A 1,084,036-nucleotide genomic window follows, 5' to 3' on the forward strand; every position below is an offset into this window, starting at 1 on the left:
TTTAATCACCTACAAGTATGTCTACATGTTTTTCTTTATTTTCATTTATAATTAAATTTGTTTATAAATCTGGGGGTTTTTGTGGTGGGTTTACTTGCAGAAGTGTTTTTTATGTGACATCTCTTAACAGTTCTACCTCACGTTAGAGCAAGAGGCATTTTACATTTTAAAAGAGAGCCTAATTTGTTGTTTGTGCAAGGGCTTGCAAATACTTTAGAAGAGCTGGACACAATCAACTACTTGCACAGATGTTTTAAGCTGTGATTGGTGGCAGTGGCTGTTGAGGGAAGCACGGATCAGAAATGTAGGTTATTTGGAAACAAAGAAGATATGTTCATTTGCATAACTGGAGAGAGTGAGCTGTGGAAAAACAAGGCTGAGGACTAAATTTTCAACAGTACTGTGTCAAAGCTCAGCCCTAATTAAATACATTATCTTGGACATACCACTTGAGTATTAGTATATTTCCTTTACTGCCACTCTTTATTACATCAATACCAGTCCACTTCAGTTTTCCAATCAAATTAAATGATAATAATATTTAATAACCTCCAGATATTAAGTGGATTAAACACACTTCCTGAGCTCTTCTGAACCACAGCATGCTGTGCAAATGAAGAATAGTTTTGCAACGAGAGGTAACATGGCAAAGAAACATACTTTATGCTATCATAGTTTTATACATTATGATCACCACTTTCTCAATCCTCCATTTTTTAGTAGTAGAGATGATATTTTACTGAGCATTAACCACAGCTAATTTACACATTTAAATCTGGGCACATTAAACATAATACTAAAAAAGTGTTACATGTATACCTAATGTAAAAATATGAAGTCTGCTCTAAGATTCAGCTACAACGCTCAGCGTCTCTAGGCAATCCTCAAACTAAGCAGCCAGATACAGATGTTTATGACTGCTGTCAGCATCTGCCATATCATTACATAGTAACAGCTCAATAACAGCCACTTTACCAGGAGAATAAGATTTCCTTTCATCTTAATTTAGTTACTTTCTTGGACATTCTCATAGGATAATGACCATCCTTCAGTCATATTGTCTAGAAGTGGATATTGTGGCTGTATACTGTTGCAAGACCTGATGATTTTAGCATTAATCTCATAGTACTTTGTTGCTTGTTTTAAGGCACCAGCTCTTGAAATTATATGGAAAGAGCAAATCTCAGCTTTTTCTTCAGTCTCTGGAAACAAAACCAACAGGAATAAACAGCACAGTAGTTTGTTGTGTTTTTTCCCCTAGCCCTCTTCCCCACTGAAAACCTTAAAATGAAATGCTTAATGCTTCCAAAAGCAGAAGAAACATAGCACTTCCTACTTTTAAAATGTCATGCTTTTTAAAACCTGCAGTAAGGAAGATAAGGAGAGAGGTTGAGTCACACGTCTTCAATAATTGGGGTTAGCAGCATCACATAGGATTTAATCTTTTATTCATTGAAATTCATTACAATTATTCTATCAATTTTAATAGTGCAAGACTATGGTCAGAGAAAGACACACTTTCCTTTTCACCTGCCATGGTAGAGACAGCCCAAGTAGAACAACTCCTTTGATTTTGCTAAAACCATGAGTCTAACTTGGTTTTGGCATCAACCAAAGGAATTTCTCACTACCATTGCTTTCTCTCCCATGTATATTTTATCATTTTTACCAAATGGCTTGCTTTTTTTCCCTGGTTGAGGGTTTACTTCCAGTGCCATATTTTTTTAACCTCTCTGGTCCTTTATATTTACTCTGGCTTTACTTTTGGCAAGATCTTTCAGTGCAACATCATCAGCAAATTTATTTAATATGATCTTTATTCTGTTTTCCAAACCACTAAGATGTTAATTAAAAGCAGCTCTTACACTGATCCTTCCTTTGGCTTGGACAGTTAGATATTTTGCCATTCTTCATTATCCTGTTTTCTAATCTCTGTGGCCCCATTTACATAAAAGGTTGAATTATGTTTCCAAATAATAGTTCATGAGATTTTACTAAGTACTTGAGCTAAGACAATGTATGTTTAGCTACTGTATACCATTCTTTATTTAATTTTGAAATTCTCCTAAAGAGCATAAAAATGCATAGGCAACATTTATTTTTATTTACCCAGTATTGTATATCCCACAAGGGGCTAGGAATAATTTGGGGGTTGTATTTCTCCTTTTTTCCTCCATCATAACTTAAAACTAAAAAAAGTATTAACAATCCTCATTTCACATTAGGATGAGTATTTTATCCTGTTTTATGGCTGAGGAGAGATTCAGTGAATTGCCTGAGGATATATGCCAAGACTCTGATGCAAAAGATAGCAGGACTCAGAGGCCCATTGTAATACAGTAGTACTGTTAGGGCCAAATTCACTATTTGTGTCCTTGGGTTTTTGCATGTTTTTCATTGTTTAATTATTTAACTTGGAGATGAGATAAATTGCCAGATTTTGTCTTCTCTGCCAATCAATCAATCTAGCTTTTATTTATTTTTATATTGATACTATATATGTTTTCATGTTATTCTCTTGCTTTGCCCTGAGAAATAACTATTCATCCACATTAGGTTTTTTATGTATTTGAGAACACCCACGATTATTCTAAAATGGGATTTCAAAAGTTTTGGATGAGATACACAAGCCTGTAATTGAAAACATCAACCAACCATTGATGGTTTAGGAGAAAATTTTTGTCCTGAACAGACTGATTTTCTATGGTTTTGATCTTTTTTTGTACATTAGTAAGACTTTTTGCAGCTAAAATTGGTTAGTCCATTGAAGGTACATTAATTTCACTGACAATGCATTCATTACCTCTGAAGCCAGGTAATGCGTACCAAAACACAGCAAATGCAGAAGGAAGTAATGCCAGGTTTTCTACTCACCATTTTATTGCAAAGTTCTGAGTGTCCAACTATCTTATGAGAAACAAGAAAAAGTCTTTTTGAGATGCATACGCCTATAAAACCAGTATCTTGTGCCTGATACATCAAGTTCAGTCAATATTGCCAGGAATCAATAGGCTATAACTATCACCCATAGGAGTTCCTTTTCAAGAGCAGCCCCTAATGGGTGCTGTGGGATTGAAGTAGCAGTTATATTGGTGTAAACTGCTTGCTGTGGAAGAAGTTGGAAGACGAGCAGGAAGAAACAGGTGCCTGTCTCACAGGGAGTATGGCCCAAGCACAGGGAGAAGAATGAGAGTTAAAGCTTAGGAAAACTGTTTTGCAGAAAACACACAACAGGAGAAACACCTAAATCTTAACTTGCAGACTTTTCCTTACCTTAGGACAGATTCCAACCAGGGACTTGAAGAAAAAGCAGAATGGAGGAAGAATTCAGAAGTGTCCAATACTTTCCTTACAGAATTTACATGGAATAGCTCTGCTTTTCACAGCTGTTTGCTTTCATCTTCCTTTCTGATGGACTGTGATGTGAAGCAACTACATCTTCCTGACAGTGTTTCCGTTTGGGCTTGCTTTTTTTCCCCTCATGCAGTTGTTCCCATGGCAGAAGCTGTGCAAAGAGGTTGATAACATGCAGTCATTAAAATCCTGTGTCTGTCAGTGACCTGTTTGCACTAGTATTACATCAGATTTTTGCATTAATGGCAGCAGTGGGGGACAGGGTATTGCTTTCACTACAATTTCTGCTGTTAGCACCACAGCTGGAATATTATGGGCAAAACTGCGTATCTTTCTTATAAGAGAAAAGAGTGTTTTGCAGAAAACAAGCTTCACTAACATTAGTAGGGATTTTGTCTACCTATTGTTCTAATGCATTTTATTGAATTATTTGGAATTTTTACAACTTGTGAAGATGTGGAATGTATCTCTTTAACTCACTTTAAAACTCTCCAGTGGAGCACATTACATTATATGCTTTAGAAGTTAGCCAGAGCAGGAATTTTTATGTGGCTAAGTTTGCCACAGTATGTACTCAGCGTACTTGGATACTAGGAAAACCCAAGCGATGTGGTTTCTTAATAGTAATGAGATTATTTAAAGGGAAAAGAGTAAAGCAGGAAAAGATGACAAGGCTCTCTCAGAAGAAGGAGAAATGAGCCAGTAACTCTGCTCTGAATGTCTTACCACAGTGGTCTTAAATACATTTTTGTATTCCAGTATGGTAACGGGCAAGCAGTACAGATTACCTCCCTGCTCCCAGAAGGAGATGAGCAAGGAGCTCACCTTTCCAGTTCCCATGAACATTGTCTGATTTTGTCTTGCCATCGATGAACCAGAGACAAACCCAGTTAATAGAACTAACTTCAAGAGGTCGCATACAAGTAGTTGTGAGTTAGAAATAAACTTAACATCAGTCAGGGGCTGTTCTGAACTGGTGCATGAAAGAAACATCATCCTCTCTTTGTTGTAGATTTAAAGGCAGATTTTGTTCATAAGTAATTGTTTGTACTCAACAAGCTACATGACATTAAATGGGCTGAGAATTATTAATAAAAAAGTACCCAAAATGAAGTTAAGAATACATTAAAAGACCAAGCAAAATACAATATATTTCAAAGTGACTGCTTGAATCCTTTATTCCTTTATATGTCATATATTTTGTTTGCTGGTGACCTGGAAGTTATGCATTTGCCTTTTAAGAGTAAAGGCATCATGAACAAGAAGCTTAGACTAAGAAAAATATCAGATATATTTTTCATATGAGGCAAAAAACCTGACTTTCAAGCATTGTATTCTAAATCAAAAAAATACATGTTAGAGAAGTCAGAACTTAAAGTGGGCAAGTATTTTGCACATCAGCTTTAGTGATTGGCCTTGGCTATCTCCAGATATCCCTGTAGCATCTTCATTTCAGTCAAGAGGTCCGCCTATCAGTAAGCCCTTCAAGAGCCAATTAGGAAAAATATCCTGACAACAAGTACTCTGGAATACGCTCACAAGTAAAGAAAAAGTTCTTTGTTCACTTATGGTAACATCTGCAGTCATGTAGATAGCTCTTATAGTACACACTTTCAGCATTGGCTTTCTGCTACACACCATTATTTTGCTAAAATTTTCCTTGAAAACTGACCACAGTGCCTGCAGCAAGAATGAGAGCCTCTGAGCAGAGAGCCTTGGCTTTACGCTGAGGACTCCTATCCCTGTACTATATCTTTATTTTCTAAGGTAACAACCCTTTGTTCTTTCCGATCCCACTTGCCAACTTGAACATAACTACCTATATCTCCATGGTGTGGCAGTAAAATGGAGCATTTCCAAATGTGAACTTTTTTACTAGTGGACTGCTGTAGAAGCTAATAGTCATTTAATTTTCAGTAAATTCAGTGTGGTATCTTGGTTTATTTCAAGTTTTGATGTACACCTGAACCTGGATTTAAATAAGCCTACCATTTAAACTGCTTGTCAGCTCTTGTTTTCTGTATATGTGTGTGGGTTTATGTAAAAGATACTATATAGGAAAAAAGATCTTGCATAGTCATAGAAAGTGACTATCTCAAGATATAGGCCTCTTTAGGAAATCATTTTATGTGGAATAATTAGGATAGATTAGTAAGAAATGCTTTCATCTTAGTTTTTTGCCTATGTTGCATTTTAAAATAATTAAGAATCCAGATTGTTTCTGTTTTTCACCTTCGTTTACTGGCACCCAGCAAAGAGGCCTACACTTTGATTTTAATCATGGCCAGACAGTATAAGACCTTGGTCTTAAAGGCAAGCGGAGCAACAAGCAGAAACCCTGCTGTGTAATTTCAAAGCAATGTACTTCATGCTGCTAACCCTACAGTATGATTTCTGTTCTGCCAATGGCTCCAATAGCAGACAACTTCCAATTTGCACCTCTTGCATAAATCCACATTATGCCAATAGGTTTAGAAGAAAACCACAAGCTGCCCAGTTCAGCAGTCAGAGGTCTGTTAACAGATCTTTAACTATGATCTATTGTGTAGGAAAGTCTGAAATTATGGATGCAGAGTTTCACTTTATAGAGCTCTCACTTGTGCTATGCAGGTTTTCTTGAGATAATTATAAGTGTTTATTTTGGCTTTTAACAAGTTTAATCACATTATTTAGCATGTTCTGATTTTGTCACTGAGGCAACCATTACTCTTGCACACAAGTTTTGCTTAATTGGCAGCGGGAGGAGAAAATGGAGTTTAAAGCAACTAATTGCACTAGACCTCACAGATGCCAAGATGTAGCTCTTTTAATTAAAACTTTTTACAAGATAGTTTACAAATGTAAAAGCACTATCTCTTGTAAGTACCTAATACAGCATCCTGCTTTTGGTTTTGCTCCCATTTTAAGTGGCTAAATATTCTGCAAGTTCAACTAAAGGACGACTGCAAAAAGTATTTCAAAGCACAGAAGACAGAGATTGGGAATATAAAAGTACAGAGTTCAGTAAGGCACTTCACTTACTTATCTGAATTCCAATTTATAAATAACCTTGGCTGCCTGTAGAGGGTAATTCAGTCTGTTAATTTCAGGCCACCTTTTAAGTATCATGCTGTGCCAAATTGCATTTGATGGTTTTATAATGGCATGACTACAATATACTAAAATGAGATCTATAAAGGTATCCCCTAGTGGGAATTTCAGCCCCAGTCTCCACTGGTAAAAATGACATTCATATCTAGCATTTCTTGCCACTACATCTCAGGTATGTGTTACTGTCCCATGTTACACAAAAAAATACTTTTTGCATCACAACTTAAAGTGCTTACAGCTTGTGATTCTAATTAATCCTTGTAATATCATCTTTTTTTTTTTTTTTAAATCACAGAATATACTTCTTGACACACTTCATCCCACTTTAAATCTCTGAAGTATGGTACTACAACTCTCTATCAAAAGTGATTGAACAAGTAGCACTTGATGGATGATAATAGTTTCCCCAAAGGGAGTGTTATTTCTTGATCTTTGGCATGAAAGAGCATAGGTGTATCACAGAAAGGTAAATGCTGGCATCAGGATATTGTCTCACAAAAGACTTTTTTGGTCACAGTGGCATTTTGCAGTGAGCAAGACATCTTCGCCCCTCCTCCAGTGACCCAACGAAGCTGAATGCCTTTTGGAAGGTTAAGCTCTGTACGCAGAGGTCATGGGACCGGGCTGAAGCTGGAAGATCTGTTTATTTTCTACGTGTGCTGAACTATGTTGTTCTCTGGGTGTGAGCATAACTTTCTAACCTTCACAAATGATCCCAAGGAAAAGACCTTGCTGATTAAGACTGAGTTTGTCACTGGGCCATTCCAAAAATTCACATCTTTCCAGATGATGCATAGCAGCCAAAGAGAATACTTATTTAAAAACTGAATTGTACTTTATACTCCAGCAACCAGAAGCAATGCCTTTACTGGAGTAATGGTGCAATTACTCAGATACTTTTTCAAACATATCTTGGGGAAAAAACCACCACGAATATATGCCTCTAACATCCAATGAACAAGCAGTCCTGTAATTACCTTCTTTTAGCCTGCTGTAATGCCCTGAATTACACCATGCAAGACAAAACACTGAGAACGTTTTAATAAACGTCCTGGTTCATGTCACGACTCCTACGTATTGAAACAGTCACACTATACCAAACTGCTTGAAAGCAGATAGATTCATGGAGCACTGCTTTTCTAAAAATTGTAGCTATACAAATTTGAGTATTTCTGAGTCCATGTAGGTTAAAATAATCTGCAATTTTTAAGTAGCAGATAATGTAAGTGAATATCTTCACTTACAGGAGGTGAAGGGTGAAGTATCCATAACAGATAACTCTTACTTTCTTCTTTAGACAATTTTGACAACCTTGGTGGTATCCTATTTTTATCTCCTTACAACTCCAAACCTCATCACTATATCCAGTGTACGGTTTAAAAAGCTTTTTCTAAAAGTAATCTTAAAGTCTTCCACTAAACTAAGTGGTTCTAGATAAATAATGAATATTTGCACTAGGTTAGTGAACAACGTTAGTGTGCAGCTTACTAGTATCACTAAGAAACTCAAAAATTATCCTATGACATATTCATTAATTCCAGCAGTGATTTTGTTTGGGATTTTTTTACTTACTTCCCTAGGGAGAAATCTTCACTTACATGTGACACTAGAATGAACATGCTATGACTGAGACTAGATTGAGTAACTTCTGGTTTAGGTCAGAAAATGTCTTCAGGAAGAGCGTACATCTTCTTCCACAAGTCTGACAGTGCAATATGTCTATCCTTTCTAGTAGTCATAATATTTACAATGTATTATTAATAATGAATTTCATAATAATCCTGTGGCTGACCAGACAGTGACCTTCAATAACTCACTGAATGCATATTTTGATAGTTGCTGGAAAATGAGACATTGTGACATAATCGCCAGCTACATAATATTTTTCAGATTTCTTAATGTTGGACTTTGGATGGTACTGTATGTATTTCGTTATGGATCTTGTCAGGCTCTTGATTTGTTCATGGAAGTAGAAAGTCTAATTTTTGAGTACTAATTAAAATATGCCATTAAGATATGCCATTAAATATGCCATTAAAATGTCAAATTTAATAAAGCGAAGACTTTCAGAACTAAATTTAAAGCTAATTATTAACATAATCTTTCATGACAAGAGATTGCACTGGTATGAAACTTAATTTAATTAATAAATTTGTATTAAGCAGCCTCAGAAAAATCACAGGCTTTATTCTGATTTTCCTTTTCTAAGGCAGTTAAAACCATTTTGGAAAAAGTGAAAGGGATCCAATGTAAAACATCAAATCATTTTTGCACTTATATTTCACCCGAATTGCCTACTATTTTTGCACGTTTTACAAAACAAATGGCAGTATTAATGTGTTTTCTGGTAAGTATCAATGTCAAGTTAACACCTGATACAGTCCTTCTATTAGAAATTGGAAAAAGACACATAAATTATCCTGACATTTTTGGTAGTAGACTTTTTCCCAAAAGGACTTGAAAGACCATAGCCATTCTAATGATGATGCCAATTTTTAGATAAGATGTCAGACCAGTGTTCAAAGTTTATTTCCAGTTATTTGGGACTTCCTGGACATTTGACACCTTTGTAAGAGGAAAGGCATTCATTGTACTGACCCTGCTAAGTCTGGTTATCTGGAAATTTCATTTGAAAATCTCAGTTTCTTTTTCTTGTTGTGAGTTCTTGTCTTTAACAATAAATTGTTTCCAAGTGTGACTGAAGCAATTATTTTGTATAGCTTACATGTAATTGGAATTGGTTCATGTAATTAAGATAGTGTTCTTTGGAACAGAACTGGAACCTAAAATAAAAAAGTTCATTTAATTTCTCTATTGATATATTCGAATGTGCAAGATCTGTCATTGTATTTGGACTCCTCTTCATTCACCAATTTTGGTCCAAAGTAGTAAGTTTTAAAATTCCATCATCATCAACCTGTAGAAGTAAACAAAGCTTTATAGATTTTGAAAAAGCATTCATATCTATGACTCTTACATGGCATTCAGCTATGGAGTTCACATAGTCTGCCACCAAAAAATTGGTATTATATCCTAACGTACCTGGGATTGCTGAGTCAAAGCAATGCCCATAGATGTGAATCATATGTGTTAAACATTGAGAAAAAAGTGAAACGTGTCATGCCAGAAGCAGGCCATGTGCCAGAATACTCACCCAACTATCTATCTTTTTTCACAGTAACAACAGTCTGGGTTTTTTAAGACCTACACAGACAGGTTTAGCAGCATAAAAGCACACTACCTGAATGAGGAGAAATATCGTGTCTTATGAAGCCTTTGGGAAGACATTTGAATACCATGAGCATGAGAGTGTTTTTTCTGGTCTACCTATCTGTTTCACAGAGAAGGAACAGAAAAACCTATGCTGCCATTTCTACAAGTCCTGTGAGGTACTATAGGCTTTGGGTAAGTGAAATTTAATGCCGAACTGACTCTAAAAAAGAAATAGGGATTTTTTCCAGCAAACCAAACTATTTTACTTCAAATGAAATCCACCCAAAAAGGTATATTTAATTTTGATTTTGCAAGTAGGAATGTTTCTAATGGCACTCTAGATTTCCTTTGGAAAAACTTCCATTTTGCAGAAGTCCTTTTTTCCATCCAATTATTCTGACAACAATTTCCGAAACAGCTTTTAGCATAAAAGGGGATTACATATGTTACAGATATTTCTCAGTGCCTTCTTAAGGCTACAGCTTCTTCAAATCTCATTCTTTACATTTTGTTATTTTGTTTGTTTGTTTTATTATTTCTTACTTCTGGCCTTAGCAAATAACCATTCAAAAAATTCTCACATATGGAAAAATATTTTAAAAATTGATAATATATCATATGATAAATTAATATCTATGGTATTATAATGAAAAAATATATTAAACGCATGTGAAAGAGAACAATGTTCAAAGAGCAAACCTGATCTTGAGCTACTCGACACTGATGGCAAAGAAAGAAGGGTCTGGCAGTGGCTGAATGGCAGTGGCGGGGGTACGCAATGCAACTGGAACAACTAGGCAACCAGAGGGAAAAGTGGCCACCGTGTAATCTAACTGCAAATACTCCCAGCTATTACAAGACTAAGCCTTGGGTCAGGCAGCAGTGCTGGAAGCTTAAAGAAAACTGCAGACAGCACAATTTCTTGACCTATGCCAATCTAGAGCCAGTGCAACAATGAAGAGAAATAGTGCGAAACAACCAAATAAACCTACAGAAAAAGAAGCAGGTAAGAAAGCCATATATACAATAGTATGCTTTTTAACTTATTAAATTATTTAGACTGAATAACTGCCTTTATTTGACTGCAAATATTTACCCATTTGATTTTGTATTTATAACACTGATAGAAAACCACTGTGTAAACATCAGGAAAAGCTTCACTTTACAATTTTTGACACATCTATTATAAAAAGAAATAAGAAAATAATGTATTTCACTAGAAGTTATCAAAACCTATTCCCTCTTGCCAACTCCTCCTATTTCTGATTGCTCTGTTTTATAAATGCAATATGCAAACTTAAAATTTTAAGCTTCGAAAATTAAAAAGTCCTGAATTTTGTATCTCTGATACATGATGTAAGAATTGTAAAGATTTGGTGCAGAAAATAGCTAGAGCCTTCATATTGCATAAAGCATAGTTGATCTCCACTATTATCACCAATTGGAATGGAGTCAATGTTTGCTTAATTAAATTAAATGTTATAGACAGAAGTGTTCAAGAGCCTGTGGTTGTATGAGTTGATTCTGTTCACATTATTTGGAAGAGCTCTGCACTGAAGTTGGATTTGCAGTATAAATGTATTAACTTATTCCAAATTATGAGTGAAAGCAATAACATTGCTATCAGTAGCAAAAAAAACAGGAAAAAAAAAAAAAAAAAAAGAAGAAAGATTAAAAGTAATCTCTAGACTACAGCTATAAACTGAACATGGCAATCTTTGGGGTGGCTGTTTAATTATCATCCATGTATAACTTTTTTAGCGATTTGTTTTTCCACAAAAGCACAGAGTATGTGAAACCTGCCAAAAGGGCACCCTGACCCCTTTAAGTTCTGCTGTAAACCTAATAAGGATCTTGTCCTGGACAGCTGATGATTGCATAGTGTAATTATAGAAACAGGAATAATTGCAATATACATAGGCAGCAGGGAATCTGTTACTCAACAATAAGGGCCTGAGCACAATGATCCTGCTGACTTCTGGTCTTAATTGACTTCAAAGAAGGTTAAAACTGAACAGCAGCTTTTAGGATAAACCTTTCAACAAGCACATATTTGGACAGGTGAGATGATCCAATACAATTGACAACCAAGTAATTTTGCCTCCCTGTATCCCTTTCTGCTCTGGCTTTTCAACTCAACCTCTACCCCAAGTAAGAATTGTGTTATGATTTTAACAGGCACACAAAACACAAAAAGCCTTAATGTTATGATTGGAACTAAATGCTGTATGAACAAATATGTATGAACAAGTTAAATACCCATGATCTTGAAAGAGCTTTGTCCACTCTTTGGGGGCTGTGTACCAAGTAATTTAAATAGTCAGCCACATCTGTTCTGTGTTGGAAAAACTGGGCCAAAAAAGAAAGTACTAGTTTCTGTCCAAGGTTTCGAACTGGAAAAGAAGTGGTTATGCCTTGTGTTAGAACTTTATTTGATTATACTTAAGTGTGCAGAAGTGTGTAAGACAGCAAAGCACACAACATGAGAGTTGTTTTCATTAACACTAGTGTGTCCTGATGGGAGCAGGTGTGGAGGGCGACAAAGAGTTAGTGCTGAGGACATGACATGCACAGTACATGTCACTCTGGCTCATGTGGCCTGATCTTAGGGCCAAATCCCTGCTAGCTGCTGGTCAGCCCTGGGCATTCCTAAGGCACATTTTCCAGTTTCCAGTTTCAGAATCTAGTTTTGTGCACTCACGGACCACTACGTGGTGTGAAGTGAAGCTCTGTTGAGTGGCAATAAATTTGCTTCAAAAGTGCACTCCTGGTCCAAATTAGGTGACAGGCACTTTTGAATAACATGCCAAAGTTGTTCAATCCTGTTAAAAGTTAGGGAAACATAACTATCCAAGTTTTTTGAGTGGTCTTGCAAGTGTTAGCTTTGTCAATTATATGGATTTACCAATGAATAACTTCTCTGTATAAGAATAGTAAATGTGCCTCGATAGCATTTTAAATTATTTTTTACTATGTGTGTTCAATATTCAGTTTTCCATGCAGTTCTGTGTTTCCATAGAGATACACTGTGTTTGGAAGAAAAGCCTGCCAGAAGTTAATCTGATTAATAATATTAAAATGATTAAAACTGAGAAAAACTTAAGTGTGTTTTGCTGGTGAAAGCGACACTTTATCTCACCTGGGTGTGGAATAGGAGAGACTGTGGCATGTGTTCAGGGGAGTCTGAGATACAAACCTGAAAGACTGAGGAAAGTCTAAAGATTAATACAGCTTACGTTACCATAAGCCTTGTCAGTAAAGCTGGGCCTCAAGAGCAGCCATGTAGTCTTGGAGTCAGAGCGAATTGGGAAGGTCACTGAGAAACACTTAAGGAACCTCAGCCTGGAAGGAACCATCTCTCATTTCACGAGATTCTGCTCCCTGCTAGCATGTAGTAATGTGTTGTTCTATAGTAAGAAAGAAGAGAGGCAGAAAGATGGAGCGAAAGATTAAATGTAATGAAGACCTGGCGCACAACTGACGGACTGCTTCTTCAGGATTTTGCTCTGAGCGTGATGCTGAACATGGGAGCAAGACCACCCCATCTGAATAGGAATGAGGGCACGGAAATAGAAAGAAATATACAGCAGACAGGCAAAAAACTTAGGCAGATCAAGTGCTGGAAAATTCATTTATCAGGAAGGGGAATGTCAAAGAAATAAAATTATTTTTATGAAAGAATATAATTACAATAACAATTTGTGAGTATGAGTCATGAATAAATTGTTGCTTTCTGCTAAGCGGTTTGTAGCAGAAAAGGATTGCTATCCAATTAGGATTAGTAGGGGCAAAACCTAAACAGTTTTAAGATCAAGCCTGATTAATTCATGCAAAAAAGCATACAGTATGATTACCTGTGATAGCAGAGGCTGATTTTAAATCACAGAAAATTCAGGCCAGTATTTCCATATTCCTAAATCTAATGAACTATTAAAGCTGTCTTAACTTCCTTTAGAAGTGGCAGATCAGAACTTGTCTAAACCAAAACCAAAAGTCTAAATAAGTGAATTTAGTCCTGTGGTTATGCTGTGTCTCTATTTAAAAACTTAGTTACTTATTCATTTTTAAATTCAAATAATCTAATTGACTTTTATGTATGCAGCATAAGTCTTTTTCACATTCCAATAACCCAGAAAACTGGAAATGTTTTCATTTCCTTCTCCTTATGTATGTACACTAATCCCCATTACGTTTTAAATTGGGAAAAAAAAAAGTTGGCAACAAAAACACTGAATACAATACACAGATATTATTGACTTTGAATAATTTTGTTGTTTTGTATAAGCTATTTTTTCCTCGCTGGGAACAGAAAATATCCCACAGGAAAAAACAGTATTTCAACATGATTTTCCCTCAGAAAAGGAACAAAAAGTTGAAATATCACAATTTTTTCTTGGAATGAAATGTTCCAAAATAATTCAATTTGGAAATGTCTATGTTTAGTTTTGACTTAGTAAATCAAAGTGGTTTATTTTCTTGAACTGAACCCAGACACTGTGTTTCAAGCCAGTTCAACATTAATTTGCTTTGGCCTATTGTGCCTCATGGAATTTGAGTAGTACCCCCTGGTTCTCATGCTTTCATATGGGCTAGGCTTCTTGGCAAACTCTCTCCCACTGCACTGCAGCATGTGACTGTTATGATGGCTTGGTCAGAGGCGAGCTCGTGATGCATAATGGGATGTAAACTTTTGCAAAGAGAAACTGCATTTTTTCCTTAAAAAGCGTTTGACACAATTCCCAACCCACTTTCTTCGAAAGCAATATTGCTAGAAAGGCTAGAAAAGGAGGCATTTGTTTGCAGGTATACTGTTGAAAATGTGCATGTGAAAAGCCGTGGAAAGAGTTAAGAAACAGGACTGCTTTCATGTCTGTCATAACTCCTTTTAGATGGAGAGGAAATTGGCCCCTACATATCTTGACAACATAGTAGAGAGGACTGCAATCTACAGAAGTCAAGGGGAAAAAATGTGATAATACAGCAGATGGGGAATGTGTTCCTATGGTGACTAGATACACTATATTTTCTGCGAAGATATACAAATGAAAAGCAACATGGACTGCAGTAAGGGAAGACCAAACACTAATTCTTCCTAGGTTAATTTAGTCAGTCTGCTGCTAATAGTGACAGCCAATACTAAAACCTATGCACATATTGCTTGTTTAATACATGGTATATTATGATTATGAGAAAAAATAAACTAGATAAAAGAAAGGATAAAAATCAAGGTATTTTAATTGTTTTATTATCTTGCTTTCAGCTCCCCCTCCAAGAAAATCAGCAGTAAAGATCACAACTGTAGTGCACTTGGTTACCTGTGCAAGCAGATGGGAATAGCTGGACTTAAAGACACAGAAGGGAGAGAGGGCATGCTGTGAAGAGATTTTTCATTGTATTACAGGATGATACATTATCAAATGGATTATGAGGTTGCAGAGGCAAGGTTCAAGAGGTTAGGAAATGCAAGCATTAAGGTTGCCTGTGGCCTTGTTTCTGTCCTTTGAGATATAATTGAATTCTACCAATTTTCTCCCTTTTATGCAAAAACATCTCTGCAAACAAAAAGTTATAGTTGTGTCAAAAGGTTTCTGAAGAAAATTTTTTAAATCTTGCCAAATGATATCTTTCACAGAGCATCTATTCTGACATTAACAACATCTAAAAAGTATTTGCATGAAAGCATGCTGATTTTTCAAAAGGTCTTCAGCTACAAGGTGTTGTCTCTGCTTCTCAGCCTTTATTTCAGAAGAGAGAGGTTCCTTCTTCTGTCCTGGACAGGATGTCTGTTTCTGGCTTTGTCATCCACATACAACACTAGTTGCACTGAAACTGGTCAGCTAATATTCAAGGCTCTCTGAAGAACTGAACTGCCTTTTCATGTATATCATGTGACTAGTCTTGGCATTGTCTTAATGGCATTAGTAATGTTTTGATATATGATATGTGGCAATATACTTCCTATATAGTAGAAATAATAATGATGATATAATAAAGTGGGGAAAGATCTGTTTGGCAAGTGAAGCTAACTAAAACAATCTTACAAGCACTAAGAAGCCTCTGCAGAGTTATAGTGGAAACATGAATAAAATTAAAAGACACACTCAGTGATATTTTCCTGGATGAGTCACTGAGAATTTGTGTGAATAGTAAGGGACTGGGATTATTGGGGGATATCCAGCTATTCATTTTGCCATGAGTCTGAGACAGCTCACTCAATGTAAATGAAAGGCATGTTTGACTCTTTGATGGCCTGTTACTGGCTTGATTTGTGAAAAGAGCTATAAATTATGTTGAAGAATGCCAAATGTATAGTTTTGTGATGTTAATGGTACATGAGGGAAAGAAGGGGAATGCAAATCATTTAATTGCAAAAAAAACCAACCTTTTTGTCTGGTTTTCCATGAGGCCAATACAGATGTAGTACACTTAAATTTTTCTGCTCAGAAATGCAAATGATTTTATCTGGCTGCCAAAGAAGGTTCCAATTATCAAGTCAGATTGAAAAAAAAAGAAAAAAAGTCATATTTCCTATTGCACAACCTGTTATCCTTGCATTTCTCCAAACCTGCCTCAGCTGCACTTGCTGGGTAGTAGTAAAGGAGCTTGCCTGTAATTACAAAGGTGTTAATTTCAGCATTGCGTGTACTTTTTCTTTTTACTAGATTGGCATGAACATTTCACACTCTAGTGTGTGCTGTAATTGGAACAAACTGCAACACCTACTACTAAAAACTGAGCTCTTTGTAGCCATTGCTTGTCCCTTCCATTTAAAATTCCCTAGCCACACTTCTGCCTCCCAAGCTGCCTTTGAAGGCAGATTTATGTGTTTTAAGTACAATTCAAGCATATTGCAGGCACAGCAGGAGATTGTAAACAATCAGAAACTGAATTGGGGGAGTCCTCAACATCTCAGTGTGGTAGGACCTGAAAAACACCTGCAGCTTAACTGTTTACACGTATGTTACAGATGATTCAGCATTGCTAGTAAACATTATTAAGGAACATCAGACAAAACAGAGCAGTGTAACCAGCTTATACGGATGCTCTCTATGGACACGAATCATTTTGTTGAAGACAGGATTTGACTGGCTTCCATAAGATTCATCTACTTTTTTATCATCATCTTTATTTTATTCAGCTGATTTCACAAAAGGATAACTCAAGGCAATATGGGGGAAAAAAACTCTGCTTTGATCTAAAATTGAGTGATTACATATGTATCTGGAAGGACTTGCACTTTGTAATTCTGTATTAAACACCTGTTAGAAAAATACTGGCGATATATATGATATAAGGCTCATTTGCCTTGGTCCATCAGGTTCAGAATTATATACAACATGTAGCCAGAGATAGGAAAAAAATTATCTTTTTCTCAGCTCTTTCTGTGCAAAAGGCCTATTTTGTCCTTTTCTGTATGTCTAGAACCACGCGCCTACTGGAAGAGGAATCAATGGTGCAAATTCTGGATGTGTCCTCAGTGTCAGGTGTTGACTAGATTAAGTGTTGTCTTTGAATAGCAATAGCCTCAGCAGCAAGCAGACATTACCCCTTTCAAAACTTGTCTCAAGAAATAACCTGTCTAAAGACAAGGACCACTGTCAGCGGGCAGCTCCCACGTCAATAATATGCCCTAACAGGGATGTATTTGCTCTTGGTATTCTTTCTAACTCAGTGGCTCTCTAGCACAGCTTCTGCACCAGGGCTATGCAATATTTTTACACTGCAGGCATGGCTTTGCCTTTCTCCTGAGAGAAGGAAGTCTGGACAACTTGGGCTGGGTAAAGGAGCTGAAATCAAGCCTCCCACTTCCTGGGAAAGTGCTTTAGTCACTAGCTAGGGGTCACTAATCATGCAAACAGTGAAGGTTTGCTCTTTTTTAAAATTATTTTATTTAGTGAAAGTGGTTCTGGTGCTCTGCTTTGTGCTTAATTTGTTGCTGCTTGACAAAGTGTTTTGGGATTCCTCTGCCAATGTGTAAGACACCAGACCCCTCAAGGGACTTCCAGATGGCCTAAACTGTTTTAGAGATAGAGTCAATTTGACTAAGGTTATGATACATGTAGACATGAATAATAGCAAAACGTAGCATGTGTAATGATTAAGGTTGTTTGGTTTGGATGTAGAAACCTAATCTCTGCCTAAATTGTATGCTAGACCCAAATGCTTTTCATGACTCGTAAAGCCAGTGTTTGGAAAATGACTATGAGCACTATTATATATAGGGAAACACTGTTAAAGAAAGGCTGCTTTTCACTGAAGTAGCAGAGGGTCCTTCATTCTGGACTTCAGACAGCTGATAAAGTCAAGGATAAAGTTTCTACCAGGAAAGTTTCACTCAGGGCAATGTTTCTAAACTCTCTGGCTTTCTTCAGTTGTCCCTCAGTCTGATCGATAGGTCCTTCAGACTTAATCTAGCCTGATTTTGTAGAATGCCACCCTGATTTTGTCTTTACTCTTCCAAACACATGAGCAGCTGCAGTCTTCCTATCTAAAAGCTTTGAACTGAGAAACAGAATCACTATAACATGAATGCTGTTACAGCGGGCTAAGTCTGAAGAGATGAGCCCTTAAAACTCATACAGCCCAATGAGGTATAAAGTGTTAAACTCAGCCTTATTTTTTTCAATTTTTTGCCTTAAGAATCATACACAAAATGAGACAGGTGATATCTCTGTTGGAGACTTCTAAAAGTTAAACTGTGAAATATGATATTCAAGTTTTCAAACAGGATTTTGCAGAACTGAACTTGTTCTGGTTATCCTTCCAAATATCTAGCTGCATCCTCTGAAATCCTTCTGGAAAGACTGCAGAGAAGATCAAGAAATATTTCCTATACCTGAAATCCTTCTAAAGTATTGTACTGTTCCACAGGGCATGTTTATCTGGAGCTGTGAACCTCAAGAAGGATATTGTAAGTGGTTGAGAATTTATAGTTTCCACAGAAGAGGAAAAACATAATTTTTCAGTCTATCTGTATCTGAGAACTGAAACATGCAGAAGACATGCGACAGCATGGTCATTAGTTTAAAAAAAGAAGGTAAGTAAATTAAACTAAATTAAATTTAATGGAAAACATAATTAAAATAAAACAAAAAATTCTAACAGGAAATAATTGTCTTGCCCTGCAAGTAAGGCTTAAAAATATTTTTGTATTTTGAAGGTGTTAGCAAAAATTTGTGAATTTTCATCAAAAACCTACCCTGTTTTAACACTGCACTCACACAGAAATCATTTACAATGTTGACATTTTCTCTTTTACCAACTCTAATTATAAAAAGTTAATGCTTGCTTAACCATTATTTTTCTTCATAGGTTGAAGGCTTGTGTGTATTAATGGCAGTAAGATTTCTGTCTCTCTCCAAGTGGTGGTGTTTTAGAAGCAGATTTGACACCAGTATTTACATACATCACTAAATGGCAAAGGTTGTGTGCCTTGCAAATGGAAGAAGTTGCTTTACGGTTATTCATAAATGACCTATATCACTGATTCACATGACAAATATGGTAATAAGCAATAATTGACAGCATTTTAGTGTTGATATATTGTTCCTGTTTAACTTTGGTTTAATTTTTCCTCATGATTAAAATTAGATTATGTCAAGTTCACATTCACATGTAAGATAAAAAGAACCAACAAGAAAAGGTTTTTGTTTTTCCTCCTTAAACCCCCTTAAACCTCATAGGTTAAGTCATGGAAACCTATAAAGCTCCTTTAGTGAAAACATATATACATTGCATGTTGCTGGATTTGTTGAGGTCATTTGATATGATCTATGGTCTGCAACGTGTGACTAGATCTCATACGCAGCTTTGAAACAGTAGGCTAAAATGAACATTTTAAACATTTTAAATGAACACTTTAAAAACGAATTAGGCACCAGTAGCATGTATCTATAGCACTGTTTACCATTCCAGTTGATGTAAAGAATGGATATTTGAGAAAAACTTAATGTTAAATATTCTGTTCAGTAAGTTGACCATTTATTCCACCTTTATTTTTTTACCATTGTGTGGAATTTTGTCATAAAAACACAGGCAAACTTGAGTTTGCAATATATGTGAGCTAATTAAAGGTAAATAATAGACAAAATCATGAGGAATATTTAGTTACATGGAATTGAAAAATAGGGTGAATGTGAATGCTGTTTGGTATTAAATTACCCTCATCGTTTAAAAAACACCTGGATGGGTTCAAGAAGTAAAGTAAGGCTAAGCAAAATATGAATTAATGAATAACACATTTCCGTGATAGAATGTTTTTGACTACTATATAGACCTATAAATAAAACATGCTATGTGCATAGTTGGCACCAACCAATTGACTAATGTTAATGTAAGTAGACACAGATTTCTCGAGTCTTTTTATATAAAATGTGGCTAGTTTCTGTTTTCTATGCTATGTTAATGAATGCCAGGGAGACTATCGGCTGTATTTTAACTTTTTGTTTACTTCGTCAGACTCATGCTGAGAGAGCAGTAAGTGCCATTCCCATAGCATAGGGCTTACCACATGTACTTAAAAGGTCCATACTTACATAATTAATAACATTTTAAAAACGATTTGCTTTCCCACATTGAACACAATAGGCTTTTGTTATATTTAACAGCTTACGCACGAAAGAAATCCACTAGCTGCTAAAATACTATAATCACATAGCATTGGCTACAATAAATCACTAAGTTTTAATATGTCTGGACTGCAACAGGCTCTTGATTATCTAAGATGGTGGAGGATAATTTCCTGCTGAAAGAAAGGAGTAGGGAATTTAGCAGCTATTTTTGTGGGGAAGTAAATATATTGGAAAGCTCAGCTGAGAGGTTACAGAGAAGAAAACTAGTTACTGGTGGTGGAGGAACCAGAATTATCCCAAATGTCTCAGTATCAGCAGCAAATTAAAACTCGACCTAAAAACCAATAGCAGAACAATGATGAAAAGAAAGAAGACTGGGTTAGGATGTACAATACATCATATGTGACAATAATAAATACATGATTTTTAGGCAAAGGTAGCTGAGTTTCTTTTTATTTTGGGCAGCAGTTAATTCAGCAGTTTAGGAGTGGATCTGGGATAGACAATCTGAAGGGTCTTCTAGGCTTCTCAGTGTTTAATAGCAGAAGATGAGGACAAACATAGACTGAATTCTTCCCATACTGGGGAGAAAAAAGGATAATCCATACCTCTCTTTTCAAAAAGGTAGAGAAGCAGAAGGAAAGCGTAGGGCTGTTTCAAGTGTAATAGAAGTGATATAGAGGACAGGACTAGTAGCATGGTGAAACCAGTAGCTGGCAGTGCCATATTCTGCACCTGACTGCCCTTGCTTAGAATAGCAATAAGCACAAAGGGTATTCCTAGCAAAGTAGCAGCTGCCCGCATAGCCACGCTGGGGAAAAGACTGTACTGGAACAAGTCGGCTTAAAAGACCGGTATGCTAGCAAGAAACCTAAGTAGAATGGTACCATTAATCATAGGAAAGAGCTCCATGAACCCCCAGAAAAAAAGCAAAGAGTAGGTGACAGCATGGAAATAATTTCTATTTCCATTTCAGTCAAAACAAGTTTGTCCTTTTACACAAAGTATGGGACCTCTATTAGAGTATACTGCTTTTAATACTGTCCTGGAGCTTGTGCTTTAGAAGTGACACAAGAGGAAAGGCATAACTTTCTGCAACAGCTGCAAATCCAAGTGATGCTGGAACCTATTTTCACCTTGTCTGCAAGAGCTGATACTAGCAAAGCTATGAACCTGTAGGTGCAGATAACAAAAATTTTCTTACCCAAAGTGTTAAAGTTCTAAGATATTTTAATTAGATTAGAAGTCTGTGTGTTTAGATGAACTATTGAGCTGCCAGCTTTAGAGTGGCTACAGGATTAATTGCTCATATTTGGAAAAATACAGGAGACTATCACTGATTACTCAAGTATGTTCTTGTAAAATCTTTTTTTGTCATAACCTGTAACAATGAGTCATATAATGAATCCTAGGCCTTCTAATGAAAAGGAATAATATAACTTTCAGACTGACATACAAACTGCATCCATGAGTGAAATCTTAGGCATGTTCAATTAAGTGTATGAAAAGCCGGTCATATGACACTGAGACTAGCTGATTTACCATGTTTGCATAACGTCCAGAAAAAATAAACGGCAGGAATCACAGACTGATAAGTAGGATTGACAGCATGTAGTTTCTCCTTGGAAATAAAAAATGTTGCAAACTTTCCTCAAAACTTCTATTAATACCTTTACATGACCTTCCACATTAGATAAGAAGAAGGGAGAATTTGAGCTTAACTTCTGCAAAAGACCAATAAGGCAGAAGGCAGGAGAGACTAAATGGATTGCCACAGAAGTGCACAATACATCAAACTATATTTTTAAAGGTATTTGGGACCACGTCCAAAAAAGCTCTGGTGTCCCTGGCCTCTAAAGTGGAATTCTGAACCCAGAGTGATATGCAAAATGTAGGCAGAAGAAAAAATCTCTTCTAAGGACAAGGGTGAGTCCTATCCCTCATACTGCTGTACATAAATGGTTACATCTATGTGGAACTTTCACTGTACAAAAGACATTCTTGCAAAGAGAGACTTGACAAATAAAGCAGGTCCCAGTCTTTTCTTTTAAAGCTCTGACATGCTTTATATAATCACTAGTCAATGTGAAATGTGAGGAATAAGCATTAGAAGTGATCCTTTTCATTGCAGGTAACAGATCCAGTGGACACTTCCTCATATCTGCACTATTAATTCATCTCAGGACCTGGTAATTTTACGTTATTTCGTCCACAGTCATGTAAATCACCATTAATTCCAATAGTGGAGGATGGTCCTGCCCACTTTACCTTGAGTCTCATAGTGAGAAAACTCAACATTGAAAAAGTGTGTTCAGATCTTCTCAGCCTCATAAACTTGGATTTCCCTTATTCTGATAACCTTTTGTATTCAAGGTAGCTATCTACCTCATCACTTTTCTGCAATTGCAACCATCTTTTGTGAGAAGCCATTTCATCAGTTTGTGGCTGTCATGCATCCCAAGACATTTGCTCAACCGACCTCCTCAGGAGTCTTAAATCTCTGGGTGCTTCTTCATCTTGCCAGATTGGCACAGCTCAAGGCACACTGTATTCACTGCCCAAAGACTGGTTACAGCCAGACAGGGTGGCTGTGGGTGATCTGGCACTGGCAGGGTAAAGCAGCCCTTGTGCTGGCACTGCTGGGCATTGCTGGGACACTGACAAGACTGAAAATGTGCCACTAAAACCAAGAAATACTGTGGCAAATTGAATATGAGCCCCTATACCATCTTGACAGAAAAGTTGTTTTCTTGTCAAAGAGGCAAGCAATCTATTGGATGTTTTTGGAATCTTGTATAAGCAAATGTGGTCAGAATTTGTTTTTGGCTGTTTTTTCTGCTCTATATAAGTGAGAGGTAAGACTGAACTGCAAAGCAATATTCTTTGAAAGGTTCCCATGAATTTACTACAAAAGCACACTCCAAAGGGTTATAAGAACTTTGGGATCCATTGCAGAACTGTTCACAGTGACCCTTTCCATTATTTTATGGAACATATGGACCTGGCTGTCAATTTTAATAGGGAAGACAACTTTGTTTAACACAGAAATGTATCTTTAATAGCCAAACCTGTAGCTATGAGCATTCTGTAAAAATCTCAGGCAGAGACATTTGTGGAAATGCATTTGAATTGATTCAAAATCCTGGAAAGTACTGAATGTCAAGCAAATTTTTAAATTTATAAACTATCCGTGTATCTGTGAATCATAAGATTTTTCTGATACCATGGGACATCGGAGTAATACCACAACACAAATGGATTTGGCCAGTACCTATAAAGAAAGGGGGGGTTCCCTTTGTTTTACTGATTAAAGAATGGTATTAGAAGGCAGGACTTAGAGAATTCTATTCTTGGCTCTGATGCTCATTTATTGTGCCACTTCATAAGCCACAACCATTTTAGAAAGTTTCAGTTTTCTCTGAATATGTACGGTGTAGTACCATAGTAACACTCCAAAAAGCCTATGCTCAAATGAGAAGATTCAGGCTCTGCAACCAAGCTGGTGACTATTCATTCTTTCTCCATCCAGTATTCTGCAGTCACCAGGGGAAATATTGCTCTTGGAGTCACAAGAAGCTTCGGTAGCTGCAGGTCCCAAGTGGCTCATGGAGTTTATTTTCTTTTTTAATTTAGTGTGGGCTGGCAGCCATGGAGGCTACTTTCACCTGGGTCAGGCCCTTAATGATGCAGGGAGTAATACTGGACTGATTAGAAGGCATTGCCCAGAATTCACACCCAGTTTATTGGTGGTGGTGAAGCCCTCACAGAGCAGTAAACACAAAGTCTAGTCTGCTGTTTAGGTTCCCTACCAGCTGTATCAAATAGGCCATCAAATTAGTTTCATTTCTCCCCATCATTTTACAGTGATTACTTCCTGGAAGGCATTATCTTCAATAGGACCTACACCAACTATTTCAGATGAGTTTTCATATTTGTTACTTACTGCTCACAAATCCATTTGCATTTAACAGTGAGCCAGCAGTATGATTTATTAAGAGTCCAATAATATAGGATCAGTATTTTAGTTTACTTTGTTTGTTGTATGTTTGGTTTCTTTATTACACTTGGGTAATGCTGCAATAAAGAAAGCATCCTGGTGCTTTTTCTATTTGTTTTATTAAACCTCTTTGCTGCAGGGTATTTGGCAGTTGTCATGTAGGTTCCCTTTTAATATACCAGCTGTACTTCATGCTTATTCATTTCCTCTATCCTTAAATGTTCCTCAATAAACTAAATTACTTATTAGAAGTAACATATAATGTAAAATTTGCATGCTCCCTTCAGAGCATCAGAAGTTGCTATACCTTTGTTTTCTTTCTGATGACAAAATAACAACTTTTATAAACACTGTAAATGTGTTTTTTCATAATATCAAAATGTACATTGTTGTATGTGCAAACACTGCAGCTACATTTCCTTGTTTGGAGCAGGTAGACTAAATATTTTGCAGCCCTTAACTGGACTGTTCTTTCCCTATTTTCAGCATTATTTATATGCAATAAGAATCAGATATAGCTGCTATGTGGATAAACACATATGAAATAATTTTCAATAGACATGGATAAAGTAATTTTTCCCTCAAATTTATTTTCTAGCTGGTGGTAGCAAATTCTGAATGCAACAAATATCATTTACAATAAAACTCCGTTTATTCTGAAACGAAGTGCAAAATTCCTCTGATGTAAATTAATCTGGCCTTTATATTCCTAGGGAGTGTGATGCACTTCAGATGGTATCTCGCACCAATGCTATTATGATATGGATAAGATACTTATGAAAATAAGGGAATAATTCTCAGTAAAATATTACTTCATTAACATTTGGGGCTTGTTCTATGAAAAGGCTGATCTGACAGCCTGCCCTCTGCCCAGGCTGAGCTTTAGGCCGCACATACACTGCTGGTGGTCACCTGAGCACAGGCCTCCCCTGTTGAAGGGCCCTCAGGCCTCACCTCGCAGGCCTGTGGGGCACCTTTGACCGTCCCCAAATACAGGGCACTATATAAAGACTCTATTCATTGAACATTACTGAACATTATTATTAAACATGTGCTCTTATATAACAACTCTATCCTACAAGTCCTTGAAACACCCCTAAAGACATGTTGTTTGGCAGACCCACCAAACACAACCCACAGACATTTACAAGTGGCGCAGCCTATCTCAAGCTATTTTTTGCCATTACCTTCTAGTGACAGCATGGGACTTTCCAAATTCTTTGCCTAGGATGGCCCACCACCATCCTGAAGTCACCCAGAGCACTGGACAAGGCAGACTTCAAAACTTGTTCTCAGTTGTCAACCCCGTGGATCAGAACTCTGTGAGTCTGAAGCTCTTCAAGCAAACCCAGACTGCGTGTCTTTCAAAGTCAGCAGCTTCATACATCATCCAGAGTGGGAAGGTCAAAAAAGATCTATTTTATATACCTATGTCTAGGCTAAATGCTGCTGAGTGAAATGTGGTTAAGCGTCTTTCTCTCCAGTCATCCTTTTCTTCTCCAGGATCACACATTGCACTTTGGAGACGCAACCTGGCCTAGCTGGGTCTAATGGGTTTCTTCCTCTGCCCTTCCCTCAGGAAATTACATCTCTTACAATGTAGTAGGGGAAGGTAACTATGGCAGGTGGCTAAAATTTGAAATAAGTTCTGTTAGACTCGTCTGCATTACTAGATGGCATATTTAATTATGCCAAAGTAGGAGTGTTATTGCCTTAGTATATCAATGTATTGGAAAATAACATTCAAATGTGTAAATTAATAGAAGCTGTGTTGCCTGCTTTCTTCCACAACAATAAGTCTTTTTAAAAAGGCAGAATGGAAGGAGCCATGTCCCTGTCCCACAGCAAAACCAAATATGTCTTGACCATGTCTGAAGAAAGTCTGTTAAAGTGGTTCTTTGGTAAATCTCCCTTATTCCACATTGAATCCTTTACTTTTGGTTCTATAAGGTAGAAAGGAATATTTTTTTTCTTTATCTCAGCAAAATTTTGTGTATTGGAGTACTCATTCTCTGTCTTCTTTTGCCTCCAGTTTATGTTTTCTGGAACATTCTCTGACCTTCTCATCATTCCTGTTTGTCCTGCTGTCATGGTTTAACCCCAGCCAGTGGCTAAGCTCCACGCAGCCTCTCACTCACTCCCCAGTGGGATGGGGGATAGAATCGGGAGAATAGAAATGAAAAAACTCATGAGTTGAGATAAAGACAGTTTAATGGGTAAAGCAAAAGCTGTACACACAAGCAAAGCAAAACAAGGAAATCATTCACCACTTCCTATGGACAGGCAGGTGTTCAGCCATCTCCAGGAAAGCAGGGTTCTCTCACACATAGTAGTTACTTGGGAAGACAAACGCCATAATGATGAATGTCTCCCCCTTCCTTCTTCTTCCCCCAGATTTATATGCTGACCATGGTGTTCTATGATATTCAACATTCCTTTGGCTAGTTCAGGTCAGCTGTCCTGGCTGTGTCCCCGCCCAACTTCTTGTCCCCTCAGCCTTCTCACTGGTAGGGCCTGAGAAACTGAAAAGTCCTTGACTTAGCATAAATATTACTTAGCAACAACTGAAAACATAATTAAGGTATTAACATTATTCTCACACCAAATCCAAAACACAGAACTGCACCAGCTACTAAGAAAATTAACTCTATCCCAGCTGAAACCAGGACACCTGCTGGTACCTTTCAATTGTTCCAAATGTTTTTGTGGCCACCATATCCCAGTCCAAACTGTTAAGCAACATATACAGAGTCCTCCAGATGATGATTTGTCTTCACAGCTCTTCTTTGTATATAATTTAGTTGGACAACAACTTTTTTAGTGTCTCCACATCTTTTTGTTCATGTTTTTATTCACCATACAGTCCACTGATCCACAATGCACAACAGCTTACCATGTTTTTTCCGTTCCTGCAGTTGCATGATTGATTTATTCTACCTCCAGTGTAGTTCTTTACATTTTACTTTGTGAATTATATCCTAGTTACACCAGGCAACCTCTCCAGTTTGTTGAGATCACCTGGAATAGAAATCTAGACTCTCCAAGTTGTCTGATGGTCTGTACTGACTAAGACAGGTACTCACTCCAAAGACTCTCAGCAGTGGTAGCCCTGGACCCCAGATAGATTCCTGCAGGCACCTGGGTGATAGATACCTCCAGTTTGACACTGACCCCAGTCTGATGATCATCCCTACAGGATCGTTAACCCATTGTTCACCCACCTGACAACAGTTTCACTTCCTCTGTGTTTCACTGCTTTACTACTGAGAACACCGCTTGAGATCATGTCAAAAACTTGACTATAGTCAATCTATGTCATATCTATTGCTCCTTCTATTCACAATGCTATTAGCAGAAAGAATCTGACAATTATTGCTTGACATTTATTTTTGAAAAATCCTTATGGGTTGTTTCTTATGATCACGTAGTTTTATTTTTGCTTACGGACATTATTTATATGTTGTACATATAGCAAGCATGTGTGGACATAGGACCAGCTGCTGCAGTGAGCTTCAGTACCCATGAAGGATTGAGATGGACACACAGTCCTAGAACCGTAGTCCACCAGTGTGATCAAACCACAATTTTTCTTCTTCACACCATAGCAGTCAGCTGTGCAGATGCTCCCTGTGCATGCCTGCTCCCTCCTCTTTTTGCCTTCCTAGTTAGTAGGGCTAACCTATTCAGGAATTACCAAAAATCTGTTTCAGAGAACACTCATGTAAGATGGCTGAAACTGTTATAGTCTCCATCCTTCTTAGAGGAGTTATTCATATTTCTGGGGGTTATTTCCCTTGCTTTTTAAGTGCCACCTTTTTCTTTTCTTTTTTTTTCTTTTCTTTCTTTTCTTTTCTTTTCTTTTCTCTTTTCTTTTTTCTTTTCTTTTCTTTTCTTTTTTCCTTTCTTTTTTCTTTTATTTTTTCTTTTATTTTTTCTTTTATTTTCTCTTCTCTTCCCTTCTCTTCTCTTCTCTTCTCTTCTCTTCTCTTCTCTTCTCTTCTCTTCTCTTCTCTTCTCTTTTCTCTTTTCTCTTTTCTTTTTTCACCCAATTTTTTTTGCTTTGTGAAAGACCAAAATCAAAGAAAGCAGTTTCTACATATGACCTGAAAATAACAAGTCCTCGAGTTGTTCTTCCTTCCTGGAAAAAGGAACTTTGTTGTCTTGGGCAGTCTACCAGGAAAGACCAAGCTCCAGTCTATTGAAAACATCACCAAGGACAGAGAAAGCTCAATTGCTGAGAAACTGAGAGGAAGAGCATCAAAAGGGAGTCTGCAGCTTTGTGAGGTAAGGTGGCCTCTTCAGCATCTTGGATCCATTTCCTCACGACTCTTAAATAGAATGAAGAAGACTTTAAATATTCAGTTGTGTGTCAACAAAGAAAACTGAAAATGAGGATGATGTGTACTACAATCTGTTTTGGTGAGTGGGAGACAGAGGAAAGAGGGAAGCACAGGATTAGGCTGCTATTGGGCCAGTGATTGTTTATTGTATTTCCTTGATTGGGGTCTTCTTTTAGAGGAAATTATAATGTATTTGTTATAAGTATTTATGATAAAGAGGTTTCAGAACAATAATGAATATCCTTGTGTACTCATGTTATAACAATCTAATATATTTTTTGTTTAACTACTTCAATTGCTTCAAGCCAGAAAAATGGAATGATGATCAATGAATTACTTTGCCAATCATTTAATAAACATTCTCAATCTAACCTTAAATGAATAAATGACTAGTGAAATGACTGGAGCAAATGTCATCAATCAATCTCATATACCCAATATGTAAGCTGTTTCCATGGAGTAAAACATATGGTTGTAGTTTAAAAAGAAAATCCTTTGGAAAACTTCATACGACATTGCTTAAATTGAAGCTAATCTTTGACATAATCCAATATGAAGAGAGTGAGAGAGATTTGTTTCCTTCCGATGTGATTACAGAGTCTAGCTTTGAAAGAGACTTTTCCAAATATTTTATAAGCCACAGTAAAGTACTTTGGTGGGAAAAAAATAAGGGGGCGGGGGGTGGACTGAATAACTTATAACAATTGCTAAGATTAACAGAGTTAGTGTGATCAAAAAATTATTGCCTGGGAAGAAAGAGCTCATCTTATCCTCTCTCTGCAGTGACATCAGTTATCACTAAAAATCTAGATCATCAGTTAATGTAGGGAGTGATACAAAATTCTCCAGACAGAGCTACCTGTAGTTTGGGCTGCAGCATCAGCAGGAAGGATGGTGTCAAGGTTTTCCGTGTCCTCACTGCTAGGACAGGATTAGAAGGAGGTGAGACTGTGCAAGATACTTTGCCCTCTCTCTAAAAGTGCTTGTCACCAAAGTAGGCTGAGTGAAGTATAGCATACTGCGCGTGACACTTATTGGAGAAGGCAAGAAAACCAAGTGGAAGAGCACAATTACAAGACCCACATTGGCTTTTAAGACAAAACTGTGATTGTCTTTTTCCAAGCAGATCATTACATGCTGCTTTCATGCAAAATTTTTTCATGTTAAGTAAAAGCATCAGTGTGAGCCTTTCTTCAGTTGCTGGGCAACAAAAATTTTTCACAAGCATCTGAAATTCACTTCTACTCTCAAACTTCATTGCTCACATTGTTTTAAATGTGGGTATTTATTTTGTCTTTGTTTAGAAGTGGAAGGAGATCAAAATTAGAACTGAAATATATAAAAATGGATATGAAAACTGCAGTTGTGTGATGTATGATGTGCTCTGAAAATGACCAATATTTATATGCACTCTACTGAGAGTTATGCATCAAAGTTGATGCAGAAATTTCCTTTGCTATCAAAGGGAATGCCTTTTAGGATACAATCTCATAAACCGATCCATACTTCCTTTTTAGACTGTTATTCTTATTTTTATCATAATATTTCTTGGGTATTTTCCCATCTATATATATCCTATACTGATAATCTAAAGAGCAGATTGATTTAAGTAGTTTAAATAAAAAACTCAGTTATAAGAACAGAGTGTAATAATGAATACATAACTTAAGCACTTTTCTGAAAAGATTAAAGTAAAACTATTTTCATTAAAAATTCCTATGGGGTGCTCCTGCTCCAAGTCCTCATCTTACTGTTGACAATGCGTAGTGTATTAAACAGCAAAAGGAAAGTTGTCACCAGTTTAGTTCTGCACAATTTAGTGCTGTAGTGAAATGAACAGCTAAGCTGATATGACTAAAAGCAAAGGTCCCTTCATCATACCAGATCAGTGAAATCTATCAACAAATAGGGTTGTTTTAAAATCTTAAAAATTGTTACAGACCAAAAGTCAGTGAATATCCCACTAAAAGTGATTTCATTCCTAAGTCACTTGAAAATAAGATAGGCGTATACCTATATCACTTGGTCTTCATCTATAAAAATCAATCAACATCAATTTTAAATAATACCTGATTAATTTTTAATCTGGCTGTAGCTGTCTGGAAAAGTGTTCCATTCTCCCTGACTCCAAATAGTAAGAAAAAAATAATAGTTTTATTTTAAATAGATCAAGTTCATCATTAGTGCAAACAGATAATAAAACCTCTTAAATATAGCTGGGTTTTAATGTGTCAATTTGAGAAACACACAAACCAAAAAAAATATGAAAGGGAAAATTTTCTGGTACTTCCAAACTCATACAACTGTGAAAAGCAACATAATTCATGTGTTAATTTACAGGTTTCATTCCTGTCTCACATTATGCCAGAGACCCAAATTCTCAGGTACTTGGAGTCTCAGATTCTAGCTTTTCACACAGAAATAGAATACAAAGCTTTCTCACAAACAAGAATAACACGCAAGTCAGATTGTTTTAATAGGGTACAAATACTTGTGAATGTCCTAAATGCTTGAACTTCTTCAGTGAACTTTGTAAAGCTCTGGAAATTCTGATTAACGTCTAATCAGAGACATTTTAAAGGGAAAACCGAAACCCACAGGCTACATTCAGAACCTTCTGGTGTTCCCCAGGTTGGGAATGCCATCGTAATTGTTGCTTGCCTAAGTGAAGAACCTTCTCAGGAGTGTTTGGGAACAGGGCTGTCTGCCACAGCTAATAACTCACTCAGTATCTACCCCTCCAGAATTGTAATGCTCCGGCCCCAACCGAGCGCCTGCTCTGTATGACAAAACGGCTGATGAATGGTAAGAGCAAGCAGAAATGGTAATGAGTCTGGGGATTCAGGGGGACACTACCCACCTTATGTGTTGGAAGAATTTATGAAGATAACATGACATACTAATATATTTTTACAGCCCAAACAAGATATTTTATGCCAGCTGTGGGATCCACACGTAGTTTATCAATATAACTTGCAAGACCTTTCCCCTTTTTTCCCTGTGCTTGTATATAGTGTTATTATCAAAGTAGGTAAAAGCAAGTTGCTAAATAGAAAACTTGTGAACATGAACAGAAACTCATTTTGCTTCTTTTTTTGATCTTTTTAGACCCATTTTGAATAGTAATAAAGAAGCTACAATGCCTTTCATGCATAGATCTCTCCCTTGCAATTACACACTTCTCTTTAACCCTAATTTCTTTCCTGGTGCATTGGTGGAAGCAAAATATTCTATACAGTGATGTCATTCTATGTTTCACAGACTCTTCAGCAAATTCTAAAACATAGCGATTAACGTCATCAAATTTGATTTTTGCTATAAAACTTGTGCATCTGCCTAGTTGGAAATGTTATTTGCGAAACTGAAATGCTAACATGAGGTACTTGTCAGTACTCTGTAACTGCAAGTGTTATAAAATACCAGCCAACTACCCAAGGGCTATGTGAAAATTAACATTTGATTTACTTAATGTCAATCAATGACCTTATTTTCAAGCAGCTGACTTCCTGCTTTAATGGTTAAACAGAAATAATAATTTAAAAGAAATAATATTTTTAAAATGCAGAGAAACTATTTGACCAGTAGACAATGAAGCACATAATAAGCAGCCTGACATTTCTATAGACTACTTTGTCTAATTCACAAAACACAGAAGTTATCACTGTGTGACAGGAAGGAATTCCAGATTTCAGAATAATCATATTCTGACAACAGTAACACAAAAAAACTACACCATACTTAAAACATTAGTTTATTCCAAAACCTCATGCATGTCAACTTTAAAGCCTTCCTAACTCCTTCTCCCCCAACCTCTGATCATACCACACCTCTAAAACTGACTCAAGGAAGTGGGGTACACTGTTTGTGTTACTATTCCTTCTTGGTGTGTTTTGCAGGCTTGAGCTGTGGGGGAGGTCTGCATGTTCAACTATTACACGATCAAATAAAAAGAAACGTGCAGAGCATTAAAAAAACCCTTTCAAATCAAATTAATATACTAGATTTATTAAAATATTTCTTCCCCTTTTCTTTTGCTTTCCCTTTTCTTCTGTTCTCTTTTCTTTTCTTGTAGAAAAGGGGCGTTAATGGAAATTTAAAAAAACGAAAAAAATTGCTATGTTGCTTTTCAGGTGGGTGACAGTAAACACACAGGCTAGCTTTGTTTAAGTTAGATAGAAAGGATCCAAGGTTTTAAACCAAGGAAATGAGTAATTCAACATGACCAGGAAAATGGATACTTTGATACATACCTAATTTTGGTTTATGGTGCTTTATAAAGCATAATCAAATTCCACAACAGTAAATGTGGATTAAGTCAATGGTGAAAACAGATTGTTAATGAAAATATAATAGGTTTATGTTCATTTCCCAGGAGATTACTCCTTCACTGTACAACAGCTTATAAATTTATAGTGATCTAAAGTGAAATTACATTTCTTGGAATTTTCAAAGCCAACAATGGTATTCAGCCCCAGATTTAAAGGAAACCATTATTCTTGGTCTGTCATGTGCATCAAGGTTTAGAAGGCAGTACACTGTTACATCACTGAACCTCTGCCAAATATCCCAAAAGGAAAGCAGAAGAGCCATACATCTGGCCTGCAACTTTGCCAGCTACACTGTCATGTCTGCGGCATGGGCAGATATGGTAAAAGGTGCACACTCAATACCTTCGCTTACGTTGCAGAGGTGAGAATGTGATGGCAGAATTACGCTGAGGCCCCTACAAATTTCTTCTGAGAAGAATTTCAGTCGTAACTGACCATGACCATGACCCCAATCCCACATCAAGGCTTCACCAGTGCTCAGGAGTGAGGCTACACATTTCTTAGTGTAGGATTGGAGTCCAAATACAAATTGAAACTTGCTCTGTCTTCCTATGTATCCCGTATGTTTGGACCATATTGTCAGCATCTGTTTAGATGAATCTAGCGAGTCAGGAATTTTCCAATGAAACCGTGTTTTACTAGAAAGACAACAGTTTATCAAAACTGAAATTTTGTGGCTCTGTGCCAGATTTTGTCAAAAGCTTCAGGTCCTTGATAGCTTTCAGTGAGGGAAAGAACCTGCAGCCCTGAATATCTAGTCCAAGTCACCACCCCATCCAATATGTATTCATATATAAAGACATATCTGCCATAAACTGGGCACTCATACTTCTTTCATTCTGTGGACAAGTCCTCTTTTCAGTCTGGAAATTTCATTTAATTGAAGAAGAGTTTGGCTGTTTGTTTGTGCTTTCTGGACACCTGGTACTCCCCCCTACCCCCCCAGAAAAAAAAAAAAAAAAAGCTCATCTGGGCTATTGAACATCTGGAAATTGTGATCAACTGACTGCTATATGTGAGCAGATCATCTGCATGGTGCATGAACCCATGTTTCCACCAGGGCTTTCCCACAGAAATTTGCAGTGTCCAATTCCCCAGGGCAATGTCTAGTAGCCATACCCAAATGAGCTGGCTTTGGTGCCTCTGTACGTCACCAACTCTTCCCAGAGCAGAGCAACCCCAGTTGGATGGATTGGAAAAGCTGACATATGTGCTCCTGGATGCAGAGCATGTATCTGAGACTAACTTACACGTCCCCCATCTGTGTGAATGCTTTCAACCTGCAAGGTCTGAGGTGCACTTTCCAGGCAAGCTTATGGGAGCTGTCAGCTGTGAGCACTGCTACATCTGTGTATTAGCCCTCACATATTCATAGCTCATCAAACCTGTTAAATCCACCTTGGTCTGCTTTCAGCAACAAATACTTCCAAACTTCATGAATTTCCCTGACATGGCAAACATTTCAAGGATAAAAAGACTCAGTTGAAATTGGTTGATAATCATATGAAGAACCAGCAAATACCTCACTATGATGAACAAGTTTTAGCAGCGCTGCCAAGAATGTCAAGGTTGATTGATATTATTTATTAAATAACAGAGCACAATGAAAAATGCTGTGTTCTAACAGAAAATGCAGAAGACAAGGGCGGGGGGGGGGGGTGATATGGATTCACAGACATTACAAGTAACAATGAAGTACAGTGGAGTGTTTCTCAGAGTGCCTCTTAGAGACAACACAGGAGATCCCCTAGAAACACCTAGAGTACAACACAAAATATTTTCAAGAATTTTATAGTGGAAGATGTAAACTAGTCGTGTGGTTGTGTTAAAAACAGCAGGACTTTGACTCCAGTCAAATCCAGCTGGGTTTTGCCTTTAACCTTGAGGTGAAGGAGAACTGTGGAAGTCTGTATTATCACTGTCAGAGAGCACTCCATTGGCACTGATGGTTTTGTCATGTTTCTTTCATGCTACATTGTCAAAATAATTTTTTGAGCATTTGAGACACCAATGTTTCTCTGTAAGAGCTGCATTGTGTGAAACTGTTTATCTCACTGACACTTGGTTGTTGTAGTCTGATAACACATTTTTTTGTAGTACTGTGCTTTACTGAAGGGCAGAGGCTTCTGCAGGGTAGTGTTGTCACTAAGAGTATCATAAAGCCAGGACTTTTTCAAAGGAAATAGTTATGTACATATTGTCAATTTTCCCCAAAATTAGTAATTGTCCATCCTAAGATTTCCAACACTATTAAGGTATCCCAGTTATACTTCTAGGCCTAGTTTCAAAGGTCAAGATGATAAAAAAGAATTACTATCAATATTGGATACAAATTCTATTTTCAAATTTGAGTGGCAGAAATAAAGCAGTTTTTCTGCAAAGTAACATTTGAAACAATTATGCTTCAGCTGATGCTTTTGAAAAAGAAATACTGAAAATTACTGATTTTAGTCATTGTTATCTCTCCTATCTCCTGAGTCAGCAGATTCATTTAGCTCCAGTAGTTCTTCCTGACATTTCCTGATTTGTCTTCCTACTGTAACATGCCAATAATCTTTCAGGTAATTATAACTTTCTGTCCTATGGGAATCTGGTCAAATTTACAAAAGGCTGCTGCAGTCACATGGAACTGGGGTTCCTTTTTATATCTGTCATAAGCTTAATCGCCATATTATTTACTGTAATATTATGATTGTGTGCCAGTATAATATTAATATTATACCTTCTTATGGCAATAAATGACAAATGTAATTTGTTTATAGCCACAATAAAGTAAAATATAAAACACATACACAAGAAAATGCAAAGGAACACTTAAAGCAAGGTGAAGCACCAGAAGATAGCAGTCACTAGAATTCAACTGCCCTGTACAAATCTTTATTTTGCCTTTTTTTGGCTTGTGCACTATTAAATAATCTTTCACTATGTAGGAAAAATAAAGTTTTTCTTTACAGTATCAGCTCCTAGTCCTGACCCCTCTACCTTTGCAGTCTATTACATCCAGATCAGTTCTCCTTTTCTTTCTTTTTTCTTTATACTGTCTCAGTATAAACAGAAGGAAAACTAGTGAGGTACTCTCTGTTTCCAGTCTCCATACTTGACATCACGTTGTCCCAAAACAGTCAGAATTTGCAGTTCCTGGGAAACCTGTCAGCCTGCCAGCTCTGGCCTGGAGCACACTCAGCCCCAACAAAATACTCAGCAAATCAGCTGCTAAACTCTAAAGGAGGGGGGTCCCAGCAGGTTGTGTTTCCTTGATGCTGTGTTTCCTTGATGCTGTTTCTGGGGTGGAAGGTGTTAAATGTGTTTAACTTGGCCAAGTTTAGGTATATCGATGAAGATCCGGTAAAAGGCACTTCCTGAACAACAGGTGGAGTGTTTTTCTTTTCCAAATTTTAAGGCTGTGTGGGCTGGGTACTGGAGAGATTCTTAATAACTTTTTGTCTTTTTTTTTTTTCTGATAGAGCGATTTCTCAAAAGATAAATATTCAACCAGAGGTAAAAAAAAAAACAGCAACAAAGAAGAACTCTGCACAGTTAGTTTGGTAAATTCATATTGAAGACAGCATATTCTGTGATTCTACATTGAAAGTGGCATGAAAATGGAGCTACAGACAGCACAGCCTGTTCTGTTGACAATATCCACAGAGTTCGCTAGTTTTGCTGCCTACTGAACTATAATTTTTGGAGAGTTTTTGTCGTTTAGTCTATCATGAAGAAAGTTTTAAGTTCCCTTTGGGATGATGTATATATATGATCCCAGCTGATGTATTTTCAGTCTTGAGGAATGCATAGCTTTCTCTGGTAGCTAAAAATACCCTTATGAAACCAATTGCTTAAGTTGTGATGGGATCATAAAACCCCCAAAAGCAAATAAAATTTACCTTGAAACAGGAGACACTCACATTAACACTTCCTAGTTACACTGATACAGTAGGGTGCCTCTGAATAAAAGAGCAAACTTTTGATTCTAAAAATTTAAAGACAGGCTGATCAAGTTGGGATTGTTCAGCTTGGAGAGGAGAAGGCTCTGGGAACACCTTATAGCCGCCTGCCAGTAACTAAAGAGGGCCTACAAAAAAAACTGGAGAGGGACTTTTTACAAGGACATGTAGTGACAGGACAAGGGGGAATGGTTTTAAACTAAATGAAGGGAGATTTAGATTAGAGATTAGGAAGAAATCCCTTATTGTGATCATGGTGAGACACTGGCACAGGTTGCCCAGAGCAGCTGTGGATGCCCCATCCCTGGCAGTGCTCAAGGCCAGGCTGGATGGGGCTTTGAGCAGCCTGGTCTAGTGGAAGGTGTCCCTGCCCATGGTGGGGGCATTGGAACTAGATGATCTGTATGGTCCCTTCCAAACCAACCCATTCTATGATTCTGTGATTCTATGAAATGTTCCACAAGCTGCATGTTAAGAGCTAACCTACTTGTGGAAGTGCCTACAAGATACCACAGCGAGACCTGCGGATACAGGAACATTGCTCAGCACAGGTGGAGAAGGCTGCAAACACGATAATAAATCACTCTTTCAGAGTGGCAAGGTCCAGTTGCCTCACTGGAATCCTTCCAGCAGGATCTGGACTTGAATGCCTACCACAGAGTGAAGGCCCAGGTCCTTCCTGGCCTCCTCCTCAAGGCCCTTGCTCTCTGCACACACCTGTGCAGCACCCTTGCAGCAGTCCCACTGGCAGGTCAGGGCTCTTCCTCATTCCTCTCCTGCAGAGGCACTGACACCAGCATCACCCTCAGGGTGAGGGACCTGCTCCCAGCTGCCACCCACTCTGAAGAGAAATAGAAATCAACTGAACTGCCTCCAGATAGCTCCCATTAAGGTTAACCAGGTTCTCCGGCTCATCTTAATTCTTTCTTAATAAGTATGGAGTTCATACATCTCATCAAATTTCCCAAAGGTGGGGAACATTTCAGGCCAAAAACACACCCCTTGCAGCCGAAAATTTTGTGTTCTGTTTTTGGATAATGCCAATGTACATCTCGACCCATTGTTTTGTACCACTGGCATTACAGTCAGACTCTGCTGCTGCACAGGTCAGAGGAATGTCATTGCACCACTAGCAGTGCTACAAACTGAGCAAGCACGAGCAGGCAAAGGCTTTGCCTGTCCCTACTTGGCCATCACAGGAAGACACAAGCTGCAGATGTACAAAACAAGATGGTGCTGTTTGTGTGGGTTCAGACTGCCAGTATGTGGCAGCACATGACATTCTCTTCATGATGCTCACCAGAAGATGAGCATAATTGAAAGGAGTTGCTGGAAACCCTGCTGAAAGTCCTATATGCAGTCTGAGCTCATCTGCTCTCTGACCAGTCTTGCTACATCTAACTAGGCAGAGGTTCAGGCTAGAAGCAAGAGCCTTCCAGTGGGTGCAGGCTTACACAGCAGCCAGAGAAGAAAAAAATATTCTGGCACTTGTAACAAGCGCTGATCCCTTGTTCATGACTCACAACAACTCCATCAAGCTATTTCAGTGCTTAGGGGCATTTTGCCAGTACTCAGACCATCTCTTAGTGGTTTTCCTTAATTTTCACTTGTTAAAATCCCGAAAACAGGTAAAGATTTCCAAAAGATAAAAATAGACATCAATCCTTTAGCATTAAATGCATGCATTAAAAGTGACAGGCTCCATGCAAATCCTCAGGGAATGAGGCATGCCGAGTTTCATCTGGCACTCAACCACGTTCGTCTATTTAGAAAAGTGGTCTCAGGGATTCCAAACCATGGTCTCAGGCACGGGTTTTGACACAAATCCATTTGTACCAAATAAATCATGAATTCATTCCTTCAAATACCAAAGTCAATTTTGAAATCTTATGTTTATAGCAGATCATCAATATTCATCAGTACTATCACCTGAAAAAAAAAAAAAAGAAAAAAAAAAGAGGAACTTTTAACAATATTACGAGTGAGTGCAGTGGGAAAAGAGCACAAGATATTTTTTTTTAAGCTACAAATCTGAAGTGGAAGTGAATGTTAAATGTATGCCTCATACTAAAACTTTATGAAAAATGAAATGTACAAAAAGCTGGATCCTTGCCATGACACCCATTATGGTGAAGTCTGAGACTCTGACCCTTCATGTTATACTTATTGTGTTTTTGACACATTTAGTCAATTAAAATGGGTGAAGTGTAATTTGTTTTTCTTAAGTTTAATACAGCATGTCAATAGAAGCTAACCAAAATTTATAGTAGGAACACTAAAACTGCCACTTGCACTTAAACAAATGAACACAATTTATCATGGTTGAAATAAAAAGAACATCATGTGCATTTGACTTTATACTTCACATGAGCATGTTGCCAAATATAGGAAAGCATGTTACAGCTGACACTTCCAATGGAAAAGACATTTTACTTCACATTAAATATTGGTATGAAAAATTTGGACCCTGTCCAATCCTAAGAAGTGTTAACGTTGGCACTTCCACTGTATACTTTTACTGTAAATTGTTGTAACATTTATTTGACATGGAATACCCAAAGGATTGATGAGTAAAGAAAGGAAGACTTTTTATTGTGCCATGTTCCCTTTTTCAGTCATATGTACTAAGCCTTTACATCTTCAGAGTTTAAACAAGTCGCCACCTGTACTCAATCGGTGAAAGTTATTTTTCATGCAACTGGAGTTTGCCTCTTTTATAAACCTATAAAAGCACACATTTTCCATTTTATTGGTCAGCAAAGCAATGGCTGATTTAACCATAAAACTTACAAATGTTGTTTCTTTATGGAGATCTATATTTTTTTAACCCTTTATAATTCCTTGGAATATAAGCCTCCTTCATTTCATTTGTTGTCAGAGACTGAAAACACAAAACAAACTGCAGTATTTTTTCTTTTCATTAAAAAAGTTTACCTAACACTACTACCACTTATATTATTACCAATGGACTACTAAAGATTTAGGAGGAACAAAGTAGTGCTGCATAAAAATTTATCCGCTTCAATTAAGTACCTGCACAAGAATTCTGGGTTCGTATTATGTGAACTATAACTACATTTATCTGCAGTAATGAAGCACTGTAAAATGTTGGAAAAGTGCTGAGGGGCACTTCATATGATTTACTGAACTGATCTCTAGGTTAAGAAAGCATGCCTAAGACAACAGAATTATTCTTTTTTATCCATATTTTTCAAATTAAGAAAACCCATAGCATTTTGAATTATAAAATTAAATTTTAGAGCCACAAACATGAAAATGATTGGGGTATTTTAACAATCTTTTTAAACACCTGATCCGGGACCTTGAATTTTGATCTATTTAAATACAACACTTTGAGCTTTCTGTATTTGATTAAAATTAAAAGAGTAATGTATACACATAAATACTGGGAAAACAGATATTTTTTTTCAAAGTAGACAAGCAACACAGCTGTCCTATACCAGGTAGAAAACTCAGCAATCACATGACATAACGAGTGAGGAGAACATAGCCAGCAGAGGACATGAGCCCATGTGTAGGGGTACATCTGCTGACACCCAGAACATCATATAGTGGCACCTTCAGAACATCTCTGGAGGGAGGTATAGGTTTATTATTTAAATTTTCAAAGTACTGAAGGGAATATCACTCCAGTAAATAGGAAAAAAATATTCTTACCTTTGTGTGTGCTTCTGTCCTGCAACTGACAATACAAAAACCAAAACTGTTTCTGAATCCATGTCCTAAGAGAGGGATTTTGAACAGAGGATCCATGTATCACTAACCTACCAAGCACATCTCCACCTCCTCTATCTCTAAATTGCAAATATGCGCTTCAGAAAAGACAAAGGAGAAAAGAAACACAGGAGGGCAGAAAGGATTGGAGTAGAAATCAGTAATGGTTTTGGTAGATTTCACAGTGCTTGAATGAAGACCAACAACAATGTCAAGAAAGGAGAGTCAGCAACAGCAAATTCCCCTCAGTCTTCTCTCAGCCATGTATGAGCAAGCTGTGATGCTTCAACAGCATTCTACATGTTCTAGAGACCTCAGCAACTGCTATCTTGACTGATGCAAAGTAGGTTGAAAGTTACTAGAAACATAGTCCTACCACACTCTGGTATAAAAAGAAATAAACAAAGTCATGTTCAGATCCAGACGAAAACTCCAAGTAATTGTACAGGTCTTTAAAAAATCATCATAGTCTCATAGAGCCATTCTTGCATAACAACCTGATCACACTGCTTAGCAATAGGGAGGGCAAAGAGATTATTCATATCTCCTATCTTATATTCAAAAAACACTCAGAAAACCACCACTGGACATAGGCAGTCATGTTTTGAAACAGGTTTCCCAAGAGGTTGTGCAGGTTCCATCCTTGAATGTTTTCAAGCTCCAGCTGGATAAACCCAGAGTAACCTGGTCTGATCTCATGGATGACCCTGCTTTCAACGAAAGATTACACTAGATAACCCATGCTGTAGCCTCCAAAGGCTTAACCTAGGATCATATGATTAAATTCCTTAATTCAACTGAGATGAGATAACTTCAAAAACATATTTATAAGCCAAAACAAGAAAGCAAACAGCCAGCCATTTGACTGGTAAAGATTAATAAATTTAAAAAAAGTCTTGTCTATGCTGTTCCCAATGCACTGGAATGGCAGCTACTGCTAGAAAGCAGGTAAAGATACAGGTGGATATTTGCATGGAAGTTGTCCTATTTGCAGCTGATGTAGGGGAAAGAACAACTGCAAGTATTACAGGGGCTGCCTGGCTTTTTTCTGGGAAAAAGGGTATCTTTTTCTTTTGTGTGGATGTGATGTCAAACCTGGACAGAAGAAGGTTGTGTTTGTGTTACTCCAGTTTCTAGCTGGAGTTAATGAGTGTATGGGAGGAACACTCCATTTTAAAGAAGTAGCACTACCTTTCCTCCCATGTCGTGCTATCATCTTTAATGGCAACAATAATTCACTTAAGCCAGGAAGACATTTTTTCTGTTTTATTTATAGATCATTAGGAAGGTCTGTCTGCTGCATTAATGCCTGCTAGAATGGCATGCCGCTTCCCACTTTTTGGCTTTATGTCAAAACTATCTCTGATAGCTAGTTACTCACTCCACGTTGTCTGTTTTAAACAATCCATTTCTTATTGGATGAACCACACTATCACATGTCAGTTACTTGACTTCTATAATATCCTCTATAGGTGTCAGGTCTCTGGAGCACTATACGTCCTCAACTCCCACTGAAAACAAAGGTAAATAGCACCTTACAGATCAGATGTTGTGACTTTCTGAAGAGCTGCTTAAGCTTTTCAGTTAAAGCTCCACAGCTGTGCAAAATGTGGGCATTATTTTTAGCCATACATTGCATCTCTTCATTTGTGATAATTTACTACTATGCAAAATATGTTGCTATGATATGGCTCAAGAGATAACAGCAAGGGCAAATCAGTGCAAGTATGTAAAGAACCAGGGCCAAATGCTTATGGGATATGATCTAGCTTTGCTACATTGACTCAGAGACTTGAGATTTGGATTTTTTTTTTTTTTTCTTTTTTTTTGCAATATAAATGATATTACAAAAAATCATGTAATCTGCCTTATGGTATTTAGTGAATCAATTTAGCTTAATCAAATTCAGATTGTTTTTAAAGTTTTATTGTATGCTTGCTGAGGATTCTCCACCCAGAACAGTTGCATTTGAGATAAATACAGAGGAAAGGTAGAAAGAAAGAGAAATAAGTAGAATATAAAAAAGTAACTAGACAATTAGCTAAAAATTATTGTATGTACCAAGTGAAATTAAGTAATCTGTTTGCAAGTCCATACAAATGGCACAGATAGGGTAGCTGCATGTATAGGGTTGGAAGACACTAGGTAAATCTGTCTGTTTGGAGACTATAATATTTTACTGATTTTGTTAAGTAATATAATGCACCTAAAGCGTTGCACAGAAACAGAAAATCTCTATAAATTAAATCTAACAGATATACATATCTCCTCTTATTGGTCATCTGAGATATACATGAGCTAGTTTGTGCAAAAAGTTGTCTTCACTGTAGATTAAGACTCAAAGGACCAGTCTGCCCTAGATTTCCCTTAACACAGCCTTGCATCATGGGTCTTTCAAAAAAAATTTTTTTTAAACCAGATTTATAAATATGTCTGACCAAGAAGCTTAGAGTATGCATGGCTTACCTGAGCAGCTGACCTGGTCGCACGCTCCAGCTGTGAGTGTGCTAGACACTGTGCAATTATAAAACAAAACACCTGATTACTACTTTAATCACTAGTGTGCATCAAGAAGATCAGTGCATACTACATTTAGAACAGCACTACTGCATAAGAGACTGTGTCACTTATTTGATACTTGAGACAGTAATTTTGGGTAGCCTATGTGAAAAATCCTGGGTTATTTTTCCAAAGGCAGAGAAATTTTGTCCCTTTGCAAATCAAAATTTTCTTTTTGCTTTTCCCACATCTGCATCACGAAAGGTAATACTTTGCTGATTACTTGCTGCAGCCTCCTCAGGCAATGACTAATACAATGGTAATGTGTGCATTAATTTGTAGATCTTTGAAATTTTAGATCTGACATGAATGAAAAATGCTCAAAAGTACTCCAAAGCTATCCTTCAGAATCAAAAAACACAAGGACTCAGGGATCTCCCATGCTGTGCGCTCGATATTCCTGAATCTTGTTGTTGTTGTTGTTGTTGTTCTTACAGTTGTCTTATGGACCACTTTATTCCTAACATTAGGAGGGCAAGATAAAGCTCTGATGAAAATGTGAAGCTTACATTGAATCAAATTAAGTAAGCTCTGCCTGTTAGGCTGCAAGCTCTCAGAAAATGGTTTGAGGCTTCTCTTTTCAAGCTAGAGGATAGACTGTTACCTCCCACTTTGGACAGGAATGTCTTGGCTCCATTTTGATGTTATATCTATTAGGTGCAGAGTGATGAGTCTATCTTACTGCTGATTCACACAGTCTGTTCCAGCGGCAACATGTGACTGTGATTCCTCTGTGGCCCAGAGGATATTTTCCATCAGTGGTAACAGATGTTACTAATTCAGAAGGCCAAAAGAAAGAATAAAATTATATGTACATAATACATATAAACATTGCAGTCGTATTCTTTTGACCATAGGATCAAGAAATGCAGGAGTTCAAACAATGAGTGCTGCTGCTGTTGATATTGTTGGAAGACATCAATGATCAGGAAAGAGTCCTACTGAATAAGGACATGCAGTAAGTTAAATTGCTGATGGTAAATAGAAAATAAATTTGGTGTGATCCTGCTTTTCTGAAGGTCATAATAGAAATAGATGTAAATCATCTGAAAAAGTATATGAGGGGATGTGTTATGGTGAAATGGTGTTCATTAGATCACTCTTAGTTCTCAGTATACATGGCGAGGGGGTGTGGAAATGGAAGCTTGTTCCTGGAAGCTGTGCTTTAAATGCAGTTCTAATAATTTGAGACGAGTCATTTAATTGCAGCTAATGCCTGGCCAAGTTTAGGACTGAAATGAGGACAAGTTGGCTGACATTCAGTCCAAGTGAAATGGTACATTGAAGAACTTATCTAACAGAAAGGGATGGTACAAATCTCATCCCATCTCAATCCTCTGTCATGTCTGACTGATCATACACCATCTACATACCATTTTTGGCTAGACATTTATTATTGAAAATTATCTGTCTACAGTATTCTTTATAATTTGTATGATCTATTGGTCTGCAAACGCTAAAAGAAAAAAAAACTGTTCCTTCAGATGTACTTTCTACCTTCTCCATAATGAATCACTGCTATGCACCCTTTTACAGCTGAACTGTGTTGGTTTTGTGCTTGGTATAAATTATTTGCTTAAAAAAGCCTTTTTTTTTCTTTTTTGATTGTTTCTTTTTCATGCAGCAATGAACTCCATATAAAAATAAACTTACTTTTTGTGGATTAATCAAAGTAAAATAGCGATCCATTTAGGCAAAGGGAACCAATCACCTCCAGTTCATTACATGAACAGGGCCTTTGTAAATTGTGCAGGACAAGGATCATGTCTTATTCACCGGATAAACTTTGTCATTATATACACCTATGTTATTTCAAGAAATATGGGTTAAATGAGAAAAAAAACTGGCCATTTGGAACCCAGCCTGAAACTCACTAAAGTCAATGGAAATATTTCCATTAGCTTTAGTATAAGCTGGATAAGATTCAAGAGGTCCTGTGAACAAAAACATCCATGATAATATAATCAAGACTGCATCATAATGTAATCACTCAAGGGGGCCAAATTAAGATCACACAGGTGACCTAAACTGTTGTATTTCCTCATGCTTTTGAGCACTTGATTTTGCAACCTTAACATTCTTAACATAACTATTTTGTCTGTGGTACTGGCAGCATCACATTACACTATAATACAAATCAGCAGATGTCTAGCTTTTAAATTTTATCTTTTCTTTCTTTTTTTTTTTTAACAGGCACCAGCCTTTCCTGCAAGTCACTGTACCTGCAGAGTTACTTTTTGAGCAATAAAAGCATTATAGACACATGAAGCAAAGCTTTTCAAAGTCAGATATAATTACACTTTCTATGAGGTACTTCTTGGAATATTTATTTCCATTAATATTGGAATCTAAGTTTGTTGTTTATTGACAAAATGAAAGCAATGTCAAATATAGAACTGCACAGGGGAATACATTGGAATTCTGGAAATGTTCACTCTTAATTCAACATTTTTGCCATACATGTATTAGGAACAATCCCAAGTGCAAAAACTAATGTCTCTGATGTAAAACTGTCTTCCAAAAGTTTGAAAGTCTGTCATCTTTCTCCATATACTCACTTCATTAAATAGTTTACAGCTTGCAAGGGGATCACAATGTTGGAGTAACAAAATGACTGTCTTGACAGATTCAGACAATAAAACAACCAGATTGTTATATGAATGTTTTCTCAGAGACTGTTGCTGCAACACATAATAAATACAAATATTGAAACACCTGCATGATAAACATAATACTTTTAACAGATGTTAATCCCCCCTGAATGTGACCAGTGGATTTAGATCACATAAATGCAACTTGCCCCCTTCAGGTCTCCCTGGAAAATTACCAATCACATGATTGCTTTCTGACCAACTGCCACGATCTAAGTGCATGGTTTTGATTTTCTCCTTGCTCTCCTGCTCTGAGCATTTTAAAAATAATCCATAAATATAGATATATTTATGTCTGACACTGAAGCTCATCTACAAGTTAGGTTACTTGCCTGCTGTCAGTATGAATCAATTATATCATTTTCGGCAACAAGCGTTCCAGGTACAAAACCAAACATTTTCTCAAAATTCTGGCATTCCTTGGCCATGGCAAGTAGACCAGAACGTTTCTCTCCACTCAGTGGCACTTCGTTGTTCTGTCTTAATACCTTCTGGTCATAGGCAGCTTCTGTTGACTTCAGCCAATTTAATGGAGGTTCAGCATCTTTGAAAACTAGCTATTAACCCTACCAAAACACTACCGAGGCTTTGATATACCTAGATGAGAAGCACACACTTAAAACCCATTGGCTTAAACTTAAGCACTTGCTTATGCACTCTGTTGGAAAAGAGCCTGAATTTATATCTGTCTTTTCATCTCCAGAATGTATTTGAATGTATTTCGGTGTAACTTAAGTTTATACAAATAGTTCTGCACCTGTAGGGCCATATCAGTGTTACCAAAGCTGACAGTATACATTTCCACTGTAGTGGGTCGCATTACTCAACGTTAAGCTATCCGGTCAGTAGGGTCTGACCTACCGATGTGTGTAACTGACAATAAGCAATACTGAAAGCAGAAAATAATAGACAAATTATTATTCATAGAAACAGAATGGCAAAGGAAAACCTGTAGACTTGATCTCATGCCTTCAGTCAATAGTCACATTAATTCAGAGAAAGTCACACAAAAAAAGGCAGAACAGAGGACAAAGCAACAGAAGAATACCAATTCATCATGGAAAGGCAAAAATTTGCTTTCAAAATTGACAGGTAAACAAAGGAAATTTAATAATGCAATTAGTATAAAAATTATATATGGTATAAAAATATAAAAATAGCTTGTTCTATCTCCATGCAACACCTAGGAACATCTAAGTTGACAAAAATGTGGGATGAATGTAGTATTGCAAAGCACAGAAAGGTTCAACTGGTGAAAAATTTCCCCAGAGCAATTTGTGGATGCAGATCAGAAGAAACAGATGCAACTGACTAGCAAGTAATAGAAGTGTTTGACAATTGGCTCCAGTGAATCTCTGGAGTTTCTTTTGGTGGTGAAGGAAGACAAATTTATCTCTTAGATGCATGTTGGAGAAGAATAGCCATCATTATCAAAAATAAATATTCCATTTATTCAGCTTCACTTGTACTTTTGATGAAATATTTACCGGGAAAAAATGTGGCTGATCATAATAATCAAGAAAAAACATCAAGAAGATGTATTACTTGGGTATGACCAGTTACAGGAAGATAGCTGTTGAGTGCTCATAGACAAAGATGGACCAAGGAAAGTTTCCAAAATGTTACTATTCAGACATGAATTAATGGATGTACTTGCTTAAAGGCAGAGAAGATATTTTCTCATTACATCTAGTTAATTTTGCAATTAATTGCCAAAAGACAAGGACACAGCACATAAAAAAAACTTTTCTATTGACTATGAAGTGAAAAAATCAGCTGATTCTTGCACTTTTTAGGATTATTAGCTCATTAGAATTAAAGCAGGAAAGGATGGTATTGAATAAAAATTGTCCCAGCTGAGACAATGTGATCAAAAGTCTACAGTTTGGACGGATACATAATGCATTAGAGGAGAACACGGATTTTCTAAGATAACAGTTATGGTCATGGTATTCAGCAACTGTAATTACCTGTGCAGCAGTGTTCACTGCATTTTTAAAGGCTATTGAAGAATTAGAATGAGTTCATTAACAACTCTAAGTATTACTGTTTACAGGAAAACTCTCATATGAAGAGGAACTGGCCAGATTCTTTATGTCATTAAAAGATCATAGAAAGATGCTGATAAAAATATCAGTAACTAAAAAGACTTTTTGGCCTTGTCTCACATGAGATAATATCAAGAGAAGGTTCAATAAAATGAAAGGTGGGAAATGCAAAACTAGGTAAGGGATTACTTTTTTATACACCCCATACTTAGACTGAGGAGTGATTCTAAGTGATAGAAAGACTCAAAAATCATGTGGTCTCTTCTAAGGTTAACTAGAGTTTCAAGAATTGCTGTGTATAAAGTTCAGTGTTTTTTCAAAGAAATTTTGCACCTCTTTCTTTCTCCTTTTTTTTTTTAGCTTAATCTTAATTTTTAAAACTCAGACACTAGGCTCAAAGCAGGAAGAAGAAACATGCTTTGATGCAGCTTGTTCCAACCACCTTAAAGAGTTGATCAGTAGTTATTTTCTCTGGCTTCAAAACTAATTTTTGGCCTGCCATGACTGCAGACATTTTCATGCTTCTTCTGTGTGCTGTCAAGAGACGGTGTCTTGGCCCCTGACTGGCTTCCTGCTCTTATCAAAATACAGAGAATGGAGGACAAATCTGGTGTCTGCATGTAGATACATCTTAATTTTGCAGTACTGTCTCTTCTATTCATTATAATGCCATACATTTTACCTTTGAAACTCTGAGTACGTTCCAATTTGTAGCTACATGAAAAGTTTTCTGTAAGTTAATAAAAAGGTCACTTGTAGTGATAAAATATTTGCTCACCACACTACCCAGATATAAAGTATTTGCTCTCCTTTCTCCCTCTGTTAGGTTCCCATTAGACATTATGAGCCCATGTTTCAGCCTAATCTGAGATTGTGCCAGAAGTGCACCGTGCCTTGTGAGGCAGCAAGGCTTTAGCAACAGAGTCAGGAGAGATGGAGGAGCCTCGTCAGTGCCATGCTGCAGTTTGGCCTTGCAGGAAGGGGCAAGGATGGCCACAGTAGGGATAGGGATAGCTTTGAGGGCTTTCAAAACCATCTCCCACATGTGGGACATCCCCAGTCCCCACAGAGCTGCTCAGAGGAAGCTGAATGCAGATCATCCGAGTATTTCACTGCCCTAAAAAATGCTGCAAAATTGTCCTGGGTTTGCATTTTGAAAATAATGTCACCTTTCTTTACAGACAGACTTGCTGTAGTTTCTGTTGCTGCAAATGGTGCCATCGGTGGACTGGGAGTCTCTACTCAGTGCTGCAGGTGTCCCCCGGGTGCCTGGGCGCACATAGGCTCAGCTGAGCCAGCCTGCTTCCTCCTCTCCGCCTCATCACAGCTGAAATATTTACCTGAGGAGACCCCAAGTGACTAGCGTAAGTCAAACCAAAAAGGATCAAAACTCCCACTGCCCTCAGCGGAGGACTATACGTGGCTCGGGCTTTTTTTAACTCATTCATGCAGGCTCACGCCTAACTGGCCCTTGTGGCTGCTGCTTGCCCAAGCCACTGAGGTTGCTCTGAGCTTCACTAACCACTTGCATTTTAAAACTAAAGCCTTGAAGCCTTCCTTGTGCAGTTCCTCACAACTGGCAGGATTTCCCTGTAAGAGTCTCCAGCTACATCCTCAGTCTTCACAAGAGCAATTGAAAACTTCACACTTCTCCGGACACAGGTGCACTGACACCAGCACGGGTCACGCTAGCCAGCACTGCTTGCCTGAGCTCTCCTGGCTGCACACGTCTGCATTTATCTGTTTTCTCTCATCTCATGCACAAGTGTTCAGGCTTTCAGATGACGGGTTTGTTCTGTGTTTGCAGAGAGGAAGTGTGCCAGGGGACACCGCTGTGCGACAATATTCCTAGACTACATAATTAGAGTAAACTGAGAGTGTGATTAACAACAAGCAAATAGCCTTAACATGTTAAAAACAACCTTAATGATTTTCATTCTTAAACCCTGTTTTCACATTATATTTATGCACTGAAGTTTCAGCTGAACTTATGTTATTCAGGCTTTTCTGAAAAGTCTACACTTTAATGGGTTCAAATGACTAAGCTGAAAATGAAATTTCAGTAATTAAAGTGCATGTAAGGGGAGGTGTTTCATTTAGGTTTTTGTTTGTTTGCTTTCATCTAAAGGCCTCCAGTGTTTTCGTATCTATTCTATAAACAGGATAATATAAAATCATCTAGTTACAGAAGAAATGAAAAGTTGAATGATTCGTTATATTTATATGGCTCTAAAACATGTTGCAGAATTGTATTTATTACTCAGAAAAAAAACCAAAACAATAAAACATCTTATTGAGTAGTTGATTATATGGTATTACAAAAATCTGCCTTCCAGTGGAATCCTTTGGCCTGCATATGTACAACACTATAAATCTTGCTAAATATTTGTTTCAGAAATTGTCCAGAAGGATGAACAGATTGATTTTCCAGACCTAAATCATTTCAACACCAAATAGTACTCTGGAGAAAACTGTGTTTCTCTTCTTGTTGTTTGCAGACACATTAAGATCACACACTGAGCTGCAGCAGTTCAACTTTCTGGACCTTTTGCGGGTTTGATAGTGACAAGATGGAAAAGACACAGCTTCGAGAGACTACCTAAATAAAAGTAGTTGATGAAGGGATAAAAAGCCTGCAGCAAAATCAAGGAACTAATGACTCCATTTAATTAATTCTGAACTTAGTAACAGACTGGATTTCTAGCCTGTGAACTTGCATGAATTTGAAAACCTGAAGGACAAAAACAAAGGGAATCTAGGATTTTTTCATAAAATAAAATACCTTGTGAAGGTTTTGGCCTTTTACAAAATGAAACATTTTCCTACATTTTTACAAAATGTCAGCAAAACCTGTATTTTTCTATTAAACTTGTCAAAATGTCAAGTCAGCATTTTGGAAAGGAAAATATTTCAGCTATAAAAATTTCGACTTGTAACTTGTTTATAATCTAATACCTCTGTTTAACGGTATTCTGATTAATTTCCCCAAAGCATTTGCTACTCTGTTCTGAGTTCACTCTTTCAATTTATATTCCATAGCTGTGATTTTATAAATGCTATAATATGTATTTCTTCAACTGAAAAGAATATTTTTTCCAAATGCACTGAAAGGATATCCCATGTGCTATACCTTCTTATTAAAGACAATACATACTTAAGACTTAGGCACATCATACTGTGCCTTTAATTCACTGGTGAAAGCCTGATGCCATACTTTTCCCGTTTGTACTGCAGACTCCTGCCTGAAGTAGCATGCTTGCCAAAGACGATATTCACAGATCTTTAACAGCAGAAAGAAAAAAAACCTACATTACATCAGAGCTCATTAAAAACTGAAAAGTAAGGAGTGGTTTTTCTCACTTCTGTCATTCATAACACGCATCAAATACAATCATGTATGTGTGCTCTCATCAGTAACACTTTACAACTGCAGCTTTACCAGACTTCTAAGGCCCAGAAGTACTGATTCAGTTTAGGCTGGTTTTGTGTAAGTTGATCAATTTTAACAAATCAATTCCTAAAATGTGGACGCCTGATTCTGCTCCATCTCTGGCAAAGAACGGACTGTACAACTGTTATGAGACCAGACTTAGACCCATTACTATGTCTGCTACATTAAATTCTCCTGAAAAGCTAAATGAAAGTTAGGGGTCAATATACATTTTGTAGAGATTTACATCTCTTCAATGCAGGCATCCAGCTAAAACACTATGTAAAGGACACTGATGTCTGTCTATATATGTTAATGTTTAGTATAAAGAAAGTTTCATGTGAAACATCTTTTTCTTCATGGAGGAAAAAGAAACCTATCCCTTCAGATGGCAAGTCACTTCTTTGTGTTCAAAATGTTTTGGGGTTGTTTGGGGTTTTTTTCTGACAGGCTCAAATTAAGAGAATAACAGTAATAAATGCCTCAAGAGAAGTCTCCTTGAAAGGGCAGTATAGAATTGTGGAATCTATGGAAAGGGGAAAAGAGAAATTTCCCAAAAACAGATACAATCTCTATTATTTACACTCTAAGCCTCTTTGAATCACAAATAAACAAATAAGCCTTTTGCATTTAGTCCTTACTTCTGAAAAAGAACAGTATCATTTAGAAAAACCCTAACAGCCATGTGGAAAGGTAGATTTTATGCATCTTTAAAAAAAAAAAAGTTCAACACCTATTTGTCAAAACTCTCATTTCCTATTAAGTAAATGCAATTGAATTGTTGGCGTTACAGTGGTTTAGTGGGTTTCTCCTCTTCTAAATGAACAACCTGCTGGATCCAGCAAATTCATTAAAAATGTGCTTTTACAGGGTAGAGAGCTTTAGGAGCTGCACAAACCCATCAGACTTTATGAGTTTTCAGACCAGTTTCATTCACAGGGTGCGAGTGAATATCTCCCAGTTCCCAGAGAGCCTCCCTTCACAAATAAAAAGAACGGAGATAAGTTGAGAGACATGCAAGGTAAGCACAAAATATAATTAAAACATACTTGCATTCTCAGTCTATTGCAGCTGCTAATATTACTGATTAGCGGTTCTCCCATCTAGGAGTCCTCCCAGAGATCTACTCACTGGAGGTCTGAGCCTAAAATCACTCCAGTTTTCAAGGATGCTAATGAGCAAATATTCAGATATAATTCCACATAGGCTAAAGACCAGTAAACCTACAGTATGAAGTGACAAAACATGTGTCTACTTTAAACCTATGAAGTTAATGGGATCATTTACATATATGTTAAGTACATGCTATATACACTTGCTGGATCAACACTGGCGTTCTTTTTACATGCAGGAGGTTCAAAAACAAAGACAAGCAAAGCAGGCTGGTAAGCACAGGTTTCCTCCATTTGATATCTCCAAGATACAGTTCATGGCCAGAAAGTGAAAATAAAAACCAGGTAAATTCTGTGTTACTGCACTAATATCAGACAGCTGACCATAATTTTCCACTTACATCTCAGTTTGCATAAGTGTTAAATATCAGTCCTGCTGGTGTTTTATGAACTTTACTCATAGCAATTACAGATGGTACTAAAACCAAGTCCATTGTTTGGCTGTTCTTTACGTTCCTTTTCTTGTACACATGTGGGTTATACATCTGTAGGAAAAGCGTGCCAAGGTAAAAAGCTCTTGGCCAAAAAAACTTAGAAAACAGGTGTCTGACTATTCAAATAAAGATGGGCTGAACGTGTAGTACAAGATGCTCCCAAATGCTCATCTTCCCCTCCCCCATTTCAATCCAACATTTCTGTATTATATGTGTCCATTGTCCTACATCGAGTCTCTCCGTGTGGCAGCTCTCCAGCCAGTGCACAGAAAGCTGTTGGTGAATCATTGCCCAAAATGCCCATGCTCCATGATGATGGTCTTGACACCTGTTAACTCCTTCCACACGCTTCCCCCATCACCCCAAACTGAAGTGTCCTAGGCCCTTTTCTCTCTGTGGAGACCTCTAGAAGACCTCTAGAAGATTGTTTCCTCCATATGCTCAGGATGAGGCTTCTGCCTCCTCCACAGGAATGCAACTAAGCCTGGGAGAAGCAGGCTCACTCTGAAGGAGTTTGTGCCGGTTCACTCTGCCTCCCCTGCTGCCATGTATCTGCCGTGTCCCAACACACTTTGGTATCCAGGGCTGTCACTTGCCCTTTTCATGCAATAACCCTCTGTTCACATGGTGATTGCTTTCCCCTGGTCCATTCCCAGCCACAAGACTGGGGTGGCTCTCTGATGGCTCTGGCATTCCCACTTTCCTGGGATGGGAGATGGGTGCAACTCAGGCATGCACTGACAGATCTCTGTGTGGATTCAAGAAATTTCATTCCAAGACTTTTTCATGCTGTAAATATGTTTAAGATTTCAGGAATACTTCAGTGGTTATTAAAATCAAAACCTTACAGAAAAGAGAATGCAGATAGTCGCCGGTCAAGTTAAATAAACACCAAACACACAGAGAGGTCCACCCAGGCATTTCTGGGTACATGGATATATGCCTTCATACACCTACCAAGGAATGTTTTGCATTCCCAGTTCTGAAAAACAAGCCCAGCTATTTGTTTGCACGTATATGGTCATGGCTTTCCTCACAGCATAAACATTTGCATTTGCAAGATGGGCCTTGGACAGTAAAATTTTTTACAGTTGTCTTCTCTGTCTTAAGCTATTTAAGTTTTAGAAGTTCATGACTCTAGTGTCTTAATTTTTAACTACTGTATGAATAATTTTACCACTGTAGCAAGTGTTTCCAATATTTTTTCAAACACAAAACCACTAAGCAATCTTTGTATTTACTATGTTTTGCTTTAATACATAAATCAAAAGACAATAACAAGCCCAATGTCAAAGAAATTTTTGACACTTCATACATTAAATAAAAGCAGCCGATAAACAGTTTAGATGAAATTATGGCTTGAAATGTAGTTCCCAAGAGGACTGTGGTTCATAAATTGTTTTTATACTGCCTCTGTCATTGTTGATTTGAGATATGCACAAGACACCCACAGTCATTACCAGTGCCACCATTATTTAACCTGCCTTTGCTCTGACTGATATTTAGACACACGGAGACTACCAACCATCTATTTCTGTGAAAAATGCGTTGTTTGGTTGTCATCACATGTGTAGCATGTTGCCTTCTATTTGAAAGCTTGACACATAATAAAAAAATCAGAAGAAAATCAGCCTTTAAGTTTTGGCCGTGCCTGAATCCCAGAAGCTTCTGGAACTACTTTGAGTATTCAAGGAGAGGGCATTTTCTGATCGGTACAAAAGACACTCAGTATTTGATTGGTAATGGATCTAATCTCATTGACTTGCAAAGGTGAACCATTTCAAGCTCATCAGTTCTTCATTGCATCACAGCTTTCAAAACTCTTTGAAAAGCATACTTTCTTTTTTCTTTTACACTTAAATCTTTTTCTATAGCTAAGCGTGACCACGCAAATCACTGCTTCAAAGATTCTGGTCAGTTTATTGCCAGAATATTTATATTTACTTGGAAATGAATATGTCAGTGTTCATCTTAAATAAAGGAAATGGGAACGGTTTGTGTAAAACTAACTATTATACGCTACAGCAATGTTCAGAGCAAGAACTTCATTCCTTGTTCTGTTCTGGTGGAAGGAAGTGTTTTTCAAAATACCTGAGATTATGTAATATTTCAGCATTCACATTAAGGTCTTGGTCCCTCAAAATTATACTCTCCATGCAAACACTTTCCTCTCATAGGAACAGAACAGTCCTTTAAGCTGTGTTTCTCTGTTATTTCACCACTGAATATTTCAAATTAAGAGTTAAGAAAGAGCTAAGAGTTAACTCAAGCGTTCACTGTGGAAATGTTCTAATAACAAAGAATTTTAAATAAAACATCCGTGGATGAATCTAGCAAAATGATAAATTTATTAAGTGTACCACTTGGGTTTTTTATAGGTCAAGGTACCTTCTCTCTACAAGCAAAGGTGGTAAGCTTCTCAAAGTGCCCTGAATCATTATACTAACTATGTGACAGCACATTTGCTGAAAGCCATACAAATGGAGCATTGTGCCTGAATGGCAACTGTATGCTTTCAGCACAAAACTAGTAGATTTTAAGAGAGACTTTATGCCTTCACTAGGAGCAACTAGTCTTTAAAGAGTATACATCCTTAGCACAAATCCTAATGATGAAGTACGTGTAATCAGAGCTCTTAAAAAGAGCGTACATGAAAGAGAGTCTACATGGACCAGCAGATTTCCTATTTGCTGTGCTCTCAGTTCACTCTGCTAACACCTTAACACGGAGATTTCACAGCAATACACATTCATTTGAAGAAACAAGTGGGTCTATCCAAAATAAACCATAAATATATTCCCACTCCTTTACTCATTTCATTTGTTGCCATTGTTTTGTAGGGAATGGTATCTAGCTGATAGCACCATTTTTTTTTCCTCCTGACAATTTTTACTAGTAGGTGCCACTGACACTGTGGAAAAAACGTAGAAGCTAGCTGGCAGCTAACAAGCTAGACTTGAAAGTGAGCTTTGGGCAACTGTGTGCGTACAGTGCTGTGGGGCCAAACTGAGAAGTACAAACACCTATTGCTCTCATACAAGTCGTTAATTTTTCAGCAAGGAGATTCACACCAATAAATCGGGTACATAAGCATAACACATGCAATTACCTTAGAAAAAATTAACCAGAAATGGAAAACACCTAACCTGTACTATTCATCAGAGGAGGTTGACATCAACTTTTATGATTATTATTATTATTATTATTTCCTTATTTATTTTAAGTATAATGGAAAGGCTGCTGTTTTACTTCCAATGCCATTAAAGCATATAATTCATTCCCCTGGAATCACAAGCTTTTCCTCCTTTTTTTTCTTTTTTCTTTTTTTTTTTTTATGAGGCAGTGGGTGTAAAACTAATCACTAATCATCCAGTGAAGGGTTTATCCTTTTATGGTATGAGGAGTTGATCTCACCTTTGGGCTATGTCCAAACAAAAATCTACAGAGAAGAAATGTATTCCTGGAGGGCCACTAAACTTGCACTAGGGATTAACATTGATAGGACGTTGATCTAGTTTCTGCCCTTTCTACTGTCCTCATTAAAGTGACTTAACAACCTTTCCTTCATCAGATCCCACTCCTTTTTACTGAAATCCCTGCTGCCTTCAACACGTGGGACCAGACTCTTCTTCTTAAACCTTTGAGCTTCTTAGAACTTCCTTCGCTCTTCTCCCTCGTAGACAAGTAACTCTTCTCCTTGCTTCCTCCTCTTTTCCTTCTTGCTGCAAAAAAGAGAAAGCCGCAGAGAGATTCAGAGTATATCCAGATCGATGTCGTCTTTGGTGCTCAGGACAAGAATCAGGAGGATTTTAGCTGCCTCATGTCTAAGCCAGAGATTCAGAAATCCTACTCTTGAGCACAGCCTAACTCTGGAGGCTCCTAAATTCAGCCAGCACTAACCCCACTGCGGACCACAGAGTTTCTCCTCAGCCGTGGATTCCCTCCTTGAATGCACCCTAACTGAAGCTAGTGGTTGCTGTTTGCCCTCTGCCTGGCCTTCTGGGCAGAGCAATCAGTGAGAGCTACTCAAAGAACCAGGCATCAGCCTTTCCCCCCTCAAGAAGCCATCAGTATGTGTGCAGGAGGGAAGGCACATCTGAGTGAGACCGATAGCTCTGAGCAACTCTGCTCCTTCCCTTTCCAGTGTTCCCGTCCTGCCCCGGACTTTCAGGATTAGTAAAGCTGCTGGGACTGTGCTGTTCTCCCCTGACCCCTGCATGCTTGCAGTAGTGACAAGTTCAATCTCCAGCCTGGCAAAGACATCGAGATATCCCAGAGAGAGCAGGGATCAGTCCGCAGGCACCCAAAGAGGATGAAGTTGGCCAGGCTGCTAGGTGGCTGTTGAAGGAGCAATAGGAGCTGATCATGGGCAGGACTGGCACATGGGAACAAGATTAATGTGGATGCCAGGGCACACCCCTGCCTCGCTTCTGGAGATTAAATGTCCACAAAAGTAGACATGTTTAACCTCTACATTCTTTCCTCTGCTTTTTCATTTTTCTTGATTATTCCATTACATTCCTAGTTATTTGTTGTCCCCCGTGTTCCTTCTCCTACATGGCTTTCTCAGACAAATGCTAGCCCAAAACTCAGGTCCAATCCCTCCATCTTTCCTTGTGACTACCTAAAGCTTTCTCCAAACCTCCTGACCTCATCTCCCTTCACTCTATACAGTAATTCACACTGAAAATTGTCATGGTTACCCTGTCTGGTAATCAGCTCTTCTAAGCTGGCCAGGGTTTACCACATGGTGTTTTGCAGGTTGGGTTTCTAACATCAGGCAAAGCACGCAGAGCATAACCTTGCACCGGAGTGGAGATGGACTCCTGCACGTGACAGCATCCTGCCATAGCTTAGAACAGTTTCTTGACAACATAAAAAAAGGCTGCTGACAGCCCACCCCAGCTCTTGACTTAAAAGGCTAAGATTCAGTTGTTAAGATTTTTTCTCTGCACACTTAAGGATTAATTATTGCCAATGGGCTAAACCAATATTAGCCACAGAAGAGGTATTCTAAATTGTTTTCTTTTGATGTCAGTTAATGATTTAATTTTTTCAAGGACCTGTGAGAAATGGACTGCTTATTCCGGAACAGGTATATAAAGTGACTTGCCTATACATGGAACACACAGCAAGAAACGACTTTTCATGTAGTCCAAGTACAAACATTCCTAGCCTACATTTGGTGCCTCTCTTGTTTGTTCTTCCTGTGTGAGACCTAGTGTGGCATTACCTACTTTTATTTTTAAGATTATTTTTTTTTAAGAAAAGCAACTGAGGAATGTAGACACATTCACAACTAAAACAACCTCTTTTTATTCTTGACTGCTTTAACCCTGTCCTCTGAGAACAGTCCCTTGAGCCAAGGTTTATAGTCAATCACCAAAAAAAAGTGGGGGGTCCATTACCTTCCCATTTTAATTGTAGGGAAGGGGCCTTTAACTTTCCATGAGGCTTTAGTAAGAATTTCTTCTGGGCAGAATTTCCTTGAACCTGGTAATCAAGACCACAGGATACGTGTTAATTGTCTTTGACATGCAGAATTATCTGCATTTACCCAAGCTAATAACATCACCCCAGACATACTGTTTTTTAAACACATGGTTTAAAATCATCTAAAAATTCAATTACTATTCAAATAATGCAAAGATTGACAAACACTACAAAAGCTGAAAGAAATTAAGAGAAATATGCAACTTCGTCCTTAATTCACCCTATTTGAGTTCTATTCCCTGCAAGACAAATGTGGCTTGGGAAATCACTCCTGTTTATAGTTCCTGTTCTACTAAAGCAGAATTGCATTGAGTAAACATCAAGTTGCAGTCTTAATTTTAAATGGGTTTGCTTTTCTGGGCTAAAGTCAATAGTCTTAATGATATGTACAACATTTTCATTTCCCTGAACACATTTTTTTCTCAGTGTCTAGCTGTATAAAATGTTAGAAAAGAAAAAAATGAAAATAAATGCCTTGTGGAAAAGTAAGGGTAGAAATGACTGGGTATAGTGGTTCCAAATCAAAGCACCAGCAAGCATTTTTAGAGCTTCAACAATTTTTTAAGTGTTTGTATAGCTTCTCCTTTGAAAGAATATCATAGCTGGTAAATGTTAACTAGATATGAGTAAGTAATAGGTTAAATAATTTGAGACAATTCCATTTCATTTTCTTTTTATAATTTATGTACAAAACAAGATAAAATTGATTTAAAAAATACTCATTGCTCAAAATTACTTGATTAATATTTTCTTAAAATTCATAATTTATTTTCTTCACCCCTTACTTAGCAGGTTTTCCACATGTAGCATTTAAAAGACAAAGCTGGAAGGTAGTGTGGTCAGGAACCAATCATATTTTCGTGACCAAACTATTTAATTTAATAAGAATAACATCTTTTTGGTTTTTAATTTATTCTATCTATTTGCCTTTGCTCCATCTCCTCATTCCCACCCAAATCTTAAGTCTTGCCTATTGTGATGTCCAGGCATGAATGCTCCATATTTTATACTGCAATAAAGGCCTCACTTAGTAGCACTACTATGTTTTATTTGTTAAGTAGTAATAATGTGTCCTGGTAAGGTGATTAAGATTTTCCGAATTAATTTATCTTGACATAATTTTCACATTCAGATCTAAAATGCTGTGAATATTCAGTAATTCTCACTTTAAAAAGCTGTCTTTCAGCAAATATTCTTTTTGGTTAGAATACCCACTGGGAAATGATAGCTCAGTGTAGAGATTTGTAATGGCTCTGTGTATCTCTATAGCCACAGCTTCCATCCAGAGTCAATTGAAGGAGAATTAACAGGCTTGATTTTCATTCATGCAAACACCAAATCATGGAAAAAAACATTGCAATAATAGTTAAACCTTGCAAATAATTATGGTGCTGCATTGCCCTACCCAGTGTCTTTTCCCCAGCTCTAAATCAACTGGACAGAGGACAGTACACATTGCGGGTATCCTTCTTTCTGCAGTAATTCTGTGCCTGCCACACTGAGTTGTATCATTTTACTGTGAACAGCAGCAGCTGAAAGCCTAATGAACAGATATCAAATGCATATTGAAGATGACAGTATGAAGATGACAGAACAATGTAAAGTTGAAGATAACAGGACAGTGAATTCAAGGAAAAACAAAAGGTTTAGAAGTGAAGTAATATTTCTGAGATTATTTTTTTTTATCAACAAGTATTGTTTATTACCAAAACTAGGTTGATTTTAAGGTAAGAATGTGAGTGGGTTTAGGCACAAAACTGGAGTGTAAATAGGAAAGGATGTAAATGACTCTTAAACTATGCCTGGCTCTACTGGGGTCCTGCCCTTGGTATAATCAACCTCGCCAGGAGCTGGCTGGGCTGGAGACCCCTAAGCCCTGGTGGGGATGGGTGCCCTATGCTGCCCTGTAAGCTTTCCAGCTGTAGCTGAGCCCCGTGCTCTGATCCTTCCTCATGTTGAATTCATATCAAAAGCAGACAGACTGCTCTGACATGCCTGCCAGGGTCGTTGGTAGAGCTGTCTGGGAAAGGTGGTGGCAGCGCCAGGGCAAGGGGAGTAAAAGTGGACTAACACACTTTGCCCTTGGTCTCCTTCTCCCATTTTTTTTCTTCCTCTCTCATGATGGAGCTGCCTGACCTGACCGCTCCTTGCTCCACTGCCTTCAGATGTCTCTAAACCTTCCTTTGAAGCTGTGAAAATCATGGCATGAATCACAGCAGCAATAAGGCACAAGTGCAGGCAGACAGAACAAGAAGTCAGGCTGCCTGCCAGTCCTGTGCAACAAAAGGCTCTCCCAGGTCAAAGAGGTGGGTATGCTTTTCAGCAAGGTAAAACTAATGGCTGAAAACTTCAATTAAAAGCAGAGATAGCCCTCTGGATCCCAGTGCTTAGGGTAGTAATCATCTCTCACAGTAACGGCACCTCTGCCTCCAAGACTTTAGGCTTTGGTGCCCAAACTGACCCCAGCAGAAGACGACACAGTCTCCATCCCTTGCCAGAAGCCCAGGCATTATTGTTTTTCTTTGGCCAACTTCCCATACAATCATAATCATGGGAGTTTAGCCTTCCTTAAATATGGTAGATGCAAAGAGGTTATCTAAAAAACTGTCCCAGATCCATCTGTGTCTTGCACCTTTTATTATTTAAGCACACAGCCTTGAAAGTTATGGGTAGGGGCACTCTACCTGTTTGTTTTCATATATAGTAGTGCATGACTTTGCACTGTGGTGACTGTAGTTCTAAACTGAGGACTGAATAACCTGAAGACAGTGGAAGCATTTTAGAAGCACAGTGAGTGACACCAGGGGAACAAGCATTTGCAGAAAAGATTTCTACATGTAAAGTTGTGAGAACACACTTCAAACTGTACCAAACTGTACCTTCCATTATCAATTAGTTCTCTTCTCTTGTATCAGCAAAGTTCAAGGATAAAGCAACTGGAACAAAAACAAGTAATGTTTACATTTTACCAATGTTTTATATTCAATTAAGCATCTTTGCTACTATTTACATAGTTGAATGGCACTACATTTACACCATGCAATTTTGTGTATTTCTATGTAAATATTTCTTTAAAGCCAGATGTAAGTTCAAATTAGTTGTGAAAGAAGCACTAAAATAAAATAAACTTCCATTTGGGGGTGATCACCAATTACTCTAAAACTGAAGAGCAAGCTTGTTAAAATACAAAGTGAAAAGCAAACAATATTAAACCAAGCTGAATAAACGAGGAAAAATAACACTCAAATCCCTTTAAAAGATTTACCTTATTGCAATAGATTCTAAGGATTACAGGTAAATTAGAATTCAGTGGGAATTTTAATTTGAGCAGCATGAAGGGACACCATAGTTTAAAATAAAAGCTTGTTGCACATATATACAAAGCCTGAAATTCCTTTAGGGCAACTGAAAGCAGAATTTACCCCTTCTTCCTTTAATTCTAGTTAAATCGTAAATAGTAATTTCGTTCTTCCATCCTGTTTCCTCCTTGAAATCCACTGCCAAAGCACACACTCCCTCAGAACACTGCCAAATTCTACATTATTGAAAAGTAAACTTTAAGAGAAAAAATGGAAAAGCACAATCTCAAAACAACTAGCTCATAACCTTCCTTCACTCTTGTTTGTCTGACATCATGCTTCTCTCTCAGATGCAATCTTGTACCTAATTTAGACCGAAAAATCCTCAGTGGTAACCACAGTTTTATTCCCTCTACATTTTTTCCATTCCACAGATGATGTTATGTAAAATAATTAGCCAGATCTTTAAAAACTGTACGTTTCCAAGTTCGCACAAGTCTTGGGGAACTGCAGGTGTTGAGGAACAAAATCTGAATAGAAAAAAATCTTCTTTGGTTTGAGCTTTTTAGAGAGTATGTTTTCAAACCACTTCACCTAGAAGATTCCATTAATCACATGGTAGCTGGATGTTAATTTCCACGTGTTCCTGACTTTCAGATTTCCAGTGGTTGGATAATGCTGTCCACAGAATAGTTATCAATGGTTTGTTTTGCAAGCAGAAAGGTGGATCGAGGGGAGTTCTAAAGAGATCTGCCCAGGGACAAATTCTTGTCAATGCCTTCATGAAGGATCCAAATTATGAACTACAGAATATATGCAAATTTCATACCTAAATTTTATACATAAAAAACATCATCAAGCTAGCAAGAATTCCATGTAGGTGGAAGGGCAAGATTGGAATTCAAATTATCTGATAAGATGGAGAAGTGGCTGGGGGAAAAATAGAAAGTTATTACACTTTCTGGAGTAATCAACTGCTTAATAAGATGGAGACATCCTAGCTTGGAATATTTTTTTAGGGAAAGTTTTACTGATTATTGTGGAACACAGGCTGGACATAAACCGTCGATGTCAAATTACCATTAAAAAAAGGGCAAACAGCTAGTAGGCGCTACTAACAGACATACATGCTCTGAGATAAGTGAGGTAAACTTTCAGTTTCACTCAAGGCAGGAGCGATCTAGTTGTCCTGCTGTGCCCAGTCTTAGGCACACAATTTCAAGGAAGGTAAAACTGAATTAAAGAGCCAGCAAAATATGTTAGACATTTAAGAAGTGTAATGTTAAAAAAAAAAAAAACAAAACTGAACCTGTTGGCTGGTGTAGAGAAAAGAATGCGAAAAAGAAACATGCTAATCACAGAGAAAAGAATGCGAAAAAGGAACATGTTAATCACATATGTAGAAGTCAGCTATAAAGAAGAAAAGAATAAACCACTCTCCTTGTTGATGGTGACTAGAAGACGCAACAAGCTTCAGTAGTAGTGACAGAAGACTCAGCGAAGATCCAGAAACAGATTTTGTCAGTAAGAAAGAAATACCGAAATATATCACCTGGAGAAGAAACGAATCTTCTCTGGAAATCTGTGAAAACACAAACCTCTGCCACCTATGCTGTTCTTGACAGACCATCAAATCTTGCAGCAAAAGGTGAAATATATGCCTCTTCAGGCACCATCCAGCCTTCCATTTTCTCTGGCTTCTTTCAGTCTTTACAGTGTAAGCTGAGATATCTTGACAAATTAACATTAATATTGACAGCCTTGGAGTCTAATTTTTCTTTCTGAAAACACTTTTGCTTTGTTTATTTGAAAATCCAAGAGAAGGGACATTTTGACATGTCAACAGCCTAGTCAGGATATTCACACTGAAGAAAAACAAGTTAGTGGTTATTTTTAAATTATGCCACCAGCCACCCAACACACTTCTTCAGCTACCTTTCAGTCCCTTTATTAGTACGAATTTTGACCAGGCCCTCTGCACAGGGTCAGCCCCTGCTCAGATGAATGTTCTCCAGCAAAGGAAGTCACTTGATTTCATTTTATTATTAAGGTGCTCTCTCCCGAAGGTGAGGGGTTAATGACACACACCAAATTATACAGAAATTTCTTTAAGGAAGAGATTCATCTTAGACCTACAGCTACAGAAAAGAACGACAATGATTGATCCTCTCACCACTCAGCAGCGTCGGCAAAGCTACAAACTTATATTGTTTTTACTCCTCTGGGAGTTATTTATTGAGCAAAGGGAGGGTGGATAGCACTTCCTTTGAAGTCAAACATCTTGCTTGGATAAGGAGATATGTTGCATGAAACAAAAGTAATAAAAGGACAAAATGCTTTATTAAATCTTCTTTATCACAATATTGTGTTCCAATAGCATGATCTAATTAAAGACGTATATGAACCTCTTTTCATCTGAGAAGTAGTTCAGAGGCCTTCATTTATTCTGAAATAAACTCACTGCTGAAAAGTTTCCAAGATTTCCAGTGATGTATTCATTGCATTTTTCTCTAATAGGTGTTGATGCTTTAACTACCTCTTCAAGATTTGTTGTGGAGGGGAAAAAAAGAAGATAGCACTTAGAGGAAGAGACAAGTTATTTCTATATTATCAAAGCAGCAAGAAATACACCGCTCAGTCATTTAATACAACAAAACTTCATAAGTTATATAGACATAGTAATAGATAGCTCTTAGAGTATGTTTCATTGCTTACAAGTAGTTCACTTCAGCTCTTTCCTTCATATGCAAGAGGTGTAATTTCAGATGTTCTTGCACCAAAGGTCTTTAGGAAAATTGGGTTCCTATGCATTTCCCTTAAGACCAGCATGACTTCCAAATAAATTGAGTGGAGGGTGTTCCTAATTATCCTTGGGATAGTGCTAGAGGAAAATATTTTGTGGGCTACAACCTTTACCTTTCTCCCAAACCACTACACTAATTTTCCCCCAAAACTTGCAGTTGGCTTAGTTCTGCAATAATATTTATGTTGAAAAGATCTTGTTTATTTACAAAACCTATTTCAACAGTTTGTTTCCATTTCCTGGTAAATGTGGTTCTGCCATTTTTGGTATAAAACAAACAGATAAATCTGTACCTCATATTCAGTAAAAGTTAATTATATAAACACTATATATTTGTTTGTTTTGGTGTACTATGTTTCAAGTCTCTAATAGTAAGAATTGAATGTCAAATAAATCCAGCCATTGCTACCTACATCGCAGTAACTTTTATGCAATGGAACTGTAAAGCTCACATGAGAATCCCAAGTATGTATTCTGTAGTGACAGATTTTAAAAGTTTTTCTAAGATGTTTTGTGTTCTCGGAATTTCATTGAACTAGACCTTTAATTGAAATTGGAAACAAACATTTAATTGAAGGGCTATTTCTGGGTTTTCTTCATTTCTTTTGCTCCTGAATTATTCTCTTTCATAGTATGCACATAGTTCCTTCCTCTTAATCTGTAATTGCTTTTGATTTGGTTTCTGCATTCAACACTCGTCCCTATTTATGTGCATGAAGACTCTTCACTGAGAACATAACGAGTACAGGTTTTGTTTACTTATGCTCACAAGTATACTCCCAATTCCCCTTGTAGCTCCTACCAGCTGTCATCAGCCCTGCCTTGAGTCCTTTACTCTTCCTTTAATCATGTAATCATGTATGAAGTGACTGTAGTCAAAAAAACTTGCCATACACAAGTACTTTTATTCTTATTGATATTAAATATCCAAGATCTCTGTTCCTCCCGCTAAGCCCTCTCAGTGGATTCCTTATGACTATATTGTACTCCTTCTTACAGTCAAACAGAGCTCAGATTTGACAAACTTAGGACCTCATCCAAGACCATCTGTTTTATTAGGTCTTTTATCCACCCCTATTAAGCCATTATTTTAAAATAGAAAATAGGAATGCATTATTAACTTCTGCAGTCTGGGGAAAGACAAAACCATTTTCTGCTTGAAGTGGTACAATATACCATCTGCTAAGGCAATTGGAGCTATTACAAATAGCTTTTAAGTAATGCAAATTAAATCTTGCCTACAGAATGTGTAAAGCAAAATAACTTTGAAGAAAAACAGATGAAATGGATTGTTGAAGTCAGAGGGGATACATTTTTTGGGATGGGGAGTTGCATCCTTGTGTTTCAAAATGAGGTTTTGTACTTGTAATAGAAATTTATGCTACATGTTAAACTTTTGGGGGAAATGAACTGCAAGTAATATCTACATTAGACTAAGAAAGAAGGTCATTCTACAAAAGAATAAAAGAAGTATGAACAGAATGGGACATCTACTGAACATTTTATATAGTTCTAATAACTGTGGAAAAAAATAAAACACACAGTAATATTTAGACTAAAGCTGAAATGAACTGGCAGATTTAACTAATTATAGAGCAGAAAGTTACAGCAGTAGCAATCCCACCCAGCTAACAACTAAGCAGATGACATTCCAGTAAATCACAGTAAGAACTGGGAGATTACTTTTGCAAAAAGTGAGTTCATTGCCATCTCTGACAAACTGGAAGCTTCAGTATCTTTCTTTTAGACACAGAATCATATCTTGTACCCATATTTAAGTTAAACTTCTATTTTTCATTTCTTTTCCTGTGCCCATTACCCTATGTATGTTCTTGATATAAACATATACTCTGGTTCTTAATGAATCTCTCAGTGGATCCTGAAGCATATACAAAGGTCCCTCTCCAAACTTCCACAAAAGGCCCCTTCCGGGTATTACATGTATAAATTCATTCCTGGTCATCAAGAGGGATCCTGCATTCAAACACTGGAGGAGGACATGTTACTTTGTACAGCAGTCCTTTCTGTGCCACTTCCTACCGAGCTGACATGCCTTCATCCAGCTGGTCAGATGAACTGTCCAGATTTCAACAGAATTGCCTATTTGTTTCTGCAAACATTTTTCTGTCTTAAACAATTATTAACATAGATGAAGAATTCTTAAGTGGTACTGATATCCGTCAAAATGACAGGTTCAAAGACATTGAAGAACCTCAGTACATTTGACCTGTAATAGGAAAACAGTGGTTCCAGGAAAAATCGTCCCATCTCTTGCCAGTAGGACTGTTTGTCACAGATTTATTATGGCCCGTACCAAATTTACATTGCATTTCACAGATACAGGAAGAAAGGCAGTTAATGTTCCAAGACTGTTCCAACTGGAGAGAAGTGGAGAAGTATCCTTTGTTGGGGAAGAAGAAAAGAAACTGACCCAGGCCCAAGGACTGTGTAATGAAAGATACAAAAGTGGCAACAGATTGAGCAATGGATTAGCAAATCCCAAACTAAGATTAATGGTGGAAAACAGACTAAGAGGTTCCTTTGAGGACATTAAGGACCTCAGCAACATCTATGGTAAACAAGAATAATTCATACAGTGAGTAAAGCTCAGGAAAAGAAAATAACAAATGTTGATCTAGTTGATTTATGCTGGCATTGGATCTTCATCATTAGGTGCACAAGAGGTGAAGGAGAGAGGAGAGCAGTCAAGCTCATAACTGGCCTAGAAGAAGTAAGCATATGCATTTACATATGTCCTTGTGTACTCAGCTCTCAACACACACCTGGAATACTATCCATATATTATGGATATTATGGAACACACGGGAGATCTGTATAGACACAAAATCATCACATTTCTAAAAGCTGGAGAAGGCTTTTTCCTCAGGCTTCACGAAAAAGGCAGTGCAGGTTCTCCAAGACCTTAAAGTATTTTGAAGGAAAGTCTTCCCCTCTACAATCTAAGTAGCATTCGTATCTCATTCAACGAAGGGATGGTAGGTCAGCTTGCCCAGGAATAGACTAATCCTGTATAGATCTAGATGCCTTTTTCTTCCTCCCTGGATGCTGTTGTTTTTCCAGCAGAAAGGTGCTGGTTGTTCTGGCACTACCAAGCTTTCAGATTGCTTTCTGCCTTGCTTTGCATGCTCCCCTCTTGAGGAACCAGTAGCCAGGGCAGCAGAAAAGCAAGGCAGGTCCGCAGCTTTCATCAAAGCAAAGGGAAACCAGCCTTGAATTTCCATGGGACCCTCTTTAAAAGGCTTGGTGCATGTTACCTTCTGGTTATCAGTGGCTGTTGGAGCAGGTTCACAACGCCTAAAAAATTGAGGTGAAAGGCTATGACGCTTTGTATTCTTTTGCTTTGGGCAAACAGAATCCTACTTCTACAAATCTAATCTAGAACATCTTTTACAGAAAAATATAAAAGTAAAGAAGTCTTATTACAAATGATGTTTCTTCCCACATTAAAATCAGCCTTCATATTAACAAATTAGGTTTTGCTTCACTGAAATTTTCCTTTTTAAACTGTTGTTTCCCACATCATTTATTGTGTTCTTTGATCTTGGGCTGTAACTTTAAATCTATGTGATCTTCCTTGGGCTGTTTAGATAAACACAGCCTAATAACTTCGCAGTTTTATCTTTAGTAACACAGATAACTATCACACATTCAGTTTGCTGTTCAGTTGTGAACAACCACAAGGCACTACTTTTAAAACTTCATAAAAGCCCTGCAAATAGCTGAAAGCACTTAAAGGAAAAAACTAGTGGCTGTCACTATGATTGTAAAAAAGGCCTATAAACTAATGTGAGGCATCTTTTATGTTTTATTATTTCAAAAACAGATATCAAAGAAAATAGCATTAATTCATAAGGTTTCGGCTATTAAATAATTCTGCATTTCTTGTGCATTCAAATCTCAGATTTTATTAGTCAGACTTTCAGTGACAAGTTAGGTCCCTCCAGTATTTATATATATTCCTTCTAAAAACATTTTGACTTGTAAATCTCTTTATAGACAGGAACAGAAATCTGAGCAGAAGAACTAATATACAGCAAGGTAATTTTAAAATAATGAAGTATTAAGTAGACTTGAAAGCTTTACTTTATAGAAACCAAGTCAGAGAGGTTATGAGTGAACTACTGAGTGAAGATGAAGCACCAGTAGACTTACTACTACAGACTTCTAAAGAGACAGGATTTCACACAGAGAGGAAATGTTGGTGGCTTTACTACCTAAGGTTTTCTGACATTAACGCACTTCATGAATGCCTAAGAATTCAAAAAGAAAGATGAATCAAAGTTTAGGTGCTAAATTATAGGTTGGAATATTTTGCTCAATGTGGTTTCCACACGTTCAATGCCTTACACTAACAATTTATATTGAATAAGCTCTTCCATATATTTTAAAAACACTCCATGGCACACAGAAAAAACATTTATTATTTTATCAATTAGAATCTTTTGTTCTGAACTTTTTCAAAATAGCTGCTGTGAATGAATGGATTCAGTTAGTTCCAATTAAACACTATTAAGCTCATATTTTCCCTCATCATTAACCATTCTTCCTATTGCAAGTGACCAAAAATACAGTGTGAATAGTTAAGAGATCATCTCTTCCAGTAATTCTTTCTTTTAATAGGGCCAAATATACTAATTCTGATATAGATTATCTCAGGTGACACCTTAGTTTGGGGAATATATCTACTGTGTAAAATTAGAATATGCTTCTAGGGTGTGAGCGATGCCTACACTAACTAGACGTAGGTGTCTTCTCTGACAGCACTAGTGAAGACTCAGTGGTCTCTTTTATAATATCTGATCCTCCACAAAGTAACAACCAGCCAACCGAGCTGGGAATCACTCACTGCTTCCTTTCACAGTGAAGGAAATATTCTGCTGCAATAAATTATCTTGCTACTAGCAGCACGGCAGTATAAAATGTAAACATATACACAACACTTCCAACACTTTGTGAGTTGCTCATTTTCTTATGTTGTAAGCTGTACATGAGCTGGTATGATGGAAATGGACACCTTTGTTTGCCTCAGTTCCAATCTTCATCCGACAAACAAAGATAATGGTGTTCCCTGGTACCCTCTAAGTAGTTACACTACAGGTTCTGAGTGAGAGTAAACTGGTCAGACCAGCAGCTGAGTAATTGGTAAATGCACAAAGCAGGTGGAAGACACCGGAAAAAATATCTCAAATTAGCTTAGCCTGGTCAATGTATTCAAGCTCAACCAGTAAAGCTTACCCGTGATCATTAAGAAATGAATGGGAGAAAGCATCATACAGACAGTCAGCACTACTGATAAACGTCAGCAAGTCCAGCAGAAGGCCACCAAGACTATTTCTTAAATAGAAACATGGGATGTTCTGGATATTGTGGAAAAAAAGATCATATGAAGACAGTTAAGCACCGGGACATGTGCAAAGAGGCTGTGCAGTCTCTGCTCTCGAGAGTTTTCAGGACCCAACTGGACAAAGCCCTGAGCATCCTGTTCTGGCCCCAAACTTCACTCAGCTTTGAGACAGAGACTGGGCTAGAGACCTCCCAAAGTTTCCTCAGCCTTGACTATTCAGTGATTGCAGATGACTCCAGGTAGTAGCAGTCAGTGGCATCTCAGATTCACAGTGATTATGAAGAAATTTCAAGTTGGTTCAGACAATTTTGGAATTAAGAATATGGGCCATTCACTTCTGTGGAAAGCTCTGAGACAGATCAGCTGTTTCACAGATTTTCCATCTCATGCCAGCAGCTCACTTGTATGCGCAGGAAGAGACTATAAAGCTCTGAAAAAAATTGGCCTCACAAGTATCTGTCTTTTTGTCTGTCTGTTGGCTTACTATGACTCATTGCTCTACAATTTGTTTACCTTTCACACCATGGCAGGACACTGAAGTTCCCATTTTTAAACTATAAACTGTAGGCTGGCTTTGTAGGAGTGTTGTTTGATTTTGGAGTGGAGAATAAGCAAGGGATAAGAGAAGACCCTTTAGCAATTTGTTTTTTAGTGTTGCTATCAATAAATATTTGGCTGTAAAAGGGCGTACCTTGTGATGAAAAAATCTCGGAGAAGGTAAAATTATTTGGATCTGTCAGTCTGTAGTGAAGTGGCTGTTTCTCAGTTCTTTTAGCCTCAGCTTTATGTTTGACATTGTTTCATGCCATTTCCATGTACAAGACTGTATCAAAACTATTGGTATTTTTTGCATATCAATGAGGGAAAAAATAAGCAAATCAAAATATTTATTTAGTTAATCAAATGTGGATTTTAAATTTGCTCAGCCTTCACCGAGATCAAGGAATGCTGCTTGACCATCTTTCGAAGAAGCTCACTTGAAAAAAAAAAATATAGCAATGGAAATGTAACATAATAAACACATATACGGACCCATCATTTTCCACTCACACACATGCGCATGCACACACACACTATCCATCATTTTATCATAATCTTGATTATTTCCCTGTGTCTTACTTAAGCCATGTTTGTGGTGATAAAAGGTGAAATCATTGTATGAGATACAGATAAGACCCTCAGTTATGGTTTGCACAACACAAAAACAGAGTTTTCAAAAAGCCCTTATTAAGTCAGAAATCTAGTCTAACCTGGGAGTGCATGGATCTTGGGTGCCTGGCACACTTAGGATCTTCTGATAACTTCACTCTACCTGTGATTAGACGTGCAGACGTGCAGAAAGACTTGTCTTTTAATTTTTCTTTTGCACCTAAATCTGTACCTAGGGATTTTTACATACACATACACACACCTACATGTAGATATTAATTAAAGTATATATTTGAATAGACTCATTTGCTTCATGCACATTGAAATACCACTGTGGTTACTTGACAGCTTTCAGCAAAGCCACATATATCTGGTGTCCACGTACCAATTAATATACTTATCATTCCTTCCAGTGTTACTGATTGTTCCTTGGGCTTAACCTTAGACAGTGACTTAGCTAAATGCTATATTGAATTTCACCATCTCTATTTGAACTACCTTTCTGGTAGTTCACTGAAGGGTTTATAGTTATCACGAGTGACCAAAGTACTTGGATGTGTGTACTTAGGTCAGTGTATAGGCCTATACATGTGGGATGGGCGTGAAATCTTTTAAAATAAAACAGCTGCAGAAGAAATGGTCAAGCCATTGAAGGCAATATGATAGCTGCTATTAAATCCCACTTTGAGAAGCTTCCTTTAGCTTTGATGATTTTTTTCATCTCAAAAGTTGCTATCAATTTTTTACTGACCTCAGCTCAACCTCACAAAAACAACCTAACTTCTAGTCTGCTCACATTTTCTTGTGTGAGGACAAAAAAAAAAAACAAAATAAAAATAGTGAATTGCATTGAAACTGAAAGTGATCAAAAGTCAGGACAGTTTTGGTTTTAAAAATTCCATTAATTTTGTTCTGCTCTTGCAAAGACAATATCCTGAGGTGGCTCACATCAGGATCTCTTTTTGTCTGAAGTTCAGGGAGGTATGACTAAGTAGTTTGAGACTTCGACTTTAATTGTAACCAAATGCCCTCTTACAAGGGTTCGAGGATTACCGTAAAGGTGTTCTCAGCTTTTCAGGGGTTGTTGCTGTTCTTGGAATAAAAATAATTTACACAGTGCCTGCTCAATATAAAGTCTGAATGACCCATTATCTTTATTTATGTTAATAGCATCTTTATTAGGCATCCTTGTTATCATGAACTCATATATTTCATTCCTATTCAGATGGGAAATGAAGGCATAGATGGACTAGTGCCACAGAGCAACATGAGCTCTGCATCGCCTGGAGTTGCGATGCCTACCTGATAGTAGAACCTGGTGGCATGAGTCAGGCACTGAGTATCTTTTCCTCAGTGCTTATGAGGCACTTTGCAATGAGGTCAGCAGAATCGCTGTGCCGAGCAGCAAATTCCTTGTGGCCTCATGCTGAACACATCTTAAAATATTGTTCCTCCTCAAGACTTAAGTGTTTGGCCAGTTGTAAGCTCCCATATTTCAGCCTGGGAAATCTGTGCAGCGTATGTGCACTCCACTCCACACTTCAGGAAGCAACACGTCCTGCTGCACATGCAACATTTCATTGCTCTGCATATTTACAGTAAATCTGACTTATAGAGCCTTTACTGTGCATGTTCCCAGTGACTGGGCAGCACATGGGCAGTAGGTCATTTAGACAATCCCCAGAAGTGTAAGCCTTACTGTGCAGGCATGCGGTGACTTTGTCACATGTGCACAACAAACATGATGCTCTCTAAAATTGTTGGTCTGACTATGAGGGTTCATGCAGGCTTGTGGTTACCGCCAGGCTGTGTACAACCTGCTCGTGGAGAAGCCTGGACAGAGCATCTGACCTGCCACAGCTCCCAAGCAGCTTGAAATCCTAACAAATGTATACATTTCTCAACAGCTGCCCAAACAATGCTTCTGGGCTGAAAAAGAGAATGTGTTCAGGAAATCCAGCTGTTTGGTAGCCTGAAGCCTACAAAGTGTAAGTTTATAGAGGTGTCCCTGAAGCTCATGGTCTTCTCTTGAGCGCTGGCACCTGCATCTCTTTCCTCACTCTCTGGGATAAGTGACCCTCTGCCTCCAACTGCATGGTCCAAACTGCACCTCAGGTAGTGAAGGAGCTTGTTTCTTTGCTAGCCTGGGTGACATTTCTGAAAAATACGTAATTTTATAAAGTCAGTGGAGGTATTGGCAACTGTTACATTCAAAGCAATATTTACAGCACTTGTTCAGGGCTCTGAATAATGATTCCCAGGCTGATAAATACTGGCTTGAGGATTTAGGCACCTGCATTTTGGCTTGCCCAAAATGACACGCCTTGCCCAAAAGGACAGAGAATCTCTGGAGTGGAACTGAGGTCTCCCAAGCTACTAATTTTGTTGTCCCATCATGGATGCAACAGGTGATGTGTGATTTTCTAGCCAAGCCTATCAAAACAGGCAGAATGACAGGGACATTCTCAGGAACACTCTGTTTTCCAGCCTGCTCTTTTCTTTACAGATGCACACAGCCCTCAGCACCATGTGCAGTAGCATACAGCATAGAGGGATGGGATAGCCAGTGACTTAGTGTCTTTTTCACCCTGTCTCCCATGCGCATTAAACTGTTTGATAGGAGTTTTTTTAATGCTATTTTTGTATCTAAATGTACATGTAGTAGGGGGTTATATCTGAAGGAGAAAACAGGAAGAAAATTTCATATGTTGGAGCTGGTGGATCCACCTTTCTGATGACTCTTAGTAACTGTGGGATGTCACCCCACCCTCCTTAACAAACCCCAGGAAAACTCTGTCTCCTCCATGAACTAACTTTCTCTTGGTGACAGAAATTAGCATCCCAGGTGAAGAATTGGACTTGCCAGGCAGACTGCCTGTTCTGAAGTTACAGCTGGTGTTTTTATCTGCAGTGTCCAGAGGCCGTTGAGCATCTGGATGAGACCTTGTGCCATTCCACAGAAAGCCAGCAAAGACTGTGCAGGACAGTAGAAGGTACTACTCCTTGGTGGGGAGACCTGCTACAGTCCTCTGCTGCCAGTCTGAAGCTCCTTACACACTCACATTTCCCTGCTCAGCTGTGCGGTATTGTTCTACTTCATACGGAAGATAGCAAAGATATGTGTAATAGAAGTGCACTGTCCACCAAGATGAGGCAGCCACAAGAAATGTTAGATGCTGTTATACACTGTTACAGTGATATGAAAGTGTCAAGGAAAAGACAGGACAATTGTTAGCACATCTTCATGTTTTATTTTATTTCATTTAATTTCATTTTACTTTTATTTTTTATTAATCTTTATATCAATTCTTGAACAAAATCTCCAAGAAATGTGTAGTCTCTGATTTTATCACAACACTGTGAATTTTGTGTTACATGCAAGTTCTTGGCAAATTTTCTTGTGTAACTCTATATAATATACCTTTTTTCAAAATCTCCAGCAGAGATCAGAAGAAGCGAGCTAATGTGGGGTCATGTTCTGTTCTCAAATACACTCTGGCTCCCTCTGACTTTGGTGGGATTTAAGAATGTGACATGAGAGCAAAACAAAATGCTTAAGAGCAAGCTTACTGATTAGCCATATTAGTTTACGAGACACTGGCAAGCCTCCAGTGAGTGTCATTCCAATTTTTATGACAAATTTTTCACTGAAGGTCTTCAGCATGAAGCCATCTTATATGAGCATTTTATTTTAATGCCTCTCTGAGCCAGCAGCAGCAGCAGCTGTGGTGCTGGTCTATCTAAGGACTGGGGAGCTGCACCATTGGGACTGTAAAGGTAGATTACATAAGGGGTAGCAGTGGTGACTGTGATTTCATCACTGATTCTATCCATGATGAACTGAACTGATGTTCAGTTTCAGAATATGATCAAAAACCCAAAGCCAGACTGTGCACATGGGGTTCTCAAGTTGGGAACGATCTTTGGTGTCCCACAGAGGGTCGTAGGTGACCTTATTAAAGCAGCCATAGGACTGATTTAGCTTATGGCACGGGCCAGCCAGACTTTGTACAGGGAGTGCTTCAAAGTATCTGCCACTCAGCTAGAACACCAGTAATCATGTGGAGTACATGGAATAGGGTCTCAGTGCCCTGTGGCATGCACAGACACAAGCAGGCTTGCCCTGTACACTCATACCGGGCACCTCCCATAACAGCTGTTTGAGCCTTACCTTTCAGCTCTTCAGTCACTTCCCCTCCTTCTTCCAGCTTTTATACTATGTCCTCCTCTCATGTTCCAGATCTTATCTTTTTTTTTTCCCTATAGTACTTTTACATGTACTTTCTTCAGTCTGTTCTTCTTTCTTTGCTCTTGTGTCTCTCTCTTCTAATTTCCCATTCTTTTTTTTTTACTGTTTCTTTCTCTGACTCTCTCTTCAAAGTCTGCAATCTCACTCTCACTCAGCAATATTTTTTTCTGCTCTTTTTAGGTTATTTTTTCATTACAGGTTTGGTTTTCACCAAAATCCTTAATTTCTCTTTTCTACATCTTCAGCTCACATTCCTTTAAATTCTAAATCATCACACTCTGGCTAGTTCCAAATGTAACCTTCTTCTCTACTGTCATGGTATCTGTCCATCTGATGCTGTCTCACTCACAACCTGCTCTGCTTCTCCATCCCCTCAGTTCTTAAAGTAAAGGAAATAGCATACCATGATAAATGTCCATGCAAAACTTCAAAGTTGCTACCCAGTTCTCTGCAGTTTTCTTCTTAACCCACTCCATCAGGAAAAATTTATCTGTTGCCTACATCTTCTCACCAGCTGGTAGGCAAGAGCTCTTATTACTCAAGAAGGCTAAGACAAAGGCAATTTTGATTCTTGGAATTCATTAGGAGTCCTATCCATTCTCTATCTACCATGGAAGGCTTTTGCTTATCCCCGGTATTCCCCATTAGAAATTTATTCATCCTGAAATAATAATTCTGTTGCAGCATCAAATCTAGTTATGGAACAGGGAAATATCAATATTGTTCTGACCAGATTATATAAACCTGGGAAAACACAACTTTGGAAAACAAATCTGCTTGCAAGAAATGATCAATGAACATATTCCAAGTCTGCAGCTTTTCAACTGTATATATTTCTACTGAGAAGCAGATAACTCCTGTTTTGGAATCCATCCCTCAAAGAAGTCATATAAAGTATTGATTCTTACACTTTAGTATATCTGCCAGTAACAATGTGGTATGAATCCATGGAAATGTTGCAAGAACCCAAGTAGCTGACCCCATCCTAATAGTTTCTTGATCGCAATCCTTACTTTTTAAAAAAAAAAATCAGCAGATCAGGTATAGCTGACTGTCTTTCACAAAACCCTTTAAGAACAAGTTTCACCATGCCTTGCAAGTGAAAATTATCTACCTATATCACTCTTACCCACAAAACCTTTCCCCTTCTATGCTACTTCTCTTCTGAAATCAAGGCATCACCCTGAACTGCCATACACTTCCTCTAAAACTAGCAATAAGGACACAAATTACTCATCTTTCCTAGACTTCTTGCAATCTGACCAGAAATTCTTAGATGTTAAAGGAAGCCCTTGCTCTTTGCACAACTACCAGTTGATCCTTTTTCTGTGAGAGAGCACCCCAGCAGAAGGTAATCTCTGTAATTCTCTCAGATCAAAGTCTGATGAAGAATTAAAATCCACAGTTCTTTTTGCAAAGAAATATGCCAATTTTTTGCACCCAGACTGCTTGTTATACACACAAGGAGAAGCTTTGACCAGCTAGAAAATACACCTGCTTACAGAGGGATGTCAATTTGATGCTTATTTATGCTACCTAAAAATGTGAGGATCAGCAATGTAAGCATGCATGAATAATGTTTTTCTTCCTCTACTATATAGAAGGTCAAAGTGTAAGCTATATAGGAGGTTAAAGTGTAACTGGATAACGATTCCATGGTGACCATAAGGATGACCTAAGACATGTTTTGGATCTACAGATGGATGTCGTGAATAACTGCAGAAGCTGCTTCCAGTATGAGGATTAAGTAAATGCTAGGCTATCAAGGAGGTGGTTGCCTATTTGCAAAGCAAAAATTGGTCTTGAGTTACAAATAACAGTTCTCCACTTTAAAGTATCTATCTTCTCTTTCTTTTCCATGCAAAGGCAGACAGATTGTGCATAGAGAATAACAAGACTGTGAAATTTGGAGAGAATGGGGAGAGGCTAGTCTTAGCTTGGGATCCATACCTGGGTCTCCTGCTCTTTGCCAGCCAGATTTCTCAGGACAGGTCCTTCAGCAGAAAGGAAGACTGGATTCATTGTCACAGGCTTGCTTTCCTGCTGAAGAAGCCTGTACACATGCTGTTACAGTGAATCCACCAAACAGACTTGAGATAAGTTGGTAGGGACTTGAACTAGCAACACAGGAATGAAAGGCTTCATTCTCTATTCATGGTCTCATAAGCTATTAACTCCCACATGAATTGCTCCATTAGATTCCCACTATAAGGTCTTCAGCTTCCTTTTGGTCTTTTTTCCTCACTTTATCCTGTTGTTTGTGCAGGATACCATTTTAGACATTTTAGTATTTAAAATACATTAGTATTTTAAGCTGAAGGGTCTTTTCCATTGGAAATTTAAATAGATTGGACTGCTTGAAAATATCCCACAGCATGCATGTGTTGCATGCTACAAGGGAATGCAGTTTCTGTCTGACTCCAAGCTATTAATAATCATTTGTATGGAGACTAAGTAACAGAAAAAATATTTAGGAAGAGATTTCTTAGTTCTTATAAGATTGATTCTTTGGTAGATGACTTTCTTAGTTTATGAAGTAATTTAGAAAGTGCTGTATTGTAAATTACAAAGTACAGTACATAGCACTTGGGCTAAGGGCAGTTTTGTTATTACGACTGCCTGAGATCTGATAAACTATTATATCTGTCTTTATAAACACTTTATTAAATATCACACTATCACAAACCCAAGAATCTTGTATAAAAGCAACTTGAGAAATTCAACATCCACTTTTTGTCACAAAAAAAGAAATATTCTCTTGATTAGTTTCTATGAAGCATAATATCTGTAAAATAAACAAGATAATCCTTGTGTAAACAGCACAGGGTACGTGGAGCACAGAAATGGATAGATGCACAAAGAACATTCCCGGCTTTAAAACCTGAAAGCAAGTTTACACTTCATTTAATCTTGTTTAATAATAGTTTTAATTGCAGTATTTTTAAGGCACTGAAAAAAAAAAAAAACTTTTCTAATTTCTGCGCCCCACCCTACATCCTCCTAGGTAGCATCCCCTGAACTGTAACAAACCTTTGTGTTCCTGTGTCACTTCAGACCTATCTCTAGATCTCAACAGTGAAGTTCTGCCTGGCAACTATCATTCTGTTCTTTATATACCAAGGAAAAAAAATGTGATTTGCCTGTCCTTAGAGTCAGCGTCTAACCCACAGTCCACCGGCAACACTCTACGCCATGCAAGAAGAGCAACTAGTGTTTCATAGCCATAATCATAAGAAATACAGATTTGTCTCATAATCAGCTGTTTCCTTTCTATAAGCATTTCCTTCAAGTCAGATGTAATTAATGGATTTTACTTTCTTTTTCTCATTATTTTAATCCCCAGTTCTGAAGGCACAAATAGTTTACATTTCTATAGTGACTGACAGTTGATGCACTCCATGCGAACGTTATTTAGTGAAACTCCATGTGGCCAGCTGGAATAAAGACACCTGTCTCCACAAAGACCATGATCCATGAGAATCCCAAGGAAGCTGAATCAGACATTTTTCAAGAGCTGGATAGCTCTCAAATATTACTAATCCTGCCAGATCCTAATGTCTCTTTTGAACTAGAACACTGGTTAACATGGTTAAGATGTAAATACTGAAAGGAAATTACTAAATCGTGTTTTCCCCACATTCCTATGTATATGTATATGTGTATGTGCGTATCTGTGTTTATCAACTTATATAGGATACAAACAATATTAAAATTTGAGTCCTGGTTCTATCTTATTTAAAACTTCATAGCATTTACCCTACAAATAGCAGATTTCTTGTTGGCAGCAGCTGTGGGAAGGTGCCATGGTAATCAGTATTGAAAATGGCCTGGAGGTCTTCCAGACCACTGCAAGAGAACCTGTCTCCAAACTCCTTTACCTACAATCCAAAGGACCAATTCTTCCCAATATAGAATAATATCTGAACATACTGTACTCTTTTCTAAAAGATAGATAGCCATCAAAGTATTTTTTTTTACTTAGTTTACCCTAATGCCACATTTTGTCTAAGTTTCCATTTATACATCATTTCTGAAACCCCCAGATTTACCCAGTGGCAGGTTTATGAGGAGTTGGAGTAGGAAAAGGACTCTAACTTCCATTATTTATTTCTGGGTGGTAGCACTGTACACACTCCTATGTCACATAATGCTTTCTTAGTCCTGTACTACCTCCATGTAGTTTAGGGTAATGTCCTCCCATGGATTATCTTCCATTTTTCTTTATTCCCATTTTAATTAATTTTAATTTCCCCGATAATTCCCATTTGCAACAGGGGTTTTTTCTATTTAGAGTCAGCCTAATGGGCAGAAGCAACGAAATGGCCCTTGGACATACCGCAGTATTCGGTGCAACTCCACCTGTGATATTGATTGCACTGATGTCACTAGCACAGCAATCGATGTGTTGTGCGGTAGCCGATACACATAATTACTCGTTCTTAAACAGGCATACACAGCTTGGCTTCAATATAAGAGAAGCTAACACAAGTACCGAAGTTCTTCCCAACGATTTTTAAGCGGCACACAAAAGGGAGGAGGTTTCTCCCCCCTGACTTTGCCGAGGAGTTTATAGCCCACGGTGCCTTTAATGGGGATTAGATGGTAGTATCTGAAAGGCAGGCAGCTGGGGCTCCATTCACCGCTCTCCCCACTTGCAGAGCTGTGTCGGTGAGCTGATAACAGACATTTAAAAGCCTATCAGAGACACAAACTCATCCCTTTGGGAGCTGTCTTGGCGAGGTGAGCGTGAGCCCTTGGCCAGTGTGCAGGGCCTGATGGTCAGAGAGCAGCACAATAGGAATCCCATTACCTACAGAGGTATTAGAAAAGTGTTCCCAGCTGAAAGCCTTTATCCAATTCCAATTGTTCATTGAATAACAGCAACATTAAGGGTAGCATTGTCCCATTTGCTACTGTGTCAAACAATGCAATGACTGTTTAGAATCACATTTTGTTTCCCGGGTAGCTGAATTTACTGTGGGAGTAGAGAGGCATTTACATCCAGAAAATCTGCATTCCTTATAGCAGATGTTTCTAATTTTAATAACATCAGCCTATAGAAATGAATATCTGAAATATTCTGATTGCTGTGTGCATGTTGCTGTTTAGGAGTAACACTCCATCTTGGTGTGTTTACAGAAAAATTCAGGAGCCACCAGGAGAAATAAGCTGCTACTAACTGCGCTACCAAAGGTAATGCCGCGGTGTTTTTTTCTTTGAAAACAGCTTAAAAATGCCCTCCTGTGCAGAAGAATGTCATTTTCTGTGCTGTAGATATGCCGCATTATAGACCCATAGACCCGTACTTGGAAAATTGCACATGTAAAACGGTTTGCGGTGTGTGCCTTTACTTTTCCACACATGCAGCCCAGATGTGTGCATACACATATCATACAAAACAGGCATGTACTGCTTTTACAAGCTAGGACATATCTTTATGAATAGTACACGAATGGAGTCAGGGGAAGCCCTTCATGGGCTCCAGGGTATGCAGGGCAGAGCCCCTGACCTCTAGGTAAGCAAAGATGTATGTATGTACAGTACTCACATTTCCCACTACTTTGCCTGTTGCAGACTGCAGTCTAGTGTAGAGGTCCTTAATGTGGCTGTAAAACAGTGCTTGCAATGCTTTAGTGCAGTAGCATACAGCTCACCCAGTCCAGGAGACTTTGCTTAGTGACAAACAGAGTAAAATCAGACTGCACTGCGCTCCGCCTTCCTACGCAAGGCTGGTAATGGTATATGAGCTAGTCCAAGTACATACAAGTTGTTTCCATTAACAGTAGGCACGTGCCTAACTTGAATTCATACAAATAGGTGCCACTCTGATGAGCAGTTGGCTTAAGTACCACAGCTCATACTCATGAGGTCTGTGTCTGGAGGTTTTGTGATCTTTTTCCCATGGGTAGGTTTTGTAGGTGGTGTTTCACACATGGTTAGGGTTGACATATCTGAACTGGTCATTCTACAACCTTTCTTAATAAAATCAGGGCCCTGCATTCAACTGCCTGTTCTGTTCAAAAAAAAAGCAATTGAAAAAAGGCAGTGTGACTTTCATTTAGCAATATGGATGAGAAAATTTTTAACGGAAAGGTCTTGATTTTGAAAGAATATGTTTGACTGCCTATGCTACCTCTGCTTTCTGCTTTCATAGCTGCTAGACTTCCCAGGGACCAGGCGCTTAAAGAGCCATGCTGCACGCATGTGTGTGTGCTGAGGTAGGAAAAGCACTGCACTGTGAGATGATATGCGAAGCAGTCATTTCAAGCGCTGCAATTCCAAGTGACTGTAGCCCAGCAGCAAACCACCAGACCTACCAGCTACTCCCGGCTCACTAGGTAACCTAGACCCGGATTTGGGTGCTCAGGATAAGCAATATCAGGACCTGAAAATAAGAAAGGACCAAAACAAGGCACGGAGATAGGTAACAAAACATGCCTAGCACCTTAGACTCAGATATGTTTGCATTAAATAAAACAGTTTGAGGACGTATATGAATGCTGGTTTACAGTGGAATATGACTCTGAAAAAATATATTTTCCATAAGACAGATTTTTAAAAGTATCAAGATGCAGAAAGCTGTGTACTTTGGTTTCCAGAAGTATCCAGGCTTTAAATCCTCAAAGAGATTTATATGCTGAACCTGCACTTATTTCAAGGAACCTTAGACCCTTTGCCACTTCAAAATCATCCCTCTGAATCATCCTATCTTTATTTTAGCACTCAAATCTAAAAAACTGTCCCTGCAAAACTACAGCTGTAATTTAGCTCCACGCATGGATAGATGCTCTGAAACATTAATAGTCTTGGAGTAACTGGCAAGAAAATAACCCAATGTGCTCATTATGAGGTGGATGGTGGAGCTTTACTTCTGACTGAAAGTTCTGTATATCGGTAAACTATGACAGGGAAGTGGCCGTGGCACCATAAATAATAGAAGTGTGTCACTGCAGTGGTCAGATGTGAACTCCTGTGCCAGCACTGCTCCCATGGAAGTCACAGGGAGTTCCATTGCTGAATTGGGGGGGACAGAGCTGGGTCTCCCCGACTCGGGGGGGGGGGGGGGGGGGGGGGGTTGGGTGGAGAAGGAAGCTGAAAGGGGGGGGTACTGGGTATTCTTTTCTATGTAGGTGTCTTTAGTTGTACCTGCAAAATAGTTGAGTCGTAAAACCGTTGAATCCTTGTGTTTTGCTGCTAGAGAGAATCCATAAAAAGAGATTTATTGTCATATTTCCCTTTTGTGTTGTACCGTTCCCCTCCACCATAAAATATTCTCGTCGGTTTATAGCAAAGCAAATATAGCAGCTTAGTTCATAAACGCCAGAGTTTCCCTCTGTTACACCCCTGCTTTGGAACATAATTGAATTAACTCCTGTTGTTGTTGATACTAGCGGGCGGATCGCTGCCCCGAGCAGCAGTAGCGGGGCTTATCGGGACGCGGCGTGTGCAGGGGGGTCATTCCGCAGGGACCGCGACGGACCCGCACCCGCCCGGCAGCCTGTCGGAACCCGTCCAAGCAGTTTTAACTTTTATTCTTCCTGCCGAAGATTTAAAGCGGCTTTGTACAACAGTCAAACAAGAATAAGCAGCTGTGGAAAATATAACAAATCATAGGAGCGGTTTAACAGAGAGGGGGGAGCGAAGCCCGCAAAGCCAACGGGCGGCCGGGCGCGCCCTGCGCGGGGCCGGGCGGGACGCCCGCCTGATCCCGGGGACCCGGGGGGGACCCGGGGGGGGCTGGAGGAAATCTGTCGTGCTGGGAAGCTCGTGGCCTCAGAGCAGCGTTGCGAAAACCTGGGGCAGCGTTTGGGCGGGGAGAGTCTGCTTGTACTTCGGTTTTTTCTCTTGGCCCGAAGATTCCTTCGCCCGGTGGCTCCGCCGTGCCCCCGGACCGGCCCCGGGAGAGGTGTCCGCGGGGCCGTGCGGGCGGGGGCGGGGGCAGCAGGGCGAGCTGGCCCGGGGGGCAGGTAGCCGCCAGCCAGGCCGTAATTACAAAGCAAACAAGGGTGAAATACTGGATCGGCCTCGCCCGTGACAAGATCTGCGCTTTTTGCCGCCAATTTGTTTGTGGAGCTCTATTTAAAGGCGCTTGATTGAGGAAACGTTGAAAATAGCAGTTAGGGTTTCCCTAATGAGACCTCTAGAGGAAAGCAGCGGCATTCAGGGGGCTCCGGGAGGAGGAGGGGAAGCGCTTAACCCTTTCCAAGCCGCCCCCAGCCCGGCGGGGTGCCTCCCGGGTGCGGGGCCGCCCTCCCCCGGGAGGCGCGGTGGGCAGCGGGGGCCACCTCCTCCCCCTCGGCCTTCGGCATTTCGACCCCCGGCCGGCGGCAGGGGTGGCGGCGGGCCCCGTCGGGGGCAGTGCCGGAGCAGGGCTGAGCATCCCCGGCCTCTCCCGGCGGGGGCGGCCGATGCCCCCGGGCGTGCGCTCCGACGGGATCGCGGCGTCGGGGCCCTGCCGCCCACCGCCCCTTGATTTACCGGATCGGATCGTTGGGTGGCTACGGGCTAATGCTTCAGCCCAGCGGCTCAAGGGGGGGCTGGAAAAAAAGAAAAAAGGGAGCGGGGGGAGCTCAGAAATGCTGGAAAGACCGGGAATGTAGAGAACAAGTAACAAGATGTGTCACATCAGCACGCCCTGCGCTGGGGCCTTCTGACACCCTCTGCCATGTATCCACCGCTCCGTCCCCCGTGCTGTGTCAGCCTGGCCCGGCACTCATTCTCTCAACCCCCCACGTGCTTACGTGCTCAATTAGCGCCTGTCTGAATCCCGTATTAAATACAAATGAGATCTTTGGTAAAACACATGTTGATAATATTTTGAAAGGTGCTAATGCCTGTAAGGGAGAATAGATCGCAGTCCTCTTCCAGGTTTCTTCCTCGGAGCGCTAATACTTGTACGCTAATGAAATTACACCACCACCACCACCACCTCTCGATTTTATAAATCAACTCGAGTTCCGAAAAACGGGGCTCGCTTTCGCCACGAGCTGCCCGCAGCCCGCGGGGCTCCGGGCTCCCCCCCGGCACGGCTGCTGGCCCCGCTCGCCGACCACCGCTCCCGCCTCCGCGCCCGCCTCGCCGCCAGCCTCCCCCTTGAACCGTATGTGCCTGCCTATAAATATACATATACCTGGACGGAGATCAAAATAACCTTTTAGGGAATACCTAATAAAAAGGGAGCATTGTCTCTTCCTAGCGGGAAGAAAACATGAAAAGCAGAAAAACAAAGTGCTGACTTAGTAAAATATGTTCCGCACAGTGGTGTAAAATATGGTTTTGGTGTTTTCTTTTTTGTTGGTTTTTGGTTTGTTTTTTTGGTTGTGTGTGTTTGGGGGTTTTTTTGTCGCATTTACACCCAACGTTTTGGCCACGGCTCCGTCTCCCAGCAGGTCTGAGGAGATGTGTGACACTCAGGTCTCCGTTTTCCGGCTTTTCAGTTGCTTTCCTGAAAAGAAGAGAAAAGACGATTTTTTAATTATTATTTTAGTTTAGTTTTTGCCGGCTAAAGCGAAGCAAATAAACAGAAGGCAGAAGGCTTTACTAGAAATGTGCGGCCGGACTGTAATTTGTTCTTACAGATGATACAACCGATCCGTGGAAACGCGAAATGTTTATGTTATGCCATTTCTGTTTGTAATTATTTTTATTTTAATTTTATGTCATTTTTAACAGAAGCCAGACCGTTTCCCCCTCCGTGTTTTGTACACAATGCTCTCTTTCTCGATAAGATGTTCTTTCCTATCTTTTCGGGTTTTCTTTTAAAAATGTTTATAGTTCCCCACGAGCATTTCTCCAATATTTCTCTCTTGTATTTTAAGGACTTGTCCCTGTCTTGCTTTATTTGTTTGTGTGAAATTTAGTTTGAAAGGAGATCAGAGAGAGCAGGAGGGGTTTGTAATAAGAGAATGACCAAGTGACCTAAAGGCTGATTATATGTCATTAACTGGAGACTTGGTGTATCCAAATTACCAAAAAGACCTCACTCAGCCAGATCAATTACACCGAGATACGCATATAGGAATTGCGGTACAGGGCTGATGCTTCCAACAAGTGTGCAGCCGACATTTGCAGGAGTTGGCTGCTGGGTTTTAAGAGGAGCCCATGGGCTTCAGCCGGTCCCGGGCAAGCAGGAGCGGGGTGCCGTGCAGCAGGTAGACGGCGCGGGGGGCACCGGCAGGACGACACCCACATTTCGGAGCGTGCAGTTAGGGTGAAATTGCAGTTAATCGTCACTGCTCCGGTGGGATGGTGGGATTTTTATTTTTTTTTTTTGGAGCCATGCGAGGTTACCTTTGATCTATGAATGCTGCTTAAACCCCAGCCTTGTTAAATGGAGACTTTCCATGAAGAATGGCAATAGAACTGTTGATTTTTCTTACCCTAAACCCAAAACGATGCCAGCCTAACCTCTGCTTCCTCCAACGCCTGAACTTCAGATGCTGGAGGACAAAGTATTCATTAAAGAAGACGATTATATTCGTGAGTTATTTCATTAGCGCCGAGCTCAAGAGCGGCTTAAGATGCTCTTCCCCTGGAATGCAAACAACATTATGTGAAAAAAATGTTTGCTCATCTGTATACATGCATGAGCGTGTTTACACATGTCTATGTATAGGGATACATATATGACAAACCCAATAAAAAGAGACACATCGCGCGTTCACTGCAGAATTTTATAAGGTCTTTATTATTGTTCTTCTGACAAAGAAGGGGTCTTGGATGGACTTCGTTGTGGGTTTGTTGGGGTTTCTTTCTTTCTGTGACTCCTGTCTAGGGTCTAAACACAACTCTGGATCCTCGATCACAAATATAAGCAATCCTCGAATAATTGCTTACACATGCAGTGTTAAAACGCGTAGGGTCCCGTGCTTACCGACGTACAAAATGGTCAGTGTCTTGGGGTTTTCTCGTCCCTGCTTTTATATATATATATATATACACACACAACGGCTGCGAGATTATCATGCCTGAAATATGTAGGTGTTCATTACCGACAATAGTAACGTAAACCAGGGTTCCTCCACCTCCAATGGCAGCAATTAATGCGGGCCTGCTGGGCCCGATTCTGCCCTCTGCCCTGGACGCTGGAATCCAGGTTCTGCGAGCGCAAGGGAGGGTGTAAGTAGGCCTATTAGGCACAAGTCCTTTTCATTAACCCGCACTGACAGGTTGACCTGCAAATGATATTTCTCCGGTGTCGCTTTACAAAAATCCATTTTCTGGCGGGTTTATGTTCTTTCACGAACTCCTAAGCGACGGCCCAGTGATAGGACGCGGCGCATCCCTGGGACACAGGCTGCTCGGCGTCCCCAGGTCCATCCAAGAACGATACCCCTTTCCGATACGTTTGGTGCTGGGTCAATGACATCATGCACTCTATAAATTCAAACGCTTCTCGACTTCTCACGCCGTGCACCGGGTGGCTGAGCGCTGTGGTGGGCGGCCGGGCAGGAGGAGGAAGGAGAGGCACCCCGCAGTCGCTGCCCCCGGCCGCGCACCCCCGGGAGCTCAGGGGCTGCCGGCGAGGAAAGCCGTCGGGGTGACCGCCCCGCCGGGGCTGCGCTTCACACGCACACGGGGTGCCCTTCAGGTGCTTTTGCCAGTGTGGTTGTTTCTTTGCTTTAATGAAAACCCCGGAGGGAAGGGGGGACCCGGCGCTGCTGCACGGAGCGGGCCGTGGCGCTGAGCTCAGTACCGGGCACCGCAGAGCCCGGATCTGCCGCTCCCTCCGCTGCCCCCAAAATCGCTCCGGGAGTATCGGACGCTCTTCGGGGGAAAAAAAAAAAAAAAAAAAAAAAAAAAAAAAAAAAAAAAAAAGTGCAGCGAAGGGGCAAACGAATGAGCGAGTCTCATGCCCCTGGCCTGCTCATTAAAAGGCCCGGTCGGGTGTGCCTGCAGCTCTCCCAGCCAGCCAGCCCGAGAGTCCCCAGCAGATGTGGCTTTCCGACCACCCAGCGTCGGCACCTCTTCCCCGCTTCCATACGGTTTCGACCGATTCGGAAAAATTAGCTTAATTTGCAATTTAGCTTAATTCACACAAGCCCTGGCTGGGGAGGGGGGCGGGAGCACAGCTCTATTGTTTTGTTATCCCCAATCCCACCCTACCCTTGGCCCGGAGGAGAGAAGTGGCCTGGCGATAAGCGGCCCGGCGGCGGCTGAGCGGCGGGGCAGGGCAGCGGGTGGCCCCGGTGGCGCGGCCGGAGCTGGCTCCGCGTGGCGGGCTCCTGCCCGCCGCCCCCCGGCGCCGCCCCGCTCCGGGGACTCCTGCCGCCCGCTCCCCGGGCGCCGCGGGGCACCCGCCGGGACAAGGGCAGCCCCCTCCTCCCTCTCAGCGCCGCGGAGGGCTGTCGTGCTGGAGAGGCGACAACTGCGGGGCGAAAGCAACGATACGGCCCCACGCATCCGACAAAATAAATTAAAATTTAAAAAAATAATAATAAAAAAAAAAAAAGAAAAGAAAAAGGCTGGGAGAGAGGAAAAGGGAAAACCTCGGTACAATCGCCACCAAAATTTCCTAAGTACAGCGAGCTAGAAAAATCCTGTCTGGCAGCAGAGCCCAGATGAATCGTCGCCTAACATGCAACCATTTTGGCAAGGAAATAACTGACATAAGGCTAGAGCTTTTTTCTTTTTTTCTTTTTCTTAAGCAAATTGTTTGTGCGGGGGGGGGGGGGGGGGGATCTAATCAAATCAATAAATTGAAGATCGGCAAAACGCTGGCGCTTTTTAGCCCAGTCTTGGGAAAGGTAGTTTGGGCTGCAGAGGTTTCCAAAGCGTTGATCAAACAGAAAAGGCTATAACCCCTGATCGGGCGGTCTGAGCAGTTAAAAGCTGAGGGAGGACACAAGAGCTGCATTTGTTCTAAAACTCGCTTTATAAAACGCACATACAACTGCTGGGGGATAGAATGAAAAAAAAAAACCAAACATATATATTTTATATAAAAGATCCTGCCGGGTGCTTTATCTAGAGACCCTCTTTCTCCAAAGCTAATTAAGCAATAATGATGCTAGCTTTAGAGACTGGTGTTCTGATCGATATCTCCTGTATCTTTTATTACTTTTTCTATGCCTCATGTTTTCCGTTTCCTTCATCATTGGAGATGTTATCGGAGTGACCATAGCGGCTTGCCACAGAGGCTGTCACAGTTGCAGTCCAGCCTGCAGTATATTGGAAAGCTCCTACACAAATAAGGAGAGCGCAAAGAAACACAACCCAGTTTGCAAGCCAATATACCTTCCCGGCCCTGACAATGCCCTCTTCTTCTTCGCATCAAGAAAAACATCGCAGCAGAATAAAACTGGAGAACCGCTGCAGAAACTGGGTGGATTTGCAGCCTGCGCCCTGCAGACATCGCACTCCGAGCGGCAGGGGCGCGCTGCCTGGCCACCCCAGGGCTCTGCCTGCAGCGTATGCCCATGGCCTCCCTTAAATTTAAAAATCCTCACCGGAGAAGCGTTATTTCCTTAGGGAAATACAATATATACATGTGTGCGTGTGCATCTATATGTACAGATATCCACCAGTCATCTGAGTTATACGCTTGTATGTGTACATCTAGGATGAGTGTGTATATACATCAGTTCTACATCTGGACTAGTTTTTCACTTCGGTACTCAGTTTACACCCAGACGCACAGGCATATGTGTATATACTTATATCAGCGTACGTCTGCGTTTCTCTTCCCCGTGCACGTCCCCTCGCCGGGTGCAGCTCTGCACTCCCGCCCTGCCGGAACGCGGGGCCGGCGCCCAGCCTCGCCTGCGGCACCTCCCCGCCGGAGCCCGCCAGCTCCCCGGTACCACGTCGGGCTGCTCCTCGGCGGGCGGCCTCACCCGCGGGCTGCCACCTCCCCGCAGAGCTTTCCCCGCTGAGAGCCCGCAGACCCACCCGCAAAGCCCCCCCTCCCCCCTGGCCCCAGCAAGCCCCCACGCCCGGTGGCACCTCCGAGGGCGAGCCCGTCGACAGCCCTTCTCCGCACCGGGACCGCTCGGGCTCAGGTCGTCTCCTCTCCCCAGGCGTTGAGTTGGTTCCCCACAGAGAAGCTTTTTCTCCTTCTCCCATCCCCCCCCCCCCTCCACCCCCCGCCCCAGAGCTTCCCCCCAAGGCATCCCCACCGCATTTGCAGCGGGGCCGGAGAGCGCGCTGAGCTGCTCCAGAAACTGGACTTGCAGTTCTTGCTGCCTCCTTTCACAGACTCCTCCATCTCTATCTTTCTCTTTCTTTAATTTATGACCTCTCAGCTCCTGTTGACACAGTTTTCCACACTGCCTATATTGTAGGATTGCATTGTAATATACGCCGAATCAGCCTAGCCGTCAGCCAACACACAGAAGGGTGGGTATTTGATATTTCGCAGCTATTTAGTAACGCTTGGTTCCGTTTGAAGATGACAACAATTTGCCTCGCCTCCAAGTTATCCATGAATTACAGCCTGAGATCCATTTTCCTTTTGTAGTGTTTTCAAGCTTACCAAAGCAAAACACCTCAATAGCTACGGGAGATTTCCTCCTGGCCTGGCCGTTAAACAAGCATTTAACTATTCCCTTTCGATAACTAAACCTGCTTTCCGCAGATGCTGGTCTTTTTTATTGCAGAAGCAGGAATGCGGCGAAATATTTATACATTTGTTAGTAAAAGCTAGAAAATTAGCTCTGAACATGCTGTAAAAAATATTCGGTTACTTACCCGATCAGGCCAATTAAACAAGCATGAAACTGATTTCAGGAGCATAAGTCATTCGGGTGCACCCTGGTCGAGATGCGTAGGCGCCGGCAGCAAGCTGAAAAAGAATCAGTTAAAGCCGGGTTTACCGTTAGTGTCTCAGAGCAATTCTTTCTGGAAGAAAATACCGTCCCCGGCCAACCCCCTGAGCTCTCCGCTCCCTCGGTAAGCCAGAAGCCGCGAAGCCGGAGCCAGCCTTCGCTAACTTGGGTCGCCAGCCGGGTGACAGACGAGGAGGCAGAGGGACTTCGGCTCCCTCCTCACGGGAACCACTGATCTCTTTGTGTATATGAACCAGCAATAAACGTATAAGCCGGCGCGTTGCTGGGGCAATGCCCGTCAAGGCCGGGCCATCGAAAAAGTGCCTCTGAAGATGGTTTTGTGTGTTCCTCTACCGGACCGGCACAAAGCACTCGGTAAAGGCGACCTGGGAGCCTATCAAGCTCTCACACAGATTTTTTTTGCCAAGAAGTTCCTCGGATCCATACTATACCTGGTTTGAGATTATCCGATTTTTTTTATTTTGTCGGTTTTTTGCTTGTTGTTGTTTTGGTTTGGGTTTGGGGGGGCGGATTGGGTTTTGGAATATTTTTTTTTTTTGATGCAGATTTTACAGTAAGGCATCTGCTAAACACTTGCATTAACCTCTGCCTCCATGATAATTTTCCCCCCCTTGTTTTAATTACATTATGGATGCGGAGGGGCAGCCAATCCTAAAAGAGGAGCTCGGCAATTAGCAGAGCGAACATCAAAAAGTTTTATTGCGGAGGGCGGCGGGCCCCGCCCCCGCCGCCAGCCATTGGCGGCCGCCGCTTCTGACGACATATATTAACCCGAGCGGCCCTAAACATGTAGCTGTACATGGAGATCGTGCCGGGGAGCCCTGCCAGTGCCCCGCGCCGCGCCGAGCCCCGCCGCCGCCGCCCGCCGCCGCGCCCGGCCGAGCGGCGCGGATGCCCCAGAGGAGCGCCGGGGCGCTGACCCCCGCGGCGCGGCGGGCAGGGATGCCCGCGCCCGCCCGGCGCTGACGGCCCGGCCGCCGCCGCGCAGGGCAGAGGGGAGCGCCGCCCGCCCGCCCGCCCCGAGCCGGGGGCGCATGGAGGGGGGCCGCGTGTAAGTACCACCCGGCCGGGCCGCGGCGAACTTGGCGAGAACGGAGGGAAGCAAGAGGCGAGGAAGATCCCGGGCTGGGAAGCCAAGCCATTTTGTTTTGGTCGACTTCTCTCCATAGCTTTTTTTTTTTTTTTCCTGTGCGCGCTTCCTCGAAGACCCGGCCCCGGGCGAGGAGGAGGAGGAGGAGGTGGAGGCACAACGCATGAGCGGCGGCGGCGGCGCCTGGGGAGGGGGGATCGCTTGGGCACCCGCGGGGACTCTTCAGCAGCGCCCTATGGAGAGGCAGCGGGCGGCGGGGCAGTGCTGAGGGGTGAGCGGCGGGGAGCATCTCCCGCCGGTGCGGCGGGGGGTGGGGGGCGGGTGGGGAGGGGAAATCTTTGTTTTGGGGCCCGGGGGGGCGGGGTGGGGTGCGCTAGGGAGCGGGGATGAGTCTAGTGGGCGGCTTCCCCCACCACCCGGTGGTGCACCATGAGGGCTACCCTTTCGCCGCCGCTGCCGCCGCCGCCGCCGCCGCCGCCACCCGCTGCGGCCACGAGGAGAACCCCTACTTCCACGGCTGGCTCATCAGCAGCCACCCGGAGATGTCCCCCCCCGACTACAGTATGGCTCTGTCCTACAGCCCCGAGTACGCCAACGGGGCGCCGGGCATGGACCACTCCCATTACGGGGGGGTGCCTCCCGGGAACGGCCCGCCCGGGCTCGGGGGGCCCCGGCCGGTGAAGCGCAGGGGCACGGCGAACCGCAAGGAGCGGCGCAGGACTCAGAGCATCAACAGCGCCTTCGCGGAGCTGCGGGAGTGCATCCCCAACGTGCCCGCCGACACCAAGCTCTCCAAGATCAAAACCCTCCGCCTGGCCACCAGCTACATCGCCTACCTCATGGACCTGCTGGCGAAGGACGACCAGAACGGGGAGGCGGAGGCCTTCAAGGCAGAGATCAAGAAGACAGACGTGAAGGAGGAGAAGAGGAAGAAAGAGCTGGTCAGTGCTGCGGGACGGGACGGGACGGCACGGGGCGGGAGGGCCGCAGAGGGAAGGCTGCTCAGCCGCCCGCCGGCGTCCCATCACCACACTCGGCCGTGTCGGGTCGCCGGGTGATGTCCTTGGGGGACACCTCCGTCCCACCCACCCCTGGGCCACACGTGGGGGCCGAAAGCGGGACAGGGCACAGCCCCGGGCGGCCGCCGGCTCTCGTAGGGCGCCCGGATCCGGCCCGGCGGCTGCGATCGGCCGCGGGGGAACAGCGGTCACGTTAGGGCCCGCCGGGGGGTCCGTTCCCGGGCTAAGGCTTGTCCCGGATCCCAAACCGCGATCCCGCCGGAGGCAAGCCTGCGCTCTCCTTAGCAGAAGGCTGCAGGCGCGATTACCTGCTGAGCCCAGTCCGGGTTTAAACCCTCGGCAAGCAGCAGGCTGCCGGCGCGGCGCTTTCCTGCCCCCTGCACTCTGCACTTGAACCTTGCGGACTTCCAGCGGGAGAAGCGGCTCCGGCGGGGCAGCGCAAGCCCGGTTCCATGTAGGCCCCACGGCGCGCTCGGGCGACGTTCCCGCAGAGCTCGGTGGCCGCAGGCCTGATGGCTCGCCCCGGGCGGTGCCGGTGCCCGTGTACCCCCCGAGGCCGGGAGGGGATGGCTTAGCGCGGACCTTACCGTAGTGCCCAGCTCCCCGCAGACGGCTGGCGCCGCGCCCCCCGCTCCCCGGGCCTCCGCGCCCCAGGCTCCGGGCTCCGGCCGCGGCGGGGCCGGCGCGGAGCGGGGCTGGGCCTCCGCCGGCAGCCGCGCACAACGCGGGGCCGCTCCCACGGGTGGTGGGACGCCGCGGCGGCCGCCCCGCTTTGACCCCTGCAGCCCGCAGGCCTCGGCGACGGCCCGGGTCTCCTCGTAGTTTTCCCTTTCGGGGCAGGGCAGAGGCGACCTAGGAAGGGAGGAATACCTCTAACCTTTTTTTCTCCTCCCCCCCTTTCTGTTTCTCTCTCTCTCCCCCCTCGCATCCTGTCTCCCCAGAATGAAATCTTGAAAAGCACAGTTAGCAGCAACGATAAGAAAACCAAAGGGAGGACTGGCTGGCCGCAGCATGTCTGGGCTTTGGAGCTCAAGCAGTGAGCACGGCAGGACTGGAGGAGCCGTCCTCTTAGTCTCGGTAGTGAGCTCTCTCTCCTCTGAGGACTCTTTGTATTTGGAATCGTCCAGTTTATTTATGTGCAATTTCTCCCCCAACCCCCCCCAAATGTGGATATTTGAAGGAGAGGGAAAAAGCATTCCATATATGAAGAGGAAACTCCAGCTTGGTAAGGGGTAATGTCTCTAATAGTTTTCGTGAATGTTATTTGCTCTGTATAAAACACACGAGGAAAACAGAACCATAGAAAAGGATTTAAAAAAATAATAATAATCCCTCCCTGGCATTAGTGTGTATGTGAAGTGTATCTTTAATACTTGGCCTTTTGGATATAAATATTCATGGGATTATAAAGTTATATTTCAACAGAAGCAGTTGCACCAATGTTTCGGTTGACTCGGTATTTAGTGTTGTAATTTTGTTGTGGTCGTTCAGTATTTGAAGATGTTTTCAACAGTTATTGGTTATGTGCACTTCCGTCCGTAAGGGAAAAAGTGGAATCTAATTAATATTGAAGGTGTAAACGTTGTAAGTACTCAATAAACCACTGTGTGTGTTTTTTACAAAACAAAAAAAAAAAAAGAAAAAAAGAAAATCCAAATCTTTTTATGTTTTATACCTCAAAATGTTTTGAATAACAGCGTTGTTTATGGCTTTTTTTCATAATATTTAAAATATTCGGAAGTAAACTAAATTATAAAGATGGCTCCTAAGTTTATTTTTAAACAAGTGACTGAGTGAAAGGAGGGGTCGAGGGAAGGATCTCGCCAGCCCCGTGAGTGTTGAACAGAAACCGGCAGTTCAGCTGAATAGGAATTCCTTGTGGTGGTGTTCTCCATGCAGGAGACCTACTGCTAACGGGAAGCGGACAAGGGTGCAAACCCTGGCGGATCAGGACTCGCAGAGATGCGCGGTTTTCTTGCCGCCGGAGCGCGGGCGGCGGCGGTGCCAGGCGCCGGCGGGAGCCGAGCCCGGAGCGGGGCCGGGCGGCGGGGGCGGCCCCGTGGGGGCGGCGGCCCCGGAGGGATGCCGGGGGCAGGCGAGGGAGCCGGAGGGCTCTGCTCGGAGTGATTGTGTAGCAGGTAATTTTACGTCAAGGAAGAAAGAGCAAACAAGGCAAAGGATTTGCGGGGGCTCGGGGTGGGGGGGTGGGGGGAATACATAAGATTTACAATGAGCTACGGTGAACTTAATATTAACTTCGTGGTTCCCAAAACTCTCCCGGGTTGCATGCTTCCAGTCTGCCACAGCAAGCATTATTTTTAAAAAACTTTTTTTTTTTTTTCTGACTGCAAACTGCAGCAGTCTGCGCTCCCCTCTTTTTAGTACGTTCATCTGCTTCCCCAGATTGATCTCTCCTCCCTTAGACCCGCGCAGTTACCTCTCGCCCCGTCCGCTGACGCTACCACCAGGTCCCGCTGCCAGGCCGGTGGCTTTTCTGCTCGCCCATTTCGGGACGAGCTGCACCATTCAGCGCTGGGAAATGCCTGGCATCCCTCTGTACCGTAGACAGCAAGGAGAAAAATTAAGGCATTTTACGTAAGGAAATTTCTCTAGGTATATCGGGCGATTCCCGCTTAAGCGCAAGGTTTTCCACCTTCTCCATGATAAAATTCGGGTTCGTTTTTTAAACCCTTCCTTAAATCACCTCAACTTAAACCAAGCTGGCTCTCTCTCCAGGTCCAGGGCTGCATACCTGCCGGCTTTCCCCTGCCGCCGCGCCTCAGGAAGTGGCTCCCGACGAGACCCGGCACTGAGCGTAGGTAGATGTGCAATTGCCCATAAAAAGATAAGGGAGCCCCTGCGCCGTTTCGCTGCCCCTGCTGACAGTGGGGAGGTTGCGGGGTTACAACAACCAGACAAAAGTGATGTGCCCTCCCTCCCGTCGGGTCAGGCAGCCCGGCTCTGCGCTCCGGCGTGGGTCTGTGTTTACAGACACTTGCCTTTGTTTATAACACTTGGAGAGAAGAATCTCCCGCCTTGTTTGCTTTTCCTTGCCTGTTAGTTGCCCAGCTGATAAACTGGAGCATCTCCTCTCCTGCCCGCTAGCCCCACTCCTCCCTTTTTTTTTTTAATTACTGCACGAAGAAAAAAAAAAAAAAAAAAAAAGGGGGGGGGGAGCGGGGGGCAAGGGATGGCTGCGAGGGCTGCAGAACGGTACGTCCCGGGCAGCTTCACTGTAGATACTACATCTTCCCTTGACCGAGTCGCTGGGCTGCAGCTCGCCCGGGGGATGCGCGGCAGGGCCCGGGGGCAGCAGTCGGCCCTGCTGCCTGGAGAATCGCCTCTCCGGTATTTCTCCATCAATAATTATCCATTTTTGAAATTTCTCAGAACCGGGAGCTCCTCTGGATCCGCTCAGGACGATGTCTTTTAATTGCTCACTAATGAGGATGTTGCCATTTTCTCAGGAGCAGTCATTCCCGCAGCTAAATCACGAGAGCCCTAGACAGGCCGGAGCCGACAAAAATGTAGGTTTTGACGTTAAAAGCTAAATGGGGAAGCAGAAGGTAAATTGATGGTAGATGGGGATATTAGTGCCCTGGCCCTAGCTCTCCGCCAGCGGAACCCAGGCCTGATAACGGCGGAGCGCTGCGCCCGCACTCGGGGGCATCGCCGCCCCGGTGGCCTGGCCAGTAACTCCTCGGGACCAAAGCATTTTTTGGGAGCTTTTTTTCAGAGGTGAAAGGCACATAGGAGGAGGGATGGCAGCCTTTCCCCCCCCCCCCCCACCTCACCCCCCCACCCCCCCCGCATCATTTCTCTGCGCTGTGAGGGTGCGGGGAAAGAAAGGGAGGAGGGCAGGGGGCCGGAGGAGCGCAGCCGGGTGGGTGAAGCCCTGTCCCCGCAGGCGGGCTCACGGCCCCAGTTTACTCGTATTTTAGCCGGTCGCCTCGTTTCATGGCTGGGGGAATAAGGCTTTCTGCTCTGCAGTAAATATTATTATTATTATTATTATTATTATTATTATTATTATTATTATTATTTTCCCTCCCTTTGAAGAGAAATGGTAATGAAACCCGCCCGGTGGTGTCCCTGCCCTCCCAGGGGAAGCGCCCTCTCGGCTCACCGGGGTGCGGGCCGGGCTGCACGCCCGAAACGCCGCGGCCGCCCCCCGTCGGGAATCGAGGACCTCCCGGGCGGCGGCGTGTTCCCGGCGCCCCGAGGGCGCCCGATGCAGACAGATAGCACCGGGGGCTTTTGAGGAGCTCGTCGGGGTTTTGGCGTGCGGGGAGGCAGGGAGGTGCCAGGCCGGACCCTGGCGGTGCTGGTTTGGGGGGGCTCTCTGCAACGTGCGGGCCCCCCAGCCCTGCCCCTGCGTTCGCCGTTCTTTTACGTGCCCTCGTTGCTATCGGACGTGCATAGCATTCCTGCATGAAAGGCAGATAAACTGTAGTGGGACTTTTCGTCTTCGTTTTGCTTTTTGTTGTGGGTTTTATTTCACCCCCTCGTTCCCAGGAGTTCTTCTCTGCGTCAAAATATTATTGCAAATTAGTGCTAATTTGCTATCGTTGTCAAAGAGGTGTAACGGGGCCTCTCCGGCCAAGCCGCAGACACCCCTCGAACAAGCGCTGAGACATCCGCGGGCAACTGTGAGGATATAAACACGGCCAGGGGATGCCATGGAGACAACGTGAGCTTGAAAGGTGGGCGGGAAGGTGGGGGCGGGTTGGGGGGGTGGGGGAGAGAAGGTTAATAATAAAACTTCTAAGCAAAATATCCTCCTTTTGCGCTTGGAAACCTAACCTTAATCCTCCTTTTTCACACGTGCTCGCCCAGCGACTCGCAAATACACCCAGAAGAAACCTCCAAGTAGCGATGGGAAGGAAACGCATTCCGCACGCCTGCAGACATAATCCCCTCTGCTGTAACGAGGGGCTTATCAATGTTTTATATATTTTTAATTTGGGATTTATGAAATATGTGCCTTTGCAAACGAGCTCCGAGCTTTTCTACTTCTAATTGGCCAATTACTGTTCGGCTGTTTCAGCTCGTCCCGTACAATGGAGATTAAAGCAGAGTTGTTATCTGAATTATATATTCACATAAATTTTAGCAAAGCCGGGTGATGCGCGGGGCCAGCGCCTCTCTGGGGATCCCTGTGCCTCCTTCTCCCCCTTCCAAACTAGCGTGGTGTGTGTCTCCCTCTTCCCCATCTCCTCTCCCCCTCCCCCGCCATTTTCCTCTAGAAATGTCGCTGCTTTGATGACCCGATTGTAGAGCATTGATTACAAATTTATTCTCAGACACTATATAAGTCTTTATATCTGCTATTAGAGACATCTGGGAATGATTAGAGCCCTCCCTCCCCCGGCTCTGCTCCCTCTATCTTGCAGCGAGGAGCTAGAGACATGTTGACGTCAGATCAGACGGCTAGGAGCCATCCTGCTCTCCACTTGGGTGTAATCACGGCGGCGCTTTCCAAGCTCCAGCCCCGGCCGCGGCCGCCAGCTGGGATGCGGGTGCAGCGGGACGCGGCGCTCCCGCCCCGGGGCTCTTCGGCACAGCTCGGGTTTGAGCCCCCGCCGGAGGCTCCGGCTCCTCTGGAGTTTGCCGCCGAGGTGGTTTGTTTATTTGTCTGTTTGGGACTTTGAGAAAGCTAAAGCGGTGCATTCCGCGGGCAGTGCCCCCCCGCCTCCCAGTCCCCGGCCCAGAACTTGCTTTATCTCAGCCCGGTTTCTCCCGGCGCAGTCGCTCCCAGCGCTGCTTTCCAAAATAAACACCGAGCCAGGCACATTTCCACCTTATGTCTTGGCAGGGAGAAATTAGCCAAGCAAAGTGCAACGCTTACGTGCGGGCAGTCGCCGGCGCGCTGACACCCCGCTATCCAAAGTGGTAGTCAGGTTTACAACCAGCCGGGAGAGCTGCAGGCTGCTGTAAAACAAGACGATTCTCTACCCAAACGGCAGTGCTGCTGGCGAGGAGATGGCTTTGCACCTGCTATTAAATCCTAATGAATCGCCGCTAATTGAGAGCTGGGGCTTGCTGACGGTAGCGCTGAACAGCCGGCACCGCAGCCCTGGCTCAGAGGGACCCGACACCACGTTTGCCATGCCACGTTTACTTTCACCGAGTTTTTACTTGATGATTTTGTACGTTTTGTACCACTTTTTCTCCTTCTCTCCCGGCCCAGAAGATAAAAAATAATAATTGAATAAATACCACTTGGGCCTCCACCGGCTGTTTGCAAAGTCTTGGACGGCTGACGCTCGTCCAGCTGTACGTTACAATCGGTGCTGCTACCAGGAAAGAGGGGGACCCTGTGGATGAGAAAGCAGTTGATCTTGTCCCCAGAGGAAAGAGATAATGTTAGACTATTTGTCTGCAGGATTAAATTCTCGGGGTAAAATACGATAGACAGAGAAAAAGAAAGAAAGAAAGAAAAAAGACCCCTGCGTGACCCTAAAAATAAATTGAAAAATACGCTTCTATTTCTTTATTCCAGCAGAATAAAATAAAATAAACCCTCTAAGATACCGCAACGCTCCACTGTGTTTATCTGTAATCTCAAAAGGGAAAGGAACATTTCCTTTCTGAATCAGTGCAAACGTTATGCTGTGAGGTCGGTTTCCCACCACAGCCACCAACCCCAGGGCTCGGGCAGGGGTGGGGGGGAAGAAAAAAAAAAGTGAAGAAAGAAAGTAAAAGTAAAAGTAAAAAAAAAAAAAAAAAAAAAGCCCCGTGAAACAAACCCGAACCGAAAACCCCCAGCAAATCCCATCGGTGGGCTTTACGGGAGAGCTCTGACTGGTGACGGCTCCTTGTGGTGCTGAGGCTGCGGCCCCGGCCCCGCTGCCCGGGGAGCCCCTGGCCCTGCGGCTGCAGCCGCGTGGCGCGGGGGGTGGGGGGGCGGTGCCGCGGGCCGTTGCGGGGGGGTGCCGGGCGGGGGGCTAGGTACGGCCGGAGCCCGGAGCGGGGGTCTGGGAACGGCAGCGATGTATTCGCGAAACAATGGGGGTCAGCGAGCCGCGTCTCGAAGCCGTTTATTTGCTAACCGTGAAGGCTGTTCAAAGCAGGGCCGAGCCCCTGCGTTGCCCAAAGTACTCGGGAGAAAAATGTAAAATTATATTTTAATGTGTAGCAGTACAGTCGTTTTCCCGGCCACGTATATTGAACAAACATGTGGGGATAATAGAGAGAACGATTCTCCTATAGGGGTCTCTATTTGCATGCCATATGTGGCTATAGGCTGAAACAGCTGCGTATAATGAACTTTCAAAAAAGCTAAATACGCATGCAAACCCATAGCAGTTTTCTAAAACTGGCCTAAAAGACAATGAAATGTCCTGCCAGAAAATACAGGAGGCGGAAGAGATTAAAAATAATAATAATGATAATATTAGCTCTCCCCACACCCCCAGCCAAGCCTCAAGCCTCCGCAGGTTTGCTGGGAGCCCTGCCCGAAGGAGGACCCCGGCAGCTGGAGCGGGGGACGGGGGAGCGGGGACGCCCGGGGGTCGGGCAGCGACCCGGGGGGGGATGGGGACACGGGGGACCGGGGCGGGCTGGCAGGGGCGAGCCGAGGTGCACGGCCCGGCCTTGACTGCCTCTCTCCCAAATCTGGTTTTCATAGAGAGGCGCAGTAATTACCTAAAGCCATAACTGTCTCCGAAATTATTCATTAAAGTCATTCTCGGGAGTCTCGCGGCGCTAGCGCTCACATTTATGGCCTCTGCGCCATCCGAGCCTGACATCGCCTCTCGCCCTGCTTCCTCGGCGGCCGCGTGCTTAACGTGGCGGAGGGAAGGGGGGGGGACAGCTCCCTCTCGCCTTGCCCTCGGTGTGTGTGTTTGCGGGGGTTCGGGTTGCTTTCCCCCTTTTGGCGAAGGAGCGCGGTGAGGCCGGCAGACACCTTGGGAGCGAGGAGGGTATTTTGGGGAGTTGCAGTGTTGTGCGGAAGATCATGTCTGTGCCCTGTGGTGCTGTCAGCGGTGACAGATCCCAGATGCAGCCGCTACTGTACGGCAGATTGAGTTTCTCAGCAGAAAACTCTCTCCCTCCCTCCCAAACGTCTTCAAAAAACATCTCCAGATACTGCGGGTCACTTCGGCTCAAACAGGGAGAGAAAGGGGGGAGAAAAAAAAGGCTTTCCCTCTCCCCCTCCCTTTCACTTCCTCCCGCCGGATCTCTCTGGGGTGCGGCTGGGGAGGGGGGGGGGATGACCGGGCCCTTCCCCACCCGGGGATCCAGGTCTCCCCTCGCGCCCCTAGCCCGCCGCGAGCACACCGCCGAGCACGGGGAGCCTCGTCCAGGTAAGCGGGGAGCGCGGCCGGCGGCCGGGGTGGTCCCCGGAGCTCGTCACCCCTCCCGCGGTCGCGTCTCGCTGTCTGGGGGGGGGGGTGCGGGGGTTGGGCGGCGAAGGGGTCCCCCCCAGCCCCAGACCGGGGGCGGGAGGCAGCAACCGAGAGCCGGGTCCGCCCAAAGGTCGGGGCTCGGGGTACCAGGGGTGGTAACAGGGTAACCGGGGTGGATTCGGGGGCGGCTTTAAGCGGAGAGCGGGGACGAGAGGGAGAGCGGGCGGAGGCGGGGAAGGGCGGCCGGGCGCGGGGTGCACACCCGGTCAGGTCGGGGCAGCGGGGAGCTGCGGACCCGGGGGAGCAGCTCCCATCACCAGCACCGGCAGCCGCCGCCCCGGGAAGCGGCGGAGCTCGGGAGCTCCCCCCACCGCCCCCTCCCCGGGCTTTTCTTTACCGCTGCGCGTAAATGGCAAGAGGCACGGGGCTTAAGATCGCCGGGGAATTCATCCCGCTCTTGGAGACATACAACGTGTATCAACACTCCCGTCCTTCCCCCGCATCCCCCGGAAAACATTCGCGCCCCCCGAGCGCCGAAATCAGCCGCCGAGGGGCTCGGATGTCTCCTCCTGGAGCCCTTCGCCCCCCTCCGCGCGAGTGAGTGATGCTCAAGGGCCGGTGGCGGGCCGGGGCTTGCGGTGCCCCCTCCTCCCCACTTCCGAGGAGCAATGCACATGCAGCAGCTGGCACCAGCGAGGCCTCCCGCCGGCGGGTGAGCCCCCAAAACACCCCGCACGGCCGCGGGGGAGGTCTGCTGCTCCCCACGGGCCATTCGGTGTGACAGCCCTGGGGTCGGGGTGCCGCCCCTGGGAGCGCCTGGACCTCACCCCTCATCACTTTCCCCTGGATGCCAACAACCTGATTTTGCTCATGCTTCTTGGAAATGGCTCCTACTAACCCCGCTCTCGGTCTTTCCTTCCCCAGATGAATTGAAAGGCTTTAATTCAACCGCTCGCCCAGCCCCCTCCCCTCTCTCCTTCTCTCTCTCTCTTTTAAAAAAGCTCTTGCCTTTAGCAGAAGTATAATTGTGACCCTGCCTGATCCACAGAGCCTCCTGTTGGGAGCAGTTAGCTGTGGTTGCATTAGGCCAAAGGACCTCCCAAGTGGCGGTGGCCTGGGTGTCATAGGAAGGGACTCTGCACATTGTCCATTCTTTCTCATCAAAGTCCCAGGCACCGTGGAGCCAACAGTTTGGTGGAGCAGGAAAATAGTAAACAAGCCTCCCCCACTCCCTTCCCAATCCAGCAGCCCCACGGTTTTCCTGGGACGCAAGAAGGGGAACAAACTTTCATAACTTGGGCTCTACGGTGTGATTTACATTTCCGGCTGCTCTGTCGGAGTGGCAGTAATTTACAGCCTGATAAAAAACACTTCTACAACACCAGAGCATGTTCAAGTGGTATCTTACTATGCAAAAAGATTTTAAAAGAGGACGCACGCAGGAAAAAAAAGTTCGTCTCTTTGCCTTTTCCTCACCATGGTTTTCTGGAGAGACAAATGGGTTGAGATTGTAGTGTAGGCAAAAGAAAAAAAGTAGGCTCAGGCTGAAGAAAACGAGAATGAAATCAATCCTGGGCTTTTGTTTATACGATGTATATTACATGTCCTATTTCTTCAAGGTTTTCACTTAATGGATACTTCTATTTCTTTCGTGCTTTCGGGCCAAATCCTGCTTGTCTTGCCCTAGGGAATGCTTTCATTTGGGCATGGATCTATTGTGTTTAAACAATTTCTTTTCTTCAATAACTCATTTCTTCTCCGGAATCTACAATCGAGTAGGTCTGGTAGCGTTTATGAAAGGGGAAGCATATTTTATTCAGTTCTAATTTCTCTAATCTGATAGAGAAAGCTTTTCCAAATACCGGGGTAATAGCGTTATCCCTTCTTGAGGAGCATCCAGTTTGTTTCAGCCAGGCTTCTCCACCGAAGCAGGGCAGGACGGGTCTGGAAACTAATGTACAACATCCCTATCCTGGTAGAGACGGTAAAGTTTAGTAAATTACAAATATGTGAATTTGGCAAACAGTTAAGAATTAAAATGATCAAACGATTAAAAAAAAAAAAAAAGGAAAGAAAGCAAAAGCAATGAATAAATCACATGCAGCAGTTGCCACTTTCATGACTTTGGTAATTGTTTACACCTGAATCATAGTTTACTCCAGCCACGGTTTCAAGAGTAAACCTTTAAAGAATTTAATTATTTCCAGTTTTCGGCAATAGGGATGGAAAAAAAATAAAAAGAAAAAGAAAGAGTAAGTTAGTGGGCAAATGCTGTCTCCCGAGCTCTCATAAAAGGCTTACGATGTATTTCCATCCCGGAGATACCAGCAGCCCCTCCGCGTCCCCCTCCTCCCCGACACACGGGCGCGCATCGTCATCTGTGCACGCATTTACGGCCTAATGAGGGTGCTGAGAGGGCTCGCATGGGGCCATCCTGCTGCGCGTATAAATACACATACACACACATACATATCTATATATCTATATATCTATGCGCCTGTGTGGGTGTTCAGTCGAGGCACGATATTGAAGCATGTGTGAGTGGACTCCCTGGCTCCTTCCGTCAGCTCTGTAATAGCTCTGTTATTTTTACTAAACGATCAGGATGGCTCTACGTGACCCCTCGTCATTTAAAACCATTTTCTATCATTGCACGTGTGCCGCAGGGGGGGGAAAGAATCGACAAGTCATTGAGAATAACCGGGAAAGCCTGTGATGTATAGCACGTTTTATCTTTATTTAGGCACCGTGTGGCTCGCAGGACGGCCTGGGCTTCCCTGCGCGGTAGGGGCGCGGAGCGCACCCCCCTCCGGGAGCGGCGCACACGGTCGGGCAACTCCTGCGGCGGGCGGGGGCAGGGCGCGCGCAGCCACGGGGAAACCTCTCCTTCCCTGCTGCCATTTTCTGTGTGTGAATTCGACGCTTTCTGGGGAGAAAAAAAAAAAAAAAAAAAAAAAAGCAAAAAAGCAAAAAAGCGGTTCGCCGCTGCCGCAGCTCCGCGGCCGCGCTGGGCGGAGGCAGCACGCCGGGGTCTGGGACCCCCCGTCCCCGCCGCAGCCCGCCGTGCCGTGGGCACTGCAGTGAGCTGCAAGCTGCGAGTACTTTCGGTATTTCATTGCTCCCTCTCCTTAAATCCGCCCCCGGCCCCCGCGTCGGGGCTACCTTGGCACCCTTCCCGCAGCCGCGCAGCATCCTCGTATGCGCTGTATCCCGGGGCCGGGCTGGGATTTAAAGGGCTCTGAAACAGGCGGTTTGCCTTCAGGAAACCGGCTCGGGCTTGACTGCGGTGGGGGTCCCAGGGAGGGGCGGAAGGGAGGAGAGACAAGCCGTGGTTTGGTTTGGAGCGCAGCCTTCCGCAGCGGGGGGCATGCACCCTCCCTGCGCGCCGCGGCTGGGCAGGGGGTACCGGGTTGCGCCCCGGCGGGAGCTCCGCGGGCACTCCGTGCATCCCCCGCCGGCGGGCGGCGGTGGCCGAGAACCGGGGTCCGCCCGCCTCGGACCCCCTTTCCTTTGCCCAGCCGCTGCCTGGCGCGGCGGGCGTCTGCTCTTCGACGAAAAGGAACAAATATCCTCAGACACATTTTTAAAAATTTCTGGAGCTTCCCTGAATAGCCAGCAGCCTAAAATCACTAGACCTGCGAGGGCTTCATGCGCACCCCCGCTCCGTGACCCAGAGTAACACGCCGCTGGTGCGTCAGGCGCTGGCTATGGGAATATTTGGATATAGGCATGTATGTGGGGGCATGGATAAAAGAGCTTTGCATCGCCTTGGGTTAAGGGCTCAGTCCTCAGGCTTTTTTTGGTGGCTGGCTCCCACTTCGTAAAACATCTGTTAGAAATGATGTTCCCTGCCGGACAACGAGCTCGGAGGTTATTTTATTTCCCACTCCCGCTCACCTTAGCTGAGGGAAGGGAATATCACGCTGGATGCAGGGAGGGGAGGAGGCACATAAGCTAACTGCAACTCATTTTCTAGAAGTAAGTCACCTCAAGCATGTGCTTAGTCATATTTTTTTATTTTTGATGGCCGGTCGTCGTAGTAAGTTTCAATACTGTTGTATTTATTACGTCATTTGCAATTCTGTTTCTTGCGCGTCTTTCTTATTTTTGAGGGGGCAAGAAAGAAAAAAAGGTATTGTTGATCTGTCCAGTCCTAAGAAGACATACACTAACCTAAGATTAAAAGAATACGGCTTATTAAAGACGGGCAGCGACAGTTCCTACAGCAGCATCTCGCTAAAAGCGGAAAAAAAGAGAAAGAGATTGAAACATGATACGGTTATATAATAGATTCTGACTGAGTCTAAGCTGCATAAGCATAGAAGGTGTTCAAAACGTAAACATTTCTCTGTTATTTCTTTTGCACACATATGGTTTAAAATAGACAAAGTGGTCATCTTATTTGATTGTACATATATAGGGACATACATGAATACACACACATATAAAGCTTTCCTCCGAAGAGAGCTCTGACACCTGTTGTAAGCTTCAAAACAGGAGATCACACTGTAAATGCTTTCTGCATTTTTCTAAACGATAAACACTCTTCTCAGACAAAATAGCTACAGGAGAACTTTACTAAGTGAACGTCCTACGAAAATATCCTCGAGGATGAATTAATCTTCCGTTGGGACGAAATACGTGTCGGATTCTCCCGGTATTTCCCAAGCCAGACACCTCCGAGGAGATACCTGGCAATCTTTTCGCTATTTAATTAAATTCTGTAGAGACTTGTTTACTGAATTTGCTTGGGTTTATTTTTACTTGGTGAGTAGCGGGACGAAAAGCAGGATAAAACTAAAAGGGCTTGCACGGAAAGTCGGGAAAAAATATAATTTTCTCCATCGCCGAAGCAAAGGCTATTTGGGGGCTCTTTCCCCGGGTTATCTGCATCCAGCCCACGAAGCTCCTGCCTGCTGCTCAGCGGGGCTGCCCGGCCGCCGGCAGCGCACCGGTGTGCCCGGTGCCTGCGGAGCCCCCGCACATCTCCCGAGCTCGGGGCCGGCGCCCCCCGCCCCCCCTCCCCCGGCGCGTAATGGCGGGGGGGGACGGACACGGACGGACGGACACGGGTTCGGGGGGGTGGGGTCGGGGTGGTGGTGGGATTGGGGGAAGCCGCCGTAATTGTTTTCCCTGCAGATGTTGTCCTGGTATTTAAAAGACTAAATCCCAACTTCCAGGCACACAGCTGGGGTATGTTGTGTCCTATCAGTTCATAACAAGGAGGCATTCTGGAAAGACTCGTAAGGATATTTATTTTAAAATGTGTGCTGAAAAGATATATGCCTGGGGGAGGTGGGACAGGGTTGGGCGTCTCAAGTTGTGTTTCTAAGCCAAAATGGCACAATTCGAGTTGTGAACAAATGGTTTCCAGAGAATAGTTATTTTCCCTTTCTTTTCCCTGCAAAAAGATTGTTTGAAGTTCCCGGAGTTTAAAATGTTAAGTAATATTAATACCAAAAAGAATACTTCGGGGTTTCTTGTTTTAATTTTGAAGGGCTGGCATGTGTGGTTTTTCCTTCCCTTCCTTCCTTTCTTTCTTGCTTTCTCGCTTCCCACCCCCCCACCCCCCTTCTTTCTTGCGTTTGGAAACTCCTTTCAAACGAACTGTGTTTGGGATATTGTTGTTGCGCGTAAAAGAAATAAATAACCCACTAAATAAAGCAGGCTCCTGTTATGACAAGTTCCAAGCCAGAGCAACATTTTACTAGTTAAAAAAGCCCTTGAGGGAAAAGAAAAAAAAAAAAAAAAAGCAAAAGGGTTTAATAGCAGAAACGCTGTCAGTTGCAGAGGTGTGGGGCAGCAGCGCAGGGCACACCTCTCCCAGCCCCACCGCGGCGGAGCTGCCAGTGCCCCGGGCGCCGCGGGGGACAGGGCGGGCGCCTCTCCCGGGAAGGGGGGCTTGCGGGATCAGCCCGCAGAATTTATCACTGGCAAAGCCTCTGCAGAGCCGGCAGCACCGGGGATGGGCAGCTCGGCGGGGCGCTGCCGTTCCCTCCCCGCCGCTTTTCCTTCTTTCATCGCCGCGAGCGTGTTAAAACTATTGCGAAAATAGCGAGGGATCGCGTCAGCGTTCTGTGAGGGCTGGGACCTCCTCGGCCACCTTCAACCGGGAGTTATCCCGGCGCCGGGGGATGCGCCCGCAGCTCCTGCCCGCTCGCCCCGTCGGGGCTGCCTTGGTGGGCAGCGGCGGGGGCCTCGACCGGTCTCTGCCGGGAGCCCTCGTTACCGCGGGCCGGCATCTCTAACAGTGCGGCCGGCCCGCAAACAACGCCATCCCGCTGTCTCTGGGCGGATTTTTCTCCAGAAATCGAGAAGGGGGGGGGGGGGAACAACGTTGGTAGGGGTCATTGTGGAGAGTCAAGGTTTGAAAACGGTTTTCTCCTCAGCAAATCCTGGGAGGGGTTTAACTCCGCCCGGGCGGGGGCGGGAGGGATCCTCAGCCGGGAGCGGAGCAGCGCTGCTTCCCCGGGGAGGCCCCGGGGGGCCCGGCCGCCGCTCCGGGGAACCGCGCTGGCAGCGGTGTCGACCCCCCCGCCCCCGGCGGCGGGAGCCCGCGCTCCCTAATCGCTTGCATGTGCCTGCGCCCCGAGCGGCCCCGCTCCGAGCCGCGGCAATACCGTGACAATTCGCGTGTCGTAAATTACACAGACCTCACCCCGGCAGGGTAACGCCGGCGAGGTGTCCGGTGTGTCTGCAGCTCTGGAAGGCACGGGAGGAACCCGGGCTTGCTGCTGCCCTGATTGCCCTTTCCCCTGCCTCCCCCTCCGCCACCTCCTCCACGGAGGGTCATATCGCAACGACTCACCGACACGTTTCTGTGGAAAGGAACATTTTTGTCTCGCCACCTCCCCCCCCCCCCTTTTTTTTTTTTTTCTTTTAAAGCTGTTAACTCCCGTTTATGATAGAAAATGTTACTCAGTGCGTTTTGTTTCGTTCTGGTTGCCATTGGTTGGCCTGGGTTTAATCAGGGGGGAAAAATGCTCGCCACAACTGTAGCTATTGTCTGGCTAGAAAGACCGGGACCGGAGGAGCAAAGAGTAAAGGACGGGAGACCGTGGGTGACAGTGACGGTGGGACCCGCCATCGCTTTCCAGGAACCCTGGTCCTGCTCTCAGCGCCTCCCAAAACAGAGCTCCCTCTCTCCCCAAGCTGCCTGCAGCGGTGGTCAGGGGAGCCGGGGGCATGTTATCTCAGGAACATAATGCTAATAAATGTGCTCATATGTTGGACATTCCCCTTGCCTGTTTTATAGGGTTTCGCTGGTGGTGCTTAATGGGCTGGGTCACCGGGACTGATGCTAGAGAGGTTATTAGGATTAAGTAACCTAATGAATCGTATGGCCATTAGCGGGGCTTTGAAAGAAGGTAGTTTTCCCTGTAACCTGGTCTTCTGCCTCTTAACACGGGAAATTATTTTTAACTGTCCCTCAATCACAGGTCGGAGGGGGGGCTTTTTTTCCCCCCTTTCTTATTTGTTTAAAACCTCTCTCTGATGCTCAGAAATGGATTTCTTCACAGGAGAAGCCTGTCTTTTTATCTCGGGGTTCCTCGGAACCGCTGGCCGAGCCGGACACCGCGGCCGCTCCCGCCCTGCCCGGCTGATGGCAGCGCAGCCGCCGCCGGTGCCTTTCCTCGCCGCCGGCCACGGGGGCACCGCTCGGGGCGCGGCTCCGTGACGAGGAGGATTTCTATTAATTTTTCCCAGAAGAGGATTTTTCTCTTTGTGCCTTTTGCCCAAGCCAGGTAAGCGATGCGATGCTCGGTTCCCCTCCCCAGCAGCTCGTCCCGCACTGCTCCCTCCCGGGGAGCCCTTGGAGTCTCATTCCCGGAGGGCCTCGCTGGTAGGGGGCCCTGGCTTCCCCGCTCCGCCCCGCGGTACCGACACCGGGCCTCGCCGCGACCCGGCCCGGGGGCGGCTCAGGGCGGACGGGGCGGACGGGCAGGGGCGGACCGGCGGCACCGGAGCCTGCGGCTTTGCCTCTCTCCCCGGGGCAGCCGTGCTGGGGGGGCGCAGGCTGGCAGGAGGCAGCCCTGGCACCATCCACCGTCTTCTCTGGCGGGGAGAAACCAAACCTACCTTTTTTTAATTTTCCTTTATTTATAGCCCCAAAGTTTAAGATTACGCCACGGAATATTTTTTTTATTTGTTAAAACCTCGTTGTTTGGTGTGGTTTCTTGTCGTGTCCGTGTCCCCCCCACCCCCCCACCCCCGGTATACGGGAGCGTTTGAACGTGGACACAGGTTACAGCCCGTAATGCCCTCTCGGGGAAGCCGTGCCAGCGGCGCGAGTCTCTGCTGTAACCAGAACAAGTGTTAATGGCTGATTAAATTCGATCAGATTTGAAATATTTGTCCCGTGTTCATTTTTCGGACCGTTCACATTTGGGAAAAAAAACCCCACAAAACCCCAAACCAACCCCAAACCGGGGGTACTGGGGGAAAGAAAACTCCAAGAGGGTGTTGGGGGAGAAGAGACCGCAGGCTTTTGGCCGAGCGTCTCAGCGAGCTGCGGCGGCGGGGCTGGGGGGCGATCCCCGGGAAGGACGCAGGGGTGTGGAGCCGCAGCGGCTGGAGGCAGAGCAAGGGCCAGCCTCCCCTCCCGGAGCAAAAGAAGCCGGGACCCCTTCAGCAGAGTTGTCACCGAGTGACATCTCCCGCGCCGGACTACGTGGCGCTGGCAGAGCGGGCCGGTGGCAAACGCGATGCCGTGTTCTCCAGCTGTAAAAGCTCACGGTCACACAGCGAGAGGCCCCGCACCTGCCGTGCTGCGGGGCCGCGGCTGCCGGGAAGGGGCTGCTCCTCTGGGGGCCGGCGGCGGGAGCAGCGCAAGGTGTCCTCCTGCAGAGGGGAGGAAAGCTCCAGCCCGCCTGACTTGGAAAGAATCCACTTTCCCACAGCTTTTTCAATCCCCAATACTTTTCACACCCTGTTAGGAGTTAATACCGCCGAAACCGCTAAACGCTTCCATGCCTAAAGGTACGCCCCGCCGGGGGCTGCGCCTGTCGGCCCGCAGCCCCGGGGGCAGGCCGGGCCGCGGGGGCGGGGAGCGCCGCCAGCCCCGCGAAAGGGCTCGTTTCCCTGGTGGAAATTCCTAGGATGCCTCGTGCTTAGGCTGACACATCGGGCCTGCCTTCTCTGCAAGGGCTTCGGAGCGCAGGGGAGGGGAAGGAATCCCGGGATACCTTTTGGGAGAGAGTTGGGGGATGTTGCACCTCCGGGCGGCAAGGAAGGCTCCCGGGGGAGGGGGGATCACAAGCGGGCTTGATCTTGCCTGTCGCCGGCGGATTGATTTTTTTCCCTCTTTTTTACGGGGATGGGGAATGTTTTCCGCGTCTGTGGTAGCGCCTTGCACCCTTCAGCCGCCACCCGCCGCGGCCGCCGGCGGCCGGTACCGCTCCGCCCCGGCCCCGCCCCGGCCGCCGGTGTCCCTGCGGCGTGTCGGGGCCAGCAGCCGCTCCGCTCTGGCATAGCGAAAATGCGGGAAGGCCGGGAGCTGACCTCACCTTCGATGTGTCCCCAGCCTCGGCACGGCAAGGCCAAGGGCAGGGAGAGGAGTGCCCACAGGGACGGCGTGGCAACCGATCCCACGCCGCAGGAACAGGCCGGTCGGGGGAGCGTTTCCCGTCCTCTTTTCCCATCAAAGTAATCGCTGGGAAACTCCGGGTGACATTTCTTGCCACTCCTTCCCAAATCTCCAAACACCGTTCCCAGCAAAACTGACCGACTGTGGTCTCCCTGGCTTGCAGCAAGATCACTCGTCTCTGAGAAGCACAAAATCCATCTAGAAGGCCTGATCCTGCCATGTCTGACGGCCAGGTCAGCTGTGCCCAGCCTTTCACAGGCAGCGGGGCTTGTAGGTTGGCATTCAGAGCCTGAAGGGTTTTGTTTGTGGGTTTGGTCCCAAAAACCAAGGGACTTGTCCCCAGCACAAAGCAAGTGCAGCTCTGGAGCCCAGCTCTGCCGTGCTCCCCCCCAGACACAGGGATGCAGCTCTCCTTGCACCCCGCAGCTCACCAGCAGCCTTTCTTTTGCAGCAGCTCCGGGGAAGGCTGAAACACCAAGTCGGTGGTCACTGACTGTGCAGGCTATACCTTGAGGTGCAACAACCCTGGCCCCTTGGTGACTGCTCATAGCGTTGTAAAGGTTGCAGCAACCCTCAGCTCTATGCTTGTTCTCTGTTCAAAACCCTTTAAAACCTCGTGGAGGGAAAGGGAAATCCATCAGTAATACACACTTGGTGGGACACTCTATTGCCCTCCTTTGGCTTTTCCCATTGCTGTCGGGAAATGTGGTGCAGGCCAGCTGTGGTGTGTGCTGCACGGGGAGGAACCGTAGGTGCGGTGACCAGACAGTTCCCAAGCAAAAGGCTGCAGACACCTCTGAGAGAGGCTGGTTCTCAAGTGGGGGATGCGGAGATTTCCCTGGCTGCCCTGTTCCTGCCCCCTGCCTGAGGCATACACATTCCCCTTGGGCAGGCCCAGGTTGGCTGCAGCCTCTCCCTGCCCTGTTCCTGGCCTGGCCTCACCCAGGTTACATCCCACGGGCTGTGGTCTCCAAGGTGACGCGGGGATCTCTGTGTGTGACTGGGGAGGGGGACGGTTGGTTTGTGTCTGGGCATGAACGAAGTGACTTACCAACTTCTATAGCTTCCCATTGAATTTGCAAGCCCTCATGTTACTTTTCCCCAGCAGGAGCATCAGATAGAAAAGGGGGTCCTCTCCCCTCCCCACCCACCCAGTGGATGAAACACCCACAGCAGAGCCAACGACCTTGTGCAAACCCCCTCTGCAGCCCGAGGGTTCTGATCCCACAGCGGCTCAGCCCACCTCTCCTCATTTTCCCTGCCTGCACCGGGTGGTGGGCACCTTTTCCAGCAGCAGGACCACTGCAGGGATGCCCCTACCACCCGCTGGTCCCCAGCCCCTGGTTCTTCCCCGTGCCTACCCAGGCCCCTGAAGCTGGTGGGGAGCCAGATAGGCCACACTAGGGCCTCTCATCCAGCCTGGAGGAGGGGACGCATGTACAGAGAGGGCCACCTTCTCCCTCACCCTCCCCAGGCCTCAGCAGGAGCCTAAGCCCCAGCCAAAGTGAGGGACCTTGTGGTGGGGGTGCTACATAAACCAGACAGATACCCTCGCTGCTCAGGTGTAACTATAGAGGGTCTCTTCTCCCACCTTGCTGCAGGCCAGAGACCTGAGGGTAGGTATGAACTGTACCCTGCCCAACACCAAGTGTGTTCTAGCTCGATGATAGCATTTATTCAAATAGCATATAGACTTTCAAGTCGAGAGCTAGAAGGATCTTCAGGAAAAGGATGCTCTCTCTCATCAGATGCCAGACAAGGGTGAGGGGATGAGGACCTGAGCATCAGAAGGTACCACAGCAGTAGACACCACAGCTGGGTGTAAGGGCCAGACCCACGGAGAGCTGTCACTCCTTACTGCCTGCAGCCCAAGCTCTCCGCCTTATGCAGGGCAGGTGGTGGGCAGCACCAGTAAGATGTTGGGACCTGCACACCTCAGTTCTGCAGTTCCCTCCACTGCTGGGCCGCCCCCTCACAGTGCTTCCCTTCCCTTCCCTTCCCTTCCCTTCCCTTCCCTTCCCTTCCCTTCCCTTCCCTTCCCTTCCCTTCCCTTCCCTTCCCTTCCCTTCCCTTCCCTGCCCTGCCCTGCCCTGCCCTGCCCTGCCCTGCCCTGCCCTTCTCCTTCCACTTCTCCTTGCCCTTGCCTTTGCCCTTGCCCTCCCCTTCCCTTCCCTTCCCTTCCCTTCCCTTCCCTTCCCTTCCCTTCCCTTCCCTTCCCTTCCCTTCCCTTCCCTTCCCTTCCCTTCCCTTCCCTTCCCTTCCCTTCCCTTCCCTTCCCTTCCCTTCCCTGCCCTGCCCTGCCCTGCCCTGCCCTGCCCTGCCCTGCCCTGCCCTGCCCTGCCCTTCTCCTTCCACTTCTCCTTGCCCTTGCCTTTGCCCTTGCCCTCCCCTCCCCTCGAGCTCTGCAAAACCAGCAGAGAGAGGAAAACGTCAAAACGGCGCCGTGCCCAGCCGGGATTGCCGGTGGTGCGGGGGTGTTGGTGTGGGGGTTTTGTCTCGGTTTGGTTTGGTTTCGGGGTGTCGGTGTGCTGCCGCCCGTAGCGCCGCGCTGCGGCCGGCGTGGGAGAAGCGCTGCCCGAGGGGATGCTCCGGTTTAAAGCCCACTATCCCGCCCCCGCCCCAGGATCTGAGAGGCGGTGGGACCAGCAACCCCCCCTCCCCAACGCCCCCGCCCCAGGTGCTTCCGTGGGGCTTAGCGCCGTGGGAGGGGGCATTGCGCCGGGCTGGGGACCCCCCGTCCGGTCCACGCGCGGCGGGGCATGTGGGTGCGTGTGTGTGAGCATGTCCGCCTAAGCATCGGCACATATCCGCGTACATGCACATGTACGGCTAACATACGTTACATTTATGCAGTCGAATAGATACTATATTATTTCAGTTACCTTATTAAATAACAGTTAGTTCCATAGTTTCCCTTCATTTGTTTCATGCGCTTGGAAATCTGCAAGAAATGCGAACTGGGGAATATTTAAATATACATTTTACATACTAAATATATAAACTCATATACAAATACATTATACAATATATATGTAAACAAAATCAAGGTGCTTGCGGAAGTGCACATGTGAATTTTACTGAAATGCTCCGGTTTGATGATATGGTAGGATGGGACATGTGATGTGATAACAATGCCGGCGTCCCTTTGGATGTGAAGCTCGCGGCGGGGTCTGCCGGGTTCTCCCACTCCCAGGGCTGGCAGCTGTGTCCCCCCCGCCCCCTCCACCCCTGTGGGCTCCTGCCCGATCGCGATGAGGCCCGTGGGAAAGGGCCGTGATGTCCCCACCGTTGCCGCCCCGGGCTGAGGCTCGGTGGGGCGGTGGGACCTGAGCGCCTCAAATGATAGAGTGGTGTCGGCTCCTGCGGGCAGAGATCAGTCTTATTTGTCAGAGGAGGCAAGGGGCGCCTGGAGTAAGTAGCAGATCTTTCACCCACCCGCCCTCTGCCCCGCCCCGCCCTCCCCCCCCCCCAAAAAAAAAAAGGTGGTAGAAGGAGCTCGCTGCTGGCAGTAAGCGAACGGGATGAAGTCTCTCCCCAGTGCGCTGCGTGGAGGTGAGGCTGATTTTCCTTCGTGCTTCTTCCTGCAAGGCTTTCCTGAGGGCTTCAAAACTACCGTTTGCAAAATTCGCGTGGCACCGAGCACAGCTTTAAAACACCTCTTCGGGAGAGAACAGGCATTTTCCCGACTTCTTGTCTTTTTTTTTTTTTTTTTTTTTTTTCTCCTATAACCGCAGGCTGCGGGGCACAAAAGACACGGATAAATGCATGAATCCATCCATCCATTCATGCATCCATCCATCCATTCAGCCCTCCTTTAATAATCTCCTCTAAAGTTGCCATGTGACATTTCAGAACAGTGATTTCAAACATGAATCTGTCACTTTGCTAAAAAAAAAAGAAAAGAAAAGAAAAAAAGAAACCACCTCGCCTGCCCCCACTACCAATAATAACAACCGTAAGGGAAAGGGAAAGGGAAAGGGAAAGGGGAAGGGGAAGGGGAAGGGAGAAGGGAGAAGAGAAGAGAAGAGAAGAGAAGAGAAGAGAAGAGAAGAGAAGAGAAGAGAAGAGAAGAGAAGAGAAGAGAAGAGAAGAAAAAATAAAATAAAATATAAAAGAAATAAGAAAAGGAAAGAGAAATAAAATATGAATATAAAAGAAAAAAGAAATAAGAAAATAAAAGAAAAGAGAAGAAAAAAGAAAAAAAGAGAAGAGAGAAGAGAAGAAAAGAAAAAAAGAAAAGAAAAGGAAATAAAAGGAAAAAAAAGGAAAGAAAAGGAAAAAAAAGAGAAATCCTCCCCCGTTTTGACTATTAGTATTTTCCCATGGGTTTCTTGGGCGAAGAGCCGAGAGCGGGCACGGAGCAAGGCAGAGGGAGCTGCCGGGTCCCCGGAGGCGGGGAGCCGCAGGAGGCTGGGGCAGCTCTTGCTGCCCGCGGGGACGGCGGTGGCAGGTGGGGGCCAGGCTGCTCCCCGCAGGGCACGGCTGCCGGGCCCCGGGCTGCGCCCAGCCGTCCCGCGGGAGCTTCAGCCCGCGCTTCACCCGGAGGGGGAAGCACCCCGCTTGCAGCGAGGGACACAGAGAGCTCTTTCTTGGTTATTAGCGGGGGGAAAGAAGAAAAATAAGAAAAAATAAAAAAAAAGAAAGAAAAAAGAAAGAAAAAAGTGAGAAAAGGGGTAAGAAAAAAAGGGAAAGAGGAAAAAAGGGGGAAAAAAAGATAAAACCAGCTTTGTGCGCTTGGGGCTGCAGGAGCAGCGCTGGCGGCAGGGCTAGGGCCTCACTCCAGGAGAGACGGTGCCAGCCGTCCCAGCGACTTGGTGCACGGGGCTGGCACCGTCCGTCCCGGCGTGAGGATCCGGCCTCGCTCCTTCCCACGAACCAATCCCGACATCAAAGGGCACGCAACAGGCAATGTGGAGCGCACATGGGAGGCTTGCAAAGCCTTTTCTGTCAAAACGTGTTTCCTGGCGTTTTTCTGCCCTACCAGACCTAGCCCCCCGGCACCCCCACAGGACTGCGGAGAAGCAGCAGGGACCTATGGACTGCTAGAGATAGGCTGTGCATACGTCCAGCTTCTTGCAGTGAGCCTGGGGAGCTGCTCGTTTCCTTTTTCCCTCCATGGGATGCAGTGACTCGCAGCAAATTAATAGCCATTGTCATCCAGGGGTGTTTTTAATTATCTTTTTGGGCCTCTGCAGATTTAACTCATCTTCTGCCACTTTGCTGTTTAAACTGGGCATCAATCCAACATCCACTTTCAAACTCAGTATCTCACCTGCTTCGTGTCTAGTCCACCAGCCAACTCCTAGTTCAGCCGAACACACCAACTGTCTCCAAGTCCAAGGACTTGATGGATATCCCTTTACCGCTGCTTAGTGACTGCGTGTGGCCCACCCCATGATCTGCCAGGGTCTGGAGGCACAGCGGGATCCGAGATGGGTTGTAATGGGAAATGGAGCAGGATTTTAAGGCTCTGGACTGGTGGGGAGTGGAGAGGAGATGGGAAATAAAATTAAGACCATTTGGTTCTGCATGAGTATTCAAGAAAACAGATTTATAAACGTTTTAGGTAATAAATTAGAGGAAGTTCTGATTTAAGAGTGGAACAGGAATTTGTAGCACATTTTAATGATGAATTGTTTCTACATTTTTTGAAAGTTTTTCATTCATTCACACCATATTATTTTGAGAGGCTGCAAAAAAGAGCAATGGCTTTGTGTGCATCAACTAATATACTGCAGTATACTACAATAAATGCTACATATTTATATGTGTACTCATTTATTATTGCTGTTACAAATCTAGAGAAAAACTTAACCATTTTGCAGTGATTCCAAGACACAGCATTTAGCAAGAGTCACTGCAATACTTTGTATGGTCTGCACCTAGGAAGCTCCTGTTACTTAACTGGGACACAAGTCCAGCTCACAAACATGCCAGCATTTGGGATTAGGCAGGAACCGGGTGTTTAAATGCAGACTACCTTTTTCATATCATCCTGCCTTTACCAAGTAACTCCCTGGGCATTAGGGAAGTCTCTGAGATGTGTGAAGTCCTGCTCCACACATGCAGTGAAGCCTTTTGGTTTTGACAGGGCTAAGTGTGTATCTCGCACCTAATCCCATCCGGATTCTCAGACAAAGCATTCCTCCCTGGAGGAGCTGGCTCTGGCAGTGCACGTGAAACACACTCACACGGGCAGGGTCTGCACAAAACGTGGTGGCACTGGAGCATGGTGGCAGAAGGCCAGCAGTGAGAACAGAGCCATCAGCCCCATTTTGTGGAGTAGGTTATTTGTCACGCAGGACTTGAGGGAGCTAGCGATGTCCATCTTCATCTCACTGCTTTAAGGAATTCACAGCCACATCTCCCATCACTGTGGTGTGTGGCTTATGTAATATCAGGCAGCTGAAGGACAGGGAGAAGAAACAGTCCCCTTTCCTTTGAAGCTGCTGCATGGCACAATTAATGCTTTGGTCCCTCTTCCCTTCTCCTTTCTCCTGTGCCAACACCAGAACGGCTTCTACTCAGACATCAGTACACTGCTACAGAGGGTGGGAAATGGAAGTTTAACTTCCCTGAGGAACTGAATGAGGTCCCTAGAGCCTCATTTTTATAAAGAAGGATATTTTTCGGTTTGCGATTGAAAAGATTTATTTTCCACCACCACAATGCAGGAAGCCATTGAGCTGGGCAGTCAGGTCCCTGACAGATCTAGACAGTTCTGAGCCACTTGCAGGTAAATGATGGGAGATTTTGTTAACTTGGGAAAAAGGGTGGGAGAATTTTTAAGCTGCTGATACGTCAGTCTATCCTGAAGCAGTCAGTGAAGAAGCTTTGGAAACCGTCCAAGCTGGACTGCGTGTAGTGGCGATGGGCTTTTGGATACCAGGTAAGGGCAGTGAGTAGCTGTGCCTGTGTGGCTGGAAGCCAGGAAACACACGTCCTCACAGGCACCAGCACTGGATGCCACTTATATGGGGCATTGCTGGCAGGAGCTCACTGCAACTGGAGTCCCCAGGGAGTCCACACACACCAGACTCCTGTCCTTCTTGAGGACAAATCCCGCAGGCTGTGTGCACCCACCCTCTCCACCACCCACTGATGCTGCCAGCCCCTCACTGTGGCTCCTCGCCCTCCCTAGGTTTCTTGTCCAGAGCTCACATTGCCCTTAGCATCCAGAAAATTAAGTCCTTGAAGCTGGGACCTGACCTCACATACAGCCTTTGTGGAACCAGGCCAAACTCAGTACAGGTGAGGAGGCCTTTGAACGTGCATCTGAATTGCTTAAAGTAAAAGAACTCAAAGGCCCACACCCACGCACCTATGAGTTGCTGAGGCTGCTTGAATAAGGAATAGAGCATAGGGTCCAAGAAGCATACCTTTTGAGAGATCTGAACCAAGTGCTCCTTCTGCATACGTCAGTACAGCCTGTCAAAGAAATTTATTCCAATAAACATTTTAAGAGCCCAGGGATGGTGCTGAAATGGAAAACGTAGCTCCTTACGCTGGCAGTCAAACCAACATTTCCTAGTATTCACACAGCTGATCAATAGGGGAGGTTTCGGGGAGGTGCAGTTTCTGGTACAGAAAGGAAGTGTGGCAGTATGGTTCATGTGCCCAAGGCCTTAATCTCCCCCTACCCCACCCCCATAAAATTAACCACATAATTTGTAATCATTCATAACAGTTGGAATTGTCTTGACTTTTAAAAGACTTTTCTCATTAGACAACCCTTTATTCCTTGTAAAGCATATTATTGATCTTAATATGCAGAAAATGCCATAGCTAGCAACTTAGAATGTTTGTGCCATTTTTTCTAAACAATGAGAATTGATGAGGTTTGGCAGGACATTAAAATATTTAACATTATAGCTTTGAGAAGGCTTTTATGTGTCTGTACTAATAGGAAAATCTTTTAACAGGAAAAATGTTTTTCTCTGCTCCACTAAAATCTCCAGTGAGGGCTGATTCCATTTGCATTAAACCCCATGGGAGGTTTGTTACTGACTTCAAAGTCAATTCCAAGAGGAATTCCAGTTTGGAAAATCATCACTAGGAAAAAATATCTCAGCCTTGCAGTCACATGACTAGCGCCATTTAAATTAGCCTTTCATTACATGCCCTGACACTTCAGAAAGCATCTGGGGCCAGGACATCTCTGACTTTGCCCAGAGAAATTGTATGTTACCAACCTGAGTGTGATGAAGATGCCAACTCCTACACCACTATGTCATCTGAAGCATGTGAGATGGACCAGGTGCTGCCAGAGGAGCCACAGGCCTATACTGCATCCCTCTAAGAGTCTACTTTTCAGACACTTCGAAAAAAAATTTAACTGCCCAGATCTCTGTTCTTGCTATCCACATCTGACTGTAGGGCTGAGCTCTGATACCTTGGCTGACTCTCTGTCTTTACAGCACTATGTGTAGGGTGCAGAGGTCAGGGGAAGTAGTACAGAAGGCAGCAGGGTGTTCAAAACCCATACCCTTGCTACGTAGAGTGTGACAAGACCTAAACAGGTAACTGTGACAGGGAACGCCTGTCTGGTTCAGTTCCTTGACTCAGGAAGGGGTATTTGCCAGCCGGCTGATTTGCCACACCCTGGTCCATTGTGAGCTGCTCAAGGGCTGCGGCAGAGCCCTGGCAAAATGGGGCCATAGTCACTTTAGGGCTGTGAGAGCATCTCCAGGCACTTCTCCACCCCACGAGCCTGAGTGCTGCCTTGGGCTGGTGCACGCCAGCACTGAGCCCTGCAATGTGTGTGTCCTCTGACTATGCATCTTTGCATTCAAGATGAAGGAGGAAAATTATTTAAGCAAACGAGGCAGCCTAAAAGAAGGTTGTCATGAAAGTTCATGCCTGTCTTTGTCTTTCAGTGTTGAGCTCATGTGAGGGTACGCGGATCCTCCAGACACTTGGAGCACAAAGGTCCTTCTGGACTGCATTTCTCTTAAAATCTGTAAGGGCAGAGCTGCTCAGTGGCTTGTTGAGGCCTCTTGGACCTTTTCTAACACTAAACAAAGGTTGGTACACTTCATTTTAACTGTGAAGCTCATTCCCAAGTTTTCCTGAGGTGGGCAATTTCGTTAGTGATTGTGAAGGTCAGATCTGCTTTATCATTTGCAGTCTTCCCTTTACTCCCAGCACAACACCTCTTATAAATGCTAGCAGGAAAAGAACAAAATGTACAATTTGTCTCCTGTAATCATATGTATTCCTGTACACAACAAGCTTAAATGTTGGGATCTTTTAATAGCTTTTTCCATATTGGACTCTTTGTTTGGATGTGGTTTTCCTGATGTATCCTAGTAACATGTTTAGTTAATTTATATTGTGTGTATGTGTAGACAGATATACACACATCCATATGTATGCACGCACATAGTGCTCATTAAGTAAGTGTTAAACCTCCCACAGCAGAGTTGGGTTTGGAGGGCAAATAGGCTGAAAACGAGAAGTCTGTTCCATGTGCAGAGGGGTACTGCCGAGGCTGCTCCAAGGAGGCACATGCAGCCCCCCACGGGGATCTGGAGCCCCCGCGCCTCTGGTGCGAAGGTTGCTCTGACATGTGCACCCCAGGCAGGACTGAAATCCTTATGTGTCACCAGCAGCAAAGCGCCATGCTCAAATGCCCTCCGGAGGGGGTGGGCTTGTCGCCTCCCCCACCCCTCACTGGCACGTGCGGAGGCTGGAGCGCTTGGCCAGTCCCTCGGTCGCGAGGCGTTGCCTGCATGTACGTTGGCAGTGTGAGGACTTGATCCTTAAACTGTTCAAGTATCTCATCTGTTGCAAGACAAACTCCAACCCCAGAAACTTCTAGTGGATGATGAAGAAAGGAGTAATTCCACATATTGCATGGTAAAGCACAAATATGACCTACTCGTCTGGTGACAGATGACCCTCTCTTGAAAGACCCAATCCTGGCCATGTTTGTCTTTATTAAAATGAGGAAGAGCTGGCTCCAGGGCTACAACATGTACTCCTGGAAAAGCCACACACTCCTTATCCTCTTTTTCTTTCTTTTTTTTTTTTTTTTTTTTTTTTTTTTTACCTAGGCCCACAAGCACAAGTGGATTGAACGAGTCCTGCACTGCTGTATTTACTCTGTAGCAAAACTTCCTTTGAGGAGCATTCTGCAGGCCTAAGGACTGAGGAGCCAGGACTGGGAGCTAGGGAAAGGACATGAACTATTTCCTTCATAGCTGGTTTAGAAAAAGCCGGCTGCTTTCTACGGTCACGCCAAAACTAAGAGGAGATGGTCTGAGGTTAAGAAACACGCGGGATAATTTTCATACCAAATGTGAAAAATGCAAAATTGCTTTAACATATAGTAACTTGCCATAAAAATGATATGTGTTCCCTTCCAGCTTTAAAAGGAGACTTTATAAACTGTACTGTCTTTGATTTGTAGGGCAACTTCATATTTATTTTTTTAATTCACAAGTTTGTGAGAAAACATAATGAAACCCTTGATGTTTTTATGATCTTGATTAGTGCTTCATTGTATAAGTATTTGGTTATTGAAACACACACTAAATATTGCACTGTAAAATCTGCTGCAACTTATTCAATATCTTTTGGAATTAATAGAAAAAAATTGCAGGACTGCAAAAATGGTATTAATTTTAATTTTATTTCATTTAATAAAAAACTCACTTGACTGCACAGTCTTTTTCTTTATTTTCTCACTTATTGTGTGTATATTTGAAGAAAAATGTCTGTTGCATATCATCTATCTAACACGAAAAACTGATGCTGTTATTAATAAGTTACTGAGAAAAATAAACCAGTTTGCACTTCAATTTCTATCACTCCTGGTGAGTGATTCTTTTGGAATAAACATAGCTCTAACACATGTAAACAACACAGGAAATTAATAACAAAATTTTTTGGATTTATTTCAGATGCTGCATACTTTATGTAAATATATGTGGCTTTCAATTTCAATGATTTTCCAGTAAGTAATAAACTTTGCTCATTAACCTCCTCTTAAACTAAACATTTATTGCTTTATAAGTGTTATTTCAACTAAATCAAGTGGATGTTCTTGGTAAACTAATGCAACAGATCTGTTCAACCAGAGAAACAGGGTGGCTTCTTTTGAGTTGGGAAAACTCTGAGTTTCTACTTAAACTTCAGGGCAATGAGATGCAGTATACTATGTTGATTTTTAATGTGAAAAATGTTGATAATATCTTTTTAAAATTAATATACCTTTCCCTCATAAGCTCAGTGGTAAAACATGGGAAAAATCCCAGTAGTTGGATAAAGTTACATATATCTGCTCTACGAACCTTGGGTTAGTAGTTTTTCACAGAACTGGCTTGGTGGTTTTTTTTCACTACCAGCCATGATTAGTTAATGTTTTCCTGGAGCAATGAGTGGGGTATCTTTTCTGGAAACAGAGTTCTTTTAAGTGTATAGTTTTAAGAATATAAGGACAAATATATTTCACATTTTCTATACCAACAGGAAAAAATACATATTAAGAAACATTCTGCTATCATGATTGTCATGATATATGTTTAACTTCTAAAATGTTGTTGGCATCGGCCTCTGTGGAGACTTTGGACCCTTGGAAAGCCTGCTCTCAGGGGTATGGGTGTGCGGCTCATGACGTGGAAAAAGCCCTGCCACTACATAAAGGGTGGTGTGGGCCTTAACAGCACCTTTGTTGCCCTTCTTTACATGAGACACCAGGAGCAAACCTCTGGGGGGTCAACCAGGGGGACTGTGGGAACCAGCCTGTTCTCAACACAGATGTCTCATGTTCAGGCTGGATTCAGAGAAGCTTGCTGTGCCTCTGCTGCGTGCCCTTGTCTCACATGCGTGTTACGCTGATGTTGGCTCCTTTTCCGTGCAAAAGCCAGGAGATGGGTGGTGGCATGGCATGGGCATCTCTGCCTTCCGAGGGTTGCTAGCCTACACAGGGGCCGCAGGCTCCAAGGCTCATAGGAGAGATTTTGTTGCTCTGACCACGTCAGATATCAGCATGCAGCTTAGTATTTAACATGAGTGCTAGGCTTCTGGATTTTATCTCTTAATGAGGCACAGGCTATCCTTGGGGGATGGTGAATCATGACATTTCTTGAGCACAAGCTCACAACCAGCAGCATTTATTTTAGGGACTGTGTTGGGCAGGAGTCTGCATGAGGCAACATTAGCTCTGATTACAGGAGTCAAACACTAAAATCTATTAATTCAGATATAACGGTTTTCGGTTTCTTTTTGTTTTATTTTGTTTGGTTCAATTGGATTTGCTTCAGACATGACTCATTGCTACTTCCTGCAACTCCACGATGGTTTCTGCAGGACCCTCGGCTGTGGAGCATGGCTTGCACCCACTTCAAACACAATACAAATTCTCATGTATAGTTTTCATACTGAGGCTTCATCTAAATTAAACGTGGCAGGCCAGAGGGTATGCAGTACACATCCTTGGTTCCCTTAGTAGACTGAAAAGAGAACTACAAAGAAAAAAAAAAAAGGAAAAAAAGAAAGAGAAAGAAAAAAAAGTCTGGATATATAAAGGAAGAAGTCAAATTCCAAAAGCTCACAGGAAGCCAAATTCTCCAGGCACAAGAAAAGTGACATTATCCAAACCAAACCTTAACACAGCATGGAAATGTGATGAAGAGTAGGCCTGGTATTTTCAGTGAGGCTATAGACATATATGTAAATACAATCAAATTGGGAACACATTCTCAGGATTAAAGAGATCTGCGTAGCACTAGAAGAAAGAAGCAGCAGATGTAACTGCTAACAACAAAAGAAGGGATTTCTGGCCAAAGTTCAAGATTTTCTTGCACCCAAGCCCATTGTTGCAAATGAATCTGGACACAGTAAATAATTTACAGTGACTTGTAGATCCAAATTCTTTTTGTTGTTGTTCATGAACTAGCTACCATTTACCAACATGCTGACTTTTATAAATGAGTTCCTTCAGAGCCGTTCAGCGAACACATAATGCAGATGTAATTCCATCTAGGCAGTGTCAAGGCTCTATTAAACCGAGTCACTACAATGGTTGTGAGATGGGCAATGACCGAAAAGCATTGTTGAGTGAAGATGACCAAAAAGTTCTGAGCCCTGATCAGCACATTTCCAGCAGCTGAGAGGCACGAACTCCCATGAAGCTGATCTTCAAGCTTCAAAGAGGTCCCAGGCACCATGGTTCACATAAGCCTCTCTTGATTAAAGAGGGGAGGTACCAGATGTGGAAGATGCCTCGGTGGAGCAGTGGCCTGGGAAACAAGACCTGACAGGATAGTTCAACACCAATTTTAATTTCTTGGTGTCTGTAGCCAGAGCTCTCTTCTTAGCAGCAGGTATGAAACAAGCCATTAAAATTGGGATGCAGAATTAGAAAATCTTTCCAGGTCAAGGCAGGCATTAAAACAATGATAAATAAGTCATCTCAGCTTCCACACATAGTTGAGAGAATCCTGAACATAGGAGAAGAGTGCTCAGCCAAAATTAATCTGGAAATAAGACCCACCGTGACCAAGTCTCTTACTTTTACTGGTCATCTGAGAAATATTAACAGTATTTTCAGCATCATTAACTTAATGTTCCTGTCTGTATGTTGTGAAGACCAGAAGCCTGATGGGTTAAGGAAACACATAGAAATGTTGTATTCAGTGTCCACACAAACCTGTTCACAGGTTTCCACAGCAAATGTTGCAGTCTGACAGCTTAAAACTAGTCAAAACCAGGAACGTCAATGCAGATCACAGTTCTCTGTCTTGCTGCCTGCAAGGGCATCTGTGTTTCATGTTATTCAGTGATCCTGAAGGACAAAAAGGGCTACCATATTGTCTCAGTGGGAGATGGAGAAACAAGTCCATCTGTCCATCATGATTTTTAAGGGACTGGCAGCAGCAGACCTTCTAGATCTGGGAGAAAAGGAGCTACGGGGTGGTAAGAAAGTGGAATTTCTCTGGTTCCCAAGATGGTTTTCCATGCTAACGCCATACCCAAGCAAGTCCCTGTGCAGGGCCTGCCCTGTGCTGGGCTGTCACTCTGACAGCCTGGCCATGCAGTGCTGCCCCAGTCCTAGGAGACCACCACCACAGAGACCTGGGTCCTGCGGCCGCTGTCCCACAGACCGAGGTAACCACCCTGTTCTCCCTCGCTCACTGCAAACCACTGTGTCAGCTCAGACTGAGCCTAGACCACAACCCCAAGCTCTCATCTCCTTTGCACTGGGGATGGCAGTTGATTAAACAATGAAAATGTAAGATTATTTGTTCAATTTTTTCCTCAGAATGAAAGTCCCACTTTGGCACACAATACTTGGATTTTTGTAAGATCCTGTTCTGCCAGATAAAAAAGGGGCAGATAAAGGAATCAATTTTATATATAGATTTACACTGCCCTTTTAAAGTCTTAAAGTCTACATTCAAGTGTTGCTAATAATGATCCAGCATGCTAAACAATTTTTAATATCTTATTACAAAAGCTTTTCAGCTTGCTTTTAACAAAAGGAAAAGCTGGTTTAATATATGAAGGCTGAAAAATTGCCAACTATAAAAGAACATCACCTTTTTTTTTTTTTAATTATTTGAAATGCTTCTGAATTCCCAACATAGTTACTGGCATCCAAGGTTATGATCTAAGAGAAAAGATATGTTCATTTAATTAAAGTAGCCTTTTACGTTTTTAAAAAAAGTTACTTTTGAAATGTTCATATTGCTGTTTATGAGCTTTGGGAGGACAAGAAACTCTGGGGACTGCTAATGACATACAGATAGCCATATGTTCCTCTCACCTCTGCTTTTTTTCCTGGGACTGATTCTTCACTACTGGTGCCATGTATAAAGTAATAATAATCTATGTCTTTTCTATGGACCTTTCCAATCTTTGATTGCAAAGCACTTTATGTTGTGAATGGGAAACGGAGACAACAGAAGATGAGCTGATTTGTCCCACAGGATCACACTGCAGATTAGTGGCAAAGCTCATCCCCCAGCAGTACCCTTGCAAGTGGCCCATGCTAGGTGTAAAATGCTATCATCCGAAATTGCTGACTCCTCTGCAGCCCATTGTTACTGCAGATGCAAAGAATGGAGACATACGTCCATTGATTTCAGTGATTTACACCTCATTGAGAAAGTCAGCCCTAGAGCATCACCAGCATGATTAAAAAAGAGAAATAAGAGAACATAGTCTAACTGATACTTAATAAGAGATCGGTTTGGCAGTTTCATCTCGGCTTCAGAGCAAGGCTCTGGTCACTCTTTGGGAACCGTATGTTGCAGCCACAGCATGCCAGCCGGCCACCCAGCCCCATCAGCACCCAGTGCTGTTATACAGAGTTCATTTTCTACCTACTACATTGTCAAAGTAAATGGAAAGCTGAATAAACAAGCCAAAGCTACACAACAACATGAATAAATTAATACAAAGGGATCTCTGGCTCTTACCACTCAAATGGTGAAACAGTTTGATTTTCTTCTCTTCTTCAAAACTCAAACCATGCTGACCTCCCTCAGAGCCACAGATGTACTTACGAGGTCTAGCTCCGTGCCTAATTACCAGAACACTGCCTAGGATGTAGCCTATTTTTAAATAACTTCCCTTCCATCTTTGAAATCAAAGAGAGAGTATGTGATGTAAAGAACAGCCTAGGTCCAGATAAAGATTTAAAACTGTAAGGGAGGAAGTAAAGGAAGAGAAGGATGGTCTAGTGGCCAAGATAAGGCTCATAAATTCCTTAGGTTTAAGGCTGGAGGAGTCGTCAGAGTGTCAACCCGGCGTGTACCATGGGCCACTAAATGTCACCCAGTAAGGCCTACAGTGAACTCAGACTGACTGCAGTGTAATTGGTATCGGCCTCTGCTTTGTGCCGCCATAGCCCCAGTGACAGACTAACCAAACCCTCACGGCAATGAAAGAAAACTTTCAGAGATGGGGGTGGAAATACAGTGAAAGTAAACAAAGCTTTCATTGGAACCGTCTGGGATGAGAAGCATGCCAGCGTCAAAAGCTGGAGGATCAAAGATTGTGTCTGTAGTGTCTGGTTCTCTAGAGGCTTAGGCCAGCATTGCTGGTGACCCACAAGGTGGTGTGACCGCTGGAGCAATTGTATCTCCCCTACAAATGCAGGGAGATGGGCTCACCTTGCCCATGGGAGCAGCATGGATGCAAATGATGTAGACCTGTTGTGCAGGGGGACCGAAGTGGGGGCTGTGGGCAGCACACGCACAACTGCAGGCACTGAGCTGCCCATCCTCCTCCTGCTTGAATCGCACTGCCACCCGGGAGGTGTTGCCTCTCCAAAAGGGCTGGATGTGCAGCAGAAGAACTTGTGTTCATCCCCAAATGGTGCACCCCAAATGTCACATCTTCAAAAGGCAGGAGTTCCCTTTGTGTTTCCATGCCCTGGTAACATACAGCGCTAGGGAGAAGCAGAAAAAAACAAGGCAGAAGCTTCCCTAAACTCATAATTCCTCTCCTTGACTGGTCCCGTTGCAACAGTTTGCAGGAAAGAAGCATGGAACGTATCAGATGGAGACGAAACGGCAAGAGGAGACTGTAAAATAAGACACCTCTTGACTGTGAGCAGGTTTGCTTTCTCTCAACAGGCTCTCCTATTCTAAATACAGCACCTGGTGCAAGCCTGGCGTGCAGATGGCCCTGCCGTGGTGCGCACAGCGCGCAGCCCTCTGGATCTGGCAGGCAGCTGTTTCAGTTTCTTTTTGCCAGGCTGCCAGCTCAGGATTGTTTTTACTTTTCTTTCCCTTTTTCTGCTCCCTCTGTACTCAGCCTTAACCTCCATGATGTAAATTGGAAGAGCAGATGTATAATCTGGGAAATTTTCCACATCCATCTTTTAAAGAGGAAGGTGGATAAGCTAACTCAGCTTTTTAAGGCCCCAGTTCGGAAAAAGCACTTTAAGCACATGCTTAAGTCCTGTTGATTTAGGAAAGGCAAAAAAGGCTGGTGATTTCATAGGTCTTAAACACATGCTTATGTGTCCTTCCTGAAGAGCAATATGTACCTGAACAGTGGCCCGATTATGCCAGTGCAGAAGGCACAAAAATGAATGTTCGCTGCAAAATACACAAGCTGAGTAATGCCCTGGTTTAGCTCCTTACAGTGATCACAGTTTCATTGATTTTTAAGGTCAAAGAAATATGCTGACTCCAGAGCCTCGTTAGGATTGGGGCACTCAAAACCAAAAGCAAATATTTAAATCCTGGTCACCCCTGACTCCTCCAGGCTCTTCCTTTGTCAATAAAACTCTGCAGCCTTTATCCCTCAACACAAACATTGACAGCATTACCTGAACAGGCGGATTTGGATTTTAGGAAGGAGAAAATGAAAACAGTTAAGGGTTCTCACTAAAGATGTTTGCCACCAGATGTCAAGATGAACTGTTTTCCCCGGCAGCTGCAATACTGCAGGGAAATGCGGTACAGCACAGGCAATTTCGCTGGTCAGTCAACCATAACTGGAAAAGAGCAGCTAACCAGCGTGACCTGCTTCCCGGGAGGACCAAGCGAGATACGTGTGACACGACGCTTGTACACCTCACTCATGGATTTTTTGCCTTTGTTTTCTTTCCCTCCCAGCACCTGCATATACAGCCTTGTCCTCTCTTTGTCCTTAACCCCCCCAGCAAGCCCTGTTGTTATTGCTCCTCTGCCGAGATGGAGAACATGGGACAGGGTGACCCCTTTGGGTCTCATTGCTCCAGAGGGCACCCCAAGGAGTGAGGCTGGCCTTTCTGTCTCCAGCTGTCTGTGGTCATGGCTTCTCATCTTGTCATCAATGACTAAAGGCACTTTGTAGGCTTCCCTGTCTGGAAATGCCTTCCAGTGCCCCAATGTGAATGAAACGTGGGTAAACTGCCCCAACCCAAGGAGCTGCCATCGTTGTTCCCACAGCCCCGCCACTGGCTGTCCCTCTGGTCCCCATATCTGTTGCCACCTGAGCTCCGAGACCCGGGATCCCCGTGGCACAGCATGAACCTGGCATCTGCACCAGCTGCTTTTAATGAAACAGGCAGAAGTCTAATCTGGGTATCTTTTACATTGACACGGTCTTCCAAAATGCCTGACAAGCAAAGCAAACAAGTGAGACAGAGCCAGCTCCTGGGGCTAATGAGCAATCATCACGGCCATCTTCAGGGTCCTCTTCCCAGGGCAGAGGACTTCCAGCCTTTATGACTGTCACGCCACAGGTCAAGTGCAGAGATAGAAATACAAAGTTTTGGCTTTTGTCAGAAGGCTGCTGGCTCATGATTTCTGACAAGAGGTTGCTGTGAAGGTCTCTGTCTGACTTTGGATTTGCTTTATACTGTCTTTCAGGAAGATCTGAGATGAGTGGATGGCTGGAGGGCCCAGGCTTACCTCCACACTCCTTGTGCACTGAAGTTAGTTATCAACAGGCACAAGTCAGACTAAGGAAGAAATAAGGAACTGTGCTGGAGAAATTAATGACACGGTTTTACCTTGTCTTTTCCCTTAATTGTGGCTTGTGGCAGATTAACAGAGATCAGCTTTCATTGCAGCTGCCTATACTGTACTTGACCTATGCAGAAAGAAAGAATTTGGTCCCCAAGCCTGGAAGTCAGACAACCTCGCCTAGCTCTGATTTCTCTTAAATAATTTTAATTAAACAAGGAAACAAAAAAGTTAACTGACAGTTATGAATAATGACATGGAAATGGGCTATGAATACAATAAGAACTAATTAAACAGTGAGGGTAAGACCATGTTGATTTATTTCCCCCCCTTTTTTTTTTGTGTCAGACTTTTAAATGAAATACATGTGCATTAGGCCTAAGGAGGGATTTAAATCTGCTGCACACACTTTCCTTCAGAGCAGCAGAACGCATGACAGATGTTAGTCACATCACTTAATGCATCCTGCACTAGGCTTCAGGCACCAGTGAACAGTGCAGGGTAGGAACCTGTATGGGACGGCATAGGAGATGATGCTGAAGAAGTACGCTTTACTTTCTATTCTGGGTGTGCTCACACAAGTGTACACTGAACCTGTGGCACAGCAAGTACCGTAAAGCCACATCATTCCCAAATGCTAAGATGCTTCAGTCTGTTCTAATAAAAGTATCTGTATTTCCCTAGCATGTTACTACTGAAGATGTGCAAATAACAATAAAAATATATTGCATCACAACAAAAATGAAATCACTGGCAGGGGACCATCCCACAGACCACCTGCAGATTATATATCATTTCTTTTCACAAAAACTGGAGCAGAGGGGAAAGGGAATTATGTTATTCCACAGAAACTGACGGCAGCAAGCTGTAAATGATACAGGCAATATTCGTTCCTCACTCCCAAAGAGACGAGCAAGGGCCAGATACAGAAAATTAGAAGGCTTTACTGAAGACTTTCCCGCATTAATTTTTCCACAGGCTCCTTACCGCTGGTTTCAAGGCAAAGGACAGCAGGAGCACTGGAGAAGGTGACCTATCATACAGTAGCTGACCAAGTAGCCTCTGTCGCCCGTTGCCCGGCACTGTGAATCCTGTCCTTTCATTAGCACTCCTAGACCCCCACCCAGATGGACACGGGTGGCTGAGCATCCCCAAAATATTATTGAGAACTGGCTGCCTGCCTCTGAGCTTGAGACCGACTCCAGTCTTCCCAGGTTCTGCAAAACATCCCTCCAATTCCCTCGCCTCGCGTTCGCTGCTTGTCTGCACTGTCTTCGAGTTTATCATCTCTAGCAGAAAACGTCACTGAACTGGAAGGTCTGTTAACACCCAAACAAACCATATTTTTCCAATTGTCTTATGGAGCGGATTGTGTGATGTGGTTGCTGTGGAGACTGTCATAGGCGCGGCAGTATATCTGAGGAAGGATCACTTCATACATTCCTGGCTTCTTACACATTTCCCTCAACGAGTGCCAGGGAGAGAGGAGGCAGAGATAAGTGGATCTTCGACCTGAGCCACCATGGCAAGAGCAGGGGGCTACACCTGATGCCTGGGAAGCCCTTTTGAGCCTGCGCTCCAGTCTCCTTCCCCTACTCTTTGCTTAGAGGGACTCACGTCCATGTACAAACCTTTGAAAGCCCCTTGATAAACTGTGTTCAGAAAGCTGCAAACCAATTTGGCCCATCTACGCAAAAAATGTGTTTTTCCTTGAAATGGAAGGGCTGTATTTTCCCTAGGCTCACTTGTGCACAGAAAGTCTCACTTATGAATCTACTACACGCAGCGAAAATGTGCCCTTTTTGTGAATAAAGCCCCAACTGTCTACTAACAGTGCTAACACACTGACATCATTCTGCAAACATTTTCACGTAATACAGTCTCTGACAAGCTTTGTTTCCACTTGGGTCAAATTACTTGGAAAAATCACACTTTTCCCATTAAAGAATAATTTTCTTATTAAGCAGTTTCCAAGGTACTCCACCCCACCAACTTCCAGTCGGAGCTGGCTCACTTTGTTTGACCAGGTCCGATGGCCAGAACACGGGTGGTCCTCAGTGCCAGGGCAGGTGGGAGCCAGGCAGATGCGCTCAGCACAAATATTAACCAAGACTACAATTGCTTAGGTACTTTCAGCTCTGACCACAGCCTCCAGCCAACAGAGGTTAGAAAGATCTGCGCCTCGATGAACAAGTAATCTGTGGTGATTTACAAAGCAACACTTTGTACTCCCTACATTTATTCAGAGATTTAAATTCAGGTGAGCCCTGCACAGGGGTTATTTGAATAAGTAAAAGCATCCTAAGCTGCTGAGTAAGGTCCAGATTTGCTGATACACTCTGGATACTCAGTATTTTCTAGCAGCCCAAACCGAGCTCACAGAGGCCAATTTGTGACACAAATAAAACGAGAGGAACAATTTTGCTTACAGAAAAGGGTGTCACAAACTTGAGTGGGCTAGCAGTGAAGATTTAAAAGTGCTTTGAAGGTGAAGATTGAAGTAATTGCTAGCTGTTGTCATGATAATTATCCTTGGGCATATTTTCAGAAAGGGTGAAATCTTTCTTTTGTGGCTGGACTATGGGTTGGACTGCACATTAGGCTGCAAAATGGAGCTACCAGAACAAATATTTCTGCATACACCTACTTGACCGTAGTTGGAAATTCTTAGCTGGAAATCAAGACTCAATTTTCATTTTCACCAAGTCTGTGCAAATTTCAGGAGGGAAACTAAAACAAAAACAACACCCCCAAAAAACCCCTATGATAACAAATCAGCCCTTGTAGATTATCTTCTCCATAGGAAAAAACCTGGTTTCAAGAATTTTGCCTTGATTATTTTCAGTGTGGGTATTGACCTTAGTGTCACTTCCTCTATGAAATTTGTACTCTGACACCTTTGTACTTGATTCACTTCCTGAATTACTGAAAGATGCTGAAGTGTTTTGTAAGTGAAAAGGCAGAGTTCAAGCACCATCCATATGCAAACCTGTGGCTTCCAAAAAAGCTATAAATGTTGACTCTTCAGTCTCACTAAGATGCATTTTGCTCCTAGAAATAATTTGCTTCTATTAGCTATTATAATCTGAAAGATTGTTCTTTTGTTTAAACTCCAAAAAATCATACACAATGTTTTCATAGTGTATGTTTTGCCAACTTAAAAAAATTAATTTTAATTATTTTTATAGAAAGCAGGCAATTTTGTTATCCTTGTTCTGCAGATGGGGAAAATACACCACCGAGTGAGGTGGTCATGCACTGGACTTGATGGCAAGGCAGGGAGAGCACCTATGGCTTCAGAGGTTCGGTACAGTGCTCCAACATAAACTGAGCAAAGCTATTATGCCCAGTATTTTTTAAAAGCTTTTTGGCAATGTGAAAAGAGATGAGTATCCCTCACTAAGTCATTTCTTTAGACCATGTGTCCTACAAAATGTAGAAGAAATGTCAGCTCAATATGGATTTCTTCAAACAAGAAGAATAGCGCTGCAGTAACACTGTATGCGATTCAAATGATTTTTTTTTTGCTTTGCCTGCATTCCTTCCTGCACATTATTCGTGTTTGCATCCTTACTAGCGTATTGATCATCTAAATATCCTCCTGGGGAATAGGTATATACTTTCTCTTTTTCTTTTCATAATACCAGTATTTAGAAGTGTGAACGTTCATGTGCTTCTCTGTATAATAAATTATTATTCTAAGGTAGTTTCATTAACTAGTATAATAAAACTTGCTTCATTTCACTAAAAATTGCCTATAAGGATGGTTGCAATGGTTCCTGCATAAACACATAACATATAGACATTTTGTGTCCTGCTTGGCTTAAGGAAATCCAGAAGTTACACAGAAGGGATGAACAACATAGATACTGCATATAAGCACAGGCAGAAGAACCAGAACCATTTCTAATGAAAAAAATCAGGATTTTGTTCTAAATTATTTGAGTTACATAGGGGCAGGCAGGTGGGAAGAGGAGGAGAAAGGGAGGTGGGAGGGAAGAAAGGAGGAAGGTGTGAATGGAGAAAAAAAGAGGGAAGGAGGAAGGAAGGAAAAGGGAGGGAGGAAGGGAAAGAGGGAATAGTTAAAGGGTAGCCCATAAGTCTGATCCAAGGACTGGCTTTCTAGGCACTGCAGCAGAGATCTAAAGAGGCCTGAGGAATGTGAATTTGCTGTGGTGTTAAATGGCTTCCAGAACTGACCCTTGTCCAGCAGCTCCAAGCATGGGCAGAGCAGGTGTGCAGCTCCCTGCACACGTCTACAGAAACGGGCCCTAAGAAGTCTGTGTTCGAAATGAAAAGGCTAGGGAAAAGTACCTTTGGGCTGTCTAGCTGTCTTGCTGTTGGTGATCGTTCAGTCTTGCATTTTCAGTCTCTATCCAGCCTTGCACTGTGCAATCCCATTGCTTTATAGACAATTGCAGATATTCACATGGAGCTTTGGTAGCACAGACTGGAAAAAGTCTTCAGCTAAAGCAGTCCTGTTCAGTCTGAGCAACCATTTCAGGCTTGAATTCTCTCAAGACTCCATGCCCCTCAGAGTTATGATAAGTATTTATGTTCAGCACAGCAGGCCAGGAAAAAAAAATATGTATAGACACAGGGTTATCAATTAAGAGTCCTTGTAAACCTTTTTGGAGGCAAATCGATGTGATCCATTTTGTATGGCCACTTTTTGGGTGAAATTAATCACTCCTTAAAAGCACTTTATTTCTTTCCAATTGCTCTAAAGGGACTCTAAAAGGGTAAGTGGGATTTAGAAATTTATGTTACAGATGTCTATAGCTGAATCACAGCCTTAACATAGGTACCAAAGGTTGTACTGATAATATCCTTTCTTGACTAAGCTGAGGAGATATTAGTGTCTTGAAGGTCTTGGCTCCTTAAGCTTAGCCTAGGCGTGCTTATCAGCCACTGACAGCGGTGAGTTTGGCTCAGAAACTACCAGGAGTGTTTGCAGCAGCTTGCTTTTTCCTAACGTGGCTGTCAGAACACTTGGTCTGGAACTGGGTGATGCACTGCCTGGCCCGCCTGCAGCCTGAGAGGGCTGACCATCTTACATGGACCCCATACCTAAAACACCAGGCTAACGGGACATTCCTGCCCAACTCTCAGCTGAAACTTGGCTGTTCTGCAGTTAGGGACACCAAACTCCTTCCCCAACTTGACAGGGATATGCTGACATCAACAGTTTGGTGGTAACCAAGGGCAAATGGAGGAGTCCTTCTTCCTCAGTCAGGTGCCTATCTAACATAAAATGAATGCATATACACTGTCACAGGTGGAAGGGATGGGTTCTCAACCTTCCTCAACACACAACTGAACTGCAAAATTAAGCTCAGATTTGTTTTTTCTCCCCCCTCCCCCCTGATGTTTTTGACATGCCTGGCTGCCCCACCTGGCTTTGGTTGAGCTCCTTGCCCACCAGCAGGGTGGGCATTTAGGGACACGTCCACACTGGCTAGGATAAGTCCCTCCTTGCTGCCCACCCGAGCCCCACTGCAAGCCGAGCCCCATGGTGGGCTGAGCACCGGTGTCTAAAGCAGGAGTCCTAGCCTGGGCTGGTACCTAAGCAAAAAGGAAACAAACCAAATGATCCTCGTGGTGTGCATTTTTTTGTGCTGCCGAGGCGGTGCAGCTCCAGCAGCCACAACCTGCCCTCCGGCTGGCCTGGGTTGGCAGCAACCCTGTGGGGCCACGCTTGCCAGTCCCAGTGCAAGTACCCCATCCACCCACAGAGGTGTTTGGTTAGCTCAGTACCCTGGCAACTTTCGCTTTCCAAAGCCATCACCATCTTCCAGTGGTGGCAAGTACAGCACCCCTTCTGCTCTCACCCGACACACATATATGGGTGATCTTGTGTATCACACCCTTTCGTATCTGCTATCCTGTGTTGTAGGTATCAAAAACCTGCTTTTGGTCCTGAGCAAAATCTGCTGGCAATGCTCATGGGCAGGCTAGTGCACTCATGCCATGGGCATTTTCTCATGTACATCGCTGCAGGGCATGCCAGAGGTCCTTTGGGGTTCATCAGGCTCAGGTGGTCCACTTCCAGTGGTGATACAACCCAAATTCACTCAGTTCAGTCAGTCCCAGATTGTGACATGATCAGGAATCTGAGCCTTGCCTGAGTTTGTCCTCAGTGGGCACCAGATCCTCCTTGGCAGTAAAGGCACCTCCTCAGCTCTCTGCTACAACCCTTCCACTGTTTTGAAAGGAAACAGAAATCCTTTCTCAATAAAGCGCCCCAAAGAGGTGTACAATGTGATGTGGTCCCATGTGAGCAGGGTAGGAAATACTGACATCTGAGCATTGCTCAAGAATTATTTAGCCTAATTTTCCTCCTAACATGTAATGTGAAGTTTTCCAGTTGTTATTACTTACAAATAAGTATCATGACTAATATGACAAATAACTCCAGACTTGAATACCTCTGCTGGAATCTTTATTTGAAGACTGCGTCATTCTGGACTAGCTGATGTGCAAAGCAAAGGAGAAACAACCTCTTTGGCAACAGACAGAAAGGAGCTCATAGTTCTAATTAAGGAATTAAATAGATTTCTTCTATACCTGTGTCATGGTTTAACCCCAGCCGCCAATTAAGCACCACACAGCCACTTGCTCAACCCCTGCTCAGAAGGACAGGGAATTGAACTGGAAAAGTGAGAAAACTTGTGGGCTGAGATAAAGACAGTTTAATAGGTAAACAAAAGCCGCGTGCACAAGCAAAGCAAAACAAGGAATCCATTCACCACTTCCCATGGGCAGGCAGGTGCTCAGCCATCCCCAGGAAAGCAGGACTCCATCACATGTAACGGTTACTTGGGAAGACAAACACCATCACCCCAAACATCACCCCCTTCCTTCTTTTTTCTCCAGCTTTATACACTGAGCATGATGCCGTACGGTATGGGATGTCTCTTGGGCCAGCTGTCCCAGCTGTGTCCCCCCCCAGCTCCTTGTGCCCCCCAGCCTGCTCGCTGCTGGGTGGGTGACAGGCAGGAGAGGCCTCGGCTCTGTGCCAGCGCTGCTCAGCAATAATTAAAGCATCCCTGTATTATCAACTCTGTTTCCAGCACAAATCCAAAGCATAACCCCATGCTCGCTGCTATGAAGAAAATTAACTCTACCCCAGCCAAAACCAGCACAACCTGTGGTCTCAAATTCAGTTATATATATGGATAAAATTGTATCCTCACAGAGATCAGTAGAAATTCCAGTTGCCAATGTCAAAGGGCTAAGAATTTATCCAAGGTGAAAATTACATTTTCTGAGGGAATTCTAAATTACCAGTGGTGCACAGCAAGCCTGAGATTTCTCTTTGAACAGAAAATTTCCTGAAGAGAATTCTCTTAATTTTTATTTAACTATGTATATCAGTAATAAATATGATACTAGCAGTCTGGTCCCATGATACTGAATAAATTACTACCCACTGAATCATAAATCAAGTGTTTGCATAATTTGGCTATTTGCAAATCAAACCTCAGTCCAGAAACTGCTTTTTCCCAATGCAGTCATTGGAGTTAAGCGAATACTTGGAAAACACACAAGATTTCATCTATTTATCAGTTTCTTTTAAAACAGCTGTTCATATCTGTAGTAAAAAGGAAGACGCAAAATGTTCTTGGGATGTATTCAAAATATGAAAATTATCATAGTAACAGTGGGAACAACATAGAACCTCATGGAGGGGATCCAACTTCCTCTTCATTGCTCTCAGGACATGGATGCCAATGAAACAGAGCATCCCAGGAGGATGTTTGATAGCACCTTTTCCTGTCTGTGGGGTGGCTGCACATGGAGTAGCCAGAACATCTGATGGTTTGTGCCCAGCTCTGTCCTTACGTCCAAGAACAGTCCTGCAAGTTGGTCTTCCTTTCTGGAAGGACACTAGTAACTTGTGCTGCTTCCCTCAAAGCCTGCTCTAATGGAGGGATTTGCTGCTAGGAAGAAGTCCATGCTCAGGGACTTGCACTCCTACTATTCTTATTCCCAAGGAAGGCTGGGCCAGCACTTACTCCAAAGTCAGTGCCAACCTGAGCTTATGCAAGTGTAGCTATCAGGGGACAGGGGTAACTCTAGAGAGTTTCCATTTTTCCTTACACACAGCACAGGTGTTTCTGCCTGCTCAGATAAACGGTTACGGGCCAAAGTTTGCCTGAAGTTACTGTAGGACAACTCCTGCATCATGCAGCAGGCAGCTCATCCCATGTCTTGGAGAAATCCGGCTTGAAGGTCTGAGCCTGATGGTGCTCCAGCTGAACGCCATGTTCTGGGTCTGTCACCCACTGCACTGCGCTGCACACCATGCCATGCCACGCCACGCCACACCACTCCAACCAGAGGCAAGTGGGCATGCAACCCTAACCACAACGTGGAAGCATGCAGCATTTCCACCTGTGTAAATGGCAGTGTAAGGATCAAACCAGAGTCAGCTCACTTGGAAGCCGTGCCTCCGACCTCATTCCAAACAGACATGTAGAACCATAATATTGTACTTAGAAATACATTTGAGTTTCCGTAGTCATTTTTAGATGCAATAAACTAATGAGAGGCATGAAAGTTGGAATCAGCCACCATTCACATTTCCAAGATAAACATCTTAGAATATATTATGATCAAAATAAAGTAGACAAAGTTACTAGTAAGGCTTCCAAGAGTAGGTGGCTTGAAGTTCTATTATGTTTTTCATTTTGTTTTTGTGCCAGCCCGTGGAGCAAAATATTCCAAGAGATAACGTAAAGGTACATACTCAAAGGAAGAATAAACCCATTATTCATCTATTGCAAGGCATTTGGCCACAATGAAGTAAGAGGGATGGGGAATGGAAAGTCATTGACGTGTCTGGAAGATGGAAATTATTTTGTGGAATGTAGCACAAATTTTAGCGCTATCTATAAAAAAAAAAAAAAAAGAGAGAAAAGATTGCAGGGTTGTGGGAGAAGAAAACCAGCTACCCAGAAGACAGAGGAAGCCCCACAGTCACACCAACGTCATCCTGGGTAAACCCATCTGGGTTAATCACTGTGCAACTGTGCAGTTGGGCAGGAGACACAAGATACTTCTCACACCTGCAAAACTCTTTCCTTCTCCTCTGTAACAACCTTATCACCCACAGTAAAAATTCAATACCTGCAACTATAAGATACTAGAGGAAGAGAATATTCTTAATTTTTAATTCTGTTCACCAGCAGGTAATCATCGCATACAACTCCCAGGGCAGCCTAGGAAGTGACCTGCATCTCGTGCTAACATCAGTGATCCCTGCCAATCTAACTCAGGATAAAAAAGCACTGCAAATCTATGGCTCAAAGCAAAACAAATGAGCAGGTTACAGGAGTCCTATTGAGAAGCATTCAGTATCACAAGGCTCTTGGGAAAAGACCAACCACCAATGTTTGAATAATACTGCCACTTTTTGTAATTCTTACATCTCAGTTATTTTTTTGTTATTTTAAGAATAAAGAATTAATCTGCTTAAGCAGGAATTTAAATCCAGGATTGTTGGATTATTGACCTCAATTTTTATAAGCTTTCACAGAAATAAAGGGAAAGGAATGTCTGAGTTCTTGGGGTCTAAAAGGGCAAAAACATAGAAAAGGGGAAGTTTAAATTTTGTTGAATATCTTAATTTATATATATATGCATATGTAAATTTAATAAATTACATATGATTTTTCTATAGCTAAATCAACATATTTTATTGCAATATTTAAGAAAGAAGTTATGTTGTATTCATTTAACTTCTTTTTTACATACATTTTTTTGATTGTTGTTAAAAGGCCATATTCAATAGTTATGCCAGTCCTGCATGCATGTCTCCCTGCAGAACACACTCCACTTTTCTGGCTCACACATATGGTACTCAAGGCACAATAAACAAACAAACAAATGAGCTAACAACATTAGCCCAAATCTGATTTTGCTGTCCCTGGTTTAGATACCGCTAATGCACAACAACAGCTCCAGCAGAATGATATTATGGCTGAAGTTCTGTAGGTGAGCACGTACTCTCAGTCTTCTTTGGGGAAGCATCTCTCAGTCCCTGCAGAGGTGTTAGCTGGCTCTTACTGCCTGCTGGGAACAGCTGGCTGGTCGATGGAGTCCTTCCACCCGCACATCCTGCAGGGAGTACCTGAGGAAAAGCAAAAGGAGGGTTCAAGAGGGAAGTTCTGACCTTTACACTGAAATGAGTACCTGCACACTTTTCTGGTGATAACAAGTCTCAAGCTTTGGCAAGCTATAACAAAGTCCCCCCTGGCTGAAGGCCTGTGTTTTCAAAATGAAGAGCTTCCAGTGCAGGTATGTCGCCTCCCATGGTGATTACTGCACCACTGATCCCAGCACAGCAGCTCTTCAAAGACTTTCTTTCCCAAAAACGTAGTTTGGCAGTTTACACCTATGCCCTGACAGGGATCAAACATGCGTCTAAACCCATGGAGCATCAAGTGTTAAAAAGAGCTTTAATTTTAAAAATAGTTATTGATTGACTTTAACGCAATACCGATAAACTAAATTATGATGTTAAGGCAACATTAGACTACTATCCAACTCATTAGGTGGTAACTCATCACCTGCGTCTCAGGACCATGCGGTAGCAGCTGTGTGATGAAGCTCCAATCCATCAAGGTTTCCATGGCTTTGGGGCTGCAGTGCTGGAGCCTGGAGCTGGCATCATAGGAATCAGCTGATGCTTTCCTGCTGGAGCCTTACTGCCTGAATCATCCTACCATTCTGGGAAGCAGGTCTAAGAGGATTGTTTCACAGGCATAGGAACAGGAAAGTAGGAGTGCAGTAGGAGAAGGGACAGCAGGACTTTCAGAGGTTGCTCTTCCAGAGCTGGGCAAGTGCATGCAAGTGTCCAAACCTGGCGCTTAAGGGTTAGAGTAACCCCTCTGCCCTCCAGCACCCTGGGTGGATTGGCATTTGTTTGCCCAGCGTGCCTACCAAATGGATGCCTGAATTAGTTAACAGAAGAATTGCAACAGTAATACTGATGTTAAAAGGATCAGTAGAAGTTAATTTCCAAGACTGGTTTTTGAGGTAGATCAGTTTCTGACTTCCAATGCATTGCGATACACATCCCAATACCTAGCCAAATTATTGCTGATTTACACTAGTGTAAAAGGGCAGATTTTGGTCTGCATATAGCCTGATGAGCAGTAATCACAACCTTCTGCTCCCAAACCACAAGCCTCTTACCACTCAACTAAAGGAAAATTTTCATTTATTTTGATTAATGTAGGTACTTTCTCAGGACTAATTTAGACTATGCAAAGCCGAGAAACTTCTAACCTGACCTTTTGAACACACCTGGGGGAGGACTTTTGGAGGGGAGTCATTTAGTTTGCCTCTAGTTACTACAATTCCATAAAAATTTTGTGTCCTCTCACATGCAAAATTTAGGTATCTGTCCTAGAAAAATATATCCCACAGCATTTCAAGTTTTCTGCTTGAATAGCAGTGGCAGGTGCTTTTTTTTTAGATGATACTTAGTTTATATCTGCCATGCATTTGAATTTTGGCAAGCAGAGAATTATGTTTCAAACATGAACCACAAGTTTCTCTCCAGTGATCGGCAGTCTTCAGTAAACCTTAATCTGAATTTCAAGCTCATTAAAAAAACCTGAACCTAGATGGGGTTTTGCCTGGTTTTATGTTTCCATCATAAAAACATTGCACACCTTTATTCAAAACTACTTGGTGAACCAGCCATTAGAGGGCAAGGTTTTTTCTATTGGTCAAGCAAGTAAAGTTCTACTCAGCAGTGATTACAACTGCACTGTTTTCTTTCCTTCTCAAAAATACTTGATTTTAAGTCTACCAACATTTATATAGCTTTTTTCTAGTCCTAACATCTCAGGATATGGCCTTTTCTAAGCTGATACTTGGCCTACAGGTTTTATCCATCACTTTCCAGATCACACCCCCAGCTGACAGGCAGGATTCAAGTGCCTGCCTCCATGGACCTGTGTTGGGCATCTCTGGGGAGGCATGGCAGAGCCTCTGTGGTAATAACTACATTTTCCAAAGTCTCCTGAGGTCAGGATCTTGCTATTTGCCCCTGGGACCCTCAGATTCTTCCTAATGAAAAATTGTAGAGATCTGCTCTGGCATGAATTAGAACATTAACACCCTCCTGAGCTACTAATATTTGATTTTTCTCACTTCTGCAGAAGAATTAACATTTTTGTTGTGCTGGTTTGCCTTCAAAGATTTTTTTTCTTTGAAAGGCCAAAGAGGGAGATTTTTCAAAATATTTTAGGATGTTAAGACATACATTTCCCTTAATTAGTCCAAGTCATTCAGATCGGAGAAAGGTGTTGAAATCAAAGCCAAGTATTTGACAAGGTTTGGAATCACAGTCAAAAGCGTGCCCCTCTTCAGTACCAGCAAGACAGTCTTTCTCATTCACAGTTAGAAGCAAGTTAGAGCAGCAAAATCTGGCTTCGTGTTTCAAACACACCAGAAGGTATTCAAGCTGTTCAAACGGAAGAAATGGAGCCATCTATGAAGAGTAAGGCTGCACCCTGTGTCTTATGTGGGCCTTTATAAGGTCCTCCATAAGGGAGATGAAAAAAAAATAGATGTTTTAAGCCTTCTTATCCCTGGTAACGTACATTAGCACTGCAATGAAAGTAGAATACATCTTTGGCAAAGGGAATAACACTGACATTTGTCTTTAAAGACTGAAGGAGAGAGATCACTAGCTCTTCTCCAAATAATTTATTTTAAGAATGGTTACTCAAGACCAAGCTCTCTTGCAGGATTGACTTTTGCAGCACTTTCTAGGCTGTGGTATAGCTATACCTCATCCATACCACAGGCCAGTCCACACTGTGGGCTGTGCTATGGCTCCTGGGCTGGAGGGAGAGGCAACAATACGAGGATATGGAGGTGAATGGGGGAGCAGGACTGTACATGTCCCCATTTCACTCCATGCACTAAGGTCCATGCCATGCTGCTTGGGTGTGCAGTCAGGCCCCTTGCCCTTGTGTGTTTACCCTCTGCTGTCTGAAGCAGTCCTAAAACATCCCAGACAAGTGCTCCACCCTCAAAGCAGATTCAGCGTGGTAGATTGCTCTCCTCATACTTATTCCTCTCCTAGTGCAGCCAAGTGCCTTCCAGACACCTGTTAGTTGTGACCTGGTGTTTGGACACAAAACCGCGGTGGCTGACTCCTGTCTGTACGATACAGCTACACACAGCGTGCAATAGTGTCAGACAGATGCCTCCTGAGGTTCTGTAGGACCTACCAAACCCACTTCTATTTCTTCCTCCTCTTTTTATCACATATACTATAAAACACAGTTAAAAGACTAAAATAACAAATTCAATCTACTTGCTTTTTTATTCCTAGAATATAAAAAAATTACTTCTAAATAAGGCCATTATTTGGTTAAGAGCAAGTTATCTGTGTGTCGTTACTGCAGATGCTGTAAACCTGGCATCCCAGAAACAGAAACCCTAGTCCTGTTCAGGTTTAAAGGCAGTTCCTCGGACTTGTTTGTTGACTGGTTCCTGAGTCTGCGGTACATGACATTTACTGATGAAGAGACAGACGCCACCCATGGAGTTATCTGCACTGTTGGCCTAGTAGTAAGTTTACTTAAAAAATACTATGTTCTATATCAGTTATAAAGATTTCTTCAGCTAATGGAAGAAATGGGGCTATAGCTGAAGCCTCGGTAAACTGATCATTGCTCTGCTCACTGTGCTGGGCCTGTACAGCAGTGAAGTGGTGCGCAGAGGACACTTAACAACAATTCCCTTTATACTTCAACATTAAAATTAAATCATTGAGGATAATGTCAACGTAAAAATGTATTCATTACCAAAAAACAAGAGCATTGAATAAAATGTCCTGTGTTATGATTATCCAACTAAAAAGTACATGCTTTAAAACAGAAAAGCAATCTGCCAAGGCGATCGTTATATGTTCTCTTACTCACATTGATACTTATTTCCCTCCCTTTTGACTTAAGGAAAAACCTCTTCTATTCTCCAAAGCGCAATGTATGCTTCAAAAAAACCCCAAAACTGTTACTGCAATGGCCAAGTAGAAGTTAGAGAAACAGCATAGATCAGGTTTGTGATTTGTACCACAGTAGTGGAAATGGTGAATGGGACCAAGAAGTCCCATATAAAAATAGAGGTTAAATTGGACAGCCTGAGTGATCTCTCCAGCATATTGCCCACCACCTCCTAAATGTGCAACCTACTTGCCACAGTGCATGCAACATGTATCCTGTGTCAGCATCTGAGCCTTCTTATTTTTCCACATTTAGGTCTGGGGTTGTGTAGGACAGGAAGACAATGCTGTCCAACAAGTTCTTTGCTCAGATTGCTGATAAATACTTTCTGCTTTAACTCTCTGAGTAGTAGCATACTAGCCTAGTTTCTTTAAAGCAGAATGTAGAGGCATGAAGCTGGGTTAATTAGCATTGATAATATACAACTGTGGGCTGGCTTCAGGGGCGGTGGGTTGGCCAATGTAGATAAGGTGCAGCTGTGGCTGGTTCCATTAAGTGGTTGAGAGCCACTAAAGAGAGAGCAGGGAGGAGGAAGCAAGGGGAGAGTGCATGCATGCCCTGGATGAGAGGAGGAGAGTGCAGCAGAGGGACTAGCATGAAGAGTATGCTGGTATGAGGTGGTAAAAAACTTTGTTGCAGCTTGATAGTTTGGAGAGTGCTGCAACAATTGGTGCCCCATATGAGGCCCTTCAGATGATGAGACTGAGTGTAATGAGTGGTGATGGCTGTGTCGGGGGTTGTTTGGAACAGTAATGGCAGTGACCTAGCGTAACGGAGACAGGTGGGGATAGCCTGTGATATCCAGATCACATGGAGATAGGTGGCAAGAGCCTGGGGATCCGGATCGGACACCGGTAAAGGTGAGCTGTTGGGATCAAAGAGAAGGAAGCCTGACTGCCGTGGAGTTAAGAGACTGAGGGTAATGGGTGATAGTGGTAGAGTACACGGCCAGACATGGCAGCAGCCTGCAGCGGCAGTGGGTCTGGCCAGACAGCAGTGATGGCTGTGCTGGGGGGAGGTTGGGAGCTGTGTGGTGCTGCAGGTGGCTCTCGCCATTGCTGCTGCTGCTGCTCGGCCTGGTGGTATTCTTGCCAGTGTTTATGTGCTTGTTGAAGGTGTCTCCAGTCGAAGAAGAAATGGGTGACCACAAAGATGTTAAGTTTTTCAGGAGACAGAATGGTGTGTTGGCACTGTATTCTAGATCTGCTGCTGCTGCAAGCTCACTCAGGTTACTGTCCAGTGTGACCCAAGAGGCAAAAGGACAAGCCACTATAAGTCCATCACAACCCCCCTCTGAAGAAAACAAAATCCCAGATGCGAAGAAAGAACCTGCAGAAGATGAAAAGCCCAAGATAAAAGTGAAGAAGGAATTCGGGGACAAGTTGTCCAAACTGTATGAAAAGTTTACTTGTAAAAAGTTTGTGATGGTTGGTAAAAATGAGGTATGAAGTATTAAAAAGAAAAAAAAAGGGGGGGGGGATTTGTAGAGGAATTATAGAGGACTGTATGAAAAATTTATTTCTAAAAAGGTTGTAATGATTGTTAAAAACATAAGGTATGAAATGTTAAAAAAGGGGGAATTTTAGAGGAATGAAGCTGGGTTAATTAGCATTGATAATATACAACTGTGGGCTGGCTTCAGGGGCGGCGGGTTGGCCAGTGTAGATAAGGTGCAGCTGTGGCTGGTTCTGTTAAGTGGTTGAGAGCCAATGAAGAGAGAGCAGCTGAGGAAGAAGCAAGAGGAGAGAGGACACGCACCCTGGATGAGATGAGAAGGCAGCAAGGGGGCCTGTATGAAGAGTATGCTGGTATGAGGTGGTAAAAGACCTTGTAGCAGCTTGATAGTTTGGAGAGTGCCTCAACAGCGGAAGACTCAAGGTGCTCCAGTTTTTGCACCTTGGTGGTCTGAGCTCCCTTGCGCTGCCATCTTGGATGAGGCAGCTGAATGGCTCCACAGCTGCCTCCCAGTTGTAGCACCAAGTTTCTCAGAAGGCAAGGAGTAAAAAGGGAAATCCCACTGATGTTTCACTTTCATCAGCTATTGCCAGCACTGATCCTGGATAGGAAGTAAAGCCATGCTTCACAGCCCTTCATAACAAGGTAAGAGAAATTTCATGACCTCCTGATAGCAACACATTCTCCATGGTGTACCTGCCCAGAACACATGGAAGAGTTGTGGCAGTGATGGATGGAAGAACTGACTCAGCATGAATAAATGATGCTACCTACCTTTGAAGGTCCCTATGGCTGCTAAAGCTTCCAGTGTGCTAAAGTTTCAGCATTTTCTAGAGGATTAAAGTAAACTGACTCTCAGTTTAATTTTTTTTTCTCTCTTTCAATCTCTTTGATTCACTTCAGCTCTCTCTTTACCAAAGAAAAATGTTTGAAACTTATGGGTCTGATATTGGTGTTTGGCTCAGGTTTGTTTGGCCATTGCTCTTGATTTCCATGTCAGACTGCTGAAATCTGGTTTGAGGGGAAGGAAAGAAAAGAGGAGTCTAAGCACAGCAGAAAGCCTGACCGGCATAAATTTTGCTTTCCAGCGTGTCTGTGCTTGCAATCAGCAGCCTAAAAAGTTCTGCTATGATCATCAAGACATGATGCCTATCAATCAGTCTTTAAACACTGCCAGTTACGTCCTCTTGTTGAGGATGTAACTGAATCTACAATTCCCTGAAGGCTGTTTTTAGTCCATTTTGCAGCCAAAGGAGAAATAAGGGAAGTTCTTTTGCTTTCCAATACATTAAGTGGTGTGGATCAAAGGGATTAGTATCATGGCCTAAAAAGTTATTTTTTAGAGCTATAATAGAATCTATACTGCTTTTTTTTCCCTAGAATTGTTTAAGACATAAATATAATCACATAGTATTGATTGTAGAATATATTTGCAGATGTCACCCTTCAGTATAAAAAGACTAGATTTCTAAGTGCTTTATTTTCTGGTGCTGTAGGATTTTATATGTTCAATAGGGTGTATGCGAAATGCATTATATTATTCTGAGTTTAGATTTTTTCCAGACAACAGGCGTTACTTTTATGATGTCCTGAATGGAATGACAGAATAAATTGCCCTGATTTATACTGCATTACAATCAGTGATACTGCTGTCACGACTGCTGCTCTTTCTCATTACACAACATCATATACTCCCTTGCCTAGCAATGAAAGAAGTTGTAGCATTTTCAAATACCAGCAACGCAGGTCGATTCCCATCATGTATCTTGTTTGCTCGCTCTGGGAACTTTTCCATTTTAGACCTTGGTCTACAGCTCCTCTTTACGGATGGTTTCCATTCCGTTGCCTTATCTGGGGTATACATGGTATCCCATTCTTCATTTTAGATGTACTGTTTGGAGACAAGCACCAAAACAATAAATCATGGAGCTGGGTTATTTTTAGGCCACATTTCCGAATCAACATTGAGACTATTTCTGAAGAACCTGCACAAGGAACTTATTGTGTGCATACACAAATAAATGACACAATTCAATGGTTTAATACTATCTGCCAAGTTAAACTACTGCAGAGCAGCTGTGTACATTTAAAATGATCCCTGGCACTTCTGAAGAGCTCATAAATCATCAGCAACATACTTTCTTCCAATTAAGAGAGTTAAAGGAAAAAAATCAGAAATTAATGTGTCTAGGACATAAATGACATCTCTATACGCTAGTGAATCTGAAAAAAAAGCAATACTCTTTATGTTATTAGGACTATAATAATTTTTAAATGTCCATTTTTGTGTTTTAGTTGTCAAAAGTGCTGTTATAAGGAGGCTTGCTTGAAGCCAGTGATGTTACCCCAAATCTACCAAAGAAATGACAGTCATCAACCAAACCACAGAAGTACCTCACCAATGCCTCAAACTATGGCTCCCTCCACTAAGAGTAACATGAGATGTACAACCCATATGGGCAGTCACAAATCATCTTTTAGAACTCATTCTGAATGCAATCGCTAAAATACTGATGATTGCTCTAAAGCACCACATCGCATAGTTCCACTATCTGGACTTCCCTGCCAATTTGCTGGCATTAGGAGTAACCACCACACTATTGCTCAATGACTGTGTGCCCTCGGCTCTTGAGCTCTGCTCTAGCAAATGCTGTAGAAATACAAAGGAGGTAACAGGCACCACTGAGTCTTTACCACCTATGGCAGTCTCTTCTGTTTGTTCATCTCCCTTGCAACTTCTTGCCTTCTCGCCATGTTTCAGTTTCCTGTATCATTTAACTGTAGAGTTAGTTGCTATCTTGCTGCAGCTAGATCTTCATGCCAACCATATTTGACATTGTTTGTCCCTGTGACTACATGCATAAAAATGTATATTTTCCTCTAGTTTAGTTCTTACTAAGGGAAGTAGGAAGAACAAGTGCATTAATAAAAATATTTAAAAATGAAAAAAAAAGCTCACCAAGATACCAGTTTTGTGCATGAGCCAACACCCAACTGCCCAAGTCATCTCCCTTTGCTCTCAAGCAGATTTCTCAAGTATATGCCAGAAAGCTCCATCCAATGCAAAGTTGCTTCCTCCCTTTCTTCATTGGTGATGCAACCAGCTTCCCACTGCGCTAGCACTGCAGGACACACTGCTCTTGCACACATGGAATCTGAGAAACGTGTAGGTTGGAAGGGACCTCAGGTAGTCACCTAGAGCATCCTCCTACTCAAAGAAAGCAATTAGAGCAGGTAGTCAACACCTTGTCTGGTCAGGTTTTCAATATCTCTGAAGATGGGGATTGCACAGCCTGTCTGGAAATCTGCTCCAGTGTCGACTCCTCATGCTGAGTTGGGACTTCCAGTTTCCCAGTTTGTGCCTGTTGCCTCTCATCCTTCTGCTGTGCATACCTGAGAAGACGACCCCATCTTCTCTACACCTTCACATTAGGAAGTGACTCCCAGCAGTGGGCAGCACAGAAATGAATTTAATTATTATAATTTATTTACTCAAAACCTACTATTTCCATTTGGATACTTCCTAAGATCTATAACTGGTCCTCTCCACACTCCGGAGAAGGGATATCTCCTTTCACTCTGTGCTCTGGCAGAATGGAGGATTAATGTATGCCTAATTGCCAGAGTGTCTGGAGCATGCTTGAATCTGCTTCTTGTTAACTAGACTGTCATTGCACATTTGAAGCACAGAAGCTATGTTAAAGCGTGTCCTCTTGTTTTAAGCTTATAGTAATCCAGGCCATTTTTGTGGTAAACCAAGTGTGGAATGGATAAGATTTGGAGGACTGGGAGACAAGTCTGGGTCAATGCTGCTGTATATTGACATAATGAGTTCATAACATCATTTAGCTGTAACTCTTAAATTAGTGCATAAAAGTTTCAGCATGGTATGATGTTAATTTAATTAGAAATAAAAGGCTGGCTTTCATACAGATTTGTAAAATGTTTTGCAAAAATGCTGTATCACTTGGTTCTTGCACAACGTTATTCCCCATGTCAGCCGTCTCTAGTGACAACAATCTGTTTGACAATTCAAACGAAGACACTTCGGGCCTGGAGAATTCCAGGAAATGAACAAGGAGACATTTCCAGCTAACAGTGTAAACCTTCTGGAAAGCTGACAAGCATTGGGGAGTGCTATAATGAACTTTGCAGGTTCTTCACGGCTCACACACATTCGACAACAAAGATGAGGAATTCCTGTCCTTCAGGTGACATCTGATTTATATATACAGTGCGGTGGCCAACAGGGGTTATGTGGACACACTTCAGGGGGTGAGTCAAGTGAATCCCACCAGCCAGCTGGAAACTGGGCTGACATGCCTGGGGGCTGAGACCTGTCCGCAGCGGCAGCTTCCCTGCGGAGGATGTTGCACATCAAAGGAAACGGTTCTCCATGACTAAGGCTCTCCCTCGCTGATGTAGTCTCTGAGAGCCTCTGCAGGAGCAGTCAGAGGATCTGCCTCTTCCGTGGCTATGGGGAAAGACCAGTCATCGTCTGACCTGATAACTGATATGAAAATGACTGCCATCATCTTTGCTTGGTTCTCCCCCCTCACCCTGCAGCTAGTCAGTGGAAGTGAGCCGTTTTCCAGGGGGATCATCCTGTGACTAACACCCCAAACTGGATAGTGATGAGAAAGCTAAGGTGGTTTGTAAATTCCCAGTGACAGAAACGTAGAGTATCACAAGCGCATTAATGTTGGAGAGGGCTAGGCTAATAAATGGGCTGAGACACCTCAGTCCCCACCGTTAGATCCCCTTCTCAGCGGCCGCTTGCCCACAGAGCAGGTATAATACATTAGCACCTCCCCTTGCGCCTCTGCAGCTTACTTAGGACAGCGCTGAACTCCTTTGCTTTGCCAAAGATAAGCAGGTTTTTACAAAGCTGATCCCAACCTCTGCCGAGTTCTAGGCAGAATATCACTGAAGAAAAGATACCAGGTCAGGAAAAAGCAGGCAGAGCAGAGTTCAGGTGACACATTGCTGCTTGAGTCCAAAACTGTGATTCTGCAACCTTTACTCTGCTGAGCCCTGCAGCATCAAGTTTATCTGGCTCTTTACTTTTTTTAATTTCTATTTTAACAATTCCCTGGCAGCCACATCTGCTGAGATTGCAGAAGATCTCAGCTCACCTGTTAACCAGACAGAGAAACTAGCGTCCCTACCCTGAGTGCCCAGACAAGGTACTGCAGGAGGTCCCCCCAAACACACCTCGCCCCATTGCCAGGCTCTGGTTCCTCACAAGCAGCAGTGAAAACAGCCATGACAGTGCTCTTCAGTGCTTTCACAGCTACCCACCAGGAGAGTGCTCTTTGGTGCTTTGGGTGGAAAACAGGCTCTTTACCCTTCACGTTGGAGATGTCCCTTAAGCCACCTGTGGATACCATGCAAAGAGGAGCCTCCCTTGCAGCCTTGCGGAGGGGACCAGATTTAAGATACTTGGTGCCCTGTATGTGCTGCAGAGCAGAGTAGCTCCGTGCAATTTTGGTCACAGGGGCTTCCCTCCTGGGTCAGCCTGGCTTTCCCTGTGTATAGCCTGGGAAGACAGATAACCTGGCATCTGTTCCAGAAAGCAGGCACCTAAAAGCCCACCAGCTAGGTTCTCTTTTGGCCCTCATGCTTAGGAATCAAATTCCCCCTTGCGAACAAAGAAAACCCAGTTTAATGTGATGAAATGTTTTATACTTTCCAGAAACTAAATGAGTAGGAAATTGAAGATTTTCCATTCTGGAAAGTTAAGGAATTGTTATTAGTTAATGCAAATAATGCTGCAGAGTTTCTGAGGAAGTCTGTGTTTATTTTAGGGAAGATAGTAGGGCTGATCTGTTTTCTAGATTTTCATGCCCTTGATGAGGTAATATTTTGCAAATGTTGTTTACAGTTTCTGTCTTACAAAGCTGTATCATGTATATATGTGTGTGTACATATATATATATCTCCTTAACTAGAAATTTTATAAGGAATCCAAATCACATGTGAAAAGTTAAAAATACTTTTGCAGAATATACATCTTTCTTTGCCTGTAAATATCTGACAGCGATAAGAGATTTATGTGATTCTTTTTATGATTATTTACTGCCACAACCAGAAGGTTTAAAAGACAAACTTTCAGTTAAAGTGCAAAATATGTAGACTCCCACCTAAAGAGTATTATGATAAACATGAAATGCTTTCAAACAATCATAATTTGCCCACTTTAAAAAAAGAATCACTTCATTGCTGTAGAGTACATGGCTAGATGGAAAGAAAATTCCACCGAGTATTTTATCAGCTGGCTGCCATTCTCTGTATGTGAGCCAATAAAAATGGAGAATTTTATTGAGAAGCAATAATTTCCTCTATATCAACTCTTGCAAGCACTATTACATCAAATCCCAAGTGTGCTCACAGAAACCAAACACCCTTTTAAATGTTTTCCCAAGATATGATGTAGCCATTCCATCTATCATTTGGACCCCACTGTTTTTAACCAAACATGCTGATATTGAGTCGTCAGAGGTTTGAGTTGCAGATAGCACAGTCATGTAAAGGGACTATAGGCTTGATAAGGCTTTATATATATATATATATATATAAAATATTTTTTTTTTTTTTAGCTGGGGGTCAAAATAGTAGGCTATGTTGGATGTGATGTAACACAGCTCTAAAAGGTAATGGCAGGAAGACCACAATTTTATTGAACAGCTCTGGTTACACTGGGAAGGGATGTGAAAAGCCTTTTCAACACAGGAAGTTATAGTCACTCCCTTGACCAGAGGCAACACTTTAAACCAAATTAAACAGAAGTCAGGTGACTGGAAGAGCACCTGCATATTCCCAAGACCGTTCAGCTATTGGTCTCTGGGACCTGACCATCTGAACCAAAATGTAAGTCAAATAATTCTTTATGACCTTAGAAAGCATTAGAACTGTCCCCCAACCATTTATGCCTTTAAGGCAAAGCTTTGCTGATATGCTGAATTTAAATAATCTCCCATTTTGTAGCTGGCTGAGATGGGTAACAGGCCATCTCTTTGACTTCAGTCAGCCCGGCTACAATAAATAAATCCAGGCTTTGTTTACATCTTTTTAGTTCACACAAAACAGCACTGACTGTGTAGCCACTCAAAGCCCTGAGGAACCTTTAACAATATTTAAAAGCAATCATTCCTTTGCCAGCAGCTTCAGTCTATATCATTACCTTTTTCTCAGCTGGTCAGTCAGAACCAAAGGTAAGCCAAGAGATAAAAATTAGGGATAACACCTTAACAATGCCCCAAAACATTTTAGAACCGTGGGCAATGGGTGCAGATGGAAGGAAGTCCTTCACCTTGGGTGGCTGGCAGTATGTCAGCTCCTGGGGGCCCTGAAATGAATGCATATCCTGATGTGGAGGCAGCATTTAGACTTGAAAATAAAGAGGTGGTAGCCAGGTGGGAAGAATGCCACGTTTTCTGCATCTGCTGCTTCTAGCTCTGAAACCCTAGCTGAGGAGTCCAGTGGAGGGCAGAACCTGTGCTGACTGAAGTTGAGCAAACCCATGGAAACCATGAAATCACCGAAGTCAGTGCCACACAAATGTTGTCTCACCTGAAAAGCCTCATTCAACTCTTGTTATTGCTCTAACTGCAGACCACAAAACTGCCCATCAGAAAACAACTCCAAATCCTGACATGGTTACTGAACTACACACCAGTGCTCAACGGCCGAGGTGGTGGAGAGGCTCACTACATCCTAATAGGGACACAGCTAGAAAATGCTGCTTCCAGGCCCAAGCACTTGAGTAGCCTTCCTAACCCCCAGTTGGCATTCTTTCTTGAAAGCCCACAGAGGCAAGGACACTAACTTTTTGTAATATTTGTGGCCAAATATCCACCTCCATCAGAACCCCCCCTGAAGAACAGGAAAATATGCAGCAGGAAAATATGTCCTTCTCTGCCTTCTGATCCAAACCTTTTAATCCAGTTCAGTTGCACGCCAATAAGTGAACACTGATCATACCACGAGAAAGAAAACAGCTGTTGACATCAATAGCAACAGTCCTGCTGTATCATCTCATTTAATGATCCTCTATTTTTGTACTTACATCTACTTCCTTGAAGCTGAGTGCTATCCACCAGTGATCTGTCTTCCTTTCTTCCTCTTGCAGACTCAATATACATCATAACATGCATTAGTCAAAGCAAAACTTTGTCCCATTTGTCTGCAGCTGGCATTCCTGCATAACATTAAATGAAATAAATCATACAGGGGTCTCAAAATTATGATCCTGGCAGTGAATGCTAAGTCTTCTCAAGGGTACCTAGCCTAAAACTGAGGGCAGAGGAACGGCGTCCTACCACCGAACCTCTGGTCTGCCTTTACAGTGAAGGTCCTCGGTCCTCCCCAAAGGTGATTTCAAGAATGGTGGTTCTGGTTTAGCTTGGTTGACTTTGAGCCTCTATTTCATGGTGACATACGTTGTCACTGGGGGCCACAGCACTGTCTCTACACTGATCATTGTAGGGAACTGCTGCGACATGAGGTGAGCTGCCAGCCCCTTCTGCCAGAGAGGGATGAAGAGGAGGGGATGCTCCAAACGCTGGGTTTAGGTGTTGCTGTCTCTTCCCTTTACAGAGCTGAGCCAGATTTAGAAATACAGTGTTCTGGGGAAAAAAAAAAAAAAAAGTATTAAAAGTTTTTCTGTAGAAAAATGTTGAAATGAAATATTATGACTTTTCAGATTTTTCCTGCATGTTCTTGACTGAAAATGTTGTTGGGAATTTAACCTAAAGTCCCAGATCGTTTCTGTCAATCCAGATCTGCATTTCAGGCAATTGAGATAGATACCTAACATATGTCAGTGCAAGACTGCTGACCATTTTTCCCACTAGAACACTGGGAGCTCTCACATGTCACCGAGAGCTTAGAGTATAACAAATTTCTTTTTTGTTTTAAGCAATTTCCTTTAGTGCTCAGTGAATTACCCTGTCACACATTCAGCAACTTGTTTTCATACTGCTACAAGCAATTCTGCTGGATGAAATTAATGTAGTAAAGTGTATTCTCAGTCTTTATTAAGCTCTCTTGGCTGAGGAAAGATCAATACTGAATAGGAAGATGGGGGAGGGCATGCAAGCAGAAAGGTTTCTCTTCTCTCTAGTATCTGAAAAAACCAAATTAAAATATCTAACTTCATGAATGACAGACCAACTCAGTTGGCTTGGCTGGATTCTGCTGAGTACCAGTTGCAGTCACAAAAATCTCTGATGCTTTGAAGTCAACAGAGCTATGCACAGGCAGTACCATAAAAAGAAGAAAACAACCAGAAATAAATGTAAAGGCCACGTATACCATTTAATTGACATTACTTTGGAGATGCCTATGTGAGCAAAGTAATTAAAACCCAGGCAGTAGGGAGAACAGGAAGAAGACTGAGAAGCAGTAATTAATTAAAAATATTATGATGTTTCTCTCTGCAAATTCTATAATTTTTACAACACAGCAGAAAGTAGAAGTAACATCTTGCACCTTCAGGATGCTGATCTCTGCAGGATATAGACACCTACCCAATACGGTATGTATAATAGATGAATAAAAGAAACAATTGTTTCGGCTTCAGCACGATGGTGAACTTTGATGGCATCCTAGTAAAACACATAACATTTATTGCCATGATAAACTGCTCTTGAGGGAGTGATTTCCCTGCCCTCCCAGCTGGAGCTGTCGTACTGCAATGACAGAGTGGGTAAGGAAGGGACGGAACAATAGCGAAGTCAAGGAGCTGGAGCCTGACCTTAACAGAGTGGGTGGTATTTGCTGCAGTCCAGAAAAGCAAATAACTCATTCAAAGGTGATAGATTTTACTGTGGAGTGGAAATAACAAAGCTGAGAAATAAAGTGGAGCAAACATGGTATGAAAGCATATTAAAGTAACTGAAGGAGGGGATTTACTTGTTAATAGATTCAGCTATTAAGGAAAGAAAGAGAGAGAGAGGGAAAAAAAGCAAAAGAGGGGCGAGAGAGGGATGGAAAAAGAAAAAAGACAGCAGAAAGAAGAAAAAAGACAGAAGAAAGAAAAAAGAAGAAAAAAAAAGAAAAAGGAAAAGCACAACCTCGCAAATACAAGGTGTTCTTGATTAAATGCATCACTCAGTGACATGTCCAAAACACACCAACCCACTTCATGGAACACCTCGCCTGACGGCAAGGGTGTAATTGAGTAGTTGGTACTGGAAAATTTGTTTCTGTTTTCTCTTTTTGAAACCAGGGACTGCAGGGACCTACAGGCAGGAGAAACACCCTTCTTGGTCACTATCACAGTCAAGAACATGCAGGAAAAAAAATATCCCAGCTTTCCAAAGCAGAGGGAACTTATTTAAAACTCTGTGTGTGCATGTGTCTGTGTAGAGCAACTACCTGTACATTTTAGCCATTCCTGCCTGTTGCCATCTTTTCCATAAAGCCTGAGAATGAGAAAGGCCAGAGACCTACTCACTGGGCTCAAAGACTGGGAGCTGCTTTGGTACCAGTGACTTTAATACAGTTGCCTTTGCTGTGTGCAGACAAAACGTGACATCGGTCACAATATGCATGTTGGGAACCTGAAAAGAGTTTTCCAAAGCTGAAATAAATCAGTGGCATGACTGACTAAAAAGTGGTATTGTTCAGGATATTTTATTTGCTCAGCAAAACACCACAGATTGATAGGAAAAAAGTATCGTGGCTGAAAGGAGACACAGAAGCTGCAATAAGCTATAGATATGCACATAGAATGAAAGAAAAGGGAAAAAAAAGCATCAACGTATTCAAGTTACAAGTTTATGTGTCTCATAGCTGATTTAAAAAGGAAGGTAAAGAAACTGATGAAGTGTCCATTGTCTCTTCTGCAGGGGCTTTTTTCCAAAATGTGTGTAATAAAAGACTCTCTCTCTCAGCCTGAGGTACTTTTATGGCTCCTGTTCATATTGCATTAAAGTGCTTCAAAACAGTAAGGTATTTAATTTTACAGTGTACTTTTGTGAAGCAGATGTCTCTTTTGCTTCCATGTTACAGATGGGAAACTGGTACAGAAATATTCCCCATCAGTGTCAGATGAGGTATGTACAGCAATAGAGCAAGATGAATCCAGAACTTTCTGGGCAAGAGTGTGAACTGCTGGTCACCCTTTCTCCGAGAATGATGGTCACTGCCTCTGAATTCTCAGGATAAAAAGAACACCAGTTTTATTTTTATTTTTATTACTACTACTATATAAAGCTGTTGCTGGGGAGTACAAACATCCCGAAGACCTTAAAGACTAACAGATAAGAAAGAGCTGATGAATAAGACATTGATAAGGCAAGGTAACTTACATAACAAGATATGTTCAGTTCCCAGAGGATAAGGACTGGGAAGTAGCTGCCGTCTCCTGCAAAGATTGTGTAGGCTGCAGTTTCTGCGTGCCTGGTGGCATGGGTCAAACCTAAAGTAGGACTTGGCATTACAAGTAGCAGCTCTCTCCCTGCAAGTCCCTCTCCATGCCCTTCTCTTCCTCCCCAGGCTCCAAGGCATGGTGGAGACCTCAGCTGCCAGGATGCCCCAGGGGGGGCTGCAGCATGCCCCTCCTGCCAACTCTGCCGCTGTCTGTGTTTCCAGAGCCACTCTCCCCCTCCCCTCCAGCAGGCTTGGCCCAAATGTCCTGTCTTCATAGGAGGGGGGGTTACTGCTCTTTGGGATCAGGGGGCAGAGCGTCTGGGGACGCCCAGTGGAGGCCAAGGCAAGCCCACCTGAGAGGTGCTGCTCCCTGGGGTTTTGTCCATGGCAAAAGTGCTTCTCACACCCCCATCTCCATCTCCTTTTTCCCTTGCCTGCCAGCTTTGAGACCTACGCTTCCCCAAGTATCATCCTTTCTTTTTAATGCACTTACCCCGCAGGTCAGCAGCAGGCTCCTCGTCCTCCACTCAAAAACATAGCATGGTATAAACAACTTCTTATGGAGAAGGAAAAAGAGGAGACGTGATTGCAGAAGCACAAAGATGTGGATTAGATGTTCAGCTCTTTGCATATCTAAGAGGAGCATGATTTCCAGCTGCATGAGGCAGCACCTTCTTTGCAGCTCCAGATTACCTTACTGCAACTCACACCACAGAGGCTGTGTGAGCAGGCTGCTCACTTGTGCAAAATACAAACTGAGCTCCTGGAAAATCTCTTCCCCTTTGGTTCCAACCCCAAATGCTGTGCTGCACTACACAACACAGCTCTGTAAACCCCTTACTCAAATCAGCACTTTTTCTATCCAACCCACTAATTCTATTCTTTTTTTCTTAGTCTATTTTAAATATGTATCTGTGTGTGTGTATATATATATATTTACCAGGGTAGTTCTCATTAATGAATTCTTTATGTCTTGCAACTCTTGTAGACCTGATAATTTGCAAGAAAAATAACAATTAAAGAGTCCCATGCAATACTTTAAAACTGATTTGCAAAACTGTTAGTGTGCTAATTGTTCAAACTGAGCTTTTCTAATTTTTTCATCTGTGGTGGGACCAAATTTACTCACAGCTTGAGCTATGCCACATAGCTGTGGCTGCTTAGGTAAGTCACACAATACTGCAAGAAAGCACTTCCCTTCGGAAGAGAGACATATATCTCCCCAGAGAGTGAATTTCAAACCTCTGGGCTGCTGGATTGTCTGGATGCTTGCTGAAAGCAGATATTAAAGAGTCTGCATTTGGGAATGGCACGGCCGGTTGCAGCATTTCCTTCACCCCTCCCCTCCTCCCCACCTGCTCAGCTTGCTCCAGGTATCGCTCAGGCTTGGGCACACTGGCTGTATTGCGAATCTTGTCCTCTCTGACCTGGGTTGGTGGAGATGCTCTGAGCTGCTGGTCCCTCTGCAAGACCCCTTGGAGCAGAGGGTCCTGTTGGGGGGGAGGGGTTCCCAAAGACAACCAGCCACCCCTCTTTCCCAGGCAGCAACTGACCTGTCTTGCAGAGGAAGGTTAGGTATGGCAGGGTGGTTTCCTGTTCCCAGTGAAGGTACCAGGGAGGGAAACATGGGAGCTATATGCATTTTTCTGTCAGAACCACTACTCTGCAGCCAGTTTACTTCTAATGTTATTTGCATGCACATGTTCAATGCGTCCTTGCAAATGCCACAGTGAGACTGTGATAGAAGGTATGTATAAACCAAAATACGCAGAATAAGTAATTCTTCATAATTCAATATGACATCCTTCCTTTAATTTAAACCTAATCAGGGAATAAGAAACTAAAAACAGCTGTAAGCATTCACATTACATCTCTCCGGGGAAATGTACATAAAGTTAGGATTTGTTTTCACCCAATGGAAATTTTGCGATTTCACACAACCACTCTTTTTGTTTAAGCTGCTTCTTTATTACATTTTCCATAACAGAATTTACAATCTCCACAAAATAAAAAGCAATTCCACTCCATTTTCCTTGCCCTACCTTCTCCCGCTCAAAACATGAAAAGATTAAACACATAAGTGTTTCTAGTAATCTGGCTATCTTGGCCATAAATTCAACTGGCAGGAAAGATTTTTTTTTTTTTTTGATCGGTAAGATATGCCTGGAAACCGTGCATGGCCCGGCACAATATGCATGTTTCCTTTTTTTACCACTCATACGGTAAATAAGCTTTTAGCAAACCACATCCAAAGGCCTTTTAAAGTTCTTTTCTCCTGCATCTATCAATCCTGGCCAACAGCGCAGAACTAAAATGTACAGTGAGCTCAGAAGCGAATGCTTCCAGCGATCAAAATGTTCCACCGAGCATTCCAGTACGGAGAAGGCGGCGGAGAGCATGAGGGAATGCGAGCCCTTGCAGCACAAAAGGACACGGCCCCTGGACCACAGCCGTACAATACCTCGGCTATTCAAGGGAGCAGGGAGGGACTCCACAGCAGTGCGAGAAAAGCAGAAGCCTATATCCTCTGCATCCAGCAGGAAGCGAATAATCCAATTACAGCCTTCGTTCCCACTAAAAGTTGGTTGCTAATGCAAGTTTTGAGAAAAACACTCTGCTGCTGAAGCTTGCTCAAATAAAACACACAGTATTCTCGAACAGCAATGCCTTATGAGTCCATAGCTAATGCTAGCAATGGCCTCTTAATCTGTACTTAATAATCTTCTGGCAGGGTGAATGGCTGACCCAAGGCAAAGTTTAATGATCAAAGTGGCAATTAGAGCTATTGGTAACAATTCATTTTTCTGCAAATGCTCTTTCCACAGTGGGAAGTACAACTATTAAATTTCCAGGCATTTTTCACTAAATTTTAAAAAACGTGACGTTATCAACAATAAGTACTGCATGAGGCCATATCTGATGTGGCAAGGTCTTGCAGAAAAAGGCAATAGATGCAGTTGTGATATTTGGCTATGGTTTTCTTCTTCACGTACAGAAGGAACTTAAGGAAAAAAACACTGTAAATTTTCCCCTCACAGCAAAAGACTTTAAGCTTGCCCTGGTAGAGGTACAAAATCCTCATGCTACAAACTCGCATTGCCTCTTGAGAACCTGTTATCTTCCAGTGGTACTGCCCAGGTTTACCAGGGAACAGGCACAGGCATGCTAGCCTAATCCTCCAAAGCAGCTGAGTACCTGCTTAATTTGAAACAAGTGATTTCAGTGGGACTACTCACAGCACATAAACGGGGCACGCGTGTCATTCTCTGTGGCATGGGAACCCAGGTGTGCGGCTTCCAACACCTTCAGTGTTATCGACATTGTCCTCCCACAAGGCAGGAGGAATTTTGCAGCCACTGACCATCAGGGGTGCATCAAACAAGGCTGGATGCTCCTCTCCATGTCTCCCGAGGTGCTGGCCATTCAGGGTTGCCGCCAGATTACACCAACCCTTTCTGCTTCTGACATGCTCAGGGGAGAGGGTGAGGGATGAAGATGTCCCTCGTGCCTGGTGGGGCTCACAGCAGCACCACTAGCACCCCTTGTCCTTCTCCGGGATTATGATGAAATCCTCCTGTAAGTCACTGGAGCAGCATCATGTACCTCTTATTATACACCTGTAAAGATAATGCTGGAATTGAAGTGTCAACGTGTATTTTTTATGGGGACAAAAACGTGCTTGTTGGTTGGCATACAAGAAAGCTGGGAGAGGGAGCAGGGAAGAGGCAGCTGAATGAAAGCCAGAGAAAGAAGCCAGCTAAGAAAGACTTGGGTTTGCCCTGTTTCTAACAATCTGCTCAGCCAATATTGTAGGTTTTAAATTATGTGCACCATAAAACTGGTGAATTTTTCTTCTGCATTTTTTTAATGTCCTTTTGTCTTTTTTTTTCCAGCAATTACAATTTTAATTCCAAAGTAAAAGGAAAGGGAAAAGGAGGAATATGAAAAATAGGCACTCTAAAATATATTTTGCTAGCCCATTAATGTATGCCTCAGGTATATTGAGGAGCAAATTTGAACTCGAGGCAAGAATTCACAGCCTGCTGAAATGCATTTTGTCATGTCTTAGAGATACAGTCTGTAAGAATTATACTTCCAGTTAGAAAAGACAAAAGTGTTTAGCAAATGCAGAGAGTATAAATGCATTTCATGTATGGTAGTGCATAAGCTGAAAAATACTTCTGGCCTATATCATAAAATTAAACTAGGATTAAATTAATTTGGAACCTATCTAGTTTCCAGGCTTGTTTTTAAGAAAAATACACAAACATATACACCTATATATACATTTTCTAAGACAACCCTAAGCCTGTGTACAATACACTAACATTTATAAGACTTTTTAAATCATTCTTGAGAAATGGAGATAGTTTTTCTTCAAAACCTAAAAATCATGTACCTCGTGTAGTTCAAATCAGGACAAGACAAATCAAACATGGTTCATTACATTTATATATATACAGGTACATGCAATTCTTAAAACTACATGTATCTATTATCCTGTTTTTCCCACTTGTGTGGGCGATTGTTTTGTCTGTTTGTGTTTGTTTTATCTTTTTGCCTTTTGTTTTTTTTTTTTTTTTTTTTTTAAAGCCTGGAAACTGCCACAGAAAAGTCTGGCAGCTATAACCTCCAGTTAACTACTAGCAAATGCTAACATGCTGTAAAGTGGAACATTTATACAAGATCCATCTGGCGCATACAAGTAGGAATCCAAGATTTAAAGCCATTACACTGTGCATGTGCATTTACACCTTCACCAAAGTTGGCAAAAGGAGTAGATTTTACCCCATGACTCCAGTAGTAAAAGAAGGGGTGTGAAATGTGTGCTGACCTACACTCCTCCATCCAATTGTAGTTATTATATACTGCTCTTTGGCATGTTACATCCCAGGCTTCATGCCAGGAGTAAATTAGTCCAGTCCTGAACTTGCCTATCAGAAATTAAATAGTACAAGAGTGAAACATGCCTATAAAGTATTAGAGTAGCTGAGCATTTTCTTTTGATCAGTGTTACGGCTTTAAAAGGGCAGTCCGCCGGGTCTGGTAAAAGCAGCAATACTCCCATCAAAAGGACGTCTCACTTGACTCTTTTTGCCATAACTGAACAGTAAGGAGGGAAAAGTAGCTTTGAGCTTTTTTGTTATTTTTCATGAAGCTGAGGCTTGCTCAACCATGTGCCTAACATTTTAGTATTTTTCTGCTCGGTACATTCCTGTCACCTCAGGAAGAGTAGACTCGCGTTTGTCTGCAATATTTTGCTTTATTTTTATACAGGAAGCACATAGGAAAATATGTAGAAATGAAGACAAGGTATGCACGAATTAATGACAAACGTAGCCATCATCATGATAAAAAAGGGGGGGGGGGGGGGGAAAGGTTGCAGGAAAACGGTACATTTAGACTATCAGTGAAACTCAGATTTTTGTTGGGAAGCAAACCCCAGTGCTTAAGGCATTCATTAATGCCCTCTGCCGTCTGTCTCGACGAATTTCAGTGAACATCACCGCCTCTCGCCAGGCGAAGCATCAGCTCAGAACGCCCTTTCGGGTAGCTGAGGTCTCTCGTTCTGTGCGCATCCCCCCAGCCGCAAGACGCAGCAGAGCTGTAGCTGCGGCTTACCCCGTCACGGGATGATTTCTGCCTGTACCCCAAAAATACGAGCCCGTTCCTCTGCAGGCATGGTTCCTTCCTCAGGCTGGTCATTGAAACACCAGGTGGCACCAAATAACAAGTTTCAATAGTGTGTGGCTTTTATTTTTTTTTTTTTTTAAGCTGGGGAAAAAAGTCTCAGAAACTTCTACTGACACCCCCCCCCCCCCCAACACAAAACCAAAACCAAACGAAAATCAACAAAACAAATTCAAACATCCAAACCCAACAAACCTCAGGATGAATCTGGAGTGAGTTCACCAAGAGCAATGCCTCTGTCTAGATGGGGATGGGGAAGAGATGGCCGAGGCAGCCAGGCAGCCCAGGCTCTACCTGCCTGCGCACATGCTCACCCCGGGACCTGACAGCAGTAGCCTCCTCAGTAGCTCACAACAAACATATATCCCTCCTAATTAACTGCTACAAAGTCATCAGTTTTTTGAGTGGGGCTCTCCTTGCTGCCAACATTGGCTAATGCTGCTCAATCTGACAGTAACACCCCAAAGAGAGCAAGGGCAGTGCTTTGAGGGAGGAGAAATCATGCTTTTAGAGCACATGAGCATGGATGGGACATGCTGGACAACCAACAGGCACTATTTCTAGGCCTGCACTTTGGTCAGCCTGAGAGCTCGCTCTCTTTGCAACAGCCTAACTGCCACGTTTTGCATGCTCAGTGCTGAAGTGGGTCAGTGCATCACTCCGCTGGTACAGGGTAGTGCAGGTGGTGCTTCCCCCCTGCAGAATAGTGCTCCGATGACCAACTGCACCAGAGGGTGAACTGGCTGGTTTGCTTTTGTCAGTGTTTCCATACTCAATTATAATTTTAGAGGCATTATACCCGTACTTGGTATGAAGGTATGTGCTGTTTCACAGAATCATTAAATTATTGAAAGGGACTTTTGAAAGTCACAGGCTGCAGTCCTCCTGCTCAAAAGCAGGGCTACTTCGAACTAGACCAGGTAGTTCAGTGTCTTTTCCTATGAAGTTTTAGCAGCCTCTAAGGTGGAAATCCTGGAGTATCTCTGGCCAGTGTGTTCCAGTTCTCAGCCACCCCCACATGCAGGCAGTTTCCCCTGTTGCAATACGCCATGCACTTGTTAACACACGCTGCTGGGAAGAGCCCTATCTCCTCCATGCTCCTCCCCACCTCTGGGGGTCCCCCAAAGCCTTCTCCTCCTGAGGCTGAGCAAACCCAGCCTCCCCTCACACTTCACCTGCCCCTGCACCCCCCCCACCCACCCCCCCCCCGCCTGCACGCCACTGGCCTCTCCCCAGTTTGCTGCCTCCCACCTTGGACTGCAGAGCCCAAATGCAGGTGTAGTACCCCAGATGCAGCCTTGTAAGAATTAGGAAGGGAATCACCTCTTGCTCCCGTAGCTCAGTAGATGTCAGGACTTCACCAGCACCAGGGTACAGTGCTGGCTCGTGCCCAGTGTGATCTGCCAGCACCCACTGCTGCTTAACTGCCCAGTGCCTAGTGGAGCTATTGGTCCACCCTCCCCCCGCCGATGCTGGTGCGTGGCGTTACTCCAGCCCTGACACAGGGCCATGCGTTTGTCTTTACTGAACTTCTTGAGTGTGGTGCTGTCCTGTTCCTCCAGCCTCTGGAGGTCCCAATGAACAGCCGCTCAGGCCTCCTGCGGATCAGCTGGGCCCTCAGAAAATGTTTCTTGTTTAACAAAATCAGAAATAATTGGATTAGGAAGAACATTACACACCTAGGGCAAATGTAGAACATCACTACCTGTTAGGTAGCCATAAATCTCTGTATTGATCACAGTGAAGTTACTTCATATTTTTACTGATATTACCAATAAAGTTATTCTAGTTGGACTTGTGTGTGTGTGCGTGCGTGGGCACAAGAAAAGCACCCCTCAAGACCACCGTGTAGGTGGTTCAGAAGCAGCAGTACTGCTGTAGATGAATTTCCAAACTGAGGGAAAGGGAATCCTGATCACACAAAGTTAATACAGTTATTTGAATAATTGTCTTTTACATGCCACAGGTGTTCAATCCGATGCCAATTATTTAATTTTGTCTCCTTTGTGGGACGCAAAGGGGAGCCATTTATATACTCACATCTTGCCAAGAGACAGAGGTTGCTCTTAAACTCACAAGCAAGAAATTAACCCTGAAGCTTCCTCAGGTTTTGGCTATAAAAGAAATTCAAGCCATTATTAGAGATTGTCCACCAGATGGAGTGTGGATATGCCAGCCAGAGGGTCACCCCCCCTCGGGTGGGAGATGTGACCCCGGCACCAGCTCTCACATGCTGCTCATCTCTGGAGCCTCAGGGCAGAGCACCAGGGAGGCACCGATGTTCTGTGTAGTCACCCAGCTGGAGGCAGAATAAAGCATGCCATCTTATCTACAAAAATATGGATGTTCATACTATACATACGCCCTATGACCATAACACTAGCAAACTAACCCTATGGACAGGTTCACAATCCTCACAATGTAATTTCTCCAGGCAACGGCAGGTTTGGGGGTGTGATTAGCGCAGTCAGTGCAAGCCAAAAATGCAGCACAAAGTTACAGACATGCCCAACCTGTCTGATCAGGTAAAAAAGTTGTGTACAAGTCAGGCTTTGACCAATAAAAATAATTTTTAAGGAGAACTCATTTTGAAAAAAAAGTCAAACAGCCTGTTTAATAAATGTCAATAAGGAAAGCCAGTTCTGCACTTTACTATTTACCACTGCGTTTTGCAGCTGAAGCTGTCCAAAGTTAATTATATAAATTATATATATTATATATATATTATATATAAATATATATATAATATAATATATATATAAAAATATATATTTTATATATATATAAAAATCACTGCTTTCTGATAGAGCACAAAGTATATTTTCTATGCAATGCTTCCTGTGATGCCCCCTCTTTCCTTTCCAATTTACACTGCTGGGGTACAATTGAAATCGGAGGCACAGACTGTGCCTGCCAGAGTCTCTGTAAGCTAGATATCTTCAGACCTTCAGCTAGGCCATGAATCTTTTAAAATGTTTTCTATCATAATAATCAATCAGGCAGGAGTCTTGAATTTTGTGTTCTTAAATGGCAGAACTGGCATCCTTCCCAAATTCAATAGCATTAGGGGTGTTTTCTCTCTCTCTCCACTGCTGAAGAGATTGTACTGCTGAAACTTCCTTCCTTTAAGTAGGGGTTCAGGAAGGATGGAAGCAGCGATGCAATTATGCAAACTTCAGACTTAATATCTGTATGTCAGGATTACTCTTTAGGGTGATGATGATGATGTGTATAAGAAATTGAGTACCAGCTTCAGAAAATGATAACTTACATTTTCTCCTGTGGCAGTTGCGTTATTCTCTGCTGGCCATTAAATTCTAAAGTAAGTAATGATTTAGGTTATATTTTTATTTTTAGGATTTAAAAAAATGCGTTATTAGCCAGATCTCCCACTTACCTGCTTTGAAACTGCTTGTCTCACCAACAAACAAATTCTGCTCTTCCTCCATCCACACATGGTTCCATAAAGATGAATTAAAATAAGCAAATAGTACTTCCATGAGTAAATGGTTGCAAGATTGGACACCAGTCGCACAATATGGAGAACTGGGGATCAGGTCCCTCTGATAAAAGGTCAAGGGCATATTCCTGTGAAGCATTTCTCATTCAAGCAAGTCATACAAAGAACTTTTCCTAGAGAGCCTCTCATATGAGCAACACGACAAGACCAGGTTTTTGTGCATTATGTGAACTTGGATACTTTCAAAGTTATAACTCCCGAGACACTGATACAGCATTTGCCTGCTAAATTAAAAATGATTTTTTGTAACAAATTATTTTGCATTCTACAGAATTTTATTATAACGTCTCATTTTTCTTTATAACCACCCCCCTTACTTTTCAAGAGATTGCTACTTAATAATGTATGCATTAAACTAGCAGACTTAAAAAAAAAATTAAAAATCAGTGATTTTGTGCCACTGTTAGATCATTAGAACGTAAGCTGCAAATGTAAGCAGTAATGAGCCAAAGTTACAAAAGGGCTTAATTACTATAATCTAAAATTATCATCCAAAATTCTCTTTAGGTGAAGCCTGGCACTCCTCCCAGCACTCACCCTAGGGGCCAGTCCAGTATACACCCTCCAGACACCCAGGCAAGATGCAGGCAGTGGCAAGGGAATGCTGCGTTGCATGCAATGGCTCACCCACACCGGCCACAAAGACCAGCCTGGGTGGAATCAGTCATGCTTCAGCTTGGCCTCCTGCAACTGAGATGTCTGATCTGCAGTCGTCAGCTCATCTTACTTGTAACAGAGACAAGTTATTTGCTCCTCTTTCCCTTCCATAAACAGAAAAGTAATTGCACAAAACACAACAGCTGCTAATTATCCTCCACAAAGTATACCCTACTGCTTAGATCACTCTCTTTAAGTTGCAAAGGAATTGCCTCTCTTATCTTGGTAAAGTTGGCTAACCACTGAACCACTGTATGGTTCCCTTCCCAGCTCAAGGAAAGAGAAGGCCAGACTCTCGATTTCTTTTCAAGTAAGAAAGTGTAGGCTTCTGTCCCCCCAAAATACTGGGCTACGAAGGCTCTTAACCCCCCTGATATTTTTAATTTCACATGATAGATACACCCACAGACTTCACATCTTCCTGAACTGTATGGTCTTTCTCTGCTCTCCTCTTTTTCCACCTCTTAACCTTCTGCAGAAACACCTTCTCCATCCATCTGGCAAAAGCATTACCTTTTACAGACTAATCTTTCTACACATATTTTTTTTTTTGTTAAAAATCTCATTTTTAGGGAAAGCCATCAAGGAAAGAAGTTCCACACAGTTCCTACCTCCCCTTCCCATCCATATCTTGATACTTGGTAGACCAAGGGCAAGTGTTCCAGGGAGCTGGTAGGGGTTCCAGAGACACATTGTCCCCCTCCTCTATTAGTCATCCTGAGCAGAACCAAGCCTTGGAGTTTAAATTTAAGACATCCCAGCTGCTGAGCAGCCAGTGCCAAAACAACCTATGACTGACATGCACCCTCTTCAAAGCGTAAACTGGGAGAATAAAAGCCTAAAGCGAATATGCGATACCTACCAAAGTGATTTTTTTAGAAAAATCGTTACCTACCTAGTGATTAAGTGTGACCAGTCAGGGATAAGTCGCGGCCACTGGAAGACTGATTTATTCCACTTCAGAGCCCACCTTTGGTATACTGCTATGGCGTGCTGTCAACAGCATTCGTACTTTTACAATTTATATGCTTTGGGGGTGATGTTCTCTGAACTTTATTTGTGATAGGACAATGATAGAAATGGAACAGCAAAAAAAAAAAAAAGAAAAAGCAGCAAATCAGCTACGCTTAGGTTTATTTTTCACATGAAATTAGGCTCATCATGAAGTAATAGGAGAGCAGAAATTAATCCTTATCCAAAAGGAGAACTTACCAAATGATTAATTACATAAGGTGTACCATAGAGAAGGCAAGCAAAGAAAAGGGCATTACAGTAAACACTGCAGGAATATTCAAACCACAAGAGTCTTCACGCTTTTCAGGAAATCCAGCTTTACAGTATACAATTAACAATGAATTACTTTCCTATTGGATAACTAAAAGCCCTGAAGAACTGGCAGAATGAGGACTAGGATTAAAGTAAGCCTCCCTATGTTTATTCAGTTGGTGAGAAAGCAAACCCAAGATATTTAATGCAGTTTTCAAGCACGAACTCCTCATGATGAATTTGTAAATGGTGAATATTTACCACCTAGAAGTCAATCTGCTGCTTTGGACGTCGGTTATTTTCAAGAACAGATTTGTCAAACTGTACAAACTCTTTCAGTGACTGTGCTGAGACAGCTTATATTTCAGGGTATTAAAATGGTCTCTGAATTGTGTATGCTAATGCGTTGGTACTGACAAGAGCAATCTGGTAAAATTGACTCAGAATTAATGAAGTTCAACAGTGAGGAACAGCATTGCAAGAGGGGTTAAATGTAATTAGAACTGAAGCAATCATTATTACTTGAGTTGTGAATCCCAGGGAGACAGTTCTGTTACAGGACAGCAAACCAGAGAAAGATATGTAGGAAACAGGGAACTGGTTAACCTTTTGAACCAGTTAACCAGCTCTCTCCTTAAAGAGCATGCCTCAAGAAATGTGAAGAATGCTCACGCTTGGGTTGTCACCCTACCAGACAGAAAGGTTTGCCTCCAATTGTTTCTGAACTATTAACCATAAACCCAACACCCCCCTCAAAATATTAATCATTTAGTGGGAACTATGCTGTAAATGCATATCATACAAGCAATTAAACTTTTATGTTGTGATATATATAAACAAAAGCCCAGATGGAATAGTTTCTACAGTTTACTCCCGTAGAGCTATCTTGCAAATATGGTGATGATATTTTTAAAGGAGAAAGATATGTCCTGATTAATTTGGTGGTGACAGGCATAAGGCAATATATATAAAATAATAATTTTATATAAACATTTATGTAAATATACATAGTATTCCCGGGTCAAACTATTTTTGTATTTTCCATGTGTTGGATATATCTTAAGCTTAATGAGCACCGAGATTGCTGAAGACAGCAGTAAATTGCTTCATAGTTTTTCCTTTATGCAAAATTGTCCTTTTTCTTGGGCTATTTACTGTCAAAACATGTTCAACACTACTAGGTCCAAGTTGAAGAGTTGCATAATGTTTATCTAACACTCAACTGTCAGGTCTTGCTAATACAATCAAAGGTCTGCACAAAGATTGTAAAGTAATAATTCAGTTCCAGATACCCTGAATGTGAAGCTTTTAAGTCTCCGTTGAAGCAGGGACAGTCTGGAAAGCATTTTTGACGATTCTTTAGATTAAGTTCTCAGTCTCAGACCCAAGGAAGATTGTATAAGAAATTGAGGACCTATACATACACATTTATATCAGATACCACATAAAAGTTACCTTGTAAAGATGTATATTCTTATCAAACCTTCAAAATCAGAGATCTACTGTAAGACTTGACATATCCAATTTAAATGCAAAGTTAAAAGCTCTGGGAACTGTTCACACTGTTCTTGATGACAAGAAACATGCAACAATGAAGTAGTCACCTAAGTACCCTTGAAGGGGTTACCAAAACTGTTCCTCACAGAACCCAAGTCTTTATTGACTTAAGGGTCACCAAAAAGGCATATAAAGACATCAGTATATGACTTGGTTTTTCAATTTAATTAAGGTCTACGAATACTGAGGAAATCAAATAGCATCAGAAAAGTAATGTGCTTGACTGTAGTGACCTGGGTGAACATGAAAGGTATTTGTTGTGAGCTGCATACTTCAGCAAGAGAATAATCATCCCTGCTCAGCTCCTGCCTGGCAGTAAATATTGATAAGCTGAATTTCACGTTTCCACAAATAGCATTCCTTTGTGGTTTTTTTCTGGGTTATGATGATAGTAAACTACAACAGTAAATGGTCTTCTTTTGGAGTTAAAGCTTATTAAAGATGAGCTGCACTGACATACACTACAAATAAGACCATATTATTTGTCTCTGGTGAGTGTCAAGTCCAATATCCTTCAAAAAAGGTTTCAGCTGTGATTTGTAGTTTTGCTACCTAAAAGTCTAGGCAGCAGACTTTCTCAGTGTCAGTTATGACCGGAGCCTGGAGCTTGTAGGCATAAGACACTGATGTTTTGACTTGTTGGTTTGAGTCCAGAATAAAAGGCTCAATTTAAAAGTAAGTCAGTAAAGCCCTTCCTTATTCGTTATGGTAGAGAAGCCCAGAGAGTATTTAGCTGGGGCCTCCAGCATACTTAAGACAGCCCTTCCAGCAGCAAAACATGCTGTCCCACTTTGCACGGGGAAGAGCCCAGATGAGACTGTGGAGATGTTCCTCTCTTCATCTCCATCCTTTTAATACAGCTAAGAGCCAAGGATCTTTTTTTAGATATATTTCAGAGGGATGCAGAGCACTGTATCTGCCAACAGCAGTAGTGTTTGGGTGAAACACCTAAATGCCTTGTGTGTGGCTTCATTTGGGGTTGATACATAGCTGTTGCTAACAAGTCTCCAAAGTCTTCACCTCACAAGATATGAAATAACGTAAGCACACAGCTATGAACACCATCACCTCCATTAACACTTGTGGATTTACTAGCCATTTTGTATGATCCCTAAGGCGGGTAACATTTGCCACCAGTAGTTGTAGGAATCAAAGACCTGGTACTGACAGCAGCAATTCTGCTCAGCAGCTACAACCCTTTACAGATACAAAACCTTTGTAAGTTAATTTGAAGTTATCAAAGGACTGTGTAGGAGATGCTGAAGGTATCAGTTCCTTTGATGAGAGAGTCCGGATGGGCGACTTTGCAAAAACAGGACGAGTACTTCAGAACTGTAACCATTACTCTGTGTTAGTTAATAGAAAAACAAATCCTTCTCCTCTCAATAAAATTACCTCATTGTTATCTATCAACAAATGAAGAGGTTCTGGTGACACTCAAAGGCAGAAATCCTTTAAGCTTTTATATGCCTAAAACTACTTCTGGCAGGTAAAGCAGGAAAAACACCAGCATCAGATGAACTGTGATTAAGCGGATAAGGGGGATTCAGCTTCTATTGCAGTACTTTGGTTTCCAGAAAGTTTTTGGCAAAAATCCCTCACCAGAGGCTCTTAAGGAAACTGAATTGTCTATTCATACCTGACAGTTCAGAAACAAATAGTAGCATGCACAGTCGCCTGCCGTGACGCAGGGAGGTTGCTGTTCTCACAGGACATCTGGGCTGTGACCTGACAAAGGGTGACAGGGACCAGTAAAAAGTCTGCAAACAAAAGATTTACTTTGTCAAACCACCGTTACATGAGCTTATTCGAGACGGTGCACTCAGTACAGGTGATCACAGTTCTGAGCCTATGCTGGGCTGCCAATTGACTTCCATTTGCACATGGGGCTGAAGTCACAGAGCAGTTGAGGCTGGAAGGCACCTTGGGATCATCTAGTCCAGCTCCCCAGCTCAAGCAGGGTCAGCTGTAGCAAGTTGCCCAGGACTGTTTTTACCTGGGGTTTTAATACCTCTAAGGAGATCTCCACAGCCTCTGTGGGCACTGTGACCTTCATCACAGGTAAAAAAAGTTATTTGGGTTTTGAAATGGAATCTTCTGTGTTCCAGCTGGTGCCCATTGCCTCTTGCTCTGTCACTGGGCACCACTGAGGAGAGTCTGGCTCCATCTTCATTACCCAGTCCCCACTGGGTGTTTTTAAATAGATAGATAAGATCCCCGGTGGGTCTTCCCTTCTCCATGCTGGAGAGTCCCAGCTGTCCCATCCTCTTTGTACAATAGATGTTCCAGTCCATAAATCACCTTTGTGGCCCTTCAGTGGCCTCCAGTTTGTTCACAGCTCTTTTATTCTAGGTCACCTGGATCTGGGTCCAGCGCTCCAGGTGTGTCTCAGCAGTGAAGAGCAGAGGGGAATGCTCACCTCCCTCAGCTTGCTGGCAACACTTCTCCTAGTGCAGACCAGGACACTGTTGGCCTTCTTTGCTGCAAAGGTCCGCTGCTGGCTCACGTCCAACTTGGTGCTTACCAGGACCCTATGTCCTACTCTCCAAAGCTGCATTCCAACCAGTTAGTCCCCAGCCTATTGTAGTGCATGTGGCCGTTCTTCCCCAGGTGCAGGACTTTGCATTTGCTTTTGTTGAACATCATGGTGTTCCTGCCAGCCTATTTCTCCAGGCTTTTTGAGTGGCAGCCTAGCCACTAGGGGCATGGTCTCCTTCCTCCACTCCTGCTTCTTCTGCAAGCTTCCTGAGGTTGCCACTGCTTCCTCACTCAGTTAGGGGTTGCCCTCTCCTTCCCCTGTTGTTTCTGGTTTAAAGCTCTCCTCATCAGGCTGGCCAGCCTGTTGGCAAAGATGCTTTTGCCCCATGCAGTCACACTTGATACTTTCCAGGTCTCTGCTGGCTGTATTGTTGGTGACCACATGGATGAGCAGCAGGGGTGAAAGTCTGAGGGCTGGACAAGCCTTACAGTCTCTCTGCAGCACCCCAGGGCTGAATGCCCAGCAAGCAGCCTTGTGCAGGGTCAGAGCTACCCTGTAACAGGCAAAAGGCAGTGGTGTGATCAAGGACTTCAAAAGTCAGTGCAGTATCTGTGATGTTTTTAGTGGTGGTGATTAAGAAAACCTAAATCAGACCTTACAATTAATGTAAGTTTTTTTTGTTTTGTATTATTTTTTTTTCCTTTAACTACAGAGAAATAAGCACAGGTGATAGAGACAAAGGTATCTCTGCTCTCTATCACACTCCTGGCACCAACCAACTTCGGCAGCTGCAGAATGCTCCACATCCTCAAGGCCACGTGCCTTTAGGTATAAATAGCTAATTCCTAGCAAAGCAGTAAAAAAATGCCATACAAAACCCCATAACATCCTGAATCAACAAACAAATCAGACCAGACATGGATTTCTAAGTATCAGACAACCAGTATCTGCGATGGCTGGTAACTGGGAACAGTTTCCCATTTTTGAGTGTTTTTTCTGTAATACATTCAGATTCATTTGCCAGCCTGAGACACCAGACTTTATATGTACATGCTTACAACATTAACTCATTTGGCCTGTCTGGACTTTATAGTTCATAGCATCAACAGGTTCTGAATATCTGTATCCTCTCTGCCTTCACAGAAAAGCAGCAAGAGCCTGAGCATGCCAATAGACCGCTGATCTGAGGAAATACACTAAAAGATGCCTTTGATTAGCCCAGTGTTTCGTGTTGCAAATTTTAACCAAGCACAGATTGCAGCCTGCAGAAAAAGTTGAGAAAACTAACAGCTAAACCAGGAAGCCAAAAATCAGAGAGAGAAGGGAAACAGAGGGGCTCTGGGACTCCACAGAGAACAGCCACTGGAAGTAAATCAGCACCCAGCAATAAAGGCATGAGCAAGAACTACCGTACCCCCAGTTTCTTCAGAACAATGAACAGTGCTCCAGAAAACTCAGATGAATCCCCCAGGGTAAAGCATGTACAAGGTAAAAAGCAAATTATCAGATGCAGGAACCGCAGAGGCAATTGTAGAGTGTTTAACAGCACAGACATTTTTCTAAAAACAATCAACAACAGAACAAAGGGCACACAATTAAAATTACACAAGGTAAAAGCATAAAAAAACATTTTCAGATACTTTTTCTGAGTGACATTATAGATGTTGAGTGATGGAAGGCATGGCATGAGGAATGCAATGCGAGTTATATTTGTTTTACACGTGAATATTTGCAAAATGAGCATGTAAGATTTTTATCTCTGCTTAAAAATCCATTGTGCTGAAGATTGACTCCAAGGCACCCTACCCACTGTGACCCTGTAACAAATAATGACAGCAGTTAATGCCTTAGCTGTGCTGGCACTGTCATTACCACTGGCATTAAGTCTCCCAGGTCTTTATGCATCCGTACAATACTTACATTCCTTTATAATCTTCAAGTACAAGTTTTAGACTGCATCATCTGCCAAAATCAGGTTCTGAGGTTCCTTATAGATCTCTTCATACAAACTCTGTATTAATGAGCTGGCTGACTCATAGGTTAAGTGGTATCTTTTAAGAAGATTTAATGTGAGTGGAGAAGCATCGGTATTTCTCACTGTCACCCTGCGAAGAGCTGAGCGTTGATATCAAGGATACAATAAGATGCAAAGTGATTTTTGTTTACAGAAAAAAACTAAACCTGTGTGGCTCATGTTCAAAATGCAAAGCACATTTAGAATACTGAACATTTCAAAAAATAAAATTAAAAAGTAAGATTATTTTCCCAGGGCACATTACACAGATTTAGTCTAGAGTAGTGCTGTATGTCAGAGGCAGCCACGCTTTTGTGGCTGAATTTCATTGCTGCTTTTTCTTTCCTCCTTCTCACCCTATCAGGGGCTGTTCTCCTTTGAAAACTACTTCTCTCCTATGGATTGCTGCTGCTACCTTTTCACCACCCCCTCCTGCCTCCATCTGCCACTGCCTCCTCATGGGCCATCACTTCTTGCTGGCCCCAACAGCTCCAGACTGGGAAACAAAATGAAAACAAACAAAGCCAAAGCAGCTCTACTTTGCATCTTACCTCTAATATTGCCATACCTCTTCAGACAGGAGCAGATATGTATACATCTAAAACAGGGTATTTAAATATAAGGAGTTGAACATGACTCGGGATTACTGCACCGATGAAGGAGGGTGAAAGAGCAGGATTTTCTTACGGTTCTCCTGCAGCTCCCAGATGCCATGGTGGGGAACAAAAAGCCTCTGCGATTTTCAATACCCCTCTGTCATGGCTGGCACCCTGCCAGCCTGCACCAGACACCGGCTGCTGAGCCCGCTGGGGACATGGTGCCAGAGCAAAAAGGCAGGAGGAAACTGAAAATAAAGAAAGGGTCACCAGGGCTGGAGACAGAGTCAGTACAGAAACAGATATTCGGGGCAACGGGTTAGGGGAACAGTGGAGAAAGGGAAAAGGAGGTAAGATCTGAAGTACTGCTTTGCAGTTTGCTTTCTCCCTTTGCAGGCTGCCCTGCCCTTCAATGCATTTTCCTATAAACTGCCTCGCTTTGCACACCTCGAAGAGTTGTTCCTTCTCTTGCCTCCTCTTAGGTTGCATTTCCCTGCTGAAATTCCCTAAAACTTTTGTTTCCTCTAAATCCCAATCTGCTTCCCAGTCTCTACTCTGCATCATGAAGGAGAAAGTTTCCTCCTGTTCCTGAATGCTTTCAGTGACTGAAAACATCATATGTGGGGCTATGGAAGGAGAGGGGCAGGGGGGGAAAAAAATCCCTAAAATCATCACACCAGCAAAACACCAGCTTTGTTAGAACTGTCCTTTCTCAAAATGCAGCGGGACGTTTCCTGAAGAAAACTATCACTCACACACTTTGTAAACATAACTATCAGTCCACGTTCCAGCACGGCTCTCTGAACGTGTTCTGGAAACGCAGATACTCCCTGGAAAACACAAGAGAACTTCCCTTGGGCAGCAAGGGAATGCTACTAATACACTTATTACATTATATCTTCTGATAAAAACTTCAAATTACTCATACCAAAATTTATTTGCAGTTAACTAAAAAGACATCCAAAGTCACAGCACCAGCACAATATGCTCTCATTCCCTCCTCTGAGTTTTATTCCTGCTTACAGCTTCCCCTTGGAGATGGGCACCAGGCTCACAGCCTGGCACCGCAGCACAGCGCTGCCCTGGAACGCTGCATGCTCCCAGAGGCATTAGGATAATCTCATCTAAGGCATGGACTGCTGTGGCCAGGATCTGCACCAGAAAAGAATTTCTGCAGAAAAGCAGAGGCAGTGCCAGGCATTTTGTCACCCTGAAAAGGCAAGGATATCCTGTTCTGCCCGTGCTGTCTGCAGCTATCTCCTCCCTCCCCTTTTAAACTGCCATGCCCATAACAGCAGTAGCAAAGGATGTCCTGCCTGATGTTTCTAACCTGAACTAGAGGCAGAGGTACAACCATCCACCCTGCTTTCAGCTGTCCTGGCTGCCCATCCCCAGCAGAGAGAGGGAACACCCTGTTGGATGGGACCATCACGAGTAGGTAGGCTCAGTTTCAAGAGGTTTGCTTCAAAGCATCTGTGCCCTTTGCCTACTTTCCTTGCTGAGGCAGCAGCAGATGGGACATGCACTTACTATAGAGGCCCTAGCTCGCTTCTGGCATATGATAAATCAAACTGAATAAGCACCATAACATCAAATTGTGAATAGAGTCAGCTGAGCAGAGGCACCTTTTCACACTCCTAACAAACCTCTGTCCTGCAAGCAGCCCAACAGGCAGAAAACCCCCTGAACTCTCACAAAGCAAGATCAGAGTCAAAACTAGGCAGACTGGAAAATGTAAGAATTACGGCTTCAACAGCTAAGGGGCAATCATCCATCTCTATTCACCCACATCAGAAAATAGATCCAGGATGGCCGTAATAGGACAAGGGCCAAACTGCAACAGAAATATGAGGACACATGCTTCACCCTCAAGACTATTTTCTCATTAATACATAATACTTTGATTCCATTTAAGAACCTTGTTGTGTGTTTTTATGGTACCAGATCATTTGATTAGCTATAGTAGTCTAAAGTAACTTCCTCTGAAATACCGTTCAATCAACCTCTTGATTAAATGTCTGGTCAGCAAGGAACTCAGTGCATTGAGTATGCTGTACTAGCAGCCCGGTTAGAGTAATTACAGGGTTTTTTTATTTCAGTTGCAAAAACCGGAAAGAATCCCAAAGCCAGGAATTAAAGTATTGCATGAGGTTGTTGGCTAGGTCTGCTTTTCTCCACCCAACACAACACAAGGCATCTGTCCAGCAACCACGCTGTTCTGCCTGTGCAACCCTGGGGGCCCACTCCTTCCCACTGCCCCCAGCCTGCTTGTACTCCATTGTTACTCCATGAGGTGTTTCCTCTTCCCCCACTCTGGATATGTGGCTTTGCTCTCAGAGGAGACACCTTCTCACTGGATCCTGAATGAACTAATCGTTTCCTACTGGAAAGGATACGTTCTGTGTTTTTTTCCAGGTTGGCACTGACTGAAAGAGGTAGCTCTTGAAGCCCATCCTCTGGCCCCTCGCTGGAGAAGAGAGCCCGTCAGTGGCAGGCAGAAGTTAGGACAAACAAAGGGCTGTTTGTACAGCATCTCCCATCAGCCTTCCTTCCCTCCCTCCCTCTTTTCATTCCCGGCAGCTCTAGCTCTCTCTGGGTACATCTGAAAAAGATACAGCTACCAAGAAAGTGGAAGTGAAGCAGAAGAGAAAGGTATGTCTCGCTCCTGAAATTATCCTTGTACACTTGTTCTGCTTGATGCTAGTTACAGAAGAGAATTGGAAATATATATGGGAACATGCGGAAGATGATTTGGGAAAACACATAAATTGTAGGTAAGAGACAGTATTCAAGCCAGATGCATGGATAAGTTCAAGCTAAAGATAATTCTTTTACTATCTTGCTCTTCAAAGTTAGATGCTACATATTAATATCTGAAGTCATTAAACATACTGTATCACTTTCAAGTGCTCAGTATAATTGCAAAATTGGTGACTATGGAGAGAGGTGTGTTCACAACAAATTGCTGTCTTTAAGAAAACTAAATGGGTTTCAATGAGAACTCAATTTCTGGGAAGAATCAGGGTATTTATGGTAATTACAAAGCGGTAATTCATTGAATTCATCCTCAGTGGAATAGCTGCTGTCCTTACAATGCACCAACTGTTCAAGCAAAATAGATTTGAAGGATTTTTTTTAAATGGAAAAACCCTCTTCATAATATTATCAGTTATGCAGCTCTTGTGTAATGATTTCTTAGGAATGCACTAATAAACCTATTACACAGTAACACACCTAAATATTAAATGTATAGCTTAACATTTTACAGGAGTTTCCGAAATGGAAACCTGACAAACAAATAAATAATAAAAGATATTTTATTTTTAATAGATGTTTTTGGTTCTTGAGCTCAATGCATGTTAAGAAACAAATAGATCTTAAATTTGTTTCACTGTAAGAGCAGCATGTTAACCCAGCACATGGACAGATTGGAAAAGACAGTACACCAAAAGCGTATCAATTAACGTGTTTCTTATTTTCAACACCAGGCAATGGGAAATGCAGCCTGCTTAACTCTGAAGGGTATATCTAACAGCTGACAGACCAAACTGTAAATATTTATCTTTTCCCAACCATGCAGTACCTCTAGAGGTGCTGAAATACATGTTATTGTGCCATTTCTCAGTTTTCCGTGTTTCTATCCCCTAAAACCTGAGCTCCTACTAATACCATGTGACCTTTAAAGAACATCATGTCTCATGAAATATTACCCTCTTGTTCTCAGCCAAGGAGACTGAAACTTGGGGTTTCCTCTTTGGTCTTTTCTGACTACCTCCACATCTAGCAGATCCAAAGCTATGTGGTGCCAAATTGCCTGGCAGGGTGATTCACATACTCCCAGCTGAACGAGCAGGGATAGCACTGATTCCTAACTCACCATGCGTATTCCCAAACTAACCATTTTCCTTTACACAAAACTCCAAATTATTTCAAAGCACTTGTATTCTCGGCAGCACTTGGTCTCAAACTTTACTTACACCATGTCAAAGCAACCAAAGTAATTAACCGACAAGAATTTATGCAAATGGAAGGAGCTCATTTTCAATATTTTTAGGTGGCTTTACTCCTGCTAGAACATGAAATGACATATCTCAACAGAGCAACCTCGTCAGGCTTAGCACAATTGGTGTTGCTACCTTTTCAGAAGGTTTTATAAAATAAAGAGATATAAGAGGGCATTTGCTGGCAACAAGACTTTGAGTCACCTTAGTGACTGGATTTGTTCATCATGTTTCCCTGATCTGTTTTATGAGAAAAGACTGTTTCTGTGGTATGCAAAAGCAGATAAAGTCTTTGAAATAAGCAGATGAGGCATTTTGAAATATGCACGTGCTAGCTCTGTTCTTTACCTAGGCAATCAGTGACATTCCATCATCTGTGCAACCATATGCAGGAAAAGAAGTTGCAGAAAGAGATGCTGCATCTGAAAGGTCTGCCAAGTTTACCCACATCGATCCTGTGCAGGGAGCTGATGAAACGCTTGAGGCCCTTGGCAATCTTTCATCTGCAAATAGGGCTCTTTCTCTCACAGGAAAGAAACAACCTTCTGAAGAAAGGCCTTTTGGTAAAAAGTTTCCTTTTGGTTATGATCTGCAAAAAAACAGAGAAAATATGTAAGCAGAAATAAAATTATAACAAAATAAACATTTATTTCTTCATAATAACAATGCTGAGCATTGGTAAGGTGCATAACTGACCTGTTAGTGAAGCTGTCCATCCGCAGCTCACTGGCATATTGACTTTGCTAAAAATTATTTTGGCAGTCACCCATATAAACCCTCTTGATGCACTACAGCAATATCCTGTTATATTCCAAGGCAGGTACTGAGTTACCTTCAATTGTAGGTCATGATTTTTGAGTCCAACAATCTGACAGTCTATAGAAAATCTGCCCATTTTCAGGACAGAATGAGTTCCTACAAATTTTGAGCAGACAGGCAGCTGGCAACAGGCTCAAGGAGCATTCCAGCTTAACTCCAGGTAGGGAAAGATCTCCCATCTTATTAGGAATATAAAAAACATACTGAAGAGCAAGATATTAGGAATGCCTCATCCTCAGGGGAAGAACTCACAAAATAATGCAATCACAAGAAACAAAGGCACCCCCACCCAGTTCCTCTTTCACAGAAATTTTCTTCCATTAAATACTTGAATAATTAAGCTCAATTATTTGAACAGAAGAATGTTAAATTGTACTTCTCAACATTGGCATTTATCAAGGTATAGTAGAAACAAACTTGCTCTCTTTAAGCATTAGACTTCTCTGAGCAGAACCCTCATAACTGCAGTGTTTATACCCCTACAAAATAAAACCATTATTATAATAATACAGATTCTTTACTCAAGTCTAAAAACCAACATTATGCAAAGTCAGAACAATGTTTACTTTATTTGAGAAGTAGTTTTGAGGTCTAAAACTAATAAAGACAGTATGTTATTCAATACTGCACTCTAAGGTAATTAAAAAATAGATCCCCACAGCTCCATTACTAGTAGTTTATAGGAGTCTCCTACTCAAAAGTTCACATACAAGTTCATGGAAACTAAAAGGAATCATTCAATGAATTTTGCTTCTACAACAGAAATGAAAATGTGCACAAGAGCTTATTTTCACTTCAATCATGTTCTTTAATATATTGGCCACTTTTTAATATTTTATTTGGCTACTGGTGTTCAAAAAACAAGTTTGCACAAAACCTTATAGAAAAATATAATTGGGGAGCATCAAGGTATAGCATTTTACCCCAAATATGAATCCAAATTCCCAGTTTTCTTACAGTCTCTGGCATGTCATTCATTAACTGAAGACATGGAACATCAGCAGGATAGCTATGGTGGTGATATAATTACCCAGGACAAATTATTACAAAATACAGTAAATCTATACATTTAATAGCTTACTGCTTGTTTTTCAAGGGTGATCTCAAGAGTTCTATGAAGTAACCCAAGTGGGACTCTATTAATTGACCTCTATAGCTGGCATGCCTTTTTTTTCTATTATCTATATAATAGCTCTGCCACCTTAACTTGGCCTTTGATAGCCTTTGATCAGACACTGCCCCATGCCTAGTTATTTTTGCGTTCGTCAGTCTCTGGAGCACTCTGTTCTGCAGCCTCACCAGACGGACTAGGGCCAGCCCATAACGTCGTGGTGTCAGTCAACTGACTCCAAAGTGCCAACAGGATGAAGGGTGGCAAAGTTTTCCCTGAGGCTAACACAAGTACAGCGAGGAACACCTGGGGAGAGCTTGCTGGGCAGAGCTGGCCATTGCTTTAGGTTAGTTTGCAGAGCAGAATTCCGATTTAAATTCAGTAAGATATCAGACCCCTTTCACGAGGCAAGGTAAAACCCCACTCTCTTTCCTAATATTGATAAAGTCTAGGCTGAAGCATTGTTCCAAATGCCAATTTAAAGGTGAATGCACGTTCAAGGGTCTTACCCAAACATGTGCCATGGTCAGTCTCTGCAAAGCAGCACAGAATAGCACAGCCAGCACTAAACAAGCTCACGCAGACAATGGAAATCCTAGTCGCTAACACAGCTTTGCAAGGGATAATTTATCCCGTCTTTTAATAAGCCAATTAAACCATAATGACCTCCTGTGCAAAGACTCAATTAAGCAGCTTTCAGTACCAAAAAAAGATTTTAAAAAAGAAAAAAATAGAAAGAGGAAATTCTCAGTAATGCTGTATCATTGCGGAACCTGCAGCCCAGGACAGCGGCACTTGGCAGCGCTGCAGAGAGCTTCAGACCTCCTTTGCTGTTAAAATGCTTCAGTTTCGTGAGTGGTCTGTGACAGAGGATTCAATCAGCAGAAAGTTTTTCCGCAACTTTGATGGGGAAAGAGACTATTCATTTTATGTGAGTGACTCTTGTTTTGACAAGCAAAATGGCCAGGAAGGTAGAGAAACACACCTGGACATTTTCCCCTGGTTTGGTAGCAATTGATACATTTGCTTACACCACTGAGAGAACGCGGCCAGCTCAAAGCAATTTTCTCAAGGTGAGAGGCCAAAGAAACAGCAAAATTGCCAGCAACAGAAGCCTCAATTCCCAATGAAAGGACTCCCAAGGTTGTACAGAAAGTAATGAATATCAATTCTGCTGCAATATTATTTACCTCCTAGGAGAAAACACTCTCCAGCACTCAGGCTCCTCCAAAAGTTCACAGGAAAGAAAAGAAAAATGCAAGCCAGAAAGCGAATTGGGGAAAGAGATCTGTTCGGCAGCTATACCTGTGTCACGTACCTCATTTCTCTTTAGCACCCTGCTGCTGGAAGCTTCGCAAAAATGAAGATGGTCTTGGTGCTGCTTCTGCTGAGCACCCTCCTGGGTACCCTGGCGGTGCCTTCCCAGCGTCCCTCTTGTTACAAGAGGGCCCTGAAAGACCACAGCTGTCACAACATCCCTGAAGGCATGGAGAATCTTCGACAAATTGATGATGGTCTGCAAGATCACTTTTGGGAAGGGAAGGGCTGTGAGGTGATTTGCTACTGCAACTTGAATGAATTGCTCTGCTGCCCAAAGTAAGATCACACTCATTTCACAAACTTGTACAGTTCTGTATGATCACCCATTATAGTTCCATCATTCCCATTACAGTTCCATCATTTTACAGTTCCCACTGCTGGAATCTGCTACCACTACAAAGAAATTCATCACTTCAGATGGTTTGAAATGATATCGAGAGATAGCCAATTATCTGATACACTGCCAGTTTTCAGGTTTCATTTTTCAGGGGCTCACCTAGGACTTGCCTAGCATATTTTGTAAACCTGCATGTCCTGTTATAGGGGACTAGCATTTAAATCACCCAACTATCTAAAACAAGAACGAGAACTACATAAAACCCTCATTCACAACACTTAGCAATGAAGATATTTTCAGGACTATAAACAAAACTGTTTGATTTCTGTTCCATAGTGAAGAACAGTATTGCTGTTCTAAGCCATATGCACATACATCAGATTCCATAGAGGCAGCTGTTTAAAGTAGGAAGGTGAACTGGGGGAACAGGGGTTAACAAATGCCCACAAGGGAACAAAAAAATTTAGCTGAAGAACATCAGCTCCTCTGGTTCACTGGAACTGCTGACAAAGCTGAGCAGTGAAGTTCTCACTGAACACGTGTTTCTGTTGTTGTTTTACAAAAAGAATGTACATCCCAACAAAACTGAATTAGTAAACACCATCAGCCCACGCTGGTTTGAAGTAATAAAATGTATTAAGAGGTATTATGTCATTCAGCTTTCCAGCAACATCTTTTTCCAGGAAATTCAGATTAAAAATATCAACACTTCAAAACTTACTAATACTTCAGGGACACTATGTGATGCATTATGTAGGCAAACAAAAATGGCTTTTTACATATGCATCTTTTATCACCCAAGTTTCTCAAGTCCTCTAAAATCCAGTAAAAGGCAACTTTGCATCACTTCCATAGGACACTAGATTTGAACCAAGTGGGAACGACTTCTAAATCTAGAAACTTCACTTTCAAACTGAAAGCAGGGTTTAAGTAAATTTTTCATCTTTCACTTTCCCTAAAACCAGATACGGTGTCCTCACCTTGAAGCACATTTTGGGTTTCCAGCTTCAAACTCTGAGCTTGGAGCAGCCAAATAAAGCCTCTTTGATAAAAATACATAAGGAGGTCCTCCTTCAACCGTCCTAAGGCACAGAAGACCTACTTTGCAGGTCTGCTCTCAGGACAAATTGCACTAAACAGTGTGTGTGCACATGCCAAAGTTCTTTATTTTTGTAATAATTAGTATTTATTAAGTTTACTTTCTCAAAGCTAAAATACCAGGGTGGAGTCCTGGCACACTGGTGAGTCAATGGAAGTTTTGCCATCACTTCCAATCCAGGCCAGCTGAGGCAGAAAAGCAGGATCTTCACCCAGAGCTGCAGCTGCATTTACATTGCTGGAAGGGTATCCCACAAACACAGTAATCCTACATATATCCATCTCTCTGTGAACTAAAAAAAAATAATTCACAACTGAAAATGCATGTTATGTTGAAACTCTGATGAACCAATGATCTAATTATTTAAATATCTGATAATATCTTTCAGGGATATTTTCTTTGGACCAAAGATATCTTTTGTGATCCCCTGCAACAGTCAGTGATGGACACCAAGTCTGCCAGTGAAGACAACAGACATCGTTCTACAATCACATAGTATATGCTTTCCAAGAGGAAAAACCAACCCACCACCACCAACAAAAACTTCCTTTCTAATCACAGGACCACACCTCTTTTCACACTGTAAAAAGTTTCCTTTCTATATCTTTTTGGAATCTCGAAATATGTAAGAAATTCTACTTTCAAATTTAGTAGCTGACTATTTCCATCATGGTGTAGACTACTGTACAAGCTCTTAATGCATCCTAATATGCATCCCCCAGCAAAAAGCCTAACTGTCACTCAGCACAACATTCTCAGCTAGTCTGGATGAAGAAACTCCAAGCCTAAGCCTTCACGTCGTAGCAACCTAGAGCAGTGCTGCTTCCTATCACTTTACTGCCATCATACAGCTAATGTTTTAAGCTGAAGCTGCTTGTCCCTGGCACTTCTGCAGACAGAAGTGCCAGGGACAAGCACTCATGTTCTATTGAGGTATCTTAAAAAACATGCACATAAAAAAGACAGACTTTCACTATTTGCATTTGAAAATTCCACTGGGAAAAAAAAAAATAGGTAAAACTCACATTAATAATACTAAGGCACACTGTGGTCTTAATTATGTCTGACTGGTGACCTGCATTAACTATGCAATCTGTAAAACCTGAAATTGCTTAATCTTAACCTTGAACATTTAAAATACTACAACAGTTACAATAGGATTTTTTTTTCATTCATTCAAAAAGACATCTAAAGAAGATGGGACTGATGCAAGGTCTGTTAAGGCAACATAAAAATCCACACTTAAGCAGCTTTTTTTTAATCAAGCCTTGTTTGAAATACAGTACCCCATAATTAAATTAAAATGCTGGCTTTTTATTTTTAGGCTAGCCCTGTAAGGAAATAGCTAGGAAACTGAGGACAAAGAGGTATCTCAAAACATTAGAAGTAATTGCCTTTATGTTTAAGGGGTATCTTAATCCAGACTGTAGATACATGGTCACCTCAACACCTGCCAATACCAAACACTGTGCAAGAGAAAAACAGCCAAAAATTTATGTCGTTAAGTTTAACAAAAGCCCTTGAACTTAAGGCTTATTGTCTTACATATAAAAACACCTCTGTAGCTGTCAAGTCAGTCACATGGAAAGTGTGTAGTACTGATGTAACTATTGAGCCTTTTCCACTCAGAAAGTATCCTGTTCATCTAATAATCTAACACCGCTATACCACGAAAACTGCTACCACCGGTTTACCAGTTTTATTTCACATTCAGTATGAAGTATCACAGTGACTGTTTTTCTTCCTCTGTTAGTAAACAAGCATTGGTTACTTATTATACATAGCTAATAATAAATGTTTCAAGTAAATCTGCATGTACTTTTTTTGCCAAGTAATTTTTTAGGCTACTGACTGTTAACACCAGGCTTTTTAAGCTTGGTTTATATAGTAATTATTCCTGAGTCATTTGGGCTTTCTACCAAATCATCAATTAAGGGTAAAAAAACACCCCATAAATCTGGCAACCCACAGTCAAAAGTATCCAAAGACAGTGTTCTGCTAAGGAAACATATGGTATCTGCTCTTGTGCAAAGCCCTCTGTAAGCTGCTAGCAATAATAAGGGCACGTAACTTCTGTTGCTTGTACCATCTAGTTTCTACATGAATCATGTTGCATATGCCTGGCATTCACACTCTCCAAAGCAGCAGTAGCAAAAAAATTAAGGCAGATGCAAATCCAGGTAGTAAAGTTGGAAAATGCTTTTCAGTTACTTTCCTTCCACAGCTCCTGGAAAATCCATAATCCACTGGAGCAAAAATTTCGCCACTTTCCACACGCAGAAGGACAGTGTCACATAGGCTACTACTTTAATAATAGTTTCCCATAAAAACTTGCTTTTGTTTCTCTGCCAGGCCTAGGTGAGAACATTGGCCACGCACTAAGAGAAAGAGCCTTTATCCTTCGGATGTCCCATCCCTGACCAGGTTCCCTGGCTGTTCATGCAAGTACTTTGAAAACAACAAGCTGAATTTGTGCAAAGGGTATTTAGCAAACCACTTCACAGTCACTGTAGTGAAATGGGCACTAAAACACCTCTTTGGAGGATTACCAATTTTAGCTGCCACTAGCTAGATATCACTAACTGCCTTGAACTTAGGCCAACACCGCATAAGTTTATTGTGGAAATACATGACAATGCAAGTGAAAAATCAGGCCACCGAGAGCTACTGGGAATGCAGCCAGTTTGAGGTTAGGGTTTATCATCACTCAGTTCTATCAAGTGTCACAGGTCAAAAAAACCAAAGAAGAGCAACCTGGTTGCAGTGATGCCCAAAGTAGTAGTTTTTGAAAAACTCACAAGATTAACATTGAGCAGATTAGACCATAGAAATACTGCTTTCTTATTTTTCCCCAAATGAAGAAAAAGCTTTTAAACACCTGATAAGGTTAATAGTTCCATCAAATGCTAAACAAACAAGTTAAAGCAGAGGAGAACACAGCTTCAAGATGAAAACAGTCTTCCCCCTGCCTTTTCTTCAACCTATGTGCACAGCTTAAAGCAGAAAGAAATCATATTCCATACACCACGTTTAGATCGGCACAAGAGTTACATGACAAAACAGTAAGTCATTAATAATATAGTCTTCAACATCAGACTTCGATACTCAATTAAAAGCAGAAGTATTGCTGGGTATTGTTCTCATATGTTACCATAACTTCTGGTGGTTTTTTTTTTTGGTTGGTTGGTTTCTTTAAACAAGCCTGAGCTAATGCATGCAATGAAACAGTATGTCTATTAGAAGATACCACAATTGACCCAGCACAGGTTCTATCTTTCTCCAATTAAGATCTTAGCAGCAGTCTGTCTAGATGAATGGAAAAGTCAGCAGCTACAGGATTTCTTACTGAGTGGAAGGATTTCTCAGCACAGTAAGCTGCAGCAGTCTTTTCATCTGTACTTACAGCTTTGAAATTTGAGAGCTGCATTTTTTTTCCATTTTAATATAGCAGCAGGAAGGCCTCAGTGCTCGGAAGCATACATCCCAGCAATGACAAGATGAATAAACAAATCTGAAAAGCCCCCATCAATTCTTGTTTCCAAAGGGGAGAAAAAGAAAGTGTTATTCAGCCATTTCTGCCCAGTTAACAACTGGAACTGTCATTTAAAGCCTTTTACCTTAGGAAAAAGAACCTAGTGCCAAGTCTGCTACAGCTTTTTTTTTTTAAAAGGCATTGCATCATGAGAACTTGAAGTACATTCATAAATAAATCCTTGGCACACTTAAATTGAAAAATATTTTAATATTACATAATTAGTCAAAGCTTAACTATTAGGTACAAGTAACTCACTAAATAAGTTACAGACACACCCAACTTGAGCAACAATATCAGTGATATTTATTTAAAATACTTTTGCTGAGGCAATTTGTTTCATAAGAGATTGTTTTCAAACAAATCAGCAAGGTTATGAAAAATAAGAGACAAACTCTCCGGGGAGAAAAAGTTACAAAGAAAGCTTTTGCATATCCACAAAACCTCAGTCTTTTGATTTGCAGCCTGAGTCTCAGTCCCAACCTTTTCCGTCTAGTGAACCCCACTATCCATCTTTAGATCTGGTTTGTTCTTATCATTCTTCACCGAGTAGATGAAATATGTCAAGGTATCCTTTTCATTCACTGGAATTGTCCTAAAATGGCAGCCAATTATCTAAAAAGGAAGAATGCAAGGAAATTAAATAACCACTTTTATATGCAGAAGAACTGAAGATACAGATTTAAATCAACTTCATTAAAGTTTAAAAGATTGATAGAGCAGCTTACAAAAGAAAAAGCTACTTCTCTTCAAAAGTCTTTAATAGTCATAAAAAAGATAAACAGGAACCATTTTAATATTGAGACCTATGAATTAAATATAGCAGATTGTACCTTAATTTCCAAACTTAAAAACTCAGAAAATTTTCAGAAAACAAAAACAACCTCAAAAAAAAAAAGAAAAAGTTCTCAAAACAAACAATTTTGAGTATTGTTACAGCTGTGTAGTTAAAGCTCAACTATAAAGGAAGTAATGACTATAGAATACAAACAGAGCAACAGCAGGTAAATGAGAGGCTACTGCTCAGCACTCGGGAGGGTGGTGTGTGTCTGTATCAAGTCACATACAGAAACACCTAAGAATCTTCAAGAATTATAATTGAACATTCAGCTCTTCAAGTCAGAGCTATTAATGAAAACTGACCATGCTGTAACTACTAAAATATGAAAATCTCTAAACAGTCCTTAAATCACTTTTGTCATTCTAGAAGTCTTCCCCTTCATCAAAATGAACTCCAGCTTTAAAAGCAAACACACAAAATATTATACCTGCCTGCGTCTATTCTCTGGCTTTTTGCAGGATTTTTTTGTAGATTAAAGTTGGCAAGTGAGAAACCTGGGACTGGTTATTTAATTACCACAGGATACAAGTATACAAATGTTTAGCCTCATCAGCAAGTTAGGAAGGTTTCTAAAACCAACTCCCAAAAAAATTCAGAGAGAAACAGTTTGACAAGAGTCCTTTGAAGGGGACTTGTAACAGCTAGAGGAGTGTCTATTTTATGTTAGGACAGGTTACAAGGAATCATGTACTGTAAACTAAAGAAGATCTGCAGCTATGGCTCACAAATACCTGCAGGTCAAACCAAGCCAATGACCAAAGCAGCTTTGCCCACGCACACCATGCAGCGTAAGAACAAGTAGTGCAAATACCTCATGAGAGGTACCTAAAGCAGACCCTTAGAAACACCATTTTTGGAGGACAAAAAGTCCTTGTGCTTTTTCAAATCACAGTCCTGCTAATTCAAGCGCTTATCTGTACCTCAACTCACATATTAAAAAACCAGAAGACTGCAGCGGCCGCGGCACTGTTCTCAGCCTTGAGATCTCCCACACATTTAAGAACCTTGCCGTTAATCCGCACAGATTAAGGGAGAGGACAACAGAATGTCTGCACAGAAGTACAATTGAGTGTATCACTGCACAAAAGTGAAAAATCAGTGGCTATACCTCCCTGTTTAGAGAAGATCATGAGTTCTTCCATGTAGTTACATCAGCAAGCTCTAACTGGATCTTGCAGCGCAGGACAAATCCTTTAAAATTACACTCACACGCAGTCAAGATGCTTACATACAGCTGTACTCACACAGAGCTTCAGCTCCTTTAGAAATATTTCATAAAGTTCTATCTTTCTGACGGCAGATCCCAGTGGTTTTGGTTATTTATTGGTAACTAATTATCAATAGAAGCCTGTTTTTCAGCTTTCTATACTTTATATATATAGTAACACATATGTTTGCTTCAAACAGCCAGTTACTGCAAAGTCTGAACCTTGCCAGAAGTTTGCTGCCACCTCTCAGCTTCCAGTTCTTTTCAGCAGGACGCTTGGGGTGAAGGTGCGACTGATACACAGACCATAAATCTGTGATTCTATGGTATTCAGCGACACCCAGTTCATCTTACTGTTCCAACACTGTTTTTGAGCGGCACACACTCCTTTCGGAAGTTTCTTCCTCTGGAAAGAGCTTTTACTTTTGATTTACTTGGCTCAGGAGCTGCAGCCAATGAAGGAAGCTAGATAAGTAGTTCCCTTTTGTTCTTCTAAAATCCAGATTACATATGCTCTTTATCCAAGGATCCCACGGTATAGAAAACCACATGCCATAACAAGTCACATTTTCTATTATGGAACAAACACTCATACGTACTTCAACGAGCTGTGCTTTGTTGAGTCCTGGTCTGGTCTGTAGCTTGAAGTGTCTTTTGTACCTTCGAAGTGTGTTTACTTGTAACTGATATAAATCAACCTAGAAGAAAAGGGGGGGGGGGGGGGGGGGAGGAGAAGGAAAAATAATCTAATGTAACTGAACAGGATTCAGTCATTAACAGTTTGCCTCTCAAAAACATTTTGGAATCTTAGATACATAAGTGTAAACAGTCAGCTCAGCAGATCTCATTTTGACAAAAACCAAGCTCTACCCTGCACCTTTTAGCCGAAAGGAAAACAGCCCAGTTCAGTTTAAGAGCATTTTATTGTTCCCAAGCGTGGCTCTGCCTCCCTTCAGCTGTGGACAATATTTGGAACTCATTATTGTACTTCACTCAGTTCTGTTTTTTTTTTGTTTGTTCCCCAGTTCAAGCATGATAACACAAAGCCCAGTAACAACTTTTGAGACATCTATGAAGATGACATTTCAAAGGAGGCCCCTGCTCTGCAATTTCAGCCATCAAATTTTACACAAGTCACATGCAAGATATAGCACATCTGCACCATGAGACAGCACATACTAGAATCAGGGAAGTCTACAGCACAAAGTTTTCTTGGCTTGAGGTGAGAGAAGAAAACAGCTGCTCTTGCTCTCCAAACACATCCCTGCTACATAAGCACAATGCAGGAGTTATGTGCACGGGCACGGTTGTCCAAAACTATTTTTCAGCACGAGCTGACAGCTGAAAGAATTGCACAAGGTCCTCTTAGGGATACAAATACACAACCTTAACCCAGTACTCTGTCGGTTTTGAATCCCAAGAACTCTCATCAACAGCCACTTCTCCCAGCAACAGCTTACCCTCCCACCCTCCCTGACAATGTAAGAGAGCTTAATCAGATGATTGAGTGGGAAAGCAAGCTGAGAAAGCAGGCCGAATGAGAAATTCTGCTACATCAGTTGCAGTTACAGTAGCATTCTCCAAACTCACTGCATTAAAAATTGGTTAAGGCATTCATTTTTGCTTTAAACTCATTTAGCAGCCTTATTACAGAATACAAACAACAGCAGTGCTACTGCATGCTTGGTAACCTGGCCAGACTTGATGTCATGCTGCCTTGCATGATAAAGGATGAGTATCCTTTGGTATTTTGAAGTTTACACAGCACAAATTCCACTTCCCAAGTCACAGTGGGGAACCCATACCCCAGAGCATCACACAGAGTAGTAGCAGCAGCAGCTTTCCACCAATTCCCAGAAGCTACCAGCACTGCAGAAGCCTCTTCCCCTCCTGCAGGAATCACTTCTAACAGGTAACGATGGCCATGACTGAAACTGAAATGGAAAGGCCTTACAAGTCTTCAGAAAAATGATAATTTTCCTTAATAAACTGGATAGCAATTGAAAATAAAGATCAAGGGCCAACTAGCATCTAAGGCATACAGTAATTACGTGGGATGAACGTACTGACCTTGTCCAAATTGCCAGTTGAAAATCCTCAAAAATACTTCCCAGGCAGTTTTATTTCCTGCAGTAGGACCATTAAAAAAAAAAAAAACAACTAAAACCAAAGCAGCTTGCTTTCTTGTTCTGGAGATATCCATCATTTGTGACATGTTTTATAATTCTTGCATGAGAAAACAAGACAGGCTTGCAGGAGAGCTGTGATTACCACTGTGCCAGAGCTACCTGAAGCCACATAGAGCATTAGCTTTAGACAAAACTTAAAGCAGCAATCCCAGATATTTAAGAGACAAATAACACAGCCCAGCATCAAACTACTCCCAATCCCCTAAAATCCTCTTAGCCAGAGCCTTCAGACTGCAGCCACATGCCTTTAGGCATGGATTCTTGTACAAAGTTTCATCACTTATGCTGCTGATATCTACAAATGCAGACCATAAGGATGCCATTAAATTAACACTTAGAGCAATTTCTGGAGAATGCTTTAAAAATAAAATCCCTTTTAGAAGGAACCAGGTAGGCATGACAGCCTCTGTTCAAAATTAACACACAGAAGAGCACCTGCTAAGCCAGTCTGCAGCAGAAGTAATCCAGAGCACATACAGGAAAAGCAAGCCTTAACTGCAGTCTTTCCCACTGTACTACAAAAAAGGTTGAAAGCTGTAGTTCACTTTTTTTAATGGGTGAGGTTTCACTTGTCTGCAGTGGAGCTAACAGGTTGCAAAACCACCATCTTTCCCACTCCTTTCTAGCACAGCTCCCTGAATGCCTCTTCCCCCCCAACAACGAGGTAAAAAGAAAGAGCTACCGGCATTCAACTTTGTGTTTAACGCGACTAAGGGAAAAGCCATCTGCAACACATTTACCACAGAAGGAAAGGATCAGAGGGATGAGGCACTGAAGCATTTATATCCCAAGCCCTGTGTGCAATTCCCTTCAAGTTGTCAACTCCTGCAGAAGACAGAGGTTGCTGGTATGTGGCAGAGCACCACTTTGGAGAGGAAGCACTAAGATGGAGAAAGCTGAGAACAGCAGTTTTCTTGAGAGAACCAGCAGACACTTAAAAATAATCGAAGGACTTTTGTTCATTGCACTCTGCACAATTAATACAGAAAAAACACCATAAAATTCAGTTAGATTTTGTTATACTAAGACTGAGTTAATTAAGAGTCTTCTCTTTTCCACACACCCCAAATAAGAAGAGCTGTAAGAGTGGGAAAACAGTACCTGTGTGGACTAGGTAGTCAGTAAGAACAAGGTTAACACAACAATTAGAAAAGACACTGCTATTTAGCTACCTCTGGAGTGTCGATGTCTTGCACCGGTGAGTCACCATCATCATCGCTGCCTTTCCTCTTCCTTCTATTTCTCACACTCTGAATTAAGTTTTTGTGGAAGTCACAAATATACAGATGTCTTGCCTAGAAGAGTAATACGGCGTCTTTCAATCAAATCCACCTATCTCCCAGACTTACAATATAAACGCACGTACAGAGACAACCCCTCAGCAACCAGAGTCACATTAAAGTTTTTATACCGGATTCTTCAAAATGAATAACGTGCTGTGCTACAGCTCACCGCCACCGGCTTGGCCCAGAGGACGCCGAAGTGCTGCTGCCATCGACTGATGCAGCAGTAACAGGCTGCAGAGCCACACGAGTACAACCCTCCCTCCAGCCACGACGCATTGCAACTCGGGCACCGGGAAGGAAAACGAAAAACAAGCTTTCACTTGTTCTTTAGAGGGCAAAAGGCCCGCTCTCCTTTCCCATCAATATCCTTCCCTCCGTGTTTTCACTTCCACTACCTCGGCGAGGTCAAGCAACGCACTGGTTTTTTTGTCTGTGTTTTAAAAAGTTTACCTTTGCAGGGGTCTGCACGCTTTGGGGTATCTCCCAGGCGCGCACCGGCCCCGAATTTCAGAGCCGGGTGCTTTCCTGGCAATGCCCGCACGGAGCCGCGTTTGGGGGCCGGGGGCTGCGGGGGTCCCCCGGGGGGCACGGAGCAGCCAGGCCGGCCGCCGCGCATTTTAAGCTGCTTTGCCCCCCGCACCGGGAGCTCCCCGCTCCCAGGGACCGGGCGAAGGCAGGCACCACTCCGCACCGCCCGGGCGCTTCACGCCGCAGAACGGCGGCTGCAGCTCCGCCGGGGGGGCCGTGCCGTGCCCTCCCCCCCGCCCAGCCGGCCCGAGCCGCGCTGCGCGGCGCCTGATGGCTGCCGAGCGGAAGATAGAGTGGCAAGGGGAGACGTGCAACATCGCAACACGAGGCGGAGCAGCCGAGCGCTGCCCTCGCCAGGAACAGGCACAAACTAGCGCGCCGGGAGCCATGCAGGCTCCGCGCCGGGGAGGGGGAGCGGCGCCTCCCGGCCACGCTTCGTCCCGCTCCGGCTGCACCGGGCGGCGGGGGACACACACATGCAGTCGATGCCCCCGGTTCTTGCGGGGTGGGAGAGGACCCCTGAAACAAGCGGAGGGACAGGGGGAGGGGAGTTCCCCCTCCCTTTCCCGCAGAGGGAGCGCACTTTGAGGCCGTGCTCCAGCACCACCAGCCAAACTCCACCGTGCTACGGGAAAAAGGGGAGGGGGGAGGGAAGCGGGAAACACCACTTCCCCACCGCCAAAAAAACCCAACCCACAACCCCTAAACTTTTAATAAAAGCCCCCAAAACAAGTAACCCACGGCAGCAACCGGCCCGCGCGGAGCGGGGCTGGGGGCCGGAGCCGGACCCGCCGGCGGCTTTTGTCTGCCTGCCCCGCCGGCAGCGGGGGCCTGGGGGGGCATGCGGCAGTCCCAGGTGTGCCCTCCCCTCCCCGGACTTACGCTCTTGTCCAGTTCGATCTTCACCTTCTTCTGCGAGATGCTCTTCTGGATCCGCTTGCTGAAGCTGGCGTTGCCGGCGGCGCGGCCGCACCGCTCCCCCTCCTCCCGCAGGCAGCACAGCTGCCCGGCCCCGGGGCCGCCCGCAACCCCGGCGCCCACCGAGCCCGCGGCGGCAGCGGCCGGAGCCAGCCCCGGCGGCGGCGGCGGCACCTCTACGGCAGAGCCCGCATTACCCGCCGCCGCGGCGGCGGTGGCGGCGGCGGCGGGGTCCGCCCCGCGCTGGGTCACCTCTTCGGGGGCGAAGCCGTTCATAGCCGGCGCCACCTCCGCGGCCGGTGGGAAGCCCGGAGGAAGGCGGCGGGATCCCGCCCCGCGCCAAACTTCCCCGGCGAAACGCCGCGGCCCGGCGGGGCGCCCCCCCTCTCCCTGCCTCCCCTCAGCGGCGGCACCGGGGCGCGAACCCGCCCTTCAAGGGCGGCCAGCCCGCACGTCGCGGGAACGACTCTCCCCGCCGGCTGTCCGCTAGCCTCAGCCCCGCGGCTACCGGAGCGGCGGCGGCGCCCCGCGGGTCGCCCCACTTCCTCTTCCCCCCCCTGTCATGTGGAGACTCTTCAGCTGTTTCCTATGTAACAACAGCAACCTGCCCGCCGCCCCGCCCCGCCTGCCCGCGCATGCCAGCTGGCCCGCCGCGGTGCATCTCGGGAGTTGTAGTTCTCCCGCTGCGCCTGCCGCGGCCGGTGCGGCGGGAGAACTACAACTCCCGAGATGCACCGCGGAGGCGGGAGCGCGGGCGGGGGGCTCGGCGCGCCTCTCTGCGCTGCTGAGGCGATGCCGTCCCGCCGTGGCGGCGGCTGCTCCTTTCCGCGGCGGGCTTCGCTCCGCTCCCCTTTCCCCCGCCGCCAGGAGGCCGGGCCCGCCGTGCGGGAGTGGCGGCAGCGGCTCAGCTTACTTTTAAAAGGCGCCGTTCTCTCTCTCTCACACACACACACACGCACCCCCCCCCCTCGCCTCCTGCTTCCCCCCCGCCCCCGGTCGCTCCTCCCCGGCGGCGCGGCCGTTGGGATTTGAAAGGCGGCCGTGCGGCGGCGGCCAGGCCTGGCTGTGGTGGGGCGGTAGGCGGGAAAGCGAGGGGCAGAGCGGGGGAGGCCGGTGCTGCCTCTCAGCGTGCCTAAAGGGGTTCGGGCGCCCCCGCTTCTTCTCCCTGCTCGGCTTCGGCGTGGGTCTGCCCCCGTGGCTTCTGCGGCTCTAATGTTTTAATCTGCGTCGTGCTTCTCGGGATGCTTGTTTAGGGTTTTTCACGGCTTTACCACCCCCCCATTTTTCTCTTTTCTATCTTCCGTCTCGGTCTTTCCTCCCGCTGCCGGCCGTGGCTGCAGAGCCGCCCCCGCCGGTGTCGGTGCCGGGCGCTGCGGCCCCGCTGGCAGGAGGCAGCTCCCCGGGACCCGCAGCGCAGCCACCGACTGCGCCTCTCTGGACCCCCGGCCTTTGTTAAAGCCGCTTACAAAACGCCTGTAATCCGGGGTCCGCCTTGCGTTCCTGCAGTGAAGATCTCTGAAGACAAAGAAGGCTTGCAGCGCGAGTTCCCAGTTTTGTCATTTAAAAGAACTTTTTGTTTAATAAAGGTGACTTTAACGACAATAAAAGACTGAGAATGCAGAATTGTTTTCACTGGTGTTGAACCAAGACCTTGCTGCGCGCATGACTAACTAAAATAGATTCCGTGAAAGTGCTTGATAAAAGCTTAAGTGTTTTTACTTTTGAGAGTTTGGAAAACTACAGAAGAGATGCGTTGGCACCAAACCACCTAACGATTCAGCTGTTGACAGCAGAGCAGCAGAAGCAGCGAGTTTTGACCTACTATCTTTCTTCAAGCTCATTCAAAGCACACACAGTGAAGGGTGAGGTTTTGCTTGCCTTTTGAACTGCTGCAAATATTACTTTAAATCTCGGAAACAGCATCCGAGCTGACCGTATTCAAAGCGCAATGATTTAATCACTGAAATATTTGACCGTATTGCTTGCTGCAAAGTGCGCTTCCAGCTTGCAGAAGGAGGAGAGGGAGTAGCGAGGAGGCCGGTGAATGATTCGAGGAGACACAGATCCTGCGTAAGCTGAAGTTCTGCGTGAGCCGGGAACACGATTATAGTGCAGTTTCGGTTTGCGCTGCAGATGGCTGCTTGATCTGGTTGCATAACCTGGCATTAGAGAGCAAGGGTAGGTCCCACTTCAGGCTTCCCACAGTTGCAATTGAATGAAGGATACAGTAACTGAAGCAAAACTGAGCGAAACGTCAGAGACAGCAGTTACCTAGAAGGCACGTTTCGGTGATTAGAGGAGGAACTGGGTAAGACTTTGAAAAAATACCAAACCCTGTTTTGTTACTGGCAGAGCTGAAGACTATGTGGAGTGCTTGGGTTTAATTCCAGGCTCTGCTGCTGTGCAATCTAAGGCAACAACTGTTTAACTCACGTTTTGAGTTCCTTGCGATTTCACGCTTTCAAAAAATACAATGATGTTAAAATTAAAAAAAACCCAACAACCACCACCAATAACAATAACAGCAGACCTTAAAGAAAAACATAGGAAGCATGAGCTGGGAAAAGTGGGACAAGGGTGAGTTCCAGGAATTCTTCAGTGGAAATCTGGGTCATGAATAGCAATTTCTCAGCTCTTAGGCTATGTACTTTGAGGTGCCTTTTATTTCTTTAGATGCATTTGACCTTACTCTGAGCGTAAAATATGTCAATCGGGATCTGTCTGCTGTGATTTGGTATAACGGAACGATCACTTGTGCATTTTAAACGTTTCTGATCCTCTTTGTACAGTTTGTGAGCAATTAAAAGACTGATTATGTTACCCGGTGATGCTTGCCAATGTGTTAATTTATAAGCTGAATTTCAAGTAGAGTAGTATCATAGTTTCATGATTAGATCACGATAAGAGAGTAGTGGAGCTGAGAAAGATGGTTCTGCTTCTGCTGTAAGCTGCTCGTTTTGACACCTGTGCCCCATCCTTTGTGCCTGTAAAAGCGTTTCTGTGGCTGCACTGCAAACTGGATAGGGTTACAACTAGACCAGCAACAAGAAAATCAGTTAAGTTTAACCCCGATCTGCTTTACTGCTCGGTTGCATGATGTCCCAGCACACACAAGGTCCAGTGGAAGGGCAGGACCGTGCAACTGGTGCAGGGGGATGACTATGCCGTTTGCTATGAAAGCCTGCTTACAGTAACAAAGAAATCATGTCACTTTCAATCTTGCATCATATGTGGGATCAAAAAATACAGAGAGCTGCAGCTAGATGGGCTTATCAGGCAGTAGGAAGCTTACTACAGGATGGATTTGCAAACTTTTGTGTAGTTCGGGGCCTGTGAAATAAAAAAAAATATCATTCATAGGGTATGTAATCTGAAATTATGATTTTACAACATAAGCTTTAGTAGTGGTTAGTAGAAATATTCAGGTATAACTAAAGCATATATAGGGAGAGATTTAACATAAACATAAAAACCTGCAGTATTGCACCAATATACTGATTAGGGTAAAACTTCAAAAATCAAACCAGCTCAAAGGAAACAGCAGCTCCAAACCAGCAACTCCTCTGTACATGAGATTTCACTAGCACTTATGGGCCACGTGCAAAGCAGAGCGGAATTGTACGGAAGGCAGCAGTAATCTACATCCCTTGTGGGTGTCAAAAACATAGCACAGATGACTTTTAAGTGGCATGCAGAAAGAGCAGGAGCTATGGCATCTTGAAAAGTGTGCCTGAATTCACAGCTGCCAGGCTCTGAAGTCAGTGGGACTCAGTGGCTCCTCCTGGCACCAAGGTGGTCTAGGCACAGGTGGAAGCTGAGCAGCTTGTGTCTCTCCGAGATGCCATATGTCCCAGCTCCTGTTAGCTTTTGACTGATGTGTTTTGTAATTTGAGAGAGAAGAATAATAGTCGGACGTATTGCTTTGGATATATTGGAAGCTCACTGCAAACGTATTATTAGTAATTAAATCTTGGAAAGGAAATGTGGCTTGTAACTGTGTATACATCTTCACATGATAAGGTTCAACTGGGGATGACTATTCTCTTCCCCAACAGGTACCATTCAGCTGAAGTCTAAGTGTGCAGCACCTGAAATTATCCTGTTAGCAAATGGAATAATAAGCAAAACTATTGGTATACATTTTCCACAGCAAATATACATTTTCTTTGTTTCGGATTGCAAGTATTTCAATGAAAAACAGCTTCCTTTAAAACACTGAAAATTCTGCAAACTCCACTACACACCCTGGCACTTTTGATAAAAAAGCAACCTACTCAATGGGCAGTCACGGGCTGTGATAAAGAACAGTGAGCAAATCTCTCCTTCCTTATCAGAAACAAGTCCTATTATTTTTATTTTTCTCTCTTTTTTCTGGTTTTTGAATCTCTGATTTTCCCTTCCCACTCTGGCACCAACTCGCTGTGCTACTGCCTGTTGCGCTGCCTCCAATTTATTGTCCAAATCTGTTAAAGCATAGACCCCTAAAGCACAGGAGTATTGGGACTCACCTACAGACTGTATTTTTGTTTGTTTGTCTGGTTTACTTCTTTATGTTTTACACTAGGATAATTAAAATGTAGTTTCAGGTAGTTAATTGTCTAACAAAACAATCTGTATTAGCACACATAGAACTTATTGTATATGACTCAAGTAATACAGTAAGAGAAAAAAATCATACCTTTAACCAAAATAGTGATATTGGTGCGAAACTGGCATTTCTAGGTCTTCGAGTAACCCACTTGAAGCCAATGTTCCTTTTTTAAGCGTTCTGCCTTGTTCAATAGAATCTAAGGGCATATGAAAGAATTTACATAACACAGGCTTTTATTACAAGATTCAAAGCAGTAAACAGGGTCCAAAACTAAACATTATTTTAAGAATAATCTAGGTGTTACGGGATTAAAACTGATAAGCCTGCGTACTGTAAAAGCTTTAAAGATTTGTTATACATGCCCCTTAATGGTTTGTGCCAATTCACTTTCGCAATAAGCCATTAGTTACAGGAGGCATCAAAGAAACTTCTGTTAGAAGGCTTTGTTCTTACGTGCAGAAATACAGAAACGTTGGTGCAGAAACTTTGGATGTTCTTTGTCAAATGTACGTGGCAAATTGTTTGCTGGGGGACTTAAATGATGCAGTATGAGTTAAGTGCGATACTTCAAACACAACAACTGCACAGAAAGCAGAGAAGCCAACCTCCAGCTTTGCACTGAGGTACCCCCAGGGTTTCAACACCCCTCCTCCTCACAAGCTCCCTTTCGGCCAAGTTAAAGGTGTACATCCATCTGCTTGTTTCAGAGTCACTGATCACTTGTCCGTCCAGGTAACTTTGATCAACATTTTGTTTCACATTATGTGAGATCTCGCAGTCAGAAAGGAACCCAACAAAATCATTGTTAGTGCTTTCCTGAAATGTAATGCAACTATCTGGAATGCATAGTGGAAAAGTATCACCCCCAGAGGTTTTGTGTAATAATGCAACAAAAATTTAGCTATGAGTAATAGGCTGATGTAGTATATTGCTTAAGAGTTATTTTTTAATCCCTTGAAAAGAAATAAAGGGCTTGCTCAGCTGTTTTTGGGGCTTTTTTTGCCTGTAAGAGAAACTGCCGTGTCTTTTCAGCAAATTTTATTGGTCTCTAATGCAATCTTGATACCACAAAAAGCCCTGTATACTCTTTCCTACAGTCTTACATTTTGTGAGCCACTGTTTTCTACTTACAGAAATTCAGATTCAACGCTGTCTTTAATTACTTGCTTTTTGCCTTGAATAATGCATCTTACACCATCTTCGCAGTTTTGTCAGAGGGTCCTAGAAACTACAGTGCCCCTTTACACCATTATGTCATCTTCTGATACAGACTCATTTTACAGAAAGGAAAATGGGAAACTTCTGTAGCCCTCAAGCCTCTTCCGGTGCCCTTGTCTTTGCAGTATAGTCATAAGCATCTGTAGGTCTGACTTAGCTCTTGTTGAAGTTAACAGCAGGTTTTAAGTGCCCCTTGGGAGCGGGTGAACACTTCTTCCACCAGAGTCCAGAATGCATGCTTTAGAAGGTCTTTAGAAGGTATTTGCAATTTGTCAGTAAAACCAAAATAGAGTCCGATGCTAGCACAGATATTTTTATAAAAATAAAACGAGTAAAATTGCATGTGGGCTTGGAGTTTAAATGTTTTCCTGACTTCCTGCAGAGCTCGTTCTCCGTAAAAGATACAGGCTTATACTCCCACAAACTCAAGTGAAACAATAGTTTTGAACTGTAGTTGTTTTTTGCTATTGTTACTTGACAATAAACCCTTAGCTGAGAAATATTATGGGAAATGGATCAGATAAAATGTTCTGCAATTTTTTTTTTCACAAAAATGGCCACTAGGCAGAATGTACCAGATTTCCTATGTTTGGCTAGTACCTACTGCTATCATTCATTTAACATACAGCAGCTGATCAAAAGCATTGCTTCTCCATTAGATATTGCCGTTCATCTCTAATGCTCCTCAAACTTCAACTCCCGTACTTGAAAGATAACGTTAAGAGCCTCAGCTTACATCCTGATAAAGCTTCTAGCTTTTACAGTCGCAAAGGTAAGTTTGAAACCTGGTCAAGGACATATCCTAAAGCACAAAACACAAAAAGAGAACCCCACGCTCCAGTTTCAGTGTTTAAACAGATATGGTTTTATAAGTTTTTTTTAATCCAAGTGTTTGGTTGTTAATATTTATAAACACCACAGCTGAGACCTGATTCTGCTATTACAGCTATCCACAGACAGACCCTTACCTCTCTCCAGAAGTGACTGCTTGAGCTGGATTTTACATGATCTTGTAAATTATGTCAAAATCAGGAAAATAATACAGATCTCTTACCTCTTCAGCAACTTTAAATTCTTTGTTCTGTTATTATCTGTTTTTCTAGTTATATCATGAAAGTCCGTTCCAAAACAAATCATATCTTTGTATACAAAGTAATTTTTAACGACTGGAAAAGGAGAATGGGGATTTTATGCTTTTAAGATTTGTACATATAACAATAATATAACAACATAAATGCTAATTATTAGTATAAAATGTAGTGACATAAAAATCACACATGATTGAGCCTACAAACCGGAGTGTATTCATCAAGATGGTTTCTCTCTTAAAGGTTTACACTGAAGCTGGGAGTTCACAGGTTTCAAGGATTCTTTTTTTCAACTTTCAAAACCTGGAAAAGACATGTTTTGGTCTGCAATTTAGTGTCTTGGTAGCTCTGAATAAGCTGGCCTTTCTTTGACACAGAACAACTTCATTTGAGATACCCTTGTTTGTTCTCCAGATGCGTGACTGTACCGCTCCCTGTTTCTTTTTCATTTGTACTAGGCATTGATCCCTGCCAGTACCTAGGAAGAGCTTCTGCTTAACTTCACACATGGTCACACTAAATGAAAATGATGAGGATTAATCATAGGCGCAAGGGTTTACTATCAAACTTCCTAAAGATTTTTTTTTTCCTTCCCACAAGAGTCAGGGCTGTGGAGCAGAAGCATTAGCTTTTGGCTAGTGTTATAAACATACGCGTTTTCCAGTAGCATAAGATCACTGAAACAACCTTCCTTGTTCCTGTAAAACACTTAACAGTATAGAGTAGGGTATACAATGGGATCCTCCAGAGAAACTATACTTTTATATCATCGATTGCTGGAAAATCCCCCAGGATCCATGACTAAAAATGAGACTGATGATTGAATCAACAACTTCAAAATTTCCTGAGCATTTTCTTTCTAGTCTCAGATTACCTGTGTATCCTATGATCATTTCTATGACACATATGACAGTGCTATTTGCCAGAAATAACAGATTATTCTACTAAGACGGTGTCTGATTAGCAACAGCAGAGGATGTACTCCACACAACCAAAACTTGAGACCCATTTAAGTTTAACGAGACTTGTTAATATTCATTCAAGTTTTTCCACTACCTGGATACAAGACCAATGTGTTGACGAGTATCGCAGTGCTTACAAGGAACCAGGCAGATACCAGACAAACCTGCTTCTCTCTTCTGGCTCTGGGAGACAGGACAGCACGATTCCTCCTTCCTCTTGTGGCCCATGGCATGCAGCCTTGTTAACCCACTCATTTATTTCTCTTTCCTAAGAAATTTTAGAGCTGCAATTACATAGGAAACAGCTTCCACTGCCAGGTTCAGCTTGCTTTTAAATTTCTAGCCCTCAAAACTGCAGAATAAAACAGTGTCTTAGATTGGACAAGGTACAAACAAAATGATCTGGTTTGTTCTGTAGAGGTTTCCGCATTTGTAAGTCACCGTGGGTGGACTGGTACTTCATTTTGGCAGCAGTGAGCACCAGCAGCTAGCTTTGCATGGTGGGTGCTTGGGATATTGGGGAACTGGACTGTAACTACAGCCTTTTTGGATCTGCTAGCTGGATGTCACACCTCCCGGGCCAGACGCAGTCCAACCCTTTGTCTTACTGCTTAGAAGGAGAAAAAAAAAAAAAAAAGTCCCCCCCCCCCCAAGCCTAGAATGATGTTCTCCAATTCCCAAACAACATCACATTTTTATTAGTAATGACATTTTATTTCTTAAGAGTGAGTCATGTATACACTTCAGGTGAAGTACCAATGCTTATCAAGGCTGGAAGAGTTTATGGGGTGGGGACAGAAGGATCAAAACTTTTTTTTACCGATTTAAACTGATTTCATAGTGTGGATTACAGCTATCCACATTTCAAACCCCCTTTAAACTGCCTGTGAAACTATCTAATGGATGAGCAAAGGCAAATTACTGCTTTCTTCTCATACCTGCAAAAAGGGACTAACAGTGTAGCAAGATATGAAGGAGGCTTATTAAGATCTCAAGGGGAAAATGTTGCATGAGTGTTACTTTAAATGTAAATAAGAAAGTCAGTGAAAGTGAGGTTTAGGAAAAGTAAAAATATATAAAAAAATTAAAGCTTGTAAACCCAATGCAAGAAAATTTCTTGCCAAATTAAGACTGAAAAAGTTCAGTTAACAATTACTGTGACCATGACTGCCCATGTTCCTAATATTATCTGCATTAGTACCAGGAGAGATTTGTTTTACTTCCTAACATATGACCACTGCAGTTTCAGTCCCTACTGGGCAGCTGCCCTGGGTAGTGTCTAATGTAGGCTGCCTTTGTTTTAGGTGGGTACACAGCACAAACTCAAAACAAGTTCCTGAGCTTTCAGACTAAACCAGCCCCGTGTAACACAGCCACCATTCACCTATGAGCTGCTTAACTGGTTATGCAGGCTTTGCCATAGCCCATATAATAAAACTGTAATGTTTAAAGGGTAAATAGATTTCATTTCTATAAATACTTATTATTTGCATATTACACAACAACAGAAAAATGGGAAAAGTTCTAATGTATTAGCTTAAACGCAGTTCTTTAAGATATTGACCGAAATACCAGTTTTTTTAACTTTTGGGCAGCTGCAGTTATGTATGTTTTTTATCACAGTACAAAGAAAGTAGCTGCTTATAACCAAAACACTACAGTAAAGTGAGTTTTGAATTTAGGTAAGCAGTAGACTAGGTAGTTCTGTTTTTTGCTTCTCATCCTAAAGCTCCTACCATCTACCTAATATGAGATGCTCACATGAAATAGGCTAAAAGACATAGCTGCTCTCTGTAGACTTCTTAACTCACATTAAAAAGTGAGTTTTAAAGCAGTGACCTATTTAAATGCTTTATGTGTCTTGGATTTTAATCTTTTTCTAGAACAACAACAACAAAAAAGCTGATTAAAGCTAAATTTGCTTTTTCTTTCAACATATTCCATTACTGTTAGTGAAGTTGGGTGACATTAAAATTGAGAGCAGCTGTAACTCGCTTTCATTATTCATCTGGTAAACACCGACTTCTGAGGTCCCATAAGCAAGACTTCTTCAGCAGTAATCTGGCAAGAATGATCACTTTCCAAAGCAGAATTTTATTGCCATTAAGGCTACATTAAAACATATCCCATACAGGAATTTGGGTAATAGCAGAGTCTCTGCTACAGGGGAGAGCTTCTTTATCCAACTGACAGTGTCACCATATAACACACATCAGAATGAAAGTTTGGTCAGAGTTAAGGTCATGCAACTGTAGTTTGCAGCTTCCTCAGCTGAATGGTATCTGTTGCAATGGATCTGCCGATGGAAATGTTAATTCAAATAAAAGGTCTTTGTTATGTTTCCTTGCTTTGTCCACACTGACATGAGTATCCAGAAAAGCTGTAGAAGCTGCCCACAGAAGCCAAGAGGTACAGTATGATGTAAAGTATTATCACTCCAATCACACATTTTTGTTTCTGTGACATACTTTTCTTTAAATCCATTTCTCAGCTCTGTAACCATCCGCCTGGTCTTTTCTCTTCTTTCTATCCAGCCTTTCTAGTCACTACATTGCTCATGTCTCTTCACACGCAATTTACTGAAGATTAAGTGAAGTTAACAATAGTGCCCAAAATTGTAATTGTGGAGGAGATTAAAGACTCAAAAGGGCTCGAAGCCAGGGAGCTATAAAACTTAACAGTCATTTCATGAGCTGAATTATTCAAGCAGAAGTAAGCTTCAAGTCCTGGAGTTTATGCTTCTTCCCCACAACTGTCATCCACATGTGGTTAATAAATTAACCACGCGGACCAGCCGAAGTCAATACTGCATAGATCACTGCTTTAGAAGAGCAACAGTGACTGAATCTCTCGAGACAAAATTTGTGGTTTTGTCTGAAAAGAAACAGTGTGGTGTAATGAGAAAACAGCAACAGCTTATTGTGGAACCAGGCGCAGAGAGAAGCACTTTACCATGCATGAGAGTGCTGGGAGGAAGGCACAGCTTTGGGACTGACAGGCTAAGATCGGCATTCTTGCGTGGAGCTTTCAGTATCGGCACTGCTGTGGACAGCTTCCAGTATCATGTTCAAGCGTGGAAAATTTTCAATACTGCCTTCCTTGTTGGAACACAGACAGATGTTAGAGTACAACTGTTTGGTTTCTTACGCTGCCCTATGTTGCATGACATAACACTCTATGTACATATTTAATTGTACCAAAGCTTTCTTTTTCAGTGAAGATAATCTAGAAAAAGAGTATCTTTAAAAGCACAAAGAACCTAGTTTCTTTCTTAAAACAATCGATTAAATCATTTGAAAGGCAGGTCTCATTTTTTCCCATGGAAGTAATTACACTTTCTCACCGTACCTGCTTTTCCACAAGAATTTTCTTCATACTCTTAGAGCAGATACAAAAACATGCAACAGAGGAAGCCTCACTGCAATTATATGCTATAAATTCCAAAGACTGTTCCAAAGTAATTTTTTCCATGAACTTGCTATATTAATGTTAAAAGGAAGAGTAAAAACATGTTCATAGTAAACTTACATAAAGCTTTTGTTGTTGTTGCTCAAGAACTGACAGAGAATGGATTTGGATGATTAAGATGAGGAAAAATCTTCTTTCAACTGTTTAAAATAATTTCTGGTGCCTGTAGCCATCACTATAACTTTTCAGTGACAAACTCCCAAGAGGTCATGACTATTTTAGAAGTGCTGACACCGAGAAAACTCAGTTTCCTGAAACCTAGCGGATTGCTTCGTTGTTCTTTCAACTGCATCGGTGAGGACTCAGAAGTAAAACTGATCTTGATGGAGTTAACCTACATTCCCATATGGCTCGTAAACTACACAGAAGGTTATCTATGAATTTGTTTGAAGGGTGTGATATTGAGAACTGTAGGTAAAACTGGCGGACAAAGAGTGGTTTTACACCAGAGATACTAATGGCTGTGCTATGATTCATTCAGTACAGACTAGTATTGTAAGATTCTACCATCTGCTACAAAACTGCTTTATTAACTAGAAAACATTCTGCAAGAAACTGTCACATACAGGTGGTTTACCACAAAGTGAATGAGTAACCCATCTGGCAGCTTAATTCACCAAACAAAATAGTGCTTTTCAAGTACCATATGAAGTAAAGGCATTTTTAAAGCTACGTAACAAATTAAAACAACTTGCAAAGTGTCTAGGCCTCCGCTTTGTTCAATGCCATAGAACTGAGAACATTAATTTGCTACTGAGTAGTGGTGAAATGGTTTACAGAAATTAAGAGCCAGAACTGGAATGTGGAATATCCCTTGTGTATACATTGATTTTAGAAGGGAAGTGTAAGCTTCGTTTGTAGGTTAGGAATAGCCACAGAAGTTAGTGGATATAAGAGTTCAGATAACTGGCATCTGACAGGTTTTAGCACCTGCAAAGGGCATATCTGTCTCTGCATATCTCCCTCTTCACAAATTTTGACCAACTTTTTCCAGTTTACATTGTGTCTCTTAGGGCTGCAGTTGGGCAAATACATAAAGCTTAAAACGAGGAAGCATTTACCTCCATATTAGTGAACAGTTCTGTGTTAACACATCCTCGTTGGAAGGAAAAAAAAAAAGAGAAAAAAAAAGCTTGAAAGACCAGACCTAGTGTTTCTTATACTTGAGCAAATCCGGAATGGGGGAGACTCTGGATATCTACACTGACCCTTCTCACACCTGCAGCTACTCAGTATCCTCAGATAACTTAGGCGTTCTTGCTGCTGTCTTTTAAAGGTTATTTTTTTTTTTTTTACCATTGAGCTAGGTTAATATGATTAAGACTCTGCCGAAGGCACAGCATCTTTGGTAACTGCTTTTCACCAGTGCTGTAAGCTACGCCTGAAAAAGCAACAGCGTTAGAAACCGCTTCAATTACTAAGAATATTCGCTTAAACTGATGCTAATTAAAGAACTGGATGACAGTAACCAGACAGCCGAAAACCCACATCGTGCAGACTAGTGTCAAATCGCAAGCAGAGACGAAACGACCGTACAGAAGCCTCGGGTTTCTGCCCAGGCCAAAGGCGCCAGGCGCGCTGCAGCGGCTGGGCAGAGCGGCAGGGGCAGCCGCAGCCCCCGCCTCCACCGACCCGCGCCGCCCCCCTGCCCAGGGGGCGACACACGGGGAGCGGCGGCGCTTCCCCTTCGCGGCGTGGGAAGGGGAACCCTCGCAGCCGGCCCCGGCCCTGCTCCGCACCCCGCCGGCCCCAGAGCGGGGAGCGGCGCTCCCCGCCGGCAGCCAGGCCTCCCCCTGCCCGAGGGGCGCCGCGCCCTGGGTCCTCCCCGGCCCCGCGGCAGGCAGCCGGGGGCGGCCGTTACCCCTCGGGAGCGGGCCTCGCTCGGGCGGCGCGGCTAAAGCCCGGTTTGTACAGCTGCCGCCCGCCGGACGCGGGAAGCCACGGCCCGCCGAGCCTGGGAGGGACGGTGGCGCTCGCCGCCGCGGCCCACCCCGGGCAGGAGGAAGGTAGCGCCGGAGGGGGACCGACGCTCTGCCGGCGGCCAGGCCGCGGCCAGGGCAGCCGCCCGCCGCCGTGCCCCGCGAGGCCGCCAGCACAGACCGGTCCCAGATCCCGCGCCCCGCCCGACCCCTTCCGCGGCTCCTCTCGCTGTGCCCGCCCCGCCGGCCGCCCTCGCTCCCTTTGTATTTTTAAACCACGCTACAGCATCCCGCTCTGCCCAATCAAAACGTGCGCAGCCCCCGGCGGCCAATGGCGAGGGCCCCCGCGGTTTTTTAAAACCGTCCCCCTCCCCCAATCACCGCCCAGCTCTCTTAGTTCCACCCCTCCGCTATCTTCACCCCAACCGGTTCCAACGAGTATAAGCGCTAGCGACCCCCTCGCGCTCGACCTAGCCGAGGAGCTGCTCGGCCGCTGACGCCACAGCAGCGGCTGGCCAATCCCCGGCGGCGCCGGCCTCGGGGGGCGGGGCCGCAGGCAGTTTGAACCGGCGCGGCAGCCAATCCGCGGTGGCGGGGGGTGGGTTCCCGGGCGCCGCGGGTCAAGTTGCTGTGGCGGGTAGGGCTGTGGAAAACAAGAGGCTGTAAGTGCGCTGCCGGGGCACCATTCAGCTGCAGCAGCAGCGCAGGGAGCAGCGCCCCGAGCCGCCGCCGCCCCACCCAGCCAGGCAAGGCCCCGCGAAGCCCCTCTCGCCGCCGCCGGCGGTGGCGGGTAGGGCGCCGGGAGGGAGAGCGGGAAGGAGGGGCTGCCGCCGGCAGCGGCCCGGGGCGCGGCGGGGGCGCGGGGTGGCCGCGGCGGGCGGCCGGGCGGCGCGCCCGGGGCCGAGGAGGGGATTCCCGCCGGGCGGGGCGGGGGCGGCTGGCCGCGCGGGGCGGGAGGCGGGCGGCCCCGCCGGGGCGGGCTGGGGCCGCCCGCTCGGGCCGCCGCGGGGGGCGGGTAGTGGCGCCCGGCGGCGGCGCGGGAGGGGCCGCGGGGCGGGCGGGAGAGGGGCCGCGGCGGGGCGGGGTCGGCGGCCGCAGGGGGCGTGCTGGGGCGGGAAGGCGTCGGCGGGCGGGAGGCGGGAGCGGCCTGAGGCGCGGCCCCGCCCGGCCGTGGCTCCGCGCCGCCCGCCCCCCTCACGCTGCCGCCCTCCCCGCAGGGACCCGCCGCCGACCTCGCCATGGGCAAAGGCGACCCCAACAAGCCGCGGGGCAAGATGTCCTCGTACGCCTACTTCGTGCAGACCTGCCGTGAGGAGCACAAAAAGAAGCACCCGGACTCGTCCGTCAACTTCGCCGAGTTCTCGCGGAAGTGCTCGGAGCGGTGGAAGGTGAGTGGGGCCGTGCCGGGCCGAGCCCCCGCCGTGCCGTGCCGAGCCGAGCCGGCCCCCGCCCCGCTGCGGGCAGCTGGGGAAGGATCCTGGTGGCAGCTGCTGCTCGCACGTTAGTGGGTCACCGGGTGCTTTATCTGATCCAGACTCTTCTTTCCCCTCCGCGTGTTCGCAGACAATGTCTAGCAAGGAAAAAGGGAAGTTTGAAGAAATGGCTAAAGGGGACAAAGCTCGTTATGACAGGGAGATGAAAAACTATGTTCCTCCCAAAGGCGAGAAGAAGGGAAAGAAAAAGGACCCCAATGCTCCTAAAAGACCACCGTGAGTATTTCTGTGACCAGAAGGGGGGGGTGCGGGAAGTACTAGGTTTAATAGTCTGACACTTAATCACTGTCTCTCATTTTAGATCTGCTTTCTTCCTTTTCTGTTCTGAACACCGTCCAAAAATCAAGAATGATCACCCTGGCTTGTCTATTGGAGATACAGCAAAGAAATTAGGTGAAATGTGGTCTGAACAGTCAGCCAAAGATAAACAGCCATATGAACAGAAGGCTGCAAAACTAAAGGAGAAATATGAAAAGGTACGGTGAAAGTGATCTAAGGATGGCTAAAGCCGTACAGGCCAGTGATAATATGCGACTTCTGTTTTGCACTGAAACCACATGGTTTGTAATTCTAAATGTTTATGTCAGCCTTCATCAGACTTCAGAATGCAGGGAAAGGTGTGGTGTGGGGGAGGTATCTGGAACCCTTACAGTCAACCTGGATGTGGTTTTTACATGTCTAGATGTTTTACCAGTAAGATACTTCCAGAAAATGGGTCACCTGCTTGGTAGAATACATAGTCAATACTCCAAAGCTCTTACACCTGTCCAGATCGCGTGTTACTTGGTCCAGAGGTGTAAGCACGAAAGTCCCAAGGTTGAAAGCTCACTTTTCTGCACACACTGTATTTGATCCGCACAGTATAGTACTGTTAAATTACTGAAGACAGTACAAATTGGTCTTCAGAGTTCCGTTGGCAGTAACTAAACAGCATTTTTCTTGCAGGATATTGCAGCATATCGTGCCAAGAGCAAGAGTGATGCAGGGAAAAAGGGCCCAGGTAGGCCTGCAGGATCTAAGAAGAAAGCAGAACCAGAAGAGGAGGAGGAGGAGGAGGAGGAGGAGGATGAAGAGGAGGAAGAAGAGGAGGATGAAGAATAAATGAACGTCCTGCTGTAAAGATTTATGCTCAAAATCCAATATTTTGCTAAGAATGTGAACTCAAGTGCAGCTCATTGTTAGCTTCAGTATAAAAATCTGTACAGAATTGTGTATAGGTAATGTGGTTCTTTGTAGGGAGACCTCTATTTTTAATGTAAGTAGTAGCCAAGGGCTGCTACAGTTCAGTTTAACTAAAAAAAAAAAAAAAAAAAAAAAGAAGAAGAAAAAGTTGTGGAATGTTTCTGCATATTTAATGGTTTTGTTGAAATTAAGTGACTGATAGCCAGGTGTTTCTTTATAGCTAAGTAAAACAAAGGCGGTAGCCTAATAGCTGATCTTATATTTTGTAGTATATTGCATTGTATTACTTTTTTTAACAATTTTGTAATAAAATGTTGTACATGATTGCTGTTGTATTGACGTTTCTGAGAGGCTGGGTACTCCCAGAATGCTGAAGCCCTGTGCAGGATAGTGCTTTGCGTTGTTCTTCAGCTATCACTGTTGCTGCAACGTTGGCGAGTCTCTTAACGCATTGTCTCATGGAGTTTATCCAGAAGCTTAAACTTCTTTAACCACAATTCTCTCTCCCATATATATTACCGTTAGTTGCAATTGATGTTTTCCTTATGCTAGCATTTGCTTTTATCGCCTTGTGAGGGAAAAAAAAAGAATAATCTTTTTAAGTACTGAAGTTGCTGATAATTATGCCTGGATTGTTTTCTTTCCCCAAACTGAAGCACAGGTCTTAGAAGTATTAGCTGATAATGAGTGAATCTTGGGAACTTTCTCTCCCAGAGCTCAGGGTTACTGGCCTTTTCTGCTGTCTGTATCAGGACAGGAAAGCTGGCCACAAGACAGATGTGGTTAGAGGTATGTCTTCCCAGATGTTCCCTACTCCTTCCCTCTTCCCCTGGCCCCCATTATTAGTGGCTGCTCATAAAATACACAGCTTGCAGAACAGCATGAAAAATGTTGGAATGTTATCTCTGCACGTGCCAATAGATTCCCGCAGAAAAGTGGGGAGGCATTTGTAGAAAACGTGTGCTCCTGATATATCCCTGTTTGTCGTGGTAACAGTATTGCCAGTTACGCTCTTTCTTGGGTTTTGGGTTTTTTTACTCAACCTTTTGTGTATTTAAAAGTTAAATCTAGCTATCTAAAATATTTGTAAGTGAGAAACTGGAGATCCCACAGCTACACTAACAAGTTTACTTTGTTGAGGTAAAGTACTAGGCAATAGCTTTTACTAGCCTTTAAAAGCCCAGCACTGGAGAACGTTTAATATCTGAAATACTAAGTGCTATAAAGGGCAGGCTTCCAACTTTTAATTATTTTTTGTTTTTTTAAACTGTCTCTTGGTTGTCCATTAACTTCTGAAATAAACTTGTGTACAATCACTGTCTGTGTGTAAGATAAAAAGTGATTTCAGCACTATAACTGTGGGAAATGTCACGGTGGTGGGTTAACAACATAGCACTTTCTGAAACTGAGAGCCTCGATAAAAACACTCCTGTATTCCTGAAAGTATGGAAGTAAGGTACTCTAAAGACAATTCAAACATTTTTTATACTAAAGTAGGTACTAATCTTTGAAGGCCTTAGAAACCCAGAGATTTTTGCTCCCCACGGTGCCCAGAGACACTTAAAAGTAGCATCAGAAGGATCAGCTGCTGTTTCTTGTTGGACCTGCTGGAGATACTCGGTGCAGGCAGGATCAATGGCTCCATTTTGCAAGCTCAGATTTTGGGAAGCCACAGGCGTAAACTGGAAGTGAGAAGCAGTTGTTCTGTGTGCAGTACATGCAGTGCTCAAGAACTTTTTCTCCTCTAGAGAGTCTGCCGTCCTACAGCACCTTTATCCTCAGCTCAAAAATGCAATTCCCGGTCACGGCGTGTAGCCGAGACAATGCTGGTCGCACTCATTTTTCAGCATACTCTGTTCAGATTTCTCTGTAGAAATGCACCATCACCTACTTCCCCTCAGTTCTCAGGCTCCCTGAACAGAGCAGTGATGCTTCAAGAAGTCTTTCTGATTAGATTTAAATAATCTGCAGTGCAGCGGTAGCATCAGAGTAGATTGACTAATTTGATTATTTGATTTTTTTTTTTACTTCAGGCGCTTCAGAAATACAATGGAAAGAAATACAATGCTTCAGGTGTCCTAGACAGGTGCATGGGTTACAGAATTTTAAATATCTGTCAGAATAAGAGCGTATCTTGAGGTAATTCAGAGTAAAGGAGCTCTTCTAATATTTTCCCTCGGTGAGGTAAAATGGCTTTTGGGTTCTATTTCATTTAGCAGTAATTGGCTAATTTAGCTTCAGCACAACTACTGCACAAATCGGTGCAGAACTGCCGAATGTTGCCACTCTGTTGTCCCACGTGCTAATGATGCTCTATGAAAAGCCACCTGTGGGTTACTTCTGTTTACGATCTCATTTGCAACTACATCCCGACTGCTGCAGAGCTCTTTCTTGCCAAATATCCTACTGCACTGCTTGACTAGCCTGACCCACATCAGCACACAGATCACCGTGTGCGCACGCCGTGTCAGCGGGGGCTGCAGCAAGCCATGGCGAAGCTCTGCGTCAGGCTCATCTATCAACCCAGAACGCTGTCAGGTCTAAAGATAATCAGTAATTTAAAAAAAATAACATTCTGTCTTTTCGATAAGAAGGATGTTGAGCATAGATTAAAGACAAATGGAGAAGTGCATGTGGAAATTACTACTTTCAAATTAAGCTTTAAAAAGTATGCTATGTCAGGTCATGGCGTTCAGATAATGCCCATCTGTGAGCACGGCAAGAACTAGCACTGGAAAAGAGTAGTAAGTGATCAAAGTATAACAGGAATGTTCAGAAAAGATAAGGCCACAGAAGAAAAGCTAAATTAGTTTTTCACATCCGTGTTCAATATGGACAATCTTATGAAATGAATCACTGGAAACTTTTCACTGGAGGTGAACTGGGAGGTCTGTCTCAAATCAAAACTAAAAGGGACGCCCAAAATGTTTGCAGGCATCAGGGAGACTGCTCACATTGCATTAGGCATCCAGCACAAAGGCATACCACCCAGTAAAGCAGACCAAAAGACCACCAAAAATAAGACTGAGGTGGGTAAAGAGAAGGTATGAAAGAACAACAAACACAGGACAGCAGTCTTTGAAAAGTTGAAGTCATTTCTAAACCAGTAAAGCAGAAGAAACCTGCACCTTGATATGCCAGACACAGCAACGTGTGGCAGGGAAAAAAAGAGCATCAGCACGTTTGAGAAAACAGACAGATTAATAACAACTTTCAAACACATCTGTCATGGTTTAACCCCAGCCGGCTGCTAAGCCCCACACAGCAGCTCGCTGCCCAATGGGGGAGAGAATTGGAAGGGTAAAAGTAAGAAAACCCGTGGGTTCAGATAGGAACAGTTTAATAATTGAAATAACATAAAATAAAATCATAATAAAAAAATCGTAAAGAAAAGGAAAATAACAAAACCAAATAGAACCCAAGAAAAACAGGTGATTCAAATGAAAAACAACTGCTCACCGCCTGCAGACCACTGCCCAGCCTGCTCCCAAGCAGCAGCCCCCTGGCCAGCTTTCCCTCTAGTTTATACCCTGAGCATGATGCCATATGGTCTGGAATATCCCTTTGGCCAGCTGGGGTCAGTTGTCCCAGCTGTGTCCCAGCTCCTCGAGCATCCCCAGCCTCCTGGCTGGCAGGGCAGCATAAGAAGCTGAGGAGTCCTTGACTTAGTGCAAACGCTGCTCAGCAAGAACTAACACATCAGCGTGTTACCAACATTACTCTCATCCTTCTTTCAAAACACAGCACTGCACTCACCTCTAGGAAAAAAATTAACTCTTATCTCAGCCGAAACCAGGACATCAGAACCAGGAGCCCTGCCAAGCTGTCCTAGGGACAACAGATGCTTAAGATGTAGTAGCAATGCCTAGACAAGATTTCAGGAAAACACCTTTTTTTTTTTTTAAAAAAAAACCAAACTAACCCAAAATAACCTCGTAGAGGAGCTTCAGGAAGTTTTCATTATAGAGCTTCTTAATGGGAGAGGCATGGTGGATCATCTGCCTCAAATCCAAGTGCAAAAGGTTTTGAAACAAATGACAGGACAGATGGTATTCATCCAAGGAGTTCTAAGGAAACTCGAGGATGAAATGGCTGAACTGTGAACCATACTTTATATTTTTTCACTCAAAACTGCCTTAGTGCTAGAGGAATGGAAGGTCACAAGTATGACACCAGTTTTTAGAAAGCATTTAGTGGACATCCAGGGAACTTTGGACCAGTAATGCCCATATTGCAAGTTGGTAGGAGCCATAGTACAACTGAGAGTTGTTGGACAAGTGGCTAAATAGGACTTGCAGTTTCACAAGAGGAAATCCCGCTCTAGAGACCCGTAAATATTCTTCCAAGAAATGAGTGAACATGAGGGCAAAGGAGATCAGGTAGTTCTGGTTTACTTGAGTTCGGGCTGGTCTACTCATAAAAGAACCAAGTTGTCACTGAAGGCCTTGCATGAATAAATAGCTGGTTAACAATACAGGAACAAAACAGGAATTAGTCATCAGTTTCACCAGTGGAGGAAAATCACCATGAAAACCCATAGGTTATTGCTGGAGATGGGGTTAATGACTAGTGATTGTTTAATATATACGTATAGGACTTGGAAAAAAGTGGTGAATGGTGCCTCAAGGAAGATGAGAGCTAACAGCAAAGGACTGCCGGGCCAGCCTGTAGTGACAGGATAATAAAACAAGGTGAAATATGGTGTGAATACAAAGCGTATCATGTTAGTATGTGCTCCCCTAATGCATGTGAAGGAGAAAAAGCAGGCCTAATGTTTATGTCATGGGTCGTGTGGGTGGACAATAAACTACATTACATTAGTCTGGAGATGATGCTGGAGCTGTAATAGATAATTCTGTGAAGATGTAATAGATGTTTGCTAGAAAAGCAAACAGCATGTTAGGCATTATTAGGTAGAGTTAAGAACAAAACAAATACATAGGATTTCCTTACTGTCTTCCTAAAGGAAAAATAAAGTTTCCTTTTTCTTAGATCAGCTTAGAACAAAGCCTGTTTACAAAGTTGTTATTACTTTTCCAAAGCAAAACCTATGGTCTGAAGAAATGTAAAAATGCCTCTTTTGGTTGTTGCTTTTGGGTTTGGTTTGGTTTTTTGGGTGTGTTTTCAAAAGGAAAAACTTGATTAGAACAGCTACAGACCTGGGAACTGACTGCAGTATATACAGGCTTTAGAACTCACATAACGCAAAGAAATTGCAAATGGGTGTGGAGAGAAAATCAGAAAAAATGGAATAGGAGTTTTACCTTTGAATAGCTAATAACCTATCGAACTGTTTCGTAACAGTGTATCGCAGGCGTCTTGTATATAACACTGGTACATAACCTAGTACCTGTTGCTCAGTGATGGATTATTTGCTGTGGTGGTGGCTGTTGCTGATCCTGCTTCACTTGCCTTACCATCCGTAGCATGTATTTTTCTGTTTGTTTTCTCATTTTGGCTTGTATTTCTTTCCACATCTTGAAATATGTAAGTGTTTTGCCAGCAGCCCCTGCCATTTCCAAAATTGCTGGGCCTCTCGTACGCGCTGCATCACAGCCCTGCCTGCTTTTCTGTGATTCCATTTGAACCCCGTGTCAAGAATCCCGTAACAGAGCCCAGATGTCTAGCTCCCTGCTGCATTCTGCAATGCTCGTAGCCCTTGAGGGACACATTAACTCTGCTAACTGGGGGATGTGCACAAGTGCATGAGATTCAGACCTACCCACTAAAAAAGTTGACTGCCTACGCTAATTTCTCTTCATCAGTGCAATTAAGTAATTGTCACAGCCCAGCACCAGTTAGTGAGTGAACCTGTACGTTGCTCCAACTATCCCGATATCCTGAGATCAACTACCCCCCCCCCAGCCTCAGTGCTGGAGAGGCTCTTGATGTTCCAGGACTGAATATGGAGTTGACCACCAGAAAAATCTTTACAGCCGGCAAATCTGGTGCTCCACCTGCAAGTTGTACGGCTATGTATGGCCATGTTTCCTGGCCCAAACACCTGATGGTAACATTTGTACCCATAAATCAGTTCCCCAGCAGAGCTGAAGGGATGTTTGTGTGGACAAGATCATATCCTTCTAAAAGGCCCTTTGAAAAATGTGCTGCTGCCACCCTGAAGCCAGCTGCTGGCTGGCTGGACCCAGCACTGACCTAGCACTAGTTACCCCTTTGGGAATTAAGATCTTTAACAAGCTTTCATAATTCTTCTACCTCTCACTGATTTGCCTCATCAGAGGAGTGAGCTGCAGAGCCAGTGTTCCCCTTCAGAAATCTTGAAACCTTTTGCATAATCAGATGTAACGGATGACCAAAGTCTGCCTAGATTCAAACAGCAGTTGGACAAATTCTGTACTATTAAATAGGAAATGCCATTTCTAGCTCAGAAAGTGCTTGAGCTGTATATTGCCAGAGTAGAGGCAACGCTGGACAAGTACCCCTGCCCCATCTCCACTCCGCCCTGTGCTCCTTGGCCACACTGATCCTGCTGACCATGGAGGGGAGACAGGCTGCTGTGGTAGCTGGACTTGGTGTCTGATCTTGCATGTACTTTTCTAAGTTCTCATGTTAAGCTCAGTTCCTAAGTCAAAGCACGCTTGAACTTTGTCCATCAGAGACAAAGGGTCCTGGTATTTCTGGAGTGTGGACTCCATTCCTTTCATAATCATCACGTGGAAAAAAACGGGATACTGTAACAGGCAAATTAAAAAAAAAAAAAAAAGCAGGAGTGTTTCCTATCTCTAACTGGGAACAGTCCAGTTCAACAGTACTTTATCCCCAGTAGCAACCAGACCCCACTCTGCTATAGGGTTGCAGAATTGTTTTCTGCGGTAACACCCCAGACCATCTTACCTTCGCTCCCGGGTGGCAGCACAGGCAGCTTTCCCTTTCATTGCCGGCTTGATCAGCTCTGCCTTAGAGGTTCCTTGGTATCCTCAGGACAGGTAGGTCTTCAGGGCATTCCTCTGTGCGATTGAAAGAGCAGCATGACTAGAAGCACTTCCAGAGCTTGGAGTGCTTTATCTCACTCAACAGGTCAACAAATCCCCCTTCCTATGAACCCACAAGAACCCTCCAGAAGGCTTCTACTTTCATCCAGTTCTAATTTTGTGCATTGTTTCTGCTGCCTCAAAAGTAAAAAAATAAAAATTGTAATTGTAGCTGCCTGTTGGGCAGCTGTGATGGCCTTGAGGACTCTGTCAAGAGGTGTAGCCATCCGGCGGGCTCAGGATAGCAAGGCACCCGCTTCCAGGCAGGGCTCGGGGTCCCCTGAGCATGCCACGGAGTGACACAGTGCTTCCCCGTGGATGAGATCCCCGGCTGTGCGGAAGCACAGCTTGCAGAGGGTGCGTTTTCAGCCAACAGCCCTCAGAAATGCAGGTACCGGCCTTCGCGGCTCTGGGCCAGCTGTCCCCCGTAAGCGCTAACACTGTACCTTGTGACAAGCTGAACTTGCTTGGAGAACACGCGCCTGCACACAGAAGGTCCAGAGGACTTCATACTCAAAGATCCACCACTGTTTAATGTCAGGGCTTGTTCAAAGATACTAAACTACACTATGTTCCTGGGGAAATCCTTCCCACAAATTTTAAGGGAAAAGGCTGTATTTTAATTCCTGTTTCCATCCAGTGTCTTCGAGTGATTCAAAAGCCTATTACAAGCAGGACTTCTTCATCTGAAGACAGTGCTTTAACAACTGTCTGGGCATGTTGCCTTCTTGACTGACACACATTGCCACCAGCAGCCCTTTCCAGGAAAGTAAAATACCATCTCTCCATTCATTTTCCCTTCCCCTTTCAGGATCCCCGAGGATGCTCAGCCAGAGGGCTGCTGTTGCCACCATATGCATCTCAGGCAGTAGAGTTTGTTCTGTTTTTAATAAAACTTAGTGCTACGCTGCTTCTCCCACCCTCCTGCTCCTTTCTGGTGCGGGAGGCATTACCCTGGCACACGCGTGGCCGAGCTGTCTGAACTCCCAGCCCGCCGGAGGCAGCCCCGTTTCACACGGGAACCCACCCAGCCCCCCGCCCTGCTTCACCTGCACGCCGCTCTGGGGAGGGCACCAGTCTTGTCCCTGTAGCCATCGTATTTCTTCTCAGTGAAGTATGTTAGAAAAAGAAGGGATGTAACACGCAAACATACCTTTTCATCTGGGTGTTTGAACAGCTCTAACTCCTCCTGACAGGCTTTGATCCTTGTCACCTCTGTCGACCTGTTACCTGAAGGAACGTCTGTTTTTCACCAGTCAGTTAAGATCCATCAGGCCATAAGCTATGTCACTACCTTGCTGAAGAGTCTCCATCCCCACTGTTGTTCTGAGCAGCCACAGAGCCATGCAACGTGGTAAAATCCTCAGGGGTTGTGCAGACAGCTTGGTTGTTTTTTTTTTTTTTTTTTTTTTTTTTTTTTTTTTACCAGGTGTCCTTGTTTCAGCTGGGGCAGAGCTAATTTTCTTTTCAGTAGCTGGTGCAGTGCTGTGTTTTGGATTTAGGATGAGAACAGTGCTGACAGCACGCTGATGGTTTTAGTTGTTGCTAAGTAATGCTCATACTAAGTCAAGGACTTTTCAGTTTCTCAGGCCCTGCCAGCCAGAGGGCTGGAGGGGCACAAGAAATTGGGAGGGGACACAGCCAGGACAGGTGACCCAACTAGCCAAAGAGGTATTCCATGCCATGGCACGTCATGCTCAGTATATAAACTGGGGGTTGGGGCGGGGGATGTGTTAGCCAGGAGGTGCTGATGGCTGCTCATGGACTGGCTGGTCATCGGTCAGCGGGTGGTGAGCAGCTGGACTGTGTGTCACCTTTTATTTTTTCCTTTTGGATTTTATTCCTCTCTCCCTCTCTCTCCTTTTCATGACAATTGTTATTATTATATTTTATTTTATTTCAGTTATTAAAGTGTTCTTATCTCAACGCATGACTTTTACCTTTTCCACCGATCCTCCTCCCGGTCCCACTGCAGGGGGGAGGTGAGCGAGCAGCTGCGTGGTACTTAGTTGCCAGCTGCTCTTAAACTGCAACACAAGGACACGTTACGTGGTAATGGAGAATATTCGTTTCTCAGTGTAAAGAACGGACTAGGTATTAATATTTAAAAAATAAAGGTTTTTAACCATTAACTGGGTTATGAAGACGTACAATCGACACAAACACCTCTTCCCACTTTTGCTGTGCTTCGTATCAGTTAACGCAGCTGAGGGCATGACGAGCGAGGCAGCGCGCACCAATGCACACACTTGTGGCAGCAGCCTGTGACAGAAGGTGACCAGAGGGCTCCCCACAGTGAAAGGAGGGCCAAAGCAGCTTCAGTCTTCAGGGGTCACTCACAGTTTATGTACTTCTTTTTTAAAAAATGCAAACGGAGGCAAACTTACCTACATTTTTTGATAGCCTATCATTTTTTCTACCTAGACTCCTATAGTCCTCCTATACAGTGCTAGCCAAGCTACACAACTTACTATTCGAACACTGCAGGGGTTCAGAGGAGGCTTGCAGGGTAAGTAAAGTCAAGAGCCAGAGGACTAAATGCTGGCAACCACTTCTGCAGTTCCCCGAAGGTAAATACTACCCTGGAAGATAACCACTGACACTTCTCAAGGATTACTCTCATAAACGTAAGCAAGGTAAGATAAGTACACAGCAAAGATGTGCTCCTGCCATGCATTTTATAGCAAGAACAACAACCAGAAACAGAAACTGCAAATCTGTTTTTCCCCCCCGGAGTTGTTACTTTTCACCTATCACAACTGACAGATCTAAGCTCACCAGTAGGGAAAAAACAATAAATGCTTTTACAAAAACCCTAGTTTCTGTTCAATGGTATAGACAATTTCTTCTGCATGTTCTGAAATTTCCTCTCCTTATTCCTATGCCTCCATGGCTCTTGCACAATTTGTTCTTTTTTAAGCCAAAGGGAAAATTTGGCTTGATATACAGCAAAATCTACCAAAGCATCTTTTGTGTTTTTACAGGCTTTTTTTTTTTTTTCTTCTTATGAGAAGTCTCACAGATCAGAGGTAAGCATAACATCTTTACACCCCTTGTATAGTGTAATGGATCTTGAGCTTCTTGGTCTAGTTTCAGAGCAGTAAGCTGTTACATTTTGGCTTTAGGGACTGCAATTTGGAGGCAGATGGTATGGAAGAAGCAGACAGTAGTAAAGGAGGTTGACTGACATTAGGGAGAGAGAATGAATTGATTCTAGGATGCCATCAAGGGGTCCAGCATCTCTAGTACTGCCCAAAAGGTACTGCTGGTTCTCCTGGTGCCTGGATCTCTGGTAATGCAGAAAGATATCCCCTCCTGCCTATCAGTCCCTGTTTCCATCCATAAAAGGGTATTCTCTCTACATGAAATACCCCCAGGATTTTGCCAAAGGAGCCTTTTGAAATCTGAATACAGAAAAGAGCACTCACAGACATGGCTGGGAAACAAGAATCCCATCTGTAAAAAAGCGCTTTAGGTTTCAGCACTTAAGTTTGCCCTCAGGCCAGAACTTGTGTCTTCCGTGTCCTGATTTAATGCCATGCTCTTTTTTTCTAAGAAACCTTCTCAGGGGAAAAAAAAAAAAAAGTTTGATTGAAACATGTTTGTTGGTGGAAACACAGACTAAGATAAAATACAGAGTCAAAACACTACCAACTAGACCTTCGGGTCTCTTTAGAAATCATTCTCAAGTTCATTTTCTATGCACATATTACATCTACCTAACTAGATCAGGGCAGGTGATACAAAAATCCAAATGGTGTCCATGTGGCAACTCTCAGTGGGAATTTCATTTTTCATTTCACTTGAAAAAAAACTGAGGCCCTACAGATGCAACAAAAGGTACCTAGATAAAAAGTAAAACAAAACAATTTTAATATTTGTAAGTTTGAAACAGTGAGGTTGTCTAGATTTTGAGATATGGGGTTTCTATAAAGGTAATAATCCATTTTTACTCTGTAAAAGTATAGTAAACCCAAAAATTCAAATATTTTATTTACTTCACCTAAAAAATAAGCAACCCATAAGTAAGATATACATAGGTTTCCCAGATTTATCCCTAATAAATTTTTAAAAGATTTATACAATTTCTACAGAAACGTACAGTGTATCAAAATCTGCATAAATCAAATTTATAAAATATGTAGAAATGCATAGTGATATTATCATCAACTTACAAAGCAAGAATATGGGAATTATTTTTTTCCAAGCCGGCTATAGTAGGAAAAAGTCATTACAGCAACAGCTTCTTACGACCTCATGTTCTGTGAGGTTTCAGTCTCACGTACAGATTCATATTCACATACAGCATCAGCTTTCAATGAATTGCACAAAATACCCATTTACAATGCATACCCGCACAATTTATGTGCCACCATTCTTTCTCTTATGCATAGTTGTATGATGAAATTAATCTACCCAACACACAAAAATGGAGTCAGTTTTCATACACACAAGGAACGAGTACCGGCACACACTCTTATTTTCCTTTTTTCCAGTTCTCCCTCCTTTATTTTCTATTTTTCTTAGCTCCGAAAGGATAGATGAGAAGTTTAAAGAAACTAGGAAAGATCCCAATAGATCAGTGCAGACAGCCCTATAAAGATCAAACTCTGCCACCAAATATGATACATAACCCTTGTTAACATCAATGGAAGCTGCATGCAATGCTATTCTAGATTTTGGGGAAGTATTTAGTCATATTTAATAGTGTGACATGTTATAGGCATAACTCTTTATGAAATCAGTACACTGATGTCAACATTTAACAGTCACAAAATCTGGAATAAGGAAGGGAGGATAAGTCATTTCTCCCCCACCCCTGTTCATTCAGAGTAATTATTTATGCTCCTAAGGGAGTTTGCATTAACTCCTTTCCAGAATGTTTTCAGAAACTACTTCTTCACATTCTAGTCTGTACACTATAGCACCAAGCAGTTGTATTTTGTGTTTGTAATCCCTCAGGAGAAGTTTCCAATGACAAAAATAAGAATAAAATTAGTATGAATAAATGCAGTTTCAGAATTTCCATTTATCTTTTCAAATCTAAATCTGGCATCCAAACTAGTTGACACATGTCCTTGTAGAGAATTGCGCAGCTGTGTTAAGAAGCTGGATGATTTTTCCTAATTAAAAGTTTTAGTCCACCTCTAAATGATTGCCATTTTAAATAACAATATAAATGAAGCATTGGATTCTAAGTTTTACATAATTGTGCAGCTTTATTTCTTTTTTTTTTTTTAATAATTTTTATGTAAGGCATGGTTTAAACAAGCAAGTTAGTGCTTATAAATTCTTAGCTGGAATCGCGAGGGTGCTTACTTCCATCAAAATGTACCACATCACTAGACACTAAGCTGCTCCTTGCACCATACAAAGCGTCCAGTCGAAGTAGAGCAGCCAAACTGGCAATAGAAAATTGTCTTCGGTAACACAATAATTACATGGGGTGGTATGGTTGGTCCCTACCCCTGGTGACAGCTCAGAAAAATCCACTGCATAATTTCCAACAAATGCTCTTCTTGTGAAAGAGAGAAATGAAAGAGGCACTAAATATGTTGAAATTCACCTTCCAAAAAAGCAGCATGACTGTGAGAGAAGGCCACCCTGGCTAATAACCTGTGGCAGTGCTTAGTAAGATGTAAAATTAAATAAAAATATACAACAGGTTGATAATCACCAAGTTCTATGAAAATCTGGTTACTCCAACCTTTTCAAGTGTGTGTAAAAAAACTGCCTTCAGACCCCTGAGTGTAATCCCAAAGAAGACGACAACGCTTTTAGCTATGTTCCTTTGAAACATAGCTAACAGCACATTAATTTACCAACATCTTAAAACAAAAAGATGTAAACATCTACAGAGTTTAAGGTAAAGCAGTTTTGTAAACATTAACTGCGGATGATAATGTTATTGTAATAATCACAGTTCCTCTACGTCCTTCATCCAAGCCAGGAGGCTTGCAGCTGTACAAAGTTAATAATTGCAGCAGTTTTCAGGCTATTTTCAGTCCTTTACAAATTAATGTGTCAGTAGGTAGGTTTTGTCTGTCTACACACTAAGGATGTTGTTCATTTCCCATTTTTGTGTTGCTTTACTGGAGTCACACTCAGAAATAAAAACTTGATGGAGGACTTCGGAGCGATCCAAGCACTTCCCTGACGGAATGTGAGTAAACCTGTGCAGATTCTGGAAAACAAAACCATCAGGAACATGTGTTTGTTTTTTTTCCTTTTAACATTTTCTTCACAACTGCAATATAGGTATTTACAAAACCAGGTTTCAGGGTCCTAGAACAGATCAGTTCTGTACTCAGTTTACTATTTGTTAAACCTAGACCTTCCACAGCCTTCGTATTATTAAATGTTCGATATGAGACGCCTCCCATTTCTCTTAGGCAACAAACTACTAAGAGAATGAGCAAAACTGTGTCTAAAATGCTTCCAGCCTTTTCATCCATCCCGTAACCGAACCAAAAGATTAACCCTTGAGGACAGCTCTATGAGAACTGGCCTCACCGGGCAGATCCTCCTTCAGTTAGCCCTCACATAAAGCAACTGCACAATACCAACATTAACCACACTAGGGGAAAAAAAGCACCAACTTTGTCCTGGTTTGGCTGGTAGAAGGAAAAGAAGAAGGTATGGGGGCAAGCCCGGCCTCCGAAGCAACTGGCTGCCTGATCAACTGCACACCTATTGTACCTAGCACATTCAGGTGGAGACTTGCACGCTTGGTTCCTTCCACACCACTGTGCTGCCACGCTCGAGTCTCACGCATTTGCTAAGCGGCCTGCGGCTCCTGTCCTGCTTGCTGACCCCCTGTGCCAGAGGCAGCTCTGACTTGCTGACCAGTTGCATCTAGCGTGGAGAGCAACAGAGCAGAAGCAAACCCCAACACTGTGCTGGGCTGGGGTGCCTCACCTGCCCCGTGCACCCAGCTCCCCCCTCCATCACCCTGTCGCTCCACACACGTGTGCATGTCCGAGCGAGTGCTCAGCTCCTGCCATGTGGCCGGGCATGGGGGTCCTCCACCTGGAGAGGCAAACAGATGTCTGAACTAAAGCAGCAGGCAGGCCACCACCAGCCCTGTTCTGGATGTTTGCTTACAGGCACTGAAGCCCTGCTACTGCTCAATGCTGAAGCAGCACAGATCTTACGCTCACCAAACCGGCACACATATTAATTCCAGAAACAACCAACCAGCCAACCAGATAAAATCTCCTGGCAGCTTTCATTTACACGAGGCCACAACATTTTTCAGCAGTTCATAAGCATTTCATTCCCTACACCCTCCTCATCAGAAGAAACGGTCATACCCTCTGTACTGCACAGCACAGCATGCCAAATTTCTAGTATTTGGTTAGTTACACACCCCTGGTGGTCCTTTCGCTCCCCCTGCTCCCCCCTTCCTTTTTTTTTACAATTCTGGAAACCAGTCAATGTTTTGTTCTACAGCCTGGACCGTGACTACTGGGCTTCCTTATAACTTGTGGCGATAAGCAAACAACTATGCAACTTGGTACCACTGTGGAGGAAACGGATCTTCTTGCATAAAATAAATGCTTAAAGAAGAGCCAAGTAACATGCTGGGACACACTAGAATGGCTGGAGAATTAACAAGTGCTATATATTATTTCAATATTAAAGCAGAAGTCATCAGGACTTAAATGTCAGGTTTAAAGAATTTTTGTGTCTATACGGCACAAGAAAGCTGGGTGGAAATGGCATTATGGTGCTTGATATTTCCTAGCTCTATGCAAATACCAGAAAAAGTGGAGTGGCTTAAGGGATAACAAACAGATCTCACTGCACTCAACACTGCCTATGTCTTTCAGACAAACACAAGCCAGATAACCAGCTAATGAATTAATAAATACTCAACATGCTAGACCAACTGAAGAAAAATTGACACACAATGGTTTCTTAGACACAGAACCAAGTTATGTGTGGCTATATCCAAAGATAATGTCACCCTCAGACTATTCAGTCTCATTTTTTAACAGAAAAAGAAATAGAACCTGACTTTTTTTGAAGTAACACTTTCAAAACTAGTATTATTAGAGGACTTACAGATGTAGTGACTAAATAGACTGTAGCAGCCCTTGTGTATCAGCCAACATTCCAAGTCTTTATTAAAAATTCACAGATTTTGCAATAGCATTATAATGGCGCCACACCCAGAATTCACAATACAGCATGTTATTAGAGAACAGCTCAAGAACAGGAAAAGAAATACTGAGGGCGGCAAAGACAACACAGACAGGCAGAATAATGCTGTGTTTACCTGTTCCTATATAGGCTTAAAAAGATCTTCTGCCTTTGAACAAAGCAACACTTCAATTCAGACCTCTCAAAATTAGATCTAATATTGACCCTAGCTGCTAAATGCACCCCAGTGTTTAAGTAACCTCACAGCGTACATTAGACAAACAAACTTTCTTGATAGAAAGCAGGCAAGCAGAGAGGGTGATGGCACTAAAAGCTTTGATAAACTCTTGTCACTGGTAGTGGACATAATTTTTGCTTCCTCCGAGACAAGTGCTAACCCCTAACATACCTGTGGCAGCATATGTAGCCTCATGAGATTTTCTGTAACGATTCTGCTACAGAAGACAGTGACTAGTAGCAAAAGCATCTTTCCCTGCAGGAAGTTTTCCCAGCAAGCACGTATTTACGAGAATGTGTAATTAGCAATTTACTCTACTTGGTTCAGTTAACTTTGTTGTAATCTTTATTTTCAGATATACATAAAATATTTTAAAAAAGGTGCAAAAACTATAAGATGCAACTATGATTTATTTTCTGCTATATATGTGTTGCATACCTTGAAGTACTGCCAGTCCTTGTATTCATTCTGATTACAGTGTGTAATCATAATTTTGGATCCATCCGGTCCTTTCGTTAAGCACTGATCATACTGCATGAGTTGATTCGCTTCATTGATTCGGAAAAGCTAACAGAAAAAAAGAAAAGTCATCTTTTTAACAGCTGACTCATTAAAATAATGAGTATTTCAGAAACACTGAAAATACCAATGTAACTGCATCATTCAAAACATTCTCTGGTGTTATTACACCTATCTTTCAGGAGGGTTCTTTATTTTACATGATGTAACACACTTTTACTATCACGACACTCAATTTCACGGATAACTTTCCTGTAGGATTTAGAAGGCTAAGAAACCTACCCAGCGAGAAAAAACCCAATAAAAATAAAGGGATTCCTACTCGGAAGATTTCTGAAAGTGTTTAAAAGCCTTTGTATGATTTGATGGCCAAAAATTCCACTATTTTTCTAAAGGTCTGGCACCAAGTCTTTGGCCCCAGATAGTAATTTCATGTGAAGACACTAAAACTTTGGGATTTTACCCATGGAGGAAATCAAACTAACGCATCCAGGCACAAAAAGATTACCCTAGCTTCTTCTTATGAAATAGCTGTTATTGGGTTTTTTGGGGTAACATATACAGAAGTAGGGAACATTTTCATTAAGTATCAAAATTAGAGAGACATTTCCAGGGGCTACATGATTTTTAAAAGCCTAATCCTGCACGCGATTTCATGAACGCCATGACAACAACTTGCTTGACTCAAATCTGCATCATCACAAATAAGGACCTCACATTCTGAAATGTTTTCCAACAGAAAGAGGAGATGTAAAGACAGAACAGCATATCTGTGTGATACTGTGGATAGGTTTGTGAAGTTACAGGACAAACACAATAGTAGCCTGGATCGCAACCATCTATTAGTAATTACGTTTTGCCAATTAATTTGTAAATGAAGCAGAGACAAATTTGTATGTGATTTCTTGTCTCCTGTGGTGGAAACTGAGTTACTGCACAAAAGTGTTTCATACTTCCATTAGAGTGAAAAAACTGTGAAAAAATTCAGCCAAAGCATGTAAGGGGGTTGTTTCCTGAAGGATTAATTACTAAGTGAAGATAAATGATGGATCCACAGCAATGCTAAGAGCTGCAGTTATTCCAATGCAGTGATATGGTTGCTTTGAAACACAGTTCTTGCTTCCTCACGTACCTGCTTCACTGAAGAAGAGATTATGAATTTGCCTTCAAGTTTGCACCACTTGTGTTTGAAAAGATGTTTTCAGGTTCCCATATTTTAGCAATGTCAGTATACTTATGGAACCCCCCTAACTCCTATCTTTTTAGGTGGCATCTAAGTGACTCTATGCACAGGCTTAACAGAAAACCAGCCTGTAACCATCCACAGCAAGCAATTCTCTTTCAGACTTGTCTCCAAGCTCCTTACCTGATTTCCCCCCATCCTATGGCATGGCCCCAGCTCGACGAAGCCACCATTGGTGTGCCCCATGCTATCAATGCAGTAAGCGGTTTCAAAGCCTCTAATCTGGAAAAGAGGTTTTGCACTCCAAGTTAGTCTCAAGGAAAAAGTAAGTGTGAAGGAGTTCAGAAAATTCCTGCTTATCTTTCAAATCACAAACAGGTATCTGACAGAGACATGTGTCTAACCTGCATATGAAATTCATATACTGGTGTTAATTGTTCTGGGAGATGGAGCTCCAAGCTGCCTATGATAATTTGAGGCTCTTATGTGAGTCAGAACACACTGATAAAGCTAGAATTGCAAACTTCAGTTCCAAATTAATGACACCGAAATGTAGGACTTTCAAGTATTTTAATTTATTCAGTCTCCTATCAAAGCATGCTCAGTCTTCAGGTCTTCATAAATAAAGCAGGAGCTCAGCTAAGCTGCTCTCATCTTGCGGATGAGAGAAACGGGATGCAGAGAAGTCAGGCATGGCAGTTACTAACTGCAGCCAGGCACAGCCCACCGACCCGGCTGCTCAGATGTATCTTCTGCAGCAGCAATTACATGGAAAAAAAAGAGGTAGAATTGGTGAGGGGTAGGCACAGGCATACAGATAAAGATGGAAAGTCCCGTCAGAAAGCATTCCTCTACTGCTGATTATCCCACTCCCTTCTCAGAAGGGCCAACAAACAGCTTTACAATGACTTTATGACACAAATAACATTCTTTCCAGACCTATTTTCTTTGCCAGAGCCACTTTCTTCTTTGTGACGGTAGAAGGAAGTCTGGAGGAGTAAGCTTAGACCTGACTTCCAGAGAGAGTGTTTAGGAGGATGAACCCCACACTTTCATTCCCGATAATTTGGAAATGCCACTAGTGTGGTGTTACAAATGGGGGGGGGGGGGGGGGGGGGGAATTCCTCACATGTAGGATAACTAGCAGCCAGTGAAGAAGAGTTGAAGAAAGCTTCAGAGAAGTCTCTGAACTTCCGACTTTCCGGTTGCTTCACCAGAACCACTTACTTTTATCAGGGATGGTTTCCTGCAGGGTGGCCATTATTATTTTTTCCTCTGCAGATACTTTCACCTCAATAAGTAGTAGTATATAATGCACCTTTCCTAACCCTTCACATGGATTCAAAACGAGGTCTAAGGCTAACATAGTAACTGATGCTTTGTGCTAACTTTTAGGTAAGAAAAAGAGGTGGCATTGTTCACCTGGTCCCTCAGACAGACTATCTGTACCCCCTTCCACCATGCACATGCTCTGTATCACAAATTCCTCAGAAAAATTAGAGATGACAATTTCTTGGCTGTAGTAAACAGCATAGATCTGTACTTCCTAATGCTCTTCTTAAGTTACAAAAACAGGTCCATCATATCCTGGGAAAGAAGGTTATTAAATTTGGTTGGGACACAGAGTCTCCTCTGCTAGCAAGACGACTTCCTGATTTTGCCTCCACAACCTGCAAAAGTGAAATTAATAGAACAGATAGGGCAGAGCTGGAACCAACTGAAAAGGGCAAAAAAATAAGTGAATCTGAAAGCAGGCAGGAGACCTGCAGTAAGAGCTCTTCGTGGTGTGGTCTAAATGCCAGTACGAAACAGGCAGGGTTCAGGAAAGCGTCCTGCACTCACTTGGCAACACACTTTCTCTCTCTGTCTGCCACGTGAAAATGCCAAATTTGTAACCACATTCTTATTTAGCAAAGTCATACTCATGTACACTGATGCTGGAAATGACTGTTAAGGAATCGTATCAAATCATTACATGCAGGTAAGGGATTTACTGAGGCTGTAACTGTGTAAGTACATCTCAGGCTAGCAAATTTAGGCAGAATGTACCCCACCTGGATTTCATGATCTATTCTCTATGCCTTCACTGAAAATGATTTTCACCTATTGATCTTTGCCAATACTGCTACACACACAGGATTTGCATTTTTTCTTTAAAAAAACCCTAAATTCCAATTACGGAAAAAAAAGAGTTTTAGATATACCTGAACACAGGGCTAGAGACAAAATCATCCTTCAAGGACCTGTGGAACTAATTAAAAAAAAAATCACACCTCTTGAAGTAGATATAAAGTCTTTTTCCTAGGGTTTTATCTCTATAGGTCTCTGGCTAGTATCATATACCTTAATAGAGTAGTAATCAGAGTCTGTTCTCAGACTGATGTCAACTAACAATTGCTTCCACTTGAATTCCCAATTTTTTTTTAAAAAAGCTCCTAAAATAAATACAGGTTATGTGCTGTACTTACCTCTCCCCAGTCCACATTTTTAGGTGGTAAGGGATAATATGAAGTTATATCATATGCTATTTCTTCCATAAACCACTTAAAACTTTTGCAGTTATGATCTTCACGGAATTTTTTCAGCTCAGATATATCTCCATAGGGTAGCGCTTTTGTCTCCGGCCGACTGGCGTAAAAGTAATCTTTGTATTCATCCCACCACACTTCTACAACTCTGACATAGTTCTGTGAAGAACAATGAAACTGCTGAGACCTCAAAGCACACACGGCAGGTTGGATGCAACTGCAGGTTAATTTCAGAAATTTAAGGATTTCTCCACTTAAAAAATGACAGTGTGAAAGTATTATATAGCACTAATCAGTCACCTTCAGCAGATTATACAAGACACATGCATATTATTTTCGAATGACAGTTTAGTACTGAAGCCAGCAAAATAAACCGGCTTGCTTAATGAGAGTACAAAGTCTTTTCCTACGTTTAGAGAATGTTTATTTGAAAATAAAAGACTTTTCAGTTACAGTACAATAAAATGCTGCAATCATTTGCTGTGTACCAGTACTGCAGTTCAGAGTTTCTATTCACCTTCTACAGTTTTAACATAAAAATATGCATTAGTCCACTAAAGGTGAAAAAATTAAGTCTTAAACAGGTCAGCTATGACACACCAAGAAGGTTTTATCTTGTTAAATAGTTTACTGCTGCTTGGAGAAGGGGAAAAAACAGTTTGCCTAGTGAACAAGCCTCTCCCTCTCATCTTTCTTCTCAGTCTTTCTGATGGCTCTTATCTCTGTATTACCTGTACATGTTCCAGATGCACATCTCACTTTGTACAATTTTTCTAGCATTAATGACCTGGTGTTAAACAGTCTAAATAGATCTGACTAAAGGCACAAATTACCGTGCGTTTTACTTAATTCACATCCAGTATAAATTGAACAATGCTATAAACCAGCACATTTACCATGGGCATAGGAGGGTACCCAAAGAGAAAGAAAGCTATACCTGCATCCTGCCTTGTACAGAGAAGAAACTTAAGAACACTCAGCAGTGTTTTGTTGTCTACAGTAAGCAGATGAGCAGACTCATGTAAGGTGTTTAGATATGCTGTAAGCATTTTTGATCAGCTTTTCAGAAGAGTGAAATGGTTTTTATAATTTCAGACAAGGCAAACAAACATCCTGCCTGCACTGAGCAACAGAGCTATCATTTGCTATCCTGTCTTCCATTGCTCTGTCTCTACTTTCAGCTATGCCCATTTCCCCCTACCCTGCCTTGTATCAGTCCTAGCACTTGTTTGATCACAATGTTAATCAATTCAAATTACTAACAGAGGCCCTTTTTTGGTGTGTGTGTGGTGTTTGTGTGTGTGCCAGGTTAGTTTGCTGCCATTAAACTAGGGACATTCCCTTTTCAGAAGAACCAACTCCTTGCTTGGCTCAAGTCATACTCTGAAACCCTACCAGCAGTCATTGTCACAGGTAATGTCTAGGAAGATGGCTCTGGGATTGCCATTCACAAAGAACTTGGTCTTTGGGAACAGGATTTACCAATGCCAAAACACTGCACGAGTGAAAGCTTAAACTAGGCAATAGGAAACCTTAACAGGAGGGTTGTCTCTCTGCTGGTAGGCGCAAACTTATGTAAAAACATTTGTCTTGATTCAAATTACCTCTTCAGATATAGACAGCTGGCTCACTCGTTTCTTGAGGTGAGGTCTCTACCTTTAATATCATGGCTTGAGCAACATTTCTGAACCTGCAAGGTGCCTGAGGAATTACCAACTTTTATGATGAAGTGTAGAGCATGCCATTTTCCCAGGTGTCATTCACTGCTTCTTAATTAACAAATAGAGCCACAAAGGTCTGAGAGATGCTCGAATACGGCATTTGCTAACTCAGCCTAGGATCAACCCTATTAAGCCAAAGGGGGATTACAAACCCATCATCGTCACCTCCAGGAGCATGCTGTAGTTACTAGAGTTGTTCGCACACTGCAGCAAAGGTGTGGGGTGCTAAGAGTAAGTATTAGGAAATGTGATTTGTACCTCAAAGATGGGGAGGGGTGGATCAAGAAGATGGGTTCCAGGAATATTAACTCTTAGTAATAGTGGGATTGGCACATAGATTTCCCTCCTGTGGGGATGACCACCTTAGCTTTAGACACTACATAGCTTTAGATACAGTGTTCTCTAAATTATTACTAATAGTTTAAATAGAGTTATCTAAAATAAAAAAACACCGTCAAGGTTGCAGCAAAACAGTACCTTTAATGTAGGAGAAGACCCAACGTACACAGGGGGTGGGTTTCCTTGCCATCCCTGGAGACGATAGATGTGTCCAACACGAGAACAAGGAACAAACAACAGCTTTCCCCCACACTGCCAGATCTACAAGTTAAAGCAAAAGTATTATTAATATATATGCACAGGAATTTAAGAAAAACAGATAATAAATTATGGAAGAAATGCCAACTACTTTTCTTACTATACCAAACATCTGATATATTTTAATATTTTTGCTTCAGATGTAAGCATAAACATAATAGGTCTCTGAAATGAAAGGCTTGCATAGCGTACATCTCCAACTCAGCCATGAAATTACTCAAATTACTTTTTAAAAAAGCTTTAAAAAAAGTTTGCCATCTGTTCTGGTTTCAGCTGGGATAGAGTTCATTTTCTTTTCAGTAGCTGGTGCAGTGCCTTGTTTTGGATCTGGTGCGAGAACAACACCAATAGCACATTGATGGTTTTGGTTGCTGCTGGGTGATGTTTACACTAAGTCAAGGACTTTTCAGTTTCTCAGGCCCTGCCAGCCAAAGGGCTGGGGGGGCACAAGAAATTGGGAGGGGACACAGCCAGGGCAGCTGACCCACATGGGCCAAAGGGATATTCCAAACCATCTGATGTCATGCTGAGAATATATAAACTGGGGAAAGAAGGAGGAAGTGGGAAATGTTTGGTGTTATGGCGTTTGTCTTCCCAAGTAACCATTAACACATGACGGAGCCCTGCTGTCCTGGGGATGGCTGAGCACCTGCCTGCCCATGGGAAGTGGTGAATGGATTCCTTGTTTTGCTTTCCTTGTGCACGCAGCTTTTGCTTTACCTATTAAACTGTCTTTATCTCAACCCACGAGTTTTCTCACTTTTACTCTTCTGATTCTCTCCCCCATCCCACTCTGCAGGGAGGGAGTGGGCAGCTGTGTGGGGTTTGATTGCTGGCTCAGATGAAACCACGACACAGTCTCATTCTATTACTATCTTAAAACAACAGTAATGAATGAATGCACAAAATCTGGAACTGACTAATTTTTATTATGACAGAATTAATAATATTTTGATTTTATTACAGCAATTCACATACCATCACTAAGATGGGTTTTGGTTAGATACTCATCACACCTAAGTTTTTCTTAATAAAGACTAGTAGGAGATAAGGATGCCTTTGGTAATCCATTATTCTAAGTACAAACAGATTTTTCTTTAACTAGATAGCTGAAAATAAAAAAATGGGTAAAACATATCGTCATTCTGAAATTCCCTCCCTTCCACACATCCTTTATTGGGATTTTTATTGGGAAAAGAAAATATTGGGATATTTATTGGGAAAAGAAAACATACGTAAATCTAAATTTAGTTGTTCAGTTTTGACAAGTTTGAAATGTATTATCAAATCCAAATTCAAGCTAACTTTGGGGATGTTCCAAATTTGTCCAAATTCCAGATCAAAAATATGACTTAACAGTATAGGAAAGATGGGCAGAATAGTTTACATCCTTCATTGCATCATCATACTAATCTTCTTAAATTTCATCCCAACACCCACCTCCCCCCCGATAAGCAAGGCTATCTAGGAGTCAGCACACAAGACTGATACATGTTATTGAGTTCTTCTGAAGATTGGAGATTGGTTGTAATCTGTATGAAACCAATCTGGAAGTCTCTACATAATCAGCACTTCAATTACTACTGTATGTAATTCTGATCATGGTTTAGCTTTAAGCAAGATGGAGAATTAGAAGGATAAAGACTCTGTCTGTGTAACATCCTCAGTAACTACACCTTTTGCATATGGATTTACAGCTCAGCAAGTGCACTCAGAGCTTTCCTCAAAATTATCAAGAGTAGTTAGGGGAGCTCTGAATGTACTTTCAGTAAAATTCATCTACAATTTCACAGGTCGCTGCTGAGGATATTAGATGTCTCCACTTTCGTTTGTTAATTGGGACAGATTCCTGCTGCCTGCCACTTGTGTCATTATGAATACCGAAGCTACAAGAAGTTAATGATTATTGTCTTACGTTTCCTGCTAACTGAAGAGCATGCATATGCCTAGGAGTGAAAATAAAATCTGCTGTGATTATGAATTATGCAGTTAGTGTTTCAATTATGAAGACTTCTCTTGTAAAGAAGTTCTTGAAATTTTGAAAAGTATATGAGATCATTTTTCACCCACAAAAATGGTAGGGAGAAGGAAACTTGGGCAGATTACTTTTTGTTGCATCGTTATATACTTTACAGGCATCTATGCGTAAGCTGAATGCTACTTGTTCTCTGTAATCACTTTCATTAGAAAAAACATTTTTCTATACTCACCACGATGGCACTCAGTTCTGCCTCATCAAATTTGCCAGCCTGGTTTCAGGTTAGATATTTAAGGGTGGGTGTGCGTGATCCCAAACCATTAACAAAATCTAGATTACTCAGCATTCAAGAGCCTCAGCACCTGGCCACGTCCCGTAACACTACTACTCTAACGCCCACAAGAAAACATTAAGGATACACATCTCTGACGCAACATCTCCTCACAACAAAACCTTCTGGGCTTCATGAGGCAGAGGTGGTGCAAACCAGAAGTAGGTCTGTCTGAACTCCAAACAGAAGTATTTAGAGAAAAAAAAGATCTACGAAATTGAATTATTTTTCTATTTTTGGTGTTACCTTGTAAGAAATTTCAAAATTTTCACCACCCCAAATTTGAAGCCCTGGATCATAGAGACCCAGTTCAAAGAAGAAATCGCGTTCAATGGCAAACAATCCACCGGCCATTGCAGGGGACCTGGAAGAGGAAGACAGTGTAACTCCTTTTGCCAAAAGGATATGATAACACTCGGAGAAAGCATTAATTAAGGAAGCAATTTACTGTTAACATATAATAAAGATTAGATACATGGCAATAACTGAAAAGCCATAAAGCTTTGTCATCGGCTTCCAGCAATTTTCTGAAATGAAACCTGTATAATTTCTAGTGAAGTCACAGGTTCTTATTATGTTGGTTTTTGCTTTTGTTAGGCTTTTTTGTTTGTCTTTTAATTTAATTATATAAAATTTTGGTCAGAATTATCCATTTAGCCAGCCAGTGTGCTTCTATTAAAATAAAAGGTAAGAATCAGCGTGACAAGACGTTTCTTGAAAGTTGCTCAAGTTTTTGAGATAACAGATGAGGCTGCATAGCTGACTTAGGTTTATGATCTGAGGAGCTGTCACATTGAAACACTGTCCAATAAACAAGTGCCAAGAGTTTTTCCAGCTAAACAATACCTTTCTATCTGCTCCCTCTGGCTCTTTTTCTACCGCTGCCATATGAGACACTTTTCATTATACTCATGAAATTTTTAAGAGGGCCTGGATCGAGTTGTACAAGGTCTCCATTTTGGTTTAGGGTTTTTTTTGTGTGTGTCTGTTTTGTTTTTGTTTTTGTTGTTTTTTAATGGCTTTGTAAATCCCTCCATGTATGCCAAGGTTCAATTAGCAAGTTTTAATGCATTAAAAAGATGTTGTGGTTTAGGTAAGAGCATTTTTTGCAGAATGGCTCTAACAAAAATTCTTTGGTAGCTTGCTCACACTGACATAGAGAGTAGGATATGTTAAGCCATTTCCAGCACACATACCAAGCATTTTTCACCTGAGGATAACTAAATATATAAAAACCATAATGGGTACAAGCTGGAGTCCCTATAAGTTGGCAATAAAAAAAAAAAAAAAAAGGAAAAAATGCATTATTTCTGACTTCAGATGATCTGCAGCACTGAAAGGAGCAAGATCCAAGAGTCCACCTCACTCTGGTGAGCCAAGTAAAACACAACTGAAATATTCCTTCATGACCAAATTATTGAGAGATAGGTCACTTCTAGTACTATTCAGTCTCTTCATTTCAATAGATTTTTAACTTAGTGGTGCTCCTTTTAACAGCAATGATTACATATTTTCCTTCTGCATGTAAATGTCTGGAGGAGCACTGCTTAAGAAAAGATAACCCATAGGGTTAACATATATCCCCCTCCACATAGCAGGGGCAGGGGAACAACAAAAGAGAGTTGCTGGGTCTATCAGCTGAGTTAAATATAATGGTTATCAGTTTAGCTGCTCTCCAAATCGTGTGATCAGATGCAGTTACTCCTAAATGTCCCCTTCTGCTTGTCTACCTACTGTATTTTCCTCCAACACTGCTTTTGCATCGCTGGGGTTCAAAGGGTAGGAAGCCAGCAAGCACAGCAGGGAGAAGCATGTTGCATAGCACAGCCCTGTGGCTTTCCTGCATTTTTGGTTTTCCTCAGCACCACAAAGACCTGGCAAATGTAGTGGCCTCAGATGCTGAAGTTTCAGTCTTGGTCTCCAACGTGCTGTCAAATGTGTTAAAGAATACAGTAAAATCTGCATAAGCTCAGTAGTTTATTTTATAGGATACGAAGAGGTAAGCCTAGTATTACTGAAAGAAGGATTCAGTCCTGGGGCAATGCTCACGTTACAAAAAGTTTGTTTCTGCTTTTTAAGCTGCTGAGGGTTTTTTTGTTTGTTTTCTCTCTAAACTAAGCAATCCTGACTATGGTTTCAGCAAGACTTTTACTTGCCTTGGTATTGCTGCAACAAAACACATACAGCCTGGACATAAACAGATGCAGGGAATGTCTCTTTTTAAAAGAAGCACTGTAATTCTAAAAGTATTATTAAAAGTAAAGTCATCTTTTAAACCACTCTGAGAACATGTGTTCTGTGTTTCTGGGAACAGTTTAAAGGGTTTTAAGACCTGCTTGGATGGTAAACACAGAAAACAACAGCAATGTTTGAAATAGTTTATCCCTCTCTAAGCAAATATTAAAGTTCCAATGTGGACAGCCTTGTCAGAAAATGGTAGTATTTATACTGTATACAAAGCAGATCAAAGCTTCATAACTTCCTCGCATGTGCTGCTATTTTAGCAGAGAACAATCATGGGCGAGGATAGGGAATTACCAACATCAGTTCTTACAATGTTTAAATCATACATACAAGCAATAGAAGACATTAGGTTCTGAAGATGTGAGGATTGCTTTCAAATGTAATAACACGATTAGTTAAGTGTGAAGGGGAAAGTAATAAAAACCAGCAGAACCACAGTCTCCCAGTCTTGAAAAGGCATCCAGAAACCCTAGTTTCTAAACTAGGGTTTCTAGCCAGTTTCTGTTTGCTGGGAAGAAAACATACCCCACTACAAAGCGTAAGAAAAAGGTGGGACTTCTATGAAAGTTACTGGAATTTTCCCAGAAAATAAGGTGGTGGGTTTTTCTTTCTTTCTTTTTTTTTTTTTTTTTTTTTTTAATGTTATGCATTAAAATCCCCAAACATACTGAAACCTTATCTAGCCAAGATTCTTAAAACAGTATGCTTCTTTGTCAGATGTGAACTATTATGAAGCAAGTGGGAGAAGTATGACAAAAGGGACTTTTTTGGTGCACATGCATAATCCATGAGCTGTATGCATGCATCAATCCATGACAGCAGGCTACAGATTTTATGCATTACTGGCTATTATAAATACTCACAGCATGCTTGTTATTTCAAATCAAATGGTTAAACAAGCACTGTTGTTTCCAACGCTACTTTTAAAAAAATATCATAGCTAAACAGAGTTTTCCCTGGAAATAAAGTCATACAGTATTTTATTTTGCCAAACAAAACCCTGTCATTCTAATGTGCACCCCATTAACCACACAAGAGCAGGAATGGAGAGGCAACCCAAGGTAGCAAAGGTATTTTGAGCAAACAGCTGTGGCAAACAGGTCTGATTAAACAAAGCAGCTGGCGTGGTTAGAAATAAGATTTTCAGGCTAGAAGTACATGCAAGTTTTAGTGGATCAATATTGGCTTCAGAAAAAAAAAGAAACAGGTAAGTGATTTAGTGATTACCGATACGGTTCAGTTTTTGTCTTTCTGCTTTCCTTCTCTCGCTTGGTCAAGGGAACCCTCTTCCATAGCATACTCCAATCCCACGCTCCTCTAGCAAACCCATCTTCGTCACCACCCCCTTGCGGCACAATTTTATAAGTGTTGCCATCTATGACATCTATAAGTGGCACAGTGCATGTGGTTCTGCAGGGTGGCGGATGGTGACAGGGAAGATGCAGTTATGTGCAAGGACCCGCATGGCACACGTGCACCGACCGTAGTTCATGGGAAAAGAGGGGGGGAGGGAAAAACGAAAGGGTTTAGACAATTATTCGTTATGATTCACAGTATGTAAACAGTTCTTTTTACCGATAAGGCTCAGTTTTATGTTTTCGTTTGGACTTTTCCTTGTGGCTTAATGGAATTCGTTTCCACAGCAAACTCCAGTCCCAGGCCCCTCTGGCAAAACCATCTTCATCCCCACCTTGTTGTGGCTCAATGGAATAATCATTCCCATCTATGTAATCTATTAGAGGTACAGTACATGTAGTTCTGAAACATTTATAGAAGGGAAAGAAAGAGCAAAATACAATTTCAGAAGAGTAATCTCTCTAATCTGAAATTTACACCATTAAATATTAAGCTCATAGAGCAGCGTACATAAAAAGTCACTTGTAAACATATTAAGAAGTGAAGCCTCATTAGAAGAAAAAAGAGAAAGTCCGTCCTTTATGTTGTTTTAAGAGGTTCTAAAAGCAGAAATGCTTTCAGGTCTGAATTTAGGTCTGAAATGCTAATATATCAACTTGTTTATCAGTACTTTTTCCTTTATATGTACTTCTTGACATTGGTCTTCTAACAAAGCACTGCTGCAGGCAACAGAAGAACTCTTAGAAGGCTAGGGTTCTCACAGTATTACTATTTCCTGTAATTTCTATTCATATCAGATCTCAGCTATCAACATGTACGATAAGCTCTTAGCTTTTACTAGTGTAAACATGGATTTTCACTATTCTGTGCTATCCAACTGCCCTGCAAATCCAACCTCACAAGATAAAAAAACATTACTGGTGCTCTCCTGGCAGCAGTCTTCAGTAGAATTTTTCCTGTTCGGTTTGTAACATGCTCCTTATTGTGATCTATCACATACAATATTCACTAAAGAAAAAGACATTATCTTGTTATTCTCCCCAGATTTTCCAAATGAGTTTCACAGTGACCAAACCTGGAGCATTTCCATCTTTTTAAGTCAAATCCTGTGGAAAGAAACGTAAGCGTGCGCATGGAAGAAAAGCGCATGTTGTGCTCTTCTTTGAGGCAGAGGCAGAAGCAGCAGCACGCTGCATCCAGGGTACCAGGGCCTGGAAGAAGGCTGCTGAGCGCTGCCCTCTGTCATTGTGTGCCTCGGCATCAGAGGTCCTCCTGTAACCTCCACTTCTGTGGGCAGTGCTGAGGAACGCCTCTAAAGCTGCCTGCTCTCACCGGCCTTTCTTAAGTAAAAGAGTAACACACACTTGATGGAAGCACACAAGCATTTCCATCTCTCTAGAATCCTGGCCCAAATAAGAGTCTTGAAGCTGAGTTACAGCCTTTAAAACGCACAAAAACCAGCTCTTCAAGAAAGTTCTGGTAGTATAACAGGTTAACAAATAGTTTTTAGGACTAAGCAGTTATTGTACGGGATTGAGGAGTATAAACAAGCACATGGTTTCCTAAACACACATACTCTCCGACCACACAAGCTAAGCTTGTGGTGGCACCCAGCACAACAGCATTTCAACAGCTGGAAGCAATGAAGGCCCTGGGGACCCCCCCCTCTGTCACCTCTCGCAGATCCCACCACACAGCTCAGGCTTTTCCACCACGGCCTCCTAGGCGTGCGCCTGGGCTTGTGGCAGAGATAGGCTCAAGCTCTGGCCTTGGTTCACTACAGACAACGCTCCAAAGCACTTCAGAGGAAACAAGTAAGACCATAGTGCAAGACCAAAGATGAGAAAATTATAAAACTCTTGCGATCACAGGGTCTTTAAATCCCCCTTAAATCAAAACACTTACTGCTATTTTTGCTCTACCAATAATCACGTTTTTGTTTATTTTGTTTAACCAGGCCCCTTATTCAGGCAGAAGAGAACATTTTTATCAGTTCCTCAGATTACTGCAAAAGACAAGAGCTATCTTATATTTAATTTACACTAAGCAAAATATTCAGTATGCCTATTAAAATACACTAACCGGAGTTTTATTTGCCTGACTTTTCCTTCCTCCTTACATAGCTTTTATGCTGGGAGATACAATCATCATATAGCAAATACTGATATAGTTTGATATAGATATATATATTGATAAGGGTGTAAAACATATTTGAAAAGTGAAGATAGTTACTGTAACTCTTTCTTCCTAAGAGGCCAGACACTGGAAATAACAAAAGAACATTACCTGTCCTTAGATATAGGAGCTATAAGTGGCGCATACCAATTAATTCCCACCTCACAATGGGCATCAAGGTAAACCAAAACCTTCAAATGAAAAAAAATAATTATATTTCTGTATACAAGATAAGAATGATTTAATTAAGCATATTTACATTGAAGTACTTTTATATTATAAGCAAAAAAAAGATTAAATGAGTAAAATTAATCTTTTCTTAAAACAAAGTAAATAATACAATACTACGTGTTAACATGTCTCTTTGAACAGAGAACCACCACCGCCTCTCCCCGTCAAAAAAGAAAAAGACAGACTTGTGTGTGAACTGGCTCCTACCTGTCCAAGTTTAGCCTTCTGGGCTCCAATGCTCCTAGCTTGGATTAAACCTTCTCTCCTCTCGTTTCGAAATACCTTTACAAGGCCATTCCACTGCTTAATATACTCATCCAGCCTTTCTTGTAAGTGTGCTATTGAGTAACAGAGAAAAACAATTATTTTGGCGAGGTTTAATAATAAACAGTTTTGTACTCTTAATATAACCCAAATCCAACTCTACTTAAAAATATCTACAGACATTAAGAGAATCTTTAATTGAACTGCTCATACCACTGCTCACAAACGTAAACCTGAGGAGATCAAGACTTGGAACTCTCTGACTTCATGGCACAGGTTTGTCTCTGGCACATCTGAAGAAAAAGCAGCTGAATTGGTTGGCCACACCACAGGGGACCTGGATGGACGATTCCCAGCCACTTCAGTACATCACATAGTGGCTTTCAGGTCTTTGTCTGTATTTCAACCAGGCAGAGAAGTTTTTACACTTCAGCACATGGTCTTTCCTCATCAGATAATGCCACATACACAGTTGCAGGCACTACTTTTCAGTTAAACATTTCTCTTCACTCACTTGCTGCCTCGCAAAATTTTCTGTCAGTCTATTAAATCTGGAAACCTGAGACAGAAACTCACCACACTCAAATTATTGCCCTCCTTCATCTAGACCTGTTCCCTCTTGGGGTTGGTGTGGTCTTATGCTAATCTTCTAATGAAATAAGAGTAACTGGAGGGCCGGAATTGCAGTGAACGAGCTGTGGCTCATCACAATGATGAGACAAGAAACCTTTAGCCAAAGGGAATTGGTCAGTAAAGGGATGAGTAACCGCATAAGAATCAAGACGGGCTACGCTTAAATGGTTACAGATTTGTATTTGCACATTGTTTTTTGCCAAACTAATCTGGAAACCACATTCCTACCACACAATTTGAAAAAGAATCCTAGTGTTGCATAATATTTTTGCACAGATGATTCTGTTGAGAAAAGTCACAAAGGCAGAAGGGCTGGCAGTCAGGCGCTTGTTGTTTGAGGCTATGCTGATTTAGCTACTGGTGTTCATTTAAAATCTATTTTTGTACTGAGAGGCTCAAAAGAATTGTCTACAGTTTCTGTTTCTCTCAGTTGGGAACCAAAATAAGCCACCTAAGCTACAGCTGAGGCAGTCATGCACTGGCTTGCACCCGCTCCAAGGGGCTGTGAGATGCCATGCCCGTGCTGATCTAACAGCAAGAGGGGATGTGCAGGGTGAAAGGAGAAGGATGTCTCTTTCAGCAGCAACAAGCCATCAGGTTGCTTCCCCAGCAACATTTTCTGCACCCTGAATGAAAATGATGGAAGTCTGGAGCTTGCTGCAACTTACATTTCAGTATGTTTTATATTCTTGCCAACAGTATCAAAATCACTCTAGTTCAAACAAAAGCTACATGTAAATAATGGATGGAAACGGTATTTTTTGGAAGTGAAGTTTCCAAACTTGAAAATTCAGCAATTCTACCAGAGAACAATCTTCTGAAACCACTATCTTTTAATATTCTTACTGTAAGTTTTCTCAACCAAAAGTTTTACATATCCTCTTCTCCTTTCCCATGCACATTTACAATTTCTTTTGTAAATACTTGTGCGTTAGGAAAACTTCAAGGGTACATAAATATCAAACAAGAGAAAAAACAGTTTTATCACATCTGCTGTACAGAATAACATGCCATGTAATAGATGTAGAATACATGATATGATAGCTGTGATATACATTTTTATAGGATAAAATCAACAGAGTTATGAGGTCATGCTGAAGTGGTGCTAAGAGAATCTTTATACCACACATTATTTATTCTGCAAATTCCAAGTACATGTTACAGAAGGGACTGTCAGGAATGTTTTAAAGATTTAAAACCTAAAGCTATTTCCAGCTCTCCTGCCTATGACGCCAAATGTTTTAGTTATCTAATATTCAACTATGTAAGGCTCACAGGGAGCTGTAAAAACCTGTCATATTGATTGTGTAAAGCTTTTCTCCAGTATGAGTCTCAGGACTTCACAGTCCATTATCCAAAACTGTGCCAGGGTTAGCAGCAAGTGCTATTTCCCACAGGAAAATGGAATTTTCTCTCTCCCTCATACTACAAAGCCTGCATGACAGTAGTGTATAAAATCCTGATCCTGATACAGTAAGAAACAGTGTTTGGCCAGCGGTACATTTTGTTCACCTAGAACACATATTTATGGTATCTGTCAACAGCTTTACAGCACTCTGTTTTTTTGCTTAAAGATGTATATTTCACCTTTCAAAATATTATAACCATCAATCTGGTCTCCCGTTGTTTGGGTTCCTCTCTCGTGCCTCAGTGCATGATTAAAGCACGAATCTTGTGTTTTTTAAAAACACATCCTTTCTCCAAAAGATCTTAGGCATTGCAGATTACAAGGCGAGGAGGCGGAAGAAAGCTTTTTTTCCCCTTGACACACGAATGTCAGTTTGAAAACTAGAAAAATGGTGTCAGAAATCCTCCCAGCTGCCTCCGAGTTTCCTGTACTGTAACACTACTAACGTGGGGTGCTCAGCTTTAACACAAGCACTGTTCACAAGCACAAACTGCTTCAGTTTCCCCACTGCAAGCACTGTTAAGTTAATAAAAATAATGTTACCTGTCTGAGCTTGTTACTTCCCCTTTGGTTATCTTATGTGATGCTACATCAGTGGGAAACACAGACAGCAATCAAGAAAAAATAGGTAAATGCAAAAGGTGGAAAAAACCTTTAAATGCTACTAGGAACACTGGTATTTGCCTCACACTCACTCTTTACAGGTGTACGGGTTACAAAAGTGAGCTGCACCAACTGAGATATGGACCTCTATGCTTCAGAAAGAAGGAACACTGGTACCTACACACATAACAAGTAGTCCTTGAAGACCTATCTACACAACTGTATTTGTAGGGAGCTTCAGAAAACCTGGTGTTATGAATTCTCATTGCGCTTCCAGAATAGCTGCACCCTCCACACAGCTAGCACTCACAGCAAAATGAACTGCTTCTACAAGAAATACAAGAAAAAAATGAAAACCCCCTCCTCGCGTACAGCAGTGCGGCCACACTAACACTGCGGTAGAAGATGCTGCAACACTTCTTGGACTCCTAGCATGCATTAATACAGACATCTCCACTGAAAATATCAGAACTAGCATCATTTGATTAGCTTGGTGACATCTTGTTACTATTCCCTTTCTGTTTTGACAAAGGAAATTTGCCTGAGCAGAATTCAGCACGTCTCCACACAGTTCTTCACAGTCAAACCTCGCTGTTTGCAGAAGAGATTAAGGAAGGAAGGGAGAGCGTCATTCAGCAAAAAGACTGCTCCCAACTGACTTTATACAAAGAATTACAATGAAAAGAACATTTTCCAAGCACTGCAACTGTTCTTCCCTGTAAGGCATAACATATATAGGCTTCTATGCAGCTGTAACTCCCTTCCGATGAAAGAGCATTTCTTATAAAGGACAGGCAGGGCTCTTTATGAGCCAGCCTTCAGAAGTGTTTGCAACTGCTATGCTCCATTTTAATTTCATATTGCTGGAGAAGGTGCAGCTAAGAAATACAGACAGCCCTGCTGAGTGTGAGCAAACAGCTACCCAGTCCAGCAACTGTGTCCCTCAACACGGGTCTCAAAGAGCGTTAAGATCCTCTTTGTTGGGTAGAAAGGCAGATATGACGTGGGCAGTCTGAAAGCAGGTGGGGAAGGAGAAAATCCTGTATCTGTGCTGTCAGCACTGCTTTTCTTCTGGCTGAAAAAGCAAAAGCCACCAGCAGCTCTGCCATGATTAAGAGTGTTTGTGTTTTGCAGCTCTCCTAACAACTGGAGATCTCTTCAGGCGGCTTGGCACGCTTCACAGCCTGTATTAGTTCATGCTTCTCTCCGGGGAGAAAGAAGTGGAGCAAGATTCTACTGTCTTGGCCATTTTTCATCTAGAATGCAATTTGAATTATTGAAATTAAGTTAATTATGTTTACCAAGTAATAGCCTAAAGCAGTCTGAAGAATTATTATAGCGAAACCGTATAGTTGCAGCAAGGTGTTCAGAGCCATTCCAGTCCATGCTTGTTTTCCAGTCACTCATACATGAGAAAATTGCATCTTGAGCTTTCTTCACTGAATTTTATGATTCAGGAAAGTTATTTGGGAAAAAGAAGTGTGGGAAATACAGAGACAAGGGTCTGCTGGACGTTAGGTCCAGGTTAGCTGTATCTGCTAATTATTCATATATGAGCAGAATGCATAAGTAAATTCTGTATTTCAAAATAAATTTCTTGAAAAATACTGCCTTTATTTAACAATCGTCATATACTGAAAAACTGTAGAACAAGTTGTTATGCCAGACAAACTCATTCCATGAATTACATACACATAGCACAGAGTCAGCTACAACTCATGTGAAACCCAAGTACTGAGTCCAACTATTTGTAAAATCTGGTAATTTTTCTAGAGACCATCAGTGTCACAGTTATTTTATACACCTAACTCAGACCTTGAATAGCTCTAAAGAAAGGCTGTGATCCCAGCTGAAAAGGAAAAACACAGCACATGTCTGCTGACTGAATTATTAAAATTATATCTCTTAGGACAGAAGATATTTTTGTTTTATAGTGTGTATGTATATCTAAGCAAAATTCTCAACAGCTGTTAGAGGATACAGGAGACTATATAATAGCATTCAGTACCTTTATCAGACTAAGTCAGATATAGTCAAGTTCACAATACAAGTAACTTTTCCTCTTCTGTAAAAACAAACAGAAAATGATACCTACCTACCTACAGGCATGATGTAAAAAGTAACATACAGTAACAATTTTTAATAGTGATTTGTACTGAAAAAAGGCAACCTCAACTATGTGGTGAGTTCAGTTTTTGACTTTATAGTGGGTATACCTGAAGAAAACAACTCCTCCCATGAGGCGGGAACTGGGAGAAGCTCAGATCACTTGATAAAATGGGGAGTTTCAAAACAGAGTCATCTGCTTTCCATGCCACTACCCAATTCAGCTATGATAAAAAAAAAAGGAGGGTAAAAGGAACATACCCTATGCTGCTGACCAGTTGAAACTTGCCTGTGCTTCTACAAGCCATCATTATCACTGTCTAGAAGAGACTGTCATCCTGCACACTTGAAGTTATGTTTTTATTTATGCATCTACTCTTCTCTGTCAACTTCTATTCAAGAACTATGCTGCAATAAAGTGTTGCAGAATGTGCAGCTTTGGTGCACTTTTCCAAAATTTGTTTAAACTTTAAAACCAGACAGATTTCCTGCACATCAATCACCTTGTATCTCTTAGCATACCACTTTCAGTTTTTCTCTGTAGTCAGCCTTGATTTGCATTAACATTGAAGATATCACCATTAAAGGAAAAAAGTCAGTGTATGTTTATATTTATAAGAATCACACATAAATACATACATTCTGACTATAAACTAAGACCAGAATGTATATCACAAACGAAGAGGAAAATCTCTGGACTTCTGAAAATGTTGATATGCAGGACTCAAAGAAAGGCAGAAATTAACACATACTTAAATTCTTAAAAGCCCCTCTCCTCAATAAGAAATAATAAACACCTTAATGTGATGTTAAATTAAAGAATATTGGAAATTAAAAAGACATTGAAAGTGAATCAGACTAGTGCAAAAGCCTAAGACACATTTTCATTATAATAAAATAATAATAAAAAAAGAAATAAAGAAGAAAGGAAACTGGATTCCTATATGGAATAAGGAAAGAAATTATTCCTAACAGGCTTAATTCAAACTCCTTCAATACTCTTAAAACTACTTGTTTTCATAAGAGCTAAGAAAGGTACTAGCTACCCCAGCTTTCTACTATATACTACTCCACAGCTGTGGTAGAGAGCCCACCACAAACCCTGTATTTCAAACAGCCGAATACACATAAAGGATTGCCCGTTTTGTGAAAGCTATTCATTGAAGAGCTTTCCCATCACTGAAAACTGAAAGGACTGGGAAGAAACAACTTACTTTTCTTGCAGAGTCAACTCAATCCATGGCAGGTAATAAATTAAAAGAAAACTTTTTAAAGGGAAAAAAAAAAGTTTCCTTTTTTACAAGTAGTGTGTTAATATTCCAAGTATACCTTTGTTGCTAAAATCATCAATCAGCACAATTTCTGCCAAGTATTTCCTTGGTGTTCTCTTAATGACACTGTGGACTGTCCTCATGAGCGTGGACCATCCTTCATTATGGAAGACAATGACAACGCTGGAGGTGAGCAGGTTATCATCATAATGCCAGTATTTGCATCTGTAAAAAGATAACGATTTTATTAGTTTTCACATCATAATTTACACAATTGCTTAACACCACCTTTATGTAAATTAAATCTTCATTGATGGCTCTCCTTCGGATTAAAGAGAAACAGGATATGAAAGGTAATATAGCTTAAGTGTATCACAGAGATATGAGGCCCTCAGAGGAGCTTGCTTCCAGCCAGCGAGCCTTTTTTCCCTCCTGAAGGAGGTAGGATGCAGCTGGTGAAGAATGACTCCTGCTTCAACAGCTACCTGCTTCCTCCTATGTAGCTGGATGGCATTGCATGGACCCTGCTGAGACACATCCCTACCACAGCGCCACAGCTGCCACCTTGCTGTTTGTGCAGCTGGGAGAGAACACTGGAAGAAAAGCCCCAAACTGCAATTGTTGAGACCACAGAATCATGGAACGGCTTGGTTTGGAAGGGACCTTAAAGATCATCCAGTTCCAACCTCCCTGGGCAGGAACACCATCCACTAGACCAGGTTAATATTTATTAATCACATTTATCAACAATGGATTTAATTTGCAATTGTAACATCTATTTTCCCATCTGCATCCCTAAATGAGACTGTTCACCGTCACCCTAATTACAACCATTCCAGGTATTTCCTTACCTGGAAGTCTCCCTACGTGATCACTAGCCATTTTTCCAACTGTGATAATACAGTTGGAAACCACCAAACCCAGACACATTGCACTTTTGATTTCAATGGGCCAAGACTTCCTTTTTTCATCTTTCATCAAATGGAGTCACTACTAGAGAGAATCTGACTTTTCAAAGACAACCGTCATGCATTAAAAAATTACTCATGACAAACAGAAACTTCTGTATGAGGCTGAACAAGGCTGAGTGCCGGGTCCTGCACCTGGGTCACACCAGCCCCACGCAGCGCTGCAGGCTGGGGCAGAGCGGCTGGGAAGGGCCTGGTGGGAAAGGGCCTGGGGGTGCTGGGTGACGGCCGGCTGGGCAGGAGCCAGCTCTGTGCCCAGGGGGCCGAGGAGGCCAACAGCATCCTGGCCTGTGTCAGAAACAGTGTGGCCAGCAGGACTGGGGGAGTGATCGTCCCCCTGTACTGGGCACTGCTGAGGCCGCACTTCAAATCCTGTGTTCAGCTTTGGGCCCCTCACTGCAAGGAAGACACTGAGGTGCTGGAGCTTGTCCAGAGATGGGCAACGGGGCTGGTGAAGGGTCTGGAGCACAAGTCCTATGAGGAGCAGCTGAGGGAACGGGGGTTGTTCAGCCTGGAGAAAAGGATGCTCAGGGGGGACCTTATTGCTCTCTATAGCCGCCTGACAGAGGCTGTAGGCAGGTGGGGGTCGGTCTCATCTCCCAGGTAACAAGCGACAGGACAAGAAGAAACGGCCTCGAGTTGTGCCAGGGGAAGTTTAGATCAGATATTAGGAAAAATGTTTTCACTGCAAGGGTGGTCAAGCTTGGAACAGGCTGCCCAGGGAGGTGGTGGGATCACCATCCTTAGAAGTGTTCAAAACCGTGTAGATGTGGTGCTCAGAGGCATGGTTTAGTGGTGGACTTGGCAGTGCTATGTTAATGGTTGGACTTGATGATCTTAGAGGTCTTTTCCAACCTAAATGATTCTATGGTTTTAAACTTGCAGACACACAAACTTCCGTAGTTATATTTCTCTATATACAATAAAAAGTTTAAATACGGAAAAGCATTCCTGTGTTTGAAAAGTATTACCTTAATCACCAGTAATCTCAAGTCTGTGAAAATTAAACATGGAAAGAACTCACGCAGCAGATCTACAGGCATTCAAAGAACATTTCTTTGGTGAAATGGGACATATTTCACTTATTGTCAGGGAACAGCATCAATAAATATGTATTTCTCACCCACCAGAAAAAAAAGAAATTGGTAGAAACATACTATTAATTTTGGTCCTGTGGGAAAAGAAAATTAGAGAATCAAACCAGTCTATAACTAAGCCTGATCTAATAAGGCATTTCTTCTCTTAGTCAGGCATGCTGTAAGCAACCTCTGAAATGGCACGATCTCTACTAGTATGGTTTACTAACTAAAATCCTCCAGCTCCAATGTTTCTATGCCTGAAGTAGCTGCAGCTACTCATATTTATGAACTGCCAATATACAAGTGCTAGACTGTTTAAAATGCATAGTTCAGGCCACTGCTGCCTTCCTTCCATAGATACCTCTCGAAAGGCTTCAGCTGATTACAGAATGCAATACTTTCATTTGTAGCACAAGCATTTAAGGCTTAAGCTGTCGACAACTTACTTAGTGATTTGCAGATATAAAATGGATATGCTACTTAGGTGTAAAGTTGGCTGTGTGGAAGATTTTCCATCGTGTGTTTAACAACAGATTAATAACAGAACCATGTTGCTTTACACATATATACAGCTGGATAAATTCTGGTGATAGAATTATGTTAAAATGGATGAAAACGGGGTGTTACAGGTTCAAAATCGGTGTGCCAGCTGAATGCCATTCAATAGCTCCATGTAAAATGTAGTGAAAATGAATAGCACCTTTTGCCTCAAAGGAGAAGGCAGTATCTGATGCAGGTTGCACCATGCCGCTGACCTGTACTTTCAGCAGTTTAGCGCGGAAATTTTTTGCTCTCCAATTAAAAAGACAGACAGCTAAAACATTTCAGACTGCCTTCAACAACAGAAACAAAGCAAAAATCCCCAGATCTTTTGGTTGCTTATTTCTCCCACTTGCTGCAGTATAGCCAAGTCACATTTAAGAACAAAATGGTGAAGAGCGTGAGAATGAAAGACAGCAAGTAACTTAACATAATTCAAAAAAGCCAAATGTATTACAAGAGCCTGAACTGAACAACACATCTGTGAGCAATTTATAAGCATTTTTTGATCTGCATTTAATACATTTTTAAAACATAAAACCAGAGGTCTAGACAGGCTTTTTGCTACATATCCAACTTAATCTCCTCAAATCTGTCAGCACATTTCACCTTTTAAACTTGAAAAATCACGTGTTGCTAAATGTGCCATTTGCAAGCCATAAAAGCACTACATTTATACCTCTAGTAAGATTATACTTCTAGCTTTTTCCAGAGGCTTTATTTCACTTATTGGACAGTCCACAGACTGACTCATCAAGCCCATAAGCTCCAAGAGACTGCAGTAACTCCTATGCACAATCTTGTCTCTCATCTTGCATTGAGAATTAGAGGTTTGAAACATGGTAGTTGTTTTAGATGTGGAATTAATAAATATTTTAATATCTGTGGCAATTTTCCCCAAGAAATGTACTCAAGTATTTGAGAGACAAAAATCAGGAATCTCCACTCTCATTTCCTTCATATCCACAGGGAAGGAACCAGGCAAGAGCCCTTCTTCAGTGGAGCAGCACTGACATCCAGTGGTTGGCAAACTAAATACCAAAAAAACATAAAAGCATTTCCCTTGTGTTTGAAGCTGAATTTTACAGTACTCGTTTCCCTGTAAGTTTTAGGCACCAGAAAAGGTAAATAAAAAGCCTGAATTTCCAGACTCGCACTTCAGTTTTAAAAGATAGGGTCAAGTAGATATGGGCGTCCAGGCAAAATCTGCAAGCTGTTGAAAACCGGCACAGGCAGATTCAAAGCACAAAAGGGGCTGTGACAGAGGATTTAAATATGTTTGAACCTCTAGCTTCATCCCCTGGGTGCTATCCTGCCCACATACGGTAGCATGGTGCCCTTTTGGGTGTAGCCTGCCGGCCAGCTGTGCTAATATACTGTGAACCAAATGAGTAAACAGGCTCACTTCCAATTATTTTGAATACTTACCTGTACAGCTTAGAGGATGGTACACTGCAGAAGATACGCAGGAATGAGAGGGTAGCACCCTTAAGCTAGTCTTGCCTCTAGGTGCTTCACATGACTTTTCCTGGCCCCTGTAAAGCGTTATTGTATGGGGCAAGGAGCAGAGGAGCAGGCGCCCACAGATCTGTGAAGGGCTGGCAACACCCTCCCAGGGCAGTGCTGCAGGAAAAGCAGCTCTTTGCTTCTTTTCCTCAGGGAGCAAATAGGTGAAAGGAATCAACACCTTTAGTCCATGAATAAAAACTCCCTGTCTCCGAATCAGCACTGGTATTATGGAGCAGAACCATGGAGTGATGCATCACTGGAGCGTGAAGAAAGCTTTCCGAAGACACAGTAATGATCTAATGGAGAAACAGGGTGAGTAACATTTCTTCTATTAGTGTGCACACTTGAGATGTGAGTTAGTCCTACGCCCTTCTCCACCCCTGAGAAGGAACAGTACTGTTGGAGACCACGCCACACCAACATCCCTGTCCCTCGATCACAAAGTTGAGCACCAGCCACAGCAGGAGAGGAACCTTTTTACAGGGGACCCCTCTGCAGAAGAAGCTAGACATCTGGGCTGCAGCACTCCTTCGCTTGGGGAAATTCTGCTTTTAGCTTTACAGCTTTGTATTTTATTCATTGGCTTGCTCTTACTGATATCCCATGGCCCCACAAATGTGATCGTCCATACATGCTCCAAGGACTGGATGACCCTACAGTCTCCCCATTAGCAAGCACTGCAGTTGCAGGTGTAGGCTGAAGTCTCCTTAGGCTAAAATAAGTCAAGGCTAGAGGCTGCTTCTCTTGAATGAGTGATTCAGCCATCAAGCAAAAATGCAAGAAGGGAACAAGACAGCACCTCGAAGACAATTTAATGGTAAACCCCAATCAGATAAATACTTAAGAGGGCAAGATGTGGAGCCAGCAGAAGTACTTCTCACGTCATCCTGAATTCCTAACTTCCCCAGCATACCAGCAGCTAAGTAAGCTCCAGAGAAAAGTGAGCGGTATTGGGCCCGTAATGGGACTATCTAACCAGCACCTGTGCTTACCAAAGGCACATTCAGTCCCCTCTCTGCATTTTAAAGCACTGTACTTGTGAGCACAGACCAAAATGTAGCAGCACAGATTCCTTCGAGACAGGCAGCTGCCGTCGCATTCCTGTAACAGCTCCAGCAGTTTCAAGCTGAGAGCTCTGAATCACTACAAAGCTGAAGGTCTCAATTTAGCACTTACCCTGAAATTGTAAATGACATAAAAATAATGGAATCTCTCCTCTCCATTAATAAAACTGTTCACTATTCTAAATTGTATTTTATTTCATGTTTATTTAAATTGGTATGACATTCATAGTGAAATCAATTATCACTACTGATAATTGCTTTATCGCGTATGAATTTTTCTCACTCTTTGAGAAAGTCTAGCACCAGCAGAGCCCAAAAATATCAGGGGCTCTGTTTCCATTTGCAGCTTCCTTTTCCAGTAAGCCCTGTTCTTACCTTAGGAGGAGACAGTGGTTCAGCACACAGCATGCTGTTTACATACTTTGATACTGAGGTCAGGGCTGCTTGTTATTTTAAATCATAAATTTATAATGATTACTGTAGTAAACTGCATCTACCCCCTAGGAAGATGGATGAGTTTCTCTCACAAAACATCTTCAATAGTTTGCTCATCTGTGTGATTGAGACCACCAAAGTCCTAGCTGAGAGCGGTTGCCTGGTGCCTGCAAGCCAGAGGGAACATTGCCTAAGCCCAGGGTAGACAGAGAACTGGGCATTTTGTTGTTAAGGTAAGACTAACTAAATCTAATGTTAATACTGGATTTGCTACCTATGAAGCCTTATAGAGTATTTTCATGCATCATCAACATCAATATAAGATTAAAGTAGTCAACTTACAAAACAGGGGTTCTGGAAGAGAAGTGAAATGACAAACCTAAAAAGACAGTTTGATAAGCAGAGTAATTTTTTTTTATTTGCCTTCAGCAGACAGCAGTAAAATCTCTACTACACACTACCTAACAGCTTAAACCTATGCTGAAACAGCATTTCCTATTTTTACAATACCTAAAAGCTATGTTAGTTTCCATTCCTGTAGTAGCCTATATGACTGATTACATAATTATAATAGTGTATATATAATATAAAAATATATTATATAATTATAATTTTGTTATTAGTGCCCCTGGAAGCACAAGCTACATCTCCTATTATACATATCCTATCATACCTCTGAAAGTGCCACAATCCAAACTCTGGGCAAGGTTTGCACAGAGACCTGGCTCATAGGAAAACTAAAGGAATAAACTTTGCATTTTTCTTTTAATCACAAGATTCTCGCCCACAGTTATCACTTGCCCAATACTGAAAAAGTTGAAGCAATAAACACCACAGGGCAGGAGAGCTGGGGCAGCTAGGTGGCTACACTAAATCCCGTTCCTTGGGGATGGGGAAGCCACCTCAGAGAGAGATGGAGCCAAAGCCCTCTTCTTTCCTGTTTTGGTTTAAAGTGGCGCAGTACCTACCTCCCAGCACACCTCCAGTCCTTCTGCAGCACCACGGCACACTGTGCACTACTGCAGGGAGGAGATGGGGCAAGCGGATCACTCAGCACCAGCATGGGACATCGCTGTGCGTCAGCTGTGTCCTCAGAAAACACTGATAAGAAGCTACAACACGCTGCATGCAGCAGGTCTCGTCATTTCTCTGTTGAGGTGGGCACTAGTTTAGGAAGTGACGGCTTGATCCCTTTGCTTATATACAGCTCAGAGAAGTCTAGGCTGTGCATAATTTTGGATTTATCAAACACCGATAGGTTTTACCTGATAAACAAAAGGCTAGAAAGAAGCTTGGAGCAGTGGGCTTAGTCCCACAGAAATACTTCGTTTCTACCACGCCTTCCTCATCAGATACTAAACCTTGAAGTTCCTGCCCATGCTGAGCTGGACTGAATTACATCATCCAAGTTTATTTAAATGCTTTACCACAGTAAGTTCTGGTTAACAGGAACAAGACAGAGCATAAGAAGTTTATTTAATTTTTTAGTCTCACCTTCAGATTACAACTTATTTGACAGAATTCTTCCTCTATTTGCCCCAAAATTTCTATGATGCAAGACAGCAGCTGGAGGGTTACACAAGCAGCTGCAGGAAACCTCTCAGACTTTTCTCTGCCTGTTCGTCTGAGGTCAAGGTTTAAGGCAGAATTTAAATATACTTGAGACACTGCACTATACATTTTTGCTGGGTAAGATGTCCTGTTCAGAGCTTGATCTTCTTATTTCAGATGTGCACACACACTGAGGTAATTAAATCCAACTACAAGTAACACACCTGGTGCCTCTGTCAACTTCTTTGTACTCTTTGGGTAAACTTTTTCTTTGTTGAGACTTAAAATCTGAAATGCTAGCATCCAACACTAAAGAGACACAGGATCCATCTTCACTACAGTTTTCACTACTGGGACCTGAAATATTAACAGAAAATGCTTGGTTTTGCTTTAAGGCCAATGCCTGGAATTCAAATCTTTCCTGACCACAAGGAGATGCTCTGACAATACATGGCTAATTCCACTTTAAACACATTTTTTTTCCTCCAGGAGTCCTGCCAGCAGTAAGGCAGCTGATAAGCTGCAGTAGAAAGCCAGCCTTCCTGATTCAGTGTGACGACTATAATTCACCTGATTCTCAACCCCAGCTCTCATAGGGGTGCACAAAGATTTATGCGCATACTATAAAATTAGTTTTCTTGGTTACAGTTCCAGTGTACTATGTGACACTTGAATAAAAGATTTTCCCAAGGTGCCATGTGAAATGAAACCAAGTCCCTAATGCTCCATTTCCGATGACACAGATACCAACAGTAATTACTGAAATTCTTCATATAACAGTATCAAATATGTAATTTGCACAGTGCTATAATTAAGGAACTAATCACATTCCTGAAGAAAGCAGGCTCCACTCTAGAGCTTTTCTATTCAATTCTCCTTAGCTACAACAAGACTGACCAGACAACCAACTACTTACTGTAAGAAAATATATTAAAATCACATTATTTGTCCAGAGCAAGAAAACCATCCATTTCTAATGCATAGCCAAAATTCAGCTGCCTTAATTTATACCCTGAGTAACTGTTTACAATTAAAGATTTCTGTATTTTTTTGACTCAAGTCCAGCACCAAAATTTTTCTATAGTTTGATATTTTTAAATAGCACTTGGACCAACCAAAGAGTCCAAGTTGTCACCACCAAACTATGACAGGAAAAATACCTTTACTAAGAGCTCTGCATGTGTGTATTTTTAAGTCAAGTCAGAAGTCTTTATTTTCGGCAAGAAATCCCTCCTCTGCTTGTTCTAAAACTAAAAGTAAATAAATAAATAAAACACCCTTCAAAACAATGTACAATTTTTAATTCCCTTTCTCATTCCCTTTTGATTTGTTTTATAAAATGTTGCAAACTGCAAAAAGAGTTGTCCAAAAATACATTTCTATACACAAGGAGCATTGTACTTAAGCAAGGAAGAGTTACTCTTTCAGGTTTTTCAACAAAAGCTAATTGCCAGTTGTTCTGTTTGAAGTAAAAAGGTGACCCATGATAACAGATCCAATTATTCAAGTACAAATTTGCATGGCCCAGGGGACATGCCTTGTAACAGCAATAACGTCATTAAAAAGGAAAAGTCAAACTGGATAATCTGTGGAAGGAAAAAACACTTAAAAATATTTATTTTGCCATGATCAGACTGATAGATGTGTGTGGGTGATGCAGCTGAAATTCTGGCTCATGCTGGTGATCAGACAGCAGTTATCTAATGACATATTGAAAAAAAAAATCCACTAAGAGATTAATTCGTCTCATGCCATAAACATTCACAGAGAGTCATGATGTTTCCTCTCCGTGTCAAACTACTCAGAATAAAATTCCTGCAACATTTGTCAAAAGAAGCTGTCAAAAAAAAAAACGTAGCTTAAATAATCATAAGACTAAAACCCTCTGGGTCAGTAAGAACAATTTGTAAGCAAGTCGTGTGTGGGTTGGATAACAGCAGCGTATCAAGCCTGACCAAGGCATGTTGAGCACTGATCCTTTCTTGCAGCCAACAGTTAATTACCCTGGCATGAAATCTGATCAACAGTGTGAACATCCCTGGCTTAAGGGCTCTACAGTAATATAAGTTAGTAAATAGGACAGATAAGGAGTTTCACAGAGATCTCTTACAACATACTTCAAGAGAATGCTTCTTGACTTAAATTTCAATCCCAAGTCGACTTAAATTTCAACCCAAAGGCAATCAGCATGACTCGAGCCCAACAAAATATACCAATGGAAATGGCAGAGGCAGACTGGAGTCTTCTACCAAGAAAGCAAACTTCATAAAGGAAAACCTGCATTGCTGCTTAGTGGTTTTGAGATAAAAGACACTACAAAGACTCTGCAACTAATGCATTGTAGATATGTATTTTTTAGAAATACTGAACACAGTTTCTTTGGAACAACTCACATTGCTTTGGTCTTGTATAACCAGATGTTGCTCTTGAAATGAGCCATACACCAGACAGCTTACTGTCACAGCTCAACACGCATAGTCATCAGCCGTTTTGTCCATCAGACAGTTTTCTGTCTCTTTTTGATTTCTTCCAACAGAGGAACCATTACTTAAATGTTTGCTAACATCTGCCACGAGAAGTTCAAGATTTCAGATGTTACTTTGCCAAAAGCGTCCCAGGAATGGCTTCTTTGAGGACAACCTCCCCAAAATGCATGAACAGCCCATCCCCACATGCAGTAAGTCAAACAGGCACAGCAGAAAGCCCAGCTGGCTGCACCAAGAACTCCTGAAGGAGCTCCAATGCAAAAAGGAAGAGTAGGGAAGGTAGATGCACGGACTGGCTACCTAGGAGTACAGAAATACTGCCTGAGCACTTGCAGAGACAAATAAAGGCAAAGCTCCAGTGAAGTTGAGAACCATGAGATGGGAAGGGCAATGAGAAGAGCTTGTAGGCAAAAGGAACACTAAAGAAAACACAGGTTTACTGCTGAATGAGATGCAATTTGGTGTCAAAGGACACTGAAAAAAGTGAGACACCCAACACCTGATTTCCCTCAGTCTTCACTTGCAAGGTTTGCTGTCATACCTCCCCAGTCTGGGTGTGTAGTGGCAAAGTTTGCAGAATGAAGGAATATTCACCATAAAGGAAGGTTGGGTCAGGGACCACATCACTGGACACATCACAGCAAACGCGGTAAACACAACACAAGTCCATGGGACTGGATGGGCCACACCGGAGGGTGCTGAGGGAGCTTGTGATGACATTATGAGGTCATGCACAACCATTTTTACAAGGTCGTGGCACCTGATCGTGGTTCCTGAGGACTGACAAAGACAAATGCCATGCCCACCGACAGAAGGTGGAAGCCATTTCTAAGTGCACAAAGAAGGTGTCTGGGAAGAGCCAACATGGTTTTACCAAGGGCACATCCTTCATCCTGACCCTGAAAAAGCTTCCAACTCCAAATTACTATCTTTTCCTGCATCAAAACAGCTATTAACAACAGCCACTGGGAATAAAAAGCATAAGGCTATGTCCTGCAAGGATCCATTTAGGATAATGACTTAAAAAGCAAAATGCAGTTTGACTTGTCAGAAGGAGGCCAACACACAATGACAACATTTAACACTGGGTTTTATATTAATTTTTTAAAACATACTGAGATTATTATACAACTTACATATCTGCTCAGATAGTCATGCAGCAGAACTAGAGTCTTCCATGAGAACATAAGAAAGAACATTTTTCATTGATGTGATATGACAATTGACCACAGATTTCATGCAGCTGGACTTCTAAGAGTGACAATCATTTCACTTATGTCTCTATTTTAAACCCATTGAACTGGAGGCCTGATTTTGCAGCAGGTCTTTCCAGTCAGGCTTTTACCCACAGCTCCAAATGCCAGAGCCCCTCCGGCCAGCACTGTGCCTGCTTTGCCATGGCTATCTTTAGCTACACCATGGGAAGTAATAGAACAGGTTGAAAGAAGCACAACAGAGGCCTGGCCCAAGGACTGATTCAGCACCTCATACCCTCCTCCGTCATGGGGCTGAGAGGGTATGGACATGGACAATTTATGTCTTTATTTTTTCCAGATGGAAAGAGGGAGAAAATACCTGGATTTACCAAATTTCCAGGCAATGGCAAGAAAAATAAAGAAAAAAAAGCAGCAGTGCTTCAGTGCCTGGATGAGAAAATGGTATAGAGCAGCATGTTCTGAATTCATTAGTACCTGGTGAAATTTCTGGAATTGATTAACTTCATCCAGGGACTGCCTTCTCTAAAATAAACCAGAACCAAATTACTACAGCTTAAATGTGCCAGGGATCTTCTAGCATGAAGACAAGGGGAAGCCATCGATACCACCACACAGCAGTAGTGGCTGCCCAAGCAGGACTCAGACAGCACCTGTGACATGTAGGAGGAACTGAAACACCTGAGAAGACAGAAAACACAGGCAGGAAACTTCCACCGCCTCAGGGGACACAGTAAATACCAACCATACTCCAGAGACTGCTGTTTCAGGCATCAGCAGTTAGTGTTCCCAGGGGACAAAACACCAGAGCACCCACAAGAGAAGCAGCACATTTTGAGTACTCAGCACAGCGTGGAGCTCCGCTGAAGACATACCTGTGTAGGAACCATACTCTAATTGTAGCCACAACGCACTGAAATTCCAGTGCTAGAAGACAGATGGCCTAGTGACGCCTCCTTCTGAAAAGGGGAATTACAAAGTCATGAGTTGGCTTATTGAAAAGATAAACTAAGGGTAAAATGCTTTCAGGTAGAATGGAGCTTTTTCAAAGGCACTGTATGAGAAGCTGAGAATGTTTACCATTAACTATTAAAAAAAACAACCTACAGAGGAACTAGGGAAAGCCAGCATGATTAAAAATCAGATGCTGTTAGCAGTAAGACAGATATTCTTTAAGTGCATAGGGTGGTATCCAAACACAGAAAACAGAAATAAGCACCAATTCAGACAAACTGAATGTAAATAATAAGATAGAGTTAAAAAAGAAGTTTGAGAAATAGCTTACTTAAGTATAAAAGCTGCTTTTGAAATATTTTTTTCAAACACCGCAAGTAGGATGCCTGCCAGAAAGTCTGTTGGGATGACAGATGAGATGATCAAAATGAAAAGAGACCACTTCATAAGCAGAAAAGCTAAATAATTTCCATCAAACTCTTAGCCAGGCACCCAGGGAAGAGAACAAAAGCAAGGCAAGCACATAGCGATACTTCCCACTATATGCTCCCATCTTCAGCTACCTGAAGCTTAGGGACTTTGTAATTCAGACGCATCTGCACGATAGCTTCTAATGGATTCTTCTGCCATGAATTTTAAATAAACCCAGTATTTCCAAAAGAATGCATCAGGAACTGACAAACTATTGTGTTCTGTAGCTGTTGCTGACAGCAGCCTTGTTATCAAACAAATAGACGGAGGAAAACACACCACCAATTTTTATAAAAGGGCCCTGGGTAGCTAAAGAATTGCAGATCACTAAGTCTGACTTCTGTGTTGAAAAGAAGCTAGTAATAAATAACAAAATTAGTAAACCATAAAACCAGCTTTTTGTGCCAGAAAGCCATGCCACAGAAACATATCTTTTGAAGAAATCCAAAGGTATGTGGACACGGGTGAGCCTATTAATACAGTAACTGAAATTCCAAAGCCTTTGATAAGGTTCTTTGCTGGGTATGGCAGGGCAAGATGGAAGATCTCTTCTAATAACAACTGCTAAAATGTAAAAGCTATCTATTCATTCCAATTTTTTAAGCAAGTTTGTGACTGTAGCAGCATAAGTGTTTTGTGCTGGAAGCCAAGCTGTTCACCTGCTCTTCCAGGTCATTACTGAACAATGAAAACTGTTTTTGGTAGTTGCAATTAAAATGACTATAAACAGCTACGGAATAATTCAGGGACACTATGGAGGAAATGAGCTGGCAGAAGAGTTCATTGCAAGTGCAAGTAAAGGTATATGCAGTACGAGACGCCTCTTAGTGTGTATACTCTGTGATAGACCCTACACTTGACATTACCACTCAAAAAAAAAAATCTTAGTCAAACATGGATAGGTCTTTAAGCATTTTAGCTCAGAGTTAATGAAAGGACAAATAGAATGGTAGGAATAAGAAGGAAGGAATATGAAACATTTCTGTATTAGCTTCATGTAGATCTCTCCAATACTCTGTATCACAGGGTGGTACGTGACAGTATCTGGGAGAAGAGCTCGAAACACACACCATGTTCTTCAGCCTGGAAAAAGTTACTGACTCTGGATGTCATTAATGCCAGGAGTATAAAAGCATTTAAAAAACAAGCCTGTGCACTGAAAAAGGTCCATGAAGCATGACAATCCTGTTGCAAGTTTTTGCTCAAGTTTCCCAGCCCACTGGTTGCCAGGAATGAAACTTAGTCTGTTCTTGTATGTTTTCTCCCAAGCATATGCTATTGGCCAGAGCTAGAGACAAGATTGTAAAGAAGAATGATCTCTGGTCAGACTACAGCTGTATTTTTAAAATTCCATTTTATTTTAAAATACTCTGGACAAGTGGTTCATTATTCTGGAAAAACAATTCAGTTCTTGTTGTCCCTAGCAGAAATTCTCTTCAGTTAAGATTTTTTTTTTTTGAGAGGACACACCTTGTTAGGTGACAGCATGTATCTTCAAACCTAGGTCCAGTTTTTATTTCCCCAGCACGGTGTGTTTATCTTGAATTCAAAAGCACCCAGAGACTACTCTATTTTTACTTCAGCTCTACCTCTGTGTAGACTCCTGATCACAAAAGATTAATAAAAAATCCAGGGAGCAATCAAATTAATATCCTTCTTCCCTAAAGCTAACATTAGTTTTATCACAGGTCCGCTAGGAGGCAGGGACAACATGTAAAATTCAGTATGAATGATTGCTCTTAAAAGGCTGCCACCTACCAGGATAATAAAAAACTATCAAAAAATGGTAAAAATAACCAAGTTTTAAGTAAAAGTTTTCTTCCAGCAACTGTATACTGAGGTTCTGGACAGGGCCTGCTAAGCCTGCTCTACTTCTTTGCCACTAGAAATAAAGTGGAAACCAGTTTATGGCTCCCCTGGCCCTCCTGCACAGCGCTGAAAGGCTGCAGTGAGATGATGCCATATTTGACATTTTGCACAGTGACTTTTATGTATCCCCATACATTCTTGATTTTGTTTAACCAAACCTATGACTTGCTGTATGCTGCCAGAAGTGCTTGGCTTCAGCCTCAAAATAGATTGGTTAAAATCTATAAGGCAGGAATATGCAGTACTGGCAAAACGTAAATATTCCGATGTACCCAGCAAACAACTTCGACATGCCCTCCAATATTACTCTTCGCTACAGGGCACAGCAAGAATTAAGGCTTTTTAAGGCAGCCGAGACTGCCCAGAATCACCAACAAAGTTCCTACCGAATCAATAAAGGCAGCTGGCAAGTCATCTTGGCAACATGTCCACCTCCAAAGTCAAATCTAATAGCAGGACTGAATCCCCCTTTGTTGACAATTTCTTCCCTCTTTCCCCTGCAGCAGGGACAAGCTCTAAGGCTACATGGGCTTTTAAGCTGAAAGAGACAGTTCTTGCAGCACTATTTCATTCCAGCTACGACTGTCTGGGAAAGCATTTGGCATACTTCACTGAACAAACCTGACTGCTTACAGTGACGCTTAAAGATTTTGACGCTTAAAGGAAGAGAAGGCTGAGGTGAGGTCTACCCGGATTTAAATGTGTATGAATGAATAACCCGGTCTTTAATTGAATGATCTTCCTCAATTAGCAATGCCAAGATGCTGTTAACCAAAAAAAGATTATCATATTGCTCTTTGGCAGGATAAAACTGAAAGTTGATCAGCCTTATCAACCAAAATGGTTTCTGGACTTTATAAACAGATCAGCAGGAGGAAAATAAACAGCACGTCCAACAGGCAATCTGCTACCTTTTGCTGCATTTCTCACCAGTATCAGGGAATGAGCAGGGAAGTTGAGTATGCCGAAGTATCAGCCAGTCTTACCTTGCTTCCCCCCTTGTCTGCTGCTCCCAGGAGACACACGGAAGCTATAAACCTTTAACCCATTCAGGGCAATTGTAAGCATCCCAAGTATTCAACACATAAAATATTTGATATAAAGTTGTCTGAAAGATGCCTTTTGTTCACATTGTTTTTTATGCAGTTTTGTTTGCTTGCTTAAAAAATTAAATCATAAAACCTAAGTTTGATTTGAGCACCTGGCTTTGACCTCCACAGAAGACTTACCTGCAAATGTGTCTGGAGGAAATGTTTTTAAAATTAATATTTTCTACTCTGATCAGTCACATGGCTGCCCCTCCTATTCCTCAAAGTATGCAAAACATTTAATTCTTGTTTGGGAATTTCTATTTATTACTCTTCTTCAGAACAGACGTAAAGACAAACTGAGATTATGCTAAAAATACTTCAGGAAGCTATAGGTACAGAACCATTTGGCAGATATGTATGCCCTCTGATGCACTCCACCTTGGGAAGAATGGAGGGGGAGAGAGAGTACTTGAGCTCTGCTGCCGAAGTTATGGCTGTCGGCCTGGGCAGAAGCAGCCCAGTCTCACCTGCATGCAGCAGTGCTGCCATTTCTGCTTTGCTGTCCTCACGGAGCAGACAGCAAGGAGGGGAGTGTGCTCCCACCTCCTTCCCCCCCTCCCTCTAGGGAAGGCAGGGCCAAAGTGAGCTCTGCTCACATGAACTCCTGGCATCGGCTCCCCTCTACTCAGTTCATCACGACATCTGACAGGGAAATTGTTTTTCTTTGTGACTGTCCTCAGTCCCATTGCCTCCTACAGAAGAGGCCACCCACAGCGGCTGCAAATGCCTCAGCAGAAGCAGCAGTGGCTAGGAAATAACCTCCTATAACAAAGAAAACTCTGACCTACACAGGTTACCCAGATTGTTTCTTCCCCTTCAGAAAAGTCTCATTACACAGAGGTCCAACTGCTGACCACAGTGAAGAAAGAAAACTGAAGTGAACCCCAGGACAGCCGATGCTTCCTTGCCACCAGCAGCAGACAGGCATGGTCCTCTCCTCCAACGGCCAGCAAGTGGAAATCTTTAGTAAGTCACCCGAGGAATACGGCACGCAGGAAGGGAAATGCTGTTCTCTGTGCACTTCGTTCACTTTCAGTGAGTACACAACTGGGTAGTAAATTCAAGCAGCTGTACATGCACAGGCATGAGTCACTCACAGCTGGCCAGTTCTCTCCTACCTTGCAAAATGGAAAAACACTCACTATGAAAGACCACAGCAAAGCCTCAGTAACCAGCCAGTGACCAACCAAACAGATCAGCTGCCACAGCTGGAAACATACAACCCAGAGGTTGGCACCCAATCCAGGGATTGGCATGCTCCATTGCTAGGGATGATGGGGAAGTGAAAACTGGCACATACCACGTTCCATACCTAAATTCATATACCCTCCCCCTCCAAATGCAAAAAACCCCCAAAGAAACAACAAAAAAAACCACACCAAGAACCACCCCTCCCCACCTCAACAGCAACAAAAAAACCACCCCAAAAAAAACTTGCCAATCAATCAGTTTGCTCAGAGACATGTCCTTAGCTGAGATTTAACAAGGAAAATTATATCAAATGCAGATTAGCCTGAGAGCAAATTTGGCTCCAGCATATACCAAAGATCAGAAGAGACTATGTAAACTTATTAGTAATCATTAAGCAAATGTTAGTAACTTCCCAGAATTTCCCCACACCAAAGTAGACACCCTCCCAGGAAGTAAAAAATGTTTTTTCTAAGATTGCTTCCTTCTTGATGACAAAAGACTACTCTTCTGTCAGCTCCAAACCCTAAACATCACTATGGCAGATCTGTATTTCTCTTAATACAGGTAATTAAGCAGAGTTATGTAAAGGGAACAATATTTCTTTGTTTCTGTTCTCTGTTTAGTTAGTTAGTTTTAATTTTTAAAGCACTGGCACGAAACCAAAACTGAATAACTAGTATAGGAATTTCTAAGAAAGAAAATAATTCTTTCTTAAAGCCATATCTTAAGAAGTTATGGATTAAGAAAAGAAGGTATGACAATGAAGACTGTGGCTGGACCTGGAAATTACAAATGCATGCAATTAGACACTAAAACAGATGACTTCAAAGATAAATCAATATAGATTAAGTATTCATGAAAGTAATAATGGCAACAGCATTAAGAATAATATATGGAAACATAGGGCATAGTATGGTACTCTTGCCTGTCAGGACAAGAAGCTTTAAGTATTTGCCCTAATTAGTATTATTTTAAGCATCTATTAAGATATATGGAAAGAAAATAACTAAATCCCATAAAAAGAGAACTAAAAGAAAACAAAAAGTTTGCTTACTCTTCTTGACGCAAGTCATTAACGCTCCGATCTAGTGAGATCATATCACTTGCAACCATATTAAACCCAAACTCTTTAATGCTGGCTTGAATGGATTCTTTGTAATCTGGTCCTAAAACGTATGGCTTCGCTTCCTCTCCAGGACCACCAACAACTCCATGAGGCTCAGGCTCTTTGGGTTCAAAATTACCAAGGACTCCAGGTCGTAAAACAGGATCTCGGTAAACAAATGTCTGAGGCTTAAATGTGAGATACTGCCTCTGGATGATGTTTTGCTGTTTGTTATCACCACCACCATGATGATTTAGTTCATTTTTGGCCTTATTTTTCCTTCGAATGGATTCCAAGTCCACTTCCACACCTTCAACATGAGGCCAAGGTACCACAGGTTTGAACTTCTCATTTCCTAGTCCATGGTCTCCTTTGTTTGGCATGGGTCTGTTGGCTTCTTGTTCATCCTATATACACAGAGAGAAACAGCAGTAGATCATACAAATTGATGACCCTTTATTTATTTAAATCCAGTATGTTAATGCATATTTAGTTGGTACTAATGCATATTTAGTTGGTACTAAGTATATGTTAAGCAAGAAGGGAGAAGTCTCTGTTAAGGGGCTCAATGCACACTTTTAACAAAAGCAACTGGCTGCTGGAGAGCATCACCAGCCATTGACCACACTTACCTTGATGAGCAGGTCCTGGAAATGGCCTAATGCCCAAAGCGTTCCCAAAGACCAAATACCCACGTAGGACATTTTAACTTGAACATAGTTCAGGCTGCACACCAAACTAACATGCAGGGAGCACTGATGAAGCACTTATGAAGGACAGGGTGGTGCAGAGGCAGCCAACACCGCAACACAGAGCACAGTCTCCTTGGGGCCACTCTTGGACACAGGGTGTTTCTGAGGCTATGTGTACCGGCTGCTGAGACTTCTGTAGGGTCTCAGTGGTTGCTAGATACAGCCTCAACATGTTTCTGCACTGGGAAAGCATGCCGTGACTACGTGTAATCTGGCACGGACATCTGCAGCAGTCTCAAGCCACGTCTAATCCCTACCCTTCACCCCCCCCGAACCCCCCTCCCCCGACTTGCTCCCACCAAGCTTTGCTCCCTCTGCCGCAACAGCAGCACTGTTTACTTAGAGCCATGAGGTAAGCTGAAGGCACTGGGGACAGCAGGCAAAAATGAGATGCAGCCCTGATCCGATCTGTTGCATGGCCACACAGACAGACCCGCCTGGGAAGCTGTGCTGGGGCTGAAGAGAGCTGCCACAGGCACTGGCACCGATACCTCCTGCATCCTTGTTTAAAACAACTTATACCGTTTGACAACACTCCTCCCTGCCCCCCAATCAAAAGGTCTGAAGTTCTCCCTGAGAAGAAAGGCTAGGATTTTGAAAACTGCTTGGTGTTTTCAGCCATGAGTGACATTGGTGGGGTTAGAACAAGGGTGGGTGATTTTGGAACAAACTTTTTGGACAGAAAGGCTCTGAAGAGTCCAAGTGTGAAGTCTCCAGAGTACAACAGCCCCACCCATGAACGCTCCCCAAAACATACAGTCACTGCTTTTTCCAATACTACTCTCCAAGAGGACAACAGGGAAAGATCTCCTGCTAAAATTATCTATTTGTGAACAGGCCAGATGTTAGATCACACCAAAATCTGAAGAGAACAATGCACACATTTTAGCAACACCTCACTACCTAGTCACAAATACAGAATCAAACACAAAATTGAAATCGGAAGGGTGTCACCTATTCAAACCTACAGGAGGCTGGGATAGCTTCACAGTTATACCCGGTTTCTCAGAGGTTGATCTAGTCACACCCTGAAACCCTCCAGTTTTCCTGAACAACTTGTTCCAGTTGTTCAATCCGTCTCACAGTGAAGGTATTTTTCCTCATACCTCAGTAGAAGTTTCTCATGTCATACCTAGTGATGACTGCCTCTTGCCCTTTCAGCGTGCACCCCTCAGAAGACTATTTCCATCTTCTCTGTAATCTCTCTTTTGAGTGTGAAAAGATGCAGTTAGATTCCCTGTTAGACTTTTCTCCAGCCAAAGGAAGCCGAGCTCCTCTACCCTTTCCATGACCGTGTCACGTCCTGCAGCCCTGTAACTTCCCTAGCAGGTCTTTGCTAGGTCCTCCCCATTTGTTAACATCTCTCCTGTACTGGTCAGTGCAGGAGGAGAAACCAGACGCAGGCTTGTTAATGCTGTGTGTCTGGAAAGAAACCGCATCTCTTTGCTTGGTGGCTAAGCTCGCCCTAGTGTAACCCATCATGCAGTTTGCCTTTACTGTGGCAAGGGCGCAACGCTGACCCATGGCAGCGTTTAACTAAACCACACATTACTTACTAATGCATTACAGTATTTTCCTCACATATAATTCTACATAATAAAACTTCAGAAATAAAGAAAAATCCAATATAAAATATGTCTAGGTTAACATGGGAGTCAGACTGGCTCCAATTCAAAATAATAAGAGTTTATTCAAGAAACTTTCTGACCTTTCTGCTTGTTCTTGTTTAAATAGGGAAGATGTACAAAATGCAGAAGCATTACATTATTTTGTTCCTCCATCACCATTTTTTGAGGAACTAGAGTTTGAGCCAGAGTGAGAAAGGGAAGGATAAGGGCATGTGAAAAGTCACATTTTGCAAGGAGGTAGAAGGCTGCCATGGATCTAAATTAAGCCCTGAGAGGACTTTTGAGGAGAGCATCATCTCACACTTACCCTGGAAATCAAAAGGAATGCTTTATCACTCAACTGTCAGAACAGTGCTGAGGACTCAGCTCCTACCAACTCGCATCTAATTCCTGCTCAAAGTGTGGAGGCAGCTATAAAAGCCAACAAAATGGTGGGCATCATCAGGAAGGATGTTTAAAGAGAGCATCATTTTGACTGCATAAAATTTTGAGGCATTCATGTCTTCAGTAAGTGCCATGTCAAAAAGGAGTTGAAGGCGGCACAGAGTAGGGCAACTGGACTGAAAGAGAAGGTAGACAGATGCTTTGAGATAAGAGACCAGCATGGCTGGCCTTTCATTTTAAGGCTCTGCAGCTGGGAGATGTGATGGCTGAGCGGTATACAATTGACGTTGGGAAAATCGTGAAGGTGATGGATAAATTGAATGGAAACCCACTGTTTACCCTAAATACAAGAACTGGAGGCACTTGACAAAATTGATAAATCAACCAAAAAAATATTATTTACACAGTGATCTCCTGGAATATGCTCAACAGGAGGCTGTGGAGAGAATGGTACAAACAGTTGCACAATGCATGAAACAGCGTGACGGATGACATAAAAGGACTGGGCAGGGAGGTACCTTCTGAAAACTCTAATTCAACAGCTGTGGATTGGAAGAGTCCAAAGGGAAGGGAGTGTATAAAACAGCCAGGTTTACATGCTGTCACTCTCAGACACCATCCTGGATCACTAGTCTCAATCAGCCAGGAACTTCTTATGCCCCTGATCTGTATGAAATTAAATACCCTTTCATTCCACTTCCACCGCCTATAAAACAGTTACGAGCTTCCACTTAGTTCTTGCACTGAAACGTAACAGTTTTCAAAGTAATGTCAGAGCTATGACTTACCTTGCATTACATTTAGCCCCAATATAACTGTTATGTACGATTTGCCTTATAATGCATTTATTTGCTGTTCCCTTCCAGATATTAAATATATTCTGTTTTGCAGGCCTTGGAAAATATTGCAAAAAACCAAGAAAATTATACACAAACTCACAGACACACTCATTCACTTCCCTCCAATTTTTATGTACCTAGGACCGATATGATAGAAGGCATTAGTTGTGGATTAACCCCTGCAGGCAGCTCAGCACCACACTGCTGCTCACTCCTCCCTCCCCACCCTGGCCACAAATCTACACCACAGCATCATATGGGATGCTATGAAGAAAATTAAGTCCATCTCAGCACTTTATGTGCATTTTTACAAAAAGAACTAGCGGTGTTTAAGTGTGTGGTGCAGAATACAGCTTCTGGACATCATTAATTTCTCCAGAGATAACAGAGACAAAGGTTTTTTCAAATACTCTCTGTAAAAAAAGCAAAGTCAAACCACAATCAAAGACCTATTTTGGTCATCATATAAGCCACAATGCCTTAGCTGGGTATTTCCAGAGCTGCTTCTCATCTATGAATTATAACCACCCCCCCCTTTTTTTTAAAAATAAATTTAACGACATACCAAAAAAACTGAAGTAATTTTAAATCAGTGTGCCTCCCATTAAAAATTTGACTCAGCTAAAAATGTAGTATCAAATTTCATACCACATTAACAGTCAAACTGGAAGGCGTGCATATGAAATAAAAAAATAAAACCACAACAACCTTTCTAAAGTGGAAAAACAAGATAATCTTAAAATTATTTGAAAAACTTTGGAAGAGATAATTCAATGACAACAAGGTAAAGGGAGAGCTTGGAAGAAGTAAGCATGACATACATCTGCACACTGCACTTCTAGCTTGTCCAAAAATGAGGGGACAGGAGCAAAAAAATCCAACCAATCTGCAAATTCTCTCACATCTGAAGACAAAGAACAAAATCTCACTACATCTTTATAAAGGATAGACAGTAAGACGTTTACATAGAGTAATATAAAAAAGATGTTTTCTCCACAGATTATTTCTATTTTTCTATAGGGCTAGATCTAGGATTTCCTGTCAGCTTTTCTAGCTTGAGTTCAGTGCATGCTGCTTTATTTTTTTAACGTTCTTCTCACTCCTTAGCGTATTATGTATGAGTCACTGCAATGGGTGTATCGGAAACAGTGAGATGATATAAATACAGTCAATTCCTGACATAAAAAAAAAAAAGAAAAAAATGAGGTGGTATTTGGTATCCTTTTTGCAAATTAGGTTGTTCCTTTTTGCAAAAGAGAGGAATGCGATTAAAGGTATAGAGAACATAACCCTATCTCTTTTGAAACATGTTTCTAAATTATATAAAGTGAAAGGAAAAACTGGAAGAGGTCTTCATAGAGCTGCAAAATTGGTCAACCTGTAGGAGGACTGGAGTTGTAGGTGGCAAAACCCCTGCAAATATGAAAGTTGCATGATCTGCTTTTCTTTAGTCAACCAGTTTGAGACTGGCAACTCCCTAAAACTCCCTATGAAATAATGTCTGAAGTACAAATTGATATTAAAAAAGTGGATTTGCTTCATTTCTAAAATGGAAGACCAGCACACTGAAAAACATTTGCTAATTCAAAGCAACGTCCATAAAAGCGACTTGCTCATCTAGACAAAAAAATCAATGGAGTGCAAAAAATGAAAAGGGGAACAATAAAGTAGAATCCAGTAGTATTTTCATTACCCAAGGATGCAAAAGGAAGTTAAAAAAAACCCCTCACACACTCAGAATACACACGTTCATACCCACCTGATTAAAGAGATACTCAGCATTGTAATATTGTGGTATTCCTCATGAAAAAAACCACCTATAAAACCTGATACAATTTAATATTTTAGTAACCTAGGAGTCCAAACCCTACATAGTTCTATTTTCTCCAGTCCAGCTTTTACCTTTCTTAACTCTTGGCTGCATCTACCCCACTGCACTTACCACGAAAGGCAAATACAATGTATGTTCTTCTGCCATAAGGAAGAGTTCAAGGACTTTTAACTAAGGATCAATCAATAGCTCTCAGAGCTCCCCTGATGCAAGTTCCTCTTCTATGCAAAACAGAATAATTCTGAATAGAACCTGTCACAGACACTCCAACAGAGACCACACAGCTATCAGTTTAGCAAGGATTTCAACACATTTATTTTGCTTTGTTTGCCTCAACTTAGTGCAGCCACACTCCTAGTTTATCAGAGAAAAAAGCCACTCAAGAGGAACGATATACAGCCTAGTATTTTCAATTATCGAAGTAAACAGGAGGGGATCATTTTAATTTACTCAGTTACCTTGTTTAAAAAAAATAACCAACAAAGAAAAAGGACTACAAGCTGGATTCACAGATTTCCTTTTTGACTAGACTCATGCAGGGAAGATACTAAAATAATGTCTGTTCTCAGCATGCTTCTAGCATGATTCTGCTCTACTAGCTAATAACCCTCAACATGTAGTCTGTTTTGGCTTACTTTGAATCATTATGTGTGGGTCTTACTTACCAGGTTACAGTTCAGGGCATAGATGGAAAAAACCAAAGTGCCACACTGAATTACTTAGTCCTGAAACTATTTTTGTGCCACATGATAGAAAAAGACTCCACAACACTTTTACGACTAAAAAACTGGAAAACTTCAGTATAAAGATCAAACACAGACAAAAAAGAAAATTAATTCATCCAACAATGCATTTCTGAATAAATATCACCCTGGATACCCACTAACTCCAGAACAAATAAAATAAGCAATGATTCCCACAGCACAGTTGGTTGCCGGTCAAAAGGACTCTGTAAGATTGCACACCTTTCACTTTCACCACCTGTGGTAACCTCCATCCAAGCAATCAGAAGTTGCAGCTGCTGCAGGCCCAGCCACAGAGGGAAAAGCAAGACCAAAAGCACACAGAGATGGAAAAACACAGCTTCTCAAACAAGGATAAACATTCCATCGCTTCAGAAAAGAATTAAAAAGCCCTTGTAAACCTTGCACAAGAAGTCTGTTTTGAGCTCCACATGCAGCACTGTCTTCAAGTCATGTTTTACAAAACCTTTCATCAAACAATTTCATCACAAGGCAACTGCATTGATTCAAATTAAGGCAGAAATTGGAGCAGGAAAATTCTTTTATCATACATGAGCAGTGGCATTCAAGCCACCTGGCTCGAAAGGGGCATTTGCTGTCACAGTGCCTCTCTCTTGCTTTGGCTTTGTCTCTCAGTGTATTTCAGAGGCACTCCAAAGGTGATGGAGTGCATATTTCTGTGCTCTGTAGCTCCTACAGTGACTTTTAAAACTTGGGTAACTTAGAACAGAGCATTTACAGGAACTGTAGAAACACAGAGAGAAACAGAATTTCACACTAAATTGTAGAGAAAATTTGAAGTTTATAAATAAGTTTGTAAAAATAACAGACTGCTAAATCACTGTAATTGCATGCTTTGTGCAACTCAAGTGAAAAAACATCCTGTTGATGGTATATTTGTCACTAGCATTTCCAAGAAAACATATCTTTAAGTTAAGTTCTTATGTTCATAGTTGCCCTCAGTTTTGACAGATACACTGACAACATGAAAGTCCATTATGCAACCAATGCCTTCACTCCATAGCAGATTTTTGCTCCAGTAAATGTTCTAGGGGAAACTAAACATACTTAAACAAGACCTACATCATACCTATTAGGGCTAAAGATGTGTAAGTTGTGTTATGCCAACCTGGGATAAGTTTTGGTAGACAGAACTAACTTGACTACAGTTTTGTACCACACACACATTACTGTGATTTCATCTCCAACAAGCAAGTAATCCTACCTGACAACATCAGTCTACTTTTTGGAATGTTCAACACAAAACTTAGTCAGAAGCCACTTATGAGCCACAAAGAAACCCCCAAACAATTAAAAAGAACTTTGGTGATCAAAACAAGCAAGCATTACACTATATGCTTAATTTATATATATATATGTGTGTGTGTGTGTATATTCTATTCATAAAAAAAATACATAACTGAAGTTTAACCAAGGTGCAAGGGCCACAGGCAGCTTTGGAGGAATGCACGTTCAGTATGGTTTTATATTGCTGTGTAATGTATTCCCACCTACACCTGAAGAATGAAAAAAAAAATTTTTTTAAATAAACCAAAGCAAGGCAACTTCCCCCTTCACTTGTTTCCTAGATTTCACAGCAGCTGTCAAGCTGACAGATAATGCGATGCACTAGTCACTACCCTGCACCATCCTTTATCCAGCTTGCTTTTTCTTGTCCGATTTCTCTCAGTTCCCAAGTAGCTAAGGGAACTGTTCTGTCAGAGATAGATATCTGTAATAAAAGTACTAGTCACCAGCTCTCAAGAAAATCCTTATTCCCACTGATTCCTTATGTCCTCTCTGGTAAGGCAAAACAGGACAAACACTAGTAGTTACACTTCTACAATTACAGAAGTAACTTAGTTTTCAATAGATACCAGCAGACCACAGTCATTCATATCAACTCAGCCCACTGAAAACAAATAATAATGTAGCAGTATCTCTGAGCCCCAAAATTACCTGAGTTAGCTGAGGTAAAACAACTTGGGGGACTAAGATCAACAATTTTCTTCTATTTTAGGGTTGACATTCTGGAGTTTGAATGCATTGCTTATAAAAAAGCAAGTGGCATGTTCAAAATTACAAAGGGCACATAACAGAGGAACTGTTTGCAAAAATGTGAATCTGGCAACAGCTTGACGTTCTGCTATTATGAAGGAGTTTGTCAATTTAGCATTAAAGTTCTGAGTGATTTGCATTAATCTACACGAGTCTATCGCTGATTCAAAAACATTATAAAAACAAATTGTTAATTTTTAGACTCATGACTAGGTAACAATATTCACAAGCATCTGAGGTCATCTCTGCTGGTGTTTGAACTGGTGAGTAGAAGAAAGACACTGAGGAAGGTAAGGCTCAGTTTCTCAACTTTATTTTTGAAATAGTTACTGTTGCTGTAAGAGTTCCTTGGGCAAAGAGACCAACTAGCTCTTCCTGTCCTCTTTGATTTTTGTAAAGATACTGTCTACTTTGTCACAGCAGTAGCATTCATCTAGGACAGTGACTTCAGGCTATTGCTGCAACTGCCATGGTCTGCAGCCAGCATCTCACAAGGTCATCGCATATAAAGTTGTATTAAGCTATCGAAGCCCTCAGGTAATAAATCACATGGGGACCGCTTCCACCCCTTGTCCTTCCCTTTTTTTTTTGGTGGCGTATCTGTAAATATAAGTAACTCCCTCCAATATTCAAATTTTTAACAATGTGAGAATGCTTATTTTCAGTTGAAATAACTTGATTGCCCAGCTATTTACCTAACAGGGGAATGCCATAAATCCCAAATTTTACCTGTTTACCTGCAGAGTACCTTGTTTAAAGATACATATCCATATTTAGGTTAGCCAGCATGATACCCATCTAAGTATCCCATTTAAATGAAATTATTCTGTTGCAATATTAGCTTTCACTTGCAAGGGCAATTTGTCTGAACTAATGATGCTTCTGTCACCCTCTTCGGCCTTGCTATGCACTTATCACTTCAGCTCCTGCGGAGCAACACAATCCTGCTGCAAGTGCTGCTTCTGCTTACTGCTTTACCCCCTGCCCTTGCTCCTACGCTCCCTTTTCTGATGTCCCCACTCTCCCACAACCTACTGCTGTATATGTTCCTCCTCCTGGAGGAGTCTGGATCTTCTATAAATGTAATGGTCACACTCATATGCATCTGGTCCAGACTAAGCAACTTTGCTTAGCAAAGTTCAGTTACCTTCATCAACAGCAGAGACTACCAGGAGACCTGGGCCAGTGTGCTTTGTGCCAGATCCACTCTCTTATCGGGGATGCCACTGGCCACCCAAAACTTGCAAACTTCTCTGTCTCTCTCACCGTCAGTGAGATTTAAGAGTATAAGAAGGACAGTGGGAACATGGTCTATCTTACATGGTGCTTCCTTAGGAGAGGTGCAGTACTTCTCAAATTCCTGCATGACAGGCAATTTCAGAGTTAGATTCTACCTGACTGGAAGCAAGTAAAAATAAAGACACTGAGTGCTTCGGAACAAATTACTGTCAAAACCAGCAGTCTTTTATTGTCCTCATTTTTACCGGTACTCAGTGTGTGTGGAGTATCAAATCAATTCCAACTTGCCTCTGTTGTTGCCTGAGATTCAACCCTTACTCAGTTTTTACATATCCCCTCCATCCATTCCATACTGCTACATTCCATACAAGTCCCACTTGTAGTCCAACAGTAATGCTGTGTGAAAGAAGTCTTGTCAGAGATCCACATCACTCAAAACCCCCACTTAAGAGATGCCCAAGAGCTTTGTGGAGGTAGCCACAAGCAACGCACCTCTTCTTGCAGCTCTGGAGAGGAACACGTAATCTGGGATAGTAATTAAGGAGATCTAAAATAGAAAGGCTCAGATTAATATCTGTTTATTCCAGTATTTATGGTATTAAGTAGAAGCTGCCTAACTTTGTAACTTAAGGCTAGTTTAAAAGCAGGCAAAATAGCCTCTTATTGTTAAGATTGCAGTAATTTTCAAGTAACGCAAATATTCCTACACTGAATCATAAATGAAGCTGCTGTATTACCTCAGGTGATGTTATATTTTAGTGTCTCCCATGCTGCAGAAACAGAAACATGTAGGCACTAATAGCCTGTGCAATTAAAACAGAACACCAAACCACATTTGTAGCTGCTTGCTGCAGAATAATAAAAAACTTGTTAGAGGACCCTGGATAAGACAGAAGTATGATCCAGAGCCTACTAGATCCTCTCCTTACAGACAGCACACCAAAGATGACAGAAAGGCTTTTAAACTTAGAACAGCAAGAATCAATTACAAGCTTATTACAACTGGAATAATCAACATTTTCCGTAGAAGAAAGCCAAAGCGATCAAGCAGGGACAGAACATAAACAGAAGAACATAAAAGCAACTATCTCCACTGCATCTTTTCAGGAGTTTCTGCTGCTTGTTAATTAAGTGGCTTTCTCTGTTGCATCAAAGTGCAATTTCTCTAGTTCCCAGGAAACCAGAAACCACAGGAGACCACACGCTTTCCTTGCCTGCACGGATCCTGGCCTGCTCTTCTTAACGGAATGTAACAACAAATCCAGAAAAGACAAATATTGTACATCATACAGGGTAGTCAGTTTAGGTCAAGTACTTAAGACTGGTCTAATCAATGACCAGCTGACTCCGAGACTCTGCTTCAACTCCAAGAAGCTGCCATCAACTGCTTTCAAATGCCCGTAACTTTCATTCTTTCTCTGCACAACAGACACATTTCTACATACTGCAGCCTGTATTGTCATTAGCATGTATTTAGCATGGTATTTCAACTGTAGAGCATTATCCACAGTAATTCATTCTCAAACAAAGACTGCAGTGACGCAGACCTCCAAGCCAACAAAAAAGCACCTGTTCAGTGTGTTTATCTTCAAATGTACCATATGGGTTGCTATATCATAAATGAGACTCCACACAAATTTAAAAAGAAAGAAAATATAACTGATTTGTATGCTGGTTGACTCACTTCATGTTAAACTCAGCCATTTAAAATATTTTATTGTGATTTAGTTGTTCAGAACACTGTTATGATAACAGCAAAGACCCATGAAGAGGCCAAAGAGCAAGTAAAGCACCAAGCCCTGGGGCACAGTTATCATTCTACTGCAGCATCAGGGAGAAAAAGCTATCCCAGGTAAGCAAAGCCCACCAGACACTGACCCCTATCTTTCTGAAAAAAAGACCAGCATCTTGTCCAGTCTTGTGAGTGGAGACACTAAAGGACCCAACTGCTTTCAGTTTTCCTCTTCTTCCTGAAGCAACTCTCCACCCGAAATCTTAGATATCAAGTTGCATCTACTCACACAAAGAACACTTACTGCCTAGAAAAGTAAAACTTGTTTTCTCTTAAAACCTTCATTAAAATAATTCTTTTTCAACTTAAACTGGAGGCAATCCATGGGGTGCCTTGCTGTGCAAGGGGTTCAGCAAGGTGACTCGTTCCTTAAGCAAATGCACCAGCTGCTATAGGTATTGCAGGAGGAGCAAAGCTTTAGATGAACTGACATATTCTAAATAAAAAGTGCAACAAACTGTCTTCTAGGGACACAGCCAACCCCAGAAAAACATTTAAGCAGATGAAGGCTGTGGGAAGTCTCCAAATGCTCAGAATTCTGGCTGGCTCTAATCAATATTATCATCTCTCATTTCTGTAAACATTTCTTGTTATGTATTTTGTTCAAATGCAACCTTCTGTTCCCCTTTTAATTTCCCTCAAATTTCCAGTTTTGTTTACAGTGCTTTGGTTATGATGGTGCCAGTGCTTACCCTATTTTAGAGGGGTAGAAGGTGGAGGCAAGATTTTTTCTAACTCTTTCTTCTAGACAAAATCTGAATATCAGGAAATCCCTTCTGAAAAATGGATTGCAGAAATGCATGGCAGAAAATGCAGGATTTTTTCCCCTGTCTCCCTCCAGGTGATTAGGAGTACATCTGCACACAGCTATGTGCTTTGGAGCAATGCTACGCATTCAATCAGATTTTGAAAATGGTGCTTAATGGCTCACATAACACATCTAGAAAACAGTAAAATAATCAACAACAACAAAAAAAACACCCCTAAGTCTGCCCTTGAACTTGCACACAAGGGCTTCCGAGTCAAGTATCAGATGCTTTCCCCCATTTTTTCTAAGCTTTTCTTAACAGACATGCCTTTGGACATGTAATACAGAACATTCCACAACCATAAGATAGATTTTTCTAATGTAGCCTGATAAATTGAAATCTGTGATTTTTTAATAGAAGAGACTTTCAAGTGAAGAACAGCAAACCACAGTGAAGATAAAGGCTTTTATTATCACACACTTACAACAAAATTAATCAGAAGCATACTTAGGCTATAATAAATTGCTTCATAATAATTCGAGTAACCACGACCTTGCTGGCCTACGAGCTTTCTCCCCAGGATACATGGAAAAAGTGGAGCATACCATAGTTATACAACTGTTCACAATTTTTCTCTCTAAAGGGATTTTATAAATGACTGACTGGAAAATTATGAGTATTAAGAACAAATTGCACAATTCCTTAAGACTTCATCTCCTTTGGAGCTGACTGCAAGATGTAAAAGGGCCTCCAGATATCAGGTCTTTGTCTATGACTCCTGGACTATTTCTTCCCTTCTTCAGAGAAAAAGATGCATTGATTTTTCATCTGAGTTTTCTATCTTTCTCTGTATTGCCAATTAGAGGCTAGCAGGATAGCAGACACTGGTATTAGATTAGTAAAACGGTATTCACACAGGAGAGCAGGTCCTGCTTTTTAGCTTAAATGACCTCCTTTCCCTTGTAGATCTCTAAGACTATGCAACTTTAACAATTAATAAAAATTAAGAGCAAACTACCCTGAATACCTGAAAATAAATCCAATATTGTATTGATACCTTGCCAATTTACTATATGCTGATGCATGTAGTTTAACTATTTATACACTAGTATTCTACTACTGCCACATGCACATGCTTTCAAGTGCTTGGCAAACAATTCCAATAGTTACTGCAATCAAATGGAAGAAAAACAGAAACAGCCATGAGGATGAATTATTTCACTGCAATATTGCCATAATCCAGAACGCCGTCACTTCGATCACTAAGACCTTCCCTCTGGTACTTTCTCATCTCACTTGCGCACTCTGTGATCTTCAGCTGCATTGCCTTGTCTTTTGTGTCCAGCGTGCTGGTCTCATCCAGTCCTGTTACACCTACACTCAACGCATTGCCACAATCACCAAGAACCTTCTTCCACAGCCCCTAATGGTTTAGCAATAACAAGCTATCTCTTTCCTATCCCCAAAACCTCTTTCATCTTTTTCCCCGCAGAGAAGTTGTGCCCTCCAAGGTGAAAGGCTTAAAACACAGCATCACTGAAAAGGTTTAGTACAAGATTTGTTCTTGTCACTACATTTCAACATTAAATGAAGCTTGTGACCTTTCTAGTTGAGTCATTGCTCCTTTCACATTCTGTCTCACGCCAGGAATATCCTTCATTTTATGCATATGTTTGAATGAGATCTTAAAAATAGAACTCATGTTTATTCATATGGACATTAAAGATTCCTAAGGACTTCTAAGATGTCCTCTGTCCAGCTTCATTTCCTTCCATAAAGGAAGGATTATTCTCCTTTTCCTGTGTAGTAGTGTTACACAGAGGACTATGAGGGGGCAAGGGTTTTCATTCTACGAAGACCAAATTCCTTTTAGGAATGTTCTCTGTTGACTAAGAATGATGAAGCTGTTTCTTTTGGACTTAAACAATCAAAATTTAAAGTAGTCAAATTTTAAGCTGTAGAGATAAGCAGGTAAAAACAAGCATATGCTTTGAATTAAAAAAGTAAGAGACCAAAAATTTACAATTTATAATCCATAACTTTGCTATTGAAAATATCCAACTTCTATTACTGTTCCCTCCAGAGGGAAAAAGCCTCAGAAAGAAACAAAACCTACCATCAATCCTCATGTTCTAAGCAGCTGAGGACAGCTTTTCTGGCCCTCCAGGCATCAGCTATGAACAGTGTGCTCGTTAAAGCCCGCAGAGGAACTTCATCCTTGTTTTTCAATCATCCGAGACAGATGGATATTTAAAAATCATACATTTGTTTTATATAGCCCAGCAAGTAAATGACATTTACAATACAATAAATCCATCGCTGATGGACACACTTGATAAGGGATGCAGGTTTCTGTGCTATATTTTGTCTGCCTCAATTTTTAAAGACACATACGTCAATCTCATTTCATATTTCTTGCTATTAAGAAGCAAATTCCATGATTAGATTTTCATTTATTTTGAAATATTACCATTCTCAAGCTTTACAACAGCCTATTTCTGTCTTCTTTTTTTAAACTGCATTTCACAATTTGATCAACCCTACCATTTTGAAAGCTTTTTCAAAGATACAGCCAGCTGTAACAAAAAGCTGCATTGTATGAAAATGACATATACAGTCTAAAACCTGTTTCTGAAAGTTTCAACTGATCTCCCAGAAGATTTCAGAAATTCAGAGTATTTACGTAAGTACCTTATGTCAATGCCTGACTAGATAAGTGGGGGAGAAATCATTTGTTATGATCAATTGTGTTCTCCATCCCATCTTTCCCTGACCCTTCATTCCTGTATCTTTTCTACGCAGGATATTAAATAAAATCTGTGTGGTATTTGCCAATAATTAGTTATATTTTACTGAATTGTTGAGGTGAGGTAAGTTCTTATGTGTCCTAAATGCTTAAAAAAAATAACAACACAATACATATATCTGAGGTGTAAGAAGGAAAAAAGATCTGAAACAATAATTATTAAGAACCAATTTATTGAACAGATAAATCAATCTTAGTTAAATTGACTATTTCTGTGACAGCTAGTGACATTACTTGTTTTTCTGTGAAGTAAACATGATGAAAATCAAAACCTATTTTCATAGCTTCGCTCTAGAAACCACATCACACGTGAGTACAGCCAGGTTCTTTGCATCTTTTAGATACCCAGCAAGAATACTATAATATAATCCACAAATTTCTTCGAACAGACTCCATTGAACTTGTCTGCTCTCCACTATGGTTACCAGCCTTGCACTTAGCTCCGCACTCTCCACGCAGTATCATTTGAGTATGGAAGTCACCACGCTCATGCTGAGACCACAAGACCTAGTGGAGGGGCAGACACGCTGCACCTGGACTTCAAGAAATGGACTGCCTTGGCATTTACTTTGTTAGTGCAGATGATCCACAGTGCTGCCAGCAACCTAGAAACTGTCTGAGACTAACATTCAAAACATTACTCTCAAAGACGACTTTGGGAACTGACATCCTACCGCTTTCCCTTAATGTGGCACCAAGGATCAGCCTCCATAGCCCTGAACACCTTCCAAAGGACCTGCCTAGACCTTTCCATTTCCAGCTCAGGCACACTCCGGCCAGTATTTCTGACCACATGTCTGGAGAAGGAACATTACCCTTCCGTATGCACTGATACCCTTGCCATTGGACTGTAGCATTCTACTGTTTAAATCATTTGGCATACAACACACACAAAGAAAGATACATGAGGATCCTTCTTGTTTGCAATGAATGGAAGTCAGTGTCTTCAGCACCACGCCTAACTGCAGGACATCCCCACCATCCAAAGTGCATAGCAAAGAGGCATTTCTCTGAAGCACTGTAATCTTGTCAAAACTTGTCCAGTCCTTTTAAACATTTTTGGTATGAAATCATAAGTCTTAGCAATTCAGACTCTCCATGTAAGTAACAAGAATGGAATTTTTGTTAAAAATTGATCTCAAAATGATGGCGAGTCTTTCCTCGGGTTATACTTGCCCCAGTAATGCTGTTCCCAGCTGGAGCTATTTCTACAAGCCCTAAGTATGCATGCTCCTGGTAGGCTTCAAACAGAGCTGCTAATAACTGCATTTACGAAAACTGTGCCCTTAACTTACTGCATCTAACACAGAAAAAAATATTAGCAAACAATGCTTGTGATCTATCCAGTTCATTAAATGGGTGTTTAAATCGGAATGCAGTTTGCTAAGTCAAGACCTTTATGTGCTAGTCTTGCACTTTAACTGCTAACAAAGAAAATTTTGTAAAAGCCTGTCAGGAAACTAGCTTCTAAAGGCCTCTGCGGTCCCCATGAAAGAGAGCCTGTTTTCTCTAACAGGGTAAAAAGCTGGCCAGCAGCTGCAGAAAGAAAAGTCAGTAAGGCAGTTCATACTTATGTCTGGCTGGGGAGGCAGTGCCTCCCAAGGGGAAGAACTGCAAAAGAAGAAAGATGTCAGTATTTCGATCTTCAGTATGAAAGAGAAGCTACACGCATAAGCCATCAAATACCAAAGAAGGGTGAAGTGGCAGATGTACCAGGACAGGACAGTAAACAATATAGTTTTGTTTGCTATACATCCAAACCCACAAGTAATGTATCTAATAAAAATACAAAATAAATAAAATCCACTGTATTTTGCTACCTTTCAATAACCTGCAAAGCTATTACATTGAAAAGGATAAGGAAAAGCAATATAGGAGAGCCTCTTCTGTAAGAGACAATACATTCACACGGTTGTCAATCAAGCCAATCTTACTACTGTCATTAATCAGTCACCTTTCGGGATGAGGTGATTTCTTTTTTAAAAGTTCTCACACACAAGTGACAACAGCACAACATAAGAGGGATATGCTCTGTTTAGAACCCTCATATGTGAGTTACCCAAATCAACATTTTCTCAATACATTATCATACAATGTAGACTTGGACAAATCCTCTTAAGTTCAGACACAGAAAATCAGACTGAGTCACCAACCCACTAGACAGTTCCAGTAAACTGAAACAAACAAAAAAGCAAAACAAACAAAAGAAACCCATAGAAAAAAAAAAAAAACCAACAAGAAACCCACTCTTTATTTTTTTAAATTACAATTAAACAGTTCTACAGTTTTAAGTCTCATGGCAAACCAAAAATATCAGGAACAACAATGAAGAGGTGTCAGTGTGCTCTTTGGTGAAATTGACAGAAATATCCAACTAGATATAAAAAAACCCAACAAACTTGCACCATGAGAATGGCCAAACAGTGGGACAAGTTAGGCAGAGCGGTTGTGCTGTCTCCCTCCCTGGAGGTTTTCAAGGCCCAGCTGAGCAAATCCCCGAGCAGCCTGTCTGACCACACAGCCAACCCTGCTTTGAGCTGTATGTTGGACTAGGGACCTCCTCAGGTCCCTTCCAGCTTGAATAATCCTATGACCTTACGCAAGAAATTTGGATAGCGTTTCTGACATCATTAAAGTTGAAATTTTTGACTTTTCAAATCACTTAAAAAAATGTAAAAGCTTAAGAATAAGCTACTATTCAGCCTTCCATTTTTAATTATTTCAACAGAACGTAAACAGCAGAAACTCCGTGCATCTCTTTAGCAGAGAGCAGCTGAAAGCCACAAGTAACAAAAGTCACTTTAGACATAGTATTTTACCTGGAAACAGCGTATTTCCCTTTTGTTTAGTATGGCATTTCCAGGTCTATAATTCTTGACAGTATGACAACTGTAGATTTGTAAAGGAAGTCAGATTTAGGTAAGATGTGGCAAAAAAAAAAAAAAAAAAAAGCCACTTGCCTACTCTTCCTACCGAGTAAAGGGACTCGAGGTTGAATTTCCTATTTTATTTAAAAAGCAAAGTTTGGAAGACTTCTGAATGTCAATACTATGATGCATTACATTGATGTTTATCTTCTGAAGATTGCAGATATACAGTAAAACCTGAAGGTTTTATTTTTCTTCTCTGCTGCGAGGTGAACTGTGGAATATGAATTTCAAGAAGCACCTAGCTCTTGCAGAAAATTAATAAAACCTGTATTTTTTAGCTGCTGCAGATGAGCTGCCTTTACATTTTTTGTTTTTGCTAATTTATTTTGGATTTAAACTTCTGTCTGATAGGTGCCAGATTTGTCAAGCTGTTGTTCCAGAGCAGGATGGCTACATTTCTACAACCAGTTTACTTTTCCACTAAGCATTTTTGTCTTGCCTGTGTTCAACGCAAGCACCTTTACAACTACATGCTGAGCTGGATCAAGGACTCCCCACAGCCAGCTGCGCAGGCAAGCCAAATGAATTTGGCGTCCATAAGGAGGGTGAACACCAGTGCTGAGCTAGTTCAAAACAGGAGTGTGGAGAAAGAAAAAAAAAAAAAAAAATCTGCTTGAAGTGAGGGGTAGCTGAAAAACGATTGAGGAGAGTGCCCTAGTAGCAAAACGCACAGAACACAGCTGCCTCCCCCGGCTGTTTAAAACCACTGCCTGCACATAGGACATAGGCATCAAGCAGAGAGACAAGGGCTGCACAGCCCTGCTCCTCCCAAGTGACTTCCAGCCCTCCTCAGAGCCCTCCTCGGGACCTCTGCGGGGCACTGGGAATGAAGAGGTACCTGCGGGCTGGCAGGTACTCAAGCAGCTGCCCGACTCAAGAGAGGGTTTTGCTTCTTTTGTACCTTTAAAACTAAACAACACAACCCAACCAAACAAAAAACCCTCACAAAACCACCCCCAAAACTCAGCATGCCTCTCTAGACCTTTCCCCTCCCTCGGAGGAGCCCCTCGCTGTGCAGAGGAAGCAGAGGCATACAGGCAGCACGCACTTCTGTCCCCACTGGCCTTCGGGCCAGACGCTCACGGCACGCTAAGAGCATCAGAAAAAAATGCGCAGGCTTGCCCAGTCCTGTGGTTTTCTGAGTCACCATGCCCAGATCCCATCTCAGAAATAATCCAAATGTTCCTATGCAGGGCAAGCCTGTAGCAGTAAAACACACTATTTCGGGTGGGCTGGGCAATAGCTGCTCTTCCCCTTCCCAAGGCACCCAGGACTGTTCTTAAGGTGTTTCCTGTGGCAAATGTTAATGGTAATGCAGGAACACTGCTATGCTCTGAACAAAAGGATGCTTCTGTTTAACGTTCTTAGCAGTATGAACCTCCCTTTCTTCTTCTAAAGCAAAGCTACAAAAAAGATTATTTTCACTTGTACTACAGAATTATGGAGGCAGCTGCATGTTCTTAAATTGTGGGAGGAGAAGGAAGACGTGCGTAACTGGTGGTTGCCCTGCACTTCTCCCTTTTCAGGAAAGCTCCAAGCCTCAACAGAGTTCTCCTTAATATATATATATAAATGGTGACTTTTCACCGCATGATGAATTGAACACGTATTTCTAGATCTCCAGTACTACCTTTTCCTTAGCAAATGCACCCAGATGTCAGGCAGCACTCCCTTTCACATTAAGTATTTTCTCACTCTTGGATCCAATGCTTTATGCCACTATAGCTAGATAAGAAAGGGTATCAGGAAATGTGCCACTCTAGTGCTGGCCACATTTCTTCAGTCTACAGACAAAATAAATCAAGACAAGTAAAGAAACCAAAACTTTAAAAGCAAAAATGTATGAAGAGAAAGGAACGCTGCAGAGCTTAACATGCACTGGGATAAAACCAGCACTGGTTATAAAACATTACAGTTGCCATAACTGGTCTTTTTAATACAGTTTAAAGTTTCTTTGAGTCCTATAGCCAATACAGTGTAAAACCACTTAAGCAACATCAAGGTCTGACAAAATTAACAAATGTATGTGGGGGACAAAATGGACTTTGTACAGGAAAGTTGTTGGGGTTTGGTGTTAGGCTATTAATAGATCTCCTAAATACACTCTGCTGGAAGGTTTCCATTTGTAAAGCCAAAGTGATATACAGAAAATCAACTACATGCAGTTACTTACATACAGGAATATTTTATGGGTTCAGCTCTAAGACACTGATACTGTATCTGAAATCTCAACTTCCTTATCAGTAAAACTGATCTTAAATATAAATTCCCATGCATTTTAGTAAATATGTAAAAATACATAGCTCCAGACTTAGAAAATCTCAAGTTTGAGAATGAAAAAAGATGATAAAATACAATTATTTCTCATATGTGAAAACATTCTCACTGATGTACATTTTAAGGCATCAGAGTCAAGATTATTCAGTTAAGCTATTAAAATGTATTTTTAAAGCATCAACCTAAAAAGTATAACAAATTCTGCTTGCAACATTATGATGTTGGCAACATTAAGTAGTGCATTATGGTTGTTAGATAAACCAAATTAACAGATATAAATTCTGCTTGTTTCTTAGAAATTAACAGCTGTGAACCATTCCTGAAAATTAGGATTGCTGGGATTAGACAGTAGACTGTATTTTGACAAGATATCAGTACATACTAAATTCTTGCAAATACCGTGCAAGATAAAACCAGCTCAAAAACCTGTTCAAGCTGCCTCTCCTCTGCAGCCACGTTAACAGGCTTTAAGTCAGTAAAAAAATTGGTGCTTAGCATTTAAGGCTGCGAAGACTTCTTTAATTGTAGACATGAATTGTAGAGTTTAAAATGAAACAGGTCTTAGCATTTTATAGCCTGTGACAAACTTGGTAGAAGATAGATTGCCCAAGCTATTACAAAGGATAAAGTCAAGACAAGTAGTCTGATCATTTATTGTTCTTCCTTACTTCCAGATATCTGTAACACTTAATATCTTACTGCAGTGCAAGAAAACTCTTAAGCTATTGAACAGTGGGTTGTGAGAATAAGCCTAATGAACTCCCCAAATTCCCACAAAGAACAAACAAGGAAAAAAAAAAACTGACCGGGAAAAAAAAAAGAAACAAATGTAAGTATTCATACTTCAGCTGAGGGTGAGACATAGAATAAGAACCTGGAAAAACAAAGATCAATGAACCTCATTACAGTAACATGGACTTGGGCTGGCTGCAGTCAATCAATAATCACCATCAATCTTCCTTGTAAGGATCCAATCATACCTTCATCACCCCATGCAAACATAAGGACTGTTTAGAAAAAGTTAGTTTTATTAAAAAAATATACCTTACTGTTTTGAGTAAATATAAAACTATGTTAAGATCTGATCTGAAAATCAGTGTCTTGCACGCCTTACTGTAAGCCCAGCAGCCTCTCTGTTCTCAGCTTAACAGCAAAAACATAACTAGGTACCTCTGATTACCGGCAGTCCCTGTGTGCATTTCGCCACACACAGGCATGCAAGTCAGCTTGGGTTTAGAAATTACGCGCCCCTGGGAAATATCGCCAAAACAAACACCTCCCAAAGAGGCACAAGGCCTCCCTCAACCACAAGATCTATATGTGAATCGGAGAAAGGGGACGTAGGACAGATGAAGCGTGCTCAAGGACAGCAGATTTCAAAGAATTTTAATTATTTTTAAAGTAGGCCACCCCCCAGGACATATCCATTTCATCCAGAAAAATTAATCCAGCCTGCTCCCTGCCATCCTCTTTTCCCAGGGCCCCTCAGGCATACACAAAGATTAAAGGCTACATGAACTATCCTGGCAGTCTGCTCCCTTTTATCACAACAGCTTGACAACTCCCCTGTCATCACCAGGCTTAGTAGAAGATAATAACAGGAGCAAAACTTGTTAACTCCCCCAGAAGTGACTGACTTGACTATTCATAGAAAAGGTAAGTCTGCTTTCTAATATGGGGACCCTGTCTTAGAGAGATTCCCCCACCTCCGTTTCTCTACATGAAATAATGGGAACGGTATGGACGCTTAGGACACCTACTCACTGCCCTGTGTATGAACACATACATTGCCAAAGCTGGACCAGAGTAACTGTTTGCCCCAGTCTGGATTCCAGTGCCATGGACAGCTGCTCCCCTTGAGGATGCTTTTTCTGCTGGCGACCCTGAAGGAGAAGCTCACACCTGGACCTGCCCAAAGAGCTCCACAGCCTCCCTGTCAAGTCAACACTTCTTGTACTATTCACATAAAAATAAGCAAGTGTTCAAGGCCAATATTTTAGATCGGTATTGGAAAACAGAGAGGGATAGAAGACACAAGGACTTAGATGCCGAGATCGCACAAATGTATCCCAGAAACTGATCTGCAGTCTTACTTCACCTATCCAGGGCTGGAATACCTCCACAGAGAGTACTCAAGACCACTTTACAAAGTGAGTCTCATGCCATGTAAGTATCTTATATTGAGTGAAATATTAGCATTTGGAGCTGAGAATCTTCAAAAAGTGACACAAGAGGCAACAGGAGATTCTTCTCCCTCACCAGCAGGAGCTGAGGCACAGGAAACCCACACACCATCCTTCTGGACTTGAGAGCTGCTGGCTAAGAACTCTCTGATCAGAGGCAGGTGGTACACTTAGACATAATCACTAAAAGCTCATATTCCATCAAAAGAAGTAAATAACAAAACCCCTCCACCTCCCACCCTTTTCCACCTCTGCAGATTACAGATACCATTTTTAAGCTAATCACTAGTGAAGGTCTCGGTTCTGTGCAGGAGGAACATACTTCATAGAGGGAAGGGAAATAAGGGTGTAAAACGCAGAAGAGGTGAGAAAAACCCAAGATATTTCATAGTTGCTGTTTAAAGCTTATCAGAGGCTTTGGTGTGTTAGAATCACTGTGGGAGATGGATTACCCAAGCCAGAGCAGGTGAAGCAGTCTAAGGTGCATGATAAATGCATCATTGACACACGCATGGCTTATAAAAGACATATATTATGAGCCTTGAAGAGCTGACTTCAAGGCCTCATTTAAGTGAAAGTGTAGCAAATCTTATTTCAAGACTAGAGCATGTAGAGAACAATTTATTTTCTCTGAAGAACACATTACGTCAATATTGTCTTTCTTGGTCTTCCTTCCTCAATAGGAAGGATAGAAAACTCATGCCATTACCATCCCAGATGCTTTTAAGAGGTAGGTTGGTTACTTTTTTTGGTTTTGGATCAAGATGTTATTACAGATGAGGCATTTTCTACAGCCAATTTAAAAAAATAAATACCTTTTTCTTTGACATATCTAGAATTCTACTAGCTCAAAATAAAGACATTGCTTAAATATCTCAAATCCATAAAGATAGGAATTGAGAAATAAAATGGGGTGCTGCTAGGCTTCAGCCCTACTGAAATGCTATTCCTTTTATAGTCCTACTTAAAAAGGAAATCTTTTACTACAGGTTAAAACCAAAGCAAATTTTAATCCCCAAGTTGTGACAAAAATGTTCAAATATGAATAAAACCACTATATTAAATTTCATTAAAATATTTTTTTTCTAAAGCACACTATTTAACATAATACTTTCTGCCTTATTAAAAAAAATAATCAACTGTATTCAAAGTCAGAACAGTTCCTGCTGAGCCATTTTCATTGCCAATTTTTTAAGACAACAAAATAAGTAAGAAACTTTGTGGGCTGAGCACCATCTGCTTATGCTTTAATTTCATTAACAGTTATATTTTGAGACTTTCAACTGTAAAGAAAGTTTTCCAAATGTAAACAGCATGTAAACCAGTATACTCTTTTTACATTATACCTTCCTGCAGCTCTCTCCTGCTGCTCAGGGGTTTACCACACATCAGTGCCGACTGCTGCTATTTGCAACTGAACACTCCACAAGGAAATCAAAGGAAAGTAAGTTGTAGCTTCAGAAAGCCAGAGCAATACTAAAAAAATGTTACTGGAGCCGGCAATTAGAATGAAGGATTCAAGAGGACATGGTAAGACAGAAACGTAAAAGAAATACAGACCACCACAGAGCAGCAAACAATTAGTTTACTGTAACAGAGAGGGGAGAAAAAAAAAATAAATATCTGTGAGCTGCAAGAAAGCATGCTTATGCATGGAGAAGCACACTTAATTCCTGCTTAAAACAATCCTTTTTTAAGCATCATCTCTTCATTACTAAAAGTAGCCATTTTTTGTTTTAGTCATAATGTATGTATGTAGCCTGGTAAGAGTAGCATTTTTATTCCCAAATGGGAAGTTAATGGGTTTTGAGAAAATAGGAATTCTGTGCTATAAAATGCATCACGAGGAAAGCAGCAACCTATTTCAAAAACAGTTTGCACTAAGAAAAAACTTGTTTTTTCAAATTTCAGACCTACCAGTTCAAATAATATTCCAATGAGTAAGCAAATGTTTCAAAACTGCTCGGTCCTAAGCAGGGAGAACACAATAAGGATGTTTATTTGAAAAACAAAGGTAGAAATCAAGTATTAGCCTTCTCCTCTATATCTTTTATGATTGTTAACAACAAAACACCCCTCTTCCACGAAACCACATACCTTCCCAGCAAGCCCCTTCAAGAAAGAGGCTACAATTAAACTGATAAATCCCAGTCCTGAAATCTGCTATAAAGCACAAACTTAACCTTTGGTTTAAGTTTACAGAAATCTACCAAGTTTAAAATTTTCCCCTCTTCAAATCTGTATTTTGTGAAAGGCCAGAATACCCCCAAATCCATGCCTACAGTATCAGAGATTGCAAAGACGTGAATGCTGCTGGCTGCTTACTGCTCCCCTTTGTTGGGCCATTCTGGCAACACTTTCCTTACTGAACACGTTACCTTGGCACTGCTACTACTTGGGGGGGGGGGGGGGGGGGGGCGGCGCAGGATGGGGCAGGACACACCTCACTCACCAAAACAGTGTCTAAATCTAGAGCACTGTGGGGCAGAGGTAGACTGCTAAAGGCACAATCAAGCGAATAAATTCCCTTTAATTCACAAAAAGATGAAAGCAAACTGATGGAGGAGGCAGCCTTTTAAGCAGCATGTTGCTATTTTTAAACTAATCGTTCGCAGTAGACGTTTGTTTTCCATACTTACAGAACAGATTTAGTAATTAAATGTAACTGTTACCAGACTTGGAATCCTTCTCTCAGATTATATGGCCTACTTTCTGCAAAAAGCATCCCCCCACCCTGCCCCCCCAAGGTAGAAGTCAAACCTATTAATGTAACAGCTTATCCTGCCTTATTTCCACTTGGCTGTCTCCCATAATGCTGATTTAATATCTGAAAAAAATAGGACAAAGGTACTGTCATTTTTCATTAGGGAGCATCAGCTCAATACAAGCAATTTTAACTCTGCTGAGCTCGGGTGAAGGAAGGTACACGCTATTTGGCCATGTGATGAAACCCCCATGTATACACTCCTAGATATGACAGACCTTCTCTCAAAGCTGGCATTCTGATGACCCACTGGGCCTTTTCCAGTACCTAAATTTACTAGCTCCAGAATTTCTACTACTTCAGCTTGGCTATCATATCCTAATTCATCATCTTTAAAATAAAGACTTAACTATCACCTAGATTTTTATTTTAAAAAGGACTTTATTACATGCTATTTTTAATGCCCCATTACTTGGTCACTAAGGAGCACAAGTTACCACTTCTGTTATTTACTTATTCATTTTTTTAAAAACAAATGACAACCTACGTAACCCATTGTGTTGATGATTCCTGACTTCTGTGGTCTTACTCCAGAGTTTCTCTGTCAGGTACTTAAAGACAGGAATAGTTTTACCTGTGTGATCCCCAAATCAGACACAATTACTAAGTTTTTTGTTGCACAATCTTACCTAAGAGTGCACAGCCACCTTTCATCCTATGCTAAGGATCCTGCCAAAGGTGCCCTGGATGCTCCAGATCCTCTTCTCCTACAGTGGGATTCTTGAAAAGCAAATGCTGGCCTTAAGATCTTTGATTTTTTTTTTTTGACTGTTCAGTTCTTTTACATTACTCATGAATGGTAATGGGGGGGTGGGGGTGTGTGCTAGAACACAATAAAAGGAAACTTGTCACACACATAAAATGGTGCAAAACTACCCTAGAGGAGTAGACATTACATAAATAATAGTCTGGAGATAATAATGAGTTATTTCTCCAACTTATTACATGGGATCTTATAGATAAAAGAGTTCAAGAAAGTTTTAATATAATCTATGTATGTATACATGAACTGTAGGAATTATGAAGGCTTTTTTCCCCGCATTTCTTCACTTTATTTGCTTTGTGGTCATTGATTCTGCAACATAACTGGAAACGTTTGTAGAAAGATTTCACTTTTAATATGATAGTGATTGGGGTTTTTACACTCTCCCAAGGGTGACAGATTTTTACAAGCTTTTTCAAAGCCAATTTAGATGAAAGCACAAATTAAAAAAAATTAGCATCTAATATCTCAAAACATTTTGCCTATTACTGTCACCAGCAACACTAAAGATTACTGTAATAGACAGAGGGGAAAAAGAAAGTGATGTTTACTTCCTACAACAGTGATACTTTGGCTATGGCAAGCTCACTGCCTCCCTGCGCACAAATCTCAAACTGAACTTGTTGAACACAAAAAATCTGCCAAGGTGTTCATTTCTGCCAAGTGTCACACCAGAAGTAGTGACTGATTAAGGCTTTGATTGTAGAAGGCGGTGTGCCAATGCCTAGCCCTGCACCTGCAGGGACCTTGTCACACCCAGATGATGAATGATGGTGTTGAGTTTTCAGATAATGCTGGAGTGGCAGACCTGATGTGGTGCTCCTTGTGTTAGGTCTCACCCAATTACAGAAAGGCAAACCAGTAAAAAAACCCAACAGTGATCAATGTATAGATAACTATACACAGCAATTGGAAAGAGAGATACTGTTTTGCAACTAGATCACCCGTGTGCCACAATGCATCACGTTTTTACCAAAGTCGAACCTGAATCCCTTCACTACTGAACACCACTCTCCCTGTGACATCAGATTTATTATTTTACTCTGATTCCTGCCCTTTCCTCCAGTAATGATATAAACTTAAAATTCCTGCATCTCAGTTTCTCTAAGCACATGTGCCGTTACTCCTTAAGGGAAAGTGGAGAATTTCCGCTGGGACTTCCACTGCCAAGAATCTAATTTAAACCACAATAACATTTCAACTTCAGTCTGCAACTTTTCATTAAGTTCCCAGTGACAACCCAGCCAAGACATACAGGATATTAGCGGTCCTTAAAGTGGGAGAGAAGGGGGCGTGTCACCAGAAAGCTCAGAAAATGTCCATTCAGCTTTTCTTGTTTTCCAGCTCCTCCACCTCCACTTCATAAATCCTCTACCTCATAGTGGCTGCACGGGAATCGTACTGTTTAAACTTGGTGGCTGGTGAGGGCCCACAGCCCTAGCTACAGGCCCATCATCCAGGTTCCTGAACCAGAGGGACATGCCAGATCACCACGTGCACCAGGACCCTCGGCAGAGCCCTGCTTCCTGATCCACGGGCAACCGCTCTTCCCTGGCTATGGCACAGCTGCTGTGATGTCTGGCAATAAGGACAGCTAATGTCCTGGCAGGGAGATGAGGGTATACATGTCTAAGGGTGGGAGACTGTGACCTCAAAAGCTCCTGCTAAGTTATAGAGCACTGAGAGCACACCTGGAGTAGGAGACGTGCATGCTTTCAGGGGTGGCAGGAGGAAGGGGACAGCTGCCCAATTACTTACACAAAAAAGCCAGTCTGGAAAGTCTGGGAACTGTTGATAAACAAATACTCCCAAAAGCCCCTTAAGAACATGTCACTTATAGACACAGAAAATTAAATGCCTTCAACACGCAGCAAGGCAAGTTAATGGCAGCCCACTGGTGGCTCAGGTGCAGTGGCTATGGGCTAGCTCAAGTTGGGAAATCCCACAAGTATTGTAATGCTTCAAATCTGAAGCAGCAGATTCCCAGATACGAGGCCAGGCAGCCCATGCCGAGATTTTGGGAAGTTCTCACTGCACACGAGAAAAGGGCAGAACAGGGAATTTTGTGGGTTTTGCAATCTCACCACATTTCTGACTTGTGCAAGGTCAGCCACACGTGGCCAGCAAATCTTTTACTACTTTCCTAGGCTCCAGAAGGGGATTAGTAACACAGCGGACACCTTCTTACTGTTCTTCACAAGGAAAAATGAATAGGGTCATTTCTACCAGCTTCTTGGAGTACTCCAGTGAAGATTAGAGGAAGTATGAAACCACTGATCATACTACTACCACACAGACTATGAGCCTGCAAAATTGTACTTCAAGCTTTGTTTCAGGTAGGCTAAACTGATCTTTCAAAAAAAAACAAACCCAAAACACACAACCCAAACCCACCAATCTCAATTTTACATAACTTTTCAAGCTTCTGAATACTAATTTGGTCACTTTAACACTTTGTAGTTGGTCAGATTTGGAGAGTTAAAGTTGACCTATATTACATTTACTCCGCCAATACACTGTTTTCAGCTTTTCAGTAATGAATCTTTCTTTACCGTTTCAGTCCATTGGTTCTGCCTGCAGTATTACCCACTTCTTGATGACACCAGCTTTTAAGGCTGTACCTCTGTGGCCGATTAGCCACATCTCGCTGGAGACCAACAAGTACTATATCCCCAACAACTGGGATGCCTACAGCAATCTTCTTACAATGAACAGCCTCAATCGTTTCCTGATAGCCCCAAAACCAGGATCCCTTGACCCAGAAGAGCAGAAGGTATCGGAAAACATCCAAAAGAACCCACAACATGCAAATAATAATGGAATCAGTGATTCTACCTGATCTTTTCTCACAGTCATAAACAAGCACATCCCTGCCTAAATCTTTGGTACTCTTGTAATCCTTACTATCAGATAGTAGATGTCCTTACATACACAAAGGGCAGACACGCTTTTAAAGACTCTGAGGACAGACCTTAATATATTTTCATTATTTTAATTTGGTTTACATTGAAAACCAGAAGCTCTTTAGGATAAGGATATTTTATTCTGTTTGGATATTTCCGATAATGCAAAGAAAGAAATACTTAACCTCTTTCTCTGATTACTCCAAGCACTTTTTCCTTAAATGATGTCTTGCAGAAACAAAGTTTCACTGTTGGGTTGCCTGGAGATCGGCTGATATGCTTTCAGTGAACATACACTCCCTGTGGTAGTCAGAATTCTACCAGAAACAAAGGTCTTGTCTCCCAACTGTCTGTGTTTCTGTTACTACCTCTCTGTTCTCTCATTTCCTTCCTAAACAAGCTACTTCTCCACTTTCACTTTTTCTTTGAAAACTCTCCACAGCTTAATCACCTTGCCTTTCCAAAAGATCTCTGAAATCTTTTAAAATGAGTAGAAAAAACATAACACAATATTTGAAGGGAGAATATACTTTTTTTTCATTTTAAGGTCCATAGTTATAACATTACTACAAGATCTTCAGTATCCTTTGCTGCTGTAAGCAGGAAAATATTCAAGGTTATAAACATAAAGAGAACAACAAAGCAGAACTTTTCATCTTTGCTTCTTTAATGTGTCGGTGTTATTAAGAAGCGCCCAGGGTTACAGCGCAGAGAGGGAAAGGTTACTGCCTGAGGTTAGCTATAAAAAGTTTAATTCTATTTTAAGCTGGTACTGTCTGATCAGGAATTTTACATTTGTTGGCTAGAGTTTTCAGCACGAGCAAAAGGAGGAGGGCGTTGTACGGGAAGAAGAATAATTATTCTGTTATCTTTAGCTTAACAAACTTTCCGGCAACTAACAACAGAGCAAACACATACGTTTGTATGACTGAACAAAGCGTGCACACCCAGAGCAGCAGTTATGATTAAACTCCTAGTTCCAACATGCTGAAACTGCACCAACGCAGTCTGTCTCCAGGTGTTGCGGGAAGCAGACCCTGAGGTACAAGCCCACCTCATGGGGTCAGTGTCGCCTCACCTAGCAGGATGCAGGATGCACAGACCCTAACCTCAGGACATACTCCTGGGTTCTGCCAACCCCCCAGAAATACGATGGAGCACTGCTAGGAGTGAGCTCTCTCACTACTGTTTTACTAGCATTCTTCACCTGAGCAGCTTCTGAGGAGGAAAGCAGTCCAAACCAAAACACAGATTTAGTAACAACGATACTGTTTCCCAGAAAATGAAGAAGCACGTGTTACCCTCTCTCATATATATCACAATGACAAGTAAACAGCTGATCTCGCTAATGAACCAGATATTCTGTTTAGATGTCATCTTTGACAGTGTTTACTTAATACCATTATATTTGTTCCCAACAAAGACTGAATTATTTCCTGAGGTGGCTGTCATGAGTATTTCCTCCAGTCAAGGCAGGGGTGATCAAGACAGACTGCTGTTTTATCAAGGGCTAGGCTGTAAGGACTCTTCCCACTCCAATATTGCCATGTGCACCAGCTAGAACAGATTTCCGAATCAGACCTCACGTGCGAATGGAGGTGGATACAAAGGTTCAGCTCAAAAGCCTCCGAGAAAAAGCCTTCAGGCTTGTCAGAGAAGACAGCGTGATTCATTACAGCACCTGAATAGGCTGATACAGCACGCACACTGTAGGACTGCAGTATTTCAGTTGTCACCTCAGAATAGTCATCTGAAGATGGTCACTGCCCTACGCAGCATTGCAACCATAACCATATATATATTTTTTTTTTTTAAAGAAGATTTCACTTTACAGGTCTGTTACCCTTCCCTAAACAGGAAAAGTAATTCAACTGGTTTTGACGTAAAATGTTTACTGCCTGACATTTTCTTGGGAGGCACGCAAATAAAATTCCTGAAGATTTTTCTGTACACAGAAAAGCCTATGCTGTATCCCGAAGAACAGATTACAGAAACTTTACCACTTAATAAACTGTGTATCTCCAAGAGAACCGCTGTGGCCTATTATCTCAGCAGTAACTGCCAAGACACAGAAAACTGTAACAGCTTCAGAAGACAGAGCATCTGCTGAAGGAGTCCAAAGTCATTGCCAGGTTTCAAAAGCACGAAACCTGTCAGCTCGCTTGCCTTCCGCAATTATTCAAAGCGGCCCACTAGCAAGTGAGGCCCAAGATCATTAGCGAACATATCACAACAGATCACTTTTTAAGATAATCACTGCAAAATTTTATGACTTCACCAAGATTAAAATAATCTTGACTAATCTTACTTCAAGCAGATCTCCTTAAGTCCAGCTATGTTTGACAGCTCTAAAACCTGTGGCGAAAATGTAAAAAAGCACCTTGACGCCCTCCCAGACCCTGGCGTTGAGGGCACGGCTTGTTCCCGCCTGACACAAGGCCAGGCCAGGGCTCCCCGCGCGGCTCCCGCAGCCCTGCCGGGGTCCCTGCCCCTCCGCTGAGGCGCTGCCCGCCCCACGGGCCGCCCCGCCATTTCGGGGTGCGGGACGCGCACTGCCAGCGCCACCAGCCCAAGGCCTCCTGGCTCTCCTGCGCTGTTCCCCGGCCCCCAGCCGGCCGCCTGTCCTCGGCGGGGCCTGCCCTGGGGTCGCTGACGGCCGGGGAAGCTGACCCGCGGCGGGGTGCGTGCGGGAGCACCTGCGCCCTGTGTCGAACCCCCGGGGGACACCTCTGCGGGACGCTCCGGCAGTCTGCACCGGCGCCGCTGCTCCAGGGATGGCAAAGCCCCTGGAGGAGGCACCCACGGACCCACGCCTTTCGGGTGCCCGGGGCATCGCCGGCGGGCAGGTCTCGGGGAAGGGCCCCGTCGGGGCACTGCCCGTCCCGCCCCGCCAGCGGCGGCCCCCGGCGGGCTGGGGGGGCTGCGGCGGCCCCGCGCCGGGCGGGGCGGCGCGGACCGTACACCCGCCGGGCCCGGCCGCCGGGGCCCATCGGAGCGCGGCGCCCCCGGGCCTCGGCGCGGCCCGTCCCGCGGCGGCGGCGGGCCAAGACGCGGCGCCGCCCGGGCAGGGACGCCGGATCCGGGGGCCGGTTGGGGCCGGCCCCGCCGCTCCGCTCTCCCCTCTCGGGCCTGCAGGCGCCGCAGGCCGCAGCCCGGGCAGCCGCCCCCCGCCCGCCCACGGCCGCCGCCGGTCACATCCCGGGCAGCGGCTCCACCACCCGCTCCGTCCCGGCCGCCCTGCCGCCCGGCGCGGCCGCACACTCACCCGCGTCCGTCCCGGGGGAGCCGGCTCCTCGGTGCGGGGCGACAGCGAGGACCAGAGCAGCAGCAGCCCCAAGAAGCTGCCCGCCAGCAGCACGGCGCGCAGCAGGAAGCCCAGCTTCAGCCGCATCCTCCCTCCCGCCCGCCCTCTCCCTCCTGCCGCCGCGCACGCAGCGCCCGGCCCCGCGCACCGGCGGGCTTCCGCCCCCCGCCCGGCACGGCACGGCACGGCCCCGCCGCCGCCTCTCCCCCTCCTCCCCCAGCCGCCGCCCGCCTGCGGACGCGTTCCTCCCGCCGCCGCTGCACGTACAAAGTTTCTTTTTTTTTCTTCTTTTTTTCTTCCTCCCCCCTTTACCCCTTGTCCCCCCCGCCCGGTCGGCGCCCCCGCTGCGGGCTGCCGCGCCTGCCTCCCCGCTGCGCGCAGCGGCCGGGCGATGCGGAGCAGGAAGTCGCTGCCGCGGGAGCCGCGGTTCCACGTGGCCGCCCCGCACCGGGGCGGGGGCGCCTCGCACCGGGCGGCAGCTCGGCCCCGGCTGCCGCCGCCCCCGCCCCTCCGGGCGCGTGCTGCCGCTGCACCTGCTGCAGCCCGACCGCGGCCCGCCAGGGAGAGGGGAGAGCGCCCGGCGGGGCTGCGGCGTTTCTCAGCGGGGGTGGTGGTGGGGGGGGGGGGCAGGCAGCTCCGCCGGGGGCACCGACGCGCAGAAATGAAGGTGCACACGCTTAACCTCAGTCACTGCTGCAGGAGCAGGGCAGCCCCGGGCCATTAGTTAGCGTGCGCGGCCTGGGCAGTTAGCACGGAAAAGCCAACAGATTTTTCTTGAGGATAGCAGATTAAGTACGAGATTACAGCGATGTTATCGGCCCTTAGCTAGCGTGTATTTTGTTACTAATTTTCTGCACTAAAAGTTAGGCATCCTGTTTCCTCCTTTGAAGGAGTCTCACACGTGCATGCACACATGCAAACCTGATGATGTGAGCTCTCCACAAAGCAGCGTGATGCAAGAAGAGCACTTCCAATGCAGCACTTCTGCCTTTTCTCTGTGTTCAGTACTATCTGCTTGCTTTGATGTTTTTCAGTTCTATTTCTTGTGTGCGCTGGGAGGATATCAGATCCAAGGATCCTGAACATTAACTTTCAATGATAAGCACCGTAGAAATAAAACAGGATATTGCAACCTGAACAGGATCGCTTTGGAGGAAAAAAATAAACATCCCACACCTAAGTGACCTTTGTAGCTGGACACACCTAGACACAGAAGTCTTTGTTTATTCACACAACTTGTGATATACCACTGTGTGATTTTTTTTCCTCCCCATTCCATAAGATCACGGTACAAGACATAGACAAATGCAATGTTTCAAGCACGGGCAACAGCTCTAACCCTTGCAAGAGCTTGCACAGCCCTGTGACTTCCACAGGTCCCCAGAGGTGTTTTCCCCAAAGCCCCCTCACTGTTGGTGGTTGCAGTAACCACACAAATGTCCCAACATGAAGGTTGCTGTGACTGTTCCCAGGTCAGTAACAGCACAGGGCTGTGAGGTCTTGTTTTTTTTTGTGGGAAAGGCATAGAGTTGAGTTGTCCGGCTCTGAACAGATCCTTGGCTCGCTGAGCCCGGTAGGAAAAAGCAGGTTGGGGCTACAAAGTGAAGCTCTGTAGGTTGTCAAAGAGGTATGAAAATATTCCCCCCAGCTCTTCTTTCACAGCTTTCTGGAGACCTTACCGCAGCAAAAGGTGCTTTTTCCTCCTGTTGTTTTATTCTGCAGTTTTGGGATCCCTTCTTACTATCCTGTGCTGGTGCTCTGAGCACACTCAAGAAGAGTGAAAAGAAAAAAAGTTAAGTTACTGTTAGCACTGCACGGAGGGATGCTGTAAAACTGGTCACAGCCATGTGATGTGATACTGCTCTGCTGCTGCTTGTCAAAGCTGAGAGTGACAGGGACAGAGCCCTCTGTATGCCAGTTGATACTAAGTGTCTTCACATTTGTAAGGCTGCCCGCCAAAGCTTTTTTTTTTTTTTTAATTTAAATGGAGGCTTACATTCTGCAGAAACCCGTGGGTGAACCATGCAGCTGTGATTAACACAGAAAGCCGCACACTGGAAGGTGACCAAGACTTTTGTTGGGTTTTGGTTTTAGATACCACAAATCTCACCATCAATGAATTCCCCCATGAATTGTCTGAGGACTGGTTTCTGTACCGGGCATTTTAAAAACCCGTCTTTTCCCCCAAAAGAGCAGTTGATGCCCACTGGGAGGCAGTACGGGCCAATGGACAGGGTGTTGATGCCAGCCAGCCCCTCTGACTTCTGGAACTGCCACTGACTGGAGGTTGAAGACATCACGTTTCTGTTTTACTATTACACCTGCCTGCCGTGGTCCCTCCACAACAGGGAGCATCACCTACCTTTTTTCTCACACACCGGCCATACAGTCTGATTCAGAAGTATCAGGGTAATACTAACCTCGGAAGTAGTTTTTTTTCAGTTTTATCCTCATTAAGGATGCACTGAATTTCCAAATTTTGCACTCAAAGTTTTTCCTATGTAGTAAAGTGCCTAAAAAGACCTTCAGAACACATTCTTGCTCTTGCTGAATTTGTACCGGCTAAGACAGAAAATTCAAATTAAAGTTGGGTTTGGATTACCTCCAGTAACATTCAAAACCACTTTTCAAAGTCTTTGACTTTGAAGAGGGAGAGAGAGTTAAACATGAATTTTTGCCTCTCTCAGTTGTAAAATACTGTATAAACCATGATGCTTTTACTACCCAGCCAGCACTAAAACAAGACATAATCCTGACTTAGGGAGTTAATCAACCTCTGCTAGACTGGTATTCTGTCATTCAAATGTTTCTAACAGACTGGCAACTGTCATAATGTTTGTGCCTATATGTGGACGTGTCTACTGCTTGCTGCATGGAAATCATATGTTCCCTTCTCCATATGCCTCTAAATAAATATCTGTTGGTGTTTAAGTCATTACAAAGCCTTGCTGCTCTTGAACCAGAGACCTACGGTGACCTGGAGGTGAAGTATCCGATTACCAATCCCCTAAGCCAGGCAGTTGCCTTATTGCTGGGGATTTGGGGGATGGTGTCTGGAGCAGGGTCACTAGCAAATGTCAAAATCTCATGCAGTTGCTTGCACTGGAGAAGCATCAGGATCTGGATATGCTTCTTAATTCTTGTCCTGAATATTTGGCCATAATAAAGCACTCTGTTTGTTCATTAATGCAATGTTTGAAAGGAAATTCCTATAGACTTTTGTACCTGCCAAGATGAAAGTCATATAGTACAAAGTTCTGTAATACAACATGCTGTAGAGGGCTGGCTGTACCCAACCCCACGGCTTCCTCCCACCCAATTTTGCTCATCTGCGGGATATTTTCTGGCAACACACAGGTCTCCTTTGCAAAATCTGCAAGTCAGAGACAAACTTCTCTTTCTACTGAGAGCAGTAGGCACAAAAAATGAGTGGTTTTTTAAATGTAAATAAGTTCTTTGAAATCAGCAATGGTGTACTGGTTTTGGCTGGGATAGAGTTAATTTTTTTCATAATAGCGAGCATGGAGCTATGCTTTGGATTTGTGCTGGAACCAGTGCTGGTAACACAGGGATGTTTCAGTAGCTGCTGAGCAGCACTTGCACAGAGCCGAGGCCTCTTCTGCCTCTCACCCACCCAGCAGCGACCAGGCTGGGGGGCACAAGGAGCTGGGGGGGACACAGCCGGGACAGCTGGCCCCAGCTGACCCAAGGGATGTTCCAGACCATGTGGCATCACGCTCAGCGTATAAAGCTGGGGGAAGGAGAAGGAAGTAGGGGACATTCAAGGTGATGGCGTTTGTCTTCCCAAGTAACTGTTACATGTGATGGAGTCCTGCTTTACTGGAGATGGCTGAGCACTTGCCTGCCCATGGGAAGTGGTGAATGAAATTCCTTGTTTCTGCTTATGCAGTATTCCATATCGCTACTTCGGTTGTAAGGCAAGCTGGCCATTGACACTTACAGAAAACTTGTGCAATGTATTAGCACTATGTCAGATCTATTAGCGCTGCATATTGAGGTCCTGGGGTGTCCAGGTGGAATCCAAGACATTCCTTCCCTAGTTTGCATCTGAGAAGGTAGAAGCTCAATGTGTGGCTGGAGAAGCCTGGCCAGATCTACCTTAACAGATGTTAAAACAGGCTTATACTCCCTTCTGACGGTCCCCAGCATTGAAGGATTTGCAGTGAGATTCTGGAATAATGAGGTGGTTGCTGCTTGGAATAATTCAGAAAGGAAGAGTTTGGCATATATTATGATGGAGATATAGCTGTGCCCTAAATATTTGGAATGTGTATATATTTAACCTCAGGGTTGATAAAAAGGAACGAAAGCACAGGATTTTAAATTATTCTTAAGTTCTGTGATCGTTTGAAAAGCAATCAAAAAAGTGGCTCTCTGTAATATTTAATACATGCTTTTGCAAATTAGACTGTAATGTGCTTCATCTTCATTGTTTTCTGGTCACGATCTCTAGTCTTTAGTACCATTCTTCCTGTAATTCTCATTTATCCTTCTTTTTTTTTAAGCCAGGGGTTTAGCAATGCGTGCCCTACCAAAAATTATCCTTCAGTATTTCAGGATTTGAATGGATGCTTTTGGCAGAGTGCAGTTTGCCTCCTTTGCTTTTCCTGTCACTTTTATGAAGAACATGCTATGAAGTTCCTGTCATTACATTTAGCCCCCATGCTCCTGTCATGCCTACTTAGTCGGCTTGCCTCCTGCAATATCACCTCTAGCTCCTCTCCTTTTTTCCCCACACAACAACAGTAAGTGAGCTTATTATTTTTTACTCGTCTGGATTCTGCCTATGTCCTGAATACTGGAATATTAAAAAAAAAAAAAAAAAAATCTGTATTTTTTTTTCCCAGTTGCCCTTTCTGGTGTTGAGTACCAATCAATGTTTATGAATGATGTTGTATTATTAATACTGCTTTTGACTAAAGAAATTTAAATTCTTCTGGATTTACAAGTCCTCAAAATATCCACACTGTGATGGGTGTTAACAATCCTTGACAGATTTAGAACTCATTGAGATAGTGGATGGGATAGTCTGATATGTGGGTGTTTCATTTAAGTTTGAAGAGAATTGATTCTAAGCATGGTTTTGCCGTTTTAAAAGTAAAAAATATACTTTAAATGACTTTTTTAGGAACTCTTACCTGTATTTTGAGCCAGACATAAATAGTCATATATCTCAGGTCCCAAAAATATCCTTTTCCAAGGTGGTGTATTTCTGAGCACTTTGAACAGAAATTAGCTTGCATCATTTCCTGAATCTAGGGCAGAGAAAACTGAAATAGGTTGCTGCAATTTCTGTTATGCTGAAAAAATGAATAGTGTAAAGGCCCACATATCAGATGCTGGTTTACTTTTCCAAAAAAATGTTAAAATACTGTAAATTGGTGGAGTGAATTGAATGAAATTGTCAGTCTGAACAAGATCCACAGTGCATTTGAAGTACAAAATGGACCATTTTGCAATTATAAATTAATGTTAATATTTCTGTGGATTTTACTCTTTAGTGATAAACTGTTGATAGTCTAACAAATAACTGGTAACTTGGTTATTATCGATTCACTATCATAACTGCTGTATCAGCTATAAATCTTCAATAAGTTTGACAGCTTTTCTTCAGGATATATTCTGTTATGCTGTTCAAAATTAAACAAAATCTAACTACTGGAGATAACAGACATTTGTAAAGCATTGGATAAATTCAATAAAGCCAATGTGTCAAATCTGAACACGATAAAGTCCTATGAAGCTTTACAGAAAAATGAAAAAAAACCACTCTAAAGTTGCTATATAGAAAAAGTGTGGATGTGAAACAGTTACTAGTCCCTAAAACAAGTATCTTTTGTTGTTCCTTAACTTAAGTCATAGGGTAAGTGAGCAAAGTACTATTTCAGAAAGTGTCATCTGTCTCAATTTACCTAAATACAAAAAGGTCAATTAATAATTACTGGAAAACTCCAGTCCAGTAGATAGGTTTATACATTAACAATGAAATAATAGAAGCTGAATAACAGAGATCAGCTGGACTCTGATTTTCGAACTGGGGTCCCTGGATGCCCAGGGAATGGGGAAGGTGTCTGCAACACAAAACAACAGCAAGACTATTGCCATTAGTCATTTAAAGTTTGTGGTACAGACCTCCACCACAAAGCGCTAAGGGGAAGCTGAGACTCTTGGTAGCAATGACTGATAAAAGCATTGCTAGGCAGCTCCGAGCTTTCTTACTTTGCAGATTTTGTAAGCTTAAGTGTGATACTTCCAGTGGCTGGGAACCAACGCCAGGGTGTTGAGCAGCCTCTTTTCTTACCGAGCTGCCATTTGGAGACAAATGCTTAAACAGTAGATTATTTCTGTTATGACTATATATCTATACCTGACACCTAGTTGTATTGATTAGTAATTCAATTAAATTATTCTGTTATAAAAGGCATGTTTTGTGGGAATTGCTTGTGGAATTGCAGGCAATAGCGGCTGTTGGATCATAACACTGCACACATCAAGTCTTTTACTGAGTATAATCACAATGAAACAGATTCAGTACAACATGCAGATGCATAATTTTGTGGAAGTTTCTCCCTTTTCTCAGGTCCAAAGTTACAGACAAATATCCCTACTTGATATGAATTAACTGATTTTCAGCTTGTACAGTTTTAGCTCAGATATCAATATAGACACTTCTTTCAATTACTATTTTTTTTTTTTAGTATGTTTTCCATCATTTTCCCAAACTGGAAGCTAAACACCCCCCGCCCTGCCCCCCGCCTCCCCCCAAGTTAAGATAAAAAATTCCTAGACCTCTCAAAAATACTTTGAAATAAAGGTGAAGAACTGTAATAAAGTCATCATCTTGGCAAGCTGAACTCCACTGCTTTTTAGTCACCTGTGACAAGTAATAGTGACAATGGCAGGATCTCATACATCTTCAAATACTGCGGGTTTCCAGATCTCTCAGTTCACTGCCATTCAACCCCTTTTCTTGAAATATAACTGCAATGACATGAAAACTTGATGGCTGAGTATTCCAATTAAGCCAAAATTTTTCTAAAATTCCCAGATGCATGCAATTAGCAGGAAGCAGATCTCTGGACTGTACTTTTATTTTAATACTGGCTTAAATAGATCTTTGTCCTGAGTAGTTTGATCAACTCAGGGACATCCTTTAGAAGTTGGAGTTTACAGAATAAGTGGAAAACGTTTAGTTTAGATTTTTGTCCTTAAAAACCCCACAATTTATTTTGCTGGCTGCAAAGCATGGTTGAAAAGCATGCTTGTAGAGCAGAAGGCTATTCCAATTAACATTATTTCCAATTAAACTGAAGAAACACTGATTTATTCTTATTCCCATTCATTGACCCTTTGAGTGATGAAAGCTGCTCCTGTAAACCTTAGGCCAAAGTGAGGTTTATTCCATTGCTCATTTACTGTAAACAACTCTGACATATTTGTATATATTTAAAAATTAACACAGCATCTGTGTAGTTAATTGATTTTTTCCCCCTGGAATGGTGCTTTAGAACAAAGTAGAAGAGATAGGAAGACTTCATACTCTGTCAAAGCATGGTGATCCACAGCCAGGCTTCTGTAGACTCTTGGCTCACTGTTTGAAAAACCTGGTTGACTTCCTACCAGTCTACAAGATACAAGAAGCTAAAATATGTTTTCTGTACATTTTAAATTTAAATAAGCAGACTCATAATATGAATAAAAATTAACCTAACAATTTGCCTCTTTCAGGCTTACATCCAAATGCTCTCTTCAAACTCGCCCTGCTAAGCCTTTGGTGTCAGGGCTGATTAACAGAGAGGAGGAGACACAGGCACTATTCCTCCAACATTTAGGTCAGCTCTGATACTCTCTGGCATGTATCTAGGCCACGTCTAATTAATCCCTGAATATTCCATCACTGCTGGATTACCTCTGTCAGCTTCTTCCATGGAAACCTGCAGCAAGGATTTTTACCTTAGGTGAGGAAAATGGGAGTGGTTTTTTTCCCATCATCTAACTATGTAATGTTTATGCAACAATTTATAGAGCCCTTAGGATATAAAGTATTTAGTAGGGGTGAATACCTTCACCTGAAATTAGTGAAACATTGCCACTGATTTAAATAGAGCCAAGATTTCACCCTTGATTCTTTTTAGGATAAAATTTACCAGCTATGGCCTTCTCAACTCTAAATTCAATCCTACTATTCTAAAGAGTCACATTTTTTTTCTTTTTCTAAGCCAGATGTGAATACAAGGTGTGTAATCAAGCCATGATCAGAAAATACAAGGAGATCTGAAAAATAAAACAAGGACTCCACCTAAAAGCCTGTTGCAGATCTGGAGAAGTGAAGGGGCTAAATTGTATCTGTGCACTTTAAACTGCAGCCTACAGCCTTCCATGGTCATTACTAGAATTACATAAACAGTTTGCAAAGACACTCGTCAGCTTGGGGAGGTGCTTAAATCAAGATCAGCTGCCACTGTGGAGCAGTGGATACGCAACTTGTGACCACAAAAAAACAACCCAGCACACTTTCTGAACTAAGGATCCATGCATCCATGTTCTGTGTAGCACAATAGTGATGCACAGAATCCTGGTACTAAAAATAGAGCATTAATTAGCAATGCTAAATTTATATGCAGTTATGCAAGGTGCTGGGTGTCTCAAGCAGTACGATGTTTGCGTCCTGAGGGCAAAGTATTGTGACTTTTTAAATCAGTGCTCTATAAACATGCGTTCATCTACTGTGCACAAAGCCAGATGATTTTTTTTTTATACTTGATGATAAAGTACTAGATGACAAGATAACTTACTACCCATAGAGCAAGAAATACCAGTTATTGGAGATCTGTTAGTATGCACTTAAAACACAGGCCAAGACAGCAGAGACATTTTTGTAGTGGGCGAGGTATGTTTTTTAACTCCACCTTCAGCTTTTCAAATTATGTCCTTGCAGTCTCCTCTAATTAAACATCAAAAGGATTTTCACTGCATTTGGAATGGCACTGTTGTCAAAACTCTCATTTAAATGCTTCTGCTGATACCTTCAAAATTATGTAATATTACAAATGTAAATAAGATGCAGATTTTTCACACACTTGTTTTCCTGGGTGAGCTGATTACTAAAGTAGGAAATGCTATTCATAAATGCTTGATACCAGCACATTAAAAAACCCCATATTGAGAAACTTCCTTTTAAAATTTCATTTGAGAAACAGTCAAGTCAGTATCAACCATGAGTTTTGCTTGAGTTAAGATTTACCTGCCCTTCAAATGTGCAGTTGTGGGTCAGCTGATACCTGCATTAACATGCCTCACATCTAAACACTGTGTTTAAGTCATCTTGTGTTTGAAAACAGATTTTCTTAGATGTGGGATGAGTGCACCTGCAGCAAAAGTGTACATAGATGTACTGTATGCCATAGCCAATGCTGTGAAAGTGCCAAATCCCACTGTCTTGCACTTAATGTTTTAGGATGAACTCACAGACAGGTAATAAAATAATTTCATTGTGACATGTAAAAATTGCACACAGGCTGGTGATGTGATATTAATAATACTCCCAAGTTACTGTGAGCCCTCACAATTCACATTGCTCTTCCACCAGGTTCCCTCCCATGATACTGGACTTGACCATGGGGGAGGGACTCTTTCATCGTGGCCCGTGTTTGTGGCTGTACCTGAGAGTCCTATAAGCACATGCAGCAACTGTACATTAAGGCAGGTAGGCTCTGCCTGGATTTTGGGCATGCAGCTCAATTCAAAGCTGATGGATGAACTAGATTTGTGCAAGTATTTCTAACATTGATGGGCTTCCCATTGACACTCTGTGTTAAGTAAGATACCCAAATAATCTTGATGGTGTGGGGACAGAGTAAAGTTACGGAGAGATTACAGCACATTTGTCCTTTTGCTTTAGGGTTGTTACCCCTTCTTGTGCTTCATCATTCAGTTCAAACACTGTACAGACTGAGGTTTGGTGGTGGTAGCAACATGAAGACACCAAAATGCTCTCTAACCTCGTCATTCCCCATCATGTACAATGCCCACTAAGCTACTAAATTTTCACGTTTTTCTGACCAGCTCCTCAAATTCATCAGCCTCAAGTAGCTAAGCAGGTTGTATACTATTAGTAAAAGTTACAGTCTTTGGTGTTATCTGTGTCTTCATGATATCAGCTTCATAAGACAGAGATAGATGGGCACTAGAGAGTATAATTCGTGTGGATTATACAGGCTGTAAACTTGGAGTGTTATTGCCCTGTACACAGCAGAAAACCCACAAAGTTGTTATGCAAAAAGTGTATGAGTCAGGTTAACTTAAAAATCCCCTACATTCAAGAATCTGGATTTTAGACTGTGTTAGGCATAATTTTCCTTGTAATACCTACAGAAGTTAATTAAACAACTCATTATTGCTTTGCAATCCAGACAGAGATGCACTATTAATTTAGGCAGGAGTGATCAATAACACGCACTCCCTGAAAGAGTAAGTGCATACAGTACATGTAAAATGCATACAATTATCTTAAAAAGGGCTTTTAAATTTTTATGAGTGGCTGCACAACTTGAATTGTTGTTGAAAAAATAGAATAGTTTATTGTATGCCTCCCAGAAACTGCTTCATCTGATAATGGTGTCCTCTCTGATGATTCAAAGCTTTCACCAAATCCTTCCTTTCTTGCTACTACCCTTTTGTTAGTCTGTCATTCTTTCCAAAAAAAAAAAAAAAAAAAAAAGAGAGAGAGAAGAGAGAAAGAAAAAGATTGTTTTATACAGTATAAATTCCTGATCAGGCTCCAACCTTGATACAAGGATTTCCAGTTTCCTGGTTAATTATCTGGGTGCAGTTAAATGATTCTCTCTGTTCACTTATCCACAATAATCTCCATTATGAAGCCAAGTGTTTCACCCTGTCCCACAGTGCATGGAGAGGACCAACAATAACAGCATCTACACTTACTACATAGATGAAGAAAACCCCAGACCTTTTTAAAGCTTCTGGTGTGGCAGCCTTCTCCTTGCTACTTGCAGGCATGGGAGAAGCTTCTTACAGTGATCAAACATGCCTCCAGCACCTTAGGGTAATACCATTCAGATGAATCCTGAGACCTGGTATAGAAGGCAAAGAATAGGCAGATGCATTCAGTAAATGGCTCTAACCATTCAAGAACTTCTGACAGGCAAAGCCCCGAACAAACACCCGCATGCTGCCCAAGTTTCTGACTTTGGGGTTCCTCACCTCCGCCCAGCAGCACATGCTTGTGTTATAACAGTCCTTGCATTAGATGTGCAGACACCTGGACTCCGAAGAAGTGGCCGAAATCAAGCAGACAAATTTTGACACAGTTATCTGAAACACCAAGTATAAGCTTAGGGGTTCTGGGGGTGATCATCCTGATAACTTTTGTACCAAGGTAAAAAAGATGGTGCTTTTTTTGTGTCTTCTGACATAATAAAGATCTGGTGTCCATTGCTGGTTGTCCCAGATCTGAAGCACTGTCCTGTCCGACTTCTTAAATAAAGTCACATAATTAAAGAACAGCATTGTGTAAATCAATCTGTCCAGAAATGCTTAGCAGATGCATCTGGTTTTCTTCATGCTCCTGTGATGTTGTGTTTCAAATTCAATACATTATGTATCCTGCTGACAGTGTTTATTTTTATGACCATGGAACTCCCAGTGCTTGTCTATTCTTCCTCAGCGCTGACAGTGCTCTGAACATGGCACTGGCTCATTGAAACAATGAAAATGAAGTAAGAGTCATCTTAGAAATGAGCCTGCTTAACATCAGGATGGAGAGTCCCTTACTTTCTGGGATTTTGATAAATTTTGAAGTTTCAGAATGCGAAATGCAGAAAGATCCTAGGAGTTCTGCAGGCTCAGCAAGGGAATACAAAACTTGAGTACTGTCATCCTGACCTGGTTCAGCTCTTTATTTATCTTTCTCTGCTGTCTTTTTTGCTTCCACACACTGCCTGTTGTGTATCTTTGTCCTGTGTTTGCTCAGTGCCTAGCACAGACTAGTGCAGTCTGTTACTACAGCACCAACAGAATGGTGCATGTACTTACAGTCTTTTAATCCTGGAAGAAGTTGAGACCTCAAGCATGCACAAACACAACCTACATGCCCAGGGGTTTCAATACATTTACTAGAGAGATAAAAAACTTGCAGGAATTTACAGAGGTGTATCTGTACTAATTGGAGACAGTGTCATTTGCATGCCAGAGTTTTCCTCATCCCCTCCAACTGTCCTGCTTCCCTCCACCCCACCCCCCACCCCCCATTTTACCAGTCATATTCTCCTGTTCCTTTGAGGACACATTTGAAAATGAGTTTCAAACTCACACTCCATCTCTAAAGCAGTAATAAATCCTGTTACAATTTTTGTTTTCAATAAACCAGCTTGCATAGCAAGTCACAGATTCCATTTCTGTTAAGTTGCTTAATTCCCGAAGACACCTGAGGCTGAAATACCTGCAGCTGTTCAGTACCATTGACTGCATATTTAATCTCTGAAAATATAAGTACTTTTTGTGCATCAAGTAGTATATACACTACTTTGTCTGGTTATATTATGATAGCCTTTCTTCAGTATTTTTACCCAATCATTGTTAAGGTCCACAGGCAAGATGCTGAGTATGTAAAAACTGTGCAGCTCCAAATACATCAAAGAAACTGTATTCATTTGTCCTAAGATTTGGCTTCCTACTTCCAGTTTTACCAGACTTTTCTTCAACTAATCTTGCAAATGCCTTAACCACATCCACTTCCTACTGTACCCCTCTCAATCCCTTTCAATTACCTCCTTCTTAACATATATACCCTCCATAATTCTTTCTTTCTAAATCCTTTTAAATCCTATTTTTTTCTTCTTCATTTTTTTCTTTAAATTAGATAATTGTTAGAAGCATTTGTAACTGTTTGAAATTGCACTTCTGAATGCATCGTGGTATGTTGACTCTAAGGGCTAAAGTTTCTAAGCAGCTTTCAGAATAATGAGATTTGTGTGCATGACGCCCTTGCGCTGCTTTAAAGATTTGCTCTTTAGAGTTAAAAGATTTTCAAAAAAATCAGTTTCTTTGTGCTGCTGGCTTGTAAACACTGTGCTCAGAGCATGCATCCTTTAAAGTGCAGTTACCCTTTTCTCTTCCAAGTTACTCATTGTGCTTGAGGAGCTTGTGAACATCTACCCTTAACATGCAACTATAACCTAAGAGTGTGTCAAACTTAGCAGCAGCTGATACGCTCTGCAGTTTTTGTCCCATTTGCTTCCAGTCTGCACCTAGCATTTGTATGCATAAAATATTTGCACTATGCATTCCTTTAACAGGCAACTCATTGTCTTTGCCTGTCTAACATTTCCACCGATCATCAGCAGCAACTTGTAGATACCTTATGTAAAGTTTCAGTCCAATCCAAAACGGTAGACACATGCCACATTTTTCAGGTTAGCAATGCCTAAAACATTAATCTGAAATGGCTGGGTTTTGCAGGCTGGCTTGGTTGCTGCAATTATTCTTGACATTTCATAATCTGTTATACTTTGTATTATTATTTCACATCAAGTTTAATGACAAGTAAGCCTACCTAGGATCTAATGATTTCTGCAGTAAGGCTGACCTGGCAATTTTGGTTGGGTTTGCTGTGCCTAAGCTTGGATGCCGTCATTCACTTGGGCACTGATGCTGTGACACAGGTATGTGTGTGCCATGTGGCAGGCTAGCAGTGCCAAACAAACAGGTTGGCTTCAATGATTGCACTGCTTGGTCCCGGAGTATTTGCATTGTCTGAGGTAAGCCTGGCACTCCTCCATCCACACCTGCTGCTGGGTATGCTCTCCATGGGTGCTGCAGGACAGCCATCAATCTGAAACCCAAGGTTAGCACTCCCTGATGTGAACGAGGGCACAGTCATGGATTGTTGCTTTTTTGCCTCCTTCACATGCCTCCCCCAACACAACTAAACCGCCTCTAATCTTGCTTTTCTTCAGAGCTAATCAAAGCATGTGCTGAGGTACTTTGCATCCCCCAAAACCATATTATTCTACTGCTTCCTCCATATACCACATTTTGAGTTCCAAATTTTTGCCTTATTTGGCAGCTTTTTGGTTAACTGACTGATTCCATTAATGATGAGCTCCGTGAAACATAATTACAAGTAATTGCAGAATAAGAATGCTAAGGGAGGGAGAGGAGGGAAGGAAGATAAAAAAAAAGCAAAGCTATTTAGTACATGTCTAGGTTTTCACACAGGGCTTCACTTGCCCTCTCCTTCCTCAGGGATTATGGGATAGTGACTTTATGATGACCCTCATATCATGAAGTAACACATGCCTACGTCCTTGTTTGATAACCAAGGTACTTAGGCTTGTGCTGGCTCTGTTCTTCATGCTGCCTGAAGCTGTGTAAATGCATTGGCTTTTCCATAATTAAGAAGGTGATACCCACTGACTGGATTTAACTGTTCTCTGAAGAAAAAACAATAAACTGTTAGCTGTAGACTTCTTACAGACCCTAGAAAATGTTAGGGTTACAGGGATAACATGCACTACAGATAGGCATGAAAAGCTAAACAAGTAGAAAAATAAAGCATAATGAAGAGTTTTTTATATATATATATATAAATAAAGAATAATGAAGACTGTTGAGTATTTCCACATGTTAAGGTGTTTAGAAGGCTTCATTCTTGTCTATGCTCTATTTCTTCCTGGTGAAGACTATGCTTTTGTAATTATTTTTTAAAACCTTAACTTCTTAGTAATACAACTTTAACATCAGGCGTGGTCTGTAGGTATTTTAAATTGATTTTGTTTTGAAGAAAAGGTTTCCTGCAGTCAAAATCACCTACTTGCTTAGCATGCACTGGGAGTAGAGGAGGCTGCAGCACCAAGGATATGGCTGAGTCCTCAGTACACGCTCCCATTCAGCACCTTGTAGTTTATCCTCTTTAAATACAGATGGATGGGGATGGAGGGGTGGAGGGTGTCTTTTTTTGCTTCATTTTGCTGCCCAGTGATGTTACTTGGAATAGCTTCTTCAGGAGAGGTGAAGAAAAGGAGACCAGAGTCAGGCTTTTGTTCCTTGGCTAGTGCAGCGTTTCAGGTCAGTAAGCCAGGCTGCATTTGCTGCTGTGCATTCATCCTCTTCCCTGTATTAACCCCAGCAGCCTTAATACACCTTTGGGGGGGGAAAAATGCTTTTTTTTCTCAAAACAGTTATCATCAGATACAGTTTATAGAAGTTTAAGGAAGTGTTACACAAGTGCTTTAAGCATGCAAGAGTGAACTCCTACAATCGTATACAGCCTTAAGCATGACGGAGTGCATGAAGTATTTTAATTCTTTAAAAAGCTTTGCAATCAGAGGGTGATCCTGCCTGGATCCAGTAAATGGATGCAACAGTTCCAACAAATTCAGCCTGTCATAAGCGGTAGGACTAAGGTGTCTCTGATGATGCCAGATCTGGTACTGTAACCAGCATTCCCAAAAGGAGCGTGCTGCATTTTACACCTGCTCTGCCAAGCACTGGAGCATGAGAGTGCAGAAAAGTCAAAGGAAAGGTATCTTTCTCATTTTTGATGCCAGCTCTTGCAATTCTAGGGCTTTTTCCATAAGGCCTCAGCCTCTGCAGTTTTATGAATAACTTCTAGCCATGACTACTTAAGAAACATACAATCTTCCCATCCTTGCTCCCCGAGACCTATCATCCTTCACTCCCCCCCCAAAGCTGCTGAGAGCTCAAAAAGCTCTAAAGTCAATACAAATACATTAAAAATATATTCTGTGAAGTAAACTGGTGAATCTTGGATGCTTGCCATTGGCAAACCATTCTGTCTTTCCAGCTTCAGACTTCTGTGCCTTCCTCTTTCTTTCAGGATAAAGTTTCCTGGGGTTTCTAAAGGTCTCTGGTGGCCTTTTCTGGACTTGGATGGCTTTGTCAGCAGGGAGCACTCCTGTTGCTATGCAGTGGGAGCCAGGGCCCCTGCTCCAGTCAAAAGATTTGGGGACTTTCTTTTGAGGCATTGCTGCCACAAGACGGACAGCAATTAGGGGAAGCGTTCAAGTATTGCAAGGAGATGTATATATATTATATGCTGCCTGGGTTATCTGACATGGCATTCTTTGCTCCAGATAGGTAGCTATGTGATTTATGGAGCAAATTACTTTTTTTGTGAATTTGGTAACAAAAGGTCCGTTTTGGAAGCTCTTCTCTACTTAATTACTTTCACTGTGGCCTAAGAGCCTGTGCTTCAGCATGGTGGGTGGTGGTGTACCCTGCAAGGGGATTTACGGCAGCTCCATGAGCTCCATCTTGTTGGAGATAAGGCAAGTGCCAATAGGTATTGTCTTTGTAAACCGTATTTCATTAAGAACTAGTGGACTCCTTGCCCCCACCACCTGAGCAGCTGCGGTTCACAGTCAGATTCACAAACCGTCTGGTACTACGGAGCCCAAGTGCCTTTGCTGGGGTTTAGCTTTGCTGATGGGACCATCTCCGTGCAAACAAGCTCATATTTGGCTCTTGCAAACAGCTGTTGCCATTGCAATCAATAAAACTTGGAGGTCTGCAATACAGTTTTGGGACCAGATGTGCTCTAATGATGGCAGAACAAAACTCCCTCGTGCCGGTTCACTCTGCTCACATGACACAGCCAGACCAAGAGCCTGCAAGAGTCTGCCCAAGGGCTATGCGTTGGCTGGGCTCATACTATCCTTTCTTACTCCCTGCCACTTCCTCCCCTCACTTGTCATTACCTCTACATGAACTCTGGGAAAATAGATGCTATGGGAAGGTTTTTTCCTCAGGCTGATCCATAAGATCATTGTTTAGATTTTGCTGGTTTTTTTATTTCTTCTTCTTTTTGAGAGAGAGAGAGAAAGAGAAGGACTAAGATGCATTCTTAGTGAAAATGTTCCTGTGTGGTGAATGGTCTAAGACCATTAAACCAATAAAGGTTAGGTTTTCTGCCTTGCCTAAAAGGAGAACATTTTTGAGCTTATGTTAACCTTCTCCAGAAAAGCAACTAAAGAATATGATCTATTAAAAAAAAAATAATAATCTAAAAAGCTCCACAAGAAGCTAAACACAACTTACATGCTACATGCTATAAAGACTCAGATCTAAATTGCCACTGCTTTTGGAAGAATATAAATTCAAAGATACTAGCCAGTCAAAATCGAATCCTTTTACTTCAAGAAAATTACTTAGCAACAAATGAAAACCTTAGCCAAAAACAAAGCTGAAAGCTTTATAGTTAGACACATACCGAGCAAAAAAAAAAAAAAAAAAAAAAAAAAGGTCTGAAACTGCTGTTAAATTGTCTGTTAATTCTGCTCTTTTGCGTAAATATTTTGTGATAAACACATCCTGTTGTGTATTTTGTGACACACACAACACTGCTGTCTTTTCATCCAAAATGCAAACTATTTTCTTTATTACCAACATAACAGTTATGCTTTTTTTTAAAAAATAAGCTGCAATATTTGCATATGCCAACCACTGCTCAGACACCAAGTAAAGTATATTGTGGCAGCCAAATAGAAAAATGTTTAGTACACCTTGCTTCAAACACAGGCTTTCAAAGGGAAATATTTCCCTCTAGGTTTACTTTGATGGGAGCTCTCAGGGGAACTGAAAATGTTATGGATCTTGTTCAAGGCTAAACTTTCCTTAACTTCATCACATAGGCCTTGACAAGTCTGTCCTGAGTATCATCACAGCTCCAGCCTTTTAAGAATGAGCTAGCTGAAGAGTATCTCAGGAATAGGTCAGATGAAAGAATGATGCAAGAAAAAGATTTGCAAGCAACAAAAGTTCAGCACCAACTCCTCTTCCAAAAGTAGCTAGCACAAAGGACATGAAATACCTGGATTTTGCTTTTGATTTACTGGAAGCTGGAATGTGGTAGCTCCTAAACCAACATGTGCTTTTGTAGTACTTTGTGTTTCTTAATGCAAAAGCTATGCCAGAAAGAGGAGAGAAGCAGGATGTTGTACTCAAAGCTTTTAACAAAGTACTAAACTCTCTCCTAATTACACACAAAAACAGTTATGAGAAATGTTTGCTAGCCTGCCACAGACCATTGCGTTTTGCTATATATTCTGCCAGATAGTACATGTAAAGCTACCTTTTTTCCATCCTGTAGGCAACATGGCATGGCCTAGGCAAGCTATGAGCCTGAGACTGCTGGTATTGGCTGTACTGCAAAAAAAGTGTCTCCTCCTTACCCTAGGAAAAATGGCAACAAGCACAGCAGTGACACAAATAGCCCTGGGCATGCTGACAGCCAGGTAGGATGTGAAGCAATGCCATTTGGCCTTTGTTTGGCAAGGTACATGTTGCACCATCACCCTTGCCAAGTGGCCAGCAAGCAGATGTGGCAAGCTATAGTATCTTGAGCTAGAGCCCTGAAAAGCAGATTAGAGCTCCTAAAAGATCAAGGGCAAAGATCTTAATTTTGTAGCATGCTTCCTAGAAGAAATTAACTGAAACCAGCAAACGCAGCTTGTTATGAATTTTTATAGTCCTATGTCCATGGTTATTCAAGACCTGTGTGCCAGTTGACTAGCACCCCTTGTTGGTACTGCTCTCACAAGCTCTCCGTAACAAAAACATTCTCAGTGGACCACATTGCAACTTTCCCTCCCCACCCCAGCTGCTATTTCAGAAACAATTAAATAGGCAGTTCTTGCTCTCAGGTCTAAGCAACAGCTGCAAAAGAGTTCATGAGCTCCCTTATGGTACTGACACTTGACTTGCCAACGTCAAATAGTCCGGTCACTGACCTGATTTTGGGCTGGTGTGGTCTCCTGTTGCATGTCCCAGTGCTTGGAGAGTCAAAGTCATATCTTCTTAGAGTGCTGCAAATGCAGGTTGCTTGGCATGAAAATGGTGAAGCCACAGCTGGTCACTAATCAGAAGGTACAAACAGAACCCCCTAACGCAAAACAGCTCAAAAAACCCCCATGGTAGTGAATCTGTAAAGGTTTTATATATCCTTTGGCATGGTGTGTTGCTGTGTGGGATTGGCAAGGAGCTAGGAGATATGGGATTGCTCAGCTGGCAGTAGTCGTTGTCCATTACACACACACACACACACACACACCCCCAGCTGCAACCTCCTGTGCTGGTGGAGCCAGCATGGACCCTCCTGGATCATCTGAAGTGTGTGGGGTAGCCTAAGGAGGCAATTCGGGGGCCGAGGGGGATGCCCACTAATGACTGGCTTCCTTCTCTCAGTTTGGGTTCTGGGAATCACCAAGGAGATGAGGATAACCAAGTAATCCAGATACAGTGCCCATTTTCTTGTCTAGTTCAGTGAGTAGCTACAGAGCCAACCACTTCAGCAAAGAGCTGCGCGTTATGAGCTTGCAGGTACTACTGCTGGGGTTAGCCCTCTGGCTGCGCTTTCTCAGATCTTCCCACCCGTCTGTCTGTCTGCTTATTGGGAGCTACTTTCCTTCTACTTGTTATTTTCTTCCCCTGCCAGAATGAAAGTTTACCCTGGCATTTCTTTAAAGTAGAAGCTTATTAGCTCTAAATCAGGAGACACATTTAACTAGGACAGTGGTGAATGTCACTTAAGAATCACTTAGGCAGAGGAAAAAAAATATTATTCCGCCCCCCCATCTCAAAAGTAAAAAAATAATCTAATTAGAGTAATCCAAATACAAAAGCCCCACCAGGTACCCTTTTCTGTATCTAGTCCCCAAGGCCTCCAGTTGACAGAGTTGCTACAATCTCCCTTCAAAGCCAGGGAGAGACCCTGCTGCTGACCAGGAGGGCACAAACGTGTCTCCTTCCCTCCTGGCTGGGGTGGTTTGCTGACTGGAGCTCATAGCATTACCAGCTGTGTAGACAGGCAACACATCTCTGACTGGTGCAGGGAATTATCAGTCAAAGAAGCAGGGATGTGAGTACCCCCGCTGAGCTAACAGGCAGCTGATGTGAGGGCTGTGCCACAAACTTCTCATGATGAAATCTGGGCCACGGGCAGCTGCACTCTGCCAGTGCCTCTGAAATGGCTGCTACTAATACAGAGCTGTATCTGAAGGCTGAGATCTTGTAGCTGCTGCCAACCTCCTGTGTCGGAGCAGTCTCCCTCCTGCACAAGGAGCTGCCCAGCCAGGAGGATCGCAAAGGGCTCTCACCTTTCCCCAACCACACACACCACAGAGGAGCAGGGAGAGGAAACAGGGGCCAGGTATGGGCACCTCCCCGCTTCTAGATGGGAAGGGCTATGTGTGGCAACATCTCAGCCTTGAGGTAAAAGAAAAGTTAAAACAGAAACCTGCTCAGCCTCCTTGTCGCTCTTCCCATGCTGAGTTCTGAGTTGATAAATATGCATCGGTAACTGCTGAGTAACCCCTATCCATCACTTGTCCCTGTGACCAGGGACAAGCCACTCATTTCAGAACCAGATGCAGCCCTATCTCCTCTCTTTTCTCACAGCTTCAAGCCTGATTACTCTCCTATTAGGTCCTTACTTGCAAAAGCTCTTTAAAACTTTTTCCTTGAAGGTTTGCACCTGATGTTATCAAACATAATTAGATAATTGATACACAATTCACATAAGGCTCTCTGGTTTCTTTATATGTGGTGCTTTCCCCAGGCTGTGAACCTTAAATGATGCAAATAGGAGAACCCTCTGTTGTTTTACTGTGTTTAACTTTAGGCTATGTTAAAACTAGAGCCTAATTGTTTTTGATGTAGCTAAAGGACTTTATTGGTTTTTTTAATAATACTTTTTTTGTTGTTCCCTTGCCAAGGGTAATGTCTTTAATATTAATGACTCTAGCCTTGTTAGGGACTTGACAAGTTCTTGTTATTTTTAAAATCACCCTCACTTGTATTTTGTCTTGTTATAATTACCATTTCAGTTTATCATCATTCTGGAAAGATATGTACCAAGGTTTATTCAGATGAACTGCCTGTAAGGAATTAATTCCCAACAGTTATTTTCTACCTAAACTTTCCACCTTAGGAGTTCTTCCTTTTTTTTTTTTTTTTTGCAGTTTGGGAATATCATCAGCTTGCATTTGACCCCATCACTCTTTTAAGCTCTCCAGACAAGGAACAGTCGCTTATTGTCAATGCATGCTTATAGTTTTCTTAGTTTTACTACTTTTGATGTCCAGAGGTCTTCAGAAGCAATTAATTTTAACTGTTCCCTCAGAAAGCTGCCTGAATAAATAAAAATTAGATTGCGTGCAGTTAAATCCTACCACAACTCTGCCATATGCAGTAGATGTTGGGGTGAATTTAACCAACTAATTCAGGTTAGAAAGTTTTAGGATAGAGGCAGATCACTGAAGAACTGGAGTGTATGAGTACCCATAAAATCAAGTTATAGGGCTTAAAGCAGAGAGATGCAAATAAACAAAAAGGAAAATAATTCCTTTTAAGATCAATAAAATAATAGGTAATAAAAAGCTTTCCCTTCCCTGGTCTTTGAAGAAGATTGATTGACTCTTACTGTTCCTCTATATGACTCCTAAACTTCTGCAGTGTGGGTACCCACTTTTCAGTAGGCTAATCCTGCTTAGGAAGACAATGTGTTTTATATCTTATCAGTTGTAGGTGGAAGAAGCACCGGTGGTGTGGTGCTGGGAATTTCTAGGTGGGGGTTTGGGGTTTTTTTGGTGTGGAAGGGGGACAAATACATCTGTACTTATGAGACTTTTTACTAAAAGCAAGTTCTCGCTGACATTTTCAACGCTTCCTTACTTGTCGCTTCAGGACTATTAGGTTGTCCTCACTTCTGTATTTGCCTCTTATTTAAGTGGTCATTCAACATATGATTTACCATATTACTAGAACTAACAGTGGTTTTTGTTGGAGAAGACTATTTTGTTTTCTCTTTCTGTTGAATATTACACAGCCAGCGTGGCTGGGGGTTGTGGGAATGGCAAGCAGCCATACAGCCCTGGGCAGCCCTGCAGCTGGTTGGGCTTGCCCAGACCTTCATCTACACAACAGAGCAGGTTATTTTAGCAGCAGTAGATGTACAACACATTGAAAGATTAATGCTGTAGGTTCTGAGAGGTATTTATTTGTTCAGATCATGGTATTTTTTTTTAACTGTACTTCAGCAATCTTTGTATTCTGTAACGTAATACATCCAAATATAAAATAGGACAGGTGTACAATTTTTATTCCATGGTTCAGCTTCTTAATTACAGTCTAGTAATTTACAGGCATGTGCTCTCTGTAAATCCTTTAAGCATGTCTTGAAAACATTATTTTAATGCGTTAGTAAGTTGGTCAAGCTTCTACAGCCGCTTAATAGCATCTAAGCCAACTATCTCAGACTAGTCAGCACAGAAGTGTATGTTTTCATTTTACTTAATATAATGTATATATTACTAATCGTAGTCTATTGTATAATACTTCAAATGCGCACACATCTGAAAATATTTTCCCCATTTTTTCAGAGAGCTATATTTTCTAAATTACAATAACCAAAGAATTTGATCTTGATTCCCAGAAAATTTGACAACTTAGTCTTACTTGCTGATTGATCTCTACTAGCCGCCTATCAGCACAGCTCATCACTGGCTGCCTTGCCTACTAGCACGTTGGATAGGGATTACACAAAGTTGTCACCAGCTCTTCTTGGCTCTTTAAAAACAGTTTATAATAGTTGAATTGCCAGGGAACATTTTGTCCTGAACATTGTTCAACAGCTAGTGAAGGCTGTAACTCCAGACTCTCAGAAAAGTGAGAGAAATGGATACTTTGCAGGATACCTGCAGGAAAGTGTGTTTATTCACAGAGATGCCTGGAAAACACTCTGACCATCAGAAAGGCTAGCTGATAAATAGAAGCATCTCAGAGGTTCAGAAGGGACCACAAATTTCTTTTTTGCCACCTAACGCTCGGTAAACCATTTGTGTGTTTATGTGGACTGGACTGCCGTGAAGCGTTAAGAGATGTGCAATGAACCACATCATCTGGAGAGCTAGGCAATACTGAGCTACTTTGGCCAACAGTTTGAGGTGGAAAACCTCAGGTAGGCCAAAGTCAGAAGGAATGTGCCCCTTGCAGGGACAGCAATTGTGGAGAATGACCCCCAACCACAAAGAACAGGTTTGTACAGCCGTGGTGCATATTTGTATGGAAAACTGGCAGCAGAGCCCTGACAAAGCATCATTATCCTTCCAGGTGTAGATTACCATGTTTCAATGCAGAGCAGTAGCTGCAATTTGGAGACTGATATGACAAGAATAAAGGAAAACAAACTTTAAGGTGGCTTATTTTTCTTCTATATGAAATTCCTCTTCCATAGCTGACAATCCTTTTAATGGTGCAAATGTACAGCCTTCACACTGGTACCCTGATATCCTGGGAACTTGTTTAGTGAAGGGACATGTGTTCTGGTTACAAATAAATTACTCGGGAGGTGTATAAAAACAAATAGGAAACAAATGAAACCATTCTCTGCTAATAGGAAAAGAAGGAAATGTCTTACTACCATCTCTGCAAATGCAGCTTTGATAATGAGAATTATGGTGACTACTTTTACAGATATTAATTAACTTTGCTGACATATTGTGGAATAAACTGGTGTCCTGTGGAGCTGAAAGCAAAAGCTGCTGCACGTTGGACAATCTCTCACTTTTGGGGTTTTGTAAAAAAAGCTCCTCTGACTCTCTGCAGCTTGACTAGAGGTTAACCTGTATCATATATTCATCACAGATCACACATCCATTTGAGATATGAAATAATTCCTTCAGTTAGCCTTGTTATAACCCCTTGGTTGCTTATCTAAACCACATTTTAATATAATTCTAACTCAGTTTCTTGTATCTAAGTTAGCTCAATAAGGATAATCACAAGTTAAAACCTGCTGCCAAAGTTAAGTTCAGCTGCTTCTAAACATCTGTAAGAAGTATATCCACTGAATAAGATGCTTCTATTCTTACATCTTCTTCTCTGAGTACTGCTGAATTTTGATGATGGGTGAGAAAGTAGATCACCAATGCAATTTTCTCCCTCAGAGATGTTTGCCTGCCTGTGCTATGAGCTGTAACTCTTCCATAGACAAAACTTGTAGTGAGACTGACCCATAAGGACAGAACTTCTCCCTTCTCCTCAAGTGCCTTTCTTCTCCCCACCCCTTTGCTAGCACAAGCTGCAGCAAGTGAAGTACCCTGAGGCAGAAGGGCTTATGGCTCTGCTAAATCAAGATCAAAGCAACTAGTCACTCTTATCTTGAGGAAGGGATCTGCACCAGCAGAAACACCTCTTAGCAAAAACCAAAAAGGAGGGAAGAAAGAGGACCAGCATTCTGGCAGAATCCTGCAGATGGGGAGCCAGCAGAAGGGAAGGAACAGCAATTAGGAAAAAGAAAATAATTGAAATAGATAAAAAGGTGAATGCTGCAAGGAGTCACGAAGGCAGACCCACACTTTCTGTTCTTAAGAGCTGTATGCGATGTCTGAAGAGAAACATGCGTTGTCTTGATCCACATAGGGAGTAAGTAGGCACAGCTACTTTGTACTGACCTGGGTTGCTGTTTCCTGGAAAATTTAGCTAAATGCTTTTCCTCTTTCAAAAAAGCCTGAAATGCAGAGAAAAGTTAATCTGAGGCAAAACAGTGACCGCAATGCTCTGCTTCTATGCACCACCCACAAAGTATCCTCAGGAACGCACATACGTACCTTTGGTGGAAAGCTCAGCACTGGCTTGGTGTTTGGCAAAGCTTTGGTCTAGTTGCACTCATGTATTTCATGACCAATACGCTTCAGATTATACAATTCTCCTTATCCTAAATGTAAATCCTTTGCTGGAGGACTGATTGCCTCTCAGTTCCTGAGTATTTGTGATGGAAAGAAATGTGCAAACCCTGGTATGAAGAGGTATCCAAAATTATCAGTGGCTGACCTTTATAGGTCATATTGCTTTCATATCAAGAATTAAAAGCAATTCCTGCTTCTTCCCTTTTACCACCTATTTCCTCCTTCCTTTCTCAATTAAACTGCCAACTCCTAATCTCACCATTTGACCTTTCACCTCCCTGAAAGCTCATGACTCCCAATCTTCCTAATCTAGGATCATTACCATCAATCATTCCTTTAGGCAAGTGAAACCTTTTTTCATAGAGGGATGCCAGAGGCTTACAGATCTTTCAGACTGATAATACTGTTTCAGTTCTGGTGCCAGTTGGGGTTTTTGACTAAACTGTGCCTAGTGGTGTTTGGTGCCAATTAGTTGCTCCAGGCTGATCAACAGAAATTTGCTTGGGCTGTGATTCCTTCCAGTTTGAGTAAATTACTGGGTGAGGTGAAGGATTAACTTAATTAAATCAACTAATACTTTAACAAAGCATTAGGGATACTACCAAGGTTAATGAGGGCTAGGGTTAATGAGGAGCAAGTTCTCCTTTCCTTTGTCTTAATGTCTTTTACATAGTACCACTTACCAGAGTTGCCTTATTGCAGCTCCCCTCCTATCCCTTACATTGTTTGTGATATCCATTTTAATGCCCTATTAATCTGATTCTCTAAAATGGATCATGGTAACTTTTTCTACATCTTCTGCTGACTACGAGTTTTCCTGCTGGCCTGCTTTGTAAAGTTCCTTCTCATTCCTATGTTCTGTGAAGCTGGGCATCTACCACAGCAGCCACATGAAAGAAACAAACTACTCTTTGTGGATAATTAACCTGCTTGACGGTGCTGTGGACCTGACACCTTTAGATAACTGCAAACTCTTGTTTTAACCCATGTCCTCGTTGTTACCCGTTGCCTGCATTGTTTTCGTAAGAGCCACTGAAGCACCTACTGCATTACCAGGTCCTGTAAAAAAGACAAAAATACTAAGAAAATGGGAAACTTAAAATCAGCTAAGACTCTTAAGGCATACCAGACTGCAGTGTTTGAATGCAATTTTTTCAGGAACTGTTCCTAGAAAGTGATCTTTTTTTCTCTGGCACCATGCTGTCCATCTGCTGTGCCAAATGATAGCACATAATTTTCGGAAGTCCTGCCCCAGGAGTAGTACTGCTGATATTAATGATACACTGAAAGAATAGAAAGCCACTGAACAGAGGAAAGAAAGAAAGAGAACTTTCTGAATGCTGCTGAAGCTTTGGAAATGTGGTGTATATTTCTGATCTTCTCTAGCTAGAATTTCTCATTGTTTGTTTTTGCACAGGTTTGTTAGACTGGTTGTAGAGGGTCGTGTCCCGTCCCCCCCGTCCCCCCCCCCCCCCGCCCCATTTATATTTTCTTAAATCCAGTGCATTCAGAATTATCAGAATTATAACAAGGAAATATGAGATTACAAGACACCTCAGGACAGATTTATGTATTACACGTGGTTAAAAAAATACCCTGTCAGCAACTAACAGATTCACTAAAATTTGATTATTTTTAAGAGTAAAAATCTTAAATAGAAAGCACTATACACTAAAGATTTACTAAACTGTATTACTTATTAATCTAAAATTTTCCAGTCAACAGATACTATGTCAGAACAAGACATTTAGCAAAATCGCTTGTTACATCAGACATAATAACCGCATATTTTTCCTTGTGGTTTTCTGTTACCTTTTGGCTTATAGTTGCTAATTTTTTAAAGGTCTTTCAAAACTTCCTCTCAGACAGGGCAAGATCCTCAAAATGTTATACAGAAATCTTGCACTCTTGTGCTCTAAGAGGATATATGGAGCAGACTTGAAAGGGGGTGAGAAAAATGAATTAATGGACTTTATAATACTAATCCTGGCTATAAAAGAGCTACTTCTCATCACCTTTATGTTCTCAAAGGTTTTGTAATGGCTTCCCTAACAACCTTGATGGATTAAAACCCCCAAATAAATACATTATCATATTATTTTTTTAATTTACATCTTGTGTTCTCTTGAAAAACACTGGGCTAATGGCATTTAAACAGAAAATGGATATACCTGGTGGCAGCCACACTGAGAGCCTCCCAATACTGCCTTCCTAAAATGCTCCATCCCCAGCCTCTTCGGGTAGGTTAAAAGGGTCCCACTCACTCAGTCCTTTGCAGAAGTGATCAGTAAAAATGCAAATGAATTCTGATTTTTTTTTTTAAACAAAGGTGATACCCACTCATATAGGTGCAAGCCATCAAATCAACTTGGTTAAGCTATTTATATGCTCTTCTTCTATGATCTTCTGTGGCATCCAATTTCACTGAGGTCCTGGAGACATTGATGCTTGGTAAATTGCCAGTAATCAAAGGTTGTTATGTGCTTGTCAGCTTCCTTTCAAGCTTAGTCTATCTTTATCATGAGGAAGACTTGGCAGTCTTTGGCCTGTTTAGGAGGCTGGTTGATAGAAACCCTTGGGAGGCAGTCCTGAAGGGCAAAGGAGTCCAGGAAGGCTGGACATTCTTCAGGAAGGACATCTTAAAGGTGCAGGCTGTCCCCGTGTGCTGAAAGACAAATTGGCGAGGAAGACCAGCCTGATTGAACAGAGCTTTGGCTGGAACTTGTGAGAAAAAAAGGAGAGTTCATGACCTTTGGAAGAAGGGGCAGGCAACTCAGGAGGACTAAAAGGGTGTCATGGGGTTATGTAGGAGAAAACTAGAAGGGCCAAAACCCAGCTAGAACTTCATCTGGCTACTGCCATAAAAGACAATTAAAAATGTTTCTACAAATACATTAGCAATAAAAAGAGGCTAAAGAAAATCACCATCCTTTATTGGTGGCAGGGGGAAACACAGTGACAAAGGATGAGGAAAAGGCTGAGGGGAGCAGAATGAAGCTCCCATAATCCAAGAGGAAGTGGTCAGTGACCTGCTACACCACTTAGACACACACAAGTCTATGGGGCCGGATGGGATCCACCCAAAGATACTGAAGGAGCTGGCAGAGGTGCTCACCAAGCCACTCTCCATCATTAATCAGCAGTCCTGGCTAACCAGGGAGGTCCCAGAAGACTAGAGGATAGCCAGCGTGATGCCCATCTACAAGAAGGGCTGGAAGAAGGATCCAGGGAACTACAGGCCTGTCAGCCTGACCTTGGTGCCAGGGAAGGTCATGGAGCAGATCATCCTGAGCACCATCACATGGAACATGCAGGACAGCCGGGGCATCAGGCCCAGCCAGCAGGGCTTTATGAAAGGCAGGTCCTGATTGACTAACTTGATCTCCTTCTAAGACAAGGTGACCTGCTTAGAGGATGAGAGAAAAGCTGTGGATGTTGTCTGTTTTGACACCATTTCCCACAGCATTCTCCTGCAGGAGCTGGCTGGTCACGGCTGGGGCAGGTGCACTCTGTGCTGGGTTAAAAGCTGGCTGGGCAGCCGGGCCCAAGGAGCGGTGGGGAGTGGAGCTACACCCAGCTGGCAGCTGGTCACACGGGGCGTTCCCCAGGGCTCGGTGTTGGGGCCAGTCCTGTTCAGTGTCTTTATGGAGGATCTGGACAAGGGGATCAAGTGCACCCTCAGCAAGTTTGCAGGTGACGCCAAGCTGGGCAGGAGTGTTGATCTGCCTGAGGGCAGGAAGGCTCTACTGAAGGATCTGGACAGGCTGGACCGATGGGCTGAGGCCAACTGTACGAGGCTGAACAAGGCTGAGTGCCGGGTCCTGCACCTGGGTCACACCAGCCCCACGCAGCGCTGCAGGCTGGGGCAGAGCGGCTGGGAAGGGCCTGGTGGGAAAGGGCCTGGGGGTGCTGGGTGACGGCCGGCTGGGCAGGAGCCAGCTCTGTGCCCAGGGCACCGAGGAGGCCAACAGCATCCTGGCCTGTGTCAGAAACAGCGTGGCCAGCAGGGCTGGGGGAGTGATCGTCCCCCTGTACTGGGCACTGCTGAGGCCGCACTTCGAATCTTGTGCTCAGTTTTGGGCCCCTCACTAAAAGAAAGACACTGAGGGGCTGGAGTGTGTCCAGAGACAGGCAACGGGGCTGGTGATGGGTCTGGAGCACAATCCTTATATCAGGAAATGAAGTTGTTAGTTTGGAGAAAAGGATGCTCAGGGGGGACCTTATTGCTCTCTACAGCTGCCTGAAAGGGGGTTCTAGCAAGGTGGGTGACAGTCTCTTCTCCCAGATAACAAGCAATAGGATAAGAGGAAGTGGCTTCAGGTTATGCCAGAGGAGGTTTCAACTGGATATTAGGAAAAATGTTTTCACTGCAAGGGTGGTCAAGCATTGGAACATGGTGCCCCGGGAAGTGGTTGAGTAACCGTCCCTGGAGGTATTTAAAAGGTGTGCGGATGTGGCACTTAGGGACATGGCTTAGTGGTGGACTTGGCAGTGCTAAGTTAACAGTTGAACTTGATGATCTTAGAGGTCTTTTCCAACCTAAACAATTCTATGATTCTATGATTCAGCAGCTACAGACCATTTATTTGTAAACTGATAACACCCAGGAAGTATGTATTATAACATTAAAATATCCATACTGTTGCAGAAACATTTTTCTAAAGCAATCTCATTTTTATGAAATAAGACTGTGCCCACTGAAAAGTGAAGTCTTGTTGTGTCTCAGCAACACATCTGCTCTCTGACCATGAAATGCTTTGTTTCCCAGCTCCTCCTCCCTCCTTTAAGCCCTCTCTCCCCCCAGGCTTCTGTTTAGTTTAGATTCTGGAGTCTATGCAGGGAAACACATGTGACTTTAGAGTTTTAGTTGCACTTATTCCATCCTTTCCTTTTGCTCTTTCCTGTAGTAGTAGCTTGCTTGCCACAATAATAATAATAATAATAAAAAAGTTATAGTTATCAGATGATAACTATAAATGGAAAAAGTTTACGGTAGGTGCTGATGAACTTTAAAGATAAAAAGATCTTTTCAGGCATGTTGATTAAAGCCCTCTCAGCCATAAAATAATTATTTGAAAAAACTGAAACAAGTAATCAGCTGGGGCAAATTAGTACAGCTCCACTGAAATGATGAGCCCGTATCAGTTAATGCTACCTGTGCACTAGATTCAAAATATGTTCAGAACAATCCAGTATTTAAGACAATTATGTGAAGAAACTTCATAGCCTTTTGAAGAAATGCATATTAAAGCTAAATGCTCCTGATGAAATATGAAAGGAAGATATATATGTCCAATATGTTCATCCTATCAAATTGTTCAGATGTTGGTTGGGTGGAAAATATATGGATGTAGGAAAACTTAAAGAAATTTTGAATGTTTGTAATGAAATACTGTTATCAATGGAATGCTTTGGAGAACACCCAAGACAGAATTCAACTGAGAGGCAGGGATGATAATGTCTTATTAAGAAAACTTTCTGTTGAAGGAGTCCTGTCCTTAGCAAGTCATAATCATTTTGTGAATTCATCATCCCAAATGTTACAGGAACAGAGCTCTGAAGCACTCTGTCCCTAGGGCCACCTTCTATCCATAGCAGGAAGATTAGAGTTATCTGCGGTGAAGCTGCATGCTAGTTTTTTTTGTCTCAGTTTTTGAAAAAGAATAATTTGCTTAAGCTGAAAACAGTGAGATAACTGTCTTCGCTATTAGTCTAATGTGTCTATCATTTTATTCTCTGCCGTTCTGATTATACTAAATATTTGAAAGATCAGCCCATGAAATGAGAAGAAACCTTTCTCCTCCATCTACCTCTTTCCACTGGTCACATATACATATGTATATATGTACACACATATATGTGTGTGCATGTGTGTGTGTTTCTATGGCACACTGTGGCAAGTTCGTACCAAACCTTCCTCAAGATATGGACCTTCAATTAACCTTTATATTTCCAGAATGATCACCAGTTCACTGTTGACCCACAACAAACTCCAATATATTTTGCTTGTATTTTGCCTATAAAACCTGAAAACATGTACATCATGTTTTTTTCCCCCACAACATCTGAATATTATTATGTGGACTGTTTTCTGACAAGGACTGCTAGAGCTTACAATCAGTGTCCAGCTATGAGTAAGAGGAGGGTTTCCTTCAGCAGTGCAAGGTGCTGTGCAGTATTACTCAACAAGCTTTGTAAAAGGCAAAGAAGTTCTTTTTCCCAACAGCAGCCTAGTTCCTATCAGGTATTTCAAAATCAGACCACTGAGATGCAGTCAGACACTGAACGATATAACCCTACCAATCTGTGCATAACATAAACTGCTTAGCTGGTTTAGCAATTCTCCTTTGCCTCTATTTTGGGCATACAGTGTTGCTTCCAGGACTTTGACAGTTTGGGGCCAGTTACAATCAGCAGCTTGAAGGCAGCATTTACATTTTAGGCAGCCATTTTCTTCTTTTTCCAAACCCTCTTTTCTCATGTTCCGGCTGCAAATAAATGATGCTGCGAGCACTGCACCTGGGAAGGCTGACAGTCTGCAGTGGCTAGTCTGCTCTGTGTACTGATAGGCTCATACAGTAGTAGCCTTACTGCTTTCGTTCCTGAGTGCACCATATCTTCAAATTAAATTTAAACAACACCTAAACAAGCCCACTTATTTTAAAATCATAAAATGAGAAGTCTAACTCTATAGACGTATTTCTTTCAGATTATTTGAAAGATCTCTTCACTAATTTGCAGTAATTGCTCGATGTATGGATGCATTTCACAGTTTTCCAAGTGCATGCATCCTGAACGCTGCAGGATCTCATTCCCCTCCTAAAAAGTTCCTATGACCTACAATTCTGGGTCTTGATCTACAACTACAAGGTGCTGCCATAAAATAGCACATAGCTATTGGTACTAGAACCATCCTCTGGATGTAATCAATTCTCTTTGTGCATAAACACGGCTTAAGGAGCAAAAAACAAAACACAGCCATCCCACTCCCTCAAAACAGGGTAGGCTGCACATCAGTATTTTGGTTAGTCATCCACCTCTCCAGCAATCAGAATAAACAACTTAATTACACATGATATTTTTGGAACCTGGAAGCACTGTTACAGCATGGAGGATGTGATCTACCTGTATTTAAGGTGCTTTTATCTGTTAAATTCATCTTTCAAGTAAAAGCAGGCCACGTACTGGATAAGTTTGTACTTGCTCCTACCTTGAAAAATCACAAACCTATCAATTATGTTCCACACATCAGTATGAACTGATTTCCGCAGAGAAGAATCATAGCCCTTCCACCTACACCCCCCCCCAAGTTTAAGAGCCCTCTCATGCCAACAGCTTGATGGCTCTGAGGGACACCACTGGCTATAACGATCATCAGTGTGACAGAAGTCTGTCTTACCCTGAATTGTGCCTATGCCTAAAGTAGCGAAATATTGTAACATTTAACTTGTTTGCACTTGTTTGCTCCATCGTGAGACCTACAATACCCTTCACTTGCTAACTCTGGAAAGTTCATGTGATTTCCAGCACAGATTTCAAAATGTCTGAAACACCCAACTAGTTTCACGTCAGTTTTCCTCTCCACTTCTATCTGTCAAGAGCACTGCAAGATCTCTGCAAGATTCTTTTAAGCTGCACTACAGGGACTCAACACACTTTTAGGTGATGGCAGTGTACCAATGTTAATTTGACTAACCTAGTTCAGCATGCAGTATGCGATTATTTCCTACTCTCCTGATTTTTTTTTTCTCCCCTCAGCCTATTTTGAATTTAATTTATACTTTGCTAAGGATTCTACCTTTAGAAAAGATAGCTACTCCACAAGCCCTCCATTATGCTGCAGCTGCTACTGTTATATTTGTCACCAAAGAAAAAAAAATCTCACCTTCTGTGACAATGGGTTTTGAATCACAACTGCTAAACATATAATGTATAGAAATTTGATTGCTTTGCTTTTTTTCCTGAAGGGGGAAAATGAGAGGGTAAAACCTTACAGTTTATTTCATGCTTCACTACAGTGTAATTCTAGACCCTAAGATTTCTACCATTCCTATTTGGGTAATGAATGGAATGTAAAAGGGAGGTCTTTCAAATTAATTGCAGCAGTTCTGAGGGTTAAACCTGCTTAACTCAACCTTTTATTAAGAGAATGTCAACAGAGCATATATCTTGTCTAGGGAGTGCTGGGACATCATTATTCTTCTACCAGCATGTTTAGTTCTAAAACCTGGGATTTCTTTAGGTTTCTGTAGCTGTCATGCACACCATATACCCACCCCAAATTACAGCATCTGTTCTGAGCTACTCACTACAGCAGGATTTGACCTGAGAAACTCTAGAGTTTTGTTTTACTTTATTAACTTGGAGTACTTTTAAACAGTTTTTAAACAAAGTTTTTCCCTCGACCAGCAAGGGAATTTTCAGCCTGAAGTTCTCAGCAGCATCCGGTGAGGCTCTTGGCCAAGTTCTCCAGATACTGTACATCCATCAGGACAGCCTGCTGGCTCTTGCTGCGGCATTTTCTTAATCCTCAGAACAGATTTCCTGGATCTAGGAAATTTAATTCCTGACTCCTTCGACCCAGATGCTGGCGAAAATGTAGACTGCAGTCTGTACGTAATTAGGCGTGTTCATTTTTTCTTATTTTTCTTTCTAGGAACTGGCCTTGCTGTTAAATTTTTCTAAAACAGTCTTATTAATATGTTCAAAAATCCACTGTTGAGTTTCAGATAAAGGATCACATCTGTTCATGAAAATCTTCTTCTCGGCTGGGTTGCAATCTATGCAGCTGCTGCTTACTGGATGGAACAAAGTTTTGTCCTACAGGAATGAAAAAAAAAAAAAAAAGAATTACGTAGCAAATGCCAAGTCATTGGAACTGTTCTCATTTTACAGAACATGGATTAACACAGCCCTATGTGAAATGATCTTGTGGTCTCTGTGCTAACCTTGCGTAATAACCACAGCTATTATTAGGAAGCTGTAGAGAAAGGAGTGTTTTTTACCCTTGAGTTATTATTCTTCATGAAACTGGGGATTCAAGAAAGAATGAGGAGACATCTTCTGGTCTTTAACTAACAACCACATAATAAAATTAAAAAATAGAATGTCTTTTAATAATGTTTGCATATCCTATGCTTGCCTGGAGCTCCTTTAAAACTCCTCTGAACCCGAAAAGTGTTTTTTTTTTATTTTTTGGATTTGTATTTGACAGTTTCTATTGCGCTTCTAGGCAGGAGAATCTGTAACAATCTGTCTGGAAAATGGATACTCTTCAACTCGATGAAGCTAAGAATGAATTATTAGCTGAAGTGGTGTGATGGACAGACGGACATGGGACCGATGATCTCAGTTCTCTCCCCATGAAATGCAAACTTCACCTACAGCCTTAATAAGACCAGCCACTGAAATATGCTCTGTCTCCTAATAAGAAGGAAATCCTAACACTGTTTTAGCTCCCTATGGAGATTTTGGGAGGATAAGCATGTATTATGTTGCATTAAAAAGGATATGATGATTATATTTATTAATTTTACTTCACAAAACTAGTGTGAATTGTAACCTGACCTTGAATCTTTGGTAAAGCAGAAACTACCCAGATGAGCAACTGGTATATGTGGGTTAGGTAGTTTCAATGTACTTAATTCACCTTGGCAAGTGTTTGAGAGAGAGACAGATGTTGGAGTGATTAGACGGTTTGAAAGTCTCCAGGGATTATACACTCATTGTATCTGTTGAAATAAATATCAGCTTACTCTTGGTAAACCATATCCAGGCTTTTCCTCTCTGTGCCAAAATGCTCTGCCAGTATTTTAACAGTAATCCAGGATGTGCCTGCTTTCCCCGTTTATGAGAAGGAAAAAAAATCAAAAAGCTATTTGTCAAATTGCAATTGATTAAAAACTCACAGAAGTGCTCTGGGTGCTGAGCAACAATCATACAGAAACTTCTCTTTAACTAAAAATACCCCACATTAAAAAAAGAATTATGAAGACAAAAATAAATGTGACATAATAAACCAGTAAGAAATAATAGCTATTTAAAAACACTTTTGAAAAAGCAAGTTGGTTTTAGTTTAGGTTTTGGTGTTTTGTTTTTTTTTTTTGGAATTTAGGAAAGATGAAATCGATTGGTTCTGGGGGTTGTGAAACACTGGAAAAGTACAATGCCCTTTTCTATATTAACATATGCAACAAAGCACTGTACGGAGTGGCCCAGGCACCCATTTGCACCTTGCCAGCTCCTCCTGTCCTTCTGTGAGAGACTGATGGAGTGGCACTGCCCAAAATCAGGACACAGTGACTGCCACGGCCACCCCACCTGCTGTGAGGCCTTGGAGGAAGGTGGCATCCAGTTTTCCTTGTGTTATAGCTGGGCATGAGGGTCAGCCAAGCTATTAGGAAGCCAGAGCTGGAATACTAGAAGCTTTAATAGGATAGCTGGTACAAGAAGAAAGGAAACTGCTTCGGTACAAAAAGCATGCTATGAAAACCACTCTAGCATTTCCAAAGAGATCTGGCAGTCTGTCTTCTCACAGAAATATCCAGGGGATACAATTTTTGAGTGAAGCATGGATGGTGCTTTCTTTTAGAAAGTCTGGTTATTAAGAGAGAAGAGCATCTATTAAGAAAAGGGACACAGTTATTACTCTGAAAAAACTTCTGGCTGACTTAGCTATATATAAGGGCCTATTAATTTGTCATCTCAAGCTTACGCTGACCTAAGGTCAAAGCCTGCTGCTCTTACAGATTTCAATGGAAACAGGCTCAGGACTTTAAGGGGTAACAGTTCTGTGTGTCCCAGAGAATTTTCCAAGAGAAATATATAAATTCCTCTTCACACCAATATTAAAAACGCACAAGAGCTCTTGTGGAGACACTTCTAACATCTGAAAACAGCAGAGTGGTGTTTTTTTTTTCTTCTGCATGAAGGCAAGTCTGAAGATTATTTGCAGAAGGAGAAAGTTCTCTGTAAGATAATGGGCCTCGACAGTTCAGGGGGTTGGTAATGAGACACAGAGCTTTTCATTTCTTCTAGGTCACTGATATAACTATGGCCAAGGTCAATAGTAACTGGAAGTCATTATCAGCTGGTGGCTGCAGTAGTTTATCTGAAATTAGTTGGTAGCCCCAGTGCAGTTTCAGCAGGACAGATGTCCATATGATAAAACCCACTATCACAGTGACATGTCTTCGGTTGTCTGAGGAAATAATCTATGCACCTACTGTGTAAAGAGTGAACTTATTCTTTCAGTTTGTCCCTGAAGCTGTCAAAGGAGTATGAGCAAACCACGCTGTTCTGGGCACAGTTTTTGACATTGTCAGCCTCGCGTCTATCATAATCACTAGGCTGAGGGCAGAATTATCATATAATGAAATTGATTTTGCAAATTGTTTCCTTTTAAAGACCTACTAAATCACCCCTTTCTTGGTTACTTGAGCTCTACAAATAGCACTAATAGGACTACGGCACAGAAACTGAATCATACTTTATCAGAACCAATGCATTATGTGTCAACACAGAATGATGCTACGTTGAAAACCAGAGGCGTGCTCCTTCACTGGGAGGAATGGAAATTTGTAGGCACTGTTGAACTCTGGCTCTCACATACTTAGGAATCTCAAATAAAGTAAAGGAAATGGCTTTATTTTAGGAAGCCACTATAATCCCAAATCTCTAATAATTTCAGGTTACTTACATTTATCTAATTTCTCACATTGCTCCCACCATTGATGGGAGCCCCATTATAGTGTCAATATTTTTTTTCTTGGTATTAAACTCACTTTCTTCTATTTCCAACCCACAGCAGTGTTTATGGTACTACTTGCATTTGTTCTACTCCATTGCTTCTTACAGGGTTTCCTTAAAGGAAAACTTTCTACTTGGCTGTAGACCAATATTTTGGATTGATCCTAAAAAATTGATTACTTAATATCACAGACTTACTAGACTTTCAAATAGCTGCTCAGATGTAGTTTAAACAGTATGAGAATAAGAATAGGTTTTTGGCACATGTTTATTGGTGGTAGTTTTGGTTTCATTCATCTGAAAATAATCTGGTTTGCTCACTCTGAGACTGCACTGCAATGAGAAATGAAGTGCAGATAATGGGGATAAGCTGGAATTTTTTCCAGAAGAACACTCCTTACCCAAAGTAAAATATTAGTGAATTCTATTACCACTAAAATATTTAAGTTGTTTTTATTTGCCAGTGTCCAAATACAGGTTGTTAAGAGCTTCTATGCTGTAAGAATATGGCATTTTTAAAAGAGTGCCTGGCTTCAAGCTGTATTTGCAGCACTTTGTAATCACTTCATAGCCCTAAGTTCTTCTTACCAGTGGCTCAAGGATGCAAATGATCATGATAAGAGACTCATCCTTAAAAGAAGAAAACCTTCTTATCTTCTAGTTTTACAGGAACAGTATGACAACATGGTAAGAAATGCTTCATATTAAGCATCTTACAAGATGCTTTTCCTAAAACATGGGAAGAATTATTGGCAGGATGGATATATGCCCATTAGGAAGCTACAGTGTCTGTAAGTGGTGCAGAGAACAAAACAGCTGCTGACCTGCTCTCTGTTTTTTAAAAGGAGGCACTTCTTACTTAACCAGACTGCTACTCTTATTTATTTAGGGTGCAATTTTAGTAGCATACCATCCTATAGGTAAAGGGTTCTAGTACAGATTCAGTAAACCAATACAATGTTCTTTTCTTGTACTTTTCTTTTTTTTGTGGGTAAACACTACAAAACCTATTGCCAGGATGCTTTCAAAAGTAGATAAGGATTATATCGTTAGGATTTTGGAGGTGTATGTGTACTACCAAAAATCTCTAATGTAAGTCTCCCCTGTATCTGAGAAAATAGGCTATGTGAAACAATAAAAACCTACTTTGTAGCCAAACTAAAACTAAGCCTAAAGAAAACAATGTATGCATAATTCTATTATTCCAATGCAGTTTCTTAATTCAGAGGTTTATGCAAACTAATCAGCTTGCTGTCAGGATGGTCTTACAGTTAACATTGTCAGTACTTCCATCATAGTGAAATTTTCTGGTGTTTCTTACTGAGATGGAAATGCCTGTCTTGCATTGAGAATTTTTATATGAGCCCTGTCAGCCTTCTGGAAATTAAAAATGAACCTGTGCAGAGAATTTAATAGAACTCACACTGTGTATTTTTTTCAAATGTCAATTTTTTTGGTTATCTGCTGTATTCTGTCTTCATCAAAGATGATGAGCCTTATAGAGGGAAGCTCCAGACCTGCATTTTGTCTTATGAACTGGCTAAGCACCAGTGAAGTGCTAAAGGTATGAATGCTTCTTTCATGCAGCTTGGGTAGGCAAAAAGATAAATCAGAAGGATTTTGAAGCAAGAAGGTATTATTATGACATTATAAAGCCAGATATACAGCAATGCAGCCATGACAATTTATATCCTCTAAACATCTCACCCATACATTCTAACTTTATTGCCAGTAATGCCTCAGTTTCAGAGGGATTACACTTCTGGAAAATCTTGTGGTGGATCTCCAATTTAATGTTATAAATAGGGCAAAAAGGCACAGGCTAATAAGCAGACTCTCAGAAAAAGGGTTGGGTCAAAACTATTTTTAACGGTTCTGAATTAGTTCTCTACTATATATAATTTCAAACTAGAAAGCAGTATTGAGGTTTAACTGGCAAAGACCAGTTCCTGGCACTTTGGCCTCAGCTTAAGCAAGGTGGTGGGCAGGGCACAGTAGTCAAAGAAAAGTGTAGGATGCACGAGAGGAATCCTCAACGCTTCAGAGAAATGTATGCCCTTATCCTGCATAGAATACAGAGTTTATCAGTGAAATCTTTAATCATGGAAACTTGCTGATTAACCATTTAAAAAACCTAACAACAACTTGGTAGCATTACCAGGACTTTTTGCTCTAAATGAAGCTCTGACAGTTTCTAGCTTGACCTCCTGTTTCCAGTGATTTATAAAAACGGGCTGAAACTTAGCAGATCAAAGTAGTGTCTAAGCTGCTTATCTTTAGTTTATGAACTCCTGCCTTCTTTGGGCTTACAGCAGTGCTTTTAATGTTGATTGGTTTTGGTTTTTTATAAGGGATATTTTTCTGCCACTTGTGATCTTTAAAAAGTAGTAAAATAATATTTCACTCATGAGCTGCACTATTTGCTGCTGTCACATTGGATGAAAATATTTCCAACAGTGCCTCTGTTAAAATGACAGAAACATCTTGAAGCACCAGAATGGTAAAACACCTTTCAGGGAACAGATCCAACACAGACACCCTCTGAGCTGGATCAGATCCATTTTCATGTAAATTTGACCTAAATAACTGAACGATCAAAAGGAACATATTCTAGAGAGATTAAATTAAATTGGAATAAGATGGGGTGGATTTTAAAACAAAACTTCTCTGATTGGAAAACACAAGCCTGCGTTAAACGAAATGTAGGCTCAAGACAGTCTGAACCTCTGAGATGCCCCCCAGTGAGTCCAACCTTCCTATAGCTCCAGTGCTGGTTTCCCTTCATCCCGTGACAGTCATACAGTGTGACAGGGCTACTGTGCGAAATGGCATCGAAGCAGAACTTCCTGGTGTGAAGTGGCTCCCCGGGGCGAATGTCTTCCCTCCAACCAAAGGTGAAGAGCTAGAAAAACAATCAGGCAATATAATGATGTATTACTAGTGAAAAACATTTAAAACTACACATAAAGCTTGACGCATGTTTCCCATATATCCCAACTGCTGGTTAAACGAGATCCTGCCTGTGTACGACTCAGTGATGCCAACTGCCTTAATTAAAAGGGCATCAGCAGTGTTGCAGAATATATGCCAGGAAGGCATAATCCATACAGCAGGGAAGAAAAAAAATTCTGGCAACTACTGTGGAGAGGAGAGGGGATATACTCTGTTACAGCCTTTAGTTACCCCAGTTTAAGCAGCACTTGCATGCACTAGGACTACAGCTACCTAGGACTCGGAAAGCCTCTGCCAGTGATGCTCCTCTAGCTCTCCCATTTGGGTCTGAAGAAGCTACCTAGAGAGATCTTCCCATTATAGCATCTTTCCCATGTTTAATGAACAGTTTCCTTCTGTTTATATGGGACACTGTTAGCATATCCTTTCTCAACTGTCTTTTTTTCCCTAAACAGCACACATTAAATGATCTTCGTCTTTCTGCTAGTGAAACCTGTGAGCTACAGGCAGCTTGTTAAAGTCCTTTTTCTCACTGCCTGAGAGGAACCATGGAGGAATACTTCTCAGTTAGACAACAGCTGCCTGAAATGATGCTGTGACATTGCAGTCTTTCAATCATCAGATGAAGGTGACAGGTCTGACAGCACCAAATTTAAAGATGCAGAGTGCATTTTCCTTTCCCATGGACCAATCCTTGCAGAAAACAGGTTGCAGGTTGTAAATTATTACCTAGAAGCTCCGCTGAGAGCTGTGAGGGTTTTTTTTAATCTTTTTTTTTTTTTTGTGTGTGTGTGGTGTCAGTGCTATTCTTTTGTTTTCTGCATGATTTTCTACAGTGTAAACCAAAAAATAAGATGCAGAAAGTGAAGCTCTCTTCAAACGAGCAAACTTTGCTAGTAGAAACTGTTCAGCTGTGATGGTTCATGTGGAACTGCACGCAGGCTTGTTAGCCAGAGAAGTGACTCAGTCCATGGCGTGCTCAGACTGCCTCCAGCACTGCAGCTACCTCAACTCAGGGTCATTTTTGTCCTTATCTAGCACCCTGCTCCCTGCAGTGTGTACATTCCCTGATAGAACCAGTATCCACGAATGAAGCTAAACAACATGAGTCTCCTCTGGCGACATTCAAAACCCACCTGGACACAACTCTGTGCAACCTGCTCTAGGTGAACCTGCTTTAGCAGGGGGCTGGATTAGATGATCTCCAGAGGTATCCTCCAACTCTGACCATTCTGTGATTCTGTCATGTGGGTCTGATCCTGCATACTTCTGTTGTGGTTCCCAGGTTTTAACTCTTTCATTGTGATAGCTATCTTCTTTCCATAGTCCTCCTAAAGATGCATCTTTTAAAAACACTGCATCTTCAATACTGTACCACCCTCCAAATGCCACATTTGAGAGGTGTTACTGTTTCCCTTGACCTCCAAACACAAAATATAAGCATATATTTGAATATTTGCCTTTTTTCTTATGTGTCTTACTGTAAGCCCTTGTTCTTTCTGTTAGCTGCTGTCACTCCCTATTTACTTCTGTATTATGGTTTTCTAGACAGCATTTTCTTAATCTGCCCCTGTGTCTGCTTATTTCTTCTTTCTCCCAGAGTGCATTGTACATTTATCTGCAGTAAAATGCAGTGGACAGCTTTAACTTAATTTTCAAAGCAATTTCTGCTTTCCAAAAGGTTAAGTCTTTCTCCACTTTTCTTCATGTTTCTTGGAAGCAGCATCATGGACTCCCTAAACTTATTATTTCACAAGCGAAGACAGAAGTAAGATTTGGTACAGAAAAAAGCTACGCTGCTGTTTCCTTAGCAAAAGAGAAGCCCGAGATAATTTTCCTTTAAGGAAAGCCCAGCAAAAGCAATTTTCTTTCTCCTACCCTTTACCTTTCTATAGCCAAGTAATAAACCTAGAGTTCAAAGTGGTGAATAACAAATACCTAGAGGAATGGTGTGGAATAGTGGCTCTGCGTTGTTATCACTCTCATCACTACTACAAGAAAGAGATCCTCTTGCAGGACCTTCCTCATCTTTCCCAGTGGGTCACTCTCCAAATTTCTCATTCTGTGCATGACTGGTGAGCTGAAGGGCCGATATCTGCTGTTCTCTGGATGTTGGCTTGAGGACTACTACCCCACTGAATGCATCGGTACACCAGAAAGAGCTCAAGCCAGCCTTCAAATCAAATCATACTGATCCAGCTACCCCTCTACCCTTTCCAGTCCTGTGTGGTTTCTGAAGACTGCCAGGGTTGTGTCCTGTTAGAAAGTCATGACGTGGTAACAGGGGTTTTTAATTCCCTTCCACTGAAAACCAGGATCTGTGTAATACTAGATCTCAATGTTCAGCTTAGCACAGATTCTTTTGCCTCCCTCTTAGCCTCCTGTTTCATAAAACAGTTTTATTTTTAAATCAACAAGTATGTCTTCTCCCTAGTGATACTATTATAAAATCAACCTTGTGAGAAGCAGGAACTCAGTTTTAGGACTAAGAGAGAGAAGAGAAAAAAAATTGTTCAGAAAAAAGGTTATGCTTCTCCATACACCCAATTAATATTAAAATTGTGAAATTACAGACAAACTTTTAAGGCCTACAGTCCTTTCAAACTCATAGTTTTAAGCTACCCCCCATTACTGTAAATTCTCTCTAGTTAACACTAAATCTGGCCAATATAAAAATTATCTCTCCACTGCATAATGTGCAACAATGCTACACGTTATTAGCTGAAGCCCTGAGTACGTAGTTCTTTGCTTTACCACCACCTGTCACTTTGGATTTCGCTGTTCCTTTGACCTAAGCTGTTAGGAGCTACCTCTATCGGATTTTACAAGAAATGGATGAACCCTTTTGTACCACCCTTTATTCATTCCTGTCTGCTTGTTGATTTGAAACAAGGCTGCACCTAAATTTCCAGATCCACCATTAACAAACAGCAGGCTGGTTCCTCACCTGCAACCCGCGGGGCTACTGTTCACCGCTCCCGGCTGGACCGGAGTAACCCTCCATCCTGGTTCAGTGGATGCTCCTCCTCTGCCTTCTCTCATACCACAGAGCTCATAAAACACAGCCCCATTCTCTGCATCCCCAACCAAGCAACCCTTAGCCCTCACGCTTTAGTTTTTCATGCAGCCTAGCGCTGTCACACAGTAACTGTGGAAAATACAGCTTTCCAGCTTCATTTATAATTGGCACAGGGCCTGAAGAATGATTGCCTGATACAGCCATTGGCTTGGGAGCGTCTATAGGACAAAGGCCCTTTTGATGCCGTTAATGCTTTCCAGCCTGACAACGTAGCTCAATTACTCACTGCCTGGCTGGGGTCCGTCAGCTGGCATTTTGCTTTGACTACAGCGTTAGACTTGAGTGGACAAAGTGTGCCCCGTACAAAGATGAAACACCACATTTCAGAACTGGGCTCTGACTTGAATTATACCTCCGAGCAGAAAAGAAAGAGCCGGGCAGGTTGCATCGCCACTTGTTGGGCTGTGTTAGAGGTGGTGCCTGTCCATCTGCTCCCTGGCCAGGCTGGGGGACTTGAGAAGAGAGAGTGATGCCTGTCATTTTCCTTTGCTGCTGGTTATCAGTCCACCAAAGCCCCAGTTTTCCCTGAAGCCAGAAGTTAGCTCTGGGAAGACAGAGGTGGAAGAATGCCACGCCATGCCATCCTCCTGCCCCTTCCCCTCTGTTTTTTAATTCTGGAGAAGTTTCCAGAAACCGCAGCAACACTCACCCTCACTTCCCACCCTTCTCCAGTTCACCAGAAAGGCTGCAAGTGACCCATGAACCTTTCGTCTGCTGTTTGCCTGCCCGGGCTTTTACAGTGCTGGGGTAGAAGGTCTCCTTCTCCTGAGGGCTGCTGAAGGGCTGGACCCCCCAGCACAGCTGCTGAGACTGTCAGCTTTTAATTCCTGCCCTGGTAATATAACATGAATCAAGTCGCGAAAAGGATGGTACCTCTGCCTAGCAGCAGCACAAGCACTGGTCCCATCAAGCTACTATACTTTGCCACTGAACTCTCTGCAAACTTATACCAGAAGTTACAAACCCACTCAGTGTCAACTCACGCTATTTGAAATACGATAATAAAATGCTTGATATTTTCATTAATACTGCTAATTTCTACTGGCATATGCAGGAATCATGCAGGCAACAAACTCAAGAAGACATAAGCAATAAAGAGGAGCTCTCTGAGGGTTGGTCAGGTGTTTGGCAGTTGTTCCCAAACACTCTTTAACAAAGTTAACCTTCACATCTTATTGTGGTGCAAGTGGAAGACCACATACCTTCTCCTCAGGAGACGTTTTGTTAAGACTGTGGTCTTACATGCACTGCAGGTAACGTTCCTGACTGAGCAGCCTCTGGGATTGGGTATGGAACTAGTCAAGAATTTTCCATCAAAATATACCAATCTAAAACACTTTTGGGAGAATTTTTTCTTCTATCAGCTGTCACTAACATAGAGACAGATTCTGCTTGCCGAGTTGGAACTTGCTATTTTGCCTTGCAGGTTCCTGGTGGGCTACAGGACACAGAGATGTTGGCTATGGCTGGAGCAGCGGAACATCAGGTGCTAACGCAGTGTGCATGGTCCCTCCACTGTGAGCTGAGGGAAACTGCAGGAAAAAGGGGGAAAAGGATGCTATCTTGTTTCTGAAAAAAATCCCCCAAGCCCTGCATCACCAAAATGTTTTGACCTTTTAAAATTAATTTTCTTCAGAATTTCTTTTCTAGAGGAAGACCGGAAGTTCTCCTCTGGATGAAATATTTTGCACATACTGTAGTTTCCTATGGGATAGAAATTCTGAGTTTCAGTCAGGTCTACTACTACACTTGTTCGCCTCATTGTTTTGTATGTAAGATTCTGTAATTTTCTCCTTTCTTTCTGAAGTGGTACCTTTAAAATCTGCACCTTGCACAGACTCACCCTTGAAATCTATCAGCCAGATGAATGTGCCTCATACCAGAAACATGAATACTTGAATAAAATCAGTTTCTCTTTGTTTCTAAACTAATCCAAACCCCAACAGGATATTACCATTACTAAAACTATGCAAATAAAAAGTTGCCCAGCAATACGGTAATGGATATTATACTGGGTCCTTATCTAGTAAGTAAGACACAAAATCATCTTTCTTCTCAAACTTCTATTTTCCAGTTTTAGAAAATAAGGTTCCTTCCTACAAGAAAGTGAAATTACATTTATTTGCTTGTGATAATAAACATCATTATATTTATATAGAATTATTTTATTTATTGACCTAATTTTATTTATTATTACCCTATTTTATATATTTATTACCCTAATTACCTTCTAAAGATTCTTAAACATTTCTCACCTGTTTTCCAGGATTTTTATTGCCAGGTGGATAAACTATTAGAAACTGTCTTCCTGTCAGGGGCAATAACAGCCTTTGAATGCGGGGCTACCTCCTGGCGAAGGGGGGGAAGCCCAAAACACCCCCCCCCACCAATCCCCGGCAACAAATGAGCCACAACCGCAGAAACGGGGTGGCTTTGGTGGCAGGTGGGCTGCTGGTGGCATTGTGGCGCGGTGGTGTTTTACCCACACACCGGCACCGTGATGATCCAGTCTACACCATACAACTATTTTCAATTAATCGCTTGAATTACTGGATGTCTTTCATGAACAAAAGAGGATTATATTTATCTAGCCTCAGCATCCTATCACCGTGCTGTATCTTTGGTAGCTATGTGAAGAAGTCTTTCAGCAGTGTTCTTTTCCCCGTGTTGGCACTTACCTAAATTGGGATCATACTTCAGCTTCTCTGTTTCGTGCACTTGCACCTCTCCCCCTGCATTTCTCAGTATCCTTGGAGAATGATTTCTTGACCTCAGCACTTCAAATACCCATCAGAACTCCTCCCTCCTGAACTTCTAAGCTTTTACAAAGTGCCATGTGTGACTGCCAGGTCAATTTTTCTCCTCAGCACTGAGAATTTTTTCTAATCTGGGACCTTCCCCTGTGAAAGGCATGCTCACTGAAATTGCTAATCAACGGTTAGGCTGTACTTTTCATTTGGATTCTCTTCACTCACGTTGGCCAGACCCATAGCCTATGGGTCATGATCCTTTTCCTATGACACTCACAATGAGTACAGAGCTCTTTTCCTCCATGCTCCTGACAGCTAATATTTTTCTACCTAATCAACCTAGATAAAAGCTTTTTTTTGACTCTATCATTCCCTGTCTTTCTGAAACCCTGCCTTTCTAGCTTTTACCTATTTATCTCGCTTATGCCTCATATTCATTTAAAATGTTACCACTTATTGAGATAAAAGCATAAAAGCAGACAGCCACTAGAGCTTTACAGGCCCAGGCACCGTATTTAAAATATTTTCAAGTAACTGAATCAAAATCAACATGTTTTCACGAAAATGCTCTTTGGGCATTGCAATCCCTTTTGGAAATGAAGACTAATGTACAGCCCAGGTGGCAATTGGAATTGCTGAGGTTGTTTTAAAGAGTTCTTTGCAAAAGTTACCAAGGTCAGCAATAATCCAAAAATTGTTTTTACACCCTGCTTTACTTTAGGAAAAGGAGAAGCCCTTGGAGAAATGTTTAGAAACTGGAAAAGAGAAGGAACAATTTTACCCCGCTTTTCTCTTTCCACTGTTAAAATACCTGTTCATGTGACCATGTCCGTTCTGAGCCATCCTTCACACAGATGTCCAGCCTCAGCTCAGTCCCTGTGGCTCCATGTTTACTGTCCACACAGAGGTTGGCTGCCACATTTCGAATCTGCAAAACCAAGCAGCAACATTTCACATTAAACCAGGGTGCGGAATAAAGCTCCCAACATTAGGGGTTAGGAATTTAGCTCTGAAAGGCTTGGGACTGACCACGAGTTACATAAAACTGGTGGGAATCACTTTTTACAGGGTAGACAGCCACGTCCTGGAACGAAGTAGTCTTTTGGGGAGCTGCTTTAGATGCAGCAAAGTTTGAAATGTTCTGCTTAACAAATGAAAGGTAGGTCTGTACGAAATAGTTTCATGCAAAGACACAAAGAAAAAAAAAGTCTAAGAAGTTCAAAGCTTGGTCTGACTGCTTCTTTCCTTCTATCAGAGCAAGAGAGATCAACTGTATTAAGAGGAAACGATTTCTGTGTGAGTCTCTCACATGCCTTGGAGCGGTATTTCTTAAAAACTCAGTACGCCCTGTTCCGATCCTTTTTCGTACTTTGACACAATGACACCATTGAAGATTAGGTCACACGCTAGTGCCCAAAGTGCATAAAATTAAAAAGTACTTAACAAATCTGTACTGAAACTATGCTTACCCACGGAGGCTCCTTGTGCTGTCTGCATGCCTTCTGCAAACACTCAGTGTGACTTATTCTTAAAAGAAAAGTCTCGTTTTTGAGACTGAGGCAACTGAGTAATAATTAATCTGTGACTATCAGTCATACCATTTATATACCACTGTTGTCACATATATTTTTGAAAGACTGAGCTGAAAAGGAGTAGGTTGCCCACTGCCACCAAAAAGAGTGAAATCACAACTTTATTTTGCAAATACATGCATATTTCTCCTTGAGTACCTTAGTTGGGCTATTTAAAATCCCTATAGACACCTCCATAATAAAGAGGATTTCTTTAAAAAAATTACCCTGTCAATGAGATACACAGAAACTGATTAATTAAAGTGCACATACACACATGGAAACATGCACAAATTCTGTATGTGTAACATATAGAAAGCAGGTGAATATTTTGACATTCTGGCCACTACTTTGATTCTTATTTTAAAAAAAGAAAAGCTAGATGTCAAATGGAGATGCAGTTGAGTTGACATTTGTATCTTTCCATGGAAAATATTTTAGAAGTCATTGTTGTTGCCATATTATATTAGAAAAACATAAATGTTGCTGCTGCATACCTCATACACATCCAAAAGATGGAAGATTTCTCAGCATAGCACAAAACAACGCAGGGAGGGGCAATCCTCATGCTTGCAAGACACATGGGAGACCTACTCTACTCTTTTTCTGATTCTGAGGGACCAGAATCAAATCTATTCTAAGAAATATCTAAGAAAGATTTAGACAGATGGGAAAGCAATAGGAAGTGGAGAAAATGTTAAAAGCATCACCTTCAAGAAAGATTTTAGGAGCTGCATTTGTTTAGCCTAGAAAAGCAAAGACTGGTCAAATGATGGGGGAGCATCACTCTGAGCCATTGGTTCCAAGAACTTTTGAGCTTTCACCAGAGCTCAGAGAATTATTCTTGTAAAGCTTGGACAAGCCCAGTTCCTTTTTTTTTCTTTTTTTTTTTTCGTTTTCTCAAGACAATAAAAATTATTATAGATGAGGTAAACCACTAGCATTTCATACACACAAACAGATGCAGAAACCCAGCACTGAGCAGCCCCACAGTACAAAGGGACACATTAACTGATGAAAAGGATGAAAGGTAATTAGTTCTCAAAAACCCTGCCTTCATTTTCATGTCACCCAGCAAGAGAGACAGGAAAGAATAATGAAGGGAATAGAATTTAATTTTATATTTGTAAAGCTTCATGTGAAATACCTACCTCAAGGACAATTTTTTTGAGAGTGTTCAATCATTTCTCAGTGCACTTAAATTTCCATTGTAGAAACAAAAATTTCTGGCCTAATACAAAATTAAATGATATATAAGAATAGAACTAATGTTCTAGAGCATGTGAGCTAATTACAACGGAGCTGCTAACAATTGCCATTAATAATTGGGGTATATTTATGTGATTCAGAATTCTAAAATGACAGTGAATACAGTCCATGCCCAATGAATGCTTATTGGATTAAACAGCTTTCATAATTTTGTCTCAATGGCATCACTCCATCCCATTCCCAGTCATTTGGACTATGCGGTAGGTATGTTCAATGCATTTCTGGAACAGGTTTGAGCTGAAGCTACATTTAGTTCCTTCAGTCCTGGAATCTGTCTTCCCTGTTCTTTATTTCCTCTCCTCTTCCCTCTGCTCCTGAAAGGTTTCCTTGAGTTAGATTTTCCTCTGCCTTGTTGCAGCTTACATGTTAGCTTATCCTTTTTTTTTTTTTTTGTTGTTGTTGTTGTTTTATCCTTCCTTTCAACTGCAGAGGGGTTGAGGTTTGTTTTTCATTTTCTTTTTGTAATACAGGCATTTCAGTTAAGCTTGTGCTTTTGTTCTTTGGCGTTTCTGTGTGGCCTTGGCAGCTGCTAGAAATTGAACTGAGCCATCGTGTTGCTGCCAGAGCCATGGGGAATATTCTGTTGCGCACCAGCACCACACAGCCTGCAAATCCCCTAAGATGCTTTCATGGACAAAGGAAGGAAAGCAGAAGCACAGCAAGGAGAGGCTTTTTTCTCATTTATACATTAATATGCATTTGAACTGCCTTGTCTCCAGTCACACAGCACAACGGATTTCAAATTTTTGAGGTTATGAGTTGTAACTAGCAAAGAAATAGCTAGTGATCCTAATACACTCACATTTCCAACATTCATATTGTGCAACTATAGAGATGCGGGATGAAGAAGAGACAGATTTTATCACCCATGCAGGTAGGGAATGAGTTGCCTCATACAAAGCTTATGTGCTCAACATTAAATACTATCATTTGTACATGCAGATAAGCATACGTGAAAAGCATGCTTTTGAGGACTCTAACAAAGATGGTTAGTGGTGATCTTAAAGGCTGTTTCAGAATTAAACATTCTGAAACAAGCATACTATATTTAAGTCATGATGTGTGTTTAGCTCTTGAAATGTCATCCTAACACATGTTGGGACATAGATACCAAGACGATGGGTCCTGTAGTCCTTATAGAGAGCAGCTGAGGCATAAAGTCACAGAGAATACAAACTCTAAGGGGTCTGTTTTCTCCCTCTTCTATGCTGCAGGGGCCCAAGCAAGGATGTGCTTCCCAGTGCTGCAGTAATGCTCAGGAAACAAAACCATGTCATCTGAGTAGGATTTCTGCTGGTGTAGCATCTGACTTCTGTGGTTGAAATGAGGTAGCAAGCCATAAGGGGAAATCACGGAGTAAGCTTAGATACAGTAATCCTTGGGTTTTACAAAAAGCAGTGAATTTACATTAAAACTACAGCTTGCTTTCTCTAAGTTAGCCAGCCTGTGTTAAAAGTCCTTTTCTCCATAGTAGACCAGGCCTTGAGAAAGAAGTAGCTTGTCTCACTGGCACTGCGATGGGAAAAGAGGAACGTGACGTAAAATAGGAGCTGGAACATGGGAGGACAGAAAGCTTGAATGCCTAGACCTTAGGTTTGAAGACGACACTACTACCTCTTGACATTTGAAGCTGCTGATTTAATAGACAGGTTATTCAAATGGGGGGTGGGGGGGTAAGAGAGGCATTTTTGGACACCTATCAAGACAGGAAAAACAATATTATAAAAATCAGGGGTTCCCAAACAGTGTTTACATATTGCAGAAGATATGGTCTCCCAGATAACTTGACATCTGGTTGAACTGCTGTTGGAGTTTTGCAGAAAGCTAGCAGTTATATGACCTAATAAGCTCCCTGTGTGAGAGGCAGATTGAGATGGTCTAGCACCACACTCTCAAAAACATAGTATTTGTTATTAGTACACGAGCACGGAATGGGAACTGGAAAGCAATGGATGTGTTGATTACTATGACAATCTTCTTGTCAGAAAAGCAACAGTCTTCTGAGGAAAAGCAAGGGTCACAGGTTATTGATACAATTTGCTAGCATCAATTTTGAGATCTTTGAACATTTGGCGGGAGCTGTTTAATGGACACACTAGCATGCTCCGTGTTAAATGAGAAAACACCAAGACAACCTCCTCCCACACCCTTATACTTTAAAGCAAAGTGAATTTCCCCCTTTCCTTTGAAAAGAATGTATTTCACGCTGAAAAAGAAATTACAGGGGGAAATTAAAGCTTCCCAGGGTCCAGTGGTTATACCGACCAACATTCTTTGACAATTCTAAGACTCTACAACTTTGTTCACAGGCAAATGAGTTCCTGCAAGATTTGCTGTTGAGGTAGTGGGTGATGTCCTGGCTCTTGCAGCCTTGCTCTGTCTGCATCAGAGTCAGGCTGTCACCCAGGGACACTTCAGACATCCTGGGGGCAGAGAGGGGTGAGCCAGAGCAGGAGAGGGACTCACAAGGGGTCCTGGGAGCTACTCTGTATGCTTATCATGGCATGAAACTGTCCGCACCACAAGCAAAAAGTGGGAAAGCTTAGTAATCTAAAGACAGCTTTATGTTCAGTATGGTCATCTGTCAGAAAGATGAATGTGGAAGATGGTGCTGGCACTATTCCTTAGGGTGCCCCAATATAGCAACAAGAGAGGCACCTTGGTGCTATCAGTTTATATAATACTTTCCATACATCTGATTTAATGCCTCAAGCAAGAACACAGCTGTAGCTCTTAGAAGACATTAGCAATGTTCATTTATGTTGCTTTTTTCATTTGAGCAGCACTTAAAGCCACTTTTAGTGCACCGCTCACATTTTCAGATAACCCTAAGGCCATCAACGTCTACCGATCAAATATGGAAAAATGGGCCACATTTCCTGTCAACTAATACATAGTAATTTTGAAGGTATGCATCCTTTGTGTGAGTCATAAAAAGGAAAAGTTGAAGTTAAAAGAAGTCGAGCACTGCCAAAGACCTCACTGAAGAAACGGGGGACTCTGTTACTCGGCGCGACACTGATCCCGATGAAAGAATTTGAACAGCCCAGCTGTGCAGCACTGTGTCTGTGCAGGGTGGGGAATAGCTGGCTGTATAGCTTTTGTACAACAGACATGTGACACTGGGTGGGCTGAGATTGACTCATTAAGGGTATGAGGATGTCATTTTAAAAAAAGGAAGTAATCAAAAGAGAATTTAGTGAGTCCTTAGGCTTTAATCCTTTTTCAAATGTGCTACTTGACTTAACTTCCTGGGTGACATTGTCATGTCAGTGCTGTAAAACAGTTCTGTGAAATCCATGAGTTCAGGACTGCGAAAGGAGTATTTTCAGGTCCCACAGCTTAGCACTGCTGTGGTGACTGAGAGACTGGCTGTGTATTAAATCGCTGAATGACAAGTTCATGTAACAGCAAATGAAACCAAGCTTAAATATTTCCCTTCTGACTGAGGGAAACATATGATTTTTTTCCATATCACCTTGACTCTAGGACTTATGAAGTCTAAAGTAAATGACAATGGCTAACATTATACGATTGATTTACTGTAAAATGTGTTTTCAAAGATACTGTTGGAAGCTGTGATATCCGCACAATATACTCATGCTGGATCACAGCTTTTAGATTCATGAGTACTTCCTAAGAAATCATTTGGTGTCCAAATCTCACCTAATGCAGCTATTGTTTTAACTTCCTTCAACAGGATTTCAAATGCACATTACAAATAAATTATTCTGTCTTAAAAAGGTAATGGGATGGGTATTACTGTTTTTCAACTGGTAACATACTTTCCAGTATAAATTTGGACGGATAAGAACAAAACCAAATTGAAAGCCTTCCTTTTCTCCCTGGTGGGAGAGAAAAGAGTACAGTTACCTCACCCAGACACAGAACTGATAGTCTCACTAACCTTAATCTGTCTGGATTTGCTGTTGTTGCTTTACAGCACATATTTGAGATGTTACAAGGTAGAACAGAATAGCAAGGCAACATACACCCTGCCAGCTGCAAAGGACAAAAGGCACAAACATTCAGAAGAGATAAGGCCGTGACAAGTGTAGTGAAGAAGACTGGGTTTTGTTTTTCAAATTTCCTTCTTTTCCATCTTGACCAGATTTTGTCAAGAAATGCAAGAGTCAGATTTTAAATAAATGTGTTTGCAAAAAACAAGGAGCTGTACAGAAGCTGTTCATGAGATGTCTGTTTTCACACCACACACTTTCACTAGCTACAGCAAAAAATTGCCTGAGTACCTCATTGTTTATTCTTTCCCAGACTGGCATAGGCAAGCAGATGTAAAGTCTTTCCAAGTGGAAGCAAAGAGGGTACTAACTGATAGTCAGTCTTGGCACAGACTTTCGGTGTGTATAATCAGCAAGGTTTCTAGAGCTGCTTGATTCTTACAAAGCAATAACACACAGTCTGTTTTCCTCTTTTAGCTTCTAATTATGACAGCCATTGACCTTCAAGTTTGTTCAAGTTCCTTGCAAGTGCCAAAAAAGTAATTAAGACTTCACAGGAACGTGACAGTCTCAGGAAAAAAATAGAGTAGGAGGCCTGAGACTTCTCTTGTTATTTTAGAGAAAGTACATTTTGGAGGAAAAAGAAAGCCCCTGGTCTTCCTTCCTAAGAACTCAGTAAATGCTTTTAAGGTAGAGATTTGGTACCACTGCTATGATCTTAGATTTACTTTCAAAAAGTCTTGCTTTTTTCTTTTTTTATTAATATACTCACAAAGAGTATATTAATATCTCTGTGAAAAGAATGAATGCCTGAATCACAAACCCTTCCACTTAGACCCTCTGACTGAGTTAAGGATGGTTCAGCTGGCCAGAGAAATTACACATCTCATGATCCCAGTTCTCCAAGGACGCACATGTATACATGTGGAAGACAGTAAAGGAAGATCACAGTGTCAGTCACAGCACCCTGGTCCAGCCTGACTTCTACTGATAAACTCCTTCCCTCTTGGTATACATTAATCCCATCAAGTGTGAGCAGCAGCATCAAAGATGGAAGAAACTTTAACAACAAAGTAATTAATTATTGCCAAGAAGTAGCAAACAGGAAGACACATATAAATTGAAGTTCCTTTGTACAACTGTAACTGGAAGCTTACAAAGAAGAATTAAGGACTGCTACTACCATAGAAAGTTATGTTAAAATTTTTGCATTGAGGTAATTTGCTTTTTAAAAAAGAAATTCTGGAGAATAATAGATGCATCTGTGTTTAGAAATCCCCTACGTGGTCCAGCCTTGATCACACCACTATGCAGAGGTGTGAGGGGTCTTTCCAAATATTTCGATTGAAGTTTCAACTTCATCCTTTCGTTTCAAATCTAAAAGATAATTGTCTGAGAGCCTCAAGAACATCTCCAGAAAAATCAGGGAAGGCCAGAACTCACAGTGCAGATATTCCTATGATTTTTTTTAAAAGGAGCACAATACACAAAAAGAGCAAAGCCTTCTTTATATATGAACTGAGAAGAAAAAGCCCTCTGCATGCCACCTTTCCATGGAGTGAATCTGCTGTCGTTCTGAGGGGTAAAAGGCTACTGCAATTTTCCAGTGCAGCTACAGAAGGAATTTCCTGTCCCTGAACTCTTTGTGTTTTCATTTCTTCCACACAAAACAAACTGTCAAAGGAAGATGTGTCACGGCTCTGCTCTTCAGAGAGATCTGGATACAGAACATCTTTGATCAAGGGTGGAGAGCTACAGCAGGGTGTTTGCTCACTCCCTGCTCTGGAATGGCACTTGGATATTAACTTCTCTTTGGTGGTCTCTCCCTCCCCTCACTCCTCAATCAAGAAACTGCATTTATCTGCTACTGGTACTTGGTCATGATAGCACCTACCCACCACAAGCTGAGCAAAACCAGTCTTTTAGAAAGAAAAGCACCAGGCTTTGCTTGTCACACTTGCACATGTGAGCGAAACAGAGGAAACCTAACTCCACCTACATACAACTGTCCTTGTAAGAACAGGAGGAGGCATATAAGTGGATATGCAAACCAAAGTGCTGACTGCAGACCTCCTTTTTACTAAGGTGATTCTCAGCATCTGAAATCATCTTGTGACATGCAATAATAAGAGCTACATAGTCTTTTCCACATTCTTGTCTTCATTGTGCATGCATCTTATGGCCTGTACATACAAAAGTGTAATGAATTATAAAAGTGACAGCGACAGTTCTAATACGTGATCGTTTCTCATTTTAATGGTTAGTCCAGGGATTGTTCTAATAGCTGTGAACTTCCTTAATAGCACTAAGTATCATAGCAGCTAAATCTAATTTCCTAATTTTAATTTCCTACAATGTAAAATGTTAGGCTCATTTAAATATTTATGTAATTTGTGTATTCCTCACCTCCCCCCAGGCAGCAGGTGGAGGCTCCACAGGAGGGTAATATTTAGGGACATCCCAAGCCACTGCAGCCATGAACCACTTGAAATCTTTACATTTAAGGTGCTTGCGAAGTTCCTTCTGGGCAGAGATATCACCAGTTGAGAGATGTCTGTACTCAGGCCGTCGCTGGTAAATGTATTCTGCAAACTCATCCATCCACGTCTCTGCCACGCGCTTCAGGTTCTGTGCAGCAGAAAAAAGTAATCATTAATTTTGTCATGCTTTGAGTGAACGGTGTTTCTAACAAGGAAAATTAAACAAAAAAAAAATAAAATTCAGTAGTCCACACAACTTCGAAGCTTAGCTGGTCTAATTTCTCAGTCTTAAAACACTGGTAAATGTATGCTATCTTCATTATAGTGCTGAGCAAACGCTATACAGTGTTAAGTACTCTGATTTCCTGCTGACTTTGTAAAATAGTCTTCTGCCTGTTGAACATCTTATTTTCCTCCATACTCTTTATGCATCTTCACATGGACTTTTGATTAATGATGGATGTTGAACAGAAATCTTCTTTCAGCTGCTCGTACTGGTACCTATGTTTTTTTCCTGTTAGTTCAGAACCTACTAACATGCACAAATTGTTCAAATTATTCCTTCTGATGTATTTCACTTTGCATTTGAAAGGCATCTGATTTTTCAGGTGTCATCATACTGCTTAATCACTTAGCAATCCTTACCTAAATTTTAGGGTCATGTCTCACATGCACATGTATAGGAGCAAACAGTCATGACCTTGCTCTGCCCCATCTCACAGCTGGTTTTGCTCTACCTTTGGACTGGGAGCTTTGGTGTATTGGTGTGCAAGTAGGTCTGTGCAAAAGCATAGCACATAACCCTGAAGTGGAGGTGACCTGAAGCAAGGCAGCTCACAGGACAGGTACTGCAATTTGTGCATTTCTGCACTCATCCTGTAGACTTACCTAAGACTGTTACTGTTCAATGAAACCCAGTTCTGGCTTACGTCTCACAAAGTTTGTTTTTGTTGGCATTTTACAGGAAACAGAATTACCTATTTTGCTACAAAAGAATCTATTCAAATTACAATTCACTAAATTAGCTGACTCAAGTTATAAAATAAATAAATAAATAAATAAAAAGTAAGGAAAATTCCTGAATAGAGACTGAAGAATATGTTTTATTGTTATTTAAAGTCATGGAGTCTAAATAGGCTGGATGAAAATTTTTCTGTATTTTTGTTTTCAAAATTCCTCCTGCAACTCAATCCACGCAAATTTATATGCAGACGTTGCAGTGGAGTACAGGCTTAGTCTATTCTGCATTTTCACAGATGCCCAATAACCTTTTATCCCACCAACAAAGCAACATCTCACTGGATGACATTGAGATGCTAGGGTGTTCTTGTTGCTTTGTTTGTAAAAACAAGATAATCAAGTTTTGTAATATTCTTTTTATAGAACGCTAACTGCAAAATGCTGAGATTTACTCTGTAATAAGCTGGAGGACAATATACATCTGATTATCATCAACATAAGGTAATGTTTCTTCTCAGAACATTCTCTGCATCTAAGTAAGCCTGATTCATACTCCGATTTGCTTTCAAGATTCATTTGAAAGTTCCTTTCTTGAATTTTATTAATCCATGCAAACTAAACGTCTCTGAACTAATAAAGCTTATCTGAATACAAAGACAGCAAGATACAGAACAAACAAAGTACTTTTAGCTGACACTGCAAGATAAGTTTCTATGTGTTTTCTCTCTGTGAAGCAAATACGTTAAAACCTGCAGGGATAAAGCAAGTTAAATTAAAGCAGTATAAGAATTCTCAACACTTATACCTCTATTCAAAAATGGCTCATGCCCCACATAAGGTTGACTTTTGTTGTAATTTCATGAAAACCTAAATAACTTTACCAGAAATTAGAATTCAAGAATACAGGAACTGAGTTTGACAGAGAAAACCAGAACAAATTAAAGAACAACATCGAAATGACAATTCCACCTTTCTGGCAGAAATCCTGTAACAGAATTCTCCCGACAAGAAAAAATACTGTGATGAGACTTTGTAGATGAGGCCAAAATACGATTAAGTACATTAAACTAAGAAGCCAAAATAATGAAAATAGGTGTGATCTTTCCAGCATATCTTCCATTGAAATGCTGTACACCTCATTTACTACAATGCAAATAGAGTTTAAGGCTGTTCTAGAAAATAGTATACTATTTTTGCAATCACTTTATCGGATAGTGCTATTCTCATATTTAAAAACCATACTGTAAAAACCCCCATACAGTAAAAGTGCGGTAAAAAAATTGTCTTAGGAAAGAAAAATTCAAAGCAACTCCAGCAGCAACTTACCCTATCAATATTAAGAGTAGGCTCTGATGGAATTTTTGCTTTAGTATTTGGCTGCACTAAAAGAACTGCATTCTGCTTTAGATGATTATAACAGAGTAAAACAAGAATCTAACAGAAATCTTGATATTATACCTGGGCACTAGTTCAAAATTCTCATTCACCAATCAAAACCTCTTTATTTTCCAATAAGTTCTCTCCCTCTCTCTCTGTGTAAACTCATGAAAACATTGCATTAAAAAAAAGATAATTCAGTTCTTCCCACCACTACCCAAGTATCAGGTAAGACACTTTAGACAAATTTATTTGAAACTTTGTTCCCCAGTTCTTCCAAGACCATTCTCTCCATCATATGCTAAATTTTTTCCCAAACTTTGCTAGATTCTGTAACAAACCTCTATATCATCCTTAGCATATTTATACATTGCTGTCATAATCTGAACCCTTATGAACCAGCCCTTTGAATTTCAACAGGTTCCCCTTTAAAAAAATAAACTCTTGATTTGCCAGCTCTAAATCTCCAGACTGTTTATGAACATGATTGCAGGAACTCTGCCCTGGAGTAGTGGGAAGGACTCTCTGAAGTTGCCAGTTACTAGGAAGGAAGCACTTGGGATCCAAACACATTAGTTTTAAAGAGGTTTGTTGACTTCAGTTAGTATGGGTTTCTTAACCTTATCACTATGCAAGCTCAGTAATCACCACATTTCCTTTTAAACATAAATGCGTACAGACTAGTAGGAAAACTTCAGATTGCAGTTAATCCCCATACTTAAATTGAATGCAATCAGGAAGAGCTGCTGTCCTGAAAGCTAGTCTGGTGCAACCTTGCACAATAAAGGCAAACAGCATTTACATTCCTATCTAGAACATGCCAGCCTAGCATGTTCCTGGAGCAAAATTACAGGCTGCCCAAGATGAGATGAGTGAACTCTTGTAAGTTGACTTCCCTCTTCTGTGGCTGTTTTAACAGCATGAAAAGTTGCCCTACATGAGAAACCTCCTAGGAACGTAACTCTTCTCTCCAAATTATGTCAATGAGCTGCTGGTCTTTTACTCACCTTATCACAACAGAAAGGCAGAGGAGCACAACCGAAACAAAAGCACCAATCTCTGAACACTTTAAGGCCTAACTATCAAGTGACTTACTGTGAGGTAAGGATGTAATTTCAAGTTCTTTATGAGTCTCCCAGAGTCGCCCTTCCCACAATCTGGCTGAATGTCTGACACGGTGGAGAAAGGACGGTCACTTCCTCCTTGCCTGAGCCTTGGGCAAGGCCAGACACAATCTGAGCACATCAACATACTAAGCCCCACAAGCAGGAATGCTTATGAATAGCTACCAAATCTTGAGAGTTTAGCTGCAAAACAGATGCTAAGCAGTTCGCCTTTGTTAGGATCTTACCATGTGTGTGTGTGTATACTGCCACAGAACATATAGGTCAAAGAAGTTTAAGAGCCTAGTAGATTAGGTGGCATTTTGTGAACGTCTTATAGCATCATTTAAGCACTCCAGTTTCACAGTGAAGCTAATCTACAAAGAATTTAGAACAAACAAAATAAGACTTAGATTTGAATCTTCTTGATTTCTGTCTTTGTTACTCTCTGCATAATCTTCTAAAGAAAACTCCTTTAAATGCCAGTTTCTCAAATGGCATTAAACATCTTTATCAATAAGAAGAATCAGTTTTGGGATATATTTGTACTTACTTGGATTCAATGTGAACACCTCATCTAAATGCATATGGAAAGGAAAAATGAGACATGCCTCTACAGCTGAAAACTGCTGTAGCTTAGCCTCATTGTTAAATCCATTGCAAGGCTACTAACTACAAGAATGGTTACCCTGATCTTTTAATAGATCTTTTAATAGAAAAAAAGGAAAAATAAAAATAAAATAGAAGCAATTAAATGAATTCAATATTAATCAGTTACATGAATTGCCACACAATGTAAAGAAATCAGAGGAAATCTAGATGGACATTTGAGGAGTTTCTCAGGACCTATCCATGACAGTCCAATGATAATTTGTTCTCTCTCTTGGAATTTTCAGTGAAAAATTTCTGTATGAGAATAAATAAGGCACAATGACATTTCAGTAGATGCATATTTCTATATGTGAGGTTGTGACAGTTGTCACCAAGAAGCTGTGAGATTCATACAACAGTGACGGAAACCACACGAAGACTGACTCATCAGCTGTCATCAATTGCCCACATGTGCATTCTTGATATAATTAAGTTTTGTGTCACTGTTACAATTTTACTCTCTGGTAAATCATTTATTGTCAGGCGTATATGTAGACAAGTTTTCTTTAAGTTTGTATAAACTCACACATTTAAGACCGACTTTGTTTTCTATTTTCACTCAGCAACAGCCTACAAGACAGTAAGTCACAATGTCACTGATACCTGGATGTTGTGATTTAATCCCAGCCAGAAATTTAGCTCCACATAGCTGCTTGCTCACTCCCCCCAGTGGGATGGGAAAAAGAATAGGTGAGAAAACCCATGGATTGAGGTAAAGACATTTTAATAGGTAAAGCAAAAGTCACCCATGCAAGCAAAGCAAAACAAGGAATTCATTTACTACTTCCTGTGGGCAGGCAGGTGTTCAGCCATCTCCAGGAAAGCAGGGCTCTGTCATCTCTTAACGGTTGCTTGGGAAGAGAAACACCATCACTCTGAACATCCCCCCTTCCTCCTTATTCCCCCAGCTTTATAACCTGAGCATGACACCATATGGTCTGGAACATCCCTTGGGTCAGCTGGGGCCAGCTGTCCTAGCTGTGCCCCCCAGCCTGCTCGCTGCTGGGTGGGTGAGAGGCAGGAGAGGCCTCGGCTCTGTGCCAGCGCTGCTCAGCAATAATTAAAGCATCCCTGTATTATCAACTCTGTTTCCACCACAAATCCAAAGCATAGCCCCATGCTCGCTGCTATGAAGAAAATTAACTCTACCCCAGCCAAAACCAGCACACTGGACTTCAATAAAAGAGATTAAATCAACTTGACTGGTGAAAGAGAGACACAAGGACTTCTCCACTTGAAGAAAATTTTCATGGACCATTTTGTCCCTTTCACTTTCTTCAGTGAGTAGGGAAGATACACCTCTCTGATCAAATGACTGTCCTTTTTAAGCGTGTACGAACATCTGTCATTTTCAAGAGACGTGGTATTACTCAAATAAGCACAGTGAGAAGAAAGTAGACGCTGGCAATGAGAATGGAGAAGTAGAGCAAGGCAGGGACATGTCAAAGGACAGATTAATAAATATTCCCTCTAAGCAAGCTTCAACTAGATTGGTCCCTAATACGGGAGGGGTAGTTCCACATTCTGTACCTGTAGCTGGTGTGCTGGACAGCAATGACAGCACTGGTAAGAGAGCTACCTAGCTGTACTGTATTCCACATTGCAAACCAGCACAGCTCCATCCTCTAGTTGCATCTTTTCCAATTGACATTCTAGATCTCTAGATACAGCAGTTAAACTAATATAAAAATTTAATTCCTGTTTTCAATTTCTCCAGATGTTCTAAAGTAATTTTTGTTATCTGGTGGCACTAAAGCAGCACAACGATTTTATTATTTGTTTCATTTCATCTGCATAACCTGTTTTTTTTCCACTTTTGTGCTTGTCTCACTGTTTGCATGAAACCAGCCCTGACCCCAATCCACTGACTTTACTTTCGTCAATATTAAACTACTACAGGAACATTTGGATCCTGTAATGAGCTCCTGTTGTCCTACACATCATCTGAACAATTTCCAGGAAGCTGGATCACCAGCTGGTGTCGTCTTATTTTTCATGGCAGTAATTTCTCTCATCAGCTAGCACATAAAAAATCACTTTAATTATACCAATTAAATATGAATCGCCACAGCATGTCTGGGGCCTGACTGTATTGCAGTTGTGAAATGTAAGAGAGGACACGACTGTTTATGTGCTAAAAATAACACAACAGTCTCTGCAACAACTGACATATTAATCTCTTTTCCTTCCAAGTAAAATTCCAGTGGGGTTTATTTTTACTCCACCTACATCATCTTCCTAATTTAAATGTTTTTTATTGTTTGTTTTGTGAAGAACAGTGTTGCTACTTCAGAATGGGTGCCCTATTTACTTCTGGAAGCAGCTGTATTTAATTTGGCTGGAAATAATATAATATAGTTTGTTTTACATAAAATGTATTTTAAAAGTGCATTGGGATCCATCCAGTCAAGACAACTATACTTCATGATCCACTGGAATATGGGTAGCATAATGTCACAATAAATCATCAGGAAGGAGCAGAACAAAGTATGACTGGAGGAGCCCATCCAACAAGTATGGATTAATATGCCAGAGGCAGCATGGTACAAAACTCCAGAGCGCTCAAGGAGAAAAACGTTACTCTCAATTTCATGCAAAGGTCCTTCCATCAGTGTCAGAACACAATCATTTCTCATTTCTGTGTATTTCCACAGTGAAAGCACAATAAAACATTTCCTGGATACTCATTACAGCTTTGTGGCGTTCAGATCTCAATACCTAAGCTGCCCACACCAGTTATGTCTAAATGGGGGTTTTCATCCCTTTCCCTTTCTTGCCTTTTAACTTAGGCAGAGCTAGTGTTTGTCAGCCTTTCCGCCTGTTGGGTATCTTATTTTGGTCCTTTACACTTAACTGTGTTTAGAACTTAACTGGGTTCCATTCCAGCAATAGTTTGTATTTGTGTAAAAAACCCCAACCAAATAGTGAGATGTCTGCAGGCATAAAAGAAATGCTTCTCCATGGAAGACAGCATGCTAACTAGGTGACAAAGCTGGCGGTGTATATAAATAAATCTTGTGAGAGTTAGCACAGCTGGCAGAGAAGCAAGAGACTATTTATTGTCAGCTTGTAGTCTGCAAATACCTAGAACTGAAATTCCACAGATGTCATCTGAAAACAGCCAGGATTTCATTCTCTCTATAAAGGTTTTCATTTCCACCACAAAAATCTGTAAGATCTACACATTGTAAAAAAGAGGAAAAAAGCCAAAAAACCAGCCCACTACCTAAAAGCTACATCTCTGCTCCTTGGCTCCCTTGAGGACAGTCCGTGGGGCTTGGAGGGCAGGGATGGCCACAGTCCCCATGAGGATGCTGCCTGCCCCCAGCTCTGCGGCTGCAGGTCTCTGCAGGCTGGATGTAGGGGAGCTGTGGGAAGCAGTCACACAGTGTAACAATGTCTCTGCAGATTTGTTGGCTACTGCCATGCTCCCTGTACAGACCCATACCCTGTGGGCACATACAGGCCCATAACTCACCTCTGCAGCTAAGCCTGGGAGAGAGTTTAGGGGCCTGATTCCCAATAAATTTCTTTACCCATGTAACTTTGGTTCCAGTGCTAGACTATTGAACAGATCCTGGAAAGTAGCTACCACTACTCTGATGTTGTTATTGTCCAGCAGCATCTAGTTCTCCATCTTCTTTGTATTCCTTTTGCATAGCTAAGCTGCCTGTCCTGTTGCGTTTATTATCTTAAAAGCAAAACTATTGCTATTGGAGAAAATAATAAAAAAAAAGCATTAAAGAAATTACTTTGATTTTCTTGTATTCAAAGATTAGAAGATAGTAATTTGAGGATTTTCTTTGGTAAGTGCTCTGCTTGAGATCTTGGTTTAATTGATTTTAATGATGAATTTATAAATCTGTTAAATGAAAAAAGTTTGAATGGAAACTTAAAAGCTGCACTGTATAATCGCAATTACCATATAGCTGTGCTGTTGCAAGAAGTTGATTCTTGCTTGATTCTTAAATAATTTGCTTATTCTAAGCTGATGATTCAACTGCCTACTGTCACTGCTGAATCATAACGGACTTTGTGCTACAGAGGTGACTGCGAAAGCGCCAGCAGCGCTCCCTTAACTACATGCCACATCTATCGGGTTGCACCCCGGTTATGAGAAAACATAGCTGTTACTTAACCAGTTCTCCTTGGTTCTTTAATGTGTCTGGGAACTGGAAAGAAAATGTTCGTGACCTTTAAGAAAACCCCAAGCATTATTTGTAGCTGGGAAAAAAAAAAAAAAAAAAAAAAACCCCGACCAAAATGGTCATAATATTAAAGGAAGCTCTGTCAAAAATGCAAATGTTGACACAGAACCAGATGGTATAGCTACAGAAAATTTCTTTGAAGTTCCCCTTTGAAGCCACGCAAAAAGATTGAGCAAATGGTTCAGGTGGGAAATCTGAACCCACCTTTATCAGATGAATTCATGAACCCAAACTCACGCAAGTTCCAAATCAGCGACACTGTGTAATGAGGCAAATGTCACCGTGGGTCAAAGGATCACTGTGCTGTGGGATTCCACGTCCTGGCGTGCAGGGAGGAATTCAACTTAAGGTTAGGATTCACCACACTGCTGGGCTAGCATCCAGACTTGAACTTCAGTGGGCTTGCCTCTCCCTTCAGAAAGGCCTAATGCTCTAATATTCTGTAGTTAATGCTAAAATGCTGTGTAAAATACCTGCAAACAAAAAAGATTTCTGTAGATATATTTTAAAATTCTTAGTTCATCTCTGCATATCCTACGGAACAGTGAGCTTTACTGATGAATTTCTTAAGGCTTTCATAGAATCACAAATAGGAAAAAATCTCCCCCAAACAGCAAACAAAATAAAATAATAAACTGAGATACACCTACAAGAAAATGCTAATAATATTTTATAGATAACTGGCTAAAAGAAAATTACATAGCTAGAATTGTTAAAAAGGAAGCAACAGTCAAGAATACCACAAAGCAACTAAAATAATTGAGTAAAACAATTCAGAAGTTTTTAACAGGGCAATAGGGCATAGGACTCTAAGATTTGGGGGGTCCCTTTCTATATATGTCTTACCTAAAACAAACAGGCAAAAGTAGTTATTAGTCACTGCAGTCCTGTGCAGAGGGTGACAGGTTTGAAATGAATGAATAATTATGTGGTGCTTCCACATCATAATGTGGAATCAGTGCTGACACCTGCGTACCTATTAATCTTCCTTTATCTGTAATCACCTGTAAATCGGACACTGACTTCATTTGGCACACAGCAACATCTTCAGACATATCCAGAGAAAAGTGTTCAGCTTTTTTATCTGCATTTGGTTGTCACAGTCTGATTTATAAATTTACTACACATGTCTACAGCTTGCTTTACTTTTGCACTGTACCACCAACCAGTTTTACTGACGGGGTGTTTCCTATGCAGATGCTTTTCAATTTATGAGGTATGTGCCAGCAAAAAATACCCGTAGGCCTTGCAGGTCTCGAGTAACAGATCAGAAGGTAGGAAATATAATAAGAAGGACATAGAAAACGGATGCCATGATACATACTATTGCATGTGGTACACTAATGGTTATTGAATGATGGGGAGGTGGGACAGAGTTTTTGACAAGTTTCTCATTTATAGAAGTGTATGTGATTTCCATGCCAGGTCACAGCCCTTTAAAAAGACATCTAGATTGGTCGGGCATGACGTAGCTGGCTGAAATTGTCTGTTGAAACTTGCTGCTAAAAGACACAGAGAGGTGAAATCCCAAGGGACAGTAAAATGTTCACTGTAAGCATTGTTTATTAAGGGCGAACCTAAGCTGAAACAGCTTGAAAGGAAACCCATGGCATGATTTGATCTATGCCTGAATTTGTCTAGAAGCTCTGTACTTTTCCAATCTCCAGTCTTCATATCCCTTGTGCTGCTGCTGTGGGATAGGATGGGAAAATCTGTTATTCTTTAACGCACAAGTATCTGCATGAGGGGAAATTCTTCCTTGATTAACGAAGGGGCACTTGCAATCATTTTTAAAATTAGCTTCCTAGGGCTCAATCCTTTGTGAAGAGCATCTCCAGCATTTTCCTTTACATAGCAGAAGATGGAAAAAGATTTAGCAAAACCCTTTGCAGAAACTATTTAGTAGTAAAAGCATTGTTTTTGGCAGCAGGAATAATACTTCCAGATATTCTTGAGTGTGTTATTCATTATACTCTTGAACTAGAGGGAAGTTTTAGATAAAATACTTATAAAGGGTAAGCTATAATCTTTGGTGAATATAATATTTGGAGGATAATGCAAAGATAGCTAGGATATCTGGGCCACTCCTGTGCATACTCCCCTAATATTATGCTGCTTAACAGCTCCACCCGGGGCAGTTTATTTGAAACACAAATGATCTGTATCAAAAGGATTGACACGCTGAGGATGAATATGCCCTTGCTTTTCCTTTTCTGGCTTGGATGAGAGAATAGAGGATATTTTCAGGCTTAAACTGACAGACAATTTGATGGGTTGGGGACCAAATACTCAAATGCACAGAAGATCTTGTGCTCTTGGCAGCCTTGATGCAATGTATGTAACCAATGTTTTGGTTTAGAATATTGTACTGAAAAGAAGTTGGGAACTTGAGAACTCAAATCTTCCTTCAGTGATAAATATATATGCCAGAAATTTATCTAAGCATCATGTTTTGGATCCCACAACACAGAAGAAACTATCCATTATTTGAGTGGGAAGCATGAGACCCACTCTATCAGCTCATTGGATCTCTCCCCACAAGATACAGGGCAGTCAGCCTGTGCATGGGCAGAGACTTCATTTTTATAACGGAATGTTTTTTGGTAATGTTTCACGAGTGATCTATTGAAATCAAGCTAAAGCAAATAATACAGGGAGGCTGCAGGCTGTGGCTACCTGATAGCTTTAGGTACTCACAGTGCTTCCATGAAAGCTACTTAAGTGTTCAACCGTACAAGATGCTAGTAGTCCAAATAGAAATAATTGTATTTTGCTTCTACAGGTAATGCACGAGACAGCATATTCTCTAATGAGATACTTTGTGCTGTAATAGAGGAAAACAGAGACTGAGGTTTGGAATTCTTATTTCAAGTTGTATGTGATTTTTGCAAGGGATACTATAAACAAAGCAGTTTAGTTCAGCCAGTACAAAAATCTGGATGGGGAAACTCTGATACTACACAGAGTTGTACGGAGGAAAGATTTTCATCTCACAATTTAGTCAATGCAGTTTTTGTGGCCACCACTAATCCCATTACTGTGCCTTGTGTTGCACTGTCTGCACTGATGCTCTTTTAAGGCAAATCCTTTCTGCCTAGCCAGCTGTCAGGCAGGCAGCACAGGCAGCTCCCTTCCTCTGCTGTAGTTACTACAGCAAGCCCGGTCCTGTGGTGCTGGAACCAACATATCTCCCCCTTAAAGCAAGAAATTTATTCTTTTATTCCTACCACATTTTCATTATTAAGAAAAATTATGATTCATAGAATATTACCCTATGGCAACATACAGACTTCAATATTAATGCCATTTTATTAAAAAAAAAATCCTCTAAAAGAGAAAAGATTAAACTCAAACATGAACAAATACTAGTATCTGCCTGGAAGCTACATATGTGCCCTTTGTCTCCCATCTTTTGACATCCTGTGAACATCTCCAGAAAGTTACAGAACATTTTCTCTTGAGCAAAAAGCCCCTCATGGATATGGATGTGTTCAGCAGTCTTTGAGAAATGTCTAGAGGTCTTGTAATTTCTCACTTACACGGCTCTAAGCTGGCTGTATTCCACAACCAGGTTTTACACAATGATTAGACAGTTGCTCAAATCGTTGTTACTCAGTCCTTTTACCTCAGAACACCTCCATTCGCTGAGATTCTGCCTGTTCTGCTGACTGGTAAGAAAACGCATTCAGATTGGTCCTGCTTGTAAAAACTATGACTGACAACACTGCAACCTGAGAGCCATAAGCCTTAGGTTGCTCCTAGATTCTTTTGAATCAGCATGAAATGCATTCCTGTGCTGAGACGTCCAACCCTGTATTCTTAAGCTTCCATTTTATTCTTGGCAATCTTATTTCTGGAAGGCAGCACAACTGCAGCAATTGCACATCTAATTTCAGAAAAATAAAGAAATGATCATTTTCTGGAAACTAGTTCACAGAGCATGAAGAAACTGATGATGAATGAAAAGGAAAAACAGCAAGACCCAATTACTCACCCGTGCTAGGCTGGTTCCAGAAGGGACTTTATACGGGACATACTTCCTGTAGATGTGCCCAACTCGAGAGCATGGAACATCAAACATGCCACCTCCGCACATCCACACCTGGAAAGGAGACAGAAAGAAAGTGAAAGAATGATTCCTGGAAACAAATGAGGCAAAAATGGAATTTGAAGTAATCCATATGTGAAAACAACATGCTATCCTGTACTGTCCCCTTCCATAGTCATCGTGGTGGCCTTCTTAGCATGCTAACATAAATAGCTGGGACTGGGTAAGATGGCAGGCTCTCCTACCTGGAATCTCACTGTGCAAAAGCAGAGTATGTTCAAAATGAAGACATATAACAAATTTAGAACACCTATCAATGGTCCTCCTGCAACACAATCAAGATATGATTGTGTCTATTGTTTAAAACATACAGGATCAAAATTTCAGAAGAAGGCTATGTGAGTAAAACAAGCTGTCAATTGGAAGTTTTTTTTTTCCCCCAAACACCTGGCTTATATTTTGAACAGTGAATACAGAGCTCAAATACTAAGACATTCTTCATTTTGTAAGGATGCTCTTCATTTTGTAAAGTAAAAGGAACAAAAATAAATTTCCTTATCATGAAATTTACATAGACAGAGGAAAAGGAGCATGCCGCTACGATTCATCATTAATACTTTAATATTGAAACAGATGGAACCCTCTGGACTACACAGGTTTGATGCTTCAAGTCTGAGAAACCAAAACTCAGTCAAAACTGATGAGAGCCGCAAGTACTTCACGGCTCTAAAAATCAAGCTGTATCTTGATGGACAGCAAGTAAGGAATTCTTCACAGTTCTTCACCTAGCATGACTAGGTTTTGCAAAGCGTATGTGAGAGCAAGGTTACGTGCCGTGTCAGCGGAACTATGGGAATCATGCCAACCTACGGGCGTGATTTTCTATGCTGTGGCAATGCAAAGCCACCAAACACCACCCAACCTGGCTACCAGATGACTTACATAGCACACTGACAATTTTCATAACTTTGTGATTTCAAAAAAAGCAATCTGACTTTGCAAATCAGGGAAATGGAAACCAAAACCAAAACAACTCCCACCAAAACCCCAGGAGTCTTTAAGTATCCTAAACCAACCACGCAGCAAGAGTTTAAATTAATTTAGAGTGAAAAAATTGGTATTATAAAAAATATTTCCTAATCTTGGCTAAAATTTTTTTTGTTCCCAACAAATTTAGAACAGAATGGCTGTTATTCCATGTAAGGGACACTTGTGGTCTCAGCTTTCAGCCTTTAGATTGAAAACAAAAAAACCAGCAACCCAACCTCTTCCCACCCAATTTAAAAGAAAACCACACCAAAGCTGAGAAGGAGAGATGACTTGTCTTTTCCATGTCTTTTTATATGGACATACATAAAGATGCTTCATGAAACATCTCTGTAATTCTGGATGAGAATTTAGGTCCACGCATTACACATACAAAAGAATTTTATCTGTATTTGATGCACTCTGTAGCAACATGGTGTGAAATAAGTTTGCGACTGAGGCTAAAGCAGAGCAGAACATAGACAACCAAAAGTTTCAGCAACAATTTCCATATAGAAAGCAATCAATCCAAAACTTGGTATGCTCTGAATTAAAAACACCAGTAACCAGATGCTTACAAAAATGTATCGGAAAATATGATGTGATCACAAATACTTGACATTCTGCATGAAGTCTGCAGAGAGCAATGTGCACCTCTACAATTTTTTACCATGCATTTCTTATACTGTCTCTTTTGTCCTGCCTACCAGCTGGCTGTAGCTACTGGCTTTTTGAGATCACAGAAAACAAAAATGATTAATTCCATTCATTTAAAACAATAGTGACAATGGGCAAGAGTTTGGCCTCTTTCGCTCTGCTTGCCTGTTTGTGTTACAGTGGTTATATCTGCTTGGTCCTGGCAGTGTGGCTGTGAGTTTGGGACTAGATTATAGTAATCTGAACATGCAGATGTTAAGTACTGCAGTATCGGATAACTTAGCACTTGACTGTAACTTAAAGCACTTGCTGAAGGTAGCATGCTGGAATTCAGTCCCTGAGACCTGACTGTGCTATTTGTACTGTGAATGGAGAAAATGGGGGTTAAAGTGAAGGCTTGAGTTGCAAAGTTGATTCAGGTAGCTGCCTGTTACAGGTAATTTGTGTAGTAGCCCCTACAGTCCCTTAGCTGTTAGCTGTACCATCCAGCTGAGACGTGATAATGAAATGTTTGAGGATGAGGTTTGTCCTCATTGCAGGACAAACCTAAATACACTAGTGTAAATGTTTAAGGAAGGTTTGAAACCACCGAAAGTGGGGAATGATCATGGGCTTGGCATTGCCCTGAAATTCCACAGACACCCTTGTGCAGTCAGGTACAGCTGAGAGCTATTTGGGAATCTGCTAGTTACCACCTCCCGTCACAGAGTTAACTAAGGCATAGGAGCTCTGGGTAGGTGCTTACAGTGCACACACTGGCATCTCAGGAGAAAATTTTTGTGGGTTAGTGGCACAGGGTAATAAAGGCAGCTGTCCTGAGCATCACTCTGCCAAATGGAAGCATGTATATTAACGGAATCAAGAGTATTTCAGTAGCTGTGTCTGCGGTGAGGATATCCCACCTGGTCTCCTAGTGAACACAGTCCTTCTCGGGGGGAAATTTACTGGTAGGTTGGGAATGGAGACCCAAACCAATGCTCTCTCTCCATACCAAAATAGTTCATTACTGCCTAGAGCAGTCTTGCAATGCCATACAGACATGATCATTATTTCTTCTCAAAAATATTTTGTAAAATTTGTTTCTTAAAGAAAACCTTTAAATCCTCACCCATTTAATCCCATTACCTAATTCACTGGAAAACAATTTCATAAACATATTAAAAATCATTAAAATGATAGTGTTAAAGTTGTGTAATGCCATTGTTAAAAAAAAAATATGTTATTCACCTTTCTACCAATATTTTGTTTGTATGTTACAACACTTGTACCTTTTTTAGCAGGAACCTCCTCTCTGGCTGTCTTCAAAAGAACCTAGTGCACCAACAAAAGTACAGACCTATATTTACTGTTTGTTCTTGTTTTTTAAATTAAGGTGTTATTTCAAAGGCTAAAGGAGATATTACAGTGATTAATCAAGATGTCTTAGCCTTTGAAGAGTGGACAGCACAGCATTCTGACTCAGGCAAAGGTTTAGCTACAGAACAAATTTAAAAGACAAGAAAGCAGAAATAAATATATATAAAGATACATATATATAGGCCAGTATGACTTTAACTCAGATGATGAGAGCTGAAGTAGACATATATTGTATTTCTCCTAAAGCAGTAGGATATCGGTTAAAAAAAAAAAAGAAAGAAAGAAAAGAAATTAGAAAAAAACCTGTCAGATATGTTGAGGCAATAACACGTGGGAGAAAATAACACTTTGTGTTAGGCTTATATTTGATAGATATAAAACTTGAAAATACTGTGCTGCACCTGAGGTGCACTGTACGGGGTAATTGAAATGAATCTTGGGCTGCCTTGAAAGACATTTAGCAGCTGTTCCTGTTTATCTTTCAGGTTCAGAATGATTTGAAAAGCATTTTTTCTATTTTCCTGGGAAGATGAATTCCGGCAACTTTGCCTTTAAAATGTGCATTTTTATGTCACATGCACTAAATGCAAGAAATTGGAGAACGACTTCTGTGTTAAGTATTGCAGGCCTCCAGTGTACCAGGAAAGGAATTCAGGTGGTGTGGGACATTTGGCAAAATGTTATCACAACACATGCCTCTCTGTTTACCTAAGTAGGAAACAATGAAACTCTCAAGATCCCTAATACTTCCTTCTTTCAAAAACAATGAACCTGGTCTGCAGCTGAGGTATAAAAACCAAAGATGAAACCAACCCAATGCAATTTCAGCTTGGAAAGTCGAAAAGAACAGTAGTTTACGTGTCAACTATATATTGTATCACAGTTTAGCTTTATATAGCTTCTTCCAAGAGAACGCTGCAAAACACTTTTTAGGGATGGTTGAAAGCAAAAGGCAGGCGTTAACACAAGCTTTAAAAGAAACTAAGCTGTGGTTATGTGGCTTTGCTCCTGACTGGAGCTTAGACATCATAGATGCATTTTTTTGGCTCTGTCATAGAGCTCTTGTGGGATTTTGGGTGAATCACCCTCTTTTCACACCACTTTTTTGTCTTTACAATTACATTCTGCTTGGTCTTGTGTCATCCGTCATGTCCTGTCCTGTGTCGTGTCCCCCCCTCTTATCTCTCCAGTTACTGGTGATCCAGCCTGGGGACTATCTGGAAAACATAAATACTGTGTGTGCAAGAAAGAGACCCCAATCCATATGCTACACTGTAATCATAATTACTGCAGTAATAGACTCATGATTTTTGAGCAGCAGAGGATGTGTTGCTGTGGAACAGGAACATAAACATACAGCAAATTATGTGGAAGATTGAGGGGGGACTGAATGGATTTTGGATCAGGCTTCAAAACTAACTGAGAAACATACTGCTGCTGAGAGTCAGTAGCAAGACAGACAACAGTGAGAGAACTGAAATGGATGGAAGAAAAAACCAAACAGTAAACTGGCAAAAGAGGAATATAAAGTATGTCATGCAAAGCTGGCAGCTTGGTGCTCTCAGCATTGTGCAAGAAGGATGGACTACAAGCAGGTGAAATGTATTACCACAATGGGGCTCAAAAAGTTGCAGAAAATAAGAATATAAAAACTTTATGGGATTTTTCAGTCACACTTCCTGAAATGCAAGCCGAAAGAACAGATTTAGCAGATGTAGAAAAGGAGAAAGAATACTTTCCTGTGAAATTTTACATGTAGTGAGAACGTTCAGCTAAATGCAAGAACAAAATTGAAAAATAGGATCACTGACTGCAAATCTGCAATGGGTTCACAAACAGCAAAACCATTTAGTTGTGGTGGAGTGGGATTTCCTGTCAGGGATATTACTAAAACCACATCATGTAAACTGGGAACTGATGACTGTGAGTATTTCAGCAATACTCACCGGCACCTCTAAAATGCTGAGAAAAGTGGCAATATTCAATGTTTTTCAGTTCTTCATATGGATTATAACTGCACTGACAAGTTGCAATGCACCCTTACTCCCTATCTCCTGCCAAGATTGCCAGCAGTGGAGGGAGTTAATAATGATGTTGATAATGATGATAAAGAAAGGGATTAATGAACTTGGAGGTGTGTGTTAGGAAACAGAGATGAAGAGAACCTAGAAGACGTGTCAGCAGGGATAAGTATAAAACAACTCCAGATACAGGTGACTATCTTCAGAGAGGCCAGGGTATCACCACTAGCATTTTTGTTAAGGTAGGGTTTACAATCCCTAAGGAACGACCACTGTAAAAGACTGTATTGCATTCGCATGGCAAGGTTTTGGTAGCAGGGGAGGGAGGGTCTACAGGGGTGGCCTGTGAAAAGCTGCTAGAAGTTTCCCAGCTGGTTCCAAGATGGACCTGCTGCTGGCCAGGGCTCAGCCCAGCAGTGACAGTGGTGGTGCTTCTGGTCTAACATATTTAAGAAGGGGGAAAAAACCTGCACACCTGCAGCTGGAAAGAAGAGAGAGACTATGTAAAGAGCAACAACCCTACAGACCCCAAGGTCAGTGAAGAAGGAGGGCCAGGAGGTGCTCCAGGTTCTGCAGCAGAGATTCCCCTGCAGCCCATGACGAAGGCTATGGTGAGGCAGGCTGTGCCCCTGCAGCCCTGTTATATTCTCTCTCCCCTGCCCAGCTGAGGAGGGGAGCGATAAAGCAGCTTTGGTGGGCACCTGGCATCCAGCCAGGGTCAACCCACCACAAAGATCTTCAGCAAACACAGGAAATCAGTGTCTTTCGTTACTCTTATTTTGGAGACTACTAGATAAACTGTGCCTTTCTAACAGATGTAAATTACAGGATTTCCTAAACAGCAATATCCCTGGTTATTGAGAAGAGACACTAGTAATCAGGTCAGTTCCAGTGTTTTGCCAGCTTTCACAAGTCTAGCACATCCTGAGTAGTACAGTCAGCAAGAGATCATACATCTTTTTAATTAAAAAATTGATCCCGAGGTTATGCTGCCAAAAAAATTTTAAAAACTGCACATTATTTCTTACGTAAAAATTAATCGAACAAACTACTTAATGAGAGGTCGTATTTGGAGACACGGGTTACGGCTGCCTCACCATCCATTGAATGTGCATGCATACACCCTGATTTGAAAACAGCAGTTAATCAGCATGGCACCCAGTGCTACGCTTGCTGCTATTCTCTTTAGTGATGTTTGCAAGCAAGAAAAGAACAAGAGAGAAATATGTTGGGTTTTGTAGTCAAAGAAATAAAGGTCAAGCAATTTTTTTTAATCAGAGGCTTTTTTTTTTTTTTTTTTTTAACCTGTCTTTCTGTGTTCTTGACAACTCAGCACCTGGAATAGTCATGCCTGAAGTTTGAGGAAGTTTTCTTTCTGCTGTGGCACAATTCCAAATGTCACAGAGACATTATAAAGCGTACTGTATTTCAGAGTAACTTATCGAATTATGCTGCAGTAAATTCAGATTCACTGCAGACTGACTCTCTGTAGTCTCTCCCCCGCTCCCCATCGAATACCCTTCTCCCCCAAACACACACAAACATGTATTTTTGCTCACACCACCTTCTGCCTCTATACAATAAGATAATGCAACCTCTCCCCCAGAAAAAGACTTTTGGTTAGGAATGTCCTCTGCACTGAAGCCCGGTGTCTGTCACCCCAGGTCTAGTGAAACAGCCCGAGAGAAACATCAGAATTGACACTTCCCTTCCAAGCTCCCCAGCCCGAGTACCTTTCCTAAATCTGGTCTGGCCTCTTCCTGTCAGGAACTGCTGCCTGACTCCCCAGGCAAGCACTTGTCCTGCTAATTGAATTTTTAATCAGTCCTTGAACTCTGTCGTAGCATCTTGAACTCATAAAGCAATACGGCTTTGTTATTATTAGTGATTCCTTTGAGCTTGCATGATGGCCCTTGATCCAGCACCAGATTTTAACTCACTGCATGTCTGGGGCTTGCCAAGTACAGTGGAAGATCACAGTGAGAAGAGCCGAGTGGTTGACAGTAAGTTCACAATGAAGCAGCTAGTAATTCCTTAAGTCAGAGGACTTCAGACAAACTGTATTATTGAATCTTGACTAGCACAGATCTAGCCATCATGCTTTTCTGAAAGATCCAATTTCTCTGACTCTCTATGCCCTCACTGGGCACTCATGGCTTCCCACTTGCTTTGTAGCAAACACTCCTGTAAGCTGAGGCATGGGGATAACTGTGGATGTCTCTGGTACAGTAATGCAGAGGCTTCTGGTTGAGAAGATGCTTTTCCTTAACAGGAACTCGATAAGTGATCTTTTCCCTGTATGATGTGTGAACGTTTCTGTGAAGTTGCATTCCAACATCTAGGGAGCTGTTCTCCAAATAAGATTAGGACACAGAATATCAAACATATACTGTTTCTTAAATGTTATTCCATGTTTGTCACCAGTGAATTTAGACATATAAACATGACACATGACACACAAAAATCTTCCTGAACATGCCTGTAAGCTTTCCTTTGCATCAAAACATTAGTGGTGCTAATTAAAGATGTGCCACAGCTTACCTGGATTCTCTAGTTCCTGGACCTACTGTTGAAATGTTCAGCAGAAGGGTTACAGTAGTTAGTTGATCCATAGAGTTTAAAATGCATCAGTGAGGACCAGAAATGGTCTGCAAACACTCCTCACTCCAGCTCACAGAGCAGGGCAACCAGTTCAAGATGAACCAGACACTACTTCATTTCAGGGAGCTCCTGACCGCTCTCACCCTGGCATGCATCCCTCTGTAACTACATCACTGTGTCTGAATTAACCACAAGAATCCCCAGTCTGATGCTGGGAGGGTTGTGTCATCAGCCTGGTCTCTGTTTATAGTAGACAAACTGTATATTTACCCTTATACTGCAGCTTTCATACAAACGAATCTCAAAGTTAGAAAAAAAGATATATGAACACGAAATGAACACTGTGACTGTCTCTGAGGTTAAAGATCAGCCTGAAATAGTCCTCTAAATACAAACTTTCCACAATTATGGGGCATTTCAAATTGGCTTCTTTCTGCAACTTCCTGAAGAAAACCAGTCGTATTTTTACAAAATACTTTATGTTGAATCAAAGAAGAAATGTGTAAGAATAGCTAAATAGCTAACTATCTGGTGGTTAGAGAGTTCTTGAGGCAGGATACTCCAAATAAGTATTTGCCAAGCAGTGTAACATTAATGCGAGACATGGCATTAACACAGGGCACCCATCCTATGACACTTCCACAAATTGTAGACGTGCACACTCTAAGAACAGGTAAGATGTAGTTTCACACCCACTCAAGCAACTGAGGGAACTGAACCAGGCTGGTCATCTGGCCTTTTCACTGACTTAGTGAATAACAGAGAGATGGCAAGTTCACCATCTTCCCAAGGTTTGTGCATAAAGATGGTAAATTAAACCGCCTGGCTAACCTGTCCTCAATTTAAGAGAGTTCTAAGATGACTGAATCTATAGCTACTGTAGAAACTGTTGAAGCAGAAACCTTTTCCAAGCTGATATTGGTGATTCTGGTATAATAAAAACTAGTCTTAACTGTTTCTCCTTTCTGCCTCCATGATCCTTCTCCATTTTTTTGTTACTCCAAACCAAACAGCAGTCTTCTTTTTAAAAACTTACATCTGCTAAATTCTTCTAATAGAAAGTCATTCCTATTTGGCAATAATTTCTAAAGAGTATTTTTTTTCTTCTTTCAATGCTAATAAGAAAGGACAGGGACCCTAAAGTCAGTATACACCAATGAGATGAATCAGGAGATATGACTGAAATGAGACCCAGTGTGACACAGCTGCCTCCAGAAAAAAATCTATCACTTGGGCAAAACACACTGGGACAATCAAGTATCTCAATTTCCACTGCTGTTACCATGGTTTCTATACAAAGACTGGAGAGCATTACAAGTATATTCTTTGTGATAACAAATAAAAGGAATATGTGAAATAGGACAATAAAATCATGGGTGACCTGTGACAGACCACTGTGTCAGCTACTAGCAGCTACCTACATTTCCTTCTGAAACAATCTAAATGGACAGAAGGCAAATCAATATATTCTCAGTACACTGTCTAGCTGTTTGGTTTCCCCTGCCTTCCTGTTTTATTTTGCTGCGGTATAAAAATGATTGGGAGAAACAAGAGAGTTGCACAGTTAATACAAACCATTTTGCCATTCTTGATAACTCCTGTAAAGACAGCCTGGCAGTCCAGTGTCATGTCATTCTGTATGTTTCATTCAACAGAACAGCCTCAGCTCTGTTTTAATCGCTGTTGAAACTCAGATTCAGCAAGATGTATGATATTAGTCATGGCTGACATATTAAATTTATTTACTGAGCTTTACACTGCCAGAGTTTGGAAGTAGGTTGGAAAGATCCTGAAGCTAAACGTAAATTCTAATTTCAGTTCCAAGCTTTATCCAAATACGCTTGACTCGATTCACCTATGCGATGAAATTCTACCAAGACATTTGCATAAAGGCTATGAGGTCAAGTTCTTACGTCTTTCGGTATACTGGAACACAATAAACTCAGTTTTCAACATTAGAAATGTTAGTCCTCACCAAACTAATGCAAATACCTATTTTACATGTGGAAAGTAACAAGACTTTCAACTCAACACGTAAAAGCCATGTAACTGATTTGAATACATATGTCCACATAGAAGATAGAAGGATATACCAGGGCTGGCTGTACATAACCTGAGCACTTGAAAACTCCCCACATATTTTGTCATTACAATAATTCAAATGCAATTAAAAAAAATCATCTGAGTTTGAAAAGCTGGCCTGTAGATAACAGGTCATAGCAGCCGAGTCACTAGTGATTCACTGCTACCGAAAGGGCTCCCTCTTCCTAAGACTTTCTCTTTCCATGTCCACCCATTTCCCTGAGCTGACTCCAGGGAAGCCTGCTCCCAGAGGTGATTAAATTTCTTGATATGGGCAGAAAATGATGCAATTTTCTTTTCTTCTGGATTAGTTCTCTGTTGGCTTATTGAGCTGACCTCAATAACTTGCTCAACACTTGAGTATGAAGTCAATGCAGTGTCAGAGAGTAAGAGGAGAAGATAATAAAAGGAACAAGGTACGAAGTCATTCTTTGATGATGGTAAGCTACCACATTTTTCAGAGGGAACTGTACTCTCTGTTATTTTTGTATGGCTTCTGGAGCACATGTTTATGGCATAATTCTCTGTGAAACTGGTGGGAATTCCTAAAGAAAAAAGTAGTATTGTAGTAAATTAATTTTAGTTAAAGGACAAAAGTCAGTATGAATGAAAGCATCATGATTACATGAGTCTTACACCAAACAAGTAAGGAAGTATCATATAAGGTGACTTGATGACTTACCTTAAAGGAGATTTCATATTGCTCTCCTCCCCATATTTCTAATCCTGGATCATAGCCTCCTAGCTCCCAAAACCATCTCCGGTTAACGGCAAACAGACCTCCAGCCATTACAGGAGACCTACAGGTTGAATAAAACAATACAAACATTAATGAAGATGTTTGGACTCTGCGTGCGTTTGTGTGAATGCTGCGTGAATTGCAAAGCTATGAAAGGTGTAGGCAAAGGATACTGTAAACAAACATTTACCTTTATTCACCCCAAAATGGACTCCAGATGAGAAACAGGCGATGTGATAGACATGTAGATAGATACAGAGCATGGTAGACAGTCATGCACAAACTCCTTTAAAAAAAAAAATCCAACAAATTCTGCTCATTACTAAATAAAACCATATAACAGAAAAAGAAAGGGACTCTGGAAACGTGCTAAAGTATTTAATGTCGTCTCAGCACTTGATGTGAAGTAACTCATATTTGAAACTTAGCAAAAGTTTTCAATTCATGTCAGTCTCATAGGTGCTGGCTAGAGAAAGACAGAAAGGTGACAGTGGCTATCTACAGAGCAGCTGTTGGGAGTTAAACATCTGCTTTTCTACAGCATCATTTAAAACTCCTAAACTTTGTCCCACAGTGGTAATTTAACTCATAGGCAAATAATTTGCTGTGTTTCCCTTGTTTCCCTTTATTCCATGAATAAACACATGGAATTTATTTGAATTAACTCAGCCTCTTCCACAGATAATATAGAAAACAAATGGGATACTTACAGTTAGTGTTAGAGAATATTCATGAGGGGTATATTTTAAATTTATAAGTAGGAATTTTGTACTGGAAACTAAGTGTGTTTTTTTTTTTTTTCTCCCCCCCCCCCCCCCCCCAAAGACTGGTTCCAATGCAGTAAATACATTGACAGCTCTCAGGATTTAAATGTTGCTCATTGATTCCTTGCAGCTGTGGTGGAAGGGGGATACAAATGGATCTGCACTGACCGGGAAGGAGACAACAGGCTGAAGGAAGTCCAACCCAACTGTGCAGTTCAATCAGTGCAGGTCAACACTCGCCTTATGAGTTTTAGAGCGAGAGGCTAGAAGGAACAGATTACTGTTGATGGCTGGTCAGCAAGAGAAAAGACATAATGTAAGAGACCTGGATGGCTTCCAGGCAGTGCTTGCTTACCGGAGAATAGACACGAAATTGCATCCTATGCCATGTGCTTTGTAACACTGCAGGCCCTGAGGGAAAATTATCCTGTCTAGGGGCGTTTCTGTTCTGAATTCCTGTTGGTGATTTGTTTGGGACTATGGAAGCAGATGGTACCATCCCTGAAGAACTGACTGGAAAATAAAAACTTCCTCCTCTGCCACTGATTTAGGATTTGACAGTGAACTCAGGGCTGGTAGGTATCACAGGAATCCATACATAGGTTAAAAGTTTATTAAAGAGGACATCAAGCTAATGGAACAACATTCTGCTATATTTTCACTGCCTTAACCCTTTTTATATTGCTATCTTTTATCCAAGCCAGTGGAGAGACAAAATAACAAGCAGACTGCTGAGTGGCCTCTGCCACCATTAGGATGCCAGTGACTCGCCACACGCCTGAATGCTAGAAAGTGGCTCTCTCATCTGCATTCACAGTAATGAAAAACAGTACCATTACCTTACCTTTCATTTCCATAAGTTAGTTTTTAAAATATATATGTATTTTAGTTTATATCTTCTCTTATATTAAGGTACCCTTTTTCACTACTAGGGAGCTCTGTCTTTAACCGCCTAATTCTATTTTTCTTTAGAGATTATATTTTTAAAAGCACATAGAAACTTCGTGAAACAAAGCTGCAATATTCTGACGAGGCTGTGCACTGTAACATAGACAGAATGCTAATACTTTCTTACTTTTATTGACATTTCATATCTCAAATATTGACTGTTCTTTCCACATACGAATATATTCAATACAGATTTTATTAGAAACCTTCCCCTGGGGATTCTGCCTACTAAAATACCTACCGAAGTAAATCTAATTACAACATGCCCTTTGTGACTTCAGATTCTAAATAATCAAAACACAATGTCCTTTTATAAAGATGGACTTGCATGGAGAATGCTTATAACTAAATCATTACTGGCAGAAGAAACGTAGTTCCAGAAATCACTGGGTAAATGCAGGATTTCTCTATTTCTCTCAGGAACAATAATTTTCATGGGCATTTCTCTTGACACAGTGAATGGCCTCAGAAAAAGGCTGTCCCTGCAGGTGAATCGGATGAAAGATGAAAAAATCAGATACTTCAAATTGCAAAATAATTGGCAAATACTTATGAATGATACTTTATAACTAATCTGTAGATTTTCCAGTGATCATACCGAGTAAAGAAACCCCTTGTTATTTAGATGCGAAAGTTCTGAACATTTATTACAATTAGTGAAACTACCAAATGACTAGAACAGCAGCAGACTCATAGCTTTTGCACTTACTTAAAAATGAAGAAGAAAAAAAATTGCAACTAATGTTGCTCCATTCGTTCTTATTCCACAACGTGTTCTGACATTTGTTTTGCAGGAAGAGCAATGGAAAGGACAAACAGGGCAGCTTTTTGGTTTTCATCAGATTGGGATGAGCAAAAAGCTGTGTGAACCTGACCACTTGGCACAGGATACGTATTCCACTCCATGCCACAAGCAGCTGCTGCTGAACAGGCCTTAAATTGTCTCCAAAATATGAAGACAAGAGTTCAGTCCTACAATCATGACTGATATGAAAAGTCCTTTTGTAGTCAATAGGATCACTCACATGGATAAAAACTGCAGCGAGCCCAAAGGAGAAGAATTAATCTCTTGTGTAATGGCTTCTGTATAGAAATGTCCAGTACAAAGCTGTGTCTGTACAAGTGATTTTTCATGAAATGTCTTACTCAGACATTCACAACCAGACTTAACCTACTGTAGCATAACATTATGTGACTAATTACAGTGGAAGCTGTAAAATACTTATAGTCAAAAACTGAAAAGGACAAAGACTCCCAAAACTTCAGAAAAGCTGCAAAGCTAAGGCTGCTAAATTTAAAAATAGTTATAAAACCTTCCATGTGAGAAGTACTGCACAGACTCACTGACTATACCTAAAAGAACAATATTGCAAATAAAAGACAGCTGATCCAAAAATGGCCCAACAGGTCACAGATCGCTGTGCTGAGACAGAGAATGAGTTTGATATAGTGAGTGTGCAAGAAAACCTCCAACAAATCATGTTTTGCAAAAAAAGATAGACTGAGGAAAAGGCAGGAAAATGCTTACTGTGAAAAGATAACTCACACAAATTAAAAAAGGGCACAAAAAGAAACATAGCAATAGCTTAAACTGTAGCCAGCGAAGAATTTTGTAACTTCTTGCAATTTACATGCAGAGGAAGCAAAGAGATAATCTCATCCATGAATTTTCAAGGTAAGAGAAAGAATGACACAGACTTAAAAGGAGCATGAAGTTACTTGCCTTAGAAACAAATGTGGTATATTGCAAACAAATGAATGGCATAGCAGGGTTTGGAATCATTATTTTACAAGAGTGATGCATACAGTGGAACTAAAGGATTTGTGAAAAGGAAAGAGGCTTTGACAGCGCGCAGAAAGACACTTAGGAAATGAAAATGGGAAAGCACTTGTGCTAGATGACATGTCCAGTAGGTACGCTGATGTGGAGACTGGAAGATGTCCAATGTATGACACTTCTATTTACTGTCATACCATGTCAGTATGTGAACAAAGGTTTATGTCACCTGTTATTCAACATAAAGAAAATATTGCAGTGTGCACAAACCATTGTTGAACTGGGGTGCTTTGGAAAGGACTGATAGGAATTACCTGCCTCAAACAGCTGAAATTTGGTCATCATAATCGTATCTAGTGAATGGCATATTGCACTGTGCATGTCTTTGTATAATCCACACTGATTAAAAGCTCTGTGCTGAACTACTGAACGGAAACGGATGAATGTGGTAAAGAGGTGTTCATCTCATGCAGGATACGTTAGACAAAGTGACCTTCAGTGCCAAACCAACTGACATGCAGAACAGAAAGTGGGGTAAATGTCAGCCCACATCAGGAGTCAGTGCTGGCTCCTGTTGACCTTGAGGAGCCAGGGATGTGAAAAAGGAGGAGGAAGGGGGCCACGCTGCTGCTGGCACAGTGAGAGTCCCAGAAATGACTATAGTGACCTACTGAGCACAGCCTTGAGCTGGGCTTGAGCAATTTTTATACTGAATTTCAATGTCTTGTTAATGAAGGAGAGTGCCCCTCCACCCTAGTGATGCCACACAAAGGCACCTCAGAAAAGTGAGTAAATGCAGATACCTGTTCCAGTGGTAACTGCTCCTGGTGCTCTCTGCAGTGATTCCTGCTACTGCACCAAAGCTTTCTTAAGTAAATGGTAGAAGCTGACTCTAATCCTAGATAATAAAAGGGTCTAATAAAACTAAAAATTAAAATCTATGTACGTGTAATGTAAGAGAGATTCAGTCACTCACATGAAGTGAATGCAGAAATAGAGGAAACCAGAAATAACATGAGGTGATCAAATGGCAGGAAGAGATACATATTAATAAAATAAATCAAGAAAATATGAACCTAAAGGTTACTCCAGTTAAAGATGAACTGAAGGACAGATTCTATGCTGTGCATAGAAAAAGATGTTGGTGTAGCTGGAACGAATATGGATCACACTTACTAAATTTTTCAAGAAGTAAAAAGCAGAATCGTTTATATACTAAACTCTTTAAACAAATTATTTTAAAGTATTTTTAAAATGTACTGACTTTTTTACATTTAATATTTCTATAAGGCTCCATCTTTTATCCAATCTAACAATATGAGAAATTTGCATGTTTATAAAATCATCAAAATTTAAAAAGTAAAACCTGTATCTGTGACATTAGCCTAGGGGATTCACTCTTTCTTTTTTTCCTCAACAAGTGTCCAGTTATCCGAACACCTTTTACCTTTGATGAATTTGTGCCCATCTGTACCAAATGATCACATAGGTTTTGCAAACCACTGCATTCCTGATAACCACATCATTATCTCCTTAGAGTCTAGAAACAGTATCTTAAATAGCAGATAAACTGTGTAAGGAAAAGGTATGTCTTAGAGTTGGTTTGCTCCCCATGAAAACTGCCTCCATCCAGCTCATTCACTGTACATTCAAAGCTGTCACCACACTACACTGTAAATCGCCAGCTGATTTTTTAACTCTGTTGATGTATGTGATGCTGAACTGCTGGCTGTGTATGATAAGGTACCCCAGCAATTTCCACAAAGCAAACTGAAGCTACTCTCTTGCAAATGCAAATTTGTAGAGCTGTGTCCCACTGTGTAGGCTCCTTCTATGTATCCAGCTGGTTTCAGTAATCTGTGTTCTCTTATTAAACTGTTGCATAATTTTATTGTCACTCTTAAGCAGTTGGGATATTCTTATGTTAATTTTCCTTTGCTATGTCTTTCTAATGAGTCGTTTGCAAAATTCTTCATATGTTCATAGATTTAATATAGATGCACAATGTCTCCATCTTACCTACAATAAATACCTGCATATATGCATGCATGTTTCATACATTTCTACTCACTGGCATCCAGTCAGCTGTTTTACAAGTGACAATTAAATTGTGAGATACCTGTCCTTTAAGAGGCACAGCACTAAAATTTCACCCATGTTTATTTCAGTGCTAAATGTCCTCCTGTTTTTTTTTTTTTTTTAAATGATCTGTAAAATACTCAATCTAAAAGAGCACTCACAAAATGACTTAGCATTCCAATGATAAATATCTTGTTTTTTAAGCAGGTCCATTGAAATTCTCTGTAATGTTAACAACAAAATAATTCCCTTTTCCAGAGCAGAGTTGCATTATGTTTTAACTTCTAGCAACATCTTTCCTGGACAACTCAAACCTGTGAAATGCTAGCGTGGCAGAAAAGCAGATATGTACCCAACAGTACCCACCGGTGAGAGTAGCTGCTTGTGACAGGTTATGACAAAGCCACACAAGCTTTTTCTGAATGCTGCTTCCTAGTGCAGAAGGCACTATTATGCAGGATGGAGATCCAAGCTAATTTACTTTGACCAGTACTTTTGTAGCCTGCATCTCCACATAATGAACAGTCTCTCTATTAAAATTGCAATGAGGCCTCATTTTGATGCCAAATGTGACAAAGTTTTCATGACCAGCAGAAATCAAAAAGTTCTGATAAAAATTTGCATTTTGTTGTAGTGACTGTTGTTGGAGATTATGACCCATTTGTTTCACTACACAAATTCTGTATAAGGGGCATTATACATGTTTCTCACTCACTTGAAGCTGAAAAGTAAAAATTTTTGGCATTTAAGGAAATATTCTTACGGGCATGTAAAAAAACCCCAACAAACCCAAACCATCAAGCTTAGTTTTTATGTAACCTATCAGTTCACAATATCATTGTCCTGAAATACATAGCAGATAAGTTGTATTGCTTCAAATTAACTCCGAAGTCCCTATATAATTAAATTTCATTTTTAAACTAGACCTTTGTTTGAGATGTATTAAGATAAAATCCCATTCATCTCACATAGACAGCCAGAAAGTGAGCTGCAGAGAGTCAGCTATAAAGAAAGCTCTAAAAGTGTTTGAGGTTCAGTTTATAGAAGTTTGCACTGTGATTTCATCACATGACTTCTTTGCATATTTTCCATATTTTTCTTAGCACATTGCTAAACTACACTGAAAAAAACGTATTGTAAAAGAGTGATCATCCCTTATGTTGGCAATGATGCTGAGGCCCATTTAACCTTCCCTCTCATTTTCAGAAAATTAATGAAGCTGTAGAAAAGGTGAGTCAGTTGGGTAGAGATGGAAGACTCTAAAGAGGAGGTTTCCCCTTCTCATTATTACCTTTCATAATCACCTCTCATAATCCAAGGGAAATCTATTTGAATTATTACTAAAAGAGATCTACAGGACTCAAACTAAGCAGGTGGGTTGGCAGAAATGAGCATCCTGCAGCAAAAAGTAAATGAAAGCTTCTGGAAATTTCCTACAGGCAAAGGTGTTCAGAAGGATAAAAATGAGGAACAAAAGAACAGCTGGAATATTATGCTGCAAGTCATACTAAAGAGACAAGTCCAACATACGAGCAGTATTGCAACACTGAGGCTTGAGTGCTGTAAAAGCAAGAATGGAGATCTGAGAGCAGCACTTCAGCTAAGCCACGTCTATGTCATGAGGGGGGATGTATCTTGGACATATGGAGCTCAACTGCAGCAAAACCCCCTTCAGCCTATTAGTAGGAAGTGAGTAAGAACTGCCAGGGGAAACAGAAATGAACTCTAAGCAAAATTTGAAACAACTCTTTCAATTTAGTACATTTTCATATTCATTGGTATCGTTTGTATTCAGGGTTGTCCCTTGAAAATATAATCTTTAAAACAGAAATAAGGACCGATTGGGGGCAAAATATTATCAACTGTCCCTAAAACAGGAGCTTACTTTAGCCCTCTGGCATTTAAGGTAACCCAAGGTCAAAATTCAAACAGGTAAGTAGTGTTTTGCACAATATAAGAATTCCAGAATTGTAGGAAGTCACCCTGTTTCTCGTTCTTGTGAAAAGACAGTTATTTTAATTATGAAGGCACAATGAACTTCCTACTATCATCTTTTGCCTCTGGGTCATTACAAAACATGAAGCTGGAATTTTAAGTCAAGGCCAATCCTTTAATCTGAGTGTACACCCTACTTTTAAACAGGAAAAATCTGTCCAAGCTAACACGGAAATCCACGTCTATGAAAAGTAACACTTAGGTAAACTGACATCATCTCACCTGAGATTAAACTTCTATTTTCAAATAAGGAACAAGGTCAGCAGCATATCTTTAGATTATCCGTCCTGGTTGCACTCCATCACCACCTCTCCAACATGAGGGAGTAACAACAGTTCATTAAACCCCATCACTACCTTCAAGGATGTTCTTTCAGAATATATGGGGGCAGTAGCTGCACAGAATTACTATCGAATTACAACGTTATCTTCTCCTCTTTAGATGCAAAGGTATAAACCCGAGAACTATCTTCCTTTCCCAGTGCTTGCTTTTGCTTTATTGATTTACTTAAGCCGAATATAGCATCATAAGAGAAGTTTAAACTCAAGGAGAAATTTTTGAATGTCACCGAAGATGAGAAATGATTCCTCTTAAAACATAGCCACTGGGCAGAATATAGGTTCTTATTTCCAAAATAGTCCTTTAATTCAGACCTTGCCCTCCCAAGAGATATTCCTAGATAAACAATGATAACAAATCCAACCGGTTAGCAGTCTGTGATTAAAAGTTACAGGTGATTATTATGAAGTTATCTGGATGACTATAACTCTATGACTCCAATTTCTGTGACTCTAAACCATTAGGTACTTATTCCATATTAAAGCAGATTTAAAGGCACCACAACCCAGGAAAACAGCTTTGTACACAACGTGTAAAAGTGACTTCACTGCTCACACCTTCCAGCACAACCTCACAGGCGGACCGAGCCAGCTGGAGCATGGAGGGCTCCGGCAGCGGGGCTCACGGCAGCATCTGCTCTGCAGGCAGCGCCGGCGGGGCCGTGTCCGCCACGGGGGCCAGTAAAACAGCTGCTTGGGTCTCTTTATGGATGCCAGGTGAGGAAAAGAGGTCATTTGAATAACTATACTACATGCTACTGTATAGCACCATATGCATGTTTGCAATGTTTTGGCATGTTGAAAAAAGACAGAACAAGGCAGCTGAAGTACAATCACCACCATCAACTCACGCAAAACAGAAGCCTTTTCTCAAGAAGATAGAGCCCTCACATTAGGCTAAGTGGATCAGACACACAGTTAATGATACGGCCTGTGATCTGCCATGAAGCTGAGCATATGGATGAATATTACTCCTTTGATCAGTTCTTCAGTAGCACTGTCAGCAACTGCCCCCACTCTACCCCTGTGCACACACACCGCTTCAAATGCAGGCAGCAAATAGGGACAAAAGGTAATTTCAATATTTCATTTGTGTCTGTCTTTGGGGGTTAATGTAGAAGCTTGAAACGATTACATGCTGACAGGGAGGGAGACTGGAGCCTGCGTAGCCGTGCCATTGCTACAAAAAGCAGGTCGTCCATTTGCCAGTGGTCAAAGATTTCAAGGACATTAAGTTTTAAGAAGGCAAAAAAAACCCCAAAACCAACCATGCCTGAAGAGGCAAATATGCAGTCAAAGGTATTCTGGGATCCTGGAAATGTGCTCCTAGGTGCACCAGTGCCATTTATTAAAGCTCTATAATTTGCTGTGTTACCTTATTATGGAGGGTAATGGGGAGGCAGACACTTCACTAAAACAAAATAAGATTTCTCCTTGTCTGTACCAGAGGACAACAATATTTTCCTGTAAAAACTGAAAACAGTGAAAGCAGTTTTTCAGAAATGGAACTGACAGAAAAACACTGGAAAGCACTTCACAATGAAGGATGAAGGAGCTGAAAACTGATGAGGTTGAGCACTTCATCGTCCCATGACAGCATCTGCTCTTAATTTGATGTTGTTGTAAAGATGGGCAGGCAGGGCTGTGGAAATGCAGGGAAATGAACCTTCCTGTTTTATCATCATAATAAATCACATTAAAAAAATATCTCCATTTGATAATAAAAATAAAATGAAAGTCTGGTCTAGGGATAGTTCTCCACATTTGCATAAACTCATTCTCTCTGCACTAAAAATGCATGGAAATGTGCCATAGCAATAACGAGCTAGAGAGAGAATATCTACATTTTGATCTATGGGAGATTAATATTTTTGAGGTTTTCAACAGCAAGGCTGTCAGGAATTGTAGAAGACACCCAATAGCTTCTTTTATTTCCTCAAAAGAGTTATATCTAGTGTTTTGCTTTCAGAATTTGGATGTGAACTGGTTGTTTTCAGAAACAGACAGTTTTCATCAACTATTAGCAAAATGTTCTGATGGAAGAGTTGCTGATTGCTGCTACGAATGCTCACTTCTGTCAGAAACTCTTTCAGCTATGTGAATATTTTGATATGCAGCTGTGAGGAAAATGGTCTATCCCAGCTGAAATATCACATCCTTCTTTTATTCTAAATATAAGTGTATATTTACATAAGTGTCACAAGTACACTTACTACACTATTTACTGATAAATGGTCACATCTAGAGGTGAAGCACTAGAAATCTGTATGGCTGAATACACCATTCTGCTTCCAACCAGTGTGCCTTGCAGACTTGCAGCTGGATCTTTAGGTGGTTTAAGTGCACGAAGAACACATTGCCAGTGAAATTATGCTGTTGTACATGAACTCTGGACCTGATCTTGAAAGCAAATAAGGGTAATGAATTTGCCAGAGAGTGCTGCTAATTTGTACAGACCATAGCCGAACCTATTCTGAACAAAACATACTAATCTCAGAGTTGGAAACAAGAACGCCTACGTAGTATAACTGCCCCCACACAGAAGACTACCTCCATCCGTTGAGATGGCCAACCTCCTTGACCCTAGGAGATGCACACTAAAATTTTCATATCGCTGGAAGGTACAAGCTATACTTCTGAGAACAGCAAGCAGAAGGGGACCTCTGGGAGTAATTCATAAGCGGGATAATGGCAGTTTCCCAGAAGTAATCCTGCCTCATGTGGGACAGGGTTGGACTGGATACAAAGCTGGCTTTTGGGTGACTCACCGATAGAGACCGCAGCTGCCTTGCAGGCTTTCTCCCTCCTGGATCCAGAAGCTCACACAGTCCAGCTACGCTTGTGTCAGCATCGTCCCACTGCCTGCCATGTGACAGTGCAAGGATCAGGAGGGGTCACCCTAACCTATATGTACCTATAATGAAAATACTGCAAGAAAAAATTAAGAACTGAAAACAGTAACATATAAGCACTGCAACTGCATTAACTCAAAACCCAAGACTCCTGTCTATACTCACTTCCAGGAAACACTATTCTTTTACATTTATCTAAACTAATAGCATACGGATAAAATACATGATATCATCATTTTAAGAAACACCTGAGGACTTGGAGAAATTTGGGGCAGTCATCCCTGAATCATGTCTAAAAGTTTGTTAGTGAAAGCCCTATCACTTCAGAATTAAATTAAAAAGCACACAAAAGGCATATCAAATCCTGAACTGGCAGGAAGGTAAGCTGGACAGTAATAATGTTTACTCTTGCAACTGACCTATAAAGGCTTTATTGTTAAGAGTTGACAAAAAAAAACCCCAACCCAACCCCACAAAAAAACCCAACACAAAAACCACAACAGAAAACGGAATTCCTGAATAACAAATAATCAGAATAATCTTTGTCAGGAATGGCAGCTCCCAGCCCCAGCGAAACTGTCATTTCATCTGATCTCCTCCATTAATGTTACATTCACCACCATGAACAAATGGGCTCTATGTTATCCAGATGGTTACTGACAGATAACCTCGTTAGCAGATGATATTCATAGGAGGCAACTGGTAATACTGTTATCATTTTACAGACTACACAAAGAGTGCTCAGTGCTTCAGATCCAACAAGTTTCTCAGCTCCTCACGGAAATGCTTCAAATGCAGAATCAAAGAGGATTGTCAGTGGCTGCTTTAAGGCCCTAAGTCCACACCTGGAGGTGTTTCCATTTTTCCCCATCTTCTCAGCCTCGAATGCAGAGGCTGTCCTTGCAAGTGTGAACCCAATCTTGGTAAACTGTCAAGGTGCTGCTGTAACCCACACTGTGTCAGCGCATAGATGGGCTTCACACCTCAGATCATCTGTTTTCCCCACAGAGCCAAACTGCTTCATCTGCCCTTCTCACCGTGGGACGTCACTTTAGCCCTGCAGGTGCTTACATCACCTCAGTTTGTGTTGCTCAGTAACCTACCCTGTTATTCAGTGGCAATGGCCACAGTCAGCACGGATTATGCTAACTGAATAAAAACTGTATGCTTCTGAAGGACAGGAGTCCTCTGATAAGAGGACTGCTTGTGTCTACATTGTCACCATAACCTCCTTCCTTTCTGTTCTCTTGACCTGAGTCCCCTGACTGCCTGCTCTGACCCCATCCCAGCTCGTTCCCCAGCTTCCCCTGGGAAACTCCGCCAGCTCCCCTGAAAGGGGGGAACTCTCCCAGGACGCTTCTCTCTGTGGCTAGTGTAAGCTGGGAAGCATCAATCTCACCAGCAGTTTTTATTCCCTCCACTTAGAGCAGCCCTTCCTTTACTTTCATAAGAAAAAACATTCCCTGGCTACCAGCTAAACAGAAATGGGAATTATGATGCCCTAAATAGCAGGATAATAAATCTGAATACTTTGCCAACGAATACATTTTCAAACCACTCATCTCCAGCTAGCAGAAGAGAGGAGAGCCCATAGAAACTGTAGCGCAGAACAGTAATTAGGTCAGCCTGACATTTGTGGCCCTATGTTTGTGGAAGTATTTTCCTGAAAACTTCAGTTATATAACAACACATAACCAAACTTAATACACCCAGTAAATTGTTGGCTGTCATTACCAGTAATAAGAGAGAAGAGTTATAGTTGCAAAGCAGCTGCTGTAGCATTCAGCCATATTCTGCTGGCAAGAAAATAAAACTGAAGAAAGATTTAAAGGAAGAATGTTATGTATGAGCCTTCTCAGATATGCAATTAAATACAAATTGCAAAACACAAGTAAGTACATTATAAAACACAGAATTGCAGGTCAAAGATTGAAATTATTAGCATTGACAGAATCACTTTTACAGTTTTCCTTCTGAAGCTACACACAGGATGCTATTCTAAATAAATATAAAACGAAACAGAACACTGCAAATATTTTCCCCTCATAACTATATTTTAAAAGCAGAACCATACCTCCACTGCAATTACATAAGATGTTATTCCATTAACAACTAATAGTAGGAGCAAGCAGGAAAGCAAACAAGCCAAAGGGAAAAAATCTGCTTCCAAGACTTGCTAAAAGAACCCCATTCATAACTAAGTCTGATGAGGCTTAATGTCTCAATGGAGGCAGAAAAGCAATACAGTCACAACTAGGCTGTGTTTTGGGGTCAGGTGAAGCGGATTCCTGACAACATCTTTCAATCACTTGCAGATGCAACTGAGACCAAAACCTGCTCTAGCTGGAAGACACAATTTCTTGACAAAGAGTAATAGCAACAAAGAAAGACCGAGTACATTTTCTTCGAAGACGAATGAGCTTCATAGAGGTCAGCACTTTGTCTTTGTTGCTTCCCTTTCCAGTGCAGGGACAGCAGCTTCAAGCAAATCTGACACGGCATGCTCTGCATGAGCGGTTTGCTTCCTCCATACATCACCCTGTCTGTACCAATACCCTTTAGGTACGTTCCCATTAATCTGGGAGTGGCTCGTACACCTGCATTTCCCAAGGAGAAAACTCAGCATATTCCAGCTCCCCACACAGAAGCAACACACAAAACAACCTTTCTCTCCCTGCACCACAGGAGAGGGATTCACCTCAGGACTTGATTTCACTTCCTGCAGGGATTTATTAAATCAGAGAGCAATGAAGCAAGAGATGCACCGTCTGTTTGGGGTTCAGTTTTTAAAGACAATTGCTGTGGGACACAGACTCTCATTACCAACTGTACAGGTGCCACCTGAAGTAAAGACTAAGAAAAAAAATCAAGAAACAGTTAAAAAAGACTTCCTGTTTTTCCTTTGGCAACTTGAGGAACTCTGAAAGTACACAGTAGATGCCAGCAAAAGATTCATGTATGCATTCCTGGTAGTTCTTTAAGATCAACACATTTTTTTTGGTGTGCTAATAATAAAGATGGGTGCCATGCAAAACTCCAAATGAATATCATCAGCCTCCACAAACTCCTATTGCCATGAGCAATGGTGTCCACATGACGAACACTCTGCAACTGAGCGAGTACTCCTACAATAGATCTTCACATCTCTGTGGAATAACGAAGTTCACTCCACTGTCAAGATATGTTCAAGCCATGTGTATATATATTTCATTATTCCGATAAAAGCCAACAGCCAAGTATTCAGCAGGAAATATGCATCATATTCTTGACAAATAGTGTAAGTAATAAAAAGCTCCCGTTTCAGAGAAAGGAATGTAATCAAGAAAATTTTTCTTCTTGCATGAAAGATTTTGAGTTTAGTTTTCCAGCTACAGAGTTTTATCAATGAAGCACAGCTAATGTGTAGTCTAGGTGGAGATTAATGTAAGATTTTTTTAATGTATTTTCTAATAAGGAGTTCAGCATGCAATCTATTGCAGTAAGTAGCAAAACATAAAAATAATCCACTTTCAGGAAGTGCATGGCTTATCTGCTGATGTAAATAATCCTTTGAAATATCAATTCTTGCCAAAAGTGTGTTTGTTTAGAAACTGATACACGAGGAGGGCTTTCCTCAGTCACTGAACTGCTCTAGCTGGGCCTGTCTCCTACAGCCTCAGTGCAATCAGACATCCTGCGTTCATGACAATCTAGTTAGCTGTTGAAAACGTCTTATTTTAAGAAGTGTTATTTTGCATTATAAGAATTTAAATACTGACATATAATACCAAATAAAATGTTTTCAGAGCTACTATGCAGGAAGCTACATTTTAAAAAAATCCTGTGAAATACAATTTCACACACCCCCCAATGTTAACATTGAATATATTGTCTGAGTTTTTGAATGAATTACTTTTCAGTACTATAAATCTTCATCTTTAAAATGAAACTTTTTAAAGTTAAGCATTTCCTGTTATTGTAAGTCTTGCAAACTGACTTTATCACAAAAGGTTTGATTACTACATTATATTTCCCTCTTTGGAAGCAAACACATAAATGAAGTACTTCAGTGAATTAAGAATGCTCCTCCCTATGACTCAGTTACTAAATCACATCTCTTGATTAGGCTGAAGAGCTCAAGAAATCACTAAGCACTGTTCTTTGTCTATGGAAATGCAGTTTTCATAGCAAAATAAACCATTGTGCACAACTAAACCACCACCACTGAAATTTTAAATAGCACTCCTTAAAATATTACGGGCTGATGAACTGGATTGTGCCAGTATTCAAGACAATCTCACAGTTTAACATCAAACCATTCCCAGCTACTCTTTGACAGCAATTCCTTCTCAACCTGCTGTGCAGTCATCTGATGAAAATGAAAGGTGTACGCACGACTGGCAACACCAAAGGCCTTGGAAGGAAGGTTACATTTACTGCCTCCCTACTCTTCTATGTAGCTGAGCTCCTAATATGGCTTAATGCATCTAATGTCTGGCTGCTACCAAAGGGGGAGAAGTCACTGCCCACTCCTCTGATCCTCCCCACTGTAGCTTGCAGTGTGTGGTCCCTCCCCACGGAACAGCTTTGTTTTGCTCAAGCTGCTTAATTCACCCAAATGCTAGAAAACGAGACCTTTTTTTCCCCCAAGCGTGGGGTTTTTATTGCCATTGCAGTGAGTTTACATGGCTCCTGGAGGTGGATACCGTAAAGCACAGGAGGCAACGCTAAGCCAGCAGCGTGACAGACTGTCCCACAGCAGGAGCAGCCTCTCCCCAGCCTGGTGGCAGGGAGCTGGTCATGTTCTCCCTGCACCTCACGGCACCACATCCTCTGTCAAAGGAGAAAACTTTCTATATTTCTATGTTTCTCAAAGGAGAAAAGTTCTTTGACAGGGTCAGTTCCTGGCAAGCCTGTATTAATAATGTAATTATTTTTAGATAACTTCAAGTGGATTATTTAGTATTTTTTTCTACTTTTTAATCCATGCTCAAAGACAGCCTTATTCACTTCTTTCTGATTAGGTACACAGAATAAGTCTTCTATCGCATCTACCATTATAATTTTCTTTTCCCTTCTTCCCTCACCCAGAGCCACTCAATAAATTGCCTCTTGCCTGTCCCAAAATTTCATGGCAAGTATACATAACCTTGTATACCACAGAAACCCTCCCCCTTCTCACTCTCTAGATGAGACTTAAAAATGAGTGGGGAAACCCCTGCATCTGCTATACCTGACAGAGCATTCCTGGGAACATTATGAATTTTAGGTTGCTTCTGAGGCCCAGAACAGTACACCCACCCTTTCCAGTCATGCTGCATCCAGCAGTATCATGTGCACCTGCAATGATTCCCCAAATCTGCAGGCTTCTTGGGTGCTTGAAATCAGAACAGCAGAATCAGTTCAGTTTTGGAAGAACCAGGGGAAGCCACAGCCAGTACAACCTCCGCCTCAAGCAACTTTTCACTGGCTCACCTCTTCTGCTTGTTACTGTTATGTCTGTTGACCCCACCTTCAGGGCAGGAAAGTGTGTCTGCAAGGTGCGCTGAGACTGATGACATCCAGTATTTCCCTTGGAGAACACCAGCTGGAGTGTCCCTGGAGCCAGCTCTGATATCACTTCTGCAGGTAACTAATAAGGACAGATGGCTAATTTGGCTTTAAGTCTGTCCTCCAGGACGTTCTACTCAGTAATCAAGCTTACTTCTGACAAAGATAAAACATAACAATTCTAGCAATACATTCAGTTTTATACCAGCATTTCTGATTCTTCTCATCTATTTTCTATAACTTGGACATTTGCATTTGGAAATCTCAAATTCAAAATATTTTCCTTGATGAAAATCAGCTTCTTTATAGGCTTATAAAATACTTGTGCACACTTTTCTCCAAGTAACTTTGTAATTCAAAATTATTCCATTAATAATATTTTGAAATTGATCTTCATGGATCAGAAGTTCCCTGCTCTGAGCTGTATTTGTTGTGACCAGTCAGCTGAGTCACCTGGTATGTTATTACCGTCTCTCCTTGCTTCAGTGTAAATATACAGCTGCCCATTTGCTTTCCAATAAGGCTTGTACACAGAAAGCTGAAACATAATTTCCATGCACTTTTGAGATAACAAAGCCATGTATGCATCAACTGAAGACAAACTGAAAGGGGTTGTAGACAACGTTAAATGTTGGTGAAATTTATTTTTGTCCTATTTCCTTAAATTTATACATGACAGTTAAAAGTCCAAAATTTTTTTAGGAAATGCTTGATTTTTATTTTTATTTTTTTTAATTTTTGCTAAAGAGCTTATTAACTTGCTAATTTAAGTTACTTAAATTATAAAGAAGGTTAACAGCTGGAGGAAATGTGGGAAGAAGGCCCGAGATGTGGTAGGAAAATGTTGCCTCAACAGTCCTCTGTGGACACTTCCATTTGACTTCAGCACCGTTGTGTACCGAGTTTAGTATGACACAGTTTATAAACAATTGAATGGTTGACAAATTCTTGACAAATTCAAAATGCAGATAGCTGCACAAAGCATATGCACTACCACCGACATCCAGCAATAAGAAGTCCTGTATTCCAGTGGGAAAGTATTATGTTTTTCCTCAAGACCCTAGATGTAATAGTGGTTCAAAATATCAAAACGACCCAAATCCAGAATGTCTTAACTCTTCTGTCAAGACAGGGAGGAGGTATCTGCCATAATTACACTGAATTTTGCTCTGTTCCTAGCTTTGCCACATGCACCTCTGGTAAGTCACTTGTTCTGTGCTTTATATATTGAAGTCAATATTAGTATCTTTCTACTTCAGTGGGATGCTTTGATAACACAAAAGCTTGTGATACAAACAAAAGCCTATAAGAAGGATCTTTAAAAGCTCCCAGCAAATGGTCAAAGAAACAAGAAGTAATTCCTTTCATCAAGTGTTCACGGAATTAAAAAAATAGTTTTCTCATTTAATTTCTTAAAACTTTGTTCCAAGCCCAATAAGTGTGTCCAACGTCTTTCAGAGATTTCCAAGGGTTCATTTTAGCCAACGGCCATCTGACACAAATATCTGTCTTCCAAAGGAAAAAACAAAGTGGGTTCACTTGGCAATGAGCAAGGGACCAGCAGCAAAGCCTATTTCTCTCATATACATCAGTCACAGCAACGACAGAGGTTATGTTCTGCATACCTGATAGCACATTTTGCCATAGATCAGAGATGCATGATGATTGCCAAGAAGAACAATGCTTTTTAAGCTAAACCAGCCTATTCATATTGAAAGGAAACCAACTGGGAACACTCTGACTTACCATGAGACAAACATTAAAGCACCTAGATACCTAATCAAAAGCTTACCAAGCTCCCAATGCTGAAATGTCATTCCTTTTTTTAGCAAAACACAGCTCCAGCAATAAAAGCCATAGATCAAACACTAGCTAAATGTTCTCATTAATATCTTTGTGAGAACTAAATTAATTTCAGCTTCCAAAAAAGGTGAGACATGGAAAAAGAACCACCAAAGCATTCAACGCAAGGAGAAAGGGACTGTCTTTCCATTTCTTTTAACAGTGAGATAGACGGACAGATCACTTTTCAGCATTACTTTAGGTCTGTTTTTACATATCCTGAGAGGTTTTACCTTTTGCCCTGTTTTATACAACAGGAGTTTTGATATTAACTTGACTGAACTCAGGATATCTTTTCCACAGTTTCCCAGCCCTGCCTTGCAGGTGCCTGTGAACTACAGTTGGTATTTAATTTGCTATTCGAATACTCACAAAACAGTGAATATATAAATGGGACATACCTTTTTTCCTGTTTTTAACCATTGTTTAACTAATTATGCTCCAGAGACACTCTCTGACTTAGCAGCAGCAATGCTGAATAATTCCGAAGGAAGAAATATCAAACATGCAGAAAGGCAAGCTGTCATGAAAATTTCCAGGGCTCTGTTTTAGCTAAAAAATCTGACAGCACATCAGTTACTAGCCCTGCCTTTGGCACTGTGATGAGCTACTGCTGCTCCAGCTACTGTTATCATCTACAGATTTTTTGAGTCCCAACACGAGAATCTCCAAAACAGCACATTCTTCAGACTGAAACACCTAACTTTGAAAAATGGGTTAAGGACACCAAAGTTTACTTTTTCCATTACTATCATATCTCTGGAAGGATGTGTGTACTGTTAACATTACTCTTAACAGGGACAGAAACCAGACAGAGATAAAAAAAAGGCTCAGAAAGGCAAGACTCTCCAAAGTAAATATTATCAGACTCCAACCTTATGGCTAACACCAAGTTTATTTAAACAGACAGTAAATATACAAGACACCAGAAGTTTCAAGGTGTATTCTGAATATCAAAATGCTAGACTCCCTTGTCACACTACCAGCTGGCAAAATTTACTTACCAAAACCTTGCTCACCGGTAATACATCCTCATCTATGGTTTTCAGAAATTTCAGATTACTTAACTGCTATAATTATTCCCTTAAAAATGTATTGCTTTTTCCATGCTATTACACTTGAAAATCACAATAAGAAAATTAAATCACAAAAAGAAAATTAATATGTTTACTTGAGCTTTTTAATAAACCAGCATCTGTGTTAAGGTAAAGTGATTCTACTGAAGGGCTCAGAGTCAAAATAGCTTTTAACTGAGATTTGCATGGATTGCCTCCCCCTCTCAAACAAATAGTACTTTAAAGGCAAAAATATTAAATATTAGTTTTAGGACCACATAACTAAGTGTAGAGGCATGAAGCTGGGTTAATTAGCATCGATAATATGTGGGCCAGCTGTGGGCTGGCTTCAGGGGCGGTGGGTTGGCCAATATAGATAAGGTGCAGCTGTGGCTGGTTAAGCAGTTGAGAGCCAATGAAGAGAGAGCAGCCGAGGAAGAAGCAAGGGGAGAGAGAACACGCGCCCTGGATGAGGCGAGACCAGGAGAAGGCAGCAGAGGGACTGGCACGAACAGTGTGTTGGTATGAGATGGTGAAAGACCTTGTTGCAGCTTGATAGTTTGGGAGAGTGCTGGGACAACTAAGAATGCTCCTCCCAACATATTTGACCTATCCAAAACACTTTTCACTTCTGCCTTCAGCTTTATGAGAACTATTCCCAGTGCCATGCTATTACTATCAGTGATGTTGTTGCAAATAAGGAAGTAAACAAGAAAGCTATGTTAATTTCAGGCTTCACTAGAAACAGAAGTGAAAAACCACCAACACTTATTGAATGAAAATAGACTCAAGTATTGCAAAACCAACATCAAAGTTCTTGGGGGATCTTTCAAATACATCTCATCTTGCTGCTCTCCTGTACGTCTTGTGCTCGTTACCTCATCAGACCCAAGACTGGATCATTTGAACTTTTGCAAGAATAGCTGTTCCAAGTATCTGAGACACACAAGGTCAGATAGTTCAGGAATGGATGAAACAAATATCAGATAAGCTTTGGAAAGGGCAAACAGCTTTAAGATCTATTAGCAGAGCTCTTTCCAGCAGATATAGATCAATAGCCCTGCTGCAGTATGATGCTACATACAAATCTGGCCTGCTATTTTCGAAAAAGGAGAAATGAAGCTAAACTTAGAGCTGTACCAGAACAACCAGAGGAATTATGGATCCAGTATTTTATGAAAAGAGGCTGAAGGCAGCCACCGAAGTGAAGACTGAAACAGGATGTGATTTCTCTTTAGCAACAGACCAGGAGTTATCTGACAGATCAAATATTTTTAAAAAGCCTGCATGCTTAGGTGTGTTCAATTCATTTCCAGAAAGACCAGCGTTTTCAGAGAGAGAGATCTGAGGCATCACCTCTGCTGCTATCATGTTGCAGGAGACCCTCTAGTCCTGCTGGTGTCACAGCTTTATGGGTTGAACTCCACATCTTTCTGCTTCAGTTCTGCTCTCAGGGTATTTTGGATTCTCTGTTATTTCCAGAATGCCAAAATATGCAGAAAGTTACAAATTAATTTAATAACATTTCATAATAAACTTCCCCCATGTAAGTCAAATGAAACCATTAAAAAACCAGCTATCTTGAGAACTACAGCTACTGTCTCACCAGGTTATTAATACTTCTGCTGGTGCCTATTGTTTACAGATACACAGCGAAGTGCCTTTGAGGCTTCTTTCAGTTATTTTCCACATTTCTGGAAAATTTCTTTTCCAGCTGGGTAATAGCTGTTTTTCCATTCAGAGCACGCTCCTATTTTGTGTTATTTCTGTGACTATTTGAAGAAATTGCTCAGAGCAAAAAAAACAAACCAAAGCCAAAAAAGCATTAGAAGAAACCTACTTCATTTAACATCTGAATTCTAGCACTGTTTAACAAGAACTTCTGCAGAAAAAGATATTTGATTCTATGACTTTGTTGTAGATGCACCTGATGGGGTGTTTGATCTAAACTGAGTGTCCGTGAAACTAACAGTGTGTGTGTGTGTGAGTTACTATTACTCAGCCCAAGCATCAGGTTTTGAGTTTCACCATGCACTGTCCCATGTTTATTCTTTATATGACTACTAAGGAGATTGTGTACTTAATATTTCTCACAGTAGTTATGATTTTACCAATTTACCTTTAGTAGGAAGCTTTCTGAAGCCAGAAACTTGCTAATTCAGCAGACATTAAGCAGAAATGCCAGTCAAAAGATTTTAAGGTGCGGGTTGAGAGGACATAACATCAGCTCTTGCAGGTGAGTGCCCATCATAACGAACAAGAAAGCAGAATCTCTGGAGAAAGTTAAAAAGAACACCCTATGCTGTACTTTTCTGTCTATTTATTCGATGTTCTCCCCTTCTCCCTGGGGAAATAAGGAAGAGGTTGTAGTGTCTAAAAGACAACAGAAGCATGAAAGATTCCATCTTAGGCTGAGAGGAGATGACACCCTGACTTGTGAGGAAAAGGGGTAGGGGGCAGCTGACATTGCTGACATTCTGAAATATTCTCTAACCACAGAGGGCCAAGGGCTACAGCAAAATAAGTTCCGGGATTGTATTTGCCCTTTTCACAGCTGTTTTCACATTGGAGAGTTGATGTTGTCTAAGATCAGCAGCTTTTACAAACAGGATTCCTCTTTCTCTACTGTTACCAATGGATGAAATGAATTCTGAAAGAAAGTCTCATTATCAGTCCACTTTGACTACAAACTTGTTACTAAATTTCAGCCTCTCCTCCTTGCTAACATCTAAATTCCTATTGGGATTTTTCTTTTTTTCCTTTTTTTCCTCTACTGGATGCCAACAGTGATAATCACCCTATGGGTCAGCTGTCAGAGTTACTTGCTACAACAGATTTTTTGTTTCTTTTTTTTCAAAAAATCATTTCTCTAGTGACATCATTCTTATTATGCTATTAAGCTTTATTGAGTTACATAAGAATAACTTTCTACAGGTATGCTGTGTACTTGGCTCTTGGATGTGCTCGTGCATCCCCACTGAAACGATCTGTAGGTGGGTTTAAATACATTTATTTTTAATTTAAAAAGCCTGTCTTTTTTTTTTTCTTTATTAAGACCTAGGCTAATATGCGTAGGTCAATGAGTTTGAAGTCAGTGGCTTCCTTATATATGTGGCCAAACAACTCTGAACAAAACTTCCCCTGAAAATTGTAAATTATTTTAATACAAGGAAAGCTTTTGCAGCCGAAACACTACTTGGATTTCATTTAAACGAACACTGAGTGGGACTTTGCCCCTATTGCCAGTAGGTGGAGATGTAAGTCCAGTAATTACTGCAGAAACAGCTATTCGACAGTCTTTGATACAATTGAAGGTTTGCATAATACAATTTAACCGAGGTTAGATTTCTTAATAAGCATTAGATGAGACAGATGAAATCTGTCCGCAGTTAATGCCCATCTATCAGCCCTCCTTGCCACAGACATCCTTACAGCCTACGGTCAGCTGTGCCCACGGAGCTTAGGAAACTTTCACATTCTACTGTTAATAATAGTAAAAAGGTGAAAAGTTAAATAGGTGATCAAAAGATCTTCTAATACCTGACCACGTGCTGTCAAGTATTTTAAAAAAGCTTGATCAGTATTCTGTTATACCACATTAAAAAAAATAAAAAGCAGCATAAAAAAGTATAGTCTCAATCATCCCAATACCCACATTTTGACAAGTTTTGAGTCCTTTCATACCTACAGAAATTATGAGAATGTTATTACCCTCCAGCAGACATATGAATGGTCTTAAAGTATTACCACTTCCATTAAGACAGTCACAATACTCTGTTTTGGTATTAAGAATTTATGAATCTATTAAATTATCATTATAGCAACTCATACTGGAAATTGGTTGCTATAGCAGTAATACATTCTGATTTACGAAAAATGCAATCATGTCTCTTAACATCACTCTGCTATGGAATAATAATATCCATATTTAGCAGAAATGGAAAGGCAAACAATTACAGGAATATAAGATGAGGTGTAAAAATTAAGGCAATATAGTTGGACATTTACAATAATTTCTGTTATGCTGTCTGATTTAAGGTCAAACGAGAATACCCCTGAAATAGCAGTGCCCATACGATTTAGCTATAACAAATAATTATATATATTGTAACGGCAACTAACAAAGGACTATTCTTCCCTGAATGCCCTTTGAACGAGCCAGGAACAAAGATTGTGCTTTGAAGAGTTTTGCTGTTTAAACCCCCACTCTGTGAAAAAGAATCACCACAAAATGGGCTAGGCATTAAAACCTACTGCAAAACAGCAAGCTGGGCACTCCAAACATTTCTTGTGGGCTGAGAACTTAGGAAGTTTGCTCTCCTTCTGTGCCTTCTGGGAGTCTCTTCAAAACCGCCACCCTGAGGTCCCCAGACAGTGGTCTGAAAATACTGCTCCAAACTATACTTTCTTCCCTGCTGTTTACCTTTTCCTCGGGTACTCTGAGAGGTCCTTTGCACGTTCGCAATGCTTTGCAAGGGAAAATTGCTGTTAAGAGTTCTCCCACTGTGCTCCTGGCTTATCACCGCCTCTTCCACTCCTAATTCACTCCATGTGGACAGGTCGTTTGTACTCATGGGAAAACAGAGTGGTTATTTGCCCTAGCACAAAAACGCCAGGGAAGTTCTGCAGAATCAGCTAAACTTTCTGCTGGAGGGCCAGGAGAGCGGAGGTAGTGGGGTTTCCTCTCTCCTTGCAGGCACCTCAATCTCTGCATGGGGCCAATGGACTTGTGCAATGTAATGCCCACAGCACCTCTCCAGCACCGAAAAGAACACTGACACATAACCAGCTTAACAACAGAAAACATCAGAAGGGTTGCTTTTCAAAAAAAATCACTTGAAGAGATAGTTACATGCTGTATTCCCACAAAGGAAATAGCTATTTTTAGAAATGAGCAAAGCTGATACAGAAGTCTTGCTCCCTAATGAAGGACACTGTCTTGGCAGTTTATGGAATAATAGATGCCAACAGTTCTGAACCTCATTTGTTCCTGGTCTCTCAAAAGATACACATAGCATTTAATAAATAAACTAACACAGCAAAATTTGGAGTGTTTATCATAATTTTCACCGCACAGGCTGCTGGAAGCATTTGCCTTTGCCTCTTGACAAAATTTGTCTTCCAGCTAGAGTAATGATATGTGGTTACTTGCACGAAAAGGTAACAGATGCTAGTTTGTCTGGGGACAATTCAGAATGTGATCTTGCATGTCTTATTTCTAAGGTCCTCATCATGTCAATGCCTACACTGAACTCTCCTAATATTTAAACAAAATTTGTATTAACTCTCTTTTTCTCACTGAAGCCTCAGACAAAAAAATCTGATTCACAGATAAGTGCCAGGGTTAACAATTACAGAAATATGGAAAAGACCTAGTGACTGTCAGAGAGATGCAAAACCTGCTGATAGCCATTACTAAAAAGCAATCACCTATAACTCAACATCAAAATGGAAATTGTCTTGAGAGGGTATCTGAAAACATTGTCCTGCACCTGATTCACTCCAGTGTTGCATTAAAAAAACACATGGTGAAATTCAGCAACGCCACTTCAGGGCCACGGAAGTGGTACATGCTGTGTTTTTGGCTGAGAAAACAGAGGAACTACTGGATGTGCTGCTGGAAAGCCAGAGACTTCACATATCTTGATGTGTAGCATGGACCACACAGACATTCTTACCGTCAGGATTTAGAACAGATTTTACTGTTTGCGTGAACCTCAAATAGAGCTCCAATAATACTGCGATAAGGCTGTAAAAATTGGAGGGTTAATCAGAAATCAAAAATCTTAGTAAACTGGGGAAGCGAAGTAAACAAAGGCAAAAAAGATAAAACGTTCAGCTACAAAGTATCATACCGGTCTAGGGATAATGAAGACAGATCACCTTTTTGGACATGGCACTTCAAATAGATATGAAGACAAATGCCTTGCCTTCAGATATGTAAAATCTGAATTACAAAAGAAAGATGATGAATACTTGGCTAGATACCAGCTCTGCAGAAAATGATGTGGAGGCTACACCACAGCACAAGCCTGGCAAGAATCAACAATGTCAAGGAAATATAAACAGGAATAGAGCCTCTGGGACGGGCAAATTCACCCGCCTACTCTACCAGGCAATGATAAGGCTTTGGCTGGTGCGGTATCCCCTCTCAGTGTGGAAAAAGTCCAGAGAAGAGAAAAGGTAATAAGCACAGATCTAGAAAATAGGAGTTATTAAGAAACACCGAAAAAAAGAAGACAATTTACCTGAAAATGAAAAATGGACTGACCTGACATGAGTCCTCAAGTACTTAAAAGGTCTTCTCCCAGAATATAGTGTACATGACAAAACATAAAGGTGTTAAAGCTGTGGCAGCAAAGTTTCTGGTTAGATATGATAAGAATAAGCACTGAAACACTGGCAATACATAAATTTCTTCTCAGCCCCTTCTTTTCATGCTTCCAGCACACACTGCATTAGCAGCTTAATTTCTTCAGAGTGGAAGCCAGAAAAATCTCTTCACCTCAGGGCTAAGGTGGTACTAAGCCAAGACAGCTGGACAGCCCAAATCATTCTATGTACACAAGAAATCATAACGTATATATTGGCAGAAGATGCTTCTATGCCATGCTTAGTTGATCACTGCCTCTGAAAAACGAACCATGGGCATTGGAGGGGAAAGGAAGAAAAGCGTTGTGACGCTGTGCAGTATCTGGCAGACCCAGTACAGCAAGGGGGAAAAGACACACCCCACCCCCCCAACCCCAACTGCTCATACTGGGCAGACGCTTAAGAATATTAGTAAACTTGAGCCAACGAGCATGTGTGGAACTTGGATCAATGTACAGATTTGAAAGTGGTTTGGAACAGGGGGGTCTGACAAAATCAGTCTTTGTTCTCTCTTCTGTTGGAAGCAACTGTAGCACTAGATAAAGGCTTTACATAGCAATAGATCATTCTTTAAAAAAAAGCCCACAAAACCAAACAAACAGAAACGGAAATGGATACAGAGGTCACTCCCAACTTTATGCTGGTAAACACTATAAAATTTAAGAGAAGGGTGTTGGTTTTCTGTTTCTTAGTACCGATATGTGTCACCAAATTCTCCATGAAGTTGCCAGAGAAATTGGCTTGAGAATATACAATTAAAAATAGAAATAACAATTTTTTTTTCATGGAAGATTGTTCAGACATGATTTTATAATTTTGAAAGCCAAGTCATCTGATCAATAACATCTTGATAGTGTTAAATAGCTCACCTGTACACACTGAGCAGCATACCTCTGTCGTCTTCTTGGCCACCATCCCAGTCATTTTTATGTAAAGAAATATTAAATTCATGCCCAGAAACTACTTAATTTTCTAATTACTGGTAGTTTTGGTGACCCACTCTATGAATCTGCCCCAGAATATGGGCATATAGACTGTCAAGCTCTAAAGTTAACACTTGTGTGAAGTAGCAAGCTAACAGCTCTAGAAACGTTACATTCAAGATGTTTGTTTACATTTTTATGCTAACCATGAAGCTTCAAGTGTGAAAGAAAATCAGAAATACAAGTTTCCACAGAAGCAAAAAACCATAAGCTACTTTGGCACTGCAGCATCAAGGCATTATGAACAAAATTAGTTCCCTTTTGTATTAGGAGGCATGAGACACCAGCAATATTCAAGCGAGAAGTTGTGTATTAAACCTGAATCTACCCAATTCAACTAGTATGTAGAATTTGACTAATTCCTTGAGTGACTCTTGTGAAGTTCCAAAAATTATACCACCAGCAGCTTTTTATCATTGATTTTTTTTTTTTTTAAATTCTGACAGGTTTCACTCTCTGTAGAGTTCTCTCTTCTGAACTGGTCTTCAGAAAAAATGCAGTTTGTACAGAACCTTTACACTGAAATCCCACCAAAGGCAGGAGAAAATGATCAAATATGCATATCTTCACTCATAAATGGTGTGTTAGTGTCAGCACTTTTGATTGAAAAATATTCTGAGATTTTCATGGGGCCATGGGTAGACGGCAGTTTGTAAAAGCTATTGTTATCTCCACTAACCGTCTCCTACATTACCATAGCTTGTCAAAAAAATAAATCAAGACCTTAAATTACACAAACTCGCACTGGCTGGAGACTGCTTCTCTGTAGAACAATGCCTTTGCATCAAAGATTCCTGTAGCACAGTTCAAAACAGCAGATTAAAAAAATAGATGATTGTTTCTGGTTCTGAGAGGTTTTATGAATATGTTTATAGGCAGAAATCAGCCATAAAAGACACAGACTATAAAGCACTGGGAGCTATAGAACAGAAATCATTGTCCAAAGCACTTTCTAAACTTCAGAAAACGATCATAAAATTGTAAAAGTACTTGTCAGATTTGAAATGCAGTCTTAGCAAAGACTCTTCGCATCAACGTGTTGTAAAAAGTATATATAAATACTGAAAGGAGCTGCAGAATAAAAGAGTATTTCTGAGAGTATGTCAAATTCAAATAAAAAGCACGCTGACAACAGCTTGCATAATAAGAATAATACGATTCTAGATATGCAATTCAACAGAAAGTGCCAAGTAATCTTCCAATCTAATACACAACTGGCTACATTAAGGTCATACATGGTTGAGAGTCTGTGATGCAACAGAAGAGAAAGATGTACTGATCACCTAATTTCATCCCTTGAGCTTGTCCAAAGTTTTACCAAAAAGTATATCCAGAAACCGTAAGTGGCCCCTATTACTGTGAGACCTTTGCCGGACTCATATGCAAAGCAGCTTTGTGATGGTGGAGTGATTCTGTTCCTATTTTATAAATAGGAAACTGAGTACAGGAACTAAAATGACTCATCAGAGGTTATGAAGTTGCTTCTACTTCCTTGGCTAGCCCAATATTTGCCAAATTATTGTTCTGGTCCTTCGCTAGAATTACACGATTCTTCAGCTTTGTTTCTCTTCAGGGAGGTCTGGAGATGACAGCTCTACATCAGAAGGCAAACAAGGAATTCTTGGAGACTACGAAGCAGTCATATACCAGAGAACTACTAACTTTCCCAGATAGGTGCTAGAAGTCTCGCAATCCAGTAAGTCACACAACACTTCTCTTGTCGGTTAGGATGTCCATCTTGAGTTGCAATCCAATAGCAATGCTGTTAGGTCTCACTGGCACCTTTCCCTCCCATAAAACTGCTCCGAGGAGCTGCGCAGCCCTTTCCTACCCTAATTGATCTGCACTGTATTAATCCTCTCGATTAGTTTGTGGTTTTCCAAATAGATTTTTTGAGTTGAATTGTTGATGTTTTCTTCTGTTGCTGCTGGCATGAATGGACACTGATGCCTATCTCCAGATCAGGCATGTGATAACATGAATTGATGTAATCTAACTGCTGCCAGGAAATAAAGATCAGCCATCTCCAGCAAGCTTCAGCATATCAAACCTCTGCTTTAAACTTCCACAGAGCTTTTAACCCAGACAGGCTATTACATCATATAAACTGACATGCTGTATATCACAGTCCATTATAGTAACAAGGTTACCCTATTAGTTTAAGTGGCAATTGCTTGGGTTAAGCAAACTACTCCAGAGACTACAGTGCTTGCACCACAGAAACAAACAGCCATACGAGAGCACGCTTCTATGTCCCAAAGCCATGTCTCATAAGGGCATGCTCTCAAACCTCTGCCATGACAGAGAAACAAACCAGCGAGAGACAGCAAGCCAAGATGATCCTTGCCACAAAGGAGGTAAACATCTCTGGTCCTCCCTGCTTACAGAGCTGAAGATAATTTCCCCAAGCCATCTTAAATTCTGCTGAATGATTGTTGACTGTGGGATCAAGACTGTGAGCAGCATCATGACACGATGATGATTTCACGATTGTCTGACAATTTCCCACAATGTATCAGAAGACCAATTTGCTCTGTGTCGTTTACACAACCCTGAAATGCATCAGAGGAAAATAGCATGAGCCTCCTTCAGAATACATTGGGGTAGTTGTACATGAATCGCAAGAGAAAAATCAGTACAGCCAACTGCGATGAGCTGCAAGTGTGACAGAACAGTTGAATGCAACATGAAACATCTGTTGTGGCACATAAAAAATGGAAATCAACAAGTAATTCGCAGATTTAGCCTCTGGATGGGAAGGCAACGCATTAGGGGTGAAGTCCAATTCTATGCCTGTAAAGACTCAATGTATCCTGAAAAACAGCAACACAGATCTTTCAGAAAAATAGCTAATCTTAAAGGCTATGCAAGATCCATTTCAGGAATAGTTGTTAAACTTTCCTAAACACTACAATGAGCATAGAACAATAATTCACGTAAGAGGTTTGATTGAAAATACGTTTTGGTTCAGTGAAACCTATGGGAAACTTGGTGTGGCCAGTGACAAACTACATGTGAACCGATTGATGAACTTTGTAGCTGAATGCAGCCTGATTGAGAGGCAGTTATAAATTTGTCATGTGACCCCCAGGTTGGTACTAGTACATCATCTGTACCTGAATTTGACACTGCATGGGCTGGAAGCTTTTGAGGATGTTATACAGTCCTAAACGCCAAGCCAGACCTTGGTGTAAAGCCACTTGTCATGAACAAATGCAGATGGCCTGAGAATGGCTGTGGGTGTATATAAGGAAAAGCTGAGATGTGGAATGAATCTGCAAGTTCTGTCACAGCATAAGGTGGAGATGCTGCCCGAGTGACACTGCAGGTGTATGAACAGCAAACCATGCCCATGCTCACACCACAGATGGGTGAGATTGTCTAGATTCTTCACAAGATGGATTTTGAACTGAAAAACTGTCTGGATAGATGATGCCCAACAGGAGAGTTCCTGCCAACCACTGACCATAGTGCAGTACAGTTAAAAATAATAAATTAAAAAAGTGGGGAAAAATTAATTCCAGAAACACTAGCCTAGCTGGCACTGGAGCACAGTAAGCTCCATGCTACTGCCACACCACGTGTCTACCTGAGAACACTTCGGTTTATTGTGTCAACAGCAAATGCTCTGCTGATGCCTGCTGCAGCTGCAGTATTTTGAGCATATGCAGACGGAAAGCAAATGTATTATTTGGGTAATACAATGACTGCTCTTAGGTCTTCTGTAGTTTGATCCAGTTTTATGCAGATTATTTCTTAGGCTGATGTGACCTTTCCTGCTTAACATACATAATGAGTTGGCATTTTAAGTGAGGCAAAAAACTCATCAGCACAATTTTTGGATCACGTACCCATTATTTGCTGGTGTTTTACTAAAAATGCTGGCAATTTTCCAGTTCATAAAGATCAGCTCAGATCTGTTGCTGATGGCAAAAAATAAAGCTATTAGGATACCAATAGTAAAATATTTAACCTAAATAAAAAATAAAATCCCTACTGCTTACAAAACAGTAACATAATAATTATGGTGCTGGCTGAAGCCATTTCTAGTTTTAATGTATATGCACCTAAAGGAAAGGAAAACAGTTCTGTGTCTTTAATTCCATAGAAGCTGTCTTTGTCAATTAAGTTACTAATATCTAAAATGGTTAGTAACATTTAAAGTACTTCTTATAAGCAAGGTATTAAACACTCAAGCTGTCCACAGAGAAGGCCCTAGGAGAAAAGCAGTACTGACTTTGAATTAGAAAGTAATTCCTCCCCTAAGCAAAATTCATACTGATTATTTGAAACACCCTATATCCTCACTGTTCTAGTCAATCACTTCTAATCAAAGATACTGTACGAGCTGAGCCAGCCTTCAACCCTGCTGCCACGTGTGGGAATGGACACGGTGGTTCCATGTGCAATGCTGCTTTTCTGCCTGCATCACTCTTGATGTGAATCCTGTGATGGGGAAAAAATAGGAAGACTCTTACTGATTTCTGTAAGAACTGGAAAGCCCTTCCACCTTTCTGGGGAGATGACTACTCAGATTACAAGTGATTTTTAGGTTGCATTGTCCTAGGTGTTCTTTGTGAAGCTATTTATCTATGTGTCTCACGACTGCAGGCAGGGCAAGTTGTGTATCAGCTGCCGCCGCGCTGATCATAACATCAGTTCATGCAAAACCATAAAATCTGTTCTGTACTGTGCAAAGCCTCATGTTCTAGAAAGTTTCCTATGAGTGCCTCCTCTTCAGGGAGCTCTTGTCTTTGAGAGATGCATACTACCAACAGCAAATGTGTGAAATGGCTGATAAGAAACCCTGTAGCTACGCTGGCAATATAAAAGTTTTACTTATACACAAACTTTGAATGTTGAACCAAATTATACTGTTTGCTAGGTGACTTTCAGTAAGTGACAAGAAATTACAGCTGCTCAGAGGACCAGGAAGAGCAATGGAGGCTCTAGCAACTCTGGAGCTTTATGTGATTCCACCAACTCTGTATGCGTTGTGGAGTCGTCACAATGGCAGCTGATGTGAAGTACTTCATCAGCACTTAACACCAATGCAAGATGAAGACTGATGGGCCAATATTGAGATAAGAAAAAAGGAACAAGCAGAATAATGAAAAAAAGCCCACCGCATGTCACAATTACCTACTTCTCCCTACACAGAGCTGGTCATGCCCTGGATAGAAGTGTAAATTTCTGCACAAATCAGATCCATTACTTCAAAATAGTGCAGAGTCTCGGTCAGAGACACAGGTTTTTCTGTTGCTATTGTTTCCAGGTTTTGTGCTGGGGAGAGGAAAATGCTGAGTTTTTAAATTGTCAAAACCTGCAACGTGGCATTTCAGCCAGGGCTACTGACAGCATCGGGGCCAGTCCTGCTGCTGAGATGGTGCTGTGTGAGACACTTGGAGACTCTGCCCCACTGAACCATGTCTGTTTGTCTGTCCTCTCTCTGCTGATGCAAATTCATTCTAGCTGATCCTTTCATGAGAAAAATTAAAAGAAAAGAAAAAAGGATCTACCTTTCTGAAAAGTAGAAGATCATTCCTCTGAAAAAGCTGATCTATACAGTACTGGGGTCAGAGGCTGGCTTATCAAAAACCATTTACAGATCAGCTTGACACTGTTCACGGTTGACAGCCTGGTGTTTAAGTTACAGCAATACATATACACTAGCAATACACTAGTCATAAACAAAGCATCTGCTGGCAGAATGTGGACTCAGCTATTGATGTATGCATTGCATCAACCTCCAGCAAATAAAACATTAAGCTAAAGCCTGTTCAGGAAGCACTCTGTGGATTAAACAGAATAACTAGAGTCACATTCACTCCTTGTCCAACGCCAATACTTTCTGTTAACTACAGGTATGTGGCTGTTTCTTTTATGTACAACCAGGGCCAGAAAAGATGGGGAAGGTTTGTGTTTCCAGGCAGCTTGTGAATTCTGCAACTTATGGCCCTGATCTTTTCCCTAGTTTTGAGGTTTTATAAACCTGCATAAAAGCTGTTTGCTTCTACTGCTTTTCATTAGTACAAAGTGGCCTACATGGAAATTTCTGGGCTTGGATTCTTCTGCTACAGTTACCTTCTTTGTTTGTTCTGCTTCATGTTCCCACTCTCCCCTTTATTGCTACTTACTCAAAGGGGTCGCTGGGATCAGCTCTCTGGAGCTCTGGAGGAATCGGTATTCTTTTGTAGTACATTTCCCAGTCAAAAGCTCCTCGCATGGCATCCCCCGCCTGTGCCTCGTAGCCAAAGTGATTGTGGTCAATGACATCGATCATAGGACACACGATGGTTTTGTGGTTTAGTGCAATCTGGTCTGAAAAATGAAAGTAGAAAATAGGAAACGGCATGTCTAGTCAAGCCATCTATCATATTACTGCAAAGTGAATCCCACAGGTTTTCTGATGTTTGAAGATTGCTTGCTTTGTTCCCTGTGGCCCCCAAATAATTTCATTTTTCAAATCTGTATCAGACCTTTATCTAAAGAGGACTTAATGCAGTTGGGCAATGATTAGAAGCATTTACGGTTCTTTAAAGGGAGGTATATTCCTGTGAGATCCACAGGAGTCCAGTCATCTATATCTCCCTCACTTTGCTACTCTGAGCTGTCCCCAATCTGTCAGCTACAGAACAAGCCAGCAAGCAAAATGTAAAAATACTCCTTCAGCTGTGGGGAGTGTGTATGGCAAGCTCCTGTGAGAGAGATTTGTGTTCCTAAATGTGAATCTCAGCCCTTGCAACCATTCAGCTGCTCTTCCTGTGGCTCTAGTGTGCATCAGCTTTGAGATCAAATGCTACAAATTAAAGGCAAACTCCAACATGAACAAAACAGGGCTTGTGTCCTTTTTTTGTACCAATCTTTGAGATACAAAGAAGGCCCCACAGTACTATTCTTTCTCACCTGTTTTCTAAAGAAAGGAGTTTGTTTTTGCTTTTTTTAAAAAAAATCAGAACTGTGAGGCTAAATCAAATTCCCATCTCTACTATAAAACCAGGGTGGGCCTGAGTCTGCCTTGGTGAATCCTATTGCTTAATACCATAGAGCTCCTCAGAAAAGAAAGACAAGTAAAGAAGATATCTCTACTGCAAGAACTAGGCAGAAGAATAATGGTTTGAAATGAGGAAGTGAAGGGAAAATTTGTAGCTGTGTTGGTGTGAAAGAATAGTAGAAAAAAATATGAACCCTTGAAAAAACAAAATCTCAAAATTCCAAGTATAATAAAGCTTTTTCTCCAAATAGTAGCCTAGATTCTTTACAAAATGTAATACATATAGGGCTTACGTATGTTTTGTTTTTAAGGACTAAATTTCACTAGTGCTTGATAATAAGCTAAAAAAATGAGAGGGCTGAGTGTGGAATGAACACTTAGGAAAGTATATAATACTGGTGTAATGACTAATAACACAGATTCTCCTTCCTTGCTTCTGAAGGATTGAAATTAAGAAAAAAGATTATTTTAGCAAAACAACTGTAGTCTTCATATTTATCCTCAGCTGTTGTTTAGAGATTGTCCAAATGGGGGAACAATGCTGACCGCTAGTGAGAAATTAATGAGCAGGTTTTTACATCCTTATCCTTTAATAGCGAAATAAATTTAAAGCACAGGCTCTCACAAGATTCTAGGAAACTCATCCCAGACATAACAGCTGCATTACTATTGCTACTGTCAAATGTAATTACATTCACTGGTATACCGTGTAGTGTTATCTGTAATCATTATGTAAAGTCATTTTTTCATAATCTCTTTCCTGTGATGGTCCTGCTAATAGTTATAGGGCTTATAATAATCTGTCTCTGATCTCCCCTCCCCCTTCCTTCCCCCTTCCAAATTGATTGGGGGACAGAAACTAAATGGGATTGATTTGGCTGGAGCAGGTCAAAAGTAGACTCATACAGTAACATACTTCTCTTGATCTTTAAAAGCTGTTGCCTTTAAATAGTCTGAAGGATTAGAACTCTAAGTCACACGCACAGCCAGAGAGAAAATTATTTGAGCAATGCTCAGACTCAATCCCAGTCTTCATTACTACAATGCTGCAAGAATTTTGCAAGTAAGATGATGCTTAACCTGCCTGTTCTTCTGTGTTTCTGCAGAAGTTACTTCTCAGCCCCCCAAAATATTTTAGATGTGATGAGGAACCACAGGAAGATCTTGACTGTTGAAGAAATCAGGGTGTTTGTAGTTGTGCACACCAAAAAGCAGAGCAATCAAACTTGCAGCCTCAATGATACTTTCGGTATGCCTAAAATAATAAATTTTGTATACATGCTTCCTAGGCTTAAATGTAGCCCCAATACAAATCTAACAAACAGAAAAAGAGAAGTGTAGGGCTAACCTACATCTCACAAGAGTGTTAGTACTGTAGCTTTATAGGTGAGGACATACTGCTGCCTCTACCAGCCACTGCTTTTTATCTCACCTGCTCCTAATGCAAGACACTGAAAGCCACAGCTGAAATGCTTTACAGTTTCTTTTCCATTGCCTTTACTCATCATCTTCTCACAGATTCTTACTGGTCCGAACATTTCTATGCATTATTTCAATGCGTATATAATGCAGTTAAAAGGAAAAACAACAGATAAGCATCATCATACCTGTAAAAATCTTGCAGATTTGATGGAAAGCCTGGGAACAAGAGGGAACATTGCTTAAAGCTTTCTCCCTAGCAATTTTACGCAATATATACATACATATTTGAATTTAGCACTTTTAGTGTCAAGCAGAGTGTGCATATATGACCATAAACAGAAGTTTTCAATATTGGCTGACTCATTATCTCAAAAATGTAGGTTTTACCTTTATGAGAAAGATGGACCCCTTTAATTTCAAGTGCTTGTCTCAAATTGGCCTGCAAAGTAACAATGCTGCAGAGTGAATATTCTTGTTTTCCTACTTAAATATGTGATTACAGATGGTGACAACATTTGAGTGGCTCAGCAAATTATCTCTTGTCTGAGTAGTCATAAGTACTTGTACTCTCAGTCTCCCCCACTGGCAAGTAAAGTATCACGTAAATGTTGTGGAGGTGGACAGCTATAGCTACTAGGTGTCTTGATAACTGGCTAAGTGTGATCTAATCATGATATAGTTTTAAGCCTTGGTGAGGGGGAAAAAACCTTGTTTTGACAAACCTAGTTCTGGCAGCCTATGGCACTACTGATCTATTATCCAGCTCCTCTCATTGCTCCTGCAGCAACATTGGCAGAAGGAAAGATGTACCTGCATCTTTCAGCTGCTTTGCAGCTCAGTTTCTTACCTACAATAACTGTGACTTCACACTACACTACACTCTCAACTACAGCAGCTGGAGCCCAAGTAACATCTTTCCTTCTGCTGACTCTGTACTTCTGGGGAGTGATAACAAACAGCTGTGTTTGCCAACATTTTTTACATGACTACAGCTGCCTGCTTGGTGAACATCAGGCAAAACTCTCTGAGATCTCAGTGGCTTGTTACAGTTTAGAAACCCATTTAAGCTAAAGAAATAACCTAAATAAAGCTTAAAGAAAATAGAGGAAAGCCATTTTGCACCTGTTTTTAAGAAAACAGAACAAAGGACTGTGACTGAAAACAACTGTGGCTCAGTTCTAGAGAGCTATTTAGGTACCTTAACAAGTACTGAAATAACTCAGTCCTCCTTTGGTCTAAAACGTGACAGCCCATTCTGAAAATGTAAGTTAGATACCTACGTAACTTTGAGAATCATCTTCATGTGATTGCTCTTGGTTTCCTCACCACCTTCCTGTCCTCTAACTTTCAAGGTCTCATTTTGAGCAAAACCTGGTTTGGAACAGTGGAAACTCTGCCCCTCTCAGTGAAGACTGGCAGTCTTCACCCCAGAGCAGGACTGAACTGTGCTCTTGTTGAGGACTTTTCACTACACATGGCAGATATAATCAGAGCTAAAACAGGGCAGCTTCAATAACTGCCTAGCACATCCTCTGCTGTGGTTTCCTTGAATGACATTCAGTCACATGCAGTGCTGAGTGAATCATGAGATGGATCTTTAGATAAACACTTGCAAAAATACATTACTATTATTAGTAGCCAGATGTCATCTGGTTTCAGTATAGTAAATATTTGCCACCTAATGGTTATAAGAAAGTTCTCTCATCCCTTTAGGAAAACAGGGCACAGGGCATCCTTGAATATACTAGCTGTGTGTTCATTCTCTATTTGTCCTTCTTCATGTAATGATCTACTTTTTCTTTTAAAGTAAAGGCTGTTAGTTATGAGCTCCAGTATTTCTAGACCCTCTGGCTGGTTAGCTGTGGATATTTCTACTATATGTACTATATGTACACTTGAGAACTAATGAGAGAACTGGAACTTTGTCCCTGATGAAGCTACTCCCATCTTTCCAGTTTTCTGGCTTGAGGCTGAGGGTTCTGATCATCAGTTCAATACCCAACTGCAACCTAACTGCAATTATGAATCCTTTGTGACAATTGTATTTATTTTTCATTTTTTTATAGGGTGTAACTCAGCTAGATGTATCTTCATTTCAGACGAGAAAGCAAGAAAAGGAACTGTTTTTGCAACTTGCAATTCTCCCATGTCTAAGCAAAATAGAAGGGTTATGCCTCATCTGCAGTAGCTTAGCGAAAGATTTCAGAGGACAAGAGTGAGAATCTTGAGATTGTTTTCATTAGTGGGGCAAAATCAGAAAGCAGAGCAAAGATGCCTGTATATGTAGAGTACTCCAGAGTGTTTAACAGCTACTTGTTGGGGCTGCTTGTGGAAGGCATGTTGAAACTTCTATTTCCCTCTGCTCCTTTATGCCATTTGGTCTTTACATAAATACACAGAGGTTATTTTTAAAAACACTGATGTTACGATTAAGCGCAAAGTGGTAACAAGGGCAAAGACTGTATGCATAATTTGACATGGAAGCCAGAAAGGATATAAATTTGGAATTTTGAACATTATCTTGTTACTGATCTGAAGAAAAACTAGTTACTAGTTTGTTGTTTGGGTTTCTTTGTTTTTTTTTTTGGGGGGGGGCGGGTTTCAGGTGATAGTTCATTAGCAGAACAGCATCTCTTCTTGGCTGCAAATGCTTTACCAGCTTACTGTGTGGCCAAACTGTCCTAGCAACAAAATTCAAGAAACAATAGCCATTAATTGGTGAAACCCTATCCCATTGTATACTTATGATGTACTCTTAATTAATACAAATTTCTTCAATAGTAAAGTCAGAAATTTTGTTTTTGCTAGCAAAAAAGCACTCACTTTGCAAAGCACGTATACTTCGCATGTAGTCAGGTGTGTAGAAAAAGGGATATTGTTTCCTGAAGTGAAATCCTAGACTACAACAATTGATTCTTTCCATTCCTTTGACTAATGGAGCTTTGCCAGCTGCAGCTGGAATCCAGCAAAGCAGTCAATAGCAAATCATTCTTTCTAAGCTTCCTATTGTGAATACAGTTGGATTTAACTCTGAGGTCTTGGATACATTTACAGCAAAAGCTGTTTTAATAGAATATGGAGGACTAGGAAGGAGTAAAATACCTGCATAACAAAAGTTTTCAGGTGTATAGCAAGGGCATAGCATAATACTAGATTTAGTAGTGTATTTAGTAGTAGTAATAATAAAATAATTTGTAACTCTAACAGGCCAAAGTGATGCTTCAAATTTCTACCAGTTCTTTAGTCACAAGAACTGTAAAATGGAGCTGCTCGCATTTCTCTTGAGTTCTCTCTCATACTGACTCTTCAGAACCTGCAGCAGAGTTCCAAACGCTTCTATACAGTGTATGTCCTGCTTATTGTGGGACATGACTGATTGCTTAAGCTATACTGTATGCTCTAATTTTAATGGCTGACAAACGCTCAGACACTTACTAAGCAAGGGAGGCAGCCAATTCACGTTGACTTCGCAATGGGAATCCAGAAATGTCAAGACTTCTCCTCTAGCCAGCGAGGCTCCTAGCAGTCTGGTCCGAATGAGCCCTTCTCGTTTCTTGGTACGTACAATCCTCACTTTGGCAAAACGGACCATGTACTCCTCCAGCTTCTCTTTTAAATGTTCTAGAAAGAAGGGCAAAAAAAGCGTCAGTGGTACCAGGCCTGGAGGAGCCCGTAGAAGGACAGGTTGGCATGCAACCTGCAAGCAGCTTATCTACTTCCATCTCTTGTTGCTTTGAGTCCTCCAAAATCTGCCACAAATTCTCCCTAAGACGATTTGGAAAGTTCAGACGTTCTCTGTTTTATCACACAGAGGAAGACACTGACACTCTGGACCTTTTGCTGCAGTTGCTACTGGCAACCTGCCATCCACAATATGACCATGGCCAAAACAACTGCAGGATATTCATTCATCCTCAGGTTCCTGCAGCCCAAGGCCAGATAAACATTCTGGCAGGCCATTTTATAAACAGTGTCCTTTCTAAGTGGGTTTCCTATATCAACTAATTATGAAGAACTATGTGTGGAAAGAAATTTTTAAACAGTAAGCATTAACCTAGCATGATTCGATTGTTTTTGCAATGGGAAGGGAAACAGACATGAAGGAAGATCTTAATAGCTGGATATCAGCACGAAGCAAATGGACAGCTGACTTCCTAACAAAATTAAGTGCAAATGTAGAATAGTTGGTAGGTTCTCTTAGCTGCATAATCTGGCTCTGTTTGTGTTACAAAACAGCATCTTTGGGAACATTTTTTCTTCTGACTAGAAATACACACTAAGGATCATTAAAAAAAACCCAACAACAAAAAACACCCTAAAGTTCTGCCTCTTCCTCAATACATCTACAACAGAAATCCTGATCTTTTGATTTTGATGTAACACCTCAGCTTGTCATGCTCATTACTTTGGAAAAATCTGATAATTTCATTTGGCAGGAATGAGGGAGAGAAAAGCTTAGCTTCCAATAATTAGAACTGGTGATAAGCCACATTTAGCGATGCCAAGGGTTGCAAGCTAAGCCTCATTGAAATGGGTTTGCCAGGTTATAATTGCTTCTTACATCAGCTACTAATTCTTGGGACTGGTATGGTCAGTACAAGCCTCGATCCAGACTTTACATCATTATAGAATGCAAGAAGTTTGCTATGGACTACCCCAAAGGACTACCATTTAGCAGTACCCTGGAGTGTATAACACTGACACATAAACTCAAGGCAACAAACAAACAAGTCACAGTGCAAAGAATACAGGATCTTGTGTCGAAATAAAATCAAGTTCCACTGAAATAGAGCTCCCTGCATATGCTCCTTGTCTTTGCTCCTTTACTTCCTAGCTAGCCAACACAAAAGACTTTCCAAATCTACCTGCGGATTAGGAAGGAGTAGAAACACTGGTGTGTAGTTATACATATTTAGTGGGAGAGTACCGCATGGGGTGCTTCCCTGCACTGAGGCGTCGTGATGTACACTGACATAGAAGAGGGATCAGCCTGAGACCTAGGAACATCAGCCTGCAAGGATTACAGAACAGGTTGGGAGTTTTGTGAAGAGAAACTCAACACTGTGGGGACCTGCTGAGTCAAGACAGTGGTTTGTGTTCATAGTAATACCTGGTAGAGGTATTAGATTAAGTGAGGAAGGCCAAGTCTGAGACGAAGAAGTAAAGAAAGATATTCAGATAAATATACAATATTTTTGTCATCTACTCTGTTATTGATTGTAGAATAGACATTTAAGTTCTGAAATAATAAAAAAAAGAGGTATCCCTTTTTTCATCATATGTTGTTACTTACGTACTCAAAGAAACAACACAATCCCCCAACAGTCACAGTGACCAGAGATGTACTGTGTCTTTGAATGGTGGTCTTTGTATGACTAACCATATTCATGGGACAAGGGTTGTGTGCCACTGACTCATTTTAGGTACCAGCTACAACTCAGTATCATGACTGAACTGAGGTTAAATCAAGTCTTAGATCATTCTGTGCCCACATACAAGCCTGTCTAAAGCATCTATATATCGAACTGTTTTCCTGTTTTTATGAGCTCCATTGAGGCTATTCCCACAGCACAGGAATACAGAAGAAGGGAAATAAACCTTAAAAACAAAGATACAAAGACCTTGCATGTAATATAAGAAAGTCTGTTAGGGCTGTCAGTCTGATTTTTTTCTATATTGTAAATTGTATCATTTTATAGCAATGAAAAACAAAACAGTTTCAAAAAGACAGGATATTATGTATTTCCAAAGTAAATCAAATGTAATCGGTTCAGTACCATAGCTTCTGTTAGTTCTCAGACACTGAAAATTTCCTGTAGTTCTCTAAGGTCATCTAACTCCTCTCCTCTGACCACTTCTACCCACAAATCCTGTTTGTGAATAGTGCATAGTGCATAATGCACCAAGAGCAAGACCATACCATGCATACTGTACAGACATCTAGTAAAAAGATTCAGGTTGCTCAGCGCTGTGGTTTAACCCCAGCCAGCAACTTAGTACCACACAGCTGCTTGCTCACTCCTTGCCCCTGGTAGTACGGGGAAGAGAATCAGAAAAAGGTAAAACTCATGGGTTGAGATAAGAACAATTTAATAATTTAAATCAAACAAAATATAATAACAACAACAACAAAAATAATTATAATGAAAAGAGGGAGGAGAAAGAAAGAGAGGACTAAAACTCAAGATAAAACCAAGTGATGCTCAATACAACTGCTGATCACACACTTGCTGAAGCCCAGTCAGTCCCTGAGCAGCAACTGGTGGCCCCTGGCCAACTCCCCCCAGTTTATATACTAAGCATGACGTTCTATGGTATGGAATATCCCTTTGGCTAGTTGGGGTCAGCTGTCCTGGCTGTGTCCCCTCCTGGCTTCTTGTGCACCTACTCACTGGCAGAGCATGGGAAACTGAAAAGTCCTTGACTTAAAGTAAGCTCTGCTTAGCAACAACTAAAACATCAATGTGTTATCAACATTATTCTCATACTAAACCCAAAATTCAGCACTGTTCCAGCTACTAAGAAGAAAATTAACTCTACCCCAGCCAAAACTAGGACACGCAGCTTGAACACAACTCTTCAACTATGGCAGCAAGCACTTCACCTTGGCTATAGTACAAATCCTCCATCTTCACCTCCTTGCCCTCAGAGATAAGTCCACCGATGAGACTTCAGCTGATCAGAGGATCCTACTACATAGCTCTGAATTTGGCTACGTATCAGATACTATTGCTTTACTATTCCCTGTGAACTGGTTCTAGGCAGTTCACCTTTTTGTACATGAAGACAGCTACCAAGGACGCACCTAAACTTTCTCATGGAGAGAAGAAGGAGCCTTACTTGGACAATCTAAGTTGTCTGTGGTGTTGGTAGGCTCTCTGTTGCCTGTGCAGAAACTTGAATTGGATCTTCACTCGTTGGGTGTGGCAATGGCTAAGGTAAGGCACTTGCAATAGACAGTTTGAAGATGGCCACCATTGATATTTAAATAAACTAATACAAACACACTCTTTTTATGTGTTCTGATTGTTATCACTTATCTTGGGCCAAATAAATTCAGTCTTATACAAAGGACTTAATTTCATTCCTTTCACATCTTGCAATGAGCAAATTCTGAAAGCTGAGTGCCTATCTCTTCGAGAAAACACTTCAGGGAGAGGTGATGTAAACTGTATTACGATACAGTCTTGTCTGTTCTTATATCAATTGCTAAATAACAAGAGTAGACTAATATAATGTGATTGTTATCAGTCATACTGGAGCTTGAACTCCATGAAATCAACAGTAGTTCTGTTCTTCCGTCGATTGCTTCAGGTTCCTTGCAAACTCAGGAAAAGCAGTGTCTTAAATTTTAAATATTGTAATATAATTTTCAGTGAGAATAATATCTGAAATTCTTGGAACAAACAAGAGTTCTCTGTACCACCTTCCTCCCTCTCTCTCAGATAGCTCTTCACACGTTTCAGACAGCACGTAATCAGCATTAAAACATCCAGCACATCTTTTGATGCCAGAATCACATATCCCAAAATTGTTTTCATCCAGTCAACTAGTCCCATGACCGAATAATTTTATTATTTTTTTCCTTTTCACTCAAAGAACAGCTCACAAAAAAGCAGAAGTATACAAACAAAATTTGCACATCTTGCTCACACAGAATTCTAAATGATACTCATTTAGACACATCTGGAAGTAACCAGGAAGAAAACAAAAGTAGTAAGTGTTCAATTTTATAGAGCTTAGGTAACATAAAATAATCAGGTCTACATACGAATCAAACTATATGGATTACTAGAGATCCATAAGGTATCTAAATTTGTTAAAAAACATCTACATGTTAGTAATATCCAAACAATAAGCCATGACACAGTCAAACCAATACCAGTAACACCTACCATATCTCTAGTTTTGAAATTTGGCCAGGAAGACTGTTTGGGAATTTATTTGAGAAAAATTCTCAATAACTTCAAAAACATTATGAAGTATTTAAGTTCAAAGACCAACTCCAATATGGTTGTACGAATGAAAATATCTTAGAGTGGAGGGAAAAAAATCCTTTTTGGATCCATAAGTAATGATTTTTTTAACTTAAATCAATATGAAAGTGCTCACACATTGTATTTTCCCCTGCAATGTCTTGTGGTACTACCTGTTTCAAATCTTACCGATCTCTGAAAGCATACACAAACACAGAATAACAGCCAGAGACAGTAGAGCAGTAATAGTTTTAAAGAAAACTGTTGTATTTTCTACTATTTATATAAGTAGTAAAACCATCTATTTCATGTGTAACAACTCATTAACGCCACTCCTGCATTACTCAATATACTGGCATTATTATAGACCAGACTCTTTAAAGCAAAGCAATTCTGCAGGACCTGCAGTCAGCAGCTGGCTTTAAAGGCTAAGTACGTAATAACAGAGCCTGTGTTTGAGCCAGGGGTCATGAAGATATAGATGCTCTGACAAAGAAAATAGCTGGGAATCTCACAGTTCAAGTGTTGCTTAAGACAGACTAGACAAGACTTCAGAATTCTCTTTATGGGAACAATTTTGATTAATAAATTATCTAGGTGTTAAAACTAACCAGTTTTAATTTTCTTAACCTCGTCTTTTCCCCAAAATATCAAAATAAACTGTCCTTTTTTTCACAGAACTCCACAGATCTCCTTCACAGAACAGAACATCAAATGTTATTTTATTTCCTGTAACACAACAGCATTTTCTCACAGTTCCCAATTATTTTTTTGCTAATATTTTCTCCAGAAGCAGCATCTTTACACACAAAACCTATATATTACACACATACATTTAGAAGCAAGTAAACTCAAGCGCCCAAGTAAACATGCATGAATCAATGTCAGCGCGAAACTATAATTCTAAAGAAGTTCTCTGAAAGAAATTATAATGTGGTGTGCAAACCAGAAAGCAACCTGTAATAAAAGGCCTTTAAATGTCCAGGGGACGATGCATTCTGCCCATTTATTACCAAAGGAAACAGCTGAAGCAAGCTTGCCATGACAATAAAACAGGGAGGTAGGATGGTTTCATTCATATGCTGTAATATTACATGAATTTCACATTCAGAGTTAGGCATGAGAGAGAAGCCAGTGTTTAAATTCTACGGTGAGGTATAAATGGCGCACTTCGGATATGAAGAAGCCAAAACCCCTGTCACTAGGTATGGAGAGTAAATGTCTGATCTGTAATTTAAAAGAAAATACATAATTCTTTTCTTGACAGTCTTGATCAAATAAACCCATGAATCATATGTTTGACACATGCCAGGCACCTGCCAGGGCAAGAGCTGGCACGGGCAGTGACAAATAAAGAATAATGCATGGGCAGGAGGTTTACAGGCTGTCACTGCTATGACAAGTGATGATAAAAGGAAGCATTATGTCTCTTCTAGCAACAGCCTGTAAACAAATTCCCCATTGTAATTGCTTTGTGTGGGCCTTCTCTGTCTTCATTTAAAGTCTGGAGAAGTTTTTCTAAAAGAATAGCAGAGACACAATTGCCTGGTCATAGTAATTAAAGATCTACTCAAGCAGAGTACCCAGTTACTTAACTTGGCGCCCAGAACTAAATTGGAAATCAAAGTCCTGCCTTTGTCAGGAAAAAAACCCCACATAGTAGTAAAAAGCAGAACTGCAGTTCTTTCCTGTTGGGAGGCAGACAGGGAATATTTCATTATCACACTGGTACCCCATGGCAGCATGTGCTATGTGACAAGCAACGCTCCTCCAAGGTTACTGAGAAGGTGTTAAGAGAGACTTAAAAGATAACGTGAAAGCTGGAGCTGGTCTTCAGGAATTGCTTGTCTGCAGCATGAACCGAGAAAGAGAAAGAAAAATACAAAGAGAATGAAGCCTCTTGTTAAGACCCTCTTCTGGACAGCCAGGCAGGTCCATCCCAAATCTGGGCCTGTAACACACCTCACCCTCTGTACCCCCGTAAGGACCTCCATTTCTGCACAAAAGTACTGACGACCTCTGTTATAGTACCATTGACTTGCAAATTATCAGATAATTAAGAACAGCAACAGAGCCTGCTAAATGCCCTGATAAACAATCTGAACTACATCTGTTTCATTTTAACTTTACTTCACTAAGGAGCATGCCATTTCAGCTGTTCTGCCATTCCCAACATGAGCCATATAAAAACAGCTGAAGAAAAAGTTAAAGCAGTAGAAATGGTATGCTAGCCTCTCCTCTTACCTCAGCACAGGCATACAGGGGGAAGCAACATGACCAAAACGATAGTATTCCATGATCTTAGGTCTGTAAAATAACCTGCAAGTGGCTGTTTCTCTTGGTGAAAAATAAAAGTGGTCAAATGGCTGTTTTGACATGCCACAATAATGAGGCCAGCTCAGGATTTTTCGCAATCTTTTTTCTTTCTGGCCAGCAGCAGGGAACTTTGTGCCCAATATGCACAGAAAAACCTGCAAGTACATTTATGCAACATCCACGGCTCTCATTGTGAAAACGACCTCCACCACTTTATGCCCTTTTTTGCAAGACGGGATTATCTTCTCAGGTAAAATTAGCATCAATACCTGCTATTCCTGTCCTGAGACCTTGAGCATATATTTTTCCTGGAACAGCTCTGCTTAATCTTTTGACAATTGAAATGCTTCTGTCTAGTTTAAGTCTTAAGCTTGACAGGAAACACATAAAGGAAACTCAGTGGCCTATGATTATTTGTTTTCTGCTGCAATTGACAAAACAGCTCTCTCCAGTGCAGTGTCATTATTTTTATTTTCACTGTCTAAATGCTAGCATAAAAGCAAATCAGTCTGAAGAGAGAATACAAGGTGAGCCCATGAGTTTGGGTACGTCATCTTTCTTTCTCCCAGTTTCCCTTCAAGTTTCTTAATTGCAGAAGGCTGGTTGGAAATGCTAGTTGCAACGGCTGTAACAGGTCAGCTGCCACTTTCTCCAGCCCAGTCTAGGCAAGGAGGACAACTCCCCTGGTTGCACCTCTGGGTAAGCTACACCACTGCTGCACTACCTTTCTGGTGAATAACTTTTTCCTAAAGTCCAAACTCAATCTTTCAAGCTGCATCTTGGGGTTGCTTCTTACCGTACCATCTGCCATTACCAGCAGGAATTTGGTTCTGCCATCTGTGCGATTCCCATTCAAGCTGCTGTGTGGGCAGCTGTTAGATCACCACTGAGCTGCTGCTTTGCCAAACTAAAGAAGCCCAGGTTTCTCAGCCTCTTCTCAAAGGTCACATACGCCTGGTCCATGACACTTGCTAGTCCTCTGTTAAACTGACTCCAGATTTTGTCATCCTTGAACCGCAGAGCCCCAAACTGGATGCAGAATTACAGGTGTATGCAGCACCAACATCACAAAACACATAATTTCATCTGCTCACTCTCATCCTAGCATAGCCCAATCCAGTTTGCCTTCCTGGTGATTAAAGGCCACTAGTTTCTCCTTTTCACCTAGTATCCACTACGACCTTTGCAGGTCCTTCATGGCACACCAGCTAGCCAGTTCACATTTTTACTGGTACATGGGTACCTGGTATATGTACCCATGGTGAATGCGTGGTATTCACCTAGGTACAGAATTTAGCACTCCTTGTTGAACTTCATGATATTTATTTTGCCTAATCCTAGAGCTTCTCTAGACTGACACTGTACTATCTGATGCGTCAACCACTTTCTCTATTTTAGTATCATCCACAGATTTGCTAAGGATACAGATCATCCAGGTTATTGATAAAGATACTGACTGACATTGCCCCCAGTACTTACTTAAGATGTTCTGCCAGACAGACATCAAGCCACTGATTAACTAACATTGAGTCCTTCAACCCAACCCACCTAACAGTCTTTTTGTGCAGCACATGCTTCTTTTGTCTACCAGTGAGCATGCTACAGGGACTAAAACTTCTTAAAGTCAAGGCAAGTTATATCTATCACCTTTCCCTTGACCACCATCATCGTAAAAGGCAATCAGACTGTTAAAAACATGATTTGCAGTTGAGTTGGTAAATATGTGATGACCATCCTACATTATTTTCCTTTTCATGTATTTGCAGATGGCTAGGCACCACCCAACAAGATGTCCTTCATGATCCTTCCAGGCAGTGAGCTTAGGTTTGTTGGTCTGCAGTTACTGGATCCACTTCTTTCTCTTTCTCAAACATGTAAGTAGTACCTTTTTCTAGTGGGTCACCCATTCTAGCTGACTGCCATCTCCAGTGGTTCCCCAGTCTTTTGGTTATCTTCCGTCGCGCCTTTACTTTTCACCTGGAAGACTGTGATAGTATTCCCTCTTCAGATACCCAGATCCAAAGGCTTATACTCCTAATTAGTCCTGACGGAGTAATCCTGGAGGAATGATGGGGAGGTTTTCTGCCAGACAGACTTTAGCATTTAGACCATAGCCATGCCAGACTAAAACAAGTTCCAGAAGCAGACAGGTACTGTGAAAACTGTTGGATATGGTAAGTCTGACATAGACTGGTAAATGAGAGCAAAATTTCTAACCGCTTGATATAATAGCAATTGGCTAACAGTAATCTCATTTGAGCCCTAGATAACCCATTCTTTCCAAACAGTTTTGCACACAAAGAATAAGATCACTTGAGAAAGGCTATGTAGTTACTGATGATCTGGAAGTAGCATTATTTAGAGAGACATTTGTGCCAATCACTTGGAAACTTGTTCTCCTCGTTGTGATGTTTAGGTTAGCTGGCTTAGGGCAAGCTAAAATGCAGTCTCTTTTTCTGATTTTAACAATGAGCCAAAGTCCTTGGATGATATACTACAAAGCTATGGAGAGTACCCTGAATGTGCAATAGTTCCATTCATCACTTGTGCATTGACAGCTTCCAGATAGCACCTTCATTTTGATTTTGAGTTTCAACTACAGCCCGTTAAAGTTGAAAGAACCTCCAAACTTGACAGTAAATGCACATTCCTTTGCCACAGCCTGAAAAGGTCAGCTTTACTAAGAGCAGGAGGCTGAACAGAGTAGATGAATACATAGCTTAACTTGATGTCATTCATGGTAGACTTAAGATAAACTTCTCCGAACAAATCTGTTTCGAAGTGTATGGGCTTTCATATAGTCATGAAAGGAGTGACTGGGGCTGCAGAATCTGTCACGCTAGCTAGATTTGCTGTGAATTTCTCAGACTATAGCTCCAGTCAACAGAGACACGCAGAGAACCTGGTATCTCTTTGTTCCACTTCCCTGAGCCCATGTAATTGTGACTGTTATCACAGTCATTCTGTCACTAGCACAGGAGCACCTCGGACCTCTTTGTCAACAAGGTGAGTGTTCAGGTAATTGAATACACACAGGTGATTACTCAAATATAAGGTGAGGTGACTTATACAGATGCCGCAGAAGCATCATTAAACTCTTGAGGTACTTTTCCATTCCAGATTTTCTGAACAGGGAAAGGAGTGAAACACTTCACTTTTAGGTTGCAGTAATTTAGCATAGTAAGTTACACCATGCCACAAGCAGCTAGGGCTGGCCTGCTAGTTTTTTGGTAGTGCTGACACAGCTCCAAGTTCTCACTTTTCATAAGGAATGAATGAAAGAATGAAAGATGGTTATTTGTTTGCATGGATACAGTCCAGCTGCCAGTTGTACAAGGTAATTGTTGATACCCTCACTGGTGTTTTAGTATGGAAACTCAAGTATTTTCCACAGCTGAGAGCAGACTCCTTAATTTGCTATGTTTGCATCAATCTAGCTCTAAGAAAGGGGTGTCCAGCTGGGAGAAAGGTGGGGCTACCACACCCAAAAAGTAAATGATCTAATCATTACTTATCATCTGAAAGCCTGCAAAGTACCCAAATTACCAAAAATGTATTTTACATAACATGGTTAAAATGTTCCGGGAATTAACCAATGCTCAACGTATTTTATACCTTAAAATGGAGACAAAAAGAACTTCCACACTTAATCCTTATTAATAGATCTTATATGCTCAATACATAGAATCAAACAAATTTTACAAACCCCCTTGTATCCACCTCTTTTTGGCCTGTCTGTTGCAGGCATGATAATTAAATGTGTCCTCCCCACAAAAAAAGATCTTTTAAACTAAAATATTTTAGATAAAGACAGTTACTATTTCTTTATATTTTCTTTGTATCTAATTTTAAAGCAATTACCTTTTATGTGCTCAGGCTATTCACATCCCGTTAATGTCCATGTTCAGAAAAGAGTTTTGGAACTGCTTGAAGAAAGCCTATGAACTCCTTCTTCATATGTGTGTCCATACCTATTTCTCAGTGATTCCCCAATCCCAGCTTTGATAAAAAGAGTAAGGAAATACATTTTTATAGCTCTGTTCCTCTGATGGTATCCAAATGGTTTGCCAGGTATAGCATGTGGAGGAATAATTTTGTTCGCCAGAGGAATACATATTGTAAAACGCAATTACCTTATGCTGGATGAGGAAGTTGCTTAAGAATAGACAGTGAAGTGGTCTTAAATGGGAAGTAAAAATTAATCAGAAGGAAATTATTTCTGCCGTAAGGTAAATATAATAATCACATGAATTGAAATGTGATCAAGAAACTGAACCCAATCAATGATACAACAGATAAATGGGAGAGAGCTTTTAGGGCACAAACAGGAAACAAAAGCTACGTTTGATACCCCAGCCAGTTACGCTGCCATTGAGCAAGACCTGGACAGGCTGAGAGTTGGGCAGGGAGGAACCTGATGTAGTTCAACAAAGGCACATGTAAGGTCCTGCACCTGGGGAGGAATAACCCCCCGCACCAGCACAGGCTGGGGTTGACCTGCTGGAAGGCAGCTCTGCAGAGAAGGACCTGGGAGTTCTGGTGGACAGCAAGCAGCCCATGAGCCAGCAGTGTGCCCTGGTGGCCCAGAAGGCCAGTGGGATCCTGGGGTGCATTAAGAGGAGTAGGGCCAGCAGGTTGAGGGAGGGTATCCACTCCCACTGCTTTGCCCTGGTGAGGCCACATCTGGAGTGCTGGGCTCCCCAGTTCAGGAGAGACAGGGAACTACTGGGGATGGTCCAGCAGAGGGCTACAAAGACAATGAGGGGACTGGAGCATCTCCCTTATGAGGAAATGCTGAGAGCACTGGAACAGGCTGCCCAGGGAGGTTGTGGAGTCTCCTTTCCTGGAGATGTTCAAAACCCACCTGGACACGACTCTGTGCAACCTCCTCTAGGGGAACCTGCTTTAGCACAGGGTTGGACTGGATGATCTCTAGTGGTCCCTTCCAACCCTGACCATTCTGTGATTCCTCTCTGCTTGTAGGGTTGAGAGGATTAAAAATACAGTGCCTGACCTTAAGGGTGAAAAGAAGCCATTCAACTCATGTTCCACTTGGTAGAACATTTTGCTTCCTGGAACAGCTTCAGTACTGCAGCAGCATGGCTCATAGAATAAAGTTCAACCAAACTGGGAAGAATTTCTTCCCAGTGCCATCTCGGTAGTCCTGAATGTCATGTGATCCACAGAAGCATACGTTCTCAGGGACACACTGCCCACTTGGGTGATGAGAAGGATGGCAGAAGAGGGTGCAAAAGCTTTTATTATGGACAAATTTTTTACAAAAAAGAATTTACCGTGGATGGACACCCTTACTTTGGCACTTTCTCACACCACTAAGTCAACAAATGTAACTGTGGCTGCAGCTCAAAGAAGAATCTGGGTTACTAGATTAGTTATCAGGGAAACTATGATATGTATACAGTAAGGAAAGAAAGAAATGTACAGCTGCCTTTGCAGATCATTCTCTGGACACAATTACATTTTACAGACCTGTCAAAAGGGTGACCTTGCTTGCATTAAAATTTGATTCTTTTTAACAGGTCTGTTTACTACGCAGGTATTTATACAGTAAATTGTCCCCAGGGGAAGCATGTTGTGAGATTTCTTCCAGGCTGCAAGCCCAATGTTATTTTGAAGTGAGTCCAGGAAAGTGTAACTTTCCTTGAGATCAATACATTACTCACAAATGCCATCCTCTTGTTTTCAGTCACACTTTTGCATCCTGACAATATTAATTGTTAGGAATTGTAAACGATGACCTGTCAAACAATACTTTTTTTGGGAACATATTTCTAACACTGCAAACAGTCTTGCAGATTTTGAGACCTGTCGTTATACTGACATTTTCTCTGTTTTGCCTGAAACTATCTTTGACATATTTTTAGTTGTTCCTCCAAAATATATCACTGACTTTTACAGTAGGCGCTGCCTTCAGAGAACAGTTTTTTCTCATACTGCTCTTTTTAACCTCTCAAATGCTAAGAACAGATTGTACTGGAGAACTGGTGAAACACTGCTGTGAGGATGCCACTGACCTTATATCTACAGAGGACAGTAACGTTGGTCCTTGGGAAGGGGGGAAACAAAAGTCATACGACTCATGTAATTACTTTTTAAGTAGCATCAAATTCTGGTACAGCTCCCTACACTGCACACTTATTTCCCAGAGTAATTCTACTGACATTGCAACTCACTGCAAACCTTAGGCTCTACTAACCTAAAGATATTGGAATATGGCCATCTCCTAATGGAATATTTGAATAACCTTCTGTGTAACTGAAGATGCTACACTTCTGTAGTTTTTGTCCATTCTATGTGCTAACCATCCCAGGCAAATTGTCCGGTCCTAAAAAGAGCTTGCAATTAGTTCTTCTCCTCAAGAATTCAGTGGATATTTTTTCCTAGTGCAGGGGCTTGTTCTTGTAAATAAGAGAAGTCCTTGAAATATGCTTTGAAACTGAGACTTCAAAATACAAAAGAGAGTTTGGGCAATACCTTATTCTCCTTGAAGTTTCTTGTCTTCCAACTTTTGTATCAACATTTGTCTTTTTAAAAATGCCCTCTCTGACACAGTATTGGAGTTCTGAGGCTTTACTATGGAGTGATAAATTTACCTAAGCCCTGCATACTGCAGCAGGATAAAACATGAAGATGCTCAAAGAGGTTTCTCTAACTCAGTGAAAGAGGCCTTAAATTCCTAGTAGTGCAAATGTTAGATCTAAGTAGGTAGCCATAACTTTTAAATATCCTTTGTATCTCCTGAATTTTATTTCCTACAACACAGCACCTGCCATTACTGGACTTTTCACAGCTGGAATACATGCCTTTATAAGCGTCAAGAACACTAATTGCTGAAGCAAGTATCCAGTTTCTTCTCTTGATTGCTGTATTACATCATCCAAACATTTTATTTTCTTATTTATTTTCTTTATTTCAAGAGTTTTACCTTTCTCAGCTTTGTCTGGAGCAGAAATACAACCCTTCTTCTGAAACTGATACTAAAAAGTTTCTGTCTTTACTAAGCCAGAACTGTGGTTCTCAAAATTGTTTCACTCATTCATTTGCAAAAGTTAGCCATGTTCTTTGCATAACCTTTGCAGTCATTGCTATATCAAGGAGTGCAGTGAAAGAAGATGGAGTTAGTATTGCTGAAGAGGTTTTCAGAAAGCTGCAGTCCAATGGAATTCTCTAACAATCTACTGGCAAAGAAAAGCAATCTCTTTGAGTCATGTTTTTGAGGTTAGGTGTCTTCCCCGCCCCTCCCCCCCCCCCCCGCCCTTTTCTTTTCCTTTCATTATTCACAACAAACAGTTTTCTTCCAAAATTAGGTGTATAGGAATCTTACAATGAAAGAACTGGAGTGCTGTTTGGGTTATATACTTTGAAGCATGAGAATTAATTATCAAAAAGGAAACCATTCCCTGTTCATAGAATAATCTGCTATGATGAGGCTCCTCTACATAATGAGGCAAACACTGATGCATAATTGGGCATCTATTAACATCAGTATAAGCTATTAATCAAACAATAACACCATGTTTTTTTCATGGATAGATGATTGGCTTTTCACTTTTTATTTAAAACAAGGAAAAGAACAAATAAATGAGCTGCTGCATAAATCAAGATTTGGAAGAGCAGACATCCAGTTCTTTCTTTTCTTTATCTTTTTTCTCCCTTTGTTTTACACATTGAATCAACCTGTCTTTTCCTCTCTTTCAGCTGTCACAACTGTTCTGCAGTATCACTGATGCTCTTCACATCCTCTTTCGTCCCGCAGGTTCCCTCATTAAGGATGATGTGAATTTAAGAAACAGAAATACTGAATATTAAATGAACAGCTAAGATCCAAAGTTTAGATAAATAAATAAATATTATATTGACTATTAATTAGCAGATCCAAGCCCCTAGCAACTTTAATATGGTGACAATGGATAAGGCTCAGACTATGCCCATACATTTCTATGCAGCTTATTTTTAACGCTTTTCCACCACCTTCTCTCCCAAACTGCTGTCTGTCTTGCAATGTCAAAAGAAAGAGGACGTGATATAGATTATGATCTACTATTTTTTACTTTGTATGTTAACAAAGTTTATGGTAACACGGTCATCTCTGGATACAAGGAATAAGGATGCATTCAACTTTTAAATCCCTTTGGAAAGCTGAGCCTTAGGCTCGTTCCATCTCTGTCTGGGCAGCCACGTGAGTCCAGATCCCTACACAATAATTTGTTATATCTGGTTTTAATTGTATGAACACAGTCTCCTCCTAGTGAACTTTTCAAATCTTTCATAAGTAAAAGACTAACAGATTAGCAGATAGAAAGTGAAAAATAAATCACTGCCATGAACAAGTCTTACTGCTCTTGGAAAGTGCAAAGCTATTTCAAAACTGGACTGGTCGTATCTGCTTTCAGCTTTTTACTGATCCTTAAAGATGGAAAAAATGCTGTACCTGTGAATACAGTTTTCATACCTTTATTACTGTTAAAACTAGAGATTACAGATTGAACCGAGGAAATAATCTTTGTATTTCAGATTTCCTTAGATAAAAAATAACTTTGTGCAAAACTGCATTTAAATCCATAACAGAAATACCTGAATTTAGGAAATATACGAACAGAAAACCAAGATATTCTCATTTTAATTTTAAAGCACCTTTTACTGAAATTATTCAGAAGACTGTCAATACCTCGGCTGATCCAAGAAGCCCCACTGGTCCTGACCAGAACTATATACATTTTCTCCTCATCACCTTTTCATTGAACTGGAAGCGTTGTGGTTCACACACAGTTCACCACTTATATTTCCCCCAGTTTTGTGCTAGTGTGAGTATTCCCACCTTTAGCAGAGAATGTCTTTAAAAAAAAAAAAAAGTGTAATAAAGGAGTGGGAAAGATGTTGCCATTTGCTGCAAACATTTAATATTTTTAATCAATGTATCTTCTGCACTCTAAGCTGAAAACCAGCCATATGAAGATCTACTGCAGTAAGCATGTAAATGCAGTGTAAAAAAACCATCAAAGCAGAAAATACTTTCCTGGGAAAACTTTTCATTGTGTGTGTCACATATCAAGAGATGTACTGTATTATAGAGAACATCCTCCAACTATTCAGAATCACCTGGGCAGCTGTCCCTTTCCAATAGTCACCTCACTAGTCCCTATGGCAGCTCCAGCAATGGCTTGTCTGGGAAAACCACAAGTATTTTTTGAATTTTACCTGTAGTTTGACCTGTAGAGTTGGTAGTTTTTCCATGCAAATGTTGTAATCACTTCTCTCTCTCAATTTTTTCCAGGGTTTCTTTAATTTTTAATAACTTATTCCCTGAGGATTGTTTTTTTCCTTTTCTTGCAAGGGAGTACTTAGGTCCAATTAAAACAAGTAAAAACCATGCAGAATACATATAGGTAAAAGCAGGTACAACCAAACAGAAATAATGCCGCCAGTGACTCACATACCAGTTTTGTAACTGTCCTCATTTAAAAAATTGCCAAAACAATTAAATTTGACTCAATTTTCTGATTAACTTACACATTCTTAGATTCGTTTATCATCAGCTAGAGTAGTAGATGCTTGTCAGGCTCTGGAATGTAAACCGTGACAGTGTTTATAGGTCAAGGAACACATTTAGCTTCATTTCAAAGCTATCTGAGTGCAAGAGCTCTGAATTCTTTTCTAGAGTTATGTTTCTGTGTTCATATTTTCTTGGAAGCTGTTGAAAGGAACTGAAAGCAACACAAAAATAACAGGGGAGTAAATGGAAGTTACAGTGGGTGAAGCTGAATACAGGAAAACCATAAAACCCAAAACAGTAGAGAGTACATAACTAAAAGGTAAAAGACAAGTAACTACAATATACTGAAATTAACGACTTCTATTCATACCAGGCTATCATTCTGCTGAAGAAAATGCTGGCCTTTTAGTTCTGCTGTAAAGGGCAGACCATCTTAGCAATACGTCTTGTAATTTGGTTCACTTTGTTGCTTGGAGTGAAAGGGAGAACACTTGAAACTCACAGACAAATGAAATACAAATGAACCTGATTCCCAAATGAACAGCTGGAGATGTTAAGAAGAAGGAAATAATGTGCTACCTATTTTCTTTCACTGTCACACGCTTCACTGCCCAGAGGAAATTCTTCTGAGGAAAAGAGACTCCCTTAACAGGAAATTTCCCTCAGTACAAAGGTCATGTGCTCCATTTATTAAGATTATCAGCCGACTCTTTAAAACAAGAGATTCACACAAGTTGAAATTTCATTTTAAAGGGAATTAAGGAATGAAGTGCTCATTTATATTGTAGCTCAGTGGACCACTCAAGTTTGGCATTGTCAAGTGCTAGCAACAGGCCTCAGTCTTTATAACAAAAAATTCAACATGTCAGCATACAGGACTTGTTATACTGTGTCTTTAAGTTACTGTATCTTGATTTGCTGTGTCTGTAAAAATACATAAGGAACAAGGATCATGCCTGCAAACCTGCTTAAAGATCTGATGATTATTGTCTAGCTTGCCCTAGCTGTAACACCACAATTACTGGTGGTAACTTGGCTGCTGCTTATCCTGTGCTTCTAAGCTTTATTTACACTATTTAATATTTTTTTTCATTGTACTTTGTTTAGCTTTGTGTAGTTGCATGGTTCTCCTCCTAAAAGGAAACCAAAGCGTCTACAGAGAAGGATTAAAAAACCTAAGTAACTAACCCTGGGAGGAAGAAACCCTTACCCTCAACTTCATACTCCTGCTGGCAAAGAACTCAATGGAGGCACGCATAGGGAAGGTGAGCATAACACCAGAGAAAAGAGTAGATAATAGGATGCCAGCTTACAATTATTTCAATTGCATCATTAATAAGGATAAGGAATAATTAGATACTTTGCATAACTGTAAATACAATTTAAATTGTAATAAATTAACTGTGGTATTTTGATTAGGCAATTAAAACATTAAATTAAGATTCTTGTATACAAAGGTATGCTCTTTTGTTTTTCATGACTAAATTGTATATATAGCAGCACACTTACATTATGGTTTTAGAAGGATCTCACTGAACATGAGAAAAATTAAAAATACTTGTTTCCTTTGAACGTGTCTTAGTGACTTTTCATAACCTCTTGTTTCAATAACCCTACTGAATGTTTTTGTTTAGCAACTACTCTAGTAAAACTCTGCAGAATACTTTGAAAGTAACAAAGTCAGTAAGGCAGTATTTCATCTATTCATCAATGTCAATATTGTTTTTACTTTTAAACCCCTTTGCAGCCTCTGAACACCAGAGCTGTTTCATCAGACAATGGTTTACTATGGGACTTAGGGCTTGTTAGTGTAATGATTCAGTATCTGCCATAAGACTGAGGCAGCTTTACACACACAAAAAATAGCTTTATACATCTAGTGAGTTTATGAAAATGCACTTTGTTTGAAACCATGGTCCTCTGAAAAGGACTTTCATATAACACAGTTAATTTGTGAACTCTACAGGGAAAACTTCAGCATACACAGAAGAGCAGGAGGTAGAATTTACAATGCCACTTCCGTATTTGATGGCTCAGACAGGCACGAGCTTCACTAAACCTCAGCCAGGTACAATGTCTCCAAGAGATGCTGTTCATCAGAGCTTCTAAGGTACTGCAGGACCCCCTTCAGCTCCTGTCTCACTTCATTTTTCCTGGGCCTTGTTTCTGCGGAGTGTGAAGGGCTCAAAAGTCACTACAAAGAGGAGCTTTAAGAACTGCTGGGGAGGCAAGGAAATTTCTGACTCCAATGAGCCAGTGTAGCCTCAAGACTGCAAAAGATGGCACTAAGTCTTTAAGATATTGCCCCCAATAATAATACAAAACTCTCTACCTGTGTCTGTACATACATGAGGATGGGAGGTGACAGCAGAGGTGAAATTCACTCCCTGTGAAGCTTCCATCTCACTCCATTGACTGGTTAGACAACAAAAGTGAAGGAATTACCATCTGAGGTGGCTAAAGCTGAGAACAAATAATTATACTCAAACTTAGGGCTATTCATTTTACGACGAGTTTTCTGAACCAAAGTTACCAGGAACTGATGATGGCAAACATATGCATGAGAGGGGTTACTCTAAGTCATATCTCTGGAGCCCCAGATTGTAAGCTATACCTTGGGAACCACCCACTGAAGTGAACTAGGTAGCTTATCCAAAACTATTTGCCATGAATTTAACCACAGACAGGGAAAAAACACATGTGCACCAAAACACCTTCTGAAAAGTAACCTGGAAAATAGTATTAAGGAAGAAACTGATACATAAACCCAGTCAAAGCCCCCATGACACTAAACACTGAAAAACAAATTATGTTCATGGAGGAAATAATTCTCTATTAAATAATAAGTTGGATGTTAATACAAGTAAGATTTGGCAAAACAGTTATGAGTCAATTTAATGCCGTGACTGAGCTTTTCTAAGTATTTCTGCTACACTGATGTTCTCACCAAAGTGAGAACATCTCTGTCAGGCTGCAGAAACTTTCATTTCTCTTTTTCAATGAATCCCAGTCTGTTTGTTTGTTTGTCCAAAACTTCACCTATGTTTTAAACATATCTTCCTAGAATAACTATAATTTTGAATTTATTGTATGCTTCTAATTAATTTAATTTAATTTTTCCATGGGTTTCACATTTCTTCACTGTCTCTCTTCCTTGACAAAAATGGACATATTGCAAAAAAATGAAGAGGGATTTTTAAAGTCAGTCAATTACATATTTGTACATTTTCACACAGTCTAAATTATTGCCATAACAGCTACAGTTACATGAGATTAAAGAATAAAACCAGACTGTGGGAACTGTTTTAAGGAAAAAGACATCACTTGTTATTTTTCATTATTAAAAGCTAAAGTTCTTTTTGTATTTCTGAGTGAAAAAGGCGACTGCTGTATTAAAAATAGAAAATGGCTACTATTGGTAACTTTGTGAAACACTCTTACCTTGTTTTGGAATGAATCATGTATTGCGTGTTGCGTAAGACTTGCAAAATTGCCCGAACTAAAAAAACTTTGCAGGAACAAACAGGAACAAATTTTATTTAACAAAAAAATATTTTATAATACTCCCACATGCACTTTTAAACACCCAGTAAGTTTTTATGACTGTTCTCAATTTTTCTGAAAGAAACTGAAGGTGAATACATCTGCATTTAAAAAATGGTTAGCTTGCACTGAGTTTCTCCTGGAAAACTTCAGCTAACATAGCAAAGCAGAAATATCTGTATATAGTTGTCTGATCCACAGTATCATTTCTCTCAGATTTTTCTGTCATTAGTCATGAAAATTGTACGTAAAGAACAACTCGCTTTGTTGTTTTCTTTCTGTTAAGCATCTCAAGTTTCAAACAACATCGCATTTGACCCATCAGAAATACATGGATACAGGCTTTCTGTATTTTATATTTTTTCTGTATCACTGTAGTCTGTATTTCCTCATTTTTCATGTCATCTAAATGACTTGCCTTCTACCTGCTTGCTGCGTTTTCCCCTTTAATTGCCACATTAACACCTGCTCTTGAATCTGAACTGTCTGCAGGACAATGTAGAGTTGGAAAACTGCAACTGCTGTTATCACAGATCAATGCTTATGGGAAGCACGGAATGATACAACCTGCAGTAGCAATTAAATTACTGTCTTGTGGAACTGGAAATTTCTCCCCAAGTATAATCTAGATCCTATAAATGTTCTTGCTGAAGGCAAACTGCAGACTGTTTTCAAAAAGATCTCACTGAAAGATTCATGTTCTTTTTACTTTGCACAATTCATCCCTGCAAGGATAACTTATGAATATATGCTTTAGCAACAATTCTTCACATTAACAACCTCAGACAGCTATGAATTGCACACACCAGGCAGGAAGATTTTTCTACATAATCTAAAATTTTCACAGTTCAGCCACAAGTTGCAGAGCATTAGGAAAAGACATGTCATTTATTTAATCTCTGAAGATCACTTTGCTTCTTTATCTGAAATGAAAGGAATTAATGGTAGTCAGTCAGGTGCTTTTAGAAAAGTTTCCTTGCTTACATTTGTAAGTTCTCATTAAATGATATGGCTAAACTAAGTAGAGAAAATCATTTAACAAGGAATCACCATGTCAGATAAGCTAATCGGTAAGTAATGGTCAGAATGCTAAAGGTCTTGAAGCATTGAGCGGTCCTTGATAACAATGAGAGATAACTAAACACTTTTCAAAATCTCATTAATAATGAAAAAGTTTAATAGGTAAAAATATTCTGACCTCACTTTCTGCTATTTTTCTTCAGCAATTTGTAAAAGCTACTTGAAAAATGGAATTGATATAATTAGTGAGCAATATTTATCACTGTACAATGACTTAAAAGCAGTGCACAAGTACTTACTAATCCAAGCACCATAACTCAGATAAGGAGGAGAGTTGTGAGCAAACTCAGAATTTTCAGCTTTGCTCTTAATTTAATAGACTGAAATATTATGTTACAAATTGTCTATGGTTTACAATTATCTTTCTTTGTGAACAGAACATTTTGGTCATTGGTAGTTACTAAAAATCTCTTGTTCCTTCCACATGCCACCGGCTTTGCCATGGGTAGTGGTGCTGAGAGCGAGGCAGAGCATGCCAATGGGACGTGGAGACTGAAGTGCAAAATACACGCTGAGGAACAGCTGCACAAACACGTGCTAGAACATACTTTCACAATGCTGATGGGACTTCAGACAGTAAGGCTTAGCTTATTTCAAATGGGCCAAATGTCAGAAAAAAATGAAAAAAACCCAAAGCACCTTTGCTAGTGTAGGTGACAAAACTTGCACATGGACGAGGACATGGAGACCAGACAAATGCAGATTGACAGAATATTAGATAACGAGTAGAAATAATGTTTGCACACTGATGGCTTCAGGCAGATTAAGACAGTGAGGAAGTACCATTGTTACACTCTCTAGCATGTTCAGAAAAGGCTTTGTAATTTTTCAAGTAGATTTGCAAATGTTACTGGATAATGCAATCTAGTAATACTAATAATATGGAAACAGTCCATCACTAGCAAAAAAATACAGAAAGAGACTTGATCCATGCTCTTGACAAATCTCCTCAAAAAGTAAAATGTTAATCTGTACATCTTAAACAAGGCCTTAGAAGATGTTCTTCATTAGAAGTGATAATTACCACTCCCTGACTCACAACACACAGACTTTATAGTCAGCTTCCAAGCTAACTGCATGTTTTTGTGATTGCTATCAGTCTGATTCACACTGTGAAAATATTTCTCTCGAACTGTCTACGAATTGTTAAGGTACCAACCATTAAAGCATATTCCATTGGCATTTATTCAGTGGTAAAAACAGGGTGAAAGAGAGGTGGAAAAGTTACAGAAATATTTCCTTTTTCTCTGACTTGACATAACCAATTTGTGGTGACCAAAAACTATTCAGCAGGTTTTGAGACAAAGATGAATGAAATGGTACATAGCTACATTTCATATGCCTCAGAAAGGATGTTTTTATAGCCTCTGATATTTACAGTGCAGGACTATACATTTTACCCCTGCTTTAAGACATCCTAATGTTAAACTAAAATTAAATGTACACAATGAAGAAACTCTTTAGTCAGAAGTTAGCATACTGTAAGCAAATTTGTCGCAATATCTGCACAAATTAACAATTTGATCCAACAGCTTTAACTGACAAAAGTCCTATTGATGTACCTAATGCTGTACAAGGCAATTTAAGTAGTGAAATCACTTTTGGTCATTAGGAATTATCAGACTTGCACAAAAAGTAAGCTCTTTTGGCCAGTTTAGCCTTCATTAAGTAATTACTGTGCTGTATGAGCATTTGTGGCTCACTGATATTCAGGTTGTTGAAAGTCAAACTGTATGGAGGGTGCCTCCAGTTCTGGACCATCCTACCATCTTCCCCATTTTGAGCCAGCTTTCTGTGGCCCCTGTCTGGGTAGGTCTCTTTCCAGTGGACACCAAAGCCCAGGGCAGTACATGTTCAGGTGCTGAAATTGGGATGAAGCCAGTGGTGCACACGTATCTCTGCAAGTCCAGGGATGCCTGGGACTCTGCAGTCTGCTTAGAGATGAACAGACCCTGGCTGCCTGTGAAGGCTGAACCTAAGATCATACAGACTACAAAATGAACACAGTTTTAACTAATAAAAATTCCAGTAGTTATTATCTCTGAACTTTGGCCCATGAACGATTCTAAGTATCAATACGCATTTGAGTTTTGCATTTTTCATTCCGCTGGGAAAAAACAAGCAAACAAATAAAGTAACATTCCAGGTCTGAACTCTATAAGCTTAATTAATTTAGAATCTGGATCCCTATTTGGCAGTTTAGATTGGTTCTCCAAAGTACTGGTGTGTATTGAAGAAAACTTGTGTCTAATGATTTGGGGCACAACCTTCATTATCATATTATGCCCCATGCATTAGAAAATCAGTTTTGCAAAGAAGGGTCAGAATAAGAAAAAACCTGCGAAATAAGAATAAATTTGGGCACTGAAATAATGCATATAATAAAGGGATTTATAAATGTTAATAGAGGCATTACCCATTAAAAATTCCATCATGATACAATTACTTAAGCACTGAGATGGTAGACATTTATCCATGCTGTGAGCAAAAAGACTGATTTATTTACTAATTTGCCTGTGCAAAACTTTCTTTGCTATGCAAGGCTCCTCTTCTGGCCTTTGGAACTTATTCCAGCATAATAGTGCAGTGGCTACAGGCTCTCCCCCTCAAATACATTCAGTTCCATAAATATTTCCCTTTCCACATCTGCAAGATCAGACTAGTTTGTGCACTGAACAAGTGGAGTTGATAACTTCAGTCATGATACAGGTCTGGAAAGAGAAGATTTAGGTCCTAGAGGAGAGAGATCTATGGCGTTTGGACTGGATACAGGAAAAGAAAATGATAATGATGAACATACAGGATGATAATGATGATAATGGTAATGGTGTTTATAATGAACATAAATTCTTACACACTCAATAATAATATTAAAAGATATTAACCACTTCAGGGAATTTTATATTTAACCTAGCAGCAGTCCTTTGCATTATGAGTCAAGATGCCAAAATGATATATCTTTCAAAGTTTAAAAAATTTCTTAAGTATCTTGTATACATAATATGGGGCATATACAAATTATTAACTATAATAAATATAATAAAGTAACTCGGGATTCACTGAAAGTCTAGTGGGTTTCTCTTGCTAATTTAAACCTTTACACTTTACCACATCACCATTTTTACACTCTTTACTGTAGATCTTCTCACACTGGTATTCTGTGATGGAATGACTGGCTGGGTAGACGAGGGGAGAGCAGTGGATGTTGTCTGCCTTGACCTCAGCAAGGCTTTTGATGCTGTCTCCCATAACATCCTCATACAGAAGCTCAGGCAGTGTGTGTCAGGTGAGGGGACAGTGGGGTGGACTGAGAACTGGCTGGATGGAAGAGCTCAGAGGTCTGTGATCAGTGGTGCAGAGCCCAGCTGGGGGCCTGTAGCCAACGGTGTGCCCCAGGGGTCAGTGCTGGGTCCAGCGTACCCACAGCAAGTTCGCAGATGACACAAAATTGGGAGAAGTGGCTGACACCCCAGCCGGCTGTGCTGCCATTGAGCAAGACCTGGACAGGCTGGAGAGTTGGGCAGGGAGGAACCTGATGAAGTTCAACAAAGGCACATGTAAGGTCCTGCAGCACTGAGGGAGGGACAACCCCCCGCACCAGCACAGGCTGGGGCTACAGGCTGGGGCTGACCTGCTGGAAGGCAGCTCTGCAGAGAAGGACCTGGGAGTTCTGGTGGACAGCAAGCAGCCCATGAGCCAGCAGCGTGCCCTGGTGGCCAAGAAGGCCAGTGGGATCCTGGGGTGCATTAAGAGGAGTAGGGCCAGCAGATTGAGGGAGGGTATCCACTCCCACTGCTTTGCCCTGGTGAGGCCACATCTGGAGTGCTGGGCTCCCCAGTTCAGGAGAGACAGGGAACTACTGGGGATGGTCCAGCAGAGGGCTACAAAGACAATGAGGGGACTGGAGCATCTCCCTTATGAGGAAAGGCTGAGAGAGCTGGGGCTGTTTAGCCTGGTGAAGACAGAGGGGATCTTACCAATGTCTACAGACACCTTAAGGGTGAGGGTCAGGAGGACGGGGCCAGGCTCTTTTCAGTGGTGCCCAGTGACAGGACAAGGGCAATGGGCACCAGCTGCAACACAGGCAGTTCTACCTGAATGTGAGGAAGAACTTCTTCACCTTGAGGGTGACAGAGCCCTAGGACAGGCTGCCCAGGGAGGTGGTGGAGTGTCCTCTGGAGATGTTCAAGCCCCACCTGGACAGGACTCTGTGCAACCTGCTGTAGGTGAACCTGATTTAGTAGGGGGTTGGACTAGATGTTCTCCAGAGGTCCCTTCCAACCCTGACCATTCTGTGATTCTGTGATTTGTGGTCCAGAACATTACAAATTATGTCCAACTACACCTAAAAATGACTTACCAGAGATGAACAAAATGTTAATTTCTGAGAAAAACAGATTGTATTAAACATTAAAAGTTTTTCATTCACACAATAATTGGAAAACATGGTGTGATCTTGCAGAAGACCAAAGAAGGCTCATCTATTTTGAGACAATCATAAAAAGATGTAATGCTGCAGATATTTATGCTTAATCTTTGCTTTAAGAATCTGGACAGTCTAATTCAGGTAAATCGGACTTTAAGTTTAGAATGTTTTTTGTAAGCTTGCAGGTCAGTGCTAAGGATAAGAAAACAGGCAAAATCAAACTTCCAGTGTTAAGCTTTCAGAGATATCCTTAAAATATTCTTACTTAAGTTAGTTGAAGAATTTCATCGTCTGCTGCTCAGGCAAGTGATGAGAGAACAGGGTGGTAGGCGCTTGAGTCAGATATTGATTGAACGTCATGAGAAATCAATTCTGAGAAGCTTTATCAGTATGTCTATAAAAGAATTGGTAATTTAAAATACGTAGCATACACAGAATGTCAGGAACTATTAATGCTACTCCAAAAGACATACAGTTTAATTTCTCATATATGAGGATAGGACTTCTGAGAAGCTGAGAGCAAGTTTCACCAAGTTTCTACTACCTCTTTTTTTATGCTAAGGCAGAAGTCTGAAGATACGAGACACAAGACACAAGATAAAACCCAGAAGGGAAAAGAGGAAGAAATTAGGAAAATTATGTCTGCATGAGCATTACTAACGTCAGCGTGCAACATTCTGAGAGTACAGGGGAAACAAGGGTTCACAGTACAGATCAAATCTTTCATTAAATAGGTGATATAATGGATATAGCTTTTTTTCGATTAAATCATCAGGTCTAATAGAATATAATACAAAAATAAAATAATCGTTAATAAAAAGTAAGCTCACTTTGAGAGAGTGGGATGAATTCAAGTTAGCAGTCTGTAATTATAAGTGATACATGTCCAAGGCATTTAGCAACACGTACTTGCAAAAACAATAAAGAATTTTCAAAGCACTCAAAATACTGCATTTTTAATTTCTCAGGTAACATAGTCCTGAAGTGACCTGTAGAAGATAATTAATGATTCTTGTATTATAACAATGTAATGCTCTCCTTACACTTTGAAAAAATAGAAAAATAATGAAGAGAAATTCAATGCTTGCTGAATCATAACAGCTCAAACATTTATAGATGTGAAAGAATTTATATGAATATTGCTGCAAAATAATTTACACAGCAGAGAAAAAATTCAAGGAGTGAATACAGACATATTAGATGAAATGATCTTTTGCTACCAGTGTTAGCAACAGATGTTCTACCCTTGAGTAAGTTAAAATAAACAGAAACATAAATAGATAGTAAGAAGAAAAACAAACTTTGAACAGATGGGCTGGTGATCCAGCTTTATGAATAATCTGCTGTATATATTGGGGTAGCATTATTTTACAGACAAAGTAAATACAATGCAGATTTGTTTCAAGGAAGATCAAGGAATTCTCCATCCATTTAAAGATTTCTATCAGGTTGAGCAGTATTTTTCCTGTATTATTTGTTGCAGTGTCCTTTGATTAAGGAAGAGGCAGATGAAACAACTGGCTATTATGTTCCTATCACCTTAAGATAAAGCTTACACTATTCCTTGATAAGAGTGTACACAACACTGTCACTACGGGATACTGCCAGCTGCCAAAAGGGAACTATCCTCTTGAACTTAAACAAACGCTGACGTCCCTTCTTCCTCACTTTTGAAGCAGCACATCTTGGCTTTCTCTGTCCTTGCTATTATAACAGCACGTTCACAGTTATTCCACCTACCAACTAACTGGAAATAAAAAAAATATTCAGCACCTTGTTACACATACCATATCTGACATGAATGTTTACACACCTGTTATAAGCTGCTGACATCACTACTTAAATCCAGTCATCCCAGCATATTTAAAAGTAACAAGACAAAATACTAGGAAATATCATAATTATGAAAAAAGAGAGAAACAAGTTTGCCTCAAAGGTTACAGTAATTGGATCTTATCAGATGCTCTTAAAATGCATGAAAATCAAATAAGAAGGTGGCTTTTGGGATTCACTTTGAATGCTGAAAATTTACCAATGGTGTGAAACTCTGGATTTTAAGCCTCTAAAAATGGACCTCTCAATGAAAACATGAAGCCTCAAGTGAAGCCTCAACAGTTTAGCCCAAGGACCATAATATTTCACAATTAACGTTTTTTCTATAGAACTGTGATATCATGAAAATTCAATCATAACTGAATTCTTGGGAAGGCAGGAAGCCCTGGAATAATGCTGATAATGACTTTTATAAAAAAATAGAAATTTTTCATTTGCTTCAATAGCAATAGTTTCTCAATAATATTTATTTTGACTGACCATTAGGAAAAAATAAACATTTCAAATATTTTACTCCAGGCACTAACAATCTGGGCTCCCTAGAAGTGCTGAAGAAATTCAGCACCATTGAAATGTTTTGCTTTTTACTGAAAGGCAGTTAAAATTCAAAATTCAAGCTTAACATTACCTATAATTTGCTGTCATAATTAATGCAAGGTGTCTTAGAAGACAATAATCTAACATTTGTTTGGTTTCCTATTGAATTTTTGTAATATCAATAATTATTTTAAAATTATTAGAAATAACATGGAATAGAAGTAATACTGTTTAAAATAATATCACAAATAATTACATTTCAAAAGTTAATTGTTTAAAAAAACCCAAAACTTACGTTGAGATATCTAGTGTACTTCAACACAAGCTTTACTAGTCAACATCATTCAGAAAAAGTGAATGCTTCTCTCAAAATACTGACTGTTTGTTAGGAATATATATTATTAGAATATCTGGGGGTTAATTATCATGTTTTCTGACAGTCATAATTCTGCTACTGAGAGTAGTAATTACACCCTTTGCCAGCCACACTAATAAATGGAGTAAGTTATTATTACTGAGGGCAAAACAACCTGAAAATATGTTTCACTAAGCTACTTTGGGATGAGTAACAAAACCAAATGATTTATACATTTAGCAAACAAAGTCAGAAGAACTGCAGATAACGAAAATGACCTCCAGGTTGGTCATTTATAATGGAGAAAACCTCACAAATACCACTTTTAAAGTGGTATTTCAAATAACACATTAATTCAACATATTTTTTTACACGTAATTCATAACAACTACTACAAGCCTTTCACAAAGCTATTTAAGTGTGGGAAATACTCCAAAACTCTCAAATCTCAGGTGAAGTCAACAGCAAACCTCCTTCATATCAAGGCAAAAAATTCTGTCTCCATATTTATAGTTCAATCTCTTACATGAACACACTCCGCACCAATTTTTATGGGTCAAGGGGTTATATATAGGCTTTATGGTGCCCATGGCCATCCCACTAGGCACAAAAGCCAGGGTTACAGTTCAGGGATTGATTTTGCCTCTTAAGGCCAAGGCTGTAGAAAAATACACACATAAGCTCACATGCAAAATGGGGTAGCAGTAGTCTGAAAAATTTATGCTTATTATGTATGCAATTGTTTTTATTTTATGGAAATTAGTACTGGCAGCTTTACTCTGTTACTGAAACACTGCGCTGGGCTCTTCTCACTGAAACTGCTGCTAAGATCCAGCAGTACATTTCTGAGTTTCTCACTGCGCCCGGCTTAACAAACCTGTCCCATCACACAAAGAAAGAGGTAGAAGAATCCACTGGCCTAAAGCTACAAACTCTTGTGCCTATTCTGTACACAGCATGAGGGACCCCAGGACCAATCAAGGTGCTCTCATGGTACGTGAGATGTTCTCATGGTACAGAAAGCCAAGCATGTGCATACACATTTGCTATATCATGCTCTGCATTCCTCTCTTGCCAGCACTCACACCCATTAGAGAGTCTCTTGCCCAGCCTACAAAATCATAGAACCATATAATGGTTTGGGTTGGAAGGGACCTTAAAGATCACATGGTTCCAATGCCCCCACCATGGGCAGGGACACCTTCCACTAGACCAGGCTGCTCAAAGCCCCATCCAGCCTGGCCTTGAGCACTGCCAGGGATGGGGCATCCACAGCTTCTCTGGACAACCAGTAAAAGTATTTAAAACATACTTGGGGGTTCTCTACAGGGAAGAAAACTTCATTCCATACGTATAAAATTCAAAATCATTTTGCCCTCAAACAAATTAATATTAGACAATTTGGGATCTTAACAAATGAATATATAAATAACATTTCAAGCCAAGTGGCTTTTCTGTTTGCTGGTTTACTGCAGAATCAAAACCTAAACATGGTGTCTTGTAAAAATTGAGCAGCAACATTAATCATGGTCTATAAATATGCAGAATATGAATATGTCACTAAAAATAACATTTTTTTTTACACAACCTATTTGCAATATTTTTGTTACTAAGCAACAAAATGAACAGAATTCTTCTATTATCCAAACCACTTGCATTATTGCCAGGGTCGCCTTAATACAACTTTATTATCTCAATTGCTTCACTTGCTGAGCATGTGGAGCAGCAGATTAGGGATAATTAGACAAGGAATGAATGAAACTCCAGTGCAGTCACATCCTGAGAGACAAATGAAGTATTGATTTTGATGATTCTACCAACAGCCATTTAATATGCATAGCTACTAAACATTTGAATTGATACGACTTCACTCTCAATATGTTGTTAAATGTATTCTGGCTTCTGGCTGAGCAAATGATGTTCAGCCTTTATGACACTGCATACCATTCATGGTTATTAGACGCAATTAAGCGATGCGGAAAAAGTGTGAAGGCTGAAGGAAAGCTTACGAGAACAGCTTTAAATTTGTCCTGGTTTCTGAGGTAGGATGGAAGGGAGAAAATGAGCTAAGGTGCCTCTCCAAAATGTACACCCATCTGCAGGACGTAGCATTTTTCAAGATGTTTTGTAGCATAAATCATGTATATGTTTCAATATTGGGGAATAAAACAGGGTGCAAGCCAGGGAAAATCTGAGACCTCCCTGTCAGACTGTTGTTAACATGATTAATGATTTATGCACCAACAACTGTATATAAAATGGTGTTTTGATAAAGGCTAAAATTGACTTGCAGAAGTGTTTTTATATAAGATGAAATTTTGTCTTCAGTTGTATCATTACATGTACAGGCAACAGAAACTAGCGGAGCTAACCTGGATTTATGTTCGCGTAACTCAGTGTTGCATTTTGTTCTTAAACTGCTGAGGAATTGATTCTCAGGATTAAAAACTGGTTCTCTCAAGCAGCTTAAGAAATATTTCACAGCACATTACTCAATGGAGAAGTACAGAGGAGAAAAGGAAGACTACTCTGCATAATTGAGAATACAGACATTATTTTTATCAAAAAATCACAGGAACTCAAATATCCCCAAGTTATTAAGGCCTATAATTTTATGACTCTTAAATAAAACAGAGTAGATTTCATACACTGCACTGTAACATAAATCTAGATCAACCACACTGCCTGCAAGTCCTGCGGTCAAATAACTTCTTTGGATTTAAGCCAGAAGATACAGCAGTATAAATGAGATCATATCCCATTCTCCCGAGTGGTCAAGACCTCATTGCTCATCCAAAAGACTCAAGGGCAAAGACAAGAAAAATAATGTACTGAGAATCAATAGCAGTGCGCCTGGTGCATCCTCATTCTAGTGAATAGACTTCGAGACCTGCTACTGGAAGTTAATCTGAAAGCCTAAAAAATACAATGGCTTTTTAAGCTGGAGGATCAGTCATAAGGCTTACGTATTTACATGGAAGATTTTATGTGCATTTGCTCGGGCCACTCTGCAAACAGACCTGACACTATCCAGCTCCAAAACAGGCGTGATTCCTGCACAACTGAATTGGGCTTGTTCAGACACAACACGATAACCACAATTACTGTACGACTTTTGGTTCACACTATATGGTATCTGGCCTGCCTGAAACACAAGTGTCTTAAACATACACTTCAAAAATGAAATAAAACTTCAGAAAGTTCAGCTGCCTTCTGGGTGGTGGAAAAGGTCTGGGATTTGGTGCTCCTGACTTCATGCACAGTAGAGTGGGATGATCTTTCTCAGTACTAACTACAAGCTTCAGACTAACACCCAGCATAGCATGAAGTCTCCTTCCCATAAATAAAAATGTAAACTTTTGGAAACCATAGATGACAACATTCTGGCTATAAACTAATGTCATATCTAACGCTTTAGTTCAATAAATCTAAATCAGTTAGCTTTCAAAGCTGTGAACCACGCTTGGCTGTAAGTTATATTTATATTGTGTTCAAGAAATTCACCAGACTCATGCCAAGAGGCCTTTCAAAGGGGGAAATATTGGCTTATATCCATTTTGATGCTGTAAGAGTAGTGTTTTTGAAAAAAATTGCAAATGTTGTAATGCACTGCTTTTATGATAGCAATTTGAATTTTAGAACGATTTAACAGCATAGAAATCATTCTTAAAAAGTACTTACTGAAGATAAAATTATTTTTGATAGCATGGGCCAAAACATTGTTTGAAAATGATAGACTGGGTGGTAGGATTACAAAGTTATATCCATTGCTGCCAGATAGAGAATACGGAGTACGTGGATGTTTCTTGATTACACCTGTGAACAACATGCACACAGTTAATTGAGCAAACTACTACCACTTTTAGACAACTGACCTATACAAAATCTTCAGTCTCAACCTATAACAATAAATATTAAGACACCCACAACCCCCCCCATGAAAAGTGTAAGTGTCTCTGTCTAGGGCTGTGGTCCTTGGAATCCACCTAATCTTTGCAGTACCCAAGTAGTCAGTAATACATTTTCCAAGGCCCCCAGCATCGTGCATGGGTGTGTGTCTGTACATGCATATATCCAGCTATATGGAAATACCCACTTTGCCTGATACAGGGTAGCTTTTTCACACCCTGCTGCTGATACTGCATAAAATATCCATTGGATAAAATATGTAAACTGTCTGTCGAATAAAAACTTCTACTTCCATAGGGAAACTATGCTACATAGTGATAACTCACTAACTTCCCCTTCCTCTGGCAAGTATATATGGCACCATTTTTACTCCCACATTTATCATTCTTTAAAAGAATGGTCTTAGGCTTTCCTATTATTTGGAAGTGTGTAACTCCAGGAGACAGATCCTAGCAGTTCTTGCCAAAGGCAAGCAAACAGGCATTTGTAGCCTGCCCAAGATAATAAAGGGACTTTACGCAAATCCCTCAAATCAGAGTTTCCTACCAGAAGCAAGGGGCAGTGTAATGGTTCTTTTGAATGCCACTTAGCAGCAGCAATCCATGCAGACATGCATATGTATAAACATTACAGTCATTAAATACGTCAACTGGTATAAAGGAAGCACTCTCTAAGCATCTAAAAGGGATGCCGACAGAGTCTTTGTGTCTCCATCTCTTTTCTAGGGCTTTACCCTCCAATGTGATAATTCAACCATATAGCACCTTTAAAAAGTATCACACTCATCCCCCTAAGAGGTCATGTCCTACAATTAGGAGTACCTTACATTTTTTTTGTTCTTGTTTATACTCCCCCAAATGTAGTATTTATTAATTAATTCTGCAGTTATGAGCCAAAGTAACTCTACTTACTTATTAATTGGGCTGGCTTTGTTTTAAGAAACAGTTCTGCTGACTTGGAATACAATACTGTTCAATCATTCACAGCTACTTTGGCTTTTCAAAGCTAGCAGGAGTGAACAGATGAAATCATCAGCTATGTGACCACACAGAGGGCAGCACTTACAGTTCTGTTTTAGATTACAATGACATTTTTTCTAAATTATCTTACATGGCACTGATTAGACTACATTGTCCCAAGAAATAACAGTGCAATTACAGAAAACTAGTTATTCTTGCAACTATTTGCTCTCTTTGCTCCATTAAATCCATGTTCAACACCAGTAATTAAAAGTTTGTCATGGTCTTTTCAACACTGTTGTAAACAAATTAATAATTAGCTTGGACAACCTTTCTGGTGGCCTTTCCCCCCTTATTTTACTGCTTGCTATTTAGCTTAGATACTGACTTTTCTGTATCATTAAACTCCATGCTTTTATCAAAACTTCCCGATGCAAAAGGAACACTGTGGAGGTTATTGAGCGGCAGGAGCTCAGGATCTCAGCATAAGTTCATCGTAACCATAAGCTCATCAACAGGAAGTATTGAATCAGTCCAGGGTTAATACAACATTTTATTTTGCTTGCCATTTGGCTCACCTGTTTCACCTGTAATAGACCACCCTCCAAACCCAAAAGAATCTTGAGCCATTGACATAAGACCAGCAATGAACAAAAAGAAATAACAAAACGATAGACACTTATATAGTACTGTCAAACACATTTTCTGGACATCATTCTATTAAAATAATCTTGCCGATTCTTATCTTCCCCTGCGCAACACACAAACACAAACTGGCTTGAAGTTCTATTAAAGGAACTGGCTATACAAAATTCCTACAAAAACTAATAGCACAGACATTGTGACGTGAACTCTATGAAGTGTATGCAAATAAATCCAAACCCAAAAAAATGTCACCTGCTTTGGCTTACAACTCTTATCTGGATTCTTTAAACAAATTTTACCAAAGTTCATTAATAAGATTGATAAGACTTATACAAAGATGATAAAGACCTGAAACCTAATAACTTTGAAATCTAAAATTTTATAAACTCAAAAATTCAGACCCTTAGAATCTGAAAGACTACAATGAAGAAATAATCTATGATAAAGTTTCTCACACCTCCAAAAAGATTAAATCCCTCTTTTCAGATCACAACACAGCACTACTAAAACTGAGTAATAAGCAGATATTCAGTATGTTCAGCTAGAGTGTTTTGAAGTCCCTAACTCAAAAGTCACTTTGGTACAATATAAACATTTTCTTGCTATGCCTGTAATAACCTGAGAATCTGAGGGTAAAGGACACTGATAAGATAGGTGACGGCACAATATGATGCAGAAATGTTAATTACTTCATCTCAGAAGTGAGACAGCAGCGAGACAGCAACAGTGGCCAATGGCAAGGACCATCTTAAATCACACCATAGCTATTAATCACGTCTTGAAGGTGAAACTGATGCCCAAGTGTGAGACTGCTCCTCCTCCACTGTGTCATCAGGTCAGATTAATTCACACCATGTGGATTAAGACACGGTACTGACTTCACAGTCAAGAGGAATGCGAGAGGCATCAGTTACAGCTTTCACAGGTATAGGGACATCTTAAAATGCTGTTCCTTATATACACTTTCAGCCAAGTTTATGCTGGTTTTACCCGCAATTCATCCACATCTCAATCACAGGAGACATCAAAGGTAGGAAAGTGTTTGAAATTGTCTGCTGTCCTCCAAAGAATTCTGAGACCTATTCCCAAGGCCACCATTGTCTGGGAACAGGGTCTTAGCCACTGTGAGCGCCTGAGCAACTTAGGGAACATTATCACAGACTTAACTTTCTTCAAAGCACTTTACATCCATCTGAAGGTTTTTAATAACCTAAATACATAGGAAAAGAGATCATTTACTCTTCAACTTTCTTCCAATGTATTAGTATACATCAGGCTCAGGTTGCGACACTTGATTGCCCAAGAAAGGGAAAATACTTTCAATTCTATGGAGTTCAGTAGAAGTTTCATACGCCACAAGTTTTACATCATGAAAACAATTTTCTTCCCTTTCAAGAAGTGATGACCCTTATCATAGTGTTGTTAACACGACCTACAAAAAGAGATATGCTGACATTAAGATTTAGGTACAGAGGATCTTCCACTGTGATACTGTTGAAGGGTGAACTTGGCACATTTCAAGATATTTGGCTATATCTATCTGCATTAGAAATGTCTTGCTGCAATAGGTGTACAAACTTTAGCATCAGTGGCAGTAGATTGTTTTTTAATTAAATATGCCCTACACATAACTATTTGGATACAAATGTTTTTATGAATTCTAGAATGACATATCGTTTCATATTTGCACAGCACATTGCTGGCCGACCTAATTATGACAGAGATAAATCCAGTGTGTAATAGGATATGCAGTTTTTACTTTTCTCTTTTTATGTCTGGCAGGTTTCACTTTGTTTTTGTTCTCTTTTTAGTCCTTGAATTTGCATTTCATCTTATATTTTTTATTTCAGCTTTTTTTACCATATATATTTCATCTACAGCAAAACTAATACCTCCCCCTTAAAATCATTCTGGTCACGTGTAAGAAGGTATCTCATGCTCCTGCTCCATGCAGTTTTGACACTAAGTAAACAGCTTTTTAAGTTGACTGATTTTTAATCTCATTTCAAAAGATACACTCTTCAGAAACAAAAAGCTGTTATTAAATTCAAGAGTAAAACAAACAATATCATAGTAACTGAAGATAGAAAGCACCAAAAAGCTCCCAGAGCCATACTCATTTGAAGCTGTCGTACTTCTGTAAATAATCTTTACAACAGAATTGACCCAAGAAAATTTAGTTAACTCACAAACTGTATGAGGAGGTGGTAGGTGGAGCGGGCACAAAAGTGGCATGGCAGTGGTTTTGCAGAATTCTGGTTTGCAGTGTCACTGAAAAATGACAGAACTAGCAATATCATATCAAGGAGTACTGCAGAAGACTGTTGGCTTTACTTCCACTGTCACCTAAGTGTCTTTTTACAGGACTTGCTTCCAAGAATTTTCTGTTTTCCAAGCAGACTTTGTTTGAAATGGTGGCACTGGAGTAGAAACTGGTTGCTAAAATGCAGTCCAAAATCAGGTTTTCCCCCCACATGATCCTCCTCCCCACTCCAAAAAAGCTTAAGAAATGCTTCATTAAGGTGAACCTGCAAACTGCTTTTCAAATGTCACCACCCCTTGAAAGTGCCACCAAGTCTTTGGAAGTATGTTTTCCCATGCGTACTATTATTTTTAGATAGATTACTTGCATCAAGCATAGATTGGCAGCATTTTGATTTTTTTTTTTTCATTTTGTTGGTAAGAATTACAAGTTTAACATAAATTTTTAATATAGCTCACTTTAATGTATATTACAGTATTACAGTACAAGCATTTCTCAAATCAAAGTGAAATTTTAAAGCAGAGCTGTCTGGTAAATGTTGCACAAGCCTCACCCCCCCAAAAAAAAAAAACTCCCGAAGATTTTCTTTTTAAAGGAATGGGGAAAGGGAAGTATTCTGAGTGCATGCAATGCTGTGTGATACACAGGAATTTTTCCAATCTGTTCCTTTTTTTCCTCCCCATGACTGTCTGTCTGTCTTTTTTTTGTGTGTGTGTGGGTTTTTTTTCTTTTTTTTTTTTTCTTGTATTGTCTTTAGCTTGCAAGTTGTGGTTGTGTGAGGATGAAATTGGAGGCTCACAGACTGCTGTCAGCTCTGCCCCAACTAGTTCTATCATCTGTACAGCTGTTTCTGTTCTTTCTTGAGCTTTTCATAACAATTCCTTGTTATTTAAAAAGACCTTTCACTGTTGTTGCAGTGAACTGAATATTTGTGCCTCTACTTGTGCAACTTTGCAAGAATACGCAGAGAAAGTCTTAACAACAGTGCAATATTAAGGGGGAAACCATTTCTATTTTCACAGAACATAAAAGAAAGACCTATTTATTCTGATTTGTGCTCAAATGAAACAAAGAAATTGCCATTACAGTTTCTGCAGCACACTTGCTTTTAGTTCTTTCTGCTCATTTAAGGTCTCAAGGAGAGGTTCAAATGCAGGAAAGGAATCTTCAGAGTAATTTAACACTGAAAGTCCTTCAGTACTACAATAAGCTGGATTTATCATTCAGAACTTCAATACCATCCGATGAAAATGAAGAGACATCTTGTAAGACCTCATACATCAGAAAAGAAATGAGCTGTACCTTTGGCTGAGAAGGGTTTATAGTGATGCAGGAAATTTTTCTTTGGCAATATTTTAAAATATTTTATTCTCCTTAAAATTTAATGTTTCACACGCATATTTTCCCAGATGAATTCTTTCTGGAAAAGGGTTGATCATTGCACAGATGCTAAAGTTGAAAATCATCTTCCCAGCAGATATTGGCCTGGGATAGAAGAGTGGGCTTGCACCTAGAAAATATTAAGATTCAGCATCTAATATGTGCAAATCCTTTTGTAGTTCAATAGATCCTGAAAGAAGCAATTAAAGTGGTATTTGAATGGATAGATTTATTATTCACAGGTACATCGCATTAGTATGAGGAGAAAGTGAAGGACTGGTCAAAGCTGGTCACAACCAATCACAAAAAAAGTGTCAGTCAACATGTCTAACTGTTACCATACTGCCCATTTGCCTTGAAACAACATGATAAGGAAGTATCAAAAAGCCCTGGAATAATCTGCAGTTTATGATCGCTTTAAATATCGTACTAACCCTACTAGTCCTCTTCCCTAGTGCACCAGGCTGGGGAGAAGCGCTCTGTCTCTCGTAACATCATTTAGCTCAAAAAAAGCCATTCAGAAGCAGAACAGCAAGCTTGAGAGGAACTGTCTTCTGGACTCCATACCTGTAGGCCAGACCAATACCCAATACATCAGGGGTCCTCAAACTACGGCCCGCGGGCTGGATACAGCCCCCCAGGGTCCTCAATCCAGCCCCTGGTATTTACAGACCCCCCCGCCGGGGGTTGGGGGGGGAAACCAAGCAGCCGCAGGTGACTGCCTGCCGCTGCATCCGCGCGCCGGCCCCCTGGTTAAAAAGTTTGAGGACCCCTGCAATACATGGTCAAATATTAACTTCCATGCTCTCAAAGCATACATTTCAACTCGGGTTGGTCATATCCAACCTCACAGTGCCAAACGTACCAGATAAGCCAGATCTTAAGGGGAGGGGAGTTCCCTCGAAGCACTGCCAGTAAGTGACAGGGGAACTGCAGTTTCCAGGTATGACTGAAATGCAGCAGGCCCCTGCCATCAAACACAGATGATTCTCACACAGACTGCATGCCTGCTTCTGACAACTCTGAACGACGGCGGCTCAGCTAGCCAGTGTTGAGCCTGCCTCATATTGGTGTTCTTCAGTTGACCCCTATATGTAGCAAATCTTAGTTCCAAACTTTGACGTTCCTGCACCATAATATGCTCACAGAGTCTGCACGGTTTGTGCCCAAATCTTAGCAAAACAAGGATACGATAAATACATATAAAGATGTTTGTGGCAGCATGAAAATTAATCTTGTATATCTTACAAAGATAATAAAAGGCATCTGTTTGTTCAAGATCTGGGCTCTTTCAAGCGGCGTTGATAAGGCTAAGCACTCCAAAATTGATATACAGCTCATACGTTACTGTACCCCAACCACTTAAATATTTGTAATAAATAATTCATTTTATGGTGGGTACCTTTCTACAACAACACATACGGTATGCTTCCAATATAAAGATATTTACGAATTAGTTCTTAGAGCTCCCTGTTGCAATCACTGAGAGAAAGCCTAGATCTTAAGTTTGTATTACACTGAAAAGCTACTAAAATTATGGTGAAATATTAATCTAAGTGGGCCTAAAATACACTAAAACTTTCTAAATTGTTAATTTGCACACAGATATCCTCAACTCTAGGAAGTCATTATGTTATATATTGCTTCTGAAGTAGTTTCTGATAGCATCCTATATATCTACTGGCTACTGCACAGACAAAAACCCCCAAACTTTATGAACTCACATTAATAAATAATGCATTTAAATATTTCCACTTTTAAAGCATTGTATGAAAGTCTGCATTTTGCAAGATTTAAATTAAGCTCTTTCACAAAAAAGAAAACTAAAAAACCCAAAACACCTCAGGTTGATGAATCAGCTGCTGTCATCCAGAACAAATCTCTGTTAGCAGAATTTGTCTCTCAACACACAAAATAACTAAAGATGTTGCATTCCAAAGAGCAAGCCATAGGCTGAGGTTTCAAGAGTTGTAACTTCACGTTAGAAACCTTTCAGCAGAAACAGAAGCTAGGCCCCTGCCTCCCCCAAACCCCAAATAAACAAAAAAAATATGAAATACATACAGGTGAAGCTATAAAAGCAGCTTATGTAAAAGATCAGTCTTAGAACATAGAAACATTGCAAGTTTGAAGTCTAGAAAGGCTTAGATAATGCTTTTTGACTTCACCTTGTCCTTTGTACTTACAATTCAGGTGACTTTGAGAAGATAAGAAGAGAGAAAGAGGGTACATGCAACCAACAGATAATATTTAAAACTAAGTAATAATTGTATTGTATCATGAAATGGTCTACCAAATGAACTGATACTTAAATATTTTAATATATATGATATTTTTATATCGCTTAGATAATTATGACTACCATATGTATTATTTCTAACACATTCCTTTCCCAAGCTAATAAACACAGAAGTTCTGTTTGATGGATAAGGGATTGTTGAACTGACTATTAATATAAAGATTCAGTAATCTGTGACTCAGCTGTCCTTGAACCCTCTTATATTTACTGGAAAAAATTAAAAATCTTTCTTTTATCTTGATTACTTCTTGTTTTTCTCTTTTTTTTTTTAATAATTTATTTCATGGAAATGAATTAGATTACTGCGTGCATTAAAACAGACACCAGATTTAAAAAGAAAAAGAAAATCCAAACAATTTCCTTTGCCATACCCCTCAACTGGCTTGAAGCATGCTTACAATGAAACCCTTCTAGAGTCATACAAATACATGACTGTGCTTTCTCACTTCCTTTCTACTCCTCTTGCTATGTTTAAAAAAGTTGTGAAAAAATCCATCTCTGCCCTTTTTTATTTTTTATCTTTTTTTTTTCCTTAAATTCATGAAGAGGGGTATTCTGCATGTATCTAGAACTATTGTCTGATCTAATCTGCTAGTAGTCTATATATCAGTTAATTCCTACTGGAGTATTTTTGTTCTTCTTTAAAGAATATCCAAACTTGATTTAAATATTGCCAGGGAGGTGATTCCAGCAGAGTTCTTGTTATGTTCAATTGTCAGTTGTTGGATTACATCTTTGTTTTGCAGCTCTAAGGTTCTAGTACCACATTTCTATTTTTTGTGTGGACATCTACAGATAACTAAAATTTGCATTGTTAATTTACATAGGTTGTGCTCCTGTATAATCCATGTTCTTATATTTTTATCACTGCCTTTCCTGAACTACAAACTCCAAAATCAGACACTCTATTTCAGCAGCTGTGCACTAGGACTGAATATCTAAGTAAGGTACTTTTGCTTTCAAGATTACAAGTCTCTCACTACCCAAGGTGGGATACCTATATGGACAAAAGTCCTGATGTATTTTTGCTTAATCTGTTTTTATGAATAAAGATGTATTCACTTTCTATAGCCATCTACTCCAATGCTTTGTGCCTCCTGCAGTGAGAAAGTTTTTGTTACAGTCTAATGTCAATTAGACCTACCTTAATCTACCTTGCTGCAGGCAGTTAGGAGCATCTTACCCTATCCTGTCCACCATGAATTTGAGATGGCCTTTTCTTCTACAAAGCAGCTTTTTATGTACTTTAAGACTTGTCACTTCCTTCAGTGCAGATGTCTAAGACATCCAAGACCTCTTCAAACAATCTCCACACATCTGAAACTTTGTCAAATTCTGGAAGGACTTCTGGCTCAACTCTTGGTTGCCTGTTGTTGATGACCAGTGGAAAACTTCTCATGCATCAATGATTTCCTTTCTGCTTCGTTGGCCTACAAATATCTGTAAAGATTTACAGATTTAAGATTTAAAGCTGCTTATCTTCCTAGAAGGCTGCACAAGAGATTTCATGACGGCTGTAATTTGATCTGACTGAAAGCAAAAAGTAAACTTTTCTGAGCCACTGGAGAAAAATGAGCTCTGGCTTCTTCCAGTGTACAGTAGAAAAATATCATAGGCAGCAAGTGGTGATTCAGGATCTGCTACATGCTCTTTTCATAAGATCACTGGGACAGAACAAGTCCTTGGTCTGTAATCTCCTGATTCTTCCCAGTTTTAGCACACCCCTTATTGGGCAAGTTTCTGTGTTAGAAAACTCTGATTTGCAGGCCGGAACAGTGGTCTTCTGTATTCCACATGAACCACTGAGAAATATCCAAATCCTACCTCCCGTACACAAGTCCTTAGTGGCTGCTCTGCAGCTGGGGAAGCTGTGCAGCCTTCCTCTTGCACACCTTCCTCTTGCACACCTGCTTCCACATCTTCCCACTGAATTCAAATGTGATCTCTCCACATCTGACTGAATGCAAGTGAAAATATCAGGTGCAGGGAAACCAGCAGCAAGATATTCTGTGCCTGAGAGTGCCATTTCATAATTCTCTCTAAATATAAATATCAGAAGGAATTGTAACTACTATCTTTTAATGCCAGATCCTTATGGCACTTTTTTCTCTTTTTTTTTTTTCTGCCTCCCCCCACCCCCCAATATGTGTTAAAAGATAGCAATCATAAAGCTCCTAGTGAGTGTACACACAGCTCTATTTATGGGTATGAAAATACACAGTCACTGTCTTTACCGAGAAAATCAGGGATTTCAGTATTTATAAGGCTGTTAATACGTGACAGAATTTGTTGTCCTCAGATGCTTCCACACAGCCTAAGGAAAGGAATTAAATCAGATATTTCTGTGGTATCTGGCAGCTGCTAGCCAAAGAAAAAAGTATTACCTTCACATGTCCACTCTCTCAAGCAATTCATCCAGTCTGAAGGAGAAACCACAGAAATAGGAGCTCAAGTTTATCAGAGGAATAACTGAACTGCCCTGTGCCTGCCTCAGATTTAGCAGGTAACACAGCACATTATCAGCCTTCAGTGTTAATGGAGTCTTGGACCTTAGGAGTCTATTTGTTTTTTGTCATGTTAAGACCTGCACCAGGTTTATTTTTCTCTTGTTCCACCTGGTATTGCTTGTTTTTAATATTAGAAAGCCACAAGGGGTTTCTTTGATCATAAATGATTCCAGGATAATACTGGAGTATATTAAAAGTAATAGAAGAAAACCTGATTAACAGAGGATGAGATTTTCAGTTAGACTGATTAATAGAACTGAACCTTTATCCTATTCAAGCTCCTCTGAGTAGCTTTAAAGTTTTCAGATGACTTGATGGTCTGTACATGGTTCCTGATACCAGAGATCAGAAAGATGTTACACTACCTCCCTATTTCCCCCCAGTTTTCAAACTTTTATAGCCTAAAATCAGGCCTCAGAAAGGAGATGTGATGAAAAGTTAAAGAATTAAATATCGGGGAAGAATGACAAATTCGAGCTATATATGAACATTTAACTAATAGAACTTGAATTTTAGAGCCACATACTTGTCATTCATTCCCATCACACCTTTCAGATTCATACAGAACATTGTTTAAATTAAAGGAGGTTAAATGACTTGAACTTGAAACCTTTTATAAATGTGCATCTCATTTTGCATAGTCTTTTTTTTTCTTAGCCAATAAAAATTACACATAGCATAAGTTCAATTATTTTTCCTCATTGTCAAGCATTAACTTTATAAAATAGAAAGAGGTATCATGACACGTAAGAAAAGGAGCAATGCATTTAAACTGCAATAGAGGAGATTCATTCTAGAAATATGAATGAAATTGAAAGTGAGCAAGAGGGATAAGCAAGCCTAGGTGGTTCTGGGAGCACCACAATGGCAAGTTAAGACAAACATCTGTCAGCAGGGATAAGCACACAGGCATCCTGTCATGAAGCAGGAGACAGACAAGATGGTTTAATAAGGATCCTTCCAATCCTGTTATCCATGATTGGCTAAGGGTTAATACCTCAGAGTCTGAGGGAACAGACATACCCCTGTATTTGACTGCAAGAAAACACATCACCCCACACATAATAAGGAACAGAGATATCTGTATTTATTACTGCTACAAAGAGTTCAACTAACTTCAGATACCAGTGTAACAGCTGCAATCTTATTAAATATTAGTCCTCCTGGACTAGAAAATTGATTTATAACATACGTGTATCTGTATATCTGTCTAGTGCACCTCACAATAGCATGTGCTGGGTTCTGCTTTTGGTTTTGTTGCAGATTCTCTCACTTGCAATAAATCATGTGATTCCTGCTGCTTAATTCCTGCTCTTGAAACCTGAATTGTTTATATTTAAATCTATTTGATTAAGAGGCTGTGTGCATGCGTTGATTAATAACTGTTAGATGTTCCAGCATCACACTGAAAGGACTGCAGAACAGCTCACATTCAGCTAAATGAAAGCAGTAGTTTTAGGACCAGAAGAGATGGTTCCTACTATTTAACAAGACTCTGTCTGCAATATAGATCACACAATTTTACTCTGTGATTTCCTCTTTGACATCCAGAAAGGTAGGAAATGTCCCACTTCCAGGGCAAACTGAACTTGGATATCAGGATGTCTCACATAAGCATTCCACTATTTTCTTTGGCTTTCATTATATGCTGCTATGCATGCTATCAGAATTGTGCTATGATTCTTATGCTATTCAGCAGTGAATCTGCATTTGAATTCATAGCAATGGACTGATAGGGTTGTCAAAGCCATGGAATTTTCTATGTATTTCTCCCACTAATGCACAGACTATGGCTAGCATACCTTCTGTTAAGGTTTTTCCCTGATTTTCCCTGTCTGTTTTTGGTTACTACTAGAGTTGTTATGACTCTCATACTGTAGAAATATGGAATGGGAAGCTAGCCCTGGTGGACTGCATGTGAGATGTGGCTGAGAGTCAAGACCAGATCCACAGCAGCCTTCTCTTCAAACTTGAATGCAGGGCCATAGTTGGAGGTTCAGGCACCTGAGGATGTCTGTTGGTTCAGTATGGTACCAGTGTGGTGTACAGGAGCTTAGCCAGAAGGTAGGCATAATCAAGTAGCCTGTGAAATAAGGGTCAGTGTGACACAGAGCTCACAGACTGAATCTATCAGAATAATATATTGCCAAATTTTGCCCTCAGGCCAGCTGAGGATCGGTGACAACCATGCTATTAATCTCTTTGAACCTCCAAAACAAGCACATCAACCCCCAAACTGTGTAACAGGAATAGTTCTGGTCCTTGCTATCTTCCGAACCATGCCTGAGAACTGTTTTGTATGGTTGATTGTCTCTGGCTAAAGGAACCCTTCTATAAATTTAAAATGTTTAGGCATCTAGATCACTGTGTTTAAGTATTTATACGTGTGCCTGGTACTGTTCAGCTTACAGCTACAGACCTTGCACAAATACTTCAGGAATCACTTTGTAAGATAAATGAAAACAGCCATTTACACCAATAGATCTTCTGCCATTCTTCCCAATGCTGGTGGGTTTTCTGCCCTGCTTACTCAAAGTGGTGTCAATTCCACAATTTATAAGACAAAAATCCATTTTCTCACACATAATCAAGCTTAGGTTACATGTAATCAAACTTAGAATTAGTAAATGGAAAACAGTTAGCTGCACATGCTCTTGTAAAATATTTTTTTATCTTCTGAATGTATCAACACATTAACAAGAGCAGCACAATTTATTATATTTATTCCCTTTCTCTTTCAAAGTCCTAATATTGTAGGATAAGACTCGTTACAGCTTTTTCAGCTGTAACATATGGGTACACCATATTTTTTCTATTAAGGGAGCATGTAAACAATTTGTCAATAACTGCCTACAAAAATAGACACAATTTCCCTCTCCAAAACAGTAAGAAGAACAAGACTAGTTTTCATCCTCCATAAAAAGACAGCATGGCACATATTCTGTACAAAATGCTATAGAAAAAGCAATGTATCTTAATATAATCTGGAAGCAAAGCCAACAGATATTATGCATTTTATAACTCCCATTTGAGCCCACTGAAATACAGAATATTTAAAAGAACCTTTGTAAACCATGCCAGTGTATAAATATTACAATGCTAAGTATTAATGCCTTGTCAGACCACATTCAGGTCCTCTGCAGTATTCAGAGGGAGAGAAGTGCCTGAGCTTACATCCAGCCTTCCCATGCAGCTCTTAACCTCAGAGAACTAGATTCCTGTCTGACAGATTTCCTTAGCCTCTCTTGGTTTAGCTGCTACCACAGCATGAATAAAAACATTGCACCTGTCTTCACTGCAACAACAGTAGTTGTTCTCAAACTCCCGAACACCTGGCTTGCCACATTTTAATACGCTGGAGTGGGGCAATTAAAAGACAACTCTTCATATTGGGATAATTGTCAAAAAAGATTCAGCACCAGAAGGATTTCTCTTGGAATATCTTAGAAACAAAGACAAGAGCTCCATTCCATTCTAATTCTGTTGACAGAGATAGAAGAAAGGGCAATTAACAGAAGCAACTCAATGAGCAAAATTCAATGAATTGATGAAGAAACACTAGTTAAATTAAATTTAAATTTACAGCTAATTAAATGCCTTTTATATTGTTTGTCTCTTCTAAATCCTGCACGTTTTGCAAGAAATTTGCTCGAGTGTTTAGGTGTTTTTTCCTAGTGGATTGACTATTATTACACTACTGTTTTAAAAGGTATTGCAGGCTCTCAATTAAGTGACACAGTTACAGAATTAACTTCATGAAACAAACCTTAGCTTTCCTGCATGACAACTACTGAACACTGCTGTATCACCACTGGTGAAAAACTGCAGGCAAAGCCAGCAACCCTGAAAAAGGTGTTATTTTCAAAAAAGGATGAGGAATGGGAACATGTCAGACTGTGTGCAAACGGTCTGAAGCACTTCTCTAAAATCAATGATATGATAAGCCAGGAAAGATTTATCAAGGTATATAAATCTTATGCTTGACAACCAGTGTTGTTTCTGTTGAAGTAGCTTTTCATGGATCAAACACTTGACCATGTAGATTGTGGAATCTCCACCATCAGAAATATTCAAAACTGAACTGGACAAGGTCCTGAGGAATCTGCTTTACTTCTGAAGTTGGCCCCTTCCCTTCTAACCTCAATTACTTTTTGATCCTTCATTTTTTAAAAAAAAAAGGAAAGAAAAAGAGAAAAAAGAAAAAAGGGAAGAAATAAAAAGAGAATAAAAGAAAAAAGAAATGAGAAAGAAAAAAGAAGAAAAGGGAAGAAAAAGAGAAAGAAAAAAGAGAAGATGAAAGAAAAAAGAAGAAAGAAAAAATAAAGAAAGTAAGGAAAAAAAAGCTTCCAAATTTGGAAAATGATTAGTACTTGTGCAGAGCTGTTACACTATTAAACATTTTTAATCTTGAATTACATGGTTTTGATGGGGAACAGTTTAGGCAATTATATTCTTTTAGGTGAGTTAAACCCTTGTTTGTTTTGAAGTCACGGTGAGTGTTCCTTCTAACTAGCAATAACTGGTTGTGTATGATTAAAACAGGTTGCAACTCCTCTTTGTGGTGTATTCAGGAGCCCTACGATCCAATAAAGGTGATGTTTCATGAACATTTTAAGCTGGTAGTTCCAAAAGAAGCAATTTCCCCACCCTTTCACCCCACCACCTGATCTTGTTGCTTTTATGCTAGCACAAGCATTTATGCAGCTGTGTTGTAAATCAGATTAGAGAAATCCAGGTCAAAACTATTGTGTTTATTTATTCATTTTTAGGTCATTTTACTTTCACAGGCATTAGTGAATTATTCCTGACAGCACCACTGGAAATTTTTTAGATGAGGAAAGGGAATGATGTACAGACAACCAGAAATGTGCCAAAATTAGTCATGAAAGCTGTTAGAGTCAAGAATTTAACTAAGATGCCCAAACCTGCTCTCTTTTAGCGGTATTTTCTTCACAGGAAAGTGTAATTAATTCAGTTACCCATTAATGCAATTATTTTATTTACAGACCTTAAAAGTTTTTCTGCTTAAGAATCACTATATATTATTAATTAAATTGTACTAAGCTATTTCCAGAAGGACATATTAATATTAATACTTGCAAACAAATAAAGAATTGCTTTACTCTGTCTTAATAATTAAAAATGAATGGCAATTTCTCTGTGCACAGGTCAGCTTTTCTCTTTACAAATACTTAGTTAAGCCTGAGGGATAATGCATAAGATTGATCTGGGCTGATACTTTAAACATAAAGCAGTAAAGCCCACCTGATAGTGGTAAGAAACTGGCAAGACACAGTAAGCAGAATGTGATGCATACTGTTGGTGAGTTCAGAAAATATCTGCACTTAATTCTGTTTGAGAAAAAAATAATTCTTACAGTTCTAAAGCATTTGAAAAAACTTCATCACAGTTCAACTATTTTTTGACTGCCATACAAAATCAGTTAATTTTTTTGCCACCTATAACTGAAAGCATCCCAAGAAAAATAAGCATCTGTAACATAACAACAGAATCTCCGTATTTGATGGCTAGGATCACATAATGTATGAATTCTCCTCTGCCTAGTGCCTTCAGCGTAGTGGCTTTTACCCAAATGTTTTACATGTGTGACTACATGTGTGCATACAAAACCAAGTTGCTTTTTGCAGAGGACAGGAGTCACAGATCTCTGCACCCTGGTTTTGAAGTCTTGGAAGTTTGTTGCCAATGCCTTCCATAGACTCACTCAAGCCTAGTTTATTTTGTGGACTTCCCTCCAGCATGGTGTGATACCAAACTAAATGCTTCCCCAAGTAATCATCTAGTTTACTTTGACTTAATGGAAAGCTCATGAAAAAAACATTTGGAGTACTAATTAAGGACTCCTCTCTGGCATTTGCCTGTGCTCTCTACACACGTATTTCACTTAATAAATGTCCTTGAGACTCTTCAATTAATTATTTGATTATAAAGCCATTTTTACACACTTACTTTGCTTAATTTAAGTGTACTGGATCATGCCAGAGAATTTTAGTTTTGAATGAACCTGCTGGACTAAAGCTAATTAAACTAACTTCTGGGTCACAACACACACCACTAAGAACATTATTTAAAATGGCAGAGTCTAACATGCTTTTACAGGACGCAGAAAAAATTATATGCACAATACTACTGCTTATCAGAAGAGAGTCAAAGCATGCTGTGCTGTGGTTGCTCAAAGGACAATTGTTCATTGCAATTTATTTTGTGAAAACCAAGTGAAAAGTTGGCATGCCACAGTAATCAGTATGCTTATGCTTCACATTGATTTTGCAAAGGTGTAAAGGAATAAACAAGGCCCAGGAACACGTAGATTTTTTGTCTCCGTTTTTGCTGTTCTTCAACTGGATTCAACAGGTCCATATCAGAATGGAGAGCAACTGTCTCCTTGCATTTCCTTTTCTTCCTTTCCAAACCCCAGCCAACAGGAACATCAAGGACACAGTAGATTAAAAATATATATGGCAATATACAATTGCAGAAAACTAAATCTAACTAAATATTTTTCCTCTAAAAATGTGGCATTAACAAAGCATCCTCTTAGTCTTCTTGTCAAAACGCCATTCTTGTCAAATGAAGTAAAAAAGTTCTGGGTACACCCCCACCACTGAAATGTATAGTCAAACCAATTTTCAAATGAAACATTTCCACTTTACAACTTAATCATGCATTTCACTTTCATGTCACGATTTCATGAAAAGTCAAAAAATATTTAAGCACTCTCAAAATCAAAATCTCCTTTTGATCAAAATGTTTAATTAAATCAAAATTAATTTAATTCTGTGTAGCAGAAATAACAGTTATTTCTCATTTACGTGAGAAAAAAGTAATGAAGCAATCTGATATGATGCTTCTAAAATAACTGCTAATGTTTCATAAGGATCTGCTACACTTTTTCTCCTGAGGCCAAAGAGAAGGTTGAAGCTCCAAGCTGTGATGATATTGAGCAGTGGAGATTTATGGTATTTATGGAGAGGTTTGTTAAAGGTTATGCTAACTCTTTAGAAGGAATAGGCAAGGAAGGAGCAGTGGCGGGGTAGCCCTGTATGTTAGGGAGAGTTTTGACTGTCTAGAGCTTAATGATACTGGTGATAGGGTTGAGCTTTTATGGGTAAGAATCAGGGGGAAGGCCAACAAGGCAGATATCATAGTGGGAGTCCGTTATAGACCACCCAACCAGGGCGAAGAGGCAGATGAAAGATTCTGTAAGAAGTTGGGAGAAGTCTCACTATCACCAGCCCTTTCTCTCATAAGGAACTCCAACTTAAAAGATGTCTGCTGGAAATACAGTGTCGCAGAGACAAAACGATCTAGGCGGCGGTTTCTGGAGTGTGTGGAAGATATCTTCCTTACAGAGCTGGTGAGCGAGCCAGCTAGGGAGGGTGCCCTGCTGGACCTGTTGCTTGTGAACAGAGAAGGACTTGTAGGTGATGTGATGGTTGGAGGCCATCTTGGGCAGAGAGATTGCAAAATGATAGTATTTTTGCTTCTTGGAGAAGGAGGGCAGATCAGGAGAAAGACTGTTCTGGACTTCTGAGGGCAGACTTTGGCCTGTTTAGGAGGCTGGTTGACAGAGAACCTTGGGAGGCAGTCCTGAAGGGCAAAGGAGTATATTCTTCTGGAATGAAATCTTAAAGGTGCAGGAGCAGGCCGTCCCCATGTGTCGAAAGATGAGCTGCCAGGGAAGACTGGCCGGCTAAACAGTTGTACGAGGCTGAACAAGGCTGAGTGCCGGGTCCTGCACCTGGGTCACACCAGCCCCACGCAGCGCTGCAGGCTGGGGCAGAGCGGCTGGGAAGGGCCTGGTGGGAAAGGGCCTGGGGGTGCTGGGTACGGCCGGCTGGGCAGGAGCCAGCTCTGTGCCCAGGGGGCCGAGGAGGCCAACAGCATCCTGGCCTGTGTCAGAAACAGCGTGGCCAGCAGGGCTGGGGGAGTGATCGTCCCCCTGTACTGGGCACTGCTGAGGCCGCACTTCAAATCCTGTGTTCAGCTTTGGGCCCCTCACTGCAAGGAAGACACTGAGGTGCTGGAGCTTGTCCAGAGATGGGCAACGGGGCTGGTGAAGGGTCTGGAGCACAAGTCCTATGAGGAGCAGCTGAGGGAACGGGGGTTGTTCAGCCTGGAGAGGAGTAGGATCAGGGGGACCTTACTGTGCCCTACAACCTCCTTCCAGGAGGTTGTAGACAGGTGGGGTTTGGTCTCTTCTCCCAGGTAACAAGCGATAGGACAAAAGGAAACAGCTTGAAGTTGTGCCAGGGGAGGCTGATTTGGCATAAGGAAAAATTTCTTTGCTAAAAGGCTGGTCAAGCCTTGGAACAGGCTGCCCAGTGAGGTGGTTGAGACATGGCACTTGGGGACATGGTTCAGTGGTGGACTTTGCAGTGCTACATTAAGTGTTGGACTTTATGATCTTAAAAAGTCTTTTCCAACCTAAATGATTCTATATTCTGTGACTCTGTGTAGCAGTAATTTTGAAAGATCATGGAAATTGGATACATATTCTCCCCACTCCCCATTCTGTAGGCTTTCAGTAAGAATTTTCATGAAGTATTAGTTTTATTTATTTTAGGGTTTTTTGCCATTTGTTTTTTTCTAAAAGTATTTTTTGTTCTTCCAGGGACATATTTTACCATTTCAACCACAATTTTCCAGAGCATACACTAAGCCAGCAATTTTCCCCTGAGTGCTCCAGCTGGTAGTATCACATGCAACCACGACTCCTCCTCTATATTATATCCCAAGTAACTAACACACATCCTAGTAGATAATGAACATACTTCTACTATACCCAGAGCAACATCCAAAGATATGTCAAATTTCTATAAAACTCTGATAAGCATGAAACTAATATAGCATAAATGTGAATATCAACATCAGAAATGTCCTCAAATGGGGAAGTAGTAGTCCAAGGTGTGGAAAACATCAGCAGTTCTTTCTCCCTGAAACACTTCACTTTCTTTATTCTGGAAATACCATGCTCTTCCCAAGTTTGTTGCTAAAACAGTTTTTGCATCAATCCTCCTTTATGAAAAAAAAAAAAACAAAAAAAAACCAACAACCCAAAACTAACATCCCTTCAATTTCTCTTGAGTCACACTGTGCTTACCACTAAAAGATCTTCAAGAAATTATGTGCAGTGTATTCTACTTGGAAGAAATACAGAAGGCAGGAAGCAGGTCAAATGGTCTTTCCTAATCTTTGATTTCTACCTCACTTTTCCTAAATTCTTAGGAATTAACTTAAAGAACGGAAGCTTGCTCTTAACGAAATCCCAGCCTGTGTCTCACACCAAGTTCCAGGCTCAGGTTCTAGAAATTCCCTAGGACAAGAAAAAGCAGCAGTAATGGGTTCAGTTTTCAAGTCTCTCTGTGGGCAGTTCCTGTCTGCAAAAGTTATTAATCGCCACATTCTTCCCACAGCTAATACACTGCCACTTTTCCAAACCCTAAGCATGAAGAAAAATCCCATTTTTTCCTTCCTGCCAATACAGTTCCCAGAAATACATGGTGTATCTACCTTAAAGTCCTGCAGTGGTCCCAGAAGCTGTTCAGTTCAAACCAATTTTCTTCTGATCCACCTGTTCAGCTGTGTCATGACAGTAACTCTACCATGCTCGGGCATCTGGCCAAGGTCCCTGGCGTGTGTGGGCCTTACGGATCACGAGACTGCACGTCTGCACTTAGCACAAAATTAAGGTTTGCATACACTAGGTAGGTAAACTGGTTTTGGTTTTGCTGAAGTATAAAGGCAGGAAAGCTCTGGGACTGGAACAGAAGCCTCATCTATGGGTGGATGCACTGTGTAGGAATTTCCCAGTTACCTAGAGATTCCTGTCACTGGCTGCAATGGGGCTTCCCAGCTGAAGTGTGGGCCTGGATGATGTTATTAAGGTGGTAGCTGGTGACGTATTCTTTTTGCAGTCTCTGTAACACTTTGCAGAAATGACTTGATGCTTCGCCCCTTTTGCTTTTTTATCATATTGTGCATAATAACTAGTACTGTTCTCTTTTATCATATTGCATGCTATTTTCCTTTGTTATATTGTACTATAATAAACTACATTTATTCTTGTATTTGACTTGGAGTCCATTTTTCCTTGGTGTTCAGTCAGCAAAACAGCTCAAAAACATTCTATTTGCTCCCTTTTAGACCTCCCCACCAACTAAAACTGTTACTGAAGTTTGGAAACCATCCTTAAAAGCTTTCATATTTCAGGGATCTCACCTCTGAAACTAGATGTCAACATGACTGCCTCTCTTACTGGACACATGTAACTCAATTTCTTGATGCCTGGTTGCTGCATCAGCTTGCTAGTCCCCTTCTACCCCTCTTTCTAACTCCAAGGCCCTTCCCACTTGTTACCCTATCCTCTTTTTATATACTATAAACTCAGCACCATGTCTTTCAACCACTGGAAAAAATATGGAAACAGCTCTTAATAAAAAACTTATTGTGAACAGAATTGCCATGGTTAAGTGGATCACAGGTAGGATAACTGATTTACAGCATATACAGTGGGGAAACCCCCCCACAGCTAAACAGTACAGCATACCTTTAAAACCTGACACTGTGTCCATAATCAGTGAGAAATACTAAATGGGAGAATGCAATGGATATTAGACCTTTCCTCTACACCCAAATAATAACTGTTTGGCCATGGCAAACACTCTTACAAGAGCATCTGAGATTTTTCTATTTATTGTTTTATACTGATCTCTCATTTGTGCATAACAGATACTCTTGTACTTTTAGTGCAGTGGTAGGCAGCACTTCAGTGATATAGGAAAAATATATTTTTTGGGGTCATGTCTCAAATAGGATATATATTGGTAAAAAAATAAATATTTTTTTCTGATATTATGAGGCATTACTTAATCAATCTGCTCCTCTAATCTTTATGCTTAGTGCCACCATACAAATGTTTAACTTCTATAATACACAAAGCTACAGAATCCTGTTGGGTCTTTACAAATCTTATTGTAACAGTGCAGCCAAAACAGTGTTTGGTAGCCTCAAATCATTTTGAGGCTGTTCTCTTTATTATAGATTAATGATAACTGTTATGTTGACTCATACATTTTTAATCTCAACATTTCATTAGTGCCACTCTGCCAATTTACAGTGTACCAACTTCAATTAATGTAGCTTTATGCAGGTCAGTCTGGTGCATTTTAAATTCTGTTGCTACACTGCTGCATGTGATACTCACCTCTAGGCATCTGCTCAAGTACTGAATTACATGATGGTAACTACAGTATGACCAGATGAACGGTCAGGAAACAATCTTTACAGGTAGCATTTTTACCTCTGAAACTACAGCACCTGTTTTTTGTCCAACAAACACGGATAACAAGTGATGAAGGGCAAGAAGGGCTTCCATGCTACAACGCTAGAAATTATAAGGTAGTTGAGTATTAACCACAAACAGAATGAAAATATCTTACTCTTTACTAGTTGACAGCATTGTCTGTAGGTAGGTTTAGAACATCTAAATGGCACACACAGAAATTCAAAAGTTTTAGTAATCTGTAAAACTGATTAAAACCAGACAACTTCTGACACTTGTACTAAGTTGTGCTGCTTCTAAATAGATTTCCTGTGCTTCACCCTGTGATATGTACTCACCTCCTTGCTCTCACTTTTAAAACAAAAGACCAATAGGAGTTTTAAAAATATTTGAAAGACGCTTAGTGGTGGTCCTAATGAGCTAAATGAAGAAACAAGCCAAGGTGGATTAGAGGCAAGTGAAAAGGAGGGAGGTCCCTTTTAGGTAGCTGTAGGTTTGTCAAAAGACGCAATGGAGAGATCGACTGGATGGAGAGGTAGATGGGTGCCACAGGTAAAGGAAAGGCAAATGCAAAAGGAAAGAATAAACATGGAGAGTAGTCATGGAAGATCTCAAGGTTTTCCACAATACATTTTTACAGCTTATTTCAGCTTTGCAGTCCCTCTTTTTTACAGGTAGTTTTACCTTAATTAAAATGCATCTTGCTCTTGCAACTTTTAAATCTGTCCTTAGAGCATAATTGCTTGTGATATCATTGACTGCTCTTCAGTGACCTTTTTACTTCTGCATCTTAATTTTTATAATCCACTAATTTAACACTATTTTTCATGGTTTAAAAAAAGATTAAAATCAGTACATAAGACAGTACTACTTCATTACTTATGAGTTTTATGTGTAGGGTGGGAGAAATAATCTAAGCATACTACCCAATTCCCACTTAAGAGAACAATAAAACAAAGAAGATGTTTCCTCCTGCCATTTTTCCTTTCTCTGGTTCTATTTTTTTTGCCTAGGATGCCTAAATAATATCAAAATCAAGAACATTTTATTTTTATAATTATCAATGATGAGGGCAATCTTGCCCCATTTTACAGACTGCAAAACAGAGAGGAAAGTCACTTGCTCAACATCAGGTAGCAGCTGCACAAAAGTCCAGACGAAAATTTTTATTCAGAGTCCTCTAGATGCTGGACTTTCACTACTTTCTCATCGTCAGACAGTAGTATCTCTGAGAAGGCTGTAGTTCATCAAAATGATTACTATTTAATACAGAACAGGTCAGTTTTACAGAATTCTAGCAAATAAGGAGCAAGGATTTCAAGCATCCAGAATGTGAAAAAAAAACAGTTGAGTATGGTTGTGACAGCAAGGTAAAGAAGCATCCCAGAAAGCAAATGAAGTTCTGGTACAACATGTTGAGGTTATGAAATATTCCATTGGAACAGAAAAGACAGAGTATGAAAGAAAACATTGGCAGAATTATATAGTTATCACTGAAAATAGAGACAGGAAGGTCCATATGCATTCTGTGAACTCTGCCAATTAAAGGCAGGATTTAAACAATAACGGAACAATGAACTCAGTGCTTTGCATTCAGTGAACTACATGACACAAAATGCGTATGTTTAGAAATTGTCTAAGCAGCATGTGAAGCAGAGTACATACTCCATGTAAATTACATAGTCTCAATAAATAACATACATATGCGGATGTCAAATTTTGTCCAGAAGCACTACTGAGAAGCTATTGTATTTTTATGTAAAATATAGATCAAAATACACTAAAGAGAGCTGAAAGGGTCCTTAAGAGGTAGCTAGACCATCACTCTACTCTGAAGCAAGAGGAACTTTAATTTCATTTTTATGGCAGATACTTATTTCATATATACTTAAAATTACTCAGTGGAAGTGTCACCAGTGAAAGAACATTAGAAGTCCAGGTAGTTATCAGCAGATGAAACAATCACTTCACATTCTAGGAGGAAAGGACAGTGTAATTGAGCACCCATTGTATAGCCATAGATGAGGTAGTCAGAAGTCACAAGCTCAACCTACTGGGTTGGAAGACGAGGCTTATTTAGGGTATATTTGAGGACTAGTTCAAGGTTCACTGGATATAATGGAGGCACTACAACTTCGGGTCTAAAGAACGTAAGTGGCCATGGGGCTTTCAAAGGAACATGGATTGTAGCCTTATCAATAAGACAGCCATTCTGAGTCAGACTTAAGGTCCATCTCACTCAATATCCTACTTCTGTCAGACAGACACTGACTTTTAAAACACCACAGAAACTACATTCAGTTCAATTGTTTTCCAAAGTGCTGCTTTTTATAGACTTTTAAAAAATATTTTTCTTTAAAGTAAAATAAATAGACTAAGCTTTTGCACTGGCTTTCTGCCAGGCTAACTTCAGCTGGAGTGTTCATCAGGAAGGAAAAAGTGGAATCCAACCTCATCTGCCTTTTGTGACAGAACTCCTTCAGGTAGAAACAAGCATAGGCTGCAACAGCGAAATCTGTTCTCCACGACTACATGTGGCTAAGGGATTCTATCATTATGGAAACATTGGGCTACAGCATCTGTGGGAATGATGCTGCCTTAGCCAGTAGGAAGCAAGTTCAGGGAAAAAGCCACAAAGAACGTAATGCTTTGTAATAGTTTTCATGCAATAACTTATATTCAAGGTACTGAATCCTTAGAAGGAAGAACATTTTCAATGAATCTGAGTGGAGATGCCTTGATGGAACATCAGTCACCTCCAGATATACTGCCAAAGACTGATAGCAAATATTCATGTTCCTTTCAGGCATCTTCTATTAATCTTATGGGGATGCTTTCTGTCCTGAGGATAGGAACAAGACCTTCCACCCTTGCACAGACTTCTCCCCTCTCACCTGGTGCCAAAACTAATATATCCACTCTAATTTATCAAATATCTAACTCCTCTTACTATGTACTAGATGGAAACAAACAACAACCACACCCAGCCCCACAACCCCCCGGGCCAAAACCCAAAACATTACCACCTGAGAATATCAAAGTAAAATTGACAATTGTGTATTTCTTCCACTGAGCTATTATCACTTCCATGGACGATTTCATCAAACCTTACAAAAGAGTTTAAAAGGCAAAAGAGGAAGATTGATTGGTAGACAAGAGCTACCAGCTATGGGCTCATTATTCTTTATGCTCCAACCCTGAACTGGCCTTTAGAAGACAAATTTCTGCTCTACTGTGTAGTTTCTGCACCATGGGCCCCCATGATTAATTATCAGCTGCCACATGCAAAATCCACCATGATGGATTGTCTGCCCGCATCAGCATAATTACTAACCACAGTCATTGACAGTTCTTGTTACTGGAGCAACCAACCCGTAGGACCGAGAGGTGAATAAAAATACTTTGTAAGACAGGGCAAAGAAATGCAATTAGAAAAAGGAAGACCTAGCAAAGCAGTTTGCGTAGTCCCTCAGCTGTATGGACCAACAGTTGACAGGAGAGTGACTAATTCACAACAAATCATTTAGGAAATGCAGGGTCTTTAGATGCTGAGTCTATAGACTCCATAGTCTATAGCATCCAACATTTAGAATTTGAGTGTGTTGTTTAATTGTTTCTAAAAATCACATAACTTTTTCTGATCCTTGATGGAATGAACCATAGTTATAAAGACTTGAAAACTTTGAAACTCTTACAGTGATTGTGGCTTTCTTCTGAAGATGACAAAGAAAAATTGGATTCTGAACAATAACAAACTGTAAAACTTCTGAGTGTTACTTTATATTTAGGTTCAAGCTTTATTCTTAGAGTTTAAAACTGAAGTCAATAGGTCAACAGAAGGACACCTATTGATGGGGCTAGACACAACCTATTATTTCACTCTTCAGTAGCCTACAGCAAATTCAGTCACACAAAGTGGGATTCTCATAGTTCTGACTTCTAAAAGCTGCTTTCAGACCTCTGTTTGCACTCTTTACTTGCCTTCAGCGGCCTTAAAGAATCTGAGGAGACTGTTGCCTTCTGAGCCTACCTCTTTAGATTGATTCCTACGTCAAATGAAAGTAGGTAGGAGCAACAGGCATTTCAAGAAAGTAACTTGGTGGCTGAGAAAACGTTACGCCTGTTCATGTCCAGTGCAGATTAAATTCTGTTAAAACCAAACACATGCCGTATGGAAGACACAGACATGGGCACTCAGCTCTACTTGTCAGCTATCACCAGAAAACAAAGGTAGTATATTTTTTTATCTTAATGAATTTGCCCTTCAAAGCATAACTTTTTATTCTCCTCTCCTCCTACTGTGATTTTTTTTTAACAGAAATATAAACATTGAGTGGAGCTCTTAATTAAGGTGAAATGAGAATGGTGAGGATAGAGAAGAAAAATCCTGCTGCAGAGAAAGCTGTGTATGCATGCTCTTTTATGACACATGATGACAGACCATGAAGAGCATAGATTGGTTATATACCACTGAGTCATATGTTGAAACTTAGACAGTGGCAGGCTAAAATGAGGTTTTAAGGGGGAAAAAAAAAAAAGAGGGAGGGGGATGGATGTCTTGAGGTTTTCTTGTAGCATCAAGATCAACTTGTACTTGGTTACAAAGTGGATCTGCCATTCAGCAACCCAAGTGCTCTCTAAGCTGGGTCAATCAGGAATAATAACTGTAACTGCTCCCTACTTAGAACATTGTAAGCAATAGTATGTTCTTGTAGTTTTCCACTAACAACTGCAGATGCAAAATTACAAAATGAGATTACACATACAGAAATTTTTACTGTCTCGTCTAAGGAATTTAGCTGTAATCTAATTAACCAGGTAAAAAAAAAAAAGTGAACAAGAAGGGTTTTCTATTATTCTTGCTATTTTTTAAAACTAAGAGTGTTTTATTGAAGAGCTTTCCATTTTCATAAAATAAATGACAGCACTGCCTGACATGGGTGGTAAATCAGCATGGTCGGGCATGAAGACTGGCAGCTTGCAATTGCTTAGAACAGTTCTGAATATTGCATTGCAAAAAGCAAACATCTGATTTGTTTTTGTAAGATTACACTGAGAAATTTTACTCAAAAACTCCACCATTTGTTTATCAGTATCTACTCAATAGGCATGTCCTTAGCAAAGAATAAAAAAGCAATTACTGTACTAACAGTGAAGATAATGACATTAAATTGTAGAACTCATTATTATTAGGGATCAACAGCCAAGGATTAGGACTTTTAAAAACGCTGTAATTTGACAAGACAATAACCAGCTCATAGAAAACATCCCCAACTGCAGGCAAAGGTAACACATGAAAGCTTAGCCTATATATCACAATTAGAAAGATATCTGATTCTCTCAAATATCACAGGTTTATTAAAATTAGACAGGGTTAGGCAACAGATATGCCATTATGTAGGGACTACATTCCATTAGGTAAGGAAATACATATTCCCTTATTCCACTGCAGTGTTTCTATGAAACGTCTTTCAGACAGGAAGCATTGTGCCCTTCATACATGCCACCAAAGCACATTTCAGAACAGTAACAGGTTGTGCAAATTTTAAGCCAGATGGCTACACTCTTAACAGAAGCACAGAATACACAAGTATTTCTTTGAAACAAGAAACCTGTGGAATGAGGTCTCCAGTGTCAGTCATGGTTCACCTCCCAAGAAATGGTAAATTTCAGTAATTAAGTAAGCTTTTGTTTTCCTATTTGAAATGGCTCTGTCATTTATACACCTATGTTAAAATTTCTCTTGTGCAAGTAATTTGACATGTGTTTTACCATGGAGATCTTTGACTTTTAGAAGAGAACTGAATCATACATGTTTTTTCTATTCCAAGACCACAAGCTGAAATTCAGTTTCACAGCTATTGGAGGACAAATTCCAGGGAAATATGAAAGCACCTTAAGAAGGGAGGGGGTTGTATGCATGTTTTAACGCAAGTTCAAGCAGTCCACAAATGTTCTGATTAAGAGAGGGAGATCCTATAAACATATTTTCCCAAAGATATCCTATCCATAGACTTCATTCATACTGGAAAAAACCTTCATACATGTGAGACAAGGAAGTGTTACACACCACTTATCACCATTTAATAAATGATCATCTTAAGATTCATCACTGATAAATTCTGCAGAAAGGTACACAGCTTCCAAAATTTATGAAACAGATTTGTGTGTGAACTGTAAGCACTGAAATACCTTGTAGTGTAAAATACAGTATTCTGCTGTTAATAATCAAGATATCCAAAACTATCATCATCATGGCTAAGACTGATTCTTTTATACACGTTATGTTATTTACGAGCAATTTCTATTAAAAAACCTCCTGGCTATCAGTTGTTGATAAAATCCTGACAATGTATGGTTTCAGTTGTTTGTCATGCCATAGAATGCATGTTCAAGATACAACAGTATGAGAAAATATGGCACACTTTTTTAGATATTATTGCTAAAATATTTCATCCTGTTCTTGTGTATTTCTGAAAGGAAGCAATTTAGGTTTTAAAAAAATATGGACCCAATATTCTTTTCTTTATAAGCTTAGACACATGTCAGAGCAACAAATTACCTAGAAATTATTTGATTAAAAAGTTAAAATTATTAATATTTCAATTATCGTTATTTGAGTTACTATTCTAATAACATTTATAACCTAATATGGCCAGAGCATTTAGAAAAAAAAACATTACTATGAAAGGAGATTTGTCTGATTATGTCAAACTACAGAAGTTTTTGGAGATTAAAAAGAGCTGTAATTATCTGTGGTATGCTCTAGTACAAAACTGTGCTAACTACATAGAAATACCTATAATTTTCATTCCTACATTTAACAATGGTGTACAGAGGAAGACTATGTATTTGTGCTGGTCATCTTTCACTTTCCATTTTCCAAGTCTATCTTTCTTCTTTTTTACAAATGGATAAAAATATGTCTCTCTTCTGTGTCTATAAGATTCTCTAAAACTCTTAATAAAATTTCATATAACATATAAACCGAAGAATTTTACATATACAATTCCCATTAATACTGTACACTAGCAGAGGGGAACTTCTTAATGATATTTCTAGGGTAAGTGAAAAGGCCAGAAACAACACTCCAAATTAACTACTTTGTTGCACAACCTTTCCTTGAAAGACTTAGAATCTAGCACAAAGTCAATAAAAACTTCTTTAAGTGGAAGAGTCAAGTCAGATTTTTTAATCAATGTATGATCCTAAACATTATAGTCTTACTAAAGTTCTATCTTTATCCACTTGAAGTTTATTATTTAATTTTTGTATTAATTATTGCATATGGTCTAAATTATTGCACTTAAAATATCAGTTTAAAACTGTAAGCTGAATGGCTATAATACTCTACAGGCTTTACCTGAAGTACCATGACTTTCTACATAAAGTACTTCCATCCATGTACATGCAAAAGTTTTAAAATAAAATTTTAAGATTAATGGCTTGGAAACCATATATTCAGGCTCAGAAGAGAAACATGCAACCCATTAGCTGAATTTCTATTATATGCTATTAAATAAAGCACCTATTCCTAAAACCACCTGGAAACACTTTTCTATGTAAATCTAGTCAAGAGCCAACTGAGGGACAAAACACGTTACGATGGACAGCCCAAACTGAACAAGAGGTTTTGAGGTTGTTGGTAGTTGACTTCAGGATCAATAGTGGAGGAAGCTGCTGGTTCCCAGGCTGAAAGAGCTGCCCAGCAGTTTTATAACTTCCAACTACATTTTTCGCTATTTTAACAATGGTGATCAAATCTCACATTTCAGCATGTAAAATGATTACTTAATGGTCAGAAATAATTCCTCTCTCAATCACACTAGTAAGTGTTGCACACTAAAGGAAAGTGTTGTAGGGCTTAAAGTATTCTCTATAATTTCAAAGCATCTACTTTTTAAATGTTTAATTTTTATTATTTTTTTTAATAGCAGATAACATAGATTTGCTCAAAACAGTAAAGCTATGATAATTTACATTTTCAGCACATATGGGAGTGAAATCCTGTGGCTTCATTAGAATGTCTACATTTCTGAATTTACATGAAAGAGCCACACCCTATGAAATTCCTCGATTTAGTTTAACTAATTACTAGTTTGATATTATAGAAAGTTGTGTAAGTAATACCTTAAAACTGGAGGCATCAGATTTATTTGAAGTGTACAGGAAATCAATGCTGCATTCCCCACCCGCACACACACACCCCCCCACCCCCCCACCCAGCGTTTTTTCTCTCTCATTTGAGATTTTCTCCAAAGTCAATCTATGGATAATAAAAAGTGAAATAAATGTGTCTGTGAAGAGAGACTGGACCATTATGAGAGGAAGAACGCATGGGGAAGTTGCTTGATTTTAACATGGATACGGTTGTTTAAATTCTGTATCTTAAATCATGTGAAGCAGCATAAAAAAGTCTATTTGCAAAATATATCTAAGAAGTTGCAGCTTCTCAGAGAGCCATCACAAACAACTGGCTGCCTCTCATTTTTCTCATCAACCTGGCACTACAACCATTGTTAAATTTTTTTGCCAGACATTATAAGCTCTAACAAAATTACTTCTCCTGTGATTACAGAACCTTTTTTCTCTGTTTCATTAGTTATGTTAACCCATTAATTATGCTTATTAACTTCTTTTCACAGGAAAAAAAACAGCAGAAATCTGAAGGATGGTGGGTTCCAGATTTGGAATGTCTACTGTTGCTCTAAGTGGAAAACCAGGTCAGCAAACAAGGGTAAAATAAATACTGCTACAGTAAAACAGCTGGGAAAAAGTTTGTATTTTCTGTTATAGGTCTGGAGATTAAAACGCCAGCAAAATAATGATTTAAGACATTTGAAGCCTCCAGGCAGCAGAGAAAAAGGCATCCAAGAAAATTTCCGGCTAAAAAAAGTATACAGGAAAACACACAAACATGGAACTTATCAATGCTACTGATTTCTTACTGTTTCATTTCATACTGCTTTCCCATAAAGCTCTGATGCAATGAAGTCTGAAACAAAAATTGTGAACTAGCTTACAGAGGCTTATTTCACTATGGGGGTAGGTGTGAAAGTGCACATAGCCAAAAAGGAATGGATTCTTCACCATAAACTTTGAATTTTGTGGTTCTCGATATAGATGTCAAATGAAAGAATGGCTGCCCAAGAAAGCATATAGAAATGCAAGTGGTGTGCATGGTGGAAAGCAGTTTGCCAGGCAGCATTTGATCTGAAGCACCAAATTGAGGGAAGGCTAAGAAACAGCAAAAGCAGGAAGAAATATAGACAAAGGATGCCATAAAAGATGCCTTTTGTGCTCTTCTGCATGACTTGCAGCAACTGATTTGCACTGCCAGTCTACCATGGATTTTTATTTTCTTTTTACAATAAAAAAATAACAAAAATCTTCCACAAGAAGCAACTACCTACCCTTACCAGGGCCCTTTGATTAAAACTTTCCCTTCAAATTTTGTGTATTGAAACCAAATCAATATATTTGTCCTGTGGTTTTCCAGCGTTACCAAATGGTAAGAGATCGTGTTGTTTAAGAACAGAACAAATGAAATACAGTGTAGCCTTACAGATCTGAGTTTTCCACATTTTTTAAAACATTAACTCCAGAAACTTTTGCAACTCGGAACCAAAATCAGCGTATGTCAATGGAGGCATTGCCATATCTGTGAAATATAGGATGTATGTATAGGAATATCGCCTTCAACCATTTTAACTGTTAGCAACACAAAAAGACTATTAAGTCACACACTGATTGTGAAGCACTCTAACTCCAAGCTCCAGTTCTAAATTGCTGCTGAGTAAGCTTCCCTATTCTCTACTTGCCGATTACTTTATACTTATTTATATATATATTAATATACATTATTTCAAAGCACAGAAACAACATTGCACTTGCCCTTACTGAGTAGCATCTCCTTACTAATTTCCTTATTTGACAACATAATTTTCAATGTTAATCTTGTCCCTCCACGTCTTTGCAAGCCCTCCAAGCTTCTGCTGTCTGCAAAAGCACAAGCAGCATGTTTCCTGAGTGACTGTGAAGGCATGAAATCCTCTTTTCTACAGCCAAGGAGCAAAACATATTCTAAAGATATACTTTGCATTAAAAAACAATCAAAACAAACAAAACTTATTGAAAGTATGGATCAACAGAAATGTCACTTCAAATATTTCATATGCACCATGCAGATGAAACTGTCTAACACCTACTATCATACTGCCATTTCAGGCAGGTATATATCTGTGCTTTCTGGGAAAGGGAGACAGTGTAGATAGAAATCTTCCCTACTTTTTTTTTGAAAGATCTTAGTTTTTAAAAACCCACATGTCTGAAATGAGCTCTGTAGATCTAGTAACATAGAATACACATTTTAATAATAAATAAATTTATAATATCCTATGTGAAAGATAAGATGGAAAAGAAACATTAGATAACAAGAGCAAATGAGCATGTTTGCTTCCAATTTATTTTGAAAGAGATGTTAATTCATATTTTATTAGTCTGACTTGAATGGCACTCACAAAAGCAGTTACTCCATATTGTTTCCTTAAAAACAAACGAATAAATAAATAAACAAGTTTTATAATTCATAAAAGTCTTCCTCTAATTACAAGATAGGGATTCAGGAGAACAAAACAGAAACTCAGCACTGCCATATTTAAAGTTCTTTTAAACACTTTAAAAGTAATATATATTATAGACAGTTTCCTTCTTTTTACAACATTAGATTGACGTGATTATTATTGAGCAACCAAAAATGTGATAAAGAGGAAAGAGGACTATTGTATTTTGCATGGAGTAGATGATAAATGTGTGGTTAACAGAAGTGATGTGCTTCATAAATAGGTACCATGAAGAGGTATTATGGTAAAGCTCTATCTGTCAGCCTTCACACGGCAATAAAATGATATAAAGAATTTAACAACTGGAGAAAGCACATTCCATTTCAGCAGTATGGGGAAAAGGCACAGTAGTAGAAACAGCACAGGCAAGACGCTTAACCAAACTTAGCTCTCCCTGGTGTAGCAGATGTTTTCCCTGTGATGCCTAATTTCCAGGCTCTTAAAAGCTCTCAGATTTAGTTTGTATACTTGCATGGGTCAGTGTCCCAGAACGCAGCATAATAAAAAAAGGCCTTTTTTCTGTCTGCGTATGAAACAAGGAAAGAAAAATCTTCCATGTTAAAACAACTTAGATGGAAGTTTAAATAAATATGCACAATCATATGTAAATTCACAACCACAAACATATCCTTTTATATAGGTATAGTTACATATAATACAATACATAGTTATATTCCAAATGTAATTATGTACCATGCATATATACATATACATGTATGTATATACAATTACACATAGAATCTGCAGTAACAGTAATCAATACTTACACATATGTAACTATAAAAGCAGGGGGTCAAGAACTTTAAGGTTTTTTTACTTAAAAGACCTGTTCCTTGCCTCACTGATGCCCTCAGGCCAGCACAGTTACACCACTAATAGCTCTGCTTGTAATAAAGGGTACGAAAGCTGTATGCTTTACATATAAGTGGAAGAGAAAAGCTTTTAAAGTCTGCCCATCTTCAAAATCTCTTACTCAGGTACCAATCTTCAGAGAAAGTTTCATAGATCACCTTGGGAATTACAGGCTTCAGTGACAAATCATGAGAAGGTGTAACTGAAGGACACCTCACTTGGTTCCTGAGAAAGGAAATCCTGCCCTGCCTAAATTTCAGACTTCTCTGCACAGAGATAAGGGTGGTCTAGCTGACATAGTCCACTTGGATTTCCATGATGTTTCTAAAGGAATTTAATAAGCCATAGCATAAGATGAAAAACCTGTGATATATTAACATGCAGTGACTGAAATACACAGTGTAGAGGGTAAAATTTGGTCGTTCCTAAAGAATATTGCCAGTGAAGATTTGCCATAGCATGCACTAGTACCTGTACCACTCAATATATGAAAAGAACTACCTGGAAAACAAGGGGTAAACCGCAGGGTGATATAAGTTTGTTGATGATATGAAGGGTGTTTTTAAATGCAATGAAGTCAAGGGTCAGTTGTGAAGAATCATGGGAAAACCCATAAAAGGAGCCTGGGCAATACTTGGGCCTGATGTACCAGCACCCATCTGCTGCAATAAAAGTCTGAAAACTACTATTAGATTATAAATTTGAAAAAGATAGTCATCGTCTTAAAAAGCTTCTATGAGAAAGCTGTAATTTTTTTCTCCTGTAACATTATTTTCCCTTAAGTAAATTTAAATGCTCTTTTCACTGAGGTGGCAGTTTGAAAAGAGCCCTTTTGCTAAATGAATGGGAGATTTTCCTTCATCACTATTTTTTCCATGTGATTCTCCATGTATAAAAAAAAAAAAAAAGAAAAAAACCCTAAAAGTGACAGTTGCTTAAATTTATAACAACTTAGATACTATGTAAAATGTATTCCAGCAATATGACTCTGGGTTGAAAAGCAAAGGCCTTCCCATAGGCAATAGATTAAGACTTTATGGCCACTTACTATTATATTTAGTGGGTTTTTTCCACTGGTGGCACTCAGAATCTACATTCTGTTTTGTGAAGCTCACTGTACAATGACCCAATGTCTGAACAGATCAGTTGTAAAATATAACATATGACAATAACATCTGAACAACTCTGGGAAAACTGGTATCAACTGAATAAAACCCCTGCACTGGGCTTTAAATAGTTTCTGGCACATCTTGCTTTATTGATGTGACTGCATTTAAAAGAGAGTATGTTGCAGTTTTTGTGTCAGAAACAGCAGATGGAGCTGGAAATAGATTTTGTGAAGTCTATCAATAAACAAAACAGCTGTGGTAAACATATATAATTACACTGAATTTCATTTGTACCTAGTGAAAATTCAAATTATTTGTTTAGAGTGCAACCAAGACAGTTGCAGAAAGAAGGTATCTCAGTAACAAGTTATTCTTATTAAAGAAACTGGTCCAGATCTTTAAGCTGTGAGCAAACACAAGCTGATCAAGCTGGCTCTGAAAAGATGAAAATTCACTAAGTTTTACTCTACTGGTAAAACATTTGATGTAAGTGTCAAAGTTTTGCAAATAAAAATTGCATAAAAAAGGCAAAACTACCTAATCAAACACGACAAATTCATGCCTGTGGAGGCTAATAAACAAAAAATTATTCATGTTATTAATTAGGAGAATGATACCAATGTTCCGCATTAAGATCCAGCTAGCAAAAACCCACTATGTGTGTTGGCAGCATTTTTTAGAACAGCAGTAATTTAGAAGCTGAAAAGGAGGATGTTATAATAAGGAAATTAAGTCATATTGTATCTCCAGGGACTCACTGCCATCATCAGAGAAGTGAGAGTTATGGATTGGACTTACAAGACACAGACATTGTTGTTATAGATCATAAAACTAATTGTGAATAGCACAGAAATAAAGACAATGAAACTCATTGCTTTCATCTCATGGGGAACTAAGTAGACGGAAATAGCATCTTTAGGCTATAAAGCACGCTTAATCTGCACAAAGCAATGGACCTGAAGAAGAAAATAGGAGCAACAGAAAAAACGCAAAGCTACTGATAAGCAAACTACAGTGTTGCTCATGTTTCTCCATAATTTCCGCTTTTTATCACTGCTTAAAATAAATGATCTGCTTGATAAATTTTGGAAGAGAAAGGATTGAAGAGAAAAATACGAAGATTACTAATGGTTAAAATACATTTTCATTTTCACTCTTTCTGCGCCACAACAACATCATTTTTAACAACCAGCCAATAGCTCCATCTCTAGCACAGATAAATACGTGCACATAGATAATGAAATGTGAATTGGCTGAATTGTCTTCTGTATGAAATTATGCAGATGCAAAATAAAGTCTACATCATCATCTTCAGAGGACAAACAGGACACCATGAAGATGTGCACTTCCCTGTCTTATTCTGAGTGGAAGAATCTGCACAGTGTTTTTAAATACACTAGTTCCTTAGAACTATCTTTTATTATTCCTTAACAAGCATATTAACAGTACATACTTGAACATACTGCTTTTAAAACAGTGCATTATATCAGAAAAACTTATTTATAGGTTTATAGAACCTATTTATTTATAGAAAACCAAAGTTCTTACAGGTTACCAGTACGATAAAACACAATTAAATTAATCAGAATCCAAAGAGGGAAGGTACTTTCCCACATTCATAACTTGGAAAGTTGAAATTCCCTTTGGAATACACATTTTTCATAATTTCAGATCACGCTTGACCTCACCTCTTTTGTTTAACCAAGCCTATTAATCAAATACGTCCCAGAGGTGGCTAATGATCTTCCAGAATTCTAATAGAAGCAGAAAGTCAAGGACAGCATGAATTGATCCACATCACCTACCTTATTAAGTTTACAATGCTGACAACACTTCCCTAATTTTACTCAGAAGTGCAGCCCATCTGGTTATTTTAAGACTACTGCTTAAGAATTAAAACAATTTGACATACTAACTCCCAAAGGACTGGATGACAGATTTTTGTCTCAGTGCAATATATCCTTTAAAAATCTATGTTGTAGGCTCTTTCCTTCAGACATAAAGTTGAGGGGCAGCTAAAGTTACTTTTTTAAATGTCCCTGAAATGTAAGCACTGTCCCATTGAATAACCATTGCTGACAATATTATCTGAACGTGGTTCTTAGAAATAGCGTATATCAACTTTTCCGCATAGTTTTGTTCTCAGTTTTGCCTTCATTTTCAATGATATCACATTCACTTTTCATTCCTCAAATGTATAAGCAGAATTTTGTGCTCATATGATCAATGTGTTGAAAAGACATGCTAAGAAGTGCAACTGAAAAACCCTGCAAAACAGGATGCAGTAGAAAACAGCATTTCTGTCTTCATGAGCCTCACAAAATAACACAGATTTTTCCAAAAAGACAAGAATTGGAAAGAGTACTTCCTGTGCTGCCTTTACCCAGCAATCTCAGCAACAGCAAATTCAGAGATCCATTACTACAACAGTTACTCATATGGAAAGGATGGAACTTGCCCTATGTTTTGCGTATCTCTGATTAAGAGGATTAGAACATATTTTGATGGCATGGATAAGCTAAAGTGAACCTACGAACTCAGTTCCCACCCAACACAAACTGTGATGTGAGATGGCAGTTCCAGCTTGAGGCATTGCTGCTTAAAGAATAATCTGCTATCCCACAGCAGACACTTGAAGGAGGAAGACAAAATACTGCCCTTCTGTGTCAAGGGATGAATGCCTAGAATATCACAGAGATTAATGAATGAGTTACAGATTAACTGTGTGGTGAGTCACCACATATAATGCATTTTTCCCCCTCGAGAAGTATGTATTTCAGGAAAAGTTAGACAGTATTTGAGGCAGAAATAGGAGGTAACCTGCTATTAGAATATACACAGATTTTTTTTCTTTCTTTCTCTCTCTCTCTTTTTTTTTTTTTTTTTTTTAAACTGAACACCACATTGGTCACACATACAACAAAATATTCTGATCCAGGAATTATGGGATGGCAATAAAACAGAAACCCCTAAAATTCTGTGGTTTTTCAGAAAAGGAAGAGAAACAGATGACAGAACAATTACGAGATTTATTGTATGCTTTAGTGGTTGTGTGGAAAGAAATTATTAACAGAGCACAGAAATGTATAGAGAGAACATAAAAAAGGAGTGAGAATAATATCGTTTAAAGAAAATTACTTTGAAATGATGTCTTTACTTAAATTGAAGACATGAAAAGTTGTATTAAAGAAAACTTCAAGAACTCTATTACTGTACCAAAGCTTATAAGGAAAGTGAGAGAGGAGCTTTGTTCAGAGCCCCATTAACCAAAAGCTCTTATTACTTGCTTAGAATTGTCTTCCTAGTTCCCCATTGCTCCAGAAAAGAGACTTAAAGCCCTAAATAGAACACATACTCCCATATTTGAGGTGAAAAAGACTGCCTTGCTAAATACTCAACAGGACAGTCACGGTTCTACTACCTGCTCTACCACTGATTAACTCAGAATTGTAACTGGAGCATCAGAGGCTGTTCTTACCCACCTTTCAAAAGCTAAACTAAATGTATTAAACCTCTGTCTGTATACTAGTTTTATTCATGACTGTCTCCCAGATGCATTTTTCAAATACAAATGCCCACTTTAAAACCACTGGTTTGGGTTTTAAATCCTGAAGGACTACATGACAAGAAAGTCTAAAAACTATCGATCAAACATGCAGAAATCACCAGAATTCTGAGTAGTGAGAGGAGGTAGACCTCATGATTTTAGTGAAAGAAAAAATAAAATTACAACTCCTTTAATTACATCCACTCTATAAAGACATCTGAAAACTGTTATGACAGAGAAAAATTGTTGAAATAATACATAAAATTTTATCAAATAATCTGATATAACTGACTATAATTTGGAGGATCATTGTGCTCATCTTGAAGATTATCAATTTTACTCTCTCCTGTTTATACGATGGAAGAACAAATAACATTACAGCATTTTTGGAGGGGCAGATTTCTTTACCACCTGCCCCCCACCTCCAAGAAACTACAGACTGTTTGACATTCGAAATACAGATTTGAAAGAACAGGTCAAGCCTGGTGTTCACATAAGGTCTATGAATTGCCTAGAAATCAAGTACTTTTTAAAGACATTAAAAATTGTGTAACAAAAGCTAATCACAAACAAAAGGTAGAAAACACACAGCATCCAAACAGTAGTTCCTGTATCATAAACTTCTCCCTTTTATGGGAATGTCATAATCTCCATGCTGCAGTGATATAATTTCTCTTTTTTCCATGATCCTAGAGAACATATTTTTAGGATATATTTTTATTTTATACACAGGATACTATTTTTGCCATAGAATTGGCTCTTTATTGAAACTTTTTGCTTTATATAGTTTTTTTGTGTTGCCTTTTGTTCTCCAGTTTTTCTCCACAATGATCAGCTAATTGGAGCCACCGTCCTTGGAGATACTCAAAAGCTGCCTGACTAGTCTTGGGCAACTGACTAGTTGCCCAAGTTGGCTCTGTTTGAGCTCCATAGGTCCCTTCCAACCTCCGCTATTCTGTAAGTCTGTGATAACTCTGCAGAGCAACCAGGCTGCACAAGAAGGTGAACTGATTCAGTCCAGGAAGATTCATGGTATGAGACAAAGCACAGTCAAGTGGGACGACAGGGAGATTTTCTTTAAAAGCACATGCCTGCTTCTGACTTACTGAAGTGGAACCCACTGTGCATAAGGCATAGAAGCAGGGCTGAGATTTGGTAAGTCAAGGCTCAGATCTTTCTGGAGCCAATTCCTGATGAGTACAGCATTTTGTATTACCCCGTGAACTGCCAAATTCTCCACCTGCATTGAACAGACAGCTTTGTAGCCTAAATGGAGGAGAAAATTTAGAGAGCCAGGGCAGATAAAAGTAAACACTGCAGTCTGGAAATCTAACACTGAATCAAAGCTGGAGTTCACTACTTTTCTTAACTATGTTCACCTGCTTATAACAGGGCTAGGGTGCTTGCCTACTTCAGGACGCTGTGAAGAAGAAAACAAAGATGACTAGATAATGAGCCAAACAGCTCAAATTAGACAGAAATATATTTTACCTTCTTAGATTAAATGACCTAGCTATCAAATTAAAAGTAGGATAATTCACCTATAGAACCGATCACCATGCAAGCAGTGTTAATCTGCCCTAAAATGTTCCAAGCTGACCTGGTTGAAAATCATTCTCTCCACCATCTGCCGTTATGAAAGCAAGTTATTCTTGTTATGGTGCGAAAGCTTTATCAATAAAAGGCACTGTAAAATACCCTCCCTGTGAAGAGAATGTGGAAGGCATACATCAGTCTCCATAAAAGGCTTTTTCTACAACCAATATTCCTCAGCCAAGACGACTTTACCTCTGGCTGTCACACACATCACCCTTGGCCTGGTAAGCTGTATTTGTCTTGTATGAAATCAACTGGTTTGGATGGTCATAGGCAACGCTGCGGTTGCTGATGTGCTTGGGCACCTTGAATACTGAACTGACAGAGAGACAGATTTTGGAAAAAGCAGTGGGAGCCCAGTAAGGTGCCATTTGTTTGTGTTCTGTAATCGCAAGAGGACATCTGAATTAGTAGCATTGCTGAAGCAGCAGGTACTCTGGCCTGGTCTGTAAAGTCTGTGTTAGCATTTAAGTAACAGTCACTGAGCCTGAGGAAAATCATACCTACTAAAGGTTTTATTAGGCTTAAAGATGTTAGGAGATAAGAGTGTTTTGACTAGAAAATGCTATATATGTCTGTCTTTGTTATCAGTAAAATAAATAAAAATTAGTCCTGCAGCAAACTCAAAGCTCATCAAATTAAGGTATATAAATAACCAAATCATTAAACATATGACAATTATTCCTATCTCAGTGCCATGTAACCTGGTAAATGAAAAGTTGCAAACTGAATACAATTATCCATTAAAATATATCTTCCATAACTTTAAATATTGACATTCAGTTCCTCCATCATGATCATACAGTTCTCTGTATATTACTCAAAGCACAAATAATATATTTAATGATACTAAAGCAATACCGGGTTATTGGTGGTTCCTGAAATATTCCTCCAGGGAATACTGAAATATAGCATGATTAACGATTTAAGTTAACCCAAGTACAGTGATAACAAGTACTTTGATTTGTAAGAAAATCATATCAGAAGCTATGCTATGGTAATTTGATATAATGCAATTTTTAGAATTGAAGGTAAAGTAATCAAGTTACAATAAAGACAATCGAAAAGGAATGTGCACAAAGCTAAAGTAGTGCCACACCCAATTAATGTCCCATGGTAGAAAATCTATTATTTTGCATCTGGGATCCAGGAGGATGCGAATGAATAGTGCACCAGGGACATGAATTGCATGTGGCAATACTTACATAACTGTTTTCATTTATATTACTGAACAACAAAGTTCTATTAGCAATTCAATTTGGAATTTGTATCAAAACCTGTAACAAAAGCCTTAAGCAAATTATGGCACGTCATCACTAAAAGTGTACAAAATAGCATGAAACTAACACAAAGAGTTCACACGTGCTCAGCATCACAGGCTGTCTACATAAAATGTTCTAACCTGCTGATAATGACCAGCTCATCACTAACAAGCAGCAAACCCAGGCCTCTGTATTGCCTGTGCTAGCTACCAATCTCCATGATCTCCGTGAAAGCTAACTGAAGTTATCTGTATGAATTTTCTCCTAATGCTGCTTTTTAACTTTCACATATTTGTATCTTCTGTATCTCTACTTATAAAAAACCCCTTCTTAAACTGCTTTACTTGTGCGTCTTTACATTGTGAGGTTTGTTTTTGTAGGGCTTGGGGATGTAAAGAGTAAAATCTGTCTGACCTGAATGCTCAGGGGCTCTATTCTGTGATCTTGGCTCAGGCAGGTGGAGCAATTATTCATAATGATAATTCCATTCAAATCCACTGGAACCAATTGCATGAGTGATAATCAAGACTACCAAGAGTTTAATAATTATACCTTTAGATTTCAATCAATATTCACTTGGAAAGTCATCCATTGAAAAGATCACTGCTCCAATAGCTATATAATAAAGTTATAGATTTTTCTTCCCAATGGGCTAAATTACATTTCCTGTTGTAATAGGGTGACTTTTTGATGTTCAAAAAGCATAAAAGAATTCTAGCCTCACAAATGCATTTCATCTTTTGAGATGGAATAATCCTTTATCCTCCATCACATTCACCCAGCAGTGGAATTTTATGTTGTTTCTATCCAAACAAAGGGTTTACAAAGCAAAAGAAGAACCACATATGAAGCTGATCTAAGGAACTACCATTATAAATGAAACAACTGTCAAACATGGATGGAAACCATACAAGTTTCCTCTAAAAGTAGGGAGATGAGTTTTTAATTTTGTTCTTTAAATACAGAAAAACTTAAACAGACCCATGACTATATTTAATTCCCAAATAAATTCTCACTCTCTTTGTCCTCCAGCAAAAAAACTTTTATGACACAACTGCAAAATATCTATTTTTTTTAATAGGAAAAATTTACGGGAGACAGTGTTTTTTCCTTCCTTCTCCAGCTTTGGTGTGCACATAAATATGCTTTTCCAAGCTCTAAGGAGAATCTCTTTAGTATTTATGATTTTAAAAATAGTATCATTGCAGAGAATCACTAACAACAAAGACTGTGAACGGCTAACACATTCAGAGTACTGAACACACTTTGCCTTTCTAAAAATCAACTATGCAGCTCAGATTCAATATAAGTTGTACGGTTCTGTCCTTACTGCATAGCACCCAAATCTCATGGGCAAACAGATCACTGTGGGCACATCACTTCAGATGACAGTAGCTCACAAACTTCTGTAAAAATATGATGATGATGATGTCTGCCATGGAAATCTTTCAAGCAGTATCGTTACTGTAACAAAGTTAACACTTTTTTACGTTATTACTACTAAAGGATCACACAGCTATATATGGCAATTTCAGACATTTGTTCTTCTAAGTGAAACATGCCTACACGTAACTGTATAAATAACACAATGTAAAATGATCCTTTAATGTAATAAACTGCTCTTGGCATCATGTTTTTCTTGGTTTTAATCACAAAGTTTAACAATTTTAAAAATCCAAATCCAAAACTGTATGTAGTAGTCAGGCTTAGCTCCAAGTATGGCAGACCATTTAATTCCATTCTGAATTTGGCTGCTGGCTGGAAAGGAGTCTAAGCTCCTGAGTGTGAAATCTCTTAAATCACTGCTATGGAACTGTTTTTCAGTATTGAACTGTAAGAGGACTTTGATCAGGGGAGTTCTGGTGCTAGCAGAAAAATCCCAATAATAATACTAAAAAAATAATAAATATGAGCAGTCAGTACCAGCCTCTGCCTGATAATAGAGGAGAAGATAAGGAAAAAGTGCGAGAAAATTTTCGTGACTGCCGTTAAGGAGTAAAGCATTTTAAAAAAATAAATCTATACTTTGGAAAGTACTGTTAAATTTCTTATCACTTCTGCCCTTAACTTGCACAGCATGTATTTCTGATCAAGAGCTGTAGGCTTGTTCTGGGAACTCAATAGCTGCTCAGTCACAAACTGTCATGCTCACTCTAACCTCTAGCCTCCCTGTACATTAATGAATTACTTGGTGGTACAGTCTCAACAAGACTGATACCATCTACTTTTCACTGTGGATCTCATGCATCAATGCATTAAACATATTTTACAATTCTAGATTCCACAGAAGTTATTATTACATCTCATTGTGAGAATACAACTGTATTTTCCCTGTGACATGAGTCTTGTAGCTCATCGTTTGCCTTTCAGAGGCCTCATTTTAAGGGCATCTACTGAATGTAAATAAACATTCAGATTTTAAATATAAGAAGTCCATTTAGCGTGGCTTAAAATGTAAGCATCTACATCTCCTTATTACAGAACCTTTGAGTGTGAAACTGAAAAATAATTTTTAATAGTCTTAGTCAGTGAAGTTCATCTAAGAATTTGTTAGCTTGCAAAGAACCTTATGTAAAAGCACAGCCTTACAGAATAAACAGAAAACTAAATTTCCATTGCCTGTCCTTGCCTAAATGGTTGGCATATATTTCATTAATTAAAAACTAATACAAGTCTTAAAGAAGAAAATAACAAACTGTAATATTTGCTGAAACACTGTCAGATTTCTATACACAGAAGGATATGTCCTATCTGTTACATCTCCTATACACAGGATTATTGTAAGGTTTAAGAACCACACTAACTTCACAAATGAAAACACATGAAATTCAATCTGAACATGAAAAATCTGCTGTGTTTTACAGTGAATTTAGCCAAACACTGGAACAGAATGCCCAGAGAGGTTTTGGTGCCTTCATCTGTGGAGATACTCAAACCCCGATGTTGTAGTTTAACCTTGCAGGTAGCTAAACAGCACACAGCTGCTTGCTTACTCTGCCCACCCCATCACCTCCAGTGGATGGGGGAAAGAACTGGGGGGGGAAAAAAAAAAAAAAAAAAAAAAAAAAAAGTAAAATTTGTGAGCTGTCATAAAGACAGTTTGGTAAGACAGAAACAGAAGGGAAAATGAAATAATAATAGTAATAATAATAATAATGATGATAAAATAATTAGAATATTCGAAACAAGTGCTGCACAAGGCAATTGCTCACCACCTGCCAATCAATGCCAGCCAGCTGCTGAGCTAGGAAAGCCCCTGGCCAGCGTTCCCACTAGTTTATATCCTGAGCATGATGCCACATGGTCTGAAATATCCCTTGGGTCAGCTGGGGCCAGCTGTCCTGGCTGTGTCGCCCCCAGCCTGCTCGCTGGTGGGTGGATGAGAGGCAGAAAAGGCCTTGGCTCTGTGCAAGCGCTGATCAACAACAACTAAAACATCAGCGTGTTAGTAACATTAAATTCAAAGCACAGCACTATACCAGATACTAGGAAGAGAATTAACTCTATCCCAGCTGAAACCAGGACACCTGACTCAACATAGTCCTGGGCAACTTAGTCTAGCTGACCCTATTTAAGCAGGAGCACTGGATGAGATGGTCTCAAGAGGTCCCTTCCAACCTCAACCATTTTTGGATTCTATAACCACAAGTTGTCAGTAATAATGGAGTAAACAAACGAAGGACAAGATCAGTTTTGTGTTAAATGCTTGTTCAAGCAAGTCATTCCCCAGGCCTCAGGCTCAGCAGTGTAGCATACTCTTTGAAAATTTAGGGAAATATGTCCCCAGGCTGTTTCTGCACAGACTCCTATGACATGTTACTGACCTTTTGCAATCTTTTTCTAGAGGGAAATGAATCAGGATATCAAAGGCTCATGAAACAATAACAGTAGGGCTGTTTTTTGGTTGTTTCAATGCTATGCTGTCAACAGCAGCATTTATGAGCCTGATAAATGTGCGTTCATGCAGAATAGGGAAAAGGCCACATTTGCATTGAAATTCAATTTTTAATTGTCCTTATTCTTTATTGATGCTTTGTGAATTGGATCGATAAAGAACGATTTTTAAGCAGAATGAAATTTGACAAACAGTATAGCTGTGTAAACAATTTCAGTAATTATGGCAGCAATTATTCTCTGTTCTTTCTTAGTAGCTTTAAAAAACGGAGAGAGAAAATGACAAGACACCAGCCTTCGAAATCCTGTGGAGAGCACAGCATCAGGAAAGTCAAGGAAGCCAGATATGAAAAATGTATGCAACATAGTTTAAGCACAATAAGATAAACACTGTCCCTATCCTGAGTTTCAAAGAGGAAAACTTTTCTTACTCAGAAAAATCAAGAGACACAAATTAAACAAACACATAGGAAAATTGCCACCCACATAAAAACTTTAAACAAGAGTACAAAGTTAGGCAGTCAGAAAATATTATACATCACCGTATTATTTATACAGCTACGAGAAATCATACTGGCATTATTCTCTCGTCAGGCTCTGTTAGAAAAATCAATCATTGCTCAGGATGATAATGTGGACACAATGGCAGCCAAAGATTAACTCCTCAGATAAGCTTTGCTGTCTTCTGTAGAGGTTTGGTTGCATGGCAGGTTTATTAATCTGAAATTATTGACATTTTCAGTTCAGGGGGAGAGGAAATACATTCTAGCTGCACTGGTGTTACTGAGAATATGATCTCTAAAAAACACAGGTATACTGTATACAAGTGTACAAGAGAAATCAGATTATGATAATAATCCTTTCTAGACCTAAACCTCATTAATCATCCAGCATCCAAAGTGTAATAACTCCATCCCAACAAAGCACTACTTGCCAGTTTCTCATTTCACACTAACTACAAGCGGGGCCACTGGGAGTGTTGTCATACACTGACTATGGAGAGCAGAGAGTCCCAAGCATGTCAGTGAATTACTTCTTAGAAGAGAAAGCTTTGAAACCAGTTACAAAGAAATAAAAATGGCAACCATTTACTTTAGAAGCTTAAAATACAATGCAGAAGACATACAGAGAAAAATGTAGACAATAAAACAATTAAATGGATCTTGTGAGGAGAAAAGAAGCCTATGAATTCAGAAACAACAAAAAAATAGCTTTAATAGGTAAACAACAACAGAAAAAAGTATCTTTATGACTACAAAAGAAAACGTTAATACCCTGGAGAATACATTATTGATGAGAAGCTAAACCAATTTACAAGTTTCTTGGTCCTTCAGCTTTTTGTTTTTCTGAAACTCAGGAATACTTAGGAAATGCAGAGAAAAGAGAAATATTTCCATAATCTGTCCATTAAGAAGATTCAGAGACCTGCTAGACACAGGGAATGGTACATCTTACCTAGCAAATCAAACCTGAATAATTCAATTCATTCTTAAACCAAAGCTAAAGCAGTTTTGCTTACTTTATTTTTCCACTGCTCATAATCTTGTACAAAATACTGGAAGTTATGCAGCACTGCAAAGAAAGAATGTGTATCAAAGTATGTGGCCCTCTGTCCCTCAGTAGGTAAGCACCAGATTGGAGGACTTTGTTCATGGGAGTGCACCATGTTTGAGAGCTGTACTAAGTGGAAGCAGAGGTTACACGTTTGTGAGTATCAGCTCTGTCACGGTTCTGTCCACCAATGTATTCTCAAGGCACAGAAAAGAAGCAAACCATATGCAAAAAACCATGGAACCTACAGGCACGGCTTGACTGAGACTCAGTTCCAGTCACCACTACACAAAGCACACAATACAGAGCTCTGCAGTTTATGCATAAGACAAAACAGGCAACAAGAGGATAATCAGGACAACAGAGCAGCTAGTCTGACTAATCCAGTGATCAGCATCACCAACAGAGGAAAGACAGGTATTCTGCAGGCGTTCCAGCACAGGCTGTTATTTTAGGAGAGATTTACAGGATGACCAGCTAAAAAGTCAGAGGTGATCTGCCTGCACAGCAGATCCTCACAGAAACTAACAGAAAGTAATTATTCAGCTCCTGGCAGGACACACCATCAGATCTACTGCTTTGCAAACACAGAACTAATGGTCTCCTGACATTTAGTGTCAGACAGCTGACAACTCAGTTGCCTCTGTATATGCTGGGGACGCATTTTCTCCATTTCTAAAATCCAGATCGTGTCAGCCTTGCTCTCATTTCCTGGACCAAGAGCTTCCTCTGAGAGAGGTACCCACTGCTGCCCCAGTCAATCCGTCAGCAGATGTTGCCTCTAAAACAGTTGTTAACTCTACCCTCAGCACGCAGCTACACCCCTTCTGCATACACAGCTCAGAGAACAGTTTACTTTTATATGTCAATATTATTATAAATTACCTGTCTGAATTAGCAGTGAAGATGTGTTTAATTAGGCCATAGAAGTATGGACTATTGCATGACTAAAATATAATTAATCTCTTAAAACCTTGGAGAGCTGATATATAGGGTAATCTAATGGTAGAAAATAAAATGTACTGAAGCAAGTTAAGCATATGAGAATGCTAATATTATCAGAGAATAACAAACAGATTCTAACATTAAGAACATGAGTCTAATTACTATGATTTTGCATTTTTAATACTGCTCAGAAATTTAATCCCAGCCCTCCCTTTGTAACATAAATAACTGGATTTAATTATGTAGCTTTTATTTTGAGGAAGAAACGTGCTCCTTATTCAAGCCCACATTTTACTTCTTACCATTACATTACATTTGACCTGATTACTATGATGCCTTCTCCCTCCCCTCCATATCCTACAACACACTGTGAACCAGTTCATTCAAAGACATGACAAACACAATTGTCTTTGTCTCCAATTCTCTCTGGAACATATTTTATTTTATTGTCTGCTGGGGAATACCTTGTTGATGATACGCTAGCTTTCAAATCAAGACAGTATTTCTGATACGTCATTTAAAAAATAAGATTTCTTTCACAATTTCTCTGGCAATCAGATACACTCATTGTAAATTGCTGACATTTACATTCTTATAATGTGCAAAATATTAACACAAACCAAGCACTACAACCCCCAAAAGACAAATAGAAGCCAGCTTCTGACAGTATTTAGAGTTCCGCTAACCTTTTGAGATATCTACACCATGATTATACCTAAGAATCTCAGCATCAAAGTACTGAGGTAACATTGCATGAAGTAGTATTTTTAAATAGTTAATGCTAAAACCTACAGAGATGGTTGGTGAAAGCAGTAATGAAATGTGTATATGTTTTTGCTAGATGTTGGAGTTAAAGGATTAATTAGTCACAGTAAGAGTTGATAGGCTTCTGTGTTTAAAGATCAAGGATGGAACATTTTGTACTATCAACAAATACATGAGAAGAAATTGTAGGAAAGATGATGGATGCTAAACATTTGAGACGGTAGCAAGATTTTGTCATGTGCTACAACAGGTCACAACATTAACTTGTGTCCTTAAATCCATTTTAGCCATTTGGATGGTAGTCAGTACGAAAAGAACTTCACATAATCACATGCAATGTAGTCTAAGGTATTCAGGAGATTATGTTCTGTAGAACAACATAACTACAGACATGGAACCATTCTAGAAAGGGCCGAAATATCTAACGAACCCCAAACAGGAAAATTGCAATGTCTCCCCTAAGTATATGATTTCTGTTCACGAGAATTTATCAAATGAATGATGCCAGTAAGTATTAGTAAAATTGATACAACACCACCTGTGCCCCAAAATACTAAAGAGATCAAGATACCTTGCAGAGGTGAGTTTGATAGAGAAATTTGTATTTTGCTTGTCCTTGAGAAGAAACTGAGAGCTCTCTAGTTAAAAAAGGAAATCTAAAGAAAAAAAGATGAAGATTTTTAAGATACTGAAAGAACTAAGTCTTTGTGGCAGTGTGCACCAAAACTGATGTTATCATACATATCTGGTACAAAAAAAAAATACTTACACAGCAAACCCCAGGCGTTTTGCATCTCACAGAGTAATACTTGCTATATGATTATATAGTTGTACCATATTCATTATACTTAAACAGAATGGTTGGTTTTGACAGTAGTCCATCAGCACAAAAAAAAGTCTATTCACATGAAAACATGCCTTATGTAAGGCAAACTGCAAACTGCTAGTATTATAACCAAACAGGTCCTAATAAACATTCCCTAGAAAATACACTGGGTTTTTTTTCTTTTACAAATACAGCTTCAGAGATAGATTTCTGAAGAAAAGATGCTGCTAAGCAAGACTCATAACTAGATTGCTTGTTCAAAAAGGAAAAAAGACCCAAGCACATCTGTCTGATATCACAGGAAAAGTGGAGCCTGCTTAGATACACAATCATCTCTGTCATTAGCTGATCAATAGCAATCAAGACATGAGAGTTCTTACAGCTACTTGAAACTCATCATGTATGTCTGTATCAGAAAACAACACTCAACCTTCTGACATAAAAGGTGGGCTTATAAATGTAAACAAGGTTGCCCACACAGCGACATACTGCAAGGAGAGGAGTATTTAATTTAAAAATGAAGAAATGTGATCCAGGGCACTAAATTGGTGTTTTGCCTGAGAAAGTCTCAGACAACATGCAAGTCAGCATGAGAAAGCTTCTTCTCAGAAGATGACAGAGCTGAGGAATTTCTCACCTCTTGAAAACAGCATGTTTTCAAGACACTAAAGCAAGGCATCTTGGGAGAGTCACTGAAAATTAGTTCATATATTATAGGTATTTGCAATTTTGCACTGTATTAATTTTATGGATATTATAATATGGTATTGATATGGAGAAGCCTTAATATGAAAATTCTTTTGAAATCCTTCTGAAACTGTGACCTCATACACACTGTGCAAGGTCCATCAACTGAAACTAAGACCCTGAACTGACTGTGACTGCTGCCTGATTCCTAGCTTCTGAACGGTATCCAAACAACAAAGGGGACAACCTGAGCTCTTCTTAAAGACACTAGACTGACCAGAGGCCACATACATGATGGAAGCAGCTAACATAAAGCCAACGGAATTACCATGGTCTGCTATGGCCAGACTGGGTACAGAGCTTGGTCCTTGACACTAATGCTGTAACAAAACAGAGCAAGCAGCGAATCTCTATATAGAGAGTTACATGTGCCCCTCAGTGGTCATACAGACCTACTCCAATTGGCAGGATGACTGTGCAAGGCTATGACAGGAATCCTCTCATCCACCTACATAATGACAGTTCAAGTGACTGACAATTTTTCTCACCACATTCTCTGAAACTTCTTCTATACGGACAGCAATGACAGAAAATCTGGTGATTTGCCTGATCACCAGTATCCTCACAGAAAAACAAAAGGAATGAAAATACTTTAATATTTTGCATGTGGCCCAAATCTACACAGTGTTTCAGACAATAGAACACCTGAGTGGATGCTCACTACTAAATGACAAGTGACAAAGTTTTGCCATGAATATTAGAAAGCTTTTGGAAGAAAAGGCAAAGAATTGTTGTAACGAGGGTCTTCTCATCAATGGGGATAACACAAGCAGCAATCTTTTTCATAGATTTGATTTCTATAGTCCACCAGAAACTGACTGATCAAGCCTAATAATCCTAAATAACCTATCATAATAGTTGCATTACTTCAGATTGGAAAAAAATGGCAGTATTTCAGGCAAATGAGCTTCCCCTTTCCCCTCCTCCATCACAACATACTTTCCTCACTTGCTTTTTTCCAAACATGTTTACTACCAAAACAAGTGATCCACATTTAAAAAAAAAAATTAAACAGTACTACACTAGTGGACCTCAAACATTTAAAAGATAAAATATGACACCGCTAGCCAACTTGTTGGAAGTGCTTTCTTATGCTGGTTTTGAGTGCCCCGGACTAATCTGAAAGCTGGATCCTTACACAAGTCTCACAGTAGTTGCCAGAACTACTTCAACACTCCTCAGTTCAATGTGCAAAAATGAATTTTCTGTCACAGGGATGAGTCCTAGGCCATTTTTCATAAATAAAAAGGCTTCAGGGAACTAGAATAGAGCTAGAGAGAGAGCTTGGATAGTCAGCCTTTGCTCATACTTCCATAACAGATATCCTTTATCCTTGAAACTACCCTGTTGGAGTCAGCCTGACACCATTACATTTTCCCACCTTTCTTCCCATCAACTAATATTTCTGACATCTGCCATTTTTTTACTTTTCTTTTGCTTTGAGTAGGTTGTGGCTGTAACATCACATTGTATCAACTTTCCTGAACTAAATACAACCACTAGCAAGCCTTCTGAGAATTAATAATAATAAATCTATAGAAGCAGAACAAACAGATCAATTAGGGATTGAAATTGTAGAAAAGGCCAGTGTTTCACTCAGACACAATACACAAAACAGCTGCTTATAAACTGTGGGAGTAACCGTATAGCATCAACACAACAGGCTTCCTACATTGCCAAGATACCATAGGGAATAGCACTGTATTTAAGGAATGCAAAACCACTTACGGAAATCTCTTCAGTGTGTTTATCAGAGTGGTTACTTCTCCACAGTCTCAGAATATCCTATTTAGATCAATAGGTTTAACTCAAAGACCATAAACAGAGGCCTCCTATTACTGAAGCAAGTGGAAATATCTAGGGTCAATAGGAGTTCAGTATTACTAATGAATAGATAATACAGAATTACTACAACAAAACACTTTTGCTTATTTTACATAATAGTTAGACACCAAGTAATTTTGCTAGGTATCTTAAAAAGTATCCTCAAAACCTAGTACTGCTGAACCACTTTTCACCTTCTAAGCTCATCAAATTAACTGTTCAACATTCACAGTTTCCTTCTGGGGCAGTTGATTCCAGGTGTATTGGACACTCCTCCAAGTGAAGGCAAACTGTGGCCTGCACTCTGCAGCTAAAGGGCTTAGAGAAAAATGCATTTGCAGTATTAATGGTGGCGTACCACTTAGCTGCCTTTGATTCCTGTTCATACTGAAGTTCTAGCATATCTGGTACGGCAGAGCTCAGCAGCAGCGTGACTTCATTCAGGCCATGATAGTCCACTGTAAATCTCCGTTCTCCATCAGGTTTTCACGCCGGCCATATGGGGCTGTGAAAGTGTGAATGGGTTCGAATGGGTTCTTCTGATCGCTCCTTGGCTCTCCAGTAGACAAATCAGCTTATGGATGGGAATCAGGGAGTCTCGGCTGGTGCAGTATTGCTGCTGGTGCCCCGCTGTAGTAGCCATCAGCACCTGTTCTTTGACTTTCAGTACCCCTACCACATAGGGGTCTTCTGAAAGGCCAGGCAAAGTAGACAGCTGCTTAATTTCCTCTGTTTCCAAGGTAACTATACCAAAAGCCCACCGGTACCCTTTCAGATCCTTGAAATACCCTCTCCTAAGATAGTCTATGCCAAGGATACATGGAGCCTCTGGGCCAGTCGCAATGGGATGTTTTTTGCCACTCATTCCCAGTCACGCTTATTTCAGCCTCCAATACAGCTAACGGTTGAGATCCCCTATCACTCCAGAAATACTGATTGGCTCTGCCCCTTCAAAGCTTGATAGCATTAGAGTACACCGTGCACCAGTATCTACTAGAGCTTTATATTCCTGTGGGTCTGATGTGCCAAGCCATCAGATCCACACAGTCCAGTCAACCTAGTTATCCCTGTCCTCCACCTGGCTGAAGGCACAGTCCCTCTAATCTTGGTTGTAGGATTCTCCACCAGGATGGCAAGTGGTACGAAGTAGACGTGACATGGAGTAGTCCTGCTCAGTTATGTGTTGCAAGAATGGATTAGAATTCCTTTTCTCAGGATCAAGACTAAATTCAGCCCTATCGCTCCGGAAAACTGCCCTCTGGAGACTGGAACAGCAGCCTTCCTGGAAGACTCCCTGTTTGCGATTGTTTACTCTTGTAATTCATGCACCCGTGCCTCCAGGATTGAAGTAGGTTTTCCATGCCATGTCCTCGTGTCCTCTCAGTGGCCTCGCAGTTAAAACCACAGGGTACCCCATGGTATCTCCTATATTCTCCCTCCCAAACAGAAGGGCATCTACTGTTGATAGCTGAAATGTGGGTCTGTACAGGTGGAGTGTAAGATATATCCTCATTAAGTTGCTGGACCAGCGTCTCCACAGCTGAGATGATGGAGGTAGAGATGCTACCTTCATAGTCAGGAGATGGAGAACCACTTCATCCACTGTTGGTAGTGCGTCGTTTCTCCAGCTCATTACTGCCAATGAGTTGGCATATGATGATGGTGCGCTCTACATGAATTTCTGCCACATACATATATGGGCACAGGATTTCGTTGGGATCTGTGACTGGATCATCCTGATCATAACAGATCATCTTTTTCATGGCTAATTCCCTCAAGTACTGGATGCTTTTCTTTATTGTAGTCCGCTTGCTTGGGCAACATGCAATATCCTCCTTGTAAGGATACCTTTCCTTAATGCTTGACAGGAGTCACTTCCAGATGCTGAGGTTTGTGTTCCTTTTCCAATTGCCTTGTCAATGCCCCCTTTAGAAAGTGATCCCAGCGGTTTGGCTCCCCTGCTCTCCAGTTCTACCCTGTTAGCCCCATTATCCCAGCATTAAAGCAACCAGGTGACAATGTGTTCACCTGATGGGTATAATCTTTCCGCATATCCCACAGTTCATTCAGGGATAGGGACTGAGAGGTTACCTCATTTGCCACCTTCATCTTGTTCCTGTGATGGCCCTGCTTCATCATCCTTTACTAAATGAGCTGTTTCGCATTTCCATTTCTTCATTTGTATAGGGGCCACTGATACTAATCATGGGTCAGCCTTCTGCATCACTTGTGGTAGGTGCATTACCTGCCACAGGGGTTGAAGTAGCTGCAACGCCTGCTGTGGGGGCTGGAACAGCTGTTGTTTGCGCCACAGAGGCTAGAGTAATTACAATTAGTTTCTTAAATCTCCACATTGTCCAGGAGGTGAAAACCACATTCAGTATTCCTAGCACTAGGATCAGGACCTCTGCTATGGTGGTTCCAACAACCCGAAGATACTTAGAACTTTAAAAAATCCTAAATGCTTCAGTAATTAGCCCTGGGGAGAAGGAGGAGGTGTGGACCCCACCCATAGGCTGGCTCTCCAGGAAAGAAAAGCCACAAGTGCAGTTGTTGGTATTCCCCACCAGGGACCACCCAACACACAGGGGCAATGACAACGCTGCCTACACAGACCAGATTAGTTTTATGACCAGCAAGTCCATGATACCATAAACCAGTACTATATATTACAACACTGTAATAACTTTAGCCCAGGTCCCAAGAACAACAAACAGCACAACAGGGAATACATACTGCAAGTAAAGTAAATGATGCAACCCTGAGACCATAGGCAGCAGAGAAATCAGTGTTGTGGCCAATGATTATTAATCCAATACACTGAATACAAACAACAATTTTGTTCTAACGCACTCTAGTTGGACCTGTGGTTATCTCAACCCTTCGTGCCCCATGTTGGGTGCCAAAAAGGACTGCTGTGGTTTAACCCTGGCTGGTAATTAAGTGCCACACAGCTGCTCACACCCCTCCGAGGCATGGGGAGAAGAATTGTAAAGGAATGTAAAAAGGAATTGTATCTCAAGAGTTGAGATAAGAACAATTTAATAATTGAAATAAAACAAAACCAAAACCAATAATAATACTACTAACAATAGTTACAATGAAAAAGGAGGAAGAAGGGGAGAAGAATGAAATCCAAAGGGAGGGGAGAAAAGAAAACAAGTGACACACAATACAGCTCCTCATCGCCTGCTGACCAATGCCCAGCCAGTTCCTGAGCAGTGATCGGCAGACCTGGCCAGCTCCCCCCAGTTTATATACTGAGCATGATGTGCCATGGTACGGAATACCTCTGGCCAGTTCGGGTCAGCTGTCCTGGCTGTGTCCCCTCCCAATTTCTTGTGCCCCTCCAGCCCTCTCACTGGCAGGGCCTGAGAAACTGAAAGATCCTTGACTTAGTATTAAGTATTACCTATCACACTGATGGTTTTAGCTGTTGCTATCAACGTTGCTCTCACACCAAATCCAAAACACAGCACTGCACCAGCTACTAAGAAGAAAATTAACTCTATCCCAGTTGAAACCGGGACAGGAGGATAAGTACCATTCTCCCCATGTGGTGAAACAAGCAGCAAACCTGTTTGGTTTTCCCCCCAAGAGTACTGATGGAACCCTGTATTGTATGCAAACCACTGGTGGCTCCTATAATAATTAGCTCGCCCAGTAAGTTTTTCTCTCTTTTCCCTGTATTCTCCATGTTAACATCTTTATTCTGTCACATGAAAATTATGATATCAAATGCACGATGGTTTGCTGTGAGCTTAGATATAAGCAAGTATGCCAAACTCAAGACAATTTTTACAACATGAATTTCAAAAGCAGCCCTGTACATACAATAATTACAAAGCAATGTCCTTTTTTCCTTTGTGGTGCATGATCAAAATATGCCTTTTTGACGAATCTCAGCTATTCAATTCTTAAATCTTTTAAAGGTTTGACTTCTAATTTTAGATTACAAAAAAGCTTTTCACAAAACCTTTCGATCTTTGAAAAGTTTGTCAAATGTAAAACTTTTGCATAGGAAGAATTTGAAAAAATATTTTTTTCTTTTGCATGTTGTTCTACCTCCATAAAAACATCTTTTGCTGCCCATTATGAAATGAAACAGAGAGCAGCTTTTGAGCAGGCATTACATTTCAGAGGTTCTTGCACACCTAGACTTTAAAGAATCTTCTGGTTTGTGTTTCTTTTTTTGGATAACTTAGCAAAACCTCTTCCCAGGGAACTGTAATTAAGCACTCATATAGGTCTGATATGAAGAACTGAGAAAATAATTACTATACTCTGGGACATTTGTTCCATTGAGAATTCCCTGCTGTGTGACTTCCAGCTTTATTACTTTTGAACAGTTTTTTTTATGTATGTAATTCTATTTGCAATTCTAGCATTTATTTTGTAATCTAGTTTAGGGGTTACTGACAGCTTCTTAAATACTATAGCTGCAGTGGTGCTGCATCATGATCATGTCCACATTATAAGCATTATAGGGCATCTTTCCTTCTCTCCCCCACAAACACCAAAATTTCAAGTAAAAGTTTCTCAAAATATTCTCATTCCCTCTAATTCAACACTTACTACAGTTACTGGCAGTAACTGACCTTGAAAGAAGCATGTACCACACACACTCTGTTACATCATATAGATTAGACAGGGCCTGGCAAATTATCTTCAGCATTTTTTCCCACTTCAGCTAATTCCTTGCTACTTAAGTATATCCAAAAATACAGGCAAATCCCAGATTCAAATATGGTTTGAAGATTATTGGCAGCACAGAGAGTCACTGCAGGTATTAGACTCTTCCTGTCAGCCAAGTTTCAATAAAAACAATTCCCTTGATTAAGCACTGTTGTCTTCGAAAGGTTTAGGCAGAAAAACAAACAAAGGCTATTCCACAATAAATTCAGACTAAATAACCAGTCATGCAAATGCTTAAATGATTTTGCAGGGTCAGAACCATGAGGACCAGCCTGGCCTCCAGATGACTTTGATTACTCAACATCTGCACTGAGAACATGAGAAGACAGACAGACTGAGAGAAAGAAACAGGGATTTTTGTTTTCTTCATTTCAAGAAAACACCATGAGTTTTTCTATGACATAATGATTCTCCACCAATTTTTGCACTAAGAAGTACGCTATGCTATTCTCCATCATTGCAAGTAAGACACAATTTTAGTTGCACTACTTATTGAAGGACTTAAAAAAATAGAATTAATCAGTATTACCGTGATTGTCTGATTTCAGTTTGATTCTTAGCATTCTTAAGCCATACAAACCAAAAGGGGGAAAAAGTTGATTTGCCTGCCTTCCTGCATTCAGAGTTCAGTTGTTTTTAATACACCTTTTTTGAAATCTTCATAACTATCAGGAAAATGTAATCCTGCTGTGTTTCTGTATGAAAAAATCACGCAAGGTCTCTGCTTCTGCAGGTAAAAGAGCGTGACCATCTCAAAAAACTATCAGCTTGTATAATATGAATGAATAAACGCTTGAATATTGAGAGGACATTTGAAATTAACATACATAATAATTAAAAGTACTTTATCTTACTCATTTTACCACCCTTGCATCCGCACCGTAACAGCCTGATCCACCATCTGGGAAATTCCTTTTCTTTGGAAGCTTTAATTTCAGAAGATTCAGTCTATGGCTGTGGGAAATTCAGATTCTGTGTTTCATGAATATTGCGGTAGGATTTAAAAGACGGAACTATTTATTTCAAAACCAAGGCTAGCTAATTAATAGCATTAGGACTTGACAGTGAGGCTACCATTAAACACCATCTGCCCAAATACAACTCTGACTATTATTGCAGCATTTTTGCTTACCTAGTGGCACTAAAAAATGTTAACTGTATATTGATACTGTAATATCTCTTAATGAGATTAGTTTATGTGGTAAGCAGCCTTACAAACACTTTCAATGTACCTGTGTACGTATCTGAGTTATGTGAGTCAAAGAATATTTCAGTATTTCAAACAACTACTACTAATAACGTGTCAAACTCACAAAGTTCCTAGAAGGTTAAAAGACATAACGTCAAAGACCTTACCCCCAATTAATTAGCATGGAATACTCAGTAGCAGTGCATATGCCCTTACACGCACAGGACTTTATGTTATGTTAACTAATTACTATGAACTGCAGGAGACTTTCAAGTCACCTCTGTAGCTTCACTTCCTTTCACCAATGAATGTAATATTTTAAAGTACTTTGTTTTTATCAAGTGACCTTTTACATGAAACAGAGAGCAGCAACGTATCATAGTATTGAGATACTTGGGCTATTAAAGTAAATGTAAGTAGTAAAGAAAATAATTGAACTGGAATCAACAATGATTGAAATGAAAGCTTTTGTAGCTGTTCAAGTTTCATAGTATTAAGTATTATAAAATTAGTTTTTAGAATCTGCCTTGCAATGCAACCACTCCCTTGTCATTAAACATTAAAACTGGTCACCGAAAGGTCCTTTAAGATCATTTATGACAGTGGATACTGCATTTGATTCACAATCACAGATTTACAGGTATGACTTCACAGAATCTTGTAATCTTCCTGCTAGATGTACTAGTTAATATACAGCAATTAAAATCGTGGAAACCCATATTTCTTTGTTTCTTCCAATAATGAGGATGAAAAACAAAAACAAAGAAAACAAACCAGAAATAATTAGGGCAAAAAAGTGCTTAATCTTATTTTTCCTGTATGTGTGTTACAGAAATCATTTAGTATAATTTTAGAATAAGAAAAATAGTTTCTTTCAAATCTGCTTCCAAGTTTTGTTCATTAAACATTTTTTTTTTATTTTGATAGATTACATCCTCTTTTCATAACAATAGATGCCTCTGAAAAGATTAGTGGCATCTTTTCATTAGTAAGACACATTTATAACCAAGATGGTGAATAACACTAATCTGATAGCATCTGATGACAGGACGTCTGGATATTAGCCCGTTTGCAAAATCTTTTCATTTACAGTGCAAAAATTACAACTCTTCCTTAGATTAAGCACCAAACACCACATTCCCACCCTCTAGAATTCTTAACTGTATGCATTTCAGAGAATTTGGTAGTAATAACCAAAATCTATAAATGGTGAGCAACTCACATTGATGAAAACATACCTGATCTATGGTGATAACTGAGTGACTGCAGACAAGAGACTGAAATCCAGCTGAGAGGAGAAAATACATCCCTGGTAACAGCAAAATCTTCTACTATCTGAAGTATAATAAGAGCCTTTGAAATATTTGCCAATTAACTATTTCTAAAACTATCTTCTGATGAAGAGGAGAAGCCAGAATAGAATCATCAAATCATTTAGGTTGGAAAAGACATTTAAGATCATCAAGCCTAACCGTTAACCCAGGACTGCAAAGTCCACCACTGAACCATGTCACTAAGTGCTGTATCTAGGCATTTTTTAAACAAGTCAAGAGATAGTGATCCCACCACCTCCCTGGGCAGCCTGTTCTAAGGCTTGACCACCCTTGCAATGAAAACATTTTTTCTAATATCCAATCTAAACCTCCCCTGGCACAACCTGAAGACATTTCCTCTTGTCCTGTCGCTTGTTACCTGGGAGATGAGACCGACCCCCACCTGCCTACAGCCTCTGTCAGGCGGCTATAGAGAGCAATAAGGTCCCCCCTGAGCATCCTTTTCTCCAGGCTGAACAGCCCCCGTTCCCTCAGCTGCTCCTTATAGGACTTGTGCTCCAGACCCTTCACCAGCCCCGTTGCCCATCTCTGGACAAGCTCCAGCACCTCAGTGTCTTCCTTGCAGTGAGGGGCCCAAAGCTGAACACAGGATTTGAAGTGCGGCCTCAGCAGTGCCCAGTACAGGGGGACGATCACTCCCCCAGCCCTGCTGGCCACACTGTTTCTGACACAGGCCAGGATGCTGTTGGCCTCCTCGGTGCCCTGGGCACAGAGCTGGCTCCTGCCCAGCCGGCCGTCACCCAGCACCCCCAGGCCCTTTCCCACCAGGCCCTTCCCAGCCGCTCTGCCCCAGCCTGCAGCGCTGCGTGGGGCTGGTGTGACCCAGGTGCAGGACCCGGCACTCAGCCTTGTTCAGCCTCGTACAGTTGGCCTCAGCCCATCGGTCCAGCCTGTCCAGATCCTTCAGTAGAGCCTTCCTGCCCTCAGGCAGATCAACACTCCTGCCCAGCTTGGCGTCACCTGCAAACTTGCTGAGGGTGCACTTGATCCCCTTGTCCAGATCCTCCATAAAGACACTGAACAGGACTGGCCCCAACACCGAGCCCTGGGGAACGCCACGTGTGACCAGCTGCCAGCTGGGTGTAGCTCCACTCCCCACCGCTCCTTGGGCCCGGCTGCCCAGCCAGCTTTTAACCCAGCACAGAGTGCACCTGCCCCAGCCGTGACCAGCCAGCTCCTGCAGGAGAATGCTGTGGGAAACGGTGTCAAAGGCTTTACTGAAGTCCAGGTGGACAACATCCACAGCCTTTCCCTAATCCACTAAGCAGGCCACCTTGTCCTAGAAGGATATTGGGTTTGTCAAGCAGGACCTGCCTTTCATAAACCCTTGTTGGCTGGGTCTAATCACCTAGTTGTCCTGTATGTGCTGCACGTGCCATGTGATGGTGCTCAGGATGATCTGCTCCATAACCTTCCCTGGTACCGAGGTCAGGCTGACAGGCCTGTAGTTCCCTGGATCATTCTTCCTTCCCTTCTTGCAGTTATGTGTCACACTGGCTAACCTCCAGTCTTCTGGGACCTCCCTAGTGAGCCAGGACTGCTGATAAATGATGGAGAGTGGCTTGCTAAGCTCCTCCGCCAGCTCCCTCAGTACCCTCAGATGGATCCCATCCAGCCCCACAGACTTGTGCATGTCAAATGGAGCAGTAGGTCACTGTCCTCCTGGACCGTGGGGACTTCATTCTGCTCTTTGTCCCTGTCTTCCAGCTCAGGGGGCTGAGTACCCTGAGGATAACTGGTCTGACTACTAAAGACTGAGGCAAAGACAGCATTAAGTGCTTCAGCCTTTGTGGCAATGTTCTCCATGCATCCAATAAAGGATGCAGATTACCCTTGGCCCTCCTTTTGGTTCTAATGCATTTTTAAAAACATTTTTTGTTATCTTCTACAGCAGCAGCTTTTGTCTCTCTAATGTTTGCCCTGCATAACCTTGCAACATCCTTACAGTCCTCCAGAGTTGCCTACCCCTTCTTCCAAAGGTGGTAAACTCTCCTTTTTTTCCCCTCTGAGTTCCAGCCAAAGCTCTCTGTTCAGCCCAGCTGGTCTTCTTCTCCCCGGCTCATCTTTTGGCACAAAATAATTTCAACATGAATAATTTTAAACTTTTGGGTTTATAGCCTTTGATTTAATTGGAGGTGCTAGTCATCAGGAGTAATGTGGAAGGAAAATGAGATCTTACCCTGTCTTATTCTCACAGTATGCAAGGAATTCAGGCAGGGCACACATTGCCATGTGTAACCTAAGGGATGCAGGTAAAGAAGTGATGTAGGACTGTCGTCTTCACGTGACCATGCATATTCACCACAGTCAAAAACCCAGAGGGATATGACAGAGGAAAACTGTAAGTAATGTTCTCCTGGTATGTTATTTCTTCTAACTCAGTGGAATCAATTCTTGGGTGCAAAATGTTAACATGGCAAATTGGGAATTACAGCTTAATTTGTCACTTAATTTTAGGGAATATTTTCAGAAGAGGAGAGTGTTGAATGATCAAAAACCCTTTTTAGGAGGAAATTTAAATTTGAACATTCCCTCCAAAAACTTAAAAGATAACAGAATTGTACCAGGGTTGAATTCCTTATCACATTAATTGTCAGCTGCATAAAGGAAGGAGCAAGGGATCAGCAGGTTTTTGCTTTTGGGTTAGGGATAGGTAAATTAACCATGTTTTTCTGTCCTTCATTAAATTGTGTATAGTTAATTATGGATTTTGTACATTAATAGGCATCACATCTCAATTTTAATTGTGTTAAGAAAGATTTCATGGGTATGGAATAAGATCAGAACATTCCATCATAGTGGCAGCTTGTAAATCCTGGATACTACAGTGCTTTGCATTAAGCCAAACAGTAGTACCTGTTTTTGTGGGATACTCAGAAAATATCAGACTGTTAACGCCCCTTAATATGCTTTAGCTGGTAATTACAGAGTCTGTGAAGACACATCTTTAAGAGCCAGTGTTAGCCAGGAAAATGTCTTAACCTGTGGCAGGTTAAAGTGTTACCAAGATAATAATTAAAAACTGCTTTAGCTGAGTTTAGAGAAATGGAAATTACTCTCCCTGCAAATCTACCGAAGGGAACATTATTGGTGAGAAAGCAGACAGTAGAAAGTAAGTATTGGAATCATTGTATTTTGTGCTGTTAGCAATGGCCAGAATTAGCTAATAATGATGTAGCTATTTCAACCATTTTGAAGTTACAGAAAAGGTTCAATAACATCCTTTAGAATAGCTTCTTTCTTTCGTCACTCCAAGGAGTCTGGTGATCTGGAGTAATACATAGCCACTACGTACATTACAATGGTCCAAGCTTACGTACTTGTAAGCTGAAGAGAAATTTACTGAAACAGAACCTCAGCTGGAGTTAATCCATATGACTATATTGAATTAAACAGAATGATACTTATTTATGTAAAATGATAATTTAATCTATGATTTAATGTAGATTAGGATATCAGTACACAACAGAGAATACTGTTTATGTCTTGCTAGGTCCTTCATGGCAGTACTTCAACTCACCTTAGAAGCTGAAACAATTTTGCTCAAACTATTCTGCAAGAGGCAGAATAAGCTCAAAGCCTCAAAATTGACAGTAAAATAATTTTAACCTAGAAATATTCAACAACAATTAGGAATTATAGAATTGCTTACCTATACACCAGGTGATTGGTGCACAGTTTACTAAATACATACATTAGTTTGGTTTAAGGTCTGGTACAAAGATAGAAATGAAGAACTGTTCAGGATAAGTCAGTTCTCTGCAAACACTAAAGGAGTGGCAAGAGATAATTCTGCAAAGAAAAAGATTAATTTTAGGGGACAGTTGAAGCATAACAAACATCAAAAGAATGTAGAGGTTTGGAAAGTAACACTCGACACAGTAGGGAACTAGGAACAGGGAAAGCAAGGAAAAGGAAGGAAAGACACAATTTACTAAGGTTAACTGAAAGCAAGTCTGTTCAGCTAGAAATTACAGAGAAAGACTGGAGAGCAGCAAAGCTGATGCTTTCACAGAGCTGATTATTTGTTTTTTAAAGTGTTTTTTCTGCAGTACTTCAGAAGGGAAAATGAGATGAATCTCTGAATGTTTGCTTTGAGAAGAAGCAAGCTAGTATACACAAGACCTTCAGGAAAATAAACATGTGGAGTGTTTTTAAACATGTTTTTCTTCTTAAAATGCCTTGTCTATTGTTAATACAAACACTCCTATTTCAAAAAGCTTGCTGATTGTTACATATGCTAGTGCCTACAGCCAAGAAACGAATCACAAGCACTAAAGATCGGCAGACCCGCTGAACAAAAATGGTTGCTACATCACAGTACTGTTGCCAGTTGAAACTATTACATGAGAAAGAACGGTTCATGTCTTAAAACCTCTACAGAAGCATTCAGAGACATGCAGGAGGAGACAAATGCACAGCTAACTCTGTAGCTGGGAAATCCTAAATCGCAACAAAAAAAATCATATTATAAGAAATCCAAAACAAATCATATTATAAGAAATTCAAAACCATAGTACTGGTGACCACTTTCAAAACCTCAAAAATAGCTGTATATATTTGAGATGGAAACGTAAATTTTATTGTTTTCCACATAAAAATATTTATGAATAAACATTTACCTTTTTGATTTCATATAGCACAAGTTGTGACTCCCTACTCTTCTATATCTTTGAAAATATCCACCTAAAGCTAAATAACTGAAGATGGTAAGAGAGGTAAAGGAGCAGCTCAGCTCTGTTTTTCAACTGTTCTCCAGAGACACCAAGTGTCTGGCAATTGTCTCACCTAAACAGAGAACTTTGTAATACTTTCTCATTGCACAGTTGTCTAAATAGAAAGGTAATGTAATGTTTTGGTCTGAACACAAGCAATGAAAGCCAGAAGGGAGCACAAGCGTTGAATGTGAAGTGGACTTCTCTTAGTTTTTTTTAAGAAATCCCATGGGGATTGTGTTAAACCCGGCACAACCACTTTTACCAAGTCCTGTAGCTCTTTACTGGTATGAAGAATGCATTAGCTAAGGATGATCACAATAAGTAGTTTTGTTATGAAAAGTTTAGAAACCTGACTGAAATATGACGGATTTCTAAAAACTTACCAGGATCCTGCAACTCTTCAAATCTACACAGGATTGGTAACTTTGAGTGCCCCTACTAACACCTGAATACTGTCCAGTTTAGCTGGTGCTACAAACTGAAAAGGCGCACTCATGCAAAATCTTCAGAGCTAATAACATACATTTTTGTTATACACTAGCTTGCTTTTTCTCAGAGCAAACGTTCAAAGATTCATCTCACTTTCCCTTCTGAAGTACTGCGGAAAAACACCTTAAAAAGCAAATAATTAGCTCTGTGAAAGCATAAGCTTTGCTTCTGACCAGTCTTTCTATGACTCGTTTGCTTCACTGTGTTAAAAAAAAGGTACTATGCTCAATGCTAGTCTTCTGTCTATTTGGATTATTTGATGGAGGGCATTCATGTGCAGGGCACAGAGATGAAAGAATCCTTGTCTTCATAGGGCCAGAGGATTTGTAAGACCTTGAGGTTCGTTAATCTTGTTGATCCTGACTTATTTTCAGGACTAAGTCACACCTAGACTGCTGGAGATGCTAATTAAGTGGATAGTTTAACAATACATACTTGGTTTATTTTGTACATTATTTAAGATTATCTTCTATCATCTCTTCTACTCAATAAGTAAATACTGGAAAACTATTATTAAAATGAAAACTTTAATATGAGGTGGTTCCCCACTATATAGTTGGAAGAGTCTCATTTTTTAGTATCTGAGACATAAGTCTAATATTAACTTCATAAAAATTTAACTTTGTAAGGTAAAGAACAAAGAAAAAGGCACTTCAAAACATAGTATTTCACAAAATGATTGAAACACTACTAATTTTTACTCTTCTAATCTGTAAATTTATTATAAATCAAGTAATTTTTTAGGAACCCATGAGAAAAGAGTCACTAGAGGAGAACTGTGGGTAACGACAACAATAACACCTGTGCTTAAAATTCCTTTGCCTTTCAAAAGGAAGATCAAAGGAAAACATTAATCAAAACGAAAAGGTTTTTTCTGTTCTTTTATAAGTAGCATGATCCAGGGCTTCAGTTAGTTATGTATTTTCATTTAAGGTTAAGGTAGCACATGAATACAAGAATTCCATACAGTTATTCTGAACCAATTTAATTATTTTTCCCTATTTTTTTCCCCTGTGATATTAAAGAATGTATGCTGCTGACTACTGGGTTTCTAATCAGAATGAAAAACAGTAGGACTAAAACCTTGTCTTATTTTACATTTGTAAATGAATAAGTATATATGAACTGTCATGGAATACTAACGTTTAAGAAAGTTGATTCTTTGCTCAATGCATCATCATGGCTGTACAGGTAAGTCAAAGTACAAGGAACTGAAAAATCTGGACTCTTCCATTGCCTGTTTTACAAAATCCCTCTGTTGGTAATTCACCAAATTCTGTATTTCATAGGTTATCTACCTTTTGGAAGAAAATGGTGTCATACTAATCCATAGTGGGCCTAATACATTATTATTAAAAAGTGCTGAGTACATTCTGAAGGTGTTTGCTAATTATTTTTTGCAGAGGAAATTGTAGTATTATTTACTAATGAAGTTTCACCACAATTTCTTCTTACAAGACTGCTTTCAGTATGTCAACCTTACAAAAATTTAATGATCAGTACTGACATTTTCTGTGTCATGGACTTCATGAAGATTTATTTTCATTTTTTTATGATCAGAGTGACCAGAAAATGGTTCACAAGCTTATGAATAACTGGAAAAATTACATTATTTCTTTAAGAAAAACAATTCTCAGCATCTTTGCTTTGGAAAAAAAGAAAAAGGAAAAAAATCCTCTCGAGAATCTTTGATTCACAACAGAGAATTGCAATTTGACAGAAGTGGGTGAGCCTTGTTTCAGAGGTTTGTTTTTTGTCATTCCTGTGGCAGTCTTTTCAACGTAGCTTGCATATGTTCCCTAGAGATGGAGCTTTTAGCAGCTAAGTTCTTTGGAGCTTCTCTTCCCTCTTTCTGCTTTATAGTACTTGTGATTACAGCTTTAGTGAACATCCACAAGACCCCTTCTCAGGACAAGCATTTTTCAAGGCCAGTCTATAGTGAAGCTACATTGTGCCATTATATAGTTAATAAAACAAAGAACAGTATTTGGATTAACCTGAATAGGAGATCACAATTAGGTCATTACAGTGTCATTTGTGCTCATCCTTGAGAAATTTTAGAGTAAAAATTCATACTATTAGTAGGACTCAGTTGGATCGGGGAGTTTTCAGGGTACCAGACAGAAGATGCTGCACTTGCCTGACACATATATATGTGTATATATATATGCGGTCTCCATATCTTTCATTTACAGGCAATCACTTTGAAAGGAAGTTAACAACAGTTACATACCTATACCTACAGATTTATTGCCCCATCACACATAAAAATACTCTCTATACAGACAAACTTATTCTAGAAAGAAAATGCGAACAGAAGAAAAAGGGAGAACAGAGAAATTACCTTTCATAAATGTAAATAGCTGAAAATCAGTTTTGATTAATGTATGTAAATTTAGAGTAAAGATAGCACTTTCATTGAAAATCTGTATCTACCTTTACTTCACATACTGGCAACACAAAAATTAATGTTATATTTAAAGTCTTTTATTTTATTTTAAACATTCCTTTATAAAAAATATTACTGAAATAAAATTTAAAACTCTTCTAAGGAAATACATTCTTTCTACTTTTGCACATGCATGTAAAAGTGCAGGACTACATCTGAACACATCAACATAAACTCTTCATAATCATTGCAATTTTTTCAGCTACCAAGATAACTGAGAGCATATTAGGCTCACACAGAGGTAAGGGTGAAAAGCTAGAAAAGGTCAGTTACTGAGATTTTCTGCCAAAGACTACTATAATCTCATGCAAATATTTGCACTGCCATGATGTAAAAAAAAAAAAACCCAAACAACCAAAACCAAATAGAGCATTCATCCTCTTATTAAATCCTTTGTTATCATCATCATGTCATTTTGTGGCAACACACATGAACAGATGGGGAAACATATGACATGCATTGTCAGATCTCTATCCTGCTGGTAGCAGCCATCATTGAAAAATCTTTTTATTCTGCACTTATCTTTTATAGAATTCTGGCATCACATTATGAACTACTTTCTCTTTGGAAATACAAATGGGAACTATGCACACATCTGTATGAAACTAACTCTTCATCTCCAATTCCCGACTGTTTGACTACAAACCACCAAAATAACGGTGGCTTCATGTATTCCTCTCATATATGTTTATTCTACGTATTCTGCACCCTTGGGGTTGCAGAAAATACTACTTAAATTCCCAGGACCTTTGTAATATGAGTAACTTAAGCATTTCAAACAAATTCATATGTGTAGCTGATACTAAGTCATATTAGTGAAATTAATAAACTTGAACTAGGACTTTTTATATTACGCTGAACATGAATGAACAGTAAATCATATAATTTTAGAACCAACTGAAATGTAAAAATGCAATTTACAGAATAAAAGTGACTATTTTAGCAGTACAAAAATTTGTGAATTAGCAACTTCATTAAAATTTATTTTTATTAGTGTTCGAAAGATGACAAACCTTTATGAACTGAATTGAGTTGTACATCAGTTACAAAAGCCCAGCAACACTGTACGTTTGAAATGATTTAAACTCTTGGCAAAGCATGATTTCCGCAAAGGATGTAATACAGTTCAAAAGGTAATGAATGCAACATTAATTTTGTGGTTACATTGAAGCCATCTATTTCAAAACTGTTCCTCACATTGACTTCACAAGATACTAGACCTCAAATTACAAGAGAGAATTAAGCTAGCTGGCATGTATTTGGGGCTCTGTAATTAAATGCTTTCCTATCTTAACCCTTGTTTAGATCATGCCCACAGAAGGACTCTTGCAAAAGAAACTTTCTTTTGAACACAGATGTATCAGCCAACAACTGAGGCACGAACAAAGTAAATCAAGCTCAAAATGCCTCTCTTTTTGCATCTAATTCTAAAACCCACTATCCTTCTTAAAGGAAGCAACATTATGGGAAAATTAACATTTTTTTTTGTAGAGTAAAAGGCTACCATGCCGGAGTCGAGAACATGTAGCAGCCCTTCTCTTCAAAGAGGTTTTAATGGTTCATCTCCCTGTGGAACTCTAAGAAGCTGCTTTCCACAAGAGTAAGGTCTAACTCCTGCCTTTATCTTGGCATAAAACATGAGTTTATATTTAGCAAAACATAAGGTACTGTTTTGAGACAGACTTTCTTCGACACACTACTCCCCTGCCCCAGAGTGGAGCATAATACATAATCAATGCCATGGGAAAAAAAAACAAAAACAAAAACCAATCCAGAAACCCACCCCACACTTTATGCTGAAATTGGCACATGCCTTTTTGTAGCAAAACATGCAGAAAAACATTAATAAATTTTTATGCTCAAGACTTTCATTCCTTAACATTTGATATGATGTGAAGGAAACAAAAAGTCCGCCTCAATACCAAGAGTCACCTTGCTGTATTATTAATCTACCTCAGACCACAAGTTCCTAAAACTGCCTTTTCAGCAAGTATTGAAATGCCATTAACCACAAGTACCCTAAGTGAATGGAAATCTAAATCTGATTTTCTAGCAGGCTTCATTTATAGAATAAAATTTACCATGTTACATTAAGTTATGTTATTGCTTTAAAAATGACACTACTCATAAAGAAAAGGTCTAGAACCAATTGCAAGGAGTTTCAGCTATTCTATATTTTCTAGATAGCATCTGACGTTACCATATCACTTGGTGCCAAAGCTGTGAAACCAGAGCTAAAGAAGACATTTACAAAATTATGTTTGCCATGCCTTGTGGTGATCATGTCCCAGTGCAGTCTAAAGTGTAACTTGGACTCTGTGCATCCACATTGCCACCTGCAAAACACCTGCCAATTCAGGACGAGCGGGCCTGGATGGCCCCAGAACATGCCTGCCATCGCCATTCCAGCCATGTTTCAAGCAGGGGAGACACAATATGAGGACACAGGCTAATGCACACTCATTCCTCCCCCCTCAGCGTGCACCAAAGCTCCCCCGGATTAGACGTGAGCTTGAGCCTGAGAAGGAACCCTAAGCTTCCACTCAGAAAAGAGCCCAATGAATACCACAAGAAAGATTAGTAGCTGAGCAGTGTTAACAACTATAGCTAAGTAACAGCTCAAAAAGACTGAATGTGAAAGGTGAAAATGCAACAGAGGATGCATGCCGGTTTCAGGAAAAAATATTTTCAGCCATTCTCACTCCTTTCTAGCAGTTAACATGTCACCAACCATTAACTTTTGTCACTTTCCTTTAGTATAAGGAATGTAATAAAAGACTGACAGTTACTAAATCAGATTTAAAACCATGTTGAAACAATCCCAGTTTGTCATTATCTTATCAAGTATGTTAATGCAAAAGGATTCAAACTAAAGAAAATAATGGAATTTTTGTGTCCAAGCCTGTCATCTTAAAACAGTCAAAACTATCTGACTTAGAGAGGCTTGTTGTTTTTAGGAAAAAATGGGTGTTTTGGAAAAGAAATTCTTTTATTTATTTTGAAATATCTTTAATCTATTGTTGCAATATAAGGGAATTTAAATTCTTGTGTATTAAACACATATTCCTTTAAGAATCAGAACTGTACCTTCCAAGCACCTGTTATTTCATGTGTGAAATTTGTAACTTCTCATATAGTGGACACCATCTCTTTTCTCTTTTATATTCAAGTAATAACAGCAATTAAGTACTGATTCTTGCCAGTACTTTCTGAATTAATGCAATTAAACGTGAGTCTAAAACTAATCACAGAGACACAATACAATTGCTTTCTCATGAAACTGTAATGAATAAAATCAAACAGCAGGAATTCCACTGGAAACAATGAATAGTAGCAGTCTACTTCATCTTACATTACACTGACTGCTTCATATAATTTCATTTCATTTCTACATAAAATAGAGAATTCCATTGTCTGCTCTGCTGCCATTTCTCTTGATATTTGAAATATATTTAATTATACAAGGTCACATCTGAAGAGATAAAGCTCTCCGGAGAGAAAGAAATTGAACTTTTCCATATCAGATCACTTCTCTCTCCAGAAATGAATTCTTTATTACCCCGAAATTACATGGTATTATCCTGAAATGACATGATATGTCTTATTTCTCATCTAGCACATTCCTGGAATTAGGCTAGAGTATAAAAGAAAACTAATGGTTCTGAGAATTGGCTGCTCCAAAAGCTTCACTCTTTCATTACTCACTCTTGATAATTGGCAGTCCACAGCAGGAGAAGCAGGAAGAAATATGCCAGTTGCATTTAGAGATGGGAGTTATGGCCTTTTCTTTATGATGTTGCATAAAAAATTATGGCAAATTATAACAGCTGTTACAGATATATTAAACCTGCCAAAGGTCTGTTTGTGCTGAAAGATTCCCCCCGCCCCCTCCCCCACCAATTTTAAATTTAGAGTTCTTTAGTCCTTTGAAGGGCTAAAAAAATGTTTGCAAGGGGGTGGCACAAATGGTAAAACAAAGGTCACTGAAGATAAACACAGGTTCAAGCATTCTGAAGCTTCCTCATAACAAGTACATTGGGAAAAACCAGACATAGCTATATACTTTAGTGTCCAATGTGTTTTGTTAAATGTTTTACTTGTTGGTTTGTATCTAACAGCCACAAAATGTGTAAATACAATAAAACACCTATTTAATTTTTTTTCTCTAGAACTTTTTTTGATCTACTTTCTACGGTTTTATAAGGAAGTATTTGTGTTACAAGGAATTTGATTTTTTTTTTTTAAAGTGACATCTATTTGAACTATGGGAAAAAACCCCAATAATAATCTATACAGAATATAATCGCTTATGATTGCTATAGTTTTCCAAATGTATTTGGCCAATTCTCCATAGACAGAAAACAAAAAGTTCAGGTACAGGAAATGCTCTGGAAATACACAAAATATTATCTATACAGATGTATGCAATCAAACCTTGTGTTCTGGTTTCAGGTGGGATAGACTTAGTTTTCTTTTCAGTAGCTGGTACAACGCTGTGTTTAGGATGAGAATAGTTGATAACACACTGATGTTTTCAGTTATTGCTGCGTAATGGTCAGTTTCTCAGGCCCTGTCAGCGAGAGGGCTGGAGGGGCACAAGAAACAGGGAGGGGACACAGCCAGGACAGCTGGCCTGAACCAGCTAAAAGGATATGCCATACCATAGAACGTCATACTCTGTATATAAACTGGGGTGAGGTGGGGTGGCCAGGGCTGGCTGATTGCTGCCTGGGGACTGTCTGGGCATTGGTCAATGGGTGGGGGGCGGTTGTATGGTACATTACTTGGTTTTTCCACATTTTGGATTTTATTCCTCTCTCCCCTTGTCATTACAATTGTTGTTATGATAATTATTCTAATAATATTTTATTTCAATTATTAAATTGTGCTTATCTCAACCCATGAGTTTTATCTTTTTCTGATTCTCCTCCCCATCCTGCTGGGGAGGCAGGGGGCAGCGAACAAGCGGCTGTGTGGTACTTAGTTGCTTGCTGGGGTTAAATCATGACACCTTGCAAAGTAAATCCTGCAACCTACTCTAGTAACTACTTCGATGAGGTTAACCCACAGTATTAAGAATGACCAACTTCTCAAAGTTGTTCAAACATAACATTTCTATATTACAAAGACTGTTCAAATCTTAACAGGCAGTTTAAATTGAAAAAGACAAGCCAGTTTGTACTTGACTGCCTGAGACACTTACAAACTCGATTTTCTAGATAACATCTAAACCTCATCCTGTTTGTACAAGCAAGTGATGAGGAAGCTGTAAAATTTGCATCTTGGAAAACAGTAAAAGAAAGAGACTTTCTAGAGTTTTGAGTGCCCTGGTAATGTGTGGTTCATATACTTGTGCTGTTGTAGAGAGGTTTGGTACCACAGGAGCTAGAGAGCTGTTGGGGTTTGATACTATGTAGGTTAGTTTTAACTCAGCCCATAGTTACCTTCTGCATATTGATGCTTTTAGGAAGCACTATCAGTACAACCTACAGTATTTTTCATAAAGTATTGGTTCTGTTGGTGGTGTTAATAGTTCAACATTTTTACATCAGCTGTGGGTTTAAAATTAACTGTTAACAAGGAGCAACAGCTGCAGCAAAAAAGGCATTTACAGATCCAAGGTGCACAAATATCATACTAAAAGTACAAAGGAGATAAAGAACTGCAACTAAAGAGAAAACAAATTTTTCAGCCTGGGCACTAGATTACAATGCTTCTTCCAAATTGCTCATGCTTTCTAAAGACATGTAGAACTGGCAAAATCAAAAGAGTTTTATGAAAGCTGTAGCTGTGAACTATAAAAGCCCATGTTCTGCCAACTAATTCACAATAGCATGCACTGTCACACCAGACATACAGAGCACAACACTGTTCTAGTATTAAAATGTTCTACATTCATTAAAGTCGAATTAGACTTAATTTAAAATGCCTCTAGACTTTAATAAATAGTTGGAAATCCTATTTCCATTAATATATTGTTCAAAATGCAGATTTCCCAAGCCTTAAAATAGAACAGCAGGGCTACTTTATGATATGTCTTTGTTACAAAGCTTTCAAGGCATAATACTGTGTGCAAGCTGGTGTTCAGATGCTTCATAATTTATTACTGTCTCTTATTTGTATTTGTCTGTTTAGTAAAGCTAAGCAAAACAAGAACGGAGATGTAGCACTAATTACAGGCTGACTTCTTTGAACATCTTCCAAACTGTTTAGCAAAGCTAAAAAGTTATAATATATGCAATCCTAAAATCGGAGAATGGGTCAGAAATGTTTCCATTTCCAAGAGTAAACTAAGATGCAAGGTAAAGTGAAAATGGTTTTGAAATTGCTTCTCATCTCTTTTTTTTATTATTATTATTTATTTCTATTATTAGACTGTTGAAATGTTTCAATGAAAGCAATAACTCTTCACATAACAAAAGACTAACTTTCAGAAAACCATATTTTCCAAAGGGGAAACATTTCAATAAAAAATTATGAAGACTTTCTGTATTATTTTCACAGCAGAAATTATTTTCTTTCCCTTGGCTAACAAATGTCAAAATTAAATTAACATCTTTGCTGTACAATCTGTAAATGCCAGTCCAAAATATCTGAAAGACAAAGAGAAAAATCCTGAGGCAAGAACAGTCTTTCTGTTTTTATAATGATTAACATGTTCTATATACAACTACAGTAGGAACTAAAAAGTAGCAATAAATAAATGACAATTGGTCTCAACATTTAACCTTGGCATTGTGGAAATTATGTGGTTTTTTTTTTAATTTAAAGTTTCAAATTCTGGACAGTTTACACAACTAGTATCAGATGTACACATTAATATCATATATGCAGAATAAAATTAGGAAAAAACCAATAGAACTATTTCTATTTTAATAATTAGAAAGTGATTATGACATTTTGTCTAATGCTTCTTTCTGATTTTTCTACTACTCCTTTGTGGGCTTTCAGAACACCATGAGCTCAGTTTCCTTTACATCCTGTCTAACTCCACTCCCTGGCAGATAGTTTGGTATTTTTTGAATTTGTTACGCCTGTATCTCCAGCTGTATTGTTTTCTTCAAGTGTTATTCCTTTGCTGTAGATCCCAGACCAAAAGGAAAAATGAATAAGAAAAGCCAGTACTTTTATTTCAAAGAAGTGAAATAATGTCCCACATTTCATAGACCTGAAAGGGACCAGACTTTTGAAGACTAACTTGTCTCCGATCCCTATTGTGACAAAGAGAGAGAAGGTGGCAATGAAAGATTGAGAAAACATACTACACATGAACTCTTTTTTACCTTTCAAAGAACAGGTTAATTTTTCATTACTTGGAAAGTTTACATTTCTATTTTGGATTATTTAATCTCTTTTTACTGAGAAAAAAAGAGGCTCAAGACTGCCCCTTGATTAACTTGGAGTAAACCTGTAATAATTAGACACAAGTCTCCAGATTTACATTTGAGCAGCAGAATTCAGCCCTGAATCATTAAATTTAAGAGTTTTCATAAAGAATTTATAAGATGGTCATTTAAAAGTAAATCTTGATCATGATACCTCAATAACAGTAGGGAAACCAAGAAATGGGTTTACATTAAGCTCAATCCCTTTCTTAAAAATGCACTTTCTTAGAACAGCATCTCTTCTCCCATAAATATTCCTCTCCCATTAAATATTTACTCACTGATCTAATTTTTGCCTGCTCAGACCATACCTTTAGAAATTATATTCCATGGAAAAATAAACTCTGCAGTCATAAACCAGGGAAAATTTAATTCACTTCAGAGAGGGTTTATAAGTGCTGTAAGGCAGGGTTACATGCCCAGATTAACACACCTGTGTGAAAGTTGTTTCTAAACCTGGATTTTATTGTATATTATTCCAACTTTATTTTATTTTAGTGTAAAAGGGATTTTTAGTGTATGTAATTTCTCAGCTTCACTTTTACCATGAACCAGTTCGGATCAGAAGTCCTTTGTGAATTCAGTTAGTCCAGCACTTCCTGAGTGATTGACAGCAGGTAACTTTGAAAGCATATGAGAACAGATGAGTTTACCATTATATCTTCCCACATCTCTCTCTGCTTCTAGAAATGTGAACCTCACAGTGTCCCAAGATGAAAGGTTTGCCTATGTGTTTATGAGCCCTCAATGAATTTGCCTTAAATTTTTCCAGTCTCACAAACTGATATAATGATTTAGCATTTATTACACTTGTAGCAAAGCAATTTCATTTCTTTGAGTGTTCATGCTACTCTTCTACAAATCTATACCCATTCTGTCATGGCATTTTTTGAGATGAGAGCATTGTATGCAGGGGTCAGCTTGGGGATGGATCAAGGGTACCTTAATGGCATAACAATGTTTCTGTTTTCTTTACACAACTCCTTTTCTAATTCGCATTTTTGGCCACTACTTCAGGGTCAACCTTTCAGTCAACATTACCCACTTTTAGCTATACCTGTAAGTTGATATCAGCAAGTTAAACTATATTGAGAGGGGAAAAAAGATATCCCTAACTATAATATCATAACTCAAGGAACTGAGGAAACACGGTCCTTATGGGAAACACTATGTGAGATGAAGAACTACCTCAAAACTTTACACATGCCCTGAAACTCCAGGCACTGTGCGCAGAATTAATTGTAGTCAGCATAGCTCCATCTTTTAGTCAGCAAAACATCAGAGGGCATTTTCAAATTGCTATCTATTTTCTGCAGCCAGTTCATTTTTAATAGCTAAGAAATAAGTACGCTGTCTCTCTTTGAAGAAGTCACCAACATGAGAGATGACAAAAAGGATTCATCAGATCTTTGACTATTGTACAGTGCCGTTTTTTCAGCTAACAATTCTTACTCCCTCCTTCTTTCCCTCCCCTTTGAAGAAGAGTTATGAAACTTTTCAAAGCTTTGTAGAAATTTACTGATATAATTTACGGCTACTTTCCCTTTAAGAAATGTTGGATTCCTGGAGTTGTCAGCAAATCTTATACAGCCGACATAGTTGAAATTATTTCCTTTGATCACTGCTGATACAGCTTGAGGTGCAACATCATTCACGTAACCCAGTAATCAGCAATTGTCTCATCCTTTCATCCTCCAGTGGCTGAGCTACTACATAGCTTGAGAAAGTTTCATAAACCTCCAGCTGATTCTCAGTTAGTTTTTCCGTTAATGAATTTTGCACATCAACTTCTATGAAATCCCACAATTCAGATGCTTAAGACATTTTCTATATAAAACCCCTGCCTCTTCCTGATAAACCTTCCTCTCTTAACAAGTCATACAGGCACATACTCATTCATTGTGCCTAGTGCATATACCAGCTCTCCAAATTAAAATCAAAACAAAACAAAACACCTTTTCATCTTACAGGTGTCATACTCCCTGGCTATTCTGAAGACTAAGCAGTACAGCTGCTGACAAAACAAAACAGTCTAGTTACTTCCATCAGCATACATTGTTGTGCACTGCACCTAGTCACCAGTTGGAATTATTAAAAAAAAAAAAAAAAGTAATTTCAGCTTCCATATTTTAAAGTCATTGAACATGTCTACTTCAGATACTCTCACTTTCATCAACAGACAAGGAATTTTCATAAGAATGACGTGGTAGATAGGCAAGATTCATACAGGGGTCTGAAATTTCACTCAAAAGGAATTACATTATTTTTGTTTAATGCCTAGCATTTGTTCTAAAGATGTAGTTCATAATACACACAACTATTATTATTTATAGGTATGTAACAGACTGGTTGCCTTTCTCTGGTTGCTCTGAGCGTAAATGAAAATTCTATTAACATGCAACATCCAAAGTGCAGTTGCTCGCGTGCAGGTACCTGCAGGAAGCAAGCAGCAGGCTGCTATCTCCAGACTGACCTTTCTAAGAGAACACGTTATCAGGTGCTATTGTGTCTCACAATCTTAGAGAGACCTCACTTCTGAAAGTTTTGTGAATGAGTATATTTCTACTGAGTGAAAGGAAGATGGTACAATATTTTTAATATTTCAGTAATTTAACCTATTGTTTATAATTGTGTAGTAAGTTTTCTTTCTAGTCTATAGATTTAAACCAGACTGTGATATTGGACTAAACAGAACTTAGTCACAAAGGCATTCCTTGACACAGTAATATTGCATCTTGAGTTCATACCCCTGTAAGGCTAGAATAACAAGCAAATAAAAAATGAAAGCTGCAAGTCTGTGACAGCCTTTTGAATCAACAGGTACAGGGAGATAGAGCGTGACCATTACCATGATCACCAAAGAAAGATGAAATGGAGGAAACAGCAGCAAAGAACCTGAAGGAAGAGTGTAGAGGGGAGCCGCTCCAAGCTGGAAGTAGTTACTTCCAACAGAAATGCAGGGAGGTGTGTCCCAAGAAAATCCTGCCAGAGATGCCCCAGCCTCGATTACCTGTTTAACAAAGTAAGAAAATTCTGCACTGAATATCCATGAAAAGGGGAAGGAGGAAAATACTCTGAATGCTAAAAGATCATAACTATATCTCTACTATACTACAGTTAATCCTCCTGGTACCTGGCCACTAGCAACAGGACAAGAGCTGGTATTTGTTGGGAAGTATCAGATGGATGCCAAGTAGTAAATGCCCAAGTTTTGCACCAGAAGCCAAGATCAGCTCAGGGGAGTCAAAAAGAACTGCTGCCACACTGTGGTAAACAGTAAAAAACCCCCCACAATTTCTCTTTGTCAAAGTAGCCTGCAAGGTATCTCTGGTCAAAGAGATTTTTTTTTTTTTTCTTTGTGAGACCAGTCTGCTTTAATACAATGCCAAAAACACGGAGAGAAAATTACCTAAATGCTTGGAACTTCACAATTCACCTCCAGGTAAATGGCTGAGTAGTCACAATGCCATGTTCCTATAGCAAGGCATAAATCAGACAAAGGAGCTAGTTTTCTGGGAAAATGACAGTTTTTTGACTAAACATTTCTTGGCAGAACCACCAGCAGGGGAAAAAAAAAAAAGGAATGAGGTTATTTAATAAATATACTATATATCTATGGAGTACAATCATATATACGCTACATATGGCAGCTGAAACACTTCTTTCTTCTTTAAGATGCTAAACCAGCTTTAAAAGGCTAAACAAACCTTAAAAACGTAAAACTGCTGCATACTGTGGAATAGAATTAAGATTACTCTTAATTCTACCTTAACACCCATTAGAAAAAGATGGAAACAGATACATATGTAGTATTGTCATTTTTACATATCTATACATACCTACATGCAAACACAACTATTTTTACCCAAAAATTCTTTCAGCATGACTAACAGAAAAAAGAAGTAATGTATTCAGTTCTTTTGGAAAAAACAAAGAAAAAAGCCATATATTGCTATTAGTAGTCACAGATCTCCTTTGGGTTTTAGAGTTTTATCATTACAGAATGCTCAAAAGTACTCCTATAAGACCCAACTATTTTAGAGAGAAATTTGAAAAAGTTATATATATGATATCTGTTTGAAATGCGTACATATGTGTTGAATTAGATGAGAAATATCAGAGGAAACAAGTTTTTAATATTTCACAAAACTTTAAAAGGAAGTGTCTAGTGCCAGAGTTGTAAGGAGATGAAAATCAGAGTCTCGACAGCCCTGCTTATAACTACAGGCTACCGGAGAAAGCAAGCTCTCCAGAGGCTGAGACCCAGAACATGAAGGAAGCATCTCAACTTGTTGGAACAGTGTGAACTGTGTTTTCTTAAAAAAGAAAAAAAAATCATAAAGACTAATTTGTCCAGTATCTATACCTACTTTCCCCAAATCAGTCCAAGAGAGAACTACTTCAATTCAGAAATCAAGAAGTACTTTTTCTTATTTTTAATGCTATAAAGTCCAGAACTGAAATCAAATTAATCTGTTCTTTTTCTATCATTGCCAGAAAAGGTTTTTCTTTTGTAAATTAACTAACAGTTTTACTAGTTGAGTCAAATACTTTACACAAAGCTTTACACAAAAGAAAGTTTGTAAGCTATGATTTTCTGCAAAATGCATTTTGATTATGCAGAAACTGAGAAATAATAAAAGAATCATATTAGACAAATCAGGATAAGAATTATGTTTAATTGATAAATAGATTCTGAAGTATCTCTGATACTAAAATGAGTGTGTGAAGATGCTAGATGGATAAAAGCCGATTTAAAACTGGGAATAGGCTAAGCTTACATCTTTTATATTCAGCTGCTGTGTAAAGTTAGTGTAAGTTAGTTCTCACGGATGGAAGGGCATGGAGCAGAAACAGCTACTAAGATAACACACTAAACCTGGCATCATTTTGTCTCCCATCTGCAGGAATTGTAATGGCATAGTAAAAGTGCTGTCGTAAGTAGAAACAAAAGCATTCAAAATGGACATGTTCTACCTTTTTACTTTGTACTTTTATTTTGGTGCGTGCATTTCCATTCCCACGCGTCCAACAGTCCTTATTTCAAGAGACATAACTACATTATACCAAAGAGTGGAAGGACTCATTCCAGCAGCTTAGCAGACCTGTGTCTCCTTGTACCTGGAGGGACTGAGTATACCTTGTTACCGACTATTTTTACAGCCTTCTCACCTTACGGACTTACTATGCTGTGACCACAGAGCTGCCATTCGTCTTGCCATGAAAGAGGCTCAGAAGAAAGGTGGCATATTCAGCTGCAGCCCCCGAGGCTGACCAATGGATAAGGAAAGGAAATGTCTTGTGTACAATCCTCCCTGAGAGGATTTCTGTCCCTGTGCGTTGGTGGCAGAAACAAGCAGCTCCTCTCTTCCTGGCCTGACTTAAGCTGGCATTCTGCACAGAAATAGATAGTGATGGGTTTATGGGGACCACCCGCATTGTTTCTATTCTCTTTTATAGCATCAATAGAGGCAGAAATGCTTCTAAGCTACTTTACTGCTTTGTAGCAGCATCACTCCAGACTGCAGGCTCAAGTCACGTTACGGAGACAGTGTATACCTGAGCCACGTACTTCTGTGCTCTCAGGGATTTAGATTCAGCTCACCTGCATGTTCTGGGAGGGTATAAAAAGTTACCAGGAGATTCTATTTCCACATAAATCAAGTTTTGATTGATTCTGAAGTCTTCAGGCTTCTTAGTCAAAAAAACCCACCCAAACACACCACAAACCAATAACACACCTGCATGCCCCAAATTCCCCCTCCACACTGTTTTTTTCCTTATAGAGAGGGATTTCACAGTTGACTTTGCAATGACTTTGTTGGTGCTTTCATTTTTCCTGAATCACCTTAGAAGTCTTGGCCAGTTCATAATGGTTTCTGTAGCTCAGGTGTCAATCAATATTAGACACTCAGGACCAAGAGGTGAAGAACAGACAGGAAAAAAAGAAAATTGGAGGCTGACTTGCGCTCCTTAGGCTAGATATGTTACGGGAGCATGAATTTAAATTTTTTCTTTTTTTTTTGAGGTAAGACCTGGAAGCCTTCTCACTTTTATTCACCAGTTTTCAGTACCTTGCTCCAACGCTCACCGCAATTTATTTCCCTTGATACTTTGACTTACCGCTACACATTTTCATTTTTATTGCTGTGACCAACCAAACCTTTTCCTTCCCTTTTAAACTCCCACAGTAAACTTGGAGGCATGAAGTTTAGCATCAGCCACTTTTAAGCTTCAAGGTCAATAACCTTCTTCATAGTGTTTTCACGAAGAAGTGGTGGCACAGTGCACTGACTATGAGCAGATGAAGGATGATTAGGTACCACTAACATACTAGATTCATGAATGAAAATGGAGGCTGTAAAGAAAACAGGGAATGGAGGAGAGATGATCAATGACATTTTCAAACATCATCAGAAATAAGACTACCAAGACTAGACAGCAATGATGCACATGCACAACTATAAAATTCAGATAAGGATACAGGTTTTGGAACAGTCAAAGCCATGGGACTGTGCTAATTTCATTAAAGCGCAACTTGAACTCTGCTGAATTAGCCAGGTTTAAATTAACCTGATACTTAGTCTGGGTAGCTACTTTTCTTTCCCTTTGCTACAGGGGTAGTTTCTCACTCAAAAAAAGCTAGATAACTAGCTTACTTTCAATACAGTTTGATCTGTAATCTGGCACAACTAGACCGTGACTTTTGTTGTAGGTCTAGCATTCCACTGCATGCTAATTGTTATTCAATTAATAATACAGCACTTTCTATTCTATTGGAGGGTAAGCTGCATTTGTTTTTTCTGAAGCTCTGAATATGAAATTGATCAATATTATTACAACATATAGCTTCTGGATAGGTTCTGATCCTCTTCTCCCAGGTATGTCACTCTACTGCTACCTTTTTCTCTTCAACTTTGATTTCATTTAGGTGATTTTGGTGTCATGATCAAATCTGCAAATGCTTCAGCTGCATAATCAGCTCAATAGTTATGGTGAAGTTATTAAGAATACTTGCCTCATGAAGATTATTACCACAATTAAAAATTCAAGGAACTGAGCTTCCAGAATTACCCAAAATATCTAACAGGCAGCTGTAAACTAAAACAAGCATAGCACCAATGACAGTGCTGGTTTTTTGGTTTTGTTTAGTTTTGTTTGCAGTAAAAGCTACACTCTCATTTGTTTTCTTCTGCATAGGTCTCAATAGCGTTCTCCAGCTAATGTACGCTTCAGCTCTGAAGTGCCCACTCAGTGATTTTTCACTTGCATCTCTTGCCACGAACAAGTAGAAAGGGATTTATAACTAGGCAAAAGGCAGCAATTTATTCTCAGATCCAAGTATCTCCATTCAGTTATTTTTATTTCCTTTCCAAATGCATCTGTTTTCAAGTAAACTGAAACAGAGGGCAATGATTAGGAATTTGAAGAGATATCATGAGTTGAAAGAGGATTTTGAATATACTGGGTATGCCATTTTGCAATCTGTTTCTAGTTGTAAAAAGTGCAGTGAGTAAACCCAGAACCAGACACAATGATAGGTGGGATAAAAACTGATTAAGGTTTGAGTACTATCTGTGTTATAAAATAAATGATGCACGTTAAAGATCATTTCCACCACTTCTTTAAAAGGAAATTTAGTATACTAGTTCTTAGAGTAATTGAATAAACCTTATAATATTTTGCTAAGGCTTTCAGATAGATTTGTGGCAAAACTCAGAAAAGCAAGATTCTGAAATGATAGAGGCAAAAAAAGAATCAGAATTCACGTAACTAATATACTACGTTTGACTTTGTATGTAAAAGCAGAACTGCCAGATTTTAAATCCTGTGCTGTTATTTCATTTTCAGTTCAACTCCTAAAAGGCTTATTTCCTTCTGATACTGCTCCAGTTGCTCTCTGTGGGGAACTATAGAGTTTATATATTATTCATCCAACTAAAAACCCTGAAGCAGGACCCCTATGGAGCCTCTTCAGTAATTGGTCTCCAGATGCTGGTGATATGCAGTGCTCTAAAAGTCCTTAAACATCATGAGAACACAATTCCATCTGCTTTTCAAGCTGCGTATGTTTAAAGGAACAACACTGAGTGCTCACCCACATTTTCACCCAGCTCCTACAGTACCTAATTATTCAGGAACTCACATGCATTGAACTACAATTTATGTGGCTAACACAACAGCATAAGAATTTGCAAGCAAAATAATCACTGCATTATTTAATAAATATGTGACAGTCTATCTGAGCAATTTATCCACCAAAGCACTGTACACTGGCAGCAAAATTATTGATCACTTTAATGTTTCCAGAATACACATAAGCAGGAGGCGGATAGTGAAGAGCTGAGCAGGGATCAGTCTGTAATAGCATATCCTGACAAGATGCAGATATGCACAGTGAAAGTTCATTTTGCATTTGCATTTATAGCCTGAGACAGTAAAACAATAATAACTTTTAAATCCTTTTTCAGTATGACTCCAACATGGACATATATGCAATTCACCAAAACAGGTCCTGTTTCAGGAGTAAAATTATTTTGTTCTATACTTCAATCTCTTGAACATCCCCACCCCCCGGCTGTGAATAATGAGCATTTTAACAGTTCTATTCCCAAGAACACCATAATACAAAACATATTAGTTTTCAGAACATCTTACTTGCATGCATTGTTTAAACCCTAATCATGGAAATTATTAATGATGAATTAATTTAGATGTGTAAGGGATGCTGACAAATCAATCAGTCATTCACCTAATAGCCCTTTCTCCTTTCTGTCTCATTTTGACCTGTCTCCAAGTTCCCCTGCTACATCCTGTACAGTATCACTATTCTTTTTTCTGTCTCCCCCCACACCTTTTGTTTCCCTCAATTGCCATATTGTAGAGAGACTTGAAAGGCAGTTGTTCAAGGCTGACAAACTAACTAAGTTCATTTAGCCTAGAGTTGCTGTTTGCCATCAAGGTCAGTGAGAAGCAACTGATACAATTTGTACCCTAGTGCCACAAAGGAGGCACATCTAGGTGATCAAAGAACTACATGATATGAAATCAGATGCTACATGCACTAGGAGCAGCAAGGACTAGCAATCGTGGTTGATACAGACACATCCTGCTCAAGAAGGGTGAAAATAAAAGGTAAAGTGGGTATGCAGTGCCACACATTAACAAGATGAGTATGCTAGGTAATAAAAAGGAATAAGGTAGATAAAAGACAACCTACTTGGGTTGAAAGCAAGTTTTGTCATGGAATGATGAAAGAGGTTCTGACCAGTGTATCATAAGAAGTCAGGTACAGCTCTTCTGAATGAGACAGGAGGTTCTCTTCCCAGCAGGAGACAAAAGGACCAACTGCTGCTTACTTACTGCAAGATTTGTCACCACTGTCATTGGGCCACTAAGAGGCAAAGAAATTTTGAATGTAAATTTTTGGCCAGTTATAAGAAAAGCTGTCAAGACAGGATCCTCAGAATACTCACCTATGACTAAAAAATAAAATAAAAATTACAGCAGTAGCTTAGAGAATATGTATTATTACACCACTATCACTGTCTACAGTAAAGCAACCTTGAAACAAACTCCTGTGGCAATAATTTTGTGGTGCTTATTTATGCAAATTCTTATACCTGTAATGAAGATGCTCTCTGAATCTTGGTAGCCAAGGGCAAATGTACAGGAATAAATTAGTCGAGTGCTCTAGACTGTAGAACCAGCCTAACCTAATTTGGAATTAACATTAGGATTGTCTGCTTCAAAACAAAAAATCATTTACACAGCCTTTACCCTTGGTCATACATGTACTGCTACTCATTTTAGAATTATTACAGCATGTATTATTTACTTGATAATTGTTAAATAATGCATGGGCAGTTGCATAGCCCAGCAGAGCTTCACACTTGTATAAGGCTTTTCCTCATCACTGGTATGTAAATGACAACAATTCAGCTGTTGTAAACTGGTACCACTTCAGTGAAGTGAACGGAACAGTGCTGATTTAAAAAGCTGTTATGCTTTTACGTTATCAGAGCAGCAAGTATTCTATGTAGAGATGGGACAATGGGAAGACTAATAAATTCCTGTAGTGTTCAGAAGACCATGAAGATGTGGTGCATCTATCGATGAGATAATCTGAAAAACTGAACTACAGTAAATTTACAAATGATGGCAAATTTCTATGAAAATAGAAACATCATAGTGACCACTAATGGGAAAACACATTTATGACCCTTGTCAGTAGCATTACATCGCCTTAATTTACAACGATAATTAAGTTTTTATAACATCCTTTGGAAAGTCTAAGGTAAGGTTAATTTCATAGATTATCAAGTTCTATTTGCTTTTATTGAATTTCACTTTTTTAATAAAGTGCAGCTGTTTGTTTTTACTGCATAACAAGCTACTAAGTAAGAACCAGCTTCAATCCAGATGATCTCACTGCAGCCACCAGTCTGCTTTTTGTTGGTGAGAACCTCCACCTCACAGTGCTCATTGAAAAAGCTGGAGGTTTCTCTTAGAAGAGATATTACATCTGACAGAGGAAATACAGGTAGCATAAAGAAGCTTATCTGAATACAGAAACACTATAACAGATGGAAAAGAAACCTTGTGGTGGTGTTTTAGAAATAGAAAAATAAATTCATGATACATGCTCACTTCCAGCATTAGGAAAACTGAAGAATACATGTTTTTACAGGGAATGTATTGCAAAGCAACATGTTGTGTATGCATTTACACATACCCCAAACGTACATACTGAAATAATGTTGTACTAATAGAGGAAAACTAATATAAGCAGTCCTCAGCATGCATTATGAAGTTTTTAAATGTTTTCAAGTAATCCCACCACGAGATACTTGAAACTTCTGTATAAACCAAACCATTATAAATAACGAGTAGAGAATAATTTGTTTTGAGCATGAACATATTTAAATACAGTTTTAAATATCACAGATACCCAACAAGAAACTTTAGAAATGCAAAGCTTGCAGTCATCAGTATATGCCTGCCTATGACAGGGTTTATGACCAACAGAGCCTTGAAAAATTGTGTAACTTGTTTCTGTATTTTTCCGTTAAATACCTGATATAACACAGATTTACAGTTCATACATTACACTAATTTCACTGCCTTACAAAGCTCACAGTTTATCCTAAAGGCATTTGCACTAAAGACAGGTGTAGTTTCCATGAAATGCAAGTAAGTAAGAACAAGACAGTTGTCTTGCCTTTTCCAATTCCTCCCCCCTGGCCTCCATGCCTGTCCCAGCAGAATAGCTTACACACGGCAGAGAAGAGGAAACCCACCTTATGGAGTGTTAAAGAACAAAATCACCCTACCCTGAACACCAGATAATCTAATTTCTTCTTGCAGGTTATGTAAATGTATACCACTCCTTACCCTTAACACCACTGATCTCGAAGGAACCTTTCGGGCCACAGCCCTTGCTGTCACAGGCATCTTAAAGGTCTGGTAACACAGCTTCTGTACAGTACCTGAAATCTTCAGCTCTATTATAACTGATACCTTTTTCTTCTGCTTTGTACAAACATAAAAGAATTTTCTTTCTTTTTCAATCCCTCTTCAAAGAAAACAAACATACACCCTTCTGAAATTCCTCTTGAGAAGTCTTCACTTCAGATTTGGAGAGAACAAATGCATTGCTTTTCTATCTAAGCTGTACATTTTTTTGTCATTTCATATTTTAAAGCAGTATTCAGCAAAATACAATCCTATACTTAACCATCTTCAAAAGGTGTATAATCACAAGGGATGATAACAAGGTGACAAGAATTCAGTGCCTCCTACTATAAACAGTATTCACCCTTTGACATCTCTGTTCTCACCGCTGCATATTAACTCTCTCTTCTTGGTAACAGACATTAAGTTAATTTAGAGGTTCTTAAATGAAAATTCAAGAAAAATAAAAATGTTACAATTTTTCTGCATAGTTATTATACACAGAAAGCATGTATGTGTGTGTCTGTGTCTCTGCATGTAAAACTCCTTCTTTACACAATTTTTATCACTGGGAATCATGATTCAGAGTTTTTACAGAGCTTGGTAAGGATTCCTCCCCACCAGTATAACAAAAAAACTGACTACATATAAATTGAAAATACTGTAATAAAATAATTGGAACAAGAAGCATAATGCTTAGAAACATAGTATTTGAAGCAATTACAAATTAGTATTTGAAGCAACTGCTATTTGAAGCACTTTAATGGTATTCCATGAAGTATCTGATGAGGTATATATGGGAAAATATATGTGTATGTGTGTGTATATATATATATGATTAGGTATATATGGCAAAAGAGTATGTATTTTTGGCCTGCTAATTGTTTGTCTTTTGCACTTAAAGGTGTGCAACGCAACAGTATTATTCATTAAGATTCTAAGATCTGGAATATTCTTTGATGCACTAGATAGCTCTCATACTTTTCCTACATCTTCATAACAATCTACATAACAAAATATATAATTCATGGATTTTATGTCAAAAAAGCTATCCAAAAAGTTACTGAGTTCATTTTCATGAGGCCATATCAGCAGGTTATGTAGCTCTGAACTTGTTTCAAACATCACATCTCACACTCAGGACAGGATTTTAAGTTTAAAATACAAATTTACAACTTCAATGTTTCTCACAAATGGGGTGGCATTCTGTGACTGTTGTACTGCAAATCTTAAAAATATTTACTATTAGCACTTATTATTACCCTATGCCATCAGTCCACTGGGACACTTTGCTATGAGATAACTTCCACATGGAGCAGCTAGGGAAATTCATTTATAAATTGGGTTTGGAATCACATTTATAAATAAAATCTATAACCTTGGAGAGTTAAACAGCAGTTCAGAGTTACATCTCACAGCTGAGAGTTTTGAAGAGATTATATTAATTTTCTTAGAGTAAAATCACTGTAGCAAAATAATCAAATTGATGACTAAGAGAAATGCATAAGCAAAATAATCCTGGGAGGACTAGGAAAATGAAACAATTACAGTAAAAGGCAACTTTATGGATTTCTGTTTTACAGTAGTAGTTCCCAAACCCTTGTGAATGAGGCTTATTTATGACCACATTTGTTGAGGGAAAGCTGAAACAGAGCAAACAACATCAAAGTACATGGAATAGATACATAGTACATTGCATTTGTATACATAGTTGTTTAAATAACAGTAATCTGGGACAGATTTTACACAGACTTAACATCCATTTGGAAGGCAAGACAAGAACATTTCCTTTCCAGAAATAAAAATATATCTGGAAATCAACACCGCAGTAAAATAACAACAATTGCATTAATCTGCTAAATAACATGGGCTGGCATGTGTAAATCTTCACATCCTTCCTAAACTACTTTAAAAGATAAAAATGAACCATCAGTTCTTACGTTATTTTGAATTCAGAATCACGAAAGTATTCTATAGTTGATGGTTGGTTTGCCTGATGTAAAAGACTCTGCATTAAATCACTGTAATAGCATTAAAGGTTATAGTAAGTAAGTTTATATAGTCTAATGACATTATTGATTATGGAAGGTAACTATAGTTACACAATATTGATGTCTTTCTCTCTTTCCATGGGGAAAATTTTTTATGAAACATGTCAGAGGAATTACAATGGAAGTTAATGGTCTTCCTAAACAGAGAGTCAAAGAAAAGTAGTAGCAAGACTACAGAGATGAAATGCCTTCTCTACCTTCTGTGAGAATGACTTTCAGAACTGAGTTCATTCCTTCAGTATTGACATGATACTAATTTCTTGAAAACAGCATGACTTCGGCATCAACACGCTGCTTTTGTCCCTCTTTGAGGCCTTTGAGTTTCTTTTAAATTGAAAGCAGACTGTTTTTCTTCCTACTGCACAAAGAAAAGAGTTTTCTGCAGTATAATATATACTAGAACATACACAATTTCAGCTGTAACAATTGAACATGAATTTAGTGGAGTAGGCGGGGAAAGCAGTAAAAATATTCTAAAGACCTATTAGGACACATTCGGAGTTTGTAAGAGCACTTCATTCTTATTGCTGAACAGTTGAGACAAGAATCTATTTTGTGTCTATTATGCGAACAACATCGAAGTTGACTTTGCAAAGAATCAGTGGAAATATAGATGAAATGTAAGCTAGGAAACTATTACCTTAATATCCATACAACAGAAATGAAAAGCAGTACAGAATCTTCCAATGGCAAAAATATAGTCAGCTATGTGCTCAGCCTCCCTAAACACCAAATGTATTAGGTCAATAATGTGTTGCTAAACTATAATCCTTCTATCTCAACTCCTCTGAATTGAGGACATTAAGTTTGGTGCTACCTAAGCAGGCAGATCACCTGTACTATAAAAATGGTTCATGTTAAGGAAATTTGAATTGATTCTGTCCCATAGCAAAAGCACCGATCTTGGTAGAAGCAGGTGTTACAAAACTGACTTTATAGTTGGGTAGTTCCAAGCCTTTCTGGCTGGAAAGCCTGAGAGATGCCCAACTGTGGTGCTGAAAGGCCAGGCTTGATGCTTCAGATGGATGTGTCCACCTGCCAGGGACCAGATCCAGCTCACATCCATTCAGGTTTCACTGAAGACAAAACTGCTCCGACTCAGGATCAGAGGAAAGCATAGTGGTTCACTGTCCTACTTCTTACATTGCCCAGTAGCAGAGAATCAAAAGGAAACAGATGGGTATAGAGTGGTCCCTCCACAGTAATGCTTCCCTAGCTAGCAATTGGGTAAAATACAGGCTAAGTAGTTGCATCAGAAGCATAATTTTTCTCATTAATCAATAAATCTAGTCTGTATGACTTCACCTGATGAAATTTTGGCACATACAGTTACACATACAGCATCCATAGTATCTTGAAAGAATGAGTTCCATGTTGTAGTTATAGTTCATAGGATAAAGAGCAATTCTTCTTCCTTTATGCTGTCAGCCTAATAATTTCTTAAATATCTCTCCATTGTAACATCAAGACAATGAGAAATGATGTCAACATTTTCCTCACCATCTTCTTTTGCACATGTGTAGACCAGGCTAATTAGGTAATTCCACTACAATGCACTATATCTTTCACTAAGATGCTCAGCATCCTATAGATATTTAATCTATGCAACCATATTTAGCATTTACTCTCATTTTTCTTTATCTTAGCACTTAGTCTAAGCTTATGCATAATACTGAAATAGGAAACTACATACCCCACTTTATTTTTGACAACACAAAATCATCCTAGCTAAAGCTTATTGTTTTACTTTAAATAATAGAAAAAGTAAAACAAAAGTATACACAATGCTACAATGAAGGAAATTCATAGCTAAAACCATCTCACTTCAACAGGTTAACTCATGGATAAAAAAAATCAAGGTAATTTTACTTTACAGATCAATGGATAAAACAGTCTGTGTGTTCCCTGAAGACCAGTTAAAAACATATAAAAATAATTAGAAAAGCATTAATCTTATTGCCAATCTTCACCTGTAAGATTTTTTTTTTTTTTGCTGTTGGCTTTGTTTAAGAAAAGGTGCAAATCATTTTTTCTTCACCTTCTTACCAAAGCTCAAAACAGTGTCCCACAATCAAATGGGATTCAGCTGATCAGATTCAGGGCAATGACAATGAATGACTTTTGGCTCTGGAAATAATTGGTTTTTTGGAGGTCAATAGCCAAGGAATGAAATAAAATATTTTGGTTGGGATTTGACATTTTGAAGTTTCTATCTCAAAAAAGTCCACAATGTAAGAAAGGCTTTCTCCAAGCATACAAGGAAGTGTAATGAAACACATTCTTTTCAGAAATCAGCATTGGAATGAAACCCTCTAGGAGCAGACCAGAGTCATTCTTGCTCTCACTCTGCCTTATTGCCATGGGAAGTGGTGCAGCCTTAGGAGGGAAAATAACAGCAGGGCACCGAACCTAGAATAACCCACAGTGTGATGATTAGGAAACCCTCCTAATTAAACAAAAGATGCAGATCATATCACTGTCATACTGAGGAGGAAATCTCTGAAACTTTGGGTGAGGGTTCAACTCCCCAGACCAGCAAATTACAAAAACATCACTTGGAGGAGGATTGAAACAAAGGCATTGCCTGACGTTCAGCTCATTATCTGTATAAACTAATTACTTGGCAGGAACCAAACTGTAAGAAATTAACTAGAACTAAATGTAGAAGCTGCCAAAATCAGAAATACTTCTGAAATTACTCTCCCATTAGTCTCCACTTACTACTGTGCTTTGGGACACTTTGTGGAACAGGGTCAGTGAAAGCAAAATGGATTGCTTTCGGACAATATTACATCAGATGCTCTCCAGAAGCACATCCAATATCCTTTTGTTAGTAATGGATGTTCAAGCAATGGGGTGAGAGTAAAACAAGTCTAAAGTAAATTTCCCTAATAACAAGAATGCAGATTTTGGCTCCTCAGCACCTACTGTTTCCTTCTGCAAAGCATTTTCTGCTGCCCTACATTACTTGCTGCAGGCTCAGATCCCTCAACTATGTGGAGATTCATTCAAATACCGGCAGAGGCAAATGCACAGCACTGGAGATGGCATTCAGAGGAACATCATGGCACAGAGTTTTACAAAATAGGGTTGCTGAGAAAACCACAGACTTTAAGCAAGGGTGAAAATTGCTAGAAAGGAACACTAAATGCTTTACTGAAAAACTAACCTGACGTAGTAGAAAGACACTGTGACATAAGGGACATAACGTAACTGCTTTAAGGAGATCTTTGTGACTCAAGGAGACTTGAACCAAAAAAGAATATCCGTAAGAACAAGAAATTATGTATAGTTACTCAACAAGATTAATCTTAAGGACAGAAGGGCCTGGCCCAGCCGAGCCCACAGCACTTAATGAAACACACTATAGTAATTAAGCAAGCACGTAAAGCAATCTCTACAATATCATTGTGAAGTTATGGATGATGAGCATCCCAGAGGACTGGAAAAGGGCAAACATGGTACCTACTTTTACAGAACAGAAGAACAATTGAGGACCTGAGAATTTACAGACCAGTCCAAATTGATTAAATTCCCAGAACAATACTAGAGCAAAAGAAAAAGGAAAAGCCAAACCAAACCCCACAATAGTAAAAAACATGAAAACCTACAAAAAAGATGATGAGAAACCACCACCACAGGTTTGTCAACAGAGAAGTATCGCAAACACTTTAGTGTTCTTCTTAAAACAGGTTAACTGCCAACTGGATGAGATGCTGTAGCAATACAGTACATCTTGATTTTAGCAAGGTTATTTGCACGATGTTCTAGGACTTGTAATGAGTGCTGCCTGATAGCCACAAACATTTCAGAACATTAAAGCCTTATGATACACAAATAACTCCAGTTCTTGCTTTCCCTCTATATAAAAGGACACATAAAAGTTTTTAAGGTCAAAATCAAGCACATAGATTTAGCAACACAAAATTAAGAACACAGGGATTGGGATTAATTTACAATCAAGGAAGACATAGCACTTAGTCTACAGCTGGTTGTGGGAAAAAGCGCTGTAAGATTTACAGTTATCAAAGAAAGATTTCAAAACAGCCATGAAGCACAATGTAGGATAACCCAGACCAGACTGACATATACTGAGATTCAGGAGCAAGGAACTGGCTAGGATAAAGTCTGAATGTGAAAACTAAGAAAACTGCCATGAGCAAGACTTTTGTTGATGATGGAAAAAAAATCAAGAAAAAAAATTAAATAGAACCACAAAAAACTCACACTTTGAAATACTACTCCATTTCGTATGTCAATATTTTTAAAGGATTGCATAAGCCCTTTTAAATAGATATACACAATCTGGTTAGGAGGCCATGTTTGTGAACTCAGTTTTGGTAACATGGTATCTGACACAAAAGGTACTCACAAGTTTGCAAGTACCTGCAGGAAAACACCAAAAAGGCAAACACCTGACTTAAAGCTGACTCATATTAATCCCTATGGATTTGATACTCTTGTAGCAATCACTTAGTAACTTTTGTTTTCACAGACCTTAGGAGTCACAAAAGCAGATGCAAATGCTTGCAAATTCTGCTAGGCACTGAAATGCATTTCATCTGTCCTTCAGTTTTGTGGAAGAAAATTGTTATGGTAAAGGCTGGAATCCTAAAAATACAGGAACAAAAAGGCTTGGATTCTTGCAGGAGAGGAATGAAGAACCCACAAGGATAAAAAAAAATCAGAAAAGTATACAATAGCTTATAAGCAAGGAGGGGAGAAGAAAACTTATAAAAGGGATCTGAACTTCCCTTGAAACACACACAAATACTACAGCAATTCTACTAGAACACATATAAAAGGGCTTTTATGAGGAAAATGGTGAAGATACTGCAATGAGGTATTAAACAAAGCCTGGGGCTCTCCTGCTTGGTGACTAACCTTGCAAGATTTATACCAAGTATTAATGGAGAATAGTTCAGAGATTGGTGGAAAAGAGAAAAGGGCTAGAGCTGTTCTATTTTAGCCTTATGCACACATCAGAAGATAAAGCAGTAATGAGCTGCAGGCACTTAAAAGTGAAAACCACAACCCATTAACTGAAATAGGGGAATGTTACCTCCTGCAGCATTATACTTGTGAAGATGGGAATCCCATGGGAAAAGTGCTGTTGAGAACAGAGCACCTGCTTTTGCAGTAGGCACTCTTTGAACAGAACATCATCAGAAACAAAGACAATATAGGGCAATATGGTAATAGACCCCCAGTGGGAGAGCCATGTGTCTGTTCTGCTTTAGGAGGACACACGCATCCACTCTGGAGTGGAGGCAACACAGGAAAACAGTGGGACAGGCTGTCAGCTCTGACTCCGGTGGGCCACAGGAGGATCTTCTGCTTGAGAGAACGTATGGTGCTTTCTCGTTTTCTGTAACAGAAACTGAAAACAGCCTACCCTTGATGGCCTATGGGGAAATGCAAACTGTACGCAATCTGACATGTATGTTTATTTGTGGTTTTCTACTTTTCTGCTCCCTATTGCTGAAGTTTTAGATACTTAAGGCTTGCTTTTGGGGAAAGGGAAATAGCAAAAAGCTCTTGGCCTGGGACAGTTCAACATAGTAGCATGCATTAACAGCACCCAAATCCTTTAAGTGAAAAAGAACAAATAGATATTCTGATTTTAGACAGAAAAATCGTATTCTCATCTATAAGCATCTACCAGTGTTCTTCATTATTGTTTTATGATTTTGCTTGGTACAAGCACAGTACTGCACCCAAATCAGAATTTCAGGTTTTGTTGTGTTTTTTTTTTTTTTTTTATTAAACATCTTTCTATCACCTATGCTCATTCAGAATATTTTGAACAAGGTTTGTTGCTTTTTTCTTTTCAGCTACAAATTTTCTTGTAGTTTCTTTGAAAAGCCTCCTGTCACAAGTGGCATAGATTTCTAGATGGTTTCTAACCTCCTTATCCCAAGAAACTGCAGGTGGGCTCCATTGTCAGGATTCTTTTGCACAAGAATAGCAGTAGTACAATGTTTTGATTATTTTTCCAGTTACTTATGGAAAGAAAGCACATGGACATGAAAATTAAAATATGTCACTAAGGATTTTTGTGCAGTAAGTTGTACTATTAGCAGTGGTGACTTTCCAACCAGCTTTCTGCTGCTGCTGCTTTCTGTTTGGCTGCTTGTGAAACTCCTGCCACGGAGAAGCCCACTGAGGAAGGCAGCAAACAAGCACCACACAAGCACAAAACATGGCAGACTCTCTCATTCACAAACATTGGAAAACACATTTTTCACATGCATTAACAGTTCAGCACTTCTGAGTGTAAGCCTGATTTGCTTCCACACTCTCCCCGCAGATGGCTTTCTTGAGATCCATCCCTACCATCTCCATAGAAGCACCAAGGCAAAGGTAATGAGGCAATGACAATGAATAATATATATTTCTAAGGTGGTTTAATTTTGTGGATTTAATACCTGTATTAAATTTAATAACTGTATTAAAGAGTTTTTGGCTCTTTCACTGACCTCCCTTTTATATATTTTTGAAGAGTTCTCTAATTGCACAACCATGCTAGTATCATAATTAACATTAGGTTGCTTTCTTGTGCATGTCAGATCCATAAAGGAGAATGGAAAAGAACTTTCAAACCTTGATTGTGAAATCTCTTGAAATATTGTTATTTTTTTGTTGAATCTCAATGGGTAAAATTCAAGCTAGCTCACTCAGAGTTAATGGAGGATTGGCTCAAATAATTAGAAAATAACGAAAAAATGCAGTAACTTTTACTCAGACACCCTCAATAATGAGGCTGAATTCTGCTCTCAGTTGTAATAAACAAAATCCAGACAAACATCATTGATGAAAATATACTAACAAAAAAAAGGTGGCAATATATCGTAAGAGGCTTCAATTGGAATAAAGGAACAGAAAAATTCAAGGCAGGCTTAATCAGCATATTATATCAAAATGGATCCTTATTCCTTAATTTTGTTTTAAAAGGTATGTGGAATTAATATATATTCAGAAAGTAAACACCTAGAGCATAAACACTTATACAAAATTCTGAAAATGAAAAAAATTGAGAGCTTTAAACATTTTAAGACTGTGATTCTGTACTGGCTAGCCAGAGGAAAGATGTGTAGAAAAATGGCACAAAGATTCTCAGGAAAAGAAAAAGAGCCATTTTATAAATTATTTATAGCTGATAAATTAGTATTGCTGTAGTTCCACTGACTCACAAGTATATCCGGTGAGGACCTCCTCCTAGATCTATTGAGTATGTGGACATGTCAGGTCAATGTACATCCAGAAATTAAATAGTAAAACTCTATCTTCCTAGAAAAGCAAAAGTAACTGAGGTTTTAGTGGTAAGAATTTAGTTCATATTGAAAAACTTTAAATAAGTATGGACATACATATGCAAGCACATGCAAACACACAGACTTGTCAAAATAAATGCTGACATTCAGGACGCATTCATTGTGTGGTTCTCATTGCTTTGCATATGGACATGTTTACTGCCTTTGGCAACATATCAGTTTATGCGTTGTGTGTAAACATTATTTTCATATAAAGATGTGAATTTGCAGAAGGATGCACTATATACAGTTGGAAATAAATTCCACCTTCCACCATTCTGTTCTCCTTTATCTGAGCCGTACCTATTTTCATCAAATTCTGCGTATCAGCAGTAGTACCAACAGAGGCGGAGAAAGTCAGAAGTAGGGAAATTGCTGACATGTTGCTGTTCTCTTTTCCACTGCTTTTTTTCCTTAATTCCCATTTTAGACTGCATAGACATAAAAGCATGGAGATTTCAATTCTCCATGAGAATTGAAGATAGAGACCTGGTCTTCTCCAAGCAACACAAGTGAGACTGCAAAGCAGAAAAAAATTCCTCTGCATTACTTTTATATCTTCCCCTAGCCTTCCATGCAGCTTCTGTGTAATTCCAGAATATGAGAGTTGAATAATTGGACAAGTTAATGCATGAGAAGAAATTAGAGTCACAATTGCCGCTCACCTCTTAAGAATCATTTCTGTGTAATCCCTTCCCCTGCGTTGGCATGCTCAAGCTATATTGACTACGCCTCATGTTTACTACAACCATGCACAGAGGCTGCTCAAATACTGTGGCTTAAATTGAGTGAAATGACTATACATATGTGGAAGAAATTCCTTGTCTTCTCTCTCTAATACATAACAGATTAAATGAACAAAATAGCTGAATCTGTCAAAGGGCATTTAAAACTGTCCGTTTCCCTGTCAAAATGTCATCATTTTAGTCCTTTAGTCCACCAAGTCTAGTTCATGCAGTGTAACCTCAGGGATCGACACTGCACCACAGCTTGGGCAAAGGAACTCCTCTCCTGAAACCAGATTGTAAATGTGCTAAAGGACCTGATACAGAAATGAAACAACTGTAGGCTTTGACTAGTGTAACAGATGTGTCGGGTAACATCTGGCCTGTTGGTCTGATCAGAGAGAGAACCACCATGATTCCCGAATCACAAGTTACTTTCCCTTTACAGATATATGCACTATGCAGAATTTAATTAGCACTTGTACAGCTGTTCACTAGGAACTAAGATACTTCACTGAGGTTATGTTTTGCTTGACAATATTGTTAACATATGTAATTTGACGGATGATGGTGACCCAATAGTTCTCACTGTCATCTGACTCAGGCTTATCAGGTGTGGAGGAAATCAACGCTGAGAAATCAAGAACCTGGTTGTGACCACGCTGGAAACTTTTCTCCGTTGTTCTTGGTCCATGTCCCAGACTCCTCACCCAGAACTCTGATGATGCAAAGAAGTACTGAACAGACTTCATTATGACAAAGGCATCCAAAAAAGTGGCTGAGCATTGTCAAACAACTACTGTAACCCTAGTGATTCAAGCCACTAGGCTGGCACCAGCAGGCCGAATCCTGCCTGCCTGCATCCCAGTACCTACCATGGAGTGACAAACCTGAGAGGTAATTAACTCAAAGCATCAAGAAAGAAGAGATTTAAGAGTGACCAGTCTTCACATAATCAAAGGTACTAGGATTATTATCACCTGGTTGTTGAAGAGCTATGGAACTACACATCAAAGTTGATATAATGATTTAAAAGTATTTTTCTCCTTATTTAATTGGAAATTTATTTTGGTTAAAACCAAAGATCTCACTTGAATGATTTTGATTAATTACATGAACTGCATTAATTATTAATTACATCAAAAGGTAAAAGAGCATTTAAACTGTTCATCTTTTGTGTAGTACACAGACTGAATCATTACTCAATAGAAAAAAAAAATGGAATCCCAGCTATTAATGAAAAAAGAACAGCAAATGATAGGAAGCAAATTAATTTGGAAAGAGTAGTAGCAGAATGAAAAAAATAAGCCAAGAAAATGTATTGAGAAGAGGAATTTGCTACTTCATTCTTTGTATCAAATTTCTGTGTCTGTTTGAGTAGAAAATGTTTACTAATTTATTCTTTCCACAGGGAACCACAAACAGTAAAATTGACAAAATGCACGGTAGCATTCCATACCCCAAGTATCAACTCACTAGATAAAGGAAGAACAGCCAACCTATTCACACAGTTCCATTAGTCTAGAGATTCTGATAGTGTCATTTCTTCTGGCTGATAATAAATGATTAAAACAAGCTTCTTTCACAATTTTTCCCTCACACCATTACATCTAAGCCAGAAATGTTTACTAGTGGTATCATCTGTTCTGCTAACTCTATTAAGAAATGCAAACCAGGTTTTGCTCAGGACAGTTCAATTATTCTTTTAGCCATTTCTCACTGAACAGGAGTTTTGATACTGAGCTGCCTCTCACCACCTCAGGCGAAAGACTCTAGTAAATAAAGTTTTTACAAGCCTTAGAGGTACTATCTCACTGGACGAATATCCAACAACTTTGGAAGCATTGCCATGAGTAGGAACAGTGTGGTACTATTCCTGCCAGCACTGCACTGTTACACTGAGAAGAACAGAACCTTGGTTTTGGTCACTAGGATGTTCGTGTATTATATGCGGAACAACAGATTGCTCACAGTGAACGACTAAGATGTCTGCGCATTAAGTCAATGAACACTTTCCATCCTTACTGTCAGGTAAGAATAGTTTCAAATTGCTTAGGGGACACAGAAGTTAAAATTTAGAAGTTTTAACAGGAAGAAAAAACTTTCAAATTCTGAATGCTCAACCACATGTTTCTCAGTATCTCATACTCCCCTGTGCAGCACGGTTTAAGGATTTCAGTGATTTAAGGAAGAAAACATACTTTCCAAGTAGAATAAATAGCTTGAAGTTCTTGAACTAAAGAAAATATAAATAAATCCCTGTGAACCTCCCCAAACCCAACTGCAACATACTAGCATTTAATATATGGAAATAAATTAGTAAAATGAAAAGGAAATTCAAAAGATAGTGAAGATAGAAATGTCATCACATTTTAAGTATGTGATTTTTTTTTTTTTTTTTTTTTTAAGTTTCCAAATTACTTTTACAAAGCCATCACTGTGGTAATGGGAAGTGTGTCTTTATGAAAGCACACGAAACAAAGAAACAGATTTGAAAAATTCTGCCATCTCTGAATAGCAGAAATTCAGAGTCTGCAGGCTGGCCAGCCAATCATTTAGTCATTCTAGCCTATTGTTATAAATTACATTGTTCAGACTATTCAAACCAAGCAATGAAAAAAAGACATAAAATGCATATAATAGTAATAAGTGAAAATTTCTCCTTACTTCAAACATAATTCTTCCTTATTAGTCTCTTAAAGAGAAACCAAAAGAGATGATAGAAGTATTGAAGATTATGGTGCATGGACCTACATCCATATTTACAAAAAAAGGCAGTCAATGGACTTTCTAAAAGAAAACTTTTTTCAGTACTATCTTAAGTTTTGTTCTTTTCCATTACAGCTATACCATAAGACAATAGTATATATCTTAAACAGATCAGAATATTAGGATATAGGCAAGTGCATAAAGGAACCTGTTCTAAACACACACACATTTTCAAGTGCAGCCTGGGATGTTTACATAAATGCATAAAGCTGTTGACACTGAAGTTTTAAATAGTATTTTGGTCGCTATATTCAAACAAGGAATAAATACATGCACCAGACACCAGGATGGAGTCACACCCATATCTGAGACTGCTCATTCCAGAACCAGGTCAGATTTCCATTCAGATGTGGTATTGTGACAAGGTTTTGTGACACTCTGGAATCCCTCAGACACATGGATCTACCCCTTTGCCATCATGGTGAAAGAAACCACTAAAAGCACAATTATATCAATACAATAATGCTCATGAGTGTATATGGCCTTGCAATAAGGCAATGATCATCTACAACAAATTCTCTTTTCCAATATACACAGGTAACAAAAGATCTTTCTGCATCAAAAAGTATGTTTGTACAGTGCAACGATTTAGAGAACTACTGGAATATACCATAAATAGTCAGGTCACCTGTATTTTAAACAATGTAATGTTCATATTTTAGAATTAGGAGGTGTATAAGCTAGTTGATTCCCTCTGCTATCCACTGTGCATTGAGTAGCCTGGTATTTTCAGAAGGAAGATTTTCAAAATAATTAATTTCTGTAGAAGCAGAACTTGCTGGACACAGACAAGTATTTTTACTTGCACTACAAGCTACTTCTCAAGTAGCAGGAATGTGTAAATTATTGTTATCTATAGCTTCATTATTAGTTTCAGTAACATGATCTAGTTCTCTGTAGACAAAGTATCTCAAATAGACAAAGTTCTAGTGAACAGAAGGTAAAAGGAGAAAATGAAATAACAATGAACCAATTGCTTATATCTTTGATAATTTCCTTGACCCAGAAGTCATTTAAGCACAGATGTAATTTCAGGCATATGAATAGCACAATGACTCCAATGGAAATTGTTCCTAGAAGTGGAATAGTAGAAGGCTTTCTCTAGAATAAAGACTGAAAATCTCAAGCACTAAGTAGACAGTAAGCATTTCGTACTTTTAAAGTAAGAAAGTTCTCATTTTTTCCCTCATATATATTTTTATACACTTTATAAATACCTTTTTTAGCTAATACAAGTCTATGAAGGGATTCTGGAGTTCTTAACTTTCAGTCAGAAACATTGCATTGAGGACTAATTAAATTACTACTGCCACCAAGACTTATACTAATTGGGGATTTAAGCATCCAAATGAGTGTAAGTAAGGCAATCATAAGTGTGACAAGGTTTTGGCCTAAGACTAAATTCCCTTCAAGACTGGAAAAAACCCCAAAACTTAAAACCCAAACTCCAAACCCTAAGACACCCCTTCAATTTGGAATGGAACTCATGCTCATGTAGTTAGTCTGAAAATGAAAAACCTGACTGGACATATATATATAAATGGACCGAGCCCATTTACTCTCCCCTCCTGCCTATTAGGGTGGAGATCAAATAAAGTTGCCACACTAACACCTTCGTCCAGTAAAACAGTTTGAGGAATCATTACAATGGCACATATGTGAAAGTGGGCAAAGAAATTTCAATTTTCAGAGGTTAATATAATTTTTAAGTTTATAACAAAGTTTAAGATGGACAACTGCTTACACCAAATAAAATGAAACCATTTGAATGGAAATTGAATTGAATTTTCATCTTAAGAATTTGTCTGTCAAGAGTTTTACAATAAAAGTCACTCTCCAGTGTGGTCCCAAGAAAGGGACCACAGTGCAATGAATAAAAGCCTTCACATGTTAGTGGACTCCAGTAACATTTAGAATCCTGGCCGTTCAGTGATAATTGAAATGCACTTTACATGGTGAGCATGCACTGACCCACATCAACTAACATGTACTTCTTAACTTTTAATAATGAAAAATTTATAAAGTTACAATATGACCTCCAAGGCTCATGAAGTTGCCCTGAATAGAACTTTTATTCAGGCAATGTATTAATCTAAAATGCATTTCGTATACTGCTACTGATTTCATAAAAATATCATTTACATTTATTAGCTTTAGCAGAACATATTCTTTATAATTAATGGTATATCCTAATATAGGTAAACAAGAACAATTGTTCAGATTTCATCCTTAGGCTCATTACACTGTTAATCTCAAAGACAAAGGATGACAGCAGTTAATTCTTATGTTTTGATGCTCTTTTAATATTTGACTCCTGAAAAAAAGACCGTCCCCAAATTTAAAGTGTTTTAGCAATCACTTGTAGCCTCCTGTTTCTTTACACTTGAATCAAACTCTGGTTCTTTAGTATTGAGCCAATTCTATATTTAATGAATTCTTCACACCTTGAAGAACTGTGCTACACAAAATACTTTCCCCCAAAAAATGTGTACATACTATTAGATTTTATTTATTTAATAAAACAATCAATTAGTTCTCAAAATCTTACCTCTCACCTAATTGTATTTTGCTACTTTAGGTATTTGCATTAAAGACATGAATGTATTTTATAATGACAGAAATTTTATAAAAAGAGATACTCCCTCAGCTATAAGTACTGAATATCCCTATGTAAGATTGTAGCGTATATTTTCCAAAAGCCTCTTAAACTATTATTTGAATGTAAAAAATCTCGAGACAAATACAGCAGACTTCAGCTTTGCAGCAAACAACAACACATTTAAAAAAGGAAGGCACAAAAGTCAATGTTCAAAAACATGTTCAAAACAATATGTTGCTAGGTACAGTCACAGAATTTTAAATAACTCATACCATGTATTTATTGAATACATTGTGTAAATTATGCATGGGGGAAGAGGAATAATGTTAGCATGAGTACAGGGGAAAATTATTTCACTTTCATTTCAGATATGCAGTAAGAGACAGTATAGCAGATGGAAGGATAGAAAATGATCTCAAACTATAAAAAGGATGTAATTTATTGGGAGCAAAAATTAATCTAAGGACTGTTCATATAATAATGTTTAATTACATTTTTAAATATATATATATAAGGTATTGTATAAAACATCCATCATGTTTCTTTGCAGTGTAATTTTTAAATCTTTGTTGTTGCTGGTTAAAATTTAAAATGGAAATGATGTATCTGCACAAAGCAATACCTTGTGTGTACTACGTTTCTATGCCCTTTAATATATACTCTTACATCTGGTAAGCTATCTGTTGCACGATGGCTTTTCTCGAAAAGTGACATGGTGAGAGAGAATTCCTAACTTCTAGCCCAGTGTCACTATTCCTAAAAGCTGGGAAAATTTTCTTTGAGAACATAATGTTTATGTTATTTTAATTAGGAAACATAACTTGCTACTCTCAGCTGCTTTATTTCAGTAAATATCAGTAGAAATTTTCAAAATGCAAAATGGAAAATTATCTTTTAATGGCCTTTTGAAAACATTGAGTTGTGAATAACTATATATATTCTTCATCTACTTTATTTGATGTGCTTCAAATATGCAGACAGACACCCAAATAAATTTTTAATGTTATGGATCTTGGTTCACAAGTGCAGAATTCATTTTGGACAGGATGCTGATTTCAAAAGTACCCTGACAAAACACAGTCAGAAACAAAAATCATGTACAAAAATTATGCTCTACAAAAAAAAATCAAAAATTATGCTAATGCATCATCACTTGCACTAGATTCTTGTGCATTTTTAGGCAGAGCAAGATACAGTAAATTTATCTATAAAGTCTTGAAAGGTTATGAGATCTTTTATAATAGAATTATTGGATCGTGGAGTCCAGACTTTGAGCTTTCTCTGTTGGGTTTTTTTTTTATTTTTTTTTTTTTAAAGACACTTAGATCCCACTCCACATTTAAGAAACTGCAAAAGGGTAATGCTGGTGTAATGATTTTAATTATACCTGTATATTTTGTGTTTGTATGGTATTTGTCCTAAGGTAGAAATGCAATGTATGTAGATAAAGCTTATTCTGCCTGGTGGCCATGCTACAAAACATGATTTTACTGTCTAGTTGGGTGTCTTCCAAGTCTGGGGCAGTAAGGAAGAAGATGGAGAGAGCACAGATGATTTCCATCTAAAAGTATAATAGGTATGTATGGAATTGTTTGAAATAGAACATCACGGTCTATAAGTATCTATGAATATGTCAGTGAGAGCACAAGAACATGAAGAAATCATTTCACTGTACCAACGCTTCAAAATAGTTTCTTTGCCTTAGTACTATGAGAGTGGCAAACAGTGTTTTTGTTTGAGAGGTTAGCCTTCCCAGCTATAAGCAGGTTTTTGATTTCGATCATACATGAAAACTGACTGAACCAAGAAGGGTCGGCAACTATCACCTAAACATTTCATAGAAGGAACAGGCACCCTGGAAAAATGCTTAGTTCTTATACAAATTTTTTACTGTAAATAAATAAAATATTTGTTGACTCTTTAAATATATAATGATAGAATTAAGCCATTGTACCTATTGATCTTTCACATTGATACTAATAACACACTTGGCACAAACCAGGTTTTCACACATACACTGTCCGTTGCAGCTGTTGTTTAAAATAATGGCAGAATTTTACAGTACTCACAAATAACTACACTAATTAATTTTACTTTATTTCTCATTTTTAAATATTTATCAAACAGTCATTTTTGGAAATGCTCTGAGACCTCTGAATACAGACCTCTGGTACAAATATTCATTATAAAGGAAAAAGATCCACTGAATTGTATGGCTCGGTTCTTTCTCTAAATGCCAGCAGAACTGTAGAGAAATCTGCAATAGGCATACGCTGGGCTGCCTCTCTCAGCCTCCCTAGATTAGCAGCCATGGGGACGAATTATTTGTAGGAAGATACTTGCAGCTTGAGCACTCCAGCCAAGTGCTCAGCTGTTAAGGGCTGTGTTAAACCAGCAGGGAACCTTCAATTTCACATGTGAAAGGATGGAAGAATAATTCTTGTGCCAAACCTAGACCTCAAATTAAGAGTCTAGTGCATCTATAAGTCTATTTGACATGAAACACTCTCTCAGAAGGGTTAGGGTGAATAAGTGTATTTAGCTGCGCTTTATTTACTAGAATTTTATTCATAAGAAATTGGAGGGACAGACCCAGGAAAAAAATAAATTTTCTTCTTTATTCCCCAAGGCCTGGGAAAGAATTGCCAGAATTTAGCGCTCAGGAAATTTGATTCAAATGGATCAGTTGTTAATAGATAAGCACAGATGCAAAACCAAGGACACAGATGCCAGCACACTGAAACAAAGATGCACCAAATTCAGAATCTTGCCTGCTGCTATCAAACTGATTAAAGATCATTTGGTAAATACAGTGCTCAGCACATGAAGGTAATACTGTAAACCTCTATGATGTCTGACCAGCTGACTTACAAGTAGTGAAATATGGCACAGCATATATGAGGAAGTTTTCATCAAATTACTCTGGTAAAGAACCTCTCAGCAGGGAAGAAATAAAGCAGCACAATACACACTATATTAAGTACTGGTTACACAAATTTATATTAAAAAATAAAGAAGTCTCCACTGTTTCAGAAGACCACAACTATTCCCTAGTCAAATAGTTTGGAAGTTTTGCTTGCTTTCACACTCGTATTTAGAAAACTATAAATGTAAGTCAGCTAAAATCAAGTTTTCAAATAACCTCCAAATTCCGCCTTTACATAATAGTTAATTGTTAGGCACAAAAATGCATGTTCTATATTTTCAGACATCCATAAAATCTTTACATCAGAAAGATTAATCTATGTGGTAGAAAAACAGGTTCTCGAGAGAAAAAAATAGTAATTTATCTGTTGGGTTATTTGTCCAGCAAATACACAATCCAGGTCCCAGAGTGAGACCTCTTGTAATCTTCGCTTGTCCATGGAGTGTATAACTGCCAGTACGTAGGATGAAACCTAATAATAACAATTCACATAAATAATCAACTAATACAAGCATACATATGTAACAACCACTTGTTTGCATTGCAAAGTCTGGCAAAGGAGAAAAGCTGAACAACCCAAGATTAATTTTTTTTTTCATTTTAACTTTAAACTTGGTACCTGTAGGAACTACTTCCTGCCAAACTTCTAAGCTATCCAGGGCTGGCAGCTTTCTTTGGATGACGCAGCAAAAGGTTGTCACACAGATCTCCTATTTAAGGCACTTAGAAAGACAACTTAGCAGCTTCTGGTTCCAATTTGTTACCAACAGTGAAAGTGGTAATAGCTGAGGCTTCCCAGCCATCAGACTTCTTCTGGAAGTCATTATATGGCTGACTGACATGGCAAAGGGTCAAACAAATGCTCACCCTTACAGATTTGCTACAAGCAATAAACTATTATACCCATTTCTCTATGGAATGTTCTTTTGTTACCTCTCCCCTCAACTTGTCACAACCCGGCAACTTCTGTCACTTTCTCTTCTGAGCCATGTGCCATCCAGAAGACTCTCGAATGCAGAAGAAACCTGCACTTTTAACTCTACTTATGCCCTGCTATTTGTGCAATTCTCTAGCCAAGACCTAGAGAGGGCAATGGTAACAGAGGCAAAGCCTTTTTCTACCGTAGCAGTACAAGGCAACCAAACCCCACCCTGAGCTGCAGTAGTTATCAGAGACAGCCTTGAGTGCATCACCACCCTGAGAAGAGTGATAATGCCTTCCTCTGCTTTCTGGCCGTTCACTTGATGTGCGTGGACCCTCAAAGAAGCTGCTGCAGCACATTTGGAAGACAAGTGCCAGTGCCAAATGACCAAGAGATGAAGCTATTGCCTCCTTCCTCCCAGGAAACACTCAGATTTTGTGTAGTTATTTCTTTCTTTCTGAACCTTATTTCTCTCTGTTTCTTTCTAAATCTGTGGCAGAAAGAGCTCCTTAAAGAATGACTCAAGCTCAGCAGAAGTACTAGGAACATTACAAGCTACAACAGCAACATAAACAAGAGCAGGTTGTATTAAAAAGGTCCATACCCAAGGCTAATGATGAAGTTGCTTCTCAAAGTTAAAATAAGTACATTTTTCTCCTGAGATCATAAAGCCTCATCTGAGAAATAACTAGGCAGGTCTAATGTTTAAATTCTAATGTGGGCCTTCTATATTTGATTGTAGTGCCCAATGACCATTCATGGAAACTAGTTATTCAAGCTCCTGCTACAGAACATCGTCAAAGTCCATGGAGCTCTACATGAATAGTATCTGTTCTGTCATCTTAGAATACTTTGGTGTATCTAGAGTTCTGGAAGCTGCTGAAGTACAGCAACCATTTCACAATGTTGTATATAAACAGTTATGAACTACAAAGGAAAGAAGCAGTCATCACAAAAATAAAGCTGTTTCTATTTTCAGGGTCCATTAACACCCATGTAATAAACATGAGGAATTTTTTAAAGAACATTTACACATACAGCAAAACATTAAGGGACTGTTTTTAAAGGTCAATGAGCAGCCTGCTGCTACTGCTTATTGTACAGCTGAAAAATCAGAATATATACATCAATAGGAAGAAAATTTGCTAGACCTGAAGTGTGCAGCAGAATTCCTTCTTCAAACCAGAAAGAAGGCATGTGAACTAGAATTCAGAATGAATACCACGCTGACAAACTGGTTCCTGGTAAAACTGTCAGCTCTGGACAGTGAGCTCAGAGCTTAGTAGGAGAGACCCTAGCATCAGGACATGATACTTCCACTTTTCAGCACTGACTCCAAATAAAACTGCTGGGGGAGAGCTGCAGCACCTAAAAAAAAGCGTAAGTGTGGGCACATCTGGCTACCAAGGCGGGAGGTCAAGCACTTTCCTCCTCCTACCCAAATCTCTTATATACAGTGATCTCACTCCAGGTCTGCTCCTGCAGCTGTCGACTCCTTTCCTTTTACATTTGATGCCTCAGTTGTTCCACCTTTTCTGCACAAACAGAAACTCTCTGAAAAGTCCCCAGAATGTACTTTTGCCTGTGTGTTTTTATCCACTGAAAGATTTACTAGCGAGACTTGCCTAATCTATTTAGTCAAATTGGGTCAATGACTCTACGAAATTTTGTGCTAACTGAAAGGCTGCTAATAAGTTATTGTTGGAAACAGGCTATTATAAACATAGATCAAAAATTAATCTAAATCAAGAAGAGAGCATTTCTTCATGAAGTTTAGCCACACAGTATAATGAGATAAAAAAAGGAAATTAAATTCTTGCTCATCTGTCCCTGCCATTTTCCCAATATGATATATTCCTTATTTATCAGTAAGAAATAAATCAGTCATAATTAAAGTTGATTTTTCCCTTCACTCAAATAGAGAAAAAAAAAATTATTTTCTTGTTCTATAAAAGCATTAGTATGACAGGCAATAGGCAAGTCCTTGCAATCCATCGCTGATTCTAATATGCCAAATAGAATCATTAAATGAAATTGTTTATGAGGATGCTGAAATTTAGCAGTATGTTACAGCTGTAAATATAAGCCAATGACTCCTGCTATGTAATCCATTGCAAGTCTCCTAGGCAATCAAAATTCAATTAGATTTAATCCACTGGTGTTCAATAAACATGTCAAAATAATGTTTATAACAAACAGAAATCACTATCCTTTGTCTACCAATGAACATACTTATTCAAGGCAGACTTATCAAAACTAAGGATCCATTGTCCAAATTAGACAATTATTTTGACTAATTCAACTACTCATTTTGACTTTAATTTGAAAATCTGGAAATGTTTTCATTACTTTTTATTTAGCATCAGCAATATTTCTGATTAGGATGCTTTATAAATGACGGCTGTTTATTAGTCACTGGTATAATTACAACTCACATAATGTTCAAGTGAGATTTGAACAGTGTTATTTTAAGAAAGCTTAAACCTGTAGTGTTAGTTGAGAAGCATTCAATTCAACTGCAAAGGAAACACTCATGTGGTATGATTGCTCTGTCTTCCGTGTAATGTTTTCAATTCATGTTTAAAAGTGGGGAAGAAAATGTCTATACATGCCTATAAACTGCATGTGAATTTGTTGGTATCAATCAAAAACCACTGAAGAAATCTAAATCTGAAAGCCTTCAATAAGAATAGCTCGCCATGATGAACAGTTAAAATTTTACAGAAATCATTAAAGTTTTAGGCAAGCAAAAAAAAAAAAAAAAAAAAGAAAAAGAAAAGAAAAAGAAAAAACATATGGGAAAAACTTAGCTAAATAGTTATAACATAGTTACTACTTTGAGCTTACATGAGGCAACATAGTTACCTTAGAAATGGTAAAAAAAATAGGCACCCAGGTTTGGAGACTATCTTTCCATACTACTGCTAGTGAGAACAGATTCTGTACAGGTATTGTTTTGCTATATTGCACTGAAGTACTCCAAATAAACCCAGAAAATCTGGTTAGTTGTCTACACTGAGGTTCAGATTGGGTCACCACAACACAAAGAGTATACCTGACATTTATTGATGCTGTTGCTGAAAAATTATTGAATAGCCTACTAACAAAGAGTACAGGAATATATCTTGTCTTGCTCTGAAATAACTATTGTATTAGAATTCAGTCCCTAAATAAGAAATTATTTTTGGAATGTGATAAACACAGGTGCTGATCTTGAAAGGGTTTTTCATATGGCCTCCAATTTCAGTCCAGACTGTGCAACTCCCTTCTAGGTTTACTGTCGACTCCTTTCCTTTGCACAGCCTTGTGACCATGAGTCGGGCAAAGGAAAGATCTAACACAATGCAAGTTATATGCAAACAGAGAAATAAGGAAATTAGCAAAATCTAACAATGTCAGTGATATCACTCATTACAACAGCGATGCAGTTTATGGACAGGCCTGCCTGAAGCATCTGGAAGGCCAGAAATGTTCATCTATGATTTTGTAATATTATATAATACAAGTCCAACACACTGAATTAAGTATATATACAGTAAAAAAGGACAGTAAATCCAAGCACGTTAGTGTCTGTCCTTTGGATTTACGCTCTCTTGTTCTCAATAGATCCACACACAGCTCTGGTTCAAGAGCATCTGTAAATCTGACACAAGCAGACTCACACCTACTAGACAGAGGCAGCTTGTCATCCCACAGCCTACATATCTCTAAATGCTAAAGATTTTATACTATAATTTTATTTCTAAGTGTAGTCTATAATTAAGTGGCATAACATGAATAACAACTCTTTACGTGGGAAACCATATGTTTAAAAAGGTTTTAAACCTCCATTTCTAATTTTCAGAGACAGTCTAGGTCCTTAGATTTATTTTTGCACACAATCAATTGAAAGCACAGATAATAGAACCTACACAGAAGTAATTAGTTAAGCAACTATATCTGATACTTTGCTATTGTAATTACAGACACAAAATTAGAAACAACCTTTAAGAAGGAAATCCTATTAATAGACGAACTGGCACAGTCAGGAGACAGTTATGATGTCAGACTTGGGATGTAAGAAATATGAAAAATATTTATACTTCTGATCTGTAACTTTATTTTCAGTAAAAAATTCATCTCACCAAACTGTGGAATAGACAAGTAAATGCATAGCCTGTAATATGACAAGGGTACATCATTAACTATTTCTATTTCGTATTTCCCTTCTTCCATTTACATATAGCAGATGGTAGCTGTTAACACATCAGCACTTACAACTAAATCAGACTCAATAACACATCTTGCCAAGATTTAAAAAAATCATTTATTTGCTGAGCAATGCATTTTGGAGTCAAACAGTTGCACAGAAGTTCATGTTAAATTTAGTAATTTGTTCTGATTAAAAAAGTAAAAATTGAAGTCAGAATTTTCATTTAAAATGCGTTAAATGCAACCATTATCTTGGAGTTTATTTTTGTTATTTGAAGGTTAAAAAGTAGTATTTCCCTTCAGCATAATTAAATGTTTTATGTAAAGAACCAAATTTTGCATAATGTTTTACTCATGTTTTCAAGAAAAAGAAAAAAAAAAAGATGTTTTCAAGCTGGTTTTCCAACTCCCTGATTTAGGGAAAAATTATTTACAAAATGGAATTTTCAATTCTGCTTTACTCATCATAAGAAAACTTTCAATAAAATTCAAGTTTTAAGATTTGAATAAAAGCAAATTAAATAGAAAGTAACTGGCTACTAATAGTCACATAGATACTACTCTTCTCCGCTACAAGTAGGCTTAGAAAAAAGTAAACCATCTCTGAGTTCAGGTCTACATTAAAATAGACTGCTGCACACATACATACGCATACATATATGCATATGCATGAATGAAAACCAGCAGTATCTGCTAAAATTTTTTTTTTTTATTGCACCTCACTTATTTAGCAACCAAACAAAGTTCCACATTCTCTAAATAAGATGAAGCATGATAAATTTTTTAGCATAATGTGAAGAAATGAATGGTAGGAAAACAGTCTACCTTCTGTGATTTGATAAATTGGCTACATTACTGACACTAAATCTAGTGTTTCTCCAGTAACCGAGGCCATCAGATCCCAAATGATATATGTTTAGGTAATGCACCATGAAACGTTTGCCTGAAGCAGTTCTCTTAAAATTTTTCAGCAGGATCCTGTTAAGCCTCGTTAAGGCACCAAGTGGGTATTGCATATTGCAAGATAAAAGCCTTCCTCACTGAAATCTAATACACTTGACTCTGATGTTGAATCTCTTTTACAACGATCAAAAGAGCACTTAAAATGATAACTCTTTCTTATCTGCTTTATATTCCAAGAAAATATTACCACAACTTTAAAAGGGTACGAAATGATCAAATGCTTCTTTTCACCATTGGTTCCAGAAGAATGTCTCATTCTCCCAGCAAGTACTCCAAAAGGATTAAAATTTTTCTTCAAATTAACTGAGACTTGTATTACTCAGAAGGGTACTTTCTTTTCCTAAAAGCTACATCAGTTTTCTGTATGGTTCATTGTACCAATTAAGCCTGAACACACAGTACAACTACAATCACAGTGTAAATCACAGGAAATGTGAACAAAGATGTAGGTTGCTGGAATCTCATGAACAAGAAAAAGCAAGATATAGCTGCACAAACACATCATTTCACAGCGGAAACTTACAACATTTTACATATCACTTTTTGATGGATTTGAAAGTGTCTGTCATTCTCTCCATACTATACCTAAACAAATTTAATTCTAATTACTCTTAATTGGTCTATTTATAGGTTTTGACTTTGCAGTTTGCCCTTTATGCTTTAGTTGAGAGTCAGGAATAACTTTCTAGACTCCACTGGAAGTTTAGACAAATAAAATTCAGGTATGTACTACACACCAGGACTGCAGTATACAGTGTATATATATATATTACAAATTTAATTTGTAAATTTATTACCATTTCCCCAACATGTGTAAGTAGAACCTTGATTTTCCAATCAACTTCATTTCAATACAACTTTTCCACTCAGATCAAAATCAAACACTGACCTTTTACAAGTGTTTTTGGTGTGAACAGCCTTTTATGAATACTTTAGACTATGAATAAATCTAGGGAGTAGGGAAGAAAACAAGAACAATTTTCTTTCAAAAGCTAATTCAGCTATGGCTCATGGTGCAGTGTAAGAACAGGCATACAGAATTAGACTACGCAACCACTTGACTCAACTATCCTGGCTCCAAAAGCGTTAAAGAGATGTCCAGGGAAAATTAAAGAAAAATAGGGCAAATGTACACATTACTTCCCCCAAAGCTCTTTGAGACTCTAACCATTACCATTAAAAGTAGTTTTGGAGCCACCTGGCTTCTATGTATTTCTGAGTGAATTTTCCAGTTTTGCCTTGAACTCATCTACACTGTTAGCATACACAGAATTGCCTGCTAAATTGTACAGCTACATGATCTGTGTTTCATAAAAAAATTCCCTGCCTTCACTGTACATAGAAACCAGCTTCTACCAGAATCAAGAGATATTCTCCACCTATTGTACAATATAAATAATGTTTATTAAATAATAAAAATTAAAATATTCCCATCATGTTCCTACGAGGATGTGCAAGTATGCTTAATTACCAGCAGGCAAACTTGGACTTTATGATATTTATTTATTAGCATCAAGATATGCTTCTAACAATAAATTTGAAAAACAAAAATGCCAAATCATATTTCAGTTTATTAAAAAATAATGCATAAGAAATCAGAGGAACTCAGTTAGAAGAAGGGATAATGTAGCAGTTGATATAAACAAGGACTCGATGCAAACACAGCAGCATGAAATACAACATACTTTAAAAGCTAAAGTGATTTGAACAGTTAAGATAAATATTAAGACCAGTTGATATGATTTTGAGCATATTCTTAGCATAAAATTAAAAATTCTTGCTGCTATTGGAAAATGCCTCAGCACTTAAAGTAACACTGCAGGCCGATAACCCTATGAGGCTGAAGTACAAGTCTGTACTATAATTATAAATCTGTGATTACAAATTCACCTCAACAGCTATATCCCTTGTACTGCTACTGTGTGTCTTGCTTGCTTGGTCAATACAACTGAAAGTGAAGAGTAAAAATTTAAAGAATAAAATAAAAAATAAATAATAAATCTCAGTAGCTCCCTTTGTAATAAAACACTGTATGTAGGTTTATATATATAATAAAAATACTTACGCTTTACGTATTTGATTTTCCTTTTGCATGAACATGCACAGCTACGAGTTGATACCATTAAATTATCTACCTCCGAAGTGCGCAGTTATAATTTGACAAGGATTTTTGGCACACATGACTGCTACATAATTATAAGGGACATCTGGCCAGCTCCACTGTGCAAGAGAGATGCTACTAAACTACCACAGAAACCCTTATTGAAAGTGAGACAGAAATAAGGTATTTCAGAGCATTCACTCAAAATATTGGGAAACCAAACCCTAACATTCAGTTGCCTCCATTTCTAAAAGACTAGAACAAACATATAACTGCTTAAACACACCCAGTAAATTATATGCTATAGGTATTTGGCAGTTACAACTTAAACAATGCAAGTGAATTAAAAAAAAAAAAAGCTAAATTTGTATAATTTACAAGTTCCATTTATGCTAGAAAATCAGTGAGATGAAAGATCCCTCACATGGTTTTCCTTTTGAAAAGAAAAAAACCTCAACCAAACAAAAGCTAGTATTGCTGCAACACAGGATACCAAAAAGGATTAGTAGATTTTCTAATGTTTTTGGCTGTGTGCAGAGGAATATGTTTTTGTTATCATTTATGGCTGTTACAAGTTAGAAATAAAAGAGCAGTGATGCCATCAAGTTTTGGAAGACATGCTGTATTTTGTTCTTTGGAAGGAAATTGACTTCCCCCCCCCCCCCCCCCCTTTTTCTTTTCTTTCTTTTAAACAGGGCTAGAAGTCTTGTTGTTGATGACTTCTACCATCAAGTACATAATTTCTGAAGATCCATTCTGATGGAAAGTTCATAAAATGCAACTTTGTTGAAAGAGAAAAATTTCCATTATGAAAAATCCCTTTCAAACTGAAGTCAAAATTATACACTGAAGTTTAAAGAAAAAGGACATTATTTAAGCAATAACACAAAAAAGGTATCAGGACTCATTGGTACTAGCTACAAAGCTGCTAATCCTCCTTGGGAAAGGCTGAAAACCATGTGGAAGCTACACCAATTTGTCACATTTTGCCCATGTCTCTTCTTTGACCTTTATTACCTTTTGTACAGATGCTAGTATCTCAGTGAGGATTTCAAATACTACTATAATACACTTAAAGACCTTATTTACTATAAAAGCATAAAGCTTTTTCTAATGAAAAAGTCTGTTTCTTCTGAGCGTATGAACTCTTATGAACAGTTTCTTCCCTGTTGTATTACAGAATTATTTTCACAGTATCATTTAGCGGTAGCTGCATAGAAATAAATTATGCTTTCTGGAAGAAAAAATAAATGGAGGGAAGTAAGCTTTGCATAGGTGTGCCATGCTTTAGGACACCCTTATTTTTAGTATTTGTGTCAAAACATTTCATATAAAAATGAAAGAGAGTTGGCACAATATTAATTTTAATGTCCATACCACGAATACTTTAGGAAAAATATAGACATACATTTTAGACATGAGAACATATCTTGTACTTGGAGGCCACTATGGATCCTTTAAAACTTTCTTGTACTTTCATAGTAGAAGAAAGAGCAACCACTGTGAAATCCAGATGATGGGAAAAAAATTCCTTTAGCACAAAGCTAGGGAGAAATCTACAAGCTTCCTCTTTTTATGAAGGTTTGTGAAGACTAAAACTGAGCGGAGGAAAAAGCATTTTGCATCATCTTTTGTACAGGTGTTTATATGGACCACTACATATTTTAAATTTTTTATACAACTGTGCTTTTTTTTTTTTACTCATTAGTTGCTTTACTTTCATTATACCTTACTCATACATACATGTACATGACAGACATAGATATTTACACACACTTTCTCAAGCCTACTTAGACCCAAGATTTCCTCATCTTATACTTAAGAAGTTGAATATTTTTGTTAAAATGAGCACCAACACATCTGTCCTTGTAAACTGCCTTGTTGCAAAAAATGAATTATTTCTTTTTCCAGGTCTTTTCTCCAAATGGTCAAGATCTTTTAAAATTGCAATTGTGCAACCAAATCTGCTTAGCTTCCCTCCCAGCTTCTGGTTGTCATTAGATTTAACAGGCACACGTTCTATTCCATCTTCCCATAGCAAAAAGTACATAATTCTACCAGAACCAGAGCACAACCCTATGGATATCCACATACACCTTGCTATCTTGATTAGGAGCTGCTGAGCATCACTGTTAGCACAGCTGCACATGCAAAAGGAGTTCCATATATACTGTGAGTTACTAACTTACATGGATGTCATTAATGAGTTTTCAAACTGAAAATCATGTCTTGACACTGTCAGCCACAGTGGAAATGATCCATAACTAGAACTCTAGAAAAGTGTAGCAACATAAATTGCAAACCAATAGCAGCAACAGCTTCAGAAATTTAGTCCAGGAGGAAGGGAATAAAATACAATAGCTTAATCTCATGCAAAGGAAAGTAGCAGAAAGGAAAAAAAGAGATCAAATATACTATTGCACTATTTAAGAAATTATGTTTGCCAAAGTTTGTAATTTGGAACTTTAATGTATTTGACACATACAAATTTCTGGTAACTTGCCGTTTGCTTCCTGTTTTTATTTTTCTTCCTTCAGATACTCATAGCAAAGTTATTCACTGCTGGTTCAAACATTTACCATCCTGTTATTATCAGCACATTACACAGGAAAGTAACTTAATCACTCTTCCGAAATCATCCAAATGAAAACTACAAACACGAAAGAAAAGTGAAAGAGAAGACAAGGAGAGGTCAAACAGTAAAAGAGCTCTGCAAGTTGGCACCAGTTAACTTTTTTTTTTTAAACATGTCCTTCTCTCTTTTTTTCTTTTCTCTTTTTTTTTTGAGCTCATCCCTGTCTTAGCGTATTGTCTTGTCAGAACATGAAGTGCAGATGATCTGTATCCCAATGAAATTTGCATGTGATGAATACATGTTCAGAAATATTCCAGATCTGTAGAATTGATGTCATTTTTATGATTTTAATAATCATAAGTCAATTTTATTGACTTGCACATTTGTGAGGAAACTAATTAACTTTTAAATGTAGTGTCTCCTTGGGGGAAAAAATGTGTTAGAGATTGAAAAAAATTATGATTCAGAGTTCCCAACCATGATGGAGTAGCGGTGAAATTAATGAAAGTGAAGACAAACAGCAGCAACATTAAATGAAATTTGGCTTTAATTCTGATCATGTACTTAAGAGATTCTCAAAGTCTATACCTCAAATCCTGTGAATGACTAGTCCTTTTTTAGGAAGGACAAACTTTTTTTAAAAAAATTGCTAGACTGAAGACTCCGCTAAACAGAATGTGGATAGAGCCACAGGACAACATACCATCAGCACACTAAATTAAAAAGAAAAAAAAAAAATCAATCTAGTTTAAGTATCAGTTTCCATCATGTTTCATTCATTATGTATCCAGTAGCATCTACGTGCTCAAAAATTTATTATATTGACACTGCATATTACTAAAAATGTTAGTTACACATATAAAAATAAAAGGCTTATACATAACCTTATACATAAAACCAGTATGAACAAACAGGATTTAAACGCTGTTCCACAAAAATTAATTCTTTGAATTTAAATCCTTTAACAATGTGCTACAAACCATGGAAAATAATGAAAGATGAGAAAAAAATCAGTTACACTTACAAAACTTTTTTGGGGTATGGGGGGGATGAGGAGGGCCTATTACAGCAATGTATAAGGTGGAGCTAATCAGGTTTCAGAATGTGTTATACCAGTCCCTGTACAGAATAACAAAGAGTCCCCGCCCAGTAATATATGATTTCATCAGAAAAGAATGGCTATTGAAGATCAAAAATATTGTTGCCAATATATACACAGCAGGTCAGTGGCAAAGGCCACAACTGCTCAAAGGTGCCTGAACGCAAGCTCAGAGCTGTTTACAAGGACTACACTTCTTGCACATTGAATATTGGTGCAAGAGCCTACAACAAATCCACATTTTAGGCTTCTTTCATGCTTCCATGTCTCATCAGCAACTACAACCTCTATGCTGGTCACTGGCCTTCCCTCACACAATTTTGCACCAATTCTTCTTGCTGTATTCGAGATTCATAAATCAGTCATAACTGAGGGCAAACAAAACAATAATTTTGTATTCATTACTGAGGACAATACCTTAACTCCAACTGCATACCAACGCAGAGTGTTATAGTTCCTGATATTCCACAGATGGTAGAGATTATGCCCTTGCAGTTTATGGCACTAGTAGTACTGATTATATTGCACCATAATCATGTCCTCAGCTGAAATATAAGAGCAGATCTTGCAGCACCTGTACAAATAGCTTACAGCTATGAAAGACAACTTGGGATCACAGTTCATCAGCATAGTCAAGGCAGAAACTTCCACAAATAATAATTAGTTCATCCATTTTTGTACTGTAAATTTTCGCTACTCAAAATGGAACCATTTTCAAAAAGACACTATTTTTTTTTTCTGTCCAAGATAAATTAATTTTTATCTTTACTTGCATTTGGATTTATAAGTAAGTTGAACAGGTTCAATTTGAATTATTCTACCAGTCCATTTTGTGAGTCAGGTTATTCTCTTCGAGACAATCAAGTTAGAGAAATTAACGATTTCTTCTGGTACTTCAGCCATGTGTAAACCGTGCATATGCAGTAGGGAGCAGTATTACTATCAAACAATTATTTATGTTTTGATTAACATTGTTCCAGTGTTTCTTCTCAGAAATCTTAGATTCTTATACAATAGAGAAAAAAAAGAAAGAAACTGGAGTTCTAACATAAGATTGATGATGTTAATGTTGCACAGAGAAATGATTGGTCCAAATGAGTTACTTAATCTAATATAATTTCTGGGTAAAATCATGCCTGAATTTTTATTAAGATTCTAAAGAGGAAATTAGTGTAAGAGAATTTTTGATGAATTCTGAAATTACAAAATATGGTTGAAATTATGTATAAGGCTGCTCAAACATACACTATTTCTTCACATAAGCAAAATTTCCAGATACTAAACATCTACAGCATGGGTTTTGGCCTATTTGTTTCTTAAAAAAATATATCGAAGATACAAAATTTCTTCAAAGGCTTCTATGTCATGATAAAATTTTAAATATGCCCTGTTAGCAAGCTGGTGCACTGAATGTGCTGAAAATTACAGTAGATGACACATGACAAGTAATTCCTTGAGAAATACTAAAAGGCAGGTGGGCATTTAAAGGAAAAAAAGGTGATAAAAACCCACAAAGCAGAAAGTTTCACTTTATCAACTAACTTTATCAGTTACATATTTTCCAAAGAATACAACTTTTCTGAGCTGAATTACAACTCTAATTAAGCTGACTGTAATAAAGATGACTAAGCTTCGTGACAAATGGCAAATCTGTAATATCCCTTTTCATCTAACCACAATGCCAAAACCCAAAGATGACAATCTGTGGGAGGGAGCACTCTGTTTTCATTACCAGTTACTAATTTTTTTGAAAAGTTTGAAATCGGTGCCCTGTTCTTTAATTTACTAATGCACTTTGGAATTAGACTAATAATAGAGAATTACTACAGGACTTTTGTATATTAATTTTCTGACAAATTCTGTTATTCGAGGTTACTCCTACAATTATATTTTCCTTGTGGGCCAGCACAGGTGCCTACTTTATCTGTTTAAGAGAAATCCTCTTTTTCTGGTGTTAGTGTCAACAAGTATTATGAAGTGTAAAAGGATGCTTGGCAAAACTGTGAAAATGCACGACCTTTCTGTAGCTGAGATAGCATTTGCAGTATTGCACAAGATTCCCATCTAAAAACATGTTTATTTGGCACCTATTAGAAATGGGCTACATGCCATCTTCACAGATGGCTGTAAGTGTTCATCAGTAAACTATCATGTAGCTTAAGAAACGTGAGAACCAAGGGCAGCGTTTCTTATATGAGAATATTCACATGTGGTCACGTTTAAGTTATCTGCCATTGTAATTCTGCTGTGAGCTAAATCAACCTTCAAAGTGTGAAACTAAATTGTGCATACAGGTAAAGGAATACTTCACTTGTTAAGAGTGACCTATGAGAAAAGAACACGAATTCAAATCTCCTGAGTATTTCCTGCACACAGCTCACTTGCCCTCCAAGGGTTTAAATGTAAATACTATGCTACTTTAGAGATGAGAATGAGTTGACTGATATTTCCAAACAGGTAATGCAATCTACTATGAATCTTGGAATCAGAAAACAGGAGATACTGACACACTATACTAAGCATTTACCTCCTATTCTAGAGGCAGAGATTTATCTCAGTATCCAGCTGACTGGTATGCAAGTTGGATGCTGCAAAGGACTGAGACTTCCCATGTTTCCAGCAGCTGCTTGTCAAACCCAAGTCTCTCTGCAGAAAACAATCCACATTAATACTTCCTGAGACTTTTAAATGTGATTTTCCTAAGGCTCCCACGAACAGAGCTGCATGCTGACAGGCACCGAGTAGGACTGGCAAAATGGGAAAACACCCTGCCTAGTTAGTTATATCAAAATAATGTAGCACTTGAATTTACCTGGATATAAAAGCCAATTTACTTTCTAAGACTAAAAAAGTATTTAAAAAATTACGTTCACTAATGGCAAAACATAAAATGAGACTTTTTTAAAGTTTATTTTATGTAATACTATATTTGAAGAAAGAAAAGGAAGGTAGGAATGTATATTGTCAGTACTGTAAAATCAGATAACAGGGCTTTTAAGCCAGTAATTTGACATGAGAAGATTCCAAATAACACAATTTCATATAAAGGACTGAACGTGTGTTTTTTTTTTTTTTTTTTTTTTTTTTCCTTTCAATTTCAAGAACTGCATTTAAAAAACAAGACCAAAAAAACCTCCAGACTTCTATTCCTTCTCTGGCTACTGGTATGTTTAGTGATCTCAGAGAAACTGTGTTTGTGCTCCTATCTGCAGAATCGGGACAGTAATGCTAGCCTCCCTCGTAAAGTATTCTTACCAGCAGTTTGAAATAGACTGTGTCAGAGTCAAGTATTACAAACATGTCATGAAGAGTGAAAATGCAGGTGTAAAAGAGTACTGGGGATCTCTTTAACCAACATCACTACCAAACAAGAGAAAAAGAGAAAATCAATTTCCATTTCAGCAGCTTGTACCATTCTAGCTTCTTTAAATAAAGATTTAGATAGTGCTGCATGAATTCCTGTTGAAAAGAATTGGTGTTTGTCAATTTAGAATATGTCTGGCTTAGGAGAAAGGACTTTGCCCATGGTCTGATTCATTAACTTGAAGTAATGATGGTTTATTGACTTTGATTCTGGTGATATTTGATGAAAAAACAAATACTTCTGTAGGACGGTATGAAGTCAGACTTCAAGGCTATACTGAATGACTGGAAGATACTCGAGGATGACTAGTATGTTCATAAATATTGGCCATTTTATTTTACAACATTTGACAGCAGTTTCCCTGTAATTAAGGAATGTGGTACTTTTGCATAGTTAGAGATATTTACCATTTCTACACATGCCACCAAACTTTAAGATAAAATCTTCTGCAAGGTCGTAACTGATCTGCTAACTGGTCATTTCTCTCAGTCTGTTCATGCAGTATCTGTGAACTTATCAGGATTTCCATGTATGAATTTGTAATAATCATGGACCAATTAATTTATGCAATTAATTTCTGCTTGGTAATGGGTTCATACTCAAAGTCAAAACTTGAGTAGAAATAACACGCTTCAGATATGTAAAGGTGTAAGCATAGCTTTTAGTTTCAATAGAATTATAGTTTCAGATGTTTCTAAGAACAGAAATGAAGCAATATTTTTAAAAACATTCATTTTTTTATAATTATTTTCACAAGTAAACAAGTTTACTAGAAAAATAATGAAAAGTATACTCAAAAAATATTTGTTATAATTCAGACAATTTCTTATTGAAGTTTAAAATTGTTTAAATAATACTCTGGAACCAGCATTGAAAATACCGTGATAGCAAAAAGCACATCAGATTTTAGTCATGATTCCACATGCTTAAATAAGTATAATCTTAATTTCTTATTGAAGTTTAAAATTGTTTAAATAGTACTCTGGAACCAGCATTGAAAATGCTGTAATAGCAAAAAGCTCATCAGATTTTAGTCATGATTCCACATGCTTAACTAAGTATAATCTTTTTAACACTTGAAACCCATTGTACTGTTTTTTCATATCATCTAGAAGTCCTTGATCCAAATATTTTAATAAATTTCCATTCCACTTAAAAAAGCAAACTAACATCACTTTCTACTTAATATTTTCCTCCAAGTATGACATAATTTATATTGCAATTTATATATCCCAAGAGAAAATGATAGTTTGACAACTCTGTCTTTTTCTGCTCAGACATTAAGAGAAGAATCTGATATATACGAGATGTGGACATGACTACATAATTTTATTTGTGTTTCAGAAAAGCAACATATTTATTTGTCACTGTTCTAACTGTATTTTTTTAAACCTTATCTGAAATTCACGCACACAATGTCTCACTTGTTGGCTTTAGATTTTTTTGTATGCCTATTTGTTCCTTTCACTATTATGCGATTTTCAGCTTTACTTCCTAAGGGGTGAACTGACAGTTCTGGGCCCTTTTCCCTCAAAGTCTATCCTCATGATATTGATAACACAAAACATTTCTGCTACCTGGATAACACCACTACCATAAAAACTTGGGAGTGACACTACCAGAAGAGGGGAAGGAGTTTCTGTGCCCTACTGGCATCCCACTTCCAGTTATCTGATTTCTTTGGAGAACTTCATCTCACTGCAGCTGCAACGCAAACTGAGACTGAAAAACCCAATTTCCTCCTCTCTTCTTCTCTTGGACAAAATTTATTTTGCAAATACTAGTGAAAACTAATCCTAGTTTCTTAAACTGGACACTTTCAGATTGTTACTGATCTCAACTTCTTATTTCAGTGATGGTTTTCCTCTGAGACATCTTGTGGCAAGTGATCCACCCCAAATGATTATCAGGATACCAAAGCTCATGCAATGGGTTTTCTCGTTGGAGTCTATATATGACCTTTATACTTAAACCCCTCTTTTTTCACCTTAGGAAGAAAACATTATTACATAGATTCAAGGCAGCAGAAAAGCACTGATGATTGAAGTTGCTACCCTGTTCAACCAGAAATTGGCACGAATATGAATTTTATTTTCCAAGAAAGTGTATGAACATATTTTCATTTACAGTTGTTATTATTGACATGCATCTATAGTTTGTTCTAGACAGAGGAAATACATAAGCACTTTTAAAGAAATAAGGATGAGAAACAGCCAAATGCCAGGCTATTGCCAGTACTTGTGAAAACCAGTGTGTGTATGCGTGTGTAACAGTCCAATCAATATTCCTTTTGAAGATGGCAAGTTGAACCGAGTGACAAGCTATTAATACTTCAGAGGCACGTCAAGTACTTCAGTAGCACCAATGTGCTAACAGCGTATTTGCAAAACTACAAAAAAGTCTCAAAGCAAAGCAACCTCTCACAGGAAATAAAACTTCCTCTCCTTCAAGGGAGACCAGTATGGGATCAGGAAAATGAAGGTCTTTTAATGACAAAATCTTAGATAATATATCCAAGGCTTTTCAGGAAAGTTCTCAAACTCCAGCACTGACTGAATTGAGCTGGTGCTGAAGAGCCTGTAGTGTGTGTTAAAATAACATGTTTGCCTTAATGTAACTGAGCTTTCTCCTCTTGTCATTAACCTGTGCTGTTTAAAATCTCAGGTAACAGCTGCCCTCTACCACTTAGGGAGCTGTAGTCCAGTGGTTCTAGACGTGTGATTGTAAAACGCTTCATGAGAACTGCTGTGTAAGTGTAATACATTGCTACAAAATACTTGGCTTAATTGGGCTATGCTGAACTAGGACTGCCGTTTTATTAAGAAGTCCCAGGAAACTGATGCAGCTAACAATATGGAATAGCAGTGAGTGTTACTAAAACAGGACGCTAGTAGCATGAAATCAATGTAATGGATTTTGGATAGCATGAAGGGGTGTTTAATGAAGTGATAAATAGAAATCAGTTGTTAACCCTTATCCTTTAATACACAAATTGTCAAACGCACAGTTAAAGGATAGACATAGACTTAAACACACACAGGTAACACTCAAGTACAGCTGGCTTCAGGAGACCTCAAATTAAACAGTTCCACAACAGGATCATGAATGCAAGATTATTTCAGTCAGAATGATTGGCAATCACTCAACCAAAATGAGGTACTCTTCTACCAGTAAAAACTGCTACTTACATGAAAGCACTAAGCACGATACCTACTTAATAATTACTTACAAAGATAGTTGTGATTTAATGGTATCGTACAACCTAGAATATGTGGAGTACGAATGCATTCATCATGCATGCATACATATTCACATGCAAACCTTATCCAAATGTGCAAACTTATACAATCAAAGTAGAAAGTCATACATCTCATGTATCTTCCACTTAATGCCCCACATACACTTCAAACTCTTTGAAAGTATTTCTCACATTCTTTAAAAAAAAAGTAAAATCATTCCTTGACAGTGAACATCAGATACAACTGAATTAGTGAAGTCCTGCAACACAACAGATAGTATGAGCATTCCTAGACGAAATGCCTTATTTATCCATAATCTACATTAATACTTTTCAGCGGTATTGTTGCCACAGAAACATGCATGAATAAACCTGCAGCTAACACTCGTTCGTCATCTCCAGTCAACTGACTCGCTATGACTTTGGAATAAATGAAGCCTGCTCTGTGGGCCAAATCATTAATCAATCTTGCCACATCATTCCCTTTTTCTTCAGTAGCAAACAAAACCCCAGACACCAGTTTTGCAAAGTACACCCAAGAGGGCATTACAGGCATGAAAATTAAAAGATGTATCAAATGTAAGCAATACAAAGTAGCAAAATAAGATACGGTACAGATACAGCATTGGGAAACTAGAGTACCACAATTAGCATTCTGACTCAAAAATACTTTCATAGAAACATCTGTTAGATCAAATTTATCTGGGCTGGTTCACATGAGGGTTTCACAAATAAAGCTTTTCATTATTCTATTTTTCCACCCCTATATAACGCCATTTCATCCCACCCAATGACTTTCAGACAGTTCTTAGAGCTATAGGCTTGTGTTTAAATTTGATTTTACATTTACTCTAAATAAAACCAGTTTTTATTAACTTCCAAAACATCATAATTTTTTATTTATTGTGGAGTTTTTTTGGATTGGTTTGGTTTCTTTTTTCTTTCTTTTTTTTTTTTTTTTGGTGTATGGGTCTGATATGGGTGTCCCTTCCTGTCCATGTTGTGCCCCCCTCAACAAAATAAAACAAAGAGAGAGTGAAAAAGAGAGATAGCAATAGAGCAAGAAGATCTGTACATTTTATTTTACAGAAACACAAAAATCCCAGGTCCTTTCCCCAGAGGAATCATGATCTAGATTTCATATAGGACAATAACAAAAACTGATAAATGCAAATACCAAAGGGAACAAAGTGTCAGCGCTGGTGCTCATGAGAAACCAGACAAAAATTCATGCAGATACCTCAGGCATCAGCCCATTTTGAGGTGTTTGCTCCTCTGTCCCATTCTCCCACCCCACTTGAAGGAATAATTTGTTTTGAACTCAGCTTTAGAATTCAGTTTCATGGGAATTCAAAGTAAGAGAGTAATTTGTGAAAGTTCTATCTCTAACTAATCTTGGTAAGTGAGATCAAGGAAGAAGTAGATGAATGTTTGCTCTTTGAAAGCATGGATAAGGAGAGTAGACTGCAAATCCAAGATCAAAAGAGAAAGCCCTAAGCCACCTCTAAGAGTCAGACCACTCTTCATACCAAGCACAAACTTTCTGGAATATGAAGGGTTCTATCAAAATTATTTTGGAGTCAGCTGAAATTACTGAACTCTAACCCTGCAGATTACCAGGAAGACCACCCATAAATGAGAAAAGAATACTTCAGTACAGTACAGTAACAATTTAGTACTGTGCTGATAGCATTCATCTATCAGGTAGAAAGGGTGAGGAGAAAGAAATGTAGCTGTCTACAGATTATCTCTACAGTAGTATGGTGAACATGCATGTTGGGTTAATACACAACCATGGTACTTTTCCATTCGGTCTGATATCTAGTCCAAAACCTGAGAATAACTTTGGGAAATAACTTCTGCTGTGCCTTTGCAACTCCCTTTCTCACATTCTCCAGATAACAAAGAAACAATTAAGGAAATATAAAAATAAATATGAAATTCTCTACTGCAATATTTTGGGTATTATGAGAAACAAAAACATGGTTCCTTTGACAGCCTTACTACCAGTTAGTAATGTACTCCTTTTGGAGCAGATCTGTTTAGTGAAATAAGTTTGATGTTAGAACATGGTGCTAAAATTGAGAGCATCTATTATCTCTCATTGAGAATGTATACTACACAAGACTGAGGCAAAACATTTTGTAAATTGTGATTTTTAAAAAATGCTGTACTCCATGCCTAACAAATGTATAATTAGTTGAAATTTGCATCTATTAATTTCCTCATTGGAATTTTAATATTGTACATACATACCTTCTGTTAAAGGCTGTACAAGATGACAGCCCAGATAGTAGTCACTGGTAGTTATTGACTCTATATTATTCCTACTAACTTAAAAATTCTTTCTCCAAGAATTCACTACTGACCACAAGGCATTGATCTAGAAATTTGGCATAGGCTGTCTTCATGCTACATACAAGCTCCAAAACCAGCCAAAACTAAAAGGTACCAGAGCAAACAGACATTTTGGAGTTTGGGGGGGAAAACCCCAAAACAACTTTGCTGGAGTTAAACATCAAGTATTTTTCCAAGAAGTCTGCTTGATATAAGTTCAAGTCCATTGCTGCTGATCTAATGAATACGTTATTTCTGTATTTGGGGTGGTTGTCCAAATCAGACCATTTATCAAAGGTAACCTATCATTGAGCAGGATTAGAGAGGAAATAATAAGAGTCCATAGCTTCATTATTCTGCATTACAGGAGAAAAAAGCTGGATGGAGATATACAGGAAGAAATTTATTCCATGCTATTGTGCCAAGAGAGAAAGTGTATCAGGCAATTTCATAGGAAATCAGTCCTAGTGCACCATTTAATAGATTAGTAGCCTTTGTGTAAAACAGCATTCAATCTACTGTGGTTGTCAAGCTTAAAATCGAACAGGCAATTACACACATCTATTCAGAAATAAATTATTCCAATTGCTTGAAAGCACCTATAAGAAAGTATGCTTCATGGAACTCAAAGAAATTAATAAAACCTCAAAGATTAATGGAAACTTCAGAAAAACTAGAGAACTTATCCTGTGCTGTGAATTTGTACAGTGACCAGTTAATCTTTCTGCTCAAGTTGGTTTATCTGACAGTAAAAATAATTTAGAATTAAGTAACAGAAGCTGTATTAGGTCACCATCGGTTTCAACTTAAACAGAAAAAAAATATTAAAATGTAGAAATCTAAAAATCCTTTAATCATCACAGGGCCGACACGAATATAATTCTATCAGGTATTCTCTTTCAGCCTTGTGACTGCCAAGACAACCCTTGACTCCATGTAGCAAACGTACAGTGGGAGACAAGGAACTGCAAAAGGACATACCAGACCTCCAGTTGTCACTAATGACAAAGGCTTCCGGTCAAACATCACCTTCAATGCCTACCTGCCTTAAAGGTTAGGAAGAATGTTTTCCAAGCAATTCTGTTTTATGGTGGGCTTTTCTAGAAGCGCTATTTAATTTCTTCCAAGGAATGACAAAAATGTGGGGGTTTTTGTTTTGTTTGTTTTGTTGTTTTAAGTAATAACAATGGAAGGGAGAGAGGCAGTCACTCTGGTCTCCCGAAATAGTGAACAGTTGCTGTGCTTTGGGCAGAGTTCCACTGTTGCTTTTGTAAATGTACTAATGAGCCATTGTCATACTGGTGCCAATCTGGCATTAGCAGTCACCATAAATTTACTGCAAGAACACTGCTGTTTGTAATTAGCTCTTCATTACACAATCAGGCTGATTTAGAGAAGCTCTCATATGATTTGCTCAGCAAATGAAGCAATATAATTACACCTCACTCGAAATCAACAAATTAGACTGCTGTTTGCAATTGGTTGTATTATATGCTGTTAGCATTCTAGCAATTGCAGGCCTGTTGCAGCCTTTAGCACTTAAATAAAGTAAGCATAATTAAAGTACTGAATATTTTTGAATTTGCAAGATCAGCTACATAATAGCCACAATTCTTTGCAATTAAAAAAGGAGCCAAGATTTATGCATCACAAACTCTCCATAAGCTTAAGTTCAATGTTGATAACACCTAACGATACAGAAATAAGCTAAAAATTGCAGTGAGGAAATAGTTAAAGGAGCAAACATTTGCTTCATAGGGATTTATTCTGCAGTCAGCACTAAAGACTTAAGCCTATTCAGATCAAGAGGAGTAGACAGCTTTAGCTATGTCTTTGTTTCCACACATCCTTAATAAAACTAAACATAACAATCTTCGCTCTTTACATTTTATAAAAAAAAAATCTGAAATATTTCACGTCAATCTTGTGGATAAGTAAGAGCAAAAGAGGAGCAAGTCAACTGTTCGAATGTAGCAAAGAAGCCTAAATGGAAGTGGTTAACCAATGGGAGTTCTTCCCTTACATGATGACTCGGGGCCAGGCTCTACAGGATACAGGAAAGCACAGTGCTGTGTGTACATTAATTCATTTATAATGGAGACATTAACATCAAGAAGTAAAAACATATAACAAATGTTAGAAAGAGGAAACAGATGAGGTTGTGAAAAAAAACCCCAACCCACAAATAACCCCTGTAGACAGTTTACTTATAAGGACATTCAGGTATATTTATACTATGCTACTCTAATGGATCAGATAGACATCTGAATGTCTTGGAGATACTGTATCGGTCGACACTGAAGAGGCAAACACCTAACAAGTCCAGTATTTACTACGATGAGCCAGCCCAATATATTCACAATAGCAATGACGGATAATCAGCTTTTCCACTGTTTTGCCAAGACTGTACCTATTGTCCTCTTCTTTACATAGCAGGGTTACTAAATCCTGTGGGTTTGGGATTCTGTTGGCTTGCCAGAGGAGATGTCAAGAGGCTAAAGGCTTAAAGACCATATGCATATAGATCCTATTTGAAAAAAATTCCAAAACAAATTATAAAGACTAACAGTCATTCGAGTTGTTGAGCAGCACCAAACCATTCACTTTTTGCCAAGAGTAAAGACCATGGTAAGCCACCTATCAGTATAAACAGACAGCTCCAGTTACCTCAGTATTTGGCAATCTAGCATCTAACAGTGCAGCGAAATTTCCTTTTTTTTTTTTTTTTTTTTTTTTTAGATGGCAGATAGCAAACATGGACTGACATTTCAGGTCTGATCAGGGAAAAATAGTACTGTGCTACAAATTAAATAATGACCAGGAATGTATCAATGACTGTGATATGCTAATGGACATTAGAAAGACTTGTGGGTAGGAAACATTACAGAATCAGCAATGACCTTCATTACCAATGCAATTTATCTAAAGTTAAGGTCAGGACACAATTTCAAAGGCTTATTTTCGGATATCATAAATAAGTGCTATATGTTAGCACACAGTGAAGAAAAGTACATAGAGAAACAACTTTTTACTTGATCCTTAGCAAGACTCAAGATATGGTTTGAATAATTTAATGCAACTTCCACACAGATTTTTAAATTCCCTGCATTCTACATATTTGCGGAAGACTGAGGATAGTCAAAGAAAAATTACGTCAAAACAACAAAAGTTCAGTTAAGAGAATGTTAAGAGAAACATCTGAAAGGGTAAAAAGCAGCCCTGAAGCACTGACGGATTTCTGGTTTTGGTAGTCTTTATTCTGTTTGAAACAAACCACACTTCTGTCTCAGAATAATAAATGTACAACAGATTTAAAGAAGTGTGAGAGGAAGAAGTTTGCCTGGTCAAACAGCAAGGCATCAAAGCCTGTTTAAAATAAGGTGATAATCGAAGTCAAATCTCAATGAATAAAAACCCCTCATAGCTAGAAAATTGTGTCCCCTACCTTAAGAAAGTAGGACAAAAAAGAAAAAAGATGTTGAAGAAAGCTTGCAAAGGTATACGTGCCTAATAATAAATTCCAAATAAATAAATTTTCCAAAGAGGGAAGCTTGCCAAGAAGTAAGACTACAATCAGATAAGACAATGTGAGAAAATATGCAAGTTATGTGGCATCTGCATCCACAGTAGAAGAGATTTTGGTGACTTTCATATTACAACTTCTACTTATCACAGACACAGTGGAAGATATCTCTTGAAATTAAACATTAGCAGAAGCAGCTGTAAAACACGTTTATAATACAATCAGTATCAGAAAGTCAGAAACAGAGGCTATTCCAGTTGGAGTTTAAGGGAACCCTATCATGAGATGACTGAATTGGAACCGCAGCAGATACCTACCACTTAGCATTTTGATTCTAGAGAAAGAGTAGGTGGCAAATATAGCCTCAGTATTCAAGAAGCATACTTGCAGGTTGTAGGAATCTCCACCTTCTGAAGTCTGACACCACTATCAAGAAAACTGACAGAAAGTATAAAAACCTACAGAATTTATGCACAATATGGATAATATATCATCCTACAGAACCTGTGTGTTGTTTTTTCCAAACATAAAAAGGCAAAGCAACTAAAATGCTAGGGAGGGAAAATTCCTCTCATGAAAGGATTAATGCCTATTCACCAGATTAATAGCAGGCAAATTGCTAGTTTTTACATCAGAGGGAAACTAACACTGGAATACTACAAAGACCTATTTAAGGACTGCTTTTCAGCTTATTCATATATGATTCAGAAAAGAGTTAACAGCGAAATGACATTTTTTTGCTGACTAAGAGGCTAGTAAAGACAACTTGAAATTCTTTCATCAATAACTGGATGGCAGATGAATTTCAATGTAGATAACTCACATGGGAAAGAAAAGGTTAACTTCAAATATGTGGTGGACTGAGCTGACAACCACTACTATGCAGAAAAAATGATACTAGATAGAAATAGATATCTCAGTGGAAATGACAGCTCAATGTTCACTAGTAATCAAAGTAAGAATACAAAGAAAATATAAAACTTTCTTATGCCACTCAAATCTATTGTGTGCCTGCACCTTTAGTACTAGCTACAGTGCTCTCTCTGCCATCACCCAAGATACAGGACAAGTAGAAACAGCAAAATAAAAAAGTAAGAGATGGTAGAAAAAATATTTCTGAACAAGGAATGATAGGAATGGTAGACAGACTAAGACTCTTCAGTGCAGAATTGGTGACTGAAGACTGAAGGCAAACTTTATGTGTGAAATCATGAATAATGGAAGAAAGGTAGGGAGATAACCCTGCTTTTATTTACTGTTTCTTCTAATAGAACCAACAAGTATCAAAGCAAATGCAAGTGAACTGAAAGGGTGCTTGTTCTACACTACATGCATTTAAAACCAAAACTTAGTACCACCAAGCACTGTTCAAAAGAATTACACAAGTTCCTGGAAGAAAAATTCACCAAGTTCTAAAAAGAAAGATGTTACTACTTCTGCCTCAAACAGAGGCACTAAGCCACAGATTGCTGAAAAGTTATTTCACCTAATCATCACTAATTTTTTTGATCTGTTTCACTCTTTCCTAAGTATGTGTTATCAACCTCATGGGGACAGGACACGAAGCACTGCTCTGACCCAGTACAGTAACTCTTAGATTCCACTGGAATTAGTAATTAAGAATTGGGTCCCAGATATCCAGTACCACTTTAATGATAGGTAACTATAATTCTTGGTCAGTGGCATCCAGTCAGCTCAACAGGGAAAACAGAGCAAGAAATTGTATGAAGATCGCTGATTTTCTGTGGATATTCAAAAGGGGAGAGCATAATTTTATTTAGTTTCCAGATTCTTCAGAATAACTGAAAGATCAACAATGAGTAACAATACTTTTTGCTACCTACAAATCTGGATGGTACTCCTGTCTTTGTAAATTTTTTAAATTGTACATTATATGATCACAAAGTCAAATGGTGTACTGCGGCTAGCACTGAAGAGACCTTTATTTATAATAGTGTTTTACTGTAAAGGATACAAGCAAGTGGAAAAATGAATTCACTGATTGTTTTAATGTGTTAGTTTAAGGACTGAGGTCTCTGAATCTGTTTTGTGCAAAATTCCAGTTTTGAGTATACTGTCCAGATTGGTATAAAATATGTGGAACTGCTGACCTTGGCATTGTAAGAAAAAGACCTTTTTTTTTAAAAAAAAAAAAAAATAATTACAAAAGTTGAGAAGACTATTATAACAATGGTGACATAAGCTGACACAGTTAATATTACACTGACTGGTGATTATCACATAGTGGTTGTTGAGAAGTTATTCTTTTCATCTCATTAGCATTTAGATATTTAATTCTAGATAGTTTTAAAGATACATATATTAGTTTACTGGTTTTACAGTAATTTACTGTGATTTACACTATTTAAACATCTGTATTAGTATTTGCTATTTTTGTACAAGTTTTGCAAATATAACATCTCTTGATAAATTCATTTCACTGCAATGAAGTTGCCATTACATTCCCTAGGCAAAAAGCAAACATTTTAGAACATTTAAAAATCCCGATATGAAAGAATCAACTTAATATCTCTGTAAGAGTATGCTTTCTTTATAACCCATCTGTAGTAATGAGTTATTGATGAAAGCTGCCTTAGAAAGATCTTGAGCATTTCATAGAAGCAATGGGCTACTAGAGGTGTTTTGTAGAAATACAGTCAAGAGTCTTTTGCAAGCAAAACTTTAAGAAATTATTCAGATCAGTAACACACCAGAAGAATAGCTGCAGTGGAAAACATTCAGCTGTGATTAGGCAATCCAAATAGACCTGGTAGATCTTAAATTTGCATATTTGATATTTACAGAGAACATAAGCCATTGTAATGGGGGCACAGAGGGGTTGTTTATTTTGCTTTCAACTAGAACTCAAAGCATGCAGATTAGCAGAGATGATAAAGTAGTTTAAAATCAACTGAAATGAGATTAATAGGCTTGTTTATATATGTCTATGTATATATTACAGTTACATAAATGAAATAATTACGAAGACCAGTAAAGATACTACCTTCACAACCAAACATACTTTTAAAAACAGTAAAAAGCTATTGTGGGGATGCAATCCTAACACACCTACTTAAAGAGAACAGTTTGCTGCCCACAGATTTGGTTTATGCCTCAATAAATATGAGAGCAAGTAGAAACACAAATGCTGCAAAGTGGACCTGGAGAAGTGGAAAGGATGGAGAAAAATGTTACAGAGCTAAGAGCTATATAAAAAATAAATAAAGTGTGTACATTGTGTACTTACCATGAAAATGCTGTCTATGCAAGGACAGGTGTAGAAGTAGTAGAATAAAAAAAGAAATAAAAAGACATATAACCTTAAAATAAATTCTGTTTTTACTTTCTACTGCATTCTTTATCAAACAACAGGGATACTGTTATAATTGAATTTCATAGCAGATTTTTTTTAAATGGAACTGTAGTTCTGTTTTGAAGACAGCTGCCTACTTTCTTTTCACTTTTACTTTATGGAGAAATTTATAAGCTGGTTTTGTTTGTCAAACAAACAGAAGCTTCTCTGAGTTCTTTTGCAAAACGTCACCAGTTTCCTACTATGTTTCCATTCCTTCTCTCTCCCAATTTTATGTCAGAAATAAAGTAATTATCTCCCAGTTTCTTATCATAAAGTAAACCACATTAACCCTGTAATCTTCACAGTGCAAACAATACTGCTAACTAGGAGTAGGGAGGGAGGTGGCAGGATGTGTTAATATACACTACTGGCTTTCACCTCCAAAAATTAAGTTTGACTCATGTTTCATAACTGGAATAAATCTGGTTGCCTGGGTTGTGACAATTAATCCTAGGAAATGACAAGACAAAGTGAGCAACATTCATTGATCTAAGGAGTTCAGGAATTAGTTTGTGCACAGCTAAACGGGGAATTAATTGAAATTTAATGAAGTTTGCAAACCATGTTCCAATTCTAAAAAAGTGTTTTAATAAGCACTGAGACTGAACCATCTATACACACCAACATTCATGCTCCAGAAGGAAATTTTAAGAACTGAGTTAGGAGCATGGGGTTAACTGCACACATGAGCATGAAATAGGAACAGTTAACAGCTTCAAATAATCATTTACTACTCTGAATACCATAGTTCAGAATATATAGGGTTAGAAAAAATTGCAAGCTATTTCCATGGAAAACTATATGCGTTTCCAGGAAGATACCACCTGTAACAAAAAATGAGATAGGAATTAAATAATTCATGAAAAGAAAAGCATAACTGCCTCACGTAATGGCAAGCTTCATTCAGACTAAGGCATTCTGTAACGTTCAAGCTATTGCTACTAGTTATCTTTAAAAGAAACAATTAATATTAATTGTTTGTGAGGCAAGCCATTTCTTTATATCTTCATATGCTTCACAGTAATTCCTACATGCATAAGTTGAGATCAGGACCATGTTAGCCATGCACAGACAAACATGACCCCCAAAAACAGTTCTTGCTTCAGAGTCTGCAGCTGACTGCAGGCTCATACAACAGGATAAAATGATAACTGAAGAAACACAACCCTAAAGGGCCCATTGGCATTTATTTCTTTTCTTATTTTACTTCACTGTTTCAGTACTTGCATCTGTTCACTTGCAAGACATTTGTGTGCATCTAAAAACATTTTGGAGAAATATTAAAAACAGTCTCAAGGACAGTTCAACAGTGTGTTTCTAAGAAAAAAAGGAAAAGAAAAAAAGGAAGTTTCCCTTGTCTCATAATTTCTGTCTTTACTGAAATAATTTTGATGCTGTTATTAATGGGCAGTTTAAAACTACCTAGAGCATAAAATGTCTCCAAAAATAAGAAGTGAATACAGATGCTGTTCTGTAAGTTTCAGTAGATAATTTCCTAAAAAACATTAAAAGCCAAATTTGAGTTAATGCCTAGAATAATGATCACTTTTGAGAGAAAAGTGCAATTAGGCTTAGATAAATCAGAAGGCCGTCAAGACAACTCTGCCCATACACCTGCTGAATCCAGACTCCCGAGAAGATTACCTATTTTAATTTCTCCTACATTCCTTGTTTATCTGACACAGCATCTATGCAAACAGATATAAGTTGAAGACTGTCCCAGACTGCAGCATTATTGCAAAAATGTTACGGAATAGACAGGAGCGGAAAGGAATAAACCCTGTAGTTTATTCAAAAGTCTACTTTCTTCTATGTTAAGTTGGTCCCATCAGAAGCCCCTAGCATTTCATTTTCACATGTAAGATTGTAACATCATTACAGATTTCAAAAAACACCAAAAAAACCCAAACCACCCCAACTGAGGAGAAACTTGGATAGAAGTACAAAGCTTTAGAAATTGCACAGGAAACATAACCCATTTTCACTTCCTTTCTTAAAAGTTAAGAGCAAAAGACTCCAGTATCTGAACAGTTAAAGTCAGCATTCACCTTGCAAAGCAAATTGATGGTTTACAATCATCTGTCTAGCAGCATACTCCAGATGTGTGACCACATTTAATGCAGAACTTATACTTGATCTGCAGCCTACAAGTCTGGTGGATGCCAGATGGATGAGAAATGCATATATAGTTTCTCATTCAGTGTTTAAAATAGCAACACATTACAAATTACAGTATACTTCATACAACATCATACACTAAATAGAATTAATTCCCATGAAAGTATGTGCTTTAAAAGTTAAGAAGATGTTTCAAGTAACCATAATGGTCTGAGAGGAAAGTTAAGCACTGATAATGTCAGGAATCTGTTATGCCTTTTTGTCCTTTACATTTTCATTGTCTTTTCTTGCTTCAGCCATGACCTACAGTCAGCTTAAATCACACCTGACAACCCAGCAGAAAGGCTGTAAAAGCAGCAATTAGGAACACTGAAAACACCCAAATAATTTATTGTCACCCTGGGAGCAGTTTCTGTCTGTTACTAAAAAATGCTTGAGCCTATCACATCACTAGACAGTCCCAGACCAAGCTGTGTCTAAGCATCAGGAAAGAAAACCAGGGAAGTACTGGCAAGGAGGAGAGAAGTGAGAAGAGCCTGCGTTGAAGCCTTTGTTGAGACATTAGAAAAAAGGAAAAAATTCAGAGTAACTGGTCCCCTTCTTCCTATCACAGGTAACTCCTTCCTGTCTATCTCCACCACCCTTGTTTTATATTCTGCCTGCAACGCACAACTTTTCAGAAAAAAACCCAAGCAGAGTTAGATTTCCATAATGAGTGAGGAAAACGTTGAGGCAGCGATGATTGGTTTTAAGGATCAAGTGCACCAAATAAAAGTCCTCTAATTTGTTTACTTTATAATTTATGCTATGCTGCTATGTTGGTGTATTCACTAATATCCTGAAGAGACACTCTTTGTAACATTCACTTTATGGAAAAATTAAACTGATAATTGAATAATTTATTCTATTAAAACCAATTTCAGTGCTCTACTACAGTTCTATGACCAAAATAACTTTACCACTGTAACTCTTTAGTCATAATCTACTATTTTAAAGATTTATCAAATTCTTTTCAAGCCTGACTTCTATCCTGAGGCTAGACATAATCTGAAATTGCAGATCACTAATATAATGCAAATGTCTGCCAAGTTAATGAAGCAACTTGCTCTACATAGCTGCTGAAGTTCCACTTCAATATAAGGTCAACAAGCCTAACGATTCACCTCAGTGTTTATCCTGCATTAAACACTTAAGGAAACCTGTTCAGAAGATTGTTATCACTTCAGTGTGGGCAGTTTTATAAAAACCATTTATACGGTTAACTTTTTCCCAATACATGATACTTACGCTGCCATAACAGCAGTATAGTGACACTCATGGTATTATAAACTGCAGGGAGGATATCTGCCCTGATGCCTGCTGAGTGCAGGCTTAAGAAAAAAGTATGCCCTGCCTTAGTTCCTGTAGTGACTCACCTGAGGCATCCCCGCCAAAACCAATTTTCTTAACATTTGCAACCTCTACAGAACTGAGGTTAAAACAGAAGTTAAAACTGCGCTGGCCATTAAAACAAAAGGAGCAGAGAAATGTAAGTCATCCAAGTAACAGTCATATTCCCAAGATGGTGGGTATTTGACAGTAATAAAACATAGGCATAAGGGGAAGACACTAACCTTCTCCAACACATTGTGCAAAACCAATTTAAACGTTCCTTATTATTCCTTGTTTGTGTTGTATCACCAGAGTACATCACACTTTACACACATCTTGTTTTCACTGCATCCCACAGCCGACAAACATTTGTCTTACTGTTCAGATGTTGGAGTTGCTAACATGTGCTTTGAGGCACGGCACGCCAAATGTTTTCAATTGCTGTGTGATAATCTGCTAGCAAGGCAAGAGATCTGATCAGAGCACCAGGGAACCATGTAGAAGTTTAAAACACAAAACAAGCATAAATGTATGCAAATCTTGATGCCCATTTGAGAACGTTCCAACAGCAAATCTCTTTTTCCCTGCTCATATTATGTTAACAATAAGATGTTAACATAAGATGTTCTGTGCCTGTGGAATATCGCTGGATACCAAAAGCAGTAATACCCATTCGGCATGAAGCTTCTCAAATGCATAATCTTATCCGCTGGGTTAGTATTCCAGTTGGCTAGAGGTACTTCTGGGCAAAGTAGGGAGATACTTTCCCTGGTATGAGACCATCACACAAAGCAACAGGAATTTTAAAGAGGCCAAGTTCATTCTGCTCAATTAGATAAGATGATGTTGGTTTCTCTGTTGTAAAATTATTGGAAAAAGACAAAAAATAAAACTAGATTATGACACTGGCAAAGCAAATGTACTACATGGTATCAAAATACCAGGCAGACAAGAATGACTTCGAAGTTAAATATGCTCACAGATGTCCAATATGAAGAAAAGAAATTCATGACAAAAACCCAATCTTAAAACCTCAAAATGGGATTAAGGTAAAAAATCCTCTCTCCTTCTAAGACATGCTCCAATTAAAAATAATTTTCTTGTATACCATATTGCTCAACGGAAAAGGAATTACTTTAAATATCCAAAAGAAATTCCAAATATGTTTCCCATAAATTAATGATACTTAATTTTGTCTTGTAGTTTAATTTTTGCTCTACTGGATCTTTCCTAAATCAGCAAAAGGCAGTGCTTAGATGCACTGCTCAGAAAGGAAGTACAATTTCTCAAAAGCACCCAGCACTCACCAGCTTTCAGCATAAAATTAAGACAGCTTTATGGAACAGAAGTCCCACTGACACAGAAGGAAATAATATAATCAACATAAGAATCAATAAGATGTATTATTCCCTAAGTTTTTTTTAGGTACAAAGATTTTCATTTGGGGGGTTTTGAGTTGCCTTCCCCCTCGCCTTCCCCCCTTCCCCAAATAAATCTTGAAAGGCAGCCACCTAGCACTACAAACTCAAAAAACAGGACAAAAATCACAAGGCTTCGCTGCCATTCAGCAAGACCTGGACAGGCTAGAACCTCATGAAGCTCAGCACAGGCAAGTGTAAGGTCCTGCAGGACAGGCTGGGGCTGACCTGCTGGAAGGCAGCTCTGCAGAGAAGGACCTGGGAGTTCTGGTGGACAGCAAGCTGCCCATGAGCCAGCAGCGTGCCCTGGTGGCCAAGGCGGCCAAGGGGATCCTGGGGTGCATCAGGAGGAGTGGGGCCAGAGGGTCGAGGGAGGGTATCCTCCCCCTCTACTCTGCCCTGGTGAGTCCTGTGCCCAGTTCTGGGCTCCCCAGTTCCAGAGAGACAGGGAACTACTGGAGGGGGTCCAGTGCAGGGCTACAAAGAGGATTAGGGGCCTGAAGCACCTACCTTATGAGGAAAGGCTGAGAGAGCTGGGGCTGTTTATTTTGGGGAAGGGAAGACTGAGAGGGGACCTTACCAATGTCTACAGATGCCTTAAGGGCAAGTGTCAGGAGGACGGGGCCAGGCTCTTTTCAGTGGTGTTCTGTGACAGGACAAGCGCAATGGGCACAAACTACAACACAAGAAGTTCCACCTGAGCAGGGGGAAGAACCTTTTTACCCTGAGGGTGACAGAGCACTGGAACAGGCTGCCCATGGAGGTGGTGGTGTCTCCTTCTTTAGAGACATTCAAACCCCACCTGGACAGAACTCTGTGCCACCTGCTGTAGGTCAATCTGCTTTAGCAGTGGGGTTGGACTAGCTGATCTCCAGAGGTCCCTTCTACCCGCGATTCTCTGATTAGACAACTTTGTATATCCACAGGCTATAATTAACAGGACTTATGAAGTTAGAAATAAAACTGTAGTTTTCGTTAGAAAGATACACAACATGAAAGCAACAGTACTGTCCTAATGGTTTTTCAAACTGCTCTCTAGATGGCATCACATCCAATAGTTTGCCCTACAAAATCGTGCAACACGGAAGGGATAGACAGATCCTTGTATAGTTGGAAACACATGTTCCTGTTGCAATGAATACAAAGACAACTTATTTCTTCTTTTTTCCACACAACAAATTATTCACGTATGTTTCAGCCTAAGGTTATTTGCTTTTCATTATCATCACTTGCATAGACTTTTTTGGTTCAATTTTAGAAAGAAACTGTCTAGGTGAACACTATACTCTCTTGGCTAATTCTAGCTTACTCTTCCTTATACATAATCAATCTACCCTAAGCCTTTCCTTGTAAAACAGGCAATATACCAAGGAACAACATGCCTTCTGGGATGAAGATTACATCACTGACTTTTTACCTTAACACATCAATCGCTCTACTTCAATTCTCCTTGACAACTACTCGTTCCCTAAAGCCGTGCAGAAAAACAGCAAAGAATGGCATTTTATATCATCCCAGAGCTACTTCAACAGAGACCCAGAAATGAGCCATTTTGCATCTCTTTGATTTCTCATGGCTTAATCTAAGTATTTTAATTAGCCCTGCACTTTCTGAGTTTTACACAAAGAAGGAAAATCAGATTTGCAGGTCATTACTATCAGTCACGTTAATCCATTTCCCTCTGCATTTGCTGTGCTTGGTCAGGTCTGGGTGCCAGCCAACCAACCATCGCCTTCATGAGACATGGTGAGGCAGCTGTAAACTACTGGTCAGAGATATTGACTTTGGTTCTGAAGCAACTTAGTTCTATTTAAATACAAAAGAAAACAAAAATGCCTATTTCAGTACTCTTTCAGTAATATTTCTTATGAAGCTGGGCAAAAGCAAGTGTGTTGCTCATAAAAGCCTCAACATTTTTCTTCACACAGTGCACTTCTTTAATTTAAAGGGAGTTGGCATTGAGACAAGAATTGGCATGTCACAGGAAAGGTATGCTCATTTTGGTGATTTTAGAACAGCTTATTCCTTCAGAAAAACAGACATACTAAATACCTTTTTTATTGTATACATTGACAAACCAATAGAAGAGTAATTGAATTCAAGGACAATTTCCATAAATCTAACACTAGTTTTTTTTCTGTGTAATATTTCTAAAAGCATCAGAGTTAAAATAATATATATTTGGCAGCAATCCACAAGGTTGTATTTGAACATTCAATGGGAATATTTTTACTCTTTGAATGATTTAGAAAGCATCATATAATACTTCTCACAACATGGCTTTGAATAAAATGGTCAGTTAAATAAATGAGAGTGCTACTGTCAAACAACCAAAATTGCTCATAGTTCTGGACTTGTTTTTTTGAAATATGCCTGTGATCGAGAATACTAAATCTACTGGACTGTTTATATTTACATTTAATACTTAAATAATTCCATCTAAACTCACAAATATGTTAGAGGGTCACACCAATGAGATTTATATATTGCATACTGATCAGAAACTAGCACAATCTTATAATTCCAAAGCTCTGTCCAGCTATTAAAAGCAGACAGGAAGAATTGCAGTTATGTATTTGTATTTGCATATAATCAGAAAACTGGCTTTTACCTTTACACCAAATGGGAACTGGCTTTTAGACATCTGACAGATACCTGATTAATATACTGAGAAATAAAGATAAATACTGCTGATCCATCTTAAAATGCAACCTTATGCAGAAAGATGAAGCTAAAAAAGAAAATACATCTCAAATTCAAAATAATTTTATCAGAACTATGTTTCTGGTCCAACTGGTCCAAGTTTTTCTGCCATTCACCCCTTTTGGTATGATCCCCCTCTGCATTTCCTGCAAAACAGATTCTCATTCTTGTCCCTCAGCTCCCTCCAGATTGTACTGATCAAGATCCCTTTTGACACACATTTTTCCAAGAATAACTGCACCACCATCCATCACTATTCTTTCTCCTCAACTACTGAAACCTGGAATCATTCAGGTTCCCTGGGATTTTGTAGCCTATTCCATAGCTATGAAGGGGTTTCTGCTTCAGGGGCACTTTTCTGGACAAAAATCTAAAAGAAGCAAGAAAATCTGTTTCCTGTGATGCTAAAGAATGCAGCCTGAAGGAGAACACTGAAGACAGGAAAAAACCAATTTCTGCTTCTCCTCAACTACTTATCTCTCATATGCTTGTGGGGATGTAACTTTGAAGGGTTCTGCTACCTCACTTGTATTTATCTTTTTATGAAAAGATGGCATACGAATTTAAGTGGCTTTACAGAAACAGTCTGCAAGGATGCATTATCAAAAAAACATGTGTGCATCTGCAATATGAGTTATAACAGCAAGAGAGGTTAGACAGGCAACTTAGAGTTAAAAATTATTTCATACAGACTAGTATGCAGTTAGATCGCTGCACCCGTGACTTGCCTCATAGCTCACGCTGCTGCTTGTGTAATGCAGGAGTGCCACATCACAGAGAGACTATGAGGCAGGCAAAATGTTAGAACAGAGGTGACTATCCTGAAATGAAACACCACAAGGTAAAAAAGAAAAATGATTGTAAAACCAGACTGAAAACAAAACATCATAATTTTTCAAAGATTTCATAATATAGCATATGGTCGTGGTAGTGGTTTGGTTTTGGGTGTTTTTTTTGGTTTGATTTGGGGGTTTGTTTTTCTTTTTTTGGGGTGGAGGGAGGTGAAGTCTTTAGTAATAGTTCTTGGGCATCACAGGTTTGATTTTTTTATCTCAAGTTGCCTGATACAATTCAGCCTGGTACATGCCAGCTTAATTAGATATGCTACAAGAGATACAAGCCATTTCATCTCAGATCTTTTTCAGTCAATGTAATTTTTTTATACTAGGACAAGCCCATCCCTTGTACTGAGCTTTACACAAATTCTGAAAGTATCCAAAAGGACAAACACAAACCACTATAGCACAGAGGAACGCAAGTGATTGTCCATATGAAAAATGAAGATGATATGACGACCAACAAATGGGCAAGTTTACAATTTGGTATTTGCATACAGTTTACAGTTTCACACATCTTTGAAGGGCTCCCAAACTCTATCCCACTGAAACAAAGGAAAGTTGTTTTTAATTGCATTTTTATAATTAATGTTATTTTACTGTTATTCAGAACCAAGTCATACCATTTTAGAATATATAATTGGCAGGTAAAGCATAAGTTGCCCACTCCAAGAAGGAAAAAAAGTTGAAATAGGTAACACTTAAAAAAACTAAAATAAACACAAAAAGGGTGGAGACATGAGAAAGGGTAAGAAGAAATTAGCTCACAGTACTTGTTGAAGCTCTAAATTCAGTTAAAATTACTTCAACTAGCAAAACTGACAAAACCCTACAGAAATATTCTATTCAGTTCAGAAGTAATAGTCATAATTTACTTCAAAATTTAATCAACTTTACTACAGGAGTAAACATTAAAAAAATAAAGGGGTCCAGCATAACTGGCACTGTCAATCTATATTACAATTCATGCCTTCACATTCACAGCTGGCATCCAGATTGTCACTCACTAGTTAAAAACATGTTTAACTTTCCTCCAAAGAAAAAAACCAAACAAACCAGGGATTACATCAAAAGAGGATATTTAAGGTCCTGTTAATAATACTGAATAGATGCACATATTTTAATTTGTCCTGCAGTACACTTCAATGTCGTGTTCATGTATTATGACAGTTTGTAGCACAAAATCTCTTTCATAAAATTAATATCAAACTGCCAACAAAAAAAAGAAGGAGGTTTGCAGATAAGCAGCACGCACTTCGGTTAGTGTTTTCAAATATATTTGAGGACAGTAATAGTTTCACACTCAAATATAAGTTTGGATTACTTTAATTTTTCCATTCATTAGTATCATCTACCATCACTTTCTTCAATTAAAAATGAAAGTCTTATAAGGAGCAGCTGAGAGAACTGGGGCTGTTTAGCCTGGAGAGGAGGAGGCTCAGGGGGGACCTTATTGCTCCCTACAGCTGCCTGACAGAGGCTGTAGGCAGGTGGGGGACGGTCTCTTCTCCCAGATAACAAGTGACAGGACAAGAGGAAACGGCCTCAAGTTGTGCCAAGGGAGATTTTGATTGGATATTAGGAAAAACTTCTTCAGTGAAAGGTGGTCAAGCATTGGAACAGGCTGCCCAGGGAGGTGGTGCAATCACCATCTCTGGAGGTGTTTAAAAAAACATGCAGATGCGGTGCTTAGGGACATGGTTTAGTGATGGACTCGGCAGCCCTGGGTTAATAATTGGCCTTGATCATTTCAGAGTTCTTTTCCAACCTAAATGATTCTGTGATTCTATAAATTGCCATAGGTAAACCACTCAAGAACAAGACTAATATCCGTTCTGAATTATTTTTCAGTGCTAAAGGATACTGACTTCAGTATCATTTTTTTGTTTGTACACAGTATCTCTTTTCATACACCTGGAACTACTTTGTGGAACAGACTATGGGACTAAGATACTTGAATAATTGTTTAAAATAATCATCTAAATGATTGAGTTGTACTTGTAACGTGTTTTAAAGCACTACCGCTTTCCCTTAGAACTGTATATTTTAACAAAGAAACTCTGTGAGGTTGAGTATTTACAAATTTGTCTTAGATGTGAGTGGCTTTCCTTTCTGACTAGAAATACTGTAACACAAATACAGAAAATGCTGCAAAAGGCAAAGGGATGTTGCTCACAGCTTCTCTGTGGAGCTGCAGCAGAAACAGCTGCTACTTATATACATCATGGGAAGTTAGAAAACTTATGTCTTATTATTTCTCCTTTAACTTGCCTTCTCCATCAATACTGATTTTCAATCTGAAAGATGATGTGTTATATGACTTCTAAAATGGAAGACACAACTAATTTCATTTCTGTCAGAAAAAAAACTGTAATGGTATTTTGGCCTTCAAGATTACTGCATGCATATGATACTGAAAAACGTTCCCCACTGTTATAAAACACTCCCTCACCCAGCCATTGTACAGGCTACATTCCCTACAGGCAATGATAATTAATTAGTTGATCAGAACATTCCGAAATCCTTAAAGAAAAAGCATCAGCAATGACATCCTACATTTCTTATAATAAAATACTGAACAGTCAACCACTTCCCTCAGCATAGCCAGAGGACATCACGAAAATCCATGAAGCATGGGAGGGCTCTCTTTAAAAGACCTCCACACCTGCAAACATCTAAAAATGATTAATTTGGGTCTCTTTGTAATTAAATGATGCAAAAACATAGTAAAACAGTAAACTATTTTCCATCCTGCTAATATCTAAAGTTTTATAGCTGTGCACAAACAGCACTTTTACAAAGAATGTCAACTGTTTTCTAAATTAGGCATGTTGCCCTTCAAACAAAGGGAAAGAAGAAACTTTAGCCAGAGTCTTTTCCAGATTTGTTGAGAGATTTCTACCCACTAAAGATTATTAGGTCCTAGTAAATAATCAACACTTCTCCTACAATTAATATTATGCATTCCCTTTGATTTTTTTTTTTCAGAGATAGACAATACTGTGGAAAAGCATCCTGACCTAGCAGTAAGAAAAATCATCTTATAAATCTTACAAACCCAGAACAAACCAAAACACCCCCGGCCCCAAAGCCCCACACACCTCTCTGATAATAGCAACACTTAAGCTTCCAAAACGAGGAATCAGCAGATTCTGGAAATCTGCATGCCTGAACGCCATGCACTTAGCTGCAGTATGTTTTGCAGGTGTGGTTAGAAGTGTTCTCTCCATCATATAAAAGCAAAATCCCTAACAATTTCCTGTTCTAAATGGTTAGGATTTTCTGTATCGTGTAGCACATTCTGCTTTGCTGAAACACTGTAGGAGTCCGGCCTTTCTCAAACCTGGGTGGTCTGATTGCCTCTCCAGCCAGTGTTATATTATGGAACAAAATAATGCCAATAGACTAGAGATACTACCTTCATATAAACTTTACATTATATATTAGCTTTTCATAAACATTTTTTACTTTAATATATATATATATATTTAGACAGATGAATGCATTTTATTCTCATTATTAACTCCATTTCAAGTTTGATGCATTTGTCCCAAGGCTTATTTCTTGAATTAGTGTACAGGGAAGGCAAGGGAGGGCAGTTATTATGGGGTGAACAAAAGTTGCTAAGTCACTGGCCATAAAGGAAGTCAACGTATTTGTTTGCCTCCGTGTGCTGTCTGTGTCTTGGTAGAATTATGCAGCAGCCCTACAAAGCTGAAAAAACTGAAGCACGTACTCTCACAATACATTATCATACAACAGGATATAAAGAGAAAAAAAATCACTACCCCAGGTAAAAATATTTTATATCTGTGACTTGGGAATGCAGAGAGGAGTTTGCAAAAACTCATGGTGCATACCAAACCATCTTGCTTCTGGCACTCTCCTTCACCTAAATCTTCCACTGTATGTAGAACTTATTTGAATTTAAAAAGCCTGATTTGACCCAGTCCTATTAAAATAAATCCTTTATAATTACTAGATGCAAGTTACTAATGTTTTGCTCATGAATCAGTAATATTTAAAAAACAAGCTGTGCATGACAGATCCATTAAAGCGTTCAGCTATTTATAAGCTTCATAAAATTGCCCATCTGCCCGAAAGATGCATGAACTGAACTTGGAAAAACAGCACATACAGAAAATCCCCCAAAGTTGACTGAAATGTCTGGATAGTAATTTTGGAGAAAAACAAAATATTTCTTTTCAAGCTAATCAAAATCATAATTGTTGAACAAGAATATTTGTAACTAGACAATTCCATACATCACTAATGCTTCCTGTGAGACATGCAAGATGCACAGAGCAATGAACAAACACGCACAAGTACACTTCTGATTTTTGACTCCAGAAAAAAAAAAATCTGCATAAATACATACAACACTAAACAAAATAGATGCTTTTGACAACAGGGTCTTCATTTATGCAAGATAAATAAATTAAATAAATACAGATGATTGTGGAACTGCTTGCCATTAGCCAGGAAAGAATCATCAGAAACAAATGTCAAATTATGTATTGTGTTATCTCAGAAAACCATCAAGATTAAATGAATACAAATGAATTGCAGCTCCTTTAGTACTCTATACAGTTGGGTGTTTTTTTTTTTTGTTTTGACAGAAATAGAATACACCAGAGCCTTAATGGAAACTTAAATTATTTTCTATTTTACTCTATGTCTGAAGCAAGGTCAAAATAGCTATTACAACTCTTTAAATATTTCTGATTTTGTCAGAGTTACCAAATTAATAGGACAGGAAAAGCCTTTGTTCTTCACATACAAAGCTTTGAAGGCATTCATTTGCTAAACTCGTTACAGGATTTTTCTTTCCCTAGGCCTTGTTAAGATTTGAAAATTAAACATTGGGGATGCTACACATAAGAAGCGGTCTAGAAAGGACACAAGCAAAACGCATATGGAAAAAATTGCATATAGTTAGCAACCAAATTAACATTTTCCTAGCTGTCTTCCACAGAAATTATTAGAAGCTACTTTGTATACCTGATATCTGACTGTAAGAGCTTTTACAGGCCAATACACAGTGTTTTACTACCAGAAGTGTAGGTTTAAAATTATTTTACAAGTGACCATAATAATTTGCTGCTTTGGCTATCTCACAGTTTTCCTTATACTACCAACCTTTATTTCTTACCTGTATGTCAAATTTGGTACCAGTGAATGAACAGGAAAAGAGCTACTCATTTATACTGTTGGTAATGTATTTGGAATAATGTTAGCAGATCTCAGGCTTGCCCATGATTTGCAGATAGGAGGGATGTCCTGGTTTTGGCTGGGACAGTTAATTTTCTTCCTAGTAGCTGTTGCAGTGCTGTGTTTTGGATTTAGGATGAGAACTGACATTTTTAGTTGTTGCTAAGCAGTGTTCATGCTAAGTCAAGGACTTTTCAGCTTCTCAGGCCCTGCCAGCAGGAAATATGGAAGGGCACAAGAAACTGGGAGGGGACACAGCCTGGACAGCTGACCTGAACTAGTCAAAGGGGTATTCCATACCATGGGACACCACACTTGGTATATAAACTGAGCCAGGTGAGGTGGAGGCGATTGCTACTCAGGGACCAGCTGAACATCCATCAGCAGGTGGCGAACAACTGTACTATGCATCACTTGGTTGGTTTGGGGTTTGTCTGTGTCCCCCATTCCCCTCACCCTGAGTTTTATTTATCTTCTTGTTATTTCACTTTCCATGAAAATTATTATTATTATTGTACCGTACTTCTTTTTAATCATTAAACTGTTTTTATCTCAACCTGTGAGCTTTACCTTCCCCCCTCCCCTGCCTCCCTGGGGGAGGACTGAGTGAGCAGTGGAGTAATACTTAGCTGATGGCTGGGGTTAAACCACAAGCTGGTGGGGGAGGGGAAGGACAAACCAAACCAGTATATGGCAAAATAATGTAAAAGTTTTTCTGAAGTTACTTTCTTTAAGATGCATAAAAGGTAATCCGTAGCATGCACAATGCTACTGCCTGTTCTTTAAGGATGTTACTGTTTTGCTTGGTGATTACAAGCATACTTGAAAGTCTGCACTCAGGAAAGGGGAAAGAGATTTCTCAAGTCTGCTTAGGTGAACTCAAATGTTGCAATTAAGACAACCCTGACTGTAACAGACTACCATCTTTGGAAAGACTACTAGAATGTTCATTCAAAAGCTTGTCACACCGTATTGAACTGCATTTAACTTTGAAAACTGAAAGCTGCTAGCTTTTCTGCGTACACTGAGAAGATAATGAGTTATTTAAAGTAAGGATAACACTGAAACAACAGTCAAGAATGAAAAAGATCATGAATAAATTTCAATTGTAAACTAAAAGAAAGTTTCTAAATAACAGACAAATAATGTTTGGCAGGAACCCTTGATGTTCATACTAAGGCGAACCCCAGCTGATTAGCACATGGAAAAGACTACTATATAACATCTTAGGCCTGTACTCCTGACACATAATAACAAAGAACACTGCAGGAAAGAAAATTTGATGGGTTTAGATGCACTGTTTGCAAGAGGTCCAAAGCCATGGACTTCAACTGCTACCCTACCTTACCTGACTACAGGTTTTCATGCTGAATACTTTATTCATGAGACTTATCATCCAAAGATGTAAAAGTTAATTAACAACTCCATTATACTACTCAATGAAGTTGTGGAAGTAATAGATCTGGAGTACTAGCTAAGAATAGCTAAATGCCAATGAGATTCCCAAGATCACCTAATCAGTATCATCAACTTCGAAATTCAAAAAAATAATTAAAACCAAATTTTTAACACTAAGAGAGAAAGAAATACAGTGAAATGTGTATGCACTATATCTTTTCCATTTTTTCAGCTCCTAATGTGCATCTTTTCCATAGTTCATTAATTACAATAGCTGAAGGTGGTAACTGTAAGGTAACTGTTCAAGCATCTTGTCAAGTTGTTTAAAGTATCACTGCAATATAATAATGCTTTTTCAAGTGGAAGGTAAACAGCTGATGTTTGAGATAAAAGCCAATGGCCAACATAAACCCCAATGTTTACTCAGGTTTGGATTTTTTTTCCCTATTTATGAGATCAGATTTGAGTATTCCACATGAAAAATTTTAATATAATTTTACCATAATTCGATTTTAAGGTCAAAGACATGTAAATCAAAGCTGAGATGCATAGTAGGAGATACAAAACTAGAATGTATTTAATTTAATACATGAATAAACAAACTTCTAGTATTTCAAGAATACTCAGAGCAAATACACTGATTTATTTCCAAATCTGCTTCAGGTATCTTCAGAACAACACTTCATACAAGTATGGCAAAAACATTTAAGTTGACACACAGAGGACAAAACTTGCTAAGTACAGGATGCCAATTGTTTCCCATCTCAAAAATTCTTTGCATGTTCAGAGGAGAAAGGGATGCAGCCTATAGCTATTAGCACGATGCACACCCAGCAAGCCCTTCATAGGGTAGGCAAGCCAGGAAAGATTGACTAATACAGAGCTTGAGGAAACACAACCTTCGTATTCTGACTCCACAAGCACTCAAAAATGAAACTGCTTATCTATTACAACCATTTCCAGGAAGTACGCGAAACGCAATTTGTTTTCATATTAACATTGCATGACTGAAATTTTCATTTTTACAGCTGAGCTGTATTTGAGTTGCCTGAGTGTGTGCAGCATTTGGACATGGGGGTATTCCTAACTTTCTCCCACAGCAGCCATATTTCCGATTAATTCTGTCTAGGTAAAGCATACAATTTAAATTATTTCAAGTTCTTCCCACTTCTCCTTTTCTCACAACATGACAATATTCTTATGCTCCAGCAAATGAAAAGCATTTTGAGATGAGCTGCAGATGCCTCAATATGGTCATTATTCTTAGTGCTGAACTGTCCTCAACCTCAGGGCAACCCTTTCTTTTCCCATTGGTAAAGCCATTCTGTCAAGTCAGAATGCCTTCAGTAATGAAACTGTTATTGCAAGGTTCATGAAGGAGCTGAAGGCAAAAGCCTATACTCTAATTTGAGAATGAACGCCCTGTAACAGAAATCATAACATTAAATAATCAAAATTGAGAACAGATAGTGATGAACAGAAAACATAGTATTACGGATTCCCATCAGTGTATTCCAACTCATGCTCGGATATCTTTTAAATTGTACTTGTTAGAGTGACAGTACTTTATTTTGACCAGAAATTAGTCCAAGTTTAATAAAATTCAAACAACATCTGTGTGCGTACATTACAGAGGAAAATAAAGAGGCATTTTATAGCTCAATATACCAAGTATAAAAATGTAAATCCTATGTTTAGTTAGATGTCTAGTCAATATAGACACCTTGAAATTTGATTTGTTTCATTTTCTGTTTGGTCTTTTACTTTTTTAAAAATCTCCTTTTAAATATAGTGATGTATTGTTTTATCAGCTTTGAATAAAGAGACTTAATTTTTAACCCTATATGAGGGTCAGTCTCTTGATTTTTCTGATGTATTGCACATGAAGTGGTAATATGCTAAAGTTAACTGTTGCATTAAACTACTTCTGTAAAGATTTGCTTACCCTTTCAGTGATACGAACAGTACAGCTGAAGCTGCTGCTGGGTTCCGGGATGTTTCACTAAGCAGGGGTAAGGCCACCAAAAAATTCTTTAGGGAAGTAGAAAAGATCTATCTTTACCTTTGCATAATTGCTTGACTGAGGCAAAAGGTTTCCCAGATGGTAAGGTTATGTGCTTTAGGTATAACTGCTCAGCTATAAACCTATATAGGTATGGGATTCACAGTTACTTTCTAACACATAATGTCTATGTGAGTCAGGTCTAGCATCGCAAATACCTGCCAACACCATGGTTACTAAGAGCACACCTGACCTGAGAAGAGTTTTCAAGATAGCAATGTTAGCGCTCTCACATTTACAGGTTTCAAATACCTAGGGTGTCAGCAACTACATTTGGGATGACTTGGATAACACCAATTCATTTGTGATACTTAGAAAGAGGATTTGCATCTACTGCAAGAATCACACCGTAATTGATAAGGCTTCTTGGTGACCCTATTACTAACAGCTCATTAATCCTTCCCAGACTGAGACAAAACCTGGACTGGTCTAGCAGATAGGGTTCTCTTGTTCTCAGCAGTCTCCCTTCAATCCATGACATCCACAAGGACAGATACTTCAAGGAGACATGAATGGTAAACACCAAGAGTGTTCTTCTGTGGCAAGACAAGTCTGTATGCATAATCCCTCACAGAAGGGTCATTTTACATTTCAGGCACAGATTGCTCCTTGCAAGCCACTTCCAGGTTCCACAGTCTCCAGTTACTTCAAAAGATGGCAAGACCTCGACTAGCACTTTCAGCTGATTGGTAACTTACTTTGGTGAGCCTCTCCCTGCTGATACAACAATGCTTTTCACCACAAACTTCTCTGGCAGTGCTGTATTTTGGGTAAATGTAGGAAGGAGGTCAGAGGGTGGAAGAATAATAAAATTCCATTTGCAAAAGCATATGCTTGTTTAATTGCTGTTTTCATTACAGTTCCAGACACACGGTTTGTTCTTAAAAAAGACGATGATTTCAAATATTTCAGAACCAAATCAAGTACCAATTCTTATCCTTATCCAAGAACTTTTCTTAGCATTTATTTTCCGATTACCCGACATTTCTTTTTATTAACAATACCAAGCAGTTTGCTTCAGAAAGTTGTAACACCACACTCAGATTTTGCTCATGATATAGGAATAACATTGGTCATCTCTCAAAGTTCTTGGCAATATGATAAACGAAATAGAGTTATGAAAAGATAATGCAGCTCCTTATCCCTTCTATTGGAATAAGTACACTTCAAATTCAATTTTCACTGCTTAGTTTTATTTTCTTTCTCAGCTGTTCCAAAAGGAAGCTGATCTCTCTAGTCTACCAAAAGACTAGTGTTCTCCAGAGGACTATTGTATATTGAAGGCAGCTTAAGTGCACTGGTGTAAATATTGATGCACACATACTACAGCACTAACAAATTGTTTTCATCTGTTAAGCTAATTACCCTTAATTTTTCAACTGAATTAATTCAATTTAGTATTCTGTCAAGGCAACAGATTTCTGTACACCTTTATCCCATTCCTTTTTAATTTTCAACACTTGTTACAGTCTATCCTACTGTATAGAAGGTGATTTCTGAAGTTCTTCCTATTGCATAAACTTCCAAACATGGGACAGCCTTACGTAGGTAGCAGAAAGTGGCATCATAACAGCTCTCCTATGATAGATATTTATGCTGTACAACATAATGCCAGTGAGACAGTCAAGCTAGCATCAGTTCCAAAAGCAGTCTAGTCTCATAAGCACAGCATTTCCTTCCAGCCCATTAACATCACTCAGCAGCTGTTGGGTACTTGTAAACCCCAGTTTTAGTACAGTAATACCTGTAGAAACAGGGATGCTCCTGCTTACACCTTTCTCCTCTCACTTTTTTTTCCCGCTCTCTCCTTTCTGCCACAGAGGCAGATTCTAATCACATAAACAATGCTGAATCCTCTCAATGTCCCTTATTATCACAGCACGGGGAACGACAACAAAAAATGAAAACAAAACCTCCCACCATCAAATACAAACCCAGTGATTTGTCACAAAATATGCCACAATTACTTGCCTGGAATTATTTTTTCATATTTTTAAAAGCTTGTTTCTCAGCTTTCTGAGAAGCCATACAGTCAGGCAGCTGTTAACTTGCCATAAAGAGCAAGCATGTTCCACAGCCCCTCCGTTTCTCACCATTGTTGCCTCCACACATACCACTGATGACAGCTAGGCCTTTTCTCTGCCTTCCAGCATGTCTTGTCCAGGTTCTGACTTCTGTTCCTACTAAACTCTTTTTAGTTATACCCTTTCTATTCAAAGGAAAAGCCTGTCATCGAAAATATTCCTGGCTGCAGCCACTGCGACCATACACAACACCAGGAGGCAATCCCAGATACCTTCCAATTAACAGTTAATAACGCCCCATTCTTCTTGTCCTACTGTGCCTCCAGAAAGAGAGCTAGTGAGCTGTGTCCATGACTTCTTTGGATGCATTCATTCAGCATGGATGTTGTTAGAAGTGTTCTGTTTGGTGCCCCAAACCCCACAGGCACACTTTTTTTGAGCAGAAGGGTGGTTAGTTTTCAGGGATGGGCAGACATCCAAGTTCAAAAGTACAGTATATAAAGATGAAGAATTATTAATATCCAAGAAAAAAAAAATAAATCCCTTGTGTAGCTTTAAATTGCTCAGCTTAAAAGAAAGTCATTGAGCTATTATATACTATCTTGAAAAACAGGCTCCTAAAGTTAAGGGACAGACTTAAAAGCATTTCCTTAAGTAGAGTTTGACTTTCACAACATTACAACATCCCCTTCCGATTTTCTGTTTTAAATGTTGCATATTTTGACAATACTGGAAATTTTTGGAGAAGCGCGCTTTCACTGTATCAGAGTATTGCTGCCTATAGCAGAGGTTTGCTATGACAATCATACAATATAACCTTCACTTTCATTTCATCAGAAAAGTTATATCCAGCCGTGATCTGAAGCCAAGCATCCATAAATTGGAGTCGCAAGTGACATGTTGCATAAACTATCTGTCTGCAAGCAAAATACAGGATTTTCATCTTCATGCAACAAATAGCAGGTATTTATTGAGTGGAAAGTTGTACAATCTGATGTTCTAATAGAGCTGCTTTGCTTTTAGCACAAACTCCCTTACCCTAATGTTATTGTATAGTATGACTAATATAATTTACACAACTACAGTTAACCCCCAAAACCTTCAAAACTCTCAAAACCAAAATCAGACCACCTCAATAAGGCCAAAAAGGCTTTACCAGGCTATTAGGGTAATTGGGCCATAGATCATATCTTCCTCCACATTCACACAAAACAAAGCACAGCACTGGCACTGAAATTCACTGACTGACTAAACTGAGCTCTGATCAGAGTCACAGGTAGCTGCTTTTGCAGATTAACATGCATGTTATTAATCTGGGATATTCAGAGATCTGGCACAAAGCATATGGGATCTGATACGGGACAGTATGATATGCCTAAATGAATGGTGATGCAAAAAAAAAAAAAAGCGCTTAAGCAAGACAACAGAGATAAGAGAACATTATAGATGACAAAATGAGAAGGGAGTGGCATAGCAACACAAAGAAAAGCTTCCCAGTTTGTAATTTTCCACCAAAAGACCAGCTCATTGCCAGTGGCAGAAACTAGTTTTTTCCTGCATTAGCTGTCGGCTGCTAATTTATCATTTTATTTTTCCTTGGCAAATACAATTTATTTTTTTGCAAAATAAAAGATGGCCTAATAATTGTTACTGTTAATGAATTCATTGCTGGCTATGGCATTGTTTATTTTTTCTTATAACAGGTGCTGTGCCAGTTAGAGAACTACAGGGTAAAGTAAAAATGCTCGGTAAGTCAATTTTACATGCATGGGCACATGTGTTAGTAACAGTTCACAGGCCTGACTAAGCTAATAAACTCATTAAAACACAAAAGGAATAAAGGTTGATGTAAAAACCTATCATGTGTTGACAACCTACATGAACTGTTTAATTAATTAATTATGCAAATCAATGCTCCCCTGAAGTTTATAAAACAGTAATTAGAATTTTTAGTATTTCTTTGTAAATTCAAGCTGTTCCATAGCAGAACAAATGAAAACTTGCTTCCTTTTTCATTTTGCCCTTTCCTCTAAAACTGTTGCCCACATTCTGCTTCTTGCCATGTTTTCAGAGCTCTGTCTGCCAACAGCCTGTAACTTCAGAGCAAACTATGCCAATAATAAACACCCCCACCCCCCAATATAAACCTGCAAGCCAATGCCAAATCATCTTCCCTCTCCCACCAAAAAAACAAATCCCCCCCGAAAAAAAATCGCTTTCCACAAGGCTCATTTTCACAGAAACCAGGCTCTCAAAACCAGAGCTGCACACAAACCCACTGGAGAGATAGCTGACATAGGGGTATGCTGGTACCTCCAACATAAAGGTGTTCATCTTCGATGGCAGGTGACGCTTACTGAAACTGAGAGGTCTTTAACTTACACAGAGTTTGCATGAAATGGGTGTTGCAATTGCAACTCAGAATCCATCACAAAGAAATACTCTGCATACCTTAGTTTGCAGAGATATGTATATCATTGAACTTTTGTGCAAAAGCTACAGTACTTGGACCTACAATAGGGTTATTCAGTGGAAGTCTCTAATGAAGACCTGACTGCTAAATCAGTTGGAAAGAGTAAAAAGATTCTTACATTTGTCTGCCAGCACACAGCATAGCCAGCTCCCTTACCAATAGCTTTCTAAGGCAAACTAAGTAGAAGTCTAATACTTGTCTCTCTCTTATAGAGCTTGTTAAGTGACAACGTATTTCTTTTATGTGTGTCAAAACTTCTATGAATTTTAGATTCGGTTATCAGCTCTAGATTTGGTTCCCTTTCATCTTGCTGGACACCACCATTTGTGTTTACAATGTAAATCAGAAATGTTATGTTGAAACAGAGTTCCATTAATTCAATCAATTTTTGCCATCCCATTCCTTCATCATTTTTAAGTATATAAACTCTGTGAATTATATGAATAAAGATACTTTGCAACTCTGGATACCTATATTTAAGTCTACATTTCCTTCCAACTGTCCCAGATAACTTTTTATATTCATATGGGTTTTTTGTATCAATTTGTCTATAACCAAATATTGCACTTCCAAATTTCGTAACATTTGCTTACCTCCCTCTTAATCCCAAGTCTCTCATCTGCATTATATTGATATTTAAAAAGGTGCAGCTGTCCTTTTACTTTTATAACTTCTAAATGTCATAATTTATGGTGAATATTATGGATGAATTATCTAAAGTTTTTGGGCTTGGTCACAAAAGCCAAAGAAGCGAATATGCATAAAATGAAGGCACACAAATAATTTTACAGACAAACCAGCAACCTGCTGGGTACCTGGCTGTGCACTAAAACATTTTCATCATCTGTTATCAAAAGTTCTTTATGTGCATTTCAGTATCTATATTTGCATGAGTTAAGAAAACAAAAACACTCCACCATTTTTATCTATCTTTTACTACATTTTTATCTATCAATTTTCCACTTTTTCTCATCTACTCTATTCTGAACAGGGACTGGCTTTTCATAACAATTTCTAAGACTTTTTTAAAAAGGAAAAGTTTGATTATTAGAAAACCCTAGAAAAATAGATTGTCATTTATTCACTACTTTTAAGGTAACAGTTCTACTGAAATATCCCATTCTTACTTTCAACTATTTACAAATTATGTTTAAGTTCCTAGCAGAAAACTCTCTATAATACAAAGTTGTAGAACAAGTACAGCATACACAGTATCACTTAAATAATATATAACTGATTTCACAAAAGAAAGTAATAGCCATTTGTCAGCTACGTGACATATGGAGCTCGGTGAAGAAATTATACAATGAGAAGAAAGGATACAGATGTATCACTAATTGCTATACTGCTTCAACACTGCAGTAAACTTTGCTTGCAATGACTCTCAGTTTTGACAACAACCGAACATACCTGTATTTAATTTTTTACCTAATCTGTCTTCAATGCCTTTCACACTGCTTTAACGCTCTCAGTCTAGGCAAAAGCAACTAAAGGGTGATGACTAGTAACATTAAACTAGTCATCTATTCAATCACTTTTAAAGAAGATTATTTTATGAACTGTGAGGGAAGGAGGACAGGTATCAGTCATCATTTTGTCAATATAAATTAACCCAACTGTATTAAGTGTGGCCACTTCATGAAAAAGGAAAACACGCTAGATGACATGGTATAGGTTCAGTTAAGTGCAGTTCAGAGGATCACAAATACAAGAATTAAACCACTTTAGATGCCCCAAATTAATCCATCCAACTTGAAATTCTATGTCACTGAATTCAGAGTAGAGATGCCAGCACATTTTTCTTGTGTGTTTGTTCTTAAAACACACAGTATCAAACATGCTACCAAACATGCTCAAGTTCAGGACTGGCAACCATTCAAAAATACATTTCTAATCTTTATTTGAATAATACAAAACCACAGAAGAGTAAATCTTCCTAACGGTACAACAGTTCTAGGCTCAACTCGATACAAGTCTTCTTAATAGATTTCTTTCAGATTTTCAAACCAGACACTTATGTTAAGCATTTCTATGTTATATGAACAACTTCTTCCAGCAGAAAACCATTCCACTGAACAGCTAGATAGGTTTATAGAAGCGGAAATGAGGAAGATTTGAGAGATTATTATAGTGTTATAGGAATTACTATTACAGTTAGTATTTACTCCAAAATAGGTTCTGCTGCTGGCTGAAAGTAAGTTAGGGCAGGCAAGAAAACATCAGAAAGTACAATACTCCATGTTTACTGGCATTAATTCTTTTTCTAAAATTGTGACGTAGATAAGTTTTCTAAAATATTAATACATTTAGAAATATATCAACAATAGTCAGTATGATCTTCATTACAAAAAATGCTACAGTATCACCATATTGAGCAAGCATAACCTGAGTAGCTACTCTCTCAGTATAAGAGGCATTTTTACTTGTCAGACACCTCATAAAACCAACTTACTGGCTTCCCCATAAGTTGTTTACTACTAGGAAATTGTTAGCCTGCAGAAAAGTTGTTGTGCTACTTTACAGTTGTTTTAAAAACTTTCATCCATGGTCTAGATTTTATAAATGTAGACTAGCCAGAACTGTACTCACTTTACAATTTCACTTAAATTGCATTACAGATAGAGAGGCAGTTCATCAAAGGACATACTTCAACTGGCAGATATGAGAGGGTAAGATAGATGTGTGCAGCATTAATCTTTTCTAACCCCTGAAATATCAAGTTAAAAATCTAAAAAAAATTATTCCACTGTAGCGCTCTACTAATATGCCTCTCATTCACCCAGGGGCTTCTCAAAATAGTAGGTCAGAGATTTGTTCCTGTAAGTTTCTAGCTGACACAAAGGTTTTATCTAAAACATTAGCAATGAGCACAATTCCCTCTTTTGCTATCAATCTACTCAGAACAAGGCTCACATACAGAATAGCAAGTGATGTTTCAACAGAAACAACCAAAAAAACCCACAAACACCAAAGAAAAGTCAAAGTGTCTCATGCTTGAAGTTCTAAAAGATGTACTGAAATTTCAAAGAAAAACAATTTCCCAGTTCCATGTTAATGATATGGACGAATTTTACCCAAGGAATTGTTACATTTCATTTAAGGAGCTTAGATAGAGCATTCATTTCTTGTATTGCCTTAAAGAAGCAATGACAGCAGAAGTCATAAAGTGATTGCAGTTTCCTTAATTTTATGATATATAGATGATGTAAACCTTGGTTAACTATTCTAAAGCAGTTTTTCACATTCCACTCAAAAGGGTCTCATTTATCTGTATGGCTATTTTGTCCTAGTATATGAAGCTGTCTAACTCAATAAATTTCCAGGATTAAAATCTAAATGAATTGCATCCAAAATTGTCAGTTAATAGGCTTTTGGAGTAAAAGGGAAGCCTAAGGAAAAAATGTTGAAACACCAAAATCTGCAGTATTTCAGAAATAATATATTAAACTTACTATATTAATAAGTGTCAATGAACAGTTCAGTCTCTTCCTTTTACCATGAATTTCAGTAGTCATGCAAAGTAAACCAAAAGCCACTTACACACATTTATTCCAGCTCACAAGTAAACATTATTATGCACAGCAAGCAGTCCAGCAGCTATGGTCTGCTCACTTCATGCTTCCCTTTTAGTTTCTATAAGAACCACACTGCATTACAAGTTTTGAGTTAAAAAAAAACCTTACCTCTGTCACTGAAGTCATCCACAAGAATGATTTCTGCTATCAGGCTGTCTGGAGTGCGGTTGATAATACTGTGTATTGTTCGCAAGAGTGAAGTCCAGCCTTCATTATGAAATGGGATAATTATGCTAGTATTTGGTAGCTTTTCCAAGTACACCTTGTGCTTACAGCTGGAGAAACAAGAAAATATTTGTATAAGCATACTGAGGAGTCTGAGTTGGCATACACTGCCAATCATTTGGGACATTCAACCATCATTGTTTCTAGCATAAAATCCAACAGTGTAATCAATCACTACTTTCATGTGACAATAACTAGTTAAAATATTTATATTGCTTACAACATACAATAAATCTGAACAATGACAAATTTAAGGTGAATGAATGAAAATTTAACTGGCTGGAATTAGATTCTTCTCCTTCACTGGAAACTTTCCTGCAAAATGACAGAGGACATATCTTCTACAATGTTATTTCCAGAAAACAAATCCTCTTATCAGAAATATTTCTGAAACATAATATGAAGCAAAAGAAAATGTGAAATGATCCTTTTTTTGTCCATACCAGGGTAAAATTTGCAATAACAGTGTACTATACTGAAAGACAAACTCTAGAAAACTGCAGCATGATCCTGGGCAACATGCTTGCAATATGCAAAACAACAACATCCACAAATACAACTCCACATCTAGATATCCAAAACGATTGCTGCTATTAGAGAGATAAAACAACATATGAATCTGAAAACACAGACTGATACAATTAATACAACTTAACCTTTCATTTTTGAAAGGAAAGCACTGCACCTTCAGCATCTTCGCTGAAGAGCATCAATGTAACATCAGTGCCTATCTTTACAATTTTCACTACTGTGTTGCTTACACATCTGAGCAAAAAGACCATTCTTTAAAGATAAATAATGGTCTTGCAATTCAGTTTCTCAAATGACTGAGAATATTTCATAACTAATGTTTACGTTACTGAAACTCATCGGATCTCTCTTTCTTTTTTTTGAAAAAAAATAAAAAGGGGAGGGGTAAGGGACAGATTCCTCTGTTTTTAACATGGCATTTTCAGCTCTGGGACAAAGTAACTGAATGATTTCACATTCCCCAGGAGAAAGGTCAAATCCTGATAGAGGTATCTGTAAAAGCAGCAACACATCACCTTTACAATAAACAAAAGCAGAAGAAAAAAAACCCCAACCAACTATGTTTAAAAATGTATAGATATCTTTGCTGCTTTTCAGAAAGAATAACTATGCATATCAATAGCTGCTGTGGATTATAATGTTGATTTACATATATTTGCAGCTTATTTTGCATTTCCATTTTATAAATGTCACTTCAAAATCAATATTTAGTGATTTATTGTACAGCTAACACACTGAAGAAATGCTCCAGAGAAATAATAAACCCTCATAGGTACTATAGTTATATTTGCAAAATACTAACTTTTATGTAGTTGTGAATGTACAATCAAGTTTTTGGATGCCTTCCCAAAAAAAAAAAAAAAAAAAAAAAAAAAAGATTTAAATTTGTAATTCAGACATTTCTTCCTAAAATGTGGAAACAATGAGTTTAATGATAAGCCGTCTGCAAAAATAATACTTTTGGAAACTTTTTAATAACCACTTTGCTGGTGGGACACATGCATACTGGGGAAAAGGCAGTTGCTTTGCAAGTACATGAAGTTCTGGAGAAAACAGTGCTCATTACCTAGTGACAGAAAAGGCTAAGCCTATATTCTAACATTTTGGAAGCAAAAAAATCCACTGCAGCATTTAAATTAAGTAAAAATTATTTTTTTTTATTTGTAGGAAGTGCAACAAAGGAAGCCCATTACTAACATGTAGCTGTTTCAGCTGGCAAATTAAGGAAACCACGGACCACAACCACCCCCTGCTGTTGCCAGCTGTTTGCCGACAATGGTGTGTCTTGAACTAGAACAAATGTAACTACTATGTGTACATGTAATTCTTATGGTACTATTGAAAGAAAAATGGCAAAGGAAAAAAATCTTGAACTCCCAGTAAGTATGATCTTAGAACTAGCAAGTCCTCCATCTCCATAAAAACCTAACGCAACAAACAAAACCTAAAAATGCCACATAAAACCAAGCAAAAGAATGCCACACCAGACTACAACTTCTAAACAGTAAGGAGGGAAAAAAAATAGCAAACACACCCAAATACATGAGAATATTGTTTTTTTAAAAAATAAATGTTGCCCCTCTGTGTAACAATATACCTCTTGAAAGAGGTTGTACTGAAATTTGTGCATTTGCATGGTCAATATTGTAATCTTAAGTACATACAGATGGGGAAGGTCACTGGATTTGGATATTCTCATCAATGGTTTCAGAGTAATTGCGTAGTTTAAGTTTGAGAAGGAGAAGCAACATTGATAGACTCAGCTTAAAACTCTTTCTTCCTACAGAATAGATTGCTCTATTAACCCTAAAGAAGAGCCACGCATAGAAGCAAAAAGAGGAAAACATCTTAATTTTTCCTTACATTCTCCATCATTCCACTTTAACCTTCAGTTCTCATTTATATTTACTTTTACTTTGATAGTCAGTGCAAAGGTACCTGGCTATATGTGAATAGATTTTTAGTAAGAGCCACAAATGACCAAAATGCCTTTTTTCTTCTTTTCTCGGAAGAGCTGGTCAGATTCTCAAACTCACAGAAATGAAATGTTACATTTCACCATCTTCTATTGTTAAGATGGTCTGTTAAGTTTCATAGCGATGGTCTACTTGCCTTTCTTCAGCAAGCTAAATTCTGCTCATTTTTGGCCCCTTGCTTCCTGACATGAGACTAACTATGGTATAACTACAACAGAAGATCACTATGTTTTAGAAGGCATAACACAGAAATCCATTTTATTTTAAGTTGTATTCAGCATTATCTACAGCAGAAGCAGCAGGACAGATCTGATGAATAACTGTAATGTTCAGGAAAGGCCCAGGAATTGCAATGAAGATGCAATTAGACATCCACTGCTGAGAGACTGGATTTACCAAGAGAATAATCATATATGCATGCAGCATTTGTTCAAAATCCATCAGTGTGGTTCTTCGTATCCTGCATTTTAGAAGTGATGCCAAATACCCTGGCTGCAAGACTACTACTTGGAAGCACAGACATTGCTTCTTGTAAGCCATTGCTAGTCTTTGAAATAACGATCAGGTCTTTGTGTCTAGAACAAAGAACTTGTCATCATGTCACTAGGTCAGAGTGAAGTTCATTGTCATAAACTATTATTATATTTAAATTTATTAATGATGCCTATGACATAGAATAAACCAGTCAAGGCAGATGTTCAGTTCCTGTATTAAGCAGAAAAGATAACAGGTTTAATACACAACGGTATTTGACATAAAGCCACAGAACTTGACATAAATAGATTTCTTATCTAATATTTCAACTCATTGTTTTACTGATGAGAATGTTTAAAACTAAGAAGCATTAGCAAGTTATCAGATAAGCTACTAGAAAGATATTTTTGCCATTAACTGCAACAATATTGAATCAGCATCAAAGACTTTTGGAAGTGTTCTTTCAACACTAGTTCACTACCAAAAATTTAAAAGTGCATTTGGAGAGGTGCTGACATAAAAGTTTGATCATAGGTTCAAACTAATCTTGCTTTATTTCTTATCCTGGTTCCAAGATTCTAACATACCTCTTAAATAAGTATTTTATTTTCAGCCACCATAAAGTCATACTTTCAAGACTACATGCTTTTTGCTCTCACCAAAATAATCCTAAAAACAGTGTTTTAAGCATTCCCAGGCAAAATGCAGAGCCTGATTTCAGTATGTCTACTCTCTAAAATTAATTTGGTTAATAGCTTAACTAACATGTGGAATGAATATTTTAAAAGTGAGATTCTTGATTCTACAAAGAAATGAGAAATTATAATTCAAGTTTTTCATATTTTCTGAATAATGCAATGTTAACCAAAATTTATTAAAAAATAAAGCAAAGTTTACTGTAGAAAGGAAAAATGCTAGGTTTAGAAGATTACCATTACCATCCAGTTTAAATTAGCATTATTCATTAAGTAAAACTTTCTGAATTATGGCATAATACGTTAAATGAAACTGAACTGACTTCCTATAGAAATATTTCAAATACTGCTGAGCAAAAAAAATTTTCCAAGCCTCAAAATTTCAGTGGAAAATTTTGTATCAATTTAGAAAGCCATACTACTTGCACACATGAACTCTTAATTGTCAGCCCCTATCTGAAGGCTGCAAGTTACTTGCACACTTTAAACAAATGTAGGCACTATGTGGACAGTAAGTGTTATTCAGGTAGTTTGAATGGCAGAATAAAGTGTCCAAAGAACATACTGACTTTCATTAAAGCTTGGAATACTAGGAAATCCACAAAGGTCTGGAAATAAATCCTAAAATCGATATTCAAAGAAGGCTGGTAGATGTAAGTCAGACACGATATGCAGTTGAGCCACTTTCAGTTGAGTAAGAGTTTTCTCCAAGATGTAACTCAGCATTAGAAAAGATTGTAACATAGTTTATGTCAATGAATGTTACCTTATGGTATCCTTTTCATTATCAAATCATAATGCAACTATGGTTTAGAATTATTTTATTACTGTAGAGCTTTAGTATCACATCATATTCTGATTAAGGAATTAAAATGAAACATTTTTTTTTTTGTGGGGAAATGAGAAAAGGGTCCAAAACTGCTAAGTCTCAAAATATTTTTTAATACTAAAGGTATTATTTGTTATTTTTAATTTGTTTCCATCAGGACCAGTTTTTATCCTAGTAGTATTTTAATCTGGATTACCTTTTAAAATACCTCATCAGAAGTTTACAGGAACAAGCTTGATTTGAATGATAAATGAAGATGAAGGCAGTCATTTGACTGTTAACTTGGTTCTGTATGTGTTATAAAATAGCTTGTCTAAATGAAGTATGTGTTAGAACAAACACATGCAAAGTCTCAGAAGAAAAACCTCCCAGGAAATTTGATGATTTTGCCTATGGGAGTGAGAGTAGAAAAATAAATCAGTCTACCTGAAATTAGGAAACCAAACTGATTTTTTGCTTCAATTTTGATCACAAATTCCATGAAAGCATTCTCAGCAACCACGCCTGGCTATGTATGTATACTTATCATGCCCATACTGACAAAAGGATAAATATTTAAGGATGCTAAGAGCCTATTATTTGACCATTTTCATTATATTTTTCCTCCCTTTTATCCTTACCTCCATACTTGTGTTTCCTCAGACAACCAAATAGCTCAGTAGATTTTTTAGTTTTTAATGTTTAATGTACTATTCATTTACTTTGCTCAGGAACATACGAAGTTGTATTTGAGGTAACAGCTCCCTAATAAGTTAAATTGCTAGACTTAGGAAACCTCATACTACCTTTTCCTCAGTTTCCCTTGTCCAGTTACATGACTAATGCAGCCTCCTCTTCAATGGCTGGTAAGTGACCACTTACGGAACTGGAGGGTTAATTGTTCAACATTTGGTGCGGTCTTCCCCCAAGTATTCTGAGAGATCCTGATCAGTCGTTTTAGTTCCCATTCATGCTTGTATCTCTAGGTATATGCCACACTACACCATCAGCACCCAGTGCAGTGGGACAGGAGGCACCTGCACATCCTGTGGCACATCCTAACCAAATAGATCCAAGGCTCCAGTCTTCTACAGAGGGTGGATTTGGGATTATTCCTAGCTTTACAAACTGACAGACTAGGGTGGTGAATTCAAGCAGCTTACCTGTTTCATGGCCAGAACTGGAACCCAGCTATATATGGGAATGTTATCTCATTCTTACACCATACAGTTTCATCATACCCATGCAATATCCCACATTTTAAGAGCCAGTGACTTTCAGCAATTAGGTCTAAGTGAAGATCAGTAGTATAGGCAGAAAAATCTCACACAGCCTTTTCCCAATACCTGCTTTCTCGTAGGCAGGGACTCCATCTTACTACTGACTTTCACAGTGACATTTTTATCTTGGTTATGGTTTCTAGCACTACGTAACTGTGAGAATATTTGTATCAGACATGCATACTGCAGTGATATGCCTATTCTATTTCCTCCTAGTAAGCCTGAAGATACAACTAATACACAAGTTACTCTTAAGGATATCTCCTTCCAACCCTAAACACACACACACAGAGCTTGTACTCAGTCAGAAAAGAACACACAGAACAAGGGAAAAACCTAGTTTACCATTACTCTATATGGCAAGTACATGTGTATATATAGCTATTAAACCAAAATAATTTGTCTTTGCAGTATAATCCTACTGAGTTGTGGTACCATTATAAAGGCAAAGGGGACGTGGAAATCCATTGTGTTCTCCAGGTGGCCTTTTTATTTTTTAATTTGAAGGAAGTTTGTAGTTCCTTTTTTTTTTTTCCTTGTATTTTTAAAACCATGTACTTGCCCTAGACACTTACAAATGCAGAACTGTTTAGACAAAGTTCAGTCAAATCATAACTAGTTTTTTGATTGTACTTCTGAGTAAGTGGCTGCCATTAAAAGAAGATTATTTTAAGACCTTGGAAAGCAAGGTCATTTATCTCAAGAATGCAGTATCAAATACCTGAATCAACAAGCTGGGAGCAGGTAAGGGGATGAAGAAACAACTGTCTGTATCTAGGACTCATGGCAGCTATACTATTCAAGGAGGAGAAGAACCTGATGATTTAAACTAGAAAAGCACTCCTATTCAGCATAAGCATTTACTACTTAACTATAATAGAATGCTGCAGACTGACCTTAATAAAGTACTATGCATGCTTTCTGAGAGATGTGTCTTTTCTTGTACTTAAACATCACATACTGAAGTGGAGCACAGCAGCACTTATTTGTGGAACAATGCTGAATGATAGGTTCAGTAGCTAATGACAATTTCTTAGCATAAATATTAATAGATTTCTGCAAACATATTATTTAATAAACCCTTAAATCTCAGAATAATTTCTGTGTAAGTCTGAAAATTATATACAAATGTAATGGTAGAAATACCTAGGAAGAAAATAACAATGATAAGCAACGGTCATCCTGCTAGGTAAGTAGCTCACACCTCTATTTTCTTACTGAACTTATTAAATTAGCATTCAGAACAAAGGGAGTTCAGAAAATGAGAACATGCAAGGGACGTTATGCATTTCCCTTGCAGAAATTCGCAGAATTATGAAATAACATTAGCACTTTTGACTTTGCCAGAAAAGTATTTTACAGACACAAACACTTGTGTACGTATGTATAAAAAAATGGGCACCAGATGAATTTTCTGGTGAAAGAGATATAATGACATTTTCCAGATTATCATCATGAATCAAGAGTTATGAACCTTGAATTATACTTTCAAATATTGCTACCCTTTATTAATCTTGATTTTCTTTCCATGATATTTCAGAACTTTATCTGATATTTCTTATCAAGGAACACTACTACATCATTAAATGTGTCCCTTTGAGACTTTCAAATGAGATTTTTAAAAACAGAGGACCTCTCTACCAGGGCATGACCTGTTTCCAAATTAATTTTCACAGCAGTAAGTACCGCTTCACTATCTTGTCCACAGAATCTCCTTCCTCTCTCCCTTCCATTATTAGATACATTACTAAGTACTATGTATGATTCAAGTATGTATATACTACTGTTTTGAAAAACAACCTGAAAAGCTGCAAAATGCTGTTTATTATACACACCTACCAAAGAGTCACTAGAAAGTGGTTACTACGAAATAAAAATTCTTTTAAAAAGGTACGGTAGAATTTATTTCTAAATAATTTGCATAGTGAAAAATGTTAAATATACGTAACTGACAAAGGGGAAATTTCTACCAGCTTTGTATTTGGTATGCTTTTCCTATAGTTTATTATTGCAACCGGGTATTTGGCTCCAGTTCAAGGTTATTCATAAAAATGACACACTGTCACACCCTTTAACTCCCTTTCAAACACTTAATACCGATTTAGTTATTCCTTTGAGATACAGAATTCTGCTGCTATTTCTTGTTGAAACAAGAAATCTTGTTGAAACAAGAATCAAAACCAAGTTTCTGAATAAAACAATTTTAGAGTTCATTTCAAAGTTGCAGGGGGACTTTTAGAAGGTTAAAAGAGCAGTAAGAAATTCCTCTACTCCCAAAATATTAACCTGCCCAAGGAGGAGAAAAAAAAAAATGTCACAGAAACACCTGGAAGCTATTTGCAGCAGGCAGTAATAAAGTGCAACTTGAAAAAAGGACTACTCGGAAAAAGAGGAGGTAGTAAAAAGGAGTTACAATTACACTTCCTTGTTATACACTACTGAATACTGCTGCTCTAACGGGCAAAAATAAATAGCATCCTTTTAATTCAAGAGATAGGGATAGTTCTGTTTAATTCCCTGATGGAGTTTATAAGTAGGGAAAAAATTCCTAAAACATCACACTAGCTTAAGACAAGATGCAGAACTGCAAAGTTCTCCACCTTTACAGAAACATGCAGAAGTCTACCGACTCTGTAGAAGAGCAAATGAAAGAGAACGGGCTTCTGAAGTGATGAAAAAGGAGACCAGGGCTGGCATCACTTCAGCTAATTTACAGCAAAAGCTGATTCATAAAAGCAGCAATTTGTCTGACCCTGTGGATATAATAACAACAACAATATTTTACACACATTAAGGGATGCCAATAGCAATGCCTTGGCCAGTTACCAGGTTCTGTGCCTTCTAGATACATCAACCACCCTTTCTGATAGATAATAGCATAAGACAAGTTAAATGTCTTGCAGACATCCCTTTGCTGCATTTAAGCAGCCAGGTAGCAGCCTACTATGGCAGTTACCGGATCACAGAAGTAGCCCACTTGCAATTTTCTCCTCTTACAGGAAGTGCCAGAGAAAGTTAGAGCAAAACAGAAAGATTTTTCAACCTTTTTTTCCCCCACTGGCTTTGTCCGCACACGCTCTTAGAGGAGCTGCTTTTTCGGAACTGACCTTTTCTTTCCCTTTTAATAAAGGAACTTCAGCACCCACTGGGCTCCCAGCTACTGACAAGCCCTCTACAAGCTACCAGGACAAAACATTTTCCAGTGAAGATTTACATAGTAATTGTCTTAGCATGTCAAAGTATTCAATTTACAGCACTAAGCTTCAGTCACACCATGTTTCTGTTCAAATCTAGCCTTGTCAGCCGAGCCTGATAAAGTAGTGATAACCAGCAATTTCTGCTGCCATTTGACAAGGCTGTAAAATTAGCTTGGGTGTGAGCTGATGGAAGGGAAGTAATCTTTATTTTCACCACGGCTCACAGCTGGGAAGCAAGCAGGCATTACTGGGTATGGTCTAAATAAATGTCACAACACTTTTCCCTACTAGAACAAATAAACCTTCTCTTAAAACATTATTACTATTTTCATGGGTGGAAAAAAACCCAGAAGATTAAATTGTACAGTAGAAATATTTTGCATAATTGCTATTAAATGCACTAATAAACAGCTTGTAAACTAGACAAGCAAAGCTCTGCATTCTTTATGTAGGTTTCCCTCAGTGTGGACTTAATCAAAGCTGATCAAGCTGACTTAGGTGCTCGCTACTTTATGGCACGTTACATCATTTTTGTCTGTTGTGGACAGTCTTTCTAGCAGTACTGCATGTCTTCAGAGACATCAAAGTCAGTGAGTTTGCCTCACTCCATTCTTCCAACTAAAAAGTTTCTCTAACCAAGGGAAGAACATAGCGGGCAGATAAGCCTTGTGACGCAAAGCCCATTTATGTTTGCAAAGCTTTGTTTTACGTGACAGTGAGGCATAAAACCATCGTCACTCATGGAAACATCTTACCAAAAAAATAAAAAATAAATCACTAACATGCTTTATGAAACTTATCTACTCATCCATACATATTAAATCTAGGCTTGGTAAAAAAAAATAAATATATATATATATAGTAACTTTGTACCATCTCAAAATCCCTCACAAACAAACTTACATCAGCAGATATCTTCGTACTATAATTATATTTCAGCTTAAACCTTGCACTTTACTATCTATGAATTCCAAAACATCAGCAAGCAGTCCTATTTATATAACATATACATACCCTCAAACCACCTTTTTTTTTTTTTTTTAGAGAGAGAAGATACAGAAATATCAATGTACTAAAAATTCTTTCATTCACACCAAGCACACTTATCTGATTGTATCTCAAAAGTCAGGCAGACTGTAACAGGATCAATAAGAAGCCCCTGTTTCGAGCCTAGATGCATTTTCCTGGCTGAAGAAGAAACAGGATTAGAATCTCAGTTTTCTGTCATCTCTAAGTGCATTTTAAGCACGCTACTTCAGGAATGAACCAACCCATGACATTCAATTACCCTTTAACTTCCATTTCAGAAATCCTAATTATCCTTTTACTTCTTGCCCTTCCATTCCAAAGCTATTCCAAAGGCTTCTAGGAATCCTCCAGCGTATCAGCCACTACTCCCAGTTTTATGCCAGTCCTCAAGTACCTCTCCCAATTGCTATAATCATTCAAAGACAGTTGAGAGTGGCCTCAAAATGGTATCAGTTCCTTCAGGATTTATGGGTATATCCCATCAGAGCTCATGGACATTACTGTGTCCACTTTGCTTAATTATTTTAAGACAGTCCTTTTGTGACCAACTTGCATCTCTTCTCCACTCCCTTTCACGGCAATATGTGACCCGACTCACACCTCCATCTCAACATTACCTCTCATACACAATATATGAGACAAAATAATGGGCAAGATACTACTGGGTCCAACCAGTGCCTACTAACACCAAAACGACAGCTGGTAGAGACATGGGAGCAAACACAGAGAGTGCCACTCACAGGTGTCATGGATCACACGTGCCAACATGATCAGTAAGTTCTCATGCTTGCTAACATATCTTGTAGCCAGCGCAGTCTTTAGAAGATTAGTTTGATGGGATTATTCATAATCAAACCTGGCAATATAGAAAGAAGTTGCTTTTTCATTCCAGCTTTGCTGCATATTGTTGTCCTTATTACATGAGGTATAATGGCTCATTCTGTTGCCAGTGAGAATGTACTGCTGGCACTTGCTGTGTTTTCTTAATGTGAGAGCTGAAATTTCATTTGCTTATAAAATATCCAATTTTATGCAAATTCACATTAAATACATGCCTAACCACATGAAAAAAATATTTGGAGAGGAAGCAAGAATGGGCATGTAAGAAAAAGGAAGGTATACTGAAGCTTTTCATAAAACTATTAAACTAACAGCATATAACATCACTTTCACCTGTGAAATGCAAAGGTAAAGATCCCCAGAACTTTCTACATTTCTCACAGATCTTAGAGAAGTTACATGTACTTTCCAATTTTCGTATTGTATTATTTGAGAGTTAAAAGTTCTGGCTTTAACCACTGTCAAATGCTAATAGACTCAGCTATTCCACATGCACAGAACTGGCTGGAGGGTAAATATCCTTCAGTATTCCTGTCTCTATTAAAGTTTAGATTTCACTGTTCAGTTTACTGCAGCTTGCTATTTTCTGAGCAGCGTGGGAGGCTTTACTGGATTCTAAGTAACATGCAAGACATCTAAACACACAAGCAATACTTTCCTCCAGTTGTATAAACAGCTTTTTTTTTTAAAACAAATTATTTTCAGTAAACAGAAACAGACCCATCAGGCTTGGACTCTGAGCTGGTCTGTTAAACACTGCAGCCTCTTTATCACCAAAAGGATAGAAAGGGAAACATCAATCTTCAGCCACATTTTAGCTGTTGCTGCCATTAAAAAAAACAAAAACCAAAAAACAAAACAACACACAACACAAAACCACTCCAAAGAGATACACAAAGCACCCAGAAAGTACTTGGAAATTATTCCACGTTATTTGTTACTACCAATACATGTCATGCAGAGGAACTGACAGAAGGCATGACAGAGACAGAAGGCCACAAGTTTTCTCAAGTATAAAATATTCCTGATCCTGTTTTGAGGAGCTGCACTTTGAATAGGATGCTCTTAAGCCATTGTAGAGAACAATCTGGTGAGGCTTGCAAACAGGAACATTGGTTATAATATTTTGGACTGCATGACTTTCCATCTTCACTACATTATTCAGTAATTACACAAAATGCTTTGAAATGTGGTCAGAGTAATGACCACCAGTTTTCTCACTACCCTATGAAAAGCATAATCTGAGTCTAACCAGTTGCTCTGTGGCCAGATGAGGTTAAGGTAACACTAGTAAACAGCAGTATGAAGCAACGCAGCATGGATGTGCGTATGAAGACATTTCTGATTTCCCACAGTGAAATGAGAACTAGAAAGAAACTTTATACTCTCTTAGTTTATTCCAGGATATAATAAAAAATTCAGCACAAGATGGATCCAAACAATTACTTCCATGAGCCTTATTAAATATTGTGAACTTCAGCATACTTAAATTAGATTAATTTTTCTTTTAGTGTCTTGCAGCAGGACAACCTAAGCCTAAGATCATAGAATGCCAAGTGAATTCATTGGAATCTGTCTTGCAGTACTGGATTAAAGATGGATTATTAAATTTTAAGGACAATATACATAGCTTAAACTGTGACAAATGCCCTGCATTTATAAAAAGAAAGTAATTAAATACATTCAATGCAATAACCAAAATTTTTTTAAAGGATTCAGATACAAACTGCTGATTAACTGTGTAACTACATAATATATCCCTTTCACACATGAATCTAGTAATTCTAGTCTTTCTTCAAAGTTTACAGAAACAAATCAAGGATTAACGGTAACTCTGCAACAATTTCACACACAAAAAAATACAGCCGAACAAAACCCAAAGAAATCCCCCTAAGAAATCTTTATCGCATATTCATTTTAGCCTCTTTTAAAAATACAAGGGTCAGCAACCACTTTGCATTCAAATATTTCGAGAACATTCAGGCATTCTCTCAGATTCTGCTACTGACAAGGAGGGACAGTTGGAGAAATTCAGTTATGCAGAACAGGTAGTGAAATTTGCTTTTTTTTATTATTTATAAAGAAATCTCATTAGTGTTCAGGACACAGAAGATCCTCACAGCCTTTAGCTAATCACTCATATTTCTTTGAATATGAAAATGCACTTCTTCTGAGGCCCGTGAAAAATTTAACGTGTAAGGAAAATGAGCATAGCTCGGACTTCTGAAAAGGAATACTGCTGGGAGTGACAGTGAAGGGCCACCACTTCACATAGCAACAGCAAGACAAGCAGACAACACTTGGAAACACTGACTCCAGCCCATAGAGGCTAAAAGCAAGACACCACAAAAACCAGGTTGGGTGTCCTTAACGTACAATATGAACATTAGGAATTTCAGTACAAAATGCATCTATCTCTGCCCAGAGAAACCTAAAAAGCATCTGATCTGTGACTACACAAGTTACCAACAATTAGTCCACAAATTGTAGCTAAAAGGAAACCTATTGTTGAAATCAAGCTATACAAGTATATCAAATGCAAAGATTTAAAATGATGATGCTCGCCACTCAATAGATATCAGCAATTAACTTGAATTCCTTGATTCAAGAATGAAAAGCTAAAAAGTTGGATTCTCTAGTTTACAATGGCTTAGGCATTTGATACAGGAAATACCACCAAATTTATATTCACTTCTCAGACTAGATGATTGCAATCATTCCCCAATCCTCACTAAAATCACATTTTAAATACAATTCAAAATGTGAATCAGATTCAATTTTTTTTTTTTTTTTGAACAAAACTGGTAGGAACTGCAGAATATTTAATAATGTTGAGAAGAGAAGAATTAATGGTAACTGCTATAGTCAATAATTAGAATAAGTAGCATTTGTCTCTACAATAGAAAACAATACTGTCAGAATTTTCCCTAGCTTTAACAGGATTTTTGTATTCCAGACTGCAGAAAGTGGCACGGGGCAGGTGAAAAGAAAAACGCTATTCTGTGGGTTTTGAAATATTTTTCATACTGGTACAGAACTTCTAACTCTTAAATAGTAATTCTAATGCCAACTCTCAATACTACCCAAAACTCAATGTCACCTTCCACTTTAGGTGACCAGAACTCTTATTTTCAATACATCAGCCCTGAAACCCAATGAACTTGGGCGATAATCAGATGATAATCCTGTTTTAGGTGATTATTTGGAGTTAAATAGAAAAGTTGGGGTTTGGTGCGTTTTTTTCCCCCACAACTTCAAAGCTGGGGGTGATTGTGCGCAAAGAAAGGGAATTAGCTAGAGTAACTTGGCGAGAGCACTACCTGTGAGAAGACTTTTGCATGAGACTGAGACAGAAACAAGATACCAAAGACCACTTGGAAATGGAAAAAAATATTCAAGTGTAGCTATGAGAGACAGAAATAAATATTAGAGGGATGCAATATAAACATGCTAAGGACACAGGAAAGCTTTTAAGTCAGCCTTAAAATAGAAGTTAACTGTTAATTTTCTCTGGGGATTTTTTTTACAGCACACACATTTTAGTGTCTTAAAAAGGAAAGAAGCATCAATCTGAAAACATCTTGCTGAAGTGCTTTAAATATCACACTTAAAGGAAAAAAAAATCTAAGAAGATTATAAGAAAAAAAAATTGAAAAACTATTTCTTAAACATCAATGATCTAAGCATTTACGTAATTCCACCCCTCCCCCTTCAAGAAGATGTATTTTGCAAAACCTGAGACAAATTTCCAAAGATCCAAGGAAAGAGTTCATTTGGATTAAAAAGACCAAATTTTGGTTTCTGCTACCTTTGCATACTTCCCAGAAAACCAAACATTTAGAAGCGGGACTTAAAATTCCTTTGTGCTAAGACTTTCAAATAAAATATTTCCATGAAGTTATATCAGAGAAATACAGAAATTACTGTAGCAGCTTTTCCAACTAAAATAACATTTGATCCAAATTACAGGATTCACCACTCAGTTTGGGTTGTATTTGAAGGTTCGTTTTGTGAATTATCTCTACTGACGGCAATACAACTATTCTATTTGGTTCTTTAAAACAAATCCTAGATCACTTTTTCATGAAACAGCAGACAAGGCCCTTTGCAAATGGTATACACTAAATAGAGACAGAAGATCAAAAATTCAAAGTCTGTAATAGTATCCCCCACAAATATGCAAAAGAAGATAGTTAAAATCTCCACAAAGCAAAAGCCCTTCATAATACTCAGAAACTGACCAAACTAGATCTTGCCTGCTATAGATCACCTGAATTACCTACTCTAACTTTATTTCAATAAGAATACCCTTTTCTGGCATAAAAATTACATAGTTTTCCAATGAGTTTCACTGAAAGCAACCTTATGAGCTACGAACTGCTTCGTATTTCACACACACTTCTGAAGAGAAGACATATTTGCAGACGTGAAGTGCAGTCTGAGACTAGCCTGCATGATACTTAACACACAGCAGCCGAGAGACGGGTTTGTTTCCGACAGTAAATCAGAAAACACTGTCAGACTTCAGTGTCTTGGAAGTTCAAGATACAGACTTGCTTCAAGGTGTAACCATTACAAGTATAGAACCTAGCTTTGCCACCTTAATCAGTGTACTACCAAGTACACAAATTTACACAAAAACATTTTTGATCTTTACATTTAGATGAGTGATATAGTCAATTAACTAAGGGAGTACTTGTGTTATGAGTGTTTAACATGAGGAAGATTAGGACATGAAACAAGTCAGTTCACTCAGGACACTACCAAAACATCCACCATACACTGAATGCCATAGGAACCTATTTGAATTAGAACGTGAAAATGATGCAAATACCCAAGGATTCAAGCTTCCCAAATGAGATGCTTAGGTGGAAGTCACTTCAGGATTTGTGCCGGGGAAAGAGGGGGCTGAGAAAGGCTGGTGCAGCACTGACTTGTTCCTAATATGTCACTTCTGACAACACATTGCTGACATTGCTTCTGGGGACGTGCATGGAAATGTCATTGACTGCGTGGACAGTAGTGGGTGAGAAACAAGTTGCCAGAAGAGCAGCTTACAAACACACAAAGGGAGGATAAACATGTCAGCTTCCTTTCGTATTTAGTAATTGTCCTCTGCAGCTTTGCTAATAGAGAATGATGCTTGATGAGCATATTTATTATGACAACAATGTGATGCTGTACAGGTGTACATTAAAACTCAAACCTCATGGAAGCTATAAATAACTTCAGGTAACCTGGCAAAATAGAAGGGAAACAAAGTATACAGAACATACAACTTATTAAAAAAAGTTATTTCTTTTGACTTAATTCTATACAAACAATATAAATATATAAAAATTAAAAGATAAACAGTGTTTTCTCACAACAATGCAACATGGCAATTAAATAAGAAACAAAAGATTTTTTTTTTTCCACTAAAAAATTATTTTCTTGGTTACTTCCTCCACTGTGAATTATTTTTAAAAATCTGGCAAAGCAAACTTGTATATACAGTCCATTCTTTGAAAAGGACAGTGCCACATCTGACAGAGTGAGAAATGTTAGTTGCCATGATAATTCTTCCCCCTCCACCTCCTGAGAACTTCTGTCAAGCTCTCAAATTCTGTTCAGTTCCCTGAAGAATTTCAAACTAATTCACATTGTAAAGGTTAAGAAGCGAGTAGATATCTTAACCTGAAACATCATATAACAAAGGAAATTGTATCCAAGAGACATAGAGACAAGTAGTTTTGTCACGCTCCTGTACTTTTCCCCCACACACTAGTTGCGTAACACTCAATTAAAAGAGGGAAAAACGCCATGTAAATAGACAGATGAAATCACCCCTCCCTTCAGAGCTCAGAATGACCTTAAAGGACTACAGTGAGAAGTTTAGAGAGGCGTAGATTGCCTTTCCTGTTACAGATAGAAAGCTTTACTCTTCATATAAGGGAGCCAAAAATTACAGAACATGAAAAGCAAGTTATGTTTGCTGAGAATTGCATGACTATTTTTAGCCCAGTAGTTATTTTTCAGAATAATCTTCATCCTATTTCTCTTTAGGCAATTACTACCATTAAGGAACAATACCATTATCTAACCTGCCCAAATTCTGCAAGTGCTTTTCATCATTGTTCATTCTGTTTTTATGTAATTCTACACTGCTGTCCTGGTTTCAGCTGGGATAGTTAATTTTCTTCTTAATAGCTGGTGCAGTGCTGTGTTTTGGATTTGGTGTGAGAACAATGTTGACAGCACACTGATGTTTATAGTTGCTGCTACGTAATGTTTATATGAAGTCAAGGACTTTTCAGGTTCAGCCAAGGAGAGGGTTGGAGGGGGACAGGAAACGGAGGGGACACTGGCAGAACAGCTGACCCCAACTAGCCAAAGGGATATTCCATACCATACGATGTCATGCTGAGTATATATCACTTGGGTGAAGACATTTGGCATTATAGTATTTCTCTTCCCAAACAACCATTACACATGATGGAGCCCTGCTGTCCTGGGGATGGCTGAGCACCTGCCTGCCCATGGGAAGTGGTGAATGAATTCCTTGTTTTGCTTTGCTTGCACATGCGGCTTTTGCTTTACCTATTAAACTGTCTCTCTCAACCCACCAGTTTTCTCACTTTTACTCTTCTGATCCTCTCCCCCACCGGAGTGGGGATGGAGTAAGCAAACGGCTGTGTGGGGCTTGGTTGCTGACTAGGGTTAAACAACTGCATATATCAGCTGTATTATTAGCACCTGATAAGCTGTAGCTATTGGATTGCTTTCACTTTTTATGTAACAAAACCAAAAGAAACATTTCGGGAACAGAGGTCCAAATGTTTAGCCAAAATTTTTATGCCACTTGTCACCCTGCCCCCTAGCCCCAAGGGCTGCAGCGATTACCAAACAAGAAACTGAAAAAACTATGTGAAATGTTATTTACTGGTACCTAACAAATCACTATCCAGAAATACCATGAAAATAATTCTGCAATTAAGGGACCTTCTGTAGTCTTAACATGTTACTAATAACATGAGAGGTCACTTTAAAAGACAGAGCAAACGATTTAACAAAAGTGATAAATTTTCCATTTCCTATTTAATGGAATAGTCCCTTTTTGTCAGCATAGAGTCTATGTTTGACCTTCCAGGAAAACAGGTTATTTAGAGATATACAAAGATAAAAGCTTAGAATCAAGTAGTTCAAGAAAAAAATTTACATACTTAGGATGTCGGATGTCTGGCAGGGATCGTTCCAGTGCTATATTGTTGCTAACAAATATGTTGAAGCCATTTTCCCTATAAGCAGAATCATCATGGTCTTCCTCTGTAAGAGGGTATGGCTTTCCATGTTCACCTTTCCCTACAATGAAACAAAACAATTATTTACCTCAAACTGACAGCACAAAATAGACTACAAAGAGAAAAATAAGTTAGACTGAACTTCAATTAGGACACCGCATCTGGAACATCTCTAAGAAATTTCTTGCGATGTCTTTAGTGACAGTCCCGTTACTCCCAATACAAAAATACAAAGGAGGTACAAATAATAGGACTCAGAAGTCCCTCTGAATTCACCCAATTCATCTAGCTTTCCTTCTTTCCAGAGACACAATCAACTTAAAGCTATTTTATACATAAAAGTTTGAATTGTAAATTAAGCTAGGATCTTTCTGCATCACAATCAAGCTTTCACAGCAAAATTATGAACGAACGGATCAGTTCCAGCAATATTCCTTATGATTGATACAAGGAACCCGATTACTCGGTGAACTCTACATTTTAGCAGTCAGAACACCCGCACACCCTTACAAAAACAACTTTAGCATTTGAAGTTTAGTGTCCAGTTTTCCAGAAAAAATGGTAAGGAAACCAAATGTTTTGCTCTGGGCTCTTTGAACACCCTTGCACTCCAACAGACCAGCCAGATGTACTCAGTACTTCTAATGTCTCAGCACTGCTGATTTGGTTTCAGAAACCAGTTGCTTTGGTTCCCTAAAGAAATCAGCTGCTTGTTCACTGGCAAAGCACAGGCTTTCTACTCCAGCTTTTTATTCCCAAGTTAGTTCTCCTCATCAGTCACTTGGCTTGTTTAGTACCTACCTCAGGCAACTATACCTCTCTCTCTTCCAGTCAGAGAGCAGAGAACAAACAAAAACACTTCAAAGAAAATCAGAAAATAAAAGCCTTTGCTTCTTCTCAACTATTTTTATTCTCATTCTCACAGAAGATGAACTCTAGGAGTTTCTAAGCCATTCATAGCTACTCAGGTTCTCAAGAAGACACACTTTTCTCTACATCTAATCAATCAGCTTATAACCTCTGGCCCTCTCCCTCTGAGCCCACTCATAAGAAAATACTTCCTTTTACCTGAGCTCTTTTAGAGAAATTAATCAATTTCTCAGCTGGATTTGATAAGTGACCAAGGACACCTGATCTTCAGCTAATCAGGAGCAGCTGCAGGAGGGGATGAAGAAGAAAGCAACTGCGAGCTGAAAGAAACATTTAGTGGTATCCTTAAAGCCCATGAGCCTCTTGCAATGCTCTGTTTCATATTGCATACACACACAAAACATTAAAAACATAGAATATGCAATTAAAAATGCTGTAGTTACTCGATTATAGAATTCTATGCTGATAAAATAGTAATTCTTTTATTTCAAACTTTGTGCATATAGCTACAGTTTCATTTAAATACTTTATGAAATAAGCAGTGTTACTTATTAAGGGAAAAAGCTCGTATTATGAAACACTTTCGTTTATGCCGTTTCATTACAAACAGGTATCTTTTCATTTTTATTTTCAAACACCCCCAAATGCACATAGTACACTAACATAATACCAAATCTGGGACCAAGTTTCTATGTGAGTCCTTACAATTTCATACTAAATATCAGGAGGAACTATAATATTAAAGGAGCAGCTGATGAGTCAGAGCACTACTCAAAATCCAGTAGTACAATTATATCAAATCTGTTTCATAATACAGTAACAATAAGCTAATGTTGTTCAACCCCCAAGACACAGAATTTGTAGTCCCTCTCTTTCAGCACGTGTTCTAAATACACCCAAGGTAACTATTTTGATTTGCTTTTAAGAAAATATTTACCCAGGTAGTTCCTAATATAAAGGACATTCCAGAATAAACTACCTATAAGGTCGTAAGACATATAATTGCTAACCAATGTTTTTACAATATAATTTTCTGTATATTCCAGCTAGTCACCATGTATGAAGAAAGGTGGATTCCTTGCTTTACTTTTGTTCAAAGAGCCCATTTGTCTATTCAGGAGATGACTACTTTTTATAATACTACAGTTTCTTCATAGTGAAATTGAAGACAAGCACTTTTAAAGTAGCCTTCCACTCTTCCTCACTAAGTATGCAGCAATAAGCGCATAAGCCAAAAGATTAAATATCACAGTTGTTATCTAGGGCAACTCAGGAAGGGACTGAACTTTTTTCATACGGTGCTGCAGAAGTATTTGACCAATTGCAGTCTATAAATTGCTATTGCACTTATATAGTAAGTTGGCCCATGAGGTGCACTAGAAGTTGTGAAGCACGAGTCTTCTAACACTATATCAAAATATACACAAAGAGCATTAACAGAGGCCTCTGGGCTTTTATGAATCCCATGAATGTATCCCCTACCTTCTTTGCTTGCTCTTTCACCCTAAAGCTCCTCCTGATTACCTAGGGATCAGGTGGTGATCTACCAGATCCAGCTGAAAGCAGTTGGCTAATTTCTCTAAAAAGAGCTCAGGTAAAAAGAGACCATTTCTTATGAGTGACCATGGGAGAAGAGAAATAGAGAGCTCAAATGCTAAGTATTAGGGAAAAAAAAAAATAGTACAACTTTTGGATAATCAGTAGGCCTGAAGGGTTCTGTTTATACAGAAAATTGCTGTGTGAGTCTCCTCAGCATTACAAATTATCATAAGCACACTAAAACTCTTTCTGGTCACTGATTTGTTTTCCTAGATGACTGACACTAATTGCACTGCACACTGGTTTGGAGCAGGACTATCCAAAAGTTTACCTAAAATGCCAGCGTGACAAGGGGAAACTTCACAATGGAAGAGCAGCAAAATTCTGGTGAAAAGAAGCATGAAGGAATTTAACATCCCGTTACTGGCTACAGAAGGGTACTTTAAACTCATTGATAGACAGATACAAGCTCTTCTATACAGTTTGTTCTACTGAAGGCAGCATAGCAATTCAGAAAGTGAATCCGGGACATAAATTACAGTAAAGAACCAAGAGAGTAAAAAAAGTCTGACTGAATTTTTGGCCTGTTTGGGTTTAGAAGTAGGCTGACCCAAATGTGATGCATAAAACCAACCCAGCACTAAGACTTGATAGTAACTCACTCTGAGGCTGATTTACAACTGCTACATAAATAACCCCATAAATTAAAGGACAATCCAAAGTTTTAGTTCACCAAGAAAGGAGGAGGAGAAGCCAAACATCCTGTCAAAATGCTCCATTGCATGGGAACCCTAACAGCACTGTTTAATTCACAGAACTGTCTAACCTTGTGACTACAGGTTTATTACACTGATTTTTAACTCAGTACTCAATATATGCAACATTTCAAAAATATGCTGGTGGAGGTTTTTTTCTTAAAATACTATGATAGTTTTGGAATTGACATCTCTACCGTATTTAGTATTTTTTATTGTATAATACACCATCTCAAAATGTTTCTCCATAGGTACTCAGATTTAAAAAAAAAATAAAAAATAACAAAAGATATTACAGCCATCCAGATAAAGTACTGGCTTCACCAAATATCAGACACTCTATAAGGCTTTTTTATTCCCGCTTAAGGATGTTACTGTCTCCTAGGGAACAATACACTCTATACCTAGCTCTAAAGGGTTTAAGTTTTATGCTTGACAACTTGCAATAACTGATAGTTCAAGGACACCTCAGTTAAAGCACCTTCTGCTTATATTAAATACAGACACAGCAGCAGGAGAAAAAAACCTCTTGTTCAACAGATGGCACAAATGGAAGAGGATTAAGTGAGACAGGAAAACAGAAAATCATTCTGCATACTCAGTACAAATGTGTAATAGCAGAATAATGGGATGGGTATAGTTGCCAGGTATGAAAATTACAAAGAGAACAGGGATATTGTTGGTAAAATTGATCAGCTGTAAATAAATTTGAACATGCAACAGGAGTTCTGCACTACTTCTGCATGAAATGGATAGGGGACTTCACCCAAAATTACAAAGCACAAAACACATTGCAGCAGGTTTTGGCTTCAGGGTCTTACGGATTTTGGGTTTTGGGTTTGTTTTTATAATTCAGATGAACATTATTTAAAATTCAACAGGCATGGAAAAAAAATGGTTTTGCAATATAAGTTAAAGCAAGTTAAGCAACTGCTTGACATCTTAACACAAAACTAAGTGGATAAAGAACATAACCACTCCGTGAGGAAGAACTGTGTACAAATCTGAATTATTTACTATTTATACTCACTCCTATTAGTTTACTCAGTCAAGACTTGACAGTCACACCAAGTCAAGACTGTAGTTTGAAAAAATTTAAGCACAACTTTTAATTCCAGCATTCAAGCATCCTTTAAGCCAATAGCATTTATAAAGGGGAATAAGAAGTCTCCACGTGCTAACTGCTTTACTAAATAAAAGGAGTTTATTTTAACACATGAACATACAAATAAGTAAGTCTTCTTACTTACAGTGAATCTTATGAATCTGGATATTTCTGCCTTTTTAAAAAATATATTGGGAATTTTGTCTGCTACCTTTACATTTTTAATCCAGAATCTACTACAGTGTTGTCTGTGCACATCACACGTAAACACAGAGCTCTTATAGCGAGAATAGATATCTTACCCTAGAGCAACATATCAGTACAGAACTGAAGTCCCATGGGGGGAGAGTGATTGTATTCTTAGCAAGGGTAGACAGAGGAACACAAATTCGAAATTAATGCAGTTACGCACCAGCTTAAAAAAAAAAAAAAAAAAAAAAGTGTAAAAGGGGAAATAAAGATCATCAGCTGAATAAAAACATTGAGTCAGACATCATCTTTCACCTTCTTGCCACGTAAGCTTCTACACAATAACCTTTTATAGTCCCTGATGGGACAGTCAGAGTGTAGCCGACCAAGTCAGAGGGCAAAAGCCCTGTTTAAAGTCATGTGTAGTATCTTTTACATAATTTGTGAATTTCCCTACAGCACAGCTGTATACAAGTTTGCCATCTCATGCTGTGGAGATGGACTTTGTATTATTTTGATAAATAAGTATAACAGATTATCAATTCAAGCTGCCACCATGTTCTGCTCTTTTAGGAAGTGAATTTCCATTTGAGTGCAAACAAAATAATTTTCTTCATTTTTCCCTATCCTCACAGACAGGAGGGTGGGGTGCAGTGCATCTGCTAAAATACTGGTTAAATTATTTTGAACAGAGAGGTGATTTGATAAATGCACAAAATAGGATTTTTTTCTTTTTTAAAAGTAAATGTCTCAGATTCTCCTGGAGTGTCTACACTTGGTGGAGTTCTCATCCTGTTTACAAATTTTGTATAATGAAACCTTTAGAATACACACAGGTGAGCAATTTTTATGTAACATTAGTTCAAGAAGTCAAATCAGGGACTAGTACAGACTAGTCCTTGGGGAAAAAAGGGAAAAAAGTAAGTTGTTTTATCAAATCACTTTCTCCTTTCATACTAGGAAAGGAACTACTTGCTTTGAACAAAAGCCTTTTGTGGTTTTGCATGTTTCCAATAAAAAGTATGAAAACTTTTCTTCAGTAAATGTATGAATTTTCTTTGCCAATTTTTTATGAAGAGAGAAAATTTAAACTCTGCATGTCTCACATGAAAGTAATTGCCTTCATATCAAATGGGACTATCCAAGCAGTAAAAAAAGTGTGTGTATATATACATTATTTCTTCTCAGACAGAAAATACAAATATTTTTCTGACCATATGACTAGTGAAACAATGGGATACGTAACCTAGGGAGCTGTGGAATCCATGAATAGTCAAGAAAGAAATACCATCCCTCAGAGACGATTGATATAACCTTGGCCATCTATTGAGTTTGATCCCAATCTTAAATTTCTATGAACTCTGTGAGAAATAGGAGGAGGACTGGGGATAAGTTGGTGGAATTGCATTTTCCCCTCAGAGTCAATAAAACCTGTAACAGAAACTGAAATATATTTATCACAAGCCTGTTCTACTTTTCTACTCTGAGTATTCCACTAGTTGCATAACTTCATGAGCCTAATTGATAGGAAAGCAATTTAATTGATTTTATATCAGTGGAAATAGGATTAAAAATACCTACTGGTCCTATTTTTTTTGCTACTCTACCTAGTAACAGCTTAGAAATACATTGTAGTAAGACCTGAAATACTTTTAATTATTTATTACATAACTGTCAAGGTCTGAGGCAATATAAAAGGCTTTTCGTTAGCATTACAGATACAGCTGTAATCAAATCTTACCTATGCAATTGGGAAGAATAAAAACCCTGTCATAGAAATCCTGAACAATATATTTTCAAGCAAGACTGAATTATTTACTTGTAAAAATATAACAAAATTTATTTACTACTGTTTCAAAATCGAACTATTATAGAAAACAAAAAAAACCCAACAGAATTCACTCCAGTTTTCTGGTAGAAAGCATTCAAATTCCTACTGCTTTATTAACCTTCAGATGACAGTAGCATATACTGGTTTCCTTTTCAAGGACCATGCAGTCCTCAGTAAACGATGTAGAAATGTTACTAGGAATGAATATGAGGCGTTGTCCAGATTGCTGCTACAGTAACATGACAGCCAGCTGGAGAAATATGAACTCAAATGCTTCTCTCTTCAGGAATGGTTTTATACAAATAGCATAGGTTGGGAGAAAAGAGGAGAAAATTTAATTTTAAATTTAGTTATTTGACTGCCTGCTCAAATCCAGAACTGAAAAATACTAAATTACAAGAACAAAAAAACACCAGAGAAGAGAAGAATATGCTCCTTCAAAAATGTTAAAGGGTACATTCGTATTGTACTGTAGTTGCATCTTTAGATTATTGCTTGCTTATAATTCACATGTGACAAAATGAAAGGAACTTGTTGCTAACACAGAAATCACTTATAGCAGTGATGCGTTTCACCATTCCTCAACAGGAACAAATCTCTACTGGGTAGGGGGTACATAAAAAGAGCATTTCCTGGAGAGGAGATGAGAGGGACAAAGGGGAACCTCTGAAATGAACTTATTTTAGATATGTCTGAGAAGCATTTCTGTAAAAAGAAATGCATACCAATGTGAAAAACAACAAAAAAGTAAAATTCAGTTTCTTAACTGCATTAGATGTAATTTCCAGATTTCCATAGACTAACTAGACCTGGGATGACTCTTCATGTTAACCTAAGATCATAACTTCTGTGTCAGAATGCAAGCAAAAAAATGGCAAAATATTTTTTTTAAAAGTCTAAGAAGTACATTAAGGGCATGGCAGTGCTTCATGTGCTCTTCTTAAAACCTGAAACAACAAAACTGCTACCAAAAGACACAGTGGTGAGGCAAGGCAGCTAAAAAAGCAGTAGTGGTGAATGAAGCAGCATAGCAAGCAGAGCAAAAACCAGCAACATCTGGCAGAGTGGCAGATGCCCCGAGTTGCAGCACTAAAACTCTGGCAGCTTGAATTGGACTTTGTTGCCTCACAGGACTGCACAGTTTGCAAAAGTATGGAAGGTTTTAGTGCAGGAATGGGGAACAATCAGCTGGCCTAGCTGCTGCCTTGCCAAAAAGGACTGCAAAATTATTGTTTGTTATACTTAGGGAATTGGCCCTTACATGTTATTTTGTTTATCTTGAATAAAATATTGTTTGCTGAGTCAATTAATTGGCAAGAAGAAAAAATGAGCACAGTGCTCTTGAGATTAATTCTTGCAGGTGTCTAGGAGTTTTACTAGACATCACTATTTCAACATGGCCTTTGTTGTTGGCAGTTGTGTCCTGTCAAGAAAGGTGCATTATACAGCTAACTGTTAGAACAACCCAACACTGCTTATGATAATTTTTATATCACTGATTTCATTGTGGTTATTTGAAATCAAGACACTGTGCTTTATGTTAATATGTGTATTTTCTCAATCAATAATTAATCCCTTAATCTTACAGCCTGTGCTTTATGGAACATTAGAGTAGTGTATCCCTCACCTTTTTCATCCATTTGAAACAAAAAAAGCAGTCTCTGAATTTCCAACATATGCATTGCGAAGTAAAAACAGTGTGTGGGGGAAAAGCGATTGCTTTAAAATACATCATGAAGTTAACTGTGTTTCAGCAGAAGAGTGACTGCATATGAACTCTGATAAGTACATTATCTGAAAGCTTGAACAAACACTTCACAAAAAGAAATAAGAATATTTTTTTAAAAAATCTATGCCTTTTAACACTTGCTGCAAGTACTACAATGGCTTGGCAGGCAGGCAGACTCGCTCTACTTCCTCTACCACTTTAATAAGTCTAGAAAAGAGAGGAAGAATAGATCATGCTATTTTGTATGTCCAGTGTATTTAGAATGCCAGTGTGCAATGCAAGATAAACAGCAACACATGCTGTTCTGATATGAGTTGCCCTATCACTACAGCAGAGCAGCAATATCCTCAGTAGCATTCTGGAAGCTAAGCTGAATCTAATCATAACTCTGTAGCCAAGGGATGCACAGTACATCTTCCATTTAGTCTAACTACTTATCACCAAATACCACAGCCACCAGAATGCTTTTTTCATTTAATGTTAGAACAGACTGGCTGTACACCATTAATCAGAGCCAAACATGGAATGAGCAAGCATGTGAGAAACAGAACTCAACCATAAAAAAGGCTTCACAGTTTGGTTTTGTAACTGAACAATCTGCTAGGATAAAAAGGACCTTCTATTGAACAAGATGACCTGAAAATAATCTACTAATAGTGATAAGGTGTTTGCTTCAGTGCTCAAATAAATTAATTCACACAAAATGCATCAAGAATGGCATTTAAATAGTCTCTAGTACCAGTGGGTATAATCAATGCACGTGTCCAAGTCGATCTCTCAGAAAAGCTCAAATTAATGTGTTATTAACATGGTATATACAGGAACTAAACAGCTTCACAAAGTAAATGCAAAATTACAGTTATGTAGGTACAGTTTTAGAAAGCCCCAAAATACAAAATGATAGGGTTCTAACAGCTGTAATTAACCCGAGACTTTTCCCTCCCCCTCTTTTTTTCTTCATTTTAAAATGTATTATAACTACATGCCATTTACCACATACCATCGCAGGAAAACAAACAGGATTTTTCCAAGGAACAAATCTATTAATAGTTTTTTTTGGTTGGTGGGGTTTTTTTTTTGTTTTTGTTTTTTTTTTTTCCCCATGAATTCAACCCTAACTAGCTCTAGAAGCTGGCTTTGTGGCTGTTGCACAAAAGATGGAATAACCTGTAAAAATGAATTTACCTATGTATGAATCAACGGCATGCTAAAGCATAGTCAATCTTGCAGTAGAAGCACTACATGATGTGTGACCTACAGAGAAAGAATACATGAGCTGTCACAGCTCCCGCTGAATTTATAGTTAGACTGCAAGACCCCTATCAGAAAAAAAATATAACACACACACCCCTTACATACAGAGATAGTAAATATTCACAGCTAAAGTTTGAGGCAGGCCGAGACACACAAACTATGCCACCTGACTCCCCACATGGTGACTCAGTGACAAGGCCATCCTTCTTCCTTCCATAAAGCTGAGAAGAGTGCTTATAAGCAAGTAGAGTTTGAACACTCAGGGCCAAGAAGGCAGCTTCCTCAGGTAGTACATTTGTGTTCTATTGCTGTTTCAGGTACACATGAATCTATACACTACAAAATACAGTGCCGTATTTCTCAGATGATAATTTAATATGAAACTGAAGCTGAACATGCAAATAATTACCTGGTTTAATAAAAAAACAGACAACCCAATCCTCACAAATTCAAAGACACTAAAATTATCCTCCAGACAAATAACATAAGCCCAGGGAACTGTACTAACATGCTAAGACACAGCAAGGTGCAGTTATGGCAGATAAACAACTGAAACTCAAGTTATGTCACGTTCTTGGGACTGGTCTACCCAAGTCATTTTGCTTTACTTAAAACACATCTAAAATAACACTTTGAATCTCAATGCTGCTCCTTCCATGTTTTCTTTTGGCAAATCAGACACATTACTCTTCTGAAAACTGTTTCGATACTACATACACTGCTGCATATACCCAGTTACCACACCTCCTAGTGACTGCCTTTCCCTCTTCTTCTAAGATACACTAATGCTGCAATCATTACTATTGCCTTTTATAATTAACGTTGTAGTCTAAAACACAATCTTCATTTGAAAGAGCCTTATGACTGACTGACATTCTTGTGGTAAGGAGAACTAAACTTAATGCTTGACCTGCTATGAGCACAGCTCTACAAAGACCTTTTCCTCCCTTGCCATTGATTGACATCTTTCTGAATAACAGGAGTCTAATTAATGCCAACTATTTTTCAAATCCCTGACACAAATTTGAGTAAATTTACTGTACTAAAGCCAACTGAAACTTCCAGTCAATATATACTGTGGAGTCAAGCAGAGGCAGATGTGGAGACTTGAAAAATTACCTTCAGCCATGAATTGAACAGATTTTCAACTAATTAGTTTTAAAATATTTTCTATTCAAAAGGAAAACACGTCACCTACAGAACATAGCTAAATATTTATGTCAAGGCCACATTTATGCATAATTTAGCAGGAATCCACATATGCCCTTTGGGAACATTTTTGAAAAAGTTAATTTGCTGAAACCTGATGTTTGGATTCAGCCAAAACTATCTGCTGATAATTTTTTTTTTTCAATTTTGTTGCTGTTTGGGTTAAAAGAAGCAAATAAAAAATCTATTTTGAAAACCAAACCTTTGAAATTACAGTCTCTGCTTTTCAAAATCTTATATAAATGACAAATTAACTAACATTATCAAAGGATAGATATCCATGTTAAAAATCCTGTTTGGGAACCAAAACCTTACTTTCTCATTTTATCAGACACAAAAAAATTTTCAAGTATCAACCCGAAAAGTCTTACACACAGATAGCTTTAACTTTAAGATGTACATGAAGCAACTCCCTAAAAATTTATTTCTTGCTGAGAAAAATTGAAAAATGCTGAATTCCAATTTGCAGATTCATGATGTATTTACACAGCACAGGGTAATTCTCAATTCTACTTTTGTCAGTATGATCAAAAGCCCCTCAAAAAATCCAGTTTTTGAGGAGACAGGAGGGTATCTTCAGCAACCATGCTAAAAGAGCAAGCATACGCTTCCCTAGCCCTTCATAACCACAGGTAACAGAGGAACAGGACATAAAACAGACTAACTTAAATTGTAGGCTTTGTTTTAGAAGCATCACCAGAAAATCCACCTTTTAATTTGTCAAATGTATTCGAACCTGAAAAAGCAGAAAGAAATTATTTTTCCTCATATTTTCCACAGGAAAAAACCCACCACCTGTCTGTCTACTTTGTTGCCATTTATTCAACTCTGCATTAATTTGATATGCTTTAACTTACAGAAAGTGTTTCTGCACGTTTAATTTAATTTTTCCTGTACTTTCTTTGATAGTAAACATAGATCTTTAAAAATAGTTAAAAGCCTCACTGTGTATTGTTACAACTAAGAGAAGTTATGACAGAGGACTTGGACTGGATAAGAAATGGTGTTCCACTGTGGTGGGTTGACTGTGGCTGGGTGCCAGGTGCCCACCACAGCTGCTCTATCACTCCCCTCCTCAGCTGGACAGGGGAGAAAAAATACAGTGAAAGGCTCATGGGTCAAAATACGGACAGAGAGAGATCACTCGCCAATTACTGCCATGGGCAAACTGGACCAGACTCCAAGAAAATTAATTGATTGCAAATCAGAGTAGGGTAATAAGAAATTGATCAAACCTTAAAACACCCTTCCCCCACTCCTTCTTCTTCTCAAGCTCAACTTCACTCATGATTTTCTCTCTCAGCGGTCAGGATAACGGGGAACGGGGCTCCAGTCAGTTCATCACACTCTGTCTCTGCCTCTCCTTCCCCCTCACGGGGAGGGCTCCTCACACTCTGCCCCTGCTCCAGCGTGGGGTCCCTCCCACAGGAGACAGTCCTCCATGAACGTCTCCAACATAAGTCCTTTCCACAGGCTGCAGTCCACAAACTGCTCCAGCCTGGGTCCCTTCTATGGGAGTGCAGTCCCTCAGGAACAGACTGCTCCAATGTGGGTCCCCCATATGGGGTTGCAAATCCTGCCAGCAAACCTTCTCCCTTGTGGACTCCTCTCTCCATGGGTCCACAGGTCCTGCCAGGAACCTGCTCCGGAACAGGCTTCCCACGAGCTCACAGCCTCCTTTCGACACATCCACCTGCTGTGGCACGGGGTCCTCTGTGGGCTGCAGGGGCACAGCCTGCCTCACCATTGTCTTTGCCACAGGCTGCAGGGGAACCTCTGCTTTGGTGCCTGGAGCCCCTCCTGCCCCTCCTCCTGCACTGACCTGGGTGTCTGCAGGGTTGTTGCTGTCCCGTATTCTCACTCCTCTCTCTACTCCCTCCAGCTACAATTTTGTTGTGCAGTACCCTGGCACCCCTGCACCACTCCCCCCGCCCTTTCTTAAATATGCTATCCCAGAGGCACTACCACCGTCACTGATAGGCTCAGCCCTGGCCAGCGGTGGGTCCATCTTGGAGACGGCTGGCATTGGCTGTTGGACATCGGAGCAACTTGCAGCAGCTTCTCACAGAAGCTGCCACTGTAGCTCCCCAGCTACCAAAACCTTGCCATGCAATCCCAAAACATTCATGCAGACGTCTTTCTGTATAAGGTAATATGTGGCATTTCAAAATTTTTTCGGTTTTTGATATTCATTATAATTACAGAGTTTTTGTTTTTTGTTGGGTTTTTTTTGGTTTTGTTTTTTTTTTTATAGTTTATTTCCAGAATATATTTTCCAAAATCCATTATACTTTTGCTAAAATCATACTTGGTGCTGACAGAGATCACTTCTAATGAGCTCACTTCCTTTGCAACAGTCACCACCCTAATGGTCTGTGAAAATGCATGAAATAAAGTAACTGAAACAATCTATCCTTCAATATGTTTTTAAGAGTCTTTGCTAAAAATAAGTAAATGAATAAAAAAAAAATCCCTACATGGTACATTCAGGTTTTACACTAAGTAATGAGAAACCTTCCAATCAGTCCTTTCCTTCTCTCTTTTCCCTTTCATTTGTATCAGTTGAACTGAACTATGCCAGTAGGCTAAAATTGTAGCCAAAAATCTATCCTTTTATTGGTATCCTTATTACCACTTTTGAGATTATTATCCACTAAATAGAACAGATAGAAAATAAAAAAAATGTTACTTGAGTATATGACATTGCCAAGAAATGCTCATGGTCTCTTAATTTCCACGTAAAAACTTCAGATTTCTCATGAAGAAACAGATGAAATTGTCTGTATCACAGTCTATTACAAACTTTTCAAAAAGTTTATGGTTGTATAAACTGGGGAAAAAAAGTAATTTAAATACCATACTGAAATGGCAGTATGTTAGTAACATGCTTAATTTACTGATTAATAGCAGCTAATTAAAATGTCAGCCCTCTAGAACTTTAACAGCTCCCAGCTTTCACTCTTTTTTCTCAAGCATGTAAAGTTTGGATTTCATCCCAGTCTAACTGCTTTAGTAAAAACCTGGAATAAAATATATTAAAAAACCCCCAAAAATATTTATTTAGAGGCTTTCTTTAATTTTTGCATAACAATATTAAAATTAAATTGGTCTCTCAACTGAAAAAATCCTGAAGAGTGACTCGAAGTATTCAATAACCAGAACAGCCTTTCTTCAAAAGAGTGGAAAAGCAGACCTGGGAGGACATGGGAATCAGCATCCTTTTAGTGTCTGCAACTTACCCTCTAGAGACTATTCCTTCCTTGATTTATAACCCAGTACTCACTGTGCTTCACAGTCAGTCTCACCTTTTGTAAGCTGCCATGGAACAACAACGCAAGGAGCAACTAGAAGTATCAGTAGCCTCAGATACATTGAACAAAGTTTCCAAAACACATACATACTATGCAATTAATTAGCATGTAAAATAGAAGTAATAGTCCGGGTAACCTGAAATTACTTTAGCTATCATTTAAAAATATAAAAATATAAACCTCTTTTAAGAGCAAATTAACTGAGAAATACCAAAAGTAAGACTGTCTCCATGTTTTAAGAGTACCGATAATGCAATTTAAATGTATACCTCGATTACTTTTGTTTAATCTGAGCAATAATACTAGTTTGTTTTTCCACTGAATTTCCTGGCAAGTCTTACTATTCAAATTTCAGTATCACCTGCACGACTTTTAGTGAAGATTGCCTAAAAAAAGTTTGTTTCCAGCTTGTAGACAGCAGAACTTTCACGCAAGTTGGCAGAACAAAATGCCACTCTAGAAATGTGGTTTCTTTCTTTGCTGTCTTTTTCTTCGAAGGAAGAACAATTCTCCCAGATACCACTCCACTGCAAGCACAGAGGGCAGACAACTTCGTGTCGCATAACCACAGTCAAAAGTTAGTCATGTTCCTTGAGAAGCAGTAATTACAGAGCATCATTTGATGAACTAGTGTCTATAAAGTAAATTATAGCAAAACAACCATATATCTCTGCCTCTTCAAACATGTTGACTGGGCATCAGGCAAATTGTTTAACCAGTCCAATAATTTTCCTCTGTCAGCTTCTTTAATGAAAGCTTTGAGTTTTCTAATTTCTTTGGAATGACCTGCTTGTGACTATCATAATGATTATTCTGGATGATGAAGTCTGCAACATGGAAGGTTATTGACTACCGTGCAGGTAATATGTGGCACTGGCAAATTCCCTCAAGTATTAAGCAGATTAAACCAAAAAGAGTCTGGGTCAGTCATTTGGCAAACCTTTAAAGCTGAAGTTATCTTATGGGTCTGTCTTGACCTGTATTCAGGTTAAATGAATGCCTGCCTTAAATCATTAAAATAGTTTTTAAAGCTGGTTGACAGCAGTTTATTCCATGTTTTAAACTTAAAAGATGACACGACAGTAGTAAGGAAAAATTTCTTTTTGTCATGGCTTCTGAATTGAAAAGTACAGTCTTCATATGTTATAATTGCTGTCAAGTACTTATTCCAGCTCTTTTTGCCACAGTTTGGTCAAGATTAATTTCCTCCTTCTTTGAATTGGAATTTTCATAGCAAAACAAGCAACACCTAGAAACTGAAGTACAAATGAAAACCATGTCTCTTTGTGCCACAGAGTCAAGCAGTAATTGCTCTGAACTGACAAGCTTGATCATTTTTACACCTATCGCAACAGACAACCAACTCAATTCAGACAGTCTATAGAGCTGTCCTTCTCCTTCCACACAGACAAGTCTTGTCTGAAGGTCACTCAGCTGTTCATTTCAAATTCTCCCAGCAAATGGGCCACGTTTTAAAAGACTACTCAGATAAAATTCCTTTTCCAGAATTACTATTAAACATAATTCTCTTAAACAAACAAACAAACAACACAAAACCTAGAATGTACAGATGAACTCCTATTAAATTTCACTGAAGACAGTCCTGTCCTGAAAATTTTAAGCAAAAGGAGAACAGCAACAGGGTGCTAACAGCGCCCAAACCAGAACACCCTCACAGACTGCAATTGACAAATTAAAAGACAGATTCAAGCCAAGACCTCTGCTCACCCCCCTCCCCCCCAAAACCCCCCAAACCTAAAAATTCTAAAGTCTACTTTCCTTTCTTTTTCACTTCCAGGCAGCAGCTCTATTAAACCCCTAAATATTACATATTGGATACATTCACCAACATCAGCACTTCAGCACTAACACTGATGTGAGTCCACTGACAAATCTTTACCACCATACAGAAGGGGTAAAAATATACTTGGGACTATCACAGGTTAACGAGCAAGTAGCATCTCCTCCTTTTTTTGCTTTGGCTTGTTTGTTTCTCTCTTTCTTTTAAAAAAATGTGTGAGCATTGAGATCAAAATTCAAATACAAGGGGAAAATGTACCAGGGAGGAAAGTTTGGTCTATTAAGGATTTGACACCATTCTTCCCTTCACAGATGAAACTACAGAGAAAGACGAAAGAGTAGTAACTTTAATAACTTTTGTAACAGAGAACTTGAAATTTGGACATTAGTTTCAAGCTAGCTTATGTATTGGTTTACAGCATAGTCATACACATTTCTTGCCAAGTTACTGGAAATACAATTTTCTTTCTACCTGTCCTGGTAAAAATCAACATGCCAAAGCTCAGTACAGAAGGGTACACTGAAAATAATTTTCAGCACTAATTCATGAGTCAATGAGATGTATTATGAACTCTTTTCCCCCTTCCTTGGCCTCTCTGGTAGTCCTTAAAAATTAGCTTACCAATTACATTTAAGTGGTACATCAGTGATGAGTTTTAACATCTGGGAAGAAAAGGGAAGAATCTAGTTAACTTCAGCCACAAGTGCCTCAAATCCTTGCTGCAAGTACTGAGACCACAGACTCATTGTGCTCTAACAAGGAAGCTTCACTCTGACTTAAAGCCACACAAACACTTTTTTACATATATAATTAAGTGGCAAGAGTTAGCTCAAGCATGGGCACCATTTTCCAACAGAGATAAATGCTATACAGCCAGTCTTACACTCCCTGGCTTCTCCAGCAGTGCAATAATAGGTTGTAACTTAAGATCCAGTGGGGGTGTGTACTAACCCCAAATTACAACTTAAATAATACTATGAGATGCCATTTCACAATCTGAGCAAGCAAGACTGTAGTTGTCCAGGAAAAAAGTTAAGCACTTGTGGAAAAAAAAAAAAAAACCACAAACCAAACTACATTTTCTAGATATTGGGATTTAAATATCTGGAGAAGGCATAATTGAAAAATCTCTTTCTAAATCAGTGTTTGAAAGTGTAAAATCCTTACACCTGGCTCCAAACTGAGCTCACTATTTTCAATAGAACATCCAGACCATTAAGCTTGAATAAAAATGGTAGAATCAGATCATAGTCTACAGTGCTTTATATTTAAGAGAGCTAATGTGTTTTAATATGAGAAACACTTTATGTAACTGCAGTAGATTGTAACCATCTCTTTCTGCTTCCTTTATATGCAGTCTCCTTGACAAGCATTGATTAACATTACATTTTAGAATTTTCTAATCATGATAGATTTGCATTAAGATAAACTGATGAACGGTTTTCCCTTTTACAAAACGCTGTATTTTAAATTGAACAAAGCATATTCACGACTAATGCTATGAACAATTAGGTTATGACTGTTTATTGAGACCTTGGCTACCACTGCAGTTCAATTATATTGCAAGTTCTAAAATCCTTTCTAAAAGAATTGCAAGTTCAGAGGCCTAAATTAAATTTAGTGTATTTGTTTAATGTATAATGCTGACAAAATTCCCAGTGCATAATCCCATCTGAAATATGGGATAACTGAATCCATATTTTAGTATACGCTTCGCTCCCTGAACTACTTTGATTATATTTATCTGTATAAGTATCACAGAACTAATTTTTTCATAACCAATAGGGAATTACATTTAATGTTGCTATCTGTATGATGCTGCCTCCTATCTTCTAGAGGCACTCTTGTGCTAGGCTTTACTTTGACAAGTTATTCTGATTTTAAGAATGGGCACTGTTCAGCATGATAAGGATTAATTACAGAAGTTTGGGGGAATTATTCTACTGTACTTTATGCTCAAAAATTCTTGAACAGAAGTGGTGGAATAAACCAGTAATGCACAATTTCTTTAGGTCACACAAGCCAAATCTCAGGTGTTTACTACTTTTTATTTTACACAAGCACACTTGATTCTTCTGCCTCCTTTTAATGTTCCACCCTGAGAATATAGTTTCATTCTATTTTCATTTTCATCACAAACACATACAGGTAATTTCTTTTTCAATGTCTGTTTAGTTTGTTTATAGAAATAATCTGTATGAATGTTTGTTTGTAGAACTATACAACATACTGTCTGTTTGTTTATAGGACTAATCTTTATGAAATGTCTGCACTGAGGCATGTAAAGGTCAAGATCTTTAAAATCCCCTTCTCCTGGTCAAGATAACATTTTGAAGAAGGAAAAAAGTAAAGACTATACTGAATACAGGAAAGAATTAAAACCTTCATTCCTTCCCTCCACATAAGGCTTCCACATGCTATTTAAATATAGAAATGCGAGGAACAAAGACTGTGGAAATGGCTCGATAATTGCTGGGATAACTATTGGGTGACACAGTGCATTCTAAAACTTTTTTCCTCTGAGATTTTAGTAGCAGACAGCAGCAAAATGGCTCAACAGTTAAACATAAAAGTATTGACAGCCACATCTTAGAAGTCACTTTATCAATTCCTTAACCGATTTCTTTTGAAGACAAAAGTTTTTATAAATTTCTGTTTAGTGCTATGAACAGCTGTTCTTAGCTGTAACTTACCTGTTACCATTCTCTCAGAAATTTGCTTTCAATTATACTGAATTTTCAATGCCAATCATAGAACATAATCATTCAGCATACACATGCAAGCAGGCAGATCACTATAAAGGAAAAAAAAGAGAAAATAAAACGGCAGTATTTAAAGAAAAGAAAAAAAAAACAAACCAAAAACCACTACAGAACTTGCAATATGCAATCTTTCTACATCACTTTATAGGCTATTAATTTCGTGAATAGAATTGATAAAATTTCAGAAATTAAACCTTATTTTTTGTTTTCCATCAGTTCTGCTCAGCTGAAAAATCCATTTTTGTATTCCCATTTCCCATTTGCAGTATTGTACAATGGAAAAGCTATCACTTGTAGTTAGCAATAGATTTTCACGATCACAAATAGCACCATATTTAAATATAAACATTCAACCTGTACTTCTTTAAAAGCCCAAGAATTACACATTTGAATCCTTCCTCTCATCTGAGAAGGTCTTTAATTCATCATTATTGCTATTACTCATAACTGATGAGCACGTACAGCTGAGAATTTCTTGAGGGAAATAAATGAAATAACTTTCAGAAATAGAGAAACAATGACGTTGACTGATTCTCTAGGACTTTTAGTCTCACTAGCCAGGACATAGAGACGGAATCAACAGAATTTCTTTTCATGGATGCTTTTGAATTACTACCTTAGACCTTCATGGCTCTCTTCTGTGAATCTCATCCCTCATGGGAGCATTCAGGGACCTCAGATTCCTAGCTCTACATCGAAATCGTGGAAAATCAGTGGCCATTGGTGCCAGAGCAGTTGCCATGAAATGAACATCTTGCTAGGCATGTCCTCAGAGTCCTCCCCAAACAACTGAAGGGAAGCAGGGAAATCTCTGATCAAATGAACAAATTTGTCAAGTCAGTAGCTGATAAGTGACAGTATCAGGGGCTTCAGCATCCAGGATCTCTACTCTATCCAGCGATGCAGGCAGATTTACACTGCCCTGATACAATCAGCGTCGCTATAGCTGGACTAATACGCATACTGGTAGCTACCTAGTTTATTACTACACAAGTTGCATTTACATAGGGTGCACTCACAACTCTGAACTGCAATGCAAGAACGCTCTTCTGATATGCATAAGACTGTTTACTACTGAAACAAAAATTATGACAGATGTAGGATTTGCATTTGTTTAGAGTTCTCACTTTTTTAATGCAAATTAACCATATTCTTCATCAAGGCATGTCATCAGTTGTATTCCCAGAGCAAAATAAATTAATAGAAACAGCTCTTATTTTAAATGCTGATTTCTTGTCAAAAAGATGGCATGACATATCAGCTCCAATAAAGTCTGTTTCTCTGATTAGCTTAGGCTGTTCCTTCCCCCTCCATTGTAATATCTGATTGACTTAATGGCTTACTTCAGAAAATGGAAACAATTAAGCTTCTATTTTCTTTCTTCCTAAATATCTATCACAACTGTTTAGTCAGGAACTACTTGTTTGTGATTTTTTTAAAGGTAAACTTTTGCATTCCTTTTCCTATATCTCAATCACTGGTTTTGAGGTAATGACAGAATAATATTTAGAGAAAAATGGAAGTGATTATGTTGACTGAATGAAATAATCTAAGTCATTAAATGCTCCTTTCTATCCAAATCAGGACTTGGATAACTGGCAACTATTCAGCTATCTTCCCTGTTCTAGCAACTGTATAGCAATTTAGTACTCCTCCAATCCAACATCACATTCCCTCTATTGGCTTCCTCCATTCTGGTATCAAAACTCACCAACCAAAATTCTTAGAACTGTTTTAGTTTACAAAGAGATTGAAAGCATTGAAACTGCATTAAAAACTTGGGGAAGAAAAATAAGCTGCATGTAAAACAGCAAATTAATTGGTACGAGAAAAGTAGTTCCGGTGCTTTTTCTAACTTGTATTGAAAGCAAGAGTAAACATGACAGCATACAAAACCCATACAATTAACTTGTCAAAATCATTCTATCATAGAAGACAAAGAACTATGAAGATTCCAGAAAGAATTAGAAATTTTGGAATGGAATACCTGCAGTGACATGGCTAGGAGATGAAAAAATTGGCTATATGAAAGGTTATTTATCAAAGCATCTAAAAAGAGCAAGAAATATATTTCCTAAATCAACAGTTTAACCAGGTACAGTCTTTCCTTCCAATAACAGATGGTACAGACACCGGTTAGTCTGTTTATATGTACATTTAAAATAGGCGTGGTCTTTGATTAGTCTTTTAAGGAACATAAACTGAAGCATAATATCTAGCAGAAATATTGTTAATACTGTGTCTCAGTGTGGCTTTTTAATTTTATTATTTTATTTATTTTTGTTGGTGTGGGTCTTGTTTGTTTTTTCTCTTTAAAGAACAACATTCAGCAATACAAATAAGCATGGGGAAACCTTCACAAACACAACAGACTCATCTCTCAACCATCTGGACCACTATCATTCCTGTGTCTCACCTGGCTGCCCTGTGTTTCAAAAGTTCCCTATAGTTAAGGTAAGCAACAGGAACAAATGAATAACTGATTTCCTATTTTCTAAACAAAGAAAAAAATATCGGTTTGGGAATTTAAAAATAACTCACTTAAAAAATTCTATAGTATTGGGATTTTAAACCAATCAGATTTCTAGAAAAAGCATAATTTTCAAATAAAAAAATGGGATGTCTTATTTGGAATCAGGACTAAACATCATGATACTTTCGATTTCGTATTTTGGGTTTTTTTTCAGCAAAGATCCATACATAATTTCTTTAAGAAAGGTTGGGCATTCCATCTACCTTCACTGACTAAATAATACTTTTACCAGTATCATGTACATTAATTTCTTTCTGTATCTATCTAGGACCACTTCAGCCTTTTTATTCACAGCAGAAGATACTTCACAAGTAATCTGTGGATTCCCAAGTCACTTTGCAAGAAAATGAGTTAACTGGGATGGTATGAATTTTCTGTTTCACTAACATTGTATTTGACTACTAAGAAATAATTTATTAAATTATAACCATTTTGATGGTATTGCATCATCATTTCTGGAGATGAAGGAATCGCTCACATGGCAACTGTATGTGCAGATCTGTAAATGAGGAATTTTTAACCCATCTGTGTGTCCAGTAAACTTTAGAAAATGCAAGTTATTGGTTCTAGAGCTGGGTGATTTGGTTGTGGGTTTGTGGTTTTTTTTTCCCTAAATCAAAATGACATATTGTTTGCAGTCAGATTGGAAAATACAAGCAGACTGGATGATAATTTCCTTTCAGTGGTGGCTGTACAGTAGGTATTCTCTTACACAAGATACAGCTGTTTATAGGTATAGGAGCTAACTGCTGTTCTGTGCATCTGTGGGCAAGAGTATCAGTGAGACCATGGCAATATTTGAAGAGAAACCTGTGTGTAGCACACTGGGCCTTGCTGTTATGAGCAGAACTGACAGCAGTGTAGTCCCATATTACATGCTAATTTAAGATTTTTTACAAGGGTACAGAAAAAAATATGGCTATTATGGAATTATGACTTCAAAGACTGCTTTGCATTATCTCCACCAGTAAGAAACATTATCCTAAACCATTCTTAACAGAGCCAGAAAGTGTTATCTCCTTCCAAGAAATCAAGTCACAGAGAAGATGAAATACCTGTGAGAAAACTGGAAATTTAATTTTATAGACTCCCATACTGCTGTCTTAATTACAAGTCATGTCACCTGTGATATCTTACTCCTTGAGGAGCTTCCTTCTTTCTGTAATTTCATAATATATATCTCTCTACATATAATATATATCTACACACACAGACACATATACACACACACACATATATATATCTCCAGTAAGAGTACATTGCTTCTGCAGTGAGAACAGAGCAACAATCCACAAAGGCATTAAAAAATGACGACGATGTCCAAGTCCAGATGTAATCTTACACACATTTGAAGACACTTGCCTGGACTTTACTATATGAAACAACTTCAGATGTGCTTCTCCTTCTTAACACAAAAGATATGTATTTTCCAAAAGTAAGTACCTCATCCCAAGAAATACCCACCATGAAAACATATCATAGGTCTTTAGATTACAAGTGTAGCTGCTATTTGATGTGTATTCTGCTGTAAAAATGATATCCTACAGAGTGGGACTCAAAGCTATCAAAGAATGTTAAAAAACTTGTGTGTGCAGCACAACTGGACACCCGACAGATTCAGAACCTCACTGACGGAACAGTGACACTAAAGCAGCAGTTATGGTGTGATTGCATCTGTACTATCCTTTGTTTTGTCTGGTGGGAAGCCCACAAGGGTGTTTTCCCTGTTTTCCCCTCAAAAGGACTTCAGCAAATAATTCCAGCTGAAGGAAACTGACCTTGGAAGGATCTATAGCATAAGCAAATTGCATATAAATGAGAAGCTCAAAAAGCAGTACCAGTTATTGAAGCCTTTGTCTCTGCAAGAGTCTTCAAATATTAATTACGTTTTGGCTAGATGTAAAGCCTTGCCACTCCACCATTCACTTCAGTTGCTCTCAAGCACCTTCATCATGTGAACAGAATGTGAACTAATGGTAAAAACACCATAAACATACTTTGAACTCCAGGTGGTCCAACAAAGACCCACAAAACCAAAAGTAACCTGAACTCACTTCAGCATTTATATGCAAGACCATGTGTAATTGTAAAGCAAAAAAAAATAAATGCTAGAACACTTGAAATAAATAGAAATAGTATTATTTTTCTGCATATCTTGCAAATGGCTTTTCTCTTTAGCTTTAAAGTAATTGAACGATTCCCACTGAGGAGAGACCACTCAAATTCAGGAACATTGATTTTAATTTGGTGCAGCTAGCCATAGAGAAACCAGCACCCCACCATAATTAGATTTATGAAATTCACAGTCCCAGCACTTAGGAAATTGTAAGCCTTACAGATATACAGCTAAACTAAATTCAAAAAAGACTTCACTCCTTTCTCTTTTCTGTGTAATGAGCATTGGCTGCCTTTCCTGAAATGTCCCGAGAAGCCCTTTCAGTGTTGTTATTTCATACCTTCAGATTGATTTTAAACTAAAAGTTGATTCCAGCTATATTTTGAATTGTTATTAGGGACAGAAATTACATAGTATGTCCCAAAGGAGTGCACTGAAATAATCTAGCTTTGCATTGGTATTACTATATTGTGATTTTCAAAGAAAAAATCATTAAAAGTCAATTTAATCTAATGAATAATAATGATAGAAATCATTAAAAAGATTTCTTAAGTGGTCAAACTCAGCAAATAGTATCACAAGGAAGTCAATAAAAACATAAATAACAGAATATTTTAAGTATAATTATTATTATTACCAAGAATAGAAGTTTATTGGAAAAAACATTCACGTACTAGGGCATTCTACTGGAGTTATGTTAGGAGTAGGACTGGGAATTACAAATAAAAAAACCCAAATAACATGTTTTGCTAACTTCTTAGTCGACTCCATGCAATGACTTGCATTACATTGGTAATTCTATAGCTATCCATCAGACAACCATAAGTATTACTGTTTATTTTTCAAAACATATGGGGTCCACACTACATTTTTAGGAATCAAAAGTACATTGCCAGAGCATCAGTGCACACGCCTCAAAAAGGTCCATTTAACCAAGTAATATGTTATTTGTTACATATGTGTTGATATTCGTTACATATGTGTATGTTTCTACATACATGCTGTTTCTATTTTGTACATTCTCTCTTAGATATTTGTCGTTTTACACTTAGCAATTTGGAACACAATTAACATTGATCTGACAACTTCTAAGATGCCTAGAGTAACTTCCTCCCTCTCCCCACTTTTTTTCCTCCAAAGCACATGTGGGAGGGAAGGATAATTTTTTTAGTTAGCGATCAAAAAGATTCCAAAAACAGGGAAAAATGGTTTATAAAATGAACCTACACTCGCAATATTTTACTGGTTCAGGCCCCTGCAAAATTAAGTACTTACCAAGTCTTATGAATCTGTCAACTGGATTCAGTTATAGAGGTATTTTGGGGGAGGTGTTGGCTGTCTTCCGACAGCGGAATCAAGACAGCATGATTTATTTTATAATACTAGATTGGCCTTTGTAAAATAATGACTTTCAGACACTGATTAAGGTGCAATTCAACTGCTGTTACTCTTCCTTCCTTTTAATTTAATTCATCTTACATTGAATAGTTGTAAATTATACTATAAAAGAAAGATTCAAATGTGAACATGCTCTGATGACAGAGGAACACAAACCTTTCTTCACACACATGGCATACAGCATGTGAGGTACATTAAAATTACATTACTTACACTGAAGGATACTTTGTTACAGTATCTGCAAATACAATTTGCTCCCATTTTCAAATAATTTTAGACTGTCAGAATGAAGTGAAGTAGCTTTAGCAGGACTAAAGGATTGGAGTTTGACAATGGTAAAAGGGTCAAAGTTTCTTTCTAACATAACCTTGGATGTTCTTAGCAGTTACAGGTACCGGACTCAGGTTTTATCCACTGATTTAAGGACAGCTCAGCTTCAATTGTAACACATGTTCCTTTGGAAACCAACACTTTTGCTTATATCTGGTCACAGTATAACCACTCATCTCAACACGAAAAATATTTTGTTAATATTTTTGCCCATTTCCTTGTACAATCATTATATAGCTATTAACATGACCCATTATTTGTATTTTTGCTTGGCTGTTTTCAGAGATAAGGTATTTGTGCTTGGTCTGACCCCTCGTTTCAGAACAATATGTCCTTGTGAAGTGCTGTAATCAAAAAAAGGCTGTTATGAATGCTTTTCAGCTGACTCAAATAAACCCCCATAACCATATGAAGAAAGAATGAATAAACCATTTCAATTTGCTCTGAACTTATGTATACCTGAACGCATAGCATCTTTTTGAATGCTTTCATAATCATGCCAGTCCTTCCTTTTCAAGCCATCAGTCCAGGTAAAGAGCTGTCCATCTCCCAGCCCCAATGGAAGTGTCTGTGAAAACAGCAAACAAACAAATAAATATATACATACATACATGGCTTACACTATTACAGAAGAACACTTAAAATACAGCAGAAGCCAATAAAACATTCAGTGTATCCAATGCAAATACTGAAACTTAAATGAAGCTATTTTTCTAAACAGTGTAAGAAAATCATTAATTTATTTCTTGACAAACAATTAATCGAAGTATGTCAAACAATTTGTACTTAACATTTCTTTCCATCAGTGTCCTGCTATGACTGCTTGGCAAGAAGCTCATGGAAGTTAAATGGACAACTACAATTAATCAGGTTTCAAAAATGTCTCATCCTTCAATTCATGAAGTACTTTATTTTTTTCCGTAAACTACCACTTGTGCAAAGCTGGAGTTATAGTTACTAAGCACCTTTCAGTGTTCCCCTTGATTTTTGGGGTTGGTGTTTTTTGGGGGTTGGTTGGGTTTTTTTTGGTGGTGGGTTTTTTTCGGGCTTTTTTTTTTTGATAGCTAATGATGAGCTACTGCTATTCACACATGGCCAGGCTTACTGCATCAGATGCACAGAGCAAAGAGACCCTCAAAACACTTTCAAATCCTGTAGATCTTTTATTTTGTAAGAGATAAGGGGGAAAGAAACCCAAACAAACCCATCCCCTCAAAAAGTACCCAGCAAAAAAGTCCCCATGCAACACAAAGTTGGTAAATTGACTTCCCCTTTCCAGACTCTAAATTCTCAGGTAAAGCTAAGAACCACTTTTCCCTTCTAAGCAATTTTACCTTTCTAGAGCTTTTCTTGTCATTTTTTTCTGCGAAATGCTAGTGTTTTTTATAAAAAATAAAATAGAAAACTAGTATTAGAAGTAGACAAAATTTGGATGCATAGGAAGTAGTACAAAGCTGCATAAGTTTTCAAATAAATTTAGCCTTTTCCTAAATACTTAATTTACAAAAAAATATGGTAAAAGAAATGGAGAAAATTTTGATAAACAAAGGAGACAATCTACCACATCTGTGCTGAAGAAAGTGAGGAAGCGATTCAGTGCTACTTAGGAGTAACATGAAAATTCTAGTTATGTTCATTCTAGGTTTGAACCAGTAAGTTACCCAGAATGAAGGGTATATGTCTAATGGATGTTACAAATGTAGTTATCAAAGTATATGTGAAAACAAACTTGAAAAGCAGTTCCAGGAAAGCAACATTTCATCAGTCTTCTACTAGGCAATATTGAAAGCTCTAAAAAAATCTTGTGCATATGTAAGAACAATGCTCTGAACTTCAAGTATGCAAACCAAATGAATATTGGGCTCACCCATCTTTTACTGATTTTACACTACTGGCACCACAAAGCTGGGAGATGGTGGCTTCGAGTGAAGCTGCCCCAGCATTTTCAGTTAGGGTTTCTCTTTCCAGGAGAGACATGTGTTTGCCAAGCTATATGATGTGGATCTGGTAGCTAAGCCATCCTTAAAACAGGGGTTTGAAGGCTTTCAGATTGTAAGCAAGAAGCGAGTAATGCCAGGCATGGCTGGTTACCTTTGGGCAAAGGATGCTAGAAATCCTAGCTGACATAGATCTATGCAGAAAATCTCTGCTTTGGGTCAGCTGATGTTTCTGATAATGTTGGATATTCAGGGCAAAGTGTTGTGAGCTAGTGCTCTCCAATAAATCCCTGTGATACTGAGTAAAAGCCATCACATTCTTCTAGCATTACCTACTTTTTTTAGTTTTAATGTTGAAGGTACATTATGTTACATATCACTGAAATGTAATCCAACCTGTGTTTCTTCCATCACTAAAACTTTTGCAGTCGTATTCCAAGAAAAGACTCCGTTGCGTTGTTTTAATATCATACAAGCCAGAGGTTCAAACCTGGAAAAACTGAAGAAAAACTGAAGATACCCTGATAAAAGTATTTCATGTTATCAAAATATCTAACTTTTCATCTCCTTGAAATGAAGTCATTAATTTCAATAATTCTTGAATTCAAATAATAGTAATGTTCCAATAGTGATCTGAAGTAGCTTGTTTGTTAAAAGTCAGAAGCACAAGGTACTATGGAGACTGCAACAGCATTAAGCGTGATTATTGAACCCAAAGTCATAAAATAATCCACTCTGAAGCACTAACTGGCTATTTAAAAGTCAGGGCCAGACAGATCAGCTAAATTCCTATCCCTTGTCAATATGGGTATAGCTGGTGTGAACCTCTCAGTCCCAAAAAATCACAGCTATCAAAAGCAGCACAAACTTTACTTTTGTGACCCTTTATTCCTGTGCTAGCTTTGTTCCCTAAAAGTGGCGATTTAAATGGCAAGTTTGCCACACATGGAAAGAAAGCCGAGTAGTAGAGTTTACAGCTGGTTTCCTGTTGCCTATTTACATTTTGATGCCATTACTTTAAAAAAAATATTAATTACTCGTAATTACTTTACCTAATAACATTTACAAGTCTCATGTACCAGGATGCCCTCTTGCAAGCATAATCTAGTTAAATACATTCGCTAAAATTAGTCTAGCAAAAGGATTGCTGTTCAGACAGTATAATCTCCATGGGGACTAAACACTCTGGCCTTTTGAGGGACTAGACTTCATGAAATTCACCCTGTGGACACATTGGTTTTACTTCTGCAGTGGGCGTGAAGCAGGGCTTAAGAAGGGATGTAGAGTTTCAGTCAAACACTCCGGAAAGAGTTTTGCAGTGAAAATTCTATAGCTCTGAAGAAATCAGGACTGCCTTCAGTCCCTCAACTAAATATCTCCCTTGTCAGCAACTGAAGGATTTTTTTTCTTTTTGATGTTGCTACATGACTAACAAGATACAAAAGCACTTGAGAAAACTGGTTCCTCCATTTCACTTCTGCCTAAGGGTAAACAAATTGCATTTTGAGAGACCTTAAAGTAGAGTTTCTGGAATGTTTTAAAACTGCTAAAAGGCTCCATTGTAAAACTCTAAGTATGCTAAACATGCTTCATTCTTCCAGATGACGATGACTGGAAGAGCCCCTGTTTCTAAAGCATCTCTAGCTGGAAAGTAAGCAAAGGAAGGAAAAGAAAAAACCAAACAAAACAGTCTTAATCTAACCTTGTCTTCCCCCTACATACTCTCTGCTTTTCTTTCTCAGTTCTCTGTCTTTTTGGATACACCGATAATTTACAGTATTTTGCATCAAATGAGAAAAAAACTCTGGTTTTGTTATACACAGGCTATGACTGGTGTAATGGCTAGATAATAATACCAACCAAGATAGTGCTGCTATTGGTAAGTACACACAAGAAAGCTCAGAAACCACATCCTCACCTCTATGGTCAATCTCAGAAAGACATGTTCTGAGCACATGAATACGAAGTCACTTCACAAGATGGAATATGCTAACAGATCCCGATTCTGAATTTTTGCTGAACACATATTTGACCATAAGTTGATGTGCTAAGCTGAAATAAAATTAACCATGCTGCATAAGTAGAAGTGCTAAAGGCAGCAACAACAGGAATTCTTCATTTTAGGGTAACGTATGAGCAGCTAGACCAAAAGTTATTAAATTCGTGCTATAAAATACCCTATGACTTCAGCACAAAATTGGGTTTAGACATTTAAACATATAATCAAATAAGCTTGGGTTCCAGCCCATAAAATAAAAATTTATTAAGGATTATTAACCTGTGGCTAAGCAAATTACTGGAGACAGAGTATTCTGGAGAATACATGTTCATTATTTCCACATTCTGGGTTCTCATGTATTTAAGTAGTATGAACACTGCAAGATTGGTGTGAAGAGTTAGTTCGACATGTGCAATAATAATCTTTTGGTATACGCGATGGTCTAAGAAATGCGGAAGCATGACTAGAGAAAATTATGGTTCCTTCCAAAATATGCACTAGGGCTTCTTTCCAGTGGAAACCAAGGTATGAGAAAAGGAGAAGGCTCAGGCACCCCCACCTCCTCAAGTACCTCACCCTAACAAAAAAGCAATGCTTATATGTATGCTTTAGTGATATATCAATATATAGGAATAAGAAACCAGCACAGCTGGTTAACTGAAATATACTCAAGGTTTTCCCTTCCAAAACATTTCTAAGTCACCCACAAATACCACAGTCTGCCTCTACAGCCCTTAGTCTCTTGAACTCGAGAACTATTTTTATAATTGCAGCACTATTATAACACCAAATATAACTCTGCATACAAAGAGCTGGATTTTGACTGACTGTCAAAAAAATCCTACAACAATTTATCATCCAACCATTTGTTACAGATAGTATGAAGCTGTGAGTTGCACATTTTTAAGTGTTTCTGTCTAAAAGGGATTACCCACCTACAGCAACATTACATACAGCATCTGCCTTACTATTTCATTTTCACATTAACCTCAAATCTTTTGGGATGCAAGACTGATACAGTACTACACAGACTCAGAAGATCCTTGTCCTCTAGAGAAGACAACATCTGGTTCAATTACAGAGAATATGACAAGCCCCCAAAATAGTGTAATTATCAAAAACTCACCCACAGACTATTAGATCCCTCAGAGGGGATAAAAAAGCTTCTCTGCTGTGACATTTGAAAGCTTGAACTCAGAAACAATTGTCTTCATTGAATAACTCATTTATTTTTAATTTCACTCTGCAGAGGCAGACAATTAAAGGGGACTCAAGCAAAGGAAGATGACGTATTAATGGAAATGCACCTTTCTAAAAAAAAAAAAAAAAGAAGTGATAATTACAGATTCACTTTGAGCCTGAGGATTTTCTCACTAGCTCTAGGGTTATTTTACTGAACACCAATATACAATCAAATATTGCATATGCTTGTTTTGGCTGGGACAGAGTTAATTTTCTTCTTAGTAGCTGATATGCAGCTATACTTTGCATTAGTGCAGAAAACAGTGTTGATAATACAGGGATGTTTTCATTATCGCTGATCAGCACTTGCACAGTCGAGACCTTTTCTGCCTCTCACCCACCCACCTATGAGCAGGCTGGGGGGCACAAGGAGCTTGGGGGGGGACACAGCTGGGACAGATGGCCCAAAATAACCCATGAGATATTTCAGACCACGTAGCATCGTGCTTAGCATATAAAGCGGGAGGGAGGAGAAGGAAGGTGGGGACATATTTGGAGTCATGGCATTTGCTCAAGTAACCGCCACGTTTGATGGAGCCCTTCTGATGGCGGAACACCTGCCTGCCCATGGGAAGTAGTGAATGAATTCCTTGTTTTGCTTTGATTGTGCACTTAGATTTTGCATTACCTATTAAACTGTCTTTATCTCAGCCCCTGAGTTTTCTCACTTTAACCCTTCTGATCCTCTCCCCTATCCCAACAACGGGTAGCAAGTGAGCTGCTATGTAGTGCTTAGTTGCCAGTTGCAGTTAAACCATAACAGTACATTAACAAAGCATCATATTCTGATCAGCATAATAATTTCCATTTTAAAAATGAATTTTAGGAAGTAATTAATTCAGAAAATTTTAGCAATAATCACTTCTTCCTGCTCAGGAAAAAATGTGGTAAAAAAAGGAAAAAAGATGGTAAAGTACTGAATTAGACACCTTCACAGATACTTCAAGACAAGCATAAAAACAGCCAGCCTTTGATTTTCCTTTGTTTTTAAATACAAGATTCCCCACTAAGCAATTAAATCCATTTCTTCATCAGAATAAATTTATGGATCACTTTTTAAAGAGTGATGTCACTGGATATTCTATCATATGTTTATTATAAATCTGCTGCAAAATCACAACATGCCCATTTCCTGTATTTCTGTTCTGGTATTATCACAAACATAGGAAGACAGACATTCTCATGAAGCTTCTTCCCCAAGAGTTGGAATGGTCATGAAGACTAATTTTGAATGATTTCTCCTTACTCTGTTTATGCTAAATTTTAGCCCAAGACCTTTCAAGTGAAACGTTAGTATTACAGCACTCAAATCTGAATTCAAGTGCTCTCCCACCTCCAAACACAAGCAAACTCTATTCTGGTGCAGGGACTGGCTGAGAATATGAGATGAAAACCAAAATATTATTTTCCCTAAGAATGTGCTTGATATAAGGCAGTCTGTTCTATAGAAAGGGTATAAAATCCAAACATCGCACAGTCTCATCTCTATGCCTTTATGTTTAAGCTTCTGAACGACACCTGCATAGCCCTCCTTTCCTATTGCTCTTCAGTATTAGACTAACAAACAAAAAAGGTCTCACATCTGAATTGCCAAATAGAACAGAGATCAGTTTATAAGTAGTAATGCTGAGCAAATAGATGCAATACAGACCTTAAATGCCTGTGAAGTCCTCACCATCATAAAATGAAACTATTCCACCTAGTAATTTGGCTCCACCACGATCTTTCCTTAAGATGTCAGGGGCAGGCATTGCAACACCTGAAAGTTTTGATAGTTTTGAAAGCTGATAGTTTTGAACCCCCAGGCTATGTGTTTTTCAGGGTCCTTCTCTGGGATGCTATCCCTCTAGGAGGGAAGTAGTGGCTGCAGTGAGTGCAGTGGTAGGCTGTGGGGGATGGGTGGGCAGCAGCCACCCTGCCCACCCAGGGCACCCACCTCTTGATGCCATTCACTGAGTGTTCCAGTCAGTCCTGTGCTGCTGCTGGCCAGATGTTGGCTACCAAAACCACTGCCCATTGGGGTAGCACTTGAGGGACATACAAAAGATGCCCAGGGAGAAGTGGAGAGATGAGAGAGCTGGAGGGACACTTGAGGGACCTCATCCTACAATGCCACTCTCCTACATACTTCAAAGAAATGGTTGCCGTAGATCTGGATACCCTCATTAGGTTGGAAGATGCTGAGGATGAAGAAAACATTGTTCAGTAAAATGTAGAGAACTACTATTTGCTATCAAGAGAAGGTGGTAAAGGCTCTAAAGCCTATTATCTTTCAAAAAGAAGGAAAAAACCAGAATACATTCAGATATAACTACTGCCTTTTAATTTTATTTTTACTTTAAGTACTTTACAACATTTTTAAAAATAAAAACCTGAATTATTTTCCAAATCTTTAGCTTGAAGCAATATAATAGAGAGTTGAGGACATGATGAATTCTTCATATGCTCAGATTTCATGTGCCATTTATTTGTTATGCCACAGCAAATAAGCGTTCACTGCACTGACATTTACATTACTAGAAATAATTAGCCCAGCACATCAAAAAAGGGCAGTACTTGATTTAGTCTGCGCCATCTGAGTGACTCAAGGTTATTTCATTTTTGAAACACTTTCAGGCTTTCTGTGCTTTTATTTTCTAGATCATCATGGACAACCCAGTAGCATCATGCCATCAATTCCAGACTAAAGTTGTTAATAATGTTATTTTGAAAATGCCAAGCTCCCCGAGCTTCTCATTACTGAGATTTTTATAGACAGGTATAAAACCTGTTATTGCTGCACTACAGTTATATTGTTGAAGTAACAAAACTGCAGAAAAAACTAAATTAAAACATAGGTTTTAAAAACATCGCAATTTCCTATTGACCCAGTGTATGAGTGCTTGAGCATTGGGTGAATGACAATTCTGTAAGGATGCATTTCCATGCTGGGAAGTTGTGATTTATCATGTCAAATTATGGAAGATTAGAGATGTTTAATAATATATTTTGGTATAAGAACACTAAAAGCTTCTTTAGCACAGATGCTGTCTTGCATCCATCACTCATGAACTAAAAGCTTGCAGTATGCACTACCATTCATGATGTAGAATTTTAAACACACACATTTTACAAGTTATCAGGAAAAGAGTTCATGGAATCCTATTATGTTGACTGTATCAAGTGATACCCCATGGAAATTCCTGTGCTTTGCAACTCTTATGTATGTTGAATGTATCCTCAAAAAATTATTTCTCATTTAACTTCTAATATTTCCAAAACATCCATTATCACCTTGATGTTGTTGACATTTGTATTTCCTGACTGCTACAGACGACTTGGGTAACACAGGCAAAAAGTATTCTAAATCCCCAAAAGAATACAGCAGAGTGGGGCAGAATAGCACCAAGTGGCTATCCTGGGCACATTACAGTATGTCTACATGGATTCTTCTGTATTTTAGTCGGTGCCCATTGCCTTTCACCTTTTCCCTTGCCACCACTGAGAAAGGTCTGGCTTTATTTTTTTTACCCCCTGCAGTCAGGTATTTATACCCACTGGGTTTAAATACTTTGTCTTGATAAGACTACATAGATCCAGCTCCCTCAGCTTCTCCCTGTAACACAGATGCTCTGGTCCCTTTGGAGGGGGACGAGAGTTTTACTAGTTCCACAGATGGGGTATAAAATGCACGGAATTCCAAAGGAGTTTGGATTCCACATCTGTTGATTCTGAACCACCATGAATTGCCAAAGGTGACCTATGAAGTCTGGCAGTGAATCTTGGCTTCCTAAATGACACAACTTCAACTGCCTGTGGGACAGGAGGAAGGGTATAAACTGAAATGATAATAAAAATGATTCCTCAGGGCAAGCAACTCCCATCTCTTTCTGCCTGCTGGTCTAAGCTGCTGACAGATCTGTTCAGTAACTAAATCACCTAAACCAATATTTTCCTAATGTTTTAACTTCTCTGAATTCCAGCTTGGTGAAATGAAATCAAACTCAAGTAACACAAGTGTCTATGACAGATCCAAATAAACCAAAACACACACTGACAAATGTGCTGCTACTCCAGGTCTTTTGTAGAGGAATGAAGGCAGTGGGTTGATTAGCATTGATAATACAGGGTTTATCTCTCTGTCCACTTCTGATTGTTCTAGAAAATCTATGATCAATCTCCATGTTGTTAATGACAACTGTAGCAATTTTGTCTCCCCTCGAGGCAGCCTCAAGAAGTACCTTTCCAACGCTTCGCCATGTCTGAATGCTGAAAACCTTTTTCACCATAACTGGCAAATCATACATTTACACCACACTAGCAGAATTCTTATTGCCGTTACATCATATTTTACACCTCTTTTTTCAAATATATCCATAAGCATTGCAAACATAGAATTTGTCTCCCTGTCCGCTTTTAATCATTCTAGTAAGTCTAAGACTAATCTCCATGTTGTTAGCAATGTTGTTGCAATTTTATCGCACCTCAAGGCAGCCTCAGAAAGTAATTTTCCAGTGTTTTGCCTTGCCTGAACGCATGTGACTTTTTTCGGCGCAACTAACGCATCATTTACTTTGCACCATCCTAGCAAAGTTCTTGTTGCCCTCTTGTTATACTTTATGCTTCGTTTTTCAAATATATCTGTAAGCATCGTTAACATAGAATTTTCTTCTTCTGCACTCATATTAAATAGTCCCCATCTACGCTGGGCACCAAAAGTTGTAATTTGAGTTAAGATGGACAACAAATATTGCAATACACCCATATCGATTAGTTGTCAACGGCTCACCTCTCACGGTGTCTGTTATGCGTCGCAGGCTCTCCCACTTGTCTCAGCTACGTTGGGCGCCAGTTATCGCAGTCAGAGTCCAACTCAGTCAGCCTCACATGGGGCACCATTGTTGCAGCAAAAACAGACTAGTAGGCTGCAACAAGGCTTTTACCATCAGTCAGATTCTACTGTCCACTCTGTTCCTCCTTCCTCCAGAGGTCAGACCACACTGCTCCTCCTCCATCCGACCCCCTCTCCCGCAACCCTCAGCGGGAACGAGCTACAGCTGCACATCGTCCATGTCAGTCAACCCACTGCCTCTGTGGCAAGGCCACAGCTGCATGTTACCAATGCTAATCAACCCACTGTCTTCATTCCTCTACAGTCTTTTCCTTCAGCTCAGGAGTGCTTTGCCAGCGCAATAGGGTAAGCTTGCAGAAGGAGCCTGTATCCATACTTCACTATTCATTTTCAGGAAGTTTTACATCATACTCATGTTGTATTAATACTACACATTAATGACTGGCTTTTTCAGAAATTATTTTTTACATCAAAAGACATTAAAAGGGTTTGAAGAGACCTGGCAGGATTTTTGCCAGCATGGCTACTGGTTGGTTTTTGAACCAGCACGGGTCTTTATATAAGCCATTAGATGAACACTATAAACAATGATTTTTAGTTACTCCTGAAAGATTTTATTATATAACTTTCTGGGTCTTTTTTTTACCATGCTAATTTTGCTAATTTAATTTTTTTTATTTAATTTAAAAAGCAAAAAAACCCCAACCAACCAAAACCCAGAGAGAAATTTATTTACAGTTTTGGGACTGATCCATTTTTTGATGATTGCCAGTTTGCAATATTGCAAGGATGAATAATGAAGTTGTAATAGTGCTTGTTGTTAACAGACTTTTCAGATTACCCATTTTTCCTCAAGTTTAGAATAATGTCTTTAGATTTTCACTATGCTAAGAATCACATGGTTTTAGATTGGCCACTGCACCAACTCAAGACAAAAAGTGCTTTTGTAGGATTCAAATGTCAGGTCTTTTAAGCAGGAAATAATTTCTCGTTTTGACAAATCTGTTCAATGGTGATTAACAATCATATTGTCTTATGCTAAATTACTTCTAAAGTAACTTGCCTTTGAATTTTTAATAAAAGCACATCCTCTCTTAGGTAACATTCACAGATTACTGAACACATTTTAAAAACAGTACAGCATGATCACTACAATTAGATTATCACTAATGAGAAAATTGCAACTTATTTGTTGTTGCATGAGAAAACAACAATTTCATAAGCATTTTCCATTTTTTTTTCCTCCTTTGGTGCACCTATTACTTATAAAAAAATGATCTCTGAAGATATCTTCAAATCTCTGTAGTACAGCTGATTACAGCTTTGCAGTATATTTGATACCAGTTACCCAGCAGACCCAGTAATATCAGAAAAGAATAGCTACCCTTTATTATTGCTTTTTTTAAGATAACATAAGCTGACCAATACTTTCAATAGAAATGGATTTTTTTGGGCATATTCTGTTGTAATAGAAACATTGTAAGAGAAAGGTCAGATGAAGAAGCTAACTTCAGCCAAACTTGCTACCCAGCATGTTTTAGCGCTAAATAAAAAATCTGCTACAAAAAAAATCAGTTTCTGCAGCAATGGTATAGCATATTCCATATTTTTGACTGCAGTGTAAGATAAAAATTAATTTGGCCACTCAAGAGTATTTGCAAAAGCTAATAGACTTCTATAAGTACATATTTTAATTGTTACAATAGAAAAGTAATAGATTTCTAAATTAGAGTTTTGATGAGCTTTACATTCCGATCTCTACAGATAAGCTGCCATACTGTAAGACAGCCTCTGCACACAGGTGAAAGAGTAACTTTTTATTTTATGTAATTGTCTGAACATTTTTACAAACAGCAGAAAGAAAACACTGATTTGTTTAAATAGTATTTTTGAAGTTTGTGCTGATCCATGACACAACAGAATTCATGTTCCAAGGGCACTGATTTGCAGAATACTCAACCTTTTGCCAATGCTCATATGGAGGAGGAAAACACCTTACTGTCTTGCTGCGTGTCACACAGTGCTAATCTGTTCACAAATACTCCAGACTATCTATATTAAAAAGTAAACTTCTATACAAAAAAAAAACAACAACCCACAAAGCACGGAAAGTAATACTACTCCTACTAGAAGTCCCTTCCTGCAGAAACATCCATCAGTTCAAGAACTGGTATTAAAGCATACCAATTAAATGCATCATTAATACCTGATTTTGGAATTTGCAGTTTAGGTTACACTGGATTAAAGAAAAAACCCTGCTGTTTAATTAACTAAAGTAATGAAGCCACATTGGAAAAGAATTATCTTGCACTTTAAAGACCTTGAATCAAACTAACCTGCCCAAATGCAAGTGCCAACTCGTATCTGTAGGCTTCTGATGCTGCAGCAAATGTATCATTACTTGATCTCTAGAAGAATTCTTTGTTTATGAGGGCATTGGATAGGAATTTCCATAGTTTAAGAGACTTTCAAACAAACTCCGCAGACTGCTGCAGAAAGAAAGCTGATTAAACGTAGCCGACAGGTTTACATTCTTCTTCAGCCTTCTCAAGACAATACAAAGCTGATAAGGAGACCTCTTCCAAGGTCTTTGGAAGCATGAGAATTTCTGTGCTTTGTGTGAACCCATTACAGGTTTACTAAGCCCAACAGCAGTCTTGCTAGTGATTCCAGGCACAGAATCATAAAAATGTATCTGGAAGGTCCTTTGACATACAATCTTTTCCCACCTCCAATCAGAACTGGGTATGCCTAAATCACTTCCCTGAAGTGTCTAACTAATATGCCCTTGCAGACCTCCAGTAGCAGAGACTGCACAGTCTCTCAAGGCAATCTACTTCAATACTTCATTATTTTTGCAATTAGAGAACTTCCCCTTTCATCTAACCTGTATTACTTGCCATAATTTAAGCCTTTTATTTCTTTGTTCTTTTCACCAGGGACAGGAAGAACATATTTCCTTTGCAGCAGCTACATTTCATGGACATGAAAATTATTCTCTCCTCTAGACTAAATGCTCTTATTTTTTAAAATTCTTCTCAGCTCTTGTTGCTGACCCTGGGAGTATATGAAACTTTGAAGAGAACAACATTAGTTTGTTAGCAATTGGGTAAGACTAAGAATAGCAAGTATAAACTGCTTATTAAAAGAACCCAAACAAACCAACAAGAAACATTACTACTACCTGGAAAAAGAACTAAGACAAGTAACTGCAGGTGACCATTTCCTGAAAATAAGAAAGATTATTTATTGTAACATGCTTTTTCCCTCTCTGACTGACAATAAAATAGCAACAACATACCCATGTTGTGCATTCATACACTTCATACTTCAAACCCTACCTCACACCATTTTATGAAGCAACAGTGAATTCTCTTAATTAAAGTGGACAAATTACTTAAATGTTTATACATAATTAAGGCAATGAAGATTAAGTTATGTCAAACCCGAAAAGATACCGAAGTTCAATAGGATTCATATACTTAAAATCACCAAACTACTAGGAAGATGATCTAACAGGTCTTGTACTTCAGCATGTACGTGAATGAATGCTGATTTTTCCCCTAGCAGCAAAAGCATATTTAAAGAATTCAGATATGCGCAGAAACTCTTCCCCAAGTGGGAAAATAGGAACAACAGTGGAAGGAGGGAAGAGTTATGAGAGGTTTTAATGAACTCTTTCAAATTAAAAAATGACCTAATTTTTTTCCTCTGACCCAAAACCTTTGAAATTGGACAAACAGATGATCATCTCTGTCTAATGCCATTTAAGCTGACCTTTCCATTTTATGCCAATAGTTTTCAATTACAAAACCAATCAGAGTGTAATTCACTAAACGGAGTACTGTGATTAGTCACATCTAATTTTATCAACAGCCAGAATGTGAATAGCATATTAAAGTAGGATGAACAGCTTTGATTGATACATTGAGTTTTAATTTCTAATTCCTTGTCTCCCACTCTTTTGGTAGGAATTGAAAGTTACACATCATTGAACAGGAAAAGCTACTGTAACTCAAACATAGCTTCAAAGATTTGACCTTCAGTTTTTCTCAGACTTCCCCCCTCCCTCTGCAGTACATAGACATCAGATTAATAGGTATGGAGCTATGTGGACAGGTTTTAAACACAGAATAGTTATTAAAAGAACAACAAGACTGACATTAAAATTAATTATCAGTTCTTTTGGCAGAAGAATCTATATCCACCTTTGCTACAGACTACTTTTATAGATTTTGAAAAAGTCTTCTTTAAAATGCAAGATAATAATTCTTTTCCAATATGGGTTCATGACTTGAGTTAATTAAAGAAGACCTTTAGTCTTCTAAGAAATAGAACCCACCCTATGTCCAAAGCTAGGTATTTACATTTGTGTTTACTTATGTTAATATAGGCTGCCTAATTTTCATAGGCACACCCACATCTCCTACCGATGTCAGCATTTAAGTCTGAAAATGTTAGTGTTAGCTAGTGTATTTAAGTGTCTTGTACTTGAGACCCTCCTGTGGCATTGCACGGAGGAATCAAAGACTGTGCTCAAGAGCTACGCAAGTTCTGCCAAAGTCATGGCAGACAGAAAAATGGTACTGCACTTTTCCATAGCCCTCACCCCTGAAAAAGGTGCTGCAGCATGATCTTGCACACCGTTTCCACAACCCCTTCTCCTCTGAGGGCAGTTTTTCCAGTAAACTCAAGACAACAGACCTTCCTGCCAGCCTCCTGCTGGATCACAGCTGTGGTGCTGGTTAACCCTGGCCCTTGCAGAGGATTTCATTCCAGACAGCTCACGTCTTCCTACAGGCTGGCTCTTCTGGCTTCTGGCTGAGAGCTTAGGAAAGTCTCTGTTCTGCCTTTGCTAAGTCTCTATGCATAAACATAAAACACTGATTCCCTCTGCACTACCTTAGCTGAACTCAGTATCCTTATGTTCCCCAGCAGATCTGATATCCAGCTACGCTTCACTGGCTCTAAGGCAAACTCCAGAGCTCCCTTAAAGGGCAATTCTCTCTACAATCAGGACCATTACCAGGATATAGACATACAGAAAAAATGGTATTATCTCACATAGCACCATGAAGTTGCTGTCCTTTAAAAACTGTCTTTTTACTGATGACTGTTACAATTACAGGGATTAATATTATTAGTCCCCTTTTTCTCTTAGCTGGATATTTCAATACCCCAAACCCCTGAACTTTAAAATACCTCAGGTCTGGGGAAGAGTCAAAACGGAAACACATTAAATTGTCACTTTAATATATATTAGAATCCATGGAGACATTAAATTTCACTTTTCATCTACAAATATTAAACATTAATGAGGTCTCAGGTACAAAGACATTAAAGTGAAACATCAGAGAGCTATGACTTAGCTCGTATACAGCGAAAGAAAGTTCACAAGGGAAGCTAATAAAGGTCAAAACCACAGAGCTACCGTAAAACCAGAACATACAACAGATGAAAAAGAGATTCAAGTAAACCTAATTTTAAAAGGTCTATTAAGAAACGTATACACACTTCCACAAGCAGAATTTTCATGTAAAACACAAAGAAATGGACAGTAATTAAATACATAGTCCTATTCACTTACGTATTTCTAACAAAGTAATGTTCAGAGTGAGGGCCCACAAACATCTCTTGGGTAACTTGAGAACAACTTGTAGAGGAAGCTGACAAACCTTAAAATGAAGAATTCATAAGCACAAACAAAATCAAAGCTATAGCTGCATCCTGATGTCCTTTATTCCTCCCATGTTTCCAGTTCTGAAGACTCCAATGCCTACAGCTACATACATAGTAATTCAAAAACCCCAAACACACAGTTATTAGACAAAAAGATAATAATAAGGTAATATGCACTCTTTGCATGGCAGCTGACCAAAAATACAAGGGAAGAAATATCTAAGGATGAATAGGAGAGCAAAAGATCATAGGTGAAGTGACAGCTTATTTTTTGTACATTTGTAATCTACTTTTCTTCCTCAACCATTTTATTCATACACACCACCCCTCCGTACTGGTATAAAGGCAGATATTCCTTTCCTCCACCCCCAAAGATAAATATTTCTAGTTACAAAAAGAAAACCCACCTGGGAGATATTCAGTGTTTGGAGGCACAGTGTAGCACATTTGACAGAAATACAGCAAGGCAAAATGTGATACTAGACGTTCCATAGATAAAAACCAAAACTGAAAGTCACAGCTCTCCCTAACTTTATATAGAAACAAGAATTTTGTATCCAGGCTGTATTTAAAGATGTAATTCTGTAAAATCAGAGTTACTAGCATAAGATGTCTAGCACAGCATATTCTGAATGCATAGTATCCATTTAACTGGAAAATTTTGACTTCTAAATGTTATATTATTACTCTGGTATACCATGGCCTGGCACACATACCATACAATGAAATACTAACAACTCAATACTAAGTTGTAAAAAATCTCAGAAATATATTTAGTAATAGATATACAGTAAGGTCCTTTTATTATATTACAACATCTATCACCACATTAATATTAATGGTCACCAATGCACTGGACTTCAGAAGAGAGCTATCAACATCTGTACCCTTAGATCTTGGATAAAACCATTTGAAGAAGCTTCAATGAAAAGAACTTACATAAAGCTGATCAGGCCACCATGAACCCTAAACGAAACAAACCTCTGACAGTCTTTTACTCCAAGTCATTTTCTGAGCAGCAAAATCTGAGACCCCAGAAACACTTGTGCAGTCATGTACATCTCTGAGTTTACACAGGTGAAGCATGTTAATTCCCTAAGTGCAGGTGAATTATCAAATCCAGTCAGGGTGAAGGAGAAGGAATAAACTGAAGCTATGCTCTTCACTGTGCTCAGCATGTTAAAGATGTTAAAGAGAAGTAAAACAAAAGGAGATGGTTTCATTACTAAATTGAACACCCACACATCTGCACATTCATTCAACAGCAAATTTACTGAATGGAAGAATTCTCTTCTTTTAATGGAATTTCAGAGTGAAAGCAAATCTTATTAAGCTTTTCCCACAGACGCATTTTCAGCAACAGCATTAAGAACAGCTGTAATTAAAGTTTTATGATAAATCCTTCACTATGACAGTGTCTAACATCCCTATTTAAGAATCATAAGCCTAAAGTGCTCAGCAGCAAAACCTAGTTTTGGCCCAAATGTGTTTACAATCTCATCCTAAACAGATAAGCAGAGAAATATAAGCAATGAGACAGTATCATTCAGCACAGAAAATTGTATTTTCAGTGCACTATGAACCTAACTAGTACTAAATTCAAGATACAGCCACCACAACAAAGGATTTTTCTTTTCAATTAAGGAATAGTTACGGTATTTCATAGAAGCTTCCCTTGTGCTCCTCCCAGGCACCTACACAAAAGGGAGATCAGGGTTTAGGCTGACTTCCATTGTCTGATGAGAGTCGATGTTTCAAGACCTAATGAAAGAGTTGGGGTTATCTCTGAACCACTTGGGGATTAAAATCAAGCAGAGAATGCTTCATGTTTTATATTAGGGACAACAGAGTGGCACAGTCAAGGCAGTAGCCCTCTCCTTGTTCTTTGTCAATTCCAGTGAGAAAGATAAAACAGTAATTGAGATGCTTGATGCCTGAACAAATATTCAGCTCTATGGATGAACAGAAAAGGTTGCACCTCCCTGTAGATGTAGAGAAAAAACCCTTAAGTTTTCAATTTGTCTTCAAAAAGGATGTTACATGCTATCCTTAAATCAGAACTCTTTATCTCCCTGAGTTTTCTTATAATTGGTCTGGAATTTTTTTAAGATACAATTTTCTTCATATACACCATTGTATATTAAGCATGCTGGTTGGCTTTTAGACAGTCAACTAGACCCATGCATTACTGCTCCCCAGTACCTCTTTATCCTGCTCACACAGGCATGGCACTGATTACACAGGTGGTGTCATCAAATTGCCCTATCAGTAAAGGGTTCATATCACTGTGCTCTTCCTGGGGAATATGTGCATGATACAGCACTTTGTCAGGTCTATATGCCCATACTGCACCTATAAACCCTACAGAAAGTGCATCACTTGGGTATTGCAACATCTCCCCCATGGTATGTCTTGGAGAAGTCCTCCAGCACTCCTCCTGCCATGCAAACACATGCACCAGTCATGCATTCACAGTTTAATTTTCATCAGCTGCTCTATATTCATTACCATTCAGTACTGATTCATAGAATCATTTAGGTTGGAAAAGACCTTTGAGATCATCAAGTCCAACTGTTAACCCAGGACTGCTGGGTCCATCCTTAAGCACTGCATTTGTACATTTTTTAAACGCCTCCAGGGATGGTTCCACCACCTCCCTGGGGAACCTGTTCCAATGCTTGACCACCCTTTCAGTGAAGAAATTTTTCCTAATATCCAATCCAAACCCTTCCTGGCGCGACTTCAGTTTGTTTCCTCTTGCCCTGTTGCTATTCAGTACCAGTGTAAGTCAGTACTTGTCATTCATCCATGTCAAATTGTATTTAGTACCATATATAAATCATATAAGAACAATTTTTTTTTAATGTTTCTGTCACCCAATTTCAGCTAAGCACACAATTCTCACTGTAAGTGAGAATAGTTCTCCTTAAGGTGACCTGAAGAGGAAACAAGAGCTTCAAGAGAAGTTATAACCTAGTCCTTCTCATACCAGAGGGGAGCAAAAGCCCTTCAGTTATTGTTAACAGTCTCTTCTGAAATGAAAAATACCATTTCATCTCTTATCTATATCTAATATCAATATCTGTAGCAAGTGAAACTTAAGCAATTCATTCAACAAGCATTTCAACTAAAGCAATTCATTCAACTCAAGACTCACTCAATTTCTGTGGCAACTAGGTGTAACTTCTTTCTCATCCATTAACATTTTCTACATCTCTTTAAAGCAGGGGTCCTCAAACTTTTTAAACAGGGGGCCGGCACACGGATGCAGTGGCAGGCAGTCATCTGCAGCTGCTTGGTTTCCCCCCCAACCCCCAGCGGGGGGGGGGTGTCTGTAAATACCGGGGGCCGGATTGAGGACCCTGGGGGACTGTATCTAGCCCGCGGGCCGTAGTGTGAGGACCCCTGCTTAAAAGGATGGGATCGTCCTTTGAATCAGTGCTTGATTAATCACCAGGTGCCTGTAGCTAAAGCACATGTGGAAAGGGAAAATTCACCGCGTCTTTTGGAAGGGTTTTACTTGAATTTGTATTTACACACAGCTTTTTTCTGTCAGTGAATTAATATTATCTGGAAAAAAATGTGATTCTCAAAACAGAATTTAGATAACCATAATGTCTTTGTTATGAATGCTATAATAAAATCTTTTTTGCAAACACTGTATCTTAATTACTAAAGCATAACTTGATGGCAAATGATCACATTGCAGTCAATCTTTTAATGCTTCACGCTTTTTAGAACAAATTGGTATATTAAGAAACTATATTATCTAAGATACTTTCAATACTGAATAATTCTGTCAGGGCCCTGGCATGTCACACCTCCCCCTCTGAGGTCTGGCTAGGGGTGGCCAGGCCTTACACAAGCAGCTGCCGCTGCTGAACTGAGAATGTCCATGGTCCCGGGAGCCGGGCCCCGACCCACCGGCTGCCTGCTGGGCCCCACCTGGCCACCCCGGGCTGCGCATCACCATGGCTCTCCTCACCGGCGCCCATCCCGACCCTCACCCGTGTGCTGGTGGCACGGCTCTGCCCTGCCACCAGGCTCCTGAGCAGCGGCCTGGCCTGCTGGGCCCCCAGTGCCCCCTGGCCAATACTACACTGACAACATTCCTCGCTTTCCCAAGTTCAAAAGGCCTGAAAAACAGTTTTATCTTTAAAAGGCACTTAACTCACCAGAAAGCTGGAGATATGTTATCCACAGAAATGTAAATCAGTAGGTGGGTTGTTATATAATGCGAATTAATGCTTAGCATATTCACAAGGATATGAAGTAAGAGCGGCATAAAATCCGCTAAAAAGTCAACAACTGTGGCCACGCAACCTCTGCTACAGGATCACCCTTGTGAACTGGAAATGACGGAACAGGTTACACCTTTGGTAGGGTTTTCTCCAGAGAGTTGTTCTTGAGGCCTGAGAGCCATCCGTCCACATGGTGATCTCCCATACAAAACCCCGAAACCCACCACCATCCATAGCAGACCATCTGCTCAAGTTGCTCATTAAATGTTACCCAAGAAATACGCTAAGCCTGGGGTGAACGAAATCCGGGGAACAACAGATGGAGGTCAATTTTCTGTGGCTCATGATGAACCTGATTTTATGGTGGCCTAGAGGCTTTCTCAAAATGCCTCTGGTGAAACCACACAGCCAGCTGATTTCTGGACCCGACACGAATCATTTACAAGAAAAACGCCGTGATGCTAAGGCCATAATGCACTCGATTAAATTGACGTACCTGAAAAATGCCATAAACAGCATCCTCCCTTTGTAGAAAATAGGAGGCTACAGCCACACAGCACTATCTACTAAAAAGAAAAAGGAAGAACACACATCACAGAATATACTTGCTATAACACATTTCAGTCATAAAAAAGGGAAGGTAAGGTAAAATAAAACCAATAAGGGAAGGGAAAATCATAAAGAAAAATCATTTGCACTGCACATAAGTCAAATCAGTATTAGAAAAAAAAACCCGTCATCATGGAGATATTACTAAACAAGGCACTACATGAAAGCACTGACAACTGATGTAATTAGTTGCTTAAAGCACTGACAACTGATGTAATTTGTTGCTTTAGAAAGGATAATACTCTGACAGGGTAGATTGCAGCCTAATAAAGGTGACAGGCTATATCTGCACTAATATATTTAAAAGTGCTTGGGTGTATTTTTGGGCAAGGGAACATGGCCCCACACCCTGAGAACCGTTAGAACCACCTCTGTCACGCTTTCGTCCCTTGCCAACTATCCCACATGAGCACCAACTCCTATCAGGTGTTGTTCATTGAGACGTCCTATTTTGGAGACCAGGAGCTCTATAGTGTGGATGCTGGCCACTCTGTAATAGTTGGCCAGCATTCATGGCAGAGTTAAAAATTTGGGGTATTACATACAATAAAAGCACTGCTTGGACAGAGTGTTAATGCAAGGTAGTCAAATCCCAGCTGTCACATTGTGTCATCCTATTTTTCTGTTCTAGCATTTAAATTTAACAAATGTGAAAAATGTTAGCAAAGTTTCATACCTGCAAAATACAGTTAACTGAATTCATGACAAAAATTTACAAGTATGTTAGCGGTAACACTCTTAACTTTCATTTTTAATCTCAGTAATGTTGAATCCTCAAAATGCCTTCTGAAAAGACGACAGGCATTACTCACAGTGCGTAGTAAAGCACTGAACAGCACACAAACCCTTTCATCACTGCAGTTAATTCACAAGGTTTGAATCTTCAGTTGGTACATTTCTATAATACAATCTTTTGCAGACACAGAAGTAAAACCTGTAGTTACATTGTTTATCATGTATTGATAACTACTATAACTTGGATGAGTATTAACTGAAAGAAGAGAGAATTAAAGTGCCAAAGGTGTTTCCTATACCTTCCTGTTACTTACCATATCAAATACCAGTACTACAAATGTTGTATGAAAATAATTTAATCACAAATATTGAAGTATTACAGTTACTATTCAATCAAAAATGTATGCAGACAGAAGAAAGTCTTCATGGTCTCTAACTTATTCTAAATACCACCTCATTGTTTTCTGCTTAATCCTCACAGTTTAGTATAATAGACATGTCTGTACACATCTGTGTCAAAGCTCTGACCTTCATTTGACTTTATAGTTGCCTTTGGAAAAGTGACCTATGTTTCAAGAACACATTTTAATTGTGAGTAGCTGTCACAGATAAGCTGCTGACAGGTTACTGGAATGCCTGTCACCTTTTTGGATGGCTTACACAAGGGTCACTGGTGGTGACTGTCATCTCAGCGTAAGGACTTCTCCCTTAAAAGAAGGTTTTGCTAAAGAGCATGGCTGAAGTGACTCTGAGTAGTGGGTGACATAAGCTCAGAAAGAAACTTTACTAAATAAAGCCTTTCTCTTGGTTAGCCACCATTACCAAAGAGGACCTGTAGATGCAAGAAAGGGCCTGGCCCGAAAGAACAGCTGATCTAAGGAGTGGGCAAACACAGACAGGAGACTTTGCTGTGTTTTGTCGCTTTTCCTGAAGATCTAAAACTTTCATATGCCCTAGACACCTGACCTTTTGCATGTTATGCAAAGCCCATGTTCCTTATTTTACTTGTACGTTGTCCACAAGGGATTATACTACATAATAATTGTTTATGGGCATGGTGTTCTGTTGGTGCATATAGAACTGACAGTGAGGACAAATATTTTAGATTCTATGCAGTCTAGCATGCTAAAATGTTGTGCCAGGAGGAAATATATTAGCCCATGTATATGAAATAATTCCAGCATGGTGCAGTACCTTTGTATGGGGAAGACCCAGAAGATGCCCATATGAGTGCAACAGCCTTTCCTACAGGGTGAAAATGTAGGAAAATGCAAATATAGCCCAGACTACAGCCTGAGTACACCATACTTAACTGTGCTTTTCAGAAATAAATACAGAGGGTGCACTGGAACTTCGTTCAAGAAGTGTCAAAACAAGTGTTTTTATGTAATATTGTAAAGCACCTTAGAAAGTATTTTAACTGGGAGATGTGAAAACAGTGTTACCCTTAAAATTATTCTTGCCTTTCTGTCTGTCTGATTTCCTGCAAAGCTGCCACCTAGGATTTTCATCAGCTTTTTAAATTTTTCACCTATATACAGTTCTCAGGTAACAACACACTATTTTCAAAAATGCTGGCAAGCTGCAGAAATTTGTTTGTGTGTCCAGCTATGATTATAACTGAGGTTATGTACCAGCAAAAAACTCCAACATTCTCCAAGTGTCAAAAGACAGTGACTCCAGAGAATAATGAGTATTTGCTTTTAAATGAGAGGGCAAAAATAAGGGCATAATTATGCAAAAATATGCCTCATTCACAAACTGCTAGCATTTCCAGCTTGCAAGCAATGTGGATGACCTAAGCAATGACACATCAGTTAGCAAAGGCTTTGTCAGCTTAGAGGTTCCCAGGTCTCCCTTTTCTGAGGATAATACAAGGTCCTTTGCGTACTACCAACTGTGAGACTGAGTATTTTCTAGGAAACAGGTGGATGTAAAAGCATATAATTTCCATTGTAAAGGCATATCATTTCCATACAAGGCTATCCTATGTGTTTATGACAGCAAAATATAAATGTCATGGTTCAGCCCCAGCCGGTAACTAAGTACCACACAGTTGCTCACCCACTCCCCCCTCACCCAGAGGGATGGGGAGGAGAATCAGGAAGGAATGTAAAACTCAAGTGCTAAGATAAGAAAAAAATAATAATTGAAATAAAATAAAGCTACAACACACCCCCACCCCCAATAATAATGACAACAGCAATAGTTATAATGCAAAGGAGGGAGAAAGGGAGAGGAACGAAATCCAGAGTGAAGGGAGAAAAGAAAACAAGTGATTTGCAGTACAACTGCTCACCACCCACTGACTGATGCCCAGCCAGTCCCTGAGCATCGGCCAGACCTGGCCAACTGCCCCAGTTTATATACAGAGCATGACATCCCAAGGTATGGAATATACCTTTGGGTAGTTTGGATCACCTGTCCTGGCTGTGTCCCCTCCCAATTTCTTGAGTCTCTCCAGCCCTGTCACTGGCAGGGCCCAAAAACCTGAAAAATCCTTGACTTAGCACAAACACTGCTTAGCAAGAATTAAAAACATCAGTGTGCTATCAACACTGTTCTTACACCACATCCAAAACACAGCACTGCACCAGCTACTAAGAAGAAAATTAACTCTATCCCAGTTGAAACCAGGACAATAAACTACGTCAATGTTCTACCTATTTGTTTTGAGCATTAATTTGCCCATTCCCACCACAGAAAAATTAAATGGGTTACACTTTGGCATAAAGAATCCAATGCCTATTTTATTTATATTATTTTACATTTTCTGAGTTTACTTTTGAAAGTTTGCAAATAGCAAACTCATTAACATAGAATTAAATTTTAATAATATATGCAATACACTATTTTCACTGTTCTCAGAAAAAAAAATCCATCTGTACTAAAAAATGGTGGAAGCTTTATTTCATTGATAAAATAAATGCATTTTTTCTACAAAAGAAAAAAGAAGGTATTTTGGTTAATGCTCCAGATTTAATACAATGCTTAACCCAAACTCAGAAGATGTAGAAGTTTAGCTTAAAATAACTTCACAGTTGTAACAAGAAAGCCTAAGTCTTCTATAGAAAGCTGTAGTATTGGAACATGATAATTCACATACTCGTGAAAGTTTTTTTCATGTTTCCTTTGTGGCTGCTCTAAATATCAAATTTCTATCAAGTCACACAGCAAACTCTCACAGAAACTGTAACTTCATGCAAGGGATAAATATTGTAGCTGTGATACTGGCACTACACTGCCCTTATGCATTTGTTTCTACAATTTTTTAAATATATCCTTGTTTAACAAGCTAAGAAGTATCCTTTTGATCATCAATTTCTCTTGAAACTAATTTCTGCATGGTGTCTACTGTTCTTTTTGGGATTGCAAACATTTTAAAAATCAAATTACAAGGGGTGGATTTTTTTTATTTTTAGAATGGTTTGTTGACTTATTTTTTCCAGGGCAGATATATAATTAAAATGCAAAACTAGAGAAAATTATGAGCACACACATAGCTACATATAGCATTTAGGTAGGTATTATTAAAATTCAAATCCATCCAGACAGAAATTCTAATAGGGCAGAATGGAGCCCGGTTGAATAGTACTTTGAACTCTAATTTTTTGTTACATGCTGAGTATCTAGTAAACTTACATAATCGTGCTTGCTATATTATACTGTAGAAAAGTACCCTACTCAAGGAATGTGACTAATTCAGAACGAGTTGCCCACAGCACAACAAACCACAGCCACTGACTCCATCTGTTCCCTGGAGCAATACATTTTCTTTGCACAGATGGGATGAGTGGGACTAAGGAAAAGGCTTGATTTTCCCAGCTGAACTTGTGGAAATAAAGAGATTCTTTTTAAAGGAAGAGGATGTTTTTTACTGACACCATATATCATGTATTGATGTCATATACTGGAAAATAAAGGGCAAGGCTCTCTCTCTGCCCAATCCAAATGCTCAGCTTGAACTGTAAGGGCATTATTATTTTAAAATATCTTTATCCAAGTGCTTTTGAAATTGTCTATTGCTATGAAGTTGCTCCACTGTGCCTGCACTGTTTGCTATCCAGCGTATCCACAAATGAGTTAAACTTGATGCCTGAGTATCATCTGATGCTGAAGGAAGGTATGCATGAGTGAGCATGGGGTAGACACATGGGAGACCCAAGACACTGATTTCAGAGTTGAAACACTGCAGTCTGCTTGTGCAAAGGAAGGATGTTGGAACAGAGACCTGAGACTACAGGAGTGGCCAGAAACACACAACAGAAACAGTTAATTCTTCTCTCCTTAGGTGGAGGATTTCAGAATGCTTCAGACCAACAGCCCGGTGACCAATGCTTGTAGGCAAGGCAGTAACATGTATGGACGTGTTTTGAATAATGAATTTCAAGTTGCCAGGTATTATTGCTGCTTCTCTCACGTAGCCTCTGAAGCTGTAGTCAAAGTTTGATTTTTTTATCAGTCAGGTTACATTTTGGCTATGAGATTAACTTTCTTTTAGTTAGAATTGTGCAACACTACCTCAAGCCACATTGTTAAATCCACTCTTCCTGTTTGAATTAAACTAGAGTCAGAAGAATTTACTTAGATCTACTTTTTCGATGTGCCAAGCGAGTAAGGAACACGGTGAGTGGGTCTGGAGCTTTTAAACAAGGGCTGTGTTAATAGCTGCTACAGTACCCCTTTGGGCTGTGACAACCCTAATTAGCAGATGTCATCCTCTCCACCTGCTCATCCTCCAAATTGTCATGAACACCTCTGAATGTCTAAAGCTTATAGCAGCCCAAGTTCCCTGTGCAGATATCAGGACAACTAAACTTGTACTCTTAACTTACACAGGACTGGGTAACATGTAAACACAAAGAGCAGATTTCAGAGGATGGGAACTGAAGCATGATGGTTATGTTCAAAAGCTTTATTTGACATAATCACTGTATTTTTTTACTTAAAACATCCTATATTTTTAAAAATTGTATTAATTATGTAACAGACCTACATTACCCTAATGTAACAAATTATTTCAGATTGGTGTGTATATATATTACACACATATAAAACATGCATGTGTTATATATATATAAAACATATTACATTTCAATTTATGTCTGATCTTCATTTATGATGAGTTACTTGTTATAGAGTAATGCTTTGAATCTTTGATAGATTTTGTTACAGGGGTACATATTAAATTGTAAACAAATGAAAATCTACCCATGATCAATGTTTATGGAACTATAAAATATACATTCTTGCTCTGCTAGAACAAATGATGCACCATTGCATTTTTAAAATGATGTGCAAGAGCCTTCTTGTGTTATTAAAAATCTTATTCGTTGCGACAAGTACATAACCTTTTCCAGATAGTGTGAATACTGATGATGAAAAGAATGTGTATTTCTGTGATAGCAAGCAATCATAAATGTACTCATTTGACTATAATCCATACTAATTGCACTATCAGTTTGCATTACACATCCATATTTCTGTTCATGTGCTTTTGTCTAAACATACAGGCTACATAATGCATTCCTTCATCATGTCACAGATTTTTAAGTTTGATTTGATATAGTGCAAACAGGGCACAGTGAATGATTATTACAAGCATGGTGAAGTTAAGAATACTCACAGACATGTCCTGTATGTTACAGAAAAGACGAAAGAAACTCATACAGCAGAATGAAATTCATTGGACACACTCAGGGCTCAGAACTAATCGTCTGTCTAGCTCTCAGCCACAACAGGAGCTAGCAACTAACCGTGGGACAGAAAGTGAGGGGACACCTTCAGCAGTTCCCCACCTCCTCACAAGCATTATTCACACCTGTAATACAGTGATAGAATAGTAAGCAGATCAGGTTCCAGAGTGGAGTCCAAGTGCAATGAATGCCTCAGAAAGCAAAGGGGAAAAAAAAGAAGAGAAAAGAATATGCCAATATGCCCTACACATGCTGACAGTACAGAAGAGGAAAGAACATATGAAAATGTTATCTACAATTGAGATTTTTCTGTCATTGACCTAGAAACCGTTAACCCTACTCCTGTCGTCATCACTAGGAATAACCTAACTTATATTCTGTGAAAATACATTTGACTCTGCATGCAGATATGATGATCAGATGCATGAATATTTATGGTTTTTTCCTATATTCATTGCCTGAAAGAACACAAAAGAAATTCCAGATTGCTTAAAATTGTGTGTGTGTGTGTATAGAAATCATAACCCAAAACCATCTGAGGTCAGAGGTTTCAAAATGAACCATTTTAACCTTTCAGAACCAATTTTGTTCAGCCCTGTTCTGATACTGTGCAATCATACTACTTACGTTGCAATCTGAAAAATAAAACTGAAATATATTTAGTCAAGGGGATACTAGACTTGAAACAGTCGTTCAAAATGTCTTAATTTAATTCATGTGACCCCCAGATGAGGCTTGGATGTCATGATTCTCTCTGAGGTTGACCAAATTTCCATGGGCTTATACCTGAGAAGATAAGTAAATAACAATAGAAGATAATCATATCTAGCTGACAGAATTTGACCTGACTGAAACAACCTCTAGTATATTTTAAACCAACAACTTACCAGCTTCATATACCATAATATATATCTTAGTATTTGCATGTAAATTTGTATTAATAACATGAGCTAGCACTTGTAATAAGAACTGTAGACAGAGGAAATGCAAATAGTGAGTGACCCATTACTGTCAGGACAGTAATTTTATTTTTTTTTAAAAAACATCACTAACAGGTAACTGCAGAATTTCACAGGAGGAGATAAATGGCACTTCAGTTCTTTTGGTTTAGGTCTTTCAGTCATAATCACTGTACCAAAAACTCAGTAATGTTGAGACTGAAGCATGTGATATGGAGTACATCCATGATCCTTTTACAACTGTTCCTGAAAGATACAGAACTGAATAGGCAGTACCAGCAGATAGGTCAACCTTTCAATAATGAGTTCAGCTGCTTTAGTAACTGTTGAGACAGATTAGACAGGCTTTTTCCACAGGCTTAAAATCATCAAGACACACAATATTTTTTTTTTTATCAGAATTCTGCAGATGCCTTATTTCCTTCTCTGATAGCATCACTATGCTCTCATAAGAAAAATACTTCTACCCTCAGCTGTCACATTCCTGAATGAACTACAGCTTTCTATCTAATGCAGATTTTAGGTAATGAAAATAAGTGATGCCTTTCCATAAGCATTGTGGAACTTCTACATTTTGCATCTTAGAGCCTTTTGATCTAGAAGTTTCAGTTATTTAGTCTCAAGGTGTTTTTTTAATTAAAATTGGGATGTTTTTCATATTTCTATCTAAAAACTTTATATTAAAAATTCAGACTAGTCTCAAAAGTTATGTTTGCTGGAATGAAAACAATGAAAACTGGCAACTCCAATCCTCCAAGATCTCTATAAAAGAAAGAATTGCCTTGAATTAGTATTAGAATTTCATTATAGATTCTTTTATAAAGTATATTCCCTGGTCTTTCCAGCCCTGTCAATGATAGTGAATAAGACGCTGATTTAAACTCTTATACTTAATTCCTGTTAACATTAGTGTACAAGAAGCTTCAGTATATCAAAATGAAAAAAAAAAAAAAAAAAAAAAGACACTTAAAGGGATTATATACCAAATAAAACTTAAGACAGCAATACCATAAACCTACTGAAAATAGATATTGGACTGGTTTTCCTGTGGGGCACAGGTTTCAACCATTTCCTTAATTGTAAACCTGTCACAGGACTACCGGTATAATTTAGATCTTTCAAAGTAACATTCAACTCTATAAAAATTTTCTGTGTTGCAATATCAGCTTTTTACAACAAATTATAGCTTTTGGATTATAATTAGAGCCCTGCTTGCTTACTTCAGTGGTGATAATTACAATTACCAACTTTTATTAAAGAGTACTGCTTGCAGGGTCTTATGAGCAATAAAGTATGCTACATTCTGTTACTTTTTCTGCAGCAATAACACAATTACTTAAAATCAGTTTTTAAATGTCTTAACACCTGAGAATTGTATAAACACTTCATCATGGTAGACAATATGAAGAAAACAGGAGGACATCAATGTTACAAAGGTTTTAAGATTTTTAGTGAAGATGATGCAACAGGAATTAAGGGCTGCCCTTGGAGCCTTATTCTGCCTATGGCAGAGAAATGTGCTTCAAGACTGGGGCTTCTTAGCACTGTGTCATCCTAGAATAAAATCAAAACCACAAAATGTGACAGGAATTACTTTGTCAATTGCAATAATTTAACTGAGTTCCAGAATCTTGATTTCCTATATTCAAAGAAAGAAGCATTATTTTTATGGGAGTTTCCAAGATACTTTGTCTCAGGTTATGAATTTAATTTTGATGCAAGGGCTATTTATGAACAAAACCCTCCCTGCAAATTATCAAAAGCTTGACAGGTAGCAGACGCTCTCTGTCTGGTAAACTACGACAGAAGAATCAAGAGGTTTAGGCATTTAACAGCTCTTCTGTACTGAAATAGTATTCCCTGCCAGCATGGCTATTAACTCTGAATGTCCATTTACTCATAGGGAACTGGATACATTTTAGCAGCAGAGCAACAATGGGAACACATTCCATTTTGGTTTTTAAATAGTCTGTTTCTTTGCAAAATGGAGTCTGAACGGACCACCAGGAACAAAACAAGATCAAGAAGGACAGAAGTCCCCTCCACAAATGACTGAGTGCAAACAAAGACTGAGGTGTAGAGAGATGAGCCTGCTGTAACTGTAGAGTCTGACATTCAAAAGCTGGATTACAGGGCACTTAAAAGACAACATCTTAGACAACAGTCCCAAGCACTTCTAAAAAGTAGACCTGCAGCTTCTATTCAGCATTCCTATTTCAATTAAAATAAAGTAATACAGTTCCCAACACCACAACGCGCTTATTAGTTGAATATTCCATTGCTGAGTCTATATGTTCTGCTTTGCTTTAACATGGAGACTTTCAAGAATGCAAGTAGTTCAGAGCCATGAAGATACAAGACAAAAATAGTTATTAGAACAATAGTAGCAGTGATTCCAGTGACAAAATAATTTATTTGTCAAATGCCATTGTCTATGATGTCTGCCAAATGTGACTCCACAAAAGGGTCAGCTTGAAAGGCAGATCAGAAAGAGTTATAATGAAAGTACCAAAAAAGACACGAGGCACAAGGTGAACTGTGTTCACAGCAGCTCTGATAACTGTTAAGCGCAGAAGTGGTCCTCATAGTTTTGATACACATTTACTGTTTTATTCCAGTGTTCATTTTAAATTAATTACATTATCATATCAATGAAAAGCCATATACTGCTAGATGAAAGCCTATTTTAAAGGTAATTTTATCCTTCAGATTTACTTTTCAGTTTACACTGTTTTCATATTTACGGCTTGGAGATCATACATTAAGAAAACAAAACTGTGATGCAAGTGCACTGTGGTTGTGTATACACGGAAGTAATATAAAGAGAAGTTTATGTCAAAGCTGCTTCTCTGCCTCCCACAGCCTGGTCCTCCACAGCATAATCTGCATGTCTCAATGGTCATCTTGCTATTATTCATCCCTGCCTTATTTCCACTACTACAAAACCTTTCTTGCTTTTCAACCCTCCCCGCTTTTGACATTGATTAGGAGAGGACTGTCTGAATGTGTGGGCTTACTTAAATGTGGACTTTACAGCTAAAAGTATGGTAACTATTTTGTCTTAATTATGTACTCTTAGTTATCGTTGATACAGAGAATTGCTTTAAAAGTATATATATGAAAAAATAAAGAAATGCCACCAGAATATCTTTCACAGTTTTTTTTTTCCTTTTTTTTACTTCAATAGTGTTACTTGAAGGTGGATGAAGTATTACTCTTCATTTCAGTTAGCCTTTCCTTCAAACTCAATATTAGAGCAACAATAAAATAATTTAAACTATCTGGAACGGATTTAGTTTCCATGACACTTTTATAAGCTCTTTTTGCACTATACTGCAACATTAAGAAAGCTTAGCTGGGGAACACATTTGCAACTAGCAAGTCCCAGAGACTCCTGTAGTTAGCCAAAGAAACCACGTTGCAAGTTTTTCTCAAGAACCTTTTAGCTCTTCATTCTGCATGGTATTGACTTTCAGTCTCTTCCCAAAGCTCAACAGTTGCAAGACTGTCACCCATTGAGGACTTGAAAGAAAAACCTTATCTTTCCAACCAAACTAACAGTCTCTTCAAAAAACTTAAGAGCACCATACCTGCTTTTGTTATCGATTTGTTAATAAGTTAAGATTGATTGACTTTATTTGATTGATTAATTGATTTTATAAAATTGAAAAATAGAAGGATAAGAAATATTTTTAATGAAACTTATAGTTGCACAGTAAAAGCTGCTATGAGATCTTCTGTACATCTTGTACCAAGGCTAGAAGAAGGGGCTAGAACAATTGTTAAAACTTAGTTAATAACTTTAGGGTTTGAAAGGTTTCTTTGTATTCGACCAGTCTTCTGTATGTAGAAGTGTATTGAAATGTCAGAATATGAGATTAATGGAAACTGGGGAGAGTCGACTGGAACAGCCTGTAGTTACCTGCCAAGAAATCGTGAGCTTTAGTAAAAGGTAATTCCGGCAGGGGGAGATCGCGACCACCGACTCATATACCACCTACCCAAATCGTACCCCAGACCCATTTCTAGACCTTTCTAAGCTCTACTGCGCAGAATCGGATATAGGAGGATAATATGCTAATGATTACGGGAAATATCATGGTTATGCATGAATACTTAATGAATATGTATGAATAAGTTTTAAATATGGTATTTGATTTTGAGACCTGGCATGTGTTGATCGTGAGAGGACTCACTCACGCACCCAGCCGTTAATAAAGAAGTGTCTGCTTATCTACATCACATTGGTGTCGATAAGTTCTTCATTCTGAGATTTCGGTAACACTTTCACATCCACAATGACTAAATTACAAATATAGTAGAATATGAGGTGCAACTTAACTCAAAAAAAAAAAAAAAAAAAAAGATCATCTTTCCAGGTAGTCTGTCTTGATGGTTTAAATAATCCTTATTTCACTCCTACACACTATATTGAAATCTGGATAACCATATTAGCTGGATAATAGCAGTCAGGAGACAGAGTACTACACAGAAAAAGTGGATGATTATTTTTTGCTATGTTGTTATAGACTTGGACTGCAATAATTTATTTGAGCTCTGTGAATGAAGGCTTCTATATTTTGGCAGGTGTGTATGATTTTTGCCTTCTATCCCAAAAACATTGTACTCAGCACAGTTAATATATTTATTATAGGTATGATGGCAAGTTTATATTGGCACAAAATGGAATGGCACAGACGTTTGGAAAAATGAAATCACTGTCCTAGATGTTATGGGACTTTGGGGAACTGCCTGAATGCACACAGTTTAATGAGAAATTTATTTTAAAAGGACATGGCTGAAGCAATGTTTTTTTTAATTGTCTGCCTCTACATAGGCCTGAATCAACTTGAGAGAGAACTTTCATCAGCTGACACACATCAGCAAAAAAATCGTTCAGTAGAAGGTGAGTACAAAATAGGACAGAAATTAGGAAGTGCAACTGAGTACAAGATGATGTATATGTCACACAGGCAGGAAAAGTATAAGGAGCTTAACTTTCAACTTTATGTTTACATCACAAAAATGTCTGCAGAAAAATATAAAATCTCTATTATTTCCTCTCTCTGAGCACACAAATGATGAAATAAAAAAGATCTTCACATACTGTATATGTTTTGGATACAAACTAAGCAAGATAAATTAACAAGTATCATTCCAGGCACGCTCTTTAATACAGCTATCAGGCACTTTGTGAATATTTTAGAGCATTTTAGTGGGAATAATTAACATCTAAGATCTTTGAGGGTCAAGAATAGAGAGGGGACAAACCAGAGGATAAGGCTTAAATAAATGTTAACACTGAGGATGAGGAGAAAGTTTTAATGGCGGAGCTTCCACTGACTCTTGAAATTCTTTCTGCACAATCCAAAACAATGCAAACAGTTAACTTGTTTGGACAGTATATGTTTGTGGAATCAGCAGCACAGAGTTTAAAAATACCTCATACTTTTCAGACACCAGAGGAGAATGTCCCTGCTTCTATTTCTGTTACTCAACTATACTCTGGAAAGTCTCATGATAAGTTGTAATTACCAATGACTTTGATGGAGAATATATTGCAAAGAAGTCCCCTCCATCAAATTAAGTATTTATTATGTCTGCATGGAAAAAACTTATGACTGCTAATGATGTCTTTGTATAATTGTTTCTTGAGATATGAAAGTGAGTACTGCAATGAACACACCGGAAATGTCCAAACCAGGGCAGAAGTATTAGCTGAAGAATAAAACAAAGACCTCAACGTCTCCATTACAAGATAAGGAATGAAGTGACAGGCAATAGCGAGCATGTTTGGTTACACAAGAAAGAGGTTATACATACTATGCAGGGAGCAGGAGAAATCATTGAGTATTTTTTAATGAGCTTTTAAATGTCATTTTTCAAAATCACAAACCCCAAGGTTTTTAATCTCTTACCTGCAAGGAATGAACTGAATACAAAATGAGTTTAATTTTTCATGAGCATTTAACTTAGAATCTCCTTTTTTCATATGCGTGTGTTCCTATCCAAAATAACAATCATCTATGCATAACTTGTAAATTATATTCTTTTATTGCTACAGATGTTTAAAAAACATCACAATTTTATTGTCTAGAATGGTTGGCAGCAGGAAAGCAGAACAAGCTGGTACTTCATACCCTGGCATGCAAGAAATAACTTTGTAGATTCTCTGTTGAAGAATCAGTAGATTGGATGGCAGAAGCGATAGAGGTTTGATCCAGTTAAGTTGCCACAGGTATTTGCATCAGCCTTCACAGTATATATTACTTCATCAGCCTCAGCGAACATAGAAGAGGATTCTTTTCTTACTAAATCTCCAAGTAAAATTCTCAGGAAAATCATGCTTATTCACACCCTGTAATTAAGGTATTTTGCTATTCATGATCTTGATTTTTACTAATTCAAGAGTTTACTAACTCAAGATTTTTGACAGGATCTAATCATTAAAAAACAAAAAACCCCCTGTAAGTCTAAAAAAAGCAGAAAAAGCAGGGAAGCTCAGAATCCAAATCAGCTTTGTGTATGTAATTAAACATTGTTAGCAATAAAATTTTAAATAAATTGTTTCAAAGTGAATTGATTTGTTACAATAAAAAAATTAAGATGAGGTAACATTAAAAGCTATAGATCTTTGCTTAAAATTAATAACATATTATTTCTAAAACCAAACAAAACCCAGAGACATTATCTATCCTGGTGACCCTGAAACAACCTGCTTTATACAACTATAGCATCAGGCAGCATCAAAACATACCTAAATACGTTACACTTGCAGCACTTCTCTCAAACAGATTGACCACAAAAGTTCTTATCTGTCTGTGGAAGCTGTCAGCAAAAGCTGATGTTTCCCAAAGTAAAGAAACATTGAAAATCTGTGTACTGGACTGAGACCAATCTCATTTCACAAAGATATTCAGTGACCCACTGGAATGCCAAAAATTCTCTGATCACTAATCATGGTCACCTTATTTACACTGGTTAATTCAAGGTGACAAGTAAGAATACCATCACCATTCTCTTGAGCTATACAATTTTCTCAGATAGATAAATTATAAAGTAAACTAAATCTTTTTTCCAAATTATGCCAAGATCTGGCTTCAGTTGTATCTGCTTTACTTTCAAGCCACAGAGAAAACCAAGACTAACCCGAGCAGAGAGATTAATTCTTTACACTGAATTAGATTCACCTGTACTCTGAATGCCTGCAAAAGAAAATAAAAGTCATGAATACTGGTTACAACAGATCATTAAAAATAAAGAAATCACAACATAGTCAGTTTGGGGTTTGTTGTGGTTTTTTTCTTTTTTTTTTTTTTGTTTATTTAAACTTATGGTTTTGTGCCTTTTTGACTTCCAAGGATCTTATAGAGTCCAAAATCGAGCCTCTAAGCAATACAGGCTTAACACCTGGTTATCACAGATTCACAGAATGGCTGAGGTTGGAAGGGACCTCTGGAAGTCACCTGGTCCAACCCCACTGCTCAGGCAGGGCCACCTACAGCACGTTGCCCAGGACCATGTCCAAATGGCTTTTCAGTATCTCCAAGGGTGGAGATTTCACAGTCTCCCCGGAAAAAGAGTGCCAGTGCTTTGGTACAATGATGCAGTTCTTTTAAAGCCTCCATTTTTTTTAATCCTTAGTGTAATTTTTTTCTTAAATTATCTTCTATGATCTGAGTTAATGCCCACTGATATACTATCCCATCTTCATTGATTCTGAATGCACAAATTCCTTTATCTTTAAAAAAAAAACCCTATAACTTGTTAACAAATTATGTTAATTATGTCAAATATTAAATGTTTCATTCACATTTTTTTTAAAAAAATACTCCAGCTCATTTTCACAACTCATTTATAAAAAGTTTCCAGTTTTCAGGGCTCAAAACTAACGCACAGAAAGAGAATCTGTCTAGAACTGTCAACTGCAAACTAAAGCAACATTATTATGTTGCCTAATAACTGATACAATAATTGAAAACGAGCAGTTTAGCATAATTTATGCTTAAATAGACCTTACATTACAACACAAAATGCACCAACTCTGGCCTAATTTTCAACCTTGCAAAATTAATGTCTTCCAAGGACATTATATATACTGAACTGACAGGAACAATGAGAAGAAGCAATTCCTATCTCTTCTATGGAAAAGGAAACTTTCTCAATTTCCCTAAACTAAGAAACAGGACCATACACTAAACATTCAAAGAAGGTAACTGAAGTGATTGTGATGTTCAGGCAGGAAACATTATTTCAGGTATTGAAGCAAGTCAGTAATGTTAATTATCAATCATGGTTAAAGCCTCCTCATTAGCAACTAGATTTTTATGAAAATATATTAAGTGTCTTTCTTTTCATAAAACAAGATTCTACAAGTTTAGAAAATGTAACATTTGAAAAATGTACAAGCCTTATCAAGTATGGCTTCAGATACACAACAAATAAAAACTAACAACTTCATCATTTAAGCTTGGGGGCAGGGGTGAGGAGAGGGGAAGTGCTCCAACTCCCACACATCTCTTCATGGAAATGTGCAGTTTTGCTTCCAGGTGACGGCAGTATGGATTTATCAAGGTATTGGTTACACTCTTATCAGGTAAAACTCACAGGAATGAGCATTCCCAAATGAAGAAGAAATACAAACTCACCCTCCCTCTGGATCCTGTATTTCAAGGAAATCTCAAGTAATTGTATTTGTTAGGTTTGAAATCTGTAGATTAGATGTATCATTGTCAAAGATCTCAGTACATTTAAAGAAAATGAATAATTATTGTTGATGAACACCAAATTTTGCTAGAACTTACCCCTGAAACTAGGCAAGGAAAAGAGACAGTTGTCTCCTCTGGGAAATCATAAATACAGACAGATGTTATTTCCCATTTTAAACTATTTCAAGATTCCCATAGCATTAACATTTCAAATAATCAATTTCAAGTGTGTATCTCTGCTCCTAAATCAAGTGAGAAAATAGACATCTTATCTCTACCAAATGAAAATTAATGCTGAAAGAGCTACACCTTGTAGCTGTATCTCTATCATACAAATAAATGCACCACCTCATTCGCAAACAAATAAGCCATCAGCCAATAAGGTACCATCCACACATTTGGATATATACCTAAAATTAATGATTCCTAACCGCTCTAGAGACAAGGGCAGGATTGCCAAGACTGACGATAAATTTCATCAAGTTAAAATAAATCAAGTTAAAATAAATCAAGTTAAAATATTTTCTATCTTTTCCTTTGCACATCTACTGTGGCCCTACTTATTAGAAGGCAACTTTATTGTGGAATTTAAAACATGTTCTTTGGTACTGTCCAGAATGCAAATGATCCTCAGTGCTTAATGCCTACTTTTGAATCAGATCTTGTAACATGGAGTAAAGGAGATGAATTCAAAACAACTCCCAAATCTAATCTCCAGCAACATTGCTGAAATCAAGACTCCACGATGCCACCAACCTCTTTTTTTATTTGCACTTCATGTTGCTTTCACTGCGCTGTTTCAAAAATCCCTCACCTATCCCAGTGCTACCACCATCAGAAAAATTTGTACAGATTCTCTTCCCACTCCTAACTTCTCTTTGTTCTGGTGCCTTTCCTACTTGTAAATCCAGTCCTAGCTTCTTTTTCCCATATCTGTCTCCTAATCTTATCAGATTCTATGCCCGTTTTTCTCCCTTCCTTTTCCCACGTCACTTATGACACAGACCTCGTACACCCCATTTTCAGTTCTAAGCTTCCCTCAGCAGACACCATGACCTATTTCTCTCCATCTTTCCCACCTACTAGTCCATAGGATTTTGTTCTGATGTTCCATGGAACAGTCAAGGTTAATGATGCTAAGCGACAGAAAGATTTTTGAAGATCTAGCCACCTAGGAAGAAGTGAAACATTTGAATTGGGAATGCAAAACATGGTATTATTAAAAGTCTTAAAACTTGTGCAACTTCGGACTTATGAAGTAGACAGTAAGAATGGATTTGGTAAAATCCCCTTCTCCATTTCACCTTCCTGCTTCAAACTAGGACAGTAAGACTACTTAAAGGAAAATAATATGTATAAATTAGCAAAACAACTGTTTTCTGGGCTTAAGGTTTCTGAAGTACAGATTTTGCTTTAAAAGTTCCCTCTAAATATTCAACCTGATGCAGATATCTCACGTTACGAATTCCAACCATTATGCCTTATGCTCAATAGTGTCATAAAGCACTTAAAATTGAAAATTATATTGAGAAATATTGAACAAACTTAATAGACATTTCATCAGTTCTACTTAGAGTAATTGAGTGCAAAATTCTACGATGTATTACAGTGTAAAATGTTTGAGCTAAATCATGGAAGTCCCTAGAATATTCTATTACAATATTTTTAAAGCTCACAAAAAGAACCTCCTGTCAAAAATATTAAAAATCAATTAGAGAATTAAAAGTATTTGGCACAAGAACTGCAATTAGTTTTACAAAGCAGCACACACTTATGCCAAGTAAATCACTTGCAAGTATCATTTCACCATTTTTAACTAATCTGCTGGTTTTAATGATAGGGAAGATTATATAGAGAGTTCTTTTTTTTATTTTATGTAGTATTTCAAATCTTGACGTTTATATAAAATAACGTATACGTCTTCTTTAAATCAATCCTATTGCAAAATGTATCTCTATGGTTAGACAAAGCTACAAATGCATATATATATATATGACCATGACACTTTCATGATGTATAAGGAGAACCAGGTGTCTAGATGTAGTTTATACTACAGTCAGCACACTGAGTACAAGGCATCTATGCTTATCACTACAAAAGGCTGACAAAGCTGAGCCCATTCCCTTCCACAGGCTCAGTTCTGGCAGAGGAAGGCATGTATCCCCTGATTTGTAACTGCAGCTTTCTAAAACAGGGTTCTGAGCTTCCTTCTGAAAACTGAACAGCATTGATTCTTTGAAAACACGTTTGATGGAGTTGCTGTTTTACTTGATAGTAGCTCACTGGTTACAACGTGTGCATGATAAAACAGAAAGCACCGGTTCAAAATGCCTTCAGCTAAAGTGCACGTGAGCAATTGTCTTCCACTTTCAGAAGACTGCCACAGCGAGCTCATGGTAACAGACCCTGCATTTGTCTTCATACTCTTGTAGCGTACCACAAGGAATCCTGAGATACCCTCTGGATCACCATGAATACATAGGAATTGCCATAGCTCCACGATTAGCGTATTCACTTGGGAGGAGGGTGGGCCAAGTTTAAATCTCTGTTCTAATGAATGTTTAATTTAGGATACTGAAATGTTCATCGTCATGGAATTTGAAGCCTGATTCCCCATCCCAAAGGACTGCCTTAATCATTAGGCTAAGAGTTCTTCTCTGTAGCTTCAAAGATATTTAAGTACTTAATTTTAACTACAACAGGTCTATCGTGAAAGTACCCAAAAGGACTAACAAATTGGTTAGCATGAAAACCTCCGTGTAAATCCCTCGGAAAAGAGAGGAGGTGTGATTCCAGTCTCTCCAATATTTCAGCAAAATACTTCAAACAAAACCATTTCAAACTATCTTTTCTGGCAGCTATTTTCCCATCAGCTCATTTAAGAACATCCTCTGCGTATCACCACAGAATAGGGGACATGAATATCCATGCTGCATATACATTTTCACAAAAAAGGCCAATGATTCACAGGTTCCTTGCAGCTCAGCTCACTGGTCACATTTTGTTAAGACATGTAAATGATGAGAAGCGGTCAATTATCAGCTTATACAGCTATGGAATTTCAGATTTAAAATCCAAACTTTTCTTCTCAGTACTTGCCAGGTGAGGTATGAATACATTGACATTTAAATGCTTGATTTAGATGCCTGCAAGGACATTTAGGCACCAGCATCCCACTTGTAAATTTGTCTTTTAAACACTTTGAGATTTACATACAAACAACACTCGTAATAATGAATTTGGAGAGCTTAATAATGTCATCACCTAATCTGTTTAAATTATCTGAGTTCCTTCGCCTAACCTGAATTAAAATGGTGCTATTAACTTTCAATGAAGCAAGATCAGGCCTATTTTCCATTGCTAAAACAAGAAGAACACAACTTAAATATCTGGTAAAGACTGCTGAAAGCCATATGCATTCCTGCTACAACATTCACAGAAAATCACAATACTTGAAAGAAAGGAAGAAAATAATTAACTAAGCCTATCACGTCTTATACTGCTTGTGTACAATTAAGCATAAATACAATTTTGCAAAGTATAAGTAATGGCTTTTTTGTCATAGGTACAATTTACTATTTCAACTTAAGTGTTATATAATTCATAATGTAATGGCACAGCATAAGCAAGTATGCTTTCCAAGAAAAAAAAAACCAAACCACCCAAACCCACAAAAACAAACTTCAAAGAAGAAAAGAACCCAACAGAAGTCACCACCCAATATATTCTGACAGAGTTCAGGACCATTTCTGCTTAAGACAGTGGGCAAACTGCAAAGGTACTGATCCAGCAGCTTTTAATGCTTACTGCTAATGCTCTGCATGCAAAGTCGTAACAGAATTGCTTTGCTAATGACCTCCATTATATTCTTCATAGATTTTTAGGAACAAATAGGGTCCCACTGCATTAAAGCAAAGAAATCTATTTTTCAGTCCAATATGGGCGGGTAGGTTTTAAGAGTAAGGTAATTAAAAACTTCTTGCTCCTACAAAAGCACCATTGTATCCACCAGATGGGATTCAGCATCATTTTTATACACAGCTTCCCTCATAAGAGACAACAAATAGCACTCATCTTTTGACCATGCTAATGACTGTGCTTTTCAAAGGCTTATTCTTTCTTCCTCTGTGAGGGGAGTGCTGTACACACATTCTCATGCATTCAGGCCTTGATAAAAAACTTTTTTGCTTCAAACAGGGATCTGTGTTTTCTTGCCAAATTACTTTAAAACAGACTTTATAATATAAAGAAACATCGATAAACATTCCCAATTACTGTGTGTATCTTTGCTTTTAAAAATAATTAAGCGACTCTCTTGTTCACTACATTCCAAATCACAAAGGCTATGAGACTGCTGTTCCCAATGATTTGACCCTTCCATTAATAGATAAATTGTCCTGGAATAAAAGAGAGAAAAAAACTTGTTTCTGAGCAAGCAAATTGTACAGTAAAAGTAGAAAACCCTTCCTAGTTTAAGAACATCTCAAGATGCTGATAGAAGTAAAAGAAAATTTGTTTTATTGTGTAAATTATTTTACTATTACTCGTATTACAAGTAAAGCCCAGCTTCACAAAATCTTCAGTCTGAACGCCATGTCTGGAACTCCAAATCCTTACAAAAATATTTACACAATTCTGCTGACATGGGAGTTCTTTATAAATTTGTGACATAGCTGACTGATGAAAGCATTAAGAATAAAGCTCTTTACTGATGTTTTTCACTATTTAAATCCTGTGGTATTTCATATAATTAAATAACCACCTCTTTAGGACTGCATTTCTTCACTATGAGAACATATGTAAGATTTTCTATGCCATAAGCATTTTCACAGACATACATGGCAATAAACAGCTTAACTGTTTTTCTATTCATGCTCAGGGTTAATGCTATTTTTGAAGAAAAGAGACATTACTAAAAGGCCTGAGAATTCATCTACATGCTTCTCACTGTGGATTTTATAGAAATCTTTGATTTGCATTACACGTATTATATGGTACGTTTGATCTAATCATGCAGGTTGCAAATTTTAAAGGTAAAAAGAAATACTGAAATACCTACACCTTGTATTAAGTACCTTACTCCCAATATTGGGCACTCACTGACATAAAGTCACTGAATAGGCATCAATATATTTGGAGATCAGCACACTGAGTTTTAAAAGTAAATGACAGTTGGGACCACTACAAGAGGGAACTATTAATAAACTTAAAACAAAAAAATCCTGTAAGCATGAGATGAGATTTCCTGGAAGGGAAAATATAAGAAACTATGTGTAAAGTGCGCGGGGTGGAGATCAGACTTTACCTGATACATCTATATATCCTCTGTAATTACTTTTCTTATATACTTGTTTATCACTTATTCATTATTCATATTTTAAAGTAAATAACTATAAATGGAAAATAATCATATACAATGCAGAAGATAAATGTTTTATATAGATTTAAGCACAATCATCTTGAGGAAAGCAGAGAACTTGTATGAAATTATTATAAGAAATAACTAAAAGTATGACACTATTTCAAGAAGTTGGACAGGACACTGAAAGGCATTTCATAAAAGTGAGATTAATTAAATTGTAATAGAGTTTTCCAAAATAAGTGATGATATTTCATGAAAATACCAAGGAAGGAAAGGAAGGAAAATGTGGTATTATGGGTATACCTACATAGTAGCCTTCCTCTGCTTGGGCTGCTAGGAGGCATCTATACAGACTTCTGTGAGGAGACAGGAACCAACTGCCCAGGCTCACAGAACTGAGCTTTTCCAGAGCTTCTACTAGGTAACAGCTAGCGAGCATTCCATCCATGGGACCAATCTAGAGCTAGTCCAGAGCGAATCCCTCTGGAGTGCACGTAAACTAGACATCCTTGGTAGCAGCTACTGTGCTATCAACACTATTTGCTGATATAAACTTAGCCAGTGATGGCCACCCACCAAAGCCAAAACTAAAAACGGGCATACATCAGCTTGCATTCTGCACTGTGCAAACAGAATCAGTTATTCTCAGGAGTAAAATCATTTGCATCAGCCTAAACTATTGAGAGAGTCAGCTCACATCAACCTGCAAATGGTTTTGTGGATTTTCTGTCAGTAGTTTGAGCTATTGGCTTCAAAGGCTGCTGGAGCTGCAGGCGTCAGCCAGCTGCAGTGGTCTTCCCCAGTTACACTGCCTTGTCTCCAGACTTCCCTGACTGTGATGCTGTGGCATGACATGGCACTTCAAAAAGACAGCGAACCTAAAGCAGACACAGCCTCAAAGCGGTTCAGTCATTCCAGTGCAGCGCTCAAGACTGACTGGTAAGCCTCCGCATTTCTATGTTACGCAATTTATGGAAAACTTCGATGACAGCTGTGAACACATTCACACCACAAAGCAATGTTACAGCACTTGAAATAAGAAGCTTACTTAAATTTTATTTTAAACTCAGCATTCAAAACAATAAACTTTACCAGAATATAAAGAACAGAAAACCCCGAAAAACTAGAATTTCTCATCGTTGCGATACACTCACCAGCTGCCTATCCTTCACACTACTTTATTATATTCACATCTATTTCAAAGCAGTTTGGAGGGAATCCAAAGAGCTACCAGATGCTGTTTGCTGTTCCCCAAAGAGAACCATAGATTATATCATAATAACAGACTGCAAATCAGAATTAAAATGGATACATCCTTTTTTAGGGTTCCAGTCTGTCGTTTGAGGTTTCTAAACATGATTTTTTATTTTTTAATATGTGCTTATGTTTTCTTTTGTTTTCCACAGCTGGTTTCTTTGGCTACCATTCATGCTGCCTGAATTGCAGGCAGAATATTCCGCCTCATATTGACCTTTGCGGCACTGCTTGCTGAGAGCATATTTTAACTTAGATTTCCAATACTGGCACGGGGAAGTGCGCAAGGCTACTTGCATTCACATTAGTGGAAGGTGCCGATAAGCACACAGGAGACGTGACATTAGATGCATCCATGCCTAGCACAAGTCAAAATGAAGACAATTAATCTCAGTCCCACACCAAAAGAGACACTTCTAATAGAGAGTAATGAACATTTCCATCTGATCTATAGGCAGTAGTATTTTGAGTAGGAAAAATTTCTGTATTCTGACTGTAACAGTAAAAAATCCTAAGCAGTATGAGATCCACCTACAGATCTACTTACACCACAAAGTAATACTTGGTAATATTTTACCAGAAATATTTTTTCATTTATCATAGATTTTCTCCTCAATGGAGAATTAAAACAGAAATATACTAAAAACCTACCAAACTCCTGTCTACTTAGACTTCTTTAGTACGGAGATGATCCTCTTTAGAGTATTCACATGACCCAAACCGGTCTTTTCTCTCAATATGTATTTCTCCTAAATATGCTTCTTATGTAAGTATACAGAAACACTGAAATAATGAATTCAATACCACCCAATCTGTCAAAAGCATCACAGGACTTTTGAAGCAGACATATTTGAAAAGCATCCAGAATGACCTATGAAGTTACTGGGTTATTTTGCCTCTCCTCTGGATTACCAGAAATAATGTTTTTCATCCCAGAAGGAGAATTTCTTGTTTAAAAAGTTCAAGAAGAGATCTCTTTTGCTGTTTGAATTGTGACATACTGCTGCCCTGAAAATATGCTACAGGTAGTCAACACCACTTTATAATTTCTGGTCTCATTCAGTACCTCTGTTCAAAGAAGAAAAGGTACGTAATTAGCAAATAGCATGACTTCTGCAGCTCGCATATCAGGACGGCTGTGATGTTACGCTCCTGCCACCATTTTGCATACTAACTTCTGTAAGGCTGATGTGATAATAACACACTTTCAATTCACCAGCAGTAACAGCCGCACTGAATTCTTTGTACAGTAAAATCACAAATGAAACAAAGGAAAATTATGAATGTATTAAGATTAGTGAAGTCTCACATTTAACTTAAATGTCATGTAATTTATTTTTTTTTTTAAATGTTAACACTGGAAGACAATACTTCACAATAGCTGTTCTGCCACCCACAGAGTAAATGGAGATAAATCAGACAAGTACTGAACTTTTTTATAAACCAGGCCATTAAGTACTCAAGGAACTCTTGTGCACTTACATTACAGCTTTCTTTCCTCTTTCTTTGCATCAGAGAACACATGGAAGACTTACATTTTAATTTAGCTGCTAAATGCAAAGCTGACACAAAAATAAAAATGAGGAGTAACGCACAAAAATCCTTTGAAATCATTAGTGCCACAACCCATTCCTCCTCCTGCAATAGCTAAAGCTGTATACTACGTCTTTTTTTGCTTTCTCTCTTCCTTGCCAGCATTTCTAACTAAATTTCTAATTTTTAATCAGTTCAAGATGACAATTCCAAAATTGCTTTCCTTTGTTATTTTATTTTGTTACTATTTTACTGCTATTTTCTACTGCATTATACCCTACCCCTAGATTGTGTCTCCACCATCTTCTGTATAAAAACTTTTTGGCCTTCATATTCCATGTTTTCCGTGACATCAAATCTGGCTTCATCCAAGTCTCTGGTTAACTCTTGATGTGAAATCTCCCTAAAAGTGTACTTCTAGTGCTAGCGTTTCACAATACTTTATATCTTGTTCTGGAGAGACAGGTTGTTGGTTGGGGGTGTGGTTCTCCCATACCCTTATTGTCATTTTACATGTCACCATCGTATACTGTGTTAAAGCAAGTGTGACCCTTCACCAGAAATATTTCCAGCATACACATTAAAAAACAAAAATAAATCAAAAAAACATTACTATCAAGAGATCTGAAAGTTTAGTTTCCTAATTCAAGTGAAACATACAGATTCCTCTCAAATCCATGAAGCTATCTGGCATTTCCAAACTATTAGGATATGTTTCTTCCAGAATGTTATGTTTTATGATTTGAACTAATGATTCATAAGTAGATAAATGTGCCTTTTGCATAAGTGCATCATATACTTCTGAAAAACAATGAGTCACATCTGGGGTTAAAATAGAGGAGTAATACCAATATAATACTAATATATAAAAAGGGATCAGTGACAGGGTGACACCCTTACTGTATAAAAAATTAATGTAAACTGATCTTTGCTATCTGAAATTGCTATAGCATGCTAGAAAAATCATAGCACACAGCACAAATCATTTTGCTTTATCACAAATGCAATAATATTGTGACAGGAAAAGTCTATGGCAGATCTCTAGCAAAAATAACCCATTAGCTCCTTCTGGATGGTTACTTTTTTTAAGCCTTTTCCTTCAAATACGTTACTATGGCTGCTAGTTTTCATGACATATTATTTATGAGGCATATGTCTTTTGTTAAGCACTGCTCATTTTATTGATTTTTTTTGGCAGGTTTTATTTACTGCCAGATAATATACTAGAACATTTTACTGGCATTGGTCATGTTAGGACTGTAAATTAAAGCATCTTGATAGGGAAATGGAGTTTACTGACTCAAATTACAACCATTAGAGAATAGGAAAGTTGTGATATTTGATTAATTAGAAAAATAGATCTTTCTATATTACAAAACATAGCTGACTATGTGACAAGACATGCCAAAATAATCATGTCAAAATGATCCATCTGTCCCAAGAAGAGTACCTCCTCATAAAACAATGGACAGCAGTAAATACATTATTAGACATTTTTTTGTTTCATTGTTCCCAAGACTTCAACTTTAAGCTCATTTACTTAACAGGACATTAAAAACTTGTATCAGCCTATAGATGTAAAAAAGGGAAATGTTATTTAATCTTTTCTGCTTTGTTTAATCAGCTACACTGAGAAGCAGAGTAATATAAACTCAGGTGGAGTACTGTGTTAGCTGCTAACATGCAGCTGTATGCAATTATCTAGTGCCATCTGAAAATACTGCTCTACCAGGCTCAGCTGGCTTGAGTATCTCTTCTCTGTTGTGTTAACACAAAAGTAAATAAACGTTATTCAACAAGCTTCTAATTTTTCAGAGAATGAATAGGACGTGCTATTAACACATTAAACATCTGTTAGAAATCTCTACAGCAAATCAACATACCCATAATTCATCAGTGGAAGTTTTATCTAATTACATTGCTAATACATGACTATGATATCATATGAACAGCAATAGCAGTGAACACACAAATTAATACACAAGGTCTAGTAACAATAGTATAATCCACATAGAAATCTCTCCAACCATGACATCACTGATTATCCAGGCCAGCTCAATTAAAGGTAGAACACGTATCCTAACTAATCTGCTCATTGTACGTTCCAATTGCAGTACAGATATTACCACAATAGTCAGGAAAAACTAGGTGATATTTTAAATGTTTTCATAAATTTATCCCACTCCCTCCTCCACTCACCCCCCACCCCCCACCCCCCCCGCCCAAAACAAAACAAAGTCTCAAAAAATAGGTAGATTTTGTAGGGTGTAGTCATTACTAGTAGGGTGTAATTATTAAAAAAAAAAAAAATTACTTTTTTTTTAAGTCAGGATGATACAATTGGCCCAGAATTATTTATATGGAAGAACCAAAGGGATAATGAATCTCTTCACAGTTCTAAGGCAATTACTCCAATTTAGGAGAAAGCTTAAGCAGAAGGTTGAGCTAGCTCAAATTCAATCTATTTTAGAAGGTCCTAGAAGGCCATAAACTGACTCAATCTCAAAAGACATTTAATTCCAGCATTTGGAAGCTCAGTACTGCTCAACAGCTTTTCCTAGCCTGGAAACTGAACTCATGTCAGAGATTTGCTTGATGAGCTCATGCACTTGTATAAATATAAATGTTCAGCAAACACCTACCAAGCAGAAAATGACCTAAAGTCATCATATGAGTTTAAAGACTTTCCAAAAATATTTCATATCAATTAATGTAATCATCATGCAATTTTAAGGCAAATCAACGAAAGCCCCACACCAACACCACAGCTTCTGCTAGTTACAACGCAATAGCTATTAAACTCCCAAGCCAAACTCTCCAGCAGTAACTCGTAACTCGGCAGTTGCTATTTATGGGGTCTCAGGAAAGACACTTACCTTCAGGAAGGTAATATTTATGACTGTGTTGTTACCTCTACATCCCCTGCAGAGACTGTCTTTGAAAGACAATGCGGGGGGTGGGGGTGTGGAATACCTATCAGGCCTTGTAAGAGTGCATCTTGCTAACACCCAACCTGTAGACTGATGAGTTGTTTTAAACAACTTTTTCCAATCTACTTCTGGTCTTCCCCCATGTGTTTAGCCCAATACCTGTGTGAAGCTCTCTTGTGATTTCTTGATGTGAGGCCTGTTTTAATATATTATACTTCGGTAAATGTAGTTTTAAGCCTTTTTCTGCTGTTCCTCAACAGGAAGTCTGGAACTATAGAAATAAGAGACCAAAGCGGGCCACTTAGCCTAAAATTACAGAACCTCCCAAACTGCCGTAACTCAGTCAACATTTCATACACATTCTGATTTCCTTTTTGGATACCTACCTTAGCATGCTGATAAATAATTAGTAATTACTAACCAAGCTCCTGGCTTATTCAAATAAGGGCAATAAACTTCTCCAGAAGACAATTCAGAGCCTTAAATTAGGCTTCTGTTCAAGAATTATTCTCTAGAGAAACCATTTTCTCTTGTATGAGAGAACCTAGGGAGATTAGTCAGGTAATTTGGCCTGCTAAATTAGGTGCTAACAGACATGCCATATTGATGTCTTCTAAGTCTGAATATAGTGCAACTCCACTTATTTAAAATGTGAGTTTTTTATGTTGTTCATCTGCATTTAAACGGTTCTCCAAGGCAAATAAAATCGTACACACATTACCTTTAAATTAGCATCTTGCTAAACACAATTATTATCATTAATATCTCTTACAGTATTGGTACTTTTAAAATGGCTCATAGCTCCATACTAATCTCATATATCATGTTTGGTGACATGCTCAATGATCCAAGTTTTCTTAGGACTGAAAAAAAGATGAACTGAATACATGTTCTTATTTAATACTCATTCAACTGATTTAGAGCTAGTGAGGTTAGCTACAGAATTAAACACAGGTAAGGCTACTCTCCAAAAAAGAAAAAAATACAAGTTTCTTAAAGCAAAATCTTTGCTAGCTCTTGATCAAAGTATCTTATTCTACAGATGATCTGTAATACCATATGACAACCCAAACCTCATTTACCAAACTTAAAGGGTAGAGGAAAGAAATTGAGTGAACAATTGAGCAAGAAAGAAACCACTTGAACAGTCAAAAGCACAAAACTGATTAGCAACAAAGAGCTGCATAATTACATCCAAAATTTCTTATCCACTGCCCACAGATTCCTGGTAAATTACAAATCTTTTTTTTTTTTTTTTAATCATAAAACTTACTTCATAAGAGATGTGACCCCAAGATTACACTTTCCCTGTCCCAGACAAGAACAGAACCACTGGCAATAAACTGAAGTCACTTTTTGAGGCCTCACTCCCGCAATGTCAAAAATCATGAGGAGCAGAGGTGTAATTACCTCAGAAAATGAGGGTGCCTCTTTATCCTTGGCCATCTCTATCCCTGTTGCAGCTGTATCATTATTCTAAAATGGTATGTCAGATTTTCAATTTACATCCTGATCTTGGCCATAAAAATGTTTCAAAGCTAATCCAAGGATGCATGTGATTTATTGCCCTACTGTAATCTAAATTACATTAAATTAAGCAGTAACATAATTCATTACTTTCTCAAGACTAAATACTCCTTCATGTATTATTCTATTGGAAGTAACAGGAATAATTGAATCCTTGACATAAACTCCATGAGGAACATGCATATGGGGATTTCACATCTATATTCCTTACACTTATCAAACTACAGAGATCTACTTTTATATTTACTTTGTGTGGTATAGTGTGAGACGTCATATAACCATCAAATGACAGCTGTTCCTTTCTCAAATTCTGAAAGAAAAAAGTATCAATAAAATGGTAAGTTAAAAATAAATTATGCATTGATACTGCAATATAATAACAACTTTTATTTTTGTCCAGAAAATAAACTAAGTATTACAAAGTTTTTCAGTAGCTTACGATTTTTTCTCCATGTTCATAGTTCATGTTGCAATATTTTAAAAGTCAATTAATGGTCCAAGAAAAAAAAACATCTAATACAACAAAAATTGGGTCCTCTGCATACCACCTCATGGCGTTTCCCAATATGATGGATCTGTTACAGGCATAATCTTAGACCATATTCAGTTTTCTACATCTCAAACACTAGCTTGCTATCTAGCTGATTTAAACTGGGATGTATTGGGTTCTCCCCAGTTCCTTAATCCACTGTTGTAGAAACTCTACGTTTATCTTCATAAGGCTGAGAAAAAGCTCAGGAATTGAACATATCTGCTTGTATAGCATTTCCCCTATGATTCACGCCTAGTGAGGACCCTATAGCTGCAGAAGTTAAATAGCCTTATGATTACATTAATGGACTTCCATTCCCTCCACAAGAAGTTAAACAACTCTATATGTATCTACTGTATTTACAATTGAAATATGTCACTGATTACTAGCAAGAGCCCAAATGATACCCTTCAACAGACTCAAGAGCTCTTTTACACTGAACTGAAGAGTTGCTGAAGAACAAATTGAGTAACATGAAACAGGTGGCAACACTGCCATGCATCTAATCCAGCTCAAATCCACAGTGCAGCTGAAGAGCACATACAAGGCAGCTAACTGACTCAATGTCAAGTGTCAAAGAGTGAAAGCAGAAGCTCTTATTTAAACATTCACCCCATAAAATTACCACTGCTTAGAACATCTCTTCATGTGATGGGCTGCTGAACATCCTCACCCTAATTAGACTGGCTACTTCACGGTGTCAACATCTGCATTGCTTCCTTTCCCCTCTACAGCAAGTGTTTCTATTAAGAGGAAAGTTTTAAAAGGCATTATAAGATATAAAAACTTTTGCAAATCCATACTCTGTACTCTGTGCCTCACTAAGACCCTAAGAACTGCTTGCATGACCAATAAAACAGCCACAGAAATTAAAAACTATCGCTACATTTATGGTAATATACTATAGCCCTGAACACAAGTGTCATAAAACCATAGAAAGCAGCAATCCCTGAATTTTAAAAACAGTACAAAAGAACATCTGAAAAATGCACAGCATTAATACAATAGACATAAAAAGTAAGATTATGTCTTAATATACCAGTGCTTTATCAAATAGGAAGGAGGTGGGGTAAGCAAAATTAAGGTGAAAACACTTTTTTTCCTCAAGAATTAGGAGGAGAAAATATACTCTAAGCTTCATTTGTAGTCAAAGATACAAAGTGGTTAACATGTTGACTAAAGATAAAATATTACTGGAGAACTACAACAATCATTTGACTGAGACTTTATCAAGATGAACTAGGAGAGGAAAACCTTTAAGGGACAAATATAAAACATAGAAAATACTGGCTAGGGAACAGCACTGCAGGAAAAGATACAAGGAATAAAATACAATATACTGAATATGAACAGAATTACAGAATTAGCACTATAGGCTAGAGATTGTACATAGAGGCTGTACAGTGTTATTTACCTTTCTGATATATTGATATAGCTAAGCAAAGAATACTGTAAATAGGCTGCTAATCTGTATAGTCAGAATAGCGATAGCAAGAATGCAGAACAGTAAAAAGACACTCTGTAACGCAAGAACAATAAGTGTGATAAAAATTAGAAGGCATACTGCATAAGCAAACAGGTAGGAGAAATGAGTTAATATACATTAGAGGAAAAATTCTATTGAAAGAATATAGTAACTGTTTATAAATACGTAAGGAGAGCTAACAAAAACATGAAAAGGTATATAAAGTAGTTACTGTCAGAATATAAAGAAATGGCCCTCCAAGCATGGAAAGAAAAATAAGCCTAAACAAATGCAAGCACATTTAGTGAGGCTAATTGGGTTGTTTTGCTGAAAGAAAGGCAACGGGGTCACCGTCTTGGAAAGTGTTCACAAAAGAACTGGAGAGAGGAAGATGGGGAGTCTAAAGTGTATTCTGTACAAAGTCATAAATAACTTTGAAGCTGTTGGAACAGTCATTGAACCAGACTCTCCTTCCAACCCCATTACACACAAATGCAGATATTCAATTATGAATGATGCAACTATTAAAAAAAGGATGCTCCAAAAATATATGAAGTTGTCCAAAAAATCAGTGGAAAAAATATACAAAAAAGAACAAAAGACAGTGTAGTAGGCAGGGTAGGTCCTGGCTCTACCAAGTACAGCAATATAATAAAGCAACAGGAAGTACATGAAGAAAAGCACTATAACATTAATCATGAAGTTGTTCTTATTAAGATGAAATAAAGTAGCAAGTTCTATCTAGAAATACACGTTAAAAAATGATTCTTTTAACTGAATTATCGTAGTAGTCACAGACAAATGTCTGTACTTATTTAAAGCACATGAGCCATCAGTTAGGATGTTAGACAGACTCTGGATCTGCCCTTACTTAATGCTCTGACACTGGTCATCTTTTGACTAAGAATTTCATGGTCACAGTTCAATCCAGGAGGCAGGTGACTAAAAAAGAAAACAGGTTTCTACATACCTTTGAGGATCTAGTCCCCCTGCCTCTTTCTGCTCTTACTTAAAATTGAAGAATGACAAAAATGGTGTCATGGAGCCATAGTCGCTTCTTTTTGAGTGCATACACGTATTTGGGGAAGAGACAAAATTTCAAATTCATAGATCTTGGCTTTTAACTTCTTAAACAATACAGAGATCAAATATCATATGGGATGTTCCCTGCATCCTGTGACAAAATGCCTGATTTTATAGAAACAAGAAATTGGCTGATAAATCAAGAAATTTTGGACTCTACAAAAAACTTTAAGCTGTGTAAGAATGATAAAAAAGAACTTAAAGACCACCCATAAAGTGAAAAAAAAAAAGTGGTTTTGTACTGCCCAAGACAAATAAATGGCAACAACAAAAAAACCCACAACACTCCTCAGTTTAAATAACTAAAAAACAACTGATGAAAACAAACTTCTAAAAACTGCTTTCAAATTGCATTCAAAGCAATGTCCTACCTAAACAATATCTGTGATTTTTCTTAGTGTTACATTTACCAAGTCACAAGCTTACATCTTAAATTCACTATAATGTCAACTCACCAATCAAGACAAGTGGTTTTGGAGTGGATTTATAAGGGAGAAGTGCATGAAATGACTATAATTCCTCATATAATGATGAGGAATCACAAAGAAACTGCATCTCTCATTCTTAACAAAGTTATTACAGAATTTTCTATCATTGCCATTTGAGTCTAACAAACCCATATTAATTATTTCACTGGTAGAAATAATATAACTTGTTGTTTGTTTTTTATTTTTGTTTTAATTACTTTCACAATCCATGCACTAAAAGCATCTTCAGCTACTAAGCGTTGTGGTTTAACCCTGGCTACCAGCCAAGCCTCATGCAGCCACTTGCTCACTCCACCCACAGTGGGATGAGGCAGAGGATCAGAGAAGAGTAAAAGCAAGAAAACTTGTGGTTTCAGATAAAGACAGTTTAATAGGTAAAGCAAAAGCCGCACACACAAGCAAAGCAAAACAAGGAATCCACTCACCGCTTCCCATGGGCAGGCAGGTGTTCGGCCACCCCCAGGACAGCAGGGCTCCGTCACACATAATGAGGACTTGGGAAGACAAATGCCATAATGCCGAACTCCCCCCCCTCCTTCTTCTTCCCCCAGCTTACATACTCAGCGTGACATCATATAGTATGGAATACCCCTTCGGCTAGTTCAGGCCAGCTGTCCCAGCTGTGTCCCCTCTCAATTTCCCATTCCCCTCCAGCCCTCTCACTGGCAGGGCCCAAGAAACTGAAAAGTCCTTGATTTAATATAAATATTACCCAGCAACAACTAAAGACATTGGTGTTTTTATCAGTGTTGCTCTCACACCAAATCCAAAACACAGCGCTGCACCAGCTACTAGAAGAAAATTAACTTTGTCCCAGCTGAAACCAGGACACTAAGCCAGATCACAGACAGATAATCTGTATAGTGAAATATGGCATCTATGAAATATTAAGTTTATATCACACCCAGCTTATAGAACTTCAGACCATATCCATAGGAGACAGTATTGCTCACAATATAACAGACTGAGAGACTGCAGATACTCCTGAAAACATTTTAGAAGCACAACTAGAAGTTAAATAATTAATTGTCCAGGTAATATTCTTAGTAATAGTTGCATTTTATTTTTCAATATTAGTTTAACTTTTAAACAGAAAGCTATCCAAGCTAGAATTTAAACTTCTTTGGGAAAGTCAATTTGATATATAGCAAAGAGCAGTACAGAACTATCTGGCAAAACCCATATATATTGAAAATAAGTATTTTTATGGTCCTTAAATACCAGAGGTTGAAAAGTAATTTTAAAAACTGTCTTTTTAATATCAAGTGGTAACTTTAGAATCTGTTTTTTTAAAAGTCCCATTTACATAAGTTTTACCAATCTCATCGTTATAATCTAGGTTTTGTTAACAATTCTGTTCCTCTCCCAGAGCTTATCTGCTAGCCAAAAAATATGAAAAACTCCTTAATGTTTTGAAAATCTTTCTGCTTGGTGGGACAGAAATTCAACGCAAAACAGACACCAATTAAAAAACCCCTAACCCTAATATTAATAACCATGCTTCTATGATTGATTTAATAATAAAATAAGAACAAGGAAAAACCAAGAATATTTGGTATAGGAAAAAAGTTACGGTGACAGTACAAAGATGATGTTCTAAGTAAAAACGGTATTGTTTCCTTTTGAATTTGGAATAAAGTTCCAGTGAAGACATGGGGACAAAATGGATGCTCTTAGTTCTCACAAATACATTTCTAGATTTCTATGCTTTCATCAAGGTTCTATTGAAAACACGTAGAGTTAATTTATTACTTTTTTAAAAATGTACTTGTGGCATAACAGCCATGTATCTTGTACTTTATTGAGTTTCATTCACTTCGATACATATTTATCCTTATTGATATTTATTTTTTACTCTACTGAATAATTTATTAATGTTTTTCTTAGTTTTCTGCAAAAAAAGATTCTCCTAACATATCAGGGTTAATGTTCACATATTAATGTGGAAGAAGTTTTATATTTAGTCACCCAGATTTCAATTGACTGCAAACATTCTCTCGGTTTTCAGAATTGTAATAAGTTACTTGTATAGTTCTGTTTGAGTTTTTTCATTAGTCTAATCTGATGTCAACAACACCAAATCCTGCTACCAGTTTTCAAGGAATCTTCAAAGGAACGGTACCAAGAAATTTATCACGTTGACGAGCTCAGCATCTTTGAGTTCTGCACACACCAAATAAAAATTAATGTCTCCCAAATTTGCTGGGAGTCAGTTTGTGTATAACTGTGTCATGGTTTAACCCCAGCTGGCAACTAAGCACCATACTGCTGCTCACTCTCACCCCCCCCAGCTGGGATGGGGGAGAGAATCAGAGGGGTACAAGTGAGAAAACTCATGAGTTGAAATAAGAACAGTTTAATAATTGAAATAAAATAATAATAACTTGTAATGAAAATAAAAATAAAGAAGAGAAATAAACTACAAAACAGACAAGTGATACAAATGAAAAACAATTCCTTACCACCAACCAACTGATAACCAGCCAGACCCTGAGAAAAGCAGCCCTCGGCCAACTTCACCCCTCATTTACAGGCTGCGCATGATGCCACATGGTCTGGAACATCCCTTGGGTCAGCTGGGGCCAGCTGTTCCAGCTGTGTCCCCCCCCAGCCTGGTCGCTGGTGGGTGGGTGAGAGGCAGAAGAGGCCTCGGCTCTGTGCAAGTGCTGCTCAGCAGCTACTGAAACATCCCTGTGTTACCAGCACTGGTTCCAGCACAAATCCAAAGCATAGCCCCATACCAGCTACTATGAAAAAAATTAACTCTACCCCAACCAAAACCCGCAGAAACTTGAAAATATACTTTCCCAAGCTAACTGAACTTATTTTCCTCTTTTTCCCTTTTATAACTGTTTAAATGCTTATACTTTGACAAAAAACGATATCTTATAATCTATACTTAAAAGGTAAAAAAAAAAGTGATAAAAACTGACTGGGCAGTGACAGAGTTGAAGTACATGAGCAATATTCAACACAGCTGAAATAATGCATTTTGTTGGTATACGAATGGTAGTCACATATAATTCATTCTGAAACCTGACATTTGCACAAACCCATCAGATAACTGAATTCAGAAACCAGAAATGAAAATAAATATCAGTTTTATAAAGAGCAATATTGCTGACCCTACAAATCAAAAAGTAATTATCTCTCTCTCTTTTCCATCACAGAAATAAAACTGTCTGAAAGAACAACAAAAAAACCCTATTTGAATGTTCCTCATATTTGAAATACTCTTTGAAATTAATGTTTTTTGTCTTCGTGGAACACAGCCTTTGTCTGTTCCTCTCATTAAGCTAAAACCACCAAGTGTCCTAAGCAAGGACAGAAAAATATCTTTCCCTCTCTTTCACTTTACTCCAGCTCCTTCCCACAAGCATACATAATAATAAAGCATTTCAACGGTAGTACAAGAGCTGTCAGAACCAGAAGTATTACCACTTTGGAGAAATATTAACAAAAGAAGATTTGTATTGGAGCAGTGGGACAATAGCAGAAATTATAACTCTGGTACAGTTTGTACTCTACATTGACTTGCTTGCCCCAATACCTGTTCAAGAGTAAAGAAAGATACAGAACAAATGCCGGCTCTTTATTTCCAAAGATAAACTAAATGGTGCACAGAAATATGAAAACAGAATACAATAGAAAGAATAGCTTTTCCTGTGTGCAACAGAATTTTTGAAAGACGTTAGGCCTTCTTCAGATTGATACAGTTCCTCTGTATATGGCTTTTTTTGACTAGTGGATATGCCAATGACATGCTGAAAGGCTCCATCTAATCATTACAGAGTGTGAGATTTTTAATTACTTAAGAGAGATTTTAAAGAGACACTATAGTTTCTGATTTGCCAAAGCACAGAAGTGAGAGAGAAAAGAAATATTAATAATTACTCTAAGACAATATAGAATACAAATTTAATCTTGGATTCCTTTTCTTTCTCCTTCTTTTAAAAGATTATTTTTTGAAGAGGATTGTACAAAGGATGAATACTGGAAATTTTAAATGGAGATTTGCTGCTTTCTTTTTCCAACATGATTAGCATTCAAAACAAGATGAAAACTTGCTCAAATGCTGCGTGTCTTATCTTTGGTTCTGGGCAAGTGAGTGAAGGTACAGAGGGGAATACCAAAGACATGATTAATATATTGGCCCTAACTCCTAGCAATGAATACGGGTAGAGAGCACTATTTCTTATATTCTGTATTTATAATACGCATGAATATTTTAGTCTTTGTAGTGTCAGATGTCAGTGCCTCCACTCGACACTCACTTAGTGGGGTGTGAAGTATTACATCAAAATGTCGGGAAGACTTTAATTTGGGGTTGAGAGATGAATTGTCCTCTTTCTTCCTCAGACTTCTAAATCTTACAGTCAAGCCAATAGCTCAGCTGTCAGACCTGCCCAGGAAATAGTAACAGAGCAGAGCATAAATTCCAGCTCTGCTCTAACTTCAAAAAATAATAATAAAAAAAGGTTTAAAAAAAGTGAAGGCCATCAATGGGAATTATTTACAACAGTACTTAAAAATGTTATAGATACATAAATTTCTAAACTATCATGGAATGCAGTAAGTAAACATATTAGTTTCTGAATGCAAAAGATTATATTCTTCTAATAAGTGGGTTTATCTCTGATCAGAAAGCACACATATTTTTTCCTCTTGATGCTTTAACAAGGCTGCTCATCTTTTTTCTTCTATTAAGAGACATCATCTTTGCTAGCTCTTGTTACTACTTACAGTATATTAATACGATATAACCCATTTCAAAATAATACATTAAAAAATGTGAACATGCAATTTAAAGTATTTCTAAATTGGTTTAGACCTTCAATTTGAATTTTTAAAGTATTTAATGTCATAACATCCGGTCCAGAACCTTTTCAAAAGGAGTTGCTATTGATGCCACTAGCAACGAAGCATCTAGCACTCCAAAGGATCAGAGTCTAAATTTTCCAAGTCCCATTATAAGCTTTCAGAAGAAAACTAAATTGTGACTGATAATTTTCTCTTTTAGAATTGGCCAATGGAGGTTAAGTGTTCCAATTCAGACTAAGGAGAAAGTGTAAGGAGATTTCAGTTTTGATGTTCAATCAAGAGCGAACTCTGAATGAGCTTTTCTTCTGCTGATAACAGACAAGGTACCTTATAGGTACATTTCCTGAGTGAGCAGGACCCACAGGGGACCTGGCTGCATTTCAGACCTTGGAGCCACTGCAGAACTGCACATACAGACACCTCAAAAAAGGCAATGCTCAAGAGAAAACATATTCAAGCCCCACTTGGCACTTCAGAATCAGGAAGAATAGCCTTGTTTTCAGTTCATGAAAACCACATCAAGGTTAGAATACAAAGGATTACACATAATTTAAGTGCAGTACTTCCTTGAATGCAATGACTTGAGAATGTTTTAGAAAGCACGTAGTTAGAAATGAATACAAGGTAATGCTTCTTAGCACTAATTATCCTGTAATTTTTGAATATAATTAAAGCAAAAAAAAATTACAGGACGTGTAATTATGTATTTTGCACCCAGAACAAATTTAAACCCAATGCGGCTCAAAAACTTTTCCACCATTTTCATTGATCTTTTCATATTCATTTCACACTTAGACATCACACTGAATTGCTCACTGTGTGAGCAGTGTACACTTCAGACATATGAAAACTCAGGATTTTTTTCTCTGTTGAGCTAATAATTTAAAAATGTCCAGCCAATTTGTCAATATTTTCACATGCTACACAGGGCAGCATGGATCCAATCAAACTGCCAGTAGATAATGAAGAATGTAATTAATTTTTAACCTGAACATTTAATCGCTTGAGGAGTTGCTTAAAAATTACCCTGCACAAAAGAAACAACTTTAAGTATTAGTACTTGCAGAATAAAAGAAATGCAAATCTGACGTCCAAGCTTCCTGCTCTTACTGTCTGCAGAGTTCACAGCTGTACCTTACTGCTGCTCTGCACTAATTGTTTTCCAAGAGGTTGCTTTAAAAAAAGTAGAGCTTGTAATCCTGACAGGAAAACAAGAGGCTCAGGAAATTCTTGGCAACAGTCCAAGAGTTGACTGTTACATATAGGATATTAATGTATAAAATACAGATTGTATCTCTGTTTCCAGCTGACAGCAGTGGGTTATGCAGCAGCTGGAGGGCAGGATCAGAGCTCTCTCATCCAGCAGCGAAGAGGATGAAAGAAGATTACTTTCTGTCATCCTAATTCTTTTAGATTTTGATTTTTACCTTCAATGTACTCAGAAATATACTCTTGAGAAAAACATATGGGGATGAAATTCACTGATATGGAACTCTGTGACAGTATTTATTGCAGCATCACTATTTTAGGCCACAGCACTCCTAGCTCACCTGTCGCACCGTGCCACCGATGGTAAGATTTCTTTACTGTACAGCCCAGGGAGCAGTAAGGGTGTCCAAGAGTAAAAAGGTAAACCACCACCCAGTATGTTCAAGGAGACTGAAATAGCAATTACTCACTCCTGGGACCAGAACTCAGATCACGATGGGAGTCTGAAACCTCAAATTTCAGTCCACCACTGAGCTGGTGCTTAATTCCTCTGGATATCCCATGCTGACCACACATGCGGGCTCTAAACACATAATAACATAACATACTGGCTTAGTTAGCAAGCCTTGAAAACCTCATGGGAGAACTTTTGACAGAGCCAGCTATGACTTAGAGGCGGCTGGTACAGCACTGCATGCTATGGTCCCTAAAACTGTCTGTGGCCTTTGTACATTTTGATAGCAATATGTAGCAACGTTACAATTATTCACCATATTGTAGTATAAGTTAATGTAGGTAATCATAATGTAACTCAATCTTTAAAAACAAAATTAAGAGAAAAGATATGGCAATCCTTTTAAAATACCACAATCTCTAGCAAGGGTTATGTCCATTTGCAAGATCTCATGTAACTCTGGTCATACAACAGGTTTGTAATATTCATATAATATGTCGCAGTTCATAATTTTCACACAAAATACAGACATCAACTAGTTAAAATTAGCTGGACAAGCCACAGATAGTTGTGAATGAGATCAAGTAATTGGATATTATAATAGTTTTATTCTGAAGTACTAAGGATACTTAAAAAGCCTTTTGAAAATACTGAAGAGATTTAATTCATTCTCATTTGAGGGTAGTGAGTAAAGTTTTATATAAAGGAAAAGAATTATCTGTGACCTCAACACTTCTTCTAAACCAATCCAAGATACACTATTCAACTGGGGATGGGGGGGGGGGGGGGGGGGGGGTGTAGAAAAAAGAAAAAAGGAGAAAAATTATTTGATAGAATTCTATTTCTCTCTCTCCCTCCAATCTACTACATTTTTCTATTTATGTGACATGTGACTTTATAAAATCAAGTAAGAAGTCATAGTAGGCAGTGCACAATTGTAAATAGATAGAAGGGACCAGGAATTCTTCTGGCTAGAACAATTCCCTCAGTGCCAACGGGACAACTTTGTCATATGCTCTTGTATCAAGAAAAAAATCTTGGTTAGACTCTATCCCTCTGTTCAAACGGACAAACACTTAAATTTCTGTGTTCTGTTTACTTATTTTGAAATAGTATATGCAGCATACAGTTTTAGTTTTAGATACAATTAATACAATTCTTGAGAAAGTCAGATTTGACTGACAGCCTTCATAAACTTGTGGCTTCGAAACAACCAAGTGTTTTACATACAGCTACTGTATTAATGTTAGATTACTATTTGGTTTTATATGTGATGATACTACTACTGCATCCCATATAATACTAAAAACAGCCCAGGTGCAAATAAATAGTATTTGTGTAGGCAGATCTAAAAGACACTCACAGTGCACATCAGCTGTCAGCAGTAATGCAATGCTGTCACAATTCTGCTCTTTCTCACACTGTGCTTCCTCCTGATGTCTCTGATAAACCTAATTGAATGTGTCCTGATTTAATTTTATCTGGGTTGCCCTCCATAAGTAACTTTACTGCCCTGTTCAGACTCTCTATTGATCTGAAGGCCTAGATACACAACTGATTTTATACCAGGAGGTAAGTTGTAATGTTGGCTTGAGAGATCATGTGTTCCAGTCCTGACTAGAATTGTGTTTGTGAGATGGCAGGGGGAGGTTTTCTACAACCCCATAAAGAGTTGGATTTGGGGTTTTCCAAATTCTTAGCAGCTTGGAAAAATAGGTCATGATATGGAACAAAATCTTTCACACTTGCAAACTCCGTGTACCTAATCCTGAATGCCTTCTTGATATAGATGAGCATAGGTGCTAGGCATGTGCAAATAGAGACAATTACAGAGCAAGAGTTCAAACACCCACTTTTCTATTCCATTTACAGCTGAAGGGAGGTGAATCCCTAATTAAATTAAAATCTAACTGTTCAAAATGCTTTTATTTTCTGAAAATATATTACTCATTTTTAAAAAAAGGGTAATACCATATAGAACTTCCTTACCAAGGAATTTACAACTTAATGGAAAACATGATTTCCATTTTGGTTATAAAAACATCAGGCTAAAATCTATATATAAAAAAACCTACCCATTTATTCTTATGAAATAAACATATACTTTTTATGTAATCCATTTAACAATTCAGTCTGTATCTCAGCTACCTTCCTAACCCTTGTTCTGAGATTTGAGTTTCTCTTCCAGGTTGCAGTGTAAGAAAAAAAGCCAAATAGAATTCCACTAATACATCTTGTTGACACATTTGTTATTTAGCCAGTGGTGTGCAGCCTCCTATTGCTGATATAATAAATGTTCACTGTATTTCAATTTCAATGGCTTAGACCACCATAATAGTTTAATATATTTCTACACTAGATATGCATTGCAAGAGAACACAAGACAAGTTTAAACTAATCAAACACAAAACCCAACACCACCCACCCCCAGATTCAAGTGCAGCTGTCTCAGTGAACTTTTTTAACCAGAAAATCGATAGAGAGCTGCAGGGGACACAGCAATTGAACAACAGCAGCTGATGGGTCAGTCAATTAAATAGCAAAAGCAAGTAGAAGATAAAGAAAGCAGGTGCCCTTTCCATGCTTAAGCTCAGTGTAACGATGCTGAGAAACACCATCCCTGATAAGGTTTCTACTATCACACAAAATGTGGGATTCACCTCTCCCTTCAAAATTTCCCGATTACACTTACTGTTGGAAGCCTTAAAATGATGACCTGTGATCTGCCACTTTGGAAAAACAATAGACCCAGACAAAGACCAAGAGACCAAAAGATTGGAGACTAGTTTAGTATGCACCTTAGTAAATTCCTGACATTTAATAGCATATCTGATTAGCCAAAGAGAATATTAAAGTATTGACCTTTTAATTTAAATCTTCAGCATAAAGACAGGATCTCAGCTTTATAATAAATTTCTAGATTACACTTCTACTCGTAATTTCTTCCTTGTATATTTCTTTTTTTATTACTTAATTGTTTAACATTTGCCCTGCAAACAAGTACACGAACAGTCTACCTGAGTTAACTGGAAATACAGAGATACAAATAGATAAATAGGTAGATAGGTAGAGTTGCTTTTCAGGATTTACTACTGTCCTTATTATTAAACTAGCTACAATATTAGGCTACAACTTGAAGGAAAGAAATTAAGTCAGAATGTAATAGAAAAGTTTTTACCCTGAAAGAGTTAAAAAAAAAAAAAAAAGTCACACAGGCCTGGCAAGAAAGAAGAGATGCTGTAAGATAACGGCTTACTGGGTATTTTTTTTTTCTATTTTCTACTTTGCTGATTGCTACAAATTTAATTTAGTCACAGGCACATCAAAACTTCTCTGCATGTAGGCGACAGGGAGTTTCCTTGCCACAGGGATGATACACCTTCTGTGGTAACAGGGATATCCCAACAGTCTCAGAAAGATCTGAAATAATCAGGAAGGACCAATGCAACTTTTTGGGAACTCAGGTTAGAAAAGAGAAGGAAAACAGACTCTTTTTGATGACTGTGCCAGAGATCCACAGCAGTCAGTGGACACTGTGAAGCAATGAATAATGAACGGTGGGCAGGGCCTGAGGAAGCTCTGAACAGAGGGAGGAGGGTGGTGCAATGGGGATCAGAGATGGCCGAGGTAGAGAGGAGGACTGCAGAGCTGGGGAAGTAAGTGCCAAAAGATGTGGCTTTGAGAAGTCTATCAAGACTGATGAACTCAATAAATGATTGAAATGGTATAGTACTGACTCACAGCACACATTAACCTGTTCCATATCTTTCTAAAAGAAAATAGGCATACATTTCAGATGTGGGGAAATTACCACATTAAGTGATGTTATATAAAGAATTATCATTATTATTATTTAAATTCCAAATTCAGAATTCAAAGTTATTTGTTCAGTGTTCAGCACAACCTTCTCAAACATCACAAACTGAAGACTCACTAATTTCATGCTATCCTGCTGAGTTCGTCAATGTTAAATTTAGCAGATTGCAGGCTAAAAGGCATTGGCTTGGATTTATGTCTTCACCCCACTTCCCAAGGCCCATCTTCGCATCTTCATTGACATCAAAGCTACTAACATTTTAAGTATTTTCTGAGAACCCTTCCTGATGCTGCCAAGGAATAGAGAAAGAAAACACACAAGCTGCGATCATTTCTTCTGAATTTTCAGTCTCACGTCCATCCTGTTTTAACAATCTCATAATTATACAAATTTTATATATACACAATACAACATACATTATATAACAGTCAAAAACTGCCACTGGCGAAGACTGCACCTGATGACTTGTATCACTGTAATATCAGTGCCCCATTTAATAGCATGATTAATTAGCTATCATTGCTTGCCAACATTAAAATTCATACATTTTAAAAAATGCCTTTACTTAATAATATGGAAGATTACAATTACTTGCCTAAGGTATGTGTTCCTAATTTTTCATGTTACCTGCATGGTTTATTGTTTTATGTAAAATTAGTACCATAACAAATTCTTACTTGTACAAAACCAAAAAAAAAGAATGACTCAAGAATATCTACACGTGAATTTAACTGCTTGTCACTGAAAAAAATTAAATCCCCCCCTTCATAACTTGTACTCTGGAGAATAACCTGAAATTTAGGGTCTGTTCAAAATACTGTAACAACAAACTTGAGCATGTCTATAGTGCAGTAATATGAAGTCATGCAGAAGCTTGACAAAAAATAACAGTCATGCGGGAAATGTACATTACTGACTGTTCTGAGCAACTGCTTTCAAAATACAGCTTTTCTCTGTTTTTGTTTTACAGCTAACTGGTGCAGACTTCTTTTCCCCTCAATACACAATTATTGTAAGTAACCCTAGATGCAATGAAATTAGCTTTTATGAGCAAAAGTCCAGTGTATTTCACATTGTTTCATGTCTTTTTAGTGTATACATCACATCACAGCAGCAAGTCCAATCTTTCCCCCACTCACTTCCGTGTTGTTTTCTGAACGTGTAGCAAGTACTACATGCTCTAAATGGAACAGGCAAGATTAATTTAAAGCTCAAGAGTTTCCACTGAAGTCTGCTACTTCTTTTAACAAAATCACTTGTAAGTTCATGAAAAATACTCACACTTTGCTAAACTTTATTCACAAGTAAAAAAGATGAATTATATCAAGGCCAACATGTAAACAGCATGCAGATTTTTTTCATCGTATGTAACCCACATTTAAATCTAACATCCTTTTTTGAAGAAGAAACAAATTCTTTCTGTTCTTTTGTCAGAAACTGAAGGCCAGAGGTGAAATAATCTCTGTCTCAATAAATACAATAAAGGATTTATGGACTGACATCTGGGAAAAGGTAGCTTTACTGATTTAACTGACAGATTGATAGCAGATTTACTAGCTGTGCAGGATTACAATAAATTTGACTTCAGCTCTGGGCAAATCATGTTAAGAAATACTGCCACATCAAAGAATTTCTCAGTAATGTCCCTGTTGTATAATGGCATGTCACCCAAGGATGTTATATTCTCTAGTGACCTATTCCTCATCCAGAAGATGAGAGAGTCTGATTAGTATTCCTTACTTAAATGTGCCATAGCACTGAAAAATGTCTGTATTGTCTCACATCAGACAACAGTAACTACAGAATTGCAATTTTTAATTTTTTTAACTTTAATATATTGCTCTGGAATATAATATATTACTTATGCAACACAATGCTGTGCTATGAGAAAAAGGCAGGGAAATACCTGCATACTAGGGATCCCAAGATAAATACAGTTACCTGAGTATCTTTATAATTGCCTTCACTTCCCATCTCAAGCAAAGCTGATCTTGAACATTGCTAATACCAATTGACTAAATGCAAATTTTTATAATCATCAAATTAAAAAAAACTTTTAAGGAAAAAATCAGCTGATCTAAAACACTTCAGTTTCAGTGAAAGCTATGGCTTTATTTCAGCTAATGCCAGGTGGAAGTTAATTCTCTGGTTTCTGTCTAGAATATTAACAATCTGAAATGCCACTTCTGCGAAGCTTATGCATATAAAATTTCATGAGAACTCTTCTTGAAGTTAATGGAAGTTCATTTGAATTTATATACACACACACAAAAGTGTTTAGAGGATCAGTATTTAAGTCCAGAAATAACAGTAATTATTGATGAACGGAAACATAAGCCAGTGTAGTAACATTTTGTGGTTAACCTCATCATTTTTTATGAAACTTAATGCTCATTTCTTAATAAAAACAATTCATTCCCTGCTGTCCCTCTCTCTTAAGGTTTAATTATCTGTGGCACTGGCCACAATTAATATATTAAAGTAAAGGTTCTCTTGTGGTAAAATGTATGTCTGAGATAAGCCAAAGGTCTTTCTTCAAAAAGTAATTTTTACAAGGAATAAACAATTAAAAACCAAAAAAAATTCTAGAAGCTACAAAACCATGTATTAGAATTCTATAGCAACTAAAATCCAAATAAAATATTGTGAAGTAACTCACAGCAGTCTGAAATACTGTAAGGGCAGATGAATGACCACTGCCCCAGATTTTACAGCTGATATTATCAAAAGATCACATGCTTTTTCAGATTTTGCAATTGAAGAGAAACTTCAGGATTGATCCTCCATCATATCTAGAACAAACCTTGTGCTCAAAATTCAAGATATAACTCAGATGCTATGTCTGAATACTGAATACTAAGGAAGTTAGGTACGTATTTCAAACAAGTGTTTAAAGTGCTTCCCTGACTACAGATGGATTGGAGAAAATGTTTATTCATTTTTCTGAAATGGGTTTTGCATGAAGTTAGCTCTACAGAGCTGCTCTCTCAGCCATGTGACTACTCAGTGCAGTAAAGCACTTACTCATCAACATGAATATCTCCACGGCTCAGGATGTGCATTCACATAGCAGTATTTGTACAGCAGAAAAGCACAAAAATGATGAAGAGCTCTATACAATGAATTTAGCTTCAGATCTACTACTACTACTACTGACCCATTAGGATAGTATAACAACTGATTTCTGACTATAGAAATTTCATCGTGAATTTAGTGGGGAAGATATTTTTGATCAAGAACTGGTAAGAACATCAATTTTGCAATTTCTCTGCAGTGTACAGCATCTGCAGTTTACACATAAAATGATTTCAACAGAACTCCACCACAAATGACAAGGACCAATCAAGCACTGAATAAAATGCAGAGGAAAAAAACCACCTCTGCACAGCCACAATACACTGACAGAGCTATTGGTGAAATGGAATCTCAACCTGGGTTGAAAAAAAACCTTTAAAATATATGTATTTACTTATTTTTAATGCAATTTTGTTCACTAAATCTGCACCTGTCCTTGGGATTTTATTTCTTGTTGAGAATTAAAACTGACAAAAATCACTCTAACTTGTGGTTCAGATACAGAGAAGAAATTCCATTAATTGCAACAGTTTGAAGTAGTTAGCTATTGCTTTGAGCTGGAAGCACAGTAGAACCCATGAAATTCTAGTGATAAAGATCTAAATCCTGTTCATGTTTGAATCTCTCATGTTAATTAAAATTAAAATAAAATCAAACTGTAAAAGAAAAAAGCTTTTTCAGTTTAAGTTGAGATAAACTTAGAGCTCCGATTGCAATAAAATCCGTATAGAATTCAAATACAGAGGTTTTTTTCTTCATTGAAAGATAGTTTAACTAATGAGACACTCTACTCTTTCCCATCTAGCTGTATTGCTTTTAAATAAAGCGGTATGTGAAACCCTACAGTCTTGTCATTGTACCTATATACTCATGAAACTCAGGTTTCTTGTTTTAATGTTGTGTGCCAGAATAAAAACTGCTTGCTTTTTCTACTGTCATTTATAAAATACATTATATCCGACTTAAAAGCATGTCATCATTTAACATTTACCTTATCAATTCTTAGCTTCTTACCTTCCTACATCTTCATGTCTAATTTATAATAAGGACCTTTGGTGTGGTCCAAACAATGCACTTTCTTTAAAGGGCATGCTCACATTCTGATCATATCTCATTTTCAATGAACACAGGATGAACTGGAACGAGTTGACACTATAAATGCTTTTCAAGTTTTCATACTGACAGTCTCTTTCTTATTCTTTAAAGCGTATGAGAAGTTACAAAACCCCCAAACTGCACAGGGCTTCATCCACTAGGATAAATCTTGGATTCCACTCTGATTCCTCCTCTCAGAACAACACAATCTGCCACTACCTTTGATTTTCTTTACAGATGAGTCCAATTATTTTCTGAAGCTTTTGTTAGCTTATCCCCTCCTGCTGTTAATAATCAGTATGAACATGATCCCCACCTGAACCTTTATTGTTTTGAAACAGTCTGACTTCCTCTTCAATCTCTTAAAAAAATCCATTTCTCACACAATTAGCTCAGCTGTCTGCAAAACGACTGCCTGTAATTTAGTTTTATATTTGTCTCTTTGATAACATAAATCAATATTAATGCTATTTTAATCATATTTAGACTTTTAAGACATTAGTTTCAGTGCTGATCAGGATTCCCCCCCCACACACACAGCTTCTAGTATATTTTCCATTAAGGTACTATTCTAGTAATTTTAATAAATGAAAATGCATTTTAAATCAACATAGTTGAGAGTAATGGGAAAAGAATACTCTCACTCATGAATTACATTTTCTGTAGAAGACAGATGTGGAGATATATGTTGCATGTTTGTGTACTTGGCTGAGTATGAAGAAGAAATCACAAGTCAGATTCCTTCTAATTAAGCCATTTTTCTAGCTGACAACTGTCAAAGCCATCTGAAAAACCCATGAATATTAAAGTGCTGTTCACTGGCACATTTGGCATTTTGAAGCTGGGCAAATAGAAGTCATGAAATATGAAAGGAGTGCCCCGTGTCATTTTGTAGAAAATGTTGCCATTAAGATGATGTATGGGAAAACTCACATCTTCATCTTCTGGGAGTACTATACTGTATTTTCTGTATTACTTTGCTTCAGAAGCATTACTAGTGGCTGACATTATTCCTTCTTTGGCAGAAAGAAAATTATGAAACATTACAGTGAAGATTTTAAATGTCTGTTAATATTGATATATATACTTATCGAAAACAAGTGCATATTTTTATTTATAATGAAATTTTCTGCTGAGAGCACTCTAATGCAGCTTTTTCATACCTACTAACAGCAACACAAAGTCACTGAATTACTTCTAATTCTACATTTTTTTACAATTAAAATCCAGCAGAGAATACAATAGGAGGAGACTCTAAAATTCAGACTCAACTTCATCTCTGTTTTGGTTCTCCTTTTTGTGATGAGTAAAATTCTCAGAAAATCTGAATTCTCATCACACAGCATACTTTATGTCCTCCAACCAACAAAGTGTTTCAGGAATACAAGATATTTCCCCAAAGTTTAAGGATATAAAAATCATAAGAATCAAGCCTGACTGGGTTATGTACCTAAGCCTGTCACCCAATTTATAACATGATCTAAACACAGTAATAGGACCTTTAATACAGTTATCTGATCTATATACTAGCAAGCAATTCACTAACAATCTGGCTGTCTGCTTTATCACTCATGCATTTAATACACCTGAAATACCCTACCAAATTCACATTTTAATGCATTAAACTAATTTAAGGCATGTGCCTGGCCCTGAAAGTGACAGGGCCACAGCTGGTGGGAGTCAGCTGCCCACACCCAGGCTGGCCCAGCAGCTTACATATCCTAAATTTACCTCCTTAAAACTGAAATTCTAATGAAGACCGACATTGTTCTCTGGCTTCATACATGCCTGGGAACACCCTGGAAAACACTGATCCTTCCAAGAGATCTCAGACCTTGTCACCAAGGGCCTGAGAGGAGGCTTCAAAATACCATCTCTCATCATCATCACTGTCTTCGCACAACAGTTCAGTATTTTGGATGATGTCATTAATTTATTCTCATCTCCAAACTAATGCTCTCACATACAAATAAGAGCTGAGCTGTGACTTGATAGCAAGTTTATAATATGTAAAGCAGAAACATATGTTTGATGAGCAGGTCAAGAAGAAATGGCCTTAAAGTGCTGCAAGATGCATGATTAGATAGGGATAATATTCAAATGAAGCTCTGGAATGGACTACACACTGTTGCAAGCTCAATAATTAAGCAGTGAACTTGAGTGTAGACTCTTTAGGAACAGGGGCTCTTCAGCTAGTACTGTATAAGAAACTAAGGTTCACTAACACTCCTTTAGTTTTTTCCCCTCAGAAAAACAGCATTCTCATTTTTCATCCATCACTGTGTAATAGTTTCATTTAATAACAAGATTCACAGGAAGCCTGTAACAACTGTAAAAGCTAAAACATTGAACAATTGCTAAAATCCAGCTTAAAATACTATACATGTATAAAAACATTATCTCCTTTCAGCATCTGTATTGCAATGTCTCATTTCAGTCCTCTTTCTAGGTCCAAATAAATTCATTTTCCTGATTTTTCTTGTCAGAGTAAGGTATGGAATAATTTAAATCATGTTTATCCATAAGAGGGTTTAGCAGCTTATCTGGCCAATGCTTAATTGGGTTTTCAGATAAAAAAAGAAATCTACATGTTATTATGTTCAATATAAGTATCTGTTTACAGCACCTTATGTATAAATTATCGCTCTGAAAAGCAAGAAAAAAAGGATTTCCATTTGGTTCCAAGAAAAAAAAAATTGCTTTCCTTGATATACCTTAGTAGCAGCACCCCAGTGAAATGAGCTTCCATTTCACACTGACAAAGTGAGATTAAACTTTCTAAGCTAGCCAAATATTAAGAGTGAAGATACTTTCAAAAAGGGAATTGACCTTGTGTGAGCCATTGCACACAAAGTTTCTGAACTCAAGTTCCACTCTGACACAAAGAAAGCAAAGCACAACTGTGCCTTACCAGCCACTGTACTTCTCAGTACTATTAATACTGTAATCCATGGTTTTCAAAGTTAGTTCCAAAGATGAGATGCACATTCTCACTTGCAATCCACACAGACCTGAGCAGTGAATTTCAGATGGCTGAATAAGTTGGTAATTGTAGCACAAAAATTCTCTAAACTTAATTTGCCATGTTACAAGAGTAGACCTTGGTCATATCTTTCTCTGCAAAATCATACCATTGGTGCATTCTTACATGCACATAATTTGTGAACAGTTATGCAATTAAATGTTTAGCACATGTAAGTTTAAAATCTTTCTGATTTGAGACTCACAAGAGTGCATTAGAAATAGGTTTTGGGGAACATTTGCATCCATAACCTTACAACAAGCTATGACTAAAAGAAACACCATCTAACTGTGCAACTGACAGAATCCAACCAAGTATGAAGATTAGATAGCAATCATAAATATGAAATATAAATAAATGTGTTTATATTTTCATATACATATAAATATAAAAGTGTCAGCCATAGGCCATCTGAGCATATTCAATGGGTGCACAAAGGAATGATGCAGTTAGCACTTGCACTCATTTACCTTTTGACTTATCAAAACTCGAAGGAACCAAAACACTTGCAGTATCATCAGTGGTGATGGCTTTCATTTTACTCTAGACTTACCTGCAGGAATCAACTCGTCTCTATGGTACCGCTCTGCTCTGGAACTTTCTGAAGGCACTAGCTGCCCCTCTGCCACACAATGTACTTGCACTGAGCCGAGCTCTTAAGTGCCTGAGGCTGAATAAGCAAATATATATCTGCAGACATACATAAAGCAAGGTATAATTTCATAGGAAAACCTGTTAGTCATCTCACATGGTAATACTCCATTCTGAACGGCCATGGCCATTGGAAGCACCAGTTAGGAATTTCCAGTAAATGGAATTCAGGAAATTTACTGAAAATTCCTGATTGGTTCATCCTAGTGCAGCATCCAACACTCTCATGCATACCTTCCCCAGGAAAATCCTATCCACCTGCTCAAAAACTTCAGCATGCATCTTAAAGGGGCCTCCTTTTGACCTGTCAGAAGTCTTCACTATCTATATTTATCTGTCACTTGATGTATTTCTTACAACTGCTCATTATACTTTTTTCTTCTGGCCTTGGTTCAACTAATTAAACCCAACAGGAAGAGAACGATAAGCTTTTGGGGAAAGTAATATTATTGTTCAATTTTCATTTTCTTCTAGGAAAGTACTTTTAGTATTGTCATTTGAGGCTAAAACATCAAGTTCCTGGCATGTCTGTGAGCTATAAATCAATACATCATTTTGCCAATGAGGATATAATTAAGATAAAAAGGCAGTGAAGTATTTGTTTCTTTATCTGTCAGATAGCCCCTAGGAGTTTGTGATGACATCCTGTATGCTTCCAAAAATACACAGGAATAGAAAACATGCAGGGAGATTTCAGATGACATGGCTTGCATGCATTGGGAATAAAGGACCCCGAAGATACCTTTGTGAATAAAGACACTAGTATTTAGCAGTTGGTTTATAAAACCCGTATTCCTTAAATAGCACATAGATTTTAAGATGACATTCTACAAACACAAAGTTGCAGGCCCACTGTAAATGCAGACAGGAAAAACATGCCTTTTTTGTAGTCCATACCAAATGACTCCTGCCCTTTTACTTGATAAAATCATCTGCAATAAATACTTCTCATGTTCCTCTATCTTTAATAATTCACTTTGAAAAGCCAACAATAGCTGTAGGCACAGCCTATTATGATTAATGGCAGAAGCAGTGGCCTTTTGTGTAACAATGCTCTACCGGTTCTAGAAGTTTTCAAGGTCACAACTTCATTCAGAAAAGTTCTACTTATGTTAAATATTCTTTAAATATGACCAAATTTTCATGCAAAGATATGTATTATCTTACAGGAAGTATGATAAAAAAGAAGTGTATCAAGCTTCATATTAAGAAGATTCACATGCACTTCAAGGAAAACCATGTCCGGAAGGTAAAGTCTTTGTCACCCCTCTGTCATTATATGGTGGAAATATAAGCCACAGCTCAGATAGTTTTGCCATGTTATCATTGTTTCGCTACACTAATGATCTCCACATAAGGCTGAAACTAGATAAACTACCTTTAGCATGGTCTGTTAAGAAAATGAAATACTGATAAAAAAATCATGCTGTGAAACTTCAGGTGTCATTACAAAGAAAGCCTTGTTTTCCAGGCTGCCTTTACAAATAGCTGTACCAGAAGAGAATGACAGCTTCTGATGTGAAAGTTTTGCTCTTAGCCTTTATAATACCTGAGAGATTTATCACAAAGAAATTGCCACCACTTACGTACCAAAGCATTCATCATGCAGTGTGAAAGATAATTATCACCAAACTTTCCACTATAAATATACGTTCCTGGTGCTTTATGTTCCTATATTATTCTTAATAGTCATTGCCATACATTAAAACAATTTACTACACTTAACAGGATGTCTTCACAATCTTAAAGACGACAATATAATTTCATTCAATATTGTATCTTTCACTGAAAGCGTATGCTAAAATACTTCACAAAATCAAAGTTTACAGCAGTGGTAAAAGGACTATGAAGTAAAGGAGAAAATCATATAACAAGTAAAACCCCTTTTATATTGTATGATGATGAAGAAAAATATGAATACATATAAATAGCTAAGTTTAGTCTTAAAACAGAATGAAAACTGTTCAAAATAAAAGGAGTTGCATGCAGACACCATCAGAAGTGAAGGAAAATGTTAATGAGTAAGGAAATGGCACAGAAAATTAAAATGTTAATGATTCTTATTTCCAAAGAACATATTAGAGTGGCTCAGTTCATCTCTGGCTCCTAGAATCACTCAATTTGATGAAAACCCTACCTTTTACTTAGCTAAATTTACCTCTAGTTTCTTGAAGATGAAGAAAAAAAAGGCACAGAATTATGACCATAGAAACCTAAAAGTTTTAAAATCAACCGTGTGTTTGGAGCCGATTTAAAAGAGAACACACTACTTTCACAACTTCGTGAAACCATGACAAAAGCATACTCAGTCACATACAACAAAGTTACAAGCAGACACCACCACCCCCCACCCCCCCCCCAAATTTAAGTAAGTTGCAGACAAAAGAGGATTTACAACTGCATTTGTGATTGCTAAACTTCTTTGGAAAAACACATAAATATGAATTTTCATGACATTTTGAGCAGTATGAGACAGAAACTGCTTGGGGGGTGGGGGGGGAGGGGCAGCGGTGAAGCAGGAAATGGGGCAGAGGTGGGACTGCATGTCCTGGTATTGTAAATACTACGCTAGCTGGTACTTATGGAGGAACAGCATTAGGCTAGTTTGCCTAAATAAATCTTTGAATCTTTGTCTACTTAGTTTAGGATAAATACATTTACATAAACCTCTGCTTAGAAAAAGTATTAGTAAATCAGCAACACTTTTGTCAACAGATGTATGACATACATCAACATGAAATTTGTTTTCTTACAATGATAAAAATGAATTATTGCTATGTTTTGCTTGCAGTACTGTTATGGATCTAGACAACAGAAACTACTCAAGATCATTCATTGTCAGCAGAAATGACAAGCAAGTTGCAGTCTTTAATGCTAATGATGCCTCTGTCAGGAGACCCTACCCTAATTCCCAATGTTTGTGGGAACACAGTATGCCTGAATTAACATAAAACTAACAGGAACACAAAGTAAAACTCATATAGTGCCTACAAAAAGATATTTATAAACAAAAAAAAAAAAAAGAAACAACCAACCAGCAAGCCACCATTATCAAAATCACATACAACACTGTAAAAATACATTTTTACTGAAGTTTAATGCAGCCAGATGATTAAGCAACTTAGAGAAACAGGCTCTACGCAGAAAAATATTTTTTTTTAAAAATCACATTTCAAGTATCCAACACTAAGACTGAATTAAAGTTAACTAAAACTGATTTTATACTCTTACAGTGAGATTAGCTTTAATATTTAAATAAAGATGAAAATGCAGAATCACAAAATCATCACATCTAGAGGCAGAAAAAAAAAAATGAAGGGGATAAATGCACATTTAAAAGGAGCATAAATAAACTCCAGCTAGCAGAACCAAGCCTGGCTCATGACCTGGTCTATTAAATCATGCAGTACATCATTTGGATTAGTGCAGAAAACTACAAGATATAGTCCTTGTCTTATAGCTGAGTGTTATAAAATAAATTGTGAAGTGGCACATAATGACAGGGTGCAATATAAAGGTCTACAAGCGAAATAAAAATGGATGTATAACAGCTGACTATGATTGCGTAAGAGAAACAAGATGTTTAAAAGCGTTCAAGGGTGAGCATATCCAGAATACATATCGACAGACAAGAGGATGTAAAATGTTCCAAAGCACATGACAACCAATTTAATCACATTTCAAGTATATTTCAGTACATTAAAACTACACATACTGTGGGCAAGATTTAGTTAGAACATCAAATTGTAATAGCAACTGACTTGAAGTACCAGATCTACCATGGCATAGATATCTGTAGTACAACTACTGAGTGCACTGTGTATATACATACAGTGGCTGTTTATAATTCAGCTCTTCATATAAATCTCATACTCCTACTGACTTCAGGGTTCGTGGTTTTTTGTTTTCTTTTTTTTTTTTTTAAATAAATCATTAGCCTTTGGGCTGTATATTCTGGTATCTGTTTTATGTTACATACAAATGCAACGTAAGAAAGGAGAGCTCTGAATGTTAAGCTTGCTTTCATGGATTGCAGGATGGAGGCCCCTAGTCCCAAAAGACTCATTCAGTAATATTTCAATTTGCTCCCAGTAAATATTTAATGTGATCTTCAAAACATCAGTAACTAAGATATCACATTATGCATCTTCCTTATTTTTAACAGTCTAAAGTAAAAAGTCAGTTTAATGAATAACTTACAGATAAAAAAAAAAAATCCAACACTGCTCATATTATTCATTTTCTAGTGTAAGTCTTCACAGATACCAGTTGGGGCTTTTAGAGCTTTTTAAAAAGAGTTCAAGCTTGTTTTGTAATATAAATCTGGAAAAAAAAAATTAATCAGTGTTGCCTTGTGTCAGCAAAGGGAGCTGTAAAACTAACATTTTGTAAACTGCCTTCTTTCTACTTAATAAAACAAGCTATATTTTATTAAGCGATGGGGAGGGACAGAGTTCCTTTGTGCACAGGAGCTGTGCAGAAAGACTGCATACTTTGTCACCTTCAAGAGGTACAGGGGAAGATGGTGCACTGAACTTGATGGTCTATTTGTATTACTGATTCAGGGAATTTTTGAAGTAATTTAATATTATACTGGGTCCATGTAGCCCAATATCCTACTGGTGACCACTGCCAAAAGCAGAATCTTCATTGGCATAAAAGGGCACTTAAAGTTAATCCTCAGCCTAAATACACCAAACATTTTTCCCCCCACATGAATGTTGATCAGCAGGGCCTGTTAGAAATATCTCAATGTATGCAAACAAATAAAGATTTCCTGAAATTTACTCAAGGGAAGAACAGAAACATCGCTTAAAGTTTTGTAATATGTTTCATAATGGCAAATACCTACATTAACTAGCTGCTCTTGGCTTGAATACACCATTTCTGCTTGATATGTTTGTACTTGTCCTACCGCCAAGTGACACCTAGGAAATTATTAAGATCAAGTTATCAAGTTCTTCTCTTCCCATCCATGACAACTGGAGATAAATGTGGATGACCTGTTATCAGAAACTTGTACTTCAGCAACAAGGAAATACATGTTTGTCATTGCAGATGCTTGTGTGCGCCAGGACAGAATGCAGACAGGGCAAGTGGCAATTGCTTCCTTCATATTAGGTCTCCCACTATCTTAACTGTGTCAGCAGCAAGACAGGACTGCCAATTTACTGTCTTACTTAATATTCTGTATTTTTATCCTCCAACTTCTTTGCTCAAGACATGAAAGTATTCAAGAAATATGAGTTTCAATGTTTCTTTTTACATTCAATAGTTTTTCTAACCTTTACTAGCAGAAACACAGGGAGATGGAAGTGCAAGAGGAAGCTTTACAACTCTGCAGAATTTTTAAGAATAGTTTATTTACAATTAGAAAACAAACAAACAAAAACAGAGGAACTGATTCATGTATATTGCCTAAACAGTAAAATATTCTATTTTAATCTAATTGCATAGAAAAAAAAAAGTTTAGATAACTGAACTGAGTGTTAACAATGTCTTGCAAATCCAAAATCTTATCTGGGAAAATAGAATTTCCTACAGACAAGAGACAGAACCAGGTGAAGGGCTGAGATGCCTCTTGTATATAAGGAAAGGACAAACAACAGCAGTAAAAACATTTGGAAAAGAATTAGCAAAACCTACTAATTAATTCCCTGTGCACTTTCCCATCAGAGGAAAGTGACAAAAAATGGACAAGGACTGTAGATGAGTAAAAGAAAAATAGCCCTCAGATAACAGCTAAAAATTTGAGGAACAGATAAAGGTAGCCAGAGTGCTTTTCTGTCAGAAAACATCCAAAGGATAACACCAGCCGTAGAATCTTTCATAAAATAAAAGAAACACCGCTATTCTTATCTCATAGGATATGTAGTAGTTAACATAATTTGATCACCTATATTTAAAACACTTAGAATACAGGTTTCACTAGGTCAATATTTCATTGGCATTTTAATTAAATAATTGGTCTAAATTCTAAACTGGGAAGCAAAATGATGATCTTATTTAAACAGAATAACTGAGGTCATCAAATGACTTTTAATTAAACTATTAATTGATTTTGCTTTAATTCTTTAGGATGATTGATGGCCACACACTTAGTTGCTGACTTTGTTAATTACCATCATGAGTCAGTTCCATGCAGCGCACTTTGGTATGGCTGCTCTAGTTATCTCCCTATTAAAAACAGAAAAAAAAATAATCATGGTTTTGCTACACCATTTAGCATTACTTATGCATGCCTCCTGATGCAGTTCACTTGTAAAAAAAAAATAGTAAGGTAGATCAATCATTTCCATTTGTTGTAGTTCACAAAACTAACTTGCTAGTGAATTAGCAGCCCAACCATATTTTCCAGCAAATCTTGCTCCAGTTGGCTTAATAATCTTTCTTATGATCATCAGAAAGAATGTTCATCTCTTCTTTTGAAAATTATGCAAGACAAGCTACCTTAAACTTCCTTTAACAGTTGGTGTAGAGATGGCAAATTTTTGGCATGTTCTCCAGCTTTATTTACAGAGTTCTGTAATCTCCTGACAACAGACCTTCTGTGATTATGCACTGAATAAAGACCTGGAGAAATGACAGCTTGGTTTCACACGTAACTACTGCTGTCTGTCCTTCAGTTTGTTCCTATCACCACCAGTAGCACAAAAGCAGTGTAACTGTTTCATCTTCTCTGAATGTAAGCTCTGGATTTAAACTTTTTACTTTGGTTCAAAATAACCAATTATTGCAGCTCATAACATTAAAAAAAAAAGAAAAAAAAGAACTGATCTCTGCTTTTTTCTTGAAAAAACTCTACATTCATGAGAACATTGCTAGTAAGACCTGAGCTTCCATGAAGTCTTTCTAAATGTGTATCTAGCCAATTTACCAGCAGTAGCCTTTCTCACATTTATAAATTAAATTAAGAAGAATAAACAACTACACTAGTCCAAGGTTTACTGAAGCAGCTGTCTCAGCTTATCTCAGTAAGTCAGTAAAAAGAACATTTCACCATCTCGCCACCACCACGGATGGCAGAGAATCACGATTCAGATTTTTGAACAAGAGTAATAGAAAATTTGCAAAGGTTGTATGGAGCACAGCACATCTAGACTGCCACCTTACTGGTAATGTACCTTATTACTACTGTATGCTCAAGAACCTAAAAAAATTTACAGCATCCCTTTTATTATTTTACCTGTGATTAATATGCCAGGGATAAATCTTTGCCCCTCACCATCACACATTAAACACTGTGTTGTAAAATGAAATGTGTCTGCTAGGCCACAAATTGATAAATAATTCTAAAAACAGCAGTAATCAATTTAGATCTGAAAAAAACCCAAGGGGGACACAGAAAAAAAACAAACACCAAAACCAAATGCAACCCACCAAAACCAGAACAAAAAAACCCAAACCACAGATAAATGCATCGGAAGCTTATTTTCTACAGAGTTCATTTTGACCACAATTACTTCTGATTTTTTTGGTGTTTTTTGCTGAAATGTAGGAAGTTTCAGCTCTCTTAACAAGTAATTATTAACGCTCTGATGAAGTCCAGTGTTAATTACTTGAGTCCCCATTTCTTCAGAACTGGAAGGCAGAGTTAGGAATAGAAAAGCATATATATACCATTTTTTTTTCCATTTTATCCACTCTGTTTTAGTAGCTGAATGGTTAGTTAGCACCTGTCTCTACTTTGGACTTAATTTGTGTATTAAGGTCTGCTAAACCAAATTGCTTGAATGAGGTGGAGCTTAAATCCAGCATTCCATCTGTAGCATGTATAGTTCTAGGCTTTGTTTAAAATAGAAATGTTTTCTGTTATTCCAGCATATCCAGGCGTTTTTGCAATCTGGAATAAATTGATAAAAAAGGAAAGTTCTGGAAAGGAAGAAAAATGAGAACATTCGAGACAGTATGCAATGCCAGCAAATGGTTTTGTTCCTTCTGAACTTTGACCTGAACATAGGTATCTGCAAATCTTTATTGCTTGCTGCAGGCAAGAAATGGGAAGAACTGGAAACCTTAGAATTAGTTGCTGGGTGCAAAGAAGCCTTCAGGAGCCAGTAGACACAGCATAGAGACCATTTGAATTTTTATCTGAGAAGAAAAACATAACATTATAGGTCAAAATAATATGAGAAAAAGATTGATAACTGAAGGAGATTTAGTTTACTGGATTTAAAATTGTGACTTCATGGAATTTTTTTGCTTCCAGTTTAAAACATACTTCATCAGCCTTAAAATATACCTGCTGCTTATGAAGGGTGTGGCCAATTTTCCCCAGGTAGCACTTTCTAAGAACTGAAAAAAGCCAGCCTTTAATCAAGAGGTCTTCAGAAAAGTTTCACACTTGTTAGTGAATTAGATCCTCTTCGATGATTTTCTGCATTAGTACTCACTAATTGAGGAACTAACTGAAGACACCCAGTTTGCCTTCTTTTAACGATTTCCAGTTTTACTTTACAATACACTTGCTTATCCCCATTTAACAAAACATTGCAAGTTCTTACATGGGATAGCAATGACAAAAACAGACTCCCTCTTTTTTCCTTCTTTCTCTTCTCAGACAGCTAAGCTTGGAGATTACAATATGGAAAGTAAAATGTATTGACTTGCTTTCATTGTTTTGCTTTCCTAGTTAAACTTACCAAAAAGCCAAGGCAATGGAAGCAGTATCACAGCTTACAGGCAGAGGTTAGGAATCACACAGGCCACCTAGAAGCAAGGCAAATACCATCTATGGTTTGGCACAGAAACTCCGCAATCCTTTAGGTGGCTGTGATTTTGCAGAGTTTTTTTCCTTCCAATTCTTCTTTTTTCCTCTACTTGTCTTTGGGTTACCAGAACACTTATACAAAATCCTGACATCTACCACCCGAGGAGACTTTTAACTACTAACTGAGAATTGTAGGGGCTTTTTCTCTCTTTGCATTCCTGCTAAGCCAGAGGCAGTGATTAACCCTTACAAGCTGTTTTACAACATGGGCCATGTCTTCCTGGTTTATATCGTGTTGTCAGCACACAACAAATTATCCTAATAGCCATGTTTATCATCATTGCAATGCTCAATTCAGACATACACAAAGCTCTGACCCTTCAAGTGCAAAATACAACTCCGGATATTTTCACTGCTATTTATAAAAATGTATTCAATCTCAACAGGATAAAATTGTATAGATGGAATCATGAGATGAAAATCCTTACACTTTCTTAACAATCAAAAAGAAATAGAAAATTATGAAGATGACAGCAGGTAAAAGATGAGGGAAATAATGCCTGGGAAGGATGCAAATGAATTAGTCTGCCTACAGAATTAAATATAAAAGACAGTGTCACACTCCAGGATCAGATCCCTATGCTGATTCACAGGTCCAAAACCAGATTTTAGTGACTAAATACTCTTTATTGTCAGCGCCGGGTGTACGGGGGATCCTTCCACCAATCGTACACACCCAGAGGGGCAGATTAAGTTATATTTATATAATGAAATAATGAATATTCCATTAACGCCTATACATATTCATTACCTGAACCCACCTACCCTCGCTTCGTATGCTAATTAGCTTATCAGTCTTTCACACTTGTGCAGATTCTTCCAAAAATGGTGGGCCGGGGTCTTTAGAATGTGGGCAGTGGTCTATGGGAGGAAGGCCGTAGGTCTTCCTCATGGTGTACTTTTCACCTTAGGTCTCAAAAGTGATGAGTTGGCAGAAATTGTAGAAATCTTTCCCAGGGTTTTTACAATACCCCTCGTAATTTTACTCAAGGACATCCAGCTGTCCCGTTATCTCCTTGGTAGGACAGCTTGCTTTGCAGATAAGGGAAGACAGCTCCCCTCGCAGAGATTTGCAACTTTTTTTGCCAGAACAGTCTATATGATCTTTCAGACATTTTAACCCCTTTGTCGCTATACAATTACAAGCTTATTTATGCATTTATGCAATTTATGCATTAAAATGAATATTGGTTTATGAATACAAACTTGACCATATTATTTACAGCTTATTCACATCAATTCTCCGCAGTTTGTCTTTCCTATTTTAATTCAATAAGCAACTTATTTGTGGTATATTGTGGGACGATCATTATACAACATATCAGTAAAGATATTCCACATGAAGAAAACAAATTTTGATTTTTTAGGAATTTCTGTTAGTGAAACACTGTCCTTGAGAAAAGCATTCTTGGCTTAAAGCAATTGCAAAATCAAGTGTCACTGGATTTTATCAAAAGGAGGAAAAAGAAAAAATACTAAGAAACTCCTCTTGCTAAAGACCCCTTGTACACCATCTATGGTTATGCTAATGAACCCTGTACTCAGGTCATCTGTTCACATTAAAGAAACTGCCTTCACAGTAAGAAATCTCCACAGACTGTCAATTGTTCTAGTTCATTACCTGTTAGCAAATGTGAAGAGCCAAAGCCAATTCTGACATCTATGTATAATGAATTTGTTACAATGTCTGGCACATTTAGCTTTGGGAGAAAAAGCAAAGGACAATAGAAAGGAACAATGCAAATTAGGCTTTTATTAAGAGCACTTGTTGAAAGGATGGTAGCTGGAATTAAAATCTCAAAAGCATAATTCAGTCTTTTCTTAAGTTTCATTTTTTTTTTAGTACTTCAATAAATAATCTGTTGTTTCGTTTTTAAGATATACATGTATAATATTTGTAGAAAAATGGATTAAATTAAATAGGAGTTTATCATCGAACCAACAGTCATATAGCTTTCCATTTAACAGATCATACTAACATAGGACTTCTGATTTGCCTGGATTTTGGGAAACTTACTTTAGCATCCCCACTACAATACAAAGACACACTTTTCATATGAAGTATTACAAAGGAAACAAAGTGTCCAAATTAGACAAAAGCTTTATTTGGTGATAATTTATAGAGAAAGACTGGATTTTTTTGAACTGTTTTCTGTACTTTTCAGGTGGAACATTTTTTAAAATATTCATTATTTTAATATATTTTCAACAAACTAGCATTTTTAAAAAATATTCTCCAAAGACCATACCAATTTGAAGCAGCAGTAGTTAGAAAAATAAGCTTTGCCTGTCCTACAGATAGAAAGAACAAATGTGTAGCCTATCAAGGCTATTTAGTGGCCATATATAAATGCATACCTATGATTCATAATAAATTTTTGATATTACGGATCATCAAAAAAAGTTGTATGGGTGAGAGTTTCTTTTGAAATGATTAAACGGAAGCATCCAACACCCCAGACTTAAGTGTGAATGGGAAGTTTCGGTTAACCAGGTACATGTTTGATAAGGGACACAGCTGAAAACAGATGTCCAACAAGTTCCTGGGATGTGTTGGTAGCCACCTTTAAAAAACGAGGTGGGCAATTAATTAACAAAGTTTTTCATGTATGGACTGTGGGAAATGTACCTGAAAACTCATCGCAAATGGTTCCTTATCAAATAAGACAGCACGTTATTTAATGCTTTCAATTATGACTCATTCAATTTGCAGGCAATGTCAAGTTCTAGGGGCACAAACATTCTGTGATTCAACAGAATACAGAATATTTTTAAACAAATAAAAAAATTGTTTAGAGGGGATATTAGACCAGTAAGGACAAGTGCAAAATGTTGGGAGCATCCACTCTTCAAAGAACAAGATGGGAAAAGGACTACCTTGGCAGTAGTAACCTCCTGTATACAACATGGACCAATATTTCTTCTTGAGAACTAGGAGTTCCTAGCTGGTATGCTATATATGATATAACATGAAGTATTAAAAGCAGCTGAGCCTTGCTGCTTCCTGCAGGGCCTGCCTTGCAGAATGCCTTTGTCTGGAGCACCCCGAGTCTCTCAGTGCTCGCACCAGGCTGATGTGCAGCACACACCACCAGTTACACTGCTCCTTTACAAATGCCCGTACACAGGCAGCTCTTCTGATTTTCTAGCATGGCCACCTCTGTGCTGTACGATCAGAGTGCCTGTCCCCAAGGGAGCTGCTTGCCTCTGACACAGGAGCCTCACACCTGCCCTCCCCATGCTCCCAAAAAGCACCGTGGTCAGCCAGTCAAACCCTAACCAAAACCTGGTGTGCTCACTGGAGCACTACCCACATGCACCAGCATATCAACCATGCCTACCCTAATTACAATTTATAGGCAATGGAGTTAATGATGCAGCTTTTCAAGAGGATAGAGCCATTATTTTTGATTACTCAGTCTTTCAGTCCTCCCAATAACTTTTAGAAAAAGCAGAGGGCAGGGGTGGTGCAGAGATCTATGACTGTGTATCATTTCTTAGCGAGATTATTTAACAGCAGTTATTCTCTTTTTTTAATTAAAGGTCAAGGTGTGTTTCAACTTCAAGACTACACTCACAACAGGTTTTTAATCATTTTGGGTCAACTCCTGACACCATAATTTAAAGTCAAAGACAGCCCAACTGAACAAACCAGCATCACTGTCCTGTCTCTTCACAAGGAAGGAGGAAAGACAGGCCTCTCTACACATGCAGAACCTACAGAAGTAAGGAAACATCAAATTTCATAGGTCTAAGATTCAAAAAGCACACTGACAGCATTCTACCTTTTTTTTTTCCTCATTCCGCTCCCACCTTGGGGTAGATTTTAAAACTCCTCCCTCTAACCAAACTCGGTGTTTAGGTCATTGAGCTTCAATGTGTTTATTGTGCTGAGATGACTGCAAGTGTTATCTACTTTTGGAATGGAATTGACAGTCTGTTAATGAAAAACCAAAAAGTTAATGCTAAAAGAATGTATCACCTGTTTCAGTCAAACCAAGCAAAAAAATGAGCACGCATTTTTCTGTTTTCAACAGCTGTATGAAACAAATTTAATCAGGTGATAAAACATTAAAATATCCTTACAGAAAAACTACAGTCACTGACTAATTGATTTTCACTTTTGTTTAACTATATCATTTTGATGGGCTTTTACTCCATTGTAAAACCAAAAAGATCCTGCTGTTCTTATCATTACCGTTGATCAATCTTCCCTGTTTTTGAGGGGGAATCCTGTAAGCCTTCTCCCTTCTGTACATCCATCAAGCAGACAAAACAAAAGGTAAACTTGGCAAACACTGCTTGCCCAAGGAAAGCATTAATCTTAATAACTGACTGTAATTAGGAACAAGATGCACAGACAAAAAGCAATAAATAACTTACTTCCACTACATTTAAAATAGTCCTTGTGCATAAAATACCTTATCTGCTATCACTTCCAGAATCAAGTGGACCATTGCCTAAACACCTTGAAGACTTCCTTTGGTATACAAGGCTGCATATAAGGAACTGCACACAGAAAAAGAGCAAAACCAATCAGACCATTTACTCACACCACATAGAGATGTTTGCTAAAAGGTGAATGCATCACAGAAACCAACAAGCCTAAGACACAGTGATATTCAGTAAAAACCAAACGGGATATTTTCAGATAACATTTTAGGATCTCTGAAATACTAATAGAAGAAAGTTACTTCCCAATTAAAAAATTTAAATCCTCCAGAAAGTGATGAAAGCCTTAAGCCTGATAGGGTGGTTAGCAAATGCAGCTGGCAATTAGAGAAAAAAAAAACACACACCACCACCATCATGCAAAGACAACAAAATTATATGAAAGGCAGAAAATCAAGTCTAAATAGACACTGTCAAGAGCTGTGAGTGAAGCACATTTTAATCCAAAAGCAAACAATCCCATGTCCCTATAGTTGTTGGGGTTTTTTAAAGTTAAAAACCAAAAATAGTGGTTATCTCAAGTCTTTTTGTTTCCTACACATGAACAACTATTGTCAGAAATGTTTCAAACTGGAAGACTTCAACTGTATTTTCGGTAGCTGAAGACATGACCAAGTAACATGCTGCTGAATTCTCCAGTTGATTCAACCTAACATAATTTACCATCTTTGTAATATCACTTACTTCATTGTGATGATATATCTGGTACAATAAACAGAGTGTAATGAGCTCAAAATATGCCAGTTCCTGTACAACATAAAACACTGGCAATTGGTGGGGGGTGGCTCGGTAGGTATTCATAACCTCGTGTGGAGTTAAAGACACAAAAATGCTGCCAAAACAAACAGTAATGTTCTGTGCTGTTTTGTAGATATAATGGAAATGGGGGTTCATGGTCTTTCTTGTAGCCTACGCCCACTGATCAAGAAGAAAGAGAAAGCCTGGCATTTCTCAGTGATACCAGCACAAGCACCACTCTGAAAGATTTACCCCAATGTGACTAGTACTATGCTTTTGAATGACTGTGTCCAGGTTTTCTTCAATCAGGAAGCAAAGGATGACTTCATTCCAAAACATGGAAGTCTGACAAATAATAAATAGCATTAGTAGCATATAAAGGCTTCCCAGAGTTACCATGTTCAGTGTTTAACTCGAAAATCAATTTCCTGAAAGCACGTTGCCCTAAGACAGGGGTCCTCAAACTTTTTAACCAGGGGGCCAGCGCGCGGATGCAGTGGCAGGCAGTCATCTGCGGCTGCTTGGTTTCCCCCCCAACCCCCGGCGGGGGGGGTGGGGTGGGGGTGGGGGGTCTGTAAATACCAGGGGCCGGATTGAGGACCCTGGGGGGCTACAGTTTGACGACCCCTGCCCTAAGACAAAGTATTTAATTGTGATACATGTTTTTGAAACACCAGTGACCATATTCTGTTGCTAGCTAATGGAATCAAAATAGCATAAGTGAAAACAAAATTTCTCATTACATTTTAATGCTATTCTATAAAACTAACTTAAGAAAAAGCTTAATTTAAACATATATTATAAAGTCACTGTTAAAAAAACACCTTTTGACAGAATGCTGTAAGTTAGCTACAAATATTAATCAGCTTTTACATCTCTCATATTCCCAACACAGTTCCAGATAATTATCACAAAACAGTTGTGAGCTCAGCTTATGTAAGTTTGAAAAGTTTTTCCAACTTGCAAGGTTTCAGACTTAACTGATTTCTATTGTATAAGCAATTCTGTAACTGACATGAAAGCCTTCCTAACAGATTCATGAATAAACTCCTTAACTGACATTACTGCAAAGTAACAAGAGACACATAGTATTTTTGTTGTTGGTTGGTTGTTTTCCTACAAAAAAGTCAGCATAGACAGTTACAGAAAAAACAAAGTACACAGTTTAAAAAGTAAATTTAGTTAATATGGCTTATTTATTGATTTTTAAATAAATGTAATATAAAGAGAATGTCAATAAAATTATTCAGCTACTGCTTATGCTATGAAAAAACAGGAAAGCAGAATTAAACGCTGTCAGCTGCAGCACACACCAACAACAGAACCATAATTTACATTTATTCTTTAAAATAATTCAAGTAATGAAAGCAAAACATAAGAGAGATGGTTCTTTTCCTTTGGGCAGTGCAGTAAATGTCAAATGGAATGGCTGTCATAAAAAGGTAAGACTACTAAAGCATACATCCTCTTTGATAAAATATATATGTTTTCTTAAAGTACGGGCAAAGATTTTTCAGTTTTGCAGTCATTTTCCACTTGTCATCTATGGCAGTTGAGAGATAAGAGATCTCCACAATCTAAGATGACCAAAACAAGGACAGATAACTTTGTTAATACTGAAATCTTGCCCTAATTAACACCACCAGATTTAAGAACTCTCAGAATCTCAGATCAGCTTTGATACCTTTTAGCAATTCAGAGGCCTATCCAGTTCTTGCTTACCTAAATAAACCTCCCATTTTCTGGTCTCACTATTGTTAAAAGATTTTACAGGAAAGCTGTAATCTTCAAAACACACACTCCATGGTAATCCAGCATCTTAAGTACGTATTTAAGAAATAGCAAAGTAATGCCACATCAGTATATAACTTCTTAAATACAAACATCTCTCTAAGGAAATACGGAGCTAGAGCAGATTCACACATTTAAAGATCAGCATTCTGCAAGAATCAGGGTCCTTGGGATCCCAGAGTTGAATATACATGTGGCAACCTGCAAGACTGGAGCTCATTTGGGTCTGAATATACTGATATTTCTTAGGGTAACTCAACTCCAGAAAAAAGCAGACAAATAATGGCATGTTAAAGCTCTTACATCAAAACAAGCAGAAGAAATAATTAGAAATCAGTGCTCTTCACCAAGGTATCAGCTTACCTAAAACTGAGGTTTAATAGAATTATTCTAAGAGAGAGCTTATAAACAAAAAATCATATACCATTAATTGGCAGCCAATCATGGACTTCTGTTGGATAGTTATCCAAGAAATGAATTGCAATGAAAATTTGCTTTCAGACTAGGGATGTCTTATGTAAAAAGCTAAAAGACAAAAACTTACACGCAAAATGTCTCCTTTATGAAAAGGAATACACTTTATCATAACTCTTATTTATAATTTTTGATCACTTAAAAGACATACTCAAACATGAACATAGATTTGTGAATTGACTTTTTCCTTCCAACACCAATGAAGTTGGTATCTTTCAAAGTAAGAAATAAACCCTAGTTTTAATTCCTTCTTCCATTTCCTCCTGTATAGGCTTACAGCATGACTGCTGTGTCTGTTCTTTCATAAATCTCATGGAATTAAAAAGAAAACCCCCAAAACAGCTACCAAAACCTTTTGTCAGAGAGACTACTAGGGATTTGTTCATAAAGTAATTCAGTTGGCAGGTAATCAGACTCCCCAAGAGCTCGATATGGTGCTCTTCCACCAAGGAGAATGCTCCTTTACAAAGACTAAAACTTCTTTATAGGATACCTTTGATTGAAGGCTCTAAGGAAAAACAAACAAACAAAAAAACCCCACCACAATACTTTAAGACTGATGACCATACAAAGAACTGACTACTCAGTGTTAACGTAGCTTTTCTTGTCGAAGCCCTGAGATACTATTTTTGTGAAATGCAGTGGTTAATTGGGTAAGATGTGTTTAAGAGGACAGTATCAACACTCCAAAAAAAGCATCTACTGCATTTAAATACTATAAAAAAGGTTTTCTTTTTTTTTTAAGGGAAGTATGATGAAAACCAAAGCAGGCAAATACAAATCAGTGAATTTGCCTGAAAGATACCAGAATACCCCAATCCTTTTCTAAAGGTAATTTATCTTGAGCATTGTTTCAGCCCTTGTAACTATAAGGTGATGTGATCTACCAGAATTAAACATGCTTACTGTAAAGAATGGATGCAAATCTAAATGGGAAGCTGTGTACCCACACAGCCATGGCCACCATGCGCTGTGCCATGGGCACTCTCTTTGTCTATGTCATGGACAAGTAAATTAAAAAAAAAAAAAATAAACTCCAAAAGCAGTTAGGAGTTGTTATTTACTGAATTCATAAACAAAAGTTTACATCCAGAATTGAGTACTTCTTCCCATGAAGGATAACCGACTATGATGAAACAACGTTCTGAGCACCAGGAAAACAGATTAGTGGAAGTTACAGATGAGAAGGAAAGGTTCCTAACACTCATTTGGGATTTATTGTATTTGTACTCAGTGGAGTACACTTAGCAAAGTCACTCTCAGCAAAGGAAGATAAATGCTTGCTATGATGGAAAACCACAGTTTTTCAAGTGAAGTGGAGCCAAGAGTGACCACGTGCTTAGGGACACAGACAAGCATCACAATCACCTTGAAAAGAGCGTGTATTACCTGCAGGCTGGAAACAAAAACTCTCTTCATCCATTCTAAAACTGCTGAAAAATTGAAAACTATTTTATGACTTCCCATGAGACAGAATACCTTGAACACAGGAGGAGTAAGATACACCATTTGAACTTGCTTATGCATTGTTGGTGACTGCAAAAATTTTCTTGCCACTTTCAGTATGTAGTGTCAGGAATTGTAAATCCACATAGCCAGTAGTGTAGTGCAAGGAATAGTTTTTAGCACACAGACAATTAACAGCAACTGTATAGAATGCAGAACTGCTTAATCATGGCCAAAATGAATAGAGAAACCTAGCAAAAGTTCCATCATATTGATCCTTATATGAAAAAAAATAATTCCTAAATTAAAACAGAATTAAAAAAATATTTTCTATCATTCAGAAAAAATTGTATAATTAAGATTCTTCTGCCCATATGTGTTCTCAAAACTGTGATGTGTTCTCAAAACTGTGATGTGTTCTCAAAAGTGTTCTCAAAAAAAAAAGTGATGTGTTCTCAAAAACTATTTAAGTTTTATCATAAATAACGTTTCCTCATTTTATTAATGAAACAAAAAGAATGTTAGTTGGATGGTGCTGTTTGCACACTGAAAGCTATAGAGATTTATACAGTAATCACAATAAGTTAAGTGCAACAAATGCTTCCCTTACCAGTTATTCTATTATATACTACATGGAATAAAATATACATACTGTATTAACGAAAGTTATACCGATTTTATAGGTGGGAGAAAAATGCTGCATGTTCAAATGCTTCAGCGTACCTATTTTTATCTAAGTAAAAGCATTTTCACCTAAGCTGCTACTTCAACATATATTAAAAATGTTTTAACACTTACTCAAGTTAAACATGTAGTGATGAGTGTTAATAATAATAACTTAAAACTGGTGTTCTACATATGGAAAGAGGATGCAGAGCTAATTGGTTTTGGATATGTAATGCAGGATTTTTTTCTTAGAAAAAAAATCAAAGCTGCATTTAATCTAAACTGAAAACCAGGTATCCCCACCTTCAAGAGACACTTAAAATTGATTGTTTTGCCAAAACTGGTCAAATGACAATGCCACTACTACATTACTAAGAATATTCTAATAAAAATACTCTTATGTTTTGTTTCAAGAAATATGCTTTTATATACAACTATGTGGAAGACAAGCACTTTACTTTGTATTTGGTAAGCAGTAAATAGGAATCTGACGCCTAACAGGATGGAAAAATTAGTGTTGGGAGATGAATCTCATGCTGCTTTCCAACCTGAGGTGATGTGTTTACTGTAATGTCAAAGATGCACATCTTTCACAGACACAAGAGAAGACAGCCCCACTTTTAAGGGCAGACAAAAAAATTCAGCAACAGCAGCATTTAACAGATACTCCATTAGGTAAATATAACCCCAATTGATGGAAGATCAACATCTATCTATGTGTGGGCAACAAGGATGTTGTTTACAGGCCAGAATAGAAGCACCAAGTGTGACAACAGAGGCAGTGGCAAAGCCAAGACAAAATTCATAGGACACTGGAAAAAAGCACATGTGTAAATATGTATGCACATCTATAAAATTATAATTATGCGTGTACACAGGTAGGTACATGCTCAGAAAAATCTGATGCACACAGCAGATGGGGTCCATTGAACATACTCAAGAAAAAAATATGATCCCATCCATGAACAAGAATTTAGAACATACATCCTCTGTGTTCAAAGAAAAGCAATACTCGCTTGAGAAGCCAGAGAACTGTGCTTCTGTGATGAACGAATAGACATTCTCCTTCAGGAAAGAATGAGAATTAGAAGAGAATGAAGACACTGAATATCTGACTTCACTGGTGCTGCGTGAGCAATGAATTGGAAAGAAAGGCGACAAATAGGTCTCGAAAAGAAGTCCAACATGGAGTAATGATAAATACATGCAGGTGGTATCAAATCAAATTAGTTTGAATTATTCTTATCTTTGCAGCATGCAATGCTGAGTGAGCAGCCATTTCAAAAATGCAATTCCAGCAACACAAGCTCCATGGTTGAAAACTGACATGTTACACTGCCTGAAATATCAGCGTTGAACACAAACTTACAGGAAAAAGGTCATTGCCAGGATTAAAATCAGTCTTTTCAGTATGGTACATACAGGTGAACATCAACAGAGAAGGAGGAGCAAGATATATTTGATGTCCCTGTACAGACACCGTCTCAGAAATCAACACACTGAGTAACAGAAGCATTTCTGCCAACTGAGGGCACCTCTACTGGACAGTCATGACCAAGGAGATGCCTCATACTCAAACAGAATAAATTTATCTCACAATAGCGTGTGCAGACCATACAACTACCATACTATTTTGTTAATGGAATAGCAAACATTACTATTTACCTATTTTACTATTTTACATAGGCATTTTAATTTTTAAGACCTACGAGAAAATGCAATGGATCCAATACAAGCTCCTGAGCAAGTACACACTCCTCAGGAAAGCAGCGTCTCTTACAACACCTTTTTTTTCAAGGGATTGCAATGATCAGCTCTACCCATTTCAGTAAACATTTGGATAGCCAATCTTGAAAAACAGATATATCTTGATTTAGAGATCTACAATTTTGGCAGTTGGATTATTGCAGATGAATTAATCAATTAGTTGCTGAGACATATAGACTGTATTTCACAATATAGTGATATGACACTTTATACTATATTTGTAGAAGTAAGCAAATAGGACCAGGAGACTAAAATATTTCACTGCTGGGCGAAAAAAGCTAAAGCTTAATTTTGCATTTCAGAACTATACCTCTTTTTTAATGCATCAAAAGTTACTGACTGTCACCTATGCATTTACTGAATCTCACTGTGTTTTTAAAGACCCTCCAAACTTCGGAGAGACTGACACATGAAAAGATGGAAAAAGATGCACACATTTAAAGCAACCCACACAACAGGCATAAAAATCAGCAACGCCACACGACCATTACAGCAACAGACTTGCTGCTGCTTTCAAGTGTGTACGCCTTCAGCAAGGTCCTTAGTGCTGCAGGCTTATATTACCATTTCTAAAACAGGAGTGCTGATGACACACCAAGTTTTAAGTATAAAATGCACTGATCTCCTCTGGAGGTAGAGTACATGGTATTGATCTTAGTCTTAGCACTCCTGACATAGACAGCAATCTGTGACTGATAAAAAGCATTGTTGGTTCTTAAATGCTCTTGAGGGGACTAAGAAAGAAGATGCAAGGTGACAGAAATTAGAAGGGATTGAGAGCTGCGGGTATATTTTCAGGTAGTTGGCTCAATAATTAGAAAACAATTTTGAACAGCATTCTCTGATTACTGCCTCATTCACTTGTTTCTATCAGGCAAAAGCAAGCAATTACTTAGATACCCATTAGAAAATATAAACTTTAAAACTATGAATCACCAAACACTCCGTTTTCCACTGGCTATCAAAAACACTGGCTGCATTTTAAAGTGAAAACATATTATTTCCCCCCAGCAGGTAGCTATGGGCTAGAGAGGTCAGTAGGCTTTTTGCTATCATGTGATTATACATAATAAAGGTTTGGTAATCCAAAATGGAATCTAAGCATCAGCTGCTTTGGCTGGAGCCTCACAGATGTAACTTATTAGTTGTGGCTAAGCCATTCTGCTCTAGAAGAGAATTCGACCAACTCATCTGATGATGTATGAATGGTATTAAACAGTGCTGGAATAAACAATAAAATGAAATTAAGCACTAGATGTAACAAAATATGCAAAACTAGAATTTTTTTTTAATTTTTACACATGTAGTTTTGAGCAGAGTAACATTCAGCCAAAGAACATCGTATTTAATTGAACACAGATAAGGTGACCCACAGGTAAGGATAACTTGTTTCTCTTGCATGTCTCACCCTTTGGTCCTTTTATTTAGGTGGGGAGAGCGGGAAGGTTTGTGCTGGTTTTGGAGGAAGAAATCTAGCATGCACTGGATCATAGACATAAGTTATTTTCTGTATAACAAAAAGACATGAAAAAAAGCAAATACTTGTTTGCTGTTTTTTTAGCATAAAAAGGGCTATCTGAGAGACATCATCTTAGGGTCAGCAGCTTCACTCTCCTTAAGCTCTTTAAAAATCTTTGATAGACAATACACTCAAGATTTTGAGAAAATTAACAGAACACATTCTTTTTTACTGATAATATAGAGATGAGAAACTAGCCAATTCAGCTGTCTGCTTTAGTCATAATTTCATATTTTTAATACCTCAAGAGAATATAATTTTTAGGAAGACAACGTTATTTTGATTTTTTCAGCTCAATGATTTGTCTCATTCAAAACTTCCAGAGATATTCACAAGTTTTTATTCACAAGTCATTACCAAGAAAAATTCAGTGTTATTGATGTATGACAAGCCAGCAGAAAAACTCATTCTCAATACACAATAGATTATCCAAATACCAACATTCATCAGACCTCTTGGAAGACATGATCTCAGCTTTAAAAGCCTTCAAAGAAAAAAATCTAAGTCTTCTAACAGTCAGGTGGTAGATGAAGTTAAAACATATTATAGAGAACTGAAAATGCAAGACCAAAGTTGAGATTTTCCTTTTCTTTACAGGCTTACATGAAGTAACTTTTCACTTAAATCTTTATAGGATTGTATGAGTATTCTCAGCTTGCAAACTAAATACAAGTGTATGCATAATCATGGAAGGCAACATAACAGTCTATTTGTGCTTTACAATTAAATTTAAAGCACAATGATTACAACTTTGATTTGGGGGGAATAAAGTTTTATGCAATCAGAGGGGCATGATCTGTAGTGTTACATGTTTGGAACTGCACAAAAAAATGTTACTTCTATTTCTTTATGGTATCTTGGCACCATGTTATTCACTGTACACTATTTTAAAGACACACATCCAAGGGAAATGTATCATGTAAGTATATATTTAGGTGTCTATTCAATGGCAAGATACAGAGATTGAACATATTTACGAGAAAAGACTAAATAATCAGAAAAGTCAGTAAGAGTGCTTATGTGCTTAAAATCAAACAGGTTCATACAGTGCAGTGGCCTGAGGTCTTAAAGCACAGATACCAAATGAACAATTCTCATAAATTTTGTTACTGAAATTGATTTACAACACTGTCCTCCTGACTACCACAATAATATAATTCACCAAAACCAACAGAAGTATCTAAATAGTAATTGCTTTTTACAGCTTGAAAGCAACACAAAGAACAGAGATGAAATCCCCCATCTCCCAAACATTTAGATCCCCACATCAGAAGTGCTCTGAACACCTCTTCAGAAACAACCAAGCAAGTTCACGGACTGCTCTGAAGCAGCTTCATTCAACTTGACAGAAAAATAACTAACTGACATTTTATAAAGTTGTAGTCTGCAAAGTGATTTTTTTGTGTTCTTAGGTTTGACAGAAGTATTAATAAAGTCCCTTTGCACAGATGAGCTGTACCAAAGGAAAACCCTAAGGATTATCAAGGTCTCAAATCCAATTTGGTAATTTTGCCTCAAAACCTTCCCCAGAAGCCCTGATTCATGTAGTAAGGGAAATTTTTAAGTTGCTGATACAGCTTTTATTTTGCCAGCAGCTAGAGTGAGACCATAGTTAACAATCACATTTTGGATAGCAGCCTTGGTAATCAAGCTCTAAATGTCCAGGCAGGAAGGTCCAGGTACAGATACACATATACACTTCTCCTCTGTCCATTTCACAATTTTTGGTTTGGTTTAGTTGCAAGTAGATGAGCAGTATACCAGAAGGCACCCTTTATTCTTAACCTGAAGAACACATCTTTGAGATTCTTTACATCTCTCTTTTGCAGCTGATCAAGGGTTAGATGCACTTGAAAGCCCTACAAATCCATCTGTATGAACCTAAGGGGCAAATTTTGACTTTTGCTGTGATTTTAACCATCAAGATTTTGCCACCTCACCTGATAGTTAAAGGTCACACGACTGTGCAAAGGCTTGAACAGTATCATTAAGAAAGATAAACAGTGTGATGCTTGGCAGGCACATCTGGAGCTGCATACACCTGGTAATGACCTTTAAAGGTCTTTCAATGCCTCTGAAAATGAGCATCAAGGAAGAAAGGACATTGATTTACTCTAACTTTGTTGGATGACAGGGAATTCTAACATTCTGTTTCTGCTATGCAAATACTCATTTCAAACACTTGATAATGTGCTCAATATTTGTATAAAAAAATGGCACAAAACCTTCAGTCCTCGTGTTGTTTTTTTTTTCTTTTTTAATAATAATGTTTCCAATTCTGTAAAAGACATCCCCTAGGGATACATAACTGGGAAGTGACTGTATATCATCCCAAAAAAGTTTCTCTAGGAAGATTATGGATCATCCTTCCATGCACAATGCCTTTGAGTCAGTTTTCATATATATAGAAGTTAAACAATATAGGTTTTCATGCCAAAAGTCTCCAAAATGGAATAAAAAGCTTTGTAATTCTTGATGCTTCTAATATTATGTAAATGATTTATCCTTTTACTTTATTAATGAAACATCACTGTATTACATAGAGACACATTTTGCACTTCTGTTTTTGAGCTATTTTTAAATCGTATTTGATTTGACAAGGGACTATTTGTGGTAATGTGGTAATTAAGATTTGAACAGATGTCAGCATTAATAAGAGACTCAGATGAGGTGTAGGGAGATAAATGTACTCTTAGTTGCACTGGCACACAAGGCATCATGAGAGGAGAAGCCAGCATAGCTTCAGTAGTTTTTTTCAGGAGAGCTGCTGAAAAATTGTCCAGTAACTCATGTTTTCTGATATTATTCAGTCATTCACATGATCTTTCAGATTGTCTTAGTGTTAAAATAAATAACTGCTCTATCAATATTTATGACATTATAGAATTTGATGGATACCTTACAACTGCATAACTCTTAAAACTGAAATTATTTTGTTGAATGGTTCACCACTTTAAGAAATACTCTATACCTAGATTTTCCTATTCTCCCTGTTACTATAGGTTGTGTAAGTACTTAATGCTGTGAGCAACAACTTTCATAAATTAAGAGCTAAATTCACAGACAGGTTAGAGTCCTGGCCAAGAGTTTTAAATTCAGTTCAAGGAAACCAGTGTTGTGTATACTAAACTGGAATAATCAGTACATAAATTCACCATTAGCTAACAAAGATGAACAAAAATGAGATTATTACTTCATTTGCAGTCACTCATTTAACCTGTATCTACACCAGTAAATACAACTGGTCAGACACCATCCTCTGCCCCCAAAACTAACTGACACACCATGTGCAAATCTCCAAGCCCTCAAATCAGTGCAGACACTTACAAACAAATTTGTCAGTGGTGACCAGCCATCCCAAGTCCTGCATTTTGTTGATACACTGTTGAAGTGGTAGCTGCCATAAGCAATACCATGTTCTTTACATTGCTCGCTGTACAGCAATATGGTAAACTGGGTGCTAGTGTCTTGACCCTATTTCTTTACTTACAAGCCAGCAAATCCGTCTTTCTATTGACTGAAATAATGTATGCGTCTTCCCTGTCTCACATCATAAATGGATGAATTTACTAAATTCTTAATTGGTTTCTCCATTACTATCTTTTTCCATTGGTCACTTCAATCAAGTTTGAAACAGGTCAGAGAAAAAACAGTGTAAGAAGCTCTCCTGATAAGGAAGGTTGTTTGTTTGCTTTATAAAAATCTCTTTCAGAGAAAACTATCTTGTTCTCTTTTTGATCCATTTCACATGACACATTTCACAGTCACATTCCTCTAGTACCATATTAAGAAACTTTCAATTAGCTTATTTTCATGTCCCATTACTAACTCAAAAGAAGAATCCATGAATTTGACCCATAACAGTTAATGCAAATATATTTCAACCTATCAAGCATTTATTATAATTTTAAAATAGAAAAATAACAGATTAACAACATACAATAAAAAATTGCCTCATTACCATGCAAGAACTGGCATTGTCTAAGCAACAGCCCCTCTGCAAACTAAACCAATTTTTATACTTTTGACCCTGTGATCATTTATACTCAGAATATATCTCAAGAAGTGTACTATTAGAAGGCTTGGACCATTTAAACCAGCAGTTGGAACTTGTTCCTGTCTTATGCAGAAATTACATATACAGATAATATTATAGGCAAGTTTTTGCAAGGATCAACAACTGAACGTGAAAACACAGCAAAGCAAGTGCAGCACTGTCAAAAAGGGTAAGAAAGGTAACATTAGTTCAATGAAGTTCTTCATAGGAGGGCACGATACAATAATGAAGTAATTGCAAAGCAAAATTTTAAGTTGTTCTAAATTTTTGTAACTGAAGTCAGTTGTCCTAGTTACAGAGAACGAAAAGATCAAATATTCAACAGGAAAAAACACTCCTGAAATCTTCAAAATAAAAATACCCCCTCACACACAACCTATATGTTGGGATTTTTCTTTATTTACAGATTTATTCTAGAGTATCCCACATTGCTATGCCAAACCATGAAACTAGTTCACCTGTTGACACTCAGCACAGCATTCTCTATTGGGGTCATTTAGATAAACTAGCAGCTCATTATAAAATTGAAGTACAACTTACACAAAAGATATTCTACTGCTAAACTTTGACAACACTTGAGAGAGTAACTAGGAAGTATGTGTATAGTTCTATAGTGAGTGTCGTAATACATTTACAGTTTTTTTCTCAACCATTTCCAATGGATTACTTCTCACACTCTTAAGAGCTTCTGGACTCCCAGCAGATTGTTCCATCTGTTTCAGCATTCATTTCACTCTCCTTATTCTATTTTCGCCATTTTCAGCAAGATAAAGAATAGTTTTAGATAACTCTTATTCCTCTGGCCTCCATTATACACAAACAACCTATCTTACGTGACAAAGGTGATATTTATATGCATTTATATCTTTCACAGCTCAATTTAGGCAGAAGGATTTCCATATTGTGCCACTTGGGCTGGCAAAAACCGCAAGCACACTGTATCCCATGTTAATCCTCTTGTCCTACTTCCTCCATGTGTTTTACTTTGTCACTTTATTTTATTTACTGTTATTATTAGTAGCTAGAGTACCAATCTCCCTTCTGCTCTTCTTCCAAGGCTCCTCAAGTATCAAATCTTATGAATAGTATTGTAGCTTCTTTTGAAGGAAAAAAAAAACCCCACAACCCAAAACCTAAAGCAAACATCCTACTACTTCTGCATCAGCATTTAAAGCACACATTTAAAATGTCAAGACACCCTGTAATGTCAAAGTATCCCCAGTGCAGAACTTCATTTATCATATGGTATTACATTAGCCAGATATACAAACCTACTTTCTGGATTATCCAACATAAGTATAAAAAAAAAAAAATAAAAAATCACCCCAAACCACTAAATCCCACACAAAAAAAACCCAAAAAAACCAAAAAAACAAAACCAAAAAAACCCACCACCACACACACACACACCAGTAATTAGAATTACTACCTCCTCTAGGACTTGAAACATGAATAAAGAAATTAAAAAATCAGAATTAAAACCGCCCCAAACTTTAAAAGCTATTTTTAAAATAGAAGGGGGGGGGGGGGGGGGGGGGGGGAGATGACAGTTGCTTTTGCTTTGTTTCCCTTCTTGCCACAGGTTTAGTGTAACACTGGGAAATTCACTCAGTCCGGTGATCTTGAGCAAGTCTGCTAACCTCAGTGGATCAGTAACAAATTGTTATTACTGCTGCACCTCTCAGAAATACAAAGACACTTTCTTCTTGCTTCCCCAAAATTACCTTGGATCTTCTTACCATTCCCAAATACTGTGTGATTATCCACAACCTCAAGCTTTCTGTTACAATGCCTGAATTTCTGTACACATCACAGTGATATGAACCTGGAGATTTCCTGGATCACCGTAAGCAGTGTTTTTCTGACTCATCGGGTGATACCTAGGATCCTGAAGCAACATCCATACAGTGTGAGCTGGAAAGACCTTCCCAGGTTACAGCTTTATTGCATGCTTCTGTACATCCCCTGGTAGCATTTGACCCAATATATCCTACCTCGTACAATGAGCAATAAAAAGTGGAAAGCTCTGTATGGAGACCTGAGTATGCTGCAAAGAGGTTAAGTTAAAGGATTTCCAGATGATAATTATTTACGCATTAGATAGTTTGCTGAGCCTCATATAACATTTGTTGAAGTAAGCCAAAAAGCAGAAGTTATGAAGACAGCAAATAAATAGTACTAAAACTAGAACAATAGTGCTAAAATACTAACTAAAAAGTTAGCAATTTTAATTATGTGTCACGACTGCTTATAAAAAAAAAAAATTTCAGTGTCTACATGACATTTCCACAGACAGAGCTTTAACAACTCTATAATAAATGCTCCAGATATTCCAGAATATGCAATACTGTTGTGAATTAAAAGTTTAAAGATTATTCCCACAAGTTCTGGCAAACAGAAAATTGCTCTACATTGCTCTTTTGCATGTAAGGCACAGTGCTTCACTCCCTTTCCTGCTATAGCCACCTGAATGAGTTAGGAAGCCTGCCTTCATCTGCTATCCAGCTTATGGCACAGTTTGTCTGGGTTTTTGGCTGAATGGAGACCTAAGCGACTAAGATATCAGACCATCTGTATGTCTCACAAACATCATATAGGAAAATTATTTCTGATTTACACACTCATGATATTTAGAATAATAATTTAAAAGATACATTTCCAAATATATCCACTAAATGGTCTTTTCTGTGAAGCTGTCCTTAGCAGCAGAACACCAGATAAAGCTGAGATGCAGTGAAACAGGAAATATACCTGCTTTATATTATATGAGTGTTTGCTGCTAAAGAATAGTAATGAGCTACAGAAATTGTAAGCTTAAAGTTATGGCTTTAGTCACACTGGTTTACAGCTTCTACTTACCCATCAAAGCAAAAATATAGCATGGAGACTGGAGAGAACTATGCTGAGCACCTCAGATGGAGAGATGAAAAGATTTAAGAAAAAATATTATATTGCGGTTTGCTAACAAAGTAGATAGAAAATGTTTTCTTGTTACAGTTTTCAATTATTCACAGCATTACTTTAATGTCAATGAAAAGCAGATATTAATGCCTGATTAGGTTAATGGAGTTTACTCCTGCTGGCAAATCTAACTATGAGCCTGATGAACACTTATTTATATTGTGTTAAAGCTTTTGCATTTTTAAAAGAACATTTCTTTACCATTCATGCTGTTTTACATCCTGTGTTGTGGCTATAGGGTTTTGTTGTAATGACTGGTTATAATCACTGGCCTTCTACACCCAATAATGTCACAACCATACAGCCCCAAGTGCATTCACGTGTTACAACAATGTGGCATCAGGACCATGGAAGACACCTGAATAGCCACACAGAGAACGTACATGACATTTTTTACAGATCAGCTCTGAGAACCTATTTGTTCTCATTAAACTATTGCAGATCAGAGTGATTGCATTGGTATTGTTTAATTCATGGGAGACACTGGTGGCATAAAAGACCTCACTGCAGCATTTATCTGGAATTGTCAAGTCATAATGTTGGCCCCTGGCCTTGTCAGACAAATACATTGCCAGCAGACAGAAACCTCTAAAAAGAGGGCATGCAGTACCATCTCTATTAATCATTACCCCACATATATTTTATATAGCACCATAAACAATTGATTACATACCCTCTAAACAAAATCCCCAAGTTAAAGGACTCATAAGAGTAAATTTCATCCACCAGAACAGCACTTCAGGTGGCATTCCATGTAACGGTGCATAGTAAGTACCAGCTTGAAGAAAGCTGTATTTCACAAATGTATTTGGATTCTTAAAATTAATTAGTATGGAAAGAATAAGCTGGTCTTACTGCCTACCTGAATTCCCAAAATGCTTTCACAGTTTTTCAAAATTTTCTTAAAGAAACTAATTTGTCATGCAATAAAATCAAAGGCATTCTTGTGGAAGATTAAGTATTAAAGATTGGAAATGAAAGAGAAGAACCTATGGTAATTTCTACAACAACCAGTATTTACAAATTTTACAGTATCTGCCTTAAGATCTCCGTTTTTCAGTATGTTCAACATTGCTATGGAAGAGGGAATGAATGAATGTTATATCAAAGTTTAACAATGACCTGAAATTATTCAGAATAATGAAAAGTAAGGCTAAATGGAAAAGAGGCACAAGTTGATAAAACAAGAACTGAAATAGAGTGTCGACAACAATGACACATGATAATTTTGTGATAAATTGAAAATTTGTTATTATCTCTTAGGAAAAAAAAAAAACCAACAGAAATTGCTCTTTTCAGTAGAAGCCAAAAGGGTATCAAAACTTCTGGAATTATTATAAAGGAATAGAGAATAAATTATTAGGCCATTCGCTATATAACTCTGTGCAGTACTCTAGGTGCTCACCTACGATAATGTTCACCCTATCTCAAAAACATATGACTAAACTAAAACTAAGCTTAAAGCCCCCTGTTTTTAAAAAACAAAGAAAGGCAACAAGGGTGACCAAAGACATGAAAAGCTTCCAAGAACAGCTTCAAGACTCTTCAACTTAGTGGGCTATAGAAATAATGAATGGTATCAAGAAGTTGAATAAGGAAACATTACTTACCACTTTTTATAATGCAAGCTGTAAAGGAGCACCCTCAAAAGTAACAGGAAAAACAAAAGTCAAAACAGATACTTTCTCAGATGTCATATGAATTATAAAATCCATTATATTTTGTAGATTCAGAGTTTCTGGAAATCTCAGCAGAAGAACCACTGAACAGACATTAATCAATGAACGTTACAGGTAAAGAACTTCTCTGTAAAGAAGGTGAATATTACTTCCTTTATGCCCTTGAGCTAAAGATGAGGATGGTGTCTGTTCTTAAAAAGTTATATTGGAAGAAGGATTCCTAGGAAGGCCCTCTTCCAAGATATGCCATACATCATAGGTAGTATATATTCCAACCTGTCAATGTAGGGCACTGTGGAAGCCAGATATATTAAAGGGTTATTAAAGATTGGACAGTGGTAAAAATTCATTAAAAGGCAGAAATCTTGTGTTTTGTAGAAATTTCTATTTTTCCAGTTATTCTAAAGAAAAAAGAAAAGCTTTCAGGTTACATAGAGTAGCTCTAGGGCTAAAAAAATCCCTCCAGATGCAATGTTCCCACACAAGAAATTTTACTATACCTTCTACTTTCAAGTGTTTCTTCCAGATATTTTTTTCCAATGAAAAATGAACATTTTCTCATAAAGATTTCTCCTGCTTCTAATATGGGCATCTTAATGTTTAGAGGAGAAAAGGTGATCCACTTAAAGTAATGAAGTGAGTAGAAGTGAAAGCAGAGAAACCTCAACATTAAACTAGAAAAAGAAAAGTTCTTTACCAAAACCAAAAACAATCCCTTAAATGAAGTTAATTTATCCCTTCATGTTAGCAATTCTTCACCTTTAGAGGGGAAAATCAACTCAACACATCTATCACTACACATTTTGAAAATAAGAAATCAATTGTAAATCAATGTCACCTCATATGGCACATTTTAGTTAGGATCATAATTAAATAACTGCTTCTCAGCTGCTGTTCAGTTTTCTAAACCTGAAAACAAATCAAAGTAGTACTTGGACAGCGATAAAGAAATTATGAAACCCCTGAAAATGTCTATCTCCAAACCAAACATTGCTTTGAGAAGAGATTAATCCAATCTACCAAGTAACCAATACTGGTTGACAATACTTTGAAATAGCGGTAGAATTTAACCATAACAATGATGGCCTTAAGTAACCTGACTCTGAAGAAGAAAATTTTGACCTACAGCCTTGTTTAATTCCATGAGTAAAAGAAACCTGTAAACAGTAGCCTCTGTAGTAGGATTTGACGCTCAAGTTGTCACCTGCTCCACTGCACCTCTGCCAACAGAACACAATAGCAACAAAATATTTAGAGTTTTTTGTTTGTTAAAGAAAAAGGAAAATTGATAGTTTTCTGTAAAGACTTTCAAATATATCCAGGAAATCAGTCCACTCTAATTATACCTATTCTGTCAGCTAAAAACTGGAGTAAAAATATCCTTAGAATGAGCAGCGTATTCTCCATTTTTCAACACTATCAGACAAGTATACAATAGCTACATAATTTTGGATATATGACATACAGTTACAGGATTTACAAAGGTCTGTAGGAAAGAACATACTATAAGAGAACACGAACAAACATTGAAATCTTGATTCAGAGATCACAATCCAAGTTATTTTTGTAAGCACAGTGATTAATTGCTTTATTCATGTTCTCTTCGTTATTTATTTTAGACATTATGACACTTAGATCTCAAAAAAGCTTTCCGTATAATATAAATTATGATAATATAAAATACATATATACGAGACTTCGGTCTACAATATGCCAATGATACTACATCAGAGTGTGCTTATCTTTGAAGAAAAGAGTTCTGTAAGAAACAGATAGGACTTTCAAATATCCAAGTCCACAGAAGTAGTAAAAAGATCACTTACAAAATACATCTTCTGAGCAAATCTTAACCTCATGAAACTCTTTGCCCTCTCACAGCTAGAGTAAGCAGAAAACTCCAAGGATCTATCTTGTCTATAACCCAAACACTTGCAGGGGCTCTAAGCACCCCTAATTCCTAACCTTACATTGCAGGCCTGGGTTCTTATCTCCATTCATCACCTAGCAGTGACCAATTTAGCAAAGGGTGTAAGCAAACTCTCAGTTTTATTTAAATTACCCCTAAATCTGTATTTGAAAATAAGGAGGTTCTCAGGTAGCTCATCGAGCCTGGGATAGTATCAAGTGCCATTGACGCAGCAGACGTCACCTGAAAAGCAAGCATTTGCCCCAACTCAGGCACTTAAGAAGGATTGCCTCTTTACGCAGCAGTTCTGGCACTAGCAGCAACTTGCTAAAAAACAAGCAAAGCCTTCAAAGTGACAAGCCATTTACAGAGAAGTCAAACCAGTTTCTTCTGCAAGTGTGGACAAGAACAACACTGTTGCTCCAGAGACACATTTTGAAATTAGTTATGCTACAAATTGGATAACTGCTCCCTAGATGCAAAGGAACACACACACACGTGCAAATGCATGCTTTAGATCATTGCCATTACTGCACTGAGGTAAGTACATTTAGAAATTGTGTTTTTCAAAATGTGCATTCTGAAATCAATATTCTTGTGCATTCTTTCATGCAAATGAGAAATTTGTGAATTCTGAATGAATATTCTCAGCAAATTTAAATGAATGAGTATCTCTTAAAACTACTTTCTTTAAAGAAAAAAGCTGTGTATGTTTCTGAAGTTAAAGAATCTAACCATTACTAAATACACCATATATTTTCTGACCTGTCATAATTTTTTTTAATACTGAACACACAGGCATATACAAATTACTATATATGCTACTTAGTTTCAAATTGAAGAACTCTGTAATGTTAGAACAAATAAAAGGAATTCATGCAAAAGTTTTATTTCATAAGACAAGTACCATAGGCTGACTCAAAGCAACATTTATTTTTGTCTGTCTCCCCTACTGGTTCAATAAAAATAAACAATATATCTTTCTTATTTACTGTCACTTTCACAGGAAATCATATTTTGATTTTAACCTTACTTTCCTTGTAATGTCTTTACAAACAAGATGAGAAAAAGAAAAAAACGCTCATTCATTATTTCTTCCCTGTGGAGAAACTTGCCTCCCTAGCTTTGCAAAAACAAAACCCACCAAATAAGCACAAAACTAAATAAAGAGAACCCGACAAATACCCCCTCTCTCCAACCACATACACAAAACCAGAACAACCAGTGGGACTTAAAAAAGGATACCAATGACTGGCTACGTAATTTCACAGATATTTCAGAGCTGGTGTTTTTTAGTTGTTCACTAGGTTTCTGAGTTTACACAAGCCATGTCTAGATCAAAACCTCTACAAACACTAAGAACAGCTGGAGCATTCATTTTGATTTAGCAGAAAAGGAACTGTACTATAATCACGTTAAGATGTATTGTAGCAACAGCCACCCCTCAATAAAAATAAAAATAAATCCTAAGTTTCATTTGGACCTTTCCTGCTGTACAAAAAGAAGGGAGTTTTATCTTGACATCGTAACACAAACCTTCTGGGAGATAGTAGGAAGCTGAGTGGTGAAAGCTCTGCTTTCTCCAGTAGCAACAATGTATGTGGTACTCTGCCATCAGCTGGGACAGACTCATGCCCGCAGAAAGAGGGGAAAAGGAAAATCAGGACTAGTATTTTTCACTTTTCTGGAGACCTTTCCATGGCATAAATGACAAGAAAGCAGCTAAAACCCAAATGATATGACTTTTAAAACAAATAAGCTTTCATCATTAAGAGAGGAATGCACCTCATGACATTTGGTTCATCAGAATAAAACAGAGCTTAGATACCCAAATGGCAGCCACAGAAGCAAACAAACAAAAATAAATAGGAATCATATAAGGAAACCTGGTGTGCAGTCACAAGTTGATGATAACAATGAAAAATACCCTTATTTGTCATTTGGAAACCACACACCACAGGATCCTGGAAGGTGGGTGTACAGAATAAGGGAAACATTTCATTTGCCCTCATAAAAAAAACACTGAAATATTTACAATAAGGCATTTTCAGTTATTCAGTAGCTAGGTACACAGGCTCTTCTGCAGTTTTTGGCACTTGGAGATAGTATTTTTCTTAGTTATTGATAAGAGTACACTTGCAATATAGCCTTTGTTCTGATAATAATAACCGAATTTCTAGACATGTCATATGAAAAAGGCTGCACTCCTGAGATGATTTACTAATGTGAGAATAAAACTGTCAGATTGAGGTCAATAAAATTTTTAAAGAGTATTCACACTTCATATCCACCGATTTCATGAGACATGGTGTGCAGCAGTCACTAATGCTTAGACAATCAATACAGAATTGTGAGACCGATATTTTTCTTTTATGGATATCTTTGTAATCAGTTCTCTGGCATTCTACCCAGTGCTCTGCACAATGCTTTAGAGGAAATGCTCTTTACAGAGTGATTAAAAGGCAAATACACCTACTTGCTTATATTTAAGTAACTCGGAAAAATTGTTCTTGTGGAGAATTGTCAGATTGCACGGGGGAGAAACATTTAAAGCAGAACATCTCATCTTTGGTGTTCACAATAATGAATAGAGGAACTGGTTTTGGCTGGAATAGAGTTAATTTTCTTCATAGTAGCTGATGTGGGGCTACATTTTGGATTTGTGCTGGAACCAGTGCTGGTAACACAGGGATGTTTCAGTAGCTGCTGAGCAGCACTGGCACAGAGCCGAGGCCTCTTCTGCCTCTCACCCACCCAGAAGCGACCAGGCTGGGGGGCACAAGGAGCTGGGGGGGGGATGGACACAGCTGGGACAGCTGGCCCCAGCTGACCCAAGGGATGTTCCAGAAAATCAGCTTATAAAGCTGGGGGAAGAAGGAGGAAGGGGGTACGTTCAGGGTGATGGTGTTTGCCCTCCCGCGTAACCATTACACATGAAGAAGCCCTGCTTTACTGGGGATGGCTGAACACCTGCCTGCCACCCATGAGAAGTAGTGAATGAATTCATTGTTTTGTTTTGCTGGTGCGCGCAGCTTTTGCTTTACCTGTTAAACTGTTTTTCTCTCATCCCACAAATTTCCTTACTTGTACTCTTCTGATTCTCTCTCCCATCCTACTGGGGAGAGAGTGAGCAAGTGGCGGGGTGGTGCTTAGTTACTGGCTGGTATTAAACCATGACACCAGCTCACTACTTTTGAATAAGTTGTGCAATGTTTTTCTTTCAATTTGGCAAACTTACGCAAAAAATTTAGCTCAGCTTAAATACAGCTTGAAGACTGTGTATATTGTGGTTTACAAAGTGTTTACAAGATTCTTCAATTTAATGTTTGTAGAGTATACAGATGGCACTGTATTTTAGAGGTTACTTGTTCCTAAATCACTTTCTAAAGTATATGTAAGACATTTATGAATACACACACTTACGCTTTCTTTTAACTCCAAGCTGGGATTTTTTAATACAGCACAGCATCACATAGGAGTCTTGTTCCTTTCTCTATCTTGTCTGCCAGATGAGATCATACCCAAGATGAAAGTAGATTTTGTTACTATGTAGGGACTTACAGTTGCTATAATGAATCTGCTTCACCTTGTGCAACCTGTTTTGCAATAAAAAACTAATGCTAGTGATAAAAAGACAGTGTCATCCACAATTTGGAAACCAGAATACCACAAGGTCTTAGGGAAAAGAAAAAACAGCAATTTGGATCCTTGAAGATTACAGTCTTTGTCAAATGTATAGCATTTCACCAGGAATAACAACAAACGTAAAGCTTGATTTTCTTTTTCAAATAGAGTAGTTCCACAATAATAACTCAAGGAATCTCCTGAGCAGAGAAAGACACGTTATAGCCTAAGATGTGTGGAACAACATAGCTTTTATTTTTTTTTTAATTCTTGCATATAAGTTAGACGAACTGAAGTAATTTTTACATATTTCTATACCAGGTACTACTCCTTTTATAAGCACTTTCTATTAATGAACAGTACATTAAACTATTTCAACATCCCACATTAAAATACCAACAGTCTCCGACTGTCAAAGCTAGGGCAACTTAATACGTAGGTCTGACACTTAGTCAGACTAGTGCTAAGAGAACAGCAATCCAATATCATGTCACTACCTGGTAAATAATCCCACCACCATTTCTACAGCACTCCTGGAAGCAGTCTGGGAATATGTAAGGTATAGTAGTTAAGCACAGAATCATGTGCACACCTGCACCCATGCATTTGTGCACAAAAAACCTGCCCAGGTCAGCAGCCACTTCTGTCACCTTTGACTACTGGGAAGTTGAACAGTAATCAGTAACTAATCAGTAACAGGGTGCTCCTTAATTCATGGGTATTAAGAGTAAATGAGTTTGTTTCATCAAAATGCTTGATTTTCAATCCCTAAATGGAAAAAAAGATACTCTGGGGGGGGGCGGGAGGTGTGTCTGAATCACAACAGCTCTTGATACTGGTATTGCTCTTCAAATTGGTAATAGTGCAGCATGCTTTGTATTTGATTTGTAATCATAGGTTAACAGCATAGAGACACATGGGGATTGGGGGGGAGGAGAAAAGCAAGCACTAACCATTCATAAAATATGAAGTACCACTTTATGTTTTAAAGAATACAACTTACACATGCACAAAAATCAGCCAGTTACATGAACAAGAAACTTGCTTCCAAAACAATTATAAATGAAACCTCAATCATTTACAGACACTCCATAAAAAAGAAATTTTAATTTTAAAATTATTAAATTCCACCTCAGCGTCAAGAATATTTTTAGTAACTACAGCAAATATATCTGATTATATTAAGAACATCTTGTTTAAGAAGCTCAAGGTATGTTACAGTTTCAGAACATAAGGGCTTTTAATATCTATGATAAAGGGCTTTTAGTATTTATGATAATTTTTATGTTCCAGTGGACACTTCAAAATCTATTCACAGATGTAACACATTTATTGATTTTTTGCTATAGGTAAACAATTGTTTAAAAGGTACTCCTTCAAAAACACAAAGAAAATTTCCCACAGTGAATATACATAAATCATGTCAGTACACATGTTTATAATATACAGTATTTTTTCCACACAAGCCTTTCTTCTCAGGATTTTGACATTTGCTTGGTTAATGATTTGTAGATAAAGGAAAAAAGCCAGCTGCTGGAAGAGAAACATTGAGAGGATATATATTTGCATATGCAGTTACAAAAGAACAAAAAGGTACTTAGCCTAAGGTGTTCTGCACAACTTCTATTCTGATACAGTCCATTTTGATAACAGTTCTACATCCATCTGTTTTATTAGCACTAAACATGGCATGTTCATTTATATGAAACAGTCTGGTGGAGCTGCCCGAGACCAAAAAAACAGCAAAGCCTCTAAATCACTGTGGGCCACATCCTCAGCTATTTTGTGTCAACGATGCAAAAATATTTCTACAGAAGAGGTTGAATTTACAGCTGTTCTTTGTTCAAATTCTCACAGACTACAAAGGAAGTTCACTGCATGGAGAAATCACAGTGAAAATGATGGAAATTTCTGACCTACTTAGGTAGAAGTTTTGAGATACAACAAAAGAACAGGCAGAGGAAGAGAGTATAATTTCTTTTAGCTTGTCAAAATGGTTTCATTAAATTTTTGGTTATTCAAATCAATGAAAAAAGTTTGGGAGTGTTAAGGTAAAAGGTAATACCCGTTTCTTCCCTGCTTTTCTCAGAATAGTGCTTGCAATCACTGTAACAACATTATTGTATTTTCCACAGTAGTATGTATCATTTCCATCACATTTACAATTACATACACATAAAAACACACAAAGAATCACATTCAAAAGAAGATACAAGTTGCAAAGTATATATTATCTACTGCATATTGTAGGAGTTTCTTTTCTTTTACTTCATTGCTTTTGTGGAAAAAAATGTGCTCAGAAAGCTTTTTGTTTGAACAATATGACTGAAATTTTGACCTACCCAAGTGTCACTGAAAGTTGGAGGAGGGGGAAAAAAGAAAGAAAATTAATTAGTTTTTACTTTCTTAGGAAAGATTTCAGTCAACTCAAGCTTTGATTCTACAAATACTAGAGACTGAAGTGGTAGGAAATTGTAAATGGGAAAAGAAAAAAGGAAGCAAGACAGACAAATCCATAGCACTGTTTAATGCAGTGCTTCTACATTTGGGAGGAGGGGAACACACTAACAAGAACAACCAACAACAAAAAACTGTACTTACATTATAACATTAGCTTTTACCAGAATTACAGGCTTGGTTCTGTGAAAATATCATTGCAGTGCTTTCTCTGGTCAATTAGAGGTACAAAAATTAAAGGAGAATTAATATTACAGGTATACAAAAAATATATATAAACTGCACGTGTTCTAAAATACAACTTCCATTCTCAGTGAAAAAGCTATGGAAATGTCTCATGATTCCTTCCTGTAACATACGTGTTCTTTCAAACATTAGAAATAATACCATGACTTAGCTAACCAACAGGGAACAAACTAAAATTGAGGCTAATATGAAAATAACAATCATATTCAAAATACAATCATGTAATATATTCAGTTGTGCCATGTATTTATTTAGCATTCTGTTTTCCCTTTGAAATGACATAGTAATCATCCATATTGTTGACATCTGTCATGAAAGTACTCTGAAGATAAGGGGAGAGATATTTTGGTCCCTTATCACTGGTATGGATCACAACATCTTACGCTACAAATCTGTGTGACATTTTATAATGAGCTTTTCTGGCCTCCCTGGGGAGCCAATAGTCTTTAAATGTGCAATAATCACACTATTGCACATTATATAGCCTAAACCCCTCATCTTTTTCCATACATACTACTGCGTCTACAGTTACAGTGGGATGGGGACTATAGAGCTATGGAATCATATACTTCACTAATACTTAAGTATTACTGTAATAAACATGATTATTTTAAAAAATCTATGCTTTATTACACAGACTTCAGAAACATTAAATCATATTCCACACATTACCTCTATCTCATATTACTAAAATATTCCTTCAATCTTAGTCCTTTCTAATATTCATTTACTCCAGCCTTCCATGAGTATTAACTCAAATAGTGCAAAAAAATTCTCCACGACCATTCTGCCTCCAAAGCAATTCCCTTTCTTTGAAGGGCTTCATTACATGAGACCTTCATACTAACAGGATATCCCGTCTGTTTCCCATCCAGGACAGATCTTACCTTTGCAAGGTTATAGCTCTCTATTGACCATGAACCTTCCTAGGGCTCTCTCTACCTGCTACTAGTTATTATGGGGTTGCCACACAGAGAAACGCAAATCCTCTTGTAAAAGCTCCAATTACATAAGCCTTAGCTGGAGACTCTTTATGAATGCTGTCACCAGCTGAAAGCACAGAGCATGCATTTTTTTGTGAAATAAACTCACTAAAACAACAAGAATGACAAAAGACATGAATTTCAAATTCTGTATTTTTGTTTCTGTTTTTTTTTTAACTCTAAGCTTAGCTAGTGACTTTGATGAGAAAGATCAGATTTTACATGCAAGCTGCTGAAGAAAAAGACTTGTTCTTATTTGATTATTTGTATGGATTTCATCTGCATTATGATAGGTCTAGTGGAAGCAAAAGCAACTGGAAGATCGAAATGAAAACACCAAATGTCTAGATTGTAACTGTTCATTCTGTTCAGAAAAACACTTATGTAAATCTTACAAAGACTAGAAAACTCCATCTTCAGAGCAACCAACAGCATCTATTTAATGGTAATAGCAGCTGCTGATTCATAGTGATTGTCTTTCTGCAGCAGATTGGTTTGCAAACAAGTATTCAATAGCAAAATAAAAGCATATGACTGATTTTTCAATGCTATTCACTGTGGATGTATTAATATTCCTTTAATGTTAGGCATACTATGAAACAAAGACAATACATTATAATAGTAGAAAAGATAACTGGAGATTAAGAAAGTACATTATCATTTACTTTCCAATTATACTTAATCATCCAACCATATTAACAAAGCTTAAATTTTACACCTTGCTGTATCATTAGTATTGAAGTATAAAGAAAACAAGACATAAGTTTGAAGAACTTCAGTCCAAAGGGAAATTAAGCAATTTCTAAGCAATACAATATTTTAGGCCTATGTTTTAAAACAATTCAAAGTTATTTATATTACCTATCTTTCCTTCCTTGATGTCAATTCATTACATCTCTTTGGTTACTAACCATGCTATAGTTTTTGTACTCTTGTCCTTCTCTGCTCTTACAGCAAAGATTACACAGATACAGGGCATAAAACTCCCTTGTATTTCCGAGGAACAGAATCTTTACTGGGAATTTTCAGGAAAAAGCCCCCCCATGCCTTTGGAAGGTAAGGCATGTTTTCCTGCTAATCTTCTATGAACCGACAGTTAATCTCCTTGTAGTATCCACTACACATATACCTAGAATTACACATTATTGCTTGTATGAAATATAGTAACTCATTTTTATAAGCACTTTATTTTCTCACTTTAGCAGAGAAACATTCTGTAAGATGAAGTGAGGAATAAAATGGTTTTCTAATTTTATTACTACTCTTTAATATTCTTTAAAATAACTAAATATTATGAAAGCCTTTTATTCATGGGAATCACTGGGACAGATTCTGGTATACTTTGTCCCAGTTGATACATGATAGCAAAAGACATTTTTTTAATTTCAGTGGTCTGAATGCAGATTAAGGCAATATTTACAGAAAGCATAGGAAACAAAAGGGTTCCTTCCTTCTACCTACATTCAGTCAAGACACATCTGTTGCTATCCATTACCACATAGAAAGAAATTAAGTACTAGCATAGGACTGATTTCTGCTTGGCTGTTCTGTAAGGATACAAGAGCAGAAGCAGGGGAATATTCCATTTTTCCATTGTTCCTTTTGCACCTCTCATGTGACATGAGAGTTCACCATCATTTCTCTTTCAAAGGCTATTCAATATTCTCATTTCCACTAACGGAGCCTGTGGAAAAGGACTCAGATAAACTACTGAAATAGAGACACACACAGACTCTAGGGTGGGGGAAGATACTGCTTGGAGTTTTGTTCTACAAGAGTATGGAGAGGGGAAAAAGCATAAATTATAGTCTACCTCCTACCTGGTTAGCCCAATCGTAATTTAAAAAAAAAACTGTCATGAGTAAAATAATAAAAATAGGTTCCTATTGCAATTAAACACTGAATTCAAAAGGAGTTTGCAACTCCTATGGTGTTCTTTTACTCTACACTGCTCTATCCTACTTTATTCATCAAGGCTGAAAAGTCTTTTTCATTTGTCTAATGAGAGATGGTAGAATTCTACTCAACAGAACTTTTTTGAAGGTGCATTTTTCCCCCTAAATAGTTTTCTCCTGGCACAAAAGTGAAAGACTGCAAACTCCTTTCAAAAGATCACTGGAATTTAAAATATAAAACAGTAACAATTCCTCTCCCCTTATTTTCAAGGGGGAATTCACAGGCATGACAACTTAAAATTAAGACGCTCCTTAAGCACATTATCACAAACTTTTCCACAAAAAACATACATAAAGAAATTATGAAAGTTATGTGTAGCGAGGCCAGATATCCCAAGTTTCCCTATTAAATGTGCTCTGTCTGTTCTGGACATGGTTTCTGTATTCTCTCAGTGTTGTCTATTTATTTACCAAAAAGAGTCACAGGAGACTAGATGAAAGCAGAATTTTCCCTATTTACTAGAAGTTTAGCATGGAGCTATTTAAAGAAAACTCAAAACTTCAGGATGAAAACCTCTATTTTAAAAACTGCAGACACTAATGCATTTTTAAAGGATGAAATTCACTTTTAAAGGACACAACCACCAATTTGTACATGCTATGAATCTCATTTTATCCTGAGGACAAAAGCTCAGGTCCAGATAGTCTGAATCCTATTCATGTTACCGAGACGTTCAGTTCTAGAGGCTTAAAGGCACAGTCAATAAAGAAACAAAGATGAAGTGGGAACCTGGGTGGAATTTAGGCCATCTGGACTTAGATGCAAAATCCCAGTTTTGCAAGCTGCTGTGAGCCACCTTAATGACTTTGAGAGCTCTGACTAAATGGAGCAAGCCCAAGGATAAGACTGTTTCAGCAACATCTGTAGAGAAGTGATCCACCACAGAAATGAAATTTTCTCTAATTAAATAAGTTGCATTAATCTATGAAGAGAGAACACTTAACTCCATGGTAAAGTTGCTTTCAACACACTGCTTGCCTCTCTTCACCATCAATATCACTTAAAGATTACTCAATGATATAACCATACAATATCTAAAATAAGTCCAGCAATCTGTCAATATAATTCACTTCAAAACTGCAAATTGTGGTATAATCCCTGACCTTAAAAGTGTATGAGACTTAAAAAAAATTAAACAATGTTTCATAGATCTTGTTTAAATTTATTTTTTACAATTTGAAATGACTGGAGTTGTATTGTACAATTAAAAAAATCAAATAAACCCAACTAATTTACACCGTAATATTTTTTTCTATGCTAAAATACACTTAAAGCAAAGGGATTTGTTCCAAGAATTTTTCATGACTAGGAAATTATATGAACCTAACTCATTCCATGTAAATTACTTATGAAAAAATAGAAATCTGTGGAAGTCTGTCCCATTCCTCTTCCCCACTGCATTTGGTATGCCTTTGATATCAACAGCAGAGCTCTCATTTTCAGCCTAGTGCCTAAAGCAATTACTAACCTAGGAACAAAGACTTTTAACTCTAAACCCAAACGTAATTTTAGGGAAATAAATTCCATATTTAAGAAAGGAAATACTCTCAATAGATTTATTCCCATGTTTACGTTTAAGCAGAGTTACTGTCCAGCACCGACTTAATTGGTCAGGACATTAGTATAGTCTTGACGGAAATAATTCTTCAAATATTGGGCAAGGAAGGAGACCAAAGGAAAACAACTAAATTAACTGCATGACAGTGTAATATATTTACACACAATTAATCAACAAGCCCAGACACTACACAAAGGCAAATCGCAGATGCATATTCACACAGATGGGCAAGAGCACTCAGCAGTGGTTGGAAAAGGCTAGATCAGGCAGATAGGAGCTTGGCTGGTTCTTGGTAACCGTGGGGGGCTTGAGAAGACAGTTGACCTCAGCTGTGCTTCAAAAGGAAAAGCAATGAGGTACATCTCCTCTGAAGCTCCAAATCACTTTAACAGAACTGGGTCAGCATGATGTTCCACTGAACCCCCACAAGCACTTGGAAAGCTAGAAGGCAGGTCTTTAATTCCTCTTTGGCCCCTTCCAATCAGATGAAAGAAACTACCTGAAATAATCCTGAAATACCTAAAATTCTAATTTTTTTGTCACATAGTCTAGACATCTAACAGTGGAACTTCATCAGGCTTGGGAGTTCTGTTCAGCAAGTCATTATCCAAGTAAGGAAGAGATCCTGTTGAATTTTATATTGTTTCATGTTTTCCATTTGTGAGTTAGAAAGACGGCTTTTAAAATTAAAAGAAAGAAGTACTTCTAACATCAGAAACGGCCACGATTTCTACCCTTTTCAGAATCAGAGTGATCAGTCGTTCAGCTCCAGGGAATACCATCTGAAGATACACAGCACAACCACAGATATGCCAAGTCAAGTACAAGCTGTTCCCATGCCCAATACCCCTCAGAGTTGACATGTAAATTTAAAAGACTGTATAATCAAAAGAAACTTCCAGTGACTGTCGACTTTGACTAGAACCTCATTTTTTAAGGATACACACTAGTACAGTGATGCTGATTAGAGTTATCAGATGACTAATGAAATCATGTCAGATGCACAATTTAAATAAAACTAACTAGAGAGCCTATAATCTTTATAAAAAGATTAACTATTTATGCATGAACATCAGAAATTCCTATCCAGATTTATCAGTTCCACAATCAGTCCCCACTGAACTTACTAATGGGGGGTGGGAGGGGAGGAGAGGGGAGCCCACTCGTTCTTTGCCCCTCTCCAGATGTCAGAGGATAAAAAAAAGAAGCAAGACTGTCTGTCTCCTCTCCAGCTTTTTTTTTTTTTTTTACATCCCACCCCACAGGAAAATTATGGTTTGTTACCTTCTCCTCTTTCACTGTTATGCTGATGACACAAAGTTGTATCGCTCTCATGATTATTTCCTTTCCTATATATTCCTGGTTCTAGAAAATTCAGGTATCTGTGCCCATTTGGTCTTCACATATTACTGCTTGGCATGGATTAAAAAGCCTCTGTGCATAAACCTTACAAAAGACCGGTTTGTTACCGGTTTGTTGTGCAATCTACCTGGAAATAAACTTATGCATAAGTTGAGAGACAGCGTGTGAAACATTTTACTCTTATAGAAAAAGTCTCTACTTAGAAACCTTCAGTGTCCTAGATTGCCAACTAATGCTTGAAGTCATAAAGCAACCCATTCAACTACACTTTGACATGAGCGAAGACTGAAAAAGCTCAGAATTTTGTTTTGAAAGGAAAGGTTTGCAACAAGTCATCTCAACTTTCCTTTGATATTCTACAAATACCAGTTCATTGCTGCAACAAAGAAGCATTTTGCTCACAACAAAAAACACGCAACAACTTAAAGGGTTTGAAGTCAGAACTGCAACATGCAGTCTGCTTTTTGTTCCCCTCAGAAATTTGTCCAGAGTAAAGAAAATAAAACCACACAGTATAAAAGCATAAGCACAGGACTGGCTGTGTGCTAATAGCGAGTCCAACATATCCATGATGACTTTACTGTGCAGTAAAATTGACAGCTGCATATTGAGTCCAGCATCATCACAACTCCTTTGACTTGCCAGGCTCAACCTGCAAACCCAGACCACACTGAATTAGCAACTGTGCCAACACACTCACAATAAGCCCCGTGCAAATGCTGCACCAATTAGAAATGACAGAATCCTATGCCATATCAATAAAGACATGAAAGCAAGTGGGCACACATAGGATTAAAGCAGATTCATACTTCAACAGAGCAGATTTCCACCCTGTTTGTTAAATAGTTCAAGGAGTTGAAGTTCCATCCCTGCTTGCTCCTCAGTTTTCACCTCAATTTAAAAGTTCCTGAACAGTCTTGCATCAAGTACCAAACCAAATGTATTTGCTGGATCCATTGGCAATACTCCCATGGAAGTCAGTAAGATTAAGTGAAGACTGTTTATCAGGACTCCCTATGTTTAAAAATATTCTTAAAAATATGAACTTACATCATCCTTACAGAAGACAGAAGTCAGAGGGCATTTCATTGAGCACAGTGTATGACTAGAGACACTCTCTCTGCTGAAAACAAGAAACTATACAAACACACTTCAAAACAGTAGGAAAAACATTCATTCTTTACACAGAAATTCTGAGTTCATTCCATCGCTTACAAACACCTGTAATGGCATCCTTGCTTGAAAACTGACAGTATGCAATAGCCCAGCCTCCTGTTAACAGACAATACTCATCATACAACTCAACATATATAGTTGTGTTCAAGCCAAATCATGAAGTGTTATACTTTCTCCTATATTGTCTCAACTTCATCAGTCTTAGACAGCTTTTAAGCAATAGGCTTGTGGTCCTTTGCTATGCTACCTGCTAGATAATACGGCACTTCATATCTTTGGTCTTCTTTGTTTCAGAGCTCTCCACTAAAAACATATCCATGTTGCTATTATGCTGCCAGACAACAGTTTTATTATCTTTTACTTCACTGGAACTGCAGTCTGAACATGCAAAACTTAGTCTGGGCCTAAGAATCTTTTGTTCCCATTAATTTCTGTTTACTCATTTTCCACCAGACAACAGAATGAGTAACAACTACAGCTTTATCAGCTAAAAGTAAGGAGCAATTTAGTACCACTATCAAATCAACATTTCAATTACTTCAGGAGCTACAGTATTCATAATAATCATTAAATGTACATTATAATAAAATCTAAAATGTAAAGTGTATCATATAATAAAATGTGTAGTCACTGTAATTCATAAACTATCATTTAGATTACCATATTTTCTTTTGCTGGGTAGCTGTATATTGAATAACCTGTTTATAAAAATATTATACTACCAGTCACACTGTGTGTGGGTAGTACAGAGATGTGACAGATCAATAAGGAAAGAATTTACATCTACATATATGAAAATATGTTGAACACTATACGTTATACCTACACTAAATTGCATGCATACATTCATACATCTCATACATAATTGTTTACACACTTCCACATTACAAATAACTAAAATGGCCCCTTTTTCTCACCTGGTAATTACCACCACTGAAAATTGAGAACTGCAGATAGGAAACAAGCATTTGAACACAGAACAGAATACCCTTCTCTACTTGATGTCTCTGTCTACTGAAGATTTTGCCACTTATGCAACCAAATCTCAGGTTTAACTTAAAGTACTGTCAATTAAGATTGAACATACCATCCTATAACTGGAAATGAATGAGAACATTAGTAATGCTCTCGTATCTTAGCCCCCATTTGGCAATGATGCTTATCAACCACACCGATCTTGTCCTAGTGAAAAAAGCTGGCAGCAGTATGGAACATTTGTCACAGTTATTTTTCTGCTTATCCTATACAAAAACAATTAGAGACATTATAATCTCATTTCTCCATTATTTTCTAAAAAGCAGGCACATTTGGAAACTCCAATTTTAAAGCTGTCCTAATTGCAATTCATTTAAAATAGTTGGACTGAGCCATACACAAGTTTAAGCAGAGACTAAATAAACTGGACTTGCAAGGAGTGTCAGTACTCTGGAAGAACAGCTGTTCCAAGTGTCATTTAAGGCTCCTATGAAGTTTATTGCAAGAACCCAGCAATCTGAGAAAATTAGACATGTAAGAAATAAATAGCTACAAAGAATAATTTTATCAATAATCAGTAATGAAGTGATGGAATTTAAATTTTCACACTACAAACTGTATGGCACGGTATTACGCAGTTAGGTAGTACAGAATGATGAGATTTTTAACATACTTTATTAACCATTTATTAAAAAGATCTGCACAAAAAAATACTTTGGAAAATGAGTTATTAGCATGATTTCAGATTTCCAAAGCTTTCATTCTGAGCTACCAAATCAACTCAATCTTTCAGTTAATTTCAAGATGAAAATAATTTATACTGTTTATAGAAAATATAGAAAAGTTGTATTTTTTTATAAATAAATACAAGGAAGCACTTAAAATAATAAGTCTTACTGTTTACATAAGATCTTGGTTTCCATTGGTCAGAGCCTTAAAGGAGTTAAGCTCTGAATTTAAAATTAAAAAAAAAAATCAAGATTTAGTTCTCCAAGGATGTGGGTCTCGTGTTTAAATCACCTGTGAATAAGGGATATACATTACTTCCATTTAAGCACAGGTAGCATTTTTTAAAATATAACTTCCTTGCTTTCAAAAGCAATAGCTTAGAGCAACACCTACTCTTAATTCCAGTTTCAGAAGAGTTTACAAAACACCAAATATTTTTGCCACTGAACATGGATACAGACGTATGTGCATACATGGAATAGGGTGATCCGTAAAAGCTTTTAAAAAATTTTTCCTGAATTGGGCTTTTCCAGTCAATAGTTTATAATATGAAAGAAACATTATGAATAATTTTAAAGCCTACTCTCGAAACTACTGTAAATGCTTTATACGTTCATCTGTCCCTGGTATTTCAAAGCTGAAGTTCTTGGTGCTTCAGACATTTTAAGAAGATGGCTAATATGCATAAGTATTAGTTTACAACAAGAAAGTTAAAGTCCATTGAAGTTACCTAGTTATAAAAATGACAGGTCTAAGAAATGCAAGAACAACTCTATCCTATGTCAGGAGAGGAGGTAGTTTTCTTGGGAATAAAACTTGTTTTAAGACATACAGCATATTCTATTTGGAGAGGATTTTAACTGCAGTACTAGACATTCACTAATAATTAGATATGCTTTCTCCACACCATATTTTTTCCACTAAATTGAAGAAATTTATTATGAAATCAATTTAATATAATTTCAATTAACTCCATTAATGAAATAATTAAACAATGGTTTCAAATTGTAGAGCAATGACTTTCAAAGTTTACTCCTGGACTCTAAGTTTGTGATACTTATTTTTTTTAGTGGTCTGCCTTTTGCCCTTTATATTTACACAGCATGGTCATGAAAAAATCATCTTTGAGGACATGAAGTATCTCTCCACTGAAGGTTGCTGCCTATGGAATGAACAGCTGCGCGCATCCATCTGGGTAATCACTGCCCATTTGACATGCAGACACATTACAGCATCAGAGAAATCAGGCTGATGCTGAAATGTTTATGAGAAGCTGGCTTTATAGCTCTAAAATTTTACTAGGTAACTGTGGTGTGTATAGGGTGTCTTCTTAAATTATACTTAAGCTATTGACACCTCTGGAGTAATCTGCTTTTGTCTAGACAAAATGCCTTATGCCACAAGTTACTCTGTCTGATTAGATCAGGTTTTACTATGGTACTTTAGTAGCAAAAAAACCTTTACCAGTCTTTGCAGAATCACTTTTTTCTTCCTTTTAAAGTATATCTATACCAGGCAAACTTTGTTACCCCTCTATATTTTAATATAATTAGAATCTGAGTGTAGACAGTGCCTCACTGTGCAAAATATGTTTAAGTTATGCTTTCTTCTCTCTCCTGAAAATATGCCAATGATTATTCCTTTACTCTCTGGTTCATTCTTTGTCAGAATTCAGAAACCTTCTTCAGTATTCAGAAACCTTCTTCAGTAGGTGTTAAGTTTGGGTAATATTTTTTTTTTTTTTTCCAGAAAAAAAACCAACTCTCCAGTTAAATATTTGATATACAAACTCACCAACACATGAACAACTTCATTCTTTTGTGTTATCTCCATTGGCTTGAAGGAACAAGGCATATTAATAATTTTAGACTAGTTGGGTACATATTTCAGTGTTGGCAGGGTAACTTCATTGTGTTACAAAGACAGGAACTCTACTCATGGAAAGCATCCATTACAGTGGTACTCAGCAAGTGTTTCCACTATCACAGATTTTGTGCAATGGTGTTCTCTCCAGCCACCTTGGAAAACTTATACAGTATATGCATGCTGCTACAAAATAACAGGTTACAGTCATGATGCCTTATGTTATATTTGGTGTTGTGCCTGAAACAGCACTTTCTTTCCTTAAACACAGATGATCAAGGTTCATGTGTCTGGGGAAGACTGGTCTTTGCTCTTCCCACTGAGGTAAGGTTTACACTGTACAGTCCCAAAATACCAGAGTTAGAGCTAAGCAACCTGGTGACTCCAAATGACACCATAAAGAAGCAGAGTAGATGCAGTTTCAAACACAGAAGCAGTAAGCAATTGCTGTTAAACATTGCTGCTAATCTCTAATACTGATGTCAGTTACATTTAGTTACTTGGGCAGTATCAATTCAAGTATCCCTGACATTTTAGGTGGGTTGCTAACATAAATAATTCTTATCTTAATCAAGTAGGACAATGCCTTGAACTTTAACAAGTTGTAATGCTCCTGTGCTACAGATTCAGCCCTATCATCAGGCTAAAGGGAAGACATTGGAGGATTGTGGCATTTTATAAACAACATGCCAAAATTATTCTTTTCATTGCAATACAGAGCAAATAAGATTTGCAAGCCTTCTCAGCTGCAGCAAGGGTGCATTGCTCCTCTCTGGACCAACACTCTGAAAGAAGTCACTTTCAGAACCTTAATAGGAGATAAATTCTTTTGCTTTTCTTTTTTTTGTTTTTAACTTAAAATTTCTCAGGCCTCCTTTTATCAAGTGACACATTCTCTCACTTTGAAATGGCCTGGTAAAAATCCTGTGCTTAGAGATCAGTAGGTTTTGAAATGCTTCATCAGATATGAATCTCAAAGATCTCCAGCTTCCAAACGGCACACACAAGGACCAGTTGCATACTAGTGGATGTCACTAGCATTTTGTTCAAGTGAAAGCAGTAAGCCCATCTGTAGAAATCTATTATGGAAGAAAAATGTACTGTTACAAGTCCAAGACACTGCAGCTATCAATACTAAGAAAGTTAAAGATCTAGCATTCAAAATTAGTGACAAATATGAACTATAAAACACCACATTTCACAAAACTTCCTCAGGTGTTCCTTGCCGCTTTTAATGATTGCTCCAGCTACACTTTCTATTTTTAAAGTCCCCTTCTGAAGTATTCAGAAGAGAGCAGAGGTTTCCATTACTACTCGGTTCCAGATAAATTGCTGATCACTAGAAGATAGTGTGCCACACTTGTTAGCCCTTAACACACAGAAAACACACTTTTTCAAATATAAAATGCAGTATTTAATTAACAAATTTAGTCAAGTGCAATATGTGGAATGTATATTTCAATACTGCTGGAGATCACTGTACTGATAGTGTTGCATTAGCATACATACTTAATGTATTCATAGCATGCAAAACTCATACTCCCCTGGGATACAGGCTACAGTTTGCAGAGATTTTACTTTTCCCTCTCTCTCCAAATATGAAGGTTATATCTTTCATTTTTATTGAATGCACTGTGGAATCATCTCTGCTGGTTTTCTCCTAAAAACCTATAAGATGTTAGGCAATAAAAATAAAGAACCCAATTCTTATTGGGATTCCCAACCAGATCTCTCATGGCCCTCAAATCAAATTGGACATTTCAAAATGTTTTTGACAATAAGCAGATCAACTCTATAGATTACAGTTCAGAACACTATCCCCTTACTATAAATGTGTAAGGCTACTGTCCAGCTCAGGTTCTTTGTTTGGTTTTGCAACCTGTGCAATAAAAAAAAAAAAAAAACTTACTACAATACATTACCAGTATCTTTAATTCAAACAATGCAGACTTTGTATTCTCACAAAACTGCTACAGTGTCTGTACACAGAAAAAAACATATCCTTGTGTGCCTGTGTATGAATGATCTTTGTAAAAGACGTACAGAAAGCACAGCCCATTTCAAACTGAAAAATATATTTTCACTTAAAAAAATAAGCAAACAAAGTAACCTTTACTTAATAAAGAGACCAGTTACGTATTTCCACTTGGGGGTGGGGTGGTTTCATGCAGGGAGAAGAAGGAAAAGAGGGAAATCATGCTGCAAAAAACCCTAAATATTAAATGTTAGTTTATAACACCTTTCAATATTTGTACCTTTGCTAATGATAGTTTCATTGCACCAGGTGCCTGTCTCCCTCAGTCATCCTTCTACTATCTGAAAGAAATGACATGACCATAAAAAGATCAAGAAAGAAAAGACAGAATGCTATGAGTTGCACAAAACTGCAGGGATGATATTCAAAATAAAACTGTTGAGGTAGCCCAGCTGATATCTTCATAAAAATCGCGAACTAAACCCTTACTCACTGCCCTTAAGAGCAGCAAACGCAGCCCCAATTAAAAGACCTACATCTGTGGCAATTGTAAATTAACACTTTTTTTTGCCACCCTCCCCTTCAGAACTCATTAATGCACTGTCATTACTCCCCTCCCGCAGATCATCTTTTATTATCACAGCATCCAAAATAACTGCTTTATCTGCAAAGTACCTTTTTTTTTTTTTTTTCCCTTCTGACAATTTATGTATTTCTAGAGTTTACAAGATTTTACTGTGAGTACTGTAGATTCACTTCCAAGTGTCTGAAAAACATACTTATTTCCTCACTGGACTTTCTATATAATCCAGACTACAAATCACAAGCGTATTAATCTACTTGTTTCCTTCTCTCCTCTGTTGACTATCAGAACTAATCCTTCTCAGGATAAATTAAACTACTCTAAAAGTTCCAGGGACTATATGGCTTAGCCACTGACTATAAAAATGACAAAATTGCATGAAGAGCTCTGCACATACACATACAAAATTTTGTGTTTCTGCTGGACAGTCTATTTGAGTGTTTTTACCTGTAAATCTATTTTGGGGTTTTTTTTCTTTATCTGTGAAAAAAAAATATCTTTATTCTTATTGATCTCTTTCCAGCCTGAAACTTTTGCATATTTCACTGACAATTTTTATGCCTGTACTTTCTTTACTGAGTCTTCTACACACAGGATCTTCTACCACAGAGCATCACCGGTTAATGTGAGAAAACACCTTCTTACTGGTTCGCATTCAGTGTAGAATGATTCACACAAAAGATTCTAATGCTACAAATGTACATGCTCCAAAACCAACAACTCTCCAGCATTTATATTTTTGGCAGGTAGTAATCAGCACCACACATGTCACTTACTTGAATGTGAGGGAACAGAAAGAAGAGCCTTTTATAACGGTATTTATGTTAATTGTTTGCTTCAGCGATATGACCTACCGTCACTTTTTTAATAAGGTGTATCAAAAACTATACTTCAACAGCAGATAAATCATTAAAAAAAGCTGTTACTGAAAGAGCAAGCATTGAAGAATTTCTTTTCCTAAGAAGATTCACGACAAACTGTTCAGTGACTCCTTAAACAGTTTCTGAAGTCATTCTGTGTTTTCAAATAGAATGCCTTTTCCATTACATAAACAGCATTAATAAACATCTTCTCTCACCAACAGGATGTCAAACATCAATTATTGTAAACATTCACTTGAATATTTTTTCCCCTGTACAGTTTTTGCAATTTCTGTCAGATTTTTGGAATCTAACAGCAATTTCCCCTGAGATCAGCTACCGTGATAAATTATTGAAGATTCAAAGTAAAGAGAGAGTTTCACAATGCATTAGAATTAATTCTTAAGTCAGTAAAATTACAGCACTTTATACCACTTAAAATCTGGTACAGGTGTTTTAAGTGTTTACCTGCAGTTTTGTATGTCTTGGGAACGTTTTAATTTTTAAAAAATTGAAAGTGAATAGTATTACAATGTTATGGCTGTCATAATTCTTTAAATGGCTAGAACTTGCAACTCTGCAACAAAACTACAACTAGCAGATTATTGCAGTAAATTAAAAAACTATGAATTCAAGATCAGATAGTTTTATGACATGCTTCCTATTACCACTTGTTTCTCTCTTAGCCAACATAAAATGCATTTATAAACAAAATAATTACTAGAAAGTAGAAGCACCAAACATTAATAACTATCACAGACATCTATGCATTAAATATTTCTGTCTTTTGGGTTTCAGTTCCACAACAGCTAGAACCATTCCCGACTCACTTCTCCTCTCTGACATCAAATATTATGAAGTCTTTTGGCTGGGATTTTACGCTGAGTACTGGAAAATACTTAGTACATAAATACAAAATCTACCATTATTTCCCTTGTAAAGATAAATGGAGAGAAGGGAAAGGGAGGAAAGGGGATGAAAAACAGAATGAAAGACTGCAGTCATTGTCTGTGGCTATAATATAAATTGCTCAAAATACCATGCTGAGATTTCAGATACACTACTAGAATCTAACAAAAAAACATACTGACTGCATAAGAAATATAAGATGAAGTCCTGAAAACACACAATATTGCTCTTTCACACATGTAAACATTTATCCACGTTTCTTCTAGTTTCTTAATAAGATGTCTCCCTGAATGCCCATTTGCATACTCTTGTATTTTACTACAAAAAGTGACCCTCTATTTTTCCCTGCTTCAGCCTGGGAGTTACCTCTTTGTGGCAGACTATCAAAGGCACAGGTTGCATATTCGATCATTACTTAGGCTCGCAGCCATAGAAAGCTTTATCCCTACTTCACAGACAAGAAAGCTTCCTCTGACACTTTGGATGGAGCTAAACATCTTTTATGAGAAGCAAGGAGATTAGCTTCTGAGAACCACTGGTAACAAAGAGTTGAGTCGGGCAGCGCCCTCAGCAAGTGGCCTCCTAGCAGAGAGGAGGAAGTGTGCCCGTTCCAGTTCCCCTCTGCTCCACAAAATCTCAGATAGTTTTAACTTACACTGTCTGGAGCACTCTTCTGAGCTGGATGGAAGCAGATGAAAAAAAAAAGCCCATCCAGACAGGCACTGTTATCAGTTGAGAGACCGCAGACATTTTACTTGGGCTCTGCTGCGCTGGTAGTTTCCAGCTCTGTGCTGAATACCAGCTGTTGGCTTTAAGAAAAATTCTCCACTCTGTGTCAGTGTAAAATCAAATAGCTTACATCACATATTTTTCTGATATTTATCTACCACGTTGCACATTCTCACACTCGGAAACAATCTCCGGTACTAGAACTCGGTAGCTTCTCAGGCCAGAGTCGCTCACATGGACGCTGCTCACAGAAGGGACTTCACGGCATGGTACTCGGCCCCAGCTGGGAGCCTCCTATGGCCCAAGACATAATTTTGTGTTTTACAGTTCCGGGTACCTGAAGCACTGCGAAGGCTGTGGTGCAACTTGCCAGTACATTTGTAACACAGTGCTGAAGACTTCTGTTGGATGCCATAAGGGTACACTGAGAAATTTCAGGACAAAAGATGCTTACTGGGATAAGATTGAAAGACTAGGATATAGAAACAAACTGGCAAATTTGAGAGTACAAAAGCATGACTTCATCACACTTAATAGCAATTTCTTAAAGAATGTATCCCACTATATATCCCAACATTTTTCAAGTTTTTATTCCCTCCAGTGCTGTTATGGTTTCCAAGACCTACAAAAATAGAAATATTAATAATGCAAATGCTTTCCTTGTTTCACCTATCTTTGCATTGTACAAACTTAAATGCCTTCAAACTATCACTAACCACATATGAAACAGCTTTAAGCATATATAATCACATAGACGAGGTAACCACAGTATGTCTTCTGTAAGCAATGCTCCTATCATATTCAAACAGTATTGCAAATATTCCTATAATTTATGAATAATCTAACAATACTTAGGAAAGATTTCGCACTCTAGTTTGCCTGAGCTGAGGTTAAATAAAAATTATCAACATGTGATATTTTCAATTAAAAATAAACTGGCTTGGAAGTTATACCTGCTTTAATACATTTTCTGAAATATTTTGTTTATTGATTCCAAAATGCCCATTTCCTTTATCACCCTCCCAAACCATTGGTGTGAAAGAAACACACCACAGAAATTTGCCTCCTGATTTTTGTGGTTTATAACAATACTCGTAAAAGTGCAATTACTCTATTTAGTGTGTATTTTAAAACACCAAATAGAAACAAGCCAAGTAGTCCTGAGAGAAAATCGTTTCCTCCTCCTTCATCCATGTCCTGTGATAAAGGGGCTGTAACCTCCTTCATAGCAGAAAACTCAAAGTTACTATTATTTTCTTTCTTTCACACTCTTTATCAGCCCCAGAGTCACCTTTGGCTTTCCATTAGTAATAAACACAGGGGTTTTGGGGGGGAAGGATTCTTTCCCGTTATTGCCATACCACCTTTCTCCTGAAGTCTCCTACCCTACTACTTCTACCTTTTTTCCTTCCCACTACCTCCTTCCTGTTTCTAATCCACCCTAACTGCACCAGAAAATGAGTTTTAACTCATAAATAAATCACAGCAGATAACCAAGTTACTTTGTAGATACTGTGTGTGGTTTACACGTTTCTTATGGAAAGTATGAAGCCCAGCTCCTGAAGCAGTTCATTCTTACTAAATGCTACACAGTTCTCAGATCTATGAAGAAAGACAGAAATTAAAGGATCGAGACACTAGTTTGTGCCTCCAGCTAGTTAAACTAGATTATCTTTTAATATCTCATATTTTGTTTTTATAAGCACAGTGCTAAATGCAGGTCCACCAATACCTCTGTCTCTCACACACAAAACAGAAATAAATCAGTTCCTCTCTCAGCATGGTTTTCCAGTGAGCTCTCTATTCAATACTTAAGACACACTACAAGATTTTCCTCTTTTCTCTCTATTTGTTGCTACCCATATTTCAGTTATTTTTTCACATGTTCTGGTATTTGCTCTGTAAAGATATCATCAGGTACTTTGAGAAAACAATATACATTCAGGTAATGTGGCTTATATAACCTAGCTTACATTGGACAATAACACAGATATATTTCATACATAAATCAATAGCACAATACAATCACTTTAGACAGATGTAAGAGAGGTTTTCTGTAATGCTGACCTATGCCATACAGAGAAATAAAGGAAGGCACAAGTCAAGATGAGTGCAAGTTACCAAGGAGAACACAGTACCAATAACCCTATCTCATTAATTTAAACCCAGAAAATCCAAAAGTCTGGCTACTTTTCAAGCCACATCTATAAAGATCAGTAATATCAAATTTGGCTCCTGTACTCCCAACCATATTTCATAGTTTTTGAAAGGAGGACTTATCTAGTTGGGTTTTTTTAACACAAAATATATCCTTCTGATACCAAAATTGGGAAAGAACAGGCATTGGTCCACCCAGCTTTTCAGTATGAAGCTCTCTCTTTCCAAAGATCACCACACATCTGGGTTTACACCTCTATTACTTCAATTGGACTACCCAGAAAAAAAAAAAAGGTACTGATAGGGCACTGTTCTGTAGAGGAATGAAGGCAGTGTGTTGATTAGCATTATTAAGAGAGGGTTTGTCTCTGTCAACTTCTGATTGTTCTAGAAAGTCTATGATCAATCTCCATGTTGTTAACGACACTGTAGCAATTTTGTCTCCCCTCGAGGCAGCCTCAAGAAGTACCTTTCCAACGCTTCGCCATGTCTGAATGCTGAAAACCTTTTTCACCATAACTGGCAAATCATACATTTACACCACACTAGCAGAATTCTTATTGCCGTTACATCATATTTTACACCTCTTTTTTCAAATATATCCATAAGCATTGCAAACATAGAATTTGTCTCCCTGTCCGCTTTTAATCATTCTAGTAAGTCTAAGACTAATCTCCATGTTGTTAGCGATGTTGTTGCAATTTTATCGCCCCTCGAGGCAGCCTCAGAAAGTAATTTTCCAGTGTTTTGCCTTGTCTGAACGCATGTAACTTTTTTCGGCGCAACTAACGCATCATTTACTTTGCACCATCCTAGCAAAGTTCTTGTTGCCCTCTTGTTATACTTTATGCTTCATTTTTCAAATGTATCTATAAGCATCATTAACATAGAATTTTCTTCTTCTGCACTCATATTAAATAGTCCCCATCTACGCTGGGCACCAAAAGTTGCAATTTGAGTTAAGATGGACAACAAATATTGCAATACACCCATATCGATTAGTTGTCAACGGCTCACCTCTCATGGTGTCTGTTATGGGTCACAGGTTCTCCCACTCGTCTCAGCTGCGTCGGGTGCCAGTTATTGTAGTCAGAGTCCAACTCAGTCAGCCTCACATGGGGCACCATTATTACAGCAAAACCAAACTAGTAGGCTGCAACAAGGCTTTTATCATCAGTCAGATTCTACTGTCCATTCTGTTCCTCCTTCCTCCAGAGGTCAGACCACACTACTACTCCTCCTCTATCCAAACACCACCACCACCCCCAATCCTCAGCGCTATTTAACCACTTAGCAGGAACAAGCTACAGCTGCACATCATCCATGTCAGTCAACCCACTGCCTCTGCGGCAAGGCCACAGCTGCATGTTATCAATGCTAATCAACCCACTGTCTTCATTCCTCTACGCTGTTCCATTTATGTTAAGTGTCTTTTCAACGTATTCGATCACCAACATGCAAAAAAAAAATCCTATGAGAATTGAAATGAGGAGGGGGGAAAAAAACACAGGAAAAAAAACCAAAAACAAAAAAGTTTGAAAATTCGTTAACTTCCCAGAGTTACAAACTGTGCAGAAGCTTAACGTTGTTCTTGTTGGGCCAGTCACAAGTATTTCCTTCTTCAGTGTGACTGAGAGCATAGCTCTCCTAATAAAGATGTATCAGTATATAATAAACACCTCTTGATCCAGTCTTACCACTGTTCTGCTCCCCGAGTTTTGCACAGGAAGGACTAAAGATGACTGAACTTCCAGCTCTGAAGTCAACCCTGTTATTGACTTCACTGATAGCAGGAGCAGGAACAGAAGGAAATCTCCTCAAGAAGAAAATTTCACTTTATGGTGTGTTTATTTCTGACTTACAGTGTTCTGGAGCAGACGACGCCAAGGCACACCTTGCCTTATATATCCAAAGTACTCAAGCTTTCATCCTGAAAAATCAGGAAATAAAGCTGCTACAAGTGAGCTTTACTAAAAGATAATCTTGTCTTCCTGCTGCCGTACTTCTTCTGGCATACAAGACATTTGTCTAACAAGATCATGTACAGTAAGTCCAAGCTAAGAATTTGTATTTAGGGCCGAACTAATATTCCCTGGGGAAAAAAACCCTCATGTAATTGGTTCCAGTTTACTCCATTTGTTTCTAGATCTTTGAAGACACTTTATTAAGGTACTAAGGCTACAGCAGATGAATGAGAAAAACAGGAGTAACCCTTCATGAAGAAAAGGTTCTTGTAATACCATTAGGCACTAGAGCTGCCTGCTTATAATCCATGTTTTGTATAAAGATAGCTGGCACTTGAGCTCAAGTCATGGTAATGCCAAATCACTCTGTGACATAAAGGATTACAATTTTTGCCAAAATTGACATAATTTGCTCTGACTCCAGTTTGAAAAATGGTGGGGAAACTAGCTTTTGTAAACTGTGAAGAACACTTCTTTCCTCACAGGCTCTTGAGGGTTTTTGACCTTAGAGTAAGCAGGTCACAGCATGCCCTGCAGAACTCTTACTTAATGGTTTGTAGCTGATGTTGTGTATTTGTGTACAAGTATCCACTGTGATAATTTACTGTGAAAGACAGTTAATGTGCTTAGAATGTGGAATTAATGTCACCTTTTTTTAACTTGTCTCCAACTGTTTGCATAAGATTGATTTGTTGTCAGTTTTTCATCATCTTTCTTGAAGAGAATCTAAAGGGAGCTGGGGAGAAAAATCCCTACCCTTCATGAAGTGAAACTAAGATTACCTGCAGAAAAACAAGCAGCCAAAATACATACCTGCCTCATTTTCAGGAAACTCATCTGAATATGACAGAGTGTAATTCACATAGCAGACATAAGCCAAGATGACGCAAAGGCACAAAATGTCACCTTATCCCTTCTTAAAAGAGTTTCTACCCACAGGCTTTCCAGTACTTCCTCCAAGAACGCCAATCAGTACATGCCTTTCCAAATTGTTATGCAACATTTTGGTTACACAGAAAAGTACACTGCCAGTTCACTGACATTACATACACTTCCTAAGGTCTGTAACTTTCCTATTGTCTCGCAAGCCATTAAAATATGCCAGTCATAACATCTTACCTAAGAACTGTTTATATGTAATCATACTACTATTATTATTTTCTACAGCAAGACATACTCCTTTGTATAAAATACTACTGCAAAACCCTCTCCAAGGCCCCCTAAAATGCTTAACATGCTACCTACATACACACACAATTCTTCCTCTCTACAATAGCATCTCTTTCCAAATGATAAGTTTTCTTGCAGTACAAAATAATAAAGAGACCCAGTTAAATCATAATCTATTTTTCTTCTAAGTTTGCAACAAGAAGCATTTGTAAATCAAAATGTCTTGCTGATTTTAAGGAGTGTGAAAGCTTGTGTTTTAACAAAAGTCATGGCTGGACCCTTAACTTTTTACAGTGTTTTTCCTCCTTGCTTTATCCTTTAGCAACAGGCAGCTGAACAGCAATGAAGAGCTGTCAATCAGTAAACCACTGAATGCCATCCACTTGCACAGTCTTTCCTGAACATCTTGCACTTCCAGAAACTTTGATGAATGTGTCCATAAAATGTTTATAATTAATCAACAATTTCTCCTTTTTTTTTTAATTTTTTTTTTTAAAAGCAAGAAGTGGGAAGAACTGTGGATTAAAGGACTGAACATTATGAGTATCTCGCAATAATGGAAGTTCCTTCCTACTCCAGAAATGGTCTTTGCTTAATCATCTCTAGTGACTGCAACTACCAAGTCATCCCATGAACCAAAAGAACACCTCTCACATTGCTAGGGCACTGAAAAGTTCATTCAGCTACTTTCAGTTACTGAAGCAGAGCGAGTACAGGTGGAACAAATTGGTATATCTTGCTCCATAACTGTTGGTTTAGTTTCTCTAGAAACAGCTAACTATAGCTAATGAGGGGAAAAAATGACTCATTTAGCTCATTGTATGAGAATTTTTTCCTCCTTTTCGCCCTCAACAAAAATCTCAACAGCATTACAGTTTCACATTTATTTTCTATAATATCATTGTTTTCATTGAAAAGAAGATACAACAAGAAAAAATGGAAGCATCCAAAATAAACAGTGAATGATATCCCAAAGTATTAATGTACTGAATATTTGATATTGCTTACGATATTTAAGGGACTGTATTTTTTCTCAATGTAATGGCAATAGTGTTCCACCTAACCTACATTTCCTGAGTTTCATATAGTAGCATTTAACCTGACTTCATGGTTTTCATACTGTGATGTTCCAAAGCTTCCTGTTTTAGACAATGACTGAGGAAAATACAAAATAACCAGATTCATCTTCCTTTCTACAACAAGAAAAAAAGCCTTAAGGTATTAAACTAAGTTTTATTTTATAAGAACACCAAGTTATCAATCACTGTGTCTGATCCAAGTGTTCTGTCTGTCTAAAAGTTTTGATATTGTATTGCTTAACATTTTAGAAAACAAACAAAAAATATGAATCATTGTTTCAGTACCAGGCAGCAACTATCTTTCAAACACATGGGAAATAAATTCATTCTTTACTGAAAGCACTGTCGTACTCCACTGAGGCTGTTTGTCAGTTCCTCCAGAGTGACACTAAATCAAGTTGCAAAGCACTGTAATGTAAATCACAGCCTAATTTACTTGTCACTGTGTTGTGACACTTGGTTACAAATGCTTTTTAATTGCAAGGATAAATTATACATTAACAATTCTTAGTGGCAGTTTCAATACTACATCAGATTATTTCACTCTAGAGAAAGGAGCTGAACAACTATGCAACCACAAGCTATGACAGAATGTTTTTAAATCGTTGGGCTTTCCAGATTGATGGTGTTGGTACTGTTGTGATGATGAGTTCTGTCCCCCACAAAAACAAGAGATATAATCAGTCTTTTATATTCAATAACTCACAAAGAAAAAGTACTCTTCTTTTCCTGAACCTTTCAGATCACTCCAGCTTCTTCCTTGCGAATTATTAGTCAGACTCCCTAAAGTAATATGAACTGGTTCTCAGGCATGCTGAAAAATAAGCCTCTCCCTTTACAATCTAGGACAGGGAAATGACAGGGCATTTTAAAATATTTCTTGGTGATTTTAAGCATCTCCACCTCTAGGATCGCAATTCTCTTTACACAAACAAGGTTTTGTCTATTGGAAGCTGGACTGGATCTGGCACTTCCTGCAGCTTGTAGGCAGCAAGCAATGACCAGTACTCAACTTGAGCTCATGCCCTACAAGTAAATGGCTCCACACTGCAACTACTAGTATTAGTCCAGAGCAAAGCACTTTGCAGAATTTAAAAGTCAATCCTACCGCTCAACTGTATATTGCATTTTGTATATACTATTTCTTAGTTACACACTTCTCATATTTCACCATAATAATATATCTACTACATCCTACTATAGTGTAGGTTGCTCTAATAGATGGAGCTCTGTCCCCCACAAGCTCCTACTCTGCAGTCCGGGGCTTGACATGAACAGACATCTGCCAACCACAACTCAAAAAATATGAGCTAAGGTTATTCTGTCAGTAAAGGTGCAACACAACTGTACTACAGAGATTATGAAAACACGACACTATCAATAATGCTATATGAAATTAGACATTCATTTTAACAGCACAAGAGAAATTTTTTGGGGTGGGGTTTCTTTTTGGTTCAAATCTTCCGATTCTGTTCAGCTGATGTTCACCTCAGTTTTGATGGTCTCAACCCTCAAGGGCAAAGCAGACAGACTCAAGAGAGCTCATCTGGGCGGGGAGCCAGAATCAAAGGGGGGTTCTGCCCCCTCCCACATTTGGGATCTTGTGCTTTTGCCAGGCCCTGGATTTTGCAGACAACTGCTGCCCCTTGGCTGGCACCACCTGCTGCAAGGTGCTTGCCAGGCATTTCTTTCCCAGCCCACAGCACCTGCCTCATCCTGTTGCTTAATTAATTGTTTTTAAAACAAAACCAGTCCTTTCCCGGATCTCCAGGCTGCCCTTTTCATCACCCATCAGTGGGGCACAGTGGCTGTGGGGCCTCTGCTTGCATGCCACACTTTCCAGGTCTTTGCTGTTACCCCTACCCTCAGACCATACACCACCATTGCAGCACCCAGCACCAGGACCCTGTTTACACAGCAAGTCCTCATAATTAGTTGATAATGAGCCTAAGACAAGGCCAGGAGCAGGCCCCGTACCGTTAGCATAATGCCTGCTCACGCAAGGCACAGCAAGCTTAAGGTGATTAGCAACAACAATCTTGTTTTTAATGGGTACAGAAAGGCTTCAACCATTACAGCACAGAAGCATACGTACGTTTTAGGATCAAGTCGGCCTCCGCTGGAGGTGTGAGGTGCAAGGCAGCCCTCGCTGAAGTCCCACAGGTGGAGCTGCACCCACCACTGCGGCAAGAAGTGCCCCGGCCGCCACTGAGGGCCCCAGCAGCCCCCGCCTCGCCATGGGGCCAGGCCGCGCCTCAGCAAAGCCTCTGCGGCTGCCGCCCAAGCTGTCACAGAGCGGCTGCAATTAGTTCCCTTTTCCACACAAAAGAGAAACATCCTACTCTGGAGGCTTTCTGGCACCCTCTAAGAGACCTGAAACTTGTCCTATGTATCCTTTCATATAATACGAATGGAAATATTTTAATGGGGCGTTTCTGTCAGAATGGCATTGCAAGCTTCGGAAAACAAGCACAGATTCACGGCTTAACCTTTTATCAGAAAAACAACTCAGACTGTTTCTTATAAATTAATTTCTGTGATTTATACTGCTAGCAAGCCATCTTCCTCTTTTCTGGCTTATTTTAAATGATACTGAATAGATTTAAAAATCAGGAGGCAGATTTCCTATAATAATTAGGTATCTAAATAGCATGTAGGAGGTTAGAAGACTTCTTAAAATAGTACAAAACCACCAATGAAATATATAAGTGCTGACACCTAATGCATTAATTGTGTCCTGAAACACAGTGGTTGGTATTAGGTTGTAAATTATTGTTCCTGGTATGCATAGTAAGTCTGCTTATTAAAATTCTCTTTCTGAATATTTATGCAAAGTCTGCAACCCCCTATGCATAAGAGATCGCTATTATCACACAGAGTAACTTGGCCATTTCAAAGAAACCTTACATAATTAAATCAAACCAAATCGGAATGAAAGAAAGTACAACCATGTGAGGGGCTGACACCCTGAACTTTCACAAAACTGGTGTTATAGAAACATCCAGCATATTACAATACCAAGCTTGAAAATACTGACTTAGAAAGTCTTCTAAAAACACAACTGCTGTTTGCATTTTTAAATACAGCTAAAAACTTCAATATCAAACAGATTAGTCCTTGGGCATTTCTGTGGCATCTCTACTTTTTGCATTACGTTTTGACCGTGCCTTCAATATAATTTAGTGTTCTGTAGGGTAGAAACAGCTAGGGAACCCCCAAGACACTAACTCCAGCTGCCTACTACCTCAACAACTCCACAAACCAGTCAAACAGAGACTTCCAAGGATTCTTTACCCCTTTATTACTGCACTGATGGGCTATTTCTGCATGATTCTTACATTTAAGGTCCTTCTTCACATTTCCAACTTGATGTGTTCCTGACCACTCCTGTAATTTTTTGGGCTCTTTTCTGCAGTTGTGCTGGATATCTGAAGGTGGGTTGTGGTTTGTTGAGGGTTTTTTTTTTTCCTGATTAGCAAAACACAAAAGGATCTTTAGATCTCCTCCTGCATACTCCATCTCCCCTCTCTGGTTACCCAAGAGGTCTCTCCGCACATGTGTTTATATTCATTATTCAGGAAGAGGGTCTACCAGGGTACAGTACTGCCAGCAATGTGTGGGGTTTGTGTTAGCATGTCCCTTTCTCTTTCCTCATAAAATTAGTCACACATGTCTTTTTCTTGCTGATCACGTAAGTCGATTGCAATTATGTAATAACCTCATAAGACTAGGTGTTTTTTTCAGCTGTCCAGGTGATTAGTCCTCTTTTCAGAGAAAAAAAAAATTAAGCTCTAGATAAAACACCTTATGTATTACTGTATAATATAATTTCATTTCAATTCCTAGCCCCTTACCTCAAGGAAATTCTTTTCTTGGTAGGTATGAACCCTCCCAGCTTTGCAATGAAGCTGTAATACAGTTCTAGTGGCTTATTGGTATCACGAGTAGAAAATTTTTGCATGTAATTTTCAGATGTACCACCACATTTTCAATTCTGCAAACTGACTGCAATGTAGAGACGCTATGAAGCTTCTGTTGTGTGACTAAAGGCAAAAAAATGTGGAAAATCAGAACAATATTTGTAGAATATATCAGATAACTCTCCTTCCCCAAAATTCTGAGGCCAACAACAAAACAGTATAATCAAAATAAAGATGAGTTCTATACACATCAAATCTCTCAGTACTAATTTAACAGTATTAAATGAGTTTGTAAATGGCTGCATATCCATATTGATAACGGCTTCATAAACCTTTATTATAGACCCGAAATAATAATAATAAAAGTATAATAATTTAATCTCATTGGGAATTTTCAAAAATGCTTTCCATGAAACCAGTATTATTTTTCCCCCTTTGGAGGAAATTTCAGGTTGTTGTAGAAAGTAGAAAATTTAAAATATTTTTTTCTTAAGAATTGTTTTGAACTAAACCTAAATATTTTAGATCACAAAAAAAAAAAAAAAAAAAAAAAACAAAAAACCAAAACCCTGAAATACTTTGTTTGAAGTCACAGCGACTTCAGTCCCTTTCTTGCAAGTCTGGCAGTATAGCCAGATGCCACAGTCCATTAGCTGACACTTTAAACTCACTTTTTTGAATTCTATTTTAAATGCAAAAAGTATCATATTTCCCAATATAAAATGTGTGAAAATTTCATTGAAGTACTTTATTAGGTTTTGTTGACAAGCTGCTGTCACTTTCTTTTCTTTCCCTCCATTTTTTTTTAACTTTGAAAGCTTCATTTCTCAAGGGCATATGTAAAATTCTGTATACAGTAATTCCAATGTTCTAGTAAGAATTTATACCACAGCTTTCCATCCTGAAAACATACATTTCTGCATATATCTGGATACATTATTTACAAATATATTCTGACAGTTTAACGTTTGCAAAATGCAAACCATGTAAAATACTGCAGATAGACTGATGCAATTGAATTTAATGACATACAGAGGGAGAGAAATATGTATCTTTAATATACATGTATGTGTGTTTGTGTGTTAAAAAAATATAGCCAAAGTATTTGAATTTGATGCCTAAATATGGTTTTTATTCTAAAGTGCTCATCACATCCAGAATTCCCACTGAAGAAGTTTCACATTTTTAGTACAAAGAACCAGCTTGCGCAGTTCTTATTCCTGGGTGCCTAAATGCCGTATTTACAGAACCTGATTGTGTTGCTGTATTTTTTAAAACTAAGGAGTTTCTCAGCCGGTGTAAACTTTTACAGCTCCATCAGCTTGAAATTACAAACTACAAGTTACAGTAACCGAAGATCAGTCACAGTATGTGTTCTTTTTTTTTGGTCCTTAACCTCAGCCAAAATTCTTCTGACATTAGTGATGTACCAGTTCAAGGGGTTTTTTTAAATGTTATTGAATCTCACAAATTTTAAATTTTGTAAATATTGTACATACTTAGTTTTCCAGAGTTGACAGCCATTATCACAAATAAAGTCAATATTGGCCTTCTTGAACCATACAGCCAATGTCTGCTTGCCTTGAACAAGTGCTATCAGAACTGAGATTTGCAGTTCCCAACACGGAGAGAGTTTTTGGGCGCATTAATTCATGCAGTCTATCATTCAAACAACAGAACTCTGTAAGGACCCACTTGACACTGAAGCAAAGGCGAATCTTTCTACACATGCTGCTAAGAGCAGAGTCAGGTCACAAGGATCTGAAGACCAACTATATCTGAATTCCTGATTGCACTTCTGAGCCACCCAGCTCCTCTCATCATTTCCTCTAACAACCACCTAGTTATGACTCAGAGTGAGAAAACAAACTTCCTCCAGACCTGCTGTGAAAAGTCAAAGAGTAGAATAGGAAGGTGGGGAAAACCTCAAGCTGTCTTGGCTCATGCTAATGATGTTTGTGTTACCAGCCTTTGTCATCTCCTACTGCGTCAGCTCTGTGCTATCGTATATTCACAACTTATGCAGAATTCAAGTTTTACAGATGGAATGCTTTGAAAACACAGTGTTAAAGATTAGTAATGTACAAGAAAACTATTAGCTGGAGGTGCAGTGTTAGTGATTGCCTAGCTTAGTAAAGTTTAGTTTTAAAGTTTGGAACTGGCCTGATGCATCAGCTTTCTAAACACTCCCATCACAGTGATCTCCAATTCTTCAGCTGACACATATACTTAAACTCAGTTACACCAGTCTATTAATAGCAGTATTTTACCCCAGTTCCACAGTTTGCATTTTTACCTGCCTGAAACTGTCAGTGCACTGACACGTTCTTTTCAGTTACTGGCCAGAATTACAAATCATACGTGCTAGGGAAAAGTGAAGTACATACTAGAGACACCGCTTAGCAGATACCCAAGAACATACTCAGAATGCTAAGAATAATTCAAAAGGTAATAACAGAACATTACTATGCTGCTGTGTAAGTCACGGTGTATCTACATTTTGAAGGATGGATGAAATTTTGGTCCTTCCTAATTTCATAAGCTTTAGTAGCGTTGGGAACAGATGATCACAAATACACAACCTGCCTTCTTACAAGGCAAGCTTAAATAGGCTGGGATTCTCCATCTTGGGAAGATGATGACTGAGGAGAAAACAGGATAGATGTCTGAAAATCTCTAAACATCATTAATATAACAGAGAATATATCACAGGTTACAACAATTTAAAGGTATATCCATTACAGTCTCTGCCCCTGGCCCCTTTGGACCACCCCGCAGGGTTTAACATTGCAATGAACTCCTTTCCCTTGCCCCTGCTCTGGCTTGGACTTACGCACAGACTGCAACCTGCTCCAGGTGGAGCCTCAGCTATGGGCCACAGTCTCTCCAGGGGTATTCCTGCTGTGGCATAGACTCATCCACAGCCACAGCCACTTCAAGGTGCACCTGTTCCAACATGGCCTTAACCCTGGTTGCCTCCAGGGCTGTACCTGCTCTGTCATGGGCTTATCCCATGGCCACACACTTTGAGGTGCTCCAGCATGACCTCACGAACAGCCATTGATGCTTCAAGGTCTACCTGCTGCAGCACAGACTTATCCACAGCCACAGATGCTTCGAGGTGTACCTTCTCCAACATTGACTTGTCCTTGGGCTACAGTTCCTTCACACCTGCTGCAGCATAGACACAACCGTGGCCACAGACACTCCCAGATATACCTGCTCTGGCTTGGACTTATTCACAGCTACAGGGGCTTTGGGGTGTTCTGCTCCCATGTGCACTCATCCACAGGTCACAGCCCCTTTGACTCGAGTTCACACTGGAGTTCCAGCCTATCCAGTACAGCAGCACAGAAACATCAGCGATGCCCTGGCCATCTGCCAGCCCCAGCACATCGCCATTGCTGTTACCAGAATGTTCCCGGGCACAGCACAGTGAGATGATAAGCAGTACAGCAAGCAGCAAAAGCAAGAAGCAGCCACTAACAAGCGCTAGACTAATACACAGTAAGGCAAGCAAGCCCCATGGTAAGCACAGAAACCCGCCCCTTAATAGCTAAACGGTAATAACAACTATAAATTCAAACTAGCACATTCCAATCAGATCTGTTAACTTGAACCCTTCGTGCCCCACATTGGGCACCAGAAAGGACTGTCGTGGTTTAACCCCGGCTGGCAACCAAGCACCACACAGCCAGCTGCTCACTCCCCCCCCACCCAGAGGGATGGGGAAGAGAATCGGAATGTAAAACTCAAGGGCTGGGATAAGAACAATTTAATAGGTAAAGCCGCACACACCAGCAAAGCAAAGCAAGGAATCCATTCACCACTTCCCATGGGCAGGCAGGTGTTCGGCCATCCCCAGGACAGCAGGGCTCCATCACACGTTAACGGTTACTCGGGAAGACAAATGCCATAATGCCCAGTGCCCCCACCCACCCCTTCCTTCTTCTTCCCCCAGTTTATATACTCAGCATGATGTCATATGGTATGGAATACCTCTTTGGCTAGCTTGGGTCACCTGTCCTGGCTGTGTCCCCTCCCAGTTTCCAGTGTCCCCCAGCCCTCTGGCTGGCAGGGCCCAAGGAACTGAAAAGTCCTTGATTTAGTATAAACATCACCCAGCAACAGCTAAAAACATCAGTGTCCTATCAACACTGTTCTCAGTCATCAGAGTCAAAACACAGCACTGTACTAACTACTAAGAAGAAAATTAACTCTCTCTCAGCTGAAACCAGGACACTCACCAACTGAGAGAAATAAAGAGAACAGAAAAGTCATCCCAGTGTTGCATGGCAAACAAGGATCCAGATCGAAAGCAGCTTTAAACAGCAGAAATTAAGATGTGTTTTATATAACAAAAAGGCAAGCACAAGAAACTGTGAGAGTAGAGGCCACAGACAATGTATTTTTCTTATCATGATGGCCATGATCACCTTATAAAGGAACAGCACCATCGAGAGTTGCTCATATACCTAATTTGTGTTGCACTAAATATCCCTCCTAGTAGTTTCAGAGCATCCCAGAGAGAAGAGGATAGACAGCAGGAAGAAGAATAGTTGTTACAAGGTCACAGCACACAGAGGGAACCAGAAGCAAAGAAATGACCCAAGAACAACGAGGAGCCAGACAGAGAAAGCATTTGCAATGTCACTTCAGCTCACAGGGAACGAGATGATGGTTTAGGGGGCAGAGGGAGGAAGAGAGAGACAAGAGTAAGTAGTTCAGATTCAGTCGAAGGGAAAACAAAGTTGCCCTAGGGAGAGAGAAATAAGACAGAATTTCCCCATGATTTAGAGAAATGCCATGGAAGCACTGAAACTGGTAAAACACATAACAAGGGCATGGAAGCAGGTGATAAGTTCAGTAAAGGAGACCCTGAGCTGTCAGGCACAGAGGACTGGGGAGAACAGGGAAAGAAAATAAAGTCGGGGGGGGCGGCGGCAGGGAAAAAAAATAAAATCACAATTACATTGTCAATGCTTTATTTAAGCTGGAGGCAGAGGTGGGATGAATCAGAGCTCTCTTGAAAGAGGTAATCTTAAACCCAGCCTTCCCACAGCTTCAATTCTTATAGGGAGAACCAGGAAAAAGGAGAAAATCAAACGAGATGTAAATTTCAAAGAGAAATAAAACACCAGGTGTGCAAGCCCTCACACAGGACCACTGCAAAATACATGAAATAACAACAAAGAGATTAGAGACTATGTTTTTATCTTGTAGTAATGACCAGCAATGCTTACACTTCCTTCCTAGCCAAGTTCCTTTCTATTAAGTGTTCAGATGGCATTCTTTTCTTTCCAAATATCCCATTCCAATCTAAACACCACATATTTCAAACACAGCCTTAAGTTTAGTTCTTAATTAGAACACACAATGATTCTGCCTCATCCCTAAATGAACAGGAACACCTGTTAGTCAGCTCACCAAATTTAGACAGGTTAATTAAATCTGTTTAAATACACCTCACCCTTTACGCTACAGTAAAAAAAAGTCATATTTCTGAGTCACAGGAGTTAAATGAGTTCATTAGTCAGGCTTTGAGTCAAATTCTCACTTGATAGATAATTGCACAGGTCTGTTGAAGTCAATGGTGCTGCTACCATCTACATGATCGAGGAACTGACTCATTGTTCTACCCTAACTACATTTGCATCTTCAAATTAAAGCACGTTATTCTATTGTCAGTGATGAAATTACCACTCTCCTGCAGGCGAGGGCCACACCTGTGATGTGCTTTTAAACAGTGACGTAGAATCAGGGCAAAGAAAAACACAAGGGTCCAGTTAAGACAATTTAAAAATTACTTTGTACTGGCAGGATGATTCCATGCAATAGAGCAGAGTTAAAGACTTAGTCCACAACGTTGAGTAATTTCAGGGAAAAAGGTTCTGTTTAAAAAGTAAACATGCAGTGACAGCACATCGATAGCTATGCAAAATGCATTCATTGCTGTCATACTTCAAAGAGGAGAAACCTGTAAAAAGTGTCAAGAACCACTGCAAATTTAACCCACTCAATACACTGTTCATTTAGTGAAATACTGCTATACAAGTAATTACTGCCTTTCAACAGAAGTGCACTTACGGGCTAAGTCAAGCTCCTATATTTTAGAAGCTTGTTTTATTTGAAATGGGGTTTATGTATCAACAAGTGCCTGCAAAAAGGCAATCCACAACTTGCTGATTATTCAAGTTGGGTTTGTATTTCATACCTGATTTAAACGACCTTGGTTGGTCTGTGTGTGTGCGTGACTTCAGATGCTTCCCTTGCCTGGCACACCACTGCACATAGTCCAAACAGCTTCATGGATAGCATCAGGCACAGATCCTGCTTCCTACCAGTTCTGCATGGCTGGCGGTGCACTGCAGATTAACACCCCTTACCACTTCCCCTCCACACCACCTCAGCCAGCCGGTGCAGCGTAAGGGGCAGGGCACAGGACACGCACCCCCTCTGCCTTCCCCCAGGAGCTGGCCAACAGCCATGCACAAGTCCTTCAGTCAGCACTTTCTCATGAAAGCCATGTTCCCGACAGCTGACTTTCTGCCTGTAAAACCCACTTTGTTTTCAGTACAGCCCACAGCTAGAGGACTGACTTATGCTTGCACTGAAACACTGTCAGCACAACTGTTTCCACTAGGACAGTATAGAAAATTATCCCCAGAAATGCATCACCCTTCCTTCTTTCCCACACCCTCAAAACTAGCATCACAGTGCTATCAAACTCTTCGGTGCAGACTGACAAAACAGTGTTCTGGTTGGTTTGGCTCATTATTCAAAAGGCGAATTTGGATCTGCCAAATGAAAATGTCTCTTGGCATGGGCTGTGTTTCCAGCAGAAGGCTGCAGCCAGGCGGCACCACCACGGCCACCTCAGTGACAGCACCATCCTGCAAACAACCACTCCTCTCCCACAGCTTGCAAACATCACTGTTTTCACTCCTAAACTAAGCCACAGTTATGTCATAATTTTTTTAACCATATAAGACCTCAAATTGTTTTTCTTTCAGTGTACAAAACTGAAGTACAAAAGAAAAGAAAAGAAAAAAAAAAAAAAAAAGAGACTAATACTTAAAAACCTCAGTGATTACATGAGTTGTCAGACACCAACCAGACTAAATCATTCCCAGCTGAACACTAGAAGCCCAGACTATTACATCTAGGATTCAATGCTGGTGAGTCATTTTGTTAAAACATGGATATATAGACACAAAAAGATCAGGAGGGACTGTTGAAACGGTGCAGGGATCCATCTGTGCAGATCCTATGAAACCAATTTCTCACAAACCTAGCAGAACATCACTAACTGAAGTTAATCTAAAGTGGTGTAGGTCTTTTTCTAGAGGCAACTGTGAAGTCCTCTAAATAGCTTTTAAAAATGCCTTTTTCCCCCTCCCAATATGTACCCAACAGGAAACCATTTTTTATTTTAGGGCAAGCAGAACATATTAAAACATGGGCAAAAAAGGAAAAATTAAAAATTCAACACTAAAGTAATAGAAAAAATGTATAACTTATATAAATGATAATTGATTTTAATCAATTAATCATTATATATCAGCATTATTTTAAATCCAGTTATTTTCCAAAGTATACATTAACTCAGACCTATAAACGGAACGAGTCTGCAACCTCATAAAAATCATCAGTAAAAACCCCAACATCTATAGAGTAGAATAAGCAAACTGTAGTTGGCCTAGGTTGATTTCAAACTGCCCTACCAAGACCTTTCCCAAATGCTTTTCAAGTTTCATGGAGCTTTAATGACAAGTGAGCCAGGCTGAGCAAACAGACCTTGAGTTCAGAAATTTGGGCTAGAGGGAGAGACAGACCTCCTAATCGCTTTTTTATTATTATTATTTTAAACTCTGAGGAAATGTGGAACAAAATAGCTCTGAACAGTTGTGTTGGAACTGAATTGCAGCAAGGTTTATGGGATTTTATACTCCTTTTGACCAATTTTTCATTCAAGTCACAAATTCAGCATAAGTCCTTTAGAATGATCATACGGAAACCCATGCATATGGTTAAGTGTTTGTACAAAGCCACTGAATTCCCATTTTCAACCAAAATTGATGCATATGTTTTTGAGAGGAAAGTCAAAGGAGTATAAAACAAGTAGCTGTGATGCCGACCCCTCCTCCCACTGTAGTATGCCATAAAAAAAAAAAAAAAAATCTTTGAAATATTACTGTAATTAAATATTCCATGAGAGAAGGACATGGAATACACTGAAATATTCTGACAAATAATGCTTTAATTATTTAAATATTCCTACAAATTAATGTTTTAAACTGACAGAATATCTACAAGACAAAAAATAGTTCTTGTGTGTCAACCTTAGAGTTGCCAAGATAAAAGGCACTAAATTCTTCAAATACTACACAGTTATAATAACACTAATAATATAACACCAGAAGTTAACGGGAACCTTATTTAAAAGACATAAAAAGCATTTGAACCTTGTGTGCTAAATGGTTTTCCTTTCTTTAAAGGTACCAAGTTCATTCCAAAATTAGAAAAGAAATCACAAAAACACAAGTATAGAAAATCACTAAGGATAAGCAAAAATTTAGTTACTATACCCACCTGCATAAATTCTGACTTCATATTCAAATATGCAATTATAAAGTAAGTGAAACCAACATGTGGGGTTTTTTATTTAATATCATATTGAGCTCAACAAACATTGACTTACTTTTTTATATGAGAATCCAGTACAATCAGCTGCTTTGGCAATGCAGAATTATGTGAGAAAATACATTCCAAAAAAAGTAAATGTAGGTCTCTGACTTTCCGCAGGATTGTTTTGATTAATTCGTTGTCCTGCATTGCACGGTGATACAAAAAGCCCAAATTAATGAAGTTTCTGTATCCTTCACACTGTATCTGGCCTATCAGCAATAGCGATAGAGTGAATTCACTTAGGTTTCCTATGTGATTTTTTTTTTAAGATTTCTACAAGCCATGGACTTGCATACAGATCAGAAGCTGCCCTCCAAAGCAGAAATGGATCATTGAATTTTGTTCCAGGACCTCTATAGGATCATACTTTCTTTTTCTTTCTTTTCTTTTTTTTTTTTTTTTTTAAACAAGGAGTATATACTTGGCTGACAACAGAGATGACATTGTTCTCCCCCCCCCCCCTTTTTTCTTTTTTTTTTGTTGTTTTTGCAAACTCCCAACATGGTAGAGACAAAAACTAAAATCTACTCAAAGGCTCATCTACTCATGTCTGCTTTTAGCAGTTACCTCCCCCCCCTTTCTATGCTCTTCCAACAACTTCCCTCCTGCTCTTCACCAGAGAGCTTTCTTTATCAGGGAAGTTATTTTCATTTAACATTCCTTTGTGAATTCCTCTTAATCCAACTTGCTATTTTGTTTTCCTTCCACCTCAATACCTGAATAACCACTAACTTCTGCACAGATGGGTGTAGAGGATTACCACCACAAAAAGGTGACAGACACCAGAGCATGAACTAGCCAAATCTGTCTGAAAGCAAGAGGCACAATACCCCAATCTGGCAAGAAATTGTCATAGCCTGCAGGAGAGAGGAAAATACCAGCTGCTCTCCTCCACAGCATAAAGCTGTGAGTAACATTCCAGGGTTTGAGTATCTAGAATGTATCAGATGCCACAAGAAAGTGTAATTAAAATCCTCCCATACTCTCCTTACAAAAGGATTAAAAAAACTTCTAAAAGTAACAGTATTGCAATCTAAATAAATGAATGAGACAGAAATATCTAAACTATCTATTAAATGCCTCAAATCTGATAAAATCCCTGGGTGTTCATTCTATACATTAGATACGATTTCTGTGAAAGAAACATTTACCTTTAATAGCTCTGGTTTTGTTAGCACAGGGTGCAACTAGGCAATCTGTCCATGTGTCAGACTATGGCCGAAAGATTAAGATTGTGTATGCTTCTTCTGTTACAAAAACAAACATGGGAAACTATGCTTAGATCAGTTTGGATTTTATTTACTTTAAAAGTGTATGAGGTTTCGTATGAGCAAAAGCAAAGGCCTGTCTTATAAAGGTCTGCCACTATAGCTATACAAGTAAATATTTATCTGGCAACTCCCTACATCAACAAACAAACAGAAAAATAGGTTGCTTTATTTTCCATTAAAAAAAAAAAAAATCTGGTCAAAAATAAAGCATAGGAGCATGATACATATTGTGTGTTAAGACTCCTACTTTCCAAGCCAGGTGCAAAGCAGATGCAAAACAGCTGTTCTGTTTTCATAGCATTTTATTCCCACTTTAAAAACACATAGGTGACAACACAAGGTTTAAAAACCAAACTAAACCAAAACCCAAACAACACACAGGAAAACTGGTTCCTTATGTCTAAAATGTGGATAAACCCAAAAATGAAATAACAACAATCTCAAAAACCCCACAGCACAACAATATTGAGTCCTTTAGTCCTTGAAAAATAGATAAAGAGCTTTCAGTAAAGTAAAATCACCCTGAAAACAGAACTTGGAAGCAATAAAAAGCAACCAAAACCAAACCCCAAATCAATCACCTTCACTGCAATACATTTACCCCCATTTGCTGGATTAATCTCATGTTTCCTAGTTTTATATTATTCTCCAAATAACTGAATTGCTTTATAGCATGTTATTCAGATTCTGAGCTGAAAATAGTAAACTTAAATAGTAACCTTGATGAGACATTAGCTTCCTATGCTAGGTCTGAAGCTTTATTACATTTCAGCATATATATTTGTAGAAATTATGACACTAAGGTTGTTATTTCAAGTACTACCAAAGCAGTTATGTAGAAAGACAAGAATCATGCTATTCCATTCCCAAAAATGTTCACATTGCAGGTTAATGATTTAAGCACAGCAACTGCAGCACAGGGCACTACCCAGAGATTAATTTGCCTCTGAGAGAATAAGCAGCCTTAGCTACAGTCAAGAGCCTTGCAACTCTGCAGGTGGTCACCACCCCAACCAAAGAGCATCGCCCCCTCTTTTTGTCATCTAAAAATGAACGTGAAAGACACAGAATTTTGATGGCAAGTTGTTTGGTTTTTTTCCCAGAGACTGCTTTCAAGCTTCTTAGGAAGGATCGACCTTGTGTTTTAGAACCAGACAGACTCCTTGAGTCATACTGCACATTGCAAATGAATCATTTACAAATTAACAGTTTGGTTTTTTTATCTTCACTAAAAAGATACATAATGAATCAGATCTCCTTTGAAAGACAGCAGAACAAACAGAAGCCTTTAAAATATTTTGGACATAGATTTCAAGGTGTGTGACTATTATTTGGGTTAGGTTTTTTGGCTCTCCATTGAAAATGTGCTGACCCAGATATATTTTTCAATTGTTGTCTTCACAAAATTTTAGTCATAGTCAAATAGTGCTGGCTATTTGCTATTAATTCAAGATTTTATCCCCTCTCTCACTTATTTATTGCTTGCAGAAAGCCATGGTAAATTTTTGTATCTATTCTCAGTGGAAATTCATCCTCCAAGACCAATCCCATGCATGTGAAGAACTGGAGATCGAATATGTTTTAGGGCAGGGGTCCTCAAACTACGGCCCGTGGGCCAGATACGGCCCCCCAGGGTCCTCAATCCAGCCCCTGGTATTTAGAGAACACCCCACCCCCCCCCGCCGGGGGCTGGGGGGGAAACCAAGCAGCCGCAGATGACTGCCTGCCACTGCATCCGCGCGCCGGCCCCCTGGTTAGAAAGTTTGAGGACCCCTGTCTTAGGGAGTAGGGGAAAGTGAGTGAAGGATGAGTAAACAGAATTCCATTGTTCTTGGTTGCCTGGTGAATCACAGGAGTAAACCCCTGACAGATGACCAGGGTGATGGGAAATCTAAAGTATCCATTTTTGCAATACCACACATACAAAAGTGGAATGGGAGACTGCCCAGGAGAATTCCATAATGGGCAATGGTATTGAAGTCCACAGCCATGACTCTTTATGTAGACATGTCTACTTCAAAGTAGACATCCTGCCAGCTAGAAACTCCCATGGAAGCAGTCAGAAAACGTTCACATTGTACCTGCACAGCCTATGAAGTTTTCCTTCCATACCATATTTAACAACTGTTTTTCAATTGTATCTATTTTTAACAGATTTTTAGCATTGCTGTTTGATAAAATTTAGTCCTAAGAATCTCTAATGTGGTGGGGACATATCTCTGAATCTCTCACTTTTACTTACATATTTCCTATATTCTCTTCAGAACTTTCTTGGTTTACTGTTGACTTGGTTGTATACATCTGTGCTCTTGGCAAGACACCATTCAGCATTATTGCCATTTTTCCTCCTTTCAAGGAAAACCCTCAGAAAACAAAAAGCATCATGGTGGGTCTTTTAACAAGAAGGTAAAATTACTCATTTTTCCCCCAGCACAACTGAGGATGTCTAAAAGCAGCACTCTTCTCATTACTCATGATACTTGATACTTCACTCAATATTTTACTAATGAGTCTTTGAATCGCCATGCAAAACCAAACTGAAATTTCAGGCTTTTATGCAGCACTTTCCACCCTGTCACAAGCCTTTACTCTCTTCAGCTAGTAGAAGACTGCTGGCATTCATCAGATGATATTTCACATGTGGCAGCACACAGACACTCATACCCCAGAGTCTAAAGGATTTTGCTTGTTCAGCCTCTCTCCAGCACATGTGTATGCTCACTCTCCACGGACAGAATCACAGAATTGTTCAGGCTGGAAAAGACCTTTAAGATCACCGAGTCCAACCATTAACCTAGCACTATCAAGTCCAACAGGAACCATGTCCCTGAGCACCACAGCTACATGTCTTTTAAATGCCTCCATGGATGGTGACTCAACCACCTCCCTAGGCACCCTGTTCCAATGCTTGACCACCCTTTCAGCAAAGAAATTTTTCCTAATATCAAATCTAAACCTTCCTTGGCACATCTGGAGGCCATTTCTTCTCATCCTATCTCTTGTTACTTGGGCAAAGGGACTGACACCCACCTCACTAGAACCTCCTTTCAGGTAGTTGTAGAGGGCAATAAGGTCTCCCCTGTGTCTCTTCTCCAGGCTGAAAAATCCCAGTTCCTTCAACTGCTCCTCACAGGACTTGTTCTCTAGACCCTTCACCAGCTTCACTGCTCTTCCCTGGACACGGTCCAGCACCTCAATGTCTTTCTTGTCGGGAGGGGCCCAAAACTGAACACAGGTTTTGAGGTGCAGCCTCACCAGCACCCTTCTAATTTTTCTCCCTCCATGACCTCACATTGATATCCATGGGATTCAAGTTGCTTACTTAGGCCTTAGGAGGTCATCAAGGTCCAGTGACAGGACCTTGCAGCACTTTCAAGGGAAGCAAACCCACGTAAACAAGAAAATTCTACATAGTTCAGACAATATCTCATCTTTGAGAAGCAGTGTTATTTCCTGGTACCGTTGAAAATAGTTGTGTTATAGTGCTAGATACTCTTGAGTGCCCTATGCTATCATGCCCTTTCCCTTTTTAGGGGGTTTTACACATATAAAATACAGACATCTGAGGTTTAAAGAATTCTTCCAGTCCTAAAAACATCTTTCATTTTCATAGAACAACTCTAGACATACAAATAGTTCAGCTTGTCTTCCTTTAACATGGGTACCTATTGGTTTTAGGGAATAATTTTTCTTTGTACCTTTAAAATGCCTGTCTATAAGAAAAATAGTAGTACTACATTGATACAAAGTTGTCTAATAACATCAGAACTCAGCTGTTCCCTGTTTATTGTAAACATTTCAGATATTTCTATCATAATAAACCATATTGTTCCAGTTTCCAGGCTTCAACATTAGTGACAGATATATATATACACATATATATTTATGCCAAAAAAGTCTAAAACCCAAGTCAATTACCCCCAATAAATCTTATCAGCACAGCACATGAGTTCTGTCAGTTATTGTGTCACCAGAAAAAAAATGCACAGCACTGCAAGTTTTCCATCTCAGCTGCCAAATCTTTAAATCAACCAAAACCCCCACAACTGTTTAAAATTTACACACTCTTTAATGATGAAAAAAGCATTGCCATTAGAGTTCTTTGCAGATGACTTCTGGGTTTATGTATTCTGGCTCAAGTTATTCTTAGGTACAGCTGTGTGCTTCTGTTAACACCAGTGGGGATTATACAGATGAAACTAAGACCCTAAATTTGGCTAACGATGCTACTCTGCTGGCAGAACATAGTAGACTATCACAGAGACTGACTAATCTTTAAATAACTTCACAATTACTAAATTTATTCCCTTTCTAAACCATGATGAAGAGATTTGACAAGCCCATTTTGTTAATGGATTAGCCTAAAAAAAATTAAAATCTGACAAAATACACTGCAGAAAGATAATGAAGCAGGAACTGTGACACAACGAGATGTCCCAGTAGAACACAGTGAGGATGTTTCAAGACAGGCTTTGTTGATATTTCAAGAAAACCGGTAAGGAAGCTCTTTTTTTTGTTGTTGTCAAACTAAGCAAAGAGATTTGATAATGTATTTCCAGAAGTCACGTTAAGTGGGCTGACCTCACCTGCAGGCTCCCTTAGTTCAGAAACACACCTGCCTCTTGACTACCCAGCAGTTAACCCAGTTGCATTAAACCTTTTATCTATGCACAGCACGGAAGTTGCCCAGTACCCCCTATTTCTTCAGCCAGTTAGGTACGGTGGACACTGAGCATACACAAAAGTTAAGCCACTTGAGAGACAGACCCTGAAATAACATCATTTCCCTAGACAGTAACCAACAAGTGTTGAATTAATTCTTTTCAGTTGTAGCTTCAGCAGGGAGCAAGAAGAGCATTCTTGTCTTAAAACTGCCTGAAAATTGGTAGGTTCTTTCTCTAGAAAGATAAAAACTGAACCTTAGCTCCCTTCAGCAAAGAAGGGAATTGAACCTGAGTCTACACATGCTCTCATCGCTGTGTTAGTGTCTGAAAGAAAAATGCTGAGGAAAAAAATACCACCACTGCATCTCCTTCATAGAAAGGATATTAAAATATGGCTTCAGGGTCACTATCGGTGAAAGCTGTCTACATCTCCCCTCAGCCTGGTTTCTTAAGAAGGATGTAGTGAAGGAATCACATTTTGAGCAGCATTTTTTTGCAGCTACTTGTATGCATCCCATTCCCCCTGTCCTTCTGTTAAAAATGTCACAAATAAGCATACGATCAAGGCACTGAATCCTCAGGGTCAAACAGGCTTCTGGATCACTTTGCAGTTGTCCTAAGTCTTAAATGTTGAAAAGCTCAGCACTTTGAACACCCAGACCTCTTTTCACACCTAGCCTTAAGCTGATCAAGTCAAAGCACAAACTCACAAATTCCAAAGGTGGATTTCTATGACTTTACCAGAGCTGAGACACTACCCTAGGGCTCCAAGGTGGTTAAAACCCATAAGCAAGTTTCTAAGCTGACTTTTGTATCATGAAGTCTCAAGACAAGTCCTAGACCAGAAAATCAATGAGAAATAACAGGAATACTCTGTTCAGTGTACCAAATAATCTGCTGAGATTTTGAAGGCATTAAAAAAAAAGCGCATAAGCAAAATCACATTTTCTTGACATGTTGCTTCTAGTAACTCTTCTACAGAGAAGCCCAAGTGTTCTCCACATTATTCCAGGGGCATTAACAAGGGTGGTATTACTGTAATTAGTGTATCCTTGCATGCAGAATAAATTAAGGAAAGACAGAAAGATACGGAGAAAAAAAAAAGTATCTAGACAGACAATTTCAAGGAAATCAGAGACCTGACATGCCTGAAGAAACTCTGATGGTTTAATAAAATCAGAAGAGGGGGATGGGGGAAAAGCCAGGACAGACCCACTACTTTTTCCGTTAAAAGCATCACTTTGCAACACATTTCCTTTTCTTAGCAATTATGCGTGCAGTTTTACAAGGCAAGTGTGGCTTTCCCTGAATCTGTTTATCCATTTCAAAAATGTAGTAAATTTGCTGTTTCACAATTTGTCTGGTTAAGCCATATACTTTTTCCTGTGTATTTAAATAGTCTTTAATTGAAACCAGTTGTATTTTAGCTTTGGTCTATGCTAAAAGTAATTTGTCATTTTCTTACAGTTTTCTATTACATACCTTAAAAAAAAGAATTGAAACATTTTCCAATCTATTTACTCTAACTCCAAAAGGCTTATTTTGGCTTTCCAGCTGTACAATTACACATTAGTTTCATATGAGCTGTGTACATCAGCAGGACATTGAGTAGCAGAATAGGTCAACCTGGGGGGAAAAAGTAAACTAAGTGAAACTACTTTTTTTTTTTTTTTTTTCAGAAATTCAAAATAAATTATTAAAATGAGCATGAGGTGCTGAAGGTCTCACTTGTAACGTCATTACATTATTGATAAAAGGTGTACAGGTTTTCAATCCGTATGCCTTAAAGCAGCCTGCGATTCACTTTATGTTCTGCAGGATTTTTTTCTTCCCTGCCAAAGCCAAACTGATTTTTAAAAAGATTTTTCATGAGATAGCCCCTTACTATAACAGAAAGATGCAATGTCTTGGCTCCTGTGAATTTAAGTTCTGTTTGAAAGCATTATTGCTTTCCTCAAGTTGCAGAGCAAGTTTAAAGAGAACAATAGTCTCTAAAAATAAACATAATATATAACAGTCTTTCAGGCAATGTCAAATGCAATGGAAAAAGAGTGATGAGAGCTCTCCAACATGAGTTTTAATGAACCTTTTTTCTCTCTTGTGTCAGTGCAAGTATCATTTATTTTTAAAGCAATCGGTCACAGCTTTCTGTTAGAATGATGTCCTCTTGACTGATTTTGCCGAAGTGCAGAACAATAAGGAATAATAATATTCCCAAGCTGGGAGTCAGTAATGAACAAAATTTGAAGTCAGCTAAAATGAAGTACTATATGAACTTAGCTTTAAAGTATACGGGATATAAGTCTTCAGGCTACAGGACATGAGCCAACCACTAGCTGACAAGGATTAGGAAGAAATAATTTTCCCTGTGGGCACGTTATTCCATAACCATCCATCACAGGAACTAGGGGGGGCGGGGGGGGAAATATAAATCTTCTCTAACACCTCTTACTAGCCAGAGCTGGAGAGAGGCTGATGAAACTGATATAAAAACAGCTATCCAACACAGAAGTTCGTATTTTGTAAACATACTGTGACTATTCATTGTGAATAAAGTGAAAAAGGCAAATAGCTACAACAAAAACTAATAATTACAAACAAAAGATAACCAATGTTTATTAAAAAATAAAAGTGTACATAGTAAAATTAAGTAGCAGTAATTTTTACGTAGTTCTTAATAATGACCAAATTTTTAAAGTGACTTTTATAAAGGGTGGGGAACTTTCCTGGGGAAACCATTGCTTCAGAGGACTTCTAAAACACAGGCATGTTGCTGAACTATCTGAAAAAGCTCAGTCAGACCAAGTACCATCTAAGGACTTAAGTAAGAAACAGAAGTACATCAGACCCACTAAAGCATCTTTCCTAATTGTAAAATCCTTTTGCTCTAGATATGATCCCTCACTATTAAATGCCTTGTCTTTTTGCAATTTCCAGATGACTGTGTATATATTTGGTTACCGTACCACAGAAGGTGATTGAAAGGAGCTACTTTTGCAGGAACAAGACTGACTCGTGGCTTGTAACAGCTCAGGGCTTCGTCTAAAAAAAAAAAAAAAACCTACTGAAAAATGTGATAAAATGATGGAATTGTGCCCACAAATAAGCAAAGTGAAAGCCCCCATTCTGACAAAATACACTTGAAGAGATCACTCAAAGCAGAAACATCCAACAAAGCCTGTAGCAACAACAAATTTTTCTAGTGCACGTGAAAACCTCCTGTGCATTGCTCTGTTATGGTTCCAAGCAGCATCTTAACACTGTAACATTCACTGCCTGCAAAGAAAACCTAATCATGTACGTGACCTTTCTATATAGATTATGACATCACAAGCTCACTGGCCACTGGAGTGAAGGCTGGCACCACCCTATGGAATATGACTGGGAAGAGGGAAGCAGTCAGGTAACAACAGGAGAGTGGTCATCCCTCAGACTTTAAATTTTTTACCCCATTTCAGATAACAGTGCTTGAACTGAATCAGAAAAAATCCAAGACAGACAAAAAGTCAAATTAGGAGCTGCCATAGCTTTGCATTGAAAAATAAGTCTGGTAAACTATCAGAGCTGCTGAAAGCTAATATACTCAGCCGGATTCCTCATCCCTGCTCCCACCTATTACTGTTCCACAGAAAGACACAACTAAATTTGGTGGCAAAGTTCAAATGATACTTTTTTTCATGTCTATTTGGCTACTCAGAAGGAAGAGGGAGATGAGCAGTTTTCCATAACTGATATATTTCAGACTGACTGCTTGGGTAACCCTGGGGATTTAATGTAAGACTGAAACATACTTAAGTGTGTCACTAACCTGGGTGGAAAAAAAAACCCTCTTTCTGCCAGACAATTTTTTTCATTTTCCTCTCAAGGAGGAACAGCACAAGAATAACACCATACAGTTGGAGGTGTAAGATAACCACAACTATCTTATCCTAAGAAAAAAGCACAGAAGTTGCCAGATCTCTGCAACATCTACCAGAAAGCAAAAAGCTTTCAAGAAATCACTGTAAGGTAAAGCTGAGCAGTAGTATCAGCCACATGGTAATTATTAGTCATCTGGTTCTTACATGTCACTCTCTTCAACTGCAATTGAAAACTGCTTTCCAGAGGAAGTTTTCCTAGCCACATCTTAAAAATAAGGGAAGCTAATCACAGAGAGACAAGTGATAAGATAGACACTGCAACAGAGGAACTGAAGAGTCGTGAATGGAGCCTCAGTCACCCAGAGACAGGCTAGTACTTACTTGGTCATTCACACCACCTCCCAGCAAGAAATTGATTTGCTATTTGGAAAAGGGAACGTGCCTTATGCCAATTTAGCTTCTCAGGAATAATATTGCTTATTCTCATTTCAATACATTTACATATACAGAAGTATCTACAGATATTGCATGTCAGTTTTCAATCATTCTGCAATGTAGCTATACTTTTCCAACAGAGTCTTCTAGTATTATTTTTTATGCAAAATAACCATGAACAAATATAGCATGGTAAGGTGTTGGCAAGTCTTGATCCTGTAAAATCTATATTTCAATTTTCTGTTACACAATTGTCTGTTGCCACATTTTCTAACCTTTGAAAGAAGCACGGCTTTTCATACTAGATAATATTTTCCTTCAAGAATGAATACAATATGAACACAGTAATTGGTTTGTTTCTACCTGTAGGCTATCTAGTCACAATGTGAGAGAGTCTGGGTTGGTTTTTTGGTTTTTTTAATATATACACTAAAAAAGCCTACTGCTATAAAAAATTACTGCTTTTTCTATCTCTTTGAAACTCTAAATCATCCTTATTATAGTTCAAATCAAATTCATAAACCAACAAGAGTTCACTCAAATTTTGTTTGGAAAAATCACATCCCTGACACCACTTGGAAGAAAGGCTGCTGTTCAGATACATACAAATCTCTTTCATGCATGAGTTCGTGAGAATCAGGCCTGAATTACACTTAAAACTTGGTAATTAAACCACATGCTAACTACTATTCTATTTCATTAAGATGCATCCCTTTTTAAACTTATCTCGGATTTACTTTTCCCCAATTTTTTTTTTTCTAAGTTACATATTTATTATTTCTAACACATTGTTATGTTTTGTTTTCTCTTTCAAACTGCAAGGGTTTGGGTTGACATTTGTCATTCTATTTCCTTATAAAGTGCCACATAAATTGTTGGCATTTAACGATAACTATGTCAGGGTGAAAAAACTGTGTGCAGGACTGTTACCATCAGCTCAAAACCAGATTTTTTTAAAGTATTCATAAATACGACTTTACAGAGCAAAAGCCTTTCAAAAAAAGTTATGATGTTAGATTAAGGCTACTTGATCTTATTTTTAAAACTGTAAGTGCTGATTCTGTGATACTTTAATAAGTTACTATTAGGTTAACTGCTGTACTAACTGATATATTTTATTCGCAGCAAAACCTCAAAGTAATCAGAGGTTCAATCTTCTCCCTCAGCCACTGCTTTGAATTATACTTGTAGGAACTGGAAAAGGGTTTGGGGTCAAGGCCTTCCAAGCCTTGGCCTCCTGACAGATTTTCTTCAGATGACTGTGATGTTGCCTAGGGTTTCGTAATAGCTATTATTGCTAGGGTACTTCATTTTGTACACCAGTGTTCAAAATGTATTTTGAAAACAGCGGGGAGAATGAAGATTTAAGAGGTTGCTTGGAGCACAAAAGAGGACATGAAAGAAAGTACAAAGGTTGATGCTGGAAACAAGTCAAAAGAAACTGCCTGACAGATGGCATCCCAGAAAGGAAGGACTCTATGGTAAGATTCAGATATGAAAGAGAAAGTCAGTCCAGATGGTGACTGACAGCACTGATTACAAAACTCAGTTCCCATTGAAGGCAACAGGGGCTTTACTCAGTAATGAGGATGACGGCAATGAAGTCTATTTTTTTAATATCCTGTTGTTTTGTTACAAAATACTCTGCAAGAACTTGTATAGTTCTAAAATTCAAGCCCTGACACCTGGTCAACAGTATGGCTGACAGTACCACGCTGCAAGCTAGGACTATATAGCAGACATGTATTTAAAGAAGGAGAGAAAACAAAATTCTACACCATAAATAAAAGTGCAGTGCAGGAGCAAGTTTTAGCAAGTAAGTAAGGAAAGATCCAGAAGACCTGGATTTGTGCAAAGCATTTGACACTACACATGTGACATGCTTATCTCTAAATTGGAGAGACATGGATTTGATGGACAGAAGCCTCAGTGGATAAGGAACTGGCCGGATGGTCGCATTGAAGATTTACAGCCAACAGCTTGATGTCCAAGCAGAGGTCAGTGACAAGTGGCACTCGTCAGGGGTCAGTACTGCAACCAGTGCTGTTCAACATCTGTCAGTGACATGGACACTGGGGTTGAGTGCACCCCCAGCAAGTCTGTCGACAACACGAAGATGTGGTGTGGTTGACACGCTGGAAGGGAAGGGATGGCAGAGGGACCTTGACAGGCTTGAGAGGTGGGCCTGTGTGAACATCATGAAGGTCAACAATACCAAGTGCAAGGCCCCTGAGCCTCCTCCTCAACCCCAGTTAAGCAACCCCAGTTCTCTCAGCTGCTCCTCATTAAGACTTGTGCTTCAGGTTCAGCTTCACTGCCCTTCTCTGGACACGCTCCAGCACCTCAATGTCTTTCTTGTAGCAAGGGGCCCAAAACTGAACACAGGATTCAAGGCATGGCCTCACCAGTGCCGAGTACAGGAGGATGATCGGAAGACTCTGGGATCCTATTGCTAGCACCTAACAGAGGATGGAGATGATGGAGATCAATGCCCCGATAAGTCTCAACGTTTAGAATTGTGGAATTGTGTCTTCAGTCTCCTTCAATTGTTAACACACGCACGAAGACACGCATTTATAATAGGAAAATGCATATTGTTACAGTTAGCTTAAGGTGTGTGCTTTCTGGGTGTGCCACACCTCAAATTCATTGTGGAGCTGCAACACTGAACCTGTCTGGCATTTATTACTCTTTCTGGCTTACCACAACACTCTCCAGCATCGCATAACTCATTCAAAATCTCCTGTTCCACAACTTGATTTCGTATCAGCAGCTATTATGGATGACTTTAACCTACACATTATTAGTTTAAGAATGACTGAAGTCATACAAAAAGGTCCATCTAGCCAACTATCTATTTCTGGCAGCAATCAACAGCAAATCCTAAAGAAATATATAAATACACGGCAAAACCAACTTCACTTCCCTACAATACCCTTCCAGCCTCCAGCAACTGGTGGTTCAGCGACACTGCAAGCCAGAGGTGCTGTCTTTAGTCCTAATGGATTTTTCTTCCATGAATGTATCCAATTGTTCCTTGAAGCCATGTAAGCTTTCAATATCCACAATCCCTGGTTCAGAAAGCTCCCCAGCTTAATAACCTATCGTACAAAAACCTGTATCTGCCACTTGTTTTGAACCTGGTGCAGTATTTAGTTTGATGCTATTATTTCTATTGAAAGACAAAGTGAATAAAATGATTCTTTCAAATCTTTTCAGTGTTACTCTCTTCTCAGATACATCTATTGCATTCTCAGTCTCTTACCAGTCACTCAGCAATGAAGCCTTTACTTAATTCAGTCATCTTTGATAGGTAACTTTTCCACCCCATCTGTGATGATTATGACTGCACAAGAATTGCATACAGTATTTGAGAGTACCCAATGAATTTACACAGTAGTCATAACAATGTTACCCTCTTTGAAAGTTAACATTTTCATAAAACTAATACAAGCATCAAGAGCTCTTTCCTGAGTAGCAATTACTATGTCAAAAGTTATTGCTATATATGTAAAACTAGGATTATTTACTTCCCCGTATACATTATTTTATATTTATCCACATTTTACTTCAGAGGGCTAGACAAAGAAAGACAGAAGATTATGTGAAGAGATCTTTAGCTACAGCAGTAAAACCTTGCCTGTATCCTACCCCAAACTTCCCATTTTTTCTCTCTGTTCCATTGTATAAACTCTGCCCAATATAATGAATCTTCCAAACACTGGTTATTGATCCCACAGATCATTTGTTTATGCCCCTGTTTCCTTGGCATGGACTATCTTAGTTTTCAAACATCTTGGAGGTACTAATAACAACCCCAAAACATAAAAGCGTTTTTATTTTCCTTCCCATGATTCTTCTGAAGCAATTGGAGTGAATCTTTCTAGTCGTGTTGCACATTTTGTTTCTCCTCTTAAGTGGCTTGCTGTACAAGATCTCTGTCGATCTCTTGAGCATCTCAGTAACTACCAAATCCCTGTTCTCCTATATAAGGTAGGAATCTTAATTTTCAACACTGTTTTCATCCCTCTTAGACAGTTAAAAGACCTCTAAATTAGTTGAAAACATTCTTCTGTGGAGGTGCATGTTCTGTTTACTTTCAGCAAATTTCTACAAGTTCTGTGTAGGTGCACTTTTGGGCCATCACTGGAACCAGTTTTCAGCTCCTCTTCCAGAAGACTAATTTAACAAAATGTACAATCAAACCTAAAGGTACTGGTGAAACTTGAGTTACTCAAGCTTCCAAAGCACTGCCAGACCTGTGAAGTTAAAGGCCATTGAAGGGTGGGCGATGCCAGTCTTACTGAGATGAGACTGCATTAATAAATTTTGTCACTGAGCTGATTTTTGTTGTTTAAATTTGCAGCATAAGCTGCCCATAATGTTAGAGCAGGGGTCCTCAAACTATGGCCCACGGGCCGGATACGGCCCCCCAGGGTCCTCAATCCGGCCCCCGGTATTTACAGACCCACCCCCCCCCCCCCCAGGGGCTGGCGGGGGAAACCAAGCAGCTGCAGATGACTGCCTGCCACTGCCCCCTGGTTAAAAAGTTTGAGGACCCCTGCTTTAGAGTCTAGTGGAGAAACTACAGTACAGCTTTGCACAGAAAAGCAGACTAGATTAAAACACAGAGACATATTTGGGATGTGAAAAAACACATTCCTGCATTTTGAAAAATATGCAGTAAGCCTTTATTCCAGCGCAGTTCTAAAGCAGAACACAGTAAGTAACACTTCCCACTTCAAAGATGGAAAAGAAAAATAAAGCTACCTGCACAATAATTAAGGATGTGAATTTTACATGAAAAAATTAAATACACTGCTTTTACAAATGAAGGCTTGGGAAACAATCTGTATTACAGAATTCCCCAACCCTGCATCACAAATAATAGTAATTTCCCACTCGTGAACCAAAGCTGGGCATAAAACACACTTCCTTCTTACTATTTTCATCCTGGTGTACCTCGTAGGCCACCTTAACAGCTACATCACTTCCATTTAAACACTGCTTGACAACACACTCTGCCCAGACATGGCAGATGTGATTCAGAGAGGTCACCCCAAGCCCTGTATCAGCATATTACCAGGTGTCAAAGCTATCTGCCTCCACAGTGCCACAGGGGAACCCAGGCTCTCCTCTCCACATGCACTGCTGTTCTTTGGATATCTTCTGCAAGTCCTGTCTCTGGCTACGGACATCAAAAACACCACAAAGCTTCAGGAAGAAAAGTAAGGCAGCCCCACTGAGAATCTTCCCTTGGGTTTTGTAGGAGCTCAAACGGAATCACCAAGGTATAGTTCCTGCACCAAAACATCCTGAGCTACTCAGTCCTTCCAATCTTTGGGCCGCAAAGGAAAAGAGGGACTATTTTGTCCAAGTACTGGTCTAGTAGCATGGATCTGTTAAACCAAGGGGATACAGAAGGGGCAAGTGCATTGATTCCTAGGCATGCCATAAGCAGCACCTGCACCTCACTAAGTTTCCCCTTTATATCAAAAAGGGCAGCCTAGTTTCTCAGAACGCTAGTGCAAAAAGATGACTGCATGCACTACAGAAGAAAACAAGATTATAGAGTCTCCTCTCAAGAAGAAGCCTCGGTTTGCTATATAAAAACATGAAGCATGCTTTATTCACACATTTTCAATTCACTAAAACATTAAAAGCCCACAGGTCATGTTTGTACGATGCGGTTAACATAAAACTAAGAGCTTACTGAAGTCAAAATAAAATATTCCTCACTGGCACTACTTCAATAATTGACCTAGCCCAGGGTCATTTTAGAAGAGTTTAAATGCATCATTAATCCAGGGTATTCCAAAGCAGCTTTACTAATATGCTATAATAAATTAGAATAGTGAAGCAAGGTTGCAGGTAGGATGTATTTAAAAAATAATGATATGATAACAAGATGTGCCAGAGATGCAGATTAAAGCAACATGAAAGAGAAAGCATAGGAAACATGATAGCAACATGACTTAGAAGTTCCAGAAATACATTTGATGAGTTGTATTTTCCTTACTATTCTTCTGGCTGTACATTTTCCTTTCTTTCATGTTTTCTCCTGTCATTTCCATCCTTACACTCTGGCAGCTTCTCACTCTCTGTTATCATTAAAAGAGAGTAGCTGGTCTCTTTAACAACCAGATCAGTAAATCGGAGGTTAATCTGCAAGATGAAAAAGGTTACTAAATGGAAGAGAAGGTCAATTGTCTGATTATTTTAGATCCCAAAAGTCTGGAGAAAAGCAGGTTAGCAAAGTATATTGTAAAGACGGTGGCCTGGGGAAAGTATTGAAAAAACTTGTGTATGGTCTCCTAAAGAAATCTATACGAGAGTTTATTGTCTGAAGAGTAGAAGCAACTAACAGGAAAGAATCAAGGGCATAAACAAAATAAGCCAACATCTTTATTTCCTACATATTTCAAGACTTAGAAGTAGAGAGAGAGAAAAAGTTCAGTAGATCGTCTAAAGTTATCACTGCTCAAAAACCAAACATATAGCCAGCCCACATACAATCTGTGCATAAAGAGGGAGAAGAGACAGAAGCAAACCAAAACCCCATATTTATTAAAAAAAAAAAAAAAAAAAAAGCGCGTGCCTGGAAAATGCCAAAACCACTGTAGATTGTACTGAATTTATACTCACATAGGCTTTCCCATGTATTCACATGGTGTCTTTCACAAAATCATTCCATTCCTCATAAGATTGTTAGGGCACGTTACATTAAGAAAAATAAGCTCCCTCTCCCTGTAGAAAGCAAATACGGTCTCCTTACCTCCTCCTGCCCATAAACAAGCATAAACGTGTGTAGGGGTGTGCGTGTGTGTATACACATATATTTATAAATAAAAGGAAAAACTCAAAGCCCACATTAATAACCGTTTCTGAATAATCTATCCTACTAATAATTTCTTTAAAATGCATTGAAGAGTCTTAATTCATTGAATTTTAGTTTTAAACTTAACTCAGTAACATTTTGCTCTCATAAATCACAAAGAAGCGTTACTGCAACACAAGAAAAAGACGATTTTTTCCTAGACCTCTGTCTGAAGGGGTTACAATGCGCACAGGCAGTAAATACATGTGTCCTGGGCTTGATCTCCTATGTTCATTTGCCACGCACATCCATTCCAGATGCAGAAGCAGGTTGCTGCTTAGCATGATGCCATCTCCATTTCCCTTCTCCCAATATAAAATACAATTTTTCTTCATTGCTTCTGAAGGAGACATCTGTTGTGTGTCTTGTGCATTTGAGAAAAATTTCTCTCCCTTGTTCACACTGAAGTTACTTCAATGAAAACACGTTTCTCTTTAGTGACTGCACTATTACTCTGTGTGAGGTCAGCACTTGAACTGCAGCTCAGAATTTCAGAGTACTAATTTGCTGAGATACCACTTCAGTTTTATAAAAAGTAATTCTCATGTTAATAACAACCCTCTGTCAAGCAGTTTCTCTTCACGCTTTGTCTATGGATGGTTTAAACAATGTCTCAGCATCTTTACTGCTCTTGGTGCATCCTCTCCTCATGAAGCAAGGAGACAAGGAAGATGGAGAAAGATCACATAAGGGAGTGGATTGTGCTCCAGTCAGACTTATTTCCCACCCCTCTGCAGCTTTTCTGTTTTCTCTGATGGAGCTGCAGAAGTTTCCTGCCCTCCTCAGCAGCCCTTCCCGCACAGACAGCATGCCTATTTGCAGTGCTGAAGATGGCAGCTTTCAATTTTGTTCTTAAATTCCATTAGTATAGGCAGCTGTTGGAGGTGAGCACAATTTCACTTTCATGTTAGCAAAGCATAGGCTAATATATGTGCTCTGCCTGCATGTTCATTGGACTTTTATCTCTTAAATTGATTATTTTAAGGAAAATAGAGAGGTAAAACCACTCTTCTCTCAGACTACTAGATAGATCAAGAAGTAATATTGATCAAAATAAAATCTGACCATATTTAGGAGCGTCTCCATATACTTGGAGAAATTCCCACCGCTTCACCATCATTGGCAATTATGTCAAGGACGACCTCATGCTGAAAAAGATTTAATCTGATATGAAACACAGGTCAAATATACTGCAGGAATATATTGCTGTGAGGCTTTTTAATGTCATTCTTTAGTTTTCTGCTAATTTTCACAGCCACCTCAAGTACTTTTTATGTCCACGTATGTTGTGTGTCTAACAATTTTGTAACTTTATTGGAGAATTCGTTAATGTCATAAAAGTTCTGGATTTACATTTTTATACTGCTCTTATAATTGCAAAATTTGATCAGCAATTTGACTGTCACTTTAGTTTATGTTGAGCAATTCTGGAAAAACAACATCCGTTCAAGCCTGTCATTCATTTTGTATCCATATCAAATGCAACTTAAAATGTAGTCATTTATCAGAGCCTGAAAAATAGCAATATATTTCATGTAGGATGGCATTAATGTGTCTTTTTCATGCATTCCCCATGCTGATGTGAAACTATCACTCTGTAGAAAAAGCAATCTAAAAATTTTCAAGATTCAATCCAACATAATCATTTACCCAGCAATCAAGTAAGATATCAAAAACATTAAAGAAACTGAAATGTGTTTCTTCCCAGAAAAGCAAATAAAAAGGGGAGAAAGAGGCAAGAGACAGGGGTGTGGTGCTACGTTGAAAATAAGAGGGCTTCCCCACTGAAGGACCACAGTGGGTATGTTGCCTCTCATATAAACCATTTTATATATATAAAAAGTGAACTATTGCATTAAACCATGTACTACATTCCATGCAAGACAGATGATTCAGAGCTGGTGAATGACTGAAGGACACTGCTTCAGCACAAGACTTGGTACAATTTATAGTCTCTTCTCAAGTTATCTAGTTCTGGCTAACCTGGTGCATCTGTGCAGGCTTTGCCAGGGTCTGGCAAAAAATCTTGCAGAAAGGCGACTTCAGCTGCCAGTATCCATTGGAGCTAACTTGTGGGCAGGAATACCTCAAACCTCTCAAGTCGACCTGCACACATTTGACTTTGTCTTCCCCAACACAACGGTGTAAAGCTTCAGCAGCATTACCCAAGTGTCACATTACAGGCAAACTTTTAGCCCAGTGACTGGATAACAAAACAGAAAGACAAACTGCCTGTGACAGACAATTATCTTATCTAATGCAAAACCGGGAGATTTTAATCACAGTGAGGCAAAAGCATAGGGAATAAAAAACTTACCTCACACTACAGAGGCTGTTAACATTGCAGTAATACATGTGCAGGGCCTGTATTTCCCAGACATTGGCTCTGAACAGAGACACAGGGAGCCCTTGCTCTTCCCCATCTTCATCTACAAACAGAACTTGTCCCAGGCTGGCTATAAAATGTTCTTGCTTGTCCTAAACATTTGTTTGCATTCTCCTAGTACTCAATTTCTAGCAAACTATCTTCAGAGAGCAACAATAAGTAAACAGGCTAAAATTTTCTAAACAAACTAGTCTGATATTCTATTTTAAGTACAAGTATGAAAAATTATGCTTCTTTAAGCAAATGAGTGCCTTAAGTTAACCTGACAAATCTACACATACACGCTTCAGTAAGCAATCCAATTTCTGAAGCACCCTGTATTAGCACTGGTGTCCTGACCAAATTCTAGTTCAGGTAATTACTCTGCCTAGCTAAATCTCTTAGCAGTATCGCATCCTGTCATAAACCACTGTATAGCACAGAAATAAACTGTTAAATTGCCATTACATCTTAAGCACAGAATCAACAGTTTATCACTGATTGATTAAACATTTAAGTTGTATGGGCCAGATTTTCTAGTCTACTATGTCCAATTTGCACTGTAAATTTGGCATTAAAAAAAAAAAAAAAAAAAAAAAAAAAAATAACCCACAATTAGCAAAGTGTAGGAAACTGCACTGGAAATGGTAACTCTTAGCTGGCACAAGCCTGACAGACATTTCAGGGCACTGCACATTCATGGCACTGCCAATGTAACTCCAAAGTCCTTGTTGCTGCAGCTCTCACAGGGGTTACTGCTCATGTGGCTCTGAAGAAGACATGCAAATATTCTTCAACTATGTCAGGGAGAAGTCTGGCAGATAGGCTTAAACTGTTGTAAAGGTCGTTTCAGATGACCCAGTGAAGCATCTGCCAAATGCTGTTATGTCCCATCACCACAGATTTGGCTGAAAAATTCAAGCATTGGATGGCAACCAGCAGCTGAAGCTGAAGGGGGCAGAGGGATGCTATACTTACCTATTACATCCACACGTGGGTAGATGAAAGCCTCATATTTCAGCTAGTGGCTGCTTCCTAAAGTTAGGGCAGAGGCCTTCAAAACACAGGATCTGACCAGGAGAAAGAGGAGACAGGAAATTCCTTCAATAACATCTGCCAAGAGATCTTAAAATGGGAGTGTAAGATAACAGTGTCCCTGTGAAACACTGCCTTGAACAGGAACATGGCAGTTCTGACCTTGCAGAATACAAACATTCAGAACAAGAGTGAGATACTGTAGCCTACCTATTTCTGCTGGCTGCATATACACCTCATCGGTTTTATTCCTACAGTTCTCTTAATATATTGCTATTAGTTTGGCAATTAAATAGCTGATGTGAATTACCATGTGTTTGCACAGACTTGGAGTCATGTCAAGATGTGTGAAAATTATGGGAATGGAGGTGAAGAATTTGAAAGACAAGTATGAAATCCTGTTAAATTCCTGCAACAGATTTTCTTCCTCTCCTTTACCTCTTGAACAAACCTCAAGTAGGTCTCTTCTACAGTGTTTTTTTCATATAGAAGAGGGAAAGGATTTCTCTGTTGAAGGCGTTTTGAGAAAGATCACCCAGCCAAGGCCATCACCTAGTGAAACTCCTCCAAACGTGACAATTGTCAAAATCAGTCTGAAATCTTACCACAAAAGAACTTGACCTCAAAAAACAGTTTACACTGGAATTCTCAGAAAGGAGTTGGTTCAGCAGGTTGACATCTCCTAATAAAGCCTTTTCACATTTTAAAGAAACATTAAAGTACTGGGACGGCTATTTCCTTCAGTCAGGCTAATTTGGTCTCCGAACAGTGAGAAACATTTACAACCAATACAGCATTTTTAGCTTGGGATTCCTGAGCTGCATTGTATTCAACTTGTCAACCTCTGAGTTAATTTTTTTCACCTTATTTAAAGTAACCAAACATGCCTGCTTCTGGCCCTGATACATCAAAATAGTTAGCATACACTCAGTTTTGCTGAAGTCAATTGGTGTAAGTATATGTATCGGCATATTGCTAGACAAAGACCATAAGTTACCTGTCTGAGCAGGGAAAGGGAGGGAATAGAGAGTAGAAGGGGAAAAAAAGAGAATAAAGAAAAGAAAAGCTGCATTGTTCTTTCTTCTTCTATATGCGAACAGACATCTGCTTACACACATGGTTGCATCTTCGCTGAACGGCACATGCAATGGCACAGTGCAGCCTGGCTCCCAACCAGGATGCAAATACAGTACCCACTGAAGGTCCCCACACCCAGACAAAGAGGTACATTCCCTGCACAAGGAGATGGGGAAGTTTAGGGAAGAAGTGATCATCATGTCCCAGTGAGGCATCATGTCCCCATGAGACAAAACAGAGCTGGGGTATGCCCCCTTAATCAGTGAGCAATCTTGCATCCCACTGCCTCAATAAAGCCATGGTGTCCCCCTCATCACAGTGGTCTTTCTACAAGTCCAAATGTTGGCATGCACAGAGGTTTCTTGATGATGTGTTTTGATTTGGATTAATCTAAAATAACTGCACTTAAAAAAATAATAATAAAAAAGGATAAGTACACACAATAATACTAGCTGACATGCACTACAAACATCAAGTAAAAAGAAAAGAAAACTAAGTATAGAAACCAGTCCATTTTACCCTGTAAGATACACTTTGTTTAGTAACATTCCTGATAGGTATTAAATTAACCACAGGAGGGCTCTCTCTGATATACTGAATACAACAGAAACTGTTAATTGCCAAAAATTATATTGTATCTAAATGTAACAAAGGTTTTAGACCTCGAACAGTATTTTCCTCGATAGGCTCCAATATATACAGGGTAATAAAATTATACATGAACAATTCAAATAAAGTAGTGAATTACAGAAGTGTTAACTGTACGACTGTTAAATACTTAAATGGCAAACGCAGATTGCCAATGCACTGCATTTTAAGACATCAAGCTCTGTTTTGTCATGCCATGTATAGGGGCTCTTGGAGCTGACATACCAGCAAAGCAACAAACAGAGCTGTAGAATAAAAGAGGACTGAACACACCTGGCGCCAGCTGCTGCTCTGGGGAGGTAAATGAGGACTTACTCAGAACAGCACACGCGTAGAAACTGTGAAACTGAGCATAGAAAGTGAGGCTTCATTTTATCACTGTTTTTTATTGGTCATCCATGCACTCTCCCAAAATAATACAAATTAATGTCATCAATAGTTAAGCAGCTACTTTTGTAGATATGGGCCTGTTTGTCACTCTACTCCTCTGTTAAAGAGAAACAAAACTCTCCTGCCTCACGAGTTTGTGGTGAAAGCAAATGTAACTAAGTAAGACAGTGGAAGTAAATATGTAAGTAAGTCACAGCGTCCTGACAGTGCAATCACAGGAAGGTGGTATCTGTTTGTGCCCTAAGCAAACCACACTTAGTTAAAGATTTTGTAGCTGTTGAAATCAACTGGAAAAGCAAGGGAAATACAGCTAAGGGGGGCTAAGGGAAGAAAGTTTCACTTTCAAGATGCAGCTTTTATGCAGCTCCAGAAACAGAATTCACCAACCCAAGCTTTGTACTTCACTGGCATCTATTACAAGTAAGCAGTTAAGTGTCCTGAAACAATTATGATTTTCAGAACCCGAGTACTAAACAGTAGGAAACACTGCACTTTGGGATTAAATTTGAATTTTCACCTCTTTCATGGACTTCAGAAACTTATGACTGTTTGCAAGACAGATTTCAGGCTGCAACCGCTTCCTGGGGCAAGGAGCCAAAATTAGTACTTTCACAGCCACCAGGCTTGGAAAGCAGATTTTGTTTGCCAATACAATATGGGCCCAGGATTTGTGCGAACTAAGTTCTCTTTATCCTGAGGAGTTCATTTAAATCCATACCTGACATATCCCAAGAGAAAGACCTGGGGCTAACCAGAGAGCAATACACAATTCGCAGGACGAGGGGGACTGTGACTCCCCCCGCGGAGGAACAGCGCTTCCCCCCGCGGCGCGGCTGTCCCCGTCCGGCTGCGGGCACGGCGCGCACGCCGCTGTGAAGCGCAGCACCACGGACAGCTCCTTCCGCAGAACCGCCTCCACCAGGCGGCCGAAGCAGCGCGCCCCGCTGCGCGACAGCGTGAGTGACACAAAGCCAGAAACCCGTCCTCTCTCCTTCACACATCACAAAGCATCTCAGTCATGCACCTGTGAATAAGTATTCCAGAGCACCTGTGGCTAAGAGGTGCTGCTGTTCAACTATAAGTGAGGAGATTTGACACTGCGAACCAGAGAGATGACAACTGAATGGAAAAAGTCCCGAATTAAGTTTAAATGCATTAGGGGTTACTTGGCTAGACTGCCCTCTCTTCAGCCAACTATGCCAGCACCCCACAAAAACAGAAAGAAACAGATCTCACAACACTTTTCACCAAATACCTGTTTTAAGGATGCTGGAACACTGCTGCAAGAAATTTAGTTCCTTTACATGAAGTTATTTCTCATATATTGAAAGTATATAAACATACAAGGATAAAGCCTTACTGTAGCCAAATAAAGTAGCACTACACTTAAGTAGCATCAGTTAACCAGGTTTGGACTAGGATTACATCCTACTGGCTGCACTGCATTGCTGCTTTTCCTCCACACAAAACAAAACCGAAATTAAAAGTTTTATCAGTACAACTTACTATCCAAACACTTCGGCCTTCGGATTTTATCAAAAGAAAAGATCAGACAGCTACTTGTATCACATGCGTAATAGTGCAGTGACAAAAAAACCAAAACAAAACAAAAAAAAACAACAAACCAGAACAATAACCCGCCCCAACCCCCTTAAACTAACTGTAAAAGCTGTAATCAAAATTCAAGGACACCATAATCTATTCAGGAATTTACAAGGCTTTTTAAAAAAGGCAATAGAAATACCCTATTCAGTTTCCCTTATTCCCATAGTACAGCAAGGAAGACTGACTTAGAAAGAATTAAACCAGAAATCAATTATATTTATTTTTGCTTCATGGGTACTGTTTTATGGTCAAGCTGTATTTTAAGGAGAGTTTGTTGCTCCATGTAACTCAGAACTTTAATATCTGTACATTTAGCCTTGAAGCTCCATTTTAAATACTATGATAAACCAGAAGTAAATAACAATTATAAAAATATAAAGACCAAGCCTATCGAGTTCACAACTGAAAACCTTAGGAAAACATGACAGGTATAAAAAGTAAGTTTGTATGAAACATTTAGAGGTTAATAATGCTTATATAATTAATGTACAGTGATCAAACTAATTAATGCTGTCTGAAATCAGGGTTGTCAATATCATTTTCTCATCTTTTTATCTTTCGTAAAGAAGAGCTTCTCTGCTCAGAAACAGACACTGCGGGGGGGGGGGGGGGGGGGGGACACGACACACGGACAATAATACTCTTACATAACTTATTGCAGCACTGTTTTAAAGAATAAAAAAGTCAACTTATTTTGTCATATTAGAATTTCTAGATAGCACTAAAGAGCACAAGTGCTCTCTTCCAGGCACTGCTAATGACAAAGTCCCCAGGTGACACTGTTTTAGCACTGATAGAAACAGCCTATTTTTGTATTGTGGACTGCTTTTGAACGGCTTCTCTGCTTACTGCTGTCAGGATATCAATGCCTCCTCCATCAGCCTGCTATCCCTCCTTCACTCTGGTGCTGTGGGAAGCAGCTGAGATGGTGGGAGAGGCTGACTGACAGAGCCCTCATTCACACGGAAGTTTAGGGGTGTCTGCTTTAGCAATGAATTGGAAAGTTTAACTTGGAACTAGTCAGAAAATCAGAATCATACCATGTCATCTCCTCAAAAGCACCTGATAATTAAGAACATGAATTTAACTGTTCTTCAAACAGCATGGCACATTTATAAACATTACTGCCAGCATCAAAATACCACTAGATACACATTTTACCCACAGTGGCAAACCAGTTCAGCCTACAGCTAACTGATTAAAGTCATTGACAGCTCAGCCCCTCTCCCGTAGTCAGGATATACCATAGCAGTCTGACTGTACATCACTGTCACATGCTCACTCTACATACATATCTATGTAACTTAACGCAACTTTAGAATATATAAGAAAAGTCTGCTGCGGTTTCAGCAGGGCTGACCTTTAAACTCATGTCAGGTCACACCAAGTATCAAGTAATTGAACACCTCAAGGGCAAAGAATGACTTTGTTGAGTGTTTTAAGTTCTTGCATTTCCTACTAACTTAACAGAGGGAAAAATACATATTTCTGCTACGATACTATTTCACTGTTTCTAATGCAGTCCCTTCCTAGTATGACCTCATTTCTAATGTAGTCCCAAAGAAACACACTGACCATCTCCTTACAATTTCCTTTATATTTAAAAGAATTCAACTCCAAACTTTTATTTCAACCCTTGTTCCTTGTACACATGTTGCATTATAACATGCATATCAAAAGACACAAGTACCATAACTGCATTACTCACCTATACCTCAACCTGCTATCCTCACTGGGTAATGACATGTTGCCAACATGACTTCAATTCTGACCACGATAATGAAATTACATTAGAGTCAGCTGTAAGGTTCAAAGCTTCATTGCTCATTTTTATTGTTTTCCCATTAAACAGTACCATTGCTGCTCAATTAATATGCAGTGGGGAGAAAAAGAAAAAAGAAAAAAAAAAAAAGAGAGAAAAAAGGAAGCTAGTAAAAAACCCCTTCCAGAAAACTTAGGATTTAAAATTTGCTGGGCTCTCCCTAACAAGTCTCTCTATCCTTTCATGTATGCTTAACTGCTGATCTCCAAGGTTTTCTTCCACCATTTTACCCAGATTTTTTTTTTTTTTTTTAAAAAAGTTAGTTCCCTTTGAGTATTATCCAGTCATGCTCTACTTAAGAATGCAGTCCTGACCATTAGAAATTTCACCTTATGTCAAGGCATGTGTCATTTAAAGAGCCATGCAACAAACATGGAAATCTTTATTTGCATTGAATACCTTAGCTTTCCTAAATTGCAAAGGAAATTGGAAACTGCAAAGCCTACATTATGCACCTTGTAAACTAATGACAGACACTTATGATCATGTATAATTTTCTTTCAGCAGAAATCACTTCCAACTAAAATCTAGCACCTGACAACTACTGCATTTTAAACCCTTGGAAAGATAAAGCTTCAAATTAAGAAGCAATCTCAAACTTCCTCCTGTAGTGATAAGGCATCTTCCATTCAGCATATTTCATTAACCCAAGTTACCATACTTTGGAGGACTGACTTCTGCAATGGGAAGGCGTACTAACAAAGAATCAAATGTGTTATTGTTCAGCTGAAGCCACTGACTTAAATACCTTTACTATGTGGAAAGTGCATTATATACATGGGTGATGACCCTTGAAATTAAGACTACTAACACACTGAAATGATGCATGATGCTGTCTAATACACTCTTAACACGAAGGCTACGCAAGTGGTAAACAAGCTAAAACATCAAACAATCCCGTGATTTCTTACTAATGATCTATGAAATATTTATGTCACAATTAAATTACGCTGATGATTACAGTGTAGGAGCATTAGCACCGCTGAGAAGAACAAATATAAGCCTTGGTAAATTACAGGCAGGGTTTTAAAGCACTGCATTACAACAACCCCCCAAAACTAAACTTCGCCTAACGCAAGTCATACCGGGATTTATGAGCCACACATAAACCCAGGGAGCTGGGGAATAACTTAAGAAAAAAACAGCTTATGTCAACTGCTGTTAGGCATAAGGGTGATGGAACAGCCTGCGAACTGGAAATACCTGAAAGTTCGTTGTGACACCAGTCTGACAAGCAGTTACACACGGCGCGGTTGTACCGGGTCACATTAGTAACGTTCAGGAGAGGAAAAGGCTGTCGCTCACTTCTGCCGAGTTTGAAACGGCAAGGGCGAGCAAACCGAGCAGCGAGGCGGCGGGTTACCCCGGCGGCCCCGGGCGGTGTCAGCGGGCGCCAGCCACCCGCAGCTCGGGAGGCGTCACAGGCAGGCGGACAGAAGTTGCGGTGAACACTCCGCTCCCCCTCATGAAAACCAGAGCTCGGCACCACGCCGGGCGAACCAGCGAAGCGTGCAAAATCCCACGTCCTCCTCATTTCGCAGCCTCCTAATCCCCTGGGCTGCCCACCCCCGCCCTGCCCGGCGACACCCGGCCCGGCCCGCTCGGCTGGGCGCCCACAACTTTCTCCCCCCGCGCGGCGCTGGGACAGGCACAGGTGCCGCCGCTCCGCTCCGCTCCACCGGCGCCGCGCCTCGGCCCCCGCCGGCCCGACCCCCGCCAGCCCCGGGCCCCGCTCTTCCCCGGCGCCGCGCCCCGAGAGGCGGCAGCCCGGCGCCCGTCCAGCGCAGCGAGGCACGGCGGAGCGCCGCGGGACAGCGCTCCCGGGCGGCTTCGCACCTACCTGCGGCTCGGCGGGCTTCACCAGGTGCTTCTCCTTGTAGAGCGACCAGAGGCCGATGTCGGGCAGGAAAATCAGAGCCGCGGTGAAGAGCAGCGTCATTTGCAGAAACCTCTTCTGTTTCCTCTTCATGGCCAAAGCCGGGCTGCTCCGGTGGCGGCGGCGGCAGCTACCCCAGCCCCACGGGGCCAGGTCCTTCCCTCCCCGCTCTCCCTCGGAGGCGCCCGGCGTCGCGGAGAAACTTCGCCCGCCTCACGGCCGCCCGCCCCGTGCCCGGGCGGGGCCGCCCCCCGCGGCGGCAGCGGCGGCGGCAGCGGCGGGGCCGAAGCTGGCGGCTGCTCCCCCCCCCCGGCACGGCGCTGCGCGGTGGCGGTGCCGCTCCCGGGGGAGCTCATGGATCCATCTGCGCACGGAGCGGCAAACAGCCCGCCGCGCAGCGGGAGGGGGAGCAATAAGGGGGGGCGGGGGGGGAAAGAAAGGAAAAAAAAAAAAAGAAAGAGGCAGCCCCACACACACAAGCCGAGTCCAGCGAGCAGCGCTGGCCCGAGAGAGCGCCCCCTCCCCCGGCTCCCGGCCACGGCGGGAGCGCTATCACTGCGCACAGCCCCCGCGGCTCGCCGCGCCCGCCCGCCTCACGCCCCCCTGCCTGCCCGGGCCCGGGGCGGGGGGGCGCGGCATCATGAGCTCATCACGCTCAATTTGCTAAGCAAGAGTTTAAATAAAATAAGGGGAAAAAACCCCAAAACCACAAAGAGGGGCGCAGAGGCCGGTGTCGCTGCACAGCGCGCCCCTCCGCGCCGGGGAGGCGAGCGGAGAGGGGGCGGCCCCTGCGCCCCCCGCCACCACGTGCGGCTCCCGGGCCGGGGGCGTGCAGCGCCGGGCCCGCCCCGCCGCGCCCCCTCATCCCGGCCGCGCCCCCTCGTCCCGGCCGGCCCGAGTGTGCCATCCGCCGGCTCCGCGCCTGCCCGCGCCCGCGGCCTCCAGCCCCGCAGGGGCCGTCCCTGCCGCGGGGACCGCGGGCCGGAGCCGGGCGGTGCCGCCGCCGCCGCACAGAAGGAGCGGAGCTTGCAATTCCCGTTCCGGTCTGCCCTCCTCGGCGCCGCGCGAAACGCGGGGGGAACCGCGTCGAGCGCCCGCGGGCGGCTCCCTGCCCGGGGCCCGGTACGCCGCGCCAGGCGGTGCCGGGGCGCTCACCTGGCGGGCAACCCCCGCAGCACCGCCCCCCGCCCGCCCGGCCGCGGCCCCGGCAGCCCCGGCAGCCCCGGCAGCCCCGCCAGCACCTGCCTTCCCGGCCGCGGGGCTGCCATCCCCGGCTTGGGGAGCGGCACCGCGCGAGGAGATGTCCACAGCGATGTCGCTCCAGCTGTCGCCTCTGCCCGGCTTGTTGCATCGGACCCGTTTTGGCTTCTGGTCTGAGTTCAGCTGCTGGTTCCGACTACGCGGTGCAATTACCCTTCCTTCCCAAACTAACTCCCCTTGGCAAAGCAGGGCGACGCTTAGGTTAAGCTCCCTGGGACTTAGTGCCCTCTCAGCTTAGTCAGATCAAACGGTGGGGAAATGTGTACCAGGCTGGTCACATTAATGTGTCTAGAATGAATGTTGGAAAAATAAAGGTGTCTCTAACTTCCTGCATATAAAAACCCATCCGTCAATTACAGTCCATATTTCTGTCAGTGGCTAAAATATTTCTGAGTGTCTAGGTATCAAACCTGCACTGGGAATCCTCTTTAACCAAAGTGTACCTCTACACATGGTGGGAGCTGTCCCTGCCCCTTCCCACAGGTGAGATCAGTCCTGTCCATCCACAGTACTGTCTTGTGTGGAAAGTATTTCCTACATGTGCATAAAACGGTCAAAGAGGTGGTGAAATGGTATTTTTAGGAGGGTAGATGGAGATGAAGGAAAGCTTGTGGGAGGAACAGAACCCTGAAGGTGTTCTTCATGTAAATGCTCTTCATGTAAACGTAGGACTGGAAGGGACCTTGCAAGGGCAGCTCCTCCGTGGCTCTGCTCCAAGGCACCATCGGCTACATCTCTGTCATTCTTGACAAGTGTTTCTCTAACCCATGCTGAAGTCCTCCAGCGATAGGGCTGCTGCAGCCTCCTCAGGCAGTCTGTTCTGACTTGCAGTTACAAACTTTTCCTTAATGTTTAATCCGAATCTTCCTTGCTGTGATTACAGTGTTACATTAACGGCCTAAGAGACAGCAAGCAGAGTATTGTCTTTACATAGCTAAAGCCCGCTTCCACGTACTGTTCCATAGGAACTCCAGAAGATCCCAACAGCTGATGTCTCTTACCACTTTCATCAGGACTGTCTTCAACTGATTTGTAAGTTTCTTGAAGTGCAATGTTCAAAGTGGACATAATATGCTATGTGGGACCTTCTAAGTGTTTTTAAGAAAAGCAGTGTAATTGCGCATGTGCCACAGTGTCTTCTCTTTTTCCATGCTTCCACATAGAATGCATAACAGCAGTAGGCCGTTAACTAACGGCCATTTTGTGATACAATTTAAGCTCTGGTTGGATTAGTTCACTAATCAAATGAACTACCACCTAATTCTTTGTTCCTATCTCTCTATATATGCAGCTGAATACTTCTCCCTTTTGCACTGTCTTCATTGAACATCATCATTTTTTCCCCAAAAAAATTATCCAGTTTGTCAAAACCGCTTTGAATTTAAGCCTATCTGTCATATAAAAATTTAATATTTTGTAATCCAGACTGTTAACAAGAACTTCAGCATGTTCAGATGCAGGACAGATCATTGCAGAGCTTTGCAATATGTATCCTCCCACACTGGGAGTGAGCCATTGATACTTTACTCTCTCTGTAGTTTCCAGACAATTTTGCACTCACCCTGATAGCTGCAAAACCTACATGAACTAATCTTGCTTAGAAGAGTTTCATGTGCAAGGATTTGCTCTATTGTCTTAGTGACAAAGGATATATGTCATTGTCTTCTTTTCACCCACACCAGCCTATAAGGATGTCATGGAAGATCACCAAAAACACTATGCAAGCACTCACAGTTTTTGATTGTTGCAGCTAACCAAGAAGGTATTCAGCACAATCATATTTTTAAAATTTGGGTTTGTAGTCAAGAGCTGAATCCACCAAAAGATTAGAAGTATTCACAAAACCAAAGGGCGTTGGTCTCCTTGCCAGAAATTCCACTTTTTTTTAGCTCGTCATCCAGGGTTAGGAAACTTACCCCAGCATACAGAAGATTTTGATTCAGCTGCCTTTTTGTCTGAAGGGATTCAGCCCTGATGTTCTTCCACTCAGTGTGAGAAGCATAATAGCTAGTACCATCCTAAGTATAGAAATGATCACTATGAAATCATGTAATTGTATAGAAAAAGTAGGTCTACTGGCAGGAAGGATTTAGGTGATGTCGCATACTGGAATTCCACGGCATGCCAGTTAAGTACTCCTCCAGAGGTCGAAGTGAATGCACACATTCACCCCCAGGAGATGAAATTCAATTTAATTTCCTGAATCCTGAGAATGATTTTGCAGTAAAGGTCATAGTCCCACAACTGGCAAATTCAGGCCAGGTTTGTAAAGAATAAAGGCAATTTTTCAGCAAATATTTTTTTTCATGCAATCATAAGCCTCCTAGCCCTAATAAGAATTGCTGAATTTTTAACTACTGAATTAGTTTAAAGGAAGGAAAAATAAAAGTAAAAAGTGTCACTGTTCTGTGGGTTAAAAGCTGCAAACACACATCAGGGCATGTGGCAATAACGTATGCTTCCCCTAGAAGAGCTTGTGGTGGAGCTGCAGAATATACAGTTTTTTCAGTGGGAAGGCATTCAAGCCTTCAAATATTTGCTGTTTGAAATCTCAAGCCATATATGAAAAAAATTGAAAGAGGTGCATTCTGAAGCTTTTCAAACCTTGGCACCACAATTTAGTGTATTGGGAACATATTTTCATTTCTGCTGCTACATGACCTCCTAAGCCAAAAATTACACCAAGACTTCTGATATGACCTAGGACAGAAGATCAGAGCAGAGTGTAAATCCTAGCAGGGATGCGACTACCAAGCAAGAACACTACAAGAAGCTGTTCAGCCATGTGTTTCAAACCTAGAAGCTGAACTCAGCCTGCAAGGTAAATTTGATGATCAGAGCTTTACTTATAGAACTACTCAAAAGTGGCTCCAGCTCATGGCTGATCAATATCCTTCATGCAGGCAAGCCACTATTCAGTGCATATATTGCAGGAGCCAGACTCTGCACTCACAAGATAAAGTACCCACCTTCATGTTCACCATTAAAAACAGCAGAGGTTGATGTGCTCTAAACAGAGAATGAATCTAGTAAAATGATGATTAACCATCTGTAATATTGCTGTGTAAAAGAGTGAATAAAGGTAATGGAATGGGAGTTTTCTTTAATTATAGTATTTACCTCCAGGTAACTTGGGATGTAAAATGACCAGGTCAGCGCCCATGTTTTGTTTCAGCCTGCTTAGCTAGAGAAAATATGTAGTGTTGCAAACCACTCTCAAAGGCACGAAGAGGAGCAAAGGCATCTGTTCTTTTACTAGTATAACCCAGATCTGAAATGGAGTTGCAAACAATTGGCAATTCTGGTATTTAGGGAACTGACATGCTCTTATCATGGCTGGTTTTCATCCTCAGATGTGCAAGGGTCCCTCACAGCACCTCACACCCCCTCTCTGTATCACTTGTCTTAAGATCAATCAAAACCTCAAGGGAAAGACATGACACTGGTAGCATACTAGAAATAGAAATGGAAATTCAATGTGATAGGGAAGTACTCTTTTACAAAAGTTCAAAATCCAAGAATCTCCAAACTCCCATAGAGAACATATATTTTCAATGTATTCTGCAAAGGAAAGTTTCAACATATCCATCTCAAAAACTGAAATGCTCATTCATATATACACACTGCTATAAATAACAATAATGTAACAGGTTTTTTATTGACCTTCTGTTTCTAAGTCATTTTGGCCTCCTCTGTCTCCAGTTTTGTCATCAAGTTTCAAAATCATCATCACATACTTGTACTGCTGCTAACTGTGGAAATATTTTTTTAAAATCTAATTCATTGGGTTGGTTTTTTTTTAGAATCAAACTCTTATTCTCAAAGCTAACTAAGAACTTCAGTGGAAGGGAAAGCCAAGAGCCCTCCTACCCATATAGGTAATACAGTAATTCAGTCCTGGGAGACAAACTGAAAAGAAGTTCCTTTTATCAAGATTTTTGGATCCTGACTTGTATTTTTCAAGTTATTTGGTCTAGCAATATTGCACAGAGCCACAAAATTTACTTGAGATGTATACTACAAACATTTATTAAAATTGAAGTAGTTGTTAAGTCTGAAGACATCTTCATTTTAGCTGGTGGAGATCTTCTAGTCTTAGTACACTTAAGGGTTCATTACCTTAAATAAAAAGTTTAATAGCAATGCAAAGAACTAAATTATATGACAGGATTATTGGGGAAGTCCCTCCCAAATTTTTTGGCATTTAGAAAATAATGTCATTCCTATTTCAGAATTATAAAGTTGTGTTTAAATTCCAAAGAAAAACTATTGCTCCAGTAAAAGTCACATAGAACTTAAATGGGTAATGCTAACACCCTGATTATTTCAACATTTAAATCTTTATTTGTTTGACTAGCTGGATGATGGATGATTGCTTCTTCATTGTTGCTGTGCCACTACAAACTCAAGAAAGCAAACAAAAGTGCTGATGGATCAGACTTTTTGCCAGTTACCTCGCAAGCTGCAGATTCACTACTGCACAAAAGAAATCACAGAAATGTAAGGGTAATCAGAAAAATTTATTTTGAGAGAGAAAATCAGTACAATGTCAAATATTTCTAAATAGCTCAGTAATCATAAAACACTGATGTCAGGGAAAATAGTTGCTTTCTTCCTTTCACAAAAATCCACAGTAATTTGGACCTAAATATGGAGCAGGAACATGGCATTTGCAGGAAGTTGGATAAAAAAAAGTTGTCTTCTTTTAGATCATCTTTTTCAACAAACAGAAGCAACATATTAGCTTTACAAGAACAGAACAAACTGAACTCTGCGTTAGCTAGGAAAAACGTTCAGTGGTTTTGAAGTTCTACCCTCCTTTTATGTTTTCTCTCTGGCCCATTTCAGAAAGCTCGGTATACATTTTCCAAGTATCTAGTAAAGGCTCACATCAACATTCCTCTTCTCATCCAAGAGTATCTTCTGCCTGATGATACACAAGGCCTTCATGCTCACCACACAACCTGATCCAGGTTGGATCTAGAATAGCATCATATTACTGGAAATAAAACAGTACATTCTGCAAAGCTTCCTTAACAAGATTGGAAGTCTTATCTCACCAAATTTGTAAAATGTGCAGAATATATCAAAAGGTAGCAGATGTCACCTTCAGTTCTGATTTCTCACTAGAGACATCGCCAACAAACTTCGGAGATGTGTGTGTTGATAAACAGGAGAGGAGAATGGACTAGAGGGAGCTCCATATTGCTTAGTTGCTTGTTTGCCTCCAGTTTTGTTTTGGGTTGCTCCAAACCATTCTTTCCAAGACTAAGTCCAGGTCTGGCACTGGGAATCAGTTATTTCAGTTAACCATAGAACAGGATGAATGAATGAGATGGCACTCTGCCATCCTCCATGCACTCCCAGCCAGCTGAGCACCACATGCCCCAACCCTTGCCATGCCTTTCTGCCATTCCATAGGTACGTTACACATCCTTGATGTCTGAAGAAAATCACTTTAGTGGCTTGCTCAGAGACCTCCTGTCTCCTGAAACACTTCAATGGCCTACACCTTTTCCTCTCCTTGTTGTGTCACAGATCAAGACATCAGCTTGAAATGTGAGCAAATTAAAATGTTGGTTTCCTACTAACAGTTCAACGCTAATAACATGTAGCATTTCCCTAACTCTCTGATGGCTGACTATTGATTTCTAAGAGGTATACCTGGGACAACAAATGCTATCTAAAGGTGAGGAAACTGTCAAAGAGAATTTAAATGGAGACCATAATGCTGACAGCTCCAGTTCCATCAGTGAAGACTTCTAGTATAAACATATATACAAAAACATGAAGCGAGTAAGAAGCAGTACAGTTATACTACATTACTGCACTGAATTCCATTGTGTGCTATAGGAAGGCATCACAGATGCCATAGAAGGCAAGGTGATGGTTTCATATTCTGGATACAACTCAGCGATTACATAACCTGCATTCAAATGACTATGTATTGCTCCATCATTAAGGAGAAAATGTCATGTTATTTAAAATTATAATCACCAAATCCAGTGATTTCTGATCAGCTGTGTGACTTGATCAGAATGATTTGCAATATTGATTTCACCATATTCAGGTAAGAAAATAAATGCTGAAAGAAACGAGGCTCAATGTAAATACTTTATATTAGAAAGTAATTTTTGTAAGGGGGGTTAGTAGGAGGTGTTCCCACTTTTTAATGATTAAAATATTTGACATTTTCCATGCAAACATTGAAGAACAGAGATAAGCCAACAAAATGTAAACCATAAAGGACTAGGATGCCATGCAGAAAAATGTTTACTAGTTTCTTTATAACCAATAGATACTGTCAAGTTGATCTACAGTCTTACTAACCAGATATTTAGCATTTTCCATGGAAGTTGTTATCCACATTTCAAAATAGCCATCATGAGAACTGGAAGATTTTTTTTGGCTATTGCAATTCAGACATCGCAAGTTGTCTTTTTGGTCTCAGACTTCATTCAAGCTCATAGGATATTCAACAGTAGTAAGACTCAGAATACATTAAGGGATCAAACATAAGAAATGCAGACATCATCAATTATTGTGAAGGAGGTAAAGATAAAATTAACCAAAAGCTTATTGAAAATTTTGAACTAAAACATTTAATTTCAATGGGTTCCATCATAGCACAACGGTGATAAAATCAAGCATTAATGGCTATCAGATATAAAAATATGTTACATCTATCTAAGTGGCCCTGAATTTGAAGAAGCTGAGGGGGTTTAAAATATTTTTTTTGGGGGGTGGTGGGTGGGGGGTGGTGGTGGGGAGGAGTTCTCATTCTGTGAGTAAGAATCAAGATAATAACTATCAAGAAACTGAGGGCAGAGACAATTTTAACAAATGTGTGGACATATCCATGAACTCATGTTTATCCCTTTTGTGAATATTCATGACAGCTGGCAATTTCTGGTGCTAAAATATCCACTAATCCATTGTTTTGAAATATGCAGCTTACTGTATGTTTCCGAGTCTTGTTTTGCCTCAAAACACTCAGAAGCTGCACCAGGTGCTGGAACTGCAGTAACTTAACTGAAGAGCTGATAGTCCTTAGACAGCACCGAAATGTACATGGGGGAAGCCAATAACATCCTCTGCTGCTGTAATGTGAATCAATAAGCGTTCTGTCCTGTCCTGTCCTTTCACTTCAGAGTTAGAGCTCTTGAATGCATGTAGCTGGCTTGAAGTTTTTACTGAAAGCAAGAACACGAACAGCTTCATTTTAGCTACAGCAATCCAAAGTAAATCAGAAATGAATCAGGCTACAGGCAATAAAACAGTACTTGTTTGTGTGGCTTGACAAACTTATCCTTTACAAAATGCTAACACTGTAACAGAAACATTGTTCTATGGTAATGCCCAATCTTCATAAAAGTAGCTTAAAATTCCCCCCCCCCCCCCCCCCTTGTTTAGAGGAAACATTTTTTTATAACTAGGATACAGAGGGCCTTCCACACCTTGGGAAGCTAATTTTAGTTACTTAATATGGTATCAAGAGGATCATTCTATGTTCAAGGATAAAAAATAGCTAAGAATAGAGCCAAATGGATTTTCAAAAAACTTTCATCCTGAAGCTAATGATAAATTTAAGAATAGCTAATGTTAAGAGCTCTTTATGAAGTGATTAATGAAGTCTGTCAAGCAGTAATTCCCAAATTCTCTAGAACTTTTTCCAGGTACATGCATCTGCAATTTTATATATACTAAAGGAGAGAGAAAAAAAATTAGGAAGAAGCTTTCTGCTGTAATTGTAGATTCTACTTAATAATGAAAAAAAAAATCAGAATTTGAATTATATGGAAGCAAATGAATTGGTTAAAAACTAAACAACAAAAAAACCCTTAAAAAAAAAGAGCAAAATGTCTACATGGTAAGGAAGCTTTAAAAATCTGAAATAGCAAAACCCCCTAAGACCTTTTTTAGCAAAGTTCAAAGAAAGTTCCTCATTTCAATGTATATAAATGGATTTTGTTTAGCATAAAAATAATTTTCTTTTTCAGCTTTTCCTTTCACCCATTAGAAAGACCATCAGCCTCCTTCACCTGCCCACCTGTGTTCCCACACGCACATGCTTAGTTGAGAGATGTTTTTCACTTATGTCCTTCCCATGCTTTAAATGACCTTGCATTGAGGACATTGGGACATCATGAATGTAGATGTGTAATACTGGAGCTAATTATTCTGATACATGTTCCCGACCTGAAGAGCATATAACAGGCATGTGAAAACGTACCATACAAAGTACTTATCAAGGTAAAGAGTCACAGTTTGAACACCTCAGCAACAGGCAGGGATTTTGAAGTTTCGTATAAAATCTTGAAGCTTATGTTCTCAAGATATCACACCTGAGTTAAATACTTTCCAGCCTTTAGGAAGCCACCAGAGCAGTTTGCTTCGGTGGTATTAAGCCTAATTTATATGTTTCAAGCCTTTCAAGACCGTTTGGCATCTAAGGGTAAGACTGAAGAGACTATCAACCTATATACATAGGAGTAATATCATGGTATCTCAGGCTACTTCACAATGAAATGTCTCTTTTCAGATAACGTTTATGTATAAGAACAAGTTAAATTGTCATCTCTTCTTTCTTTCTTTCGGGTCTCATACCATGGCATTCTGCTAGCGGAGAACTTCCTTCCCAAGATAGCGGTCCCCATCTGTCATTCACTTTTCATGTTTCTCGGCGGAGTTAAAAAGCCTGACAGTTTCCATGAATAACAATGACACATACTCTTATATCTTGCAAGGAGGCACAAATTTTATTGATAAAAAAAGGGAAAAAAACCCCACAGTGTTTAAAGAGTTTTCTGAGTGCTGCTTATGTCTGTTTTGAGTGAAGATGGAACTGCCATTGTGCATGAGTCAACTACCCAGCCTATATCTGTTAGCATGTAATTGCTGACTTAGGTGACTGCATCTAAGGACCTGTCTTCACTGTGAACACAAATCTGTTTTGCAACCAACACCCCATACATTCACAAGAAAAATTCTTCTGTATTTTGCAGCAGCCCTTGCTTAGCTGGTGTTCCAACAGCTTTTAATACACAGTTTTAATACAGTTGCTGACCACTTTTATTCGTCTACACTTAAAAAGCTGCTTAAGCACACTTGTTTGAACACCTCGAAAAGTATCCTAAAATCATAGAACGGAAGCATGTTTTGCAGGAGATGCTCACAGGCAGCATGTAGAAAATGTGCATTTATTGCCATGAGTGGTTTTCATGGTAGGTTTATCAAACATAATGGCGTATTGTTGTTATAGATGCACATCTATAATACGTAATTTTCAGAAATGCTGCACCTATCTATTTGGCAATAGGTTTATTTTGCCACTGCAGAAGACAATGGAAAAAAAAAATCTCAAGAAGGGATAGGGCCTCAACCAAGCTTACCTAGTTTTTGTGATTAATAATGCAGCACTACGTCAGACTTTGGTCAGCCTCGTGTCAGTCAAAACATTATTCCTAGCACAAGCTAATTCAAATTTCAGTCTGAAAAATTTCCTCTGGTCTCTTGAGGTTCTTTACAGAGAAAACAACTTAATCCATATCCCATATTAAATGATATTATGAAAGAAAAGGGAAGCCATCAGCATATAGAACTGCATTTAGAAGCACTTTTCTTTATTGGCATGAGTTATTTGGTATTTTACTTTTCCTTCAGCTCCGTTCTTGATTGTAGTCAATCAATTTGACTAAGAAATATACTTATGTCTTTAGGGGGTATGCACTATTTCAGATTATAATTTAGATATATACTTTTTTGAAAAAAATAAATCTATCTTCACTGTGTAAAATCCAGCTCTTGTAGAGGCTGGTCAAGCATCAGTCTTGGGGAAAAATACTGTTCTATATTATGTTAGTGATCTTGGCAGAAAGGTGGTGTATGATAATGACATTTTGAGTCACCAGCAATAATGGAGAAGATTAGAATGTTATATAGGAAGAGATAGCTGACCTTGAGGGCTAGAATAATAAAAATGAAACTGAGCTTTGTATTAATCTGGGACAAGGTCATATATAAAATGTCCAGGAAAGAAAAATATGAAAATTGTGAATGAAATTTTAGCTAGTAGACTAAAATTCCATCAAGTATTAAGAGAAAACAACTTTGTTTGTTTTAAAAGGCTCTTAGTTTATGATTAGGAAAATGCATTGCGGCTACATACAATAGCAGAGACCTCACCTAATAGATCCAAGGGTCCCTTTCCAGCCTGAGGGGTTCGACTGACTTGTTTAATCTCTTTGACTAATGATACTTCTACCTCCTTTCTTAATGAATGTTATGAAGAAGTTTAAAAGTTTCAGAATTGTGTATTGCCTTTCTACTCAAGGGCCAGGAGCATTGGAAAACATACCTAGTTTTCCAATTGTGTACTTCCTTCAAGAATTAGAATTTTGGAACTGGATCCTTTTGAAAATGCTTACAATTCAAACCTCTGATGGCTTAGTCACTTTGACAAGTCAGATGCTAAAGGAAAAGAACAGCACATGAAGGAGGCAAAGTACAGAAAGAGAAATGTTGTTTCTGTCCAAATGAAAACTTATTGAAACCAAGCTGGAGCTGGGTCACAGTCCCTTTTAAGGGGAACAATAAAGCTACTTCTGAGTATTGGGTCACCCACAATGTATGGAGCCACCCAAGCTTACTATTTCTACTCCAGCTGATTCAGAACAAAGGTCAAAAAATGGAAGACAAAATAGATCTTAAGATTCTTTTTGTTGCTGTTTGCTTATCTTTGAAGGGAGCAAGCTGTGTACGCAGCCTGAGTAATTTTGGTCATTGTGATTGTATAAGGACATTGATGACAAGTTGGAAAACGTCAAAGTTCCTCGGTATACATCATGATAAATTAAAACATATGAAAAATCTTCTTTTTGCAGGGGATCCACCCCAGAAAGATCTCCTGGGTTAACAAGGTCTCAAATGCTGTTTTTTCCCCAGCTGGAATGCCAGGTGTTTTTCACGGCCTAAGCTCCACAGAAGTTCAGCAGAATTTTACATGCCAGTAAGTTTCAGAAAAGTATACACCAGAGATCCTACTTTATAAAAAGGGTGCCTGACATAAGGTGGAATTAGGCTTTGCACACAATTACTTTATTAATATGGCATAGTCATGGAATGCTTAAAATTCTGAAAAATGAAAATTCATAAAGTGACTCATGAATAAGTTGCCAATATTTCGGAACAAAAGAATCTATTTCAAAATATTGTGACCCTGGGCAGGCTTGGTTTGTCATCCTCCTTGATTAGTCTGCACACAGCAGTCTGTATCAGATGGAAGGACTTTTAAATTTTCCCAATACACACAAAGTGTGTCCTAAAACTAATAACTGCCATTTCAGCTACCTGTGTCTAAACCACAGTGAATCTAACCATGGAACTGTGCTATGTCCTTATCTGAAGGAATACCAAAAGAGTAGTATTATGTCACATGTCAGTATTTGTGATCATTTTGTTATATTTCAAAATGCATTGAGCTTATTTTTTAGAGATTTTTGTTACAGGCATGTGAGGAAGGAGTTATCCCCTTTGTGGAAGACAGCAACAGAATTAAAAAGCTAAGGCTAATGTGGAAATGGCACAGTATGAAACATGAAATAAATGGTATATAACAATTTTCAAGATGGAAACAACATGAAAAAAAAACCCAACTTCACCAAAGCTGACCAAATTTCAGCAAATGTGTATGTATGTATATATGTAAACAAATATGTACCAAAATGGTTCACTAAGAGAGCACATTTTTATGACTACCAAAAGTTCATAAGCACAGGAAAATTATGATGAAGTTAAAGAACTTCAGAAATTTAGAGTGTCTGATGAATAAGAATGTACTAAACCAGTTTCTTCTCTGAGAATTTACAATATCTTTTTTCATCATGTTTGTATTTCTAGATAAAGTCTAAAAAAATGCATTAACTTGCAAACTATAATTATTACTTTTGATAGCTGACCAATCCTTCTACTCTTCCTAACTATTGCCGGATAAAACATCATGTGCTTTAAAATGTCTTATGACTGTCTGAAGTCACACTACAAATAGGTAGGGTAGAGGTAGTAATATAAAGACATTTGAGTTTAAGATTCAAGTTGTATGATGTGCCAACAGTGCAGCTGCAGTTACAGTTGGTAGCTCCATGGTGGAGCCAAAAGCATGAGCTTTACACTTATTGCTGAGAGAGAATCAGAAACATAATGTAAGCGTGAGAGCATCCAGCTTTCTACAGGAATGCTTTGTTCCAGCATACCCTACATAATCGTGATTTCTTAGACCTAGCTGCAATTGCAGAAGTGTTTCTATTTCTAATGAAATAGACTTCATTAACTGAAATAGCTAGTTGTTTATGTAGAGTGCCAGTCATTAAGTTTCATGGCTGCTGAATGTGGATTATATCATAGGTATACCACAGCAAGGGGCAAATTCCCATTTCAAATAGGAAATCATACAAACAAAGCCATTCCACAAAGATTTCAGACTAAAATCAAGTATCCTGGAGACAGGCAGCATCTTTGGTTTTAGATAAATACTTTTATATGCCAATGAAAAGCATTATTCAATGTAAAGCATCTTAACCGAGAGGGAGTGCGTAAAACACTGCTTTGTTAAAGTACCATTCCAAAAGTAACTTCATAAAGCAAAAACTGTTTTTTCCCTATTCACAAACATTTTAAAATACAAAGCACCATATACATCAGCTTTTAGTAAGCCTTAATCTCATTTCCAAAACTGAAAGCTGTTTTGCTCTTTAACATTATTGTATTTGAAGCATTATAAATGTTAACATTCAGATATACATTAAAATGGTATGAGTAAAAAATAATGATGTAAAATAAAAGCAATTCTAGGTTATTTTGTACTAGCTGTGTGCTGCCTCTTCATCAAAAGAGCAAACAAACAAACAAAAAGCACCAAAACTGAAGTTACGAGTGAAGCATGATACTGCTTCCCATGTCAGGCTGGATTGTTCTTAGAAGGTGAATGGATGGGGATACCCAAAAGAAAAAGCCCTAACAGTTTACTACTTTGCTTGTGAATTTGTGGAACAAGAGTTAAATGCCAAGTTACTACTCTGGATGAACCCCTGAGTATCACAGACAGTCCAGCCTATTTGACGCAGGCATAGGGTAACAGTTTCCTAAACCAGTTAACAGCTACATATTTGAGAGAAAGCATTCTTGTTATTGCATGTGGCAGTACAACTTTATGGCTTTGTGCACCTTCACTTTTAAACCTTCTAAAAATCATGTTATCAGAAGAACTCACTTATGTCTAATTACAGTGGGTTGTTTCTTGCCTCAAAGCCAGCAAAGAGCACTCTTTGAGGTGAGCCCAGGTTTCGGTTTCTTCTTACAGCTGGAGAAGACTCCTTTGACTTTGCGCTAGTTTTGTCTGGCTGATATAAAAAACTTAACAGCATCCTCCCAGGTTCTACAGTGTCTTCGCTGGTAACTAACACACTAGGAATGACAGTTCTCTCTCATTTTAAGAGTGGTAACAGGATGGCACTTCTGCAAATTTCTGGAGATATAATTTTCAGGGCTGTGCCCTTTAAAAATACTTATAAAGGCAAATGAGCTACAAAATTGTGTGAAATGTTCATTTGTATGTATGAGAGTCATTCAGTATATTAGCAGTTAGGGGACTATAAAATTTCAGGTTGCATGTGCAACTGGCATGAACATCCTGTACTCATTTTGGAGGGGGTACTTCCTATTCAGAGATGGATGTAGAATGCTAACAGAGTACATTTTCATACATAGCTGATGGCCTATCATACTCAATCCATCTCCATTCATTTAAACCATTCATTTAAACATGAGGAAAAACTAGCTATTGAAATATACATTGCAAGTTAGTAGTGAATTTCCATTTGTCTTAGTGTTAGAGGTTAAGTAAGCTCTGAAGTAAGAATCAATCCTGAGAAGTACCATTTGAACTGAAATATACCTTTCTAATTTGTAAGCTCTTCAGTTAAGAGATGTATCTACTTACACAGTATTTCAGACTGGAGAAAAAGAGATGGAAGCATTACTGCAGCTAAGGTAAGAGCAAAGGCTCTCAGTACTAAGTACAAGATATTGTGCCAATTGCCTGGAGCAAAAGTAAAAATGCAACTGTACATTGCATGAAATTATAAAATTATATGCTGCCTCTAATGACATACTTTTCTATCAGAAACTTACTTCAATAACAGAAGATTTCAGAAATTAGCAAAGTTCTAGAGCTATTCTTGCAGCACAATTTGCTATTGCAAATGCTGAAGACATACCAATATTTGCATAGTTGGTGCAAAGTGGAAGATTTGCTTTTGCAAAATAGCATACAACATCCCCATAAGGGAGGAGGCTAGACAATGAGAGCAGTCTCCATTTCCACTGATGATGATAATAAGCTAATGATCTCAGAGACTAGCTGGACATCAAGGAGGCTGTTGCATTAGCAACAGGGAGAAAAGGGTGCTGCGATGACAACTGTCATGCAAACTCCTACTCAGCATATTGCAAATAAGTTCAGCTGAGCTGACAAGGAATATGAAACTGCTTATATAACCAGTGCCAGTTGTTTTGCTAAGGAAAATAATTGTTATGACTCACAAGAAGAGGAAAGGAATTGCCTGAAACCTGGCAGAACAAGTCAGTTCATTGCAATGTTAAAAACATAAGGTAAAAAACCAAACAAACAAACAACAACAAAAAAAAAGAGAAAAAAAAAAAGTGGAGGGAGTAATTTCATACTAGACAAATCTCTAAATCAAGTACTGATAATTCAGAACTTTAATGCATGTGAATCACTGCAATAAATAACTTTTAAAAAACATATTTAAGAAACTCTGATAATTAAGAAAGATCATACAAATATTTGAAACAGTTATTTTTTAAAAAATATATTACCAGGACAAGGTAATTCTTAAGTATTTTTCTAACATGCATTAAGAAAACCTGGGTTTTGGGCAATAGAGTTTGATTAAAGCATATAGGGTACCAAACAGTAGAATGATTGTAACACTAAATGAAGAAGATAACTTACAAGCTCAAAAGATGCTGCTTTTAATTGCTATTCTAATTTAAGTTCTATGTCATTATGTTGAATAAAGATTAATCAATAACAGAACTGGACATTGTTTTGGAACCTACAAACCAATAGCAGTGATGCAGCTGCCCACTGATTTTCCATAAGGGAGAAGAACAGAGTCCCAGCCACAAGGAATTGGGTTAATACATACATTTTCGAAGGAGTGATTTTCCCCCAAATGAAGGCCATCGTAAGCAAAACAGGTTAGAAAACAATGTGTAAAGACAAGGCTGTCAAAATATTGTGGAAATTCTTTAACAACAAGGTGGCAGCTGGAGAGGAAGAATTGTGTGGCAATAATCCTGTTACCAAGACGAGATTTACACCCAAAAGCACATCCTGGTTCAGGGCACTGTAAGGACTGTACTAAACAGCAAAAGAAAACAGCAAGGAGGAAATAGAAAATAAATCAATGTAAACTTCAAACCTATGGAATATAGAAACCTGATAAAAGAAGTTAAAGGTGTTGTGGAAAATGCATAGCAGAATGGACCTAGAGAGTTAGAAGATTTAAGCATTACTAGTCAAATGTGTTGGTGGTAATTAGATGCATCTTCTGATGGATGTGACAAAGTAACTGCTTACAGTGCGAGACTGCAAACTGCTTTTGTTTCCTCAGCCCCTACCACCAGTAGTGGTGATTCAAGTAGTGCCAAAGTACCTTCACAAGGAGAATACACCATATAACACTTTAAAAAAGACAAGATTAAGAAACAGGCACTGAAAGTCTAGGATCACCCACAGTCATACGAGAAAAGGCATGCAATCTCAAAAATGAGTGGGATTAACTCTTGCAGTGCCTTATTAAAACAACAGGTGGACTCACCCACTACTTTTCTGGAAGACATGCTTTATACAGGAATATTTTGGGGTTCAGAACAGGATATCTTGGCAAAAGATAAAGACTGGTTACTATGGAGGTCAGGCTAAATGCTCCAATAATACCTGCATCCAGTGAAACTTTGAATAACACCATTGCAATAGCCTCTTCTCATGTCTTGCTTACTAGAAGAGATAAATTCCTGGCTGTATGCTCTGGGTCTGCTTCATGTTGTTAATCACTTCGTAATTTCCCTAGAGAATATATTGACTAAATAGTCTCAGTCTCAGAATATTTCTTTTTGCCTTTCTGTATCTGTGAAGCAGCTATAGCTTTTCTCTGTGCTGGGAACATAAAATAACTTTACCGCTTTTAATGTTTCAGTGTTCTTGGTGACTCTCAGTTTTCACAAATCTGAAGTAGCAGACAGATGCTTTGGAGATAAACTCCAGATTTTTAGAAGGCTTTTAAAATCCTTCCTCTATAGTAACTGGGAAGCTGCTTTCCAGAAATTTTTGGTTCTGTGCAATTATTTTTCTTTCTTCGGCTCTAATCACACTTCAGAAAAAGTTATCTCTATGAAAAATAAATTAATTGAAAAAATAAGTTTCCTTTTCCTTCCATACCTTTCTGCACTAATTGCCTCAGCAGCCCTTCTAGTTTGATTAGTTGGAATGGAAAAAAAACCCCGTGTATTTTCATGCAGTTTTGTGTATGCTGTTGAATATAAAAAAAAGCAGGAAAACAAATAATATTAAAAACCCCACAGTTTGTGTCGGACACATGACATTTCTGTCTGAAAAATACCATGTCATGAACTGATAATGTTGACATTAAATTAAAGGATAATTCTTGGCAAAAAAGCCTAAGGCAACAATGAAATACTTTGCTGATAATCTGGTGTAAAGCTGGGACAACCAGTCCTGATTTAAGAAAGCCATGATGATTGGGGAATCTCATGAATCACCTGCATTAATGTATTTTGAACTCCAAAGCACATACTTTGATGCTCTTTCCCAATGTGGAAGCTGTAACAAGAATTTATACACAATGCATCAAGGCAGAAAAGAAATTAAAGTAGAAATTTCAACAACAGTTCAAGTAATAACTCTTCCTTATTATAAATTTCCTATTACAAATTTATGTCTTAAGACCAGTATCCAGACTCAGGACTTTTGGGAACTGTGACCACTAAAGGTACTCACAGGAATGATCCCATGGCATCACATTGTATCCAAAGTGCCTCTTTCTGCTGCAAGAACTGTCAAAGAGAAGTGGTGATGTCAGGCTTACTGGCATTCCCTTTGTCACTTAAACAGAAGACTAACTTTAAAAATTATGTAAAGCATATACAGATGTATGTTAGCTACTACTTTATGCAATGTATAAAATTTCTTTCTATCTAGTGCTTCGAGGCACAAAACATTTGTTTGTTTTTTTCTTTGGACTTCACTCAAATTTAAACTCTCCTTCAGGGCTATCAGATGAGCTGCCCAGAAGAAGCTCAATAGAGCTTGAAATATAGCAGGTGCTGAATGGATGCTCTCCCTTCCCAGCAGCTGTAGCATGTAGCAAAGTTGCCTTTATTGGCTTCTAAGGTAGTGAATCTGCCCTAGTTTTTCACCACAGCCTCAGGCATGCTGCTGATCATTTAGGTTTAAGCATATTGGAAGCTGTAAATGCATTTCGCTGCAGCTACCTGTAGCTTTTCAAAAAGATGCAACTGGCACATCAACTCAGAAATCTGCCTCAAACTTAACCTCAGGCAATTGCATTTAATCAGTCTACTGTTTGGATACAAATGATCTTATTTTTTAGAAAACACATCCACAGACTTTGGAGCAGAATGTATTGATCAGACTCAGTAGCTACTTGCAAAAAAATATTGATTTTCTGTAGATAACAAAGCATCAAAACATTTAGGGTATATTACCATTTTATATAACCTTAGAAAATAAGGTACTACAGCTTTAGCATTCCAGCAAAGAAATTTAGTCCCTGGCTGTTAAGGTATTTCTCTCGAAGTATTTTGCGTTTTGTCCTTTCTCAGTGTCTTCTAGAGGTGGGTAATTACATTTCTTTGTGAAGGAGACAGATAAAATACATACTGTAAAATGCATCTGGTGGCTCTTTTTGTTCTACATACGGGGAACTTTAAAATTCATATAGAAAGTAATATTTTCTGAGGGCCAATCCTGTTTGCCCTATATATGTAGACCACTACAACTATGAAGTCAAAAGTCTCTTAAATCAACCTAAACACAATTGTATTTGCTCTCAGTGGAAAAATAAGGAAAACCAAACACTTCCAGCAACTAATTCTTAAAAACACCTATTCATTTACACATTCTGGAAAAATAATCCAATGGATGATCAAGATAAATAGTTGGAATTTAAAAACCGCAGACCTGACCTAAATTGCTATGTAATTTGCTGTTAAAAGTGTTGATTTGGGAAATATTTGGTGTAGATGTAGACAGCTTAATATATGATGATACATGTATCTAATTTTCAGGATTGACAGGATTATTCTGATGAGTAAGCTTTAATTATAACTAAGTATAATAAAATTTATCTATAACCCAGTTGAATTCTTTCACAGCACTGGGAAACAAAGAAAAGCAAGAGGAAGATACCACACCGGTAAAATTTGACATCAAATTAGTCTAATACTAAAAGATTCAATTACTTCTACGCAGTCCAGTCTACATTTTAGAAGAGGAAATATTTAGTATTCAGAAGTCACTGGCTTAACAAAGTTTGAACAAGTGTGCACTTTTTCACTTCTTTATTACTAGCAATACTTTTAGTGGTGAATTTACATTCCTTTAATTCTGTAACTTTATGTGCCAGTGCACTGATGTGCCTAAGGGAGCATCTAAATACAAAACTGGTAAAGACCAGATAGGCTTCAGAAGCAAGCTTAGTCCATCTTACTGACAGAGGTCATTTCCATTAATATCATATCTTAATAACTATGCCCTCAGACCGGCACAGAGCCTTGTGCATTAGCTTTTCTCATGAACCCAAGGACTGAAAGTTGTTTATAAAAAGGATAAAAGCATGACACATGGTTATAAAAAGGCATACCGCATGTATTAAGATTCATCTTTTACTTTAGCACACATACTTCTAAAACATCCCAATTCCTTTAGGCTGAAGGTGAGAAAGAATTATACCTTGAAGCCAAAATTGACAATAAAACCTATTTTTTTAAATATTTCTAGAGCAGCTCCCTCTAGTGGATAATGATTATCAAGAAGACCATATGAAAGATTAGATACGATCAACTCTTACTGTTCTGCTTTTTTATTGTAATGACCATATTAAACAGGATTATGCATATCTGAAAAAGTCCATTGCTTCACAGCTATTCAGCCCTAGATTAATGCCTGCCATTGTCACATGTCGGTCTGAGACCGGAGCGTGGTTCTGTTTGTATTCTTGGGAACAGAATTAAGGCTCAAAACGGAGTCAACAGCCAAGGAACTTTGCCCAACAATAAATCTGTGAATGCAAAGGGAGAGAGAGAGATACAGAGAGAGAAAAGAAGGAAAGAAAGAAGGAAAGAAAAGGAAAGAGTTCAAAGCAATAGCTACCACCCTGGAGCTGTGGCGTCCTGACAGTCCGATTCGTTTCCAAGTCTGGTGGGGAAATGTTCCGTTCCATGTTAGTTGGTTCCGTTTTTTTCATAGAGTCGTTACAAGCTGTTCTGCTCAACCACACCCTCCACCCGGCAATGATGCATGTGCCCAACATTCCTCAGGGGCCTCCAGGCACCTTGACCCCCCTGACCCCAAGTCTGGGCACATGCACAGGGGTTTGGTGAAGTTTTGCAGGATCAGCCTCCCCCGTTGCTCCATGGTGTCAGTCAGTTTCCTCCTTTAACAATGTATAGATAAATCTCTGCGGTGGCAGCGGTGTTGTCTTCCTGCCTTAAATCTCTTCTGTGGCAGAGGTCATTCACTGTGGTGATGGCATGAGTTTCCTGCCATAGCAATGTTGAGACAATACATCTGCTGGGGCGATGGTGGGTCTCATCGGTGCAGTTTCTCACAATCATCTTAGAGGTAGTAGGACTCAGTCAGAGGCATTAGCTGGTCCATGCCCATCTGCCACATTACAGAGTACACCACGCTTTATGATTAAACAATGCATTTTTGCTTGCAAATAAAAATGTAGCTTCCCCAGCAAATTCAGCCTAACAGAGGAAATTATCAAAATCCAGATTTTTAAAAACCAAAGCACGGTATATTAAACTAGTGCATTTCATAGCTGAATGAGATAAAGGGAGCCGGCACTGTCAGTTCTTAAGTGGTATCTATCTAGGACACAGTAACTTAGTTCCTTTGATTATCCACTCTTACTCTAAGGATCCTTACTGTGGTTTTTATTGCTGTAGTAGTCTCTATTACACAAAGCTTCTAAATGGTGAGAACTGCCTTCCCTCCCTCTTTCTTTTTAGGAAAGGCACAAATGGCTGAGGACAGGAAACGTATTTCTCCTTTGTCACTTACTACCCAGCTCCTTTCCATGGGCAGGTTCTCTGCAGACAGGATTTTCTTCTTGCGAATTTCCAAGCTTTTTTCTTTTTTTTTTTTTCTTTTTCTTTTTTTTGTTTTTTTTTTTTGTTTGTTTGTGTTTTTTTTGTTTTTGTTTTTTGGTGCCAATTTGTCAAAATAGTACAGACCATGAGCTGTTTGACCTTTCCAGACCTGAAAATTATTTCTGCATCACGAATGAAAAGTTATTCTGCTTAACTATGTGAATACAACTTTCAGAAGAAAGAAAAAAAGAGCACTCCACTTTACATGAAAAATCTGAATGTTACTGCAACTAGCTATAATCAGTGTTATAAAAGCTTTTTTAGTCTGTGGTTAACTGCTGCTGAGCAAGTGTCAGGCTAGTTCCACTGTCATCTAAAGCGGCACTTAAAAGCATGGAAAAACGGGAAAAAATGGCTGAGAGGTTGAGATGTATCACAGACTAAGCAGCGTGATACCTGTATCATTCATAAAGAGTGTTTTTCTTTATTAAATTGTGATAGCCTGTCACAGGGACATGAGAAACTTGTCACCAACAAGCTGAATGAACCTTGAAGAGTTGAAGGAGCACCGAGACAGAAAACAACAAATCAGCACTAGGTTGCACAGTCACTCTGGTTGTGTGACACCAGTCCCAGAGGGGTGTTCTGTCTTATGCAGGGGCTTCTCTGTGTCCCACAGCTCTGCAAGTGGACTGGACATTTGGGCCAAATTGGGTGTTTTCTCTCCCAGGCATTCACCTTGCTGACAGGTTGGCTAGTCTGTGAAAACAGCCACAGTGTGCAAGACCAAATGCCCAGTCAAGTCCTGCATCCTGTTGAACCCTTGTCACCCCTTGCCATGCAGGTCCCCTCTATCCCTTTTGACAAGATGAACCAGAGCACTGTGCTGTTTGCAAAAGAAGGGGATGCCATAATTTCAGAGTGGCAGATTGACTTTTTCTGTTTGCTCCTCTTTTTGACATTGCTTGCTTTTTTAGAACACTGTACATTGAAATATTGCTTTCTTAGAAAACATTTATCGTAATGTGGATGGCTTTATCTGCTGCAGTCTCATAATCTCATCCTGAATAATAATAGTCAGCTCAGAGCTCATCACTGCATACATAAAGTTGAAATATTTTCCTTCTATTACTTTACATTGCACAGTATTATTTTCATCAGCCATTTTATCACCCAGTCACTCAGTGGGGTTTTTTGTCCTTTTATAATTACTCACAGTTGGTCCTTTTCTTTACTACACTCCCATAATTTTGGTTTAACATAAAACCATTAACTCACACTTCCTTGACTTCCTTTCCAGGGTATTTAGGAACACATTAATCAGCATGGGTTCAAACAGAGATTCTGGTGGGAATCCCCTATTGACCTCCTTCTACAGAAAACCCACTCTTTATTTCTAGCTAGTAAGTAGATATTTTAATAACTAAGAACATAGAAATAACACTAGGGTTTGTAGCAGTTAAGCACCCTCTATGGCAAGGGCATATTACCATATTTCACACAGGTATCAGCCAGATACGCTTTCAAGTATTACTCATAGCATGCATCTCTATAGGCTGTACCTACTCTGTAGTTTGTATCTTTTATAGTTCAGAATAAAAACCAATCCTCAACAGCCTCCAAGGAGAATTTGTAGTTTGCTTCCATGATTGTTAGAAATTATATGCTAATCACAATTCACTTTAGTAATCTCTACTGAGTGTGAGGAACAGTTAAGTACAATTGACTATTATTCCAGAAAAATACTTACGTGTTTAACTTGCATTAATAATCCAAATTACTTCATCTGGTTCCTGTTGTGGGACTGAATGCCAAATGGGCTCATCAGGCATGTGATTAAAGATGCATATTTGGCTTTCGGTCCTGCAACAGGAACCAAATGAAGACATTGGGATTATTAATGTAAATTAAGCATAAGACGATAGTGGCACTGCTAAGATGAGTAAAAATTGATACACAAACTGTAAAATCAGGAGAGGAGTAATTTCAACAATTTATGCTTTATCTTAGCTTTAAAATAAAGTTTTTGAAAAAAAGGGAAATAAAACAATGAATGATGCTGAGCATCAAAAGCAGAGATTTCTGTGTGAAAATTGACAAATCTGTTTTATTTTGCTTATGGAAAAGTACCAGAAATTGTGGGAAAAAAACAGTAAGATGGTGGAGAATGAGTGCATGGAGAATGAATAAGAGCACAGCATGCCAGTGCTAAAAGAAATGTTTCATTCTATCTAGCATTGTAGTTGTAAGTCCTCATATCTTCTATATTTTTATATCTGTAGGGAATGTTCCTATTTCAAGAAATAATTGAGAATTTTTGCCTTAGCTCTGACCCTGAAAATTGTGTCAAGACATTCTGGATTCTCAAATCCTTCTGTATGTCAAAACCTAGAATAGACCAATCTGTTCCAGTTTTTGCCTGTTTAATTTCTTTTACTGCAGTTGGCTATTGTTACAATGTCCTGTAAAACTTGTAATGGGAAAACAATGGCAAAATACACTGTGAGGGTGCCCAGCTTATTTGATCTTGAACCTAGGTGTCTGAGCAATTATTTCGCTAGACTAAAGTCATACATGTGAGAAATACTTCTCATGACTTGTAAGTGTGTGGTAACGAAGTTAAGCATGAAAATCTTCCTATTGTTTTCCAAATACATTTCTCTTGTGAACTCTAAAACACTTTTTGAGTAAGGTGATGATGACTTGATTGTCCCCTGAAATTGACAATACTGTGTAAATGGCAACTTCTGAATCGAGGATTAACATAATCAACTCTTGTCTATAAACCATCTTTACTATTGATGCTTCCAATAATGGATGTTTTCAAACAAGACAGCATTACTCATAAACTAGGAAAAAAATCCTATTTTTGCTGTTATATGACATTAATGGAATATGATTCATTTAAAGCTGTTACCCATTTATTCTGCTTTGCAGTAAATTGCTTGGGAGTGTTTGCTGCTTTTAATTTGCCAGGGTTTTGCTCTTCTACAAATCAAATTAGTAACCAAGTCTCTTGTAGGCAGAATTCTAACGGAACTAGAGTTCATGGGCAGTTAGGCAGAGATGCCCTAAGCTTTTGTTTCTGCTGGGGTGTGCTGCTTGCTAACAAGATGCCATCATAGGACAAGAGTGCCTAAGGCTTCTGATGTGATACAAGTGAGAATTATTTGGGCTACAAAGCTCACTGAGCATCCAAACACTATGCTTTATGAGCATATTTGAATCCCAGCCATGTAGTTTTATTCTTTTGACTGTTTCTTGTTATGTACTAAACTGTATGCTGTACTAAAATATCAGCACCATCAAAATCTTTCTTTGATATGGATCATAAAGCACCGATACTGGTCTTTCTGTATTAAGAGATTGTCAGCATTTCTGAAGACAAAACTTTTTTTTTTCCTCTCTCACAATGATCCTGTAAATTCTTTGTAATTCACTGTAAACACTTGAGTAGTCCTTAGTGACTGAGGCTGGCTAGTATATACAGAAGCTGTAAGATCTGACACCAGCTTTACAAAAGACCTCTTCTCTAAGAGGACCCAGCCTGGCTGTATTCCAGAGATGGAATTATGGTATGCATATGTTATGTAGTAACGTTAACTATAGTGTGGCATCAAGAGGGTTCTGAGGCAGAAGTACGTTGACATATAAGAAAACCCTCAAAGTGACCACTGCACTTCTGCAGAGTTCTCAAAGAAAGGTCTTTTTTTTTTTTTTTTTTCATACATGCATTTATGCTGTGTAGTAAATCAGAATGATATGTTATGATTTCCATTTCTTCCCTGTTCAGTTATGCCATGTTATGCCCTAGACTTCAACTATTCATTCCAGGATTGTGGCCCAGGGAGGGAGACTGTATTTTCTGAACAGCTACAGGAACATCTTTTTCTTGCAGCCTTGGAGATCTGGGCTACAAGGATTAGATGCTGAAGACCTTTCTCCACCTGAGGCATGAGGACATGTTCCTAGAGTGCATGAACGCAACTGTAGAGCTCAAGTGACTTCTGCTCATTGAGATACAGCACAAACCTTGAACATGACACAGTCTGTTTCCTTTAATGGATTATTAAAAGTAATGTACAGGTTATGTAGATAGGTAATTCATAGCTAGTACTTTAGCATTTCATTTACAATGACATCTGTATGAATTGCCATGGGTGTGTTTGCCATTTCAGGGAAGGAATACCAGAGTTAAGTATAAATCTAGTCATAGTGAGTGCACAGACTCAGCACAACAGATACATACCTTAGTAATTTGGGAAAATGCTTATTTCTTTCATTTATCTTGAAACCTTGTCACATCAAATCACAAAATCCACCTGAAACAAGTGACAAAAGTTTAAATTAAAATACAGTTTCTAGCTCTTCTTTCTCCACATAAAAAGCCATTTATTGTCCAGCAGTTTTTGGGGAAAGGGGGAATTTTCAGAGTTATTGTTTGGGTCTTGTGTAACCTCATAATCATTAAGTTTTACAATATTATCTGTTATTCTCTGTAGGCAAGTTTATTTCGCTCTTCTAGAACTCCACAGTTTCTCTGTGGGCTATTTTTACCCACTCTGGAGAAATTTGCTTTGATCTTTAAACATGTCCTGATACCAGTTTCTTCAGCTTATGGAGTATTCCTTCCTCCCTTCCCTGTTTAAAAACTGATTTCTTTCCATTCCTTATCCGTGGACTAGATTTCCCATGGCCCTTTTGAAATTAAAGTTCCCAAAGTAATTCCGGGATCCATTTTAATAGCAAGTGCAGTTTACTGTATATGAGTAAATAAGATCAGAAGTTTGATTGATCTATTTTTAGGTCGGAAGAAAGGCTCAATTAAATTGATTAATGGATATCTTGTTCCAAGAGTGGTCAATAAAACCATAAATGAGAACATAATCCACAGTGGATAAATGTCAGATGGCATATAATGCAAAGCATAGATTTTTGAGATCATATATGACTGCTGATAAAAGCAACTCATTGCAGAATTCACAAAAAGAGAAAAAAAACCTGCCTGATTTAGTTCAGAACAAGAGCAGGATTTGGTTCAAAATACCCCAATCAAATCGTGACTTTGTAACAGTGACCTATATCCTTATAGAAGAAAAGAGATATAGTATTCACTATTCATAATACTATTTCTTACCTCCAATGAGCAGCGGTACATAAAAATGTGAAGCTTGTAAAAAAAGTAAATGAAAATGAGCAGCTGAAAGGGTAAAACACAGCATGGAAAATAGTTAAAGACACCGCATTAGCCTATCAGAATAAAAAAAACATCACACCAAAATCACATCTAAAAAGCCCCTGCTCTGACAAAGGGGCCATCTTATTTTTAGGATGTACCATAATTAAATGAAACAGGAGGATCATACAAGAAAAATACATAAAAGACAGGGAATTTAGGAGCAAATCAGACCAGGAGAATCATTATCTTTCATAACGTAAATATGAAACCATTAACGATGCCAGACAAAGAAAAGATTTGAGGAGTCTTAGTAAATACCCCAAAGCTATGACTAATTCTACAGTCTTATCATGGAATCTGCCAAATAGCTGTATGGCCTTGCAATCTTGTGCCAAAAATCAGCAATTTCAGGTTCAATAGATCCTGCAGGTACATAAAGGATGCTATGGGAAGAAAAAGTCATCACAGAAAATTTGAGCATCCCAATGCCTCGATGTTCATAACAGAGAAGCCTAAGGAAAGCTGATACCATGAGCTTTCTTTATAGGAGATAAGTCTGAGGAATCATTTCAGTTAAATACGTTAACAGATCATTTTAAAAAACAGATCAATAAATTGAATATTAATAAAACACACAGATCATGTGATATTTGCTCAATATTTCAATGTGAAATTGCCAACATGTTAAGAATATTAGTTACCCTTTAAATCACCTTTACTGCCAGAGGAAAGGAAGAACACTGGTAGAATTTCAGCTTCCCAGAGAAATCCAGGTTGTTCTGCAACAATGTGCAAATAAAAATTATAAATTCTGTAATACAGATATAGTACTTTCAAAAAACCCCTACAGTTAGAAAAAAAAGGGTGATGAGGCTAACCCGTGAGTGGCTTCTATGTAAGAATCTAAAGTTTCTTATATATTATCCACCTTAAGAAAGGGGTGGCTCGGACAGAATCTGATAGAGTGCTATAGGCTTATGAAGGTTCTGAATTAAGTGGAAAAAAAAATCTATTCACTTTTTCCTATAAAAAAACCCTGCACTAGGTGACACACACTTAAACTATCAAGCAACAGATTTAAAACAAGCGAAAGAAAATACCAGCTGTAAAATTGCATAAATCTGTCATGGCATATAGCAGTGGCCAAAATGAGTTAAGAAATAATTACAGAAGTAACAAAAAAAACCCATCAAATGCTAGTGTATGTGATGCAGGAGAAAATTATGTAAGACATAAATTATTGATTTTTAAGAAAAAACTTGTAGGAAATATTAAAGGATCATGCATCTACCTTCATTTTCACTGTTTTCCCTATGCACCTGTGCCTGGCCACTGTCAGAGATGGGATACAGCAGTGACGGCTTGTTGCTCCGATCAGTAGGATCATCCCAACACAACTGCTATTGCTACATTTCTAATGCTACAGCACTTTGGCAGCAGGGGATGCTAAGCCAATCAAATCATGTTCAGATAAACCAGGATGGTTAAGTATTCATATCACATACTTGTATCTAAAGTTTCAAGTTGCAAAGTGCTTTTTGATAACTGGAATAATTCAGTTAGCAGTTTTAATAAATCTGCTCATGGCTATGATTTTTAAAAGGTGGGAGGTGGATTTTTTTTTGGGGGGGAGGGTATTATGTTTTGGTTTTTTTCCTAACAAGAAAACTACTATGCACAGCATTTAAATTTAGATGTTTACATTTATTTTATCGTATTTCATATTAAAACCTAGAGTAGTGCAAACAAATTGGGCAAAATCTGAGGGAGAGGTTATATAACATTCAGAAAGGTACAGGCTTCATGGCATAATCACTCTATAATATCATTCAGATATGTATTTGCACACAGTAATCATAATTTGTTTTGACATTTGCCAGTGCCATGCCTGTTAAGTAACAGAAGGCTAGTTTAATGTAATTTTTATTCCCATCATGTTTTCCTTTTGACATTCCTTTGCCTTCAGGCAGTCTTAATGTTATTATAATCATAGAACATTCAAACAATATTTAAAACATACTGCAATATTTAATGATAGTACATGTATATAGGATTATAAATATTTACTTTTAAATAAGATGTTTAATGAATTCTTTAATATTAATGGCAGTATCTACACCTTAAAATCTATTATAAATTTGGGTTCACTTATGTGTGAGTATATGTACATATGCGTGTAAACATTTGTGTGTATACATGCATATATGAGACACCTATGTGTAGCTTTATGGAAAAAAAACCACAATGCAAAAGATAATGCTACACATCCTCAAGTCTTTTGAACAATTAACTGAGATGAATCTAACAGAACTACATAGGGTAATTAACAGTAGGGAAAAGAAACATCTTCCCTTACATTCAGTGAGTGGACTTTTAGAACTGACAGCTGGTATAGCGCTGTTGCATAAACATCTAATTAAACAGGTGCAATCATCCTACCCAGCAGCTACTGTCTTAGAGACGAGGACCTGAAGAGGTTCTCACACCAGTGCAGAGTCAGAGGAAGCCTTCCTTCCTTCCCTCGGCTCTGCTCTCATGTTTTCTGTCACTTGTGCCTTTGCTCAAAATTTCGATATCTATCTAAAGCAGCTGCGTTAAAGCAGAATAGTTTGAAGGAGCATGAGGAAAGTCCGGGTGACTCAAATTCTGTATAACACCACTCAAAAGCACAAAGGAAGACAATCAGATACTAGTGTTTTTGTTATGACATACATTCCTTAACTGCTTATACACTTGCTTAAGCAGGACTCAAGGAGCTTAGTGAGGTCACGTGAAACTTAGCAAAGGCCTTACTGTGCTGCCATAAATCACAAAGTCGCACAGCAACGTGTTGTTTTTGTGTCTTTCTTTAAAAGTATTGCTTGTGACCTGTACATGAAAGCCTAAATTCTCCCTTTAGAAATAAGTTCTGAAGAAAAAAAAGAGACCGTAAAGAAGCATTTTCTGTAATATGCTTTTACCACATCCACCCTATACAAGATCTATAGTTCAAGTTGCAACCAATACTTCTAATACTTACCTGTGTCCCTTCCTTTAAAGCAAAAAGAAACAATTTTTGTTTAGGTGAGGAAGCTGCAGAATTTTTCTCTTTAAACTCTTAGAATCTTCCTAGCAGCAGACACACATTCAGGCAGTTTTTAAGAACATACAGTAAGTCCTAAAAAACTCTTAAAGTGTGGGGCATTTTGTCTGAATGCCATGACACCCTACTGAAAATAACATACCTATCTAAAAGATAAATATATTATCTCTGCAATGGAAACTGCTGCCCTCTAAGAAAACAGATTTTTTCCTTTGATAATATTTTGAGCCATGTCCTGCTGCTGTTCCTTTCAGAGTGCTGCTTTATTTTACTTTCTCGATGACCTCCTGTAGATGTAGGCTTCCTTCCCATTGAATCATGCAGTGAGGAGCACATCAGGCTTTGCAGAGTTTCTTAAATATTTGGTTGAAGGTCAGAGCTACCATCCAGGAGAGAACAAACACATAGCTTTACACTGAGCTACATTTGCAGAAATTTAGAATGAGAAAAAAAAAAAAAAAAACCACAACCAACCAACCAACCAACCAACCACATTCCCAGTATGATGGTGTTAATTTGTAACCCTGGGATGCTATAACCTGTGCTACTGGAGGCTCGCCAACAGTAACAGCTGGATGCTCAGGCATACATATTTCACTTACTTTACAAATCAGTAGAAAGCAAAGATGCAGACAAGTCATATATGAAGAAAAGGCTGGGTTTTTTCTGCTGTTGACGCTGTGTAACTGAATTACAGGCAGTAGTTTGGTGTGAAGCCTTGATCCCATTGAACAACAGCAAACCTCCTGTTGTTAATCACTTCATCCAGGAAAATTCATGTGGATCTTCTTGGAATAAATTATGAAGACCTAGACTCCCAGAGAAGCAAAGCCTTTCCTGCCTGTCAGTTCTTTTGCTCTTTATGTCAAAAGTCTGCTCATGGGTGAAAAACAGTGCTTTAGGCAGATTCAGCAAATCCAGATCAGGAAATCCAGAAATAAACATGGCAAGACTTCACTGCCACTATTTACCTAGAAAAAACATCATGCATATGCACACAACAGAGTTGTTATTTGCTTAGAAAAACACTTCAGAAATTTTTCTAAAAAAAGGTAGAAAATTTGACAAAGCTGTGGTATACACCCTGAACAGCTTCAAACAACAACAACATTTTAAAGAAAATAAGGTGCTTTGCTTTCACACGTGGAATTTTCCCTCCAAGATTCAATCTTAAACTAGCAACATTTAAGTTTGCATTAGGGAAATATTTGTCACATGATGCTTCACTGAGCCTCCAATAATAGGAATTCAAGAAGTCTAACCTCCAAAAGCACAAGAGGCCTCTATTTTATGACCTATAAAGAGGCAGTGAGACTTTGGATTATGAGAGTAAGACTAAAGCTTTTTTTCAGATAATTTTGTGGATTTCTGAAATGCCCTCATTATATATTTTGAGTCACATACTGACAATTCAGTGTTTATACACAAGAATCAGTGTTAATAATCACAAGAAGTGGTAGCAAAAATAACTAAGAAGAAAATATTTTCTAAGTACTTTTTCTGTGAAACATGTAACAGTCACAGAACATGCATTACGAAAGTACTGCAAATGGTTTCTTAGCCACAATGGGAAGGATCTATATAATTTCTGTTTTTAAAGTGATTCTAAAAGTCACTCTTATTTGAGCTATGAAAGTCTGTTGCATGACACCACGGCACTGTTATACCTGCATGCTGTGCTTGCGTTGTTTTGTGCAAATCATTCTTCCAGGCCTTTCTACCCTCTTTTGATTTCCTTAGGCTCCACAAGAAAACACATTCTTCATTTTATTCAAATGATAAAGTGTTTTTAGTGATCTCAGGTTCATAAGTCACTGTTACCATTGCATCTGAGACCTTTCTTTATGATTGTACAAGAGACAAAGATCAACATAGCAGTAAGGTAGGAGAAAGTTCTTATTCTTATTTTCTACATGGAAAACAGAGAAAACACATTACTACAGCATCAAAGAAGAAAGCACTGGAATGGCTTATCTGTTTTCAAAGCTTTCTTTCTGTGATTTTTCCAGTGGTGTGTTTCCACTTCTGGATCAAAGTGCATAGACTGAGCTTGTGGTTATCTGTATAAGCAAGCAGACATATTATTAAAAGCATATTATGTGTAAAAATACACTTTGATTCACTGTAGATCAGTTTTGACCTTAATCTCAATTATATATGCAACAAAAACATTTATTAACCTAATAAGCATTCTTTAACTGTAATTTCAGTGTTAAGAAAAGACAACTTAATTGCTTTAAGAAATTTATTGTTACTATATTTTCTGTGACTTATGGAGTGAATATTATGTACATCAATCACTGTTTCAGTGTTGAAGAAAAATTGCAATTACAAGAATAACTCACATTTTAATAATGTTAAATTCTGTTTCACTACATAAGAGTCCATTGTCAAGATGCATAATATTCTGATTTCCTTTCATTTAATAGCAAAGCCAATGAAGAGAAAAAAAAGAGAGATATAACTTTAGTACCATCACATTTTCATTTCTGTTAAATATCACACTGAGTATGGTTCACATTTATCAATTTGAGTACGCAGCAGTTATGGGCTATGCTTTTGTGTATGTAATTTCTTTTATTAATTTTCCAACAAATCAAATTATATGAGAAGAAAAAGGGGAAATAAAGATAATAGTTTCATAAATATCTTAAGGGCAAATCATAAATTTCATCACGAATCATTGCTATATTTTTCTTTTTCTCTGTCTTTCAGATGGAGAAAGAGGAATCAGAAATTCTCATATAACTTTACTTTTCCTTTCATAGTAAATCACACAGTGATTTAAATGGTTTTCAGCCTCCTTTCCATACTAAAAATTAAGGTGTGTTGTTTATTTTTTGTGAAAGCAGGTGGATATACTTCAAGAACACATGCAATCACAAAAGCATTCATAAAACCAAACTCCTGTCTTTAAGAAGCAGTCATCCTTCTTTTGACAATTAGAGTGCTCATTTGAATTTGCAAATGCTTCTTTTTCTTTTCTGTTTCCCGAGTTGCCTCTGACCTGGTTTCCTTTTCCTTTCAAAGTACCATGAACAGGTCTTTTTACTGACACCCCCTGAGCAAGAAGGTGCTGTTCTGGCAGCTAGGCACCGCTGAGGCTGGGAGGGGAACAAGGTGAAGAGCTGCACCATGTAATGCTGGTATATGACACCGAAGCTCAGCGAGGGTGATATGTAGTCAGGAATGGTAACCTTTTTAGCCCCAGCAGCTGTGTGCCCAGGTTTTAGTCTGGCTGAGATGCATATCACACCCCTGGGAGAGCCTAAGAGAAGCAGCGGTATGAATCTCTGAGGAAAGAAGTGGACATAACCACAGGGGTTTCCTCAGCAATTACCTGCTCCCTTCACCAGTCAGTGAAGTCAGCCGGCACAGTTCCTCTTGACTTACTCACTCCTGTATTTGGGAATCTGGTTTAGCTTTGCAGGAGCCAGCCCCACCTGGCAGCGGGGACCTAACACCAACAAGGCCCATACTGTGCATTGCTCAAGTGCTGAATGTCAGCATCTTCTCCAGCTCTGTGTTAATGTACCACCTATGTATGTTAAGATCTGAAGACTTAGATCTTCAGTCAGCATCTGTGCATCAACATACCTATCTGTGCATCAGCAGCTATGCTTTGTGCATCTTCAGCTAGGGGATATCCAGTGAGATCTTAAGCCTAATTATAAAAAGAGGTTGAGAAGAATAAGCTTGCCAGATGTCATGTTTCATAGCTTTTTAAATGCTGGTAGCTGAAGTGTAATTTCAGAAAGGAGGGCTGTCATACACTTCTGAACAGCATTACCCAATGTTGTTTCACTTCAAACTGTGCTGGGGAACTGGTTGTACAAGGTAAATTAATTTCATCTTGACTGCTTTGTCAATCAGTGTAAGAAGATATTAAATCACAACAGAAAAGACATTGTAATACAGTGATTATTCTCCTGGGATATCCTAAAATATGAAGTGCAGCCAAGAGTTTCATATACTACAGGACAGTAATTATCTCATGACAAGTGTGCTCCCTGGAGATCACTTTAGAGCCATTTAAAAGATATTGTGGAGAAAAGCATGTATATATATTGTACTAGAGAAAGACAAAGATGGCACTTTACAGTCACAAAAATGAGTTTTAGCTGAATGTGAGGTACACACTGATTAATTTAAAGTGTTAACAGCCAATTGAGCAGCTCTTCAGTTGAAGCATATTTATAACAGAGTGTAACAACCAGTTAATCACACTTTGAAGCTGTAGCATAAAAAGTTGGAAAACAACACTTTCCTTTTTTCAGTTATTTAGCTTGATATCAAGCACTTCCTTTGTGGTTTTGCCTCTTAAAGGTACTTTAAAAATGCAAGACCGTTATTTTTTTTTTTTTTCAAAAAACCCACTACATATGTCACAAGTGCAGAATACTGTAGAAGGATTATAGAAGCTGTGGTTGGAGTTCTGGGGAATGTCAGTGACTGGCCTAAGCTGAAACCAGTTTACAACTCCTGCAATAAGATATTCAACAACTTTGCCATATGCCTTGTTTCTGTCTGGCAGTACACATTTGTTTATGCAGTTCTAACACTTGACTGTTTTAATAACCCTGGAAAACTGCTTATGGTTACTGTTTCTCCTCTTCTCTTCACACAAGGCCAACCACTGTTCTTTAGCCTAAACATTTCCCTTATACCTACTATACTTGATTTCTGATATATCTCAACAAACTATGTCATAAGATTGCATGTGTGCTTGTGTGTATGTAGGATTTTTTCCCCCTGAATTGTTTATGCTTTCTTTAAAAATGTGACCTTCACAAAGTATACAGGAAATTAAATTGCTATATGCATAAATATTTCCTTACAAACTTCTTGTGTAAAAAAATTCTTTAAAAATCACCACAGTATTTGAAAAAACAGCACATTAATTAAGTTCAGGAATACAGGTATTGATAGGTCATTGCTAAACAGTTCTATATACCGGTATAAGTAAGTTCTATAACTTGGTATTTAGAAAAACTTTACTGCAGAACACATCCACGTCTGCAGATTTAAAACAGGATATTATCCTTATTTTTATCAAGAATCATATGAAAGCAAGGTTAGTAGCAAATACCTGTGGATGCAATATGCCTTCTTTGGGCCTAATAAAATCAGGAGGATTAAAAAAAAAATTACAGTGTTGCAATATTGATTACTCTGTTGCATAGCACGGAAATAGAAAAAATGGTAATAACATATTTACACGCTTTGTAATGTCCCCTTAGGGCATATGTTGATATTGAAACAGGACAGAAAGGGTTAAAAAAAAAAAAAGGGAAGAAGATTTTTAAGATATTATTTACAAATAATTATTATGAAGGTCCGGTATATTTACGTTTCCTCCTTTTTCTTTTTCCCTAATGAGTGTCACTAAAATATAAGGATGGAAAGGAAAGACATTACTTCATTGTCAGTATTCTTGTCACTTTCTTTAGTAAAGGACTAAAATATATATTCATTTCTAAAGAGCTCGAAGACTCCATAACCAAAATAGAAGGCCTCTCACAAAGGAAGAAGTCAGAAATTCATGCCAAAAAAGGTCAAATTCCACCTCAGAAAAGGGCCAACACATAGTCCATGTCATGTTTAAGTTTTAATTTGATAACTTCATTGACTGTCATGCAATCCTGTCCCCAGTGTCTGCTCCCAGGTTGAATTTCACATGGGGTAACAGAATATAGAACAAAGGCCAAAGAAAGCATTCAGAGCTGTAGTGTTTACAGGACATATATAAAAAATATTCTGCCTAGACATAAGCAGATTTTGAAGCAGCATCAGTAGATGCAGCTATGGATTAAGGTTCCAAATGAACCACCCGTTTTTTTTTCTATTTCCTAAACTGAAATGAAGAGGAGGGGCTTTCTGTGCTATATGTTACTCTCTTAACACTTATTATTCCTTTTTTAGTATTTTCTTCTTCAGTTCTCCAGTACAACACATAGGCATTATACCCTATCACCCCTACAACATGTCCCCCGTGTCTTTGCAAAATAAAGCTCTGCTTACAAAAGGCTAAAGATCACCTCCAACAGATGACTTGGGATCACCAGAGTTTCACCTGCTATACAATTTAACCTTTAGTTAAAGACCAATCTGTGAGAAGAGTCATTACATTTTTTTTTCAAATCCCCTGGGTAGTTTCTGAAGAAAAATTCCACTGCTCATGTGTAAGTAGAAAGCAAGAACCAGAAAATGCTAGTTTTAAGAAGCAGAATATTTTCTAACAGAATTGGAGCTCTTTAGCAAGCAGCATAAAAATGGGTTTTGTCTTAATAAAACTGGTATTTTCACAATTCATGTATTCTAATATAAATATTTTTTTTTAACTGAGTGGGATGAAACTTTCTAAAGCCTCTTAGCTTTACCAGTGGTGGTGGTTCATTTTACCATTGTAATTATCTGTATACATTAACATAACAAATGTGGTGCCTCCAGCAGAAAGCTAAAGGTTGATGAGAAAGAATGAAAAAGCACCTAAATGTTAGTCAGCAAGATTTTCAAGTTTGTTAAAATTAATACAAGCTATCATTACAGTACTCTACAGTTCAGTGCTTCATAAATAGGAAAACCAAAGTAGCAATGCTTTTTGTACCTTTCATCTTGATTTTTATGTTGTTTTATCTTCCTTTAACAAATCAGGATACAGAATGGCTCATAAAGCTTTCAGTATTGACCAGCAGTATAATAACTTGCTACGTGCATCCTGAGCCACTTACAACTTAAGTGCACCCAGAATGATTGAAAATTATATTCTAATCACAGAAAACACAACAACCAAGAATTATCTCTCTCAGTGCTTTAGGGTGAAGACAGGTACCTTTTCAGTACATTGCCTGCTGCATTCACTGACCCAGCTGTCTTGGCAGAGGAAAATAGAAAAGTTTCTTTCACTTCTGTCTGCTGAGTCCTACATGTTCTGAAGAGCAGTGGGGTTCCTTCTGATTTTTGGTCGTGGTTTTCTAAAATGAAATAAAATATTAGAATATGTCTTCATAATTTATGTACCAAAAAGCTTGAAAAAGTACTTCAGACTCAGTACTGAGGCTGCTTCAGAAAGTGACACAGTGGGAGATTCAGTGCCCATCAATTTCAAATTTTGCAATGCTTATTCAAAACGAATGAGTGCGTTGCTTACCATATAGTTTTATCAAAATAGAAAATGTTAATTTGCACAATGCTTTAAGTCACTCACAACTTGACCACTTTCCAGGTACATTAAACAGTTAAAAGCCTTGGGAATACAGAAGTGGTGAAAGAGTTCTTTGGTAGAAGTTATTCCAACGCTATTTAGAAAACATTTGAAATTCTGAATGATTGATTTATTCAGCAAACCATAGGGCATTTCTCAACAAAAGATCTATGCAGGAAGGCATACATCTCTTACTCAGATACCTATAGTACAATCACACATGTAATTGCACTAATAAATATTTGACTCTCTTGACTCACAAAAATAGTTAAAGGTAATATGGAAAATTAGGTGAGACTAACCATCTGGCTGCAAGCTCAGTAGCAGTCATAAACTGTGTCATTTTACATAACTCATTATCAAGAGCTATCAAAAGCCCCTGGTCCACTAACAGTTGTTAAGCAGAGATTTGGCCACATAGATATGAAGATGTGATTTTATGCTTTTTAGTGATGCAAGGGTTTAACAGACAATGAAATGTATATAAAACCCTAAAAGCATTTAGCTGTAAAAATGGCTATAAGATTCTTAATTTTCACATAATGTTTGCAATATTTAATGTCCAAATATTAGGACTTGTTTTTAATGAAAAGTTTCCACGTTCTGGAATAAAGGAAGGAAGTTGGTATTTTTTTTCCTGAAGTTCTAGAAGTAGGTAGAAGAATGACTATCATCACCTTTTTTGTATGTAACATGAAGCATTTATAAGGAGAAAATTTATCAGGATCAATCCAAAATTAAATTTTTCAGCTGCAATCTGAGAATTCCCATGCAAGTCAACAGGATTTCTCTGCTCAGGAGCTGCAACACTAGGCCATTCATTTTATGGTGCTAATGGCTGATTTAAAAGCCACTGTTTCACTGTTGTACAAATTAAAATAAATATTCTTTCTTGTCTCTCAGGTATCAAAGGTATGTGTAAAGAACCGATATACTGATGATTATCTTAAACACTGCTTAGTGCACAAAGTCAAGCGGAGCTGGTGCAAAGCTGTTCTGCTCAAACTGGAGAGGAACTGAAAGGAGCTGTAGCTGCAAAGTGAGCTGCTGGTGCGTGACTCAGCAACCACACTGTGGTCCAGGGGGGAATGGCTTTAGCTCTCCCAAAGGCAAGTTCTAGCTAGCGCTAGCGCTTCCTGGAAAAAACTGCTGTGGTAACATCAGGCAGCTGCTCCTGTGCACAGCAGAGGTTGCCTAATACCCCTGATGACCACCAGTGAGGACTCCCTGTGACCACCGCTCACATGTTGAACTTGCACAGACACAGACTACACCCACCCTCGCTTTGTATGTAATCAAGGAGGTGGTGTCCTCTTGAGAGCATAAAGCTCAAGTCAATAAAAGCTCATGTGGGACCCCTACCATAAGACATCTAAGGTAAAGAGGAGCAACAGGACACTACTGGAAACATGGGTGGTAATATCTTTTCTGTCTCTCTCTCCATCCCCCCTTCTCTCTTTCTTTTTATTGAGTAGTGACCAGATCTAAGTACCAACACCTGGCATGGGACTTTATCCAGTTAAAGTAATCACCATTGAGCTATCATATCTAACCACATGCATTATATTTTGTATTAATAAATCATGAAACTAGCTGGTTGGTGTCATTTCACCTTAATTCAGTCCAGGGGAATCACAAACTTGGTCATTGGTCCCAAGGGGAGGGAGGTTGTCCTAAATGACTCCTTTTAGGGTTGCAACAGTGTGTTAAAGGAACTGGAAGCATGAATTGAAAAGGCAGCTTATCTCTACCTGCATTTTACAAGATTGCAACAGATAAAGTAGTATCTAATAGTTACCTTTTTGTAGAGAAGCATCAATAGGTATTATTGTCCAGAAATTTTCTGAGTTGGATCTTTCTCCCCTTTTCCATTTCTATAAAAGGCATTCTTCCACATGCTCCATGCATATATTTTTGTTACAGCAAATATTGAGAGGAAATCTGTAAATAGACTTAATCTCAGAAAAGCAGAGGTGTCAAATGGAGTAACCAGTCCAGAGAAGTGTTCCCTGATGGTAGATGATTCATTCCGAAGTCGTCAGTGACTTAAAATTTGTACCACCTTTTGCTCAGCAGTGTGGTGAAAGATATTGTGTTGCTACGACGTAATCATTCACCAAGGAAAAAAATCACAAATTCATGCAATATCCACAAAATGGAGTCTAAATTTAAGAACAGATTATGAGAACTGAAAGAGATTCAGCAGTTCTGCTAGCATATCCCTATAAAGTTTTATACTTCTCTGACAAGCATGCCTGAGATTTAGGGGTAAAACATGCAAATGTAAAAAACAAGGAAAAAATGTCCTGCCTCCATGGTTGAAGATGAGAGTAGGGCCAGTGAGTTTATCTTGTTACTCAGTTTGGGCTTATTAGGGTGGAATTCAGATCCTGTAGAACAAAGACAAGTAGCAGACGGAAAGCTATGAGGTACAAAGGTTAACAGTGAAACAAAGAAATAATGAAGAATAAAGTATGCTATTTTCATTATAATGAAGTCCATTTGGTTTCAGCTTTAGAAGAAAGTTATTTTAGGCTCTCTAGTGGTGCAAGGGCTTAACAGACAATGAAATATATATAAAAAATGAGAGCAAAAATGTGTAAAACTGTCCATAATATTTCTTTCATCGATACACTTTAATCCTGGCCAGGATTCTCAAAAGGATTCACAATTTAATATCACATTGGCTCATAAACCCCCTGAATTTTCCTTTGGTATAAGTAATTCTAAAAAACCCCAAATGCTCCCAAGTTTTCTGATTTTATATCAAAATGGGACTGGAAGTCTCTGCTTGACCTCAAACTTTTTCCTCAAGGGTTTCTGGCAGCCTGCACCCTGCAGCACTGCTGCCTGCCCACATAGTGCCTGGGGGCATGGCCCATACTGTGCCTGGGGGCATGGCCCATACTGTGCCTGGGGGCATGGCCTGCACCCACCGCGCCTGGGGGCATGGCCCATACTGTGCCTGGGGGCATGGCCCATACTGTGCCTGGGGGCATGGCCCATACTGTGCCTGGGGGCATGGCCTGCACCCACCGCGCCTGGGGGCATGGCCCATACTGTGCCTGGGGGCATGGCCCCTGGCGGCCCAGATCCTGCCAGAGGCGGGAGCGCCTGTCTCCTGTGCAAGCACACAAGGGGGAACCCAGGCTGGGCAGCAGTCCTGGGCCTGTCCTTCAGACCGCTGTCTGGCCACAGTCCTGAAAATCTTGACTTTTCCTTTGACAGGGTGCCAGTGCCAGCGTGAAAGAGCACCCTGGTTATAGTCTGAGGGTTAAAGAAGCTGGAGCATTCCTTCCAGCACAGAAACACCTTGTGGAGATGAATGCAATGGCTGAGCGAGGCTTTGCAGAGTGCCGTCGTATCAAACTGTCAGGCACTGGCTTAATTCACAAATCTTGTGAATCTGTAAGAATGCTGCAGGCAAAAATCCTTCCCCTGTGGTGCATCTCCAACATCCTCTTCTCAGGAGCTTTGAAACCTAGGCTTTACTGTTTTTCTCATTAATTTTTGAATAGTAGAGTAGGCACGGAGAATTCTATTTGTCTACCTTATCACTGCCCAGCAAATGAAGTTCACAGACAAAATGTCACAGAGCCCAAACAACACAGTGTTGCAATCCGATTCTTTTCTTTCGTTTGGAAAAATGGAGTTATCTTTGAATGAAGACCTAACATCCCCCAGTAGTGATTGGTTCCTCAAAATTTTTGTTTTGGTGTTTTGCTGAACTTGAGTATGCTGTAAACTTAGGACAAAAAGCTGCCTCAACTTCATCTGACATCAAAATATTTTTAATGAATCTGACCCTTTAATTTTCAGCTCTCAAAACCACCAACACTGGTGTAATGAACTGACACATTGTTTAGCATACATTTTTAAAATCTCATTTAATTTTATAGTAGATTTTTTGTCTTAAAACCTTCCAATTTTATTGAGCAATTAAACTGTGCTCTCAGTCAGGGGGAAGAAATGCTCATAAAATAGCAATAAGCTAAGCAGTAATTTCTAGATAGAAGTTTCATTTTTATTTCCTCCATCATAATAAAAACATGTATTTGTTTTGTAAAATAAGATGCAGTCTTCTAAAAAGATGAAAATGACAATTGATTCCCCCCACCATTATTTTTTTTTTTCCTTAAGTGAGATTAAGTTTAGAGTCTTGGAATAACAAACTGTTTCTGCCATACTGGCCTTATCTCATCAGTAAAATGAAATGAGGAACAGTTGGTGGAATATTTTTCTACAATTTTGCTGACTGATGGCTGCTTTCAAGGCATCACATACTGAATTTGTTTCCAGAAAGTACTTCTGCTTTAACAGGAACATTTTAAAGATAACCTTGTTACTGCCAACAAACTAGTGAAATCCTGTGTCTGTTTTAAACAGTTCTGATTTTAAAGCAAGATGACTGGAGACCTCTTTGTGGTGGTGAAATGACTGCCAGTGAACTTTACAGATGACGTTTAAGTGTAGAACATCACATACAGTGCCTAAGTATGTATTAAAGTATAATAATGAAAGAATTAGGTTTTAACAAATAGGAATCTGAAAGATATTGCTATTTGTAAGACAGTATCAATACTTTTTATTTTACTTATCACCTCCATTCCTAAGTTGCTTTGGTAGATTCTAAAGTATGTTTGTATCCACCAAGAGTAAGGAAGAAAAAATGTACACTTAAAATAATTGCACAAAACTACCTAAGATATTAACAAAAACTGAGCAATATGTATTTAGCTTGAAGGAAATATCAAACCACAAAACTATACACTGCTGATCTATGGAGAAATTCTTTCCTTTTCCACTACTAATTAAATGTCATTGGAAGAACAGAAGAATTCAACAATGTGTCTTCTAGAAAACACCTGGTTAAATTATCTCTATTTTATGGATATTTACCTACTTACTTACTTTCACTTTGAGCCAGCACGAATACCTGAAAAATAATTCTAATAGAGACAGCATAGCTTAATCTGCATATTAAATATTAAAATATTAAATTATAAAAGTTACAGGGCCTCATAAAAAGGAAAAATAAGTTGCTCTGCTCTTTATCCATAGAACAGCACAGTAGACAGAAGCATGTGACAAGTTGTTTTAAGACTTAATAACAACTAACAGTTTTATGAACATGTTTAAAAATTGGTGTAGGCCTGAATGCTAGCAGTCACGTGCTTCAGTATCCAGAAGAATCCTGGCACCAACAGCACAATAAGAATAGTAGGCAAACCTCTTTAATCTTTATATAGATGTAAATTACATTTATGTAAATGAATTATTATTTTTATAATACAAGTTTCTATAGGATCATAATCACAGCCCTTTCTAAAGTAAGGATCCTGCTGATTTCAATCCCTATTTGAAAAGCAACGGCACATGAAGCTACTGCAACAGAAAGACATTCTTATACAGAAATACAAACATTCTTCTGAAGTGAGGTGGTTTTATTCGTTATTATCCTCTAGTTTACAGCAGATTGAAAAATTTATCTTTACTTAAACAGTTTCTATCAGCAGATACCAATTTTATTAAATCAAAATGTATCACCAAAATCTATCAAAATCACTGACATTTAGGGGAAAAAATTCTCAAGAAGTTTCTTTACAGTGAAATTATGTCCTTCATTTGGAATATTACATTCAATCATGAAATCAAAATATTTTACTGTATCGTACACAAAATGAGCATAATGTAGTTGCAACAATGCAATTGTTTGAAGTGTTCCAGTAACATCAAAACTAAGCACTTAAACCTTAAATCTTAAAAAAAGTGTGTTTCCAGAATATTCTAAAAATACTGTGCAATAATACTTTTTGAAGGATCTTTTAGAATATCTTTCCTAAGAGATTTTGACGGCGTGTTCCAATTTAGGAAAACAAAAATTTCAAAATAATTTTACTTATTTCTGATGAAACAGACATTCCAGATTTTGACCAGTCTTGACTGGAGTCATGCTCCAGTTCATGCTTCATCTTTTTTACAGTGCAGTGTACTGCACTGTGTGGAAAACTGAAGAGTTATAACACTGAAGTCTAATGGCTCTTAGATCAATAAAGTGCTGTGACATGCTGTACTCCCAGGTGAAAGGAAAATTGAGCTGGCAATTGACATCTCAGATCTGCCAGTTCCTTACATTCACAGAGACATTATTATTTAGTCTGGTTGAAAGCAATATTCTAATATAACCAAAGGTCTGGATGGAGTAATAAATCTGAGGCTAGAGTCAGTTTATCATAATACTGCCATGTAAAAGTCACAATGTGTAAGTAAAGGTCAATTTTAGCAAGTCATATTCAAGCATTTTCCCTTTGGGCTATGGTAAAAAACCCACAACACCTTCTGTGTTATGAGATAAGTAAATACTGAAAGGTGTGACAATCACTAAATATGATATTACAAATTATTTTATTTTAATCCTTCTGTGTATCAGATTCTTAGAGAGTGCAGCACCATTCCAGTCTGGTCTTGCAATTTCTCAGCACATCACCAAGTTAACCTTACAATACATTCTCCTCAACTAATGAACTGAAAGACTATTAGCTCATGGTACAGGTATTTCTATGGACTTCCAAAGTTTCATTACTTTTTATCTTTCACTGAAGGATTTAATCGAGGGATTATCATACCTTTTAAGAAAATCTTCAGTTAGTAAGCAAGCTGAAGCAATGCTATGTGAATCAGCCTGCCTTTCCACAATTCTTTCTTGCAGACTTTTAAACTGATGTAAACTCTACCTTTCTGTCAGCAAAGACTAATGATCTGAAAGTGCTACACTAGTTAAATAGCTGGAAATACAAAAGCATTCATATGCCATTCTTCCTTAGGACAGCAAATTTCAGCTGAAAACCTGTTCCATAATTCAGGACTTGCTATCCAAACCTACAGTCTCGAGAAAATAACATAAATGTGGGAGCTGTTTTATGCTGAAAAATAGTGTGGTTTACTATTTGAATACTGCATCTTGCTGAGAACTCAAAATATAGCCTCACACAGTATAATATGGATGCACTTGAACCATTGTAGTTTCTGGGTCAAGAAGCTGCACTATGAATTCAGGAAGTACACAAGATCTGTGAGTTATTTGTGTATAAATTACTAATGTAAACACGGCTGATTTTTAAAAGTAAGAAAGAAAGAAGGATCAAAAGCTTTGTAAGACACAGATGATTGAAGGTCAATGTCTGTTAAATTGGCGTTAAGTTTCAGGCAGAGAAACTATAATATAGCAGTGAGTCATTGAGTGAACATACCTTCCCAGGTAGTAGCAACCATGCAGTGCAATTTTCTGGACTTCTTACCAATCATGTTCATTATCAGAGGTCCACTGAGATTTTCAACTTCTGTAGACATTTATATAACAATTACCATTACAAAAGCATTTATGAAGGTTTCCCAAATATTATTACTATTTACCAGCTTTCCTCCTACTCTCTTCCCATGCCTTACCAGAGTGTTTACTATAGAGATGCTGGACACCAACAAGAATTCATTTTGTGAAGACTATGTCCACTCTAATCTTATTTCAGGAGTAGAAGAGGCCATGCAAATTTATTATTTTTTTTTAATCATGGTACATTTCCTTACAGAGATCTCCAGAACTCTGCCTTTTCATTTTCATTAACCTAACCATAGCAATATTTTCTCTTACTACTAGTCTAATCAGATACGATAACCTTTACACTATTTGTAATTATTTAACTGGAGCTGCCTACAGCTACCAAGATCCCTAATTTTTTCATGACTAATGTTATATCCATTAGGGGCAATCGTAAAAAAAGCAACAGTAAATACCATCTGTTGTCTTTACTTTCCATCCCTCCCTGCCATCAGGTATTTGTACACATGGCTAAGCCTGAGCCTCCTTTTCTCTGGGCTGAACAGTCCCAACTCTCTCAGCCTTTCCTCATATGAAAAGTTCTCCAAACCCTTTATCATATTCATGGCCCTTTGCTGGACTGGCTTCAGTATGTCCATGTCTCCCTCATATTGAGGAGCCCAGGCTGAGACACAGCACTCCAGATGTGTCTTACCGGTGCTGGGTAGAGGGGAGAAGAATCCCCTGTGTGTTCAAGATTATTATTTTACCCATAAAAATCAAGAAAGCCTTTTTTAAAAGGCAGTCTGTTTTTTATATCTTTCCAATAGCTTTATATTAGTGCATAACATACTGTTTTGTAATTCTTGGCAGTTTATTCAAGATACATTATTAAAGAACTATCGCTTAGAAAGATGCTAGTTTCCTTTGGAATTTCTGGAACTAGCTAAGAATTATCTCTGCATGCTTATCAGCCCCATATTTCTAGTCACTACAGTTTGTTTGAAGTACTTTATGTCCCGTGATATTTGTGTGTTTTACTTGCTGCATCCTGGTTTTGCACATGACGCTTCCCCCCTTTCTTTTTTCCCACATGCACGTGTTACTCTGAAATCTATCTACACAAACTAAACTTTTTCACAAGGTTAGAATTAATTACTTCTTAATCACTGAAATGGTCTCAGAGATGAATAACCACTCAATGAGAAAGGATTAATGCAAGATTTATAACAAGATTTTCTAACCAACATTTCAACATTTCTTGGATGGAATATACTAAACTTCCACATACCATAACACAAAATATATGTATTCCTTTACAATTATTGGTTTCAGTCATAATCAGGGCCAATTTAGATATATCCATAGTTTTAGTGGGTTAAAATAATGCATAAATGGGGAAAGAAAGCCCATCTCCCACACTAAGCAAACAAAATACAAAGATAAAGAAAAGTTATGGCTGCCCTTGGTGCCCTCTGGTGCATTTGTGCTCTGTATTGGTTACGGTTAAGCAAGAAACAGCTATTCAAACAGCTTTGAATATCCTCCACAGTAACCTCAGAATTTATGGCTACCTGCTGGTTACAGTTACATGTTATTTGGAGTATAATGGCTTACCTTTAGCTTATTGCCGTGCTAACCACTGAAGGCTCCATTACCTCGCAAGTACCCATCGTAAATGCTGCCATTAGCCATAGCCTTCCTTTTGTGATACTGTTCCTAATTTTTCCAGATCCAACAATTGTATCACTGTTCTCCATAATCTGACCTCTATCTTACCTGATAAAAAGGTGCCTTTGATTCTAACTAGATCAAGCTAATCTCAGTCTTGCTTTCATTCTACTTTGTTGTAGGCTCTATAACTGAATTACTATTGGTTCATATTGTGACACAACTCAAATAGAATGCCAAATTTTACGTTTCTTTTAAGTGTAGGGCACTGAATCAGGTTAGGTGTAGGAATGTAGGCTTCTTAATTACGCATGTTACTGCTTTGCAGAACCATTAGTCTTTTAAAAACAACACACTTGTGCTTCAGAAGGCAGCGAATGGGTTGTTGGCTCTGTTGCTATCTAAACAGACAACATAAGCAGTAATGCAAATGCACAATCACTGTTGTGGGGGAACTTTGGAATGATTTGGGCTTCAAGATTTCCCATTTGTGAGCAAGACTCAGCTACTACTGCTGAAAAGCATGAAATTGAGCTGTCATTACTTACTCATTTTATTGTGCTAGGAATCATTAGGAATCAAGGATGTGAGAGTCATGAGAAACGGGGAGTTTATTTGAAACAAGTTCTTACTGTTACACTCCTCTTCCTAATTCAGTATTATTCATTTTTCTCTGAAAATATACACGAATATTTTATTATTATGAATTCTTCCTCATGTGCCAACACTACAAAGGTAACTCTCATCCTATTTCCTTCACACGATGACCCCACCTCTAAGGCATTCCTTAAAAACTACAGACTAATTTATCTCTGATTCTTAGTGAGCATTTTAAGACTTTCCACCTTTTCCAACTATCCTCTGACCTTCAGAAATCAGTGGCAAGCTCATGTTGTTTGAGATTAGCCCCTTAAACAGTTGCTTTGAATATCTGAAGGTTTTCTATATAACCATTAAGGATTTAGCAGTTCTCTTCCATCATTTTAGCTTCAGATAATCTGTATTTAGCCACCTATGGGCACCATGACATGGGAAACAGAATTTCTTAAATTCAGCAAGGTGATTCTTAAAGTGTTTCTTTTAAATTTTAAGGTGTCTAAGCCTGTATAGAAATCTTCTATTATAAACAACATTTTTTTTAGTAAGTTAATGAAATACTACATAATGTAGATTTGTAGATACACTGCTTCATTGTCAAAAAGGATAAACTTGGCCATACTGTGCGCTAATTAATAATGGTGGAAGAAAGAGTAATTTAAGTGATTTACCTGGTGTTATTTGGATTTATTGGGAAATATTTGAAAGTAGAATTCGAGTTTAATTTAATCTAACATTCCTGAATGATACTTTTAAGAACAGGAGAAAAGCCCAAACTCACAGTGTCTTGGTTAATGAATTATATAGTGTCACCAATGTCATTTGAATTCAACAAGATAAAGAGGTATATAGTCTGAAGACAGACCTGTAACTTTTAGGTTACTTTCATGTTTTTTTGAGATTAACTGTTCTCCAAAACTGTTACAAGTAGTTTCAAGATTTACAAGCCATTTGAACGGAAATACTTCTATTTGTCTTTCAAAATCTTCATTGAAGTGGGCATGAAATGACTCCAAGTTGTATCTGTTCTTCATGAAGGAGTCTTTCTGGCTTGGCTTGTTTGTTTTCATGCTAGTAATAGAAGTGTGACAGTAACAGGAACTGTTCCAGTTAGACTGCCGTAAGACTCAGAGAATTGATGGATGGTGCATTCTATTATTTACTACAGTCTTGTGTTTTATTTCTAAAATATCATAAATGTTAATATGATCTACCTACTACCCCTAATTTGTCCTTGGTGATGCGAATGTTAAAGTGTGCAAGTGCTCAAACAGTTAGCTTAATATTATACAGAGGTTTTGCATAAGAACTGAAGCAGAACATGTGCAGACTTACCTAAATATTTCATTTTAGACCATGTAAGAAAAAAATCTATGGTGGCTAAATTCGTAAAAATTGATATTTATATAAGTTGCATGAAGCTTCTCTCACTAGGGAAGGTACTGGTAGATGTTTTACCACCTGATCTCCTGAGTGACAAAAACTATATGCTGTTATTATAGCTCCTTATAGATTATTGCTAATAGGTGGGGGGAAAAAAGGCTGTAAAAATATGGTTCTGTCTCAAGGCAGCAAAATATCTCTAGGGAAAGCAGATACATGATGATCTGAATTTCCAGTTAGCCTTACCTGAGCTAACATTAAAAAAAATCTTGAAAAGAATGAAATAGAGATTGCTGAATTTTGGATTAAAAGTAGCATTTGCTCAGTTTAACTAGGTTTCAGATTAATAGAATTGCACTCTTACAGTTTAGTGCACAAAACTATTTTCATGCTGTTAAAACCTATGACTTAAATACCCTCCAGCAGATGGGGGAGGAGAAACCAGTGTAATGTTCATTTGATTAATCATATGTCATCTACCTGGATTTGTGCGAAGCTTTTGACACTGTTCTGCATGACATCCTTGTTTCTAAACTGGAGAGACATGAATTTGACAGGTGTACCACTTGGTGGACAAGGAATTTGCTGTATGGTTGCACTCAAAGAGCCACAGTCAGCAGCTCAATGTCCAAGTGGAGACAGGTGATGAGTGGCATTCCTCAGGAGTTGGTACTGGGATTGGTGCTCTTCAATACCTTCGTCAGTGACATGGACACTGGGATTGAGTGCAGTTTCTGCAAGTTCACTGACAACACCAAGCTGCGTGGTGTGGTTGACATGCTGGAGAGAAGGGATGCCATCCAGAGGGACCTTGACAGGTCGGCCCATGTGAACCTCATGAAGTTCAACAAGGCCAAGCGCAAGTTCCTGCACATGTGTCGGGGCAAGCCCCAGTATCAATACAGGCTGGGTGGAGAATGGATTCGAGAGCAGCCCTGAGCAGATTACTTGAGGGCATTGGTGGGCATACAAGAAGCTCAACAGGGCCTGACAATGTGCACTTGCAGCCCAGAAAGCCAACCAAATCCTGAGCTGCATCAAAGGAAGCCTGGCCAGCAGCTTGAAGGAGTTGATTCTCCCTCTCTACTCCACTCTCATGAGACCCTACCTGGAACACTGTGTTCAGCTCTAGGGATGCCAACATAAGAAGAACATGGACCTGTTGGAGCAAGTCCAGAGGAGGGCCATGAAGATGATCAGAGGGCTGGAGAACCTCTCCTATGAAGACAGGCTGAGACAATTGGGTTTGTTCAGTCTGGAGAAGAGAAGGCTCCAGTGAGACCTTATGGTGGCCTTCCATTACTTAAAGGGTGTTAATAAGAAAGATGAGGACAGACTTTTCAGTAGGGCCTGTAGCGATAGGACAAGTGGTGATGGTTTAAAACTGATTTAGATTAGATATTAGGAAGAATTCTTTACTGTGAGTGTGGTGAGGCACTGGCACAGGTTGCCCAGAAAAGCTCTGGATGCCCCATCCCTGGAAGTGTTCAAAACTGGGTTGGATGGGGCTTTGAGCAGCCTGGTTTAGTGGAAGGTGTCCCTACCCATGGCAGGGGGGTTGGAACTGGATGATCTGTAAAGTCCCTTCCAACCCAAACCATTCTATGATTCTATGATATTGCCATCGTCTAACCCCAGCTGACAACTAAGCACCACACAGCTTATCACTTGCTTCCCTCCCCGGTGGGATGGGGGAGAGAATCAGAAGGGTTAAAGTAAGAAAACTCATGGGTTGAGATAAGAACAGTTTAAAACCTGAAATAGAATAAACTATTAATAATAAATTGTTATGAAAAGGAAGAGAACAAAAAGAGAGAGAAATAAAACCTAAACAAAACAAGTGGTGCAAATGAAAACCAATTACATACCACCAACCAACCACTGCCCAGCCTGTTCCCAAGCAGCAGCCCCCTGGCCAGCTTTCCCTCTAGTTTATACCCTGAGCATGATGCCATATGGTCTGGAATATCCCTTTGGCCAGCTGGGGTCAGTTGTCCCGGCTGTGCCCCTCCCAGCTTCTTGTGCACCCCCAGCCTCCTACCTGGTGGGGTGATGTGAGAAGCTGAAAAGTCGTCAACTTAGTGTAAGCACTATTTAGCAACAACTAAACCATCAATGTGTTAACATTGTTCTCAGCCTAAATCGAAAACATGGCACTGTACCAGCTATTAGCTACTTTATCCCAGCTGAAACCAGAACACATATGTAGTTTTGTCACCAGAGCCCTAAGACCCTCAAAACTGTAACATTTTCTAACATGCTGGGACATTTTCTTCTTTTCCAACAACACCTGGACAAGTGGTAGGTCTCTGTGTGGAGTCTGGAATCAGCTGTTGCCTTCACATAACTGATCCTCATACTGAGGTTCAAACAGTAGTGGACTGTGTTTTTAAATTCAGAAGTCTAAGTGGAACTTTATGGGACCAAATTTAGTGCTGTGGGTCTCTAGTTCCAATACCACTGAAAGATACAACATCATTGTTATAACTTGATAATTTAGAACTTGTTTTAGGTGTACATACTTGGGTTTATTTGTAGAAAAATCCTATAATTAACTATGAAACCCAACATGGTTGCATATCTTTCTCTTCACACTTAAAAGAAAATAGTGAGTGGTTAATCGTACAGCATCATTGAGTAGGTTTTTCATTAAAACCTGTGAATGGGCATGATAAGAGAGCAAAACGAGACCCAAAAAGTTCCTTGACTGTGTTTAGAAAGTGCATAACATAAAGAAAAAAAAAAAAAAGTTCCTCAAACTGACCCTGAAAATACAAGCTAATTCTTAACAAGCCTGTTTGACAAGTACTGCATGACTGTTCTGGCAGGCTTATAGAATGCTTACAAATGAGGGGGGTGGGGCTGGAAAGGAAGCTCATTAATTAACATTCTTAGTATCTCAGATGCAAAAGATGGCATAGACTTGCAAACAGCTTTACTTACAGTATCTCTAGTGAGAAATGAGATGCGGGAAGAGAGAAGGGGAACGCAGGAGAGTCCTCTTGTTAGTCCTTCTCTTGTTAACAAATCTTGTTGAGAAAATGAATATAAGACAGTACATGAAAATCTAGTCAATCTACTTTCTCTCATGAATGTTGACTTCACCTAGTACGGCCTCAGTCCTTGTGTTCCCCAGGCTTCTCTAACATTAAAATTCAGGTGTTATGTATGTTAAGGTGGAGATTACTGTATAGCATTTTCCCCAACCCCTGCACCAGACACCTATCTTAGTAGCCGAATGACATCTAGTTTTACACATTGCAGCCACATTGCTCTAACCTGAGCACAGGCTGAGTTACAGATCTTACTGGCCCCTTTGCAAATACAATACTAGAACCCTTAGAGGGTCCCAGATTTTCTGTGTGACATTGATCATTTGATGTTACTGCAGGGCAGAAGAAATACACAGTGGCAAGCTTGGGCAGAGTATACCTCTGCTGGGCTTCTGCAATTAGGAGTCCTTCTGGATTCCTGTACCCAAGTTTTCCTCCACAGCATCGTAAACACAATCTATTCCAACAGCCTGTGCACAGGACATAACTGGGAGTAAAACACAGTTCTGTCCAGAACAAACCTAATGTTAGTATCAGCCTTTGATCTCATAGAGGTAACTTTATTTTTCGCAGAATTTAGTATTTACTAGGATAAAAGGAAACCAGAGTTAAGTCCAAATCAATTTTTGTTGTAAGAATTCCCTCATTGTTTCTAATAAAAATTAAACATTTCCAGAGACAACTAACAGTCACTGCATATGGTCCTGGCCTCTTCAAGGCATAAAAGTATTTCATGGGTATACACTATTTAAACCCTTGTTGAATGTAGTATACCCTCTAATGCAAACATTAAACCAAAAACTTAATACCTTTCTTACATAAATAACAACTTCTCAGAAAAGCTATTAGAAAAAATACTGTTGAACTTTTGCTTTTAACATGTAGAAGACAAAATTTCACATTTATAAAACAAAGACCTATCAGTGTAATCGCTTCAGAGGCTCTATGTTGCGACCATAAATTTGCAACTGCAATACTGTTGTTAATCTATGTTATTATATAGAAATAGAGTATTATATACACACTGATAGTGTATGTGCACTAGGAATTGCTAGATATATATAACTAATACTGTTATGCACACATACTATCAGTGTATATACAGTAGATATACTCTTATAGAGATAAATATTTGGAATAAAAATTGTCTCATACCTACTTGAAAGCTAGTATTCTTTCTCCTAAAGACCTATTATATACTCTCAGACTAGACAGTAATAAGAAATGAGATAATGATGGTAAGATGAAAATGAAAAATAGTGAAAGGCAGTACTAAAAGTCATTTTGGTGTTTTATCGGTGCAATTACTGGAAGCATGAATATTTTTTACAAGGTTGTACAGTATGAAAAAAGAAATCCACAAAATGCCAAATGTGTGAACAGAAAATAACTGAATACAATTTGGAAATTCTTCATAACCTAAATGCCTTGTAGGCCTTCTTTCTAGAAAATGAACACTCATAGATTTTGCAATCATGGCATTAAAATGCATTCAAAGATGACCTATAGCATTCTTAGCATAGTTACATTTGCATAGGTCAATACATTAATAATTAAAGCAGTGTAAAATAGCTCAAATGAAGAGCATCTGATTAGTGACTGTAGTCTTCTACACAAAATTCAACAAAAAAAAAGTTGTCTATGAATAAGAGATAAGTGAACTATCTTAGTGGCTTCATTATGGAGCATATAGCTGTGGCTATGCTGAAGCAGAAAGTGTCATCTAAAAAGATGCTCAGGACCAGAAAACTTCAATATTGAAATAATACACCTTTAAAAACTTTTTACATCAGAACAAAAATATTCTACAGTCTTTATGTGATGACATAGAGAAAATTTACCAACACTTATTACAGCTGCAGAAAGGGTATCACTAATGGTAGGAAGGAAGACAGCTGAATCAGGACTTGGCTGGAGTTTTCCAACAGTCCAACTCCAACATTGCAAGCATTAACATCTACTCAAATTCCATCTCATAATGCAGTTTAATTACACTGTCTTTAAAAAACATTTTTGGTCTTAAAGTTACTTACATATGTCCTAGTTCTGAGAAAAAATATTTCACTGCTCAACGCTTATGTTCAGTCTGTTTAAGAGCCATAAAACACACATTCTTCCAGTAAATTGCCCAAATAACTCAATTTGCTGGTCTTAAACTTTTTTTTTTATGTATTAAAGGATGAGACTAACAAGAAAAAGAACTGGTAGCAATCACTTGTTTTCAGGACAGTCATGATGTCGTTGCTAAACCTTCTTGCACAGACCCTACACATTAAAATTTCACAAAAAGCAGGGGGAAATGTTCAGTTTCATATTTCTCACCTCCCAGGACAGTACCTTCAAAACATGTGGCCCCCAGGCAGGACACACCAATGAGGAAAAGATTATTCCAAAAACAGATATCAGAAACATTACCAGACATTATGAAATTAAAATATCTAACTTGCTTTATCAACCTCCTAATCAAATTGACTTTTTAACAAACATTAGAATTCTGATAGGGAACATTGTTTATGTATAAGTTTAAAAACCACCTTGCTTAAGAATAGCATCTCTCTGAAAACCTCAATTCTGTTTTTTCAGGTGATTGGTTTGCTTGTTTTTAAAGAAACAGCTTGCTGTAGAGAACCTGACTTTTAACTGCTTTGATTCCTTTGCCAAGTCTCTCTTTAGAATACAGTAGTGGGGATCGACTGTCTTCTATCTATGGAGACTCAGAGTAAGAGCTGGGAACCAGCTTCTCATTATACAGCAAAAGCAAGACAAAATTTCACAAAGGGGGGGGGGGGGGTGGGGGGTGGCAGGGGAGGGGAGCGGGGAAGGGAACTAAAGCAAGAAATAAACAGAAGCTGATAGAAAAATACAGTGTCCTTACTATACATTGTTTGGGTCTAGGAAAAATTAATCATTTTGCTGAAAATTTAGACATTTATCACAAGAAAGAACAAACTATTATTTTATAAATTATATATTATATGCAATAACATATATTCTATCATTTATATTTTTATTATATTGACATATTATTATTTTACAATACTTATCTCTATGTATTTTTTTTGTTTGAAACAGAAAGCATTTCCTAAACCCCTGCAAAATATTTTTTATTTTTTTTATCCTCAGGTTCTTACATATATAAATAGAAATTATCAGCTTTCAAGCAAAACCCTTGTAAAGGTGAGAAGAGAACTATGTGAGAAGCAAAAAAAGCTTTTTAAAAAATTTACCTTTTCTACTTTTCATAGCACAATGAATTAAGGAAGTAAATAAAATAAATTTGTAGGGGGATAGTAAGGAGCCTAACAATACAAGTACGTAAGGTTTCAGTTATTTCTGAGGAGAAGCTTTTTGATTTTTTCTAAATAAGAGCCACGCCCCCCCTTTTTAAAAAAAATTATCCCTTGCATATATAGTCCTGTGAAACCATGAAATACTTTCCAGAAAATACTTTAAAATAACTTTAACTTTGAAGGTCAAGATGCTGATGAAAATATCTTGTGCACAAAAAATACTGTGTTTCATAATAAAAGAATATTACTATAGCGACAATACAAGTTGTTATGGTAACTGGGTCTGTAAAAAGGGTAAATGAGCTTAGAAAATGTTCAGGTATTTTTCTCTGCAGAATTTTTAAATGAAGTTTTTCTACTAAAATTCTTTAGAAATAATTCAGGGGATAAAGTACAGAACAAAAGAATTGCAAAGAGTTAGATGGAGTCATGATTGTTCTGAAATATTGTATTTATACTCTTTATATGTTAATGGATATGTAACATTGTATACCCTGAAAGAAAAGGAAGAACAAGCTCAGCAAGACATCTATTAGGCAGTTTCCCATTTCATTCAGGTTTTAAGATTTGACCAAAAAATAAGGGGTGGGGTGGGGTGGAGAAAAAACAGGTCAGTCATGTTCAGGCTATTGGAACAGCAATTTAATTAACAGCATTGTTTAGGGCTCATCAGAATTAGCAAATCAGTTGAAATATACTGTTCTGCAGGCTAGAGGTACCTGTTGTCAACACGCAGGAGGCAAGCGTAGATGCCTGGACAAGGGGAGTTAAGATCTGCCTGATGCAATCCCGTTTCACAGACCGGCTGTCTGTGTTTGCCCACCGAGAGCCCAGGGTGGAACCTGACCTGCAGGGGCTACCAGCAAAGGCTGGAAGCGGGTGCCAGCAGGCTCCAGTGGGATGAGAGAGGGAAGTTGTGGACTCCCTTGACCATACCGGCAGGAGGCTCAGAGCAGTAATACACCTTCCCAAGTAGCCTTGTCCTTTATCATTGTCTCAACAAAGAGAGTGTGGTTGGAAGACGACACATGGATGCTTTAGAGTCGCTGATTGCCACCTGGTCCTGGCTAGATCTCTCATGCTGCTGACCAACGTAAAACAGGACTGAGTAGGGCTGGATGTACAGTGCTCTGCCTAAAACAGCAACTCTATTCCTTACTCTGCTGATTCTCAACAATGGTTCAATGGACTTTTCAAGCTTCCCAGGAAATATTTTCCATGCTGAGAGCTAGTCTGCCAAATACCAGGTGAAAATAAAACATACTTATGAAACTGTAGCAGTAAAACCTCCTGTGACTGCAAAAACACGTGAGAAAAGGAAAAAGAAATGGTAGAAACCTAGAATAGTATACCTCTGTTTTACATACTGGAGGTACTTAATTGATGATCACTAATTTTGACCTAAGATCATGCCTGATTTGGACTAATATGATGAAACCAATCTGGAGGACTTTCAGTGTGGAGGAATTTAATCAAAAGATGGAAAAGCAGTAGAATAATTTGTTAAAGATATGTATTATATTTTCCATCTTTTGTGTTATTATTCTATGGATGTTTTAAAAAAATAATTTTCTAATTCAAACATTCTGGAGAAATCCTGGAAAAAGGAATCACTTCTAATTGCTGGGCTATGGGTGAGATCTGGGATGTTTTTATATATATAAAATTTTTATTGGAAAAAAATAGCTGCTTCAGAAAACTGGTTTTGGTCATTAAGAATCCAAAAACTGGGTCTGAGCCGTATTTGCAAATCTGGAGAAAGCTACAGATGTGTATTCTGGCACCTCATCCCAAGTTAAAACAATTACAGATTAAATGCACTCCTTAAGAAAACCCAGGACCTTAGCTCAATGAAGAAGCATCTCCATTTGGAAATAGAGAATGTTGTGAGATGACAGAGCTTATTAAATACTTCTCTGTAATAAGTATGGTATTTGAATTACTACCTAGTAAAGTCTTGAACTACACCAGACACCTCCACAGGTGGCAGGTCATCAGCAAACAGCAAAAACTCTTATAATTTGGGGAAAATATTAGAATAATAGACACCAAACATAACTTCCGGACACACAAAGAGGGGGGTTGGCAGACACGTGAAGATTCCAGTGTTGATGGAATGGGTACAATGGGTGCTGCAAGTGGGAAGTAACCTGAATCCCATCACTTGAAGTGCTTGAATAATTCAGAACGAAAAAAAAATAAATTACATAACCAGTAACTTTTTTTTTTAATTAAAAAAGGGATAACTAAAAAAAAAATATCTATTTATCTATATAAAAAATCTACCATGTTATGTCTTTTCTATCTGCTATTCATGATTCTATGCAACCACTATGCAAAGTATTTCAACAATAAGTTTAATTTAAACATTAAAAGTAAAACAATTAATTCTGTGTGTAAAACTCATTTTAGAGAACAATGGAAAGTGTCATTATATAATCTCAGCTACTGTGGGTTTCACTGTATGTGGCAAGAAACAGTGTTATTTATAAAACCTGGAGAAATACTTCATAATTAATACTATAACTAATACATTTTATTTTTATGCTTGTGAAGTGTTTGCAGGTAGGAATGTCTGCAGATACAGAATCTTATCACTCTATTTATAACCTTCCGTAAACTAGAATAGTCCCAGAAAACAAATATCTCTTATTACTAAATTAATTTTTGAAAAATTGGATGGAATATTTGGAGAGCAGTAGGAACATCACTAATGCATGGTAAAATAAGTGCATTCTGCATTTATTGATCTAAATTTTCTATGTTTTAAAAACAACATATTCCTGCACATAAACTTGCTGTATATGTAGAATTTACTGGAACAGTTTCAAAGATGAAACAATTCTCAACTGGCCCAGAATGGCATGGTTAATGCCCTCACAACATAATTCTCTTTTTCAGGATGGCTGTATTGATTATTCCTTTACTGGGGAATCTGCCCTAGTCAAGATGCTTTTAATACCATTTGTCATAATCCAAGACTCATTCACCTCTGTGGAAAACATTTGTATATCTGGTAAAGACCTAAAAAAAAAGGTAAGTCATGAGAGTATGGTGCTGTGGAACATCATATATTCTGTTGTATGACAGAGATACTGCAAGCATTTTGTCTATGAAGAATTATGGCAATAGCCATTACAGTACTGTTTCCTACATAAGCAGAAACATGAAATTAAATGCAGAGGTTTTCTTGGGGACATATTAATTCTCTTATTTTTGGTTATTTATTGATCAAATTCAATAAAAATTCTACCAAAGGCATATGGAGATTCTAAAATAGCAATTAAAGAATTAACATTAATTTACTATTAGCAAAAACGGGGAATTATATTTCTGTAAACTTTTAATCATTACTTTCTGAAAAGGTTCTTCATTAATTCAACCAAATTCTTGTGGTGGTTTAATCCCAGCTAGCAACTAAGCACCACACAGCCACTCCCTTCCTCTCCACCTGCAGGGGCATGGGGAAGAGAACGGGAAAAAATAAAACTTGCGGGTTGAGATAAAGACAGTTTACTAGGTAAAGCAAAAGCTGCGCACACCAGCAAAGCAAAACAAGGAAAACATTCACCACTTCCCATGGGCAGGCAGGTGCTCAGCCATCCCCAGGAAAGCAGGGCTCCATCACATGTAACGGTGGCTTGGGAAGGCAAATGCCATAACACCAAACATGCCCCCCTTCCTTCTCCTTCCCCCAGCTTTATACCCTGAGCATGATGCCACATGGTCTGGAACATCCCTTGGGTCAGCTGGGGCCAGCTGTCCCGGCTGTGTCCCCCCCCAGCTCCTTGTGCCCCCCAGCCTGGTCGCTGCTGGGTGGGTGAGAGGCAGAAGAGGCCTCGGCTCTGTGCCAGTGCTGCTCTGCAGCTACTGAAACACCCCTGTGTTACCAGCACTGGTTCCAGCACAAATCTAAAGCATAGCCCCATACCAGCTACTATGAAAAAAATTAACTCTGCCCCGGCCAAAACCAGCACTATTGTGTATTTTCATCTGCCATCCACTAGGCCATCATAATCTATTGTGTAAATTGCATATTCCACCAACTAAAATTCACTATATTTGAACCAAGTAACAGTTATGATGTAGCTCTCCTGATAAAATTATATTTATTTGTGAATAAGGCAAAGTCCCTGCCCACATCTGTATGAAAAGCTCCTTATTTAAAAAAAATAAAAATAAAAATGTTGGATCTAAGTAAGTTCATATTTATTTTTCTTCAGCCGATGAAATAATCTATGAACTAGTCCACTATGTGGTGCAGCTAAATATCCAGATTATTTAGAATGTCTATTATTCCCTTCCTGGTCTATTTTTATGTATACACAGAATACTTCGGCTCAAAAATGCAAATATATGCAGTGCTATTTTACTGTTCTGAAACCTCTGTTTATATATTCCGAGCTAGCTGGAAGTTTTTCAAGAACCTTCATTATCTTAGACATTTTGAGAATATTTTGAAAGCTTGAATAAATTGCCTAACCACCAAATGCCTAGGGCAGCTAGGCAGTGTCTGAAGACTTAGTAAATTGAGTAACTCTTAAATTAGACATTTGCATGGTTATTTTTAATTAATCACCATATAAAATGTAATTAGCATGCACCACTTATCATTTGAATAGCAGTTGGCAATTTTTTTATTTTGTAAATTCCTCTTACAAAGCACAGTTCAGGGGGAAAGAGGGAATCCCAAAGGCTGATGTCAGGAACAATCAGGGGTGATTTAGTTGGCTGTTGCTCAGGGTACAATGTGTAGTTTATTTCACTCTTCAATGGTCAGGATTTTTTAACTTGGAGATCTACAACTGTCCATGCTCGTCATCTCTCCCCATCATTTTGGAGCAGTAATGTGCTCAATAAAGAAACAACTCTAAGGCTCACACAGAACCTCATTCCTGAGAGCCCTGTGGTTACTTCGTGATGCTGACTTTAAAGGCAGCGGGACATAGCACAGGTACAGGGCCACCCACTGTCTTCAATGAACATTTGTGCTGGTATGAATGAAAATTCCTCATACTGCTTTAAAGTGGACTGAAGAACACACAATAAGAGCTGTAAGGCGGGTAGCATTCCTACAGGAACACTGGGAAGCCAATTTCTTCCTGTCTGAAGGCAGCCAGCTCTTAGCTAGAATGCAAAGGTACAGATCCTTCCCAACAAATGAAGGAGTCGATACCAAAATCTATTGCTGCACACCCCCATCAACTTCAAAGACCGAGTTGCCCAGAGCTGGTAAGGGCATTCAGAATCACACAGATGCACTTTCAAAGACCGCACGAACAGTATCTGTGCTTGCTTGGACAAGTCCATTCCCCACAGTTGTACGAGTTGGTAGGCAGGTCCTGCAGCATACCAAGCGTCTGGACTCATTAATGTCAGTTCCTGATGACATGAAGTTTGGAATAATGCACACTAATTTCTGACAGCCTGTGTTCCTGTCCTGGCCACCTCTGCAGACATACAGGTAAGACAAAGCTTTACATCTACAGGCTTAGTCCTAAGCTCTGGCCAAGGCAGGTGACTGCAACAGAGCAAAGTGAAAAATGTCATGGGGTTTTGCTTTCTTTCAGCAAAGTATCCATATCTGTTAAAGGTGTCTCAGGCACTAATTTTTTAAGTTGATCATGTTTCCAGAATAACAACTACAGCAAAGGAACTCAAATTTAAAAAGCAACATAAACTGACAGCATCCCCTCGCACTGAGGACATTCTCTGCTGTGAGTCACACAGCAGCATATGGACTGCATCCTTCATGCCATGCATCACCAAACAGTGTGCACTGCACTCAAGAGGGTGCTCCTGAAATTTCATTTCCAATAGAAAGAATTTTATCTTTAGAAAAGAGTTGAAAAATCACCTGGTTTGGGGATGAGTTAATTACTACATTGCATTTGAACACTGGCCAAATTTCTAGAAATAAGCTGAAAAGGCTTGCTGAAAGCTTTTTCAAACCCAGCTCTCACTTTTCCTTAAGAAAAAGGCTGTCAGACTGTGAGAAGGGTGGGGAGAAAAGAAGTAAAAAAAACCCAAAAACCACCAAACCAAAAAAAAAAAAAAAAAAGGTCTGACTCTGTTGTTCTTTATTGCACCCAAGGAATATAGAACTATGACTCTTTTGGGTTTATACCACACCTACCTAAGCTTTAGTAGCCTGATTTAATACAAATTTTCAGTATCTAAAGCACAACTTAGAAGACAGCCACTTAAGTCAGAATTTACAGTTCTGGAAATCCCTGTTTATCTATCTCAGCACACTTAAAACACTTCAAATTGTCATTGTTGCTGCCACTTCTTTATCCTAATAGTTTCTCAAGGGCTGAAAGTTTTTCTTCAGTGCATTTCCACAAACACCTCAGTACCGACAGAGATGAGCAGACAAGATGATAGTCTCCCACCTAAACCTAATATCATATACGAAAACAGTATTATTTTTTTTTTTTCTGTAGTTCTTACTGTTTGAAAGGGTTCACAGAATGCCTCCAGAATAAAGCTACACATAATGTTGTTCTAAGTGGCCTCTTAATTCTTCTAACCATTGCATGGGAATACTCCTTTTACACAGTAACTCAGTTGTTAGAAAGACCCTGTAAAAAAAGAAACAAAAAGAGGACATACAGAACTAGTGAAATAAAAAGAAACAAAAAGAACCCCCCAAAAACTTGCCTACAAAGGGAAGTAGCCGGTGCCAAGGCTATTTATATATTTTTATGAAACTTTAACTGGGTAAGATACCTAAATTACTACAGACTAGACTTCTCATGGTAATCAGTTACCATTGACAGCACAGAAATGTAACTGCTGGGTTGTTTGGTCCCATGTCGTGTGTCGTCGTCGTTGTCGTTCCCCCCCCCCCCCCCCCCCCCCCCCCATTTCTTTTAACGTTTCTTTCTAAAGAAGAATTGTCAACAAATCTCTCCATACCAGAGTTCCAAAGTACATAAAACTTTGAGCCTCTGGAAGGTAGGTTACCTATGGTCTGGGAAGGGAACAATTTAAGATACAACTCTACACTCAACAGTTCCCATCAGGTTTTGGATGCCACACATGAGATCAGTCACTTAACAGCAAGGCACAGGCAGCATTTTGTAGCAATGCACATGTAACAAAGAACTCCTTTTTGAATTTGCCTTAGTTGTTTAATGTTTTGTTACACTCACAACCATACAAATTAAAAATGAAATCCCTCCATAACAACATCCACTTAAATCAAATAGAATAAAGCAGTAGTGTACCTCCAAAAATCTCTTGCTTTCAACACCCTTTAGCAGGATTTTCCCCAGGAGACCCACCTACACAAAGCAGCATGCTCCAAACAGGAGAGAATGAGCAGTGCCTCACCCAAAGGCTGCGGCCAGGAAATGTTCTCTCTGATCCTGCACCCTTCCAGCAGGTGATTGTTTCAGACTAATCTTTTTGTCTTCCTTTTTTCTGCCCAGTGGAACATGCTTTCCATATTTTTATTTTTTTTCTAGCAAATGCTCCTTACCTTTTTCCAACCTGGGCATTACAGAATACAGCATTATCCTGGTTTCAGCTAGGATAGAGTTAATATTCTTCCTAGTAGCTGGTTTGGATTTAGGGTGAGAATAATGCTGATAACACACCGATGTTTTAGCTGTTGCTAAGTAGTGTGGTTTAACCCCAGCCAGCATCTAAGTATCATGCAGCCACTCGCTCACCCACCTGCCCTGGAAGGATGGGGAGGGGAATTCAGAAAAAAAGTAAAACCTGTGGACTGGAATAAAAACAGTTTAATAATTGAAGTAAAATATACTACTAATAATAGTAATAAAAAGAGAGATTACAAAAAAAGAAATAAAACTTAAAAAAACCCAAAACCATCCAACAAACTAAACAAACAAAAAAAAAGATGCTCAGTACAATAGCTCACCACCCACTAATGGATGCCCAGCCAGTCCCCAAGCAGCAATCCACCCCCAGCCAACTGCCCCCCGTTTACATGCCAAGCATGACACTCTGTGGCATAGAATATCCCTTTGGCTGGTGCAGGTCAGCTGTCCTGGCTGTGTCCCTCCCACCTTCTTGCTGGTGGGGCCTGAGAAGCTGAAAAGTCCTTGACTTAGTGTGAACATTACCCAGTGACAACTGAAAAGATCAGCGTGTTATCAACTTTGTTCTCCTACTAAACCCAAAACACAGCACTGCACCATCTACTAGGATGAAAATTAACTCTATCCCAGCTGAAACCAAGACAAGCATAGATATTACTTTAATGAAAATGCCATTTTTTGCTACCTCAGTAGCTTATAATAAAACTTGTTTCCTTATTGAGACCTTTTTAACATGCTATTTGTTTTAAACTGCCAATATGCTTGTAAACAGCTTAGATTGCTGTAAATTGATCTACCTGACATCCTTCTTTCTGGTGTGAATGGTCAGGATAAAGAGAAGGCCAGGTTAATTACAAAGGAGATGTGTTAATTAGGTAATTAACACATCACAGTTCTCTAGCAGGTAGGAAGGAGGAGGAAGACAACTGGGGAATTGAGTGAAGTTATAGCAGAGATTGGTTTATGCAGCACAGAGTGCAGGGACTAGCTTTCATCAGACACCACAGCTGTATGTAATGCACTCTCTCATAACTTAAATTTCTAGTAAACGGCATGAATTAGCTCAGACATTCATCTTCTTGTGAACACAAGGAGTGCAAGCTGTGCTAACTTAGGCATTTGCCTCATTTTCTACAAACCAGGATGAGTCTGGTCCCTTCCTGAACTGTGTAGCAGAATACCACGCTGGACCTTATTATGGTTTAGTAAGGACATATATCTCATACATCATAAATTTACCTCTGAGTACAAAATCAGTTTGGATCCAACATACTCATAAGAAATGCACCTTTTACTCGATGGTCAGTTTGACCTGTACCTACCAAACAATCCATGAGCTTCTGCAGTTTCAGGCTCGCACTCCCTAAACCAACCAAGATACCAGGCGCGTTCTAAACAGCATAAAATATGAGGTTTACAGGAAACTGAGGCTTTTAGGGTGCTTGTTGAAGCGGGCATATAAGTTTTAATTTCACATCTGTCTTTTCCAGGCAAAGAAGACAACATCAATTTAGAGAACTCTGCTGTGTAATTCCAAATATTTGTAATCTATCCACTGACTGAAATTATTAATGCCATTGAACCACTGAAATGCTTAGTGCTGTCTGTCACTCATACTTACTGCTGTCAAGAGATGCACAATCATTTTCAGGGAGTGTTATGAGGGTCCCAGCTGTCTTACAAGGCATGTTATACTCCTCTTCAGAAACACTGACCTTTTCTGATGTAGGGAGGGGAAACAGAAGCTGCATAATAAAATCCCCTCTCTAAAAAGATAGTGTTTGCCTTTTTGGCAATTCATCCACCCTTCTCTTGCCAGTCTTGCCTGTGAGAGACCCGAGATTAGACATGCTGATTTTTCCCTATTTTAGGAGTGATTATAATTAGGATTATAATTTTAAGCGTGACAACTTTTTGTCATATCTTTACAAAATAATTTCCATCATAGATAAGCATTGTGTCATTTTGATAAAGCAACAGTGATTTCATGTATTTTTTTTCTTCTCCAGTCTTTCTCTGAGTCTCTATATGTCTGTAATTCCTCAGTTCCTCTAACATCAGCATCTATTATGGGCATTGAAATTCCCAGTTTCCCACTAAAATTTCTGTAAACATTGAAACATGTTTACATATACCTATAAACCCTATAAAATAGCAATGTCAAATTCAAGCCAGTCTAATTCTACAAAGAATTAGTACAAAGAAACATTAAGTTACTACCTACTGTTTGGCTTTACAGTTTTTAGATTTGATTAAGTACATGATATTATTTGTTAGTCTAATTTAAGTACATGATATTATTTGTTAGTCTAATTTTAAGTTTTCAGTGTTTTCATTATTGATACAGAAAACATAGAGATTTGGAAATAAAGCCTTGAAGAGCTACCCAACGAATAACACTCAATTAATTATACTGGATAAAGAACAATTGCTTTATGTAAATTATGCCCCCAAAAATCCCAGCATTGTGATTTTATCATGATGTATTAATAGTGCAAATATGAATTAAAATACATGCATGGTAAATATTCATACAGCAAGAAACATTGTGTCAACTGTTAATCTAAATTATTATGAACACTAGAAACCTGGCAAAAAAAGCATCAGAAGAAAGCTGAAAGGAGATGAGAAGCAGTAGCAGAAAGGAAAGACTGAGAAGGACAGAAAAGAGGTCATACGAGAGCAGAAGTAAGTGGAAGCAATCAAGGAATGGCATTTTGTAAGAGATCCCAGGTGAAACAAAATTGGTCCAAGTTGTCAAATCTAACTGACATTCTTCTCTGTAATAAGTACTGTAGCAATTTTTTTTCCTACATTTACTGATTAGTAGAGGCTCAAAATTCTTCCAAGGAATAGATGAGTTTTAAAAATGAGATACAGCCTTAATTGTAGGCTTTACAGAGTAGATGGGAATAGCTGAATCCACATCCAGCCTCAGGAGACACGTATTAAACTACAGAAAATATGAGAAATAATATCTGAAATGGAGAACAGCTTGCAAGACCAGAAAGCAGGTGAAAGATGCTCAGGAAAACTGGTATGAGTGCTGTTCAGTGCTTTTAAGAATTGGCTTTCAAATAAGATTTTAATTTTCTTTTAGAATAGTCTTTAAGATTCTTTTTATAACTGGCAGAAAGACAGACATTTAAAATAGTATTGAACTATTTTCTTACTTTCCACAAAAGCCGCATTGACATAATGAGATCTGACATAAATAAATTGTAAACTTCACAATAGTTAGCTGATATTTTCTATACTTTTACAACATTTTTTGCAGACACTGATTGCCCTCTGTAAACAAAGTATTTCACATTTCTTAAATGTGTGACTAAGTTCCAATATAGTTGGTCAAGCACAAAAGTTTGAACCATATAATCTCACTGTAAATGTTTTTACCTCTATTTTTACATAAGGTAAACAAAGAATGGAATAAAAAAAATAATATCGTTGTCATTTTGCAGGAAAAAAACACTGAAGCACAACCTAGGTTCAAGCCCACTAAATATTTATTCCTTATTAGTCAAAGGTTTTCCCAATAAATGAACATCAAAGTATGTTCATGATAAGTGAGGGTTTTGGCACCTTGCTATGGGAACTGTTCTGGTGCATTAATGAAAAAGAACCTTGCTTCTCCACACATTCCTTTTGTGTTTTGATTTGTTTTTCTAAATAAGTAGGGACCTAGTACTGTGAATTAGATATAGCATAGACCGACCAAAAAAACCCAAAAGGCAATGATTGAGGAATTTTTCAAACTGTGTCACTCTTCAGCTGCACAGCAGTTTCAAAACTTCTTTTAAAAGTGAATTGGCCACCTCACTCCTTTCATGTGCTATTAGCTTCACAGACAGCAATCGGAAGCCCAAGGAAGAGATCTTGAGACACAAGTATGTAACGACCACTTATTAAAACTTTGATGGCACTATGTATTGGTTGCTGCGGGATCTTTTAAAACCTAGAATTATAAACTGTAGTTTCTGTTAACTGTTATTGCCCCCAGTTAAAGGAAATACTTTTTTTTTAACTGATGCAATGGGCACAGTCCTGCTTTCAGTGAATTCAGAGGTGGTTCCTCTCCTGTTCCATCTCTCTACCATATAGTGCTCTGAAACATGATAAAGAACTAGAAAAAGCCAAGGCATGAACGTGCTGTGAAATATGCCCTTTAAGCTGTGATGCCTGAGACTTGTTTGGCCCACATCTCAAGCATGTCTCTGTTAGGCAAAGCTCGTGATCCTGTGCAGAACGTTCCCTTCTGTGCTTCAAACTCAACACTTGCAAATAGGTCTGGTTTTTGACACTTCAGTGATGCTAATGTTTCTGCTTTCTCTAGCCTCATTGAGCACAGATGACATAATGGATTTTGTTCAGGCTTGTAGAAACGATCATGCACACACTGAAAGTGAATGCCATGTCCTAGATCTTGAGAGGTTTGTTTAACTTGTCTCAGCTCATTTGTGATGTACGTTTTGCCAGTTTGCAATAAACTGTCATCTGTTGGATCACCATAAAATAGTGAAAAATAAGCTCTTGTTGATGCTTCTGCAAAAAAGCGTACTGTTTGATAGGTATTCAAGATTTGGCTTAATAAAAGTCTTCAACGTGACATGTAATTGCCAACCTAAGAATAGCAAACCCCCAAGTTAACTGCTGGTGTACTCTGTATTGACTTCTTAACAGGTAGATTTATAGACACTTCCCATTACCATCCAGTGAAAAGGTATAATAGCACACTAATCATCAACTGACATTTCAGTTCTACCTAAGGATGTAATTTTGTCATGATAAAACTGCAGGGGAATTACAGAAATGGCCATAAATCAGTGTCTAATATCCTGTATGTTAGGAAAGCGGTACATAAACTCAGATTAAACACAAACGTACATTCTAACATACAAGCATTTTCCACTCAAATATGTATCTTCTTCTAAGGTCGTTTTCATGTTTTTCCCCAATGTATTACTTATTTGTAGCAAAAAAAGAAAAAAAAAAAAAAAAGGAATATTCAATAAGTATGTTTGAAGGGTGGTAAAGACAGCTGAAATGAAACTTTCAAAACCACCAGGGAGATGGTAGCTTGAAACCACCATTCACAACATGAATTCTATATATACCACATAAAACCATCTGGAAAAAGAATTATAAATCAATGTATAATTATTCTCTTCATGAGATACTGCTTGATATGCAATATTACACTAATCTCATCCTATTTAATACAAAAGCAAATAATTCGGATAAACTCTGGGTTTTTTTTAGTATTGGTAAATAAATAAAATTTAGTATTTATTTAGTATTTAGTCAAAATTGGCTACTTTTGACCTGGGCACTTAAAGCCTTTCAGGACCTCTGTCAGGGATGTTGTTGGCTACCATGCAGATGCACAGTTTAATTTGGGATGGTAATAATTTAGGAACTCTTATTTTTAGAGTTTCCTTTTTAGTTTTGACTGCTCAAAGGATTCCCAGTCTGAGATTAAAAAATAAATAAAATAAATCAAGCCATTCTTTCTTCCCTTTAGAGAGTGTATAAAACATGTTTATCTCTTGGGAAGACCATGAAAGAATATATGAAGCTAGAAAAAAAATCTCAGTGATTAGTTATTTCCCACAGGTTTCCAACAGTATTTCACAAAACTAGGAAGAACCATTCCCTCAGGACTCTTTGCTATCCTAGCCAGTAATGTTTATTTCTCCAAATCTGCGCTAATTTTAATTCCTTCAATGAATACTGAAATGTGTGTTTTCAGAGAATGAGAAAAGCTATTTGGAAATATTAATAGCCAGGCAGTGAGTTAAGAAAAAATTGTTAAAATATTCAACTTGTCGGTATTAACAGAGATTAATGTTTCAAAAATTTGTGCAAAACAGTTGTGATAATGTAAATATATTTGTATTTGGTATTATTATGTTAATATAGCAGAAGTAATTTTCACGCTATTAACAGAAATTGTAATAACAATGAAGGTCTTTTAACCTTGCCTCTATTCTGGAAATATCCATTTTCTAAAAGTAACTAAATGTCTGTATTAGAGAACTAATGTAGCTAAAATTAGAGTTTATAACAGTTCTTAGTGCTTTGCGATTGTTATCTTCTCCTCGAGGTATGCATTGCACCTGTGTGCTACTGAGCACAACACTAAGCACTGCATTAACACAAGGTTTTTCAACAACGTTTCTAAATGCTCCCTTCTGAAAAGCTTTCCTAACAGGATTTCTGATCCTAGTGTAAGTGACCAGTCTGACCAAGAAGACACATGAAGAATTTTGACCTTAGAGATACAACACTAGAATTACATGGGAGTGAAATGTAGAGGAGAAGATTGAGTTTGGGCACCATCAAGACTATCCATGCTGGACAGGTGGTATGTGTGGGTCTTGTCTCAGGCTCCTGGTCCCCTGGGTGCTCCTGTTGACAATGGGGTCACACTTCAAGACTGCTTTCTCACAGCAAGCAGAATATCATAAGGCAGAAGTGGAGTCAGCCACGTGCCACCACTGGGAGGAGATAGGACACAGCCGAGGTCACCTGCACCAGAAAGCTCCTAGGTTTGGAATGGTTTCCCTTCTGCTCACAGGTGGTTAACTGGGGCTGGGAGGAGAGATTCTTCTGCTCAAAACCTGAGACAAGATGCTTAAGTCAGGTTTCAGTGTTAGACAAAGAATATATAAAAATCTCCTGTATTAAAAACAAACAAACAAACAAACAAAAAAACCCTGTAGGAACCAAGCTTCCCTTATCCTGTGCTCACTTGCTCTCTAAAGATGCTTTTGGATGGGGATATACATATGTTTACATGCATATGCATCCAGGTTTGCTGGCAGGCTGAAGTGGAAATATGGAGCTGGGGCTTGAGCTCAGGCCCTAACCTGGCTTTAGCTATGTCCTGACATAAGCTGGACCTGGATTTACGTAAAGAAGGGCTGCCTTTAGCTGAGGTGTTCATAGCATATGCAGGTAAAGGAAATAAAGCCACAGTCCTGTGCAAGACATACTGACTAAAGCAGGTGATGAAAGAGGTTGGTTCGGTTGTGAGTGCTCCCAGTGGCTGCTTCTCAGTTTCTTCCAGAAAAGCATTACGTAGTCTCCTGTTTCCTTGCTTGAACTTAACATTGTCGCTGCCTTGAAGGATTTACTGACATCTGCAATTTCTTCCATTTCCAATGACTCTGCAGTTTGTGGTGATATGAATCCTGTCAGCATCTAAGCGACAAGTTTGGTAGGGAGTCAGCCTGCTTATTGCACAGGTTTTGCTCACAGAGATTTATTCCCCCCCTTCCCCCCCCCCTCCATTTCGCTGATTGTTTTATTCTAGCATAGGACAGATGATTTGGGGGTTGCTTTTGAAGACAGTACATTCGGCAGATCTATTCTTATGATCTGTTCGGGCTGTGCCTGTGTTCTGGTCAGCTGTGATTTCCAAAGATGAACTAATGGTAACTTTTCACTTCACTGTTGTAAAGTGCTGCTTGTGATACTGTGGGAATTCCTCTGAAACCTATTTTTTTTTTGCTTTATAAATCTAAATGGCATTTTATTCCCTTTTTTTTTCTTTTTTCTTTTTTTTTTTTTTTCTCCCTGTCTGAAGTAGCTACACTTAGTCAGAGAACTGGTCTCAGGTCCCCCATAGAACTGATGAGAGAGTTGCTCAATTTCTATGTAATTAATACTTCATTAAAAAGTGATTTTTCCCAAACAAGAGACCTCTGGTATAGTCTGTAAAGTGGACTCCTGACTAATGCATACAGACTGATCGACAATGAGCTAACTTGTCTAAGTTACTTTTCCTAGCATCTTTAGAAGGAGTTTAAAGACTATAATTTGAACATAACTATGCAGGACATTTCCTATAATTTGATTCAATAAATAGATTAGAATGCCATATTAAAAAAAGAAGTGATAGAGTGGAAGGCAGGATTTTATGATCTTCCATTATTTTCAAATCTGCTAGAAGAGTGATGAAAATGACTTTTCTGAAATAATTCCAGTATAACATAGAAACAAGGAGTTCACATTTTGATGCAAAGACACAAGTAACCAGCATGAACACCATTTTATAAATAAATGCTTTACTGTATTTCTTACAATGTTGCATTAAAATAACCTGAATGTGAACACTATTTGTTACATACTGGACATACGGACTGGCAATATAGTTATTGTAGGATGTCCCTCTTAATCATTTTTTTGTTATTTGATATATGAAAACAAAGAGTCGCTTGGCAAGATATCCCTATTATCTCTGAAAATCAGACAAAAATGAATGAAGAATATTTAAAAAGTCTGATTTTTATTTCATGAAGGTAATTATGTGCTTAGCTTAATCTATGAATGAGGGAGAATCTGGGGAAAATCCCCAAACCAAACAACCAAAACCCCAACCAAACCATCATGTAAGAGCGAAATGTAATTATTTGAGAAAAAGTGCTCCCAGTTCTAGAGAGAATTTGCTGTCTGATTTTTTTCAACCTATTTGATATAAGTACAGAGATGCTTCCTCCCCTCAAAAAGCTTTCATCAAATATATTATATAACAGAACTACAGGGATGTATGCTTTTCTGAATAAAATTCAAAGAGAGAGACAATATTAAGACAGTTTTAATAGAAGTCCCATTTTCAGTAGCTATCAGAGTAAAATGAACAATTTCAGCATTTTGCTTTCATGACGCAGTAAATGGTTACCAAAATTTAGTCCTCAGCTATCAAAATCAAAGAATCTTAACTGAACAGACTTATCTTTATACAAATACTTCATCTACTTTATTTGAAAAAATTTCACTACCTTTTTAAAATTATATTTGCTTAAAATTTATCTTAAAATATAGACACATTCCTCATTTTCAAAGAAAAATTAACGACTTCAAAGTTTTATTAACCTGTAACACTCAGAGCAAGGGCCATAGTTGGAAAGACTGTAAAAAGGACCACCAATAATTATGTAAGCATCAGAATCAGCTTAGTGAGAAATCACATATAGTGTATTCGCTATATCTCAGTTTTTTGATATCTTTCATGAATGATGTGCAAAGACTCTCATTTTATACATGCTTATTATTTGAATTACTCATAAAAATTTCTGAATGATCCAAGTATGCTGAAGATAGTTGGAGGCTTTCTACTGATATCATCTGACTCTGAATATATTTATGTAATTTAGCTTATGCCTGAATATTGAGTTTATAGTTTACCTGAGCTATTATTCCAGAAAAGCAGAACTTGATTTTGGCGCTGGTGCTAGTTCCTTTCAGCAGTTCTTCCTCAGGATGTTGTCTTATGGTCAAGGTTACTGACACTACACAAGAGAGAGGGAAAGAGATATCGAGTGAGAGGTGAGTATAGCAGTTTATTTACATTTTCTCTCCTACTAGAAATGTCTTCCAACATCTGAAATTATATACATGCTGTACTGTGTTTGAATTACATTCATACTCTGGACTCTTTAATACTGAATATTTTAGTGGACAGTGAACTTCTAGTTTTTAATCTGGCAAGTGTAAGAGGACAGATAACTACAGATACCAATAAGGAATTCTGGCTGCTTAAAGGTTAAAAACATGCAAAGATTTCACAACAGTGGAAAATTCAAGAAAGGAAAAGAGAAACTATTTGCTTTTTCAATATTAGGATTGTAGAAAGTTGAGAGAAAATCAGCAATAAGAAAAAACCCAATACATTGCCACTGCTCTGCTGAGCTACTTTCTACATGTTAGAGACAGGCACCATCAGAAAAGTATCAAATGCAAATATCTTAAAACTAAGACACTAACTTGTTGGGTTTTTTTTTTTAATTGTGTTAGATTGCTTACATTGGATTATTTAAATTCTGTGTTCTTTTCTTAACAGTATCTGAAACCAAAGGAAAATGTCAGTTTTCATGCAGTCTTCCTCCAAGACTTTGAAGGTATTTCAGAATTAGGAACTTTTTTTTGAATTGAGGAAAGTTAGTGAGGAATTATTCCAAGTTTTTGTTATAAAGAAGTAATGGAAGTATCTGCTAAAACATTTGAGTTTCTAAGCTGAAGGTCCACCCTGAAACATGACTGTAGAAATCACTGGCACTGTAAGAACTCCTGGATAGTGTCACATCACTACATTTTAAGGAGGGACTGCTATTAACTACAACTGTATTTTAAACATGGTAAATACTGTAAATATGCTGTAAATTGCAGATAACTGCTGATTGTTCTCATTTAGGAAATATCTGAAAAACCCAGAAATTATCTGTTTGTTTTTCAAAAGGTCAGCATCTATGCAACACAGGGAGATTGTGAAGGTAATAAAGAATGAAAAGATGTCACTGACAGGGTGTGAGGGTTTTCAGTTACTTTTTCCATCAAGCAGTTTTTAGCCTCCTGAATGCATTTATTTGATTACAGTTTTAAAACACGTGTGGAGGAAGATCATAGTTGTCTTCATGTAGCGTTGTATCATATGCTACCAGGGTTGTGTTTTTATAAGAATACAAGATCAATAACAGCGTAAAGCACTAGCTGTTGTATTAGAATTTGACCCTTTATTCACTGTTCAGTAGATTTAATGTGCAATTACCGAAAATCAATAAGCATGGAGAACATTTTTATTTTTTTTACAACCACCGTGAGTGACAATGAGTAAATTCTTACGCACAAAAGCAGCAGTAGTCTATAGAGAGAACTTGTTCTCTCTTGACTAACTCACAGTGCTTGCCATCAAGTGCCAGCTCTTTAATCTTAGTAAATGACAATTTTTGGAAGATTCTTTGCCCCGTAGCGTAACCCAACCAACCAACAGCATGAAACAATAAAAGGCAATGCTCAGAATAAATTTTCATATATAACCAAAACTTCCCATGTACTCACTGCATCCTGGATATAGTAAATTTTTCATGACCTGTACAATGTCAATAAAAACAATGTGTTTATTTTAATATCACACTAAAAATGGAGTTTGAAATAATGTAAGTAGATATATATTATTACAATTAATTTTAAAGGAATTAAAGATTGTGGTGTGATCTACGAAGAGTTACATACTCAATATTTTATTCCGGAATTTGTCTTCTATCTTAAAATGATCCCAAAAGGCTATGAAGGAGCTGATGATAAAACATATTTGTGGTAACTCTGCTTCTCATATGATGGATTACTGAGGCTTAGAAATTGACAGAGACTCAAGAATTTGTAGTGTAAAAAGAAACAGCCATATATTTTTACACACTGAAATGGAAGTTTTAAACCTAAACTACAAGATACTTTTAACTATGTCATCAGCCCATATTCCATGAATCCTCTGTGAGAAAAGGAGAGTATCTGACATCTCTTCCCAAAGACCTCAAGTAAGCAAACCACATGCAGCCATTCCTTGGGAAGAAAACAGTTGGGCAAGTGATTCCATTGCTTTTCTAAGCTCTGCAAAAAATACACTAGAAATTCAGTTTTCAGCACCCAAATATTTGGCTGCATGTGCCAGACTTTTAACACCGCAGTATAACAAAGCTTACTTGAATTAATCTTAGATTAAATTTATTGGAATTAATCTTAGATTATTATTAAAGCAAATGACCCCATGCCAGGTCAGTGCAAAGAAGAAAAAGTTTGGCTGGTCTTAACCTAGAAAACTATAAAATATGTCAAATGGATGTTGCTCAAGCGTGTGATAAAAATGCGTCTTCACTGCCTCCAGCAGTATTGTATCTGACCTCAGAGCATTAGAGAAGAGAGACCATATTGAATGCTTTCATTTCCACATAAAATGCTGATCATGATAGTTCAGACATGCCAGATGGAAGCAGTAGTGATAAATGGTGTTGATGCCTCAGGAGAAATGAGCTAGTAAAGTTATATTACGTTCACTTGGGATTTTAAACATGTAATATAGTTAAAACTGTTATTCTCCCACAAAATCATACACGTCATATTTCAATGCCATGTCATATATGGAGAAAAAGATTCCTACCATCATGTACTACCATGAAAAGCAGATTTTCCATGTCACAACAAAACACACAGTACACATATACTATTTTTGATGTACGTATATATGAAATGATGAACCACCTGTATAGGAAAATCCAGCAATGTTATTTCTCCTTTATTACTTATGTGGATATAGCAATATATATCTGAAACAGGGAAATAATAGCACAGTGCTAGATTAGTGAAGGCTTACCTCTCTATTGTATCAGGTCCTTTTTTCCTTTCTAAAATTAGTTAGGGATTCTGAGCTAAAGGTCATCAGATGTAATAGGAGACACAAGGTTGTTTTTAATTCTGAGTTTGATCTGGCTAACGGTTTAACAGCAACTAAAAGATATTTTAAGAAATTCTACTGATCTAGACATATTTTGTATCTCCTGCAAAGAGGAAACTCCATGGGATTCTCCCTTTCAGTGCCTGAGGATTTTAAGAGGGAGAAGGTAGAGGCTCTGTACCCTGTAAGCAGAAGTCAATCTATTCCCACAAAACCTAAGGACTCAGAAGGATGGAGGTAAGTTGCAAAAACATCCTGTCCTCTAGTATTCCTAGGACCTGGGTCAGTTTAGTGGTATGTCTGCATTCAATTTTACTAGATTGTCTTCCACAGTGGAAGAGATCAAGAGTGGCATTCTCTTGATCTTCCACCATACAAGGAAGCACCAGAGCAAAGAAAGGAAGCTAAACCCTGCAGTCGTTAGGAGTTAGTTTTCAGTTGTTCATTTTGGAGTAATGGTCAGAAACCCCTTTCCCTGAAAATCATCTTTCTCTTTTGTTCACATCTGGAGCTACCCTTTCTTTTTTTGTGTCTGGGTCAAGAATGTGCTGTGAAAGCATCTGACAAATTTGTTCTTGGAGAGGAGGTGAAGTGCTTGTAAGGGAGACTTTTATCTCCAAGTCATTGAGGACCAACTGCACCTTACTAGAAATTAGAGCATTGAAGGAAAGGACTACACCCAGCAAATATATAGTATTATAAATACCATATATACTCGCTATAAACGCTAAAAAAGAAAGAAAATAAGGGATGTTACAACCTGTATTGTCTGTAAATCCTTGAAGAACAGAGGCGCAACAGGAACCCTGATTTGTCATACCTTTTGTGTATACTACTCAAACTCTATGTCCTTTGGCAACTTGGAATTTAATTTCCTTTGTCTAACTTCTCTTATTTAATTTTATTAATTAGCAGGCAGCCAAATTTAGAAGAAGAAATATTACAGAGGTATATAAGAAATAAGACAGTGGAAAAGTCTATCACACAAAGATTAATTTGTCCAATTTCAAAATGTATATTGCAATATTTTATAGCTGACAGGTGATCATGGGCAGATAGTCATTACAATTTATCACAGCAGGAAGCTGTTAAAACGACAATATGGGCAGGTATAAAATTATGTGAAGGAGAAGTTATAGAAGATAATTTTGAAACTCTAGCAACTTGTCCTTTTAAAGTTTAAATCACCAAAAGAACATAATCCAAAATCTAATTATAATTTTAAAAGACAAAGTTGGGGGAAAAAATAGCCTGTTGAGTGGGAAAAGAATTTATGCAGGCAAATTTCCATTGTCACTTCCTCCTATTCATCAAAATTTATGCTTTGCTACACAGGAATTGTATAAAAGTTTTTTCTTCACCTTTTTTGTTTTGAATTTAGTGACTGGTATTTCAAGAAACAGAGACTGGATGTCCAAACCCAATTTATGCCTTTGAAAATATCTCTTTCTCTCCACTTTTGCAACCCTATCATTTACAAACAGCAGCCACATGTTATTTTTAAGTGGAAAAGGAATGTTCTTTGGCACTGATCAGCCTTAAGTGAAGTTTTATAGCAGTCTTATAAATTTCTGAATAGCAGGGTTTATAATGAAATTGCTTAAAGTACTCTGACTCTAGTCTGCTAGCTGGCACGCTAGACACTGCTGAATAGATCCTTGTTATAAAATAACAAAAGGAGCTTGAAATTTTTCTTCCCTATTGCTGCTAGCATTGCTTGCTGCTTTTACGATTCTACAATCAGAGGTCCATAAGTTTGAATATTATGGGCTTTTCTTTAGGCTTTCTGGTGCTCCATTTGGTCGCTGGGATCCATTACAAGACTAGGACCTTAAGATCATAAGCTTTTGGAGGTAGGATGGTATTGTACTATAGGGTACAATGTCTACCACAGAGGAACTATTGATCAAATGTAATATATAGATGTTGTTGTAACAGAAATACTAACAGATGGTTAAAGCGAGGTATCCATTTCAGACTATGATACGCAGAGTGAGCAGGCATATTAAGGTCTTTCTGAGATCATCAAAGGTTTTTTTTCCCCTCTGCCTTACAAAACTGAAAAGATCTGTCTTAAAGGGGGTGGTGGTGGGGGGTGGGGAGGTATTCACAGAAGCCTAGTCAAAAAGCTGCTTCTGGCAGGAACAGTTTAATGGTGAAATACTGAAAGGACAGAAAAAGTGGAACAAATAATCTAAACTTTACTGGCATAATTTTAAAATTATCTTCATGATCTGGTTTAGAGCTAAACCAACTGTTTAGGCAGGTGATACTGGGTCTCAGCCAACCAGTATAGAATAAGCAATTACTCTTTTAAACTATTTGTTTATACTTTAGCATTCCAAAATAATCCATATAATCAATATAGAGGCCCTTCCAATCCTCACTGAAATTGAAGTGAGATAAACTGAGCCATGACCACTGGCCATATTATAAAGAATTTCATCAGGTTGAAGTATGTATTAAGTCTCTGTCTCTGGCTAGGAAAAGGATGACTAGTTTCACAGCAAAGCTCAGTTCACTACTAAGAAAGCTCCAGTCTCATCCTATTTAGCTGAGCTTTCAAAGTAGCCTGCTGTGGAGGAGACCATTGTGTGCTCTGTATGCAGAAATACAAAATATAACCTTCTCAATTTCGAAACAACTTGCCTCAAGAGCATACAGTTTTCATTTAAAAAGTAATGCTGACTTACATGCACCTTAAATCAAATCTTTTTTTTTACACATAACATTGGTGTTTCTTTGTGTTTCTGCTCAGGTGCCAGATGGTGAGTACTGCTGGGATTCATGCTAACCAGCACCTCTGACACAAAACCCACACGGGAGACAAAACAGGGATCTATGTGGATCCAGCCAGGTGGGAATGCTCAGCCAGGTAAGGGAAGCTGGGCTGAATTTGAAAAGAGAAGCAAGTCCATTTGTATTTGAAATGGATGCCAGAACTCAGTCACAACATTTTTAGATTCCCGTTGCTTAAATATTTTCACTGAACCATTCTAAAAGCAGAATTTAGTTCCTGGAACCCTGAATGTCATCTTGATCTTTAATACTGACTGGGCAAAATTTACTTGAGTACATATCTAGAGAAACTTCTCTAATACCTTATAAGAAGCACCCCACTGAGAAAATAAATGAAATCTCTACATTATTCTGCCCTTCACAGGGGAAAAATCTGGTTTCTGTTGAAGCTAATGGCAAACATTTTTTCTTTCAATGAAGCAAGTATCTCAACATTGAGGTAAAATAAAGACTGGCTTTGCAAACCCTCCAACCCTCCATCAAGGATTAAATAAATTCAGAGTCTTTTATCATCTTTGCACAATGAATGGATTTAGTCTTTTTTTCCTCCATTTTCTGAAACATCCATGTTTCATGCACTAATAATGACTTATAGTAGGAGTATAAATATTTTTCAAATTTTAATTGCTCAGCAAGGTTGAAATGTATCTTTTATCTTTTTCTTGTTTTGTTATGTTATTGTACAGATCAAAAGAACCTTTTAAAAATCATTTTAACTCCGTTGTTAAACATTACTAAGAATGAGTCTCTAAACCGAACATTTTTTCACGCGTATCATTTACATACTCACAAAGTCTAATTATAAATATACAATGAAACATAAAGTGCCATGTGAAATAAGGAAGAGAAATTGATTTAATGTATTTTTAATATCTCTCAACCACCACTGTTCTGGTTCCACAGAATATAAAAAGAAAAACACAACTTTGTTCATCCGATTATAATGTTTTGCAAAAGCATAATTACTGTTCAGAAACATCCAATTTTGTCTACAGGAAAGTGAGTGTTACTTACAACAGTATAGACTTGTAGCCATGTGGGAGGTCTTGGCTTATTCATATGTTGTTATGAATAGGCTTTTAATTGACTACCTAGAACTATGGTCATGCTATGCAGGCATTGAAAATCATGGATATCTAGTCCAGAAGCTGAAGATACCTGGATATATATTCATAATTTTAAATAAAATTCCAGTTAAAATTTAATTCTATTGCTTTATTAATGCTACCTGCTTATATTTAAAGTACTTCTGAGAACATCAAACACTATTATCTGAGAAAGATGATTAAATACTGCTTTATGTCCAGAATATTCATGCATGACTGTAACATCCATATGTATAACTCTAATACGTATCCTCCTGTCATTTTCATACATTATTGAACTGAACAAAATTCAATAAAACACAGGCTCCATAGTTCACTTGTCAGCATGAACTACAGTTTGCACAGGCTTAGCTTTCGTCTCATTTATCTGCATGTAGTCCTTCTTTGCATTTTCTAGGACAACTTATTGCATATCAGTTTACCTCAAAAAGCCAAAAAGTTTAAACATGAAAAACATGATATTCACGGGTGTTTGTAAATTTAGTGTCCATTGCTTATAAAACTTAATGGCCTGAATTAAATCCTGCTGCATCTGTACATTCCCATCTGCTCAGTGCAATACTGTCCCTCCTTTCTACCCCTCCAAGCTCTATGAGAAAGCATTTTCTGGTCTTGCTGTCTTAAATTAGGAAGGAGAACAAGGAATCGCGACATGCAGAATTACATAGGTTAATGAGTAAACTGAACAGCAAAGAACCCCACCAGAAGTCTCAGGACTGTTCTCTTAGAAGGCACATACTGGCTCCAAGCTGAATCATCTTTCTTAGTGCAGTACTGCTCTCAGACAGCCTGTGTGGATTGCAAAAGCCAGTCAGGCTACCAGGACTGACACATGGAAAGCACATTGAGGACTTCAGCTGCTTAAACATTTATTTCCAAAAATCTGGGTTTGTGTCGCTGAATAACTTGGCTGTTTGATTAAAGATCACATCCATAAAAAATGCCAATAAACAAATTCTGAGTGCCAAAAGGAGTTTTTCTATATAGTCACACTAGAAAAAGACAGTATTTACATATGATAATTTTCAGAGTTTAGAGAAGTCTAAAGACAATCCAGCTATGTGGTCCCAGACTGTACTGTACACTGATCAGCCTCTCCTTTGAAGATAAGGTATATTTTGCAAAATTACATAGACATGTGGAGAAACAAGAAGAGAAAACGCCTACTTAGCCTTATATCCTGCGCCTTTATATCTTTTGCAAAAATAAACCACAAATTGTAAGTTATGATGAGCAACTGATAATTTATGGGTTTTTTTAATAGTGTGGTGTAAAAATATAATAGACAGCAACATATAGTTTAATATGAAGTGTAACCCCCCCAAATCTATAGGACTGGGCTTTTTTCTTTCTTTCTTTTTTTTTTTTTTTTTTTTTTTTTTATAGGTTTACTAGTTAGCCTGTTTTCTCCCACTGTCTTTAGTGCAGAACAGATATGCCTGCCCTGATTGCATGGGGGTTTAATGTTTCCAGCTTAGCAAGGAGAAATGTGATTGTGAGCCCCACTGCAGGTATTTAAATGCCTGATCGAAACATTCAACAATAGATGTAATTAAGCAGGCTCTAATTTTACTTGTGTGATTCAACATAAAGAGAGGAGCTCCATTACTTAAGTGTTTACGTCATTCCTTGGAGAAACGACCTTAATTTATTGTAATTTCCAGTTGGAAGATTACCAAATTGGTTTTGAACTTAAGTAGCCCTGTGGGTGCACAGTCATTTACTGCCAGATTACATGAAGTACACTGATTACTTCCAATTATAAAAGATTTATTTTTCTTAATAAATAAGTTTACTTTTATTACTAAATAGATACTACAGTTAAACTTTTCTGTTAGAATCATCTTGCATTTGGGCAGTTATGTTTCACCAAGTAGTTAATCAAAGTATCTTTACAAATGGAAATACAATATATACATAGTGTATATATAAAGGCATCATTTTGTGTTATCACATGAACTTAGCCAAAAGATAAATAGAGGTTTGGGTGACTGAGCTGAATTTTACACAGGACAACTAGGTTTATGCAATTATTCTTAAGAGAAATTTTGAAAAAAAAAATTCAGTATGTTAACAAAAATTAGGTTTTATAACTCATGTGACCATAATGAACACAGTCCAACTGACACTCCAAACCATCAGCCACTGTTTCCCAGTTCAAATTTTGATTAGTTTTCCATCTTCAGTAGAACCTCCTGGTTATAGACAGCTATTGTATGAGGATAAGCTATTATACAAAAGGAAAAAGCCAAAAAGCATTTAAAATTAAAGTGATCAAGCAACAGCGGTTCAAAATAAGAGCTCTATTCAGACTGAGGCCAGTGGATAGTTTCACAAAACACAAAAATGAAAACAACGAATATACTAATAGAGAATCTCAGCAAGGTAGGTGTGCATACTGAAAAAAAAAAATAGGAAGTGTACTCACCTCAAGGACTTTTTAAGACCACTAAATTTTTTACTTGCTAATAACAAGTCTTAGGAATACCTTGATTCCAAAGTGCCAAATTCAAGAGCTTTGTCATACAAAATGCCTCACAAATAAACTTAATCAAGGTGCAAAATGTATTTTTATTCACTTAACATTACCTTCTGTCCTCCTTTCTCTGGAAAGCTTTATGAGTGTTCATTATACTTTTGCTGGAAGAGTACTGGGCTACCTATATTTGAGACCTGATACAAAACCTCTTAATTTTTCACCTGTGTTTTCCTGTGAAAGAACTTTTGCTGTCAGCAAGTATCATCACTTTTCACTTTGTTAGATTGGACTCAGAGTGTTCAGGCTACACGTGCCTGATCTATCCTACAGAAATTGTACAGTAAACACTTTTTAGGAGCACCTGATAAAACACAATACTGGTAAGGCCCCCCCTGAAGAGTTTGTACTGGAGAGACCCCCAAAATAATTAAGAATTCTCTAATGGAGAAAGAGATGTGTCTGGGTGTTTATAGGGAAGAAACCTTTCTCCCAGGGAATTTAAATTTTACTTCTTCTTTCCCATCTTTACTTTTTTGTTTTTTTAAATTCAAATATGGACTTGCCGATGTCTCATATATTTTTCATAATGAACAGGGTTTGGAAATTAGAAATGCAGAGTCAATGCCTGTAAAGAGATCTTTAGCATTCAGGAAGGATTCCTGCTCAAATTGGAACATTTGTCATGCTTATTGTGGTGATATCATAATCTGTGCACAAAATAACTAAATCTCATTCAGGGATGAGAGCAGTACACTCCTTCTGAACTAAATGTGGTTCAAAGCCAGATTAAACTTCCCCTGTGGCCTGAATGCCTATTAGGTTTCTTGTCACTTCTCTGTGTTTTTATATAAAATACCTACAAGAAATTCATATTTGTCACAAATAATCACATCCTTATACATCACTGGAGCAAACTGAGACCAATACAACCCCAGATTAAAGCAGTATGGGTTCTATCCTTGTGTATACAAAAGGAAAGATTAAATGTTCCTCTAGGATCATTTCCTTCTTCCACTGGTAATGTGATTTATTTTTTTCTTACCATGCTACCAGAAGTGTCTGCACTGAAAGAATTATTTTCCTTTCTGAAAAAATCTAATGTCTGAATAACATTCTTTACCTGATTAGTATTTTAGAAATATTACACTATGTAATAAATTTTGGTAAGCCAAATAACTTGATTATCAGCTATTAATTTGGGATCTAAATGTGCTGAATACTTGTATGAAAACTCCAAAATATCTAGTGCTCCCTCTCCGTTGTAAATTTTATCCTCTTTCCTCAGTGGTGAAACCATGACTTTTGTCATCATTTTCAGAATATTAAATACATATAAAGGTGTTACCAATAATGGGGCTCACAGTAAAATTCTGAGGTCAAGATGTGCCTGCCCAGGTGCCATCGATTTGGATGCCTGAAAAACACTCTGAAAAGATAGGTGACAGTAAAGTCTGGAACAAAAGCAGACACAGGTTAGGAAGAATCACAGAAGGAAGCTTAAATTCTGCGCTACCCATTACAAGTTCACAGAGTGGCAGGTCCTCTAGGACCAAAAACTTACATAAGGGACTGAGAACACCTTTCATGTCCCTAGGTAGATGCTGAACTGGTCAAGCTCTTCCTTTTCCCCAAAAAGCTGCATGATCTTGGATTCTCCCCCAGGCACTTCCATGAGAGCATGCATGTCACTCACTGCATTTTCTGGAGAAAACAGTTGCCTGACTACCAAAAGCATTTTCTGAGGCTGTGTGTTACAGCCATTGCTTTCCTGATCCAAAGTGACAGAAGAAAAGCAGAAGCTCTAGTTTATCAAAACAGACTTCTCTGACTTCCCATAGGTGAATATGCCTCACTGTAACCTTTGGCAGCTGATAACCAACCGTTGCTTGGTTTTCAAGTAACAATAGTTGAATCTGCCTGACTGCCTAGATGCCAGTCTGCTAAATAGCATCCTCTGACAAAATGACAATTTTCTGAGAGATATTCTCCGAGAATAACAACTGCTTAAACTTTATGGAACAAATCATCCTTCACAAAACCAGGTGGTTACCCCAGAGCATTTTCAGGTGTTCCTATGTGCCAAAATCTGCTCTCCTGATGAAGGTACTAGGAAATAACTATCTGTGTCTACGTGCTGATTCTCGTTGGTGATATTTTGAACAAGAGTTTATGTACACAGCAGTCAGCATGGAAGTGTTATTGCGAAAGTGATAGCATACTCTATTCAGTGAAACTACAGGCGTAATATTGAACCATTTGTATTTCAGTAGCTGGCAGTTCAAATGTTCCTGTCTTCATTTCACAGTCTACACCACCTGGTATAATTCTTGTCTGTGTTAATTTCTGGATTCAAATCCGCAATTAAAAGATCACTTTTACCAACACAGGACTCACAGCCTGAACACAATGCTGTGGCATTGCTAATGTTCATATTATGCCTAGTTTCCTAGGATCCTGTCTGAACTGTGGACAGAAGAGGGCATGTGACATGTGCAAGGGGATATCAGGGCGGTTTGCACATCAGGCACAGCATATCCTCAGGCATTTTAGCACACAGGGCTCAGTATGTAGGCAGCAGCATCCTTTATAGCTCAAATTTTAATGCAAGGCATCATGAGACAATCCAGTCTTACCTGAAAGCAAATAAAAAAATAAATACATTTCACTCAGCACTACCTGAATACTTGAAATAAAAGAGTGTTTGAGACAACTAGGTAGTAAGCAAAGGGAAAGACAGCCTTTCTTAAGGTTTTCTTTCCACAGAAGGGAATAAAAAAACGGAGAGAGAAACTTTTGTGTGTGTTGTGTGCAGAGCTAAAAAAGAAGAGCAAGAAGCCAGAAGCTATTTGGAAGATTTTTCTCAAACACTCTGGGGAAAGCTTCAAAAAACCCTGCAGAAAAAAAAAAAAAAGGGCTTACATTTTTACTGAAAAAAAAACCAACCAAAAACCAACCCACCCCAAAAATCCAACCCAAAACCTAAACTCCAATCTCCCCAGCATCTGAAGTTTAACAGGACAGAAGAAACACTATAGAACTGAAATATTGAAGGAAGTTTTTAGTTGGAGGACGAGTGAAATGGGAATCTTACTGAAAGCTTGAGAGGAAAATGATATTATAGGACTGAGCCCAGACAAGAAATAAATTCTCCAAAAGAAATGAACCCAGGGAAGAAATGTATAACAATGCAGGTCTGAGCTGTGGTATAGCAACCGGGAAATTATATCAGCCAAAATTACAAATTTAAACACTGCCGTAAGAAACGTCATACCCAGGAGCAGCCTGTGACCTCCTCATTCCCCGTGCTCCTTTCAAGCCAGCTGTGTGTGCAAAGATACAGTCTCAGGACTGATCCTAAGGCATCCTGTAACCTGTTGCTGTTAGCCATCTAGGTAGAGGCTATTTGTATTCATAACTTGAATTCTGCCAGAAAGGATCATGACAATCTAGCCTAAAATATTCCTTGCCCATACTGAAAGGATTTGATGAATGTTTGCAAATGCTTCAAGCACTGTTTTATTGTAAGATTAAATGCCTCTTATTTGGATGCTTACTCTTTTTGAGAGTCATATCTGCTCACACTTAACAAAATTATTCCTCTCAAGTCCAAGAACTCCATTTTCTTCTGGACTTGTTTGATCTCATCAGCACCTCCTAAGCAAGCTGCATTTCTTTGTGTTTTCACACGCTCCAAAAATTCATTTTCAAAATGACTTCCTTATACATAACTATTCATTAGGATTTCTGAATCACTTACAGTAATCGACATTTTAGGAATAAAAGTATTCACCTATTAGAGAGGCATTTATTAGCACCCTATGCAGTAGTAAATTATAAAATTCACCATAATGTAACATCATAAAGGGTCCAAAACACTCTCTATAAGTGGTGCTGCCTCAGGGATTGTAGAAGACAGGTGTCTCTAAAACTCAAAAAAATACTCCTTCTAATCAGTGGGTCTTCGCTTTGGCCTGAAGTTAAATGCAAATGGAAATGCCTCTTCACAGGAAAGAAAAGCACAGTGTGAAAAAAGAAAAAAAAAAAAAAAAACAACCACCAGTTATGGATGAAACATAACAAGTAAGAAAAAAAAAATATTTAATTTCACAGGGTTCTCACCTGTTCCTGGAACATGTATATGTATTCAGAGTACACAGATGGGTGGAAAAAAAAATAAAAAAAACCATCCTTTGAAACAAAAAAGCTCAAGAACAACTGTTGTTGCTGTGCTTAGAGACCATTATTTGTTTCTCTTCTCTCATCGATGAGTGGCTCCACACACTTACTGGAACAGCCTCTGCCTCACTCCTGCTCAAACAAGACGTCGTAGGCAAGGCCATGACCCTCGGACCCTTGTCTGTGCCTTTCTTAATGCTTTGAAATCTCTTCTTAGAGACCCAGCTCAGAGCAGTGCCTACCTGCCACAAACTACTCTGTCTTTTTTCGTGTGAGTGTTGGGCTGGAGTTAGATCAGTGCTTCAGAAACCCTGCCAAGAAGTCTCTGGAGCAGAAATTTTGACTAATAAAGAACTGTTATTGTTCTTGAACCTCTATTTTCATCAATATTCATTTCACCATGACAGAGAGCAAATCTTTAATATTGAGGAGACTTCAGGGTTGAATCGTACTTAGAAGTTTGGGATTAACAGTAATTATGGCAGAAATAATTACCTTTTAGCTAGAATCTCATGAGAAACACAAAATTTGAATCTGTACTTCACCCATTTAAAAAGCTTCAGAGTATTTGGAATCAACATTTCAATTCAGTGCCATCTCTATTTTAGCTAGCAATTTGCATAAATATATATAATAAAGATGAATACAACTGTCATTAAAATTAGATAAAAACCTCTGTGTTGTTCCGATAATTCTAATGGCCAGGCTCTATGGATGTTATTGAAAATTGAAAATTTGAACAATAACAAAAAATGTGGTCCTACAGTAGTCTGGGAACCTTTCTAAAAGCTGGTAGAAATGCACAAAATGATTGATCCTTTCTGAAAGGTGTCCCTAAGTACTGAATGTAGCAAACAGGAAAATTGGATACATTATGCCATCTGAATGCATTGCACACAATGCTGAAGTGATAAGAGCATCCTTGGATCGCAGCAAATCACCATACTGTGCTAAAGGAAACCCATGCCTAACAAGAAAAGCTACAGCTACATGCCTTTTAAAAACTTGTAAATATTTCATTGATGGTTCTGTGTTTTCCCCATTAGCTAGCAACAAGCTCTTTTACTGGGTGTGTACCTCTTGATATACAACCCTTGGTGTAACTCTAAAGTTCTTCTTCTTCATTTAAAGTTAGTATTGCCCATAAACTACACCTCAGAAGTCTCCAAGGACAGAAAAGGTGAATATTTGTTATAGTAATTTGTTGTCCTGATGAATTTTGATCATGAAACAAGTTAATTACTATTTGGTGAAAGAGGTGTAAATACTCCAAATAACCTGGAAGAGTTTCAATACCAAATCCAATCTGTTACAGGAGAGAGAGAGTAGACCAGAAATATTGCAAGGCCAGTGCCATCCGGAAGATACAGCCTTCTAGAAGGCAGTGTATCTAAAAACTGCTGAAGCATATGGTCCTAAAAGAAATGAAAAATATATGCAGTTTCCTGTATTACAAATCCTTTCATTTGATGAAATATTTTATAGGAATTTTTATTGTCCTGTAGTAATATTAGCAGCATTTTCTAATTATCAGTAGGCCTTAAATCTATCTCTGGACAGGGCAAACATTCTTTTTCTATGAACAAGTTCACATTTAATTAGTTTATTGCATGTGCTCACTTTATTTTTCTGTATAATTAATCCTGTACTTATTTTGTTTTTTCATATCAGCACATTTCAGCGTTAAGACGCTATTTAGAATGAGTCTGAATTACATCTTGATTTGGTTCCTTCCATTTATATGTGCACTCCATATTAAAAATAATATTATGGTCATTTTAATTTTCATTCTAATTTCTGGCACAACTCCAAAATAACAATTTCTAAAACAGTAAATGAATTACACATTTCGAACTTCGGTAAATGATACTAAGGAAATACAATTATGTACACTTAATGTCCATTTGCTCACATAAAAAATCCATTACATCATTCATCACTACTGGAAATGCCTCTTCTAGAGAAAAAATCTGCCCTTACTTGAAGCCAGTGGTAGGTTTCAGTGTGTGCAGAATTAGCAGTTTCTGAGAGGCAGTTCACACCTGCACAAAAGTGATGCTGAAGGTCACCTTTGAAATTTCTTGGCACAGTTCTGTACGTGCTTGGATTCAGTAGGTAAATCCTCTACAAAGCTGATACAAGACTTAACATTTTGCATTGACAAATTCAGTGTGAGTTTTTCCAACTTACCTTCTACAAAGTACTTCCACTCCAGTTCAGAAGTTGGTCTATCAGCATGTTACCAGTTTCTGTATAGTGTGCCATTTTCTTTTTTTTCTTTTTTTTTTTTTTTTTTTAAAGACAGTATGGCAAGCATGTTAAAAGGGATGAACAGGAATTTTGTGGCATGGTAAGGCGGAGAAGAGAGACAAGGGGCTCAAATATATGGAGCCAGATTTCAGAACTGGTAGTTTCTATGTTTTACACTGTATTTCCAACATGCAAAAATACTTACTGGGTGTTTTCCTGGCTCAGCTGAAGCCAATGACAGTTTTACCCTTAAATATGCTGGAATCAGAATCCTTATTCATTACATTATAGCTTGAGATCTCACACTCAGCACAAAGTAGGCATTTAAAATAACATCACCAAACTTCATACAAGAATTCAATGACTTTATGAACATTAGACAGTTGTTAACCATGTTTCTGTTCTGGCTTCTGCAGCTTCAGTTTCGACCATGTAGACTTTCAGTGTGTGAGGATCCTTCAGCTGCCTTTGTTTACTGTGTACGTGACAAACCCCAAGGTTCCTAAAGCTTCACCTAAAACCTGAAATCAATAGCCTTTCCAGTTCCTTAATTTTCTCAGAAATATAATTATTAATATTAGACATAAATTTATAGGGAGCTTCTATCTAAGAACTATCATTTATATTTACTTGAATTTATTTTCTGGCTCACACCAAATAGGTAGCAGTTATTCTTAATGCCACATTTACAAAACCTCTCTTGTACACCGCCAGTGAAGCCTGTTGTACACCAGTGATCAGTTCCTTTTGTCATTCTGAAACACTATTTCAATTCTGAAAGCAGATAATTTGAATATATAAAAGGTAAAATCTCTGAGGTTTGAATAGGCTTAGATCTGCTCTTTCCAGATGTCTTCTTTAGTGGCTTAGAAAGAGAGTTTTTGTGATTCTGAATCATAAATCACAGTCTTGTTTAAAGTAGGCCTACTATTTTGGGGGAGTACAACAACACTCTGACTGACATGCTAATAGATGGTTTTACATGTTGGCTCCATTGTCCGTTATTTAAGATAAGGCAACTCACACTGAGATTTTTTTTTTTGTTCTCAGCAGATTATAAATAAACCCAGAATGAATGTGAATGCTAAAAGGAAACCGCTTGTACCATTTAGGTTTGAAATGCAGAAGTAAACACATGGAGTTTACATTTTAGCAAACCTTCCTTCGCTAGAGTTGATTTTATCAGCACTGAAGATATTCTGAAGCGCAGGAAGTCTGTTAGTGAATACCTGACATTAATACAACCAAACCTTACTTAATTAAATAACTTTGTAATACATTAAAAAAAAAACAAAACAAACAAAAAAACAAAAACAAACCCAAAAAACCCAAAACAAAACCACCAGAAAGGTGTATGCTTAATCTTACTGTAATTTAGAGCTGGAATTGCTCTCTTGATGTGATGTAAAACTTGGACAGACTAGTGGGCAGATACATTCAAAAGCACATGTATGTAAAAAGACATTTCTTTGCCTTGCCTGAGTAACTGTGGTGGCTGCTATAATCCAATGGGGCCAGGCAGTTATCCACTTCTTGTCATGAGCAGAGAGGAGGAAGACCTCTGAGGCTTACTAAGATGGCCGATTCCTCTGCATGTTGATGCACCAGGAAAACAACACATTACTTGCAGATTTGCTATGGCAGATGAAGGCAGAGACAGCAGCAGCCTCCTGGTGAGTTCTTCCCAGGACAGAGCATCCCTCCACATGTATTGTGTCATTTCAACACCTCAGCCCTCCCGCTCCTGCTCCCAGTTCTCACCTTTCATACTCGGTACATAATTTTTGAAAAATTCTGGTCTTCCTTTTCTTTGACCAGGATGTCCCCAGCTGCAACCAAGACAAGCAGTATTTTCTTCCACTTAGACCAAACCGCACTTTTGTATTTAAGGAAAATAAGGGTAGATAATCTTTAATAAACATGGAAGAAAACTGTGCCTTTGTGTTGCATGGCTGTCAAGCCACTCAGACAATAGGAAAGATTGTCTTTTCCCAAGGTCAAAGATACATATGTCTAAGGTTTATCAGAAAAAGATAGCTCTGGCCAACTTGCTATCAGAATTTTTGGAAGAGATATCAATACTGTTGTAACTAATTAATTATTAAAATTTATTTCAGGTTAGATGGGAGATTTACATGATATAAGGGTCCTCAGGTTTATACATTACAGGGACAAGGAGGGTGAGATACATATATTCTTTCTTTATTAGTTTTTAATTTTCCTGCTAGATTTGCCCAAGGGTTTCCCTGTGGCGCTAACACTGACACTAATTTCACTAAATATTCTTCCAGTGCAAACCTACATGGTGAGCAACTTATTTACAATAACTCACTGATCTCTATTACAGCTGTCAGGTGCTGCTGAAATTATAGCAGCACCAGACAAAGACATTGCCAGAGGTATCCAAATCTGATATTTTAACTCCCAATATATAAGATGTATTTCCAACATTTTGAGCCTACCATGGCATAAAATTTTGATCATTTAAAAAGAATTTTGACTGTTAGTCTTATTCCACTGTAGGTGATGGAGTGAGCAATTCAAATTCTCTGCTGAATTGTTCTAAGTTGTTTGGCCTTCAGCCAAGAAAGGACAGCAGCCCTTTGATCTGCACATCCCTCGACCTGTCAGCTGTAAAAGATACAAGTTTTAGAGACCTTCAGAGTCTTCTGAGCATCCAAGCAGCCACAAGGGGACAGAGGATATCATCGATACACCAGTGAGCATCTGAAGCTAATACACAGTGCCTTGTGTTTGCCTGTTGAAATATAACAGTCAATGTGACATACCTTTTTGTAATACAGACATGCTATACATCAGTTGGCGTTTGAATCAGCTGACCAAGGTGCAAAACGAGTACCTTGGGGCTCAGATTTAGGGAGAATAAATTTAATCAAGTTTTCTTAACATTTCTGACAGTCTAGGCATCCTAGAAGAATGAGGTATATTAATAAACAAACTATACACTTGAATGGAATGTTATTCAGGATGAGAGTATTTACTATTCTGATTCCCATTCCCTTTCTGCACTTAATATTTTTCCATCAAAAACCCCCAACCAACCAACCAAAAAAAAAAAAAAGCCCCAAACAAAAGAAAAAACCCTAACCCTAAAGGCTCAGAACTGCAGCAAACTAGAAAGGAGGAGACAGGAACTGTTGGGCTGGATAAGATCAGATGTGTTTCCAAGATTCCATGTTGCAGGTATACACTGCCAGACAATTCCTGTCATTCGGAATCATGACAGAAGGTAAGGAATAACTGGATCAGCTAGAAGCAGGAAAGGGGAAAATATCAAATATTTAAAGAAGTATGGAGGCTGAGAATTGGATGCTTATATATTACTGAGGTCACCCTGCAATACTTGTCAACCAGCGATCGTACGGCATTAAAGTGCACCACAGGTCTAATTTAGTCACTGAGCCTTGACTGATCTGTATGTGGCATAAACTTAACCTTTGCAAAACCCCCAAAACTTGTTCCAGTGGGCTATTGCAAGAGTTACCACTGCTTCCAAAAGAGAATTTTTCTAAAATTGAAATATTTACTATACATTCAGTGTCGCAATTATGAAGGCTGAGACATGTTCACGTAAATCTCATTGCATGTATAACCTTTGGTGAAATGATAGGAGTAAAAAGGCTTGCAAAAGATTGACAGATACAGGCAAACATATTGTTCTTGGATTTTTCTCTGCTATTCTGAACATCAATTTTTGACATTATTAAATGACATTAATTTGTTTGGATGGGAATGAATCATCTGCAATGAAATTACTGTTATTTCTCTTAGGTTATATAACAAAAAATAGCTGGATTTTTTTTGGTTGGCAGACTGTTTAAAGAATGTGATAATGTAAAATAAAAAACCTGAAGACAGAAAGTACTTTCTGTGCTCCATACTGGCCATATCTGGCTACATTTCTCGCAGACTCATTGCTAAAGGTGATGAGTGGTTCTGAGAAACACTGCAGTGATCAAACATGTTAGGTATTCTGTCAATATACTATTAAACCACAGCCTATATGGTAATGTAAAAAGATTGCTACACTGAAGATTCTTTTTTGGCTATAACATTGCATTAATGTACTGCTAAATAATAATAATAAAAAATCCCTGTATGTGTTACATTCCCACTTAAGTCCGGTCTCAAAGAGTAAAGGAAAAATTATTTTTAATTCCTAGTGTGAATATTTTATTATGTTTGTTAAGTAAAACTGCAAAATTTCTGTCAAAAATAACCATTTCTAATTAAGCTCTGAAGTGATTTCTGCAGAAGTTACGTTTATCTGCTGTAATGCATGAATATTTATTTTATGGTTCTTGGTCCTCTGGGCTATTGCTTTATATAAACGAGTTGCTTTTTTTTCCAAGTCATCATTGCTAACTGCTGTTCCTGTGTGAGACATAATGTTTTTGCAATGGTATAATTTCAAATTTCGATGTATTTTCAGAAAAAACCCTTATATGAAAATATGCAACTGAAGGAAAAATTAAAAAAAAAAAGCAAAGGATAATGTATTTTCTCACCTTCATTTTTGAACATTTTGTTTGTTAAAAAAAAATCAGAAAACCAAAATGAAGCCTAATGCAATATTGAATAGTATTTTGTCTTTCAAATGCAAGGTTTCTTACAAATGCAAAAAGCAGAAGTCACCTACTTGACTCTTTACTAGATCCTTAAAGACCTTTCCAACCCCAATATAATACAGCTGAAGCTTCCCTCCTTGTAGCCAATAACTGAAAAGAAACAGAGCTGCTTATCTTTGTATTTATTATAAGAGTATAATCAAACCAAGTTATTTGCTATTTAAAGTTTGTCACTGTTCAACTTGAATGATAGCATAAATGGTATGGAATTTTTTTGTAAGAAGTGGTTTGGGCAAAATTCTGAAGCTTCTAATTTCCAAAGAATTCTGAACAGATACATTTTGGTATGATTTACTGACTTAAAAGCTATTGTTAAAAAGCAGAACTAGAGATGTTTGAATTACTTCAATAGTTCCATTTGATGATTGAGAAGTTCAGTTTAGTATACAAAGATCACAATGAAAAATCATGACATCTAAAGTAGCATTTCCACTAAGAATTAGAAAAAGTTATATAGACATGGAAATTACCTTAAAAATAGAAAAATCTAAATACTTTATTAAATTAAAAACCCTGTATTTTGAAAATAATATTTTTCCTTGGGAAAAAAAAAAATCCTCTGTAAATTTTTGACTGATTATAGTCACTTTTAAAAATAGAACCCTTCAAAATGCTCTGTCAGTGGAAAAAACCCCAGCAAAATCACTAAAATCACTGACGTTTATCAGAAAGCTTCAGTTTAAAATACTGTATATCAGAACTATTCACAGATAATTGTCCTTGCTCCTTCTAAATGCAGGGTTTTTTTAAAGAACATTTTTGAGGCTTCTTACAAATAGCTACTACTGGACAAGTAGTTCTACTGATCTGCTAGTTAGAAACTACCCAATCACCTCTCATAAAACGAAAAGACTAGATGGGCCTATTCTAACAGTTGCAAAATTCAGTGTGTGTGGTGTCAGCGTCTATTAACAGGAGGAGTATGTCTTGGCTATGTGTACCTTTGGATCCAGATATAAGCAAATAACATGGTTGCTCTTTTGCCTGATACACGGACCCCAGCAGGTGAACATCTGTGACCCAAAGGGCTGCCAGTGGTGCTGAGCACTGAAGTGTATAGGCTGCGCACCTGGTGTACACAGATGCTGCATGCCGCTTAACATGCTCTCAGGTCTGCCCACCTCTGCAGACACTGCCAACCACCGCTACCAACTTCCAACTTACCGCAGTAGTTTATGTTGCTTAAACCAGTTAAGATGATTCGTTACATGCTGAGCTTCAAGTGTTTGGTTATTACAAAAATCAGAAAACCACTGCCTTTTCACTTATGGAATAGACACCATTCGTACCTCACCCATTAGAAGCTGTATGTCATGCTGTCTTGGTAAAAGTCTGTACGCATAACATTATGGCCAGGCTACGCAATAGTTGGTAGGGGGTTTATTATTCTTTTCTCTTTTTAGGAACCTGCCAGGAACATTATACAGAAAATACAGACAAATGTGCTTGTTGCCCAGCACGAAACTTGCTAACAGTCATCGTGAGAAGTCCAAAGGCCACGTATTAAATTACTGACAATGCTTTTGTAGCACCTGCTTTACATGAGAAGCTTTCTGATTCCAAGAACAGGCTCATTCCAAGTGCTTACCAGAACATTGTGGCAGAAATGCTCTGCACCTTTTTTTCTCTATGTCGTGCTCCAGAGGAGTTAATGCTACAGTCATCTTTAGAGATCTTACCCATTTGCTGGTGAGTTTGCTCTTCTGAACAGTGAGAAAGATGGTCATTTCTATCACTCCAAGAAAAATCAAGGCAAGGTGATGGTTAAGACTTTAAAATAAATATGACAAACATACAGTGATGACTGCTTTCCTGAAATGAGCCTATATTTTTTGGAAATATAACAAACTAAAATTCTACTTGACACACACAATAATACCATAAGATATAAAGATAAATTATCTTTCCTGCAGTATGCAATGTATCTTAAAGTGCAGTAAATTTCAATAAATTGCAACATACCTGTACACATTCTATTTTTCTAGTATGTGAAGAAATACTACATTTTTTTCAACTTGGTTCAATTTTCTCTAGGTTGCTACCGATAAATTGATTAAATAAACCTCTATGCTGTAAATAAAATAGCGCTACTCTACTCACTGTTGTTTTGTGATGGAAAACAATTTGTTTTACTTCCATTTCCCCACCCTCTGACCAGTATGCAAGACATTATTTAGGCTGTCAGTACAAAATCAATGAAGTAGGTTTTAGAGAGTTTTCAGTGTAATTTCAGATTTAAGGTATGCTTTTTGTTAGTCTTCATGCAGGGTTTGGATGACTGAATTAATTGTGTTAATTAAAAATGAAAAACATTATTTAAACATGACCTCTATTCCTGAAACTGTAAACAAAACTGAGCTTGTCTCAACATTAAACTAAACAATAACAGCGTGTTATATTTACCATGTGAAGCCACCTTTAATGTTGATACAGCATCTATTATAATGAGGCTCTAATCCTGACCGCAGCCTCTAAATGCTACTCAATAGAAAAAAAAGGAATAATGACTATATTAATTTTCTTTTTAGTAATCCATGGACCCAGTAATTCAACCAGAACAGCTGGCATTCTCACTTCACTTATCAGCATAAACTGAATAAGCAGACTGTTATAATGAGATCTCATGATATTAAAACATCATTAAAGTTATGGCAATTACTGTTAGGTGTATGCTCTAGAATAAAACATCTCAAAAACAAATTATGAACTAAACAATGCTCCATAAGACTACAGAATAAAGTACTTTCTGGGATACATCCATCAAGTAATGATTATTTTACTCTGAGGCTAGGAACCATTCTGCCATAAAGGGCACCTTAGGCAACTCTGAAAACTCCACAGCCTTTGTCATCTCTCTTTCGTCTTCCACACTAACTATCCACACTTCCATCCATAAGTAAGGTTATGGATGACTTGCCTCTGCAAGACCAAGGCAAGTCTTCCTTGCTTTGTACTGCTGAGATATGAATAGCTAGTGTGACTTTACCACGCTGCTGCAGTAACGAGGGAACATTGTGGCCTTGGTATATATCATCATATAGTCTTTAGTATGATTAAAAGGGCTCTCGAGTTGATTGTTATTTCATCCTAGAATACAAACATTACTTTATGCGCTACAGTAGAAGATAATGTTTCCCAGTCATTTCTGTATTTTATGCTCCTCCTGTTCCTTCTCTTCTAGAATATATAAGGTATAAGTACTACTTTTCCTGAGTTGCTAAACATGTTGATTAAATCATGGGGAGTTTTAATATCAGACATACTTCTCTGTATATTTCTATCTGATTTCTCATTGGTCTTGTTTCAGAAACCCCTTTGTAGGCCTGCTGTTCCTCACACTTTTAGTGGGAAGATTTTTGCATCCAGAATTCTTTACTCTCTGTGTTAAAAGGCGTGGGACGTAGCTGCCTTCAGACAGCAAACAGATGGTTTTATGTCAGCCTGCATTTTTTTTTTAACTCCTCCTCCTAACTGGTTGTCAAAGGCCAAGCAATGCCCAAATGGGGCATCACTGTTATGCAACTTAAATATTTCAAGTGCTGTAAACAAGACAGCATTGGATACTAAAATCAATATTATTTTGCCCATAGCCGAACTTCTACACTGTTCCCCAAACAGACCATATGACTTGTATGACTGCCTCTTCAGTTTTTCTTGGAAGTACTCATAAGCTTCAGAATTATGACACTTACATATAAACACAAAGAAAAAGAAAATTAAAAGTCCTGCAAAGGGAAAAAGAAGTACCTTGAACTATACTTTCTTCCAATGTTTAACCCTGTAATGCCCTCAGCATCTATATTAAAGCACCCTCATCTTCACCTAATCATGAATTAGACTGAAGGTCATGATTTAAATGTATCCCAGGGTAACCAGGAAGCAGGAAATTTTGGGGGGTGGTGGTGAGAACAAATAGGGAGGTTGCTATTTTCTAGAATTGTCATAGTATAATTTCCAGAAATCTCTCAAGTACAGAGATAGAGAATGCATTTGTGGCTAAGTTTAGGACTTCACCACATGACAAAAGGAATCTTAAAACAGTAAGAAAGGTTAGATTACTTTTTCCATCTTTAATTGCTCTCCCTTTGGGTTAATCGAACATTTCGGTAGGTTGTTGGATATATTAACTACTTGTTGATGATAGAAGAATGATGACTAGGTACATAAGAAGAATGAGAGCTGAATACATAAGATTAAAGATCCATCTACCACATAATAAAGTTAGTATCTTCCTAGACCTTACACAGGCTAAACCATGAATATTTTTCTCTCTCTCTGAGGCAACCCAAATCCTCCTTCCTATAGAAATTTTCTCTCTGTAGTGATGGAAATATTTTGTGTTCCTGCAGGTCTGGCTACACTCCATTATATTTCATTTTACATTTACACTACAAAACTATATTATATTTACAAGCAATACATTTCTGAGCATATGTCTATCACTTAATTCTTGCTGATCCATGACTGTAGGGAATGAAATAGGGATTTTCTTTACCTTAAACCATAGACTCTCTGTAGTAACAGCTAAGCACCACCTTTCTCAAAAGAACCTTCGATTTACAGGTGCCCTGAAAGCTCCAGATCACCTGATGTCTCTTTTTAAGCATAAACTGTGCTTTTGAATATAATCCTGGGTTTTACCTTTTGTTCATGCCCAACAGCACAGGTGGAAATCAGGTCTGGGTAGAAGTGTTGCGGTACATACCCTGGGACACAGCATTACACCAAAGGAAATATAGAACAACAATATTTGCTGCTGCCTGGCACATATAATTGTTCAGTGACTAGAAAGGATTCTGGGGGTTCTGACTGTACCCATTTCCAGGGAGGAAAGAATGCTGGCAAATACAGCAGTTCTACAATTTTGTGTTGATCAAGTAAGAGCATGTAATTAACTTTACAGTTCATAGCTGGTCAAGGTATTAGTCTTACTTTGTTACTTTGTCAAAAAATGAATAGGGTACCTGTTGTGGTTTAAGCCCAGATGGCAACTAAGTGCCATGCAGCCGCTTGCTTACTCCCCACTGCCCCCTTCCACGCCCCCAGAGACATGGGGAGGAGATTTGAGAAAAAGCTAAAACTCATGGATTGAGAAAATAATAAATTAATCATTGAAATAAAATAAAATAAAAATAAGAACAGCTAACCCAATTGTAATGAGAATGCAAGAGAGAGGGAGAGAGGGATAAAATCCAAAAGGAAAATCAGGTGATACACAATACTGGTCATCACATGCTGATAGATGCCCAGCCAGTCCCTGAGCAGCAATTGACATCCCCAGCCAACCCCCCCCCCACCCACCCCCAGTTTATATACTCAGCATGACGTCCCATGGTATAGAATATCCCTTTGGCCAATTTGGGTCATCAGGTCAGCTGTCCTGGCTGTGTCCCCTCCCAACTTCTTGTGCCCCTCCAGCCCTCTGGCTGGCAGGGCCTGAGAAACTGAAATGTCCTTGACTGAGTATAAACATTATCCAGAAACAACTAAAACTATCAGGGCGTTATCAATATTATTTTCATACTAAATCCAAAACACAGCACTTCATCAGCTCCTAAGAAGAAAATTATCACAGCTGAAACCAGGACAGTACCACTTCTTATTGAAAACACTGGGAACAAAAGAGCTCTAAGAAAATCTTCCTCCTCCTAACCTGGCTGGAAGCTTTGGCTGTATAAAACCAGAGCACTGTCCCTCTTAATTTTTAATATTTTAAGTATGCATCAAAATATTTTTTTATTCTTCAGTGTCAAGCTTTCTGTAGAACTTCAGATATAGAGCATATGCACCGAACCCACTGCTTGTTACACTGACCAGCACTGTCTCCTGGCCGGCCACTTCCCCTGTACATATGCCTCTACCTTGTCCGTATTATGGAGCAACATTCTGTTCTGTGTTTATAGAGTACCATCTTCCCCCTCTACTGCCACCCCCCCGACGTGCCCCAGTGTCCAATGCCAGAGCATATAAACAACAATATGGAAACTGCAATAGGGCCCACTACTTTCTCACAAGTGCTGGGAATTAAAACCTGAATGAGCTGGCATTAGTAAAACATTTGTCATTTGGTGGTGGTAGAATAGAACCTAATTTGGTATTTTAACACTAGAAAATGGATAAATAGCAGATAAAATGCGTATAAGAAACAACATGAAGAAACACCAATAAGAGCATCATTATAAACTAGAAATATTCATACAAAAATACTTTCCATTCTGTGAAGTTTAACTTGTACACAAAAGCCTAAAATTGTGCTAAATTCTCCTAAATTATGCAGCTAGTCTAAGTCAGACTATATATAATGATGGAGAGGTAAAACCTATAAGCAATGCTTTTCAGGATTGGAACTCCTAACTTGTATAGACCTTTTTTAATCTGCAGCACCAACTGATTAATAATGATTCCTTTTAGTTGGCTTCTCTGGCCCTTATCTGAAATTCAGTATGTATTTTCCATGGCTAGAATAGAATCAACCAATGGAGAAGTCACAGGAAAGTCCCATTAGATTCTTCTCGGTTTTTGAAGGACAGATTTTATCATAAAAATTCTGTTCAGATGGCTGAATGGCATCTATTCCCTGGTCTCACCCATGGCAGAAGCTGACTACTAATGCTCCATGAGCCTTGCTTCATGATCATTAATTTGACACAGCACTCCTCTGAGTTCTATTCCAATTCAAAACTTTTACTAGGGAAGTTTGTGCTCACTGAAGTGAGGATCATAGTTAATTTTAGATTATTTATATCATATCTAGTGAGAAATATATTAATAGCATTACTTTGATTCAGCCCTGATTTTTTTTTTTCCCCCAGAAGCAGATTCTGTTTCATTTTGAAGAGGTTTAATAAAAATTAGTCTGACACATTTATACAAGCAGCACTGAATGTCACAGCATCCCTGATTAAACATTTAGGGTGGCATGTCAAATTCTTGGCAAAGTCTAGAATCACTCCAATTTTCCAGAAGGGATTGGCATATACATAATGTCATCATTTATCACAAAGCTGCTGAGCTGCATTTTTAATGAAAAGGAAATCTTTTACTGGGTCATTCTACACCGTGTATATTTACATAGTATTTAAATAAAGACTAAATTTTAAGGTGAACCATAAACTGACCAACTGACAAAAGTGTAAGTCCTAGAGTCCTACTTAGCATTAAATTTAATGTGTTAATCCTATAAAATAAAGACTCAAAAACATAAATACAGCTTACCATTTATAGATCCAGGAACTAATGATTAAAATATCTTTCATATATTTTTCTTTACAACTGTATCAGGCAAAATAGTGACAACCACAGTAGGGGTAGTGTAATTTCTTCCACTTAAACCCTAACATCACCAATAAACTTCCAAAATTTTCCTCTCATGGATTCGTGTTTTCTGATGAAAAAAATTGGAAATCAGCTTCTGAAGTAAGACAAGCAAAATTAAAAACATTAATGATATTTTAAAGAAAGCTCTTCGTAATTTTTAATCATAAAATCAGCGATGTGATTTGACCATAAAAATTAGTTGGCAGAGAAATATTCATCACTGAATCAAATTCTTCAACTGTTTGGACAGTGTGTCTGATTCAGACAAATATTCAGGCAGTTCAGGCATAACTTTTTTACTCAACATTATTCATTGTCTTTAGCAACAGAAGTAACCTTTTACATACTCCAAAGATGTGGTAAAGTTTTTCCACTTACCCATTTAGATACATGGCCAAGTAACAAAAAAGGACCACTCTCCATATGAGACAGAAAGAATAAGAGTAGGAAAAGAATAGACACTGAGGGCTGCAAAAATATGTGCTTGAAGATACACTGAAGAGTGAAACAATGTATACTAGCAACTTTCAGTAACATATGCCCAGGTTTCCTCAGTAATGTCACAAATTCTTAATTGCCACTTCTCTGAATAATATTTACATTTCACTATTGTACATGAAAAATAATATGTAATATAACCCTTCATTAAAGTGCTTGATTTTCTTATTTAGATCTGCAGGTGGTATTTCTCTTTCAGACAGTCACATAAGAAAACAGATACCTGAATAATTTTGTTAAGTTCAAACTCACATTCAAATCTTATTCTGCACGTACAATACTGTTCATACAAGTCATACTTCAGCTTCAAAACGCATTGACTGCTTTGCTTAAGGTTACATCATCAATTATTAAAATGGCTTTATAGAATTTATGAAAACAGTGCTTTGGAAGACAGAGTGTACAGGCATATCCTTTTGCATGCATCTCAATGGTTCTGGTGCACTCTGACTTCAAAATTGTGTATTTTGCAACTGTTTGTCCACTATTAATTTGCATATAACTATAAAGGGGGGTAAAAGGAACAACAAAACACATCTATCATTTTCACACTGAACAAAGCATCAGAAATGCACTTCAGGTTATCACAAGTTCAGTGGAAGATATCTAGATGGCAGAGTGCATCCATTGCACAGACTGATCTGTAGGAGGAAAGCCCACTGTAACACTTCAGGATCTAAGTTTCCAGCTTATTCCTGGAAATTCCCAGAGAAGAGAGCATCTTTTCATTTGCTTGAACATTTTGCTAGTACAACACAGGCATTTCTGCTAATATAGAACAGCCTTAGGCATATTTGTCATGAATAAACATAATGGATGAGTTCCAAACATCTCTTATTTTGTTTTAGTTGTGGGAATGCACTTATGTGTACTAGCAAGGGGAGACTTGTATAAACATAAAGAAGAAATTGAAATAATATTTCATACCCCCTTGAAACAATATCAGTCCTGTGGACTTTGTTGGGTTCCAGAACTAATGCTTCAGGTACTAATGCAGGAACTGATCTCAGAAAAGCCTCCCATTAATTTCCCTTGTATTCCCTTCTATCTGTCAGCTTTGTTGCTTTTCTCCTACAGTGAATGCTGGTTTTATCACATATAAATGTGCAATGCCACACCAAGACTCTGGTAAGATGCATTTATTCCACTGATAATCATCTCGAAAGAAGGACTTTTAGTATCATGGAAGACTCAAAAAAATAATAATGATAAAAATATCCCAGTTAGTTCAAATAGCCCATTCTCCCTTAAAACCTTTAGAGCCTACAGGAATGTCTGCGTACACTTTGGACACACAGGTTAGAAATGCAGTCTCAATGGAGAGAAAAAGTTCCCTTCTAAAGGAGTTTCTAGTGTGTGCTGAAGCAGGTTTTAAATGGAGCTTGAAATCTGACTGTTTTGTAGAACACTTTTCAGGGCTGTGGCAAGAAAAATTTGGCTTATACAAAAAAGAAGTCGCCAAATTTTCTTCCACCTAGAGTCACACTGTTGCCAGTCTTTATAGAACTCAACTGTCCTTGTGGCTGATGTTTCTGTGTCTGGAAATATGTAGGTTAAGAGTTCCAGGACTGGACTCAGGCAGAGTTATGTTTAGGGTTGACCATCTAAGAAGAGAAGAAATAAGGACAAACAACAGCGAAAAAGAGCCCACAAGCTTTTTGCTAAATTAAGAGGTCAAACATCTGTAGTGGTAATACTGATCATCTACAGAGCTGGAAGATAAATCCTTTCCTCACTCAGGTACCACAAGCTATTGCAAATACAATTCAGGTCACCTCTTTCCAAGATACTGTTACTGCAATGTAGTTCCCTTTCGCCAGCAAATGCTAAATCCCTAACTGACGCATTCTGCATTAATTGTGTAATGCCACAGCATCACTAGGTTTGATCTGCAACACACCAAAGCAGTTACAACTACCAGTAGCCATATGCTGTAATAGAGAAGTAGATATTATCCACAACTGCGCACCATACAACTTGCACGTTACCTGATATAACTCTGATGGAGCAACGCTGATAGCACAGCTGTATCCTCTTCCTTTCTACCAGTCTTCCAGAGTATTCCTAATGGAAAGTGAGCAGGTAGGCCTACTTGCTTTGTTTGTCTCATAAGAGCAATTTGACATCTAAGGTGGGGGAAAAAAGGTGTAAATTAAGAAAATACAAAACCACTGTAGTCAGTGTAAACCCACCAGGTGCACAGGCTAGGGATCTATTCACAATGCATATATCCATCACAATACAATATGTGCATTCCTGTGAGGTGTCTCTTAGGAAATGCATCCCAGGTATTTCATGTTCCCTGTTTGTCTCAAAGTTTTAAGTTAGTAAGATGTCCAATCCAGTTGCAGAGTCTCCCCACTTAATGAACTATTGCTGTGCTTCCTGAAAATCAGATCTTCACAGAGCATGAAAGATACAGATTAGCTGGGAGAGTGAACTCATTGGAGAGCTGTGGAATAAAATTCTTAAAGAATGCAGGTTTAATGTAAAGCAAATCAACAAAACTCATTCAGCTGGAAACTTTGATGTTTGTTCAACAATGCACTTGTATAATTGAATTTTTGAGATTAAAACTAACAGCAATATTTACGATTCCCCAAGAAAGGAAAATCTCAAATTTTGACACACTTTAATATCGCATCTGCAAATACGATGTTTAATAGATTAACTTCCTTTCAAGCAAACTGAAAACAGACCTTTTACTTCCTAACAATGTTTTACTATCACTCCCTAAGAAACCTCCATTATCAAAACTAAAATGACTCCTATCAGCTATTTCATCCTGATAATTTCCTTCCCCCCCAGTTTTATGTTATAGTATATACAGAGGCATAAGGCTCTGTATGCAACATACCAAACAAAGAAACAATGGCTAATGCAGTTGTTCCACCATATAAATATTTCCAGTAATGTATCCATGAAAAATAGGAAACATTTAATTATGCTGCTGTACAGCTGCTGCAGGAATATTTTATCCAACAGAAATGATGTGCACAATGATGGCCTAGTGAAGTTAAATACTGTAAAAAAAAAATAATTCATAGTAGAAAGTTTATGAATTTTCATTTTCTCTTTTAAAAAGACTGCAGCAGAAAAACACAAAATCTATGTTATGAAATAATTCATTTTTCAGTGCTATTAATTCAGTTTACTCTGGCATGAATACTGATGCTTTGCAGAGCACAATATAGCTCAGACTAGCCATTTCAAGGGTGACGATGGGAGCGATTTCATTTATTAGATTTCTCCTGTTTCCTGTAATATCTCTTTTGGTAAGAAGGATCATTTAGGCTTTGTTTCACATCAGGGCTTTTTACTCTTAGTCTTCATTACTGATGAAAATCTAGAGATCAACAGCATATTCATTTAATATACTATAGAATAATTCATGCCTGAAAGAGTAAAGGAAAAGGAAAAAAAAGAAAAAGCAAGCCTCCATACTAAAAAGGGACATTAGTCATTTCCCTCTGTCATTTTTTCTGCAGCTTATGTTCTGTGTTTTGAAAATCATTACATCTAAACCAGCTGAAACTGTAGAACTAATGTAACAGGTCAGGGAGAACAACCAAAACAGGGTCAGAGAATCTGAACACACACTACCAGATCAGTCAGCCTTGTGCCTCATCACTTATTCTTCATTTTATCATGCTAGCTTATCAATATCACTGCTAATAAGAAATACTATCCTCTATATGCTTTCAGAGAACTTTGCTGCAGAAAGGTAAGAACTGGAAGTTTCAGATACAAAAAGAGTAAGGCATTTACTCGAAGCAAATGTTTTTACAAGGACTGTAATAAGAGGATATCATAGAATGACTATTCATGTCACAGGAAGCAAGAAGAGTAGCAATGAAAAACAAACCAGTAATGCAAAGCAAGAGAAGATAAAGGACAACAGGTAGTTATTACTCTAGACGTGAGGTGAGACCTTTTATTAAAAAATATGGAAAAAAGGGCTTGAATTTGATTCTACAAGAGATAGGAGGGCAAAAACCCTGGAGCTGAACAGAAAGAGAGAAGCATGGGAGAAGACAACATACCAAGTATTCAAATTTTAGATGCAAAGGAAGAAGAGACACATTATCTGCAAGGATATGAACAGAAAGGAGGAAAGAATGGCTTTTCATGAAAAAATGGAAAGGCGGCTTACTGAGATGCAAACTAGAATAGAGAGGAGTCAAGAATGACACTGAGTGGATTAGCCAGAGCAAAGAAAACAATGAAGCTCATGAATAAAAAATACCGGTCATTGATCTAGTCCTACTGTATACCTTTTGTCATCTTTCAACAACAACATCAGAGCTGCAGCTGTGTAACTTCCAAATGCAAAATGTTACCATTGATTTCTTGAATTTGCACCATTTGCACCATCTTGAATTTGTATTGAAAAAGATGCTACTTACACTGTCTTTAAAGCAGTTTAGAGAATAGATACATAACATTTTCTATAATAGCACCTAAGGACTGATATATGCAATAAATTTTTATGGAATTATCTCCATCTCACTGGCACAAAAATAGTACTTAATAAAGATATATTTATTTCTCCAAACTTACAGAGTATTTATCTACAAACCTCAGAACCCAATACAAATATTTCTGGAGCAGTCTTATCATGTATCTGTTTCTGTGATTCACTGATTTTTTTTGGAATGCATTGCCTGGTCTTAAATGTAATAAAGAATGAAAGAAAAATGCTATTCTAAAGGTCAAATATCTAAACTAAAAAAGAAGATTTTTAGAGACTGGAATTATACCCAGACATATTAAAAATATATATACATTTTGAGCTGACAGCTACATACTGTAAAGAAAACTGTCATATTTAGAGTGAGCTTCAGCAGAGATTAAAAAAAAAATTATTAAAATTACCAGAAAAATCCCCAAACTATAAACCCATTTACTTGTAAAACCATTAACATATTTTGTAGGTTTAGGAGTATTTCTGATGAGATGTTTTTTCTGAGTACTTTTCATATGCTTTTCCAAATTGTTTTGAAATATAAAATTTACATACTCCTTTTTGTTAATAACATATAAAACATATGTTTTGTTAATAACATATAAAAACAGAGAGCTCCTGACATCTAACTAGTAGCATTCAACTAGTAGCCCTGCTTTCCTGGGGATGGCTGAACACCTGCCTGCCCATCGGAAGTAGTGAATGAATTCTTTGCTTGGCTTGTGTGTGTGGCTTTTGCTTTACTTATTAAATTGTTCTTATCTCAACCCTTGAGTTTTACATTTCTTTGCAATTCTCCTCCCTGTTTCTCTGGGTGAGGGGGAGTGAGTGAGCAGCTGCATGGTACTTGGTTGCCGGCTGGGGTTAAACCACAGTATTGACATATGACCCTGATATGTAGACACACTGAATAGGAGCACAGAATCATGAAATGGATTGGGTTGGAAAGGACCTTAAAGATCATCCAGATCCAATCCCCTACAGGGACACCTACTGTTAGACCAGGCTGCTCAAAGCCCCGTCCAGCCTGGCCTGGGACACTGCCAGGGATGGGGCATCCACAGCTTCCCTGGGCAGCCTGTGCCAGCGCCTCGCCACCCTCACAGTAAAGAATGTCTTCCTAATATTGAATCTAAATCTACCCACTTTCATTTTAAAGCCATTCCCCCTTGTCCTATCGTGACATTTCCTTGTAAAAAAATCCCTCTCCAGCTTTTATTGTAGGCCCCTGTTAGCAGAAGTCAGCAGGAGCTTTGCTTTAAGCTACTGTACCGTTGAGCTATTTCTATAATGGTGAATACTCTGGAAAGCAGGTCATGGGTTGCTCAGTTTGCCAACCAGACTGAATGGTATTTTGACCTTAATCTCCATGTATGACAATATATGATCGTATGTCACCTTCTCATTTTGCAAGGCAATCTGAAAATAAATATTTTTGAAACAAATAAAGTAGGGATGTTTGCCATAGAAAAGCGAAGAAAATATTGGAAATTCTGGAGTTGGAATAGGTTGATAGCATGTAAATGAAACTAGAGAAAAACAAAAAATTATTCACAACTTCATCTGTTGAATCCAATTCCATTTTAAGCCTTTGAATCTCTTCAGGAAAAGCAAATTACAAAAAAAATATGCCCTGGGCATTTTTATAATGTGAAGGTGGATTGAATGATTAAAAATCTAGATGTTTTTTTCCTTCCTGAAGTTCGAAATTAATGTATGACACATCAATGAACAAACAAAAAGACAGGAAAAAAAATCCCAATCCAACTGTCTCTTCCTAGGACGGGAGTATATAAAAAGAGAACTGACTTTTATTCTTCTACCTGCTCTCTAGAGCATAATAGCTGGAAGACCTTTGATCTTTATTTAACTACTGCTTATTCATCCATATTTTAACATAGTCTAACTATGCAAGTATAGGACTTCGGTTAACTTTGTTAACTAATATTGCCTATAGTTATGGTTGTTAGAAATTAAATATGCATCAGATTCAACATGTCCCTTAAAATGACACGTTTATTCCTGATTCCTATAGTAATGAATGTGAATTAAACATATTTTTTCCTCTGTAGCAATTCTGCTCGTCTTTTAGATCTAGACTCGGAGAAAGTTTTGTGCCTATCTGTCACTATGAACAGCTTTGCTTCTCTTCAAAAGAAAGACAGGTTCCCTTAATTTTGTTTCTCCTGTTGCTTTTACCTTCTCTTGCTGTTATAATTGCCATCATGATACACAAGATCCTTTTCTTCGGTGAGCTGGGAAATAGAGACTGCCATTAAATGTTATTTCATGACTCAGTTTACTGAGTAGAGTATGAAGCTTACCTGCTACTCTTCAGCTAGCAGCTTTTGGAACTGCAGGAATCTGAGCAGGATCATTCTTGCTCACTGCTTTGAGCTCCAAAAGCTTCAAAAATTTCAGACACAACATGATGTTTGGTTAAAATCAACAACTGTTGCCCATTCTTGTCAACAAATTAAGATATTGTTTTCCAAGGCTTTTGGCAGAGCAGATTAAATTTAAATCAGCAAGGAAATCCCACATTACTTGAAACAGATAAAATACTGCATTTCACTCCAGTCCCAGGGCAGATGATAGCATTTCTATGATGTGTGCAAACCACTGCTCTGTACTCATACCGTGAATTTGCTTCAAAAACAGTCATATGAAAGGCAAATACAAAACTGACAAAGCTGCAACTCAAAATTAATTAGGTCATTAGTTCATAAACCCAAAGGAGAGCTTAATTAGATATGAATTATCTAATAATTGTAAGTATCTCTGATGTACATTTGTTTGGACACCTATTATTAAGGGTCCCTATCACTGTTCCAACCTTACAGCTAAATTCAGGAACAACCCCTCCGAGTCTTGTGCTGGCTTCCAGCTATCTACAGACTGTATTCAAATTCTTAGCTGTTAATGTGAATGTCAACAAAGCATAGTTCTCTGTAAAAAAATTCTGGCAAAGTTTTAGTAGCTGTATTTTTGGTTTTCAAGTATGTTTGGTTTGAATAAGTCTGACCCTGCAAACTTTAGTTGTCTTGCAATGTCAGGCACTCGCTCCTGTCACTAATTATTTTGGTTTATATAAATACCTTTTCATTCTGACACCAGACAAAAAATTTGACTATGTCTATGCTAAATATTCCCAGGCATAGCAAAGTTTCACCTTCCTTTTAGTTTCCACCACTTCTCTGTCTGACATAAAATCTAACTTCAAACCTAGAACACTGTCAAATTTCAACACAGTAGGTATAAATATAAAATTATAAAATATGCATAATAGCTTCTGTGTAGTCAGATAATAAATTTCTTCCTGTTAGGCTCTGAATTTACCTTATTCAGGATCTCGATATGTCAGCAGAAGGAGGAACTCACAAGTTATCCTTCTAGGAAGAGTAAGCAATACATGCAAGCTCTGCATTTAGATTAAAAAATTACTTGGATAAATAAAGGTAGAAATCTACCTCTATGTTTATGATACATATCTTTTGTTAATTAATTAATTAATGTCTGATTTTCAGCACTCAGAATTGCTACGTGAGGAAAATATGTTTGTTCTATTTAGTATCAAACAAAGATTTGTGAACTGAGATGAATGTTTGAAAACATTAAATGAAGTGTTTTTTTCCTACAGGTACCAAGAAATGTAATTCAATTTTTCTCAAAAGGCATTTTTATGAATAGATTAGACAAGCACTTGTGACTACAGCAGGTAGGCATAAAAGATCTTTCAGGGTCTCCAACAACAATCGATTTTTCTGTTTCTGATTTTACATATACCTTAGATTGAAATTTTAACCTCTTTTTCATCTTCAGGACAGTTATTGTGTTGTAATCAAGTAATCACCTCAAAGGCGGTGCTTGAACAGAAAGTTTCTCATGGTATGTGTAGCACTGTGGACAGTCATATCAAGTGCCTGCATTAGACCACTGCATTATATTCTACTGCACTGCAAATTTAAAGGAGAAAAAGTGAGGCTGAAAAGACAAAAAATAGGATAGTTTCCCTTAAACTCAGATGAGATGTTATGAAGAAATAATCAAGATGGAACTTATTTGAACTTCTCTGTCTAAATCAATAGAGAAGTAGCCTGTCTTTGCAGTGATAAGACAGGAAGATTCAGCCTTTCTATTGGGCTCAAGGTAGAAGTCAGAGCTTGACGTATAATAAAAATTATCTCTTAGCTCTTTCTAGCTCTTTTTTTTTTATGCCCCCCCCCCCCCCCGAGGTGAAGCTTCAATCAATGGTCTCAGAGCTTCAGATTATCTGTCAGACAGAGAAAAGCTGTCTCAAGCAGCAAGGACCTCTAATCAAATATTGACATATGAGATGTTCTGGGTGATAAAAATAGATTTAAAATCCAAAGTGACATTTTTGGATTAGAATCATAGCCTAACTGTTAAAGTCATGATGTAAGATAAATGCTACAGTCTAAACCTTCCAATAAATTTATTACCTTTCCTAAATATAATGAATATGAGTTCCCTACTTAAGGCAAGGTCAACCCCCCACAAATTAACCTAAATAGCTTCATATTTTCCTCTAGATTGATAAAAAGACATTGTGCTTAACGATATAAACAACTTCTACTTGATTCAAAAATGTTACAAGTTTGAGAGACATATAGAGAATAGGAAATACTGGTAGAAATGGCCATATTATACAACATTTAACTAGTATATCTGTAACTGAACCCATGGCAACAGTGCAGTATTTAACAGCTCACCTGAAGAGATGCCTATAACTAGAAAATGTCAATCAGCTTCAAAACGCAGTTAGAACTTCACTAAACTAATGCAGTAAATTTAACATGCTGTAGGAGTATGTTAGGTAGCAAGCAGAGAAGAAACTACATCTCAACCAGAAAAAAACTGCCACCAGCTAACTACCAAAAAAATCAATAAGAATGAAAATAATTATATCCACTCAGAATTAGGTAGCTTTGATATAAATCCACAGCTTGAACTGATGGGCGCACAGTTCATGGGTCACAGCATAAATCTACTAGCAGATTCTATTGGAGGAGAAAAGAAAAAAAGAGAAGCATTTTTTTTTCTCCTGAATAACTTCAGTATTGAATCAGTGATTTAAATTAATATAAAAATGTTACCCTCAACATGGCAATGATGACCTTGGTGCTGCTTTGTTATATGAGTATTTAAGCCTGTGCATTAATTGACTTCCTAAAAACAGAGAATACTTTAAAAGGAAGAAAAAAAATTAAAAGGGCAAAACCCCCATATACCTAATTTTCCTCATATTTGGCTTTGGGTTCCTGAAGGCCACAGCCACTACCAAAGTGGAGTTCATAAAATCTTCTGCAGTGTAGGAATCCAGGAGAGATGGAGAAGGAAGATACCAAGCTATCAGTTTTGTACAGATACATCACACCTAGCCCAGGAAATGTCCTTCCCAGCAGGACAATGACAAGCAATCATCATCTGAACAATGCAATATCAGCCAAGGTTAACATAGAAGAAAAAAAGTGAGTGTTGAAGAAAGGAGGTAGTTTATTCCCAGAATGGAGACATGGTCAAATGTGTGGTGCAGACAGCCCAAACAGTGCAGTAAATGGAGGACTTACAATAGACACACAGTAACGACAACCAATTAGGAGGTGTATGACACAACATACATCCCAAAATATCTTGCTTGCTATTTGATGTACATCTCAATTACCAGTATACAGGGGAACTGAGAAATGCATAGATTTTTGTGACTGAGTTTATAAGTACTGCTAGAAGAAAAGAGAGCAACAACAAGGAATTTCAGGGTAAGGCAGATGGATGAGAAAGGTGTGCTCTGGAATCATGGCACAAAAGTCAATTCAGATCAGTATCTTGAGGCCATACTTACCTGGCCAATACTAAGGCTAAAATCCAACTATGATTCAGTACAGCTTTTATAAAACGTTTTGGGTTTATACACTGAATACATTACAGAACACATGGAAACAAAGTGGAACTTTATTTTGGATCGATGAAGTATTTTCAAAGCACTGTGGTCATGTAATCTAATTTACATGAGAATTTAACAGTAGACTAACTTTTCTTTAAACTGTTAAAATCGTATGCAAAATAGACATCCACATTTTCATGCAATGATGTGCTTACTCAAACTCAGTATCTGTGAATCTAGGATATAATAGAATGAACTTGATCTTTTCAATTAAAAAAAAAATAATGTTTTGAACAAGACATCATGCAAGCAATCAAGAAATATAATATTCCAAACAATTATTTGATATTTTATTTGATAGTTTAAATCAAATATATGTACCCATTTTATGTGTATAAAAATACATGAAGAATGAAGTCACAACTATATAAGCAATAATTTAAATGAAAGATTATTTCAGTTAGAGTACAATCAAAAGAGTATAATGAAAATCGTCAGAGTTGAACTAATACAAAGCAATGAACCGCTAAATAAACTGCATAATTACTACATCCTGATCTTATTGCTATTATTCTATAGTTTCAATTTTTATAGTTTTCTTCTAACTAGTTACAGTTACAGTCCAAGGTACACCATTTATAAAATAAGATGTCATATAAGCTGGAATATTATTTGTCTTCACCTGAAAGCATATACATTTCTTTCACATACATTCAAATTCCAAAGACATTTCTATCACTGACTTCAACTCACTCAACAGTTTTGATATTTTACTCAAGATTTGTTTATATTCAGAGATACTAGCAATCACATTTCTCCAGCATTATTTTATATTTCTTCCCAAACCACATATGTTACCTGTTTAATTAGCAGGGTCCGTTTTATTAAGGTTTGTGTCTTCAGGTAAATGCTAACAATGTAAATTCCTCTCAACTGTAGAAATTGTCCATATGCTGCGCGAAACTCAGAATTAGATTTTACATAAGGAAAATTTTGTAAGCTTTTAAAATATCACCACAGTTTGGAAGGCTCTTCAGTAATAACCCCACACAGGCAGGTTTATTTAGTCCCAAAACAATACTGTGTCCGCTGTCTCCCAACCTCACTTTATTACTGGACTCTGCAGACCAGCAAGCTCCAACGTTTCATTACACTGACTTGCGTGATGCACTGGCTTCTCACTGCACAGTGTATACAGGTGATTGACAGCCAAGTTTGACACCTGTCCTAAACGGGATGGCTACCCTCTGCTTATTGACATTATCCAAATCCTCACCAGTGGGTTTCAGCTGGAAGATGTCCAGGTAGCTGCTTGTATTCCCGTTCAAACAGGTGAGCAAACTAAAACCTAGCTCCTTTGTGTGGACGATGAGGCTGAGGTGAGTTATAACTCAAGTAAGGTGTCTAGTTCGTTGTGCAGTGGAAACATGCTACTAAATATCAGCATCAATTTGAAAACCACTTGCAAACACTGTGAATTTTTGTCACTGCAGCTAAAGAAACTGGAGCTGTTTTTAACTTACATCCTGACAGATAGCAGAGTGGAGTAAGGTAAACAAACAGAAGCAGATTTTTAGCTTTCTTTTAAAAACAAACGAAACAAAACACTCTTTTCATACCTTCATGTCTTCCAATCAAAAAATTAATTAAGTGGTAATTTAAATTGACATAGATAAATAGTGAAAAGATTGCAAGGATAGTTACCTAATTAAAAATGAGGCTTATTTTATAAGCCAGACTTCAGTTTAAGTGAATCCAAATCAATTAGAATTGTCTGTTTCCTGCATTTATATAAGGCTCTGGATGCATCTGACAAGCTCTTTACTTAGAGTCTCCAAGTACAGCTTATTATCTGATATAGCTATTGGCCATATTGTTTCAAGAAATTTTAAGCAGAACACTCCATTAACCATCATGAAATGATCTGTTAAAGAAAAAAACCTTTGTGCCATATGACTGTACCTTTCAAGAAGACTTGGAGATAATCATGTATATATTCTTGTTGGATAACACAAATACTTACAGTATCTCCGGTGTCAGTTTAGCAATTTCTGCTACACAGTGTTATTTTTTCACCTTCAAAGAGAAAAAAACAACACATCTGAATGGTGACACAGCCATGGTTTAAACTTTCATAAGTTAACGCAGTTCTTGGGTTAAATTTTTCCTTGTATAAGCACAGGTAAACAATGGTACTGCCCTTCTATGAGCAACTGAAATTCTTTCTAATTAGACTACCAACCAAATAGTTTCATTTTCTTTTTTCCTTCTTTCTGTTTTTTTTTTTTTTGTATGTTTGTTTCTTTTTTAAGAATAACATTAATATGACAGAAGTCAGAAGTTCAACAAAGACAACAACAAAATTAAATTTTACCATAGTTTTTTAACATTTGGAAATGCTGTTCCCACAGATACAGCATGTGTCAAAACACCAGGGTACCCAGAGCTCTGATTGGCTGACAGTGATTTATTATAAGCAATAATTCTGCATTCCTAGCAGTTGCTGGGGCAAGGCTGTGCTTGAGGTCTGGCCACATAGATGTTGGAATTGATGGAGCAGCAGCTCATGCTGCTGCAAACAGCTGGGGGTGCTTAACTTATTTTTCTCTACAGAACTTTTGGATTTCATTTTTTTCTGGCAATTATGGAATACAATAAAAGGGAGAATGGTGAATTAAGAGAAATGGAGCTATGTAAAGCAAGAAAATCTAGACCTAGGTCAACAAAATATGCTCTGCTGATAAATACAGGTAGATTTATTTCTATATTTCATGCTGGTTCACCTGTTCTTTTCTTCCTCCAAAATGCTTTATTTGAAGTCAGTAACATTAAAGAGAGCTGCAAACATGTCTGCAAAATACACCAGGCAGCATGATACAGACCTTTAACCTCTTGCTGATCAAGTCTACCTCAAAACCAGGAGGAAAATAAAAATGGGTTTCTAGCTGGGACAGTGGGCTGCTAATATGGTCCTATGGTTTCTAGACCTGCGCTATTATTATCTCCAGGGCACCTCCTCCGGAATCTCCCTTCTGAAACCACCGCTGTACTTAAACTGTGCTCACAACAGCAATTTATTTGTGATAGTTACTGTGCACAGCTCTACAGCACCAGCATATTCTTAGGGCAACTGGTATGCTCTCAGTTTTTAAATTCTTAGCAAAATAAAATAACAAAGAAAAAAGGAGCAGTAAATGTAAAACAGTGCACTTGAGAATGGATTTTATTAGCCCTGCATCCGACTGCTGCCAAATATGCAAACAGTCCTGAGCTGCTGCTGGGGCGCGTTCGTTAGGATCAGGAAGAGAGAAGCAAAGATGGGTGTTTCAGTAGCTGAAGGGAGGCTGAAGGGCAGCTGCAGAAACTGGAACATATGTGATGTTTCATGCAGAGACTGCTGGTTCTGCAGCTGCTTAATTCCCTATGGAACATCCCTTTTCTCATGAATATTCCTTTATTCACTGTATCTCCTCCAGAGAGGTTGGCAATGCCCCATCACAGGATCCTGTCTAGTACTCTTCAGGGTCTAACTTGCTATTGCTTTTTAAGTCAGCTAAAGCTCTGAAATGATTGCTTATCACTGGGGCATGTTTTGATTGCTCTCCTGTCTTCCTCCTTAGGCTATTCAAATGAAAGCAGCAGCTGCATTTTGCCATTCACAGTCATTTATGCCTAAAGGCTCATGTTTCCTGTCAAAAGCTGGAACCAGTGATTGTAAATGATTTTTTTTTTCTTTAGTTTAATCGTACATCACTGATATGTTTTCATAGCATTTTCCATCTAGTAATGACTTTATTGATCCATTCTTCAGTCTTTCATCTTTCCATGCATTTAAGCACATTGTAACAAACTTCAACTGATCACTGTGTACCTTAAATTGTACATAAATATATATTATAGAGCTATTCAATAATCACTCAGTATCAACAGGCTTACTATTCAAGGGCCCAAGACAGAGCCAGGCATCCTTAACTCACTGGAAATAATCACAGCTAAAATGGAACAGAACTAGGTTGCTGCCATCTGCTTGGTCTGTTTCACATTTCAGAATCAAAATCAAAAGAAAGAAATGAAAAAAAAAAGAAAAAGAAGCCTATTACCGCAACAGCAAACCATAAAAAAATCTTCCCTTTTTCTTAGTAAGAGTATTAATTCAAATGCAGTGATTTTAACCTTTATTTTTTTAAAACATATTTTTTGACAATTAAGAAACTTTATGCTCATATCCTAGACATCCTTGTCAAGATAAACTGTAATATCTAAATATACTTACGTTCCTTTTGTATACTGTCCTCTTTTTCTCTGATGGTTTTCCAAAGAATAAAAGATGTTTGCGTTGAAATGAAAGCTGTTTCTACTGCATCCACGCTTTCAGTTTCTATCACATTCTACTGCTACACAGCCCACAGTGCTGGATTTCTAATATTGCTAATATCACTTCCATAGCAACACACTAAGATATCATAAACTTGGCATTACAGCTTTATTCCTAGATTAGGTCTAGGGAGGAGCTGATTTCAAAAGGCATCTCATAGTAAAGCATGCATTCACATAATAACCAAAAGCAATTGCCAGTGGGATACTTAGACTCACAGAATGGTTGGGTTGGAAGAGACCTTACAGATCATCCAGTTCCAACACCTTTGCCATGGGCAGGGACACCCTGCACCAGCCCAGGCTGCTCAAAGCCCCATCCAGCCTGACCTTGGACACTTCCAGGGATGGGGCATCTACAGCTTCTCTGGGAAACCCGTTCCAGTGCCTCACCACCCTCACAGTGAAGAGTTTCTTCCTAATGTTTAATCTAAATCTACCCACTTTCAGCTTAAAGCCATTCCCCCTTGTCCTATTACTACATACTCTTGTAAAAAGTCCCTCTCCAGCTTTCTTGGAGGCCTAGGAAGGCTTCTATAAGGTCTCCCGGATACAGATAATAGCTTTTGGACTACTGTAAATCAGTCTTGAAAAAAGTTGTCCCTCTTTAAATCTGAGCAAGAACAAATAACTTGTTTTGTTAGTGATGTTTAGGATGTATTTCCCCAGCCATCCTTACAGAGAGTAGCATATAATCACAGGCATTCAGTTTCGAAGAAAGATAACATTACTTCATGTTCTTACTTCACCCAACAGTCACATGCTGGATTCAGTCCATTACTCATTGTATTCAATACAGCGTAAAATGAGGGCAAAATTTGGGTCTGTCCTTTGAATTGCAAATATTAAGAATGCACAAAGAACAAAATGAATGAATGAGAAGGAATTCAGCTTCAATCAGTGGCAAAATAGTTTTATCAATAAATCCTTTTACTTCTAAGCACAAAATGTAATAAATTAAGTAGAAGACATACCATTTTGGTCAGCATTCTGGCAGATTTTATGATATATAGTGACTAAGGGCAAATGGGCTCCACTTGTTAGTTCCTGGCTGGAATCCTAAGTAAAATTGTAAAAGGAGGCTAATGCAAGCAACCACACACGTGCTGTACTGCCAGGTGCTTTGCAAATGGCTGAATATCTCAGAAATAAAAGATGTTATTTTAGAGGTAACTAAATCTACGTTAGCTTTACTCTGTATGCCTTTCATTGGCAACAGTCATGATCACAGAGGCAAATATTTCTCTGTTGGTCTCAACACAGGCTTCCTTTGGGTTCATTAGGAAAACACAACATCCAGATCTCTTGATTATGAAGTAGTGTGTGGAAAAGGAAGACCAATTGTCTATTTCCAAGACCTTCAAGAAGGTTCCTCTTCCAGCTCCAGATTAAAAGGGAAGGTTCTGCAAGGACGAATTCAAGGTAAAAAAATAGGTAAAAAACCCCCAAAACAACCAAAAACAAACAACAAAAAAGAATCAACAGCTTCCAGCAAAGAATACTTCAGGATCTGTGCTAGTATCTGCTTTGTTCAATATACTCACAACTTGTCTGGGAAGGTGAAAAACAAAGTTTCACAAAATAATGCTATTGGGGATAGTAAGAATAGGAGCCAACTGTGAACAATTTGTGTGTGTGGGGGGGGGGGGGGAACACAAAAAAAATGAGTAATTGTACTGGAAAAAGGTAGATATAGTTATAGAAAGATAGATATACATTGATGCATAAGAAAAAAATCTCAATTTCATTTAGAAAACAATGGACCATACTTTCTCAGGAGAGGTATCTTGGGGTTTTCATTACATCAGCTCAAAGCTAAGGAGCAGTGAAAAAAGTATATTTAAGGAGCAGAAAGAAACAATAAAGAAAAGAACAAAATAGAAAACGTCATGCTATCATGGAGATACATGATACACCAGTGTTTTGAATATTGTATGTGGTTGGATTACAACTGAGTAAATTAATGGAAGAACTGTGAAAAGAAAAGTCCAGAGAAAAGCAACTGGTATGACTTGAGACTAGATTTTTTCAGTCTGGAAAAAAGACAGTTGATAGGAAAAGAGACAGTGGTCTATACATTATTTAAAAAGGTAAGAGAGGTAAAAGAAAAAAAATAATTAACAGTATATTCCAATAAGCATGGAAGATCAAATAAAGCACAAATTAAGACAGAAAACAAATGTTCATTTGGGTTTTGTTTTTTTTTTGTAACTGCATGGTCATAACTTTCATCGGTGAAACACCTTGCTGTAAGATGTAGATACTAAAATTTTGTGTGGGTTAGAAACCCCATAATTAAACAAAAACTTCTAAAAAGCTGAGAAAATAGCATGGCCTAATGACTACCTGAGGCACAGATTGTTGTGGACTGGAATGTGTACACTTGGGAGTTCAGGATAACCTCCTGCCTTTGCCAGGGCATTGTCTTCTCATCTTTCTGCCAGAGGTGGAATGCTTGGCAAGAGAATCTTTCCTGGGCTGACCTCATGCAGACACTCTTTGGTTGTTACAGTCTGTCTTTTCCCTCCAGCATGCATAACTCCTCTTCTGCCACAGTGAAAGGACTGGAGGTGTTTTGTATATTTCTTCAAAACCAGAAAGCCCCTGACCTGGCCATACAACCTTACCTGCACACACAGAGTAGGTTATTCTCTTACTTTAGCCCACCATGAACTAGATCATCATCTGTTACTCATAATTTCCTTACTTTTCTTTTCAATTCTATATTGTTGTTTTTGGGATTTAAATAATAATACCATCATTGAAACAGCCACACCAAACAATTCAGATGAAAGAGGGAAAAAAGCAAAGAGCACTGTGTGGGAGGACTCGAACAGTTTCACAGGCTACAATGCTCAACGGCTAAACCTGCAGTGAAATCTCATATAATAAGTCGTGGCTTTTATAACACACTACTGTCTGTTTTCAGGAGTGGATGACATTTCCAAGGGGATCTAATACATTTTCCCATACGTCACTGGATGTCTCTATAGGCTTCTACAAAGTTTTTACATGCAGTTACTTCCGATATGTCCTGAATCCTTTACCCGCGCACCCCCTGCCCCACCCCCCGCCCCCTGAAATCTGCCCCTCCACAGTGTTAGAACTACTTGTGCCAAGCTCATGTATTCAGGAGGTATATGGGCCAGTGGCCAGCAGCCTGCACCATTGCGTAAGGTACGGTGCCAAGCAAACACAAAAGTGGATGAATACTACGTTTGTGCTTCCTGTACTGAGGCAGCAGAGGAAGTACCTTTAGGCAGCGTGCTGGCTGGACAGTGGGGTCTTGCATGCAAGATCTAAATTTCAAGTTCTGCCTTACAAATTGGAAACAGAGGAATAACTCAGTAGGCAAGACAGAACCAAAGCCCCAAGTTCACATTTACCTAGTCTATAATTTGTCCTCCTTCCATCAGGGCTGAAGAGAACAGACAACTCCTTCCTTCTTTCAGGAAAAAGAAACAGTAACTGTTCACTGTCAGGGACAGCATATTGGTTAACTATTGATTAAAACGTGACAAATAAGTTTTTTAACAGTTAGAAACCTTCGGTTTAATACCTGAAGTGTTTCAGACAGACTTGTCATTTGAAACTCACTAAAACAAAGCATAAGAGAAAATGTCCTGGAAAAGAGAATTTCCACTTATACTTGGTATTAACTTTAATTGTGTTGGATCACAGTCAGTATTTTGTGTGAGGAGAAAAAAGAAAAAGTGATGGGTTTTTTTGGCCAATATTCCTTCAAAATAAGTATTTCTGCATGCATGCCACAGTAAGAACATGAATTAACAAGCAGGATGAAAAAATCCTTTCCCCCAGTCCCTTATTTCTGTATTTTTGTGATGTTTGGCTTTTTGCTTTTTTGTGTTTATAATTTAATATGCCTGTTACAATTTAAAACATGCTTTTACATACACGCAAATCTTTGAGTAGCATGGTAAAAGTGATCTTACTTTGAATTTCAAATGTTGCATGAGAAACACCTTATACTTCATTATTTTTTACACATTTAGAATTATTGTAAATGTGACAGACCGTTTTGAAATAACATTTCTTGCTGAACAGTAATGTTGCCTGGGAAAAGTACAAGTACATACATATTCATGTTCTTTTTCTTTTCTTTTGAAAATGAAATCCTATTTTTTTTTCTATCTACACATTCACAAACACAAGGATGAACTTGTTTCTCCAAATAAAAGTATGAAAACATTCTGACTAGATGACAAAACACCTCTGGGGCTGAACTCCACTGAGACACTATGCCTGGTCTTGGTGAAGTTCCAAAGAAGTTCTCTTTTTACTTGCTTGGGAAACAGATCAAGATCTAAACCTGAGGTACACTGATTTACCCAACTGCTCCAGAATCATATCATTCTAATTTAAGAACAAGATGATGTGCCTAAATGTGACAAAATTCCAGAATTAGAAAATGAATCTGCAAAGACACTCAGTAAGGTGCTGAGCATCCAAAACTGACACTGAATGCTCAAAAGGCTCGTCACCAGTTACTGGTTTCAACAGGCAATCAGCAAAATTACACTCCTTGGCATTAATGCTGCAGAAGTGAAAAAATACCAGTTATGTAACTTTGGTTTTGTGGTTCATTCACCAGAACAAATGGCCTATAATGGACTGTAGTAATTTTGAGATAATTCTGTGATTGTACTTAAGTTATCTACCTCATTTACCATGAGGTCAATGCTATTCTAAATTACATGGTTTTTTTCTTAAAACCAAGCAAAAAGGGAGGAAAATAACTGCATATACTTCTTCAGTTCTTCCATTTCACACTCAGTAGAGCTCTTTCCTGCTTAAGATATCAAATACCAGCACTAGTTTGGCACCACTCCTTAAGCATATTTTTCATAGTTTTATGGACAAAAGTATTTTACTTCTGCAGGTGAAAACATGCTTTTCCTATGTTGCTGAAAGGGCTTTTGAAATTTTATATATATATATATATCTCAATCATAGCTCTCATCTATATACCTTCAATAGAATGAAAATAGGACTCTCTCCTGAATTTCACACTATTCTGTTAGCTGTTGTCTCTTGCCGTTCACTAGAAGTTAGCTTCTATAGGATAGTAACAGACTCGGTGCCACACAAATTATCATTCCATATTACTATTGAATACGTTATTTTCTCACCAAGAATCATTTAACACAATGCAGAAATTAAATTAGGAACATATTTTTTGAACTTTCTTAAACCAATCTGTATTCTCAGTGGCATTTATGCAGCAAACCCCTTTACTGGTTATTTGTTGATTATGCAATATCTAAGTGATAAAAGACTGTTTCCTGTGAACTTGCATGATTTCACCTAAAATGGTTATGACACTCCTTCTCTTAGCAGTTGAGAAGTCCACTACAGTAACTCATTTATCATGGTATCTGTCACTGGTACTAAGTGTTGTAAAAGCTGCATTTGCAGCTTTCCTTCTTTTTCCTGAAGAGGTGATTTCCCCCCCTCAAATAGCTCAGCGACTATTTCCCCTCAGTAATAAAATGAAAGAGAAGACAGGTGAGTAGCTGAAATAAAGAAATCCTGCAGATGAAGAATACCCTTGCAGAACAGCTTATTTAAAAAACACAAGCAGATTTCAAAGCATTAATTTAAAATAGACCCAAATAGGATGAATGAGCTAAATATTTCAACTCCTGCAATTTGTATTTGTTTTAAATATTTTGACATAGTTTTCAGTTCAGAATGATTTTTCTCCATTTCTATGATAATGGAAATTGTAATGAAATATTTTATCTACCTTAGTGAGAGGGCTCATCTTGTCTGACTGGCTTTTGACAAATAGCAGGAGCACAGACTAAAAAAAAATGAAATAACTAATAGATAAACTTACTTATAGCTGGAACCTTATTTGAATCTTGAAACTAGAGGCTCTTATTGATATAGCTGTCAAAAGATCAGGTCATATAAAAAGTTTCTACAGTTTTCTTTTGCTCAGAACAGTCATTTTTCAGTATCTCATAAGATTTTTTTGGCACGTTAATATAGTCATCCCATACGCTCAAATTCCAAGCCCAAATTCCAATAATGTTTTCTAAGTAAGGTACAGAGTCAAGAGCTAAAAAGAAACCGCTCCTTTGGATTAATCTAAACTTAGAAGTTATTTTCTTCCTCATATTGGGCTATAAAAGACACCTCTTGCCATATAGGATAAAAATCTCTGTTGGATACACCTATCACAGTCAATAAAGTACTTTTGCATATTGCTGACATAGTAATCTTTCGTAAGATAGTCATATGTTTTAGAGGTAGCATATCTCACATTCCTATGTGTGATATGCATGCCTTAAAGTGCCTGTGGTTTAGTTTTTCTCAGTGGTTTGCATTTTTGTAGTAATAATAATACATACATTATTTCTACTAAGCATATTTTACGTGTTGTTCAAGTATTACAAAAACTACAACAATAAGACTGTAACTAAGCCCATTTGGTGGTAAAAATGCATCTGTTGATGGATGCAAGCATGGAATGAAGAAGATAAAAAAAGGAAACAGTCAGTATACTTCATGAGTCCTCAGGTTTTTTTTAACTGAGGTGCACTTTCCAATGTTGAGGTCCACTCTGTAGTGGATTTGCATGTGGAGAAAACTAATAGTGTGCTAAGATGACAGAGGACAGCCACTGGGGATGCATATTGTAGATGAAAGTGTTGCATTCATGCTGTCATTCTCCAAGCTTGACTGATCTGTCCCCACAACAGCTGGAAATGTGGAGGGCTCATTTTCCACACAGATATGACTAAATAAGTAAAATTTAAATGATTTACCTTATTTTATAAAATATTTTCTATTAACAGCTGTATACCTTATCAGAAATGGAATTAAATACAGTAGTATTTTTTTTTTTAGTTAGTCATAAGTACAAAGTAGCTGCTCTCTCTACAGTACTCGGTAGTATGTTAACATGTTATAATCTGAACATGGTTCTGGTGAGGTTTCCAAAATAATTTTGCAGAAGTCTGTGCTATCTCTACTTTCATTACTGACCCAGATAAAACAGATGTGGCCTAGAGAAGAATAATTTTGGAAATTCTATTATTAGTCTGAAAAAATAATATAGAGGCCTTTGTAATGGATATCTTCTTTTCCTAAACACAGGAATTCATATGTAGAAGACTTTAGCTTTGATATTCTATTTTTAGTTCTAAAAATACTCAGATTATTCAATTTTCATTAAAAATACATTGTCATCATAAACTAGGCCCAATGCTGTATAGGGAAGCTGTTGTAAATTATCTTGCAAAGCGCCATTTGGAAGAACAACTACAAAACCTCACTAACAGGATAAAAATAAAGCAAGCTAAATTAAATTGCTGACATTATATTAATAAATAGCATAAACACTGAAGACACAGTAAAAATGGCTTGAATACAAAAATTATATCCACTGGTCTTCTCAAGTAATTTTCTAAGTTTTTAATATAGCTACATAAATGAAACAAATTTAAATTCAGTGCTATATATAATATATGGTACATGACTGGATATATATCTTTGATGTGATAATATTAATATCTTTGTTTTCAGCTTCATTCATCTCTCTGATGAAAAAATCTAGATGCTATAATTTACAATCTGTCAAGAAGATTCATGAATTAAAGTACATTAGTCGAAGTTGCCTGTCTCTTGCCTGTTTAGCATAAAAAATTTACTCTCATAACAAAACCTTGTGGCTATTTTACAACTCATCATAGCTGGTTATCTTCTACACAGAAAAGACACTATATGCATTTTGTACCACATTCATAATTTTATTACATGTCATGAGTTGCAATAGGAGGCATACTTAGCTCTGGAATAATTTGCCAGTGGGATTTTTTTGTTGGTGGTTTTTTGTTTTGTTGTTTTTTAATACATGGAATGTAGTTTCCTTTTTAAGATTTAAAGTCTGTGACCTATAGGGATAGTCCAGAATTTATAGGAAGAAGAGAGTTACTTATTGCCTACATTACAGGATACAGCTGCCTTTCTGAAACAAGTCATCATTCAGGCTTCATGAGTACTTCTGTGCATTAAGAACAGTAATGACTATGAGAAATGTGGAAAGAAAAGGTGGATTCTTTAGCCTCAACACACAAAAACTTAGATTAACTCCCATATAAGTTTTCATGTATAATTTAATTTCTTCACTTAGAAAACTAAAGTAATAAAATACTAAAGAAGAGGCTATATTCACAGAACTTTTCATTTGGGCAGAAACGATTTGCAGTGAATGCTCGCCAGAGCACGCGCTCTTGTAAAACTTTTTCACCAGTTTAGCAAGGTAAATTAGTTCATAATGTTAATATCAGAGAGTCACCAGAGTGTTGGTAGCTTTCAATAAAATAAAATGTAAAAAGGAGGGTCTTCGGACATTGCAAAGCACAAGTTATGAATCTGCATGGCTATGATTCAGTTCAGTAAATACCATATAGTACTATGTTTGGGTGATGGGAATTATGAGGCAATAATGACAATGCAGTGATAATATGAGTCCTCAATACAACATATGCTCACTTACATATCCATATAGAAAATGTAGCTTCTATATAGTATATTAATACAAAAATTTGAAAAGTGTAACAAATCCTGTATGTCTGCTTGTCCACTCAGGTTTAATGTTAGGACAATGGGAGGTCTTTTAGGCTATCATAGCATGAGTCATGCTCCGTTTTATCACTCAGGAACAACTGCAAGAGAAGTTTTGTGAAATACCTGATTACATGTCTGTATATTTCTCCTTCTTTCCCTTTTCAAATATCTTTTTGATATAGATCACAATATCTATTTCCCTACCTATTTTTCTGAAAAATATGCCCTTCCTCTAGAACTAGGGATGACTTGGCTCTGTTTTATTCTTGAATGACAAGTCATCAATGTTACTCACATGGTCCCGATTTAATAAGTGGGGTCACATCAAGTACATTATATCCCCCAGGCAGCAAAAATTTAACAGCTCCATAAATGTGTCAAGATGACAAAAACCTCATAAAGATGATATAAATTTAATATGAATGAACACTATTCTAGATTTTCCCGCAGATATCAGTAAAATTACTTTTTTTTTTCCTTTTTTTATTAACAGCTTCCTGAGTAACCACACAGAAGCACCTTTAAATTATAGTACAGTGCATTCCAATTTATTTTAGAAAGCATTTTAAATAAATTGATATCCATATCCTGTAAAACATGCTGTTGGCAGCCTTCTTTGTTTTGTTTAGTAACTGTGGTACAAATTTAAAATAATCAGAGTAACTTTTGAACAGGATATGGATAAAAAGTAAGACTATTTAGTTATTGAAAACAAACAATAAAGATGTCATATTTTTCACATCTTAAATACTGCTTATTCAATCCCCTGCCCCTGAAAATAAAAACAATCCCTAAAAGCAATAAATAAATGGAGTATTACAGAGGTACATTAATAATATTAAAAGTTAGAATTTAATTCCAAAGTTTTTGGTGTTTACAGGAAATACTTAAGCAACAAAGGCACAAAGCTGGTAACTTTTTACATTTCTGTTGAAGTTTCTATCATGAATTTTATGGATTACTGTGAAAAAGGAAATTGGATAGACTGAAAATACTATGGAAAATGAGGTGTCCAAAAAACAGTCCAAGAAGATCCATGTTAGAATTAAGAAATAGTATGGTATGCAGCACTTTCTTCAGTTTTACATCAATTCAAAGACTAAATAAAAAAACAGGATAAAAAGATACTCACATTTACTTTTTCTCTGCATCTTTCTTCCTTTTCTTGAATTATGCCCTATGTTGTGAAGAATTGGGACAGTAGCAAAGAATTTTATTATTTTTGTTCTCTCAGCATGTTATTCCTAGAATCAAGACTACTTAATAACATTAGCATGCCCAGCATAAGCGGTGTTCTTCATGAAACTGTAACTTAATAAACAAGGAGTTATAACAATTATGTCATGACTAATCAGTCTTAGGTGTCTAATTGCTTTTATTTCATATCTGAAAATATGTAACATATGTACAATGGTGTAATTTTTATCTAAATTTTTTAAGCATGTTAAATTTCCATTGTCCTCAAAACAGCACTCTATACACTTGATGAAAACCTGACTGCATGAATCAATTCACTTAGATGTCAGCACAACCAGAATTTTACCTGACTTCCTTTTTACTATAATTTTAGTTTTTATTTTGATGATATTTAATTACTATTTAAACTTCTTTTGCTTCTCTGATGAACAGGATTGACACAATCCACAGAAACTCTAGTGCTGCTAACTTGATGGATCAATGAAAAAAATCTCGTTACGTGAGTCATGCAAATACATATTTCATACCACAATGTTTAAAATATATTTTTTTAAAAAAACAATTGCCTAAGATGCTATTGAATTCCATTAATATACCTGTTAACACAGTTTGCTAACTATTATTGTTGTTACATTAATCATTTTTTGCTGTCAGGCAAAACTAAAAAGTTTCAATTTATACAATAGAACATTTGCTGTTCATAGTAAGAACACTTACCAAGTTTCTCACAGAAAAATAATAGATACTTCCCAGAGGATTATCTGAGTCTTGACAAAAACATTAACAGGAAAAGAATTCAAGTATAGCATATTGCTTTGAATTAATAGTACCCATTTGAACTGTAAAAGAAATAGAAGGTAAGTTTCTGCTGTGCCTCTTTCACACTAGCTCCTAGAACATTCATATTTCTGAGGGCTGTCTGCCTTTCCCAAACCAGTGTCTTTCACTGTAGGTGAGGTGTTCAGCTGTCAGCTGCTCATTAGCTAGGTTTTATTGTATGGGTTGCAGAAGCAAATCCATATTTATTTGTCATTGCAATGGGCTACAATTGGAGAGCTACTGTATACCTCCTCAATGGCAGTAAATTCTTTATATTTTTGTAGAGAACATGATGACTGCTTGCAGTCCTGCAAATACACCTTCATGCATACACAAAACTTTATGTGTGTTATCTAAATCAGTCCCAGTAACTAAAGTGAAAGAAGTTATTAACTTCAATTCATATGTGAAATTAACTAAATATGGACTATGTTAGGCAAATTATAACATTTATTATAGATGTTTGTTGTTTAGACAAATTGTAGCATTTTTCTAAGATTCATAATTACAGTAAAAGTGCACAAAACCATGGTTTGCTCTCTACAAAACTTAATCTAGACTCCAAAAAATTCATTAAAGTCCTCCATTAGCTATAAAAGACATTCAGCTTAACAGGAAATAGCATTGTCACATAACTCAGTAGTGACACGGTTCCTGACACGTTGACCGGACTGAATAAGTAGCGAGAACTAAATCATGTACCTAGCCACTGACAATACCTCATTTTACTAATTGGAGAAAAATGCCTAATACTAAACTAAATGCTAAATAATTATTTCATGTTAGCCATCTAAACAAAAATGGTAGAAATAAAAATGCAACAGAAAGCATAATTTGTTTTTTTTAAAATAAGATTCTGAATTCTACCCATCTCAGAAAGCAGATAATCTAAACTCATCTCTAATGACATTAAAAATAATTTTTGATACTGTTCCTTTGCAGTCCTTGTCATTTACCTGCTTGTTTTTAAACCTTCAGGATCTCAATTCCTTTCCAGAGTGTGCTCATACTATGAAATATGTAAGTAATTCCTCTTCAATTACAGTAATACATTTAAAAGAATGGGTGAAATAAAGTGCTCCCAGTTTTAGTATCCAAAGAGACAACAAAGGGTAGGGGTATTACAACATAAGTCACAATTTCAAGAGATCTTCCAAGTATGGAAGCACAGTATTAAACTGAATATTTGGATCTCTTAAGCTGACCACTTTAGATGGTGTATAAACTCAATATTTGAATGCTAAACATTGACTTAGCAATATCAAGAATTGTACCTGCAATAGTAATGGGCACTACCAAAAAACCCCACAATTTTAAATGCAAGATTCCATTTTACAGGACGTGAAGTATTTTTCTTGGTATACTCAAGTATGTGTCTAGGATTTTTGGAATCTGCTAATATTCATTTCTCGTTTACTATATCCTGCAGGTGGTTAATCAGCCTCTCAACCAACCTGTACCCCTGTGCCTTTAAGTTGGCAAAACAAATAAATACAAATGGCTTGTGCTCAAATCACATAAAAAACTACTAGGCTAGTCACTCAGGTTCACTCAGCTCTTTTAAGCACCTCCTACCCCAAATCCCTGGAATTCAGTTGTCCTCTAGCTCTTCATTGCTTGAAAGTACCTCCTAAGGTTTTTATTAAAAGTGTTAGCAGGACTGTAACATACATGTTTTCTTCATTCCTGTAAACAATGCATCATCAAGAGACAACGCAAGGAATACTGTAAAAAGAACAAAGCCAGCATGCATACCAAACCCCATGCTGATATGAGTGTTCATCTGATAAACAAACCCGTTTACATCAAGCATGAGTGCTTATCAGCTCTTCAGAGACTACTCCAATCTAAAGAAACCTATTCCAGTCTGGTTTCACTGATCCACCGCAAAGGACTGTGAAGCTCAATATAATAATGCAGTCCTGCCCGCTAGGCTTTCCGAAGATACATAATAGTTATTCTCAGAAGACAACTCAAAGATAATGAAGTGAGGCTATAATTGGTACTTTCAGCAGTCTTTCCTTACTCCCAACTCTGAACTTAAATGCCAGAATTCACAGAATTTGGCCCATATAGTTAGTACTCTTATTGCCATATTTTTGTTAAAAATGCATAAAATTTTAAACCATCAGTAAGTAAATCAAGAATGAAAATGAGTAAAAATTTTTATTTAGACCAGATATTTTCCTAAATAATTGTTAGTCCACCGATGGGAATATTTAATGACTGTATCACTGTATCACAGCAAGCAAAATGAAAGGAGGCAAAAAAATGTAAACAATAAGAACAAAAATAAAACGACGTAAAAGATATAAGCTGGGAGACAATCACTAAAGCACCATGTGAAAGACAATTGAACTATTTTATAATATTTGATTTGTAATTATCCATAACAGTGTATCAAGCTATTTCATCAGGAAATTGTAATTCATTGATGGAAAGACATGTAAAAAATATACAGCACCTGCTTTGCAAGTAAAAAACATACATACAAGAACATTAAAACAAGTCTGGTTTTCATATTTTGTAAGAGATTGAAAAAGGAGAATGACAGCTGAAGAGCTTTTGCATGAGCTTAGAATATAAAAATTGAAAAACACTTGCATACATTGATTAACAAAGATAAAAGTGTGATGTAACATTGCTGAGATTTAAATAGTAACTACAGTAAACACATACGCAATTTCTAACAAATGAATTAATGAAATCTATTAACTTAGTTTGCAGAACCAAACTCCTCAAGCTGGATGACTCCCAACTTCATTCACATATCTAAATTTATTTTTCAGGATCCAAATCCAAAACTCCATTTCTGAGTTGGATCTCTCTATATCTTGTTTTTAATCAGGTTCTCTTTTTCCAAAGTATTGTTTGAATTTTGCAAGTTAATTTCTGGTAATGAGTTAAATTCTAATAACATTCAATTAAAGGGTTCAAGACTTACATGCTCTGTTAAGTCTACAAGATGGTCCTCAGCACCTGGCTTGGAATGAGTTACAGCCCATTGTAGACTAGCAGGAGCTAGGAGAAATAGAAGAAAAAGAACAGTACCGTGCAGGGTGAGAGGAAGCTAGAGGTATCACAGTGGTGATGGAAGTAGAAAGGACGCAAAACTGTAGGAAACCATAACTCATTAGCTGTTGTGCTCAGGGAGTGGCTTTTCAGCCTTTGAAGTTCCTAAGCTGGTATACTGATCTTGTCAATAAACTAGGCAGTAGGAGGATTTGTTAAAAAAGAAAAGCAAAATAAAGCCAGACACTATGAAAATGTATAGAGAATTGAAGTATCCACTTCATTTAAAAGGTGTTCACCAGTGATGTTAAATTCTGAAACAATTCGCACTTTGCCTGTATTCACAACGCATAAATTCATTTTACCTAAGCCTTGAAAAAAGGCAAACCCACTAATTCTAAACGTCTTCCTTGCCATGACTAAAAATACCCTAGCTCTCACTAGGGCAGAAAACTATTTGTTTTCTAACATGGATGCAGAAGTTTGATAGTCAATAAAAATTTGGCAAAATTTTGCAAGCTCCCTGTCCCATAGCGTTCATCAAATTGACTACACTTTCCTGAGCTTAGTTATTCCCAGTTTCTAGTAACATAAGAGAGATGAAGATCAGTATTTGCAAAATGTACTGTGCGTCTAGTTCACTTTTTTAATGAAAAGAAAACATACTAACAGTAATAACAGTAATTAGACCACAGTGATAGTGGATGATAATACTAACACCTTTCAAAAATGGACATATGGCAAAAAGGAAGAAAGGAAAAAAAAAAAAGCTCCAATTTTCAAAATTGGGGAAATTTAAGAACTATCAATGATTCTGTTTGTATTTTAAGTCATAAAATCATTATTTCCCAGTACAAAGTACAATAGAGAGCTTTTTGCCTGTCTTGTCTATTTTCCTCTTTCCTTGAATATAGTACAAGAGTAAGGTCTGCACCTTCTGTTATTGAGACAATCTCAGCTATACATTCTTTCATCTACAAGTACATCAGTTAATCCACTGTAATCAATACGATTGATTATACCAATGTTAAACCGATGTGAACCAAGTAAAACGAATGCCATGCCTTGTACTAAGGGAAAAGTGCAGACACAGTAAGTTTCAAAAATACTTTAGACTGTATTTGCAAAAATAAAACATGCAGAATTTACAATTATATTACACTCTTCCCCCAAACGAGGTATTTCAACATTAAGAAACTTGCATATCTTTTTATTATTGTTGCATTGCTTGAACTAGTGGGACACGTGTTATACTACATGGCTGTTGCAAAACTTTCTCTTTTAGTGAGAATTTTTCCCCTTTTAGCAGGTAACTAAATAATTACACAACCCAAAGAGACTAACTAATATTTACTCTGTAGTTTTTGATTTTCTACAGAGTCTAACTGTCACACTGCAGAGGCCCAAAATACCATGAGACTCCAAATAGGAACTCTTTTAGACCAGTATTTAATTGACTGGAACTCAGAAACTAATTACAGATTTGCATGAGACTTCACAGAAAAATCAAGCTGTAATGAAAGACCGTTTACTGGAAAAATAAGGGAAAGCACATTTTCACATGAAGGAAAATTAACTGCTACTTAGAGTATAAGAGAAAATGGGAACTTCTGCATCTGTACAGGGGTCAGTTCTGCCCAGCAATAATAATTAACATAATTGAGCCAAACTATACAAGCAAATATAAATTCAATAAATGCAATTAATTAATTATAAATAATTTATGGATCAAGACATGTAGCACTCTGCATACACAAACTCTGTGATCCACAGGACTGCTCTGTTCTCCATCTTAGTTTCCAGGATTAAGCCAAGTGTTAACTTCAGCTTAATTATTTCAGTCTAAAAAACCACCAGCTTTGAATTCTAGCTGACACACTTGAAGTCTGTCTTGGAATTCATACACGTCTGTATGATGCATATTCATCTATTTGAAATCAGCAAGGATTTCATGGCGATACTGAAATTTTCAGTCAATATATAGAAAGGTAGGATGCTTCTTGGAATTTGTATCCTCTTTGATCTGACAGAATCTCAATTTTTCTCAGCCTTCTGTTATACAAATATTTGTCTGTCAGCAGTTCTCATCTGCAAGTGCTTTACAAAGCATAAAGGCTATGAAGAGTGCAAAGAGTGTTCAAAACTCCCTTAACCACCATTTTGAAACGTTTGTTTCAGCTACTTTTCAGCTGGTAGCATGCCTAGAAACAATTGATGGGTGCATATGTTAAATGCGGGGAGTGTAAAACTGATCGGTTCCATGTCTGGGTTATTTTAAAAGCTTACCAAGGAAGCAGTCATTTATTAAAAGATGTAGAACCTCTTTTAAGAAACATCTTTTAAGAAAAAAGTTGCAAAGAACTTTAGGCCAAGAGGAATTTAAAGCAAAGAAATAAGGATACTGTTTGCAGAGAAGGAAAGAAGCCTTTGAAAATGAATGGGGTTTGTACTGCCAAATTAATGACAAAAGGGAAGGACCCAGATGTATGGATATTATCCACTGGAACATAAGGATATAGGATAAGATCAAGATGGAAATTAAAAGTGTGGCTGATGGCGACTATTGACTACTCATTCAAAGCCTTAATAAAACATGGGTTTTTTTTTCATTTGTCAGCAACCCATGTTTGCATGTTTTTATTTTTATTAGTGCAATTGTGATGATGGTAATCCTGTAAAAACCAAAAAAAAAAAAAAACAAGCAGCAAAACCTTAATGCAATTAAAAGATTATTAGTATTACATGTAATTTGAAAATGTATAGCTAGGGAAATGAATTTAAATGATAGTAGAGCACAGATAGGACTTTCAGATGTGATAAACTCAAATACTCTTTCAACTAACCTTCCAAATGAAAAAGGAATGTTATCACTTAGTATTTGAAATGAATTTACAGAGAATATTTTTAATGCTGAAAAATATTTCAGACTTTTCGCTACAATTTTTTACCATTTCTGTTTTTCCCCCCAGTATTTTATTACATATAGATTACATTACAGTTCCATTGAAATATAAGGAAAAATACAGCAAGGAAGCAAGCTGAAAATGTTATAAAACACTGATTCTGTTCAAAATCAGGAACCAATACTAACTTCTTTATTAGTTCTATTACAAATAAAAACACTACAGAACAGGTCACGTGTAAACTGAGTGGTTTCTTCAGTCTTTCTTGTAAAATATCAATTTATTTCGGCATTATAATCTGGAAAATATAAATGCATAGATACTATGCAATTACCACAAAAATCAAATTAATAATTAATGTTTCCAAGAAATGTAAATTATGTTCTAAAAAATTTTCAATGCTGTCATCAGATATTCTGCTTGAGAATAAACTGGAATTTAACAGGTGTGCATTGAGAACCATCAGAGGTGACTTTATGTGAGTTCTGCTTTCATGAAGAGCCATTACCTCCTTCATTGAGTTTTATGTCTGCAGTGTTTAGTATCTAAGCGACAACAAGAATTTGGCAGACAGTACTATTGTTTGAATATTCTTAAATATATTCAATTAATCTCACTCACATTTTCACCCAAATTATGAGTGGTTACACAAGAACCCATTTCAAGCACCTATATAATTCTATGGGGTCATGTCACAATGCATCAAAGATGAAGAGACCCTTACCCGGAATGTACAGTAATATTTGCAATACACACAAAGCAAAAATTCCCAGCAACAACTTGAATTACAGGTACTATGTACACTTTCCATTTTTGAGGAAAAACTTAAGCCCAGACTACGATTGGCACCTGTGCCATTAAATATTAGATGGTAAAACTTTTAAGCAGTCAGTCTCCTTTTCCTCTTCCCTGATTAGAAAACATCCACAATGTCTGCAAAGGAAATTCCCTTGTGCAAGCACCCCTTTCAGGTTAGAGTACTTAAGGGAGATGGGGTCTCCTCTTCTACTGTAATTGATCGTCAGTTTCCCATCGAATAATTTGCTCAGGTTCTTTGAGCCATCCCATGATTTAAAGCCATACTTAGATTTCTACGGTATGAAAATAAGCTATTCAAACCTCCTTAGTGTGCATGTTTTGTTGTAGAGTTCACAGTTTTGTTTCAAAAAAAATAAAGAATCTTAATTCTTCAACCTTCCTTTCAGTAAAAACCTACAAGATTCAGGAAAATAATCCATCACAAAGACTGACCAAAACTTTGGCAGTTCTAGCTAGCTGTCTACTATGTGGTGTTTCCTTACTATTCATCACAGGTCTCCTCTTTATCAAAATTACAGATCTCGCAGCATTTCTGAAACAATACATTCTGAAAGTGCTTTTATGAATATTAAGTAATCTTAAGTATAAATAATCCAAGGCAGGCAGGTATTACTCTTAATTTACAAATGAGAGAGATGACATACAGAGAAGTGGCCTTTCACAAGTTTGTATGGAAAAAAATCTGAACAGAAGCCAGGTTTACATCTCAGGCATTTCCTTCACAGTCTGCCAGCCATACTTCAACTTTTCATTTCTTGCTTATGTTCTCTAAATTCAGTAGCTGCTTGTGTTAACCTATTTGCAAAATTCCTTTCAATTTCTGAGTGAGCAGGCACAGACATTACTACTTCATACTCAGTAGAAGTTGGTCAGCCTGTATTTCCACCTCATCCCTCCAAAGAGGTAAATATTTTTCCTAGTAATTTCTACAGATCCTCTGAGCATGCACGTTAAGGAAAATATCAGATTGTACTTTCTGCTAACTGCTGAGGACGTTTTGCTGTGCTGGGGCTTGCCCATGCAGCCTGTTGGTGCACATTGCTTTCTGAACAATTAGGTTCAAGAATTCATCCAATATGCCTAATGTGTTGTCTTGCTGACACAAGATCAGTTTTGATTTTTTAGTTCTACAGTGAAAGTTTCATAGGCATGTCAGTAGCTTTTAAGCTAATTTTGAGACAAGAATAAATTTCTCCTTCTAACATAATGGTCTGTTGAACACTTACTGTTTTAGTAGTCAGTACACTCTTCAGAATTACGTTCCCTGTAGCGACGCTCACCCACCTTGCCTTCTGTTTCTTCCATGTTTTCACATATACCCCTGTTTCTGAAAAAGTGAGATTTAAAAATATGCTAATAGCACAAGTAGGGAAAATATTATTTCTACACATTTCATCAAGTTCTGAGATACATTTCAGTTACATTAGTCCTAAAGTTAGATTCATGACCATTCTGTTACCCAATTTGTGAACCTTCTTTCTTCTGTCAGGAGAAGAGCCAAATGATAATTTAAAAAAAATAAAATAAAATAAAATCCTGCTAGATATCTAGGACTAACCCACATTTTTCAGGTATCATCAAGAAATTAATTATAAAAAAGACATCAGGACCATCCTCAAATCTGTAAGATGACTGCTTGGTGAAGTGAGGCAAAGACAACAAACACGTTGCAAAAAAATGAAAAAAAAATTATACTTGTTCTTTCTGAGCAGCAACACTATCTTCACCTCCTTTCTGGCATACTGAATCACTTCCCCATTTCTCCTACCACCTTCTCACTGCAAGTAAACTGAGAAAAATGATCCTGAAAGACAGCACCTATGTTACTAGATCCAGCGCTCCAGAACTGAACTAATATTATTAGTTCTAAAAATGTTTAGTCAAGGCCTACCTCAGAAGCTATGAAATACATTCCAACATACTGGAACAACCTTCTTATACAAAGGATAAAAAAAATGGAACGCTGCCCCCCCCCCCCCCCCCCCCCCCGCCCGAAAACTCAAACCGTAAGAACTCACATATTTCCAATATTCAGCAAAATCTTCATGTATTTGTGCTGTAAGTGTGGACATTATTGCATCCTCTGCTGTGACAGTGTACTGTTCATCAACAATTGCCACTTGAGCCATTTAAGATGCATCACACCGGACCATCTTCTCCAGGTTCTGGAACTCATGTGGAGATCCATGTGTGTACATCAGAAATGCTTAATTTATGCCTTTTATAAATCAACCTGGTTTTTTCTTGCCTTTAAAAAAGTCAGGCAGTGCTGATTTTGGTTTTGTGTTGTATTAGGAAACATTAAATTAGGTCCTTTCTAAAGGACAACTTTTTGTGAACAAGGTAGCTTATGCAATAACCACTGTTACTCTAGCTAAACCAGGATAAAGTGGTAATAAGGTTGTGCAGAGAGAATATTTTGCTAATTTGTTGGCAAGGGAATCACTCCTATTCTCTGCTCTGAGATCAAGGAACACTGTTTAAATTAAAATACTACATGTTTTGATAATGATAATAGCAGCAGAGTCAGGCAAATAAACTAGACTTATTTATTTAGGCCCCTCCATCTAAAAGTTTCTCAAGCATGTTCCAAAATGGGAAGCATATATAGGTCATTGCGACCTTTAAGATAGCTCAGATTTGGAAGCACATTTTGTTAAATCAGTCCATAATATTAAAAAAAATTTAAAAAGCAATAAATTTTATTCTTACATGTGACAAGAGCATCTGTCTTCAGCAGGTATTATATTTTAAAACCTCCAGCATCTAATAGTGCTCAGATCAATTCTCTAATTTATTTCCTCAAACATCCTGATAAAGCGCATTCGTAGTATAACAGTTTATTAATATTTGTCTATAACCAAATTCTGATTTCCATCAGCAATACAGGCAAGGTAAAAGCAGGTTACTAAAAGGCCTAAATTTATCTTTGGTCCTACCTGCACAAGGAATTTTGTCTCTCTGCCCAGACCAGAGAATTCTGTGACATGTATCCATTGTAATTCGAGGTGAACTCTATCACTGCGCTGTTATTCCTCACTGGTGTAAAAATTAGATGCTCCATTCCCATCTTCATGTCATAACTATTGCTTATAAACATTATATCTATTTGGAAAATTTCATTGATTCCCAGTGGAAAAATATGGACATTAGCATTCTTGTCAATGAGATTATTGGATTTTCAGTATACTAAATACTGAAAGAAACCTTAAGCAGTCTGGTTTTGTGTCAGGTGTGTATTCTGGTCATGGAGGTCTTTCATGCCTTGCATTTGATTACTGCAATATGTCTAGAATATACAGCAAAAAGAAAATTAAGTCTGCAGTTGCTCAAACGTCCAGTTACACATTGCATACATCTAAATATCACTTCTGGCCATTCAGGATTTACTTCATATTTTAAGACACCGAAGTGATCTAAGATTCTGTTCTTACCATAGGCAACAGTGTAACTACAATCTTTGTAGACACATCCAAGCTAGTCTAAAATTAGCTGGCTCCGGTACTGCTACCATTGTTGCCATAGCAGCCTAGAGCTCAGTATCAGTATCAGTGCCCTGACGTGGTTTTGCAGCCACGGGGAGGCTTGTGCATATATAAGCCAAGTATTTTGAACCTAGGGTTGTCCGTGTCACATATTTAAATGCAATGTTATTGTTCCTAAATAGTTTAGGATCATTCCTAGCTGAATTCCTGCCTGGATTCAGTTCTTCTCACAGTGACGTGGCACAGTCACTAATTTTATAAAGTAGTCTGAGTACCAGAAAATCATTATTGTACCCTGAGTTTTCCTACAAATTATTTTAGTTCCCGCTTTGCCATTTTCCTTCTTTGCTAGGCTGATTGTTACTGTAAAAGACTACTCGAGCATAGTTTGCAGTCTAAACCTACTCCTCTAGACACAAAAAGCTTTATGGATTTAAGCACAAGTAAAAGTAGTAGAACTGAGCTGCATTAATTCTAATTATAGATAAGTAGCTGAGTCTCACAGTAGTAGACCAAGGGAGCAGAACTATTTAATTTTTATTATTTATTTTGTTTTCCAGTTTCCAAGAGTCCATACTCTTGGGATTACTTGGTTTGCTTTGCCTAGACACTCCAAGAACCTTTTCAGTAACCAATACTGCATTACAGGAACTCTCCAAGCATACGTCTGTGGTAGAAACATGTTTATTTTTTTATTTTATTCCACATGAGGAAACTCCAGTAGAACTTTGCTAAATAGAGAGATATGAAATTAAATATGTAAAAACATTGTCTAATTTTTAATATTCTTAGTATTATGAAATCAGGAATACATAAGTAAGATTTAAAATATTCACTGATTGTATCAGGAAATACTTAATGTTGCCATTCAAACCTCAAAAGACTAGTTTGGGAGAAAACACTGCAGCTGAATTTCAGTAAGCAGAGTAAGATGAATTTCTGATATAGTAATTAAAGGGCATTGCCCTGAAGTAATAACTGCTGTCTCTTCTCCCCTTAACCCTGAAATTACTGCTACTGCATAGTCAAGTTGGCAGCAATAAAGCTTTATAAACTTTTGACTTATATGGCAGGAATAATAAATGTTAAGGAGTAAGGAAACTACATCTACCACATCTCTGAATGCATTTCTGAATCTCAAACAGGTCTACTAGACATTTGGAAACCTGAAATTATCTGAAAGATTCACAGATGCATGAAGAATAATTTTGCACATTGTAGAACTCCCCAAGGAAGCTTAAAACTTGCTCCTACGTTTTTCTTTGCAGATCTATTTCCTCTGAATTTTAATCTGAATTACAGTCATCTCCCCCTGAAAAGAAACAGAACTTTGATTTCCCCTCGAGCAATAGAGAACTTCACACAAAGGCACTACCCTTCACACGGCAAGTAAAAAACCTAGTAGAATTGCACAGACAAAAAAATGATGTGGAGAAGGAAAAAAAAAATAAATTGTCCTTGTATTTCAAGTTTCCTCCTCTATTACAGACAAAAGAATGAAGTGTGGTCAAATCCAAGATGCCCTACAAGACAAAAGCTTTTCCCTGTGCCCTCTGGTGTCTAACTGTGCTGGAGGTTAAAGAAGTGATGCAGACACATCACAAAGAAAAAATAAAGATGGAGAAACTGATGGAGTTTGGGACTTTAAAAATATTAAAAACCTGTTTGATATAACTATTAGCTCAAAAATAAATTATGGTTTCTTTTCCCTTTCATAAAATTTGCTTTTAAAGTTTTAAGTTATATTAAATGATTTTCTTTGATATGATATGAAACAAGTTACTTGCTTTATCATTCTTTCATTTCCCATTTTCCTGAGAGTAGGCTATCTTCTCTCATATGTAGCAATAATCACTCATTTTGATCAGGTATTCTATCAGATATTTGCTTGTTCCTATGGTTTTATCATGGCTTTAATCATCTGGCTTCCTTTGCTTTGGATTAAAAGAGTTCCCCAACAAGTTTTGATTGTGTTTTCATTCACATGTCTTTGGGTTAGATGAACATTTATTGTAATTAATTCAAATTTGAGTCAGGTAACAGCATTATGCTTCATGATTTTTATTTATGGTCATTATTAATAATATAGCTAATGTGATAATAGTAATAAGTAATTTCAATAACAATAACAGTGATTATTGAACTAGGCAGAAAATCTCATGCAAAACACAACTGATATTAAGTGTGTGGGTGGATATGTCCTCTAGACTCCCTACTGAACACTTCTATTTCTTAAAAAAAGGTTTTCTACAATGAATACCTTACAAAAATCATCAATGTTGAATCAATTAGAAATAGAAATGAAAGATGAGCACAAACATTTTTGCCAGATTAAGTTTTGGTTTGAGGTCTTCTAGTTTTAACTGTGTGTTCCTCCCTTCCCATTAAAAGGAAATATCAGCCTTTTAAGCAGCAGAAAATGCATTCCTTTCACTGTATATAGCACCATCCTTCTCCTTTTTGTCAAACTACAGTGCAAAAACTCTCCCTCACCTGACAAATGTTTTCCTTTAGTGGAAAAAGAAGAACTAGAACATATATATGAATTTCTTTTCTATATGGTATCAACATTTTTTATGTGGATACTTTCTTATAATTTATTTTGAATACAGGTAAGACATGAGAGTTTGATAAGAGATATTTTTTTTTAACACAACATAGAGAAGCCATTTTTTGTAGCCATTTTGCTACAACATATACAGTGGTTGTGGTACAGCAATATACTCCAGCAATCTATAGCAGTAATAGTCTGGGGTGGTTTGCACTTTATATAATTTTGTTTTGGTGAGGATGAAATGGAAGAATAAGAAAGGCTGAACAAAGATGTTCAACTTCCTGACAGCTTTTCAAGGATTCTGATGTTCTCCATCTCTTTCTTGAAATCATGCTTACTATTTACAGGATGACTGTATACTTTATATGTACTGTGAGAAGCAATAAAATGCAGTTTATTATTTTGCATTATATATTTTTTAAACAGAAATATCAGTAAAGCTGGAAAGGAAACACAGTTCTATTACACTCACTAGCGTAAGATACCTGGCCTGTCTGACAAACGTCAGCTTCTGGGCAATTACAGGGAGGGATAGCATTTAGTGCCCTTTGTGACCTTACCTTGTTCCATCTTCTGAATATCCACCTGTGCCTCAATATGTAGCAACACCGGGACTATTGACGTTCTGAGCTGTTCCTCAAGGAGCAGCAAAGAGTGGCTGCTCCAACAGAGGGGACAAAGACCACCATAGCACAGACAGTGCCCTCATCAACAAGGGTCACAGTCCCATAGTATCTGAATAGAGCTAGATAAGGTAAGGTCCGCTATCTATTCAGGAGTTCAGTCACAAACTGCAGGAGATGGCCAAAAATGGGACTGAGCACAAAGCAACCTACAATGTAGGTCTATGGTTCATTCAGGAAAATCGGTCAGCAAACTGGGTCAGCTTTAAGATAGCTCAGACAAGATCCAGGTGCCCAGGAGTTAAAATGAAGCTCCTAGGGGATGTGTAGGTGGATGTGCCAGATGAAGGTGGTCAAGATGGTTAAGATCTAGTAGCATACTCAAGGGCCTGACACTATAGCAGTGCCACACTCAGTTGTGGCAATACCATTGCCTGACATATTTGTGTTTGCATACATTAATTTGTATGATAACTCTGAGATGGATTTTAAAGTGAGAAAAAGTGTTGTCATTCCAAGGTTATATGGATGACAGTTACGTGGAAAAAAAAACTGGTGAAGAGCCCTTCTTTGGTAATTTTTTTTTTTTTTTTTATGAAAGCAGATTTCTAAAATTGTGTCTATAAAGAGAGTTTTAGTTTTTCAAACTGTAGTTCTAATGCAGTTTCTCCAGTGATGTGGTTAGCCCAGAAATATAGACTGTGTAACATCTCACTAGACTAATGCCTGTGACATCAAAGGTATGTGAGATTTAAGCTAGTCTAGTATAGGATTTTATCTTCCATGTTAGCCTGAGAACTTGAACAGTATAGAGCACAGTGAATATGAAAAGATATTAGCATAGCTGTCCTTGTGGTGCTTAGATGACCAAAAGTAATACTTCTCACATCTTGACATTTTATAGATGGATTTTTATTTATTTTAGACAACGTTACGCACTCATCAGAAACAGGACTTCTCATTTGAAGCCTAAGGAACTGATGAGATGAATGCAATACTAGGTGTCTATTACAAGTGATTAACTTCAATTTTTGAACCTAACCAGTAGCTAATGTTTTGCCATCTAGTCAATCATATTCATTTATGATTCATTTGCAGATTTTGAAAAAAAACCCACAAAGCACTAAACTGTTGAAAGTATCACTGAAGGTTTGGTTGTTTTGGTTTTTTGTGATTTTGGTTTTTGGTTGTAGGTGTTTGGTGGGTATTTTTGTCTAATAAACATTTGTTGTCAAGTGGAGGAAAAACAGTAGACATTTTGGAAATGGGAACTCTGGAAAAACTCAAGGCTAATGAATTACAGGATATAGTAAGGCATTTTCCAGAAGGTTTCATCTTGACTGAAGTTGCTGTCTGAGTGGCAGCTAACATCAAAATAAGGTATTCTGTTAACTGGTCATCTTGCCTTGGGCTCAGAAGTGAACCAGCTGTCAAAAGCTTTCTGTGGAGAGGGGAGTATTTTCCATGTGCAATGTTATGTGCTTTCCTGCTAAAGGTTAGTGACAATCCTTGCGTAGGTGAAACTACCATATCAAATAATATATGCAATGATGACTGAGGTCTCAACAGCAAAGATTTTGTAGCCCTCTGCCTTCTCTTGCACATACTAAGGATGCAGGCAAGAACACAAGGTAGTGAATTTTAAGACTGCCTTCAAATGATTTCAGATGTTGTTGAGCAATATTCATTCAAGTAAAAGATTCTGTTCAGCTCCCTTTCAATTAAAAACACACACAATGTTCTGCTCTGCTAGTTTTCAGGTTCCAGCTACTTGCTTTCCCACTTTAACACTGGCAACCTCTCTGGCAGATTAAGGAAATAGATGTTCATACTAAATATTTGGGACCAACATTAGGATCCCCTGAGAGTTGTATTGGAGACCAAATGGACGGTAGCACATTCTGTTTCAAGAACATGTATTTATTTTTCTTCTGCCTCACAAACTCCAGCCTAATTATATTCAGGCATAAACACAGTAAAAGCAAAAGGTGAAGCTCCTTGCTTCATCTGAACTTTTTAGTAGGCAATCTTCTCCAAGAAAAGATACCTCAAACAAAACATAAAGGCTTAATTTTTACTAGGGTCAAACTAGAGAGGGAAGAAAACAACACAAGAAGAGATGTTGCTGCCTGACAAAATGGACTTGTACATGTGCAGAAGAAAAATAGGCTGACTACTGTGCAGACAGCTTAGACACGCCATTTTGGTCAGCATGATGCACCCTAAGCCACTCAGCCAGACAGCAGTGGACACATGAACTTTCACTTCCTTCCCCAAAGCGCCCATCTCAGCTGGACTATGAAGTACATTTCAACTGTAATCACAACATTAACTACCCACCCACTCACCACTGCCGCCCCTACAGGTTTACATGTGAGACGCATGTGAACTAAATGTAGCATTGCACTTCACAACCGTTCTGTCATCTTGCATTTCCAGCACAGGACATATCCCAGTGTTGTTTTACATGGGCCTAATTCTAAACACGTGCTAGCAGAAAATGAATATACAGTGAAAGAATGAAAAACTTTACATATTCAACAAACCTTTAGATCATATAGCAACACAAGGCTCTAACTTATTCTTAGAGTACCATGTTATTATTTAAACACTTCACAAGTAGTCACCTCAATGTAAATGTCTAAATTTTCACATTCTTACAGTATTGTTTATGTTTTCTGGATTTAAATATTGATCTCATGGGAACATATCTCTGGAGCAACTTCTCCCTGAGCTCCTGGAATTAACAGATGACACTGTCAGTGATATCTTATGCAGGTTTTATTATGTTCTTGGAGCAGCAAAATCTGATTTTGGCAAACAAAATCTCAGATCCACCTATACATCTGCTTGATTGGGAGAGACCAAAACACTGTAAATTACACCCCTGCATATACATACTTACACTAAAGATGCTAAACAGAGCATCCAAATCACAAATGGAGATCGCTTCTCCTTCCATGAAACTAGTTTCCAGTCCTCTGTCCAGCTAGCTCTGCTTTTTCTCCATTTTCCCATTCTCCATTCCCTGTTTCCTCCTTCAACTTTTATCCACTTCTGACCCAGCTTTTGTCTCCCCAGGCTTCCAAAGCTACAACGTACTCCTTTCTCTCTAACTGAAAGTCATTCAAGTTGTATGATTTTCTGCTGTCTCAGTTATTAGCAGAGGAGAAACAGACTTCTGTCCTCCTTCCAGGTGCACTCCTGTCTGGCTTCTTTGTGGTAACAGAGCAATGTCTTGTCTGCAGTGGGAGCTGCAAGAGAACTAAGAGCAGTCACTCCCTGCCAATAATAGAGTAGCTCAAGGCTTTTAACTTATAGGAAAAGCACATAGGATTATTTTAAAGTTTGTGACATATTTGAGTAGATTTCACAGAAGTCAAAAGGCACTTCTCACAGAAACCATTTCCCTGTCAAGTTTCAGATTCTCACTACAAAAGAACAGATGCTGGAATTATACTGCAGATAACAATAAGAAATAATGTAGTAATAATATATACTGCATAATAAAAGATGAAACAAATAACAAAGCTTCAGAATTTGTTTGCAACCTGTCCTTGCTTTCATACCTAGATGAGCCATGTGGGGTTAATTGTTTATAAAAGAGTTAACCTTTAGGGCACATACATGACATGGAAAATATCAACCCAAATGTTTAGCATTTGGCAAAGTTACAAGAAACAAAACCCCTACAGTCTTATTACAGGAAATTAATGCTAATGGTGAATTTCAGAGCCCACCCTTCCAGTAACACTGAGGTGGCTTTTATTCCTTGTAATCATTCCTAATTTACTTTAAAGGTCTGGGAAATATTTATGAGTGAATTTCTGTCACATTGGCTGCTACTCATCAGTAAGTGTCAAAAGATCAGACAGAGGTTGTACTGGTAACTATGATTTCACCTGTCCTAAAGTGAAGCTACTCGTCATATGAGGGTCCTCATTCTCAGGAGCTGTATGCACAAAATTATCCTTAAACAAATTATAATAATGAATTAATCCCTATGAAATTCTTATTTTATATTTATAATAAGTATTATCTGTATGTTATTATTTGAAGCATAAGATGGCAAGTAGTGTACTAAATATCGAGGAACCATACACAATAAAAATACAGAAAATACAGCCCACCCACAAAGTATCATCACTACTTGATTGTAAACTGATTTTATGTATGACAAGCAATAACATTTTAAAAGTGTTAATTTTTGTAATTAAAAGTAACATAACTGATATATCAGAGGTTATGCAATTACGTCACTAATTCCTTGTAACCATAATACAAGAAATCTCAAGATGTGATTTGACAAAGGGGAGAGATCATTTCAAGAATGCAATTCCTTCCCCTTCCCCACCTCCCACCATTACCTGTGGACATGGAGAAAGGTGAAAAGATGGTAAAGGAACACAAGAAAACAGATGTAAAACAGAGAGATTGGAAGTATAAAGGAGCACAATATGGAAGAGGAGATGAAAAGATATTCTGTATTAGGAGATAAATAAATTACTTTGAAGTTGACAATTAATGTTATAAAGCTGGTATGACACAGAAGTGAACTGGCAAAGAAACTGAAATGGGTGATGAAAGAAAATTCCCATAAGCAGTACATACTCTAAAAAACTGCTGAGTGATAGAGAAGCACAGAGGACTAAAAGAAGTATCAAAAAACAAACATAATCCTTCTTGCACTGTATGTTCATACTAAATGGGAACTGTATTTTAAAACATGCTGGCAAATGCCTCGAAAATGTATGCACAACATATTCTCAGAACATCTCTGTATGTGCCTATAAGTGTACTGGATTAATACCTGTACTGTCAATACATGGTTATAAATTCTCTATATAAATAATTAAGCTACTAACCCTCCCTCCATATATTTGAAATCTCAAACTACACTTACTCTTAGCATTCTCATTAACTGAACCTAAACATAGCCAGTAAAAGGTGAGGGCATTTCACAAATATGGCTTGTCAATACTGCATTTTATGTTGTACATAAAACTAGTGGCCTTAATTCTGAGGAGTAAGAGGATTATCCTTATGAAGGCTAAATATATAGGAATTTTCTTTCAGCATCCATGGTAGGGGAAATACCTAGAATAAACCAAGGAGTAGAAAAAATACAAAGCTTCTGAAAGTTAAAAAGGATCATTAATCTATTTAGATTGTTCTCTTCTTGACAGATTTCAAATTGAAAACTGTATGTTGGATGTCACTACACTCTTTCCACAAGAATCCATACAAAACAAGGGCTGCTGCTGTCACATGCCCCAGAAAATCAAATCAAACAAGCTTTGGCAAGATCTACCAACTTTGCAGTATAGTGACTACTTTAAGTACTATAGTGATACACCAAAGGGTGTAATTTAAATTTCCACATTCAAGGGGACATATACTTGTTTTTGATTTAAAAACATTGTTTATACACTTTTAAAAGGACAGCTAAAACCTTGATCACACTCAATTCCACACAGAAGAATTACATAAATAGATTACAATAAGTTGACTTACATGGATTAACATTACTTCAACAAGGAGTCAAGTTATTTTGAATCATAAAGGTTCACAAAGCAATTACTTGTTTCCTGCAATTACAGATCTTCTAAGTAATTGATTTTGCCTGTTAATATTTATGTATCATTCTTCTTTTCCATAATGTCTGGCATACCAACACTATTTTTGCTTACTGCCAGGGCCTGAAGATTACACTGCCTGCCTCTCAGGAGTTCAGCTGTCTGTGCTCAAGAACAGCTCTTCCATGTGGCACTCATCCTAATTCACACCACTCTGAAGGAAAAGCTGTTCAAGAAAGCCTTTAAAGACTTGTTGGGGGGAGACCTGCCTGCCCCTGCTTCATTCAGGAGCTGCTTCAGGCCACCACCTTGGTTCTTGCTTCTGTGCCTGGCCACATAACCTCCTGATCCAGAGCTTGATCCTGAACCTTCCCTGACACTACAGCCATGATGAGCTATCACTGAGCTGTGTCTGACCCTGGTCACCATCACTAGACCCGCAATGTAGGTGCACCCAAGAAATTAGCCACAATGCATAAATTCCATACAGATCAAATAAAAAAATATTGCACATTTCTGAGTGTTACCTCTGGTACCTTACCCGTAAAGTAAAGGTAAGCTTCTCTGCATCCTGTTTTAACTGATGCTCTGTTCCATGCACCATCTTTGCCTGCCTGCTTCCTTCAAGCAGAAGCTGCTACAAGGAATTGCCAATAGCCAATTCCCCCTTGCTTCTTTCTTACAAATACTTCCCTCAGCACCTCAGAACACTCCAGCATGCCCTCCTAGGCCAAAGGAGGGAATCCACCCTGGTGAGGAGAAAAACGCTGAGAGACCATGAGACTGAGCAAGAGAAAGGGGAACAGAGAGTCTGTGCAATTATCTCAGCAACTAATCAAAACACCAATTCATCTACAAAGGAAACTAGGGGATAGGAGGAAAACCTGAAGTTTTCTATGAAATCAGGGTATTTACCAGAGCTGGATATCATAACTGAAAGGGGGCTTCTAGATGTACCTTACCATTCCTGTTCTGACACTAGAGTCATAAGAACACGACACTTCACATATTAATATTATAATGTGTGTTGGACCACACACACACATGAGGTTTTATAGGTGGTATTAGAACTATGTTTTTGTACTTTCTTGAAGTAAAAATGGTGCCTTTTATTCACTTTCATTCTGTATCAGTGATTAATTATCACTGATAGAAAAGACAGTGTTTATTCCGGCAACTGGAACTTTGCAATGCTGGAGTAGTAGCAGGTTAGAACATGACACGAAAAATGGTGGTAATATTCTGATGAAAATACAAGCTCCTCTATTCAATTTGTAACACGGATTTGAAGTGATTTTTTTAAATGTACATATTTAGAAGTTATGCACAAGATTAAACGATAAAGCAAAGGATAATCTGAGAATAGGAACACAATAAAAAGAAGTAAAATCTCAAGGGTGAGAACTCATTAAATCCAAATTTATGGAGGTGAGTTAATGCTGTTAAATTGACATCTGCTCCAAAATACCTATTTTTTTTCCAAATGCTCCCAGTTCAATTGTTAACAACCTACTGTACAAACAGTAATCTCAGCACACCGATGAAGAAACAAAAAGCTACATCTAAACTTTTAAGAAAATATAATTTAAACCAAAAATGACAGCAAATATGATTGCCTAACTTAAAATTTCTCTCCCCCCTCCTAAATTTACCTCTAGTGAACTGAAAATACTGAGTGGAAATAAAAGGTCCATCTGTGACAGGATTAAGACTAATGTATTCCCTCTCTCATGTAGTGTACGCAAGAGATATATTTTTATAATACCTTTCCAAAAAAACGTCCTGTCAAGTTTCAAACAAACAAATAAAAGAACTTACACTGCCCTTTCCAATCAGACCTCTATTTCATTCAACGTCACTCTATTTCTTTTGCCTTGCTAAGGAAGCCAAACAGAGCTTCTCATCTCTGTAACCAGCCTGATGCATTCCATCTGCCAGGGAACAGCAGAGAGACTATAATGCTTCCCCACAACGGGAAGGGTATCCACTGCCTGGGGCGTCAGGCTCCAGTCTCACAGTTTTGCTCACTGTTTTCTCCCCGTAGAAGTAAAGAAAATAATGTAAGTCACTATTTGAAACCGTAGTATTTCTCAACACAACTCGTGTAAGGCTACTGGAATCAGTCTCTCTGAGGAATGAAATGGAAAATCTACATACAAGTTTTCTAAGTTTAACGTAATGGAAGCCAGTGACCAATCAAGGCTAATTTAAGTAGCTAGATATCATGGAAGAAACTACAAAGTGTGGCGGGTAGGGGATCTTGGAAAATTATTTACACCATTTCCCTGCCCCAATCAAGATCAGCAATATCTAAAACATTTCTTGCAGGTGTACAGCTTATAAATTTTCAACTTCCCTACACAATTTATTCCAGTACAGCATTGTCCACAGTATCAGTAAATTTTCTTTCGTTGATGTTAAAAATCTAACCTTTTTTCCCTTAAATCTTTTCCTTGTTGATGACTTAACTAATTTGCTAATTCATGTCTTAATTCCCAACTCAGGATTCTTCTTTTTGAGGCTAAACAACCACAAACCACATATGGGTATATGTGGGTATACCCCAGACTGTATATAGCTAGTTTAGTAGTAGATCATTGTTCCGTGCTTTTATAGGAAGGTAAACTGGCTGTCATACTGTACTGGTTTATCTTTTTACGGACAGATAGTAATTTTTCGTGTTTCTAATCTTCTCTTTTTTATAGTCTCAGAAATAACAGCACGAGATTCTGAGGTTACCTGAGCCAGTCCTTTGAAAGCCAAAGAGTAATTTTAATGAAGTAGTAATCACAAAAGCTTTTAAATGAACTGCAGCTGTTATTTTTTCCAATAGGTTTTCCTTCCTATTGATTGGTAAATCTACTCTTTCCTTAGTCCTTCTCTTAGTACTAAGTGCAAGAATTTAACTTATGCAATATTTTTCTTTTTTCCTATGCGCCAAAAATATCTCACATTGTATTTTTGTACTTCTGAGTTTATGCTTAGGTTTTTATGCTATTTTTAATGTCCTTAATAGTTTGCCATATTTCCCATATTCTGTACATGCCCTTTTGTTCTAGATCATTTAACATTTCATTACATTATCTAATTAATCTCTGTTTATATTTCCTAGTCTCTTTCTGTGTCCCAGGATAATACATGCATATCTTTAGCTTAGAATGTTTATGGACATAGAATTGCTCTGAACTCTTTCTACTTAGATGTGCTTTCTATCACATTTTCCTACCAGTTCTGTAATAAAAGAAGTAGGAACAGAGGTAGGTTCTGTTTAAGCCTACTTCCTTAAGCTTTATTTCTTTAGGGTTTAGGGTTTTTTTTCTTTTCTAAGAACTGCAAAATTTCTCTTTTCACAGTCATTCTGACAGGTTTTTTGCTACTTTTAAATTTTCTGTGATTCCTCCACAATGTTTAGAATTACATATATAATATTCTCTTTAGTCTCCCACACCGCACCCAACCCCCCCCCGCCCCCCCGCCCCTGCCCCCGCCCCCCCCCCCCCCCTTTCTGTATAAAATGTTCTGGAAATTCTGTGCCTTGTATCTGTTTTCAAAAAAAAAAAAAAAATTGCTACCATTGTCTGGACAACAAAGTTTTGTCTTTTTTTTCCTTCTTTTTTTTCAGAAAATGTCTTTTTTCTCCCAAGAATCAAATCTTATCTGGCGGTTCACAGCTGGTTTGACCGTTATATCCTTATCCAGAAACTGCGTATTATGTCTTTATGGATCTACTTGCCATGCAAAGCAATACTTTCTCTCACTTTCCCCCCTTGCAGCTGTTTCTGAAGCAAATTATACCCACTAATATTCTAATCATGTGAATTATCCCACTGAGTGTCTCACATGCCAATTGAGACACTGTTATGATCATTAATTAAAATTTCAGCTCTTCCTGTTTATTTCCCTTCTCAAATTAGTGCAGAAACAATTGAAATATTTGGTGGATTGACATACTAGTATTCTACTTGTCCTTCTTATGACCTTCTTAAAATCATACCAAAACTCTATAATATTCAGGTCCTTTTCCTAGTCATTATTGTATATATGTTTTATGAACATTTGCAATCACTTTTGATCCTAGTTTAAAGATTTTGCCATTACTGAGTGACCAAGACTACATCTCAAAATTTTGTTCACAACAGCAATACCATATTTTAAGGACCAATGCTTATAAAGAAATTACATGTCACAGAGTTATTCCACTGTTCAAAAAAAATCAAAAAATCAAGTTACTGTATTGTTTCCTCTTCCCTCATACCCACGTACATGCAAGTACAAATGCAGAAAGTTTAGTCCAAAAGAGAAACAATATTTCCCCTCAAACTTCACTGCATTTAATCACTCATATCTATGAAGAGTTCAGTACAAAACTATAAGTTAACTATTGATTCTGGAAGCTTTCCTTGGAAAAAAAAATCACTTAATTTTTGGGAATCTGGAATTAAGACTTCAGAAGTTCCTCCACTTGCTAACAACCTTGTGACCAGTTACACTGTCACTGGATGTGTCTGCTTGGGCTGAATTCAGCTTAACTACATTACTGGGCATGTTATCAGTTCTCAAGCATGCACCTGACAACTTTTTTAAGTGACAGGTTGCTACCAGTGAAGCTAAGAACTTGTAAACACGTTCCTCTCTGAGGAAAGTGAGAAAATTAACAGGAAAAGTGGCCTGTAAAGGCCTAGGGGTGAGAATACTCATTAAAATAGGACAGGCTGGAGCTGTCCCAGCATACAGACCCCCCGGACTAGGCCTTGCTTTGTGCCATGGCACTGACACAGGTCCTGTCACAACACAAGGCAGATTTCATCATGGTGAAAAGGGCAGATAAATATTTAAACCTAAGGGTTTGATTAGAGATTAAATTGCTACACAAACACACCCAGGGAACCTTAGAAAAATGCAGAGTACTCTTTGAGGTGAACAGCAGCAATAAGTGATGCTGAAAGAATTACCATACAGCAAGACTTACTGATAGATTAATACACTGTTTTGTAAGCACTATCACAACAATGCTAATAATAGACTAATTTCAGTTATACTTCCAGCGAAAAGCTATTTCTTAGCAAAAAGCTCTGCCCTGTATTTCCTCATGAGTGCCTTCAAACACCAAATTTTAGGTGGCAGTTAGCCATTAGCCATTTCATTCAGTTTGTTCCAAAAACCAAATCTTTCAATGACTGTCTCCACCTAACATCAAGTACATCAATTGCTCATTCACAATCTTTAGTAATACTTCTGTAATTCTAAGGTTTTAAAACCAGAGTAATGAAAAGCAACCATATGAGAATTTGTCCTTTAGGTAACAAGTACTCACTTCAGTCACCTCCAAGGTGAACTGAGTTGACTCTAATTCAACCAGTTGTTGAGTTAACAGTGAATTTTGCTCCCTCTCTCATGTATGTGTTACACTGTTCCCCACACATATTTCTGAAATTCATGACAAGCTGTTGCAGTTTTCAGGTTTATTAATAAGTATGAAATAGAACGAAAGCACTCTGCTCTTCAGCAGATTCCAGGGCCAGGTCTACAGTGCTCTCTATCTGTGTTCCGCATAAAGGAAGGTAGCTATAAGAATGAATTTACACTGCATTTTTTCTTAATGCTATAACTGCCTACCACAGAAAAAAGTGATCTTCTAAAGCAAGAAGGTGATATTGTAAATGACACCCATCTCCTATCTTACAGCAAATTATACAGTAAAAAGATATGCTACGTTTAGTACTGGTAATTACAGTTGTGAGAACTAAACCAAAATTACTTAATTTTCCAGTATCATTTTTAAAAAAAACATTGAGGATTGACTTAAGAAAAGAGAACATTATCTGACATATTAATCAGCACTGAAAACAAATCAATTTTCTGTAATTTCATTAAAGCCTATGTATTGAAAACTAGGCAAAAGGCAGGGTAAGGCTTGGAAGTTATTCCGTGTAGAATACTCTGGGACAAAATATGCTTTCTAAATATAGCCAATGATTGTTATTGATTATGTATTATAATTACATAATTAAAATAAAAAATAAATCTACTGAAAAATAATTTAAAGTTATAACACAATAACATATAAAATAGATAAATTAATAACAGCGTAATACTTACAATTTATTATTAACTCACAGCTCCTATAGCATCAGCATACAAGAACTTCCAGATTTACTGTTTGTTTTTTTTTATGGATCCCATACTTTCTGTTTTTTCAGTTGCTCTGTTTGGGATAGACTGCAATTTGAAGTACGGGATGAGGGCTGAGCATTTCCAGTCTACGTTAAAAGTGAAAAGGATTACTTGCTGAAAAGAAAAAACCCAAAACATGATATTGGTATTTATAAAATAATCAGAAGACAACTTTTAAAATGTATGAAAGTATTTACACAGTCTACAAGCAATCGATCTTTTGTTCAGCTCACAGTTTCTGGATGTTAGTGAGCAACAACAGCAGCATTTATTTTATCGTATCTTGCGGTGTCTCATATTTCTTTAATACCTGTTCATCACAATTACCTGTCCTAGGCACATCATCTGAATTAATCTAGAAACTAATTCTGCAAAGTATTGAATTCCTTGCAAAAAAATGCTGAGTGTCCTCAGATCTTATGAGTGGAACTGAGAGTCCTTAACGCACTGAAGAATTAGGCCCAAATTCAAACCCCATTTCATTATCAACATCACAGCCTCTAAGCCTGTTTGTGTAGTCGGTAATGGCTACTGCATTAGTCAAGTCGGATTTCCCAGAGCAGTTTTGAGAATTGGAGCTGGAAGACAGGAACCAAGAGTATTTTAGAGGGAGGGAGCAACATGCTGCAAAAATGCAAAGATGCCCTTTACCCTCCAGTAATAAACACACTTTTCTTATTGAGCTTGTGCCCAGTATCATCAATCCAGAGACTGTGTCTGTGCTAATCCACACGGAAGATGCCTGGAAGGTCACACAAAACACCATTACCTTCTGTGGAGAACTGCCATCATTCTCAATGTTCTCAGCACTGCCAAGTGTTTGATCTATAAACCTGTATTTATGGCAACAGTTCACACTCATACTGAAAATCTGCAAACCATTTTGCCCAGCAGTCTTCAGTACATTAATTTGCAACACAGTTGGCAGAGGATATAGTAAACAGAGTGGTCATCCAGTTTTCTTCAAGTTCGCTTTGCAGAGGATGATCATGCTGTTTGCTCTATCTCTAAAAACTTGTATAAATATATAATTTATAAGGTGATGACATTTTAGTCTGTTCCCAGAATCAAACATAATAATAATAATAAAAAAAAAACACAGCAAAAGCAGTATAAATTGTTTCTTGTCACTATCTGCAGAATTTTCCAACAGAAGAGCCAAGGGTTTGTTTCTTCATTAATATTAGACATTTTCCAATTTCTAAAAAACCCCTTATTTCTTGATGGCAGCACTAACAGCTCTGAAAGTTATGGCTAAAGGATATATTAAACAAGACTCAAATGAATACCACTTACCTCTTTCAAGAATTCTGAAAAATTGGTAATTTTTTTTTTTAATATTAATGTTTCAAGGAGTATTTTCACAAGAATATACTAATATAAAATTTAGTATAAGATATGGAATGGGTAACTATTTCTTGCAACATCCTGTTTGGATCCTCCAACTTTCCTCTGCTTCCATCTTGCTCTGAATATGTGGTGGTTCTAGCAAGGTCTTTAATCAAACAAGTATTTGATCTTCTGACAGTTTTAACTGAAAGGATAGCAAGCCTAAAGTTTGTGCAGAAAGTCCTTGAAATAGCCTAAAACTAGCGAACAAGCCTGAAAGGACTCCAGGAGATTTAGAGCATTTGGGCAGCAGACCAAGGAGATGAGGGATGGAGAAAAATGTTCTCAGCTGTGAAACAAAAGTCTCTCAAGTAGAATTGAAAATGAAGGAATAAACTGAGATAACAGATGCCAGCTCCAGGTTACTGAGGACTGCAAGAAGGGTGAAACAAAACCTGGAAAGCATGAGAAGACCACTGAACTTAGAGTCAAGGAACTGAAAACTGTAAGCTATTACTTCTGGCATTTTTTGGGAGTGCCACAGTTAAGTCAGCTTCTACAGAAAAGAATGAGAGAAAGATGGACCTCTGTAAGGGCAGAAGGATACCGGGCAGTGGTCACCAGCTTTGGAAGTTCTGTTAATTGTGTGTTGCCATTATGCCAGTGAATGGACTGACAATTCTTCTACAGGACTTAAAATGGAATCAGTTTCAAATAAAATGGGTTTAATGCTGTCTTTGTCATAATCACAGGCAAGAGAAATCACATCAAACTGCATATGGGTTTATTTCTGGGAATATCAAGACCTTCTAGTGCCCTTCATTCTTCTGAATAATAAAACAAATTTACTCATTTGTATGGAGGTGTTCATCATAACCATGCCTTTTTTGTCCTCAGCAAGGTATAGCGTATTAAGTTCACAGAAAGGAGACAGGAAAGGAATAAAATTTAAATATGAAAAATACTGCAGTCAATAAATTATACTTGTGTTCTTCCCTAGTGAATTTCTCACACCTTGGCACACTTGACAAATATGCATTAGTTTAAAATTCCAATTTGTAAAACTGGCAGGTTGAAAAAGTTCTAAAACATGCTTGTTTATTTGGCTGGAAAGCCTGAACTGAATGTCCGACATTCTCAGCAGAAGTGACTTTTGGATGAAATCTGAACTCTAACCCTGTCATATAATCTCTGCTGAAATCAGTGGAATGTGCATTTACTACCAAGCAAAGAAATCAGTTTAGACATAGCATTCTTATCAGACATTGGAATTAAAATAGCTGTATCAAATCTTACATATCCACTCTATATTTATCTGTCTTACGTTGTCCTTGATACTTCCTGAAGTTCAATCCAAGATACTGGATATAAAAATGCTTGTTTTTTTTATTTCAAAAGCTGTGTGTCCCCTTACAGATCCTCTCTGCGTCATATCAGGGAGAGAAGATACACTCCCACTGTTGTTGAAGCAGTAGAAAATGCAATAGAAGAAGGATGAACACAGGCTATGTCTAATTCAGCAAGTACATGGCACAACAGGAATGAGATTTGTAGAGTGAATCATTCACTGCAGAGAGTCAGCAGCCCATCTTATATATATATATATGAAAGGACTATAACTGACTAACTCCAGTTTGATCCTGTGAGCTAATGCCCATTAGAGGTTAGAGCTCATTAGTTGTACTCTTACAGGACAGCACATCTTACCAATTCAGGGTCATCAGGGAAGAATTGAGTTAGGGCACTCTGAAAACACTTGGAGGTGACCCAAAGCACAATTCAAAGAGACCCTTATCTAATATAAAACATTAAAGTGGACACACTTATAGTTGCCCTAGACAGTGGTGCTTAAGGTCCCCCTGACAAATCATATGCTAATTCCTGACATTCACAAGAGCAGCACATGATAGCAGGAGGACCTCAGGGCAGCTGGGCAAGAAAAAACAAAACCAAACCAAAAAAGTGGGGTAATCCACTGATGGGACAGTCTCATGCCTTAAAGAAATCCCTGTGAGATTACACTACTCATGGCTGCACAGAGAACTTCTTGAAATACAAATCTAAAACCTCCAGAAGTTAAAACAACTGTATTACACAGCCATACGTATAAGCAACTTTCTTCAGAGTTATAAAGCTACAGTTAGCTTTTACCCTCCATTTCTGCATAAAAGGAAATGGCATAAATACAGTGTATTTTTTTCTTTCAGTGGAAGTATTTATTATCTTATGGATTTGAATGGCTTGTAGCAGACAGAAGCCTTATTCTGAGTGGAGTTCAGAATACAGTGTTCTGCTCACTTTGCTTCAGAGATTTTTTTGCCTTTTATCATTCCAGGGTGCTTTTAGTGTATTGCAACCCTGACTTGGGGATGATCTTAATTTTTTGTTTGTTACTTTTGGCTTGGTGTTCTTTTCTTTGTTTTCCTGTTTGCAGAATTTGAGGCTTCACTATATGCCAGTTCATTTAGGAAAAAGTTGTTTGACCTTCCACTATGTTACATATATGTATAAAAACTTTATGTGATTTATGTCTATTAAAGAAGTCAGTTATTACTGAAATGATAGAAACACCTTGACTGGAAAAACTATTGAAAAGTATTGAGCTATAAATCCATGCTGATCCCACCTGGTAAAATCAAAACTGATTACTCATACTGATGTAATTTCAAACATCTAACTTCCCTTCTCACAGAGATAAAAACAAGGTTCTTTGAAAAATCAATAATCTAAACAAATTAGTCAATATTTACTTTCATGTGAGAAGACACCTCAGGAAAAACAGAAACACTTACAGGTAATTTATTATTAGTACCAGTCCTATTCCCACCCCACAATGCACTTCATTTAAACTGTTACTGGGAGGCTGATTTCATTCCAACGTATTATTAGCAAAAATGGTAAACAAGTCTGGGGTAAACCATCAGGATAAGGAGGGGTGGGGGTAGGGAGAAAAAGTAAAAAAAAAAAAAACCTAGGAAAAATAAAAAGAAATTGAAAGCTCAGTAATAATGACTGATAACACTTTCAATAAAAGAGTAGGCAGCCTTTACATATTAATTATGTTTATCTCTTTGCTAACAGTACAAAGTATAGAAAAACGTTATTTTGATGTTGATGAAATTTCTGGAAGGTTTCTGCAACAACAATATGCAAAAGTTACTTCTGTACCTGTCAACCTATGAGAAAACAGGCTGTGTATAGCCACATTAGGAGACAGTGTGGTAGCACGTACATAATACGGACATTACAAGGCAGCATGGAATGGTTCTGGAGAAAAAAGCACCTCAGGCCAAGGATCTGACATCTACATTATAAGCACTTCAGCATGTTTTATTTTGGTGAAGCTCTAGCCTGATCTCAGCAGACTGAATAGCCATTAGCGATTAGATCACATACTGCATACTTCTACAGCATGTTTTCTCTTTTACTTTCATGTAAAGAAAACCCACCTTACTGGTGGTACTTAATTACCAGCTGGGGTTAAACCACAACAGTACTGTAGGATCACTGTGCAATACACCAGGCTGGCAAATCAGGGTGATCAGAATATTTATTTCAAAAGCAAATTTCTGATCTGAGGTAAAACGTTAACACAGATGAACTTACAGACTCAAGGAAGTGGTTTAAGTCGTTTCATTCACATGCTGCTGACTGCTAGATACATTATACAAGTACCATGTGGTCTCCTTCGGGTATATCATACTTTGACTCATCTAGGTCAGATTAATCTGCAGTCTCATTTGACCTTACAATAGTTTAATAGTGTCTGCACTGGATAGTAGGAGCTAACTTGCCAGCTGTGCTGCAGATACCTCCCACGGAGTGCTGGCATTCCCTGGTCACATCTAAAGGAGAAGTAGAACAAAGGCAGGGCAATAGGAAACTCCAGTTTCAAAAATCTGCAACAAAACAGACAGAGACTTGAATCAGGCTCTTCCATATTCCTGAACAGAGGTGCAATGTGGGGCATAGAGTGGTCACCTCAAAGCTCAGGTTTGAATATAATGGAAGCATTGAAGGATTGTTTACTTTCCCTGATGAAATGACCATGAGTCTGAAACAAGAAATTCACAGCATTATTATACTCCAGGGTCTAACCAAATCCAGAATGTTTGAATTACATGAGAAACTGAAAGACATCGCAGGGGCAAAGACATGCTTTTTCAACAATATGGAATAATCTTTCAGCACCCTTTCTTGGGAGACTTCTGATCAAATGCAGCAGACTAAGTTTAGATATAGATGAGAATCTGGTTTCTGGATCTGTTCTGAGTTACGTTCATTTAGCGGATTACAATATTTACAAAAACTTACCTAAAACTGTATTCATTAAAAGCATTCAGTATCACAAGCTATTATAAGATTTAGCACATTTTTGTTACATGTTTTAGAGATATATCTTCCCCATTAAATAAATAAACCTGAAAAAGAAACAGAAGGGCACAACATCTTGGAGTGATATATCATCCTTTTAGATTAAGCAAATAAAGTAACAAAAAATATTATAAAAAGCATTTTTTTCATTATCTGTGGCTACAAGCATGTTATTAGCCTCTATGTCTCTTCACAAGAAGCCCATTTTCTTCTCTCTGTCTCTTCCTCCTCATCCTTACCCATTCATTCAGTGCTGAATGAGCTATAAAAGCTGGGATACTCTTCAGATAGAAAGAGAAATTTCCATTGAGCAGTAAACTCAGCCACCCATATGGTAATATCCACTGGACAAGATTAGTTGCTAGCAGAGCTCTGAACAGCCTTGAAGCTGCTGTGATTTGTATTATAAGCAGGAAACATCCTTGCCAGGCACAGCACCTGTTTGGTATTAAAGCTGTACAGAGGAACTTTCTTTGGGTTGAATGAAGTTCATTCAGACCTCAAAGTTCATAATTGCTTATTGCAAAGCAGATGAACATTTTAAGATATGCTTCTTTGATATAGAAATCAGCATTGTCCATCAGTAATCCCATCTTTTTTTCTCCCAGTTGAAAACTACTGTTCCAGCAGCTTTTGCTATGTCTACTACATCCCAGCATGGAGACAGGCCCACTAATGCCACTGTTTTGTGGCAAGAAGAAGGGCTGATCTGTGCACATCAGTGGCTTTTTGATGGAGGAGGTAAGTTGCAGTGTGGGACTGGTAAGCTGCTGCCTAGGGAAGAAAGTCAAACATCATGTTTCAGACAAAGGGACGAAGGATGCTTGGTTAGAGAGAGGTAGGTTCCCACTGCAAGGGAGCAGAGGATGATTAGAGAGGAAGAAATGCAAACAGCCTGCAGAACCCAAAATCTAGAATCACTTCCTACGGCTAATGAGGTTAAACCATCCTGAAAAATTTATCTTTTTTTCCTGAGTTATTACACTAACAATTCAGCTAAAATGTTCCACCACCTTCCACATAAATATTTCTGTTATGCTTTGTCTCTGTGATGATGGTACTTTGCCACATGAATTAATATTAGAGTTCCTTGAAGTGTGGCTGTGCCACAATCAATAACAAGAGCACTGATTATTTTAGATGATTCAGATGACATCTCCAAGGAAAAGGGCTGTGTCAAAGAAGGAGAATCCCACAGACAAAACTCTATTGCTAAATACAGCAAATTTAGTAGAAAGGGTGCTCCTTGCCCTTCTTCTCCAATGACTCACACTGATGTTTTCTGAGAGCAATTAGAAGCAAGTTTTTTTTTCCCCAGGAAAGAAGAATTGCAAGTTGGTGAAGATTAAGAAAGGACTGAAGCCGGTATCTTCAGCACTAAGAGCTCCTTTAACAGTAGGGCTGAAAATAGCAAAGAATTAAAAAATATATATATATAAATTGCTCAGTGCCCACTAGATCACACATAGAATACTTTACTGTTTTGGAAACCCCAATACCAGAAAAACACGGACCAATGAGCATATGCTGAAACAAGGGAGGAATGGACTGGTTTTCACCATGGGAAAGCCAGGCAGCAGAACAGGTTGATCACAGAAGTGCAGTCTCCATACTTGGAGATTTTCTATTTCAATTCCTTCTTACCATAAAATAAAGGAGGATGTAGAAAATGTTGTGAGAGAGGACAAGAAGGGCTTCTTGTAAATTAAAAAAAAAAAAACACTGTACGAAACACAGGAACACACTTAACTCCACTGTATACTTGGAGAGGAGACGTCACCTGAAATGAAATAAAAGGGATGACCTGTAGTAACTCAAAAGCTTTCAGCTAGTAAAACTTGTTAGACTGAAAAACTATCCTACAGTCTTCAGATTATTTGTAATAGATGAAAAGAACATAGATATAAAAATAAAGAATACAGCAGGGATAAGTTCTGCATTGATAAAAAGAGAAACTAGAAAGAACATTTTGTTCCTCTGAGTGAAAACTGAATACGACCCAGTTGTTTTGGCTGGCTCACTTCCTAAAGTATGCATTTATCTATAGAGTACCTGGCAAAATAACTCAGTCACCTATACAGATTAGGTCCATATATCCAAAATCCAAGTGAAGTGGCTAACAGTATGAGCATTTAAGCAACCTGAATAGGAATTCAAATCAAATTCAATAGCTGAGAAGAACAAGTGCAGGAGGATCACCCTTGTTGCAGCTTGTTTGGCAGCTCTTTCATTACTAGGTCATACTGTATGTGATATACTCAATTTCTGCAAAGAGAAAAGGCTCTCCTTATACAATAATACAAATGGTGGGAAATCTTTACAAAGCTGATAAGAAACTCAGTTTTGCTATGCTTGTAGTGTTCCACTCTCCTTGCTGATAAGTGAAGAGACTTCCAAGCAAAAGCCATGTAACACACATATCTATGCCATTTTTCTCTGATAACATGTTTAGCTTGTCTTATCTGCCAGCTACATCTCATTATTATTTGTGAGAAATGCTGATTTTTGCAAAAAAAAACCTGACAAGATTTCAAAGGATGGCATTTAGTCATTGAACAGCATTCCATAGCTTGTCATGTCTCAGCATGTGGGGATTTTTTTAAAGACATTTTTCATTTTGCACTCACACATAAATGAAGATTTCTTTCCCCCATATACACAGGGGAGTGTTTCTAAACAGAATATTTTTTCTTATTTGGACAAGAAAGGTACATGCTGTCATTAATAATTTGATTTCATTTTTCTCAAATTCTGAGTTGCCTAAAAAGTTGTCATATCTAAAATTATAATCACTGAAAGATGCTTATTTTTCATAATTTGGAAAGTTTACTAAGTGTCCTATAAATTATCTATTCTAAGAGTTCAAACTTTATTTTAGTGTGTCATTTTGCATCCCTGTTTTATTACTTCCTGTATGGTATACAGCATGAGTCTGGTGTTTGAATGATTTTGTAATTCCATATTACTGTAGGTATGATTATAACAGATGTTATTAAATTTTATCGTTCAGATTATGTCCTTAGATATCTATTGTATATCGATAGAAAACTGGGTTTGTTTTTACATGATCAGAAAATTCACTTTATTAAAATCCAGTAGTAGCAACTGATTTTTTTAGAAAAACCCTCTTATTTTACCACATAAAACAGTGATTTCAGAGTCAAACACCAAAAACTAGGAGAAGGTAGAATCCAGGTAGCCCTCTGCACATGTTCAATTTGTCATAGAAGCCTTAGTGATATTATCTGGTATCATTTTCTCCACAGGAACCCCAAGGGGTAAATGAACTACTGTTCATCACATCCTGACATGACTTCTTAACCCCTTCTAACTCCTTTACCTGGGTCTGCCACTCCTATGATTCCCCATCACATACAAAATTCTCCACAGATCTTATGACACTTCCCCATCCTCTGCCCTTTCCTCTTGCCTCTGCTGAAACCATTAATTCAATGCCCCACTTGCTGTAGTATCCTTTATATTCCACAGGTGCGTGTGAGAGCTGTAGCATAAAAAGTCTGGAAAAACTACTATTAGGAGATTTCTCCCAGCTTCTCCCTTACCTATTCTTTGCTTTAAACAGGCGACTCTTTTACACACTTATGAAGTGCATAATCCCATCAGTTAATTAACGTTGTAAAACTAATGGCTGTTTCCATTCTTCAGGTTGTGTTTAAGCATCAAGATAGCTACATCATGTATTTTCCTTTTGTTACACTCTTTGGTTGCACTTGACACAGTAAAAAGCAGAAAGCTGCTCAGATGGCTAAAGAATGGACCACTATCTGCATTCAGCTGCTGCACACAGGTCAGTTCAAGCCATGTATTTCAGGTTTGCTGTTCATCTTTCAGCAACATTCAAGTGTAAGTGAACCTCTTCTTAATGTTATTGACAACTAATGCATATGCATTCTTTCTTCATCTGCTATCCTCAGAGAATATCTGTTCATTTCTTCTCTCTGGAAAAGTTTTCTTTTACTTTCTTGCACCTTTGAAGGCACATGCATCTCTGATGTCTACCTCCTTGATAATAAGCCTCCAGAATGAAAATGCATTATGTTACTAAAAACATTAACTCCTCCTACTTATCATGTGCAAAGATCTGGCAGGATAAGAGCTAGACCCAATGGTTAAAGTAGAAGATTAAAAAAATAAAAATCTACACCTTAATACTCTTACATTGCAACAGTTCATTCTGGTGCCCCTAGTATACAAAAAACTTAGAAAAATGTATTCCATTGGAATGCACTTCTGAGTGGATTTCAGATGATTCTCCAAATCCAAGTACAAAGATGTTTGATGGGAATACATAAGCTATCCCTCTAACCTCATTCCTGACAGGTTATTGAAGGTGCTTTATGCACCTTCTTATGGTAATATTTGTATACCACTCAAGTAGTATTGCATAACATATAAGCCCAGTTTCTGGCCACCACAAAAAGATTGCTCAAGCTGTCTTCCCCTCAGTCTGCCCACAGTTTTCTTCTTCAGTACTGATTCTGTTCCCTACTCTAGCCTTGTTTTAGTCATCCCTCTAGTCCTGACTTGGTCTAGGTTTTGCTATTTTGGACCCAGCTAGTATCCCAACCATCTTAATGCAGATCACAATGAGTTGCTTTTCATTTGTTCTGAGTAACATTTTACTTATTCATCCACTGCAGAGGAAAAATGCTAGCACTGTGAATTGAGCCTTACACCTGCAATGACACTAAAACGTCTCACCAAATTACTTCAGATGTCTAAATACAGGTTGGCATGGTTTAACCCCAGTCAGCAACTAAGCACCACAGAGCCGCTCACTCACACCCCACCTCAACCCCGTGGGATGAGGGAGAGAATACAAAGGGTGAAAGTGATAAAACTCATGGGTTCAGATAAAGACAGTTTAACAGGTAAAGAAAAACTGTGCATGCAAGCAAAGCAAAACAAGGAAACCATTTCCCATTTCCCATTGACAGGCAGGTGTTCAGCCACATCCAGGAATGCAGGTTACTTGGGAAAACAAATGCCATCACTCTGAATGTCCCTTCCTTTCTTTCTTCTTCCACCAGCTTTATATGTTGAGCATGATGACATGGTACGGAGTATTGCTCTGGTCACTTGGGGCCAGCTGTCCCAGCTGCGTCCTCTCCCAGCAACTTGTGCCCCCCAGCCTGCTCACTGGTGGGTGGGTGAGAGGCAGAAGAGGCCTCGGCTCTGTGCCAGCGCTGCTCAGCAATAACAAACACATCCCTGTATCATCAGCACTGTTTCCAGCACAAATCCAAAGCATAGCCCCATGCTAGCTACCATGAAGAAAACTAATTCTACCCAAGCCAAAACCAGCACAACTGGTATATTTCTCTTCTGTGCAAAACTGCGAAGAGAGAGTAGTAGTAGCAGAAAAGCCAGTGAGAGAGAGGACACAATCACTGGACATTACACAGTACAACCAGGTAAAAAGGCTAACACAGCAACATTTACAACTGTGCTAATCATAAATCTACACCTTTACGCTTGGAGGTCCACAAAGCCAATAAAGAAGGAGAATGAAAAAATAAAATAAAATAGATCTATATATTGAGATCCAACAGAAGTAAACATTTCCCACAAAAAAATATGCTTGAAGATGGAGTAAAGAAAAATGATCTTCAATTACTGCAGGAGTACAAGTGCTCAGAACTAAGATTTTCACCCTGTACTTTTTACATATCAGCAGCTCCTTTTATTTATAAAAATTGCATATATATATATGTATATAAAAATATATGCATTAGTATATAACTTGGAGTGGAAATTCATTTAGTCTATGCTAAACACTAAGGAAGGGCATATTACACTACTGTTAGCTACTTAGCCATCCAGTACATTTAGGTTGTTGTGACCAAGAGACCTCTGCTTCTTTCTTTTTATTTTAAAGACACATGAGCCACCACTTCTTTAAATACAGTACCCATCACAAGCTAGCCATGTCTTTGTCTTTTTCAGAGCACCTATAACACACGGTAACAAAAGCTACCCATTGAAGCCACTTGGAAGTGGAAGCCAGAAGGAAAAAAAATATTTAAAAAAGCTTTATACACAGTTTGGGTTTTTTGGGGGTTTGAAAATTTTTTTAATATGTCTATCTTGGAACTAATCCTGCCCTTTATAATGACAGTGGCATCCTAAAGAACTTAAAGTAGAAGCTGGTCCAATCTGGAACTACTGTAACTATGACTGCTGAGAATATGAGAGAAAGAATTACAAAGCTCAGGTCTAGAAATATATTCAAATTTACCAATTGTACTTTGGTTCTTGGTAGCTTTTTAAAATATGCTCAATTGCTTTCTTGGCACATATGATGGGAATAAAACCCACAAAATTACTATTAAAACAGCCAGATGAAGACTTTATGCACATTTTCCAGGCTAATACCTAGTTTTCTCCATTATGTTTCTTTGAATGCAGAGGGAGTAGAGCAGGAAGGCCTTTAAATTTATTGTTGAAAAAAGGACCAACCACAGTACATAAAACATTCTATCACATAGTACTTAAAACTTTTCTTCCCTCTCATTTACTGTAACAGAAAAGACTATATACGCTCAGTTATTTACACTAGTATAGTCTCTGTTGGATTAAGAGAGAGCCATAAAGGCAAAAAACAATTTATCAGAATAAAAATATTCCTTCATGTAGAAAACAATCCATAGATATTTTTTAGAGTTCTACACAGACCAGTATAGGGTTGGTTGTTTTGTTGTTGGTGGTGGTTTTAATCAATAAAGTTCAGCAGCAGATTAGAATTCCTGTGAGACAGTTTTTCTGCATCGTAGGGCATTGCTCATTTAATATATAGCACATAAGTAATACTTTGCTTGTTACATTTAGAAAAAGCTTTGTGAAAAAGTTAACAACTTAAATATTTCTCAAAACACTTCTCTGAAAAGGCATGTCAAGCAGAATTTCCATTTCCTAAGAACCTTCCTTTTAATTCTAAGCATTAACACAAACAAAACCAACCTGTATGTATGTTGGCATTACATGTGGCAGATTTCCACTTTTCATGTTTATAACAGATGAAAAAGACACAGTTGAGAAGGCAGAAATTGTCCTTGGGTCAGGTAATATCCTTTAGTATGGTAAATTGCAACTCTTATTTGAAATAACCTGTCAATTACTTAGAAAAGATAATTTATAATAATGAAACAATGAAACAAAACACACAAAAAGCATGAGGGAAAGGAACGACTCTCCTAACAGCTAAAGCATTAGGGTCTATTTCTCTTCCAAACGATCACTGCCTTTCCTATTTTCTGGGCACACAATCTACACAATAGCTTGTTCCCTGAAACCTGTCATCACAGACCTTCCACTGAAACAGAATCACCAGAGCTGTATTTCCTGAGGAGCAAGACCTTGTTTTTAAGAGGTATAACAACTGGAACTGCAGAAAATTTAAGAGGAGTCTCATCTGGTTACTAGTTTCTGCTAGGGTTTAAGCAATGCTGGAACTACTTTCTGTACAGCCAGAGAGAGATACTTAAACTAACCAAGAATCCTTTAATATTGCCCAGAGCCATGGCATTAATAAGTTTAGGATTTTTGAATAACAATTTTGAAGTTAAACATCTAAACCAGACTTTAAAGCACCTAAATCCTTTCCTAGCTCTAACTTTCAGTTGTACCCATTGCCAATGAAATTTCGATTAAGTTACTCGAACTCTGAAGAGCTGAATAAATACATTTAAGAGTAAGGGCATATGCAACTTTTCCTAAGCAATAAATATGCAGTAGAATATATATATGGTGCTCCTTTTCTAATATTAAATATATTGCTATTCTTTTCACCCTTTTACTGACTTCAGTGGTTCGGTTAAGTCTGGCCAGATCTGGCCATTTTTAAGTGCAAAGTTTTGTTTCATTCATTGATCCTTTTATGAACACGTTTAATTTAAAAACAATCAAACCCAGAAAATAGTGCATGTGGATGGGTAGTTTGCATACAACAAATGGAGTTTCAACTAATTTCTTTGCAATGCTGCAAACTAACTTATTTGAACTCATTATTACACATACCAGTTTAATTCAGTCCATGCACCTTTTAGACAACATCCTCCCTTGGCACAATTGAGAATGGGAAAATATTTACTTGCACGTAAATATATGGGCATACCCAGTCCAAAACAGCATGGTCAGGCCCTTCACGCCATACACTGAGCTAGAAGTGTACCAGAAACTTCTCCAACAGGAAATTCCATTGTTTGGAAGTGATACCTGTCAGAGTTAATGTGTGTCATCATTATCTTTCCTAAGTAGAGTCTCTGCAGATTTAGTAAGGAGAACGATGTGTATCCTCTGTCATTGTTCCTTCCCCATTTACAAAGCAGTTTTGACAGAATTTACAAGTAAGGTCAAATTATGTCCCCAAATGAAGCCAAGGAGTTTTCATTATCTCTGTTCATATATACTGTGGAGAAGATTTAGGACTCAACTATTTTTCTCCTTGATGACATTATAAGTAGCAAGAGCAATGGAAAAGATATGAGCAGCAGTACTTGAAGAAAGATAATTATTCCAGGATCTGTCTCAGATTCACAGGCTGGATAATTTTCACTTTGATTCTCACAATATTTTATTTCATTATTTTGTTCCTGATGAGCTTAGCAGGGGATAAAATAAAGGCAGCTCAACAAACCGATACACTAAAGTCTGATTCCTTTATATTGAAAGGTGTTACTGAGAAAAGTTAATGTTCAATCTCAAAAATATTTTTCATGTGTCTGATGTTCACCTGCTGAGGCTTTCATTTATGTCTTCATAGTTCAGTTTCAAAATGCCACACCAAAACCACTTACTCTTGATTTACTCATTTTGTAGAACAGTGCCACTGAAGAAGAAAATCTGAATTTAAATTAAGTAAAAGCTGAAGGTGCTTCAATTCACTAAACAAAATAAATGGCATGAAAAGAAAGGCTACAGATCAGATTCTCAAACTCTACTGATCAAATTTACCAGAGGAGCAAACAGTCCTTGGAATGATATGATATTGATGGCTAACATGGACCAGAACCTGAAAAAAGTGTTGTGAGACCACAAAAGAACAGATTAGTAAAATATAAGAACGGTCCTTAGCAAAGAAGCACTCCACTACTAATAAATTGCCTTCAGAATAAGATACTCTGAAATTTTGTCTTTTGGAGTGAAATGTTAATTCTCAGTTCATTTTCTAAGAATGCACAAACCATGCCCACACAAAGAAAATTTAGGATGCTTGTGAGAAAGAAAATGATCTCCTGATCAGGTCTGGGCTAGGATCCCGAGGAAACTGACAGAAACTATCTTTTTCGCTGTTTAAAACTAGCCTAATAAAGCAACAGTAAATGCTCTCTAGGAAATAAACCCATAGCTGTACATGTGACCTGAAGCAAATTTCTCATCAATAAAAACAAGTGAGTTGTTTGTACTTGCAACTACCATCTGTAGTATCAAATGCTATACTTCCTTGCATAGCCTAACAGACAGACAAAACCATCAAAAATGATTAAATATGACACTCATCAATCATTATGCAAAGTAATTGACAGCAATTTATATATCTTTCATAAAAGGAATAGAAAAAATGCAGTGAAAATGAAGGCAGACAGCAAGGCTAGTAAACACTAGGAAAATACTAAATAAATAAATAAAGTTCATTAAAATAAGGCACTACAACAAACTGAGCTGAGCTTGACAGTGATGCTTAACTTAATATTATCTTCAAGAGGTTCTCTGAGGAAAAAATATCTTTCAAAAAATTTTAAGCTTTTCAATCCATGTATCATTTCAGTTTCTAGTGCCTTGCTCTTTTTACTGTGGCTATTCTTCCTCTTTGAGTTCTTAAGTATTTTGCCTCAGGTTAGTCCAGTTATAATCTCTGGATTGACTGAGACCAGAGTTTAGATCACAAAACAGTTTCAAGCAACCAAAAACCATAGTCAAAGGGATACAGATAAGGAAGAACAGGCCAAGATAATTTCTATTGCTCTTTCTCCACCCCTACCGTTCACAGGCTGCCATGTATGAGATGCAGGTTCAACAGTAGATCTTTATTCAGTAATTTTGCCATAAAATATGTTCTTCAGCAGAAGCTGTCCAAAGCTGTGTTGACCCAAATGAAATAACAGGAGACACCAAAGGAATCACCAATTGCTGTTAATGCAGAAGATAGGAATTTGTTCAGTGACTGGGTGATCGCAGGAAAGAATTTAAGCCCAAATCATGGAAACAGACACACTCAGATATTGTTCTGACTTCTGAATATGAATATTTCAGCCACCCTTAATACAGACTATCCCTGTTTTTCTCATTGTATTAACAAACAAGATTTCTTTTGCTCCCTTTTCCACAATTCTCTCAAAAAAAACCACCTGTTCTCTCCTCTCATATCTTCTGTTATTCTGCATGGTGGTACAGTAGCTGTCCCATTTGGGGAGTCAGGATGAAAGACGCCAAATAGCTAACACTACTGGGAGACCCACCTCCTTGTGAAAAGAACATCATGCTTCACAGCATGGAGAACAGTGACTCCAGCAGGATGCCATACGCCTCAGATTCCCAACAGCTCCCAAAGGGTACAGAACTTCACAAGTTTGGGCCTCAAATGATTTTAACTCTGACTTCAGCGTGCCCTCCTTTAAAAACCATTGTTACTCATACAAGAAGTAAAATATCAGGTTTAGAGAAGAGAAATGTTACATACAGTCCCATTTTATGAAAATATATATTTTTAATCAAAGTACAGTTCATGACTGAGATATTTATAAAATGTTAGCATGTTTCATTTTTACAGATTTTATGAAATACGTGTTTATTTTAATGACTGAATCTTTCAGTTAGTTTTGTATGCTGTGGTAGATAATGTAGATTTGTATTAGTCTCATTGACAGTTCTTTCATGTCTCTCTAGAGACTACAAAACTCCCGGTGAAGGATGAATAGTCTTGGCTCCTGGAAAGTTTTATTCCTCTTTACCTTTGCAGGATGGCTCTAGTAAGGAAAACACTTTTTACTTGTGTTGTCATCTTAATTAAGATTATAGTTTCATTTGTGTTTCATTTCAGCAGCTATTCAGTGCTACAAATCTTTATAAATAAATACTTCAAACACATACTCTTTTCTTGAAACTTATACTATCACTGAAGATGAACATCAGCTGTCAATATTTCAGTTGTGAGCAACAGATGAAGTAGATTTCAATGCTTACTTATTCTTCAGATAAAAAAGACAATAAATTTAATTTATGAAGCATCACCTGCAGGGTAGTCAAATATTTATGTGCAATGTTTTGCTTACCTGAGTTTTACAGAAGGCTATTATATGACTGATGTAATGGTTTAAATAACCTTTGGTTTTTCAATTCCATAAAAACTCATTCTGTCTCTACCTATATAAATTACACAAATTTATGATGAATCCATTGGACAACAAGCTTTCCAGGTCACTCCACTCATAATTACAACTAATTAAAATGTGCCAAAGAAAGGATAGAAATTTATCACTGTTCATTAAACCTGTAAAGACTGTGTTAATTAGATGTCAGACTCAGTAATTCACATAAATGTTGGCTGCCTGTCTAAATTTAGTGGGGGGAAAAATGCATTTATAGGCCCTACTGCAAGAAAGGAGATAGGTAATGTTGAATTAAAAGGGTTAAAATCTTTCTATACTACAAATCTCATTCTTTACCTCTATGGGTTTTATCTTGAGAACAGTGTGCATGAATTGTCTGTTGCAACTTTTTTCCCCAAACTTAAATATTACTTTGATGAAAGGGAAAATTAATGCTACACCATAATTTTTATAATGCCATATTTTCAAATATTGCTTACATGCATTACCATATATTGATTTGCAAGAGTTAATTAAAAATCACTGTTGACTAGCTGTTAACACACTACTGCATCATCTGTGTTCTTACTCAAGAATGCTATATTGTTTTATCCCCCACAGGAACCAGGAAGGGATTCAACTTTTTTCCCCAACATTTATAATCAACGCCTCCAATGCTTCAACCGTCTTCTCACAGGACATCTCATTGAGTTCAAATAGTTTTAGTATGAGGCACTGTATATATTGATTAATTTGAAAGCAAGTCATCAATTCAAGACATAAGTCAGAGTGTCATAACATAAATTGTGTTCTTTACGGATTAGCTGCATTTACAGCTTATAATTACAGCTTCAGTAGTTCACTGTTTACTGCTTCGAGACCTGATTTACTCTGACTGCTACCACTGCTTTAGGCTCAAGGATAGCTTTTATGCCCGTCCTGCACAATATCTGTGAGTTAGCCCTACATCTTCCATAATGCCTTCCATCTACTTAGCTTCACTTTAAGCATTTCTTTTAATGGTAACTTAGTCTCTGTGTATGTTTTTTCTCCTTCTGTGAGGAATTTTGAGTTAGGCACATAATACACAAGAAACAAGATCTCATAATTCAGTCCTGTCTCATCTGAATAGTTCGACTGCCTCAACAAGGCTGTTTAAATAAGACAGCTCCCAGGATCAGAACCTGGTTATCTTCACTAACCACAAGCCTTCATAAAACAAGGGAGCTATGTGAAAGTTTTTGTTAGCTGCAGGCATTCATTTATCCTCTAATTCAGTTAATATTCTTGGTATGACATGTTGCTGGAGGAAGTAGGTGGGTGAAATGTTCCATGGTGACATTGTATTAATTAACAGCGATACAATTGAAGGGGTTTTTAAGGTCTGGGTTTAAATGCACAGGAAGGTGTCAGGACCAGGCTTGTTTCTACAAAAACTTATAAAGGAAAAAAAAACCCCACATGGTCCATCTCTTCTACAGATAGTTCAGAAGAAATTCTAAATGTCTTGCTAAATTTTTTTTCAGGAGAAGTTACTACCCAAATGACAAAGTACCAACCAAGTGCCAAGAAAAAAAAGTTTCCTTTTGTCTGTTGGAAGACATTTTTCTGGGAAGAAAGGAGACTGTTCATGGCAAATTTACTGTACAGAAGCACTATATTGAAATTGACTTGAAATTCTCTTTGAAAGTTAATTTTTTATTAAACTTCCTAGGACTTTGCTTTTAAGCCAAATAGCCAGTAGGTAAAAGAGCCAAACTTAAGGAGATAACTATACAGTGAACAAGAATAATAAAGGAATAGATTATTTAATAATCACTCAGTTTTTACTTAAAAGATCCAAGAAAAATAACATAGATTAAAGAAAAAGAAGGAAGCATATCAGACAGTCAAAAGAAGGGTTTTCAGGAGTTTTAGCCAGTACAGAACATGTTTCTTTTAAATATACATCTGCTGACTTACCTTACTGTAGCCTCAGCACTGTAATTGGATTCACATGGACAGTCATCTCTACCTGTGAGTCTGTAAAGGCTCCTGGGGCAAGTGCCTATTGAGCAGAGCCAGTAGCAGTCCCATCCAAAAGCTAGAAGTTCAACTTCTAAAATTTTAGATGCTCTATTACTGTTCTCAAATACCAATTGCATTTCTGCCTTGCTTCTATGACATAGGCCTGTATGAATACAACAGAGACTAATAATTTGGCTGTAAAAATAACATTCCCTAAAAAAAAACACATTAAGCAGCTCCCTACTGTCCCACCTCTCATAACTCAAATTTTCACTAAATTATATTAGGATATCTAAGAAAAGCAAAACTTTATTTGCTGGAAAAGTCAACACCTTTCCCCAAGATAAAAAGTGACAATGTGGTTGGCAGTTACAAAAATAAATACCTCTGTTGTTTCATGTGAAGTTTTACAAAGAATGACTTGAAGAACAAAAATTTGACTTCTAACAATAATAAGCAGTGTTTGCTCTTTACATGGATCTAGCCTGCTCTTGCTAATTACTGAGCATTTACAAAGGAGATACCAGCTACCTTCTTACCCAGTGCAAAATCTATGATTGTGACAATTCAGTGTATTACTGGGGAAGAGCTTAAAAGTCTAGTATACCATCCTGGTTTTATTTAAATCGCTATGAAAACTGTATACGAAATCCAAAGAGACAGACAAACCCCAAGGCAGGCATAACTGAGTGACTGTCTTCTTGCTAATCTGATAAAATAGACACTGGGTTCTCTTGCTTATAGATATATTTCTTTGTTTACCACCCTTACAGTTCCTTTGACCTAAGTAGAATTATCTAGCAGAACAGTGACTATTCAAGGTCAAAACTGTAAATGTCACTGATTAATAGATTTAGAAAGCAACAGCCTACTTTGAAAACATCCAGCAGAGATGCCTTATTTAGTGTGCCAGGAGAAAAAACCAACACCAATCTGGCCAGTTGTATTAACCTTCCCTATCATAGGTCCTGCCATGGACTCTTGTTTGGGTGGAGAGGTATGGAGCATTTCGTTGTTGTTTGTTAAGTCCATTCATTGGCATTCCTTTCATATTTTCTTCTGGCTAAGGGTCCAATTAATACCCCAGAAACATTGTTCATCATCCTGAAAGCAGCTGATTGAGCCACCTTCCCCTTCCTGAACTCCCCACCCAAGCAAAAAATCCAAAACTTTGTTTCCTTGGAACAACAAACAACTGCCATTTTTAAACAAAAAATTACACATAAAGCTGTGAAGTAAGGGTGTTATCAAGTTTAAATTAAATAACACACCTGTTCCCCACACCCCCAAGCCTATATCCTTTCCTCACTCATTTGAGCAAATCTGTGACCCAAACCTCCTCTACTAAATCTGTGCTGTGACAGTGACAGATGCTTTTTTTGAGTTGGTTTTAGCTGATTGGTTGAGAGAGGCGAAGCGCCCACAGATGTTAGCTGCTGTTCTATTAGACTTATTGAGACAATCAGATAAATTTGGAACAGACAGTGAAAATTACTCCAAGAATACATTTAGAACAAGGTTAGAAATAGTACAAGATTATTTCAATGTGAACACACAAGGTTCCATCACAACAGCAACAAAATCACACCAGTCAGACAGACAGACAGCTCTCATTTTGTCTGTCATGGTCCCAGCCATTGTAAATTCAAGTCCTGTTTATATCCATAACCAAACTTCATTAACATTGCTACACTGTGAAAGTAAATGAAAGTAGCCCTTGGATTAATGATCACCACTCAGAGCTTATGAGTGCTGACAAAAAGATTAACCAGACATACCTTCCAGCACTTGACTGTGCAGAGACGTTGATGAAGATACAGGTGATTTCTCATAGAATTTGGTGTCAAATGCCATTTTTTGTTATGGAAGTGAAAAAACCCAGCAAGAATATTCCTTCTTATGCTTTCCTTTACACCTTAGTCACCAAGAATTTTGAAGTCCATGTCAATTTATTAAGTAATTCAAAGGTATAGCTTTTAAAATTTTTTTTGTTTATTATTGTGTAACTGATTCTCTACCAACTGATGGTACAGTATTGCAAGTATCATAACAACATAAAGTATGTGGACCTTGTAAGAATTTATCACAGCAGCATTAATAGTACATGATATTCTGGCCAACATGAACACTGGAAAACAAAAAAGAGATGTACCATAAGAACAGAATAAAGTGCCAGTGCTCACACATGCACATTATCCAGGAAAGACAGACTAAAAAAATAACAAATAATAAGGAGATATATGGACTGTATTATGACCAAATTGTTTTAAAATCTGTGAGATATTTTGGTATCTTGAAGGGCAACTGACCTGAACCCCAAAGACAGCTTCCCTGTGGCATGGCTTTTGTCTAGACATCTGTACTTCTGTTAACCAAATTGCAGGGTACTCCTTTTAAAATCTTCAGCAAGCTCTGAATTTTAGAAGTTCAGATACTCTGTGTCACTGAAATGCTGATCTGTAAGCTGATGTATGGTGGAGACGTATGTAAGAAAAAGCTTACGCACAAGCAGTTTGCAAGTATCTAGCTAAACAGAGGCATTAAGGATCATCACTCAGCTCAAGAACAACTGGATTGCTAAATATTATAATATTTAGTAACGCACAAACAGTAGCAGATTAGAAAAATCAAATGTATGCCAGAGAAGCAAAGGACAAAACTAAGTTGGCAATTAAAAAAAACACCAAACAGAATATCTAAAAGTATTGGCAATTTTTCCTCATACACTTTGCCTTTAATGACATTTTTCATTTTTTTGCCAGTATCTCTTCCTTTTCTTTCAAAAGCCTTCAAATCCTCTAAATTGTTGGAATTTGAGGAAAAACCCTGGGTTTTCAGGGGTTTTTTTGTTATTTTTAGTCAACAGTCTCAAAGTAGTGAACAATATTTTTAAAACCATACTTTTATCAAAAGTACTTTCTTTTGAGAGAATCCTCCTGATACCTCTTGCTTGCATCTGTTTGTGGTCTCTTGGCTTTTTAACGTAGTACTTTACTACACAGGCAAGCAAGGAGAACTAGATCACCTTGCTCAGTCTTTTTGTAAAAGAATGTCATGATCTTTAATATGACACACTTTGTAACACTGCTTCTACATGCAAAAACATGCCCTCTACCTTGTGAAGACTTTTTTTTCTTTTTGAGACTGAAGACAGACATTCGAGACAATCCTCTGGACAGCATGTACTCCTACTACCAGGAATGGGAGGAAAGCAGTAATAAAATGTGAGATTAAAACAACAACCAAATAAATGTAACAAAACCCAAGCTCTGGTCCTGGGGAAAAAAAAAAAAAAAGTCTGCAGGTGTTGCTTCAAACCTTAAAACTTTTAATAGTATTACATTATATTTCTTTTGTTTTTGTAAAACTGAGCCAATAAATGAGTTTGTTTCTTCAATACTACATATATAATCCTTTGTTCTACTTAGTAAGAACAACAAATTTTCATTATCTCATGAGAATACTCAAATTTTATGAAGTGATTTTTCATTATTATGTTCCCAAGTTGAAAGATTTAAGTACAAAGCTATTTTCAGTTAAACCTTGCTTTTACTTATATTGCTTCAACTAATGTAAGATTGTAAACTATACTAAAAAATCAAACCCACAACACACACTACAGGAAGTCAGAGTGACTGTATGTAGAAAATATACATTACATATCCAGATACAGAGATGATGCTCTGTATATCCTGCTATGACTAACACATGGGAGGTGTTCCAGCAGAAATTCTGGCATCAGCCTGTGCCTGTATCAGATGCCCTTACATCAGGGCTCGGTTTGGGTGCCCATACATGAACATAGTGTCAGCTGAGGTGTTAAAGAGTATCCTGCCTACTTGCTCACTGTATTTTCCATAAAGTCACGGGTCACCCCTAACTGAAGAATCACATATTCCAGCCCCATGGAGATGTTTCTGGAGCTACAAAGATGGGTTAGCACCAAGTTTTGTCTGGAAACGTTATCCATGTGGTCTGTAGAGAGCATACAGTACTGCAAGGAGGCACAATTTGCTTTGCATGTGCTGAATAGTTGCTCTGCATATGCAGTGTACCTAGTACTATTGGGATATAGCAGATTTAATAGCTTCAGGATTGCGTATGTAATCTAACTTACACGCACAGGTAGTTCACCTGATGCTTTTAAAAATAATTTATCTTATTAAACATGGCTTTTCTAGACTTGGATGTAATATAGAGTATTTCCAGATAAAACATATCCCAGCTGGTGCCATAGGTCTATTAAGGCTACTAGATATCCCAAAATCCCAGATAAATGTAAATCTTTCAAATATCTCAGGAAATTTCTAAGTAGATGTCACGGTCCACTCAGTGGACTCATGATGGTTCGTTAACTATGATCTCGAAGCACAAAAATCAAGGCTACCACGCCAAGGGGTTATGCTTCAATCAAACAGCACAATTTTATTGTTTGCCCGTAAAGTGGCATGCAATAGGTAGAAAGACAGAAAGTGAATAAAAGGTAAAGTAAAAAGAAAAGGAAAGAGGATTACAGCTACCACCACGGGTCCCAGGTCCAGGCAGCGTCCCGCCGGTCCTTCCAATCGTCGTGATCCTTGGTGGGGAAGTTCTCCAAAATTCAGTTGCTAAGAAGGCATCTTTTTATGCCAAGCAACACATCTTGCTCCTCCTCTGGTCCATGGACTTCCACCAGTCTCCGCCCTCTCGAGCCAGGTTATCTTGCCCCAGAGGCGGGTAGCTTCAGACCAGGAGGCGTGTTCTTGTATTGTTTTCTGGTTCGTTGTTATGACTACAGTTGTGATCTGTCTTCTGGACAGCTGTTATGTGGCCTTATTCAGTCCCAGGTGGCAGGGAACGGCATAGTACTCCTTGTACCATGCAGTTCTCCTTCCCAGGGTGTAGTTGTTCCTTTCAGTCCCAGGTGGCAGGGAGCGCCATAGTACTCCTCGTACCGTGCAGTTCTCTTTCCCAGGGTCTTTGTGTCTTGGTGTCCATGAGGACCACATTCCATCTCCAGGTCTCTTTTGGCAATGTTGAGACAATATTGTTCTCTTTAGACTGACTCTTACAGTAGAAAAAAGAGGTGACATCCACAAAGATTGTATAGCACAGCGCAGATACCAGTGGTCAGAGAAATGGGGTAAGAAGCTATTTTGTTTTGATGTGGTTTTCTGAGTCCCTGACAGAAATAGAAAATACAGCTGTTCTGAACCTTCTTTCTAAACCACATCTACTGTAGAAATAGATTCTTTAGGATGAAGATGAAGAGATTAAGCTTTACTTCACTGAAATAATGACACATGCTTTAAGGCTACAATCAAATGCCAAATGCTGTTCTGCAAGAAAGATTAGAAAGTGCCTGCAAGAAAGATGGAGGCTGCAGATATTTACTAGAGGTCAAGAAGCAGAAAGAGTTTTTCATATGTTTTTTTAAAGTAGAGGATATCTTCCTTCTGAGGTCTGTTTTATTCTGTCTGATGCAACCCTACACTTTCACAAAAAGTGAAGTTTTCTACCTTTATTACATTTTATTGCTTATGAAGATGATATAAACAGAATGCCTAGAAATCATATAAAAACTAACTGGACACCATATTATTACCCATACTCATTTTACACTGCATAAAATGGTAACTAGAGTTCCTCTCTTTCACTTAAAAGTATGCCAAGACCTACGAAATTCTAAAGCTATGCTCTTTGTAATTTGCCATAAACTAAGGCAAATAAATTTTTATACAGACTTGAAAGCTATTTGGTTGGGTTTTTTTGATCCTCCTGCAGTACAATCTCATTTTGCAACTAAATCATGGAGTGTAAATATTTAACAAATATTGCAAATGAATAAAGAAGCATGGGAAAATATTGATTGTATTTCCTAAGAAAAAGAGGTCAAATACAAATGGCTGGGTTTTTTCTTCTTCTGTGTACAACTGTCACAAATGGTTTCTACTTCTCTACTAATGCTTCAAAATAGCTATGCTTTTTATTTTCCAAGTTATATGGTTTCTTTCCCTTATTGCTATCTTTGGATACAAGAAGTGCTTTTAGCAAAACAGTAATTAGTAATAAATTGTATACAGTTAAAGGCAAATCATAAAATACACAGTTGTAGAATTTCATAAAAACAGGCATTTTTGTAAAATTATGGCATATGTTCATCTTTTTGTTTGAACCATATCTAAGATGTTTCCACAATCAAGTGGACTGAAAAATATTTCATTATTATATAACAAAATACCATTTGACTCTTTTTTTTCTCTAAACCACTTAAAATTATATTGAGAATATTGTACAAGAGTTAGGTATCGTCATTGACAATTGTTAAATTACTTCAATCCTATGGTACAAAAATATCCTTTTAAAATCATACCTAGCCAAGATTATATATATATGATAAAATCTAAAACCAAAAAGCTTCTTATCCTTTCAATACACTTTAACCAAAAGAGAAAAACACTATTTCTAAGTCAAATCTGAAGCAAAGAATATAGCCATATTGTTTGTTTACTCCTAATAACTTGTTTGTATGCTACTTATATCAAGAAAACATTAACATTATAGTTTGACACTATGACTATAGTAACAAGCCTTTAGATTTGCAAAAACTGCATGTGTGTTTCATTGAATTATTCCAATTACGCTAGCACAGTGAAAAAGGTAATCAGATACTTAATGGTAATAAAAAATATACCTTTCTGAAGTAAGGTTTTATTTTCCACATTTCATAGTCTGCTTTGGTTTTCTGACTAAGGAAGCATATATAGACAAGTTCAGAGATGTCATAATCTATTTGTGAACAAATATATTATACTAAATAAGGACCAAGATTAGGTTGGATCTATCTTTTACAGACTATTTATCACTTTCACAGATTTATTAAAAAACCAACATTGAAGAGTGTGAGATCCTGAACAGCCTGTATACAATTCTTACTACACACATTGTTTTGCCTAACCATACCTTTGAAATGTAAGATAATTGTCCACAAGAGAAGTGAACCTTCTTTGTGAGGATAGCATTGTAAATCAGTAGTGCGAAAAAAGGTATTCATTGATCAGGCTGTATTACAATATAAATTCTCATATCTATATGGATAAAAACAAATCCATAGCATCAGCCAAAATACACAGGTAACCCAAACACCATTCCTATGAAAGTGTAAAAAACTTAGGTAACTGGCATCTTCATATTATTTGGCTACTAGGGAGTTCCATTTTATTTTCTGTGACTCACTTGGTGTCATATGTTTCATGTACACACCCTTGAAAAAGTCTGAGGTAATGAGCAAATGGAAAGATGGAACCCAGGTTCATTACAACCTAGAGACCAGAAAACGGACAGGACTTTCTCTGTGACCCTAGAATCTCAAAGAGCTCACATTTTGGATAAAAAATTAATGCATGTGTAACTCTGCTATGTAAGATTTGGGTCACATAGATCATCTTTTTCTGTATTTCTTTAAGTGGAACCTTGAGAATACTTTGGTTTAAAAAACAGTAATAGAGTGCTATTTTAAATTTCTTCCAGAAGGATAACAGGCCATTCAGGTTAAACCTGAAATTAAGAGGCTGGCTATTTTCCAGTGTTTGTCATTGCACACTGTGCACTATGGATGTACAGACAAAATAGTATCTTTATGAGTTCTTATTCAAGCTGATGTGCTTACTTCTGCTAATAAAGATGAGATGCCAAACCTGAATAACATATACATTCTGAGGTTTTCACCACTGAACAATTTATCTTGATTTCTGAGTGTATCTTACCAAAAAATTCAACACACACCACCCCTCAACTGTTCTATGAATTAAGAAATAAAGACTATTTACATCAGTAACAATTAAGCCTAACCTTGATTAAATAATATTATTTCAAGAACAGATGCTGCTGACTTGCATCCTTATAGGATAACTGGAAAGACAGTACATGATAGAGAAAAATCTGTATAATGCAATCGCTTACTATTGCTTTCCAACAGGTGTACACTTATTAGGACAGGTGGGCAACAATCCTGCAAAAATCTAATCTGTGCTTTCACTAAGAAAACGAAAAATTTTCATTACTTCTAGTGCTAGTCTGAAGATACAAATCTCACCATGCCAAACAGATGACTAAGCAGCCACCATTTATCTTAATCAAGGTACAGATTGTGAGATATAATGCTACTTAAACCTAAGATTCTTACCATAGTTGCATGGTTCCCAGAGGGAACATATATCAATAATGAATATATAACTAAAGCTTAGTCCTGCTAAAAAGGTAAAGAAAGAAAACAAAGCAAAGCAACAATTAATGAAAGCAAACATATCTAGTCTCTTATCTGTTGCTTAAATCATCAAAAGACCTACTACAGTACATTGTAAAGTCAATTTTGTCCTCAGTAATACACATACTGCACATTTTCTCCAAAAGCAAATGCCTTTCCCAAATATGTATAACTAATTTAAATGGAATTATTGCTGCATACTTCAAAACAAAGATCAGAATTTGATCCATCTTAAAGATTCTGCTAAAACTGTAATTTTAAAATCACATTTAAAAATATCTTCTACATTCATCATGTAGACCCATTCTCTAGAGAATACACTCCACCACCGCTCTTCAAATAAGTAGGAAGTGAGGTCATACTGGAAGAGACCGCACTTAACTTCTTTTAGAAAGCACTCTCATTCATCTGCTTCATTTTTAATCTATAAATGACCTGTCTCTAACTTCAGGACTTACGAGTCTTGTATTGAGAAAAAAAAAAATTAGATGATCAGTTGACCTTTTTTCAGAAGGTTGAAAAACAGCTTTATTTATTCAAGAAAAGTTTCAGAACATCATCTGCATATTAACGTAGGAACAGGTAGGGGAAAAATATTATTTTCTATTCTGGCTTTTAAGTTGTACTTTTGCCTTCATTCCAGAAACCAATTTAAACTGTGATACAGCTGCAAATACACTCTTTTCAATGAACTGGGTAACTCAGCCCACAAAGAAGTGCCCTCCTTGGCTGCATGAGTATATTATGGGATGCAAGGACTACAGTGTGTATATAAAGTGCATTCCAAGTACTGTTCCTTTAAGTAGCTTATCTTTCTGTACTCGGGGAAAAACAAAGGAAAGATGTCAGAAAAGCATCTTTCCTAGGGACAGCAATAGTTGGTAACCCACCAATGAAGAGCTCAAACAGCCCAACTGATTCTTAGAGGTAAAAATAAAATAAGCTGAGGAGGAGACTAGAGCAATCAAACTTCCACAAATGTTAAAACTCTAAAAGAAAAAGAAAATAAGATAATCAGCTCAACACTGTGTATCTGTAAGCAATGAGTGTCAACAGAAAGATGACAATCAAAAAGTTCCTGTACCTCCAATAGAACATTTGGGTCCTCTCAGTGGGTTTTCAATTTTCCATTAATTAAGAATTGGAAATTAATTATAAAGCTATTAGAAAAATGTAAGAAGCATCATACTCGCTGCAAAGGTGAAGATGCAGAAATCAAAGGAAATCAGTAAAGAAAGTAGACATTACTTTCCATAAAAAAACCCCAACAACAAAACAAATAAAAGGAAAGCAACAGTACTGCGTTTGGAAAAGTTGCAGTCTTGCATTTGCATTGCACTGACATGAAAGGCTAATAGGAGCTCGTATTGTGGCAACAGTCTAGAAAAATAAATAAGTAAATAAATAATAATAATAATAAAAAAGTAGGCAGGCAGATTACTGGTGTATGCACAATTATCCCAGACAGGGCGATTAGAGTTTAACCAGAAAAGGAATTTTGTTCCAGAAAGGAAACCCTGGGCCTAAGAAAAGCTTATAAAAAGCAGTGTTCTTGTACCACAAACATTACAGAAAATGCAAAATGCAGAATGAAAGGAGACCTAAATCTGAGAGAAATACAAAGACAAGTTAAAATCAACCTATGCAGCCACACCTGTTGGAATAAGAAGTGTAAGCTTGTTCTGAACGTTGTCCTGTGGCCTCCTGCCAATACTAATGGACTTTCCATCTTCTCTTCGATTTGCAGTGTATTCCTGGCCTGGGGCTACAATACAAAGCAAAGAATAGTCATGTAAATCAGCCTGAAGTTAACCTATTCTCTTTCCAAAAATGTTCCTCTTTGAACCATGCACATATCAGGGTTTACATTTAACGTTCTCAATATTACTCAGGCTTGGTCCCTGATTTCCAGAAAGCAGCCAACAGACATACAGTAATGATCACTTCAGCAATTACAAAAGTAGCGGTCATTATTTCCCATTACTTCCAGCACAGACACACTGCTGCAGATATAAAACCAGTTCTGTATTAATTTGAGAGCAGCTAAGGATTATTTTTAAACCAGTCACACTCCTGTACTACTATTTTTATTTATCTTTTTACTTTTTTTATTTTCCTTTCATTTAGACTTCACAGTTACAGTAACGAAACTAGTGCCTCCCATTGAATCGGCTGCTTTTTTAACTCTTTGGAAAGAAATGAAAGGGGAGCAGCCACTGCCAATTAGGGACCAGAAGAGAGATATCAATGCTTGTTTTACAGCACTAGAAAATTAATACAGGGATTGCTATTTCCTGGGCTTTTATTTCAAGAAAAAAGACAGACTCAGAGGACTGTGTGTATCAGGATAAATGTCTACGCTGTACTGACCTGTGACCACAGCTTTTTTCTGGGTCTGCATGATAGAGAGGGATATTTTTTTAGTATATACAAGAATCCTCAGAACAGACAGAAACTATACTGCTGCTAATTACAACAGAATTAATCAAATGAAAGTGGTGAAAAGAGGTCATATTTTATTACCGATTTATGAGGCAAACCCCAAATTCACAAAATTAATAGTTGCAACATGAAAGTCACGTCAGCAAATTAATAATATTATATTGGGGAAAAATTCTCAGCAAGCCTTCTGAATGAGCTGTACCAAGGATGAGACTACACGGACATTTTCTGCCCTTCGTTGTATGTTTAAACAAATAATTTTATTTTTTGGGGGGACATTTAGTTGAGTCTTATATTAAAAAACACATCACTGATTTCCCCCCATGAATTCTTAAAGGTTATTGTGTCCAATGAAAATAGTCATTCAGAATTTAACTAAATGTCGTAGCAATAGTAATTTAAAATTAACTATCCTCTTTAAATTAAAAAAAAAATAACTTGAAACTGGCCAAGTAGTTTAACTTTATCTCATCACACTAGCATGAGGAAGGAAGCCTGTGGATGTAACTGTAATCCTGAGGCTTCAGGAAGTTGGCAGAACCTGGATTTGTCCTGTGAAAGGTACACTTGCTGTTCAGCTCTGTGCTGTGAGTTTAATTTTTACAGCAGGTAAGTGCTTCTATTGCTATGGGGAAATACAAATAAAAGAATTTACAAGTTCTGTGATTCTCAGTTCTTCTGAGGCCCCCATAAATATTGAAATAGAGCCAGATTCCAGCTTTTATTTTTAGTGATGGAGTTGTTACAGACTAACCAGCGCTACAATAACTTCACCAGCCTTCCCCACAGAGGAGACCATCCTCTCTTTTATTCAATCTGACTCCTACTGCCTCAGCGGTATCACTGAACTTTTATATATGGTCTGTTGCCTGGGCAGGGACTCGTGAAGAATCTAAAGAGCTAGAAGGTAAGCAGTTTTATTCACGTTTAACAAAGGGATCACTATACTGTAATAGCCAATGGCAACACAAATCATTATATCTAAAAATAAAAGTCTAACAGGCATATTCAACAGGTCCTTACCTCCTTTAGATTAAGTTTACCCTGCAGTGAAATTTTCAACCACTGAACTGTTGGCTGGTTCTTCTTCCTTACTAGCCTAGATCAGAGGTGATAATCTGGACTAGCTCCTGTTTCTGGGTATTCTGCAGTGTTCTGCTAATGTAAAGCACTTCTAAGGCAAGAGTACCTAAGCTTCACTTTGCAAAGTAGAGACTGGTATGTGGCAAAATATTAACCTATTCATCTCATTGGCTAGAAGTAAATCCAATTTTCTGGATTGAAGAGTAGTAGAAGAATGCTAGAGTCAGCAGTTCCTAGCAACTGGGTTTTGCAATCAGTCTCTCCACTGACTGGAGAACAAAAGTGGCCTGATATATTTAATGCACTTCCATACACGTATGATTTTTTTAATGCACCTATACAGACACACAAACGTGCAAGCACACAAAACCCTCAAACTGCTCAGAAGCCAGGACGGAAAATCCAGTTTTCTTAAAACTGGATTTCTTAAATATCTTGAAATTTAAATTTCACCATCAAAATATGTGATGTCTACTAATTTTATTATTGCTTGTTAAAACAGAGAGCAATCAGGTTTGCATGGCAGTTCTTTTCTGAATAAAAATGTGGTTTATGGTTTCATGTCCTTCTTAAATATCTTTTAATGGGTAGAGTGTCTCTAACTCCATCTTAGTATTTTTCCTCATTTTTTGCAGCAGCAGAAGCCAGCCATACAGAGCAGTAAATTCTAACCTAGTCTCTAAGCTCTGCCTTTCATCCACCAGCCTTCAACAACTCTATTCATCATTATCCCCACTTTCCTTGTATCGAAAGCAGAATTGGAATTGCTTACAATGCTTACCACAGAAAGGCATTACTTAGACATCCTCTCTAAGTCCAGAATAATTCTGTTTATTCATTGTACAGAAGAGATAACATACCAAACAGTGATCAAAATTTAAAATAACTGTGTTCAGGCCTTTGCCTGAGCTTCAGTTCAAGCAGTATACAAATGCCCTAGAGAAGCTGTGGTTGGGCTTCACAGGCACTTTACTGTAAAAAAGGTAAATACTTGGTCATGTGCAGCTGGCTTGAAATTGTTAGTCCCAAGGACTAAAAATCATTACTCTGTTTCTACAAAATCAAACAAGTAAACAGAGAAAAGCAAATTAGAACTGTTTGCCTACCGTCTGGCCTTTGAAAGCTGTATTTGTGTTACTGCTTAGCCTGTTTGTAAGCTCCAAAAAATGTCCTCGCTGCCTTTAGTCCAGTGTTACTTCATATTTTGCTGCATACTTACATGCAACATGTCACGGTTGAGCTTTCTTTTAATATACAATTGAAAGCCAAGGCTTTTAGTACAGCATCATTTCAGCACCTGGAACACAACTTTTAAGATGAATATTGCTGAAATTTACCCACTACCTAGCCAAAGTGGATCTATGCCCACTGGGGTCAGGACTGCAGTACCACAATGCCCTGGGTGTAACATGGCAATTGCAGACTTTGGCAGTTACAGGTTATAGTTCTAGACTCAAATATCAGGAAACAAAAAATAGTATCCAAACAGCTATGACTGAACCCCAGCTACACTGTGACAATTTTTTACCAGAGATGTGGGCACTGTGGTGGAGTTTCTTAGGATCTTCCACTTGCATGACTGTTTTCCACAATTTACACTATATGCTCAAGACACAGGAAGGCAGCAATGATTGATTAAAGAAAACTGGGAACTTAGGTGGGTGAAAACCAAAGAGTAAGCATCTGGAAACAGATCTGACATGCAACTGCAAAACATGAAACCAAGTTTTAAAATTCTGTACAAAAATGCTCTGCCTTGAAAATACAGCAGAAAATGAGCATGGATCTATTATTATAATAGACCTTGGATATATTTAATTGAAGTGATAGACATTTTTGTGACTCATGATGCATTAAAAAAAAGCTGTAAAAGATAAGCAGATGATAAAAACAATAATAGCCAAACTTTTTGAGAAAGTTTATTCAATGTTAAAAAAGGGCACGATAATATTTTTTAAAGCTCTTTAAAATATATATTTCAGGAAACTTTAATGCCTTTTCTTCCAAAAATGAGCAGTGAACTATTTGATCTCTAGTTATTAAAATGTATCTAAAATAACCACTACATTAAAGGTTTTCTATTTTTATATACATAGTAGATGGCATACCTAATAATAATAATAATAATAAAAAAATAACATGTGTTAAGATCAGATAAATTTAGAAAGTTACGTTTTATGCATGGAGTGACAAACCTTTGATCACTGAAAGCTAACACCTAGTGAACTAGTATATAAACTAGTGTTTCTGTCTATTAATTTCATTGAACACTGTGTTTCCTCCAGGAAGAACATGAGAATGGGCTTGTTTGGGTTTTCCCCTGTTACTTGGACCAGGCCTTGCCAGGCAACAGCAAGCACACCAGTGGAAGAAGCAAGAGGGGATCCAGGGCTAAAAGTCTGACCGCCAAACTTCACAGCTCAAAGACAGCGTGGACTAGGTTTACAGCTGCTAATCTTCCATTTCAACTGTGGTCAAATTTGGTCAAACTTGGTCAAAACCTGATTCGCTATTTAGAATATTATCTTTTGGAAGTAGTAAGCAGGGAAACCTGCCTGTTTTAAAGTAGCTTAAAAAGGTTAAAAGATGAAACCTTAATTTAAAGCACGTGACCATTAAAAAAAATTAAAAAAAAATATTTAATTCAGTCTCATTATAGTTTATTAATTATAGGTGTTTCCTTGCATCACTTAGATTCGTAGTAATGCCCTAAGAAATGCTTGGAGCATTGTCTTGTTACAATATGAATACAATAGGAATCTTTCTCAGTCATTTATAATAAATGGCATAATGAATACATCAAAGCATAGAACACAGTATGTTTAGTACTTTCAAGATAAAATTGTGTAGACCAGAAAGAAACTCTGTTATAATCAAAGGTATCACTAGACTATGAAATCAAACAGCCAACAAGTAGGTAGTAAAAAACTCCATTTGTTGCAGGTATTGATCCTTTCTCCCCATATCAGCTCTACTCTGATGTTACTGCTTTGCCAATAAAAGGTCCAGACTGGCCAAAGATGGACAGGCTGGGAACTTTCCACTTTTGGAACTGGAAAAACTGTGAAAGTACAATATCAGTCCAGAGCACATGTAGCAAAACCAAGAAAAGTGGTTTAAAATAGGCCTGCAGGCAGGGGAAAACAGTCTCAGGAAACCCTAATCACTCTTTTATCAAAACCATGCCCCTACTGCGTCTATCATAAACTGGTTGAACAATAAAATACAACCCATCATGCTCTGTTCACAATTTTCAAATTTTATTGAAAGCTTGTTTTGTTTTATTTTAAGGAAAGTATGTATTTTAGGTTAAGAAGTAGATAGCTGTTGCAAATTTGTTAACTCACCTGAAATTTAAAGTTGATTTTATAAGGAGGAAAAAGAAGAGAAAGAAGAGAGAGGAGAGAAAAGGAGTCATAAGTTTAAGAAACATTAAAAAACTCACTGTGCTGTGCTGGGAACATAAAAATGACAACTGGGTATTTACAGATTTATTTCCTACTGAAAATAGACACCATCCTTTGCTTTCAGACTCAATCTACCTCAGTCTGTTCATGGAACTATTTCTGTCTGCCTATCCATTCCCTACCCACCATCCCATAAATTTTGATATTTGGTTCATTTCAATCAATTCTGAAAGGAGTCAATAGAGGGGCACAAGCCACTTGCAACATATTTCGTAACAGGGTAGAGGAAGCTTAATTTTGTGTTGCCCAGAAGGAGTGTGATCTAAGTTCAACATTTTCTACTCTCTTGACCTTTTAGTTAACCAGTCATAAAATACATTGGTAGAGTATGTTGTTTTGAAACTAGACACAGCATTCACTGCAACTGTATGATGACAGTACATAAGGAACAAGAGAAGGAAGTGAGTATGATAACAGCATTTAAAGAAGCTGAAAGGAGCTGGAAAGGTTATGTTATGGGACAAGGAGAGGTTTGTGAGAGATGGAGTTAAGTTTGCTGCTGTAGGTATAAATAGAGACAAAGGACAAAACATCAAAAAATTGGTTTGAACAGAATACTGCAAAGGCTGATGGCAACAATACAGTATCTACACCAGCTTCCCTGTTGATTTTTTCCAGCTCACCTTAAATGCAGAAGGACTTATGCCTTCAATAGAAAATAAGGGACATATTAGTTTCCTTTAAAATGTTGCACAAATTCTGCTGATCCTGAAAAAGTAATACCCTACAAAATAGTCATTCTCCACCTCCAATATTCTTTAGGCTTGACATGCTTCACCCACACCCAGTCACGCAGGACTAGAAGTAAGCTAAAAAGCTTACTAAGTTTATTGAAAGAGTGAGTTTGCTGTGAAACTCCCATCTTCTTACCCCTAGAGTGGCACATCTGCCATTTGAAGATATTATTTCCTCCCATTTGTGCCACAAAGGGATCAGATTGTAATGCAGAACAACATTCAGTCACCATGACTCGGCCTTAAAGGATGGATGCTTAATAGAGCTGATTTCCATCAGACAAGACTGGCAGAAAGAAATGCATTTTCTGACAGAAATAAAATTAATCTGAAGGTCTTCAGCAATAACGATCACTCACCTAATACAGTGTAAAGAAAATTCCCTGCAACATACTCTGTGAAAACAAGAAGCTTTATGTACATTGGTTTTCCTTCTTTTCCCTTTTTATATGTACCACGGATTGCAAAGCTACTTTTACACTAACATATTTAAAGTGCTCAGGAGCACCCTCAGGCACTGAAGCTATCTTGGCATAAAATGGCTTTTTCTGTAAAATCTCTTATGGTCTAAGATAAGATGACTATGTCCAAACTGCTTTTTGGAAGTGGCTCCTGACCACACACACCCCCAAACAGCACCTGAGAACCATCTGCAAGCCTGTGGGACAAAAATGAGGCAAACTCTTCCAATAATTTATCAACATGACAATCCAGTTCCAGTGCCTGGAACATTTCAATGTTTAATTTTCTCTTGTTTATGTAGCCTAAATTTTAAACAGCCTGGCTAAGGTCCACATTCTCCTACAAAGACACTTTTAATTCCCAAGATGTTATGTTCAACAGTTAAAACAAATACCTCAAATAAATAAACTTGATGATAGCAGAAATGTCACAAATCCATTTTAAGTAAAAATCAATATACAAAGAAGAAATCTTTCATGCTGTCCTTTCATTTCTTTGGATTGCCTTAGACAGATGCTCTATAATTTCATGAGAATGAATTTCTTTATCTGGGGCCCTACACTGTAGGCATCATCCTACTGATGGTATTGTGCTGTTTAATGCTCTTCACACAGCATCACACAGGACAAATAGCTGTCATGGTATGGGAGGCAATATTGGTCTTTCATCCTTCACTGCTTAGTTAGTTTCACAATGAAAAAATACCATGTAGCACATCTATACTGCCAGCGGCAAGGATGGAAGATACTTAAGTATTTTACACAATGGTAATATGCAAGGACAACAAGCTTTAATATATACGAAAATATACAGCACCATTCATAGCAAAAGTAGTGGTCTTTGCAAATAGGAATTTTTAAACTAGCTAAGCATAAAAGAGGCTATAAGACATTACTTTCTTTACAGAACAAATCACCACTCTTGAATACACTGTTGGGCTGAAGTTACAAAATTATTTCAAGACCAGACACTGTATTGACAAGTGCCAATTTAACTTTTATAATTCAGTAGAAAAAGTTTCGGAAATCAATAGTATCTTTATTAAATCTAATTTTCCTATAACTTGCTAGCCTACTAGCTTTAGAAAGAGCATCAAAGAGGTAGTAAAGGGTTAAAAATTGCACAGGGATTCAATTAAACCTTTTGATAATTAAGAAACTGATTTCCCAGTCAATAGAAAAAAAGGAAGACTGATAGTTTAGGTGTTTTCAACGATGTTTAGGTGTTTAGGAAAAAGAAACAAACTATAAGTACGAATAAATCACTATTCTATCTAAAATTAATGTTTTGAGGGTTTCAGAAATCTTAAGTTTCAAATAATTTAAATATACAATAAACACAAAGTAACTTTATACTGAAAAAAAAAAAAGAAGTTTCATTTTCCAAATAGGAAAATATTCAAGATCTTAGAGGAAATATTAATTTCAGTAATTGTATATTTTTCAGTTAAAATCCCCTATTTTATAAAAATTTTCAGAATGGAGCTTCTAAGTTATCACTATAGTTAATATATCAGATACTATGTATTAATAAGTTAGTGAAATATATATTTTATCGGATACAAAGACTTTTTAAAAGATCTTTTATATTTTTACTTAATCTAATAAATAGTACAAAAGGACAAATATGTGATTGCATCCATGAATGCAAAAACTGCATAAGAATAAAATACACAGTAAAAGCGCACAGTGCTTACAAAGATACAACTTACATCTCCCATAAATACTCACACTCTAATGACAAGTAACTTCATACACATAATACTACTCAAATTTTCTAGATGACAATGTAGGAAAGTATTCCAAATCGGAAACAGCATATTCTACCAAGAAACTTCTGACACTAGTTAGTCTCATCACACTCCCCAAATGTGCAACCTTTTACATCTTTCTTATTAATGTTATTGGCTTGCCTCTATACAAATTCATTATACAAACACTTTTCTTCCTAGGAAATCAATATTCACCTCATTAAGGGCAAATTCTATTCATTCTTACTCAAGGTGTGGAACAATTCTTAACTGAAATCAATCAAATTAATTCAGTGCGCAAAGTGAGACACACTGCTTTTTCATGATTTTGGCAAAGTCTAAATCAATCTCTTTGGCTCAACCAATCTTGTAGCTGATTTAAGATAAGATTTTCCAGGGTGTCTTGTATATGCATCTTCCTATGTTTCCTAAACTTTAGAAATAATAATATAGATTTTCCTTTCTGTTACGTACAGTGCAAGGCATGCATCAGATTAGAGGTTTGCTTGGCTTCTGCCAACTACTTTTAAATTTCAATTGATATTTGTGAATTTGTTTCCCAAAACATAAATCTCAACCATGCAACATTCTGTTCTTTTTAGAGCAAGCCACATAATGTCATACAGTACTTTGATAGACATATTACTCACTAGGCTATACATAAGGAACACATATTAGATCTCAGCGCTTCTACTTTCTTTGGTACGGAAGAATATGCCACATAGGGCTTAAACATGCAACAAGTTACATTACTGAAAAAAAAAACCAAAAACACACCAAACCCAAAATAACTTGGGTTTAAAACTCTACAGATGGTCCTGAGCCTTCACATCTGCAAATGCAGTGTGTCTTTAAGTGTGTCTTGGGTGATAAAGTCATGATCATAGCTTAACATAGCATGTAAGCGCCTACTTGGTGACCTTAGCTCACATTGCATTTAAAGTCTACCTTATGCTATTTAATACATGAGAAAAAGAAAAAAAGAAATAAAATCAAACCTGAAGGCATGAAGAGTATTAAAGAATATATTTAAATTTCCTTTACATAGACATATAAGCAAGAGGAACTGTTATTTTTAAATGCGTTCAAATCTGCTAAAACATAATTTTAACATAACTATGAAGAATATATTACAGAATCACTCTTCCAGCCTAAAAAAAAAAAGAAAAAAAAAAAAAAAAAAAAAAGAAAGACACAATAAAACCCAAAAACAAACCCACAAAAACTAAACTACAATTGAGGTAATCAAATTTTGAGTTTTTAAAATATTAGAGCAGATATTTTGCATGCAGGCAGTTTTTGTACTCTGCTATCATTTGACTCCAAGACAAAAAACTAAATTCTAAGACTGTTTTGAAAAATGGAACTGTGTCAAAGCAGGCAGTCTATATCAAAAACTTCAGATTGGTGGTTATCACACTCTTACTCTTTTGTTTCTTTTTGTTGATGTGACCAGGGAGTCCACAATAGATTTCAGAAAGTTTCCTGTAGAAAGCTGTTGAAATTCTATGCCCACAGTACACTTCCACTTTTCCAAAAATCATACCTTTATGGTTAAACATTTTATCAAATATGTCTGAGATGGTTTCTAGCGATTTTCAAATAAGATGCCATTCTATGAACATTTTATATGCAACACCTGTATTTATGAGATTTGGAGATGTATCTGCTTTCCTTACTGATAATATACTAGCTATAACTACAGCTAGCAATGCAGAGACTGTATTCTACCTATCATAAACAGAACCATCAACCAAGTTCTGATCCCAGAATCTTTTATCACCGGCAATGATGATAGATACAACTGTGAGACAGCATCAGCCTCAGATCCTTGCTGAATTTGATAAGTGAGAAAAAAACCCTGCAGTTCTGAAATCTGAGGGAAAAAAAAACTGTAACAACTTTATTCAGTTTTCCTCACATACTACTGAAATAGAAACTCTTCATAGACAGAATTCATAAAGTGATGGTACTGCACGTCAGCACAGAATTGAAGAACAATTGCAATGCTGACATAAAAAAATGAGTAGAATTAATTTAGCACTCATATTTACTAAGTTAGGCATTCTATGTATGATTTCTCTTACAAATTTAGTGTGCAGCTTTTACTTACTAGCAAAGTAGAACAAAGTGTATAGCAGTGGAAGTTAATGCAATTCCTTCAGAAATCATTATTGTTTCTGTGCAGCCTCTTTGACACCAGCTCAGATTTTCTTCTCACATCAAGAAGTATAAATACTGGAACCCTGAGTATACTGTATCTACCGAGCACAATCGGACATGTTGCCACTGATTTTGAAATGGTCATATCAGTGTCACCTTTTCTAGATTAACGTGAGATTTATAGAAGGTAGAGTTTGGCAGCAAAAGTTATGTCATTAAACCAGTTGAAAGACAGTGAGACAGTCCATATTTGAAAGGTTTTTATCACCTGGGAATATCTTAAACACCTTAAAAAGAGTTTGAGACCAATGATTAGAGTTATATCAGCTGAAGTCAGGAACATACCTATGCTCCCGAAACACCATGGTCAGGAATCCCAAATTACTGTTATATGACTATGCCCTTGAAATGCATTATAAACTTAAGTTTAAGAATGTACTAGTATGACTGTATTACTTTCAGGGCCCAGACTAGTATCTCCCTGCTGCACTGTGCTGTGTGTAACTATGCTAGACACAGTTCTCTGCTTTATGCCCAAGGCAGAATAGCACCAATTCTCTGTAGACTAGAAGTACTTTCGATTAGGCTTATTTTCCTAAATGCTTATGCTGCTATGCAAAATAAAACACAGGTGCTTCTGAAATTTTTCTTCCACTCTTCTGACTCACGATTCCAAGACTGCCTCTGAATCAGACACACACAAGTGAATAACACATTCTCTACTTGCTCTAGTTTACGATAGATGCACACTATAAAAATATTAATCACTTTCAGAAGCATTCTAGAAGCTTAGCTTTGATGTTTATGTCTTTTGGGGATCAGCAGGTAGACCCCTTGCTTTGTTTTTGACTCATAACTAGCATTGTTGGCATTGTGAATGAATTTATTCTCCTTGTTCATTTGTTATGGGTTTTTTTGGCTGTTCTTAATAAAAGTATGGTCCTTCTCTGAAGTAATAAATTAATCATAATCACTCTCCATCTACCCAATGTAACCTAAATTGACTTTTTCCCCCAGCTTTCAGGACCTGATTAATCTTTTGCTTCCCTTTTATACTTCAGCTATTCTATTTCACAAATGCAAGAACTACTGTTTTGTTATTATTGGATGGCTCCTTTCCCACAGATAGGAAAACTCAGAAAAAAGATTCCTCTGTCCCTGTAAACATATCCTTACTAAAAGAACCCCAGAACACACTGAGAAACCCTCTAAGATATATAAAACAGTGTATCAGGAAAATCAGTACTGTGTATGAGGTGTGTATTAACCAAAGGAGGATGAAAATTCTTCATATACTGTAAGTCTTTTAGTCTTATTAGTCTCATCTATTTAGGATCAAAAGGAAAGACTAAAGAATTGTGTAAGTTCTTTCTCATCTGTACTTGTTCTGCAAAGCACAGAGAGGTGCATGGCTTTGACAAGGAAATAAGCATTTCAAAATACGCCTTAGATGCACGTAGTGAAGGAGACAAACCACTTAGCTGAAAGCATTGCAACCATGTGGTTAAATAAAAACAATCAGTCCTGCAGCAGCTATGAGATACTCAGAATTTGCTTTTCTTTCACAGCAGAATGGGACTATACCAATTTGTCCACCTTTAAATAATAATAATAAAAAAAATTATAACCGAATCCCAAACCTGTTTCCCAGTAAGCTGTCCCAGCCACCTAACCACCATCTTGTTTCTCTCCTCAGAGTTCATTTGAAGGTGTCAAAAGCCTTCTTGATCAAAAATCTGTCAAAGCCAACATGCTAATACATCAGCTCAGATAAAATACCCGCCCCCGCCCCCTCCCCTCCTCTAAAAGATGTTACCAAAAATGTTTGTGTAGTTGTGCTCAGAAATGCTCCTGCTAGTTCTACATGCAAGACCTAAGATATTAACTAAAGGAAGAGTATAATCATTATGTACATTTAAAGTAAATGAGAAAAAACATGTATACAACCAACAAGTTTCACTGTCAGATGGATATTGTACCATGCAAGGAGGCAGGAGGTTCAAGAAATTTACAGCTTGTCATATGATTCCATATATGCTTGAGCCTAAGTTTACACTAACCTGACACTCACTGTTTATATTTGCAGCCTTAATCAAATGATATTACTGAGGCTAGAAGCCTACAATGGTCCAAAAAACAAACAACTGGACAGGGAGGTGAAGCACAGTCTCTTAACCAGACAGAAATTACCTTTGGTTCAATAATTGTTGAGCTACAAATCACTGGATGTTGGGAGAGTAACGTAGGAAAGTATCATTATGTATTTGTTCTGATCTTGCACATTCCCCTAGGCATCTGTTACTAGCCAAAAGATATGGGCTAGATAATGATTTGATGGACTAGGAAATGTTGATTTTATGTTCTAATTTTCTGAGGTTTGCTTCCTGAAAGCTCAGCCATAAGCCAAGTCCTTAGAGACTATATATGGTATTCTTTGAATACAAACTGTTCCAGAAAGTATATTCTGGAAGCCAGAAAATCCATGTAACTTTCCTTGTTATCAGCATTTAAAGTATTCATAGCGTATGTTCACTGTTGAACTCTTACTTTGATTTCATAGGTATTAATACCAAACCTTAGAGAGTGTTTTATGCTAAGATTGGAAATGCTATATAATGTCCAAGCCATACACATGGATATATTAGGAAGATGGGAAAATTATTCAGTGTGCACGTTGCTTTTTGGTGTCACTTTAGCTTTTGCCTAGAGAACCTAACATTGGTTATAACTACAGGAAAGGAAAGCATTCCTTATTCTGTTTTACATGAATCATTTAGAGAGGAGAAACCTAAGAATCCAAAAGATGGTACCTTAGGATAGCAAAAGCTGCATGTTTGACACGCTGTAGCTAGAAGCTTGAAGCTATAAAGAATGATGTATAATCTACCTTTAGGAGTGACTAAAAGAATATACTGAAGTAATCACTGGTGTTCCTTCAGACGTGGTAAGAAACCATTGGCAAAAGTGTATACTGTATACTGAAATCAGAGAGATACAGAAAAAGAAAAAAAAAAAACACACCAAACACCTAACCAAATATAAAACCTACAAATTTGACAGCAGAAACATATAGTAAAAAACTATACTAAGTATTCTACAGTCAATGAAAAAAGTACGGAGATTATGGAATATTGGTACTGTGGTAAAGGCTGTCAGGAAAATGGTTGGACTCGATCTTAAAGGTCTTTTCCAACCTAAAAGATTCTATGAAAAAAATATTAACAAAAAATAGAGAAAAAGAACCATTTTCCCATATATGTAGAAGTCATCCATGACATTTGACAGAACCAAGAGCTCAGCTCCAGAAAGTTCAAGAACAAATATGCTCAATATCCATTCTAATACTGAAATTCTATTTCACAATTTTCCATCATGTACTTTCAGTATATATTCTTTGAGGATAGATATCTTTTTCCATCTTTTCTCCCCATGCAAAACTACTTAAGCACATTTCACTGAAATTGACATCCTGTGGCAAAGAAAATGACATTTTCTGTTAGTTCCTGAACACTGCAAAAGGTAAATATCATTAGTGAGACTGTGGAGGGAAATGCTGCACACGGTGAAAGTATCTTTCACAAAAATAAAATGAATTTCGTATTTATTAACAAAACTATGTCTCTTAAAGGAGACAAGAAATACACTAAGTTCCTGAAAGTTTTCAAGCGGTGTTTATTTACGCCTTGTTTTGCTAAAGCATTAAAACAAAAAACCCCACAAGCTCAGTTAGCTCTCAGACTTGTTGACACATGTAATAATCTCACAGCATTCCCTGCATTAATGCCTCAGTCACAGGTTTTTTTTATTGTTTCAGCTGACATCTTAGACAAACTTTCTTCTAAAGTACTTCTTTTTAAAAAGGAGGAGGAAAGGCAAGCTTGTTGACGTGATGTGAAACAACAGACATATATAAAAACTGGTTGCATACTGTTGTTCCTGACCTGTAGCCAAGGCACTGCGCAAGACTGCAGGACGTAAATCTGCTTGGTGGTGTAACAGCCACTTGCAACATTACGCTTTTGAGACAAACAGAAATGTATTTGAGTATGGATGATCAAAATGAAGCAGCAATTTGAAACTAAGCATTTACACAAAACCTGTACTATAACACCGTGCTACAGAAGCGGTACACGTTGAACCTTTGTGAAAACCACAACAGGAATGAGTTTAAAGCAGAACTCAATAGGAGTGAGCTCCGAGCAGACAGACTCAGCCAGCAGTGTGCCATATTCCAATCTCAGCTAAAGCAAGTTAAGTACAGAATAACAGTTGCTTTGACCAATTTTCTTTAGATTCCCACAAAACTGTCATGTCTCAGTCACTCTGCTTTGGACTTACACAGTTGATCTTTGTGTCAAGTTCACATGTAGCCAAAACTGTATGGAGCCTCTCTCTGTTTCATAATCCTATATATTCAAGGCATACAGTCTGTTCTGTTCCCCAGACCAGTTGTTTCTGAGGTGTAGGATTTTCATAGGAATCAGGGGGGTAAATACTGTTTTTAAAAAAAAAATTATCCTGAAGTGGCATAATACAGCCTTGCATACTTAAAGTATTTCTGTAGCAATAAAAATAATAGTTTATGAAAAAAAAAAATGGAATCAGGGAAACAATCTCTAGGTTTCGTATAGCATATCCTCCTTAACTTATTTGCTCTTCACATTTATTTGCTATGAGGTTAACATACAGGTATATTCTTGATTTTGGATGGCATGCTTTCACACTATTTATTTTGACTTTGTCCTTGACTTTGCTCATTTTTCTCTGATGTTTTTTTTTAGAAGGCACAAAGTAGAGAGCTTGATCAGGCAATTCCCTAACCCCTCTCTCCTTTAGCTGTAAAAGTCACAGGCAAATTGTTTTACATGTAATGTAACTTTTGCTCATCTCTGTATGTCGGGGAGGGAGCATTAGGTACTGACCTCTACAGTTTGATCTGTTAACTACAAGAGCATTCAACACTCGAATAAAAAATACACTGCTCATTTTTTTCAGTAAATTTAGCATTAATCTATAAAAATAATGTTCCTAAGACATTATAATAGAATAGAGATGGGGGAGCAGAGCATTTACGCTGGATAAAATTATCCAGAAAAAAAATCACGTAGCCCACAAACGCTATTACTCCTCTGTCAAAGAATGGTATAGACTATTCAGTATCTTTCAGTTATCAGGGTCTAAGCACATCAGTTCATTTCTTGCTCACAATGAAACATAATATATGGAAACAGTAGTACTACTACTTCATGCATCAATTTTCCTTGGATGTCTCTCATCCAAGAGCCAAATGTGGCCAGTGTGAATGGATGGCAGCATTCAGTGAAATGCTACTGCTGAAGGCACTTTGCAACTTTCCCTTTTTATCTATATTTTATTTTTATACAGGAAGTAAAAACAAAGGGATTATATATTTAAAGAAACAGAAAGACTGAGATATCTAACTCAGATGTACAGAGTCAGGAGGTCTCTAACAAAGCCTAGTGGAATTCATTTGTGCTTTCAATTTCACCAGAATGCAATGTAAACAACCATAGAAACCACAGAGCCAACTTTTAAATTAAATCCTACAATGAATAATTTATATTTTCAAACAAGGATTAGAAGTCCCATTCAACTGCAGAGTTTCAGGGGTGGCTTTAATAATTTACATGCTTTCCAAAGGTGAATAAAATGTCCTCCTGAACAAATATCAAAACAATCCAAATATTTTCTTTGTTAAAACTACACTATGATTGACAAACGAAAGGGGCACTGTTGTAAAGTTGAATGCATGTGCTATGGGAGTCAGGGGAACTCAATAATTTTCAAAATAGAAGTTTCTGTGTGCAATTTCTACCATATACCAAAAAGGAATAAGGAAAAAGGAAACACATTTTATCAATGGTGAAATCTGCATATAAGATAATTTTTGCCCTTTACTGAAAGTCTCAGAATTCTACAATTTTTCTACTTCTTTTTGTGTGCAGGAGACCACATTGTTCCCTCCCAGGAAATGGAGAGCTCCTCTAGGCTAAATACTATCAGTATTACCAGGGCTATCTCTGACCTTGCAGGGAAAAGACAAATATAGAAGATAAACACTCTGCAAAGTGCTATCACCTGGCTACACGGGCTTTAGGTGACCTGTTTAAACTATAGCTTCCTCACTGGAGTTTTCATAGATAAACCAGCTCCATTTGCTGTAATTCACAGCCTCTATTCTTTGCAGTCCTAATAAATATTCTTCCCATATCTTCATCGTGAGCGTGTGCATCTCCAAAAATGAGCAAGGAATATTATGGCTGATGAAACAGAGTCCACTGCTCTGGAAAACTCAGTGCAATCACAGTGCAAATGATCTAGATCTTAAATGCTCGGGCAGCATTAAGGTAAAATTTAATGCAAGACAAATGTCCTGTGCTGCAGACATAGTTCATAAATTAATTACACATTGTGCACTGATTTTCACTTCCTTATGAAGAAATAGTACAGAAGATGGCTGCTTCTTTCAAACACAGAATAACACAGTCTTAGATAATTTGCAAATTTTCTGGACCGGACAATGGTTTGCAATTTCAGTAACCAATATGACAGGTTGAAGAACAGTCAATATTCTTAATCAATCTCTGCTCACTGTACTAGTACTGATACTAGTTAGAAATCACGTATGTCATCTGAAGCAACATATGAAAGAAAAATATTTTTCCGCCAAACATCATAGTTTATCATATACACATTGTAACAGGAAAAAATAATTGCAGGGGGGGGAAATAATTAAAAAAATAATAATCAGGCAATGGTAAAGGTCAAAACAACCTGAAGCCCAAATCCCAGTCAAAGGAAGACTATTGGAAAAAATTCTGAGGTCAAACAATAGTCATCTCCAACTTGATTCTATACAGACAAGGATGAAGTATAAACATGAAAATGAAAGGTGCAAAAATTAAGTTACCAAGGACAGCACCAGTAAATGAACACAGACCTACCAATATTAAGACGGCTACTACTACTACAGACCTGCTGAGTCTTAGTCTGGTTCACCCTGACCTAAAGTGACCCTGCTATGAATCAGGAATTATTCTGTTCACCTATGTGGAATACACAGACAGAAAGGCACAGCCTTCCAAAGAAGTAACTGACATAAAGCTGTGTGCTGCATTTTCACTACCAGGGGGATCCAAACTTCAAATTTTGAAAGCAACACTTAGGTGAAAAGTAAGTTGTTGAAGGTTCAGTTCAATAGTGTGATGGAACACCAAGTCTAGCAGAAAAGATACCTGTATGACTTTGAAAGACCATGCTTGATCTTTCTAGAGTTCAAATCCATCAGTATACCTACTGATAATTAACTTGGGAGAGGTTGTCTTTTTTAGGCTGGGATGGGGAGACAAAAAAAGAGAAGATTTTGAAACATATTTTATTGCCTGTGGATAGATAATTAGTTTCACCAAAGAATTAAAGTCACAACCTTCCTATTATTTCACTGTCTTTCAATCTTGCCTGACTGCGTTTCAAATGAGACTTCAGGAGAGTCCTTGCTAAATTAGCTGCCCAATTCCTATTGAACTAAGACATTCTGAAATGCTGTAAGCATCTGCAATTTTGCTTAGGTATCTAATAGTCTTAGGACTCAGTACTGCTGTGTACAGAGACACTTTACTCCCACTCATTTTTATCAAGGTCTAAAAAACCTTACAATAATTACCTCGTGCCTCTTTATTTCTCATAGCCTCACACATATCTTTGCCTCAACTCTAAAATGATGAATCAGCATTACGAGCCCTGATGAAAACATTAAAATCTGAAAATCAGGAAGAAGATCCTGCAGAGCATATACACACAGAGTGACACAGGCAAAAAAGGAAACTCCAAACATCTCCACATTAAGAAGGTGTTCAATAATGATTGATAGGTGGAGGGGTTGTTTACCACTTTATAATAGCCACTCCCCCACTTTGATTCCACTTTATCCAGTCTCACTGATTTGTCCATTAAAACTTCCTCCTAAAAAAACAGTATTTTTTTAGATAAGGAGGTATCTGCACAAATGCCAAGAAACTAAACAACAGGAGGATCAAAAATTTCAGTTATAGACAGGAAAGTTAAAAATCCTACACAGAACTGTTAAGCATTTTATTTTGTATGAGCGTGTGCAACTTACAGTCTTCCTTAAATGAGACTATGTCCTTGTTCACTGTCCTTTTTCACAAAGTGGTCTTGCTTTATTTGATATTGTGTACATCAGCCTACACTGCTATAGCTATTACATTAATATACTATCTCATGATGGGGAATTAGCAGATAGCTAGGTTTTTTGTATGCTATCCATTTTCCATCTTATTTCAAGTCCCTGGTTTATTAATTACAGCAGATTTCTATGAAGACACATTAAATAACATTTTAACATTTTTTATTCAGAGCAATATATTTATTTGGTTTATTAATGACACGGGTTGTAACACACCATGATCAGCTGCAATTTCTAAGATGCGATGGAGGTATCCTTTACTATTTCTGATATCTTGAAGAAGTTTACCAGCTGTTGTGAATTAGTGGAACACCATCCAAATCAGTGAAACATTAGCAATTTACATCTACTGAGATACTAAATATTCATTATGGAAAAACAAATCCACCAAACATTATTTTTCATTTCAATTTGGGCAGCAGAATCCATTGTATCTTAAACATATCAAGAAATCTTAGCATTCCATGGTCTCACTAGGATATGCTTCTAGCTGACAAGAATTCTTAAGCCATAGCAATATTCTGTGAGAACAGTGATAGTACAGGGGTTTTCAAGTGAGTTTCAAGCAGTTTTCAGAAGTAATATATTCATTGGTGTAAAAATGATAGATGAGGGTAGTCAGACTGAGGGCAGACAGATGGCTTAATATGCTTTCAGAATCCTCTGCTATGTGGGCAGGGCAGAGTACCAGTACATAGTCTTCCAGCTATAGTAATTTCATCATGGAAAAATTCTGACTGTTGTCTTGAAAATGGGAAAACAGGAGGGAAATGAAGATCAAATGCTTCCACCCAAAATTTTCTTGAAAAAATTAATTAAATGTATCCTACTGGACTACAATTATTTTGAACCGTTAATCTTCTGTCTGGATTGTTTCCAGCTCAATATATACGGCATCCACTTAAGTAAAAACCTTTCATCTGTCAAAGGAAAGTATTCCTGCTTCAAATTCTAAGACTTTTTATTATTTCTTTTAATATAATATCATTGTCAGGGTTTTTTAAAAAAATGTATTAATATACACAGGCTTTTAAAAGAAAATGGCAGGGAAAACCTATCCCTGCAAGATCATGTACTCCTGGGAAAGCTACAGAAAATTGTAAAAGATAAAATATCCTTCCAAGAATATTCTCACCAACTCACAAAGTAAGGTTTTTCCAACTTTTCCCTCACCTTTGAGCTGTGGCCAAGCACAGGCAAGACTCTAGTGGCAGAAGCCATGTATTCTTTCAGGTTAAAAGAATGGCTGAGCTATAGGAGAAACTCTGTGAAGCAAATTCACCATCTTTATCAAAATGTGATATTAAAAAAAAGAGTATTTCAAATTTATGTTTGTATATGTAATTACACTTCTTTCTAAAATATTATTCTGATCCAATCAGGAAAAAAAAAAAAAAAAAAAAAAACAATCACCCACAACAGGATCCATTTGTCAGATTTTATCTAATGGATACACAAGAAAAACTGCTCACAGACAAATTGCAACCACTAAATCAAACAAAACTAAATTAATCATTTTGAGTTACAAGCAAATGGTACATTGTTCAAGCTGGTGAAGGTTATCACATATAAATCCTTATGCCCACAAGGACAGAATAGGCATTTGTTCTGGGACTGAGCAAGTACCAAGCATACACCCCTGAGAATTTGCAACAGAGGAAATAGCACTTCTCCATTTGTGAAGAACTGCCAACAAAGAAAGAAATGATCAGTAATAAAAGGAGATGTTCTTGTTAGTCTCATTTACCAAGGACATGAGATGCTAGTGATCTACCACTGCTGAAACCATCCACCTCCTTTATTGTATTTCTCTTGCCTTAATTATTTTACGGACATTATTGAACATTAGGCTGAATAATGCCATAAGATGCACAAACGTACAAGGAAAAAACACCGTACATGAGGTTACAAAAGAGGATACAAAGGAAAGTACTTTGAGTAGATGTTGCTTTGTAATACCAGAACACATTGGCAGCTGTAATGAAGTTCTGTAACATACTACTGCAGGTTTACTCACTACGTCATGTTTAGCTATCCTTAACATATGGTAAAGTCACAACACTGCTAGCCAATGTTGAGCAAAGCTCAAGCAATAAGCAAAGCATCAGCTTAAAGCTGGTATCTGATATAGTCATCATTAACTCACCATAGCAAGCAAAGTCAGATGAGTGGCAAGATCTTGGCTTGAATCAAACATAGTGCTGCCAGCAGGACTAAGGAAGTAATCATAGAATCATAGAACCGTTCAGGTTGGAAAAGACCTTTAAGATCATCCAGTCCAACCATTAGCCTAGCGCTACCAAGTGTGGTGAAAATTTATTAAATTGATTACTACTTATGAAAAAGCCTTTGTCTTCAATTAGGGATCACTTAACTTGGACAGTGAGCTCAGGGAGCTCAAGGACAACTTTAATGAGCAGGTGGTGTTTGTCTTGAGCCCCCCCAAAACAAGCAAGGTATAAGCAGGAACATCCAGTTAATAAATATTGTGTGCATCTGGGTCATGACAGTAACTCTACCACGTTCAGGTGTCTGGACAATGTTCCTGGCATGTGTGAACATTACAAATAATGAAATAGTGCACACCTGCACATAACCTAAATTTAAAAGTTTACATACACTAGGTGTGTAAACTATTTTTGTTTTTGACTGAGTATAAAGGTGGGCAAGCTCCAGGACTGGGCCAGAAGCCTTACCTACGGGTGGACACACCAAGCAGGAATTTTCCCAGTTACCAAGAGTCAACAACAAAACACAAAGTCCCCCACTAAACCATGTCCCCAAGCTTCACATCTACATGTCTTTTAAATACCTGCAGAGATGGTGACTCAACCACCTCCCTGATCAACCTGTTCCAATGCTCTAACGCATTTTCAGAGAAGAAATTTTTCATAATATGCAATCTAAACCTCTCCTGCTGCAACTTAAGGCTGTTTCCTCTTGTCCTGTCACTTGTTGTCTGGGAGAAGAGACCAAACCTCAGCAGCCTACAACCCTCTTTCAGGCAGCTGTAGAGAGCAATAAGGTCCCCCCTGAGCATCCTTTTCTCCAAACTGATGACCCCAGTTCCCTCAGCTGCTCCTCATCAGACTTGTGCTCCAGACCCTTCACCAGCTGTGTTGCCCATCTCTGGACACACTCCAGCACCTCAATGTCTTCCTTGTAGTGAGGGGCCCAAAGCCAAAGAAAGTATTCCAGGTGTGGCTTCACCAGGTGCCGAGTACAAAGGGTTGATTACCTACCCCTGGCCACAATTTTTTGGATAAAAGCCAGGATGCTGCTGGCCTTCTTGGCCACCTGGGCACACTGCCGGCTCATGTCCAGCCGGCTGTCAACCATCATCATTGGACCCTTTCCAACTAGGCAGCTTCCCGGCCACTTTTCCCAAGCCTGTAGAGGCTTGTGTGAGATTGCTGTGATCCAACTGCAGGACTCCGCACTTCTAATTGTTGAGCCTCATACAGTTGGCCTCAGCCCATCTATCCAGACTGTCCAGACCCCTCTGAAGAGCCTTTCCACCCTCAAGCACATCACCACTGCTGCCCAACTTGGTGTTGTCTGCAAACTTGTTGACGGTGCACTCAATCCCTTCACCCAGATCACCTATAAAGATAATAAAGAGGAATGGAAGGAGATCTTCCTTCTTGAAAAATTCCCAGCCTTCCTGGACTCCTTTGCCTTTTAGGCCTGCCTCCCAGTTGACCAGGGTCAACCAACCCCTTAAACATGCCAAAGTCTGCCCTCCAGATGTCCAAGGTAGCAGTTATGCTGACCCCCCTTTCTTACTTCTCCAAGAAGCAAAAATACTATCATTTTGCAATCGCTCTGTCCACCATCACATCACCCACAAGTCCTTCTCTGTTCACAAGCAACAGGGCCAGCAGGGCACCCTCCCTAGCTGGCTCGCTCACCAGCTCTGTCACCACACACTCCAGGAACCGCCCAGACTGTTTTCTCTCTGCGACACTTTATTTCCGGCAGATGTCTTATAGTCCCCCATGAGAACGAGGGCTGGTGATTGTGAGACTTCTCCCAGCTTCTTATAGAATCTTTCATCTGCCTCTTCGCCCTGGTTGGGTGGTCTATAACAGACTCCCACCATGATATCTGCCTTGTTGGCCTTCCCCCTGATTCTTACCTATAAACATTCAACCCTATTGTCACCATCATTAAGCTCTAGAAATCAAAACACTCCCTAACACACAGGGCTACCCCACCAGTGCTCCTTCCTTGCCTATCCCTTCTGAAGAGTTTATATCTTTTGTTGATTATTTCTAATGTAAACAGTTTTGCATGTATTTTAATTGATGCCTTTTGCTTTTGGTATTTGTTTTCTTTTTCTTTCCTTGCCCAAAAAGAGAACAGAATTCTTAGGGCTTTCTTGATCTTCAGCTTCTGCCAATGCCATAGGAAAGAACCGAAACAAGAGTGAAACTCAAACACTTCAAGTAAAATTCACTAAGTGAAATTTGAGCCTACTTTGCTTTAACAAACATTAAAATTAATTTGATGAGCCAGAGAAATCAACATACCTGTTTATGTCAGAGTTTGTTTCACTTGCATTTACTATCAGCTGATTTTTCAAATCCAAAGGCTTACAGTAAAGTGCCTGAACACTGGAATGCAACATTTGGAAATATAAAGTAACTTCCTGCACCTTATTGGGGCTGAGAACTTCCAAATTTGACCACACTTTAAAATTTCATGGGAAAAAATATAAAAGGCAATTTGAAAAGCAGAAAATGTATGAAAGAGATAACTGAATCAGAGATTATTCTTTTTTTTTTTCCCCTAGGTGCTATTTTGAGGACCTCAGTGGTATTTAGATTTTTCCATAAAATATTTATGAAAGGCATTTGTTTCCAGACTTTGTTAAAAATCAAGTTCCCCAAAGCCTGTACTGCTACTGATCTGTTATTCATCATTATAATAACTAAGCAAGATGATTTAATAAAAGTGACAGAATGACCTTTGTGGTATAGCGATAAGTACAATTTTTATCTCAAGCTAATTTACACAAGAACAATTTGCAAAAAAATATATGATACATATTGTCATGTATTCAGCAGTCAAATGCATGTGATGATCCCACTTAAGGGATACCACCATTACAAGCTGAGCCTGCTCCACTGCAAAAATACTTTGCCAGTGTCCTAAGAACACGGCAAACAGCTGATTGCTTATCTTTCCTGTTGCAGCGACAACACTTAATGGAGACGTCCCAAGTTCTCATAAAAAAATAAAAAGTGGAACTAATTCTCCTTTGAGATACACATTAGAAGATAGAAGCAGGGGGGAGGGGGGGGACACCAGCTGAAGAATGACTAACATTTGATTCACATTAACATATATAACCAACAGAAACACAGTTACTTTTAACTACGCTGACAGGAGCCACCAGATCCTGGTGTTTCACAGCTAATTCACAAATCCTGGAGATATGACCATCATTTTAGTTCTTTGTACTCCTTATAATAAATGAAATTTAATAATGTAAATGAAAAAGGATTTTCAAAGTGGTTGCCAAGCAGTACATTTTAAAGGGTATTATGTATAGACATGGGTTGCTCATGCAGAAGTTCACAAGGATAAATTCCTTTGGAACACTGCTTTACTCTTACTGCTTCACTAAGGTGAAATGAAAGAGAAATTTTCTCTAAATTTTAATTTATCACAAGCTGTCTGGAATCTTTAATCTTGTGGTAACCCAGATCTCTCCTAGGCCCTCATCTTATATTAACCTCATCAGCCTTTATCAATGGTTCAAACATCTAAACTTTCAGAAACCCTGAGAGAAGATTTTGGATAAGAATCTTCCAATAAAGTGTTTCAAGTCTCAGAAAATGTGTTACTAAATGTTCCTGCTAAGGGACAAATGTAAAGACTACCGTGCCCACTTAGAGTATTGCCCCAAGACCCCAGAAGTTCCAGCACCACTTGACAAAAAAACACTCTGTATTTCCCACTCGCTAAATCTTATGATCCCTTTTGATCTCTCTGGGAGGGCAAGTCACCAATTTCAGGCTGTTTATCTGAAAATAAAATTATATGTTGCTGACTTGCTTATTATCTGTACATTTTGTCCCCCAATTCAATCACTTTGAAAGTATTTATTTCTCTTGACAGTCACTTTTGGAAAGGCATTTGACATCAACATGCATCTGAAATCCTCTAGGCAAAGGCTAATGTGATAACTAAAATTCATGGATCAAGGAAGGAAACATATGCGCCGACTATGTTGTACACTGGTTGCTCTAGAGATCAAATCTCTTTGATATTAAACCGGCATAATGGAAATGTAACTCAATGAAGCCACACTGATTTAAACCAGAGCACGAGAAAGTCCCAAAGCATAAGAAAAATAAGAAATACTTCCCGTTAGTTAAAAATTATATTCTCTCCATGGAATATTGCCTGGTTGGTTGTTGAGGGTTTTTTAAATTTTATTTTTAATAACGAACACCCAGTCCAGAGCTCTGCTTTTTTACACTGAAGGTTACTATTTATGTTACCAGTTGTCTAGAAGTGGTATTTCTGATTGTGGGCTCTGTTAAAGGCCAAATTCCCCAAAGTCTGTACTGCTACTGATCTCAGTTATTCATCACTATAACAACTAAGCAAAATAACTTCATTACTCTGCAAAATGCTATGATCCAAAGCCTGTACTATTTAGGCAATAAAAATTCACTTTTTTAATCTGATGTTTTGAAAATTACTTGGGTTTACCTGAATAAAGCTTAAGAATAGACTTCAGGATCATAGTTACTGAATGTCTTCTACTTTTTTAAAAAAGAAAAGCATAGAGGAGTTTCAATGCAAACACTGTTATGAAAAAAAATGTTCACCAAAACCACCTCAAAAATTATTTTCCAATTATAAGTTAACATTTTTAAAAAGCAAACATAAGTTTAAAAGGCTAACTATTCTTTTTCTTCTCCCTTTCTCTCTCTCTTTTTTTTTTTTTTGAGGAGAGGAGCATTGCTTAAAATACAGGTAAATTTGTTTACATCAGAAATCATCAAGAATAGATGAAGTAAGCTTCAGCAACAGACACATGTAGGCTGAAAACATTCAACAGAACTTAAATAAACTGGCACAAGTTTGTGCACTTTGACAGAAAGCACAGAACATCATAGACACATTTAAGTTGAAAAAGACCTTTAAGATCATTGAGTCCAACCATTAACCTGACATGGTCAGGTCCACCACTAAACAGTGTCCTTAAGCACCAATACCTCCAGAAATGGTGACTCAACCACCTCCCTGATCAACCTGTTCCAATGCTCGAACACATTTTCAGTGAAGAAATTTTTCATAATATGCAATCTAAACCTCTCCGGCTGCAACTTAAGGCTGTTTCCTCTTGTCCTGTCACTTGTTGTCTGAGAGAAAAGACCAACCCTCAGCAGCCTACAACCCTCTTTCAGGCAGCTGTAGAGAGCAATAAGGTCCTCTCTGAGCCTCCTTCTCTCCAGGCTACACAACCCTGGTTCTCTCAGCTGCTCCTCATCAGACTTGTGCTCCAGACCCTTTGTCAGCTGTATTGCCCTTCTCTGGTCATGATCCAGCACCTCGATGTCTTTCTTGTGGTGAAAGGCCCAAAACAGCACAGGATTTATGGTGCCACTTCACTGGTGCTGAGTAAAAAGGGAGAAATGGTAGGCCAGCCCCACATTGACATATAAAAGCAACCCTTGCACAGCACTGATGACCAGGAGCATCACAGATGGTGCACGGCACAGCAGTTTGTGTGGGAGGATGCGCAGGGGGGGACTTAAGCCCTGCCAGCTCAGCCAGTGAGCAATGATGCCCACCTGGCAGAAAGCCATGGCCTACCTAAGCTTTGCACCTGCCATGGCTGATGCAGCTGCCCAAACAGAGCTCCATTGGGAACCCGCTGCCACCCAGGTGTCAGGCTGCAGGCTGTGCCCTGCTGTGATACCAGTGCCAGACAGCAGCAGCGAGCACACCTGTGGGAGGTGCGCCCAGGTAGAGGAACACCTCCACTTAGTGACAGAGCTCTGGGAGGAGGCAAGTAGGGTGAGAACTGTCAAGGGACTTTGAGAGAGAGAGAGGGGGATTGTTGCTGGAGTCATGCTCTGCCTTGCCTGAGACAGGCCCAACAGGCAGACAGGAATATGGAGGATTCCCTGTCCTCTCTCTGCCTGGCTGAACACAGTAGCTTAACAGATAGGGAGCAATGACAACGCATTCCTGCTTGGTGCAGCAGTCACATGTCCTCTGTGAACACCTCACCTTCCCAGATGCCTGTGCGTAACAGGCATGAGGTGCTGCAAGAGAAACTAAACAATAACGAGGACGATAGTTCATCCAGCTTGGAGGTGTTACCAAAGTTAAGTCAGCCTATGCCCTCTATCAAACCTGCTTCTGTCAAGAAAAGCTAGGACATTATCACAGGAGACTCCCTTCTGAAGGGAACGGAAAGCCCAACAGGCAGACCAGACCGACTTCTTTGGTAAGTCTGCTACCTCCCTGGGGCCTGGGTTAAAGATCTGAAAAGAAAGCTTCCTACCCTGGTACAGCTCTCAGATTATTATCTATTATTGATTTTTCAAGCAGGCAGCAATAACATCTGAGGGCAATCAACAGAGACTTCAGAGCCTTGGGACAAATGGTTGAAGGATTAGGACCTCAAGTAGTGTTCACCTTTACCCTTCCAGTTGCAGGGAATGATGAAAAAAGAAACACGAGGAGTCAGCAGCTCAATTCCTGGCTCCGATTCCAGTGTCACTAGCAGAATTTTAGGTTTGTTGATCATGGGTCAGTCTACATGACACCAGGCCTGCTGGCAACAGACGGGGTTCACCTATCTCAAAGGAGAAAAAGGATCATTGAAGCAGCAGTTAGAGGGCTCATTGAAAGAGCTTCAAACTAGATTTGAAGGGAGAAAGGCTCACCAGAGCTAAGCTAAGGTCCTTCAATCTGCTGTCTCAGTGGAAGTAGGGGATGGAGATCCCTGAGATGGCAAGGATGCAATGGTTATTGATGTGTTAGAAACCACAGAAGCACCTGAGAATGGTCACATACTAATTAGGGTTTCTGCCCCCACAAAGGTGGCAGGATGAATAACCCAACCAGAGGGCATTTACACCAATGCACGCAACATGAGCAACAAACAGAAAGAGCTGGAAGCCATCGTACAGCAGGAAAACTATGACCTAGCTGCCATCACAGAAACCTGGCAGGATCATGTGCACTACTGGAGTGCTGCCGTGGATGGCTATAAACTCTTCAGAAGCGACAGGCAAGGAAGGAGAGGTAATGGGGTAGCCCTGTGTGTTAGGGAGTGTTTTGATTTCTAGAGCTTAATGATGGTGACAATAGGGTTGAATGTTTATAGGTAAGAATCAGGGGGAAGGCCAACAAGGCAGATATCATGGTGGGAGTCTGTTATAGACCACCCAACCAGGGCGAAGAGGCAGATGAAAGATTCTATAAGAAGCTGGGAGAAGTCTCACAATCACCAGCCCTCGTTCTCATGGGGGACTATAAGACATCTGCCGGAAATAAAGTGTCGCAGAGAGAAAACAGTCTGGGCGGTTCCTGGAGTGTGTGGTGACAGAGCTGGTGAGCGAGCCAGCTAGGGAGGGTGCCCTGCTGGCCCTGTTGCTTGTGAACAGAGAAGGACTTGTGGGTGATGTGATGGTGGGCAGAGCGATTGCAAAATGATAGTATTTTTGCTTCTTGGAGAAGTAAGAAAGGGGGGTCAGCATAACTGCTACCTTGGACATCTGGAGGGCAGACTTTGGCATGTTTAAGGGGCTGGTTGACCCTGGTCAACTGTGAGGCAGGCCTAAAAGGCAAAGGAGTCCAGGAAGGCTGGGCATTCCTCAAGAAGAAAAACTTAAAGCCAAAGAGCAGGTTGTCCCCACGTTGAGTAAAGGTGAACCAGCCAGGAAGGCAACTAGCTTATCTGAACAGAGAGCTTTGGCTGGAGGTCAGGGAAAAAAAAAAAAAAAAAAAAAAAAAAAAGGAGAGTTTACGACCTTTGGAAGAAGGGCCAGGAAGTCTCAGGAGGACTACAAGGATGCTGTGAGGTTATGCAGGGAGAAAATTAGAAGGGCCAATGCCCAACCTCAAATTAACCTGGCTACTGCCATAAAAGACATTAAAGATTGTTTCTACAAATACATTAGCAACAAAAGGGCAGCTTAAGGAGAATCTCCTTCCTCTACTGAATTTGTGTGTGGGAAACATAATGACAAAGCATGAGGAAAACTTCCAGAAATACCATATTGGGCACTCTAGCCCTAGATCAACTTACAATAAAATGTCCTTGGATCTGATAACTCATTTATTATTGCTAGCTGGGAACAGGTTCAGCATCATTGCATGGAAGCAAGATATGGAACTTCTGAAATGCATTGTTTTCATGTAAATTACCTCCAAAGACTTCAAAGTTATTTTTCTAAGCAGCAGTGAATGTCAAAGACCCAGTTTTAGCAGTATCTGTGATAACATACCTGCAGTCAGGTGCAATATGCAAAACCAGTTCTGTGACATAGCACATTTTTCTCTCAGATTTGCAAACTCTTACTGTAAAGGTTGACATGAGACAGGTATTATCCACAGTTATATTGTGAAAAACTAATTATGTTTTTATCAATGTTCTTTTAAGAAAAACTAACCATTTTCTGAGAAGACAGTCAGATTTACTTGAGCTGTGCCCTCGAGTTGTGAAAAATAAACGTTTCTCAGAAAGTGTACTCTGCAAAGACAATAGAGTAGTACTACACAGCTGATTTTTTTTAAATAACAGAAATATTACCATATTGTATTTAAATATTTTATTTTAATCCCAAGGCTTTCTTTTGAATATTTTTTAATTTTAATATCATTCACTTAGCTGATACACCTATGATTTTATTGTGCAATATGCTTATGTTCCAGAATTTAAAAGCTACAAGTTTAGGGACATGGGAGTTTCTTATCATAATTGGACTGCACAAATGAATTTCAACAGAAATGGAGGTTTGGTTTAGTGTTGTCTCTCCATTCCTAAGTATGCTGTGCGAAAAGTAGAGGCTACAGCAGCTGCGGATGGGTACAATCTCCAGACTATACACTACCTTAAAGAATATCTAAATGGAAGGGCAGAAGGCTCTGTGTTCATAACTTCCACCTAGCTTCCAGCACACTGTCACCGAACTAGCTTGTCTGTAGAAAATCTAGATCCCTAAGAATAAAAGCATTGACGCACAGAAATTATATATACAGAGATGAAAAAGCAAAACATAGAGTTCACAAAGGAATTGCAATTTTCTTCTAAATTCTACCTAGAGAAATAAAATCTCACACTTTTTTCAGGATGGTGCATTAGCGGAGCACCACTGGGACAGGGTTCAACCTGAGCAATTCATACCACAGTCTGGGAAAATGGCTAACTAATGACCTGGAGTATGAATATGATAGTGTAGCTGTCTGCTACAGTGGTGGGATGAATAGTAGGAGGCAATATAAAATTGCAGTCAATATTTAAGGGGAGATGAAGACAGTTGAGTACAGTAAAAATAGCTAACACCACCCCCCACCCCCCATTTTGTATGGTTATTTAGGACCATTACTAACAGACTACTTTAGTTATAGTAATTATACAGTTTCACAAGAGGAAAAAAAAAGTGGGGAGACAAAAATTCTTTAAAAATGTATAGGAAACAGGCTGGATGTTAAAATTGGAAGAAATAAATTAGAAATGGTATGAAGTTGTGTCAGGGGAGGTTCTGATTGAACATTAGTAAGAAGTTCTTATCTGAGAGGATAGCCAGTCACTGGAACAGAATCCCCAGGGGAGTAGTCATATGGGGTTTTTCATGTAGTCCTGCAAGGAGTTGGACTCAATGAACCTTATGGGTCCCTTCCAACTCAAGATATTCATGATTCTATGAAATTAGACAGGTAACTTATGAGGATGGGTAGACTGTGGAATGAAATGTTAGTAGAGGTCCTCTGCATGTCCCCTGATTTAGATCAGACATCTGTAGGAAAGTTCTGAATCACATACAATTAGTCAACAAAAAAATATCAGCATGAAGACAGAGTTATGCAGTGAACCTGCCAGCTTTAAAAGCTCTGTATTTATAAAAAATGTTTGACTCACAGTAAGGTAACTTTTATATACTCATGGCTCAGATACCTAACAATTTTTAAAATTTCTTTTCTCAGGTTTATAGATGGCATGACTCTTCTCTGGTTTATTACTTCCTATATCTCAGCACAATCAGCAGACCATTCATCACTTGTTCTGTACTGCCTTCATTTTGAAATGGTTCAAAACAGCAAGAAAGATGGAGAATATTTTATGATACTGTTTTAAAGGAAATTAATTCTTTCAACCCATATTCTCAGCTACAAAGTTAGTGTGCATCATTTTAGATGATTGCTATCAGTTGGTTATACAAAGGAAGGACACTCAAACGAGATCAGGTAACTTCACAGAAATTTGTGCTACTATTTATTTACGTAAGATCAACAGCATGTTAAATTTTCCAGCAGCCTTGAGCATATGGAAGAACAGTAACCATTTATGCCTTCACAGGGACAGTCTACATTAAAAATCACTGAAACCAGAGACTGACCTATTCAAGTTAATCCATTTCTCAAAAAATGTTCATTAAAAAAAAAAAAGTGTGGGAGAAGCTTGCAGTCCTTCTCATTCTTGGTCTGTAGCTCAGAGGTTAGAAATTCACAGACAGTGGTCTAATTCCTTCTTCCTCCTTACTGACTGCCACAGCTCCCCCTCCTAGAAGCTTCCTTAAATACACTATCCATTAATCTGCATTAACACATTCAGTCCTTTCCACTGAAATTATTCAGGTCTCTGTGGAAGACCTGAGGATTACCTGCATCAGAGCAAGTACAGAAGATTACAGAAGTCCAGCCATCTCTGCTGGTTAATCAGACACACATGGGTGGATGGGACGTCCTAGGTACCCGTGTAGGAGAATTTCCTTATTAAGCTCTGTTCAGAAATTAATTCCTGAAGAGTGCTTTTCTCCAGTACACTGTGCTAACTGCCACAAAGTTTACTGTTATCTTCTAAGGCAGACAATTGATCTCCAATTTCTCTTAAAGAGTTTTTCACACTTTCCACCTATGGTGTTCCATGCTACTACTGATAACAGTTCTGTATGTAAGGAGGCAGCCTACCTCATTGACTCAGTATATATTCAGTTTTATCTCAAAACATAATTGTTTTGCACTGTTGGGCTCATTAAGGTTAGCAGAGAACTAAACGTTGAATTGGGATCCCTAAGCTAAAAAAATATCCCTAGCACAGCACCAGGGCTCATGTAAGCAAATACAAACACAAGGGAAAAACTATGCGGTAGGTCCTACTAGAATACTATTGTACATTAATGATGTGATTCTTCAGTATGGTATGAGACTAAGGAAACTCCCATCTGGTGGAAGAAGAAAGGCCTAAAAGAGGAATACTAGTTGTTAAGGAATATAGAAGGATATTAATTTCTGTTTTGTAGAGAATCTCCCCACTCTTTCTGCCCTAATTATAATACCAAGTTAATGAACAAATTGCTAGAAGGTTTTTAATTTGGCATCAATACAGTACTTGCAGTCTGTTCCCATGCATAAACTCACCTTCCGTTACCCACACTAGTATGCATAAGACTAATAAAAAAGATTAATGTATACTATGATTGTTTTAAAACTTATTATTCTAGAAGGATTAGATCAAATTCTAACTTTTTGCAGTTGTCTGTATTTGGGTTTGTATGTAATACAGTCAGATTTTTGCCTGGTGTTAAACATTTGTCATTGATTTCAACTTGAAAGACCTATTTTTCTCCCATTAAAAAAAAAAATCAAAGTTCTAAAAATATGTCTCTGAAAGTATAAATCCTTTTCTCTTTTTTCTTCCCTCCCCCTGTATTTGAATAGCAGTCTACACTAATTAACATTTATGCTGCAGTGGAATCTTCAGAGTGCCAAATCTCTATTACTTTGTCACATAAAAATTATACTTCTCAGTATTACTGTTCTCCTTATAAAACTTTTTTCTCAAGAAAATATCAATAATTTTCCCAGAATTCCTGTTTCTTAGAATACTAAAGAAAAGTATTAAAACTATAAAGAAAACAGAATATGTATTTTTTTAAAATGGATCCCTTGGTACTGATGTTCTTGCCACCATTTCCAAATTAAACTGGTTAAATTTCATGCTGCACTCTCCATTGAAGTTAGGGGTGATTTTTTTATTTCTTTGTTTTGGTTTTGTTTTTTTTAACCCTAAATATTACACCAAATCTGGAAATCACCTTGAAGTTGATAGGGAAAGTGGTTTTAAGTGAGTTGCCATATTGTAATAGATCATGGGAGCGAGCATCCGCAAGAGAAAAAAATGTAGTAGAGAGATAATACAATAGTACATATTTTTCATACAGTCATAATACTTGTGGGGTTTTTCCCCTCCAATACTATATACCTACGGCAGTTTGGGTTTTATAAAGCCTGTGTGCCTACGCACAAATACATACACTCTACATTAGACCAACCTTACTTCCAAACTCTTATAGTAGGCAAAGAATGTATTTCAAAGCCAACATATTGCAGAGATTAATTTGAGCTATATTTTGAGTAGATATTAATTTTAACCTGTTGAGAGAGAAGATACGGTTACTGATCTGGAAATAAATTAAAAACTAAGGAAGGTAGAAGTCACTCAAAAATAGTTTTAATGGCTGTTCAATTTTCACATTGGTAAAGTATTTAATGAGACTTCACTGGAACTTAACCAAAATGTAAGATATCGTACATTTCCCTTTCACAAGTGTAACTTTTATGCTAAACTCCTGTATTTGAATACTAGTACATACTGTTTTTCAGAAGCCACCTATATGTATGTTTGCAGAAACAAGAAAAATGCAAAAGGATAATTTCTAAAAGAATCAGGGATCATACTAATGGAACAAACCTCCTAAACCAGCAAACTACTTCCCAGGTTTATAAAATTCAGAAGTTAAAGACCTGCTTAGAGTAGCCAGAGTTGACCCCAACCAGCTCTAAACTCTCATTTATATTCATTCACAGATTTTATATAATTATTTTCAGACTTTATATGATTATTTTCCAAAGGAACACTAATACATATTCCCAAACAATAACTGATTACTAAATGCATGACATATTCAGTGAATTAGACGTCTGCTTGCACAAAATGCAAGGAAATAACATCTACCACAGTCATCATTTCTAATTAGTTCATATCTGTCTTTTAAGTGGGTTTCTAACCATGATGCATTTGTACATAATTACTTTTACACAGTACCAAATCTTTTTTATTGCAAACTGAGGAAGAAGATTACTGTGTAATATTTATTTACCAACATACTCTCCAGTGATCAGTGCCAATTACTGACATTCCAGTCCAGGCAACCCCCAATCTAGAACTTCTCCAAGACTAGTCACAACTGATTATCTCACTAGGAAAGGACACACCATTCTGCATAAACTACATGTCCTAAACCATTTGGCCGTGCTGTCTTACAATATTACTCAGTCTTTTTTCTAAGATTTCTTTTAACTTAAATATCTTTTACCCATTTTCACTGTTATTTATTAAACAGAAACAAGTATGTCTATCAGACTATTGTGATAATCACACACTTCTTCACTGAGCACGTGAATTCATTGTACATTGAAAGCATATCTGGGTTTTTTAAATCTTGTAGTATTTGAGTATTTATACTCAGACCTGATGGTCTATCCTGCTGTTGCTTCACTAGTCATCCATTGTGAGTTTCCTTTTCATGTTTTAATAACAAATTATGATAATGTCAAAAAAAATCCTATAAACAAAGGACAAAATGTGAAAATAGTATTAGTGTTATAATCCTTTTGTGTATATTTATCTTTGCATTTCTTTAATTTGTGTTCTTCAAGAAGGTACAAGCACATATTGATGAGAATATTTTTACCTGTTTCAGTAGAATAGTAATACAGATGCTGGCATACATTTTTAAAGTATTCAGACAGCATTTACAACCTATAATTTCTACTGACTAAAGAGTTTTAAAGGCAGTGTTCTCTTGTCTCAGGAAGGGAAGATAACATCTTAAAACCTCAAAACCCTTTTTACTTTTATTACTTCACATGATTCACATGAGGACTGGTCAGTTACCTCTTTGCTTGAGTGACAGCTGAGACCTGTGTAGCCTAGAACAACCTCTCTAAGCAGAAAACTTTCACATTTAAACAACTGATCACAAGAAAAGCAGACAGTTTGCCATACACATATTGCAAGAAAAAAATTGCACACACAGAATTTTCCTAATCAATATAAACCAGCAGGATTTTTATTATCTGCTCCTAGCCTATAAAAATATATTTAGGAATGGCTGGAGTTAATATTTTTGGGATAGCAGAAACCTGACTAACTCAGTCCAGTGTCTGCTGAATACATCGGTATTGTGCACATAGTTCTGACCAGCAAGTCAGCCAAGTGACTAAGAAGACTCTTCACTTATCTCCTACCTCTTTAGCAAGCAAAGCTTTTTAGGCAAGGAGCACCTCTAAAACTGTATTTGAAACAGCATCTGCCACAAGAGGATCATGGCAGCATTTGATAACATGCAAGTATTTCTCTAAATAAAAAATACTAGCAAAAATGACAGGCAACATGAGAGAAAACTGACTAGGTTGAAGCAAAGGATTAAAAATAGAAGGGATGAAGGGCTGAAATGATGCACAAAAATTAGACCACACATGATGTGAAATTGCCAGGTTCTGCAGGTGTTGCCTGTGTGTGATGAAGGGGAAGAGGGAAAGGAGCAGACCAATAGAGGGCAGAAAATATATTTTATATTTTTCATGTGTATTAGCTCCTTAGGTTGTTTATATATTTATGTTGCCAGTTGCATTATTTCAAAAAGTTCATTTGTAGTGCTTTGTGTGCTTTGTTTCTACTAAGAAAAAAGTATCTTTCACACATAATAGAAGAAACACATCAGGCACAGGAATGTCAGCCTTAAAGCAAAAAAAAAAAAAAAAAAAAAGAAAAAAAGCCTTTTGAAAACTGACTTATGTACAAAGAAATTAATGTTTTGTTGGTCAGATTACCTTCTGGCTGCCACTTCCATTTCAACTTCTAAGCAATCAGCGTACTAATAAATGCAATCGCAAACATACAATGAGACCGAAGTTCCATTTTCTGCATATAGCATATATCTTTATACATCCTTGTCATTTTAGCATGTATTTTATCTACTGTATTTACAGAAACCTGAGGAAAAAGAAGACAAAATGAGATAACAAAATTTGCATCTCAATTGCTGAAGTTACTCTCACCTAGTAGATTTTAAGAAACAGTAGATTTATACATATTCACAGCTTTCAAAGCAGGCTCAAACAACTTAGATTGCAAGTGTAACTGTGGATAGCTCATGAAAACCTCACATCAGTGCACCACAGTCAGAAAGCAAAGAAGGTGTCAGGTTGTGTAAGAGATGAGAATAATACTAAACACATTAAAATGCCATTATGTAGATTAGTGAAATTGAAACTCTGAAAATTCCGTTCAGCTTGATTACCTGATGTCTAAGTGGTAAGAGCAGAAATAGAATAGTTTCCAAGAAGGTGAGTGAGTCTGATTAGAGCATGGACAAGGCGTGGGCAGTGATGCCAGTGTGTGCTACAGCCCATCTGTGCACTGTTGCCCATTCCGGGGTAGCGTAGGGGCTGTTGGTGCAGGGCAGGCTGGAAGCACCTGGCTTCTGGCAGCAGGAGAAAGGTTCCTGCTCCACCTGCAGAGCTGCAGCTCTAAGTGTGCTTACTGCCCTGGGTGAGAACAAGACCCATTAGGATTCACAAGGACCAACTTAGCCTGAACCTTATATCCTCACAACAGGGTAAAGGTGAGTAATGCAAGCGATTGATGAGCAGAAAAGAAGAGACATACTGTTGGATCTGTTACTCATGAACAAGAACTGCTGGATTATGTAAAGAGTGCAAGACTATGAAGTTTAAGATCCTAAGAGCAGTAAGCAAGATTAATGACAGCATTACAAATCTGGACTTGAAAAGAACAGATTTAGATTTGTAGAAAGCTGAGTGAGATTCGAAGAAGACTAGCATTGAAGAACGTGGAGCTCCTGACTTGACTTTAAACACAAAAAGGAAGTATACAGAAGGTGAAAACAGGGACATGCTACTTGGAAGGAAGAAGGCAGCACTGCCTGCATATAGGAAAAAGCCAAAGCTCAGATGCATTTGAAACTGCCAACAGAGCTAAAGGGTAATGAGAATTATTTAAGTTCCTCAGTAGCAAAAGGAAGGTTAAAATGAATGTGGGCCCATTGCTTAATGAAGCAGGAAGTCTTAATGACAAGTGATAAGGCTGAGCACCTTCTTTACCTTAGTTTTTGCTGGTAAAGCTCATTCTCAGACATTCTGGGTCCTCCAAGAAGAGTCTGTAGGAGTGAAGTAGTACCCACAGTAGAGGAAGAAAGAGTTATGGATCACTTAGCTTTCTTGGATGTATAAAAGTGTATGGGATGGAGGTTTACAGAGCTAGTTGTGTCATCATGAAGCTGCAATCATCAGAGGTTCCTAATGAGTGAAAAAAGAAGGATGTCTTATCCATCTTCAAAAAGAACAACAAGAAGGATTCAGAGACCTACACATTAGTCAGCCTTCCCTTATTCCCTGGGAAGGTTACAGAGCAAATCCTCTTAGAAGCTATTTCTTAAGAGACAAGGCGGTGAACAGGAGCAGGGAGAATGATTTACTAAGGGCGAGTCATGCCTAACTTCATTGCTTTCTAAGATGAGGTGAACGGCACTGTGGCCAAGAAGAGGGCAGTGAATGCTAGGTTACCTTCATTTTTATCAAGGCCTATGACACAGCCTCCCATAGTCCCTTTATCACTAAACTGGTGAGACATGGGCTGAATAAATAGACAATGTAGGTGGAAAAGTGAAAAATAAGCTAGACTGTCAGGCTCAAAAAAGTTATTATCAGCGATTCAAAGCTCAGATTGCATCCCGTTACTAGTGGAGTTTCTCAGAGATTATATTGGGACTGGTGCTGTTTACTGTTTTCACCAACCAGGACAATGGGATGTCAGGGCTGCTGTTTAGAGGGACCTAGGAAAGTCAGAGAAATGAGCTGACAAGAACTTAATGAAATTCAACAAGAGTAATTGTGAAGTTCTGCATCTGGGTTGGAATAACCCAATGTAATGCATGCAGGGGCTGACTGTGGGAAGCAGCTCTTTCTAGAGAAAAGGAGATGAGGGGTGGGGTGGTCCTACTGAACAAGTTGAATGTTGGGCTGGATCAGGAAGAGTAAGAGACGCACAGAAGTAATCCCTTCCTTCTTTTTGTCACTTGTGAGACACCATCTGGAGCGGTGCTGTCCAGTTTGGTGCTTTCCAATACAAAAACAGTGTTGACATGCTGGAGTGAGTCCAGAAGAAGACATCAGTCAGGGGAATATGACAATCAAGTTGACACTGAGAGAACTGGATCTATTCATCCTGGAAAAGAGAATGCTCAGAGACAACCTCATTGCTGTCTATACCTGACTACTTGACAGAGTTAGGCTTTTCTCAGAGGTGCACAGTGATAAAAGGAGATACAACAGATGCAAGTTGAAACATGTTACCTTGAAAGTTGGTTAACTACTGGAACAGGTGCCCAGAAAGGCTGTGGAATCTCTATCCTTGGAGATGTTCCAGATTCAACTCAACATGCCCCTGAGCAAATTCATCTAATTAGACTTGTTTTGAGCAGGTGGTTGGACTAGATAATCCCTGGAGGTTTCTTCTGACCTAAATTATGATTCTACACCTTCCAGAAAGGGTTGTTATCACTGACTTACTGAGATCAAATCCTACCATGTAAATGAGCTCTACCTTCCCTTTCTTAGTCTTTAAATAGACGTCTTTATAGTAGATGGTAGATATGCAAAAGAAATCTAGCAAGTCACCAAACTATAGTGTACAGACATACTCTTTTCCAGTTTGCCCAGCTCATGGGTCTTGATAAAATAGGGCAGTCAGAAGTAAATTATGGTCTAGAGACTGAAACAGAATTCCAGTTTCAGTTTGGCTTCCAGCTTTGGTTCTCTGATTGCACCTCATTAGCTGAATAAAGATTATGGTCATAATACTTTTAAACACTCCTACATAAGCTTTGTAGCCTTCTTACACTTTGAGCTATACTTTTTTACTTCCTGCCTTTGCCTGACAATGAAGTAAATATGTTTTGATATACTTACAAAGTTTCAATTTTTTTCCTCTTTGTTGTTTTAACCCCATCAACTCTCTACATACATATGGGTCATTTACACGTCATAAGTGTGTTAAAGCTCACAGCAAGCTGCCAGCTGCCAGAATTACTAAGTAGAGTTTTCATTTTCATTACCGGTAAGTGAGCTATTCTGTGGGTCTGTTATTAAGGTCAATCTGATCCAACAACCTACAACTTCATTGGAGAGAATAACTTCTCTGTTGCTTTTTGTCTTTTAACTGGGTATGTACCAAAAGAAAAATCAAGGTGGCTGTACATAGTTACAGATTAGGAAGAAAACAACCAGATATATAGCAAATATATATTTTTTTTGTTAAACTGATACTAAGATTTTTGTTGTTCTTTGGTCTTCTCACAAGTGTTATTTAACTTGAATTAGTGTTCACCTACATCCATGCAACTCACCTAGAAGTTTAGAAGTTAACTGTCTTTTAACCTTTGAAAACCTAGTGGTTTTGTGACACTGAGTAAGAATATTAAAAGCTCTCCCTTCCTTTCCTAGCCCTAGATGTGCATGTAAACACTCAGATCCTGCTGGAAAAAGTTCTTCATTAAGAAAAATTCAGTCACCAAAGAGTTTCTCTAATTTGACAGCACTGAAATCAAAAATAAAAAGGGGGGTGTGTGGGGGGGAGCGATGGTCATAACTTTTCAGTCTCAAAACGGTTTTCCTTCAATACTTCCTACTGTGAATCCAGTGCTAAAACATTTCTAATCTCAACTGATTTTATGTATGTTCCTTTATAACAGTTAATAAAAACTACTTGACAACCACCGCTGCATAAAGTCCTCTGAATTGTCTATACCTTTCTACAGAGCTGGGAGCCATTCCTCCCCACATTATGCTCAATTCCGATTCTGACAGAAATTACATGGAAATAATTTATCTGTTCAAATCTTGTTTTCAAATCTCATCCAATTAGAGCTTAATTAGGTAGCAGTATACACGATGACTGAAAATTTTTGAGCAAACCACTGTATTAGTTGAACACAGCACAACGAATATAGTTTAGATCTGCACTGCATATAGATAGATTTTAGCACATCCATTTAGTTGCTGCACAGTCCTTACCCCATTACAGTTCACCAGAACCAGGTAAGAGCCAAGGGAGCTGTTTTGTGCTCAGGCAATTCTGCGCTGGTCACAGGGAAGGATTCTGGTCTTTCTTTCCTTTTCCCCAGACAACATAGTAAGTACTTACTGTATGCCCTTCCCTAAAGAGGAAATCCCATTCTCAGTCCTTTTCCCACTCCCCCTCATGTTTTGATGCTGATATCTACAGTTCATTCCTTCTTGAGCTCCATAAAAAATTATTATCTTCAGACACTTTTTTTTATATGCAACTCCAGGAACATCTTATACTGGTAAGCATAACTGTGCTAGAAATACTTCAGTAAAATGACTTTTAAAAGTAGATCCAGTAATCTCTGATGCATCTGCTGCTACCTCATTGTCTACACAGCCTAACGTCAACTTAGAGACCCACCTTTCCAAATACCATCATCTGCTGAGGTTTTGAGCAGGCAGACCCCTGCCTCTTTGTATAAGAGAGAAGAAAATTTTAGCCCGTCTCCTGTATTCATGGGATGCATCTTCAAATCTAGACAATATTTGGTTAGAAACCTATCTGCTCTAGAGAGTTATGTTTCACAGGGTAGCTGAATGTGAAACATAAGAGCACCGTGCTTACTAGCGACTCCCAAATTCTCTTTCATCCCTGCAGAAACAGTCCTTAGGGCATATGCACGCATTGCCTGCACTCCAAGCCAGCACTGTTTCCCATTTTGGGGGATGTATCTCAGCGTAGTTTGCCATCTTCAAACACAGAACCTTTATATTAGCAATGGCTCGCACCTCACTGCTTTGGAAAGTTTGTGGTATGAGAAAAGAAGTGAGTTTAGAAAGTATTTTCTTGCACGCTGTCCAAATCAGTTTCAGTGCGCCACATCTTTCACTCATAAGGAGAAAGTCTTTCAAGTTATGAGATAAACTAAATAAATCAGAATGGATTGTCTGCTGTAAACCAGTCCAATCTGCATTAAAAAAAGGATCATAGGCATTTCACATGTTATTACCTGTACTGGTCTCCATGTAACCATCCCGTAAACTGAGTTTATGATCTGTGTTTCTGGTGTGATATTTTTGATCTTCTAATATTTTATGGTGCTAATACATGAAAATACATCTGCACAGCCCTGGGATAAATAATGACTTTGTATAATTGAATTATATATAATTTACAGTGATACACAATTCAGAGCCATTTATGCAGTCATTTTGGTAGGATTTGATACACAGAACAATGCTTTATTACTGAGCTTTATAGTTGCCTTACCTTTATGCTCCTGCTGTTAGGTCAATTTGTGTCAAATGACAAAGTCTAACAGCTCCTTTCTCTATGTAGAATGGTAATCCAAAAAATTCAGTGCAATGTCAGTACTAAAAAAAGGAATGGTGAGCTCAGAGAGGCAGAAGCTGAGAAATATGCAGTAATAGTATGAGCACAAAAAAAAATCCAATAATGATTTGTAGCAAACGTAGCAATTAACAAGTACAAAAATCAAAGGAACACTAATTTAGTTTGTGTTTTGTTGCTGATGAATATGAATATTTTCTAAGAAAATCCCTTAGTCCCTTTTTAAATTAAGTTTATACATGTATGAAAATATTATATACTTTTTTATAGTAGTAAGTATTATTATTGTTCTAAAATGGTATTTCAAATAGCTTTGCTTTCTTTACTGACTAACAGGTTTACAGGAATTTTATAATTGAACAAATAGTAACAGAAACAAAAATTGCCCATTTCACAGGGTTTTTTTCTTGGTATTTTAACATTACCAAGAGCTTGACAGGAGGAATGATCCATGAATAATTAGTAAGTTCTTTTACAGTATCAACATTTCTATCATGTTACTCATTTAAGAACATTTTCATTCCTGAAGAGAGAGAAGAATAAGAACAAGTCAATATTACAGTTTAGTTTGATACATGAGCATACTACTCTGGTTTAATCCTTCATCTTAACAACGTACCAATTCCATTTCTATGCTTCTGTTTCTTTACTTTCCTGATATTAATTTCATGCCTAAGTTCCCAAATGTCCTTAAATTCATCAGTCTCTTAAAATCGGTAACTGGAAAAAAAAAACAGACAGTCAGCAGTAGGAGGTGAAAAAAAAATATCCACAAAATCCAATACATTTTTGAAAATTAGATATTCCTTCAAGATGATAGTATCCGATTAGTTATTATAATTAAGAGTAGGTCTAAATATTGATCTGTGTTAGGCTGCTTTTGGAGCAGTCACAATTTTGAAGTTATTTTTCTACATGTTCCTACAATTGTCCCATCGCAGCTGAACAAAATCTGTTTTCAGTAAGGACATCACACCTGATTTAGTGCTTTTAAATTCATTACAATTTATCACCAACATCTCCCTCCAACTTTTTCCTGGTTTCAGCTGGGACGGAGTTAATGATCTTCTTAGGAGTTATTGCAGTGCTGCGTTTTAGCTTTGATGTAAGACTTTTCAGTTCCTCAGGCCTTGTTAGCAAAAAGGCTTGGGGGGTGGGGGTGGCACAAGGAATGGGGAGGGGACACAGCCAGGACAGTTGACCAGAACTAGCCCCGGAACTAGCCCCAGAGGTATTCCATACCAGGGGATGTCACGCCTGGTACATACACTTGGGGGGTTACCCGGGGCAGGCAGATCATTTCTGGGGGACTGGCTGGGCATCGGTCAGCAGGTGCTGAGCAGTTTCATTGTGCACCATGTGTTCCTTTCTGCCTTTCCCTCTGGATTTTATTCTTTCCCTTCCCCTTTTCTTTATAACTGTTGTCTTTATTGATGTTATTGTTCTTTCATTTTTACTCTATTTCAATTATCAAATTGTTCTCATCTCAACCCTCGAGATTCACATTCCTTTCCAACTCTCCTCCCCATCCCTCAGGATGAGGGGGGAGTAAGCAAGTGGCTGTGTGCTACTTAATTACCTGTCATGGTTTAACCCTGGCTAACTTAAATGGAATTTCTTAGTGGGACATCCTATCCAAATCATAGCATGCTAGAGTACTGTATCTGAACAAACACTCTCTCTCCTAAATCACTCAAACTGGGAATAAACTGACCTGTTACATACACTTAGAGGAAAGAGTACCACAGTGCTAAAAGTCCTCAAAGTAACCAAAACTACACTAATTGTATTCTAATACTTGTTCTAATACTACCTTATTCTTGCCTCAATTATTTACTAAGGTAGACATATCTCAGTCCTCAAAAAAAAAAAAAAAACCAAAAACTTTCAGGAATTAATTCCTTCCTGCTCCTCACTGCAATTTTCTTTCAAGATGACCTCTATCTACTTCTCTGTATACATAATCTGTATCACACCAAAACCTGACCATATGTAGTAGTAAGAGACAACTCCCACTTCTGAGAATCTTCTAGTTTTGCAGCTATTTCAGCAAAAGTTGTTTGGGGTTTTTTTGTTTGTTTGTTTTTTGGTTGTTTTTTTTTGTTGTGGTGGTTTTTTTTTCTGGAGATGAACAATTTTAAAAAGAACATAGAATGAGAATTCTGATTCTTGCCAAGACAGCAATACATAAAATCATTTTCCCTGCAAGCACTGGTTGTGAAGAAAACAAGAGAAAAATCTGTTCCTAAAATATGACTCACTCCCAATTCCAGCTGTAGATGGGGGTGGGGTGTACAAGTAGCTCTAGCTGCACAATTTTCCAATTGAAGACTTCTCAAATTCCTCTAGCACAGACAGGAATTGTATACAGGTAGTTAAGACTTTTATAGAAGCCTTTAATTATATGCAGCTTTTATAATTATGGTCAAATTATAAGTCTTTTTATACAGAACAGTCTTTATTCTCTCTCTTGCATAACTTCAGATTTCCTATTTTGCTAACAACAGATCACCAAAAAAAGATACTGCTTGGTTTGGGAAGATGCTTGAAGTAAATCAACAGGAAAATTCTTGCAGGATGAACTTAGTTTAATTGTTCAAGGGAATTGTTTCTATATAAATCAAAATGTAACTACATGTCATAGTAAAAGTTGGTAACGTGGTAAATAAGGAAGATAGGCTCATCTTCTTAATGTAGGGGAAAAGTGGATAAATAAATCCATTTTCAAACCTTGATATAGCCATCAACTTTCTATAAATCTATTTAATATTCCCTCCCATTCATAGACTGATTTAGCCACAGAGGGACTGGAAGAAGCCAAGACTTCAAATCAATTATATTGGCAGCTTCCTAATGGGGAGGGGTTGGGGGGGGGCGGAAATCAAACAATACCAAAGCAGGCATCCCACCACTCCTCATTTACAAGAGAATTAAAAACTTGTTCATGCTTGTGCCACTAGTTCTCAAAAAACCTGAGGGGTATAGTCATTCATTGAAAAAGCAGGTCAGCATATTTCTTAATTTAGTATGAAGAAATAACAGTATATTAGAGCAATCTAATGTAATATCTAACTGAGGTTTACTTAGAAGGGATCTCTAAATGAAAGAAAAAGTGACAAGGTGAAAGGCAAGAATACACAGAAGTATTTACATGACAAAATTTTCATATGAAGTGATGTTCTAAACAGAAGTCAAGTTAATATTTTTGCAATACACTTGTTGTTAATTTCTTGTGCTAGTAGAGAAACAGAATCATAGAACACTCAAGCCAATTAAAAGAAATTCTAATTCCTCTCATAATTTTTCCGAAGCTTGAAGAAAATAACAGTGATTTCTTCCTCTGGAAAGTCTAATGATCCCAAATGCTCCATTTCTGTTGAGCTTGGTGATGGTCAAACGCTACATTAATAAATTTTTATTTTGCTCAAGTCAAAGAGTGTTTCTTTAGAAAAAAAAAAAAAAAAAAAACCAAAGAAAATGCAAGGACATAGCATAGCTGATATAAATGTAATTAGTAATGAAATTACTGAGTGTGAAAGCAAACAGATAAAGTCCATTGTAAAGTGCAGATTATACAAAAGAGTAATGGTCTACAGGGGCATGTCATACCTGACTAATGTCGTGTTTATGCGGCATATGAGAAAGTTCCCCTCTCTACCTCTGACTAGTGCATAGAAAAAAAAGTTTATTTCTACTTCAAATACCTTTAACTGCTCCCCGGAAATTTTAATTCCCATTTGGCCATGTCTCAGCCAAATAATTCTTAAGACATGACAATTTGAGCAATGAGAGAGAAGGAAACAGCTACTGATATTGACAGTGAGCAAGGCCAACATTTTTTTTTTTTTTCTTGTAATCATTCAGTCCCAGCCATCTTATTTCTCTGCTCTTGTTCATCTGTTTAATATTATTTATCTATGTTATGGTTTGTATCTGTGTTATCTTTATATCACTACTCTCATCTTGTATTTTGTTTTCCAGTCTCTTGAACATGCTTCTAGGCCATTCTGAGGAGTTTTTAATTTACCCTCCCTCACTTCTAGACCTGTTTGAATGGTTAATGTGTTTGTTATGTAATCAGATTTTGTGGTTTTGTTTTCTGTGTTTTTTCTTACTGTAATGAAGTTTTTAGTTCTGGACAGTATTTGAGCTAAAGTTTATAGAACAAGTATAGTAACCAAATCTGCTTTGCACTGTAATTTTAATCTAGTTAAGTGTAAAATTACATCTAGAGTAAAGCCAAAGCCGGGAAACGAAGATACTGGATTTCAGAATAACAGAGTTTAGGGGGAAAAAATTCAGCAGGTTGAGTGCAATTGAGTGTAATAAAATAGCAGAGAGGAAACTGCAGAGAGAAACTGAAATGTGTATAATGAGATTAAAGTGTGCCCAAAGGATATGGAATGCATAACATACAGCAATAAAACGAGGAGTTTAAAAAGCCAATATAGCCACAGGAGGGAAGATAAGGAGGAGGGGGGGCGGGGGGGGGAACAAAACAACAACAACAAAAAAACCACCAACAAAAAACCCCCACACAATAAGAAAAAGCTGGAGCCTCACTGAAATTAAATATGAAAAGAGATGGGGTCATCTTGACCCACAGATTTTGGTAACGTTCTGGTAGATGCCAAGTACAGAGAAAGATTTCAAAGAATACAGTAAGAAGCTGTGAATATTAAAACTAATTAAAAACAATCCTGCAGCATAAAGACAGCTGTACAGAAAATCAAATAAGCAAAATTATTTCAAGGGACAGATGCAAGAACTTGTGTGGACTTCTATTGTTCCTGCCTACAGATACTCCTATTGCCCTTTAAACAACAGGACATGAGAAATAAGAGACATTCAAGCCAAAAGCGTGTAATACAGGAGACTGTAGGTTTGAACTACAATTGAAAAAAATCTGAAGAACAATGATAATTCACAACACTTAAAAAATACCTTTTTTTAAACTCAATTTTTTTAGGGTGAGGTAGGTAAACACAAATTTTGAGTGTATTTTCACAAGAGGAAAAATCCCAGTTAGGATATTTCATTTCAACTTCATAGATTTAAAGAAGTGGTGATGTTCAAGTTATTCATTCTTTGAACATATAGGAAATGTTTTGATTTTCATTTCCTCAACATCAAATGTTACTTTCTCCATAATAACCCAATCTATTGTGGAGAAAGTTATACATTTCATCTGCACCACTCAATGGGCCAGTCCTTTCGCAGGTAGTATGTGAATGAGGAAAGTTGCTGAAGAAAGTAATTTTCTTCTTTTAAGGGTGCTACAGTACTCAGGAAGACCAACAGATACCATAGCAAATCTTACCCTCCATCAACTATTACAGAAACTGACAGTTCAAATAAGTTTTAAAGCCACATTTTCCCAGACCTTAGAAATATGTCTTCCTAATAAATTATTTTTATTTGGGCAAAAGCTAGCAGAAATCAGCACAATTTGTTTTTATTTCATTTATGGAAACGTAAAGATTTTTGGGGGAAAAAAAGGCAAGAATCTCCATTTCATAGAAGTGGATTTTCTGTTATAAATAAATTCTGAAACACTAACTTCACAAATACTATTACAACTTTAAATAAATAAATCTGTAGTTTCCATCTGAAAACTACCATCTGTCCATTACAGTATCTGCCACTGCCTTGCTCTCCATTTCTTTCTCTCCCCCTCCCAACACTGTCTGCATTTAAGTCCAAGCTCTTCTACTATATGAGTGACTCACACAGATATTCTTACCACACAAATTAAAGGCCTATTTTTGCTACTACTTGAGCCAGTAGCCTGCATAAATAAGGGAGGTGGATTCGTGGAAAAAGTAGTTCAGAAAATGTAAGTTGTGATCCTTCAGTGAACCACCTTCTGAGAACCTTACTGTTTATGAGTCTAGAGGGAGTCTAAGGAGACTAGCTGAATAAGTCAAATTCATGAAGTCGAGCAGGTCAACAATGTTTTATTTTCCTTATGCAGCCACCGCTCAGAACAGTAGCTTTTCAGTAAACTTCCAGGGACAAATATTTTATGCTAGAAGAGATGCACTGAGTCACTAATTTAGCTGTGAGTTCTATATAAAACAGGTTTAGACATGATTTAGTAATTCCTTTCAAGTAATAAACCAAGAACTTTTCAGAGTAACAACAATCGAGCACTGACTCAAGCAATTAGTATTTTTTAAAAAAAAAAAAACTTGGTTTTAGCAGGATCATAATTCATACATGTTATCCTGACAGATCACTGACAGAAAAAGACTACTAAGCTAAGTGACCTAACAGGGAAGCTAAGAAGGAAAAACTCACAACAACAATCAGAACACAAGAAAGAAATAGCGAAATAGTTTGAGAGAGTTATAGTTCATTTGTCCTAGATGAACCCTCTGTTTCTGGAGATAACTTATCACTGCTGAAATCAGCAATAAACTTTACAAGTAGATCTATACCTCTACAAAGTTATAAAATGATACTTTGGGGTTCTTGTGCAGTAAAGCAACTCAGACAACTGCATAGTTCCTGCCACTGTTTTTTGGCACTGTAGCAGAGTTGGCTAGAATGGCAACTGGTACTTAGCCACATAGAACTGTCATCCAGAATACCTCAGAGGTAATAAAAAAAAATATAATGAAAACCAGGGATTTCTTGCAATTAAAAAAATATTTTAGAAATACAGGTCTGTGAAGGGGAGGAAGTTGACAACAAAAAGCAAGGCAACCCAAATTTTTAATACTTAGATTCAAACCAATTTTGTTTCAGATATACTACTAATTCTCAAGTTCACGCCTGTTACTTATCATTACTCAAATGAAACTGTTTTCAAAATGAGCTTGATCAAAGACTATTTCAAGGTCAGCTCAGCATTTAAGATACTCACATTGGAGTTGCACTTTGAAGAAATATTTGCTTCCAGTCAAAAAATTTGGAAAGCATGAAGAATGTTGCTTTGTGATTTGTCATTCTTTCCCCCATACTAAGATGAAGATGAAATGTAAAACCAGCAGATATATGATTTTAAATCATAAGAACAGATGAACATTCATATCAACCACATTCTTTTCCAGTGAATGTCTATCTAGGCCAAATTAAAACTCTTTATTAATTCTTAGACTTCTCTTTCCATGTAGGAAGTCCATCACTTCCAAAGACACTGAAGGGCAGACAATTCCCCATGACTTCATATGAATGTTATTAGTTCTTTTCTTGGCATAAGTATCCTGGGTTGCATCTGTTACACGTGTTTAAAACGTAAGATTTCTTTATCCAGATGCTTGACATTGAGAAAGTAACTTAGGAAACAACACAGTTTTAAAGAAAGGCCTTTTTTCCGCAAAAACTGCTTAGCACTGAAAAGGCTTAGCATGAACACAAGACAAGCATAGCATCGCTATCTTCTTTTTCCTATGGACATTTTAAAAGTTGGCATTTTAAAATGGCATTTTAAAAGTTATCTTCAGTAGCTGTAATATATTCCATTCATATATATATGTGTGTATATATATGTATAAATAAATCCTAGAATGCTTGCATTACAACTAGTACATCTCTTGCTATCATGATCCCTTGGAAAAGTCTATGAAAAGGGTGGCCTAAGGACTATCTATATATTTCCTTCAGGATTTTTTAATAATACTTTACAGTCAATGTTCAGTAAAAACAGTCATCTTAAGATGTGGCATATCTGTCCAGTATTTTGTCCCCAAACCCCAGTTCTCTCATCCTCATTTCAGTTCTGGCTTGAGGATCCATCCTTATATACTTTGCCAGAATAATTCCTTAAGAAGCATGCATTCCACTGTGGTACTTAAATATTTTTTTAGCATTAAAGTCTGTATTTATTGTCCTCTGAAAAAATTGTAACACTTTCCCAAAGTATGCTTTGTTTTTACAGCAGAATGAGTTTCCCCTATAAAAATAAAACTTTGCCTATTGACAAATATCTATGAGCATGATAGAAAAATTTACAGAAAAGATAGATAGATGTGGATAATATACACAGTTATTATTTCAATGTCAAAAGAGATACACTTTTTGTACTTGGTTTAAGTCTGAGTCCAGTTCTTTTCTCAGTACACAAAAATGAAGTTATATGTGGCCAGCAGGACTAGGAAGTGATTGTGCCCCTTTAGATGTGGCCTCACCAGTGCCCAGTAGACTACTGTGTGTGGTTGCAGGCCCTCACCACAAGACAAATATTGAGGTGCTGGAGCATGTCCAGAGAAGGGCAACACAGCTGGTGAAGGGTCTGGAGCACAAGTCTGATGAGGAGCAGCTGAGGGAACCAGGGTTGTGTAGCCTGGAGAGGAGGAGGCTCAGAGAGGACCTTATTGCTCTCTACAGCTGCCTGAAAGAGGGTTGTAGGCTGCTGAGGGTTGGTATCTTCTCCCAGACAACAAGTGACAGGACAAGAGGAAACAGCCTTAAGTTGCAGCAGGAGAGGTTTAGATTGCATATTATGAAAAATTTCTTCACTGAAAATGTGTTCGAGCATTGGAACAGGTTGATCAGGGAGGTGGTTGAGTCACCATCTCTGGAGGTATTTAAAAAACTTGTAGATGTCCTTAGGGACACTGTTTAGTGGTGGACCTGGTCATGCTAGATTAATGGTTGGGCTCTATAATCTTAAAGAACTTTTCCAACCTGAATGTTTCTATGATTCTATGTGATTCCACAAAGTGAGCAGCTGTAGATCAAGACTCTTGAATCCTTAACTGTTTAATCTATGAGAATTTAATATCTTATTGTGTTTAAAGGCTGTCAGTTCTCTCTTTATAATGTTTTGAGCATGGTAATTTAATATGCTTATTCAGCATAATAATAAGTTAAGTATTTTTTTCCATGCTTATGTATATTAAACTGAAAATATCCAATGTATTCAAATTTCAATTCCCATTGTTAGCCTTACTCAGTAAAACTCATTAATTGAACAGACTTTTGAGCCATTGCCTTTTATCTTCTGACAATAAAGTGTATTATGTTTTTATGTAGTGTCCGTAATGTACACTAAAGAAAAAACATTTTATAAAGACTTTTATGGAGTAAAGGGGAGGTCTTTTATAAGGCATATTTGGCATTACAGTCTTGAAGATACTGCACGTTCCTTCTTAAGGTTTTATGCTGTTATACTCAATGAGCCAAAATCAGAAGTGTTAGCTATGATAAGTCTATTCTTTTTGAAGATATTTGTATCTGTAGAATTGGTGACCATATATTTTCACATATTATATGAAATCAAACACATTAAAATTTTGTATCTATATAAAAGTATTTTTTACTGACAATCATATTTTTTTGTGAAAACTGTCTTTTTATATCGGCACTATTCCATGTATTGACAAGCATAAATGGCTACAGTGCAGAATGTTGCATATAGTTAAGAGTAGCTTTTGACCGCTAAGGACTAGAGTTTCTGCTCAATGTTAAACCAAGGAGCACAAAAAATCCTTCTGTAATATATTACAAAGCAGCTAGTGCAGTACTTATGTTTTCCAAACAGCATACTTCTCCCCTCATTTTGACAGATGTGTTCTTAATCTTACACACTATTGTCACCAGGCTTTTTGTTGCTATAAATTTCCAACTTGTATGTTTGCATCTTTTAATTGCTTATGAACGCATGCAAGCTCTTTGAGTTGACAGTAACCAACAGGGTTGGATTTCGGAAACTTCAGTAGAGGTTTGGTTGTGGGACAGCAAATAAATGTCCAAGTTCCTTTCATCCAGACATGAAGAAAACATTAAAAGACAACTATCCTTGAACCTGGTATAGGAAGTTCAGATCACAAGGGTCAAACTCCATCTGAATATGCAATGCACACTGGAATAGAGTCTCTTTGGCTGACTGAAATCCATTTCACCCTTTGTGGTACAGAACAGCTGTCATGCATAGTCAATTGTTAACATATTTAGGGACAAGACCCCAGACTGGCCAGATATTTGAGGTGGATCAAACAAGACATCATCATTATACTAAGCACCCTAAAGAGCCAGCGTTCTTCAATGAGGAAAAACTCAACTTCTATCACACTACAAAACTCCTTGCATCAAAAAAAAAAAAAAAACCAAAAAACAAACAAACAAAAAAACCAATAAAAACCAAAAACTAGGGAGGACAGTACAGAAAATCAGGTCTTTAAAAAAAGCTCACTCTCTCTCCCCTTGCCCCTCCCTCTCACTAATGCCCTGTAAAAAAAATAATATCTTAGAGCCTATTTTTTTTCATTAACCTTAAATCTGAACTGGGTTTGAGCTCTAGCTTTTCATTCTGTTCGTTAATCCATTGCCGAGTCCAGTCCAGAGCACAAGGATAACTGTCTTCAGCTGTGACTAGGACAGATTTATCCACTATATTTTACATCAAGTTCAGTACTCAAAAGCTACATTTTTTTTTCTTCATAATTTGATTGGAAAAGATAATTTTCTTCATAGTGGTTTTTCATTTGCTTCAAGGAGAAGAATTTCCACAAAGGGAATTTAGTCATATCACTTAATGGCTGTTACTTAAGTTCCTCTCTTTGAAGACATTTGAGCATAGATTTCTATGATGCAGAATAACTAAAAATTAGTTTTAATTAAGTGACCACATGCTTTCTTTTCCTCCTTTTATACTGCTAAGTAGTTCAGCAGACCAGCAAGCCAGTCAGTACTGTTCTTATCTCCTAGAAACCAGCAGTTTTTTCTTTATTTAGTTCTTCAACTATTTGATCATCTGGGATACCGTATCATAAATGAGCATAGAAAGACGCATTGAGCCAAGAATTATTCATTTCAAAGGAGGTATGAGAAGCCAGGTAGTTAAGTGACAAATGCATCACTTGTGTATTATACCCTGGCAGATAGCATACAGAATATAATTTACTATAGCAAATAGCAGAAGTGAGCAAAGAAAAGATTCAAACATCATCCTTATACTTAAGTTGCCCATCCTAACCCAATTACTTAATACTAACCCCATATAAAACTTATTGTTGTAGTGAACGAGTGTGGCAAGTCAAATACATGAGTAATAATAAGCAGTTACCATAAGCATTACCTCTGATGTAAGTAACATCAACAGATAGTTTATTTTTCAGTCCTTATCCTTGTACATACCTGCCTATCATTAATGGAAATACAGACACCTTTTAACACTGACGATCCAACTTTTGATCTGACTCAGTGTCTACCACTTCATTTATAGCATCAGGCTACAGTGGAAACCCTCCACTCTTGGGAGCAGTTATAGTCTATGAGCGTTTTTGCCTTTAAGAGTCCATAGGCTATTTTCATACATCCATAAACTTTCCCATTATACACACTGAGGCATTTCTAACAGTGTTAGGTCTGTGGAGCTTCACTTTCCTACAAGTTTCTGGCTGCATTCAGAATCAGAACAAAACTGTTACCAGGAGTGCTGACCAAAACATTCATTAGTTTGTGTCCTAAGGTGACACCAGATGGCTTTTTGAATATTCTGAAATTACTTTAGAGTATACATATTCTCCATCAGTATTTAGGAGTAACTTTATAACTTCTCCTTTGCATAAGTGCTTACTACACAGAAAGCAGGTATGCATCATGCAAGTAAGAGCAGTGGTGGAAGATTTTGAAACAAAGTCAAAACTATTACTTCTAATTTTTTGATGTGACAGTCCTCAGAAAAGGCACTTATATCGAAAGGTATGCATCAATTTAACTATTAAAACTGGTAAGTTTGAACTAGACCTCGGCAAATCATAAGTCGCGTTTTGGCTCAAACTATCTACCAGAGAAAGGGGGCCATCCGAAGTGCCTATAGACAAAGGCATGTACATAGAGAAACTAGTGAGAGGGACTGGAAGTCTGTGAGCAGTCACAGAGTTATGGTATCTTTGGAACTACAGAGATGCAATGCTGTAGTACATACAACAGGAGTGCTGCATTAGAAGGATACAAGCATTTCAGGAAAAACAAGAAGGCAACATAGAATGGTATTAGCAATTCAGGAAATTTTTGAATTTCATTGGTCGTTCTTTTTGATACATACTAGCTGGATAGGTCAATAGGAGAGGCGCTCTGCTGCACCTGCTATTTGTGGAAAAAAAGGAGAAACTGGCTGAGGATTGGTAGCACAAGGCAACCTTAGGTGCCATAACCATGAGAGGGCAATATCTAAAGAGACAGTGGAAGTAAGGCAACCAGCAGGAGGATGACTCTGGGCTTCTGAACTAGTGTGTTTAGGGAACTGTAAGGAAACCTGAAGATGAGGGAGAAATGATTGCTCTCCAAGATCAGCCACAGAAGCAGACTTTTTTTTGGTTTTTTGTTCTTCACTTGTGTATTGTCAAGGCCCAGCAAGACTTTGGCACATGCTGCTATTTACTGCGGATCTGCATATGCAGCTGTTTGTGCAAGTGAGCATCAAAGAAAATAAAGCAATGCTTTAAATCCTTTTGACCCTTAAAGTAGGGGCCTAAACCAAAGTCTGAACTACAAAAAATTGTGATCCACATTCTGGGATGCTCTATGATAAGATTAAGTGCAGAAAGCTAAACTGGTTTTGTTTCAGAAGTAAATATTCCCCACTGCCTATCTAGAGTCTAGTATGATCGTGTAGAATGAGACACAAAGTTAAAGGAGATGTCTCTTGTCTTTTGTCAAGAGAGGCTTCAAAGTTAGAAGCATCCTACAGCTTTTGCATGAAGAAGCAATGGTAGGTAGGCTTACTGAAGAAACATAACTGCATTTGCCTGCAGGGACAGAAGCAAGCAGACTTCTAGCTCCTCTGTGGACCCTGAAAACACTGACGAGTAAAGTTACGCCTTGAAAAAGTCCAAAAACGCTCCTGTTCATGTTCTTCACACAGGAACATTAGCAGGGAGTTTAGTTAGTATATAGGGGCTTCAGCTAAAAATTTCATTCTACAAAGCTCTTGTTTGGTTACACCTCAGTCCAAAGGACTCCAAGGAACTGCTAGAGAACGAGGTCCTCTCCTGTGCCAAATATTTCTGTAAAAAGTCAGTATTCTTACAGCACATAAGAAAATGACAGCAGGTTTTTAAGGTTACTCTGGAAGTTCTTTGTAACAAAGAATAAAAAAAAAAATCCCTGGAAAAGTTTTTAGTGAATGTTTGAATTTTATTTTGTTATTAGCATAGGATAACATTATTCAAGGTCAAACATATGTCATGATCTACTCCATGACTCCCCCAGGATCTGGGAGCTGTCAGAGCTGCCTGGGTATTTACTCTGATGGACACCCTAAGACATACTGAAGGCAATGGGAAAAATATGCCCAAAACACAGGCTTTATTGTTTAATCACATTATTCTCTTACTACTCAGTCTTTTATTAGTTCAGTGATACTCTGGTATAGAATGGAATATACTCATAAGTCACTATTATTTTGTAAGTTTAAAAGTCACAATTGTTACTGTGACTCTTTCCTCCCAAGAAGGGCTATGGTGTTCTGTTCACACAATCTAAAATATTTTTTTGAAACAAGAACTATATATATATAAAAAAAGACATTCCAAATACTCCTTAACAAAGAAAATGATGCTGAAAACAAAACATAAGAGTTCATGCCATAGTGATTAAGTAAGCTTTCGGATTTTTAGTACTGTCAAATCACATATGTTCTCCTCCATTTCACCCAATTTTGCTTCTATCCGAGTTGACAGAGCTTCACTTCTACATCTGCCAGAAGTATTGCTATTGCAACATTATCTAGAAGGTACTACGCTGTATTCTAGCTGCCTGTCTTACACATTGAGTTCATGTTGCCTTAAGCAGAACATAAAGCTGATCACTGTATGGCAAAGAATAAAAGAAAGACAACCCTTTTTATTTTGATCCTCAGTTACTAGTATCACCACCTGAATTTTTGGTTCTGTGTTCTCCAATTTAGAGACTAAGCTACACATAGGCTACTATAAGTTCTGCACAAGAATCCGGAAGCATTAAGAGATAAAAGAGACAGCAAATTATATTGCTTTCATTTTATACACAAACAAGAGATTAATTTTCCAAGAGTTATGCTTTTTGACCAAGGTCTGATAGCAAGTATAAGAAAATATGAAAATAAGTACCAGAAGTCCAAAATAATTATTTTCCAATAATGATTTTGTTGCAGCTTTATTGTCTGAAAATGTTTGTGCTAGAAAGGACCATGAACGGAAATCTAATCTCAAATCCTCTTAAAGATCTCATGACTTTGACCTCATTAAGTAATTTTTTCTTAATGGGAGTGGCAAGTCACATCCCAGTTTAGATCCAGTTATTTTTACAAGTAACTTTTACAGAAAAAGATGTCAGAGTGCAGGGAGCAGTATGTATTTGATTATTATTTATTCCTCACTAATTCACAGCACTGTCAATTCTTTGAGTCCCTTCTCCCATTTCCTTTTGACTCCACAGATAACTCACTCCATTTGGTTTTGATGATCGCATATAACTCATTATCCAACATGTACACTGGGAAATTAAAAAGAAAGCAACAATGTTCAATGGCAATACACCAACCAGAGTACACTTCTGTCTGCTAAGCAAATGACAGGGGAATAGAACTTCCAGGTCTTTTGCAAAACTCAAGTTACAAAAGAAAAAGAAACTAGAACAAAGGTCCACTGTGGCTGAAAGGGCTTTTCTCCTTATTCCATAAATTAATAAAACATAGATGAATTAAGGTGTATGAAGGAGGATGTAGGAGAAACTTGTGCAAAAATAAGAAACAGAACAAGAAGATGGAGTATGTTTTACGCTACATCTGGCTAATATCAAGGATGATATTCATTAAATACTAATGTTGTCTGATTTAACTTTATGCACATGTTTTAGAGCTGTAAGTCAACCTTTTAATGAATCCAGTAATTTGAGAAGTTGATCACAATAATCTTTTCTACTTCCAAAGTTTACTTTTATGTATCTGACATGAAAGTGGGTGCTTGAAAAAATTTTTTTTCTAAATTTTCAGATTTCTTGAATTATTCAAATTCCTTTAGCTAACTATTTGGAAAGAAAACTTCATGTTTTCCTAGGAGTCATCCCATTTGATTTACATAATATTTAAAATAGTTTCCCCACTTATTCATAAGCAAATTTAAGCCTCAATTTCATGATTTTGAATAGTATGAAAAATCTTGTTTTGTTTACAAACATGTGAAGATAACCCTGACCTTGTGAACTACTTCATGCTAAGGCTACCTAACCTTCCATGTTAATCACATCTACTATATCAGACAACTCTATTTTCCTGAGATCCAGCCTCAACAACTTCATAACTTTTTTTAAACTTCCATCATGCATTGGCTTACACAGTTTCCTAGGTCCTTCTGGTGAATACTGAGGGCTTGAACAATAGTTAATGTATACTGCAAGAGCCAACACAGGAGTTCATGGAATTTCTCCCAGCCTTCATATATACAGGGAAGATTCCTAAAATTCTACCAACCCAATTCTAGAGAGACCAAGATAGTTAGTTGCATAAACATAGTGGTTTAGCAGTATTTGAGATGCCTGGGTATATTTCAAACATCTGCATATAGTGGAAAAGTCAAGCACAGAGTCCATCGAAAATTCATCTTGAAGAAGTAACAGTACGAGATGACCTCACCTCATGCTAGGCAGCTATAATGAGAAATGTTGTACTTCACACACACAGAGGTATACTAGGTGCCTGTACGTACAGACCTAATTTTAGGGATCATAGACTCAGAATTATTTAGGCTAGAAAAAAATCTTTCAGATCATTGAGTTCAACCATTAACCTAGCACTGCCAATTCCCCCACTAAACCATATCCCTAAGCACCACATCTAACACATCTTTTAAATACCTCCAGGGATGGCAACTCAACCACTTTTCCAGGCAGCCTGTTCCAACACCTCACAAGCCTTTTGGTGAATGATTTTTTCCTAATACACAATCTAAACCTCACCTGGTACAGTTTGAGGCTATTTCCTCTTGACACCCAATGAATAGGTGGCCAACAGATTTATTAGATAATTAAAAATAAAGAGGTTAACCAGCTAGGTCTGGAACAATAATTTGTGAGTTCAAGAGGTAAGCGTATGATTTAGAAATACAGTTTGGTCTTGCAGTTTGTGTAAGAATTCTTATAATCTGTTAAGTAGTTCAACAAGACTGCTGCTATCACTGAAGGCAGGCAGAAGAGGACACGAACAGCAGTATATAAGACCATTACCAAAAAGTAATCTAAAAAGCAAGACTCACAAATGTAATGTTTGGAACTTGTTCAATATCAGAACAAACAGCTCAGTAACAGGAAAAACCGGAAGATATGAAAAGGTGAAATCCTGTTGGAGCATCAGGAAAGCACTGGAAAGAAGCATGGAACATTTTAAATTAGTATAGATGTGTTCTTGTTTCTGAGGGAAAAGGAAGCATGGTGTTCTTTTAAAACTAGTTGTTCAAAAGTCCACAAGAGGTTAGTTTTGTACAATTTGCCAGCAGAATGACAGGTGAAATATTTGCTTTAAAACACGTACAAAGGAAAGTTCTTTGGAAGGAGCAATTTATCCTTCTTGTACACAGACAGGTTAATAACTAATTCAGAGCCTTTTCACAAGAGAGATTCAAACATCCATGTGGATACCACAAAGTGGTTTCTTAGCCTGAAGAGACTGAAATAAGTCTTAGGAACAACATAAAGTTATCAACATCATCTGCAATAAAGATCCCATCAGCAGCAAGCTTACAAACTCATGTTCTTGTTACTTAAGTCCATGTTAGTTCACATTGCAAAGAAAAAACCCTACTCACAGACTCAGTGTTGAAATTGCACAGTCCTCTATCTTTACGTTGGAAAACAGTTTTAGCCACTGCAGGTGCAACTTGTTTTCTGGCCATCTGACAGGGAAGAAAGGATTAAGTCTACCCAAATTATAATTCTGTTTCATGTCTCTATGGACTAGTTTTTGTTTGGTTTTTTCTCACTTTTTTGTGTGAAAGCATAGCACCAAAGTAAACAACGTAACTATACATTGGAGTTTATGGCAATATGATTTTTCTACTCACCAGCATGAGTAATCCTATGCAGAAACAAACTTTTGAAATAATCATTGGGATTTTCTTTTATGTGTTATGATTTATGGGGAAATTTACATTGCCTCATTACTAGGAACTAAACTATGAATTTGCTAAGCACACAGTAATTTAGTTTACGTAATTTAGTTTAGTTTAAAATGGCTATCTTGTGCTAAACCATGGTTAGGTTTACCATTCCATTAGGCTTACCACAGAATACAAAGATGACTTTTTGACTGGAAGACAAGGGAAAAGAAGAGATGTTATATTTTCATTTGCCTGGAGCCATGCAATCATGTTCAGTTATAAATCTGTTGTCATTTCCACTGATCAATGACTATCAGTAATACTCACCACCAGTCACCAGCTTGACAATGATGAATGGTAAAACCAAGAATGGGAGAAATCTCCTCATAACATCTAGACTCAAAGTAATCCATCCTCCTCTTTCTCCAATCTTTTATTGCAAGTAGTTGTTTTAAATGAGTATCACTCCCCTTTTCCCTGTCTCAAGTTAGATTTAGTACTAACTTTGCTTTAGTGCTCTTGCACACCTGTATCTTTCTATGTAACTCACTAATTAATCCATTCTTCCATAGAAATTTCTAAAATATAAGCAAGAGCTTTAGAGTATATAAGTATTTCTGTTTTCCTGCAAAGAAGCTCAGAAGATGGAAGCAAGAGAAACCTCTATCATGCAGCAAAGTTAGCTTTCCATGGATAAACAGCCAAGCAATCACCAAGGCTAGTTGTTGAATTATTTTATTAATTGCTCAGAGAAGAGAGTTAGATTTATACACATGTAGGGAATTTACTTTATCTTTGGGTAGCTTTGACATTAGGTTGCCAAGTCCCCATGAGCAACATTGTTCATTGTTGGTAGCATTAACTTATGTCAATAAGACAACAGTTAGGCTTGCACATTTGTGCAATAATGACTACATCCATCTACCTACCAAGTTGTAAAATAAAGAATTCTGTTTAATCTTTCTTCAGTTTTGAGACTAATACACTTATTCTTAGTTCTCATCCCTCTGGATTCTACAAAGTAGTTTCACAGAAAGAACTGAGATGCCCCGACAGTGGAAAATATTGGTTCTGTATAATTTCACCTAGGAAAAAAACTTGAATTCTTCTTTCAGTTATTCAGATGTTTGTAATCCTCAAATTAATATAATATTTTCATGGCATTTGCAGAATGTGATGATATCACCTAGTTTTGTTAGAATGCAGGCATATTTTACTATTCAAATCCAATTTTGTGCAAACAAATGCCTTCCATAGCTTAAAGGTTCAGGTCAGGTCTCTGATATGAAAATATTTATATGGAACACATTAATTTGCTCTCACTACTATGGTTTGAGGTTTTTCTCTTTTTATCTGATCTCAATAGTATTTTTAAAGAAAGAAGAAAGATTTTTATTTTTTTATGAAGTTAGTTAAAAAAATATCAAAAAAAAACAAACCTGGAATTTTCTTCAACTCCAATGGACTGGAAAACTGTTCTCCAGATCATGCCTTACAAGGAAGGCAAAACACAAACACATTGCATTACTTTGGGACAAAGTAATACAAGTGTATTAAGAGAATAGTAGCTGTATCCTTTCATTGTTCACTTACTAATAATTTGAGTCATGTAGGTACAGAACCATTTCATGCCATCTCATCTGACATTGCAGTGCTACCCTTTAATTTATCTTCCATTTGGTGGACACACAGGAAAGCTTTACAGTGACAGCCTCTGAGATTGCGTTTGATTATTGTTGTGCTCAAGTGTTTCTCTAAAGAATGATTATTGCAGTCCCAAATAGAGCCTTACGGGAAAGGATTACATGCATTATATAGGACAAGTCATGTCACAATATCCTGTTATTATGGCTAACACCTGCATAAGTCATGTTTAGAGGAAGGGTGCAATCTATTAAAGGATTCTGTCAGATTTAAAATGCACGATCATGCCCTAGATAAGCTTACTGATTTTAAGATTTAAGATTTTAAGAGCAGTACATGTCTTAACATCCTTAAAAAAATTACCAAACAACCCTTAAAGCCTTCAGCTATATACCATTCATACACAATCTGCATTTTATACCAAATTCCTTAGCTTTGCATTCCAGTGCTCATACCACTTTGGTTTGTGTTGCACCTTCACTGCACCCTGGGCGGGCACATACTCTCTGTACAGAATTCTACCTGAGGTTGAAATACTGACTGTCCAATTAGTATCTGCACTGTGTATTACCCCCAGAAAATTCTAGGTTTGTACTGTACATCTACAACAGTAGTTTTTCCTTTCTTCTGTTTGCTGTTTTGATGACAACAGCTACGTTATAGGCAGTTGACAACATTGTCAAGGCAAGAAAGCATCACAGTTGTAAAGATCTGCCGTTGAAAAACACAGCAAAAAACTCCACACATACTAGAAGCCTGCATTTTCTCCATTTTTACCCCAATTACAGGTAAAAAACCACAACACCTGTACTATCTAGTAACAATATAATCTAGTCACTTTTATATTGCTTTTTCTCACATGATAAATATTTGCCAGTCAAATGACAAGCTTAGATTTAGACAGTACTATTTTGTCAACAGTATATGGTATGGTCTTGCAGTGGAAACCAAACTGAATTCTACTTTTATTGTTCATTTCTCCTTCTGGAAAGAATGGCAATTAAATACTCAATAGGTATGATAATTTACATTAAGTTCTGCCATAATTCTATATCTATGCAGTAAAAAAAAAATAATTTCCTGCATTGCTTTCAGCAGAATAAAGAGATGTTTTCTTTGCATAATATTGTCACACTCAGAATTCCATTTTAAATCACTTCTCAAATATCATCTTTCTTTTATTTACCTAGACAGGAACAGAATTGTTTGGGAATATTGATCATTTGCTAGGAACTTGGTTTGTTGGGGTTTTTTTGAGTCATAGTAATTGCAGTTTTTGTTGGTTTATACACTTCTATCTTTATGACTATTAAATAGCAATATGTTCTCCTGCCCCCATCTCAAGAATATCTTATATCCATTCAGTTAAGTGACCTCCAAGAGTTACCTCCTTATGACCCTCTTCCTTCCACCCTGCTCCAATTTACCACAAGGAGTTTTGTTCAGGTCAATAGGAAAGAACTGCTATGCAATGCTACCAGAAGGCAAGTAGTATAGGTAACTTATTTCCAAGGATTTAGTTTTCACTTTTACTGAGAATCTGAAAGGACCACAAGCCCTACCCATTTGTTTGTTCTTATTTCTTAGTTTTGCTTTTATACTAAATTTTTGTTTATCTTTGTTGTTTGTAGTTCAGAGCCTACCTATCATTTAACTTCTATCTTTCAAGATCAAGTGGAAAAAAAAATCATGCCTGCTGTCTCATAAGGATTTATATTTTTATTTTTTATTATATATTATTATTTCTTTTTAGCTGTGGGGTCACAGCTGCCTACCTCTTTTCCACTTTACTAGTTAACCACAAAGATTAGACCCCCGAGGGCAACCACCTGCACATTCACTGCAAGAAAAACAAATGGAAATTGTCCTGTCCTTTTCAAGCACAGAATATTTATCTACCAGATATTTAGGAAAGACAATTGGTTCAAGGACATGGCAATATAAAGTGCCTTTTTTTAGTAGAAGTGTATATACAATAAAATACTAGCAGCATTTTAAGCAATCACAGGTGGAGTCTTCAGATAGTCCGTTGTCAGTGCTTGTTCTAAACTTTAACAAGAAAGGAAAGAGTATAGGATGAATAAGACAAGCAAAAAGATTGAGGGCAAGATAAAAATTATCTTGTATCAACACACTATACATATTTTTTTTTGCTTTTTTCCCCAGTGACATAGTTTCTTCCTTCATCTCTCCTTTTAGCCAGGATTGAAATCAGAAGCCACAGAGCACTATAAGACAGATGTCAGCATTCAGAAACTGTTCCAGTATTTAAGCTTCGTGGATCATGTCTAGTTTGGCTTAGTGGTTTTACTGATGGTGGTAGATTTAGGAATATTCCCTTTTTCATCTGAGAGGCTTTGGTATCAATTAATCTCTCTTTCAAACTCCCTTCAAAGTCTGAAACGCAGTTTTACTGAACCTTTGTTTCTTCCCGTTCAGAGAAAAATTGTAAAAGGAGTCACAGTCACAATAACACATGTAAATGGATGCCACCTCACTACAACACAGCTAAATGTAGTTACTGTAAAAAGCTTTTTAGATACACACACACTTCATATGCAGTGAAAGAAAACTAATAATACAGACTAACTACTTATTTATAAAGAGAAAAAATTCCAAGTCAGTGTTCCCTTTCCCTGTAGCTTCTTTTTGAGTTTTGAAATGGAATATTCTATTAGAGGGTAAATAAATAATAATTGAAAAAATCTGCATTGCAAAGAGTTCCTGAACAAGTAAAATACTACTAATAACAAAGTAATAAAATTACCAAAGAGCTAAGTTTCTCCATGAATCTTTCAGCTGTCATTACAACACTAGTTCTCAGGAGAATAAAAGGGGCGATTCAAATAAACTTCTAATTTTACTTTTCCTTCTGAAGAAGAAAAGCCGTCAACCAGGAACTCTATCGTTAATAATTTTAAAAGTAGTAATAGAGTGATTTAGAAAGCAAAAACCAAACTGGGTCTTTTACAAATCAGACGTCTTTTAAAGAAGTGATTAGAAGCAAGGAAACGTGACGAAAGCCAGGCTTAACAGAATGGTGCTGTTAGAGTCATATTTCTACTACTTCTGGCACAAGTGAAGATCTGTATTGTTATGCTTTTCTACATCACAAACTCTAGAAGCCTTCTTTTATCTTTCTAGACCCATTTGGGTTTTTCTTCATATTTCATGAGCCATGGCAGCAAGCAAACAGCATCTTTGTAAAGTGAACACCTATTCTTTCACTTGCTCACAAGCAAATAGAAATTTTAAACATGGAGCCAAACCCCACAGAGATAGCCCATCATTCCTTTCAAATAGTCCAGCAATAAAGACTTCTAGCTTGACTGACAGCTTAAACCAGGCTACCTAATATTAACAATCTGTTGGTTTCAGGATATTTTTAAATATTAGAAGGAGCTAATTTGGTTTTATTAGTTGTATAACATCATGTTGAATTATGATAATGGGCTTATCATATACTGAAACAGAACGGTATTTAGTTATGAATTAAAAATTAAAATTATTAAAAATCATTAAAATACACATTAATTTATGTAATATTATTTATTCTGGTTTAATGATTCCTCCAAAGAGGGATATATGCTTGTCAGTTTATATATAGTAAAAGTGCATTCAAAATAAATCAGTCATAGAAAATAATTTCTTTTTGAAAAGCTACAGCGTAAATCATAAGAAAAACAGAAGAATAAAGTTAATGTTTACCATATAAAAAGTAAATTAAATGCACAGCACCCATTAAGTTCATGACACTTAACTGTTTTGGGCATTTGGAAACTTTCACTGAAATCAAACTGTGGAATTATTTTAAAATGCTCTCCTGGACATAGGGTGACAAGAATAAATTTATAATGAATGAAAAAGCTAAAATCTTTACAGAGACTAGGGACGGGGTGGGGAGGGGTGGAGAAAGAATGTAGGCTGAATAATGTTACAGAAGAAAGTTTATTAATACAAATTTTAGCTTCTTCCTATGCAAGTCAAAGCAACATCTGGTTCAAAGTTGCAAGATCAATCCTTAGGTAGAGATTAACAGCTGGAGCAATAGGTGCTTTTCAGGACTTTGGCTGATACAGCAGTATGTGGTAGCTCCCCACATCTCAGGTGATTAATGCTGTGGCAGAACCTGCAGTCTCATGCAGAAAAACCCATATTCTTTCATTTCATTTGTATCACCTTACTTCTCCAGCAAGCATTCTGGAACAATTAGTTGAGGGTTGCCTCTTCCTGCACAACTTTTCCAGGAAGAGTTTATTAATTTCTTAAATATGTATCCAAATCACAGCATACAAACCCCATTGTTACATAGACATTTCTTCAGAGGGAAGAATACTGACAGAAAGCAGGTCTACGATATTTCTAGTTCTAGGAAAACAGAAGACAATTTAAAGTCATGGCATTCAACTAGCTCAGCCCACCTTAAACCTCCTGACCAAGGTATGGAATAGTATTGGAAAAGGCTCAGTTGGGTTGTATCAATAACTACAGGGACAGGTAACTAAATAACTAAATCAGTTAGGTCTCCTTAGACCAGAAACAGCTGAGGAAAAATCTGGTAGATTTTTATTCCTAGAAGTCAGACAGGAATCACTTGTTCACTGTTTTGGTTTTTTTTCCAAAACAAGAATTAAAGGCCATCAAGTTAAAGGAGGTTACAAGTTTCAAAGAAGCAAAAAGCAGTTTTTCTTCGTGCAAGAGATAATAAACTTGTAGGACTTTCTGCCAGATAATATTGTGACTAAATACATATCTACATATGCTCAAGGAGACCCTTAACAAATATTTTGATGACAAACGCACTGTCATCAAATGCGCAAATGTGTCTGTGTCTCTGGAAGGGCCCCAAAGCTGAAATATCTGGAGGCTAGGAAATTACCATTTTTTTTTTCCTCTCTTCTTTATAGAAGTTTCTTTATACCTGCTGATAAAGGCAGCATACAGCACTAGTTCAGGCTTTTGTTGTAGCATGGACAGCCATCCTTTGGCTGCTGTAGTCAAATGCATCTTTTATAACAAAAACATTTGTGCCCTTTCTAGAAGCTCTGCATTCTGAATGGCAAATGCTTTAGAGTATTCACAGATATTTAAAAGATATTTCCATCCTTATGTCTATGGCTTCCAGGGGTGTGCTATGATTATAAGAATCATCAGACTGAAACAGATCCAGACTGTTTAGAAGGCCCCAGCACACCTCCTGGACAAGACCTTTACTATTCCAAACCCACCATAACAAACAAGCAGATACAAGAGTTGTTGTTTGGTTGGGGGTTTTTAATAATGCTTAATTTCCTTTTGTTCTCCCCTCTGCTCACATTTTTAATCGTATCTCCACTTGCTTCAGTTTCTCTTTTCTTCCCATATGTTATCTGTTTTCCTTCTATCTTTTAATCTTTGCTGTATTAAAAAGTTCCTCAACTCTTCCTCTGTCTGCAGGGACGAGAAAAGATTTCCAATAAACCAGCTAGTGATAGAACAAGTACATGGGTCCTGGCAGACTTTATTCTTCAGACAGTGTTTAACAGTTTATTACATTTGCAGAGAATGATTTGGACAGAAAAGCTGAAAATCTACTAGAACACCAGTGCAATTATAAATAGGTTGCATTAAAAAACCATATCTACTTACCTGGCATAATTTAATTTTGAAAAAAATAAATCAGATAGGATTTTTTCTTTAAAAAATAGCTGAGGCAACTAGATCAGCCTCACCACCTGTTATTTGATGCTACATACTGGATTGAGTGGGAACTCCAGACTAGGGATCACCTAAACTTACTCTCTATTCTGCTTTACTGTATTCACTTAAGTTATGCAAAGTGAAAAGTAGGACGAAACCTGCGGAGTAATTTTGCATCTTTTACAACTAAACATCTTTGAACATGCAAAAAATTAGAGCTTCCAGTTTACAAGCAGTAAACCTGTAAATACAACATCACAACTGAGTAATCATTAGGAAACGTTCCAAATTTGTAGTCCCATATACTTTTTTTAATTCAAAGGTGTAGATTATGTAACTGTGCACTCTCACATTGATCACATAAGAGAATCAAAGTCTGAAATAACATCATTGCAAAGAGTTTAAGAATTAACAGAAACAGAAAGTACTTCAGGTTGGATTTAAAATACCTGTAGCATAATAAACTAAGAATGTGAGGTAAGTTTCTCAAAACTGTTTGAACATTTAGAAGTTTCAGGCCTGTTGATGTAACCCCTCTCCTAGGGCTGGATTGGCAGCCAAGTATAAAAAGCAATAGAAAGATCGCTAATCAACAGCTCAAGCTTTTGAGTGAATCCATATTTCTAGGTTTTCCTCAGAGATCCGGAAAACTTACGAGCAAAGTGTTTTATTGTTTAATGTCACAGCTATACTGCCAAAAGTAGGCAGGAGAACCGCCAGCTCCTCTTCTAGTAACTTCTCAGCACCTCAAAGTCAGACCAGACCCACCATAGCCACTGGAGTTCAAGATTCAATGCTTGAGTTCCCCTTTCCGCCGGGAACTAGGGAATGATTCTTCAGAGCAGCTAATACCTAACATCTAGTGAGTTGCCATATTGCCACATATTCAGCATTTATCTACTTAACCACAATTTTTAAAGATAATTCTCCTGTGATTTTAGTATTTATTTTAATATTAGAGGATTAAAGCTACATTTAGTTTGTACATGCACAGCTTTTACTACTTAGCACGGAAATTATTGTGACAAAGTAAGAAATAATATTTACTGCTAGCCAAATACAACTAGGAAGCCATTTTATGATACTAGTTGGAAGTCTGTCTTTTATTAGGGAAAAAGCCATGCTGTGAACTCAAAATCAACTTTTCCTCAGCCATGCCCAAGTTCCTAAAAGCACATCATTGAGAGATCCATCACCTAGTTGCCTATGCAAGCAATTAAATAGTCATCTTCCATTAGTCAATCGCAGAGTAGCCTGGACATGCAACTGGAGAGAACCAAAGTAAGAATAAGATTATCGGGACAGAGGGTATAGATCTGATCCCTGGTGTACAAAATAAGATGATAGGAGAACTCCTTTATTTCAGAACTGGAGACATTAAGTGTTCAGATAAGTCTTGCTGCCAATAGTGATGATGGCAATGAAAAGAAGTGCAAAGATTACAGTGAATCAGTGTAAAAATATATGCACATTTGTCTTTTTGTTGTATATTTGGCCTCTTTCTTCCTACCTTATCTTTTTATACTAGAATTTCAAAGTACTAAATATCAAATCTATAACGCTCCTTCATTCCAGCCTGGAAGAGTGAATTAATTTGCTAGCAGTAAACTTCTCAGTAATCATGGTGCTGGCATGAAATCATGCTTTCTAAATCCATTTTTAAAACCATTTCACACTTTCCCACCTTCCTCTAGTCTTTCATGCAGTGTTCTGGTGCATTAGCATTTATTTCTCTAGCTTTCTCATCTATATTCTCAGTGTTTCAGGAGAGTAATATGCATTTTCCCTGGACAGTCAAACAGGGAATAACACTGGAAAAAGCCACATTTATGTGTGCATTTTTCGTACTATAATACTCAGATGATATCAGCACCTTGATATAGGGTCAGATGTGCTTGCTGTTTAATGTGTTAAAAGTCAGATGATTAGTAGCATGAGAAAGGAGGGATATTATTTATCATGCCAAATGGACACATCAGTAGTATCTCAATTAGTATACCAAGATGAAAAAATGGAATAAATGTGTTTTTTTTTTTTAAATTAGTGTTACAGCATATTCTTTGTAATTATGACATTCGATTCATCAGTATTTTGTCAAGTCAATTTACAGACGGACCAACTTTCACAGGTTAAATTTTAGTGAATTTCATTGGAACACAAGTTTTCTTGGTACCTCTAAGTGCATCTGCAGTCTGAATATTTCATCTGTTCCACCTTTCAGATGTAATTGTACTGAACTGCATTCAAATGTAAGGTGTTTAGAACATCCTTCTCATTTTTATAAAGTATACTGTTTATGAAGTAGTAGATCCACCAGTATTAGAACCCTATGAAGTCCAGGTGAACAGTGACTGTTGACTTTTGGTAGTAAGGAGGAGTCACATAACTAGGCATCCTGGCTTTCCATTATCAGATCAGAATAGCAATCTACATTTTAATTTTGAATAAAACTTGACCTTAGCACTGTGTGACTTACAGGCTTTAGATGTTAAAATTCATTTTCAAGTAACTTCTTGGTTAAAGTGGATATAAAAATGGAGAAAGTCCAGATTCAGCACTACACATATAGCTCAAACCACCTCATGTAGCAAATGTAAATATTAATTCCAAATCCAAGTACAGTCTATCTCTTACTCAAGCATCCTAACCAAAATAGGTCCCTCCACATACTGGATTCCACAGCTTGGTTCCTTAAGCATCTCACTTTTCTATAGATACACATTAAAAATCTCTCAAGGGTTCAGTTTGCTTGAAAAGCACACACACACAGGGTTTCTAAAAATAACATTAACATTTACGATCCTATTAATTTAAAGACATTTCATTATTAAGGCCACATATAGATTTAAAAAAAAAAAACAAAACAAAACAAAAAACACACACACCAAAAACAACAACACACAAAAAACCAGAAACCACACCACCACCACAGGAAAAAAAAAAAATCACAAAAAGACAAAAAAAAAAAAACATACAAACCACAAACCAAAAAAATGAAACACAAACCCCAAAAATGTATTTATCTATGCAGAATTGCTTGCAAAGGCATTTACATACTTGGCTGAAATTTAAGCAGAAATTACTAAAAGCTTGGTTCATTTACTCCTCTCTTCTCTTGGTTCCACTTTGTTCCCTTTGTGTCATAGTTTTTCTGAAACCGTGTACCTTTGTATACATACCAGTTTTCCTGAACCTCTTTTTCTAATCACGTATAAAGTACTGTGCTTCCCCTGTTTCTTTTATTAGTCCCTTGACACATTATGAGTGTATTCCACTTTCTCTTTCCACTTTATTGTGATCTAAACCTTGGGATCAACAGATATGTCTCCAAATTCTTACTTTTCCTTAATTTCTCATTTTTTCTTTGTTTTTTCGTGAAATGTTAAGGAAGCATTGTAATGTCTCCAGCTAATGAGCAGTTATGAACAATTCATAACAGGTCTTCCTGAAGACAAACCATAGAAGTTTTTCATCAGATTTTCAGCTTTGCAAGTGCCTGAGGATAGCAAAGGACTGTGAAGACAACTATAAAGGGAATTAAATGCATTCACTAGTATTTTAATGTTTCCATCTGCTAATTCACTTCCTACAAGGGGTAAAGATCTTCCAAACCCACTGCATTTTAAACTGTCTTCCATACATTGTGTAAGCAAGGTGCACCACGGAAATACAGATTCCCTTGCGTATGTGTTTACTATGGCTTTTATTTGTTATTTGGAAAACATCTAGTCTTGAAGAGCTGATAACAGCCTTCAGAAAGGTTACCACAAGTCAGGATCCAGCTTCTTATACAGCCTACTTATGATACAAAGCAGTAATCCCTTCAAGTTTCTTACACAGAACAAAGTTGGCTCCTCCACTAAATTCACTTTTTAAATTAAAAATAAATATATTTCATTTTTTAAAAGTCCTTTTAAAAAGCTCCTGTTTTATATTCTCTGAATTGTTTTGCTTTTTATGTATTTGAGAATCCTGACAACTTTTAAAACCTAACAGTTTCATCTATATAAAAAAGTTGATATAACTTGTTTTCTCAGCATGCGATGTCAGCTGAATTACATAGCACAGAATGCAATAGGAGTAAGGTATTTGTAAGAAAAAATTAAATTCATAAAAATGCTAAAGTAACCACTGTCTCTTAAATATTGTTTATCAGTTTGGCTTTGTCAGCTTATGGTCCAAGTGGGCGCAATTCCTACCTTCTGTTGCTAGCAGAATGAATCAGTCTTGGATCTTAGATTAATACAGGTAAATCTCATCAGGAAAGAACCCCTGTTAACAGAATAGAATTTAGCCTTGAATTAAAAGGGTCATACTGTCTTCTTAATTAGCCATTTCTTGAGAGCAGTAAGTATAGATAACATTCAATAATCCTGATGTCTCAAAAAAAAAAAATGATTAAAACTGCAATTATGCTACAGAACAAAAGCATTTTATTAAATACAAATCAGTTGAATTTTATCAATAATGAGGCTTCCACCTTCATTAAGCTCTTAATACTATCACAAACACAGGTGTAAGTACTTTCCTATTCATTTTGCCTCTCATTAACAATATTACATTTTTCACTATATAAAACAGCAAGGGAAAAGAAGGCGGGGGGGAGGCAGGGAAATCAGTCACCATCTTCTCATTCACTTGATGTGATAAGGAAGGACCGACTATTTATCTTAATTAATGTTTGTCTGAATCAAAATTCCTGGCTCCTGAAAGCAATACCAAGGTTCTTCAACTTTAAGGAAAAATTCTTTGTTTTGTTAACTAGTACAGGCCTGATATAGAAGAATTGTATGTTTGATTAGCCACATGATCCTTGACATACAGCTGTTAGACTCAGCTAAGTGAGAGGGAAGAAAAAAAAAAGCCAAAGGAAATCCAAACAAAAAACAAGGGACAACGAAAATGGCACATTGATATTGCAAAAGTTTTGGAGCTAAGCCCAAAGTGAGAGATTTAGACAGATGGATAAAGCAGAAACAGACATATTGCCATTCTGAAAGAAAGTGAGATATCTATGTTTAGCAATGAGCACAAAAGATTTTTACTCAGTGAAGACTTGAGAAGTTATCTAGCCCAAAACAACCCTTACTCTACAGCATAGGAGCTATCACAGACATAGACACACATGCATACAGGAACTGGAGAGGGGAGAAAAAAACCTCAGACTTGGTCAGTCCTGCAGCCAGCTCCTGGCAGATGACCAAGCTGAAGCTGGAAGGCAACCACCTCCAACCACTCTCCAGAGAAAGAAAATATTTTCTTCAGAACACCAAGTTTTTTGAAACTTAAAATGCTTCAGCAGTCATGATTTCCCTGCCTTAAGATCCAAGTAATTTCCAGTTATGTGTTGATAATCATAAAGTCTGAGGTTTTCCCCAAGTTATTCCCCTCTTCTGGCTCTTTCTGGTCATGGGCTGTAAGAGAGAACCTCAGGTTTTTTTACCAGTCTGATAATTTTAGCACTGGCCTAAGATACAAGAGAAGTCAATGCTATCCATCCCAACAGTGGCTGAAGCAGGGAGTTCCTGACTGTCCCACATCTCATGCCTTTATGATTGGTTTCTTTAAAACTGATACAAAAGTACTTCTGTGTCTCTAGAAGTGCTCAAAATACCTAAAATCCTTCCTCTACAACACTGTTTTAAAAAAGCAAAACTTCTGGTTAAGTAGAGCCTTGCATTTTATTATCTTCATATTATCTTTGCAGATGCCTTTTGGAACAAGCTAGAGCCTGGTCTTTATATTTTAACATATCACCAAATACCATTTTGTTTTCTTCAGTCTAGCCAAAGAGGGTTAAATCTGTGAATTAGTCCAACCCCTCACCTGCCTCTTGGCCACTTTAGAAGAGTAGGTTTAATGAAACTCAGCATTAAAATGTGTCATTAATCTGGTATCTTTAATCTTTATTGAACAAGAACAAGGAAGCAAGTTCTTCAGCACTGCATTCTTTTCTGTAATGGGGTAGGAAATGTGTAGAAGGAGGGTATAACATGTCACTGATAGAATTTGTTTATGCTCATTTTGGCTTAAGCTCAAGTTGCTGTCCTTACTGCTGCCTTAGTTGCATGTCTACACATGCATTCAAGCTGTCCTGGTCCCGATACTGCTGTAGTCTTTTAATAGCTAAGAGAATTCATATTCCCTTGTAGCCTTTAAGCTCTGGAAGTTGGTTATTTCATTCAGGACTAAACTACTGCACTAAAAGCATAGAGTCAGACCCCAGAGAGAGCATTTTGGACTGTCATTATATATTTATCATTGTGATTTTTGTCCTTCTATTACAATAGCAACCATAGACAGATCAAGATGAACTTGTGTATTCAAGCCAATGTGTGAAATCATACCCATAAGTCCTAGGTATGGCTGAAATGACCCTTTTGCTGTTTGTTGTCTTCTTGCTCCTTTACACCAGCTGAAAGAACTCGTTGTCCCATTGCGCATGCAGTTTCCCACATCACAGTAAGACCAACACTGAAACTAATATTGTGCATGAGGTATTAATTTATGATATTTCAGTAATATTAAGAAATTCTGAAGTAATTTGATAACTCCTGTGAAGCAACAGCTGAGCTTGCTGGCAGCCCCTGAAAAGGCAAAGTACCATATTTTATGAATTGTACTGTGTGCTATACTAAAGCAGATGAGTTTCTTCACACAGTCTGATAAACTAGAACATGAGATTCCAATCCACTCTGCTGCTGGGCTATATAAACATGGTCTTTAAGTATGCTCTCTTAAAACAGTATTTCCCATTAATTTGTCTGTGAGATTTTTCTTTTCTCTCCAGGTTCAAAAAAAAAAAAAAAAAAAAAAAAAAAAAAAAAAAAAAAAAAGAAAAGAAAATAAAAGGAAACAAGAATCAATACAAATACTAACAAGCCAAGAACAAATGTAAAGAGATCCCAAGAAAATAGGACAGAAGGAGTCAACAACTCCCTTCAAATCATTTCAGTGTGAGAGGACATATTGAAATCAGAGTTCCAAGGAGTGTGAACATTTCACAAAAAAGAAATAGATGTTTTTCATTATAAAGTTTCTGATGTACTGCATATCACAGTGGTTAAAATTCAAAGCAGCTGAGACTATATTCCACCCAATGTACTTGCCAGTTGTATTTCTTGGGTATGTAATTTACTTGACAGGCAGCTTCAATGCTTTAAAATAAACCATTGTACCAAAAGCAGATGCAGTCTAGTAACACAGCTTTAAGTTTTATTAGGCTTTTAAATGCAACCAATTTGTTAGGGTGAAATCTTTAGAAATGACCCCTAAAACCTGTAAGTGGAAGAATCCATTTGGATTGCCTTTTTTCCCCTCATTGAACCTCTCAAACCTTTTGCATTATTCATATGCAGAGCCTCCTGTAATATATTTTCTGTATTGTAGAAGACTTGCCCTGCTCCTGTGACTGTTGCACGTATAGCTAATGCAACTCATAGATGAGCTCTGATGAAAACCAGAGTCAGCGAAAGATTCTGCTAAATACTTCAGAAGTCAAAAGGGATTAAAACTTGACACTGCCTTTCCATACCTACTTATTTCATTCTCCATTTCTTCTTGTACATTAGGTAATCTTAATCGTTTGGGGCTTGTTGTGGGCTTTTTGTTTGTTTGTTGTTGGCTGGGGTTTTTTTTGTTTTGGGTTGTTTTTTTTTTTTTAGCAAGTAACTTCAGATCTAACGCTATTTTTCAAACACTGTGATGAAGGTTGCCTGGCTAAGACACAAGTTGTATAAATACACTCAAAAAAAATTGGCAAGATGGTACTAGTCAAACACGAGCTTGATTCCCCTAGAAACTAATTCAGCTACATACCCTTAAATTTTGTTCCAAATGTAATATCAAGTCTACTAGTCTCATGTTGAAAATGGCAAATCCCATTCCATGATTAAATATACCAACAAGATTAGTTATGTGAAACTTGATGATTGAAATAAACATTATGGTACATTCGTTATGAAACTACAAATGCCAAATAGAAAGGAAAAATACAGTCAATGCACTGAAATGAAAGTTTTCCATAACAATTTCATTATCTTACAGCAGAGGTACACAAGCAATGAGGTTAATCTTCACCCTAGTTAAAAGTCTGTAAGTCTGGATACCAACAGAACAAAAAGATTGCAGCATCGATTAAATCTTGGATTTCTTCAATATACACTCCATGCTTTAAAATGTAGCCCTGTTTTCCTCTTTCTTGACTTGCTGAGGAAGGTTTTATAATTCCTTTTTGTTTCTATTTCAGTTGAGTTGACTTAATGAATTGTGAAGGTTACCTATTCCTCCTCTATTGATTAAGAGCTTCTATTGATTAACCACTCAATTATATTGATAGATGAAGTTGCGGTTCTTTTGATTTTTTTGGTTGTTCATTGGTTTGTTGTTTTTTTTTTTTTTCTTTTTTTTTTTTTTTTACATTAGAACCTCAATACTTACAGACAAATAAGAAAGCCAGTGTAAACCCTTAAAACCTACATTAAGTAGGAATAAGAAACAAATCAACATTATCAAGTACCAAGGAATAATGTATGAAGGAAGAGTCAGCTATTAACTATAACAGAAATACGTATGCAATACAGGCATGAACAAACAAAACTGATTATATGCAAAGGTTTCTGATTTCTTGTGAGCCAGTCTGGATTAAAGTAAAAGACTTCAAAGTTAGACCTTGAGCGGAGAAGGTCAACATATAGGCCAGTTCCCAAAGGTCATTCAAAAGAGACTTGGATGTTCTACGTAACCTTCCTGTATCGTATGAAAACACTGGTGCAGGACCAACTTTAACATTTAACTTCAGCAGTCACAGTGTAAGTGATATACAGTTTCATGAATACATTGAAAATATCGAGAAGGAAGAAATCATTACACAGGAAGGAGATGATGGTGTTTAAAACTAATTAAGGTTTAACGCACATTCATGATCTTAATATAGAAGTGGTTGATAGCAAGTGCGCTTTCTTATACTAAATGTTGTCAAACCTATTATGAATTCTAGTTCCAAGTCAGATTAGTTAAGCATTCTTTGCCAAATCAGTCAATCCTTCAACCCACAAGCTGCAAAAATCATCTAGAAATGAATAATGAAGAACACTGCCTGGCAGACATCTACAGCTTAAGCACAGACACAACCCAAACTTACTGTAGTTTGTGTCTTTGCTTCCAGGAGTTGGCCAGAGCAACACAAAACTGACAAAATTCCACAGTTTGTTGCTTAGATCTAAGAACGGGAACTTGAATACAAATACATGGGTATGCAAGGAAAAAAACAAAACAAACCAAACAAACCACACACACACACCACAAACAAAAAAAAAAAACCACAACCACAAAGATGAAGTGGAAAATTCTGCTAGGAGACAAAGCTGGGTGCATGTGATGGGGGAGCCATCTGTAAGATTTACATTGGCCAAATAAGACACAACATACATGGCCAAAGACAGTAGTCAGCAAGTCCTGAGCATAAGCCATCCCTTTCGTGTACAGCAGGCTGAAAAGTAAGTACACTAAATTTAAAGAAACTGTTTCCACTGGCTTCCACAGATTTTAGATCTGGACCAGATGAAGGAAAATGAAGATGTTTTGGGAGAGAAAGTAACAACTACAGTTATTTTAATAGCGTTATATGTGCAATATAAGTTGGGGTTAATTGCTCTAAAGAGTGTTTTTGACTGTTTTAGTTAAAAATTGTTTTCAAACAAATTTTTTATTATTCAGCAAGTTCTAGTGTAAACATTCTGTAGAATTTAAAACGGGAATTAACCTCTTGTCTAAGAACACAAGATCAAGGAAAGTCAATTTCTGCATCCATTTTGTGGAATAATGTACCATTTCCAAGAACATCTTTTTAAGTCCAGAATTCTTTATCCTGGTGCAACAGCTGTCCAGAGTCCTCACTGAAGTTAATAAACACACCAGCAGACAGGAATGAACTCCTCCTTTCCAATTTAGTGTACAAAATCTTGTAGGAAATTTAACCTTCTAAATTCATGATCATACTGAGGCAATGTTGTAATGAACCCTAATACTGGCCCTAATGTCTAGCACATGCATTACTAGATCATACTTTTGTTGATCCAGTCTAGCAAGTCTTTCTAGTATTAGGAAGGCACCAGGGTACAAACATACTATGCAATGCACCTCACACTTTTTCTTGCTTTGCCTCATGTATCTGTATCTAAAGAATTCTGCAATTTCTTAGTAATCTCAAGACATAGTCACCCATTCTTTCTCTCATGTTAAGTTCCACCAGCTACTTCTTAATAACAGGCATGTTCAAACCCAGATACTTAACTAGTAATGGGTACAGAAAAAACAGTTTCTTTAGGTACACACTTGAAAAGGATGCTTAAGTGAAACCAATAATGCTTTCCAGGAGGCATAATAAACCTGAAAACTATTACAACACAGTCTAAAACAGAAACAGATGAAACAGCTGGTACTTGGTACCTTCCTTCCCCCCCCCCCCCCCGAGATAGTGGTATACAAGAGCTAAGCTATGTAGCATTCACCTAATCAAAAGGAAGTCACATTGTTGGGGGGGCAGGTGAAAAATTTTTCAAATGTTCATGGTACACAGCTTTTTCAAGATCTCACCATTATATTCTACTCATTCATTCCTCTTCTTTAGGAGTAGGTAGCACTAAGCAGGTCTTTAAATAAGAAACAATCAGACATCTAAAAAAAGGTACATGAAGGAACCACAGAGAGTCAATAAATATTTTGACAGAATTACAGTTTTATTACCAGGGTTCAAATTTCTACAGAACTGATATATCAAAAACATTTGTCAAAATGTGCTAGCAAGATATACACATGCCTGTGTGTTCACTCTGCAGCAGCACTACTCTGTTTTACCAGGATATGTTAGCACAAAACAAAATGCGCGGATGCCCCAAACTACTACAAGGTATAGGAAGACCTGACTTTCATCCAGCAGTAGTCTGAAGTACTAGTGTGTACCCTTAAAACTATTTGTATGCTTTTAACTTCAGATATCTATGTATCTATATTAGCTGTCTATGTATGGCCTATCTGTACAGATATCTATCACTTCCTGTCAGAGGACTTGAAGGCAACCAAACTGAAGTTGACTGTCAAAGAAGGTTAGCGAGAAAAACACTGGTAGATCCCAAATTCACTACTGTGCATTGTTAGCTTTGCAAACTACACAGCTTCCTACCTTGAAAGAGCACATCTAGTCCAGTCCTTAAGTGTTGCAAGTTCCAAAACCAGTATCCATAATCTCAAAGGAACAAGTCATTTGGACACCAAGATCAAGTTCAGATCTAATAAAGCCTAAACTTGATCCTAACAGTCTTTTATAACATAATACGATCGAAGAGGGTACCGGTTCATGTGTATTTAGCAACCCCCTCCCTGTAAACATCAGCCCTGCCCCCCAGTTTAGAGAAAGGCATCAGTGAGTACCACATCAGCTGGAGAGCTGTGTTCTACACATCTTCAAATAAATTTAGAAATCCTGTAATATATGTTTCCTCTTCATCTCTTCCTCTCAAGGATCAAGTTCATTCAAAAACACCCCAAAACAGTTCAAAATATGAATTAGAGGCATTGCCCTCTTGCAGCTCATCAAACCAATCAAATACTGAAGATCACGCACCTATGATTAATGATATTTTAACAAGCAGAGAAATGAATAATTCATTTTCAGTGTGATCTCTGGACTGGAGTCCCCCAATTCTTCTCAAATTCACTACTTCAGAAGAATCACTCTGAAGGGATTTCACATGACAAATATTCCTTTGTACTTGTCAGAGTCAAGGTGGCCTCTCATCAACAATATGGCTTCAGGTTGATTTTCTTTCTCCTTTTCAGAGTCCATTTCCCTCCTCTGAATACTGATTAGTGCCGATATCTGCTGTGTTCCCTCCTATGATTCTCAGTCTTTCTATTTTAACTGGGTCAAAGAAATTCAACTTTGTGAAGAGAGCAACTGGAAACAGAGGCAGGCATGTGCGAGATCTCCAAGAATAAAAGCATTGTCTATTACCCCCGTTTATTCTTACTGCACTGTCCCTCAGAACTGGTGTGAATAAGATACATTTCCATCCTTCTCTGGAAGATTTGTATACACTGTGACAGTTGACAAGAGCAACCTGATATTGACTTTTTCCTTATAAATTTCTTATTGGAATAGAAATGGAAAGCATGATCAAAATGATATCATAGAGGGTAAGTTATAGATGCAAAATCAAATACTTTAAAAAGTGAAGCTCTGACATTAGGACATACTGACATCTCAAAATACGTACTTGACATGTTTCTGTATTGTTCTTGTGTGATCACCGTAAGAAGTCTATTTCGGCTATAATTTCTTCTGGGGTTTTTTGGGGTTTTTTTGTTTGGTTTTTTTTTTTTTTTTTTTTTTTAAATAATCTTATCTGATACTGACCTCATACCTTATTTTAAGAACATTAAAAAGGTCTTCTAAGAATCCAGAATTATTTGGGGTTTTTAGCTGTGCAGTGTTTAGTGCTTATCGTTATCAGAAATGTAATGTTTCGAAAATAAGTAATACAACTTCTGTTCTATTTTGGATAAGAAATAGTGAGATTGGAGATAAAAAAAACAAGCTTGTTTTTAGCACACCGTTATGTGCAAAAGCTTTCCAATATCCCCATCATATGGCCCAACACAAGGAAGGGAGAACATAGTTTTGGTTTTGTTTTGTTGGTTTGTTTTTTCATGCATTGGGCACCAATTTAAGATATTTACCTAGCACATCAGAAGAGAACCATGGCAGAAAAGATTCAACTAAGTACCCATCTCTCCTGGAATCAGTCTTTCTTTACAAGAGTGTTATTCACTGGGAATGCTCTGAAATTTAGGGAAAAAGTGGGTCACTGAAATAGGAGATGGCTTTATGTTTAATAGGCATTAGCACGTTTGACGGGGGGTGGGGTGGGGAAGAGTCAGGAATCTGTACAACATGCAGCTTCATTACTGAGCTTTTGTAGTGTCAGAGAGAGCCTACCCTGAAAAGCTAACTACTGAAGGTGAACAAAATCTGTGAAGACTTAACAGACCAAGCCTCACTGGTATTCTCATGAATTAGACAGGATTTCAATATTGCTTTGGATTATTTCACAAGTGCAAGCCCACGCTAAAGCAAAACAGAACTCACAGTATTGGAACCTTCTAAGGACAGTCTGGAGCAAATAACAGTATAAACAAACAAAAAACACCCCCCTTCATTCCCACACACATTTCATATAAGACCTTGAAATTAAAGTAGTTAAGAGGCCATAAGAGCAGGTATTCCTTATGCTGTAAATCACTATGTATTAAGATGTGCTATCAATATATAAAGCTGAATGTTTCCAGAAGTGAAGACCAGATTCAATTTACAAGTAAAAAATTTAGCATAAATATTTTCAGAGATTTTTAGTTCTCTCAACACACAAAAAAATTGCTCTAACAGAGCAATTCATACAGGAAATCAGTCAGATCACCTACAATAATTTTACTGTATCTCAAACTATAATGGTATTTAGGATTAACAATATGATACTGAATCAAAAATATCCTTCATTCTGGTAAACTCCATCCAGTTGTAGATTTATTTAGAGAAGAAGAGAAGGGAAGATAAATAGGTAGGGCACAGAGAAAATGAGAGATCAAACATGATGAGACAACGTAAGGGAAGTATTTGCTGAATGTGCATGGATACATATTAGGTACACAGAACTCACTTCTAAAGGGTTAGAGACCATCACGGAAGAGTGTGACTATTTCAGGAATCTAGGTTTCTCAAGTACTAACAAGAAGTGTAATTCTGCTATTTCTTGTTATTTTCTGCACAAAATAAATGCTTTCCTCTACCCGCAACAGACAATACTGTGGCCGTGGCAGGGAAGTGAGAAGTAGGATCTGTAAGTTCTCCTTCAGTCAGTCTGTGCATGTGTTGTTTACAGCGTACTAGATTTTCCTTTTTTTTTTTTTTTAAATCCTACTAAGTTGCATGAGGATTAAAAGTCCACAGTTTTCAAAATACTAAAGCTATATATGAATTGCAATTTGAACATACAGGAATTTATTTCTCCTATACACTTTTTGGGAAGGTGATCAGAAGAAATTGATTTAGATTTATAATTTCCACAGAAGCTCTCCATGTAACAGTACAAAACAAACTGTCCAGCATCTTCTACTCATCCTCAACTAGCACATCTCTTAAATGAGTGAGAACACGTATCAACTTCTGAAATGGAACCAATCAATCAGACTGTATATGTTCCTCTAGTCCCTGAAGAGCCACTATTTCTATATATATATATACACATATTTACTAATTTACATTAGCAAATTCAGTGGGAGCTTTCTTGTTAACACACACAGAAAAAAATCTCAAATCAGGACGCTAGCAGGCACACTGTAGGCTACAGTCTGACTCCAGGCACAGTCGAGAGACATAGATAGTATGTTAGCTACTTCTACTACTATCCAAGAGATGTTAACCCCAGGAATCTCTGTAGTCCAGAAAGTCAAGTCAATCCCAGTTTTTCTCTCCTGTTTTCTTCTTCTGAGGCTACACTTGTTTATTTTAGAAAGGACCTTTGGTAACTCACCATTCACTCCACCCAAATCAAAGTCAACCTGGCCAGGAAGCAGGACCTGAAGCAAAGCTAAGCTCTCATTCATTCTTGATTAGTTCACAGCTGTGAGGAAAGGGTGTTCTGAAAGGCTTGGACAAGATCTATTTGGCTTATCTAGAAGAACAAGATAGAAAACCAGGGCACCTGGTCTTCCTCTCCTTCCACAGGCTTACTCACAGCATAGTTGAAGTAGGACAAGATCTTTGGAGATTATCTAGTCCGAACCCCCTTTCAAATCAGGATCACCTAGAGTAGGTTACATTGTGGGTTCCCTTTCTAATTGAACATGCTCCTTCTCTACAGCAAATGACTACATAGTTAATAGAACGCTTAAATACTGTCATCTGCATTGTACCAGTGTAAAGTAAAGTAAATAGAACCTAATGTGACAGGCACTACACAAACCTGAGACACTTAATGACTTCCTGTTATACCTCAGTAGGGTTTAAGTTTTTAAGCACTACTTTTTCCTCTTGTGGTAGAATCTCCTACACAATTTACAGTTTCCAAAATCAAAGTGGTAATTCTAGCCAACAAGTTAAATACTATCATTTTTCCTATTACTTTAGAAAGCTTATGAAAGATACCTTGGGTGAGGAGGAAAGTGACAGAAGGAGATATACATAGGAAAATATTAGGAATTATTAGTAGAAGTCTTGTTGATATTCAGAGATAAAGTTTAAGTGGACCGAAAAGGACAAGCAAAAGAACAAGGGCTTCTGAAAAGTGGTTTTTGTTCTCTATGGCCTGACCAGAGAAGACAGCTGAGCATAATTAATGGAAACATCCAGAAGATTCTGCTCCATGAACTTTCAAAATAGGGAACGGATCTGATATATATTGAGTTAAGTGGAAGAAGTCAGAGGAGAGTTTCCTTTGAGTACAACATGAGGAATGCACCCGTGTAACAAGTGTCATGATGGGCAGAACATTGTTCCAGAAGAAAACAAAGCAGAGAGAATGGAGTCACTGAAGCAAAAACTGCTGGAAGATAAAATTGAAGTGGTGGCACACCAGCTTTTTCCCTCCCCTCCAGTAAGAAAAAGGAAAATGCACGGAGGCTATTCTTGTAAAGAAAGTCTCAAAATACAACATACACAAGGGTTTGTTGTAACAGTGAAAAACGTTAGTTTTAATTGGTCTGAGTATATACACAAAAATAATTCTACCTTTGAGTGGAAGAAAAAAATTACTGGAAATTTTTAATTTGTTCCAGATGGTCTGAGAAAGTTATTGCTCATCCTTAAACAGTTAACTAAAACTTGAATAAGAGTATTAAGACCAACTGACAGTTTTGATCCCTCCTCAAACAGTTCAGATTTAGTTTCACATGATGCAATTCTTACTAAGCCTGATTTTTTTTTTTTTTGGCAATTCATGGCACATTAGTGGCAAGGTACAGGTTAGATGACTGGACAGTGGACTGAAAATTGGCAGAACCACCAGGCCTTGAGAGTTGTGATCAGTCACACAAAGTCCAGTTGGAAGCAAGTGCCTAGTGGTACACCCCAGGGGTCAATAGTAGGGGCAGGGCTGTTTAGGCTCTTCATTAGTGACCTGGACAATGGGACAGAGCACACCTTCAGCAAGTGCACACAAAAAGGGGAGGAATGACTAATACACCAGATAGTTGTACTGCTGTTCAGAGATGTCTGCCTCGGCAGGCTGGAAAACTGGACAGAGAGGAACCGCACGCAGCTGAGCAATGGGAAATGCACCAGTACATAGAGGGGGCTGGCCAGCTGGAAAGCAGCTTTGCATAGGGCCTTATGAATAGCAAGCTGACAATGAGCCACAAATGCACCCTCATGGGAAGGAAGGCCAACAGTAACCTGGCATGCATTAAGGTCTTTGCTGACAAGGTGAGGGAGGTGAACTTTTCTCTACTTATCATTGCTGAGGCTACATCTGGAGTGCTAGGTCCAGTTCAAGACAGATATGTATTTACTAGTGGCCCCCCCGAAGGTGATTAAGGAACTGAATTATCTTTCACATGAGGAGAGGCTGAGAGAGCTAGGATTGTTTAGCCTAGAGAACTGAAAGCTTGGGAGGATCCGATCTGTGCATATAAATACCTGGTGGGTATGAAGAGGACAAAGCCAGACTCTTCTCAGCAGTGCCCACTGGCAGGACAAGAGGCAATGAGCACAAATTAAGACACATGAAATTCAACCTGAACATGAAAAAAAACTTTTTTTTTTTTTACAGTGCAGGTGGTCAAACACAGGAACAGGTTGTCCAAAGAGGTTGTCTCCATTTGTGGAGATGTTTAAAAGCCAACCGGACACAGTCCTGAACAACCTGGTATAGCTGACCCTGCTTGATCCGAGGGATTGGGAGAGATTATCTCCCAAGGCCCCTTCCAGCCCCAACTATTCTGTGATTCTGAATAAAAACCACATTAAAAATATTATACTTATGATCCTTTATGCTACAGGACCAGTGTTTATGGACTAAAAGGATTAGTTTCTGTGAATGTAGTTTATTCCTTTAGCAGAGAAAAAAATATCTTAAAGCATTGTGTGTGGATAAGTCATTTGAAAAGCTTAGTACCAATTTGTTTTCATTCTAGGTATTTTGAAAAAGTGATATCTAATACCTGTCTTGTAACTCCTAATTATTTAATCACTTAAGTGTTAAAAGTTTTGTATGTTTCAATAATCTTTACTAGTCAGTGAAAGAATCCTTTTTGTCAGTAAAAAAAATAAATTCTAAGTTTCTTTAGATGTAAATTAGAAGTTAAAAAGGAAGATGCATTTTATCAGAATCCTTCATATTTAACTTAAGTAAACTAGAAATTGCAAGACAGAAATGCAAATGATTCTGAGGTAGCATCCATTCAGTGCTGCTGAAGAGTGGATGCAGAATGTTCAAGGAACTTCTCTGCATACCTCGGTTAACCTGTGAGACACTACTACAAGACACATACTAAGGTAAGTTCCCAAAAAGCAGTAACAGGCAAAAAGTTAGAGATTTTTATGTATAGTGAAAACATGTATAGATGCAAGTTAAGATATAGACAATAATCATAACAGAAACCTCCTTGAAAGGAAGCATTACCTGTAGGGAACAAAGGAGCAAGTACATCCTTAACCAGGTAATTAGTTTCCAGTATCAAATGGTTTCATTTTCTCTGAAACAGTGTTACCAGTCACTACATCTATTTTGAGCAAAGATTGATAGTTCTACACTTATAGTAGATTATTCCTCTAATTGATAACATTCATCTGGATTTACAGCTACAAGAGGGAAATGGCTTGTCTAGTGTGGAGAACAGAACTATACCTATGGAATTACTAATTTATGTAACCAAAAAGGCTTACACGTGTCAATATAACAGTTGCAGCAGGAGCAGCTTTTTTCCCGTATCAGTCCCCTAAGTTATCACGCACACATATCATGCACTAGTGCAAAACAAAATCTGTGAGGTCTGTTACACTCTAACAGTTAACACTTGTGTTTATATTTGCACTTAGAGATGCCTGATCTGAAATATGAAACAAAGATCCAAAGATCCAAAAGCTAGAAGCTTACATAAAACGTTCTGTCTCAAGCCTTCCTATACTAATAATGTAGACAATAAAGCTTTGGTAAGTGCATATTAAACATTATATTTTAGTTTCCCTTTTGTTTCTTCAGATGGTATGGTCAGAGCCTATTTGAACACACTTTGATTAGAGGGAATCCATCAAGCTATGCTTGTTATCAGCAATATCAAAACACTTCATGGAAGGCAAGCAGCATGAAGTTATTGCAAGGCACTGGCTAGGATAGGTTGGACTTGGTTGTCAGTTACCAAGAGGGGAGTCCTGCACAGAAAAAAATACAACTATGGTTTTCATCTGGAAAGTACTTTTGAATTTTTTGTGTGTGTGTGTGTGTGAATCAAAATTGCCCAAGCTTTCTTTTCATTCTACAGTGGAATGAAAACTAATGCCAAGACCTTAAATGTCACCATGAGCACGCTTACTGTCCTCAGCCAGGCACACAGAAACAAAAGCCTGCAGAAGTTTGAACTCCCACATCCTTCTCCATCTCTGGTTCTAAAAGGGGAATGAGGGGATCCCTTACAGGAAAACACTGATAATGTTATCTCATTTGGAGCATGTTTTTTAAAAAAGTGTCCCGCAAAATTGTTAATTGAAGTTCATAAATGAAGAACAAAGCGACTATAAACATAGAAAATCAAAGATCATTACAGCTTATCACATTAAATGTATTTGAGTAGCTACTGTAGGATGTATGACCAGATTTCTATAATAGCAGAGAAATGTTAATAAAATGAGATACTTTTTCCCTTGAAGTGTGCTGTAAATAAGCAGCAGCATACTCACAGCTGAGAGAACTGAGCATGAATTATTTATACTGTCTGGAATAGATTTAGATTCTTTCAGATATTCTGTGAGTTTCACAGTCAAGATGCAATCTTTCAATAATTCAGACGTCATCAGAAAAGACTAAGAAGTCGTGTTTGGAAACATCATAGTAAACAAGTTTAAATGTTGAAAATATACAATGCAAGGACAACACAAAGCTATTGTTTAGTTGGCATTTGAATCAAATTGTTTATATTATTAGGTTGACTATAAGCTACAAAATAAAGGGTTTTAAAATTACATTGTCCTGTGGAGAAGTAGGATGAACTACAAACATTTAAACGTTTAGAAGTTGCAGATTGAACATTTCCCTTTAGAAAAATCTCTTACTGGAATACAGAGAGAGAATAAAACCAAGGAACATTACTGAATTTATGCAGATCACTGTTTAGATTTTAATTCTGAAGAGTTCAAGAGACTTTGTTTGAAGTTAGATGATTTTTAAAGCTCAGGAAGGTTAAGTATTAATTTTATACACTCAGGCTTTACTTTTTATTTACAGATTTTATCCAATAAACAGTAGTAATTTTTGCCAACTTGGTAATTTCTGATCATACTTTCCTATTTCCAGTAATTCTTGATCTTCCCTAGAAAAGCGTAGCTACAGCCAGAACTTTGTGGTAGAATTATACCATATTTTCCTTAAGAGAAGCTTATTAAACTAGCCTAGGCATTCTCAGAATATAGAAAAATGAATACAGAAATAGAGACCCAGAACAAGATATCTCTGAACAAACAACATGAGAATGCATCACTGCTCCTGCAGCTCCCTGCTTGCTCAAACCCACACACTAGGACTTTCCCCCATATGAACACCTTCAGCTAAGGGCCTTCCTCTAAGAAACCCAAAGGGAAACTAGAAAAAGCAAATGCAGCAGTATTCCTTCTAATGGTACAGTTACTATTTTTAAATAATCATCTAAAAAGCACAGTACATACACAGTAGCCTGTTGAAGAAGCAAACTAGTTATCCATTTGCCACATAGACATGTGCTTTTATAATCACATTTAATGACAATTAACCTCTACATTTTTGTAGTCTTTCTTTTTTAAAAGCCAACATATGTATACATCCCTATGTATAGCAATGGGAATTTAGGTAAGTACCAAGGTGCTCTGCTCCACAGGCAGAGGAATAGCCCAATCAGGCATTACTCTCCATCCTCTGTTCCAGTCAGCAGGACTGGGGCCTTAACGATGAACCCAGCATGCAGAGATCACTGCTGAAATGATGGCCAAGGCAGTATTTTCCCCCTCACAAATGCAAAGGGCAGAAAAGGAAAGATTTTATTCCACTTCTACTTAAACAAGATCCATGTCGTCATCCCCGCCTTGTACTTTGTTTAGGTGTCTGGTGCTGTAAAATGTCCTGTCTTGGTGGTAAAGCAACACTTCCAAATGGGAGATAGTGGGCACATTACACGGGCTGCTTTCATCTCTTCCTCATCAGCAGAGTGGACATCTGCTGGGTTCCCGAGCTAGTTATTCCTAGAAGTCCTTGTCTCCCCTGAGACTGCAGAAAGTCTAAGGGGTTTTTAACCAGTTTTGGCTGGCAGTACCAGTGTTTTGCATCCAGCCAGATGTAGTGTTTTATCCAGCCAGAACCCCTTGATTTCTGTTCTGTACCGGTAAGTGGAAGGAGGGAAATCAGATTCAAAACTAGCCTACAAACAGAGCTAGTAAAACATAGCCTACAAGCAATGTGTTCACACACACACGGAGATGCAGTCACAAATAAAAGTCAGAAAATATGGTCAATCCTCACCTAAACTCGTAGCTGTGCGTATCTACCTCAGCAAAGAATATGTTTCCATAAGTCTTGAGCTAGAGGACTCAGAGTGCAACACAGAGCTGGAGGTACAGACAAATGGATTAAAACTGAAAGGCAGCCATCCCTGGTGTTCAATAGGCTTGCTTTGGGTTATCTTTCTGTTCCTAAACACCAGGGTACTTTTAGTTTCACATGTGTTAATGCATGGATTTACATCTATATTTTTCTCCCAGAATAAACTGGCTTTCACCAACATAACTGTGGTAAGGGCAAAATCTACACAGCATGCAGCAATTTTACCCAATAGTTAGGGGGGTTTTGTTCCCCTTTACTGAATAAAAGGGAATTGAAATATGGTAAAATAAATTACCACACAGTCCTCAGGTATAGCGTGCACTAAATGGGAACATTAACTGAATACTGACAGCTTGAGCTAGTACTCGTTATACTGTGTCACAACAGTTTCTGTAGCATGGTAGTGGAGAGATACACACTAATAATATTTTAAGAGACTTGTAACCTCCTGCCAATGTGGCAGATTTGATTATCAGATGTGGAGAGCAGTTATTAGGAGCCTATGCCTGAAGACTGAAAGCACAGAGAAGGACGTCTGTTTTTCTTCAGGAAAAACTGGTGTTAAAGAGTCAGGGGTGAGGGGAATTAAAGAAAGGGCACTCACATAATTACTCCAAGACAGAGGAAGAAGCGATTTCACAGCAGTTTATTTCAACACCAAAATTTTCTTGAGTTAAAATCATGCAATCTGAGCAACATGTGCAGTGTTCCTGTGTTTCACTGTCTGCTCTTACACAGATATATCCCACTGCTTTAACTGTATGTACCTCTGTGTAGCCAAGCACCTAAAGGCATCTTCCTGCATCAGGAAGCCATCTGGATTTCACTTAAAATACAGGGCCCAGAGGAGTGTACCACACAACATTCTTTTAAGACAAGATTTTGCAAAAATCTGAAGTGCTTAAACCTTATCACCTCCTACAGCTGAGGATAATTCTAGGTTTTCTGCTGTTATGGGCGACATATTTGACGTGATCTTAAAAGTCTCTTCCAACCTAAATCATTCTATGTTTGTTTTGCTAAAATCTTAAAATTAAAGCAATAAAATTTAACCCCAAGTACACAGATTTTTTTTAGTTTTCTTTTTTTAAAAAAAAGAGTTCCAAAGTGATCTGGAACTATTGTCTGGATGAGGCACCCCTCCCCAAATATAAACTTTGATGACAGTGTTTGACATCAGCACTTCCTAAAAAAGAAAAAAAAAAAAAAAACAAAAAACCCACAAAAACAAACACAGCAAAAAACATTAGAAGACATTTTATTTCTGTCTTCACTGATGTTATTTGTGACAACTTTCATTATTTTTGTGTGCAGAAGATGGTTACAGAAAGAATAGAACCATGTTGATCACCCTAAAATAAGTGGGATAATGAATTAAGTGGATAAAAGGCTTCCAGAAGCACATTTGCTTTAGCATTAGGAATGCTGCTACCCCCTGCAGTAGGTTAATGCTGGTTACTTCCAGGTCCAACTTCATAAAAGGATAGGCACAATGTCATTCATTTTTATGTCACCTAAAGGATGACATTAGGAAGGGAGTGGGGGAACGACACGTAACAGAGGATAGTAATGAAGACCTTACCTTTAAGGTAGGGCCTATTAGATTTTTTGAAAGCAGAGTGTTTGAAGGGTTCTTCAAAATGCTGAAATGCACGGTAGATAACAGTGTTGCAAGTGCAAACATAAGCATTTCTGCAACACTTGCTGAAACTATATGCCTATATAGTCAGGAATATGAATCCTTTTGTCAAAAGCTTTACTGAATCTCTCCAGGCAGTTATTTAATTCTCAAAAAAAATTTGCTATGAGAAACATTTTTGTAGTTCTTATTTTTGTTATGTTGGAAATTTACATGGAAACAAGTTCTTTTCCTTAGAAGCTTATTCTTTACCTGGAGCAATAATACTACCACTGAAAAATTGCAATGATATTGGAAGCAAATCAGAAGAGAATATTTTGTTTAAAAACTGTTAATGCTTACGGGGTTGTTCTAATAATGAGGGACAGCAGGTAACCCAATGATTAGTTCCGAATGGAACTTCTCATGTATTAGCAGTCTTTAAAATAAAAAACAGCTTGGAAAGAGGTCCAAATCTTCCCCTTCGAATTTCAACATTTTCCTCCTCTCTGGATTTAATGGGCAAATCCCACTCGCTCAGACAAAAAAAAAAAGCAAACAACACACACCACAACCAAAAAACAACCAACCACACACAAACCAAAGCCAACCACAAACCAACCCACTTTTATTTTCCATCTATCTTAACAGCCATCTGGGAAGCAATATTAATGAAAAACACCTAGGGGATAACATTAATCACAAGGAAACATGCTGCTTCGCTGGAAACTGGAACTGGTTCTGATTGCAATTAAGAACTCTATTCCATCTCTTCCTTCTAAAAAACATTTTATTCTCCCTGAAATGTTAAAAGTCTTTCCTTTGCTATGTATATACACCTTAACTACAGTTTTATCACCTGTACAGCCTCCAATTCCTACTCGTTTATCAGGCAGTGAATCATATCATCTCCCTTTTAACCATGTTCCTGCAAGTACCCTTCCCAGATATGACTTCAATGCATTTCTGTAGAGGGAGCACAGACTGCAACAGCTATTGACCACTTCTTCAGGGTTAATCAAGAGAATAGCAAATTGAGCAGTGAGAAAAGAGTGACATACCCATCACTGCCATGAAAATTAGGCCAAAGATTGAGATAAAACAGCAATAGTCATGAAAAGTAACTTAAAAAGCAAATCACAGAAGGAAAACAAACTATCATCACTGGACTTTTGAAATCCCATTGCTTTAAAACTCCCCCTTCCCCATAAGCCCATGTTTAGAAAAAGACCATTAAAATCATGAGGAATTTGCTTAGTCCGTTGGTTTAATGCCTTTTTTTTTGACTCTAAAGCAGAAAACAGTTGTGTTTTGAGTGGGCTAGAATAAGACCTGGTTGGTAAAAGAGAGAAAAAGTGGTGGAAAGTGTTACATCAATAAGATTACAATGATGTATTTTCAGAATAAAGAAGACTGAAAGAACCCTGCATACAACCTCCACAGTGCAAGAGTTTTTGTCTAGGTCAGCAGAAGAAAAAAAATTTCAGGATTTAAGTAGACATTTTAGAATTGCCAAGGTTTGAAGTACCATCTGTACTTTTGCCAAAAAAAAAAAGGTAGTATTGTGAGGTTTGAATTAAGAATCCCATTTATAAACAAAACCCAGAGATCAAGTCACATGCCTTTAAATTTAGTATACCACAACCACCATGTTACCAGGCTAATAAAGGCATCTTGAAGGTAGTAAGCAGAACAATCTGGTAAGCATGGCAAAAATTTGGAACTAAGCTTATTTCGGAGTTAACCAATTTGTTTAATTCAGAGATTTGTCTTAGCATAGGAACAACCCTTGAACAAAGTCATATTCACAGGATGCTGGAATATTCAAATCAAAGTTATTCCTCCAGCCATCTGAAAATATGCAGAGTAAACAAAATTTTACTGGAAAACCTTATGGAAAAACACAATTTCCTCTGAAAAATATTGTTAGTCTTTTCAGAGTATTTCAAGATTATGCACTTGCTTTTTCCCCTGTCACTTGCTCCTCTCCCCCCCTCCCCCCACCCCTTCTTACAATAAGCCTGTAGGAAATTAAAAAAAAAAAACAAAACAACAACAAAAGACAAATTAATTAAGATTTGGAAGTGAACCTCTTCTGTTCCCTGAAGCCAGTGTATTTACAATGTAACAGCTTATTATGTAGTGAATTGATCTTCATAAACAAAATGACAATCAAACAAAAAAATTAAAGCATCAGGTACCTCAGAGCCCCTTCCCTAATATAGCAAAGCTATATTCAGACTTCTTTCATGAATGATAACAACCCATGTATCATCCCAATTCTTTCATTTTTCTTCTAACAAAAATGCATAAAAAAAGGTATGATGCCTTAGCTTCATGGAGAACTATGTCCATACACGAGGGGAAAATACACTGATTTATAAGAGTGGGAGGTGAAAACACCACCATAGTGTTTGTTTCTTACTACACCGCAAGTTGTGAGAGGCAAGTAAGCAAGAACTAAATGGGATCCAAGTCTCATTTCCTTCACTACAGGGAAGTTTGCAGGCAGCACAAGATAAATTGCTCTAGTCATAGGTCATCTTTAATGTTTATAGAGCACTTTCCTTGTGAATGATCCTAGAGTGAGTCACGAATGTTATAAACAAATTATGCTAACATTACATAGTGGCTTGTACTTGCAAGAAATACCAATAAAAGGAATTCAGTATGCAAATGATACATACTGCAGTTCCTTAGCTAAATAAGAATTTTGTTTTCATAGACTGAAAAATTACTTTGCAAAAACATAACTGGCCTAAATTTAATCGTTTCCTACCAGCTCAAACAGGAGTTAGTGTTACTCCAAAGAAGTCTCTGGCTCCTGGCCAAGAGTCACTGTTTCTTTCCTTCCTAGCTTTCACTAGAAAGCTGCAGTACAGTTTAATCACAAGAAACAAACCTTGAATTACTAGTGTTCTTTCAACACCCTGGTTATTCATAGTGGTATTGTTGGCCAGTTACTAAAAGCAAGTTGCTTCTTGTGTTTTGATTTTCATTTGAGTTTGGGGTTCCTCTCCTCCTCTTCCAAACCCTAGCCCAAGAGTCGTTATTCCATCGTTTCATCATTCAGGCTGCACTGTGCAACCTGAAGAACTGACCGTCTAAGTTGCATGAACTTCTACTACAGGACTGTCAGATGCATCTGAAAATATTAACTCGGCAGGGAGTGAGATCGGGTGTAAGGCACACTTCATGAGACAAATGCATTTTTGTTCTACTCCCACTCTTCTGAAAAGAAACTTTACAGCCTTAAAAATCATACTACTGGGTTCTAACCATGAAAAAGGAGCAGCTATAGTCCAGTTTCAGCATACGTTTGTGTAAATTCCCACTGTCTGCTTTCATGCATGCCTAGAAACCAGCCATGAAAATTGAAACCATGTTCTGTCTGATAAAATTTCCTGATGAGGAGGTAGCTTGGTGAGTCAGTCTGTATTTTCAAGCACAGACCAACAAACCTGGCAAGCGATGATTCAAGCCAATAGGTTTTATGTTTTTATAGCCATCATACATTCATTGTCTTTATGTCTAGCTACATCTGTTAGCCTTTTCATACCCCTAATAAAACTCTGATCCAAGAGCCTTTGTAGATCACTCGACCATTTACAGGTATCTGTGAATTTTTATTAATGAAGTTCTAGATGTTTAAAATAAAATATGTGACAACATGAAGTTGGTAGAGCTGCTATCACGTTCACACTAAAACAGATTTGTGTCATTGAAAGAACACCATCACAAGAAAATTCATTGTTAGAACTACTGTCAGAGACTAGAGTTTTGAAATTAAATTATATAGTGGCCAGCACACTTCCATAGTTTAGTGTGCAATCATACAACAGAAGGGAA

The 1,084,036-nt window shown here is 38.8% G+C and overlaps 5 protein-coding genes and 2 long non-coding RNA genes across 15 annotated transcripts; 3 read left to right on the top strand and 4 right to left on the bottom strand.

The window, feature by feature from the left end:
* Positions 1–83,084: 83,084 nt before the first annotated feature.
* Positions 83,085–91,371, bottom strand: LOC308057133. 4 transcript variants are annotated; one of them, XR_013925148.1, is made up of 4 exons: positions 90,442–91,371; positions 89,913–90,006; positions 85,604–85,755; positions 83,085–84,669 (listed from the first exon to the last, which is right to left on the bottom strand). It is a non-coding gene; the product is annotated as an uncharacterized lncRNA (long non-coding RNA). The 4 variants fall into 4 exon arrangements; XR_013925149.1 differs by having other exon boundaries at positions 89,169–90,006; XR_013925150.1 differs by having other exon boundaries at positions 90,155–91,371.
* A 79-nt stretch (positions 91,372–91,450) lies between these two features.
* HAND2 (heart and neural crest derivatives expressed 2) lies at positions 91,451–97,209 on the top strand. 2 transcript variants are annotated; one of them, XM_080373235.1, is made up of 6 exons: positions 91,451–92,041; positions 93,061–94,257; positions 94,856–94,934; positions 95,510–95,646; positions 96,697–96,822; positions 96,956–97,209. In XM_080373235.1, the coding sequence occupies exons 1-2, from the start codon at positions 91,487–91,489 to the stop codon at positions 93,157–93,159; spliced, it is 654 nt and encodes a 217-aa protein (XP_080229361.1). In that variant the 5' UTR covers positions 91,451–91,486; the 3' UTR covers positions 93,160–94,257; positions 94,856–94,934; positions 95,510–95,646; positions 96,697–96,822; positions 96,956–97,209. The 2 variants fall into 2 exon arrangements, with proteins under 2 accessions (XP_080229361.1, XP_080229360.1); XM_080373234.1 differs by having other exon boundaries at positions 94,856–95,646.
* Positions 97,210–99,917: 2,708 nt separating this feature from the next.
* LOC308057118 lies at positions 99,918–120,721 on the top strand. The gene is made up of 3 exons (XR_013925141.1): positions 99,918–100,428; positions 107,991–108,215; positions 120,112–120,721. It is a non-coding gene; the product is annotated as an uncharacterized lncRNA (long non-coding RNA).
* Positions 120,722–185,612: 64,891 nt separating this feature from the next.
* Positions 185,613–192,940, bottom strand: SAP30 (Sin3A associated protein 30). Its single transcript, XM_080373210.1, has 4 exons — positions 192,263–192,940; positions 190,739–190,861; positions 187,977–188,075; positions 185,613–185,944 (listed from the first exon to the last, which is right to left on the bottom strand). The coding sequence occupies exons 1-4, from the start codon at positions 192,572–192,574 to the stop codon at positions 185,822–185,824; spliced, it is 657 nt and encodes a 218-aa protein (XP_080229336.1). The 5' UTR covers positions 192,575–192,940; the 3' UTR covers positions 185,613–185,821.
* A 13,204-nt stretch (positions 192,941–206,144) lies between these two features.
* Positions 206,145–208,543, top strand: HMGB2 (high mobility group box 2). Of its 2 annotated transcripts, none has more exons than XM_080373267.1 (5): positions 206,145–206,290; positions 206,762–206,932; positions 207,108–207,253; positions 207,339–207,513; positions 207,983–208,543. In XM_080373267.1, exons 2-5 carry the CDS (start codon positions 206,783–206,785, stop codon positions 208,136–208,138), a joined length of 627 nt encoding a protein of 208 aa, XP_080229393.1. In that variant the 5' UTR covers positions 206,145–206,290; positions 206,762–206,782; the 3' UTR covers positions 208,139–208,543. The 2 variants fall into 2 exon arrangements, with proteins under 2 accessions (XP_080229393.1, XP_080229394.1); XM_080373268.1 differs by having other exon boundaries at positions 206,184–206,206.
* An 11,886-nt stretch (positions 208,544–220,429) lies between these two features.
* GALNT7 (polypeptide N-acetylgalactosaminyltransferase 7) lies at positions 220,430–294,777 on the bottom strand. Of its 3 annotated transcripts, XM_080372493.1 has the most exons (13): positions 294,176–294,777; positions 262,219–262,676; positions 244,801–244,967; positions 238,665–238,795; positions 238,338–238,417; positions 236,271–236,453; positions 235,923–236,105; positions 232,698–232,815; positions 230,023–230,145; positions 227,765–227,983; positions 225,480–225,578; positions 224,033–224,161; positions 220,430–221,395 (listed from the first exon to the last, which is right to left on the bottom strand). In XM_080372493.1, the coding sequence occupies exons 1-13, from the start codon at positions 294,299–294,301 to the stop codon at positions 221,258–221,260; spliced, it is 2,154 nt and encodes a 717-aa protein (XP_080228619.1). In that variant the 5' UTR covers positions 294,302–294,777; the 3' UTR covers positions 220,430–221,257. The 3 variants fall into 3 exon arrangements, with proteins under 3 accessions (XP_080228619.1, XP_080228618.1, XP_080228617.1); XM_080372492.1 differs by lacking the exon at positions 235,923–236,105 and having other exon boundaries at positions 294,176–294,774; XM_080372491.1 differs by lacking the exon at positions 236,271–236,453 and having other exon boundaries at positions 294,176–294,773.
* A 28,746-nt stretch (positions 294,778–323,523) lies between these two features.
* On the bottom strand, positions 323,524–813,115 carry GALNTL6 (polypeptide N-acetylgalactosaminyltransferase like 6; the record flags this gene model as incomplete). 2 transcript variants are annotated; one of them, XM_080372608.1, is made up of 12 exons in its annotated part: positions 323,524–327,780; positions 333,461–333,610; positions 340,301–340,417; positions 348,695–348,916; positions 361,062–361,169; positions 371,541–371,658; positions 404,269–404,452; positions 409,983–410,168; positions 597,996–598,162; positions 616,145–616,283; positions 641,414–641,522; positions 812,987–813,115. In XM_080372608.1, the coding sequence occupies 12 exons, from the start codon at positions 813,113–813,115 to the stop codon at positions 327,613–327,615; spliced, it is 1,797 nt and encodes a 598-aa protein (XP_080228734.1). In that variant the 3' UTR covers positions 323,524–327,612. The 2 variants fall into 2 exon arrangements, with proteins under 2 accessions (XP_080228734.1, XP_080228735.1); XM_080372609.1 differs by lacking the exon at positions 333,461–333,610.
* Between the last annotated feature and the right edge of the window lie 270,921 nt (positions 813,116–1,084,036).

Source organism: Falco punctatus, assembly GCF_963210335.1.
Source record: "Falco punctatus genome assembly, chromosome: 1".
Taxonomy (NCBI): Eukaryota; Metazoa; Chordata; class Aves; order Falconiformes; family Falconidae; genus Falco; species Falco punctatus.

Excerpts from the sequence above, each read along its gene's own strand:
- GALNT7 (XM_080372493.1), bottom strand. The coding sequence starts at position 294,301 with ATGCGGCTGAAGCTGGGCTTCCTGCTGCGCGCCGTGCTGCTGGCGGGC. Across the intron at positions 244,968-262,218 it reads AATGACTTGCGTCAAGAAGA|ATGCAAATACTGGCATTATG; the intron begins GTAAGCAAACTT and ends ATCTTTTTACAG. Across the intron at positions 238,796-244,800 it reads TGATGATTTTAGCAACAAAG|CACACTTACAAGAAAGGCTG; the intron begins GTATACTTGGAA and ends GTTACTCAATAG.
- HAND2 (XM_080373234.1), top strand. The coding sequence starts at position 91,487 with ATGAGTCTAGTGGGCGGCTTCCCCCACCACCCGGTGGTGCACCATGAG. Across the intron at positions 92,042-93,060 it reads AGAAGAGGAAGAAAGAGCTG|AATGAAATCTTGAAAAGCAC; the intron begins GTCAGTGCTGCG and ends CTGTCTCCCCAG.
- HMGB2 (XM_080373267.1), top strand. The coding sequence starts at position 206,783 with ATGGGCAAAGGCGACCCCAACAAGCCGCGGGGCAAGATGTCCTCGTAC. Across the intron at positions 207,254-207,338 it reads AATGCTCCTAAAAGACCACC|ATCTGCTTTCTTCCTTTTCT; the intron begins GTGAGTATTTCT and ends CTCTCATTTTAG. Across the intron at positions 207,514-207,982 it reads TAAAGGAGAAATATGAAAAG|GATATTGCAGCATATCGTGC; the intron begins GTACGGTGAAAG and ends TTTTTCTTGCAG.
- SAP30 (XM_080373210.1), bottom strand. The coding sequence starts at position 192,574 with ATGAACGGCTTCGCCCCCGAAGAGGTGACCCAGCGCGGGGCGGACCCC. Across the intron at positions 188,076-190,738 it reads AAGACATCGACACTCCAGAG|GTTGATTTATATCAGTTACA; the intron begins GTAGCTAAATAG and ends CTTTTCTTCTAG. Across the intron at positions 185,945-187,976 it reads ACAAAGCACAGCTCGTTGAA|ATAATTGGCTGCCATTTTAG; the intron begins GTACGTATGAGT and ends CTTCCTTTTTAG.